This window comes from Lemur catta, chromosome 10 (assembly GCF_020740605.2).
Source record: "Lemur catta isolate mLemCat1 chromosome 10, mLemCat1.pri, whole genome shotgun sequence".
Lineage (NCBI taxonomy): Eukaryota > Metazoa > Chordata > Mammalia > Primates > Lemuridae > Lemur > Lemur catta.
Window position 1 is genome coordinate 17784357 of NC_059137.1, and position 960587 is coordinate 18744943.

The 960587-nt window shown below is 43.6% G+C and overlaps 2 protein-coding genes across 4 annotated transcripts; one reads left to right on the plus strand and one right to left on the minus strand.

Annotated features, from left to right (window-relative positions):
- Window positions 1-125204: 125204 nt before the first annotated feature.
- Window positions 125205-934099, plus strand: ASTN2 (astrotactin 2). Its single transcript, XM_045563087.1, has 23 exons — window positions 125205-125643; window positions 242405-242592; window positions 313914-314298; window positions 372622-372774; window positions 413455-413562; window positions 454829-454975; window positions 485497-485664; window positions 510694-510778; window positions 511290-511364; window positions 512126-512263; window positions 603341-603491; window positions 637543-637709; window positions 651067-651255; window positions 710663-710787; window positions 714614-714718; window positions 717737-717916; window positions 772496-772761; window positions 797071-797204; window positions 799156-799304; window positions 882453-882594; window positions 918216-918316; window positions 920004-920187; window positions 933263-934099. The coding sequence occupies exons 1-23, from the start codon at window positions 125205-125207 to the stop codon at window positions 933498-933500; spliced, it is 4017 nt and encodes a 1338-aa protein (XP_045419043.1). The 3' UTR covers window positions 933501-934099.
- On the minus strand, window positions 741467-753009 carry TRIM32 (tripartite motif containing 32). Of its 3 annotated transcripts, XM_045563085.1 has the most exons (4): window positions 752984-753009; window positions 744944-745019; window positions 744793-744853; window positions 741467-744569 (listed from the first exon to the last, which is right to left on the minus strand). In XM_045563085.1, exon 4 carries the CDS (start codon window positions 744486-744488, stop codon window positions 742527-742529), a length of 1962 nt encoding a protein of 653 aa, XP_045419041.1. In that variant the 5' UTR covers window positions 744489-744569; window positions 744793-744853; window positions 744944-745019; window positions 752984-753009; the 3' UTR covers window positions 741467-742526. The 3 variants fall into 3 exon arrangements, with proteins under 3 accessions (XP_045419041.1, XP_045419042.1, XP_045419040.1); XM_045563086.1 differs by lacking the exon at window positions 752984-753009 and having other exon boundaries at window positions 741467-744566; window positions 744944-746979; XM_045563084.1 differs by lacking the exon at window positions 752984-753009 and having other exon boundaries at window positions 744944-746979.
- Window positions 934100-960587: the final 26488 nt, after the last annotated feature.

Sequence of the window (960587 nt, forward strand, 5' to 3'; positions counted from 1 at the left end):
GATTCCTCATGTCTACTTAATTTTTCCATCTTGTATCCTGAAAACAATATCCCCACACTGTGCTACTTTGCATACACAATGCTATTCTCTTTTACTGCCATTCTCTGAGCCATGCACTCTTGCATCCCTGGACTTGGGTTCTCATTGTTCTCTCTGCCTAGAACAACCTCCTTTTCCCATATTAATCTTTCTGAATGTCCTCCTTTCTAAATCCTGTCCAGACATCACCTACCCCTAAAGGCCTTCCTGAGTTTTCTTAGGCAGAATTAATCTCTGGTCCATACTTCTCTATTTCAGTTAATATTTCATCTACCCAGTTGCTTAAGCCCAAAATCTGGAATCGTCCTTACATCTTCCTCTCCTTTACCCCTCATCTCCGATCCCTTTCCTACATTGTCTACCCAACCCAACATATGTATTGAATCTGTCATTCCTACTTTAAGCCACTCTCATGTGACTTCTGGACGACAGTTTATCTTTCCTGCTCATCCCAGTCTTGTGTTCCTCCAACTCATTCTCCACCTTAGTAGAGGCGGAGATTTTAAAAACACAGATCAGATCAGATCGCAACTCTGCTTAAACTTTCTGTGGCCTCCTTTTATATTTGGAATGAAATTCAAATAACTTAATGAGGCCTGAAAAGTAACACATCATCTGGCCCTGAGGAACTCACCCCAGCCACTTTCCAACTCACTATACTCTTGCACTAAATGTAAGCCAACATCAGAAACTTTGTGATTCTTTTCCCCACATCTGAAATGCTCTCTTCCTTACTCTTTACTTGCTTGTTCTAATGTTTCATTCATACCAAATAAAAAAGTCAATTCATTTGAGATGCTTTCCATAACTCCTGAAATCAAATCAGGGTCTCTCTCACTTCATGGCACTTGGTTTTCTTCATTCATAGAATTTCTACAACTTGTCATTGTATATTTACCTCTGAGTAACTCTAGAATGTTTGCCTTTCCTACTAGTCTGTAAGCTGTAAATTTATGAACCATGTTCTTCTACATCAAGTACTTCTTAGTGTGTAGTGTAAAACAGGCCCTTATTAAATGGAAGAAACAAATGAATAATTGAATGAATGAATGACTGAATTATATAGTATACCGAACCTATATCACATCAGAGAACTCAATTTATTGCACTTAGCTTATTGAATATTAGATATTATTTTTAAATGTGTATGCCAGTTTCCCTTTCTAAATTGTAAGGGCTCATCACTTCTCAGCCTTCTAGCTAAGATCAAGTGGCTAAATTGTAAAGGCTCATAGGCAGGCAGCATCAGTTACTCACCATGGTACCACCTACGGGTCCTAGAAGCTGGGCCCTCAATAAATATAGGTTGATAGAAATGAGATGCCTTACTTATTTGGCTGTAATGTAATCTTCTTAAGGACCTGAGCAAAATATATTCAGTTTTTAATCTCCAGTGCCTGGTACATAGCAAGTGCTAAATACATGTATGCATGTATCTTTCTCAGGATCTCAACAAGTCAGGGTTCCATGGTGTATAGATATCACTTTTTTTTAATCCATTCTTCCCTTAATGCAGTGGTCTCCAACCTTTTTGGCACCAGGGGCCTATTTCATGGAAGACAATTTTTCCACAAACTGGGAGTGGAGGGATAGTTTTGGGATGATTCAAGTGCATTACATTTATTGTGCATTTTATTTCTATTATTATTACATTGTAATGTATACTGAAATAATTATACAACTCACCATAATGCAGAATCTAATGCCGCTGCTGATTTGACAGGGGGCGGAGCTCAGGTGGTGAAGCAAGGGATGGGGAGCGGCTGTAAATACAGCTGAAGCTTCACTAGCTCAGCTACTGCTCACTCCCTGCTGTGCAGCCTGGTTCTTAATAGGCCACGGACCAGACTGGTACCGGTCTGAGGCCCAGGGGTTGGGAACCTCAACTTTAATGGACACTTAGGTTTATTCTGTATCTTGGCTATTGTGCATTATGCTGCAATAAGCATGGGAGTGCAGATACCTCTTCAAGGCACTGATTTCATTTCCTTTGGATAAATACCTACTAGTAGGATTGCTGGATCATATGGTAGTTCTATTTTTAATTCTTTTGAGGAACTTCCATACTGTTTTCCATAAAGGCTGGCCTAATTTACATTCTCACCAACGGTGCGCAAGGGTTCCCTTTTCTCCACATCCTCACCAACACTTGCTGTCTTTTGTCATTTGATAATAGACATTATATTGAGGTTGATACCTCACTGTGGTTTGGACTTGCATTTCCCTGATGATATATACTTCAAAACATCATGTTGTACATAATAAATACATGTAATTTATATGCCAATTTAAAAAATAAATAAATACATTTTTTTAAAAAGCATTTAATCAACAAGTTCAGGAATGCAGAAATAAAAGTAGAACTGAGGCCTTTTCCCTATTGACACTCCTTTTTCAGCATTATTGGATCATTTTCTTTCTTTCAGGTTATTTCAGGTCATTAAATGTGTGTTAGACTCTTCTATAGGAGCACTGTGCTAGTCCTAGAGGTCAGAAAGCTGAGTAGGACCTATACAACCCTGATTTGTCCAACCTGGCCCCAGATTCAAGGAACTCAGAGTCTGAAAAAATAAAGAGGTACGTTAGAGTATAGGAATGTCTAAGGACGATACAAGCATAGTAGAATCTGATTGATTATTGCCCTACACAGCTGGCCCTTACAGGGTTCGTGCGTCCAGGCTGTAGCTGTTTTGAGTGTTGACTGCTGTGTTTTAGTTCACAGCTGCCCCCGACTCCCTTCTTCAGAGACACCCACCCACCTCCACTAGGGGGCAGCTTTACAGCCAAACGAATACTGAGGTACAAAAGGCGGCCATCTTACCTCACGGGAGACAACCTGTGGCATGGCTTTCACTCCAGAGTTCTATCCCTGGGGACCATGCTGAGACCAGGCTGTCCCTCAGATTACGTCTGTGCTGGGCTCTTTCCCCCTTCTTAACCTGTTCACTCTCTCCCTTACTGAAGAATTCTCCCTCTATGAATTACGTGGGCCCAAACACCTGTCCCAGGCTCTGCTTTGAGAGAATACCTCCCTAAGCCATCATGTGACAGGCGCTGTCACAGGGCAAGTGCATGGTGGTGTGACACAGAAGAGAGGTATCAGATGCCACCTAGAGATCGAGGGCATGAGCAGTCTCCTTGGGAAAGAGATGTTCTAAGTAGAATCTTCTTTCTAGGTATGGAATATTTCAAATTTGTGGAAAAGTATGAGGGTAATAATACAATGTAATAAAACACTCATATACTCCCTAACTACATTTAACTAATGTCAACATTTTTTTATAGACTTACACAGAATTAAAGATCACCAATACGGTAGAAAATGTCTTTGCAGGTCTTTTCAATTCTGTACTTTTTTTTTCAAACCTCCAGAGCCAACTCCTATCCTAGTACTTTGTAATCATATTCTGTATGTGTACATATCTATGAACATAACATATTCCATGTGTTAGAAGAGGTAAGTTAATGCCACACATAAACTCTGTCAACTTTCCCTTTTACTCTGAATATTATGTTTTTGCCATCTGCCCATGTTAATACATGCACACCTATGCATTCATTTCCATTGCTAGGTAGCATTCTGTTACTTTGCCTTATCTTGGCTTTTTTTTCCCCTCTTTTCCTGCCTTCTACTAGATCAATAAAGTTATCTTTATTTCCTCTTTTTATTGGAAGTTGTACATTCCATTTGAATTAATTTAGAGAATACTCTTCAATTTTAACATGCATGCTATATTTGATAAAGTTTAAAATTTATCTACATTTCTCTTTTCTATGTGAATAACTATGACATCCTTTCTGCTATCTTCCATGTAATCAGCAAGTATTTTATTTCCACCTCTTTTTAATCCTTCCATTAGTGTATGTACATACAGATATACACACATATGTATGCATATATTTGAAATTTATTTAGTATTAACTGTATTTAGTTTAATACTATTTGCTCAGTATTTCCTCTTATACTGCACACTTTCCATGTATGTTCTGTTTCCTTTTTACTTCAGTTCATCCTTTCACAGTCTTCTGGAGAGGCCCGTGAATAGGTAATTAAATCTGTTTTCTGTTTGAAAACATTTTCATTTTAATCTTATTTCCAAATGATAGATTAAACTGCATATTGCATGCTAGCTTGACAGCTGTTAGGCTAAGTCATCCCTTTGTTGGTGGTCTCTATTTCCCTTTTTGTAGCTTTTAAGAATTTGTCTCTGATATTCTATCATATTGATGCAAGATATCTTGGGTATGGACTTGTTCGTGTTTGTCTCGCCCAGGATTCTACATGTTGTTTTGATCAATTTTTAAGATCAGGAAAAAAAAAACTTAGCCTATTTCTCTATGAACATTACTCTCCCCCTGGATTTACATTCTCTCTAATAGGTACATGCTGTATATATTTATTCTAGCCATTAGGTTTAATTTTATCTTTCATCTCCTTGTATCAGTGAGCTGCATCCTGGGTGATTTTATCAAATCTATATTCCAGCTCCCTAATTCTCTTTTTTTCTAGTTAACTGTATTATCCATCCATGGTTTATAATGTCTACAACTACATTAATTTCTAAAATTTTTACTTAATTATTTTTTAAAAATCTTTCTAACCTTCCTACGCTGTTGTTCCTGTCTTATATATTCTACCTTCATTTTTCTCTTTCTACCATTTTAAGTGTACTTAACTTTAAATTTTAGAATTATCTAATTCATACAGCATCAATTCTTCCGTCTACTTCAAATGCTGATTCTCCTTCATTGTGTTTTGTTTTCTTGCTTGATGCATAATTTCTATTAGTATATTGTTTCAGTAAAGGTTTATTGTTGTATTCTATGTTCTATATTCTAGAAGCAGCTCTATAGATTTCACAAACTTGGGGCCTATTCTCTTTAATGCTCATGTCACATCTTAGAGACTTAACATCCCAAAGGTTATGGGAACTTGAATTCCACAGGAGTATTTGCGTTGGGCCAAGGATTTTGGTTTCTCACAGGGTTCCACTTATGGTCCTAGGAATGTAGAGATGGTGGTGGAGTTCCCACTGCATAGATGGGGTGTTCCTTGAGGCTCCCTCTTTGTTCAGGGTTCCAGTTCCCCCAGGTGAGCATGACTCAGATCCATGGATAACCCCTTCCCACCTCTGTGAGTGGTTTTGGATCAGTCTCTATTCCCAGCTCCAGCTCAAGGTCCTTCAATGCTGGCATTGCAGATTTCCCTTTCTATGCTTTAAGATTGGCTGTGTATTGTTTACTTTTATTTCATTGTCTCTAGCATTATAATGTATGTGGAGTGGGAGGTAAGGCAAGTGCTCTCATATACACTCAGGCAAAGGCAACTATTTTCTGGACCTGAGCTGAGCCTGAAAACAGGAATGAATTAGTCAGATAACAAGAGAAGGAAAGGGTATAACAAGTACGGAAAATAGCATAAGAAGAGAAGTGGGAAAAAGTATTGTGGGCTCCTTCTTAGTGATTTAGCTTAGCCAGTGCTTGGTGTTCCTGGCTGCCTCTCCAGGCTGCTCCCCATGGCCACCCCCGAGTGGGTTTCCAGAGGGAGAGGCCACACAAAAGGCAGGCATGAGAAACAGACTGACCTGGGTCAGAGCCAGAGGCACCGTGCCAGCCATGAAAGTGGGAATGTGGAGGTGGGGGCCAGGTAAATTAGCAGGAAGTGAAATAGAGTCAGAACATGGGGAGAATAAGTGAGTCGGTTACCATCAACTCTCAAAACGTGCTGGGCTTGGGGCAGGCCAGACTGGACATTACTGACCAGAGCAGCATCCGTGGCTGAGCGAGCCACACACCCTGCACGTGCATGTGCAACTTGCATGTTCCTGTGTCATGTTCCAGAGGGCATTCAAGGTAGGGAAAAAAATCTTTCTAGCAGAACATGATGCTTCTCTGTAGTCCTCGAGGCTGGCCTTTCATGGTGGATGTGGGTGGTATAAAAACTTGGCTCCAGAATGTGAGAGGAACATGGTGCCAATGCAGGAGCAGTTTGAATCTGGAGTACCTAGAAGAGCTGGAGAAGGAAGGGGGGGACGTGTGTTAGCAGTGCACTGTCCTCACTGCTCAGGGACACGGTTCCTGGGAGAAGGGAGCTCGGGCCTTGCACAGCAAGGAAGAGGTGGGAGGAGGCAGAGCTCGCTTTGTGGGGAGAGGTTAAGGCAGGTTTCAAAGTGGCTCTTTGGAGCCCCAGGGCTCTGCAAAAGGGCCTCAGGGGTCACTCTTTGGAGCAAGAGCAAGGGAAAGGAAGGCCAAGCGAAATACCTTCCAGAGTCTATTTCCAACAGAGTTGCTTCGCTTTTAACTGGAAAAACAAACAAACAGGAAAGTTTGTTATAGGCTTTTTTACTTTTGTTTTTTTGGTTTTTTTTGAGACAGGGTCTCGCTCTGTCACCTGGACTAGAGTGCTGTGGCGTCATCATAGCTCACTGCAACCTCAAAGTCCTGGGCTCAAGCAATCCTTCTGCCTCAGCCTCCCAAATAGTAGCTGATTACCCATTTTTTAATTAGGATCAAATTTGCATAACAAAATTCACCTTTTAACCCATTTTAATGTGCACAATTCAGTGGCTTTTAGTATAGTCACAGTGTTGAAGGATTATCACCATTATCTAATTCAAGAACATTTTCATCACCCCAAGTCAAACCTTATAGCTATTAAATAGTCACACTCCCCATTCCTGTCTTCCCCTAGCCCCTGACAACCACTAATCTTTCTGTCTCTACGGATTTGCCTATTCTGGACATTTTATGTAAATGAAATCATTTAATATATGATCTTTTATGACTGGCTTCTTTCACTTATTATAATGTTTTTCAAGGTTCATTCATGTTGTGTGTATCAATACACACAGTTCATTTTCATGGCGGAATATTATTTTATTGTAGGAATAGACCTCATTTTGTTATCTATTCATCAGTTGATGGACATTTGGGTTGTTTCTACTCTTCTGCTGTTACAAATAATGCTGCTATGTAAGTTTGCATACAAGATTTTATTTGAACAAATGTTTTTAGTTCTCTTGGGTTTGTAGGATTTTAACCGAAAATGGTTCCACAATCCTTCTCTTCACTCACCTACCCCCCAAAGATGCTTCCTACCACCGACACCAGGAAATGGCATAATTACTCTTTTTACAATGGGAGTATAAATAGTTCACAGGGTTTGTGGTGATATACCACCACATCACCACACAAAAGCCAAAGGAGAAATATGGCACCACTTTTTGAAGCAAACTGATTAAAGATTGGAAGGAGAAGAGGCAAATAACGTTTTCATATTAAATCCAGACAATGTCCAATATTTCGTCGATTCTCAGACATTCGTGTTTTAACACCTTTGAACTTAAGATGCATTTTACAATCAGTGCTATGCTATAGTTTAATTTGTAGCATTTTTTTCTTTCTTCGTAATAAATAAAATAAAGATGTGTCTCACAATAAACATATCTTGGATTTTACGGCTTATGGTATTATGAAGTATAATCTATAATTCAGATCAAATTTTAAGATAAAAATGGAAGACTTTGGAGCTACAGTTTCTGCAGGGTTTCCTGGCCACTCCCTGTCCCCTGGGGAGTGGTACAGGCTGCTCTCGGCACGTCATGGTGCCCCAAAGCCCTGTGCAGATGGCTGTGCCATGTCCACTCCAAGATGCTTCATGACTCTCCTTCTGCACTTTGATTTGTGTTTCTGCCATCACCACAGGCTCCGATGACACTCACCTTCCTTTGCAACACTGTACTCCAGTGTCACACGATTCCCCCTTCCTTGTCTTCCACAGCGTAGGTGAGACAGACTGACATTTTCAAGAAGAATTTTATTTTTGAAAGCCAAGGGAAAAGTAAAAGAAAAAAAAAGAAGGAAATATAAACAGTACAGAAATTGTCAAGTTTTCAATGATTGTGATTCTGATATTACCATCCTACAAAAGTGAAAAAGAATTTTAGTGAGACTTCGATGTCAGCAGAAGTTAAGACAGGACCATTGGGAAGCCTCAGCTCATGTTCCGCCCCAGCCCAGCATCAGCTGTGCCCACCATTCACCTTCTCCTCACCCACTCAGGGAGAGTCTTGGCTTCATGAGATTTTGGATTCTTCCATTGCTGACTTCCTACAGCTTGGCTCTTTCGAAAAAGTTCTGGCCCAAGCAAAATGCCATGTCTTCTGTCCATAAAATGGCTGGAATCACTTGAGTAGGTATGAGAGCAAAATCTCTTGCCAAAATCATAGAGGACACACACACACACACACACACACACACACACACACACACACAGCTCAATGGTTTAGCTCAAGAAAATTAGCTCTTCATTTTCAAAGTATTATATTCACTGAGAAAGGGTTGGATTGGAGGTGAATAGTGTAAGTTAGCAGAGCCCTTGCTGAAGGATAATAATCTTCACCACAACCATTCATGTTACTTTTTAAATTTTTTTCCAGAACAGTCTCTTAAAAAATAATTTCAAAACTAATGAACACATTTTCACAGATCTAAAAAAGACAAAAACAACAACAACAACAAAAATCTTAACATTAAATCTAAACCAGAGCACTCAATGTTTCATTACCTGGGGGAATGCTTCTGAAATGGGGTGAGGGGGGTCCACAGCCACTGAAACTCCCCATGAAATGCTTGTGTGTCTTTGGACTTAAACTAACAATAAGACTATGAGGGCTTCTCTTTGAGAACTGATTCTTTTTGATAACTGAGAATTGTCTTTTCTCAATGCATTTTGCCTTGTGGGAGAAGCACATTTAGCAGGAGGAAGGAGCATTGAATCACTGCATTCATTCCAGATAGCAACTCACAGAAGGCTAAAGACAGGTTGAGGCATGTTTCAAAAAATTCTATTAAAATTGTGAGCAGAATCGAAACCATGTCTATGGGAAAGGTTGAAGTAAATGGGATTATATAACCTAGAGAAAAGAATACTCATGATGTGGGTGGTAGGGTAGAAAGGAAACCACCTGCAAATACATAAGACATATTATATGAAAGCAAAATTAGGCTCATTCTGTGACATGACGGAGACAGCTATTGGTTCAATAGGAAGTAGATTGTCTACAACTTTCTAATAGTTAAATTGGCCCATGATATTATGGTATGCTTTGGGAAGATCTTCAAGAAAGGAGGTGTCCCAGTGAGGAGGCTGCTTGCTGTCAGCCATTAGAGCTTTCTAATTGAATGTTAACAGGCAGTTAAGTGATGGTACTTCATGACCTTTAGCATCCCTTTAAACCTGATGTTCTAAGGACCCCCAATCTATGACAGGGAAACTGAGATTCCCAGCAGTGTCACGAGTAAGGAAAACACAGGCTCTGACAACATTCATGGCCCTCTGATTCAAGGTGAAAAGCAACCCAACACAGCAAGATCTTCAAGAGCAACACAAAGCTCAGCCTGCGTCTCTCTGGCAATCTCTTAGTCATATAAATTAGGGATCCCAGGTCACCCCTTTTCAGCAGGTTTATACCTCCCTCCTGACTCCCGGGCCTCTCTGCAGACTGCAGCCAGTCCATTGAAAACTCTGCGCCGTTCCCCACACACCACCTGGGAGGAAATTGCCGGCCAAGGCACCAGTAGCGTTCAGATCAGCTGAGTTCTTTCATGGCGCTGCAGTTCAGGCAAAAGTGTTCTTTTTCAAGACGGATGACCCTCTTGCCGGTAATTTCTTGGATGGAGTGTTCATTCAAACACCCTGGGCTCATTACCAGCTCAGAGCACAGAAACTGTGCAGGTAATTTCTACCCACCGTCCAATCTGTTGCTTGCCCACCCTCACGCCAGCTCCTGTTCCGTCCTTCCCAAGATAGATGTGACATTATACACACCACTTTACAATCCCTAACACAGCAGGTGCAGTTAGAGACTTCCAACACCATATTAATAAAAGTCCTAATGAAGAACAAAAATAACCTACCTGTCACAGAAGTTATGTCACCCCCTAGGAAAATTGAAGTGGCAATTCATCCCACCTGTGGTCTATTTTTCCTTTGTCTCCACTTCATTCTTTCTGCCTGCCCCCAAGCCTCTCTCCCTTACGTGTGTTAGTTCCCGTAGAGTGGTGTCAACAGACCTGCACTTGATTGCTTAATCACCCATCATTTGCTGTGCGGTTGGTGGGATGTGCACTGAACTGGGCAACAGAAGAGCTGGGTAGGAGTTCCAGCACCCCCTTCACTTCTCTGTCCAGCAGGAACCTGCCATTCTAAGAATCTACCCCAGGCCAAGCTTAGACAATGCAGTTGCAAAGATGGCAGGTGTTAGCTTTACCCAGAGCGACTCTACTCCTGTAGTAATAGCTCCTGCAGATTCAGAAATGAAGGGCAAACTCCCTGCCCTCAAAAAAGCTCGTAGCCTAGTGTAGGAGTCAGCAAACTTTTTCTCAAAAGGGACAGATCATAAAGAGTTTAGGCTTTACAGGCCAGAGAGTTTCCAACGCAACTGTTCGACTCAGCTGTTGTAGCTCAAGAGCATTCATAAACAATATGCAAACAAATGACTGTGGCTGTGTTCCAATAAAACTTTATGTGTGAAAACAGGTGGTGGGCCAGATTTGACCCTCAAGGTGTCATTTGCAAGCCCCTGATCTAGTGGGAGAGACAAACAAAAGATCCAACTGTTGCAATGTTCAGCAGTGAGTGACAGGATGAGAAGGAAGCAGCAGAAGGTGGTTAGGGAAGGCTTCCTGGAGGAGGTGAGGTTTGAGCCATGACTTGAGGGATAAAGAGCTGCTTAATCATGTGCCTGCCTCATCTTCCTCCTCTACCGTCGTCTTCCCCAGTAGACTGATTATCTGTGATAAGACTCTGTTCAACTCTGAGGTTCCTGTAAGCTGTAACTGCATCTTAGCCATTTCTGCAGCAACAAGGTCAAGTTTAGTGCTTGTACATAAACAGGTCTTGATGCATGTTTATTGGATTAAAGGTGTACAACCTTTTACCTCTCTTTTGACCACTGCTGACTCTCACTGTTCTTCTGGGACAGGATCTTTCTGTTTAAGTCTGTGCTGCCGCCAGGTGGAGATTTTGTTGCAATACCAGAGAGTGCTTAGAGCTTGATTTACTAGCAGTGTGATCTTAGACAAGTCACTTAACCTTTCCATTCCTCAGTTTCCCTTTCTGTTAAAAGAGAATAATGAATGTATTTACATCATAGGATTGCTGTGAGAATTAAAGGAATATGAATACAGTATTTAGAATTGTTCCTGGCACAGAGCAACTGTTCATTAGATGCTGGTTTGTTTTTGTTTTTTTTTTAACATTACAAAGCTACACCTAGTCTCTTCATAATAATCTTGCACCTCTGTGGTAGAAGGGGGGAGCAGGAGCCCCTGGTAGCTGCCGACACTCATTTGGAAATTCTAACCGACTTCCTAGCTCCAGCCTTATTTGTTTGTTGTTTTAATCTCCCTGCCCTCGGCTGCTGCACAAGGAGAAAAGTTGATTGGCAGCTTAACTGTTTAAAATCAATATAAAAAGCACTTGGAGATTAAAGCAATTTAAGCAAGCTACTGGCTGGGGTTGGGAGCTAAAACTGCTCTTGAAGGAAGCAAGCTAAGGAGATGAAGAAAGTGGGTCAGAAATGAAACAGCGCGAAACTGTGTGAGTGGAGGTGAGATTACAACAATAGAGCAGCACGACTTTTTCATCAGAGAGAGATCATTTCTTTTTATAAAAAAATAAAATAAAATAAAGTAGAACCCAAAGCCCTAATCTCAAAAATTGCTCCAGCCTAGTACTGATTGTTTCGATGACGACTTAAACACACTTGTCTCTGCCCTCTCCCGCCTGCCACTGTGCCCTCCACCCACATATGCACCCACCCGCCTTCTCTCCAATCCCAGCAGGAACTTCCTTACCAGGTACAAAGGGAGAGATTACATCCCAGCGCTGTTGCTGATGCCACAGAAAACGAAATCTCACTGGAACTGAGCCACAGAGACTGGGCGAGGAGGTGTGAGAGTGTCCTGGTGGACAGCCACCTCTACACCCGTGGCTGTCCCAATCAGACCTTTGATTCAATCAACCCTGTCCAGTCTAGCATAGCAGGGGACTCTATTGAGGGGAGCTGAGTCTATGTTAAATCTGCAGTGAATTCAGAGAGTTGCGAAGTAAGTGAGGGAGCCCTGGAATCTCTTTCCTACCCGTGTCTGACATACATTGAAACTTCCATTTCTCATTCATTTCCCTTTATTTTTCTTATTCTACTTAGCCTGTGCTATAAGAGTTAAACTTTATCAATTTGACAGTGATTAAGGCATGCTCCTAACTACAACGATTCCAAGCCAGCCCTTAATATTCCCTATCCTGTTTCCACCCCAAACTGGCCCCCTGCTAGGCTAACCTCATCCCCTAACAAGGAATTTTATGTGTTTAGTTTACAAGAGTATTTCATTATTTTGACTCCTGTGTAGATTACCTAAATTCCTTACCCAATATTGGTGATTTTCTCATGCTCAGAGAGCCAGGAAGAAGCAAGCACCTGTGGTCTTGGTTCTTCCAATGATCCTGGAGGGCTTGAGATCCACATCAAAGACCACTCATAAAGGAAAGCTTCTAACCACAGGTGGAGCGTTTTTTGCGTGATGTGGTCAGTACAGTGGGCTTTATTCCTGTGTATTCTAGGGAAGTCACATACACACACCCCTTGAAAAAAACAAAAAAAAAGAGTTCTTTACAGAAGAATACCAACTAACATACGTCATAGGAGCAAAGAAGAAATAATAGAAATAGAAAAATTACCATTGTGAAATTATCAAAGAAATAAGCAATTCAATAAAGGGTCAACAACAGAGCTTAAATCCTTGGGTAAACTGTCTTGAAAAGCAGGATATTCATGGGATTTCAAACTGTCATCCCGCAGGGCACTTCTTAATTATAGAAGAAAAGAGATCCTTTATAATGGAGACACCTGGTGCCATCACCTTTACCAAGTGATCAAATTTAGCAAAACCAGTAGTGGGATAAAGTGATACTATGTACTTCCTGATGTGATTCAATGTCAATGACATATTATCTTGCCAGAAATGTTTAACTTGACTCTTTCCATGAGGAAATAGAAAAATCCAAAATCTGGGGACATTCTATAAGGCAACGAGCCCAGACTCTCAAAAATTGCCAATGACATGAAAGGCAGATGGACAGGTGACATACATGCAGGTATACATACATGCATGAATAAAGTAGGGGGCTATTGTATGTTAAAGGAGAATAAAGAAACATATAAACCAAATGTGATAATAGATCTTTAATTGTATCCTGGATTTTTTTGCAAGAGCTGTGAAGGACATTTGTAGACTACTTGGGAAAATCTGAATGTGAACTGCCAGTTAAGGAGCGACCACATATATGTTAAACTTTGGGGGGTGTAATATTGATAGAATAGTTACACTATTCTACAACTGTGAATCTAGACAAAGGACAAGGTTTTTGTCCTCTAGAGATATAGTCTAAAGTATTTAGGGTTAAAATGTCATAATCTCTGCAAGTTACTTTCAAATAGTTCAGGGGGAAAAAAAGACAGTGTGTGCACATACATATGCAGATAAAGCAAATGTGGCAAAACGCTACAATTGTGAATGTAGACGAAGGCTATAAATGCATTCACTATAGTATTCTTTCAGATCCTCTGAGGGTTAGAAAATTTTCAATACAATTTGGAGAGATGGAAGAAACCTCCACGTCTTTTAAAAAGCAACTATTTCTTAGAGAGTATTCTGAGCTATGGGACAAAATTTCTTAGTTTCCCTGTCCTTTCCTCTGCCCTAACCATCACCAAAGGTTTTGGCTTCATCACTCGGTTTTTCCCCCCTCTCCACACATTCATTCTCATGTAATACTGAGGAGGATTTGTTTGAGGTGAAGTGATGCTGAACCAGAAACAGAGAGAAGAGGAGGAAGTGTGTGGGCTAAGGCTGGAGGAGAGTGTGCAGAGGGACTGCCAGTGTGGGAATTGTGGCTTGTGGCAGGAAGTGGCTGACGGATGTCACATGGAGAGGACAAACATCTGCCCCAGTAAGCCCTTTGTCACAACAGACCATCCCCTGCCTTCTTCCCGTGATGGGACCCTCACTCTCCTTCACCACCACTGTCACCTCTACTGCTCTTATAACCCACCCCCGCTGCACTGGGTGACAAGATGCTGTTCACCTGGTGCCAAGAACCTGGGCAATGGGTGCAACCATCTTCCAATGCAACATCTTCAGCTGCCCTCTCAGATCACATAGGACTGCTCAGAGCCCTCTTTCTGATTCCGTCTTCCAGAAACTCTGGCTTTTGCCTCCCAGCCACAGTGAACAGATCTGTCCTTCTCCCTGCGCTGCCTGCCTACTGGGCAGAGGGTCCAACGACCTGTGGAACTGCCTCCCCCACCACTGACAAGCGTAGTGATTGCTCCGGGGATTTTTGCTCTGCTCATTTGCCTTTTGAAAATCCCCTCTAGATGTTCGGTTGTACAGAACAAGCAAGGTCTCTCAACTCTGCTGCTTCTGTTGTTGTTGCTATTGTCTTGCCCTTTAATTAAATCTGACAGCCAGGCAGGCGTGTTTGAGCTGGAGGCAAACCAAGGCCAAGTGGAATCAGGGCAGGGTGTTCTACCTCTTGAGAGCACGAGTCTCAGCACAAAGCCCGAAGCAGAGCAAAGAGAAAATCAATAGTTCTCAGCCAAACTCATTTTCAAATGTGAATGGTGCTTGTCATTAGTGAGGGTGGTGCATAGTGAAAAGTTTTGCTCTTGAGTTGTTTTTTGTTGTGTTCATGGCTATTGTTTCATGGCCTTTGCCTACCAGTCCAACCCACAAGTTTAACATCAGCTTTAGAGCTAGATAATGATTCACCCAGAATAATGACAGTTACCACATTTAGGGTATCTCCTATTGCCTTGTTTGCTGGGTAATTTTTGAGATCCTACGAAGTACATGCAGTACAGTCAGCTTATACTCAAGGGGAAAAGGAATATTTATCAAATAACATCACAGATACATAGTTACCTGCACTGATAAGTGTACACTACTAAGGATGATCCAACAGGAGGACTGACCTAGGCAGGGTAAGGACAAAGAAGGTATTGGTGAGTAGGTGGTACTGAGATGAGACAGCAAAATGATTAGGAGTTAGGCCAAGTGGAGGTGTATGCATGTGTTGTGTGTTTGCTCAGGTGTGTGCAGAGTGTGTGGAGGAGTGTGGTTGAGAAGTGAAAAAAGAGTGTTCAAGGCCAAGGGAAGAGCGTGGGCACAGACTCTGAAGAGGAAGCAAAGAAGGTGGTTGCTGCCTCTCATCTGGCAAAGGAGTTAAAAGTTAGAAGTGGTGATTCCCTCTGGTGAACAAGAGAGTTATGGAAGCCAGCAGATTGCAGTAGCATACACTAAGCAGTGGTAGCACTCTAGTGTTTGAGAAGATCTAGGAAGGTCCAACTTCCCCAGAAATATCTCCATTACCCAGTGTCAGCAAGACCTTAAATTCCACCACTAGCTGATGTAATCTTTGCCCTTTATTTTAAAGGAAGAAAGGAAAATCCACAAGAGGTACAGTAAGGATGAGGTGATTAATTTACATGAAATCAATAAGAAGAAGATGTGACAAGAAGAGATGGAAGAATCCCATGAATACTGGGGGCCACTGACGTTCTAGGGATCAGCAAAGACACACTTGACTCTTCTTACAGGGCAGTGAGAGAACGAGGTAGAACTCCAAGAGACACACATAAAGAGAAATAGTTTAACAATACCTTTCTATTTTCTACTCAAGAAAACACAGTCAATAACAAAAAATATATATCCACTCTGGCCTCTCAGCCTGTCTCTGGGGTGGGTTCTTTAATTTTGTTAATTTCATCAACATGTCTGACAGCAGTAACATCCACTTATAACTTCTTCTTTCTTCTGTGGGGCTCTGTGAGTTAGGCTTCCTCTTCTTTCTAGTAGAAATACCACAAAGTAGGTCAGGTTTTTCCTACTAACTAATAGGAAAATGACAAAGAAATAAGCATGAAATAAATCATGTCATGATGTGAGAGAAAAAGATGGCAGAATATCTCAATATTTATCCTCTCCCTTTGTTACAACTTACATAAGTCATCCCTTGAGACTTGAATGGCTCACACCTGTGGTCTGTGTTCCCCCAGGTGAAAGTATGTCAAGTCCATTCTTGTCCCCAGATAATGGAATGATTGAAACCATAAAAGTGACTTGCAGGGAAGGGTTTTCCAAGAGTATCTGGCACATTTTATCACTTAATTTTTCTTACTAATTAAAGAAAAGTTGAGTGCAGTACTCTTCAACTCTTCAAGGCATGGAAATTCTTGTATTTGGCCAGAATCCATGGTAAATTAAAGAAGGAAGCCTGGGTTTTCTGGCAGCCACTGAAATAACAACAGTCAACCCAGAAATGTCCAGGTTTCCAGACCTGGGGAATTTCTACCCCAGAAGCTTAGAGATTCTCACTCCCAAGTTTTCAACTCATTGTTTCCATATATATCATTATAAATGTATATGTGTATGCACGCACACACACACACACACATACCTATAATGTATATGTACGTAATATATGTAATATATAATGTGTTGGGTTTATGTATTTTCCACTTTATGCAAGATGACCTACAAATAAGGCAAGTTCTAATTCACCTCAGAATGTTATGTTCAAGAATGACACTCCTAGACACTCTTAGCTCTTAAAACGTTTGACCCAAACATTGCAGATTCTTTCTGGGGTGTGCTATTTATCCTCAGGCAATATACTGGTGCTAACAATTAGGGCTTCCACACAATTCACAATTGCAAAGATGTGGAAACAACCCAAGTGCCCATCAATACATGAGTGGATTAATAAAATGTGGTATATGTATACCATGGAGTACTGCTCGGCTATAAGAAACAATGGTGATATAGCACCTCTTGTATTATCCTGGATAGAGCTGGAACCCATTACACTAAGTGAAGTAGCCCAAGAATGGAAAAATAAGCACCACATGCACACACCATCAAACTGGTTTCACTGATCAACACCTAAGTGCACATACAGGAATAACATTCATTGGGTGTCGGGCAGATGGGAGGGGGGAGGAGAGGATAGGTGTATACATACATAATGAGTGTGGTGCGCACTGTCTGGGGATTGGACACACTTGAAGCTCTGGATCGGGGTGGCGGGGCAGCAAGGGCAATATACGTAACCTAAACATTTGTACCCACATAATATGCTGAAATAAAAAAGGAAAAAAAAAAACAATTAGGGCTTCCATAAACTCGAAGGCGGTTGCTTTCCAAGAGCACTGACAGAAGCATATATTACTTTATTTGCATGAATACAGACGGTTTCTCAATCCATATTAGAATCACCTAATGTTTTCTCACCATTACAGCAATGTCATCTATGACACCCACTGTTCTGTAGAGCAAAACCAGACAGTTTTATAGAAGCCTCAATGCACAGGTCTCTAGGACTTTGAGCTGAGCTGGAAAACAGAACCTTGTGGTCCAGCAGTGTACACACAGGACGTGTGGACACTTGAGGTGGTTACAAATTTAACACAACTGCTTGAAAGAACAAAAGTAAAATGACACTTCTGGGGGTCATGTCCACACAATGTCACTTCCTAGACAGATTTTACTTTTTACGCCCAACAGAAATGTTGTAAATAAAATCATACCCAAGACATGAAGGCACAGTTTTCATCTCACTTTCTCTTATTAACTCCCCAACTATACCAATTTTTCTTCCTGTATGGACCTACAAACTGTATAACATGACTCATTTTGAAACACTGCTTTCTATTTTTCTAAGCCTATAAAATAGTTTTATTATCCCTATGGTTATTTTGCCCGATTCACAGTTTCACTACTTTGAGCATTGATGTCTTATTGGAGAGACTAGCCCATAATGGAGCAGCTAAATGTTGCCTGGACCATGCGTTGTGAGCCATGGCTACAAATTCCCATGATCAACCCTCTCCTGACAACCATGACCTCCAGAGCAGAGTTGTTTTCTTTCCCTCAGGAATTCTGCATGTCTGCATGGTGTCTTATGCCAGTTTAACACTGTTCTCTGTTGCAAAGAATTTTAAATGGTTCAATGGCTTCGGAGCAATTTGGGTGTGTTTTATCTACCCCACAGCCACTTGGGTCTATGGCGAAACTTAAATGTTCTGTCCTTCTACCTCATATCCTTCATAGTTCTGCTCCCAAAATGGCTCAAAAGGTCGTGCCCTTCTCTACGTGAGATTCCAATTTTTTTAGCTAGGTTCATTACCCCAGACAGAGGTCTAGCAAGTGATTTCTGGAAGGCTTCCACTCCACTACTCCAGGTACAGTGAGCACTTGCTGAATATTCTTTCATGTGAATAGAGATATTGACTTTAAATGTAGGTATCACTAGTCATACTCTGGGATACTTTTTAAAACTTGTGTTCACACATCAATCAGTTAAAGATTGTCATGTGGTCTCCACACAGTAATTATCATTTGTGCATTGACAATCAACCCGCTGATTACCTTCTCCATGTAATAAAATAGACACTAAGAGTTTGCAGTTGAGATTTCCAGCGTTTACCTCGATCAAGTTCCACTTTCTTTCCAGGTACAAGCTAATATTGTACTTCCTTTCTGCCTTGTAGTTAGTTAGATAGGACGAGTGTCTAGTTCTGATGATGAGCTGTGAGAGGAAGTGGTGTGGGTTCTGAAATGAAATACTTAACTGCCTATATGAGGCCCTTGTGCACTCCCTTTACCTGTGGCATTGACCGTGGGGGCTGTGCTTCCCGATGACACAGCTATAAGGTGGTGGAGCCTCCATAGCCTGTATCACTGAGTCACCACATGGAGGAGGGTTGCTTTGGAGGGTCGTCTGGACCTCTGCATGAGTAAAAAATAAACCTGAGATTTGCTAAACCATTAAGATTGTGAGTTTGTTTATTACTGAAGCAGAATCCATCTTTTTCTAACCAATACAGATTTCTTCCATAATCAGGCCTAATGCCATATGGCCCAACTTCCATTTACAGTTAGTGTAAAAGTAAGATCAAGTGTCCTTAAGATTTAGTGTTTACAACTGGTCTCTGTATACTTACTACCCAGTTCATCACAAAGAGCTACAAGAGGTTCTACCGAAGATGCTATGAATTGAACTGTTTCCTACAGTCCAAGTTCCATGCATGCAAGGGGCTGAGGCAATTCATAGGATGTGAACTTCACTTTGAACGATACTTGTCAATGAAAGTAACAGGTTTATAGGGACTATAGTAGTCAAGAATTACTGTAAATAGGTTGCATAAAATCTTGGTAGTTTACAGCAAACTCATTTATGATACTGAATCTCTCACTCACTAGTTTATTCATTGCCTGCAAAGTTGGGGGGGTGGTTGGGGGAGTTCTCTGCCTCGTGTGGTGTGTCCAGTGCATGTAACAGGTGTTTCATTCTGGGTCCAGAGACTATCCAGGGCATGTTCTTCCGATGGGAGGGAAGAGAAGTACAGAGGCCAAGACATAGCAGACAAGCACCCTTAAGCCTCTTTTCATGGCATGTCTGCTGACATATCACGGGCCAAAGTAGACCACATGGCCATCTGCTCTACTTGGAGGCACATCAAAGCCACATGACAAAGGACATCAGTGTATAATTCTATTAAATAGAAGGGGTAACAAATAGAAAAAAGAACACACATCATTCTACCAAAGGAACCATACTAAAACTGGAAACACTAAGTAAAGATCCTTTTATTTCAAATGATTATGAAATCTTAAATTATCTTTCCCCATGACTCCATTCAGCTACATATTCAGTATTTCCTGATCCTGAAGCATTTCTCTTATTGTTTATTTATATATTAACCTATTTATTAATATTTACTTTCCATTTATTTATTGCTTTTGGTGTCTTGGCCACCTGGTAGCTAAGACTTATCATGCCTCTTAATTTGCCAAAGGGCATTTTCCCTTCACTTTATACTTAATAATTTTGGAGAAATTGCCAAATTACAGATAACTCCTGATTTAATCAATGTGTTATAATATTTCTGCCCTGGATTACATTATATATATTTCTATAATATATATTCAATGCTATATGTTTAATTTCCCAATTTACAGTTGTTGCTATTGTTTAAACCAGCATACCAATCGAGTAAATAAGTCATCTCTACCTCTACTTCTTTCCATTGTGATTTCACAAAGAAAAACTCAGGATTCCTTACTTGTTTTTCATCAGAAATATTCCTGGGGGCCTGCCACAGTGAATGGCCGTACTAATGCTTATATCCCATCTTTCTTAACCATCCCTTAGATATAGATCACAAAGGCACAAGCTTGGACATTCCATGAAGTGACTAATTAGAAGATAAACAGACAGTGATAGGACCATAAACTACCCTAAGGTTCAGCTGTTGAATGGTTGGGCTGAGTCCTGAGGTGTCCTTTTCATGGTTCTACCAACATTCGCTGTTTAGGAGTAAGAGTTGAGGCTGAAAAACTATTTGACATTCAAAATACGAGCCTATTCTTGGACCATATGTGATGCAAAATGAGTTTTCTGATCATAATTCAAAGAACATTTACTGAACACCTATGTGTTAGGCACTATTCTAATTCTGGGGATATAGCAACAAACAAAACAGACAAAATCCCAGCCCTTAAGGAGCTAACATTTTAATGGGATCCTAATGAATATGGAAATACAATGTTTTGTAATTTCGAAAATAAGACTCTTATTGACAATCTTCAATGGCTGTTTTTACTGGTAAAACAAACTCATAACCAGACTAAGAAATAAAATAAGGCCTTGCTCCACTTTTAAAAAATATCAGCAGTAAAGATGACTTCACCAGGTTGAAATAGCTTGAGACATCAGAAGACTGCTACTGAAGATATAGAAATAGTAACAGTAAGTGTATTTTATTTTCCAAGTTCTCCTGATTATAAGAATGCACATCCCTGGACTATTCCTCTAGAGATTTTGATTCAATATGCCTCGACTAGGCCCTGGGATCAGAGTGATTAACAACAGATGGCTCAGTGATTTTTATGACCAGCCATGTTTGGCAAACATTGAATAGGAGAAACTAAAGCAAAAGTCCGGGCTCTGAACCTTGCTTTCTTAAAGCCTCACAGCCACCTTGCATGGTAGAGAACTTTATATTGCTTTTACAGACAACAAGAGTAATACTTCCAAGACCATACAGTTCATAAGTGACAAATCTAAAATTTGAACCCAAAGACCAAAGTTTGTCTCCAAAGCTCATGCTCTTTCTATCACACCACACTCTGTCTTTATTTTCTCGATAGTTCATTCATTCATTCATTTAATCTTTTCTTTCAAGAGACATGTATTGAGTACTAGTTCTAGAGATATATGATATGGGGAAAGGGGAATTAAATTTTGAGTAAAATCCAAGGAACTTAAAGTCTAAAAAATAACACATTTGATTCAAGCCCATAAAATATGTCATCGGAACTCAGAGGAGAGAAAGGTCAGTGACAGCTGTGGAGAGCCTTCCTGAAGGAGGTGGCATCTTAGAGTGTGGATTGATGGAGCCTGAGGGCCAAGCATTCTAGGTAGCAGGAACAGCATGAAGAAAAGAATAAGGATCAGAAAACACAAATTGCAGAGAATTGCAGGGCTAAAAAGGTTTCCATAGCCACGCACTAACTTCAGAACACTTGAAATAGTATTTAAGATTGGCAGAATTCACATATACATATCTAGATTTCAGATATTTTTGAAAAATTGGAAAATAGAAAAACACAGGGTCAGTTTTCCACTTGAGAACAATCTGCTAAAGCTAATACTTGTCCCCTTCACTAACTCTCTTGAGCTGATGTACACATTCATATTACCTGCTCAGCTACTGTGTGCATTTGAGCTCACTGCCCTTTGAGTGGAAAATGTAGAGCAAATGGCAACAAATGAAACTAGAAAAACAGGTTGGGGCATTTGCAGCTTCCTTTCCCCAGGAAACCAGTTGATGGAAAAGCCAGCGGAGGGTTCTGAGCCTGTCTGCTGTTAGCTGCTTAAATAAGCTTTTAGCACCTCCCTGTTTGGGTAGATGGAGCCAGGCTGCAGTGACAGCCCTGGACAAGTTTGCTCCTGCCTAAGAATTTACTGTCTGCTAAACCTGCTGAGCAGATAGTTCTCTAGATAGAAAGTAGGCATACAGGAGGATGTGGGGCTGGGGGGCTGTGGACTTGGCCCAACAGCCTTTTCTTAAAAGATGAAAACTAGCTGATGATTAGTGAAGTCCTCCTTCTCCATTATTACCTTGGGGCCTGTTCTGTGACTTAAATGTTAGCTTTATTTAGCCAGCCGGGGAGACAGTAATGGCTCTGTGAAGGGAGGAAACCCATGAATTTCTAAGATCGGTTTGGCATTTTCTTAACCTAGAGATAAATACTGGAATACATAGCAAGGGGGGAGAGAGAGAGAAAGAAAGAGGGAGACAGAACAGGAGCAAGTGAGAGAGAAAGAGATAGAAAGGAAGAGAGAGAGATAACTGCAAAAAGAAAATATCAACAAATATGTATTGAGCACCGACTACGTGCCAGGCACCTTTCCTGGTGGTCATACTGGTTGCCATATGGTGGAGAACATGCTAGACATGACTTACCATTTGGTTATTTATATATATATATATATATACATATATATATACACATACGCACACACGCATATGTTTGTCTATTTATTTATTTATTTATTTATTATTTGCAGAAGACAAATACTATGGAAGTTTTTTACCTGAATACCAAAATACACAAATATGAAGTCTCTGGGTCAGTTAAGGCAAGAGCAAGTGGAAATTATAGAGCAGGAACCAGCCAGTTGTATTTTTCTTAAACACATTTGAACACTGGCTTTCATTCTAAGAAATGGATAAAGACATATTGACTCAGATCTGGGCAGTTCATGTAATGGTAAGAACATGAGTTTTGGAGTCAGCAAGTCCACAGTTTAAATTCTGCTCTGCCATTTACAAGCTTTGCAGTAGCTAGCAGATTTCTTGGAGCCTCAGTTTCCTTTTCTATAAAATGGGAATCACAACTTCTTTACTATGTCTCAGAATGTGGGTAAAGATTAACTGAGGTTACATTTTCAGACAAACTTATAAAGTAGGCACTTTATAAATAAGAAGTCATCTTCCCTCTTCAGCTTGCTTAATGACACGTTCCAAGTCATTAGCAGTTCTATTCAATCTGGAGGATAAGAGACAAAAAAAAAAAAAAAAAAAAAATTCAGGTCTCTAAACCTCTAAAGGAAGCTAATGAGAAATGGGGATGTCTCTTCCTTCCTTATTTGGCTGTCTGCAAATCACGTCTCCTGATGCACGCTGAATCCTCTCCTGTTCCATGACTTCAGACACTGAACTTTGAGTCTTCGTCACATCAGCAGTGCCGAGTAATTCCATACAGAAGTCTGACATTTCCAGTTGAAAAAAATAAATCGATTAAAATTCAACAGGCATGTAGCGTTCGGCATTTAAAGGTCGAGGAATCTAGGGAACTATCAACTGTAAGATAATTCAACATTTAACGCAGGTGGGGGCAACAAGGATGTGTTTCTTTCCTTTGACACCCCAGCATTTGACTGCTGGAAGCATAATTGTGGCAAATTTAATTACAGCCTAAAGACGGGCCATCCATCTTTGCAGGGCCTTAGCGGTTGGGCTTCCCAAGAGTAAGGAAAGATCGATTTGACTTTCCATGGATTATGTCTTCACCTTTGTTAGGCAAGAAAGAATTTTTTTTTTCTTGCCTGAGCTCTGGGAAGCTGCCATTCTGTTCCTTTTGAGATTCCCAGGATGAGGAATCTCAAAAGCTGGTCATTTGCTTAAGGAGGAAGAGAGAAAAGAGACCCTGTAGACCATGAGCTCTGGGGCTTGACTTATGCTCCGTGCTTGACTATTATGTTGGTGTGGTAGATGTCCGCTTGTTCATGGTTACAGAGCAAAGGTCTAGCACAGGACTGGCACATAGTATAATAAGTAATCCCGCAATAAATATTTGTTAATTGAATGAATTAAAAGATCACATTCCAAATTTAGGCTTTTTGAGATACTCTCAGGTCTTGGACAGGTTATCCACTCTGGGCCTCAATTTCCACCTTAGTAAAATAGGGACAATGATGCTTACTTCACAATTGTTATGTTGTTTGCCAACTGCCTGTTAACTTTATGTTTCCTCGAGCAGACAATGAGCTGCTTCAGTGCAGGGATTGGTCTTTTAAGTCAGTGCATCTCTCCACGCCCTGCAGTGCCCAGCATGGTACCTGAAAAAGGGTAGGGGTTCAACAGATATAACAAGAATTATAATCTCTGCCATGTGGCAGCAAGGTACTAAAATGGAATTCAAGAAATCAGGGTACATCTCTATCCTGTAACTAATGTATGATATGAGTTGTAGGTCTAAATTTGCTCATCTTTCAAATGAGGGATTAATGTTAAAAAAAAAAAAAAACCAACTTCTTGGTCTCATTGACTTCTGATATGCTTTGAACTTTATTCTATTATCAGGATTTTATTCATTGAGGGGTATTTATTGCGTCTTAATAGTGACTTGAAATTATAGCAAATAAAAGAGTTGTCTTGTGAAAAGATGAGATGACAAAGAGGTGACATGACTGCTGCCTAAAAATATATTAAGAGTTTTTAGGATGGGGCCATGGATCACATTTTTTCATTTTTTACTAAGAGGTATAGGCTTTGGTTATTGCAAGCAAGCATGTAATTAGACATAAGGAGACATTTCTTGATTGCTTCAGGGATAAAAATGATGCCTTCTTTCAGGCTCCTCTACAGGTAAGAGCTAGAGTCCCCAATGAGTCAATCAATGAATCAGCAAATATTTGTTAAGCCTACTTGCTGCTCATTTTCCTCGTCATGACATTTTACTCGAAGTATGGATCATGAACCACCTGCATCAGAATCACCTGGAACTCGTGCTAAAAATGTAAATTCTTAGATTCACCCCTACTGAATCTGACTCTCAGGGGCTAATGTCTAGAATCTGTGTTTTAATAAGCTCCCCAAGTGACATTTCTGTGCATCCTACAGTGAGGCAAACACCATTCTTGAGTTCAATAGTCTTAAGCAATATTTTCTCTTAGTCTGATGGCTATAAAACCAATAAGAATGGCAGATGCCATTTGTTGAGCACCAAACATCTGACCTACATCATTTATAAAAGTCACACCCACCCTGTGAAGCAAGTATCATCCTCACCTAAGAGATGTATAAATAGATGCTGAGTGGCAAAATGATACACCCAGAAAGTGGCCGGTTCAGGGCTTGAACCCAAGTCTTCTGACTCACACAGCTGCCTTCCTGATGTGCTGGCTTCTGGAAATGGCATTCGGGGGGGGGGGGGGTCATGTTCTACAGCCATGACCTTACTTCCTCTGAAAGGATAGAAGAGGGGAAGAAGGTCACGAATCTGCAAGCTTGTCCACATTCAGCTTGCTCTGTTAGCTTCCACTTCCAGACAGGAGACTGAGCAAGAGGCGGATCTCTAGCTCCCTAAAGTATGATTTCTCAGAATGCAGATATTTTTCCCCTTGCATTCAATGAGGATGTGGGATTTGGTGTGTGATCTTACTGTGACCTCGACAGGTTACTCAAAATAGAATAAGCTGATGACCTTCATCACAGATCTAAGTATCCAGGAAGGACTCCAGGGAGCCACTTTCAAATGGCCCCCATTTGCATTACTCTTTGTAACTGCAAAATAAAGTCTCCCTTTGGACTCTCAGCTTTTGGAGGTCAGCTGAGGCCGTGGAGTACCTGCCCCTCTTCACTTTGGACAAAAAAGGCTAATAGATTATTAGCTAGCAGAACTGACAATTTCACAGTGAACCTATCAAATAACTATTAATATCCATTTTCAATGATTACTGACAGGTATGTCAGAAATGGAAGACAACAGGTGAACTAGCCCAGTAGTGTGCAAATACAGGTAGTTTTAGGGGGCACTTCCTTTCGTGTTTCCTCAGCATCTTGTAGATAATTGGGATACAGGCTCAGATCTTTAATGTGTTTCCAACCTTATTTTTTCAAGGGTGAAAATGTCAGCTGGAATAGTTTAGTGAAAACATTACAGAGTCAGGGGGATGGTTGGAATGACTTCACTTCGTACCATGGTTCATTCATTCTACTTGCATTTATTGTCAGGCTGTTAGGAAAGTGCAGAAACAAATACTTAGCAGTCTCGTTTTTGAAGAGCTCATGGTCTTGTGAAGAAGGGAAAAGAACCTACAGCTAATATTGAATTAATATTAGAAAAGATGATAGGGCAGGATTATCCCAAGGAAAACAGATTAAAGTTAAGGTCATAAGAATTGGGCAAAGGGAATATCCAAGAAATTGCCTGGGTACCCTTGAGTAAGTCACTTAAACCCTCTGGACCCTGGTTTCCTTATCTCAAATGTAAGGGAATCTGCTTAGGTGATCTCAACAGTCCTTTCTTGTTCTAATAGTCTATGATTCTACTTCTATTTTTATAAATGTATAAGCTACTGTACTTAGATGTATGACTTGTCCAAAAATACGAAACCTATTAAAATACATTTCCCCACTCCTCAGAAATTCTAGAATCTGCCTTAGAATCTAAGGAGGCCTTGGTAAGTACCTGGACTTAACTGTATCAATTTAGAGATGAAGGCACTAAAGTCCAGAAAGTGAAAAGAACATGTTCAAGGTCACATACGAGCTAATGGTTGGCATTCTCAGAAGGCAGGCTTCTGAATTCTTAGTCAAGAAAGAAGCTGATCTAGTGCATTTCCCACCTAAACTTTCTGCCTTTACGTTCAGTACTGGGTGCTTTTTAGAACTCTTTTTCAGATATAAAATCACTTTAGTCGTTTTGGAACACAAAATGCGTTATGCATGCCCGGGATTGCTTTTAGAACCAACATATTCAATGATATGAAAAGATGCAGGAGAAATAGGAAGGATTTTTTTTTTTTCAAAATGCCAAAAATATGAACAGAAAACAAGTATCTTGTCACCAGGTTGCTATACTTCTTTGCTTCACATCGGCAATTTGACCTCTAATTAAGGACTTCCAGAGATGAGGCTTCAGACGCTGTGGAGGTAGTCATGGAATTGGTAGCAGTTGAGAAATAGTGATATTGATGTCAAGAAGTTAGTAAAGGTCATTAGTTTGATTATATAATTTTTGATATTTTTGTAGTAATGAAAACCTCAGGCTTAGACAATAAAAGATACTTACTGCATCAAATATATAAAATGTTGATAGTAGGTAGTACAAGCTTCAGGTAAGGATTGATCCAGTAAAGCAACAATGTCACCAAGAAAAACACCACATGTTTTTCGGTCTCCTCTTTCTAAGTCAGCATGGGCTTCATCCTAAGTTTGATTTTTTTTATAGTCATGAAGTGGTTTACAGCAACAACCTGTGCTACGTTCCTCCTTACATGTGTCCAGTGAGAGACAAGCCATCTTTTTCTTCTGACTTCCAGCGTTCTGAACCTGACACTCACTGGACCAACCTCGATCACTTACCCATCCCTGAACCAATAACTATGATAAGAGTGGTGACATTATATTTGTTGGATTACTGAAATCCTTACAAGCTCCTGGAGCTGGGGAAGAATTTGATTTCTTCTTAAACTCTATGGGTACTACACAGTGGGTAGGAGGAAGAATGGCTATTGGAGAGAACACTACGATGTATACTACAGTGCTGAGGGTAGAGGTGATGGTGATAGTGGTGTAGGTGATGAAGAAGATAAAGTGCTGAAGATGAATAAAGATAATGAAGGCGGTAATGCTGGTGGAGGTTGCAAAGCCCCTGAGATAATACAGGTGATAATAATAATGATGGTGACAATGGTAGAGAGCTATTAATGGTAAAAAATGAAGCTGATGAAAGTAATGAGGTTAATTATGAGTAAAAAAGCAATAGGCCAACTTTCAATTATCAGAAGCTAAGTGAATTTGCCCCCCATGCACCCTTCTTGAATATATTGCCCCAGCCACAACTCTGGCTTCTTCCTTTATATAATACTATTTTATCTCCTCGTCCTAGCCCCAGAAGATTTGCTCACAGACACCTGATTCAGGAAAACCAAGCCATGATTCGGGCTATCCTAAACAAATCGGACATTTCTATCAAGAATTTTAACTATGAACACAAGTTATAGTCAGACGATGATGGGTTCTTGAGACGGTAAATCCAATGTCCCTTGTTGTTATAGATTATATTATTTGTTCCCAGTTATTTGTTTCCTACTCACTTTTGCCATGCTTCTCTGCCCCATTGCCTTGAGGCTTTGACATATGATATAACATAATGCTCTCACATGAACAGGAGCTTTCAGTTTGTATAGCTTGGCTGGGTGCTCTTGCAGTAGGTCATCTCTATGAGAGGAGCATGTTCCAGAGACTGATTTCTCCTTCAGCCTGGGTTCCAGAATGAGAAAACATGAAATCCAGCTAAATCTAACAGAGCTATAGTAACCCATAAACTTCAAGAAATGTGAGTGGGAGAGAATTAAATATGTATGGGTAAGATGTTGAGGTTAGTAGTTACACAGCATGAACTAGATAAAAGCTCACTGATACATTTATAGTCAGGCCTAGAACTAGAAACACAATGTGCAAAGCCACATGCAAACTGCAGTTATGAGGGAAGGGGGAACCTGTGAGAAATCAGAGGAGGTTAGTCTGTAGAAGAATTATTATTAAAAATGTCTTATTGTTTCTTTCCTGAGAAGAGCTGGAGGAGTAGTGTTGGGTCTCAGGCCATCATGATGGAAGATAAATGCAATGCCAGATGTAATAGCCCCAGTGTACAATCGGAGCTCAGATCTTTTATGTTGTAGTAACTTCACCCCTGAATCATCAGGGCAGAAGCAGCTCCACATTGGACCAAGTTGTTTACATTTTAAATGAGAGGCTGGTTGGTTACTGATTGGTTTATTTCCTCCTAAGTCCAGGTAAAGGGCATCTCACCACAATCAGCTCAAATCTCATCTCTTACTGATGATGATATATTTAATAAATCAATAATTTAAATAGTCTTCAGCCCGGGCCCTGTTTCCTAACACAAAGTTATCTTTTGACTCGGTTACAATTTTTGTTAAAACACATTCAGTGAACCGTGGCATATTCTCCATTTCCCCCAAGAGAGGATTTCTGAAGCTAAAAATTTCTCTAAACAATTTGAAACCTGCCTTACCTTTTTAAAATGTGACATAAATATTAGATAATCACAAGCAGAAATTTAAGACATTATTTCTACAGAAATTCAATTCCTTTACTGTATAAAAGAAGTAAGAATACCTTTGTCTTAGGGATCATGTGTTATATAAGAGAAAGCATGCAGGGTGCCTGACGAATACTAAGTACTCTAAGAATGACAATTGTTATTAATGTTGAGGAGAAAGACGAAAGACGGGTGTGATGGCTTCAAGAAAAGAAAGTGGAAAGAATTTGTGAATTAAATAATAAATACAGAGACCCAAACAGGGCTATTTAGGAGAAGGGAGAGAACAAGTTATACACACAGCAAACTTGTCCAAAGCTAATGCAAAAGGAAGCCCAGAGTGCATTCCATCTGTTTTCTGTCTGCACCTGCTATTTGTTTACTTTTCAGCTTTATCAGTTGAGGCCAAGTTGTGATTTTTTAAAAACCTCAAGACATAAGGAAAGAAGAGAGAGGTGATAGAGTAAGCAGGGAATGGAAAAGAATAAGAGAATTATAGTTCACAGTTACTGAGTTCTTCCCATGTTGCAGGTACTTTTTAAGTGCTTTCCATGAATTAATACATTTACGATTCACAAGAGCTATATGGGTAGGTTACTCTTGTCCCTATTTTATAGGTAAGGACTGAAATGTGCAGATACTGAGTTATTTGCCCAAGATCTGACAGCTGGGAAGAGGGAGATCCAGCATTTAACCTAGTCAATCTCATTCCAAAGGATGATGTTTTAAATACCTAAAATATATAGCATTACAAGGTGAGCTAGTTTGAAATGGAGAAGTGTTCTAGGAGAGGGAAGAACAAGAAAAGGAATATCATCCTTTGCCTGTTGTGGGCAGATTTTTATGTGTGGAATAGAAAAAGTTCTGATTTGAAAGCAATACAGATTGGGAACCATTCCTGACTCACTTACAGGTGCCATTTGGTTTATGACTTTTGGAGGTTCAATAAACCTCTCTGAACCTGTTTCCTCATTTGTGAAATCCTGTATCTTTCTAATTTCTGTGTGAATCAAATAATAATAGGACATTTATGTGACTTGTAAAAATGAAATCATACAATGTAGGTAAAGTAATTAGTGCATGGTAATTGCTTAATAAATGATAGCTATTATTATGATAATTATATGTAATTATTAAATTAGTTGGGGGGAAAGAATCAAGAAAATCTCCATGAAAGAAGCAGTATTTCAGCAGCTTCTTGTAGATGGGGAAGATATTCCTAAGTGGCTATAGATGGATTGCAAGTTCAAAGAGAAGGAAAAAGCATTAGCAAGGGTTGGAGTTAGGATGACCCAAAACAGATCTTCCAAATCTGCTATTTAAAGAATCAGGGAAGCGTATGACACATATTAGAAATGCAATGCTCTAAAAATCGTTGAAAGAAAACCCTTAGAAGCTTCACAAGACAGATCCTCAGTCATCTAGGAACTTCTACTAAATGGAAAGACAGTCCCAGACAGATCTCAATACTGGAAGTTTTACCATGGAAGTACACAAATAGACCCAAAATCTATTTCCGCAGCACTGCCAAGTAGAGGCCATGGGAGACCTTCTGTTCCCAGAAACATTTTGACTCCTCCATTTACTTTCTGCTAAAGCTTTTGGAGAAGCCACTGACCAAAGCCATTATGATATCAGACTCAAATTGTAGGATTTTATTATTTAAATCAGATCCAGATGTGCAGATCCAGATGTGACTGAGGCTCCTCAGGTACATTTCAATGTGTATCACTCTTCTTTATCCAAAAACCTGTGGCTTTTAAAGGTAATATCTTCTCCCATTGACCCAGCTGCTGGTGGTGAGATAAAGACCAGATAACCACAAAAGACAATCCCACTTAAAAGGGTGAGAATTGGGAGTCCCATTGCTATCACAGTTCTGGATAAATACTGTCAATTACCCCTTAATTTAGGGACAGATAATGTTCTTCCATTAGGGCCCAGGTCCACTCCCTGGGTGTGGCACCACAGCTCATACTTAGTTCTTGACTATGCCCTCTGACTTCTTGGCTTCACTCTCTAAGATGTTTTTACCATTTCATAAGAAATAACTTTGTTTATAACTACATAAGTGTTTTAGCCTGTTTCTTGCCTATATGAAGTTGAAGGCTTAGAGAGCCTTTTGAAACATGAAAAATCTCGGCTCCTTTTCATTCAAGCTGGTAGACGATTGTTGACACAACTCTCTGAAAAGCTATATGGGCTTTCTATATATCAGATTATAGTCCAATTCATTTGACAGAAGCACAGCTACAATTCTTTTAGCATGCCTCTCTTCACTTTAGCCACGTCTTGTATGTTATGCTGTTGTGGAAAAAATGCCCTTAAGATGCTAAGAAGCTCTTTGACTAAGTAGGTCTATCTTCAAATCTTCCTGATGTCTTAAAGCTGTACTTCTTATACCATCAGACCATTTTTTACTTCATGAATTATTTACAATTTTTGCTAAGGCCAGATTTTGGCCAAAAATGAATTTTCTTATTCATGATTTTCACATACCATTTTGGTGCAAAATGAGAATGGTTCAGCAAATTTTTATGCATCCTTAAGCATTTCCGTCTATACATCATAGTCAGTTTTTCTGTACATTTTGGCTTTTCTAAAAATAAAATCTCAATCCAGTATCACCCCAAAATAATACCCAATTAGAATTAAAATATCCATGTTTTATTCCCTCATTTAACCCCATAATTACATTCATGAAATAGGATTATAATTTCCATTTCACAGTTAAGAAAAACAGGGCTCAGAGAGATTAATTTACGTTCCAAAATTACCCCACTATTAGCATAACTGGCGTTTAAACTTCAATTTGTCTGTCTTCAAAGCTGGAGAATTGACCATTTTACTCCATTGTGTTTCATCATAATAATCTGCCCCTCTGGCATTACACTTTACGGTTTACCAAGTATGAGCTCATTCGATCTCATTTAATCCAAGCCTGAGAGACTAGAAAAAGAGAATTCTACATCATAGCCAAACAGAAGCCTACACTAAAATGTAAAGCCCCCTCTTCTCATACCATCACCAACAAAAAAAAATAAATAACCTCAAAACAACTTCCCTTCTGCTCTATGGCTTTTAACGGAATGCTTTTGCCTAACCCTTTTCAACCAACTAACCTGGAGCTCCTGATAAACAGCAAGGACAAGTATGCAGCAACTGTTAATGTCTTTTCTGATTTTTCCTGCCTTTCACTGAGTTTGGTGCAATAGAAGAGGCGTGTCTGTGGCTGCAGAAAGATGTCAGCCTGGGCCTTACTGGAACAAACTGTTCGTGCTAGCCTTGTGCACACAGCTGAAAAATATCTCACCTGTAGAGTGTGGTGGTCCTGCTGATGCCCCAGAGCTCAGCTGGAACCAGACTCAAAAGCCAACCAAAGCGACCTTCTACTACCAGTTCTTAACTTTAACTCACCACTATAAAAAACTGAATGGGGACTTCTGTGCATTCACTGATCATTCAACATTTTGAGCTACCACCTAGTGGCACTGCATGCCAGCCAACAGTTCAGAGTGGGCAGCTTCGCCGTGATTTCTATGCAGCAGGGTGTGTGTGTGCAAGTGATTCCCTTTTTACCTTCCATATCTTATAATTGTGAATGGCAAGTGGAAAAATGCAAGTGCTGCTACTTGTAGCAAAAGCAGAGATAAAATAAGCTTAACACAATCAAGGAAAAGACGGAAATCACTCCAGCATAATGTTTCGGTATGTGTGTGGCCTCTGAATGTACACTGCTCTCAATCTGAGTTCCATCACCTGCTAGCTGGCTGTCTCAGGCAAACTACTTTTCCCTCTTCCATTAAATGGGGATATAATAATTCATTCCTCATATGTTGTATGAAGATTAAATTACATAATCATGAACAGTGTTAGTTAGAGACTTTATAAGTCAGGGGTTCTCAAAGTGGGGTCCCCTCACCAGTAGCATCAGCATCACCGGGGAACTCCTCTGAAATGCAAATTCTCTAGCCCCACTCCAGACCTGCTGAATCAAAAACTCTAAGGGCAGGCCCAGCAACCTGTGTGTGACCACGCCTCAAGTGATTGGTGATTTTGATGCACCCTAAAGTTTGAGAACTGTGGCTGTAAGTTATGGTGGAGAAGAACAGGCTCAGCATTAGATGATTTAGGCTTCAATCTCTATTTTGTCTCTTACTAATTGTATAATTTGGGGTGGATTATATAACCTGTTAGTGCCTTGGTTTTTTTTTTATTTGCAAAATTAGAATGATATGTTGATCTGGATCTGAAATGAGAATTTAAAAAAAATATCTGCCCTCAATAAATGATAGCTGGTTGTTTTGTGGTTCTGATTATTGTTTGACTATTTCTGGCTTTAGTTGCACCTAATCCAATTGGCTTCATAATTAATTGTGAAGGGAAATCAAAATCAAAGAATAAATATGAAGTACAGATGTTCCTTAACTTACAATGGGGCTATGTCACCATAAACCCATTGTAAGTTGAAAATATTGTAAGTCGAAAATGCATGTGATACACCTGACCTACCAAACATCATAGCTTAGCCTAGCCTGCCTTAAATGTGCTCAGAACACTTACATTAGTCCACAGCTGGGTAAACTCATCCAGCAACGCAGTAACTGTAGAGTACTGGTTGTTTACCCTGGTGATCCGTGGCTGGGAGCTGGGGCTTGCTGTCTCTGCACAGCATTGTAAGAGAGTACCATGCCACACATCGCTAGCCCAGGAAAAGATCAAAATTCAAAACTCATAGTATGGCTTTCCACTGAATGCGTATCAGTTTCACACCATCGTAAAGTCGAAAAATCATAAGTCCAGGCCATCTGCGTTGAAAATATATTATGGAAGATTGTTTTCTAAAAGTAGAAGCAAACATGAATTTTATTCATTTTTTTAGTGTCTAGCAAAGGACCCTGCCCTACAACATGGTATTCTGTAGTGTGATGTCTGTATTTTGACCAGCACACATTTTTTAAGGCATATGTTATTCCAAAATGTATTGTCCTAGCAAAACATTACTGGCCCAGAGCTGATTTCTCTCACCAGGGACTGCCTGTTTGGCCAAGAAAGCAGGAGAGGACAGACAGAGAAAGAGGGAGAATGTCCAGGGGCTGCCACTCACAGCCCTGAAGGCCAGTCCCCCTGCAGTGCAGGGCTGGCATTTGCTTTGGCCAGAGGCCCACTCCAGGAAGTCCTACGGGACAGGGAGCTCAATGCCCCCCTCTCGGGTACAGCCTGAACAGGTGTGACCAGCAGGCTCTCTGGTGGCCTCTGTTCCTGGGGCCTGCAGGCAGGCATCGCAAAGGAGCCAAACACAAAAGAAACTGGGGAGATAAACAACTCTGGGCCAAGCCACAGGGAGCCCTGGAGACTCTTGGCTGAGTGGACCAGGACACAGAGCAGAGCAAAGCAGCCCCTGCAGAGGAAGAGGGAAAGAAAGGCACTATGGAGGTATCCCAGGCGCCTACTCCTTTTTCTGCCACTGACATGTCAGACTCTAGACAAATCTCTGGTCCCCATAAGTTCCTTCACCTGAAATACAAAGGGAGAGCTACGGTGAAAACTCAGGATTTTGATAATTTCTATGTAAGTAAAAAAATCTCCCCAGGATGGGAGTGTTTTTAAAGAAATGCCCTTGACTATGATGTTAACTCTTCTGCCAGCTCCAACAACCACCCGCATCCCCAGTATCAGTGTGTATCTCCCTATGTACCATCGCCGTTGGCATGGCAACACTGGCATGGCCACATGCCTGACCCCAGGCCTTGTCTCTCCATGGCTGGGTTCTTGGATGGCAGTGTTACCTACCCCCCCCCCCACACACCTGCATGCTTAGCCTGGCAACAGCCATTGGCATGATGCCCAGATATACCTTTACCCACAGGACTTAAGGGCAGGTTGAATTTCCTAATATTTCCTAACTTGCTAACCTTCCAGAAGAAAAGTACCCTCATATTTTCCCCTAATCCCCTTCTTCTGCATTTTCTCTTCTTTCCCTTCACTCACATCTCCTCTAAGTCTGGGTTTCGGAGAGAATGAACACGTACCTCATGCCATCATCAGGAAGAGTCAATAAGAAAACACACAGGAGCTACGTAGCACAGGGCCTGTCCCCTAGCAAGCGCTCGACAAATGAGCACTAGTTTTGTCATCACCATTACCTCATCACAACCATGAGCTCATAGCAGTTACCTCTAGATTTATCTACTTATTTGAAGTTTGTATCCCTACAAGATGGCAAGTTCCCTGAGGACAGGTATTCTCAAACTCACTAGTGGTTCTTACACCAGTGGCTGGTACACAGAAGAGACTCCAAAAATATTTGTGAAAGGGATGTTGGAAAGTAGAAGCTGGACAAAGACTTTGTAAGTGTGGTGTGAGTGTGTGCACATATGTAAGAGTGTGCGTGTTTGTGTGTACCTATATGAGTAAGTATGTATATGTATGTTTTGTATGTATGTTGTAGTCCTGAAGGGCCGAGTTCTCTGCTGCACGTGTTGCTCTGCCACCCTGTCGGAGCCTGATCAACTGGAATGGCTCCCTGGGGACTTTTTAGCACCACTCTGTTTTAGTTCCTTTCCAAGCCACCCGGCCTGTCCACCCCCATCTCTAGAAAGCCACTGGATCAGAGCTAGGGCATTTATAACGTGTGCTTTCTAACTAGTGTGTAAGATAGAGGCTAAAAAGTGAGGATAATAAATAACCAGCTTATCCATAGTTAATGTTTTCCAAAAATAAATAAATAAATAAATAACAGTGAAAGTCATTTATATGAAATTTAAAATCCTAAAACACAACACTTTGAAAAATAAGCACCTAGGGCTTCTCATTTTGCCTCAGCAGTAGCATCGATCTATTAACAAGCGTGTACCAAGAATGTGCACCGAGCACAGTGAAAGAGAAAAAACACACGTCCTTGTCGGTAGGGGAAGGAGTGGAAATCAAAAAAAAAAAAAAACCAGAATTACAATAGGAAATGGCAAATGTGACAATGAAGGCAGCACGGAGGACTACAAGAGGCACCTCTTCCACCTGGATGAAGTCGAGGACGTCTTTCCAGAGGCAACACCTGAGCTAAGTTTCTCAGGAGTTAGAGTTAACCCGGCAAGGAGAGGCAGGTATACACGCAGGGATGATGAGAACACGATGCTTGCTGCAAAACCCAAGTAGTTCAATAACAGCGCTGACGACGACAGTTAACAGTCATAGCAGTGGTAGTAGAAGGTACTAGCTAGCACCTCCCTCGCACCTACCGTGTGCCAGCCCTTGTCCTACATGGTTTTACTCATACTAACACATAGAAGAACTGGCACTCAGGGAGCCAGGGGTGGAAGGGGATTGGGAGAGGCGAGGCTTCAGAAATAGAAGAGGCCAGAGATCAGCGGCTTTGTGGGAAGGCATGGGTGGGTAGAGTTTGACCGTGGAATGACTGAGCGCTACAGAGGCTGTGATGTGAACTTGACCAAGTCCATGTTTTCGAATGATCATTCTCACCGCCCGGTAGTGGACAGCCAGGGGTGCAGCTCAGGCCGGGGGCTGGGAGGGCAGTGAACAGGCTGCTGGAGCCACCCAGGTGACAGACTGGAGCAGCTGAATCAGGAGGCAGAGTTGGAAAAAGAGAGGAATAAAACGATTTAAAATTTTACATCTATATGTATATACAGAGAGAGGGAGAGAGAGAGAGATTGATTTGTTGAGGGCCACAGAGCTGGGAGGTTATTTGAATCTGCAGTCTCCCCTCCACCCCAGTGTCTCTCGGATGTCAGATTTGCTGCAACGTCACTGAGCCCAGCCCTGGGCTTCATCCGTTACCAGCTGGGTTAGCTCTTGTGTCACTTCATCCCTCTAAGCTTCACATGTTAATGGTGGTAATAAGACCTGCCCTGCCAAGTGGGTCACCTCCCTTTTGTGCTTTCTAAGTATTAGACTGTGACACAAATGCAAGGGCTTCTCTAAGAAGACACTGATGAGCAGGGTGCAGATGAGAAAGAGGCTGATGACCACACCTTTCTAGAAGCCATTTCCCATTGATTTCATAAACTAAGCTTTACTCGTTCACTTAATTCTTCTCAGTGTCTTGTCCTGACTTCCCTGTCCTCTTCCAGAAAGAACTGAATTCTCTCTCTTCTCTTGTCCCGTTAAAACTTGTGCTCGTGACCGAGCCCCTACAACAGTTTGCAGTCCTTAAATAAAAATTAATCCTTAGTAGGTGACTGTTGATGTCTAGTTCAGGACCTGGACTCCCCCAGTGGTCAGGGACTATGGGGACAATTGTACATGTATATACCCTTATGTTCAGACTTAAAGACCAGAGCGTTTCTATTGCTGCATTATTTAATTATTCAAAATAGAAGTTGCCGGCTACAGGGAATGACTGTTCACAATATGTAATTTGCCTTCCAAACAAGCTCATTTGGGCTTTGACATTTGACAGAGAAAGGTCTGAGAAAATGAGCTGTGTAGAAAGGGTGTCTCTGCATCTGACACTGCCTGAACTTTGGTGGGTTGATTTTTACAATCACCAGATCATCAAAGGTTACATTCATTTAAATGCTTCTCTTACTAGCAAAGAAAGAAAACAAAATGCCACAAGCTGCCTTAACTCACTGTCCTCAACCACAGGCACTAGCTGGGCATTCTCAAGAAATACTTAATGTCTGCAAAAGGCGCTTCGAAACTGACAAAGTTAATCTACCATACCTCTATGCACACTTTCCATATCCTTTCTTCTCTTGGAAAATCCAGAGATCTCCCACTCTATCAAAATCTGCTCGACATGAAGTTTTCTTCCCTTCCGTCAATAATTACCCTGCCCTCCATTCTTTCCCTCTCTAAATATCTATTGGATTGTTAGGTGCCAGGCACAGAGCTGGGCGCTGGGTATATGTAGCTCAATGTCTGTTTGTTGTCCCGGCTTCTGTCCCCATCTCTCTTTCTCCTGTGATGCTGCAATAATCTTTCAACTAGTCAAAAGATTCCCGTTCCCCACTCCACTCCAGCCTTGCCTCCATAGGCACATTGGGGCACCATGATAAAGCACTTCGGTGAGTGTTCCCTCCAGTGACTACACAATCGCCACTAGACAACTTAGTCTCAGTCACAGGGCCTTTGTTTTATTAATTAACTTTACAAGTAATTATTTAGGACCTGCTATATGCCAGGCATGCTGTACAAGGTTTTGGAAGGTATAATAGTCATCAAAGCATGCAACAGCCTTTGCTCACACAATAGATCAATAAATAAGTATAATAAATGAAGAGCACAAAAGTAAATACACATCTTCAACTATCTAGTTAGGAAACAAACACTGCTGTAAGAGGGAATAAGGTAGGACACCCAACTTGGATTGGTAGGGAGAGGCCAGGGGAGGCCTCTAGAGTCTGAGGGTGTGAGCATTTAGGTAGCAAAAGCTTGGAACATGAGCAGGACATGGAAAACCTCATGGTGAACTCAAGATGGGCAGTGTGGCTGGAGCCAACTGCTCAAGGGAGGAAAGAATAAAAAGTGAAGAATGGGGCCAGGTGCAGTGGCTCACACCTGTAATCCTAGCACTCTGGGAGGCTGAGGCAGGAGGATTTCTTGAGGCCAGGAGTTTGAGACCACCCTGAGCAGGGGTGAGACCCCTTCTCTCTAAAAAAAAAAAAAAAAAAAAAAAAAAAAAAGAACAAATTAGTCAGGCATGGTGCCACATGCCTGTAGTCCAAGCTACTTGGGAGGCTGAGGCAGGAAGATCAATTGAGCCCAGGACTTTGAGGTTGCAGCGAGCTATGATGATGCCACTGCACTCTAGCCTGGGCAACAGAGCCAGACCCTATCTCAAAAAAAAAAAAAAAAAAAAAAAAGAAGTGAAGATGGACAGGTAGGCAGGGGCCTGACCATATAATACTTTACGAGGTGATGTAAAGCCCTTATTGAACATTTGAATTACATAGGGAGTTCTTGAAAACTACTGATGGCCAGTCCTCACTAAGTGAAATCAATTCACTTAGAATCTCATGGGGAGGGACCCCAGCATGCACAGGTTTTTAAAGCTCCCCAGGTGTAGCCAGCATTCAAATGTGTAGCCAGCATTGCGAACACCTACCGTAGGGTCTTTACAAATCAGCCCAAACTTCCTCTTTCATTTTATCTCTGACTTGCCGATCAGTTCCCTGACACTATTCCGTAACATTCTCTCTTCCCTTTACACATCAGCCGGTTTCATATCTCTTCATTTTTACCAATTTGGTTTCCTCGCCTTAAAATTCAATCTCCTTTCCTCTATATTGGCTAGAAATGTTTTTTTGCCATTAAGTAAGTAAAATCCTAACTAGGAATACCTTAAATAAACAGAGGATTATTTTTCTCCTATTGTGAGTATGCAGGTAGGTGACATTGGCGTTGGTTCAGAAGCTCAGTGCCTGCAAGTCAGTCTCAGTGCAGGAGGAAGGGAAGAAGCATGGGCCTGAGGTCCCTTTTATTGGGAGAACAAGAATTTCCCTAGAAGTCCCACTCTGGCAGAAGCTCCCTGGGTCTCCCTGGCCATGTCAGTATTACAGACCACCCTTAGCTGCAAGGGAGGCTGGGAAAGGCAAGGGTGGGTTTAAAATGATTGGCATAGATCAACCACGCTCTGTCCCCTCGGGCTTGGTTCTGGGGGTCTGACAAAAGAAATAAGAGGAGGTAGCTATTACATAGAAAACAAACACTAAATACCACATACACCCTGAATCTGCTCAGTGCACTCCTATCACCTCCCAAAAAATAAAAAGCTATGGCTCAAAGAGGAAATGTTACAGACCCAAGGTAACTGGCACTGAGGTTATGAGACATAAAATAAAGCAGAAGTGGCTTTTGCCACACGTGTCCATAAGTTTTAAGAAGGAGTTTTTATTGTCCACAGTGGGTGGGTGACGGATGGGACCCCAGTGACAAGGTGAAGGGCTCAGGCTTGCATCTCTGTGACAGACCAAACTGAGTTGGGATCCTTGAATGCGGCCTTTTGACTGAATCCAAATTTTACGAGTTTGGATTTTTACAAGTTTGGATTCGGTCGAGGGGCCGCACTTGGGGATCTGGAGGGGCACAGGTGGCCTTGAGGCTGCAGGTTCCCCACTCCTGTGTAATCTGACTAGATTCCTGAGTTTTGGGTGTTTTCCAAAATTAGAGGGTTTCGGAAAAGTAAGAGGACAGCAAGGGGGAAAAATCAAGTTCTCTCAGATGACCCCTCAGAGGAGTGGTCCCCAATTTTTTGGCACCAGGGACCAGTTTCATGCAAGACAATTTTTCCACCAACTGGGGTGGGGTGGGGTGGGGTGTTGTGGGTGGGGGCGGGTGGTGCGAAGCTCAGGGGGTGATGGGCGGCCCATTTCCTAACAGGCCACGGACTGGTACCCAGCCTCTGCCTGAGGCTTGGGGACTGCAGCCCTAGAGGATATGGCATCTAGAAAGTGTTCACCTGGTAGAGAGAAAGAGAAAAGGACTCTAGGGTGAAAAGAACATGACTCCCGTCTCACTGTTAGCATCTCCATGGATCTGAGAAGGGGATGAGAGTCCAGAACGAGATGACCCAAAGCTCTGCCAGTGTCGGAGGTTAAAATTGCCCTGGATGGTTCTGGCCAATTCTGTGATAGGTACACATACACATCCCCAGAAGGGATCACCTCCTTCAAATGATTCTATTTAGATCACACAGTTGCACTTGAACCATATCCCCAGATGTTGTTGAACTTTAAAATTAAAAAAAAAAAAAAAACCTAGGTTAATCAGTTTTCTTTCTGCTACGAGTGGTGGAATAGACACTGAGCTCTCTCCTCAGGGCCATGGCTCTGCCTTGCTGCTAAAACTATGGGTGAAGTTTATCAAAGCCCATTGGCTTCCAGCTCCTGCCCCTGCACTCATGTGTGGATGGAAGCCCATGCCATCTTTGGATAATTCTGACTATAATAATAGCTACCATTACATGTATGATTTCCTTAAGTCCTTATATATAAAGAGGCAAGTTTCATTATTATCCCCAGTTTTCAGATGAAGTGGAAGCAGAGAGAGAAGAAGGCAGGTCTAACTGGAGCGGTCAGGATTAGAACCAGCCAGTCGGGCTGCAGACCCCGTGCTCTGAGCTGTTACAGAATGCTGCTGGCGTCTATAGATCCACGGTAGTAGATCTCCTCCCAATGAGAAATTTCGCCCTCACATTTACTTGCAGTCTGTTTTTCAGTCCCCACTCCAAACCCAAGAATATTATAAAAACCTTTCCACCCACCGTGCAATCAGAAGCCGCCAAAGAGAGCCACAGACAACCTACGAACAGTCTTAGGAACTAGATGTCTCCTCTCATTCCTATCCCTTCTTCCAAGTTTCGCTCTATTCCTTTGTTTATGCAGTTTCCCTCCTGTTGGCATTGTCTCTGGCGCTATGCCTGCCTCTTAAATTGCACTGAATTTGGCTTCCGGGGTTTTAACCCCTTATGCTTTTAAAGGGTAAGGATTGTCTCACTTTCCCACTCTGCCCTCAAACTGGATCTCCTGGATGCTTTGGCTCATTGTATGGAGTCAGTTCAAGCCCCTAAGACCCCATTTTTGAAGTCAACTAAGTCTGCTGCAGACCCTCGAAAAGAAGCACTATCCGCCTTCCAGTTTTGCTGCTGTTGGTGGTGGTGTTCAGTTTTCAAGCTGGTGTTTATTGAACTCTTGCTTTCTACTCAGCACTGTGCTAAGCACTTGACCTGCTTTGTCTCACTTAATCCACCGCATCCTCCAAACCCTATGAGATAGCTATTATTATTATCTGCATTTCACAGGAAGAGGAATTTAGCCCTAGAGAGGTTTAGTCATTTGCATGAGGTCACACAGCTGTAAGTGAGCAGACAGAACCCAAGCCCACATCTGGCTGACACCAAATTCCTCTCCTCTAGGGCTTCACAGAACAAGCTTAAATCCTCTTTTAGCCTTTCAAATATTAGCCAATAATTCTCACATCTCCCAAGTCTCCCCCAGTTTCAAGAACCACAGGTCCAGCCACCGCTCCTCTTTTGCCACGATTTCACCTTCATCTGCTCAGTCAACGTGGCCCCAGCTAGTCTGATTTTAGAGGTTGGTCTAGACCTGGTCTCACTACTCTGGGTGTGTTCTGATTACCACAGCATATACAGTTGGCCTAACACCCTTTTCATCCTTTATGGTCTATTTCTGGCAATGAGGCCATACATTATTTTTGTTAGCCTTTAAAACCCCAATCAACAGAAATGATTCCAGAGGGAAATTGCTTCTGTACTTGTCTACTGGTAACTGTGAAAATGCACAAAGTGAATGGAAGTCAAGGAGACACCAGGACAGCAATGCCTCGTGAGTTAGACTGTTAGAGGACTCATTTTGTGATGGGAGTGGGCCTTTTTTTGACTATGTATACACTGGCTCGTATATAAGACATCCAGATGCCAACAGCCCGGCTCTTTCCTGAAAATTCCCAAGGTAAGAAGGCCATCTTGAGGCCATCTGATACCCTTACCTTTGTGTTAAGCTCAGCAGTTAGTGTTTCTGATGCTCAGCCCCCTTGGTCCTTGTGATCTGTGACATAATAGAATCAAATTAAAGGCCCATTTACCAGCTTTATTGCCGATTATTTATAATACTCTGGTTCCAAAGTGCTTCTTTATAGAGTGCTTAAGCTGCCATCGCTGGATAGAGCATGCCATAAATGCATTCACATGCACAGAGCATTATGTCCCGTAGCCGCAGCAAAAAGGGAAAAGATTATTCTCAATTATTTCATATAGTCTATTTTATTGTTTTATTGTAATAACCTGCCATACCTTACACCACTTTAAAATCAATAGTTTGCATTAAAAATAATGAAACACGGCTATTAATCTTGCTTAGCATTTCTGCTATTACTTTCTGATAGTGAATCCGTAATATAGAGAAGATAATAATTACTCATTTCCAATCAATAGGAACATTCCCAAATGCTCCTAGGTGTCCCAGTGCTATTGCATCAATGTGGGGTGATGACAAGGGGGTGTAGATTTAAAGACTCCTAGTTGGCTCGAAGTTCTTCGTGCCCTCCCTGCACCTGTCTGCACATTCCCTAACTCTCAGAGCATCCTATGTGATTCCTTGACACAAAAAAATGGAATGGTTAAGTGCTTGAGCTTTGAATAGCCTGGGCTTAATTTCCATTTTCATCACTCAGCAGTATCATTTGAATGACTTTGGGCATTTTATTTAACCACTTGCTGCCTCAGTCTTCTTGTCTATGAAAAGGGGATAACAATATCAACCTTGCAGGATTAATGTGAATATTATATGCCAAACTTCATGGGATATGCTTAACACAGTGCCTGAAATATAATAAGTACACTGGAAATGACAGCAACTATTACCATGCTGTTTGCACCTGGGGCTGACGGATGGCTTGATAGATGATTGTTGTTTCCCAAAGAGCTAGTGGCAAAAACAGGCAAAATGGCTCATAACATTTTTACTCTTTTGTTCCCTCATTTCAAGCTGGTATAAGAAGATCCAGCTGTGCTTTCTGGTGGTACTGAGCATCTGGACTTGAAACTTGAACAGGGAAAATTGAGCTATCAATTTGGTTGTAATACAAAGGGCCTTTTGACTCACAGCCCTTTGCTCTTTAGCAAAATCTCTGCGGAGACAGTACAGGAGTGAATACATGATTTTGTCAGTAAACACCCTTTGATCAACATTCAAGTAAAATATGAGAAGAGTGGAGATGGCAAATGCCTAAGCTATAATTGATGGCATGGCTTTCCGATCCCATTTAATTCAATCCAACAACTGTTTATTGAACAGCTAACATGTACGAGGAGAAAGGCTGGGTGGTGAAGGGTAAAGAAATTCAAAGATTAGTAACGCATAACATTTGCTGTTTAAATATCTTAAAATATAGGCAAAGACACACATGTCACCTATGTAACTGGAGCCCAAAGTGCAAAAAGAAAGATTGATTCTCTCTAGTAGGAAAAGGTTATTTCAACTGAAGCATGAAAGAATGAGTAGACCTTGATGAGGGAAAATGGAGGAAAAGGAATATTCTAGGGAGGGGGAACAACAAAGGAAAATGTCAAAAGGTGGGTGAGCATATGTCTCAATATAACTACTATTATAACATCCTTCTAGATTTCCCACTGCCTAAAACATATCTCAGGGGCTCCACAACCCCTCAGCTTGAGTTTCTAGTCCACTCACTGTTCTTTACTAGCCACTCTAGGCTCCTAAAACTACAGCAAAAAGTATTTGTGCTTTAAAAACATATATATGCCACCTTCTGTTTCATGCCTCTCTGAGCTTGCATTTGCTGTCCCTCAGACTCAAAGTTGACTTATCCACCTGAAATTCTATTAGTATCTTCCTGGAAGACTCAGTTCAAATATTACCTCCTCTATGAAGCCTTCCCTGATCCTCCCAGATAATTTCACACTGTGTCACCACTCTTTGTCTGCAGGTCTGATGTTATGTTTCTTAAATAAATAAATGTACATGTAAATGAATGAATAAATAGATGAATGGAATCTCATGTAATATATTCAGTAAATGGTAAGTCTGAAAGAATTGGGACATAGCCTACTTGAGAACCCAGTGAGCTGGGCTTATCCGACAGACTAAAGAATTTGATTTTATTTTGCATAGGAGAACTACTGGAGAACTTTGAACACAGATGCAGATAACCAGAATTGTTCTGTAAGAAGATGAATCTAACAGTGGAGTATAGAAAATTGTGGCATGGGGGAAACTAGAGGCAGAATGATCTCTTTACACAATGAGATACTGAAATGAGGTAGTTATAGCTGAAATCAAGAGAAGAAGAAAATGGAGAACATTTTAGAAGAACAGATGTTGTCAATGGATTGATTAAAAGAGAAAGGAGGAGTAAAGAGGCAGAGATGAATCTCCTCTTATAGTCCCTCCTACCACTACAAACACTATTGGGAAGGGATGTTGCTACACTGCTCTCCTCTTTACTGCACTTTGTTTTAGAAGAGTTATTGATTTGTTCAGGTTAGATTCCGAGGACTGAGATTGGGTAAATGTACCCCTGGGTAGGGTCACTTGAGTATGAAAAGTTTATGGACAAAATTGCAATGGTCTCTTCTATTCTTTCCTTTCATTGCAGCCAGATCAGTAAGTTAGCTGATAAAACTTGCAACTTCTTCTCTCTCTTGTCAAGAACTCTAGGTCCTTGGTGCTCAAAGTGGGTCTGTGAAACAGCAGTAGCAGCAGTGCCAGGGAAACCGTGAAAATGCAGAATCTCAGGTCCCACCCCAAAGCTAGAAAGTCAGTATCTGCATTTTGACAAGATCCCAGGTGATTCCTGTGCACATTATAGTTTGAAAAATACCACTCCAGAAAATTATTACTTCAGTGTCAGAGAACTAGCTAGAAAGCACGACTTGCAACTGAGTCTGCAAACTGGAATCACCTGGAGAACTATGAAAAAATCCCGGTTTCCTAGTCTGCGTCTCCACATGCCAGACCAATTAAATCAAAATTTTCGGGGGTGGACCCCAGACAGCAGCGTTCTTGAAGCTCCCCAAGCTCCAATATACAGCCAAGGTTGAAAAAAAAAAACACTAATCTAAAGGTCAGGTTTAGATTGGAACATAATGGAAGAAACAGTCTTCGTTTTTCCTCGCCTATCTTCCATTTAGCCCTTGGTTCTAAGCTAAGTGCTCCAGTTCGGTTTAGCAAAGAAACCACATTTGGGTTTCTGGCATAGGCCCTGCTGAAAACAAAGTGGAAGTCTGATTTCTCATGTTCTGTCTTTGTTTATGTGTTTATTTCCCTCGGGATTCTTGCAGGGAGGAGGAATAGACGGTATAAGGCAGCATTCAGGTATTTTCATGTGTCTCCTAGCCAATCACTATTTAATAATGCTCCAGTGCTTAATCATCGTTAAGATGAAATGTGGACCTCCATGCTAGTGAGAATAGAAAAACCACTGACTGCACCAGAGGGCAGAGAACAGCTCGATTTAAGAAGACAGTTTCACACAGAGCACCCTGCTTCTGTGCCACCTCTTTGTGGACACCTTGCCTGGCACACACGGAGCCTTCTCCACTGATTACGCCACACTGTCACTTTCACCTGTTGAAATCAATGGTTGAGTTCCCCCCTCACTTCTCAATATTGTAGATGAAACTATCTGACCAGAGATTTGATTTAATCCATATTTCATACAATGAAGCAGTAATGAAAAAAAAAAAGCCAGAACATTAATTCTCTGTGACGATAGCATCAAGAAAGAGGAAAAAAATTCATTCTATGGAGTTGGTTTTATTGTAATGATACAGGGCAAGCATTTATCTGAGTCAGGGGCTGCAGCTGCTGGTTATAAACCATTGTAATAACGAAGACCAGATTGAATTATCTGCAGCTGTGATTAAAGATCAAAGAAGATTTTTTTTAATAAACCCAGTCTTGTTTTTCTCTGTCAGAAATGGTTAAGGTTAAGCAAGCTGGCTAAATGGAGATGGGAAACTGAAGTCTTCAACAAAGTAGTCAGGAAGCAGAGAAATGCAGACATGGTCAAATGTATTTGTGCGTGGATGGACATGTGGATAGTTTCATGGATAAGTAAATACCAGAGTCTGGGGTAGACAGAACCTTTTGAAGGGTAATCAGGACATGATCTGGCCCCTTGCTGCTGAAAACAGTGTTTTCAAGAATCATAACTATAATGTCAGGTATCATTTTCTGAATACCTACTGTGTGTCAACTACTGAATTAGATGCTCTAAAACATTTACCTCACTTATTTGATTATCTGATTTACATAATAACCTTGCAGGGCAGATATTATCTCATTTTTTAAAGAAGAGATCTAAGAAGATTTAGTAATTTGCTTAGGAAATCTGCAGAGTGAGAATGTATCTAATTTTTTGCATTTTAATAGACTTTTGATTTTAGAATAGTTTTAGATTTACACAAAAATTGTAAAGATAGTACAGAAAATTTTCATATACCCCACAGTTTCCCATATTATTAACATCTCATAGGAATATGGTATGTTTGTCAAATCTTGTGAACCAATCTTGATACATTATTATTATTAACTAAAGTCCATAATTTATGCGTATTTCCTTCTTTTTTACCTAATGCCCCATTTCTGTTCCAGGATCCCATACAAAATACCACATTGCATTTTCCTGTAAGGTCTGCTTAGGCTCCTTTTGGGCATGATGGTGTCTTAGACTGTCCACATTTTTGAGGAGTACTGGTCAAATATTTTGTAAAATGTCCTTCAATTGGGATTCTTCTGATATTTTTCTTATGATTAGACTGGGAAGAAGACCATAGAGGTAAAGCATTGTTTTCAACACAGCATGTCAAGAGTGCATGTTATTAACATGACTTAGTATGATGATGTTGACCTTGGTCACCTGGCTGAGAGGACTACACAGTTTTAACATCCTTCCCGCCATGCCCCTCTGCCACTCCAGGGTACTTCTTTGCCAGTGATCTCTGGAGTACATTTGGAGAAAGACTAGATCTTGTGTCCACTCAAGGATTTAGGCATGTCTGAAGATGTCTGAGAAATTAATGGGTAAAGTAAGGACTCGATGCAACTGTGAGTAATAGAAAATCCTACACATACTGGAGTTAGAATTTAAATCTGTCTTACTCTTAAAACCTGTGGCTCTTTTCACAGTACTTCATTCCATCCAATTAACATAATGACTTTTAACATTTGGGTGGAGGAAGAGTGGATGATCTTACACATCCCCTTGTGAATATTAGACACTTTCTTCCCTCCCCACAAAATGCGTTTCCTTACATGTACACATTTTATAAAATTTCAAGGAGTTTCCTGATCCCCTAAATCCACATGGAGGTCCATATTAAAAAGCATTGCCCCAACGATTTCAAGAAGTACTGAGTAGAATTGAGAAGGAAAGAAGACAAACAAGAAAAAGCAGTAGATCGTTTACAAGAAATGTCTTGGACTTGCTCTGTTTGGAGCAACTATATTTTTAGAATTATGTTCACTTAAAATTGTTTTCAAAATTAAGGTGTAATATACATGCATTTGCATAATTGCAAGTTAATACTTAAACACCTCTATCAGCCAAACTATATAGGGGGGGTGGAGACAAAAACATGCACACTGCCAGTTAGACCTCTGTGATGTCATAGTCACTGCCCATTAAAATCCACACCATGCTGTGCCTGTGAAGGGGCCTGAGCCACGCTGACATCGACATCAGGTCATTTTCTACCGATAGGATCGTACTGTCACCACACACTTCCCACTATAATAGAGCATGTTTTGTTACAGTGGAGTGATTTTGTTTTCAATGGATGCTCACTGAAAATAATACATTTTAAAATGTGCTGGTGTCTAGGGTGCTATATTTCTCTTGGCTGATTTGAAACAATGCAGTGTTTCATACACATAAAATCAACCTATATCATGCTCTCCTGTCCTCAGCACCATGACATTGGCTTTCCCTGATTTCACATGCATTTCTTAATATGCATGTGGTCCTTTATAACTTCTCTTCAATCATTCTGTTCTATTCTTTTTTTTTTCCCCATTAAGAATGTCTTTCAGCCAGACACGCACCAATAGTTCCAGTTACTCGGGAGGCTGAGGCAAGAGGATCACTTGATCCCTGGAGCTCAAGGTTGCAGTGAGCCATGATTGTGCCACTGCGCTCCAGCTTGGGTGCCAGAGCAAGATTCCATCTCTAACAATATAAAAAGAAAAAAAAATTACTTTTATTTTTCTCTTAATCTAATATTATCTGAATTAGTTCAATCAATTTATATTTGAGGAAAAATTTGACTTGACGTGGTCCCCACAGCCCCAAGGACAGCATGTGGGGGCGCCAATTACCATTGGAGTTTTAAGCCATGATAGATAAAAACATAGGAAAGAGAGGAAGGTTGGCTGGGAATTCTGGAATTGCACTTTGTACTATTTGAGGATGTTTTGATTAGTGACATTTGTCTGACTTGATCTTTATATCATCAAAAGGCATTCATGTGATTCTGAGAAGATGACAGCGTAGGAAGTACCAGAAATCTCTCTCCCCACCCAATGCACTGGCAGAATCTGTCCTATGTAAGTATTTTAGGACTCTGCGTGTACTGAAGGCTTTCAACTTCCAGGAGAAGGATTGGATGGCAAATTGCTGTTAATTTCGGTCCATTTCAGCTCTTAGCACAGTAGCTTCTACCCATCTCCCACCCCAACCCAGTGGCAGATAGCTGTGCGCATGTTCCTGGGGCAGCAAGCACACGGCTTGGGAAAGCCATGGTAGTAAAAAAGCACCTTTCATCCAAATATCAGGGCTCTGTGGTCTGATCTCTGGTTGCTGTTTCAGATCACAGAGGTGCAAAGAGGCCAGCAGCCATTGTTCCTGCACCTGCCTCATTGTTGCAAGCCCCTCCCCGCTGGCTGAAGTGACTGCCAGAGGATTTAAAGAGCTAGTGTCCTTATTTTTACACCCTCTCCTTCATTTTTCACTTTTTCCCCTTTTGGGAGCCAGACATCAAAGATTAGAACACTCAAACGAAACTGCATATACGTGGCAAATTAGAAGGTGACCATTGCTTGTCCAGGAAAAGCTGTAGGGCTCAGAGAAGACTCGAGAAGACCTTAAGTTTGTACCTCAGGCTGATTTTTGGCACAGAGACAGCACACCTCAAAAAAACAAAAACAATAACAAAAACAGCAACAAAAACAGCAAATGCTGGGAAGGAGTAGAATCTGAAATCCAGAATAAAATACATTATTTTATTTAAATGTCTAGTTTTTTTAACAAGAAATCACAGGGCATATGAAGAAATGGAAAAGTGTGGCACACTCAAAGGAAAAAAAGTCAGCAGAAACTGTCCCTGAAAAAGTCTTTATACCAGATCTACTAGACAAAGATTTTAAAACAAAGGTCTTGATGATGCTCAAAGAACTAAAGAAAGATGTGAAGAAAGTCAAGAAAACAATCTATGAACAAACTGGAAATACCAATCGATAGAGAGAAAACCTAAAAAGAAACCAAACAGAAATTCTAGAACTGAAAAGTACAATAACAAAAATGGAAAAAGGAATTCAATGACAGATTTGAGAGCAGAAGAAAAAAATCCATGAATGTAAAGATAGAACAATGGAAATTATCAAGTCTGGGGAACAGAAAGAAAAGAGACTGAAGAAAAATGAACAATGCCTAGGGGACACCATCCAGTGGACCAGCATGTGCACTGCAGGTGTTCCAGAAGGAGGAAAGAGAGAGAAAAGGGAAGAGAGAATATTTAAAGATGTAATATTGAAACCTGAAAACCTTTCAAACTGGATAAAAAATATGAATATAAACACTGAAGAAGCTCAATGGACTCAGAGGTGCACACTGAGAGATATTATAATCAAACTGTCAAAACTGTCAAAAGACAAAGATGGAATATTGAAGGCAGCAAGAGCAAAGTGACTCACCACATACAAGGGATCCTCATTAAGACTGTCAAAAGATTTCTCATCAGAAACTAGAGGCCAGAAGACAGTGCATCAAAATATTCAAAGTGTTCAAAGGAAAAAGGAAGGGGAACTGAGGAAATAAGTCCTTTATTCTAACAGCCTAAGAAAAACTGAAATCTATCAAAAACACCTGAGTGATTCTGGAAAAATCCTCCCTCAATCAGGACTTGAAATGAGACTACAGAACCAGCCCAGAGCTTAATAACAGCCTGTGTGAGATCTTGAAGAAGAGAACCTACTCAACCATGCCCTGTGGTTACCATGGTGATTAAATTTAATATCCTAAAGTCACGACACTTTAACTTGTTAACTTTGATAACTTAACTTCAATATCATAGAAAAACTCTCCTACTGTACAGCTCCATCCCCACCCGTTTCGGTTGTTCATGTCACAAAATTATGTCCTTATACATTGTGTGTCCTCAAATATCAACTAATAATTCTCTTAAATGCATTAGTTTCTTAAGTTATATACAAAATAAATTGTTAAATTATAAACCAAAGTTGCCATAATACTAGCTTGTAGACTAATACCAGTTTTGTTAAAGGTATTAGTCTTAAATCATGTAGAAAAACAAAAAGTGGAGTTACAAACCATTGTTACAAAAATACTAGCTTTTATAATTGCCCATTTATTTAGTTTTATTGAGATCTTTATTTCTTTACACAGCTTCTAGTTCCTGTCTAGTGTCCTTTTATTTCAACCTGTGAGACTCCCTCGAGCATTTTTTCTGGGACATGGTTATTGGTCACAAACTCCCTCAGCTTCTGTTTATGGGGGAATGTTTTAATTTCTCCCTCTCTTTTGAAGGACAGCTTTGCTGGATATAGCTTTCATGTTCTGATTCCTGACCGACAGAAACTATGAAATAATAAATGTGCATTGCTTTAAGCCATTAAGTTTTGGGGTGATTTGTTATGCAGCAATAGATAACTAACACAATAGCTTTCAGAAGAGTTAGTATTGTTGCTTCTGCTACATTTGCTGCTGCTGCAATAATAACAGAGAAAAAGCGAAAGCATATCCCCAGGGTTTCGGGACATAAGTGCAGAGTTAACCATCCATCATCTCAATTTTTTTATTATGTCTTCTGTTTGGCTTAAATTCATTCAAAATTTCAACACTGGCTTTCTACTCCTTAATATGTCCATGTTTCTTTTTAAAAGTTTAAAAATATCTACCAATTAAATTAATTTCCCCCACCTCAAATCTTCAAGTCAATTGGTCATTTCAGGACCCTGTGTCTTACTTATTTCTAGGCATCTTTCACCCCTAACATGCAATTCAAACAGGTGTAACTTGGGAACAGTGTCAATACACACTTGAAAATGGGCTTTGTTGGTACGATCAGAAACTGAGCCTATTGTCTTCATCTATAAAATGGGGATAATTCCCCTATCCTCATAGAGTCGTTCTGAAGATATAGTGAGAAAAATTTATCAGGTGCCTCGGAAGTAAACGTCAATAATAAAATTTCATTTCCAATCTCTCCTATGCATGAATCACAGTATCTTGGAACATATGGATCTTAATCTGCCATAGAAAATTACATAGAGAAAAAACAAAACTATATCAAAACTGAAAAAGGAAAATGAATGGCCCTAAATAATCTCTCCTTTTAGGTTATACTGTAGATTCATTTCTACAGGATTCCACATATATATCTGTGTCTTCTTCTTCCTCTATGGAAAAATGTAACAGATTCTTTCTTCCTCTGAGGGCTTGGGGTGGCTACACATCGACATGTTTGAACAAAAATTGACCCACATCTGCTGGGATTCCATGGCCTCAGATTGAATGGCAGTAAAGGAAGTTAGGGTAAGTCCTGGGGACATTGGTCCAGCAATGGCAACTGACCATCAATACAAAGTGCCCGCTGGCCTCAGGAAACTCAGGCATGGTCTGGCAGGTCTCGGGGTTCCAACCCAGCAGGCAGGATAAATCTAGTCACTTGGGGGTTCCCACATCCAGGTCAGCCTTTTGTTGAGGTGGGGCCACAATGAGAGGTCTTGCTGTCTGGAAAAAGAGAATGGTAAGAGCTAGGCAGTGATGGCAGCTTCTCTACACAGATGAATCACCTGGGGATAGTTTTTAAATGCAGATGCTGATTCAGTAGGTCTGGGGTGGGCCTGATACCCTTGCACTTCTCAAATCCTTCCAGGCTTCCAGGTGACATTGAGCAGCTGGTCCATGGATTACATTTTGAGCAGTAGAGGTGCAGTAGAAAGAGCCTATGGCTTAAAGATAGGTACACACAGGATGGAAATGTAGCTCAATCATTTACTGTGTGACCCCAGGCAAGTCACTTAATTACTCTGAGCCTGTTTTGCCTCCTGGAAAATGATTTTATTTATCTCCTAGGATTGTTGTGAGGATTAAAGGGAAAAGTATGACTGTAAATGGTTAGCAAAGTGTTCCAGCATGGTAAGTCACCGGGAGAGAAAAATTTCTCCCACATCTCCTCATGCTTCTATCTCTGCCAGCCCCTTTAGCAACCAACTTGATTGGTCTTTCTGCTAAGACATTGAATTAGACGTGTCCACCAGCAGGCAGGATTACTTCCTGCTTCTATGGGATAAGCAAATCTGGGTATATTTTGTCTCCTTGGAGAAAGATGAGCCAAGTCCATATGTCTATCTCATTTTACTTGTGCCTACAGTGGAGTAACTCATTCTGTAACCTGTTTTGCAGACCCACCCACCTCTACTTCAGCGAAAAGGATTAAGTAGACCAGCTTAGATGTCTAAGCCTCATACATCAAGTAGGATTTTGCCAGAGCCCATCACTGGAGGTTATTGGGTGTTGGTTCAACTATTAATAAAGAAGAGCTTTGTTTCGCACATCGATATTTTTCCTTATGTGCATACAAAGTCACCTCACCTGAGAATCGTCAAGACACGTGAGCAGCAGGCTACACTTTGGGCATTTATTCAATTCTTGACTTAATATATCTCAATTTTTTCAAAACTTCACCATGATTTCTTAATAGTGTCTGCTATCATTCCACCACCACTTCCACTATCATCATCATCATCATCATGATCATTGTCATCCCCAGCACGACCTAAACCCAGTTTTGTTCAATTTTAATTGAATTTACTGAGTGTCTGCAGTGTGCCAGATGCTGTGATTCTGTCCCCTGCATTGTGCATATGAATGGGACCAGGTCCCCTTGAATGGTCTGAGCAGGTTGGACCTACTTGTTCTAGGCACTGGGAACACAAAGCTGAACAAGCTCCAGTCCCTGCCATCAGTTGGTCCTAGAAGTCGTGAAGAGAGATCAGGAACAACAGCTTAACTCACAGACCGGAGAAAACTCGGGTCTCAAGTGATGATTTTCACGGGTGAATCCAGCTTCGGAAACAAGAAGGGAAAGCAAAGTTGAATACACCTACATCCCAATAGGGTTTCCCCTAGCGTAGAGCGCGGGTGGGGGCAGAAGGAGGGTGCCAGCCAAGGAAGGATGCAGGCAGCACTGGGATATCTGCTCACACTACCAACAGAATTCTTATCTGGTTTGGACGTTATCTGAAATTAAAATCATACCTGACATATGAGGCCCTGGAGGAAATGCCTTCCCACCTGAGATTATCTCTGTCTAGTTCCTGCGCAATAAGAAGGCTGATGGAGAAAGCTTGATCGCTCCCCTTTTCTCTCTGGCAGGAAAATGGTCTTCCCCTAAGCCATAGTTTTTGGGGAAAATTTTTCTGGGGGTAGCTCTCCTGGTGAGAAAATGAAACACTGGCTTTTGTTTGGGAGAGATCATGTCTGTGTCTGGACCCAGAGTAAATGTCATCTTGTCCTGGGCCCTAAGCCTTATGTGAAACCAGCACAGTGCCTGACACATGGAGCTCTTTATGGCACCGTGCTAGTTATTCACATACACATTTTCATACTCAATCTTGCATACAGACAGAATGACTAATCCAATTTTATAGCTGAGGGTACTGAGTCTCAGAGGGTGCAGGGACTATTAAACACACACAAACTTTGGATTCTAACTCAAATCCTTTAACTCTGGCTCGATATCCTTTTTTCTAGAGAAGGGGATGATGGACTTTTCCTCAAACAACCAAATTGTAAATAGTTGAGGCTTTGCAGGCCATAAGGTCATTTTGCAGCAACTACCCAACTCTGTCATGACAGTGTGGAAATAGACAAAGATAATTCATAAATGAATAAAGGTAGCTGTATTCCAGTAATGCCGAGTTGTGTTTATCGATAACACAGGCAGCCAGTCCATGGGCCACAGTTTGCTGACTGCTATTCTACGATGCCCTTTGGACTCCCACCCTGATGGCTGGTGATAAGGCAGGCAAACAGGCAAATAAACATTAGTGACCTCTGAATTCTCATTCTGTCCAACAAATACTTCATGACCCAGGCCTGGTCCCAGGTCCTAAATTCCACCGTTATATTTCTCATGTTAGACATGGCCCATAGCAATCTTCAATTCTGCCATATCCTTTTATTTGGGCATGGATGGCATGATAGAACATGGACCACATGCTCCTTGCCTAGCTTCATGGTATGACCCATTATTTAATTTTAGCATTCCTTCCATTACATAAATAGAGAATTTGAGGTTTGTTAAATATTGGATCCAATCTTTATTCACAATTGCAGAAAAATACAGACATGCTTTGTTCTGCTGGGAAGTTTTTCTATCGACCCTCCATAAAAGCAAAGAGCAAAATATTAAGTCATAACTCAGGGAAAGTATTTCTGCCGTGGGCTTGAGATAATGTGACTCAGGTATTTCCTTTCCAGTGGAGACTGAGATGAATGGATACTTAGCATGTCGATTAGACTTTCTCTATCAAACATCAGATATTGTAAACGAGCCTACGAGAAGTGCCCGCTCTCATTCCATTCACAATCAAATCCTCTAACAAGGACTTAGAGTGCAGATAATCTCTATTGTGGATTAAAGTAAAACCCATAGACTTTGGCCACTATGTGATACAGATAGCTAAAACGCCATTCTTCTGGGAACACTTAAGAACTGATTATTTATTGTCTTCCCAGGAAAATGGCCAAAGCACTTTTGTAAAAATGCAATCAGAATATCATCCCCCCATGGGGTGCCTTGGCTCGGGGTTGTCAGAGACCATTCTCAACAGAGACTAGTGGACACTGGAATCAAGAAAGAGTGCAGGATGTGTGAGAGTTGAATGGGAAGCCCAACCAAGATGCAGAGGGAGATGACTTGAGAAGCTGCCTAGAATTAATTTTGTAGTTTATGCCCAATTTCAATGGTATGGTGCAAAGATGGGCCAGCCTCATCGAAAGAAAGAACATTTTTCTGTTTGTTATAGATACAATCATATTCAAGACACTTAATTAGTGAAACCAACTTGTTTCTTTTCAAGAAATTTTGGTGAAAGTACAGCCCACCAGCAGTATATAAGAGTACCTTAGCAAACTCTGTGAAAGACAATCCCAAGAATTAGTAAGCCAGCCATCCAGCCATTCATTCACAGATTCATGCATGCATGTTTTTATTCATTTATGCACACAAGCGTTCATCTATTTCTAGATTAATTTGCATAGTAGCCTCCCAAGATATATCTGAATGCATAAGTACAGGAATTCATGTATTCACCCATGCACAGAGTCATTTATTCACGCATCCATGAAGCTTTGGTTCACTCCTTCATTCATGGATTCTTAAAAGTATTCATTAACATGTTCAGCAAATTGCCATTTAAAACTTACCTTACAGAAAGCACTGGCTTAAGCCATGTGTGGAATGAAGATGAGTCCGCATCCTCATGGAATGCACACTTAGAAGGAGAAGAAAAAGCCTTAGCATAAAAGTATTAAATATTAGGTCGATGCAAAACATGAGTTGCAAGTAAAGTGTTGTAGAAGTTCACAAGCAAGGAAGATGTACTTCCACTTGGAGTGAAGATGTGGAAGGTGGGAAGCATATTGCTCAGAAGAAGGCGGTCTTTAAGCTAAAGCATGACAAGTGCCCGGGATCTGGACAGAATCATCCAGGAGAACCACATGAGTATCGCAATAAGTTGAGAAAACACAAGGAGTATGGCAGAGAAGGTGCTGAGGGGAAGCTAGTGGCTCTGCATGGCTGGAGTACAGGAATTGGAGAGGCACCAGATGCTAACAGAAGCTTGAAAGGCAAGCAAGAGTCGGATTGTGAAGGACCTTGAATGCCAAGCTAAGGAGCTAAGACTTGATCCTGCACTAGGAGTGAGCTGCTAAAGGGTTTTGGAGAGAATTGATACTGTTGGAAAGGGGCTCACGGAGGTTTACTTATGTAGGGAGGAGGGGAGAACAGCTGGGAGCTTTTGCAGAGGGAGATATTGAGGGCCAGACCTGGAGCTATGAAGGGAGAAAAGGCGATGTGTGAGAGAGAGAAAGACAGAGATTTGGAAGATGGTTTGATAAGACTTGAAAACTGGTCACTGAAGGAAAGAAGGGAGGAATAGTTTTCTCTGGGGTTTCTAATCAGGTGTCCAGGAGAAAGTGGTACCTTTTGAACATAACCATGGAGCAGAGGAAGAAGAAGGGCTGGAAAGGAAGAGATGGAGCCTGGATTTGCTGTGATTCTCATGATGCTGGCAGACGTCCTTGAAAGCAGAGGAAAATAACTTGGGGTTCTGCCTGAGCCAGCACACCAGCGAGCCTCTTCCTCCTTCCTTCCCCAGCAGCTGCACCATCAGCCTCAATTCCTCTCACCACCGACTCCAGAGGGAAAAGAATGGGGCGGGGTGGAGCCAGCAGGGGGCAGGGGGAGGCATTACCCACAAAGTGACTTCCCAAGCTCTCCTGTTTCTGGCACCTCTTCTTCTGATGCTTCTCAACCTTGGCCCGAGCTAATGAACCTCAGAGAGCAAAGCTGTCTTTTGTTTGTTTGTCATTTTGATGTTTTCTGGTTGATTAAGATCTATGCTAGCGGGAGGGCATAAAACCACCAGCAATTCTTAGTTTGAGGATCACAGGGCATTTTCATCCCCTCCTGACAAAACGCTGAACTTCATATAAAAATGCTGTCCCAACCACTTTAGATGAGAGCAATTGTTAAAAGGCCTTTTTGCTTTCTCTTTTCTCCCCTCTGAATTGTTATTTTTTTTCCCCTCCTCTCATCATTTTCTGCTTTGTTTCACACCCCCTGTAAATCAGGTGTCTTTTAAAAGAGGAGCTTGAACAGACAAAAGCTACAAATGAATCTCTCACACTGGATCTTCACCGAGGGAAGAAAAAAAAAAACCTGCTACTGGGTGACACTTTGAAGTTTGCTTTTCCTCATCAAACCCTGGGTCTCCTTCTCCCATGGACCATTGTGGCACCGACCCCCACCCCAGGCCCCCACGCCAAGCCTGTATCCTTGAAATTCCTAACTCTTGCTGGAAAAAAGCATGCAGCCTTCACAGCTTCAGCCTTCTGGGGGAATGTAATTATCTAAACTGGCATGAATCCAGAACTCAGCTCCCCCATGAAAAGGATTTCTTATGAAAGATTAAGTGGTAACACATATGTCAATAGCGCTCCCAGCTCTAGAGTAATTCTGAGCAAACAAGAAAATGGCAACAGTTCCTGCTTCCAATCTGGAAACTCTGTCTGGGTGTCTTTCCACCCCAGGTGGCTCAGAGCTCTTGAATTTGTTCAGGTGTTGTGTCATGGGAGCCAACAGACAGGTGAAGGGGACAACGGGTTTATCCACGGCGAGCATTCAGGGAATGGGAGCCAGGGAAGCAGCTGGTTTGGAGGCAGCCCTATGAGGCTGGCTGTTTTAGGGACGCTGTGCAGACCCCCAGGCCTGCCTAGCCCAGGGCTCCCGCCTGTTTCTTGTAGCCCTCCGCCTTGGCAGGCATGGCAACACTGCCCTCTGCTGGGACAGCGCGGTCATCGCACCCCGCCCGAGTTCCCATGGCCAAGGACAATGGCCAGGAATGCGATGGCGAGAAGACTTGACAACTCGGCAACCTCTAGGGTCAGCTCTTACGTGGCTGGAGTGTCAAGAGTCCTCATCTCTGACGTCCGCCTTAACCCAGGGCTTTGGAACCAGACAGACAGCTCTGCTGTGTATTTGCTGTGTGACCCTGGGCAAAGATTCAGAACAGAAAGTCTCCCACATTCGAGGACTGTGGTGAATGTGAAATGAATGTTATCTTTTCAGCAAGGGTGAGCACACATCCTGATTTCCCCAGGATGCTCTCAGTCTGTGCCCGCGGTCCTGATGGAATTACGAAATAGCACCCCTTTCACTCTCAAAAGGGTCCCGGTGTAGAAGATAAATTGCCTATTCAAAGCACAGGATGTAGAAGGTACTCAGCGCATCCTAGTTTCTCTCTCCTTCATTAGAATGCTGGTCTTCTACTGTGAACGCACATGTCCATGTTTAAAGGGACAGGTGATGCAGCTTCCTTTCGCTTTCTTTCCGTGGGGCAAACTGTGCACTAGCTTCCCTGCAGCCAGCAAACCACCATGGCAGTGTTAGGAAAAATCAGCGGTGAAGGAGCTAGGAGGCTTAGAAACACAAATCAGGCCAATGAATCCCAGCAAGATCCTAAGCATGCCCCTCACCCTCTGTCCCGCTGCCACCCATGTACGAGGCGTGATGACCTCTGCTTTACCTTCTTTGCAGGACTGCAGCAAGGCCCAACGCAGCAATGGGTATGAAAATGCAGTACTAGACAGAAGCAAGGTATCATTATTCCATTTTCGATGGAGACCGGCTATCCACAGATGGAAAATATCTCTGAAAAAGAAGATGCAAAATTTCAGCGTGTATAGACACATAGCTGTATAATATACATTTATTGCTTCCAAGCCTGAGAAACGTGGGGGAATTATTGAAATGTCTACCACTGTGATAGCTCAAATCAGTGACAATGGCCAAATTTTGTTGCATTAACGTCCCTGAGGGGAAGCTGGCACCAATACTATGATAGCAGCTGATCTACATGTCTATTTACATAAATTTGCATTGGTGTGATGTTGAAAAATAAATGCTGATATTAAGGAAAGTGATTTTCTCCCAGTCTAAGTCATCTCAACAGAGCACAGTAGCAAACGACACAGACTCTGCAACCCAGCCTGTTACCTTGCATTTTTGTGACTTTGGATCACTTATAAAATAACCTCATCTTATTATGTTTCCTTACGTAGAAATGGGAATAACATACCTACCACAGATCGGTGCAAGGATCAAATGAGTTAATGTGTATGAAGGATTTAGAGCATCACTTGACCCTCTAAGAGCTCAGGTATTTGCTGTTATTATCCCAAACTCTGTCCCTTGTCTCCCACAATCAACTTTTGTAACACAGCCTCTGCTTCCTTCCTTCTGTAAGTCATGAAAGTTGGAAATTTAAAGCTGGGAGGAATCTCGGAACATCTAATCAGTCCCTTTCAAACTTTTATTTCATTCCTTTTAAAATAACCATGGAATGCTTTTTGAAAATGGAAACCCAGCATGGGGAGCCATATAGCATTGTGGTTAAGAAAATGTGCTTTGCAGACAGACAGGTCTAATTTCCAGTTCTGGCAAAGCTGCTTGTTAGGCTTGTGACTTAGGGCAAGTGATTTACCTTGGCTTTAAGCCTCCATTTCACAAAGTGTAAAATGGCAACAGCAATTGTAAATATTTCACAAGGTTGTTATAAAGTTGAATGACTTCACACCTATTGAATGTTTAGTGCAATGGCTGGCACATAAGAAGGAACCAATAATTATGTTAATTCTTGAGATTTTAGTAAGTGAAATAGGTACAAGCAGAGCCACTCTAGTTGAAGCTGCAGAGAAAACGAGAACCCCATGGGGGGCTCCCAGGGAACCCCCATGACTCTATAGAACACAACTTAAAAGCTGGTCTAGGCCAACATCTGGAAATCAAAGTCCAAAAAGCTCCCAGCCCCTAATCACATCCAACACTAGTTACCACCTTTCTCTGCCCCTAGCCAGGGTTCTTATTCTGCCACTGTCATTTACTGGCTATGTGATTGCTCTTCGATTGTCCTTTTCCCCTAAAGCCATAGTTCTGAAATGGTCTCTTTGGTTTAAACACTTTTTTCCAGGCTTGATTAAGCTGAGCAAGATGGCATGGCATCCCCTGTGGTTGGCTCCCAGTGGGGCTTAAGTGTCCTGAACTTGCACTTCCAACATTGCCTGTTCCCTTCCTATGCCTTCCACAGCTCACAGCTGGAGAGAAAATGAGTCATTTGGTTAAAAATAAAAATACTACCATCTTCCCTCTAATGGCTTTGTTCATGATCACGGCAGGCTGGCACTGATATGCATTCCAAACAGCCAGGCACAGTCAGTGGGCAGCCGGAAAGCTGGCCTACCTGAAACCACAGCTTTGTCATCACCTTTGCTTTGCTGTAACTCGGGGATCCGGCCGTGCCCGCCTTGGCTGGGCTACATCAGCATGGGGTGGAAGGGACATCCAAGCTCCAGAAGAGAAGGACAGCGACAGACCCAGGAGTCAGCCCCCAGGGAGCTAGCCCAATCTCTTCGTTTTACTGAGACCCAGAAATGGAGAGTAACTTATCTAAGGTCACTTAGCTGCGAGCGGGAGAAGCAAGATGTGGTCAGGGCTTCTATTTATATTAACTATTATACTACTGCCCTTATTTCTATTTGCCATTCCCAGTACTTTGTTAAATGCTTTAAGTGGATTGCCTCATTCAGTCATTAAAACGATTCTGTGAGGCAGATATTATTTTCCCCATTTTACAGAGGAGAAAATGGAAGTTTAGCAAGGTCAAGTTGCTGGCCTAAGCTCCACCAGCTAGTACATAGTGAAGAAATGTATGAAATTAGTTCATCTGAGTCCAGAACCTGGACTCTCAAGGACTAAATCCTGAAAGTTTGGGGAGTGGTGTGTTTATTTGCCTGTGTATGTTCTAAGAGAGCAGGAATCATGTCTGAATCCCCAGCTCTTAGGGGAATTCCTAAATAGGAACAGGCACCCCATAAATATCTGCTGAGTTCCTAATGTGATGACCATAACTACTGTTTGCTCCATTAGGATCTGTTTTCGGGTTTTTTTTTTTTTCTAATTGAAGGTGTTAATGACTGCTATTTAACTTTGTTCAGGACAAATTCCTCTGGCCAATTTGGTATAGCATCTCTCTTCTTTCCCCATAAGATGCCATATATGTGCACCTGGCTCACACTCAGGCTAGAGAGAAGTGATACATGTTAGGGCTGAACAGGAAGGTAATGAAGCCATGACCTGAGTCTTGATTTCCCTGTGTGACCTGGGAGAATACACTCATCTTTGCAGGACCTCAATTTCCTCAGCTGTAAAGAAACCAGATGATTTGCAAGGACCCCCTCCAGTAAGAGCTGGATCTAAGCATGATGTAAAGCATAGATTCTCATGCTCAGAATGATGGACATTTTGAGCCAGATAATTCTTTGTTCTGGGGACCTGTCCTGTGCATTGCAGGTTGAGAGATAGATAGATGGATGGATAGAGAGATAGATAGACAGATTATCATATTGGTTCTGTTTTTCTGAAGAACGCTGACTGATACAGCATATTAAGCATCATCATCATCACTGTTGTTCACACACCATTCAGTCAGTGAAACATATATGCCAGAAACTGTGCTAGACTCTAGAATCAGAAATCATTTATCAGATGAGACTAGAGGCCTTGGTTCTACTTGCTTATGCTCTGTGACCATGAGCTCCTTTTTTGGAAATGGGCATAATATGCCTCCTCCCTCTGCCTCAGATATTCCATGGAGTCTCTCCAAGAGGTAAGACATGTAGGAGCCCTTCTTAAGCTCCAAAGTTATTCCTCCCTAGGAAATGCCAGTAGTTCTTCCCCAGTATGACAAATGGAAACATCATCTTATATTGCCAAATGTCCTATGGGGGAGGGCAGAGGGAAGAACTGCTGGTGTGAAGTGATCCAGGTTCCGCCTTGTCTTTCACATCAGCTAGCTCAATGTCCTTACAGGCCCCTTGGCCTCTCTGAGCCTGACCCTGCAAAAGAAGGAAGTTGTTCTCTTTGGCCAGGATGGTTGAGTCATGAATGTGTTCCATTTGGGGTCCTTTCCTACCAATGCTGAGGGTGGAGGTAACAACCATTTGAGAGAATTGGTGCTATATAGATCACATTTGCAACCCAAGAGAAATCATGTCAGCCCCATTTCAAACCTTCCATTAGTCCTAGATGCCCACATGCAAGTTCTTTACCATCATATTCATGACGTTCATCATCTGAACCTTGCCTAACTCCTGTTCTCCCTCTTGTATCTCTTGATGGATAGGCACGTTGGGAGATAGATAGATGATGGATAGATAGACAGATAATCATATTGGTTCTGTTTTTCTGAAGAACGCTGACTGATACAACATATTAATCGTCATCATCATCACTGTTGTTCACACACCATTCAGTCAGTGAAACATATATGCCAGAAACTGTGCTAGACTCTAGAATCAGAAATCATTTATCAGATGAGACTAGAGATCTTGGTTCTACTTGCTTATGCTCTGTGACCATGAGCTCCTTTTTTGGAAATGGGCATAATATGCCTCCTCCCTCTGCCTCAGATATTCCATGGAGTCTCTCCAAGAGGTAAGACATGTAGGAGCCCTTCTTAAGCTCCAAAGTTATTCCTCCCTTGGAAAAGATGGGTTTTGGTGGCAGAATCAGGGAGAATATCACCAGTTCTGTAGATTTTAAGCATCCCAGGGCCAGGCTTTTTGTCTATTTCATCCACTGCTATACACATTGTGTCCCAAGCATGGCCTTGCTAAATGAATAAATGGAAGGTCCCACTTTTCCAGTGCCCAGCTTGGAATGCCAGGGTAACTGCTACCCACGCCCACATTGAATACATAGATAAATATCACGTTATGAAAGGAAAGCAAACATATCCAAACTTGGAGAATAATTTTTCTATGAATTCCTTGAGAGCAATTGTTTTCAGATTTCCATTGAGGAGCAGAACACTTTCAGTCAAACAAAATGTTATGCAAAAATGTCCTACAGAAAACAGGAGCTGTTTTGGTTGAAATGCGTCTATGATGGTGAAGGGGGTGTAGGTCTCAATGACTCTGACCCTACACATTCTGTGTCTCCTTTTATTTCCTTTTATTTAATCTTTTGAGGTTTCCTTTAAAACCTTAAGTCTTCAAAACATACAGTTTGAAAAGAATTGTCCACAGATATTGTGAACAGAAGTTTTGTGTAGCTGAAAGAGCCCTGTGCAAGGACTCTGAAGGCTTCAGCTCAGGCTTCTTGCTGCCTCTGACTCACTGGGAGACCTCTGCCCTGGCACCCGAGGCCTCAGTTTTCCCATCTTTAAAATAGGAGAGATGGAATGAGTGATATTGAAGGGTCCAATCAGGAGTAACAATCTAGAACAAATGAAAGAGGCGCTCACGGAATCAATTTATTTCCTCCTCCTTTTGCAATACTCCTTTTTATCTTACTGTGTTGTACTGTCTCTTCTTTCCTGAAAAAAAAAAAATCAAGGGCCCAAGGGGGACCCTCTGGCATGTGTCCAGATGATGGAGCACCAGCTGCAGCAACTGAGCAATGTGATGGGTTTCCGTGGCTACTCGAACTCCTGAAGGACACAATCACGTGTCTGCGTGATCTGATCAGAAATGACGAGGGAGACAACGAGATCTAATGTTACGATACCAGCTGAGACCCCGTATTTGGCTCCAGCAGGTTGGAGGCACAGTGCAGGGCCATGTTCCAGGCAATTAAAAGAAATATCAGCGTCTATCTGCCAACTAATTACACAATATCATTCAAACATCATCCGGCCAGAACCTGCTCCCCGGCCCTCACGGAGCCTGGCCTGAGAGCAGTTTTCTTTTCCCTCTTCTCATTACCCTGCTAATATCGGAGGAACATCTTATAACTTCACTTGGCATCAGCTTGGCTATGATGGGACTTGCTTTGGCAAGATGCTCTTTTCTACCACGTAAATATACGCATCTTCTCTTTGCTGTTGTGACTCAAAATTTTCAACTTCTTGCTTTTTTCTGCATCCTGGTGTCAGAGGGTCAGAAAAGCTAACTTCCAAATCTTGCTTCTGCCGTTTCTTCTTAGGATGATCTTAGACACCTTCTCTGAGCCTTGGATTTTATCCTTGTTATTCCTTCTTGATCAAGTTTCCAATTTTGTGAGATAATCAAATTATCCTATGCATTTTAAAGTGCATGATAAATTATAGAAATATCACTTAAATGTTAGTGTTGTGGTCCAAATGGCTATTTACATTTTACAAAACCCTTTCACCACCACAGTCATTTCTCAAATTGGGTGCCAGGAAAGTCTAGTTCCATGAAATGATAATAAGACTGCTCTAGAGAAAAAAATGTAAAAAGATTCACAGAACGAATAAAATTGAAGTTTCAGCTATGTAAATTTCTTTATGCAGACCTTCTCAGTGCCTTTAAGCTAGTATTGTTATCTACCCACAGAAGCTTTTGTGTTTAATCCCAGGAAATCACTTATTTTCATTTCCTGGAATTAAGTGAGCAGGAAATAGAATTTGAGAATTACTGAATTATACTACTATACTACCTTCTTTTAGGGAGGTATAAGATAACAACTGCTGTAAAACTGGAAAAATTAAGGCCAAAAAATCTAAGAAGGTAAGTAAAGCAGAGGGAAATTAGCCCGCTTCATTTTTTTTTTTTCTAGATTTTGGAGTTGTTTTTCTTTGTATATTTCTTTTCTTTTCTTTTTAAAGACTTACTGAATCAGAAAGTCTGAATGGATCTCAACAATTTGTGTTGAGCCCTCCAAATTGATTCTGATGCATATTAAAGTTTCAGAATCACTGATTCAGTTACTTATTAACTGTGCCCTCTTTCAATTCCATATGTCCCAGTTCAGACAATAAATTGGATAGTCACACTAAATATAGCTATGCTGGCTAAAATATTTTGTTAAGTAATTCCATTCCTTTTGGTAAATAGCAGATGCACACACCCACACACACGCTCACATATACACATACCTGGACTCCTCAGCCTCCTCCCCTGGGACCCACTGGACCTGTGGACAAGCCAGCTACTGAAGAATTAATGGCTGGCAGCCCAGAGTATGCAGATCCCCCTGGGAGGGTCTTCTCTGAAGGATCAGGGCCCTTATTGTGACAAGTCCCTAGTATAGAGAAAGAATCAAATAAACTATAGTTACAGCTATTCTCTACTTTTATTGACACCTTCTCTATGCCAGAAACTGTGGTTAAGTCTGGGGCACTAAAAAGTGAACAAGATGGCATGACCCTCATTGAGCTTGTGATCTACTTAGAGACACCAAACGCGGTGAATATCCAGAGTGACCAGGGCTTTGGCTGGACAAGTGGGGGTGGTGTAGCAGCATGGGGGGAGGGGGAAGTGGAGGAAGGGGGGTAAATAGGCAGTCTGTGGGCAAAAGCAATGTCACGTGGAAACATCCAGGACGTGAGAAGGAAGATGGCACATTTGGGGGGATGCAAGTGGCTCAGATCAGCTGGAGCTTATGACAGTGGTCGGGCGAAAATGGGGAAGAGTAATGATAATAAGAGATGAATCTGAAGATGTTGGCAGGGGCCTGACCAGGAGCTTTGCAAGCCATGTTGGGAGTTTGAAAATTATTTCAAAGGCAGCGTGGAGCCATGGAAGGGTTCTCAGCAGGGGAGCAGCGTGTTTAGATCAGTATTTGATGAAGTTTGTTCTGGCTGTTGTGCAGCTGTACATGACTGAAGGAGAGAGGACTAGAGCTATGAATTAACCCCAATGATAACTGGCACTTCCACAGAAGAGGAAAGTGGAGTGGGCATGGAACGGTGCGTCTGTAACCCCATGTATTGAGTTTTGCTTCAAAGCTGCAAAATAAAACATTTATTGTTTTCTCTCTCACCATACATCATTGGATTGTGTTTTAGAAGACAAAATGGTAGCCCTATTGTCTGGGCGCTTGGATCCTTAAATGGAATCTTGTTTTCATTGTTCTTGCTATCTTTACCGATCAGACCTTAAGCCTCGGTTTAGAACTCCAAGAAATGGAATATGTATTAGCTTATCTCCTGTTATCTAAATATCTGTATACCACAGTATTGCTAATAAAGTTATTTTGCTTCTAATATGATCTGCAACATAAATTTGTGAGTTAGGCCTATTTAATTTTTGGAACTTGAGGCTCAGAGAGGGCTGGCCACATTCGTACAGATGGCAAGATGCCTGTTCTTTTGTCTCCAAATTCCATGCACTTGCCACGTCGCCACGCTGCCTCCCACTCCTGCATTGGTGTGTCAGGGGAACACTGGATGAGCCAAGCTTTGAGAGGGAGGCTGTGTGAAGGTTTGAAGTGGGTTGCAGTGCTCTGCCCTCACCTCTGTGTTCTACCTAGGCTTAGGACAAGAGATGCTAGAAAGGAAAAGGAAGAGGGAAACAGGGTAGGGGAAGGAGAGATGCTTCTGATATTGCAGGCAGTGCAAAGACAGTGCTAGGAGACAGATTCCACCAGACCCGCAGCTTCTAAGCAGGTTTAGAGACACCCCAAACTGCATCAAACTCAGCTACTAACACAAACATTTTTCTCAATATAGGTATCGGGAAAAAGAGCCACTAACATATTAGCAAGAGCACTTGGCTGAGTCCCAATTCTGCCACTTACTAGCTGGGCAACCTTGCCCTCTCTGAGCCTCAGTTTCCCCACCTGTGTATAAGGACATTAATAACACCTACCTCCTAGGGTTACAGCAAGGATTATTGAGACGATTCAATGAAATAATGCAAGGAATGCTCTTCCTCTAAAAACCTGCATAGCTCCCTCCCTCACTTCAGGCCTTCGCTCAGATGCCTTCTCAGAGTGAGCTCTTTCTTAGCTATCTCATTTAAAATTGCAACACTCGACCAACCTGAGCAAGAATGAGACCCAGTCTCTACTAAAAATAGAAAGAAATTACATGGACAGCTAAAAATATATATAGAAAAATTAGCCAGGCATGGTGGCACATGCCTGTAGTCCCAGCTACTCGGGAGGCTGAGGCAGGAGGATTGCTTGAGCCCAGGAGTTTGAGGTTGCTGTGAGCTAGGCTGATGCCACAGCACTCTAGCCCAGGCAACAGAGTGTCTCAAAAGAAATAAAATAAATAAAATTGCAACACTCCTCTCTCTTGTCCTTCCTCCCCCTCTGGCTATATTTGTCCCTACAGAACATACCTCCATCTAACATAGTAAATATTCCAACTGTTTATTCCTGTGTCTCCACTTTTCATAGGAAAGCAAGGATAGCTTGTCTGTTTTGTTCATCACCGTGTCTCCAGTCCCTACAACAGTGCCTGGAACAAAATAGCAGACGACAGGTATGAGTTGACTGACAAATGAATGGATAAACAAATGGAAATAGATCATTTGTTTCCTTTGCATTTTCAGAACTATTTGTTATGTTATCAAAGTCTTAGCCCAATTTGTTTTTTTTTTACTATGTGATACACAGATACTGTGTCACTAAAAAGAAATAAAAAATAAGCACTACAAGAATACAACATAAAATGCACAAATGATTACAGCCAAAAAAAAAAGGCCTCCGTAAACCTCCTCATTCCACTTCTTCCCCACAGGTAGCCACTGTCTCTCTTAGCTGTGTGACCTCCCATATCTACCCTATGCAGTCACAGGTGTATAAATGTATAGATATGGTAATAAATATTGCAGCAAGCACTTTTCATATTTACTACATGCGAGGCACAGCTCTAAAAATTTATGTGCATTAACTCATTTGACCTCCACACCAATGCCGTAAGGTAAGTGATATTTCTAGCCCAGTGTACATAGAAGGAAACTGAGGCAGAGTTGCTAGTTCTTTAATATACAAATGGGATCATACTAGATCTATTAGCCCACTATGTGCTTTTCTATTTCAAACATGTCGTAGTTAAGTATACCTTGGTATTTAAGCTTGGAATCCATTTGTTCCTTCCATAACCAGTTTCTGTTAGTATAGGGCTTTAGTTTCACCCAGCCAGTTACTGGGTTGTAATCTTGTCCTACCAGGGGGGTGAAAGGAGGGCCCCTAAAACGTCTTCCATGATTTTGCTCTGCCAGCATCTCCCCGACTCCTTAGTGGCCCTGGGCCTGGTGCAGGAGGTCTCCCCTGTCACCCAGCCCTGAGGCCAATTCCACTCACCAGTTCCCACGACACCCCCTGGAGTTTCTCGTCAGCCCCAGCTCTTGGTTCCTTACCTCCTTCCTCGCACCCAGGAATGAATCACTTCCCACTAAATGGGAGGGTTGGAAGGTGGGGAGAGCACGACTTCAAACATTCTTTAAGATCAGCAGATGCCCAAAGAAGTCTAGTAGGGGGAGCAATTGCTGCTATTTTTGCTGATTTGATCATGTTTTCCAACCAATCGTTCAACCTCTTTGAACCTCCAGTTTTTCACATGTTAAATGATAGCAGCTCCCATCTTACTACCTCATGGGTCTGAGATCTATTATTTTGGGAGAAACTGCATAATCATAGTGAGTTACAACAATCCCTCACACTAACAGAGTTATTAACAACTTACCCACAGTACTTACTGAAGAGGGTTATTTCCTAGACTTACAAAATTGCAGAGGTGAATCTGACGGATAAATATATTCAGTGGTTCCCAAACTCTCTGCTCCACACTCCCGGGCAAGAAGAGCCCAGAAGGTATAATGGCAGTCCATGAACTCTTTTCCATATTTCAAAAATGCTAATGGGAATCATATATCTCCCCGATAAAATCAGACTTTAATTGCTTTTGGTGGGAATTATATCAACTAAAATTGGTACTTATTGGAAAACTAATTATCCCTTAATAAATGAAGCTTGGTAGACATAACCTCTTGAAACACTGGGGGGGTCTATGGACAGAAAAGGCATAGATCTGGACCACAGGGATCCCCACATTTTATAGATGAGGAAGGTGGAGCCCAAAGAAGCAAGCTGAACCCTGAAATTCTCACCTCCTCCTCTTCACCTCTCCTTCCTTAGATTAGACCTCACCTGTCCTCTACTGCGCTTATACACTAGTGTCCTGGCTGATCTTAGTCTGCCCACCCTGTCCAGTCTACCCTTCAAACTGCACCCAGGGTGGCCTTTTTAGTATGCACTCCTCCTGCACCCTGATTGACTGACATTCTCTGGGGACTTCTCATTGCTGTTAGACAAAGGTGCACTCCTGTCCTTAGGATACACGGCTCTTTATGACCCAGCCAGGCCAACTTTTGAGATTCACCCTGTGCTCCGGCCATACCCAATGGTGTTTGGTCCCTGAATGCACCAAGCCTTCTCACTGCACCTTGGTATCTTTCAACACACTGTTCCCTCTCAGAATGCCTTTCTTTCACCTATTTACCTGCTAACATTGACTCATGTTTCAGCTTCATCACACCTCCTCCAAGAAGTCTTCTCTGCCTGCAGTCCTTCACTCCAGGATGGACTACCGGCTACAGGCTCTTGAGCACCCCATGCTTTCCTGTGGAATGCACTTCTCTTACTCCGTTTCCATCTCCTCAGTAGACAGGGCATTGTTAAATGAACATGACTTCCCCTGCCAGAGGCAGGAGTCAAATGCTAGGTCTTCTGGCTCCCAGCTGAAAGCCTCTTTGCACTACAGAACATTGCAAGTGCTCTGAAAACCCCAACCCTTGCCTTTCTCTCCATAGGGTTTACATTTCGACGATAATTTATGTAACATTGAACTGACTAAGGAATAATTTTAGGACTTCCAGAGAGGAAAGGAGGCATACCTTCAGGAACCTGAGCAGACAGATTCTGTCCTCCAAGCTAGGAGTACGCAGGAGAGGTTTAAGGGCAGACGCCCAGATTATTTAACAGAAGCACCTTCGAGGCGGAGGCACTTGAAGCAGCTTAACCACAAACATGGTTCAGGTGTAAACTAGGCCAAAGAGACCCCCATCACTTGTGTTAGAGAGAATCGGATAATGAGTTGGGCCTGGTCCCCATTATGTCAAGCTCACTCAAAGCACATTTGCTTCAGGCTTCTCTGCTTTCTGAGATCCGTCAGTTACAAGGCCGGGTAGAGAGGCCAGCATCTGAGCTCACCTGCTCACAGGTGCAGGGCACTACTCCCATAGTCCTGGCGTGTGAAGAAAGCTGTGCCGTCCCACCTGCAGAACCCCCAGGCCCTGGCCTCCAGGTACTGCTTTAAGATACAAGAAAATAACAGGTAAAGGAATCCCCCAGGCTTACAATCAGGAGACCCAGGGGCTTGAAATACTTGTGGACTCTACACTTCATTCACCAAGTACTTTTGTCCGCATTACTGAGATCTCTAACGACACTGGACTATTGGCAAACCAGGGACACTTATAATGCTATCTCTATTTTCAAATGAGGAAAACAAGGGCTAAAAATGGGAAGTAACTTTCCTGAGATCTGACTAAAGTATAGAAACATCTGTGTACCAATAGGACAATCAACCTAAAAATGTTGAGTTTTATCTCTGCCTTGCTGTGCAACACTGGACAAGTCACTTAACCTCTCTGATCTTCAGTTTCCTCATCTATAAAAGGTAGATAAAAAGAATATAATTCTTCTAGAGTTGTGGGATGCAATGAGATAATTTACCTGATACAGTGATGGACGCATACTGACACTCAATGCATAGGACTTAAGGACCTCAGTCTTCTAACTCTACATCCCTTCTCCTTCCCTGATCATCCTACCTCAAACATGCTCAGGCAAATCATTTAGCCTTGTGGGCTACAATTTTCCCATCTATAAAGTAGGCCCTAGTGACCTTATATAACTTCTCTGAATTTCAGTTCCCTCAACTCTAAATTGGGAGGAATAATTACGTGTCTTCCTTATAGGGTTATTCTGAGAAGTGAAGATAGTGCTCGGTGCTTGACACACAGCCAACACTAAATATAAATTATCTATTAGCTGTTGTTGCTAATATTGTTATTAGTCCTTCTCATTATGGGACGGGCTATATATCCTGTCACTCAACAAAGTAATCAGAACTCAGTTCCATTTGGATCAAAAGAAAAATAACAAAATTCCTGTACTTTCACTAACAAAGTCCCCTCACCCTTTTTCTTCTTTGAATTGACCTTAAAGAATCATAGACTCTCAGACCTAGAAAGGTTTTCAGAGGCCGTCCCTATGCTTCTGTCCAATGTTTGAATTCTCTCTATGACACTTATACCAAGTGGCCTTTAGCCTTGTACTTGAATACCTCTGGTGATGAGGACCTCACTACCTTATAAGCTAGCTCACTCTTCACATAGTTTTGCATGCTAAACTCTCTTCTTTTAAGCCAAAATGCAAGTCACAGCAGCTTCCTCCTTGGGTTCCACTTCTACCTTTCGTCTCTGACTGTATCCACAGAAGTCATGTCGAATGTGCAGAAGCCAAGCTTCAACAACATTTTTCTCCAGATTGTAACAAACTTGAATCATATTTCTTGGTCATTTTTTTTCCTTCTCTTCTTCTGAAAAAAGTCTAAAGCACATTTCACCATTCAAAGGGTTTTGTTGTTCCTCCCATCTGCTGGTTCCCACTGGGATGAAAAGCAATAGAAAGTCAGAAAGAAGCATAGGTTTTGCCTTCTGGCTTTGTCACTTAGACAAATAGCACCGTAAAAAACAGTGAATGCTATCGGTTAAAGCAAACTCCTTCCTCTACCCCGTACATTTCACCGAGTTCTGAGGCAGGGCATTTGGACAAGGAAACCTTTTTCTGGAGATGGATAAGTTGGTGAGTTGAAGATTTTGCATTAAAAACAGATTCTGGTTATAATATCCCCCTGACAGTTGCATTTGGTCCCCCTCGTTTTACGAGTCGTGTAAATAAATCTCAACGGGCATATCAGTTGGGATGGGATATCTGGAACATCTTGAAGCATCTGCCAACCAGAGCATAAAAGGAAGAGCAGCTCAGAGCCAGGCCTTGCAGTTGTTGGAGGCTCTGCTGGCATTCTGGCGTCTTTCTTCTGCCCCACACCCCAGCATCAGCTTTCCCTTCTCTTTGTAATGCCCTTTGTATTTCTAATCAGCCTTCTGATCTGCCGCTGGCTTCAGGAAGTCACATGAATAGACAACGGGAAAGCAACTTGTAATATTTCACACTTTCCAGTGAAAAATATGCTGGTTGGGGATGTTAATATTTAATCACAGATAAAGTGTCTGAAAAGTTGAAGGAGAATTTTCCATTAAGATATGGAGATACTCGGAAAGTATTCTCACCTTGTTAGAAAACCTTATCAGGTAAGTAAACAGCATATGGTGTTAGGAAAAGATGCAGGGACAGCACCTGTGGGACTAAATCCCTTCCCCTGCTGGGGGTTAAATGTGGATTGCCAGTTCAGAGTAAATGCAAAACAAAGAAAGGGCTTCTTGATCCAGTGCACTCCGACCAATGTGGACAAGGTTAGGAAGGGAAAGGTGGACACTGTGCCTTCGATGTGGCTGAGAGGGGTGGCGACTAATGTTCAAGATGACTTTGAACTTTTCCACTGTGAGAATGGTAGCCCCATGGACAAAATAATAACTGTAAGCTTTAACTCACATTTGTGTTGCAATATATAATTTATAATGTGTCTTCTCACCTACTGTATCATTAGAGATACCATTATGGGTGACTGATAGGATTCCCCTTTTGTTGAGGGAGGAACAGAGGTTCAGAGGCATGAAGTTATTTGCCCAAAGTCATAGAGGAAATACATGGTTAGGTTTTGAACGCAGATCTTTCTGACTCCAAACTCAGTACTTTTAACACTAAAGCACATTTTCTTTCAGCAGGAAAAGGAGAAGCAGGTCTATTTTGAGGGTAAGATAATAGTGAGGATGGTGATGATGATGACGATGACAATGATAATAGTGATGGTACTGACAAGTTACATTCCCTTCAGGTTTGGATTCCTACTAGGTGCCAAACCCTACATTAGATATTTTCCGTGAAATCTCTCATTTAATCTTTAGAACAACCATAAAATGCATTTTTTATTATTACTGTTTCATTTTACAGGTGAACAAAGGGAGGCTCGGAGAAGTTAAATGACTTTCCCAAGGCCACATAAGAAATTATTTGAACCTAGTTCTAGATAGATTTAAAATGTCTGCATTTATACTAAACCACACCAAAAAAGGGAAAACAGTGGGAGGTGGGTGTGATGGCTAATTTTATGTGTCAGCTTGACTGGGCTAAGGGTATCCAGATAGCTGTTAAAACAGAATTTCCAGGTGTGTCTGTGAGGGTGTTTCGGGAAGAGACTAGCGTTTAAATCAGGGAGAGACTACCACTCTTCACCCATGTGGGCAATGAGGGGACATCATCTAATCCACTGAGGGCCTAAATACAACAAAAAGGAGAAGGGAGGGCAAATTTGCTCTCTGCTTCAGCTCTGACAACCATCTCCTCCTGCCCTGGGACATCAGCACTCCTGGTTCTTGGGACTTTGGGTTTGGACTGGAACTATGCACTGGCTCTCCTGGCCTTCCAGCTTGCAGATAGCAGAGTGTGGGACTTCTCAGTCTCTATAATTACATGAGCCAATCTCTAGTCATAAATCTGTCTATCTATATATGTATATCTACCTGTCTATCCTTTTGGTTTTGTTTCTCTAAGGAACCCTGACTAGTGCAGGCAGGTGGGAAGAGGAAGGTGGATTTGGGGTTGGGGCATGCGGAGTTCAGAGACAATCGGGAAAATTGATTTACTCAGCTCATCTTTCCAGAACTTCTTTCAGTTAGGGAAGCTCACAAGGCAGCTGGAAACTAACGTGGACCTGGAATTGAGGAAAGATGCTGGAGGCAGACCAGCAGAGCCAATGATTTCCTAAGCATGCATTGAGCACCTAGTGTATGCAGTTCTAATGTACACAAGGGCAAGTTGTATGGGGATCTTGAAAGAAACTTGGAAATCTTGTCATTAGGACGTCGTTGGCTAGCCTTGAATACCCTGTCTGTAAAGCATGAGATGGTGGATTTCACAGAGTGCTGGTGTCGTAGTGGGAAGTGAGGGAGGGTAGACAGCAGCAAACTATGGAGAAGCTTCTGGTCAAAAGGAGAGTAGTAGGAAATGGCTTAAAGGATTCTCAAAGTCAAGGAATTTTCCCCTCACTTCTTTGAAGATAAGAAGCGGACATACTCAGGGACTAGAGAAGGACTGAGAGAAGAGGGAGAGATGAAAGATACAGGAGAGAAGAATAATCAGTCAAGGAGATCGAAGGCAACGTTGGAGGACTGCCACTCAGAAAGGAGGGTGACCTTTCTCTGAGATTCCGGGCACATGAACGGTTCGGGTCCGTGAATGAGTCCTATCAGATTTCTGGAGTGAGACAATCTCAGGGTATGAGCAGGGGGGGCCTGGGTTCAAATCCTGATTCTGTCACTTCACTTTCTGACTCTCTGATCTAGAACAAACCGATTAACCTCTCTAAGCCTCAGGTTCTGCCTTTGTGAAAAGAATGCAAAATAGAGATGTCATTGCCCGATTTGGATTGTCCCAAACTGGAGAGTCCCAGACTTGCTTGATTCGAGCACCTTTAGTATGGCAGTAATTTTTTTTTACAGTGCCCCTAGCCAAAAATAAATAAATAAACAAAATACATAGCAGCTCTCTTTATCGAGCAGTTGTGTACAAGCAATTTAATAAGTATATATGTCCTATCATTTAACACATATAATTTGAAAGAAAGATACGCTGTCGTTTCATTCTTAAATCAATGCAGTCACTTACTCATGGCTGTGTGCACCTGTGGATACAGCACAACTTCTCAGAACTTGGAATCAGATTGGACACTGCAACCCCCATTTCCTGTTCCACACTGAACTTTGCACAGTATTTAATTTTTTTGTACGGCAATCCCCTGCAACCCAGCAGTACATACATACAACATCATTGAAAGGACTGGAGCATGATCCGATGTTGAGATGGTGCTACCTCTGAACTGTGAATGCCCCGGTAGCAGTGGGGTGTCTGTCCAGTGTGAAATGTCACGGAGTTTTCCATAAAGTGTTAGATATCTCTCAGTGTCCCTCTAAGTTTTGTGGCCCCTGGGCACCATTGGCACATTTTGTGAAACATCATCCTACAGATTTAACCAGTATGTATCATGTATAAAATACAGTGAAGCCTTACAAATTGGTTGAAAATATGAAACATTCCAGTAGGAGGGAAAAGGGTTGGGAGAGGGGAAAGGATATGAACAGAATAATATCAGAAAAGAAAATCTTAATGGCCAATACAATCTTAAAATAGGAGTTGTTAGGAAAGTAGGAAAGTGCAAATCAAAACGACAATGAAATAAAATTTCCACCCATCCAATGCATGAAAACTGAAGATTGATTTCACCTAGTTGCTGATGAGGGTGTAGGAAAAGAAAAACTCTCTCATATTGCCAATGAGAATATAAATTGCTGCAGCATTTTTTGAAATTAAGCAGAAAGTATCTAATAAAATTTAAAAATTGCATCCATTTAGCACAGAAATCCCACTTGAAAGAATCCAGCATACAGAAATAAAAACACCAGTATACATGAATATATGGTCAAGGATCTTGATTAGATAATTGTTTATCATAGCGTAAAACAGAAAGTCTGGAAACAACCTGAGTGCCTGTCAATAATAGAATAATTCTGATGCATGTCTTCTATGGAGAGCTGTTTAGTTAATAAAAGAATGAGTTAGATCTATATGTATTGACCAAAAGGGATGTCTGTGATATATGATTAGTGAAAAAGGCAAAATGCAGAGTAAATGGGTATAGGAGGATATTGGTTTTTGTAAAGAAATAGAAGAAAACTTACGTTTGTGAAAGCATTTGGAAAAACCAGGTAGGACAAAAGCTAACACACTTAATTGCTGATATTTATTACAATGTGTGTGTACAGGGAAAGGGAAAATTACCGGTTTTATCTATGTTCATATATGAGCTGTTTTGCAGGTGGCAACCAGCATTTATCACCCTTAGTAGTTCGAACAGAAAAATCCAATGGGTTTGTTTGTTTCCTTGTTTGTTTGTTTTTGTTTTTCCCTCCTAAATGCAAACAGCATACCTACAACACGGTGCCTAGAACTAGCAGGGATTTTGTTTTAATGCCTTAGTGTTCTTTCTCTGGTTTTCTTCCTGTGTGTCTCTCATTCCTTTGTTGCATTTCTCTCTATGTATGTATTTCCCTCTCCCTTTTTCTCTCTCTCCCTTCCTCCTCCACTCCCTCCCTCTCGAGTTCATGCCAGATGATGGGGACACACACAAGGAATAAATAAAACAGGGCACCTGCCCTTGAGGAGTTTACAATCTGCTGGGCTGAAGACCCGCACATTTTCAGACAGAGAGGAAGGAAGTTGAGGGAGATGGTGCCAGATGGACTAAATTTCAATAAGGAATAGGGTAAGTGGTCTCCGTCGGAAGGGAGGTAGCTGAGGGTTTATGGGGAATGAAAGTGGCTTAGATTGCAATATGGAGTTGACAGGAGATGAATGGAAGGATTGTCGTTCAGCGATCCTCCCTGGGTGGTTTTGAAATTCATCTTTCTGAAGGTGGGAGTATGGGCTCAAGCACCGCTGAAAGCCTCTTCCGGATCTGATGTATGGGCAGGTGGATCCCTTCCCTTACTTGATAGTAAATCTTTTCTCTGTTAGCTGTGCTCACAAGTCACCTGTCCCTACCCATCCCCCAAGTTCTGCCTCACCAATAGAGAGAAATACCAGACTGGAGCCACCCGCAGCCTGACCCCCTCCCCTCACCCCTCACCCCGGCCTCTCTTTTCAGCACCGGCAGCCCAGCGTTCCTGGGCCAGTTCTGCCTGTCTTCCTGGACAATAGTCCTGGCAGAGACAGAAGAAGGGTCAGATGGCAGGGCCGCTGGGCTGCGCTCCCACAAGCTGTGTCCTAGTTTTCCAGGGTAAGCTGTCAGGAGTTGCCTCGTTGCAGTCTCCGCTTCCCTCTCCCCAAATCCCTTCTCTGAGTTTGAAGAAATGGCTTTGCCAGCCTCAGGAGAAGCCTCCTGCCCAGGGAGAGCCAGGCCTGAGAAGCTGCCATCAGACGCCATTGTCTGTGTCCTGGGACAACTGCCAAGGCCCAGGCATCTTGGCCGGGGATGTAGAAGGGCCCTGTTCTGATCCCATCTGTTCAGAATTGGGGAGAGAAGCCAGATCTCCTCCCCCTTCCCTCTCCCTCCAAACCCCAAGCTCTGTGGATGAGTGGCTTTTCAGAGATGAAAAACCAGAGCCCTGTCAAGCAAGTCTTCTTGCTTGACAAAGATAGAATCTAAATATAGAAAGGTACAGCCAAACTCTGCCACAGAGCAAGCAACCCCAATCTGGCACACAGCTTTGGGGGTTTCCTCCCCTGTCACGGCCCCTAGCCCAGTGCCCAGGACACAGTAGAGGGTCAGCAAAGGTTTTGTTGAACCGACCTGCTGAATCCTGCCTAACGGCCCTCCCTCAGGAGCAAAAGTCTGCTGTGTAGACATCTCCATAGGACCCACCAAAGCTCCCCTCAACCCCTGACTTTTCATTCCCAGACAGCCTTGGCGCCTCTCCTATTAGGAACATCTTTCCAAAAACACCACCACTTTCAAAGGAGCTTCCCTGAGATGGGGTTTAATGCATATATTTTGCATTTCTCAGCCTCAGATACTGTACATCCACTCCCTTATTCAGTCTTCACTATTACAGGGGTATAATTACTCCCATTTTATAGGTATGAACACTGAGGCTAAGAGGTTAACTGATTCATCCAAGGCCACCTTGTGGGAAAAGTCCGGCCACTTCGTCTGCTCCAGAGAACCCAAGGTGATGATGGAGAATTCATGCTGCTAGACCCCACTGGTGGGAGGGCATCGCCTGATCATTCACCTCAGGGTGCCCAGGACCCTCCTTTGGTTTAATTAAGAATCATGGACCATATTTCTTGGAGCCACTCCAAGGGAGCATCAGACTGTGTTTCCTGTTCTCGAGGAATTACCATGGCACTTTGTATGTGAGTTTCCTAGGGCTTCCAGAACAAATTAACACACGCTTGTAATTTATTCTCTCATAGGTGTGGAGGCTAGAAGTCCAAAATTAAGTTGTTGGCAGGGACATGCTCCCTCCAAAGCCTCCAGCAAAGAATCCTTCCTGGCCTCTTCCTACCTCCGGTAGGTACCAGCAATTCTTGCCGTTCCCTGGCTCAGAGCTGCGTCATTCCAATTTATGCCTCTGAGTTCACGTGGCTGTCTTCCTGTTGTGTCTGTTTGTGTCTCTGTCTCTGAATCTGCCCCCTCTCCTTTCACTTATAAAGACCCCAGTCGTTAGATTTAGCGTCCACCCAGTATGACCTCATCTTAACTTGATTACATCTGCAAAAATCCTACTACCAAATAAGACCACATTCTAAAGTTCTGGGTGTACATGCATTTGGGGGAAACACTGTTCAACCCAGTGCACGTGGTATAACTTGGTGCCTAGGAGGGTCCAGTCAGGAGTCTGGCTGTCTGGGACTTGAATCCCAATTCTGCCACTTATTCACTGTGTGACCTAGAACATTTCTTAACTTCTCTGAGGCTGTTTTCCCATCTCTAAGACACGGGTAATAAATAGTACCTACTTCACAGGCCGGTTGGAAGGAGTCACTAAGCTAATCCACACATAGTGCTCAGCCCAATGCCTGGCACACAGTAAGTGCTCAAACAATAGTTTCTCTCCCTTCGTGCTGGTAGTTAAGGTTACAGGCTCTAAAGTCGGTCTACTGGGGTGAAATCCTGTCTCTATCACTTTCAGTAGTAGGAAGATGGGCAAATTACTTACTCTCCATGAGCTTTAATTTCTTCATTGTAAAATGGAGATGATAATTGTATCTATGTCATGGGTTACGGTGCATGAAGTAATGCAAATAGGGTATATAAGAGTGTCTTTCATGTAGCAAGTTCCCAATAAATGGTGGCTACTGTGATAGTGATGTCCCCCGGGTGATTTCACATGGTATTATGCAATCAGCAGTCCACGCACTAGGAACAGGTTCAGCAGAGGGGCCTGGAATTCTGGCAAAGACCAGAGCTTGGTGGGCCATCCAGGAAATTGGCTTTTCCCCAAAAGGGAGGGAACCACAAGGCCTAAGGTACTGAAGCCAGGCTTGTCTATTTTGGGCAGAGGTCCAAGAGGCAGCAGCCCTCTCCTCTGCAATTGGCCCACAACCCAGTGAATTCATGGGAAACGTAGGCACACTGCCGCTTCTGGGCTGGGCACCCCCCACACTCACTCCCACCAGTCTCCAGCTGCCAGATGAAGGTGACCTCAGAGATCGAGGGTGGAGGATGGCTGGGGAGCCAGGGGTGGGGAGGCAGCATGAGCTCATTAGTAACAGACTAGTCTGGTGGAACAGACCTCTCCTGGGGACCATAACTCTGTCCCTGGAAGAAAGGGTGGCGAGTGGGAGGTGTCTGGGGCTGCTGCAGTCCACATCTGGAGCTGGGCGGTGGGAGCAAAGCTGAGCCTCTGCCTTCTCTGAATCTCCAGCATTTCCATGGGAAGAGAAGAGCTGCAGTATGAAAAAGGAAGCGGTGGGGGAAGTTTGAAAGAAAGCTGAAAAGCAGGGGACAGAGCTTCCTTTAAGTAGGCGGCCGTCCTCACATGGTGCCTGAACTTAATCCATCGAGAATAGACTCTCAATCTCGAAAATAAGGCAGAGGGAAGACCATGAGCTGTGGAGCCAGGTTCCCTTGGATCTTGTAGGGTCCCCACACTTCTGGGTGACCTTGTATAACTCAGTCTCTTTCAGCTTGAGGCTCCACATCTGTAAAATGGAAATACCTATTTTTCAGAGTTATCATAAAGGCTAAATGATTTGACTTACATCAACCAAATTCCTACTGGCTCATCCAAGTCAGCTCCGCTGTGCCCTCTGCTAGCACATCTTCCCCAAGGAGGCTTGGATAGGTGGCCCTGCTTGATGCCCTGCCAAACCCTTATGCATTCCCTCTGCCATAACGCTAATCCTTTGTTAACGGAATTATAATTGCATGTTCACTTGTCTGTCTCCCACACCAGGCTGTGAGCTCCCTGAGGACAAAGAATGTCTTGTTTATTTTGGAATTCCTAGTGTCCATCATAATTCCTGGCACAGCTGAGTGAATGAATGAAACAATCAATCCAGTTGGGTAAACATAAGTCTAGTTAGGTAAGTTTTAAAGCAGCTGTTATAATCAAAGCACACTGAAGGCACAATGGAAGGTTATATTAATGAATAACTTTTTATCTTTCCTGGGATAAATTTAACAGGAGTGTAGTAACGAATGGTTGGGATGGGTAAAAGAAAAAAAAAAAACACAAAACAAATGGGGCAATGCTACTACGTGCCAGGCACTAGGCTCTGCATTTCACATTAGTCATTAAATCATTAGCAACCGGCTGTCATTATCCTCACTGTGCACGGGAGGACACCAGGGTTCAGAGAGATGAATTAACTTGCTCAAGAACACAAAGCCAGTACGTGACAGAGTCACTGATGGAAACCCTGATATGCCTGGCTGCCCACCTATGTCTTTTTCTCCAGGCCGCTTCTGATGTAAAATTGAGGCTGTCTAAAAGTGGATGACTCCAAAAGGAAAATGAAAGAAAAAAAAAACAAGAGTGAAATTTTTTCTAGGGTTTATTAGATTTATACCCCACATAGGATCTTGCCTTTTCTTTCTTACCCTTGTATTGGCTAAGAAAATAGCATATAGAGTATTTTGGACACCTGGGCATCAGGGGACCCCATATGAATTAAAACCTTGTTTGTCAGGGTCAGTTACTCTTCCTAGCCCTGATTATAATGGAAGTGACTTTGTGGCTGTCGGAGTCTCAGAAGGGCCTGGAGCTATGAGGACGCAGAAAGGAGAAGGGAGAGAAAAATATCTTGTTGCTTTCCTCAGAAGGAAGATATTTTCTAGATATTGTAAATTGACCAAAGTGCAAGGGGAAAAATGTCTAGCTGTGAGCTATGGAAAAATTCAAACTTCAGTCCCTTGTTTACTGAGCCTTTGTTAGGTGCCAAGCCTTTGCATGTATTATCTTTTTAATTCTCACAAGACTACCCCCATTTTCCAGGTGAATACAAGGAGACTTGGAGCCACGAATCGTGCTGCCAGCGTGTGGCGTAACTGAGGTTCACACCCAAGTGTGTCCAGCCACCGAGGGCGTCTGCCCCTGTAAGGACAGGTCATGGGGTGGAATCTTTGCCAGTAGGATAAGGCTGCAGTCTAGAGACTAAGGGAGACTCAAGGTCCAATCTAGCATAAAATACAAATTTTGGTTTTTTTTTATACTGAATCATCCAAGTATTAATTTTGAACTCCCTCCTTCCTGGCCCTCCCTCTCAGACTTCCTCTGGCCTAAACACAGCGCTGGTTTTAGAGCCATGGAAATCTGCTTCTTCATGGTGCCATCCAACCCCTGCAACATGACAAATAACACAACACCCCAAGGACATAATTAGAAACATAGGTAAAGATTCAAGAGCAGGGGTGTTCACCAGCAAACTATTTATAATATCAAAAGTCAATTAATAAAAGGGAGCTCCCTAAACACCCAAGAGTAGACAGTTGAACCAATAAGCTATGGCACAGTTGTTATTAAACATATGTGGAATTCTATGCAGAAATGCAAAATTATTTGTGTAATAATATTTAGGAACACAAACATGATCACACGTTTACAATATATGTGTTGGTTTTTCAAAGCTGGTGATAAAACCATAGGACCATTGGTATTGTAGGTGGCTTTTATTTCTTCTTTTTGATTATTAGCATTGTGTCAATGTTCTATAATGCATATCTATAGTTTTTGTAAACCGGAAAAATAATTATTTATAGCATGTGTAATAAACACTCCAGCCACAAGTCTCCTTCAATTGTAATAACAAAAAGACCAGTTTACACATACATACAAGGTAGAAAAGAAGTGCTAAGTCCACAAGGAAATCTTACTAAATAATTGGCGTCTTTTCAGGGAAGGGGGAGGTTTGCTTTCTGTCTCCTCAAGAATGGACATGTTTGAATGAGAGAAGGATGGATTTGGGTTGAATAAAAGGAAGGACCATTTGAATGCAGTAGTCACCCAAACACTACAGACTACTCTGGATGCTGCTAACACCATGGACAGCCAAACCAAGAAGAGTCATATGGCAGTACCAGCTACCAAGCACATACTATGTGCCATGTCCCTTATGTAATTCAACTGTAATTATTACATAAAACTCATTTAACATCTGAGGAAACAGGTTAAATTGGCGGCTTAGCAGCACACATTCAGGAAGTAGCAGGGTTGATCTTGGAACTCAGGTCTGTTAAGCTCCATAGCCCAGTATCCATACACGATGCTGATTTCCTTGGCTTCCTCTCCTGCCTAAAAATATTCCTCTCACTAAGCTTGCTGCAGTGCCCAGTATATTTTTTAATAAATGTTTTAAATGTTAGAATACTTTCAGATTTACAGAAATATTGTGAAGATAGGACAGAGAGTTCCCATATAACTCATACCCAAGTTCCTCTATTATTAACATCTTACATTAATATTTCACAATTAATGAAATAATATTAATACATGAGTATTCATTTACATCCACATATTATTCAGATTTGATTAGTTTTTACCCAACGTGCTTTTTCTGTTTCAGATTCCCACACTGCATTTATTTGGCAGGTCTCCTTAGTCTCTTCCTTCTGAGACACTTTCTCAGACTTTCCTTGGTTTTGATTACCCTAACAGTTTTGAGTAGTACTACTTGGGTATTTGATGGATTTGACTGATGTTTTTTTTCTCACAATTAGACTGGAGTTGTGGGTTTGGGGGAGAAGGATTACAGAGGTAAACTGTCATTTTCTTCATCTCTTATCAAAGGGACACACTGTCAACATGGCATCACTGATAATGTCAAGCTTGATCACAGGGCTGAGACAGTGTTTTTCAGGTTTCTCCACTATAAAAAGTTATTCTTTCTTTTTTTCCCCCTTTTCCTACTGGAATCTTTGGAAGGGAGTCATTAGGCACAGCCAACAATTAAGGTGCAGAGGGAGTTAGGCTCTACTTTCTTGAGGACAAAGAATGTACGTAAATTATTTGGAATTCTTCTGCATGGGATATTTGTCTCTGTGCCCCTATTTATCGATCTACTTCATCGTTGATTTAAATCAATGTGGATTCATGGATATTTATTTTATACTTTGGATTATAATCCAATAGCACATAAACTTTCTTGCATTGCTCACATGGTTCTGGCACTGGCCTCAGAGAGCTCCAGCAGTTGGTTCCTGTGTCCCTTTGACGTATCCTAGTGACTGTGTGTGTGGTTTCTTACAGCAGTTTCCTAATTCCTGGCACTGTGAGATCTTCTAAGTTTACCTTGTGTATTTCCTATTCCAGTCTTAGAATCAGACATTTCTCCAAGTAGCCCTGGTTTCTTTTACCGGAGAATGGTGTTAGAAACCAAGATATAGGCACTAGGAATGCTTGTTAATACTGGTTACTGAGGTCTCATTGCTTATAAAGCCCCCTAGCTGACAATGTCTGTATCCCAACCCATGCATGTGCACATACCTATAAATAGTTCTATATGTAACCTTCTGTATCTACATTAAGCAATCTATGAGTTCATATTGATGTCTTCAACTCTAATCCATTACTACATGGGTTATTTGAACTTCCTCTCCTTGTTCACCTGTAACCTGTCACCCTCATTCTGCAGATCAGAACATGGAGGTGCAATGACTTAACTAAACTCACATACTGGCCACACATGAATCCAGAGGTGTCTCTGAGGTTTCTAACTCCTAGGCCCCCATTATAGAGGGGTATTGTCCTCTGAAGCACCTTCCTCTGAATTTCAGAAAAAAGCCAATTTTTGGTTTGAACCAACACTTCCTTGATGAGCCACTGTCTCGGCTACCATGTGTTGCAGCCACTGTGGACTTTAAAATGCATTTTTACAGACAGACTCATTTACTCCATTATCCCAAGTGGGCCTCAGGGAATTTTAAGGGAGAGATAAAGAAGCACAAAAATAGACAACAAACCCAAATCCAGTTACATTGTTATAAAGAAAAGAACTAATTTTCCCCTCTTCCTACCCAGTAAGGATTTGAAGGCATGAAGAACCATCATTAACCTCATGTCGTATCCTTATTAATTATCAATAATAATAATCAGAGCTGTTGGGTCAAAGTCTCATGGATTAAATTTTGAACTCAGTGTTGATGATGTTATTATTGTTCATAGTAACATGATAATGATGGCATGATTAGATGCTGCTGTTACATTTTTACCTCCCATTCCAAAGCTCCATTAATTAATTCTTGCAAAACACCTAGTATCTCTGACCTTATTTTGCAGATGGTAAATTAAGGCACACAGAGGATTAATGCCTTTTTCAGTACCACTGAGAGAGGTTGTTTCTGGACCCCAGGTCTGAGCCCTGTACCCCGGGGGAGGGGGCATAGAGGAGTAAAAACAGCATGTATCTTAAAATCAAACTGACCAGGATGTGAAAACAGGTTCTGCTCCTTGATTTTGACCAAGATTTTGAGCCTCTGAGCCTCAGTTTCCTCTTGTGTAAATGATTTTGCAGTGTTATTGTAAAGAAGTCCCTGGAACATAGTAGGAGGCGGTCAGTCAATAGCATTCTATTTCCATGTCAACTCTTTTCTAAAAATTTATTGAGATAAAATAAAACAACCACAACAAAAAACACAACTCTCCAAAAGGAGTAATACTTGAAGTTGCTAACCTCTTAATTTACACTTGCATTAATTCAGCACTCATTTACTGAATACATTTTATACCCAAGACACAATTCTCAATGCAACCAAGAAGCATTTCTGTAAATGTGGTATTTACACCTGCATTCGAATAAACTAGAATAATTGCTTATGACAAAGATTCCTAAAGGCCATCAGAGATCTACTGAATCAGAATCTCTGTAGGTAGACAGCAGGAATCTACATTTTAATTAGCACCCCAAGTGATCCATCTGCACCATGAAAATTTTCAGTCTACTATTATAACAATCATAAGCTGCAGTTCTTGCTTTCCAGGATCCTAAAGATTAAGAAGAGAGGTAAATCATGTGCACAAATTAATATAGCAAAATGTATGAGGTGATTAATACCCTAAGGGATGTTTAAACAAATTATTAGAAAATTTAGGGCAGGAGAGATCACTTATTCCCAGAAGTAATCAGTGAATTCTCCCAGCAAAAGATTATACAAGTTTCTCAGAAATTATGGTCAAGATTTCAAACTTTCTCCTGTAGCTTTGGCCAAAACTACTCTTTTCAGAACCAGAGGTGATTGTTTTTACCCTATTTGTTTCTTTTGGCATCACGGTAGCAAGAAATTCTTCATTCATCCATCAGGCAAATTTTTGGATTTCTATTTTTAATGTCCAGAATCTTGGAATTCAAAATCCTTTTCTTTTTTGAAGTATTATCAAAGTTATGGGTTCCAAAATCTGACTCTAAAGGTGAAAGACTAAGAACTCATTTTTTATTCCCTATACTCTCCTAGAGCAATGCTTCCCTGAGACTGTGAAGGTGAAATTCACCTGTTCCTGGTCCGGGGCAATGCAAGGTAAGGACATGTTAATAATTCAAAGTATCATCCCATTATTTTTATTATTAAAGAACAATGTCCCTTTTGCATCATTTGTAACTCTGCCATGTTTCAGTAGCTCCAACACTGACAACTCACATCCCATGGAGAACTCCACGACCACAGGAGAACACTTTCATCTCTTAACCGTAATAGGTATCGATCTAAATACTCCAAATATATTAACTCATTTCTAATTAATTGATGATCAGAAGAGGGAGAACTGCCTCCAATTTAGAGATGTGTGTACTCAAAAGTTCTCATCCAGATAGTTTTCCTCTTCTAATGAATTTTAGCATCTTGTAACATAAAGCATCCATGAGAAGCTCCAGGCTGCTCCTACCACCTTGCAGCAAATGGTATCCATTTGGCCTTTGCTCCTATCTTGCCATAATAGATTAAAAATAGAGGAAAAAAAATTAAAATTAAAAATAGGTGAAAAATACCTAAATCCTACTTATAACCTAAGAGATGAAATAAAATGTTTTAAGAAAAAGGGGGGATGATTTGTTAACAAGTGGTCCTGTTTAAAAAAAAAAGATGTGGAGGAATAAAAAAGTAGCTAAGGCTGATGTTTCCCCAAATCTTTGCCAGCCAAGCATGGATCTCAGTGTTACTCCTCTACCTTTAAATGTGCATTTCCTTCCCCCTGTGTGAACAGCAGGGGGATGTACATAATTTGAACAGCTGGAGATGTGGGAAAATATTCCAAAAGGAAGGATCAACCTGAATGGACAAAGGCATCATCACCTCCAACAGCATCAGTGCAATCATCTACCCTTTACAGTTTACTATGTTTTAGATGATACAATCTTATTTAGAGCAGAAAACCTACAAGATCAGCAGTACTCTAATCATTTTGTAAATGGGGATCCAAACGTTCAAGGAGGTTGAGTTATTTCATTAGGGAAATGCAAATCAAAACTACAATGAGACATCACTCCGTACCTACCAGGATGGCTATGATGGAAAAAAAAAAAGGAAGAAAGAAAGAAAAATAACAAGTGTTGGCAAGAATGTGGAGAAATTATAACCCTGATGCTTTGCTGGTGGGAATGTAAAATGGTGCAGCTGCTGTGGTGAACAGTTTGGCAGTTCCTCAAATTGCTAAGAATAGTATTATCCTATGTTCCAGCAGTTCCACTCCTAAGTATATACCCCAAATAATTGAAAACAGATTGAAAAGATACTTGTAACCAAAGTTCATTGTAGCACTATTCACAGTATCCAAAAGGTAAAAACAACCCACGTCCATCAACTGATGAATGGATACACGAAATGTGGTACATACATAGTTAATACAATGGATATTATTCAGTCTTAAAAAGGAATGAAATTCTGACACATGCCACAACATGAAAGAACCTTAAAAACATTATGCTAAGTGAAATAAGCCAGACACAAAAGAACAAATATTGTACAATTCCACTTATATAGAATAAGGAAAATTGATAGACACAGAAAGTAGATTAGAGTTCACCAGGGACTGAGGGGAGGAAGAATGGAGGGTTCTTGCTTAATAGTTACAGAACTTCTGTTTGGGGTGATAAAAACCTTTTAGAAATAGAATGTTGTGCGACATTGTGAATATAATTGATGCTATTGGTACTAAATAGTTGTGTACTAAAAATGGTTAAAATGGCAAATTTTATGTTATATATGGGGCTAAAATTTGAAAAATTAAAATAAAAAAAAGGTAGAGTTACTTGCCAAAGTCCACTGAGTGAGTAGCTGAGGTGAAAGGTGAAGCCGTGCCTGTCTAAAGGAGCTCTCTTGCATATCAGATCATTCTTCCTTGCCACACTCTCTAGTAAGGGAAAATACAGATTGCAATGGAGGCACACACTCATATTAATTCTTTTATTTTGTGTAGAAAATGTCCCTTTAATCTAACTCTTACTTTCTTGTCTCCAACATTGAGCACCTTGGAACAAATCATTCTCCATGACCTCATATCCTGTAGTTTAAAAGCCATAAAGATACTCCTCCATCACCCCAACGGTTGAAAATACCAAGATTTAGAGATTTTTTTATTCATGTCACAGCCTTATATGAACAAAGATATTGTACCATATTATTAACTTTCTATTTGCAATATTTATCATTTTTTAAAAATGATATATCAGTCTCGATTCTGTGGGAGGAGATTTCCATGCTATATGGTCTGTGCCAGGGTTAAGTACTGAATGTCATTCGAACCTTTGCAGTTCTTTGAACTTGAGGGTGATAAAATACAAAATCAACAGGCTTTTGTATATGGTCCCCACTTAATTCAGAATTTAGTATAAAAATAACAGCAGCTGGAAAACTCAGTTTCTAGCCTAGTTTCCCCCACTTGGAAATATGACTGGCACATAATCAATGCTGAATAAATAATGGTTATTATTAAACTATTGGAAATGCCTCAGTCACTGTATCAATAAACTAAAACAATTTGATATGATAATCTCTAAGGTCCCTTTCTACACGTATTTTCTAGACTTCCAATTTTTTTATGAGTAAAATTAGGAGAAAATCAATCTGCAGGTCAATATCTTTCAATCCCCCTCTATTCCCTCACTGGGGAACCTTTCTTCCTTAACTTCTAAAGGTTACTATTGTTGTTAACCATAACTTATCATTTTCCCACACTTGGGCCAGCTTTGCTTTTCTGGTAAAATTGACAGGTGAAATTGGCACTCTCATGGCCTGGCGAGTGGAGTGTGAAATAATTAAATATGACATGCCTCTTGCCTTCAGATTGAGTCCAACTCCTAAACAGTGGCATTGATTTTCCTCCAACTCACGACAAGACACAGGTCTGACAAGTTACCACCCAAAAGGAGGCTTTTCAGAGAATTTCAAGCAGGCAAAAGTTGGGCTTATAATAAAAACTGTCTGTTAGAATGTAGCTTGCAGAAGTCAACTCTATAACTCATTTGCATTGAACCGAAGTCGTCATTTGTACTAATTAAGAGAAGGCCAGTCTAAACTACAGAAGCCCATGCTTTAGATAGAATTCAATGCCATTCCCTCTGGGGACATGCTGATGGAAACAGAAAAATATTCGTTGGTAGCTAGCATAACGCAAGCTAGTTAGAATGCAATGCTTGAAAATCACTCTCAAGGAATCACTGTCTTAATGGTTCTGTGTACTCTCAATTACAGCTGCTTTAACTTGCTTGCCAAACTTTGCAGATAATACAAAGAGGAACTTTATATACTCTGACTTAGTGGGCCCCTAAAATAACAGCACTAAGTGAAATCACTTAAATGCAGCTTCTCATGCTTCTATTAATATTTGGGGAACTTCAATAACCATAACATTCTTGTCCCTCTATGACCCCAGGGGAGGAGAAGGAATTTACCTGATTGGTGGGTTCTGCAGAAAGCAATGGGCATGCACAGCTCAATCTGCACTCTGGATTATTTGTTTGTTTCCGGTCTGCCTGCCTGTAGGGAGGGTTCATTCTCTGCTTTTGTCGTGTGCTAAGCTTTGTTGGACAGATTGTCTCTTTGAGGGTGGAGGCCTGTGATTGTCCATTGTCCCAGTGACTGGGAAAGTCTACAGGGATGAAGTATGGCAGATGCAAAGCCACAAAATCCAAGCAATTTAACAGTAACAAAGGTGATAGCCTGTTCCTCTCTTTTTGCTCCTGTTTCTGTCAACTGGTTCTAAAAACAGGGGAAGGGAGGATGTTTTTCATTGGAACAAGCATTATGTTCTGCAGTGGTATCCAGGAACCTAAAATTAGCTCATTGTGTCTCTATGTGGACTGGGATAGATCAAATACCTGTATTTTGTACATATTAGTGTAAAAGTCACAAGGTTGAAGGTTAAGAGATCCAGGTCCAAGTCAAAGCTCTATCTCTAAATAACTTAGGTGGCAGTATGGATTCTGGGGCCAAACTCACATGGGTTTGCATCCTAGACTTGCCAAGGCATAGTTTTACTAACTTTGGGCACATTACATGACTTCCCTGCACTTCGTTTTCCTCCTCTGTAAGTGGAAGAGAGTAATGCCTACCATATGCAGCTGCAGTAAGGATTAGCTGTGATGCTAACTGGCATATTGCCAGAATACAGTACGTGCTCAATGTACTATGCCATCAGAATGGTTAGCATGTTTTTTTCTTTTTGCCTTGAGAAAATTGTTTTCCCTCTGATATCCTCTGTTTCTTCATTTGTAAAAGGAGAAGGAATAAGACTCAGATGTTTATAAAATCCTTCCAAGTCTGACTGTTTATGATTCTATTTTGCAAGCTCTGAGAGTAAAAACTTGGTGGAAGTGAATTTGTGTGTATATGTAATTATGGGGTTCATTGGGGTTTATAGGGTTTATGTCTGTGTTCCACAAATTGTTGTTTCCTGTCTAAATCTCCAAAATGCTACCATTACTGGAAAACACCAACAGAGGGCATCAGGATTTAATTCTGGGTGAGTTGCTCCTGGAGGCTGAGGTTTTGGTTGTCTGACAGGTCTCTAAGTAAAGCTATTTCCCAACAGGAGCACTAAAGATTTCACCCTCTTTCTGACACTTCAGTAACCTCAGTCCCTTCCTTCTTGTCTAGTGCTAGAGTGCATGCTTTGGTTTCTGTTTCTAGAATTTCTCCCCCAGGCATAACTGCCTTTGCCTGGGACAGGAGATGACGGCATTTTATAGAAGCAGAACAGTGATTAATGACATCTGAGCTCTCTCTGCTGAGTGCCGAACTGAGGCATGTGGATTTCAAAAGTTGCTCTCTTGTCTGATGCAGGCACGCAAAATGGGGCAGCTGAAGCAGAGAGGTCGGCAAACAGAGAGACCAGTCTCTGCCCTCAGGGCACTCACAACTCCCTGCAGGAAACATGGTGAACAGATGGACTGCTTTATGCCTCAGTTTACCCTCTTGCAATTGCACTTCACTTGGGGATACTTCAACATCACATTAAGAAAAAGAATTACATTTGTAATCAAGTGCCCTAGTATCATCTCTGTCGTTTACTGTCTTAGTCCCTTTGCATTGCTATAAAGCAAGTATCTGAGGCTGGGTAATTTATAGAGAAAAGAGGGTTATTTGGTTCATGGTTCTGCAGGCTGTACAAGAAGCATGGCACCAACATCTGCTTCAAGTGAGGGCCTAGGGAAGCTTCCACTCGTGGCAGAAGGCGAAGGGGTGCAGGCATCACATGGTGAAAGAGGAAGGAAGAGAGAGAGGAGGGAGGTGCCTGTAAACAATCAATTCTTGAGAAGAAGATAGAGCAAGGACAGAACCAAGCCATTCAGGAGGGACCACCCCCATGACCCAAACTCCTCCCTTTAGGCCCCACCTCCAACTTTGGGGATCAAATTTCAAGATGAAATTTGGAAGGGACAAATGACCAAACCATGTATCACTTACTAGGTCTGTTTTTACACAAGAGAACATTCCTAGAGCCTCATTTTCTTAATCTGCAAAATGGGAAAAATCCAATCACAGCTTCCTTCCTTCCTGTCTTTGGGATGGTGTTGAGAAGCAATGGGGAAGATTATAGAAAAGTGCAAAATGTCAACATACAGGATAGCCCATTTGTCCTTGCAGTGGTTCTGGTGGTGGCAGCAGTGCTGTTAGAAGTGTGTGTTGGGCTCAGCAACTATTCAGAGCACAAGCTGCAAGCCACTTAAAATCTCTAAACCGGAAATTGCAGTAGTAGCAGCGACCCTGTGTTTTGAAAGAAACATGCCAGATATTGCACATAAAGCATTGAGTGCAGGTCCAGGAACCGAGCAATGCTTGATAAATGGTAGTTATTATTGTAATCATAGTGATCATTTCTTCCTAATAAGAGGAGGCATTCTTGAAGGATGTTCTAACATCTCACATCTGGTGACTGACAGCAACTCCCAAGGGTCTTTCCTTTTCCTGAACTACTTGAACACTTAAGGTCTGTGCCAGTAGCCTCTAGTTGTCAACCCCAAAGTCACCTTGTATGCCAGGTGCATTTGAATGGGACCTTGGTGATTCTGTCCCCATTTGGCATTCTGAGCCTTGCACACTGAACGCTGGTAACCCCTCCCTCCCAACACACAGAATATTTGTATTCTCATCTAGCATTGAAGTGTTGTAAGGGTTCTCGTCCAATTCAATTCCCTCATCTGGCAGATGGGAAAACTGAAGACCAGAAAGGGGAAGAGACTGATCCAAGGTCACCAGTCCACTGTCATGGCAGGTCCTAGATGAAACGCCAAATTAGTCTATTTTATGTTTTTCTTTCTACTGAAGTACGCTGACTCTCAGAAGGAATTGAATAGCATTAGCAAACTCCTAATGGGGTTTGAAGTTTGGAAAGCATTCTCAGGCCCATTTAGAACGTTCTCCAGTCTCCAAGCTGACCTTCCCAGGCACCATCTCAGCCCCAGGCAATTCTGCCAACATTTCTAGTAGAGTGTTTTGAGAGATAATTAATTTCTGTATCCCTGAAGTAAGAAATACAGAGAAAAGAAAAGAAGCAAGGAAAGAAGGAGGGGTGGAAGGAGGGAAGGAAAGATGGAAGGGAGGGAAGGAGGAAGAAAGACAGGAAGGAGGAGACAGAGAAAAAACTGGAGGAAAGGAGGAAGGATTTATTAAATTGCTCTGTGGCAGGCACTGCATTTGGCACATAACATACATATGTTACTTTATTTAATATTTATCACAAACCTAAGTAGGAATTGACATCTCTGATTTACAAAGAAATTGCTGCTTAGAGAGGCTGAGGAACTTGTGCTGGGATTCTCATCCAAGCCTGTCTAACTACGAAATCTTTAGGGCTTTGAAAATTATGCCACCTCAAATGAAGGAACAAATATTTTCATAGACATGGATTTGTCAGCCTCTGACTTTGCACTTTGGATTTAGGGACATTTCCCTTGTTTCCATTTGAGACACTTGTACATTTATTCATTCAGCAGTCATTTACTCATCCTATCATCTCTTTGTTCATCCACTCAATAACTAAGTGTTGTTACATACCTATCACCAAAAAAGATACGTAAGACCCAGTGGCTTTTCTTCCCTCCCAATCTCAGTGTAGTGGATCTATCTATTCTGTGCCTGCACATATATGTACATACATGCATGCATGCACATAAAAACAGAAAATACCTGCATCCAAACTCAGATATGCAAATACATCCAGGGCCATACATCCACACTAGCCAGCTCTCTGTACCTGGTCTCTTTCCAGAGAGTATGAGCTGGAGATGCTCTGGGATCAGGCCCTGGGCCAACATCCCTGAGAATCACGCATGTCCTTGCCTTTGGGTCCGTGGACTGTGGGATGGGCCTATTCTTTCAGATGCTCCACTCCAAAAGGACTTTGATGGCAGGTCAGGAAATGGGGTCTGTTTAGGTCTTTGCAGGCTGACCTGGCAAGAGAGGAAAACTCAGAGAAAGGAAGGAAGTCCGTATCACAGTGAGGGCGTTCATGGAAGACATGTAAGGGATGCTCAGCTTCTAGTCTGGGGAGTGATTTCTTCTAGCAGGGCCCAAAGGAAAGAATGGTGAACAGCAACAGCAATGATAATAATGATCAAAAGCATTTATCCCACTAGATTGTAATGACTTATTTTATTTTTCTGCTCTCCACTCTTAGTTAGTAAGAGCAAGCGTTTACTTTGTCAGGAACTGTGTAACTTAACATTTACATCTTACAAGAGTGCATTGAAATAAGCTCTGTTTTTATGATCATTTTTTTTTTTCAATCTGAGAAAACTGGAGCTTGGGAAGTTTCCATTACTTCCCCTAAGCCACATGGCAGAGTCCAAGGTTTTAACCATTTCCTTCTGCTGCTGGCTTCTGCCCTCTCCCCTCCTCTCCTCCTCTCCCCTCTGTTTTCCCATCTGTAAAATGTCATCATCACTCTATTGGGTTAGATCAGAGATTCCTGGCTAATCAGCACCCTCCATATGCTATTGAAAACTGCCGATATCCAGGCCTCTGGGGGCTTACATGGGTCTCACGATGTGTGTTTTTGGCCAGTTGCAGGGGCTCACACCTGTAATCCCAGCAGTTTAGGTGGCTGAGGTAGAATGATCACTTGAGCTCAAGAGTTAGAGGATGCAGTGAGCTACGATAGCACCACTGCCTTCCAGCTTGGGCGACACAGCAAGACTCTGTCTCTTAAAAAAAAAAAGTGTTTTTCACAATGTCCCAGAAAATTGTGAGGACCAGCTCGGTTTGGAAACTCCATTAAAGGGGATCTCAGAGAACACAGCCAGATCCAAAATTTCCATATTCTAGTATCTTTTTACCTGTCAACTAGAAAGAAAGAAAAAGGGGTCTGGGCCCCATGTGGAACAGCTGAAACTGAGCCTGAAGCCATTCTCAGCTCTCCCCCCATGGGCCTGCCCATAAATCTCAGCTTTTTAGGAATGGAGCCAATGCAGATCAGAGGCATTTTCCCCTCGAAGCATCTAATGTCTGGATATGTCTGCTAAGCGGAGCAGCAAGACTGTACAGGCTTTGCTGGCTTTGGATGGTAGCAGCTCATCCGGAGCCACAAGATGTATTAATTACCAGCCATGCAAACTCTCTGCAAGAAATTATTTTCCCTGCATGCTGGTATTTGGCCCACCTAGAGAGCCAGTTACTGGTACTCCCTTCCTCCTCCCAAGCCCACCCCAATCTTCTTGGGCCAGGCTCATCTTCCCAGATTGTTCTCCAAAGCCAAATGATCTCTCGAAGATGAACAGAGAGATCTGGATTCCAGTTCCAGCCTTGCCAGTTGCTATCTGTGTCACCCAGACAAGTTACTTTTCTTTTCTCACTCCTATATCTTCATTTGGTTTCTTGAGCTTCAGAGCGGGTAAGAAACCTAGAGCTTGTTTATTCATCTGAGATATGGCTTTAAGTCACTATAACCCAGTGTTTAAGGGCAGAGGCTCTGGAATCAGGCAGACTTGAGTTCATACCTCCCCTCTGCCATTTACTGACTGTGCAGCCTTAGGCTTATCACTTCACCTCTCTGAGCCTTACTTCTGCCATCTGAAAAGTAAAGCTAATAATGGTACCTATGATATAGAATGTTGGGAGAATTGAATGGTGTAAATACAGTGTTTGGCATATGCAAATGGTAGCTATTATTGTTATCAGTGGTTATTTTTTTTTTTTTTTTTTTTTTTTTTTTTTTTTTTTTTGAGACAGAGTCTCACTTTGTTACCCGGGCTAGAGTGAGTGCCATGGCATCAGCCTAGCTCACAGCAACCTCAAACTCCTGGGCTTAAGCGATCCTACTGCCTCAGCCTCCCGAGTAGCTGGGACTACAGGCATGAGCCACCATGCCCGGCTAATTTTTTTGTATATATATTTTTAGTTGGCCAGATAATTTCTTTCTATTTTTAGTAGAGATGAGGTCTCACTCTTGCTCAGGCTGGTCTCGAACTCCTGACCTCGAGCGATCCACTCGCCTCGGCCTCCCAGAGCTAGGATTACAGGCGTGAGCCACCGCGCCCGGCCTATCAGTGGTTATTAGTGTTATAAGACAGGCATGTAAACAGATAACTACACTCTAATGCTGTAAATGCTAAGGTAGAAACAGCAGCGGTCTCTGAGCTCCCAGTGAATGTTACAAACCAAGCCTTGGGTCAGAAAACTTTCCCTGGTGGGGATCCTAGGCCCAAGCTGTTGTGACGGATGAGTAGGAGCTTTCCAGGTGGAAGCCAAGGAGACTTTCTCAGGCATGGATTTTCCGTGCCAGTGACTTTGAACCCATCACTGCCTCCAAGTTCACTAGCTTTCTTTCCACTCCTGGCATGCACCCAGACCTTCCACCTTAAGGCCTCTGTACACCTGCTTTCTTTCCACCCAACGCCCACTCATCACCAGGTGAGCACTTGTTAACTCCTCCTCCCACCTGGCACTGCTCTCCTGAGACCCGTGTCTATCCTCAGCTCCTGTCCAGGGACTTGCATCTCCTCCTGAACAGACCAACGTTCCTGATATTCACCTTACCTGGTAATGAGCTTGTCACTTTCTTTATGGACAAGCCTCTCTGTTTTATATCCAGCCTGACTGTCCACTCCTATTCTGATTCTAAACCTGCTCTCCTAGATGCCCTGGTGCCCACAAACATGTGCTCTGGGACTAACTCATTCTGAGTGAAAGGGTAGCTGAAAAGGGTCCTCTTACATCAGACAATAGTAAAAGGCACTTGGAAAAAAAATCTTCATTTGTGTATTTATTTAATCAATAAATATTTATTTCTCCAGGTGTTCCAATAGGAACTGGGGTATAATTACAAAGAATGTATACGTGGTTCTGGGCCTCAGGGAATTGATGGCACCAATAGAAAGACAATCAGAGAGAAGAACTCACAACGTGGACTGAGAGGCGAAGTTCAGGAGGCCGCTGGGGCACAGAGGGGAAGACACTGCCTCAGTCAGAGTTCTTAGCTGAAAATGACCCTTTAAGGTAATTTAAGCAGAAGATGAATTGATGAAAGGAATGGATTAAAAGTGGTTCACAGAGGCCAGGCACAGTGGTTCACACCTGTAAGTCTAATACATTGGGAGGTCGAGGCAGGAGAATTGCTTGAGGCTAGGAATTCTGGACCAGCTTGGTCAACATAGCAAGACCCCATCTCTAAAAATAATAATAATAATAATAATAATAATAATTAGCCAAGAGTGGTGGCACATGCTTCTAATCCCAGGTACTCAGGAGGCTGAGGCAGGAGGATCGCTGGAGCCTAGGAGTTCAAGCCTGCAGTGAGTTATGATTGGACCTCTTCACTCCAGCCTGGGTAACAGAGTGAGACTCTGCCTCTTAAAAAAAAGAAGAAGAAAAAGTGGTTCACAGAAAACTAGTCTTGTGCACCACACAAGCTCCAAACCTTAGTGTGGGAAGATGCCAGCAAACCCCACACTACTACCCCCTGAGCAAAGACAACGTCTCATAGCCCCTGCCCTGAGTGCTGGACACCAGAACTTCTATCTCCCCTGACTTGAAAGGTAGATGCTTTTGCTACTAGCCTGGCCAGGAAAGAGATTCTGTACACACCCCTCCCTCATGCTGCTGACTGTCTAATAAGATCTAACTCAGGTATGCCTGATTGATCAAGCTGAGACTGCACCAATCAAATTGAGACTGAGACAGGACATTGTCCAACCAGCGAAAGAAAGAGAGAGAGGGGAAGAGAGAGAGAGAGAGAGAGTGTGTGTGTGTGTGTTCAAAAGCTGCTGCACAGCTGAAAAACCATGGCAAGTGTCCACTATGGACCCCCAGTGGAAAGATTGGGGGGATAGAGAATGGAAAGAAACACGAAAGGCTTCTCAGAGGTGTTGATGTCTCATCTGAGATCCAAAACAAGAAAAGAAATTAGCCAGGTAAAGACAGGTCTGGGGGATGTTCAAGGCGGATGGAAAGGCAGGTGCACAGACTTGCAGACGAGAGTGAGAGAATTGCCTCTGGGAACGGCAACAGTTCAGTATGGCTGGAACATAGATTTGAAAGGGGGGGGGTGATGAGAGTTGTGGCTGGAATGGTGAGCAGGGCCAAGTCCCCAAGCCTTAAATCCCCTGGGCTGAGAAACAGGAACACAAACACAGCAGTCAGTCTTCTCCAGAGACGCCAAAGAAAGAAGATAGTTAAACATTTCCAGACTGTTCCTGTTAAGTGTCTCTGATGTTTCATTTCTTCTTTTATTGAAGAGACATCATTGCAGCTCACTTAAAAGCTCCCTGTAAGTAGAAATCCCTCACCATTATGGAGAATTTCTCCCATAAGATCATGCAGGCATGGGCTGTTTATGGAAGCATGAAACATTCCTTGCGGAGGACGTCATTTCGTATTCATGATCGAAACGTCTTCAGGCTTCTTTTGGAAATGAGCACAGGAGCTGGGTGCCGTCACCTCTCTGGTCTGCGGGGCCCACCTCCCACCTCTCCACCTGTGCAAGGCACAGCTCATACTCCACTTCCTTCGTACAGACTTCCTCAGCTGCACCCATCCTCACCTGCCTCTTCCTAACCTGACTTCCTCTGGCCTCGAATACCTCATGCACCTCATTTCCTCAGGTGCATATATGCTGTCTATTATTACACCCTCTTGCAATGAAAAGCTCTCACCATTTTTCCCATGTAAAGATTCCTTTTAGTAAGATCTCTCCAGAGCAGAAGGCTGGAACATAATCTGTGTACTTAACATTACTCTTTTATGGAAACTAAAAGCTCCTAGCCAGGGCTCCTCTGCACGTAGAGGATTTAGTCTCAATATCAAATTAATATGTAAGCCAATTCAGGGCCTCTCCAGGGAGGGTTCTCTCCCAGAGACAGGGTTACAGCAGTAAGCAGCACAAGGAGGTGCCTGTATCTCCTAGAACCTTCTGCTCCAGCTATCCATCATGGAAAGTCACAGGATTCAGAGGGAAAAGAACCTTGTTCCAAGGCTGTGCGAATCTCTTCTGTTTTTGAGCTTGTTATTAGTATAAACAGTGAACACCTGTCTAGGGAGACAGTTTTTATAGTTATGTCCCTATTTGGTGCCAGGGAGAGAGCATTACCTCTTTAAATCACAATGGGACCATGTACAAGTCACTTTCTCTGAGTCATTCCTTAGCTTTAAAATGAAGGGATGGCAAGGGAGGAAAGTTATTTCCTTCATGAAACACTGCCTCTTATGAACTCAAGTCTAGAACCCTTCATTCTTCTGGATAAATATCTAACCATCTGGAAAGGTGGTCATCTAATGACCCTCGAAGGTGCTTATGAATCAGGACTCTTTGGGGTGCAACTTAGATTGCCATGAATCAAGTGATCTGGAATGTCTTAGGGAGAAACAGAGCAGTTCAGAGTTGGCTTTAAGTCCCCTGAGAAGAGACACTGACAAGCCACCAGGATCCAAAGCTACTTTCATGTCTTTTTTTCCTCTCTCTCTGTCCTCCCCACTTCTCTCTACCTCTGGCCCTTCTTCCCCAGTCCCAGGCATCCACTGCCTCCTGCTTGTTCCTGGATCATGGTGGCTGACATAACCCCCAACTCTCTAATGATTTTCAGAAGCAGTGCCCAGCAGTAACTGACTCTGTCTTTCAGTTACCCAAATCCATCCTCCCGAGAGAGAAGTCTGATGGGCCCAGTCCATTCCGTCTGGGCCTGGCTGCCTGCTCCAGTCTGCTATGGCCAGGCTGAAGGGCTCACTGGGCACATTTATTTGGAGTTATACAAAGGTAGCTTCTCTAGATGGGATATAAGCAGAGCAGAATTTTAAAGCTATGTTAGTCATCTCTTGCTGCATAACAAATTGCCCTAGAGCTTAGTGTCTTAAAACAACAATAAACACTTTTTATCTCACAGTTTTTGTGGGTCAGGGATTTGGTAGCAGCTTAGCTGAGTGGTTATAGCTCAAAAGCTCTCATGCAATGTCAGTCAAGATGTCAGCCGGGACTACGGTCATTTGAAGGCTTGACTGAGGTGGAGGGTACATATCCAAGGTAGCTCACGCACATGCCTAAAAGTTGATGCTCGCTGTTGCCAAGTGACTTCAGCTCCTCTCCAGATGGGCCACTTCCTGGGCTGCCTGAGTGTCTTCGTGACATGGCAGCTGGCCTTTTCCTGATCAAGCAATCCAAGACAGACTAGAGTGGAAGCCACAATGTCTTTTATGACCCAGCCTCAGAAGTCACATGCTGTCATTTCTGTAATGTCCTACTGGTTTACACAGGTTATCCCTATTCATGGTGGGAGGGGACTGTACAATGGCATGAATACCAGGAGATGAATGTCCCTGGGGCAGCCCTGGGGACTGGCTACCGGAAGAGTTAGTACTCGTTCAGGTTTCTAAAGACAAAGACACAACATTTTCATTGAGTGGCTCATGCCAGTGTTTTTCCTCTGAATGATCAAGAAGAAGTTCTCTTTTAGATTCAACCTGAATCCCTCTTGTTTTAAAGACAGAGCTAAAACCAACTTTCTGTGTCTTAGAGTGCAAGATGCTGTACAGCTGGTTAACTACATATTCATGATTTGTAGGACACCATTCACCCAAGAGATCTGTTCTAATTTCCCTGGAAATGTGTTGTAGGAGCCCCTGTAGAGAGCAGTGCCTAGCTCAGTGTGAACCTCTGAGGAGGGGCAGCCTACATGCCTTGATTGATGACAACGATTGATAGGTTGCCAAGTGGAGGAGACAGTCTTTAAAGAAGATGGAGGAGCAAAAGAACTCACAGCTTCTATGTGGGCAATTTTTCTGAACATCTTCAACATTGGCCACTTTTTCAGAATCCAGAGTTGGCAGGGGAAACAAGGAGCTAAGTAGAAAATAATAAAAGAAAATTATATGTGTTCAGTGCCAAAAAATAATGATTCTAGGAAAAAGGTTAAATTCTGAAGCCTGGGCTGACACAACGATGTGTGCTTTAGACCCCTTAGGAACATAGAAAAATATTTTGTGGTAAGACCAGAAATCTGGAAATCTGGATCCTAGTCCTCAGATCAGGTGCTCTGTCTTTGGATTCTCTAATGTAGAGTAGACTGGGAATAAAATCTTAATTTTGAATTAGCTGTACAAAGAGTCGTTGACTAAAAGCGCAGCCACTTGCTAGCAGTGCAAACTTGGGTAAGAAAGGTCGCCTCTCTGAGCCTCTGTTGCCCCATCTGTTAAGAAAAGAATAGTAGTATTCGCATTGTTTATTTCTCAATGCTATTGCAAGCATCAAGTTCTGGAAAGCACTTGTAGATCTTTAAAAAGCCCAGGGAAGCTCTTTATCAGCTCAGTAAGGTTTGGAGACTCTTGCAATACTTGTACTTTGACATACAGCGGTCTGGGGCAAAGGGGCCATGCCAAACACCAGACACACAAATCGACAGGGCTCTCCACCTCAACAGCCTCAGTGGTAACAATCATCATCATCATCATCATCATCATCACTATTTTTTGTTTCCAGTTCTATGGAAATATTAGGAGCAAATATTGGGCCAGTCTCTCTTTAGATCCTAGAGTATAAGAAATAAATCTCAGGATGTGTGGGTATGTGCTTCTGCCCTGTTGACCGGGGACTTGGAGCACACAGCCCTGCAGACAGACAGAAAGAAGAAAGCAGGCACCAATGATAGCAGAAAGAACTAAGCATGAAAGACAGGGTGAGAGTCTTGATGCCGCTCCAGTTCTTAGCTTCAGTTGTTTCTGAGGTCCAGGTGCACTCCTAGCCTTGGGTTCCTCAAGAACCACCCCTCAAACTTATAATAAATTTCCCCTTTTCTATAAGTATTGGCCGGATTTCACTTGTTCAAAATCAAAATAGCTTTAAACATCCCCAGTGGTCTAGCGCTTAGGAAAAAGAAAAAAGCTTTAAATACTATCATTCCTAGAAGAAGAATTAACTTTTCAATTTATGATTCCAATAGAATTGATATTGGCTTTCTCACAGGAAGAGACTATTTATTGTATCATTGCAAGACACAGGAGCACAATGATTAATAAGAGTGCGGACTCAGGATCCAGAACATCTGGGCTCAAGTCCTTGTGCAAATCCCGTAACCTCTGTGTGATTCACTTTCTTTATCTAGCAAATGCTGATAATAATAACGATAATACCTACCTTAGAGGATTATTGTGAGGATTAAATGAATTATTACATGATCAAGGTCACTTATCATGGTTTCATTCTATGAAAAAAAAAAAATCACCCAGCTTCCAGCCTTAGCTCCATTCTGCACTTTCTAAAACCTAATCTCTTATTATACACATCCAAAAGGGGTGCGGTGGGGAATACCTTTTGAGTGCTGAAAAGAGTCATTGTTCCCCGTGATAATAGGATGACTTCAAAGTAATCAAGATTTTTATGTTGAAATTGGCTACCACTGCCACATGGAAGGCAGCTGAGACCCCAAGCTTTAGATGGGAAGCTCCAAGTGAAAATTTGCATCCAAGCTCAAAAATCTTGGAAATAGGGGCTGATAATTGAGATTCTGGCTAAAGCAGAGTGAACAAAGATGCTCTAATTAAATTCTGCATAGGAGCTAATTAACCCATTTATGTGTTTTCTTCCTTTGTGCAACAGTGGAAGCACATTATCAGCATTCATATACTTGCAACTTATCAGTATGTTGTGCGTGAATTTTTTCTTCCCCCTTGAGTGATGTGGAAGGAGGGAGGTGTCCTCCGCGGGATCTCCCGGCCATAATTCATCTGTCTGAGGCTTCTGCTTAGTTCCAACGTTAGCTCTGGGATGCTCGTGCACGCTTTGCACTTCAGGCGGAGCATAGAAGTCATCCCGGATGGCGACTACCACCAGTCAGATCTGTGTCCTGACACAAGGTCCTACAGTCCGTCCCCGCGCTGGTAAACGGAGTCACCTTGAGGAAACGGCCTTGGTGCTGATGTGCAGCGTGGGCAGCTCTCCTGACTCCTCAACATTCAGAGAGGCTCTCTTTGTTTGAGTGCTAAATGATTGACAGTCAGGGTAAGTATTTCAGGAGGAAAAGTCCTCCCGCCCACTCCAGCCATGTGGCAAAGGTATTTGCTTCCTCAGGAAGGAAGTGATTGATCTGTGGGAGAATGCTGTTTCACCAAAGTTTGCGTAGGAACTGCCCCTGTCTTTGCAAGCATGTGTGTGTGTGAGTGTGAGCGCAGAGCAGCAAAAGTGGAAGATAAAGACAACGTGAACATCATTAAAAAAAGCACCACTTTTTACAAATGCTGGCAAACATACGATGCTGAAAGACTTCAGACCACACAAATGAATTTGCGCCTAATTCAACAGAACGACACTTCTTTCTGCTTCAGAATTAGTGATCCTGCATCGTCGTTGGTTTTATTGTGTAAACCATCACAGAAAGAAAACAGTCTTAGAAATAAACGGGTGGGAGACAAGATGAAAAAGGAAAAAAAAAAAAAAAACAAAAAGGACTGGAGGGAGGGGAACAAAGAGAATGCAAGCATGTTTGTATTTGAGCCAAGTTTGAGTTAGAAAGGGTTTATAAAGATTGTATACAGTAGTAGAACTAATTAGAGCTAGATACGTGTACACATATTGCCCTTAGCCAGATTACTTCAACATTAGCCTTATGACTTTTTGGCCTATTGTTCAAATTCAGGGAAGAAACAATTTCCCTGGAGGATTTTGTTCCTTAGTGATTTACTTCAGTTGATTTCAAAGTAAATAATTGCTTTTAAGTTTGACTGAATATAAGTTCATGCCAATTATTCATTTATTTATAAAATTTAACTTAACATGTCACTAAATACAAGAATCTCAAGTTTATAGTTGAAGAAATTAATTCATAGGTCAATCAGAAAGGTACAACTACTGAAGTAAAGATGATTTGTATGTCAAGTGGTCATAGTTCAACACTCCGCTAAACATTCCACATTAGATTGAGTTAATGACAGTTGCTTTTCTGAATATATTCAAACATATTTTCTCACAGTCTAGATGATTAAGAGTGCCCACTCCAGAACGTCTGGGCAGAAAGGGATAGGTTAATTGGCAACTAAGAGGCCTAGGTTCCATCTCTGGTAGCATAACAATGGCTGTGTGACCTTGGATAAGTTGCTTAACCTCTCTGTGCCCCTGCTTTCTCATTTGTTTTGTGCACATAGCAATGTCTCCCTCATCTGCCTCATATTATTACCATGCAGAAGAAATGGAGTCTTGGTTGTGGAAGTTCTTTGAAGGAAGTTAAGCGTCTGAACAAAATGCAAGTTTTTATGGATCCACACACACATACACTATTCATGATCATGAATACACAATGTACACCGTGTTGCATATGCTGTAGGTGTTCTGTGTTTTGAATGCATGCGCCTGGAGATCCCAGCCCATAACAGCACGTAATAGGTGTCCTCTGTGAGATGTAACCTAGGTGACACTATGCACATTAAGCTGCACCTGTGCTCTAACAGAGACAGTGGTGAGGAGAGAGAAATTTGGCAGATCAACATGTGCCAAGGTAGAGAGAACAGAGCCATATGATAGCAACACCAAAGCCTATCTGTCCATCAAAGCCCAGCTGAAATACCACTTTCTTCACATAGCTTTCCAGGGCTCCTCTCTCTTCCTGAAGGAATGAATTTCTTCTAAATCCCTGTACTTGTTTCACTTTATTAATGTATCCCTTAATTTTAAGTGCCCGTGCCAACCCCAACAGCATTCATCTGGCACCAAATAAATAGCATTGCAGGTCTCTTGGAATCTGTGGCCTTAGTTCTGAAATTCTAACTCTGATCCTGAGTATTCCTCAGATTAGATTCCACCCTGTTTGCATTCTCCTACCTTCCAACTCCAAGTCAATACATGGTTAGCAGGCACCCGCTGTTTGCTAGGATTGTGCTAAGCAGTGGGGTACAGCAGTGGACAACGATTCAAGTTCTTTGCTGATTAATGCAGATTAGAATCTAATGAAGCAATAGGCCATTACACAATTCCAATCTTCAGACTCAGGGATTTATGGAGAAATTTCCAGAAAATGTGATGTCCAATATGAGATATAGGAGATCTACAGGCTGAGAAAGTGTTAAGCAGGTGAAAATAGGGTTGGGGAAACAGAATGTTCCAAATAGCACATAGGAGGCTAGGGAGAACCTGCTACATTTAGGAAATGGAAAGATATCTAGTCTGCGCAAAGGTAAGCGGTAAGCAAAAGCCAACTTCTTCACTTCTGTCCCCACTGCCAGCTTCACCTTCACACTTGACGTTATGCTCTGCGTGGCTGCGACTTCCGCTCTAACTTCCTCCCCCACAGCCTGTTCATCACCTCCCCAGTTTGGTCCAACACCCAGATTTCTTCTTTCTTTTGATCCCAAAAGGGACTGATTTCCTCTTGCCTTGCAAATGGAAACCAATCTGTCTCAAGGCTTCTTTTACATGTAATTTGCATCACAATGACCTGATTTCAGGGCCCATTTTATTTTTCCTATCAGATTGCCAAGGTACAGATGATCTTTGTATTTCCTCCCAAGTACCTAGGATAGTGACTAGCAGTGTATTTTTATATTTCTGGAACAAGTTTCTATCTTGCCACTTTCTGGTTTAAACTCCTTCAGTGACTGCATTTGCTTAGGACAAAACCCCATTCCTAAGCACAACCCCCAGACCCTTTCATGCTCCAGCCCCTGCTGGCCTGCCAGCCTCCCTCTGCCCTTTGCCTTTCTCACACTCTATTTAGTTCCAGGGACCATTCAGCTCCCCACACACTCCCTGCTTCCTCCTGCCTTGAGCTCCAAGCATGCTGTCCCCTCTGCTTGCCCACCCAGCCCTGCCCAGCCCCATCCAGCCCTTCACCCTGGCTCATCTTTGAGGTCTCAGCTTACGTAACACTCCTGCAGGGAGGCTTTCCCTGACACTCTCTTACTTGCTTCTGCTGCAGTATGGCACTTACTATGCTTTATTGAAATGGCTTGTTGAGATGTTTGTCCTCCCTAATGAGAGTATCTCAGCCTTGGTGTGATTGATGCTTTGGACCAGATAGTTCTTTGTTGCGGGGGCTGTCCTGTGCGTAGTAGGATGTTTAGCAGCATCCCTGACCTCTATGTGCAAAGATGCCAGTAGCACTTTCCCCAGTTATGACGGCCAAGAATGTCTGCAGACACTGCCACATGGCTCCTGAGGGGCAAAACCACCTCCATTTGAGGACCCCTGTGCCAGACTCTTCAGAAGGTAGGGACTGTGTATCACTACCCTATCCCCAACGTGGCATGGAGTAGAAGGCTGCTTACTAGTCATGTGCCGCATGAATGAATAGAAGTTCCTCCTACAAACTTCCGAACAAATGAACGTTCGGAAGAGAGCTAGGTGAGAAGCATTGGTAGTTCAGAGCCCTGAGTTTCTCTTTCATGGATGGGTGGAACCTGCATGAACGTAGTGATCTCTCACTTCGGAACCTGTCCCCTCCCTGCGTGTTACACTGTCCTGGTGGGTAACAGACCAACTACTTGTCTACTCCTCCAGGCCCCACACATACCTCTCTGGGCTGTACTGTCCACCCATCTCCCATCTACAGAACAGAAAAAAGGTTCCAGCTCCCTGAGCTTCCTGCTTCAAAGGCATTTAAGCTTTTAATATGAATCCTGATTAATTAACAAGGGCGCAGGACTTACATGCATTTCAAGTTGCTTTTATCTCGGGGAGAAAAGAAGCCTTTTGGCAGATACTTTCTGTTCCCTGTCTAGTTCAGCATTTCAAAGGGCAGGCTTTGATGGGCTGAGCAGGTTACCATTTTTTGGTGTGTGAAGGGCAACGACTAGTAATTAAGGGACAGACCCCTTTATGTCAATGCAAGGGAAAAAAATCAAATTCAATCTCAGCTTCATCTCAAACAGACTTTTGGAGGCTGGAGGGCCCTGGGTAGAAGCAAAAAGAGAAGGGGGTGTGCAGTGTGGCAATGACTGTATTTCTTTGACTTCTAGTGAAAAAGCTAACGTTTGTTCATTTGTTGAGCACCTACTATATGTTATATCAACTTCCCCCCAAACCCTATGAAAGAGTCAATATAATTTAATTTTACAGAAACTAAGTTTGGGAGATGTTAATTTGTCCAAAATACAACAAATGGGCCAGCGACATTCGGAATATGGTGGCTCTGACTATATTCTTTCATCTAAAACTCTTGTCTTAGTCCATTTTCTGGTGCTCTAACAGAATATCATAAACTGGATAATTTATAAAGAAAGAAAATTATTTGGCTCATGGTTCTGAAGGCTGGGAAGTCCCAGGGCTCTGCCATCTGGCGAGGGCGTTGCTATCGCATCCTCCCCTGGGGGAAAGCGGAAAGGCACGTGAGCGTGTGAGACAGAGTGAGGATGAGGGCAGAACTTATTCTTTTATCAGGAGCCCACTTCTGCAATACCTAACCCACTCCCACGATAACAGCATTAATCCATTCCTGAGGACAGAACTCTCATAACCTTATCACCTCTTAAAGGCACCACCTCTTAATAGCATTACATGGCAATTACATTTCAACATGAGTTTTGGAGGGGACATTCAAACCATAGCAACTACATTCCCTCAGCTCCTATGTCTTCCCTTGCTCATCCATGCCTCCTGGAATGGAACGTAAGAAGGGCTTCTTTGATCTTTGTATCCAAATCATTCATTTATTCCATCAGTCAGTTTATTAACACCCATTCAGGGCTCCTATTGCAGCACCCTGTACTTACCTTATTGTATTCCTTATCACAAATTTTTTGTTTCATTCATCTTCCCAACTAAAGTATAAACTTTTAGCAAACAGGGACATTGGCTTTCTTGTTGAACTCTGTACTTTTAATGTTTCACATGGGGACTGACACAGCGTAGGTTTTAAGTAATAGTTGTTGAACTGAATGTTTACTGTGGACCTACCATGGTGAGATTACTAGTTGCTTCGTACCACAGTAGGTCATACTTATCCCTTCCTCTTTAATAAAATAATTCTAGTTTTTACCAGGAAGGCCATCCCCCTAACTAAATGACTTAAAAAAAAAATACCTCCAGCTCCTTTGCTACTAAGAATAGCTGGGTAACTAAGTCTGGTCCATCAGATATAATCAGAAAAGTTGTGTTGCTCTTCCATGAAGTCTACTCTTACTCTGTCCTGAGACTTAGACTGCGCATGTGATGGCTGGAACACAAACAGTCATTTTGGATCATGAAGACCAGAGCCACATTCTGGGGCTTAAGAGGCAGAAATGTGGATGCAGTCTGGATCCTTGAACACTATGGGATTCCTAGAACAGTTCTGTACTATGTAGCTCTAGATTTGTTTCATGTGAGAGATAAATAAGTTTCTATCTGATTTAACTCACTGCTTTTGGTTCTTTGTTACTTACAATCAAACCTAATCCCAGCTGATACAACTGCTAAGTGCAGAGCACTGTTGTAGGGATTGTGAGGCATGTAGACACACGTGTCACATGCCTGGATGGCACCCACAGCCTGCAAGAGAGCTTTGATGCTGCCTTCTTGGATGGTGATTTGACACACTGCACTCTATTCATATTAATTTTCTTTTCAGTCTCCAAATAGCAATCACACAAGGGAAGAATCACACAATCTACAAGGGAAGAAAATATAAAGTGCTTAGTGGGATCTGAGTCAGGAGATACCATTTACTGTGGGAGGAAACAGGAACATTTTCAGGGAGGAGATGCCCTTAAATTTGGCCTTGAATCTTGATGAGACGTGGGATCTATGGAGAATGGGATATGTCTGGGATGAGGCTGAACAGTCCAGGGACAGAAAATATGGCACATGTTTGAGAGCAGGCCGGAGACACATATGAAATGCACAAAGAAAGCACATCGTGTAGTATTTATAAGCATTGCTCTGGATTGAGACTGCTTGGGTTTGAACTCCAGCTCTTCCCTTCACTAGCTATGTGACCTTGGCTGAGTCAGTTAACTTCTGTGACCCTTATCTTTCCCATCAATAAAATGAGGGTAGAGGGTTCCCCCTTCTTGGCTTGCTGTCAGAATTAAGTAAGTTTATATGCGTGGAGGGCTCATAACAGTGGCTGTCCCAAATAAGCACTCCCCTAATGTTAGATAGGACTATACCCCCCCAAAACTGGAATCGTTAGTTGAAACCACAGCAATCAGAGCCATGAATGCCAGATTAAGAACTTTAGAGCATTGTTATAAAGGCACCAAAAATCTGCCAACAGTTTGTGAGCAAAGTTGTGGGTGACATCATCAGACCTATGTTTTAGGAAGTCTGAATATGTCAACATTTTCCATATTATTATGTTTTCTCTCTCACCCGTGCCCCATCAGCCTGCTGACCTAGGCACCTTCTCCTCCCAGGGCACACCAGCCCTCAGCAATTCCCCTAGGCCCTTCCACTGTCTTCAAAGCTCTCTGCCTGATCGCTGACTTGGGCAAAGCTGCTGCCTTTCAGAGACCTGGGAAAGGGGGCCCTCTGGCACAAAGCCCCTAGCCCTAGCTGTCTCCATGGGATTAGCTAAAGCGTGTGATTCCTCTCTCACTCACCCATATCTCCCCCCAGTTACTCCCACCCCTTCGGGAGTGGTGTGATCAATGCCAACATTCTGACTCTCAGCCCTGAAATAAAGGCCAGTGATAGCATGATAGCTGGATGATAGGAGCCTTTTATTCCCTCCTTGGTGACAATGGAACCATGCCACCTTCACAGGAGCCTGCAGAGACAGTTGACTATACTGCATGTCATGGACTGAATTGTGCCTTCCAAAAATTTATATGTTGAAGCCCTAACCCTCAATGTGACTGTATTTGGAGATAGAGCCTTTAGAATGTTATTCAGGTTAAATGAGGTCATGAGAGTGGGGCTCTAATCCGATAGGAATGGTGAAAAGGAAGATATTCTCTCTCTCTCTCTCTCTCTCTCTCTCTCTCTCTCACACACACACACACACACACACACACACACACACACACACACACCTCCGAGCACTTGCACCAAGGAAAGGTCATGTGAGGACACAGAGAAATGGCCACCTGCAGCCCTCACCAGACACTAACCAGGATGGCACCCTGATCTTGGACTTGCAGCCCCCAGAGCTGTGAGAAAATGCAATTCTGTTATTTAAACCACCCAGCCTGTGGCATTTCGTTATGGCAGGCCGAGCAGACTAATACACCACTATTGACAGTGTGCTGTAATGACTGCTGCTGCACACATGTAACTTCTGCCCTTGGGAGCCAGCTGAAGACCACTTCTAACAGCAAATTGTGCCCCTCTATTGACAACTTAGCAATCGTCTCCTAATCTTCCATGCCAGTTGATAAAAGATGCATTGGATTCCCTTGTCCAGATTCTTGGCTGCCAAGCTCTAAGTCAAAGTAATATTCCACCTGTGGCCATTTAGCAGCTGCAAAAAGAGTTGTTTCAGCTCCCCCTCCCACACAACACTTCTTTTTAACTTTCATTTTATTGATGTTTTAAGCATCTCCCCCTTAAGTTGTCTGCGCATGGACACTCAGTGAGCCACAAATCATAGCTACAAAAAATACTGGGATACAGACAGCCTCAAGCCAGGGGCCTGCCTCGGTCCAGGTAAAAATAGAACAGAAGGGAAAACACATACACACAGCAACACCCCACACGCACATTGCTATTTCACCCAATTCTTATTCCTTAGAAAGACAACATGAAAATGAATATTTATGGTGAGAAATGTGAGACTTTGGCCTTGGAAGCGTAATTATTGTTGTTACTTGGAATTTCATTAGCGCTTTATATTTGTAAAGCCCATTGGTGAGTAATGTTGTTCCTTTCCTCCCCTGCCCTTCCCTTCTGTGTCTCTACCCCTCCCCAAACTCCCCATCCTCTCCCAAGAGCTGAATCAGACACTGTCGTTTTTTACAGAAGTGAAAAATCAGGAGTGAAAAGGACATCGAGGGAGAAATAACCAATGGTAGCAATGGACATAATCCTCCCAGGAAAACGTGCTCTGCGGCCCAGGCCGTCTGCGTGTGGGTGGCGGAGCTGCAGGCCCCTAGCGAGGAGGTCCATTCTGTCTGTGGCTCTGCTTTCCCCACCTCAGCAAGGAGCCAACGTGGGAGTGCTGATAAATGGTATCCCTCCGCTCGCTTCCCCTGTCTTTGTGACTAATCACCTTAACATAATTTTGCAGCTTTCACTGGGATGAACTGGGACTTTTCTGATTGGTTAAAGAGGTATAAAAGGGAATTATCCTTTTTTTCAAAAGCTGCTATATGCCAGGCCCTGGACATAAGTGTGCAGGATCGTCTTCTGTACCAGTTACCTGTTACTGCATCACAAATCACCCCAAAACGCAAAGGCTTAATGCAACAGTTATTTATGATCATAGCCTCCGTGTCAGTGGGTTGGCTGGTGGTTGACTGATGTGGGCTGGGCTCCTCCGTGGGTCTGCAAGTCAGCTGGGCTTCAGCTGCAGGCTCATTGGTGGAGAAATCTCTGCTCCACGTGTCTCTCACCCTCGTCCTGGGACTGGTAGGCTGACCCAGGCATGTGCATCTCCTGGTGACTACAGAAGCATAAGACAGCAATCAGAAACACACAGGCTTGAAACTCATCCACGATCACGTCTATGTCATTCTACTGGTCAAAATAAGTCATGTAACAAAGCGTGGCTTCGAAGTGTGGGGAAATAGACTCTGCCTCTTTAGTAAGAAGAACTGCAAAGTCACCTGGCAAAGGTGGCAGACACAGGGAGAGGTGTGAAGAATTGGGGCCATAACCTAATCTACTGCATTCCATTTTCAATTCACTTGGGGAGCACCTTGGCTAGGATACCATGTGGTGAAGTCAGAACTGAGTCTTCTGGACCGTAAAGACCTTTGCTTCCCTTTTCCCCATATCCTACAACTTGACCCCAATAGCCACACTTAAACGTGCACCTCTACATTTCAATCGACAGTTTGTTTTCGTGATAATATTCCAGAAAACTGCCCTCCTTTAGTGACTTTTCTTGTTATGGCACCTAATAATGATGATTTTGATTTCAAAAAAATGATGACAAAGATGATGGTGACGATGATACTAGCTTTCATTATTGTATGTTGGATCTTAACTATGAGAGAGAATATGAAGGAGTGGTCACAATCAGGAGCTCCGGAGTAAGACCTCATGGGATTAAACCTGGCCCCATCTCTAGCCGTGTGGCTCTGGACAGGGAATTTCATCTTTCTGAGCTTTATCTTCTTCACATGTAAAATGAAAATACCCATAGTTCCTAGTTCTTAGCTCTTCCGTGTTGAAAGAGCTAATTGAGATGGGACTTTCACAGCATTTAGCGTACTGTTTGGCATATTGTAGGTACTCAATAAATGGTACTATTATTATTTTTGTTGTTGCTGCCATATGCCCAAGAGTGTACTAAAGGCTGTGCATGCCTTATCACATTTAAGCTGCATAGTGATCGGAAAATAGATCCCTGCCAATGTTTGTCTGCCTGACCTAAACGTTTATTTTCTTATGGTTGCTGCCCTCATTAGGGTGTGTTTATATATTGAAGCAGTACTTATCAAAGGGGTTAATATGTCCCAACTTATTCTTTCAGGCTGAAAGGTGCTAGTTTAGGAAATAGCCATGCATTTTGTTTCGAGTGTCATCCTTTGAGCTCTGCAAATAGTTTCTAATAGTCCATCTGTCCAAGCCACCTGCTCTTTCAAAACATAAACACAAACAAACAAACAAATAAACAAAATCCTAAGTGATATTAAAGCACATGTTGGGTGAGTTTTGCTCCCTGGTGGCAGGCATCCAGGACAAGGGAAGCTGGACTTAATTCTTGGCTCTGTTGATGCCTTCCATGATTTAGGAATTTCAGCACTACGCTCCAGATTCCTAGAGCTCCTTCCATTGGAAAAAGGAAGACATCAGCCACCAGCTACCTTAGGCCACACCTTTGGAGTGAGTATGTAGGGTAGGCAAGAAAGTGTGACAGAAATCTTTAATAATCAGGGAAAGCTCCCAGAAAGGGGATGCATGGTGATTTTTTATCGAGGTCCAGGCAGAGATCTTGCTGGACATTGAGGCCACAGTGTCGGATCTGCTCGTCATGGATCCAGGCTTTGGATTCACAGATGATGACAACATTTAGACTCAGCATGCCGACAGCCTCTCCATAACAGTGGAAAGAGACAGAGGTGTCATTGAGCCATCAGAAAATGCCCAACCAATACCTATCCCCATAGATTTTTATTTTACCCCTTGGACCAGCTTCCACTAACTCATTTTCTTCAAATAGATGCAAATGCCTCCCATCTGTCTGGGATTTGCTCTTAACCTGAGATAATGGGAATCAGCTGCGAGAGAGGAATCTTTCTGCTCTTTTCTAGCCATTATCACTTCTCTGATTATTTTGGTGCCCTCGCATACGACTCAAGGATAATCAGAGTTGCACGTTGACTGCATTATGAATCCACAGTTCTGAAGCTTTCCCAGGCCACCAAGTAGCATCTAGAAGCCAAGCCCAGTGTGTTTACCACTGAATACCTTTCCTTGAGTGCTGTACCTGACACAAAATAAAGATTCAATAAATTCTTGTTGAACTAATGAGTACATTAGTCTCCCTGGACCTTGGATCTCAGCTCTCTCTCCAGAGTTCTTTATTCATTCATTTATTCATCTGTTTGTTTGTTCAATAAATATGCATTAGGATTGTATCTTGGAACTTTGCATAAGTAAAAAATGATGAATCAGATGGTCTCTAGTTTCAAGAAACTCAGAGGATAGGATAGGCGTTAAGACTGTGTCTCAGTCAGTTGTTGTCACAATAATGCTGTGTAATGAAAGCCCCCTGGAACTCGGTGGCTTCAAATGGCAATATTTATTCTCATTCAAACATCGGAAGGTGGGCTGGGGAATCTGTTGACTTAGGCTGGATTGGCTAGTCTTGTCTCCAAACGGCAAATTAGGTCCAAGTCTGCTCTCATGCCTGTCACCCTACTTGGACCAGCAGGTGCGGCAGAGCATATTACTCTCATGGCAATGGTGTTATCTCACCAGCCAGCACAGGTCACATGGCCAAGCTCAACATCAATGGGCTCTGAGGAAGTGAGAAGAGGAAGGGAGTGAATATTTGCTGGACAAAAACCTAAAGCATCACAAGGTTGACTACAGTAACACATGTGATAAAAATTATTAAATGTACAAATAAGTTACATGAGAAATAACATGTAAAGGAAAAAAAAATCCTATTACATATAAAATCTATAATGAAAATAAAAATAGTCCTGGGCTGGGCATGGTGGTGGCTCATGTCTATAATCCTAGCACTTTGGGAAGCCAAGGTGGGAGAATCAATTGAGGCTAAAGGTTTGAAACCAGCCTCAGCAACATAGTGAGACCTCATCTCTACCAAAAAAATAGAAAAAATTACCCAGGCATGGTGATGCGTGCCTGTTGTCCCACCTACTGGGGAGGCTGAGGCAGAAGGATCACTTCAGCCCAGGAGTTTGTGGTTGCTGTGAGCTATGATGATGACACTCTGCACTCTAGCCCAGGCAACAGAGTGAGACCCTGTTTCAAAATAAATTTTAAAAATGGTCCTGAAAGACGGCTGCTGTACGCACATGCGGAGCGCTGGTCAGGGGAGAATAATCCAGGCAGAGGCAGTATGGAATTTGGAGTGTGTACGGGAATAGTTAGGGTATTTATTTTGATGAAGGCATACGTTATAGGAAGAAAAACAGCGAGAGAGTAGATCAGAAAGGTTGTGTGGAACTTGAATATCACGCTAATGGGTTATACAAAACCTAAAGCAACAAAAATTAATTAGAGAATAACAGGTGAGCATGAAAGCTGACAAAAAAAAAAGTGCATCGTGCATTGGTGGCAGTGTAGGTGTTAGACAATATATTAGTTCCTAAGAATCTCCATAGATGTCAGGGAGAATGAACTACCAGTAGACCAAGGTGATAAATACTAGACATTACATTTTTTTCAAGTATTATTTTTTCCCAGTGAATCTTAGTGGACATCTCAAACTTCAGGCTTAATGCCATGACTGCAGTATATCTCTTCCCAGCGCAGCTTCCTCCTGCTTTCCCATCCTGTCTCCTTGAGCAGAAACCACCCCCTGCCTTCCAAGGAGGGTGTTTCCCCAGCTGCTGGCCAGCTGCTCAGAAAGAAGCGATGCTGTTGAGAGTGCAGAAGGCTCAGTGCAGGGCAGAAGGGAATACTCTCTCCCCGCCCCTTCAGTGTTCCTCGTCCCTGACCTACCTTCAGTTTAAAATGCTATGAACTTTCACAAGAATGTAAGAACGTATAGTTTGACGTGGGTTATTGTTTTTAAGTTACAAAATAAATTCAGTAATTCATAAATGCATGCAATTTGTTTATTTATTCAACAAATACTTATTGAGCACATTTTATGTGTCAGGGACTAACCTAAGAGCTGGATACACAATATGGAACGAAACAGGTAAAATCCCTTTCCTCTTAAAGCTTGCATTTGGGTGACAGAAGTCTATCCATCCATCAATCAGTGATTTGGCTGTGATGGAGAAAATGTCGATATGGAAAATATGATGAATAGGTGAGTTCTTTGGAGTAGGGAGTCATGGAAGTCCTCTCTCAGGCGATGGCATCTGCAATAATCCAACGAGAAGAAACAAGTGAGTAACCTCTCTATGCCAGCCTTGCAAGCAAGGACACGTGATTCAATTCTCCCTTGCCTTATTTCTTAATTGATATGAAAGGGGATGATCATATACCTCCTTCATAGAGTTCATATGAAGATTAAATTTTATCATTTACAAAGTGCTTAGAATAGTGCCTGGCACATCAAGCAACTCCAGTCTAAAGGTGGAGACAGACGAGCAGATACTTTAAATGTAGCTCCAGGTAAGTGCAAGGTGTTAAGAACAAAGAAAGGAGGAGTGCCTAACCCAGCCTAGGGCATCAGAGAAGTCTTTCTAGGAGGAATGATGTTAAATCAAAGCAGAGAAGCAGGAAATTAACATTTATCGAGTACATAATTCTTGGTGCTAGGCAATTTCTCTTATTATTTGTAGGATTTACTTTTTGCACCAACTTTGTGAGCTAGCTATGACTGTACCCACTTTACAGATGAAGACCTAGGTCACTGATTAAACACATTATTCATGACATTGTGGCAGAGTTAATATTCTAAGCCAAGCCACCTTATACCAAACCTGCAGCAACTTATATTTCACTACTGTTGCTTTTGACCAAGATAGTTGAGGATCTTGATAATAGGAAGCATTTATTGATTATATATTTATTATTAATATAGGCTAGACACTGTGCTTCATGCATTTAATCTATTACCTCACTTAATCCTTATCCAACCCTATGAAGTAGGTACTCTTATTGCTCTCAGATCAAGAAACCAAAGTTAAGAGAGATTAAGTAATTTTTCCAAGGTCACACAGCAAATATAAGAGTCAGAATTTGAACTTAGACAATCAATCTGATGCCAGAACCCATGAGATTATCCTCCATCTATGCTTTATTTTCACTCTAAGGTGAAATAAATAGGAGTTGTGAGACTTGATTGAGGACCCAATTCTACCACTTGGGCAAATTACATCTTTGAGTGTTATTCTTGCTACTTATTAATTGAGGCTAAAATTTCCCGTCCTGCTGGCTCACAAGGTTGTGTGGAAATCAAATGTCATGATGATGAACATAGAAGTATTCCATGTAAATGGAATTTGTTAGTAATTATTGTTTTTTGTTTGTTTGTTTAATACCTAGGCAGACAATAGTGGAGACAGCTGACAGGGACAGTCATTCCTTGAAAGGGAGAAAAAGATACATGCCTTCAGATACGTGGAAAATTTTCATAAACTTGCTCCATGTGGCTTCCTCAGACTATGGAATTTGGATCAGTAAGTGGTGCATTCAACAAAGAAAATACAATCAGTATATGCTATCGGTCAGAACTAACCAAAAGTAGGGCCAGTCTTCAGTGGAGATAGTAAGTTCCCCACTATTAGGGTGAGCAAGCTGCAGGACCCCCTGTACTTGCGTGTAGTGAGGGGTGCGGGGAAGGTTGGAACGGGCCAGTCTGCATCCTGGAGAGGTTTACACCTGCACGGCTGGGCCAGGCCCCATGTCAGAGTCCCTTTTTCTCTCTTGCATTCTCTATCTAAAGCCGCAGTAGCATTTTAAAATTGTACTTCTGACTATGCCATCCCCTGACTTAAAAGTGCCTGTGGCTTTCCACTTAAATTAGAATTAAATCCAAACTCCTTACCATAGGCCTGGATAATTGAAGCCATACTAACTTTCTGAGATTCATTTCATTCTTTTCTAGTCTTCCCTCTCAACTCTCTAACCACACTAACTTCAAGTGCTTGGTTCCTAGAACTTGCCACATTCTCTCTAAGGGCCTTTTGTGCTTGTGGCTTCCTCTGTCTGAAAGTCCCACAGGACCCTGCCTTGCCATAACAACTCTTATTTGTCCTTCCTTGTTTCCAATTAATTGTGGCTTTTTCAGAGATGCATTACCTGGTCTGCAGATATAAATTAATATCTCTCTTATTATTTTGTTTCATAGGACAATCCTCTTTTTCAGCATAGCACATTTTAAACCTTTCAACCAGATACTTATTTTTAATGATTTGTGTTTGTCTATCTCTTGATTCGTCTATAAGATCATAAGTGCAGGGATCACTTTGAGTCATCATTGTTATACCCATGCCTAGAAGAGAGTATTCCTCAGTATTTCACGAAAAAAAGGAGAAGAGAAAGTGGAAGGGAGGGAAAGAGGGAGCAAGAGAAGGAGAAAGGAAGGCTCTTTGGAATTTAGTTGTATTTTTTTTTTTCCTTTGTAGACTAGAGCCTCACTTAAAAAAAAAAAAAAAAAGGTGTCCCAGATCGAGGAAGAGCAACTTCCCCACAACTTCCCATGGATTTCACTGAAAGCCTCTTAGAATGAGACGGAGTGAGGATGAATCTTCAGGAGTCACAGGGAACCTGCAGAGCCCAGCTTTGCTGAGTGTGCAGGTTCTCATGTAACAGTCATCAAATACAGCTCAGTAAGTGGGTCAGGCATGGGGGGTGGCCTCTACCTCCCCGAGAAACATCTGGGCATGGTCCTGGGAGTTAGGTTTTCATAAAGCTCCTAAAGATAGTGGGAGAAAAAAAATGAAAGGAGCCTTTGGAGTTGGAGGTCAGAACACTGAGACCCCTGGTATTAAAAAGTGCAGAGGGCTTGAAATCAGGCAGTATTGGGGTTTCAGCCCAAATTTGCAACTACATAGCACTTGCCCTTGAGTGTAGTAAAGAGATAGTCCGATTTCCATTTTATAGATGAAGTAGTAATACTTGAAGAGATAGACGACTTGCCTAAGGCATCAGAGCTAGGGAATGGGAAAGCTGGGATTGGAACCCTGGTTTGCTTGGCTCTGAGGATTGCTAAATAATATTAGGAAAAAAATTAAAAACAACATGTATACAACAGCATACATGAACAAGGTTGAAAGATGCAGACTGTTAGAAGATATCTACTTTCTCCCTACTATGTTCAAGGTCACACATTTATTACATGGCAGAGCTGAAATTCAAAACCAGTGTTGTTTTATGCAAGAAACTGTGCTTTTAACATGCATTTATTTATTTAGCAGTAATCATTGATGACCTAATACATACCAGGCAGCAGGGAAGAGGAATAATAGGATTTCTGCCCTCATGGAAACTGTAATTTAGGAAGGAAGACAAATATTAAATAACATCCCTGCAAAGTGGGTGCCATCATCCCTGTTATAAAGTATGCATCTCTTAGCTCTTACACTATACTGTCTCTACCCAAAAACGTTGGAAGGACTTTATTCAATGTAAATTGCCAACATATTACAGGCTGTGCATTTTCTACCTGTTCCCAGTGCTTCACGTGTAAAGGCAGGGATTAAAACTTCCAAATTCCCAGACTCGCGAGAATTCACTAAGAACAAAAAAAGTAGGTTGTATTTAACACATAGTAGGCATTTAGTAAATGTTGTGGAAATAGTGACTCTATGCTGACATTGCCTTTACTGATTCAAAACATAATAATGGAAATAATGTGGTACAGAAAGGAAAATGACCTAGTACTCTATAACAGAAAATAAAGCTCACACTTTTCATCAGCAATAGACATTTGAATGCACCAGGTTAGCAGTTTAGCTTGAATAAATACAGAGCAGGTACTGCAGGCCTTTTTTTTTTTCTCCCTAACTAAAGCAGGATCCCAGAGAGAATAGATTCCAGAAAGGAATTAGAGTCAATGGGGCCTAGAGAGATGACCCTGAAAATACACCAGAATTGGGATTTGTAAGGAGAAGTCCGAAGAAACATCACCCATTAATATGTGTTAATGATGAAAGATGACGAGTGTAACAAAGGAAGAAGGAAACACGAATAGGTTAAGTGATTAAGTCAGCAAAGAGGTGCAGAGATGTGGGTTCAAGCAAATGAATGATGGGGATGAATTAAAGATGAGTGGATGTGAGAAAGAAAATGCAAAAGGATAAATGAGGAAAGAGAGACTTTCAAGGAGTATTGTGAGGATTTTGACTGTAAGAAGGATAGGAAATGACTGCAGTAAATCACAGAACAAGAATGGGTTGATTTAAAGGACCGGGGACAGGGAAAGTGGGAGGTAGTGAAAGGTATGAGCCAGAGGAAAAAAGATAATAAATTTGAGAATTGTTAAGGAAAAGAGCGAGAGAAGTACTGGGTTGAAGCAGAAATCAGTCAAACAGATGCAAGCAGAAATGAAGAACGACAACGGTGATTAAAATACTCTTTCATTTTTCACGAAAGAGAAGTTAGAGACAATGGTAAAAGTTTCCTTTCAATGAGACGTAGTGGAAATGTTCTGAAAATGGAAATGAGAAATGGAGAGAAGAGAGTGAAGAGACAGAGGGCGCAGGAGGACCAAGGAAATAGACATGTGGAGGTAGAAATAAGCTACTATTCCTGATGACCTACTGTGTGCCAGATAGCACCAGGTACTTCTGTTTATACCTGCTGGCTCATTTAAACTTCCCACTGCCACCACTTACAGGTAAGAAAATAAAGGCTGAAAGAGGTTGTAAGTCTCGCTAAAAATCAGCCAATTAGTTAAGTGGTAGAGAAAAGAATTTAAACTTACATCACCAGAAGAGGTTTCTGAGTCAACGAAATAGGCAGCAGGGATGGATACATTTGCAGTGATCTACTTAGGATCCAGCAGTAATAAAAGGAAAAACTTCAAGACTGACCTTAATGCTGCCACTGAGCCTAAACCAGCGGATGGATGGAGCTGGGCTGGGCAGAGGTCTGGATGCTGAGGGGTCGGTGGGTAGAGCTAAGGGCAAGACAGGGTCTGAGGGGAGGTGGCTGAAGGGAAAGAAAGGAAATGGGATGTGCTGAGTGATGAGTGGAGCCAACGTGCTGCAGAGAGCGAAGCTGGATTAAAAGGACGGCGTGAGTTGCAGCGAAGGTGATGATTGAAACCAGAGAAAACAAATGGTGGGGATTCGTGGGTATGAAAAGGATTGATGGAAGATTGAGCTTAGATACAGCAGAGATGGAGCAGAAGATAGCACTCTCTCTTCCTGAATTGGAGTTTATTAGTGTCCTAGAGATTATCTGAAGGCTTAAAGGAGAAAGACTGTTTAAAAAATTACTTGAATCATGGAAAGCTGGGAAGGGAGCACGGAAGGAAAGAAAGAAAGAAGGAAGGAAAGAAGGGAGGGAGGAAGGGAAGGAGGGATGGACAAATAGACGGAGGGAGGATGGGGGAGGTTGTAACTGTATAATGTTTTCTATTCTCCGCAGAAATATGGCTAGTGCCTAGTCCGGTGCCTGTCACAGAGTAAACATTCAGTGAATACGTGATCATTAGCAAATACTTACTTGGTGTCTCTACCCTATGTAGGTTACTGCGTGTGCTAGCTCTTGTGCACACAGTGGTAACCAAGACACGCTTGGTCTTTGATATCTGGGAGTTCCCCGTCTAGTGGGGAAAATACATCAAGGAAATACACTAATAAATGGACAACTTTTAAAACATGGAATGGATGTGATTTGGAAAAACTGTAAGGAGATATGAAAGGACATAAAACGGAAGACAGAGAGGGGCTAACTTAAATTGGGTGAGTGGTCATCTTAGGGACAGTGCTTTATCAGGGAGACTTACAGATTAGGGAAAGGCAGCTAGTGAAGACCAGAGGGTGATCCCTCCAGGCAGAAGGGGGAGCCTGTGGGAAGATACTGGGGTGACAAGAGCTCTAAATATTCCAGGAACAGGAAAGAGACCAATATGGGCTGGAACCGAGGAGAGGTAGTGTTGGGGATCATGTGACCTGAGGCTGGAGGGGAAAACAGCAGGTGAGATACCATAAGATGACTGGATTTACTTACAACATTAACGAGAACCTCATATGTGCTAGACAGCTTCATATACATGGTCTCATTTAATTCCCATAATGTTTCTGAGAAGTGGGTATTACTTTCCTCATTTAGCAAATGAGAAAACAAAAGGTTTATTAGGAGCTATCATATGACTTGACCCAGTAGATAAATAGCAAAGATGATGTGTGAACCAAAGCCTACCAGCCTCCCAGGCCCCTACTTTTCTAACTACACTGAACTGCCTAAGTCAGGTGGTATGAATAGGAAGGCTTTTGCAAAATGGAATACATTAAGGAGAATGGGGAAAAATAGAAGAAAATTCACACAACTACCAAGGAAGGCAAATATGAAAGATGAAAGATGAAATAAGAAGGAGCGTTTGCTAGGAGGACTAGGAAGGAGTTAGAATGAAAAGGAATTTCAGATCAGTGGAGTCGGAGACGGGGGTACAGGGAACTCTAGAAGAGAGGAAATTAAATCAACAATGAAATGTAACTAGTTAAATCAATAATGAAATGTAACTGAATGAAGAGAGCAAAGGAGAAGGGAAGAGAGAGGCTCAGAGGCTGCAAGGACAGGAGATTACAGTGCGAGTGGGGAAGCCACAGCATGTTGGGTAAAAGGTAGAGAAGGGTAGGTGTGAGGAGGGTGCATGCCATGGCCGATAGAGCAAGGATTTGGGAACCAGGTGTTCTTGCATCCCAACACTCGAAAACTGCACGATCAAAGTCAACTTTCGTAGCTTTCCTGAGCCTCTGGGCTTCACATCTATCAAATGGGAATAAAAAGCCTTACTCCAGATGTCGCTGGGATTATACATCAAGGCGGTAGCTATATTAATAATTTATGGAGCACCTACTATGTGTTAAGTGCTTTGCATAATTATTTCTCAAGCTTCACAACCACCATAAGACAGGAGTTGTCACCATTCATTGATATACTACATAAAGTTCTGAAGTCGCAGCGCAATGTGCTGAGAAATACAAGTTCGTTCCCTGTGGTCATTGGGTTTTGACACTGCCTACTAAATAAAATTGGTACTCCTTGCCTGCCTTTTCTTTCTTATCTTCAATCACTGCCTCTCCCCCGACTGAACTTCTTCCATTTCCCTTCATAAGTTTTCTCCTCCCTGCCCTCTGTGTATTTCCACATTCTGTGTTCTCAGGCAGATGTCTTAGTTGTAAGCAACAGAAACCAATTCTGAATAATTTAAGCAGAAACAGCATTCAGAATTCAGTTAAGTTATATTAGATTACATAGAATCCCCAGAATGGCATGGGATCTGGGCTTACAGTCCATGAAGTCAAGAGCACCACTCCAAATCACCGCTCAGAGCTGGTCTTGCAGAGATATTGTTGCAACTGCAGTCGAGCATAAATGGGGCACTTCACACTGTTGACACCAATGGCACTGGGCTCCAAGCAGTGCTGTTAGAATTATTTCCACTAACAATGAAATCTAGATGTAACTGCCCCAGCTGTTGCCCTTTTGGTCCCCAATGGATTCTGCCAGATTCCAGCTTCCTTCCCAGCACGTAGGGTGGGTGAATCTGACTAATGAAGTCTGGGTCCTGTGCCCAAGCTCTAACTGCAGAGGAGGCTGAGAAAGTTCTAGAAATTTTAGCTTTTTCTCAGGAGGTGGGCTGTGCCTCAAAAGATGAAGCACCCTCTGATGTAGGAAAAGGACTCATTCGGATGCGAAGAGGTTGCAAAGAATGCCGAATTCCAACTTTAACCTGGATGCCCACCCCTGTGCTACTAATTCTTCATGGCTCAACTCCAGTGTTACTGCCTCTGGGAAGCTTCCTTTTGATTTCTCCAAGCACCTCACATAGGAAACACATGTCTGTCTGCCAGCCTGCCTGCCTGGTACCTGAGATATTTCTGTGCCCATCTCATCCCTGCACACACTCTCCTACCAGTCATTATAAGCCCCCCATGGGAAGGAGCTGTGTTTATCCGTCTCTGCATCCCAATATAGTGCCTGGTAGGCACCCTGGATATTTGGAGGCGAATGAATGAATGAAAGTGTTGGTCTCATTTGACAGGCCTTTGTACCAGAGGTCCATGAAGGACTTGCACAGACTCTGCCTTACATAAGGGAGCCCTTTTTTCCTGGTGTGCACTTCTATAAATGGACTATGTCAGCATATTTGAAGAAAGGGGCATAGAGAATCAGAAAGCCCCATTGCGGAGGATAGTGGTGGATTGTAAGGGTACAAAGAAGAGACTGAGGGAGGCAGGGCGACATATTTCGGAGGAGTAAATGAACTGGAGCAGGCATCAGAGAGGCAGGAGATGGTTTAGAAATCAGAAGACTTGAAAGGCCAGATTCTGTTGGGTTCACAGATTAGTAAACGGAGACAGGAGGAGCATACTTCACAAACCTCACCACGGAGGCAGATCCAACTGTGTTCAAGCAGATTTGCCTTTTACAGCATCTTTGATGGGTGGGCTTTTCCAAGGTCACTGAGGACAGTGTGATTTCAGGGCAACAGCCAAGGCCTTGAAGCCGAGAGTTCTGATCTCAGCTATTCAGCTCATTAGCTGTGTGACCTTGGAAAGTCCCTTCACGTTCCTGACCTCCCGATCTCAGTTTCCTCATATGGAAAATGGGAATCGTAACACCCATGTCATTGGATTATGGTAACATATAAAAGCTAACACAGGCACATGTCTGGCACTTGAAGAATACTTTATACACAGTATTATTAAGTCCAAGGTCACAAAACAGTTTTTGTTTTTCCCTTATTTTCAGTCCCTTACCTTTATCCAAAGTCCATAAAAAATAAATAAAATGCGATAGGAGAGGGGGAAAAGCAATTTATGTGAAGGGTTAAAGACAGAAAGGGGGAAAGAGAGCTAAGAAGAGAGAAGTTAATGCACAGAAACTGTATAAAAGGTGCAGATGGGCAAGGTAGACGGAGGGATCGGAAATGGCTCAGAAATTATAGGGAGGAAGCATTTATAAGATTAAAGTCAAGATGAGGAAGAAGGAAGTGAGCGGAGAGATGAAAGAGTTACCGAGAGAGGCAAAAGGAAGAAAAGCAGGGGAGTGAGAACAGGGTGCATAAGCAGGACCCTAGCGGAGATGACAGCTCCTGGAGGGTATGGGGTGTGTGGGTCAGAGACAGAATCAGCCCAAGGCCAAGAGTGTCCGAGAACCTAGGTTTACAGTTCAGCGTGAATCTAGAAGAACTGCGGCAGAAGAATTGGGGAGCAGACCCATCCTCCGGGAATTGGGCAGAGGATCTAGAAGCCCAAGGAGCCTGAAGCAGACAGAGTAGTAGGTCTGTACCTCGCACCCTTTTCAGGAATTTCACACAGAGAGCAGAAGCAGCCAAGTAGAGCCGCTCCAAGCTGGGAGCAGGGATCCAAAATAAAAGCGCGTGAGTGGGCTGGCTCGCAGGGCGGCAGCTAGGGGGCCAGAGCAGCCGGCTGGAGTGGTGGGGGGCGGGGGGCGGTGTCAGAGGGTGGAGATCGACACCCCTCGGTCCTGTAGCGATGAGGGCAACCACTGAGGCCTGGGTGGAGGGGAGAGCCGGGGATCCTGGCGGTGGGAGAATGAATGCGTGAGTTGCGGGGAAGTGGGAGGGAAGGGGGCTCTGAGGCCGCAGGAAGTTATTTCAGGAACTAGAAATGGGTAGGGGACTGAAGGCAGGACTTGTTCTTGGGCCTGAAGGGAGACAAAGTTAAGTCGTGGCCATCCAGGGGTGCTCCCTACCTCCAGGAAGGCGGGCCTTGAGCGAGGCTGAGTTAAGGCGCACCCCCCGCCCCCCACCCCGCCAGGAGCAGCCTCTGGTTTGGGCCGAGTGGGACGCAGCTAGGAGTAGCGGGGGGATCGGGGGGATCGGGGGGACGGGAGGGGGGCCCCAAGTGTTAGAAATTTGAGGAGGGGTGTTGTGGCTTAAGCACCTCGTGAGGGCGGCATTGGGGATCCTGGGAAAGGGGAGGGAGCGACTGGGACTTGCAAGAGGCCGGGCGGGGCCTCCGAAACGCTCGGGGTCTGTCGGGGAGCCGGAGACGGGGGGCGGGCGGCTGGGCCCGGGGAGGCGGCGCGGGGGGGCGGTCCGGGGCCGGCCGGGAGGCGGAGCCCGGAGCCGGGGGCTGCCGGAGAGCGGCTCTCTCGGCTCCTTAGCTCGGGCGTCCTGGTTCGCTTCAGCGTCCGCCGTCTCCGCCGCTGCCTCTTCTTCCTCCTTCGCCACCGCCGCCGCCGCCGCCGCCCGCAGCACCGCAGCCCCTCCCGCCATGGCCGCCGCCGGCGCCCGGCGCAGCCCCGGCCCCGGCTCGGGGCTCCGGGGGCGGCCGAGACTCCGCTTCCACCCGGGGCCGCCGCCGCCGCCGCCGCCGCTGCTGCTGTTCCTGCTCCTGCTGCTGCCGCCGCCGCTGCTGGCCGGCGCCACCGCCGCCGCCTCACGGGAGCCCGACAGCCCATGCAGGCTCAAGACCGTCACGGTGTCCACGCTGCCCGCCCTGCGGGAGAGCGACATAGGATGGAGCGGCGCCCGCGCCGGGGCGGGGGCTGGGACCGGGGCCGGGGCGGCCGCCGCCGCGTCCCCCGGCTCTCCCGGCTCTGCCGGCACCGCCGCCGAGTCGCGCCTCCTGCTCTTTGTGCGTAACGAGCTGCCGGGGCGCATCGCGGTGCAGGACGACCTGGACAACACGGAGCTGCCCTTCTTCACCCTGGGTAAGCCTGGGCGCCGGCACCCGCGGAATCCCGGGGAACCCGAGCCCCCTAAGTGAGGCCGGACGGGTGGGGGCGCCCTGGGGATCCCCTCCCCGGGCTGCCCCGAGTGGGGCTGGCGGAGGGCAGTTGAGGGGCCCGGAGGTCGCACAGGTGGTTGGAAAGGAGTGTGGGGCCGGAGGTCCTGCAGAGCGTGCACGGGAGCCCGGGGGCGTGCCAGCCCTCCCGCAGTGGGGACCTGTCCCTCTGCCTCAGCCCAGACGTTGAGCTCTGTCTGCTCAATCCATCCCGGACGCCGGAGACCCCCAGTCGCTGAGTGTGCTCTGTCTAGAGGCCGGGGCAGCCCCCCGATCAAAGCTCCTAAGCCCGTTCCCGGTCCAGCCGCCCACTGCTCCTCCGGGCACAGTCACTGGCTGCCCGCGGTTGCCGCCCCCTCGCTCTCGCCTCAGAGTTGTTGGCCCTCCCTTCCAGATAGGTTTTCTTGAAAATTGGAGCGGAGTGGCTCCATGTAGACTCACCCAGCCCGCAAAAGCTCGGCTTCCACACGGGCTGGGTGACCTTGGCTAAGTCACTTTCCTTCTCTGGGCCTCAGTTTTGGCCATCTTTGGGTGGAGAGGCTTGAGCGATTTCTGAGGACTGGGATTCAGAGCCCAAGGTCTCCACGTTTGGGTTTTCCCTCTACCTCCGTTATCACCTTCCTATTTCTATCCCCCTCCCAGCAAAGAGCAGGTTTGTCCTCGCAGCTCACTCACTGGGCTAATAACAGTAAGGAGAGGAGAGGAAACAGGTGAGGGTGGGGGGCTCAAACCGAAAAGTTAATCAGAAAGTTCGCCAGCAGCTTGCTGCCTGCTGGTTCCCGGCTCGAATCCCGGAGGAGTCGGCCCTTCGGTGGAGCTGTGCGAAGCTCGGCTGATTTCCCACCCGGGTAATTGATAGCTTAATTATCTCGGAGAACGTTTACAAAAATGTTGTTCCCCCTTAGCTCTCCCGCGCTCGCTGATCGCTCGCTCCCCTCCCCTCTCGGGGTCGCGGGGCCTTATTGGTTGTCGGAGTCTGGCCAACAACAGCGCCTGGAAGGCGTCGGGGCTCGCCCAGAGACTCCCCAGCTCTTCTTCCCCGGGGGTCCGAGCCTTGGCGGGATCCGGCTCTGGCGTCAGCATCGCAGGGTGACTGGCCTTCGTTTTCAGCGCCATTAGGATCCCAGCCTGAACCTCCAAGGTTAACTGCTTGCTCACCCTAGAAGCCCCACATAGTACTCAATGGACCAGGCTCCACTCTCCTCGGAGCCCTGATATTTAAAAATGTATTTTGGTGACTCCCCCACTCCCTCTTTCCTACTGGCTGCCTCTGGGGATTTGAGCGAGTGCCAGTCCCTCTCTCCTGGTCCGAGCTTGAGCCTCGGGGGTGCCTGGGCTCCCCCCGGGCTGGCTGTAACCCGAGCATGGGGAGCTTTCTGGTAGGCGAGGCGGGAGAGCGCCTTGCAGGTTCCCCGGGGACTTTTCCGTGGCGTCGCGTCTGGCGTGCAACGCACATAAAACACACATACACACACGTATACACACACACCCCAGTAGCCCTTCCCACGTGCACTTGGGGGGCTGCCCGTGTCCAAGGAAGGGGATGAGGGGGAGGTTGGGTTACTCAGGACGCTATCTAACCCTGGGCTCACCGCTGGCTCCTCCCGCCTCCCCGCAGGGAAGGGTCCTTCGGAGAAACAGAAGGTGTCCCTTCACTACCACGTCCAATCCTACCCTTCTCCCTTTACCCTTGAGGTCTCTCTACTCCAGGGTACCCTGAGAGATGAGGGTTGGAAATCCCCTTAAACAGGCTTTTCAAATGAAGCGGGTTCTTGGATATGGCCTGAGTTGGCAGTGAGGACCCCGGAGCATTCCAATTCCCCAAGAATGTGGAGGACCCAGTCCAACTAGCTATAAAGGTGCCCCAGAATTCTTGGAGCTGGCAATCTTTGCCATTTTTAACTTCGGCTTTCAAAGGGGATGGGTGCCTGGGAGCCTGGGACAAGGTGAGTGAGGAACTGCCAGTCTTCAATCCCCCAGGACTCATGTATCAGCTTGAGAATCTCCTGGCATTTTATACTTGAAGCTTTCTGCCTTCTGTGATGCACAGCCACTGAGCCTGGTGGCTGGGTACTGCCTGCCCCGTGGAGTGGCCCACTGCTGTCCTCCTTGGCAGCATCGAGCCTTTGGATGCATGCAGGAAATTGGGTTCCTGCCTCCTCTTTCTCTCCCCAGCGCCCTGGACTGGCAGCACAAGGCACTCCCAATGGGGATTTGGCTAGCGAGGTAGTCACCAGATGGCCGGGTATAGCAGGAGCTGTGTAGGGAGACGTGGGCTTTTTATTTGTGTTGGTCTTCGACTGTTTGTGTGTAAACACAGAGTGCACAATGAGCTCTGGGAGGGCCAGGCTGGCTGGAAATGAGGGTTGATGGTGGCTGTGGGGGGAGGGGATGATACTATGAGTCCTTTATGGCCATCTCTTTCCCAGGGTCCCAAGGCAGCCTCGTCCCATCTCCAAACCTTTTAAACATCCTGCCTTGCGTGTGTCTCTGGCGAGTGGGGCGAGTCTTTCATTATTAGCTTGTTAGTTCAGGGGATTTGGAGGTGACCAGTGCCACAGCTGGGCAGGCAAAGTTTGGAAATGCCAAACTCTGCCGATAGTGGGGAGTGTAGAGCCACCACTAGGGGGTGATGGTGTCTGACAAAGCCCTCGGCTCATGCTTTGGGTTCTGGGCCCGGAGTTGGTGGTGGTAAAGCATCCCTGGCATTAAAAGGGGGCAAACAAACAAATAAAAGGTAGATTTCTCATTTTACTCTAAGTCCAGTTGGGAGACCTCAAGGTCATTTTGCACAAACTGCCTACCATCCTCATGCACCAAAGTCACCTTCATAGCTGGCCCTGCCTCCCTTCATTCTGCCTCTCTTGTGAATGCCCAGACTGAAAGGAAGATTTTTTTCAGGTCTCTTCCTCTTTGCATTTCTCTTCTCCCCATCAAGTTTCAGCTGCTTTATGTAGAATGGAAGTTTCCCTCAGATGTGAAAGATTCCCCAAGTTTCTGTGCCGGGGCCACTTCTTTAGAATCTGATTGTAAGTCAATAACATTGACAAAGTGAATCTCCCTGAAAATGATTAAGGAATAGCAAATAGTTTTTGAATCCTTAATGTGGTGCTAAGAGCTTTATTCTTGCCTTGTATCATGAATCCACATAAAATATACGGAGAAGGCACTACTGTTATTCCCATAGGACAGGTGAGGGAGCATTCTTAGAGAGGTCAAGCACCTAGTCCAAAGTCACACTGTAAATAAATGGCAGACCTGGATCTGGAATCCCAGACTGCAAGACACCTACATCCTTGGTAATTGCTAAACTGGCATTTTGAACTAAATTTGCAATTTATGCAGGCATGGTGCTGAGTAGAGAGATATAACAGTCATCAACAAGACAAGAACCTTTCTCCAAAGGAACTTGGGCTACATTGGTGAGCTGACATGTATGAGTTGGAAAATCAGGCATGAGTTAAATGACCTCCAATGACCCTGCCAGCTCAAAGTTCCATGACTGATGAGATGTCAAAGGGCATTCTATTTATTGAGGCCAATGAGTGATGGAGATGATACATTCTGTGGCATCCAAGAAGGAAGATGTCTCTATGGATTTGGAAAAGCCTGGGGAGACTTCCTGGACCAGAAAGAACCTGAGCTAGGCTTTGGAAGTTTTAGTAGACAAATGGAGGAGAAGTTGAATGCTAAAATGTAGCCTGGGAACTTAATGTTGGTTAGGATCTGGAAATCTCAGTTCTGGCTCACTGTGACCTTGAACGAGTCATTTATCCCCCAGAGCTTCAGTTCTTTGTGCTGTAATATGAGTGGATAGATGAGCCTTAAAATAATCCTTTGGTGTAAAGATTCTATGAACTTGAAGTGCCCTGACCTACTCTGTGACTCTGACGAGCTCCTCTTGCTTTGTACTGTCTGTTTTCCTACACCAGTAACATGGGGCTGTTGAGAAGGACCGATAGAAATGACAGAATTTAAACAGGAGCAAATGCCAGCGTAGGGCTTCTGAGGTGAACCCAGTCCTCATCTACCCCCAGCCAGCCCTGGAGTCTGCTCGTGGATTTAGCTTACATGCCCACAGGTCGGGAAATGTCATCCTTTTTTCTGTGCTTAGTAGTGGTCAGTCCAGACCGTTTACCATCTATCTGCCTTGATTCCACAAAAGGGGAAAAAGTGATCAAATTGAGTAAGCGCTCATTGTCAACATTTTTTAGTAATTTGCTTTGCCATGTCACCTGACAGGAGAAGAGTGTGCTCTGTATGTGGGGGAGGGAGTGTGAAGAAGGACAACCCATTCAGTAGTGTGTCTTCAAGTGCACTTGCATGAATAGAGCCGGCAGTGTCCTGAAGGTTTCTCCCAACAGGATGCTCTTTGCAAGAAGCTGATGGCCTGGGAGATGAAGTCCTGAAATGCCAACTTTGTCAGGTCCGCAAAGGTTTCTTAAAATGTGGATAAAAATGGATACCCAAAGAAAAAAGCCCCCGAGAAGAGTGAGGGGCCAGGCACCTGGCCAGGAGACTTGCTGGGAGCATGGAGTTTAGCCTAAGAAGAGCAGTCCACCTAGGGGTGGAGAAGCTTCCTTCCAATGTCAGCACAGAGTTCGGAATGTTTTTTCTTACCCCCCAAGTGTGTGCAGGGGTCTGATTCTAAGGAATGTTCAAAAAGTGCAAGTACTAAGAGAACAGAGCTGAGCCCCACGGGAGTGTCCCATGGAGCTGCCCAACCGCCCCATATACTGACCCCTAATGGCCGAAGGAGTCACGTTGTAAGAAGTGTTGAAGCAGACGCTAGACAGCCATTAGGCAGGCCTTTGGAGAAAGGACCCAAGCCCTGCAGATGTATGGACTATATGCCCTTTTTGGTTTCTGGTTTGATTCTGAAGTTTGATGTCCTTTATTTGGGCAGAGGAATAGTGGTTACAAATAGTCATGTCTCCTATAGGGGTTTCTGACTATACTAACATTCTAGTGTTCTTTTCTGTGTGTGTATGAGAAAGATTCTGGGATGGAGAAGAGAGAGAATTTGATGTCGTGAAACGAAACTAGGTTTAAACGATATATTGTTATGTCCTTATTTGGACACCAGGTCACCTATTACTGAATGAGGTACTTAGGTCACGCACCAACTTCAAGGTCCCACCCTGGTCCAGGTTTCTCGGACATTGTAAATAAGGTGGGGGGTGTTTAGTGGTCTCTAATCTGAGTTTTCTTCCCTTTTCTCCATACCCCAGCCCACCTCTTGCCAGCTCAAAGCTGATGCAACCTGTTTAATACTCAAGGCAAGGAGAAATATGTTGTCTTCCCTTAAAAAGTACTATGTTACTGAGAGGGTGATGGGGCAGGAGAGAGGAGGATTCATTTCAGCTGTAGGAGAGGCTCAGGTTTCGTCAAGGCCAACCAGATTTGCCGTTTCTGGGGAGTCAGTGAGACCAGCCGAGACAGCCAGGCTCTGCAAGCTTTGGTGTGACCCAGGGCTTGATTATTTTCCTGAACTGGACCCTCAGGCTGCAAGAGCAGTCTATGATTTTAATTTACAGCAGGTGCAGCAGGAGGTTTAACTAGGTCTCTGGCAGGCAAAGCCTCCTGCTTCTCACCTTGCTTCATTGCTCACTAGGCCTTGTCTGTCTTAGGACAATGGGAACCAGTGTGCTGGGGCGAGGAGAGGATGGAGACTGACAGTGACCTCTTGGGTGAAGTCCTCAAAACTATTAGCACAACCATCCACTTTGATGGGATCCCAGAATCATACTCTCAGGGAGCTTGAATTTACGCTCTCCATTTATATAGTAACATTGAGAGGCCCGGAGGAGGAAGGAAACCCACCCAAGCGCATGCAGTTTGAACTTAAACCCAGTGGTCTTGAATCCTAGTCCATGCCTCTTTCCATCACATTACAAAACCTCTCACAGGAGGCATTGGGTTTAAACATATCTCACTGTCTGCAAGTGGGTCCAATATCATAAAAAGGAAAGAGATACCACTCTTTCCTTCTCCCCCTGCCAAGAAATTTACAAATCTAAGGAGAAAAATCTTCTTAGGGAATTTGAATGTGTTTTCTTGTCCAAGTATCCAATCGGTTGGCTGCAATCTCTCCTAAGCACCTGAGCTGATGGTTTTGTTCTGGGGGAGAAGGAAGCCTCACTGCCTTTCCCTCTAGCTGCCTTTGGGGGTGGGAGGGAGAAATTTGCTCTTTCCCAGGAAAGGAAAAAAAGAGTCAGGTTTAACCTTGGGTGGAGCAGCATTAGGAGGGCGCTTCTTTTCCAGAGTGGATACTTTCCCAAGTTCTCATACTGACCAGCTAGTGGCAACAGAAGATTAACTATAGCGAAAGAGAGCTGCTTGTTCCTTCCTTGCAGCAAAGCGTACAGCCTTTCTGCCCCAGAAAGAGGCAGGCAGCAAGACGTGCTCTGTTCTCCCGCACTTGCTCTCTCCTTTCACTGGCTTTTCTCTATGAGTCTGTTTCTTTTGGACAATAGCCCTCAGAAAGACCTCCTGTTTGAATGGAAAAGGAGTGGGTGGTGATTGCACAGTGCAAGATTCAAGACTGAAATATTTGTAGCTTCCTTACTAGCATACTGAAACACAAAAGCAGCCCAGTCTGTGAGTGAAAATGTGACAAGGATGTCATATGTTGTAAGCCGTCAGGGTTTTTACCGTGAGGGGGACCACTTCTCCACTCCATTGCTGCAGCCCTTGGTGGTCTCAGGCCTCAGCACATCTCTCTACTGCAATTTCAACAGTCAACCCACTGGTCTGTCTACCTCTAGTCTTACCCTCTCTAATCCATCCTCTGTACTTGCAGACAAAGTGATTTTATTAAAAGCCCGAATCTGATAATGGCCATCCTCTTATAAAGCACTTCCTTGGCTCCCCATTGTTCTGAGGATGATGAATTTCAGAACCCTCCTGTTGCAGTACGAGGTCCATGATCACACTCTGCCAGAGTGTCCTATACTGAGAACCTTGCCTTCTTATCCTTATGCCTCTGCCTTACCATCCCCTGGGAAAATTCCTTCTCACCTCTCAAGACTGAATTCAAGTGTCAGCTTATCTCTGAAGCCTTTTCTGACCTCTTCACATTGGAGTTGAATACTCAGGACCCTCGTGCCCACTATGCAGCAGTATAAAGACTGCTCTAGTAATAGCTAGTTCTTTAAGAATGACTGAGCACCAGTGTGTGACAGGCAGTGTTCTGCATGCTTAGGATACATCAGAGAACAAAAGACAAGGGCCCCTGCCTTTGGAGAGCTTATATCGGTGTGTGTGTATGTGTTAGAGACAATAACAATAAACATAAAATGTAAATTATATGGTATGTGAGAAGATGATAAATTCTATGGAAAAAAAGGGAAAAAAATGAAACAGAAAAGAGAATCAGAAGTTCTGAGATAAGAAGATCAGTTTTAATATTAAATAGGATAGAGTGAGAGGAGATTATGGAGAATGAGAGATTGGAACAGAGACTTAAAGGAGATTGAAGGGGTTAGCCAAACAGATATCTAGGAAAAGAACATTCCAGACAGGGAACAGCTCTAGCAGAGACCTAACTCAGGAGCACACCTGGGCAGCGTGAAGGTCAGTGTGGCCAGAGTAGAGTGAACGAGGAGGCAGGCAGGACAGGAAGGGGGAGAGGAAGAGGGGAGCCACTGTCACTAGGGCCGTGCAGACTACTGCCAGGATTTGGGTTTGCCTCTGAGTGAAATGGAGAGCTCTGCAGGATTTTAAGCAAAAGAGCACCGAGATCTGACTTATGTTTCAAAAGAATTACTCAGACTGCTCTGTAGAGGAGCAGCCATAAATGCAGGAATGCCTGCGGAGTCTGTTTTGGAGAGAGGTGCTGGCGTTTTGGAGCAGAGTGAGAGCAGAACTTACACTGTGTGTCCCCTCATGTGTCTCACGCCGCTTGCATGTGCACCCCGTGAGCAGCGAATGCACCTTCTTCCTCTGGGGGGGCTGCGGTGACTCACCCCATGCTTGACACATCATAGGTGTTCAGGAGATCTTGGGGAACTATAACCCCAGATTTGCCAAGTCTCGTCCCGAATCCATAGCGGACAAAACTGAAGAGGGGCTGAAATTCCACTCATCCATTAAGGTTGAGCACAAACGTCACCTCTCACACAGAGCCTTCCCTCCTCTGAGCTCCCATAGCCATTTCCTCTGCCTTCTCCTGTCTCTTAATTATTGTGGGGTGTTTGTAGGATGGGTAGTGAGACAGTTTGCTTAGAGGAAAGTGTTGAGTTGGGGTAAGACCTTATCTTGAGAAGCCTGGAAGCCAGAAAAAGGATTAGAACCTTTGCTTCATGGTAAACAAAGAGGCATTGAACCTTCTGGGGTGACGATACACCATGGTTCTGGGATTGCCTAGTGTCAGAAATGGAAAGAATTTAGGACATCTAAACAAAATGCTTTTATATAAAGATGGGGAAATTGAGGTCACCAAGCCAGATCCCAGATCTAATGACTCCAGTCTGTCTTCCTCCCATCTTAGGGAAGGGAAATTGGGCAACCGGGAGTGGGAGGAGCTGGAGTTCCAGAGGTGTAAGGTCACTGACCTTGTCATCCTGGCATGGGGTAGGCTATGAAAACAGCCACCATTTACTGAGCACTTTACTATCACCCAGGTGCCATGCTGGTCCATCTGTTAACTCATTTCAGCTTTTCCACTGTTGAGCGACAGATGTGGTTCACCTTATGTTATAGGTGAGCTCTGAGGCTCAGAGGGGTTAAGGACAATATCCAAGATCACACAGCCGTTACGCGGCGAAGCTCCATCCAAACCCATTTGCAGCCTCGGATCTCTCTGCCTTGCGTGCTGCACAGAACAAGGCGTGCTCTTGAATGTTCGTCTCCTTACAACCTATTTTATTTCTTATCTTTTCCTCTTCTCATTGCCAAGAAGTTGCAGACATTTCTTATGTGGGGACTTCAGGTGTGACAGGCTCACAGGCCCGAGGGACCGAGCACCTCTTTTCTGTGCTGCCAGGAGCTGACGCAGCATCTCCCCAGCCCCTTCCCTCGCTTCTTGTCGCTATGCCAGGAAAGAGCACCAGGCCTCCTCTCGCACTCTCTAGAGACCCTGGTTATCCCTGGACCTACTAGATAAGCAAATTCCTGTTTCTGTGCCTTTTTGGTCTTTTCCTCCCTCTCCTGTCTTTCCTTCTTCTCTTCCCTGTTCTCTTCTTCCCTCCCAACTCTTAGGGATGTCCCACCTTATGCTGTGCCTAGTGTTATACTGGGAGACCTGTGATCTGGTCCTTTGAGGAATTTAAATAAGCTCTCTGTTCTTTTTCTAGAGGTGGTCAGGGCATCTGTGGTCTGAGATGTGGCTACAGTTTGACCAGGTGAACTTTCTTGTCACCTCTCTGCTCAGCCCCAAGTTGAGTGTTGCCCAGCTAGTGCTACTTGGCAGCGTTGTCCTGTGTTTGTGTTCCTACCTGGAAGATGGGGTCTATATTGTGTGTAAAATAAGGATGCTGTAAAAATCCAAATAAATAAGTATACTTCTAGAATATTACAGCTAGGTAAAATATTGCCTTTGAGATCCAACCCAACCCCCTCATCTACCTAGCAAGAGAAATGCACCGTCCAAGGTCCTCCAGCTAATCCAAAGCACAGTCCAGTCTCTAGCCCAGGTCCTTTGATGCAGGCAGCATGCTGGCGTGAGACCTGTCCCAGGTCTGAGGACCAAAGCCTCAGATTGAATCCTGGATGTACTAATTGCTAACTTTAGACTTCTGTATGCCACCTCTCTGAGCCTCTGCTTGCCCATCAATAAAGGCAAGAAAACATAATAGTCACGTCTCTGGGTTGCTGTGATAATTATTTTTGGAGTGCCCTCCATCAACCAAATTTTAGTCAGTGCTGGGCACTGTGCTCAATTTTTTTTTTCTGTACACTAAGCCGTGTGATCCTGATGGATATAGTGTGTGCAAAGCACCTAGCATGGCGTCTGGCACACAGTTTGGGCTCTGTGCCTCTTTGCCACCTGGAATCCTTTTTTTGGAAGGAGGTGGAGAGATGAATAAATAATGAAGGTGAATTCCCTTTCCCCTCCCCCTTTTCCCACTCCAGACTGTTCTGCTTTTTCCTTTCCTCCATCTCTCCCTCCCTCCTCCCTAGCAAGGCAAAGAAGGATGAAATTGACCATTGATCTCTCTCTGCTCATTCTCCTGGAGCTGGGGGAAGCAGGAGATTCCGGGGTTGTCTGAGGACAGTTTGGACAGAAAAGCTCTTAGAGACTGAGTCTAAGGCAGGTGGGTGTTGGGGGAGCAGGCAGGGCAGAATCCTCTCCCTTCTGGTGGCAGCTGGCTGACAAAGCCTTGCTCTCATGCACCCAGGGAAGTCACGAGTGTCTTTGCAAGCAGCCGAAAAGGGAAGGAACATTTCCATTAGCAGAATCAGCAGTAAAGAGATTTCCAGTCACAGTCATAGTTGCATTTGGGGGAATCATTTCAGTGGTGGCTGTGGGCGGAGGAGGGAAGGGGGTGGGGTGGCGAGGAAAGGCACAGGGAGACGTTTGGTCTACTTGCTCGGAGCTGAGAGACAGCCCCAGTGAGAGCCAGGTGCCAGACTCAGCAGAGCAGGGCTGATCTTTTGACAAACGTTCGGGACCTCCCATTTCCCTTCACATGGACAGAGCTCCATTCGAAGGATGCCCCACGGGAGGCTGCACGCTGACTCTGTGCTGCCTTTGCTCTGATTACCTCCATTACTCTTTTCAAGACTTTCAGAGATGCAGTAACTTCCCCGGTTCCCGGGATTTGTAGGTGGGAAAGTTTCCAGATTATTTACCCCAGCCTTTCCTAAAGTTAGCTACTCATCAGAATCATTTTAGAGCCCAGGTTCTCAAAGCCAGAGCTGCAGGAACACCTGGGGAGAGGCCCTGGAACCTGTACTTTAACAAGTGTACTGACTCCTTGGCACGGCCTGGGAGGATCTCTGCGAAGTGGTCTCTGTGTAGCTCTTCGGCCCTCACCTCTTGGTGTTCCTTGTCTATCTTGAGGCTCTAGCCTCCCCGATGCCCTGCACATTTCTGGGGCAGCATGCACATTTCTGAGCCCCATCCACATTCCCGGAATGGGAATGCTCTTCTGTCTGGATAGAATGCATTTCCCCTGCCTGATGCACCTGTACAACTCCTAGACTTAGCTCGGTTACTATCTTCTCTCAGGCTTAGATATATTCCTTTTGTTTTTCTGTATGCGTATATCCCCTCGATAGGGTTCCCATATTTACCAAATAAAAATACAGGATGCCCAGTTAAACTTGGATTTCCGATAAATAATGAAAACTTGTTTAGTATAAGTATGTCCCATGCAATATTTGGGACATATTTATACTAAAAAATGCCTTGCTGATTATCAGAAATTCAAATTGACCTGAGCATCCTGTGTTTTATTTGGAAGGCAGCTAAGCTCACTGCTGTACCACCACCACCACCTAATTTGCAAACCCATAGCCACCCTGTGTGTCTCCCTCTTCTGTCCTGGTTCTCACTACTGATGTGTGATTTGCCCCTAGACATACTCTACCCACATCTTCCCATCTCAGGAAATGAAACTGTTATTCACTCGGTCCCTCAAGCTAAGGAGCCCCCTCTTCCTTGTCCTTGCCTCTCATCCTTCCAGTTAGCCAGTCCTATTGGTTTTACTTCTAAAATGATGTTCAGTATTCACCTCTCATAATTTCCATTGCCATTGCTTTCGTACAAGCCACACTCCTGTCTCACATCAGCCTTCTAGCTGGTCTCCTGCTGCCTCTCCATCTTCTGCCTTTTCTTTATGCCATATGGTATACAGCCTATGGGCCAAATCCAGACCATGGACTGGTTTTGTACAGCCCATAAGCCTATTTACTTTTCTTTTTAAATAATTGAAAAGAATCAGAAGAATAATAACTTCTTGACATGTGACAATTATATGAAATGCACATGTCAGTGCCCATAAATAAAGATTTGCTGGAACACAGCCACACTCACTTGTTTATGTGTTGTCTGTGGCTGCTGACGCTCTATAATTGCAGAGTTAAATATTAGCAATAGAGAGTATCTGGCCTGCAGAGCTTAAAATATTTATTAATTGGCCCTTTACAGAAAAAGTTTGCCAACCCCTTCTCTATATAGTAGCCAGAGTGATCTTTAAAAAAAATCAAATTTGGCTGGGCGCAGTGGCTCACGCCTGTAATCCTAGCACTCTGGGAGGCCGAGGCGGGTGGATCGCTCGAGATCAGGAGTTCGAGACCAGCCTGAGCGAGACTCCGTCTCTACTAAAAATAGAAATAAAAATTATCTGGACAACTAAAAATATATATAGAAAAAATTAGCCAGGCATGGTGATGCATGCCTGTAGTCCCAGCTACTTGGGAGGCTGAGGCAGGAGGATCGCTTAAGCCCAGGAGTTTGAGGTTGCTGTGAGCTAGGCTGACGCTACAGCAGTCTAGCCAGGGCAAAAAGAGCAAGACTCTGTTTCCAAAAAAAAAAAAAAAAAAATCAAATTTGATTTTGCCACTCCTCTGTTTAAAACCTTCAATTATTTCTCATTGCTCTTAGGATAAAATCTTCATTCTTTTTCAAGGTCTATAAAATCCTGAATAATTTGCCTCCCTCTCTGAGTTTGTCTTCTACTATTTTTTCCCTTGCTCATGAAACTCAAATATTATCTCCTCCAAGAAGTCTTCCCTGACCAAGTAGCGCCCATGTACATCCTCCCCACCATAATTTTCCATCCCATTTATTTTCAAAAGCCTTTGTCTGACAGGTCCTTGAAGGTAGGGAGTGTGTCTTACTCATCGTTTTGCTCCCTTAGCTATATAGTTCAGGACACACAACACAGTAAGTACTGATTTCCTAGCAAGATGGACAGGAATGGGGGTGATAATTTGTGAATACTACTTTAGAGGGAACCTGCCTCATAGTGTTTGTTGTTCTGTTGCTTATTAGGAGATTAGGAGGAATCCAGGAGCTAAAGTTTATAAAGGGTGTATAGCAGTGCATGGCCCTCAATAAATTCCATCTACGTGTTTGTTAAATAAACAAAAGTAAATAGACCTGTACCTTAATCCCTAGTGCCAGCCCCTGCCCCATCTCCTGTGCAGTTGGAGAGACCTTAGGACAATTCGAAGGAAGTGCTGTGGGTCAAGACCTCGTGGAACCCAGGGGCAGGAAAGCATGGCGGAGAGGACTAGAGCCAGGAGTTCCAGCTTTTGGTCCCAGTTCTGCTGGGTGTCCACAGTCAAGTCTCTTCCCTTCCTGGGCTTTCCCCCATCTCTAATGTGATGAGATTAAACTAAGTGATCCTTGAGATTCTTCTCAGCTCCCTAGCTCAGCAGGAGCCCAGGAGGCAGAGAAGGGTTCCCTTGGGAGCTTCTGAGGCTGGCGCTACAGCTGGATGGGGCTGGACTTCCTCCTTTCCCTCCCTCTGCATCCTTCCTGCCACCTCTGAAGAGCAAACCCTCAGCTCTGAACGCAGGTGTAACTGGAGGTTTCAAGCCCAGTCCCACACTAGGGAATCTTCTTCAATTACTTTCTCTCCAGCCTCCCCCAGGGAGACAGACTGAAGAAGCTGACTGCCCAAAGTAACCAATTACCTGTCTGCCCCTGGGGACCCTCCTGTACCTCCAGCCTTATTTTCTCTCTCCTGGTCTCCTTAAACCATCTCTCCAAACCACAGAGCCCTCTTGGGAGTTGCCCTCATTCTCCTGCCTCTTTGCATCTGGCCTGGGAACATATGGTCTCTCCTCTCCCAAAAGGACAGCAGGTGGGAAGCCTGGTGGCTCAGAAAGGGTAGTTACAAACTAAGGAAAAACCAAACAGGTTTTGCAAGTCTGGTTAAGTACGCACAGCACAACCGTGCTGAGCTTGGAGTCAGTGCCTTGGATTCCAGTCCTGTTTTTGCCATTGACTTGCTGAGTGACCTCACATAACTGGCAGTCCCTCTTTGGGCCTCAGTCAAGATTAAGTGAATATTGTCAGATTCAGCTCTCTTTCAGGAAAGTGGGTAAGACTGACCTACATAGGATATTCCGTGAGAGAGGAAGAATGTTCCAGTCTGGTTTGCTCTTGGGATCCCAGGTGCCTAGGACTGTGCTCGTTATAGTAGTCACTCAGTAAATGTTTGTTGAATGAATGAGTGATGAATGGAAACTATGTGTGGTGACATTATCACTTTCTACTTCTGTATTCATGATAGACATTGTTAATCAATCAGTTAATGACAGCCTCAGATTCCTTCTCAATGCAGTGCCTCATCAGTCACTACCAATCAATTGGGGTTAGCATGAGAGATGGATTTTATTCACATTCCATAGACTAAACCAGTTCCCCTGAAAACCCATAGCCTCTTTGGCTGGAGCTAAGCCCCTTCAGTCATTATTCAGTGGTTCTTCCATCCTAGACCTTGTGCTGGGTCCCTGATGGCACAGAAATGCAAGGAGCTCACAGTCTATTGGGATAACAGCATTTGCACTTTTTGATTTATAAAACTACTTTCTATGAGTATTTTTAGTAACCCCATATTACAGATGAAGGAATGGCCATTCAGAGAGATCAAGTCTGCTGCACAAGGTCACCTAGTAAATGGGATTAGCTGCACTTATTTGTAAAAGGAAACTTTGTATCCCTGTCATGAATGGAACACCAGAATAATGCTGTAAGTGGAAGAGGACCTGTAAAAGTAAGTGTATAACTATTGAAGGAATAAAAAAATTATTCACATGCCATCTAAATTCATCTCTCATACAAGACTTTGGGAAACATTGATCAGCCCAAGCATGGAGATGAAGATAGTCTTCTAAAATTCAAATTTTGCTCACTTAAATGTCAGATTTCTTCTAATATACTATACATATATTTAAAATATCTTTCCTGCCTCATAACTACCATCTTTTAAGATCTAGCTTGAACGTCTCTTCACTGCTCCTAAGGTGACTTTCCTGTCTCTCTCAAGAAAAGTTCTTTCCCAAGCATTTTGTATATTTAATGCAGTCAGTATTTTCACGGAAATGTTGTGATTAATTGTCAGTCTTTCTTGCTAGTCTGTATGCTTTCTAAGTTAAACATCATTTCTCTTTAATATCTGTAACTCTGGCAGGGAGTGCATGTTTATTGAATTTTCTACCTTAATTTTTAATATTAACAAAAAGAATACAAGCTTGTTGTAACACAATCATGCAATTGAGGAATATTATAAAGAACAAAGTGAAAGTCTCTCTTCCTCCCAAATTTACTCCCCAAAGGTGGTCATGATGAACAGTTTGCCAGGATGCCTGTGGAATGTGGAACAGATACGTGCCTGAACAGTCATCTTTGGGGTAGCAACAAAGGGGAGGTGACTTGTCCAAGGTCCCTCTGCAAGTCTGGGGCAGCTCAAGGATATTGATGAAATTGTCCTTTCATTAGGGCATTGTTTTTTTGTTTTTTTTTTTGTTTTTTTAAACTGGGCTCCATGATAGATTGGGGCAGGGGTATGAGTTGTTCTGGACTTCAGCTAAAGAGATGCTCTTATCTGTCTCAACATTGGAGCTCCAATTTCATTTGAATGAAAGATTCTATAGGTTTAAAAATATTTTAGAAGCATGGCACTATGCCTAAACCACAGCATCGGCCTCCATTCTCCATGTCCAATATATTGGAAAGAAGACAGTGAATGTCCCTGCCATGTTTTATGGAGGTAGCATGATTGGAGGAAGGTCACTGGCCATCTTATAATTATTATTAAGGCAGCTTTACAAAGCCACCCTGAGCATGGTCAGGCACCAGAATCTACCTCCAGATGTCCTCCAGGCCTCAAGAAGTTTTTTTCTTTACTATCCTCTGCTTGATTTATATATACACACACACATACACGGGCACATACGTATTTATATACATACATATATAACATACATTCATACACACACATATATGCATACATATGCATATGTGAGAGAGGGGGAGAATGTGGAATATGATGATTCTTCTGCCTGAAGAACTAGAAGGCACTGAACTCAGCAAGGGTGGGCTAGAAAGGGAACAGTTATCACAACCATTCGGGGGTGGGTATCTCTTTCTTTTTGGCACCACATTTGACATGATTGCTAATGCAGTTCTTTTCTTCTTCTTCTTTAAACTTCTCCCTTGAGTGGGGAGACAGCTATTCCGGGGAGAGCTACCTGGGTTAGGCTGAGCTGCTTACCCTAGAAACCCTTGTTTCTGAAGCCATTTAGATGGGTAGTTGGTCAGTTCTTAGAAAAAGTCTATTAAAGCAGAGAATCATAAAAAAATAATAGCTGCACTTTATACATTTCACTTTAACTTAAAATACATAAATGTGGCTACATTTGCCAATTGTTGGATGTAGGCCCAAAGCCTCTTCTTTGAGTCTGGGTCAGCTGGTTGGAGTTGCACGCCATCTGTCTTGCATAAACCATGCTCACAATGCACCAGATATGATCCCCAATGTTGCTTTCATTAAACGGGACTAAGGACTTAAAGATACTTGCCAAGTAATTTTTCTAGAATTTTATGATTCCTGTCTAAATTTTTATAGTTGTTACACCTGACCTAACTCAATAGCATTATTTAAGTGACTCTCTTTGTTTTTTTTTTTTTTTTTTACAGTAAAATCAACTTAGTCCTCATAGAAACCACTTTCTTTGGATGCTCATAAATTTTTAATTTGCCCAAGATTTCATTAAGTTGTATAATGATAGGAAACACAATGAGCATAAATAGGTTTGGAAAACAAACTGGCTTCCTGTAAAAATGCAGTTCAACTGGTGGCAGAGTCCATAGCGTACCTGAGAGTCACCACCTCACCAGCGTACGCATTCACGGTGGGTGAGCCCCGGGGTGTTCTCCAGAGATGACATAAAGCACAGGCTAATCTGGCAGTCAGTTGAAAGCTTCTGAAATATACACATTTTAGGTTGACAGAGGCATTAAGTCATAGCCATTTTAGTGGTTGAGGCTTTAGATACAATTTTGTCCCAAACTGATTTAAAGAGGAGAAAACAGAATCCCAGAGATGAGTCAGGAACTCAAGTCATCAGACTCCTGGAGTTCATAACCCTCCCTAGGACGCCATGGCAGTTGCTGCTCGTGTCTTTGTGCTTTGAGGTGGCCTTTTTGGGGAGGTGCCCCAGCACTGTCCCTGTTTTATAGATGAGAAAACTGTGGTTCACATAGCAAGTGGCCTTGCATGTTAGAGCAGCCGTTAAATTCCCAGATCACACTGACTTCCTGAACACCAGGAATATGCCACATAGTTCTTTGTTCAGGGGTAGTTTTTCAATGTTTTTAGAAAGTAATTCAGCATTGCCAATTTTTCTTTCAGTCCGTGAGCACACCTGAGCAGGGATTCCCCTTCAAGTCCTCTTCACTCTCACCACGTACACGTACTGTTTTTTAGAGGCTCCTTGGAACTCTGCCTATCCACTTGCCAATTCTTCAGATTACCCAAATTTAGAACTCTCAGGGCCCTCAGACCTCGTCCAGACCAGCCCTCTAGTTGCACAGAGGGAGACCCTGGCCCAGAGAAGGCTGCTGTGTCGCCTGCAGTGGAGGGACTGAGGCTGCTGGAGCACAGCAGCCTGGTGTCGTCTCGCCTCCACTGGCTTTCCTGGCATGCCCACCTGCCGGGAGGCTGGCGCAGGTGACGCGAGGGCAGTGCGTGTGAGCGGGCTGCCAAGAGTCTCCGTGCTTTATGAGGTGCAGAGTATAATTCAAAACCCATTGTGGGGACGTCTCGCCCCATAAAATCTCCTCCAGCAGGAATGGCTGGGAATTTGTTTTGACGTCCCCAGCACATGTTTTTTAAATACCTCTTCTCTCCATCTCACTTTCCCCTTTTCTTCTGCTTCCTTTGCCTCTATCCAGTTATCAGGGACCCTGCCCTGGTGGCTTTATGAGAGCACACAGTGCAGCTGGCATGGGGGGAAGGGGTCCTGCTGGGTAGGTTAAGGGGCTGACAGATGGTTGTGGAAAAGCTCTCCTTTGCAAAGACATTGGCTCAGGAAATGACTTCAGGGAGCTGCCTTCCACAATGATAGTTAGACTTTTAGATGCTGTTCGTAGTGTGGGCAGAATAAGGCTCCCATGCAGCCCTCTGCCTTGCAGCCCAGTAGCAGCTACTCCTTCCTCATCTCCCCACCCTCTTCATGTGATATCGTCTCTCTGTTAGTCCCTTGCAGTATGGCTCCAGTTTCTTCCTTCCAGTAGGTAGTTCATATGCTGCCTGAAGAATCATTCCCAAAGGCTGTTCCTCCCTCACCTGGAACCCTCAGTGACTCCCCACTGCTCCCAGGATTAACAGCAAATTCCCTAGCATGGCAGTCCTCTGCAAAAGGAGCAAACCCACTTCTATTATCGTTCTCTCTCTCAATCCCGCCACCTACACTTCAGCCAGACTCGGCTTTCTACTGCTCCCAGGAAATAAGCTGTACTTCCCCGTTTCCATGACTCCACTCAAGCCAGGGATGCCCTGGCTCTTTGGCATTTCTGCTGGGGGAACACTGTCTGTCCTTTATAAGCTGTGTTCTTCAGGAAAACTTCCGTTCCTTATTCCCTCTTCCTCTTGCCTTCCTTCCCCAATTCAGCGTTGAATAACTTTATTCAGGAAACTTTATTTATGTCTCCCTTATGCCCCCTCCTTTATGTTGAAATGTTGATGTCTCTCTCATCCTCCACCTGCGTAGTCCAGTATGGTGGCCACTAGTGACATGTAGCTATTGAGCACTCGAAGTGTGTTTAGGGTGACTGTGAAACCAAATTTTAAATTTTACTTAATATTCATATGTGTCAATAGTAGCCACATGTGGCTAGTGGCTACTCTATTGGACAGCATGGATACGGAACATGTCCACTATTGCGGAAAGTGCCGTTGGACAGCACTGCCTGGGAAATCCTCGAGGGGGTGGAGGAGTCTTGCCTTTTCTGTCTCCTGTTGCCTGGTACAGGATCTGTTATTGAACAGGTGCCAATACATGTTGGAAGAACTGACTCTGGTAACAAGACTGTGTAACCAGTAACCCCAAAGAGACCCAGTTTGAAGAAGGAAGTTCAAAGCAATTTATTTTTAAATCGCATCAAGGTTTGCTAATAAAACTATTGCATCCCAAGCTTTCATTTGCAAAGTCTGGTACCTCTTAGAGTCCAGGGTGTCTTAGATGAATCCATTAATCACACTTACCAGTAAGAATTCCAGACTCTGATGGGTCATTTCTTGGCCAGGGCTTTCCTTCCTGTCTCCTCCTCCTTCCCCACACCCCACAGCCTGCCCATTCCAGAAACTGGGCCTTAGGGAGAGGGACCTCAGGAGCCCTCGGTCCCTGCGAGACAGGTGCAGATGGAGCTGTCTGACATGAATGCACAGGTTTGAGCTTCCATTGTTGTTTTATGGAAGATTTATGAATGTTTTTTTCGAGAGAGAACTCCTGAAAAGTCTCCCCTGTGAGTGATGGCATGAGGCTGGAATGCAAGAGGCTCTCCTTTCTCTTTTCTCCTCCCACCTCCTTGCCTCATTCTTTTCTTTTCTTCCTCAGTTTTCCTCCGCTCCTACTTTCTCTTTGATCTCTTCTCTTTCCTCTCTTCTTTAGTGTTCTTCTCTCCCTTTCTCTTTGCTCATGCTGTCTCTTTTCCTCTCTCTCTCTACCTTTGTGTATGTGTGTCTGTCTTTCTCCCTGCCTCTCCATGTCATTCTCTCAGTCTCTGTCTGTCTGTCTCCCAGAGTCTTGAGTTCTCTTTAGAATCCGAGCACAAGTCACTGCTGTCTGCCTACGCTGGCCAGAGGAACCAGCCCAAGCCTCTTGCTGACTGGGGCAGCCCCATCCACAGCTCAGAGCTGGCTCTCTCCGCTCTGACCCATGTGTCCCCGGGGTGATATTTGCAGCAGGGAAGTGCAGTGAGACTCATGGCTGAGGTGGGCAAGGCCTTGCAGAGTACAGCTCTGGCTTCCTTCCCGTGTCGGGACCTCCATACTCCTGACAGGTAGCCCCCTGGCTCCTTCCTGTTGTCAGACGTGATTCCAAATATCCTGAGTGACCTTAGAGGCCTCAGTGACCACCTGGTCCCTCTTACACAAATTTGGCCATGACCTTGAATTACAGTGTGAGGCGGGTTTTGAGAGCAGCTGATAGAGGGGACCTGGGTGTCTTACTCCTGTTTTGCTAAATATTCAACACTCTTTTTCTGTGACTCTGCTGGGCTCTTCTTTCTCAACTTCCTCTGCTGCTCTTGCACTATTGATCACCAGCTCTTGTTTTTAAAGCTTTTTACCTCTGGGCAGTAGAAACATCTGCTGGAGCATTTCGGAAGAAAAGTTACAAGACTGATAAACTCTCTTAAGAGAGCATCCTTTCTAAAATTTCAACTCTTGGTTGTACCTGACGGTGAAAGGCATTTGAGCCAAGCTAATGTATCTCCAAAATATCATGTAGCCTTCTGAGGTGGGCAGAGATCGAGTTTGACCTTAAGGGCATGCGCCCAATTAGGTTTCAAGGGTTTAGTAGTGATATTGAGTCAAGAGCAGCTCTTATTTTCAAAACCAAAACAAACTAAACAAAAACTACAAAACAAAGAAGAAAGAGAAGGAGAAGAGCATGACAGAAAAGAAAACAGGCTCGTAACCTTGTGTGCCTATCTATAGGGCAGATTTAATTTGCTTCCGGAGCAGGATTAGAAGTATCTCTTGTAATCCTTGGATTTCTCCCTTTGTTTCCCCTCATTTCAACATTTAACCTATAGCCAAAGCTTATTGATTTTGCTCCCAACATACCTTTGGAATCCATCTATTTCTTTCCATCTCTACTCTGGTCTAGGTTACTATCAACTTTGACCTGTAATTCAATAGTCTCCTAATTGGTCTCTCAGATTCTCTCTTGCTCTCAATTCCCATGCAGCCCTTCGTAGTCTGTTCCGACTTGCTGTCAGCATGGCTTTATAAACATGTGTATCAAATCCTGCCTCTTCGCTGTTTAAATTCATGACGACTTCCCTTTGTGCTTCTAACAAAATGCATGGTCCATAATCAAGGCCTATGAGACATTCAACCTTAGCTTTCTGTGTTCGTGAAGGATTGCTGCCACTATCCACCCCACCTTGGGATACCAAACTTCAAGGGTTTTCAAGTCCCTTATGTAAAATGGCATAATACAGTTGTCCCCGCAGTATCCACAGGTTCCACGTGGAAAATTTGTGTAGTTGACCCTCCTTTTTTGCACCTTTCCATCTGTAGTTGGTTGAACCTGAGGATACAAAACCTGTGGATATGGAGGGGCCGACTGTATGTGGGAAGGTTTAAAAAAATGCCAGGACTTGAGATCTACCTTAGATTGATGAACTCAGTACGACTGGGAGTGAGACAGTTCAGCAGTGTCTTCCAAATCTAGGCACACTCCTACTGTATGATCCAGCAATCGTACTCTTTGCTATTTACCCAAATGAGTTAAAAACTTATGTCCATGCAAAAACCTGCACATGGATGTCAATAGCAGCTTTATTCATAATTGTCAAAACTTAGAAGCAACCAAAGTATCTGTCAGTAGGTGAATGGATAAACAAATTGTGGTGCATCCAGACAATGGCACATTTTTCAGCAATACAAATAAATGAACTAACAAGAGTCAAAAAGACATGGAGGAACCTTAAAAGCATATGGCTAAGTGAAAGAAACCAATCTGAAAAGGCCACAAACCGTATGATTTCAACTATATGACATTCTAGAAGAGGCAAAACTATGGAGACAAGAAAAAGATCAGTGCCGGGGGTTGGGATGGAGGGAAGGGAGGGTGAGCAGGCAGACATAGAGGATTCCTTCTTTTTTAATATTTTTTTTTCTATTTTTTTTCCTCACCACTATGCTAATGAGGACAGAGGATTCTTAGGACAGTGAAGCTAATCTATATGATGTAGTAATGACCAACACGTGTTATTATATTTGCCAAACGCATAGAATGTACACTACAAAAGTGAACCCTAATGTAAAATGTGGACTTTAGTTAATAATGATGTATGAATATTGGCTCATCAATTGTAACAAATGTCCCACAGTAATGCAAGGTGTTAATAATAGAGGAAATGGTGGGGGTGGGGGTGGTGATTGCCGGGAATTCTCTATACTTTCTGCTCCTTTTCCTGTAAACCCAAAACTGCTCTAAACAAATCTAATAATTAAAAAAATATTTTTCAGGACCTAGGCCCTCCCTAGGCCAATTAAATCAGAATAACTGAGGCTCAGGCCTAACTGTTGTTCTGTTTTGTTTTTATTTCTAACCTACCCAGGTAGTTTAGGGGATTCGGAATTATAACTGGGGTTGAGAGCCGCTGCTGTCGAGGTCTTGCCTCCCTCCAGCTCCACGCAGGTTGCCTTTCTCTGGCTTTCCAGGGGCCCTGGGGAGGCCCTCCCTGGCCATTCAATCTTAATGAGAGTCCACGTTCACCTGCCTGCTCCACAGTTTTTCTTACAATACCCTGTTCTTTTTTTTTTTTTTTGTCACTCAGTTATCCACATCGTATCTGGGTATCTGTTTATCAGGTTTATTGTCTGTGGCCCCTTTAGACTAAACTCTTTGAGGTCAGGGACCTTGTCTATTTTGTTCAACGCTGTATACCCAGTGCTTCTCAGAGTGTTTGGTTCACAACTAGCACTCAGTACATATGCACTGAATGAATGAATGAATAAATGAATGGATAGATCCTGAAGTTCAATGTGCTCTTCCCTCCTGCCCCATGTAGGAAGGCAGAGTAGACCGCCGGGAAGAGTGGCGAATGGCTGGGGCTAGGTAAGACAAAGTGTGCCCTTATCCCCCTTCCTTTCCCTCAAAAGGCTGTGGAGCACAGAAATAATTTCCTTAATGACCCATGAGCATTGCCCTCTATTCCCTTTGCCCTCCAGCTGGTGGTCTGAATCCTAGTTTAAGCAAGAGAATGTATGAGGGGAATTTATCTCTGTCATTTTCATTTTCTTTCTCTGCAGTAAAGTTAGTGATCGCTTGGTCAAACTGCAGTATAATGCAATTAGGCTTGTATGTTCCCATCTCCTTCAAGTGCCTTGGGAGCGACTTCTGCTACTGTTGGAAACAGCCCCGTAGTCGATGAGCTTAAAGAAAAACCAAAAGCCCTCTTCCCCCTATTGCCGGCCCCTTTGCTGCTCTTTTCCATATAGGAAGATTAACTTGCCTTTGGACTGTGAGCAAAGCGGAGAGTGATGCAGAAACAGGATGTTCACAGGTGTCTTCAGAAGCAGGAAAAATTTCAAAGGATTCTTTTAATCCTTGCTTGGGTGGGAGAGAGAAGCACACACATACCATTGGAGCAGCACGTTAGGATGCAGTTATGAATTTATCTTGTTTTTATTTGGCTTGAGTTCCAGCTTCTGACATAATAACTGTACTTGGTTTTTTTTTTTTTTTGTACATTCAATAAATTATTTTATAGTCAATGAGGAGTGACTGATGCTAGATTTATGAGCAAGTACTCCAAGGGCAGGAGAGCCTGTGATTTCTGTTGGAGGGTATAGAGAGGATATATTTCTAGTTCCATGAAACTGAGGAAAACAGGCTGGGAAGACAAGGCTGAATACTTGGGATTAAGGACCCAGCTAACATGCATCTATAGTCACCAGCTCAGGCAGCCACAGGCTGTGGTTGAAGAGCTCTGATTTCTAATCTTGGCTACACTTCCAACTCTCTGAGTACCCTGACCAAGCCCTCCATGCATTCTAGGTTATATCAGCTGGGTTGCAAGCAACAGAAGCCAACTCTGTTTATTTAAGCAAAGGAACTTTATGGGAAAGATTTGGGATGGACCCTTGAAGGTTGGAACTGATGAAGAATCAGGTTCAGAAGGGGCAGTTCTGGGGGTCTTGGGAGCAGAAACCAGTATCCGGTCTCATCAGAGCCATCCCCCCAGGATAAAGGGGCTCCACGGGTCTGTCCGTCCTTTCCTCCCCTCCTCCCACCAGCATTCAGAGTTCCTGGGAGAGTCTGATGGGCCAGTGTGGCCTGATACATACCTCTCCTCTCCCCTAGGGGAGAAGAGGATATCTGGATTGGCATTCCCTCTAGGCTGCACATGCTTGGAGGGGAGGTAGATTTTGAGAGGTGAGTCTTGGGGTTAGTACTAAATGGTTGCTGGGTAGCAAAAGCAAGACACGCGCTGTTCAGGGCTCTCGGCCTTCTCATCTCTAAAATGATAATGCTTTGCAAAATCCTCTTGGTGTCTTCAAAGTCTTCCTTCAAATGCAATCTTGGCCAGCCCACTGTGAACACCAGAGGAAAGTAGGACTTCCCTGGCTGAGGCAGGGGCAAGGGGCCCGAAGCCCTTCCCTGCAAGCCTTCTCTTCCTTCCCCACTGAAGTGGTTCTTGAGCTCTGTGAAGTACAGTTCACTACCACCCGGCTCTGTGGTCTCCAGGGCCCTTTTCTGCTCTGGCCTTCGCAGCAGAACAGAGCATCGAAGTCAAGGGCTCTATGAGGACCTGGTATAGGGGAGAGGGTGGTCACAGAATTGAGGACAGGACCTCACAACCTTTGTGTGCCTGGCGAAGGTGAGGACCCTCTTGTGGCCTCCTGCACCTGCCCCAGGCCACGCCCGGTAGTCAGGACGCAGCATCTGCCTCCGGAGAGAAAGAGGCTGTGCCTTGGGGACGTGATGCTAGGGTGTGTGGACCTGCTGGCTCAAGCTCTCTCTATATCTCCAGCCTCATGCCCTGCCATTCTCCCTGCGGTCCTCTCCTTTTCCATCTCTGCTGGTCTTTCCTCTAGCGAAACAAGCCCACTTCTGCCTCGGAGCCTCTGCACAGGCGGTTTATTTTGCCTGGAATGTTCTCGCCTCTACCCGTTTTTGCCTGACTTACTCCTCCTCATTTTTCAGGCGCCAAGGTAATGTCACTCCCTCAGAGGAGCCTTCTCTGACTCCTCAGGTTAGAGCTGGTCTTCCTGTGCTATGTAAAGTCCCTGTTATGGGTAACATTAATCACAGGTGTTACTATATATTTGTTTCTATCGGAAGTTTATGTTTTCTATTTTCATTCACTGGAAACTCGGTGAAGACAGAAATCACATCTTTATGATGTACTGAAAAAGATGTTTGATGAAAGAAGAAATAAATAGAGCACATAGTATAATACTTAAAGTATTGGGTCAGTTCAGTGAGCTTTTATTATGCACCTTTTGTATACCAGGCCCTCTGCTAGGGGCTGGGGACAGATCTCTAAATAGTCCAGAGATACAAGCCCCTGTGTTGCTCATATTTCTAGGCCGGATAATTTTTCTGTTCTCCCATTTAATCCACACTCTAAGCCAGGAGGTCAATAGGGCACAGACTATGAGACCCAGAGAGGTCAAGGGACCTACTCAAGGTCACACAGTGAGTGAGTGGCAGGGTTAGGGTTGAAGCCCAGCTTCCCAATGCCTGGCTTGTGCTCTTCTGCATCTCCCATTCTTGCAGAGAGTAATGGAATCAGTAGAAATGGACTTTCTTGCACAATACAAAGTGCTACCCTTCCTTTTCCTAGTGAGAAAGTAGTTTTGAGTAGGCCAGGATGAGGTGTGTGAGTGCAGGAGCAGGAAAATAGGGGTTGCTGAGCAGGGGAGGATGCTGAGGACATGTGGGTTTTCATAGGAAGGTCCAGTGGTCCCCAAGGGGCTGAGGAATTGAGCTGGCATTCCAGAGTGGCATGCACTCTGCTGTCAGCAAAGGAGGCATTCATCTGGGATCTTGCAGTTCTGTGACTTCACAGAGCCCACCCCCCTCTTCCTGTCCCTTCCCCTTCCCAGCTCCATCCCATTCCCCTCCTCTTTCTCAGCTCTGCCCCCCAGCAGTGCAGTCTACAGGCAGCTCATGCTCCATCCTGGTCCCAGTGATGCTGGCCCCACAGTGGTGGATCCCGATGCAGTGCAAAGGCTGATCAGCTTAGTTTAGCCCCTGGTGGCTAAGAAGAGCACCGTGAGCTCCATGCTGCTGGCTCACGGAGACTCTCCAGACCATGGCAGCAGAATGGGTGCACATCCATTTCCTCCCGACTTGCCTGTCTTCCACCCCATTTAACCTCCTGGAGGCTGCCGGCAGCTCCGTGTTAACTGAGAATAGCTGCTCATTTCCAGCTCTCCCCAAGCTCGTAACAGAGGGTGGTCCTGAGAAAGATGCAGTCTTCTTTGACTGCAGGCAGAGTTTCTATGATTGTGGGACTGGCTTTATGATTTTCTCCTTGTCTGAGTATGAAATGTCTGCTTTCATTTTTTTTTCTCCTTCCCTCCTGATCTTTGTCAAAGAGTGACAGCTTCTCTAATTAGGCAGTTGAGAGAAGGTAACCTTAGCAACTTAGAGCTGGCAGTGGAGAAAGAGACAGGGTTCCAGGGGCCCCGCCGCCTGAGCACTGGGCGTTCTGGGCAAGGGACCATTATCAACCTCCACCGTCACCCTGTTGGGGCTGGCTCCAAAGCTCCCTGGGCATTCCCTGCTGCCACAGGGAATTCAGCCACAGCCTCGTCCTCTTTTGATCAGGGATCAGAACTCCTCGGTGCAGAGAAATTTCTATGCCTCTTTCTCTGTCCTTTTTCCTGTTTCGCTCTTCTTTCTCCTTTCTCTCCCTCTTCACCACTTCTTCCATTCTCTCTCTCTCTCTCCCTGCCTTTCTCCCTTTCTCCCTTCTCTTTTCCTGCTTCCCTTTGTCTTTCCCAGGGCAGGTAGAGGGCTAGAGATTTGTGCTTGCGTGGTTGAGCTGAACAGCCCTCTACCAACCACACAGTGCTTCTTGGTCTCGGTGGAGCAGTTGTCAGTATTCCCTGCCTTGTCCCCACACCCCACACCCCCCCAACTCTCCTCTGTGCTCATCCCCTGCCTGACTGACCCCTGACTCCTTCCTATTTTCAAAGCTCTTTTCTGCAAACCTTTCCCCTTTAGTCTCCCCCTTGCCTCCACACCCTCCTGTTCACACAGATATCTCTCTGCCTAAAACTCCTTATTCAATGCTTATTTGTCTGGACCACATACTCTAGATACACTTGTTATTTAAAAAATTATTTTATTTTATACACTACATGGTTTCCTGAATCTGAGTTACACTTCCCAGTAGGTGAAGGAACCACATATTCTCTTATGTTCTTTTCACAGTTAGCATATTAATAGGCATGATGTGTGCTTGTAATTCATGTGCTTACTCAGAAATAAAAGGAATGCTGTGGTCTTTTGCCTGAACTGAAGCCTCCAGAAAGTGTCAAAAGTTATGAGAATATACACATGATATGTACTCAGTCTACTGGGACTGAACTATGAGCAGGAAAGGGGGTATTGAGGTATTGCTTGTCCATCTTCCCATTTCTCTTTCCCCCAGTATTTCCAAATTCCCTTTCACCCATTTATCTATCTACTCATCCTACCACTGTTTAATCTATCTTCCATCCCTCCATCCTGCCTGCCACCCTCCATCCATTATCCATCCATCCATCCATCCATCCATCCATCCATTCTCTCTGCTAGAAATTGAAGTAGGGATGGGAAGAATGATGCATCCTCAGCTAGAACCCTAAGTGCCTTCTGACAAAACCAGTGAGATAAATGCTCTGGGTCTTCTGATCAGGCAAGAGCGTGAACTCTGAATCTGGAAGCACCTTTAGAAATAAATGGTCACCTTCAACCCTCTTGGTGTATGATGTAGAGACCATGGCCCAGAGGAAATGACTTGCTCGTAGTTACTCATCAAGTTAGTGGGAGAACCAAAGTTGGATTAAAAGAGCATTAGAGCTGAAATAGATTACTTAGTTTGACTCCTCCTCCCTTTTCACTTATGGGAGAACAAGGTGCGGAGGTGGGAAGGGACAAGTATCACATCTCTAGTCATTTATCTGGCAGCAAAACTAACATTTTAGCAGAGACCTCCTGACTTGGTTAGGCTCAAGCATGTGTTACGCTGAAAAAGGACCAGTGATTCTCCCAGGTGAAGGTTATCTTGGGTTTCACTTTTGTCTTTGAATCACCAGCTCATTCCAGTATTTCCTCTAACCAGCCACCCTTCCTGTCCCCAGGCACCTTGGGTTCTGGGTAAAACCTGACTGTGCATCCTTCCTTCCCTTTCTCCCGCATCCCAGTGTAATCCCACATGGCCACGCTATCTGCCCACCTTCCTAGGACTGCCACTGACACTCAGCCCAGCAGCCCAAGCCCACTGCCCCAGTTTGGGCGACTCCACCAATATTCTCAGGCAGTGCTGCAGCTGGCTGCTGGAGCCAGATCCCAGGCGCCGAGGAGACGAGGTTCTTGGCTGCCGACAGAAGATAAGTGGAGATGTAAACGGTGATTTTCTGGCCCTCAAGCCCCTGTTTGTGGAATTCATCTTTTAATGGAAGTGCAGTAAATAAAAGCCGTTTTCACAATATGCCAAGCAACAGGTCAGGAACATCTGAGCCGCTGGAATTGATGGAAGGGAGCTGAGCGTAACAAATCTCCCCAAATTGCACCCGGCTCCCAGGCTGCATCTCCAAATTATTGTGTAAGGCAATTATTTCTGAGCTGGAGCTTTTGGGCAATAAGGCATGCAGTGGGGGTATACTTACACTGCTTCTTGTCAAATAGAATTTTTTCCCCATTGTCTGATAGTGTCTGAGCCCTGATTGAATTTTATCCTTACTCCCCTTCCACATTTTCCTCCTCACTTTGGAGGCTGAATTTATTTTTCAAGCCTCATGAAACAACACCTCCTCCAGGCAGCCATCCCCTCCTCACCACCAGTGTTAAAAAGTAACACTTTTAAATTGAGGTTAAATTTACGTGCAATGAAATGCACAACTCTTAAGTGCACGTTTCAATGACTTTAGGCAAATGTATACATCCATGTAACTAAGACTATTGCCATCACCCCAGAAAATTCACTGGTAATTCCTTCCTGTCAGTCTTCATTCACTCAAAGGCAACTATTAATTAGTTTTGTCCCTTTTTGACCTCTTGATAAATGCACACCTACAGCAATAGGGGTCAGCAAACTATGGCCTTTAGGCCAGATATTGCCCATTGCCTCTTTTTGTAGGACCTGTGAGCAAAGCATGGTGTTTACATTTTGAAGTGGTTGGAAAGAAAATCAAAAGAAAAATGATATTTTGTGACATAAAAATTACATGAAATTCTAATTTCGGTGTTTATAAATAGTTTTATTGGAACACAGCCATGCTCATTTGTTTACGTATTGTCTGTGGCTGCTTTCACTCTATAACTGGCAGAGCTGAGTAGTTGTGACAGGGATAGTCTGGCCCTTAGAGCCTAACATATTCACCGTCTAGCCCTTTGCAAGAAAAGTTTTTCTGTCCTTGATATAGTATTCACTCTTTTGTCTCTGACATCTTTGCTCAGGATAATGTTTTGGGGATTCTTGCATGTGTGTAGATGGTTCACAGATAGACATTTTTAATCCCCTGGGCTAGGTCTTGTGTCTCCCTCCTTTGAACTCATAGAGCAGGCATGGCACATAGGGTGCACTTTCCTCACCACTGCCTCCCTCTGTGCCTGTGGCATGCAGTCCTAATCAGTCGTGGTCTATTTCCCTGGGCCTGGGGTTGGGCTCAGAATTAGTCCTAACCCAGTGCTCCAAGCAGTCACTCCTAATAGACCTGAGTTGAGTGTGTGCTGAAAGTCACTTGCCATCCCTACATCCTAGTGTAGAGCAAAGACGCAAAGAACTTTGGCATCAGACAAACCTGGATTTAAATCCCTGTTTTGCCACCTACCACCCCTGGGCATTTGGGGAAGTTACTTAGTCCCCCTGAGCCTCAGTTTCCCTCCCTCAATAGTTGGGATAATAAAACAGTGTCTCATTGGCTTGTTGTGGGCATAAAAAAGAAATATGGTTATAAGATACCTTGTTCAGTCCCTGGCACATAGTAGGTACTAAATAAATATCTCTGCAGGTCAGACTTGTTCTGTTTTCCCAAACCTGCTGTCCCTCCTGGTTGGTGAACTCAGAGCCCTCCTTGGCAGCCCCTCCTAACCGTCAGAGGCATCCTCTATTCCCTCCACGTACACATAACTCACTGCATCTCCCACACTTGACCTGCCATCTTCTGTGGCTTGGACTTGTGCAGCTGGTCACCTCCACACCCTTCTTGACTCCCTGTGACTCACGCTGTCCAGTACAGACAAAGAATATAATTGCATTATTCCCCAGCATAAAACCCCCCACCACATCCCATTACTCTGAAGATAAAACCAAGCATAAAGGGTACCATGATCTGCCCCTGCCTACATACCTAGCCTAGCGTGCTGTCATTGTCCCTTGGTCCCAGCACTCCAGCCACATTGACCTGGACCTCAGGTCTCCCTGGGAACCACTCCACCCCTCCCCTGGTCACTTAACACATTCTCTTCCCTCTGATCAGAACACTATTCTCGTTTTTACCCTCTTCACCTCATTCATTGTTTTTTTAAAATTTATTTTTTCATTGAGGTGTAATTCACGTACCATAAAACACACCCTTTTACAGAAGGTGCACAATTTGATGGTTTTAGCATGATGATAAACTTGTGCACCTATCGCTACTTTCTGCTTCCACAATATTTCATCACCCCGAAAGAAACCCCATAACTGTTAGCAGTCACTTGCTTTTTCCTCTTCCCACAACCACTAATCTACTTTCTGTCTCTTTAAATTGGCTTATTCTGGACATTTCATATCAATGGATCATACAGTATGTGGCCTTTTGTGACCTTCTTTCACCTAGAAAAGTTTTCAAAGTTCATCCATGTTGTAGCATCTGTCAGTACTTTATTTCTTTCTATTGCCAATTAATCTTTCGTTATATGGATATACCACATTTTATTTGTCCATATATCAGTTGATGGACATTCGGATTGCTTCCATCTACTTTGTGGTTGTTATGAATAACGCCTCTATGAACGTTTGTTAACAAGTTTTGCATGGATGTATGTTTCTGTTTTCCTTGGCTATATACCTAGAAGTGGAATTGCTGGGTTGTATGTTAATTCTGTGTTTAACTTTTTGAAGAACTGCCAAATGGTTTTTCTTTTTTCTGTTTTGTTTTTTTTTTTTTTTTTTGTAAGAGACAGGGTCTCACTCTGTTGCCCAGTCTAGAGTACAGTGGCCTGATCATAGCTCACTACAACCTCGAACTCCTGAGCTCAAGTGATCCTCCTGCCTCAGCCTCCTGAGTAGCTGGGATCACAGGTGCATGGTTTCGAGCCTGGATTTTTTCTTTTTTTTTCTTTTTTTTCTTTTTTTTAAATTTTTTGTAGAGACAGGGTCTCACTGCGTTGCCTGGGCTGGTCTTGAACTCCTGCCCTCAGGAAATCCTCTCTCCTCGGCATCCCAATTTGCTGGGGTTACTGGTGTGAGCCACTATGCAAGGCCCCCAATGGTTTTTCAAAGTGCCTGTACCATTTTACCATCCCACCTGCAATGTATGATCTTTCCAGTTGCTCCACATCCTTATCAACCCTTGTTATTGTCTTTTTGATTAGAGCCATCCTAGTGGGAGGAAGTGGTATCACGTTTGCCTAGTTCATTCTTCTTTAGATCAGATCAAATATCACTCTCTCAAGGAGCATGTCCCCAGTGTTCCTATGACTGACAAGAGCAGGTCGCACTGTTCTTTCACAGCATCCTGTGATCTTTTTCTCCAGAGCACTTGTCATGCTTTTTTGACTGATATACTTATTTTTATGACGCAACATTACTATGGGACCCCAGCACTCAGCTCTCAGCTCAAGGAGGATAGAGCCCTTCTATTAGATTTTGAGGTTCCAGCTTGGTGCCTTGCCCATAGTAAGTACCACTGAATACAGACATGAATGGACCCATTCATGTTTCCCAGGGCCCGCCTTGTCCGGCCACATTCTCTGACATCCTCTTGTTTCTTGCCTGCTAAAACCTTCCACATTAGCTTCTGTTCTTTTCCTCTGGCCTCTAGCCTTGCTCCTTCCTATCCATCTTCCACAGAATCGTCAGATTCATCTTTGTAAAACATTTTTTAAAGAAACCGTGCTACTCCCTCCCCTTCACTCAGAAGACATCCGTGGCTATCTATTACATTCCAAATGAGATACAACATTTTTAGCCATTTCAGTGGAAGCTCCCAAGGTGATAAGTACTGTAGTCTAGCTCTGATAAAATATACAGAGGAGAGAACAATTATGGAGCTTTCTTTTTATTTTATCTTATTTTTTTTTTTTTTTTTTGTGAGACAGAGTCTCACTTTGTTACCCGGGCTAGAGTGAGTGCCGTGGCGTCAGCCTAGCTCACAGCAACCTCACACTCCTGGGCTTAAGCGATCCTCCTGCCTCAGCCTCCCGAGTAGCTGGGACTACAGGCATGAGCCACCATGCCCGGCTAATTTTTTTGTATATATATTTTTAGTTGGCCAGATAATTTCTTTCTATTTTTAGTAGAGACGAGGTCTCACTCTTGCTCAGGCTGGTCTCGAACTCCTGACCTCGAGCGATCCACCCACCTCGGCCTCCCAGAGCTAGGATTACAGGCGTGAGCCACCGTGCCCGGCCTTTATCTTATTTTTGAATGTTCCCCCTTTTTAAAGTTGTTTGGCACACGTCTTACTGTTCCTAACGAGCTGCAAGCTCCTGGCGGGCAGGAAAATCTCTTATTCATCTCTAGACACCCTAGGAGGCCTCACAAGTGCCTGGTTTGAAGCAACTGTCAGTAAATGTTTGTTTACCGGAATTACATTTTATTATTCCTCCCAAGAGAAACATTTGCATGCTAACCAAGGCCTTCAAAGGCTTAACTGGAAGGATTAATGGTGGGATTCCCATCATCTTAAGGCAGGCTGGTTGAAGAGCTATTTTTGGAGCCAGCCAATCACCATCTCCTCACCTTGTCAGGGCTGCCTCCTCACCATGAACTTGGGGCTGGCTCTCCCTGGGTGAGTGGGAGGCAGTCGAGTGAATCTCCTCGCCAGCTGTGATGATGAACATCGGGTCCCTCTTTCTCCTCCAAAGGGCACTGAGCCTCACATCCCTCTTTCTCTGCTGACCCCTGGCTCTAGACTCCAGTGACAGGGGAGCACATCGAACTCTTTAATCCTGACGTCAGCAATTTGACTCAAAGACATATTTGCTTTTCCTCCTGAGAAGTAGGAAGGGCACAAAGACATTCAGAGGATTTGGGAGGTTAAAATGTGGAGAATGTTTTCAGAGTTTCTTAAATGCTACCAGGTGAGTTGAGAACAGAGTGGAAATCTGAACCCCTAGTTTTGAGACAGACTCAGTCTGGTTGTCTCTCAAGTTTTTTCCAAGAGTGGCATCCGTCTTACAAAAGGGGGCAGGGGATGAGTGTTTCTTAAAAAGGAGGAAAGGGAATTAATATTTGGAGTCCATGACATCTCGCCGAGAAAGGTGGTGTCTTCACATTGGAAATAAGAAATCAAAGATTCCATGGGGGAAAGTAACGTGGCTGAGGCCACAGGCCAGCCAAGGGCAGAGAAAGCATCCTGACCCAGACCACTATGGCACATCACCCCCAGGTGCTGTGTAACAAGGTATAGAGCTCCCCTGCTAGCCTGTGGAAATTTGCCTCAATACTATGGATACCCAAAGATCCTGACTTTGAAGATGGTGGAGACAGCTCTCGACTAGGTGTCAGGAGCCCTAAGTCAACACTCTGAACCTATGCTTGACCTGGGACAGGTCTTTCCTTCTGTCTTTGCATGCTCTCCCATATGGGAAATGAGGACCTGAACCCACCTGCCAAGCCTATTCTTGCTCTGATTGCCTGTGGAAATGAGCTTCATTGTTTAATGTATACTTTTCAAAATTGTATATATAGCCACTCTTTTTATAAATACAAACACAACAAAATCACATGGGGCCAAAAGTGGCAGTCCCCTGCAGCATCCGCCACCTCACTTCCCTACTCAGAGATTACTCCCATCGACTGTCTGGTGTGTGTCCTTCCCAGTTTTGTTTCATTTATTTATAGCCACATGTATGGATAAACCCAAATATGTGTCTGTCTTTTTCCTCCATATTCCGGATCATTGCTGTATTATCCTGAAACTTGTAAGTGTGTGTTTTTTATTGAAAAATGATTGCAAATCTTTCAGTAGAAGACCATTTGGATCCACCTCATTATTTTTAATGACCTTATTCTGTAGTATTGATTACTATAATTTATACCATATTGATTCACTCCTATTGATGAACATTTATGTTGTTTCTAATCTTTCATGATTAAAAGCATTTTTTGTATACACATAGCTTTTTGACTAATTTATTTCTGTAGGTTAGATACCCAGGAATAGTATTACTAGGTCAAAAAATATGGGCATTTTCAATTTGTGTAGATATTTTTGAATTGCCCTTCAAAAACACTATGTCAATTTACTCTCAGAGACAGCATCAAGGTGGAATTTTAGATGTGGCAACAAAGGTGTGGTCTTTTGTGGGTTCGGGATGCTGTCCCTCACCCTTCAAACCACCCTCTGCAAGCCGTTAGCGATACTGTTTACAGGTGACGTGGGTCCTGCCCCAAGGGCCTTCTCTGCCTGGTTTCCTGCAATTCGGTGCTCCCATGGCTTCTAAAACAGGGTTTTAGAAAAGGCTTTCCAGAACGGAGGTGCGGGGTGGCTTGATTCACCTCCTGCCCTGTTCAGAGTCCTGGGTTTCCTGAAAAGGTCCCAGTGGGTCACCTAGGGCTGGCAAACGACTGACTAATAGGGGCTGTGGCATCTGTCCTTGCTGGGATATCAGCCAAGTCTCCAGGAGGTCAAAAGACGCCTCCCACTTCCTCCCCCTTCCTAGCAGAGGCCCACCTGAACTCCCTGAATAATGCACTTTCCTTGTCCTCCCTTGGTCTGACTGACCGCTGCGTTTTCCCTTCATCCACCTGCTTTCTTTCCTTTGTCTGCCTCCTGTCTGGAAGCCTTCAGCTGAGCCTTGAGCACAGGCAAGAGGAGGGAGTGGTTGGTGTCTTTCTTTCTTTTTTTTTTAAAGATTAGTTGCACAGCTAGTGGTCTGTCTTCAAAAGGAGTCCAGGGTCTTTGTTTCTTAATCTTGAATCTGAATCAAGACAGAGAAGAGAAAATAAAAATGATCACCATTTATTGAGCTCCTACGATGTACCGGATGCAATGCTGGGCGCCACACAGACGTTATCTCACTTACTCTTCCCACAAAGACATGACATCCCCGATTTTCAAGTGCAGAAACTGACCCCAGAGACACGACATAACCTGGTTATGACTAGAGACAGAGGGTCTGGGACTCAGTCCAGATTTGTTTGTTTGCCCCCTGCTATGTCTGGTTGCTGAGAAGGAGAAATTTTACCTTTAAGCCCACTCATCCACATTCAGTTAACCCCCAAATATGCATTTCTTGGTATTTCAAAAGATGCAAAGCAGAAGATCATCTGCAGCCATTTCCCATCAACTCAGAGAATCACCGAGTCAGGCCTGATACTGTCCCTGAAGATTGTTGGTTTTGATTTGGCTGTTTGTCCATTTCAATGTGCCAGATGATTTCTTTGTCTGTGACAGTTTCCTGGAGGGTGTGTGCTATGGTAAGGGGGTAAAGGGACTTTGACTATGTACTAATTTGGGTTTCGATTCCCCCCTTGCCACTTATACACATGCCCCAAGATACTCACTTTACCTCTAGGAACCTCAGTGTCTTCTTTAGGAAAACGGACTTAGTAGTTGTGGTTTTTACTGTAGTTAAGTATGCTTCTGCCATCCTGTAGTAGGCTGAACAATTGCCCCCCAGAGACGTCCACGTCCTAATCTACTAATCTGTGAATATTCTGTGGCATATGGCAAAAGAGACTTTGCAGATGTGATTAAGTTAAGAATTTTGATATGAAAAGATTATCCTGGCTTATCCAGCTGGGCCCAATGTAATTACAAGGATCCTTATAAGAGTCAGGCAGTGGCATTAGACTCGAAGAAGGAGGCGTGAAGATAGAGACACAGAGATGCTTGAAGATGCTTTAAAGTGGGAGGGAGGTGCCAGGAACCAAGGAATTAAACTCCAGAGGCTGGAAAAGGCAAGGGAAATGGATTCTCCCCTAGAGCCTACAGAAAGGAATGCAGCCCTGCTGACACCTTGATTTTGGCCTAGTAAAACCCATTTTGTTCCGCTGACCTCCAGAAATATAAGGTAATACGCTTACATTGTTTTATGCCACTGAATGTGTGGTAATTTGTTACAGCAGCAGTAGGAAGCTAATACACATCCTCACTACATGGTGGGCTTCTTAAAGTCTGTAGGGTGGACAGACTTGAGCTTGAATCTTTTACTTCTCTACTTACAAGCTGGGTGTGACCTTTTGCCTCCTTGAGCCTCCATTTCTGCATGTGCAATACGGAATTAATGATGACTCTTTAATAGGATTTATGAAGGTTGCATGAGGTCTTGTGTTAAACAAAATGCCTGGCACAAAACAGAAGCTCACTCATGAAAGTTATCATTTTCCTTGACCTATGGCTGTGAACTGGTGGTACAGACATCAGTTGTGGAAGGTTTTGGTGATCTTGTGTAGCTGAGTGGAGAAAACATGGGTTTTTATGGTAGAGAGACATGGTTTTGAATGCCAGCCGTGGTTATTTGCTAACTTTGTGAATCTTAGACAATATACCTAAACCTTTACGAAGGAAGGTGATCTTCCGAACATAAATTCAAGCAAGGCCAAATGAATATACTGTGCAAACTCTGGGCTAGATATCCTCCTCCAGCATGAGCGTGAGAGGGCAAGCCCAGGACTCCTGCCTTGTCCATCTCTCTGTCCTTAGGACCTGACATGGTGCATGGCACATAATTGTGCATGGGGTTGTTTGTTGCATCAATTCACCTGGGGTGGGAGAGAACTTGGTCTAGTGTTATCAGAGTGAACCCCAGATCTTGAACTGTGCTTTAGGTAAGGACATGGGATTAAGGAGATCCAGAGGAGGAAGGATTGGTTCTAAAGATGGGGCTTGCTGGCAGAGTAAACTGGAAAGGGCAGGGTAGGGACCACAGAGGCCTGGCAGGACCTGACCTTATGGGTCTTCAGTTCCGGGTTGATGGCGTTTGGTTTGTCTGGATGGTCGGGCTTCTGTCCAGTCTGACTCCTTCCTCCTTTTTGCAATGTCTACAGGTCCTCTTTACCTTTAATTCATAATGAGAAATCATCCCTCAACTGTACCTTACTTCTGTTAACCCTGGGCCTTAAAAATGGGACTTCATTCAACAAGATTCTACTTTGCCCCATAACTTCTTCCAGTCCTGCTGCATTGCAAGTTTCCCAGGAGGATTAATAAAATGACATTGTGAGGGGTTTTGAGCTCTACCAGACTTGGTGCCTTCTTTTGTGTTTGAATTATTTCCATCATTATTCTTTGTTTACTGCCTTTGAGTTCATTTTCAAGCCTTGCAGCTATGCAGCCTCTCCCAGTCCATTTGAATTAATTTTGCCAGAAACGTTTTTGAGTTATTGTGGTCCAGATTAAGTCATCTTGTGATCTTTTCATCCACCGTCTTTGTAATTCTATTGAAAAGCTATCATGTTTGCAGGCTGTGATCTGCACTTTTTTTTTGGTTTTGTTTTTTATAACCCCGGCCTTATGCAGCCTCATAATTCTTTTGTTTTCATGGGTTGTGTCCAATTTGTTAATCCTTGTTGTGGAAGAGCAGTAAAAATGGTAAGACATGGGCTGTGCCAGCGTGAGGCAGAGACTGGGTTTGAATGCCAGCTTGGGCAATGATTAGTGGCTGTCTTGGACGATTTGCCTTCTATCCTGAGAGCAGCTTCCTAGTCTGGAAAATGGGGCAAATCCAGGCCTGGCTTACAAGTGGAGGATTGAATGGGGTGCTATATCTGAACATGCCTGTTACATACCAGTCGGAAGTATTTCCCCCTCTTTTAGTTTTGTTTTTTTGTTTGAGACAGAGTCTTACTCTGTCACCCAGGCTAGAGTGCTGTGGCACCATCCTAGCTCACTGCAACCTCAAACTCCTGGGCTCAAGCAATCCTCCTGCCTCAGCCTCTGGAGCTGGGATTACAGGTGCACGCCACCATGCCTGGCTAATTTTTCTATTTTTAGTAGAGACAGAGGGTCTCAGTCTTGCTCAGGGTGGTCTTGAACTCCTGAGCTCAGGCGATCCTCCCACCTCGACCTCCCAGAGTGCTAGGATTACAGGCGTGAGCCATCGCGCCCACCCCTTTTAGTTCTTAAAGCTCCTATTTGATGTATTTTTCCTTTCTATCTAAAAGATCAATATGACATTTGATGTTTTAAAAAATTTAAGTGTGTGTTCTGCTGCTGTTCCTCTGTGACTTTTCAGAAGTAATTGTTAAGTGCTTCAGTAACTATATTAGCTCTTCCCTGGAACACTTCAGGATACATGCTGTCCAACCTGCTGATTTGTGTTTTTCCCCAAATTGCTACGTATTCCCTTAACTGCTTTCTGTCATAGATGCTTCTGTGAGATCTTAATTACTTCCTAATTGTCCACATTTCTTCTCTTTCTTTTTTTTTCCCCTTTTTCTGGCAAAAGACAGATTATCAAAGATGAGTTCAGGATCTTTGCCACCTTCAAGTCATCATTAATTTCCTTTCTCCCTCATTATGAAGGCAGGAATGTGTTCTGGTTTGCTGTCTGATTTCCCACCTGGATTCCTTCTACAGTCTCTTGATAATCTCAGCGTCTCTGTAATCACATTTCTCCTTCAAAAGAAGGCTTTCTGCCCAGATGCTCCTGGCATTGTCAGAGCGCCTTTCACTGGGTTGCATCCCTTAGTTTGACCTGAAAGTTCTTCAGTGCAATGGATAATCGCTTACTGTATCTATTAAATGCAAAGCACCTTGTGAGGTACCAGGGATGCTGAAAGAAAGATAACCCTTTCCTAGGTTTGAGCAGCGCACATAGATAAACATGTGCTCAAACAACAAATAATATAATGTTAAAAATCATATTAGCAGCTAAGGGAGCATAAGCAAGACTTACGGAGTTTGAGCAGGTGGGCACTGCAAAAAGCTATAGAAATGATGTTTTAGTCAGTTTCTTTATAAGCCATCCAATGGAATAACTAACTCTTAACTTTTCAGTATGTGCATAAAATTAGATACATTTTAAATGCATGGCTCATACGTCACACTTGATGATTATGAATATGTTCTTTCAGTAACAATAATGATAATGATCCCAATGACAGCAATGACAATATATATGTATATACCACCTTGCCCCACACTCATTTTCAGGTGGCAGATCAGGGAGTACTGTCATTCCCCCCAGTGTAGAAATGAGGAAACTGAGTCTCGGAGAATTTCTGTTTTAGAATCATGAGGATCAATTGGAAATATTCTGGTTCCAAATCCAAGTTTTTGCTTTATCCCTCTTTGTTCCAATGTACTTGCAAACAAGAACCTGCTTGGTGAATTTGCAAAGGATTCCTCCACATAGCCAACACCTGCCAGGGGTTAGCAGGGAAGAAGCGGTGAGCTGCAAAACCTGAGGATTTGGAGCATGCATTAGCCAGGACATATTTTAAAAAAATTATTTATGTATTAACAATAGAAAAAATTCATTCAGTACCATTTATTCTGCACTCACTATGGGCTGGGCATTGTGCTGTATGTTTTATGTTTATCATCTCATTTGATTCTGCAGCCTTTTGAAGTAGGTTCTATTATTCTAGTTTAGAGATAAACAAACTGAGTCTCAGTGAGATGAAGTGAGTTGCCTAATAAGTGGCATCACTAAGATTGGAACCCTACAAATTCAAGGTCCTAGCTTGTGACTGTGGAAACCACCACCCCCTCAAGTGGCTATAGGGATGGGATCGAGGTTTGTAGATCTAGCCGTCACACTGGAAGCTTTGGTAAGACTTGCTAACTAGTACTAGTGTTGGACTGATCAGCAACTCAGGCTCTCCCCTTCCCTCCTGGCCCTCTGGGGGAAGAGTCAACGAGCCGTTAAACGACCAAGGGGCATCTGAAAGAGAGTGAAAGAGCCAGACACACGGCTAATCCACCAAGGACATAATCAGCCCTGGAGTCATTGCATTGACTGGATGTTAATGTGCCCACACTGGCCCTGGGGACTGCAGTCTGGCCTCTTGCAGCTTCTGGATTTAGGATGCTCAACAAGACACTGCAGATAGCAGTAGCTACTTTGCCAAGTAGCATTAGGGATTCCCTGATAAACTTACCTAGCCAAGACCAGCCTGCCACCTTTCACAAGTGAGCGAAGGGAAGCGCTTTCTAGATGAATGGCCTTAAGGGAATGCGAGGCTTTGAGAAAGATGTGCAAAGGCAGAGAAAGACCCCTGTCTGGGCACAGGAGACCTGTCGCTGGCTCTCTGAGTGAGCCTGGGTGAAAGGTGGGGTGGGGCTTCTTCTCTCTCAGCCTCAGTTTGCTCCTCTATAGAGTAAGAAAATTATGCTGGGTAACTCTGCAGGGGCCTCCGAAATTTTGCATCTTAAATCCACCGGTGGTCCATCAGTGCTTTGGCATCTAGCAATAATAACAACATTTTATGAAATGCTTTCCATCTTCCAGACACCGTCTAAGTGCTTCCGGTATTATCTCATTAATCCTCACAACAACCCTAGAAGATGAGGTACACTTGCTCTCCTGACTTTACAGATCAAGAAATTGAGGCACAAGGAGGTTCTGAGACTTGCTCAAGGTCACGCTGCTATGACGGCTGAAGCTGGGATTCAAATTCACGATATCCGGCTCCTGAGTTCACATTTTTAACTTCCTTGGAAACATTCCTTGGAAACATTGCTCCCCAACTGGCTGTCGGCAGGTGAGAGGACACTTGTACAGGAATAGCGCTAAGGGAATTTAAGGCACTGCTATTTTTGTTCAAGTTTTGCTTGGATGAGGGAGGCAAGGCAGGGAGTGATGTTATCATATTAAAATATATATAGGCCCTTTTAGTTTGTATGTGGGGATAATGGAATGGAAAATTCCATTGTTGTGTGTGGGACATCCCCCTGGGGTTAGTCTGGGCTCTGCTCAGGATCGTTGGAAGCATTTGATAATGTAAAATTTAGGAGTTTTGCCTACAGGAGTTAAAGGGACCTGGGTTCAAATCCTGGACACTTATTAGCTGTCTGATGTTAATCAAATGACTTGATGACTCCAATCCAGTTTCTCATGGATAAAATAGGAACTGTAATAGTACCTACTTTAAAAGGTTTTTGTGAGTATTAAATGACTGAATGTAAGTACAGTGCTTTCTAAACTGTAACCTGAATGTAAATAAACTTTTAGGGTCAGCTATTTCTTCTCCTGAGTCTTCTCGCTCCCAGTCCCCCGCTCAGGGACCCCTCCACAGCTCAGGGGCCCCCACCTTTGGTGTTCACCCAGGCATTGCTGGGCCAGGGAGAAAGAGTGTGATTGATTTGCTTTGCATTGACTGCGCACGATGAAATGTTGTTTTATTTTTTTTTCCCTTTGCTTCTTTAGTCTCGGGAATTATATTTTTCTTAGAGTGTTGTTAATGGAAAGCAGTGAACCAAATTCCCTCAAATTGAATTTGGCTGCCTGAGTTGTCAGTTCTCCATCTACCACCCTCTTCACCCTCAGCTACCCGCAAGTAGGAGCCTCCATATGTATACTCACAATCGTCCGAAACCTGGGCTTCCACACTGGGCTGGTAGAAGGGTGGGGTGTCGAGGCAGGTACACAAGATACTTGGACTTAGCTCCTGCTCATCACTTGTCAACCTATGTGCCATGACATTGTGGATGCGCTTTTTTTTGTTGCAATAAGAGGCGTGATCAGATGTGGATGGCCAATAAGACCAGAAGCCAAGAGGATAAGGATGGGGCCTTGGTTCTAGTGTTTAACAGCTGCGTGCCCTTGGGGAAATCATTTCTCTTGTTAGAGCCTCTGCAGCCCTGTTTGTTAACAGGGAAAATGCCAAGTAATCTTCTTGCCTTGGAAGAGATATATGAATTCACTTGCTTATTTGTTGGTTTATTTATTCTTTTAACAAATATTTATTTAGTGCCTATAGTGTTCCAGGTACTATGCTCAGTGGTGAGATTACAGCTCCAAACAGGATGTACTTCCTGCTTTCAAAGAGCGTTTAGTCTAAAGGGGTAACGGACAATAGATGGTAAACAAATAATTTTAAGGTCACATGAAATGTCATAGTTAGAGCAAAAATGGCCTGGATCTTGGGGCCAGGCAGGCAGGAGCTATGTGATCTTAGGTAGGTTTTTTTGACCTCTAAGAGCCTGAGCTTTCTGCTACATATTAATAGAATGGTTGTTATAACCTTCTTGTAGGGTTATTGTAAAGATTAAAAATGCTGTGTTTACTGTTTGCCGAAACAGTGCCTGGCCTCTAAAAAGCACACGATAAATAGTAGCTATTATTATTAATAATGATAATATTAATAATGGATGAGAAAGTGCTTTCTAAGCTACAAAACCCTACACAAATACAATGAATCATTATAATCCTGTTACACAGAGACTTATTTCCCAAGAGGTTCCAAGAGCAATCAGGATCACTGGTGCCTGGAAAAATAAAATAATATTATTAACAACAAGTAGAAGAACTTTACTATTTGAATGGTACTCTTCCAGTATTAACAAATAGCCGTGGCAGGGAAAAACACTTAGAGAATTTATTAATCCAGGCTGGCTTGTACTTTTCTTGGCAAGTATTATCTTGTGTTTGTTGTAAGATTTTCTATCTTCATTAACAACACTTTAGTTTCCTTTGAGTAAATGATAATTTATATAAATTTGCCCCATTTTCCTCGACCTAAGTTCAAGTAGAACTGTTCTTTGCTGACACCTGCAATCAAGGTTCAGGGCATTTCTTAAACCTGCAGATGATTATTCTTCCTACTGTGTTAAATGCGCGGTAATCCTTTGTCAGTGGGGACTTGGCCAACTGTGGCTTTGTGATAATGGGATTTTATATTTATAAACCAACATGTTAAAAATGTGTGTTATTTTTATATACGAGTTTTTCAGATTAGTTCTCCTAAACAGCACATGACAATTGTTATTCTGGTCCCCTGGAAACCAAAGTGGTTCTATGGAATAGTCTAGAAAAAAAGAGAGCTGTTTACCTTACCCTTCAATATAGAATTAGGATACTATCTCCCACCCCTTGTGCCCTTAGTCAGTGATAATTGAAAAACTTATCTGTTACACACATTGGGAAAATTACGAAGGGAGAGGGAATGTACAATCCTATGCTTACCCTCCCTGACCACGGCAGATTAGTTTCTTCCCCAAACTTTAGAACATGGTACAGGTTCTGTAATGGAAAACATGTGTGGTCATTTCCTTCCTAGTTCTCAATACCCCAGCACTATTTCCTGAACCTTCTTTTTTGGTTTTGTTCCAACAGATGCCTTCTTTTGTTTGTGCTGAATATAAGATTCAGCTGAGAAAATGTGTATGTGCATGCAGGGCCCCCTGTTTGATAAGACTTTTAGATCTGTCAAAGATATTCTTGTTAGCTATTGTACTTTCTCAAGGTTGATGGTGAATGGCTACACAAACATTCCACTAGCTTTGTGAATCCAATATCCTTAAGGGATGCGTAAGCCATGCCCACTTCCAGATCATCAGCTGAGACAAAGTCATTTTCTATTCGCCCTCTCTTTTCTTGTGGCCAGGCTGGGACCCGGGATTGGTGTTCTATTCACAAGCAAGAAACTGAGGAACTACAAATGGAATTTGTTTGTTAAAAGAGCACATACTGTGTACTGTGGAGGAGAATCTTGTACAGAACTCATATGGAAATAAGACAAGGCACTGCAGAGGTAACTCTTGCCGCTGGAGGGGGGCTGACCTAATGTCCCTCCTTCCTCAAGGTTTCTGGGATTCAAATTGAAGCTAAAAATGACGCTGGGTGAGATTTAGCCAAATTCTGTATGTCGGAGAAGCGAGAGCCTCAGTGATTTTATAGATGGATTAAATATTTCTCTGAACTCAAACAAGCCACATAACAATTCTAATAGTTTATAAAGCATCAACCATAGCCCAGGCGCTGTGTTAGACTCTGGGGAGACAGCTGTGAACACAGGGAGAGAACCACCGCCATTAGGAGCTTACCATCTTCAGGGAAAGCAGAAGGAAGTCATTCTGTGTTCACTGCTTATCTTGAGTAAGGCCTGCTGCAAAAGCTTCACACCCATTTATCTTTACCATGGCCCTAAGTGGATCGAATTTGGGATGTAGAGGTGTTAGTGATTAGCCAGTGGTCAGAGAGCTAGTAATTGGCAGAATTAGCTTAAGAGCCCAGGTCTGGCTGTTTCTAATAGCTCACACCCTCCTTTCATCACTATACTCTCTTTTCTGTTGTTTAATCGCAATAGACCTTGTCCTCTGTGACATGAGTGGCCTTGCTGCTACAGGGAATCTCTGAGAGAAGGCTGCACAGGAGTGTGTTTTGTTTTTGTTGTAGTTTGCTCGTGTTTACTATTGTCGCAACGAAACAGCACAAAATGGAGAAGTAGTGAGTCCACATAAGACAGCCTCTCTGTTCTGCTCTGAGAACATCCTCGCTAATTAGGGAACTCACTGAAGAAGAAGATGGAGGGGGTGCTTTTTGTGGTTGAGAGCAGGTGTTTCCAGAGAGCTGCAGCTGCTGGAGAGCAGGGTGGCAAAGAGGATGGCTGTGGGGGTACAGGGGGCGATGGCTCAGGAGTCTAATTGTGAAGACGCGGGGCAGAATTGGGTCCACATGTTACAATAAGGGCTTGCTCCTTTGTTATGGGAGGAGTTAGGGGGAGGGGGAGAATTCTTATGAAAAGATCATGATCAGGGAATGAGAAGACATAAATTTTTATCTCAGCTGTACTTTGACGAGCTGTGTGACCTTGGAGAAAGTCCCATTAACCTCCTGGGACCTCACTTCCCTCCTGTGTAAAATTAGGATGCCAATCTCTGGTCTGCTTCCCACACAGGGTTGATGAGAGCATCAGAAGAGAGAGAACAGAGGTAAAAAGAATCTGTAAATTGGAAAGGGCTCCATGCATTTTGTTTTTCATTATTACTATTTAGCCTTAGCATTGACATCGTTGGTGTTATCATTGCGTGTATTAATTGGGACATCTACTGAGCTGGCTAGCTTGACTCCTGGAAGTCATCAGTTTTGGAAAACTTCATCTGTGCATTTATTAAATAAACATGCAGTGAATGCCTCCAGTATGTAAAGCACTGTGCTCGGTTTTGCAAGATGAGTAAGACAAGGCCTCTGCCCTCAAGGAGTTTACAAGGGGAAATGAGCAGAGACCTTGGATAACGGGGTTATGTAATGTGTCAGGAGCACAGAGCAAACAGAATGCTATGTTCACTTGTCACATTCTGCCATGGTGAATCTGCTACTTGGAAAGAGCTGGGAAAGTGCTCTCAGAGCATCATCTACACACAGCAGGAAGAGGAGTGGCTGCCTGAGATACCTCCAGACGCATAGCCCACTGCTTCCCACTGTTGAATACAAGCTGCCTCCACCCTCTGCTGAACTCAGGTACCCCCTCACCTCATCAGAATATGGCAGGCTCTTCTGGGAGGATCTGTTGGCCAAGCTGTCAGTAGTGTTTTGTTGAATATTTTTGATCCCTCTCCTTTATGGGTGCATGCTCAAGTTGCAGTTCCCAGCCTGTTTCTAGTTGGTGGCTCATGTGACCCAGTGTGAGTGGAAGTGGCAAATGCCACCCATAAGCCAGAGCATTTAGCTGTCAGGGGAGACTCTCCGGAGCCCTTTATTTCCCCCTCTTGCATGGAGTCTGGCAACGTTTCAGATGGTGGCTGCCCCTCCCCCTGCACCACTGAGACTCTGCCAACCTGGGATGGACATGTGGCATGAGTGAAACAAAATCCATGATGGTTTAAGCTCCTGGGATTTGGGAGTTGTTATTGAAGCCTACTCTGACTCATGCTAACTGACACAGGCACAATGCTGAGACAGAAGTGGGGAGACTACAGTGATGCCTGTTTTCTTATCTACTGTGCCTGTTTATAGAGTCCTTCAAGATGCAGAGTGAAGCTCAGGGTTCCTGGCACACTTTGCAACCTAAGTTCGAACCCAGCTACTTCTGTAAGCATAGGATGCTTCTCTCGGGGTTTTCACCTGGCATCTTTCCCTTTTGAAGCTGGCAGACCTTTGTTTCCTGAGCCTCACCTGCCTCCTGTTCTGCAGCCACATTTTAAACCCAATTCCTCAATTGTTTATCTTCCTCTGTAGACTTGCACGAGGTACCTCATCAGCAGTGTTTGGGAAAACTAAGTAAATCATGCCTGCCTTTTATTTCGTACTTGATTAAACTTGTCAGAGAATTCAGGAAAATTCCAAAGGCTCGTATTTTTCTTTGCTCACAGAAGGAAAGACTCACTTGGCCCATTTCTTGTTTAAACTTATGTCTGGGGTGACAAACAGGGATTAGCAAACCATAGTCTGATGCCTGAAGAACAAGTCCTGGGAGATGAGTTCAAGGAGTGGGACTTTGTCGGGTTGATGATCAGAGGGAGCCAGTAATCTGCTTGGGCAAGTCACTGTCTCCCTGGTCTTTGATTTTCTAAGTTATCAGAGAGGGAAGCTGGACCACATTAATTTACTCTTCTGAAAATATGTATTGGATGTGCTACTACCCTGTAGTAGGTACTATGAAGACTTAAAGAGGGACTATATATACTTCATGTCTTCAGTCATGTGGCTTAAAGGCTAGTGGAGGTGGGTAGGTAAGATGAGATGTCAGTTACTGTGAATATGAGTCAGAAAGTGTTAATTCTTAGGATCCAGTACCAAGTGTCATGGTACTCAGGGATCTAATCCATGTTTAAGCAGGTGGATACAAAACAAAACAGCCCATCTTTTATAGATGATGAAACTGAGATTCCATAAAGAAGCAATACGCACTACACGATCCTAGCGGGTTGGGGGAGAAGGTGTATGCATTGACTGTGGGTGGGGCATGGCTGTGTTCAGTAAGGACCATGGCCGATGATGCGAAATACTAACACCAAGATTCAAACTACCATCCCACGTCTCCACCTTACGTCCTGAGTACCGTTAACAGGCCCTTCCTATGCAGCTCTGTCTTCCTTCGACTGCACCCCATCTCCGTATCTTCAAATCCTACCATACTCTCAGGCCTGTTATGTTTGCAGCCTTCTCTTAGGTCCTCAACCATAACCGAAAATGGCCTCTATCTGCTGACCTTTCACAGCACGCTCTGCTTGCATCTCATGCGTGTTCTCCCCTGTATTGCAATCGTTGCTGCCTGTGTTTCCGCAAAAACAGAAGAGACGGATTGGAGTGGAGCCAGTCCTAGATTCTTGTCTCCTACCATGAACAAGCTGTGTTACCTTGAACAATTTCCACATTTCTTCTGCTCTTCGGTTCACTTATAGAATGGGACTAATGATGTCAATTTGAAGGACTGTTAAGAGAACGAAATAAGATAATGTGCGTAAAGTGTTTGTTTTATTTCCCTTACTATAAAGCTATCCTCCGTGACACGTTCCCCTCAGACACAGAGCAACTGTGCAAGTAGGTGATTAACAGATGCGTGATGAATGAACGTGCGCCTGGACCTTTGGTGTTCCAACAGTCAGGGCCCTGGCAGGAAACAGATGTCTCCCTTCCGAACATACTCAGAAGAGGTAACAGTGGAGAGTTTCATGCTGGGCATGGGCAGGGTTAAGGGAACCAATGAGGGGTGATGAGGCATTACGGTCCAGCATCAGGGTGTTTCGGTCACCCTGCAAAAGCTGGAGGGATCCCAACCCCAAATTTGCGTTAGGCATTGAGACTGATAATGCTACACACACACCAACAGGATATGCAGAGCTTTGTTACTCATATTCTTGAAGTCTCTGGAGAGCAGACTGGGCCTCCCAAGCACGTCCAGAATGGCTGGAGAGCCGGCAGCAGAGACTGGGCTGGGCTTTCATCATGGTCCAAGGATGGGGCTAGGGTGAGAGTTTCTTCACATAGGCAGGGACTTGCATGGTTTGAATCTGCAGCCAAGGCCAAAAGGAGGGAGCAGAGATGAGCAAGAGATAATGCCTGGTGTGTTCTTATCAGCCTGCCCAGATATGCGGCACTGTGGTGGGGTGGGGGGAGGGGTGAGACGTAAAAGCTGCTGGTAATCAGACATCAAGAAATGGAACCAGACTTCTCATTACAAGCTCCTGCCATCCTGAAGGAGCCAGGAGAGGGAAGAGTGATGCTGGGAAGAGGGGCTCCTTTACAGGGACTGGTGATAGGGGACCCCGGCCCACTGTCGGGACCACAGTCAACAACGATGGAGGGGGAATAAGAAATACTCTGGCCTCTGTCTCTCTCTATTGCCCACTGATCTCGCACCAGGGCCTCTCCCTAGCAGAACCCATCCGAAAGCAGAAGGCAAGAGAACCTGGGTGACGCATGGGGTTTGCTCTTTCCTGGGGCAAACAGTACTAGAGAAAATGGTTTTAGATGGGGCAGAACAACTGGAGGATAACAAGCACGGGATAGCAAACAAAAACCAGCAAGATGGTGAATCTTAGCTCGCCATTACGCACTGTGCACATGTCATGAGCCAGGTATCACATCGAGTACTTGATAGGCAATGTTGTTAAGTCCTCAAAACAACCTAAGTAGGTACTGTTTTTTATGGATGAGGAACCTGAGTTTCAGAGAGGTTAGGAGGGTCTTAGAGATGGATGTAGTTAAAATTTCACCCAACAGTTAGACTCCAGGGCCCATATACCTTGCATTAGACTATATACTGATCCTTTTCTATTTAGAGTCAGGGGACTGCCCCATGTGAGGCATTTGACACCAGTGAGTTGAGAGCCATTGATCAGCTTTCTACAGAGCTTCCATCCTAGTTTCACTTTGGCTACTCTTTATTAAATACTCTCTATGCCCCATACCTGTGCTAAGTATTTCCACATACACTATTTTGTCTTATCCTGACAGCAGCTCCTTGGGAAGGTGATGGTGTCTTCACTTGGCAGCTGAAGAAACCACATGAATCTCTAAGACAATGAAATGTCTGGCTCAGGTGACATAGAATTTAATGGGGGCAGAGCTGGACTACAGCTCAGCTCCACAGGACTCCACAACTGGGAGCCACCTGCTGTACCTGGCTGCCTCTCACTTAGGTTTCCTTTTGAGCATGAGGAGCAAAGACTTTAAATTAAGTCCCCTGGTGAGGGTCTTTGAGGTTCATCCAGGGAGAAGCCGCTTCTTTTGTCTTCACACAAATGCTCAGCTTTGTGTGTCTGTCTTCTTTCCTTTTATCTATTTTCCTTCCCCCTCCAGCCTGAGTGGGTACACCATTTTCCTTGGGTAGAGTGTTAGAGCCAAGTCCCCAATGGAGGTCACAGGAGTGGCAGTGCCCATTTATCTCCATCCCCCTGGGATTGAGAATTTATTTGTGGTGTCAGGTCTGGGCAAGATTTAGAATAATTCAGGGATTTAAGTCCTGAGGATATGAGAAATAAATAATGTCACCCATTCCACATAAAGGGGAATAATATGGAAGGGAAAAAAAAGTGTGTTTTTATTAGAAGCAGAGAAGGAATCCTGAAAGATGCTAAGTCATTCTAAAGCACAGAATTTTCAGAGTAGAAAGGTATGGGCACAATTATTTAATAATATAACCTCCTCCTTGTACAGATGGGGAGACTGAGGGCAGAGAAGAGAAGGGACTTCTTCATAGTCTCACAGAGGGTTATCAATAAAGCCAGGTGGCCTTGAAATCAAGTTGGCTGCTCAGTTGTGGTGACCCTTGGACCATGCCCTGCTCACCATGGAGTCATGGAAGTGGAGCGGGACCTCATTCGATTCAGGTTGTCTATGCAGCTCACACAACACTAGATTGGAATACCTGTTTGCTCCCCACCCTCTCCAGTGGACTGGCAGCCCCACAAGGGCAGGCATTATCTCATGCTCATCTCTGTATCCCCGGCACACTTGCTCTTTCCTTTGCCAGGGACAGTTTCCACTCTTTTTTTGTTTGGCTACCCTCTGTTCATCCCTAAATCCTCTTATTATATAACATTTCAAATAAGAGACCCTCTCTGATTCCCAGCTGGGCTAGACACCCGCTGTGGTGTACTCCCATATTTACTGAACTCTTTCTGGATTTCCACGTTGCACTTCATTCTCATCACCTGTTTAATTGTCTGTCTTCCCAATTAGACTATAAGCTCAATGAGAGTCGGGATGGTGACTTTCTTGTTCACTCATTTTCCCAGGAAGTGTGCCTGGCACAGAGCCAAACAAACTCAGTAAATGTCTGACAGATACACGAAACAGTGAAACCAAGATGGTCCAAACCTCTGATTATATAACCCAAAGATCTCTGAGTGCAGGACAGCTATGCACATGCCCTGGTGGGGGGGTGTGTCAAAGAGTCAGTAAGAACTTTATCGATGTTCTACTACTTTATGTTTAGCAACCAGTCAAAGCCTATGAGTTTACATCTACTTTCTCTTATTCCTTGGTTTATTCCTTCTGAGAAAAGCTGATGTCCACCTTTGTCTGACTTCTTAACTCCTGCCTCTCTAGTTTTTCTTAATCGAGTTATTCTTGTTTGATATAGTCATCACACCTCTCCTTTCCTACTTTCAGGGAAATTGAGACTCAGGAAAGGAAGGCTACTGATACAGGCTCATACCAGGACCGAGTGTGCAAGTCACAATCGGATCTGCAATTCTTGGCTCACTCTGGCCCCTGCTTCTGATAATTAAGGATCTAAGTTCCTGTATTCTGTCTTCAAGGAGTAGTGTGATCATTCATGACATTGTAGTGACATCCCTTTCATGCTGGCTGCTGATCAGAAGACTTCCCATACTCCAGACAGGCAGCCACAGATTTTAAGAACCGTATGGTTCCACAAAGTTACGGCATAGGGGCTAATTCTTTGTATCTTGTTTTGAGGGCACCTCCCCTATGGCTGGAACCTAAGTGGGTATGTAGAGGTGCTTAACAGTATCTTTTCATCCATAGCCAAATGACTAAAGCATTATCTCAGCATATGACGGATAAATCTTGAGGACAGTGTTTGCCTTTCTTGAGTGAAAAAAGGGGAAAATATCAGATTTATTTGTTACTTTCCTTGATACATTGGTTGTCCTATTGGAATGATAACAATAATTCCTTGCATTTGCGTTGCGTATCACACCTATAATCATTTTTTCTTACTTTAATCCTCAGAATAGTCCATTAAAGTTTAAACAATTTCTTCCCATTTTACAGATGGGGAATCTGAGGCTCATAGGTTTGAAGGGACTTGCTCAAGAGCACAGCATTAGGAAGGGGCAGAACGGGAGTGAGAACTGGAATAGAGTTATCCAGAACAAGTTTGATCCTCTTTGCATTAGCCAATATTTTTTGCTGAATGTATACACTGTTTTGCACAGAAAAAAGGGCTCTGAGAGACATGAGGGTCCAACCAACCAGGGTTGACTCATAGAGTAATTATATTTGGGTCCAACTCAAGCTATTCAAACCATGCTTAACTTCCCCCCATTCGCAGATAATGGAGATCAACTTCCCAAAAAGGGGGTAATGAGAGGTGAGTTCAGGTGGGCAGGCTTTTGCAGAAAGGAGGGATTTATGAAAAGAAGTTTTGCAGGATAGACAGAACTTCAACAGCAGGGATGAGGAGAGGCATGGCAGGGTGAGAGAAGCAGAGGAAAGAGATTTGTTTGAGGAGTTTGGAGAGAGGCTATTGAACAGTTGGATGCAACTGGAGGAGATTGCATTTCTCCAGCAACCCGTGAGCTTCCTTCATTTCTTTGCTCTTGGGACTACTAGAGAGCAGATGTTGAGAAAGTCACTTTCAGGCACTGCCTGTCGTAAATTACATGATAATTTCCACACTCCATCTAGGTGCCACAGGAGGCTGGTGGTCTGCAAGCTGGTGATTAGAAGTGCTGCCCAGGGATGTAAAGACAATTGCCCCCAGTTTAATGTTGGCCCCTTTCTCATTCAAATGGTTGAAAAGGAAATGGGATTTCTCATTCTACCATCATGCCCCAAAGCAGAGTTTGCAACCCTAGGGCTGAGGTATTCCTGATGTGACAACTCTTGTAGGGGATGTAGTCTTGCCCTCATCTTATGCTGTCCCCAGGGATTGAACCTGGCACCGCCCCTGATTTGCTTGGTAGCCTTGGGTGGGTGTGTGTGTGTAAATGTGCTTGTGTGTGTGCTGTGTGTGTGTGCATGTGTGTGCATATTACCTGACCTCCCTGACCTTTACTTTCTCTCTTTCTGCAAATTCTGGGTAATGAAACTGCCTGTACAGAAACTAATAGGCATATCCTCACTTTTTGGGAAATAAGAAGGCTTCTTAAACACCAAATGTGATAGATCTTTATTATAAGTGACTTATTATAAGGGAGTCTGTGATAGGACCATCCATAATATTCCATGCGTTCAGTATTAAAAGAACCTTCAACTTTTACATTTGCTGATAACTCTAATTTTTCAGATAGTGGAAACTAAGACCTAAAAGGAAAAATGACTTGCCCGGGTCACAAACATTTATGATTGAATTGTTCCTACAGTCTTTGTCTTCTTATCACCATTCAAGTGCTCTACTCCTCCCTCCCAAGTCAGGCACCCAAACTTCCAAAAAAACCTTATTACAAGGAAATCCTCACAACAATTCCAGGAGAAACAACTTTTGTAAATTTTCACTCTTAAAAAGCAAAATTAAACACTGTAACCAAAATAGGCAGGATTTGGGTTAGACATGAGACCTTCTTAACTAGAGACTAGATATTAATCCCCTTTGGTCCCAAGGATCCATAATAAATGTAATTTTTGAGATGGAGAAAATGATAACACTAAAGGTAACTTTAGTCTTCTTTGCTTGGTGTAGTTACAAGAGAAATGCTCACCTGCACCCAGGAACTTATTTTCAACTCTCTCGGTAACGCTCAGAACCTGCTGTGCTCTTGACAACTCCATACAAGACTTCATCAAAACATAGCTGAAAACATTCTTCCCCAACTTCACGGATCCTCATTAGCCCTGTTTTAGCTCCACACTCACTCAAGGGCCAAGGGGACAATCTCAAAGGTATCACCCGGGGTTGACTGCATGACTTTTGCAAGCCTAGGCACATTTGCCTTTGTGGACCCTTCCTCCATAAAAATGTTATAAAGTATTATTGTTTTTTATTTTAAGATATTTTGCAGTTTTGTAGGTATGAGGATGCCTATATTGGTATTTGTATTAAGACATTTTTTGACCTAAAAATACATTTTTATTTCTGTCTGGTTTTAAAAAAAATTAAAACCTTTCCATTGGCCACCTAAAAGTACTGTGGCCCTGGACACTGTGCCTGGGGCTGGGGGGGGGTAAGTCAGCCCTGCCATCACATCCAGTTCTTATCTTTCCCGAGATGGTATGGAGAGAGTGTCTTCTCCTATTGTTTTTACCTTCCCTCATTTGTTCTCTAAATGCCCCTTTCCTAACCACTTTTGACATACTCTGATTTTCTTTTCATATTTTAAGCAACCATATTATACATGGAAGCCCAATAAAATTGGAAATCAGATTGAACCGAAGTGGTACCACTGTTTTATTGCAGAGCATACTGAAGGTATGGTAAAGAAGGAGAAGGTGAAGAAGCTACCTTCCTGCATTGCTTTTGCTTCTCAGCTTCTTAGGGTGAAATCTAAAGAATTTGGGTCTGGTTTTAAGAGCTGGCCCTGCCGCTTGCAGCAAATGATTTCACCTCTCAGACTCCTCAGTTTCATCGTAGCAAGGATGATGAAAGGGTAATCATCTCAAGCACACAGGTTATATGTGATGGCCAAGTGGAGGACCCACCAGCACATAGTAGGTGTCCAAGAAGAGTCCAGATCCATGTGTATCTGCCTGGGAAAATCGGAGCCCTCTTAGTATTTTGAGATTTTGATTTTATGATGGAGACTCTTGCTTTAGATCACAGTTACAAGCTGCTTAGAAGGAAAGAGGATCAGACAGACTTGGAATTACAATGTTGGCTCTTCCACTTATGCCCTGTAGCTTTGATCAAGACATTTTCCTCTCTACCAACCTTGATGTGTGCATCTACAAAATGGGGTATAACAATGAATTCAGTAGGGTTTGAGGAGGATCTCATGGTATTGTAAGTTATAGTGCTTTGTAATCATTTGCACACCCTGCAACTGTCAGGGGTATTCCCGTTTTCCTCTGCCCCTGTGCGCAGTGTAGGCTACTCCCCTTCTCTGGGTTCTTTGGGGCAACTATTTCTCATTAGCAGTGCTGGGAATGGACAAGTAGCCATCTACCACTTTAGCTGCAGCCTGAAGCTGAGTGGCTCCCACGGCCCCCACGCACGCCCCCAGCTGCGGGCCAGCCTCTGCCTCCGGCTTTCCGGTTCCTGCTGCTCAGAGGTAGCCAGAGGATGTTTGATTGCCGACAGCCTCTGGCATCACAGCACAATCCAATCAACTCTCTTTCAAAGGAAGAATCCTCCTTAGATTGTAATCAGAGTCCATTCTGTCTCTTCCCATCTGGCTCTGGTTCTCAGGAGTCTGGGGGGCTTGTTTTACCTCTTAGTCCTGGCTGCCTCTCAGCCTCTGCCCCCATGTCTCCCTCTGCCCGGTGCATGCTTGGCCACTAGCTCAGTACATTCCACGTGGCAGGCCACGTCCTCTCTCTCAACCCCATTGCCTGCTTCTAGAAGGGGGTTGGTGTTACCATTACTGAAAGAGTAAGGTTAGATAGCATGCTTGAAAATATTTGCAAATTCAAAGAACTATTGTTATCAAACTCATAAGTATTATTTTTGTCTTCACGTGCAGCAGCCTCTTCAGTCTGAAACTCTGAATATACAGTTGAATAGTTTTGACCGTGAATGAACAGAGTGGTTCATTTGTGAAGGGACTTCTGAACTTTTCATTCATTAATTCATTCATTCAGCAAATACTGTATTTGCTGATCACTCATTGTGTGTCAGGGACTGTCCTAGATCCTGGAGATAAAAGAAATACAATCATTTCACAAATAATTATTAAACACGCACCGTAGCCCTGGAGTATTGAGAAATTAACTCATTTATTCAACAAATATACACTGGGTCAGGAACTATGAATAAAACTATGAAAAAACAAACAAACCCCCAAAAAACCAGGACAAGGAGCTTAAAGCCTAAAGGGGAAGATAAAAATTAACCAAATACTTTCATAAATAATTATTTGGACATATTTTTAGTCAATACCTTGAGGGGAAAAGTGTGGAGCATTTTGAGAACTTATAACCAGTACATTTATTTTAGGCTGGAAATTCAGGGAAGGTTTTTCTAAGAGGTGAGGTTTGGGCTGGAGGGTGAGTTTGAATTCTCTGGGGAGTGGGTTCCAGCAGGGGCAGGAGATTTTGGGAAGGCTGTGGCAGTGAGGAGCTCTGTGTGTGTTCCCCGGTGGGAAGGCCAGTCTGGCTGGAGGGAGGGAGAGAGAGAGAGAGGTGATGGGGCCTTAAGAGATTGCCTGGAGCCAGATCATGCAAGGTCTGGTGGTGAGAAATAAGACCTACCCTGAAGCAACCCAGACATTGTTAAAATAGATCTGTAACAAAACAATGATAAGAGCTGTGATATTTATTCAGTGCATGGGTGCACACAAGAGGGAGTCGTTAACTCAGTTTTCATGGCTCAAAAAAAGCATTCAAAGAGGGGATTTGGGTTTTGAAAGCTCCAGAGGCAGCTCTAATAGGAAGATGAGGAGCACTCGGTTCAGAGGGACTAGCATATGCAAAGCCTCTTCAGTGACAGCAGCCTGGTGTGTTCAGGGAGCTGGCATATGGTGTGTCTGGGGAGGGGCAATGAGGTAAGAGACAGGAGGAGAGGCAGGGGCCACATGATCAGGAGCCTCCTGTGCCATGGGATGGTGACTTTGAAGGGTGTTTTTTTAAATAAACAATTTTGGTTTTTTGACCATATTTAGGTCCATAGCAAAGTTGAGCAGAAAGCACAGAGATTTCCATATACTCTCCTGCCCCCTGCCCCACTGCCCACCACACAGCCTACCCCACTAGCAACATCTCCCCATCAGAATGGTACTTTTGTTACACTTAATGGAATTGCATCGACACATCATTGTCACCCAAAGTCCACAGTTCACATTACGGTGCTCTGTTGGTGCTGTACATCTGTGGGTTTAGTCAAATGTGTAATGGCATATAGCCACCGATATTATTCATACAGAATAGTTTCACTATGCTAGACATCCTCTGTGCTCTGCGTGTTCATCCCTCCCTCCCTGCTAACCCATGGCAATCACCGATCTTTTCATGGTCTTTGTAGTTTTGCCTTTTCCAGAATGTCATATAGTTGGATTCGTAGAGTATGTGGCTTTTTTAGATTACCTTCTTTCATTTAGTGATATGCATTTAAGGCTCCTATTTAGGGGGGTGTTAAGAAAGTAGATGACGTGACTAGGTCTGCTACTATCAAGGCTACTCTGTGTAATGGATTGGAGGTAGAGGTGAACTGAAATCAAGGAGACATGTTAGAGGTTGTGCTGGTATCTTTGGAGCTTTGGACCCACATTTTTAATACTGAAGTCTTAATAGGAAAGACTTTAAACAGTTGCTGGGGTGTCGTCACCTTGCTATAAGATCTTAAGCATCTATGCCTCAACTCTTCAGTTTGACTGGTGCTATTCAACATGGGCTGTTATTTAAATTTAAAATAATGAAAACTAAATAAAATTAAAATTTCAGTTGCTCACGCACAGTAGCCACATTTCAAGTGCTGAAGGGTGCTGTGTGCCTAGTGGGTAGTATTTAATATATTGGATAGTGCAGATGGCAAACATTTCCATAATTACAGAAACTTCTAGTGGACAACAGTGAACTAAATCTTTGAGGAGTTTGCTAGAAAGATTACAGACTTTGGAGCCTGACCTAGGTCTCAAAGTGTTGTCAAAACATACATTAGTGATATGGTATTTTTTATCATGGTAAAATATATAAAACATAAAATTTGCCATTTTAACTGCATCAATTCCATTCATAATGTTATGCAGCCATCACCACCATGTTTCCAAAACTTTTTCATCACCCCAAACAGAAACTTTCTGCAACCACTAAGCAATAACTCCCAATCTTTCATGTACCCCTCAACCCTGACAACTTTCATTCTGCTTTCTAATCCTATGAATTTACCTATTCAAGATATTTCATATTAGTGGAATTAATCTCTCCTTTTGTATCTAGCTTCTTTCACTGGCACAATGTCCTCAAGCTTCATGCGTGTTGAAGCATATATCAAAACTTCATTCCTTTTTATGGGTAAATGATATTCCATTGTATATATATATATACTGCCTTCTATGTATCCATTCATCTATTGATGGACACTTGAGTTGTTTCCACCTTTTGGCTAAGTGATAAGATTTTGAACAATCTACTTAGTATCTCTGAGCTTCCTTTTAATAAAATGGATATCTTAACCCTTAAATTCTAGAATTATTGTAAGAACTAGAAGAAACACCAAAGATGAATCACTTGGGATGACATTTCCAGTTCCATAGTTGGTAATCCTCCCCTGTTTCATCCACCTCTATCTGCCATCCCTTGGTGCCTGGATCCCTGCACATTGGAAGCTCAACAACTGTTTGCCAATTGTTGATTCTCTCTGGGCCCATTAGCTCAGCTCTGATTCTTGGGCTGTAAAATGCGAGGAGAATATTTTGTTTGACTTCTGCATGTTTAACGTGTAGGAGGTTCCAGGTTGTGGAGATAATATCTCTCAAGTGTCATGAGTCCTGTGATGCAGATGGTGGCCCATGTTCCTCATTAAACTAATAACTGCTCTCCGGGGAAGTGCATCGGAAATCAGTACTTGACATTTAAAAGTAGATGAAGTCATAAGAAGATTATGACTTGGCCTTGGATAGCGTTTCTTGGGCCAGATTAGAAATTCACATGGCAGAGTAATTGTTTTCTGGGATCTGACCTGTGTTCTCTCCAGCCTAGGGCTGGAGGCATAGACTCTGAGTTTCAAGGGACTGTTTCTTTCTGATGGAGACATCGAGAAGCGAGGTTTTCCTGTCCAAAAGGGAGTCAAACTTTAGGCGACCGTCACATTCAATTCAATTAAAAAATATATTAAGTAATGTTTCACTTAGGATACTTTTATCTGTCTTGTAGGGGTTTAAACAATGAGGACATTTAATTATCTCATGTGACAAGAAGTTTGTAGATAGGGGATTTTGTAGCTCAAGATGTCAGTGTGTAGGATTGGAATCTCTGTGGTTGTCTTGGCCTTCTCTTTGGGGTTCCAAAATGGCTATAGCATCCCCAAGATTCATGAACTTATTCAGCATCTAAAGCAGGCATGAAGGGAGGGTAGGCAGAAAACAGAGTTTTCCCTGGGAGCTGTTTCCTTTATTAGAAAAAAAGTCTTTTCCAGGAGTGCCTCCAAAGATTCCACCTTATGACTCATTAGCACATGGCCACCTCTATATGCAAGGGAGGCTGGGAGAGTCAGCTTTTTCATTCTTTATAGAGAGAAATTTTAAAACTGTAGAAGCTTGAGGGGAGAAACAGTTTGTATTGTCTGTGTAGGCACAGAAGGCTTCATGGGGGCAGTGGAAATATGCATGAACTATTGAATGATGATGTAGGATTTTGGCTCAAGTAAAGGCCAAAATCCTACAGCTCCGGCTGAGAGAACAGCTTATGCACAGGCACAGAAATTAGGAATTTAGTTTAGTTTTGTTTTGTTTTTATGGGATCTGGATTAAGGTGGGTCTTTCAATGTACCAGGGGTTGATTGGGATTGGGCAAAATTTGTTATATAGCAATTCAGGTTTGAGGGCATAGTGAGAGTTGTTAAACCAGTCATGAAACGTAAAAAATTATTTGATGAGCCCAGTTGAAGGATCTGTTGCTCTGAAAAGAGAGTATTTACTCCAATGGGGACTAATGAGTAGGCTCATATTTGGATAAATAAATCTGTGGGAATTCTGAGACACTGAAGCTATTTGCAGCTACATCTTTCTGATCAAGAGTTTCCCAGAATGGTAAAGTGATGCTAACGTAGACAGTGAGCTGTGTGGTTGCATATGGTTTCAGTGTTCAGAATTCAAGGAGAAACAATATCCTTCCATGCTCTCCTGTTGCCAGCCAAGGCCCCCATTGGAGCATCTTCTGCTCCGTTCTTTTAGGGTTGGTATTTCTGACTTTTGGTTGCACACAGAGCAATGATATCACTAAATGGAATTCCAGGCCAGATTGCAGGGACAGATTGTCCCATAACAGACAAATGCAGAATGGATTTGGGGACAGGGAAGGCTCTCTGGGAATCCTCACCTGGTCTCTGGTAGTTCTGAGCAGGAAGACAGCTTGGGGGTCCTCCTAAGGAGACAGAAATTGGCTAATTGACCTAAGTATTTATTTATTTATTTTTTGTTTTTTAATTATTGTTCCTATTTATTAAAAGTTTAGGGGACTTGGTGAAAGCTATACAGATAATGAAAGAAAGGCACTGATATTTATCCAAGGCATAAATATGCAAAGTGCTTTCCTACCAACAAATTTGTGAAAAAAATCTTATTAGTTCCATTTTCATTGTATTTGTAGAAGCTGAGGCTCAAAGAGCTTTGAGGAAGCTGCCTTAGCTTACAGAGTATGTAAGTTATAGCACCTTCATTTGATCTCAGGTCTTCCTTTCTTTTTTTTAATGTTGATTTATTTATCTTATTTTTTATTTTTTAAATTTTTAATTATATGTGTACATAATAGGCATATATCTTTATAGGGCACCTGTGATGTTTTGATACATACAATGTGAGTTAATCAAATCAGGGTAATTGGGGCATCATCAGCTCAGGCATTTATCATTTCTCTGTGTTAGGAACATTCCAATTCCACATGTTTAGTTATTTAAAGTATACCCTAACTTATTGTTGATTATAGTCACTTAGTTGTGCTATCAAATATTGTTCATTCTATCTATCTGTCTATATTTTTGTATCCTCATCAGTTTTGCTTTGTTTTGCTTCATTTTTTAAAAAAGATGTGGTGTTGGGATACCTATGGTAAAATGCAACAAGAAGCAAAGTGAGATATAAAGATAGTTTATAGAAAGTTGCAATAGACCTTGAGTGTCAAGCTTAGGTGTTTGGACTTTACTCTGAAGACATGGGGGAGATGTTAAGGGTTCTGAGCTGGGATCATCATTATCTGTTCCCCTCATACCTAGTTCTTCTGTATATTTTAGATTCACCATCATGGATTTATTTTAATTTTTTGTCACTCCATTTCTCAGTTGTACCCAGTTGCACATATCTTTTCTCAGATGCTCTATCCCTTGTTTCTGTTAAAGGAGTAGCAGTGTAGATGTCAGGTGGCAAGGAAAACAAGTAGGCTTCCACCTTCAGGCTCTCAAGTCAAAATGTGAAAGGCAACTGCACTTTGTCCCATCTGCTACTCAACATGGAAGTCGTGCTAGAGCAGGGTCCCATAGGATGGATGGCTTAATTGTGATTTAACTTACTCTTTTCCCTACTTTGTTACTTCGGTACCGAACATGACATGCTGCTTGTCTTTGCCAACTCACTTAACTTCTACGCATTTTGTTCGTATCTGACAAGCTTTCTCTGCTGTGCATCCTTGGCTGACTCACTAACATTCTTAGCCTAACCTAGAAGATTCTTTATCCTATTGTCTACATTCCCCAGCCCCATTCCCCACTGCCCAGCATGCTCTGCTGCAATATCAAATGCACAAAATGCTCTGAACACATTCTCTATCATTCTGGACATATGTTTCCCTTTGACGACAGTGTCTTTTGTTTAATTTCATTTTTCTCTCCTTCAAACTGTCTTGCAGGAGTAATTAATCTCTCAAAACCCTCCTAAAGCACCACATCTTTTTTTTAAGGCTTTCTATTTTGGAATAGTTTTAGCCTTATAGAAAATTGGCATAGATAATATAGGGACTTACCATACACCCTTTACCCAGCATCCCCTAATGTCTCCTTCGTACATCACCATGGTACATGCATTGAAACTAAGAAATCAATATTTATATGTTTCTATGAACTAAACTATAGACTTTATTCAGGCTTCAGTCATTTTCCATCAGTGTCTTTTTTCTGTCCCAGGATCCACTCCTTGTTGGTTTTAGTCTTTATGTCTCCTTGGTTTCCTCCTGATACATGACAGTTTCTCAGTTTTTCTTTTTTTTAAAAAAAAAATCATTTTAACAGTTGTGAAAAGCCCTGGCCAAGTATTTTGTAGTATGTCCCCTAATTTGGGCTTGTCTATAGTTTTCTCATTATTAGACTAAGATTATGTGTTTTTTTTTAAATATTCCACAGAGGTGAAAAGCCTTTATCATCATGGGACATCAAGCTGACTTACTGCTAATGTTAACCTGGATCACTTGGCTGAGGTGGTGTCTGTTAGGTTTGTCCACTGCAAGATAATTATTTTCCCCTTAATTTACTCTATTCTAGAAGTGAGTCACTAAGTCCTGCCTACACTGAAGGAGAAGGGAATTAAGCTCCACTTCTTGGAGGAAGGAATAACCATCTTCTTTGTAGAGCCTTCCTGGCCCCTTAAGGACCAGTGAGCCATTCTCTTTCAGTATTTCTTCTGAACCTGGGGTGTTCCTCTCTCCCCGGCATGAGTCAGTTCACTTGTCTGTCTTCCCTTCATTAAATGGAAGATTCCTGAAGGCATGGGGCCGTGTCTTACTTGTCTGTCTTCACAGAGTTTAGTCCATCATGGGTTCTTGAAAATAAGTTGGACCCAAACTTAACTTTTCCTAAACAGGGAGGCAAGCCGTGCATATTGTCGGGCCCTTACTTCCCCCTGTTTCATAAGCGAACAAACTGGACTCTGTGACCTCTGAGCCCAGGCAGAGAGGACCATGTTCTTTACCTGACTGTGACCTTGGAGATCTCTCGGTGGGGAGACCGATGTGGGAGGACTGAGTCTTTGCCAGCCCCCCAGCCTCCCGTCTCCTCCATGTTGGCACAACTTAGCATTTGGATTCAAGGACAGAAGATAAAATCCTTCATGACCCAGGTCCCCCATGATCAATGGGCTTCCCAGCATGCTTCACTGCCCTCACCGAGCGCTCTCTATGGCACTAGTTGCCACTCGATAAATCCATAAAAAGACAACTCAATTGTTTTGACTTTCGTCTACCTTTTCCAGCGATTCTTCTTTTCCAAGCTAATGGGGCAGTGGGAGGGGAGGTGCGCAATTAGAAGCTACACACACTTTCTTTTTGGACAGAGACAAATGCCTCTATGTGCTGACAGGATCATAAAACATGAATTAGGAGATCAGTTATTAATGAAATACTCCAACCTAATGTTATAGCAATGAAGCCCTTGGCTTTATACAAAGTGTATGGCACTTGGGAAATAAAATAAAAGCTTAGATGTCTTTCTTTGCCTCTCTTTCTCCCACAGTAAAGTGGAGCTGAAACAATCTAGACCAGAATTTTCCAAGCTCTGAGTATGGACAAATGGCTACCCACACCCAAACAAACACTTATACGCGCATATTAGAGATTCACAGTACAAATCAGCATACCAAGTAAATAGGCTCTGAGTAGCTTTACAGTAAATAGATCCATTTCTCTTTGCTTATCTCAACATTTCCTAAATTTGCTTAACCGTAGAACACCCTATTGCCTATTAATGTCTTATGGATACAGAGTGTCATGGAACACATTTTGAGAGACACGCTTGTGACTGACACTGCTTGTATCACGTCCACGCAGACTAAAAATGGCAAATTGAAATGACTGTCTGTAGAGTTAAAAGGGAAAAACAGGCAGTCTCCAATATTTTGTTTTTGTCTTCAGTTGTCTTGCTTCTTCCATCAGAGTGGTACATTTTAGACTGAACTACCTGGAAAATTGCCCTGAGCTCCTGCTTCATTTTGCTTTTGGCCAAATTGTTTAATCTTCACCACCTGGGAGCGGGGTTGACCTGCACTCCCAGGCCGAGGCTGAGCAGGCCTCCCCAATTACCTACCTACTTACTTATAAATAGATTATACTCCTCTCTGATTTTAAGCTTGGTGCAGTGTTGGTTGCAAACATTAAAAATAATGAGAATGTAAGTTAAGTGTAATCTTCTGATCTGGTGTAATAGACTCTGATGAGAGTATTTTTCATTTCCTCTAGATTTCAGCTAAGCAGCATGCGCAGGGCTTTGGAATCTAAATTAATATGCCATTTTATTTTTCAGAAACCTGGACATGTAACACTGAGGTCCCTAGGCCTTCACTGCCCTTTAGCACATGTACCCTTGTCATCTAGTGCTGGGGACTCGGCACAATATGAGGTGTGAGGTCAGGTGCATCTTCTTTTTTCCTTTTTGTTCCCTTTTAGCAATTCACACCTTCTCTGCCCTTGAGAATCTGCTTCTGTCTTTGTGTGGTTATAGCCACCATCTTCTCACTTTTAGTTTATTACCTGTTTCTGATTTCAAGAAAAAAATATTTGCTTTATATTCATATATAAAAAACAGAGAGTTGAGTGCAGTTGGAAAAGAGAACTGTGCTAGATAAGGCAGAGCTTACCAGCTATTTACTAGCTGTGATTCAGGGCAAATCCTTAACCTCTCTGAACCATGGTTTTCTCATTTATGAAATTGGGTGCATGACGGGACCTACATGCAGGGTTGTGGTGGGAATCTAAGGAGACTGAGCTGAGTGTCTGGCATACAATATGCTCCATGAATAGCTGACTCTTGAATAATGGGGACGACTTCCCAGGTGGTAGCAAGAGCAAGTGAGATAGTGAACTAGAAAGTTCTTCCTTCATTGTTGAAAATCATCTGTGTGTGAGCTATCAGCATAACATATTTACGAAGCAATTTCTAAAGCGTCTCACTCTAAAACCCCACCTCTCCACAAAGCCTGCTGTTGGTTACAGAGAGTGCATCTCATCCATCAGCCCCTTAATGATTTTGGATAAACGTGCCATGTACCTTTTTCCTGGACCTCACCTCAATTACATTTTCCAGTTTCCATTGCAAAGCACCCTCCTTGGATGTCCACCGGTGCCAGATATACCAGGTCATCCTACCTCAGATGACAAGCACTGCTGAGGCAGCACAATACCCTTTAGGTTGTAGACAGACTAGTAAGTCCTGACCAATTTAATGATAATTAATCGAAGGGAATGTGCATGTATTGAGCACAGATTGTCACGCATTAAGTTCAGTTTTTCGTGTCTATTCCCTTTAATCCTCAGAACAACCCTGAATATGTAGGTGTTAACGCCCTCATTTTACAGACAATGAAAATTAAGTTCAGAGACATTGAGTAATATGTCAAGGTTAGCGGCGATAGGATTTGAACCCAAGTCCATATGATTTTAGTACCCATGTACCCTGTCCATGACCTTGAGAGAGAGAGTAGAGGTGGCCCAGGGCAGATTCATTCACACCCCTGATAGGAGAAGGACATGGAGGGGAAAATCTCAGGCATCTGTATCACTACTTCACACACTATTTGTTTATTTTTGCCTAACAATGTATCAGGAAACCTAAATTCTGTCCGTGATTTGGTATCAGTTTTTATGTCTGCAAACTGGAAGAAGTGGGCAACTCTTACTGGACTAAGATAATAAGGTTACAGAAGATGAGCACAGATGAGATGGTTGGTTGGCTGGACAAATGCCATCTAAAAAGTTGGTCAAGTTCAAGGTTCAATAGGATAGACAGATCTGAGTTCTACTTGGGAAACTATAAATGCTATATCGGTTATATTCTTCCTAGTTTTCTGTGTATAACCTTGATTTGAGATCTGCAAATCCTTTTAAAAGGTAACTGAAACTTTGGTGGAATAGCGAGGTGCACTGGATTAAGAGTCAGTACAGAGGAGCCCAGTCTTGTCTCTTTGTAATCTATAGGAGCCATGTAGCAAATTTCAGAACACCCCTGAGCTTTCACAGGGGTTAGGCAGGAAAACATCCAGAAAATGCTTGGTGCAATTGACCCTTTTCCTCCTTCCCTTTCTTCTGCCCTTTAGTTTGCAAAACTGCAAAATGAGGATTAAAATCTAGGCCAGAATGTGAGTCACGAGAAAACCTTAATAGTGCATGGAGAGAACTAACTGACAAGAATAAAGAGGTGTCAGAGGAGAGAGGGAGAAAACTGCAGAATTGAGGCTAGGGATGGGGTGGAAGAGAGAAAGAAGTTAAAGGGTGCCTCAGCTGTTCTTTATCACTGCACTATTCACTTCCTCCACAGCGCTTAACACCATTGGTAACCTTGCATTTGTTTTTGTTTCGTTTTGATTTTTAAATAAGAGCCAGACTACCTGGATTTGAAAACCGAGCTCTGCCACCTACCAGCTGTGTGACCTTGGGCAAGTTCATAGGCTCTTTGAGTCACGGTTTCCTTATCTATCATCGAGGGATTATAGTGGAGATTTTGTGACAATTAAATGATTTACTACATCTCTGGCACTTAGAATTGCTCAAGGTGCATGGAGAGCTCTCAAAAAGCAGCTGTGGTTATGATTCATACTTGTTTATGTCTGATGCTCCTCTATGTTGTAAATCCATCAAGGCAGGGCTTTTATCTGTTTATTCTCTCCTGAACACCCAGGGCCTCTTTTATGTCTGACACATACTAGGTACTCAATGCATATTGGTTGAATGAATAACAGAATGAATATAAAATTACAAAACAAAGAGTGAACACCAACAGCAAGCCTTGCAGGCTGGAGGAGTCACTAGAACACAAGCTTGGCCCCAGGCTGTCACATCCTGGTCTCCTTTGTGCTGCCAAAAACACAGCTCCAAGGAAAAGCAGTGATTTGGCCTCTTTTATTCCAGTGGCCCCTCTAGCCTTTAATCCCTGCTCCCTTAGGGTCTTGGGTCCCTTCATTTAGCTACAACCTGACCATGCTCCAGGGAGAAAAATATCCCCCACTCTTGTACAGGTGACATGTGTCAGTGTTGATATCTATGTTTCAGAGAAAATAAATAAATAAAGCTAATTTATGTTTGGATGAAAAATATTAGTGCATCAGGGCCCTTAGGAAAAATGAATGATGGGAGGGCAGCATCCACATTAGTATTGCACACGGTACCTCCGCCCAGGCGGAGTTCCTCCTCCGTATTCCTTCAGCCTCACCGTTTTCATTACTCTTAGGTCTAGAGTCGAAGCCCATGTTCATTCTTTCCTCTTCCGTTAGCTTTAGGCTCAGGGATGAAGAAATGAAAACAGAATAAATCATTGAGGAGTAGGGGGACAGACTGCATAGGAAACACAGCTTCCTGCACAGGGAGCTGCTGTGTTGTTCCTGATTCTATGTCAGTCTGTGGGTGGGGTGTGTGTGTGTGCATGAGTTGGGTGTGTGCACACACACAAATGAACACGGCCATCCTTGGGCACCCCTGTCTTCCAGAATCTAGATAGCTTCCCAAACTGTGTGTGGTACCAAGAGTTACTACAGCCCTTTCCTTGAGGGGCTTCCAGGGTCCTGGGGACGGGGCAGAACCTCTGGAGATCTGGACTCAGTGTGGATGAGTCCGTCTTCACATTGCCCCTGCTTTCATCAGCCTCTATGCTGGGTGTACTAGCTCCGGCTCCCAAACCTGCCTGCAGGATTTATTTCCATACGTAGATGGCTTTGAAGTCTTATTTGCTGTGCCGTGGTGTAGGGTTTAATTTTCTCCTGTTAATGCTGCTTTTGGGGATAGGTTTTTCCTCCATGTGCTTGTGTGGATGGTTGCATAGTTTTGCTGGCATCTTTTTTCAGGCTTGCTGTGCTGGATATATCTTCCTCCTCCCGCCTCTCTCAGTGTCTCTCTAGTAGAACTAATGATGGGGCCACCTTGGGAGATGCTTTTCCTGCTTCAGGAATTTTTGGAGTAACATCTAAGACAGAAACACTCCGGGTGACGTTTTCTGAGTAGTTTCAGTTCCTTCATCCCACCTCCTTTCCTCTTCTCTTCATTTTCTCCATCCTCCTGCTCTCCCTGCCTTCCCTGATGTCTTCTTCATTTTATATTTTTCTTTCTTACTTAATTATTCATGGAATCAGAGATTGTGCCAAGTATAGGAGGGGTACAAAAATGCAGAAAGCCCAGCCTTTCAGAAATGCATGTTCTAGTAGGAAATACAAAGTTGGTTGAGAACTAATTAATGTGGGGTAGAATGCGGCTTGAAGGAAGGCAGTGAGTAGGGGAGTAGACAGTGTAGGTTGCATTGAGAATGGGGATCCCGGAACCACACATGTGGGTGGAGTTAGAATGGTCTTTCCACTCCTTGCTCGTTGAGCCATCTCGGGCAAGTTACTCCTCTCCAAGTCTCTGTGTTCTCATCTGTAAATGGGATTGGAAATAATAGTACCTACTTTGTAGGGTGTTTGTGAGGATGTAATGATGATATTCATGTAAAGTGTTAGCATAATTTCTGAGTATTCAGGAGTGCTACACAAACATTATCTATTGTTATTGCTTGTCAACGACATCATGCCAGTTGAGCTAATGTTTTCTGTGAGTCTGTTGCAGGGAAAAGCATGTTTAGGCACTGCAGAGAGCTGAGAAATCTTGGACGAGTTATTTTTAAGCTGATTCTTAAGGGTGAGTAGGCTATGTAGAAGTGAATTCGGGGTGAGCGCAGAGTGTATTTCAAATGAAAATAACTACCAGCATTCTGATAAAAGGGAGGCAGAGAAAAAAAAAGAGAGGCAGAGGGAGATTAGACATTAGACAGAAGAGGTGAAGGCAGTATGAGCACAGAGGCAGAGATTGGAGGGATGTAGCCACAAGCCAAGGAATGACATCAAAGATGGAAGAGGTAAGGAATGGACTCTCCCCTCCAGCCTCCAGAGAGATTGTGGCCCTGCAAACACTTTGATTTTGGCCAGTTAAACTGATGTGGGGCTTCTGACTCTCCCTACCTTAGTTTTTCTGCAGCCGGTGTAAGGAACAATGGGGAGGCACTATTCCCCTTCCCCAGCCTTGGAAGCCAGCCAGGAAGGAGCTGTCCAACAAAGCAAGCTCCTGAAATTCCCGGGCTGCGTCTGGTCTGTGGTCTCCAAGAATGTCACTTGTCAGTAACTCAATGCCATTGACACAGTGTTTTCTCTCAGTGTATGCCACAGTGCCCTGGGGTTCCCCAAAGGAGATGACACTAAAAGTGGCTAGGGGAATGGATTTATGTGGAGCTCCTGGCCCCATGGCTCTTTTGTAACCACTCTCATTTGTTATGCATTTTCTACTTCTATATAAAGCTGTATTTGAAAAAATAATTCTATTCTAAAAAGTTCAAAAGTGGCAAAGTCACATATTAAGTTCATCCCCCCTCACTTTGTAGATGAGGAAACAGGGACCCAGCCAGGGGAGACAAATGGCCAAATGTTCCTAGTAAATTAGTGGCAGTACTAGGAGTTAAACCTGAGATCCCTGGGCTCCTCTTCCTGGCACTGAAAACTGGACACTCGAAATCCACCAAGTCACATGTAGAGGAGGGTGATACAGAGGTAGGACTACTCTGGGAAACTTTAAATTACTGTTAATTAGAATTTCACAAGTTCTATACAATTTCTAACAGGACTTTCACCAACCTTGCCACATAAATCAAATTATTCCAACACACATTTATCATTTTTGTTTCATTTTTCAGCTGATGTAACTGTGTTTCAGTGAGGCTAGGTGACTTACCAACAGTCAAGCAGCTAGAGGTGGCAGAGTGGGGTATTCAAACTCCTGGCCATCTGGCACGTTAGCCTGTTGTTCTATCTTTGAACCTGATTGTCCTAGTCACAGAACCGGGATGCCTTTGTTCAGGGACCTATGTTCGGTTAACAGCAGTTAATGAATAGCTGTGTGCTGCTTTGTAATACATGACATGAAATGGAGATGCTAAATATCATCTCTTCAGCCATGGGGAGAGGTGATATTTGACCGGGTCTTCGCTGAGCCATCCATAAGAAAATAACCGTGGCTATAGCTGAAAACCTGAGTCCACACTTCAACTTGAGTGAGACAGCTCATAGATTCTTGTTTCCCTAAATGAAGGATGCACTCAAGCAATTGAAAACAACTTCTAGGACAATCTTCCTCTATTACCTCTAATGGAATTGAGTGTATGTGGCACACAGTGTGTGCTGATATTTTGCAGAAACAAGGCGGGATTTTCCCATTACTCGGAGGACGCATGAGACATGAAATGAACTCCGGAGAGACCTCTCGCTTTGTCACAATAGAGCTAGTGAGTCACATTAGAAGATTTGGGGAACAAAATGCATTTTTCCTCTTGTTTTGTATCCTCCTATGCACTTTACACTTTCCTTTTCATGCATTCCTCTCTCTGCTAATAAATTTGGTGGCAAAAAGCCCATATAAAAAGGCCCATATAAAAGGATCCACATTGCTTTTTAAGGAAATGTCACTACTGTTTGGAATACAAAGAACCTGCTTGGGATTTGGCATTGTCTTCTGCTTGACTGTTTGCCACTTTATGTTTTTTTTTTTTTTCATTGCTTCTTCTTTTTGTTTTGTTAACCTCCTGCTCACGAAGAACGGAGAAGTTTCTGCCTCTAGCTTAGAGGCTGTGTCTGCCTCTGTCTCTCACCATCTGTCTGTGTATCTCTGTCTCTTGTGTGTAAAAATGTTTTGGCAGATCCGTTCTATCTCAGTGAATAAAGTACCCATGACAGAGAGAAACGCAGCGACCAGGAAAAAACAGTATTTGATTCATGAACATCTACTTTCTCTGGGGTCCATTTCTACCTGGACTATTTCCTTCTTTCTTTCCATCCTTACTTTTATGAAGTTGTTTTCTCCTCAGAGCATGACATGAGATTTCCTTGTGCAAGGACTTTAAGAGACATAAAATGTGAGAACTGCAATAGTGCTGAGAGATTATCTGATCATCCATAACTCTCCACTCTGACCTTGTAACCAAGGAGAACCTTGGGTCCCTAGAGAAGCCACACCGGGTTGGAGCTGCTTAACAGTCGGGCCTTGTTCTGTGGTCTCCTCCAGGTTGTCATAGGCATGAGACTAGGCAAGAGCCCCACGGAGTCATCTCTTGGCGGCCTGGCCTGGCCATGTAGCTGATTGTCACACTGGGGCCTGGAGGGATGAAGGACCCTGTCCAGGGTCACACGGCAAATAGCCAGAGCTGGGCCTGGGGTCCTGTCCTCCTCACTCTTATTTTCCACCTCATCACTTAGACGTAAGGGGATGGAATGTCTTGTAAAAACAGCAACATTGTGCCTTTGAAGGTACTTGATGGTTTGCATTGAGAGCTTTCCTGTTCATGACCTCACTGGAGCATGGAGGCAGTGATTCTGTGAGGCAGACAGAGGCTGCTGTTAGCACCTGCTTTGTATAAAGGCAGAAGGTGCGGAGAGCTGCCCAAGGCCATACCAAGGAAGGGGCAGAGCCAGGCTCTTCTGCTGTAGTGGCTCCAACCACAAGCTTCTTCTGCTGCCATCTTGCCTTTGTTTCCCCCACAGGGCTTAGCTTGGTAGAGAGTGGTGACCACTGGGCCATCGACTTACTCTTTAAGCCAGGTGTGGTGGCTCACACCTGTAATCCTAGTACTTTGGGAGGCTGAGGTGGAAAGACTGCTTGAGATCAGGAGTTGGAGACCAGCCTGAGCAAGAGCGGGACACCATCTATACGAAAAATAGAAGAATTAGCTGGGTGTGGTCGTGCACGCCTGTAGTCCCAGCTACTTGGGGGGCTGAAGCAGGATGATTGCTTGAGCCTAGGAGTTTGAGGTTGCTGTGAGCTAGGATGGCACCACTGCACTCTAGCCCAGGTGACAGAGTAAGACCCTATCTCCAAAAAAAAAAAAAAAAAAAAAACAACCCAGAAAAAAATCCAACTCTTACACTTTTTTGGGGGTGAAGGAGTTTAGCAGGGGGCACAGGCCATTTTTCTTCTATAACCACTGTTCCTGCCAGGCTACATCTCTCCCCCCTAGACAGTCACACCTCCCCTCCTCTCCTTGACACTTTCTCTTGACCTGGAGGGGTGTAAGGGGAGGAGGTGTGATGTCTCCAGAGAGCAATCATTTGTATTCCTTGTCCAGGCAACAAAGGCCACATTCCGGGCCATGTCTTTACCTCAGTAGCCCTTAGATCCCATCTAAGTAAAATGCTACCGCATCGTTTGGGCCTCTTTTATTTCTTTGGTAAAAGAGAATATTTCCTGACTTAACAGATTGGTGCATTAAAATCCATAAATATTTGATCAGCATGTGGTCCTCAGAGAGGCTCTTGCCAGCATAGCTGAGTGGTGTGTGTTTCTCTCTTCCCCTTTCTCCTTCTTCCTTCACCTTCTTCCTTTCCTCACCCCAAACATTTGGGTAATCTATTTACTAATGAACTCAATATTAATGTATCCATTTTTCTCAGTTAGTGTCAGGTTTCATTAGGAAACATGGGAGGCCTGACATTAATCGTATGAAAAATGAGTCTCAGGGAAGCTGTTGGGTTCTTGCTTCTTAACAGAAAAAGTTTCTCCAGGAAAAGGCATGGTTGCTCCTCCTCTGTGTTCTTTGGCAGTGGAGAGTGGGGGAGGGAGTTCCTTTCTCGGCATTTGTTAGGGCAGGGTCTGATGACATTGGAGGTGTGGTGGCAATGGACTGTGTGTGTGAGATCTCAGCGGGCCTTTTAAATTGGGACAGAGTGACCTTGCTTTTTCCCGTCCCTCAATGCACAGATCCCATGTACACTTCAAATCTCAGCTCAGATGTGGCACAGCAAGGTGGGAAGAGCACTTGTTGTGGAGTCAGACTCCCCATTTAAGTTCCTACCCTAACCCTGCCACTGAAAGCTGTGTGACCTGAAACAAAATCAGTTCCCTTCTCTGAACTTTGATTTCCTCATTGGCAACATGGGAAATACTATTACCAATTGTTAAGGGAAAACTGGGGGTTATGATGGTGTTGTAGCGAGGAACCCATAAATGCCTAAAACCTGCCATGCTCGGTACCTGTTCTTGTCCTCAGGGAAGGCTGGAATGAAGCCAGTAGCCCAAGCAGCAGCCCAAGTACAGTCTACAATGCCCCATCTTCACCCTAAGTCAGTCTAGACCATGGAGTCTAACTCTCCCCTGGAGACCTAAGTGAACTCACGTGGTGAATGAGAGCGTGATCAAAGCCGGGTCATTGAGTTTATCCACCCAGCTGTCAGGTCAAGGGAGGCAGAAAAGACAATCCTCATGGGCAGGTGTGCTGTTTAAACTTCAGTGACCCGGCCTGAAAGTGAAGATGGCCCACTCATTTTCTTAAGCTTTGACCAAACCACTTAAGAGCTAAGTTTGGTAGATTAATGGTAGTGATGCAGAGTGTGGGGTGGGCAGAGAGATTACACTTTTCCCTATATTTATCTTGTGTAGTTGATCACTTTCTTCTGTCTCACTTTGTTCTATGTCTTAGAGAATGTTGGAAGTATCACTTATTTTTTCTGATCAGTTGCTAAGCTCCTTAGGGAAGGGACCTTGCCGTGAGTGTGCCCAGCACAGGACAGGCCCTCTGAACAGGTTCTTTAGAAAGATTTGCACATGGGAGGATAGATGAGTGCTTGGATAAACTGATAAATGGATCGGAGCTGTAAGACTGGAAGGAGGTTTTGGGTGTAGATCTAGGAAGGAATAGAGGCTAAGAGGGCACGTTTTATTTGGGGGGCTAAAAATCGGGGAGACATATGCACTGAGGTCATATTGAGTATGGGACTGGATGAAGACATTAGGTGTCCTGAGAGTAATTTGAATAGAAAATAATAATTTAAAAATAGTCCGATATTGCAGAGAGAACTTGTAGCCTCAGTTTCCCACTTGCAAAATGGAAAACTTTCCTAACCCTTCTATTCTCTCCAGGTAGTCTATGAGGGTGAGAGGATAGTGAGGAAGAATTAAACAGCATGAAATTACAGATAGATAAGTGATAGGTACAGATATATAGGTAACCATCATTTCCCTCTGTCTTATTTTTTCATATGAATAAGAACAAAATTAGATTCAGATAGGCATGGAATATAGATTTTTGGTAGCACTTCATACACGGCAAAGCACGATCACATCTGTCGATGCATTTGGCTGCATGAGGAAAGATGAGCCGATCCATTGCACGCATTTGATTTTCTTCCCCAAGGTCATGAGCATGCCCATGCCCCAGCCCCAGGGCCTTGGGTATTAGGGTAGTTGTGTGTGCTACGTCTTTTCCCTTTGACTGTGAGTTCACTCATTGTGCCCTACACAGTGTTTTCCTTGTCTACTTGGTGGTTATTTGAAGAGAATTTCTCCACATTTTCCTCCCAGGGTGCATCATCATCTGGTATCTGCGTCATTAAAAGGGAATCTCAACAGTGGAAATTGTACATAATGGATTTATACAAGTGCACGGAATGCACGTGAGAACTGTTCTACCTCCAGAAACTCACATTCTTTCTCTAATCCTCCATTGGCTCATCTCTAAAATGGGTTTACCGTTTTTACTTCTTGGGTTTGTCGTAAGAATTAAAAGAACAATGCTTTGCAAACCACCCAGTCTGGTGGCAGACATAGTCACCTACATGGTCTTTTGCAACATTGGGTAAGTAATAAAGAAATGATAATGACCTCTCTTTTCATTGCTCCTCACTCTCACTCCTCAAAGATTGTTAGGATGGGCCTTCATGTGTGGGAATTTTGATCTCTGGACCCCAAAAGTCACAGGTAATTGCCCTGTGAAGAATCAAATAATTGTAATTCCTTGGATAAGCTACTTAATTAATAGCTTATGGCTGCCTTCGCCCCGTTGGCCTCCGTGGACCCATCTGTAAAGTGGGAAGTCCCCATTTCGTGGTCATTGGTTGTATCGATGGATACAGAGATGCCATAGGGGTATGTGTGACTCCTTGGATTCCTCACATTAACTGTGATTTGCATATATGTATTTTTAAAACCCATCTTCATTAACTCAATGTGAGCACTATTTATTCTTACTTATGCATTTATTTATTTATATTGCTCCTCTTTCCAAAAATAATATTAGATAGCTTATTTATTCATACAAACCATGACAGCAAACAGATACCAGCTAAGGGGAAAAATGGAAGGGCTATACTTTTGAGCATGCATCGGATGGTGTTTTGCATTTCTTTTTAAATTCACCCTTTATGGCAGAACTTTTCACGATGGCTAAAGCTTCCAGCTCTGGGAGAGTGATATGACGTACACGCTTTGAGGACTTAGACTCAGGGGAACCTGGAGCTTTGGAGTACAGAGCAAAAAAGTGAGGCCATCTGGGAAGTGCGAGGAGTAATGAGGATGGCCCTTTAGACCAGGAGCTGTTTGGCTGGAGGGTAGCGGGTCACCCGTGTAGGTGAGGTCAGGACCACTGTAGAAGACCCAGGCTGGTCGGAACCTTGCTGGCAGTGGGTTGTGGAAAGTTGCTGTGGTGCTTGCAAAGCCCTCAACACAGATCAGGCACAAAGTACCTCTGAGATATTGTTATTAGTTACCAGGACCTCAAGCCTGAGATGGGCTTCCTCCTGCAGCCGGGCGAGATGGAGACTGAAGCGACCTTCCTCTTCATCTCTGTAGGGAAGTGGGATGGCAGGTGCCGATTCCTCAGGGTTCCAGCCCCAGAAGCCCTGATTTCCCCTTTTCACCTCTTGAAGAACTTTCTTTAATTCTTCTGAGATCTCCCCAGCTGAGTGTCAAGGAAACAAAGAGCAAATTAATCCCGGCATGAGGCGGGTGGAGGTTAATTTGTATAAAGGATGAGTGACATCTTACAAAGGATTATTCCCCATACGGTCTCTTGGGAGCTGTGCACCAGCGTGCACACACACACACTCACACTCCGTGCGCGCACTGCCTCCTCACTCTTACCCTACCCAGTGCCTCCTCTCCGAGCCCTTGTTTTATAGGCAGACTTAGAAATGAGCAGAATGGGGAAATTTCTGTGTGCACGGTGGTCTTTTTTCTTTTCCTTTCCAGACCTCCTGCCTCCTTAAGCTGCCTACACTCGCTGCCAATTTCTTCAACGAAGCTGTCGTGTGTTGTTAATATTGTCAGGATTTATGAGCATTGCTAAATGTGTGCTTGGAATAATTTCATTTCCTTTTCTTTTCTGTTTTTCTCCAAAGAGCAGCATGAAGGGAAAGTAGTAAGATTCCAACTCTGGGTACGAATAGGCATGGGTTCCACTCTTAATTCTGCCGCTGAAGAGTGATCTTGGGCAACTGTCTTTTTCCTTCTTGCTCTGAGTTCTCCATCTACGTTATTAGATGGAGTAATTTTTAAAGGACCTTATGGCTCTAGGATTTTTTGACTTGATTGATTTAAGAGATTTCCCATTCGGTGAAGAACAAGACTGTGGGAAAGTCCATTCTCCTTTTTTTTTTCAGCCGTGATTTTTCCACTAGTATTAATAAAATATAGCAAACATGGAGTTAAAGGACCCTTGCAGATCTAATTTAATATGGAGATTAATGAAATTGCCTTTCTACAATTTGGGTGCAATGACAGCTCTTGGCAATCAATGTCATTAGGGGCTCAGATAATTTGAAGCGCAGGCTTTCTATGCTCTAGATAAATCTGCACCTCATTGAGGGATATATCATTAGATTGACCTTCCTGACATGGAGATGTTTGTATTGTGTTAAAGCCTAGTACTTGACAAACACAGGAGCTTAAGGTGGAGAAGGTAATTCAGAAAGGTATAGCAATTTGGGGATCATCATTTCTTCATTTTTCTGTCAACGTGTATTTATTGAGTGCCGACTGCGTTCCAGGTGTCATTCTGAATTCTAGTAAACCAGAAAGGTCCAGTAAGATCCTTAGAGAGAAACTGACAACAAACACATAAATAAACATCTAAGTGATGAGATTTAAGATAACAACAAAGGCTATGAGGAAAATATAAATAAAACAGAGTAATGCAATGGAGTGAGTGCCCGGGGGTGCAGGGTGAATGTTGCCGTTTTAGATAGAGTCATCAGGAAAATGGCCAGGAAGTGGGAATTGAGCTGAAAATCGGAAAATGAGGAGAGTGAACCACAGGGAGATTTGAGGAAAAGCATTCCGAGGAGAGGGAGCAATGACTATAAAGCCACCAAGGCTGGCACAAGCTCGGTGTATGGAAGAAATTTAGCAAGGACAGTGTGGCCTGAGCGAGGTGGGCAAAGGGAGACAGAGGGGTGGAGACAGAGTGAGGGGAGATGAAGGTGGAGAGTGCGCCTGGCTTTGTTTATCATCTGTATCCTCTCCACTGCCAAAGCAAGCCCTGGCAAACCACTTCCCATGCCTTCCTTACACTGACCCTGCGGTGCGGCTGACTCAGTGGGTGGAAGCCTACACCTGCAAGCAGATGTGCCTGACTCCACCCCACCCCACCCCACACCACCACCATGGACAGTTCCAGCAAAAGCACTGAGGGGACCACAGTGGACAGTCATTTCCCATTCCTTCATCCCTTTAGAGAGGAGACAGACGGATAGTGAGGGATCTTTGGATAGTAAGGGATCTTTGGATAGTAAGGGATCTTTTTGAAGCAGGAGTCAGCACACTGTGGCCCCCAGGGCAAATCTTGCTCCCCACCTCTTTTGTTGGAACACAGCCACGCCCCTTTTTATGTGTTTCTGGCTGCTTTCCCCCTACAACAGCCAAGTTAATTGCTACAGAGACCGTATGGTCCGCAAAGCCAAAACCATTTACCATCTGGCCCTTTACAGAAAAAGTTTGTTGACCTCTGGTGTGGAGCATGCATTGGTGAGCAGAACCAAGTTCTCTAGCCCAGTCTTCTCGCACCAGGCCATTAATAGGGACTGAGACGAGCACAGGATATGGAAGGGGCAGAACGCTGGCCCCCTGCCCAGCACCGACATTAACTCACCGTGTGACTCAAAGAGACCTGTTCCTCTCCCATTTCAATTATCTTATGTTTCAAATGGGCAAGTTCACAAGATTAGTGGCTTCCAAACTCTCATAGCAGTATTTTCCATCGAAGTCTTATGTGGAAGCCCAGTATCAAAAATAGAATTTTTAAAACTGCTCTAATTGAACCACTCCAATCCCCCTGAAGTAATCTTGAGCATCTTCATGGCCATGTTTAGGTTATGGCATTTTGGAGACAGTTTGAAAATCACTAGATCATTTCAGACTGTATTGCGACTCTTATATTCTCTGTTTATAATGAATCTGGGTGGGTCCCTCATATTTGGAGATGTTGAGAAAGTCAGGTTTTTTTTTTTTTCCTCTGTAAATTAAACTTTCTTTGGCAAGAGAACACATTATTTTTCCTCTCTGGCCCTCAGTTTCCTCATTCATAAAATGCGGACGGCCTTCCACACCTTGCAGAAGCATCCTCAACGTTCCCTGAGGTGGTGTCTGCCAAGGGCCAGATGATGAGATGGGGTAGACAGGAGTTGGGAGCGTTCAGGCGTCAGCTTTTTTTTAAATCACTTTACTGAGATATAATTCACATGCTACACAATTCACCTATTTAGAGTGTACCATTTAAAGGATTTTAGTGTATTCACAGATATGGGTAAACACCACCAATTTTTGAACATTTCATCACCTCAAAAAGAAACTCCATACTCTTTAGCTGCCACCCCCTTCTCTCCCTACCCACCCCCACCCCTAAGCCACCACTAGTCTACTTTCTGGACATATGATATAAAAGGAATCATATATTATGCAGTATTTTGTGACTGGCTTCTTTCAGTTAACATAGTGTGTTTTTTTCTTTTCTTTTTTTTTTTTTTTTGAGACAGAGTCTCACTCTGTTGCCCGGGCTAGAGTGCCGTGGCATCAGCCTAGCTTACAGCAACCTCAAACTCCTGAGCTCAAGCAATCCTCCTGCCTCAACCTCCCGAGTAGCTGGGACTACAGGCATGTGCCACCATGCCCGGCTAATGTTTTCTATATATTTTTAGCTGTCCAGATCATTTCTTTCAATTTTTAGTAGAGACAGGATCTCGCTCTTGTTCAGGCTGGTCTCAAACTCCTGACCTCAAGCGATCCTCCTGCCTCGGCCTCCCGGAGTGCTAGGAATACAGGCGTGAGCCACCGTGCCCAGCCAACATAGTGTTTTCAAGGTTCATCCACGTTGTAGCATCTATCAGTTTACTTCATCGCTTTTTAAGGCCAACTGATATCCTATTGTATGGCTATAGCATCAGATAACGGTACATTCCAGTAGTTTCCACCTTGACTATTGTGTATAGTGCTGTTATAAACATTTGTTTATACATGTCTATGTGAGCAGGTATCGACGATTGCTTCAAACAAGTGGCTTAAGCTCTGTAAGCTGCCTTCATTTTCTCATCTGTTAAACAGGCTAATCCTGCAAACTTTGTACACTTGTTGTCAAGGTCCTAAGATAAAGGGTAGCAACACATGTAGCATAGAGCCTGATAGGTAGATATCTGATAAATGGTTGTGTATTATTATTGTGAGACAAAGCAGGTTTTCAGAAAAACAATGAGTTCGTTCCTTTCCTCTTTCTTTGCCTTTTACGGCAAAGCTCCTTAGTGGCAGAGAGCTGACCCCTCTCCCAATGGGCCTTACAGGTTTTAGTTTTGGGGGTTCTGTCTCTTTCAGACAGAGCCCAGGAGCCTGCCTGGGGAAGTCTGAAAGAAAATTAGCATCTCAGAACATGTGTGCACACTAAATGGGGCAAGCATGGAAGGCTGCTGAGAAGAGAGGAAGTAAGAAGGCTGTAGAAAAAGGAAGGTATCTCTCTGCCTTCCAATCGTGAGAGGGAGAAGAGACCCTCCCTCCCTAAGTGTTTCTGCAGTGGACCCAGAAATTTAACTTACAGACTTAGTTTTCGTTTTTGTTGTTTAAATCTTTGATAGGATTTTGGTTTAATCTTCAGAAGCTTCCAGTGAAACCCAAAGGTTCCGATGGGGAAGGCATATCGGGGCTGTATAGTAATTAACAAAGTTCCAAGAGCGCCCGCCACAGGTCGTGTGCTTGGTACACACTGTTCATTTATTCCTCAGTTCTTTGTCTGGCGTTCACTGTGCCAGTTCCTTTTTGCTAGCATTGGTGGACAGATGTGTCAGTGAACAAGACAGGCACAGCCCTTCCTCCAGGATGACACAGCTTATCTCATTGAACCGTCAGAACCTCGGTGATGGATGAGAAAACTGAGCCTTAGTGAGGCTGACCTGTCTAGTGAGTGGTGGAAACCTATCGGAATTCCTGTCTGTCTCCAAAGCCTTTCCTCTTTCTACTAAACCACACTGTTTGAAAGCAAACATAAGACATAGGAAATGGGACCCCTGCAATCAAGGCACTTACAGTCTCTGCTATCTACTTCTCTCCCCTTATGTTAGTAGTGATCCAGCTATGAGTGACAGAAACCCCCAAATCCCAGTGGCTTACACAAGATAGACGTTTGCTTCTCTTTCAGGTGTTGCATGTTATAGGACACCATGTTGGGGACCCAGAGCCCTTTTACCTCGTGGCTTTGCTGGGCACAGCTTGCATTCCCAGTTTCACCCGTTGGGATAAACCAACAGGGCTATCCCAGCTCTATCCATTGCGTCCAAATTCTATCCATGTAAAGGAGAAAAGTTCGGGAGAAGAGCATGACCCCTTCATTTCAGGAATTTTCTGCAAGTTAAAGTAACTTCCATTTCTATCCCTTTAGCTGGGACTCAGTTTCATAGTCACAACTAGCCCTAAAGGAAGGTGCCCGGAAACCTGGGGGGTTCTATCACTGTTGGAAGAGAAGAGTGTGTTTTCATTTGGGGAGGAAGGATGAGCTGTTGCTGCTACATTCTGTCTCCCTGCTTGTGTTCGTGGAGGCTGGCACAGAGGAGGGGTAGGAGGTGAGGAGGGGGCAGAGGAAAGGTATTTGGAGCTGGAGGCAGCATTGGTCAAGCTGTAGTGTTGAAGTCAGGATGGGGGAACGTGAACTATTGGCTACTTCCATGCTTGGAGCCCCAAGCTTCATGCCTTTCTCTCTTCCCTTCTATTCTCTGCATGCAGATCACTAACCAATGCTCAGGGAGTTCCCCAGGAACCAGCCCACAGGGGCTTTGGAGAGGGGCTCAGGGCGAGAAACCCTGCTTTGTTTTTCTCAACATTTGGCTAAGCGGTCTTTTTCCATGCCTCAGCAGGGCTCACTTCCTGTCATGTCATTGGGTTTCTTGAAGCTTAGGCTGATGTGTGTGAAAATAAGCAGGAGTTCCTTGCCACCTGCTGGCCTCAGAGCGAGCTGGTAGGAGGGTGTAGCGGGAGAAGCCTGGCTGACTCTGACTTGGGTCATTTCCCCTTCAGGGACACTGGCCACATCAGCTTATTCCCTTGGTAACAGGTACAGAGAAGGGAGTCCTCAGGTGGGTTAAGAACAAGGGCTGTGGAGTCCCCAAAACCTGGGCTTGAGTTAGGCTCTGCCAGCTACTGGTGACCTTGGCTAAACTACTAACCCTCTCTGAGTCCCAGTTTCTTCATTTGGAAATAAGAATGATAACAGTTCACACTTCCTGGAGCAGTTTGAGGATTAAAAGAGACAGTGCATAAGAAGTGCCAAGCACAAGCCCCTAGGATGGTGAGTGCTTAAAAATGGTAGTCATGCCCATTATTACTTTAATGTCAAGCCCAATTCCTGGAACATAGTAAACAATAAATGGTAGCTATTATCATTACAATCTCCATGCTTTTCTGGGTCCTGCATTTATGACCCCAGCAGCAACTAAGTGAGGCACTTTATATGGAGTCTTGAGAGCTAGAACCTCCTGCCAGCTGATCTTGGAGAAGGAAGTGCGGACGGCAGCTCCCCCTCTCACCTTCCCTCCATGCCCCTCCTTTGTCATTTAGTTGATTGAAAACAGCAGAGTTTCCTCCACCTCTGTCCCTCCCTCCAAAACCCAATCCTAATTCATCCTCACCCACCAGTGAAAGGGACCCTGAATGCATGGTAAAAAATTGAACTTGGCCCCATCTTTCAAGGGGGGGAACATGCCCTCCCCTCCACCTCTTGTCCTTCCTGCTGGCTGCACCACCAGTTACTTGGACTTTCTCCCGTCAGTGCTTGGGGGATGGGGAGCACTCCCTTCTGCTCACGTATCACTGGCCAAGACCTGTCGCTGCATAAGAAGTGGACAAGAGACAATGAGTAGTATGCACCATATGCTCATGTTTTGTTTTTTTTTTTAATCCTGTTTTTCAGTTATTTGAAAGGCTAGGAAATGCATGTGATAAAAATTCTAAATAGAAAAAAAAAGAGCTTAGAAGTGCAATGAGTTGGACAAATTAACTGTTTAGCCTGAAGAAGGTGGAGCAGCTGCCTCTTACCCAGAGCTGTGACAACAACTTAACAGATATGTTCTTTTTTTTTTTTCTCTTTTTTTTAAGCCTGCAGTTCTTTAAGGACAGTAGTCAGCTGAAATACCTCCTCTTCCTAGTGATCTTCCCTGAACTCTTGGGGAAGGTCACTTTTCCCTGACCCTTCACGTGGAGGTCAGCCTTCCATGACCTTCTGACTGGAGGTCACCTTTCTCTAGGTCACACTTCCCTTTTCTGAATCACTGTAGGAGGTTAGGTCTCTCTTACAGAGTCCAGCCTCCTTGGGATGGCATCCAAGCCTTCGATTCACCATCCTTTCCCTTTCAGCCTCAACAGGGCAGCCAGTCTTCTTTCCTCTCTGTGAGATGGCCCTTCTTGCCGTCACTCACTTCTCACAGTGACCTGTTGCTTCCTCTGTCCTCTCGGTGCCTCTCTGGCCGGGTCAACCCCAGGGCAGCTGATGAATGGCTGGAGAAAGGCCCCACGTTCCAGTCCTGGATCAGCCTCAGCCTGGTTCTGTGCCCATTTCCCTGGGATGAAAAACGAGGCCACACAGCAGTCCCTGCCAGGCACAGGGGTGGTGAGGGATTAATTTACAATTGTCAGGGAAGTGCTTTCCCACAGCATATAGAATACCCAGAGGACACCAAGGAACTCAGTAATTATAAAAATGAAAGTGGTGGGAAACAGCAGTGGCCGTTCAGCCTGAGGTCTTCCACGGGACAGGTCATGGCAGGGAGGTGATGCTGGAGGTTGGCAGGTATTCAGCTTGGCAGCTCTGAATAGGCCCAAAGCATCTCAGATCTGGCTTGCTTTTCTTTCTTTTCTTGGCATTCTGTGATTCCAGCTTCAGAGGTTCTGCACATTCTACACCATCTTCCTCCATCCTAACCTATTTCATACGACCCTGTTTAGATCATGCATATGCTCCCGACCTATCCCATGTGATAGTGCTTCCAATTTCATATATGACCTTGAGGAACTAGCCCAAGTTGCCCAAGTTTGCAGATGCAGAAACCTACTCTTAGGCTGGAAAACGGAGTTGTTCAGAGTTACAGAACAGTGACAGAGACTCAAGACTGAAACTCAGAATCCTGATCTAAGAATCAGAGGTCTTTCACCCCACATGCCTCTTCTCTCCTATCCATACCTTTGAGCTCTACTTGAATTTCCCAGGCTCAGTCCTTCACCCCTTCCTTGGGCCTGTTCATTTAGATGGAACAAACAGTTACTGAGCACTTACTTATGCCAAACTCTGTTCGTGGCTCTGAAATGATGGAGCCCAAAACCCTGTCGTCAAAGGTGCTCGGAACATACTAAGTGTGCAATAAAAGTGTTGAAAGATTGCTTTCTCTATCACTGGATCCCCAGCTCCTAGCTTAATGCCTGGAACATGATACTTGTTCCACAAATATTTGTTGGAGGAGGATAAGTGAGCTCTTAGCAACCTCCCAGGGGACTTCTGCATCAGCTTTTTCATCCTTCAGTTCACTGCGTGTGAACTCCCAGGTGAATATTCCCCAGACACAACATCAATAGTGTCACCATCTCCGTTTCTTGCTCACAAACTTTCAGCAGCTGCCCATTTCCTACCTAACACATACACACTTCTTTGCTTGGCACATTGGCCTTAGAGATGTTGGCTTAACTTCGCTCTTCAGCCCTTCTTCTCATGACTACCTTCTTAAACATACACGTCACCTAATATAACCCCTATGTTCCAGCTGTTCTGTACTCCCATGCATTTCCACCCCAGGAACATTGCTTGTGTGGTCCCACTGCCTGGAATCTAGCCCCTCCAGGTCCTGCTGTATGTCCTCTTGAAGACTTATAAGGAACTAATTAGGATGGTCCCAAATGCCCTAATCCTCTATGTCTTTGAGAGTTTAAGGTATATCCATTGCCCCATCCACTGGTAAAATATTTACCCTACAAACTCCATCTCAAGTGTCCTCTTGTCTTTGAGTACTTTGCTGTCACCATCACTTTCACATAGCTTCACCCTTTTTCTTGGCATACCCCAGTTTCTTGAAGAAACTCTCTTGGAACTTGGAGCACTTCATCACCATATTGATTTATGGGTCTGTCCCTCCCCACTCCAGTGTACTACCTGCTTAGCTGGCTGGGGCTATGCACATATCCGCAGCCTCAGTCCCCTAATACAGAAGTGAGTGCTCCGTCCCTTCTGTATTGGGCCTTTTGTCTACTCTTCCCCCTTCTCCCACAGCCACCACTAGAAGTCATTTGTTCACTTTTCACTGCAGAATTTTCTTTGGACAATTTGATATCTCTGCTTGTACTCGTTGGTTATTTATGGGCGCAGTTTATTCCTGTGATCTGTGATCAGCCTCCAGTTTTTAGTATCGAGAAAAATGAGAGGGTGAGGCACGAAAGCCGTTTGGAGTCTTGGCTGCGCTGTAAACTTGCCCGGTGACCTTGGGCAAGTCCCTCTTTATCTCCCAATATCCATTTGTTTCCACGTCTATAAAGAAGGCATTGAACTAAAATTAGAGATTGCCAACTGGCTGCCCACAGGCCACATCTGGCATGCAGATATCATTTTCTTGGGCTCATAAAGTATTTTGCTTTACAAAAAAAGCAGATAGGTTTCCAAAATGAGAAAAAAGAATGAGAAATTTCACACAACAGCTGGATTTCCAGCTTCTCTGGAAAAATTAGAAGAGCTGCCAAACTGGGCTCCCTTCCTGCACAGCAATGCTCCGATGAGGCTCAGTTGTGTTGGCTCTTCTGAAACGGATGAGAATGGCCCCTCCTCTCCCTCTGGGTGACTCCCCAAGGCCGGGTGTCACTTGCCATTTGTCATCAGGCACGTGCTGCTCTTCTTCCATGCATTCTGCTTCACACATTTACACGACCTGCCGGGAGTCTGACAGCTTCGAGCTTGGGACTCCTGAATGAGGTGGTCACGGAGGGACCCTCCAGGTCTGAAATGCACATCTCTGTCCCCTTCCTCAACCTCTACCCACCTCACTCTTTTTCCAGCTTCTCCATCCCTAACAATCCCCACATGCAACCGGTCATTTGTCCCGGAGGGGGCGGGGGAAAGTGGCATTATCTTGACAATGGAACATTTTTTCCCTTCCTGTAATCCCTGCGTGTCTATCCTAATTACTTCCTTATCAGTCTCCATGAGGACATACAGCAGGTAATTAGTGGGGGAATTGATGAGACATTCTTCCTTGTTAAGGAGCCTGGTGGAAAGGGAAGAGAGGAAGAGGAGAGTCCAAATCTGAGAAGGAAAGCTGGATCCCGGCCCCAGTGCCCAGCTCCTCTGTCAAGTGATTGGTCTGGGTCTGCCTGGCTCAGTCAGCAGGGGAGGGTGCCGGGACAGCCAGTGGTGACGGAGGAGACAGGAGGAGGGCAGCGCTGTCTGCCTGCGTCTGCTTATTGGGCCGACGAGTGAGAAGGGATCCTCTGCACTCTGACCCAGACGTCCCCACGTGGATAATCAGAACAGTCTTGTGCCCTCTAGAAGGGGAGGCCGGATTCCGTGCTGGACTGGCAGGAGTCTGGCCTGTCATCAGCCTCTCCCTCAGGGCTCAGGGCCAAAAGTCTATGCTTCAGATGGCGTCTCTTGTCTGCCTGTTTTATTAAAAAATAAGTTACATGGATGATACCACAGTCTCTCACCCACCGCTGCTCCTGTCTAGAAGAGGTCAGCGCTCATGAAATGCAGCATGCAGCATCCTAGGCCCACACTGTTCCTCAGGACCGTTGTCCCCTCCCTGCCTCTGGGTGTACTCAGCCAAAGGGCCCAGGACAAGTCCTGCCTCCTCATTAAGTTTCCTTCCACACCACTCCTTCCCCACCCCAGCTGCCTTCAGATCTGTCTCTTCCTTCCAGAGGTAGACAGAGAGCTATCCTGGGCATCTTGTCTCTTCTCAAGCTGCTTAAATCTCTGCAGTGGCTCCACTTGGATATTAGGAGAAATTCCACATCCTAAGTGCGGCCTGCAAGGTCCAGCCTGGTTCTGCCCCTGGCCAACACGCTCCAGCCCGGTTGCTTGCTGTGGCTTGGCTCTGCCCCCCACAATATGTGCTCCAGCCTCTCTGAACTCTGTTCTAGCTTTTTGCAGTATCCATAATTGTATCTGTTGTTTCCTGAATGTTCACATCTGTTCCCTTTGGCTGGGACACTTTTGTCCTTCCTCTTGCCCTGGAAAACTCTACTTGTCCTGTAGCTCCCAACAGAGATGCATGGCTTCCTGTGAGCTTGCACCACCAAGGCTGGGTTGGGCTTCCTCCATAAGCCCCCATGGCTCCCCTGTGCTTGCCCCACCAAGCATTTTTCACATGCTGTTGTGCACTGTAAGGGCCAACTGGCACATCTTTCTCCCTGGTGAGAAGGGCAGGTAACTGTATCTGTCTTGTTTATCCCTGTGTTTCCAGAGTTTAGCACGATATCCAGTCGACAGTTTGGCATTCGGTAAATAGTTGTTGACTGACTAAATGAATTGAGTTAAATAGATGTAGATTCAACCCAGTTGTACTCGGAGTCTTTATTTCTTCATCTGCAAAGTGTGTGTGTGTGTGTGTGTCATAATAGCTGCCTAGCTACAACAAGGACTAAGAGCAAAAATGTACGTGAAGAAAGAAAAGCAATTATTACAGAATGTTTGCAGCGTGCTTCCATATGAGGGAAATAATATAGAGGATCAATCCTGAACATATTTTACCCTGAAAGCATTGTTGAGTTCTGATATTGAAGGTTTCTTTGTGGTTACTAAGTCCTCTCCCGTGCCTCCCACTCCCAGCCTCTTGGAGGAAATCTGACGTGAGCGATTCAAGGTGAAGGTGGGAAGGGGGACCGTGATCTGCAGGGCGGGGCTGGAGCGGAGCCCTCCAGGGAGACGTGAGGTCATTAGGCAGGCAAAGCCCTGGCAGTCTGGGAAGTTAAGATCCATGTTCCCTGAACAGGCTGTATCTGAGAAGGGCCAGAGCCCGGAGGTCGATTCCAGACATCCAGTAGGCATGCGGATGCGAACAGTAGCGGCCGTGGTCATGTTGGAGAGAGGGGAGATCTGGATTGATTGGCTGGAAGGCCAATTTACTTTTGAGAATGAGGTTCCAGGAAGTCAGAGGTGGGGCAGACTGGCTGCCCCAGATCAGTTTAATGCCGCCAATTTTCTGATTTTGTAGAAGAAATTGTTCTTTTTAAGAGGGGTGTGTGTGTGTGTGTGTGTGTGTGTGTATGTGCATAAAAATGGCTCACTGTATGTCTGCACCAGACCCATTATGGGAATGGATACACTTCAGCCCCCAGGACTGTCAGTCTAACATTAGGGCTAAAACTAAATTAAAAAAAAAAAAAATCTGCAGAAAGAAGGAATTGGAATACCTTAGTATTTTTTTTTTTTTTTTTACAATTATTAAATTCTGGACTTGACTCTAGGAGAGCAGAAGGAGAAAAAAAAAAAAATCTTTGTTTTTGTACCAGCCCCGAAGGTTCCCATTACTGGGTAGGTTGAAGGAATGTAATAACGCCGCCAGGGACAGCAGCGCGTGTTGAAAAATGCCCACAGTCCTCTGCTTTGGTCCGTGCTGCTGTGGGGAAAAAGCCGCCCGTCACCCTGGCTCTCCCGCTGCTTGGCTGGAGCCCCACTTGTGCCTACGCTGGGGGCACACACATCAACACCACTCACGCCCACCCTCCTGCTGCTTCACTGCCCAGAGTCCACTGGGTCCTACGCCTTGGGGAGGAGGAGGCAGCGGGGTACACCCCAGGACCCATGGTCCAAAGGCAAGGGCTCTGCAGTCAGCTGCTGTAGGAAGCAAGATAGGCATGCATACAAGTGGGAAGACAGAAGGTCAGATTGGCAGAGTAGGCGTGATGCAGACTTAAGTTCATATGCCCAGATGTGCCATTTGCTGCCGGTGTAACACTGGATGAGTTATCTCTCCCCTCTGGGAGCCAGTTACTCTCTAAAAACATGGGGTAATAATACCTGTGATGCAATACCAGTGTGAGCACTTGCTGAGATAGGCTACACAGTGAGGCTGACACATAGTGGGCTCATTAAATATTAGTGTTCTGTTCATGCCCTTACTTTTTCCATGCTAGGGCATAGTGTTAAGAGCTAGAATGTCAACATCAATGAGGCAGAGTCTATGCCCTCAAAGAGTGCGGGGTTAATTCCAGGTGCAGAGAGATACTCACAGTGTGATGGAGGGAGTACAGCTTGCCGTCAAAGAGAGGAGTCTCTCTCCCATCCCATTGTAGGAGGTCCTGGAAGGCTTCACAGAGAAGTGACCCCTGAGCTGAGGAGCAATAAAGGCTTGCCAGGTGGGAAGGAGGCAGGGAGAGAGAAGATTCCAGACAGAAGGAACAGAATGTGCAGGCTGGAGGGGTGAAAGATACTGTGTTTTTTTCTAGAACCTGGAGGTTCACACTGTATTATGGGCATAGCAAATTTTTATTTCCCTTCTAGAGTAACAGGAGATGGCAGTTTTCCACTAGAGGACATTTGACCATATTTGGCGACATTTTTGGTTGCCACAACCAGTGAAGGGGGGGATGCTACTGACACCTAATGAGTAGAGGCCTGGGGTGCTGCTCAGCATCCCACCATGCCCAGGACGGCACCCGCAGCAAAGAATTATCCAGCTCAAAATGCTAATGGTTCCTGTTGAGAAACTCTGTTCTGGAGCCTCAGAGCCTAGCCTGGCAGAGCAGGTGTTTATCTATTTTGTTTAAGATCAATCACAGACTCTCCCCAATGTCTGTCCCAAATACCCCCTAATCCTGCCTCAGGGCTGACCACTCCTCTCTGACAGTTGAAGGTGCATGACCATGAATGAAAGGCAGATGGTGTCTATGACTTGATTCAGTCCTTCTGAATTAGTCACCAGCAGCCATTTATCCCTCAGCCTGAATTGATTCATCACATTATCCATTTGTTTAGCGAAGAACTGCCGGAGTGGAATGCACAGCTTTGCATGGGCGTCTGCAAAGTTTTGGAACTGGGCTGTTTAGAGAGCTGGAAAGGCCAGCGAGAGGCCCGGTGATCTGGGACTGATCCCTGAAGCCAGAGAGGTTTATGATTTTCTCAGAGGCAAAAATACTCTGTTGAGTATCTTCTCTCTACCTGGTGCTGATCTAGGTGTGCCACTGTATAATTTCCTGTAGACTTCACTGATTCTTCCATTCAGTCCGCAAATATTCACTGAGCACTCACTGTATGCCAGATACTGTTCAAAGTGTGGGACCTTGTGGTTTGGCTACTATCACCCCATTTCATAGGTGAGGATACTGAGACTCAGAGAGGGGATGGCGTTACCAAAGGCCAGAGAACCTGGACTAACATCCACATTCCCAGACACGTCCCCCTCCCATGGATTGAGGCGGCTGTGCCCTCCCACCACCTGGGCTAGAACTTTGGTTTTGGTCTGTATTGGACAACGTTAAGTGAAAGAAACTGATGGAGCACACTGCGTGTCCTTGGTGGATAGGGTGGTGGAGAAGACGTGTGTTTTTACGCATCTACAATGAGCACAGGCAAGCAGCGAGCGGGAACATCAGCCTGCCCTCAGCCCAGGCTGCCCCTGCAGGCTTCACGTTTTAATTCCACGGCTTCCTTTGATCCCCGCTGCCCTGTGTGTCCTAGATGAGGGTGCGAAGGGAATGGGATGCTGTTCTTCTGACTGGCTATGCTGCATGATGAGGTGTGGCTGGCAGTTATGGGGAGCTTAGGGTGAGAGAGGGGCCACCTGACCACCTGGTTACACTGCAGGTAAGGAAATCAAAGAGCTATGAGGGGGCAATTAGCACCTGTGACAGAGCTGTCCAGAGTTTGGGACCACTCCTCAGAGTACTTTGAAAGGAGGCAGAAGGTAGTGGTTCCAGCTACTAGGGAGGGGCAGAGTGACATTATGGAGTCAATGAGGACTTTCAAGTTAGACCAACTTGGGATATTAAGCCCAGAGCTACTGCTTCCAAGCTCTGTGACCTTGGGCAAATTACGTAACCTCTCTGAGCCTGTTTCCTCATAGGTTGAGACAGTATTATAATCCTTACCCGTTAGTACTATTTAAGAAGCAAGTATGATCCTATATGGGAAGGGCCTGACCCATAATAAGCTCTTTTCATCTTTTCCTTTGAGAGCCCTGCCAGACAGTCTAGTTTGAGGGTTTTCACACTTGAGGATTGCATAAAGTCACCTCCGGCAGAAGCTGATTAAAATGCAGATTGCTGGGCTTCCTGCCGGATTCCTGTATGAATCCAGTCTCTGAGGGCCCCGGGAACCTGTGTTTCACAGAGCATCCTCCTGTTCCTTACTGCTGCTAGGCCTCGGTTTCCTCTGCAGTTAAACAGGGAAAATAACCCTTAACTTCTCTAAAGGCAGTGCATCTCCTCCCTGCTGACAAAGCAAGTCCACATGGTTGTGAGATTTGCTCTCCAGCTACCCTGTGAAGTAGGTGTCACCACTGTCTGCCCTTTGTGGGGGAGGCCAGAGGACCAGGAAGCTTATTTAAAACAACTCCCGCTTGAGTAGGCTTTCAGTGGATCAGTTCCAGCGTTACTGACCTTAACCCATTGTGTAGCAGAGAAACCGCGGGGCTGGGAGTTGGGCAGCCCGTGTCTCCCACCGCATGTCTCCTGGGTCTGGGGCATAACCAGCTCCACATCCGGGTCTCTTGGCCTCAGTTTCCTGATGTGTGAAGTGGGGGCCGCTGACAGGGAGTGAGCTCAGACACCTCACTGAGTCTCGATGATGCCCTGTGAAATAGACAGGATGACTGGGTTATTCCCATTTTACAGGTGAGTAAAATAAAGTACCATAAGGTGATAGAATCCAGGTTTTATTATTTTTTTTTTCTGCTGTGCTAAGTGCCTCACTGTGCTGCTTTGAGGAAGAATGAGACTAAAATATAGGTGAAAACTCGCTGAGTGTTAGACCATCACGTGGAAGATGTGACTACAGATCTGCATAGAACATCCCATTATGGGGCCTCACTACATATTTAAGAAAAAAGCTCGTCCAGAGAGGAGCACAGCTCTTAATGATTACTTTGATCTTATCAGAATAAATGATTCTTTCGGAGAAAATTGTTCACCCCTTGGAAGAGAAGGAATTTTTTCCCAGGGGACTTCAGGAGAAGCAATTTTCTAAGTGCTGCCCTGTATAAAACAAATGCCTCCCAGTGTGACTAGTCGACCCCCCTCCCCTTTCGGAGGAGCAGCTGAATGAGCACCAGGCTTGGGCTTTCTGGAGTGCTTTATTTTTATAAAGTGCTTTATAACAATAAGGCCTCAGAAGCTCTGCGGCCCCAGGCCTTTTGCAGGGTGGAGAAGCAGCAGCTGATGACTCAGACAGGGGACTCAGGCTGTCACCCAGCACAGGCACCTGCTCTGGGTCTCAGTTTTCCAGCACAAAATGAGGACATTGTATGTGATCATTCCAAAGTGCCTCCAGCATCCACGTTAGCTGGACTCTGACTGGGAGAGCCCAGAGCGGGGCAAGCAGGGAAGGTGTGACTCATTCTTCAGAGTGTGCAGCACAACTTGAATAGCCTCAACATTGGACTTCTGGCCTCCCTTTTACCAGAGTTTTCTCAGCACCTGGGGACTTTCACAGGAGTCACCCTCCTCCAGCCAGGAAGAAGAGTCTAAGACAGACCAAGCCTTGTTGGGGACCGTGGAGAATTTGGAGCAAACTAAACTGTAAGATCGTTGCCGTCATGTTGGATTCAGACGTACAATAATAACAGTAGCTAACACTTATAAAATGTAGATTTTTCTGCCAAAGTTATAAGTGCTTTGCACATAGCATATCTAATCCCCACAAGGCTCAGTGATATAGGCATTATTAATCTCCAATTTATAAAGGGGAAACTGAGGCATGGGGAACATGAACACCTTTCCAAAGGCACCCAGATTAGTGAGTGGCAGAGGTGGGATTTGAACCCCCTCAGGCTGGCCCACAGAGAGCACAACTTTACCTCTGTGCTATGCTGCCTTGCTGATGAGTGTGGCGCAACTCGGCAGTGCAGTCCCATTCTGCCCGCATCCCCCTGTGGTTTGCACAGGAGCCCCAAAGAAAGAAGGATGGGCTGGCTGAAAGGGGAAAGTGCTGATATTCTTCCACCGCTTGGATGCAGGATCCTTGCAGAGCTCCCAGCACCTCTGACCAGGTGTATGCGCCCCTTACACATCTCAGTCCTGCCGGCTGTCTGCCCTGGATCCGTGCCCCTCTCTGCAGTGGGCAGGTAAAGGCTGTCACTCAGGGGCCTGCCTGTGCGGTGGGTGGTGAGGGCTGCTCCGGCATGAAGGATTGTGCTCCCTGAGGAGTCCTCCTATCTGTTCTCCCGAGGCCGGGGTTCTTATAAGCCAGTCTCTTCTGTGGTGTCAGTGGCCGTCGGTGGATGGAAGTGCTGCTCCTCCCAGCAGAATCCGCAGGCTCACAGGAGCACTTTTAGTGCCTTACGAAAATGGCCTGGGCTTGACAGTCCTGATAGTGTGGGAACTAGGAAATGAGCTGGGCATCTGGGGATAGGAGCTAAAATCTTAGTTCTGCTATTAACTCACCATGTGATTCTGGGCAGGAGACCTACCTGCCTTGGAACCTCAGTTTCCCACCTATAAAATGGGATCAGGAACTTACATTCATTAATTTATTTGTTCTACAAATGTGTACCAAGTAAGTGCCTGCTATTTCCCAGGCATTGTTTTAGGCTCTGCTGCCTCGGCACGGCTAATGGCTGGGTAGAGCCAGCCCTCAGTTCCCTTTCAGTCCTGGCATTCAGGGGGTCCACTGAGCCTTGTGGTGGGCAGGCGGGGAATGTATAAGGCAGCAGGGATGCAGGAAGCTTCCTGAAGCTCTGAATTTCCTTCTGGAAGTACAAGGCTATTTCAACAACAAAAAAGCCTCCAAATCTCTCTCATTTCAGCATCGGGAGGAAGATGGGATTATCTCTGTGTGTGTGTGTGTGTGTGTGTGTGTGTGTGTGTGTGTGTGTGTGAAAGAGAGAGAGAGAGACAGAGAGGAATGAGCAGGAGAGGGGTTATAACAGAAAGAGGAGGGAAAATAGAGGGAGATGGAGAAGAGGAAGGACCAGGGGAAATAAGGAAGAAGTCACAAAGGGGAGAGGCAAGGAGATGAGAGAAGATGGGAGCATTAAACAGAGCCAGAGGGCTCTCCTGATACACCTGGGGCCCAGATGCACCCCGTGTGTTCCCTCCTCATCTCCATTCAGCCTTACTCCGTCTGTCTTAGACTCAGCATCTTTCTCAGGGCCACCTCTGACCTCCCTTGGCTTCCAGGGGCAAAAGGATCCTGAAGCCCAAGTCTACATCAGCGCGGTGTCCATAAGCTGTCTGGATGTCAGTGGTTTATTCTTCTCCCTGTGATGCTCACTGGGAAACCCGAAGGCGGGAGGCCCAGCAGTGTTCTGATTTTAGGGAGTCAGTGTTCCAGCCTCTCAGTGGTGGCAGGAACACAATTCTGAGGGGTGATGTCCTCAGCCAGAGAGCGTCACAGTACGTAGAGCTCACCCCATATTCAGCTTGGGCAGGGATTCTGGATCCTTCTTACAGTAGCATGGCCCAGGCCCCACCGTCCACGAACCACACATGACCCCTTCCATCCCCTCCCCACCCCAGATAGGCTCTTGTGAGGGAGAGAGTAAAGAAACTACCATTTACAGAGGATCTAACACAATTCTTATCGTTCCCTCCCTCCTTCCCTCCTCCCCTCCTCCCTTTCTTCCTCGCTCCTTCCAACGTCTTCTCTCTTCACTTCTCAACACCACCCTGCAAAGTTAGGTTTCATTATCCTCAGGTTACGGGTGAGACACTCAGGCACAGAGACAGGAGCTGCCTTACCCCAGGGTACTCAGGTAATCCGTGCTGGAGCCAGCATGCCTCACACTGCTGCCTGATTCCGAAAGCCCATAATCAGAGAAGCCATTACAAGGAGTGGTTAATTACATGGGGTGGGGAGCCAGAGAGTGGAGTGTTTGAATATAAGCTCTGCAATTTGTGATCAGTTGTCAAATCTTTGAGCACTTCAGGTTTTTCATCTGAAAGATAGGATTGATGTGAGTATCTGCCTCCTACTGTTGTTGTGCAGGTGACATGAGATAGTTCATTTAGATCACTCAGAAGAGTGCTTGGCACGTAGCAAGCACTCAACAGATGCAGCCTGGTACGACTACCGTCCGCCCACAATGTTGTGTAGTCGGGGCAGCCTATACCTGCGTGGCTGGAGATTTACTCTCTGAAGTTCTTCTATATCCAGATACTTAATATTGGATTTCTTTTTCACTTCCCATCTCGGAGTGCTCCCACTTTAAATTAAAAGTGCCTCGAGGCAAAGATGAATCTGAGAGAGAGTCGGGGAGAGCTGACCCACTCCATGATGGGCTGAATTTAAGGAACTGAAACTTAACATAATGGAAGTTCTGCTTATGGGGCCAAAAAACACTTGCACAAGGTTTTGATGAGAGAGAATGGAAATGAACATTTATGGAGAACTGTTGTACGCCAGAGTGTGCATAAATCACAGCAGCACTGGCTATGAGGGTGCTCTGATTCCTGTTTTATAGATGAGGAACCTGAGCCTCAGAGAGTTAGAGTGATTTCTCCAAGTTCCTGTGTTTGGTGAGGAGTCCAGATGGGATCGTAATCTAGGCTGGCTCCAGAGCCAGGTACTGTCCCTTTACCCGTCATGGACCTGGATTGGCAGTGTGGGGAGGGAGCTAGGCAAGCGATGCACCCTCACTGTTCCAACAGCTCAGCTCAGTGTGTAGACAGCGCCCCTGGTGGTTGTTCATAAAGAAAACTGGAAAACAGGCACCACGAGACAGTGTCATCGCTGAGGATTATGTAAGGGCTTCCTAAACACCACTGTGCTTATTCTTTGAAATAGGGAAAAGGGAAGAAAATGACCTTGCCTAATATTCTTAAATTCATAAAACATTTGGAAGTACTTTAGGTTATTTAGGAAGGTGTAATCACTTAATGATTCTAGCAAGGCTAGAGGTCCTAACTTCTGGGGATTTTGATGGAAAACATCAAGGAATATGTATTTGGTATTGCTATCATGGATGTGGTTTGAAGGAATTAGTTATAAATGTTATGTATATTACTATATTATATATTCTATTATACAAATGTTATATATTATATTAACATGTATTACATTTATAACATAAATACAATGTGATATAAATATTTTATAAATATATAATTATAATAGTATAATATGCATCATATATAAAATACATTCTATAATATGTATTATTAGATAATAACATACATAATACATATATCTTATTTGTGTGTGTGTGTGTGTGTGTGTGTGTGTGTGTGTGTGTATGGTTATACATATAACCCTACTCTGGTTAGATCTGAGTAGGGGATACACTGAGAAAACCCAGGCAGCTGAAAAGGAAACCACAGGGTCACAGATCCTTGGCTTATATTTTGTAAAGCGGGGAGCTATATTTAGATCTGTGCAAAAGAGACCCAGAACACCGTACTGGGTTCCAGGAGAAGCTCCTCCAGGTTTGGCCACTGCCACCCACTGTCTGAACCCTGTGTCTTCACTGCTAACGCAGCCCCTGGTCCTCCCGGGATGCTGTTTGATCGGAATGAATTAGACTTCCATCTGTGTGTCATTTCATGCAAACCTTCAGCATGGGGGAGGGGAGGTGTGTCTACCTGTGAGTGAAGCAGACAACGTTGTTAGCAGTGTTTTATGAAAACAATCAAATCCAAAGCCCCGGTAACTGCGGATGTCTCTATCCTTTTCAGCGAGAGGTGTCCTTGGGGATTCAAGCCTTAAGGAGTCGTCTAGCAGTGCATTAGAAATCTGTTAAAAGCCTGTGCCTGTTAGTTAGGGAGTGATGCATAGTGCTTTTGTTCTGTTTCTAAAAAGGAGGGGACTTTTCAGGAAGAGAGGGTGAGAAGAGGCGCTTCAGAAGCAGGGATATAGTGTTAAAGCACAAAGGCGGAAAAGAGAGATTAAGAGGTTTAGAAGGCTGAAGGAAGGCGAGTCTTCTTGAGTCTGGTTTTCAAAGGTCTCTATACTTTTTCCAACCTTCCTTGAGACAATGAAATTCTGCTCCTTCATTGCACATATACAGGACTGCGTCCTGAGCCATCTGTTCACATGACGACTACGTGTCCCACCATGTGAGTCCTTCCTGAATGTCTGACTCCCGTTGGGATTGGGCAGACTGGGGACTCCTGGCCTGGAGGAGTTTGGTGACTTTGCAAAGTCACTCAGAGGGCAGTGGTCCCATTTATGAATCAGTGGCACTCAACGACTTATAAGTCCTTAACACATGCCCAGAAAGCTTTTCCCCACCTTACCTGGAAAACACCCATGTATTCTTCATGACTGCACGCAGTCTTCGTCTGTCCGGGAACTTCCCATCGTTGCCTGTTGGGGCGATGTTAACCATCCCTCGCTGTCATGTGCGTGCTTGTGGGGCTGCACTTCTGCTGCCTCATAGTGCGTTTGATTAGCTGAATGTCCCTCCCACCACCCTAAGGCCTCATGGAGGCAGAGGGATGCCCTGTCTGGTTCCTCCCTGCTCTTTGGCCTTCCTAGCTCATAATCTTCTTTGGAGCTGGAGTTTAGTAAATATGAGAAAATCCAAACAGAAGAGCCTGGTCAGAACCAAAGCCCAGGTTTCCACCTTCCTGAGAATCTGTCATAAGCACACGTGTGCCCTCCCGAAGGAAGGCTCTTTCCATCAAAACCCTGCACTGGGGACTCCAGTGCAGACCGTGAGGGTGAAGGAGGCTGAGACTGCCACCCAGCGTCATGTGTGGACACCCTGGGAGCTATGATGAGTGAGGATTCTGTGCATGGTTCCTGAATTCCGGCTTTATTTCCTTTGTCATGATTTAGGCAGAGAGAGGGGAAGCCTCATACAAAACGACACCTGTTAATAAACAAATGGGCAACTACAAGACTCCGGGGATTGCAAGTCTCATATGAGAGTGAGACATCACAGAGACAGGCTGGGGTGGCCATGTGGCCTTGATGCATTTTCCTCGGGTTTGTTACAGTTTTTCCTGGCTTCCTGAAAGGATTCAACGTATTTCAAAAATGGAAAGCCTTACAAGGCCTTGGACTTCTGATCTTTTTGTTTTAGAGGTAGAAGGACTGAGGCCCAAGGAGGGAAATGGGCTTGTCGAAAGTCACAGAGCATATGTGAATGACAGGGCTGATGTGGAGCCCTGGACCCCGAGTCCTTGTCCCGGGAGCACTTTTGAACCAAGACTTGACCAGAGGGTCACAAACCTCAGGCATTTCAGGACCATCCTCATCATTTTGGCCATATCTGCATTCTCTTTATTGCTTCCTGTTTTAATTTTTTCTAAAGTAATGTATGTATTGTAAATGGAAACTTTAATATCATAATGGTAAATGGAAAACCAGTATCACTTACTAAAGTTAAAAGGCCAGTATAAAAATAAGTACAATGAAAGCAAAGCGATGCCGTGACATTCTAGCCAGCTGGTACTAACCCTGCCTCCCCCCACCACTCCCGAGCCCTCCTCCCTCCAGGATTTGGGGCTGAGGCCTGCTCTCTCCTGATTAAACACCTTAGAGCACCTAACTGGTACTTGCTCCTGGTGGTTAACAAAAGGACTGGGGAAGATACAACTTTTTCATTTTGTGATTCTCTGTTTATGAATTTGATGAGCGTGGCCTGCACGTAGTCATCTTCTATACCAGCATTAGTGCATTTCCCCACACTTTGGAAACACTTTCCCTAATGTATTAGCAACAAGAGAGATGTCTTAGGGTGCAAAAGGGCTTTTCTTTCTGCCTCAGTAATAGCCAATACGTACTAAGTGCTTACCCTGCCTGGGCTGAGTGTCTTTCATAGGGGGTACCTCACTTGGTAAGTACAGAAGCTGCTGTGTTTAAAGATGGGGAGGGGTGGTGACTTGCCCAAGGCCTTCTAGGGACTTACTCCTGGAGCTGGGGTTCACTCCAGTAGTGGCCCCAGAGCCCCTTCCTAACTGTGCTCTTCCGGTCATAGTGGGGGGTGGGCTGTGAGGCCCCTTGGAGTGGTTGTTCCCGCAGGGCAGGCCAAGAAGAGCTTGAGCAGGGATATAGGATGGGTGTTGTGAAAAGAGCATTTGTTCACTTAATGAATATTCATGAGCATTTACTATGGGCCAGGTGCTGTGGTAGACTAAAGGCGGACACAGCAGTGAACAAAGCAGGCAAAATCCTTGCACCTGTGGGGCGTACTTTCTAGTGCGTGTCTGGGTGTGGGGGCAGTGGAAGCATGAATAGATAGTAAACAATGAGGTTCATTAGAGGAGTGGGTGGCAGGTACCTGATTTCTTTCTCTGAACTTGCTCTTACACACTGGGTGACTTTGGGCATATTTCTATCCCTCAATGACGGCATCTGAGAAACAAAGGGGTGGGCAGATGAGACATCCGATGCCGAGGGCTCTGAGATTCTAGATGGTTTGTGCTCCCTGCTTGCTGTGAAGGCTGGGAAGGGAGCGGACAGCAATTCCGTGAGCTTTCGCTTTGGGCTGGGTCCCGGGAGCTGGAGTGACGTGTGTCCACCTCTGGTGGGTAATGGGGCCCTGAAAATCATTCCTGCCTGGTCACGAGCAGGGTCTGCCGGAGATGATTTCATTAGGAGGATAAATTTAGAAATCAATTACAAACGTGCTGTCGTCTTCCTCATGTCTTCTCGTAAAGCGGCTTCTTTTTTTTTTTGTAAGCCTACCATTTATTGAGGGCTTGCAGCTATGCCTGATGCTGTATTAAGCACTTTACATGCATTATCTCAATTAAGCCCGTAGCAGCCCTGTCTTAAATTGGGTTCTCCAGAAGCAGACCCTGGGATGAGGAGATGAGTGCAAGTAATTTATCTGAGGGATGGTCCCAGGAAGCCCCAGTAGGGGAGGAGAGGCAGGCAGGGAAGAGAGCCAATGAATGGCATGTAATTGAGCAGGGAAGCTACTGTGGGCAGCTGGGCTCATTCTCACTGGAGCACTCTAGAAGACAGCGTAGAACATACCCAGGATGGTCCCATTTATTCTCCCCCTTCCATCTGTCGTCGGCTAAGGGCTGTTCCTGTTTGGGTGGCAGGAGATGGGTGGGGGACTTAAAACTCCCTGGCATTTCCGGCCTGCCTTCCGTGAGGGCTGGGAAAGGCCTCAGACGGAGACTACAGGTGGCTGCAGGAGGAAGCTCTACTGGCCTGCGCTGGGGAGATGAGTGCCAAGGAAGATGGGCAAGGCAAAGACATGTGGGGTACACATTCTCTCAAGTTATACCATTATTAACCTCATTTCAAAGTTAAGGAAACTGAGGGACAGAAAGGGAAAGTGTCAAAGATGAGAACAACTGCATCATTTGCAGGGTCCCATACAAAATTAAAATGTGGGGCCCTTTGTTAACAGTTTCAAGATGGTGACAGCAGAACCTTAAACTCAGCTTGGGCCTCTTCTAAACTCCGGGTCCTGTGCCACCTCGAAAGATCTCAGAGCTATTAAGTGGTACCTCCGGGACATTGGTCTGCCTGTCTTCCAACCCTCTCCACTCAGCGGCTTCCAGGGCTGTTCAGAGTTCACTCTTTCTATGGGAAGGGATGCTGGATGTGGTTTGGGAGGGCTGCCACATATTTTCTTAGGCAAATCCCTTCCCCTCTCTTGGCCTCACATGGCTCATCTATAAAATAGGGTTGCTAATCCTATAGCCCCGGGGATGGCAGTGTTGCTTTCTTTCCAGCACTTGGAGGAGAACTTGGAGGCATCTCCATTCTTATATCTGCCCTCCTGCCTTCCAGGTCAGCAACACCAGGGTGAGGATTTGTCATTTTTAAAAATATATGGCCTGCCACAAAGCCCATTCTGGAAAGAGCATTGATCTTAAGGTCAGAAGGCTGGATCCTAGTCCTAGTCCAGACATTGGCCAAGCCACTTCACCTCTTCCCACCTCATTTATTCTGTCTCTGATAGTCTCTTAGGGTTCATCCAGCTCTGCTCTCTTACCCTAAGTAGCCGATCTTGCAGCTACCACAGATAGTAGATGCAGCCAGTGGTAGGAGGGACAGTGAGAAGATGCCTTAGGGCGAGGAGTTGAGGGTGTTTGAGTGCTGCCTCCATTGCTGAAGTGCTATGTCATCTTCATTCAGTGTCTTCACTTTTCTGAGCCAAATATGTATACATGCATACATGTACACATACACATACATGTGTACAGACATACATATAAGAACTCATACATGAATTTATAACGGGATATCATAACCGTCTTGAGGGGCAGTGATGAGGATTATTAGGGAAAATGTGTGTAAAAGGCTTGATGGATAATTAATGCTCATTGTGAGCAGACTTATGACCGGGGACAAGGCATATTGGAGGTCATTTTCCATCTTTCTTTCCTCACTTACTGGTAAGGTGTGAAAGCATTTTTAAAACATTCGGTCAAGCTTTAACATTCTCTATAAAACAGGCATCGGCCCCAGTAGTCTAGGAGTTCCCCAGATGGAAAATCCTGCCATGTCCCCTCAGCACTGCTGGCATCTTCTACAAAGTCCAGCACAGAGAAGGGCTCAGTGCATGTTTTTAGAAAAAAGAAGAATGACCTATACCGCCTCTTAAAGCTGTTCCCTTACTTCTCCCTCACCTCATCCTCTCCCTTTCCCAAGTCCTGTCCTTTCTCCTTTCCTTCTTTTGTTCCCCAAACTTTCTCTCCTTTCTCATCTCCTTATTCAGTTCTCCATTCCCTGATCAGCCTGGGAAAATGCATCTGCAGTGCCCTGGTCCTCTGCTAGGGCACTAAACTCCTGAAAGTGCACTTGAAATGAGGAGGATTCCAGAGGCCAGACAGGACCACATGCCAGCCAGTCACCTTCCAGATTCCCCGAAGTTTTGAAAGTGCTTTGAGGCAAGCAGACCTGTTCCTTGCCAACTGTAGGCATCTTAGACTAGGGCCTTTGGCTCTGGGAATCTCAGTTTCTTTCTCAGTAAAATGGGCTTGCTTAGACTTCCCTTGAGAGTGGTCTCAGCATGAAATGAATCACAATGTGTGAGGGGGCTGAGCGTAATGTCTGGCTATAAGAGCGTGTGGAGTATTTATGCATTATTTCTGCTTTGCTTTTTGTTTTTGTTTTTTTTTTTTTCCCCCAAGCATCCAGGACACTGGCTTTGGCTTCCTGGCCAGGCTTCCAGCACGGTGTGTGAAAGGCAGAGCCCCAGGGGAAGGTCACTGGACCGCCTGGGGCTCGACATCAGAGGACCTTTTTCTGCCACATGTCAGTCTGTCTCTTTCAAGGACACCAGGCTGAGGGGATGAAATAGCCAGTCGGTGGAAATTTTCTCCCCGTAACAAAATCAGAAAGGATTAAGTGGATGGACAGCTCGGGAACGAGACTGTTCTGCTCTTCTTTGCTCCACAACAGCCTGTCAGTCACAGTGGAAAAGAGGAAATAGACTTTCGGGAGACTGCAGGAGGGGATTCGGTCTTTCTCCTTGAGTGCAAAATGAGGCCTCCAGGAGGACAGATCCAGAGATATTCCAGCGGCTCAGAAGGACATTTCCTGATGTCAGTTACATGCCTGTGTGTGTGAGGACACAAATGAGGGCTGGGGTATGTCCTTGGGTTAAATGTCCCTGTTTTGGGAGGCATGTGCATGCCGGAGCACATGTATCTGTGTGCCCATGAAGGTGGCCATGTGCATACCTGTGTACAGAACCCATGCACACATATGCTACTGTGAACATTCACGATGGAGCGTGCATGGCAGAGTACATGTGGGGAGAACCACGTGAACACACGGTGAGTGTGCAGTGGGAGGGCCCTGCATATGCCTGTGAGTGCTGTGTTGTCACAGTGTTCAAATCTGAATGTGCGTATCTACATGAGGAAGCCTGTTTATGTGTGTCAGGGGATGCATGCATGTGCGCCCATATACGCAAATACTCATGATGCCGGTATAAGAAGGAGAACAGTTTTGCATGTTTAAGTTTACATGCAAAACCTCATATTCTGTAGCATTGGTGTCTGTATTCATTCATGAACACGTCAATCTGTACATTTATGCATGTGTATGAGGAAACAGTCTCATGCAAATGTGAGCACACTTGTTGTATATACAAGGAGATGTGAATGCTTTCGTGCCAGTGCAAGGATGCATGGATTTATGAGGAAGTACATGTGTGTATGTGCACAGTTGTGCTTGGGGAGAACAGACATATAAATGTGTGTGCTCAACTGATGAAACATCTTTGCAGGTATTTTTAGGTTATGCAAATGTGACTTTCTGTGTACCTGTGACTCACCTGGCCTGATTGAACTCATATGCTCTCTAGAGATGATTTCTCTAACTTGTTCCTCACTCCCAATGCCAGTAAACAGCCTGGTTCCCTCTGCGATAGGCATCCGTCCTAGCTCCTGGAAACATAGTTCCTTCTAGTGTATTCCACATCACACTGCGGACAGGAACTGCGGTGGTGGTGATGGTAGAAATTATATCACCAAAAAATGGTTATTAAAAAGAAATATTCAGAAAAGAGAAAAAGTGCATAATGGAGGTGCAAGGGTGAGTGGATGGGGCCCAGTTCCTACTGGAATTCTCAGAAACGTGGTAGAGCTGACACAGGTGTCAGAGATTCATCATATAAACTGTGGAGTGGAAGGCAGAGATCTCACTGCTCTCTGACAGCACAACCTGGTTTCCATCAAGACAGAGAATAGGATCAAAACATCTTTCCCACTAATGACATCGCCTAGTAAATCCTCTGAATGGCCTATGAAGGTACCATTACTGCTCCCATTTGACAGGTGAGAAAAGTGAGGCTCTGAGAGGGAAGCACCTTTCCCAGGTGACACAGAAAGTCAGTGGCAGAACAAGATGGCTACTCAGAATCCGGCAGGTAGAGTCCCGAGAGTTTGTCCTTGAGGTCAAGAGGCTGGATTCTCATCAGTCCTCTCCATGGCTTGCCAGGCAATCTGGGATAGGCCCCTGTCCTCTCTGAGTTTTAGTTTTCTGGACTCTAATTGGGAAGTGGAGACTCAGGAAAAGAATGCCTAAAAACTTCCAGCATGGGGGCTGGTGCAGCAAACGATCTCCAGAGATGTTTGCCGAGTTGGCAATAGTCTAAGTTTAGAGTTTCTGCCATTCTGGAAGTGGAGAGAACAAGGTGGGGTGGGGGGTGGGGAGGTGTGACAATTCAGGTGTCCTGATTTCCAGTCCAACACCCTGAGGATGTTCCACATTGTAACCACAGTGCCCTGAAGAGGACATTGGACAGATGTGGTTCCTACTCTCCAGGAATTTACCATCAAAGGCAGGCTCTGGTGCTTCAGAGCATGCAATCCCGAACATCTGTATTAACTGGAGTAAAAGCAGTTTATTCGTTTGCTCCTGCGAACCTTACTGAGCACAGACTGGTGCTAGTCCTTGTACTGACACGTTATCTCAACAGTATGTCCTGTGGATTTATTATTATCCATAAGTCATAAGCATGTTGGGAGGATGCAATGAGATTATATGTGTACTCCACTGGGATTGTAGCCTTGCATACAGTAAGCACTTAATCAGTGTTAATCGTTCCATTATTTTTAGATTAAGTGGCTACAATATTCCAGGCACTGTTCTAGGTACTGGGATACAAAGATGATTAAGACAACCCTGTGCATGCTTTCTTTGGCCCTCACACTGCGGTGATTATTGTGGCGATATTCTCCCCAGATTATACGATGAAAGGCTGTTGTCTCTAACCCCCAGGCCATGGACCAGTACTGGTCCGTGGCCTGTTACCAACCAGGCAGCAGAGCTCCACCTCCCCCTGTCCCCTGCCCATGGGAAAATTGTCTTCCATGAAACTTAGGAACTGGACTGCACAGCAGGAGGTGAACGGTAGGCCAGCCAGCGAAGCTTCATCTGTATGTGCAGCTGCTCCCCATCCCTGGCATCACCCCCTAAGTTCTGCCTCCCCTCTTCACCCCACCAGTCCATGGAAAAATTGTCTTCCATGACCAGTCCCTGGGGCCAAAAAGATTGGACACCGCTAATGAAAGGGAGATGTTGAAAAGTTAAGGGATTTCTGCAAGGTTACTCGACTAACAGAGTGGCAGAGGTGGGAACCCAGTGGCTGGTTTCAGAGACCAAGCCCTGGTCCTGTGCTGTACTGGGGAGCTGGTGTATTTAAAAACGGGAGGGGATTTCAGCCTTTCCCATTGGGCCGCTTGGTTTCAGTTTTGTAGACATCTTCCAGCAGGTGGATTAACATTAATCATAACCATGACTGTTGCACAAAGAGCATTTTATTCAAAGTTCTTTCTCATAAATTTCTCTCTTTACTGCTTCCAGTGATCTAGTGAAGGAGTTAGGAAAGGGATCAGTTTTCCCATTTGCCTGATGAGAAGACTGAGGCCCAGAGATACAAATGCCTCACCTAAGGTCACACAGCGAAGACAACAGTGGAATTGGACTGTTCCCACTGCTAGCCTCGCAGTATGAGAACAACATTCTGTCACTCCACCTCGGGAGAGGAGTCTGACATTTAAACCAAATTAAAAGGTGTCCCGGCAATGGTCCCAGGACTCCTTGTGTCCGACCTTGTCGGAGAAGGGCGTGATTCGCCATCATTCAGGCACACACTCAGGAGGGACATTGAATAACCTAAGTCTTTTTTTTCGTTCTCTGATACAGTGAGAAAATCAAGAGGGTCGTTCCCCCCTCCCCACTCTTAGCCTGGGATCCTCCAGTCATCCCCTTGCTGCCGCAGGGCATCGTCTGTGGCCGGTCTAAATTGGACTGAATGGTGTGGAATTGCGAGTCAAAGGGTCCTGTAATCATTCCGCCGACGGCCTGGGGCTCTGTGCTCCAGCGCCGGGTGTTATAAATAAGGGTAATGGAGGAGAGGCTGAATTACAATCAAGGCCACTATGAACACACCAAACAGGCTCGGAGCTTATTTAAGGAATATAGAGGCAGGTTCTGCTTCCCAAGCAGTGCCGTCGGAGCCAATCAATACCCACTCGCTCCCTCCAATCAGGGCCACAGAGGCTTTGATTAGGAAGAGGAGGGGCAGAGTGAAATACGGTGGGATCCCGCCTAGGGGAAAATTTCAATTTCCGTTTGTTCTGTGCTACACCTGCCCATTAAGCGTGGCCTCTGAGCGAGGTGTTAGGGAGGCAGCAGACGGCAAGAGAGATGAGGCCTTTAGTTTTAAGAAGCTCGGAGACTTGGGGAGCAGAGGGGAGGTGAGGCGTGAAATAACTAAAGCAACGATTTCATATAGTGTGATAAGTGCAGTGGTGAAAGGAAGCTCACAGCAGGAACATCCAGCCCGGCCTTGGGGAAGGGAGGCTGCACAAAAGGGGAGGCTTCTGAGTAAGCTACTGCTGCATAACAAACACCCCAGAACTAGTGGCTTCAGACAATTTTTTAGCTCCTATTTATATGGGCTGGTAATTTAGGCTGAGCTAAGTTGGGCTGTTGTTCTTTCAATTTTTTTTTTTTTTTAAGAGACAGAGTCTGTCTTGTTGTGTCATCTACGCTGGAGTGCAGTGGCACGATCATGGCTCACTGTAACCTTGAGCTCCTGGGCTCAAGTGATCCTCCCACCTCAGCCTCCAGAGTAGCTAGGATTACAGGTGTGTGCCACCACGCCTGGCTAATTTTGTTTTTTTTTTCTTTTAGAGACAGCATCTCACTATGTTGCCCAGGCTGGTCTGGAACTCCTGGGCTCAAGTGATCCTCCCACCTTGGCCTCCCAAATTGCTGGGATTACAGGTATAAACCACTGTGCCCGGCCTTGGGCAGTGGTTCTAATGGTCTTGGCTGCTCTCTGTGGGCCCCCTTCTGTGTCTGTGGTCAGCAGGCAGGTTTGGTGGCGGCAGGATGACCAAGGGTACCCTCTCTCACGCATCCTGTGGTTAGCAGCAGGCTCTGTCTTGGGCAGGACAGGCAGAGGGGCCATCCTTCTCGCACCATCCATCGGACTGGCCTGGGCTGCCGCACATGGCAGTCGCAGGGCTCCCACGAGCAGCAGGAGCGGGCAAGCCCCCCGTTCACCAACACTGTTCAAGCCTCTGCGTGTGTCACTTTTGACATTGTCCATCGACTACAGAAAGTCATGCAGCCAGCTGTGATTCCCGGGGAGGAGAAATAGACTCACCTCTTGATCAGAAGATCTGCAGTGTCACATTACACTGGTTTAGATGTAAGGAGAAAGAGTTGTTGACTGTTTATATTGTCTACTTAATAGGTGATTCTGAAGATTAAGAGGTAGCCAGGCAAAAAAGGGAGAACAGAGGACGTTGTGAACAAGGGGGCTATGAGCATAAAGGCAGGGGAGCGTGGAGGAAATGATACCACCGGAGAGGGAGCCAAGGCACAGGTGTGCTCAGTCGAATGGTTTGGCCATATCAAATGATGTTTGCTCCAAGTCGCCGCTGTTTTGATGGATACAGGGGGATGTGGGGTGGGGGTGGAGTTGAGGGTGGTGGACAGGTGAAACCCTATGTACTTAGTCCCACTTTGGGGTCTCAGTCTGAGTACCGGTCCCAGCCACTGTACCTCAGTATTCCAATCTGTGAAATTGGAATCAGATGTCTCACCACCCTGTCCTCTTGGCTTGGGTTTCTCGTCAGCCCATATTTGTCAAGGCCCTGGTGCTGCAGAAAATGCTGAGCTCCCAAAAGGAGACAGGAGATAACAGTGATTCCTGGTCCAGCAACTCTTATGACCTAGCAAGGGCGATGAGAATTAGGGATGGGTGAGGTCTGTGGACCAAGGAAGGGAGTAGAAACCTTCCAGTGGAGGTTAGAGCTCAGAGAAGGGAGAGGGCATTTCAGCTGGGCCCTTCAGCTGGGTTTTGAAGGGTGGGTAATGTCTGTGTATGCCGTAGACAAGTTTAGGACATTTCGGGCAGATGACACAGTATGGACAAAGACTAGGAGACAGGGGTGCTGCTTGGGGCCCGTGGACTGTGGTATGGTCCCCAGAGCCAATGGGTTTAGGCCAGTGTCTCACACCCGGGATGGATTCATCTTGTGAAGGTATTCTTCCAAGTCCTGCCTCTCCCAACGTTATACAAATAGCTGGTGGAGTTGGCATCAGGTGAGTTCACTCTCTTAGTCGCTGTTCGGTCGCTGGTTTTTGCAGGTTTCATTTTTCCTCCCTCGCCCGCTGCACTGCATGGTGCCATGCTCTCCTGACTCATCACATTTTTTACCTGCCAGGTCTGAGCTCATGCATGTGGCTTTCAGATGCTGATCCCTCTGAGCTAGGGTGAGGTGGTGGGGGATTGACAAGGCAGACATAAGGAGCTCTCTTGGCAGCATCTTCACGAGAGGGTGAGGGAACCCTGGCATGGGGGAATTTTACCATCCCTCATCCCTCATGCTGCTAAATCACTGTTAGGTGTCGGAGGGGTTCTGCTGCTTTCCTGTGTGAATCCTTGTCTTTAATAGTGAGATAGGAAGAACACTGGATTATGAGGCTGTGTGACTTAAAGCAAGTTGCTAACCCTCTCTGATCCTCATTTTCCAGATCAGTAAAATGGGTGGGCTAGATCACTGATCTCCATTCCTTTACCCTCTCTTTCTGTTGTGATTTTTCAGGATTCCAGGTCATTGCTACAGGGATGACTTTAAGAGTGGGAGGGGAATTAGGGGACCAGGCAGAAGGGTCTCAGGTACTGTTTCCAAGGGAAGTAGGGAGTTTTATCTCTTGACCTCTGTCTCCTTTTTCTTCATATTTGATTCTGTCTCACCACACCCCACTACTCTCAAAACAACCCAATTCTTCCTGCCTTGCCCATGGTGGGATAGAAAAAGGTGACTAGAAGACAGACAACTGGGAACATTCATATGCTAAACGCTGTTCTAGGCTCCTTCCAATGCCTTACCTACCCTGGTTCTCCTGGCAATCATAAGAGATTGGTTTTATGGTTCCTATTCTTCCATACGAGGCAAGCGAGGCTCAGGGAGGTCAACTTAACTTGTTAAAGATCAACCCAGTAAAATATAGGAAGGAGTAAAGTGATCTTAAAAACTCATTGGCCATAAGACAGAATGCTTAATAAGCCTCTCTCCCAGGAGATATTTGCATCTTAAAAACAGAGGGAGCAACACTTAACCCAAGCAAATGATTTTATAAGGATGAAATGTATAGGCAGAGCTTCCAAATGCTCCAGGAGGATGCCTGTCCTGGTACTCAGCATATCACACCCCTGGTGTGGACTTGATCCTTCCATCTCTTTACTCAAATGTGCCGATGCCCCTTTCTCAGCCCGGGTAGGACAGTGGCAAAAGCACTGCATTTGGAATCAGGAAGCCAGGACTTGAACCTATGCCCTGCCACTTATTAGATGGAAAATTTTGGGAAGGTCTAGTCTCTTTGAAGGCCTCAGATGTGTTGGCTGAAAAAATGAGTGTTCTTCTATCTATTTGCCCATGTGGGTTTCCTGTGAGGGCTAAATGAGACAGTGAATCAAAGCCCCTAGCCTGAAAGCCCCTCTGTCAATACATAGGTGTTGACCAAGGTTAGCTCCTGTCCCCATTCTTTGGGTGCCCTCTCTCTGTGTCCGCTTACATGGATGGGACAGAGAAAAAGGGGAACGGGATAAAAATTAATTGACTATTGGGATGCATTTAAAAAAAAAAGAAAGGAAGGAAGGAAGAATCAGCAAGCACACAGAGAAACCAAGGGGGTATAGTGAAGCTAAATGACAAAGAAAGGCCAAGCGAAAAAACGCAGCAGGGAGGGAGGGAAGTGGTTCGGGAGAGAATAACTGGGAGTAATGAGAATCAATTCCAGAACCCTCCATCTATTTCCAAATCTAATCTTAAATGATATGCTTTTCTCCCTTGCCAATATGTCTTAATTCTTTTCTTCCCCTCCCTTATTTAACTGGGTATAACTGTATTATTTATCTCCACCGAGCAGCTTGGGAAAACGGTTTTGTGTAGATGATGCAGTTCCCAAAGGAGGTGGAAATGGGCAGACTGGAGGCGGAGGCAGAGATGAGCGCTGACAGCTGGGTGTACGGGGACGGTGTTGGAGGCACCTCTGGGATGCTCTCCTCCAACTGTGCTGCGGGGTCTGGGCTGTGTCACGCCCCCCGGCCTCTCCACCTTCTATCCCCACAGGTGACCTCACAAACCTAGCACACCGTTGGCATTGTCCTACGGGTGTTTAACCGGGCCTGACAGCAGGATCTCTTAGCATTATGAAATGTCCAGATTATAGATTCTCCTGGCTTGCCTTGTCCAAACCCCTGATAAATGAGGAGCATTAACTGACCTCCCACATGTGCTCCTGTCACATGCCCTGCGTCCTGTTTTGTGGCTACTACCCCATGCATGTTGCCCTTGTTGATTTCCCTTTTTCTGCTTTTCTAGATTGCAGCTTTCTTGAGGACAGGAGATTCAGGAAATGTGCATTTGAGTGATGCATTTATTCAACAAATAAATTTATTCAGCAAACAAATATTTATTGCACGCCTACTGCAAGCTAAGTACCTGGGCAGACACAGTCTTCTGCTGTGAATGAATGATTGCATGAATGAGGAAACTGAAGCAAGGAGGCACGCTTGCTCCTGCTTAGTGGGAACCAAGGAATATCCAGCCTAGATTGGAAAGTCTTTGAGGACACAATAAATCGATCTTTTCTTGCAGTCTATCCTCAGGACCTAGCACTATGCCTGGCACATTTTAGACAATCAATAAATAATTTATGGGAGGTATATTGTTGGATGAAGTATAGTGTTGGATGATTACATTTGCTTTCAGGACTAACCGCAAGACTTTGCAAATTTCCAAACATTTTGCTATGTATGCCCTTATGTTCTCTCAGTTCTGCATTAGATGTGATGTACCTTCAATGTGATCATAACCCCAATTTTACAAAGAAAGAAAGAAAATTATAGAGGCTCTGTGATTTGTTCTCTGGTAAGCTGGTCAGGTGGTATAGAAGAATTACACAAATACATGATTCTTACTTGAAATGCAGCATTCTTTTCACTCACCCAGGCTGTTTGATTAGGTTAGAATGACTAGGATACATCCATTCATCCATCCACCCATCAGCCTGTCCATTTTGTCATTTATTTTATGGCATGTGGAAAGCTTCATTAACCTCTGAACTGGGAGTTCGTCTGATTGCATGAAGGAGCCCCAAGTGGGAGCTGGCACTTACTATTAGCTGCTAGCCCCCTTTAGCCTCCTTTTAATTTTCCCCTCTAGAGATTCGATAAACAAGTCTTTCTCTGTAGTGATGATCCTCTGTATTTTCTACCACCTTCCTCCCACTGCATCCCTTTGTGTCCCGAATGCAACCCTCCTGCCTTCTTGTCCTTGTGCCATTCCTCCATCTGAATGCTCTCTGCCACATGGACATTTGCAGAAATCTTGCCCATCATTTAAGACTGCTCCACAAAGACTTTCTAGATCCAGCCAGAAGTAATCTCCTCTCGTCTAGCTTCCTACTTAGATTTATAGCTATTTATAGCAGGCCTTTTCTCAGCCCCTTGGACCAAGCTCCTGAGGACAGAGTCCCTGAATGCCAGATCTCAGAAAAGATGGGTTGACTAAAGGAATCTTTAAAATGAGTGTGTATTTGCATCTGCGCCAAAGGTAATATACGGTCAATGCAGAAAATGTAGAAAACACTAAATCAGAATCTGATTAAAATCACCTGTGATCCCACCATTTAGACAGTACCATTCTTGATGGTCCAGTGTATTTCTTTCCAGCTGTATATACACATCCTTATGTCTAAACAGAATCATATGATTATCTATTTTCTATATAAACTTCTCTCTCACTTCATGAAAGTGTAAGCTCCTTAAAAGTTAACATTTTCTTTCTCTTCATTTGTATTCTCCAGGAGGTGTAAACTTGAGCTAGATGTTAGGTAAATTTCTGGAGAGTTGCTCTATGGGAATCAAGCCATCGTTGATACCCTGAGTTGCCATCTCTTCTCTCTGCCCTCTGGGAGTGCTCATCTGAATTCAGATGTAGAGACAGCTCAGTTCAACTTACAAAACGTTTATGGAACCCCTACTCTGTGTTCGGCCACTGTGCCAGGCCCTAGGCTACACAAATGGCATGTCCCTGCACTAGAATCCAGTAAGGGAAGTCAGCTGTGTAAAGAGATGATATATAAATATGTACACACACACACGCACACATCTACAAAGATGGTGGTAAAATAGGATGCTATCACTGTGCATTTGAAGTAATATTCAACAAATGTAACTGTGGAGTGCTTACCAAGTATTAAGACCATGCAAAGAGTTAATTTGTTTCTTTTATCTCATTTGATTTTAAAAGCAACCCTATAAGGCAGGTGCCACTATTATCCTCATTGGGTAGATGGGGAACTGAGGCAGAAAGGAGTTAAAAGTTTGTCCAAAGACACACAGGATGAACACAGGGCAGCTAGGATTTAAATTCAAGCGGTTGGTCTCCAGACCCTGTGATCTTATGCCGCATGCACTATTCTTCCCCATGGGAGTGTCGAGGAGCACTGAGCTCAAACGAGTGTGTCACAGAAGACTTCCAGAGCAGGGCTGGGGTCGAGTGGGGAGGGCTATCAGAGACTCAGAAAAAGCATCTTCAAAGACACTGAATTAGGAAGTAGCATAGTATATGTGGTAAAATACATCAATGTCTGATCAAATTTAATATACACATGCATGGAAAGGAATGAAAAGAGTAAGTAAGACCAGGGAGAAAATCCTGTGCCAGGTCATGAAGGGCCTTGCGTACTGGGCTCGTGAAATTAGATTTTATGCCAAGGGATAGTAGGAACAGTGGAGGGTTTGAGCAAAGGAATGACGAAATAAGGTTGACAAGTTAGAAATTCTATCCTGGTAGCTGTTTGATAGATGTTTAGAAGGAAGGAGACCTAGAAGCAGGAATACCAGTTAAGGGGCCTAGTGAATAGTGTCCATTTGCTACTTGAGATTCGCTCTGCGCCTTCTTCCACTCTGCTGTGCACCCTGGAAGGCTGACCTGTATTACCTGCTTCACTTAAGCACCATTAGGTGTTTGGTTGAGGTTGAGCCATGCAAGACACCTGCAAGAAATTGGCAGGTGGAAGGAGAGTGAGGTTGGGGCATTTATTCCCATGTCAGCCCCCATCCTGGGCCATGGATTGGCAGTGGCTGGGTTACCCTACCTAAGGCTCCAGCTCCTTCCGATCTCACAGCTATGTGATAGTGCTTTCCTGTAGCTATGGCTCTTTCAAGGTTTGATCAACCCCACCCCCCCCTTGCTTCTTCAGGCCTAGTTCCTTGCTGTCACCAACCTTGGAGTGCTTCATTGCCCCTTATTGGTTTGCCTGAACCCTGCTCCAGCTCTTACAGCCATTAAACACTTCTCAGTGTCCTTACGGAATGTGTCTTCTCTTTTCTGATGACACCTTGACTGCAACAGAACCATTTTCAATATTCAATAGTCTATGAGAGAGATGATAAAGGTTTGCATTAATTAACCATCGTGGAGATGAAAAAGAGCTTGAGTATCTGAGATTATTTCCCAGGCCCACTCAGCAGGACCTGCTGCACGATGACCACCTGTGAATGCTGGAACAGCTAGTGGCCAGGTTGATTAAAGTCAACATCACTACCTTTCCCAACTCTTTCTGCCTAGGCAGTGAGTTCATCTCATATAATGTCTCCTTTCCCCCCAGCCAGGCAAAGACCATTTACAAGCTCACTGGAAGCTCTCTCTGGGCTTCTGGGAATGATCTGCTGGCGGGTCAGCTGGTGCTGTAGAATCAGAAGGTGGGTTAGTTAGCCACTTGGGAGATGTTACCAAGATGGCTGGTGATCAGAGAGCTGCCTATTTTCATAATGACCTTCAGGAATTAAATGAAAATACAATGAGCGTCATAGATTAGGAAGAACAAGCCGATTAAAGGCACAACATGCCTTTGAGATTTTATATTTCTTTTCCAGGAGACGGAAAGGCATCAGTGGTGCCGAGGCAGGCTGGCGGTCTACCCAGAATCGCTGATGAAGGCTGATCCTCTTGCTTGGCCTTCACTGGGTGGTTGAGGGGATTTGAGCCTGTTGAATATTTCACGAGTTGCAGCCCATGGGGGGAGAGCAGAGAAAGGTGAAAAAGCAATTCTTATGTTTCTTTATGATTCCAATATAAAACCGAGTTAACCGGGATGGGAGTAGGCAGGCAGTGGAGTCAGTCTGCTGCCGGAAGGCATGGAGCACCAATTCTCCCACTTTAATATCTGCTGTTTCATTTTATATTCATCATGTCAGCATAATCTGCCTTTATGGGAATCGTCTTGGTTCCCGACCAAATGCGTTTAGTCCCCCTTTTGCTTTAAGTTTGATTGTAATATGACTTGAAGACTTCAATGAAATGTTTATATGGAAGGAGTAGGGGAAGAGAAAGAGGTAGATGCAGTTGGAAAATCAATCAGTAGGGAATTTCAAGAGCTGGTTTTGGTCATGCTACTATTTCTTTAACCTGTTTTTAATGGACGCAGGACCGGCTCTCTAATCAACTGTACTCCGCTGGTTCCCTACTACATGCTGAAAAAATGTACACTCTGTCACCAAGCATTCAGAGCCCTTAACTCTGCATCTGAACTACATTTCCAATCTGACAGTCTGCTGCACTCCTCCCTGCACGTGCAGCTTTGCCAATCTTTTGCCGTTGAGATACCCAGCCAATCTCTGTGCCTCCTCCTCTCCTCTGAAAGACATTGCTATGTCCATCCTCTGCAATGCTCATATCACCACATTTTAGAAACAGTTCGTCATCTATAAGCTAGGAGGGTCTTTTCCCACCCTTTGAGTTCCTAATAGATCTTATTTTTTTTTTTTAATTCTCCGACGAAATTTAACACTTTTCAAATTCTATTTTTTACTATCTTCACCATCTTATTACAGATGTGTATAAGTACATGTGTGTACATGTATGTGTGTCCACACACATATTTTAACAATTCACTAATTATTGAGCACTTATTATGTGCCAAGCACTCTTCAAAGTGCTTTAGAGATAACAGGAGATAAGACATGCAAGGTTCCTGCTCTCCTGAAGAAACAGGCAATAAACACATATTCAAGAAAATATATAAACAAATGTCTAATAGTGAGAAGTGCTATAGAAAGTTTTGTAAAGAGGATTTAATAGAGTTTGGATGTGTGTGGAAAGGAATATTTCAGCTAAAGTGGTCAGGCACAGATTTCTGAGCAGGTATATTTTGGATTGAGAGACAGACACTGAGAAGAAGCCAGTTTGCAAGCTCTCTGGGGAAAGTTCTAGGCAGATTGGACAGAAAGGACTTCGGCCCTGAGACAAGAGGGAAGCTGGGTTGTTTACGGAACAGTTGTAAGTCCTGCAGGGCTGGGGCGAGTCATGAAGGGGTGATGTTAGGAAATAGGCCAGATAATGCAGTTTTCTGGGCAACAGTAAATGGAGAGTGTGCTCATGTGTGGGGGCTCCAGTGATGTGGGGTGAGGGAGCAGTGGGCTGGGTAGAAATTCTGCTGCTAAAGGACTGTGAGCTCTCTGAAGGCAAGGCGATGTCTCATTTAACTCCGTATTCTGAGCTACTCAACTGCCTGGAATTGAGTAGGTGCTTGGTAAGAATGTTGAGTGAAAAAACAAATGCATGAACACATCAATGAATGAGTGAATGAATGATCGAGGCCTTCTGCGTCCGCTCAAGAAAGCAGTTTTCTCTTTGAGGTCTTGTGTCCCCCTCGCTCCTCCAACAACAGTTTCTGTTCTTTGTAATAGAGTAAGTCCAGAGCTATTCTCTGTGATTCAATATTTACTGTGTTTCACACACTGTTATTATCATTTAACGTTTACTGTCTGCTGACGGTGCACTCGTTGCTGTAGCAAACAAAGAGCCCAATCTAGTTTGGGTCCACAGGCTAATATAGTCAAGGAAAAGGAGATGTTGTAAGTGCAACTGGCGTAGTAGAACTCTGAGTGGACTGGAGACCCACTGGGTCCAGCTGGGTACGGATTCACCAGGGAACTTAAACAAGTCCCTAACCTTCTGTGATCCTTTGCTTCCCAATCTGAACACGGGAAGGGGAAGCCTCTTTAATGGTGGGGTTTCAGGCACAGGCTGATGGGAACGCTCGGAGTAAGGAGCTCAGATTTCTGCCAGCATCCCTCTGCTTCCTCCGTCTCTGTCTGTGCCAGCCTGTGTCAATCAGACGTGGCCTACCTTGGAGCTTTCTTCTGGTGCCATTCTAGGGACTCAGCACATTAAGTGCCTCCCCAGCCACCAGCACACAGAGCTGCTGAATTAGAACCCACTATTTCTAGTGGCAACTCTCAGCCCTTGGTTCCCCGGGGCCTCTGTTTTTGGGCCTTGATTCACCGAGAGAAAAATGAGCGAGGTGCTGAGCCAGGCTGTTTATCATAATGTCTTCACCTCGCCTTGGCCTAGCTGGCTGGCAGCCAGAGAAGCTACTGCCAAGGCCTCGGCTGCTGGGGCTGGGAGGTGGGGCGCGGGGGGGAGCAGATCGCCCCAGCCTGGGAGAGAAGAAGATGCTGGGAAGACACCTGCTTTACAGACTGGTCACCTAGCCAGCGCCCTCCCGCTGGGCACCACGGTGGGCTCTCACGACCCTTTGGGGCCCAAGTTCTAAGAGCTGATGAACCTCTGTGATTCTCTCCAGCCCTGTTTAACTCTGAGCATCAAGGGAAGCCCAAGCATGTGTCCACTTGGACTAATAACTTACTACGTTCTGGCCACTTTGTCTTTTACTTGGAGGTAGGAGGCCACGAGAGGACATAGAGCGGAGAGCTTAGCTATCTGAGATGGCTTCTGCTGTGGCAGGGTTCCTCTGGCTCCTGGTTGGGAATGGACAGAGGGGCAGGGGTGGGAAGAGAGAAGCCCCTTGCAGTAAGGCAGGCGAGATAGCTTGGAGCGTTGGCCCAAGTGGCTGAAGTAGAGGTGCAGAGAAGGGCTGAATTTTAGACAGCTTTTGAAGGATTTCCTCATGAACTGGCTGTGGAGTGGGAGAGAAGGCAAGCAGTTAAGGATGGCTGAAGGATTTTATTTTTTCTCCCAAAGCATCGAAGGGTGAATTAGATCTTGTCCTTACTGCTACTAATGATGATGATAATAAATCAGTAGCTAACTTAAAAATTCATAGCCAACTGTTTTTAGCACATACTCAGAGCCAGGTACTCCTCTCCTAAGGACTTTTTATTATGAACCTCAGAAAGTAAGAGTCTATTGGGAACGGACAATATCAAAAAATCCAAGAGAATTTAGTGAGCAGATATTATCTCGTCATCTCTTCAAGGTGACTCTTTTTCATTTATTTCACCAGATAGGACAGGGGCTACAATGGGACATGGGGAGAGATGAGTGGGTAAGGAGAAGTTCTAACTCAGCTTGCCCATCCGTCCTCCTCAAGGGTGTGTGTGAGTGCACTCAGTCTTTGGGGACTTTAGGAATTCAGTCTCAAGGTTACCTCTGTGTCTCAGGATGGGGATCTAAAGTTCTAAGCCTCAGACCGTGCTAAGGCTACTTGGCTCCTGTTGTAACTCTAATTTGAGTGCAGATCTCCCTAATTCTCTAAGAACCCACTATCATTCCCTTTTATTCATAAGATGCACGGATAGGCCTTGTCCTAGGACATCTCCATGGGCTTTTCCCTTTAGGAGAAGGTACTATGGAAAGATCGTATAATCCCAGTGCGGTGACACTTTTGGCAACTTATGCCATCACCCTTCTTACCTAATAAGAGACTATGTGGATATGATAGTCTTGATGATAAATACTATTTCAATGGTAATTATTTTAAAAATGTATTTATAGAGGGAAGAACAGCACAGAGACAAGAATTAGAAACTTCAGGTCAGGAGACCTGACTTTACAATTTACTAGAAAGTCCTAACTCCCCACGGGTTATTTGAAAACATTGGGATGGGGCAGCGGCTTTTCAAATATTTTTAAATCATGGAAACCTTTGTGCCAACATTCACTTTCTTGGGAGCACGTTATGTACACTGCAAAAATGGAGCTGCTCTCGTTGAAGCAGGAGAAACAGGTTCAGAACAATCCCTTGTCAAGCTCCAATCCTGTGATGGTTGATGCTGAGGTACCTTTGCTGAGATGCTGCTCTCTTGGGCTCTTCCAGTTTTGAGGTTTTGCCACGATGAGTACTTCCAGCTCTGCTTCTAGAGAATGCACACTGTAAACTCCGACTCCTCTCATGGATTTCTTCCTTCCCTCTTCTTCTAGCTCCATAGCCTCAGAAGGATGGAAGCATTTTCACCCTTAGTTTCATTCTCCTGTTGGTGTAGAATGAATTGCCTTATCATGCGTAGTGTTTGAAAAAGGGCCTCCGGCAGACCTGAGTTCAAATCCTGCCTCTGCTGTGTTACTTGGGGTGAATCTTGGTCACTTGACCCATCTATGTGGAAGGGATGATCCCTGGCTGGTAGACTCGATGTGAGCACAAAGTAGATGCCTTCTGAGCTCCTGATTATGTGTGGCTCCTTTCCTCTCGGGAGCACCGAGGCCAGGCATGCAGCTCACCCAGCGCCTTGGGTCTTGTCTTGCAGAGATGTCGGGCACAGCGGCGGACATCTCGCTGGTGCACTGGAGACAGCAGTGGCTGGAGAATGGCACCTTGTACTTCCACGTCTCCATGAGCAGCTCTGGGCAGCTGGCCCGGGCCACCGCCCCCACGCTCCAGGAGCCCTCGGAGATTGTCGAGGAGCAGATGCACATCCTCCACATTTCTGTGATGGTGAGTGAGTGGGGATGGGATGGGGGCTGGGAGGGCAGTGAGGTGGAGAGACGGAGGGAGGTGGGGATCGTCTGCACATGGAGGGAAAGAGCCAAGTGCAAGAGGTTAGAATGATAAACAGAAAATCAGATGGACTCTGTGGTGTCTCTTGGACTGATGCATACCCGTCCATCATCTGTCAGCTGTGACAAACTAATTGTGCTTTGGAGAAGAAAATAAAGGGTCTCCAACTCCTTGGCCTTTTGGCTGACATCTCTGGCAATAGCTGTTTAACATCTGTCACGTGCTTGGCCTGCTTCGCTGAGGGCTGAGGTTCAGTGCTCCAAAGTACAACTGGCCATTCCAAGAATGACTGAACAAGCAAAATTGGAATAGAACTGGAGTGGGCTGCCCTTTCCCAAGTGCTCGTGATGTGTCAGGTACTTTATCCCTCACAACAACCAAGGATAGCCCCTGGAGCCCGGCTGGGCGTAGCCAGCACAGTGGTTGATAGAAGCCCCTCCACCATCTTCACCTTATGGTCGTGTGTGCCGTGGCAAAGGGGCAAAAGAACTTACCCCAAGTCTGCACAGCTGGTGAGAGATGGAACTGCTCTTGGGTATTCAAACCCACGTGTGCCTGGCTACCAAGCCTGAACTGTGTCCTGTGCATCCTGTTTTCTCTCAATTTGGGAATTTCTTGAGTATCTACCATGTGTCAAGCACTGTGCTAGGCACATTTATGGGAATCATCTCATTGTGTTCTTGCTAAGAATGCACAAAGTCCGGCACGTCACCTCCACAGCAGAGATGAAGTTGTGGGCACAGCGAGGTGATGTAGACATCCAGCTCTGTTGGCCCCATGACACAGAACTCTCTGAGACTGCTGCCTCCACCAAGAGGGTTACCAGGTCTGATATCATTTGAGTGGTAGTCTAAAAGGTATAGTAGGCTCATATTGATGATTTCTTTAAAAAGCTATAATTAAAGGCTTTTGCATAGTAGATGTAAAAAAAAAAAACTCAGAATATAAATCCAGTATACAGAAAGTACAAGGTCTAATGGGCTCATGGCAAGATCTGATAATAGCAACACTTGACATGTACCTGGTACTTTGCACTCCTCAAAGCCACTCTTATATTATTTCCTCCTTTTCTTCTTTAGTGCAGCTCTGCCAGATGCATGAGGTTAGGAAGTGGTACCCCCAACCTATGCATGAAGAGGGTATGGCTCAGAGAGGTGAAGAGATGTGTATGAGGCCACTCGACAAAGGAGAGCTACCTCCCACCCCTCATTTCTTCTTTCTGTTTACCACTCGGCAATATTTGTTGAGACTCTACGGTGGAGTAGACCTTGGTTTTAGTCTCTTTTCCTTGATCCTCTTCAACTGACGCGGTGCATTAGACATTCTGATTAGGGCTGAGTAAGATCTCAGAAGTTTTCTCTTTTTGGAAACACACACACACACACACACACACACACACACACACACACACACACACACACACACCCCGGCCAGACAGCAGCGTTAATTTTGGACCTTACACATGCTGATCACATGGAGGAACAAATCAAGGCCTTTGTGTTATTCATGGAATGAGTGTGATAGACTTTTTCCATATATATACTTAGCAAATGATGCAGGCACATGCCAAGCAAGTGGGTGCCTGCTTGCTAACTTTGGGGTGCAAATTTGTGAGCATCATCTTAGGGCTCTTGCTGGGTTCCTCACGGGGCACGGGGAAGGGCCGAGGGGGTGTGACTGCTCTCCTTCCTTTCGTGTTAGAGAACAAAACTCAGTTTTGACTAATATTTATTAAGCATTTTCTGTGTTGCAGCACAACATTTACTTGCATATATTCTTCCTGTAACCCAGTAACCTAGATAATATGATCTCAATTATAAATGAGCCTCAAATTTGCCTTTTCTGCCTCTGGGCCCAGTGTTAATCTCACTAAATCAGACTTTCTCCCCAGGACTGTAGGTATTCCTCACCTTTTCCTTTTGCTCAGTGCGTTCAGCTTGGAAAGAGTAACTCACTAAGACCCAGATGTCACCGAACTGCCCTGTAATTCAGGATTTGGCGGCAGAGTAGGCAATGTGGAAGTTGCACACAGCAGACCCTCCCTGTGCACAGGTCAAAGTGGACCAAGGGTGCCACCTTTTGTTCCACCAGTCTTTCCCCTACTCAGGGCTCTGTCATCTGGATCTTTCCTGTCCCCATCCTGTCCTTAAAGGACAGAGTCACATCCAGGAGATGCTGAGCTCCAAGGTGTCTGTTGCTGGAATCCTGAGCCTCTCAGAGGTGGGGCACACCTCCAAGAACACTGCCCACTCTCGGAGGTAAGGAGACAAAGTTACAGGCACTCGGAACCCGAGGCCCTGGGTGAGAAGTCCCCCACTGACACATAACTCTCTGGGGGATTTGGGGCAAAGTATTTAACCCCTGTGCCTCATTTTTGTCATCCCTAAAATGATGGTTATGCAAATACTTATCCTGAAGATACATCAAGACCTTGGATCAAAGGAGCTTGGCACCTAAGAGCATTTGCTTTTATTATTGGGGGCAATTCTGTTGAAAAGTTTGAGATGTGCTGATTTATCATCCCCTTCCATTTCATAGGTGGATAAATTGAGTTGTAAGACAGGCTAGAACTTGCCTGGGAGTCAGTCAGTCAGCAGGGGTTGGCCTGGAGGCTCATACCCCAGCCCTGTTGCTCTGGCCACAGTCAGTTCAGCAAGAACAATGTTTGCTTTTCCCTACCACAAGCAACTATTCAAAATGACATTCAAGATGACTGGGATCTATCTCCCCATTTCACAGTTGAGAAATCTGAGATTCAGTGTGTTTAATTGACTTGCCTATGGCTACATAGCTAACAGAAAGGCAGTTCAGGGTCAAGGCTTTTCCTTAGATTCTAAACTTGTGCCACATGGCTACTCATGAAACCATGGCTCTGATGCTGCTTGAATGTCCTATTGTTTTCATCTTAGGGGAAGATCTGAGATGGTTTGTGACAAAACCCAAATCACTCAGTCAAATCTCAAAGAAGTCTGGAGGCCGTGATCTTTATCCCTTTTTCTCTGCATAAATATTCTGCCCACCCATGCAGGCAAACCAGCTCCCACTCAGCCACCGGAACCTACTACAGGCCATGCCTACTGGGGTGGAACTAGCGTGCTCCGTAGGCTTGTTAAGTCCTGATTCAAGCATCTACCTTGTCCCAGAAGGTTGCAGCACCTGAATGTTAATATCCCAAAGGGTGATGCAGGGGGAGGTACTCAGTGAATCTGGTCAAGAAAAAGAGGATAGACTTCATCTCATCTAGTCTTCTGCCCTATCTTCAGCTACCTCAAAGAGCTGCGTACCCTCCTCAGCTGTGCACCCTTCTCTGCAGAGAAGAAAGCAGGGCTTTGGAGTGCAGCAGACCTGGCTCTGAACTCATCTCTTACTTCCTGCTTCCTGATGCTTTTACCTTATGTGAGGCTTTTCATGCCTCTGAGCCTCAGTTTCCTTATCTGTGAAATAAACTCTGTGAGATTGATAATACCAACCTCACAGTGTTTTTGAAAAGAATGGAAAAAATATGTGAATGGCACCTAATAACCAAGCTAGCACATAGTGAGTACACAGTAACAGTGGCTATTAATATTATCATTGCAATGACATTTCAAGGACTCCATTGTAGGAGAAAGAAGACATTAGGTTTAGTCTTATTTTTGCTGCTATTTTGCTGTTTGAGCGACAGAAATAGTTATGATACCTGGCATTTGTTTTGAGTATTTACAATATGCAAGGCAGTGCTCCAAATGTTTTATGTGCATTGTCGCATTTAAACCTCCCAACAAATCTTAAGGTGGATACTATCCCTTAGATGAGGAACCTGAAATGTTAATAAATTAAATAACTATCGATGTGACCTTGATCACAAAGAGATAAAATGGTAAAACCAATATTTCATTCTATATAGGCTGACTCCAGAAACTCTGCCTTTAATCTATGTACTAGACTGCCATTTCTCTTTTCTATGTAGTAGTTGCTGACTTAAATTACAAGATTTCGTGAGTGAATTCTTATAAGGACTCCCCCTTATGTGGAATCCATGGATATTTTATGGGGGTTTATGGGCTTGGAAGTCAACTCCAAGGTTGAATAACGTCTCTATCACTAGCTTTATATCCTTGGCCATATCACCTTTATCATTTGTAAAATGGGGATAATATTCCCCAATTCTTAGAGAATTCTAAGAATCAAATTATATCACCCTCACAAGTGCCCTGCATGGTGAAGACAATGACTGCAATCATTGAGAACTTGCTGTATGCCAGGCACAAAGTGCAGCACCTGCATTATTCTGTTTAATTGTTCTGATTCCTCTATAAGATAGTAAGGTTACTGTCCCTCATTTGCAGATGAGAATCCTGGGAGTTAGTAAGGTTTTTGCATCTTGGTCATCTACATCACCAATAAGTGCCCAAGCTGGGATTCCAACTCGTCTATCCAAATTGAGAGTCTATGTTCTTGAGCACAACTCTGCATGGCACAGTGCCTGACATTCACTAAGTAAGTGCTCAAAAAGCAGTAGCTATTATTCAAATGTCAGCTGTCGTGAGGGTCATTGTGCCTTTTATTTAGAGTATTCACTCAAGGTGCTCGAAACACTTGATAGAACTTGGAAACTTGTCAGTTAGGGAGAGAGAAGTCGCTCATGCCAGCAGTTTATGGGTAGGAGAAAAGAAGCCCAGAGGAGGCTGAGTGATTAGGCTGCAACGTCAGACAGTCAGAGGAAGACAGTGGCTTGAATCCTGTAGGTGCACATTGCATTGTTCACCAGCATGAGCTGTTGGGGACCCCTCTCTCTCTCTGCTAGCCTAGTTTGTGACCTATATATGCAAATTGGAAGAGCAGAGAAAGAGATTCTTTCCTTTTCCTTATTTAGGAAGTGAGAAGAGTTTACCTGCTTCTGGCAGCCAGGAGGTTAAATGCAAAAAAATGTCCTAGCAAGTGTGATCAGACATTGTTGTTTCTTCTTTGCATTTAGGTATTTTTTCCCATTGCTTGTTGTTGCCGTTGTCATTGTCACATTGACCTTTCAAGATATATTTTACTTTTATATTGATCAAAGTTGCTTTCAACCAAAATAGTCACCACTTGTGGTTCAGAGGGTTGGTCATATAACGTTCCTCTCCTCCCCTCCCCCTTTTTAACAGTGAGAAATATAATTTCATTTTAATATGGTATGTCTCGTCTTGAAGATTTCCACCAAGAGTTACTGGATAGAAACTTTGAGATCAATATTTTTCATCCTGGCTCTTTTGTTTTCCCCTTTGGTCTTTTTGGTGACAAAATGTTTTGATAAAGGGGATGAAAAGAAATGTTTGGTTTGATGTAGAAGAAGAAAAGAACTTTGAGGGCACTTTTCTTTCAAAAGGAGCATCCCGAAGAAAATTCTGCCTATTTGTGCTTGTGGGCCCCCATGAGGGAAGACTCCAAGGGACCAAAAATTCCTGTGCACGGCAGGACAAGCCTTTTAAAGTATTTGAACTGTCCATCAGTAGAGTAGACTGAGTTAGGGAGTAGTGAGCTTCTTGTTCCTGAGGGTATGCAAGCAAAATGTGAAAGCTGTATTCACTGGGATTTTGAGAGGAGTAATAGTTAAGTTAGAGGATTATTTTAGTTCCTTCAAATTTAGATGATCTATGACTCTATGATATAATAATATATAGAAAAATGCCTTCAGGATTATAAAATGCCACATAAATTGAAGAGATTATTCTTACCATTCTCAATTGGTAGCTTTGTTTAAAGGACCCTTGTGATATTGCAATAACACTTTTTAAAGTTTTCGGTGAAAGATGACTTTAGATCATTTCCCCAACCATTGCAGTTTTTCATTCACGGCGTCTTTTTCGTTTATTCATTGATTTAATCACTCAATCATGTAATGGTTTACCTGCCTATTAAATCTAACAGTGAAAATCCTATCTGCTGGGGGAAAAAAAAGAAAGAGAGAAAAGAAAAAGCTTTAAAAAAAATCAACCAGAAGCTCAGAACAAGCCAACTGTGGGATCTGGCTGCTAAAAGTGGTCTTATATTTTATGTTGTATTAATAAAAGAGTAGTTTTCTGTGCAAGTAATTATAGTGGTGCTAGATGAGAACTGAAATATTTATTTCAGTATTTATTTCTGGAGCCACATGTTAAAAGAAACAATAACTGATTAGAAAAGTTACAATCAAAATAATCGAGACAGTGACAAATCTTAAAATAACAATGCTAACCAGTGCTGTTACAGTGCTTATGCACATTTAACTCATTGAGTTCTTACAGTAACCCCAATTCAGTAGACACTATTATTACTCCTATTCTGCTGAGAGAATGTAGGCCCAGGGACTATAATAACTTGAAAGAACTGTGGACTCTGTGTATCCCGAGCTTCACAGTCTTGCTCCGTAACTGGCTTAGTGGCGGTGGGGCTTGAGCATGTGTTTTCTCTTCACTTCCATTTTCTCATCTCTATTGGGTTGATGACGGAGGTGCCTACCTAAGGGGGTTGTGAGAATTACCCAAGGATTATATATACAAAGCAGATAAGCTAGAGCCTGACACATAGTCCTGGCTTTATAAATGTCATGACTCTGCTATTAATATTTATAAGTGTACCAGCTTCCTCGGGCTGCCATAACAAAGTACCACAGCCCGAGTCTCATGGCTGTGGAGCTAGATGTTTGAGATCAAGGTATTGACAGGGCCATGCTCCCTCTGAAGGCATGAGGGACAGATCTGCTCCTGGGCTCTGTCCTAGCTTCTGGTAATACCTTGGCTCGTGGCAGCAGGACTCCATCCTTCTCATGGCATCCTGCCCATGTGGGTGTCTGTCTCTGTGCCTAAATTTTCCCCGTTCTATAAAGACAGTCATATTGCATTGGGGCCCTTCTTAATGACCTCGTTATAACTTGCTTACCTCTGTAAACACACTATGTCCAAATAAGGTCACATTCTGCATTACTGGGGATTAGGAGTCAGCATGTCTTTTTTTTGGAGGATACCATTCAACTGATAACAATAAGTGCTATCACTGTGTTATTTGTAAGTGATTATTACCGAAGGTCACTCATGACAACTAGGGTAGGTGAAGCCAAACTATTACAGATTGTGGGTCCCGAAAGCCTTAGAAGGCAGAATGGTAGGGAAAACAGATCCTGACTAAGAAGAATTATTTTAAATGTGAAGGTGGTAAAAATCTAGTGGTGGAAAAACCATGTGACACACATACCCACACACAGCTTGGCTAGATCTCTGGTGTCCCAGCCCTGCCACTTACGTGCTCCACGGCCATGTGCAAGTCACATTTCCTTCTCAGCCTCAGTGTCTCCATCTGTAAATTAAGATCACCAAGCTTATATCAGTTGCCCAGGCATGATGAGGTTTGGTAATACAAATATTCCAAGTACTTTTTTACATAAGTGGGCTATACCCCATGCACTTTTTTTTCAGGAAGTGGGATTTTTTATATTATAAATATATATTTCTCAAATATTTTACAAATTTAAATTATATGAACCTTGTAGCTTGGCCCTGACTTGATTAAACAAGGATTCACTAAAAGCCTTCAGAGTCTCCAGCTAGGGTTATTGGCAAAGAAGGAGAATAAACCATAGCTTCTCTTCCGCGGCATTTAAGGATGCACTATTGGGAAGTAGAATGAGCATGGCAATTGGTGTCAGGGGGCTGGGGTTCAAGTTTAGACCATCACACACCAGCTGTAGAGATTGAGGCAACTCATTTCACCTCACTGAGCTTCTCGTTTGGTTATTTGTGAAATGAAATACAATTAAAATCATAACATCAAAATGAGATAATGCCCCTGAAAGCATTTGGTGGGATTTTCCTAAAAGCAATAGAACTATAAAATATGGTTGGGATGTTGGAGCTGAAAGCACTTTAGACCTTGCAGAATCCAATTCTTCTAGATGAGACAGCTCATTTGTTTATTCTATAAACCACCCTGCATCTCCGTGACTGGCTAAGCCGTGCTTTATTTCTCATGTGTGTTACATGTCAGCAGCTGTAGTCACTGTGGCTTAGGTCTGCTTGTCTTCTCCTTCTGGAGCTTTGGCTGAAGGGGAGCCCCAGTCTGAGACGTGTGGTTTTCATGACACAGGGAATGAGCAAGAGAGCTGGCAGGAATGGAGGACGCCTCTTGAAGCTGATGCTCAGATGCGGGTTCTCTCACGTTCTATCTGCCAAAACACATCACATGGCCAAGCCCAGAGCCAGTGGCAGGGGTATGCAATCCTTTAGGGGACACACATGCAAACAGTTACAAACAGAAACAGAACATACCCCGTCCTCATTTTTACAGGTGGGGAAAATGATGTCAGAGAATGGATGTTCTCCGTCCCTGTCCCATTATTCTGGGCCAGTGATCAAGCCCAGAGAGAAAAGGTTGACAAGGGCAGGAGATGGCAGGAGGCAGCTCTGGAAGGGGGCCAGAAGGTGGTTCTTTTGAATCTTCTGGCCAAAGCAGAATGCAGAGCAAGAAATTCTGTATGATATAGACAGAGGGAGGCAGAGAGGAACACAGACAGGAAAAAATAGACATCAACCCATATTTGAGAAATGATTCTATACTAGCTGTACAGAATTTACCAGAGAGACAGAGAGAAATAAAGGGAAACTGAGAGAAAGGGAAGCCAGGGATGGGGAGAGAGACACAGAAAAATAAAGAAAAATTGGCAAGGACAGCAGAAAAGAATTTAGCAATAGAAGCAGAGACAGGGGAAGAGGAAAACAGAGCAGGGTGAGAAGGGCACATAGAACTCACCCCAAGAAAGAGCAGGGGAAGGTGGAACGAGTGAAGGGTGGGGCATAGGGTGAGCAGGAGGCTGAGGAGGACGTCAGGCACAGACAGGCAGCAGCCAGCAGAGACAGGTGGGAGGGCCCAGGTGGGGACACCCAGCACCACAGATGAGAGGAGGCCACAGAGGGGAAGGTGACTAGGCTGCAGCAGTAGGTCCGGGAGAGGGGAGATAGAGTATAGAGTAGCGAGGTGGGAAGGGGACAGAGAGGTTGGCAGGAGAGTCAGGGAATGTCCCCTTGATGGCATCTCCCAACTTCCTATGCTCCAGGCTCTTGTTCCATATTCTACTTCCCTTGAAGAACCTGGGAGCTTTTGTGTAGTATTCTAGCAACGATGCAAAGTGAATGGGGCGTGTGAACATTTGCAGTGAGGCGTTCACACTGCTTACTCCCTTTCTCATTGGCTCCAAATCAACCTACAGTAAAAATGGAAGGCGAGCTTAGTTTTGGACATGTTGGAGCTTCCACCTACCCCTTCAGTTAATTCTCCTTTCTCCCTTCTTCCCTATCTTCAGAAGGCAGCTTAGCTTTGTAGAAATAATAATGGGTTTGGAGATAGACAGATGTGGATTCAAATCGTGACTCTTTCCCTTATTGCTGTTTGCCCTGAGGCACATCAATGAATCTCTCTGATTCTCACTTCTGAATTATAAATGAGTCTAGGGATACCTATCCCCTTCTGGGGTGTGGGCAGAAATAAATGTTTATAAAAGACTCATGAAGTGTTTTCAAATGCTGCTCAATGAAAATCCCTGTCTTTTCCTTTGGCCTTCAAAGAAAATTCTTCCCAGTTTGTTGTTGTGCTTGGCCTTCAGAAACATCCTTTCAGCTAAATTGGGCAGGAGTTATTAAGAATATTGTCTTTAAAATACTGATACAAATAATTGACTAAATAAATAAATGGGGTAGAAGAGATTGCTCTTTCTTACAGTAGAATTCCAATTAATAAATGTAGGAGGGAAGAGGGAAACAGAAAATCACCATTAGGCAACCACCACTGTAATAATTGCCACTGCCAAGATCCACTGGTGTATACGAAAATTAATGGGTGAAACTTTGAGAGGAAACAGGATATTTGCAGAGTCTCAAAGTATTACCCCTTGGATATTTATTAATTACAAAAGAAAATAGTGACTTTACATTGGAGAAATCTGGCAGATCCCACTTGTATTGGCTTTCCAGAGCTGCTGTGACAAATTGCCACTAACTAAGGGCTTAAAACAACAAAAATTATTCTCTCACAGTGTTTTTTTTTTTTTTTTAGTTTATATAGATGTATGGGGTACAGGTGCAATTTTGTTACATGCATAGGTTGTGTACTGGTCAACTCAGGGCATTTAGGGTCTCCATCACCCAAATAATGTACATTGTACCCGTTAAGTAATTTCTCATAATCTATCTGCCTCCCAGCCCCTCACTCTTCCAAGTCTCCATTGTCTGTCACTCCACTGTCTCACAGTTCTGGAGAGCAGAAGTCTGAAATCAAGGTGGTGGCAGAGCTGTGCTTCCCCCCGCACCTCTGGGACTGTGAAGGGGGATCCTTCCTCTTCCAGCTTAGGGCAGCTCTTAGCATTGCTTGGCCTGTGGCTACATGACTCCAGTTTCTGCCTCCATCTCCCTATTGTCTTCTCCTCTGTGTCTTCTCTTTCATGTGACTGTCACAAGGACACATGTCACTGGATTTAGGGCTCTCCTTGACATTCAGGTTATACTCCTCCACCCATAATCCTTAACTTAATTGCATCTGCAGTGACCCTTTTTCTCCAATAAGGTAAGATTCAACGTTTCAGGGATTAGAACGTGGACTTATCTTTCTGGGATCCACTATTCAATGGACCACTCTACCTAACCAAGTGACCAAAGTGAACATCACCAGTAATGGGTGTATTGACACTTCATCCCCTGATGAGAGGAACTGAGAAGGCATGTTGCTGTTTCCATGGTATTCTTGCCAAAAATATGTAACTGTTCTAATCAGGAGAAATCAACAGACCAGTGAAAGACATTCTACAAAATGTTTGGCCAGCACTCTTCAATAGTGTCAAGATCATAAGAGACAGGAACAACCGTGGAATTGTCACAAACTGGAAGGGACTAGGGAGATGTGACAGCTAAATGCAGTATGGGATCCTGGATTAGATCCTGGACCAAAACAAGAACATTTGTGAAAAAACTGAAATTTGTGCAAAGTCTGTGGCTTAGTTATTATTGATAGTATTAAAGCATGGTTAATTTCCTGGTGTTGGCTATTTTATTATGGCCATGTAAAACGTGAACATCGGGGAAGCTGAAAGAAGACTATACAGAGCTCTCTATGCTAACTGCAACTTCCTGTGAGTCTGTAATGATTTCAAAATAAAAAGTTTAAAAACAAAAAAGAGTATTGACTGTGGAACAGAACTGCCTGGGTTAGAATCATGGCCTCACCAGGTGACTTGCAGTGTGACATTGATTAAGTTACTTGACTTCTCTGTGCCTCAGTTTTCTCCACTGTGAAACGGTGACAATACTAGTTTCTACGATTAAAATGAGGTAACGTGTGTATATTTTATACAAATGTTGTATCAATGGTGCCATTGGTATTGCGGTGCTGATTGTTCCTCTTTCACAAATGATAATTCCAAAGCCTAGAAGGTTAAGACAACTCTCTTGTAAGATTACATAGCGTCTGAGCCCAGATGTTTCTGATTCCAAGTGATCTCTCTGCTCTATGCTATCTTCTAACAGGGAGCAAGGACAGGTAAGGGCCCTTTAGGAGCTCATCATCCCCATCGCCATCCAATTACCAGACTCTGTGATGTCGAGGCAGTCCTGACCCTAGACTATGGATGAAGGCAGCCAGTTCTTCCTGGCCACGAATACTTACAAGTGTTGAAAGCAGAAATATCTGACTTAAGTCTCAAAAGAAGCCCTCTTAAAAGTCATCTATAGGCCGGGCATGGTGGCTCACGCCTGTGATCCTAGCACTCTGGGAGGCCGAGGCGGGTGGATCGTTTGAGCTCAGGAGTTTGAGACCAGCCTGAGCAAGAGCGAGACCCCATCTCTACTAAAAATAGAAAGAAATGATCTGGACAGCTAAAAATCTATATAGAAAAAATTAGCCGGGCATGGTGGTGCATGCCTGTAGTGCCAGCTACTCAGGAGGCTGAGGCAGGAGGATTGCTTGAGTCCAGGAGTTTGAGGTTGCTGTGAGCTAGCCCAATGCCACAGCACTCTAGCCCGGGCAACAGAGCGAGACTCTGTCTCAAAAAAAAAAAAAAAAATCATCTATATAAACACACACACACACACACACACTCACACACACACACACGCAAAGTCATCTACATAGACAATGCTTCTATGTCTCAAAGAGTGACTCACAGTGTCATAAGGCAGGTGGATGACAGAGCTGGCCCTCCCACGTAAATCTCAGGGCAGTGTGTGTGTCTGTGTGTGGTCCCCACCGTACCACGCTGCCTAACTCTCCCCTGGCTGTAAGCTACACTCAGCAGAAGGCCTCTCTCTCCGTGCCGAGAGAGCCATCCGCAGTATAGGGTCAGCACAACTGTATTTCACTTCATTGTGGCAATCATCCCGTCTACACATCACTGACACAGTCAACAATTACCCAATTCAAACTTCTGCCGCTGATGTTCCCCAGCTCAAGGGCGTCTTTAATAGCAAAATAATACTTGTTTTTTCTTCCTTCCCTCTCTGTTTTATCCTAATCTCTCCCTGATGAGACATAACATTAATTACAGCAGTTAACGGAAATTCTGTCTCCATTACTGCCTGCCACCGGCTCCATCTTGGCTTCCGCCTCTAAAATTTCTGTCCCGAATGAAGGGGGGCGGGGCTGTGCAGATGTGTGATTGTGTTTATTTACCTTCTCTCTCAGCCCACCTCCTTTGTGCTGAATTTTAAGTCAAGTGGAATCAATATTTCCACTGGGGGTGTGCGTGAGTGTGAGTGTGTGTGTGTGTTGTTCGTGTGCGCCTGCTTCGCAATCTAGCTGTCATTTGGAGCTAATTGTGTTGTTTCCTCTTGTGTGGAAGGAAATCTTATCTGTTTTGGATTAAAATTCAATGAAGGTCATAGCGGCTGGAAAACTTACCAGACTGCTGCAATTAATGTTCATTTGGCTTTGATAAATTGGAACATTCCCCTCAATAGGACTGGAGTGGGTTTCAGAAGCAATAATTCTTCCATTAACTCAAAGATTCTGCCTTTGATGGAGGACCTTGTCCTGCTTTTGTTTGTCATCTGTCACTTGGAGGAGCTGGGCATATGTCAGAGATGATTTATTATGATTGCAGCGCCTGCTTGTATCAAAGCATTTAAAACCACTAATTATTTTTGCACCCTGTAAATTGCTTGATTAAACAAAATGTGAGGTCGGAATTGAGGTAGAAAAATTTTTTGTGCCCATGGGTTGCTACAATTGTGGGATTATTACAAGTTCTTTCTAAGGGCTAGGTGAAAATAAATCTATCAAAGAAATTATACTGAGCACTTATTATATGATGGGAAATATGCTGGGAAGTTAATGTGCATTATTTTACTCAATTCTTAAGATAATTCTTTAGGGTGATTTGCCTGTATCAGCTGGGAGGAGACTGAAGTTCATAGATGATAGTGCATTTCATCCAACATAAGCAATGTAATATTGAATACTGAATCAAATGTCTTGATTCTAAAGTCATTGCATGATCACTATGTGTTAGGATTTTTAAAAATTGCCTTACATTATTAAGTTCTACTGTTTGCTGTTGGTATTTCACTGGGTGTGGAGTGAGGACATCTTCTTCCCACTAAGAATTACCTGGAGTGGGATTACTGGATCATATGGTCGTTCCATTTTTAATTTTTTGAGGCACCTCCCTACTGTTTTCCATAGTAATTGTGCCTGTGTACATTTCATCTAACAGTGTACCAGGGTTCCCTTTTCATAAAATTATATATATGTTAAATATACACAGCTTTTTACATGTTATTGCATCTCATTAAAGTGGTTTAAAGAAAAGAATAAATTTACTACCACCACCACCAACAAAAAGAATTAACTTAGGTATTTGGTTAAAAGGCAATTTCCTGGGCCCTGGCCCACATATGCCTGACCTGAGCACAAGTTTGGGATTTAGTGGAATCTGCAGAAATGGAGAATCAATAACCTACAGCTCATTGAGACCAGCCATGGGAAAGTCACAGCCTTGACCTGCTAATTTTTTAAATTATTATTTAATTCTCATAAAACCCTGCCCAGCAAGCACTGATATCTCCATCTTCCAGTTTGGCACATTGCAGTGCATCAAGTGAAGTGGCCTTGCCCAAGGCCAGGGAGAGACCCAGCTGGGATCTGGACCCAGCGTCTGCCCTGCTGGCTGCAAGCTCTTGCTCTCACACGGCAGCCCTGTCTCATCCCTCCTGCCTTGTCTCTCCCTGCCCTCAGCCCTCCCTTCCTTCTCTAAAATTCTGCAGGGGCACAGGCATGAGTGGCTCTGGGCTTTCCCCACGGGCACCCCCTTCAGTTCCTGTTTTATTGCAGTCCTTATGTGTCCTGATGTTCTCCTAATGAAGTGTCCAGAGGCCTGCCCTGTCTCGGCTTTCCTTAATAGGGAGTGAAATATGTTGGTGGCAATGCCAGAGGCTTTGTTTCGATGGTGCATAGAGTCACAGAGGCTGTCTGGGTGGGGGGGATGTGGACACTTCCCCTCTCTGCTGGCTGCAGGGCAGGTCTGGGCCATCACCATGAGTGCAGCAGCCTGGTGAGGGGGCAGGAGAATCTGCTGGACCTGGACCTGTCAGCCTTTTGCTAACTGTGTGATCCTGAGCTGCTGCTTGCCCTCTCTGAGCCTTGGTTTTTTCCAGTGTAAAATAGTGCTAACAATAGTACCTCCTCAGACAAAATCATTGAGTAGAATGGAAGCATCCATGTTAAGCGCAAATTTGGTGTCTGATAAACAGAAATTTCTCAATAAATTCAAATCCTTGATGCCCAGACACTTCTGATCAACTGACACTAATAGAACATGTTCCCATGGCTGGACACGATGGCTCACACCTGTAATCCTTGCACTCTGGGAGGCCGAAGTGGGAGGATCACTTGAGCTCAGAAGTTTGAAACCAGCCTGAGCAAGAGTGAGACCCCATCTCTATTAAAAATAGAAAAATTAGCTGGATGTCATGGTGGGCCTGTAGTCCCAGCTACTCAGGAGCCTGAGGTAGGAAGATCACTTGAGCCCAAGAGTTTGAGGTTGCAATGAACTACAATGATGCCATGGCACTGTAGCCTGGGCAACAGCATGAAATCTGTCTCTCAAAAAATAAATAAATAAATAAAAAATAAAAATAAATAGAACATGTTCCCATTTAAAGTCTCATTAAAACCTCCTGACAATATATTAAGTAGGTGTTCTTTTCAATCAGAATGGAAGATGTTATGGACTGAATTGTGCTCCCCCAAATTTATATACTGAAGCCTAATGCCCAGTGTGACAATATTTGGAAATGGGACCTTTGAGGAGGTAATTAAATGAGGTTATAAAGTTCAGTCCCTAATCCAATAGTACTGGTGTCTTTATAAGAAGAGACACCAGTGATGCACACACAGAGGAAAGGCCACGGGAAGATGTAGCAAGACGGTGTTCATCTGCAAGCCAGGAAGAGAGGCCTCACCATAAACCAATCTCGCCAGGGCCTTGTTCTTAGATTTACAGCCTCCAGAAGTGTGAGAAAGTAAATTTTTTATGGTTGAGGCCACCAGGTCTGTGGCATTCTGTTATGGCCATCCAAGCAGATTAATGCAGATGTTGGTGCCGTGAAGTGGGGTGCTCTGTAAAACATTCCTAAAAATGTGAAAGAGGCTTTGGAATTGAGTAATGGGTAAGAGGCCTGAAGAGTTTTGAAGTTCATGCTGGAAAAGCTTTGAAAGTCTAGATTGCTTTGAAAAGACCGTTGTTAGAAAAATGAATGTTGAAGGTGCTTCTGGTGAGGTTTCTAATAAAAATGATGAACATGATATTGGAAAATAGAATAAAAGCAGATTTTGGTATACAGTGGCAAAGAACTTCGGCTGTTAATGATTATTCATGGAAGAGATGTGTAAGAATATGCCAATTTTATGGATGGGGAGACTGAGATTGCCCAAGGTCACATACCCACCCAAGACTTGAATTCTGAATGTTGAGCCCGTGTTCTCCCCAATAGCCTATTGATTAAGACCAGTGAGACTGGAAGAACAGCTAACTCAGAGGAGAGGCCCACACCTTGGTAAGTCTGTTTCTCAGTCTGCCACTTGTCTGACCTGGAAAGAGTCGTCTCACCTGTCAGAGCCTTGCAGTGGTGGAGCGAGGCCGCAGTGAGGTAACTTGAGTGAAGTGGGTGGTACCTCGCCTGTGGGAAGTGCTATGTAAACGGCAGCTCTGGTGCTGTGAAACCTCTTCCTACCTCCAACATCCTGCTTCCTTGACTTTAAATTTAGGACAGTAGCTCATATCTTAAAAGACTGTGTTGACTGAAATGAGATAACCCAGGCATAATGCCCAGGAGACTGCCTGCGATAGAGTAGATGCTCAGTTCACGGTGACTGTGATGATTATTATCAGTGGCCTCCCAAGCACCCTACAGATTAGAGATTCCTCAATGTGGGAATCTCTCAGGTCAACCAAAGACCAAGCTGATGCTTTTCTGGCCTGCTCTGAGGCCCCTGAGTGGAGGAAGGTCGGCAGCCATGGAGGTGACAGTGGGGGCCTCCCCGGGGACCATCGCCTGCTCTTCAGAAGGTGAGGCCACGTCTGGCCCGACCAAGTGGTGCAAAGTGAAAAATGAGGATGCGGAGCAGCAACAACATCTGTGTCATCATTTCTGCACCAGGAGGTCAACCGGCTTCATAAACTGTGCTGCTGCCAGAGCGGTCTTTGTTTAGGAATTAATTAGGAGTAGCAGAGAACTGCTGCCCGTGCAGATTTCAGTCTCTGGAAGTTATAAAAAGCAGATGGATTTTAAGCAAGTGCGTTTTTCACCCTTTAACACCGTGTGAAAGGGTACATATTAGCGCAGGAGGCAGGGGAGGAACGGCTGATGGAGAGGGGCACCTGAGCCCTCTTGTGCCACATCTGTGTGCTCATGTGTGTGGCCCCGTAACTGTGGCTGCTGCTGTTTGTACATCGGTAAAATTTTGTTGTTAGTATTAATAGTTCCGTAGTCTGATGAGTCTTTTTGTGTGCCGGGCGCAACACTAAATGCTTTTACACGCATTGAATCTCCCCAACAGTCCGGTGAGGAGGCTACTGTCAACTGCCTCATTTCTACTGTCACCGAGCCTGTTGACACGTGAGCACACAGGCTCAGAGGGGCAGATTCTTTTGCTAGGAGCGACGGAGCTCAGACTCAAACCCAGGGTGTGGGAGTCCCAGGTCTATACCTGTAACTGCTATGCTTTCCCTCACCTTCCCGGTAAAATGCTCTGAGTCTCCATTTGAAAGTATCTGCTCAAGGCTGAGTGAGGAACTTTGGAGAGAGAATCCCGTAAAACATAGGGATTCCTCATGTGTGGGCCAGTGAGGACCGTTTATGCTTCCATGAATCAACTCTTCGTTGACAGATGTTAATCACCCTCAAAGACTGCATTTCACCCGAGCTGTAATAATAATAATAATGCTGGGTAATATTTGTGTAGCCCTTTGGCAGACTCTAGACAGTGCTTGCACCTTTACTATTGTGTTTTATCCTCCAAACCATCCTGAATATGTAGACATTGATATTGTAGTTTTTATTATTACTACCAGCTCTGTTTTATAGATGAGGAGATTGAAGTTTAGAAAACTTCATCATGTCCAAGATCACACAGCCACTCAATGGTAAAGCCAGACATACTTGTCCCAGATACCTGGGCATCTCCTGGGGAGAATTGAAAGGTGAGGGATGGCCTGTGATGGGAAAGAGGAAGGAGTCCATCACGGAAAAGCCCCCCAAATCATGGCACGTTAGAGGCACAGAGGACATTTATGGCTACTGCTTCAAGGTCTCTGGGACTCTCATTGTCACAGAACAATGAATACTGCATGATTCTACTTATATGAGATAAGCCAAATAGCCAAATTCATAGAATTGAAGAGTCGAGTGGTGGTTGCCAGAGGTTGGGGAGAGGGGGAAGTGAACAGTCTCTCACAGACAGGCATAAAGTGTCCATCCAGCAAGGTGAATACGTTCTAGGGGCCAGCCCTGCCACATTGCGCCTGTAGTCAGCATGAAGTGTCATACCCTCAAAAGCATGTGAGGAGGGCAGACCTCATAAGCTCATGTTAACTGTTCTTACCACAGTAAAATTTAAATAAAATAGATGAGGAAAACCAATACCCATAGACAGGAACTCATTCCTTCAAATTCACACAGGGTTAATGTGACATAAAAGATAAAAGATGAACAAATTTGGGTTTAAATCCCAAATTTCCTGTCACCTCTACTTGCGGCTTTGGGAAAGTTAATTAATTTTCTGAGCCTTGGTTTTCTCTTCTGTAAAACAGGAAAAACATTATCAAATAGGCACGAGGATGCAATGAGATGATGCATATGAAATTGGTGGCATAATGCATGTCCCAGAAAGTGAAAAGCCATTGGGACAGCAGAAAAAGAGGAGAAAACAGACATGGGCCTGGGGACAGATAGGCCTGGGGTCAACTCCAAGCTCCACAGTCATTAGCTATGTGACCTCATCTCCTCTAAACCTCAGTTTCCCTCTATGCAAATTAAAAGGATGGTTATACTTACACCATTTTGTTTGCTGTGAGCATTAAAAATAATCCATGATGATGATCAGCACAGGGATTTGCCCACAGTGAACCTCAGCTCTCGTGGGTCCCGGTGTGTTCTCCTTCCATCCCATCATTTTCTCTCTCAGCTAGATGTTCTCAAGCAAACAAATAAAGCCCATGTTTCCTTCCCTGAAGCACCACTGTTGACATTTTCCCTTTGGGCCTTGGAGCTGAGAAGCAGTTCTGGATTCTAGCCATTTCTATAAAAACATTCCCAACTTGGTAGGGTGATGCGTCTCCTCGAAGCACAGAGCTAGAGGAGAAGGTGGCATTAAGTGTAATTAAATATGCACTCCTGCGTTTGGGGAATGCATTGGGGGGGATTTGTCTTTAAAGTGTCATTCTTGTAGCAAAGACACCTGTTATGCTAATGATGCTGCCTTAGTCTCTCAACTGGGGGCCTGGATGTTTTCTTAGCTTAGCTACAGTGAATACATTACACCCCATGCTGTACTCCATGGTATACTGTCTTTTGCTTTTTCTCAAATGTAAGCACCTCGGATTCTTTATTTGGCCTCCATAATAAAACACATGGCTGGGAGAAGTGCTTAAGTTAGTCCCCGCATTGGAGAGAATACCTGGTGGGAAAAGAGGAGAAGAGAAACAAACATTTACTGGGTCATTGTCATGCACTAGGTGTCCTGCTGAATGCTTGTCTGTGCTCTGCTATTTAAATTCACCACAGCTGTGCAGGGTAGGTATTTGTACTGTTATGTTACAGGTAAAGAAACTGAAACTCAGAGAGGTCACAATTTAGTTATTTATTCCTCTAATAATTCTTGAACAACCTACCCCCTGGGTGTTAAGTACTATGTCAGACCCCTGGAATTGTGATCTGGTCTATCAACAGCATGAACCAGAGTGGCTGACTTGAGTCTAAGGCCCCAGAGACATGAACCAACTTGTCTAAGGTCATATCATAGGACGTGGCAGAGCTGGAATTCAAACCCAGATCTGTTAGAGTCTTGTTTTGACCCTTTTGCAACAAGGGTACCTGAAGCTTGTTCATTCACTTCTTCAGCTTTCGTAGGGCATCTCATATGTACAAAGTAATATGTTAAGCACTTCATTTTCGTTCTAAGATGAAGGTTTCCGTACCTTTGGGTAGGGGTGCTGAGTCAAATATTCACACAGTACAAGGTAGCACTGTGTCAAAGGCACAGAACAAAGATGGTGGGAACAGAGGAGGAGCAAGTCACTTCCAGCTGGAGAGATCAAGGCAAGCTTCCCGGAGGAAGGAAACATTGATGCAGACTTTAAATGTGGCATAGATTTAGACACCAGTCAATAATTTACGGCTTCTGCCTCTTAGCAAGATCTTTTTCCAGCAGACGACACTGGTACGGCCCTGGGGTCAGGGATTAGTCCCACACCCATTCACTTTCCAAGAGGTTTTTAGACTTCTGGTATCGTGTCCAACAACGATTCACCTGATACTGACCACTCTGTCCAACAACAATGGCTGGAGACTGATCCACACAGGTAAACAGACATGGCTTCTACCTACAGGAAGTTCGTGGATGAGAGAGGGAAGGGAAAGAACAACAGTGTGTTTATGTCCTTCTCAGTCAATTCAGGGAAGACTTGGCAGGGATGGTTGTGAAAGTAAGTTTAGAAAGGAACGGTATAAATAATCTATTCCAGTACTTTTCAACATTTTGCAGTAGAAACTTTTTATCAAATGAAGCACAATGATGGACATTGTTTATGTCCACATAGACACCTAATATAAAACACATCAAAGTGGATCTGTTCTGGCTGGAAATTTGGAGGAGCTGCGGGGAACAGGACTTGAGTTTCCCAGTTCAACTGACACAACATCAAAGCTGTGCCTTAGGGAACGTGGCTTAAAAATTCCTGACCACCCTCCACCACTCCTCCCTTCATCATGAAACTGACAGAGGAACTGTGCCCTGAAAGGTGAAGGAACTTACTCAAGGTATCACCAAAGCCAAAACGTGAGCTGAAGCCAGGAACCAACTTCCTGGCATCCTATCCCAAGGCTTATGAGGACACCATTGAGAGGAGAGATTGTTTTATTTATTTGTGTGCTTTTTAACTTTTTGTTTTTAAAATAATTTTAGATTTGCAGAAGATTTGCAGAGAATCCCCATATAGCTTTTACTTAGCTTCCCCTGTTGCTAACATCTTTCATAACCCTGGTACATTTATTAAAACTAAGAAATTAGCATTGTTGCAACACCATTAACTAAAGACTTTGTTCTTATTTCCCTTGTTTCCCCACTGATGTGCTTTTACTGTCCTAGGATCCAATCCAGGATACCATATTGCAGTTGGCTCTTATGTCACCTTAGTTTTTCCTCTTCAGTCCTTGTTTATTATCACTTTTACGACTTTGAGGAGTACTGGTCAGATATTTTGTAGGATGTCCCCCATTTTAGATTTGTCTGAAGTTTCCTCATGATTAGACTGGGGTTATAGATTTGGAGGAAGAATGCCACAAAAGAAAAGTACACATCTCGTTACATTGTATCAGGAGATACATGGTATTAGCTTGCCTTATTACTGACCATGGTAACATTGACCACTTGTTTAAGGTGGTGTCTGCCAAGTTTCTCTGCTCTCAAGTTACTATGTCTCTCTTTCCATACTCTGTTATTTAGAAACAAGTCCCTACATCCAGCATACATTCCTGGAGAGGAGGATTAAGATCCACCTCCTGGAGGGAGGAATGTCAATGAATTTGTGGACATTTATCAAAACCACCCCAGTAATTAATAAATATTTGGAGGTGATACTTTGAGACTACAGATTTCCTGTTTCTCTATAAAGTTTTTCCCCAGTAATTTTTTAGCATTCTTCAGTTGATCTTGTCTGTAGTGATTTATTATCCTAGTGAAGAAAAGGGATTTTTAAAGCAAAACAAAAACAAAAGTAACAAGAAAATAAAAAAGAAGATAAGAAAGGAAGAAAGAACAAAGTGCACATTTATTAAAGCTGATCTCTTTTCTAGGTGCTAGACCTGGGTCAGGATAGGCATCTAGGAGGAAAGGGCTGCACTGTACTTGCCAACCTTGCTGGTTGTCCTGACATAGGGATGTTCTGATTGGCATCACCATGGATGGCACTGTCAGTAGTCATCACATTTTGTTGCTAAGGGTGGCTCCTTTAACTCTGTTAGGAAAAGATCAGCATGCAGCAATACTAACTTGTCCACTTCTTTTTCCAGATTTCATTTTAAAATATACCTAGTTGTGGAAGCTGGTAAAAATATATCTCGTAATGTGATAGTTTCTATACCTCTGTGTTTGTGTGTGTGTATTACATGTTGTATGTGTGCTTCCTTTTCACTTTGTAGGCATGCTTATTACTGGATCCCATGACCTTTAGGGATGGAAGGAGTTACAGATCATCCCTGTGGCTGTGCTTTTATTAATAACATTAAGCAGTCATTCAGAGCAGCTCCATAAGATGAGGTTCCATAAGATCTCAGTGATAAAACCTGGCTGGCTTGAAGCTCAAGAATGAGGAAGTGCAGGATGTGTATAAACTGCCCATGCCTAGCACAACATGGGGTATCTGGAGTGGGTCACTGGAAGTTAAACCTACCAGATCAGCTCATTTCCCCATTTGAGCAAATCTCATGAAAGAAATGACCTTTGATGGTCCTTGAAGGATTGAGGTTTACAGGAAGTATTCCAGAAAGGAATTAGCATACAAGAATTAGTGTGCAAGAGCCTTAGGATATTAGGAAATTCCATCCCTTACCTATTATAATATTAGGAAATTTCCTACCCATTCTGCTAAGAATTGTTTCTGATTGTGAGAAACTGTTGTGTAGGGATGTGGCTCCTTGCATCAATAGAGTGATCAAGCACTTGAATATTCTCTCTGTATCTGCAACATTTTAGAATACCAACAGAGCTAGTATCAGTAACTGTTCCTTCCTTGGTCTGTGGGTTGGCTGATTGCTAGTTGGTAGATTTAGGCCCATTCAGAGGCTCCATCTCATTACCATTTGGATTTAGTAACAGACACTGTTGGTGTCCGGCTCATATCCCCTTAACACTAACCCTTTCCATGAATGCTGGCCTGGTGTTCAGTTGCCAGCCACATGTGACTCTTTGGCTAGAGGCTCACTCTGGAAGCTTGGTCCCCTCTGCCCATGCTCGGGGCAGGCTAGAATGCCAGGAATCACTGGACCTTCAAGGGCAGCCCTTACTGCTGATCTTTAGGAGTTGATTAATGCATGTCTCACCTCCTGTGTCATTCCGGTGGGATAACTCTGAGGCATGCCTGTTGTTTCTCAGAAAGCCCCAGCACAATGCACCTCCTGTTGCTCACAATGGAATCTGGCTTGAGAAACCATCTTTTGTTGCTTCCCTTCCCTTCCCTGCCTCATTTCCCCACTCCCCTACTAGTGATTCCTGGAATCGCTTCCCAAAGAAACTGCGTACATTCAAATCTCTGTTTTCTGAAATGCTTCTGGAGAAAGACAAACTCAAATGGACTTTTTCTGTGACCTCTTTGAATAGGGAGTTTGAGCCCAAAAGGGGAAGAAATTGACCTTGACTTCTCAGTGTGGCTCTGAAACAGGTTTTTCGGTTGAAACAGAGAAAAATACTTTCACTGTGTGAGCCTGAATTCCTTACTTGTAAGGGGAAAAGATTTGGTTTAGGTGTTGCCAACATCCTTCCTGAAGTTTTGGTTCTGAAATAGCAACTTACAAACACTTTTGTTCTTTCACTGTGGGTACGATTTCCAGAAATTTATCTAATTTTCTTTAAGGAAATTTTTATGCTGCCTACCAAGTCCCATTCCCAAAACAAGCTCAATGCTTAAGCTCAATGCTTCCAGGATTAAGGAAGTTTAGAGATCCTGTTGTCTAGAACTACCTGTATTCAACTTTGGATGTAAGCCCAGAATATGGGGAAGGCCAATGGTATTGTCATCTCCCCCTTCTTCTCTTTCTTCATCCCTCTCCCACCTTAATTTCTCCACTTGTACATGTGGAAGTGAGGTTGAAAGCTCTGACCTATTTTTGTTTCTGATTGAATATAGGTGTCATATTTTGAGAGCTTAGTATATGCCTTGAACTACACCAAGCACTTTCCTCACATTATCTTATTTGTTTTACAACAGTGGCTTGAAGAGGGTACTATAATTATTTTATCACAAGGAACCTAAGATTTGGTAAGATTATGCAGTTGCCCAAGGTCATGCAGCTGTGAGTGGTGAGGCCAGGATTTGAATCCAGGCTTGCCTGAATTGATCATGTACTTTACTAACTACCTGCTTCTCTTCACAATGAAATTCATATACATAACTCTGCATCCTCTATGTACTTCAAAACATAATTCATAAGAACTGGGTAAACATACAGACAGGAGCAGAGAAATGACTCAGCAGCACCTAGGAAAATGCATAGATTTTATTGGACAATAAGCTAAAGTAAGTAACAGTGTTATATGGATACTAAAGAAACTTTTTATTTTTCAATTTAAATTTAATCAATGAACATGTCCCACTGAGAACAGGGATGTTCTGACCTGGTTAGGCATTTCTTGGAGTATTGTGCTCAAGTTGTGGGGTTATCTTTAAGAAAAATGTTATCAACATCAAGTGTGTCCAGGAAAGGGAAAAGGTTCAAAAAGATATTACCACAATTTTGAAAATAACTGGGAGGATTTAGCCTGGTGAAAAGAAGACTTAGGGATCTTGATGAGGATTACTACTTCAAATCCTGAATATCTCTCAAGGGGATGTGGGAGTTAAAATTGTCCTGTGTGGCCTCAGGACATAAGAATCAATAGATAGAAGCCACATGATAGCTGATTTCAGTTCTATTTTAAAAAGGAACAATAGCAAATGCATCCACAACTGGAATAAGATATTTCAAGAGATGGTGTTTGCTCCACTATGCCTGTGTTAGGTTTCTAAAAAAAAATTTTTTTTTTTTTGAGATGAGGACTTGCTATTAGTATGTTACCCAAGCTGGCCTCAAACTCCTAAACTCAAGTGATCCTCCCTCCTGAGCCTCCCCAGTACCTGGAACTACAGGCATGCACCACAGGATTTTTTTCTTTTTTTAAAATTTGCAAGCGGTATAGGGCTAAAGGAAAAATAAGGTCTTTAATTCCTCAAGGAACTGAGGTATCTAAGGCAACCTTTAGTTTCAGGAGTGGTTAGATAAAAATGTTCACAAAGTTATCCTTCACTCTGGTTTTCTCTGGGCAGGTTTCATTCTTAGGGAAACTCTCGCCTGGTCGTAAGATTATTTTATATTTAGCATCACTGGGGGTGTGGAGGGGAAGAGTGTTTCTTATTTTTAGCCATAGTGCATGGGCAAACTATCATTTGCTCATGTGTCCTTCTCTGCATTAGTTTTCTATTGCTGCTATAACAAATTGCCACAAATTTAGAGGCTTAAAACAATACAAATGTGTTACCTTATAGTTCCATAGTTCAACAATTTAAAGTGGGTCTCACTGGGTTAAAATCAAAGTGTCAGCAAGACTGTGTTCCCCCTGGAGGCTCCATGAGAGACTGTTTCTCTGCCCTTCCCCGCTGCTAGAGGGCCACCCACGTTCCGGGCATGGTCCTCTTCCGCCATCTACAAAGCCAGTAAGAGTGGGTTGAGTTCTCCTCATGTCACATCACTTTGACCTTCTCTTTGCCTTGCTCTTCATTGAGTTAGGACCTTCTGATTATATTGGGCCCACCTGGATAATCCAGTATCATCGCCTCATGATAAGATCAGCTGATTAGCAAACTTAATTCTATCTGCAACCTTAATTATCCCTTGCCGTGTAACCTGACATAGTCACAGGTTCCTGGGGTAAAGACTTGAACATCTCTGGAAGCCATTATACTAGCTACCACAAACCCTAAGCAAGTCACTGTGATGCTCCAGTTGGTCAACCCTGGGTCAGGCAGCTACGTCTGGACCTGGACTCAGGACAGACAGATCCAGACCATGTGGACTGAGAGTGTTGAAGGGGTATCATTGAGACTCTCAAAGGAAAACCAGGTCTTTGTTCCAAAAGAGGGAAAGGATGCCATGAAGGAAGAAAGGGAGGGAGAGAAGGAGGGAATGAAAGAAGGGAAAGGAAGGGAGGGGAGGGGAGAAAAAAGAAAGAGAGAGAGAGAGAGAGAGAGAGAGAGTAAGAAAGAAAGAAAGAAAGAAAGAAAGAAAGAAAGAAAGAAAGAAAAAGAAAGAAAGAAAGAAAGAAAGAAAGAAAGAAAGAAAGAAAGAAAGAAAGAGAAAAAAGGAAAGAAAGAAGGAAGGAAGGAAGGAAGGAAGAAGAAAGAAAAGGAATCAACCACAGTGTGGGGTGGGAATATTCAATTTTAGGCAGGAGATGACCAGAAAGATTTTTCTCATATTCTGATGTTTGAATACTATATCTTATAGCTCTGCCTAACCTCAGGGAAAACAAATTGCTGATCTTTTCTAATAATATAAATTCTATCCTCTATTCGTGGATGAAGCCATGGGAATTCTTAGGCTCAGATTTACTATTTTGTTTATGTGGGTCTCTGATTCTTAGATGATCGAGGCTATTGGGTAATGCTAATGGGGGGGAGGGGAGAGAGAGAGGGCATATTGAAATAATATGGAAAGAGTGCTATCTTCCTTACCTGAGAAGTATATTTTAAAAGACACCTCCTGAAAGATTGTGTCACAGTCTTTGGCAAAATAATTGCAAAGAGACAAAGTTCCATAGGGAAAACAACAACAACAAAAAATCCTTCTTCCCAAACTTTGCTTTGAGAAAAGCAAAAAAAAAAAAAAAAATATAGGGCTGCCCATAACTGAGCATTTCCCCCTCCTTGCCTGCTGGTAGCTGAAATTGGATGGGACCGTGAGATTCTAACCAATTTCCCTCCACCACAGGTGCCTCGAGTGATACATTTCCAGTCAAATGCACAGTTTAGGGCTACAGATGGTGGAAGAGATAAAAAAAAAAACCGAGGTAAGAATGAGGAGAGAGTCATGGGAGACATTTTAGGAGAAGTGATGTGGTATTAATTTTTTTTCAGACTTTGGAGTTCACTTGTTTTTTTTTTTTTTTTTTTTTCTCCCCAGGCTTTAGTGTTCAAACAAGAGGCTTGACTGGACATTTATTGGGGAAACATTTGCTGATATAGATAACTCCTGAACAATTCAGGCTTAGCCATGAAAGTGGAATCATATCCTGCATAAACATCTCAGGTGCTTTGAGGCTCTGTAAAATCTTAAACCCAGGTCCCATTGAACAGATCTGCTGCCCAAGCAATGCCTAAGCACTGGGTATGGTGCTGTCCCTGGTGCTGAACCAGCACGTGGCCGTCCTACTGCTTGGCCTGGTCTCTGCTGAAGAACACAGACTTGGTCCCTGTTTGCAGCCAAAGGTCCACCTCTAATTATGCATCCAAAACTTGGTGAAAAAGCCCAGGGATCCTTTTTTGTCCTCTCCAATGTGACTTTCTTATCACTACAGTGTAATCTTCGTGAGAGCAGGGACTTTATGCTCACTGCTCTGTCTGCAGTGCCTAGAATAACATTTCATTCATACTATACTCTCAATGAATTTGTGTCATAGATTTGTACTAATCATAATGTCTTCACTTTACTACTTATTCACTGGAATGATACATATTTACACGCATACACACGTAGATATATGGGCACATACACACATACTCACAAACAAAAGAGTTATGGAGTGTTTCTGTAGCACACTTTGCAATGTAGGGAGTACTTTCAAATTCAATCTTCCCAGTCAATTGAAGCTATGTTACCTGTCAGCGTATCTGCGCCTACTTCCATGGCTGGAAGACACAAGGTGGGTGTCCAGTGCTTTTTTGTTAAACTGAACCAGGCTAATTTCACAGCAGAGAAAATTATAGTTCAGAGAGAAATGGATGGTCCAAGGTCACACAGTTAATAGTGGAGAACTGTGACATGTCTCCCACCTCCCCTACACAGTGCCACCATCTGGACTTTTCAACTTCCCTACCTTGGTGTCTAAATTCAGGCACTACTTGGCTTTTTGACTCTTCTCAACAACATTGCTGTTCCTGACACCTGGTAGGTTGTGGATGCTCGCTATGCATTCCTAGATGGTTTCTGACAAGTTTTGGGGAATTTAGGTATGTGCTAATGCATATGAAGTTTGTTATCAGGAGGTGGGGTTTGAAACTGAAACCGCATTGCTTCACACCTTACCTCAACAATCTTGGCACTTATTTACCAGGCAGTAGAGAGGAAATTTGAGATGTGCTTTTCATCATGGGCCTTTAGAAGAAGAATAGCAGGGATTCCCAATTCCCTTAATTAATAATAACCCTTTCACCCTCTGTTCTCATGGTAGATTGCTTAAAGGAACTCAAAGCCCAGCACATATAACGGTTGGCAAGGGTATAATCATTGTGGTCTCACTGTTCTACATTTGCATGCTCTGTTGAAGGGGTAGATGGCTTCAAAGCTGAGTCAGGGTTTTCACGGGCAAAGTTAGACTATGGCTAATCTCCTCCCTCCCCCATCCCGTGGTAAGTCCAAAATCATACATTGGGGAAAAAGGAAGATGAGAGGGGCCAGGAAGAGCAGGAAGAGAAGAAATAAGTGAAGGAAGGACAAATGGGAAGGGCAGGATGTAGAAGAAGACATGAGATTTTTTAAAAAAGGAGAAAGCTCTTTTTTTTTTGAGCACACACTCTGTACCTCATTCTGTGAAAGTCCCTTTCACATTCATCATTTCAATAATTTGCATCTGACATACATACTGAAAGCAGGGATGGATGAATGCATGCTTCTAATCTTCCCATCCCTGTATGATTCAGCACACACATTTTGCATATGAGGAACCTGAGCTACAGAGAGGTGAAGCACAAGGTAGCTCAGGAGTGGGTTTTGGAGGGCAAGAGATGACATGGATAATTTCACGCAAAGAAGGCTCTGAAAAGCACTGAGAGGTGGAAGGGCTGAAGAGGAACGTGTTCTTTATGACTAGCCACAATGGTACCTAGTCATATTATTTTTCTTAGTTATAGAAGAAGCTAGTTATATTATTTTTTCTTATTTTATGTCTGAGAAAACAGAGGTCAGAAACTTGAAATGTCTTGTCCAGTGTTAGGCATTCAATCTTTCATTGATTTATTCTGCCTTTGAGTGCTTACTCTGGGCAAGAAGTGAAACAAACAATTCCTGTCCTTCGAGCGTCTACTGGTTTGGAGTGTGCCTTTTTCTGGGGTGACACTGGCCTCTAGATTAACAAATGGTAAATACAGGTGAGGTGGAGCACAGAGGAGGGCAAGGAAGGACATTCCGGGCAGAGGGCACAGCACATGCAAACACAAGGAGGCTTCAAAATGCAAGGGCACGGCGTGTTTCTGGGAGTGGAAGTGGCTTGTTTGTTGTGGCTGAGGCGCAGGATGCCTGAGGAAGCACTGCGGGTGGTAAGGCTAAAGAAGTTTCATAGTATAAACTTGGATTTTATCCTGCAGGCTAAGAGAAACAATTGGCTTTTATAAGCAAGCAAAGCATGGGCTTAGAAACATGAACAAAAGTGATAGAGCAGGGATCCATGCTCGTTTTGCAGGACTCTATGTGAATTCTTACCACCCTACTTTATCCACCTCCCTTGCTGCAAACTGGCACACAGACAATGATCAGGGAGGTGCTTCTAAATGAGCAGGAAAAGGAAACAGATGAGTAACCTAGTTTGAGCCTGAGTTGTGCATTGAGAGGCTGAGCTGAGTGGTAACAATTTGCAACATTAAATTGAAATGGGGTCTGATTGGCTGGAAAGCACTTGGCCTACATTAATGCCCGTGGAGACTCTCCGGGTCTGATTAAGCTGCAGATTTTGCTGGGCCCTCTCCCAGTGATCCATCATTATTCATGTCAGCACCAGGTCTGTCAGCCTCCCTCTACCACCGAAATTAATGAATTGAACTTCATGACCCACACGTTTGATGGGATGAGACTCTCTAAGTCAGCACAAGGCCATGGGGATGGGCTGTAATTGTTCCTTCCTTCTTCCCTCCAAAGGAGAGACCAAGCCACTCCCCACTCTTCTGTTTACCTTCCTTGGCTGCTAAGCTGGCATCTTGAGCAGTGACATGGGGACCCAGGAATAGGGCCACAGGGAATACCTAGCACCTGAAACTGATACAGTCCTAGGAGATGTGGTCCAACTGTATCCCCCACTGTATAGCTAAGAAAAATGAGGCAAGACCTGAGTCTCAGAACAATGACAAAAAAAGAGCAGAGCAGGGACTACAAGAAATCTCTTCTTTTCTCTGATTTCCTGTATTTTTATACCTTGATTCCTCTGCTAGACTGCTCTTTTACTCCTAATTTCTTCTATTTTCTGAAAGTGGAGAAAGGTGTGTGTATAGCATTTCCCCAGTTTGCCAGTGGAACCAAAATTCAGCATCTCTATTTTTCTTCTGTGTCCTCTCACTCTGACATCAAAGCCAAAATTTCCTGTGGTGGCTGCTGCCATGGGGAGAAAAGTGAGAAAAAGACATTAAATAGCATTTCTGACCTAGAAAGAAACTTAGAGGTCACCTTCAATTCCTTCTACAGCGTCCCTGTCAAGTGATCTTTAAGCTTTAGCTCGCATGGCTCTAGTGCCAGGGAGCTCGCCACTTCCCAAGGCAACCTTTCTAACTTTGAACAGTTTTGCCTATTTAGAAAGACCTCTTAAGATTAACCTAGAATTTGTGTTCATATAGTTGCCACCCTTTGTTCATAGTTCTGCCATCTCTGGCAGTGGAACATGAATCTATTTTTTTCTTCCATGTTGGAGTTCTTCCATGTTGGGTCCTTTAAGCTAGTGTTCATGCTGCCCTGAAGTTAACCCCCCAATATCCAATTTTTAACCCATTAAAAAGATATTAAAACAATGTAATGAATCAGGACCAGCATTTTCTGTAACAAAATGGAATAGAACAGAATAGACAGTATCAGAGTAGATTATAGAAAGTAAGAACAAGCTTTGTTTCTGAAACCTTTGAGGTGTGTGTGTGTGTGTGTGTGTGTGTGTGTGTGTGTGTGTGAGAGAATGTGTGCACTGGCTCCCATTGAAACTTTTTTTTTAAAACCATGAGGGGTGCTATAAAAGTATTTCAAAGGATACTGTTCAAAGTCTTCTTTCTTTTTAAGTCTAAACATTTTTTTGGACTAAATTCCATTCCAGGTTTGTAACTGACTGTCTCTGTCTTCAACAATTACTTAACCTCTCTGACCTTCAGTTTCCCCATTTCTTTAATGCATAGAAAGTTATGCACCCTCTGTCCTTCACCACATTCTTGCGAGGATCAAATATGCTGTTGAATGAGAAACTAATTTAGAAGGTAAGAGGGTCTGAGTTATAGGAGTAGTGGCGCAGTGGTAGTCATCATGGGAGAAAGAGAAGTAATAATGTCTCTTCTTCCTTTTTTATTTCTTCTTTGTTGTTGTATTTATTTTTAATTCAATTTTATTGTTTTAAATTTCAGAATATTATGGGGCACTAATGTTTTGGTTACATGGATTGCTTTTATACTGCTTGAGTCAAAGTTGTAAGTGTTTCCATCACCCAGATAGTGTACATTGTACCTGTTAGGTATGATTTCACCCGTCCCCTCCTCCCCCCGCCACCTGCATGATTTCTGTTGAGTTTTACTTCCATCTGTGCACATGAGTGCTGTTAGGTTAGTTCCAATTTAATAGTGAGTACATGTGGTGTTTGTTTTTCCATTCTTTATATGTTCCACTTAGGAGAATGGTCTTCATTTCCGTCCAGATGGTTGTAAAAGGTATTAATTCATTTTGTATTCATTTTATGGCTGAGTCATACTCCATGGTATACATATACCACATTTTATTAATCCACTCATGAATTTATGGGCACTTGGGTTGATTCCATATCTTTGTGATTGTAAATTGTGCTGTAGAAAACATTCTAGTGCAGGTTATCTTTTTGATAAAATGACTTTTTTTCTTTTGGGTGAACACCCAACAGTGGGATTGCTGGGTCAAATGGTAAGTCTGCTTTTAGTTCTTTGAGGAATCTTTATACTATTTTCCATAGAGGTTGCACTAGTTTATAGTCCCACCAAAAGTGTACAAGTGTTTCTATCTCTCCACATCCACACCAGCATTTATTGTTTTGGGACTTTTTGATAAAAGCCATTTTCACTGGGATTAGCTGATATCTCATTGTGATTTTGATTTGCCTTTCTCTGATGATTAGTGACACTGAGCATTTTTTTCATATGTTTATAGGCCATTAGTCTATCTTCTTTTGAAAAGTTTCTGTTTACATCTTTTGCCCACTTTTTAATGGGGTTGTTTTATTTTTTCTTGCTAATTTGCTTGAGTTCTTTGTATATTCTGGTTATTAGCCCTTTATCATATACATAGCATGCAAATATTTTCTCCCATTGTGTAGACTGTCTATTTGCTCTATTGATTGTTTCCTTGGCTATACAGAAGATTCTTAATTGACTCAAGTCCCATTTATTTATTTTTGTTGTTGCTGTGATTGCCCTTTGTGTCATCTTGACCAATGCTTTGCCTAGGCTGATATGTAGAAGAGTGTTTTCAACATTTTCTTCCATAATTCTTATGGTTTCATATCTTAGAATTAAGTCTGTGATCCATCTTGAATTAATTTTTGTGACTCTAGAGAGATATGCATCCTGTTTCAATCTTCTGCATGTGGCTATCCAATTTTCCCAGCACCATTTTTTGAATAGGGATTATTTTCCCCAGTGTATATTGTTGTCTACTGTGTCAAAGATCAGATGACAATATGTGGATGATTTTATATCTGCATTCTGTGTTCTGCTCCATTGGCTATGTCTCTATTTTTGTGCTAGTATCATACTATTTTGGTTACTGTAGCCTTGTAGTACAGCTTAAAGTCTGCTAAAGTGATGCCTCCAGATTTTCTCCTTTTGTTTAAGGTTGATTTGGCTATTTGGGCTCTTTTCTGGTTCCAAACGAAGCAGAGAATTATTTTTTCTAGATCTGCAAAAAATGGCATTAGTATTTTGATGGGGATTGCATTGAATCTGTAAATCACTTTGAGTAGTATGGACATTTTAACAATGTTGATTTTGCCAATCCATGAACATGGTATGTTTTTCAGTTTGTTCATATCATTTGCAATTTCCTTCCTCAGTGAGTCATAGTTCTCTTTGTAGAGATCTTTTACCTCCTTGTTTTAATATATTCGTAGGTATTTTATTTTCTTTGTAACTATTGTGAAAGGTATTGAGCCTTTGATTTGATTCTTAGTTAGGGTGATGGGTTTTCCTTTGTAAGTTATCTGACGTTTTCACCTCATAACACATAGGAGTTTCTCCTTCGTGTTAACTTTGGCCAGTCTAATGACTATGTGTCATGGTGTTTGCCTCTTTGCAATGAATCTCCCAGGTGTGCTTTGGGCTTCTTATACTTGAATATCTAGATTTCCAGCAAGACCAGGAAGTTTTCCTTTATTATTCCCTCAAATAGTTTTTCCAACCCGTGTGTGATTTCTTCTTCACCCTCAGGGATGCCTTTAATTCTTATGTTTGGCCTCTTCACGTAATCCCATATTTCTTGTAGGCTTTATTCCTTCCTCTTAATTCTCTGTTCTTTATCTTTAACTGATTTGTTCAAAAGTATTGTCTTCAAGCTGTGAGATTCCTTCTTCTGCCTGGTCTAGTCTATTCTTAAGACTTTCCACTGTGTTTTTCATTTGCTTGAATGAATTTTTCATTTCCAGAAGTTCTATTTGATTTTTTAAAATAATTCAATTTTTTGGTAAATTTTTCATTCATATCCTGAATTTTTTTTGTGGTTTCTTTGTGTTGGTTTTCCATTTTCTCTTGTATTTCATTCAGCTTACTTATAATCTATATTTGGAATTCTTTATCTCTCATTTCAATATTCTGATTCTGGTTGTTATTCATTGCTAGAGAGCTGGTGTTCCCTTTTGGGGTGACCTTTCACCCTGGTTCTTCATACTTCCAGAGTTCTTTCACTGATTCCTTCTTATCTGGAGCAGCTGTTGCTTCTTATTTTTTGATTTTCTTTTTCCTCCTTTATTTATTCTTCTTCCCTTTCTCCTCCATTTTTGTGCTACTTTAGCAAGGTCTAGATTTGCCATTATTAAATCTTAAGTCAAGGGACATGATGAAATCATGAAATGAACAAGGGGTTTGTAAATGAACCAGACCTAAGTTCAAGTCCAGCCGGTTCCACTCATTACTTATATGACCTTAAAAAGTGTTTTAACCTCTTTAAGCCTCAGTTGCTTTATCTTTAAGATGGAAATCTAAGTACCTAAACCAATTTCATGACTAAATGAATTATCCAGCATATGTGGCACCCAGTGGAACTCAATAAATCCTAGGTCTCTTTATCCTTTCCCCAAGCTTGGAGGGGTATTTCTGAGGATTGTGCCTGCTGCAGATGCCTCCGTATTGCAGGAATTGATATATGTGCCACCCTACTTTCCTAGCAGCCTCTGTACCAGGAAAGGGGAATAGGTTTCCCGGAAGGCAGGGGACAAGGAAGTGTGAGGTGTAAGGTAAGTCCTGGGAGAAGTTGCACCGTAAGCTGGGCCCTGCTACTCTCAGTCTTTATTTCCCCATCATCAAATAGGGGAACCGGTCAGCCCTTCTCTGCCTACCTCACAGGCCTGGTGTGTGCATCAAACGAAATAGAGAACAAGGCAGTGTTTTGTCAGTGATCCAAATGGGAGGATTTTATTTTTGTGGGCATCATTTTAATTCAGACCAAATATGCTTTCCCTTAGATAGGTGGTTATCTCTAGATGTGTGTTTTCAATGGAGTAAGTTTTTCCTGCCATGAGCTGTGCCCTTTCCACGTGGAGGCTGAAGCTCCATCCCTGGCAGAGGTCTGTAAAGCCTGCCCTTCTGTGTGGGACTTGCCCTGGAGGCCCCGCACCTGCTGCTACTCTAGAGGGGCTGAGCCTCCTTCCTCCTCCCCTCCCCGCACGCTGCATCACCTCCGGGAGCCAGGGCAGGCCTGCCTCCCTCTCTCCTCTCTCTCTCTCTCTCTCTCTCTCTCTCTCTCTCTCTCTCTCGTGAGTCCTGTGTTCCAGCAAAATACAGCTCCTCCACATTGTCCCCACGGGCCTCACAGCCCCAGTCTCCTTCCTGTACTTTGCTCACACTATCCTGTTTTCTGAGGGGCAGGGGCAGCACTGTCCCTCACCTAGTTAGAATCATCTCAGAAACCACCTCCTCTTGGAGCCTTTCACACATTGTCCCTGCTAGAAGAATCTGGGATTTCATCAACCTGGGTTTAAATTTCTTCTCTGACATGTATCAGTGACTACTTCTGAGCCTGTTTCTTTATCTTTAAAATGGGTGTAACACAAATAGTCTCTCAAGGGAACAGTGGGGGTTTAATGTGGTGCCGTCCATAAGGTGCTTTAGTACATGGTAGGCATTGAACATAACCTCAGTGAGAATACAAACTGTCTTGTTTGCTGCCACATCGTAGCCCTAGCGCTAAGCCTGACACACAGTAGGCATCCGATAAGTATACACAAATAAACTGAATGAATTAAAAATTTAAATGATCTCCCCTTCCATCCTTTCTCTGAAGCACTCTCTCTGGAAGCCTAGAGGGGGCTCTTTATAATTAATATCAGCCCTCAATAGTCCTCACCAATTTCTAAGTATTTAGAATGGGGGAAGCCAGCAGTCAGTTCCGGGCCCCCCACCCCTCTTCAGCCAGTAGAACTTCAATTATTTATGTGTAACATACTAGCATTAACTAGGATTTAATTTCAAGAGAGTTTCTCAGCTGTAACTAACTGGAAAACAGCTTCTTTATATCAGTACTTTTTGAAAGATAGGTAGAAACCATTTAATAACTCATGAAATATTTAGAGCCTCACAGCAAGCGTTTTTAAGAGAAATGGAAGGGGGCATAAAATACTAGAATGGAATGGAATATAAAGTAATAGAACAGAATGCAATGGAAAGAAACAGAATGGACCAGACCAGAATGAAATATATAATTGAAAAGAATAAAAAATGACATAGAATAGAACAGAATGAAATAGAATGTACCAAAATAGAGTAGAATAGGCCCAAACACACATCCATTGTAGTAAGGACAAGCAATTTTTTTGTTTATAAAACTTTTAGGTCAATTAAATACGTATATACAAATACGTACAACTGTATGTATCTATTATTGTGGGCTCCAATGGGATGTAAGTTAAATGCAACTGCTTGGTTTTATGGTGGTCAGCCACGCCTTTGTTTTGCAACTTAAGTTGACACTAAGCTTTTAGCTTTGAGTCTGGCCCTTCACAGATGCTCAGGATCTGTTGGTCACGTCACGTGGCCAAGGAGACTCTGGGTTTTGTTGCAGTAGTCCTTACAAAGACATGGTAGCTGAAATGTGTAGTGAATTTAAGGAAACGTATCAATAATAACAACAACTGCTACTTAAGAATATTAATCACTACTTAAACATCTAGGACAGGGCCTGGCACATAGCAAATGCTCAATAAGTGATAACCTTCATCATTATGACCCCCACCTGCCACTTAATGAATACTTCCTGTGTGCTTCAATGCATCTTGTCATTTATTCCTCAGATCATCTTTCTAAGGTAGCTATCAATGCTCCCATTTGATAGATGGGAAAATATGAGGCTCAAAAAGGCAGAGTCGTTTGCTCAAGGAAGTACATATCAGTAGAGGCAGATGTGGCCCTGGAACCCTCACCCTCACCCCCTCTGTCAGATTCAAAAGCTCCGAGCTCTCTAAGCATCTCAGGAGGCTGCTTGGGGCAGGTGACATAGGCAGGCCATGAGCATACAGTACTTAGAAAGCTTGCTTAAGCTGGCCATCAGTGTGGATACGATCCTCTGGCTGTGTGGCTGTATGGGGGTGGGAGGTAGGAGGCACAGGAAATACTCAGGCAACAGTATTTCCATGGCCAGTTGTCCTGAGAGTGACCTCAGCTTCATTCTAGGACAGGAGGTCATCGCAGCCCAACCTGCCCCCACACTGTGCCCCGGCTCCCCCTTTGTGGCTACTGTGACACAGACATCCAGTATCGCCTGGTCAGAGGAACAGCTACAGCCAGCACCTGTTGTTGGAATTCCCGGGCTTCCATTTCCTCGTTCTCAAATGGAGCAAGTAATCCCTGCTCGTTTTAGAGGCGTGATGGGAAGAAGAATGGGGAAGACAGGCAAAGCAGGAGGCAGAGGTTTGGCAGAGTGGGCCCTCGCTAAATGGAAGTCCCTTGGTGACAATGTCCAGGTTGAATAGAGTCACTGGCTTCCTGACATACCTGCTCTTCCTCTGGCCCGGGGGAGCTTTTCAGCAGGATGGCGGCCACAGCAAGGTCTCTGGGCATGTCCCTAGCCTGCAGCTCTGATTGCCGCAGGGCATTCCGGAGGGCGTAGCTATTCCTGGCTTCGTGACCTGGCACCTCCTCCACTCCTCTCCTGCTGTCCCCTTGCTGGAGAGAAACTAGGGATGACAGAATAGATCCGGGAGATCCCCATGGCCCTCAGAACCAACAGACCCAGGTGCAGAGAGAAAGAAAAGCCTCATCAAGGGCCTCTGCTGTGGCCAGGCCCCGGCTTTCCCTCCGGGGCTGAGGGAGCCTCCTCAACCGTGGTGGTACCGGTGACCACCCAATGTGACAGGCAGGGAACCGGACACAATCTGCATCATCTCTTTACATCTTTGTAATTCTTATCAAAACTCCATAATGCATCAGCGCTCCCATTTCACAGAGGAGGATGGTGTGACTCTGAGGTGAAGACCTTGCCCAATCAATAATAGCAACAACAACAGATAACATCATGTAGCATGTACTGAGAGCCAGGCACTGTTCTAAGTGCACATTGTTGTGAAGCCAGGATGGATTTACTCCAGAGCTGTCTGACTTCAGACGTCTGTTTCTGCAAAGGTAAGAGGCTGCAAAAACCCCTGATGCAGGTTTAAATCCGTGCTCCCATGGCTGCCTCGTCTCTGCAAATTCCTAAACCTTGCTGAGCCTCAGCTTCTTTATTTGACAAATGAGGGTGATGATAACTGCCTCGTAGAGTTGCTGATTAAATAGTACAAGACATATCTAGTCCCTGGCAAATATAAAACACTCTAACAACATAACGGTGATTTGATTTTTTTTTAATGGCCTTGTGCAAAGAACATAGTCAGGAAACACCGGGCCATTTGCACCATGTGGACAGAGACTGGATCTGTCCTGTTTCTCGCTCTGTCCTTGGTGGTAGTTCTGTGTCTGGCTCTTTGAGGATTTCAGGAAGTATGAGTTGAATGACTCTCTGGTGGATTAATGGATTAAATAAATGAATGAGCAAGTGAATGAATGCAATCAAATTAGGTATTTGTGGCATCTTCTTAATTTCTGTCCAGACTTTGTTGGAATGAAAACCACCACCCTGTAGTTCTGCCTCTAGAGTTCTGGCCACAGATGGGCAGGTGTGTACACAGAATGGGGAGGCTGAAATTGCTGTCCAAAGGCAGCCTACTGTCCCTTAGGGATAAGGCTCCAGCCTCGGAGAGAAATCTGTCTCTCTATCAAGTGAGCCTGGGCTTGACTTCCATATGATTAAGACATTCATCCCCATCATCATTAGGCAGTGCGGAAATCTCCTTTTCCCTTTTCTGAAGACACTTTTCCTGCAACCCATGGAGAATATAATTTTATCAGAGGCTGTTCTGAAGAAATTTAATTTGAGAGACTATTCTAGCCACTTTCATGTGTAACATTCAGAAATGAGAACAGACCTGCCTTCGCGGAGATGTGTCCTTTCTTCTGTGACCTCTTCTTTTAGTGGGCTCCTGACTCAGGCTGGTGGCCTGTCTGGTGCTCCGGACCCTTGGAGGGCCTTTCGTCTCCATCCCTCTTACTACTTCCTGGTCTAGACCGTCATCTTCCCTGCAAGGATTAGTGCTGCTGCCTCTTCACTCTTCTCCTGGCCTCCAGATTGGCGTCTCTCTGATTCATTCTCCACACTGCTACCAGCATGAGCTTTCTAAAGCCAAATCCTGTCGTGTTTGTTAAATGAAGAAATTAATAAATGAATGGTTTTGATAGAAGGCAAGATCAAATAATGATTAGAATAAGTCATCTTCAAAAAAACCATCCATTAATAAATTGATAGAAAAATGGAAATAGTTGTCAAGGATTAACTGATGCAAATGTCCTGTCCAAGGAAAAGTGATGAAAATTTTACCAAATAAAATCATTGCTTACTTGTATGAAGTATTAATACTTTACAGGTATCAGTTAGTCTGTCTCCATGATCTCATTTGATCTTTGCAACAAACTTGTGAGGTAGGAGGGCAGAGACCTCGATGGCTAAAGAAACTGTATCATACAAGGTCATCTAAGTGGAAAAGAATGGGACCAGCACCCAAACCTGGTCTTCTGACTCCTAGCCCAGTGCTAGCTCTGCCATTTCCTATGTCTGCATCACTAAAGACTGTTGATCCATGTGAGTGTGCATGTGTGTGCATGTGTGTAGTTGGAGGTAGGGGAAGTTCATAGGAAACGCTTTGGTCCCACCTGGATTCACAAGTCCCTGTTGGAGCAGCAGCCCATGGAAAAGTCCCAGGTGCAGAGAATATGTCTGCCACATCTGGTGAAACTTATGCATTTGCTTCCAAAAAGCAGGGCTGGCACTGAGTGTGGGCGGTTAGTGAGTATCTCCAGAAAGGGAGATAGAAGATGAGGAGGTGGTGACATACTTTGGGGAGACTGTCACCTTGAGGGCCCTTTGGGCTGAGGTCCCAACAGACTGGGACACAAAAGGCTCAGAGACCTGGATTCTGGCTCCAACTCTGTTGTCTTCCAGCAGAGCAGCTTGAGGAAGTGCCCTCTTAACTCCGGGTTTCACTCTCTCCATCTTTAAAATGGAAAAAACAAAAGTCAGGGTCAGTGGTTAAGTCGTGGCCCTTGGAACCTTGGGGATTTGTGGGGGTGTCTCAGGGCCCAGGGAGAGGGTGGGGGAGGGCGAAGAGAGGAACAGCACGCACAGCGCTGCACCCTCACGGTTAGGGAAACTGTCCCTTTATACGTTTTCTACATTGGCCTTTGAGTGTAAAATTTCATTTGAGCAAAGGGTTCTGCTATGAAATAAAGTTTGAAAACCTCTGGGCAAAATGATCTTAAATGGCTTTCCAGTTTGGACAATCTGTGGAAGGAGGATTAGAGTGAAAATAGAGCCTTCACTTTCAAGTACTCAATCGAGGAAAGCAAGGAGGACAGGTTGCAGGGAGGCAGATGTGAGATTAAACAGAAAGGACAGAAAAAAGCTGCCAACATTCTCTGTGACTTTGAGATTTAAGACTGGGGAGAGCAGGCTTCCCACAGATCCTTTTTTTCCCTCTATTTCCTTCTGGGTGTTACTGCCCTTTTTTACTTTCTTCTTCTCCTCTCCAAGTAGCTACTTGAAGAACTTTATAGGACTTCAGCAGTTGTAGGTTATCAAGCCACAGCTATGTTTTTTCCTTCTGTTACAAATGGGACTTACAGAAGTTGGTCGTGAGGACAAATGTTTTAAATACTCATTGAAAAGTTCATTGGAAAATAACACTTGCCTTATGCCAGAGGTGGATGCAGCCACAAATATCTACTGTAAATATCCATTATACATATGGGGGAAACTGAGGCCTGGAGAATGAAGAGCCTTGGCCCAGATCTCACCATCAGCAGTGAGGCAGCCTAAGTGAAGTCTGGTGCACACGACACCAAGCGCTTCAAAGAGGACTCGAGAGTTTCTGACCTTGAATGTAAAAGCAGATTGTTGGCACCATCCCTTCCATGTCTTTTACCTTCTCTGCACGGGTTGTTTGGGGTCTGGACTACATGATCTTTCTGCTTTTTGATCAAATACCTGACAGCATAAACTATGCAGAAACTACACAGACTCTGCTTCTGCCTCTAGAAAGGTACAATCAACAGAGACCTGTCTTGCTGATGTCCAACAGCATTGCACGAGGGCTAAGGTGCCAGCCCAGTCCCTGAGCACACATCTGCTTATATCATCGCCCTGCCTGGGATGCCCCATGCCCTTAAGGATTAACCCAACACAACTGACTCATTTCTCAGGCTCTCTGAGATCTCAGACAGGCAACTTCACCATCTCCCACCTCTCTCAACCTCACGTTTTATTTCTGCACTAGACATTGTGAACTTCTTGTAGCATCTAAGGTGTTCTAGGAGGTTTTAACTGCAAAGTCTTCGTTCATACTATTCCCTCTATCTGAGGCACTCACTCCTCTTTTTATTTGATTGCGTTTATGCCAGAGTAGCTACTATTCATTGTTTATGATTCAATTTAAGTTTCAGCTTCTGCAAAGTTTCACCTTTGTGGGCTTTGTCGTCCTCACCGTGTGAATTGCGTAACCATCCTAAGTGTGTACGCACCATCCTAAGCTCACTTCCACCGTAACGCTGAACTTTGTGTAGTCGAGGTGCCCATCCTCCTGCCTATAGCCCCACAGGACAGGGATGTTTTGAGATCACAGACTATAACTTGTTCTTCTGCCAGAGCCTGGCACATTGGCAGACACATGACAGTGTTAGGGAAATAGACCTTCACACAGTAGTGTCTGTGAATACACTTGAGCACCTTCGGGCCTCGTGTTCCCTGTCGGTTGGATGCTGAGACTAGCAAGGCCACTGGGCAGGCGTCTCTGAGAGGTACACATGAGACGCCCTATGTTAAAGGGCTTCGTGCACCATGCTGCTCAGGACTAAAGGGGTTGTCTGTACTAATGGCCACACCCAGGGGTCGTGTCTTAGAAACACCTGCTGCACCCCAGGGCCATGTGACAGGCACCTGACACACCGCCTTCTCCCTCTCTTCCATTTCCCAAATGAAGCTTTTTGTTTGCTCCCAGAAGGGTCGCATAGCCAGACCCCAGGGCCGATCCCTTAGCAGTGTGGGCTGCTGGCATATAACCACGTTGCTGCCTCCACTGTGAGGAAGGAACTGCCTGCCCTGGGTGAGAGCACTTATTTATTCTTTATTCTCAACATATCAGAAACCCAGATTTATTCCAGACTGTGTGTATCTTGGGACAAATTATCCCATTCCCAAGACCCTAATCCTGTGAGGTGGGTGTTGCTGCCCCCTTACTACAAAGGAAGGAACTGCAGGTTGGCGAGGCCACTCACTCACCCCGTGGGGACGCACCAGAGCCGGGTCAGAACCCAGGTCTGTGCTGTGTCCCTGCTCCCCGGGCTTCCCCAGTGACGGGAGTCGCTTTAGGCGGGTTTCCATCCCATGGTCGGGAGGGCAGCCTGAGTGACGAACGGTGTAGGCAGCAGATGGCCTCGAAAGGCCTTAAGATAAGGAGGTGAGCCATTCATCCTCGCTTTTCCCAACTTTATCTTTACAAGTTTCTTATTAACATTCTCTCCTCATATCTCCAATTCACAGTCCTTCCTGATTCCGTCATATTTTTCTCTCCCATTCTGTTATGATTTTTCTTTTTCCATTCTTCTCTCCAAAATTGTGGGTAGACTGCACCAGCCTCTGGTCACGGTCTTCCTGATCAGGGCTTTTGCCTTCTTGGCTGTTTCCAGAATGTTCTTTCGACTGGTAAATCTGACCCGGTTGCTTTCCTGTCTGCGATCCCTCACAAGACAGAATCCTTCTCCTGTTCCGGATGTTCCTTCAGGTTCATGTTGGAACCATCGCTGCAGGGCCAGTGTCCACTTCGCTCCATTATCTAGGCGCTCACAGCTCTGCAGAGACCCCTGCCCTCTGGTGACGAGGTGCCCCCTGCCTGTCCCTGCACGCCCTCCTCACCACACTGGAAGGACTTTGCAGGAAGGACACACTTGATCTGCCCCTCATGCCCTGGTGTCTAGCACAGCACCTTGCACAGCCTGGATGCTCAGTAAACATATAGTGAATTAGATGAAAAAACGTGCTGACACCCCATATTCTCCTTTACCTCCCTCCTCTTCCCCAGGATTTAGGGATCAAAAATCCGAATTCCAACATCCACTGCCTATGTGGGCGAGCTGCCGGCAGGAAGTTACCGAACTGACAATTTCATAGCATCTTACAAATTACAAGCCATTCTACACACATTATCTCTGTTTGATTCTCACAACAACCTATGAGCTCAGCGGTGGAGATTTCCATTCCACTGTGCGGAGCAGGACACTGAGACTCAGAGGGGCTGCGTGGCTTGTCCTCGGCCACACAGCTAGTGTGCCATGGTGCCTGGGTTTGCACCCTGTGTGATTTCTGTTGCTCTAAGCCTTGGTTTCTTCCCTAACAAAAACACTATGTCTTAATTACAACAAAATGAGGGAAGGAAAAGCTAGAGTAATTATTGGTGACACATTGAGCAAGTGTGAATCTCTTGGAAAAATTGAAATGCTTCTTTCTGTACCTTCAAGGACTTTTTCATTACTCCTAATTCCTCACATTTGTGTATCAATTTAGAGGTTTGCAAAACAGCTTTTTTTTTTTCAGCCCCAGATTCCATTTGCCTCTTACTCAGTTTGGTGGAATGGGCAGGATGAGGCTTTAGCAAGCATATTTTTATTTTGTCTTCCCCGTGCCCTGCACTGTGCCAGGTATCAGGGGCATAATTGTCAACAATCAGACGTGACCTTTGTCATCATGGAGCTTAGGAGGTGGGCTAGGAAATACTCACGCAGTGTTTATTAGGATATGGGAAGCACAGAGCCCTAGGCGAGGGGTGGCTGGAGAAAGTTTTCCGGAAGGCAACAGAGACCTAAAGAGTGGGAAGAAGTTAACTAGGCAGAGAGGGATGGGAAAGAATACTCAGCTGGGAGACTGTGTGCAAAATACCAGGAGGCAGATGTGAGACTTTGTCTCAAGATGATTGTGAGTAACACAAATGAGTCAACTGAAAGCTGTAGAGAGGAAGAGACATGCTCGAGTCACCTGGTACATTCAGTGTATACCTGAACCATAACTGAGACCTCGTGCCCCCCAGCCCTGTGCCCAGTCTCCTTGGCTGCACTGGGGGGTCTTTGCCTTTCAGGAAGCAGAAGGGCTGTTACACGAAGAGCCTGGGGTGACTGGGTCCAAACACAGAAGCTGAGGACCAGAGGAGCAGGCTCCATCTGCGGAGACCCTGGCAGCCCTGATCCCTGTCCCTCTGCTGCTCTGCAAACTGGGCCTCCCGCCACTCAAAGATTAGTCACAGATGCTGCAAATGCATCCACAATATTGTGTCAAAAAAGACGTGCGGCAGCATTCGGATAGCAGGCTTATTAGCCTGTTATTATCCATTCACCCAAATATTCCAACTAATCAGCCTTCAGATGGGCAGGATTAATTGGTTACAATCCTAGCACTGGGCACTTCTAATTGAAATGGATGCTTTCGCCTTTCAGAACAGACAGCTTATCCATTGCCATTACACAGAGAGCACGCCCTGGCCTGTGGATTTTGCTGTCAGGGCCATTCCCGTGGAGGCCACGGAAGGATGAATGGAGCTATTTTCTCACTTTTGCTCCGGGCTGTAGCCACCTCCTACTTGTATCATGATCTGTTTTCTGCATATTCATCTTCCCTGCAGGACTGTGAGCTACTTGAGGGTAGATCTGTATTCATTAGCATTAGATCTGGCTGCATATAACTAAAAATGCCAAAATAATAGCACCTTAAACAAGGTGAAATTTATTTTTCTTTCACATAAAGCAAGTCTGATGATAGCAGAGCCAGGTCTGGTATAGCAGCTCCACAGTGTCTTCAAGGACTTAGGCCATGTTTCCTTCCTTCTGTCCCTCCTTCTTTCCTTCCTTTTCTTTCTCTCCCACCATCCGAAGGTGAGGCATCCATCCACAAGGTCTAAGATAGCTGCAGGAAAATCAGTTACCGTGTTCAAGCACCGAACAACAGGAAGGGGGGAACGAGAAAGGGAAAATGAGCTGTGTCTCCCAGATGAGGCTGCTCCCATTACGGAGTTTTTGGAAAGTTCTTCCCAACACACATACATACATCTCATTGGCCAGAACTTAGTCGCCTGTCTCAGATGCAGTTGTGAGCTGGATATATACTGATCCAAATAAAGTCAGGGTCAGTTCCTAAGGAAAGGAGCATGCGTATTGGGTAGCCACCTTGAAGTATGTGACAGTGTGTCTGGGTCTGAATCAGCTTCATTATCCTTCACAAAGGCCTTCTTTGTACATCGTGGGAGAGGGGTAAGCATTTGGGGTAAGAATAAGGCTCAGATGAGCCTTGGTATGAATGCCGGCTCTGCTATTTACCAGTTGTATAGCTTGGGCAAGCTTTGTTTAATTTTTTGAGCCGAGTGTCTTTATTATGGTAATAGTCACACTGACTTTATAGGACGGTTATAAGGATTAAATGAATAAACTCAAAGTGTTTAGCAGGGCTTCTGGCACATAGTGAGGCATCAATAAAGGATAACTTCCAGGATTATTAATGGTTGTCGTTACCACTGAAGAAATTGTAGACATGGGTATTATATCCTACTTTAAACAATTCTGGGCTTGGCGTGAGAAGACCTATGTTTGAGAACTGCTTAATTGCTGTGTGGCCTCTGGCAAGTTGCTTAACCTATCTGATATTCAATTTCTCTTCTGTAAAATAAGTATAATTCAATCTGTGCTCAGTTCTGAGAATCAAAGAATTGCTTTCTAACATACAACAAAGTGCTGTACAATTATTAGGCAGTGTTTTGTAGTGAGAAAACCACAGCCAGGGAGTCAGACAACCAAGTTTCACACCCCAGCTCTGCCGCTTTGTAGATATGCGACTTTGGTCGTATCACATGACCCTGCTGAGCCTTGGTTTCTTTATTAGGAAAGAGGAATGGCAATACTTTCTTTGCAGATTTCGTGTAGGAATTGAAGGGAATTATCTATGCAAATGCAAAGTGCCTGAGAAATAGAAGACTCTAAATAAATTACAGCGATGATTATGGTGGTGATGAAGATGATTATGCTGATGATGACAGCGATGAATTACTTAATATTTATTGAATGAATGAATAAATGAAAGAATGAATGAATCAACAAGCAAACGAGAAGCCTGGAGTTAGTGTCCTTCCTCTGTGGAGCCACTCAGAGGAAACACACAGAGAGCTAACTTGCCCATGGGATTCTGAGACCAGCTTTTGCTCTGGGCAGCCCCAGTGATGCCTGGCTGGTTCCACACACCAACACAGACCACATAATATGTACTGAGGGCCTCCCTAAGGAAAGTCTTTGTATCATGTCCATGGGAGAGCAGTTTTTTCAACCATGCATCACCTGTAATCATCCTTAGGCCCACTTAACGTGCTCTTGAGAATTGACTCCCAGCAGTGGCTGAGCCCTTACCCTGTCTCCAAGGCCACCTGCATGTATGTGGCTGGGCAGGGTCCAGGGTAACATAGAGCATTTATTACCCGGAGGGTGAGATGGTTGCATTACTTATGTTTTTTCCTTCTGATAAGAGGTGATAAAACCTTTATCCCTCCAGCCAGCATATCCCTGTTCTATCTCCATGTTATCCCTGCTTTTCCAGACTCCTCCTGACTTTCTTCCATTAAATACATCAAGTACTAAGGACTTGGAGCTCATTTGGTATAGGGAGAAACTCAATTATATCCACCAGCAGAGTGTAAAAGGAACGGAGGTTTGAGATATATTTATAGGTTATAGCCTCTCGGTGGAAACTTGCCAATTTTCAGTCCAGCAATCTATAGGAATGCTCGGGAGGGTGTCGGCTCAGTCCAGGGGAACCATTCCAAATGGGAAACATGCTCCGGGAGGATTTATAGTAATGTGAATGTCAAAGGTAGCTCCAAGTTAAATGAAACTAATTGGACCCTGTAGAACAGAGGTTGTAAACTGGGAACCCAAGTCCATATCTAGGCCATGGAGGAGTCTCATTTTATCTATAGGGTTATCTAAATGGGTTGCCAAAAATTTCAAAGTCATATCTCACAGGAAAATGTAGATTGTGTGTGTATGTGTGTGAAAATTGCATGTTTGGCCCAGTTGGTCCACACTCTTGGATGGTGACCGCTGGCTAAATTTTGCTGCAGTCCCTACTGCTCCCTGTCATATCGTTTCCTATAACCTACCTGCTCACGTCCCCATTTATAGCTTCTGTGGGTATTTGTGTTTGGGCCTCTGCTCTGCAAGGTTCTCACCGCTTGCAGTGATATAAATGTCAAAATGACCTCTAACTTGAATGAAAGCAGATGGGTCCTTTAGAAGGTACTCCTGGTTTGTAGGAGCGCAGTAGTCAAAGTTTCTTCTAGTTAAAAACATAGGCAAACTAATCCATTAGAAAGAGCTCCTGAGTCATGCAGCCTCCGAGGAGCCACTGTGTCAACTCTGAAAAGCATCAAAAGGACAAATTCACCTCAGTGGAGTTTTGTTTATTTGTCTCAATTCATTTCTGAGCTGTTGGTCCCACTGGCATTGAATGGCCTTAGGCCTGGAAAGAGCAGCTGGCATAGAAAGAATTGTCCTTCTTTCCCTCTCATCTTGAGTGGCTCCTTTTTGGTAGACAAAGGGGAAGTCCAGACTGGCTCCGATGGAAAGGAGAATTGTGAGCAGAACTCCGGCAGGCAGTGAGCGTGTGTGAGCCTTATGCGAAAGCCTCATGATGTGCAGAAAATGAAGGCTGAGAGAATAAGGTGTGGGGTGCTGAACAGTCTCTGCCTGGGAGGTAGAAAGCCTGGGTTGGATCCGAAGTCAAGTTTCTAATGTGCTGCGTGAGTTTGGACAGACCTCTTTCTTTCTTTGGGCTTCAGACCCCCATCTGCAAAATGGGGATTGGATTTACAATAAGCTCAAGAAACCCATTCAAAGATCCTTATCAAGGAGGAAAAACTGGCTCACGTAGTTGAAGACAGATGACAACTAAAGGGCAGGTCTGTAAGAGGGATTATCTGAGGATAATTCCAATGTCTGTTCTGAATTTATAGCAACTGCACTTAATAATCCTCACTGCCTGGGTTCTTGGCCCTCTGCTGTCTGGCTCCACGGCCCATCCCCAATCTCATGTCTTTCTCCTCTCCCTTCCCTCACTCTGCTCCAGCCATGCCAACCTTGTGTTCTGGGAACATGCCAGGCGTAACCCATTACAGGCATTGCTTCAGCCTTTAATGCCCTTTTCTTTATCCTAAAAGAATCCTACTCCATTCCTCGTCCTTGCCTCCTTCCCAGTTTCCTTCCCCCATCACACACGTAGTCACACCCAGAGTTGACTGTCTTTGGGAACCAAATCCTGGCTGTATCACTTACTAAGAGCATCACACAGTTTGTGAAGAGGACAAGACAAGGAAGCTGATGCCCCAATGCTTCTCACCAAGTCACTGGCCCACCCACTTCCCTGGCAGCCCATCTTAGTCACCAGTGTGACCATAGGCAGATTGCCTGACCTTTCTGAGTCTCAACTTCTGCATCCATAAAAGAAGAATGAAAACAGATTTACTGTGGTCTGACTTAATGAATGTTCAACTTTTATGATGAGTTTATTGGGGTATTAAATGCATTTTCAATTCATAATTTTTTCAGCTTACAATGGGTTTATCATGACCCCATCATAAGTCAAGGAACACCTGTAATGCTCATTTCATAGTGTTGAGAAAATTAAACCAGGTAAGCACACTAACCATGTGATGCCATTCCTGGAACCCAGTAATCTCTTTAAGTATAGAGAAAAGGCTACATTCGTTTTTGCACTCACAGCCCATGCCTGAGCCTGGCATACAGAATGGGGCACCAGTCTAAAGTCACACATCTTTATGTTCTTTGATTTGGGCAGGAAGCTTAACTTCTTTGAGCCTTGGTTTTGCCTTCTAAGAATAGAAGTGGTTCTCCTTGGCTTTCAGAGAGTTGCTGTCTGCATTGTTGGGCAAATGAATGGGGGTGGGACCACATCAGAATGTCTCTTGAAACAGGAGAGCACACTGTGCAAATGTTAGCCCTTTATTATCATTCCTAACACCAACAGCTTCTTTTCTCCAATGGCAGCTCAGAGCCACTTCCCTGCCCGTATAACAGTGGCCCAGATGTCGCCAACATCTGCCTGCTTCTCTGAGCTTTTACAGAGAGATGGGGGAACAAGGGAGCGAGGAAGGATCATATCATAGAATCGTGTGGACAGGTTTCACCACCTGCTCCTGGTGCCCCTTTCCCACTGCAGTCCCCCACAGCCTATACTATCTGGGCCCTGTGGTTACTCCCACCCTGGGGAGGTCAGGGCTTCAGTTCTAGGCTGGAGGGAGTGAGCTAGCGAGAAGTTAGCAGTAGATGAGCGTTGGAAGAATCTCCACGCTGTTGGTTGGTTGGAAGCTTGATCAAAAAGTGTCATGAGCAAAGGAGAGGGAGCTCAGGGACATGGGGTCCCAGCAGCTGGCACTGACATGTGGTTTTCATTCTGTACTTGACTGTGAACGGCACAAAAGGAAGGGTGTTGTCTGCTCCATTCGCTGCTTCTGTCTCTAGTGCCTGAAGCGGTGCCTGGCTCAGTTGTTGAATTAGGGATGGATGGATGGACAGAATGCTTTAAAGTTCAGTGGAGCACGGTGAGCCCCAGTTCCTGACTCTGACTCCTATACACGGAGCAGCCTCTCTCTGCTTCTGTTTCCTCACCTGTAACATGAATACAATGAGAATATGTACCTCCTGGGGGTGTTGTGAAAGTAAGGTAATAGATGTCAAGTCCTGGTCACAGTGCCTGGCACCTAGCAAGTGCCACATAAATGTTAGCTATTATTAAGCGAAGCAACCATATAGAAAGTATACCCAGAAATGCAAACAAAATAGGGACAGTTGATATCTTTTGTGTGTGTGTCTGACATTAACACAGGCTAGATTTCTGGTCACAGACGCAGGACGATGCCAGAACTGTGGGGAGTGAGACTACCATTTGTTACCTTCTATCCAGCCCCTGCCCTACCCACTTCGAGTACATTATTTTATTAATACTTAATCCTTAAGACACATTTGTGAAGTAAGTTCTATTATTATCTATATTTTATAGGTAAGGGCATTGGGCCTCAGAGAGATTAGAGGATCTGCTCCAGGCTGTTGGGGCAAGGTGGTCAGGGCCCTGCTCTCTGCCTCCCCGTGGGCCCAGGCACCGTCTGGACTGGGGGGAGTCAGAGAGGAGATGCTGGCTCTGGGTGCCTCCTCTCTCCGGCTTTTAGGTGGCTGCTGCTCTCAGGGTGCCCGTCAACCTGGAGACACACAGATACATTTCCCAAGGAGCCTGGGGCAGGGGCTGTGAGTGGCCCTGGTGGCAGGATAGTGGCTCAGGTGATACCACATAGTGAAATCCCCCATCTCATGCAGCTCCAATTGCAACCTGGCTCCCTAGAAGGAGGGGAGAGGGTGTGTTAACCATGACACCCCTGCTCCTTGTCAAGGGTGGGAAGAAGGGCTGAGCCCCCCCCCCACCCCCCTGCGGAGGCCCAGGCTTCCAGGGTTGTGGGCAGCAGCCTCACTGCCCCTCAGGTATTCCCTTAGGTCCCTTGGCCCAGCCATGTGTGTCTATGGCCATGAGGAAGGGGCTGGATCCCCGCTGAAGTCACTCACTGGGGGATAGTGGAATGTCAGGGACATAGGCGACAGAGACAGAATTCACACCCAGGTTACCTTGACCGCGGGAGGCTGACAAGTGACAATTGTCAAAGCCTCAGTTTTCCCATCTATGAAACAGATGATTGTACCGATGGTCTCCAAGGGTCCTCCCGGTGCTGAACGTCTTACGAGAGTGTGTGAATTGATAAATCCAAGGCCAGCACCTCTGGCTCCAGCCCAAACTGTGGCTGAATTGCTTCCACAAAGCTCTTCTAGGTTGGCTCTCTCACCTTTGAGCGCCTTCAGCGATGAGAAACCCATTGCTTCTTGGTGGGGGGCATCCTGGAAAGGGTTTTGGGTGACTCATACACAGACTTTCACTGACTGGCTGGGCCGCTTAAGAGAGTGAACTCTCTTCTCTGACTCTCAGTTTAATCATCAGAGAAACAGGATTATTGTGATTAAATGTGCTGATAAGTATGTGTGAGGTTCCTGGCAACCAGTAGCAACTCAAAAACACTGTCTATTATTCTTCAAGTTGCCAAGCTGCCACACTCCCAAGTAGAAATAAACGAGAAGGAAAAAATAAAGACTCTGTATATTAAATTTTCTCCATTCTTTCCCAGCTGTAAGGTGTTGCACAATACTAAAGGATCAATCAGGCAAGGAGTTCTTTGTAGAACCTTAAATATACCACTTTGTCAATGTGAAGGCTGAGGTCCAGAGAGTTTATCTGCCTTATCCAAGGTCACACAGCAAAATAACAGCAGACTCAGGTTCCTGAATCCCGAGGTTATCATGTCTCCCCTTGGGAACCAAGAGGTCCTGCTACTCTTGGCTGCCAGCATCACCCCGACAGTCAAAGGCAGCCCTAAGTCCCTAAAGCCAGTGCAAGCCGTGTTCCCTAAGCATCTCCAAAAGCCAGGCGCCAGAGAGGCTCATGAAGCTCAGAGCCTCCTCCCTCTGATTTTGAAATCACTGATATGTGCGTCATCTCTAAACAGCTTGCTGTTTTGTGTCTGATGGTGGAAATAAGCCACGAAATGGCTACCAAGGATCCAGTTCTAGTCCTCACTCTGCCACTAACCATCTTTGACCTAGAAAAGGTTCTTGTCCTCTGTCGGCCTTGACGTTCCCTTTTGCAAAATGAAAGAGCGTATTTTTCTAGTTCTGCTCCGTGGAGCTCTAGATATTTCAGACCCCACGACCTCCATTTGAACTGGAGCAGCTCCTTTTTTATGGTTTTGTTCAGAAAAGGATTCTCAATTAAATTTTTTTTCAAAGGAAAGTATACAAAAGGAGTAATAATCCCAACCATGTCAGTTAACCTTAAGATGTCTGAGTTCCCGTGCATTCTGACATTTGGAAGGAAGGATTTCGGTTTAGAAAGATGCGTGCGTTTGCCTCCGCTGGGTTTCCCTCGAGCTGCTGTTGAGCATCTGTTCAGCACAGTAGGAGACACATGGCCGGTTCAGGAGGGATTAGCTGGCACTAGAGAGGTGTGGAGGAGAGGTGGGAGGGGAGGCCATGGTGAGGTGGTGTGAATGCCAAGCATGTCTGTATTGTCTCTGCTGAGTTATTAGTCTTACCCTCCAACCCAAACACAATCTGTCCCTGCCTGAGGCTCCCTGCTCAGGCTGGTGGCAGGCAGTTGGGTACCACTGCTGCCTCCTCTGGTCTGTGGAAGAAAGAGGCTGTCCCTGGCCTCTTGCCCTCTGCCTGCTTACATATTCTCCACCTTCTCCTCTAACTCCTTCTTTCTGCTGCCCGGCTCTTGGCTACCACACACTCGTGTTACAGAGAGATAGGGTCCGCTGACGTTTTTAGCAGGGAGTCATTGGTCCAAATAGAATCTTATGATGGGGATCTCCAGTTCATAAGACAGGTACAAGAAGCATTTTATAACAGTGGAATCCTATCAGCTGTGCATTTAATTTGCATGAATTAACCTATATATATTTTTTATGAGAAGCAACAGATACAGAAACGGACAGAAATTTAGGGAGTTAGATCATTATCCCCATCGTCACACTCAAGGAGCTTCGATAATCCAGAGTGAAAATGAGGCGGAGGGCATGAAACTGCCGTCTTCCTTGGCCAGTTTCAGTGCCTACTATTAATTCCCTTGTTTAAATATATCCTTTTTTAAAAAAAATTCAAGCCAATTATTTCAGGTACTGAGTCAAATAAAGAGAAATGGGGCCATTTCCGCTGGGTCGTGAAAGATGAGCAGAGATTTGTTTAGCAGGTGTCAGTCTCTCTCTATACTATAGTGTTAGCTTGGAGAGTATGTTTGCATTGTGTGTGGATGCACACACACCTACATTCACATATATACAGTCTTTAATAATTTTCAGAGCCTTTTCATGTATACATCATCTCTCAACTGCCCTGGGAGTCAAGTAAGGTAAATTATTGTTGTCACTTGACTGATGAGGAAAGGCAGTCTATGGGGCCAGGGCAGGGTGTGGTGGAGTAGTTGAGTGACTTGCCCAAAATCTCATTAATGGGATTAAATTCCCACTTCTTGGCTTCCACTGAGCCTGATACTGGTTTCAGTCCAGCAATTTTCTGCGATTTCCTGCTTCTGAGGGAGGAACAAGTGCTCCGGGGGACTTGGAAACAGGGCCTCCTCCCAGGGAACAGCCCCTCCCTGGTTTCTGCAGGAGTTCTGTCTCCAGCCTGCTCTCTGCTGCTCTGAAGCAGAAGCAGCCCTGGATCCAGGGAGGCTCCGAGACCGACATTGGAGGAACACAAGCCCCCAGCTCACCACCCCCACCAAAGCTCGCTTGTTAGCAGCAAAGGGAGGAGCTCTAGAAGCCAGGCAGACAGCGGGAGGAGGGGATGATGCCAGGACTCATGCCTGAGCCGAAGAAAGGTGAAGCAGCTGGAAAGGGTCCCCTGCGAACCAAGCAGGATGAATGAGGAACACAAAGGGGAAAAAAAAAATTTCATCTAGGTGCATTGTAATGAAATTTCAGAACTGTATGGATAAAAGAGAAAAAAAAATGTAAAAGCTTTTAGAGAGAGAGAGGAAAAGAAAAAAAGTGTTTTCACAAAAGAGTAGAGAGACAGTGGGGTTTCTGGGGAATATAATAATAATAGAACAATTTATGGAGAACCTTCTATGGGCCAAGGTAATGGACATGGGGTTTGTGGAAGCCCCATAGTTTCTTTACAGGAATTGAGAACAACTTGAAAGATTAGGGAAAGGGGTGAAACAGATGGAGGTTAACATTTTGCCTTTATTACTGAGAAAGGTTAGCTCGGAGGACTTGTCAAAAATGGGTACTTTCCTGCCCAGGCTAAGTGCTGAGCGCCTGGCACCTCCTCTTGTGGGAATCTGTCCCCAGGCAATGAAAGGGTGGCAGAGCAGAGTGGAGGGCTGCTCCTCGAGGGTGCTGGCCCCACGACAAAGGAGGCAAATAAGGGGGCAGAACCTGTGCAAGCCCAAGTCCTCACTCCAAGTTCACTCCACCTCCGCAGGCAGGAGCAGAGGGGGTGGGCAAGAGAGAGTGTTTGGGGAAATTCATTCTGATCAGAAACTGAGGTGTGAGGAAGAAGCATTTCTTAACACTATTCAGAGTGCTTAAGTGCACATCGTCATTTATATATTTATTATTGTTTTAAATTTCAAAATATTAAGGGAGTACAAGTGTTTTTGTTACATGGAAACATATATAAATTGAATAATGCTGAAGTCCAGGCTTTTAGTGTGTCCCTCACCAGCGTAGGGTATGTTGTACCCGATGGGGACGTTTTTAGCTCTCACCCCCTTTCCACCCTCCCCACATCTTCATTTAATCCTCAAAGTAATACAATAAGTTAGGAACATCATAAGGCCTGTTAAATAGATGAGTAAAATGAGGCTCCTAGGAGGTCTTGTGATAGACACTTAACCTTTTGCTGTCACTTTTGTAGCAGCGCTTATGGGGTGGCTTTTGTAACTTTGTTATATAGCTGCACAGAAGTGGCAGGGTGAAGATTTTACTCCAGTTCTGTCTCCAAAGAACTCCTAACCCCTTTCTGTGCTGTTTCCCAGAGTGCAGGGCCCTTAGAAGCGAGGATGATAAAAGGAGGGTTATGTTTGAGCCCCTCTGACATTTAGCCTCAGTGAGCAGCCTCAGGGTCTGGACGGAGAATAAGGAAGAAGTCTGTGACCAAAATAAAAGAGATTCTTAGGTTTGTAACCACTGAGGAGTGAGATTAGACCACCACTGGGGGCCTCGAACAGCGAGCTCGTTTCCACTCCCCTCTGCTCCCTCTCCTCCTCCTCACCTTCCACTCACCCCGCCTTCCACTCACCCCACCTTCCACTCTCCCTGGCTCTGTACCCCCCTTTCCAAACCCTCCCTAAATTGTTGGCTACTCGGACTTCTCCAGTGACAAGCAGCTCCTTCACCTTCCATCCCCCTAAAATTCCACAAACAATCCATTCTGTTTTAGGTTTTAAATAAATTCAAACCAATATATTGATTACTTTGGTTTATTTGTACAACCATATGAGGTAGATTTGTTTATTATCCTCATTTTGTAGATACAGAATAGGGTAACTTTTAAAAGGCCACGCAACGAACCAGTAGAGGAGTACTAGGATTTGAACTCAGATTTGGTGGATTGAGAGTCTGAGCTTTAACCAAGAAGCTAAATTGGCACACATAAATGAAGGAGGGGGGAAGCCAATGAGGGAAGGCAGTGGGTTAGGGACATTGCAGATGGCCATGCTCTCAGTAGTAGTCGTGGCTCTCTATTACTAAGAATTTCTATTGTTTGAGTCACTCAGCAGAGTGACTCATGTAATCCTAAAGTAGATGCTACTGCTAACATCACTGCACAACAGGGAGAATGAGATACAAAGAATCAATTGACCTACCTGTGATTGGAAATTGGAGAGTGCCATAGATGAGATTTGAATGCCCTTCTGCTCTACTTCAACCTGAGCTTTAGCCACTAGGCCAGCACTACCAAATCTACCTGATGATAAGGTCTCCTGGGGATGTGATTCTGCAGGGTTAGGTAAAGCCCAGAAATAGTAATTTTAATGAGCATGCCCAGGTGATTCTTATGGTCAGGCAAGTTTGGGGATAATAGGCTCTATCTAGGAGGGTCAAGAAGAATATAAACAAGCTGTGTCTTAAAAGTTGAGTTGAGTTTGCTGTACCAGAAAGGGTTTTGTGTATTTTTGTATTGTTTTGTTTTCAATCCAAAGCCATCTTTGTGGAATTTCTCCTCGTCAGTCCTGATGCACCTTCCTGTGGTGCATACAATGTCTGCTCCCTCTGCCTCAGCATAGCCACGCAGGGATAGGGAAAGAGGCCTCCTTTCCATCCTCTTCCAGACCTTTTCCTTATTGGCTGGATCTCCTTGGTTGCCTGCTGTGGATTCCCTTAGAGACACTCAGATCTAGACAATGGACCTAGATATCCTTCCTCAGCACAGTGGGTTGAATAGTGTACCCCCATAATTCATATCTACTCAGACCCTCAGAATATAACCATCTTTGCAAATAGGATATTTATAGATATAATTAATTAAGGATCTTATGATGAAATCATTCTGGACTTAGGGTGGGCCCTAAATCCAATGACAGGTGTCGTTATAAAGAGAGCAGAGGACACAGAGAGACACAGGGAGAAGAAGGTGATGTGAAGATGGAGACAGAGATTGGGATGATACCACCACAAGCCCAGGAACTCCAGAAGCCACCGGCAGCTAGCAGCAGTCAAGGAGGACTCTCCCCTGGAGGCTTTGGAGGGAGTGTGGCCCTGCTGGGAACTTCATTTCAGGCATCTGGCCTCCTGAGCTATAACTATAAATATCTATCATTTTAAGCCACCCAGTTTGTGGTTATTTTTATGGAAGCCATAAGAAATTAATACACTCAGCTTCTTTGGAGGCTTAGGATCACTGTGAGATTCAGAAATCAGGACTTTATCAGAGGAAGTCCCTATTCCACCTCGATCTATTCCTCCCGGACAGTCAAAATGCACGGGGCTCTGAAGGGGCCTGGATCCCAGGCTGGCTGTTCCTGAGTGAGCCCAGGCCCCCTCACTAATATGGACAGGAGGTGGCTCTATGACATGGACATTTAATCTACCAGCTGTGGGATTACTTTCATCTGCATCTAATTCATCTGCAGTTTAAACGCTTGCTGGGCTCTCCCACATCTCATCTTTCCAGTCTCAGGCTCAGTTAATACCACTCCCCCCCAACCCCCAGTGATAAGTCTTCTTGGGTGGCAGTTTGAGGGAGCTATCATTGACCCCTTTAGGCTACAACATGTTGGAGCTTTGGTGCACTGTGTCCACCTTGGGCTTGAGCTAAGGAACTGTCCAGCCCTGGAAGCCCAGCTGGGGCTGGTTATGAAGGTGGGCCTTGGAAGGCTAAAGATGCAGAACCTTGTGGGGGAAGTGGGGAGCAGGACCTGGAGATATACTTTGGGGCAGCCCAGTGTGTGACAGCAAGGTCTTAGGGAACAGATTTTGAGGTGTTCAGCACTCATGGTAGGGATGGAGGGAGGAGAGCGGTTACTGATGTTTCAATTGGGATGTTCCCTGAACCAGGAGAGAAAGTGTGACTTACCAGCTTCCCCTGCAGCCTGTGTCCTGGGCTGTCTGACCTTTGGCAAGGGTGGGTGGCATCTCAGTGGTGAGAGGGGTTATTAGGGGTAAGTTGGTAGGTGGCTGGGTAATTGTCCTTGCTAACTAGGATACTCAAGAAATATTGAGTTCCATATTTTTAAATACTCAGGAGACATGAAGCAGGAAGGTGAAGAGGAAAGGGTAAAGCGTACCAGGTCTTCCCTGGTGGGCGCATCAAGGGCTCTGCTCAGCTTCTGCTTCCTTCTCCTGTTGTTGCATGAACCAGCCTCCCACTGATTCCCTTCTCTTTTCTCTTCTCATTGCTTGGCATCTTGTGCTTGACTCTCTGCCCCTAGTAACTAACTGTCCTGGGGTTTTCCTGATCGGGCCCAGTAGGGAAGATCCTGAGGCCATCACAATATGCCTTCTAGACAACTGGCAGCTCCATCACCAATGCTGGAAAATGGCAGTGAAACAGAGACCCCTATTGTGTGACCTGTAATAGGTTTTGAAGACGTTTGATGGATAGATGATGGAAGGATCAGAAATATTAGAAACCCTGCAGATTTGCAGCTTTTCTTTTTGTGGCTTCAGTTACTCTTTGCTCCAGTTACCAGTGGTGTTTGGATTCTTCTCTCTCTCTCTAGTGATACTTATTTTACTAAGCTTCAGTAGGTATACATCACTCTGCAACATGCGTAGTTCATTCATAAATATGATTCTCGATGGGGTCCTTTCATAAAGAGGTAAAGGTGCCTTTTATCATTTTAAAGCTTAGAAGGGTAAAGTGACTGGCCCAGGTCTGTATAGCTAATCAGTGACAGTCAGGATTTGAACTGAAATCCAGTGCTTTTTTAGCTACATAATGGATATCCCTTTTCACTGAAAGTCCAATTATTTCCATCCAGATATATAAATAGTAATAGCAAATAGACATAGCTATGAGTCTGCTTTCTGTGGATGTCAGATAGTTGGATCTGACATCCATCCCTTCACCCCTTTGCTTTCTGGCTCAGTGTCTCCTCAGTATTTACAAATGATTAAACAAACTGAGATTTAGACCAACTTTTACTCTTTGGCCCAACAGTAGCAAAAAGTAAACAGCTGGTTATCACATTTGTGTCCTAATTACCTGTATAACCAATACCCTTTCCTTGGGCATCAAGAGGGGACTAACGATAAGGTTTTCTTTATTTACTAAATATCTTCCAGGCTTTCAGTCCTGGGCTATTGGTGAGGGCAGGACTCAGAAATAATTCATACCCAGTTCTTGCACTTAAGGGTCTACCAAACCACTTGGGGAGACATTCTCCATCCATCCTTCCATCCAAGAAAATAATTATTAAGCATCAACAAAGCACTATGTGGTGTTCTTGGTACTGAAGATAGAGTAATAAACAAAACAAAGGTCTCACCTTACAGAAGTTCCATTCTATTAGGGCTATAAACAAAGTTAACACATTAACGTGTAATACAATGGCAGGGAGAGGCAAATGAAGTAAAGTTAAAGCAAGGAAAGGAGAAAGAGATCCTGTGATAGAGACAAAGGTGAAATGCACCATTCTAGGGGAGGTAGAAGGGGAGGGCCCCCCTGCTGGGACTGTGTCTTAGTGGCAGACCAGTAGCCCCTGCCCCGCCCCTACATGAGACTCCCCTTCCCCACCCATGATTTCTAAAGAAGCCAGTGTCAGGCTGACTTGCACCACCAGTTGCCTTTGGAAGCTCCCTGCCTACATGAAACTTAATCTGCATGTGTTAAGTATTAACCAGATTTCCTCTTTCTGACCTCAGAAGGCTCTGTTGTTGACACAGTGTTTTAAGGTTAGGGATCTCACATGGGCCCTGTGAGTCTAAAACACATTCCCAGAGAATGATAATAGTGCAAAAGATGCAGGCTTCACATACTGCCAACTCTCTGGACATACTAAAAGTTTTGAGATTGTTGCAGCAATGTGCAGCAGACAGACTTTGGACCCTGGAGCCAAATGTGTGCCCTGCCACTAACTGACTTTGCAACCTTGTGTAAAATCACCTCTTGGAGGCTCACTTTCCTTATCTGTTAAGTGAAGTTAAGAATGTGGCCACCTTGTTTAAAAACTACCTATGTGAGGACCTGCAAACTTCTTTAATTTATAAGGGGGCAAGGCAAGGACTGAGACTTAAGTTTTCTGATTTCTTTCTCAGTTTGTCTTTTTTCTGCCAGAATTTTTTAAACCATCATATATTGAGCATTGGTTATCTTTTAGTTACTATGTTGGATCCCTTATGTGTGTTTACTCATTTAATTCTCACAATAGTCTCATTCAGTAAAGACTGCGTTATATACATGGATTTTGTATCCTGAGACTTTGCTGAATTTATTTATTAATTCCAGAAGTCTCTTGGTGGAATCTTTGGAATTTTCTACATACAAGATCATGTTGTCAATGAAGAGTGATAGTTTGACCTCCTCTTTCCCGATTTGGATACCCTCTATTTCTTCCTCTTGCCTGATTGCTCTGGCCAGGATTTCCTGCACTATGTTGAATAGAAGTGGTGACAGTGGGCACCCTTGTCTTGTTCCAGTTCTTAGGTGTAATGTTTTCAACTTTTCCCTATTCAGCATGATGTCGGCTGTGGATTTGTCATATATGACTTTTAGAAATTTGAGTTGGATTCCTTATATGCCTAGTTTGTTGAGGGTTTTTATCAGGAAAGGGTGCTAGATTTTGTCAAATGCTTGTTCTGCATCTATTGAGATGATTATGTGCTCTTTGTTTTTGCTTTTCTCTATGTGGTGAATCACATTTATTGATTTATGTGTGTTGAACCATCCTTGTATCCCTGGGATGAAGCCCACTTGGTCATGGTGGGTTATTTTTTTGATGTGCTGCTGAACTTGGTTTGCTAGTACTTTATTGAGGATTTTTGCATCTATATTGATAAGGGATATTGGTCTGTAGTTTTCTTTTTTTTGTTGTGTCTTTTCCTGGCTTTGGTATCAAGGTGATACTGTCTTCATAGAATGAGTTGGAGAGAAATCCCTCCTCTATGTTATGGAATAATGTCTGTGGTATGGGTACCAGCTCTTCTTTGTAGTTATGGTAGAACTGGGCTGTGAATCCATCTGGTCTAGGGCTTTTTTTCTTGGAAGATTTTTTATTACTGCTTGGATATCATTATTTGTTATTGGTCTATTCTGGAATTCTATTTCTTCCTGATTGAGTCTTGGGAGGTGGTGCATTTCTGGGAATTTGTCCATTTCCTCTACATTTTCTAGTTTATGTCTATAGAGATTTTCATAGTACTCATGATGACATTTTGTATTTTCTGTGGTCTCACTTGTAATATCTCCTTTTTCATTTCTGATTGAGCTTATTTGAGTCCTTTCTCTTCTATTCCTAGTTAGTGTAGCAAACAGTCTGTCAATTTTGTTTATCTTTTCAAATAACCAACTTTTTTGTTTCATGGATCTTCTGTATTATTTTTTTTGTTTTCCACTTAATTTAGTTCTGCTGTGACCTTTGTTGTTTCTTTTCTTCTGCAGGCTTTGGGTTTGGTTTGCTCTTCTTTTTCTAGTTCCTTGAGATACGATGTTAGGTTGTTAATTTGTGATCTTTCTGTCTTTGTGATGTAGGCATTTAAGGCTATGAATTAGTTTTCCCCTGAGGAATGCTTTTGCTGAGTCCCATAGATTTTGATAGCTTGTGTCCCTTTGTCATTCAGTTCAAAGAATCTTTTGATTTCCATCTTAATTTCATTATTGACCCAATAATTGTTAAGCATTAGGTTGTTTAATCTCCTTGAGTTTGTGTAGGTTCAAATGTTGTGTAGGTTTCTCTTTGATTGATTTCTAGATTTATTCCACTGTGGTCTGAGAAGATGCATGGTATGTTTTCAATTTTTTGACTTTGTTGAGGCCTGTTTTGTGGCATAAGGCATGACCAGTGTTGGAGAATGTCCCATGTGCTGCTGAGAAGAATGTGTATTGAGTATTTTTTGGGTAGAATCTTCTATAAAAGTCTGTTAGGTCCATTTGACTTAGAGTGTGTAAAGACTGCTGCCCACAACTTTCAGATGCAAAAACTGAGGCTAAGAAAAATTCAGTGACCTACCCAAGGCTCAATGGCCAGTAAATGACAACACAGGTATGTAAACCCAGGGCCATCAACTCCAGAGCCTGCACCATTAACCGCTGTGCTCTCTAGTTGGTTAGCCAGTCTTCCCAACCCATTTTGGGTGTGAGTATACTCGATTGGATAGGCTTCTCCCCCACATCTTTGAACTTGACTGTAATTGGAATTACAAAGATGTCTTTTCTATTCCTACTTCTTTGATGCTTTACACTGGTAAGTTGTGAGAAATTCTTTGGTTTTACTATATTTCCCTCTTGCATAGAGCTTATTGAACTGTGTATTATGATAATTATCTGCTTATTTACCTATTTCCCCAAACCGACTTTGAGTTCTTTGAAGGCCTATCTTTGTATTCCTAAATCCAAGCAGAAGGTTTAACACAGGGTCAGGATGTAATACTAATAGTAGTGACAGTTAAGCCCATGACTACCATGCATATTGAATTTTTTCTGTAGGTCAAGGGCTGTGTGACATATTTTATATATGCTGTCTTATCTAATCCTCACAACAGCCGTTTTTGATGAATGGTATTAGAGCTGTGAAAACTGAGCATCACAGAGAGAATTTTCCAAGGTTCCATCACTGGTGGGTAGCCGAGTAAAAGGTGGAATTTGGATCTGTCTGCTTTCAGAAATGTTCTTAACCTGGTGAATAAATAAATCAGTGAATGAGGGCAAAGCTCTTCTCTGGTCACATGGGTTCATCTGTTGATCTTCATGATTCAAAGTATAGGAAAAATTTCAATCCCCTTAAAGATGTTTTTCTCCACCTTCTCTATTCATCCATCCTTCAGTGTAGTATTTGAGACAGAATTTGAGAGGCCACCTGAAAACATGGACTGGGATACTGATTTTGTGTTAAATGGCTCATGTGAATTACCTTCAGCTCTCTCCTATATACAGATAGAGGATTGCCAGCCAAATGTCGGTATATTTCAGCCACCTACCCTTGGAGAGGCATTTATAATGGATTCAATCGTTCAATCTTTCAACAAGCAATTGAGGATCTGCTACTGTGTGCCATGTACCATTTGAATTCACCCAGAAATAAATAAAACCCTGCCCTTCCCTTTATTGCCTCTCAGTGTAGAAATACAATAAATATATAATGAGGCCTCCTCGGTGGCAGACCCTAAGTTAGGTCCTGGGAAGACCCAGATGATTAAGAACACCCTTAAGGGACCACCAGGGTGATGGTGGGGTTGTCAGACTGCAATGCAACTTGCTGCATGCTCTGGCAGATGAAGCAGGAGTCACTATGAGGCCCCGCAGGTGGGTATTTAACCCAGCTGGCAAAAGCAGGTGTCAGACAAACTCATGACCCTAGAGCCGAGGCTTAAAGGACTAGACAGAGAACCAAGGGACGGGCATTTCAGGCAGAGGAAGCATGAGTAAAAGCACAGAAGCGTGAAATAGTGTGAGGAATACAGGATGGTTAACTGGTTTAATATATGCATCTGCACCTGTAATACCAGGCAGGATGTCTTAAGAATATATGTATTTCATCCATTCAAAAACCCTCTCAAGTCTGCCTTTGCCATTCCAATTTCCTAGAATATTAGAGCTGGAATGACTGTTAGAAACCATCCAATCCTACCTACTCACCCCAAAGACAGGAAGAGACATGGTCAAGGTCACATGATTTGGAACTTATGGGGGGATGCAGCTTGGAAACTGTGCAGAGAATACCTTATACTATAGTGGAAGGGAAATGGTGGCTTCACCACTCCTTTATATCTCATTTTTTAGGAAACAATGATAACAATGCAAATATTTCTTGAGATCTGCTACTTATAAGCCATTATGCTAAATGTATTATATGTTGCAATCTCATATAATCCTCCCCAAACTCTCTCACTTAGGCGTTAGTAACCTAGTTTACAGATGAGAAAACTGAAGATACTTAAGTGACTTACTCAAAGACACAAAACTGAAAGGTAGTGTTCAAACCTCTGTCTGTCTGAGTCATGAGCAAACACTGGTGTCCAAGTGTTCATTAGCTTTCTGCTTTTTAAATTTCTGTAGAATTCAGAATGATCTCCCAGGATTTGGCCCCTGTTCTGATCTTATCTAAAGATGATTAAGGAAGGTTGACCTGGGGGCGGTGGTGGGTAGGGGGTTAACACATTCCAAAGGACCACTGTGTTTTTACTTTATTCCCTTGGCATTATCTTGGGAAGTAAAATAGTGTCTCTAATAGATACATGATAAGTAGACAACTTGTTTAAAAGAAAAATACATTTCATTTTCTATAATGAGACTTCTTTAAATAGGTCACCCTATATCTGTCTAGAGGCAAAGAGATATAGATAAATATAGCTAACTATAGACATATGAAGATGGTGTGAGTATACTTTTACAGATGTGAATAAATACATATATATGTGCATGCGTATACATGCAAATCCTGATGTGTAGTCCATTTATCTTCTCCTAATTGTTCACACATGTAAGCATATCTCTTCATTTGATTATATTCTGGGATCTTGCTTAACCTTCTGGGAGATTACCCAAGAAAAAAACAACTCATAGATAGGTTCCTCTTTAATCCAGTGACAGAATCCAGACCTCTGTGTCATTGTTGGCATGTCCCCTTCCCTGCCAATCAAACACAAGTCTTCCTGTCCGATTTTGTATGTCTTAAATCTACCCCATTAACTGACTGACCACCTTAACTGCTGGGTCTCATATCTCTCTCTTAGATGAGGGATTCTCAGTATCCACACTATTGACATTTGGGGCCAGTTAATTCTTTGTTGTATATGGCTGTCCTGTGCATGTAGGATGTTCACAGATTCCCTGGTCTCTACCCACTAGGTGCCAGTAGCACTCTCCCCCAACTTGTGACAATCAAAAATGCACCCATTATCAAATGTCTCCTGGAGCCCGGTTGAGGACCTATCCTAGACTATTGTTAGAAGCTACCTCAATGGTCCCCCTGTGTCCAGTCTCCTTCATAGCCAATGTGACCTTTCTAAGGTATGCAGCTAATTTTGCCACCCTATTGCTAAGAGAAAAAAAAAAAAAAAAAAAAAAACCAAAAAACCCATATCTCTGCATCCTCAATGCCTAAAGAATGACCATACCTTTTGCAATACAATCTGGCTCGTGTCATCATCTTGTTCCCCAGTTGCTCCCCAAGGCCCAGTGGACATTTCCTGTTCCTGAGAGAGTGGGCATACAGGTTATTGGTAGCTATACCCCTCTGGGAGGCCTTATCCCATACACTTGCTATCTAGATGTGTGGCCTTAAGCAAGTTTGTTTTCTGAGCCTCCATTTTTCATCTCTATAATGCATATATAATAATCTAACTCATAGGAAAGCTAAGTAAAAAGCATCAGCAACTCTAATGCAAGGTAGACAGTGCTACAGCTGCGTAAGTGGGGGTTAAGATGAAGCACTGTGAGAGTGCCGAGGCTAAAGAGATTCCTTTGGCTGAGCCTGGAGAGTAGAAGAGCCCAGTAGAGTTCACAAAGGAAATTGCACTGAAGTTAGCAGTGAGGTCTGGGTGATATGTGGACATACAGACATGGGGGTGGGGAATAAGAATGAGGACAACATTCCAGGCAGAGGAAGTGACATGGGCAAAATCTTTGGACCTTGGTCAGGAGAGTGATTTCCAGTGTGGCTGGATACTTAACACCATCCCTGCTCCATAATAGCAGCAGCTCGGTAGGGTTGGTTGCAAGGATGAGCAAAGCACACATTTTGAGAAGAGCATCTTCCCTACCTAAGACATTAAGTTATGCACAAAAGCGGAGGCCTGATTGACAAGAACTGGAACTGTCAACTGCAGGACACACAGCACAGTTGGTGGGGAGGGGATCTGTTTCCATCTGTGCCTTAGGTATGGTAGGGAAGGTGGGTTGAGCATAGTTGGAGATGGGGAATAAAGCCTGGGAGATTGTCAGCATGATTGCACTGGAAGGCGAATAAAAACTGGGATATAGGACGGCCATAGAGTGGAGAGAAATGGAAGGTTGTAGAAGGTATTTTATAGATCAAATTGTCAGGATTGACATGTTTTCTTAGCAGTTTTGGAGGGTATTGGCTGCATATTCTGCATCCAAATTCATTTTAAGATGTTTTGGGGTCTTGGGCAAGTCATTTCCAGTCTTTCAGTCTTAGTTTTTTTTATCCGTAACACTAAAGATTTGAACTGTTTTCTAATAATTCTTCCAGCTGAAGCATAGATGGAGGCCTGAAAGGAGACTTCTCAGAGAACTTGGAGCCCCATCCCCTGCCCTCTAGTTCTGTCAATAGGCAAGTGGCTAAGAGAACACCCAGTGTGTCACCAGACCCCAGCCATTGTGGCATCATGGCTGCTAGGGACCAGAAACAAGTGTCGAGAAGAGAAGGACATTATGTGGGAGAATATGCATGTTCACAGCTCTGAGGATTAAAGGCCCGTGTTCTTATCACTGCTGAACAGAGTATTATAAATCCAGCCTTAGAATACCAAATCCCCTTGCGGCTTGGCCATAGTGAGGGAATATTAAAAAGGCCGGAGACAGAAGTAATCAGTTTCCGAATGACACATTGTCAAATAAAGCATTTTTCACATTATCCTTTTCTTTTCTTTCTCTGGCTCCTTCTTTTCGTGCCTCGATATTTTAACATGAAAAATAGATTAAAATAAGACCAGGATGAACAGCGTTCAAAGTTTGACTTTTCAGAAGTCTCTCTCAGTGGGGTAGTTTGGGGGTGCTTTTATTTTTTATCTCTCTATGTATTTTTCTGTGTTTTTGATATCATGGATGGAAGCAAACCAGCGGCAGGTGCCAGCCTCGAAATCAAGCCAGAGAGGCAGAGGGGCCCTACCAGGTTGGCTTGGGTGCCCTGCGGATGCTGGGGTCAGAGCTAATGCTACAACCTATATTTGCATTTTTCTGGCAAGTGTGGTCAAGATTTTAAGCTTCTGGGTGTTTATTAAACACCTTCCCTTGGCCAAGCTCTGCATCTAAGGCTGAATGAATAGTAGGGGCGAGTGGCAACTCAGGACCTACAGTGGGAAAATTGCCAGGCAGATGACGGGCTCCCAGCAGCACAGCTAGAGAACTGCTAACCGCGTGGAACCACTAGAGAAGAGAGGACAGCCTCACCCCAACTGGAAGAGGCCAAGATGCTCCCTGGGGAAGCGATCTCCAAGCCGAGACAGCCAGGTGAATTGAGGTGGGCAGGTGAAGGGGAGTGCATTAATTTGCTGAAACTGCCACAACAAATTACCACTAAGTGGGTGGCTTTAAACACGATACATTTATTCTCCCACAGTTCAAGAGGCCAAAAGCCCAAATTAAGATGGCAGCAAGGTTTTCTCCTTCTGGAGGCCCTGAGAGAGAATCTGTCCCGGGCCTCTCTGCTGGCTTCTGGTGGCTGCCGGCGAGCACTGGCCTAGCCTGGTTTGTGGCTGTGTCACTCCTGTGGGTCTCTGTCTCCATCTCCACGTGACCTTCTGCGTGTGTGTCTCTGTATCCGCTCCTCTTCTTAGAAGGACATCAGTCATTGGATTTACGGCCCACCCTACTCCACTGTGACCTCATCTTAACGAATTACCTCTGTAGAGACCCTGTTTCCAAAAAGGCCACCGCTGAGATTCCGGGTGGAGTGAGTGAGGGGTGCTCCAGGTTGTGGGGGCAGTGAAGGCAGAAGAGGGAGCGTCACACTGTGGGGGACGCAAACCACTCAGGGTGCCTCAGGACAGGTAGGACAGAAGAGGCTCGCGGAGCTGAGGAATGCAAAGGAGGCAGGGACCCAGTCACGAAGGGCCTTGGGTGTCACATTAGGAGTCTGGACTTTATTCTAAGGGCCCTGGGGAGCCAGAAAAGGGTTTTAATCAAGGGGTGGAGTGGAATGAAACGGTTTGGTTTGGGATAGAACAGTAGGGATGCTGTAGGAATGAAGCTGGCATTTGTTGACTTTCGCGGTGCCAGATCCTTTATGCAGACCTTTTGTGTCTCATTTAATCCTTAGCATAATTCTTCACTTTGTGAACAATCAGCCTCATTTTAAAGGGAGCCTGTTGCAGCCCGAGGAGGTAAAACATTGTAACCAGCTTGTCACAGCCGGCAGCACGCAGGGAAGCGGGATGCACACGCTGGCCTATATGTCCCCAGACTCTCCGTGTCCCCATCACAGCGCTCTGCCCTGACACCGCCCACCCTTACCCTTGTCTAGCCCCGCTGGGGAATCTGAGACTCACTTTCATTACTAGAACAAAGAGGAGTGGGCTGATCCTTCCTAGAGAGACTTCGAGTGGGGAAGGTTCCAGAAGTGATGAGAACACACTTTCCTTCTCTCGTTTCTTCCCCACTTTCTGCCTGACTGCTTAGTGAGATTCTCCGACTCGTCAGGCGATGGTAAAACAAATCACCCCCAGACCTGTCCAGATTACAACCTCACAGAAACATACCTGTAACTGGTAGACTGGCATTTTTATTTCTGCAACTCGCAGCCGGTTCTTCAACCTCGTTTGTCTAGGGCCACCCTAGAGTGAGCACAGCCCAGATCGGATTTGGCACGGGGTCAGCAGGGCCTCAGCTTGCCACCCCTGGAGCCTTGGCTTTCTAAAAATTCACAGCCTTCCCCTTAGGTCGTTTCCTCCCTCCTGGGCTCCCCTCTTGTCTTGGAGCGTTTTTTTCGACCGCTTGTGTTTGCTGCAGGCGTGTACTCAGAGGCTGGACGCTCTGGCCCTGCTCGGCCACGGATCGATTGCCCCTGCCCTTCTGTTTGCTTGCGTCTGGGTGGGAAGTGGTGAAGAGGTGGGAGTGTAGCTCCATGGGCATGGGCTGGTACGGCAGCCTGCACCGCTGCAGGTGGACCCAGACTGCAGTTTCTCCTTGATTCTGACTCACTCATCTGCTTGCTTTGGGTGCAATGTCCCACTAGGACAGAGGAGACCAAAGGGTTCTCTGAGCTCCTTTGCTTGTGCACAGCACTGTTCAGTTTGTACGGAGTATCGCAGCTGTTTTCAGATTACATTTGCGCAATAACTCTGCGGGTACCATGAATGGGGATTGTCTTGTCATACAGCTTTGCCATGTGCCAGGCGCTGAGTGACCTATCCCACATCTCACCTCCCTCTATAAGGAACTTTTGGACCCAATTTTCTAGATGATCAAGTTGTGATTGTGTGAAATTATTAAGTCCCTTGTCCACGAGGGTCCAGGATATATATGTGGCAGCATGAGATTTTACCCATGTTACTGACCCCCACTCCTTGCTGCTTCTGTGTGACATACTGTTGCAAGGATTGGCCACATCCAATTTATAGATGCATAATAAACTAAGGGTCTGTAGGGACAGCCCAAGGTCACACGTTGAGTAAACTTGAATTTAGAGCCATTTTCCTGCATGCTCTGAGACTGTCCCCAATTCCGTGCATTCCACCACTTGTTCAGGGACTGGGAAGGGAGGGCTGGCTAGAATGATACTTATGACATCACCCACGCCGTTACTAAGTCATGGATGAGGCCCCCTGAGCCTTCAGAACCCCAGCCTGGGGAGGTATGTTCAGTAGTCAGTGGCACGGTGAGCCCCTGAATACTGGAATTCTGCTTTGGCCAAGTTCTTACGATGAAGCGCCGATGTGTAACAGAAGCCACATGGTCACTGATTTCAGGACAGGCTGGGGAATGAGGACAAAGAGAGGGCCAGAGCCACTGGCCTGGGCTCATATCAGACGACAAGGCCGTGGGCTAAAGGATCAGTGGATTACTAAGCTAAAGGGACGCTTAGTGCCTGCTAAAGCCAGGGGTCCCTCTGCCACCTTCTGGAAGTTTCCTGTAGTGGGGAATCTGCACCTGAAATTGCATAGGTCATTTGATGAGGCAGAAGAGAGGCCTGGCAGGGGCTGATTAGGCTTTCCTGCTCCTGTCCCTGCTCTACCCCAGGCACAGTTTTAAAGTCATGCTGAAGTTAGTTTGAAGTCAGCTGCACTACCTGGGGTATATGGCCTCCTATCTCTGTGCCTCAGTTTCTAACTCCATGTAGGACAAGGACAGTTGTATGTGTCAAGCATATGTCAAGTATCTGGTCCAGAATGAGAAAGGTTTGGAGACCCAAACCAATGCAGAATAGGCATTCAGGGACAGAAGGTCAAGTCATTCATTCATTCATTCACTCTTTTATTCATTCAGTGTTATATGTATGCTTGCTGAATGCTGCTGACCATGACAATGGCTAACACTCTGTGGACAGTTACCTGTGCCCCACACTGTACTAAGTACCCTGCAAGCATCTTATGTAGCCCTCACAATGACTCAATGAGGTAGCGCTATGAATATTGTCCTTGTTTTACCCATGAGAAAATCAAGGCTCTGAAAGATAAAGTGACTTAGTCAAGGTCATGCAGTCCCTAAGTAGTAGATCTTGGATAGAAACCAGGTGAGTCTAACACCAGCCCTTATCCTCTAAGCCAGGCACTGCTGGAAGGCTCGTGAGGCAAAGGATGGGGCTTTTCTGCCTTCCAGGAGCTCCCAGAGTGGATTTATGAGCTGATCCAGGACTTCAGGGGGTCCGAGGGAGGGATTGTTGGGATGCAGGGGGAGAAGGAAGGGCAGTAGTAGCCGCAGGTGGGTGGGTTGGTCAGGCCTCGTCTTTTCTAGGTCAGCGTTGGGGCTGGGATCTGACCGCAGCGTCCAACACCCATCACTGGGGTGGGCATAGGGGGTGAGGGGGGAAGGGCTGTAGAACCAGGCAAGGCCTGAGCTTCACAGCAAACGAAACACCCAAAGGTGGGAACAGAGAGGGCTGGGTCAGACAAGGAGGCTCCCCCAAAGGCATCAGTGGGCCAGGATGGAAAGCTTCTCTGAAGAGCAGCCTCAAGATGTGCCTGTGGAATCCAGAATTTGAAATCCTTTTCTCTTCTCAGCTTGCCCCCTTCATGTGCCCTCATCATCTGTCCCCGTCTCCCTCTCCCTCCGCTCTCCCTTTGGTCAGTGAGAATCCCTCGGATGCCGTGTCCACATTGCTGTCCAGTGACCACTGGCCGAGCAGTGGAGAGCTGGGGTCCAGCCGCAGCGCCACCACATCCTGGCCTTTCGAACCCAGCTGGACCTGGGGCTGTCCAGGCTGTGTGACTTCAAGCAAGTTACTTAACCTCTCTGAACCACCTTGTCCTCATTTTTAGAGCACAAACTATGGTCTCTACCACATAGGCTTGTCTTGGAGATTAAATTGTACAGCGTTAAGTAAAAGTGGTACGGAGAGGGGCCACTGCGGTATTTACCGAGGGTTAGTGTTTCTCCCAGCCCTTTTCTGTCCTCACCCTCCTTTTCTATTCTCTCTTCCTTCCTCATTTCTCATCATAGGTTTTAAAGTGAAAAAATGAAAACAAACAAAATAAACACACAAAAAAATGAGGCTCAGATCTTGCTCTGCTACCCACTGCCTGAGCTTCTGAGTCTCGTGATTTTTGTGGCCCCTACCTGACAAGGGCCATCCTTCCCAACTTTGGGGATTACGTAGCAGGGACTCAACAAAGTCTCCCAAACGGGAAGCACAATAACCCACGAGGGCTTTCCATCAGAGAAGTTTCTGGCACAGAGCAAATGAGGGGAGGCCAGGAGAATACAAGTCTTCCGCTTCAAGCCCTTGGCAGGTGTTGTGGGGGACACAGACAGGTTTCACAAATGCCCGAGTCCTTAAGGATCTCACAGACCAGGGTGTTTCATGAATCTTGTATCATGTGAAGGTATTAGTTTAATTCACATTCACGTATGCTATGAAGACTCGAACGTTTAGGAGTTGGATGTATTAAGGAAAAATAGATTTCGGTTTACCTTAAGCTTCTGATTGAAGGAGCACGAGAACGGTGCATTTTCATTCATTCGTTCATTCATTTAACAAACATTTTTTAAGCACCTGCTTTGTCCCAGATCTCTCATTGAGGATCAGGGATTGAAAAACTAGTGTTCTTGGAAATGAAGAAAATATAGACCGTGCAGAAATTATGTTTGATTTAGTAATGTGATCTTATAGTTGTAGCAGGATATAAGAAACGCTGTCTTGAGCCCTCAGTGAACTCGTTCTAGAGATGAGGAAGCAGGGCTGAGACAGTGTCAGCGACCGTCGGGGGTCGCTCAGCGGGTAGGAGGGAGGGTCTGGATTCTGACTCGCCTGTGTGAAGCCGCAGCCCTGACTCTTCCCAGTGCCGAGCAGCCTGGGTTGCTCTGACATGACCATTGTCCGTCTCACTCGCTCCTCATGGCAACCTTGTGAAGAAGGAAGAGCAGGGATTTGTGCTCATCCATCATACCTATGAAAGGCAAGGCTCAGAGAAGTCAAGCAGTTTGCCCAAGGTTGCAGAACGTGTTGGTGAAAACGCCAGGTTTGGAAACAGTGTCTCTCTAGCGTCAAAGCTGTGGCTGATAGTTCCTAAGGCTCTATGGGTCAAACCCGGGGATCTGGGCTGAGGGTGATGGACAGAGAAATCTCTGCCACTCAAGTGCAAAGAACAGTGGCCCATTTATTTGTCCGTCTTGCTTCCTGCTCCAGGGTGGCCTCATCGCGCTACTACTGCTGCTGCTGGTGTTCACCGTGGCGCTCTACGCCCAGCGGCGCTGGCAGAAGCGTCGCCGCATCCCCCAGAAGAGTGCGAGCACAGAAGCCACCCACGAGATCCACTACATCCCGTCCGTGCTGCTGGGTCCCCAGGCCCGGGAGAGTTTCCGTTCCTCCCGGCTGCAAGCCCACAACTCCGTCATCGGAGTGCCCATCCGGGAGACCCCCATCCTGGATGACTATGACTGTGAGGAGGACGAGGAGCCCCCCCGGCGGGCCAACCACGTCTCCCGCGAGGACGAGTTCAGCAGCCAGGTGACCCACACCCTGGACAGCCTGGGGCGGCCAGGGGAAGAGAAGGTGAACTTCGAGAAGAAAGGTGAGTCCTTCTTGTCACATCCCCTCTTCCAGGGGACCCTTTGGGAAGATGGGAAGAGGCACAGGGGCTGGGAAGTGGGGGACACAGGCAGTGTCTTCTGAGATAAGCCATTTTGGATTTATGGCCAACCTCTCCGCTCGGTTATCAGAGTTTGTCTTCTCTGGTCCTTCAGTAGTGATGGGAGAATAAAAGAGTGTCAGTGTTCCTGAAATTGGTGTTTTGAGAGGACTCAGAGGGTGTGCAGTCCAACCCCTCTCCAGTGTCTCTTGGTTACCTCCCTTGACAATCTTCTGACTACTCAGGAAAGAGCCTATCCATTTCCAGACATTACTATTAGATGTTTTTTTCTTTTACTAGGTTGAAATCTGTGTCCCTAGTTCTTCATGTGCACAAAGAAAATGATCTGATCTTCTTTCTCCAAGGCAGCTCTTGGGAAATTTGACAACAGAAACGAGAGACACCCTGTGACTTCTGGAAATCAACCTAAATAAACAACTCCAGCTTCTTCACCTAGTCTCATGTGAAGTATTTTTCAGACATTCACCATCCTGGTCACTGCCCTCTAAATGGAGATCCTAATTTTTCTCATCCGGGAGCATAACCCCTGAGCTGACACTCTTCCTCATCAAGGTGGGGACACTCGAGTGCTGAGCAAAACGGGGCTTTCACCTCCCTCTTCCAAGCTGTTAGGCATCTGTTGACACAGCTTGAGATCACATTTGTTTTTTGCAGTTATTGCTGGCTCAGCTTAGATTTTTTGATGACTAATACCTCTCATTCTTTTTCACATATGTTGTTACAAAGACCCATTTCCTTTGTCCTGTTTGGGAACAATTGATTACTTGCACATAAGCAAGCACAGGGTGTGTTTATAATTGTCTTTATTAAGCCTCTATGGCTCCAGCTTGTGTGTAGGTGGAATGTGCCTGTTTTCCTTTAGGTAAATGCTGCAGAAGTAGAGCTGGGCTTTTTCTCTTCACTGTCTTTGTGAAGCAGATGATAATGATGGGTTAAAGGTTTGGCCTGGAGATCCCAGTTCAGACACTGACAGCTCCTTTCGTGAGCCTAGAGGAACCCTCATTGCCTGGTCCTGCCCTGGAGCTCCAGTTCTGCATTCTTCTCTCCTGCTCCTGAGGCTCTGCCCTCGGGCTCATCTTTCCATGATGCTTAGTGGGCAAACAGGAACCCTGGGGGCTTCATAAAAACGGGGGACTTTTGTGAAGCCTGGAAAGTCAGGGAGGGCTTAGAATGGCACAGTAGATGAGAGCACAGGTTTGTTTTGGTGTCATCTGAACTTGGATCAAAATCTTGCCTCGTTTACTTACAGTGTGAACTTGGAAAAATGGGAATTTAACCCTCTTAGCTTCAGTTTCCTCATTGAAGGTTTACTGGGAGGATTAGATATAGAAATAAAGTATGTGTAAAATGCCTAACCCAGGGCCTGGTACATGGTGAGTGTTGAACCCCAGAGAGCTGTATTTGTAAACCTCAGACCTTCAGTCTTAGCTGGGCTTCTGAGACTCTCCTAAGTCCAGCTACAGTGTCCCTCTTCAGCCGTCCTCCAAGTCCCAGCCACCGCAGGCTGGTGATGGCTCTGGAATGTCTGGTAACCTTCGCTTGTCCACCATGTCCACGGTCTCTGCTGTTTTTGAACGGCTGGTTTATTGGCAGTATCTCCAGTTGTTTGCCTTCTTGAGTGTTATTTATCTTTTTCATGTGATTTCCCATCTTACAGAAAGGACAGTCTGCATTTATTTCATTTCTTCACATCCCACATCCTGCAATGCCTAGCACAGTGCCTCTGACATAGAGACTGTCCGGGGATAATTGCACAAGAAAGACAGCCTTGAGAGAGTGAGGAAGTTAATTTGGGACTAACATCAGAACATCAGGCCAGAGCACTGTACTTCTTTTGTCTAAATAGAAAATCACTTAGATAAGGGATAAACCATCTGCCTGTATGTTTAGATTTGGGCTTTTGCAGCATAACTCATTTAGCCTTCCTTTTCTTATACAGAAAATGGGCTTCTTCACAGCCAGCCTGCCTACGTCGTAGCTTTGCTGTGGGTATCCAATGACACATGCTCTGCAAACACTGGAGGAGTTTTCCTAGCCCCTGAGTGTTTTCCATATCAGCATCATCCTCAGCCTGGCTAAGACAAGCGGCCCCTCCCTATTCCAGTTCCTAAAGCTGGTTGTGATTACTTTGAGCTCACCACTTACTCACTGTACAGTAATAATCAGGTTCCCTGTCTGTTTCCTAGATTAGACTTGGAGACCAGTGAGCGCAATAACGGTGCCCATTATCTTTGTTTCACCAGTGTCCAACACAGCAACTGATGCTTAACAGTAGGCATTCTGAAAATATCCGTTGGCTGAGTGATTGAAACAACTGAACAGTCAGTCAGTTGGTCAATCAAGGTAAATTGAAGCATTGATTCAAATCCAGAGTGCTCAGTTCCAGGCTTCAGTTTATCTCACTGTTCTCAAGTCCGGGGACCCTAGAAACTAAAAGGCAGAGGCCATTTATTAGTGGGGAAGACCAGAACTCAGAAGAGAGCAACCACTGGCTGAGGATGAAAACTCAGGAAAGACCATGATGCCAGAAAAGTGACCACCAAGAAGAGAAGCAGTGAACCAGCTAACACAAGCAAATTCTCTTCTCTGGTCCCAACCCCTCCAACCCATACACACATTCCCTCCACCAAGCTTCAGATGGAGAATAGCAAACATCTCCAAAGTGGGGAGACAGGTGGGCAAGGCAGGTCACTGCCAATAACCTTGTTTGACCTTCCTTCCTCCCTTCCTTCCTTCCTCCCTCCCTCCCTCCCTCCCTCCCTCCGTTCCCAAGCTGGAAGGCAATACACCATAGTGATGAAGAGTACTAGGTCTTTGACCTTGGACAAGTCACGTACCCCTCTCCCATCAAAGAGGCGTGACCCCAGTATTCCCCCTCGTAGTGTGGTTGGGAAGCTTAAATGAGATAACGTGTGAAGTGTCTGGTACACAGAAAAATTTCTGTACACATTGGCATTACTGTTATTCACACTGTCGTCTTTGTAGTGGTTACACTGTGCCAGACACCACGATGGACCCTGAAACAGAGGTGAGGAAAGTAGAAGCTCTTTCCTTAAAGAAAATTTTAGGAATCCTCCTGGGGGATAAGTCTTGGTGGGGAGGGGTAGGAAAGTGGACTGAAAGCTTGAATAGATCCTGAATCTGTGTGTGCTACATAGCAAAGTTGTGGCAGAGCTGAGGCAGGAATCCAGATCCCTGACACCAAGCCCCAGCCTCCTGGACAGAAGAAACCCCTGTTCTCGACAGCTGCCGTGGATGCCCAGAATGGGCCACACGGCCTCGTGGTGATGGCCTGTGTCATTGTGGGTTGGTGCCACCCAGGTCCTGTGCTTCCTAAAGTGAGCAGAGTTTTGTCATTTCAGGTGCTGCACATTTCGGCTGCTTGAAAACCCTCTGTGAATTCATCTCAGAGATGGGGGTAGGTACCAGCACAGGGGGCAGAGCTGTGCTGGGTCGAGAGGGTGCAACAGGCTAACTCCCAAGAAGCAGGGGAAGGCACTCCTCGCTGCCTCTCCCCAGTGGATGCTCCAGAGCCGCACACTCTCAGACCTACCACCATGGTGGGTTAATGATAACTTTTCCCTTGTGTTTTCTTTCAAGCTGAACTCTTTTCAATCAATAACCAAGCCAGGCTCTTACTCTCTGAAATCTCAACACTAGCATTAAGAAGGACAACACAGAAGTTGTCCAAAGAGAATGAGTGGTGGATACATGAGAAAGGGGACAGCCAGGTGGGGCGAGGGGAGAGGAGCAGATTTGGACTTTAATCCTTCTCTTGGGTTCCCTGGCAGCGTGACCTCAGGCAAATCTCTTAGCCACTCTGTGTCTCTGTGTCTTCATCTCACCTGATTTCATTGGACCAAAACGATTTTTCTTTTAATGTTCCTTGGAGTGGGCTTTAAATCAGAGCACAATTTGCAGTAAAACAAAGCATTTTGTTTAAGGTTGTATCCCAGTCACCCTTAGGTCCAGTAAGGGCAGGAGAGGAAGAAACGTAGGCAAGAAGGAAGTAAAGGGCATACTGTTTTGACTCCGGGCAGGATACGGGTCATCCTGTGCAGGCAAAGGTGGGTGCCAGGGGCTTTGCCTGCAGCATCACGGCCCCTGGGCACTTGGCCCTCCTTGCTTGGACAGAAGAAGGATGATTCCACTGGCGGATTACAGATCTAACAGCAGCAGCTCAGACCAAATGTGTGCTTTGTTGCCTCAGGGGACTCTTGGGAAAGAACCATGAGGTTCTTTCTCTCTTTTATGGGGTGACCTGGGCATAATTATGAGTCTTGTCAAGAGTGGGCAAGTGTTCAGAGGCTGGGCAGTCCATATAACAGTGATCACATAGAATTACACTGCCAAGGGCTAATCCCACTTGCGCATTTCATACTTAGGATTTGCCTTTCAATCCAAATTGCCTCATCATACTTGAGCTCTATCAACCCGCTTTGCAGCTTGGCCTTGAAAATAATAGAGTCTGGAGACTGTGGGGAGAAAGTTCTATTACAAAAGGGCAACTGCTTGCGGTCCCAAGTCTCAAGGGTACTGAGCAGCTGATACACACTGGTGCGGCCATACCCTTTGCTAAGTATTGAGATTCTTTCTCTGCCAGCGGGTAAGTAGCTTGCTGCCCGGAGGCCCCCACTGCCTTCCTCTGTCTGGCCAGCAGACAATGCCTACCCAAGGGGGCTCCTGAACTTCCCACTGTCCAGCAACACGGTGGCTTTAGGATTCTACTCCAGCACTATGGCTGGCCTCTTTTCTGGCTAGTCAGTGCCTGTGACTTAAAAGTTCTCAGGTATTTTGAATATCACCCCTGATATCACCTTAGCAAGTTGCTGAGAATTTGTTTCAGTGCGCAGCAGAGGCTCAATACATTTTAATTCCAATTCTTCTTATCCTTAAATTTATGTTTCCCTTCCCTGAATATTATGCGTGGAAGCATAAGGAAATTAAAATAACAAATTTATCACTTTATCGAGGGATGGAGTAGGAGATGGATGAGTGGCTACTGAGGTTTCTTAATTTTGTTTTATTATTATGAAAGAACTGATGCTCTTTGAAACAGAAGAAAGGGCAGAAGGAAGAAAGGAGAGGGAGGGAAAGAGAGTGGGAAAGGAAGGAGGGAGAGAGAAAGAAAGGAAGAAGAGAGAAAGAAGTCTGATTTGGATAAAGCAACAACTAGAAGTCCTACCCTTGTGTCTTCATCCTGTCCTCTCCCACTGGCAGGACCCAAAGGCTGATCCTTGGTAATAGATTGATTTATATTCTTCTAGCATTCTCTGCATGTAACATACATGTGTGTTAAATATATATATATGTATATATACACACACATATATTTGCATACAGATCTTTACTAATGTGGTCATCTCACCCATATATATCATTGTGCAGCAATTTGTTAGTTCCCTAAACAATGTATGAAAAGTATCTTTCCAAATCAGCCATGCATACCTATCATTTTCCTTTGGCAGGCTGAATATTATCACATAATGTGAAGATACAAAGCATAACAAAACTTACTTTACCCCCTGTTGTTGGACATTATCTTAATTTTCTGCACTCAAGATGAGTCCACAAACATCTTTGTACATACAGCTAACTCGATAGACAGATAGATACTCTTACAAAGTGTGAGACTATTTCTGTAGGACAAATATGTACCTAAAAGCAGAATCACCGTATCCAAGGGTACGCACATGTGTCATTTTGGGAAGCACTGCCGTATTTATTCATTTGTTGTATACTCTCAAGGGGCTACATGTGCTTTTCCACACAGATCTACACAAACAGCTCACTCCCCCATCACATCGACTGTTCTTATATCATGGACCCTTCTGGTCTTCATCCATGTAGTTGTCATCATTTCACATGCACGATGTTCTCTTTTGATTGTTTTTTTCTACTTAACATGGGTCCAAACTCCTTTCTTTGCAAAAGTCAGTCCTCGTAGTTATCCTGGGTAATGATAGCTCTGGGGAAGTGATGCAGAGTAAAGGCTTTCGTCTGCTCTCCGAATCTAGGGTGGAGGAAGGAAAGAGAAACGGCAGTGTGGGGTGAATGCCAGCAGTGGCCCACAGAGATAGAGGGGGAGGGTCGTGGCCTCTCTGCCATAGGACCAGTCCACTGAACCTTGCTGCTGCTCAGAATTGCAGCCCAAGAAGTCTGAGTGAGGAGGATGCCTGTTGGAAGGGTGGGGAAGAAGGGGCCTTTATTGAGTGCCTGTAAGAACCCAGCAGTCCCTGTACATTACTCATGAAGCCATTTGTAATTAACCCTGACTGGAAGATGGATGGAAGGATTGGCTAAGAAACTGTTGCTGCTGCTGCTGACAACAGCTGATTTCTACCACTCTTCTGGGAACTTTCTATGAATTATGTCATTTACACCTTACCATAATGCTATGAGGTGTGTACTAGTATCACCCCCGCTCTGCAGAGGAGGAGACTGGAGCAAAGAGGGCCCAAGCAACGTGTTCAAGGTCACGCGCAGCTGGAAAGTGGCTGAGCCAGGTTAAAACTCCAGCACAGAGCTGTCATGGCAAGGGACAGAGCGGGGCTTAGAATGTACCACACCACACTGAGGTTCATGGTCCTTGGGAAGGTAGTGAGCTCTGGAAATTTCAGGGATAGCTAAAATGCAGCAACCATGGGCTTGCTTCACCCACAAATCTGGGAATAAAAAATAGGTAGTTAATATCTGTTCTCTGAGGCAGGAAGTCACGACACAGTAATACTAAGCTTCTAAATTGACAGAAGGGACTTTGCAATAGGGAGATCCCATTGTTTTGGAGCATTTTGAGTGGTACCCAGTGGTGCAGGGAACTCTTGTTTTGTGTCAATAGATCACTCCAGGGTGTCAGAAACTGAGAAGCTGTTTATTAACTCACCCTTCTGACACCCCCTGTGAATGTCATATAAATGTCATCTTTGTGTAGCGTCTTATGAATTTGCAGAGATCTTGCATAGTCAACACTTCATTCAGTGCCTCTTCTTGGAATGCAGACTTCTGCACATGGAAGCTCTAGCCTGTTTCCAGACCTCTCACCTTCAGCCTGGCCTCCTAGCCTGTGCCTGTCCATCCCTCTCTAAGCCACATCAATCTTCCTGACATCCCCCCACACACCTCATCCTCACACACCTGCTTCGTGGCCTTCTTGCTTCCATGCCCATGCTCCTCATCCCTTCCCGAGCAGCAGCTGCTCTGTTGTGATCACTCTGGTCATGACAGTCCCAAACCTAAAGCCTTCCCCAAGTTCTTACTGCACGTGGCACTTGCCCTATACGTGCCAGACAGTGGCCTCCTCTCTGCTCTTCAGACTTGCTAAGCTCTTCCACCACAGGCCCTTTGCATGTGTCGTGATTATCTTCACCTGGAAAAATCTCCCTCTTTCCTTCCCCAATCCATCATGGCTTGGCTGACTCCTTCTCCTCATTAGGTCTCAGCTCAAATGTCATGTCATCAAACAAAGCTCTTTTCTCCATGTGAGTTCTCTCTTGTCTTCTGTCAACTCTCCTATTTGTTTCTGTAACTACCTTTTGTTATTTGGATATATGTATTAAATATTTTAATTATCTTACTAGACTGAAACTTCCATGAGATCAATACCGGGTATGTTTGGTATGTTCTCTGCCTAATACCGTGGCAGGCACATGATAGGTGTTCACAGATATGTGTGAGATCAGTAGATGGAGAAATGAATGAATGGGTGGATAGATATTTTAGTGTCTTTCCACAGGCTGGTAACCTCTGCGTGGACTCCTTATCCTTCGTCTGGACAAATCTTGTTTAGTATTTTCAAATCAATGATTTGTTGAATCTTCCTATCTCATAAAGAAGGCATTATCCTCATCAAAGATAGGAGATCATCATGCAGTTATACAGCTGCAAATAATGGAGCTAGAATTTGAACCCAGCTTTGTCTAATTCCCAAACCCAGGCATGTTCTGAAGATAAAACAATGTGCGTTAATCCTGTCCATTTAGTTGAGCAGGAGAGGTAAGACATGGGCTTAGATACTAGCAAGCTCAGTCTCTTAGAGCTACGCTCATCCAAAATGTTGAACAGCTACAATCAGAAACGTGTTTTACGCCGTGGCCCCTCACATCTATAAGTATGTGAATTGTGAATGTGTCTGTGCCTGTCTCTAAAATAAGTTTTGCGAAAGAATACATATCATTATTACATGTGGCATGCTCTGATAGTTTCTATTCTTTTTATGTCATATTTGTAATGCTGGTGTGAGCCGCTGAATTGATTTCACAGTTTACGAGTGGGTCATAGCTTAAGTTTAAAAACCGCTTTCCCAGAGATGCTAATAAAGTGCCAAGAGGCCCACGATAGGGACAGATCCCTGACCACTGAGTCTTGGGTGCCTTCCACTAGGTGTTCTTTGCCCAGAGACCTGAAAAGTGAAGATAATTCAGGGGCCTTCGGGTGAGGGGTTGAAGAACGGCTGGGAATGATCCCTGAGCCAGGCAAGACCCACTTGAGGGCTTTAGATCTTACCCCCACCCCTCACCCCTCTGGCCAGCACGCTGGTGTCTGTCACCCAGCCCTATAGGCCATTGGTCACATCATTTCCACATTTGCTCTTGGAACTTCTCAACCAGCCCTTGCAAAGGATCCTTTGTGCTTGTCTATCTTATTTTCACAAAACACTCCAGCCTTCCTGGAAAAAAGCCCTCATCCTCTGCTCCCTGCGTGGGCAGCCCCACCCTTCTCTAAGCCAGGCCTCCTGTTCTCAGCTGTGCTTGAGGCCCCAGTGGAGATTTTCAGAGGACCTGGGACGCACCCTTACTGCGAAAAGCTCCCATTTTGACAGTGCCCTGAGGGTGCTGCCAGGGGCCACATGGGGACAAGTGGAAGGCAGAATGGGCAGAACTGGTTAAACCAGAGCAGGACTGTTTTGAACTGGTTCACACACTGGGATTCTACAGAAGATTATTTTTGAAAGATAGGTCCTCCAGGATAGAAAGAAGAAACGTTTGGCAATGACTTTCTTAACACCAAACTGCCCGGACTTAAATATACCAAACTGCCTTTCCCCTCTCCTTGTTCCAAGCGCTTTTTGAGTTCTGCGTTGTAAAATGTCACGCAGGCTGATTGGTCTGCCCTCTGTCTCCTCTGCACCTTCCTCCACTGTCTCCACGGATGCGCCAGCCGTAGAGGGAGACAGGCTGATATTTGGCCCCTGCATCTTCTGTTTGCATAGACGGCTCTCTCACCACTAATGCATTTATTTATTCATTCACACATTCATTTCTTTAACAAATGTTTACGAGCAACGAGCACCTACTGTGTGCCAGAGACTGTGTTTACTGTAGACGTATAAAGCAAAACAGACAGTCGTCTTCCCCTGGAAGCTCACAGTTTAGAAGGGTATAAAACGATAATAGCTGCTTTATTTTATATAGCTCTTTAACATTTATAGAATGGCTTCATAAACATTATATGATAAACTCTGTGTTACTGTAGCCTTTTGAAAGACATGGCAGCTTGCTCCGGCTCAGAGACATTAAGTCACTCATCCATGAAACACAGATAGTTTGATGCAGAAGTTGTACTTACATCCACATTCCTTGAGTTCAAGTTCACTGCCTCTTCATTTTGCCACACTGTATTTATCCCTACAGCATCCTGAGTATCATTTGGCAAACCACTTGTCATATCTACATTGCCCTCCCCTTCTTAATCTTAGTTAGATCATAAACTCCTCTTCTTTGGTGGTATTCAAACAAGAGTAGGTAGCCGTTTGTCAAGAATGGTGTGGCGGGGTTAGAGGTGAGACACGATTTAAGTAATCCCTTTTAACTCTCAGGTTGTAAAATTTGAGCTTTGAGCTTAAACTATTTCCATTCCATTTTCTTCTTAGGACTTCTTAGAAAACAAAGGGGGCAAGATCTGTGTTTAAAAGTATGTTCCTTAGAACTAGCCAGTCTGCAGAATTGAGGGTTTTTTTTTTCCCCCTGTTTTCCTTTTTTCCTCCCCAACTGATAGACAAAGCAAATGCTACTTGTAGAATGGCAGAGCATTTATTTTTGCTCCAATTATTTGTTCTACATTGTGGAGTTAATAAAGCTATCCGAGTCCAGACCCTTGACTCTTGCAGCTTTTTTATTTTGGTTTCTTTCTTTCTTTCCTTTTTTTTTTTTTGAGACAGGGTCTCACTCTGTCACCCAGGCTGGAGTGCAGTGGCGCAATCATAGCTCACTGCAGCCTCGAACTCCTGGGCTCAGGCAGTCCTACTGCCTCAGCTCCTGAGCAGCTAGGACTACAGGTGTGTACCATACCACACCCAGCTAATTTTTTAATTTTTTGTAGAGATGGGGGCTCACTGTATTGCCCAGGCTGGTATCAAACTCCTGGCCTCAAGTGATCCTCTGGCTCTGGCTTCTGCCTCCCAGTGCTGGGATCACAGGTGTGAGCCTGCTTTGATTCCCTAGCTCACCCTCCTCCCGGACATTGGGCCTGGTGTCTAAATGCCTAGGCTCGGGCAAAGCAGGAGGGAGCGGTGCCTCCAACAGACTGGAGCTTGGCATCCCCAGATAGCAGTCCTCTGAGCTGTCTCCACGCTCTCTAAAATAAGATATAGACAGAGATTTGTCATGGAATCACAAACAGGAATGTCACCAGAGCTGTCACCAGAGCCCCTTAAAATGTCACTTCCCAGCATTAATTGCCATGATAGCAAAACAAACGGGTGTTCTCTGAGCATTTGCTCTTCCCCTCCACCCTCCTGATCCTCTTCCCATCTTCCCATGTCCCCTTTCTCCCTGCTGTCTCTGAGCCCCCTGCTTTTTCATCTCTGGGGACCCTTGCACAGTCTGATTAGACTGTGTCCAGCAAGGTAGTCCCACTGCACAGTGACAGATGAGGGTGAAGGAGGTTTGGTAAATGTCAGGGGCTGAAGAGACTGTTCCCTGATTGATCAGAGCTGGAGCAATTTCCCAGCAGTCAGGGGACTTTGTCCTCCTGTCCTGGTCTCTCTTGAAATGTCTGGAAATCACCCAGTGGGGGACGACTGTCACAAAGAGAGTCCACAGCAGCTCGACCTCAATGTCTCCTACAAAGAACCAGCTGCCTCTGGGTGTGAGATCTTCATCCACCGTAGGGGTGCCGTGAATCATCATCATTACTCACAATTCTGGTCAGTCATTATTTTTCCTAATATTTTCCTAATTATAAAAGTTATGTACACTCATTGGTTAAAACTCAAAAATAAAGAAAAGCATAAATTAGCAATTTTGCATATGCCTCATCCAATAGCCACAGTCACTTTTCACCAATTTTTTCTGCCTTTTTTTCTTTTTTCTTTTATATATTGAAAGTGAAAACCTATTTGTTGTTTTACCTCTTGCATTTTTGTTTCATATAGTATCATAAGTATTTCAACATGCTCATAATTCTATCTTATTACTGCCTTATAATTTATTTGTTGATGGACATTTTAGTTGCTACTTTCCTTTTTCTCTTGCTATTTTGTATTCAACAGCAGCAACCATTTTTAGGCTTAAATTTGTTTTTCACCATTCTGTATTATTTCCTCAGGGTATATTCCCAAGTGTGGAATTACTGGGTCAAATGGTCTGAATGTTTTAAGGTTCTTGATACATGTTTAGCTCAACATTCTTTTGTCAGGATTTCTCCATACACACTTTTGAAATAAGAAAACACATATTCATCTGTTTGTTCGTTCATTAATTCAACAAATACCTACTGTGTGTCAAGAATTATTAAGGGTACTGAAGATAAAGCAGTGAATACAATTACAAGTCTATTTCTGTAGCACTTACTTTCTAGTGCAGAGAGATTTTAGATAAATGAACAAGAAAAAATATATACGTATTATATCTGCAGCCACCAAACCCTCGGGTGCAGACTGGTACTGGTCCGTGGATTTTTAGGAACTGGGTTGCACAGCAGGAGGTGAGTGGTGGGCGAGCAAACGAAGCTTCATTTGAATTTACAGCTGCTCCTCATCACTCACATCATTGAGCTCCGCGTCCTGTCAGATCAGCGGCAGCATTAGATTCTCATAGGAGTGCGAACCCTACTGTAAACTGTGCATGCGCGGGATCTAGGCTGCGCACTCCTTATGAGAATCTGATGCCTGATGACCTGAGGTGGAGCTGAGGCGGTGATGCTAGCTCTGGGGAGCAGCTGCAAATACGGATTATCATTAGCAGAGAGGTTTGACTGCACAATAAATGTAATGCACTTGAATCATCCCCAAACCATCCGTAGAAAAATTGTCTTCCATGAAACTGGTCCCTGGTGCCAAAAAGTCTAGGGACCTAATAATTGCCCTGGGGGAGAAATAAAACACAGAAGGGCATTAGAGCCCTCAGGAAAGGTCCCACTGATCAGGTGACATTTGAGGACTGATCTAGAGTAGATGAAGAAGAAAGCCATTTGAATATTTCAGCGAAGAGATTTTCAGGCAGAGGACGGAAAGTGCAAAGGCCCTGTGGTGGCAGCATGCTGGGAGCATTCAAGGAATAGGAAGGAGCAGCATTGAGGGAGAGAACACTAGAATAAATTGAGTCACAGGAGCATTGGAAAGAGGGCTGTGTAGGGCCTGGTAGATTGAGACATTGCCATTTACTGTGAGAAGGACAGCCACTGGAAAATGGGGAATTGATTTTTCACAAAGGTTGTAAGCAATTAGGGGCAAAATGAGAAGGACAAATTTAGATATGGAGTTGACATTCAGAATGGAGGATGCTGGGAAGACCAGAGGATAGAGGTTGTACTCTAGAATCTCATGGGTAGAGTTCAGCCCACAGATAATGTTTGTTTTCTTTTGTTTAGTTTTTGTTTGCATACTGGGTATATTTTACATTTTTGAATTAAGTTGTCAACATGCATAAATGAGGAAATTTTGCATCAAAATCTACATTTCTGCCCCACTTGATTATTGAAGAATCTGGCAACCTTAGGACCATTCTCGTGCCCTCCAGTACTTAGCAGGAGCTGAGTGGTGGCACCTCTTTGGAGGGGCTGCTGTCCCCCTGTCATTGTCAACACCACCTGACCAACTTTCTTAACCTAAGTCCTCCCTGACCCCTGAGGGCTTTTGAATTCAAATCTTCTCCCAGAAGAAATTAGAAATTGAGACAGCCTGTACCAGCACCCCACTGTTTGTTTTCATTCACTCACCCCACCCCACCCGCCTCCACCACGTAACATCCAGATGGTGTTAACCCACACAGGGGGACTTCTGAAAACTCCCCATGCTATGGAAGGGTGATAGTCTTAACCTCTCTGTACTAGGGACTTGGGTCAGAATCTAACCTTATCTCCTTAAATGCTCACTAATGTTGACCTTTTGAGATCTTGGACTAGTCACTTCATTTCTCTGAGCTAGTGGTTTTCAACCAGAGGGTGATTTTCACACACACACGCGCGCGCACACACACACACACACACACACACACACACACACACACACACACACACACACACCGTTTACTGGGGACATTTGGCCGTGTCTGAAGACATTTGTTTGTCATGACTGGGGCGGGGTTGAGAAATGCTATTGGCATCTCGGGGTTAGAGGCCTGAGATGCTGCTAAATGCTGTACAGCGCCTAGGACAGCCCTCCCCACAGCAAGGAATCGCCCAGCTAGACATATCTGTCAGATCAAGGCTGAGAAGGGCTACTCTAAGCCTAGTAGTCACATTGGTGAAATGGAGACGCCAGTTTCACACAAGTGTGGGAGTAACAAACAGTTATGGAGGTGAATGCTTTCTTTTAATTTCAGGATATTACAGGGGTACAAATGTTTTGGTTACATAGATTGCTTTTGTACTGCTTGAGTCAAAGTTCTAAGTGTGCCCATCACCCAGATAGTGTACATTGCACCCCTTAGGTATGATTTCACCTGTCCCCTCCTCCCCGCTCCCACCTGCTTGATTACCATTGAGTTTTACTTCCATCTGTGCACACCATTAAATAGGCGAATGCTTTTTGTAAACTGTAGCATACTATACCAACATACAATGGCAATGTTATTGTTTCATTGTGTCTTAGTCTGTTTTCTGTTGCTGTAACTGAACATCTGAGACTAGGTAATTTGTAAAGAATTTATTTCTTACAGTTCTGGAGGCTGGGAAGTCCCAGTCCAAGGGCTGCATCTGGTGCGGGCCTCTTGCTGCTGGGGACTCTCTACAGAGTCCTGAGGTGGCACAGGGCATCACGTGATCACACGGCAAGGGGGACCTCATGAAACAGAGCTAATCTGTCTTTTACAACAGCCCCACTCTCATGTTAACTGACTCACTCCCATAATAACCCATTTATCCATTGATCCATGGAAGAATCTTCATGACCCAATCACCTCCCACAGGGTTCACCTCTCAGTACTGTTAGATTGGGGATCAAGTTTCAACATGTTTTGAAGGAGACAGAGATTTGCACTGTATCACATTTTTTTTTATCATCATCATCTATAAGGATTTGCTTTGAGGGAGCTACCTCAGGGCCTTTGCATCACTGTTCTGTCTTCCTGAACCATTCTTTGCTCAGGTCTCTGCATGGCTTATTCCTCCAGTCCCTCAAGCTCTTTTTTTCATATTCTGCCTTATCACTGAGGTCATCCCTGACCACCCTGTATAAAATAAATACTATACATGATCACACACAAATATACCACACAGTCTATTCTCCTCTACCCTACTTTGTTTTTCTTTGTAGTGTCACTTTTTAACCCCTTATACATATTGTCTGTCTCTCTTTGGGGATTGTGTCTGTTTTATTCAATGCCATATGGTTATTGTTTAGAACATTAGAACATTATACAGCATAAAATAAATCATTTTTGAGTGAATGAATAAATTGAATGACTAAATGAATCAATGAATAACTGGCCTGGAGTGTCTTAATTCAGCCTTTTTAGGTTTCAAAGAATTGGTCATTTAGTTCAGCTGATGGGGGTTTAGTTTTAGTTGCAATAGGAGTAATATTAGTTATTCTGTATGGACCAAGTTCTGTGACCAGCACTTCATAAATATTTGCACAATATATCCTCAAAAAAAAAATAGATGTGGTCAGTACCTCTAATTGCTCCCCCTGGCTCTTCAGCAATAACTCTGCTTCCTTTACTATTGAAGAACACAAGGACAAGGTATGATCAGAAAGTCTCAGGCTCCATGGAGAAAGAGCCATTGCTAGGATGTGACAAAAATTGGCACATTGTTTCTTCCTCAAGTAGCTCCGCTGAATTCATGAATCTGTGTCTCTTTTTGAGTATTCTTTGGCTTCCATCTGGGAAGTGACCTGTCTTTACCTCTTAACCTGTGCGTGCCCGTGGCTCCCGCAGCCTCATGGCTTCTGCACTTGGCTCATCTCCGTTCCTCGTGAGACATGCTCTACCTCTGACTCTCTTTTCATGTCTCCCATTCAAGCGCCCCGTGGGAGAATTTGTCACATCCAATACTAAATGCCCTAATGAGAGATCCTCACACCAGGGCACGTCACCATCCATGAGCTCAGCCGGGGCTGCCCGCCTCCACTCAGACGTGGAGCTCTGGTCCCATCAGACTCCAGGATGGTGGAGTCATGGGGTACACAGCAAGGCATCCTCTGGGTTAGGAAGCACCTGTAGCTCTTTTCTCACTGAAACAGGCTTCTGTGGGCATGGCAGGCCCTCAAAGCATCATATCCTGCCTGGAATAGTGGGGAGTCCATCTGTTCAGAGGAGGGCTGGTGTGTCTTGCTTCAAAAGAACTTGGTTTGTGAAAAGCTGAGCTTAGCAAAGAAATAAATCAGAGAGTGACAGATTATTTTCCTAAATGGTTCTTTATTTTACAAAAGCACGCACCACAGGATTTCTTTCAATATCTAGCACCACAAGTGCATGTAAAAGAGAAGAGGATTTAACCAACTTTTAGCTTATCACAATGTGTAAGGACACATTAGTCTGTAAACCAAAGCAAAACCAGAGTGGCAGGGCTTTCTGGGAGGTGGCCAGTAGTAGCAAGATGGGTGTGGAATGGGGCTTACGTGGTTATCCATTCTGTCCCCACATAGCACCTTCATCTTGGACAAGTTAACTAACCTATTTGAGTCTCAGATTCCTCATCTGTGAAACTGGCTTAATGACAGTGCTAGACTCTCCTGGGGTTATTTTCAGGATGAAATGTAGTAATATATGAATAGTATGGTCAGATACACTCACCGTTAATATTAATGGTCTTGGGAAAATCATATCATAAAGAGGTTTCTTGTCCTCAGTCTTCCCATCTGTGTAATGAGTGGCTTGGACCCTTACAGGTCTAAACCCGCATTCTTCAGTTTCTGCCCCTTTCAGTGGAATTGTGGGGCCATAGGCAAACATGTGCCATGGGATCAGTGGAAGCTGAGGCAGAACACAGGGTCGTATTCCTTACGGGCATGGCTAACAGTGTGTGTATGGGGCAGAGGGTATTAGGAAAACCAGGGAAGAAGAAAGGAAGACTTTCTTTCATACAAACCCTTATCTACTCATACTTCCCTGAACAGAAATGGTGCAGAAGGAAGGAAGGAGATCAGTAACTAGCATTTCGAGCCCATGTCAATGGCCTCCTGGCTCCAGGACTGTGAGAGAGATCACTTCCTCATGATTTCCCTGGTGATTGAAGCCTTTCGAGACCAGATGCATCCACTTCATTATAATTACGTTAAGTGCCGCCTGATTGGCGCTGTTCATCACCCCAGGAAGCAGCCTCGCCCCGTGGACGGACAGGCCGCCTGCTTTGGCTCAGTGCAGCTCCAGCTGTGTCCTTGGCAATGACTCTTGTTGCACCCACGGCTCTCCTTCCGGTAAGGGAAGGCAGTGTGATGCAGAGGGGGGCACTCAAGTGGGAATGAGAGAGCTTGGGTTCAGCAAGCATGTGGCCTGAGTTGGCCTTCTCATCCCTGGGCCTCAGCCTGTTTGTACTGAGCAGATGGATGGTGAAGCCGCCACAGCCTCTTCTGGCTCTTGTAAGGTATGTCAGGAAGAAGGCGAGATCCATGTTCTATGGGGAGAGGCGTCACGTTGGTTTGGTCCTCAGTCTGGGCGTCTCCCTGCAGGACGCTGGAGGGGAAAGCAATTTTTGCGCTGTGTCCTCGCATCATAAGAAAATGTGTTTTGTCCCTACCTGTGAAAGATCCAGAGGGCAGGTGTTAGGGAATATTCTGATATCAGCGGCTACATTCTGTAACTCCAAATGTCTAAGCATGGCTTTGGGGAAGGCAGAGGTGGGTTTTTGGAAGTGAGAGGGGGCCTGGCAAATCAGGAAAGACTTCCTGAGAGAGAGAAGCTTCACCCAGAGTATTTCAGGCTGCAAAAGACCCGAGAGGGATGGTGCAGGGTGGAACTAAGCTCTCTCCGTGGCGTGGTGGCTGTGAGTACTGGGCTGCCCAGGTCAACTCCTGAAATTTACTGGTATTCACTGGCTGGGTCTAACCTTGGGCGTGTTAGTAAATGTTCCTTTCTCTCGCTGTCCTCATTTCCAAAATGGGGAAAATAAGAGTAGCATCGCCGAGTTGTTGTAAAACTAAGTGATTAGCACGTGCCGCAGTGCTAATTACAGAAAAAAGGGTCAGTTCATGCTAGTTATTACAGGGTGTTGCGAACGAGTCCTCTGCAGATGCATCAGGCGCTTTATATGCTACTTCATTTAGTCTCACAACTGCTCAGCAATGCATTCATTCACCGAGTACTCATTAGGACAGTTCATTCATTCACCAATACTCATTAGGACAGAGCAGTGAAAATGGTGGTGGCATGACCCCGCCCTCAGAGATGTTATCCTCGAATGGGGAAGTCAGACTTGAGACATCAGACTTGATTCAACTTATCACACAATTACTAATTTAATTAACACAGAGCTGCCAGGAAGGAAACACACTGCTACTCTGGGAGAGGAAAGTGGGTACTTGACCTCAAATTGCCTGTTCAAGAAGGCCTTTCTGAGGAAGGAAGATTGAAGCTCTAGTCAAAAAGATACATAGTATTCAACCAAATTGGGAGCTGACAAACAAAGGAAATGGCTTTTTTAAAAGATTTATCTTATTTTTAATTGGCAAATAATCATTGTCTCTATTTATGGAGTACAATGTAATATTTTGATCCCACGAAGTGACTATTTTGAAGAAAAAGCTTGGCCTGTTTGATGACTCAGAAGGCCAATGTGGCTGGAACACAGTGAGGGAGACAGGGCTAGAGTGTTCTCTTCTACACAGATGGGGAAACTGAGGCACCGCAAGCTGAAGTGGCTTTCTAGGGGTTACACAACTGCAACGGAGGGGCTGCGATCTGCCTAAGATGAAAGTTTTTCTTGCAGCCCCATTAGGGAGAATACCACGGAAGGTGATTCTGGTTTGCTTTTACAGGGAACAGAGAACAGCTGTGTCTGAGCTGAGGGCTGGTGTAGACCACAGCTGTGACGTACAGGGTGGTGGGCCAGGCGTTGAGTGCCCAGCTGAGTTTGGACCTTATCTGTTCTAATTCCCCTAAGGATATAGCGTAGAACTGGATTAATTTCAAAATAACCCTGTCTGTGCTCCAGGGTTTAATATCTCCCGTGCCTCCGGGGCCGTCCTTGGCATGAGAATGCCCTGCTCAGATCAGCGGTATATAAAGTGTTTTCAGTTTCTCATTATGCTGAGAGAGAGAGAGAGAGAGAGAGAGAGAGAGAGAGAGAGAGTGTGTGTGTGTGTGTGTGTGTGTGTGTGTGTGTGTGTGTGTGTGGTTTTCTTCCCCGAAGCGTGCTGAATTCACCGAGGGAAATGCACGGGACTTGGTTGAAATCTTATTTATTTTTTTGGAAAGCGTGCAGTACAAAGTCATTTCTCTCCCTGCATAAATATGCATGAGGCTGGCCTGCTCCCTCCTTCTCAGGAAGCGTGGGCAGGGGGAGAGAGCCCCGTGTGACAGGTGTCACGGCCCTTCGCATGGCTGCTGGCTCCCCATTCATCGGGGGGAACAGCAGCCACGTGAACTGTGAAATTGGCAGCCCCCTGACAGCTTTGGGGCCCGGTGGAGCAGGGACTCCATTTCACAGCTGGAAGGTGGCAGCGTGGAGCAGGGAAGGAGGACACTGGGCTTAGTGGGCCAGAGCAGTCATGCTCCCCTCTCAACCTTCAGAGATCCCAAGCCAGTCTTGCTGAGTGGCCCCCTCTTGATTAAGGGGAGAGAGAGGGAGGGAGGAACTGGTAAGAGAAGGAACACACTGACTGATAATGGCCATTATAACAAACACCGACTACCCGCTGTCTATTGAGTTCCAGGCACTATTCTGTGCACTTTTTATGAATTTCTTTATTTAATCCTCATTCTTATTCTATGTGGCATCATCATTAGCCATATTTTACAGACTGGGAAAAACACTAAGGTGTGGTAGAGCTGGGACTGGGACCTGTGTCTGACCCCAGAGTCTGTGTCTTGTAGTCACTGCTCTATCCTGCTGTCCGGCGTGCTGGGGTCATGGGGGGATTAATACCTTAGACAAGTTCATAGTGGGGAGTTGGGTATAGTCACAGCAGTGTGACATGTGTTGGAGAGTTTGGCCAGAGTACTATCTTACCTCTGACGTTCACCAGCTCTTTGACCTGGGACAAGTTATTTGACTTCCCTAGGCCTCAATTTCCGCATCTCTGAAACAGTTACATGAACATACTCAGCTTATAAATTGCTGTAAAGATTACATGAGATTATTCCATGTAAGGTATTTAGAGCAGTGCTCTGTACATAGTAAGCAGTGGGTAAAAGGATGGCTGTGAGGGTGCGGGACTATGGATACGAACAGGTATTTTAGGAGCACGCAGGAAATGGCATTTAAATGTGCTGAGGATGCCAAGCAAGACTCTCCTCGGAAGGTGACACATGAGCTGAATCCTGAAGATAAGAAGTTCATCAGTGAACCCAGGGGCAGGGAGAGGGGATGGGCAAAGGCCCTGAGGCAGCAGAGAGAGAGTGGCCCACTCTAGGACATTTAGCAAGTTCAGCGTGGCGTGGCCATAACAAGAGGCAGGCACGGGAAAGCGCCCTGGAGGGGAAGACAGGGGCCGGGTCCCAGGGGCCTTGGACTTTATCTGGGAGGCCTCGAGGACCCACTGAAAACTTTTTAGCTAGGGAGTGCCATGAGCAGATGTTTTTCTTCCCAGAAAGATCATTAACATGGCAGCATAAGTTCAGAGAGATTAAGGGCAGGGAGCTCAAGATTAACGGAAGACCACCGCCGTGGTTCAAATGAGCGATGAGGGGAGAGCAGGCTCTAGTAACGGGCCTCCCTGCATTGTCTTCAAAGCTCTGCTCCGGATCTGCCGTTTGCATTAGGCACCCTGCTCTGGACCTCAGTTTCCCCATCTGTTAAATAAGACCCCGTGAGCCCTGAAGCACCATCCCCCTTCCTACATCCTATAGGGAGGGTGAAGAGGAAGGAAGTGCCCAAGGAAAGGGGAGGAGATAAGTTAAGTCTCTAAACGCTGATTTTCAACAGATCTAGAATGAATGAGAGCTGCGGTGGGGCGGGAAGGGAAACCTGGACTGGGGACCGGAGGCAGAAAGGCCCTGCCACTGCTGTTGGCCCAGCAGTCCTGGGATGCAGCAAACAGAGTGGGGAAGCCCTGATGTCTTCATGTTACATTTATTTACCGAAGGAAGCAGGGAGATAGAGGGCAAGGGAGGTGCAGGAAGGTGGGGAAGAGAGACCTTCTTGATCCTCCCCTATTATTGTAGATAATGGGGTCTCCTAACAGGAAGGAGTCTCATCCTAAGTCTTGGAGACTCTGGTCCATTGCGTGATAGAAATGACAATAAGCTGGGTCACTTATCTCCAGAGGACTATATATATATAATGTGGAGATGGATATATATACACAAACACATATATCTCCACATATGCATACATGTGTGAAGATATACATATATAGGCATATCATTATATATATTTATACACACATACATATGCTTTATGCATATATAGTCTTGCCCCTCCCAAAGTAGAAAGAAAGCTCTGAGAGTTGGAATTTTAGGTCTGTTCACACATACTCTGTACCCAGCACTTGAAATATTTCCTGGCACATAGTAAGCCCTCAATACATATTGGCTGAACACATAAATAAAAGAAATGAGCTAATGGTGTGTAATGTACACTGTAAAGGATTGTGTGCCTCTACCTTATCCCTGTCACTACTCTGAGGGACTATCCACCTCATCTACTGTGTTTGCAGAAGAATAAAGGGGGAAAGGAGAAGGGAAGGGGCCCTGGAGAGGGCTGGGGGCAGCTCAGCTGGAATCCTGAGTTGGAGCCTCCCACAGGGCCAGCGCTGGCAGTGGGTGGTCGGCCCAGGAGCACCCTGGCTGCAGCCGCCTTCTAATAACTTATCAGGGCTGGTGCGCAGTGTGCAGCCCAGCTGGGCCCAGCCCCCTCTCCTGCGGAACCTGTTTTGCCAGCTCTTGGTGCCTTGATGCCCCTGCCTGCTCCTTTTCTGTGCCCTTGTTAATTAGGTCTGGGTGGGGAGGGCTCTAGGCACCGTAGGACTTTGCCCCCTCTTATCTCATCTCTTCCAGGGCATTAAGTGTTGTGCTTCTCTGTTGTCCCCCAGGCAGTTAGCCAGGGGCCTTGGGGAACTTGCTGCTGCTTTTTGTCTATGTTGGTCCCTCCTGTTGGACACATATCATCTCTTGTCCTCACGTGCTTGAGGGTGAAGCCAATCTACCCCATGAGGTGCCCCAAGGTTGGGCACATAGACATGTCTAAAACGGTGTCCAGGAATCGTAATCATAAAAACCAACTAGCTTCCCCACATCCCTCCTTTCCTTCTGTTCACTGACACTCACTGACTGCGTATTCTCTGCTGGGTGCTTTCCAGATGTCTGCTGGGGACAGAGCAACGCTCAAAACAGGCAAGTCCTTGTCCTCGTGAAACATTCTACTGAGGAGCATTGGCCATTGATCCCATGAACATGTTCATAGAAATTGCAGTGCAGGGTGGGATAAATGTTAAGACAGGAGTGCTGGGAATCAAGAGTGAGAGGTGACAAGGCACTGCTATTTCAGGGAGGATGTCGGAGTGTAACTGTCAAGGCTTTGAGACAGGTTCCAACAATAAGGGACACAGGATGGAGTGAAATGAGAAAAGGGGAGAATTATAGACAGTGAGATTAGAGACCTAAGATGGAACCAGATCACACGAAGCCTAGTGGTGATCGTGAATAGCTGGGGTTTTGTTCTTGGTGTGATTTGAAGCCATTGTAGAGAGCAGAGCAAAGGAAGGACAAGTTCAGATTTATTTCTGAAAGGGCCCTTCCTACTGCTAAGAAGCGTGGAAACCAGGAGAACAGGTAGGAGATTGCTGCCTATGACAATAACAATAATTATGACTTAATCAAAACTAGTAGTTATTGTGCACTCTCTCTATGTTAATTACATTCCCAATCCTCCCAAATTAAGGATATCCCGTGGTGAAAATGCAGATCTGTGAATCAACAACTGGGAATATACAATTTGTTCACTCCTCTAGACTAGGGTTTTTTTTTTTTTTTTTAATATGGAGCTCACGTTTGAGTCTTCACCTGAAAATATTTGCAAAACATGGGGTATCTTCAATTTCTTGGGGGAAAGAAACCACAGCCTTGTAACACAATCTAAGGTCGCAAACCTTATTTCGTTTGGGCCACCTTACTTGGAGATCATGAAATGACTTTTGCGCAGCTGGCTTTGCCATGACCACATTCATACAGGGTCGTGGAGAGCGAGACTGCCTACATGCTATTCCAGGCTTCTCCACTTCATAGCTATAGGATCGAGGCAAGTTATTTAACTTCTTTGTCCCTCAGCTTCCTGATACATGAAATGGTGATAATAATAAAATAAGGCTAGTTGTAAGTATTAAATAAATCGTAAAGCATAAACTGCTCAGTACGGTGCCTTGGCTGATGTAAGTACTGTTTTTATCATTAGACCTTATTGCAATTCACCTTAATTTCATAGACAGTCTAGTTGAGGACATTATTTAATACCTCACACAGGGCACACAATAGGAACATTGTCCTCTGGAACCAGAAGCAAGTTCGCTATGTTCTCTGGTCAGATGGTTATTTTAATTTTGGGGACATCTGAATACTATCTGAATACTATAATCAGTTTTCCTTCTTTGTGCTGTCTGCTGAGATGCTCAGAGTCTAATTTAAAGCAGAAGCTCTAGGAAATGTACCAGATTTTACAAGTACTAATTTTGAGTGCTGATGTTTGCATTGGCTTTATCTTTATGTCCTTGTATGTATTGTTCTTTCTCTTCAATTATATCTTTTTTATAATCCTCCTAAATTTTATTTTATTTTAAATTATGAATTGCTTTAGCCATACAATAAGGAACATATAAAATATAATATACGCCCATATTCTTACCACCCAACTTAGAACAAATATAAATATTTTCTGGTAAGCATTAGATTTTTTTTTTACGTATAAAATTTTAAATTACACAGCTGACCATCTTCACTGATTCCATTCCTTACTATACTAAAGTTGTTGTTTCTGACCTGTTCAAATGTTTATACTTTTTACTTCATATGTAGTGTTCATAATCATATCTAGGCTTGTCTTGTGCTTTTAAATTTTGTATCTCGTCACACTCCAACCAGCAATGTATAAAAGCTCTCACTTCCCAAATTCTTGATAATACTTATCATCAGACAATTCATATTTTGCCAGTCTGTAGGATATGAAATTATAACTTCAATGCTGATTTAATTTGCATGTCAGATATTACTAATGAGGTTAAACATCTTTTCTTATATTAAATTTTCTTCTGTCAGTTTCCTGATTATGTCTTTTGGATATTTTTCTGAAGGGTTGTTTTCCCTTTTTTTTTTTTATTTAAAAAAAAACTGATTAGTAAAAGCTCTCTATACATATTGATGGTAATCAAATTTAAAAAATAAGCAGGACTTTGTCATTTAAAAATGTCTTCTTCCAATCTATGACATCAGTTTTAATTTCGATGCAAGAATCATTTCCTAATTTTGACTCTTTTCATTTTCATGCTATAAAATTATTTTTTCATTTCTAGTTTATGTGGGTTCCTGAAGAGAAGTCTTTCCCTATCCTAAGGTCTTAATGAGGCTCCTGTGCTTTATTCTCAATTTGTAAGATTTTGCTTGTCACGTTTCAGTCTTTAACCAGGGAACTTGCTTGCATGTGGTGTGATGTACAGATCTAATTGTCGCTTTGTTTTCACTGGAGAGTCTACTGCCTAGAGTTTTTCCTTACTCCGTGGATTTGTGACACCATTGTCGCATGGCAAGTCCCCATGTGTGTGGAGTGTGGAGAAGAGCTCTCACTTCCTTTTCGCTGGCCTATTTATTGATCCTCTTCTAGTACCACACTGCATTCAGTTATTATGGTTTTATAATGTCTTGGCATCAGATATGGCAGAGCCCCCTCATTGTTCTTCTTATGTAAGTGTCTTCGCTATTCTTTTCTCTTTATTCTCCCATGTGAATTTTAAGACAAACGTCTCTTATTTCATGAAAAGCCTCGCTGTGATTGGGATTGGGATTACATTGCATTTACAGATTCATTTGCAAAACTCACAAAACTCAAGACTTGTCATCCATGAAATAATATATTTCTTTATTTAGGCCTTCTTTTATGCCTGTGAATAGAGGTTTAAAATTTTATCTATGCACATGTCACAGACCTTTTCTTGTATCTAATTCCTAGGAGAATCACCACTTCTGTTACTATTGCAAATTTTAGCTTTTCACTTTTATTATATTTCTTAATTGTTTTTTTTTTTTGGTGTGTATAGAAATACTAGTTTTTCATTGATTTTTGAATCCAGAAAATGTCAATTCATTATTTCTTTTTTTTGCCACTAGATTTTCGTTAATTTTCATGTGAAAAATCACATAATTTTCCATTAATAGTCATTTTGCAAATCCCTATATTTTATATGTGAACTCTCTTGTTCTAATGCACTTATAGGCAGGGTCTCCCATTTAGTGTTAAATAAAAATGCTGAGAGAACATGTCATTTTCTTGTCCTGACTTTAAAGAGAACAATCCTAACACTCTGTCATTATTTATGAGGCTTCTGCAGGTTTTTGGTAGGCAACCAAATGATAAAGGTTAGTTAGCTGTTGACAGTAAAGGAATGTCCCTTCTATTTCTAGTGTACTAAGATTTTTTCATGTCATGATTGGGAATACATGTTATTAAATACTTTTTCTGCATCAAGTGAGATGATGACATTTTCTCTTGATTGTGTAGTGTATTACCGTAATATCTATTTTATTAGTATATCAGCCTTACATTTTCTCACATCTTTATCAGGTTTCGGTGTCAACATTATCCTGGCTTCATAAACATGAGGTTTGCACAACCTTCCCTCTTGTGCTATCATGTCATTATGTATAACTGTTTGTGTGCATAATTATTGTATACAATGGGGGATATCTTGTAAAGTTTGCAAGAATTTATGCTTGAATCTATCTGGACCTGATATTTTTGTTTGTTAGATGGTAATTACTGATTCCTGATTCAATTATTTATATGGCTATTTCAGTTGTCTATTTCTTCTTAAGTCAGTTTTAGTTTTGGTTATTTTTTCTGAGAATCACTGATTTTTATCTAAGTTGCCCAGACATAATGTTTTGTGTTTTCAATATTATTTGTTAAATATTTAGCAGATACTATTATATATACATGAGTGTGTGTGTGTGTGATAAGTATGTGGTGTGTGTGTGTGTGTGTGTGTGTGTGTGTGTGTGTGTGTCCCAAATCTCTACCATGTCTATAATCCTGTCCTCATTTTAATTCAAGATATGGGTTTCCTTAGGCCATCTCTCTCAATCTGGTTGGTGTTATATATATTTTATTAGGTTTTTTTTAAAATTAGCTCATGGTTGTTGATAGTCTATATTATTATTTCTTTCCTATATCACTAATTTCTATCATATTTCTTTCTACATTCTTTTTTAACTTCTTGAATTAAATGCCTAGATCAATTTTTAATCTTTCTTCTTTACCAATATTTGCATTCAGTGTTATAACTTTCTTGTGAGTATTGCTTTGTCTTTAGATGTCATGTTTTGCTGTGTAGTATGAATACTGTTATTTAATTCTAAATATTTTTAAGATTTCTTTGTGTCTCTCTTCTTTGAACAATTAATTATGTTAAGCATTTTTATTTACATTTTTAAGTGTACTTTTTAAAGACTTTTTGTTATTGCCACTCATGTTATTGTGTTTTGTCAGAGAATATGATCTGAATACTATTAAATTCATTCTTATTTGTTAGGCTTGCTTTGTACCTTGGAGCATAGCTACTTTTTATAAATGATTCATGTGTGCTTGATAAAATTATGGATTTCCTAATTGTTGGACTGAGATTTCATGTGTAACCATTAGGTACTACCTGTGAATTTTATTGACCAAATTCCTATATCTAATTATTTGCCTGCTTGATTTTTTTGTGGTTTACTACTGCTATTTCTGAGACAGGTGTGCTAAAATCTTACATTCAAATTCTAGACTGGGCAATTTCACTTATTTCTCGCAGGTTTTGTTTTTTTGTTTGGGGAATACATTGCTATTTTGGATTGCTGTGTTTTTTGTAAAGAACTGGTCTTTTACCATTAAATAATAAGAATCTTTTTTTGTTGATAATGTTTGTTTTTCTTTTAGTTAGTATTTTTCCAGTTATCTTCTTTCATCCCTTCTTTTACCAATGAAAGAGCTAAGCCTAGAAGAACAAGTAAGCTGGGTGGCTCAGAGAAGAAGCAGGACTCAAATCTAGGATTATCCCACAGAACATAGGTACCTGTAGATACCTCGTTGAGTCTGATTTCACACAATTTGGCCCATGGTCACGTCACCTCAGGTAAGGGGCTCTGAAGTGGTGGCCAGGGTTGAGGGGACTAAAGATTCCTACTATAAGCTCCACAGAAGCTGGAACTTTTCCCTTTGTCTAGGGTTCCACTTCAAGCACCTAAAACAGTGCCTGGCACCTGACAGGTGCTCGAAAAATACATATTTAAGGAACGGATTATTGAGTGAGATCATCTCAGCAGGTCACGTTGCATCGCTTTTTCACTTTCATGAGAAGAGGCTTGGATAGACGTGTTGCCCACTCTGCCGTCCACAACCATGTGACCATTCACAGGTCAGCTCTCCCTCTCTGAGCCACAGCTGAGCCAGTGCAGAAATGGAGACAATGGGAATTTTCCTCTCTATGTTACCTCGAATTTGTGAGGAACTTATGAGGTAATAATGCAAATTGATAGTCCTATCTAACTTTTGAAGGATAACACTTATACAGCAAAGTATATAAATTGCATATAAAATGTACAAATCTTAAGTGTATCCTGGATTACTTTTTATAATGCATTTATTCATTTAACCACCATCTAGGCCAAGAAGTAGACCTGTGCCTCTGAATAAAGTGGCCACTAGCCCCATGGGGCTATTTATATTTAAATTAATTAAACCCCCAAAATCCAGTTCCTTGGTCATAAAAGCCACATTTCAAGGACCCAATAGCCACATGTGGCAACTGTATTGTACAGTACCTACTGTGTCACACAGCACAGAATATGATCAATGTCATTGTCATACAAAGTTCTGTTGGGCAGCCTTATGATAGGATATTTCCAACACCCCCTTAAGTTTCCTTTCTGGTACTTTCCTAGACAATATCCACCCCTGGAAAGTAAACAGTACTTTGACTTCTCTTCTCAGAAGTTGGTTTTCCCTATTCTTTATGTATATGGGATGCTACAAATGTGCTCTTTTGTGTCTGGCCTCTTTTCACCCAGCATATCATCTGTGGGATTCAACTGTGTTGCATGTACCGATAATTTATTCCTTTTTTAAAAAATTGCTGTGCAGTGTTCCATTTTGTGAATTTCCCGAAATTTATATATCCGTTCTCTCAAACACTAACTTTTATAATATTTTACTCTCAGCCTGGTACTAGGTTAGACATTTAAGCAAATGAATTCATTTTACCCTAACAGCAGTTCTTTGAGATAAGTACTCTTATTTTCCCCATGTTATAGATGGAGAAATTCATGCACAGAGAGGTTACACAACCTTTCCCAAGTCGCACAGCTGGGCCAGGAACCCAGGCGGGCAGGCTTTCACTGGAGCCTCTACTCTTTGGACATGACACTAACCCTCTCACTTTTACTCTGTCAGACGTTGCATATCTTTGAACATTTCAATGAACTGGGCTAAAGAAACTTTATATTCCATGTTTCCTCTTTGCCTTTTTTTTTGCTTTGTTTTTTGGTCTTATTTAGTTTAAATTCCTCCTACAAGACCCTAATATTGTCAGAGATTATTCCAAAGTCTGTGCTCTTGGATGTTGCTGAGAGCTATCATCTTTGCACAGTTCAGGACCACACAGTGGCATGACTGGCGGTGAGGGTGCAGTCACCAATCCCTTTGAGCATAGCCAAGAACCACACTCTTTTCCCTGGTGGAGTCGGGGGCAGAACACACAGTGAGGGGCTTCTGTCTCTTTGTAAATATATTTGTGGAATCTAATCTGGACACTGGATACATGTCACCTGGCAAGGTACGGATGCTTCTGTTAGTGTGTGGAAAAAGCAGAGTTGTTTTGCAAAATCAAATCACTCTGCTCCCTCCCTCCTTCCTGAAGCCCAAGGCGAGAGATGGGCTGAGGCTAAGCATGCTCCTGCCTCAGGGCATTTCACCTGCTTTCTCTCTGTTGGAACTCTCTCCCTGTGGATACTCACCTGGCTGCTCAGCACCTCTGCAGGTCTCTGCACAGCTGTAGCTTTTTCTCTGAGGCCTCCCAGGCTTCCCGTTTTGAATAGCACCCACCTCCCCCAGCAGTTCCTATTCCTCCTCCCTGTGTTTTTTCTTCACTGAATCCCAAGTGCCTACACCAGTGTTGTCACATAGCAGGTGCTCAACCAGTATTAATGAATGAATAAACAAATTAATAGACATATTCTGAAACATGCTGAGACTGAGGTCATGGAGGGAAGATACACCTCATGGGGAAGAGAGGATGTTAGTGACATATGAACATATTGTCGTCAGAGTAGCTGGGAGATGGGTGCAATCTGGAGTCAAATTAAAACTTTCAAGCAAAGGAAAGGAAGTATGAGATTTATTTAGCACCTACTATGTGCTTATGACTATTAAGTGCTTACTATTTAATGCGTGCTTACAGTAGGTGCAACAGTTAACATGAATGTTCATATTTAATCCTCACACTTAGTTTTGCCAGGGAAGTAGTATCACACCTGTATGACGGATGAGATGACTGACATCCTCCGGATCCCAGAGCTAGGATGTGCTGGAGCAGGGATTCAAGACCTACAATGGCCTGATCCCAAAGCTGCTCTCCTTCCCTAGCCCAGGATGCCTCCTAAGAGGAATTACTCTGCGCCACCATTCCCGAAGCACTTTGTTCAGAAGCACTTTCCCTTATGGTTTGGTCTTTCCATATCTCCTCTGACCTCTTGCTGGGGGCTTCCTCCCTGCACTGGGAGATGAATTGGAAATTGTCTCTAATTCATCATCACATCCCCCCCACCCCCTGCAATGTCTGGCGCAGCCCCCAAGCTGCACATAGTAGGCACCCGCAGAATGTTTGTTAACATGAGTTTTGCCAGAGATTGACTCTGTTTGAAAGCATGTGTTGGCAATTCTCAGCCCTTCTCTCTGGCGGCTTCCTTCTGCTGCATCATCCTTTGTTTGGGGGAACAGCATGGGCTTTTTTCTTTTTTCTGGTCTGTGTTTTAATAATTAATACCCTCTGTTTGGAAGTGAAGTTCATCCAAGAACAATCATAAGCAAATGAAAGCTAAGCTGTGCAATTGTGGCTAGAGAGGGAAAAGCAGGGAGTCACTATAAATAACCTCCAAGCCCACGTGCCTTTTTCTTTCTTTCTTTTCTCTTTTTTTTTTCTGACTCTCACACACAACTATAAATGTTTGATAAAGCATTTCACTTATTTATAAATCCTGTCACAGCAAACAGACATTTGGACTGAGTTCCCCTCCCACAGTAAGTGGCTACATTTGGAAGACAGAAAGACCCCCTGGGTAGAAAATGAATGATTTTTTTTTCTTTTTCTTCTTCCTTTTTATTTTCCCTCAGGCAAGAGGGATTTAGCTATGCTCTAATTCCCCCATTAGCAGCCTCTATTTATAATCACAGCAGTTTATTGAACACCTATTCTGTGCCAAGCTGTCTATGTAGTGATTTCCCATGGTATTAATTTAATTCTCTCAACTTTTAAAGTAGGCATTATTATCCCCATCTTACAGCTGAGGAAATTGAGGCTCAGTGAGGTTGTGTATAGTCCAAGATCACACCAGCAACTAAATGAGGCAAAACTGAAATGTATGCTTGTCATCCTTTAGATAATATTTTTCGAACTGCAAGTTAGGTTCAATTTATCAGCCATAGCCAGCATTTAAAATTATGAAAAACACAAACTGCAATAAAATAAAATAGAGAACAATAGAGTAGGAGAGAAGAGGAAGTATTATAGTATATCACGTTAGTTTTGCTTCATAAAACTCATGAAACTTTTGTTCAGTTGGCTGGCAATATAAAATGCATATTTTTTTACTTTGAGTTGTAGTCTGACAAGTGATAAAAATACTGCTGTGGTGACTGAAGGCTTTCTACTAAACCTGGAACTTCTAATCTGAGGTCTCTGGGTGGATTTCAGGGCATGTATCTTGAAGCAAGTGAGGACCACACGCAATTGCCCTGCACTAAGCAGTTTTCTAAAGAAATGGCTATGGATTTCATTAAGGTCTCAAGGGTGTAGAACTCTCACCTCCAAGTCTAAGTCATCAGGTTGCCCTCAAGGGATTGTGACCACAGCACATCACACTATCCATTTCCTTGATTGATAAAGTAAATTCTATTTCCATTAATTTGACAGGCACAGCATTTTCAGGTTGTGAAGTAGTCACCCACCCATCATTTGCTCCTCCTACCATCTTAACTCCTCCCACTATCCTCTTAGCTCCTCCCAGCAACCCTACAATGGAGGAAGAAGGATTGTAACCTCCATTTTAGAGGTGAAGAAACTGAGTCTCAAAGAAGCTGGCTTGGTTAGTGGTCACTGTTATCCGTCTCTACTCTGCCACGGTGCTCAATGTCTTGTGTTTCTTTCTTCTCAAAGCCACCCAGATAATCTTTCTAAAATGTAGATCAGTTCTTCTCACACTAATGCCCACACAGCATTGCTCTTAGGTTAAAAGTTAAGCCAGATGCCAGCTCAAATATTCTTTCCTCAGGAGGAAGTTTTACAGAGCCTCCTATGCAGTGCATGTTATCCAGGAAATTACTTGAGTTGATGTCTCTCTCGCTTTCTAGGACATAACTTCCATAGGAATAGAGTCAGTGTCTTTCTTATTTAGAGCCTTGTATTAATACATAACAAGTGCTTAATATTTACTGAATGGATGATTTTTTCCCCCTGATTCACAGTTTGTTTTGTCCACCACACTGAGGTTCAAGAGACAGAGTGATATTTCCAGCCAAATTTTCAAACTCCCAGAAAGTCATTTCCTGGTTTATGAGTTCCTGCCCCAACAGTATTATTTTCAGTATTTACTATATTTTCATTTTGCTCCCTTTTTTTAGTGTGGCTTTATGTTTAGGAAAGGTAGCTAAAATGAAGGAGGAAAAAGGCCATGCTTTTAAGGAATTTATTCAGATCACTCCAAAATCTAAAATCTCCTGGCCATTAAAATGTAATTGCTAAATAATGTTTTAATGATTTGACTGTAGATGAGTCAGAATTATATGGATTTCATTTCTCCTTAAAGTCACAAGAATTAAGCAATTAAGGAAAGATGTTTGGAGAAAAAATGTTTTAGTGTGATAAATACTGGATAAATAGGTAGATAGATAATAGATGACAGGGAGGTGTAGACAAATAGATATAGTGTCTTTCACTTGTGAAGTACCTTGGTGTTTTTCTCAGTTAGTCAATATCATCCCTCAAAATTCCTAGTTATCTTTTGGTTTAGCTTGATTTTGCCTTTTTAGGTCATCTTTCAAAATTAAAAAAAAAAAAAGATAAATATCACTGCTGTGTGGACAGCAAATAGAAGTTTTAAAATCACCCTTTCATATATCCTTTGATCTTCATACCAAGTCATTGTGGAAGGAAGAAAGGATGTTGTCAACATCATGTACCTTTGAGGAAACTGAGGCTGAGAGAGGGAAGAAGTCAAACATCTCATTATGTGCCTGGTACTGTGGTAGGTTCTTAGCTTTGGGCTGTCTTCGTTGATTCTAGGGGAGTTTGCAGTCCATGGGAAGAAGATGTGGATCGGTAAGCAACTGTTATGAGAGGAGAATTAGGTGGTGTTGTGGCCATTTAACTGGGGCCCACCTAGCCCAGAAGGTCAGGGAGGACTTCTCCAAGTAGCTGAGAGCTAAGTGGAGAGTTGAAGGACATGTAGCACTTAACCAGGGAAGCTGAGGGGTGGGGAGTACCTGAGGTGGAGTAGAGGAGATGCAGGGAAAGAGCTGTGGGAAGCTGGGTTTGCCTGGGTGTGGTTCACAAAGGAGTGGATGGCAGCAAGTGAAAAGGAGGCTGTTATGAATCACATTACCAACGTCCTTCCTTGCAAGCCACATACAAGCACTGGACTGTTCTAAGAGCAGTGGAAAGCCATTGAAAGTCTTCAGGCAGATGGATCAAAAGTTTCTATTTGCATTTTTGGCAGATCAAATTGTCTACAGTGAGGAGGATGGGCTAGAAAGGGTGAGACCAGAAAGGAGAGAGGCAGGGGAACCAAAGCGGAGGCTTGCGGGGCAGGAGAAACAGCCCTGTGGTCCTGGGCTCATTTTTGTAACTTGCCCGTGCAGTCTACTTATCTGCGTCTTTGTTCGGGGTCTCTCTCTTCCCATCCCATGTTACTAAATGAGCACACTCCAAAGTGGTAGAATGTTATGCATATGCTTGACATTATCAACATTGTTACTGTTAATTTTATTGATAAGATTCAGTGCCTGTGTATTGAGAAAACAGTTAACTAAGTTAAAACTGTTTGTTCTAAGAGCTAATAAGCAGGATTATTTATTCCCTGTTTCATCCCAGAGATACTTTTTACTCCATAATCATGTTCCAGAGGTTTAAAAACCTCAGATAATCCATGTGTTCTTTCAAGTGCAGATGTTCTTATGATAATATATTTTTATTTTATTTTATTTTATTTTATTTTATTTTATTTTATTTTATTTTATTTTACTGGACACTTACATCGTGTTAGGCATTATGCTACGTGCTTTTCATCTGGTTTCTCGTTTCATCGTACAGCCAATTTTATGGGAAGGTGGTGTTATTCCATTTGATAGACATGGAGAGCAGAATTTAAGATGTGTGAAGTAACTTGCTCAGCAACTCACCGCTGAAGGTATAGAGAAAGAGGATGATGTTTTGTCGCTGGAATTTCAAGTATCTGTAGTGTGCAGCGTGCTGGGTGAAGGGCTTGTGGGGAATGCTGAGTGAACACAGGTGGTCCTCGCTCTCAGGAGCCCAGAGTTTATTAACATGAGTTGACTGTCGAACTTTCATGCTGCTGGGTACCCTATTCCATGACGGGAGCAGGAAAAGAGGAGTGGCAGCTGAGAGGTGTGGAAATCGCTTCAAGCTGGGATGGGCAGACAGGGCTACACAGGAGCACTGTGAAAGGAGCCCAGCCCTTGTGCTCAGAATCTCAGCCTTGCCCCTTGTTGACCAGGTGACCTCCAGGAAGTTATTCCACCTCCTTGAGCCTCCATTTACTCATCTGTAAGGAAGATGTAGTAAGGGTCTACCTTGCAGAGATTGGAGGAAAATAATATTGAATGTAATGAACTAAAATCATGCAAGGTATATTCTAAGTGTACAACAAATTACTCACACATTCTGCATCGGCGTAAACGCATCTGGTGGGAGAGAGAGAATGGGCAGGAAGAGGGACAGTGAGCGAAGGCCATGACCTCTCCACTGTCATATTGCCACCATGTGAGCAGTGGGAGTTAAGAAGCTTAGTGGTTGTCAGGTGGAGCTCTGAAGTCAGACTGTGTGTTCAAACACTTCATCTACCCTACATTAGCCATGTCACCTTGAGGGAGTTTGTTGGCCTTCTGGGGTTGCAGTTTCTTCATCTGTAAAATGGCCATAATGAGAAGTTATTGACCTCATCAGGTTATCACGAGGAGTGAAAGACACTCCGTCTATGCGCTTAGCACAGTGCCGACATAGGGAAGGCACTTGGTCAGCTCGGCCATCAGTTGTCCTCCGGCGCACCTGCTGAGAATCAGATGCCCCGTGAGGGAGGGGAGGCTCCCAGCAGAGCTCACAGCACCAAGAGTGAGGCAGGCACCAGGACCATTTTACAAAAGCCTGACATCAGTGGAGAAGTCAGGAAGCTCTGTACTTGTGCCCCGAGGAACCTCCAGTGCTTAGACTCAGGCCCATGCCTCATAAAGATATTTCATTAACAACCTCAAATCTAGCCATGAGTGACACACCTCAGAGCCTGCTGGCTGCCTGCAGGGCATGGGGGCCTGGGGTCTAGGGAGACCAGGAGGCTGAAGATCTGTTTTGATTTAATGGTTATTGATCTTTCCCCAAACTTCACGGAACATTAGGCTGGGATTCTGCTGTGTGTTCATTAATGCCAGAGTGGAAGCTTCCTCCAGGCTTCTTTCTGTTCGCTTTTCATTTACACCCAATGGCAGTCTCACCAGGTGATGCCCCGGAGTGTGAATCCATAAAATCAACGAGTTACACAGGGCCAAAGTGTTCTTCAGCCAGCTGAGTGCTGCAGGAAGAGCACTGGACTTAGAGGAGATGTCTGCTTGCCTTTTCATATTGAGCCTGCCTCAAATGCTGTTCCTGCTCTCTGAGTCTCAGTTTCCCCGTATATAAACCATAATTTTGAAGGTTTCATGTAACTGTAAAAGGTGATACTTCTAAAACTGATTTTAAAACCTAATGGGAGTGATTTTTTAATTGGGAATATGTTGTAAGACAGATCTTTATGTATTAAACCAATAGTTTACCAATCAAAAAATGACTTAACCCAAGGTGATCAGTGCTTTGAAGCACAGAGTGAAAGTAGTGCTTAATCCATCCATTCATTCATTTATCAGAGATATAGTGAATACTACTGTATACCAGGCACTATGCTGGTCACTAGAGAAACAATAGCAAATTATACAAACTTGGTCTTTGCCCATGTGGAATTCATTTTCAATTGGTTGTGATCACACATCATTACAAATGCAAAAAGTGTTGTAAGAGCAGAAGTCTGTGATAAAATGGGAACATATAGTAAAAGTACCTGATCCAATGGAAAAAAAGACTTATTAATGGTCAATCTAAGTGCAAGCTAAAGGGAAAAATGCATTATTTAGAATCATAAATTGCATATATTGATCGTCTCATGGTACGCAGAATGGCTCATCCTAAGTTGGGAGATGTAAAATCAAGTCAAATTCTGCCACTTTCCTGCTAAGTAATTTTTATCTGGATATGTTGTAATGATAGTATTAAATTAAAAAATAGTAATAAAAGCCCTAACTAGAGTGCAAACAAGCTGTAGAAATGTAATAAAACAGTAAGTGTTATAAAAATAGTACTAGAAAGTTGTAACCCAGCATGCTGTCCAAGAATGGCCCGTGGGATACAGTTACAAAACATCTTTACTTTTTTTTCCTGTCACCTTTTATATTTGTTGTGTTGCATTATGGCATGAGTTTCTCTTCTACATGTGTATAAAAACTTGGCAGTCCTCTGACTTTTCTAATCAGTGTTAGGTAATATTAATACAAAGTCCAACATTTACTGAATGTAGCAAAATGCGGACTCAATTCAGAGATGTCCAGTGCCATATAAGTGAATCCTTCAGTCTCCTCCATTCATAGGTGAGCCTTCCTTCCCTAACTGGAATTGTGGCTGTTGTGGAAGCTGAGGAAGGCAGGTGAAACTCACTTGCTTTCTCTTTTTTGTTTACCTCCTCCCCTACTTTTTAGCTATTGTTCCTCACCCCTGTGGGCCTGGGGTCTGGATGAGGAGGGAAGGTCCTTCTTGATTGGCATTGTCATAACCTGGCTTCAACTTCAGCAGTCCTAGTAGACCTTACAGCTGGTGCTTTGTCTGGGGGCATTTTCATGGTTTTCTCAGAGGCCAGCCCCCATTCCTACCCATGCCCCTTCTGAGGTCTCTTTAATGGGGTTGGATGCATTCGTGTCTCCGTGTATTCATTCACTCATTCTGTGAATCCAGCAATTTCTCCAGCTTTTCTCTAGAGAGGTCAGTTCACCTCTCCAGGCAGCCTTTTCCATAGAATTCAAGACAGTTTTGATAACTAACACATATATAGCCCTTGCAATGTGCTAAATGCTTTACCTATATTTACTCATTTAATCATCACAATGTCCTATGTCAGTACAATTATTACACTTGTTTACAGACACAGAAACTGAGCCTAAGAAAGCTTAAGGAACTTGCCCAAGATCTCACCGCTAGAACGTGGAAGAGCCAGGGTTGAACCCGTGTGGTCTGGCTTAGAGCCCCTACCTAACAGTTATTCTGTATTTCAGCTGCACGCTGGTTTCCTCAGGCTCGTCATCCCACCTGAGCCTTTGGGGGGTGCTCTGGGGGTGTAGGCTGGTCCCGACTCAGGCACTTCTGCTTTGCTCTCACCGGAGCAGCTGGCCAGCCCATCTCATTTTTCACATTTCCCTTGTGGGACCTGGACACAAGATCACTGAACAGGAGCCACAGTGAGGCTCTTTGAGTAGTCCTGCGAGAGCCCTTCTCACTGCACCTGCCAAGACAGTAAGCTCCCCTACCGCCCTTCCAGGAAGGAGGAGTTAGGGCTCACAGTCATGCTGTTTTCCAAGAAACCCCTTACATACCCTTCCTTCAAAAGTCCCTTGTCATTCCCCTGATGGGATAGAGGAATTTAATAGTTTAGTAACGAGCTCGTACCTGTCTGCTTCTCACATGATCTATTGGGTGATCTACCTCCAACTCATTTTGATGTCTGATATGTGTCACTTGGGGGGGGTCTCAGCTGAAATTTCCATTTCTCATCCCCTTATAAAGTTAAAATTATGCACTGTCTCTAAGTCTCTTTCTTCATCTATAAAATGGTGACAATAACTGTCCTATATGCCATACATAGTTATTTTAAGGATCAACTAATAAATAAATCTGGAATTACTTAGATAAACCGAAAGATTCTTTTAAAAACTGTGACAATTATTTGGACAGTTGTGACTGTTAACTGTGCCCTCTTCTCCCTCTGTAGGTTTTGTTGTTTTGTTTCCCCATTCTGGGATTTTGCTCTTCTGTCTCCCCACATATGAGTCTTAAATGGTCTTTAAGAGTCTCTTCAGAATCCTCTTTCTCCATGGAGCTGCTCCGTTTGTCCTCAGAAGTGCTTTCTCTCACTTTTAACCCCCAGCCCTTTGCTGTACTTGTTTTGAGGTAATTCTACTTGCTTTGAGGTAATTCTACTTGCTTTTACAAGAGTTATTTTTATATGCCTTTCCCAAGAAAACCAACAGGTTCAGACAATGGTGACCACCGCCACCACCATCCTGGTAGCGACATATTTTGTGCTGGACACTTTAAAAGATTCTCTCAGAGACCTGAGGTATTTTGGCAGTCTATATACTTAAACCAATTATTTATATGTAGATAAGATCACTGAGAATTTCAGAGATTAAAAAAACAGCCAAAGCTGCACAGCTGGGAAGATGTCATCAGTCCATTTGATTCCAAGCCCAGGGATCTTTTTAGTATATATGTATATATTATAAATTTTATTATCTGTAGTACCAACATCAAACCACCACCTCCACCCATCATCATCATCATCATCATCCCACTGTACCTCTGAAAAACCTTGTCCCCTCTTCAGAGTCACAACAGTGCCTAATTTGGCTCAGGTTGAGTTTTTTTATGTCACATGTACAGGATATTTGTACGCTGGGGTTCATACACCTTACATTTCATTTATTTAAAAAATCCTTATTGAGTGCCTACTACATCCTGGTCAATGCTTTAGGTACTGGCAATACAACAGTTAATGAAATAGAGAGTTTGTAGTGCTTTAGCTTACATTTGCAAAGTTGAGAGTGGAAAATAATAAAATAAGTATGTAATATTAAATATAATGTCCATGGTGATATGTTTAATGAAGAAACATTAAAGCAGGGCAAGGTGATAGAACTTGAGCATACCCAGAAGCATCCTACTTCTTAAAACTCTGTAGATATCACAGTCACCCTCCAACAGCCTCCTTAGGGAGATTGGGCCTTTAGTATTGCCATTTATGTAGATGAGAAAAGTGATGAGGATCTGCCTTGCTCCAGGTCACATATCTCAGTGCCAACTCTATGTCTGCCTTCCTTTGACCTGACCCCTACACTCTAGGAACTTAGACTCCAAGTGGTTTTCATGGTATAGTGGAAACTCGAAAAAAATTATAGGTATGTGGAGAACCCAGAAATAAAGCCAAATACCTACAGCCAACTGATCTTCAACAGAGCAGACAAAAACATACACGGGGGAAGAGACTTCCTATTCCATAAACAGTGCTGGGAAAATTGGAAAGCCACAGGCAGAAGACTAAAACCGGATCTCCCTGTATCTTACCACATATAAAAATTAAGTCAAGATGAATCAAAGACTTAAACGTAATACCTGAAACAATGAAAATTCTAGAAGAAAACCTAGGAAAAACTCTCCTGGACATTGGTCTAGGGAAATAAGTCATGACTAAAACGCTAAAATCAAATCAAATACAACAAAAACAAAAATAATTAAATAGGACCTAATTAAACTAAAAAGCTTCTGCACAGCAAAATAAATAATCAACAGAGTAAATAGAAAACCTACAGAATGGGAAAGAAATATTCTAAAACTATACATCTGACAAAGGACTAATACGCAGAATCTGTAAGGAGCTCAAACAAATCAGCAAGAAAAAACAAATAATCCTATTAAAAAGTGGACAAAGAGATGAACAGAAATTTTTGAAAAGGAGATATACAAATGGCCAACAAACATGAAAAAATGCCTATCACTAATCATTAGGAAAATGCAAATTAAAATTACATGAAATACCACCTTACCCCAGTCATAATGGCTATTATTAGAAAGTCAAAAAGCAATAGATATTGGTACAGATGCAGTGGAAAGGAAACACTTATACACTGTTGGTGGGAATATAAATTAGTACAGCTTCTCTGGAAAACAGTACGGAGATTACCCAAGTAACTAAAAGTAGATCTACCATTTGATCCTGCAATCCTGCTGCTCGGTGTCTCCATAAAGGAAATCATTATATCAAAAAGACACCTGCAATCATGTGTTTATTGCAGCACAATTCACAAGTGCAAAGATATGGCTTAAGTGCCCATCAACGAAGGTGTGAATGAAGAAAATGTGGTATATATACACCATGGAACACTACTCAGCCATAAAGAAGGTTGAAATAGTGTCTTTCATAGCAAATTGGATAGAACTGGAGACCATTATCCTAAGTGAAGTAATGCAGGAATGGAAAAACAAATACCACATGTTCTCACTTATAAATGGGAGCTAAGCTACAGGTACATAGGCCATACAGAATGGTACAGTGGACATTGGAGACTCAGAAGGGGGAGAGTGGGATAGGGTGAGGGAAGAAAATCTACCTACTGGGGGCAATTTACATTATTCGGGTGGTAAGTACACAGAAAACCCAGACATCACTACTATACACTTGATCCATGCAGCCAAAAACTGCTTGTACCCTTCAATCTATCAAAACATAAATAATAAATTAAAAAAATAAAAACAATTCTTGTTCAAAAGAAAACCAAATTCTAAAAAAACAATGAAAATAAAAAATAAAAACTGATGTTCAAAAAAGCAGGTCAGTGATAGTTCTTTCTGTTTCATTAAGGGCAATATATGCTTTGTACCTTTCTTCTTGTTTCTTTTCTTCCTTCAGCAAAGTTAGTGTAGATGAACTAGATTCGAATTATTCATCATACCTTGGAGTTACATTTAAATTTACTACTGAATTTCTGTGTTTGAATTTCAGGGCAAATGATATAGCTGTTTTGTAGAAAAGAGATAGGATGAGACCTAAGAAGAGAAAGAAGCTCTAAGCACCCTGAATCTTTTCCAAAGCTTTGACCATTTCTCTAGACTTACACTAAGGCTTAATTAATTAATAAGCCATGAAAAATTAATGGGTTAATTTTATGCCAATTATTTTTAAGAACCTTGAAAGAAATGTTTTTGTGATGGCTACAAAGCCATCATATTTCCACAGAGAAGGACTAAATATGACATTGTCAATATTGTTCCAGACTTATTTTTGCCTGTGTTCCATAATTTAAGATTTCCAGGCAGCAATGTTTGTTTGTCCCTATTTTCAACCTTTTTCTTTCTTACCATGTCTGTCAATCATTGCATTTCTGATAAAATATATTAAATACGGGAGTGATCTGACAATCTGTACACAAATGAGCTGTGTCAATGTGGGGAAGAAAGAATTGAGGGAACTTAAGAGACAAAACTTATCCCATCATGTTAATCTCAGGTCAGAAACCTCAAGGACTACTGCAGCGTATGCAATAAACTTTAAAATTTCTAGACTAAAAAAAAAAAAATCATAGGTGTGATAGCTTGAATTAACTGTTCAGCACGTGTTCACTTCCCATTGGCCACTGTGGGCCAGGCATATTTTCCTGCCCTGTTGATGTGGGGCTTGGTCACATGGCTTACTGTGACCACTGAGATGTTAGCACTGAGACACAAGGAAAGCCTTGAAATGCACTTGCACAGTGGAATTTTCCTCCCCATCTCTGTGGGAACATGCCCCATAGCCCGTTGTTTTAAAGAGGATGAGAGACAAGTGAAGTAGACCTGCAGCTTGAAGCCAAGCTGGGACTGGCCTGAGTAACCTGAGCCCCACTTGACCCAGAGATGCATGAATGAATACAATCTTGAATGAAAAAAACAAACAAAAAAAAGGTTTGGAGTGACTCTTAATGGCAATAACTAGCTTATAATAGAATCGAGCACTAAATTTCAGCTTGCACATTCTGGCTCATCACTTTGGCCAACTTCCTTAACCTCTTAGACTCTCAGTTTCTTCATCTGTAAAATGGGAATAAAAAAAAACTTTATGGAGTTGCCTTGATGAGGAAATCAGATCATCTATGTGAAGCACCTGTTTTACAGTGGATTCTCAGTAATTTTTTTCTCAATACCCAAAAACCTTGAGCACTCTTCCTGGATGCTTCCTAGAAATATCCAAGCAAGCTCAGCTCCCCAGATGTGGGCTCTGGCCAGGCTTACTGACTTTTCAGGCCAGTTCCCTGCTGCCTTCCTCTGCCTCCCCCAGTAGACTCCAATACTTGTTCTTTTTTGCTTGAGAAATTACAATAAGCATGTGGTACTAGTTGGATAGTCCATGCTGGCATTTGAGCTTCCAATATGTGTTTATAATTATTCTGCATTATCTTAATTACAATGATGCAAGGAAAGGAGTGGGGGAGTGGAATTTAAAAAGCAAACTGTTCAGAAAAATGTTTCATGAAAAATAACCCACAGTTAGCAGACGACAGGCCTGCGATTGTGGTCGTAATTGGAAATGGCACTATTAATACAATACTTATTCATTCTATATAATAAAAAAAATGGAAGCGCTTTTTGCAATTACCCAATTCCAAATGAAATTAACATTCAGTGGCATTTCCCATAAATGGTTCGTTTGCACACATTGATGGAAACAATTAGCTTGGAAGTGAATGAATGCGATGACTGGAGAGGGGCTGAGGTAGGGAGGGTCAGGCACATCCAAGAGGACAAGAGCGCAAAAGGGGATTTAGACTTTGCTGAAGGTGAGCAAACAGTGAAGATCAGAGTGGGCAAAATGTCTGGTGTCCAAGAACAGTGAGACTGTGAGGGTTTGACTTACCTTGCATGTCAGAGCCACCGAAAAATTCATGAAAAGCTCATTGAACAGGTGAGTGTAAATATTTGCATAAGTTGTGTTTACCTCAGTTTCAAGTTCAGTCTTCCACAAGCCCCCCTGCTCATGTAACCAGTGCCCTCTTTGGCTGTCTGCCTGAGCCCTCCAGTCCTGCCCAAATCCCAGAGTCTGGGGCATGCCCAGTGCTCTTCTGCCACGCACTCACCGAGATTGATGGTGAGATGCAGAAATTTCTTCATACCATGATTTTTTTTTTTTTATCCTTTCTGCAGTGAATGTTTTGATTTAGCTCTGTAGGCAAGTTGATCATGGTAAGGAAAACATCACTGATAAGTTATCCTTCTGTAACTGCAAAGGGGAATATTTAAGCAACTTCTGGATATATTGGGGTGTAGTTAAACATTAAATCATATAGTTATATGTCATTTCTAGGAGGAAAACCAGAATGCATTCTTGACTTCTGTTTACTCCAATGCATATATAAGTCCTATCATTTCTGTCCATGCTAACTCCTAAATGTATGTTTTCCAAATGTACATCCTCTTGTTTTATTTCCTTTGACATAGCTAAAGTCACGATCTGTGTCTTTTTTGGTCTGGACTTACACAGCCTCTTCAAATAAATGAATAAGCACTAGAATTGGAACTGGGTTGGCACCTTGACTCCACTAATAATTAATATTGAGATCTCGAGCACAATTTGAACCCTAGCTTTAATTTCTTCTATAAAAATTATTGAAGTATTTACCTCATACTGGTGTGTCAAATTGGAAAATTCAGGTAAAATGCTTAGTGCAGTTATTGGCACATGCTGAGTGGCTCAATACGTTTCAGCTCTTTTTCTCATTATCATCATTAGCCATTTTCCCCCTAAGATCCCTCTTCCACAGTGACATTCACATTGATCTTTGTTAAGTGCATCTCTGACAGTGTCACTGTTCTGACCAAAATCTTCCTGTATATCCCTGTAATACAGACTGCAGTACAAATGTTCACCTTGGCGTTCAAGTCCCTTCATGATGTGGCCACACTCTCCTTCTCCCCTCACCTACTGCAGTAGGAAAATGAAACTCCAGCCATACCAAATGGCTCATCAGTTTCTGAATTGAAGATGAACTTTTCTTTCTGCATCTTTACACACAGCCACCTAGGAAAACTCTCTCATCCTCTTTGATATACCACAGTCAACATCCCAGGGTTGCTTCAGTCCCTATGTTTTGCAGGTGAAGGCTAAAAGTCACCCAGACTGGTAGATGACACTTTACTTTCTGGAAATGGAAGTCCACATCTTCCTCTTGTCATTTTCCTTTCAGTGCTTGAGTCCTGAGTTAATTGAAGAATTCGTTTTGATGTCCAGCCCAACTCAGTTCAGCTTTAATTTAGCTTCGTCTTGGTATAATTCCTTGCATCATCGGGCTCTTTTGAGAACTGACTCTGACATGCCACCGGGATGATTGGCTTCCAGCAGGTTTCCTACTGGCTTGGATCCATATATCTTTTTTCATCCCAATCTCTAATTGCTAGAAATGGGCACGTCTCCTTTCCCCTTTCCTCCTCTGTGTTCAAATACAGCTCAGGGGGTAGATGTTCTGGCCATGAAAAGAGGCAGGTGGGAGGCTGTGGGCTTACCTACTGCCAACGTCTTCCGTTCTTGGGCATCATTAACTTCTTACAAATCAGTGGAGACTTTGCCAATTTGCCACATGGCTGATGACTTGCTATTATATCTCAACTTTCTTCTGCCTGGAACCAGATAATGGATCGATTGTTTCTGAGCCCAGAGTCACGGACAAGAGGGTTTGTGTCTGTGTGTGTGCTAGAGGGGCGAAGAAAGGGAATTGGGAATGGCATCTTCTCAGCCTCATACATCTGAAAATCAAGGAGGTTTCTTCAGGTTTCTGCTAAGGAAAAGACATTTCAGATTAAGATTGTTTTCTTCCTCTACAATTACTGAACTACAGTTACTGAAAGACATTTAGGATAAATATAAGAACCTCAAGTTTTAAATGCACAGGATGATTAAGTTGAAGCGTTGTCCATGATCTGACCCGCCTTTTAGTCCACCGTTACAGAAGGCTTGGTTTCTTCTATCTTATTTTTGAAATGTGACATCTTTGTCTGATTACATCCAGTTTCAAAGGACTTAACACCTCTGCATGCTCTTCTTTCCGTAGTCAGAAAGATCTCTTAAATAGCAGGTTTATAAAATAATAGTTACAGTTATGATTGTTATTATTACTATTGTTTTTAAGATCTTGGGTCTTCGTCCCAGACAGATCTGATTTTGATTCCTAACCCTCTTATCACCTAAGTTACCTTAGTCTGTTGGTTCACAGTCTGAGTGAGCATTTGGCAATATCTGGAGACAATTTTGGTTGTCACAAGTTGGGGAGGGGACGACTAGCATCTAGTGAGTCTAGCATCCAGGGATGCTGCTAAACATCCTACAATGCATAGAACAGTCTCCACAACAAAGAATTATCCAGCCCCAAATGTCAGTAGTGCTAAAGTTGAGAAACCCTGCCTTAGTCAAGAACCTTAATCTCTCCCCGGATCAGTCTTCCCATCTATAACAGAGAGTTAGAAATAGTGTTTGCTTTGTAACATCGTAGAGAATGTCATGAAATTATATCTGCAAAGCCCTTTAGCAGATGCCTGGCCCAGTATCAACACTCAAAAAATACTAGCTCTTATAATTATAACATATATCATGCATGTATTGTGGTTCCTGGGATGGAGCTATAGCAATACAGACATTAAGCAATAATATTAGAAGTAGTGCTAGTACTGCATGCAGCATTTCACATAATTGAAGGCAGCTAACTTCTATTCATTCCCTCACCAAGTCTTGTTGTTCCTCATGACTTCAGTGCAAGCTTGCATATCAGACTAGCTTCTCGTGTGTGGACCTGCTCTACTTTGCAAATAGTATGCTTAATGTGATACTCAGAGCTCAACACAGTCCTCCAGCTATGGTCTGAGCAAGGAAGAGCGGAGGTGTGCCCTTCTTGATTCTAGACTTCATGCTTCCGTTGACATAGCCTAAGAATACCTGTTACTTTCTCAGCGTTCACCTTACAGTTAACTCATAGTGAGCTCTCTGCTGCCCAAAGTATTGAATCAAAAGTAAGGAGAGGAGGGAAAAATACCCAGCTGAATCTGTGTTTATAAAATCTGCCTTATTGCTGGGACTCCAAAAAATCTGCTTGGAAACCTACCTCTAATCCAGCATGCAGGCTCCAACTGCTGGAGCTTTAAATCAGGAGGTGACAGATGAGAAATAAAGGGTGAGGAAGAGAAAGCTCAGAGGAGAGAGCACACGATGTCTATAACCCTGGAAAGCCCCTTTACCAGAACGGTGGCTGCAGCGTGAGCTTCCTTCGGGGACTGTCAGAATCTCCAGTGTTGCAAGGAGACAAGCTCGATTTGGAGGCTCTATCACAGTCTCTCTGCCTCTCTCCCTATCTTTCTTTTATTACATTTCTCTACCTCATTGTGCACATCTAGCAAAATGAGTGCATTCCTCAAGACCCATCCACCCGTGCGTGCAGGCTCCCTGTACAAATGGCTCCCTAGGATGGATCTTTATTATTTCACCAAAAAACATCAGAGGGGGAATTTGTTCTGCTCCACTGAAGACATGATTTCCAGTCCTCTCTGCTGCCTTAGCTCAGTTTTTTTCTTTTTGGCTACTCTCTGGGAAAGGGATAGAGAAGAAAGGAGGTATCCGTAATACTTAGCCGAGCCACTTTTAACCAGAACTAAATAAGGAAAGGAAGAAAATAATTCAGGATTATATTTAGCCATGAGACAAAAATAATTTCTGAGATGCCTATGAGACCTGATATCCACAAAGCTGCCCCAGTAGATGCCTGGGACAGCCCCGACACTCCACAGTCAATCCCTTCTCTGCCCGCTCCACACCTTACTTTTGCTCCTCTTCCTGTTTGCTTTATGTCAGTAGTGGTTGAAATCATGGAAGTGAGACAAGCTTGGGCTCCAGGACTAGTTCTGTCCCCATTGTGGGGATACTAACGTCACCCACTTCCCAGACTCGTGATGAGTGGCATATGAGATAACAGTGCCTGGCATAGAGTAGACACTCAAACATGAGTGGATGGCATCACCATTTTTCTTGTTCAAATCCTGATTCTGTATACCCTCATCCCCATTTAGTAAACAAAGAACAACTGAGGCTCACAGCAGTGAGGTCGTTGTATTCGAGGGTGAGCAGATGCTCACAGGCAGGTCCAGTTGGACTTTGGTGTACATGATAATAACATGATTTTGCACAGTGATTTTATCATGGTGTTTTTCTGAACCCTTTGTACCCATACTATCTGATTAAGGATGTGAGAAGCAGAATTTAGAACTAGTCTTCATAAGCAATGTGTTGTGAAGTGACAATATTGCACACTTTTATAGTGACTCAGCTTGCCAAATGCTTTAACATACGTCTCGCAGGAATTTTAATTTCCTGAGGCTCAGAAAGGCTTGGTGAGGTGTCCAATGTCAACCAGCAGCTGACGTGGAAATTGATTCCTGTTGTTCTGCCTGCAAATCTGCTGAGTTTCCGATTCAGGATTCTCTGCTTACACCCCCAGTGTTACTCTCTAGCTTTCTGTTTGGGTTTTTGTGTGGTGGTGGCGGTGTGTAATCATGAATAATAAAGCAAGGCTGCTCTTACTGTCATGTAAAAATGGGAAACTGAAATTATAAGTCATTAAATGGAAAATCCCAAGCCTGATAGTAATGCCAACTCAGCTTCAATCCATTATTGTCTATATATTTAGCCAGTCTATTTTTAAGAGTTTAATATTGAGAAATAGGACATATTTATAATGTGGCTGGATTAATTTTACTCCAGAATCCCTGCCATTTGCTATAGCTGACTTACATGTGTTTAAATTTATAACCACCCTATTGTACTGAGAAGATTTGCTTTAGTTTAAAGGAGGATGGGTGGAAAATATGACAGTTGAGATAGTGAGAATTGCACAAATTCCATGTTCTGCTCTGTCCTCATCCCCTTCCCAGGCACATCACAGGTCAGTATTATAGCCATGTCACAATGCATACTTTTCTACCCTTCATTGAACACGCAGCTGTAAACACCTTGAAACATTTGTTCATTCATTCAGCAAGCATTGCCCAACTCTGAAACTGTGAATGGATATGTTAATAGTCTTTATGCCACTGATGAGGGACACTTCAGTTTCAGGTAATTGTCATTTCTGGGATTATCCTCACAATTATCGCTAACGTGGTCTAAAGGGAAGTTGGCTAAGAGGGGGACCATTTCTTTCATCCTTTCCAATGGGAAAATAGTTCATTAAACCATGTTTATTGGTCCTGCTGCAAAACAAACCATAAAATCGTATTTGAGGATATTTGTGCAGCTCTGCTATCTGTCGGCTGTGTATGACCCTTGGAAAATTAATTAACCTCTGTGTGCCTACTCATTTGTAAGATGGAGATAATGATATATATCTTGAAAGGTTATCCATCAGTCAGTCATTGCCATGACAGTGCTACATAACAAACAACTACAAAATTGCCCTGGCATCCAGTACTAAATATTATATTGATTAGTTGTGTGTCTTAGAATCGAAGTGTTATGCTCATTTCACGTGGGTTGCTCATCATGTACAGGTTGGCTGGGGTCAGTGACCTAGAATGTAGGAGTTCTGCTCCAGGCTGCAGAACTGTGAGTCCACCATGAGTCACTCATCCTTCTTGGACCAGCAGACTAGCTGTGACAGGCTCTCCTCTTGGTGGAGTCAGTTGTAAACATGTGAGTAGAAATACGTGATGACTGTTGAAGCCCAGGTTCATGACGAGCACACGCTGCGCTTCATACACATACCATTCACCAAAGCAAGTCACACAGCCAAGCCCAAGTCAAGGGGCAATGAAGTGCACTCCTTTCTACACTAGGCAGTAACAAGGTTATGAATTCAGGGAAGGGTGAAGAAATGAGGCTGATACTTCCATGTACCATGGTCATTATGAGGATGACGTTAAATGATGGCTAAATTTACCTTAAATAATACCTGTCACATAGTAAACACTCCATAAACAGTAAATGTTATTATTGCTGTTGAGTTTTGGCAAATTGGAATGGTATGTTTAGATGAACCGTGGTAACAGATCAACTTAAGAAGTTCAAGCTCTGGGGGAAGAAGTGAAACCTGTGCGCAGGAGGTTAAATTTCTAGAAAGGAAGGAAGTAGAAGAAAAATAGTGGGATTCTCTCCTCTTTGCCAACCAGCTGCCAGAAAAGCAACTTCCTCTGGCACACAGTGGTGGTACTAGACCTTAGTCAGCAACAGATTTATACTTTCCCAAGTGTTTGGCACAATATGCTTAACATTCAGGACCTGGTGATATCTCTGAAGTCAAAGCACAAACTTGAGCATAACAAAGCAAGATGTGAGACCAGACAGAGGACCATGAGCAGAAGCTGTACTTCCAGGGTTCATGTTGCAGCCACATCCAGGTTCCAGGTTATGGCATGATCCAAGGTGTAACCATGATGGAGATTGGCTAGAGCAGAGTGGAGATAGAAATCCTGAATATTACAGGGACCAAGAATGATAGGAAAATTTGAACATGAGAAGACAACAGGGGACCAGAGTCCCTCTATCTTTAGTTAAAGGCAGTGAGTTACCCAAAAGGGAAGTGGAGAACCCAGTATCTGTTGAGCTTTGTCTCTGGGCAAGACCCTCTGCAGGCTCATCTCAGCTAAGCTGGGTAACAATAATGATAATAAAGGCTATGCTTTGTCGATCGCTTAATCTGGTTTGGGTAGTGTGTTAAGCACTTTGCATGTATTATTACATTGAATTGTAACAACATCAAAATAAAATTGCACAATTCTTGAGGGAGATTTGTGCCCAAGGCTTTGCAGAGAAGGAACTGAGGCTTAGAGAAGTCACCCAAAGCCACATAATAAGTACGAGATAGAAGGAAGGTTTAAACCCAAGTCTGTTGGACTCACTGCACCCATGGGATCTGGGGCAACAGTAACAGAGGCAGGAAAGGGCAGTGGGCTGGAGAGCAGGGCTATTACAGGAGGTGGTATTTTGGAAGTAGGGTCTGGGAAAGGAAACAGGACTGGGTAGAAGGCACCGGGTCCTCCTTCCTAGCTTGAAGATGGATTCTCTTGGTTATACAATTGTCTCTGACTTTCAGCTCCAGAAGAACCAGAATGTGCCATATTTTCTCTATAATTTGTGCCCCTTTTCCTTTCTCCTGATATTTTTTCCATCATTCCCTTTACCTGGTTCCACATCCTTGAAGGCCCAGACCAGATGGTGGCTCCTCTGGGAGTTTTTTGTCACCGTTCCACTCACAAAAGGAATTGGGAGACATGTTTTACGCTTTGCTCTCTGTCTGGGCATTTGGCACACCCTGTTCTCGTTGGCTTTACCTGCCCCTTCCACTCAACAGTGTCCTGTTTCTAAAAGGGACAGTGTTCCCTTCATCACTGTGTCTCAGTGTCCTCCCTGGATGCAGCACCCGGTGAGGGTGTTGGGTGAAGAATTCCAATTGTTCCCTTGTTGGTTTTCCAGTGCAAAGGGGTGCTGAGCCACATGATGTGGCCTTCCTGTGACGTTACAGAAGGGATGAATCTCAGAGAGGGATCTGGCTAGTGACTCTGACTCCCATTGGATTCTGCTGTCCGGACTGAGGTGGGGGTGGGGAACCTGCAACCAACCGTAGGGCCACATGTGGCCTTCTAGGTCCTTTAGTGCGGCCTTTTGACTGAATCCAAATTTTACAGAACAAATCCTTTTATTAAAAGGGGTGCAGCAGAGAAAGATAAAGCTTTCTTACCTTCTTTGTTGCTTACAAAAGAACAATCTTGAAATCAGAAGGCCACAGGTTCCCCATCTCTTGGCAATAATAATATTAACTCCGATTTTTAAAGCACTCGCTCTGTATCAGGCACTGTGATACAATTTTAACATCTCATTTAATCCAAAAACAGCTTGTTGGAGTTGGAATTGCAAGCCGCATTTTAGTACTTAGGGAAGCCGAGTCTGAGTGGTTAAGTGATTTGCTCAAGTCCTACAGCTGGTAAGAAACATGGCTAACATTTTAAACTGTGGCTGATTTAAAAGCTGTCCATGCCCAGGCCTTGCCATCAAAGTGCTAATGAAGTGATCAGGAAGTCTTTGACCCAGCCTGTCTAGTTACTTGACCCTTTTTCCCTTGGACAGGGCTTTGGAATATCCTTTACCTCTCTGGTTTCTATAAAATGGCAGTTCAGTTCATAACGATAACATTAGTCGAGGGAGGTAAAATACTTTGCAAACGGAAGGATGCAGCTATTGCAGTTACCACATTTGTCTTCACAAAAACACATTCATTTGCATTTAGAACTGCAGGATGATGGAGCTGGAAGGCATCTTAGAGGCTGCCTGTGCCCTGGCTGGGGACTGTGAAGCCAGCTCCAGAGAACCTGGGATGTGTTGTGCTTTTAACAGAAGAGAGGAAAATATCATTAAATTTAATTCCATCCTTCAAACTCAATGCAGTTCTCCTACCAGGAATCATGACCGCCCTGCAAATCTGCAGTATTAACTGACAGGCCCAAGATCTTGTGTATAAGCAAAGGCAATTCCCAAGTTTTCCAATTTATATTTGTTCCTTTTTGTTCATTTGTCTTGTCTGCAGGCACTTGCTTGAAGATAAGCTATACTAGGCACCAAAGGTTTAAGAAAATATACAGGAGAAAAAACTAAAAAGTGAAGAAATTCTATCCATCAGTTTTCTTACCCCTGAGATTTGGGAAGAGGGAGCCATTTTTTAAAATGTGTGCATGGGTTTTAAATTTGTTCTAGTTGTGGAGCATTTTCTCATCTGGCTAAGGAACACCAGCTGTTTTCCTTCTTACTTATTTTTCTTTTCATGAAGAGGTGACTACTATGTGAGATGGGATATTATATTCAGTGACTGGACTCTCACAACTTCAGCATTTGGTGGTTCTTTGCATTTATGTAATATGTTGAGTCTTCCCAGTGAAGGTGTACCTTAGGACTAGGATGTCTTCTCTTAATACCTTTCCTCCAGTCCTGACATTTGAGTATGCCCAGTCTAAAGCCTGGGGACACAAATTGAGGTCTGTATTAGTAAGGGCACTCCAGAGAAACAGAACCAATAGGACACACACACACACACACACACACTTTGTATAGGTTATATGCATTCTACATCTATCTATCTATCTATCTATCTATCTATCTATCTATCTATCTATCTATCTAGATTTATTTGGAAGAATTGGCTCATGTGATTGTGGCAGCTGGCAAGTCCAAAATCTGCAGAGTAGGCCAACAGGCTAGAGACCCAGGGGAGGGTTGATGTTGCAGCTCAAATGTAAAGGTAGTCTCTTCCCTCTTCCTCAGAGAGGTCAGTCTTTCTTCTATTAAGGCCTTCACCTGGTTGGATGAGGCCTAGGCACCATGTGGTCTGCTTTACTCAAAGTCTACTGATTTAAAGATTAATGTCATCTAAAAAAATTAGAGATCCATCTAGAATGATGTTTGACCAAATATCTAGGTACCATAGTCTAGCCAAATTGACACATAAAATTAACTGTTACAAGATCTAAGGTTAAAATTACCTTAGAATTTGGGGAGGCAGGGAGGAGTGGTGGAAATAGGAGACTTGAGTGCTAGACCTTGGTCTGCTGCTGACTGTCGTCATGACTTTGTCTCTCAGTGACTCCATTTTCACCTCTGGATAAAAGGGGAAAGCATACTCTTCACGAGAATTTCCAAAGTGGCTATTTCATAATGCTGATGACTTTCAAAATGAAGGAAGGAAGGAATGAGTTACGTGAAACATCACAAAGCTGATGGGTTAGTGAGGGGAAGGTAGGTGATGACTGCTCTCTCTTGAGTTCCTACTATGTTCTAGAAGCTCTGTTAGACATTTTATGTACACAATTACATTTAATCCTCTCAACGATCCTGCACACATTTATAGAGAGGGAAATGGAGGGTTAGCAAACATGAAAGGAGTAACTCAAAACCACACAATGCAGAGTTAACGTTGGAACTCGAGTAGGCTTTCTCACTTGCACTAGGCAATATGGTCAATTAATGTCCATCTGTTTCTTGGTTCTCTGAGCAAAGTTCTGTAATGAGACAGAACTGACAAAATGAGATATAAGCCAAACCTGGGACCTCCGGGCTGGACGGTCTTAAGCGAGGTTCCTCTGGCATAGCGGGCCAGTCTCCAATCAAGTCGAGCCACTGGCTTCAGCCCGGGCCAGACTGCCTGGGGCTCCTTGCCCAGATGCTCTGAGGAGTCACTTTCCAGGCCCAGAGAACTCACACATCCAGACTCCAAAACTGAGATACGCATCTTTACCCCCAAGCAGACCAGAGACAGTACTTGTAGAGTGGTGCAGCGGATACGGCCAGAGCATCAGAGTCACCATAACCCGAGTTCAGATCCCAGCTCTGCCGTTTCTAAGCTGTGTGACCCTGGAAAATCATTTCATTTCTCTGAGTCTTGGTAGCGTCATCTCTAAACAGGAGTTAGTGATACTTAGGAGGAATAAATGAGAAACCATAAGGCAATGCCAGGCTCCTTACCTAGCGGAGAGTTGGTACTCAAGCATTGTGAATTTTCTTCTGCCCCAGGCTGACTGTGTCTGAAACAGTTAAAGAGGGCGATGAAAGCAATGCTGGAACCTGAACGCAAACCTGCACGCATTTCATCAGTAGGGCACCCTGGGTGGCTGTGCGGGGAGAGAACAGTGGGGAGCAGCGTGAAGACACAGTGCTGGGGATCAGTGTAGACAAAGCGTGCAGCACCAGTTCTGCAGTGTAGAAGCCGAGGCCTGATATGTGGAAACCAACACGCCCCTTATGCCTTTGCAAAATGACTTAAGGGCTGCCCTCTTTTCTGCTTTCTCCTTTCACCTTCTGTATCTTCTCTCCTGTCCTCTCCACACTGCTTCCCTCCTCTGTTCTGTCTCTCCTGTCCTTCCCCCTCCTCTTTGCCCTCCTCTCTTGGCCCCTGTACTTTATTAGCGAGCAGAGTTCTTTCTTACACTCTTGTTTCCTTCTCCTCTTCCCTCCTCTTTTCCTTTCCTCTCGTCTGTCTCTGCCTTGGCTTGAAGGCCAGGGCTCCTCTCTTCAGGCCCCAGTGGTTCATTCCCATTAAGCCTGACGATGGCTCCTATGTCAATTAGAAAGAGGCGGTGTCCCCTTCCGCTCCCCCCTTTCCTGGGCCTGCCGCGATGCTCAGAACTAGCACCATCTGTTGCATTCATCCAGGCGATGGGTGAGCATTTTGCCGCTCTGGGGAGGCAGAGCTCAGCGGGTACCAGGAGGTAACGTGGCTTGTTTGGACAGCTTGATATATTGATATTGATAGAGTTGCCGCATGGGGTTGGGAGGGCTCTGGGATGGGAGGCGTGGTACGCAGGGTGAAATCCGCCATGGAGAGGATTGCACAAGCACTCGCCTCTCTAAGCCTGTCAGGGCTCTTGGCACTGTCACCGCGGCAAGAGCAGCCAAGCAGATGGATGGGATTTGCTACGGTGGGGATCAGAAACCCTTGCAGCTCAGGGGAGCAAACCCTGCATCTCTGTGTGCCTTCCTCTGCCCACAGCCAGCCAATTCTGCATCAGCTGAGAAGAAGGGAAACAGAAATAGCAGAATAGAAAGAGGCTGACCTTTAGGAATTGCTGAATGTCAGAGCCATGAAAAAAAAAAAAAGAGAGAGAGAGAGAGATGGGGATGCTGTATCAGTCAAGAGCCCAGCTGGGCAAAGAAGGCATCCTGAAATGGGAATTTGAAAGAGAATTCAATGAAGTGACTATTTATACAGGCATAGGCAGAGTGAAGAGAATCAACATGGGGATGTCAAGGTACTGGGGACAAGAGATGCCAGGAAGCCACTACTGGCTTCTAGAACTGTAGGGGCCGGGAGAGAACATGGTTTTACTTGGCCCTGCGAGAATTGTGACTGTGGAAAGAGGGCCCCTGGCAGAAGCTGAAATTGCTGAGGGTCCCAGTCTCTATAAAAAACATGGTACAGAAACAGGAAAGGAGCAAGGGAAGAAATAACTCCAAATTCCTTCCCTATCCTGCTGGAGCATCCCACTGGCCACACCGCCTGGCAGCCAGATAACAAGGAACCAGGTGCTGTAGCCCAAAGGGATCTGCCTCCAGGACATGGGCCTGGGCAGAATGAGCCTAGGGGTTGCAGAGGGACCTGGGAGGACGAGTGGAGAGTGACCAGCGCTAATCAGGAATGGCTGTGTGCTCTTTTGCCTGCACCGTGCCAGCATCAGAGCTCACGTTCTTCACCACCGCACATACTCCTGCCCTGCCTTTTCCAAGGACTGTATGGATTCCTTTCTACCCAACATCTCCACTTCAGTGTCTCAAAGACACCACAGGGTTTTCATATCTAAAACTAAACTCATGTTCACTCCTCTCAAACATGGTCTCTTATGGAGTTCCTCCTCTCATGGAGGAGCTGCTGTTCCCTACCTGTGCAAGACCAGGAGTCATCCTCAATGCCTCTCTCCCTTATCAGTCAGTCTCCACCTTCTGTGGGCATTTTACCTACAAAATGTCTCTCAAATTTGCTCACTTCTCTGACTCTAGTACTCTGCTACTTGTCCCTGCTCTCTCTACTCCTTTATATGCTTCTCTGTCTCTACCTTGGCTCCCCTGCTCCAGGCTAGCAGCGTCTCATACCAGGACTTACGCACTACTGTGTTGTCTTCCTGGTAGGTCTTCTCACTTTCATTCCCGTCCTTCTCCAGTGAATTCTTCTGTTTTCTGCCAGAGTGATCAGCAATCTTCCCTAAATGCACATCAGATCATGTCACTCTCCAATCTAAAACCTTCAGTATGTTCCACCCTTAACAAGGCCCAGAGGGTGAGGGTTAGATTTAGGGTTAGGGTTAGGGCTCTCTAGTTCTTTCCCAGCATCATCTCACATCGCTTGCTTTCAGTGATTCAGCCCCGGTGGACGATTGCACCCCCTTTCATGTTCCTTCTCCCCAAGAGGTCTCTGCTTAGACTGTTCCCTCTGCCCCTTTTGCCATTCTCACCTCAGCCCCCCAACACTCACCACTTCCTCCCCACTTGAGTAACCATACTCTTCACACCTTGGTCACACTGCTCACTTCCCTGATTTTCCTGGACTAGGTCACAGTCTTTTAATGTAGCCTCTCATATCATCCTTCACCTCTACTTTATTGTACATATCACGTGAACATTTTGCATTTAGATGTCAATTATGATTTAGTATTGGTCTTCGTGTCTATATGGCAAGCATCATGAGAGGCTTTATTGGTTTTCTCACTGCGGTATCTTGTCATGGACTGAATGTGTCCCCCCAAATGTCATGTTTTGAAGCCCTAACTACCGGCGTGGCTGTGTTTTAGTCTGCTTGGGCTACCATAACAAAATAGAGGTTCATCTTCCTTGATCCGAAATCCAAAATGCTCTAATGAACATAGCCCTTGAGTGTCATGTTGATTCTCAGAAAGTTGCAGATTTTGGAGCATTTCGGATCTTGGATTTTTGGATTAAGGATGCTAAACCTGTACTGCAGACTAAGGTGTCTTAAACAATAGAAATTAATTTCCTCACAATTCTGGAAGAAGAAAGTTCAAGGTCAAGGTGCAAGCAGGGTGGAGTTCTGGTGAGGGCCCTCTCCCTGGCTTGCAGACACTACTTTCATGCTGCGTGCTCGCATGGCCTCTCAGTGTGTGTGCACGGAGAGAGAGAGTGGTCTCTCTTTCTTACTCTTTCTATTGAATTAGGATCCCACCCTTATGACCTCATTTAACCTTAATTACCTAGTGAAAGCCCCATCTGTAAATACAGTCATTTGGGAGTTAGAGCTTCAATGCATGAATTGGTGGAGGGCGGGGGGCACAATTTAGTCCAGAGCAGACTGTCTCTAGAGATAGGGTTTTTAGGGGGTAACCAAGATTAAATGAGGTCATAAGAAGGGGCTCTAATCTGATTGAACTGTGGCCTTATAAGAAGAGGAAGGGAGAGATCTCTCTCTCTTTCTTTCTCCCCACACACACACCTGGCAAGGTAAAAACACAGGGAGGAGGAGGCCGTTTATAAGCCAGGAGGAGGGCCTTCACCAAAACCTGACCATTCTGGAACCCTGATCTTGGACTTCTAACTGCCAGAACTGTGGGATAATAACTGTCTGTTGCTTAAGCCACCCAGCCTGTGGCATTTTGTTATGGCAGCCCAAACTGAGTACGCTCAGCATAGGTACGTGGTGGTTTTTCTGTAAACTCTGCTGAATGAATGGATGAATAAATGGAGTGATGAATGAATGAATGAAGATTGACAGACCTGTGTGGGTCCTTCCCTTTAAAGATTCCAGACTATGAATTGTTCTGGACTGTCAACCACAGTATAGCCCACCTCTTACAATTTTGGGCAAATCACACTTCACTCTGGGTTTAAGGAATCAAAATTGGGCATGACATTGCTTCTCAGAATCATACTGCAGCCTCTTTCTGGAGGGTCACAAGCTTGGAGGTGGGGTCCATGTTTTGGGTCTTCTTGGTTCACCTTCAAGGAGACCTAACTGAGATGTCTGGGGAGAGAGACAGTAAGAGAGGCAGGTGAGGAAGCTGTAGCCACCACATAGATCATTTGTGTTGTCAAGTGTTTCTTTCTTAGCAATCATAGATGCCCCTGTGTCCCTGAAGACGGGACTTCTCACAGAACACAATATCAAACGAGCTCTCTAGGTATGACTTGCCCTGTAGACAAACATTTGTAGCTTTCTTGGGCAAACAGGTGCTTCTTAGAGATGGGTGTTGGGATGTTTGGGAGCCTTCTTTGTCCATCTGATGAAACCCCTTCAAAGAAACAGAAATCTTTGGTGCATCCCATCTCTGGTCGTCAGACAGCAGGTAGCTCAAACCGAAGAAAAAATTTCCTAGCTTCCAGAGACATAGATGGAGGGAGGGTTGAGTTTGAAGATTTCAAAGTCAGGGCTTTCTTTGGGAATTTCTCAGAACAAAAGCACTGAGGCCATTCAGTGATTTTCCCTTTCTTCTTTCTAGTTTCCATTTCTTTCCTTTCATGTTGCCTCTTTCCTTCCGGCTCAAGCCTTTCTATTTTTTCCCTATCTTTTCTCTCTCCCCTTCTGACCTCGCTCTCTCCATTTACTGGAACTTTCTACCAGTCTCAATTTTGAAACTTTGTGGAAATGTGGCTACTAACAGATCAGTGGAGGGTATAGTTGCAAGTGGAACATTAGAATAGGGGTTAGAAGGCTTCCTTCTGCCACTTCCTAGCTCAGACCAAGTCGTGTATCTTGTTTTGGGGCCTCAACTTACCCTCAGTAAAATGGGATATGGTGCTAAGTGATCTAGATATCCACAGTTCTGTAGTTTTATCTCGTAAGACATCGTGTGACCTTCACTGCCACCATCCTTGCTCAGGCCACCCATGCCACTGTCTGGCTACTGCAAAACCTCAGTGCTGGCCTCCTTTCCTGCCTCAATTTGCATTCTGCATGCTCTAACTAATAATTATTCTCAAAATGATTTTATTTGAACTTGTCAGTTTCCTGTTTGAAACCTTTCAGTGATAACCTTTTGTCATTAGGATCAAATTTGCACTCCTAAATGTGGTTTACAGGGTATCCTTATCTCTGCAGACTGATCTCCTGCAGCCTCTCTTCATAAGGTCCCTTGCAGCCACCTTGAGCTACTTCCCATTGCTTGAGCACTGTTATCCTTCTGGCTTCAGATCATCACTGGTGCAGGACACTGTTTCTCCAAGCCCAGCCTGATTTTGCCTTCTTTTCTACTTTCTACTCCACCTTAAGTTCTCAGCCTAGCTAGTGCCTCCTCCTGGAAGCCTGCCTTGACTCCCAGGATGGGTACAATGACCCTTTTGGGTACTCCTCAGGAATTCTGCACTCACCTATCACAGAAATATTGCACAGTGTTGGAATTGTCTAGATATGTGTCCTGCTAAAGTATGAATTACTTGAATAATGGCTTGTATCTGACTTTTCACCACCATAACTCAAGGGCTTAGAATAGTGGCTGGAACATAGTAGGTGTTGAATAAATAAATGAGTAAGCCAGCAATACATCTGTGCTTAGCTAGTGGTTTGTGATTCTATATCTTAAATGGGTCATGGAGGGAGTTTTAGGGACTCGGGGTGGCCAGGCCCAGTCCTCCAGGGACTGAGCAGGGGCCAAGCCCTAACCTCAGCCCTGTTGCCACCCTGTAGCAGCAGCTGGGGCGACGCAGGAGACAGTGGAGTCCCTGATGCAGAAGTTCAAGGAGAGTTTCCGCGCTAACACGCCCATCGAAATCGGTCAGCTGCAGCCAGCCCCACGCAGTGCGTCGGCAGGGAAGCGGAAGCGGAGGAGCAAGTCTCGAGGTAGGCCCTCCTGGACCTCTTGCCAGGAAGTCAGCCGGCTGTCCACAGGTTCCAGAGTTGCTGGGGAGAGCTCTGCCTTCTTCCTTTGTCCCCCTGTGCTCATAGAACTCTTGCCACTCTCTCTCTCTCTCTCTGATAAATCCCCTTGGAGATGGCAAACCTGGAGATGTGCTCCCTGCACCCAGAGCTAACCTCTCTGAGCCCCAGCTGCCTCATCTGAGAGTGGGAATGGATTCTCCAAATTTTAGAGCGATTGGGAAGATTAGCGACAATATATGGGAAGTGTCTAGCACTAGGACCTGCACACAGTAGATGTTCTTTAAATGATAGCTGGTGTCACCCTAGGGAGTACAAAAGAGTCAGAACATCCTAATAGAAGGTGTCCGTGAGCTGGGGGCCAGGAACAGGGGTTTGGGCCCACTTTTTAGTAGGCTGAATAATATAGCAGTCCACAGCAGGAGTATTGTAAACTAGTTAGAACTGCTTTCAGATTTAGGTTCTGCTGCTAACTAACTATGTCACCCAGGGCAAATTGGTCTACTTCTCCAAGTCACTCCTGTCTCACAGGGTTGTTACGATATCTTAGCACGATGCCCAGCCCAGCATTCAATAAAAAGCAGATCTTTCTTTCCTGATTCTTTTCCTCTTCTCTCCTTCCCTTTCTCTCTTCCCATATCAACATCATCATCATCTTCATCCTCATCTTCATCACCACCCTCATCTTCATCATCTTCCTCTTCTTCTTCATCTTCATCATTATCATCATCTTCTACACCTTCTTCATCATCCTCATCTTTATCACTATGTTCATCGTCTCATAATCTTCATCATCTTCACCATCATCATCATCATCATCTTCTTCATCATCATCTTCTTCATCATCTTCATCATAATCCTCTTCTTCATTATCTTCATCTTCATCATCATCATCATCATCGTCTTCCCCTGACCATCTGTGTGGCTTCATATATAACAGGAACCCACTTGTCATTGCCTGATTTCCAAACCTCATCTCCTTCTTTTTTTCAGTCCACTCAGTATTCTCCAGCTGGCCACTCCTCTTCTTGCCTCTCACTTCTCCATTGCCTGTAACTTGGCTCTAATCATGTCATTCCCCTTCTCCCCGGCTTCAGTAGCTACCACCTTCAGACATGTCCACACTATGAACATGATACTCAGAGCTCTGACCTCCACTGTCTCTTGTAAATACATGTGCTCTGTCCTCCCATGTTCCTTCCTGTGCCATTCTCTCTGCATGAAACCCCCATCTGGCCCTAAGATAATCATTGTCACCTGTTGACACTAAACTTATTCCAGGCATCAGGCTAAATTATATATATACATATATGTATGTATGTGTGTGTATATATATATATATGTCATTTGATATATCTCATTTGGTCCTTACAGCCACCCTCTCAAACAGATACAATGGTAATTTTCATTTTGCAGATGATCTCACTAAGGCACAGATTGCTATGGTAACTGGCCCAAGGGACACTCCAGTAAATGGTGGAGCCAGGGAGAACCCAGCAGTCTGAGTCTCAAACCTTTTAACTTCACCACTGTGTTCTACACGGGTGAAATCCTACCTGTCTTTCCAAGCTCAATATGCATGACACATTTCCATGAAGACATCACTGATTGTCACAGTCACAATTCGCTCTGAATTCTCCCACCTTTTCTTTATACATGTGTTAAGTTCTGGTTTCATTTTTGTGTAATATAATTTGTTTTTGTCTAGTTCTTTCCTTAGCTGGACAGAGAGTTCTTTGAAGGCGGGGATTGTCTTATTGTTTGAATCATCTTTACATTTCTGGACCTAAATCAGTGCCTGACACATAGTAGATGCTTACTATTTGGTGAGGGGATGTCTAGGTCTGAATTCTGTAAAATCCTGAATCCTGTAAAAAGGCAAGATCTGCTTGTTAAGCTAAGGTCATAAATTGAGGCAGAAGAAATGATAGAGTTCCTTTATGAAACTTTAGTGGTAAACCCCAGGTTTGAACCATTGTGTCTTGATAAATAGTTGGGGCCTGGAAGTCAGAAAGGGCGGAGTGCTAATCCCAACCTACTCGGGTTCAACTTGCATAGCTTTGGAAGAGTCATTTGGCTCTCTCTGAGCCTCAGTTTCCTGTTTTGTAAAATGGGGGTGCCAGGCCCCCAGAAGATTGCTGTGAGGATCTGATGAAATGATGAATGTAGATCACCTTGGAAAGGTCAGATAGCATGTATCAGGGAGTGAATAAGTGCTGTCTTATGTTTATTCTGGTTTAGGCATTCAGAGTTCCTCAAAATTTCACTCAGCTTTATCTATGCATCTTTATTCCTTCACCATTCACCAAGAATCCCCCTCCTATATCCTCTATACAACCACACCACATAAACACACTAGACTCCAAGTCTAAAACCTCCCCGCTCTTTATTATTTATCCTATTTCATTTCCTTAGCATCATAGCCTAAGCACTCTTTATGTCACTGAAGTTTTTCAAAAATATCCTTTTTATGTACCGTAATTGTCTTAACCAGGCCCCTACTCTTAGGTATTTGGGCTGTTTTTAATATTTCGTCATCACAGATAATACCACATAGAAGCCTTTTGTTTTTGCTTTTGGTTTTTGCATAAGACTTGGCCTTTGCTTACAAATCTGTCTGTCTCCCTCTCTTAGAGCAGAATTTCAAAGTTAGATTGTTAATGGAAATCGGTTTCAAGTTATGCTAATTTACAGATCAGATGGGGTCGTGGAGAGCTATGCATGAAGGCATTCATGTTTCTTCAATGTATGTCGAATCTCTCCTCCCTTTCATTGTCACCATTATGACCCCTGTCATTTCTTACCTTCTCCTTACAACTGTACCCTCCTTGCGATACAGTCTCCCCAAAGCAGCCAAAGTAATCTTTGTAGAAAGGTAAACCAGATAAGGTCACTCTCCTGCCTAAAATCCTTTGATGGTTTCCTGTTATTCTTAGGGTATGATCCAAATTCGACGCCGTGGCTTGTAGATGTTGAATGATCTGGGTCTGACTCCTGCCCTCTTTCCTAATGTCATTTTCTCTGCATTTTCTTGTGCTACAGCCAAACTGTCTTCCTTCGTGTTTTGAGAGCACACCCAACATTTCCCTCTTTAGCATCTGAGAACTTGCTTTTCCTTGTCCTTGCCATGCCTCTGTCTGGCCCCCGCTGCTGTCCAAGCTGGCCCCTTCTCACCTACACCTCTCAGCTCAAATGTCAGCTCCTCAGAACTGTCTTCCGTGACTACCCAATCTACAGTTTGGTTCCTTTCAGCCCCTGACCTGCCACTATCTTTTACATCACTCTTTCTGTACTTCTTCCATAATAGTAATTTAGTCTAAATGTTTTATTTCTTTGCTTGCTTACTATCCTTCTCTCTGAAGTATGAGCTTCATATTTATAAACCTAATATAAGAAAGTGCTTAATAAATATTTGTTGAATAAGTGAGTATATTAACATCAAAGATTACTGGAAAGTGGCTCAGTTTTATAACTTTTAAATGGATGGTGTACGAGGAATCTGTGATGAACCAAAGCCTCCTGGTACCGACCTCCAGAGAATCCTGCTTCCCCCATAGACAAACTCACTGACATGTAATGCAATAAATGTGCTCAAGTGGATGCTGTTAAAGCAATTTCCAAAACAGCTTAGTAGCACTATGCTTGTAATTTTGCTGCTACCATTGGATAAGATTTTTTGCAGGAGAGGAGTAATGATAATATATATCAGCCCTACACTTCCAAACTTGTTCACCACAGCCTGTTGAGATCTTCTTAGACAAGAGAACTCCATGGTCAAAATAAGTTTTGGAAATTCTGCATTCTCCCTCTTCCTCTTGAAGATTCCTGAATGGAACATAGTCTATTAAAGGCTCTGAGAAGTCCTGCAGTACAGAAACCTGGGCTGCTTTGTTTAACTTGATGTCTTGAAGTTATCTTGACCACAGACTCTATTTTCCTCCTGGAACATGTATTAATGTCTTGTGGAACAGAAGTATCTATAGTGACATAATCTGGGAAATGATCTGTTAGCAGCATTGACTATCAGAATCACATATATGATGGTCTGAATCTCCTGTCCTTCACTGTTGCTGTCTTCCTCCTGCCAGTAAGGTGGTTATGGGATGTCGGGCCCAGAGTGGGAGCCCTGGCTTCTTTCGGCTTCATTAGGCTCTACACCCAGTCCATGTGCCCAGTGGTCTCCAGTAGATGGAATGGGTAGTTGAGAACCAGCCATGGAATTAAGCACATGATTAAAAGCATCCCCAATGTGTTTTTGTAGCTGTGGCTTCCTCCTGGGAGGCCTGGTGGATGCTGAAGCGCATCATTCTTAGCCAGACACGAGACGGCTAGTGGAGGACTTAATTGCTGCCTTCCTGTTCATGACAGTGTTTTATGAGATAGCTGCTAAGGCGCCACTCCCCAACATCACACGGGCAATATAACGGAGGTGTTGGCATTCAAATAAAGCAGGGGAGGAATCTTTTGGCTATGAGGAAGAGCTTCCTGAGGCTCATGCAGTTTCAGATAGTGGTTTTTAAAAGCAGTCCTTTGTATTGGAAATTTAATTCCACCAGTTGCTAACTGAATGATCTTAAACAAATGAACAAGAGCTGTGCATAGCCTCAGTTTCCTTTTCTGTAAAATAGTGCTAATCATACCAACATCCCACGTGGGTTGTGAAATGATACCTGCAAGATGCTTGGCCCAGTGCCTGGCACATGGTCAACCCTCAATAAAGAGCAGCGAGTATTGGGACTGCCATCAAGGGCCTTGGGCCTCCAGAGTCTCGCAAATCCATCCCCTACTTCCTGGGCCATTGTCTCTGACTTGGTTGAGATTTCATTACTCCTCACCCAGATTCCTGCCGCAGCTTCTTCATATAGCCTTGTCGCCCACGAATCCATCTTCTACCCTGGCAGCTGGGGTGATCTTTTGAAAACACAGTAAATCTGGCCATGTCAGTGCCCTGCTAGAGCATTTTCCTGATATTCTAATCCTTGCACTCTGGGGGCTTCTCAGGCTTTCAAAGTGAAGTCTTCAAAGTGAACACATCCCCCAGTGGGTCTGCAGCTGTGCTCTAAAAACATCAGTCATAAGGCCCGCATTCCAAGTTCCATCTTAAAAAAAAAAAAAAAAAATCCATGTCATTCCATTTCATAAAATATGCATGCTTATTTTAGTTTAAGTTATGTTGTATTTTTGGTCAGTTAATTAATTTAACATTTGTTCAAGTCTTCTGTTCATGATGACGTGGCAGGAAGAACCGTGATTGAGCACATTACAAGAGGATGATGATGGTACCATCTTCAAAGGATCCATAGGATGCACTAAGAGAGTACCTGTGAAATACTCAGCACAGAGCAGGCACTAGGTGCACACTGAATACATGTGCTCTATTATCGTACTATTCTTATCACTTATTTTTGTCAGGGTTATTATGCCATAGGCATACACATACCCAGTTTTAGAAGCAAGAGCCTGTAGAGTGAAGGGCATACTGTTTAACAGGATTAAAAGGTTACCATCACCTGCTACACAAGGCTCCTCCCTCACCTGGACTCCACCCCTCCTCTGGCTACCCCTGAGTCCCAAGCCACTGTATTCTGCAGCCTCAAGCACACAGACCATTTCTCTCTCCCCCATCACGCCTTGCTTTGTAAGCCCTGCCTGAAGGGCCCTCCCCTCCTTCGCCTCTCCCCAGGCGGAAAATTGCTACTCATCTTCAAAATCCAGCCTCAGAGTCTTTTCCATGAAGCGCTTCCTCAGCCACTACCCCAGCTTTTGAGACATTCTTTTCTGCGGGCACCCAGTGCTATTCGTGTTCCAGCCCCGATCACAGTGCATCGTAAATACACGTGGACACATCTCTTACCTTCTTCAATACTCACAATCCTGTGGTGGAAAGAACAGTATTTTATGTCTGTCTGTAGCTCAAATGGCTAACAAAGAATGGTGCAGGACAGTAACTGACTGAGTGGGAGAATATATGGATGCATAGATGGATAGATGGACAAAAGGAGGTAGCTGGGAGCCTGACAGAATGCAAGGGGTTGAGGAGATGCAGCGCAACCCACTATCTAATGAGCATTTGTTGTGTTCTAGGCACTGTGCTCATCACACGTATTATCTCATTAAAAAGTTCTCGATAACATTATTAGGTAAGTACTATAATTATTCTTGTTCAACAAGGGAGGAAACTCAGGCTTACACAGTTTAAGGGACTTGTCCAAGTTTACTGAACTAGTAGCTTGTGGAGCTGTGGACTCAGAGCCCAGATCATCTGAATTCAGAGCCCACATTTAAATTCCCAGATGACTGGAGTTCTACTCTTGGCTACCCTGAGTAAGCTTTTTGAGCTATGAAACTAGACCAACCTAGTCTAGATATTAGAAGGAAGTAGATGTAGCTTCTCTTGCACTGGCAAGGCACCGTGTCATCAGTGCTGCTGTGAGGGTGCTCAGGAGCTAGAATGTTCTAGAAGGTGAGGCATCTCCCCCTCTGAGATGACAAAGAGTCAGGACTGCCCCTTTTGTCTTCTGTCTGGCCTGTCCCCAGGAGCCTGCAGTGTCATATAACTGGACAGTGCCCTGTGCATTTTAAAGGCATCTTTGCAACTTTTTGGTATGCCATGCATATATAGGATGTGCCACCCAGATCTCTGTCCAACAGCACCTCATCCTGTTGAAGGATTAGACATTTGCACCACAATGAGTACATGAAGGTAGTCTGGGGTGCCTTGGGGCGTTTACTAAACTGGGAGAATAATTAGGCTTCCCAGAGAGGGTAATCCTTAAATAATGCGTTGGTATTAACCAGGGAGAGAGGTTGGGAAGACACTGCTGGTAGAAGAAATAAAATATGCAAAGGCACAAGGGGGTGAAGCGGTGCAGGGCGTCATGGGAATATCTGGAAGAAAATGTGAACCAGGCAGATGCTGGGAAGCACCAAATCCTCCATCAGAAGCAGAGCCTGGATTTCGCTCCCAAGTTTCCCTGTTGCACCCTCACACTGGGGAGGAGAGGCCAACCCTGGCTCTTGTATCCTTCCTGATCGACAAGCTGCAATGTGTCCTTTTACTGTGGAACACTGTCCTGGGCTGCAGGCTATGTTTGTATATATAGTTTTCTTTTTACTAGTAACTGACTGTGACTTAGTCACTTAGTTAGAAGAAATAGTCAGAAACACTAATGACTTTAAATTAGTTGCCTTAATGGCTTGTTGCTCTGCTTAAATACTGAACAAGCAGCCGCAGGACCGATCTGTATTTCTTTGGTCCGAGTCTTTGTTCCCCCAACCCTTTATCCCTCGGGCAGCCTTCCTTTCCTACCAAGGACTTTGGAATGGGGTTCACTGCCCCTTTGGCAAAGGATGTTTTGACACTGCATTATCAAAATGAAGTTCAAACACTACATCGTCAAAATGAAGTTCAACTTAAACCATGAGACGTTGCAAAGGTTAGGAGGACCGGATAGACCTCAGCTACCTGGAGACAAGCCCTGAATTTGTGATGAAATAATGCCTCTTTTCTCCACCTTTGAGCCCTTTCTCTGGCTTGATTTTCTTCCTTCTTCCCATTGTCAGTACTAAAATCTACCTTTCCTTTATAACAGAACCCTAAATCCGTTTTCTCTGTGAAGCTTTTTCAAATTTTTTCTGAACGGAAGTCACCCACACTCCCTCTAAGCTTTGATAACCTCTTCGCTATCTTCCTGGAGATATTTGTCATTCATTCCCTTTTATTCGAGTAATTTAAGGCCACTTCTCATCTTCTGCTTAATTAATCTCCCCAAGTGCAGCAACTATTTCCACTCCATGCCCGTGTTCCCATTGGCTGGCCTACTTCCTGACAAATAGCAGATGCTCAATTAATGTTTGATGAAGTAATGGATGATTAATCAAAGTAGCTGCGTCATCTTGGACAAAAACTTTCATTCTCAAGGCCTCGATGTTCCCATCTAAGAGGCTGTGTGGCTTTGTGGCAATGTGCTCATGCTCTGGAGTGAGGCAGATGTGGATTCATATCCCAGCTCTGCCATTGACTTGCTAAACTTTGGAAATGACTTATGCACTAAATCTCCATTACTTAATCTGTAAATCGTCCCGTCAGCCACCTCATAGGAAGGCTGGGAGGATTAGAGTTAATGTATGTAAAGTGCTCAGCAGGCTGTACTAAATATGGTAAGTACCTAATAAATCTTTATTGTTGTTAATTTGGAAAGCAAAGGCGATGGGCTCTTTCCACAGGTCTCCTCCAACTCAAATAGCCTTTGATGATACATATGATTGGGAAGCATTATTGTGCAGGGAAAAGTCTAGAATTTGGAGTCAGAAACCCCTGATTTGAACCCCAACACTGCCTTAAGTGCAATGGGTCCTCAGGGAAACTGCTTAATATCCTCAGGATTCCATCCCCAGCACCTGGGGATGTGATTATACCTGCCATTCTTTTTGTCCTTGGCTGCTGTGAGAATGTGCTGGAATGCTTATGGAGATGCACCTTCAAGCATTCTATAGATTAGCTTCATCTTAAAATCAGAGCCCTGGTACCTTCGAAGACAAGGAACAGTATGCATCTTTATTTGGGGAGCCTTAACCCTAGGTCTCTGGCTTTGCCTCTCTTGACCACAAGCCCCTCCTAAGAGGTGCAGCCTGGGACAGCACCACCACCTACCCAGTGACCTCCAGGTTGTGTTGCACTGAGGCAGGGAGAGCTGATCTGTAGTCAGAGCACACAGCTGCCTCCATAACTCTCCCCTGATGTGTCTTTCAGAGAAGTTTGTATTCCTGAAAGTGTGTGTCTCCTCTAGGCGGTTTTCCTTGTCCACTGAAATATGTCAGGGGGCTCTCAGTCAATTCTGTCTGGCCTGGAGGATAGAGAGGCACCTGCAAGTGGCCTTAGCAGAAGGCTGTGCACCAGGTCCTGGTGAGGCCTGGGGACACAACTCTAGAATATTTCTTTCATTAGAATGGTGCAACGCTATATTAGTGTTGTTGCATAACAAAACACCCTGAAACTTACTGAACTAAAACAGCAACCATTTATTTAGCATTAATTCAAACTGAACATTTGGGCTTCACTCAGCTGGGTAGTTCTGGTTTGGGTGGGGCAGGCTCAGCTGACCTTGGTCGTGCACCTGTGGTCAGCCGGCTATCCCAGGCTGGTTCACTTGCTGGAGGGTTCCACAAACAGCAAGAATGGGAGCTGCAAGGCCTTTTGAGGATTGAGCTTGAAGGCACGTGTCATCTCTTCTGCTTCATTCTGGTGGTCAAAGCAAGTCTCTTAATCCATCAGAGATGGAAATGAATTTCGAGGTTGTCTGATCCGACCCGCTTGTAGATGTGGGAAATGATGTGAGTGGAGACTCATCAGTATCACACAGAAAAACCAGCAGACCCAGCAGTGGAATTCAAGTCCTCTAATTTGCACAATCATCCTCTTTTTATGCCATTTAAGCATGTAAAATCATGTAGGCCATGTTACCTACACTAGGACTGACTGTTGGGGAATTTTAACAAAATACCTTGTTGGAAGTTCACAACTCCTGCTCTTGTCTAATTCAACTGAATTCAAATGGGTAAATCACTTAGGAGATTGCAAAGAGAAGCTTTGCATTTTCCCACGTTGGAGACAGACATGGTTAAACATACTGAGGATATTGGGTAGACTGCCTGAGCCACTAGCAGTTTTCAAGCTGTGCTCCAAATAGGCGCTCAGGGAAAGGGGGTGGGGGTGTTGTGGCTGAATAGATAGGGCTCTTTTATCAAGCTCCTGTTCTATATTTATATATTGGGCTTTGATATTTTGGGGGAAACTTTCAAATCTAAAATACATGCTGTCCAGAAGATATCCAGCCATTGTTAATATAACAAGAATATATTACATGGCTAGATACTTTCCGGACAGCCCTCACATGTGTGTGTGTATGTGTGCATGTATTTATGTATGTATGTGTATATATATATATTTTTTTAAATAGTGATATAACAAAAGTTCCCATTCCTATATGGTAAGAAAGCAGGCAAGGTGTGTAGTGAACTTTCAGCAGCATGGTGCACAAAGCTGATATGGGCCTTGTTCCTGTTCCGTACACACACACATACACATACACACACAATAAATGTTGGACAAAATATCACTTTTTCCATAATGCAAGTTCATCTTAAAAATAAAGAAAGGAAACTCCTCAGGTGTAAGGAATGCAGGTGAAAGCTGTAAGAAATGCAAAGCCAGGCTATGAGCTCAGCAGCTGATGTTATGGTGACCACAGGTGGGGGTAAGGTGGGATGGGGTACAAGTAGAGAGAAAGAATGAACACAGAAATACTAGAATATAAGGAGATAGGGATAAGCCCAAAAGCATCAGAAATCACAGTAAATGTAAGTCACATATTAAAATTCAGAGATAGATTACATTTTAAAAATCTAGTTATATACTGTTTACCAGAGACCCTTCTAAAATATAAAGACACAAAGTTTGAGAGTGAAGGGAAAGGAAAAATATATATTAGGCAAATACTAATCAAATGAAAGCTTACAGGGAAATGTGAATATATGACAAAATAAACTTTACAACAACAAGGAGAAAAAAAATCCTTAGGGATAAAGAGGTTCATTAATTAATCATAAAAAGAACCATTTACCAGGAGGGAAATGAAATTTGTACTCACAGTAATAACACAGCTTTAAAATATATAAAGAAAAAAATTGAGAGAAGTACAGTGACATACTGATTAATACACAGTTAAGTGGGTGACATTTTGCAGAATCTTTCTATTAGATTAAGTAGACAAAATAATAACAATATGGAAAAATTTAACTATACTATTAAAAATATAATCAAATGGACATACTCAAAATTGTGCTTCCAAGAATCAGAGGTTAAAGATTTTTCTTAAGAAGCGAGAAATCCTTTTTATGGGTCTTGACATCTTATGACCTCAGTTTTCTGGCATTGGTCCAATTTCTTGACTTTCTTTTTTAATTTTCAGTGATGACCCTTTGCAACATTTATGACTAAATGTAGTTTAATTTTGTCTCTCTGAAACACATGTATTCCAAATCAGGTTTGGGAATAGGGAGAAGCAATCTATGTGCATTAATTGTTAAATAATTTTATCTTATTATTTTTTGAGGAGGAATACAGTGGGTACAGGAGAGGTTGTGGTTTAAGATAAGACTTCCAGAAAAATGGTCACTGTCAAAGCAAAGTAGTGGTATTTGGTTTCAGTTTATATTTCTCATCATTCTGCTTTAAGCCATGGAAAGAGTATATTTAGCCAGGGTATCTTCTGTAAAGATAAAGACCCTTGTCCAGATTGCCTATATATGATCTAGTTGTGAAGATCTGTGGGAACAGCTATGAGACTGACTTCCTCCTCTTCCTAGGTCTCTGTCAGCCTTGTTACCTTGCCAAGGGAGTTTGCTGAGAAAGATCGGTGCGATGACATTAGTAGCAACCTCCATCAATTCTAAGATGGGAAAGGGTCCCAAAGAAGTCATTTTGGTTTCAGGCAGGACTACACAGAAATAAGTAGGTAATTACACTGATAATTACAGCAGCCCCGAATGGCTAGGATCTCTGATAGACTCTTTGGCATCATTCTTAGATCAGCGTCTGTGGTTCCAGCAAAGCTACAAAAGTCCGAGTCCGAGCAGTCAGCCCTTCCATAGGATAAGACTCTTGGGAACTGCTCTCTAAGGCTACTGCAGCTAATTCCCATTTCCCGGATTCTAGCCCCTCCTACTCCTTCTGTGTAAGCTCAAGTCCCTGCACCCCGCTTTCAACTGAGTGCCTACCAAGTGTGAGACTCCGTGCTCAGTCCTGAGACTGCAGTGGAAACACAGACATACAAGGTCCCCAGCTCTATGGGGCTCAAGGTATGGAGGAAGAAACAGGCAGTCAGTCACTCACTCAAGCATTCAGGTACCTGATTACAAATTAAATTATTAAAGGTACATTGGAATAAATGACTTCGGAGGTGACCGTCGTGGTGGTCTGCTAATGCTACAGTGAAACTATTTAGGCTTCCTAATCCTTTGCCTGGAGTGGAAACCATCACTCCCTGTGATTCCTCCAGCAACGGTGAAATTATAGAAGGAATGAATCCTGACGCTGGTGTTGTGGTTTGTTTTCATTCTGTTTTCTACTTTGGGATGTATATCTGATGGGAAACAACAATTATTGGCTACTTATTTTGTGCTGGTCACTATTCTAGGTGCTCTCACATGTATTATTGTAAAAACCCTTCTCTAATGCTTATTTTGTAAAAGAAATTGATACTCAGAGACATGAAGTAAGTTGCCGAGACTTGCACAGTCAGTCACTGGTGGAGCTTGGATGTAAGTTGAGATCTATCTGCTTGCAATGCCATGGTCCTCTCTCCTACATTGTAGCTGTGCCTGTTAGCGGTGCCTGCATCCAAGACTTGCATTCCCATCACCTCCGTGGGGGCTCTGCACGCACACAGGCCTCAGAGCTTAGACTGAAATTCGGCAGAAGTGAAGGCAGCAACAAAAAAGGGCCCTTTACTGAATACCCTAATTACCCTGGTGGGATTTTTATTCATTTTCTTGCCTAATTATTATTAAGAATATGCCATCTGTGTAAATTAGGTTTTATGATTTTGTTGTAAACTTTTGTGCAATTTAACTTAAAAAAATAACCTTTAATGTCATTCCATGATGGAAAATGTTAGCTTGATGTACAAGGTCTAATTGTCCCCACCACGTGTTAGAAATCCAAATGTAGCTAAACATTAAGGTTAAATGATGGTATCACAACTTCCTCAGTTTGCATTTTACATCCAATTGAAAACACAAACCCCTCGCCTCATTAATCCTTTGCAATCCAATTTTTCCCCCCCTAAATGAAATGATCCTTTTGGGACACATTTATATCCTTTTAACAGCCGCCTGACAGTTCTGCTGATGGAGTTTGTATCCAACTTTGTTACTGGATAGTGACAACTCGCCCTGACGGATATGTGTACATAATTATTCTCTCGCAGTTAGATTTAATTAATGCTTACCCTCATCATGATCCTGCAGCTAGCAGGCTCTCTCCACAGGAGCAGTTAATGGCAAAAGGATTTCCTTTTTACCAAGAGAGACTCCAAAACGCTTTGTAAAACTCTTTTTTTTTTTCAGATAAAAAAAAAAGAAAAAATCGTCTGAGCATATTTCATTTGTTTTCTCTCCATCTTAATGCCACACGTGAACAGATTTGAGGGTATACATAGTGATGGGCTTGTTAAACCTAATTTCTGCCTAAGTATCTCTAATATGAACAGCTCCGACAGACCCACAAAGAAGATGTATATTTTTTAATATCTTGGCTTAGACTTGAGGTGCCCTGGCTTCATTTTGTTTATGTCTCTGTACAAAATATGTATGTGTGTATTTTTCCAACCAGCTGTCTCCCCAAATGCCACCCAGAGTTCGGTAATAAATAGCTAGGCGAGACAGGAGATATTAAGAAAAAATGACAGGGGAGACAAAGGGAGTTTGACGATAAGCTTTGCAAAGAGATTATTAGGAAGTTCGTAATAAGGAGAGGGAGTGTGTATTTAGAGAACCCCATTAGATGGGGATACTTTACAAGTAATCTGTCCCAGTCCATGCTTGTGAAATATTCATGTGCCATTTAATTTTTATTACCATAATGGAAATGGCTTGTGTTTGTCGAGAGCTTAACAGTTGACAACAATTTTTGCATCCATTATCTCAAGTGATCTTTGTGACGAGCCTGTGAGGCACTCAGAGAAGCATTGGCATGTGAGTAGACCGAGGCACAGAGAGGTTGAATCACTTGCCCACAGTCACACAACTGGAAAGTCAAAGAACCTGGTACTTGGCACTGAAGCCACAACTTCCAAAACAACATCTGATGCTGTCTTCACTACCTTATGCCACCTTCCGTTAGGTTTGGAGATGCATAGAGGGAAGACGTGAGTGAGTGACTCCCATGGCAGTCCCTCCTGGCCTTCTTTGTCTTGCCAAAGCATCAGCAGACTGTCAGCTAAGAGATCCATCCGAGTTGAGAGTCATCCGATGCTACTTATTTTAATGATTGCATGCAATATTAATGATCATTATTGCTGTGAGTTGTTATGGAAGATTTTCTCCAGCAAGACCTCAAAAACCTCCAATAAAACGTGGCCACCTCAGGACAGAAGGAAACACATCCTTTCTCCTGTCACTTCAGACACTGTTTAAACGCCTTGACTTTGAACCTCCAAGAAGCCTAAAATAAAATATATAGAAATTCAGGACTGTGGAGCGGGAGGTGGGTATGTAGAAATCATCCCAAAATACAAATGAGAAACTGAGGCCCAGAGAGGGAAAGCAGCTTCTCTGCCATGAGTTAGTGGCAGATGTGGGCCCCAACCCTGGTTTACTGATGCCCAGTTGAGATCTCTGGCCACTACACCGCAGCTGTTAACCTGGAGCTGGAAGAGGCCTGAGAAATCTCCATTTTTACAAGTGAGAAACTGAGATTTGGAGAAGCGAAGTGGCTAATCCAAGGTCTTGCATTAACCCAGAGGCAGAAATGGATTTGGAATCCTGTTTCCTTAATTCCTGTAAATTTAACTCAGCAGATAGCGTCTGGGTGTACGTTATCTGCCCCGCATCGTGCTGAGCACTGTGGTTACATCAGCCTGCAAAAGCAGACAGGCGTGTTACAGAAACCGGAGGAAAAAATATGGCTTCTCACTCTCATTTGGTGCTGTGGGTAAGATGGATGTGAAACTTGGGTTCCGTGGCACGCACCTGGCATCCCCGCTACTCAGGAGGCTGAGGCAGGAGGATCACTTGAGCCTAGGAGTTCCTGGTTGCAGTGAGCTATGATGATGCCACCGCCCTCCAGCCTGGAGGACAGAGTGAGATCCTGTCTCTTTAAAAAAAAAGAAGAAGAAAAGAAAAAAGAAAGGAAAAATGTGAAAATAATTCCCAGGAAAGTCCAAGTCCAAATTTAAACAAGCTGACCTTGGAGAAGACGGCTGGAGGTGGGTAGAGAAGAGTGAGGGAGGGGGAGTTACAGCCCCAAATACAGTCTCTTTTCTTTGCTTGCCTTCTAATGTAATTACCTCTCTGAGTCCCACAAGGTGAATATTTGAATTGAAAAGTATGAGCTAGAGCCAGGAAAGGTACAGTCTCTTACATTCGGCCAGCACTCTACAGTTTGGAAAGCACTAGCATCTGTTGTCCTTGTATAGTTATTTACTCAGGGCTCACCATGCACTATGCCATTTTTTCAGTGTTATCTAAGTATTAACAATATGCCTATGATGTAGATGTCATCATTATTATTATTATCCCCATTTTACAGGTGAGAAAATGGAGGCTCACAGGGTGAGGTCCACTTACCAAATGTCAAATAGCTGGTCAATGGCAAAGTCTGGATTTGAACCCAGATCAGCTGAACTCCAAACCGCAGGCTCTTCACACCCTCATGAAAGCCGGCTGCCAGAGCACAGGGTGCTGGAGCCTGGAGTTGGGCCCATAAGGTCTGCCTTTGAGTCCTCAGTGCTCTGGGACAGTGATTCTCAAAGGGTGGCTCCTGAACACACAGCATCCGCGTCCCCTGGGAACTGGATAGAACTGTGAATTCTCAGACCCTGCCACTCTCGGGTGGCACCAGGCGATCTGTGCTGTCACAGCTTTCCAGGTGATTCTGATGTGTGATTAAGTGAGAGAGCCACTGTACCAGCAAAATATTTCTATCCTTGGTTTCCTTTTTATGGAACCTCAGGGTCAGAGGGACCTTGCAGGTTACCAGTTGTAGCCCCTTTTGGAGCTTTGTACTATTCATCTGGTCTCTGTGTTTTGGTGCTGTTCTTTCTGTTTTACATGGATGATCAAAGTCAGCTGGAAAGAAGTTGAGGGACTGAATGCTTTGTAAGCAGGATCCAGGGAACAGGGACATGTTTCTTGTGGATCACTGAATTGTGACATGTGTCTGAACCGCTGAAAATGAAAGGGGGAAATTACAATAGTCTCTGTTCACCTCCTCCCCAAGAAACACACCACTAGTGATGGCTACGGCCAGGCTGCCTTGTTAAAGTCTTTTAAGCTGGTATTGAGCAAGCAAGTGAGAGGATCTTGTGGTCTTTCTCTGTCAAGCCCCTGACCAGTAAAGGAAGTCATGCATCCATATATACCTGACCTTGGATCTCTTTTTTTCCCTCCATAAAGTGGATGACCAGGTGCACCCTTCAAAATTCTGCCTAGTATGCAGCAGTGGTCCCATTTCTGGCTTGTTTCCTTGCATCCTTATACAGAGCCACATTCTCTGTAAAATCAGCTTGGCCTTTCTCCTCCCCACTCCCAGGTGGCTGTAAGTGTAACTTCAGTGAAAGGCAGCAGTATAACAGTGGTGGATGCCATTGGGGCTGGACCATCTGCTAGTGCAGTTTACTTGTGCCCTCTGACTTTTCTTGGTTCTAATATTGGATATGCCACTTCCATTTTATGTGAGACTCATTCTCTACCACATAACTCCATGGCTCCAGTAGAACCAGCTCATGATCTCTCCTGGATCATGGCTGCATATCCTCTTGATAGGATCTGGTAGCATACTAGGAACTTTCAGGGGAAAGTCCTTCCTGCTCAATACATAGCTCTCTGCTGCAGATAGCATGACCCTACACCCAAAGCGTGGGGGTCTACATGGTTGTGTCTCCTATTGGCACTTGCAATAAACTTCACACAGTATTTATCACCACCAATAACTCTTATACTACAGAGTCCCCTGGTTCATGTAATGCAAATGGCAGGGTTGTTTGGGTCACAGCTGACTTCTGCAGAGGGTTTTTCTGCTCTGTGATCCACTCAGAGTTGGTGGTCTTCCATGCCACTTGGAGAATGGGTCACGGCCGTATTCCCAAGTGTGTGATTTGCTGCCTTCAGAAGCCAAAGAAGCCCACCAAGCATTCTGCTTCCTTCCTGGAGGTGTGAGGTATAAGATGCAGTAGATTCTTCCTTATTTTTCAAGGAATGCTATGGCATGCCACGGACTACTAAACCCTAAAATTTTCAGTTATATGAACCCCTGATTCCTCATAAGATTTATCTCACACTTCCTGGAGCACATATCTTACCAAACCCTTGGACTTACTTTCCCTTTCTTGCTTCTCTGGCCCAGTGCACATGATGCACCAACAGAGTTGACCAATGTGACATTCTGCAAAATGTCCAGATAGATGGTCCGTGCTTCTTCAGACTATATGATGACAGAGGGTAGGACAGTTAATAATAGGCCTGGGGCAAGACAGTAGATGTGTTGTGGTGCCCAGCCCATGTGAATATAAACTGCTCTGATCCTCTTTCCAGATAGAGATGGAAAAAAATTCATTTCCCAGGCCAATGGATAGATACCGTATACCCAAGCCCGTGTTAATTTCCTGTAGCATCAACACTACATCCGTCAATTTGGTCTGTAATCTGAGTTTGTGCTATCTCACTGCCACCCTCCTGGACCCATCTGAATTGAAGGGACCAGACTGGTGAATGAAAGGTGACTGTGACGGAGACCACCACCCGGGGATCCTCAAAGTCTGTAAGTGCGTCACCACTTCCTTCCATTCCCCTCAGGCTGAGACGTTGGCTCTGGTTTCCTCTCTTGGCTGGCAAGGGGAATGCCTCCACTTGCCTTTCCCATGATGACAGTTTTGTCACAGAGTCCAGGGGAACGATGGGAGGAGGATTCTGCCAACGAAGTGAGGAGTCCATGTCAGGTTTATACATTTGGAGACAAGGGAAGTGTGAGGTACACCCAGGTTGTGACTCCATTCTGTTACCTGGCAAGCCAAATGTCCCCCACTCTAAGTATGCCTTGGGTCTCTGGGTATCACTGTCAACTTGTGTTCAACTGTCTTTGAGATGTCTGGCTGTGTCCCTTACCCTAGTGTGTATGGGAAATGGGTATGAATGGCCATGAGTACCTCTTGAGGAAGGCTGGGAGGAACCATTGCTGCATCCACGTGCTGCGGTGTTGCAGCCTCCCTCCGCCTGGGGCCCAGGCTGCCCTGCAGTCAGTGGGTTCGAGTCTGAGAACAGGTTCAGCTCCAGAAACTGGCACATGGTGATGCTTAACAAGTACTTGCCCTCGTAACACGATGACTCATTTCGCGGGAAGTTTTCCGAATGTGGTGTGAGACGATGGCATTTTCAGTCATTCGCAAAGTGATATGATAACGTTTTCCTATGAGCCACCACCTGCGCCTAGTTAGTTTTATATCCTCCCCCGCCATGCCCAATAGAAGCCAAAATATTTTATAATTTTTCAACATCTCACAATTATATAATCTCTAAATATATATATATGTATGTAATTTCTTAATATAAAATAATAGCTCTGCAGTGTGAGGAAATTACCTTTTCACATTCTAGTGCTATTTTATCTATTCACTTCCATCTGGCAAAATCTACCCGTGAAAGCTTCTAAAGTCAGACCCCAACATCTTCCTGTGAGATTTAGGATAATGTGCATGTCATGATGGGGTCCCCTAATTTCTGTCAGTCTCTGGAAAGTACCTTACATCAGATAAGGTATTTGGTGAGGTAGGGATTAGGGACTCTGTTTGTCATATTACAAAAAATTTTCAAAAGATAATCAAAAAGATTCAGAGAGGTTAAGTAATTTGTTCAAAATCAGATAGTTAGGAAGACATGGGGCTCAAATCCAGTTCCCAGTCATGCGTTCTTTCTAGCACTTATAAGGGCAGTTTTTGTTATTAACTGTGGAGTGAAAAACTCTGGAACCAGCAGATGAGAGAGCAAGGTGTGGGAGGTACTGGAGGTGGTCAGGGACCTCAGAGGCCACAGAGGTCCTCTCAGAACACTCTAGAAAGCTTATCTGGCCCTTCACAGGGGCCTCCCTGTCCCGGCTGCAGGGAGCCTCCACTCCTCGAGCCGGAAGCCACTTCCTGGCACTCAGGAGCAATTGGGAAATAACACACCATGTCTAGTCAAATAAAATCCATTTCTTTCTTGCCCCAGAGGGTTCCTCACTTAACCAAAGAGGTGAGTTTCTGAAAAGTGTTATGTGTGTGCAAGATATTTTCAAACCTGCAGGTAAATCTTCTCCTCTTTTGGGTGGCCACGCAGAACAGATAATTTATAATTTTCCCTTCCGCTGTTCAGCTTTGAACTTCTCTACGTGTTTTCACATGCAGTGTCTATTCCTTCATTCAACACATGTTTACTGAATGCCCACTCGATGCCAGGCACTTGAGTAAGGGTGGGGTATGGCGATGGGAAGACAGAGACGCTGATCCCCTGCAGGGACTATCTAATGTAAGGGAGAGGCAATGCACCGAGATATAGCACCATCTCAGAGAGTAATAAATGTTACAAAGAATAATAAAGCAGCGTAAAAGGATAAAAAGTGATAGGTTAGAGGAAAAGAGTATCTCAGATAGGGTAGTCAGGGAAGGCTTCTCTGAGGAGGTGACAGTGTACAGAGACCTGTGGAGAAAGAGCCTTCCAGACAGGGAAAGAGCAGTATTACAGCTCTGAGGCCAAACAAGGGTAATGTATTCAATGGCCGGCAAGAAGGCCAAGGTGAGTGAGAAGGGCAGAAAGAGATAAGGTTGAAGAAATAGCCCGAAGCTACACGATTAGGATGCAGTTGTGGATTTTGGAGCATTGTCTAAGACTGTTGAGCAGCCATTGGAGACTCCTGAACAGGGGATGGACTTGGTTTGATTTGCATTTATTATACGGCCTCCCCGCCAACTATTGTGTGTGGAAAAGGCATTGGGAATGTAAATGTAGAAGTGTGGAGAGTGGCAGAAAGCCTGTGCCATAGTCGGGCAGAGAGAAGGTGATAGCTTAATCTAAGATTGCAGCTGTGGAGGTGATGAGAAATTATCAAATCTGAGCAGGTGTTTTATTAATAAGCAGAGACAGTGGGACCTGGGGCTGGGTTGGCTGTCCTCTGGAAGAGAAAGAAAGGGACCAGTGACGACTACCATGTTCTGGCTCGGGTAGGTGCATAACTGGAGATCACATTTTCTAGGATGGGGAAGACTGGCTGAGTGACAGGTTTAGGAGGGACGACCAAACACTCTGACTTGGCCATGCAGTGGTCTTTACAAATCATACGGGGAATATGGAATTATTTTATTTTATAAGAAGAGAAAATGGGGAAGTTAAATGACTTACCCGATGCCACAAGACAGTGTTGATAGAACCAGGGTGATGACCCAGGATTCCTGAGTCTCAGTTAATGAGTCTTATAACTGGCCAGTGAATCCCTTGGAACAATGAAATTACCTGACACTTTTGCCTTTGTGGGGTTTGGGGAGAGGTCAGAAATTATATTTACATATATATATGATTTTAAAAGGGGGTTTTATCTGCATTCTGCCTTGTTATCAAGAAAGGCAGGGACTTTGGGTGGATGTGAATTTCACCCTGGGCTTGATTGCCATGTCTGGGGAAAGATGGAGTATGACGGCTGCTTTGAAAAGATGCTGTTTTCTCCTGGGTTGGAAATGCACAAGGGCTGAGGGGGAAGTGGTAGCTCAGGGAAGAGAAAAGGGAGGCTCTTGGCACATGGTGGAGTATTTCTGTTTGAGATTAACCGGCTAATAACTCAGCAAACAGTTTTAAAGAGAACATCTCTTCAAAACATCTGTAGCACCATGGGAGGTGGGGTAAGAACTGCTCTTGAGTTATCCCTTCTGGTCAACACTTGGTAGCACCTACTGTGTGACAGTCCCATAGCAAGAGCAGGGAGAAGCACTCTTGCCCGCATTTTGAGACAGTAGTTGGGGGGAAATCTTCCCACCCCCCCAAAAAGTTCCTTACGCTTCCTAAAACAGCCTCCTGACACAACTCCTGGCGTTAGAGCTGCTTTGTTTTTCTCTTTCTTCCTTTTATTATTATTTTTTTAACTTTGCTTTTTGATCTTCTCCCGGAGCTGTTTAAAACCCTAAACTTGCCTGAGAAAGAAAAGAAAAAGCGTAAATAGCAAATTGAATTTAGTTCCTTCCACTCGGATCTGAGCTAATTAAATTTGGCATTTGTATAGAACCCTTCATGTGTCTGCCGTAGGAATTAATGGACTGTTCCAAGCTAAGGGGAAACTGAGGTTCCTCATCCCAAATAGGGGCCTCTTCTCGCTTCTTCACCTGCCTGAGGCCTTGATTGCTCGGAAAATGTCACTGTCATTGCCACCACTCACCATTCTTAAGCGTTAAGTTACCAAAAGGTGTGGGGAGAGCATTGGGTGTAGAGACCCAAGAGCTCATTGTGAATCAGTTATTTTACTGGCATCTCCTTAATGTGTGGCCTTACCCATCAGCAATGTGACACTCTGCTTATATTAGAGAGTTTTCCAATGGGCCTAATTAAAGGATGAATGAGAAAGTTTTTTTTTTTTTTTTTTTTTTTTGCCAGTACCAGGACTCTCCCTAACTTTGCTAACACACACACACACACACACATACACACACACCTGCTGGCTGCAGGACAACTTTTAGGCCATGGAAGGCAGGCAGATTCCCTTGTAGCCTGACTTGGAAAGAAGGGTTTTGCAAACAAGACTTTGGAGCAAAACTCCCACTGTTACCTCCCAGAATCAGCATTCTCCTATACTTGCATTATGCAGAATAAGAAATTTCTGATGAAATCTCATACCTTAGCCTTGTCTAGTGCTTTGATCATCCAGTTGGCAAAGGGGGATTATTCAATTTAGCAGTTATCTGAGTCTGTTGTTCTTGATTGTGTGTTTGTTTGTTTATTCGTATGTGGCCAGAAAGATGCATAGAAGAAAGACCCTATAGTGCCTCCATCACGCCTCAAAAATACCTCTTTTCACTGATTTACCTAGGTCATTAGAAACCACTGCCCTCTGCATAAAAGTCCACATCCTTTTTCCAGCTTCACCTTACTGCAGAGCTAGCCATCTGTTTCTCCTGTGTGCTATCTTTCTTCCACTCTCATGCCCTGCAGACTCCAAACACACATCTAATCTCACTCCCTGGCCCTTCCCTCTGCTGCCCCCAGGAGGTAGGAGCAAGCCCTGGCCCTGTGTTCCCACAGCTTTTGAATTTACCTAGTGGCAGCCTTCCCATACTACAGTCTATCACCTGGTTTCTTGACCATTTCCTGCATCCGAATGTGAGTTTCTTAATGGGAGTGATTGTATCTTATAATGGTTATACCCCTAGCCTACTGCATAGGCTTCGCATGTAGTAGGTATTCAACAAACATGTTGAATAAACCAATCAGTATCTGAACAGAATAAAACTACAAGTATTCGTCAGTGGTCCAAGGTTTATAACATCCTTTGGAATGGATTGTCTCATTTAAGCCTTGCAACAGCACTGGAGAATAGATATTATTCCCGTTTTAGAGATGTGAGGCTTAGAGTTTAAAGAGCTGAAGTGATTCACCCAAATCACTGTTAATGGTGATGATTGCTGTATAACAAATGACCCCAAATCTTTGTGGTTAAAAACAATGTTTTTCTTGGCTGGGGATTCCTTATTTGGCTTCTCTCAGGTAGTTGCAGCCAAACACCAGGTGGGGCTGCAGTCATCTGAAGGGTTAATTGGGTTGCACATCCAAAAGGACCCCCTCAATGGCTGGCAATTGATGTTAGTTGTTGGCTAGGAGCTCCACTGGGACTCTTGACTGCTGTGCCTACAGGTCACTCTCCAACACACTATTCTCTGTGTAGTCAGGATTCTTGTATAGTGACTGGCTTTTCTGCCAGGAGAACTAGGTGAAGTTGCATGGCCTTTTGTGACCTAGCCATGGAAGATACATGCCTCAATTCTGCCATTCTTTTTCGGTCAAAAAAGTAACAAGTCCACCCATATTCAAGGATCAGAGGCCCCATATCTCAATGGGAGGTATGCTAAGAATTTGGGGACTATGTTTAAAAACCACAGTAACGACAGTAAATTAAAAAAAAAAAAAAGCCCAAACTTAGGTTTTCAGACTCCAAATCAATAATTTTTTGCTGCTCCATGCTTGATACATAAGATGAATTTTGAATACACAAAACAATTCAAAACTAATGCAGTGTATCAGTGAGGGCCTCAGTTCTCCAGATAGCTGTAGGAAGAATTATTCTGCTATACCACAATTTCTGATAATTATTGAATTGTCTCTGTTTCAATATCCTGCCTGAAATATAGAGGAGAAGCGAGCATCCTGCTCCCCTGGAATTACTTCTCTGCCCTTAAGTCTGACCAATAAGAAGAGTGTTATTTGGTAACAAGTTATCTTAGACTACAATATATATCTCAGTCATGCATTTAACCAGAGACACAATGCAGGCCTTAATTAATAAATCCCATATGTTATTTTTTTAAAAACGATTCATGTTCATTAAAGAGAATTTGTAAAATTCTCCAAAGTGCAAACAGAAATAGAAAGTTTCCTGTAACCTCATCATGCAAATACTACCAACATTTAAATTTCATCCTAATTTTTTTCAAGCTTTACTTATATTTTCTATATTCAATATAAATCAGCTTTATTAACTTATAATTTATATAGAATCTATTTGGAGTATGCAACTCAAGGAGTTTTGGAAGATATATACACCAGTGAACATTTCCTTCACCCCCGAAGATTCCTTGTGACCTTTTACAGTACATCTTTTTCTTCACCACCACTTCAAGCTACCACAGGTCTGCTTTTGGTCACTGTGGCCTGGATTTGCCTTTTCCAGAATTTCATGTAAATGGACTTACCCAGTATGTACTCTTTTGTGTCTGGCATCTTTCATTCAGCATAATGATTTTGAGACTCCTCTATATTGTTGCACATTTCAGTAGTTCCTTTTTAATGCTGAATAGTATTTCATTTATGGAAATACTCTATTTTATCTGTTCACCTGTTGATAGACATTTGGGTTGGTTCCAGTTTATTACTACTATGAGTAAAACTGCTGTGAACATTCATGCACAAGTCTTTGTGTGGACATATGTCTTTATTTCTCTTGAGTAAATTAGAAATGAGATGTCTGGGTCATACAGTTGTAGTTTTAACTTCTTGAGAAACAGGTTTTTTTTTTTTCTCTCCAAAGTAGACATATGATATATTTCCATCTGCAGTAAATGAGAGCTTCACTTGCTTCAAAACCTTAGAAAAACTGATAAGACCTATCTTTTTAAAAATGTAGCCATTCTAATCGTTGTGCAGTGGTATCTCATTGGGATTTAATTTGTATTTCCCTGATGGCTGAAGAGGTTGAGGATCTTTTCATGTACTTTTTGGCATTCAGATTTTTTGAAATATTTCTTCAGATCTTTTGCCAGTTTTTTAATTGAGTTGTTTGTCTCCTTATTACACAGTTATAAGGAGTCTTTATATATTCTGGATATAAGTCTTTTGTCAGATATGTCTATCACGAATATTTTCTCCCATTCTGTAGCTTGCCTTTCCTTTTCTTAGTGGTATCTTTCGAAGAGCAAAATTTGTCATTTTTATAAAGTCTAGTTTCTATGTTTTCTATTTTATGATTTATGCATTTGGTTCCCTGTCTATGATCTTAGTCTACCCCAAGCTCAAAAAGATTTTTCTCTCTTGTTTTCTCCTAAACAGTTTATAGATTTATCTTTTACGTTTAGTTCTGTGATCTATTTTGAGTTAATATGTAGATGTGGTATGAACTAAGAGCTTTTGTTCATTCTTTTTAGTATGTGGCTCTCCAGTTGTTCTGACACCATTGTTGAAAAGACTGTCCTTAGACAACTTCATCAAAAATCAATTGTGTATATTTCTAGATTCTCTATTCTGTTTCATTGATTTATATGCCTATCTTTTCACCAAAACAGCACTTTCCTGGTTATTATAGCTTCAGAGTAGGTCTTGAAAACAGGTAGTGCAAGTTCTCCAACTTTGTTATATTATAAAATTACTTGGCTCTTGTAGGTTATTTGCACTTTCATATAAATTTTAGAATTACCTTGTCAATTTCTAACAAAAACATCTCTGCTAGGATTATAACTTGTATTACATTTAATCAACAAATAAATTTGGGGGAAGATAGCATCTTAGCAATACCGAGTCTTGCAGTTAGATTTTCTTTAATTTTTCTTGTCAGTGTTCTATTGTTTTTATTGAAGAGATCTTACATGCCTTCTGTTAAGCATACTATTAAATATTTTCAAGGTTTTTCTACACTATTGTAAGTAGAATTATTTTTGAAATTTTATTTTCCAGTTGTCTGCTGCCAGTTTGTAAAAATACATGGCTCACGCCTGTAATCCTAGCACTCTGGGAGGCCGAGGCGGGTGGATCGCTCAAGGTCAGGAGTTCGAGACCAGCCTGAGCAAGAGTGAGACCCCGTCTCTACTAAAAATAGAAAGAAATTATCTGGCCAACTAAAAATATATATAGAGAGGAAAAATTAGCTGGGCATGGTGGCGCATGCCTGTAGTCCCAGCTGCTCTGGAGGCTGAGGCAGAAGGATCGCTTAAGCCCAGGAGTTTGAGGTTGCTGTAAGCTAGGCTGACGCCACAGCACTCACTCTAGCCTGGGCAACAGAGCGAGACTGTGTCTTAAAAACAAAAACAAAAACAAAAACAACCAACTTTTTAATATTTATCCTTTATATTTTAACCATGCTAAAGTCACTTATTCTAATAGCTGTTTTATAGAATCCTTATGATTATTTTTGTAAATAATCATGTTATCTTCAAACAAATATAGTTTTATTCCTTCCTTTCCTAGATTTATGCATTTTCTTTCTTTTTCTTGCCATATTGAAATGGCTAAAGCAAGAATGTCTCTGTATGTTTGATTTTCAGCAATTTGACAAAGATGCACATAGGCTTTCTTTTTCCCATGTTTATCCTGTTTCATATTCCTCGAGGTTTGTGAATTTGCTAGTTTATATCATACACTAAATTTAGTAAATTTCAGTCATTACTTCTTTATTTTGTTTCTCCCTACCTCTCTTTTCTCCTTTTGAGACTCCATTTACCTGTTTTGGGGTCCTTTAAATACTGTTTAATTTTTCTTCTCTTTTTCAGATTAGGGGATTTGGAAAATTTCTGTTAGTCTATCTGCAAGGTCGTTGATTATTTTCTCCATTTTTTAAGCCCATCCAGTGATCTTTTTTTTAAAATTTCATTTTGTTTTTCAGTTCTAAAATCTCCATTTGTGTGTGTGTATGCATATATACAAAATGTAGTTTTTCCTGCCAATCATTCTTGTATTTTTCTTCATTATAATCATCATTTCCTTTATCCAATTGATCACAGCTGGAACTGTGCTAAAGTTCTTGTTTGCTAATCCAACATCTGGATCATCTTAGTGTTGGCCTTTGCTGGTTGTCTGTTCCCTGGGAAATAGATGAAATTTTCCTGGTTCACCATATGTTGACTAATTTTGGATTGACTTTTGGAAATTGTGAATTAATTGTACGAAGGCTCTTGTATTTTGTAATTTTTCTCCAAATAATGACGACATTTTGTTTTTGAAGGTGGTTAACTTGGTTAGAATCCAGCTGTCTTGCCTGTGATGAGCAGCAGCTGAAATCTCAGGTGTTTTATTATCTTTCAGCTGAGCTTATCAGCCTGCCTTACATGTGTGTGGTCCAGGGCTTAGCCAGAGATGTGGGTAGAGATCACACACGGATTGTGGCTCCTCCTTCTCTGGGTCTCTCCTTTTCCTGACTCCTATCCTACCTTCTGGTGGCTCGGCTCAATCTAGGATCCATCCGCTGGGTCCTCAGTCCAGAAAGACAGCAGACTGACTTACTCTTGGTGTCTCAGTTGCCCTGAGCCATGCTCTAAGTGCAGCCTACTCTAAATGGGAAAACCTTGAAAATGGGAAATTCATCCTGTGCTGGCTGTTTCCTCCAAGTTTCAACTTCTTTCCAAAATATACCTGCTTTTATTTACTTTCCAGAGCCCTCAGTTAGTATTTTTTGTATTTTGTTCAGAATTTATTAGTATTATCTGAACAAGGATAGTTCTGTTAATATCCTACTCCTCTATACCATATGCAGAACCTCCTCTATCTTTGATAGTCATCATCTTATTAATGTATAATTTATGTCTTTATACCCTTTCTTAAAATCAGTATTGGGGCATGAATATTTTCTACAAATCTCATTGTCAGCAACACCTGTCTAATATTTCAACATCATTAACCATTCCCCTTAAGTTGGAAATTAAGAGTATTTTCCATTTTCAATATTTATAAATAACATTGCAATGAATATAATGGTGCATAAAGCCTGTCCTATTTTTAGGATGGTTTCCTTAAGGTGAATTCCCAGACGTGGGTCAAAAGGGATGGACATTTTTTAAGGCTCTTTTTTATATTGCCAAATTGCTTCCCAAAAGAACTATATAAATTTGCACTGCTTGCAGAAATTTAGAAAAATGATCATTTCATAAAATAATATCTAGCCAGCACTGGATATTATTAAACCAAGAAATAACATTTCTATCTCAAAAGATGAAAAATTATAACCAAAAATATATGGATACACGTGCACATAATATTTTCATAGCAGAGGGTAGATATTTCTGGTTCTTCAGCTAGAGACTCTAACATGAAATAGGTGTATTGCAGAGAGGAAGACTCTGAAAAATTTAATTCTGAACAAATAATCACAGATAGTTACAAAGAGAGGGGAAATTGGGAAGCATAGAGGGAGAAGATACATTTGTACAGGAAACTAAAAGATGACAAAATAAAGCTAAAAATACAAGACAGTTTAGCCTAAACTTATGAGACTACTCAAAAAAAAAAAAAAAAGACTAAGACTTCAAATTTGTCAATGTGTGCTGAGAAAATTTGAAAGAAAATAAGCAAAAATAAAACAAGCCTTTAAAATTGCTTTTGAAACAATAAGAACAAGAAAATGATTGTCCCATTGCATGAAACAACTGAAACCTTATTACCACCAGATGAAAGTATAGAACTAAGTTCATTCTGAATCTGTCAGATCTGTCACTTATATCAAGAAAAAAATCTGAAAACTAAGGAAGGAAGATAAAGACGTTTCATAAGAAATAGAGTTCTAATACACAGAGGAGGGAGTAAGTATTTACTTTGAAGTGGCTGCCTCAATTTTACTCTCCAGACCCAAACAAATGACTTTTCCAGGTGCATGAAATATTTTGGGGAAGATAATGTTTTCAGAACCAGAGAGTTGGTTATAATCTTGGAGGAATCAAGGCAGGCAGAGGAACTTCCAAAATTGTACAGAAGGAAAAATCTTACCAGGTTTACGAATAGGTGGTGAAGCACTTTTGCAGTTTGATCTCGATTCTCAAGAACAGTGAGGTGGATTGGTCAAATGTACAGGGTGAGTGTGTGAAGGGAGGTTGGGAGCGCTGGAAGCCACTGTGGGTTAACTAAGAATAAATCATACCAGGTGAACTGCATTTCTTCTTCGATTAGTTCGTTGCACAGGAAGCTCAGGAAGACCCTACCACAGATGCAGGATATCTGAGTGTCAGCAGGATATTTGACAAAGCTTCTCGTAAGTGTATCAGATTTTGTATGTGTTTATCTGAATATTCTATCGTCCCAATTAAGCGTAAGTTCTCTTGACAGGGAGTATTTCTGTTTCACTCCCCAGAGCATATCCACTTCTCTGCACATTATAGACTCTGAACAGATATTTATTGAATGAACAATTTTTCTGTTGTTTCCAAAGGGGAGAATTGTAGGCTACTTGATAGTATAGTCAGATGGTTCATTTTTATTCAATTACATCTTCCCAAAGAGTCTTCATTAAGGATGTGATGTCAACCTGAAGGGCGTTCTGCAGCCATGAGTTGCCAAGTTCTATTCTCCATATAGTTCTCTCCAACATTGGTGTCACTGCCTTAGACGTATGGAATACTGGGAATAGCAAAGACCATAGTTAGATTTCGCAACCTGCCTTCTCCTTACTGGCTATATGACCTTGCTCAAGACAAATAATCCCTGCAAACATCAATTTCCTGATAATTAAAACAGGGATATTAGGATCAACTTAATTACACTCTCCTATGTACTAAATGATTTTATCATATGTAAACTTCTAGTCCTGCTGCCTGACACGTCATAGGCATTCGGTCACTATTTGTTCCCATTCTCACCTCCTGCTCCTTTCCATGTTTACACAATTCATAGAGGGCAGGTAGTCGGGGACTAGTGAAACTGTGAGATCAGAGGATTGAGACAAAAAAAAAAAAGTGTATCTTGAGAGACTAGAAGAAAGGGTTGAAATATACAGATACAATTTGGTAGTACAAAGTGTTCTTTGCTTTGGTTTAGAAAAATCAATTCTACAAATACATGATGGAAAAAGACTAGATTTATTTGCAGTGCATGTCAACAAAGCATTGAGGGCATACTGAATACGAGTCAGCTGCCAATAAAGCTGAGGCAGTCCTGGGCTGCATTCTTGTAAGTCTTATATTCAGAGAAAGGGAGGCGTAGTCTGTTATTGCTCTGTGCGGGTCAGATCACACCTGGATTATCATGCCCAGTTCTGGACATCAAAACTCAAAAAGGACATGAGAAAATTGAAGTATGTTGAAAAGAATATGACAGAATGAATTTGAAATATGGGATGCATATCAAAATCACTAAGATTTGAAAACAATGATGCAATACCCAGTGTTGCAGAAGATATAGTGAAATAGTCACTCTTATATACAGCTGATTGGGGTGAAACTGGTATGTCCTTCCTGGAGGACGTCTTGACAATACAGATCACAAATCTTACCTGTGTCAGTACTCTTTGATCCGGCAATTCCTCTTTCTACTCTCAAGAAAATTTGACACAAGGATGCATCGGGATGTGTAAAAAGATTTATCTGTAAGAATGCATGATAAAATATTATAGTGCAAAACTGGAAAAAATACAAAATTTAAACAAGAGGGAATAGGTTAAATAAATGATGCATTGATACAGTAGAATATTTTTTAGACATTAAATGATATTGAAAGAGAAGACCTAATGGCATGAGATAATGTTTATGACACATTCCATTTTGCTTTATTTTAACACCACAAGCAATTTGTATTCATTTTCCAAAAAGGAAAATAAAGGTAAACAAAAAGAAGACAGTATCAGTATTCAGGGAAAATCACTAGTAAAATTTTGGTATACATATATACATATAAATGAAAATATTTATATACATATATTAATAGGTCTAGATGTGTATACATGTACAAACACATATATAAATTATATAATGGAAAAAGTGCCAGGCATACAATTGGATCCCAATATATGTTTCTAGAATGAATGATATATAGATAGATATTTTTTATAAAACGTACAGAATATACTTAAGTTACACGACAGTGAAACCCAGTTATAAAAACATGCATATAAATGCATGCTTGAAAACTCAAAGTAAAAGGAGTCAGTTGGGAGTAGCAGTATTTGACTTGATTATTGTTTTCTTCTTTGTGCTTTTTTTTATTTTTAAAAATTTTCTATGATAAATATGTATTTACTTTATAGTCCAAAAATTTGTGATCTTTTAAGCATATGATATAAGGAATTGCTGAAGGAATGAAATAGGAATATTTAGCTTGGATGGAAAGATTGCGAGTGGGCACATGAGCAATCTTCAGACAGCTATCATATGAGCAATCTGAGTCCATCATTCTAAAAGGCCAGAGGGTGGAATTTCCATCCAGAAGGTGGAAATTGCAAGGAACTTGATACTTGACCAACCTCAGAGACTCAAATCTGCCCCTTCACTCTATTGTACCTTCTGGCTCTGGCCTTGTATTCTGGTCTTTGCTCTGCCATGGATGAGCTATGTGACCTTAAGCAAGCCATTGGCAGGGTCTCTGACTCTCAGTTTCCTTATCTTTCAAGTGAGGGTTGCAATACTTATCTCATCCAGTTATTACGGGGGTCAAATGAGTTGCTATCTTTGGGAAGGAAGTGAAGTGTTAACTGTTGGGTAGCATTTGCTAGATGTCAATGTCTTTTTCAGTCACACAGTATATAACAGCACAGAGCAAGAACCCGGGTCTCTGGAGACCAGTTCATCTTGGCATTGCCCAGGGCCGCCATATGATGACAGCTTGGTAGGAGTGTGGACATTTTTGTAAGACTGGACAAGAGAAGGGTTCTGGTTACATACTGCTGCACAATATGCCATCCTAAACTTAGTGCCTTAAAGCAACAATATTATTATACTTATGGATTCTAGGAGTCAGTAATTCATACATGGTAAAGGGGAGAGGGATTATCTCGGCCCCACAATGACTGGGTCTCAGCTTGGAAAACTCAAACATCTGTGGGTGACCCAGATGGCTGGGGGTTGAAATCAACTAGAAGCTATTTCTCCAACATTTTTGCCACCTGGGATGGGTTGGGATGTCTTAAATTTGGGTTCAGCTGGAACTGTTGACTGACCACGTATATGTGGCCTCTCTATGTGGCTAAGAATCTCACAGCATGGTGGCAGATTTCCCCAGAGGAAATATCTAGTGAGCCAACATTTAAAGAGAGCCAGGCAAAAGCTGAATTGCTTTTTAAGTACTTTCTCTGGAGGGTGTGCAGTCACTTCCTCTGCATTCTGAGAATTTTCGGAGACATCCTTAAGGCCACCCTAGATTGAAGGGCAGGGAAATGAGACCCCACTTTTGATGGCAAAGGTCACATTTGCAAAAGAGAAATGAGAAAGGTCACATGGCAAAAAGAGAGTGGCAAAGGTCATATTGCAAAACAGAAAATGGTGTGGGAGATTTTGTTATGGCCTTTGGAAAACATAGCATCCTACAGAGAACAATGGGATATTTCAGAAGACAAAGCTTTATTTTCAAGAATAATGAGGTAAGCTTGATCGGAAAGCTTTTTCCCCATAAGTAGTTCATTGGGCTAAACTGTGGGGATGAATTGAGATACCTCCCTTCTTGGGTGATGGAACGATCTTCCTCTGGGATGGCCATATGGTCAAGTGAGGAATGGGCTTAACTGCAGCAATAAAGATAGTTTATTTTAACAAATAAACATAGGAGGCTGAAGTGGGGGGATCACTTGAGGCCAGAAGTTCAAGACCAGCCTAAGTGATATAGCAAGACTCTATCCCTACAAAAAAATTTAAAAAATTAGCCAGGCATGATGGTGTACATGGTGAGAGGCTGAAGCAGGAGGATCCCTGGAGTCCAGGAGTTGGATGATGCAGTGAGTTATGATCACACCACTGGACTCCAGCCTGGGCAACACAGTGAGACCCAGTCTCGAAAATAAATAAATAAATAAACATAACTTTTATTAAGTGCCTTTTTTTTATTGGCAAGTATTAGATGTTCATTGAAGGAAAATTTTTAAATGTAGAGGAGCAACAATAATAAATTAAAAGAAAACAACAAATCTCATCACCCAGAGAATATCCACTCTAGCACCTTAATGTATTTCTTTCAATATCTTGTATATGTTTTGTATTTACATATTTTATGTGTGCATTTTAAAAACAGAATAGGATCATTTTGTACATACAGTTTTGCAATATGCTTTTTAAAGCTTAATTCATAACCTTAGATCATGACTATTTCAGAATGCCTTTTTACTTTTTTCTTCTTTATTTTTAAATTAAAATATATTTATTTTTTTATTATACACACAGTGGAATTTATACCAAGTATCATCAAGTGGGTTAAGTTTACACAAGTGGAATCCCTCTTTGTAGTCTTTTCTGCACACTTTTTCCTTCAACAGTATATCATGGAGAGGTTTACATGTCAATAATATTGATTTATGTCACTGTTTTTAATGGTCTCATGAAAGTCTATTTTAGAGATGTAGCATCATTTTTTAATCAGTCTTCTATAAATGGACTTCTTGGTTGTTTCCCTTTTCCCTGAAATTATAAACAATCATGTTTAATTATGTTTTTACCATAAATATTTTTCACCGTAATGATCAATTTTTAAAAATTCAACATGATTGCCAAGAATATTACACAATTTTCTTCCCTGGAGGATCAGACAAACCAGGGTTTTAATCCGGGTCCTGCCATTTACTTGGCTGTATGACTGCAGGTAAGGAGCTATATACCTCAGAGGTGTAGCAGTGTCCACATTTTAAGGAACAGTGTAGTCACTTCTATGTAAAGTGCCTGCCATTGTGCCTGGCCTATAGCAGGTCCCTGATGACAGGTAGTGACTGTGGTCAAAACATCTCCAAGAGGTGAATGTGTAAGAACATCTGTGGTTTAGCTCAAGAGCTCGGAGCAATTGTGAGTTGTGTGGTTGAGGGGGTGTGGGAAGTTTTAGCCATTTCTGTCCTCTTTCCATGACTGGCACTATTTGTATTCCCTGGACAGCTAGGGGTCAGATGGGTTTTTTGCATTCCCGAGCCACATATTTCTCTATCTGGTGCAGTTCTGGGCAATCTAAAAATGCAATATCGCTGTCACCAGCTTGAGGAAGACATGGAGCCTGAATAATTTAACATGTCACCACCATCCATCATGATAGCGAGAGCGGGAGATGGAGTGTGGAGGGCTGGGCCTGCCCGTGGCTGGCAGAGCACATCTGTGGATGGGGCAGCCCGAGCAGGGAAGGTGGGTTTGCAAAGAAGAGCACCGGGTTAACTCTCACAGGCCCAGGAAAGACCATGTATCCCCTTACTCCAGCCCTCCCTATAACAGGACTTGCAAGCTGTGCGGATGTCCTGAGTAGCCCCAGAGCAAACCTGGGGTCAAATCCCTAGTTTGCCACCAAACATCTATGTCATCTTGGGGAATCCTCTAAATACCTCTGAATATCTCTAGTGTATTTAATAGCAAAATTAGGACATGAATCATCATGTAGAGGGCTTTGCTAAGTCCTATAATGGCATGCCAATAATCCCTTAAATATTTCTCCAGCAGAAAGTAAACTCTAAGAAGTCAGGAATTTTTATTTGTTTTACTCACTGCTTTGTCTTCAGTGCCTAGAACAGTGTTTGGTACAGAGTGGGCACTTAGTAAAATGATTGTGGAATGAATGAATAAACCGTAAGTGAGTGCTGTGATTATTTGAGTTGGCCACTGAGTCTAGGACAGACTGAATGGTCACCCTCTGCATCCCCGAACACCTGGCTAGGGCTTAGGTGCTCTGAGCTCTTGGCCCCTTTCCAGGTGACTCTGTAATGCCTTCACAATGTGCCCCAACTCTGCCTTTCCCTCTCTTTCTCACAGCTCTCACATCCCCCATACTACAGTTCTGTCATCAGTCTTGTAATGTTACAAAGAGAACAGAGAGTTTCTTTTTTGACATTTTTCGAGGCATAACTCACATAACATAAAATTAACTATTAATCATTTTTAAAGTATGTAATTCAGTGGCATTCAGTGCATTCACAAGGTTGTGCAGCCATCACCTCTGCCTAGTTCCAGGACATTTCTATCATGCAAAAGGAAACGCCATACTCATTATCAGTCACTCCTCATTTCCCCTGTCTTCTGCCTGGCCCACGAGTAGTCTACTTTTGCCTCTATTTACCTCTTCTAGATGTTTCATATGAATGGAATCGTGCAATATGTGCCCTTTTATGTCTGGCTTCTCTCACATAACAGAATGTTTGTGAGGTTCATCCACATTGTAGCATGTATCAGCATTCCTTTTTGTGGCCAAGTAATGTTCTATGTGTATCTAACACATTTCATTTGTCCATTGATCAGTTGATGGACATATGGGCTGTTTCCACATTTTGGCTTTGTGAATAGTGCTGCTATGAACATTCATGCACACACATTTGTTGGAATATGCTATCTTCAATTTTGGGGGGTTGTATGCCTAGGAGTAGAATTCCTGGGTCATATAATTCTGTGTTTAACTTCTTAAGAAATCACCAAACTGTTTTTCACAGGGGTTGCATCATTTTATGCTCCTACCAGCAATGTATGAGAGCTCCAATTTCTCCACATCCTCACCAACATCTGTTATTTTCCATTGTTTTGCCTATGTCCAACCTAGTGGGTGAGACATGGTATCTATGGCTTTGATTTGCATTTATCTAATGACTCATGGCACTGGGTATATTTTTAAGAGAACAGAGGGGTTTTGTATCGGACAAAAGCTAGGTTTAAATTTGAGCTCTTTAATTTGTAATTTGTGTGATTTTGGATAAGCAACGTTGAGATTGTGAATGTTGATTTGTCTGTCTGTAAAATGGGACTAACTCTTGCATCTGAGGCCCCTAGTGAGGTGTGGTTGGGATGTTGCATGTGCAGTGCCCAGAGCAGTGCTCGCCATGCTGTGGTAGGTACTTGGCCCATCTTCTCGGTGGCTCCAGCTCAGACCATCCAGGACCAGAAGAACCAAAAGCCCAAGGAGCAAGGACAGAGTGGAGGCTGGTTCCAGCAGATAGATCGCCTCTTCTTTCCTCTTGGCAGTCTCTGGCCATTCTTACTTTCTCTCAGCCCCTAAATAGAAATACTCGAGCCACCCTGTGTAATTAATGGCTACATTTATTGCACTAAATCACCAATTTTATATTAAAATGCTAACAGAGGGAGCTCTTTTCCAGCCATCTGAATCACCTCCAAGTCAGTCTGCAATTGGTCTGTGGCCCCTTCAGATTATATGGACGCTCAGGGGCTATATGCCTTGGGTGGCTGCCACCTCCTCGGGATGTCACAGCAAGTGGAGATGGAGGGGTGGTGACTAGCAGTACATCTTTTCCTTTTATTAAACTCAGATAAGCATTGAGTAAATGAGGAATGTTCCCCCCCCTTTATTTCTTTGGTTTTTGTGCTAAATGTTTACATAGAACATATCATTTTCCTCATAATGACCATGTGAGCTGAGAGTTATTTCCCCCGTTTTAATGAGTTCAGAGAGGTCAAGTGGCTAGCCCAAAGCCACACAGCTAATAAGTGAGACATAGGATTAGAACTCACATTCGATTTTAATACCCTAATTTCTTTCTACTGAAGTTTATTTCTTCCCTTGGCTTATGGATTAAACCAATATAGAAACTAACTAGACTCTACGTGCCTTGAAGGCAGGGACCGTGGCTATTGCTGCTTAATGGAATCCCAGCTACACCATTTTTTCATCCTAGTCACATTTAGAAAAAAGATTTAACATTGTAGTAGAGCCTGTGGCTTATTCATCTTTCTCTTGTACTCAGATCCTGACCCTTAATTATGCTCAGTAATATTTGTGGTCTGCAAATGCCTCTGGAACTGTGCTCTCCAATATGGTGGGTACATGAAATGTGGCTTATCTGTATTGAGATGTGCTGTAAGCGTGAAATACACACTGGGTTTTGAAGACTGATTATGAAAATATATATAAAATATTATACCAATTTTATTTTAATTACATGTTAACATGATAATATTTTTAATATATTAGGCAGAGTACAATATATTCTGAAAATTGATTTGAACTGTTTTTTTTTTTTTAATTTTTGTTATTTTAGAGACAGGATCTCACTCTGCCTCCCAGGCTGGAGTGTGGTGGTGTAATCATAGCTCACTGCACCCTGAAACCCCTGGGCTCAAGCCATCCTCCCACCTCAGCTTCCTGAGTAGCTAGGACTACAGGCATGTTGCACCACACCTGACTAATTTTTAAATTTTTTGTAGACAGGGTCTCACTATGTTGCCCAGGTTGGTCTTGAAGTCCTGGCCTCAAGTAGGCCTCCTAAAGTGCTGGGATTATAGGCATGACCCACCATGCCCAGCTATTTTTACCTTTTTAACGTGGCTACTAGAAGACTTAAAATTGCATTGTGTGGTTTGCATTATATTTCTACTGGACAGACTGGTCTAGGGGTATCCTCTTTGAGCCTCAGTTTCTACTCTGAAAATGGTACCTTAATACTTACAGGAGGGAGGTGAGGGTCAGAAGAGCAGTGGAGATGGAGGCTTAACCTGAAGGGGCAGCCTTCTTGGTGGTTATAAGGACTTAGTCCCTGTGTGCTTGGCCATGTGGAAGGATGGAGGGATCACTAGGATCTTGCTAAACCTGATTAGAATTCCAAGAAAAGTACCATTGCAGAAGCTCAGAGGAGGAGCAGTAAGAAGTGAAAAATGTGTTCAGGCATCAGGATCTACTAACAGACCTACTAATCCTTAGCAGTCGACTCATCAAGCATTGGCCACCCCTCCACCTCTGTGCACACATGTGCATGCACACGCGTACACTCACACTTGCCCAGGTTGCATTAGCTATGAGGCAGGTGTTACAGGTAGACAGATCCCATTTCAATCCCAGCTCCCCCACTTGCTACTTTATATCACCTCTCTGAGACACAGTTATTCATCCATAAAACAAGGCTCATGATGCCATCCTTACAGGGATGGCTGTGGACGTTAAATGAAGTATTTTCTCATATTTTATTACACTCCAGCACAGAGACTAAGGGAATAGACTTACCAGCCACTGTCTGGATTTGAATTATGATTCTGCTACTTACAAGCTGTGTGACCCTGGGCAAATCACTTAATTTCCCCGTGCCTTCATTTCCTCATCCATTACAATGGGAATAAAGGTAGTAACTTACCTCCTAGGATCCTTGTAAGGATGAAATGAGTCAACACATGTGAAGGGTTTAGAAAAGTACCTGGCAGAGAGACAGAGCTGTGCAAGTGTTAGCTTTTCTTGCTATGTTAGAATTGCCTGGTGGCTTTCTTGTCACCCCCACTAGCCTTCCACAGTAGGGGAGAATGCTGAGTCCCAGCTTCCATGCTTGTTCACCATGGTAGGGGCATAGCAAGTCAAGTGTTTGGGACAGGAGAGAAGATAACATGGAGAGAGGAGGGAAGTGGAGAGGGAGGCTGGAGTTGAAATGCTTCCCAGTTTGGGTGAGGCAGTGAAGGGGCTGTGGGAAGGTCTGGGGTGGACTCCTGAAGGGGTAGAGCCCTCCTTTTTGCTCTGCTGCTCCAAGCACAGCAGAAAGTATGACAGATGCTTCTTGAACATAAGGGAACTACTTTATCAGATGCCTTCATTTCCCCCTTGGCCAAGAATTATGTGTAGATGAACAAAAGCTCTCCCTCCCTCCCCTCTCCATTCATCCTTCCTCCCTCCCTCCCTCCCTCCCTCCCTCTCTCCCTTCCTTCCTTCCTCTTTCTTTCTTTTTTTTTGGTAACAGTAAAATATTTTAATGTCTTAATGGCAATTTAAAAAGCCCTGCTGGCCTCTGCTCCTCAGCCACTTCCAGAATTTCCATGGGGGCCCTGCCAACCCCATTTCAAAGCAAAGCCTTTACATGGAGAATTGCATCTGATAGAATCTGGATTCTTCTGTCTCCAGGCTGTGCTTTCAGTTGCTGGGGCTTGGGGAAGTGTGCACTAAGGCCCAGGGACAGACCATGCCTGGTGACACATTTGGGGACGATGTTGTTGTCCCTCGTACTTTTCCGGTCATTACAACATGCTCTCTCAGGGAGAGCAGAGATTAATCTTTCCATTTTGCAGAGCATTAAACTAAGAGACAGGATCACAAGTACTTAGAAACTTGAGCTTGGGCATCAGTCACACCTGGATTCGAAGTCCAGCTTCACTCATTTTTAGCAAATCATCTTTCTTTTCTGAACCTCATTGCCTCATCCGCAAAGTGGGCATGATCATTCCTCCCTCCAAGGGCACTGTGAGTTTGGAATGAGATGATGTATGCAAAGCTCAGAACACAGAACTTGGCACCTTGACACTTGAAGGACAATCTGCTTTCCCTAGGTTCACTCTTGAGTTGTTTCAAGGAAATTGGTATACTAGAGAGCCCAAATTTGGAGCTGGACAGGCTAGCCTTGAATCTTAACTCTCCTAAGCATCAGGTGTTTGGCTTTTAGGCAAGTATCTTTGCCCAGGCATGTCTTTGTGTCTTTGCTCTATTATCTAGTTTGTTAATTACACCTGTCTTATGAGTGTATCATGATGAGGATTGTCTGCAATGATGGATACAGATCTTCTAGGTACATAGTAGATCGCTGAGCAGTGTTGCTCAAATGAGTGAATGTGCAATAACCATATTGCAGGAAGAGTGTCTGCAAGTGGAATTTCTGTGTACTGAATGCCACTTAAAATACCCTACCTGAGGAAATTACACAGTAAATCCTTTCGTGAATTGAATAACATTTTCTTCTAATGTGTGTTTTTCTTTTCCTCAGTTGGAAGTTTTGAATAGGTAATAGGTTTGCGTGGGGCTTGATTGAAAAGATACAAAGGGTTTATAGGGAAAAGTAGCCTCCCTCTGTCTTCATCCTGCAGCCACTTAATTCTCCGTCCAGGACAACCAATTTTGTAAGATTCTTGAGTCTGCTCCTAGAGATGGACTATTAATGTAGACAGATGTCTGAGGGCCCATCCACTAAACAGCTTTCAAAACCTAAGTCCCTCTTCTCCCCCACCCACCCACTCACCCCCAGCATTCTCAGAATCTCCCAGTTACTTCCTCTCTAGGGTAAAGAGTTTACCAATCATTTAATCCCTCTCTTTCACTCTCCTGCCCTTTTTCTTTTAACAATTAAAGAATGAAAAAAGAAAAAAAAAGAAAAATTACCTATATTTCTCTCTTCAGAATTAACAACGATTAATATTCTGACATAATGCCTCTTAGACTTTTTTGTTTATCCCTTTTGCAAGAGACTGTTCACAGCATACCTACGCATTGCCCTGTTCCCTCCATGGTCCTCTGAGTGCCTCTGAAGCCTCCTCGCACCTTCTCCTCCTTAGCCTCACTGTGCACACCCTCGCCCAAGCCCCCCTCTCCTTCCACCTGGTACTCACTGAGTCTCCGGGCTCCCTTCCCTGCTTGGCACCCATTCTGAGACCTGAGTCCCACTGGAGTGTCCTTCCTGGTACACGCAGCTGATCAACTCACTCTCTTGCTCCAGAACCAACCAGAGTAAATCCTCTGATCCTCAGTTTGTCACTCAGGGCCTTCCGCTGCTGCGTGGCTGCAGCACACCCTTCCCGGGCAGCGCTCGACTGGATGTTGCTCCGACTGGCACTCCCATCCCTGCAGATGCCCAAGCTGTCACCTCTCGCAGAACTCCTTTTTCTGCCACGGAAGCCCCATCCATCCTTCCAGCCCTGACTTAAATCTTTGCTCCTCTATAAAACCTTCCCGGGTCCTCCGGGTTGAAATGAATTGCTCTCCCCATATTCCTGGCATCTCACTGAGTGGTAAACAGAAGCCATGAATTAGGTTTAAGGCTCCTCAGGATTCCGTTTGTCTCCCTCACTAGCTCATGCCTGGCAAGGACTGAGTCGTGCGTGTCTTTGCATCTCCTCTGCTCTGCTCTGGGCCCGGCACACAGTAAGCCCTTGACTGAAATGTGTGCAAAATTAAGTGGCCTAGAGTGTTTTTATAGAGGTAAGCTCATCACCCAAAGCAACAATAGCTGTCAATTATTTAGCACCCACCCACGGACCAGGTATTTTACATAGCATATCTCCTTTAATCTTCAAAGCAACCTCACAAGGTTAATCGTTATTGTCCCTCCTTTGGAAAGAAGGAGCCAAAGTGCTCAGAAAGGTGCCGCGTCTCCTCAAGGTCACACAGCCCAGAAGCTGCTGGGCTGTGGTTGGACCCCAGATCCGCCTCACTGCAGAGCCTGAACTCCCTCCATTAATCACGCGGCCTCCTGGGGCACTGGGATTTACAGAGAGAGTCTGGGGATGGGGTTGCTGATCTCTGGGACGGTTGAGGGATTTGCCAAGCTTCGGGGGGGGGGGGCTGCGAGGCTGACTGACGGATTGTGCTTCCTCACAGGGGGGATCAGCTTTGGGAGAGCCAAGGGGACGTCGGGCTCGGAGGCGGACGACGAAACGCAGCTGACGTTCTACACGGAGCAGTACCGAAGTCGCCGCCGCAGCAAAGGTAATGGAGACCTTGGAAGGGTCCAGAACCAGAGTTCGTGGAAGGAAAGCCTGAGAATCAGATTTTGTGCTCAGTGACAAATCCTAAATCTTCTTTGACCTGGTCCTGATCCAGTTAAACACTGAGCTTGCATTGGTTGACCTGGCCAGACTAGTGACCTTCATAATTTCCTTTCCTTGCTTCATCCTTTATTTACTTTCTGCCCTATCTCATTCCTCAAAAAATTGGGGGATTTTTTTTTTTTTAGGTCATGCAGTTTTTTAAAAAAATTCAAAACAGGAAATGAAATAGCTAATCAGACTGAAAGGAAAATGGGAATAAGGAAAATTATTCAAACTCAGAGGAGACTGACACAGGGTAATCCATGCAATCTTGTGTTATGCAGCTCTTAGAAGGAACTGGAAAGTTACATCAGAGATTCCCAGCAGCCAAAGTATAAAGGGAAACATGGTCAGAAATAAAATGTACAGGGTCTATGGGGTGGAACTGAGCATTTGTTTAGGAAATTCTATTTACCTGACATTGAAAGCAGACAGAGAGTCCTCCAGTTGGTCCCTGTAAACAAGGCACCATGTGACTTTCTAGAGAGTATCTTTAACAGATAAAAATCAGTGTTGGTGCACAATTGTTTCACACAGTGGCACTTAATGTAAGGTGATATCAACATACTGAAGCAGGATCCCATAGAGGGCTAAGCCTTATAGCCAAGATGCATAATTCTTTGATGATTCAATGTATTCTAAAAGGAAAATGTAGCATATTTCAGGCAATCATTCTGTGAATGTAATTCCTCATCCCCGAGTGTTTCATACTTGGAAGAGACCCTGGCGTGTAAATGTGTATTCCCTGCCAGCGATTAAGGGCCGATCCATGCATGGGCTTCGACCAGCCACTGAAGAAGATCCTGTGGCAGATATCAGGTCACGTGGCAACTGTGTGGCCCTTCCACCTCTCCAGAGAAGGGAGCGAGGAAGTGCCTGGGGCAGGGAGTAGGGGAGAAATCCTTTCACAAACCATTCTGCATGCATCCCACCCATGCATGATGGGTGCTGCAAGAACATAGATCACATAGCTTCTCTGGGCTCCTCGTGCTCTTAAACAAGTTAGTTACCTTCCCTATGCCTCGGTTTTCTCATCTGCAAGATGGATCTTGTAACTGCCTCATGGGGTTGGGGATGAATTTTGGTTGAGTTACATAGGAACTTTATTATGATGCCTGGTGTGTACTGAAAGTGAAATAAGGTCGACATTATTAATGCCAGTTTAGTTCTCATTGTAGTCCCTGTGCCCCAGTCTCTGGCACATGCACTGACAAGGCCTGAGTGAGGAGGAATGTTTCCACCGACACGTCACCTGGGAAGGGCCCGCAGCCTGTGCAGCCATCAGATGAATGGGGTCTGCCTCTCCCTCCTTCTCAGTCTCAGCTTTCTCCACTTGATCTTAGCCACAAGCCGAGAAGTCGTCCTCAGCTTTGTGCAATCTTGGGCATTGTAGATTTAGAAGTTGGGGATTGACTATTCTTTTTTTTTTTTTTTTTTGAGACAGAGTCTCACTCTGTTGCCCAGGCTAGAGTGCCGTGGCGTCAGCCTAGCTCACAGCAACCTCAAACTCCTGGGCTCAAGCGATCCTCCTGCCTCAGCCTCCCAAGAAGCTGGGACTACAGGCATGCATGCATCACCATGCCCAGCTAATTTTTTCTATATATATTTTTAGTTATCCATATAATTTCTTTCTATTTTTAGTAGAGACGGGGTCTCGCTCTTGCTCAGGCTGGTCTCGAACTCCTGAGCTCAAACGATCCGCTGCCTCGGCCTCCCAGAGTGCTAGGATTACAGGTGTGAGCCACCGTGCCCGGCTGGGATTGACGATTCTTGACCTGTCTTCTCCCTCCCCCAATCCAGAGGCCAGAATTAGGGCTGGGGAAGTCAGTCGGTCCCCTAGCAGGACTGGGCTATTTACAGCTAACTGGAAAAATATCCATCAGTGAGCCCAGCTCCCATAAATTGGAGTTGAACTCTAAAAAGAAAAGCAAAAGCAAGCCACAGAACTTGCCATAAACTATTGGCCCAGTGCCTCTATACAATCTAGAAGGCCAGGCTGTGTTTTCAGGGTGGTGAGGGCACCAGCCCCTTCCCTGCCTGACCCTCTTGCCAGTCAAACGCCAACGCCACTTACCTCATCTCTCTCCTCCATGTATTTTCCACTAATGGCCCGTCCCTTTCCCTCCACCTCTGGTTCCCATCACATCTTTCTTTTCCTCCTCAGTATCTTGGGTTCATTTGCTTACTTGTTTGTTTGTTTTAATTTCTATTTCTTTTTTCTTCTTCTCTCCTCCGCCTTTTCTTCCTCCCTCCCTCCTTTATCACCACCTCCTTCTCTTCATTCCTGACTTCCTGCCTTTTCTTTTGTTCTGTTTTCTCTTCTTCTCCTTGTCTCTCTTCTTATTTTCTCATCCTCTTCCCCTCTTTCCCTCATTCTCTGCTTTACTCCTCAGCTCTTTCCTGATAAATCTGTCCTTCCTTCCTTCCTTCCTTCCTTCCTTCCTTCCTTCCTTCCTTCCTTCCTTCCTTCCTTCCTTCCTTCCTTCCTTCCAAACATACTACAAATGTTCGTTCAGCACCAACTACATGCCTTCCTCTCTTCTAGACACTGTTGACATAAACCAAGCAACAATTTTCAAACTCCTACCCTTGTGAAGCTTGGAGTTTTGGAGCATGGATTCTGGTGCTGGGTTGCTTGGCTTCAAATCCCAGCCCCCCCACTTACTATCGGTGCCATATTACACATGTTACTTAATGTCTCTTTGCATCACTCCCCTAAGCTGCAAAATGAGGATATTAAGATTAAAGCTCTGGGGAATTGTTCTAAGGATTGAAATTAGTTGGTATCTGTAAAGTATTCAGGAGGAGGTTAGAAAGGGAGAGAAGAAGAATTCGTGGCAGAGCTAAGCTGCTGAGCAAGGACCACTGGACCTAGTGTGTGTGTTGGGTTGGGAGGGGGTTTCAGACCTGACTAAGGTGCAACTTGCTGTGTGTCTTTAGTCAAGTCCCACCTCTTATTCTGGCCTCAGTTTTCTTATCTGAAATGTGGGAGAGTGGAAGGGTGGGAGCTTGTCACATTTGATCTCTGAGGTCCCTTCTCCCTTGGGCATCCATGGGACAGTCTGTGTATTTGTGAGAATCCCTGTTCTTGGAGTGTCCCTTTGCATCCTAATTGCCTCTCCCGTGCCAGTGCCTGCCCCCTTCCCTGTTTCTCTTTTTGGGGGCAGGGTCTGACCGTGACACTAGGATGCTCTGCCATCCCCTTTGGCTGTGCCAATGGCTTTCTTCTTCCCTGCATCCCTCAGGCCTGCCTGGACCCCCATCATGCCAGCCCTCCGCTTTCCTCTGTCACATGGTTCCAGCTCCTCTTTAGCAAATGCAGTGCATTGGCAGTTCCCTGTGGTCTGCCCAGGGGCACGCGACACAGAAGAGATGACAAAGTGCAAAGGGTAGGGAAAGAAGAAGATAAAAATACCAGGAAAGACGGGTCCCTGTGCTAATCGAGAGCAGACACCTCATAGCATCTGGGACTCCATATCAATTCACTATATCCTCTTCAGTTCCATCCAAAAAAAAAGAATCTGAACTGTATTTTCCAACTCTAGGGGCAGGTGGGCTTGGACCAAAGCATTCACCTGACCATCTTTAAGTACTCAGATGGAAGTTGAGTCTCTGGGGTCATCTGAGGGTGACAGGGACAATGGTTTCCAGTTCCAGCTGTGTGTAACCTTGGCCAAGTCACTGCTAGTCTCTGAGTCTGACTTGTGCAGCCTCTAAGTGGAGGATTAAGAGTGATGCTTAAGAGCAACTCAGTCAGCACTAGTTACGTTTCTCCCGGGGCCCCTGCACTGGGGCACACAGTATTGGGGAAAAATGTTAGAATAATTTAGAAGACAAAGTATAACCAGTTATTGAGCTGAGCATTTCAGATTACCCCAGCTTGGCCGGGAGTGGTGGCTCACACCTGTAATCCTAGCCCTCTGGGAGGCCGAGGCGGGAGGATCGCTTGATGTCAGGAGTTCAAGACCAGCCTGAGCAAGAGCGAGACCCCATCTCTACTGAAAATAAAAAGAAATTAGCCAGACAACTAAAAATAGAAAAAATTAGCCAGGCATGGTGGCACACGCCTGTAGTCCCAGCTATTTGGGAGGCTGAGGCAGGAGGATCGCTTGAGCCCAGGAGTTTGAGGTTGCTGTGAGCTAGGCTGACACCACGGCACTCACTCTAGCCCGGGCAACAGAGCAAGACTCTGTCTCAAAAAAAAAAAAAAAAAAAAGATTACCCGAGCTGTAGGAGAAGAAAGACATGGAGGGATAGCTAAATATGAGAGGGCTTCCTGGAGGACTCAAAGCTGGAAAGTGACTGGGGTCTCAGACTTGGCTCTGCCTCTTCTCATCCATGTGACATGAGCCAGCAGTCTCAGTATTCCCATCTTTAAAATGGAGTCACAACACCTTCTTCACAGGGCCATTGTGGAGATTAAATGAGATAATGAGTATCTCCTTTATAACCTCAACTCTTATAAACAAGTGCTCCCTTCTCCCTTGCTCCTTCCTAGTCCCCTTTGCCTGCATCCTTTGCTTAAAAACTGCTGAAAGTCCTTTCTCAATGGTCTCAGTTGATCTGTTTCAACCCATTATTAACCTTGCATTTTAAAACTGTAAATGGGGCTCATATTGCTTCTCCACTTGGAAGCTTTCCTTGCTTTCCTTGTGCATTCAGGATGGAATGTGAACTCCTTACCACACCTGCAGGCTCCTGAGTAGTCTTGGCCTGCCTGTCGCTCCAGGGCTCTGTCTACTCCTGCCACCCAGGCCTGTCCCCAGCACTCCCACATCTGTCCTGACAGAACCTTTCCAGAATTTCTCTCCTGGAATGCTCTCCCCTGGCCTGACTCACATACCCCTGCTCACTCGATGTCTCTGCTTAAATGGCATGTTTTCTGCAAAGCTGTCCTGCTTCTGAGTTGATTTCCCAGCCTAATTCTATAGCAAATTCTGTGATTTTCCCCCTTCTTAAACTTAATCATCACTATCATTTGACAGTTACTGATCTGTTCTCTGGGTACTGTTTGTGTCCTCCGCTGACCTGGAAACATCACGAGGATAGACACATGGTCATTTGTGTTTAGCTTTCTATCCTAGCACCAAGCGCAGGGGTGGGTCCATAGTAGGCACTGGGCTAATATTTTTGAATGAATGAATGATGAGTGAACAGATGAAAGAGACACCTGGTGCAGTGTCGGGATTATTGTAAGTGCTCAGGGTGGATGCTGCTCTTGTCTGCCCTCTCCTGTTTTCTCTCACTTCCTCCCTGCTTGCTGGCAAACGGGCTACTCACCTCTTCCCTTCTCCTTCCTGTTCCTGGTGACCAGAGCTGAGGCCTCAGCCCTCCCCATTTTTCCACTTCAAGGCCACGGAAGGACATGCCCAGCAGTGGCAGGAGGCCAGAGCACTGATGTTGAAAACCCCACTCTGCCTGGGTTCTTTGATTGTGGTTGCCATGTGTTCCATCTGGGAGGGGTGTCCCAAGGCCTGGAGGTTCCTTGGCAGAATAGGACATACCTGGGGCTGATGGGGGAGGGCATGGAGAGTTCTGCAGGGAGAACCAGGGCATGAATGCCACTGGTTTTGCTTGTTTCTTTGTTTCAGTGGCTTGTTTTAATTTGGCAGTTCTTAAACTGGGTTTTTCTATAATGATAAGAACCATTGAAGTATAATCAAAATTTTCTGCTAAAGATATATAGATGTGTGCCTTTTTTACACACATACCCCCACACACCCACCTGTGCACACATTTTAATCCTGTTTTAAAGGAAAAGGGTAGGTAAGGGAAAGTTGAAGCCTTATCTGCAGAGGAGGCCTCTGGGGACTGAGAGTAGGAGAATGTTCTGAAATACAAGCTGAGACTCCAGGAAATGGAAATGGGATGGGGTGAAAGTTGAGCATCTGCAGAAGGGTAGCTGCCAAGGAGTGAGTGCAGAGAGTATGTGTTAAACTGGAGAAAGGGGAGGAGGAGAGATGCCAGAACTGGGCAGACCCCAAATCTAGGGCTGCAGGAATGACGGGAGTCATGTCTTGACATTGATTAAGGTGCCTACCTCATCCTTTATCCATCACTTCTGGTCAGACCACAAGTTTTTTTCAGGCCTAAAGATAATCCATCCAATCTGCCCTTCTAGGCACATAGAAGCCAAGGCCAGAGAAGGGAAGCATCTTCCCCAAGGTTAAATATGTCATCTCCTCAATGACAAAGCAAATGCGACAAAATGGGTGGAGCTGGGCAAAAGATCTGCGGGTGTTCTTTGTACTCTTCTTATCCTGGCAACTTTTCCATAAGTTTGAAATTATTTCCAGATGAATATGCTCAGAGAGCAGTAGTGCTTCCAGGTTGAGCATAGGCTTTGGAACCGGCAGACCTGGGTTGAAATCTTTGCTCTGCCATGTCCTAGCTTCTCAGCCTAGGGCAAGGCACTTTCCTGCTCTGGCCTCAGTTTCCCTTGGGTAATCTTTCTCTTCTCCCTTAGGCTTGCTGCGTGGATTAAATGAGATAATCCGTGCAAAGGCAGCGCTTATCCGCGTGTGCCTGCCATGTGATCCGTTAAATGTTACCCAGTTAAGCACAGCAAAGCAGTGCCTGAGTCAGGCACAGCTCCGTGGCTCCTTTCCAATGCGCTGGCCCACAAAGCAGGCTTGCGTCTAGAAAAAAATAAATAAATAAACATTTTTGGTGAGAACATGCATTTGGCAGGCCTGGCCTCTTGGGGACATTGTGATACAGCTTTTCGCTTCACCATCCTCTGCGTCTTGCCTAAATAGAGCCTTTCTCATAGGCCCATCTACTGGCTGCCCTCTGCCAGGCTGCAGGGCACACACCCAGGACCTGCTTACTTAGTGGACATTAGTGGATGTGAGTAGATATGAGTGGACGTGAGTGGACTTTGTGGACGTGATTAGACATTAGTGGACGTGAGTGGATGTGAGTGGATGTGAGTGACTGGACATTATTGGACATGAGTATACATTAGTGTACATGAGTGGACGTGAGTGGACATGAGTGGACATTACTGGATATTACTGGACATGAGTGGACATTAGTGGATGTGAGTGGATATTAGTGGATGTGAGTGGACATTAGTGGATGTGAGTGGATATGAGTGGACATGAGTGGACTTTGTGGACGTGATTAGACATTAGTGGATGTGAGTGGACGTGAGTGGGCATGAGTGGACATTAGTGGACGTGCATGAACATTAGTGGATATGAGTGGACATTAGTGGATGTGAGTGGACATTAGTGGACATGAGTGGATGTTAGTGGACATGAGTGGACATTAGTGGACTGCATGGACATTAGTGGACATGAGTGAACGTGAGTGTACATTAGTGGACATGCGTGGACATTAGTGGACGTGCATGGACGTTAGTGGATGTGAATGGACATTAGTGGATGTGAGTGGACATTAGTGGACGTGAGTGGACATGAGTGGACATTAGTGGACATGAGTGGACATTAGTGGACTGCGTGGACATTAGTGGACATGAGTGAACATGAGTGGACATTAGTGGACATGAGTGGATGTGAGGGACAGGATGAAGACACCCGTATTTGTATCTGCTGCAGGTAGCCTGATCAGATCCCTGAGAACTCTCCGGTGTCAGCTGTATAACTTCTGGGGTGGAGGAGAAGGTAGCCCTGGAGGAGTTCAGGCACTGGGAAGTCAGTTCAGAATGGAGGACAAAAGGCGACATCCATAGGACCAACCCTCCCAGGGCTCCACCACTAGTGGGGTCTGGTGTTTGGTCAGGCAGGAAAACATATGACAGGGAGAACTCCCAGGGCTGTGCTGCAGACAGCCCATCCCAGTTTGCGAGAGCTGATTGCGCTCCTCTCTTCCAAGAGATCTCTGCCGTGAGCGGCAGAGAGAAGCTGGTAGTTAGGGCCTGAATAGGAGGTGGGATACTCTGGTGTTTCCCACTTGAAGGAATGATGAGTTCTAGAACCTGGGTCAGGTCAGGGCCAACATCAGGGCTGGAGTCTTCAGCTGTGTGGTAGGAAGAGGTGTCAGGGCTGGGTGGTTCTCTGGCCTGAACGAACCTCAGAACCACTTTTAAAATACCAGCTCCACGTACTGACCTCAGACCTATTTCATGGGAATGTCCGTCTGGCCAAGCAGTCTGGGTATTGGTATAAAATCCTTCCCAGATTCTAGTTTTCAGCCAGGGTTGGGGACCACCACTCTACAGCTTCCTGGACATGCTAGCCAACCGCACATCTCTGTTCCCGTTCTGGCTCTGGGCTCCTGTCGAATATATTCCCCCTTTCCCACCCAGGGACTTGAATAACAATTGAAAGAGGAATAACAACTTTTAGCAGTCACTTATTGAGTGCCACTATTGTGCCAGGCCCATTGCATTCACTAATCTTCCCATGCAGTCAGTTGATGTCCTCGTCTCCATATGGAGAAGAATAAAACTGAAACCTGGCAGAGTAACTTCCTCAAGGTCATGGAACCAACATGTTGTGTGACTGAGTCTTGAACTGGGTCCAGTTGGCTCTGAAGACTGTTTGTTGTCATCATACCCCAGGACTGTCCCCTGGGAGAACCTTGTATATTTTTCTTCCTTTCGTCTTATCATAGCTCTTTCCCTGATGGTTAGCTGTTTGCAATTTGTCATAGGTGGCAGAAGGTTCTGGTAGCCCACACAGGCTTTCTGGAAAGATTCTAGTCCCTCTCACTGAGAGAGAAGCTGGGAGTTGGGATTCCGTTTACTGAAAGCACAGTAAGATGCAGAAGCCTAGCTTTGATCTACGCCTGCATTTGGCCTTATTTAACTAGACATTAGAGAAGAGAAAATTACGTGTTCAGAAATTGTTATAGACTTAAAAAAAGCTTTTTTCTGATGTCTCTCTTTTCTCTCCCTCCTCAAACCTCAGAGAAAATAGACATTGGCTCTTTATTTCTGTTAAAGGTCCCTTCCGGACTACCTCTACCCAAACCCACAGAAACACCAAGCAGTCTTGGCAAACGAGCGTTCCTTGAATGCAGCAAGAAAGCCGGCCAACCCCAAAAACTCCCTCCCCGGGCCCAAGATGCTCCCTGAAATAGTGCTGAAATTGTTCTCAGTCCTCCTCCTCCTCTGCGGCGCCAGCCCGCTCAGCACCTGACAGCCCCGCATCGAAGGGAGGGCGACGGCTGTCAGAAATCAAATAGGAGACCAAAGGCGATAAAGCAAACATGTCGTTTTTAGTTGCTTACACTAGCGGGAAGGAATAATCAGTCTCCCTCGCTTTCTTGTTTTCATCCAGGCTCAGCAGCATTTCCCCCCTTTTCCTTAGAATGAGTGACAGCTTCCCACCCCAGGCAAGAGCTCTCTGTCATCCCGTTTCTTCCCAGTCCTGTGGGTTGGCCAGGATTCTCTCACTCCTGCAAAACTCTTTTCCAGACACGAAGGTCAAACTACAAAGTCATAAGCACCCGCTGTGGGTCCAGAGCTGTGTGAGGCGAGTTGCTTGCATGCGTGACATTATTTAGTCCTGACTCTTGGTTTGGGTGATAATGGAGGTGACAATCCCATCTTAAGCGGTTTTTGTGATGATTAAGCAGTAGCATTTGTTATTAGCGTATAAGGCATGTGAAGGAAGATAGCTAGAAAAAGGCTGGGGAGGATAGATTCAGCCAGATTGAGAAAGGCTTTGAATGCCAAGTTCATTCATTTATTCCTTCATTTAATCAATTCATGTTCCCTTGATATCTAATTCTGTTGAACCTCTGTGCTAAAGACCATGTATATAGTGGGAAACAGACCAGTAATGTGGCTGTCCTTATGAAGTTTATAGTCATTGCAAGGGGACAGTAGAAGGGAGAGAACATTTCACAAATAAACACATGCATGAATATATCATTCCAAACTGTGGGAAATGCCTCTGATGAAAAGAAAGGAAGAACCACTATAATCAGGGGACGCATGAAATGCACCTTTGAGCAACCAGTATTAAAGCTTGTACCTGAAAGATGAGCATGGGTGGCCAAGTGCTAGCCAAAGGCTTGTCCATGTGAGCAGGAAAGAGCTTGGGCTTGAACCTCCATGAAATGGGGAGTCCAGAGAGGGGTTGGAAGAAGAGGAATCCATCATCTTGTTTCTGTCTTAGGAAGATCACATTTTCCACAGTGGAGAAGAACTGGAGGGAGGAGAGATTGAAGGCAGGGAGTCCAGTTAGGAGGCTACTGAGGGAGAATGGGGAGGGATGGATGTCAGGAACGTGTTAAAAATACAGTCGGCAGCACCCGGCGACTGATCAGCTCTAAGAAGGCGAGTGGCTGAGGATCACCAATGCTGAGCATCGGTTTCTGGGACAGGAGCTGGAGAGAATCGCACAGCTCTGGAAGGGAGGAGGAGGAGGTGTTCAGGAGAGAAAGGGACAAGCTGGATTTCCGAGCTGCTGCCTTCGAGGTGCCTGCGAGCCATCCAGATGGAGACATTTGCCAAGCGGAGCTGAGCTCAGGAGAGTTCTGGCTGGGAGGAGAGAGTGGGAGTTGCCTCTGTGGTCGTGTTTGAGTTTAATGTTCTGAGTAACCAACTGCCACAAACTCAGCAGCTCCAAACAACATGTGTTAGTTATTTCACATTCCTGCAGGTCAGAAGTCCCGTCGTGGTGTAACTGGGTTTTCTGTTCCTGGTCTCACAGGCTGAAGTCGAGGCGTCAGTGGGGGCTGCCATTTCAGCTGAGACGCGGGATTCCCTTCTAGGCTCATGTGGGTGTTGGCAGAATTCATTTCCGTGTAGCTGTACCAGTGATGTGCATGTTTCCCTGCCGGCTGCCAGCAGGGACCACGTGGTCTCAGCTCCTGTAGGACACTCTGGAGCCCTTGCCACGTGGGCTCCTCCACAGGTTGTTCACAACATGCTTCCTCGAGGCCAGCAAGGGGGACCACGCTTTGACTGTCTTCCATCAAGGCCCCAGTCTCTTAGAAGGGCTCACTTGATTCAGCCACGCCTACCCCGGGATAAACTTCTTTTTTGACAAAGTCAACACATCTGGGACCTTTATTATATCTGAAAAACCCTTTCACCTTTGTCCCATCATATAGCCTAACCATGGAGTGAAGTTCTATGCTAGTCACAATCTCGCCCACATTCAAGAGGGGAGGAATACACAGAAGGTGCCCGGAGGGGTGGGAATCTTGGAGGCCATTTCAGAATTCTGCCTCCTGCATGGTGGTAAATAAAGGCATGAGAGTAGGGAACTATTCCAGGAGAGGGTGCGGAGTAGAAATTGAAGGGACAGAGGGTATGTTCCTTACCTTGGATTCTGGGTTGAAAACATCCTTCCCTCCACATCTTGAGTGCAATTAAACCAAGTAGTGTTCCATGTGAAAAAACCGGATGCCACAGCCTAGGGACATTTGTCATGAGAACAGTTTAGAGGCTGCAGGACAAGTGGATTCAGGAGAGACTTGTAACTAACAATGCAACACACTCAAGGTGCATAATGATGTGCAGTACCCAGAGTCACTCCGTCAAATCCTTTCTGTGTGTTTCTGGCAAAGGACTTTTCCTTCATGGCTCCCATTGGACAAATTTGCTAACTATCTGCCTCTTCTAATTGGAATAGGCTGTAGGGAAAGTGGAGTCAACTCTGGCTCCGGGACCAAAATGCTGGGGAACCTTTGGCAAGTTCCACTGGGCTCTTCAGCCATTAAATTTGGGTGTAGTGTTTGGATAAATTATATCTGAGACTGCTTAGTGCTCTGAAATTCTGCACTTTTTTTCATTGAACTCACATCATGAGTTCTCTGTGGTGTCGGGGGTTAATAAGACATGGATCTAGTGGTAAGAAATTCCTCCCCAGTTTCTCTCTATGGGAGACATCAAGACTCCTGAGCTTGTTTCTCTACTCTCAGGGCATCCACAGAACTGAGATATTTCCATTCTCTTGGTGATGGTATGCTCAGTGTTTGTACCTTTTTCTCACCAGTATAAAACAATGTAATAATACTACTAAAGGAAAATAGAAAAATAGAAACAAACAAAAACTTCTAGATCAAAAGAGCTCATTTCATTTCTTCCCCATCCTCATATACACACCTACCCTCTCTCCCACCATTCTAACTATAATCAACACACACATTTGTATTCTTGTTTTTTTCATTCAATGTTGTAGTGCCATATTGTTTCTATGATACTACACATTTTTCATGAAGCTCTAAACCTAAAGATAGTCACGGTAGCATAATCTCAAATATTAAAAAATTAGAACAAGCTCAAATGTCCAACACTATGGGACTGGCTGAATAAATTAGGATGCATTAACTTGAGAGAATATTACGCAGCCAGATAAGTGTGAAGAATTTTTTTTTTAAAAAGGGCAGAATTTTCCAACCACAATGGTTACTTTTGAGGACAAACAGAACAATTTATTTAAAAAGACATATATGGGTGAATCCTAATATGTTATGTATGTATGCATTTATTTACCATTCTGTTTATTATGTATACCCTACCTGTTCCCAAAAGAGATTTGAGGTGGGTGGATTAAAGACTCCCCGATGTACAGTGCTTAATTTGTGGACTTTGGAGCCAGACACAGCTAGTTAAGAGTCCTGAGTCCTGGCAGTATCAGCTTGGGGAGGTCACTGTAACTCACCACCCCTGGATTTCCACGGCTGTGTCATGTCCATCTTGTTGTTCCTTCTTGTAAGAGTAGTTTTGAGGTTGAAATAAAATAATACAAGTATGACACTCAGCGTGGTTCCTGGGAGCTGGTAAGTGAAGAACAATAGTAGCATGAGATCCAACCACTTCACTTTATACACGAGGAGACAGTGTCTTAGTAGCTAAGTCAGATGATCGCAACGGTCTATTCTATCTTTAGATTGATTTGAAATCTTGAAAGATGTTACTCATCCCTCTTTCATTATTTGTTCAAACTGTTGTATATCTATCCTTGGGATCCCTGGAGTCATGAACATGTTTACTTAATGGGGGAACATTAAAGAAGGAAGAAAAAGTAGAATCAAAAGTAAATATCCAGGTGGAAAGGATTCTGGACCAGGCGAATGACCTCCTTTTACCCCGTCCTTGCAGCGTGATGTTGTGAGTAAAGGGTACTTTCCCCATGTAGCCTGGTTCCCAACCCTATGTGCATAGTAAACACACTTAGGTTTCAGTAACAATCACCTATCTTTGGACCTCAATCCAGAGTTTGATTTAATATGTTTGAGTGGAGTCTGGGCATCTCTGGTTTTTATTATTATTATTATTTTTTTTTTGAGACAGAGTCTGGCTCTGTTGCCTGGGCTAGAGTGCCATGGTGTCAGCCTAGCTCACAGCAACCTCAAACTCCTGGGCTCAAGCAATCCTCCTGCCTCAGCCTCCCAGAGTGCTTAGGATTACAGGCATGAGCCACCACACCCGGCCTCTTTTTTCTTTTTAAAGCTCTCTAAGTGCAGCCCTGGTTGAGAATCATTGTCTTAAGCAACTAAGGCAAGGGTAGGTGAGAGTAGTGGTCTCTTGCCCTTGAGGCCATTTTTAAGCTATAGAGGGCACAAGAAATAAAGGAGAATATCAGATCAGTCAAATTCTGCAGCCTCAGTTTCTCTCTGGTCAAATAGACTATAATTCTCCTTCTTGACTCAAATTCTGTGCTTCTAATTGCAAGGTACATTTTTTGTTTGGGTATTTCTTTTTAAAAGTAAGATAATGTAGTGTGAGCCACATGTCAGTGACTGAGGGGGTCTGGAGTAAGGTCAGTGAGAGGCAGAGGGCCTGTCAATCAATCATCGCTCTCCAGATGCCTAATGAAATAATGACAGAGAATAGGAAATGAGAAGACATAATGGATGCTCAGTAAATGACAGCTACTTTTAAAATTTCTTTTCCTCCCTCTGGACCTCTCAGTGTCCCTACATATAAAATGTAAAGTTATGCTACATGACTTATCAGGGCTTTTCCAGCACTGATTTTCTCTAGGGTATTTTGAGCTGGACACCAGACGACTTGCATTTGGGGAGAAACAATATTATTTCCATATGCAAATCTGAGGGGAGCTCACTTAGGAAGGAGGGTACAGATTTAGTCTTTACAGGAGTTCAGAAGGCAGGACTGGAGCTAACTTAGGATAAAATCTTGAAGGATATGTCTTGCTCATGTTAACAATTCTGAGAGTCAGAGCTACTGGTTGCTTCAGTAGTGAGTGAGCTCCCCATTAGTGGAGGAATGCAAGCAAAATGTGGACAGTAATCTGGGGAGGATGTTCTGAAAGACATACGAACATTAGCTGAGGGGCCAGAGGTTGTCCTTTAAGGTTCTTACCAGGACAACAGTGGCCTAGTTCTTAGGGGTATTGTTTACTTACTTTATAGCTTCTCATTTAACTGTCACAACAATCCAGTGAGGTAGAAGGTCCCCGCCTTACAGATGAGAAGCCCAAGATGCAGAGAGTTTAAGTTCCTTGCTCGAGATTTCACCCAGACAGAAGGAGGACAACGAGGACTGGAGCCCCAGTGAGGCTGACTCGAGAGCTCCCTGGCTGTGCTCCGCAGCCAGCCTCACGTGTCCGATTCTCCACCTGATGGCAGAGCCCACACCTGGCTCATATTGACTGGGGCCCTCCCTCCCCTCCTCCCCAGCCCCCGGCTCTCTCCCCCACCTGCTTCCCCACATGTATTTACGCTGGGCTGCCTGGTAACAAACGGCTCGTTACCATGCGGAGGGCGACAGCCGAGCGATTAGTGAAATTTGTTACCCATGCGTCCCTGAACAAAATTAAATTAAAAGTGCTGCTTCGCTGTCAAGATAAGGGCCAAGCTGCTGAGATAATTTTTCACTCTCAAACACTCAATTACCCAGTGAGGCTAGATCAGATACAATCAAAGGGGGCGAAAAAAGAAGAAAAAGAAAGGAAAAAAAAATAGAGGCAGGACCTCCAGGAACAGATGTAAGAGTTATCGCTCTCGGGCCAGGGATGTTAAAGAGGCTGTTGCCATGGTGATGGGACTGGACCACAGGAGGCAGGTAGGTGGGTGTGGTCTGTGACTACATCCTGTCGTAAAGGAGATGCTGTCTGTCCGTCCCCACGGCCCCTGCCGTAAGTCGGATGGTGTCATTTTTCACCTGAATTATTGCATCTGCCTCCTGACTGTTCTACTTCATCCCACTCTTAAGCCCCTTCATCCCAACTTCCACTAAAGCCAGGTGGCCTAGAGGGGACCCACATAAATCTGAAAACACTACTCTTTTGCTGAAACCTTTCGATGGCTTCTCATTGTCGTTATGATAAAGTCCAAAGCTCTTAGCCAGTGTCATCTGTATTCCAATGAGATGAAACCCTCCCTCCCTTCCTCCCTTCCATCTTTCCTTCCTTTATTCAACAGGGATGATTTTGAGGGCCTACATGTGCCAGGCATTCTGCTCCGTCTCACCCCATTCACACAGTCTCTTCTGTCTGGAATAATCTTCTCATGCCTCCGTCCCCTCAACAGTGCCATACTGTTCTTCAGAACTCAGCTCAGATACCTCCCACTCCAGCATGCTCACCATGATTGCACCAAGCCGGCCTGGCGCCCTGCCTTTGTGCCCGCGTGGCATTCGCAGCCCCCCTCTGTCACGGCCCTTCTCCACACTCTCTGTTCTTGCCCGTTTCTTCCTCTGCCCGGACCAGATGGTGAGACCTACAGGGGCAGAGACTGTGCCTCACTTACTCTGCACCCCAGGGGCCATGGAGCAGGCTGTCGGTATGAGTCTTGCGAGCTGACATGACCTTGGCCTCAGATGGTGGGACGCCCATCAGACGTCTCTTTGAGAGACTAGAGGAGCCTCTCTTCTTAACATAGCTAATTTTCCTGTTATCTCACTTAACCCTTGAGATATGAGATCTCACCCTGACTTTATAGATGGGGAAACTGAGGCACAAAGAGGGAAAGCACCTTCCTGAGTCACAGGCTTAGTGAGCTTCATGGAATAGAGATTTAAGCTTGTGTCTAACTCCAAAGCCTATAAGCTTTTCTATTGTAATTTGTGCCGCGACTCAGTGGTAAAAGGGGGAGAGAAAAATGAGATTCCCTGACTTCTGGTCACATAATCCTGCTAGAAGAGGGTGAATCCCCAGGGTTTCCTGTCTAAAAGGTGGTCCATATTTCCAGCCTCCCTGTAGTAGCTGGACCAGAAAACAAGGGAGTTCATAAAAAAGCCGGAAAGACAGTCTGCCCCTCTCTCCCTCTGGCCACCCACCACCCGCCCACCACTGCCAGGCTCCAGCCGATGGGTCCTTGGTTCTGGATTTATGAGCCTTCTTGGTGTTTCTCTTTCTTTCCATTCAAGAGGGCTTGACTCTTCCCTCTCTCAGCTAATTAAATACCCCAGCCTGGGCCGCCAGCCTCAGATCACAGGCTGCTGGACAGAGGCGCTGACGCTGTGCTGATAAATCACTCCCTGGTGCCTGGGGAGGCTGAGGCGGCTGTCGGAGGGCTGGGCTCATCCTGTGCTCCTTTGGGAGATTCGGGGACTGCTACAAATGGACCGTGTCCACCCCTACTTACCCCAGAGGGGGGCTCCATTAGGAATAGCAGGGCAAGAATCGCCTGAGGCTGTGGGGTAGGAGTGGCCCTGGAGTCAGCTTTCAAAAACATTTGTTAGATTGTGTCATTCCTTCAGATACCTTCAATGGCTCCCTCTTGGCCCTCACGATAAATTCTTAACTTCTCAGCCCGATGTGGGGTGAGGTGTAGCATAGCATTTAAAAAGCATTGCCTTTGGAAATCTATAGACCTGGGTATAGATCGAGGCTTTGCTGTTTACTTACCTTGGATGTGTTATTTAACCCCTCTGTGTTTCATGGTCTTCACTTATGAAATGGAAATGCAAACTACGTATTGGTAAGATAGATACGCATACGCATACACATAAATACACGCACACATATACATACACACACACATGTGTGTGTGTGTGTGTGTGTATATGAATAGATTGATTGATTGAATGGGGCATTTTATACTCAGTCCTTAGCATAGTCCTTGGCACCCTGCATCATCATAGCAGCTGCTGCTGTGGTCCCTAGAGCAGCAGCACTCCCCCCCCACCACCATTGCTGCTTTTACTGTTCTAATTGCTAATACTGCCTATTGCTAAATGTTGGCCAAATCCACCTCTCTAGCCTTAACTTCCATTCCATCTTCTGCTCACACTTCCTTCCACAAATGCACCTTGCACATCTTCACCTGCTAGTGTATGCTGGGCTGCTCCGTCTACCTAGCATGCCATGTTGACCCAGCTCTGTCTACTAAAGGCAAAATGTCCTTCCAGGTCTGGTTGGAATAAATTTCATCACCTTTCTGAAGCTTCCACTGATTCCTTAGACCAGATGTCACAGTGGTGGCATGTTACCTGTATGCCTTTTGTCATTAAGTCTCTGCCACTTTCTTAAAATCATGTTTGGTCCTGAGTGCCTCTGTTACTCCCCCTCTAGAGAACAGGAGACTGGGGCAGTGACTTGCTCAGACCTGTATTGCTAGTGCCTGGAATCATGCTAGATGTAGAAGATATGCAATAAATGTTGCCAATTAGGATAAGAATCCCGGTAACATCATTCCTTGTATTGTTAAGGTCTTTTTCCCCCAATAGATCAGAACGGTTTATTGCTCATTCATCCTTCTACTCCCGGCAGGTGAGGGCCAGCGATAATAATGGCCATCGCCTGGGCTTGTATGAATTGAGTGAACTGTTTGCCCTTCAGTGCTGAGTGACTTCCCCAGGCCGCAGAGCTAACCAGTTCCATAGACTAGAGTCCAATTCCTCCGACTTTCATTTTACTCTTTAATCCACTAGGGCAGGCTTTGTTCCATTCTCAGCCTCACCTGGTGAAGTCTGGAAGGATCTCTCCAGTTTGGTATTACTCTTGCCTTCTCTGCTTCGCGGAGATGTTCAGAACAGAGAGAAATTCCACTGTCTGCTCCCCCAGACCCATCGCTGGAGTTACCCAAGAGCACCCCCCAGTGGTTGTAGACATAATTTTTCACTCCTGTGCGAGGAGAAGTGGTTCGTCCATTTGTTCCTTCATCAGCCAGGCATTCATCAGTCGTGTACGGAGTGTGTTGTATATTCTTTACCCTGTGGTAGGTGCGGGAGATATAAAGGTAGGGGGACATTAAAACAGAGTTTACAGCCCATTGTGATAGATAATAGAGGGCTTGTGGGGTGTCATAGGAACATAGAAGAAGGTCGCCCAACCCTGCCTGGTGCAGGGTGGACAGTAGGAAGAGGGGAGGGGAGGATTTCCTGAAAGAGATGGGATCTCAGAGAATAGGCAGAATAAACTAGACAATTTCCAAGAGTGGGGTGGAAAAGGACAGTTGAGGGGAAGGCAGCCCTGGAGGCAGAAAGCTGAGGTAAGGGAGTGGTGGGGACGGCCAGTGAGGCCAGGCCACAGCAGGCCCGGGGACCGGGTGAGGAGCCAGGACTCCGTGCATACCAGCAGCAGGGATGCCTTCAAGCGTCAGCATCAGAGAGTGACTAAACAGTTACCTAACCATGCATTTTTATTCCTGCAGTCTCTCCCTTGTGTCTTATTTAGATTTTTGCTGCTCTGTGTTGTCCTTGACTTTCCTATTTTCTCGCATCTTCTCTGCCTCCATCTGTGTTTTCTCCATCCCTCCTTGTCTCCTCCACAGATGTCTTCTTGGTCTCCCCCCATCTCTCCATTCCTTCTTCTGCTAGTTTTCCCTCTTTCTAGTCTTAACTCTGTTTTGCGTTACCTGCAAAACTCCCTTTGTCCATAGCTTACTTTTTTTAAATTTTGAAACCTTACCACATGTATACCACAAAACACTGAGTTACAAGTCCAAGTTCTTGTAACTCAAGAATGGTTCTTGGTTCAGCCATTACCTTGCTACAACTTGTTAGTGAAACCACTTAAATTTTCTGTACCTTAGTTTCATCCACTGATTTAAAAAAAAGTGTTGAACCGTGTCTGTGTCACCATGTTCCATAACTCCAGGAGCCACCGCTTGGCTCCTTGGATGCCAGTCCATAGATCCATGAGAGCAGGGCCCCTGGGACTGGGCTACAAAGGGCCTTGGACTAGATGAGCTCCAAGTGTCTGTTCAGATTGATGGTCCCATTGTGTTTCTCGGAGTCTCAATTGTCCCTTCATCTCTTCCTCTCCCTATGTCCCCTCTGTCAATTTCTCCTCAGCTCTAACTAGCACCAGAGTGCAAGATGTTTGCATCCAAAGGGAAGCACTTCCACATGGAGAGAGTGATGTGTAATTGAAAGATGATGGTTTGGGCAGAAGGCATTTGTTTTCATACTCAGCATTACGATCCACAGTGTCTCAAACCAGCTGAGACTCGAGGAGTCTGTATTAGATACAAATTTAGAGGCCTCCCAAGGAGCCAGAAGACTGAATGAGATAAACTCAAGGATTTGTGCTATTCTGAAAAGCCTTCATTCTTGGAAACAATAGAATAACTTTTTTAAATCACTCAGCAAATAGATTGGGGGAAATCTTATTGGGGCGGTAGGGAGCCCTGGGATTCTGTATAATGTGGTGTTTAAGAGCAGGGGCTTGAAGAGTGCTGATTTCAAGTCCTGCAATGACACTTAATGTCTGTGCAGCCCTCGATTCCCTTCTCTGAGGCTCAAAGTCTTCATCTGTAAAATGGGAGTGACGGTGCTCCTGAAAGGAGTCATTGTCCAGATCACACGTATTCCCTGATTTAATCTTCTACCTATGTTTTAAACATGAGGAATCTGAAGTTCAGAGGGGTTAAGTCACTTCCTAGAAAGTGATAGAATCAGGGCATATGTCTAGGTTGATGCTTTTATTTTTGACATCATACTGCCTTGTATCTGAGCCTGGAAGTCTCCAAGTTTATTTTTATTTTACTTTATTTTATTTTTTGAGACAGAGTCTTGCTCCGTTATCCCAGCCGGAGTGCAGTGGCGTCATCATAGCTCACTGTATCCTCAAATTCCTGGGCTCAAGCAATCCTCCTGCCTCAGCCTGCTGAGTAGCTGGGACTACAGGTACACACCACCACACCTGGATAATTTTTCTATTTTTTGTCTCGTTCTTGCTCAGGCTGGTCTCGAACTCCTGAGCTCAAGCAATCCTCCTGCCTTGGCCTCCCAGACAGGTTTACGTTTTAATAGGCTTCAAGTTGGAGGAGAAGAACAGGTTAATAGATGGGCATGGAGATGCAGTGGGTGTGGGGTTCTATAACCGGAAAAAAGTGAGAGAACAAATCATTCATTCATTTATGCTCACGTTTATTCAATAGGCATTTCCTAGACACCTGTATGGGCAAGGGTATGATTGGTTCTGGGGCTCAGAACTGAATTGGGGTAAATTCTATTCAGGGGTTCAGCAGGAAGGCCCACACAGAGGCTGGTGGCAATACTAACACTGAGTCTCAAAAGAAAAGTGAGTACTTACCATACAGAAGGAGTAAGGAAGGATGCTCCAGGAGGAGGGGGATATTAGTTTTCTGTGGCTGCTGTAACAAATTACCACAAACTTGGTAGCTTAAAACAATGGAAATGTACTCTCTCATAGTTTTGGTGGCCAGACTTCCAAAATCAAGGTATCAACAGAGTGGATTCTTTCTGGAATCTGTTCCATGGCTCTCTCCTGGCTTCTGGTGACTATGGGCAAGCCTTGGTATCCCTTATCTTGTGGATGCATCACTCCGGTCCCTGCTCTGTCTTCACACAGCCTTCCCCCCCGGGTGTGTCTCCAATCTTCTTCTGGCTTTGATAAGGAAACTCTCATTGGACTTAGGAACTATCCCAAATTCAGGATGATCTCATCTAGAGATCCTGAACTTAAATACATCTGCAAAGACCCTTTTTCCAAATTAGTTCACATTCTGAGGTTCCAAGGGGACATGTCTTTTGAGGGACACCATTCAGCCCACTGCAAGTAGACAGCAGAGGACAGGTGCCGAGGTCGTGGGAAGCGTCCAGGTGAGGCCCTTTGCCAATGACCGGGGATTCCTGGGAGCATCTCAGGATCTTGGATTTTTAAAGACAGGTGATGCTGGTTAACCTCTTCTCCCCATTTAAAACAACCAGGGTCATCTGCAAAGACTTCTCACATCTTTCTGTTATTGATATTCCAAAACCCTGGGGCTCAGGCAAAGACTGTGTTACCCATTACATCCCAAAATAGCAGCCTGGATGGGAGCAGGACTGCGGCAGCTTAGAGGAAACACCGGCTGTCCCAGTGGCCCTGGCTGGACTGTGATAACAGCTCTCTAACACCGCTGTTAATCTTTAATTGGTATTTGATTTGATTTAACATGATCTTCTGCTTGTAAAACACCTTGAGATGTTTCTGCATTGTGCGCGCATCTTGGAAACGCCGGTTTATTGTATTAACAAGTCTTCGGCCTGAACATAAAGGGAGATAATTAGAAACAGCAAAGTCCCTTGACACGCTCAGGGCAGCCAAAAAGCTCTCGGGAAAACAATCCTTTCAGCTGCTTTCATGTATCCAAAAGAGAAAGCTGCTGGAGCAGCCCCAGTGGGTAGGAGAGCTTGTTAGGGTCACTTGGCTCACTATTTATAGCTCTCCGCTAGCTCTGCCTTTATCCGGTGCTCACAGTCCCGTGGCTCACAACACCCACAGTACGTTTTTGCTGCAACCCCTGGGAGCCCAGCCTAGCAGTCCACTGGGTTGTCAGTAATTTATTTGTAAGATCTTTTGGCATGCAAGATGTGCTTTCTTATAAAAATAGACAAATACACAGGGCAGTGCTCCTAGGCTTGCCCACAGAAGTTGACTTGCTGTCTAGTGAACGAAAAACATTACAATATTATTCCAGCTGCCCCAGGTGCCCAGATGAGCCCCAAATGTTCTGTAACCTGAGAAAACGTACCTTAAGGGTGATAAGATTATAAACTGTGGTTATTTCTAAGGATTGCTCTAGTTAACACTTTACCATGTGGTATATTTGAATTAGAACCAGAGCTCACATAGTAAGTGCATGATGAAAATCTGCATAAATTAATGTGGTTGAGTTCCAAGGCGAGTCCATAGAAATTGTTTCTTAATCGGGAATGCACCTGAAGTGAGAGATGACAACAAGGTTGGTGACTTCTGTGGCTAGCACTCAGCATTCTATTAATCTCTGCTCTAGTCGAGGGGCAGCAGAAGTAAAAGTGGTCGCCGAATCTCTTTGGAGCCAAGGCTAGCCCTACAAAAAGGTTTCCAGATCCATAGTCTTTCTGCAGATTGATAGGGTTATGAATAAGGATTAAGTTTCCAGTCTTATCTACAAGCCTAATTAACCTACTCTATATGAAAAATAGTATTGCTTTCACTACACATAAATATTCTTTACAAAGTTAATTTTAAAGAAATATGTCTTCTGTATTTCTACATAGTGTGCCAGAAAAACGTGCATTCACACAAACCCCCTCTCACACTGTTACCATTACTCTGAAAGCATCAGCGTCTATGGGCCCCCAGGGCATGGCTGGGGGCTTGGGTGCAGATTTTATTGTACATGTAGCTTATCACTATGTGGTTTTTAAATGGTCTTTCTCTGATTCTCCGTCTGCAGGAACAATAGTTAACAATTCTGGGGTGGGGATGGAAAACTTGTTTAAAAATCAGGTTTCTGAGCCCCACCCCAAGAGATTCTTGTTCAGCAGGTCTTATGGAGAGCCCAGAGCACTGTATTTTTAACAAGTTCCATAGGGAATTCTGAGCTAGAGAGAGAGACAGGAAGTTGGACCTGCTCAATAAGGTGCTATTGAAAGAGAGCTCCTTTGCAGGCCCTAAGTATTGTGAGTGGTTTCAGGCTCGCTGTCTAGAGGTAGTGGTGGCCTTATTCTTGTCCAAGGTGAGAAGACCCTTTGACGGTGACTGCATCAGGCGGGTTGGCAGAGGGTGGCTGACACTTTGGTGAATCTGTGGTTATGGTGTTGGTGGGAGGACAGGCTGCTTAGCAGCCTCACTTTAGGGCTAATCCTGCCAGAGTTGGTTCCCAATACAGTCATCCTATCGCTATACGGAATTCCATGTGCTGTACGAGAGGGGACCCATCCTTCAAACTCAAACCTTGCTTAAATCCAAGCTCCACCACCTACTGGCTAGATGGCCTCGGGCAGGTTATTTCATTTCCTTGAGCCCTTGTCTTGAGCTGTAGGAGTATGGACAGTGTTGTAATGAGGTTTGAACAAAATAATGTGGGTGAACAAACTATTACACTATGTGGCACATGGAAGATTTCTAAATATCACCCTCCTTCCTCTCTTCCTTTCTCCTTTTCTTCCAGCGCCCCCCCCCTTCCTTCCTGCTGCTCTCCTCATACAGAGACGAGAAAGTCTTCAGAGAACTATGAATCGGGGGCCTTCTCTCCCTCTTAACTCTCCCACTGAAAGTTCAAGGATGACAGTATTTATTTCCTTGTTCACGGAATGTAAACAAGCCACAGACTGGACAGACATTAATAATTTATACAACAAATCACATAATGTGCATTTGTAATACACTATTTACAGCCTCCCACCAACTTCAGAATTTACCCACTTGACTCCCTCCCATGTGTCAGGGGCTCAGGCTGGACACTTAAGATGCTGCATCTAAATTATCTGTGTGCAAAGACAGCACCTAGAAATAGACAGCGAGCCTCTCCCCCATGAGCCTGTGTAAATGTTTGAAATTAAAAGAAAACTAAACTACAGATCAGCAGTGCAGATTTTTGGAGGCTTATCTTTCTATAAAGAAAAAAATAAAATAATAGGAATAAAAGAGCAACAATAATAGGTATCATTTATTGAGTGCTTACTAAGTGCCAGGCACTGTGCAAAGCACTTAACAGACATGGTGATATGGATGCATTATCTCCGGTTTACATGCAAGGAATTGAGGGTCAGGATAGGAAAGTAAACTTCCCGACCTGTGTCATCAGGTGAGTGCAGGTCACAGGATACAAACCCAGGTCTGTCTGACTTTAAGGTGTACAATCTGGCCCTAAAATTCTTGGAGTTCTTAAAAAAGGATCAGTGTGTAGTTTATATATAATGACAGTAACCTAGGTTTCTATTTTTCTACCTTCCCTCAACTTGGAAGAGAAGCCATCCTACTGCTGATCCCAGCCCCAAGATCCTAGCCCAGTGGTATGCTGGGAAACTGACTCTAAAAAACAAAATAAAAAAAATCTGATTTGTGGCATTTGCCAATTTCCCTAGTGTAAGTTCTACCATGTCTAATTTCAAGCCACTGTGTTTAACAACTGCCATGCGACATCCCTAAATATTTAACAGTTGGCTCTTGTGAGCCAATTGAGGTCAATTCAAGCAAACCATTGTTCCAATCCCATGACTGAACCAGGGATGCCTCTTTCAGGAATTGCTGTCTTATCTTTTCCTGCATGCCTAGCACAGTTGGACCCATATAGGAAATATAGAAATGTAGTAAATATTTGTTGATTAAAACATAAATAAATAAACAATTGGATGATAAATGAATAATCAAAACTAGAGTGGAGGGTGGGAAACATTGTCTTCAGCCCTTGATGAATAAGGACACACAATTCTCTTACTAGGAGATTCTATATATTTGTCTGCACTTCAGCATGGCAGGGAGATGGCCTGTTGAAGAAACTTTGCCTGGGAGTAGAATTTGCCTACAGATGTCAAAACAGCCCTTATCCCCTCCCCTTCCCACCTCCTGGGAGGTCTGATCCATCACAAACCCAGCAGCACCCTGAGTCTGCTTTGATGACTTCTCTCCATCCCCAGTGTCACCTCCACCATCAAGCCAGACCTCACCATCACTCTGGCAGTGACATTCTTCTCCCCAGCAGAGTGAGAGTATTACTGCATGTAGCTTTACCACGCCCCCTTCACTGGTTTCTCTGTTTAATTCTGAAGGTCACACTCCTTAACTTGGCCTTCAAGGCTTTGCATACCCTTGCCCACCTCTCCAGCCCCATTTCATGTCACTCACTACCTCTCTGTCTGCGTTTCACCCTGGAACATCCTTCCTCCCTGCCATCATGACTGGGCTGGAGTGGCCCTTTCTAAAAGAGGTCCTGGTATCCTCACCCATTCCACCTTGTTCTTCTCCATCCTTGCATTAATCAGAATATAGATGATATATTCGTGTCTAAACTCCCACCCCACCAGACTAGAAACTTCATGAGGATGGAGGCAACATCTGTTTCTGTTTCACCTCCCTGTGCCTAGCAGTGTCTGGCTCAATTTCTGCTACCTCTGGAGGTTTCCTCTGATGGCTCAGAAAGATGCATCTCTGCTGTCACCTGGGAGGCAGTGTGGCAGAGAATTTCAGAGGGTCTGTCCTATGGTTGGATATCTTGGGTTAAAATTTTGTTAGTTGTGTGATCTTAGACACAAAATTTCATTTATATGGACTTAATTTTCTCCTCTGTGAAATGGGTATAGTGACCATAACTCCATTCTTGGGTTGTCATAAAGAGGAAATGAGAATATTTTGTACAAAGCACTCAGTCCAGGGCTCAGTACAGAGTAAGTACTTAAACATGGTAGCTATTATTATTTTGATGGTGAGATAAAGTGATACGTCAGCTGAAACTCTTGCCCACCTCGTTCTCTGCACCAAGGAAGTAATGACTGGCTTTTATTCCCTCCCTGGTTCCCTTGGAAAGATCCCATAAAGCCTGCTCCCTCTCTCTGAAATAAGTGATTGGTTGGGGGCTCCATCTATTCATCCATTTATTCATTTCATTTTCTTTTCACTAACCAAATATTAATTTAGCTAATACTCAGTACTAGGTTCTGTGTTTGAAAAAAATAAGAAGAGTCTATGCCCTTGAGGAATATGGAGTCCCACGGAGGAAGGGCAAGTTCTGTATTCCTCTCTGCCTGGGTATAGGACTTTGCTAAATAAACTTTACAAATGGTCAGTTGGGAAGTTAGTCTATAAAACAATGCACTTGGATATATCCTGTCCTTTGCACTTTGAAATATGAAGGGAGAGAGAGAGGGAGAAAGTGTCTCTCTTCCACACCAAACTTGGAGAAGGTGTGATTATCCTCATTTTATCTTTGGTGGAACCTGATACTACAGAACAGAAATGACCAGGTTAAGGTCATGTAACCAGAAACTATTAAATCTGGGAATTTGAACCCTGCTGACTTTTGCAATCGCATATTCTGTTCTTTGAGCTGCTGACTGCTGGAAAACCATGAAGACAGCAGCATTGCTAACAATGCTGGTCCTGGTTGGTGATGGAAATGGAAGAAGAAATTCACAGTTATGATTCCCAGGGCTGCTGTTACTTCTCCTCTAAGCATACCTACATCCTGATCTCAATTCTTATACGCTTACACACATATCCACATCTTCACATATATACATAGATTTCTATAAAATTTAGTAGGGCTTCTATTTTAGCTCTTCAGGCTGTTCGGGTATGGGCATTTTACAAGTAAATTCGTGCTAATGCTGTTACCATTATTGCTGTCCCATAAATTTAACAGCACATGCAGGAAGCGCCAGGTGTGTAGCACCTGAATTATAGTTACTTAGGGAACCACCACTACCTTGTCTCTGCCGTCTCTACCTTAATGATGCCTCAGCACAGCTCCTACTGCACAAAGAATCTGTAGCCCTCCATCCCAGCACAAGGAGCTGAGAGCCCCTGCAGTAGGGTAGGGATCATTTTTGTAAATGCACAAGGATATGTGATGTGGATGCATCATTGCTGGCTGGCCCTTAGTCTAGGAAGAGCCTTTGAGAATTCCCTGAGTCTATGGCCTCTGCTAATAACAGTAATAATAAGTATAGCAGCTAACAAAGGCTGAGCGATCAGCATACACTGAGCAATGTACTGAAGGCTTCACATGCATAAAGAGGCATAAAGAAGTTAAATAAACTTTTCCAATAATGTTAACTAATAATTTTATCAAGGCTTTCTTATCAGCCACTATGCTAAAAACTTCTTTCTTTAAATTAAGTAATCATGTGAATGGGGTTAATTTAATTATTTCTCTTTTATGTATGGAGACCACAGAGGCTTTGATACTAGCTGAGGATACTGGTACCAGCATCCTCAACTAGTAAGGGACAGTGCTGGTGCTTAGTCCCAGCCCTGTGGGACTCTAAGTGACGTGTTCTTAGCTCTTCCTCTTCATTGACTTCTTAAGTTCACAGTGTTAAGAAATTATTGAGCTGAGTTTCAAAATTCATTTGCCTGATTGCAGAGCTCACAAGTCTTCCATTTAACCAACTTCCCTTCACTTCGTTATGTGTGAACATAAAGTCTTCCAGAGAGAGATGCCAATGCCTTTGTAGAGAGAAAAGGCATCCGCTGGCCTGCTTCCTCTTCTGTGAAGCCAGCTCTGATTTTATCAAGCAAACTCCTTCCTTTCCATTCTTAGAAGGTTGTGAAGCCTTTAGGAAAACAACCAAGCAGTTGTCCTGACACAGTGCAATCGTATCTCCTCCTGACCTTCTCTCCTAGCTGCCTGTCTCCTTCAGGGCAGGGCTGTGCCTGGCTCCTTTGCACGTCCCGTGACTTGCCCAAGGGCTGGCACACACCATGTGCTCAGGGAATGGTTTTTAAATGAATGGATGTTTCTTCTAAACTTGAAGGTGTCTGAGTCTCCTTCCAGGGATGGGGAATTTCCAGCGTCTCTCAGTCATCCATTTAAGTCCTGGTGTTAGTTATCCATTGCTGGGGTAACAAATCACCCCAACATTAATAGCTTAAAACAACAAACATATATTGTCTCTCAGTTTCTGTAGATCAGGAACCCAGGCACTCTATCATTGGCCTTCCAGCCCAATGGAAGGTAGCTGCAGTGAAGCTGTCAACCAGAGCTGCAGTCACCTCAAGGTTCAACTGAGGAGGGGTCTGTTTCCCAGCACACTCACCTGGTTGTTGGCAGGATTCAGTTCCTCGGGAGCTGTGAGCCAGAGACAGTCCTCAGCTCCTTGGCATGTGGGCTCCACAGAGCTGCTCTCATCCTGGCATCAGCTTTACCAGAGCAAAAAAAGTGAGCAGAGCCAAAAAGAGCACAAGAAAAATGGAAGTCGGTCTTCTGTAACCCAACATTGGAAGTGACATCCACAATTTTTGCTATGCTGTATTTAATAGAAGCAAGTCACTAGGGGGTGGGATTATACAAGGATGTGGACACCAGGAGGCAAAGACCACTGGGAGCCATTCAGAAGCCACGTGCCTTGGTCCTCCTGCCCCTTTCCTTTTCTCCAAACCTAATCTTTCTTTCATTTCAGGTGACAAATGCTGGCTCATGCCCATAAACTGGAAGAGTGACTTATCACCAAGCTTCATGTTCTCTACTTCTATCCAGGATGTTCTTCAGCCTCTTCTGGTGTAAACATCCTCTGATATTCTCATAGGCTGCCTTTGCAGAATAAGATTCTTCTCTTGGCCCCCGACTCCAGAGGTAGATTTTGTAGATCTCATCCTTTGTCACAAGATCTTCAGAGCCTGATATACCTGGTGGTTCACCCTTTGGGATTACGAAGTCCCTGCTGTATCTCCAGCACCTGACACAATGTCTGGCACTTATAGGTGCTTTCCCACATTTCTGCTGACAAAGTGAATGAAGGAGGATGTGTTTCAGGTTTGTACAATGCTGGGAGGGCAGGCCTGAAGGGCTGGAGGCATTGTCTAGGATAAAGTCCACTCTCTTTGTGATGGACAGCTAGTTGCTTTGTGAGCTGATCCTTGCCTTGCTCTCTGGCTTCTTCTGCCCATACTGTACTGCACGTGCCTGGTCCGCCACTGCTCCAGGTTATGTGTCATGCTCTTCTGTCTGCTTCTTCTGAACCACGCATCCCCTGGTTTTCCACCTGGCTAAGTCTCATGTATGTTACATGCCTCAGCTCTCAGTCATCATTCTGTGACCCCCCACCAAACACCTGTATTAGGGGCTTGCTAATCTACACTGGCCATTGCACCTCTGTGTCGAGTGTGGCCTGCCACCTCACATGATATTGAAACCTTCGATGGCTCTGATCTCGGTGTCCCCAGCTCACAGCACAGAGCTCAGTGCAGAGCCAGCTGTTAATGAATATGTGTTGGGTGAATGGAGGGGCGGGGAGAGAAGCCCAGCAAGGGGAAGGGATTTGCTCAAGGTTGCACAATTAGTAATGGCAGAGTCTTTATTTAAGTCTGGGCTCCAGACTCCCGGAATAGATAGAGCTCTTAGCACAGCCCTCCGGCACTTTCCTGACACTAAAAGACAAGATAGAAAGTGGGTCTAGAATGGCCCTTGGGCTAAGACCACTATTGTTCTTCTGGAGGTGGCATATTTAAACCAGCAGGCTTGAAAGGTTTAAGCCCAGAATGGCAGCCTGAAATGGGTAGAGGTTTCTAGTGCAGAAATGTGTTTGGGAAGAAAGGCTTCACAGAAAATTTTTTCCTCTTTTGTTTTTTAATTCTTTTATCCCTTTTTATAGTCCCTCCTCAGAGGTCTAAAAAGCAAAGCTGTTTATCTCCAGATGGCTGTTTAGACACAATGCAGACGTGCTTTTGCTGAGATGTTAGTGGTCTGAGGAGGAGGCAATGGATTGGAAAAAGAGGCAAAAAATGCCCCTTAATTTAAGGAGCTGGGGATGGATGTGTTGATTCTAATAAAGTCTCTGGGTGCTTTGCTGCTGAACCCCTGCACTGAGCAAAGGACAGAGTCATCTGGCCCCTGCGGGTCCCAGTGCTTTCCTTTGCCAGAGTAAAGGTTTAGGTGCTGAGCAACAGTCTTGGGACCAACTTCCTCTGGCCCAGGCTCCTTGTAGTTTGTTAGACTTGCACAGGACACTGATGCTAAACAAGCCCTGGGAAGAGCTGAGAAGAACAAGGATGCTGCTGGGGTCAGGCACACCAGGCAGAATCCCAGTGATTCTGACTGTTTGTACAACTTGAAAGAAGTGTCTGAGCTCCCAGAGCTTCATCTTCCTCACCCCTAAAATGGAGACAACAATATTTACCTTGGAGGATTGTTTTAAGGAGCAAATGGAAGAACACACTTCCAGTGCCTCGGCCCTGTGGCTTAACTCACAGTGGTTGCTCACACAGGATGTCTGTTTCCTTTGTCTCGTTCCATGTGTGCATGTCTTCTATGGCATCCCTATCAAGAGGCCTCTCTGATTGAGCCTTCCTGCTTCAGGGCTAAATACCCTAAGTCTTCCATCTGGGTGTCCTCTCCTGATACGACATTGAGTCCAATCCTGGTGACTCTCTTCAGAACATGGGCCACTTGTCGAGAGCATCCTGTTGAGTGCATCACGCAGATCTGAGTTGCGTTACCGGCTCTGAAACTTACTAGGTGTGTGACCTTCAGCAAACCACTTCTCTTCCCTGAGCTCATTTTCTGACCCATAAAATGAGACTCCAAAGATTGTCACGAGAAACAAATTAAATAACGGGTGCAAAGGGCCCGGCAGAGGCTTAGCATGTAGTAGGTGCTCTGCATGTGTTTGGACCTTTTCTTACTGTTAAACTCGCTATCCTCTGGTCTGCATAGTCTTTCCCCCACTTCTGACCCATCTTGAATTTATGCAAGTGGTCTCTTGAATGCAAAAGTCAGTGTTTACATTTGTTGGTCTTAAATTTAATGATGATGATGAAAGCTACTATTCGTTGAGCTCCTGGTATGTAGTGTCTATTACACTATTTAATCTTTATAATGACCCTGTGGAGTACATGTTATTCCCATTTTACAGAGGAAGAAAATGGGACTCGATGAAAGTCAACTAGAAAATGACAGAGCTGGGATTTGAACCCATGTTTCTCTAACTCTAAAGTCCACGTTCTTTCCATTATCATAATCTACTGTGCAGCAGCCTGTTAAGGTCATTTTGTGGGAATATTTGGGTATGGTTCATCTTGATCATGTGTTGGCATTGACCAAAATGTCCTAAGTGGGGCCATCTGATATTCATTTATCTGTGAGATACTGTGGCCAATGCCACAGGCAATGAGAGAGTTGTTAAATGTAGTATTTTTGTTCCAGGAGATATTGGTTAAGGAAGGAAAAGACAGAAACTAACTCAAGTGGTGATCATTGTCATGGGAGCTGGGCAGTTGGGATCTAGGTCTTGCTCTAGGCAATCTGACTTTAGCCAAGGCTGTTCTGTCCTCCTAACCTTGAGCTTGACGGATTACACTAACTGATCTAAACGGGCTCCTCCACCTCTGCTTTCTGTGGCTTCATGATTATTTCCTTCATGTGGGAGTCAAATGACGGAATCTGTGTTTGGAAAAAAAAAAGGATAGGGAATCTATTTTCCATCTTCAGAGCCCCAGGGCTACCTTGGAGAGGAGGGGTGGGGACGAGTTGTGGAACTCCTGAGGGCAGGAATATGTTCATCGGGTTATGGTTGTAGGAGCAGATTTTCCTTACACGTTGACATAGTTCTCACGCTGAAGGTCAGCGGTGAAGGGAGTCTACATCGTAACACTGTTTAGAGTTTCATATGCAGATCTGGATTTGAATTCTGGCTTTGCCTCTCAATAGCCTTCTAGCCTTGGGCTTGACTCCGTTTTTTTCATTTGTAAAATGAGGCGCTAAAAAAATTTTATGGTTGATCAAATAAAGTAATAAGTTAGCACAATGTGTCCTACATAGTAAGTGCCCCCCAAAAGAAAAGGTTATTATTGTCATCATCATCATTAATGAAATGCGTTTTCTTGTGTTAACCAACTCCAAGTTTATGTGGTGCTCAAACACAGGCTGAATGACCATCAGGAGAGCATTATGGAGGATGAACTGGTCCTATAACATGTTGGGGTCAAAGCCCTGTCATTCTGAGATCCCATGGGAACAAATTAGAGCAGATGACAAATGAGATGGGTGTTCAGAGGAATACTGTGTTCTTGTGAGCTGCAGTGGTGAAGGCTGAGTCCTGGGAGAAGGGAATTCTCTTTGATCCTGAAAAGCTGGTTTGCCTTGCACGTGTTGAGAAAGTAGGAAGGACAACATATTAGGGCAGGGAATTGCATGTGGTCTGTCACATGGAAGGGACAAGCAAATCTAACTGCAGTAGAGGATTTCTGGACCATTGGGCTAATAACCCCATTTCCTATTATTTCTGAGTGTCAGAAGAAGGAGGTGTGGAGGAACAGAGATTTGAGAAAGCCTCCCGTCTTTAGAAGCTGTGTAGCCACCCCTAGGCACCACAGGTCTACAGGGGCAGGGCAAGCTGAGGAAGCTTGGGAGGAACATTGAGTTTGGAGATCAACAGGTCTTGGTTCATATTCCATCTCTGCCCTTTACTAGTTCTGAGACTTTGGGCAGGTTAATTAAATCCTCTGAGCTTCCATTTCCTCCAGTGTCAGATAAGGGTAGCATTGCTTAGAGCTTTTCATGAACATATGAAATGAAAGAGATGTTGCAGGTAAGGACACCACGACAGACCCAGTAAATACCGAACGTACAACAGATGTTACTTCCCTGCTCCTGCTTTCACAGACCTTGGGCTAAAGTCCATTGACGTCTTCTAGGAGAGTGGAACTGTGACTTTTTCAGCAAGTTCTAAGAACAACGGAGCCAGAAACATGCCTTTCATGGACATGGGAGATGACTGCTCTTGGTCTTACTTGGTAGCCATGGAAACTCGTGGCTGCTCTTTTGCTGTATCCCTCAGCACCCACCACTCGGTCCTTAGTCTTCTTTGCCACTCTCCACTCCATCGGTGGTGTGGGCTGAATGCGGTGCTGTGTCTACACAGCCAACAGACCAAGGGCTAACACAGGGGTCCCGCACCAGTGTCTTAAAAAGTAATTTTGCAAGTCAGTACCAGCTGATTGATGGTCATTTGTAAATCTGAAACCCAGCCGCCCCTTTCCTTTCTCCTTTTTTTCCCCATTTATTTCTGAGCCTTTCTAGAACTTTAGCTCTTTTGAATTATCTTCTCTACTGCTTCTCATTCTGCACACTGCAATTTCATCTATTGAGTACAGCATCTTTTTCCTTCTGCTAATGCATTCCATCAGCCTGCTAAATATCGGCTGAATAGTTTCTAACCTCCTGAACTGGCCTCTCGTACTTGCCTCTTCTCCTCCTTTGCACGTATTTTCCTATGACTTTAAAACTGTATTTTCTTCTAACACTTGGCAACCAGGAAAGTACAGGCATTGGAGTCAGACAAGACGGACTGTGAAACTTTCCTCCGCCACTTCCTAATAACTGGCTAAGTCTTTTTTTTTCCCATTTTTAGATGGAGGTAGTAGCCCCTGCTTTGCAAGGCTGTTGAAAAGTTTAAATAGGATAATGGACATACAATCTTTAACACAGTGCCTGGCGTAAGGATAACAGTTAATTATTGAGAGATGCTAATATTACTAATGACCACCTTTGTATAAATTATTAAACTAGATCAGTGTTTCCTGACTTTGTTCCATAGAACGATGGTTCTGCAATGTATGAATACTTTGAGGAAGCATCGGGTTAAATTCTGCCAAACAGGATTAAATGCAAGCCTTTTCAGAGATTTTAATATCAGATATATATTCAGGCACGTTAAGAGGGGAATACAGAATGCAGCCAATCTCAGAACTTTGTGAACATAGAAACATTTTCTTTTCAAGATACATCTTGTTTTGTGGGAAACACTGCACTGTCTCTTTGGGGCATTTAGATACATTTGTGAGAGCAATGGATCAGGAATCAGAGGGTGCAGATTCTAATACTACCTCTGTACCCAGCCAGTGAGAGCAAGACCAAACTCTAGCAGCACAGTGTCATGGAAAGGGCACTTGGCTGTGAGTCAGGAGATACAGCTTACAAACGCTGTATTCCTCTGGTACTTGAACATGTGTTCACCATTAAGTCTCTGATTCCTCATTTGTCTATTGGGGATAACAGCAATGCCTACTGCCTAGGATTTTGGTGAAGAGTTAATGAGATATTTGAACATAACTTGTAAACTAATTGAAACTAAAAGACTATGGCACTATTTCTGTCATCTTCATCACCAAAACGATTGTCACCATCTCCCTTGTCACTATCTTAAAGTTATGTTTGCATTTGTTGGCTCAGCTACCTGTAAGTGCCACAGGGAACTCCAAATAGCCAGCTGTCCTAGCTCTACTTAGTGTCTGCTGCCAGTGGCTTTAGCTTCAACAGGGTGCTGCAATCCAAGCCTGCACTACAGAAATGCTCCTTATCCAGGGATCAGAGCTAGCCAAAGGTGGTCCCCAGTGGCCTCACAGATAATGATTTAGCCCCAAGTAGCACAGTGAGCTTGCTGAGGCTATGTAGTGTTTTTTGGGCTGAAGCAAGAAGAGAAACAACCCTCTAGCTTGTCCCTCTCACCTTCTGTCATTCTTTTAAAGTTCTCCTGGTGATGTGGAGATGTTCTTTTGAAGACCCATAGTAAGTACCAGGTGGGATGATGAGGCCATGACAAGTCCATCCGTGGCCACCACAGGTCCACAGGGCAGGCTGAGGTTGGTAAGCAGCTTATCAGTTAGAGTTGTTGCTTCTACTCTGCTCAGACTACACTGAGCAGGTTGATAGGGATGTTGTAGAGGATAATGGTGAAGAGCTTGGACTCTGAAGTCAGATGTTGTTTCATTTCAGCTCTGTTACCTTTGGATTAAATTGTCTTTTGGCCTCCAAAGTGGCAGCTTCCATTTCCTCATATTATAAAATGTGGGTGATAATAGAAATCATCCCATGAAGTTTCTGTGATGGTTAAATGAGACACTGCATGACCATTTTTTAGCTGTATTGTCTGACACATAAGTTAGGAGTTATGTTAGTGGTAATGATGATGATGATGATGATAACATTCTTTACTAGGAAAGACATCTTAAGAAAAGCAAATCTATACAAAGTATGATAAAGAGACTCAAAAAGTGACTTAAGACAAGTAATGTAAAGCTAGCAGTATTTGGTTTGGAGGAAAGAAAGCTCAGGGCAACCTAATTGCCACCTTTAACTAACTAAATAGGTGCCACGAAAAGCAGGTATTGGCTGTATCCTGTTTAATTTTGACACCTCTTAGAGTGATATTCTAGGGCTGTTTAGACATTTAGCTGTCTGAGAACATAATTGATGCTTGGTAGGGGTTGACTTTTCTGTCTTTATAAGTATGCAGATAAGAGCTAGAAGAACACTTGTCCAGATCTTATAAAGGGCAAACCTATGGAAGATGAGAGATTGGGGAAATCACATATCATTTAATGACTACCATGGATTTAAGAGTGCTAAAATCAGAGAGCACAAGAGACTAGTTCATGATAGAGCTACAAAAGGGGACGGGGGAGACGTGACCCAGGTGGGAAAAATGAGGGAAGATATGTCCTGTATGAAGATACCACACTGAAGTAGTGCTTGGGGAATCCAGGCATAACAGACAGGCTAAGGATATGGGGTCACACACCCTCGAGTTTCTGAGAAAGCCCCATTTTCAAATATTCTTTCTTTCTCCCGCTGGCATGACACTTGCTCTTATCAGACAATGTGTCCCAATTTTAGTTTCCAGAAATACAGCAGAGAAGCACTGAGGCCCGGGACTCAGGTGCTGGAGGACTCTCATGAGGCATTCAGTAAGGTTAATGAAACGCTCCTCAGTCTGCAGTGGTCACCCACGTATGCAGGCAGATTGGCAGCCTCCACAAGGGCTTCTTGTGTGATTTCTGATCAGGGAGGGCCCAGTCCTTGCCAGGGAAAGTGAGTGGGGAAAAAAAAAATTTTTTTTTTTCCTAAACATTTGTCTAGGAAAAAAAAATGGCAATATTCTAATACTGACATCTTTTGGTAGAAAGGGAAACAACATTTAAACATTCATTCATTCATTCATTCATTCAATAGAAGCTTATTGAGCATCTACTATATTCATCACTGGAAATAATAGGATGGCATAAAATATGAGGTCTGGCATGTAGTAGTTGCACATAAAACAACTACTTATTGAATGAGTTAATTCCCAGGTAAGGACATTGAGTCTTAGAGCAATAAGGTGACTTGTCTACAGGGGCCAGCAGCTAACTATGAAAGCGAGAATTCCAGCATAGACAAAAGTATCACATGTCCTACTGATGCCCATGTAGATGCCAAGTGTCGGGTAGTGAGGTTTTAAGGAATGAGACAGAAGGAAAGATACCAAGAGCTAACAGATCCCTTAGTATTTGTCCAGCACAGTGATTAGTGCTGTAATTATGATGTCTTATTTAATCCACACAGCTTCTCTACCAGTTGCCATTTTATAGATTGGAAAACTAAAGTTCTGAAAGCTTACTTAATTTGCCAAAAGTTAGACAGCTATTAAAATGGAAGAGGTTGTATTTAAATCCCCATGTCTAAAACCAAAGCCCAGCCTCTTCCCCCTGTCCTCAGTGACATTTCCACTTGCTGTGCTCTTCTGTCCTAATGTCTTGGGTTCCTAGAATCCCTGTTCCTCACCCCAACCCCATATGCCACTTAAAGAAATAAATCTCATCTCAGTCTTGGACCTAGTCCCTTGTGCTTCCAAAATACCAGGAGGAAAGAATCAATGATAATGTAGTAGCTTTAAGTTTTCCATACACAATGGTCTGATGGGGTTAGATCTATTTTCTTCATTGTAAAACGTGATTGATTTGATTCCAGATTTAACTTAAATTTGATTTTCTTCTCTCAACCTGGCATTTCCAAACCAAGAATCAATCAAACCCCAAATTATAGGCAGTGTGTGGATCAACAATGCTGAGTTATTTCCAGTCGACTTTTTCAAGTGATGCATTTTCTGCCATTCTCTGCTGCTGTGAAAGGAGTTGAGGGGTAAGTGAAAGGGGAAATGAAAGGGAAATTAGATTATTAACTTTCTCCAGTCCCAGCAATCAATAGGCCCTGGAGGAATTCCATTCCTGCAGCACAGCTCATTCCCCTGCAAGTGATGGGGAAGCGTGAGCCGGGGAGAACTGTGACGTCAGCTTTCTGAGGGTACACATGTTGTGGGACCTGCAGCTATCATTTATTTAGCTTTTTTTGCCTGCTAATTACATATGGTATCTTACTTTGTCGTCAGATTGGCTCTGAAAGAAGACCACTGTTCCCTTTATTCCGGATTGAGGTGTTTTTTTTTCTTATGAGGTTTTGGACCAGTTGCCAAGTGGCTCATAGAGATGTTGTGGTTAAGACAGGATTTAAGCATATCTGTGTCTGACTTCAAAGGCCACCCTTTCTGCAACTACATGATGGTGTCCTGGGAGCCTTATTCTGTGACAAAGTGGGAAATAGCATGATGCAAGGGAAAGGATGGGACAGGGCTGATTCTAGTGCAACCTCTGTCACAAGCAAACTGGAGTACACTTAGGCAAGTCGTGTAATCGCTCTGGACTTCTGTTCTCTGCAAAACGAGGATAGTGGAAACAGTCTGCTGTGATGATTGAATGAGGTAATTCTCCCCCACTAACGTGTGAGCTTCAAGGACTTTGGCTGTTTATTTTCACTGTTATTTCTCCATGCCTAGAACAGTGCCCGGAAAGAGCTGATGTTGAATAAAAACTGGTTGGACGGATGGAAGACCGGATGGATGGATAGATGGATAAGTGCCAGCACCATGTGGTTCTCTTTTCTGTCTCTGTTTCTTACAATGGCGGTGCAGTGCAGAGCCTGCATGGGGAGGGGATATTATGGGATAGATAGTTTCCACCTTGTGGCTATCTACAACCCCTACTCAGAGCTAAGTGCTTATGCTCAGTCCCTGGGCCAGGAACTCTTAGGAAGTCACCTTTGTTTAAGTCCCACTGTGAAGTTTCTGCCAGGTCCAGTTGCCATGGCAACTTCCCCAACCCCAGTGGCTGCTCCATGGGCATCTGGCCTTAGTGCAAACTTGACCTGCCTGCTTTCTTCCTCCTGGACTTCAGAGAGGACTGTGGGGGTTCAGGCATTCTCTGAGTAAATAGTTGCCCCAGGGTGCTGCTCATTCTGACTCTCCTTCCCACTTTCTTCTTCTTCTTATGTCCTTCCCTTTTCTACTTATTCTTTTTGTCTTCTGTTTCTGTAAAAAATAATGCAGCTCCTGATATGTTCTGATAAGGTGTTAGACAAAGAGGTAAATAAGTCCTAGTTTCTGCCATTAATGATGAGACAAATTCCTGTATCTAGTTTGGAACTTACCAATTACCAAGGGCCCGCTGTGTGCCAGAAACTGTGCTAGGCATTTGACATTTACTGTCTCATTAGTTCTCACAACACGCTTGAAGGATAAGTCATTTTATTATTATTTTCTAGGTGAAAAAGCTGAGAGCCAAAAAGCTGATATGAATTTACTCCCCATGTTGAGTCTTAACGACCCTGGGTTACTGTGCAGGTTTAAATGACACAGGAGATGCAATTAGTCTAGCAAGGGCCCAGGGAGCGAGTGTGAGTAATTCCATTCCTAACTCTCAGCCTTCTTCCCCCAGACCAGAAATCAGCCCTGTGGAGCCAGGCTGGTATTTCTGGTCATTGGTTAATTAGTGAAAGGAATGTCTTGGTCACATCTGTCTCTGTTGCTGTGTGGGCCGGGAATGAGAAATACTTTTGCAGGGATCCACAGGATGCTATTGTCCATGACTCATTGTCCAGAGAATCCCCTCCCCAGTGCCAGGAGCTTCTAACTACCTTTCACACCCCGTCCTCTGGACCTGTTTCACTTTCCCAAGTTGTGTTCATGCTGGACTTATCCTACGTGTTCTTCCCCCCAGAATAGACTCCATAGGAAACTCAGTGCTTGTACTAACTGCTATGAGGGGGTAGGGGGGCACTAAATAACTAGGTCTGGGGTAATATGTTAACTTTATAAGGTGAAATATATGTAAGGTGCCAACTCCTAGTACATCTTTATAGTAGATAACAGTAATGTGAGCTTTTTTATGCTATTTAGATACTCAAATATTGATGTTATAAATATTTTATTTATTTATATTTATAAATAAATAAAATATTTATTATAATATGTATGAGACAGCTTCTTGTGGCACTGAGATAAGAGATAAAACAGGTTCCTTTTTTCTGTAGTCATTTTAGGTTTTAGGGATTTCCCATATCCTGATACCAGAACCATGTTTTTGTTTCATTTACTCTTTTATTTAACATTTATTCTACAACTATAACAACCAGAAAGGCGTGAACAGTTCTTACTAGAAGCCATGCATTGTCCTAGGATGAAGAATAAAAACAAGGATCCTGTGCTTAAATTTAGCAACTTCTGGGTCCCATGTGGTGATCTTGGCATTGGAGACAAAAGATGGTGAAGGTGGGTTCTTCTCCCTCAAGCAGCTCACTCTTTATTAAGGAAAATATATACCCATGCAACAGTCCCAAAGCGTGCTGTCGTAAAAGCTCTTATTCTGGAACCCATCAGTATGGCCATGCTGGTTTGCATGGCTTTTGATTGGTTAGCACCTGTGTCACGCTGTTTGCTAACATTGTTACTGTCATTTCTAGAAGTGGTCATGCATTTATTTACTGAGATTGTACCACATGCCAGACACTGTGCTCAAAATGGAGATACAATGGTGAACGAAAGACACTGCTTACCTTCACAGAGTTGACTGTCTATTTACTAGACTTTAGTGATTGGAATAAGGTATTTTGGGAAACGTAACAAATGTAGGTAGTTTACCTGCCAAGAGCGTGAGGAATTTGTATTTATTGTGAATCTCAAAAAGTAATGGGCAGAGGAGGAAACAAAGGGATTTCCATCCAAAAGAAACAATACCTACAATAATGGTAACATGATGAAGGTGTTGATTGGCAGGACACTGCAGTAATCCAGCCCTGCTGCCCCTGGGCCAAGTAGGAGAGATCATAGGAGGTCTGAGTGTAGAGACTGGTCATGAAAGGCTTTGGGTGCCAGTCTAGTAATCGTGGACCCCATTCTGCAACAGATGCAATAAAACAGCTTGAGGGGTTTCAGCAGGGAGTGAAGTGGACAGATACGTACACACCTCCCTTATCCCACAGGCAAACAGACAGTAGAAGAGATGAAGGGAAGGAGGTGAAAATGCTAAGGACGTGGAAGACATAGGACTGCATGACTGTTCAGCTGCTATAAAGGAGGAAGACAGAAGATGGGAAGATGATATCTCAGTTTCTGGCCGGTCTAAATGGTGGTGCTTTCAATAAGCTGAGGAGCCCAGGAGGAGGAGGAGGGGGCTTTAGGGAGAAGATAATGTGCCCTGTCTTGAACATGTTACATTTGACATGCTCATGGGATAGACACAGAACAGTATCCAGAGGGTTTGGGGATCAGGGTTTGCTCAAGAGAAGAACCTAGCAGGTAAAAGATGTTGGGAGGCGTTGCTCTGAAACTGGTAAGTAAAACCTTGAAGGGAGATGTGAAGGGCAAACCCTGAACAACGAGAAACAAGGGAGGGCTCAGGACAGACTCCACAGATTTTCTTTGCTCACCCAGTGTCTTCTAGCTATGCAGATCCAATCTGCTTTTTCTATTGCGTCCATAAAATTATCTTTAATTTTCCCAGGCAAGCCCCTGCCCCCCCATTCTCTGCCCTCTCTTCTAGGTCTTAACATAATTTGTCTTGGAATCTAATTAGCTGCGGATAAGCTTGCCTTTCCTCTCTAGCCTATAAACTCCTGAAGAGCAGAGGCTATTCTTATTCTATTCTATATGTGTCTCACATAGTAGCTGCTCAGTAAATGCTTGCGAAATTGATTAGAATGATGAGCTTCTAATGGTGAAATCCTTCTAGATGACAGGCATTATATATGCATCGTGCTGTGTGATCATCCCAACAACCCTGTGAGATGTTTATTGTTATCCTCATCACACACATAAGGAAACTGAGATTTGGAGATTGGAGCAGGTCACACAGTCAATGGGGGCTAAATCTCGGATTTGAACCCAGAACCATCTAACTCCAAAGTCCATACTCATTCCTCTAGGCTCTACTGCATTCAGCAGCATGGTGGCTTCTCACTTGCTTCTAAAGAGACTGGAAAGCTTAATATCATCTCATTATTATCAAAAACTGCCAACTAAATTGGCAAGGGAGGAGTGAGAATTGCAACAATTTTCAGGAAGCTTGTTTCTTTTATCTTGACCAAAAAGAATGATAATCCCGTTTTGCAGAGAGTTAAACCAAAGCCCCCCAAAGGGGCCACTGAGGTGTCATAGCAAGCACAAAGCTTGAAAAATATGTTTTCTTTTTTTTAAAATTTTCTTTTGCTTAGATTCCCATTTGGAAAATAACAGGATTCCCAAACTCCACGCCATCCCCATTTCCTCACCTCATGGAATTATATGTCTCTGTGTGTGTTTGTGTTATTAGGTTTGCTGAAAAGCCCGATGAACAAGACAGCCCTGACGCTGATTGCTGTGAACTCCTGCATCCTGGCCATGGTGTGTGGCAGCCAGATGTCCTGTCCACTCACTGTGAAGGTGACTCTGCATGTGCCTGAGCACTTCATTGCAGACGGTAAGAGCCGAGCGTCAGAGGTGCCCCACACCCACACGGCACCTTGCACCCCTGGCTGGTGAAATGTCTCCATGTATGGCCCAACCTCAGAATTATATTATATATATTACAAGAAAAAAAGGAGCATCCAAAGACCTTGGAAGAGGACTTTATCATTTGGAGTCCTGGATTATTTGAATTAAAGACTATTTTTATCCTATGTGCAAGTAGTTACGTAAAGGAAGAATTTGAATGTGAGTGCAGGGAGATTGAGCTGCTTCAGAGAACCTACTGGTTCTCATCATCCTTGTGGACCCCATTCCAAACCAGAAATTCCCCTCAAAGAGTATTTTTAATTAACAGCATAGGACAAGGAAGATCATATGAGCTGTGTTGGAATTTCCTGAATGTCCTAGATCATGGTAATATCTCATTGCCTGTAAATGTCCTTTATTCTACCATATCCTTTTTACCCAATTAAATTGGATTAATGAGACACTGTAGTCACCATAGTCATTAGCAAAGCGTGGTCCAAGATACTTATTAAAGCGCTTGATGTCTATTGCAAAAGTGCCCTCCAGGAAAGTGGCTCCAGTGTACACACTCCAGAAGAATATGTATGGACCTGTTTCCCCGGACCCTTCCTCTCACGTGGCATCACCACCTTTAAATGTACTGAAGTTCAGCCTAAAAATAACAAAGAAGGCATATCTTGAGTATGCATCTTAATAAATTTTATATCTTAATTTTTTATACATCTTAATGTATAAATCTTGATGAATTTGAAGATAAGTATATACTCATAAAACTATCACCATAAACAACAGCATAAACATAATCATCACCTTTAAAAGTTTTCTCTTTCCCTCTTTTTTGTTTATTGTAATGAGGCCATTTAACATAGGATTGCATAGGAGTGCACCCAGATCAAGCCATAACACATTTCCAGCACCTCAGAAGGTTTCCTCACGCCCCATTCCAGCTAATACTCCCCAGAGGAAATTGACTTTCTGGCTTCTAGCGCACTATTAGTACCATTAATTTTTAAGAATATTTTCCCACTGGATATATACTGAATGTTTTCGACATCCTTACTCTCTATTTTGTCAGCCTTATCTCAACGTAACTCAATTTTGTCTCCAATTTTCAAGTCCCAGTGTTCAGAACTTAGCACTATCCCTCAGTATGTTCTGATTGAAGCAAAGTGGTACTCCTACCCTCTTTCTCTGAAACACCCAGGCTTCTACTAATGCATGCATAGAATGGAGGCATTAATAATCAACTGAATGTATATGAAATTTACTTGTTTTTCACTTAGAGTGCAATTAAGTTTAGTATTTCCTATTTCATATAATTGAGTTGTTTTTTGGACTCATGTACAAGACTTTTGGTTCATCCCTATCAGATCCCTATTCCTTACCCTCCCACATAAGACAGGTAGAGGTGTGTGAGAGACTTCAGGGATGGCATAGGGAGGCAGAAGAAAGTAGGCAAGTTGGTTCATAGAGCTTGGAGCTGTAAGAGTTGCCAGAATCTGGGTGTGGCTGGAAAATGTGGATGGGAGAGTAGGAATGATGATCACTGAGCTGGGAAAACCAGTAGGGTAAATTTTGACCACTGTGGAAGGCATGTCCCCTGCCTTTTATTCCTCACCCGTCACTGTAGAATGTTAGGCCTTAAAGACATTCAAATTTTAAATATTTATTTTTATATGTCAGAAATAGAGGTCCTGAAAGAATAACTTGCTCAAGGTCATGGTAAAATAGTTTCCTGGCTAAGAGCACAGGCTTTGGAATAATACAAACATGAATTCAAATACATGTTCCACTGGCTGCCACTTCTGTAGCCAAAGGTGAAACTTTCTCTGAGCCTTGGTCTCTGCATCTATAAAATGGGAGTAACAGTAGTACCTATCTCATGGGGGTATTGTGAAGACTACAACTCCTACTTCTTTTCCATGTTTGTCAAATTCTCAGATAGCATGTGGCTAGGAAATAACAACATCAAGGGATCACCCAAGAAAGCTGTGAACAGTCTTGATGGTTTGGAAGGAAAGTCTACAATGTGGGGAATTAAATGATGCCCTTTCTGAATGGTCCCTATTCTGATCTATCACAGACTTAAAATTTTATAACAGCCTGTGGACTTATGTGTTTCTGCCTCTAGACTGGAATCTCTGTGCAAATAGGAGTTGTGTCTTTGGTAGAAATACCGTCTCCCCAGTGACAAGCACAGTGCCTGGTCTGTAATGGATGTTCAGTAAATATGTGTTGAGTGAAGGAAAGTTGCCTGAATCAAAGCAGAATTGATCATAGTTTGGTGGGATTCTTCTACTAGATCTCTAAGCACAAAGGGGAAGCTGAGTCAAAGAAAAATAGGACAGATAATGCATGGAGATCACAAATGTTTTAAAATATACCTGGGATTTCTTTCAGTCAGGTAAAACACACAGACGTGGCAATGACTGTTGTGAAACAAGTATTTTCCACGCATAGATCTCAGATACAAGATGCACAGTGCACCATGCAGGGCCACATGGGAAAGCACTGGGATCTATCTGGAGGCTGGAGTGAGTGGAAAGCATGGGGAACAGCCTGTATTGGAAGGAACAGGTGAGGTGGGTAAGCAGGGTAGACAGGTTTGGGATTGGCTAGTTTGAATAATTTTAGCAGGGTCTGGGGTTTAGGGACTGCCTCTAGTTGCCTGGTATCGGGTCTTGGGGTGATTAGGGAAGAGGAATATTGCCTCCTGGAGTGTAAAAGCAGATAGAGGAGATGGTTGGAATTATGGGCTTTGGATACCAAAGCATCAGGAATAGAGAAAATAAGAATATATAGTTAATACAAAAGAAAGTTGGAAATAATTAGGGAGTGTACAAGTCCTGGAGATGCAATGGAGCAGGCACAGCAGCTAGCATTGAGAGGACCTACCCCGCAGTATCTCAGGCTCTAGGCATAATGGAATCCCCTCCCTGACATGCTGTAATGTCTTGGTTAGGAACATGCCCTTTCAAATGAAGTAAGCTGTGGTTTGGATCTCAGTTCCATTGCTTAGTTACACTGTGTAACAAAGGAGAGTCAAGTAAGCTCCCTGGGTCTCATTTTTCTCATCTGTAAATTGGGGATCCTCTTGAGCTGATTGGCGTAGTGTGTATAATGTGCCTAGTAGCGTATCTAAAACATTGTGATTGCTCAATAAATGGTAACAGTTATTAGTCTTATTCTTAAAATAACTTGTAGAGAAAGAGACTTTTGAAGCTAGAAAATGGCAGAGCAAGAATTATAGAAAACTAACTAAATTAGCTATTCTTAGCGAGGTTAATGGAAGAGGGAGTACGTCATATGCCCCCTCCAGATGGAAGTGACTGTCCCACTTGAAGACATTGACACTTGAAAAGCCTCAGTCTCTGGGGATTGGCAGGAATCCTCAGAGTAGCTGGCACTGGCACTTGAAGTCAGGTACTTCCAGATAAGCCCACCTTCCCCAGCATGATCCCAATGCCTCCCACGGCAGAAACTCCATAGGCATCACTCATCTCATTCCCCCAACAGCTCTCCATAGTGGTCTTGATTATCCACATTTGACAGATAAAGAAACTGGGACTTGAAGAGGAGTCCAATCCAATCTCCTGTGAGGATAGAGAAAAATCTAGCAAAAGAAAATTGTACTAGTGGGGTTTCTAGCTCTGATTCCTGGATGTATGAGCATATTACATAGGGGGACAAGAGGGAAAGTTATGGCGGTGTCTATTTTTTGAAAGGTTGTCATCACTTAGCATTGATAGTTATAAATGTGTTGCAATCTAACATAAATATAGTAACACAGATATAAAGTGTACCATTCAGTGATATTTTACATATATGTATACACTGAGTCACAATATTGGCCCATAAGACCACTGGCTAAGTTTAAAAAAACAAACAAAAAAAATCCTAATGACACCTGTCCAGATGTGAGCAGCCTGTGTCACTTGGGAGGAGCTCCATTTAAGACTAGGTCTCCCAAGGACCGTGGCCAGGGCAGTTCTCATACTTTCTCACCCTCCCCGGGAGCTCCCAGCTGCCAAGGTGCTGGCCCTTACTTAGTAGAGAGCTCTCAGCCAGCCTTATACATTGAGCTGTCCGTGGTGCTGGAGCGTTGGATGTGACTGAATAATGGGTCCTGTCTTCAGGGAGAAAATGAATTCTGCCCTTGTGTTATTGCATAGTTATACTCGACGCTTACTGCCCATTATAGGGAAGGGGTCAGTGTGGCATAGCACTTGTCCAGAGCCCAGCTGGCAAAGGCAATACATACTGACATAGTCCCCACCCAGACCCTTGGCACATCTCACCCCTTCTTTGGTCTGGGCTTCTTCAAGGCCATCAGTGGCTTTTTGCCCTGCTAAGCGCACATTGAAGAGAGAGAACATGTTTGTGTCCAAACTTACTGAAGTTAGCATTGCTTCTCCCGCTGTGGCCCATAAATCATCTGCATTGAGGTCATCTGAGCTGTTAATTCCCAGAACTAGCGAGTCAGGTTCTCTGAGGGCGGACCCCACTTATTGATATTCTTTATGAGAACTCTAGGTGGTCACTGAAAAGAACTTTGAGTGTTGTGTCAATATCTCTGTAAGTGTTACTTTCCTTTCATCTGACTTAGACATATGTGATCACTCCTTAAGACCCACTGGGATCCTCATAAGACTCTTTGATAAGGCTCTTAGGTTTCTAACATCTTTGACGTTATCGATGCCCTGCTAACAGAGCTGCCATAGTATAACTTCGGCAATTGTCCATAGCATTGACTACAATGTCAATGGCCGACCTTTAAGGTTTATAACATACTATCCCTCATCACACGGGTTTGGGCTTCATTGCCATGCAGGTAGCATTACTGTTAAATGGTTGCTGGTTAATATTAAAAGCCTATCTTAGGTGAGGTGCTAGTTCATGCGTCCCCTGAGGCTCTCAATGTAAGTCAGGATATATTCACCCACATAGTAAGCTAGTAGGAGAGACAACTTTTAAAGGAATTAGCTGTCTAGATGAAGTGAATGAGATGGTTTCATGCCACCTAGAGTTCTCTGTTCTAGGAATTGTTGTACATTGGACATAGTTAAAAAAACAGAATTTGGCAACCAATATATGCCCTTATAGGTACCTAATTACCTCTCAAAGAAAGGGTGGAAGAGAATCATTCTATAAGAAGAGTTAAAGGAACGTATATAGGAAGGAAACCTAATATTATCAACCAGGTTTGCTATATATCTGGCAGTGTACAAAGCACTTTCCATAGAGTTCTTCATTCAATTCTCATAGCAAAACTGTGAGACGGGATTTAGCATGCTCGCTTTATTTAACATATACATGAAAAGTAGGGCTCAGAGATGTTAAGTGATTTGGCCAGGTTGACACACAGTGAAGTGATACGAAAACCTATCTACCTGAATCCTCAATCCAAGGTCCTTTTGCACTCTAAGCTTCTAGAGAAGAGACCATGATAATTATTATTTTTCTTGAAAAGAGAGCTAGCTAGTTCTGGAAGGCCTTGGGAGGCAAAAACCTAGAGCTACATGAGTGAGGAGTGTAGTCAGGGATGGGCGAAGATGGAACCTTAGTCTGGAAATGTCTACTACTGTTAACTATGTGACTCTGTACTAGTTACTTAAATTTTCTAAGCTTCAGTTACATTATCTAGAAATTGAGGATAATAGCAGTACTTATCTCATACAGTTATTGTGAAAAATAAATGCAATAATGCTCATAAAGCTTTTAACTCAGTACCTAAGACCTAGTAATGGCTCAATAAATTATGTAAATGTTTGTAGTTGTGATAATATTTTCTTAATATTGGAAGGGAGTCATTGCAAGGTAATGAGTTCCCCATCATAGAGAATCTCCTGAAAATAGATGACCACAAGTCTATGAAGACATAGAATAGGAAGGAAGGGATGGGTTCATATGTGATGTTTGGATTTGGAACCATTTATCAGAAAATAAATTTTAAAACCACTTAATTTTTTAGGAATATGCTTGTTTATTCTTTACTTACCTCATCCCCAAGTGTCACTCATGCTTTGCCTGGGCTCAGAAATGGAGTGAGACTCAGAAATCAGTAAAAGCCAGGAATGTCTCTTGAATACTTTACTTAGCTAAATACTCACACAAACACATACATACACATGCACTACTATATTTTTATATTGATATGATTGTTGCATCAAAATATCAAAATAAAAGCCAAAATATGCTTTTATTAAGGTCAGTTTAAACTGTTAATATCATATTTTGGGCTGAACTAAGTTGGTATCCAAGTCTTTTCTGCTCCCTGTGACTGAGGTATTTGGAGTCTAAGGATTCCTTCCATGCCTAGGAAATCATTAAGTGTAAATGGGCACACATTAGCACGGCCTGGTTCACTAATATGCCACACATGTAGCTGTTCTTGAGCACAAAATTGTGCACAGTGAATCTTGCCTACTTGCTTCCAGCCCTACTTCATGTCTTTTAACCACAAAGAGGAAGCCAGTGTGTGGCTTTGTGCCTTCAGTGAGGGACGAGGTCCATAATTGGCTTTAGAACTAGTTTGCAGCGATTTGAATACATGGGAGGAGTGTTTTCAATTCTTAGAAGGGAAAATTACACCACACTGAAAGTGGCTACTCAGCCGCAAACTGCCAAGCGATTTATTTTAAAAGAGTAGTTTCTTGGATGTTCTGCCCTCTGGAATCATCCCAGGCTTTGTTTTAAAATGTTCAGTGTTGATTGCAGATCTTGGAACACCATAGAACACCTTCATGGGTGGAACTTCTGTATAATATGACCTCTGCCTTTTTCTTTCATAACTCCTTTGCACATCCTTGATGCTGTTCAGACAAATAGACAATCTTTCCTTGTATCTGCCTCTCTATATACCTTTCCTTATGTGTTACTCTATGCCACGTATTTCCATATATTGCAATCTCACCTGTCCTTAGGGCATAACTAAATTTTCTCCTTCCTCCAAAATAACCTACCTCAATGAATCCCCTAGAGATAAATAATCTCTCCTTTCTTGAATATTGTATAGAACTGTATTTGTACCTTTCTAATGACTTCAGAGTTTACCTCCCATCACTTTACTATTATGTGTCGTTGGAACAACTGCCACAGTCCAAAAAACTGGCCTCCTTCATTAAATCTAGCCTCTTGCCTATGTTTTTTGGACAAGTCAAATGGAGTGATCTTTTACGATGAAAAAATCTCACTATATTGCATCTTCTTCTTCCCATACAATCGTTCAGTGTCTTCCTCTGTGCTTGTTATAAAAACTAAACTGCTTAACATGGCCTTTAAGTCTCTGTAGGGTTTTGCCAGCCTTTACAGTCATCTCATGCCACTCGCTCTGCATTGGTTCCTTATTTTTCTCTGCTGCCTCCTGCCTCAGGGCCTTTGCACATATTTGTCTCTCTGCCTGAAAACCTCCCCCTGTCCAGTGTCTCCCATTTACTCTGCAGTCATTGACCTCCCTTTTTTCCTCTCCCAGCATGTTAGGTCCCTTACTAATCATTCTCTTTAAACCCTGCTCTTTTTCTTTATTGCACTTATTTCAATTTGTAATTATATACTTAACTAGTTAATGTCAGTCTCTCCCACTAGGTTTTAAGCTCCATAAGGTTAGAGAGCCTATTTGTTTATTTTGCATATTGTAAGTACCCAGGACAGTGTCTAAAACACAGCCTGCCCCCCTACCCTGCCCAAAGCATTTGCTGAATTTAAAAAAGTGATTCTAATGATTAGACTTCAATTTCCTCAAGGTCAGGGGCCACAGCTCATTCATATCCTAACCTATTGTGATGCCTAATGGAGGTTCTGACTCAGTAGACATATGATGACTTGTGTCTGTAAAAAGAATGAAGCAAGGGAGGACCGGCAGGTGGACCCAGACAGCCTAAGAAGATGCGTCCTGGAGAATGACGGTGCAAGAAGTCTGAGGCTGCCTCCGCTGCTATGATTGACTTCATTCTCCAAGGACGGTGCTCCCATCCCCAAAGATAAGCTCCAATCACACTCAGAGTCCTCCCCCCAACACCAAAATGAAACAAGCTTTATCCTAGAGCCCAGGAAGGGAAGAAATATAAATTGAGCTGAGATTCAGAACACCCATGGGGGAGGTGGCAATGAAATACCAATAAACCATATTAATATGCTGAAATCAGGAAGAATAGTTTGAACTTCAACCCAGACTTAATAACTATATTCGAGAGATGCAGGGAGAAGGCAAGGCTGGGTTTCAGTCAGAATTAAAATGAGATCTGTAATGAAATTGGTAATATAATTATAAACTGTGAAAACTTTTTTTTCCTTCTCCTTCTTCTTGTACTTAATGGGCAACTTGCTCGGCACTGGCTGGGAGCTGTGGATACCCCCTAGAGTAGAATCTGGCTTCTCTCTTTCTCTCTCTCTCTTCCCTCTCTCTCTTCAAATCTCTTCATTAGGAAAGTCTAAATCCACAAAACTGTGGAAGGAAAAAAATGCTTCAAGCCATTTTCTTCTTTAAATAGTAACTGATCCCCAGGTTAAAAGTGACAAGTGGCTTGGGGGAGAACAAACCCGGAAAAAAACATTCTAAACAGCTGAACATATTCAAGCTTTTAAAGATAACACAACAGCTGGTGGGATTGGGGTTTTTTTAATGACACTCTGTGCTAAGATTTTTGTTTGGCTTCCAACCAGAATGAATTGTTACTAATTTCCCTTCTTAACAAAAGAGATAACTGAGTTTGACGTCCAAAATTGGAGACTAATTTCTGTGTTTTGATAGCAGATGGAGGCCAAAAATATGTTCCCGGGAACTGAGGGCAGGGGTTTGTTGCAAGGGGTAGAGAAACTCCATTTTCTCTCATTGATAATTCCATTCTGTTGTTGTGAATGGAAGGCCACTTTGACTTTTAGACTGGGGAAAGAGAATTCTGACTGGGAGCTTCCATGAGATGGATCTCGAGTCTGTTAAGTTAGATGATCCTTCACTATTGGCTTGGGGTTTACAATATGGGATAGAATTGGGGCAGTGGGGCAGTCCATGGGAAGGAGAGGGTAGCTTGGTGGAGAGGTTAAGTGCATTGATCTGTGACCCAGGCGGTGTGGATTCTAGACCCAGTTCTTCTGCTTTCTGGTTTTGCAACCTTAAATATATTAATTCACCTCCCTGAGCTCCAGTTTCCTCATCTACAAACAACGCTAATACTCCCTACTTCCAAAGCGTGTTAGTGAGCTGATGAATTTAAAAGCACTTTGCCCACTGTGACAGTATATATGGTTACAAGGACATTGTGCCTTTCTCTCACTGCTTCTTCATAGCTTTATTATGTATACAGGCAACCTAAGGGTTGGAAGGGTCTTAGTGCATAAAGCTACAGTAAAAGGTGCAGTAAAAGGTAAAAGGCACAGTATTAGGGAAGTTGGTCTCTCTTCACCAGAAGGAAGAGGATAAATTGTTTAAAATTTATTAATAAGGCCAGGCATTCTAGAACTCTGGGAGGCTGAGGCAGGAGGATCGCTTGAGATCAGGAGTTCTAGACCAACCTGAGCAAGAGCAAGAACCAATTTCTACTGAAATGTAAAAAAAATTATCCAGGCATGGTGGTGAACACCTGTAGTCCCAGCTACTCGGAGGTTGAGGCAGGAGGATGGCTTGAGCCCAGGAGTTTGAGGTTGCTGTGAGCTATGATGGCACCACTGCACTCTAGCCTAGGTGACAGAATAAGACTCTGTCTCAAAAAATAAAAATAAAAATACAGTTTATTAATAACACCACTTTTTAAAATTTTTGTATAGTGTCTCTTTCTTCCCTTCCTTCCTCTCTCCTTTTCTCCCTTCTTTCCTCCATCCCTTCCTTTGGTCAACAAACACTTGCATACCATGTTCTCTGCGGCATGCACAGATAACTAGGATGCAGATATGGATAAAATGCAACCTCTGGTCTTCTCCAGTCTTGTGGTGGTGGGGTATACTAAGCCAATAAAATGTGAAATGTAATGTGGCAGGATTCACGATGGGATTCGATTGGATGCTTTGAAGACACAGGTGAGGGACCTCCAAGTACCCAAAGCTGGAGATGAGGAGGGCATGTCTTGAGGAGGTGCTACTTGAGCTAGGGCTTTGAGCCATTAGTGCTTACGCGGAGGTAGGTAATGGATGATGGCAGGTTCCCAGAAAGGGGCATGGACACTTTTCACTGCATTCCTGTTGTTCAAGTCTCCAAATGATCTCAATAACAGCAGTAATGCCTGGGAACATTTGCAGAACGGTTGCTAAGTGCCAGGTCCTATGCTACATGCTTTGTAAGGTGTTACCTCATGAATTTCTATCACCTCATGAAGTAGGTCCAGTTATTATCCTCATTTTAAATGTAAGAGGCATGTAAAAATTTAAATGTCATGTAAGCCTAGGGTAGGGAAGTTATGTGACTATCTCAATGTCAGACAGGCAAGAAGGGGTTGAGCAGAATTATTTCAAATTGGAATCCACATGATGTAGTAGAAAGAAGATTTGATGACTGAGATCAGGTTCCAGCTCTGCCACGAATTCACCATGACTTTGGGCAAGTCTCTACCCCTCCAGGCCTTGGCTTCTTTATTGTAAAACATGGGAAGGGAACAAGATGGTACTTAAAATTCCTCCCTTCCCTAACATTCTAAAAGGAGAAGGAGAAATACGGGGGTTCAGAGTCCCCCTTTACTTATCCCATGATGTATGTGACCTCCCAGCCATCACATTAGTGTTCCCTGACTGGTGTGGGCCAATCTGCAGCCAGGCAGCCCCCTGAGCAAGGAGGTCGGGAGCAGAGGCAGCTGAGCAAACTTTCCACAGCCCACAAGTTGCCATTTGAAGAAAGCTTAGAAGGATCACAGCCAAGCTTCTGCAGGGACCACGGGCTCCCAAGGCTGCCTGGATGAGAAATAGAGTAGCGGAAAGCCGGGGCCACGGTGGGAACGATACCTCCCCTGCCCCTCTCTAGCTCTCAGCCCCAGTTGCTGAGGGACCTTGCACATCTCAGATGCCAGCAAAGCTATGGGAGGGGGAGAATGCATTGTATTCAGAGGACACATGATGAGATGGGAGAAAAAATTAAAACCCATGCATTTCCGCTGCCCCCCATCCCCCCGTCAGCCCTGGCACCCAGCAAAGCCTTGCTATTTGGCTTCTTACCTCATCCAGCCCGTCTGGATTATCTAAGCCAAATATATCTGCAGCTGCTCAGCCTTGGGTTTTCTGCAAGCTGTTGGCAGCTTTCGGAACCTCTGTTAATGGTCTGGGCGTGTCACCCTCAGTTGGAGTGACCCCAGGGCCTGGATCCCCCTGAGCCTTCTGCATATTCCATTGCCTGCTTTGACCCTGGCTCCCATGGAAGCTTTATCAGTGAGTCCAAACCTTCAGACTTGTAGCTGACATTTGCTGAGTGCCTGCTCAGAGCCAGGACTCATATTCTGGGGCGAACTCAAGACACAGTCTGTGGTAAAGATCGGAGAGAAGGGGGAAAGAACATGAGACTTAGAATCCTGAAACCTCAGGTTCAAATCTACAGTCCTCTACTCACTAACTGGATCTTTGACAGTCACATCACTTTTCAGAGCCACCAGTTTCACCATCTACAAAAGTGAAGCTCTAAGCCCCCACTTCACAGGCTGGTGGTGAGTCTGGAATAGAGATTGGCATGAAAACAGCCCCAAATAGATGGTTGCTATGAATAAATGCCAGTCACGCCCTCAAAGGGATCACGCATGTTAGTTAAAGTGATAACATATCTATAAAGCAAGAGAATACCGTAGGAGTTAGACCATAATCTGAGCCGAGAGGGCAAATAGACAAGAGTCAACAAGGTTGCCAGGGAAGCCTGGAGTCTTTTCCACTGGGCACTTCTGGGTAAAGCTTCAGAGAGAAGGGGATTTTTCTTGGGTCTTTTCCCAGTTGAGGCAAGTGGATGGGCAGGGATTGGGAGTGCGAGTGTGCACTTCTGCTGGGGATGGGAGGACAAACTGAAGACCGGAAGGGCAAAGCTCCAGGCACAGGGAGCAGCGAGAACAAAGGTGTGGCAGGAGCAGGTTGCAAGGCTGGGGCTCCATGGCGGCGTGAATGGGGATGATGGGAGGGTTGGCCAGGAAGATCAGGGGCCCTCTGTTTTGGGCTTTTACCCTGGAGGTGTTTGGTGGTCATGGAACCACTGAGGAATTTTAAGTAAAGGAGTGTGGGGGTCATAGTTGCTTTTGCAAAAGTCAGTGCAATTTGGTAATTCAGAGTTCTGTCTGTAGAGTCAGAAACATCTGAATTCACTCACTAGCTCTATGAATGAATAGCTATTTGTTGTTACCAGCGTTACTTATTTCTTAATCTGTTGGGTTGTGAGAATTAAATGAGATTCTATCTGTATTTAGTAATGTTTGGCAAACAGGAAGTACTTGGTATGGTTAGTTTTTATTGGTATCATCATCATTATCCTCCTATTCTAAGTTGGGTCTTCTGTTAAATGGTCCTAAACTTTTCTTTCTTGCACTCAGCACATTTGCAATTACTTCTTCAGTGTCTAATTTGGTTAAGAGTTTGGACTGTAGAATCACGCTCCCTGGGTTTAATACCTGGCTCTGATATTTTGTAGCTGTGTAGCGTTCAGCTAGTTACTTAATCTAAGCTTCTGTTTTCTCATCTGTGAAATGGGGATAATTGCAGTAAACTACTTTAGCGGGCAATCTTGCTTGGCACATGCCCAGTATTCATGAAACAATAGCCCCTGCCAATGCTACTGTAAGTCCCTTAAGGACAGAGAGTGTAACTCTCTTGTTCCTGTGAAATCCCCAGTACACAATCGGGGTTCAATAAAGATTTGTGGACTGACCACATATACAAGGTGAATTTGACATTGCCAAAGCTGGAGGCAAGGAACCGTATTAGGAGGCTGCTAAATGTAGTTCCTATGATAATGTCTGAACAAGGTCATCAGAGGTGAGAATGAAGATAAGGAAGTTCCTGTAGAGACAGAACAAGGAAATTTAGCAAGCAATTGCAAGTAGAGGCCAAAGAGGAAGAAGAATTAAAGATAATGTGGTGTCTGGGAGTTCAAGATGTTAAACAGTTAAAGATGACATGGCATCTGCCTCCTGGGATCCCTGAGAGGTTGGCAACCCCAGAGAATCAACAGAAAAAGCCCAGCTGAGGAGGAAGCCTGACTTAATATTCTCCTTTTTGCAAAGGAAAAAAAAAATAAATGCAAGCAACTTTGAAGAACACACAGTATTAGGACCTTTACAAATCCTGCCTGGATAAAAAATTATTAGTAAGAGATGTCACTGTGCTCTGTGAGCAAAATTAATTTGTCAGATCTCTGAAGGCTGCTCTCCTTAAGGTTTGAATCGTTCAAGTAATATCGCAGGTGACATCTCAGCGCAGCATTTGGGCCAGGGTGGAGGATGGACAGAGTGATCAGTCTGCGGCACCCACGCAGGTGTTGATATGACTTGTGAGCGTGAAGGTTCCAGGGCAGCCATTTCCCACAAAGACTTCACCGCGGCATGAACATGCTGGGTGCGGAACTTGCTGTGGAAGCGGAGGCCTGAAGGGAGGTCCGGGAGCCGGTGATGGGAGATGGTGTCACATTGGAAATATGGAATCAATTAAAATTGGCATCTTCTATCATCCCAAAAGGGAGAGCGTGGGTACAGGAGTGAGGCACACTGTAGGAGTATTGTCAAGTAGCTGGCTTCACAATTTGCTAAATGAATGGTAGAACAAAACACTGTTTTCAGCCTTATTTTTGCCCATTTACTACCTCGGGCATCTTGCACTCCAGGCAAATGAGATGGCTGTTTCCTGAATGCCAGAGTTCTCTTTTGTCCCCTTAAAATATTCCTTTCCTTTTGCCTGACTCTCCTTGCCCCTCCACTCCACCTAGGGGCTGCCTCCCAGTGTTGAGCACTGAGCTCAGGTGTGACCATTTGCAGGAAGTGTTCTCTGACTTTGCAGAGGAGGTGGGCATCCCTGCTCTGGTTCCCAAAGCTTCCTATTCTATTTTCATCACAACACTGATAATGTTCTATCATAATGGTGTGTCTAGTTATCTCTCGACTGAACTGTACACTACTTTTAGGCAGGGGCTCTTTCTTCCACCTTTATAGCCTCTGCATTTTCTGAAAGTATCCAACATAGACTGGGAGCTCAGTATATTTAGAGTCATTTCCCATTCGAGATATTTTTTAAAATCTCAAAAGAAACAAATCTGAGACACTCAATATCATTACCGTTATTACGGTCCCTGTTATTGTAATTGTGAGTAGCAATTTTATTTTGAAACCCCAAATTAGGTTGAGTGATTTGGTGTTGAGGTAGACCCTTCATGAACCCATCCCGAGCCCGGCAAGCATAGCCGCCTTGCTTCCAAAGCCACATCAGGAACAGGATGCAAAACAGGAGAAGGCAATTCTCACTGAGGTAGATCTCAAGAGATCCTTTGAGAAAGTAGAGGTTGAGTTGAGCATGAAAGGAGAAGCTGGGCTTGGGCAGATTCATCATCCACCTCAAAGAACTCATTTGAGAATGGGGCAAGACTGGTTTGTGCAGAAGGGAATTGGCCTCAGCCTCTCCCCTCTCCCGTTAACCTGCTGCCTCAGTCCCCAGCAGCACCTAGCCCTGGTTTCTCCCCAGCCTCACCTTCCCACCCAGTGAGATTGCTGTGGGGTGGGTGTTTGTCCCTCCAAACCTTATGTTGAAGTTTGAGTCCCAGTGTTGGAGGTGGGGCCTAATGGGAGGTGTTTGGATCCTTGGGGGTGATCCCTCATGAATAGATCATTGCCCTCCCTGGAGAGGGGGGTAGTGAGTTCTCACTGCACTAGTTCCCCAGAGAGCTGGTTGTTAAGAGCCTGGCTCCTCCCCATCTCTCTCACTGTCTCTCTCTCCACGTGATCTCTGCATGCACGTGCACTCACATACACACACCCCTTCCTCTTCCACCATACGTGGAAGCAGCCTAAAGCCCTCACCAAAAGCAGATGCTGGCACCATGCTTCTTATACAGCCTGCAGAACTGTGAGCCAAATAAACCTATTTTTCTTTATAAATTCCCCAGCCTCAGGTATTCCTTTATAGCAGTACAAATGGACTAAGACAGAGATCGCTCTAGGCAGCAAATGCATACTTACTGCATATTGAGTGCTCCAAACATGATGTGAGGATGACAGGTTGGCATTTGGAAGCCCCCAGTCCTATTTCAGTCTCTATCCTCTCTCCTCCTAGGAACAATCTCGCCGCAGAATCCAAATGAACATAATATTAGGTCATTATAAAAATAACAGCTGAAAGTCATCAGGTGCCAGGCTACTTCTTTTACCTGCAATATCTTATTTAATCTTTACAGAACTTATTCACTCACTGAACAAATATATTTCTTCCATGCCGCTTGTGTGTCACAGAGCACCAGAAATGCTGTGCTGGAAAAGACAGACATGCCCCCTGCCTGCACGACGCTTTCATTCTCGGCGGGAGACAGACACCAAAGTAAATTAGCAAAATTACAAAGTAAGCAGTGGCACCGTGTGAGCAAGGCTGTGAGGATAATTAAAATGGTATAAAATAATTAAAACAAAGAGGAGAGTTTGGCTGGAATGCTCAGATATGGTGGTCAGGAAGACCTCTCTGAGGAGGTGGCATTGACAAGGAGACATGAAGGGCACGAGAGAGGAGACTGTGTTCTGCACTGAGGGAACGACAAACTCAAAGCCACGTGAGTGACTTGGAAGGTCAGCGCGGTTGGGGCAGACTGGGCGAGGCGGGTTGCAGAGGTGAGCGGAGGAAGCTATTGCACGGGACAGGCATTCTTGTTCCTTTAAGTGGCAAGGAAACAGGACGGTAGAGCAGGGTAGAGCTCTGATTGGTGTTCTTTGTTCAGGGACATTTGCTGTCTGCTCCAACTTTGTGTGTTTAAGTTGAGCTGGTTCATTCCAGTCCTGGCTGGTTATTGCGCACGAAAAGTTTCAACATGCCAGCTGTGGTCATTCTGCCACTCCTGTTGTGTACAGCCATCAGCTCATTTCCTGCATCTTCTTGCTTCCTGGCGCAGTTATTGCTGCTGCTTCTGTGACTGACTCCATGCTGCCCTGAGCACTAGGGACAGACTGACCTCCTGGAGCTGCCCCTGAGCCCTGTGTGTCTCAGGCACGGCCTCACTGCCCACTGCCCGCTCTGACTGCACCCACCGTGGCGCTCCAGCAGCCAGTGCACTGAACCATGCTGGAACCAGTCCCCGACGGCCCAATGACATTGTCTCCAGTAGACGCATTATTTGAAGAGAATCAATTTTACAAGCAACGTGAATATTTGAAATTTCAAAGGATAAAATACATTGATAAGGTGGAATTTCAGGGAGTGGGTGTCAACTATTTTTTAAAGGAATGTGTCCCCTCCTCCCACTTGTTTAAGTCTGGCTTTCAATATCAGTGTCCTGTGCTGCCACGGAACATGCTACGTGGAGAATCTCAGGGCACTTTCCCCGTAATGGAAATGAGGAAGTCAAAAAGAAATACGCCGGCAAATAATGGTCGTTTTTGCCCTGGGATACTGTTCGTGATTATTTCTCAGAAGCGATCTTTAATTGTTTCATCTACAGGGTATGCATCTTCTTTGCTCTGACTGTCTCCTCATAGAGGCTTGTGAATTGGATCCAGCTATTAGTAGCACTTACTGATTTCCTCTGAGTCTTGCTGGCTGAAGCGCCAGGCTTGGAACAACTTTTAATTTTGTTTTTAATTAAATTTCAGTTGTTTCAAATCACTCACTTTTAATGTCATTTCTTTGCAGTCCTCAGAGGCAACAGGAGCTGCGTGTTCTTGTTCATGCACATACACAATCTGATGTGTACATATCCGTGGCATGGCTGAAGACTGACTCCCGGCCGAGGTGCAGAGCAGGAGCAGGCAATTAGGAAAGCAGAAATTAGTCAGTCGCAGAATGGGCTTTTGTTTGCATTGCTGTAACCAAAGCTGACATGTTGTTTAAGCAGGAGTCCTGGTTATTGTGTTTGTTTTTTCCAAACTGTATTTGAACAAGGCAACATTCCCTTTTATTCCACCATAGGGTTATCAAATACATGGAGGTAGAAAATAGTATAAGAACAGCTAACATTTATTAAGCATTTATTCTGTGTCAGGTACTGTTTTAAGCACTTTACGTATATTACCTCATTTACATTAAAAGTGAGTAATTTGAAACAAGGGAAATTTAATTTACATCTATTACCGCCCACATTCCTAGGAGATTGTTATCCGCATTTTTATAGCTGAGGAACCAAGGCCCATTTAACTGGATCATTATTACTTACTTAGCGGCAGGGCCAGAACATGAATACTGGCCGCCTGACTGCATTTCTACTCTTAAACATTACGCTGGACTTTCTCTATTAAAACAAAACAAAACAAAAACAGAAAATCTTCATTATGTAAATGAATTTAACAACAGAAAAAGGTAGCAAATCGAGGAGTTCTTTGCAAAAGTAAAACTTCATTTGTTTTGTTTGGTCTTTTATGTGTCCTTTGCTAACACCCATTCTTTTGTGTAAATTGTGAGAGTGCACCGTGGGGTTTGGTCTGTATTCACAAAATCCTGGTTTAGCTATTTAACTGTGCCCTTTCAGATATTTAGCACCCCAGAAAGGATGATGAAGCTTGAAAGCAATAGCGTAAATATGCATTAAATGTCCTATGTATCCCCTAGTTTAGCTACCATCATTTGCTGGATTGTTTGTTCCAACTGAAAACAGAACCCGATGTATTTTCATTCTCAGAAACTTCATATATCTTGTTCCTTTTGTAAAGAACATAATTTCGCTAACACTACCACCCTCCTTTCTCCACTACAAAATACACACACACACACACACACACCCCTCTGTTGAGTGCTCACAGCAGCTTGTTCCTTTCTCCACAGCACTCATTCCTATTTGCGGTTGTGTAAGTGTTGGTTGGTGCATTTACTTAATTGATGTGCATCTTCTACCCAGCATTGTATACATTCTTTTTGGGCAAGCGCTATGTCTTTTTTATTCCCCAAGTAATACCCAGTTTTTGCAACCAGGCCTGGCACATAAGTGGTACTCCACAAACATTTGTTGACAGCATGAATAAGTAAATACACTCAGAAGTCCAACCCAATGCTCAGCCTGCTGAGAAGTAAAGTGAGAGCAGATGAAGTACAGGGCCTGCAGTGTGGACTCTGGGTTCTAGTTCCAGGTTTGTAATTAAATAACTGTGTGTCACTTGGGCAAGACACTTAGACTGCCTTTAGCATCTTCATCTGTGACATAGGAATGAAGTCACTCCCTAGAACATATACGCACATGCACAGAGTACGATATCATTAAATGTCAAGCACTCTAGTAAATACTTTACATTCTTTAACCTTTAACTTACTTCCTCTCAACAATAACGCTACAGGTAGTTACTGTTCTTTTTCTCATTTTTTTTCTAATGGAGATCCTAAGTCCCAAAGAGGGCACTAAGTTTGCCATATCTCATTCATCTTTAAGTTGGCATCTCCTGGCGCAGTGTTTGGCACCATTTGTCACTCCATCCTTTCATTCAAAATGTTTTACCAGTGGCCTGCTAAGTGCCAAACCCTGTGCCAAGAGGTGCCAGTTTAAAGTTGAATGAGATATGGATTCTCATTCAGAAAGCTCATTCTCTTTCTAGGTAGGTAAGACATCAGCATGCCCCGCACCTTGTCACATGGTAGGTGCTCAGTGAGTGTACGCTGAACTCAAGTGCATCGCTGGTAACACTGATGTAAGGAGAGAGGTGCATGCACCAGCCTGTTGGGACAGAGGGAAGACAGGCCCCTTCCAGGTGAGGGGACCAGGGAAGGAAGAGTTTTCCTTCATCTGAGCCTGGGAAAACAGCTGTGGTAAGGAGAAAACCCCAGGATATGGGGACAAAAGCAAGGGTAGGAGGAAGAAAATGGCACCATTTATTCGGTTGCTGCCTTTCTTGACCCAATGTCTTGCCCTGTTCCAAGAAAGGGAGATCATATTCCTGGCAACTACTTAGGGACAAAGAAAGAAATCACAAGCATTTTCAGGTTACCTACTAAGTGCTTGAATGAATACTATAATGTTGTATATATTCTACCCTTTATGACTTCCCAAACCTTCTGAAGTTGGTGATATTACCATTGTTATTGTCATAGCAGCAATAGTAATAGCATTATCATCAATATTCTTATTACAAAAGTAATATAGGAGTAGATGAAATAAATATTAAATATGCCCTCTTTCAAATTTCCAGTGCTAGTTTGTTGGGTTGATGACTCTTTTGTGGTATATCCTAGAATTTTTCTACACAAACATACCTGTATACAAACACACATGCCCTGAATTGCTATATTTATATTTGTTGGTTTCAAATCTAAATTCCTGCCTATTCTTGGGTAACTTGCCTTCCTCAGGAACCATGGACATCTCAGTGTGCCGTTATACCTAGGAGTCTCTAGTAGATATCATTGTCCCATTTTACAGAAGAGGAGCCCGGAGGCTCGCAAAGTCAGGTCATGAGCACAGAGTCCTTCAGGTGGTAAATGGCAGGGCTTGGGTTCCAACCAGACCTGTCTGGCTCTGGAGCCTGGCCCCCTCAGGCTACACTCTACCAACTCCCTGTGGGAGCAGAATGAAGGAATTCATTGTTCATGTGTCATATACCAGAAATATGGACCTTGGCCACCCTGTGCCCTCTTTGAACCCCAGAGCCTTCATTTGGCCCTCAAATAAAAACCTTATCCTTTCTCTCTTTACCTTTCCCAGAATTCGTAGTAGGGCTTGGCAGGTGGAAGGCTGATTGCTGAGAGCACTACAGTGTGGCTAAGTTGCAGATCTTCTTTGTTATGTTGCCCCAGGTATCAATATTATATATTGAGGCAGCTGTTCTCATCTGTGCCAGACAGTGGAATCTGTTCCATCAACATGACTGTTGAAACCTCTGATTTTTGGAAGCTTTGCCCCATGTAGTCCTTTGTAGCATCATAAAACAATTAGATTTAGGCTTAGTATTAATTTGAATTATTGTCCAGTTTCCAGAAAATATCTCTTGGAAATGTCATAAGGATATATTACATGTCTTTGGCGATATTAAGTATCGAATTACAATATTATGTCACTACCCTCCTTCCATCGATGGTCTTTTTTTTTTTCCTCTCTCTCTTTTTCTTCCAACATGGTGTGATTTATGTTTCAGCCACCACCATGAGAAGCTCAGTATTTAGAGAAATACCCAGAGATGAATGTTGACAGAAGCCAAAAAAAAAACCCCACAACAGACAAAAATCCTATTACTGTCGATAGGTTTTCCCTGAAGTGAGCAGGATGGAGACAGCCTGGTGTTGCAGAGACAGGCAGACTGAATTCTCCTTTGAATCATCACCTTTTAGCCGTGCAATTTAGGACACATCCCTTTAATCTCCTTTAGCCTTAATTTCCTTATCTGAAAAATGGGAATAAAACACCTACTACCCTCCAGAGATATTTCTAAGGTCAATTAGATTAACAACAGCAGCCGTAGGAAAAATTCTCATTTGGTAAGTGCATGCATTCAATGAATGAGGCACTCACACAGTCCCATTTAATGTCAATGCAAATGCTGGAAGGTAAGTGCTGTTCACCCTCTTTGGGATGAGGAAGCTAAGAAAAGAAATATTGAGTGTTTCCCAGGGTCACTGGGAAATGGTGAGTGATACGGGTCCCTTTTGAATCTAGGTGTGCCAGCCCGAAGGTCTGTGCTTTTCCCACTGAAGCCATTTCTAGACAAAAGGGGAGAGTAGAAGCCAAGAGACCTAGAGAAAAAGGAGGACTCACACACACACACACACACACACACACACACACACACGTACACTGTCGTGAGAGACACAAAGTAGGCAGGTGCCTGGGCCTAATTTGGTTGGTTGGCATCAAACTCACAGTGTAGTAATGAAACAGATCTGGGGTTGGAATTGCTAATATGGTTATTCTTAGCGCTCACAGTTGTGAGCTGTCTTTGCCAAACAGCCCTGATGTTTGTGCAGATTCCTTGGGAGAGGCAGAAAGAAACACATCTCATAGAAAAGGGCAGGCCCAGAGAAGTGGGAACCGGGTGGGGAACGTGGTTGAGCTGCTGAACCCTGAATGCCACAAGGTTCATTCATTCATTTGCTGAGTCACTCAGCCCTTCATGTCTTAGCCGCAAATTTTGTGTTTTCACTACAAATGTATGAACCTGATACGTACCACCACACTTCTAAGGCCCCTACCATGTTTTCTCACTCTCACAACACATTTTCAAGTAGCATCGCTCATTCTTGCCCTCCCTCCCTGACTCACCCTGAGATGGTGTGACAGTCAGAGGAGCTGCTGGACTAAGCCACAAGTCAGCCAAGAAGAAATGAGGATAACCTGGGTAGGATTCCTTTTTGATCTAAGATCAATGTTTTTTAAATCAACATTGTAGACGATTGCTCCCAAAACTCAAAGATCATTTAGCTTTGACATCCTAATACTGAAAAATCTCTTTCTGTTAGAGCAAGGTGATACTTTTTTAAAAAATGAAACTAATGCCTGGCTGTGTCATAGGCAGGGCCACCATGTTGCACAATTTTAGGAGGTACCATCTACACTGGAGACAATTATTCATAGCACTGTCTGTGCTTATGCAGTCTGTACACATATGTATGCATATATACAGAGACACGCAATTATCCAATTGTACATACACATGTAAAACACACAATGACTTGTATATATGGATAAGTATACAATTACAAATAGAATACATTGTTTACCATAGAATAGCATAACATAAAGGCCCTAGCCAGGCACTGTACTATCCATAGGCAATTCAAATGAATTTTATTTAATGGCCATACAAGCTCCATGAAATAAGTATTAGTCCCATTGTACAGATAAGGAACTGGAGGAGGCTTACCAAGACTAGTGATTTGTTCCATAATCACACGGTGACTCAGTGGCTGGACCAAAGTTTAATCTGCCCCTCTCCGACTCCTTTCAGAGCTCCCATCTAAGCTCATGTATCACTTGGGCAGTTGCCAGAGAGGGAGATTTCTCAGTATTAGGAAGTCAGAGCTAAAGGAGCTATGGGTTTGGGGAGTAACCATCCACCATGTTCATTCCAGAGACATTGATCTTAGATCAAAAAGAAATCCAACACTGACATTGCGTCTGATGCCTAAATTCCCAATGAAGTAATGAAGAAAGTTTAAAAAATAAAATGAATAAAGTCTTAAATTAAAAGTAAATAGCTGCTTTCAATCTTTAACCAATATTCTTCTTTAAAAAACTAAATGAGTCAAAGAAAAATGAGAAGCATTTCATGGCTTTGTTCTTTTCCCTTTGCTTAGCTTGGTACCAAATTGTTGTATCCCTGGGGGAGAAAATACTTTTTTGAAATGTCAAAACTTCAAACCCCTTTTGTCCAGACTCTAATACCCTAGCCCAACTTTGAAGCAAGACCATGGGTACATAAAGGCATGTAGAATTCCATGGCAATCTGTTTTTAGCTGGACTTTGATCATAATTTGAGGTAGAGAAGACAGAAACTGGTAGGAACACATTGGAGCAAATGTGGGCATGTGCTTCAGAGAGACCTCCATTTGGGGAGACAGAAAGCTGCATTTGGATACAGCTTTATTTGGAAACAGCTATTTTTTTTTAACACAGAACATCCCGAATCCCAGTGGCCTGTTCATCTCCACGCTCCTTTTTCAGGGATATCTAGTTAGTGATGGGCTCTTCAATGGCATGAGACATGACATGGCCATGTCAAGGTCATTAGCGTTTCCTGTGGCCCATGAGGGAGCTCTAGCCTCGTGACAACTCAGCCTCCACAGGATCTGTCTTCACTGTCAGTGGGAAATCCTGGAACAAACCCTGAGCTAGAAGTCACAGCACTCGGGTTCTGGTTTGGTCCTGCCACTTTCCAGCTCTGTGGCCTGGGAAAGTCAGTTGATTTCTCTCCCCTGTCACCTCCCTCATATCACTAAGAGGTTGGGAGTCACAAAGTGTAGGTTCTAGTTATGGATACTTCACTAATCCCAATGGGATCTTGGGTACCTCTCTTCGCTTTCTTGAACTTCAGTTTCTTTATCTGTCTACAAAAAGGGTCTGATTAGAACATGCATTCTCAATGAGGACATAACATCCCATGGGGTGACAATGGATGCATGGGAGTGTGGAGGTGAAAAAAATCTTACTCTTTTTATGCACAGTATATAAACAGGACATACAGCACATAAGCAGATATGCAATATATCTGTGGTATTAAAATTTCATGGGTCAGGGATGGCCAGGGGGAAAAATTTCTAAAGAAGTTTCTTTAAGGAATGATAAAGGCAAAAAAAAAAAAAAAGAAAAACTGGTTGAGAAACTCTGGACTAGAGGGCCTCAAAGTTGTCTGCTATTCTTTAAAGTTAGATGTATAACTATCCTAGCGTCATATAATTCTGATCCATTGTATGATTATTCCAGGAAGTGCCCAATTTTAACCAAGTTGCTGTCCTCTTCAGAGCTTGAAAAAAATAGTATTTTCATGTAAAATTAACAAAAAGAAAGAGGCCAACTCTCCTTAAAATAGCCACTGGAACTTCTCAGTGTTTTCTTAGCTTCCTTCTCCCCGGTCATTTGCATCTCATTCACCCACTTTATGTGTATGATGATCCCTGTGTCCACCCAGGTCACACGCCGCACTGGGTGTCTGTGCAGTGGAGGGAGACAGCTCAGGTCAGACTCCATGGACCTCCGAGGGGCCCGTGGATAGAACTGTATTGCACTTACTCGTGCCTTTGTAACACTATGCATTTGGTTTCAGACACTTGAACACTTTATTCTGAGAAGTGATCCATAGGAATTGCTGGCACAGAATCAAGGTTGATAAATGGAGCAGATGGCAGGCTTAAGATATATTTGTTGTCAAATAAGACACAGGTAGTGTATTAATTTGCTAGGGCTGCCACGGCAAAGTATCACAGGCTGAGTGGCTCCAACAACAGAAATGTATTTCCTCACAGTTCAGGAGGTTAGCGTCCGAGATCAGGGCGTCAACAGGGTTGGTTTCTTCTGGGGCCTCTCTCTGTGGCTTGTGAATGGTTGTCCTCTCCCTGTGTCCTCACATGGTCTTTCCTCCCTGTGCATCAGTGTCCTAATCTCTCTTCTTATCAGGACATCAGTCATGCTGGATTAGGGCCACGCTAGTGACATCATTAACCTTAATTAACTCTTTAAAGACCCTATCTTCAAATACAGTCATGTTCTAAGACGTTGGATCTTAGGACTGAAACATATGAATTTTGGGGGGATGTAATGTAACCCATAATGGGTGGAGGCTATAGAGAGGAACAGGAGAAGGTTGAAGTTGATCGAAGGCAAAGGAAAGAGAGAAGAGAGAGCTGGATGGGGAAGATCAGAAGGTGAGGCCACAGGGAAGAGTGGCTGAGGACCCTCTCAGAGACCCTTGTAACAGAACCGTCACCACAATAATGACCCTCGAGAGTGTTTGCACTCAAGTACTGATTGCCTCTAGCTATCCAGGTTGTCTCTGCCATCCTCACAAACCCTCAAACTTGATTGTAAGCCCATTTTTGCAGTTTGGTCACCTACTCCCTACATGGCTTTCAGTCGATGGCAGGGGGTGCAATGGATTCAAGCCTGAGATGGGGCTGGCTGTGTGCACTAGGCAAAGGGGTAGGAGGGACACATTCTTCATGGGTCAGTTGGGCTGATAGTAGACGTGGTCCTCCTTTCTGCTTCCTTTCAGAGGTTGCTTTTCCACCTGTTTTCAGTAAGGACATTTCTCCCAGGTCTGAGACCCTGACAGGTAGGATTTGTGGTACACATGATGTAACGGAAGGAAAGGAACCTTTAATCATTTTACTTCCAAAGAGGTGGGAAAGAGCAAACTGAATACGTTTGGCCAACGTAGCTCCTGTGCTTCATTTCATCTTCCAGCCCTGCAGCCTGTCATTCCTGTGCTCACCATTCACCACTGTGACCAGAGCCTTCTTTTGAAATCTCCTCTCCACGGTTCTCAGAGGTCTGGCTCCCGATCAGAGGTGTAATGAAAGGGATTTGCAGCTGCCGTCTGGCTCTCCAGGCAATTTTGTCTGGTGATACCTCCTTCTGTGGTATTTTTAGTTCTCATCCGTAGCTTTCTGTTTCTTTGGGGGCCTCTGTGCCTCTGGCTCTGGAGTGAATACTACAGAGTGGCCTGAGCTCCCCAGCTCACCCCTGATCTATGCCACACAATTACAGAAGCAGGCTTATAATCAACGTAATTGGAGATCAGAGTTAATGAGGACCTCCGTGCCCGTGCAGTCCCCTGAGCAACGTCGGGCTTCAGATGCTAGATAAGGAAATGATTGGGCTGAACTGAAAATCCATTTGGCTAATTAGATGATGTATATTCCCACAAGCCAGTGGGAGAAAAAAAAAAATATATATATATATATATATATTTAAAAATAAGGAAACATGACATTTTGAAGTTGAGATTTTGGCAGAGATTTATTTCAGAGTCATTGCTCTCTGGGGAGATCTATATGCATATAGACAGGAATCTCAGAGCACTCAGAAAAGCAGAGGGGCAATTTTAATCTAAAGCAAAAAAATAAAAATTAAATTAAATTAAACGAGGGTCCAAAAGAAAATGAGAAAAGATATGAGATACATGGAATAGTCCATTTTTATCCCTTTCGTGTGTAGTTTTTATTCCCAAAGAAATGCTAGCATTTATGTAGAAAGCACTGCTTGACATTCTTTGACCTTGGTGTTCTCTGTCTCTCATTCTCTCTCCACACACCCATAGCTCAACATTTTGTGAACCTCCACTACACCGTAAGCACTACAGTGATTGTAGAGTTAAATGAAGCCTGGTCTTTGCCTTCAGGAGATGCACAGTCTAGTTGGAAGAATAAGTAAGGGACAGGGGCAGGAGAGCAGACACTCATGCTTTGCTTAGCTTTGCCATATCTGACCTTCCTTGCTGGACTATAAATTCTCCGTAGACAGACACCATGTTTTATTCAAGCAGAGTCTGGGACAGGGCTTGGCAAATAGTAGAATCTGAATGAATGAATGACTCTCCACCATGGCATTTAGAGGTGCTAGTTGAGTGGAATGCCACAGAAATATTAAAGAGATTAGTGGAAGTGCCAGCCAGGTCGGGAGTAGAGCCTTCAGGGGTAAATAGCACATGGGGTGCCATGTTTCCTTCACCTCCACCTTTGCCTAGTGTGTCCTCCTTCACTTCCTTTCAGGTCGAGCTTAAAGGTCACCTCTTCAATGGTTCCTCTCAGAGCCCCCTTTTTTCTCCCCCTTAAAGGTACCCAAAGACAATGCTTGTCTTTTTCAAGCAGTTCTTACCACATTCTAGGTTGTATTAAAGATATCTGTGCAGACATTTGATCTTCCTTATTTAATCCATAATTTTCTCAACAGATTCAACTCATTTCTCAGTCTCTTTGTCTATTTGTTACACAGGAAGGAGTTTAATAAATGTTCGTTAAATTAACACATTGAATTTGGCACGAAGTTACTTCTTTTCACTATCTGATGTGGCACCTCCCTGACACATCTTCTCACCCCTTCTCTCCGAGTGCCTCTACCTGCCACCCACATCACAAGCCTGGAGAGTGAACAAGAGCTCAGGAGCCACGACAGTGAAGTTCCAGTTTGGTTTGGAACTCTGAAAGGCTAGTCTTATATTCTGGCTCTCATAGGATGAAAAAAAAAATGAACCAGGGGATCAATATGGAGGCATTTCTGCTTCACAATCCCATGATGTAGTGAGTTGAACTTCCCTCTCTAGTCAAGCATGGAACTCTGATTTCATTAATGCTCCTGACATTCACTAAGCTCCTAGTATGTGCCAGGAATTTTACTGAGAGCTAGATTGATAAGGACTAAGGAGTCATGACCTCTTGCCTATAGGAAATCACAGTCTACCAGGGGAAGCAAAGGCCCTCCAGCACTGCACAGTGTACACTTCTGTCGTCCTTCTGTAAGGTGCGGAAATACTTATCGTGCAAGGCTGCTATAAGGATTAAGTGAGCAGAGTGTGTAACACATTCATCCTGGGGATGAACAGAGAGGACAGTCAAAGGATAGTAGCTCCTTTCTGCCATTAAACCAACCGTACAATTCTGTATAGTAGCTGTTTAAAGAAGTTAAGGGTAATCTGCTGTCTTAGTTTGTTCAGACTACTATAACAGTTGGCTTCTAAACAACAGAAATTTATTTCTCACAGTTCTGGAGGCTGGGGATTACAAGATCAAGGTGCTAACATATCAGGTGTCTGGTCAGGGCCTATTTCCTCATGTATCGATGGCTAACTTCTTGCTGTGTCCTCACACGGAGGAAGGGGTGCGGGAGCTCTCTCAGGTGTCTCTCATAAGGGCCCGAGTCCCATTCATAAAGGCTCCACCATGACAGAATCACCTCCCAAAGGCTCTCCCTCCAGACACCATCACGGTGGGGATTAGGTTTCAACATGTGAATTGGGGGGGGGGCACATTCAGTCTGTTGTACCTGCTTTCAAGTCAGCCCCTTCCGGGGAGACTCATATGTCTCATATTAGAGAGAGTTCTGTCAACTGGTATTGCATTTAGAGCTTTCAGATTCGTAAGAAACCCAAATAATAATCAACATAGCTCCTGTTAGTTGAGACGTCACAATGTGCCTGGGACCTCGCATGCTGTAATGAACACTGTGAGGTTGCACCCAGATCCCCAGGTAGCACCCAGGCACTCCTTCTCCCAACTGCCAGGAGTGTTGATGGTTGGCCACTGTCAGCGGGGTCCTTCTTGGGGAAATGACCTCCATTGAAAAGGCTACTTCATCCAAGGTTATGTCCCCTCCCCAGGGATAGCCCATAGCCTGTGACTAGTTAATGTGGGGGTACAAAGGCCTGACACCTTGTCTTGATTTGTAACAACGCAAGTACCTTTCCAGCTCCAGAAGGATCAGCTGAGAGCTTTGCTGTAGCTGCGTGGCTGTTTGACTTTTCGCTCTGCCCGATTTTACATTGCTCATCCTCTTCCAAGAATTTGCCTCCCAGAACCTCCTGAATGCCAGTGTCTGCCTTTGATTCCGTTTTCTGGTGATCCTGACCTAAGACAAATGCATTGTCTCATTTAATCTTTGTATCAACCCTAGGAAGGGGTGAATTGGTATCCACACGTTTCATATGAGCTAACTGAGGGTCTAGTTTCTTGCCCAAGTGTGCAGAACCAGTAAGCGACAGGGCGAGCATCTGAGCTCGTATCTTGCTGGTTCTATTCTCTTTATCACTGCACTGTGCAACTTTACTGAAGCAGTAGGATTAACCAAACTCAGCCCTGGTACACAACTCAATATCCGTCTTTCAGTCTTTAGTGAGAATAAATACAAGAATTATCCATTTAAACAGAATGACTGTGCTTTTTAAAAGAAAAATCTGTAGTTGATACTGATGTTCAGTGCCTTGCTCAAGGACCCATGTGACATGTTTCTACCCGGGCTTATTTCCAGAGGGGGAATATGGCTTTGCAGATAGATTTGCATATCTTCTCTTGCCAGAAATTTGAAATATGGAATTGAACAGACTCCTTCCTTTTTTTGCTTTAGCTGCCAAGGACTTTAGGGCCAACATAAATGTGGTCATTTACTGATCTCAGAGCCTGATACTATCTATTTCTTCTGCTTCACGTAGACACCTCTCATTGGCCCCAAAAGTCATGCTGTCCACTGTCTTTAGTTAGGTACTGATTTGATAGGATGATAGAAATCATATTATTTGTGTTAGTTAGAGGAGATAATCATTGCTGGTCTTGCCCTTACCCTTTTCAGGGAGGTTTCTCCACCCACAGCCTTAGATGCTCAGGCAGCCAGGTATGGCCTGATGTGATCCCACCTCCCTGGCCACTGCCCATTGGACCACAGCTGAGCACCAGAGCCAAGGGGAGTCCACCCCTAGGTCAGCCAGCAAAGTCTGATGTGGCCTGACAGAGAAGCTTCCGTCAAACCCATATGATGCTTATTAACTGAGTCCTTCCTTGGGGAATTTGAATTGCATACATGGAAAGATTTTATTTTGGTTGATGATGAGGTAGAGAGAGGCAGACACAGGAGAGAATCTGAGTCATGTTAATTACGAAACACAATTTCAAGTCACCTGCTGCTGATCTGCCATGAATCTAGATCCACTCTTCAAGTCTAGTTTTGTAGAGCCTGGTCCTGTTTGGATGCATTACTTTTTCCCCTGTGAAATTCTACCTTTACTTTGCATTATTGCTACATATATGCACTCACCATTTACAACCCATATGCAGCTATTCTCAATGGGCTTCTGTTTCTTGCCTCCCAAAAAGTGTGTGTATATGTGTATATGTACGTGTGCATGTGCTTACAATATATATATATGTAAATGTTATACATTCATATAATTAATTTATACATATATATGTTATTCTCATTAATCCATGATGCCCCCTCATTAATCAATATACATATAAATACACATACATATATGAGAAGAGCATTTCAAAGCAAAGATTGCTCTACACAAGTGTTCAAGAAGAAATTTTAGCCATCATTGAAAAATTGGTAGTTTATGAAAAAAATCTGAATTTTCAGCCTCTCTTGAAGAATATCTGAAGATTTGGTACCACTGGCCTTTAGTTCCATGTGGCAAGAGTTGGCTGAGCTGGGTCACCACTGCCCCATTTGGTGGAGGCTGCAGTGTCCATTGTATCCCAAACCCCACCTCTCCCTATTGTTTGTCAATATCAACGCATTTTTTTTTATGGTGTGGGTGCTGCTTTCTTAGTTGTGCTGGGAATTACTTTGAAAATCTCTCTTTGTCTCTGTCTCTGTCTCTCTCTGTTGATCTCTATCTCCATCTCTGTCTCTCTGAGAGTACAAAAGGAAGCAGCACCTGCGGGGTCAGGAGCCTGGATGCTACTTTCCTGACACCTAGCCAGTCTCCCCCACTGACATCACCCACCTGGCCCTGGAGGCATCAGCGACCCCTGTTCCAAAGGGGACACATGGGTGACACAGACATTAGCTTTTTTCTTTTATTTTGGAATTTAATATTTAATCATTCTGTATGAGATCAAGTCAGGTACTGGCTAAGCATTTTCTCTGCATTAATTTATTCCATTCCATGAGGCAGGTTCTGTTAATATTCCTATTTACAGATGAGGTAGCCAAGGCCCAGGGCCATGCAGTGACTTGCCCAAAGTCCATGGCTAGGAAGGACAGATCTAGGACTTGAACTCACATCGCTTTCCATCTTAGGAGCCTACTCTTAATCAGTGGGCCGAATCCTCTCTCGTGTCTGATTTGTCTGTCTCTGTTGGCTTCTGACACCATGACTTGCACAACGTGAATGCTCTGTAAATGCCTGTAGACAAGTGCGATCAGGTGTCCTGCGGGATGTGGCTACTATGCACCTCTCTGTGTTCCTGCAGCATCAGCAGTGAGACCCTAAAACTGGGGAGAAAGTAGCTGTCTTTCTCTCTGTTTCCCCACAGGGAGCAGCTTCGTGGTGAGTGAGGGGAGCTACCTGGACATCTCCGACTGGTTAAACCCCGCCAAGCTGTCCCTGTATTACCAGATCAACTCCACCTCCCCATGGGTGCGGGACCTCTGTGGGCAGAGGACAACAGACGCCTGCGAGCAGCTCTGTGACCCAGAGACTGGTGAGCCATGGGGGTCTTGCTGGGGGTAGAGGGAGGGAGAGGGTGGGGTGAAGGGGGGTTTGTGCTCCCTCTGCCTAAAGAATTGTGATCCTAAGCCAGCGACAAGGGGCACGATGTAAAGATCCATCAATCTGATTGATGATGCACTAGGTGCTGCCGCTGCTTGTCAAGGGAGGGAATTCTCAGAGAACCACAAAATCTCAGAGTTGGAAAGGACCACAGAGAACATCTAGTCCAATTCCAGCAAAGCAAAGGGTCTGAATGTCCTCAGACATCCCGAGTTCAGATCCGATCTGCCTCTTACTAACTAGATGCTCTTTAGCAAGACACTGCCTATCTTTGAATACCAGAGAAAGAAAAAAACACCTAACCTGCCACCCTGTTGTTAGGATTAAATGATAAAATGCATGGAAAACTCCTAGTATATTCCTTTATTCATTCATTCAACAGATATTTCTCAAGTAGCCAAGCACATGTTTAGGTATTGACAACACAGCAGTGAACAAAATAGGCAAAATCTCCACCCTCATGAAGCTTAGGTTCTATGGGGGAGACACTGTCTAATACTGTAGCCACTAGCCACATGTGGCTATTTATTTTATTTTATTTTTATTTATTTATTTATTTATTTTTTGAGACAGAGTCTTGCTTTGTTGCCCAGGCTAGAGTGAGTGCTGTGGCGTCAGCCTAGCTCACAGCAACCTCAAACTCCTGGGCTTAAGCGATCCTATTGCCTCAGCCTCCCGAGTAGCTGGGACTACAGGCATGCACCACCATGCCCGGCTAATTTTTTCTCTATATATTTTAGTTGACCAGATAATTTCTTTCCATTTTTAGTAGAGACAGGGTCTCGCTTTTGCTCAGGCTGGTCTCGAGCTCCTGACCTCGAGCGATCCACCCGCCTTGGCCTCCCAGAGTGCTAGGATTACAGGCGTGAGCCACCGTGCCTGGCCTATTTATTTTAAATTAATTAAAATTAAATGCAATTAAACAGTCATTTCCCGAGCCACACTAGCCAGATACCAAGTACTCCATAGCCACATGTGACGAGTGGCTACTTTCTTGGACAACAGGAATATAGAACATTTCCATCATTCTGGAAAGTTCTGTTGGACAGTGCTGCAGTATGCAAATGAACAGGCGCATATATGGACTCTGTCCAGTAATGGTACGTGCTGGTGTTGGGGGGCAGTACAAAGCACATGGAGTGCTCAGCTTGGAGTCTAGGTGGAATTATCAGTATATACATAGAGTGGCCAGGGAAAGCCTCTCTGAGAAGGTGACATTTGAGCAGGCACCTTAAGATGGGAATAGACGGAGCCATGCCAATGTCTGAGGAAGAGGGTTCTAGGCAGGGGAGCTATAAGAGCCAGTGCTTTGCAGCAAGAGTGCACACACGTGTCTTTTGCTCAGCACAGGCAGGAAGATCCGGATGGCTGGAGGAGAGTGAGTGTAGGGAGAGGGAGGAGGTGAAATCTGAGAAGCAGAAGGTTTGGGAGTGGGATGGTACTTCAGGGCTGGTATGGACTTTGGATTTTACTCTGGGTGGCTTTTACTCTGAGTGAGATGGAAAGTCATTAGAAGATTCTGACCGAACGAGCAACATGATCTGACCTAGGTTTTAACAGGACCACTCTGGCTCCTGGGTGGCCAATCAATTTAGGGGGTGTTCAAGGGGCCTATTATTCTCATCTAGGAAGGAGTGAGTAGTGGCTCAGACCATGGGGTTACGGGGAGAAGATGGTGAGAAATTATCAGATTCTGGATGTATTTAGAGTGTACTCTTGTCCGAACTTGTTCTTGGACGTGGGATGTGAGAAAGAGAGTGGAGTCAAAGATGGTTCCAAATTGCTCAGTTCAACAGTGGGACAGAGCACTGTTTTGGATATAAGTTCAAGGTGACTGCTAAACATCAAGCAGAGATGAGCGTGCACATTTGGGTCCTGTCTTGAAAGCCCTCGGCTAAACTGGGGCTCCGATACCAAAGTGGCCAGCCACCCCGCTCCAGTGGGCATGAAGGGGGAATGAAGGGGCTGGGTGTGGGGGTTTACAGTGTGCCTGTCACAGGATACTTCTTTTATCTGGTGGATGGCCTGATGCCTAGTTTTCTGACCTGTGACCAGGGGTCCCTCATACAGGAAACGTGTTTATACTGGCAGATACCCTTGTGGCTCTTGTCTAACCTGTGTCCTGTTTATGTCTGCCTGAGCGTCACTCTGGCACTGGGAGCCTACCCTTGTGTCCTCCCCGGCATCCTGGGTCTGGGATAGCCCCTGGTCCTTCACAAATTCAATATACCACCACAATAGGAAACAAGTCCAAAGATCTGTTACTTATGGAACCTGAGTTGGGAGGACAGTTCTCCATCCTCAGGTCACAGGAGGCAGGAATGGGGGAGAGAGAGAGAGAGAGAGAGAGAGAGACAGAGAGAGAGAGAGAGAGAGAGAGAGAGAGAGAGAGAGAGAGAGAGAGACAGCTAGCACTATATACATTGGGGAATAGGGTGTGGATCATTTTAAGATCATGGGCAAATGTCTGAATGGTCTCTTTAAAGGAAACTGCAGGAAAGCAGGGAGCCCAGTCTGCCAGGTAGGAAAAATGCCTCTAAGTTCCTAGCCCTGGCCACTGGCTGGGGCCATCTGGGTGTGGTATTCTACTTCTAGTGCCCAGGCAGCTACCTTTGCTGTCATTTCCATTACAAGCAGATATCTGGATCAGCCACATTGAGGAACTGGAAGGAAGTATAGAACTAGAAACTGTGTCAAGGGTGACCAAGCCCTGCTCCTGGTAGAAAAAGGTTAAACCTCTATTGACGGTGGGTGCCAAGGCAACACAAACTTATAAGAATTCACTGTAGGTTCATAACTCAAATTCAAAAAGAGGTCATAGCTACAGATAGAAATTTACTAGTTAACAGCATCTAGATGGCATTTAAACCCATGAAACACTATCTTATTTATACTAAATGCTAACTTGACACTATCTTACTTATAGTTGGTGCTCAATAAATGATAGTTCCGATTTTTCACAAGTAGGGAAACAGGAGGTAGAGAGAGAAAGGGACTTGCTGAGGTTACAAAGCAAGTTAGAAGTGGAGCTAGGATTAGAACCTCATGTCTCCTTACCTCTGGTCCTCTGCTCTTCCCTGCAATTTGTATTTGTCTATTTTCTCTGGAACTTCATCCCTCTCTCCATTTGCAAGAGTCTGACCAGCCTGCATGGAAAACTCATTGCATGGATATCATGACGACAGCCTCGGTGCAGAGGGCAGGGGTCCTGGTGCTCTGTGCACTGGCCCGGGTCGAGGGTCTGCTTCCTCTAGCCAATTATTTCTCTACTTCTGAATGGGGCATCTGTTCAGAAGTAAGGAGAGGGCTTCTCCAGGCGAACTCTTATGTCTCCGCAGTCTAGGGCCAGGATTTGCCTTTACAACCACCATTCCCTCTTATTCTTTAGCCAAGAGCCTGCTCAGAACGCATTTTTGCAGCCTTTAAATAGGCCAATTGGGGAAGCTATTTGGAAATGCAATGTAGCTCTTGTGCATCATCTGATCAGGCAGCTGAAGCTTCTTTCCCTTAATCAAGACTTGTAGGCTTTAAGTCACTCCCCCCACCCAAAACATACACACACACAGACACACACAATTATCCTCACCCAACAACCAGGAAAGGCCTTGCGAAATTATATATCTCTGGGTCAGATCTCTTAGGTTATCCTTTTTCTTTTCTTTTCCTTTTTTTCTTGAAAAGGAAGCAAGGTCATTGGTGGACGGGAACAGAAGGGGGCCGCTTCTTTGCCTCCCTCTATGAAGCCCAAGCTAGGCAAGCAGTGAGTGCCTGCAGGTCTGACCTCTGGTTTCCCAGCTGATCTGCTTTCAGGGGCAAGTTTGTGGTTTCTGGTGATCTTTTCCATTAGCCACAGGCTTGAGGGCATAATACTAGACAGTGGGTCATCCAAGGAGCAGGTGTGTGTTAGCCAGTTTGGAAAATAAGCAGCTCCTCCACCAATATCCTCTAGAATTAAATACACAAAACCCTTACAGGTGGAAGGTCACTAGAATCCTTTGGCTTCACCTCCCCAACTTCATCACTGATGCTACTGCTGCCCAGAGAAGGCAGGTGACAGGACCAAGGTCACACAGCTGGCAGCTTGCAGAGCCAGGATTGAGACCCAGGTTCCCATGCTCTCAACCAGCACTTACCACGTTGCAGTAGGTCTGGAGTGGAGCCTAAGACTCTGCATTTCTCACAGACTGGTAGCTATGGCTGATGCTTCTCATTCAAGGAATACCCTTGTTGCAACAAGACTCTAAACACTCCCAAATACTTCTCTCATGTTCTGCATGCAAAGTGAATGGCTCAGCTGCCAAATTTGCTAATTGAGTTATTTTGACAAAACCATGTTCAATTCTATCCACCTCATCTCTTGCCTCTGTTGGTTTTGTGCTCTGGGTTCTAGGTACCCCGACCACCTGCAGGTCCCTGCAGGCACCGTGCCCTCTCATGCCTCCATCCCTTTCACGAGCTGTCTCCTCCCCTTCAAGTGTTTTTCTCCTGCTGCTGGGAGACCAGGGGCTTCTTTTTATCTCCTTCACTTTCAACCCAAACACCCTTCCTTACTTCTATGGGTATTCCTGACCGCTACCACCCCTGCCACAGATTGCCACCCCTCTTGTCCCTCTGCAGAGTCATTGTCCTTTCCTTGTCTGGATAGATCACCAGACTGTAAACTTTGTTGGGAGCTGAGGACGGAGGCTCCAAATGCGTGTCTCATTCATCTCTCTGTCTTTCAAACTCAGCGTAGTGCCTGACATATAATCAGCAGACAGAGAATAATAAAAGCAGGAAGGAAGGAGGCAATTTCCCTCCCTGTGAGCCTTGAAACAATTGTATACCACAATTCTAGTGTCTTTCTCCTAATCCGCTCACACAAGAACTCAGATTCAATATTTTCCATCTCTAGAGAAACCAGGTCACAAAACAGTGTCCAGAAGCCAGGCATCTGAACTCTAAGATGCTCCGGCCTCATCCTCCCGTTCTGCCACATCCCCGCCAGCATCCCTCTGGGGTCAGCCACTCTGCCACACTGTCCATTGTCCCCCAACACCCTATGTAGAGTCTCTCCTTCTGATTCAAGTTCCTCTCCTCCCTCCACCTAAGATGTCTTCCACCCTTTTATCATCTACCCTTTAATATCTGTTCTTTAATCATCTACCTTCCATAGTCCTACTCATTTATTTGCCTGTTTCCTCTCAGTAGAATGGATGACTTTTTATAGAACCATCAGAGTTCTCTGTTGACTATACACCAAATTTAAGCTTCAGTTATTGCTTGAAGATTTGTGTCCCCTGCTAGAATGTAAGCTTCTTAATGCCAGGGACTGTCTCCACTTTACCCCTGTATCCTTCCCACCCTAAGGCCCAGCAAAGCATCTTGCCCCTTACAAGTCACTTCTGGCATAAACAGTGAGATTATCTACAGGTGAGAAGTGGAAATGAGATGTAAAATCCCTGAGTAAAGTATCACGGGGCTTAACTCAGGCCCACTTTGTAAAATTTAGTTCAATTCATTAGATTCAATTCAAGCAAGATTTTCTTAATTCCACAACTCGTAAGTCTGTGTGATAAGTGCTGTGGGAAATCACAGACAAATTGCACAATGTTCTTGCCTTCATGGATTTTACATTCTCACAGGTATAAAAAAGAATCTGCTCATATTCAGCTATTATAAAAAACACGATGTGGGATAAATCAAGAACAATGCATTAACGAAGGGCCTCATGCCTGCAGCACAGAGAGAAATGTATTGTAGGTGGGGATTTCAGGAGGTGCGTCATGGAGAACATGACCTTTTAGCTTAGCCTTGTAGAATTAGTAGGGAATTTGAGTAGGAATTTGACTTTTTTTTTTTAAAGGAATAAGGTTTAGAATTATCCTAGAAATGAGAGGCAGCATAGTTGGGCTGGCGTCTGGAGAATGTGCTGGACACGAAGTGGAGGCAGAGAACTGAGAGAGTGGCAGGGGATGAGGGTGAATAGGGAAGATGAGGAAAGATGACTAAAAGGTAAGGCTGCAAAGAGTCTAAGAACCGACAAAGGATTTAGTAAAGCTATTTTGGCCACTGAAATAGGAAACCTGCTCTCTACATCTGTCCAACTGCTTTGGGGAACATCTAACTCCCTGAAGGAATAGCTGGACCTTTCCCCACTCTCTGCCTTCCAGCAGGAGCTAGAATTTGGGGGAAGTCATGGAAAAACTAATCCCCAAAGCCCTGTACGTGTTCATGTCATTATATGTCAAAGTGGCTTAGATTTTCTTAACAAAGTCTCTCCTGTGGGTCAGATCTGTAGAGCTGGACAGAGCCATGGAGTCAAAGAATCGGTTATCATGCCTTAAAGCTTTTCTGGATGTGTTGATAAAAGGATTATTCCTCCCAAGTGACAGGGAAGGAGGAAGAGAGTGGGGCAGATGCTACAGCTGAAGAATATGCAATTGCCTTCGTGAAGGATGAACATGGCCAGGTTGTCCTGGCTGTGTGCCATGGCCCAGCTCCCGTGTGTTTTCCAGGGATTTCAACCATTAGCACCACCCACAGAGATGACTATGGGATTGGATCTGTGTTGTGCTGGGGCCGGCTTGTGTGGAGTCATGAGGGTCAATTGTTTGCATCTCTTCCCAACTCTTTGTTCAGTGATGTCATGTTGATAGCTTGGGAATTTGCTCTGGTGAGGCTATTTACACCAACAAAATTGGTAAATACTACAAAATCAGGGTTTATTTTCTTCAGAAAGCCAATCATTAAAACTTTACCTGGACAACACTAGATGGGATAAGAACAAAGTAATCAAAGGCCAAGGCAAAGAAGGGCTTAGTGGAGGCCTGAAAATGTCACCAGAGAGTGGCATTATGCCCCTTTGCAGAACAGACTTCCAGTACTCTCCATCTCTCTACAGACAGAAAGCAAACACTCAAGGACTATGTACTATAGTTCTACAAATTGCAACACCAAACAGTTCAGATAATGAGGCTTTGATCCCCAAAGATATCATCAGCGTGGGTAATGTCTTATTGTGAAATAGCTTTATTAAAGTTCTGTACATGTGTGGCATCATGCTAGGTTCTATATAGAAAGACTTTGACAATATGGCTCAAACCACATGAAGCAAGTGACAGCAGAAGACTAATTCAATTAGTCACTAATTCAGTCTTTCATATGTTTATTCATTCATCCAAGCATTTGGTGAACCTGAGTAGAATGGGAATATTCTTTGGAGTCAGACAGAGCGAGGTTCAAATCCTCTCTTCTCTGTTTACTGGGTGTAGGGCTTTGGTTAAGCCATTTAACATAGCCAAGCCTCATTTTTTATAACTGTGAAAGTGAGGAGTATAATTCCTATTTTTCAGGGTTGTAGGGAGGATGAGATGAAAAATAAAATTTAAAATGCCCTTGTGTGTTGCCTAATATATGGTGGACACTCATTACATAGTGTTTACTCTTATTTTTATAATCAGTTATTCAGCCATGTGTATCTTCACTTATTAGTCCAATAAATATTTCATGAGACACTTAGTCTAGCAATGTGCAACTGCGTAAGATTATGTGAAAAGAGAGTAAGATATAGTCTTTGCCCTCTGGGAGCTGGCCAGCTGGTAGAGAAACTTAGAGTAAGCTGGGCATTCCTATGTGCTCGACTTTCATTCATCCTTGTGTGACTTTTAAACTTATGCAATGAAAAATAAAATCACAAACTCTCAGTGCCAACTTTGCCACAGATTTGCCATTTGACCGTGGGTATGTCACACATTATGAACTTCGGATTCCTTTTACTTCAGCAAAGCAATGAATGGGAGCATACTTTTAGTGCAGGAAAAGTCCCCAGACATAATCTAGTCTGATCTAATGAGGAGACCAAGGGACACCAAGGCTAAGCCAGCTGCCCAATGTCACACAGTAAATTAGTGGCAAGATACAAATTACAACCCTAAATAATTCCTAAGATATTTTCCAGCTCAAAATTCATGTTTCTATGACCTTTTAAGCACTAATAACTTAGAGCATAAGTATGATTGAAACAATTTATAAATGGCATTTATGGCAAATTGAATTTTCCTTTCACAATTGACATGAACTTCAATCATATTAGCCATCACGTTCAGTTTATTTTCATGTCTTTAGCAGCCACTTTTCATTTGTAATAGGATATGAAATGAGAATACAATATGTGTATTTGGTCACATAGCTCTCTTATATTGTACTAAATATTTGTAATGTTTATAGATTGTTTGTATTATTTGTGGAGGCCTGTGTTATTAAAGTTTCAAAAGACACAAAGATTTTATGAAGCTGTAAAGTCCAAGAATTTACAGACATGGAGAACATCTCTGCATTGAAGGAGATGATAACTTCAAGGGTTTCTGAGTAATGTGACAGATATGTTGACGTGAATTAGTGTGTAGGTAAAATGTACAGTTAAATATGCTGATATCCATCTATAGAGAACCAGTTTTCTGGCATACTGAAGAAGAGAGACTTGTATATGGAAACATAAGTTTTAGAAAGATTTGATCTTCGCTCATCTTATTTACTAAAGTATCTCAAAATGAAACAGTTACTGTATCACTACATCTTTTCTTGAATGAATGAATGAATGAATGAGAATCAAGTTTCTGTTGCTGAAGAGTCAATGAGGTGTAGCGTTCTGGTGTCAGCACCATGGACAGCTCACACAGTCTGACAACATTTTGGCTAAAGTGTTTGCTAAATAAAGACTTTTATCTGGGGCAGTTAATTCTCTTCTAAAAGTCATCTTCTGCCCTAAGTTGGGCACCACTAGTCTTTCCTGAACTCAAAGAAAGCTCTATCCTTTACCTGTTTAGAATCAGTCCTTGTCTAACTATGTTGCTGTTCCAGCAGAACTCAGCTGGGGAAATCCTCTATGAAGTCAGCCGCTCTGCTCCTCAGAATCCATTTTGCTTTCCACCTCACCACTCCTTTGTTGTGAACTTCACTAGAACCTGGGCTAAACGAAACTCATCCCAATTAATTACCAGTCAATGAATCTATACCTTTTTATTCAGACATGAAAGATAATGAAATCAAGCTTTTTGAAACCCTTTCCAACAAAAGCCATTGAAACAACAACAAACCAAAGTTTTTGTGCTCATATTCCATGCAATGAATCAGTTAGTCATAAAATCCCATTTCTCTCATCAAATTAATCCATTTGAGGCAGGTTTATTACCAATATATAGCAGATGGGTTATTATACAATGGCCACACATAGCTTATAGTTAAAAGAGGTTTGGTGGAATTTTGGGTGAGTATCAAAAAGTACATGAATACTGAAGTAATAATATAATAACAACATCTACAATTATACACTTACTGTGTACCAAGAACCATGATGAGACTTTATATAACTATTCTTGGTCTTCATGATAACATTTGAAGGAGTTATTGTTGTTTCCACTTTCTATACAAGAAGAAGCAATGTCTTAAGGTACTTGATTGACATTCTCAAATTCATATATTTCCTACAGTTGATTGAAATTCCCAGGGTCATATATTTACTAAGTCTTACAGCCAGGGTTTGGACACAGACTGAATGACAAGCTACTGTTTTGAGGAGTTAGTGTGTGAGAAAGTTTCCTCAGTATTAAGAAAAAAGAGGCATTCTTCCATTCACCCTTTGAAAGGTATTTGTAGAGAATTCTCAGAGGCAGGGATGAATCCTTTGGACAAAGAATTTACAGAATAAATTGACTTAAAAAATAAAAAGACCCAATTGAATTGGGGATAAGGGGAAAATGCAGAACTGAGAGGTAGAAGGAAATGTGATAGCATTTATAAGTTGTAGGGAAAGTATTTTTTTTTTGTCTCTGTTTGGTAGTCTTTCTATATTTGGTTTAAATGTGCTGTAAAATGTTATGTTGTAGAAGAGGGTTAAGGTCTCTTAAAAAGGACAATCTGTGTCCAAGATGAGGTCATAAAATTTCAGAGAGCCGACAAAGCAAGCAACAGGTCTGACTGTTCAAAAATTAAGAAGGACAAGAAGGTTAGAATAAACTACAAAAGAGGCTATGAAAACTTTTCCTTATTGGGAACTTGCCAGTCCCACTGAAAGTCAAGGCAACCTTTGCTTCTGAACTTGAACAAAAGAGGTTATGAGAGATCTGAAATGTCATACTGCAGAGTTGCCTATAGGAAAAAGGTAACCTGAGGTATCTCTGACGATTATTTCTGGGGTGTAGGTACCAAAAGAGAAGGAACTGCTCAGCTTTTGAGACCAGATTTTATCATCATAAATATAACCTACTAACATTTAAATTAGAGTCTGTATTTCATTTTATCCAACAAGTGTGTTAAAAATTATATTGGTCTTTTTAAAATGGTATATGTCCTACTATTTTAAAAAAATAAATCCAGTAATCTTCTAAATATGTATGTAAAAGCTTATAATAAATGGCTTATGAATAACCAAAAGTGTGGAAGAAAGATAATGGTAAAAGCAGAGGTTGGAGTTAGGGTGTTATTAGGATACAAAAGCCATGTTGTAAAGTGTTCCATCATTGTTGATGGCGAGTTGCTTCCAGTAGCCAACATGACAGGGTCTGTGCGGGCACCAGTCCCTCTGCAGGGACAGTCTGCCCTCCACTCACTTCCTATAAGCCCTGTTCTCTAACTGGCTCACTCCTCCTTATGCTTCATGTTTCAGCTTCAATGTCACACCCTTGTGGAAGTGACCTTATACACTAGGTTACCCTCCCAATGTGTTGCTCCATCAGTGCTCTTTATTTTTCCTTTACGGTAAATAATAACAACAGTGCACATTGATCCAGTGCTGTATATCAGACACTTGTCTAAACCCTTCACAGACATTATCTCATTACTCTCTCAATAACCGTGTGAGGTAGACAAAATCATATGTTCACTAAACTAAGATATAGTCACATATATGTACCAATATTTTATGTACCATTAAGGAGAAAAAATGCTGCCAGTAATAGCCATAAGATACTACTAATTATCAGATGAGTTCTCATTTCAGGGATATCACCATGTGGAAAATTCTGTGCCTTAGAATTAATGTCATGACGTATTATTTTCACCATTTTACAGATGAGCAAACTAAATCACAAACAGTTAAAGATTTTCCCAAAGTCATCTACGAAGTGGTGGAATCTAGATTTGAGTCTTAAAGGTCTGACTTTAGAATTTACCCTGTAACTACCAGCCTATGCTAGTATATCAGTACATGATTAAAGGCTATAATGATACATTTATTTGTGTGGTTCTGTGTTCAGTTACTAGCTATCTAAGAAACTGTGTGCTGTATAAAGGTAAGACTTGTGTCTGTATTATTCACGGCTTTGTCCTCAAGCCCAGCCCATTGTTTAGCAGATTGTTGGTGCAAGGACAACATGAAAGATAAAATATTGGATTTGGAGACAAATTCCATGCACTTCACTGCTAGTTTTGCAATTTATTCATGGTATGACTTTTGACAAGTCCCTTTTTCTCTATGGGCCTCAGCTTCTCTATTTATGATATAAAGGGTATTTACATTGGATTTTTTCTGTTCTCCAGCTCTGAATTCTGTGTCCTGAAAATCCTTTATGAAAGCCAGTGCTCTGGCTTTGGAGGATGTAGAATGAGGATGACCAGTGATTCTTGATCTCTTGAAGGATAGACAACATGTGCACACAGGAAACTGGGACCAACACAAATTTCTACACTTAACAATCTGTAGATCATTTGACCCAACCCTTCCTTCTATACCTGATGAGCTTGAGGTTTGGGAAGGGTTTACTTAGTAGCTCAGTGAGTTGGTAGCAGAGAGAGGTCACCTGACTACGGTACTGGTGTTTTGCTTCCCTTCTCTTGAAAACATTAAGCAGTCAAAATATTTTACCCCTGAGATACACCTGCCCCCTCCAGCTGCAACTTGAGTCATTACCTTTTGCATGGGCTCTTAGCACACGTGAAGGTGGTGCTGGTTTCTGCAGTGCTGTCCCAGGCTTGTCTTGCAGGGATACATTCAGGTACATTCAGTCATGCAACTAACTGTTTCAGGGCAGAGCATCTGGGGCATGGCAGGTTCCCCACAGCTTCATTAATGTCTTTGTTTCACCAATATTGACTGAGCCCCAAGATTGGGTCAGCCACCAGGGAGAGAAGGAAAAGAGACACTGCCACTCTCTCCAGGTGCCCATGATCAAGCTGTGTTAATACTGGGCTCTGTTTCATTTTTTAGAGAGGCAGTCAGGGCAACATAGCAAGACCTAAGCATTGAAGTCAGACAGACCTGGGCAAAATCTTGGCTCTGCCTCTGACCATTGGTATGGCTTTGAGCAAATCACTTAATTTCCCCAAGCCTCAATTTTCTGCTCTTTTTAATAAGAGGAGAAACTATTCACCTTTGCTAGCTAATTGTGATGATTATAATCAGTGCAAAGTACCTGGTATATTGTATGGCAAGAGTACGTGTTCAGTAAGTGGGAATTATCGAATCAGGGGCAAAAAGAACCCCCCAGTGTTGGCAATGTTTAACCCACAGAAGACCTAATCGTGACGGAATGGAAGGCGTGATGACAGATTTCCGTGCGGAAGGGGCCTCTGGAAGCCTTTTAAAACACAGCACTTAGCAGTCGCACTGGCCGCTGGGTTTCTGGTTTTTTGAAGGGAGCCTGTCCATTGCACCACACTGTCCTCTCTCCCTCCTGAGGGCAGCTTTTGTTGCAATGTGGATGACTAAAGGCCTCTAATAGAAGTGTGTGCATGTACATGTGTGTGTGTGCATGCGCGTGTCCCAGCCTTTTGATTATAGCATTGAATGGTCTCTTAATTAAAACTTCATTAGACGGGTTTGGGTCTCTACTAGTCAATGGGGTGGATGCTGTGGAGGCGGTGGGGGTGGGGTGGGGAGGAATATGGATTTATGTTGATAACACCTGGATTTGGCCTCCGGACGGGGCATCCAGAATTCAGAATGCTCCTCCCCAGTCAGGTGAGGCCAGGCGGCCTGGCCCTGCAGGGTGTGAACAGCCTGTCGTACTCTCGAGTGGCCAAAGATGGACAACAGTGAAGCCTGGTGCAGGCCACTTGGACACACGTTGCTTAATTTTAATGATTCACAATGATGCTCCATCATATACCAGGAAATGTACCGTAAAAATGTTTTGTAAAAGAACGTGAGCCTTGGTAATGGGAACCTGTGTCCTTAATTAAATCACTGCCGGAAAGCGGGGGCTGTGTGTGCGAGGGGGCAGAGCGAAGGGAGTAGATGGCAGGCCAGAGAAGAGAAGGGAAAGAAGGAAAATGAGAAAAATCAAGAAAAAGAAGACAGTAGGGGGGAATGCATTTAACCGGAAGTGACCGGACTCTGCCGCAGGCACCTGTACGAGCCGTGTCTTGTTTAACCTGCGCATTGACCCTCGCGGTGTCCAGACTGTACTTTTTGTCTTTTATTTGTGGATGAGGAAATTGAGGTGAATCTGGGATTTAACTTGGGCCTCTCTGACTCTAAACCCAAATTCTTTTTACTGCTGCTTGCTAGAAAAGAGAGCCAGAGAAAGACATACCGATAGTAAGGGACATAGACACACACACAGAGGAAGACAGAGCCGGAGAAGCAGGGACCAGAGAGAGAAACTGAGGCAGTGCAAAAACACAAACCCTGAGACATAAAAAGAGAGACAGACAAGGAGGGAAATAGAACCACAAAGCAAAGGAGGGATGAGGAGGAGAGGCGAGAGTGAAAACATGGCTATGAACATCACCAGGAATGAGATGAGCAAAGTGAAATTAATTTGGTTCTGCCGAATGTCCACGTTATGTAAAGTGGTGTAACAGTCCAGATGGAAGGACGTGGAAATGACAGTTCTCTCAATTCGGGGAAGCTGCAACTGAGGTCGAGGTCACTCTGAGGAAGGGACCCCTCTGAAGCAGAGTTCAGGCATTGCACGCTATCCAGAGGTTCTGCGCCTTTCCCCCAGATTCCTGCCTAGATGAAGGCAAAGCTCCCACTCTTTGCTGACCCCCTCTGGGTCTCTGGACCCCTTTGTTTTATGGCATTGATGACATGGGCAGGATCAACAGGTATGACCCATTGCACTCAGACTGCACTCTGGAAAATCACTCGTCTTTGCACCGTAATTGTATAGAAGGAATTTGATTTTAAACTCCCAAAGATAGCTAATGCTTGGGGGGAAAAATATCAATGAGTCTCTTTTGTGGAGTGAAGAACCCTTTTGCAAAATGAATAATTACGCTTGGCTTAATTTATTTTGTATATTTCACTTTGCTGTTTCAGGTTTTGTTCAGGCGGGGAATTGCATTATTAATCATCCTGTGTTCCAAATAGTTTAAGTATATATTTTATCCTCACAGCATTCTCGTGATGAGGAGAGGGCAGAGCTTATGTTCCCCATCTTTTAGGTTAGAAGGATGAAGCTCAGAGAGATGAAGTGGCTTAGGGAAGGCCACCTAGCAACTTTTGGAAAGCAGGGCCCCAGGGTCCCATAAGGTTGACAAGCACATTGCCTCATCTCATCTATATCCCTTTAACCTCCTGTAGAGGTATGGTACATGGCCAAGTAGGGTCACGGAGGTGGGTCATTGTGATGAGACACAGGGTTATGCCGAACTCATTCATCTTACATGGTTTGGTGGTGGGGACCTCTGACTCCAGAATCAAGCAGACCTGGGTTCAAATTCTGACCCTGTGGGTGTCTGGCTATATGAACTGGGGTCAAGTCATTTGACACCTGGGGCTTCAGTTTCCTCACCTGTGAAATCAGGACAACAGTAGCACCGCTTACCAGGGTGTTTGGGTGGATTAAGGGCCAAAAGGTGGATCAAACATGTCATAATTAACAAGATCCATGAGCATCACTTATTCTTTCCCTTTGGCTGAGTTACAGCCAAGGGACCCCAGATAAGGGCCACGGCCGGGGAAGGACATTAAGGCCACCAGAGAACCAGAAATGAACCAGCCCCCTAATAATAATCACAACAATAGCTGGTAGTTAGTATTTATGGAGCCCATACTGGGAACCCGCATTCTTCATGTTCAGTGAGAAGGGGTGGCATAATTAACGTAGGTATGAGGAAGCTAAGTCTAGGCTGGAGACAGGAAGTGTTACGCAGTCACAGCCGAGGAGCATCAGGTTGACAAAGGCAGAGCTGTGATCCCATCCTGACTCCAGTGCCCGTCTGCTCTTCCCTCAACTGCCTCGCTGCCCCCCACCACTTCCATTCAGTGTTTGGGAATGACTGCCGTAGTTACCCCTGTGTCTGTGGTTTTGCTTTCTCTGGTTCCAGTTACCCGGAGTTAACCACGGTCTGAAAATATTAAATGGAAAAGTCCAGAAATAAACAATTGATAAGTTATTAATTACACGTCATTCTGAGCAGTGGGATGAAATCTCGAGTTGTTTTGCTCCATCCTGCCCAGATGTGAGTCACCTCTTGTCCAGCGTATCCAGGCTGTCTGCACCACCCGCCCATGAGTCACTTAGTAACTGTCTCAGTAATCAGATTGGCCATCAAGGTACCACAGGGCTTGTGCTCAAGTCCCCCTTATTTTACTTACTGATGGCCCCAAAGTGCAAGAGTAATGATGCTTGCATATTGTTATAATTGTTCTATTTTATTATTAGTTATTGTTGTTAATCTCTTGCTATGCCTAATTTATAAATTAAACTTTATCACAGGTATGTATGTATAGAAAAAAAACGTTGTATATATAGGGTTTAATACTATCTGTAGTCTCAAGCATCCACTGGGGATGTTGGATTGTATCCCCTGTAGATAATGGGGTGGCTGCTGCATTCTTGTAGGGGGGATGTGGGATTTTTCAGGGCTGCTTCCCCACACCTGCAGAACTGGGGCAAGCAAGTGTCTTAGCCCCTCTAGACCTCTGTTTGCTCTTATTCTGTAAGGTGGGGTTTGTAATAGAACCTACCTCATGGAGTTGCTGTAAGGATCACTTGAGTTAGTTAAAGAAAGAACTTCCAACACTGCCCGGCAGTTAGTTCTCCCTCTGTGTTCCCTCTCGTTATTTTTATTACCCTTCCTCCTCACCATGAGACCCCCAACGCTCCATGCTCCTTCCTCTGCCACCTGTGCTCTCTGCACACAGGCCCCTCCCAGCGCTCGTCGCAGCTGGTGGGAGTGATGCATTTTCCTCTCGGGCTTCCTACCCCACTGCCTGAAGGCAAAATGTAAGATGGATTTGTTCCTGTGCCCCCATCTCCCCTGTGGCAGGTACAGAGGAACTGTGCAGAGAATGGCAATGGGTCTAAAGCCGTGAGGTGCAGACCAGAGGTGAACCAGGTTGGGGGAGGACGGGAGGGGAGCCGCGGCCTTGAGGGGCAGGGCCACCGAGTCAGGGAGGAAACGTGACAGGCCCAGCCTGGACAACAGCACAGCAAGGATGGCGGTGCAGGCGGCAGTAACGATAATAACACCACTGCTCACCCAGTGCTGCCTACGCGTCTGGAGATGTGGTAACTGTTTCCAATGTGCTGTCTGCAATCCTTGTGGCAAGTTTTAAAATTTCAGATGAAGCCCCGAGTTGCAGTGACTGATCCAGGGAGTGAACAGTAGATGGAGGGTGCAGCCTCAGGTGGCCTCAGTGGCCAGGCCAAGGCCTTTCCTCTCACCAGGCTGTGTCCCTGGCTCCCCACCCCTTCCAGGCACGTCTGAGAAGCTTGGAGGATGGGGGGGGGAGGCTCTGGGGCGCGCAGCAGGGGGTCGGGGTGGGGAGGGGGCAGCCTCTGGCCGGCAGGCCCAGCTCTGCGCATCCACGTTAAGTGTCCTGTGCTCGTCAGCTGGAGCAGGTTCTTCCTTCCTAATTGTTGGAGATGTCTGCTCCACATCCGTTCCAGGCTGTTAGTGAGATTTCATCACCCCACAGCATCCTCTGTCAGCCATGATTTTGAGGGAGGCTCTTCCCCACGTGCTTTTCTCCCAGACACTAATGATAGATAATTGTGTGTGTGGTGCACTCGGAGGTGGAGGAGGCCAGAAAGGAGGGGAATGGAGTCAGGGGAGACGGGTGCCCCTGGCTGAGCCTCTGGAGCGGAGGCACCGTGTGGCCCTGCTGACAGCCTCCCAGCAGCCCCGGCCACCTCACACAGGCTGAGCCAACACCAATTAGTCCCCATATAGCCTTGATTAAGGACTCTAATCTCCATCAGACCCAGTCACCAGCCTGTGCCACCAGAACCTTTCAGTCTCTATTATTTTTTTCTTTGTGCTATCAGAGGTGTGCTGATGCATGGCAGTGAGGGGCCGGCGGCTAAAATGCAGGTGTCCAAGTTGTCTCAAGTGCCTGGGGAAGAACAGGCCTGAAAGGTCTCACGCCAGCAGTGTGAGGAAGGAAGGGACATCAGAGACACCCATGCGGGTTGCTCAGATGTCAAGACCAGCCTCCCCACTGCACAGGTAGAGAAATCAGCCCCGAGGAGGGAAGTCCCCTGCCCCAGGTCACACAGCACATTTGGCCGAGTAGACTTCTAAAGAAGCTCCAAATTATATACTCTTATTATTCCACTCCAGTCCTGTTTCCCTGCCTTCCAAGCCTCTGTTCTCCAAACTCCCAAACTTATCCGGCTCCCTCGATCAACAGAGAGATGCTGACTTTAAGAAACAAGACCACAGCATGTTAGAGGAAGAATTAAGGACTGGAACTGAATGAGATTTGGAAGGGTGTTTTGGGATCTCTGAGTACTGCCTACTCATAGTACAGATGGGAAGACCGAGGTCCAGAAAGGTAGAATGATTTGCAGAGGAGTAAAGGATGTAAAATATATCCCCTGATGGTACTACTTATACTCAAAACTGCACCAATTATCTTGTTGCTTTACTACATGATCATTTTGCCCTTAATTTTCCCTTGTCCCCTCTCCTCCTGCTCGGGTCCCTCCTCTGTTAACCTTGTCTCTCCCCAGTGCTTGGTCTCTGCTTTGCTCACGGAGCGGAATCGGGGCAGACCTTCTGCAAGAAGCTTCACAGGGTCTGCAGGTGGGTCTCAGATGCCCCTGCTCTTATCAGTAGACCCAGGGGGAGTTAGAGCAAGACAGGTACAGGGAAGGGGAGTTATTGATAAGGTTGGAAAGATTGGCTGAGGCCTGTCATCAGGGGCTTTGAGTGTTAGACCAAGATCTATGCGCTTTGCACTGAAAACAACTGGAAGACTCTGAGAGTTTCGGGGACAGACCATGGGTGCAGGTGTTCTTTGAGAAGATAACTGGCCAACAGTCAGATCCTATAGGGGACACTGAACATAGGGAAAGTAGTGACAAGACTCTTGCAGTACCACACACAGTGTTGAGGGCAGTGGCAGTGAGGAGAGATGGAAAGACATGGATCTAGGTGACACCAAAGAAGTGGAATCAGTGAGATTCAGATATCATTTGGATGCTGAGGGTAAAAACTAGGGCCCAGTTAGAGATTTTTCTAAAATTTCCAATTTGGAAAGAAAGCGGTACCTTGATTCATAGAGATGGGGACATACAGGTTTGACGTACATCAGAAGCTTTTGCCACTATAATGCTGCATAACAACCATTTTGTTGTCAACAACTATAAGCATATATTTTTTTCTTTTTTGCACATATCTGGGTGGACTGATCTAGCCAGGGTTCAGCTGCCCTTGACTGTAAGCTCAGGCAGAATCCAGATCTGTCCCACGTGTCTCCCATCCTCTATGGACCAGCCACTGCCTGGAGATGCTTTTCTTTTGGTGAGAGGCAGTAGTGCAAGCATGCAAGAGAGAAAGTCCAGCCACACAAACACATTGCAAACTTTGACCCATGTCACCTCTGCCCCCATCCCACTGGCCCAAGCAAGTCGTATGCCATGCCTGAAGATAAGGGGTAGGGAAGAAAGTTTACTTTTCCCACAATCAGCCATGGCAAAGATGTACCTGCATAATGCTACCACAGGGAAATGACCCTCAGTGTCTACAGCACATGGAAATTGTCTAATTAAAGGTGGCTTTCCTTGTTATTCCTTGTGGTCATGTTTATTGCTGTGACATTTGTGGTGGTATAAAAGAGCATTAGCTTTGGAGACCTGACTCTATGACCTTGGGCAAGTGAGTTGTCAAGTTTGAGCTTCGGTTTCCTTGTTTTACAATGAGAGCGTTAGTACCTTCCTCCTGGCACCAGCAATGGGTGTGACAGGCAATGACATAAGTCAGGTGTTTTCTTCCACTCCTAGCACAAAGTGTAATGCTATGTCCAGCGCATGCCTCTCCCACCACATGCCTGGCCCTGAGCTGGGCTCCAGGGACACGGAGGTAAGAAGCCCAGGGTGGCCCCCTTGGAGTCAGAACAGGGAAGGATGCCGCACCTAGTGCTCTGGGGGCCCAGAGAGATGTCTTGCCAAGCCATGGTGACAAGGAGAGTAAATAGAAAGTTAATAGTAGGCAGTGCCCCAGCCTGTGACGATAAGTGATGATGGAGTCAAAAGCAAGTGAAAATGGAATCATAAGAGTATGACAGGGTGAGCGGAGGGAGCCACACAGCCAGGACTGCTTGGGAAGGAGGCTTTGCACTCTCACGGGCATGAGCGCCTCTGAACTGGGGAGACGGAGGAGGCTGCAGCCTCTGGCCTGAGCCTTGCTGGTGCCCATATCTCCTTCTGCAGTAGGAGCCACAGACAAAGGCAGCAGGTGTTAGTAGTTCCGGACACATGGGGACCAGCCTTGAGGATTATCTAATTTAAACTGCCCAAGATGTGCAGATAAAGAAACTGCAGTCCCTTTGGCTTTGCAAAGGGCATACCTTGGATTAGAGACCACCCTTCATCCTAAGCAAGCACCTTTTCTTTGCACTAAAACAAGATACTGAATTGGCCTCACCCACCTGGGAACAATAACAGTACAAACTCAAACAGCTATTAATTATATTTTCAGCAAGAAGAAATGTGTCAGAGACTGTGCTTGAGAACATTTCAGATACATCACTTGATCCTTCTAGCAGATACCTGCTATCAGCCTCGTTACAGAAAAGGGAATATAGACTCAAACAAAGAGGAAGCACCTTGATCAGGTTCTTATAAATGTGAAATGGGAGATCCAGGTTTGAATGCAGCACAAGGTGATTTCGAGGCCCACACTGTGAACCATTTCACCAGCCCTCCGGCCCTAAGTCATGAGCAGGAACGCATTGTCTACGTTGGAGTGGTTTAGAAGAGGACCACGCGCGACAGCCTCAGGCTGTTCATGACCGGGAAGTTCTGTTGTTTTTACTCAAAAGTTTATCGGATGAGAATGTGTGTAGCAAAGAATGAGAACTCAACACATGGAGGTTAGGAGATAAATATTTTTAAACCAACACAGTTTATCTATAGGTGATGACACAGAATTCTGGTAACCAGCCCCATAGAAATTCACCTAATTGAACTCTCTTCAAGAACCACTTCAATGAAGAGAGTAAACTCCTTTTTCAGGCCCACATTATTAACCATATGTAAATGTATGTTTTTAATGTGCTTAAGGATATTTCAAATGCATCTTACCTTTTTTATAATATCTGTTTGTAAATGTAATATTCTCCTTTTAGGAAACTCAGAAACATCAGAGGAGTACAAAATAAATTGCTACAAAGGCTGCAGGCTGCATTGCAGTCTTGATACCACCATTGCAGCAGAAGGAACACTAAAGTGGTGGCCACGGGCCTGGGTTTTAATCCTGACTGACCCAGAGGCTAGGCCAGGAATTTGGTCAAATCTCTTCACTCTCTGAGCTTGAGTTTCCCCTTCTGAAATATGAAGCTGGGACGATTTGAACTAAATGATCTTTACTGGCCTTTTCTGCTCTGATGTGAAATAGAATTCTATTTTAGATAGTGTGCATCTGCACTTGTGTTTACACTCTTTATTTCCTTGGCAAATTCTCATCTCGGATGTAAGAAAGTTTCTTCCAGTCCTCAGCAGAGTCATCATAATTCTAAATGAACTCAGCCTGAATACATGGCAATCACAATATATTTATGAACCCATTAATGCGTGTATCTATCCATTCATTCATTCATTCATTCATTCAACAAATGAGTTGCCTACCATTCATCAGGCACAATTACTGGAATACAGGATGACTAAGAAATGATACCTGCATTCAAGACATTCCCATTTAGTGGACATTCCCATTGGCATAGGTATTACTATCATGAAATATATCTTTTCATGTATTTAACGTTTATTTACTGAATGCCTATTCTGTACCAGGCAGCACAGCAGGTGCTGGGATGCAGTGGTGAGTATCCCACTTCCTTTACGGAGCTTGCACTGGAGTGCTGGGGGTAGGGGGCCTAGGCATTCACAGTCATGCTGGCACGTATCCCTGGAGAGCTGTTCTTCAACAGCATGGCCATCCTGGTGTGCAGAGGCAGAACTAAAGAAAAGACTCACCCAGAGAAGGGGTTAATAACCCTCTCTCTGGCTGTCAGAGGCTTTGTGTCTTGCAAGAAGGAAATGCTTGGTTGCAAACAGTGGAGGGTTAGCTGAGCCAGCAAAATAGGAAGCAAGAGTCAATAAAGCCGATAGCCATGGCATTGATGGAGATCTTGCCAGAGACACCCAGCCCACGCCAAGAGTGATCACAGTTGAAGCTAAAACTAACAGTGTCGAGAGAGCAGAGGTTAGGGATTTGGAAAGACAACGCAAACAGCTGACTCTTTGTGCTCAGAATTGATGAGCATCTACTCCAACCTTCTGTTTTGCAGATGGGGAAACTCAGGCCCAGCGAGGAGGTAATTGCTGTGTCTCTAGAGTTAATATGTGAGCGTGTACCAGAACCCAGTGCCTGTCTTGGGATTAAAGGAAAAGGGGAGGAAACTAATCTGTTGACCATCAACTCATTGTCTACCTAAGCCACGTGCTTCACTCTTCACTATTTCAATTTGTTCTCACCTCAGCTCTGTCAGATGGACATTACTATCATTCCCATTCTATAGGATGAGAAAACTGAAGCCAAAAAGGTAAAGTAACTTCCCCAAGGCCACACAACCAGGGAGAGAGAACATGAGGGTGGGACAGGGGTCTGTCTGCCCCCCTCTGCCTACCTGCTGTTCTCCAGGCAGCCTCGTGGGGCCCCCCAGGGTGGATGCCTCTCAACTGCAAAATACACATTCGTTGTATAATGAGTGTCAGTAATTAATGATCCATTCTGAGTCAGGGAAAACTTGCCTTGTAAGCACACAAGGAGGAAAGGAAAAAAAATACATAGCAGCACCCTTTTTCTGAATAGATTTCTCATTCTCACCAATATCCCTTCCACCAAAAAAAATAGAACGGGAAATAAATGAACTGTGCCTTTTTCCACACAGTCCCTGATAGGAGAGACAGGAACCTCCACATCTGCCCTTTCCGTAAAGAAGAAAGATCTTCCCCGCCCACCCCAGCCCGACTTCCTGTTCCTTTGCCAGAGGTAACCATTTTACCTCTGCTGTTATGAATCATGAGGCCTGTGGCTTGTGGCAGATCATAAATCAGTCCCGGGAGTCTCGAGGACAAATCCCAGGACTTTTAATCTTTAATATTAGACGTGTTTAAAGTGGTGAATATTTCATGAAGGGACTGTTGCATTTTAACACATCATTAGTGACTCCCACCACTCCTCCTGTTGGTAAATTATCCCCTTCCAAATTTAAGGTCTCTGAGCCCTTTCCCTCCTTTCCCTTCTCTCTGGCAACAGTCAGTCCATTAGGACTTAGGTGACATGTACTTACAGTGCTGCCACTCAGGGGAAGACCCCAGGTGTGAAGTTGTGGGGGAGGGGTGCACTGAGCATTCGTGCCTGGGAGCAGCACCCTCCTCATCTCCCAGGTACACGGAGAAGAGGAAAGGTCTCTGGTCTGTTTCTCCTTCTATCTTTCAACAATCTCATTCTGAATATTTTGATTGCTATCTCAGACCCATTCTTCACTCCATATTCTGCCTTACTACCATTTTAGTTCAGCCAACATTCCTGAAGCCCAGGCTACTTGCTTACTACTTAGTAGGTGTCAGAGTACAGAAATTAAGCAGCAGTGCAATATATAAAACAAGTTAGAATGTTTCTTAAACACTCAAGAATGCTTCGCATAAAGTCAGACATGTAACATTTGTATTTCATCAGGAAAACAATGAGGTTATTTGGTGAATACAGGCATTCTGAAATGGGGAGCTATGAGTGATCGCTGAAGAACCTGTGTTACCTTAGTACCCTGTTCACTACTACATTTAGTTTTGGTTTCACAAGGTTGAGAAATTCCCGAATCCCAAGATATGTCGTTGCAACTAGCATTGGTCCCTCTGCTCACCCTCAGTATCCTTCCCAGTGAAACAAAGATGGCAGGAGAGGAGTTGTTTTTTGTTTTTGTTTTTTTTTCCTGAAGCCTGAGTAAAATAAGTTTACCTGACAAAACTGATGCTCTCTAGTATTCTCAGTTCTGGCATCTGGCATATGGCATCTGAGTGTTTATTCTTCACTTTTTTTTTACTTTTAAAAAGATTTTTTAAAAAAACTTTAAAGGAAAATTAAAATCTAAAATTTTCACAGTCCCTAAGTCTCCCCCATTGAACAATACATCTGTATGGACATGCTTTGAAAACTCCTGTGTCAGATCAATCAAATCACCGCAGGATATGAGGGTTGCAGGTCCTATTTGTGTATGAGAGAGAGAGGGAGTTTGTGTGCGTATGAAGGTGATCACCAGAAGATGAGAAAACAGGCAAGCTGGCAGCAATAGTCTGGAAATTTACCAGAGCCATAAAGGTAGTTAATTATTCATTCAACTCATTGTTGAGCACCAACTCTGTTCTAGGCAGTAGGCTAAGCCAGGGCAGTTTCTACCAGCATTTCTCAGAATGTATTCCACAGAATGCTAATTCTGACTCATTCCACCAGCAAGTCTCCAAAGGTAAAATAAGTTTGGGGACAATTGCATATTCTCCCTCAGGGAGAATCATACTATATTGGCTCTAGGGAAGTGTATAGGATTTCCCAAACTTTTTTTTTTTTTTAATAAAATCTATTTTTGGCAAAGCATCTGTGAACATGTCTAAAAAAACACCTTCAGAAAAAAATAATATCTCATGCAATAAAAAACATTCTTCTACCTTAAGAAGTGTACAGTTGAGCAGACATGATAACAGCAAGGGGTAGGATAGAGAGCTTCTGAAAACCTTTCTAGGATTCCGAAGATACACTAGGAAAGGAGACATGCGCTGGCTGAGTGAAATGAACTCAGCCAATGTGAGCAGATACAATGAGAGATGGCGGCGTGGATTGCTAGCAAGCACTTGTGCAACTGGGCATAAAACATGGCCCCCCCAAAATGGTGGGTGGATGGATGCACACATGAATGAATGGCTGGAAAGGCAAGAAATAAAGGGGAAATAGAAAGAGCAGAGAGAGGAAAAGAGGACAAGAGAGGAGATCACAGGGAGGTAAGGAGAGGAGAGGAAAACCGATTTAAAAATCAAAACACAACAACAACAAAACAAAGTACAACCAAGAGACAATAGAAAAAGTGATTTCTCCGAAAGGAGAAATCAAATGTTCCTTGGAGGAGGCGGCATTTGATTTGGGGTTTATGGATGGCCATGACCTATTCATTCAGATGGAGAGATTTCAATTTTCTGATTACACTTGTACAGCAATAGTGCTTTATCATAATTTAAATATTTGGAAATGAGACCGCCTCTTTGTAGCCACCTGATCACTTCCTGTTTCTCTGTTGTAAGTCGTGAGCTCCTTCGGCGACTAGGTTGCAACTCTGACCTCTGCATCTCCAGTGCCGAGCTGAGAGCCTGGCAGGATGTGGCCAGGACTTGTTGAATGAACAAATGAGTGAATGAATGAACAAATGAATAAACTCTATTAACCACAGTGATCCATGGACCAGAACACCGTCTTTCTATTGTCTTTTTCTAAAACTAGGCAGCTTACTTTATGTGCCAGGAAAATGAGGAAGCCAGAGAAAAGCTGATTTGGGGAGTCCCTGTTTCACAAGATTATTTTCTCTTTTTGCTTACAGGAGAATGCAGCTGTCACGAAGGCTACGCCCCTGACCCTGTTCACAGACACCTGTGTGTGCGTAGTGACTGGGGACAGAGTGAAGGGTGAGTAGCAAAGGACATCTGGGCTGGGACAGTGGAGGACCCACACCTACCTCTGTTCTGTTACCAGAGGCCCCAAGCATCTCCACAGAGAAGACTTTCTCTGCAGCAGTTGTGTTCCTGCAAAACCCAGTGGGAAGTGAATTCTACTTGCCCACTGAATCACATTTTAGTATTAAAAGTACATGATTGATGACTCTTCTAGGGAAAAAAAAAAAGGCTGACATTTAAGTCACTCGCCCAAACAGAAAGTAATCAATGAACACTTCCTCAAGTGGACAGACAAGGAACAAGAATCAGGCTTTTGTACATAGACTTGTGAATGGACGTGGACACTTTATAAAAGTGCTGATTCCTGTAAATTGGAGACAGACTTTTATAATGTAAATGGTTGTGCCCAGTAATTACTTCTGCAGAATTTGGTTGTGTGTGAAACTGCTCTTGAGCAGTGTGCACGTATGAATCCCACCTGCTTCTGACTAATAGCAACTCTCCCCTTTTCTTCTTCCCATAGACCTTGGCCTTACACGACACTTGAGAGGGGCTATGATCTGGTGACAGGCGAGCAAGCCCCTGAAAAGATTCTCAGGTGAGTTGACAATTTTGTTGGGGCATAATTTGGGAAAATAGAGTGAGGTCTGATAGGAAGATGTGGTTGTGTATCCTCAGACTATCAAGCTCGTGCAGCTCTGGGCTGCACTGAGTACGAGAACTGTCATCAGGACTAATATATATTAATACCATCGTGGCTCAGGTTGCTATGGGAGTCTAATTCCCATCTGTCTGGCATCCAGACTTACAGACTCAGATGCTTGAACTGGAGGAGACATTACTAATTAAAAATATTCTGTAGCCATAGAACCTCTTCCTACCACCTCCATGAAATCTTGTGTAAAACTTCAACACTTAGGCGGATAAAGGCATGTAGCAAATTAAGTGGCAGAACTGGGAATCGGATTTTGGTTCAAATGGACTCAGAGTCCATGCCCTTAACCTTTGTGTCAGATCACCCCTGCTGACTTGGCGGTCACGTGTGGAACTCCTGCTGCATGTCAGGACTGACTGCTGGGAAAGCAGAGCTGAAATAGTCCCCATCCTCACAGCGTCCACTGTTTACTCTGGAAAAGAAAACTAGCAATGCAAAGCAATGTGTGGGCTAAATGATTAACAGATTTTAGAAGTGATCATCCAAATCTGGACAAAGTTAGCCAACATTATGCCTTGGAGAATGCAGAGGACTTGGGTGGAGCAATAAGAAAATGTCCTAAAAGGGGTGGGAACAGGGGCCCCTTTTTTCTATGTGCTGTCTGCTCGCCAGGGACTTCCCCAATGGAAACTCTTACATTGCAGGTCTACTTTCAGCTTGGGCCAAGGCCTCTGGCTTCCTGTCAGCAAAAGCTTCGTGGTTCCGCCTGTGGAGCTGTCCATCAACCCCCTGGCCAGCTGCAAGACCGACGTGCTCGTCACGGAAGACCCTGCAGATGTCAGGTAGGGAAGTCATCTCCAGTAACCTGTACCAAGGACTTCTTGGAGTACTGGAAGTCTGTCTGTTTCAGTATCACAGGGACTCTTGTGAAGGCAGCTGCCCGGTTGATGTAGAGAACACTGTCAAATGCGCCATGCTCCTGAACTCCCAAAAGTATCCTCCATCTCTGTGCCTCGGTGCCTGACATTTCCACATCATTGCTCTCCTTTGGGGTTTATATTAAGTATAAAAGAGACTAACACATTCTCTGGCTCATCATGAGATCATTAATGACTTTATCTTACAAAAGATGATTACTTAACAGTGTATAGGAGAGTCACAAAGGCAAAAGTTTAGAGAATGGGATGCTACCTCTTGTGACTCTGGTACTGGGGATGGACTTTGGGCTAATCCATGAATTTTAAATGTCCAGGTTAAATCTTTTTGTACTTTACTCGTGAAAGGATGGAGACTACATTTCTCACATGTCTTGCACTTTGTAGCTAACTTCATTATAGACTTACTCTACTGCCTACAAATTAGTTTCTTCCATATCCTTCCGTCCCATTATGTGGTGCACTTCTCAAGGTCAAGGAAAATAACTTATTTAGCTTTTTAATCCCCAGTTCCTAGTACATATTGGACATCTACTAAATGTTTATTGATTTAATTAAGTGTGTTGTCTTAGATCTGATCCTAGCACTGTTCTGGAGCTTTCTCTTGGAGGGTTTATTTCTCCCAATGTGATTAAGGGAAGCATTTCAGAAATTCGATGTTACCAAAAGTAGACTCCAGTTTTACGTCTAAAACTGGCTTGTACACAGCTTATTGGCTTGTGAACTAGAATTAAAACATGGGCCCCTTAACTACCAGTGACTGTTATTCGACCTCTCCATAGCTACCTTTGGGTCATCCTGAATGAAGATGTTATCAGTATGTCTATGACATCTTCATAGACAGCTCCTAGAACCCAGCTCTTCTATTTTGCGATGTGTTTCCTCTCACCTTGTCAACTTTCACTTGGACGGATGAAACTAACATGCTTTATTAGAATATTAATATTTCCCAGAAAGAGGTTGTTTTAAAAAGAATGGACCAATAAAGGGGTGGCACTTAGGAAATGAAGAAATAATTACTAGGAACTAAGATGGTTTCACACATACACACAAATTGATTTGTGGAGAATCACCCTTATTTCCATTTTTTATAGAATTGAAGTAGATGATATTTTATTGAAGCAGGTGCTAAGATCTCTCTGCATTACATAACGAGGGAGCAAGGATCATCTGGTTGAAGAATATTCTCAAAGTCCTTGCTGAAAGCAACTAAATTGCCTTGTCTGAAATCAACTAAAAGAAAAAAAGGTTTTGACTAGCTATCCTCAGCGTTCCATACTATTTACTTTGTCTTCCTGATTTCAGTGAAGATACAGAAACAAAGCTGTCGAACTGTCTGATGGTAACACACACTCTGGAGTTGGGTAGAACTGGGTTAGAATCCCGCCTCTATTAAGTGTGAACTGTATGATCTTGGCCAACTTCATTTCTCTAAGTTTCCACTTCTTTGTCTACAAAATGAAGATAGTAATAGTGCTTTCTTCATAGAGTATGATATTAATAATATTTCCTATCCATCAGTCATTTCCTATGGGCCAAACACTTTACTCATATTATCTCATTACATCCTTGCATCAGCCCCATGAAGTGATACTAGTATTATTTTCATTGCATAGATTGAAACATGAATAAATAAACAAACAAACCTAAGGCAGAAAAGTGATGCCTTCATTAGTAAGTGATGAAACCATGTTTCGACCCCTGATCTGCAATGGTGGATGGAAGATTGCAATCATCACATTTGAAAGAATCTGCATTATGTAGATTGAATTTTCCAAGCTGTGCTAATAAACCTTGTTTGACATGACATTGCCCAGGCAAGCATATCATGGGTGTTTAAAGAATTAATAAGTTCCAGCCAGAGGATATGTTAGAAATGTAATAAATAATAGATCATAATTATAGATAGCCAATAATACTGCCATGGATTCACAACAGAGAGATTAGAGGAAAGACTATATGGAAAAGCGGAATCAAAGGGGAACAGAAGGTAAGCATCACGGTAGGATTGCAGAGGAAAACTGGAACGTGCATTGCAAGTTGATTCTTTGCTTTTTGGTCTGATACATTCTGGGGAAAGTACAGGACCTCACACTACAGAAGGAAGAACAACTTAGTAGTCAAGCATGCAGGCTGTGACTCACTAGGGTGGCTAGTTTTAAAACAACTAATGATAACAAATGTTGGTGAGGATATGGAGCAACTGGAACTTTTATATCCTTATAGTGAGAATATAAATAGGTATAAACACTATGTAAACCTGTTGAGCAGTATTTAGTAAAGTTGGACGTACACGTATCCTATAACCCATCAAGTTCACCCCGAAGAATATGCCTAACAGAAACATGTATACACGCACCACAGATAATACGTACAAAAGTACTAATAGTAGCACTGGAAAGAAAAGAGCCAAAGAGCTGGGAAAAAAGCCACAAATGTCCATCAACAAAAAAAGCAGATAATGAATTATGGAATAATCATTCAATGGAATGCTATTAATGATGAATATGAATTGAACACAAGCCCACACATCACCATGGGTGAATCTTGCAAATGTAATGTTGAATTATGGAGATCAGACACAAAAGAATGTTATGTGTTTGTATAAAGATCAAAAACCTAGTTTCACTAATTAGTAAAAAATTAATTTATGATGTTAGAAGAAAGGATAGGGATTACTTTGGGCGATGGAGGGGCAATGACCAGAGGGAAGTGTGAAGGGCTCATGTGATGCTGATGATGTTTGATTTCCTGAGCTGGGTGGTGGTTACATCGGTGTTTTCCCTCTGTGAAAACATTAAGCTGCACACTTTTTTCCATGTATGCTACACACGAAGTTCATTGTTTAAGGGCATCGGCTATGGAGCCCAAGTGAGCTACCTTGCTTAGTGCAAGAAGTTTTCTGTAGTTGTGTTGAGGATAACAGGGATAGAAAATTATTTATATCACACAGGCAGGGGAGTGGTGAAAGTAATTGACATACTACAGGTAAAGCACCGGGTTTGGCACATGTGAACCCTCTAGAAGCATTAGTTATTATGCTTGTTGTTACTGTAGCATAGTGATTTTTTTTTTATTTTCTTTATCTTTTAATTGTTTTCTCTTTCTTTTGCTGAAAGGCTACATCCAATCTATGATGCTGCTTAAAATCAATAGTGTTTTTGTACTGGGGGCTCATATTAACCCCACTGTCATGGGGTTTGGGGAAGACTTCCATGAGTACATAAAGTCTAGTGCAGTATGCTCAGTATGTGTCTTTATGTGCATGGACATAGTTACAGAATGAATGAAGAGTCACATGTGAGGTAGACAGAGAGTGCCCTGGGGGGTTGGAAAAGAAGGAAGGAATTTCTGAGCAAAAGAATCAGGCATGTATTTTCAGGAGAGAGAAGAGTGGCGATTACCCATGAATTGGGGATACGAATTGGTTGTGTGGAATCTAAGATGTCAAGTTGGAGAGGTAGGAGGGCAAAAGAAGAGGAATCTTCCCTGGTCTACTCCATTCTCCAGCCTGTCCCAGCAGGAAGCTGCTGGGAATGAGAGTTTTAGCATTCAAGACGCTAATGATGCCAGCGACAAAGGCGGAAGAGCGAGCTCTAGCTAAATTGCACACAGATTCATTTCAAATCCGAACAGACTTAGCCGGGCCCCTCCTGTGTGCCAGATACTGTGCCAGGTCCCGCAGGGACACAGAGATGCATATGGCCCACCTCTGTGTTCAGGACTCTCATAGCATGGCAAAGAACATGGAACAAGAGACTGACTTGAGAAATGAAATAAAAGATCCTTGTGGAGAGAGAAGCATGGCAAACAACACTTATTACTACACACTGGGCCTGCTTCACAATTTCACCTGGAGCTGATTCTCCTAATAAGAGAAATGTGAGAACAGCTATTGTAGCTAGAATAATAATCACCCACAAAGCCCAGCTTTTGGGGCCCCCTCAGTGATTTGTCTGTGATCTCAAATCAATGAGAATGAAATGGTGAGATACTGTTAATTCCTGAACAGTGTTGAAAGAATAATAGGATATCAGAATGCACGCTAGCATTGCTCATTTGGTGACAGTTTTCACATTGAATTAACACTTAATAGAATTAAGAATGTCTCCTTGTTCTTTTGGCTTTTCAATTCCAAGCAGCGAGCATTTACTGAACACCTACTATATATCAGGCAAAGTCTTGGAGACATAGAGCTAAGAAAACAGGGATTTCGGTGGATTAAATGAGACAGAATTGCAGACAAAAAGATGTCATATGGTAAGACTATAGAGGGAAAATTCAAGGCAGAGAAAGGGCACAAAGGCGGAGGTAGCCAGACCTACTCAGATGTTAAAAGGAAGGCCTCACAGAGGAAAGAGTCTCTGTGCCAAATTTTGGAGTACAAGCAGGAAGTCACTTGGTCACTGGCTTTCTAAGTGTGGTCCACGGACCAATAGCATCAGCATCACCCGGAAACATATTAGAAATGCAAATTCTCAGACTGCATCTATGGTCGACGGATTACAACCCCCAAAGATATCAGATCCTAACCCCTGGAACCTGTCTTAAGATGGGTTGATTATCCTGAATTATCTGGATGGGCCCAAAATACTGTAACAAGTTCCGTTACGAGAGAGAAGCAGAGGAAGATCTGACACACAGAGCGGGGAGGCCATGTGAAGACCGAGTTAGAGACTGAAGTGATGCAACTGCAAGCCAAGGAATGCCAGCAGCCACCAGAAGCTGGAAGGGGCAGAGAACAGATTCTCCCCAGAGTCTGCAGAGAACATATGGCCTCGCTGACACCCTGATTTTAGCCCAGTGATTTTGATTGCAGACTTCTGGTTGCTTTAAGCCATCCTATTTGTGGTAGTTTGTTACAGCAGCCACAAGAAACTAATCCACCCACTGGATCAGCTATTTTGGAGGTGAGCCCAGCAAGCTGGTTTTACAAGTCCCTAGGTGATTCTAATGCTCACTAAAGTTTGAGTACAAATGCACTAGGTAGCAAAACAAGGAACGGATCACCTGGCTTAAATAGAAAACAGCAAATACAAGGGCTTAGAACTCTAGGGTGGCAATGGCTTTTGGCATAGCAGGGTTTGTATGCTCCCAAATGTTGCTGGAACTCAGTATTCCTGTTTCTTTTCCTCCCTCACGTCTGTTTTTCCTTTGGCGCACTGTTTTTCTGTTTTTCTTTTCAGGCACACTCTCACTGACCACTCCAGGCTTACAAAGCTCAGTTTAGCTCTGCCAGGGTAGAGATGGCCTCTTTCCCAGTGGTTTGTGCAGAAATCCTGGCACTGAGTAACAGCAGTCACAGCTTATCTTTACGAGTCACTGTTCCTTGTTCCAAATGCTTTACTGAAATGAGTTCACTTAATTGTCACCCACTATTAGCTCCATTTAAGGCATGAGGAAATGGAGGCACAGAGAGGTTATATAACTTGCCTGAGGTCACATAGCCAGGAAGTGGCAGAACCATGATCTGAATCCTGAGAGTCTGACTCTTGAGTCCAAATTCCTTATCCCTAAGTTAGATGCCTCTGTTTGGCCTGTTTGGGGACATTTGCCAATCTCCCAAATCAATGCCTGAAGGGACAAAGTGCTCTAATTAACCAGACCTGGGTCACCAACCCACCCTTGAAACCACCATGGGTGAAGGGGACCATGACCACATGGATGGAGACCGCAGGCAGGATGGTTCCCCAGGAAAAAAATCAGGATGGGCAGCAAATGGATGTTGGATAAGGAAAACCGACAGATGTTCTCCCCATGGCAAGGCACAGGGCCTTCAAGTGGCACGCCCGGTGGGGGGACTTCCAGATCAGTTTGGCTGCAGTGCAGTGCCAAGGGGCACGTGGCAGAGGATGCAGTGTGAGAAGGATAACAGGCAGACCATGCATCATATGTTCTCGCTGCCTCCCTCTTTCCTCAGCGGTGGACCCCCTGACAAGTGGCATCAGCAAAGCCTCTGGGGGCACTTGAGGATAGTGCATCCCCAGCAGATGCTCCTGAGTGAGTGCTCCAGGTACTGGCATCTGGCTTGGGCTTAGGCAGTACCCAGTCAGATGCAGTGAGTCCTGGAAATGTGGGCCTTACATCTTAAGGTAAAACCCTCAGCAAACACACAGCAGGTACTTCCAAGTGTGATGGACGTTGTGCTAGGGGCTAGGAATAGAAAGACCAGAAAGAGAGGAAGGAGTTGGGAAGAGTGTAGGATCTGGAATCCTACAGGCCTGAACATGAATCCTGACTCCACAGTTTGCTGCCTGAACTACGTGAGCCATCAGTTCACCTCTCTGAGCCTTGGTGTCAAAACCGGGAAGATGGCGATTAGTGTGTCTTCCTCACATGGTGGTTGTTAGGATCCTGTATCGTATGTGGAGTTACTAGTTCAGCACCTTACTGTAATTGGTGTTCGATGAACGTGAAGGTTTAGAAGTGGAAGGAATTGCGGTACAGTTGAGGAGGTGACCACATGATGCAGTTGGTCGGGTGATACAGCTCATGGTACAGAAGCAGCGTAAAGAAGGGGTGTCTGTCTCCTTCCTCTGCATCACATTAGGCAGCAATGGCAGAAGCAAGGGAGGGTCAGAGCAGCAGGACATGCGGGTTGGGCGGCAGTGGGGGTTGGCCGGTGGATGCGTCGTCACGGCGGGGGTGGGGGGGGCCTGGCTTGGAAGGGTCCGGGCAGCAGAGTCTGGAGAGAAGGTCTTTGATACAAGCCCAATTGTTCCTTCAAGATGACTCTCTCTTACTGGACATGAGCAAAACTCAGACTTCTTGCCTTTGCGTTGCCTACAGTCTCAGCAGGTTGTGTTAATGAGTGTGTATGTGTGTGTGTGTCCCCATCATGCTTCCCCCAACTTTTCCCTTCTCACCAATTGCTCACACAAACATTCCTTTCCCAGAGGGCAAGAGAACCGCAATAGGCAACCCACCTCCCTGCTTGCGACACACAAGAGAGGAATACTGGGCAGAATGAACAGTGTGGGCCCTGAGGCCAAACTGCCTGGGTGCAAATCCCAGCTCCTTCACTTAATAGCTGACCTTGCAAAGTTACTTAAACTTTCTGAACGTTAGTTCCCTATCTGTAAATGCGAATGATTGTTAACATTAATATCTTTGGACATTTTTTGAGAATCGAATGAGATAACACATTTAAACTTTTAGCCCTGTAGTCGTCAATAATAACGACTGGCGTTTATTGATCACTTGCCTTGTGTCAGGCCCTGTCTAAGTGCTTTACACGTATAACTTCTGACTCCTCACAACAATTCAATGATGCACTTATTGTTATTTACAGATGAGGAAGCGGAGGCGCAAACACGTTAAGTCATTTGTGCAACATAACATGGGTGGTACATGGTGGGATCAGGATATGAACGCAGGCTGTTACGAGAGGGCTCAGGAAATGCAGGCTGTTGTCGAGGCAGGGGCTTCTCTGTAAGATGGAGGGACAGGCTCATTGGACTTTCTTAGTCTTTGTGGAGCTTTTGGTCTTTTGAGTGGGTGTGTTCTTTGTGCAAGTGGAAAATGAACTATTAAATGGGGAAAGGGAGAGAAACTGTGAGTAACTCACAGCTGGGTTCATAAATTTGGGCATTAGGATTTGCCCTGCACCACCCCATCCCTCTCCTTTTTTAGCATTGCTATGAAGGCAACCACACCCCCTCCCAGATGGACCTACTCTATGCCCTCGACTCTTCCCAGCCTTGCTGCCTGTCATTCAGCCAGTGAGCCTGGAGACATATATATTTCCCCCCATTTTAGTTTAGCGATCATAATAAAAGTGAAGTCTATTAGGATGAGTTTCCGCCCAGGCTCGGTAAATCTCTTCAAACACTGCTCAGCACCGGATCTCTGTTAGTCTTTGCCACTGGGGAGACTGTAGCACACACCGACTGTCAGCTCGGGTGGAGGGCTCAAGACATAGCCTCTGCTAAATGAAACGCAAATGGAGACTTTGGAATATAAATATTGAAGTGACCTGGGTTGGATAAAGGGGAACCAGTTAGCTAAGCTCCTATCTTACATGCAGGAGATGCTAAATTATTAAAACTTTAATAAATGTAATAATAAATATTTGATGTTGAATTATAGAAAGCTTTGCAGATACAGTGAAACTGAGAAACGACTTGTTATATCTGCATTAGAAGTTAAACACTTTTCAAATGGGACTTCTGATGTTGAGACAGGGCTGCAGATCTTTAGATTAAAAAGAGAGAGAGGGGAAGGTATGATTGTTGGCAAGTGTGCTGGGCTTGGGGGGTCAGGATACCTGGGTTTGAAGCCTGACCGCACGCTGAAGACATCAATAAGTAGCATTTTGGGTGGAGGCCTTGCACTCAGCTTCCTGTAAGTGATCCTTACAGCCATCTTCTGATATTGAAGCTATTTTTATCTCCCATTTCGCGATTGAGGAAGCTGACATTCTAAGGCCTTAGGCAGTGCAGAAGGTAAGGGGATGGATGAATTGGAGTTTGAACATAGACTTCTGACCTCAAGATTCTATCCATCCATCCATCCATCATGCTACCATGCCTCCCTCACTGGCTGTATGGAAGTCCTGTCTATTCTGTGTTAATCAGGATGATTTTGCTTTCAGAGGACAGAGACCCAGTTCAAATTAGCTTAATGACAACTCTGTTGGAATGATGCCAGGGGAAGGGCAAGAGATCAGCTCAGCCACAGGGATGAGTGAGGTTGAGGGAATTATATGATCTTAGGATTCTGTCGTTCTTCTCTACCTCATTCTATGATGGCTTCCTTCTTTCCTGTTGCACCCCCATTCCCAACCCGCATGGTAGGGGTTGTGATAATCATGAGTCCCCAAGCTCTTTGTCCCTCTTACCACCCAGGATAAACACTTCTCTTCCTTGAGTTGCATTTTGAAAAGTCCTAGAGAAGCCTGGCATGTGTTAGGAGCCCACCTCTGGCTTGGTCACCTATCATTAAGGGGCAGGGTCACAGATTAAAGATACAGCCATAGAAGGAATTAAGGGGGACCATGACCTGAGTATCTACTCCAACCTATGTCTTCAAAATCCTCCCTGGGCTTGTCTATCCATCCAACAGGTTGGACTAAATCAGAGATGGAAGATATCAACCATTCCATGTGACAACTCAGATAAATGGGTAGGGGCTGCCTAGGATATTGTGTCGGGAAGGTTTCTGAGACTACAAATAGACTCAGCTGGGAAAAGCGTCATGATCAACTCATATGCCTACCCCCTCAGTATTGGATGGGGCGTTGTAGCAGAAGGGTCAGGTGTTTGTCATCTTTGAACTTGGTGGTATTTAGGAGTCCTTCTGCTTTTCCATCTCATGACTTGATGGTGTTCAAAATGAAGTATGAATTTATAATGAAAATGTGCATAGAAGTATAATGAAAATGTGTATAAAACGAAGAGATGGCTTTGGTTCCTGAGACATGAGAGAAAGGACAGTCATGTGGTTGGAGATGTTGAAGGTGAATTAGAAACGGAACTGCCTGTTCCACAAGCTGTCATCCATCTATGTTATCTCAGGGGGTATATTGGATAATCTCATCTTGGTGCCAATACGTTTCCTGAAATGTATTTCTGGCTCATAGCAGAGTTGAGGCCTCCATGTAGGTGCTTCCTAGATACTGTCTGGCACTATCATTGTCACTTATATTTAAAATGGAGCACTCTAATTTAAGCTGTAAACAAACTACCCACATCACAGGGGCCTTGAGTTGTATCCTGTAGTTCCAAAGGCATGTTTATACAACTATAAACTCACAGACTGGAAGGGACCTTCTGAATCATTATTTCCACCTTCTTTCCATTGTATGGACTGTCCTGAGTGAGTGAATCCACCTTCTACCTACAGATATCCCATAGCCTCCTGCTGTGTTGCCTGCCATGGTCTCACAGTGTCCCCTAGAAAGCCTCCCTCTGTCTCACCTAAACAGGCCATGCTTTTGAGCACACAAACAGCAGCTCAGGGACGGAGATCGCCAACATAAGCCTATCATTTTGCCTTCTAAGACCTGCTCGTTACAGCTGGGTAGGACCACACGCTTCCCTTAGTGCATCTTACTCTGCCAATAAGTACCAGCACCCCTGCACCCAACACACGCACACACACACATGCACACACACGTACACACACACACACCAGTGCAGTCTGATCAGAAAGATGGAAATATTTCAGTGAGTAAGATCTGTACGTTAGGCTTAACTCCTTTTTCTCTCACTAACCAAGGAAACTAATATCACAGAGGATCCCAGGAGGGAACAGGTGGCATGCTTAAGCTTGGAGAGATTTAAAAGGAAGCTATTCACAAAATGTGGGGAAAGTTCTATAAAAACAACAAGAGATACGCAGTACCCTGTGGCTAGGGTCAGTGGATCAAGGTGAGGATAAAGTTACCAGAACAGGGACAGAGAATTCCATGGAGCTGTGGCCTATAGTCAAGGGGCACAAACAGCTCATGTGACTCTGCAGGAAAGGAGACAGGGGAGGAAACGTCCCAACTTCACCCAACCAGCTCCTACTAGACCTTCTGCTGGCTCTTGCGTTGGTTGAACCCGGGGAGGAGCCAGGTGAGAGAGCCCACTGGGCTGCCCATCACAGCCTCCTGAGGTACAAGGAGTAGGATGAGCTGAGCGTGCATCTGAAGGAGCAAATGGAAGAGACCCAGCACAAACCCTAAGTCTTTCCATCCTACCTTCAAAATACCCTCGAAATGTTCGTGCCTCTCCATCTTCACTGACACTCTTGGGCTCAGACCCTCCTAAATGGTCTACTGCTTTCTGTCCCCACCGCACCCCATACCCATGCCAATCCTAGACACTGCTATACAACTTGGGCCATGCCTACCCCCTGCTTACAACTACTTAGAGCCATCACCCAACTGCCTCAGAATAAAAAGCCAAATGCTTGCAGCTGGCACACATTAGCACTTCACAATCTGGCCACTATCCCCTCTGTGATCTCATCTCCCACCATGTCCCCATTTGCTATTTCTCCAAAATGCCATACACTTTCCTATCTCCTTGCCCTTGCCAGCGCCCTCCCTCTGCCTGAAATGGCCTGCCACGCACACAGTCCCCTGCAGACCTGGCACACTACTCCCCACCCATTGCAGCCTTGCAGGAGCGTCACTTTCTCTGAGCATCTTTTTTTGAATGTGCCTTCCTTCTGTCTGCCAGTATCATAGCCGCCCCGTTACTTTGTTCATGCTGCTGGAATAGTTTTTCCAGAAGTCTGGGTCAGGGCATTGCATTGCAGTTAATTTTAGATGAGTACCCCCACTTTGCCCTCACCTGGTAATCTGTGTGTTCCTGGAGATCATGGATTGACTATTAACTGTCTTTGCATTCCCAGTTCTAAGCACAACAAATGGCTCAGAGAGAGGACATAGAACATTTTGATGACATCAGTTTGATGTGGTATGTTAACATGGTCACGAAGATATTTTGATATTACTAATAAATTGCTCAACAAATACCTTAACACTATCTCCAGTATCACACAATTTCCTTATATATAAATAACCCTACCATCAAAACAGCCCTATCAAAATTTCCTGCCTCACAACATCTATTGTATTGTATTATAATAATCCATATTACCTCCAAGTGGTTCCACATAACACCAATACTTTGGAGTTAGTAAATGGAACAGAATTTTTAAAAAGGAGGGTTCCCTAATTTAAAAGGTTTGAGAAATCCTAAATGAAGTTGCTACATTGATTTCCTTGCTGGCAGTTTTCCCAGGGACGTTAATATGTTAATGAACGTCATGAATCTTTAGGAAGTGAAGTCCGCACGCCATAGTCTCTCCAAACACTATTCGACTGGGAACGGGTTCAGGATCAGCATTCCTGATACAAGCTTCAGAGGCTACACAAACTAAAGCAAACATCAGAGAAGGAGGGATTTGCTTCCCAGGGGGCCTCTTTCAAAGCACACACACATTTTGGGGGAGTGGGAGGGGGGAGCCGGCCTCTGTCCTGTTGGCTAATTCATCAGGCCAGCCAGCTGCTGAGCTCCAGGCTGTACCTTCTTGACTATAGAAGGCACAGCCCTCATGGGGGATGCACAGTGTGGGTAGAATGGCCATGCTGCGATATTGCACAGGGAGAGCAAGTCCTGGGTGAGTAGAACTACAAAATCACCTAGAATTGCTGGAGGAGGAAAAGGAAGGGAGAGAGAAAGTAGTGAAGGAGAAGAAAAACTTCCCAGCAATCCAGCCTATTGAAACTCTTTAGCCCGAAATAGCCCAGGGAGCAGCGCAGGCACGGGGTGCTGTGACTCACACCCCAGCTCTGCCGCTCACTCCCTGGGTGAACAGTGGACACATTACTGTACCTCCCTCTGCTTCCTTTCCCACATTTGCAAGATAGAAATAACTATAATTACCTTGGACAATTGCTGTTGAGTATCAAGGGAGTTGATGCCTTATGTGTTTGGCATGAATATATTGGCTGTTATTGCTGTCATTATGTTACAATTATTTAGCCCGGACTTTGATCCAGTGTGGGAGTCCCTCATTAGGTTCTTTTTAAACTCTTACTTTTTGAGAAGGGATTGTGACTCATGCTTTTTGTATACTCTACCCTCCCTTCCTAAAGCTTTGTATTCAGTAAGTGTTCATTAAGTACATGATGATTGAGTCATTACTGTGTCACTCAAAGATGCTTCAGAAAAAGAATCTAAGATTCACAGCACTGTTATTCACAATAGCTAACTCAAGTGTCCATCAGCAGATGAATGGATAAGCAAGTATGATATAATCATATAATGGAATATTATTCAGCCTTAAAAAGAAAGGACATTCGCACATATGGATGAACCTTGAGGACATTATGCTAAGTGAAATAAGCCAGTCACAAAAGGACACTGCACAATTCCTCTTATATGAGGTACTTAGAGTAGTCAAAATCATAGAAACAGAAAGTAGAATGGTGCTTTCCAAGAGCTGGTGGTAGGGGAAATGGAGAGTGGTTGTTTAATCGGTATAGAGTTTCATTTTGCAAGATGAAAAGAGTTCTGGAGATGGATGGTGGTGATGGTTGCACAACAATATAAATGTGCTCAATACCACTGAATTGTACATTTAAAAATGATTAAGGCCAGGTGTGGTGGGTCATGCCTATAATCCTGGCACCCTGGGAGGCCAAGGCAGGTGGATTGCTTGAGCTCAGGAGTTTGAGACCAGCCTGAGCAATAGAAAGACCCCATCTCTACTAAAAACAGAAAAATTAGCTGGGTGTGGTAGCTCGTGCCTGTAGCCCTAGTCACTCAGGAGGCTAAGGCAGGAGGATTGCTTGAGCCCAGGAATTTGAGGTTGCAGTGAGCTATGATGACACCACTGCACTCTACCTGGGTCAACAGAGCAATATTCTGTCTTAAAAATAAATAAATAAATACACAAAAATAAAAAATGATTAAAATAGTAGATTTTAAATTGTGTGTATTTCTATAATAAAAATAGAATAAAAGGAAAGAGAATGGTTGTGGGGGAAGTGTGCATGGCCATCCCCGCCAGGCCTAGCAAACCATATCCCATGCCTCAGAGGCCTCCTAGGTCCAGGGTTCTTGGAGCAGAGAGTGTGGCTCTACAGTGCACCTCTCTCCACCTCCTCCCCTTCAAGCACCTTTCAGCCCTACCACCCTAGTATCCCCTGAGGTACAGCCAGACTGAGCTAATTCCATTGGAATGGAGCAGCCTGAGAAGACATGTGACAGGGACCCGGATCCCACACTGGCCTCCACAGCTGGTGTGGGACGAGTCAGCTGTGAGGGTGTCCAGTCCGGCAGGGTGAACACGGCATCTGGGAGGCATGATGGCAAATAGCCAGGGATGTCCACGGTTCCACATGCCACAGAAGGCCTGGGTTTTGGGGATGGGGGCGGGGAATTTTGGTTGCTCATAAAAGCAGAGAATACTGTAGGTCAAAAGGAAAAGCCTCGGCTGGATGCAGTGGCTCACACCTGAAATCCCAGCACTTTGGGGAGGCTGAGGAAGGAGGATTGCTTGAGGCCAGGAGTTCAAGACCAGCCTGGACAACAGTGAGACCCTGTCTCTATGAAAATTAAAAGAATAAAAAATAAAAACAGCTGGGCATGGTGGCGCATGCCTGTATCACCAAGCTACTTGGATGGCTGAAGCAGGAGGATTGTTTGAGCTCAGGAGTTTGAGGTTGCAGTGAGCTATGATCATACCACTGCACTCTAGCCTAAGCAACACAGTGAGACCCTGTCTCAAAAGAAAAAAAAAGGAAAAGTTTCACTTCCTTCATCTGTAAACTGGATTTTAAGGGGGGCAATTCTGTCCACTAGGGGACATTTGGCAATGTCTGGAAACATTTTTTTTTTTTTTTTTTTGCTGCCACAAATGGGAGAGTATTATTGGCACCCAGTAGGTAGAAGCCAGGGATGTTGCTGAACATCCTATAATGCACACGACAGCCCCTCCCACCTCTGAAAAAAATAAAGTATCCAGCCCTAAATGGCAATGTGCTGAAGTTGAGAATCCTGCCTTAGATGAAGGTATATTAGCCCCATTGGACAGATGGGAAAATTGAGGCTTGCAAGATATGATTCCAAACCCATGCTCTTTGCGTTGCACCCTTCTAGAGATCCAGGTGTAACAGGGCTGGGATATAGTGTAGGTTATTAAGCCAGAGATTAAAGCATGGAAAACCTACATGCATAAACTAAGCCTAGGGAGATGGGACAAAGAATTGGTCTCGGGAATAAGGCAGTAGTAGCCTGGCCTCGAGAATGAGCATCAACCTCAGGTTTTTGAAGCCCTCTGGCTGGGGTCAGAAGGGAGCTCTGCAGAGTCTGGCTGTGCTGGTCCAGCGGCCCCAGCTGTGGGGTGCGGAGGAGCATCACGGGCAGGGAGTCGGGCAAGGTCTGACGACACCTCCCCTCCTCCAAAGTGAGCCAGAGACACCCTGCCTTCCCTTGCTGTGACAGATTTTGAACATTAAAAAAAAGTTTACAATCCCAGCCAGGCAGGCATAAATCACAGCGCCTCCGTGCAGCAGCAGCAGACATGACTTATGGCCCCGTCGCCATGGCAACGGGAGCGCAGCCGGTGCACGCACAAAAGCGCTGCTCCCGCCTGACAGGCCTTGGCGGGGCCCTGACGGAGAGGCAAGTGTTCCTGAGAAAGGATGTATTCTCCCGACCCGCTGCTCGTTTGTCTTCATTCTGCACCAGAGCAAGCCCCTTGCTCTTGCTCTCCGCTGCCCATCCCAAGCCAACAGGTGGTTGTCCTCACTCTCTCCTGCAAGGGAAGGTGTTTTCTTCATCTTTTAACCTGTCCTCCCAAAGGTTTACAGAAAAGGCCCCAATGAGAGCTTGCCAAGACCCCGATGAGTCTGCCTGGCCGTCCTTTCTGAGCTGAGAGTTACGTTGACCGTGTGCACGTGGGGAGCATCAGTACCTGCGGACCTTCTCTAGATATTTCCTCCCTAATGTTCCCAAATCCGCCTCTCAGAAGTTCTTTCTGCCTCCCTAAACCCTTGCCCTCCACGCTGGCCTCCATGTGCAGCTGGAGTGGGTTCCTGTAAATTGCAAACCTGCTTTAGACCCTTCCATCACTCCCCTTGCCTGTTGCTGTGAAGATAAAACCCACACTTCTCAGTGTGATGCTCACAGCCCTTGGGGACCTAGCCCTGCTTCTCCTTCTGGTCACATCCCCATGCTCCCTCCTGGAAGTTCCAGCCTTCTTGAGTGCTCTGAGATCCTCAGGCTTCTTGTTCCTTCTGCCTGCCACACAGGCATCACCTGCCTCTTCATCCGGCTGCCTTCTACTCATCCATCAGGGCTTAGCATACACCACCTCCTCCAGGAGGCCCTGTCTGATCGCAGGAGTGCAGGGTAGAAGCCCTTTCTCCTTTTGTCCACAGCTTCTGACGTCGCTCCTGTGGTTGCCCTCACCCTCTCTGCTGCATTCGCTGATCCCATCTTCTCTGCCAGCATGGGTCATTAATGTCACCATTTCCTCTCTCCACTGCACTTCATGTCTTCACTCCCGCCACCCTCAAATTGAGGCCCCGCGTGGTAGTCATGGGATATATTTTTTCCAGCACAAAAACCCAATTATGTCATTTTCCTGATTCAACCCATTTTATTCTCTCCTTGTTTTTGTAGTAAGTATACACTCTGCATGCCCCTGCCTGCACCTCCTGCCTACATCCTACATTGTCCTCTGTGCCAGCCACCTGGACTGGGTTTATTTCTAGGTATTGTGCATGTTTGCTTGTCTCTAGGCCTATTGTGATCCCAGAACATTTGCTTCCCTCATCACCAATTTCCAATAAATAGGGCTAATCCTACTCATCCTTTAGTCCTCAGTTTTAATTTCTTTGTTTCCTGGAGAGTAGGTCTTACCTCTTATTTATTTATTTATTTATTTTTGTTTCCAATGGGATAAAGATAGGTCTTAGCTCTTTGGAGTCGCTCTCAAACCTGGCTACATTTGTGTCCCCTGATGAGCTTTTAAAAATCACAGATGCATGCTAAAACCAGTGGAAATTGTGAAGAGTAGCAGAATATTCACATAGCTTCAAAGTATCTCCCCGCAAGTAACCTATTAATTACAAAGAGAAAACTAATAACCTTACAGTGCAGAAATCTGGCTGATGCCACCTTAACTAAGTGACCAAAGTTAACATAAATCGACATCACATGCCTCCTGATATGACTCACTGAGAAGACCACAGCATCGTGTCTGGGGTGTTTCTGAAAAAACACATAACCTGCATCTAATCATGAGCACATGACAGACCCAGATTAAGAGACATCCTACAAAATAACTGACCTCTGTCTTTAAGAGCATCAAGGTCGCAAAAGCAAAGCAGACTGTGGAGCTATCCAAATTAAAGAATCCCAAGAGACCATAATGACTGAGTGCAGCATGGGGGCTGGGACTTTTTTTTGCTATAAAGAACAGTAGTGGAACATTTGAAGACATTTGTAGGTAATAATACTGTATCAGTGATAATCTCCTGATGCCAATAATTACATTGTGGTTATAAAAGAAAATATCCTAGTTTTTATTTTTTTATTTTGGCATATTACAGGGGTACAAATGTTTAAGTTATGTATATTGCCTTTGCCCCACCCGCGGCAGAGCTTCAAGCATGTCCATCCCCAAACGGTGCGTACCTCACCCCTTAGGTATGAATATACACATTCCCTCCTCCCCCCTCCCACCTGCCCAACACCCTATGAATATTACTATTATATGTGCACATAAGCATTGATCAGTTAATGCCAATTAGATGGTGAGTACAGTACAAGTGAGTACAAGGCTTGTTTTTCCATTCTTGTGATACTTCACTTAGTAGAATGGGCTCCAGCTCCATCCAGTATAATACAAGAGGTGCTAGATCACCATTGTTTTTTGTGGCTGAGTAGAACTCCATGGTGTGTGTGTGCGTTCGTGTGTGTGTGTGTGTGTGTGTGTGTGTGTATCACATTTTATTAATCCACTCCTGTATTGATTGGCACTTGGGTTGTTTCCACATCTTTGCAATTGTGAATTATGCTGCTATAAACATTCTAGTGCAGATGTCTTTTTTATAGAATGTCTTTCTTTCCTTTGGGTAGATGCCCAGTTATGGGATTGCTGGATCAAATGTAGTTCTACTTTTAGCTCTTTGAGGTATCCCCGTATTACTTTCCACAGAGGTTGTACTAGTTTGCAGTCCCACCAGCAGTATATGAGTGTTCCTATCTCTCCTCATCCACGCCAACCTTTATTGTTTTGGGACTTGTTGATAAAAACCATTCTCACTGGAGTTAAATAATGCAGACTTAGGAGTAAAGAAGCATAGTATCTTTAAGTTACTACTGAACAGTTTAGGAAAAAGGTCTGTGAATATGCCATGTAAACACACATTCACATACACACATATATACATGCATACAGAGAGAGAAAGAATGAGAGAAAGTAGGAAGGAGAAAATAGAAGAAAAATTGAGATGTGTGGAGTCCTCCAACTTTGTTCTTTTTAAAGATTGTTTTGACTATTCTTGGTTCCTTGTATTTCCATATGAATTTTAGGATGGGCTTGTCAATTTCTACAAAAAATCCCAGCTGGGATTCTGATGAGTACTACTTTGAATCTATAGATCAGTTTGGAGATTATTGCCATCTTAACAGTTGATATTAAAGTTGATATTAAATCCTTTAACTCATGAACATAGGATATTTTTCCATCTATTAAGATCTTCTTTGATTTCTTTGAGCATTGCTTTATCATTTTCGGTATACAAGTCTTGTACTTATTTTGTTAACTTGATTTCTAAGTATTCTTTTTGATGCTATCACAAATGAAATTGTTTTCCTAATTTTGTTTGCTCATTGGTCATTGCTACCATATAGAAATACAACTGATTTTTGCACACTGACCTCATATCCTGCAAGCTTGCTGAAGTCATTTATTAATTTTAATTGTGTGTGTGTGTGTTCATGTGTGTATATGCCTTAGGATTTTCTATATGCAGAATTACGCCATCTGAATTGAGATATTTTTATTTCTTTTCCAATATGGATTTCATTTATTTCTTTTTCTTGCCTAATTTCCCTGACTAAAATCTCCAGTACAATGCTGAACAGAAATGGCAAGAGTTTATATTTAATCTTACAACTGTTCCATAAGTGTAGTAAAGAAATATACATATATATATATATACACCAAAGGGCCTGCCTCAAGATTCTGATTTTCAATTGGTCTGGGATGGTACTTAAGGCAGTGGCATTTTTTAAAAGCGCTCATGTCGTTCTAGTGCACTGCCAATGTTGAGAAATTCTGGACCAACGTCCCTGGACAGAGGCTTTTGTCCTCCCCCATCATAGCATGTGGCACAGTTGACAGTAATTTCTCGTTTAGTTTTCCAGTTAAACTGAAAATCCTGCATGAGCAGGAATGGTTTCTTTCTCTTGCTCATCATTATACCCACAGAAATAGTGCCTGGTTCAGGGTAGACCAAAAAAAAAAAAAAAAAATGGCATGAGGTATGTAACACTGGCCCCATTTTATAGAAGAAAAACTGAGACACAGGAAGGTGAAGTAACTTGCTGAGACCACACAGATCATAGAGTAGAAAGAGGTTCAAATTCTTGCCTACGTGGATGCAAAGCTGGTGCTTGTTCCACCGCTAGCAGGGCTTCGGCAACAAAGAGCATCTTGTAGGCCAGCACCCTGCCCCGAAAATCTAAACTGGGGTTTGCTACAATACCTGACAAGCGTTCGCTAGTTACAGCACCCAAAAGGGCGAGATGGGATCTACTAGCTCCTGACTGGGTCCTTTGAAACAGCTGCACCGATAGCTGTGCAGTATTTTTAATCACAACATATTTAAGCTCATCCACCATTTCTGTCCTCAAACTCATAAGCCTCCAGTTGTTTCCAAGTGACAGTTCACCCCAGGCCATCTGAGAGTATTTAGAGACCTTGTCCTTGTCATACTGAGGACAGGGGCTGCCGTTTCATGAGTACTTGCTATGAATCAAGGGCTGGGCCAAATGCTTTGTGGACATCAGCTTATTTCATTGACTCTTCTGTCTTCATTGACACTTTTATACTCTTACGTTGTTGCTGCTACTGTTGAAAAGGAAGAACCTGTGGTTCTTTCATGGATGCTAAGCTATTTACCCAAGGCCACAATGCTAATCAGAGAAAGTGCCAGTATTTCAACACAGCTCTGCCTGACACTAGACCTCAAGTTCTTAACCCTGCCGCCATCTGTTGCCTTTTCATTTTGCTGAAAGTGGGAGGCACTAGGTCTTGCCTGCACTTCAGCACACATAACAACCACCTGGAGGGCTTGACAAACCACATATTGCTGGGCTCACCCCCAGATTTTCTGATTTAGTAGGTCTGGGGTGTAGCCTCCAAATTGCATGTCTAAGTTCTTAGGTGAAGTTCATGGTGCTGTACCATGGACCACAGTTTGAGAACCGCTGCATTAGATTATTCAGGGTGGTAAGCATGGATAAGACAATGAATGGGGCTTGTTGTAGCTAATTGATCTGGAAGCTCTAGCTCAGATACTGACAAACTATAGCCCGTGAGTCAGTATGGCCCATCATCTGATTTTTATAAATAAAGTTTTGTTGGAACATAATCACATCCATTTGTTTAGATATTATCAATAGTTGATTTCTTGCTATAAAGGCCAAGTTGAGTAGTTGCAACACAGATGATATGGCCCAGTAAGCCTAAAATATTTATCATCTGGCTCTTTGCAGAAAAAGTTTGCCAACCCCTGATCTAGATTCTAGAACATTGTTACTCAAAGGGTGGTCCTTGAACCAGTAGCATTGGCATCTCTGCTTATTTGGAATGTAGAATCCCAGGCCTCAATCTAGACAAACTAAATTAGAATGTGCATGTTAACAAGATCCCCAGGTGATTCATCTACACCTTAAGTAGTAAGAAGCATTGCACCTGAATCACTTAAGTAGCTGAGAACTTGGACTTGGAAGTCAAAGAACCCCCTGCTCTGCCATTCACTAACACTGTGGCCTGGGGTTAGTTATGTTCCTGTTCTAGGCTCAGTTATTGGACATATGTAATGGGGATAATGATGCTGATATCATGGGATTATCTCAAGGATTGGAATAAAATGAAACATGCAAATGCTGGCTCATAATAAGAGTCAAAAAAAAGGTAGCTGCTATTATTGGAATCCTTGTTATTTTAAAAATATGAAAATCATGCCCTGAGAAGAAATGTGACACATCCAAGCTCACACAGTAGGCAAGTCAAGGGTGTAAGTTAGTGCAGGGTTCTCTGGCTCTGAGCCCACTTCATGACTCATTCTGCTGCACTGGGAGGGATGGACAGATGAATGATGGATCCAGTTTGAGCTGCAGCTCAGTCTGCCTTTAACGAGCTAGATGATTCTGGACAAGCATCTTATCTCCTCGGAGTTTCAGTTTCTCTATCCAAGAATGTGAACAACTAACCTCATTAGGTTGTTACGAGGCTTAAAGGATCAAGGATCAGTCACACCGTGTTGTGTACATAGTGCCAGGGCCTGGCTCTCAAGAGATGTTCAATACAGGGCTCCAACATTTTTTGTTTAAAAAAAAAAAGAAAGAAAGAAATATCCTATAGGCAGCCAGCTACCCCCAGAAGACACTGAAAGCCTGTCAATTCTTGCTGGACAGCTGCCTGGTCTCTGTGACTTGTGTTCTAACCAGCGGCTTAAAAATTAACCTGGAAACGGAGAATGCAGAAATGAGCGTCTCATCCTGGGCTCCTCTGTGTCTCTCTGCCTTCCTCAGAGCAGACATTCAGGCTCTAGCAACACCTGGTACCTGCAGAACTGTCAGGAAATTGGCTGTGTTCGAGTGTTTTAATGGCCTGCTCCCCAGCCAAAACAATTTGCAGTAGAAAGGGCAAGGGTTTAGGAGTCAAGCAGATTCGGATTCAATGCTGACTCTAACACAACCTCTCTGTGTGGCTCTGGTCTCCCCACTTAACCTTGGTCGGCCTCAGTTTCCTCCTTGGTAAACTGTGATGATTACACCGTCTTTTCAGTTGTGAAAAGCCAATGAACCAATTCACTGCTGCCAAACAATCACAGCTAATCAGTGCTGCTGTTTGCCTTCGTGGATGGGGGAGTTAAAATCACAATCTGCCCTTCCTGTAGCAGATATTTGAAGACGATCTATTGGGCCTAAAATGTAAACCTGAAAGACAATCTCCTCCATCCCTTCCTTTCAGAATAGAGAAGCTGAGGCACAGAGATGACATAGGCCTGGCCCAAGGTCACACTGTGGGACAGTGGAACAGGATACCCGGATCCCTGTCAAGAGGTTTTTCTCATGTTATTAGGCTGCATCTCGAAGGCCCAGGTCAGCACAAATGCCCCTTGTTTTCAGAGTCACTGGTGGCTGAGCAGTAATCAGGCCCCTCATCAGAGGTTGTAATCAAAGGCAGCCTTGAGCCTCGGGAGGCGGCTCCAAAGGCTGTTGCTCAGCCGGCTGAGGCAGAGGCTTGAGGCCAATATCAGTGGCCCTGGGCTCCTGACAGCAGGTGTGGATGATGAATGGGCAGCTTAACTTGATGGAGCAAATTGATCATTGCATCACCGACCACAACTTATTCATTTCTGCAAAGAGAGCAATTCATTACCCTGCATGTCACGCTGCCCATGTCATTGCCAGAGATAAAAGCCCGAGGCCTTGCAGCCTGTGTCTCTCATCGCATCTCACCTCTTCTTAATGGGAGAGAAAGGATGCTGAAATAGAGTGCCAGGTGCTCAAGGCTGCTCCAGGGTCCTTCCGCTTGCCAGATCCTGGAGGCTATTTCTTCTTCATTAGGAAATGAACAGGAACAAACTCCAAGGGCCTGTAAGCCAATCAGCAATAGCAAATGAGAAGCATCTTTGAGGCCAGTCTTCTACTCTCTGGAGCATGATGTTGAGAAGGATTCTGAGGCTGAATGGAAGCTCAATTAGAACAAAAGCCAGAATTGATTAGTGATGTCTACAGCGGATCGAGAATAAGCAGCCAGACATACACCAGGCTTTGCCATCCATCTAGTAGAGTTGACAGTTGCACTATTTTATACAGCTCTCAAGTCTTGTCAGCTGCTCACTGGCACTAAGAATAAACTAAAAGTCATTTAAAATACAGTAATGCAGTTATAGGCAATTAATGAAATGCTTACATCTTGCGATTTTAGTCAATAAAATAGTTCTTAACTACAGTGGCACAACCTGCAGGTTTGTTCAGATGGATTTTGGGGTAAGTTGCAAGAGATGTAATGAAAAAAAGGCAAATTACTCAAGTTACTCTGGTTTATAATATTTGAAACTACGGGTTTAGATAAGTCGCAAGAAATATACTAATTATAGTCTTATTACTCAAGCTTGGAAATATTTTGTCTTTTGGAGGAATTTTTAAAAAAATACAATGGGTATGATGTGATATGTATAATAATAGCCACCACTTGTATTGTGGAATGTTTTCTTGAGTGGAAGAGAGAAAAGTGAGGTCACAGATAACTTGCTGGCGTGCGTACTTACAGCCTGCTACCGACCTTACCCGTGGTGCCTCCCGTAACTTCTGCCACCGAATGAACCACTGGGCCCCATCTGCTCTGCTCTCTCCCATTGATACCTGGGCTACGGCCTCCTTCCTGTCCAAGGCTGATCTCTCTGCCTGGCCCCAATCTCATGCACTTTAGTTCACTGCAAGACCCCGCTCTATGGATTACACTGTTTTATTGATTGTATCTTCCCTCTCCTTTATCTTTGCAATAGAAACCAGACTCTGTTCGCAGTCTGTGACAAAACCCACCTTAAACGGCTTAACTGTAAATGGGAAGCTATTGGTTCAAGTGACTGGAGACGCTCTGGTAGAGACAGGCTCGCATGTGCCAGTACCTAGAGCAACAGAGCTCTCTCTTTATCCCTCCCTCTCTTGTCTTAGTTCCTATCTCTAGCTTGACCACATTGTTTCCGTGTCCTTTATAAGGTTTGGGCATGGGCACCAGGAGCTCTGGAGACACATTCTTACATCTTCAACATAAAGGGAACAGAAAGCATATATCTACCTCGGTGTGTTGCACAAAAGCCCAGGGAAATATTTGTATTGGCCCAGCCGGGGACACTGACTGATTCAAGGGATCAGATACTATGATTGGCCAAGTCTGGCATATGCTGTGGCCAGCAGGGAAAGTTCCCTCTGTCCCCCATAGCCATATGGAATGAGAAAGAGGAAATTCTAGCAAAGGAAGGAAAAGAGAAAGGGAAAAAACAATCCAGTGATGCTACCAGAATAAGGTGGAAGGAATGTTTGCCAAATGAAACCAACATCTTCCTATGATAGTCTTTAACTTTTCCTTTAGTATTGGCCATTTTCTTTCAGTATTTAAACATGTCCAACCATATCCCTTATTAAGAATAATAATAATTTAAAATAATAATGCTCTTAATGATTTCTTCTAGCTATCCATTAATCTTTCTCCCTCTCTTAGCAATCAAATTTATTGAATGCATGCTTTATTTTTGGCATTTCCATTCTTTCATTTCCTATTCACTTCTCAGCTCACTGGAAAAATCACTTCCTTTGTCACAATGGTTCTTACCCAGGGTTGATTTTGCTTCTCCACCCCCGGCCCCGGGACATGTAGCAATATGTGGAAACAGTGTTGGTTGCCACAGCTGGTATCTAGTGTGTAGAGGCCAGGGGTGCTGCTAGTTATCCTACGCTGTACAGGACAGACACCACAACAAAGAATCATGTGGCCCAAAATACAATGTCATTAGTGGCAAGATTGAGAAACCTTGTCCCCTTCTCCTGGAGATATCTCTTTCATTCCTGACTGCCTTCCATTTTCTTTTATAGGCCTCCCTAAGAGACTATCCAAACTCACAACTGATGCTAAAATAACAACCACCACCAAAATAAAAAAAAAGCCTTGCTGTTTATTGAGCATTTACCATATGCCAGGCGGTAGTCTAAGTGTGTTCTGTGCACCTGCCTTCCCTAATCCTCACAAAGACATTACGGGATAGGTACCATTATTGTACCTGGAGGCACACAGCCTTCTCATAGGGCAAACCAAGTTTCAAACTCAAATCTGTCTTATTCCAAAGGTTTTGTCTTTAACCACTAAGCTATGCAGGCTCTATAACCCCTGGAAGTATTTACTAAGAAGCTATGAGTGTAGGCTCTGTCTTTCCTTCTCCTAGACTGGCCCACATGAACATTAATTAACACATTCTACAATGGGACATGACTTGACTCTGTACCCCTAAAATTCACGATCATAGTCACAAGCCACTCTAATCCACAAAGACCCCCTCGGGCAGAGCCAGTGCGGTACATTCATATCACTTCCAAAGGCCCCACCACCCACATCGGTTGTCACACAGTCTCCGCTCATGCTTTCCTCTTCCTGCCCGAAAGAGAAGGAGCATTTGGCTGGCAGAGAAGGACGGTAGCATTTCATGGAGCAGAGGTCGGGGGTGCGGGGGGTGGGGAGAGAGAATTTTTCTAATGTATTTTCAAATAGGGATGATAAATATTTTGTAGAGAATTCAAGTAGACTTTTAAAAAAACTTATCCGTTTATATCACTTAGAAGCAACAAATCATTGCAGCACTGGGACTGATATTTCATAAATAGGTGCTGCAAACCACAGAGCCGTTTGGGTGGTCTCCAGGCACAGGAACATTTGCAAGCCTCAGAGAAGTCCAGTGTTTGCCAGACTTGGTTGACCTTGAATCTCTTTTTTCACAGAGTATTTATTGACAGTTTTTCACGATATATTTTGAGAAGTGCTAATCTAATTATGGTAGTTAGAATATAAAAAGAAACCAAAATCATTCCTCTCTCCCTCTCTCTCTCTCTCTCTCTCTCTCTCTCTCTTTCTCTCTCTCTCTCTCTCGCACACGCGCGCACACACACACACACACACACACACACACACACAAAAATATAAGTCAAACTCTGTTTACTGAAAGGGCCCTGAGAGCAGAGTCTCTCCTTCTCACAGCCTTCTTTCACCCAAGAGCAATGAACATACATAGAGTCCAAATCTTGGCTTCTAAATACCACTTCTACTAAAAAGAATCAGGGCTCCTTGAAGACATGGTTGATTCCAGAGTTAGGACAAGGAAAATAAAGGATGAACCTGGAAAATCTTGTGCCAGAAAGCAAGTCAGAAATACGGAGACATGTCAAAGAACATAAGAGTTAGCCTGAGGCAGCTTACACTGGTCAAATTGGGTACAGGTGGAGCATGAAAATAAGTAATTATATATTACAATTCAGTTAACAAATAAACTACCATCCAATACTAATATATATTAATAAATGAATATATTGAATGTTTTATGAGGAAACAGATATTTACATAATTTCAAAGTACCGCCCCACAAAAGGCTTAATAATTACAGAGGGGGAAAGGGTTACTTTACAGCAGAGAAGACTGGCAGACAGACAGCACATTAATTGAAGGAGCAAAATGAACATCACCCTAATGCTGCAAATAAAAGTCATGGTTCACCTGATAGGATGCCCTAATAAAAAAAAAAAAAATACACATGACTTCTGTGATGTTCCTTCCAAAGATGTATGCCCTGAATCTAATCATGAAGAAACACCAGAAAGACCCACATTAGAAAAGGAGAGATATTCAAAAGCTTCAAGTTTATGAAAGGCATGGAAAAACCAGGGGCACATTTACATGGAAAAAGAGTAAAAGCATTACATACAAAGGCAGTGCATGGTTCTGACCTGGACACTATCCTCTAACGGACATTTGGCAAAATTTGAATGGGATCTGAGGATTTCACGGTAGTAATGTGTCAGTGTTAGTTTTCTGATATCGTCATCATGTATGAGAGTGTTTCTGTTTGTAGAAAATACCACTAAAGCATTCGAAGTAATGGGGCAAGTGGGTGACAACTTCATCTCCAGTGGTTCATGGGAAAAAGTTCTCTGGTCTGACTAGGAATATGACAATATTGCCTGAATCCAAATGTTAATCTTTGAGAATGAATGAGGCTATTTCTCTGCTAGCCAAATTTGGACCAAATACGTCTCTATCTGGATATCCTCATGGGTAACAAAAAAGAGGCAGATATCTCCCCCTCTTCCCTGCTTTTAGGAGAGAGTATAGAGATCTGGGGTATACTGGAGCCAAGAAGAGAGAGAGAAAGTCATGAAGATGGAAAATTAAAGTCGTTTACACATGAATTTACTCAGTGAGATTGGCAAGGTTGTCCCTTTGGGGGGCAAGAAGTATCTTCCCGGAAGAAATAACAACCTCATCAACCTAATTCAGGTGTCTATATGAGACTTCCATATTCATTATCCCCAAAACAGCCCATGGAGACAGAATGAACAGAGAATGTGAATCCCATTTCATCCAGCAATAAACTAAGTTCCTTAGAAGTTGAGTGACTTTCTAGCACCACACATCTGGCAGGTGATGGTTCAGGGAATAAAACGTGGAACTGTCAGATTCCGGAGCCCCTGTAGAGTCCACTTACTGCCTTCTGAGATGCACATGAGGTAGAGTCTCCCTCGCAGAAATGTCTGTTTAGTCTGTCTCTACTAGCATCATTCCTCTCCTCTCCCTGTATCCTGCATTGGCTGAAAACATGTTGGACAACTCTGTCCTGTTTTTCACCCATCTAGAAATTTAAAGTCCATCTTGCTTTTTGGCAAAAATGCATACTTAAGGCTGATCACTTAGGCTAGTTGAAACCTATGGTCTTAGTTCCAGTTATGGAAGTTGGGGGTACGGTGAGGAAAAGCCTTTGTAGATAAAGGTGGCACATTGATCTTCCGGTCTGCACAGGTCCTGGATCACTCCCCACTTTCCTCTACCCCACCCTGCATCCCTGCATCCTTCCCATTTTAACACCTTGAAGTCAGAAGATCATTCTCTTTTTTTTTTCTTTTTTCTTTTTTTGAGACAGAGTCTGGCTCTGTTGCCTGGGCTAGGGTGCAGTGGTGTGATCATAGCTCACTGCAACTTCAAACTCCTGGGCTCAAGTGATCCTCCTGCCTCAGCCTCCCAAGTAGCTGGGACTACAGGCATGTGCCACCATGCCCAGCTAATGTTTCTATTTTTCGTAGACATGGGGTCTTGCTACTTCCCAGGCTGGTCTCAAACTCCTGGGCTCAAGGATCCTCCTGCCTAAGCCTCCCAGAGTACTAGGATTACAGGCATGAGCCACAGTGCCTGGCCTGTACTCCTTTTCTTAAAGACTCAAATCCCTGACCTTAGGGAACAACATCCCTGGAGTGGACAGGTTTGACACCCCCAACACACACACACACACACACACACACACACACACACACACACATCTCCTTACTCTCTTTCCCTGTTTCTGTTTTACTGTCTTCATCCTTTATCTCTATGTCAACAGTCAAAGATCATTATTAGATTTCAGGAAAGTTGTGCAGCTGAGAAATTTATTAATTTTGCCCTTTGGCTACAGAAAACCAATAATGGTTATCAGAGAATTTTAAAAGAGAGTGAAAGAAGAAAAGGGCAGTTTAAGTTGGGGGTGGGGCGATGAAAAGACACTCTTGTATGGGGATGCATTTAATGTCTACAGAATCTTGCACAGGACACCTCCGCATTTCTCACACTAGGTCCCACGTGAATTAGCAAGCAGCCTCAGGGATGGTAAAAACTCCTGATCGAAGGGAGAGGTCTCTGGGGGCTGGGATGTTGTAAGAGGCTTTCCGTGGAAAACCACAGGATGGGGTGAACTGAAGGAAGACAAGACTCATAAACACACAAAACGACTTTCAGGACTCTATGTGTGTTGTTCAGAACTGTGGCTCCAGCACTAACAATAATATTAAACAAATAATAAACCAGGAGGGACCTGATAAATTTGTGTTTAATAGAAGGAAAGTGGGAGGGAGTAAGAAAGGAAGGAAGGGAGGAGAAGGAAAGAGAAAGGAACGAGAGGAGGGAGGGCTTGAGTGGCAAAAGGCAATGGAGGCATGGATGAAAGATTGCTTCTACACGTCGGTTTGTGTCTTGACTTCAGAGTCCCGCACTGGACAGGGAAGGGACCTCAGAGCAGCAAGACCACATTGCATGTGTGTGTTTGTCTGTGTGTGTGTGCACACATGCATGGTGTACTCTTTTCCTTAAATTTCTATAGACTTTTAGAGCTTGAAGGGATATTTTTAGCTTAACCAGTTAGATAATTTTTAGTTAAGAATCAGAAAGGTGATGCAGTTTACACAAGGACCAAGACATTTTAGTAGCAAAGCCAGGATTGGAATCCAAGTATTAATATTTAGTCTACTGGACCAGCGTTCTTTCTTCCTCTCTGTTCATGTCTTAGGGCAGAACATCTTGTTCTGTTTGGGCTGTACAGATCCCATAGTTCCAATTCAGCTGCCTAACATCGAAGTCATTTGATCTGCATAGAGGCTGTTCTAATGAAAAAGCAACCAGCCTCCAAATAAAGTCTATAACTTGTTAATAGTTTTGGTTTAATGTTAATTGCTTAGTTTTGATAAATGTGCTACGGTATGATGGTTAATTTTGTGCGTAAACTTGACTGGGCCGTGGGGGTGCTCAGAGATCTGGTCAAACATTGTTTGGGGTATTTGTGTGAAGGTGTTTTGGGATGAGGTCAACATTTAAATCTGTAGCCGGAGTAAAGCAGTTTGCCCTCCACAATGTGGGCGGATCTCATCCAATCAGTTGAAGGGCCGAGCAGAACAAAAGTGACGCTCCCCTGTGAGTACCAGAAAATTCTCCTGTCTCACTGCCTTCAGACCAGGGCATCTGTTCTTCTGGATAGTGATGTAACATGTTACCACCAGTGGAATCTGGGTGAAGCCTATACAGAAATTCTCTGCACCATCTTTGCAACTTTTCTGTAAATCTAAAATTATCTCAGAATAAAAAAAAAAAAATCAGGCCAGAATCACAAGTATCCCAGATTAGGATAAATCCCCAGAAAAAGGACTTCAGAGTTCCAAGAAGGGCTGACGGTGTTAAATACAGTGCTAAGCAATGTGCCATCTGGATGATCTCAGACAGTAGCCTCAGTTTTCTTCTGCAGTCCTGCACTGCTCAGTGACATGGATGTGTCCTACGAAATGCATTGTTAGGCTATTTTGTCGCTGTGCAAGCATCATAGAGTGTTTTTACACAAACCTAGAAGGAAAGCCTGCTACACACTTAGGCTTAGCTTATTATTCCTAGGCTACAAACCTGGACAGCATGTTACTATCCTGAATACTGCAGGCAACTGTAGCACAATGGTAAGTATTTGTGTATCAAAACATAGGAAAGGTACAGTAAAAATAGGTAGGCAAGGCAAAAAATGGTACACCTATATAGGGCACTTATTACTTATTATAAATGCAGCTTGCAGGACTAGAAGGTGCTCTGGGTGGGTGAGTCAGCGCATGAGTGGTGAGTGAATATGAAGGCCTAGACCATTACTGTACACTACTGTGGACTCTATAAACACTGTACACTTAGGCTACACTAAAGTTATTTAAATTTTTTTCTTCAATAATAAATCAACACTAGTGTACTGTAACTTTTACTTTAAAAACCTTCTAATATTTTTAAACTTTTAAAACACAAACACATTGTGCAGCTAAACAAAGTATTAATAGTTTCTTTATATCTTTATTCTATATGCTTTTTTTCTATTTTTAATTTTGTTTACTTTTAAACTTTTTTTTGGTAAAAACTAAGACACAAGCACACACATGTGCCTAGGCCTACACAGAGTCAGGATCATCAATATCACTGTCTTCCACCGCCACATTGTGTCCCTGCTTCGAAGGTCTTCAGGGGCAATAACATGCGTGGAGCTGTATCTCCTGTCATAACAGTGCCTTCTTCTGGAACACCAAGGACCTGCCTGAGGCTGTTTTACATTTAACTTTTTTTTAATATGTAGAAGGAGTACACTCTAAAATAATGATAAAGAGCATAGTATAGTAAATACATAAACTGGTAACATAGTCATTTGTCATTATCAAATATTGTGTGCTATGAATAATTGTATGTGTTGTACTTTTATACCACTGGCAGTGCAGTAGGTTTGTTTATGGCAGCATCACCACCAGCATGTGAGTAATGTGTGTGCTATATCGTTACAAAGGCTATGATGTCACCAGGCAATAGGGATTTTTCAGTTCTGCTATAATCTTAAGGGGCCACCGTGGTATATGTGGTTCGTCATTGACGGAAACGTTATGAAGCTCATAACTGTACTGCTGGCATTTTTCTGTCTGAATTATTGTGCAAACTGATGGCTGCTTTTCTCATTCCTTCCCTTCACCCTGACACCTTGGAGCTGTGAGCTTTATAGGACCAGGGCAGTATTTTAGTCATCCTTTTCTCTCTAGCACTCAGAACAGGGCTTGTTGGTTTTCACTAACGATTTATTTTCTTTTTTTGTAATTTGCTCAATTTGGGGAGAAAAAACCACAAAGAATGACATGAATGATTTCATTTCTGTCTGTAACTGTGTCTATCTAAAATATAGTTAGCTAAATTTTGTTGCAAATCAAATGTGTGATGAGTCCTTCGCCAGATATCAGGGATGGGGGTTACAGAGGAGAAAAACATGCAGTCTCTGTCTCCCGGGGTCACAGTTCTGTGGAGGGCCAGAAGAGTTGGAATAATGATAACAATAAATTATTTAAATAATAAAATAAAATTTAAATAAAAGCAAATATTTCATTAAAATAAATATAAAAAATATTTGTATAATAATAAAACAATATTTTATTATTAAAATAATAAAAACAATTATTTTTATCATTTACTATATGCTAGCTACCATATACCTTTAATATAGCTGCTGCTGCTGCTACTATTACTACTGCTGCTGCTAAAAGCTAGCTACTATGTCATCCTTAAAGAAGGCTCCAGTGTTGGTACTGTCATTGTCTACATTATGCCAGGTAAGAAAATTGAGACTGTGTGGTTAAATCAGTAGCCCAAGGATGTGGTACTATTAATAGCAAGTGGCCAAATGGGGATCTGAACCCATGACTGGCCTACCAGCAAGGCCTGAGCTGTTTACTCCTGTGCTATACAATCTTTCTGAGTTAGCACTACTGTTTTACACATCTGTCTTGTTTTATAGTAGAGTGGGTGCCTAAGAGGAAGTGTTCCGTTCATATTCATCTTTGTTCTTTTAAATTGTAACACAGTGCTTGGCACATAAAGAAAGTAAATGGTTGTTGAATTAAATTAAGGAAATTAAGCCTAGAGAAACAAAGAGGGTAGAGAGAAACCCTTCCTGAAAATACTCCTTCTTTTTTTTAATAGCAAGAAATATCTCAGAAAGATGGTCATTTCTGCTCTGGAATCATCCCCCTGTGTACTTAAAGCAATGAATTGTTATCAGTGTGAAGAAAACAATATCGTGATAATATATTGAAGCCCAGATAATGTGCTGTGGTTTGGGCCAATGTGCTGTCCTCAAATGGGGCAAACAGCCGGCCACAGTCCCCAGGGCCCTTTCAGCTGGGCAGTGGCGAAAGGCCTGAAATCAAACTTAGTATAAGCACTGCTTGGGAATGGGGGGACTGTTGAAGACCTGTGGGGCCTGTGAAACTGCCAGCACCCCGCTTGAGGGCAATGCCTTCGATCCACCCTGGGGAGGAAACGTCCGTGTTTCTTGTGGGCAAAAGGATGTACGAGCGTTGGATTGGAGGTGCGTGATTTTGGAGGGTGTGTTTGTAAATTGACAAGGAAAAAGCCCCACCGTCGGGAAACCAGAATTCTGTTCCTGTTGGCATGAATGTAGGGCCCAGCCCCAGAAGGTCTTAGTTTTCCTGTCTGTAAAATGAGGACTGTAATTGCATCCTGTCTACATGCTAAGCAGTGCTTTGTGAGACAGACAAAAGGTAATATGCATAAAAATGATTGCAAATGTACAAGGTGCTACTGAAGCATATTACAGCACAGTGGAGTGTGAATTAAGGTAGTGCAGTAAAAAGACCACAGTGTTAAGGAGTGTCACTTCCTATTTCTATCACTCCACTGCATGACTGAACAAAGGAAATTTACCATATTAAACCTCCCTGCACTTCAGTTTCCTCATCTGTAAAAATGGAATCAATGCCTATCTCATGGGTTGCTGAGAAAATTAAAAATCATATATGAAAAGGGCTTGTTACATAGTATGTCCTCAAACAGCTCATAGATATTTTGTGAGCTTACTTTTGGTGCATTTGCCTCCCTGTTAGATGGTGAACTTTGTGAGGGCAGAAAAGATGTCGTATTTATCTTCGTATCAGAGTCCAGCACATTGCTTGGCAATGCAGTAAAAACTAACAAATATTGATAAAATTAAGTATAGTACCAGGATCCACTAGGAATCAGAAAAGAACACTTATTATTTCTTTTAAAAATTTTTCAGCTCCATTTGCACTTTTATTAATCCTAAACCTTAAATGCATTTCTTTCAACCCACCCCCAAAAGTAGTTCTTGATCCTGGGACATGCTCATTTATTTATTCATTCAAGCAATAAATATTTACGGAGGGCCACCCACTATGTGTCAGACTCTGGGCTAGGTGAGGAGCTACAATCAGTCCCTGGCCTTGGTGGAGAGAGGGTAGACAGTGCCAACAAATGAGGGTTTAGGGAGTGGGCAGATGTGAACCACCCAGGCTGGCTTCCCAGGGGAAAGTGGAGTCCCAGCAGGGGTCTGAAAGAGGAGTAGGAGCCAGAGGAAGACAAAGGGGAAGCAATACCTAGCGTGCTCAGGGACATGCAAGTTGTCCTGGATGCCTGGGGTAAAGGTTGGTGGCAGGCAGTTGAGGGCCGAGTGATTGGTCCAGCAGCCAACCACAAAGAGCCTGGTAGATGATGTTCGTGCATCCTGTCTTTCTCCTGAGGACAATCAGAAACTATGAAAGGATTTTAAGGAGGAGAGAGAATTATTGGATTTACATTCTAGAACCATCATTCTGGTGCAGTGTGGAAGATGGATGGAAGGGGAAATCAAGGTTGCTGTCTTAAATTGGCTGAGCCCAAGATGCTCCCATGAGATATCAGACCTATGTTTATAAAGCTAAACCAAGTTAGAAATCCAACACATACAATTCAAACAATGATGGGTCATTCAGACCTTCTCTTATATGCAAGGCCCCTGGAGCCTTACATTTCCCATGGATGTGTTCTTGTATCCAACAATTTGTACAGCCCCTAAGGAAGTGAACGGGGTGCTCTGCCACCCACGTTTGCGGATCATTCTTCTTTTCCAAAGACATAAACAAGGTGCCAGGCCTTGGGCAGAGCTGTGCTAAATGAGAACAAGGTGGACATGTGTGGGGGTTCATTTGTTATCTGAAGCCACCAGATTCACCCTTCAGATTAGACAAGGGGAAAAGATTGATACTGAAGTATTCAAGGGCTGTCAGAAAACCCAACCTTTACAGCCTGAAAATTCCTGGGGGAGAGAAATGGCTTTGGGAAAATGTCAGTTATGTGCTAGGTGTTTTTGCACTCTCAACAGTGTAATAAAATGCCTAAGAGCATGAGTTCTGGGGACCAGAGGACCTAAATCAAGTGCAAGCACTAGCACTTGCTAATGGAGTGACCTTGGGCTAGTCATATAACCCACCCCATAGGGTTGTTGTGAGACTGAAATGAGGCCATGCATGTAAGTGCTCAGCACCCAGTGAGCACACAATAAATGTTGTGACAGTACCTGTGACCTTAGTGGTGGTTGTGACTGTGGTGGTGGTAGTCATTGGATTGGCATGGGTGGCGGTGGTGGTGGCAGTGGTGACACTAGTGGCCCCACAGCTTAGTGATTAAGAGCACCAACACCAAAGCCAGAATATATCAGGGTCAAATCCCAGGTATGCCATTCACTAACCATGGGACCTTGGGCAAGTTACTCAGCATCTCTTTCTCGATGTTTCATCTGTATGGTGGGGATAGTAACAGTACTCACCTCAAAGGTTCCTATAAGGATGAAATGTAATGGTTAAAATGGTAAAGTGTGAGGACAGTACTTGAAACATGTTAATTATAAATCAAATTAAATAAATGCGTATGCTAGTTAATGCTCAAAACAACAAGGCAGAACATAAATACCCTCAAATAGAGGCAGTATCACTTCCTTATTTTGCAGATGAGGAAACTGACCAAGAGAGGTGACATAAGTTGCCCCATCACAGAACAGGTAAAGGATAAAATGGAATTTGAATCCTGTTTTGTCATATGGGAAGACTGGTGCTTTAGATTGTATGGTTGGAAGCCTTATTTTTTTTCTGGATCATACCAAAGTCCAGTTGTGACCTGCAGAGGAACATGCTTCTAGAATAATGTAAATCTCTTAAAAAAAACTTGCATTTACTGAGTGTCTTCTATTTGCTAGGCTGATAATTACCTTGTTTAATTCTTACAACCATTCTATGAGGCAGGCAGTAGTATTTCCATGTTAAAGATGAAGCTAATGAGGCTCAAAGAGGGTAAGTTACTTGCCCAGATCACACAGCTATTGTAAACACAGGTATAGGACTCAAATTTTGGTATATAGAAGATTCTAAAACTCATGCTCTTGAACACTGGACTCTCTCCGCCTTAAATCACTCATATATTGAACAGTGAGATGCTCTTCTTGGAATTTAGTCCAGTGTTTGTTGCATTTAATATATGAGACCTTGAAGTGTATGTTCAACCAGCATAGACATGAAGATTACTAAGGGAATTTCCATTAATTGGCACCTTTCATAATTACTCTTAATCACAACCCAGCAGGGCGAATGTTATTCCCTGAACTTCTTTACAGATGAGAAAAATAAAGGTTCAGAGAATTTAAGAAACCTTCCCAAGTTTGCACAGCTAAAAATGGGAAAAGAGCTAGGATGTACACATATAACACCCTGACTCTAGAAAACTAAACCTATTTCTCCAACAGCTACCATTTATGGACATGGGTACATACATATGTCAACAGAAAATAATGGACCAACCATGATTTTTTCCATACCTAAGCCTATGGAGCTAAATGAATCCAAAGCAATTTTTTTTCCCCAAGGCCATTACTTAGGCGTGTACTAGCCGGACTAACTTCATTACGCTGCGAGGCTTACTTGGGAGTATTGTCTTCCTCATAAGGCTGTCTTAATGGCACACTCGGCTCTGTTAACTGCAGAGTGTTTCATGTGCACTAGCTGCAGCTGGCATTGCTCCTGATGGGCTCCAGGGCTCTTTAGGGGGCTTGGAAGAAAACTTGCAGAACATGGGCGCCTCTGCGGCTATTGAGAAAAGAAATGGGCTCTTTATTGGTCCAAGGCATCAAGGTATCTCTTCGGAGCAATAACTTCTCATTTTTGGAATGAAGCTGATGATATTTAGCAGATAAGCAACTGCACACTGTGAGGCCATTAAAATATTGAAGTACATCTGGACTGGTTCTTAAATAGCTGCTACCTGAGCCCCTGAGGACCCCTGACCACCCCAATCCCTCTGCTAGTTACTCCCCAGACCTCCCCTTGATCCAGGAAACAACAAGGACTAATGCTTGACACAACAGAGGGCTCAGGACCCTGGCGTATTCAGATTGGCTGATTGGTGGTATCTTCCACGGACCCGCTGTTAAATTTTTTGACTGTTACCTCTGCCCAAAGATATTATTTATCCAGAAGACAGAGCAGTCTGGAACAGTTAGACAGACCATTCATGCCATCCTCTCAGTATTGTTTTTTGCCTTGTCTAACCTCCCATACAAAATCGTATAGATTCTAGCATAATTGGCACGTTCTACCTATTGTGTTTAAATGACGGTATTTTGGTAAATGCTGAATTTCCTCGGCCTTTTGTTTTTCTTAATAAAATTCAAGGGCAATCCTTGCCAATAAGTGATAGCTTCGAAAGGGTTGCCATCTCCGGTTTGTTAGGTTCTGTTTTCCTCTCCGTCTCCTTCCCGCCTTGGGAAATGAATGCTCTGGTTTAATTGCTTAAGTGCTCTTGTTTCCAATCCAGACTTGTCTTGGCTCGCCTGTCCATAAACATGAGACAGAATCTCCAGACCTCTCTGCGGGAAGGGACTGCCTCGTGCTCACCTCCGCTCCGGCTTCCTTCTGTCTGCTTGAAGTGGGCCAGAGGGAAGGCGAGAACGCATAGACAAAACGACCGCAGGGTCTCGGCGAGAGCCAATCTTACCCATGTGAGCAGCACTGAGCTGGGAGGTGTGGAGAGCAGGTATGAGAAGAATCGAGGAGCGGAGCTCAATTTCTTTTAAAGAAGCTGGAGTTAGTTCCTCTCTCTCTCTGAATGTCCATAAAAATGCTCCCCAACACTTTATTAGCCAATTAACTCTTAGGATTCAGTTAGTCAACAATAACAGAGACCCGAAATAGAACCTGTTTCTACACGGGTTGGAGGTATATTTGTCTTTTGGGTAAAGGTGCAGAGGTAGCAGTCTAGCGCTGCAGTTCTAGCTCTTTACTGTGTCCATGAAGAGCCTGAGGTCCAGGCTCCCGCAGCTTGATGTCCCTGCGTCCCTAAAGTCTAGCTCTCGCGCTGTGCTCTGAGGCGCACGAGTGTGCTGCAGCTCTTCCATCCACATTCCAAGCAGGACGGCGGAGGCAGGGGAAGAGCAGCAGAATGTGAAACCAGCTGTCTCTCAAGGAGAAAACCTGGAGCTGCTATAGTTTACTTCCGCATATATCCTATTGGCCACGGGGTAATCTCACAGCCACACCCAGCTTCAGGGAAGGTTGGGGTATGTGGTATTTATCATGGGCAGCCAGAAACCCAACCAAAATGTCTATTACCCTAGAAGAAGGAAAGAGCAGCCGCTGGGGTCTGCCATCAGTCTGTTTGTCCGTGAATTCAACCACATCAGGTCCCTGACTGTGTGTCCGTCTCCACTGCTAGACGGAACTCTAAGAAGGTGGTGACTGTACCTACTTCGTCATTGTACAGCCACCATCTGGGTTTCAGATAAGAGGTGCTCAACAGTAATCTTTAGAAAGCACCTACATCCAGTAGTGTCATTCTGCAGCATAAAACCCACGGCAGCTTCCCCTTGGCCAGGCTTTCTACCATGGCCTCTAACATCCTCTCTCCCCACACTCATACCTTACTATGCTACAATTCTCACCTCTCATCCTCACAATACAGCCAAAGTAGAGTTTTCCCTGTTCCTGCAACTTGCCAAGCTCATCTTCTTCCCTGGCCTTTCATGCTTGCTGTTACCTCTGCCTGGAGGCTCTTGCTCTGCCTCCCGCCGTGCTCAGTTGCCTGGTTTCTCATCATTGAGATCTCGGCTGAAACCTACCTCTTACTATAATATTTCCCTAACCTTGGCCAACCCCACGTATGCCTGTTCCAGCGTCACTCATGTGCCTCGTCATCCCCCGAGAGATATGGTCTTCTTATCCCTTATCATTATCCGGCGTTTATGTATCTGTTTATTCACTTATTTAGTTACTTACTTGTTGGCTCTTTGCCTCCCAAATTAGAAAATAGGTTCTTGGTGGTTAGAGATCCTGCCTACTTTGTCACCCCGGGTATCTTAGTGCCTAAAACAGTGTCCAGTACCTTGCAGTCTGTCAGTTAGCACTTGTGGCATCAATGTTCAGTCAGCAAAGTGGCAAGATTAGATCTTCAGAAGTTAAATTCCTTTTTTCATTGTTGTTAATTATATTCCCCCACAAAGTTGCAAAGTAAAAAAACTCAAGAATCAGCCTTAAACCCTATATGCATTCACAGACTTGCTGTCTGCTGCCCCTCCCTGTTTAGGAATCTGCCTTGAAGTCCTCTCCCTGCCGTGGGAGGGACGTCTCCATCTGGGGCAGCACCTCCCCACCTGCTGCCAGGATGCTGTAGCCTTGCCAGGCCAACCTCCCCATCCCCACCCACCACCCATGTCTACGTCATAATCAGATAAATAGGACCAGAGGGATAGGCAGATGGCAAGAAAATTAAAGATCAGTTGGAATGACGGGGCTTAGAGATACAGGCTCCAGGAGAAGGAAACCAGCATGCGCCGACCAGAACCTTGGCAGGTGTGTAGCATCAGATGGACGCCCTGTTTCAGAGACGGTGAAACAAAAGCTCAGTAGGGGAGGGAGGCCCCCACCTGGCATGATGGAGGAACTGAGTAGTGGGAGATGAGGTCACAAAGTCACCTTGGGGAGGGTGGGAGGGTGTAGATCCGGTAATAACTAGATTGGGTGCAGTAATCCGGAAGATTGATGGGAAGGACTGGGACCAGGGGAGGAGAAATAGGGATGAGAAGGGAATGAGCTTCTGAAGCGTTGAAGGAGGATGCACGAGCCTCAGAAGCTGTCTAACGGGTGGATCGTTGTGGAGTAAAATCTGTAAAGGTCAAGGATAATGCCCAAAAAACTGTCTGCCTCGGGAGTTTGCACAGGGAACTTAAGTCTTTATCATGCATACAAAGTGCTCAGTAAATATTTATTGAGTCAAATCCAATTTCTCTCCCTTCCCTGCCCTTCCACTGAGCTTTTGCTTTGTCCCAGTCTAAATATAGAGTTCTCTGATGCCCAGTCTTAGATGACATCCCCTCTTTGTCACCCCAGTCTTGCTGAATGAAATCTGACATCTCCCTCAATCCACACCACCATGCCCGGTGCTGAAGTCAGGGCTAGATCTCAAGACATCAGCTGGCATTGGAGCCTGGGGCTGGGTCATCTGGAGCCCAGATCAGCAGTCTTAACCAGTGTACTTTTTCCTGACTGCTCAGTAGACACCTCCTTGTGCCCATCATCCACCAAGAAACTGCAAACACACAGCCTTGCCAGGCTATGGAACATCAGTTCAGTGGGCCATCCCGGTGGCACCCACCTGGTACTGTCTGGCTGTCGTCACCTCTGTTCCACTGCCCACCCCTTTCCATGCTCATCACGGGTTCCCATTAGCTTCAGCAAAGGGAAGTCACCAACCTGCCACGCACAGCCTGGGAACTGGCCACCCTGGACCTCCAGCAAATGCCTTTCCCAGTACATCCCATCGGCCTCCATTAATATCCGGGGACTGACGGCCGAGATTGACTGCCTCATTAGCAAGCGTCGTGTGGAACTCTGACAATAATTAACAACTCAACAGTCTCATTTGCTGGCCTATCAGAGAAGTATTCAATCAAAAATGTAATTTGCCCGATGCCTCCATTTAGCATGGGAAGACTATTCCTTCAAAGTTTTAAATAGTCTAATTAAGAGGGAAGAAATAGAAGGGGAAAAATTATTAACAGTATAGGTTTAATGTGAAATTGCTGGAGCGAATTAATAATGCAATAACCATTCTTAGCAGCTGTCTATCAGTTTGTGGGCCAGAGTAATTCAATTAGTCAGCAAAGGGCTGTTCTGATTAGACGGTGGGGAACAAGTGCCACTGCGTCTCCCAAAGGCACCGTGGACTTTATTTCCCTGGGTTTGGGAGAGCTATGTGCAAAACACTCCAAGCCTCTGCACAGAGGCAATGTCTGGGAGCAAGGGTGCCTAGTGGTTGGAGCAAGTGAACTTTCTTAAGATCTCCCGAAAATAGTCTCTGTGCCTCTCCTTGGGATTTACTTCCTGCAGCACTGACTTCACAGTGTCAATACCTTGATTCAAATCAATCTGCCAAAGTAAAGCGTTGTAGCTGGGCTGGACTTAGGATTCCGGCCATGTCAACTTCCAGCAGCCCAAGGCTGCAGCCACCCAGGCCAGTGGCTTTTTCTTTTCTTCCTGTGTCTGCCCACAGTTCTCTCAAGAACACTTTTACAGTGTCTGTGCACTAAATCCTATCAACCCCTCTGGGTCCAGCACATCTGCACAAAGCCTTCCTTGTTTCCCCCAAGCAAGTCTTACAGCTCCGAGGTCCTTTCCGATGCTGAGGTTCGACCACGTCCTCTTTGCCTGAAAATGGGGATAAGTAGATAGTGGGGCTAAGTGTACGAAGAGGCTAAGGTGAGGGATGGGAGAAATGCAGGCAATGGCTCTATCACAAAGAATACAGCGTGTGGACCCAGACTGGCCCACATGCTAATTTTGGTTTTGTCACTTAATGGCTGTGTACCCTGAGGTAATTTTTTCCACCTCTCTGTGCCTCAATTTCTTCATTTGTAAAACAGAGATAAGGATTCCTATTTTGTTGACTTCTTGCGAGGATGATGGAAAATGTATGAAAGGCCGACAGTGCATAATAGACGATTTAAAATAGCCACTGTTGCTATGAATGCATTTAATACAGTGTCAGGCTTACAGCGTCTGCGAGGTAAACGTCAGTTTCTTTATCCCTCCAGACACATTTCTTTGTACTTCCATAAGTCTTTGTCTCTCTATGGGGTTTTCTAATGGCCAACTCCCTTTAATATATATTTTTTTCTTTTGTTTTCTTTCTTTTTCTGCCCTCACCTCTCTGTTCTTATGTAAACTGATGGAATGATTTATATCATACATACTTTGCCCCCAAACAGTGCCCAGCAATCTCCCTAGCACATAGTAGGTTTGAGTACGTGCTGCAGAGGCTAGAAGTACATAGAAGGTTAGAGGAAGAGCTGTTGCCATGAAGATTTGTGAGTAAAGCTGATTTCAGGGGTGTATGACTTTCCCATTAGTATTTGAATCTATATGTACAATTTGTTTGAATAGCTGAAAATTTTAATTGGCGTTTCTATTTAAAGGTATATTATTGTGTAATGGTTAAACTGCTGGACTTTACCTGGTCTGTATTTCAGCTATTTCTCTTAGGTGTGTAAAGTCCCCTTTCTGTGCCTCAGCTGCTCATCTGTAAAATAGATAGTAATAGAGCTACCTTTTGGGCTGTTGTGAGGATCCAGTATGGTTTTACACATAAAGCATCTGCCACATAGCAGGTGCTCAGTGAATGGAGCTGTTTTAGCATTATTTGGAAGACAGAGGCAGTTGGGAGACCAGGATAGCGACCAGGGGGGAGCTGAGTTGGGCTGCACAGTGTCATGAGGAATGCTGAGCTCTGGCAAGTTGAAAGCAAGGAGGGGATACGGTGGGTTGTTGCACACACATGAAAGGGTGTGCGGAGAGAACTACAGTCAAGCTAAATTGGTGTGGCTTCCCCGGGAAGGAAAGCACCACAGGGGGCTGTCGGCGCTGACAGCCCGTTGTATGTAGCAACAGGGCAGTACAATGGGGTTTTCAATCACTCACTCACTTATTCCAGGAACACTCCCTGAGCGTCTGCCACAGGCGTGATCTTGGGGTAGGCTCTACATGGGAAACAGAGATGTGTCAAGAGATACATCAGCAAAGATCTCCCGCCCCACCCTGCCCTGAGTTGCTTATGTTTGGAGAGGGTGCTAGCACTTGGGCACACGAGAGCTTCACAGTGTCCGGGCACTGTTCCTTGGGAGCCCACTGGTGTCAAAGGGAAGACTATTGGTACAGACTTCTGTTAGAACCGTAATCTATTCACTGTGACCAAGACAGCTCTAATAGATGGGGCAGATCAATTCAAAGCAGTGAACTCCACGAATACTCATGAGTGTGTTGTTACATAAGTGAGTTGAGTTACCGGAGCTGATTAAAGAAGGAACCTAAACACAAGTGAAAGCCAGGAAAGCAAAACCCACCAGTTTCCTGTTAGTAATGATAAATATAGAAGTAAGAATCCCCACGATTGAGAGATTATAACAAGTCTACGTCTATCACAGGATGACTATGTGACTGGCTCACCTGCTAAGGGGTCCACATGCGTCATCTCCTTTAACAGAGAAACCAATGTTTTGGGAGATAAGAAGCCTGCACCCTAGGGAGAGGTTCTGATGAAAGAGGGGGTAGAAACGATCCCAACAAAAGCAGAGGTACCGATAGAAGGAGACAGAGGTGCCCTGCCACCTGTGCTCCTCAGCTAAGCGCTCAAGGTTTTCTGCAATCCTCAATGAAAGTGTATTTCTTTGGATAGATTGTCCCAGCTGACCTCTTTGCTATTTTCTAGCTAATTCGTTTTCCTAAAACTTGAAAACCACGATTCATTGTTCTCGGACTGTCTGTTCAACTGATCTTGCTTTTCTCCCTGTTTTTATAAATCCTATTTCGCTTTTATTTCCAAATAATGGCCTGATGGCTCTCTTTCTCATATATAGTAAACTACATGCAACTAATTAAATGCCTCTGGGTTATTCTTTGATAAAGTAATTAAGAGCTTGGGCTTTGGAGTCAGCTATATGTGAGTTCAAATCCCAATTCTGTCACTCTTAACTTATTCAAGTATCAATTTTCGCATCTGTTAAATGGGAACTAACAAAAAAGGGTTCCCAGCTCATGATTCTGTGAGAGATTTAAATAAAGCAATGTATATAAAGCCCTTAGGGTAGTGCCTGGAGCTCAGTAATTAAATGCCATAGTTAAATTATTTCAGCATAGCTAGGCACGTTATAATGAGAGCTGGTCAAACATCTCTTAACGCCAGTAAAAGACAATAACAATGCCAGAATCACCTACACTTGTTTTAGGTTTGAAATGGAGCTTGGTAACATGAAGGCAGGGACAAAAAGAAGGATGAGAGAGCAGAGGTTCCTGTGAGAGCAGATGAACCTGCCGAGGCTCTAGAAGGTGCTGCACCAAAGACAAATCTTCACCGAAAAGAAAGCTCTGAGTTGGAGGGTGGAGTGGAGTGGTGACAATGACGGCATCTGCATGAATTGTTGGGATCAATATGTGTTTTGAGGCAATAGTTGAAAGTGGTTTTGACCCTGTGTCACCTCTGCCCAGTAAGGTCCCTCCAATCTCCATGTCCTGTGATTCTATTAAGTCACCATTGTTTAAAAGTTTCAACAGATTTAGGGGTACAAGTGATTTTTGGTTACACAGATGAATTATACAGTGGTGAAGTCTGGGCTTTTAGTGTGCCCATCACCCAAATAGTATACATTGTACCCAGTGGTCTGTTGTTTTAAGTCACCATTTTTTAGAGAAGCATTTTCAAAGCAAAAAAAGCAGAAATCTCCTTTGCTCACCAAATTTACAGCCTACCCTAAAAGTACCCAGTGCTTAGCCATTTGATATGCTTGCTTCCAAAACTGTTGACATGCATTTACATAGGTAAATTTTAACCCGAATGGGATCACACTGAATATTTTTTTTTGTGAAACTTGCTTTTTCAACGAATACAAAGTTTTAAAAATGTCTCCATGTCCGTTCATACAGATCTGCAATATTCTTTTCTCAGCTGTTTAATATTCCATAGTACAGACGTATCATGATCTGTTTAACTACCAGCCAACAATGGGCCTTTAAATTATCATATATTTTTAGTATTATAAACCTGCAGTCCCCAACCCCCAGTACTGGTCCATAGCCTGTTAGGAACCGGGCCACACAGCAGAAGGTGAGTGGAGGGCAAGTGAGCGAAGCTTCATCTGTATTTACAGCCGTTCCCCATTCCTTGCATCACCGCCTAAGCTCCGCCCCCTGTCAGATCAGCAGCATTACATTCTGCATTACGGTGAGTTGTATAATTATTTCATTATATATTACAATGTAATAATAATAGAAATAAAGTGCACAATAATTGTAATGTGCTTGAATTTTCTTCAAGAGACTGGTCCCTGGTGCCAAAAAAGTTGAGGACCCCTGTCAATGAGACAATAAACAGACTCATACATGCATTTTTGTGTCCATGTTTGAGTATTTTTAAATCCATTCAAGTGGAATTTATATGTTAAAATTAAAATTATTTTCAATTTTGATAGGCATTCACAAATTGCCTCCTGAATCTATGATCCCAAGGATTAAATTAATCATTATTGAACAAATATTGACTAAAACCCATATGAGTCAGGCATTGTAGCAATACATTATAATTTGTTATGGGTACCCATGTCATAAACAGTAATAATTCAAGATATAAAGTACTCAGGTACAGCTCAGGGTAGATAACAAGCATCCTTCTTGTGGAAAGTGGCTTTTGACTTGGTCATAGATAGGAGAGCTGTGGATTGTGTCACTCCCAGAGGTGTCCCACCTTCCAAACAAGTGGTCAGGGAAGACTTCCAGAAGGAAGAGGTGCTGGAGCAGAGGACCCCCTGTGAAAGAGCAGGGAGACTTGAATAGGGAAGTGGAGAGGGACAGGTACTGCCCTTGGGCACGTGGTCTGAAATAAGGGGTCTTTGGGGTCAGATAGACCTGAATCCCGGGTTTGCTTCTAACTGGTGACATGACCCTGGACAAGTAACTTAACCTCTAGGAACCCCAGTGTATTCATCTGTTAAATGTGGTAGTAATCATAGCGACCTCAGAGAGCTAGCGCTCATCAATTCAGCAAATACTTAGTGAACGCATGCAAGGGGCCTGGCATCCTTCTAGAGAATGGGGTTGTAACAGTGAACAAACCAGACAAAACCCCCCTGCCTTCTTGGAGCTGACATTCTAGCTGAGGGTAAAATGAGGCAGTGTATGATCAAAAGCTAGCATAGTGCCTTAACCATCACAAAGCATTTCCATTTACACTATTAAGGCAAGGAGTCATCGTGAGCATGCAGGCAGCTTGCAATAGACAGGTGGGATCTTGACCCAGGATTTTTTTTAAGGGATCTTGAAAGTTGGTTATTCCATTCTTCACTTTCTTTTTATCTTTCCAGCAGCCTCTTGCTTGCTCTCCCCTTTAAATTATTCCCTGTTAATGCTGCCTCTTACAGGAGCTGGAGAACAACTCTTTGGCTTTTAAGCCATTAAAATTATTTAGAGCTCCCATATAGAGCAAAGCCAGCTGGCCTGGCTCATCTGAGCCTGGCAGATCTACTGGGGGGAGAGGGGGGTACTTCTGAGACGGAGACCCGTGTTCCAGAAAAAGGTCCACCTTCATCCGCAGAACCTGCTGCTGTCTGGGGAGAAAACTTTTAGAGCTCAAAGCATCTTTAGAGAACCTCAGATCTAACTCCACTCCCATTGCACAGTGTTGGGAGACATACCAGGGAGGCAGTATTTGAAACAAGACTTGTGCATTTTAAAAACTGGACTGCAAAGAACAAGGAGAGGTGCATTTGCCAGCCACAGACTGGGGACCACCACACTCCCATTCCTGACACACAAAAATGGCGTTGTTTTAAACAATTGACACAACCAAGAATTGTTTCGCGGTCAGCAGGGAAGGAAAGACCTTGTAGATTTAGAAAGCAAGGATGAACCCTCCTGACCTTGATTCATAGGTCAGCAGACCTCAGAGGATTAAGGGACATTAGGAAGCAGTTGCAGTATTTGTCCAGTAGAATATTTACGATTGTTGAAACATCCACAGTATGGTTTTCCGGGGAATTGAGGGATTATCTTTTAGGTGTGTAACAGGAAGTTCTAATGATCGTGGAGGCTGTGTTCCTCTTCTGCATTTGGAGAGACAAAAGCCCAGAGATGGGAAAGAATTGCCAAGGTCACACAGCCAGTTAGGAGCAAACTTAGTTACAGAGTCAGGACTTCCAGACCAGAGACTCTGTGCTTCCAACCTCCATCCCCACCCCGTCAAACCTGTCCTGTTCTTTGATCCAGCCTGTACTGAACAAGTAATCTGGGAATTGGTAATAACTGCTATGGGTTTAGCATTTATTCTCAGGCCAGGTGCCCCACCAACACTTGATGAGCCCGATCTCAAAACACCTTGTGTGGGAAGCACAGCTACCAGCCACCTTTCAGAGATGAGAAAACCAAGACTCGGGGACATTAACAAACTTGCCCCAAATAACAACTAATAAATAGCAACAGTTTTTAATGTGTGGTATAATATTTATTTATTTTCCCATGTCCTAAAGAAATCCTTAGTCATTAAAAAAAATGGAAAACAGAGACATTTTAAAATCAATACAGTTTTAAGGTCCCGGGCAAACATAAATATTGTTCAATACATTCTGGAATTGTTTTTTTTTTAATTTTTTTAACTATACGGTTATTTTTATAAAGCTGTAATCGTATGTCCTCACAACTTTGCACCTGGCTTCCTATTAAACCTGAGCGTGTTCTGTGTTATCACAGTTTTCGTGCATCATTTATCACGGCTGCGTAATAGTCCACACAATGGTTGTGCCAGAGGGACGCTAGGAAGGGAGGCAGCAGCAGAAGAGGGAAAAAACAGATGGAAAGAAGAAGGTGGTGGAGGATTGATGTTCAGAGGGAGAATGCAAATGAGAAAAGAACGAAGGAGTCAGAGGAGCCCATGGGATTTGGCCGTTGTCTGATCCACAGAGTGTTTTATGCATGTTTTCCAGGACAGCATCAGCATGCCAGGGGAGCTGGGGCACACAGGGAAATGGAGACCTGCTGTGTATCTAGCTTAGGTCGTTATGACTGCCCCCTGACCCCACCCTCCAGCCTCAAGCCTGGTGATGAGTGGCAGGAAGTTCCCTTGCCTTTGAGGCTGCCCCTGTACCCTCCACTGCCAGTCACCACCTCCAGGGAGCCCTCCCTGCCTGCTGGGCTAATGAGTAGCCCCTCCCTCTACTCTGGTGGCTCTGGATGCCTTGCCCACCCACACAGGGATGGGACACTCTCTTAGGACAAGTACCATATTTCCATATTTCCGCATTCATGCCAGAGTCCCGGGGCCTAAAACAATACCAGGAACCTAGCAGGTGCTCAGAATAATTTTGTAAAATTATATAATTAACCAATTATCAATGAATTAATTAAGGCAGGCTACTGCACCCTTTCCTTCCAGCTTTTTCTCACCTGCAGTGCTTATCAGTCATTGATGTGCAGGAATAGTCTGGGGACCGTGCCAAAATGCAGATTCTTATGCAGAGGGGTTGGGACAGAACCTGGGAGTCTCCAGTTACAACAAGCTATGGAGAGAAAGCTGTGCCTCCTTAAGGCACATGCTAGGAAATTCCACTGTCTCCAAACCCAGGAGATTAAGCAGCCTGTGCTTTAATGTATTCATTTATTCATTCATTCAGTAAACACTGATGGAGTATCTACTGTGTTCCAAGCCCTCTGTGTGGAACTGGGGACTGAATCGTGATCCAAGTAGATGTGGTCCCCGCCCTCTTAGAGCTTATGGTCTAGCGGGAGAGGCTGACATTAATCAGCGGTTCCCCAGGTACTCAGTGCTTGCAAACTGAGCTTTGTGCCAGGCAAGGAAGTTGTGCGATACTGTGAGAGTTCATTGGGATTGGGCAGTTTCTCTGAGAAAGTTACAGTTGATCTAAAGGATGAGCAGGGATAAAGGGGAACATGGGTGAGGAAAAGCATTTCAGGCAGGGGGAACAACATATGCAAAGACTCTGTGTATGGTCAAGAGGACTGGGGCCTTTGCAATCCACAGAAGCCCAGAAGAATCCCTTGTCACCTAAGCACAATGATGGCAGGAAAAGAAATCTCCATAGAGAATTTAGCATCTTTGTCGCCCCAATGGCTGGAACCATGACATTTCCTAAACTATTGAAGAGTCTCAGATCCATGAGAGAGGTGGGGATGGAGGTGAGAAAGGGAGAACCCAGTCCACCTTTCCCTGCTGTAGAAGGAAAGGTAGTGTAGACTAACGTGTCCAGGCACTAATGGCAGACGACTCAGCACTTTCCACTGCTGAGGGGGTCGTCCATGACGAGGGACACAACAGCATGAGACCTCGACGTGTGAATATAAGGTTACCTTCGAAAGGAACACCTGTTTCTCTACTCGCAGCCCTCCTAACAGCAAATATGTGGGTGGGTTTTCACCACACCAATCAATTCTCAAACTCTCCAGATGCAAACTGTGTGTCTTATAATTTAATTCCATTCTGACACCAACTTCATGTAGTTTTCATCAAACTGCACAGGTTTCAGGGCTCAGTCCCAGAAGACAGCCTTCACTTTTGACACCGCCACAAATATTGGGTCCCCATGTGTGTGTCTAAAGTGCCTCCAAGTTCAGGGGTTCCCACAACCTCACCCCAACACGCCGGTCACAGCCCGCACTCAGGTGCAATAGTTTCCTAGAATAGCCCACAAAAGGTAGGGAAGCATTTCCTTTGATCTACTTGTTTATCATAAAGCATCAATATATCATAAAGAATACAGGTGAAAAGCCAGATGAAGAGGCACACAGGGTGAGGTTCCAGAAAAGTCTCAAATTCAGGAGCTTCTGTCCCCATAAAGCTGGGGTGCACTGGCCTCCCAGCAGGGGGATGCATGCACCAGCCCAGACACTCTCCAAACCCTGCTGCTGAGGGAGGTTTATGGAAGCTACATCGTGTAGGCATGAATGATAATTAACTCTCCAGCTTCTAACCATGCTTGGTCTGTCTGCTGACCAGTTCCATCCCAAAGCTACCCCGGGGCCCGTCAAGAATCAACTCATTAAAAACAAAAGAAGCTCTTATCACTTGGGAAATTTCAAGGGTTTTAGGAGCTATGCTCAGGAACTAGAAGCAGAGACCAAATATGTATCTCTTATTATGCCTTCTCTTCTCAGGAGTAAATGGTGAACAGTCAGCTTCTAGACCTTGTGCTGATGTGTTGATGTGCCGGTCTACTGGCCAAAAACCTCCTCACCAAGAAGTCTGGTCACAGCCATGAGAACTTCTGGGCCTTTTAGCAAGTCTGTGGTCACTGCTACAGACATGTTAAAGTATCGGCCCAGATATGGGCCTCATGTGGACGGCATTGATGTGTCTGAGGCAGGAATGCTCCCCAGGTCACGGGAGGACAGTCTGTGAATTTGGCAAAATGGGGCATCCCTGAAAAAAGAATTTCAAAGAGCATCCCACACTTTGGGGAAGGGTTTTGGAGTTGCCCCTTAGTCCTGGGCTCCATCTATGTGAATTTGAGGGCTGAAATATCCCAATGCAGCCACTGTGGAGGTTCGATACCAGGCAAACCTGAGGCGGAAGCCCACCTGTAGCGCTTGCTGGTTTTGAGTCTGGACTGGTGATTTCTCCTTGCAGAGCCTTAGTTTACTCATCTATAAAATGAGGATCCCAAGATCCACCCTGAAGAGCAGTGAGAAGGATTAAACTAGCCAGTGAACATTCAACACCTCCACAGTGCTCTGCCCTAGGAGGTGCCATTATCGCCATGGTGATGGGACTAGAGGGCAGCTTCCAGTGATGTCAGGCCTGATTCTGGGTCCTGCCACTCGGTGCTGGGTGACACAGCACATCCTCTTCCCGGTCCGAGCCTCAGATGTGAACAGGGATGACCACATCGGCACGATGGGCTTCTCACCATGATGACTGAGATTGAGATTGTTGATAAACACTTCACAGTGCCTGGCACAAAGTAGGCCCTCTGTGGAGGGTAGCTCTATTACTTTACAAATGGTGGTATTATTATCATCATTCAAACATCAGGGGCTGGGACAAGTTTAGTGTAGAGTTGACCTGCGTGAGCAGAAGAGAGAAAAACAAAAGTCTCAGGAATTGGATATATGATGCTAAAGTTCAGAGCTTTTGTCCTTCAAGCCAGCAAAGTGTTACTCGGATCACCTATTCTATTCCCTTTTTACAGATGAAGAACTGAGGCCCAGGAAAGAGGAATGTCTTTCCTGTGTTCACATAATGCGTTGGTAAGAGCCTGAACGGCAGCTGGCCGCAGTCCCGTGCTCTTTCTACCATGCCATAGCCACTCCCGTTCAACTTCTTGCTCAGTGTTCAAGAACCTCATCACCAACCATATCCTCTTTCCCCAGCAAGAACTCTTCTCCAGCTTGGCTGCTCTACTTACTATTAATTTAAAACATTCCATATTTCCAGCTTCCACACCTTTGCCTGTGCTGTTTTCACTACCCAGATTGCCCACTGTGCCCTTCACCTAAGGAAACATTGCCACCAATCTGTTCCTTTCCTCGTCTTTGGGGCCCTGGAGCTGGAGATACCCCACAGAGGTAGCCATGAGAGAATGTGAATTTTCCGATCCTGCCAAGCTACGCGCCTCCCCCCTTCATCTGCACGAGGACTGGATAGGAAGAAACTCGGTCCACGTGGCTCCACTCACCTTCTTGTGCATGCCTGAGAGTTATGAGCAGTATAGATTACTTTAATGACAGTATTACTTCCAACTGCGTCTCTCCCATCTGTTCTTCCCCAATTACGAATGCAGAAACCCAGCATGTGTCTCCATTCTGGCAGTAGAGAATGAAATATAAGTGCTATAAAAGGGAGTATATTCTTTGAACAATACAGTTGGCACCTGTGAAGCTTGCCTTGTGTTTCAGATTCTCCTGCATCTTCCAGTGGGAGCTGGAGCCTCCTTTTAGAAAATGCCACAGCGTGCTCAAATCATCCTTCCCCTTCCCTCAAGCCCAGGGGTACCAGGAAATGACAAAGCCAGCGGGATTCCGTGGGATCCAAGAGAGAGTCAGCGGGGTTTTGTGGGGCTCTTGCAGAAATGGTTCAAACCAAGATGGCAAGAAAACAGAGTAAATGGGAGAGTCTATGTGCCACATCAAATGCACAAAGAGGGATTTGAGGCTAAGAGAGATTAGCAAAAGCAGACTCCATGGATATAAGCAGAATTTAAAGATCCGGTAGTATGTCAGGCAAAGTCAATGGAGAGTGTTCTCATTCCCGTTTTGCAAATGAGAAACCAAAGGCTCAGAAATGTTAAGTTACCTGGATAAGATCACGCAGCAAGGAATTGCAGACCTGAGTTCGAACCCAGCTCTAATATTGAAGTTGATGTTCTTAACCGCCACGCAGTCCCGAATAAAGCAAACCCACCTCCCGAGCCCCAGCCACAGATGAATTGACATTCCTGCCTGCATATCCCTGCCGAGCCAAACCCAAGCTTGCCTCTCTCACCTCTGCCTCAGCAAAAGACAGGATTAGATGCAGAAAAGAAAATAAAGAAAGGGCAGCCAAGTCCTAGATTTCAGAAAACAAATCATTCTCTGGGTGAAATACACTTCAGGGGGAAGAAATCCCTAAATGTTTTATTAAAGGAATTCAGCAACTACAAATATTAACAGCAAGCCTATGAATTATTTAAAATTCAACTACCTAAACCAGCCTATAAATTAAACATAAAAAGTTCTTGTCAGAAAGAAAGAGGCTGGGTGAGCTCCTGGTTCTTAGCACAGAAAAGAAAGAAGGTGGGCCTTGTGTTCAGTGAGTACCTACTGTGTGCTGGGTGCTATGCTTTCCTCAGTTTCCAATTGAAATCTCACTGCAAGCCTAGGAAAGAGATAAATTATTGGTTGCATTTTACAGATGCAGGAAACCAAAGGTTTGAAACAGAAAGTGATTTCTCTACACTCACAGTTAAGTAATAGAGGAGCTGAGCTCAGCCAGTGTTTGCCTGGATTCAAAGCCATCTCTTTCCGTACTGGGCTGCCTCTCGGCTGGAGGCCACATGTAGGCATAAAAGCAGAAAGCAGAGACCTTCAACGGTCACACTGAGGGCGGGATAATGACCTACAGATCCCAGTGCCCTGCACATCACAAAGAAGCCAAGCTTCCTGGAGTTAGAATGCCAGGGAGTTAGTCACACCGTTGTCATTTTTGTAGATGCTGCTGCTGCCACTAGTGTTGTTGTTATCGTTGTTTATATGCGAGTTTTTACTTTGAACTAATTTTAGATTTCTAGAAAAATTACAGAGATAGTACAGAGAGTTTCTACATACACCTCACCTATTTCCTTCTACTCTTAACATCTTACCTAGCTTGATATGTTGGTTAAGAAACCAGCATCGGTACCTTCCTATTAACTAAACTCTGGACTTTATGTGAATTTCACCAGTCTTTCCACTAATATCCTCTTTCTGTTCCAGAATTTAATCCAAGGTACTAGACTTGCATTTAGTTTTCTTGTATCCTTAGTCTTTTCTGGTCTGAGACAGTTTCTCTGCCTTCATTTGTTTGCCATGACCTTGACAGTTAGGAGAAAAACTGGTCAAGCATTTCGTAGAATGTTCCTCAATTTGAGTCATACGATTTTTATCAGCTGTGTGTTAATGGATACGTGACCAAAACTCTCTTAAACTCTCTTATCTTGTTGTGAATACCTAAATGAGGTGAAACCTGGAAAGCCCCACCCAGGGCAAACACTCTTAGCCACTGCAATTGTGATTCTGTGGGATTGACCTTACCCTCTTGTGAGTGAAGTTGCTATGGAGTAATTTTGCCTGGTATACTGGAGAGCATTGGGTTACTTTGCTATAAATTCACAGAGTCTCAGGACAAGAAGGATTAGTAGGATCATTTGGTCTGACTTTCCGTTACTGCCTGAAGACCTGCTACAAGGCAGATCCTCTGGCGGTGCGGTGGGAGGGCCCTGCTTTATAAGGCACCTGTGCCATCCTTGAGCTGCTGGGACTGATATTTCTCTACCCACTTCTAGTCCATTGCCAGGCTCACAGGAATCCCAATCCATTCACTCTCCTACTTTGCAGAATGATGATTTCATTCCTTCCCTCCCTGCAAAACTCCAACCAGCCGCCTACCATCACCCTCTCAACAGATATTGTTGCTTTTTATTGCACTGAGAAAATATAAGTCATGAGAAGATTCAAGTCTATTAACCACTGGCATCTACACCCTTCTACTCTGCTTTTTCTTCCTTTATGACGGGTGCTCCCCCTGGGTCATTCTGAGTCGGGCTCCTCAAATCAGGCAAAGGCAGATTTACTGGAAGCAAAGGAAGCCTGAGCTTCAGGACCTTCCACTTCCCTGGTCCTTGCCAGTGCTGGAGGTTCCTGGGGAGTGTAGAATGTTCAAGATGGGGGTGGTAATCCGGAACATTTGTATGGAAGCCTAAAAAGTAAATGACCTAAAGCAATGGTTCTCAAGGTGGTGGTATGAAACGTCTCAAGACATTTTTGGTTGTTACAATTTGAGAGGGAGGTGCTACTGGCACCTAGTGGGTAGATGACACAGATGCTGTTAAATCCTACAATGCACAGGACAGTCTCCCACAAAGGACTATCTGACCCAAAATGTCAATTTTGCAGAGCTTGAGACTTCCTGGCTTAAAGAGATTTCAGAAGAAAGATACATGCATCTTTAAAGTGCTGTTGATTTGTTAGGATTTCTTTTCTCATACTAAATAAATACCATACCTTATTTTGAACTTATAACTTTGTATTCTTTTTCTTAAAGAGACTTCTCCAAATTGCATCAGCTTAGGCCCCATAAAAGTTGGACTACACTTGCATTCAGGCACTGGTCCCTCCTTCCCACATGGTGGGCTTTCCTCCTGCAATTTACTGAATCATGCTTGTTTTGACCAGCTCAGGCTGTTGTCACAAAATACCAAAGACTGGGTGGCTTAAAGAACAGACATTTATTTCTCACAGTTCTGGAGGCTGGAAGTCCAAGACCACGGTGCCAGCAGAGTCCGGTTCTGGTGAGGCCTCCCTTTCCGGCTTGCAGATGGCCGCCTTCTTGCTGCATCCTCACATGACGGAGAAAGATGGAGCTCTCTTCTTACGAGGACACTAATCCTATTGACCAACCTCATTTAACCTCAATTACTTCCTTGGAGGCCCCATCTCCAAATACGGGCACACTGGAGGTTAGGGCTTTAACATATGAATTTGGGGGGAGGGGTGCACAAACATTTAGTCCATAATAGTGCCCACCCACACAAGCATGTTGTAAAATCTCTCCTCTTACAAAACAAAGCAAAGTGCCATCCTGGAGCCCTCTGGCTCCACTCCAATTCACTGCCTTCCTTTACAGCATGCACCCTCCAAAGAGTTACCTATATGCACCACCTACAATCCCTTACCTTCCTTCTGCCTTGAACCCACTTCCACCAGGCTCTCATCCTTCCCCTGTCTCCCAGTAATACACTAAAATCTCATTGTCGGTGTTCCCAACGTCTTCCCTCATGCCAAATCCAATGCCTAATTCTCAATCCCCTCTTGCTGGACCCCTTATCTTATATAAAATAGCTGGTCACTCATTCCTGCTGGAAACATTTTCTCTATTTGGCTTCTAAGATGACATTCCCTCCTGGTTCTCTGCCTACCTGGCAGGCAGCTCTTGCTCGGTCTTCCTGGCGGATCCTCCCTGTTTCCTGGCCTCTCAGTGTGGGAGGTCCCCCCGGGACGCCACCCTCAGACCTGTCACTCTTGCAGTGATTTCATTCAACATCATGGTTTTAAATGCCAGTAGCTCCAGCCCCAGCCTCATAAACGCCTCTATGTGGATGGCTAAGGGGCAGATCTCAAATGCAGTGTCTGACACGGGAACTCATTATTCCCCCAACCTGCTTCTCCCACGCTCTGCCCCCTGCTGGAAATTGTCCCAACACGCATCTCGATACTCAAGCCAAAAGACTTGGCGTTATCCCTGACTAGCTCTGCCTCTCACATCCACATCCAAGCCTGTCTGCTCCAACCTGCCAAGGCACCCATGTGGCAAGCATTTCCCAACACCCTCCATCCATCCCCTTGCCCACGCCACCATCACCCCTGACCTGGAAGTTGGCTGCGGCCTCCCAACTGGTCTCTACTCCTCCTCTTACCCAACTCCACCACAATCCATTCTCCACCTCCACACAAGAGCTGGACTTACCATGTTAAATTAGAAATCAGATCATGTCACCTCCTGCCCAAATGCCTCCCTCCCACAGCTGTTTGGCACACTCCGAATGAATCCAGTGTCCGCTCCACCGCCTCTAAGGCCCTTTCTGATCCAACCTGTGCCACCTCCACCCCTTCCTACCAACCCTCACTCACTGCCTTCCCGCCCCTGGCCTGCTTGCTGTCCTTCTAGCACTCCATGTTTAGTTTTCTTCCCAGGGGCTTTCCCCTTCTCTTCCCTCCTCGGGAAATGCACTTCTCCCAGAAGTGTAAGTGGCTAGCTCCATTGCTCCACCCAGGTCTCCTGAATCTACTTCACACATGAATATGTGATAATATATAACATGCATATTATCACGCATACATTATTATGATAAACATTATATATTTATGATGTATTCCACTCTTTATAGGCAGCCTCCCAAACAATAAATAGTGGCCGCTCTGCACAAATGACGGGAATGTGCCAAACACATGCCCTGCCCTTCCCACCTCCTCTGGATAACTCATGCCTGTCGGTTCTGGCTTCCCTCTGGGGCTGCACGGAACAAGGCTCTCCTTTTGCTCCGTGAGAGCCTTTGGGAAAAAGGAAACAATTGCAATAAAAAGAGAAGACTTCCGTATCCAGGTTAAAGATGGTGATAATGACAATCATGTTTTTTTATGATGAGGAGGAGGATGGAGGTGATAGCCTCCATTTATTGAGTCAACTACATGGCAAGCCTGTGCTAAGAATTTATAAATCATTGTACTGTTTAATACTCAGAGTAGCCCTATGCAGTGGGTCTTTCCCTCCCATTTTACAGATGAGGAAAAAGGCTGACTCAGAGAAGAATACAACTTGGGTGTACGGGGCAAACAGGTGGCAGGGCTGGTACCCCTGCCCTGATCTGTTTAACCCTAAAGCCTATCTCTGCCTTATCCAAGGTCATTTCATCATTTTCCCCCTTTCTGAAAACGTTGACTCAAATTAATGAAGCTGCGAGATCTGTGGAAGCCTCAGGACCAAGGTCCACCCAGACTCATAGCCTGTGTCTTTCAGTTAGCCTGCACACCTCATCCTGCAAACCTGCACTTTGGTTTTGAAGCTCCACAGCCAGAGGTCTGTGCCTCTCAAAATGTCGGGGAGGGGCTGAGGCCAGCAGTACTCAGCTAATACCTCCGTTGCGGGCATTCTCGAAGGCTGGTCTAGTCCTCTTATTGGGTGTGGTTGCCTCCAAATGATGCCTCCTGCAGCCTCCAGTAATGAGCAGGGCAGGACCTGTGAGGCCATCGGTATCTTATCCAGGGGGAATTCAAAGCCCAGGGAGGGGGCACTTGCCCCAGCTTTTTCAGTTCATGGCAGAGGACCCAGGTCCTGCCTGCAGCACAGGATTGCCCTGCCTTCCCTCGTGCCTCTGTTTCACCCTCCCTCCTCTCTCCTCCTCCATCCTCTCCCCTCCTCCCTCCCATTCTTCACCACCTCCACCACATTTTGTTTTCTAGTTCAAATGGTAATGATCTTGCTCTTACATAGCACCTTTCTGCCAAATAGATCCCTGTGCACAATACAGGTGTTGGTAACAGATATTACCCACCATCCGTCTTTCTTAATCACACTCTGCCCCTGAAATGCAGCCACTTCTGGAGTGAAGTATGGCCCCCATTTAGCCATGCTGAACGCCAGTGGGAGAGCCCACGAAGGCAGGCCTGCCTTTCCAGATGAAGGAGCAGCGTGTACTGAGACAGAGGTGGGAAGATTTTCCTGGATTTGGGATTTGAACAAGCTGTCACTTCTTGGAGCCTCCCTCAGAGATATATTTGAGGGGCTGTCCCTCATTCTCTGGTACCCCTTGGGACTAGGACTGAAAACTGAAATGTTTTGGTCCCCCAAGGAGAGCCTGGGCCATGGATAACCCTGACCTCCAGGCTTCCAGCTGCAGCCAGAGAAAAGAATTTACCAGCTCTGTGACTGTAGGCCAAGGGAAAAGGGAAACTGGTCCCCTCCATTACTGAATCCACCACCTACTCTTGTTAAGCAATCAGGAAATACAAACTGTGGGTTCTAACTCATGTTTTACCACTTTACAGCTGAATGATCTAGAGCAAGTCCCTTAACCTCTCTGGGTTCTAATATTCTGATCTGCATAAAGGGAATCATAGTCCTAGCTAAAAGGGTTGTTCTGAGACTTAGATGAGGTAATGTCTGCAGTGCTCTTAGTAAAGACTGCATAATAGTTGCTCAATAAATGTTAGCAATTGTTATTGTAAGTCATTAGTAGAATTAATGCAGAAATGCTAAATAAATGAAATAGAAGAATACTAAAGATATTTTTAAAAGGTGTAGATGTTTATTATGTTCACAATATTATATTTTTATTATTATTGATATAATAATAACATAAGGCTCTCACTTCAAAGTATTTTTAGCTTCCTCCTAATCCTTTTTTTTTTTTTTTTCCTTTCTGGCTTCTGTCTTTCAGACATTTTTCCTTGCTTTTCTAAAAAGGATTTCAAGCATCCTATTAACTGGCTGAAAGACCTTGCACAAGTCCTTCCACATTCTGATCCTGGGCTGGCATATCTCTCCTTCAATCCATTTCAACTCACTTCCTGAGTCCTGAGTAACCACCACATGCCAGACTTTAGGGTACAAAAAGGAAGAAGGTCCAGGCTGTGTCTCCCAGAAGCTGGCAGTCGATGGGGGTGGGAGGCATATAAGCAAATCTTTCTTTTCTGCATGAAGAGGTGGGACTACAGTAACAGTGTTAAAAACGGGGCTGCCCAGCCGCCTCACATCCCACTGGGTGGGGGAGGAGAGGGAAGAGTCTGGAGGGCTGGAGGTTTCATGCTCCACCCCCATCCTGCTTCAGCCCAAAAGAACATCTTTGCTTTCTTTTGTTTCCTATATTGAGATTCCACGTAACGTAATGTTTGAGTGAAAAGGTTCTACTTTTTTATTTTTGTTTTTCCCTAACATTGAACATTCCTCTGGTCCCTTTCTGGGTGGGCATCCCAAGATTTGTGGCCCAAGTGTGTCTGCTTTGTACATTGTCCACTCTTTTTGGTCCTTTTCATGTGTGTCACTTAGTAGCTCACGTGGGCTGGGTGTCCTGTCTCCCCACTAGCCTGTGAGCTCCTTAGGGGCAGGGGCCTTGTGGCCTTTCCTGGTTGTCTCAGGCCCCAGCCATGGATGGAGCCTGGTGCCCAGGAGGCATCTCCCTGCTCTTTGGCAGAAATCTGTGGCTTGGGTGGTGAGTAGAGAACACTTCTTTGCCATGGCTGTGAAGGGCAGTAGTGAAAAGGTGAAAATTGGGGGAAGAAAGCTTTGGAGAGACAGAGAAAGCATTACCTACATGTTTGTGCAGGAGGATGTGACGTTCCTGGGCTCTCAAAGCAAAAAACAAAACTAAGGAACCACTTAGTTCTGTGCTTCCTAAATTTATCTGGGTGCCCCAAGCGTCATGAATGTTGGGGGTCTATCCCAGGGCACCCACCCTTCCAGGAAAATCCAGAAAAGCTAAATTTGAGCTTCCCCTTCCAGGTTGTTATGAAGATATATTTGTCAATGTGGGAACATAAGACACATTTATTTAGTGTCTTGTTACTTCAACATATAGCTTTTTAATATTTAGTCTTATTGTACTGGGTGTCTATTTGTTCTCTTGCCCCGGGCACCATGAATGTTAGAGGCGGGCCCATCTGCTTAGGAAGACAAAGGCAAGAGCCTGAGTGGGAGGCACAGAAGGAACAGCGACCTGGCCTCTCCTGCCTGCCTTCAAACACTTGCTTCTGCACTAACGAAGCAGTGGCATCTTTAAGAGGATAATGACCGTGTGTTGGGGTGTAGTGATTGGCCGCCCTGCATTCAGGGCACGTTGCTTTCCTGGCGGATTCATCCAGCCCTTCGTCTCCTTTTATATCCTGTGCATGTCTTGGTAAAGTGCTAAGTGTTTTGTGCCATTACAAATGCTCCTTTTGTATCCCACCAACTCCTGCTGGTGGCTCCTTGCAGCTTACAATAGGTTGTACATGTATTTCCGCTAGGACATTTCAAAAGGAACACATGCTCTTCTGTACAGGAAAATCTGCCTCCCCACCCACCCCAGCCCCTCCAGAAATGAAGCCCAAGATTAGCTCCCTGGGCGGTCTTTTCTGTTTCCTGAAATAGCCAAGAGTCTGAGGAAGGAGGTGAAGGCAAGAGGCCCCCAAGCAGGGGATGGAGGTGGTTTCAGAAGGCCTGTCTTGCTCTTTATTCTCTGCAAAAATCAGGACCAAAGAGGGCTTGGAGGAGAGTTAGGGAGTGAGGAGGGTGTGGAAAGGCATTTGCCTTGAGCCTGATGTCACCAAGAGCTGCAAACACAGGGCTTTGACAGTAGTACCGAATGAAGTTCTGGAGTGTACGGTCACAGAAACACACCAGGGGAGTGAAAGACGTTCATCACACGACTTCATCTCGAGTTTATTTTCATCATCTTGTTGGTTGTATGTTAATTTCTTAAGAAATGGAGGTGGCCCAGGCCTTTCTGCTGTAGAGAACAGACACAGATTCCACTCAACAAGTGGATTAATAATAACTGACACTTCCACAGCCCTTAAGCTATGCTAAACGCCATTCTTAGTGTTTTACACGTATTAACACATTGGATCCTTGCGATTCCAACCTTCTGAGACAGTTGATATCATCATTACCATGTTACAGAGGGGGAAACTAAGGCCCAGAGGGCTTAAGTAAATTGTCTGTGGTCCCACAGCTAGTAAGTGACATAGCTGAGACTGGAGAGCAGGCAGGCAGGCTGGCTCCCAGGATGAGGTCTTAACCACAATACAGTATGGCCCCTTGATTATGAACAGCCTCACGGGACTCTGCGTATGGTCCTGCAGTCCCGCCTGCCACCTCATGGTTATACCCCAGACTGTCTGCATCCTAAGAAGAAACTATCAAGCAGCCTATGAGACTGCCTGCCCCTAGGACATCAGAGCCTCATACAGCCTTCCCCCCTGATGCTCCTGCATCCTAGAGAGACACATTTCCCAGAGTTACTCTGCTTTTGCTATGTGTCGGGCACTGTGGTAGGCACTAGAGCTGCATCAGAAGCAAGGGAGTCCATACTCCTGTCCTCACTCACGTGCAGCCGAATGAGAGGGACACTCTGGTGTGACGCTGGCCAGGATGGTAAAAGGACGGGTACCCTGGAGTGCACAGCAGAAACCCTTCATTGCGGGAAACTGGGGGAGACTCCCAGGTGCAAATACGAATCTGAGACTAGAACCATCATCAGGCATTAGCAATGCCAAAAGCGGAGGGGGAAGGGGTGCACAGAGTTCTTGGCGGAGACCTGGAGGCAAGCAAGAGCTGGTCCCTTCCTAACCGCCCGCTGTGCCAGTCCCCCGTGGAGCATGCACTCAGGAGCGCTGGCGTGACCGTAGAGGTAAAGGGGCCTTTCCAGAATCCTTTTCTTTGGGCCTCAGGCCTCTGCATAGAAGGAGATGAATGCCAGACTACAGAACTACAGTCTCACGGGCTGAGCTCTGTGCCTGTATCATCTCATGTAATCCTCCCAAAGAACTTGAGGTCCACAGAGGGCATATTCAGAAAGAGGAGGAGGTGGGCTTAGCTCCTGGGCCAGGATGTGCCTGAGCCTGGGCCTCTAACACCTGTGCCCTAAATTCAAACCTGCCTACAGGGTGTGATTTAAATGCTGCCCACGGAGCCCTGACCGCAGAGTTCTGACTTAGGCCTGGTGTCTGGCTGTGCTCACTGCGGAGACAGCTCCATTCTCCTGGCTGTCTCTGTTTGGATGGCTTTGAGCCATCGTTGTGCCCACACACAACTGGGGCTCCTTGAAGACAGGACTTGGGGCTGACACACAGTGTGAGGCAGTTTGAGGGCGAGGAGTGTGCTTGAACTTGGAGCAGATGCACCTGGGTTCCAGCCCTAGTCCCTTGACTGCTGGCTATGAGGCTTTGGGTACGTCACCTCACCTCTGTGAACCCAGGCTCCTCATCCATAAAAGGAAACACTAAGTGTGGCAGGCTGAATAACAACTCCCCCCCAACACACACACACACACACACACACACACACACACACACACACACAATGCTATCCATGTCCTAATCTCTGTAACCCTTGGATATGTCACCTGACATGGTACGAGGGACTTTGCAGGTTGGGTTAAATTAACAATTTTGAGAAAGGGGGATGATCCTGGATTATCCAGGTGGGCACAGTGTCATCACTCCTTACCAGAGGGGGCAGGAATGTCAGAGTCAGAGGGAGAAGATATAGAATGGAAACAGAGTGCAGAGAGGAATGAAGATGTTAAACTGCCAACTTTGAAATTGGAAGAAGAGGCCACAAGCCAAGGAATGCAGGTGACCTCTAAAAGGTAGAGAAGGCGAGGAAGCTGATTCTCCCTTGGAACCTCTGGGAGAATCGCAGTCCTGTCGACAGGATTTATTTTAGCCTAGCAAAACTGATTTCAAACTGCTGACCTGCCGAACAGTAAGGTAATAAATTCATGTTGTTTTAAGCTTCTAAGTTTGTGGTAATCTGTTACAGCAGCAACAGCAGACTAATACACTGATCCTGGCCTGTGCTGATGACTAAATGAAATAGAAAGGGCCTATGTAGTGCGTGGCCTGCCTGGTCCATAGTAAGCACGTAATATTAATAAATAATAAATAGGAGTGGTTATTATTATTTTAAAATTAGTTTTAATTGTTTAAAAACCACGTTGGAATTAGTAGTCTGCAGATTCTGTATGACAGTGACTAATGTTTGAACTGAATTACTTGAGAAGACGTTTGGGTTGTCTGTAATAAACTCTGGAGGGTTTACACTGGGTAAGCCCTGGAACATCTTCTCATCCAAGACCCCCACACACACACTCCCATGTAACAGGTGAGGAATCTCAGAAGGTGTTTTTTCACATGACAGGTCAGAGGCAAAGTCAAAGGTAGGCCCTGAGTACCAGGCTGGAAACTAGCTTATTCTTGCCATTCAGTAATGTTTTTGGTTTGAGATTTTTCCAGGAGAAACACAGGTGGACATCACTGAGTCTGTGCATTGACTCACATGTCTAGCTCAATTTATTAATTCATTCAACAAATGTCTATTGAGTCTATTCCATCTTGGGCTGCATACAAATACCCCAAAACTTCATGGCTTAAAGCAACAATGGTTATTTATTTTGTTCACAAATCTGCAATTTGGACAAAGTTCGGCAAGAGTGGTTGAGCAGGGATGGTTCATCTCTGCTCCATGTTCATCAGCAAGGGCAGTTCACCTGAGACTGAAGGGTCAACGTTCAAGATGGCACACTCCCAGGGGCTGGCAAGTTGGTACTGGCTACTAACTGCGAGCTCAGCCAAGGCTGTGGGCTAAGGCTAAATAATTTTCCAAACGGATCTCACCATGGGCTGCTTGGGCTTCCTCACAGTACGGTGGCTGAATTCCAAGAGAGCAAAGTGGTTATGCATGGCCTTTTTATTGTATTTTGGCCTTGGAAGTCATAGAGCATCATGTCCACTGCACTCTATGGGTTGAAGTCATCATACATAACGAGCTAGGCTCAAAGAGAAGGGACAGAGACCCTAATGCTCAAGGTCACATTGCAAGAAGTGCACATAAGAAGGGAGATTTGGTCTGGTCATCTTTGAAAAACACGATCTGTCACAAATATTTACTGTGTATTAGGTGACATGCTAGGTGTTAAGGAAACATCAGTATATAAAGCAATGATCTCTGCCTAAAAAGTTTGCATTCTAGGGGGAGAAGACAGACAATAATATGACGAAGAGGTAAATTATATAGAAGCTTAGAGGTAATAAATGCTATAAAACTAGAGTAGGATAAGGAGGTCAGAAATGCTCAGAGTGAGGTGAGATCCGCAATTTTAAATAGGATAATCAGGGGAGACTTCCCCAAGAATATGTTAATAGCATTTGAGCAAAAAATTGAAGAAGTGGGAATGGGCCATGTGGATATCTGGAAAAGATCATTCCGAAGAGAGCAACAGCAGGTCAAAGGCCCTGGGGCAGAGAAGGCCTGGTGTTCCTAGAGAGGGAGACTGGGAGAGGAATGGGAGATGCTGTCAAAGAAGTTATAAATTGCCAGAACCTGTAGGACTCCTCAAAAACATGGATGAGCTTTAACTTTGAAGGGAATGGGAAGCCATTGGAAGGCTCTGAACAGGAGAGAAACAGTATCTACCCTAAGTTTCTAAATGAGTACTCTGGCTGCTTTGTTGAGAATAGACTTGTATTAATCAGGGTTCTCCAGGAAAACAGAACCAATAGGAAATGCAGGCACGTATTGATCAATTACAAGGATGTGTTCTGAGAAGCACATTGTTTGGTGATTATGTTTTTGTGCAAAACTCATAGCATGTACTTACATAAACCTACATGATGGTAGCCAACTACACACCTTGACTATATGGTATCACCTATTGCTCCTAGGCTACAAACTTGCACGGCATGTTACTATGCTGAATGCTGTAGGCAATTATAACACATCGCAAGTATTTGAGTATTTAAGCATAGAAACAGTACCATAAAAACATGATATAGGCCGGGCACGGTAACTCATGCCTGTAATCCTAGCACTTTGGGAGGCCGAGGCAGAAGGATCGCTTGAGGCCAAGAGTTTGAGACCAGCCTAGGCAACTTGGTGAGACCCATCGCTACAAAAACAACAATAACAACAACAACAATAACAACAACAATAATTACCCCAGCATAGTGGCACACGCCTGTAGTCTCAGCTACTTGGGAGGTTGAGGCAGGAAGATAGCTTGGGCCCAGGAATTTGAGGCTGCAGTGAGTTTTTGATTATGCCACTGTACTGCAGCCTGGGCACAGAGCAACAGTTTGTCTCAAAAAAAAAGGTATAAAAGATAAAAATGTGGTACACCTGTATGGAGAACTTACCGTGAGTGGAGCTTGCAGGACTGGAAGTTGCTCTGGGTGAGTCAGTGAGGGACTGCTGAGTGAATGTGAAGTCCTAGGATGTCACTGTATACTACTGTACACTTTATAAACACTATACACATAGGCTAGACTAAATTTATTAAAAAAATTTCTTTCTTCAATAATAAATTAAGCTTAGCTTATAGTAACTTTTTACTTCATAAATGTTTTGATTTTTTTTAACTTTTTTGCTGTCTTGTAATAACAGCTTAAAATACAAACACATTATATAGCTGTACAAACACACTTTTTCTTTATATCCTTATTCTGTAAGCTTTTTTCTAGGATTAGTTTTTATTTTTATTTATTTATTTTTTACTGTTTGAACTTTTCTGTTAAAAACTAAGGTACAAATGCACACATTAGCCTAGAGCTAGACAGGGTCAGGATCGTCAGTATCACGGTTTTTCACTTCCACATCTTGTCCCACTGGAAGGTCTTCAAGGGCAGTAACACACACGGAGCTGTCATCTCCTAGGATAACAGTGTCTTCTTCTGGATACCTCCTGAAGGACCTGCCTGAGGCTGTTTTACAGTTAACTTTTTATATATAAGTAGAATGAATACACTCTAATATAATGATAAAAAACTGCAGTGTAGTAAATACCAGTAACATAGTGGTTTGTTGTCATTATGTTGGGAGATACAGAGATGAATTCAAGCTGGGCCTTGTTCTCAATGTGTTTGATATACATCATTGTGGTCATACAGCGGGAGTTAAAGTAGAAATTGCCATAAGAATAATGTAGCTTTGAGACACACACACACACACACACACACACACACACACACACACACGCTCTCTGTCTCTTTCTCTCTCTCTCTGTCTGTCTCTCTCTCTGTCTCTCTGTCTCTCTCCCTCTCTCTCTCTCTCTCTCACACACACACACACACACACACACTCACACACACACACACACACAGGATCAGTAGCCAGGAAAAGGTTTTAGAGTCAGAATTTAGGTAAAATTGCAGCCATAGGCTCATTCTGTATTTGACTTTGGACAAACTTTTTTACATTTCTATCTTCCTTTTCAGAAGTCCAGTTTAAAAAAAGGGAGGGATGAAAAAAAGAAATTATTTGATGTGGTAAAACATTTTACTCCTTGGCTAGCCAGGAGCAAGCCTATGGCAAAAACAAATAAATAAATAAAAGCTACAGAAAAGAACCAGGCTCCTAGGTTGCCTCACAAAGTAAATGCTCCCACTCATTTCCTGTGCAGCCTGAGAACCAAAAGGAGGTGGAGGGGGAAGAAAAAGAAGAAAGAGGAGGAAGCCAGGCACAGTGGCTCATGCCTGTAATCCTAGCACTCTGGGAGACTGAGGTGGGAGGATGGCTTGAGGTCAGACATTCAAGATGAGCCTGAGCAAGAGCGAGACCCTCTACTGAAAATAGAAAAAAATTAGCCGGCGTGGTGACGCATGCCTACCGTCCCAGCCACTCAGGAGGCTGAGGCAGGAGGATTGCTTGAGCCCAGGAGTTTGAGGTTGCTGTGAGCTAGTCTGATGCCATGGCACTCTAGCCTGGGTAACAGAGTGAGACTCTGTCTTAAACAACAACAACAAAAAAGCAGAGCCCCTCGAAAATGGCAAACCCTCTCCTATTCTGTCCTTCCACATTCTCTGAGCCTTGGTTTCTTCTTCTGTAAAAGTGGGGATGTGGAGGCTTAGTTTTCAGGGTTGCTATGCGGATGAGATGAGCCCCCAGTGTGGTGCCTGGTAACTAATGTTGCTGTGTACAAATGGTAGCTATCATCATGATCATTATTATTTGGGAGGGGTTTATTTAAGTATAGAAAACACAGCTAGAATCTGTGTGTCTCATCTCGAAGAGAGCAGAGAACAAACAGTAGGTGAATGCAAACTTATGCCCCAGAAAGAAGACGCTATATTCAGGTCGCTCTCTGGACACTCAGCTTTGCGAAGTCAGTCTCATGTCCGTTTTGCACCTGGGAAAGCAGAGGCTCTTGGCAGAGAAGTTATTTTCTAAGATCACTAGGTCTTTTGGACTCTATTTTCTAAACTCTTCCCACATTATAGATGCCAGATCATGTACCAGACTTTTCGAGTTTACTTAAAAATGCATCAATACTGCTTTTTAAGTTAGAACAATATCACCGACCATCCCAGCCACGTTTGTCTTTGCTAGTCCTGTTTTCGTCTCTGCTGTCCCTGCCCAAAAGTAGCCACTCATATAAATGTAGTTTTCATCTTTCCGGGTCTTTCCAAAATAACTATAAGTGAGTTTGTGTTGTCATTTCAGTCCTTTAAAAATACTTTTCCATATATTTAACCTACCCGTGGGAAAGCTTTAATGTGTGCATGTTTTCCTAAATGGTGTCATACTATATATAACATTCTGCATCTTGCTTTTTTTTTTCCCCATCAGCAATATTTTTTTGAACTCTACTCATCGTGGCACATATAGATTTAGTTCATTTCTTTTAACTGCAGGAGAACAGGCCAGCATAAGCATATACCAATTTTATTCAGCTGCGCCCTAACTGAAGGGTATTCAGGTTGTTTTCAATGTTTTGCTACTACAAACAGTGCTTGGGTGAGCACCTTGTACATACACATCTCCACGTGGATGCGGAAGTCCTTGAAAAGCTCACAGTTAAAAGCTAACAAGTGGAATGCTCGTAATAGATCATTTTTATCTGTGTGAGAAGCAGTTTCCTGAAGGGCCTCTAATCCTCAGTTCTGAGTTTGACCATCTGGTTTTTGGAGTTACTGACTGTCTTGGAGGGACTGTAAAGATTTAAGCCTCACTTTTTAGGGTTAGATACTGATGCCCAGAGAGGCGCAGTGGCTTGCCCATGGCACAGAGCACAGAGCTCGATCTTGCAGTCGGTCCTTCAGCTAGTATTACTGCTCGCCTTGTGTCCTTCCCGTCTACAATGGGGTCTTGACAGAGGTCACCTGCAGCTTCTGTGGGCTGCGCCTGAATCTCTATGCCTGGGGGGTTTGGGGGGGCTTGGGGGGACAGACAGTGGAGCGGGTAATGCCCTTAGGCACAACCCTCAGCACATGATGGACCCACTGGATGTTGGTGGAAAAATGCCCCAGACTTCTTGTCCCTTTGTGGAAAGGTTCTGGGATGTATCCAACCCAGTCTCTAAGAGACCATTACAAGATTGAATCCCTGCTGCTCACCTGGAGGCCGATCATTAACACTTGCTCCTCTGCTTTTCTCCCTTCCCTGTCCCATTTCTCATCCTTCACTTGCTTCCGGTGTGTTAGGGTGGACCCACGGCAGCTACCAATACCCCAATCCCTACTCCAGGTCAGCTCACAGAACTCAATCTAACATTCCCCCTATATCCCAGGCTCTGGGATAGGCGAATAGAGTACACATATAAATAATATGTCATTTTCTGTCCTTGTTAAAGGACATGTTAATGACTCAGGTCTTCTGATTCCCAGTGCAGTGGTTTTTTTTGTTTTGTGTGTGTGTGGCTTTTTTTTTTTTTTTTGGCCATATCATATCTGTGCATTTTATTACAATTCAATGGCACTCATCTTTCTTAATTTCATCGGTCTTCTCAGTAATCAGTCGAACTAAACGAAGTTTTTATTATGATAACTTAATTCCACTCCCTTTTTGTAGTAAAGACCTGACTAAAATATTAATCCTTAAATACCCTTAAATATACATTTTAACTGGAAACCAAGCTGCCACCCTGATGCTCTATTGGCATGTCCATTTTTCTAATATTTATGTTTCTCCTCCCTCTGCTCTTAGCAAATGTTGATGTTTGGTTCACCCTGATCAGTATTTAGCTCTTCTGGTCAATTTATCTTATTTATTGATCTAAGCAGAAAATCAATACAGTCTTCATTTGCTGTCCTGTTTAATACAGGAGAGTTTGATTCTGTGGAAACGATGCCCAAGTTGCTAAGACCTTGGTAGGACAGCAGCAGACTCCACGCAGAAAGCCTTCCAGGATCCAGTTCTGAGTCAGTTCCCCTCCCCCTGAGCTCCCACCCCCACTGGAGCTCCACTTCTGCCCTCCTAAGAATGGGGATTGAATGACCCCAGGTCACCTAGCCAAGTCTTGATTCCCCCACACTTACTAAGTACAAGTTGAGTATCCCCTCTCTGAAATGCGTGGGACCACAAGTGTTTCAGATTTAGGATTTTTTTCAGATTTTGGAATATTTGCGTATGTATAATGAGATATCTTGAGAATGGGACATAAGTCTAAACACAAGATATATTAATCTTTATGTTTCATATACAACTTCTACACATTGCCTCAAGGAAATTTTATACAATATTTTTAATAATTTTGTGCATGAAACAAAGTTTGTGTACATTGAACCACCAGAAAGCAATAAGTGTGAAATTTTCCACTAGTGGCATCAACTTGGCACTCAAAAAGATTCAGATTTTGGAGCATTTGGAGCATTTCGGATTTCAGACTTTCAGATTAGAGATGGTCAGCCTTTACCATGAGTGTATTAAATTTGCTTTCTGAATGCATTGGATCTCAGAGAAATCTGCCCAAACATTCCCACTCAAACGGCCACTTATATAAATGTACAGGGAGGTAAAATGCCTCTGCAATAATAAATAACAAGACCAAGAATATTTCTGAAAAACCAATTGCTTTTATATTTTAGCATCTGCTTTGGAGCCTCAAATCCCTACTCCTTGCAGAAGTTTTGGTATCAGACAGATCTTGGATTCTAATCCCATCTCCTCCCCTAATTAACTGAGACCTTGGGCAAATTATCAACACTCTCTGAACCTCTGTTTACTGGCCTATAAAATGAGAATAATGATAATATTGTATCAGTCTTCAGGATTGTTGCCAGAATTACAGATAGCGTAGGTGAAATTCATAGCAGAGTGCTGGCTCCAATTGTTATGTGATTAGTACCATCTGACTTTTTAAATTTCTTTTTTAATTGTAAATGGCAGTCATTGTCTTTTCAGAAAGAGCTATTTACAGTTCCTTTACTATAGGGTATTAGTTACTATTCACCCTATTCCTACCTACCACTTCCTTTGAAGAAGAAGAATAAAGCCCAACCAAACCCTGTGTTCAGGAACAGAAAGGAGACCCACGTGTTTTCTGTCTAGAAACTGGCAGGTAAATGTCTGGGTTATTTATTTTGTATCAGGTTCTCCCACTAACCTGCGTCTGTGCAGGGCTTAGCACAAAGAAAACTCTCAGTCAGTCCTAGCAGGGAGGTAGGGAAGGCTGGTTGTGGCTTTTCTGCAGATGCTCACTCAAAGGAAATGGAAAGCAACCCCTCAGGCCATGCAAGGCAAGGCAGTGCGTGTGCTAAAGAAAGAAATGCAGGCGCTCAGTGGGGAACTCTAACCAAGCCTGGGGCTGGGAGTCAGACGTGGGTGTCCAGAAAAGCTTCAGGGGTGATCTCTCTCTGTGTCCTGAAGTCAACAGGAGTGAACCTGAGGGTGGGCTTGAGGGAAGAGTAGGGAATTATGGACCTAAGTGTGGTGGTTTAAAACGTATAGATTTGGCCTTTTGGGTAAACAGAAGTAATTACTAAGGTGAGGAGGGAAGAGAGAAGAGGCAGAGGGAGAGATGTTGGGGCAGGGAATGATACTAAGGACAACAAATAATAACAGCCTGTCTTACTGGGTACTCACCCCATGACAGGCACCTGTTAAGGACCCTGGCCCTTCATCTTACAGAATTCAAACAACAACTAGTAAAGACAGGTTCTATTAGCATCCCAATTTATGATAGGAGGTCTGAGGCTGGAAGAGACGGTGACTTGCTCAAGGTCACCTCGTCCAGCAGTTCCCCAACCTTTTTGGCACCAGGGCCCAGTTTCATGGAAGGGATGGTGGGGGCAAGGGCAGGGGGCGGGGCGGAGCTCTGCACTCAGGGGTTGGGGACTGCAGACTTAGTAAGAGAGTGGACCCAGAACAGAATTGCACCTAGATCTCTCATGCTTTGTGAGCAGAAACTTATGCACCTGCAGCCCTGCCATCAGGGTGTTATACTTGAGAAAAAGTTACAACAACCTAATGTTCTGTAATAGGGGATTGGATAACTTAATTGGGCAACTTTGAAATAGAATATAAAATAGAGCCATGAAAGTCATGTGTTTAAAAGGGGAAAAAGTGTCCCAAATGTCCTTGGAATAATGTTAAGGAGAAAAAAAAGAAGAATACAAAGGTGTTATGTATAGTATGATTCTAAAGTGTGTGTGTGTAAATGAGTATGTGAATGTGTGTATATGTGACACGTACATTTAATACACATTACAGATATTTCAATGAGTAAAGCAGATAAAAACTTGTGCCCTCTCACAATTTATATTCTGCACGGGAAGAGGCAGAAAATAAATAAGAACTGTAATAAATTACTTTAGGTGTTAGGAGATTGGGAGTGCTAGAAGATGGGGAAGGGGTGGAGGTGCAATGGCTATGGGGTAGGGTTGCCAGATAAAATACTGAGTGCCCAGCTGAATTTGAATTTCAGGCAAACAATGGATAATTGCAATATTGGGGATGTGTTTATTCCACATAAATGTATTCATTGTTATCTAACATCCAAATTTAATTGGATGTCCTGTATTTTTACTTGGTAAATCTGGCAGCCCTGACACTAGGTGGACATCCCATGACATTGAGCAGGTGACACTGCAGCCTTGAGGCTAACTGGGGCAAAAGCATCCACGCTTGGATCAAAGACGGCAAAATAACAATAGTAGTGTTCTCTGGGCAGAGGGATTGACAGGTTTTTCTTTTTTCAGTGTTGTCTAAATACCTTACAGCAGCAATGCATTACTTTTATAATAAAAAGAAATAGATTAAAAGTCAGTGAGCTGGATACTGTGTAGTGAGGTCTGACTGGGACCGACACAGCTTCATCTGCCTTCGCTCTTTTGCTCTTAATCATTCTCAGAGCTTCTGGCAAACCAGGCTCCCAACCGCCCCGCCCACTTTAACCTGCCCTCTCTCCTTTCCTCATCAACAGCTCTTCAGCCCTCAAACCACCATACCTTAAATGTTGGCATATAAGGCAAGGGTCTACACCGCAAAACCCTCCCTCAGATAGGATGCTATCACCTTGGGCATGGCTTTCTCACTCATGAAGTCTACTTTCCCAGCCAATTTATTTCAAGCAGCAACTGCTTGGGGAGGACACATTAGAATGGATCAAGAATTATATGTCAAGAGTTGGAAAAAGTAGTTTTATTGAAACCAAAGAGTAAGCAAGAGCAATATTTCTAAATTTACGGTTATACTAATATGAGATTTTATAATAAATGGTGCGGTCATTACTAAAGTAATAAATGAAATACTGTAATTAGATATGTCACTGGTTCATTTGTATTTCTAAGCAAAATTTATATATTCAAGCAGATCAAATAACTCTTAAAATTTTCTCAGGAATATGAGCGGTGGGTTGCCTTATATTCAGGGCTATGTGGGGAGGGCTTGCTATGCGCTCTAAGCACTACAGCCTTTCCATCTTAGCTGTTACGATAAATAATAGCTTATATGCCTCGAATACTTACAATGAAACTAGTTCTAAATGCTTTCTTTGTATTAATTCATTTTATCCTGACAGCAACCCCAAGAGGATGGTGTTATTGTTACTCCTGTGGGCAGTCTGGCTCCAGAGTTTGTGATTAAAATGTATCTATATCTATCTATCTATCTATCTATCTATCTATGTATCTAAATTTGTATCATGGAAAATGTCAAGCATATACAAAAGTGGAAAGAATAGTACAGTGGGGTCCCATGTGCCTGTTACCCAGTTAAAATCACCTACCTCGTGGCCCAGAGACCAAATGTTAATTAGGTGACACTGTCTGACTCATCAAAGCCCATTGTCATAGAGCCTGCCTGCATGCCCATCCCAGACCCTACACTTGCAGGCTGTGGGACTTTGTGCATGGCCCTGTGGGTGCCGTGCTAGGTCACATAGTTGCTACTTCACATTGTTGTGGTTAAGACAGCACCTAGTAAGTGCCTAGCTCACTGTTTGACACATAGTAAACATTTGGTAAACATTATTATCCAATTACTGTTCATCTTCCCCACTCTCATGGAAGCTGCAAAAGGGCTGCCGCATACCAACAAACCCAGTGGCAGGCATTCAGTAAATGTCAGTTGAGTAAACAAAAGCGAAATGTCTTGCGCCTCAGCCCGAAAGCTCCAACACATATGGCTGGCTGATTATCTTTCAACAGAGAAATTTTCCTGCCCAAGTTAATAGTTAGCACTACTCAAAACCTTTTCAAAACACAAACAGTCTTTAAGAGAAGCTGTATACTAATGCAAATGTCAAGGTACCTCTGGCTACTGTTAGCAAAATAAACTGAACAATGAATACATTAGATACATCAACGCCAGGCATTTGGGTTGTAAGAACTTTGCTTTGATGACTCTCTGCAGAATCATTTCTAGATGAACTGGAATTGCCTTGTTTATGTGAAGCCTAGCAAAGAGCTGAATTCTTCCTGTGCCAACCTCGGGGCCACGGGCACCAAAGGGAATGTGAGGCCAGGCATAGGAATAAAATCACTAGTAAGATCAATGGTACAGTTTCTTTCTGTGGGCAGCTGTGTCAGCCGGAGCTGGGTTCATATCCCACCTCTACCACTCACCAGCCTGGAATGGGCCATTTGTCTTCTTGGAGTTGCTGTTACCCTATGTATGAAAGGGAGATGCAAACAGCAATCATGAGGCTCATTATGAGATTGAATGAGATAACATTACAAATTTCTTTCCCCTCCAGAGAGTTTTAGACGTGTTAACTTCTGTTATCTCATGTCTTCCTCCACAGCAGTGCCATTAATATGTCCCCATCTTTCAAACAAGAAAACTGAGGCTCATGGAGATTAAGTGACTTACTCAGAATCACACAGCTTTGACAGGGGACTTATTATAATTTCAAATTCAGAGTGTCCAAAGACCATTTTATAGCTAAGTGCTCACATGTCATTTATTTAAATGTGTGCATGGTGGGAGGGCAATGAATGAAATTCTCTTGGTGTTCTCTGCATGGAGTTGAGATGTCTACAATGCTGAGGAGAGTGGGTTCTCTTGATTATATCCTACAGTAACCAGAAGATTTCCTTTAACTACGATGCTGAGCTGTTGCTAGCAATTTGAAATGTTTATGTGAGTCTCAGGCAGCCGATCATCTGGGTGGCAGGTGCAGTTAGAAACATGGAATAAGAAAAGAGTTTATTTATAAATGGCCAGATGAATCCCCAAAATGAACTTGTCAGTCAACCCAAGAAATGTAACTGTGAAGGAACAGGAAATTAATGATTGTCCCCGTTGGCATAGACAGGCACTCCAATACTGGGGTATGATTTGCTGGCTGTCAGCACATTTCTCGTTCCCTCTGCCTTGTTGCCAGTTATTTCTGTCAATAGGAACTCAGTTCAATACCTCAGAAACGTTGATCAATAAACTCAGCGCTTGCCGATTGAAAGGAACTTTAGCATTATCTGGAAAAAGAGGAGGAGAGAATTGGATTCCTTCCCCTCCATCCTTCCCTGTCTTCCTCCCTTCCTTTCCTTCCTCCTGAAACATTCATTACGCCAGCCACCTATCAAACCCTGTGCTGGTCTCTGAAGATACACAAATAAATGAGAAGGATGAACCTCCTACGCAAACAACATACTCCTGTGTGGTGGGATTTGCCTCAGTAGGGATGGATCCAGGAGCCAGGGAGGTGGCCAGGCTGGTGACAGTTCTGCCTGAGTGGCGTGGCAGAGGGAGGAGGTGATGATTGAGCTGAGCCCTGGAATGTATTCAGAGAGATGGTGATGAGAAATGGCAGGCCTCCGCTCCCTCTTGCATTATTTCCTCTTCTCTTCTTCTCTTTTGCTGCCTCCTCCTCCTCAAGATGACCCTCTGGTGGATTTTAACACTGTCACCTTTGGGGCAAGAGAGATAAAAATATGAATAATTTAAAACACAATATATAATTGCGTATCACATGAGAATAATTTACTGAGCATCTACACTGTGCCGATAAAACCATTGGAAGTTCCCTGAGGGCAGCAGAGCAGGGAGTTGAATCTCCTTCTCCTGGGTACCAGTTCTCATGACCTTCCTCTGTCCTCCATGGCCTCCCAGACAGCACGGGTTCCCAGGCTTAGATTTGTAGGAGACCCAGACTTCCAGATGTACCCTGCCTGTCTGGCTGTGTGACTGAATTCACCTCGCATCTCTACTGACAGTTACCCCTAGGTGTGATCTACTTGCTTTTTATCTTTGCCCATTTGCCCCATGCTCTGCTAGGTGGAAACAGAGCCAACACAGAGGCCCCTCTTCTTTCGTCGCCTTCTGCTGGCCTCTCTCAGATGGCTCAAGACCGGCATCCCTCCTGGTCTGACCATCTGAAGCTAGCATCCTCCCTCAACACACTGCTCCAAAAAGCCTAGAATCTCTGGCTCTTCTGCTGGCAAAACTCAGGACATGCTGAATCAAATCCAGATGCTCTGAATTGAAGTGTTTCACCAGGGCTTGTAGATACAGTCCTATTTATGTCGCTGCCCTGTGTAGTCACCTCCAGTGGCTGGCCTAAAACAACACCTAGCAAACCCAGCTAGACCTACCTCGATGGAACTACCTCGAAGAACTTCCAAAGGGGTAGAAGAGCCTACATAGTTTATGAACAATTGATTTCTACATCCTCAGCCTTCATGCAGCTTATGAAGGTTGAGGATGTACTTTCAGATTGTTAAGAGTAAACATCTGATGTCAGTTCACCTGCTCACCCGTAAGTCAGAGGAAAACAAGACACCTTAACTGATAAATCTACAAGGCTGTGTCCAATGTGTTCGTGTGTATGGGGAGGCAGTTGTGAATTTCCACAAAGCCAAATGGCGGTGCTGTTACCCGAAGAAGGGAACGTGGATATTATATATAAGAGCTGTTCACTGTGTAGTCTCACTCCTGTCTCCACAAATCCAACCTAGCTAAATGCCACCTCTTCCTTGAAGTCTTTTTCTATTGTATGTGCATGTGTGTTTATTCCAGTGTAAGTTTTCCTTGCCCTTTAAAAAAAATTAATATGTTCATAATCATTTTTTCGCTGTTGGCTATTTAGAAAATTTCCTTTTTACCCCATTATAAACAGTGCTGTGATGAATACCTTTGTGCATCCATCACCACCTGCATTGTTCATTTTTCCTCTAGAATTTATTATTGTGATCACTCGGTCAAAGTGTATGAACACTTCAAGAGTCTTTCACATTTCGCCGGATTGCTTTTCATAAATTTTGGCAAGTGATACTCCCACAAGTGGAACAGGAAAATAGCATTTTACTACACTCCCTTCAGCACTGAGAATTATCATCTGACAAAAATATTTGCCAACTTGATTGATGAAAACTAATACATTCTTGTCAAAGAAATGCAAATTAAGACATAGGCAAGCTTTTGGAGAATAGTTTACACTCAAGATTTTCATTTCCTCAGCCCTACTTTCTTTGCAGTCCGGTCTTCTGTTTGCTTTTTGCCTCAGCACTGGTAACACTGGCTCAGATATAGTGAGTGGTTGCAGTCTGTGATCCTCTGTCCCTCCCTCCTCCTCCTTTTCTGTCTTTACTTTTTTCTTTCTCTTCCTCCTCCCCCAGTGCCATCACTGATTTAAAATATATGTATATATTTTTTGAATAAGTACATTTATGCACATAGTTTAAAATTTCAGTTACAAAAGATTTCGGAATCTACACACCAACTTCCACCCATTTCCCTACACTCAAGTTGGAAGTAACCTGTGTTCTTTCTGAACCCCTGCAGACCTTTTTAATCATCTTTTTGCCATGTCTTTTTTGCTCTGCAAGATTCCTGACTTTGTGGAGGACAGAGGCCTTGGCTTATATATATCTGACAGCTCACAGCACAGAGCCAGGCATAGTAGGTGCTTCATAGATATCTTTGTAATGATGGATGGAATGATTGGTGGATAGAATGATGGGTGGATGGATGATGGATGGATGGATGAATGGATGGACAATTATTTCATTGTTCCAAAACAAATTAGGAATTGTCATTTAAGGCGTTGAATACCTAACAATCTTATAATTATTGATGATCAGTGGGTAATTACCTTGTGATTTTTACCACGTAAAAACGTCATTCATTAAATTGTGTTACAGATAATCCTGATGCTTTAAAGTAGCAATAGTTCTTGTTCAGCAACTGAATTAACTAGTGTTTAATTATCATAACTCACTATCCACTATTAATTTTTTTTGCAAGTAGCTGATCGACTGGACACAGGCTTTTGCTGCCTGTGATTTCCATTATATAGAGTAATTTTTTATAGACAGGTAGAGGTGCCTTGTGTTCTGCGTTAAGCTGGAGCCTCATGGGAAATTGCATGTTCTTCTAACCTGTCAACACCATGGAAAGGGAGCAGCCACCGCAGGTGCAGACTGAGAAGTGCAGGAAAAGGGAATTTATGCTGGTTGGACTTGCACTCTGTGCGGGACAATGTGGGTGGTGCTTTAAGTGGCTTATCTGTTTTGTTTTCATATCACTCCTGAGAGGCAGGTGCTATAATCTCCATTTGACAAATAAGGAAGCTGGGGTTAGAGGGACTGGTGACCCTCCAGAGGTCACACAGTGAGGTAAGAAGAAGCAGATCTGGGATTCCAACTCAGATTCTGCAAGTGGCTTTCTGGGAGGAGAATGTGGACTATAGAACCAGATACAGTTGGCTTCTATTATGGGCCCACTTTTAGGGAACTATGGGCTTTTAAGTGACTTTGCTACTTTGAGGCTCAGTTTTCTCATCTGCAAAATGGGGCAATGAGATCCGCCATATGGGATTGAACTCAAAAATGTCTATAAAACACATAACAGAGCCTAGTGACCTCCCTTTTTTCCTGCCCACCTCATGCCTTCATAATGGGCTCATCGCGTATTTCTGAAACACTCCTTCCTCCCTCTCTTCCACATTCTGTGCCTGTGTTTGTACCATCCTCTGATGCCCGCTGTGCCTTTTTTCTCCCTTCCTCTTGATGATTATGGTCCTCATCTTTCTTCAAGACCCACTGCGTCACCACCTCCTCCAGGAAACCTTCCCCAAACAGCCCAGGAAGAAGGCATTGCTTCCTCTCAAGGATATTATGACGGGTCTTTATGCATCTGTAATGTAAGTGTTCACTTGACTTCATATTACAAATTTCACTTGCTGTTTCTGCCCCAGCCTGTGCCCTTCCTGAGGAGCAGGGACCCTGCTTCATCAGCTTGGAGTGCTGAGTATCTAACAGAGGGCCTAGCACCCAGTAGGTGCTCAAGAACTCAGAGATGCATCCCCACCACGGTACCTATGGCAGATCTGTGTGTGGGTGGCTGCAACAAACTTTCTGTACCCTAGAGGGAAGAGAAGGGGAGACAGAGTTGGGCTAGTATGTGCATATTTGCTCAAGGTGCATCATCTTATTTATTTCGCCCAGTTCCCCAGCCACCCTTGGAGGAGACATTGCAATGACATCTTTACAGAGGAGGAAACTGAAGCTCAGAGAACAGAGGTCACTCATGCGAGGACAAACCCTTGAGGGCTATTAAATTTTTTTTCCAAAGCCAACGTCTGCTCTCCTTTTACCACACTGCATGTGCCACTTCAAGAAGGAATTATTTTGGTGTGATCGTAGCTTGAGTTTTACCTTCGTATATCTTCCTATCTGGACCCAAGCTTCTGATTATATACACAAAGTGACAGATATTCAGGGAAAAGCTTTTTCTGTCAATGTTTCAGTCTAGACAGGAGCTGTTAACCTAGGGTCCTTGCAAGAATTTCAATAAATTACATGGGAAAATAATACATCTTTACTTTCACCAGCCACTCATTGAAATTTAGTGTTTCCTACTATTACAAAACCAGGCAACAAACACAGGTGTGTTAATAGCACCTGTGACTGTCTCCAGTAGAAATTACATATAGTTTTATATCATATTTCATTTATTATAAATGTCTTCAAATATGGTTTATGTTCATTGCTACTTTGAATTTATAATTATCAGTGCATCTGCTATTCGTTCTTTTTATTTAATGCACTAATAAAGAAATGCATGTATTATTTTATTACAACTGGATCTCTAAGAATACTTTGATAAATGGTTCCTTTTATAAGCTTTTGCATTTGAGTTCATGCATATAAAAACTTGATTCTAAGACGTGGCCATAGGCTTTGCCGGACTGACAAAGGGGTCCTGTTCTTTGGGTTTTCAGGAGTAATTTTCAGGATTGATGAAAAGCTGGCTATTGTTAGTAACAGTAGCCACAACAATAAAAGCAAGTGTATCAGTCTTTGTGATGGGTTCAGTACTCTGCAGGGTGTTTCACATGTACTGTTTCATTCATTCATTCATTTATTTATTCATCCAATAAAAGTCTGAGTGCCTGTACAATTTTCCAGGCACTGTTGAAGGCACAAGACTGAAGTGAGCATGACAAAGCCCCTGCCTTCATGGAGGTTTTGTTATCTCCTATAATCCTTATGGTAAGCTAAGAATTAGGTATTATTATCCATGATTTATTTGTGAGAAGACTGGGGCTTACAGAGGTTTAATGAGTTGTTAAAGTTCTCTCAACTGGCGAGTGGCAGGGGCTTCCTCGTAGTACATGGTTACTGTGTGCTGTCTTCTGACCCCTACCCTGCCTTTCTTCTCCTCTGCTTATCCTTTAGTTCTGATTTTCCTACTGATTGGATAAGTTCTGTGATTTTGTCAGGTGCAAAACAGTGGCAATAAATATATTTATTCTCTGTCTCTCTGCATCTCTCTCTCTTTCCATTCTTGCATTCCCACCTTATTTCTGAAAATGAAATTGACAATTGGGTGCAGTTGGCAGCCTTCTTGGGAAGCCACACATTGTTACTAGAAGTTGAAGCTGGAAGGCTCTACAGAGATCATCGCCCTATCATTGTACAAAGGTAGAATTTGAGGCCCAGAGAAGGTGAAGGGAGGCAGAGCTGCTCTCCTGGCTCATGGCAGCCCCTTCTGCCATCCCAGACTACTGGGGCCCCCCATGCTCCTGAGCAAGAGGACACACACTCCTGAGAACCCAGGCCCTCCCACCTCTGCAGCCCACCTTAATGAGCTCTGTGATGAGAGCTGGGAGGAGCTCTCAGTAACCCCACGTGGGTGTCTCATGAATAAATAATCCTCAGGCCTTAGCTTTTGTCACTGAACCTTTCTGTAGTTTCCTTTTTAAAATAATGATGAGATTTGCAAATGGTAGGAGAAAGGGGGGTGGGTGAGGAGGAGAATTTCTATGACTGAGTACTGTCACAAGTACAGGGAGGAGTAGGTGGATTTTTGCCAGAGGAATGACAGGCTCAGAGATCAGAGGGACTCCGCGGTCACTATGTGTGGTGGGGGAGACAGGAGGTGGGCAGGGGGGCACACACTGTCCTGATACTACTGGGGAAAGCCCGGGTGTGACAAAACATTGCCAGGCCACAAGCTGGTTTGGCTCCAGGGCCTGACACTCTCCAGGGAAATCTGCCTCACCCTCATTCCCACCACCAACTCCCTAGTTTAGATTGGCCCCTCTGCCATATGCTCTCACAGTGCCCAGTATTTTTAAAACATCTATCACATTTGTAATTATAGCCATGGATGTAGGCATAGGCATGGATATAGACATGCAGGCACAGATACACATATAACACAGACACCGGCATAGGAATAGGGACACATTTTCACATTCACATTAAGGCAGGGACTTGCTGAGTGACTCCATTTCAATAAGTAACTGTAAACCCCAGGAGGACAAAGCCCATGTCTGTTTTCCTCTTTTTTTTTTTTTTTCTTTAGAGACAGAATCTTATTCTGTCACCCAGCCTAGTGTACAGTGGCATCATCATAGCTCACAGCAGCCTCAAACTCCTGGGCTCAAGCAATCCTCCCTCCTCAGCCTCCCAAGTAGGTGGGACTACAGACACAAGCCACCACTTCTGACAATTTTTTTTATTATTAATATTATTATTTTGTTGTAGAGATGGGGGGGATCTCACTGTGTTGCCCAGGCTGGTCTCAAACTCCCAGCCTCAAGCAGTCCTCCTCCCTCAGTCTCCCAAAGTGCTGGAATTACAGGTGTGAGCCACTGCACCGGGCCTGTTCTTTTCTGTATACAGGCATACCTCAGAGACATTGTGGGTTTGATTCCAGACCACTGCAATAAAAGGAATATCACAATAAAGCAAGTCACAAAAGTTGTTTGGCTTCCCAGTGCATATAAAAGGCATGTTTACACTATACTGAAGTCTATTAAGTGTGCAATTGCATTATGTCTAAAAAATAAAGTACAGACTTTAATTAAGAAATACTTTATTGCTAAAAAATGCTAATTATCTTCTGAGCCTTCGGGGTTTCACAATCTTTTTGCTGGTGAAGGGTCTTGCCTCGATGTTGATGGCTGCTGACTGATCAGGACGGTGGTTGCTGAAGATTATGGTGGCTGTTGCAATTTCTTTTCCCTTTTTTTTTTTCTTTTTTTTTTTTTTGAGACAAGATCTCACTCTATTACTCAGGCTAGAGTGCAGTGGCATCAATCATAGCTCACTGCAACCTCAAACTCCTGGGCTCAAGTGATCCTCCTGTCTCAGCCTCCCGAGTAGCTGAGACTAAAGGCATTCATCACCATGCCTGGCTAATTTTTCTATTTTTTTGTAGAGATGGGTTCTCACTCTTGCTCAGGCTGGTTTCCAGATGAACTCCTGAGCTCAAGTGATCCTCCCACCTTGGCCTCCCAGAGTGCTAGGATTACAAGCATGAGCCACCAAGCCCAACCGGCAATTTCTTAAAATAAGACAATGAAATTTGCCATGTCAATTGGCTCTTCCTTTCATGAAAGATTTCTGTGGAGCGTGCACTATTGTTTAAAAGCATTTTACCCACACTACAACTTTTTTCAAAATTGGAATCAATCTTCTCAAACCTTGCTGCTGCTGCATCAGCTAAGTAATATTCTAAATCCTTTGTTGTCATTTCAACAATGTTCAGAGCATCTTCACCGGGAGTAGCCTGCATCTCAAGAAATCACTTTCTCTGCTCGTCCATAGAAAGCAACTCCATTCAAGTTAGATCACGACATTGCAGCAGTTCAGTCACATCTTTAGGCTGCACTTCTAATTCTAGTTCTCTCGCTGTTTCCACCACATCTGCAATTACTTTCTCCACTTCAACCCCTCAAAGTCAGCCATGAGGGTTAGAATCAACTTCTTCGAAACTCCTATTAATGTTGATATTTTGACCTCCTCCCATGAATCACAGATGTTCTTAATGGTATCAAGAATGGTGAATCCTTTCCAGAAGGTTTTCAATTTCCTTTTTCTTTGACCCATTAGAGAAATAACTATATATGGCAGCTATAGCCTTATGAAATGTATTTCTGCAATAATAAAACTTGGAAGTCAAAACTATGCCTTGATCTATGGGCTGCAGAATGGATGTTGTGTTAGCAGGTGCGAAAACAATGTTAATCCCCTTGTACATCTCCATCAGAGCTCTTGGGTGACCAGGTGCATTGTCAATGAGCAGTCATGGTTTTAAAGGAATCTTTTTCCTGAGTAGTAGTTTTCAACAGCGGACTTACAATATTCAGTAAACCATGCCATCAACGAATATGCTGTCACCTAGGATTTGTTGTTCCATTTGTAGAATATAGGAAGAGTAGTTTTAGCATAATTCCTAAGAGCTCTAGAGTTTTCAAAATGGTAAATGAGGATTGGCTTCAACTTAAAGTCATCAGCCACATTAGTCCCTAACAAGAAAGTCAACCTCTCCTTTAAAACTTCAAAGTCAGGTATTGATTTTTCTTCTCTAGTTATGAAAGTCCTAGATGTCATGAACTTCCAAAAGAAGACGATTTTGCCTACATGGAAAATCTGTTGTTTAGTGTAGCCACATTCATCAATGATCTTGGCTTGATCTTCTGGATAACTTGCTGCAGCTTCTCCATCAGCACTTGCTGCCTCACCTTGTACTTCTATGTTACAGAGACGGCTTCTTTCCTTAAACCTCATGAACCAACCTGTGCTAGCTTCAAACTTTCCTTCTGCAGCTTCCTCACCTCCGTCAGCCTTCATAGTGTTGGAGACAGTTAGAGCCCTGCTCTGGGTTAGGGAATGTTGTGGATGGTTTGATCTTTGATCCAGACCCCAGTCACTTTCTCCATATCACCAATAAGCTGTTTTACTTTCTTATCATTCATGTGTTCACTGGAGTTGCACTTTTATTAATAATTTCCTTTAAGAACTTTTCCTTTTCATTCAAAACTTGGCTGTTTAGCACAAGAGGGCCAGCTTTGACTTGTCTCATTTTTCAATGTCTTCCTTACTCAGTTTAATCATCTCTAGCTTTTGATTTAAAGGCAGAGATGTGTGACTCTTCCTTTCACTTGAACACTCAGAAGCTATTGTCGGGTTATTAATTGACCTAATTTAAATATCGTTGTTTCTTAGGGAATAGGGAGGTCTGAGGAGAGGGAGAGAGATGGGGGAACAGCTGGCTGGTGGAGCAGTCAGAACACAAACAACATTTATAAATTAAGTTCACTGTCTTATATAGGTGTGGTTTCTGGTGCCCCCGAAACAATTGCAATAGGAACATCAAAGATCCCTGATCACAGATCACCATAACTGATGTAATAATAATGAAAAAGTCTGAAATATTGTGAGAATTACCAAAATGTCACACATAGACACAAAGAAAGCACATGCTGTTGGAAAAATGGTACTGACAGACCTGTTCAATGCAGGGCTGCTGCAAACCTTCAATTTGTAAAAAAGAAGCCATATCTGTGAAGTGCAATAAAACGAGCTATGCCTGCACTTAATCTCCCTTGGTGAGTCTGGATAAATATTTGCTAAATGAACAAATGCATTCCCAAAACACAACGGCCCTTTACTGAGTGTACCATTTGGGCCTGGGTGATGAGGTGCTTTCATATCTGTGAACTTTTTGAATCCTGCTCCATCACCCTGAGAGTTGAATATTATTGTCTGCATTTCACATATGGACAAAGGACATCAGTCACTTTCTCTTTGTTCCCGAGGCCACACAGCTGGTGAGCCTTGTTCCCCTCTTGCCTTCCCTCGGCACCTGTCCTTACTCAATGCACAGCTGCAGCTCCCCCAGCGCCCTGGGGATGGGAGTGGGGACTCCCAGCATTCAGGAAGCTTCAAAGCCACGCAGAGGCACAAGATGCTCACGAGGAAGCCATGAGACCACTCTGCACAGCAATATATATCTCAGCTCAAATTAGTGCAAACCGTAATTGCTAGAGGAAGGAGCATACAAAGTGTCAGTTGGAACATTGGTCCCAGAATCTCTGGGGGGAAAAAGGATCTTAAAGAGGAAGGCAGGACACTAAAGATGCTGAAATTGGACACACACAGGGTGGAGGTCAGCTCTGTCACTAGGCCTCACTGCTAGTCATCTCACCTCTGTAGGGGCCAAATCCTGTGTGCAAGTATATACATTTCTATTCAAATTTAAAAAACCAAAACAACAACAACAACAAAACCCAGAGATAATAGCACGATCCCATAGGGCTATGGCAAGAATTAAATGAGATAATCTATGTTAAAGCCAAAGTTCTCATGTCATAAATTCTCAGCAGATATTAGCCCCGGTTATTGTTGCTGTCGCCATGATGTTGTGCATCCCCTCCCCTGGAAGCTCGACTCCCTCCACAACCACCCCAGGAAGTGACCATCCCTCCTTCAGTTTGCGTCCTGCAGAGGCCAGCAGGGTACACCGGGGGGTAGCCTTCCCATCACTGAATAGTTCTGCCTTTGGAAAAGCCCAGTGTACTTCCGTGTGGGCTGTGCCAGCTCACCTCGTCCCTCCCCTAGAAGCCTCTTTTCCACTAACCCTTATAGAGCAGTCACCATGTGGCAGGCGCTGTGCTGATGCTTCACCTACGTTATCTTTAACTGGTCTCAAAACAGCCTAATCCTCAACATGGAGCCTCAGTTTCTTCTCCTGTAAAGTGGGAATGATCCTGTCATTTACATCATTGTATTTGGGGAGGATTAACCCACATGTAGGGTTTAAAACAGTTCTTGACATGTTATGAATGCACCATGATCATTAACTATTATTCTTGATGTTATTGCCATAGTGATTTTTATCAACTATTCGTCTATGTTATTAGTCTAAATAAAAGCAGAGTCTGCTTCCAGAACCCTTGGGTGGCAGCACATACATACCTCCCACGGTCAGGTCCAGAATCGCCAACACCAGGCACATAGAACCCTCTCTAGCCTGGCCCCTGGCAGCCCTTGCTGTGCCCTCCTTTGCCACCCACCTCTTCCTGGACACTCCAGCTTCCTTGCACCTCTTGAAGCAGCCCCAATCAGGGTATACCCTCTCCTGCCTCCAGGCTTAACATACTCTGTTCCTTCTGCCTGGAATACCCTTATCCCACACCATCCCCCTACCTTTAGCTAATTCCTGTCCATCCTTTATGTCTCAAGTTCAATATTGCCTCCTCCAAAAAGCCTTCTCTGAGCCCCACTTCCAAGGCCTGTGTGGGAGCCTCTGCTTCATGGTCCTGTGGCCCCACTGATGTTGCTAGGTTACTGCTTTTCTGCCTCCCTAGCACTTGCTGTCACCCCCATTCCTGTGTATCCCAAGAACCAGCCCAGTGCCCAGAGCAAATTAGGTAGCAATGAAAGCTTTTAAATCAGTAAAATAGACCACCCAGATCCCCCTTCCCTTCTTCCACAGTGAGCTGCCTACATTCTAAAGGCATGGTTCTTGCAACGTTGAGGGCCACTCAGATGGTCCTAATGATTACCAGTTGTTGGCACTTACTGTGTACCAGGCATTTAACGTACATGATCTAATTTATTTCTCATGCTAACTTTTCTAACTAGGTTTTAATAACCCCATTTTTCAGGAGGGAAAGTGGAGCCTCAGGGTGTAAGGGAATTGCCCAAGTTCTTACAGTGAATGAAGCTGGGATTCCACCTAAAAGGAATCTGGCTCCAGACAAACCTGCCCTCTCATTTACTCTCCTGCACCAGGGCACATGCTGTTGGGTGCTGAGAAGGCTCCCTAAACCCCAAGGCAGCGTGGGCAGAAGAAACTTGATTCCTGGCAAGAGGCTGTCCTGGGTTCCTCCTTCCTAAACCCCAAGGCAGCGTGGGCAGAAGAAACTTGATTCCTGGCAAGAGGCTGTCCTGGGTTCCTCCTTCCTGGGTAGCTCAGGAAACAAAGTTGCTGGTTGTTACCAGAGAATGATAATTTTGCATCCGTAGGGGGCTTGTCACTGTCTCCTCTTTGCGTCATCCGTTCACACCTCTCTATGAGTGACACAGCCCCCTCCTGGCGTTTATTAACTGCAGGCCATCTCAGCATCTGTTCCCAGACACCCTGCTTAATGCTCCCCCGTGTGGGGCTGACGCTGACTGGGCCAAATGGAACCCAGATGACACATTTGCACTTGACCAGTCAGGTAATGAGGGGATGGCAGCCTCACCCAGCCTGCTGAGGTCTGGCTGACTCAGTTTTGAAACCAGTATTATCAGAAAAATGGAATGAGGATGTCAGAGCTAGAGAGATGCCTGGAAACATTCTGGACAATGTCTGCGTTTCATAGGTACAGAAACAAAGCCTCAGCAAGGCCAAAGAAAGACATAATAATAATCAGCTCAGTGCCCGGCACGCAGTAGGTCTCAAATGTGTGTTGAATGAGTAAGCAGGGAATAAATTCATAATTTTTCTTTGGCTTTTAGAGTTTGGAAAGCACATTTCTATGTATCATGTTATTGTATCCTCTTAGTATCTACAGAGTGAGACAGATATTGTTCCCATTTTACAGATAATAAGACTGAGTTTTAGAAGAACTTCATGTAGGAGAAAGAGAGTGGGTTCTGGAGTTGAACCTACCTGGGTTCAAATCCTAACTCCAAAACCGCCTTCAGAGTTTTCATATCTAAAACGGGAAGCAGCAGTCCATACTTCTGTGTCTTTTTGTAAATACAGTTTTACTGAAACATAACTGTTCATTCTTTTGCATATTGTCTGTGGCTGCTAGTGTGTTTCAGAAGCAGAATTGAGTAGCTGGGGCAGAGGCTGTATGGCCTGCAAAGCCTAAGATCTTTACTATCCATCCCTATTCAGAAAAGTTTGCTGACCTCTGCTCTGTAGGGTGTTTCAGAGGATGTGTGTGAAAAATCCTCTGAACAGTTCCTGGGGTGGAATGAGTAACGTAATTAACATTGGTCTTTTCTCCTCTCAAATAAAGGCACAGATCACATTACAAGTGGCATTATCATGATCCTCTTCTTAAGATTTTTCAGGTCTTGTAAATACCACAATGTAGTATAAAAAGCCTAGAGTTGGAAGGGACAGTGTGGTTATAGGAGCACTGGAGTGAGAGTCAAGGACCGAGGTATTCTAGTCTCAGTTCTGCGCTGCCATAGGAGCTGGAGCCCGTCCCCTGAACCATGTGTAATGGTGTGAGTAGCATCCCCCAAAATTCATGTCCACCTGGAACTTCAGAATGTGACCTTATTTAGAAATAGGGTCTTTGTAGATATAGATAAGATTAGGATGGATTAAGGTGGGCCCTAAATCCAGTGGATGGTGTCCTTTGAAGAAGAGAAGAGGACACAACGGAAGGCTACGCGATGATGGAGGCAGACAGGAGTGTTGCAGCCACAAGCCAAGGAAAGCTAAGGGTTGCCGAGAGCCACCAAAGCCACTCTCCCGTAGAGCTGACAGAGGGACCATGCTCTGCCAAACCTTGACTTTAGACTTCTAGCCCTCAGAACTGTAGAGACTACATTTCTGTTGTTTTAAGTTAAGTCTGTGACATTTGTTACGGCAGCCCTAGTTAACCCCACGTTTCCCCTTTTATTCCACTATGGATGGATGCTCTTGTGGACCACATGCACGGGCCAGGAATCAGGCACTGGGAGGTACACAGAGAACAAACAGGCTCTGCCCCTCCTGTTCTTCCTCCTCTAAGACAGAGAGGGATTGGACCCAGATTCCTAGTGGCTTTACTGTTGTGAGAGCTCTGACTTGCCCAAGACACAGAGCAAGGTGTTGAAGCGTCACCGTGGCACAGGGAAAGGTCAGGACTTGGAGTCAGGCAGGTATGTGTGTGCATCTTGGTCTCACTGCTTCTTGCCTCTGTGAACCAAGGCAAGTGACATAATTCCCCCAGCTTCTCCAGCTGCACAATGGGATCAAAAATGTGTAGCTCGTAGGGCTAGTGTGCAAATCAAAGGAAATAGCACAGGAACCTAGCACACAGTTCTTGGCACATAGCAGGTGCTCAGGAAATCATAAATGATGAAGATGATGCTGGTGGTGATGGTGATTTCTGGCAAAGCTGGGACCCTCACCCAGGTCTCCTGATGCCCTGGTGTAGCCCATCTCTGCCCCGTTCCTGTTACATTGATGCCTTTGCTCCCTGCTTTTCCGGAAGCTCTAAGATCCAACAGACTCCAAACCCTGCACTCTGCAGCTGGGATGAGGGATTGAGTCTCTGAGTTAAGAAAATGCCAGCGTCTGCCTTAAGCTCCTTTTCTCTCCTGTGCTCAGATTCTTCATTTCCCAGCCTGACACAATCACTCCTCTTGACTTTGTAGGAGCCCTTGTGTCAGGTCTTTGTGTTTTAAGTAATGTTCTCCCCCTGTAACTGATGTTTAAGCAGAATCAATCCTTTTAGAAGCGACGGCCCCCTTATTTATATAGCCTGAACTGTGAATGGCTTCCACAGGAAGGTGACATTTCTTTTGCTTGTTTTTCTCTTCTCTTTCTTTGTTTCTCTGTTGTTTTCTGTTCGCCACATCTCTGTGTATGCATTTTCTTTTCCACTCGATGTCTTTCTCTCCGCTCTTCTTCTCTTTCTGCGTCTCTTTCCCTCCTCCTCTTCCTCTCGTCTGTACGAGCGCACACCTGTTCTATTTACCTTGATGTTGTCCCTTCTTTTGACCTCTGTGTTTCTAACTCCTGTTTCTCTCCTCTCTTTCGTTCCCTACTGTCTTCATTTTTAGCTCTCCTCTCACACACTTTCTCTGCCTCCACTGGCGTCTCTTTTCATCTCTGTGTAGCACTCCTCTGTGTGTGCCTGTCTATATCTCTGTGTCTGTCTGTCTATCTATGCATCCATCCGTCTATCTCTATGTATCTATTCATCTGTCTCTGGGTGAGTGTGTGTGTTTCTGCCTCTCTGTTTCTCTTCCTTCTTTCCAGCAGTTTCTCTATCCGTTTAGCTCTTTGCTCGCTCTCTCCCTCTGTCTTTTTCTCCTCCTCTCACTTTCCATTTCTTCTTCTCCCTCTCAGGGTATTAATATTTTAATAGCCTTAAATGTCTTCCCAGGATCCTCAACTCTCCATGATTCAAAAGTGGCGAGTCTCCCCGGAGCTTCATCTCAGGAGCTGTTAATCCGCCCCCCCGTATACCTGTCACCCCACTCTAGACAACCTTAGGAAGCCAGAGACAATCCTGGCAGCTGCTTGTTTTCCTTCTTTGTCTCTATCCTGCAGCCCTGAGCATGGAGGATTTGGAGTTAGAACCTGGAGTTGGGGACCAGGAAGGGAGTAACCTGCTGGGGCAGCTCTTGGTGAAACCACTGGCTGGGGGAGACAGCAAATATGCCTTCTGGTGTTTTCTTTGTTCTGTCTGAAAACATTTACCTCACATAGGTTCTTTCCAGGGCCTCTGCTGAAGGTAAAGAGGGATGAATAAATCTTGAGCCTTTACCTTTAGAAGCTTACAATTGCTCTGGGAGCTGATAATTAAGATCCATAACATTAGTGGATTAAATAATATGCTCAAAGGGAAAAGGACTTCATTCCAGTGGGGGGAAGTAGAGAAGGTCTCACAAAAGAGGTAACAATAAGCTCTGTGGAGGTGAGGATCTTGTCCGATGCCACTGCTGTGTCCCCAGTCTTACGATAGTGCCTAGTACATAATAAGCGCCCAATAACTTGTGTAGTATGTGAATGAACGAATGGATGGATATGAATAATCTTCAAGGACTCTTAAGATTTCATCAGGTAGAGAATTTGAAGATGAGCATCCAGACAGAAGGAAGAATATGGTTAGGGATTCAGAGAGGTGAAAGTGCATACTGCACCCAGACCCCCCAGCTGTGACTATAAGTGACTGGGCATTGCCTTCAGCCCCAGGGAACTGCCTCACCCAAGAGCGCCCCTTGCGGATAGCAGCCCTTGCCAATGGCTGGCTGATGTGGGGATGCCAAGGCCTGGATCCTTGCCTGTGCTCAGGACATCCACAGAGGGCCGTCCCAGCTCCTGAGCTCCCCGCAGGATCAACTAAGTCTTCAGATCCGCGTTGTAGGTCAGCCTCTCCGTTTGCCAAATCCTGCATTGCTCACTTTCTACAGGTGTATCTCCCAGGAAGGCTCCTCATTAAACCTCCTGTCGGTAACTTTCCATTTCAGAGTCTGTTTTCGGGGATTGTGTGTTCAGGAAATGAGAAGAGGCCAGTGGCTGGTGGATAGAGATATGAGGACAGGGTAAATGTAGCTGGACAGGCAGCCAGGGACCAGATTATGAAGGGTCTTACATGCCAAGGAAACTAATTTATATTTCTTCTTTAAGTACTGGGAAGCTATTGATCAGAAGAGTATCTAATTAGAGCTGGGATTTACCAAGTTCCTGGCAGTCAGTATGAAAGATGGGACAGAAGGGGATAAGACTGGAGGCAGGAAATGAGTTAGGAGACCCAAACCTGGAGCTCTAAGCCCAGAGAGGGGACGAATGGGGTATGATATGAAGAATGGTCCAGAGACTTGGCCTCTTCCTGCTACATGTGCATCTCGCTTGTTTTACAGCTCTGGACCCCATGGGGCACATATCAGGGAAGAGTACAGTGCCTCTTCTCACTGCCCGTGGTACCCTTTAATATCTCCTGCAACTGCAGGAATCATACATACCCCAGTACGGGGATAGTCCTCATGTGAGGCCCTGTCTCCAAAAAAACAACATCCAGAAACTTTCATCTGTATCCCGCACCTTATAGAATTCTACCTTATGGAATTTTGGCTGATCCATGGATTATGGTATCTAGTCATCTTATCTTTTAAGGACCTCATTTGGGAAAAATCATGCATTTCCCTGGAATCCCATGACTTTTCCAACAGCTGTTGCTAGCAGTCTTGATAATGTGACTTGTATGCAGTAGTCTGAAAAATAATGTTCTAGGATGCTAGAATCAGATTCCTATATTTGTGTCTGGGCTCTGCTGTTTATAGGCTGTGGGATTTGGGGTAAGTCCCACACTCTTTCATAGTTTCCATTTTGCATCCATAAAGTTGGAACAATAGGAATGTGCTCACTTATAGAGTTGCTACCGGGAGCTCTAGAATCTGTAGAAAGAGGTATGATGCAAGTTCAGACTTACGTACTGGGAAGAGCTTCCTCTTTGGACTCAGATGGAACTAGGTACAAACTTCGGTCACGTTATAAGATGAATGGCTTTCAGTATGATACTTCTCCTTTCTAAACCACAGTTTACTTGTTGGTAAATGGACGTTGCATAACTACCTTCCAAAATAATGAGGATTAATGAAATAAAGAATACACAGTTGTAAGTCCATTTCTCTTTATCACAACTAAACTTAAACACCAGTTGTTCCTGTTTCTTTTCTTTTCTTTTCTTTTCTTTTTTTTTTTTTTTTTGAGACAGAGTCTCGCTCTGTTGCCCGGGGTTGAGTGAGTGCTGTGGCATCAGCCTAGCTCACAGCAACCTCAAACTCCTGGGCTTAAGCGATCCTCCTGCCTCAGCCTCCCGAGTAGCTGAGACTACAGGCAAGTGCCACCATGCCCAGCTAATTTTTTCTACATATATATATTTTTTTAGTTGGCCAGATAATTTCTTTCTATTTTTAGTAGAGACAGGGTCTCGCTTTTGCTCAGGCTGATCTCGAACTCCTGACCTCGAGTGATCCACCCGCCTCAGCGTCCCAGAGTGCTAGGATTACAGGCGTGAGCCACCGCGCCCGGCCCTGTTTCTTTTTTTTTAAATTGTATATTATATTCCTGATCACAAATAAAGTAAGTGAGGGTTTCAAATGTAATGAATTCACATTAATGTTTTTTTTTTTTAATCTAATGATGCTGATGTCTCTGGGTTTAACCATGCCCTTTCTCTCTAAGGGAAGAAGCAATGCTGTCCACGTACTTTGAAACCATCAACGACCTGCTCTCCTCCTTTGGGCCAGTCCGTGACTGTTCTCGGAACAATGGGGGCTGCACGCGCAACTTCAAGTGTGTGTCTGACCGCCAGGTGGACTCCTCAGGATGTGTGGTAAGTGACCACTGACCCAGAAGCATGTCACTGGCCCAAGTGCCAAGGCCACCTGCTGGAGGCAGCTCCCTATAGGGGAAGCTGGTCAAAGAGCATCACACTGCCCATAGCCCCTGCCTTGATGGCCTTCAGCACACCAGGCTACCTCGGTTTCCTCATCTGTGAAGTGGGATAATTAAACCTATCTTTTGGAATTGGTGGAAGATATTATAACTTAAGTGCTTACCATACAATAGGTCCTTGAGCACTCCTGGCCTCTAGAAGCTTTCAGTCCATTTGGGAGGAAGATGGGGTATGCCGTATCTCTGTGAATACATTGTGGGGGGGATGTCAGTGACATTTAAACAGTACAGACAGTAAGTGCTTTGGTGTGGTCCAGAAGAGGGAGTTTTAGCTGAGACCTAAGCCTTGCAGAAGGCTTCCTTGGGAAATTGATATTGGAACTGGCATCTGAAGATGGGACAACTTACATGACGAAAAGAGTGAAGATGGCCAGGGGAGGGGGGGGTTGGGCGGGGCAGGGAGAAACAGCCTTGTTTGCATGGAGTTAAGGATACAGAAGACATGTGAGACCCCTGTTGCCTACAGAAGGGGTCCCAAAATTGATGGTTTGCTTTGTAGAAATGATCTAAGGTGCCTGTTCAAAATGCATCTTCCAGGGTTCCACCCCCTGAAATTTTGATTCTATAGATGGGATTAAGTCCCAGGAACCTGCATTTTTAACAAGTGAATGAATGTGTGTGTGTGTGTGTGTGTGTGTTAGTGCGTGTGCGTGCGTGTGTTGGGTGTCTTAGAAGTACACTTGGGGAGGAAACATTGCCCATAGGCTACACTCAGCCTAGCATTCGATGCCCTTCCTCTTTTGAGCCCTTTCCAATCTCTCCAACCACATTACTTCATCCTGCACTAGAGCCAATGGAGCTAATTAGACACAGCTCCCAGAACATCCTTGCCTTTAATGCCTCATGGCCTTTGCTCATATCCTTGTTTCTGCCTGGAGTGAATTGCTCTCCAAGCCCCTGTGGCGAACAAGTGAACATCTTTCCAGATTCATCTCCTTTATGAAGCCTTTCCCCTCCTCCCCAAGGGGCCCTCTTCTCCCAGAGAAGTGGTGGTGCTCTCCTCGGCATCACTGCAGCTTTCTGCACCCATGTGTGTGACACTTTATAGCACAGATTGGCTTTTGAGTTTATCTGTCCCAATGAACAGAGGGAGAACCCAGGGAACCTGTGGATTCAGCTCAACACCTCAACGGGACTCATCTCGGTAAATAAAGAAGAAAGAGAGAAGAGCAAGAGGGAAGGATGGGGCCGGGGGTGGGAGTCCCTGCTCTGGATGAGGTTATCTGAACAATACTCAAAGGAAATAGAACACTTGGTCGACCCTTAATGCACCTACACAACAGCTGGAGCATAAGCAAAGGTCAGGAGACCAATACAAAGAAGTTGCTAGAATATGAGATGATACAACAAAACTATATTTGAGAATCAAAGATTAAAACATCTTTGGAGGTGGATGGGCAATTGGCTATTTTATTGATTAGAATTCTTAGGATCACCAGTAACAGAAACTAAACTCAAACTAGTTTAGGCAAAAAGAGGAAATATATCAGTTCAAATGTACGTCTAGGGAAAATGGGGTTGTGGGGCTCAAACAATGTCAGGGGGATCCCCTCTCTGAGCTCTGCTTTCCCTAGCACCGTGCCATTCTCAGGCCAGCTGCACCCTCTCTGCTCAGCGAGTCCTGCAGAACAAGAACATCTCTTTCCTCATCCCTCCGACTGCAGTGGCAGCATTCCGTCTCATCGGGCCAGCTTGGTTCTCATACCCATTCTTGCACTGATTTCTGGTCAGGGGGATGAACTGGGCTTATCCCAGAACCAGCCATACCTGGAGCCTGGGCCAGGAGGCAGCTGTACCTGAAATGCATGGCCCTGAGATGGGGGAGGGCGTAAGGAAAGTGGGGTGATGCCCACAGGGAAGGAGTTGTGGATGCTAGGTCAGTACACGGCAGCAGCTGTCTGCCTCAGAGTACTGTAACCCAGCCCTTCATTTTGTGCATTGGAAAGGTGACACCCAGGGAGGGAGAGGAGGACCTGTCTGAGTCTTAGAGCCAGTCAGTGGACAAAGGATGTCCCAAATCCATGTTGTTTCCAAAACGTGAGGCTGACTTTTCTGAAAGGATTAGATTGTCTGCCTCTTTCCTGTTTTCCATCAGTTCTCTTTCCCAAACTGAGTTCCCTTTTTCCCTTAGGACAAATATCCCATAAGAATGAAACCTCAGAATGAAGAGGTGTGTGTTTGTGTATGCATGTGTGTATTTGTGTGCATGTGTGTGTGTATCTAGGCAGGAGTCGTCTCTCTTTACCTCACATTAATATAAACTAGAAAAATGAAAAGAGAGAAAGAACATTCATTCCCTGGAGGTTAAGAGAAAATTCAACAGTCTGATGAGGTTGTCAAAGACCTTGCTCTCTAGATTAAGGATGTGTAACATTAGAACGGCAACTCCAGGTTCAATGGATGTAAGAAAAGTCCTTCTCTGTGCATGCAGAATAAGACAGGGCAATACCCACTCTTGCACTGAGATTTAAAGTCTCTTTCATTTCTCCATTGGCTCTCCATCATGCCTGCAAAGAGACACTTTTTCTCCTAGCTCCCCTCCTAAGAAATTCCATCTGGTAGAAAAATAATAATGCCTTATATTTTTAGAACTTTAGAGAACTGTAGAGTTCTCAGATCGTGCGTATGTCTAATAAGTCATCCTCACAACAAACCTGGACAATAGATTACCTCGTGGATATAGACATGAGGCTCAGGAAGTGGAGTGACTTTCCAAGGTCTTGCCACCAGGTGGCAGGATGGAGGACCAAGAGACCGTGCCTTCAGTATCGTTAGTGCCAGGGCCAGTTCGGGTTGCTTTCTCAAAGTGGCAGCGGAGACAAGAGAGATTGCCGGTGAGAGCCGTGGAAAGAAGGCTGGTCTGAGTGGATTGGGCTGGAGCCTTGACTTGGTCATGGGAATGGCTATAGCTTTGGGATCTATGTTGGCGTCATTAGCCTCAAAAGCGGCAGCGGAGACAAGAGAGATTGCCGGTGAGAGCCGTGGAAAGAAGGCTGGTCTGAGTGGATTGGGCTGGAGCCTTGACTTGGTCATGGGAATGGCTATAGCTTTGGGACCTATGTTGGCTTCATTAGCCTCAGTTTCTTAATCTTTCAAAAGGAAGCAACAGTTCCTGAGCTCATAGATTGTCTGAAAAATCAAAGAATACAACTGGCAATGACTTGGGATTTACAAAGTTGTCGTTTACGTGTGCGATGATGAGACCACATTACTGATACTTACATGCAAGTGGATATGATATTTGGAGCCACACAAATTTAGGAGCACAGCATATCTAATTTTCCATAATGTTTTTATAACTGAATTTCATTTCATTTCCGTTCCATTGTTAGTGGAAACAATTCTAGTCAATTTTGGCTTCCTACCTCCCACCTATTAACTGCACATTTAAGCTCACGGGGCCGAGGTGCCCCTAAAGCCGAGGGGCTAAGGGCGCATTTGGAGCTGGACCATCACCTCTCAGTCTGGTACCTGCTGTCTCATCTGGTCCTTGTCCATCACTCTCCTTCCCTTCTGGAATATGTGAGCACCTCTCTGTTCCCACCTGGTTTACAGGTGTGTGGTCCATCCTGGCACCTGCTGCCTTGAAGTCTTCATTCCACCACAAGGTCAATTAAGGCTGGCTGGTTCTAGTCATCAGGTAGCTTTTCCACCCTCCGAGGGCACAAGAAATGTCCAGCAGCCCCTCTGCACCACCCTGAGGATCGGAGGGAAGCTGTGTGAAGCCCTCTTGATCTAGACATGCCATGAAAGCATCTATAGTCAGCTGTTTTCATGCCAGGGAAGAACACTCACCGTGCTTGCTGCCACCCGCACTATCTAACAAGTGAAGCCCAGATCCCCTTTGCCTGCACAGCCCTTGAACACACCTGTTTTTCTATAGCCCCTCAGCCCCCACCCATGTGATTAGCCTGGTGGAGTTAGAGAACGGGGTCCCTTTTAAGGAGATCCATTAGCCTTTATGAGGATATCTTGTCTGACTTCCAACATTCCTCTCTTCCCCAGCTCAAATGATCTTTCCTTCTTTGTGGGTGGGAGGGAAGCTAATTCTCTAATAGAACACAGATTCTTCCTTTGTTTTTATTATTATTATTATTGGTACCATTATTGATATTATTTTACCTTCTATCTAGACCTCAACTTCGGAAATGCAAAATAAAAAAATCTGGCTTTGTTTGCTAGGTTTTCTGGTTCTGCTCTGGGGACGTTCCCCTGGGATGATGTGTTTGTCAGCTATGTAGTTGCCCAGTTGGCGGATGGTCATAAGGTGTGTGGTGGGCAGAATAATGGTGCTCCGAGGATGTCCACATCCTAATTCCCAGAACCTGTGGACACGTCATGTCACCTTACATGACAAAAGCAGGAATTAAGATTGCACGTGGAATTGAGATTACTAAGCACTTGACTGTAAAAGAGGGAGGTGACCCTGGATTATCAAGGTGTCCCCACTGTAATTACCAGGGTCCTTACATGCAGAGGACGAAAGCAGAGGACGCATGGCAGAGGGATGCAACATTGTTATCTGTGATGTTGGAGGACGAGGGTTACATGCTAAGAAATGTCTCTAGAAGGTGGACAAAGCAAAGACATGAATTTACCTTTAGAACTTCTAGAAAGGAACACAGCCCTGCCAACACCTTGCTTTTAGCCCTGACACCCGTGTTGGCCTCTAAACTGTAGAACTGTCATATAATAAATGTCTATTATTTTAATTCACCAGTTGTGTAGTAATTTGTGAAAACATCAATGAAATACTAACACAGGGTAAAAGATAACATGAGGAGGGCAGGTGATATGACAGATAATACATAATGAATTATCGTATTATTTATATTTTCAGTTATTTCCAGAGAGACCTTATGCACAGGGATGGAGAAAGTACCAGTGAATGAAACATCAGAACAGGGAGGGGTCCTGCGTTCCCCTTCAGTGTTTTAAAGAGTGAAAAATTATTCTGTATTAGAAATGTTATAAATCTGACAAACATAATGATGTCAGTGAGGCACAGTTTGAAATGTAAGCTATGGGGCCGTTGATTCTGTGTGGCAGTAGAAACACTGCAAAATTTTAATCAAGATAGAGGACAAAAACAAAGAAATCTTCGAGCACTTAATCATGGCATCGTGCGGAGGGCACTCCACCACCATCTCTAAGCAACTGCTCCCCCCTGAAGCATTTCAGGCACACTATTATTCTGTGTTATCCTGGTTTTCCCAGCACGGGAAGGAAGCAGGTGATCAAGATCCATTCTCCTCAGCCTCTTTAGAAATGTCAGTTCATAGATCACCTTCATTGTTCCAACTATCTATTACTGCATAAAAAACTACCCCCAAAACTCGGTGGCTTAAGACCATGCTCTTGTTTTCCTTGCAATTTCATGAGTCGGGAATGCGAGAAGGGTGCAGCTGGTCTATCTCTGATCTATGACAGATGGGGTACTTGGAGCTGGAGGATTCTTTTTCAAGAAGGCTCCTTCACATACCTGTCTGGGGCTAGGGCAGGCACAGCTGGCGCTTGATACCAGCTACATTGGACCTCAGCAGGGGCTGTCAAGGAGACAGAATGTTTGCTCATGGCCTCCCCGTTTGCTTGGGTGTCACATGCCTTGGAGGCTGGGCTTATAAAAGGATCATCTCGAGATCCAGTGTTCCAAGAGCCTAGGCAGAAGCTGCAAGGCACCTTAGCACCTAGCCTCAGGAGTCCCAGAACATCATTTCCACCCCATTCTATTTGACAAGCAAGAGAACAACTAGATTTCATCTGTCGATGAGAAGAGTAGCAAAGAATGTGTGGCCATCTTCCATCTACCCATTTACCTATCGCATGGACTCATAGACAAGGGCTGCCAGAGCAGGAAGGGACTCTCGGCCATGACACAAACAGAAACACAAAGGCCCAGAAAGATGCAGAACTTGCTCAAATTCATGTAGCGAGGTAGTAACAGAATCCAGATTTAATTCCAACGCTCTTTCTTCCCAGTTGCACCTTCCTACAGTACTGGCCTTATAGCACCAGCTTTGCTCTCAGTCCAAACATTTATTTAGCAACACTCCTACATCCAGCACTGTGAATGGAGCAGGAGATACAAAAGCAAGAGTTCCATCTTGTTTTATAAGCTAGTTCAGAAGACAAGATAGAGTTCAGCAGAATTGCAGCGTAACCTTGAACAAGCCACTTTGTTTCTCTGTGTTAGAAGGTCTAAGATGGTTGGTGTGAGTACCGAGGAGAAAAGGGTGCTGGTAGGAGAGAACCAGCAGGCATTGAGCACCTACTATGTGCTAGCTGGCTTATGTTCATGGCAGTTAGTGCTCATAACTGTCCTCCTAGATGGGTATTCTATCCATTTTACGAAAGAGTAATATAAGAGCAGCCATCCATACAGTGATTGTGCCAGGCATGGTTCTAAGTGCTTTGCTTATTTTAACCAATTTAATTCTCACAGTAATCCTATGACCTAGGTATTGTCATGACCTGCACTTTACACATGAGAAAAATGAAGCTTCCTGGTAGGAAACCAGGGTATGTGGAGAGGCACAGTGGGAAGGGGCCTGGGCGGGAGGGGCAGTGCCAGGTAGTTGAGATCTTCGTAGAAAGAACCAAGGGAGGTGGTGGGATGTGCACACTCTCTGCATCCTGGGGAGTGGTGGCATCTTTAAAGAGGCATCTCTAGTGTTGGTTCTCAGCCCTGCCTCCTCTGCTCCATCCTTTTCTTTTTCCATTTTGACCTAAAAAGCCATCTGGACTCCCAGATATTAGGAAGGACCATAGGATCCCCAGTTGCCCAGAGGTGCTAAGAGACAACAACAAGACACTGCCTTTTTAAAAGTCAAGATGAATAGAGGTAGGAACTTTCATTTATTATAGGTCAGACACATCGTGGCACTGCTCAGAGGGAGGCAAAAACTGGAACCTGGTTCCGTAAAGAAAGAGACTGCTTTTCTCCTTTTCTTCCTCCTTTCCCCTCTTAATGACTCAGCTGGGCTGTAATTAAAGGAAGCAAAACTCAAGGGGGTGGGGAAACAAACCAGAAGAATCACCGGAGTGATGGAGTGACATGGAGCTGGCCCAGGCATTGCTGACAGGGGAGAGCCCGGCCTGTCGGCCTGGGTATCCCGCCCTCCTGTGCAGCTGGATGGAGCCTCCATGGGGTCTGGCCCCCGGGGGTGCTTCTTCCTTCCAGAAATAAACTCTACAAGCTTAGTTAATGAGTGCCATGGGGTGTGATAGATTCAAAATACAACTAGGACAGGTCTTGCCAGAATTCAAAATGAGAGGACTGATGTTTGCCATATTTTTCTTTTTAAAAATTGTTAGCAAGATGCAAAGTCAGGAGCCAGGTGTCTTTATGAGAACTACTTCAGACTCTTTGGTCGGGAGACAGTATTTAAGGGGTGGAACATCTGCTCTATGGTGTCTATCATAGCACCCTCTGGCCAAGCAGGGCCACAGATAGAGGATTCTCGATACGTACTTTCACCAGTAATAGTAGGACTGACATTATTAATGCTATTAATAAAGAAATGAATAAAGCCTATAAATAATATCAGTCCAAGTATTACTGATAAAGATATAGAAGTTGAGTGCTGATTATGTGCCTGGCCCTGGGTAAGTGCTTAAATGCATCATCACGTGGAATTCTCACAGCGACCTTACAAGACAAGTGCTCTATCAGTCCTATTTGATCCACGAGGAAACAGACTCAGAGAGCATGAGAAACTTGCCCGGGTCCAGCCAGCGAGGTAAAGGCAGAGCAGAAATTCAAACCCAAGTCTATCGAACTCCAAAGCTCACTCTCTCAACTCATCAGAGGACAACTTCCAGAGTTGGAGACAGCTTCCCAGGGAGAAAGTGAATGTCCCCAGTGTCAGGGAGCAGAAAAAGGAGGGGCACTTCCTTCTCCCCAAGCTCCTTCAGTGTCCAGGATTCTGTCCTTCTCCTCTGCATCCAAGAGGTCCGGAGGAAGCTAAAAGAGGAAGCATATTGGGAAAGAACGCAGGGATAGTCAGTGAAGAAGGAAATCAGAACTGTGTCCATTGACCCAACCCTTGCACTCAGGACTCCATCTTCGGGAGATGAGAGGGAGGGAGCTGCTCCTCGGCCAGGAGCTGTGCATTTGTGAATTTCAAGCAGAGCCCCCCTCCCTTCCAGGCCAGTGGGGCTGCAGGGCGGGGGGGTGGGCATGGAAAAGGCAGAAGATTTCTAAGATTATAACGTGTGACATTCTCATAAAGCCTATGCATCCTTTTATGACATTAAATATTTTATTCTTCCCGTGACATTTGAAGCCTTCTCTGTTTTTTTTCCTCCTCATTTTGTTTCTTTGGGACCCAGACTCTCTGGGTCTGATGGTATTTCTAGTAAGCTGGTTTTATCGTGTGGAAAGTCATTATCTGCTAAAGGCAGAGAGCGGCCCCCGCCCTCCCAAAGTAACAGATTTTAACCTTTAGGTCCTGAAAGAATGGTGTGGGAAAGGAGCCCCGCATTGGAGGCCGGCGATGGGAGCTGCCATCTTGCTTCTGCCACCTGTTGACAACAAGCACTAAATAAGCCACTTCAGGAAGGCGGTGGCCATCTGTAATAGGCTGGAACTAGAGGGGGGACTTGGACCAGCCTGGGGAGGGGCCCATGCATTGTTAAGGTTCCTTTCAGTTCCCAGAATCTGTGGTCTCATGATACATGTTCTCAGAGCACAGAGGTTCTAACAGGGGAAGCACCTGAGAGCAGGAAGGATGGCATTGTTTGGGGGGTGGGAGGGCTTGACTCATTGGTTGGTGGGAAAACAAATATATTGGGGGTGAAAAACCTCCATCCCTTTGCCTCCCTTTTGTGAGCATCTCTGGACTAACTGTTGACATTTTAATTGTGGGTTTCATGCACCTGCCTCAAACACCTTTTCCCCTTTGGAAGGCATCCCTATGGCAGAGCGTGTGTCCTCCCACTGTCCCCTCTACCCTCGGGAAGTCAGTGGTGCTTCAGAACACAGTTCTGGCATCAGAGAAACCTGGGCCAAAATCTTGCTCTGTCACTCACTAGCCATGCAACCTTAGGACAGGTTACTTAAGCCTCTGTGTCTTGGGCTCCTGTTGAGTGAGAAAGGGATAATAATACTTACCTGACAAAGCTGCCATTAGGACGGTAATGCACCCAGAGTGGGGCAGCACGTGGCCCCGCGTAGGCACAAACCACGGTCCCTATTGTTATTACCTGACATCTCATGCAGGGATGATGGCAGTGGGGGTGGCCATGAGGAGAGCTGAGATGGTCTGAGCGTTTGCTGTGTTCCAGAGGGTCTAAGGTGGGTCTCGTCATTATCCCTTTCCTTACACATGGGAAAACTGAGGCAGAGAGAACTTAAGTCACTGGCTCAGGACCACACAGCTACTAAGTCCTAGAGCAGGGACCTTAGGCCAAGAAACCTGGTACCAAAACTCTCATCCTTAACCCGGGGTAATTCTTCATGAATATCATTTGTAATGATTGCCTAATATTCCATGGAGGGGAATGATCATTGTTTACCTGTCTTCTTGTTGAGCGTTGATTCTGATTCTTCTTGTTGATTGCTTCCTGCTTTGCTGTTATAAACAATGTTGCTCTGCGCATCTTTGAGCAGAAGGCTGTTTCTCTGCCTTGAGTTACTTCTTTAGAATAGATTTCCAGAGGTCTCTAGGGACTGTTTTCAAAGTGCATTAGTATTGCATGATTTGGGTGAAGGTGTGGAAAGGATTTTAAAAAAAAGAGCGTTAACACTCCTTTAGTTCCACACTATTTCTGTGTTAGGTGCTGCTTTTCTTGCAGGATGCAGTCCAAGGGCAGGCTAGGGTGTTCGGCCTGAAAGTCTCTGACCAGGGGAGTGATGAAATAAAAGCAGTGCTTTTGGGAGTGGAGCCCAGTGAAGTGTGCAATATGCGTGTGGGGGAGCATGGGATGCAGGGGGCGGTGCAGAGAAGAGCACATGAGGCAGTGGCCGCTGTCTCCTTGAGGTTTCCCGAGGTCAGAAGCTGGGACTGCAGAGTTCTCGGTGGCTGTGCCCAGCGCCTGTGACGGACTCGGGAGGCATCGGAATGCTGATAATGGGACACCTTTTCCTTAGCTCTGAAATGGAAAACTGGAATAATTATGTCCATCTTAATGACAATAATAGAATTTTTTGCATTGATAGGGTGTTTTCTCCATCTGGTTTTCAGTCATCTTTTCTCTTAGCTTTTTTTGTTTATTTGTTTTGTGAAAGTAGCTTATGCTCATTGTAAAATAAAACAAATTCCAACGCTACTGAAATGTGTACAGAAAAAAAAAAAATCAAGGTCCTTTTTCTCTACCACTTACCCACTTTAGAGATAACCGTACCATGGTTTGGTCTATGTATATATCCTCCTATACATTTTTCTCCTATGCAAACGCAAATATAAATAAGAATTTATATATGTAAGTTTAAAAATAGAAGCATAAAAAGCATACAGTTGTGTTTCCTTGGGACAATATTCTATGTCAAAACTACATGTTTTGCTTTTCCAAGAGCATTTCCATTTTTTTTTTTTTCTTTTTAAGACAACTCACCTACTAGCTTGATCTTAACCATGTATATATTTTTTTTTTCCTTGGGTCAAAAATAAAGATAATCATATTAAGGCCAAAGAGCACAAGAGCCACACTTGGATAGAACCTAAGTGTCCTAAATTCCCGTGTAGGACTCTCTGCCACCCAGGGTAGCATCCTTCTTGCATCTTTATCATCATTCCTTTATCATATGTCTTGGGGATAAGTGGATGAGAAATGACATCATCATCATTAACTGTGTAAATAATAAAAGCTATATTTTTCCTGCATTTTCCAGCTTCTCCCTGACCCCTGCCTTAAAAAGTCTTTGCCCACTAGCCCAGATATTTTCTAATCCCTTCACCTCGAGGTAGCAAACAGAAGATTTCACCAAACACTCGCTAGCCTTTCCCCTCACTGAGAAAATACTACCTGCGCAGAGTGACATATGTTCCTAGAGGGAGATTATCTAGTTAATCAGAATTTGAGTCCATTGGAAAGAGCAGACTTGGCCATCATACAGAGTTGAGTTCAAATCCCATCCCTGTCACTGGGAAGCTGTGTGACTTTGGGCGAATTGCTGAATGCATCTGACCCTCTTTTATCTTGTCTATAAACTAAGAATGATTCCTGCACCTTATGGTGTTGTTGGCTAAGCCCCATGTGACTGGCCAGGCATGAGCTGAACCCAGTTCCCCGGCCTCCCTTCCCAAGGTCAGCTTGTATCGGGTAGAGAGGAGCTTGGTGAGTTAGGGAGCAGGTATCTTTTTCTGGCTTTCCTTGGTTTTCAGAAGTTTTCTTCACCATCACTGAAAGGAAAGGATGGTTTTAGAAGTCCATTGTCATGGGCATGATATAGACCTTGGAGACAGAATGGCCCTGTTCCTCAGCATGGTTCTGCTTATTGTGCATCCTCAGCCATGCTCCCTACCCTTCCTACAACTTCAGAGTCGAACTTGATTCTTTCTGGAGTGCCAGTCCCTGTACTTGTGTTCATGGAGGGAAGACAAGGAAGACAGGCCTATATGACAGCCAGTGGGATTTGGGGTCCCCCACCCTGCCCTGGAGAGCTGTTCTTCCATGCACACAGTAAACCCTGGGGAGAACATGAGGGTCTCCATAGAGGGAATTTCAGGCAGAAGTGGTGGAACCCATTTTCACGTTTTTGTTGTTGCCTTGTTTAAGTAACGAAACTATTCAACTAAAACATTATTTTTTTTTAATTATAAAATTATTATATTCACATACAAGAATGTTTAGCACATAAAGAACCCATAGTCATGCCACCCTCAATAACTACCATTAACATTTTGATATATCCTTTTAGTAGTTTTACTACATGATATATATTTAGCAATTTTATTGTGGAATATATACATATATGTAGAGAGAGACAAACATATGTATAAAATTATTTATAGTTCTCTCTGTTCTAATTAGACGATACCCATCTAACCATCACCCAAAGCAAGTATTAGAATTACAAAGCAAAATAAAAATCTCAGGAGCCCCCTGACTTCTTATTCAAAAGTGAAGGTCAAGCCCGGAGGCTGAGTCATGCAACACCCCCTTCTAAATGAATAGCTGTTACTAACATTATGGCGGGATCCCCACAGAGAGGACTGCTCTAATTTTCATTAGAAAATTCTTTGCTGGCTTCCCATAAACAGGGACATGCACATTGTAACTTTAGGTCTGCAGGCTAAGTTTAGCTCCTAAAACTAAAGTCTGTTTGATGCCACACTGATAATGTTGATTGCAAGTTTATCTTCCCAGGTGCAGAACAGAGACAAGATGAGATCAATCATTCCTCTACCCGCCCAGAGGCATCTGCATAATTGATTCTTCCTCTACTCCCTTTTTCTCTTCAAACATTCACCTTATCTAATGTAAAATGTAAATTTACTGAGCACTAATCAGAGCCCTACAAGAAGGTAACCATTTGCCTCACTGCCCACCTCCTTCCTCCTTTTTTCTTTCCATATTCCCTCTCCTTTTAAATACTGAGTTCCCAAGTCTTTCTTGTGGGTGTCACAGGTCACAGATGCTTCTGTGGTTTGTGCTTTTCCCGGGTGCATCCTCAAAGTTGGCTTAGTCAGCCTTCATTGAGATCTTTGCCTTAGTCACTTATTTTGGACTGTCAGAATATCGGCTGCATTCCAGAAGCCCCCCACCCAACACACCCACCATGCATCCATTTCCCATTTAACTCCTCCTTCCCCTCTAGGAGTAGCCGGGACCCTGACTTTTAGGCTAATTCTGTCCCTTATCCTTTCCTTACAGTTTTCCCACCTATGTATGCATAGAGCAACTCTTTTATTTTTGACTGTTGGTAATAGATTCCCCAGCGCATATCACATCTTGCCAAGCTAGGTAAAACTAATCTTGCTTTTGGTTGAAGGAAAAATTGGTTATCAGCCAGCCTGTGGTTTTATTCAAATTTTAGCTGCATTCAGAACTCGACACCTAAGTACCCACTATGTGTCAGACCCTACTCTGAGCCCTAAAGTTACAGACTTTAATTGTGCCCTGCAAATTCAAAGTCTATTTACAGAGCCAGAAAATGACGCTTTGGATCCTACTACCTAGAGTCACACATAGATCCTTTCTTTTTGCACATTGACAGGATGAACTTTCTCCTTTCATAATAATTTCATCTGGTTTAAACTCTGGTTTGGGCTGCTGCTTCCCTCCTTTGAATATTTGGCACCCACACGAGTATTTTTTTTTCCCCCTCCAGCTGGTCCAAAACCTAGCAGGCTTTTTCTAAGGCTCATTTTAAAATGTTGCATGTTGAGTTCATCCTGGGTGAGAGGAGAACCTCTTAGGCAGGGGGTGGGGTAGAGAGGTAGAGAGAGAAAGAGAACAAATGTCTCCAACGACTTTTTTAAGTATAACTTTGGGTCTCTGAATCTTCATAGCAGCAAAATGGTATTGCTGTCCCCATTCTGTGAGCATGGAAGCCAACTTGAGAAGTGACATGTTCACTGTCACTCAGAGAGGAATTGGTAGCATCGTCATCAGGACTCCAGTAACCCCTAGAGGAGATTGACGGAGACTTCGAGACACTGGTTCTGATGTCAACCTTCCCAGCACTTGCTGCTGCACTAGTTGATGACACTGGGCAGTGATGTATCAGTGTTCTTATGTGTACAACAGCATCTCCGCATGGGGCTGCTGGGACAGTTAAGTGGGGTGGCATGCTCTTAGCCCAGGGTCTAGCCAATACTTAGTACAAAGTAAATATTAATAGCATCTAGAGGACAGAGTGAGACAGGCTATCAGAGAGGCCTTGGAAAGAAAAACTTGAATGAAGGGTCCTGCCCTGGGGCTGGGTGGTTAGTGCTTTGCCGTGGGTGTCAGAGTCGATGCCGGATTCTCAGCACCTGTGATTTTCCTTCCACCCACCTGCATTCCCAGAACACTGGACTTGGGGAACCTCATCCCTGCCAGTACCCTGAGGGTCCAACATATATGACATCTGTCTCCATTCAGAGACAGATTTTTTCCTTCTTCTTTTAAATTGCTCTCTGCAACAAAAAATAAAATATGCAAACCATCCAGAATTACACTCAACATAAGCTGAATAAATATATACCCACAGAAGCATATGCTCAATGGCTGCTGCTCTATGCTTTTCAAAGCCAACCAGCTTATAAAATCATTTCTCACTCAGAGTCTGGGTGATCAATGAGAAGGTGCGTAGTGAGGACACTGCCTCAAGCTGCAAATTGAGTTTTTAGTTGCAAAGGAGGGGGAAGGGAAACCAGCCAGTTAAGCCCAGCAGGCAGGAAAAGTCCCTGTCTCCAGCCTGCCCTAATGAAGGCCTGGCCCTGACCCCCGAATGAGGAGCTCGCTACTGGGCACAGTAGTGAACGAAAGGGAGTTCTTTGGGGCTACGCTGCATGGGTTCAAATCCTGTCTCTACCACTTACTCTGTAATGTTGGGAAAAGATGCTTTAAACCCCTTTGTGTCTTAGTCTCCCAGGATTTTTAAAAAATGGGTAAAATAATAGTACTTACCTGTGATGTTGTGAAATATATATTTGGTCTTCATCTCCACTTCCTGGTGTACTACTTCTAAAATCTGTGTTATCTCCAAAGTGATAAGTATCTTTCTGTATGCTAATGAGTTTTCTGGTGGCTGATGGTCCCTAGATAGCTTCAGCATGGGGGCAGGTCACAGGAAAGACCAAGGCAGGATTAGAGGGTTGGAACTTTTCAGCCCCACCCCCTCATCTTGGGGAAGGGAGTGGGGCTGAAGGTTAGATTGCTGTCCAATGGCTAGCGATGCAATCAGTCATGTCTGTGGGTGGGGCGTGGTGGCTCACGCCGGTAATCCTAGTACTTTGGGAGGCTGAGGAGGGAGGATGGCTTGAGCCTGGGGGTTTGAGATCAGCCTGAGCAACACAGTGAGACCCTGTCTCAACAAATATTTAAAAAATTAGCTGGATGTGGTAGTGTGCACCTTTAGTCTTAGCTACTCAGGAGGCTGAGGCAGGAGGATCACTTGAGCCCAAGTGTTTGAGGCTGCAGTGAGCTATGACACCACTACATTCTAGTCTGGGCAACAGAGTGAGATGCTGTCTCAAAAAAGAAAAAAAAAATTGTGGCCTGTGTAATGAAGCTTCCATAAAAACCCAAAAGGACCAGGTTCAGGAGTTTCCAGATAGCTGAACATGGAGAGTGGGGCTCACGGAGAGGGCACGGTAGCTCCACACCCCTTCCCACACACCTTGCCCTGTGTGGATCTTTTCGGTCTGGTGTCCGTTGGTATATTTTTTATGATAAACTAGTGAACATGTTTCCCTGAGTTCTGTGAGCTTCTCTGGCAAGTTAATGGAACCCGGGGAGGGGAGCTGTGAGAAGCACATGTATGACAAGCTGGGGTGGCGACTGGCATCTGAAATGGGGGAGTCTACCTGTGAGCCTCTACCTGTGGGATCTGACACTATCTCCAGGTGGACAGTGTCAGAACTGAACTGAATTAGGGGACACCCAGCTGGTGCCTGATGAAGAATCACCAGAGAATTGGTTGCTGGTAGACATCCCCACCCACTTCTGGTGACCAGAGTCACAGAAGTGTTGTGCGTTGGCTGTGTTGTGAGACAGTACGGTAGGAGAAACTGGGTTTGTTTTTTCCTGTATCACGCTACCTCACATGGTTGTTGTGTGAGGGAATGTAGCAGAGGGGTTAAGAAAGGAGACTCTGGTGCCACATTTCCTGGCCCCACCACGTGCTGGCTGTGTGACGTTGGGCAAGTTAATGAACTTCTCTGTGCTTTACATTCCTCATTTGTAGAATAGGCATGATAATGGTGTTTGCCACCTACGGTTGCTGTGAGTGTGTTAAGGCACAACCAGTGCTTGAATGGGACTTGGCTCCATCGTAAGTGCTCAGACAATGTCACTGTAAGCCATGTCCCCAAATGCCTCGAACACACAGGCCTGCGGCAAAATCCCCCTGACTCTGTGCCACTCACACAGAGAATGGGACATGAGGCTTATAAAAACTGAAAGACATCCAAGCATCTAACGTGTGGACCTGAATCAAGTCATCTCCCCTCTCTAAGCCTCAGTTTCCCATCTGTGAGTGGTAAAAATAGTAGTACCCCCTTTTCTGAGTAGTGAGGAAGCTTGAATAAAATAGCGTAGCTTAGCAGTGTGTCTGGCATATGGGGAGTGGGCAAACGATGTCCACTTCCCCCCCAGCACGCTTAAACAACAAAGTGCCTGACCAGGGGGAAGGTGTTAGAGCCCCGCACGCTGGCAACAGAGAGGTCTCCTTCGCTGAGTCTCGCCGGCAGCCCAGCAGGCACAACTTTGGATGGGGGCAGACCTGAGTCGTGCCTCAGCCCCGCCCCACACCTACTCACTGCGTGACCTTGGGAAGTCCCCTTACACCTCTGCACCTCAGGGTCCTCTTCTTCCCAATGGGACCTGAATCTCTATTTTGCAGTCACATGAGGCTAGAACAGCATAACAGATGGAGAAATGCCTTAGAAACCCGAATGCACTGTGACAGGCAGCATTGTGTGGCTTCATATCCCAGCCATGCCACTTATTGGCCCTATGGCTTTGGGACAAGTTACTAAAGCTGTCTGTGCCTCAGTTTCCTTCTCTGTAATATGAATAGAGCAGTAGTGCCTGTACCACCAGGCTGTCCAAACTATGAGTTAATATTCAAAACACATTTAAAACAGTGCCTGGCACACGGTAAGCACTATTAAGTGTTAGCTATTATTATTATTAATGAGCTACACAAAGGCTATTTATTATCACCACCAGACAGCTATTGAACAGACATTCTTCAGGACTCTTGGCAGATTTTCTTAGGAAAGTGTTCCCTCTCCTCCCCTTCCTCAGCCCTTGGTGCTTATTTCTACCATATAAAACCCCCCAAGGTTGATAAGAATGTGCCCGCTTGTTTTTCTCCCCGTTAGACTAAATACTCCTTGAGGGCTGGGGCTAAGGTTTCGTAAGGCCTGAGGACAGCAGGTCCCACATTTGCTGAACTGAACACATGCTCCGTGCAGAGCTTGGGGGGCTGCAGAGAGGCGGGGGAGGGGGAGCTGGGTCACTCCCACCAAAAGGTTGACCAGCCATTTGAAGAGCTGTAGGGGTGAGCTGCAAGCATGCGCTCAGCTGCTCCCCCTAGAGGGGCCCTTCTCCAGGGTTTCCCAACTCAGGTGCTACCTACTGCCAGAACCCACCACTTGACCTCCCTTGGAATTCCTGCCTCTTTGGGAGAATCATAGGATGCCCAAGCTGGAAGAGCCCTTGGAGATGAGCTGCCGCTTCTCTCACTGGACAGTTAGGAAGACTGAGGGCCAGAGAAGAGAAGGAATGTGCCCGAAGCAGGGATGCCAACCTGTGTCTTCTAATGGCCTGGGACTCCTCTCATGGGAAAGGCAGGCAACATAGATTCTGTAACTAGCCATGATCAACATGTGTGTGAGCAGACCCAGCCACGCAGGGACACGCTGCCGTTCCAGCACGCTGAGCGCAAGCTGTCTTGAACCATGACTTATCTCTTATCTCCGTCTCAGGGTTTAGCTGGTCCCTTCAGTTGCTCCAGGTTCTCTTTGAGGTCAGAAACCATCCATCATGCCTTCTACTTCTTTTTTAAAAGTAATTTTTAAAAATTGTTTTAATTGTGGTAAGATACATACAAAATTTATCATCTTAACCATTTTTAAGTGTATAGTAGTAGTATGTAAATTTACATTGTTGTGCTACCAATCACCCTTGGTTGTGCAACCAAAGACCCTTTCATCTTGCAAAACTGAAACTGTATCCTTAAACTACAAATCCTCCTTCCCCCAACCCCTAGTAACCACCGTTCTACTTTGCATCTCTATGAATCTGACTACTCTAGGTACCTCCTATAAATAGAATCATACAGTATTTTTCTTTTTGTCACTGGCTTATTTCACTTAGCCTAGTGTCCTTAGGGTTCATGTATATTGCAGTATGTGTCAGAATTCCCTTTCTAAGTCTGAATAATATTCAATCATATACAGATATATGTGTATATATGACATTTTATTTATCCATTCATTTATCAGTGGACACTTGGGTTGCTTCTACCTTTTGGCTATTGTGAGTAATGCTACTATGAATAAGGGTTTATAAATAACTTTTCAAGACCTTGCTTTCAATTCTTTTGGATATATACCCAGAAGTGGAATTGCTAGATCATATGGTAATTCTTTTTTTTAAAATTTTTTGAGGAACCTCCATACTGTTTTCCATAGTAGTTGCACCATTTTACAATCCTACCAACAGTGCACAAGGGCCCCAGTTTCTCCAGATTCTTGCCAACCCTTGCTATTTTATTTTCTTTTTCTTTTTTCTTTCCTTTTTTTTTTTGTTTTTGTTTTTGATAACAGCTATCCTAATGGGTATGAGGTAATATTACATTGTGGTTTTAATCTGCATTGTTCTGATGATTAGTGATGTTGGTTATCTTTTCATGCGCTTATTGGCCATTTGTGTATCTTTTCTGGAGAAATGTTTATTCAAGTTATTTGCCCCTTTTAAAATCAGGTTGTTTTATTGTTGTTGCTCAGCACAATTCTGGATCATAAGACGTTGTGAACCATGACTTAACCTCCCTCTTGGGATTTACCCGATCCTACCTTTGGTTCAGATTCTTCTTGAGGTCAGGAACGATCATGTTTTCTACTTTGCGTCTCCATAGGAAAGGGGTGGTGTGTTACAGGAGAGACAGTGTGGGTTTAGAGTCAAACCCTCCACATTTGCAGCCTGGCTCTGCTCCAGAACTGAGCAACAAGAGAAAGACATGTCCAGCCTTGAAGCCTCAGTTTCCTCTTTGACAAAAATTGAGCAAATGATAGCAAGCTCAGAGAATCGTGGGCCTTCAGCAAAGTAGTATGAAGAAAGTACCTGATGCAGCGCCTGGCCCATGGTGTGTCCTGAAAGCATTTGAGTTTCCTTTCTCGTGCCTTCAGTAAGCGTGTGTTGAATGCTGCACAGATGGCTGGCATGTGGGGATAATGGCCTGTTGGTATTTCACTGGAACCCCAGCCAAGACTAAGCAATACAGCCAGACATTTTATTGCATTCCAAAAATATTTACCAAGTATTGAATATTAAGAGTGATAATAATCATAATAACAACTTTTATAACAATTGGGACCTTGGTATGTGCCAGGCATTATGCTAGGGACATTAAATGTCTAACTTTTCTTTTTTTCCCATAGAATTCTGAGAAGGTATAATTAGGCTCATTTTATTCTGAGAAAGTCGAGGTTCAAATGCTAATGAAGTGATTGGCTAACATTCCCTGGCTGGTATGCGGCAAAGCCAGGTGGGATTCAAGCCCAGGCCTGCCTGACCCCAGAGGCCACACTTGCCCTGCATGCTGGGTTGTCTGCCTCCCACGTGCTGGGCTGAGAAAAGGAAGCTGTGTGTATCACAGTCCCTCTCCTCGAATAGCCACGGACTCCTGGGGAGACAGACTGTGACCCAGAAACCATCCCACCTGGCAGGATGGAGCTTGTGCTAGAAGAAGAATCATTAACATGGGAGACAAAGCAAAATGATTCTTTCTGACTCAGGGCATCAAAAAAAAAAGGAGGAACTTCCACACGAGGATTTCTCATCCATGATGGCGCTGAGCATTGCCTGCAACCCCCAGGAGGCAGTGATTTAAGTCTACTTTAAAATGGGGAAGCCAGGATCAGAATGGTGCGGTGACTTACCCAAAGCCACGCAGCTAGGAAGTAGCAGCATCCGGATTAGACTTTCTTTCTTTCTGTCTGCTCAGCATTCTTCTGCTTTTTGAGGTCAGGAAGCGATCCACAGAGGGGGACTGTTGGAGCTATAACTTATAGGATACATAGGACTCTTTAGGAAAAGGAGGGCAGGCCTGGCGGAAGGCAGAGCATGGACAAAGGTACTAGGGGTTGGACCCTGCAGAGAATAGACACTGTCTGGTGGGGCCTCAGTGGTTTCCAGTCCCAGGAGGAGGCAGAGGTGAGGCAGGATGGTGGTTTGCGCTCTGTGCCGGCAGCTCTCCTAGGGAATGGGGCAGAGTCTGCCTCCTCCACTCTGAGGTCCGAGACCCCCGATGGCGCCTGCAGCTGCTGCCCTACATTACCCAGGACTATTGATCCCGTAATCCTTTTCGCATGCCCAGCCCTCCCCTCCTTGTCAGCACCGAAGTCCAGCACAAATTGAGCGGTAGCTGAATTGGCATGAGTTGATTAAAACTCCCAGTAATTATGGGCTCTTGATTGGCCTGGCTGTCCAAATCAACGTCGGCATTAATAGGTGGGCTAGCTGGCCTCACTGACAGATGGAGGCTGGCGGGGAGGGGCGGGGCACCGGGGACTGGCAAGGCCCTCCCACTCGCTCATATTCTGGGATGCACAGCAGAGGCCCCTGGGATGGGAGTGTACCAGGCCTGCTCCGTCCCCGGTCCAAGGGATGGTTCATATTGAAGAATTCCGCCGCCTTTACTAGGCTTGTGTGATCTTCAACAGCCTTGCCCGGAAAATGAGGATACTGGATCTTAGAGGTGCCTCTGAGTTTTGTGCAGATTCGAAGAGATAGCATATGGGAAAATACCCAGCACATGGTAGGTGTTCAGTAAATATCCATTTCATTTCCTTCCTTGTTTCTTTGCCTCCCTCTTCTTCTTCCCAAGATGCTGCATCTGATCTGAACATCTGAGTCTATGCTACAAGCAACCTCCGTGTCCCTGCAGCACCCAAGTCCTCTCATTACCCATCATGGGTCCCTTCCCACAAGGTCCTCAGAATCCCTGGGTAGCCCTGGCCAGTCTGAACCACCCGTGACATTGTAGACAGGCCACCTCCACATGGATCCAGGGAAAGAGCACCACATTTGCAATCAGGGGACCTTCAGTGGTGGGCTCAGTCTGCCTTTCACTTGCTGTGTGACATCAGGCAAGTCACCTGGCCTCTCTGAGCTGCAGTTTCCTCATCTGCAAAGTGGGCAGGAGAATACTGGTCTTCCCTGAACATTGCTGGAGACAACAAAAGCTGCCCGTGGCAGTATTCTGCCTACCCCTACATTTCTCCCTGAATGAGTGCCCTGTTTGGAGAAAGTAACAATGTAACCACAGCAGCAGTTAATATGTTGTGAGCAGCTGCCATGTGTCAGGCGTGTGTCAGGTACATGATCTCCCTTGGTCCTCTCAAAAGCCTAGTGAGGAAGGAGTTAACTTCCTCCACAGTGTGAGTATGTAAACTGAGGCTCTGAGAAGCAAGGGCACACGTTGAGGAAGTGGCTTGCCAGATGTCAGTCACAGTTGTGTGTATCATGTGTGACCAACAGGATGCTTTGCCTTGCATATGTGTTTAGTCTCATTGTTGCCACGTTGCTTCGTTTAGTTCTCACTGTGATCTTACGAGGCAGACTATTGTTGGCAGGGACACTGTTACTGAGATGCAGTACTATTATCAGGCTTGCTCTGTGATGAGACTTCGAGAAATCAAATGCTTGCCAGGCCTTTTGAGGAGGACAAGATTTTGCTCATAGTTCAGCAGGTTTGGATGTATCCTTGTGATTTCTTCAAACATGTTCAGTCAATTCCAAGGAAATTCCCCATTTTCCTTTTAAATATTTTAAAGCTAATTCTCCCCTTTTCACAATTCATAGTTGCTTTGACAAAAACTGAGCAGTTAGCACTGGAAGTCTTCGCCAACTCCCTGCTGTCCCATGCCTTCATTGGAGGACACAGGCTCAGAGAGTCCAGTGTAATGGAATGAAGCCACCCGGCCAGTTAGAGACCAAGGCAGGGTAGAACCGGGACTCTGGAGAACCATTCCTGTGCCTGTATCGAGGGCCTGCTAGGGTCTGGCTTGTTTTGGCTATTATCTCATTTGCCAGCCACACCCGCTTTGAAGATGGCTTTATCCTAATCACTCTTTCCCAGATGAAGAAACTGAGCCTCAGAGAAGCCGAGTGACCAGCTCAAGGTAGGAGGCTGGGTCCAAGACTAGAGCTCTTTCCATTACCCCCCACCTGCCTCTCAGGCTCAGGACTGTAGCAATGAACAAAGGCACCACACTGATGTCTCCCAGGACCCAGGAGGGGCAGGTTCCACCTCTAGCCACCAGGACGTCCCCCAGCCTTCCTTACCATATGATATGCTCGGGCCCCAGGAAAAGTTACTCTGTTGTGTAAGTCGGTTGTTTTTCCTTCTCCTTCCAAGAACAGCTGGCCCACTTCTAGACCTGGAGGTGGGGTGGCAAAACAGCTCATTACAAATTTTGTGCTCGGAGCAATTTGCATTTCATAATTAATGAACATTAAAATGCATAATTACAAATAGAAACAAATGGCTTGGCGGTGATGAAAAGTCAGGCTGGGAAGAAGCAAGAGCAGGCTTGAGGGTGGAGGGGGAAGCTGGGGGAGCTGTGCAGGGCCAGCCTTACAGCTGGGAACCCCCTCAGCCCCCAGCAGGCATGCTTCCCTCTCGGACCCCTGGATCTTAAAGACCTCATGGCTCAGGGACCCAGGCCCAGTATCTCCCTGTGGGTCCTCGCCTGAATTGGAGCCAGATCCCCAGCTCTCTCACCTGCTCTCTATAAAACCCCAGGCAGAGGAGCAGCCCTCCAAGGTACGGAGTCATTATCAGACAGACCTGCCCCCTTTCTCAAGCCCACTCCCAGTCCCGCAGATCCTGCTTCCCGAGGCTCCTTTTGTGAGCTCTAAGAAAGTGCTTAGAGATAATTGAATTCACTAACTTCCAATAATCTCTTCAAAGCAACAAATCAAATCACTTGATTCCTCTGCTGACAACCCTCCAATACCTTCCAGTTGCACTTAGAATAAACTCTAGGTGCTTTCCCATGGCTGAAGTCAGGGGTCATCAACTTTTTTGTGTAAAGGATTATATTGTAAATATTTTAGGCTTTGCAGGTCACATGTGGTCTTTTTTTGGTTTCATGCTCTTTTTTTATAAAAGACGTAACAAATGTAAAAACCATTCTTAGCTCTAGGTCTGTGCAGAAACAGGCTTTCGGGGAGTAGATATCTTTTCTCTGTTTTTCCCACTAAATACAACTAAAAAGCCTGGATGTTATATATAAAACTAGCATAGGACTGAAAGGGAGAGTCCCCAGTCAGGGACTTTAGGACTCAAGAAAAGGCATGGTGGTCAGGTCCCTGGGTTTTGTCTTTGTCTCATATGTTTCAGGCTTGGAGCTGAAGGAGCCAGCAGATCAGAAATGCCAATATGCAAACGCAACAATACAAACCCAACCAAAATAAAAAGAAACAAACAACAAAACCACAAAAGCCTGCTCTGTCTAGCCAAAGTACCATGAAAAGGGCAACCTAGCTAGAAAGAAATTTTAGACAATAATTGCTCTAGTCCAGCCAAACAGTGTAGGAAAACAAACAAACTAACTAAAAGTATGGACCCACCCCCACCCATGCCAGCAAAAGCCAAGTGGGGAGCCAGGACTTTTATCTCAGAGAAATACTGGCCCATCCAGTGTCAGCGGAGACCCCATGAGGAGCCTGGACTTCTATTCCTAACCCACAGTAATGAGGCACCTTGCCTCTCCCTGCTGGGATGTTCTCAGAGAAGGAGCAATAGAAAGTCAGAACATTCACCACTGACCAGCAGGAATGAGGCCACCCCCCCCCAGTGGAAGCCAACTGGGGACAGTGACTAGGCACACCTACAACTCTCATCCAGGAAAATATCTGTGGACTCATAGTAGGGAGCCAGATCCCCACCCCCACTAGCAGCAATGAGGGGCCTTCCCTCTTGGGTGTCATTGGAGGCCAAGTTGGAAACCTGGGCTTCTATCTTCCCTTATCAGTAAAAAGGCAGAGCCCTACCACCTCCCCTGCTGGAATGTCAAAAGAAGCTAGATAAAGTAGAGTGTTTAAATGAGATCTAGAGTTAAAACATAGTAACATAATATAATGCCAACAATGTCCATGTTTCTATTGAGAATCACTTGTCATGCCAAGAACCAAGAAAGTCTCAAACTGAATGAAAAAGACAACCAATAGACGCCAACACCAAGACATAAAAGATATTAGAACTTTCTGACAAAAATGTTAAAACAGCCATTGTGAAAATGCTTTAACAAGCAATCACCAAGCATTCTTGAAACAAATGAAAAAAATAGAAAGGTTCAATAAACGGAAGATATAAAGGTGAAGCGAATAGAAATATTAGAATGGAAAAATACTACAATAAGTGAAATAAAAATTCAGTGGCATGGATGGCAGGGCGCGGTGGCTCACGCCTGTAATCCTAGCACTCTGGGAGGCCGAGGTGGGTGGATCAGTTGAGGTCAGGAGTTCGAGACCAGCCTGAGCAAGAGTGAGACCCCATCTCTACCAAAAATAGAAAGAAATGATTTGGACAGCTAAAAATCTATATAGAAAAAATTAGCCGGGCATGGTGGCGCATGCGTGTAGTCCCAGCTACTCGGGAGGCTGAGGCCGGAGGATCGCTTAAGCCCAGGAGTTTGAGGTTGCTGTGAGCTAGGCTGACGCCACGGCACTCACTCTAGCCCAGGCGACAAAGTGAGACTCTGTCTCAAAAAAAAAAAAAAAAAAATTCAGTGGCGTGGAAAAAACAAAAGAAATAATGAAGTTAATGATAGGACAATAGGAATTATCCACTCTGAACATCAGAGAGAAATTAGAATTAAAAAATGAACACAGTCCCAGTGGCCTGTGGGGCTGTGTAAAAAGATCCCACATTTGTGTCATTGGTATCCCATAGGAAGAAAAGACTGAACAAATCATGCAAACAAATAGTAGCTGGAAATGTCTCAAATTTGGCAAAAGGTATAATATACAGATTCAAGAAGTTGAGCAAACCTCAAACAGGATAAACACAAAGAAATCCACACCAAAACATCATAGTCAAATTTCTGAAAATGGCTTTTGGTTTTCAGGAAAATAAATCTTGAAAGCAAGAAAAGAGAAATTACATCTTATCTACAGAAGAAGTACAATTTTAATGACAGTGGGATTCTCATTAGAAATCACAGAAGCCAGAAGGAAGTGGCACATTTTTAAAATACTGAATAAAAATAAAACCGTTTAACCCAGAATTCTATATCCAGTGAAAATTTGCTTTAGGGGTGAAGGAGAAATCAAGACATTCTCAGATGAAGGAAAACTAAGAGAATTTGTCACCAACAGACTTTCTTGAAAAGAATGGCTAAAGGAAGTTCTCTAAACAGAAAGGAAATGATAATGGAATCTTGGAACACTGGAAAGCAAGGAAGGACACTGCAAAAATGTGGATATGTGCAAGGGACCTTTCTTCTCTTCTTAAATTTTCTACCTTATGTTTGATGGTTAAAACAACAACAACAAAAAAAAATGACAGCACTGTCTGGTGTGGTTTGAAATGTATTTAAGGGCATAGTTATGAAAATTATAAATGTGAGAAGGTAAAATGACGTAAAGCATAAAGGCAGGTAAGGTTACTATATATCACCTGAACTGGTAAGATGATGATACCAATGGCAAGTTATGTATACCTAGAGCACTCATTAAAAACTATACAAAAAGATGCACTCAAAAACAATATAGATAAATCAAAAAAGAATTCTAAAATAAATATTCAAGTAACCCACAGGAAAGCAGGAAAAAGAATGCAGAGAAATGAAAAGCAGAGATCAGAAAACAGTACATAAAATGGCAGAGTAAGAATTAACATAGCAGTAATCACATTAAATGTAAATAATCTACACGAATTACAAGCATGGCCCAATTATGTGCTATCTTCAAGAAATTTATGTCATATATAATGATACAGGCAGGTTGAAAGTAAATGGAAAAAGAAATGTTATGTAACTCAAACAAAAGCAAGGGTAACTATATTAATATCAGATAAAATAGGCTTTAAAAAAATTACCAGAGAGGCACATTATATAATGATAAAAGAAGAAACAGCAATACTAAATGTTTATGCATCAAACAACAGAGCTGCAAAGTGTGTGAAGCAAAAACCAATAGGACTGAAATAAAATATAGACAAATCCACAAGGATAGTTGGATACTTCAATACCCCTCCCGCAACAATTGATAGAACAATTAGACAGAAAATCAGAAACCTTGTAGAAGAACTCAGTAACACCATCAACTGAAAAAGATTCAGTTAATATTTATAGAGCACTATGCCCAATAACAATAGAATATATAATATTTTCAAGAGCCTAGAGAACACTTACCAAAGTAGACAATATCCTGGGCCATGAAGAAAAGTCTCAATAAATTTAAGGAATTCAAATCTTCAGAAGCCTAGGCTGCTATAATAACATATCATAAACTAGGTAGCTTGAATAGCACTTGTTGCTCATAGTTCTGGAGGCCAGAGTCTGAGGTCAACATGCTTGTTGATTCTGCTCTTTGGTGAGTTCTTTCTTCCTGGCTTCCCTTCTCACTGTGTCCTTTACATCCAAGAGAGAGGAGCCCTGGTCTCCCTCCCTCTTCTTATAAGGGCACTAATACCATTTATGAGGGCTCCACCTCATGACCTAATTACCTCCCAAAGGACCCAGCTGCAGATACTGTCACATTGCCAGGTAGGATTTCAAATATGAGTTTGGGGGAAAAAAACAAACCTTCAGTTCATAACAGAGATAATAGAAAAATCTCTGAGTACTTGGATACTAGACAACACATTTCTAAATAATCCCTGGGTTAAAGAGGAAGTCTCAAGGGAAATAAAAAATACATAGAACTGAATGAAATAAAAATACAGTATATCAAAGTGTGTGAGACACAGCTAAAGCAGTGATTCATGTCTTTCTTGTAACATATCTGTGTTGTAATATCCAACGAGAAAGAAATGTTTAGCCCTAAATACATACATTGGAAAAAAAGAAATTTCAAATCAATAATCTAAGCTCCCTTCTTAAGAACAGAGAAAAAGGAGAGCAAAATAAGCCCAAAGCAAGCAGAAAGAAGGAGGTCAATGCAATTGAAAACAGAAAAACAATAGAGAAAAATCAATAAAACAAACAAACAATTCTTTGAAAATGTCAGTAATACTGAGCAAACTCTATCTAGCAAGACTGATAAAGAAAAAAGGAGAGAAGACATTAAGTTACCAATATCTTGAACAAAACAAGCTATATCACTATAGACCCTGCAGATTTTAAAAGAATAATAAGGGAATGCTATAAATAACCTGACACACATCAATTGACAACTTAGATGAAATGGACCAATTTCTTAAAAAACACAAACTACCACAGCTCACTAATCTGAAGCAGATAATTTGGATATCCCTGTAACTATTGAGGAAATTGAATTTGTCAACTTTAAACTCCCCTCATCCCAATCTCTAGGCCTGGATAGTTTCACTGGAAAAGTATACCAAATGTTTAAAGAATGAACACCAATTCTGAAAAGAAATCTTCCAGAAAATTGAAGAAGAGGAAATATTTCCCAGTTCATTTTAAGATTGTAGCATTATCCCAATATCAAAATTAAGCAAAAGCAGTACAAAAATAGAAAACTACCAAGTTAAGACTAATAGCTTTTATGAATATACCATAGTTGCAAAAATCTTTATCAAAATATCAGCAAATGGAGTTCAACAATACACAAAATACATAAAAGAGAACTATACACTATAACCCCACCATGATAACGTGGGGTTTATTCAAGAAATGCAAGACTGGTTCAGTGTTTGAGAATCTATCAATATATTAATAAGTAGAAGAAGAAGAAAAATCACATGGTCTATACATAGTCTATCAATGGATACTAGAAAAAACATTTAACAAAATTCAACACCCAAAATGATAAAAACTCTCAGAAAAATAGGGATAGAGGAAAACTTAACTTGATGAAGAACATTAATAAGAAGAACATCAACAAGAGCATAAATAACATTTATGGTAAAAGACTGACTGCCTTCTCTGAAAGGTCAGGACAAGGTGAGGAGTCTACTTTTAACACTGTTATTTAGCGTAGTGTTGTAAGTCCTAGACAGTGCAATAAGAGAAAAAATAAAAGGAAGAAGGCTTTCAGATCAGAGTAGAAGAAATAAAACTTCCCCATTTGCATATCACATGGTTATTTACATAGAAAACCTCAAGGAATCTACAAAACAAAACAAACAAAACTCCTAGAAGAGCCCAGCACGGTGGGTCCTATAATCGTAACATTCTGGGAGGCTGAGGCAGGAGGATCACTTGAGCCAGGAATTTGAGGTTGCTGTGAGCTAGGCTGACAACACTGCACTCTAGCTCAGGGTGATGGAGCAAGACTCTGTCTCAGAAAAACAAGCAGAAAACTCCTAGAAGTAATGAGTGAGTTCAGCAATGTCCCAGGATACACGACAAATATACAACATCAATTGTATTCCTATATGCTAGCAATGAACATGTGGATACTTGAAATGAAAAATGCAATACCATTTGCAGTCCCTAAAAAACAATGAAATACTCAGATGAGAATCTGATAAAACATGTATGGGACATGTATGCTGAAAACTATAAAATGTTGATGAAAGAAATCAAAGAAGATCTAAGTAAACGGAAAGACATACTGTATTCATGAATTGGAAGGCACAACATAATAAAGATGCCCATTCTCTCCAAATTGATATAAACATTTAATAAAATTCCTATCAAAACCTCAGCATGATTTTTATGGATATATGCAAGAGTTTTCTAAAATTTAAATGAAAAGTGAAGGAGCTGTTATAGCCAAAACTTCCTTTGAAAAAGAAGAATAAAGTGGAAGACATCTGTCTACCCTATTTCTAGGCTAAATTTATGCTTCCTTCAACCCATCCTTATTAACTTTTTATCACATAGTTTTTTTCCTTCTTCAGAGCACTTTTCTAATCTATGAGATAATCATTGTGTTTGTTTCCTTGTTAACATTTGTCTCTTCTCTGGAATGTAAGCTCAATGAATGAGAGCAGAGTTTTGTCTGTTCTGTTTGCTACTATGTTTCCAGCACCTGGAACATTTGCTTAGCACTGAGTAGGTGTTCAATGTATATGTGTTACATGATCTGGTGAAGAACTAAATCAGCTAATGGTTTCAGTTAGATTTTCTTTTGGGAAGTTGGGTTCATTTATTTATTATTTATTTATCTGCATTCATTTGTCCTTCATTTACTAAGTGCCAATTATATGCCTGGTTTGGAGCCAGGCACTTTAGGTGTGTTTTCTCACAGAATCTCCAGAAGTGCCTCCAAGAGAGGCATTATTATTCCCATTTTACAGATGAGGAAGCTGAGGCTCTCTGAGCTAAAGCATCCTGTCTACACACTCAGTGTCACAAAGCCTGCATTGGAATTCAGGTCTGACTTCATATTCTTGTCTCTAAGCTGTCTCCCCCACTTAGAGAAAGGAAGCTGAGGCCCAAATAGATTCAAGGACTTGTCCAAGGTCCTGAGGCAAGTGCGTGGTGGTGCCTAGGTGGGGATTCTGGTCTTTCTCTTTCTGGTACAGCAGGTGTGTCCCTTCTTCCCTTCTAGGAAATCTTCCCTGACTGGGACCTCCCTGCTCTGATATTCCCCAGTCACTCACATTTGCAGAGTTTTCATTTCCCCAGTCAAATTATAACATACTTCTTTGTTTGTTCTGTAACCAGTTCTCTGTCTGACAGATGTGTGTATTTCTTATCTCTCAAGTTTGACTCTAAGCTCCTTAAAAATACCCATAACAGCAGCAACTGTGTGCTGTTCACCGTGCTAAGTACTTCCTACATTTATCTTACTGTATTAGTTATCTATTGCTGTGTAACAATTATCCCCCAATCAAGCATCTTAAAACAAAAAGCATTTATTATCCCACGCAATTTTCAAGGGTCAGAAATTCAAGAGTGGCTTAGATGTGTGGTCCTGGTCCCTGTAAGGTTGCAGTCAAGATGGCAGCTGGGGCGGCCGTTATCTGAACAGGCTTGACTGGGGCTGCAGGATTCCTTTGCAAGCTCACTCAGGTGCTGTTGGCACGCTCCAGCCTCACCAGCTATTGGCCAGAGGCTTTAGTTCCTTGCCACGTGGGACTCTCCATAGCAGCGGTCCCCAACCTTTTTGGCATCAGGGACTGCTTTCATGGAAGACAATTTTTCCACGGACCAGGGAGGGGGGCTGAGGTTTTGGGATGATTCAAGTGCATTACATTTATTGTGCGCTTTATTTCTATTATTATTACATTGTAATATATAATGAAATATTTATACAACTCACCATAGGTTGGGGACCCCTGCTCCACAGGATTGTTGAAAATATGGTAGCTTGCTTTCACTAGAGCAAGTGGAGAGAGAGAGAGAGAGAGAGAGAGAGAGAGAGAGAGAGAGAGAGAGAGGATGGAAGCCTCATTCTTTAGTAACCTAATCTTGGAAGCCACATACCACCTCTGCCGCTATATGCTATTGGTCACAAAGACCAATCCTGGTGCAGTGTGGAGGGGCTACAGAAGAGTGTTAACACCAGGGATCACTGGGGACCATCTCTGAGGCTGGCTGCCACACTATTTACCCCTCACAGTAATTGTATGAAGACAGGAGAGTTTAAATCACTGCCTGAAGGTTACACAGATTATAAGAGGCAGTTTGGATTCAGACCCAAAGTTTATACACAGACATGCTGAACACCCTGTCTGAACACTCTGCTGGTTCATTCAATACACAGCAAGCACCTACTATGTGGCAGACAGCAGAAGACAAGCCGGCCATGGTCCATACTAAATAAAGTCTGCATTTTGCTGGAGGAGACAGATGTTAAGCAATGAAAGAGTTGAAATAATATACAAGTGATCTCAAATGATATTAACAGCAAGGCTAGATCTCGTCTGCCCCCACCTGTGCTCGAGGACACGGGGCGTGAAGTCCATGGTGGCTGAAGGAACGATCATATGGGGGAAACTGGTAAAACCACTTCACGTGCTCAGAATGCCCTTCCCACGTTCACAGATCAAATCTAGGTGTAATTCTGCCTCTGCCTTTAATTTGCTGTGTGACATTTATTAAGCCCCTTGACATTTCTGAGCCTCAGTTTCCCATCTGTAAATCATCCTAGGGAAAGAGATTAAAGGATGTATAAGTTTGTCTTCAGCTGTAAAATGCTTTAATCGAAAGAAAAGAGGAAAGGGAATGTGGTGGCCAAGAGCACCAAGCTGGGGCTCAGGAGGCCTGGCTCTGTGTCCTCCATCATGTGCTGAGGGATTTGGGGTGATGTCCTTCCACTCTCTGGGCCTCAGCTCTAAAACAAGGAGGTTAGATCAACTCTAAGCCTTTTCTTGTTCCAACTTCCTAGGACTGGATGTCCAACAGCCAGTAAGTGACAGTGGGTGAAGTGACTTGCCCAGGAGGTGATTAAAAGCTACATTATCTGAAAGCCTGAGAATCTCCACTCCTGCCGCCACCAAGCTATGTGACTCCCTTCTCAGTTTCTTCACCTGGAAAATGGGAATAATGATTGTACCTCCCTGTACTAAGTTCCTCTGGGTGCTATAACAAATGACCACAGACTGGGTGGCTTAAGACAACGGAAATTTATTCTCTCACAGTCCTGGAGGCCAGAAGTCCAACAGCAAGGTGGTGGCAGAGTCATGCTCCCTCTAGGTTCTCTAGAGGAGAATCTGTGCCTCTTCCAGCTTCTGGTAGCTGTGGCATTCAGTGGTTTGCGGCCACAGGGCTCCAAGGATCACTCCGCCTCCACATTACCTTCTCCACATTACCTTCTCCTCAGTGTGTAACTTCTTTCTGCCTCTCTCCTCTGAGGACATTTGTGATGGCATTCAGGCCAATCTGGAAAATTCAGGAGAGTCTTTTCAAGAGCTTTGACTTAATCATACCTGCTGAAATGGTACCAGAAAAGAAACATTCACAGAATCCAGGTTCCAGCGGTTGGGACAGGGACATATACTGGGGAGCCAATATCAGCCTACCACGCCAGCTCATGTGTTTGCTAGAGGAATTAAATACGTCAGAACAGATGAAGTGCTTAGACAATACCTGGAGTGTAGTGAACACTCTTTTAAAGAACAAAAGCGGTAGAGAATCAGTGGGGGTTGGGAAGAACTGAGACTAATGTCCTGTCCCCGGTGCCTGCTGGTGCCTGGGGTTAAGGTCAGTCATTCTTCTCAGCCTCGTCCCTGAGTCTCTGCAGACAGACAGAGCCCGTCCCCAGCACCAGCGAATGGCTCCAAATGACCCTGTGACCAGATGCCCTCCTGTCTGACAGTGAATGCTCAGAGACAAGCAGGGGCCTCCTCCGAGCTTGTATTAATATATACAGCTCTTCACTCACATGGAAAATTGATTTTTCTTTTTAAGCACAAAATGTAGCAGTTTTATAACCTTTCTGCAGCTCGACAAAGGCCATTTATAACCTACTTTCTCGGTCACCCTTCCTGGCGCCAGTCTCAAATGTCTCGAAGAACTCTCTCGTGCATTTATAATTACAAATTCTTCTTAGGCAAAATTTAATTTCCGAGAGGGCTGGCCTTTTGTTGTTGTTGTTACGATGGTTTTTTGTAAATTAATTTTTGTGTGTTTGTTTTGTTATTGATGTTGGTCAGGACAACGGCTTGGGGAGGGAAGCAGGGAGCTGGCTGATGGGGGCGGGGGGCACCCCGGGAAGGCATTTTAATCAGTGATGTCCAGTGATGGATGGGGAGGGCTGGGCTCTGGGTGTTAATCTTTGAAGACAGGAAATGCCAGCAGGAGCACTGAAATTAAAACCTAGTACCTCATTTTCTTCTCTGAAGGCAGGAGTGTTGGAAACTGCCTCCCTGTCAGCTGGGCTGGAAAAGATGAGCTCAGCCCCATCAAATGATGGAAAACTAAATTAAATAAATAGCCAGCTATCCTGACAGTGTATGGTCTTCCATTTACGGAGTGCTTAGCAGGTGCCAGACGCACTGACAAGAGCCTCCCCCAACTGAGGTCGTTGAAGGGTGGACTCCATGGAATTCGCGGAGGGACCAAAGGGTCACATGGACGAGCATGCACATGGCCAGGCAGCGCATTTAGAATCATCTGTAGAGGGATGACCTTGATTATCAGCTTAAGGAAGATGCAAATTTTTTGCATCTATGTATTTTAACTGGGGAATGATGCTATTTAGAATATCACTCCAGGGGCCACTTGGAGGATGGTTTTGAGGAGGCCAGACCAGAGGCCAGCAGACCGGTTAGGAGCCCTTTGCACACTCCCATTGTGAGTGCGCAGGAATCTCATTTAGGGCTCCAAGGACAAGGGTGGAGAAGGAGACACCAATTCAAGACAGAAAGGATGATAATTCACATTTTATGAGTATCAAATTGTGTGCCAAAGTCTGAAGTGAAGTGTGCACCTGCAGGAGCCAGTGTCAGCTTCCCAGCAGATCATCTGTAGGTGTAGCTGTGAAGCCCACTGAATAGATGAGGGCTTTGAGGCTCAGAGAGGGCAAGCAACTTGCCTGGGTCGCACAATGAGAAGGGAAAGAGCCGCAATTTAAGCTCGTATTGGTAGGGGTTCTTTTAAATATATCTGGTTGCCTCCCTACATGGCCTTTATAGCAGCAGACCTTACTGGGCAATAACCATAAAAATAATAATGAACATGACCCCATATGTTGATATTAAATAGCAGCTTACATTTGCTGTGTGGTTGCCACATGAGCCAGTGTTCTAAGCACCTTGCCGACATTACCAGCCTTCATTCTCACGATGCTATAAGCAGATAGTCCTGAAAGTCCCATTTTATAGGTGGGTATACTGAGGTTCAGAGAGGTAAAGGGTCTTGTCCAAGGCCACAGGGCTATTAAATGAGCAAAGGAGACTTTCAACCCATCTCTGTTGGTAGCTGACATATGTCCCTTTCAGAAGGTGGGGGGAGAGGGCGTGATGATGGGGCCCGCCACCTCCTCAGCCATAACCACCCTGTTGCCCTCTCTCCGAGCAGTGCCCCGAGGAGCTGAGGCCCATGAAGGATGGCTCCGGCTGCTACGACCACTCCAAAGGCATCGACTGCTCTGATGGCTTTAACGGCGGCTGTGAGCAGCTGTGCCTGCAGCAGACGCTGCCTTTGCCCTACGACGCCACCTCCAGCACCATCTTCATGTTCTGCGGGTGAGTCTCGGTCCCCAAGGTCCAGGTGTGCCCTGACGGTAGCGAGAGGTGCATGGGAAAATGGCCAGGCACAGCCTGGCCGTGCTAGGCCTGTCCTTCAGCGAAATGGCCTTTCTTCCTCTCCTGTTTCAGCCCAAGGGGCAAACGTCGAGAGTAGAACCTTCTGTTGGGTATTAGAAAGAAGAATGCGTGAAGAAAGGGAAATAATTGATTGATAAATATGGTAAATGGAACCTATGCCCAGGCTGCATCCTTGGGTCAGGATCTTCCTCCTGGGGGTCTCTTGCCCCTTCTGCATCCACTCCTGTTGTCCTGGTCAGTGCATTTTGGAGACAAAAGCAGGCATCTTGTAGGTGGGTGCAAAGAAACCTTCATGTGTCGTGCATAAGAGTGTAGGCTAAGCCCAGGCTTCTAAACCAATTTCTGTAGGAATTCAGCAGTGTGAGTTCAGTGTTTAGCCTCTGTGTGCCCTACTGCCCGATCTTAAAGACAATTAATTGGGGGAGAGGAGGGGTAAAGGGAACAATGAAGGTAAAGCTTGTAGCACGGCGTCTGGCCCATGAAGAACTCAAACTGAGTTTTAAAATTAAGATGAGACTGAAAGGGAAGGCATGATGGGACCAACATGCTCAGTGTCATTTTCTCTCTCCAGGCCGCAGGCGGGTCTCCTGTGAAAAGAGATTGTTGGGCAATCATGGCTCACGTTGCTTCCAACTTACCTTGTTTTCCATGTTGAGGATTGTGATGCGAGTTCCTCTGCCATGGACAGCACCTAGCATAGCGTTTGGTCCTCAGTAATCACTCAGAATAGCAGCCTTGTTTCTTCTCCTCTTCATTCCCTTTCTGATGATGTCTTCATATTAGAAAATTTGTTCATCCTTTGACTTTCTGTGACTCCGAAAAATAACCCTGTGCTCGTGGGAGAAGGATGCTCAATGCTTTCCTTAGGAAAGCAGAATAAGCCATTTAACAACCTTTTCAGTCCCACATTTCACAGAAAAAGGAGGTGGGAATGTGCATGGGTTTAATGCCAGTTTACCAGAAAATTAATTTAACTTGCCTGGTTCTAGGACATGAAGTCTAGTTTTCCATCTAGGGCTTCTTTCAGGGTCTCCTTTCCTGCCCTCGTTGCACTTGGGGCTGCAGGTGCCTTCCAGCAGGTGTTGGAGCAGCTCACTGGAGGCCCTAGATATGCATCAGTAAAATAAATAAGAAATAAATTAGGATATGCAGACCTGAATTTATAGCGGTCTCTGCTCAGCTTAAGTGACTGCAGGGCAGTGTTGAGTAAATTATGCATGGCTTCAGATCTGCAGTCTTGCATACAGAATCAGCCGTGTCCTCATCATTGTTATTTTTCTCTCTGTGTACTTAGGGGGCAGGGGGGGCGGTGTTCTCCTGGGCAAATAACAACAGTAACAGCAGCAGGCACAGCAATAATGGATTTTGACATCAGAAACTATTACCACCTTCCATTCCTAGCACCCTACGGGGACTCTCGTGGATTCTAATCCCGGCTCTACCACTCTCTCTTAGTCGTATGGCAAGCCTCTTAGGACCTTCGACCTTCAATTTCCTCATCTGTAAAATTTTAATAATACCTACCTTAATATAATGCTGGTTTTGAAGAGCGCAAAGTATTTTACACGAGCTACCCCATTAAGGTGAAGTAACATGCCCAAGGTCCTACGACTGACTAGTGATGTAGCTCCCTGCCTCCTTGCTGCATAACCTCGAGCAAGTTACCCAATGATGCTATGTGGACTAAAGGCATCACATTACTTACATTACAGTTTACATTAACATTTGTAAAGTGCTTTGGAGCAGTGTCCTGCACAGTTAGCACTGTAGGTGATCATTAAATAAAGTAACTGAAATGAGTGATCCTAATGCCATCGCTAGTGACCCGATGCCCTCGGCTTCTTGGTTTTTGGGTCTGAAAAACAGGATGAACTGACCTTCTCCACGGCGAAAGGTCTGCGAGAGTCTTAAATAAGATTGAATGGGTGAGAGTGTTGGGAGCTGTTAAAGCCCATCCGCATGTTGGATAAACAGGACAGAAAAGAAAATAAAGCCCAGGTCTCCTAAAACCAACTGTAGTCTCAACATGCTTTGGAAATTGTCTATTAAGGATGCAAATGAGAAGTTACCCACACTTGTCAGAAGCACTGTAAACAATGAAAGCTCTTAGCAGGTACTTGTGAGCAAGTTGGTCCAGAGAGAAGTGGGATGCTATTGAATTAAGCAGGGAAAACAAAACAAGCCCTCCTCAAGGGGACATTCCCAACTTGCTGGAAGCTCTATGACCTTTCTCAAGTGTCCTGGGTAGGAGCAGGTTTAATGAATCTGTTTGCAGCCAGGTTAATAATAGCAGCTAACATTTATTAAGCGCTTCCTGCGTGCCATGACTGTTCTAAGTGCTTTGTGTACACAAGCTCATTCAATTTTCATAACAACTCTACAAAGGACATATTATTATGATTCCCATTTTATTGTTAAGCAAACAAAGCACAGAGTGGCACAGTGACTTACCCAAGGTCACAGGGTTGGTAAGTGGGGGCGTCCTGACTCAAACCCAGGCCTCGTGGCTCCAGTCCCAGTCGAGACAGAACTGAGGTCACTGCTGGCCTCTGGCCACATCTAGCCATGGGGTCTTGGGCAAGTCACTCAATTTCTCTGAGCCTCTGTTCTTTCGCGTAAAATTAGAAGTGACTGTAGCACCATTGTGAGAATTAAATAGAATTATACACGCACAGGGGCTGGCATACTTAACTAAGCACTCAGGAAACCATAGTTGTAATTAGTCAGATAGGTATAAAGGCATCTCATTTAATTATTCACTTACTGAATGTCTTGCTTAGTGCTGTATCTCCAGCACCCAGAATAGTGCCTGGCACACAGTAAGTGCTCAGTTAATAGTTGTTACATGAAGTTCCTCCATTAACACGGCTAAAGAAGTCCAGCCCTCCCAGAAGCGTTTCCAGCTAGGTTCCTCTTCCTGGGTTAGGCCTCTTGGCTTCACCGTTTCCTCTGTCTTCCTTCTCCTCCTCCCCTGTACCCCCACTGACCCCTATTTGTCCTTGGCCCTTTCTCTTGGACATCTGTTTCATCTTCAAGTCCCAGGGCAGGCATCACGTTCTTCAGCAAGTCTTCTCTGAGCGCCCCCCAGAGGTCAGGAGTGAGACATGCAGTTCCCCAGGTGCTGGGGAATAACACTCATACTTCCCCGTGGATACTGTTTCAATATTGGCTCAATATGGGGTGTCGTTAAGGCATGTATTGAAAGAACTCTCTTTTCTTGTCTTATTTTTGTTTGTATTTTCTTCATTTCCACCTACAAGGCCCTCTTGCAAGGGAGTGAAATGTTTACATTTTGTCTCGAATTCTAATTTATCCCTGTGAAATCTTGACGTCTTTTGAAGACTGGACCTCTGGCTAGATGCCCTGACTGTCAGCCCCTCATTAGGCCAAGTTCCCCTAAAACTGAGTAAAGCACCTTTTCTCTGGGACCACACAGCCCCCTGTGTCTCTCTCTGTGACAGCCTTATGGCTTGGTTGACTTACCTACCTGATTTCCTGTCCGGTCCTGTCATACTGTGAACTTCTTGTGAGCTGGGACTGGGTCTTAGTCACCTGTGTGTGTGCTGCCACTTCCCACTGCTTGGCCCAGGGACTTCTTCAGAACCATAATGGTTGGATTAAGGAATTCATCCACCTAAGATTTGTTGTACCTATTCTGTGCTTGGTCTTTTATGAGGTGCACATAAGCACTGAGTGCAAGTTGTACACAGAGACAAAAGGGACACTGAGAACAGGTGTCTGGAACTTGCTTGGTCCTGATTGATGTTGACAGAGCACAAGTATCAGAATGGTATTCAGAAGCAGGTGAATGCGAGACAGGTTTACAAAGGGTGTTGGATACTAAGCTAAAGCGTTTATAATGAACCTTTAGAATCAGTCTTGTGGGTGAGGGAGCATCACCTCCCCGGAAGACCTCGGCAAGTTACCTAGCAACCAAGTTTGTCTGTTTCACTTGTGTGTGTGTGTGTTTACATGTCTACCATGCAGCTTCCAAGAGAACTTAATTTTATTCACGTAAATACAATGTACTTTAAAAAGCTGTTCCTATAAAGACAGGACTGATAGGAGCCATTTGTAAGGAGGAGAACGGAAAGAGAGAAAATGGTTTCAGAAGTGTGAAACGGGAGTCAGTCAGTGTGAGATATATTTAGCTTTGTGCTTCTTGGCAACCAAAGTAAACAGAGGAAACAAAACAAAACAAAGGATAGTGGATTATATAGTTGTCCTTGTGTGAGGAAAGAAATGTTGTGGGTTTTTGTTTTGTTTTGTTTTCAAGGGATATACACCTGACATTACTTGCTAAAGTGATATTTGCTATATGTGCCTATGTAAGAGAAAGTGAGCAGTTTCATCAACATTTTTCAAGTTTCAGTATTTTCCAGATCATTTAGAGGAGGAAACTGAGGCCCAGAGGGGTCTCACAGGCAGTTGGCACGTAAAATTGGGCTGAGATGGGAGCTTCAGATGTTCCAAGTTTCTCTCTTCCAATTTGAATGAAAATGTACTAAAAAACACGGGCTCAAAGGACACTTCCAGCCTCAAATAGTCCCAACTAGCCTAGCTGTTTAATATCCTTTTTAGGTGAACGAGGAGATAAATGCGTGTGTTTATTATCCATAGTTAAATGGAATCCACTTATTTTTATCATCACAGCTGAGGTCTACTCTAGTGAACAGAGACAGCAGTCTTGATTCTGAGGCTCAGTAACCAGTGGCCGAGGTGTTGGGGAATTCATTCGGTATTGGTTTTGTTGTGGTTTCCTCCTTTTAAGCCAGGGCCTGAGCTCTCAGCACTCTAACTTCCGGTCAAAGAATGTGGATTTTACCTCTGAGCATTAGCATAGAATATTTGCACACCAGGTTCTTGCCAAACATTCTAATCTTATGCTCTCTGCCCTTTAAACATTTGCAAAAGCTCCAGTGTAAGAAATATTTACTGACAATTGATGGAAACATATAACATCCATCTCTTTATTCAAATAGGTGTTTTCCAGTGTGGATCCCATGTGACATTAGTTCCATGATCAAAAAGGAAAGTTCATTGTTCAGTGTTTCCACAGGGGAAAAATCTGTACTCTGTAACTGCCTCTTGGTGTTCCCAGTGTACCTGGGGATAGTAAAGGCTCTGACAAGTCCTGCAGTGTAGAAACATATTTCATTGATTCTAAAGTGTGCATATTTTTCACATTTTAACATCTCTGAAATTGGAATGTATATTACTATAAATGGTTTGACAGAGTTTAAGTGGCAGTCTTGTGGAGATTTTTGTTTTGTTTTGTTTCATTTTTTTCTTAGTGTTAAGTGAAATGCTAGCGTTTCTTAAAATTGTTGGGGATTATAGAATAGATAAAATACACTATATAATTAGCCTGGAGTTCCATATGGAATCCTGTTTCCTTTCCTTTTCTAGAAGCTCTAAATTTTTCCCTTGAGTAAAACCTGTAGACTAAGACCACTCAGAGAACGCCTTTAGTGATCTCTGTTTTGGTTAACATTGGGACAGTCCTGAGGGTCTTTGTGAGAAAGATGCCATGACGTCTGTTAGTGGAGTTAATGCAGTTGAGGTCCTTAGCTGCTGCTTCTGGCCCCGATGACCGGGGGCGGGGGGCGGGAGGGGGTGGGTTTTCTCACAGGTGTCAGTATCAGGAAAGCTGAAAAGGAGCCTGCTCTTCCCTTGCCTTGGTAATAGGGTGTTTAGGTCTATCCCCAGCATTGGTCCATGTCTACCTGGCGTGCAGTTCCTTGAGTTATTCTTATCCTTAACGTTTCTCTATTCCGAATTGTTTCGTTTTAGGATTTGATTCCCTCTCTTAGTTTTAAAAATAGTTTCTAGTACATGCATTTCAATAAATAACTATAGAAAGGAATGAATGAATAAACAAGTGAGTAAATGCATGAATAAGTAAATGCATTCTCTGCTTTGAGAGTTTGTACATGATGCCATTTTTCTGTAGGTCTCAGTTGCCTCCTTTGAAAAACAAGCAGATGGGAGAAAGTCATTTGTGCTAAAGTGGAAAGAGCACTGGGCTTGGAGTAAGAAGATTCAAGTCCACGCCTTGGCTTTTTGAAAGTGCTCATGTGACCTTGGTCAATAAACTTAAATGTCCCGAGCCTCAGGGTCCTCAGTGGCAATGTTGGAATAAAAGTGCCCATCTCAGGATGTTGCTGTGAGGATTAAATAAAATAAAACCTGCTCTTGGCTAAACACATAGAAGTTTTTTATGGTGCAATCTCTAAAGTTCCATCTAGTTCTAGTATTCTCTATAATGCAATGGGTGTGTTAAGGGTAACAAATCCGTTGCTTTCAGCTAAAATGCCCAGTTTGTATCTTCGTACTTATTTTATTTTATGTATTTCCTTTTGGCATATGTATAAATATAGCTTCATGTAGATCTTGGCTGGTTTCCTGTGAGCCTACGCTCTTTAAAATTTCTGTAAGAAAACCTTCCCGGTGACAGAATGTTCTAAAGGAGCTGTGTAATTATGTGGCATAGTACAAAAATAAAATTAAAAAAAGAAACCAACAACTGAACAGACCTTAGGATAAACCTTCCTATGCCCCAAGGTGGCTGGAGAGAAAGAACTGCTCGTGTTTCAAAACTCAGAGGATCATGTGCCTTCATGAGTCCCTACTTTTTTTCCCCATGTCTCTCCTGCTAAGCCACAATCCTTTCCCCACCCCCAAGCAAAAGAAAATCACTCTAAGTCCACACTTGTGCTATTGTTAAAATCATACACACTCTCACGTTCACACACTCATAGACGTACACCTTGGTGCACGGACTCCTAGGTTTAATTCCTGGCACTGTTGTTGACTAGGTATATCCACAGGTAAGTCAGTCAACTTCTTTAAACCTCAGTTTTCTCCTCTGAAAATGGGAGCAATACTCCCCATGGGGGCTGTGTATTCCCTATTGTTTCTGTAATGAATCACCACAAACTTAGTGATTTAAAACAACACGAATTTATTATCTTGTGATTCTTAAGGCCAGAACTCCTAGTATCTTGGCATTGGTGGAGCTGCATTTCTTCTGGAGACTTTAGGGGACGATCTGTCGCCTTGCCTTTTCCAGTTGTTAAAGACTGCCTGTATTGCTGCTCTTGGGACCCTTACTGCCCCATCTCTTTCTCCTCTGCTTTTAAGTTGCATCTCCTTCTCTGACTCTGATACTCGTATCTTCCTCTTATAAGGAACCATGAGATGGCATTGGGCCCACCCACATAATGCAGGATAATCTTCCCACCTCAAAATCCTTTACCGAAGTGCATCTGCAAAGTCCCTTTTGCCATGTAAGGTAACCACAGGTTTGGGGGTTAGGATATGGACATTGGGGATGAGGGAGCATTACTCTACCTATTACAGGTTATAATAAGGAACAAATCAGCTCATATATACCAAAAAATTTCCACTAAACTGTGGGATTTTGACTGCAAGACGGAGCTTTGCATGTAAGTGTGTGTATATACATACATATGCATGTGTGTACTGCAAATATTTAACTTATTATATGTTATATATTATCACATGTATAAATATACATAGTATAGGTATATTATTCCCAATGAACAGTATGCAAAAAGTTCCCAATTATGTACTTTGAAGCAAAAAAAAAAAAAAAAAAGCAATCCAAGAATGACAACTCTGTCAGCTTTAAGAAATCAGGATCTAGAGAGAATCCAGCAACTAGGATCTAGGAACCACTTGAAGTAAATTCACACTCCCTTGGAAATGTACGTGGACTAATAGACCAAATAAAAACAATCATAATATCATTAATAATAATAAACACAATAGCTGATGCATTACTTGGCTACTGTATGAAAGGTATTGTTTTATCCTTTACATAAGTTATGTCCAACTCTCACATCAGCTGTATAATAAGGATTGTTAGTATCCTCATGTAAAATGACACCAGCCTAGGGAGGTTAACAGACTTGATCGTGATCGTATAGCTAGCAGTTAGCACAGCCTCTATTTGAGCTCAAGTTTAATTAGCTCCAAAACATGAACTTGACATCTCACATCTCTCTTAAGTAAGGGGGCATGAAATCTTTATAAATTTACCAAAGCAGAAATTATACAAACTATATTGTCAGACTAGAATACAATAATATTAGAAATTAACAACAAAAGAGGAACAAACAAATCCACCTGTTTGGGAATTATATTAAAAATATCTTCGAAGTAACAATTGGGTAGGGAAAAAAAAAATCAAACTCAAATTTCCACCTCTTTAGAAGGGAGCAGGAGGGCTGCACGTCAAGCTTGTGGGATTTGGGCAAAGCTGTAGTCAGAAGCTGCATGGCATTTATTAAGAACCGGGAAAGATTAAAAATAAACAAATGAGGCATTTGACTCAAGAAACCATAAAAAGAATTATAAAACAAAGTCAAAGAAAATAGCAGGAAGGAATTAATACAAAATATAAGCTGAAATAAATGAAATAGCAAAGAAAAAAAGGAACCTCATCAATAAAACACAAAAAGCCTATTCAAAGGAGAGAAAGAAGAGAGAACCCAAATAAACACATTAGGAGTGAGCTAGGGACACAAATGTAGAAGCACAAAAGATAAAACAAATTTAATGAGAATATTGTGTAGAACTTTATACCAATACATTTGAAAGTCTTGGTAGAATGCATCATGTTCTTAGAAAATGTGAATTACCAAATTTGAGTCATGATGATATAGAAAATGTAAATAAGCAGATAATACGGTAATAAATGATAAGAGAGTTGACTATCTATAACTGAAAAGAAGACATCAAGCCCAGGAGATTTTATAGGCAGGTCTTATCCAGTCATCAAGGAATGCATAACCTCTATCTTATATTAACAGATCCAGAGAAAGAAATGAAAGGGACAGTTTTGTTTTTTAGACACCTGTTCAGGGTGAACAAAAAGGACAATTTTAAAATTGTACTCCATAATCCTAATACCCAAAGTGGGAAAAATATGTACTCATTCGTCTAAAAGAAGCTGGTAGACATGTTAGAATTGATGAGTTATTTTTTTTTAGAGACAATCTTGCTCTGTCGCCCAGGCTGGAGTGCAGTGGGGAGACCACAGCTCACGGTAAATAACTTCAAACCCTGGCCTCAGGCACATGCGGAGCGTACAGGTGTGAGCCACCATGCCCAGCCCAGAATTGATGAGTTCCTTATGTTGGCAGAATGCAAAATCAACTGTAAAAAAATCAGTGATAGCTTTTCTAAAGTCAGCAATAACTAACTATAAAATATAAGAGAAAACATAAATGAAAAACCAATCTTATTCTTGAAGTGTGAAAAAATGTAATAGTAGAAGTTACCACTCTATTAGGGCACACTATACTCCAAACATACTCGTTCAATCCTCACAGTGGCTCTATAAGGTGAAATCTTCTCTATAGATAAGCAAAAGAAGGACAGAGAAGTTAAACAGCTTGTCCAAGGTCACACAACTAAGTGGTAGAATCGAGATTCGGCCTCTGTTGGTCTGGATTCAAAACACACACTTGTAACCTCTACAGTGTAGTGCTTCACAACAATGCTCCTGAATAAGCTCCATAAGCCATGTGTAAGACTTTTATGACAAAAAGTCAAAAACTTCAGTGAATGTTTTAAAAGAACACTTGATAAAATGGAGATACAAATTATATCTCTCAATTAGAAGATTCCAAACTATAAAGATGCTGTATCAGTCAGGATAAGATAAGTTTTGTTGCGGTAACAAATGAAGCCCCTCCCCACCAAGCCAGAAGCTTGCACACAAAAGTTAATTTCTTATTCATGCAAGGTCCATTGTGATTAAGGCAGGCCTCCTCCATCCCGTAGTGTACATCTGAAACACACGGTATACAACCTTGCCAGACGTAAGGAAGAGAGAATCACAGGATGTTTTGAAAAAGCTAAGTCTGGCAGTGACTTATATCTTATCAGTGCAGATAAGATGCATTATTCAGAATCCAGTTACATGATCCCTTTAGCCCAACTGCAAGAGAGGCTTAGGCATGTGGTCTACAGTCTGTGTCCAGGAGGAGGACACAGTGTGGCAAATGCAAGATGTGTTCTTTGCCACAGTTGTCAGCTGTTCCCAGCACACAGTTGACTCTCAGTACATATTTATTAAATGAAAATAAAATGTTTACATTTTCTCCAAATTAGTCTACAAATTCAAAACAATGCCGCCCAAAATTCTACTAGGGTTTTACATGGAATTTGACAAGCCAATTCTAAAATTCCTCTGAAAGGAAAAATGTGGATGAACAGTCAGGAAATTTTAAAACAGAAAATCAGTGTTCATGAGGGGAGGGAGACATAATTTACTACTATATCTAAAATACTCTATAAAGCTGTAGTAATTAAAATCGTGTGGAATTATTGCAGGAGTGTACAGATAATGAAATAGGGAGAACCTCAACCATGTACGCATGGGACATAGAGGGATTTAGTATATGATAAAATGTCACTTCAAATTAGTTGTTGAAAGGATGGACACTTCAGGTAATTGGCTACCCATTTTAAAAATAGTTAAGTTAAAACAACCATTCTTACCCTCTATAAAAATAAATTCCATACATATTGAATTGCCAAAGACGAAAAATCTACAAAAATGCTAGAATAATATACACAAATGTATTTGATCATATTGGCTTTCTAAACACTGCACAAAATTCAGATGCAATCAAGGACCAGAACAGGGAGGTTATAAGACATCAAAAGCAAGATTAAAATACAAGCACAGACTGGAAGAAAATTTCAATATGTATGGAAGCTGCAGGATAACTACCCAGAAAATATGCAGACCTCATACAAATGAATAAAAAGAAAGAGACAAATTACCCCCCTAGAAGAATGGTCAAAGCACATGAATGGACAATCTGTAGGAGAAACACAAATGACCAGAACATGAAAGGATGCTGAACTTTACCAGTAATCAGGGAAATGCAAATCCAAACAAAAATGAGTTATTTTTCTTATCCCAGATTGACAATAATGAACATGAAAGATGTGGAAAAATGAGGTTTCTCATTCATCAGTGAGAGAGTTGTAAACAGATAGAGCCTCTACAGACGACTGTTTAATAGATCTGTCAAAATTTTAAAATTCATAAAATGTTGACCCAGCAATCCATCTTCTAGGAATATGTTTTATAGAAACACACACATATGCATAATGATATATGTGCAAAGATATTCATTATGGCACTGTTTGTAATAACGAACAGCCATAAACAGCCAAAGTGCCCATCAATAAAAATTAGTTAAATGCCTTATGGTACGTTTACACTGTACAATGCCGAATAACCATTAAAAAAGATAGATCTAGATGTATACTGATTTAAACAGATCCCCAAGAAATAGCATTAGGTACAAATGTATGTCTCACAACAATGTATAGTATAATTCTGTTTCTGAGTTTATTGTGATACAGATATAGATATAGATATATGATGTGTACTTAAATGCATTGAAAAACCCTAGAAGAATACATAACAGTTAACAGTGATGACCCCTGGGATAAGAAGTGTGGTGTGGAAAATGAAGAATTTCAATATTTTACTCTATTGACTGATAATGTTTACTCATCTACAACAATAATGTATTTATTCACAGATGCAAAGGGACATGGGTGTATGGAGAGATAGAGAGAGAGAGAGGGAGAAGAGAGAATTCTGCCCAGTGTACCCAGTAAACCATTTATCTGTATTTGCTGGGAGCCTCCTGGGATAAATGGATGGAACTAGATTTTATCAGGCACTTAGAGTATGCTATGCATTTGCCTATACACTCGCTTCATCTGTGCTCTAACTGGGTTTAGAGGAAGTTATTTACATTTAACAGATGCAAAAAGAAGGGGATAGACTTTACCAAGCCATCAACCAGGACAGTGCCTCCTTCCAGGAGACTTGCCACTGCACTTTGGGCGGGAACACATGAATATATGAAAGACAATCAGTCCATCAGTGCAGTAACCTCCACCAGAGGTTAGGGGGAAGCAAGGAAAGAGTGACAGCTTACTTCATGCATGAGGCACTCCTGGCTTTTCCCTAGAGTGAGCTTGGGTCAAGTTTTCAGCTCTGCTTGTCTTCTTCCTGCCTCCAGTTGAGCTGTATGTCTCTAGCATCAGCTACTCGTTCCTGAAACCTGGGTACATTTTCCTTCCAAACCAGCTGACAGAGTCTCTGCCTTCTCCCATGAGTCCCTTTGCAGTCAGATTCAAGGGATCTCCCTTCCACCCTTTGAAGGAAGGGCAAATAAGAGACTGTCTGCTTTGTACTGCCTCAAACTGGCACAACCCAACTAGAGTCATAGCATGCAAATCGAAACCACTGGATTTGGAGGAGACAAAAGTAGAAAAATGTTCTTTTGTTGATAAACACACTTGAATTTGAATGCCAACTTTGCTACCTACAGTGTGACATGCTTTATTTCTTGGCTTCTTATTTTGCTTGTGTGTAAAGCACATTCTTTTGTCTGTCTTGCTTATTTATGTGCACCCTAATGTGCACCCTACCCCCAGTGCCTGGCATAGGACTGTGAAAAGGTAGATACTCAAAAGAATTCCAGTTTTTGGAATGATTTTTCAGGGGCTGAGATCACTACTCTCCTACCCCTCATTCCCCACCCCCACCCCCACCCCGCCATGCCTCTCAAAGAGATCCTTTCCCACTGCAGACATTCCCATATTGCAAATATTATTTCTGCACCCCATTCAGATGTCTTTTTGGTCCGTAGAGGAGCCCATCCCTGCCTCAGTGGCATCTCAAGGGCCCTTCTGGCCGTCAGGAACGGATGATTAGAGAGAAACAGAGGCTGCTAACATTGCTAATTGAACAGAAGCTTATGTGCTGTCCATGGTCCTGGAAGGTTCACCTCTGAGCTCCAAGGGTGATAAAAACCTTGTTTTCGCTAGTCTTCAGCCTGGGTTGACAGATACACTGGGAATAGATTCTGGTTTGAGAAACTGGTTGATAATTCCCCGTGATTTGGTCTGTCATGCTTTTTCAAGTCTGTGTGTTCATGGGAAACAGTTTTCAAATTTGCTTTGTGTGTGGATGTGCACGCTGGTGTCCCCTTGATTCCTCCAAAATGTCACAAAAGACTTTCCTTGAATTTACCAATTTGCAGGATTAATGTGCTTCTCTCTAGACACCTGTGCCCTACATAGATTCCAGCCAGAATAGCTGTGTCTATTCCTGACCTGTTTTTCAGGCAAAGGAGACCTTGGTTTTAGGTCACCCCTAACGGGGGCATCCGGGATGCGGAGCTAATCTCAGTTCTGTTTTACATTGCAGTTGTGTGGAGGAGTACAAGCTGGCTCCTGATGGGAAATCCTGCCTAATGCTCTCAGATGTCTGTGAGGGCCCTAAGTGCCTCAAACCTGACTCCAAATTCAACGACACCCTCTTTGGAGAGATGCTACATGGTTACAACAACCGGACCCAGCATGTGAACCAAGGCCAAGTCTTCCAGATGACCTTTAGGTATGGGGCAGACACTTGCACTTTATTGGTCTGAGTCACTGACCCACAATCTAGGCAGAGGGAGGAAGCCTTGGGGACAGTGGAATAGAGACCTGTTATACTGGCCAGCATCCCCTTCAGCTCACAGACACCCACCCTAGGAATGTTAGAAGTCAGCAAAATTAATTCCATAGGTTCCTTTTGCACGGACCTAGCACATATCTGCCCTACCTTTCCATTTTCCTAACTCTATCCACATGTTTTAAATTCAATCTTAAATCACCCTGTAAGTACAGTTAATGGCATTTTGAAAAAAAATTAATTCATCTTTCAGCCTATTGAAAAATAAGTATCCTGTATGCTATTCAGGGAGTTTAAAAACGAAGACATTTAATATAGTAGAATATAAAAATTGCATCACCCAGAAATACCCAGACTTAACATTTTCCTCAGCTATTTTTAAAATACCTCTCTTTCTCTCTCTTCCTTTATCCCTATTTATCTATCTACACACACAATTCATACACCGCCTCCCCTCCAAATCTCAGTAAAGCTGTTGAGAAATTGCTTATTTTTTGCTTAACAATATGCCAAAGATCTCTTTCCCCATTAATGGATATAGGAGTACCATGAGAAATTAAAAGATAAGACTGAACACTCATCAAATGAGAGGGAACAGAATGGTGAGTAGGTTGGCGAGATTCTATGCAGATTAGACATTCAGGCTCATGGTGAAAGGTCCTTGGACAGTTGAAGAAACTGGAGCTATTGTTCTCAGAAAAGAGAGACTTTGGGTGGAACGTATTCATGCTTCAAAAGCTGAAGAACCATCAAATAGTAGAGTGAGAAGACTTGCTCCATGTATACAAAAGGATTCTCAAAAAAAAAAAAAAAGGAAAGCTATATTTTTAGATAGTTTTACATGGAAAAGGTATAGGATATTATCACAAAGCAAGATTCTCCTTATCATTTGAAGTCATAGTAATAAAAGTCAGAACTAATAAGAAACATTATAGTCATCATCATCTCCATCTCATCATCTTATTAATAGTAGTGATAATTATAGTAGGAGTGATAATACAATGGTTGCCATTTATTAAGAATTACTCTTTTTCAACCTCTTTACTACTAGTAGTAATAATAATATAACAATAATAATGGCCAGGGGTATTCTAAGATTCTTTCCATTTATTAACTTACGTAATCCTCACCACTGCCCTGTGAGACAGGGGCTGTTATTATCCTCTTTATACAGAAGAGAAACAGAAATCTAAAGTAACTTTCCAAAGACCCCCTTCTAGGAAGTGAGAGAGCCAGGATATTGCCATTTTACTTTCATTATTAGAACCCTTCAAGGGATCGTGACCTTCATTTTACAATTGAAAAGTCAACACCAGAGAGGTCAAGTAACTTTCTCAAGCTCATCATTTAGTGAGAGGTAGAGTCAGGAACCACATGCAAGTCTGGAGGACTCTAAAGCTTTGCTTTTGTCTTTCAATTCAGCAGACTCCCTTACCTCCCATTTTAGAAATGAGACAGAGGTGTGGATTCTCTAAAACCATTCATCCTTGTGGTCATCACACGCTAGTTGAGCACCTTCTATATCCTAGGTACCATGCCGTTTATTGGGGATAAAATGGAAAATGAGATAAAAATAGCCCTAGACCCTCTGACATGTAGGTATAATTGGGGGCCGGATCTTATGTGTTTAGTTAATGAAGCTGAATATTGGGGTTCCAGGAAAGCAATTAACAGTAGGATTGAATTTAGCTGGAACAGAGTGGTAGTGGGGTGCAGCTGTTAGATTAGATAGCAACAGAAAGGCTTTAGAGTCTGCTTTCCAAATGCAGTGTTATTTAGCTAATACCTGGAAGATGAGTAGGAGTTAGCACTGAAAAGGTTTCAAGCAGAGACAAATAGAAGGAAAAGAATGTGGTTGGTTTCAAGACTTGAAGGGGTCTGGTGTGGTCGAATTGCATGGGCAGTAAGGGGAGAAGGGTGGGAGATGCAGCCGAGGCAGTGAGCGATGAGCAGTCGCAAGTGAAGGGTAAGGTTGAGAGAGGATCCAAGTGTGATAAAAGTGGCGGGGCTGCCACATGGTGATTTATTGGCAAAATGAAGGCCTCTGAGTCCCAGAAAAGGGAATTTGAAGCCAGGTATATCTGGAGATCTGATTTCCACAAATCAGATGTTCTAGCAGAGGCTGAATGCTACTTTGTTGGAAAAGCTCTGGGGGAAATTTAAGGACAGTCTGGATAAACTGCTGCTCAATGCTGAGATTCTGCAATACTAGTTTTCTGTAATTTTAATTGTCTATGAAACTGTCTTGAGCGTGATGATGAATAGAATAATACTGCTTGGAATCCAAAAGAAAAAAAAAATCTTTGAGGAAGGAATTTAAAAGCTTACAAGATGACACACACAGTTGGGGAAAAAATAGGGAAATTTTAATTTGCAAAGCAGTGTTCCAAAGAATGCCAGTGGTTTCCATAGAGTTCCCACGTGAAGCCTTTTGAAAAGAATCAGAAGGAAAAGATAAAGCGCTTCTCAGAGGACAAGTCTTGTGAACCGGAGTTTGAAGCGATAGCAGAGAATGATGCCTCCTGGGAGGGATAAAAGCTATGAGGACATTTTCCTGTTCAGGAAGGAACCTGCAAAAGCCCAGACATACTTCTAGACACACCTGGCTTCAAATCCCAGCCCCGCCCATGATCAGCATAATCTCACTGCCTCACCTTTAAAACAGGGTGTTTTCTCAGAGGCTAGCAGCCGTGATAGGCACTCTGCATGGTTTATGTAGTCTGATTTCTCATAGCAACTCGCAGAGGGGCAAGCTTGTGATAAGTGATCCAGGGTGCCGGTTCCCATTCTCCTGTGGGAAGATTAGCTTGGTCCATGAGGAGGATCCGCATGGGTAAAGAGATGCTGGATTCTTGAAGGGACTTCATGACATCCTGGATGCTCCTGTTACATGGATAGGACTTGGTCCCAAAGCAGGTCATTTCAGGGCTAGCCCATGTGCTCAGGCCTCTTGATCGTGTGGGATGCTGGTCTTCCTACTGCCGGCAGACTGGTCAGTAAGACAGAGCATGACACCTTGAAGGCCGGCCTGGGAGGATCCAGTCTCAGACAGACTTTTAGCCCCATCTGAAGTCATCCTTCTGCCTCAAACACTCTGTTCCTTGTTTCCAACCTCTCAACTTTAGGTTGTCTCCGAATAGCCAGGGCCTGTGCATGCTCTGATTTGCTCGTGGAGGGGAGTATAGTGAACATACCAGGCTTTTCTCTTTTGATCCCAGCCTGAAGATTTAGGGAACTCCCCAGACTACTACTCTATTAGGACAATCCATTCCATTTAAACTCTCTCATCCTTGGCTTCAGCTAAACTTTTTGTGCAATTATTTTTATCCCCAGACCATGCCACCTCTTGGCGCCATGCTAAGTCAGTGGACTCCCTGTGGTGGGAAGCCAAGCCACTTCTAATGAGTCTAAATTTATCTTTTTCAAGTCTCCCTTCCTGAGTTCTAGACAGGGAGGAGGCTGGAGCAGGCTGGAGCTCCTTTGTCCTCCAAGTTCCAGAAAGCTTGCACATTTTTCAGCATCAAAGGCAATTGTCATTTTTCGCTTCCTCCTACTTCCTTCCCTCCCTCCTCCAAGTAACCTCTGGTCTAGCTAGGGAGTAGCCAGCAGGCACTGCCACCAGCCGCCTGGCCATATGCCTCATTCCCTGACAACCATCTGGCCTGGGATATCAACACCTCTACCCTCTGGAGTCTCCTGTGTGAGAGCTGTCGCTCTGCTTTGTCCTCCTCCTGCCTCTGCCCAGGTCACCCCCAACCCCTAGCAACTGCTGACATGCATTTTCAGTTCCTCTCTTGAATCTCTGAAAGAGCAACCTGGATTTCTACTTTACAAAAAGCTTTGAAACTTAAAGTCTGCAACCTAGACAGGCTCTTAGAGATTAACTAGTTCAGAACTCACCCCTTGTAGTACAGATGGAGAAACTGAGGGTCAGGAAAGGATACAACTCGATCAATGTTCACAGCAATTTGGAGCTCCTCTCAGACTGAAAGTTTGAGCTTCTGACTCCCAAACCAGTGCTCCCATGGTTTTTGGTTCTGCAGTAAGGGATGTATGCGTCTTCCACATATCCCATATTAGCATATGGTGAGGAGAACCACATGGTCCATCCCTGCTCTCAACACAGAAGGAGGACCCAAGCACCATGGGGTGGGGGGATGCCAAATTCCTAACTATGGAGGGATCTTGGACAAAGGCCACTACATGGGAGGCCACCTCTTTAGGTTGCTTCAGGTAGGCCGCAGCCTTGTCACTGGGGGCTGAGCATGTGAAGGTGTTTAGGACCCTTGACCCTTCCAAGGGTTATGCGCCATGTGCAAAGGTTAAGCATGGTTCACACTAAGAGACTCACATGGAAAGGTGGAGACAGGGCAAGAGTGACAAGGAGAAGCACAGAGACAAAACAGGGCCATGGAGAGGGAGACAAAAGTGCCTCCAGGAAAGAAGAGTCTCAGAAGAGTCTGAGTCACAGAAGGAGGGAACAGCAAGAACACAAAGAATAAGAGAGACGTAGAGCAGTGAACAGGACTAAAGAGATAAGGAGATAGATGGCAAAAGGTGGAGGAGCAGGGAAGAAAAATGGGAGAATTGAAGGAATAGAGAAAGAATGACATGGAGTTCATACGAAAGTAAAATATAGTTTATTCCCAGGGAGGAATGAGGTTTGTTTTAAAAGAATAGGTGCTGCTGGGAATGATCCTCAGACATGGATGGACTTAAGAGCCTTTGGCACAATGTCAAGTTCTAGGGAGATGTGCAGAGCTAATGATTTCACATCCAAATTGCCCCCAGACCCTTTGCTGCTTCTAATCCCTTTTGGTGCCCAGTTTTGGCCTTAATGACCTGTGCAGGGTCACCATCAGAATCCCCTTCCCATAGCTCTCAGTCAGTGTGGGAACGGGCAGATTGTCGGAGTGAGATAAACTCTCCAGAGGTTGGTGGTGTTCAGTATTCATCTGTTTGTTTTGCTCCCCACCATCCTCATCCATCCTGCATTATCCTATAAGGAAGAAAGGTCAACTTTGGTTATAGATTGCAGGGATTTAGGCAAACATCAGTCAAGAACTATTATTGAGCCTGGAATCTCAGAAACGGCAGTAAGGAGAAGTTGCTTGGGAAGAGGGGCTGAGCAAGCTATGATGGCAGATGTTGCAAAAAGCCTCATCAAAAATAAGACAGTTCTGCCAGCAGCAGACATTTGCTTATTGGTCTTCCAGAATGACCTACAAAAGAGCTTGAGGAGCTCGTGAGAGATTTACTAGAAAGGCACTTTCCAATCTGGTCTGCTTATTAGATGTGCATATTGTGTAGCGTAAGAGGATAGTTTTGGGTAAGATGTGGGATTTTGGGATTCAGCACCCACAACCCACGCCTGGTGAGACAGAAGGGCTCTCTTCAGGTTTTGAGAAGAGCTGGTTTTTGTTAGCGGCACCCACTTGTTCCCCAGCTGAGAATACTGAGTCAGTTCTTATGAAGCAGCCTCCAGAGCTATTCTGGCTGGGGTGGGGTTTCTAGTGCCTTTCTGGGTGAGTGTCAGTTGTGCATGCTGCTTCCGGATTCTCCCCTTTCCTCCCTACCCCGCTCTTTCCCTTTTTCCCTCTTTAACTTTGTGTGAATCTTTTATGTGTCTGGTGCTATGCTATATGCTTTATATGTTTACTCATTTGACCTTTCTATATGTATTGCAAAGGGGCCGTTAACAACTTGGCTTTACAAAAAAAGGAAAGGAATGTGTCCATCAGAATGCATTTGTGCCTTGGGAACAAACAACTTCAAAACCTCAGTGGCTTGACACAAAAGTGTTTGTGTGTTGATCATACCACAGCACTCTCACAGATCAGCAGGGGCCCCAGCCATTCTGGTATTTGGGAATCTGCGCTGACAGAATCATCTTTTTGTGCTGCCCTGAACACTGTTACAGTGGAAAACATACTTGGCTGTCATCATTTCCTCCGAACAGTGACATTCTGCTTACATTTCACGGGTCAGATCAAGGCCTCTGGCCTCCTCCAAGGGTGGGGCAGAGACATGCTGAGAAGCAGAACTTGTGTGTGGAGCATGAGTACCACCTACTGCACTGCAGCACAGAGAGGTTGGGCTAACCAGCCTAACAGGCAAACAGCTGAAGAAGTTGTAGCACTGGGGTCTAACACCAAAGCCCATTTAGCAGTCAGCGTTCTCCCACTGCATATTGCCACCTCTGAGAACTGTAATAGGACCTTCTAGTGTCTTATCAATTTCCTTCATTCCATTACTGAAGATCCATAGATTTTATAGCTGGAAGAGCCTTGGAGAACAGTTTGTACAAACTCTCCCATTTTGTAGATGGACTACCTGAGGCTCTGTGTTTAAGTAAATTGCCTAAAATTATATAATAATAAATGAATAAGCCAGGCCTCTCCCCTACCCCCGCCCAGTCTGTCGGTCCGCACCCTGAAGGCTTGGAGACATAGGACCAACCCTGACGCTGTACGGGAGCCCCAGTGCAGTGATCCCATAGAGAATTAATGGCAGAACCAGGCCAGGAAGCTGTGTTTCTGTACTCTCAGGCCTCGGTGCTTTGTAGCAGACCATGATCTCATTGTAACGAGAGAAAGCAACAGAGGCTGGTAGTGGAGAGATCATTAATTAAAAAGAGGCATCGTCTTCTGATTTCCAAGGCCATTCCCAATCTCTCTGTGGAGTCATATTCCATAACATTCCAGCCATTTGCTACCTTCTCTGGGGATCGTTGGCGAGAGCTTGGAAGTGGACTGAGAGGAACAGCTGGAGGTTGGATCGGAGGAGCCAAGGGGTGATTGTCCCTGGCGTTCTGACTCCTCGGCTGGCTGCAGAAAAATCTCTTCTCTCTTTTGACTCCGTTTTTCCAAGGTTTCTTGACATCTTCTATAGGAATCAAGGCCAATGTTGGGTGTACCATAGGGCCTGGAATCAGAAAGCTGATTTCTTCTTTTTTGAAACCACTTTATTGAGGCAAGATTTACATATTAAAAAGCTCTATGTTTATGTATATGAATCTATTAGTTTGGGGTAAGTATGTGCCAGTGAGACCCTGACCACTGTCAAGACCACAGATACATCCATTACCTCCCGAAGTTTCCCCCACCCCCTTTACATCTTACTTTTTGTGGTAAGAACACTTAACGTGATATCTACCCTCTTAGCAAATGTTAAGTGTACAGTGCAGTACTGTCAGCTGTAAGCACTAGGCCGTATAGTAGATCTCCAGAACTTATTTATGTAGAAAACTAAAACTCTGTACCCTTCAACCATCACCTTCCCAATCCCCCCCCCAAGCCCCTGGCAACCCCCATTCTACTCTATACTTTTATGCGTTTCTGATACTCTTCTGCCATTTCCTGCTGTCTCACCCTTGGCCATTCTTTAATGTCACCTCTGGGGTGACATTAAAAATATTTAACGATCAGCATAGAAGTGGCACTTGACTGATGGGAGAGGAGGTGTATTCCAATGGAATGGAGCTTAACCAGGAAGCCTTGCTGGGCTGCTGATCGGTCATGCTCACCTCCTCCTTTTCCCAACGTCCTTCCCCCATTATCACCACATCACGTCCTCTGATCCATTTCCCAATACCTTAAGCATAACTGATATTGTGAAACTATTTTTTTATTGTTTTCAAAGCCCATCTTTGCAGGGCATAGGCAGATATTTCTCCCATGGCACATGTGGACAGAGCAGGTTGAGTCTCATACTTTTTACAAGAGGAAACTGAGGCCCAGAGAGGTGAAGGGTGGCATCCAGGGTCACACTGCCCATCAGTGATGGAGCCAGAACTCAAGGTCTGCCCTCTTAAGCACCTCACAGACCCTAGATAATGTGTGTGAACATGCACATGCATATGGTCTCCAACCGTATGATCCTCTAAGAGAAGGAAGGCAAATAATAGCTCATCGTCATTATTATACCTGAAAACACTGTGTAAAACTAGGGCTTTTCTTATAGCCAGAACTCAATACACATGAATTATACCAGTGCTTCTCAAACCCTAATGTACATGTCAGTCACCAAGGGATCCTGCTAAGATACAGGTTCTGCTTCAGTAGGTCACAGGTAATAAGACCTGAGACCCTGCATTTCAAATGAGCTGCTGGGTCTGAGGACCAGCTTTGAATAGCAAGGTGTTACACTGAACAGGATGGGAACCACGGCTGCCTAGGTTATGCATGAGGGTGGAGAAGGATTGTCATTCCTCCATTTGCCTGTTTGAAAGCAGGAAACCAAGTCTCAAGGCCAGTGGCGTTAGATCTCTGTGAAATCCCAAAGGAGTCTCCCTCCTGTGATCCTCTCCAGAGTGACCAAGTGCAGAGAGTGTTTCAGTTCTGCAACAGCCAGAGCAGATGGTCCTGTCCTGCAATCCAGCAGGCCCCTGGTGCATAAGGTAGCTCAGGTTAATCTGCGTCTGTCCACGCTGCTCACAGATGGGCACAGGGATGCTCAGAGAGAGATCCGTGCCCACAGGGAGGCGCTTATGCAAGGCAGGCTTCTGACGCCAGAGTCCTGCAGCGAAGGTTCAGTGCCCACATCAGAGCCTCCTCTATGTGCCCACGCTGCAATTTCAGCCATCATCAGATGCAGCAGAAAGCTACAAACCAGCAGAGAGCTGGGGTGTGTCTGGTTCAGGCCAAAGGTTGAAGACAAACTCTTGGAAAATGATCGAGAAGTCCATTTGGGAGGGGACACTAGCGTGGGTGAAGCTTTATTATTCTTAAGCACTGAAACAAAAATCTCATACCATCAGCACTCATTAGTTTAACTGGGGACAGAAAGTAAGTAGTAAAATTAAGATCTAGTCAAAGACGCCTTTTATTTATTTTTTTATGGGGAGCAGGGAATTGCAATCCAGTTTTAAACAAGGCCTGTCCGATCTTTCCCCCATTTGTGGTATGAGAAGAAAGGAAAATAGCTGCTTTAATTTTTTTTTTTTAAGTTTCATTCTCAGTGTCCACATCCCTAAATATACCAAACATGGTCATTTTATGATGAAAACACGTTGTTAATAGCATATTTTGAATGTTCTCCAACTAACCTAAAAATGTGTCTTTAGTCTGCAAAAGGTGCTAAAACGACAAAAGCAACAAGGTCAATTTCACTTCACTTCACAGCATCCCTCTGCCCCCTTTTTTGGTTTTGCTTTTAATTTTCTGGCTTCAAAATCCCTGACTATGTTCTTTTTCTAGGAGAGGGAAGTCTATTTGAATCATGGAGACATCTGAAGCAGAGATAATTTTTAAAGAAGCGTAATTTCATTACACTCAAATGCAGGCAGTAACTCAGGCTGGTCTAAGGGCTTAGAAGGAAGAGTCCATAGGGAACCTACAGAACAGATAAGGATAGATTGTAATTAGCACAATAATTGTAATTAGCAGAGCAATTGTAATTAGCACAGCGATTGTTTGTTCATAATGGGCGCTTCCAATGTGACTCCAGGCAGTTTGTTCTCTTAAGTATCTTCTGCCATTTCCCCCACGATCTTGTTTACTCTGCTAATGTGCTTAGCAATCTCTTTTATAAATAAACACTCCAAAGGTATGAGCCAGCCCAGCCCCTGGCCAAGCATTATACATCCTTAATTAATGGAGTCCACAGTGCTGAAATTTTATTATATTTATGTTATGCTAAGGCAGCATAGGTGTCTTACTCTGGGAAGAAATCACACCTCAGAAGTCATTTGTTATTATTGTTTTATTAATATATTATGACTGCCACACAAAAAATATAGAAACTTTTCCTTGGGGCCACAGTGTTTTATTACAAAAATAGAATAAAAATTTTATGTGTAAATTAAAGGTAAACCTTAAAGAGAAAAATGAAATTTATCAACTTCTATTCATTTAATCCATGTTTTTAGAATTAAATTGTCAATATTAATTGTAACGATAAGAACATCAACAAGTAAGATTTTATATATGCTTCACACGGCCCTGGGGTCAAAACTAGAGTGAGTTAAATGCAACTCTCATTGCAGTTAATGTGTTAATGATGATGTCAAAGGAGTGCATTTGAGGTCAGAGGTTCGAGTCCTGGCCTGGCTACATGTTCTCATTTGTTAGTTAGCAAGTTTTTGTTGAATACCTGTTATGTACCACATAAAGCTCTGGAGATGAAAAGATGAGGAAGGCAGTCAGGGTCCTTAAGCATATGCAGGTGGACCACCAAATGCATTTGTGCACTGCACTGTGGGTCATGATGGCAGGAGGGAGAGGGGGCTTAGGGAACATAGTGGAGGCATCTGGCCCCGCCTTGGTGTGGGGAGCACCTGGGAAGACTTCCTGGAAGAGGTGCTGGCTGAGACCTGTAAGATAGAGCAACAGTTAGCTATGTGAGGGAGTGTTCCAGGCAGGTGTGAGCACAGAGGGTCTGCAAACATAAACATCAAGGTGGGTGGTAAGGAGGGCGAGGCATAGGACGGTGGAGGTAAGTAAGCCAGGGTGCAGGAAGGGCGATCAACCTGGAAGGGTTATTTAAGCACCAAAGTAAGGGGACCGTTATTACCTATAAGGCCTTGCACTGTCTAATAACCTTTCTGAGCCTCAGTTTGCTCTCTGTGAAATCAGGGAACATGATAGTGCCTACCTCACAGGAGAATTATGGGGAGGAGGAGGGAGGATGAGAAAAGTCAGGTTAAAAATCCTTGTAAAGACGTGGGAATATTAACGACGTTTGCCAAACCCGAACCCAAGATTCTGTGAAATACCACTTTTACTCCGAAATCTTGTGTTGCAGTGTGCGTCCTGTCACACTTGAAATCATGAGATGCAAATTCACCAGCATTACTTTCTTTGTATTCCTTCCAGAGAAATGAAAAATTAAGTCTATTCTAAGCTCACATTAGTAAGCCTACGCATGTGTATCAATGAAATTATTTTTTAGGAAAAATATTTTCATTTCAGGGAGAGGCCCTGAATAGAAATGTGTTTAGTAACAATTCTAATGAAAGATACGATGACAGTTTATTGGACGTGTATTAATACAGAAAGCTCCAAGGGCAGTGGCTGGGGTTTTATGTAACGTTACCACTGAATAATTACTATTAATGATAATCTAGTGGAACACCTCAAAGGTGGCTTTTAAGAATCCAAAATGAGCTTTTATTTTTATGTTGCGTAAGAGCCTCAGAGGAGCCCATTAAGTGGGCAGTTAATTAACAGGCACAAGCCCAGAGTCAAAGCCACAGGCATTTGGGTAGCCCAGGGATGGTTAATTCAGTGTATACCTGATGACTTTGAAAACACCTTAACCCCTGAGTCAAGTTCTCCATTCTCCTGTGAGTTCCCTGTGACCTTGAAGCGCCTTCAGTTTCTTTTGGATGCTTTCTAGAGTAGGGGGAGAGATAGACATTAAAAGGATTGCTCTTACTCATCATGCTATAGTACAGAGAACTAAAGTGACTCCAAAGGATACCCCTGTAAGTTTCTATTAATTCCTTAACTATTTCTTAGGAGTTAGTGAGGATCCAGCCACTGGGAATAAGCGAGTCTGGAGGCCGTGCAGGCATTCTGTATTTGCAAAGGATGTGGAAACATAGCATGAGAATTAAATTAAATTGCAATTAAATTCTCCTTCAGCCTTGTGATCCAACCAATAAGAATACATCGAGAGCTTGTTAGGTACCAGTTTCTGGAGATTCAAGCTGAACGAGACTGAGTCTAACGTTGGTATAAAGGGGAAAAGAATATGCTTCTTTCTTTTTGATATTATCTAAATCTGTGCTTCTTACCTTTTTTTTTAAATTATTACTCCCCTCCCAATGGAAAAAAAATAATTAAGGTTGAATTCGCCCTAATGAGAGAAACTAATACTAAGGGGTACAGTTTTGTGGAGTCTGTTAAAGCATTGGACGGCCACAAGCCATTGTCATATCTAAGATGTTTTTGCCCACTAAGGAACAATTTCTGCCACCACTGAGAATGCATAATGTTAGTGGATTTGTAAGTGTCCTTTTATAAATGAGGACAAAGTCTCTCTGGGACTCAAAGAGATCTGATGACTTGCCTCTTGTCATACAGCTGCTGTCAGAGCCTTGCTTACCTGGGTCTTTCTGATACTTGGATGGACTTTCCCACACTCCACTTGAGTAGGATTTTTAAAAATGTATTTTATTTTATTTTGAATCAAAAATACTAATTTCATATATTTATGGGATACAATGTGATATTTTGCTTTATGTACACATCATGGAATGATTAAACCAAGCTGATTAATGTATTCATCAACTCCCATACTTACCATTTCTTGTGGTGACAACATATAACAACTCCTTTTTTAGCAATTTGGAAATATATAAAAAATATATATTAGTATGAAAACAATGGTCACCATACTGAGCAATAGGTCACTACAACTTATTCCTCTTGTCTAACTAAAACTTGGTACCCTTGACCAACATCTCCCTTTTCCTCACTTCCTCCCACTGCTCACCCTCCAGCCCCTGCCTCTGATAACCACCATTCTACTCTCCGAGTCTGACTTTATAGATTCCATATATGAGTGAGATCATGCAGTATTTGTCTTTCTGTGCCTGCCTTATTTCACTTAGCTTACTGTGCTCCAGATTCAGATAGGATATTTTTATTTTAGACAGTTTTAAATTTATAGGTAAATTACAAAGATAGCACACATAGTTCCTATGTACCCTGCAGCCAGTTTCTCCTAGTGTCCTCTTATGTTAGTATGATACATTTGTTATAATTAATGAACCAATATTGACACATTATTAAATATTAGTAGCTAAAGTCCATACTTGACTCAGATTTCCTTAATTTTTACGTAATGTCCTTTTTCTGATCCAGGATCCCATCTAGCATACAACTGTCAAAGCAGAAATTGCGCTGGGCAATGTTAACAGGCAAGGAAGACTTTATTCAAGGCTATTGCAATAGGAGAGGGAGGTCCGAAATCAATTCATTGAAACAAAGGGCAGGAGGGTTTTTAATCGCTGGGGTCAGTGAGAGGAAAAGTCCTGGTGGACATTAGATGAGACAGAACAACGGATGTGTACAGCACGTTGAGTTACTCCTGAATTTGCAAGTGTATTTCTCTGTGATGAGGCCATCTGTGTTTGCTCCTTGGTGCCCCTGGAAGTTGGGATCCCAGCCCCCCATAGAGACCAGGAGGTAGGGGTGCTATCCTCCCTGAAGTGTCCCTTTCAAAGAGAGGGCTCCCCTGTCATTGAAAAAGGCAGTCCTGGGTTGTAAGACTGACAAGAAGCTTTTAAAAAGATTTATATCTTAAAGGGGCAGAGAAAGAATTTATAATTATAACTTTCTAAAGTAAATGCTTTAAGAAAAGGGAGGTCAGGGACCTAGCGTCGGGAAGAAGTGTCTGGAGTTCAGTCACGCTGAGGGGAACGTTAAGACCATCTTGGTCACCACCTTACATTGAGTTGTCCATCTCTTTAGGCTCCTCTGGGCTGTGGCAGTTTGGTAGGTGTATTTTTAAATTGATTTTTTAACAGGCATTAAATTCACAAAATTCAAAATAAAAATAGTATTAAGAATACCCAGTGAGGAGCGTCACTCCTTTCTCTGTTTCTAACTATTCCTTTCCCCTGCCCTGCACTTTTATTAGTTTCTTGGGTATCTTTCCAGTACTTCTTTATGTAAATACAAGAAAATAAGACGAAATATCCCCTCCTTTTTTTTTACAAAAGGTGAAATATGCTGTTTTTACTCCCCCCAACTTAGTGATATCTGTTAAAGATCTTTCCACAGACTACGAGCTTTTTAACAGTAGCACAGAGATTGTTCAAGCACAGGGCACAGGATCCCACTGGTGAGCACCAAGCCACCATGGGAAAATAGGAGCTGCAGGGATTCGGACAGACCAGGGCTTTGGAGGCAGGAGACTCCACCTCTTGGGCTGTTTGGCCTTTCAGGGGTAATTTCACCTTTCTCAGCTTCTGCATCCACATATAAACAATAAAGGTCATTGCATATCATTGTGAGATAACTGAGCTAAGAAATATTAGGAAGCTCATCCCAATAAAAGTAACCCTAGTGGTAGTAGTAACAACGATACACACACTTACCCTACACCAGGCACCATTGTATCTTCATTCAATTCAAAATATTTCCTGATCATCTGTTATATGCCACTCATGCTTCTGGGAAACCAGGAGTACAATAGTGAACAAAACATAAAAAAAACCTGTCATTAAGAGTTTTATTCTAGGGAGGGGAACAATTAAGAAATAAGCATATACTCTGTCAGGTGTAAATACTATGGAGGAAAGCAGATTAAGTATTAGAGGGTCCTAGGCAGAGTATTCTATTTTATACAGGCTGGACATGGAAAATTTCTTTGATAACATGACATTGGTGCAAAGATCAACAAGCGAGACAGTGAACTGTGCACATGTCCAGGGAACAGCTTCCCGGTAGAGGGCACAGCGAGTGCAAAGCCCTTGGCATGTTCCATGAACAGAAAGGAACCCAGGTGGATGGAACATAAGGGAAGAGGGGCAAGCAGTAGGGAAAAGTTTATAAATAAAGAGGTGATGGGTGTTGAGTGGGGGAGTGTGGGCAACTTGTGTAGGGCCCTGTGAGCCAATAAGTACAATACTTTGGATTTTATGTTGAGCGAGAAGCCAAAGAAGCCAATGCATTGTTCGAGCCAAAGGGGGCTGTGATCTGACTTGTGTCTCAAAAGAACCATTCCCACTGGAGTGTGAAGAATTGGCTTTAGTGGGCAGAATGGAAGCAGGACACCACAGTCCTGAAGAAAGACAATGGTAATTTGGAGCATGTTCATAGAGCCAACATGTTAAGTAACGGGCAGATTCTGGGTGTATTCTGGTGGGGGGGTAACCAAACTTACTAATGAGGGAGAGAATGCAAAGGGAAGGTTGGATCCCCAATTTTGGCCTGAACAATTGGACAGATGGATGGGCCATTGTCAGAGACAGGAAAGACCATGGGAGGAGCAGGCACAAGGGAGGGGAATAGAAATAGAAATTTGTTTTTTGACTGTGTTAAAAAATGAACTTGATTGGGAAAAATTTATAAAAGTAGACAATAGTGTAATGAAACCCCCGGCTTCAGTACCCACCATCTGGTTATGTCTAATATATATTCTCATGGTGATGTCAGGTAGCCAGCAGGATCTACCAGTTCAGAAGAGAAACATGACTTGAAATGTACATTGCAGATTATTTAGCATATAGATGATATTTAAAACATGAGAGGAAACAAACTCACTAGGGAGTAGATAAAGAAGAGGAAAGCCTGCACCCTGAGTCCCATGATTCAGGGTAAGAGAGGCAAAGAACCACCAGCACAGGGGACAGGATGAGCGCCAGTGACATGAGAGGAGAAACCTAGGGAGTAGCTTAGCCTGTTCAAGTACATTCAGTTCTTACAACCTCTAGTGTGATCTCAAGGTGCTATCAACCCTCCTCCCTCCCGCATTTTTAACAGAGGATGACATTGAAGTGCTAAGAAGTTCAGTCATCTTCTCATTGTCATTCAGCTTGTAAATGGTGGAGCCAGGACTGGAATCCAGGCAGGCTGGCCCCAAATTTATACTCAAATATCCATTCCTCCCACCCCTTGATGGTCACACATTCTGCTCCATTGTGTCACTCTGCTAGGCTGAGGGACTCAAGGGTGGTGACAGTAGGGAATGGGAGAATGCCATAAAAACATGCCCATGTTAAAGTTAATCCACAACACAGGACATTGTGTGTATGATGGACCACCAAAGGACCTCAGTCAGTAACTCAAACCTACCTAATAATATTAACAATGATAATAATTGCTGTTTGTTGAATGTATATCTATGGGCCAGGCACTGTGCAAAGTCCTTCAAATGCTGTATCTTCTTCGATCTTCACAACATGCTTATGGAGAAGAGCCAATGTTATATCCATTCTGCATCTAAAGACATTCAGGTTTGAAGAGCTTAAAAACTAGTGATGAGGGACTCTCTCTGTTCCACTAGTGGCTTTATGATTGAAGTGTTCAGGAGGAAAGAAGGGAAGGAAGCACAACATAGGCTTGGAGGCAAGCAGATGTAGGTTTACTTCCTAGCTCTGCTCAGTGTGGTCTCGAGCATTTAACCACCCAAGCCTCCTTTTCTTTATCTTTGAAAATAATGATAAAAAGACCTATATCTGGTCCTCATACTATTTTTTTCTCTGAAATACCTGTAAAACCCTAAATTAAATTAATATTTCTATGATTCTTTATTTAATGTCTACTTCCTTTGCTGAACTGAGACCCAAGACCGTCTTTTACTCTTCATCATTATAAATTTCCAAGACCTAGAAAAGTATCTGCAGAACTAAGTTCTCACCAAGTGGTAGCTGTAAGTTAGAGGTTGGTTGTTTTATGGTCGTTAAATCCATAGATCGAGTATGTGAGATTTTGTGAATTAAAGAAGCTTCTAAGATCACAGATGAGGAACCTCCCTCAGTCCACAGCTGTTTACACCCTGTACTACTTGATATTTCAGTTGAGGCAGCAGCTTAGTTTAATGATGAGACTGTGGCTTTGGACTCAGGCAGACCTGGAATGAAATTCAACCTCTGCTGCTATTAGCTGTGTAACCATGGTCAAGTCACCTGACCTCTCTAAGCTTCTTTGTCCTCTTTTGTAGAAAGTGAACATAGTAACTACCTCATTGGACAGTTGTCTCAATAATACACAGTGTCTAAAGCAACTGATGCATAGTAGATGCTCGGTTTCTCCTTTTCACTCTCAAGGCAGGAGCCATGTTTATTTGCATGCCCAGTGACAAAAACAAACAGGACTCAATGCACAGAAGGTGGTTAACAAGTTAGAAGGCAGGCAGGAAGGAAGGATGAGGGGGAGGGAGGGCAGGAGAACGAAGGAAGGAAGAAGAGGAAGGAAGGAAGGGAGGAAGGGAGGGAAGTCAGAGAAGATTTTACGCATTTGCCTATAGGATTTGTTAAAAGAAAAGGAACTATTTCCTTCCTTCCTTCATTCATTCATTTAACACATATCCTGAACTGACTAAATTTTAACCACTATTTAAGGTGATGGAGACACAGAGGGCCTGGCAGTTGTAATGTATGCTCATATGTGTAGGGTGATCATATATTCCAATCTGACTGGGACAGTTCTAGTTTATGCCTGTTGTCCCAAATCCTTTCCAGTTCAGCACCCACCCCAGACGAAAGTAGCCTGGATCAGATGCTAAATTATATAGTCACTTTACCTACTGAACTCATAGACTAACAAGAGAAAGAGGCTTATTCAGTGAAATTCTGTAAAGTGACCCATGCAGTGTTAGGCGAGGAAGTCAGAGTGGTATGGGGGCAAGCCCACATGGGGTTTAGGACTCTAGGTAAATGTTCCTCTGGAACTGATGTCTAAGCTAAGATGTGAAAGGCAAGTAAGAAGGGATACAGACTGTAGTGAGCTAATAATCTTGTACAGAGAGCATACTGCCCCAGATGATAATTTGTTAAGCCATCAGGGGTCTTCATTCCAAGTATAAAGACTACAGGGAACTCAAATCAGTGTTTATAAAGTGGCAAGCATGTGGTCTTCATTCATTCCTGGTCTTCATTCATTCATTCATCTGGTGTGTCCCTAAATGGGAGAAGCACCTCTCTGATTAACTTAAGCATCCCACATGGGTGGCAGTCCCCAGGGAGGCAGAAGGATAATAGAGGTTTATGAAACATGCACTCTCTGGTTGGCCCAGAGAGACTTGTCACAGGGATGCCAAAAAAGACAGAAAGAAGAATACCTATCTCCCCAAAATTAGCTTCTCTTGAAAAGACAGAGGGGAAGCTTTTGTTCCGACAAAGTTATGTTAATATTGTCAAGTTGGTGCACTGGGTCGCTGAACTGGTACTTGGGGACTGTCATAATATTGATGGGGAGTTTGGCAAGTTAATTTTAAATCTGTCACTTCATGCTTCTACAACTCTTGCTCCTTAATAAAACTCTACAGTGACTATGGGCTCAACTGACAGCTGGGGAGTGATCTTGGAGTCTGAAACTGCTGTGGAATGATTCTTTCTCCTCTTCCTTTGCTATCCTGCCCCCTCCTTCTCTCCCTTCCCCAAATCATAGGTTGCCAAACTGAAGTGAGAAATCCCTTCTCTTACAAAAGAGATCCCACTACTGTGGGCAGCATGGGGCCATGGAAAGAGTACAGGCTTTGGCGTCAGACTTGCTGGGGTTTGAATGCCGATGCCACTACTAACTAGCTGTGTAACCTTGTGTAAGCTAGTGGAGGTCTCTGATCCTCTGGTTCCCCTGGCTGTTGTGGTGTAAAATAATACATGTCAAAGCACCTGCTACACCTTTGAGGTTCCTTTCTTCTTTTCAACTACATCTGGGACATGGACTGTAGGTATCTGGCCCTGGACTCAAATGACAAGTGAACTGGAAGCCATCCTTCCCTAAACCTCGTAATAGATCCAATGCTCAGACTGCATCAAGAAACCCATGGAGGATTCTGAAGAAATGTAATTATTAAAAATGTCCAACACTTTTGAGAGCTCTAATGGGTTTCTAATGAGCTTTCTTGCACAACAAACTAATAACAGTTCTAATTAAACTCACCCTACTGAAGCTAAAATCTTCATTTTCTCCACACTCATAAGACATTTTTCTCGGCTGGGGCCTGTGGACCAATGAGAATTACCAGGAAATTGTGCAAACATCCAAAGGATGTGGACATGTGACATCTCTCCCCTGCATCTGAATTTGCTAAAACAATGCTACATGCCTACTCACATGTCTAACTTTGATCCCGCCCCATGTTTATGCTTGAATTCAAGTTTTCCCTGTGTTTAAATCTACACTTTCCTTCTCAATGTTGACTTAGTTTATTTTTATGGTTATCACGGTCACCCTCTCCACATTACCAGCCTTCCACACTGGCTGGTTGGTAAGAAGCTCCACTCAGCTGACCTACTTCTCCCTCCTTTCTGCCAAATGCCACTCTGGGCAATGGGTGAATCCATTTTAGAGTATTTGACATTCATTCATTGATTCAGGCATTAATTTATCAACTACACTATGGCAGGCCCTATGCTAAGTCCTAGTATTTATAGAAGTAAATATAACAGCTCATGGTTGTCTGAAGACAACTAAGGGAATAGAACAGAAGAAACTTACCATGATAGGTCTGCCCATGCTCATCGGATTCCCTTAGTCAGGGACTCAATCCTAAACCCCTCTTCAGTGACGACCTTCTCTCTCCTCCCCTGAAAAGACAAACTGCTTGACAGAAACTTATTGTCTCCAGTTCCTCACTTTCCAATTGCTTCTCACACCCTTCAAATTTTATTTCTCCCACATCAATCCCCAGAAATGCTAGGGTAAGCTAAGCTCACCGATGATATTACCAGCAGAGTGGTTAAGAGCTTGGGGAGCAGACTGGGAATGTCTGGGCTCAGATCTCAACTAAGTCTATTCACTGATAGTGAATAGTTTTGTCTTCTACTAAAGAGAGGGGGCATTTAAATCAGATAATGCATGTAAAGTTCTAGGCACATAGTAGGCATGCACTTATAATTACTTACTTTTCCTTCCAACCTCCTGCCTTCCTCTGTTCCACACTAGAGACACAGCATTTGCAATTATATGTTTGCTTCTTTCTCCTCTTGACGGGTTTGTGAATTTCTCAAGAACACCGGACACATCTTCTAGAATCCGTGGCCAAGACAGATACTGACAGAGTGAACGCCCGGTGAGCGTGGTGGTTGTTCAATGAATTAATGAATGAATAAGTGAACGAATATGTGGTGAAAGAATTGATATGTGAATGAAAAATGGAATGAACCAGTCAGCAGATGAATATATACATGCATGAATACGTGATTAATATATAGATAAAAGCATGAATGAACAACCCTATGAATAGATTAGTGAAGTGATAAATGAATAAATGGTGATGTAGATGAGGGAAAGGCTGAGGGCAGGAGCTATTAAGGGAATGAAAAAAATGACTGAATGAAAAGGTGAATGGAAGAACAAATTAATTATTGACCCAGCTGGACATGGGAGGATGGTGGACCTGATGCTGGCCACAGAGAGCCATAAAAGACCCGGGGCTTTGGGGAAATTTACGTTACTCTGCAAAAAATGAACAAAAAAGGCTGGGAAATGAGCAATATTGGTGATGACTTTCCTGGAGTTTGAGGAACATTAAGAAATAAATCATCGTCCACATATTGGAGGAGTAAGCATAAAAAAAGAAAAGAAATCAACGTTTGTGCTAGGCACTGTGGGGGAGCATGAAGGTGAAGGTTGGGAAATGCTCCAGGAAACAGGAGAAGTAGGTGGGAAGTGTGAGTTTGTGCTGCTGTAACAAAATGCCCGAGACTGAGTAGTTTATAAAGAACAGACATTTATTTCGCATGGTTCTGGTGGCTGGGAAGTCCAAGATCAAGGCACTGGCAGGTTCAGTGTCTGGTGAGCCCTGGTCCCTCCTCCTTCTGGGAAGGTGCCTTGCTGCAGTGTCCTCTGAAGAAGAGGAGCGCTGTGTACTCACACGGCAGAAGGGATGGAAGGGGGAAAGGATTGAACTCCTTCCCTTAAGCTTGTTTATAACGGCTTTAATCCAGTCCTGAGTGTGGAGCCCTCATAACCTAAACCTCACAAAAGGCCCTACCTCCCAGCACTGTTGCTTTAGGGACAACGTTTCCAGTGCATGGATTTTGGGAGACACATTCAGACCATTGCAGGAGAGCACACAGAGATTATGGGGAGAGTGACAGGAATGGACTCAAGTAGGGGAATTATGTGGGGTGGAGTTCTACAGCTTACAAGATCCTTAAACATAAAGTGTAAAGGATAATTGGTTTTTTCGTGTGTAATAATAAAAATCACAACAGTAATTAGCTATTTCATTCTGACTATGCCTAACAGTATACAATAGTCCCTCTTTATTTCTCTCTTGACCTTCCAAAAGCCTAAAGAGCAGGGTCGGCAGGATCCTTGACTCCTATTTGCATTCACTGAATAGCTTAGATTTAGGTCCCTTCTGTTCTCCTAAAGGACTTCGGACAGGCAGTGATAAAATGCATACATATAGTGAGGTATTTAATGCAGAGGGTATACTTTATTTTAAAGTTTGATAATGGAGTGATTCTAGAACTCTGAGTTAATAAAGTCATTATAAATGGGTGCTGAGTGCAGGGAAAATTTTGACAAGGAGTGGTATGCTGGGTTCTCCTTGCGTGTGGAAGGAGGTATAGCCAGTCATTAGTGGAAAGAGAGACTAATTAGCACTGCATCCTGAGAACAACTTTATCCGTGCCACACAAGAAATGTTGACAATACCATGCAGCCTATCTTCAGCAATCATTTTGAGAAGCCCCAAATATTTTTCCTATGGACCTTTTTTTTTTTTTTTTTCCAAAATATATTTTATTTATTTATTTTTTTGTTTTTTTTGTTTTTTTTTTTTTTATTTCAGCTCATCATGGGGGTACATAAGTTCAGGTCATATACATTGTCCCTGTCCCGCCCATCCCCCCGAGTCAGAGTCCCAAGCGCGTCCGCTCCCACTCTCCAGACAGTAAATAAAAATAAAAAAAGACAACCCTCAAATAATGAACACATTGATACCTAAAGAAATTAAAGAAATTCTCCCAATCATAAAGCTAATAAAAGGAAGACAAGGCCAAATATTGTACTCAGATCTCCCAGATTGTCCTTCCTACAGCTCATTTTTCTTTTTGTTCTGAGATCCGTTTCCTCTGCTTTTGGATTCAAGCATCAAGTCTTGAGATGCGGTGCTGTCTTTCTAGATTTCTTGTCTCCCAGCATCATAGCATAGGTGTTTGCTCCTCAAGGTGTCATCACGTCCCACAGCATGGATATCACCTGGGAGCTTATTGGAAATGCAGCATCCCTCATCCCCCAGACAATCCGCTAAATTAGAATGTGAATTTTAACAAGCTCTCTGGGTGAGTCATACAAAAATTAACATCCGAGCGGAAGTGGAATACAGCAGTTGTTTTCCTAAGTGTGGTCCCTGAACTAGCAACATCAGCATCACCTGGGGATTTGGTGGAAATGCAAATTCTTAGGCCCCACTCCAGACCTGAGTCACAAACTCTAAGGGTGGGACCCAGCAACCTGTGATTTGATAATCCTCCCCCACCTTGCCTCCCAATCTCCCTCCTCACCTGCTCTGTGATTTCAGTGCACACCAAAGTTTGAGATCCACTGGACACAGAAGAAAGCACGCCAGTCACGAGAATCAGACACACCTGGCCACTCCCTCTCTGACCCTCAGTTCCATATAAGCAAAATTATGATGATGAGGAGGATGAGATGATGACATCTGCTGCATAGAGAGGTTGTGATAATCAAATTATCTATAAAACGTCCCTTTTCCTTGATGCCCCAGGATCTTCCGCTGCTTTATAGATGCCTGTATTTCTTACCTGTAGTCTCAGTGCCCTTCTGACGTCCCCTTCCAAATGGGGATGAGAAAGTCTCTGGCCTTGATCCTTGGAGCAGTACTGTGTATCAGCACCTGATGGCTCTATTCTCCAACCAAATTTGGTACCAACACTAATCCACAGGACGAAGCTTGAATCAGAGGCAATTAGGATTAATGTGGCAAGTTGGGCATCACACAAAACGCTATTCAATATTTCACTGGAGCTGAGATCCATCACCTTTACTGCATCTCCTCCATCCACTAATTTTGTAATTTTGTCAGGAAAAGCTATCATGTTGTCCAGGATGATTTGTTCTGCATGAACCCCCAATGTTCCCTGTAGCTCACTATTCCATTATCTCCCGGATGCTTACAGATGTTCTCTGGGCACATTTGTCCAATTATTTTACTAAATATTGACACCAGGCTTACTGGATGGTGGTTTTCAGGATTACTTCTCATTAACCTCCTAGGAAGACCAGTTTGGCCTTGGTCAGTTTCGCTGCCACCACCGGCCACATCCTGCTTCCTCCTGCACAGACCCATTAACTCCTATCAGGTACTGTTCCCTCTTGCAACAGTGTTCCTCTGCCTCCACTCCCTAGACCTCGACAACCAAGGCCATTTTCCAGACAGAATCACAGAAAACAAGAGGTGGAAACAGCCTTGGAGAGGAGATGTGTTGCAGAGGAAGAGCACAGGCCTCGAGTCCCTATGCTTGCATAGCAAGCCTGGCTTCTGCACTCAAGTGTTTTGTGACCTAAGGCAGGTGACTGCATCTCTCTGAGCCTTGCATTTTTTTCCCTTTCATCTGTAAAATGGGGCTAAGTAAACCTCAAGGGGGATTAATTAAAGGATTCAATAAGACAAATGCTTTGTACTCCACGCTGTGCCTGGTGGGAATTCTGTGTTGTATTGATAGTAGTCTCCTTGCCCTGCCTCATGCCTAATGCCCTCAATTTACAAAGGAGGGGATGTATCTAGAAAGGAGACAACATCAAAGGTCACATAGAATGTGAACCCTACAGAATACAGATCTCTGATTGCTTTGTTCCTTGTGACTCACTACATCTACCTTCGGCTTCTCCCTGGTAATTACATAGAGTTGGATGCAGCCCCATGCAAGGATCATGTTTGTCCATTCAGAGCATGGACTTGACCTCAGTACCCACTCACCCTTCCATGGGGCACCCTTATGCCGAGCACAACCTGTATAATCATATGCAAAGACCCCGCATCTTCCCCTATGCCAGAAAGATGAGATTCGAATGCCTCTTCCAGCCCTGGGATTCTCTGATCTGTCCCCCTTCTTAAGTGTATCAGAAACAAATACACCTGAAGGCTTGGCTTTTTTTCTTCCTTTCTTTTTTCTTTGCTCTTGTGGGTAAAGACATTGTGTGCAGGACAGATGAGCAGGTCTATAGGGGTATCTCATACAACTGCTGTAGCAAAACAAACATAAGGAATGGGTCCACATTAAATTAATTTCATTGATTTTTTTTTTCTCCTCTCCTTTGAAATCTCAGAGTCTGGAGGTTATAATTGGGCTGTTCATTACCCTCTGCTGAGGGACTTGGTGGAACTGCCATCTCAGGGGCCTGCAGCTCCTTGTTTACATATCACCCTTCAGGACTGGATAACAGATAGTTCTCCTTTCCGGCCTGAGTCCCATTCCATTCCCTTTTATTATGTGTCCCTGAAATTCTATTACCTGCTCACAGACTCAGTGACTGAGCCACAGTGGCTGCAGTAATGATGGCTTTCAGAGCTCAGCTAATGACGCAGGCACCGAGGTGTCTCCAGACCCAACAGCCGGCTGAATCTCAATTTAGCAGGATTTGAGACCAAGGCGTCATGCATTATGCATGAGCGCATTCCGGCGTGTGTAGATGGGTGCGTGTGCGTTTGTTGGAGGGAGGGTAGGGGGTGCACATTTATACTCAAGACCCTGCATATTGCTGGTCGTGGTGAGGAAAATGAGATGTCTGATCGTGCAGAGCATTTGCTCAGAGATTAGCAGGAGGGGAGGGAAAGATGTGTTGGTAAATAGGAACGAGATGCTAGCCCTCGCTGAATTATTCCTGCTCCTTGGAAGACAGTATAGCAGACTGGCTAGGAGCTGGGCTCTGGAGCAAGATGGCCAGGGATCAAATCCTACCAAAGCTATTTACTAGCTGGGTCACCTTGTGCTGAGGAATTAAGACACAGCTTCCTTATCTGCATAATGGGATCCTAATCTGATAAGGATATTAAATGGAATAATGCAAGAAAAGCTCTTAGAATTGTGCCTAGTACCACAGAAGGTGCTCAATAAATGTTGGCTGCTATTAATAATCATTATCTCTTGCCAGAAGGAAGCTTTTATCTCCAACTCACTCCCAAATAGCCTCCTTGCATAGACCTGGGATACCTGCTCCTTTACCCTGATCAACACAACTTGGCCACTGTGTAGAATAGAGAATGCAAGATGTGGATTCTTGTCCCTGTTCTGCCTCAAGGTCATTGGGTAACCTTGGGCAAGCCCTTATTCACCCTGATCCCAGCCTCTGCCTCCACAAATGAGGAAATGAAGGGTCAGAGTACCTCAGACTGTGTTTCTTGGAAGGGCAGGGGTCTTTAGTGGAGCCTCAGAGTCCCACCTAGCGAGGCACAGATGAGGACTGGAGAATGTGCTACAATGTCTGCTTCATGTATGGCAATTCCAAATATGGATTCTGCTACAAATAAAGAAATTTACAAACCACCGTTCCAACAGAGCACTAATGTACTTATAGTTTTCATGTCCTGTGAAGCTACAGTTTCCTGGTGGAAGGAACCAGACAGAGGAGACAGTGAGGTCTCTCTAAACTATGAAAGGTAGATATCCTGGGGAGGTAGGGCTAATCTGGGAACAGTGCATGCCTTAGAAGTGTGTGGATGTCCTTGCTTTGCCTCTCTGGGCTAAAGATCTGGTCTGTAGGAGGGGGAAAAAGGCTTTACAATCAGATAGAACTGATTCAGTTCCAGGTTCTACCCTTCACTTGCTTGGTAATATTCAGGAAGATTCTTAACCTCTCTGAGCCTGAGCTTTCTCACCTGTAAAAATGGGGATAATGTCTCCTTCTGCAAGGGACGATGGGGACATTAAGTGAGATAATACATGTACTTTCACATCGCTTGGTATGTGGTATATACTCAGTGCATATTTTCTCTTCCCCTCTTCTTCACCTGAATTCTGAGTTCTGTGTTTATTTAAACCTTTCAAGCCTGTCTTTGAGCAAGGACTCCTTTATGCAGGAGACATGGTCCACCTACCTTCCCTGTTATTAAGCTATTATCTTCTCTGGGATGCTTTCTTTCCATGACCTTCCCACTTAGCTACAGCATTTCCTCCCTAGAATCCACAGACCTCTGGGGCAAGACCTTGACAGGAATACAGGCTCTATGGACAGAGACTTACAGAAAGGGAAAAGCATTATGGCAGCAAGTTGAGAAGTCCAATACAGATTCCCTTGGGCAGTGCAGGTATATGTTAGCACAGAACTGGGACCCAGGACTTTGCAGTGGGAATCAAGTATGTTCTAAAGGCAAAAGGCCCCAGATATGGGATAAAAATTTAGAGACAGAGTTTTGTCTCCTAAAAGGAAAGCATCAAGGATGAAAGAACATGGCTCCCCGGGCAGGCGATCAAGGCAGATATTGTGTCTGGGAAAATAGGATGGAGATTCAGTGTCCAAGACTAGTTCCTAGGAAGAAGGTACAACCAGAAGCCAGCTTAATTTCTCCCCCTTCCATTCCTTTCATTCTTTTTTCTTCCCTTCTTCTTTTATCCTGCTGCTTCTAGGAAAGCCTCAGTCTAGCAGGAAAGACACATCTGCAAAGAAATAATGACCGTACCATTCAGTGTGTGCTTAACAGACATGAGTACCAAGTACTGAACTGAAGCTAAGTCCCCTGAGCTTTGACCCAGGGGTTCATAAATTTCCTTTGAATAAGATCAAGTCCTGGCAACCGCAGCCAAGACGAGACTGCTAGACCAAAACACGAGGCTCTGGTGTGGGAAGAGGAGAGCTGAGGAGATGGTAGCTGAGGAGGAGGACAGTCCTGGGAATGGGGTGATCATTTAACCCACAGTGAACTTCTGGTCGACAGTCTTCAAAGGAGTAGTTTACGTGGTAGTGCTCAGATTTCTGGGTCATTGACTCAACTAGATGGCTAGTGTTTTTCGGATCTTAACTCGGCCTCTTTGCTCTTAGCTCTTGACCACCTGAAATCTAGTCTTTGGGTTTGCAGTCCTCTAATCGTGTTCTTTTATCACCTTCCCCAGGATTCTGATGTTTCAGAGAGAGGGAATTGTTAATATATGGTATAGATGTAATGGCATGGCTGCCAAGCAATCAGAATGGACCCTGGAGCTATCAACCTGACTGTCAGTCATTAATAACCAGAAAGCTTACATGCATGAGTGGCAGAGGATCGGGGGAGTGTTAGCTTTGAGGCAGAGCTCCACCATTCCATGTGACTCAGATTTTCCCTTGCCTGCCTACGCTCTTGCCTTCCTGCCCTCTAGGACTCCGCCACTTCTAAATGGATGACATAGTATCCCAGGTGGGTGTGGCCACCAGCACAGGGCCTCACACTTGACCTGGAAATCCCCCTACCATCCAGTCAGTCCTTGGAGAGGCCTCGTGCCCTTCTGATGACGAAAATCTATCTTACCTCTCATCTTCACTCTGAATGTAATGGAAATTAAATAGGTAATTTCAGATAATGTGATCCCAAGGACAGTACACACTGAGATGACTTAACTTCATCCATTCATTTATCCATGAGCCCTACTATGTGCCAGACACTGAGTGGGGTGCTGGAAGTAGAACTGTGAATGCGATGCTGTCCCCACCCTCTTGGTACTGACGGGCTGTTGGGGAAAATGCAAGCATAAGTTACATCAAGGACTGTTCGACATGTGTTACAAAGATAACTGCCGTTGATTATGTGCCATGTGCTTTTTGTTTGTTTGTTTTGACAGTCTCACTCTGTTGCCCGGGCTAGAGTGCCGTGGCGTCAGCCTAGCTCACAGCAACCTCAAACTCCTGGGCTCAAGCGGTCCGTCTGCCTCAGCCTCCCAAGAAGCTGGGACTACAGGCATGTGCCACCATGCCCAGCTGATTTTTTCTATATATTTTTAGTTGTCCGGCTAATTTCTTTCTATTTTTTTTTTCTGGTAGAGACAGGATCTTGCTCTTGCTCTGGCTGGTCTCAAACTCCTGACCTTGAGAAATCCTCCCTCCTCAGCCTCCCACAGTGCTAGGATTACAGGTGTGATCCACCGCCCCAGCCAAGAGTTTTTTATTGAGGAGTCTTGGCTTTCCCGTGGGGAGCTTATTACCACCTTGGAAAAAGTACATATGAGCATGCATGTGTTCAAGAACAGGAAACTAACAAACTGGAGGGGAAGACAGGAGGGTGAGAGGCCTGGACACAAGGCCCCGTACAGAAGTGTTCAGAGCCTCGAATTGTATATCCCAGAGCAGCAAATGTTCAGAGGGAAGATGAGAGCTGATATCAAGTCTCAAAGGTTGTGACAAGTCTTAGAGCCAGGGATTTGGAGTCACACAGGCTTGCAAAACTTTGGGTCAATTACATCACCTCTCTGGGACCTGGGTTCCTCAGGATGAAAGTGGGGATACTTAGCAGTTTTTCCGCATTATCCTGAGAGTTAAAGATACTATTTATAAGGCACCTGGCATGTAACCAACACTCAACAATGGTAGCTGCTATTGCTATAGTCGTTGTCCTTTGGAAGATGTAGGGGAGGGAAGAAGAGTCTTGCATAGACACCCAGCCCTGAATCAACAAATCGACTCTTTTTTTCCTCCAGTCGGGAAACAGCCATGTGCAGTTGGCATAATCCACACCCCAAGGCAGGTTGGCACCAATCCCCACCCACGGCCTCCAGTATCGCTGGGTCCTCAGCACTAGTGTGCAGTTTTCTTTCTTGTCCCCTTCTCTCCCCATCCCTGCGGTGACTTTTTTAAACCTTCAGAGCCCCTATTTAACCCCCAACACAACCACAGCCTTCCTTTCTCTTCTACTGTTTTAAAGAAAAAAATATGAGACCATCAGGCAGAAAGGGCATAACTTCCAAACCTCTACCACGTGCGATCACAGGCACACCCATGCTCTTATCTCCTCCTGCCTCAGGGGAACAGGCGTTTCTTCCACTGCCTAATTCTTATCCCATCACCTTCAAATTTTTTAAGGAATGTGATATCATTAATAAGCCCTCTTTTGTCTTAAATATTTCCCTCTCTCAATGATCTTCTCCTGAGGCCATGAATATGGTCTCCAGGCTTATCCACTCCTCAAACTACCAGTTGCCATCACTTACCACCTTCTGCCTTCCCTGCACAGCCAGCCTGCTAGAGAGAGAAGTCTATGCAAATGGTCTGCACTTCATCACTCCCCACCTACCCTCCCACCCACCACAGTCTGGCTTCTACACCCACCACCCACAAGCACAGCTTCTCCCAAGGCCAAAAGTGCACCTGTTGTCGTTATATCCAATACACGTTTCACTTCATACCAACACTTCTCTTCATTTAGCATCACTGTTTGCTCATTTGACAACCTCTTCCCTGGCTTCAGTGTGTAGCACACTCCTGGCTTTCTTCCTGCCTCTACAGGCACTTCCCAGCCATCTTAGGGCTTTAGGCTCAGTGCTTTTGTCTCCTCTCTCCATACGCTTCTCTCCCTGGGCTGTAGACTCCCGGAGCATCCCGTGTGTGCCGTCTTCCAAATCTGTATCCCTAGCCTGGGTCTTTCTTCAGACAGGTGCGCCCAGCCAGCCAGCGTGACGCTGCTTGGTGGGCTGTCCTGCCTCACAGTGGAGCTCTGGACTTACTCATCTAACAGTCACCAAAATATAGATGATTTTTAAAATAATCATTTTAGTTGAGATTGTTGTCTTAAGACATTTGGCCTGCTGTAACAAAATACCATCAACTGGATAGCTTATAAACAACAGAAATTTATTTATTTTAGTTCTGGAGACTAGGAAGCCCAAAATCAAGGAAGGTTTAGTATCTATTGAAGGCTCACTTTCTGGCTTATAGATGGTACCTTCTTGTCCTGATGGAAAAAATGCAAGGAGCCTCTCTCAGGCCTCTTTTGTAAGGGCACTAATCCCCTTCAGGAGGGCTCCACCCTCATGACCTGATCATCTACCAAAAGCCCCATGTCCTAATACTCTCACCGTGGGGGTTAGGATTTCAACGTATGAATTTTGAGCGGATGCAAACATTCATCCCATAGCAGTTCTCCCGGGGGAGGACAAGTAAGGAGAAGAGACAAGGCATATTATTCAGAGGTGGGGACAAGAAAAGGAGCCAGTCAAGATGATGGAAGAGTGGCTGGTGAGGCAGAGGAAACACCAGAGTGTTGGGTGTCACATAGCTGGGGAACATGATTCACAAGGAGAGTTTGGTCATCTGTATCATGTGCTACTCAGAGGTCCCCTAAGAGGAAGAGGGAGACCAGGGGGTTCAGCAAATTGGAAGTCATCAACAACTATGGCAAGGGGGGATGTGAAATAAATATGACAAAAGGCTGATGGGAATGGGTCAAGAGAGGATGAAAGGGGAGAAATTGAAGTCAGTAAGATAACTCTTTTTCAGGGAAAAATTTTACAAGAAAGCAGAGATAGAGCATTGGATGTGGGGAACTGACAATATATTGTAATTGTCCTTCTGTTGGTGTGACCCCTACTACACTGCTGAGTACTTGAAGACAGTGCTTCTTTTTCTGCTTTGTTTTGTTTCGTTTTCATCTTCGATACATGGGGCCTGGCACAAAGTAGGTGTTTAGCAACTTTTGTCTTGAAAAAGAGAATTAGAACCATCAACAATTGCACAGGTTGTCTATGGAGGTGAGGAGTTGTCTTTTATTATAGATATGCAATTAGGAAATGGAAGACTTTCCTCCTTCTCTCTATCCCTCTTTTCCTTCCTTCCTGAGTTACTTAAACTGTGGTGACTCGTTTGCTGTGCTCCCCATCCCTGTCACTCACGAGGGCTCTCAACATACCTGCCAGCGCTGCCTGCAGGGACCCCTGCTCACAGAGGGGGATTCTGAGCACAGTTCACAAGGAGTTTCTGTCCCTGTCCTGTGATGGGAGGGTGGGCAGAAGATGCTAGAAGCAAGGCATGCACTGCCAACACACCTTTGAAGAACCCTCGTCGTCTCGTCTGTCTCTGGAGCCGCTGAGCTCACAGGCATACGCTGTATTAGTGTCTCCTTGTTATTGTGCTATTAGGAGCTGTCAGCTCCCTCTGTTCTTAATGTTCTTCTCCACTTTAAAATGTTTTGTCAGGCCTGTGTACGCCTAGAGAACAGGGGTTCTGAGTTCAGCGGAATGTGTCTTGCAGCGCGCACTCCAAGCCTGTCTCCGGGTGGCATGCTTAATTACACTCGAACAATCACCCTCCTTTCTCCCAAGCCACCCCGCCCACAGGGAGACCAGCTCTGGGAGCCGGCAGAGAGTGGCCAGAGTCTGTGCAGAGGGGACATGGGGAGTTTATAGGTTAGTGGGCAAGGAGGGGCCAGGTTCTTACTGGGTCAAACCTAAAGACCTGGTCCTCTTCATCTGGCCATGCACGATACTGTGTGCATGTATGTGTTTGCATGCGCATGTGTGTGTTTGTATGTGTATGTCTGGGTATATGTAAACCTATGTGAGTGTGAATGTGTGTTTATGCATATGTGATGTGACTGTGTGTATGCGTATGCAAGTGTGAATGTGATGTGTGTGTTTGTGCATGTGTGTATTGGTGTGCATGTAAGTGTATACCTGGGGGCAGATAGGAAAGATGAAGTTTGGCCCAGTTGCGTTGTCACAGCTCTGGGCCACTTGTCTGGGATGTCTGCCCTGTCTCTGCGCCTTTGTAATAACTACTACCAGTGACCATAGATTGAGGCATCGAGGCTTGCCATGTCTTAGGCTCTGCTTTAAGCACCTTAGATAAGTTTTAATTTAATATTTAATGGTTTTATTAACAGATAATACTAGCCTCCTTTTCCCTAAGGATTGGAAGAGAGTACTATTTGCCCAAGCCCACACAGCCTTTATTCCCTACCCCCGTAAAGTTAGCATATGTTTCTATAGAAAATCCAAGCAATATTTTTTTAAACAAAGAAGTTAAAAAACTCCTGAAGTTTTGTCTGCTGTCTACCATCATACTTCAGTGAGCTTGCTTCCAAATGTCCTTCTGTGCTGTAGTCACATATTATATGGAGAAAAATTTATGGAGGGATGGTACAGTATATGCTTAGTTTTTTTTCTTTTTTATGTAACAATATCCCATAGAGATGGTTTACTTCTAATTTATGAAGATCAGCTGTATGTTTTTTAAATGCATGCACAGTTTTCCACTATGTAGACTTATAATTCATTTAATCAATCCCGTATTGATAGACACTGAGATTATTTCCAGCTTTTCGCTACCATGAACTATGTTGTGATAAGCATGCTTGTAAACACAGCTGTGCACACTTGACTGCTTGTCTCCTTAGGGTAAATCCCAGAAGCAAAACCTCCTGGGCAAGAGATATGTACATTTAAATGTTGATACCCAAAGCCGCATAGCCTTAAGAAAGGTCAAACTAGTTTACACTTGAAGTCCCTAATGTTGCGGCTTAAGGAAGAAACTGAGCTGGCCAGAGGGGAGGCAGCTGGTATTGTCTGGGGTCCTGATTTAACTGCAAACACTGCTGTGGGGAGGGGGCTTCGGAAAGCCTCTGGGCCTTGGCTGCCAGGCCTCAGGGGCCAGGAGCGCTCTGTACATTCAGCTGCAGGGTGCCCAGGAGACTAATGCAGAGAAAGGGGGAGGATGCGGCTTTCTCTGCCAGGAGAGGTTCGTTAGACTGCTCTGCCACCCCAGATGATGCACGCAGGTAGAACTTGGCCTCTGCTCAGAAGGAACCCTCTTGGGCTGAATTACCCTGATTCAGCCTCATGCTGTCTCAGTCCTCAAATTTGTCATTAGCAGGCATGCTGTAGAGGCATCAGCCTTTCACACAGCGTCTATCAAAGATAAGGAAGATTGAAAGGAATTAAATGAGGGGAAAAAGGGAAGACAAAAGCTGAAGTGGTGGGGCTAAGTATTCAGGCTCATGCAGATACAAAGGTACGGTGAAGGCCTTTCAGAAGAACTGAGAATTAGATTGATGTCTGCCTTAGACCATCATTATTTTTTTAACATTTATACTGCCCTCAAATTCCAATTAAAATAACAGGGACAGTTAAAGTGCTCAGATGTCAGCACTCACATATAGGAAGGAGCAACAAATGTCAGTTTACTATACTCTAAGATCCTTGAAGGCAGGGATTAAGTGGGTCACAATTCTCAGAAGATTCAGGAAAATATTCATTTACTTCTTCAACTATTTCTAAAGGGGTAAATGAATGAATGACTTCAGCTAGTGATGCATTTATCCACAGAAAGAGGTTAAAATGGAGAAAGAACTAGATAGCTGTGGTTCAGACGTTAGCTCCATCACTGAGCAGCTGTCCTTGCAAGTTGGGTTTGCTAAGGGAGCAGAATGTGAGTTCAAGAGGCAGAATGCTTATGACGAGGTGGCTTTGGGATTGACACCGTGGAAGGACAGGGCAGAAACAGGACCTTGGAGACGAAGTTGAGCTGCCCTGCAGGCTCAGTGACGGCCTCGGCTAACGCCATGGGGACCTCTGGACTAAAGTGGCCCTTCAGCATTGGCCTGAGTTGGGCTTTATAATTCCCAAAGACCAGTCATGGGTGTGGGTCACACCAGGCAGGGGCAGGAGCTTAGGTGAGGTGGCTCTCTGCAGCCAAGGCAGTCCCTGTAGGGGCTGTTGGATAAAGATTGCATGCTAACAACACACCCAGCAGCTGGGACAAGTCCTCCCTTGAAAGAGGATGTGGGTGGAGTATCAGACGGCCTACCATACCGGCTATATGACCTTGGCCCAGTGATGTGATTCCTCTGATCAGCTTTCTTATTCATGAAATGAAAAGAATATGCTTTATATGGCAGAAGTGCTAGAAAGATTCAGAGAGTCTGTAAGTGACGTATCCAGCACAATATTTCACCCCCAAGGAATCCTCAGTAAAAGTTACATTCTTGTTTCCCTTCCTCTGGGCTTCCTCCACAGCCCACTTGCCCTGCCGGTGCTATAATTATCTGGTTGTTTCTCTCCCTTACCCCCACCCTACACCCCCACCCTCAAGGGCCTAGCTTGGTGTTTTGCATGTTCTAGAGAAGGGGACCAGAGTAGAGCTGACTGAGTATCTGCTATGAGCCAGACTCTACAAGGCACTTTCTCCCCTTACCATCTTGTTCAGTCCCCTCTATAACCCTGGCAGCTGGGCTTTAGCATCCCCGCTTTATCTATAAAGAACCAAAACTCAGAGAAGTGAAGGATCTGGCCCTAGGTCACACCACTAATCCCTGTTGGAGTTGGGACCAAAACCCAGGTCTACCTGACTCGACACCCTCAGACATACACAGGCTGTGTCTCCTCTCAGCACTCCACCCTAGGTGGGGAATCTCTTGCCTCTTTGCAGGAAATCTGAGTGATGGGGTTTGCCTGGAGAGTAAATTCTGAGTATTTGAAGATGGTCTTCAGGGCCCGGAGCGACTGTGTGAACAGAAGGTGTGCTAATGTCTCCAAGTCACTGCACTCGGGCAGGTTTACACTCACTTCCAAAGAGGAAAAGGGGAAAAGGGAGTATAACTTTTAAATTCAAGGCTGATACTTACAATTGCTGGGGGAACTAGGATAGAGCAGAATGACTACCCCTAGCCATATGGGTCTCAAAGTGCAGCAATTACTTATTAAGCACCTACTGCATGCCAAGCTCCATGCTAAACATTGCAGAGACGGTGGTGATCAAGATGGTCTCAATCTCCATGCTCATAGTTTAAAGCCTCGGGAAGAAGACAGCCACTGAACCCATGACTATTGGGTGTCCTCAGAAAAGGAGGGAAATTGGCCTTTTGTGGGGCATCGGGGTGAGGTTAAAAAAAGAAAAGAGGTTTTGAAATAAAGCAGTCATGGAATTGAGGCAGTTTTCACTTTGCATCACTTTAAGCAAGCAATCCAATTTCTCTGAGCCTCAGTTTTATCATCTGTAAAATGGGGAGAAAAAAAATCCCAGTTTCATAGGGTTGCGATAATCAAATAAGTTAGTATATCTAAAGTAAGGGTCAACAGACTTTTTCTAAAAAGGCCCAGATGATAAACATTTTGAGGTCTGTAGCCATATGATGTTTGTTGCAAATAATCAACTCTTCTGTTACAGTGGCAAAGCAGACATAGACAATAGGTAAACAAATCCATCTCTCCACCCAAATACTCAGTGTGCTGTGGGTGTGTTCTAATAAAACTGTATTTATGGACACTGAATTGGAATGTCACATAATTTTTACATGTCATGCAATATATTGTTCTCCTTTTGACTTTTTTTCTAGCCATTTAAAAACATAAAGGTCATTCTTAGCTCACAGTCTATACAGAAACAGGCAGAGGTCTGGATTTGGCCTGCAGGCAGTAGTTTGCCAACCGCTAATCTAAAATATGGAGCTCATGAAGGGTGCCCCATGGATTTGAGTTCACATCAGCTTTCCTCTTCAAGCTGCTAAACATGTAGTGTTTTTCAAAGTACTTGAAAGTCAGCCATCCAGATTAGCCCTCCAGGGACCCTGCAAGATAGGCAAAGAGAACAATATTATCCCCATTTCAGAGATGCAGAGACTGAAGCACAGACATTCAGGGGACTTTCTAAGCTCACAGACAGCAAATGGCAAAACCAATGCCTTGAGGCTCCAATTTTGCATTTTTTTGGATATTCAGCTATGGGAATGAAAGGCAGAGTGAAGTAATGAATGACTAGACCCAAGATTACTGCTATAATTAAACAACTGATAACTAATATTTCTACGGTGCCATAGACCTTGTAGGTCAATTTGACCACATTATCTCATTTGTTCTTCATCAAAACTCCACGGAGGAGGCATAATTAGTAGCCCCTGACTCTTGGGAAGCTATGCAAAGTCACAGAGCTGGTTCAATGGCAAAGCTGCATGTCCATGTCTGAGGGTCTCTCCCAGGGCCCGGAAAGTGTTCCTGCCAAGCCTTTCTGAATTTTGCATAAGGGCCAGGCTGCCTCAAGCTGGGATCCTTAACAGCCTGCCTACTCATCTTCATTCTGAATCCATTCCAACCCATGGTCCATGCAACAGCCAGAGTGATCTAAAATGTGGTTCTGATCAGGCCACCCCCCTGCCCAAGGCTCCTCAGTGGCTCCCCATTGTGCCCAGGATAAAGTCCAGCCCCCTCCCCCACCCTTTAGCTTGGTGGATGATGTGCCACACAGCTGGTCTCAAGCCCTTCTCCCAAGCGTCTCCTATCCCTGCTCCCGCCCTCGCCTTGCTGATTATCATCCATTTCTACAGAGCTGCTTGGAGTTCCCTGAGGTCCCTGGATTCCTCATGCCTCCCTGACTGCACATGTGTTTCCCTCTACCTAGAATGCTCTTCCAGTGTCTCTGCCTAAAATTCTCTCATTTATTGTTGATTAACATCAGGGTCTGCCACCTCCTCCAGGAGTCTTCTTTGAACATCTCTTCCCCCGAAAGGTTAGGTGGTCCTTCCTCCTCTGTGCTCTTCTCTGTCGGATCCCTCCTTCAATAGGGGGCAGGTTCATATCCCTGTCTCCTAAACCAGTCAGTAGGTACTTTATAAATAAATAGGCATTTACTAATTAAATGAATTAATGGATGAATGAGATTGTTGAAGACAAGACAACAAGGGGTGTCTTCTTTGCTTGTGTAGCCCTAGAGCCTAGGTTCATGCCTGGGACACAGCAGGATTCTGTAAACGTTTGGTGAATTGATAAGTGGATGGCTAGAGGGATGGATACAGGTGCAGGTGAATCAATTGATGGGTGGTGAACCAAATCTACCCAGGACAACGTGCTAACTATGAATGAGCAGCAGGCATGGGTGGGGGGGGCGGGTATCTATTCCCCATTGTGCCATCCACAGGAGGTGCCAGCCAGAGCTTCCAGCTCCCAGCCACCCCGCCAGCATCTGAGCACATCTCCTCTTCCCTAAAACTGCTGAGAAGCTGCATTTCCCCACCTCCGCGTCCTCCCCTCCTCCCCCAACCCCTGAGAGTAGGTTTGGTGTTCCTACAGATGTTTGTATTCTCTGCAGCTGATGAAAATATTCATTATCTTGTTAGCTGCGGCGGGAAGGAAGTGCAGATTTGCATTTTCCCAGTTAATCAGGGTGGCACAAGTGGTGCCTGTCACCCAGGCCTGTTCCCCGCCACCCCCATTCCCTTCTGCAAGTTGTAGAGTCAGAGTGGCATTCCCCCCCCTGCAGACTCTACCTGTCTCCCCTCCCCCTTTCCCAGGCACAATCTAGAGGGGAAAAAAAAGGACTGCGGAGGCCCAGCCTGTCTGTGCACACTGCCAGATTTGCTTCCCCCAAATGATTTTTTCAGTGTGTCTCCTCCTGGCTCAAAATCCTCCTATTGCCCCCAGCTCTCAATTTAGGTCTGAACTGCTCAGCCTGGCTTTCACCTCCTAAGGTTGGGGTCTTGCATAGGTGTTAAGCCTTATGTTTCACAAAGTGCTTTTATAATCATTGGCTCATTGGATTCTAGCCAGTGCCCTCTAAGATGGGTGTTATCATTACTTTGGTTTTGAGCAAGTCACTCACCCAATATTATGTGGCCACCAAGTGTTGGTGCCAGAAAACCTTGCCCCTCCTTCTCTGTTCAGAGACTTGTCTTAGTGGAGGCTCTTGTCCTTGGTGTGGCAAAAGCTGGGGCTTTGAGGGTAGGCTGTGCATCCCAACCCAGGCAAGGTGGGGGCCTTTGGCAGTGACCTGGGCTTTTATACCTGAGCAGGGCAAACAATTTGTGCACAAATAATGGTAATGATAATAATGTCTTCTATTTTGGTGAAATCCTAAATCTGTCTTGATGGCCCTTCCCATATATTCAGGGAAGCCTCAGATGTGGCATCTATATCTTTTCTGACTGGTGAAGAAACCTGGGCCCTGCAAGAGAAAGAAAATACCAAACATTAAACAGACATTTAAATACCCTACCCAAGGTTGTTCAGCCATCCTCTCAGTCACTTTATAAACACATATCAAGCACTGTTCCGGGTCAGGTACCATTCTGGATGTTGGTAAAATAGCAGTTACCAAGACAGATAAGGACCCTGCCCTCGTAGAGTTAAACTTCTGGGGTGAGAGAGGGATATGGAGGCGATTGAGAGAAAATCCACATATATTTCTAGTGGCAGCAAGTGCTATGAAGAAAAGTAAAGCACAGCAAGGAATTGGAAAGTTTTGCTTTATACAAGGCGGTCATGGCAGGCTTCGTGGAGGAGGTGACAGTTAAGCAGAGGCCCAAGTGAAGTGAAAGGGTGAGCATTACATGAGTGGAGAGAAACAGCGTAGCAAACAGAGGGAGGGAGTGGTGGCTCTCCTGATGTCTCACGAGTCGCGTCAGTGGCCTAGTGCAGGAGAGCATGGCAGTTAAAGAAGGTCCTGGAAGCAGCAAAACACAAGTTCCGATATCAGCATTGCTCCTGGGAGCTGTGTGATCCCAGCAAATCCTCCAGCCTCATTAAGCCTCAGAGCCCTCATCTGTAAATTGTAAACAATCTGGTAGGCATGTCATGAGGCTACAGGGTGTAATACAGGGGTCCCCACCCCACGGTGAGTTGAGTAACTATTTCATTATATATTACAATGTAATAACAATAGAAATAAAGTGCACAATAGATGTAATGAGCTTGAATCATCCTGAAATAATACCCCCTCCCCGGTCCATGGAAAAATTGTCTTCCATAAAAATGGTCCCTGCTGGCAAAAAGGTTGGGGACCATTGGTGATGCATATATAGATCTTACTGCTGTGCCTGACACAGAGTCCTCCTCAGTAAATTAGCTACTCTTATTGTGTAGGGATGAAGGTCTAAGAAATCATTTTCTCACCATACTTCTCCAACTACTTCAGTCATCCATATATCCAGCGCACACTGAGCCCACGCCACATGCTAGGGTCTATGACAGAGACTGAGAACACAATGGTTCATTTATTCAGCATGTATTTGTCCTAGTGTCCACTGAGCCAGGCACTGTACTAGGCACAAGGACACAGACACGAGGAAGACAGACACTTGTCGTGGTCCCATATGGCTGCCCCAGTGTTCTGGGGCGTCATGGCTCCTGCCCTCAAGCCATTCACTGATCCCAGAGAAAGCCTCAAGGCCACCCCTGGCAAAACAGTGCCTGTGCGCACACTGGAGAAAGGAGACACACCCGTCCATGAGCACAGAGCTTGGCTTGCAGAGCAGAGTTGAATTTCAGCCTCCGTTTGCCCTCACAGCCTTGGCACGATCTGCGAAACCATACGTGGGAGCCCCTGAGAGCCCCCTAATGGACAGGACTCTTCTGTTGGCATTGTCCAAAGATCCCTGGACATTACTTCTTAGCCAGGGTGTTCCCCAAGCGGGGGACGGGGGCGCTGTGTCTCCTCCATCACACCAGTGAAACTGAGGCACAGTGGGACGCATGGACTAGATTCTGATCTCTTGGTCTCCTTCCAGTAATGACATTCAGTTGCTGTTTGAGTCTGCTGTTCCTCTACTCATTCATTCATTTACTCATTCATTCATCAAATTCTTATCAAACACCTATCATTATGTCAGGGACTATAATAGGTGCTGCATGTTCTTTATTTCATTTAATCTTTAACAAAATGGTAGAATATAACGTTTATGTTGTCCATTCTATAGATGAGGAAATCAAGGCTCAGAAGGGTATATTCATTCATTGGACCAATCTGCTGCCTTTTTTGGACACCTTCTGTGTTATAGGCCTTGTCCCATATGCTGGGGAGATAGATACTCTGTGGCAGTGCAGGGCTGTGGGAGATCAAAGAATGAACATTACATTCTACCATGCAGGGAAGTACCTTTCTTTGAGAATGCTTGTTAACATGTACAGATGGGGGCCCTTGTGACATTGTCCCCACACGCACAGTGATACCAACACCAGAAAGACCTCATCCTCAGCTGGTCAAATGGCCCTTTCTGTCCTTCATTTCTCAAGCTCTTCCCCACCCATGTGAGCCACAGGCATGTGCTGAGACCCCCATGCCCACCATGCTCCCAGTTGGCCAGGAACTTCCCATGGCTCTGATAATTAAGTTCACGCGTGCCAAAAAGAGAAATAGCTTCACAGATGCAGTTGCAAATTTTAGCTAATTAACCATATGGTCTGGATTGCTGACAGAGTGGGAAGGCACTCCGGGTAAGTGCTGGTTTCCTGGTTTCCTAGGGGGAGGGAGGACGATTAGGTGTGTCGCCGCATTCTCCAACACAAGGGCACAGCGACTCCGGGCTTCCCACCACCTGCTTGGAGTCCTCCCATCTGTCTTCTCACTAGCAGCAGCCCTGGGGAAGGGAGTCCCCAAAAGAGGGAAGAAGAGGGTGCTGGCCTTGTGGACAGGAAACACCTTCACCCCATTTCAGCAGGACTTGTAGGTGGGGGCAGTCTATTTGGGGGTGGAGGATTTGGAGAGGTGTGCCTAGCAGGTACAACGCAGTGTGGCATAATGAATGGACAGCACATTGGAAACCTGGACATCAGTTGCAGGGTTCTCACTTATTAGCTGTGTGGCCTTGGGAACATCAGTTAGCATCTCAGAAGTGAAGCCACTCAGTCTCCCTGAACTGCAAATTAGCAGGACTGAATTCAATGATGACCATGGTTTTTCGATTCTAAGCATCTCACAGAGAGCTGGAGAAATGAGAGCGGGAAGTAGCTGGTACAAATTCATTGGATCGGTGCCAGAACTAAGCTCTAAACCATGGTTTCCAAGTTCTCTCAGTGGCTTTGGGAAATGGAAATCAGTTAGAATTACGGGAGAACCCAAAACAATTAATGGTAGCAATCATTACTGTTACTTATTGAGAACGTTAATAACCTACTCTATTCTAGAAGGTGTGTTTTTCACTTTACTTATATCATTTATAATCCTCACAACCACCTCAGAAGGTTGATAATTTGATCCTCATTTACTGATTAGGAAATTGAGGCTTTGATGGATTAAGTAATATGCCCAAGATCGCATGGACTAATCCATTTTGGAGCAGGGACTCGAACTTGGTCTTGTATGTGCTTTACAGAGTTGCTAGGCATGTAGGTTATATCAGCATGCTGCTTTCATTTGGACAGGGCGATGGTTAAGTGGCTGGCAGACTCCTGCTTGGACGCTGGGTGGCTGTGACAGAGGACAGCCTGGGGACCAAACTAAGCCCCAAACCATATTTATCTGAACAAGTGCATGCATTAAGATGTGTGTGGCTACTGTAACCAATTACAAAGACTTGGTGGTTTAAACAATATACACATTCTCTCCCAGCTCCAGAAGCCACAACCAAACTGCATCTCGTAAGGCTAAGATAAAGGTGTTAGGAGGGCTTTCTTCTCGAGGCCTCCCAAGAGAATCCATTGCTTGTCTTCCAGCTGCCGGCATTCCTTGGCTTGTGGTTGCGTCCCTCCAGTCTCTCCTTCCATCTTCGCATCACCTCTGTCCCTTCCGTACTCAAGTATCCCTCCGTTTCCCTCTTATAGGAACATACATAAGGGCACTTAAGGCTCACCAAATGATCCAGATAATCTCACTATAAGATCTTTCAATTAATGTGGATTGGGAGGTTAGACTAGGGGATTGTTCCTCTGCAAAGTCCCTTTTGCCATATAGGATGTATTAATTTGCTACGGCTGCCAAAACACAATGCCACAGACTGGGAGGCTTAAACATAAGGCATTAATTTTCTCGCAATTCTGGAGGCTTGAAGTCCAAGATCAAGACATCAGCAGGGTTGGTTTCTTATGAGGCCCCTCCCCTTGGCTGGCAGATGGCCACCTTCTCACTGTGTGATCGCATGGTTTTTCCTCTAGGCATGCGCATTCCTGGTGTCTGTGTGTCCAAATTTATTTCTCTTATGAGGACACTAGTCAGAGTGGATTAGAGTCCATGTTAATGGTCTCATTTTAACTTAATTATCTATATAGGTAAAGGACCTATCTCTAAATACAGTCACATTCTGAAATTTTGGGGAGTGACTGTGAAGATTTCAACATATGAGGTTTTTTTTTTGGGGGGGGGGCACAATCCAGCCTACAACATAAGGTACTATTCATGGGTTCCAAGGTTTTTTTTTTTTTTTTTTTTTTTTTTATTTATTTTAGAGACAGGATCTCACTCTGTTGCCCAGGCTGGGGTACAGTGTCACAGTCATACCTTATTGTAACGTCGAACTCCTAGGCTCAAGCTATCCTGTTGCCTCAGCCTCCTGAGTAGCTGAGACTATAGGAGCAAGCCACCACACCTGCTAACTTTTAAAAATTTTTTGTACAGATGGGGTCTTGGTATGTTGTCCAGGCTGGTCTTGAACTCCTGGCCTCAAGCAATCTTCCTGCCTCAGCCTCTCAAAGTGCTGGGATTACAAGGTGTGAGCCACTGCGCCCAGCCAGGACCTCAATATCTTTGAAGGTCATTATTTATCCTACCATGGTACTTTTCAATTTAAATGGAGCCAAAGAAGCCAGGGCCATAGCTGGAGCACCCGGATCTGGCACTGAGTCTGAAAATCAGAGGCCGAGGCTGGGGGCAAGTGATGAACAGGAAGGTGAATACCAGGAAATTCAGCAGCAGGATGGTTTGGGGTCAAGAAAAGTGACTCAGAATGAAGGCTGTGAGTGATGAGTACATGCCCAGGTTCCACTGTGACAAGCTGTTTCTGATCCAAAAGTGTGGGCTAAAGGGGAAAAAAAGCAAAGGGAGAAGGATACGCTGATTTCCAAGGTCAAGATTAACGTGCTGAAGGTCATACTCGCTGGAGAGTTTGGACTTGGGAATTTGTTCCTCCCGGTACTGTGGTTGTACTGATTCCAGCATCTATTAGGAAATTGAACTAAACTACTTCTAAACACACTGCCAGCTTAGAAGTCTGTACTCTACAACAGGGATCAGCTAACTTTTTCTGCAAAGGGCCAGGGAGTAAACATTTTCATCTCTGCGGGCCATGTAGGCTCCAGCACGGTGACTCAGCTCTGCCAGGGTCACACGAAAGCAGCCATGAAGGATACAAAAATAAACAGGTATGGCTGCGCTCCAATAAAACGTTATTTACAAAAATAGGTGGGGGTCAGATTGACTAAAGAGCTGTAGTTTATGAATTCCCACTCTGTGACAACAAAATTTAGCACAACTACCCAGACTAGGCATATTTACTATTATTTTAATTAGTTTTATTTTTTAAAGCAGTTTTAGGTTGATAGAAAAGTTGAGCAGAAAGTAGAGTTCACATATACCTCCTCTTTTCCCTCCCACTGTTTTTCTCCTGTTACTAACAACCTTGTATTAGTGTAGTTTATTTGTTACAATTGATGAGCCAATGTTGATACAATATTAGTCACTAAAGTCCCCAGCTTACACTTTGTGTTATATAGTTCTGTGGGTTTTGACAAGTATATAACATCATGCATCCACCATTACAGCATCACAGAATACTTTCACTGCCCTAAAAATCCCCTGTGTTCCACTTGCTCCTTTCTCCATCCCTCTCCCTGAACTCGTGGAAACCACTGATCTTTTCACTGTCTCTACAGCTTTACCTTTTCCAAAATGGCATGTAGTTGGAATCATACAGTAGGAAGCCTTTTCAGACTGGCTCCTTTCACTTAGCAAGACACATTTAAGATCCTCCGTGTCTTTTTGTGGCAGGTAGCTAATGTTTTTAATTGCCGAATAATCTACCATCATATGGATGTACTACAATTTGTTTATCCAATAACCTATTGAAGGATGTCTTGGTTGCTTCCAAATTTGGGCAAATATGAATAAGGTCACGATAAACCTATAGAACTTTGTGTGGACATGTTTTCAACTCATCTGGGTAAATATCAAGGAATGCAATTGCTGAGTTGTATTGTAAGACTGTTTAGCTTTGTAAGAAGCTGCCAAACCATCCTCCAAAGTGGCTATACCATTTTTCATTCCCACCATCAATGAGCTCTTTCTGTTTTCTCCACATCTTTACTAGTATTTGGTGGTATTAGTGTTTTGGATTTTAGTTCTTCTAATAGTCACATAGTGATGTTTCCTTATCATTTAATTTGCAGTTCCAGAATGACGTGATGATGTGCATATATTCGTGTGCTCATTTTCCATCTGTATGTCTTCTTTGGTGAGGTGTCTGTTCAGCTCTTTTGTTCATTTTTTTTTTTAATCAGATTGTCTGTTTTCTTCTTGTTGAGTTTTAAGTATACTCTTTGTATGTTTCGGATAGAAGTCCTTTACCAGATATATGTTTTGGAAATATTTCCAGTCTATGGCATGTCTTTTTATTATTTTAATAGTGTCTTTCACAGAACAGAAGTTGTTAATTTTAATAAAATCCAGCTTGCCATCTTTTTTTCTTTCAAGGATCATGCTTTTGTTGTTGTATCTAAAAATGCATCAACAAACCCAAGGTTCCCAAGTTTTTCTCCTATGTTATCTCCTAGAAGTTTTCTAGTTTTGTTGTGTACATTTAGGCTTATGATAATTTTGAGTTAATTTTTCAGAAAACTGTAGAATCTATATCTAGATACTTTCCTCCCTCCCTCCCTCCTTCCTTCCTTCCTTCCTTCCTTTCTTCCTTCCTCCCCTTCTTTTTGCACATGGCTGTCTCTTTGTTTCAGCACCATTTGTTGAACAGACTATCGTTTCTCTATTGAATTGTCTTTGCTTCTTTGCCAAAGATCAGTTGGCTAGATTTGTGTGAGCCTAATTTTGGGCTCTGTATTTTGTTCTATTGATCTCTTTGTCTATTTTTTCACCAATATCACACTGTCTTGATTACTCTAGCTTTAGAGTAAAGTCTTAAAGTCAGACAGTGTCAGTCCTTTGACTTTGTTTTTCTTCTTCAATATTGTGTTGGCCCTTCTGGGTCTTTTGCTTTTCCATATAAACTTTAAAATCAGTTTCAATCCTACAAAATACCTTACTAGAAGTTTGATTGGAATTTCATTGAACCTATAGATCAAGTTGGAAAGAACTGACATTTTGACAATATTGAACATGAACATGGAATCCGTTCATTTATTTAGATCTTTGATTTCTTTCATCAGAGTTTTGTAGTTTTCCTCATATAGATCTTATATGTATTTTGTTAGATTTATACCAAAGTATTTCATTTTTTGCTGCTAATGTAAATGGTGTTTTGTTTTTAAATTTCAGATTCTCAGTTGTTCATTGGTGGTATATGAGAAACCAATTGACTTTTGTGTTTAAATCTGTATCCTGCAACCTTCCCATAATCACTTATTAGTTCCAGCAGTTTTTTTGTTGTTGATTTGTTGGGATTTTCTACTGCTTGTTATTTTTTAAAACTTAAGCCATATTCTTAGTAATAGTAATAACAGTAATAAAAACAATACTTAACATTTATGGAGCATGTAGTATGATGTGCCAGGTCCCATGTTGCATGCATCAGCATGTTAATTCTACAACTCAGTAGCACCAGCACTGCTGTTTTGTCCCAATTACAAATGAGGAAACTGAAGCTCAGGAAGGTATGGCAATTTGTCCAAAGTTGCAAAAGGCAGAGGTAGAGCATTAACTTGGTCTTTCTTCCTGGGAAATAAATAACCATAGTAACAGTGTGATTTGACCACACAATCAAATATATGCCCAGGCTGTTTATATTCATTGTCCCTCATAATTGAGTCTATAAAAGTAGATACTACTGTGATCCCCATTTTACAAAAGAGGTAACTGAGGCTCCTAAAATGAAATAGCTTGCTCAAGGTCATACACTCAGTAAGATCCTGTCTCAGTGAGTGTGGGTAGGGTCATTACAGGCAAGCCTGAGACTTCTCACAATCCTGTGATTGCCTATGACCACATGACCAGTAGCTAACAAGATGGGAAGCTAGATCCAGGGTCTTAGGAACTGGATTCAATTACATTTTAATGTCGAATTTTGAAAAGACCAAAAACTGTGTTCATCAATTGGATTTTTTTTTTTTAGGCCCTTTTTAAGTCTTGACAACCCTTGGTTTTAAGGAGCACTTAAAAACAAATTCCAACCATCCCGTAACAGTATACACACCTCACCTTGGTTGTGGAGCAAACTGGCTAATGTCCACACTAGCTGAGTTCTAGATCTGGCTGCAACTGATGTCAGGACTGTTGGAATTGAACAAGAAAAGATATGAGAGATGGCCAGGGCTTCTCATTAGTGCAGTGTTGCAGAAAGCACGTGCAAATATTATTGCCTGTCTATTGCCTTTGGGTGTTTTCTTTCTCCATTGCTAATGACTAATAAAAAAAGAGAGAGAAAGAGGAGGGAGAGAGAGAGTGAACAAGAAAGCAATTGCTATTAGATTTTCTTCTACCGCAGCAGGTTTCTCATTTTGCAAAGCTCATTAGAGGTGGCTATATGGAAAGATTTCCAAGGTGCCCCAGGGAGGATGGGAAAGACAAAAGGGAAACAGAAACTTTCAGAGATGTGACCCCAGCCACAAATTCACACCATAACCAGCTTTATTTAGGCCATGTTTTTTGATTCCAAAGTCCCCTTCATGGCTGGGGTTTTTAAATGTTAAGATTAAAAAAAAAAAAAAAAGAAGTTATCTCTTTCTAACTACTACCAGGAATGAAGTTATAAATGAATTGATGCTGTGTGGTCAGTTAAAATGTGGCTTTGATTTTTCCTATCTTTTACTTTAAGTTAGGAGTTTTGACATATCTTTTTCCTTTAATTTGGAGTCCAATCTATTGGAGGTTCAGTTTTAAAAACATTTTGAGCGTCTTCTATGTCCCCAATACATTGTTAGGAGCTGGAAGAGGAGAGAGAAGACAATTAGTCCCTGCTCCCAAAGTTAGGGAAATAGATACACTCACAGCAATTTCAGCACATGCCGCCATAGGAAGGGGGATATTCACCTTATGGTGCTAGAGGCATTGCCTTTAGCATTAGCAACTCTACCAGAGGTTGTGGGCAAGGTATGTGATTAGGAAAGAATCAGTTTTACCAGCAAAAAAAAAAAAAAAAAAGATTTCCATGATATAAAGAAAAGAACCCCAAATTAGTAGCCACATGTCCTATGTTCTCATTATAGCTCTTGAATAAATTGTGTATGTATCACAGCAGGGATAGAAGAAAAGGGTTTGAGGTCCATTTGCATCCTTCTTATTTCTAATCACGACAAGCATTTTGAGTGTGTTAAATTAAAATGTGCTGGAGTGGAGCACTGACAGCAGCCATAGCTTCCATTTATTGAGAGCCTGCTCTTCTCAGACCTTCTGCTAAGCAATTCATTTTATGGGCTCTTGTCATCTTTACAGCGAGTACGAGAGGCAAGGCTGACCGTTATTCCCATTTTTCTGATGAGGATACAAAAGCCCAGGAAAGGTTCAAGGTTGTGTCCAACCAGAGCCACACAGGGGGTGAGAGGTGGAACCAGGATGCAGGTCCCGGTGTCTCTGATGGCAAAGACAACTTCAAAAACATGTGGGAAGACACAAAGTGAGAACAGGGCAGCTCCTCATCGTGGGATCTTCCTCTCAGCCGTCTGTGTCGGAGCCACGTGGGGACACCTGTGTTAGTCACACAAATGACCTCAGGGCTGCAAGGCTCCCTAGAGCTGGGAACTGACTTGCTCAAGGCCGTGCAGCAAGTTATTGGCACAGCTTCGCGGAACCTGGGCATTCTGGCTCCCTGTCCAGGGGCAGGACTGCAGGTGCATGAGCAGTGATGATGACATGCCCTGGGATTCAGCCCTTGGACTCATTTGGCGAGTGCTTTTGTACACCTCTTGTGTGTTTGCTCTTATGCTAGATGCTTGAGACCCTGAAACCCCTGCCCTTGAGGAGTGTACAGTGCAATGGCGTTGTGGGATAGAGGGCTCCCGAGATCAGAAAATGCCCTGAACCCCAGAATAGGAAGATCCTAATTGGACTTAAAACATTTTTAAAGTTACAGGGCTATTGGCTTCTGCCCTTGACTGTGATCAAATAAACAGCTAGACCTCTCAGGGACTGAGGAAGGTAACCTGGAGCCCACGGTCCCAGGGGTTGGGCTGAAGCAAGAGAGCTAGGCTAGGTGCGCCTCCGTCAGAGAGCTCGGCCGCCACCTTGAACCAGGGCCTCCCGCACTTGGGCCCTGCAGCCCTGTTAGGGAGGCAGGCTTTAGGTTTGCAGTTCTGTTTGGCTTCATCCAGGTTGTGGATTCTGGACCAAGGTGAATTTTCCACCCTGAACCTCATTTATAGCTCATTTATAGCATCTGAAAAATAGAGATAATGATGGTACTTTGTCAGAAAAATGCAGAGGTTGGACCTAGTGATGCTGAGCTTCCTCCACCCCCACGTCTAAAGTTTTATGTCAAGGTAGCAGGGCCTTTGAGTCCTTCCCTGGAGAACTGGAGGGGAAAGTTTGGGACGATGATCCAGAGGACTCAGTGACAGCACCTCGGCTCGTTCCTGGTGTTATGACAGCACAAGGAATCCCAGTGCTGACACACACAGGCAAGGAGATGGAGGGCGAAGTAGCTGAGGAGAAGATAATGTTTCTCTAGCCTGCAATTTCTTTCAATTTCAGGGCTCGCAATTACCAGGGCAGGAGTTAGTAACGGTCATGCCTGGAATGCTTAAGTGAGTTTGATGCCACTGGTAGAAGCAGTTTTACATTTAGAGAAGGAAGATGTTGTGCTCCTCAGGCTTCACTGGGTGTGTGGTTGTGCGTGTGTGTGCGTGTTCATGCACACGTGTGTATGAATGAGGGTGGGCGAGAGAGAAGAAAGAAGCCAGGTGTGATCATGGCCACACAGACAGGTGGCAGAGAGGAGCTAGACAGCCCTGATTCAATCATACCTGACTCTGGGAAAGTGATCTCACCTCCATCGGGGAGATGATAATACCGACCCCACGAGATTGTTGAGGTTGGCAACAAAACAAAGCCTGCAGAGCACCTAACACATTTGATACACATTCAATAAAGGGCATCCTTCTGGGACATATAGCCAACGCTGGCGTTTACAATGCGTCAACCTTTACTTCTCAGCATTTCATTTAGGGGCAAAAGTAAACATTGACTGCATATTTTTGCATAGCGTTTAAGAACACAGGGTTATACTGTTCAAAGCCCAGCTTATATAAACTCTGTGCGTTTAACCTCTTTATCTCTGTGTTTTCCCTCATTTAAGAAACACACACACACACACACACACACACAAAGAGTACTTACTTCACAGGTTTTTTGTGAATGTGAAATGAGGTAATGTGGGCAAAGTCCTTAGAATTATGTCTAGCACGTTGTAAACAATCAATGGGTATTAGCCTTAAAAAACGATGCTTGCTATTCTGTGTACTAGGTGTCTAGGGAAGAGAGGGAAGGATGGGAAGGGAAACAAATGAGTAAGGCAATGACCCAGGCCCCCTGGGAGGGAGATTGCAGTACCACAGCTGAACTTTGTTGTCTCCCCTAGGGTTTCATTCAGCTAAGAGGAGCTCATTCATTCATTGAATAAGCACTTCCTGAGTCCCTGGTGCATGCGTCGGCCACTGTGTTAGGTCTGGATGCACAGCAGTGAATAAAAAAGACATGGTCCTTGCCCTTGGTCCAGTGAGGGAGACAAAGAGTGATCAGGAAAAACATTCCAGCGTGAAAAAGCTAGCGTAGGGACAGAATGGGTGCTGTGGAAACACAGAGAAGGGGCATCGAACCCCCAGATGAGAGACAGCAGCATAGCCCTCCTGGTAAAAAAAAAAAAAAAAAACTTAGACTGTGGCGGGCAGAATAATGGGCCCCCTCAAGATGTCCATGTCTTAGTCACTGGGACCCGTGAATGAGTCACCTTTCATAGCAGAGGGCACATAAGGATGCAGGTGGAATAAGGTTGCTAATCAGCTGATCTTGAGCTGAAGAGGAGCCTGGATGATCCAGGTGGCCCCGATGTCATCACAAGGGTCCTTAAAGTGGAAGAGGGAGGCAGAGAACCAGACAAGGTAATAGTGTGTGGTCTGAGATTTGATTTGCCTTGCCTGGCTTTGAAGGTGGAGGAAGAAAGCCACGAGACAGGGGACACGGGCAGGCTCAAGAAGTGCAAAAACACAAGGAAATTGATCCCCCTTAAAGCCTCCAGAAACAGTGTAAGCTTGCTGACACCTGGATGTTATCCCAGAATCCCATGTCAGACTTCTGACCTACAGAACTATAAGACAATAAGTTTATGTTGTTTTGAGCCACCAAGTTTCTGGCGATTTGTTATGGCAGTGATAAAATACCAGGACATGGCGCTAATGAGACATGTGGGTTAGAGTCATCATTTTAGAAAATCATTCTGGCCACAGGATAGTAAGTGAATTTGAAGGGACAAGGCTGGTGCAGCAGTCCTGTGTAGGGGACGGTGGCCTGAACCAGAAGAGACGGTTATTGTGGGCTGTGTCTGTACCGGACTCTGGAGTCAGACTGTGGGGAGGGGGAGCCCCTGGGGGGGGCTAGTCCTGTCGATTCCTGCAACACCGGATGTTGAATCTGAGACGGGAGACAGACATCCAGAGAACATCCTAGCAGAGATGTGATCCTGAGGTCGGAGCCAGAGTCTAGCGCTGTGGAAACAGAAGGACGTTGCTTCCAAAGAGGCTTCCTGGGGGACATGACACCGTGAGGTCTGTCTCAGAAGCTGGTAGGATGGCTCAGAGACGGTTGCAGAGAAGCATCAAACACAGCCCCTGCTTTGAAGGGGTTGACCATTCAGAGAGGATGCCGAGCAGGTAGAGCGGTCGTTCTTACTAACACTTGAGAACACACAACCAGAAACAGGTCTGGGTTAGAAATGAAGAACATGGATTGTTAGCCAGTCCTGGTTCTGCAAACCAACAAAAAACCCGGGAGCCCTTAAATAAGTCACTCCTCTGCCCTGCCTCTGTTTCGTCTCCTCTCACATGGGAACAGGAATGCTTATCATTTCTGGGAGCGTTGGCTGGGATTAGAATGGCCCATATGTGTGGACCATGTGAAGCAACTCCGCAACCAGGATCCTAGAAACAGCCTGCAAGGAAGGGGTCACGAGCTGCCATCTGCCGTGGAACACGGAGTTACCTGGAGAAATGGTGGCCCTGAGAGCCTCTCTCTGGGAGGGGGCTGAGCTGGCATGAAATGCTGGGGATTTGGCTTGGGTCTCCCAGATAGCTGAGCAGTTCAGCTGCGATGGACTGACAGCTGGCAGAGGCAGAAAGGAGGCTGAGGACTTCCGTGTGGGCCAAAGCACCATGGTCTGTTCTCTGGCCATGGCTAACAAACACAAGCATACGCAGACGGCTCTAGTGCTTAGGAACGAGCAGATCTTGGGGAGACAGGTGCCTGGAGTCTGTGCAGGGGCGTGGTTTTGACCACTCGGGCTCACAGCTGCTCCACATATCCTAGGCTCCTCCTACCACGTGCAGGTGATGATAGAGACCAGCAGGTGCTGCTTCCCAAGCCTCTCAGAGCTGTGCCTCCTCTCTGTATTGTGCTATACAACCACTTCATTGTTTCTTACCTGGATTACCATAGGGCCTCATAACTGGTTTCCCACCTTCCAGACTCACTCTTTGGAAACTTAGTTTCTTCCGATTTCCTGAATGTGCCATGCCAGTGTTTTATCCTCTCTCTCCCTCTCTCTCTCTCTCCCTCTCACACACACACCTTTGGACTTCAGCGCCTGCTATTCTTTCTGCCAGGGTCCCTCCCTCCCCTCCACTCCCCTCCGCTTCTCTTCCTTTCCCTACCACTGCATAATCCCTCCCAATCAGTCAAGACTCACTTCCTCCAGGGAGCCTTCCTAACTTCTCCAGTCTGCATAAAGTGCTCCTTCTCTATACTCCCTTGGTCCCCGAACTTCCCCCATGAACCTTAAACATTATCACTCTAACCTATAACCATCTGTGTACACCATTAAGGGTTCAAACACTTTTTCACTACAACTCAGTATGCAAAATGCCATAGCCTTAATTTTCTACCACCGACGTAATCATTTCCTCATGTTTTCATTCACTGATAGCAAAGAAGTATTTCCACTTGCTGATTAAGGCTATAAAACTTTCTCCAGGGTAAATACATAGTCTGTTCAAAGTTGAGCTCCCCAGCCTGGTCTCTCCCTTCCCTACCGCCTCCCCTACCGCTTGGCTTGGCCTGGGCGTGCCGGCAGATGCTGGTGGGGAAGGTCTCTGATGCAAATGGGTCTTATGGATCCTTGCTGGGGTTTGCTGTGTGATTTCTTGTTTGAGCTTGGCTCCGGGCCCTCGCACTGGCAACCATCATGACATGGATAGTCAGGGGCAGTCTTCTGAGAGAGGGATGATGGGTTGGAACCCACTGCCAAAGTCCACAGTCATTATGGCTCTATTCTCTGAAGCCCCCTTTGTTCTAATTGTTCTAATCTCAGCCTCCTCCACCATCTCTGCCTCTATGGGATCAGGGGGGCATTATGCCAGGAAGTCTTGACAGCTTTATCCCCATTGCCCTGAGGGTACAGAACTTGGGGGTCTGAATTCAAGCCTCTTCCTCACCTTTTGCCACCTTTCCATGGGAGCTCACGTTGGCTTGTTGAATGAAGGGGCTTGTAAACTCCCCAGACTAGGGGAGCAAACTCGATGGCCCCTGTTCAACTGCCCAGAGATTTTCCCCAAATCCTTTATTGATGTTTTAAGCATTTGTTGACAACACCCTCACAGTTGGGGTGAGTGACGGGTGGTTTGACTTCCAGAAGGAGCATTGTTGAGACACTCACAGCTAATCTGTCAGCCTCTTGGCCTTCATCTTCAACAATTCTGTGCAGCACCAGTGGCAGAAAGAAGTTTCCTGCTTCCCTTTCCTGTCTGGTGGGAACTCTTCTGAAGTCATCACCTGTACAATCTGCATATTAAAATAAAACATAATGATCTGCGTCGCCCAGGCCTGGCTTTTGATCTAGAAGGGAACCTTCACTTTCATCACAGGCTGGCTTTTAAAACTGTTGTCCAACTCAAGACACTACAAAGTCAGCTTTGAGATACAAAACTCAAATATGATTTCCATAGAATGAAAAATGCTTCGTTTTAACATTTCAAAAACATCATTTCCCTTGCATACATGTGCACACATACATAGGAAGCATTTGCACACTTATGTGCCTCCTACCAGGCTGTGAGTAACTGGAGGACAGAGAATGCCTTTTTTATTACTGTATTCCTAATGCCTGTCACACAATAGTAAAGATTTATTGAATGAATTAATGAATGAATGAAAGGCCACACGATACCATAACTGTCTTGAGTGCTTGACCAGAGAACTTAAAATAAGACCCATAATTAAGAAGTAGATCATATAAGAACAGAATTTCTAAGTGCTCCCCGGGAAGGGTAAAGCATCAGAGTGGGCTTAGACAATGCAATGTTAGCATCAGTTTCATCACCACCAGCCCTCATAGACTCCAGCAGCTACAGAACAGCTATAAACAAAATCTAGCCCAATGCCTTCCAGCCTGAGTCTCAAACAAACATTTTGTACCAGCCCCCACCCCTATCCCTTTCAGTTCCAGAGAACAGGAGTGGCTTCCCCAAATCACACAGCCAAGCAGTGACAGAGCCAAGATGAAAACAGGTCTCCCAATTCCTGGTTCAAGAAGGGCACCAGATCTCAGCCAATTCACTCCTTTCACTTGGCAGAAAGGCTTAGTTGAGTTGGAGGTGAGGGATCGGGCACAGCATAAACCAGGGGAGATGTGCTCATCAGTGCTGGGAGTTTAATGCAACCCTTTATGGAGGTTCTGGGCAGCCTAGGAAGAGCCGGAGAGCCAGGCAGGGAGAGTGGGCCCCTCCCTGCAGACTCAATAGCTCCCAGACCAAGATTCCTACTTTTCCCCAAATAAAAACAGGTTGCAGACAGTGCTGGCTGGCTCTGGGGTGATTTTGCCTCAATTTAAATGCTAATTTCCCCAGAACTGAGGGGTGAAGGCTCTGGCTGTTTGCTATGTATTAATGTATCCAAAATGTTCACACATATTCTTAAAAGGGGTGGAAGAGGGAGCGAAGACCTAGGGAAGGGTGGGGAGAGCAGCAGAGTCCAGGACCCTTGCTTGTCTTTGCTGTGAGCACGGGTGATCAGGAGGAAGCTAGGCACAGTGTATCTTCACGGCAAAGGTTTGTAGGATTTGCGTCACTGAGAGGTCATACACAGGTGGTGGGGGAGGGTGATGAGGCTTGCCTCTCAGCTCTGCACATAGTTCAGCAGATGCTCAGGAGCATGTACTGTGAGCCATGCACTGTGTTGGGCTCTCTGAGACCCTTAAAGAGATTCAGAATCTAGTCTGGGATTCAAGAAAAGCAATTAGCATTAAAGATAATTTTACATAAATTTTCCTCCCAACCCTTTGAGGCTGAACTCATTGCCCTCACTTTACAGATGGAGTCACTGAGGCTCATAACATCTAAGTGACTCCGCCAAGGTCACACAGCCAGAATATGGATCCATCTCTATATGACTTCTAACCCCATACCCTTTCTACCACCAGATCCCAAGGCCGCTTCTGGAATCTTGCCATGAACAAGATGCATGAGGTTAAAGTGATAGGAAAGATTTATTCTAGCTGGGGAAAACTGGAATGGTGTCATGGAAGAGGAGTTTTTGAATGGAGCCTTTTGCTCTCTGCCGGGGTTGCTCACCTTGGCCCACTCCCACCTGAATGCACATGTGCGCACCAGCAAGGGGAGGCCCAGCCAGCCCCTGCCTAGGGAGATCACCTTTTCCCATCTGGTCCCCTCTAGCTCAGTGGTCCCTGGCCCCTCTGTTCAAGCTCCAGGGGGCCAGGGTATCTGTGCACTTAGGAAGTTAGGGCAAGAGAGTAGAGTTAAGAAGCTTCTTTTGGAAAAACTGGATGTTTAGACTGAAATACCAAATGTCTCTTAGATCCTGAAGCATTCTGGGACCCTATGAAAGGGCTTCGTCAAAAGATATGGGTCGTGCACACGTTCCTGTTGTTTCTGGTTTCCTTCCTTCATTGCTTCAACAAATGGTCATGGTGCACCTACTTGTTACTCAGTTTTACTCAGTTAGTTACCCAGGTCCTGGGGGGCAGCAGTACCTTGGAGGCACAGTTTTGGCCCACATGGAACTTAAGCAGTGTGGTGGGAAAGGCAGGCGTCCAGCACGGTCTCCCATGAGCACACGTATGGGTACAAACTGTGGAGCCTTTCATGGAAGAAAGATACTGTAAGAGTGTTTACCGGGAGAACTGATCGTGGGAATATTTCTCGCAGGCAGTGAAACAGTGTATGGTGTGAATGATGAGTACTTGCTGTCCAGGGGCGGAGGAGGGGAAGAACTTCCCTCCCAGGGATGGGACAAGTCCTAGTGGGCTTGCAGGACGGGAGCATGCCCTGTAAGAGGAACCTAAGGACAGTCGGTGCAGCAGAACAGTGGTGCAGGGGGCAGGGGCTCAAAAAATAAAGCAGCAGGAGCTAGATTGTTGGGGGTCTTGTAGACCCTAATACAGCATTTGGGTCCCCTCCTGGTCTTCACAAATGGAGCCACTTCCTCTGATTTTCCGCTGCTGTGTCCCTAGTGGCCAAAACGGTCCCTGAAACAGGACAGACCCTCAGTAAGTGTTTATGGAATGAATGAGACCTCTCCTTCCCAGAGTCCCCAGGGCCCAGGATCTACTATTAATGTTTTAAAAATTCAATGAGTCATTTCCCTGTAGTGTCAACTAAAATTGAACAGTTCTTATAGATATCTTTTGAGAGATGTTTGTCTAAACAGTGACCCTGTTGCTAAATGAAACAGGACATCCACTTAAACACTCATACACATAGACACGCAGATACAGTGAAATCCGTGCACACAAAAGCACGTGCCCGTGTGACATAGAACAAAACGACAGAACTTCCTGATCTCATCTCGACATGACGGAGGGCACAGGCTTTGTATCGATTCGTGCAACGTGTGCTTGCTGAGTGCCAGGCGCGAGCTGGAGTGGTTGGAATGCCAGCTTGGACGCTGCCACCTCCTGACTGCGGGTCTGGGTCGGACAAGTGCCTTGATGTCTCTGAGCATCTGTGTCTTCATCTGTAAAATGGGAATAAGGATCACAGTTGTCTCACAGAGTTCATGTGAGGTTAAAATCTCTCTCTCACACACACACACTCTTGACACACTGCCCTAAGCAACATAGATGATGATCAGTAAATACAATCAATAAATTTTAGTAAATCTTACTCTTTCCATTACTGGGGACAGTTACCTAGTAGTTTTCACTACACACACACACACACACACACACACACACACACACGCGAGCTCTAGAGTCTGGATTCGGTTTCTGACCCCCTGATTTAAGCCAGCGCCCTGCCTTTCCCAGGCGGGTGGGTTGGGGAGCAGCTGTCTGGGCTTCCCGAGGGGCTCCGCGCGCAGGGACAGTCCCCACGGCGGGTGTTCCCATCCGCGTTTCGCCTCCGACAGAGCCGGGGGATGCGAAGGCCCTGGGCGCCCTCTGCTGGCAGAGGCCGTGCAAGTCTCGTGGCCATTGCCCAGGCAGCCGCGAGGGACCCGGTACCTACGGGACGGACACAACGCTGCGGTCGCCTTCGCAGCCTTGTCATCTGGCGCTTCCTCCCTGCCTGCCTCCTCTCTCCCAGCCTCCCCCACTGGCCAGCTAACTCCCACCTCCGTCTCCTCCCTCCTTCTCCTGCGTGACTCTGTTTCCTGGAAGCGTAGAGGGAAAGCCTTCCTCCAAGAGGGACTGTCACCCGCCAGCCGCCCCACCTCCCCCGCCTCCCAAAGTCCCTCCAGGGTCAGATCTCCCTACAAAGCTAAGATTGACTTGACAACAAGGCAGAGGGATTGGAGGAAAGGGACGTGGGGGCAGGGAAGGTGGCACTACTTTCCCTCCTCTGCGATTATAAACACATTTCCAGAGATTTGAAATGGAGACCCCCGGGTGGTAAAGTGAAAAAAGATGGATTTGCCTTCAGATCCCATTTCTCAAATGCACTCAGTGTGTAAGTCCACGGAAATCACATTACCTCTTCAAAGCTCATTTCCCCATCAGTTAGTGAAGAATATGATCGCCGCCCATCCCATGGCATTGGTACGAGGCTTGGAGAGGTCATACTGGGGACAGAGCCCCTAGTGGGCAGTCACGTTTTAATGGCGGCAGGTTCTTCTCTGGGCCGCAGGATGTCCAGGCTCTATGCACCCAGTGGCACTGTGGTCCTTGCAGCTTTGACAGCCTGTGTGTATCACAGGCAGGTCTCCAGCACACTGCGCCTGAGCAGTGATGAGGCGTGTGGCCTCTGGGAATGTCCCACTTCCCAGCCGTGAGGCCTTGAGTAGTTACATGACCGCTTTGTACTTCAGCTTTTCAGTCTCCAACTGGGGATCATAACGGCACATGCTCTGTAGGGTTGGGTGAGGACTAAATATAAAGTACTTGTAACTGTACCTGGTGCACAGTAGGTGTTCAATAAATGGCTACTATTAGTATTGCTGCTCCACTAAGGCAGTCTGTGAGTAGCTTTTATGATCCCCATTTTACAGATGAGAAAATTGAGGTTTGGGTGGTTTGCTCCAGGTTACACAGCTAGGACGCAGTGTGGGCAGAACCGGAGGCCAGTCTTCAGAGCCATCGCCACCTCCCCACCCTTGGCCTCTCCTACCCAGAAAGACGACCCCTGGAGTCTCATGGGGAAGGGACTCTTGTGCAGAAGCATCCAGCCCACCCAGAATTCCTGATAGCAGGCCCCACGGACTATTCTGCATGGGCGATTGGTGACTCTCCTAGTAGGCGGGAAAGATCTAGAGGACAAGGGGACAGTCAAGTCTATCTTTGTGTCCATAGCTTGCAGCACAAGTCTTGATGGTGAGAATGTGCTCAGCACATGCTGGTTGGCTAACCAGGCATGGAATGCCCCTCCATCCTGCTACATCTCTGAGGGAAGATCTGTATCCCCAGAGGCCACCTCACAAGGAGGCACGAGAAAAGTTAGTTCCCTAAACGCTGGCTAGTGTTACACGTTATGTGTAACATCGACTAGAAAGCTATCTTTTTCTCTTCACGTTGTTTTTCCACACTCCCAGGTTTGCAGACAGACCCAAGACAAGCCACTTAGGTAGAACCCATGATCACATGCACACGTAGACAGACAAGTGTGACTCCACAGGCAGACATGGCACGCCCACACACAATAGCATGCCTAAATGGCAAGTGTGGACCTCGAAACTCACCGTCATGCCAATGCATGCCCGGGCAGATATTCCCAGGCCCAGGCAGCCTGGGTTCAAATCCCAGTTTTACCACCTATTAACACTGGATCTCGTTGATACTCATCTGTAATTTAAAGATAAATACTATCTATCATGCAGGGTCACTGTGAAGATTAAGTGATAAAATATATGTCAAGTGCTTAGCTAGATCCCAGCAAATTATAAGGATTCAATAAATAATAGAGAGGACGATGACAGTGATGACGATGATGATGGTGATGCTGGTGATGTTGAAGATGGTGGTAACGTCAGATCCTCTGGACTCAGAGGTGCTCACTAAAAGAATGAATCGATGATGAGCTTCAGAGATGCCTGGGATGGGATGCAGGGACATAGAGTACAGACAGGAAGGTGACCCGGGCCGCTTGACACTTTTATAGCTGCTTTTGAACCGCCTGAGATGCAGGCTTCAAAGGCATCACTTTGGCATCACATATTTGTGTTTTTGTCTTTCTCATTTTCATTTCAAGGTTGCCCATTCCAGGTGGCAAAATGAAGTAATAAACACTCTCCTTCCTATTCTTCTCCTCCCCGTCCTCCTCCCTCTCCTGCTCTTCTCCAGATTGTAATTAGCGTTTCTAACTCTGAGGTTCTCTGAATATGAAGGGACCTCAGAAGTCATATTTAATACAGAAATGCCCTTGATACCATCCATACTAGCTGGCTGTCAAGTTTCCTGCTTGCACACCCCCAGTAACAGGAAGCTCACCACCTCTCTTGGCAGGCTGTCTGTTTTTAGGCAGGTCTATTGCCTAAAAGAATGAAGCCTACTTCCCTGTGCTGCACTGTCACCACCATCCTCTTAAAACTACCTTTGTTCAGGGATTTGTCTTCTGTTCCCTGGGATTGCCCTACAGGGAAGGAAGGGATAGAGGTACCTAAAAATGTTAGGGCAGGGGAATGAGCACTTCCCTGGGAGTCAGGAGATGGGGGTTTGCATCTAACCCATTCATTGTCATTGAGCAAGTCACTCTCCTTCTCCCAGCCTCAGTTTCCCCATGGGTAAAAGGAGGAGTTCGAACACCCCTCCCCCCAACAAAAAACAATCTCATAGGGCCCTTCCACTGTAACAAACATCTGTTTTTCCAAGTCTTCCTTTCTTCAGCTTAATCTTGCCCCTTTGTTCTTCAAACACTCCACGCTATTCTCTGTTCCCCCACATCCTGGTTCAACATCATCATTGTTTTGCAAGGGGACGTTTAGCAGCCCCAATATACAGTTGATAGAACAATGGGTCTTAAACCATTGGCAGCTTTATCCCATTAAGTGTTTACAACAGCCCTGAGATCTAAGTCTCACTTTACAGACAAGGAAACTGAGCTTCTGAGAGGAACAGTAGCTTGCTCGAGATCTCACAGCCAGCAAACAATGGGGCCAGAATTTGAACCACAGCCAGGTTGATTCAGGAGCTTATAGCCACATTCTCAGAGCTGGGATTCCGGGAGCCAGAGGCATCACAGCAAAGCCACTCACCCAGGAGTGTCTACTCTGACCACAGCGTCCTGCCTCCTTGCCCTGCAGCCCCTGCAGCCTCCACTTACTGGATCTGGCAGTCTCTCTGCTCCTCTCCACAGGGAGAACAACTTCATCAAGGACTTCCCCCAGCTGGCCGACGGGCTGTTGGTGATCCCGCTGCCGGTGGAGGAGCAGTGCCGGGGGGTCCTCTCCGAGCCCCTCCCGGACCTCCAGTTGCTCACTGGTAAGACCCACGTGCTGGAATCCTCCCCAGGCTCCTTGACCACACACCTAGTGTGCAGGTGCACGTCAGCCCTCGGCAGATCCACGACGGGCCGGCCAGGCCTCGCAGAGGTGCCTCTCTGGGAACAGGCACAGTCTTTCTCCGTGAGGGTTTAGCCTCCGTGTCTGAGTCTCAAAACATTTTTTACTCTAATTGACAATTTTCTGATATTTTTTCACTTTCAGTATTTTGTTTTGTTGGTTCATTTTTAAGTCGTTCTAAAGTAAAATCAGTGGACACTCCAGCCAAGAGGCTCTCCTGCTTGAAAGCACTTGAGTTACACAGCTTGTTTTTGGTACATGGGCGCTGAGCCTTTCATCGGGTGTGCATTATTCGTCCTATTCTGTACATAAGGAATCTAGGCTCAGAGAGGTAAAGGGACCAGCCCAAGGCCACACAGCATATCTGCCAGGACTAGAACCTGGGTGCCGTAGCAACAAATCTTTTGCCCTTTTCACTCCATTCAGCAGCTCCTCTCTGCCCCCTCCCGCCCTCCCTCCCAACAACCCCTGCTGACCTCTGACTTTCCTATGGGGGCATTGTCTTTTGCAGGCTCTCCTGAACCTCCATATTTTCTGTCCCACCCCAGGATGTCCTTCTGCTCCTCCTTTTCTTCTCCCAGTTCCTCTGCCTCCCACCCTTTCATTCAGAAATGTCCTAAGATGTAAGGATCTTGACTCTGCCTTCGCAATATATGAGTTGCATGTCTTATCCACTGCCCAGGGAGAATGGCCACCCTGAGGGTGGATGATCCAGCTCCCTCGCTGACTCTCTGAGAGGGGAATGGTCCCCCAGGGAAGACCTTGTAGTGTGACACACTTAGGTTTAAATGCCACCACCTCCATCACAGGCGAGCTCTGGGAGACCTCAGGCAAGTCATCTAACCTCCACGAGCCTTTCCCATAAAATGGCATAGACGGAGGAGAGAACCCACAGGGCCCTGGGGGACCAGGAACTTCTTATGTGTTAACCCATGTAACCCTGCAAGGGCATGATTGTCCCCCTGTAAACTGGTTAGAAAGGTCACGCGCTCCTCAAAGGCCACGTGGCTAGTCCACAGTCACATCGGCATAAAGCCTGGTCGGTCTTGACTCCAAAGCCAATGCTGCACCTGCTGGCTTATATCACTCCCTTGGCCTGTCCTGCTTCAAACAGGGACCCAACTATCCAGGGAGACCCTAGATGGAAAAAGCACCTTGTAAAATGTGTCCACAAACTTCTACGCCTTCCTTAATTTATATTTTTCATAAGATCATAGGATTTCAGAGCTGACATGCACTGTAAAGGGATCTAGTCCAATCCTCCTTCCTGATGAGGAATCGGGTCTACAATATCTGCCCCAAGTGATTATCCCTCTTTGGATACCCCCAGTGATGGGGAGCTCACTACATTCCCATGGTCCATGGTGGGGGGTGCTGTGCTATAATGGAAAGACCCCTGAACCTGTCACTGATCAGTGTATGTCCTTGGGCAGTTCCCTCTCTGAGCCTCAGTTTCTCCTTCTAAAATACGCAGTATAACAAATATTTTTCAAAATTCTAGGGAGAAATAGCGATCATTTATATAAAATGCTTGGTATATTATGGGTCTCCATTAGTGGTACAAACTATTGTGATCATTTGTCTTGATTCAGGGATCCACAAAGATTTCTCCTAATAAAGGAACTGCTACATTTCAAGTTTTCTTTTTTAAATTTTATCACCCAGAATAATTCCTCTCTCATCCCAGAGCTTCATTCCATCCCTCCCCCCTAGCTGGGGCTCTAGGCTAGAGCAGGAGTCAGGGATAGAGGAACCCAGGGATGGGTTTAGGATCAGGAGTGAAGTGAAAGTGAGTGAGTCGGTCGATAGGTATTTACGGAGCGACTACTGTGTGTCGGGCTCTGTTCTAGGCTCCACAGGAGAAGTGGGAATAATACAGACTGTGGCCTCGGCCTCAAGAACCTGACATTCCACTGGAGAGACTTATATTCTAGGCTTGAATCCAGGAAAGAGCAGGGATGGGGGGAAGTGAGGGATGGAGTGATGGCCATTTATGGGGTGGCCCAGGGATGGGGGCAGTGGCAGAGAAGATGGTTTTATAAATTACTTGATAGTCAGAAGTATTTTTTTTCCATTTGGACATCATGCCACCAAGTGAATGAGCTGCCTCAACAGCCTGCATCAAAATGTTCTGCCTCCCTTGTTGGAGACGGGCCTGGGTTGCCGACAGCCCCACCAAGCTGCTTTGCACAAGGAGGAGCAGTAACCGGAGGGGCAGAGGCTGCCAGGCTCTCGTGTCTGGGTCTTCTTATGCAGCTGTTTCCTTTGCCTTCAGTCAGAAACACAGCCCTCTCCTTCCTCCCTCCACCTGCTCCCCGTTTCTCCCCAGCCTCTGCAAAGGAAGGTCAGGAGAAGCAGAGCAGCCTCTGCAAAGGAAGGTCAGGAGAAGCAGAGCAGATAAACAGAGAAGACATGTTTATAACAAAACAACCTTGCTCCAGTGGGCATATCTTTGGGGATCATGAATATTTTACTTTAAAATGAAAGCCTCTAAAAAATTATATCATTCCTGAAAAGGCTAAAGAGGAAAAAAAAAAAATAGTTGACAGTAATGGACAACTTTAATACTGCAGTAATGTCCAGGAAGAAATCATTTGTTCCAATGAGATTCTCATTTTAATCTTGGTATCAAATATCTCTGTAAGTGCCTACTCACCAGGGGACAAGAGAAAAGGATAGAAAATGTGCCTGCCATTTGCAGAGGCACAAGAAAGCATGGATATATAACAACAGTAATAATAACTGCTGTTGTGACTAGCATTTCCTTTTTATGTACTTTTTTCCCCTTGATTATAAAGAAGACAGTTGGAAAAGCTTAGGGTAGAAAATTTAGAAAACAGAGGTGAATATAAATCAGAAAATAAGGATTTTTCGTACACACATCACCCAAAGTTAATCCCTTGCTAACGTTTTATTGTGTTTTTCCTTAGTTTATTTTTTGTTTATACCTATGTTTCCAGAAATTCATTCTACAAAAGATGGTGGATCCTCTGTGCAAAAGAGGTTCTGTAATCAAAGAAGTTTGCACACTACCTTCGTGGAGCTTTAAAATGCATATCAGTCTATTCAAGGTGCTGAGAAATTATACAGGTTAATTTTATTTAGCCAGTATTTACGTGATGCTTATGAATATCCATGTTGCCATGTTAAACAATAGTCTACACAGGGGTCTGGAAACAAAGGGGCAGATAATGGATGTTAGGCTTTGCAGGTGGCCCCTGCTGCAACTGCTCAATTTGCCTAGGGTCGTGTGAAAGCAGCTAGAGATAGTACGCAACAAAGGGCCAGTAGTTTGCTGACCCTTGGTCTACACGGTCAGCATTTCTAGGTTACCATAGGGCTTCCACTTCTATTACCTGATTTGAGTCTCACAATATGCCTATGAAATGAGTTCATCAGAGGTAGCTGCAGTGTCGGATGGGGAAACAGAGGCACTGAGATACGTAGTGCCCAGTGGCAAGTTGCCAACGGGGTTAGGTGGGACGTAAATCTGGCCTGTGGTCACTCTTGCTGTAGGGTAAAGGAGCCTTGCAAGCTGTTGAGCAGAGAAAAAAATTAGGGGTGGGGCTGAGATCAGAGGCCAGGAAGAGGCCTGGAGGTGGGGTTTAGATAAAACGGTCAACCCCAGTGAAAGCCTGCACTTGGGAGAGGTGGCCGTTACCCAGAGCCGAGAACTGCAGGGTGGGTATTGTGGTGCGAAGTGTCTAAATTCTGGGCTCATGTGACCGTCTTATTTCCGCTCCCAGGAGACGTCAGGTATGACGAGGCCATGGGTTACCCCATGGTGCAGCAGTGGCGGGTCCGGAGCAACCTGTACCGTGTGAAGCTCAGCACTATCACGCTCTCAGCAGGTGAGGACCACTGCCCGGGCAGCCAGGGGCCTTGGAGTGACTGAGCATGTGTCACCAAGGACCTAGGATGTGCCGGGGCCTGTGTCAGCCCTGGGGATGCTGAGGAAATGAGGCTGCACCCTCCCTGCCACGGAAGAGCTCCCAGGGAGAGTGGCTGGACAAGCTGACGGACAGGAGGGGGAACACAATCGTGGGGTAGCCGTGGCACAGCAGGGGGAGCTCTCCATTCTGGGGGAGTCCGAGAGGTTCCTGGAGGGAGGGATACCTGAGCAGCGTGTGGAAAGATGAATAGGAGAGTGGGGATAAACCACAATCTAAGTCACGTTTATGTTCTTGAAGTATCTCAGTGTTTTGTGAACTGTGAATTCTTCTCAGGCACCGATTCCTCTGTGCTCTCCTAGCTAATTCCTTTTTCTGCCTATCTCCAATACAACAATAATGAATAACCCTTGCCCCATTCTCATACATGCATCACCCACACTTTACCCACATGAACCCTAAGCTCCAGTGGATGGGGACAATTTGTAGTGCTCAAAAAGGGACGTGTTCTTTCATGCCCCTGTGACTTTGCACATGCTATTCCCTCTGCTTGGATCTCCTTGCCTTGGGAATATATACTATTCTACTCTACGATGCCACCTCTTTCTCCATTGGCCTCAAAACAGCTCAAAGAATTCCCCGTGCTTAAATACCTATATCAAAGCACTAAGTGCTTCATTCATACCTGAATCTTGTCTGTCTCCCACACTGGCCTGAGGACTGTGGTCTTATTTATTCAGTATACTCAGAAACTAACAGAGAATCAACACATTGTTGGTGCTCATGTATGATGGAGGAATTAAAAAAATATATAAAGAAAACCTAAAGGAAAAAAAAGGAATGAATGAATGAACCTGGAAAGATGAGACCTGTCATTTTCTACCCTGGCTCTTACTCACAATGCTGTCACTGGTTTATTGTCTGAGTGTCCCCTAATTATCTATGAGTTCTTTTCTTTTTCAATATCACAATTGTTCATCAGCAAAATGGAGTTCTTTTAGCCTGGGAATTGGAGGACTTTACCCTCTGGGGAGTACAAATAGTAATTATTGCTGACATCTGCCAAATGCTTTATAATGTTTCATTTCTTATGACTTGGAATAGTCCTATGAGGAAGGCATTGTTTAGCCCACTTTTCTTCAGATAAGGAAACTGAAAGTCAGAGAGGTTAAGTAACTTGCCCAAGGCCACACAGCTAGTAAGAGGCAGGCCAGGGAGCAGAGCAGGGATTTGACTGCAGTTTTGTCTGCCTGCGTAAAAGCCACAGGGTATCTCCATATTGTTGTTTGTTACTTAACAGAAACCATCTCATTATTAACACTGCTGTATTAATTACCCAGCTGCACGAGTTAACAGGTTGATGGAGAGGGGTTGTTCTAATCAAACGCCTATGCTTTGAGCCCTATTTCTGTCCCCCCCCACCCACACAGGCTACGCTTGTAAGACGGTGATGTTCCTATTAGAACTACAAAGGTGTATCTGCTTTAATTAATCAATAATGACGCTCCTGGAAACCCCTTTATAAATCAAAGGTTGGCAAATTGGAGCTCACTTTTAATGCTGGAGAGGAGCTTGCTTTTTCACGTTTTACTTTGATGTGGCATGGAATTGGTTGTGCTTGTAAGTGTCGCGGTTGATGTGTTTGTTGTGTCCCAGGAACTGTGCTGTTTACCTGGCTGGGGTGGAGGTGTGGGCAGATTCAGAGACAAGTAAGATAAAGCTTCTGACTTCAAAGTGGTGTGTGTTGAAAGAGCAGAGAGTAGGTACTCCTGGCCACAATGGTGTGAAAGGCTTCTTGGAGGAGAGGTGACCTCCAGGGGCCTTGAGGCACGGGTGTGACTTAGGACAAAATGAGGCCATGTCAGATGGACGTGAGTGTGTGTGTGTGTGTGTGTGTGTGTGTGTGTGTGTGTGTGTGTGTTGAGGGCAGTGAGGATGTAAGAGATGAAGGGATGATGGAAATCCCAGGTCACATTCAGGATAAAGAAGAAAACTGATTTGGCTAGAGCTAAAGCCTGGTGTGGGTGGCTCATGGGAGATGACCTTGGAGTCATGAATGCCCAGTTAAGGTCACTGGGCTTTATCCAGTAGCGGCAAGGAGCTGAGGAAGGTCTCAGCACCCCTGGAAGAAGAGCTTGGTCATGTGCCTGTTTGAGGCAGGAAAGGGGAGAGACAGCTGTTACTGGGTGCTGTGCAGGCCCAGCGCTAGGTGCTGAGGACTTAGCATAAGACTGAGGGAAACAGAGCACAAGAAGGCTCTGTGGCAAGCTGGGGAGAGAGAACACACCACTGTTCCAAGCCAGCAATGGCAGAGATCAAAAGGGAAGCAGCGCTACAGGAAATGAAACCAGGGGTCAGATCCGTGGGCGCAGAATAAATGCTGAGCCCGGGTGAAGGCAGCCCCAGGAATCCAGCCATGGACAGTGGGAGCCCTCGTTTACTTGCTGCAGTAGAAAGGGCGTGCACTGTGGGGTGAAGACCAAAGTGGGTTTGAATCCAGCTCCTCTAGCTGGAGAGCCAAAGCAGGTCACTCGCAGTCTCCCGGCTTTGACTTTCTCATCACACAGTGGGAGTTGTTGCTGTCAAGGTTATACTGCTGTGGCTGGCGTTAAGTTAGAGAAAGAGGGTGAGACATCTAGCAGCTCTCCCAGCACATATTAGTTGGTCACTCAGTAGACATCAGTTTTGACTTTCTGATGGTGACTCTCAAGTCCCCTCGGTCTAGGTCGGTGAGTTTAGGCCGCCTTCTCCTACAGATTCCCTCTCGGTCGTAGTGTCTTGTGCGTCTGCCAGAGAGAGAGGAAGCATTCTTTGCTGCGTACGTGAGGGAAGGATGTGCATGTTGGGACTAGTGCAGCCACCAGGCCGCCACTGTGGTGAAGGGGGAGGCGCCAGGCTGGAAACAGCCCCCTGCCCCTGCACAATGTGCCGCCACCGCTTCCCAGGTCTGACCACCTCCACGTCTCATCCCCTGTCCAGGCTTCACCAACGTCCTCAAGATCCTGACCAAGGAGAGCAGTCGGGAGGAGCTGCTGTCCTTCATCCAGCACTACGGCTCCCACTACATAGCAGAGGCCCTCTATGGCTCCGAGCTCACCTGCATCATCCACTTCCCCAGCAAGAAGGTGCAGCAGCAGCTGTGGCTCCAGTATCAGAAAGGTAAGTGCTCCCGGAGTGCTTCCTGGAGGCGGCAGCCAGGCAGGGTGTAGCGGGAAGGCGGCTGGGGAGACAGCTGAGCTGCCTGGGGTCTCAATCCTGGCTCTGCCGGGTGTAAGCTGTGTGGCCCTAGGCAAGTGCCTGCCTCGCTCTGGGCTCCGGTTTCACCGTGGGCAGAGTGAGGGATTAAATGATGATCTCTGAGGATTCTTTCAGTTCAGACATTTCCCGAGGCCCCACGTTGTGTTCCGGACTCCAGAACTCTTGCCTTCCCACACCGGCTTTGTTTCCTGCATCCTCGCCCGAAACAACTGCCGAGAATGGGGCCGGTGTGTAGTGTCTCCCTGACACCTTCTTCTCTCCGTGCTTCTTGGGAGAAACTAAGAACTCCTGCTCCTTTGGAAAAAAAGTCACCTTATGTCCAAGGGGACAGTTTCTAGTCTGTTCGATGGAGAGTGAGGCTTGTATCTTCAGGAAGGGTCACCAGATATTTCTGCCCTCTCATTCTCAGCTATTATCAGAATTGAAATTCCCCAAACCAGAATCGAGAGACCAGTCTCTGCCACCCACCTTGGGAAGGTCATTCTCTTCCTACCTCAGTCTTTCCTTCCATGAAATGGGCACAGAAGTAGCCATTCTTGTCTGCGTCCCACATTGAAGGGAAGTGGTTTATGTAACAGCGTTTTGAGAAAGTTAGAGATGCCGCACACATGCATATATGTATTTTAATAGGTCAGTGTGTTCGTACTCCCATGTCACGTATGAGAAAATGAGTCTCAGACGTGCCAAATCAAGTTCATAGACACACAGCTAATAAGTAGCAGGGCCAGGACTGGAACCCAAGGCTCCAATTGCAGGATTGGAACCAGGGCTGCAAAAGCCCACCTCTTTCCCTCTTTTAACTATACTGAAGTGCCCGTTGTTATAATGAATACTACTATTATCAATTAATTGTGAAAGAAAGACTCTCTGTTGATAGAAAGGGTCGGGAGTAGTGTTAAAAACTTGCTTGCATCTTCTTTTTATGACTAAACTACCCTGCCTCCAAGATTGAAATCAACCATAATTTATAAAACCACAGAATGTGGGAGCCAGAAAGGATCTTAAAGATCTCATCCAGCTTTGCAGTTGGGAAACTAGGGCTAGGAGGGGAGGAGGAAGCTCACACACGGCTCCCCTTGGCAGGGCCAGGGCCACTCTGGGGTGTTCCACACACCCATCCTGTGCTCCTTATGTGGCCACACGTTCCTAACCGGATGGAGTCCTGGTCCACATGCCTTTGCCATCTCCGGAACCCTCCCCTTCTGTCCTGGGGGCTTTGCATCCCCAGTCATGCTCTCACCCCCTTCCTGTTTCCCGTGTGCAGCTGTGTGGGGCACGAGGTGGTTTATGGGTAATTGAGTTGTCTGGGAATAGCTCCGTTTTATGGCTGTGACAATGACAGTCTTTAAGGAAGTGCATTAAATCAATAGAAGTCTCATTGTGCTACCTTATAAATAATGTGACACATCATTAAGCAGGGCAATAAGCTTCAGGACTTTGGAGTAATACAATTAGGTTATGTTTATAAAAACCTTTACTCACTGTGGCCACTGAACTAATTTGCTTCATGCCACATTTGGGGCCTGGGACACCACTCTGTTGCTATATCCCACCCATCTCCCTCCTTGGCTGCCTTCGGGCCTTGGACTTGACTTTCTCATTCCAGAAAATCCTATCCCTTGTATGGCGAATGCATGGAATCTTTTACAACGAAGATGGGAGAGGGGGCTGAAAGAATGCTAAAACAGCAGCCAGGGGCCCTCCCTTCAAGAGCTGGCTTTGCCACAAACTTGTCGGGTGAACTCGGTGCTTTCTTCTCTGGGCTTCTAGTTTGCAAAGGCACTTTTCTTCCTTCCATCATCCACACTTGCTCTCAAGAAGAGCACAGGGGATATATTGCAGCCCACTCAACCAGTCTGCGTATGTTTCTTCCTCCCCGTCTCCACCTGCTGTGACCACCTAGATAGCAGATCAAACACCCTGGTTTTATTTGTTAAGTTTGGGAGTGATGCTAGGGAGTGGGGAGATGAGAAGCTGGGATTTGCCGCGGTGGAGTTGAAAGAACCCTTGGGACTCAGAGTTAGCTGGCATCCTTTCTCTCCCCAGCCATAAGTTATGTGTCACTGACATCTGCTAAACACTGGGAGCCAGGCCAAGATGAATCTGGGCTTGGAGGCTGAGAACTCTGGGGGCAGAGCTTGAGAGAAGAGGAGAGAAAGCGCAGTGCTGAAGTGGGATAGATGGGCTTTCACGTCCTGACTCCTCTTTCCACACACCTGCCAGGTGGCCTCGGGTAAAGTGACTTCTAAGTGTCTGTTTCCTCGTGTGTTAAATGAGAGATAGTAATTCCCTTGCATGGCTTTTGGGAGAATAAAATGATAATTCAGGTAAAATGCCTGGCACGTGGTAGGTACATAAAAAACGGTAGCTTGAAATAAAACAAAAATTGTGGGCATCAGCTGAGGATTCTAGTCCTGGCCACATCCCTTGCTAATGTGTGACCTCGACCCTCATTTCTCCTCGTGAACTATATGTATCACTAGAAAAGGACAATCCCTGCAAATTTCCTTTCAACTCAGACAGGGGTGGGTGGAGGAGTTCCAGGATTCTTTAAAGTCTATGAAATCTTAGAAATCTAAGCCTCCGACAGTCGTTTCTCCTTGTCCAGAAGGGTCAAGCTTGGTAGAGTAGATTGGGGAAAATAGACCAAGTAGGGCATGAATGACAACCATGAACATTTGTCCAGCCCTCTGCAGTTTGCAGATGGCCTTCCCTTAATGCTCCCATCTACCCTACGAAGCAAAGAAGGCAAGGGAACCCACTCCTCCCTTTGCAGAAGGGAAACCCGAAGCTAAGAGGAGCAAAGGGGCCCAGTTCATTAGAGATGGTGTTTGAATCCCTACCTGAGCCCAGGACTTCCTTCCCCCTAGTTTTGTTGTCACCGGACACCAGAAACAAACATCCCAGCCTTTCCAGGTTTAGTAATGATGGGACCTTGGCCACTATTACGATCTGCGGAAGCCACTGGAAATTACTGGGAGCCGAGGAAGATGGGCTCAATGTGCCTGATTAAAATGTTTCCCAGGAGAGGTTTGTTTTACTCTCATTCCCCTAAGTGCTTCTGAGTGTGCATGTCATAGGAAAAAAAAATAGTCACATTTATCATTCATTAATTCTTTGTTTTACCAAACATTTCCCAAATGCTTCTTCTCTACCCACCTTGTGCCAGAGACATTTGCTCTGTTCATTTCCAGCCTGCCTTAGTTTCCCAACATTTCATCATTTTTGTTATAGACTTTAAAAAAAACATCCATTGGGGGACAGCTGAGAAGAGGGAGGGAGCTGGCACATGGCAGGACACCCAGTCACTATCATATTATGGCCTGTAGCTTTCATGGGACAGTTCTGATCAGCTGGGGAGTGGCTTGTCTAGACCACTGCACGTGGGTCACTGGGACCATTGGGAAAGAGAGCTATGATCAGCTAGCAATGTCCGTTCTAGACACAGAAATGAGGTGTGGTGGTCCAGATCCTGTGTTTTTTCTTTCCTTTAATAGGGCAAAAATAAAAGCTAGAATAACAGATCTAGCTTTTGGTGTTGATTCCAGAGGGGGCACCAGGCATGCCGAGAACCACTGGCAAGATCCAGGCAGGGAGGAGGTGGAGTTTTCTATCACCAGGTGGGGATTTGGGGCTTTCACCAGTCTGTAGGGCACTGGAGCACTGAACAAGTCAGTAAGGTAGCGCCTCATCGAATCCAGGAGGTGCTGGGCCTTAGGAGGCAACTAGAGTAACCCAAGTCACTCCTGGAAGCCCCCAGTCCCAGGCATGATTAGAACACAAGCTGTTCAGCCTGTCGGGTTCCTTTAACCATCACCTCTGCCCTCGTGCCGTTCCACAGGCACCATGTAAAGTCCTGAGTCTCTTGCCTTGGTGTAATACTTGCACAACAGGTTGCTGTGCTGTTGCCACTCTGCATTTTGAAAACCGACCTTTTTCCCACTGGGGCTCCATTTCACCCTTTGGCTTGATATTCACACACACTCCCTAACTATGATCTTGACACTTGAGCCTTAAACCATGCTTAGGGCTCTCTGTATAAAGTCACCCTTCCTATGGCTACCTTGGATAGAGACTTCTTCATTTGCAGATAAAGCACAGGTTTGGCAATCAGATGGACCCCAGTCCCAATCCCAGCTCTGCCTCTTATCAGCTGTGTGATCTTGGGCAAATTGATTCCCTCTCTGAGATCAGTTTTTCTATATGCAAAATGCAAAGCCACTGTACAGTGAATAAGAAAATGTATCTCCAACCCATGGAGAAGCAGGAACATAAGAGTAGGAATATAACAAAATAAAAAATAAATAAATAAATAAATAAATAAAATGAAAAATAAAAAAAGAAAAAGAAAATATATCAAAGGCATGGCCCCATCTAGCCATTAGGTGAATTGGGCACCTAATTATTGTCTTGATCCAGCCATTCCCTCCACACATGGCTGCCACATCCATCCGGGTTACCGTGTTTCCAGGTGTGTGTATATGTGTGTGTGTGTGTGGATGCACACGTGCAAGCACAAGTGTGTATGAGCAGGGGGATACAGCTGCTAATTTACTCCCATCCCTTGTCACTTGACCCAGGATCAAAGACAGGGCTAGACTGGCCTGGGGTGGGGAGGGCCTGACTGAGTTTAGCTGCAGGCTTGGAGCCAGTGAAAGGAGGAGCTGCAAAGCTAGACTGCGGAGGTGTCAAAAGGGGTCTGTGAGTTGTGTCATCCTCTGTCATTCTCCACTTAGGATAGTGATGGATGCAGAAATTACCAGTCTAATAGGTTTCCTGAATTTTCATTTACCTTCTTTTTCATAGAGAAAGTGATTATGGAAGGTGAAGGGTGTGTATATGTGAAGGCATTTTTCATTTCACATGTGTGTGAGAGAGAAAGAACTAGAGAGAGAGAGAGAAAGAGATACAGACTGAGGGAGGGAGGGAGAAAAACAGAGAGACAAAGTCATACCAAAGTCCACAAACAGAAATGGAGAGACAAAGAGAGACTAGAAGCAAAAGCATGTGTGCAATGAACATGGCTTTTCCAGGTTTACTGCCTAGGTGACCCCTGTGGAAGGACATTCTCTGTGTAAAGCTTGCACTGCTCTTGAGTTTAGATTGGGAGAGTCCATGGTTTAGAGATGTCCCCACAATAAACACATGTCACCACTTTTAAAAGGTGTTTTATCTCTATTATAATTTTCTCAGGCTGTCCAAGGGAATGCATTGCTGCATTTCCATTTGAATTACAACGCACCTGTGATTGTCAGCTGAAGCATTCCTAGACTCTTTTCTAAAGGAGTTTTTGGCTGTTTGAAGGCAGCCCAGAGGTTGGGAGTGGGGGAGGAGAAGGCGGGGATTCCTCAACTCTCACCTCTTGTGAGGACAGGTGTGACCGAGGGGCTGATGTGAGCTGGAGAACTCTCCAGAGCTTTCAGTTTCCTGAGGGAACTTGCTTCAAAGACAGCCAGGAGACAGGAATGGAGTTGTTATCAGGATCTGAGACCTGCAGGCTGTTGGTTTACTTTCTCAGGGATTTAACAACCTGGAGGCAGTGTTCAGTTCCCATCTTCCTTGACCTTTCGGTAGCAGTAGCGTTTGGCAGAGTTGCTGGCCTCCTGCTCCAGGCGCTTCCTGTGTTTGTTTGCATGATACCAGGTCTTCCTGGTTCCCACCTCCCTTCCTGCCATTGCTCCTCCTGCTCCTTCACAGGCTTATCCCCCTCTGTCAAATCAGAAAGCGTGGCTGTTTGCAGGAGCCTGTTGTGTTGGCCCCTCTTCCTGCCATCCCTACACCCGTGACTCCCACTTGGTACCTTCAGCTCCAAGCTTTCCTCTGATATGTGCTGACGTGCCAGCTGCGCTCTCTGCCCAAACTCCACCCCACACAACCTAGCATTCTGGTGAAATGCACCATTATCTCTTTAGAGGCAGAGCTGGAAACCTAGGAAGCCTCTCAATACCTCCCTCACCCCTTGCTCTCCCCATTTCCAAACCAACCCAAGTTCTATCAATTTTAATTCCCAAGTAGCTCCTGAATTTGCCCACTTCTTTCCATCCCACTGCTGCCACCGGCCTCGCTGGCCTGGACTCCGGCATTGGCCTTCTCCCCAGGCCTCTTGTATCTTCCCCTGCCCCCGTCAGTCCTGACCGCACGGCGATCCTGAGGATGTGCATTAGTCGGGGTTTGCCAGAGAAACAGAACCAACAGGATGAATATATGCATAGAAAGCAAGAGAGACACGGTAGATATAGATATAGATTTATTACAGCAAATTGCTGGAGGCTGGGAAGTTCCAAGATCTGCACTTGGCAAGCGGGAAACCCCAGAGAGCTGATGGTGTCATTTCAGTCTGAGTCAGAAGGCCAGAGGACCAGGAGAGACAATGGTGTAAGTTCTAGTCTGAGGCCGGCAGGCTCAAGACCCAAGAAGAGTAGATGTTTCAGTTGGAGGCTGAAGGCAAGAAAAGGCCGATGTCCTAGCACAAGGCAGTCAGGCAGGAGGGTCAGCCCTTGATTCTCTTTGGGCCTTGAACTGATTGGATGAAGCCCACCCACATTAGAAAGGGAAAACTGCTTTACTTACTCTACCAATTCAAATGTTAATCTCACCCCAAATCACCCTCACAGACACACCCAGAATGATGTTTGACCAAATATCTGGGCACTCCATGGCCTAGTCCAGTTATTTAATAACCCACAAAATTAACCATCACGGGTTGTTTCTAACATGGAGATCCCATCATGCTATTCCTTGGATTAAACTCCTGGATGCCTTGTCCTTGCCCTGAGGATAATTTCTAAGCTGCGTCCCATGGCCTCAAAGCCCTATCAGATCTAATCCGTCCTCAGCCAACCTCTTCAGCCCCATGTGTCTCTGCGCTTTCTGCCTGTCAGCCATACTGACCTTCCTTCTGGTCCTAGCACAAGTCGTAGTCCCTTTTGCAACTTGGCCTTTTGCTGCCTTTTTTTTTCCCCCTTTTTACTTCAGATCACTCAATGCCAAGGTCACTTTCTCAGGAAACCCTTCAAGAAGCCTCAGGCTGGGCCAGGATCCTGGGTGACATTTTTTTCATTGAGTGATGTTCCTTTGCTGTACAAAACCTAGCTTGTAATTTCACGTTCATTAGTTTATGTCTGTGTCTGTCACGGCAGGGCAAGCCCTGTGAAGGCAGGGACCCTGTCTGCTTGGCTAACCACTGCGGCATAATGCCTAGCCGGTGCCTGGCATACAGATAGCATTCAATAACATTTATTGAAATGAATGAATGAATGAGTGAGCCTGAGAGGGTCATAAATGCCTTAGTATTATAGGCAAAGTGTTGTTTGTCTGCATCTATGTTTTATTAGGGATGAACGTTTCCATAGCTTTTTTGCAATCTCAAAGGATTCTCTGGCTGCAAAAAGGATGAAGACTACTGATATATAGAAGCATTTTGTAGAAGATCTAAGAGCACTGGCTTTGGCTTTGGACTAGGACAGACCTGTCTTCTCCAATTCTTAGCTGTGTGACCCCAGGGCAATCCCCTCTGAGCCTCATTCTCGGCTATAATATGGGTTAAAAATCCCAGCTTGGCCTTCTATTAGTCTGTGCTGGGGGCCCAGCATGGTAGTGGGAGTAGGCTTAATTTCCCTTTCCTCTCCCCTCATACCTTGACTTCCGTGCAGTTATTTGCAGGATCGGCCTAGCTCTAGGGCAGTGTGTTTTCTTGTAGAGAGCAGGGAGACCGGAGGAGGTTAAATACGAGCTGGACGCTCGCTTGCTTGCAGCACTCCAGAAGAGAGAGCCAACGTATTTCTCCTCAGAACCATGCAAAAAGACGATACAGGATGTGGTTCATTAAACACAAATAGGCCCATGAGACTGCCGTTTCCACAAGATGAAATTACCAAAAAAAGCGTTTGTTCCCCGGTTTAGATTGAGTCCATCTGGAACGGAACACCCCGGTCTTTTTCCTATTGGTGCGGACCAAGAATAATAATCCTCTGCGCGTGCTCAGTGCGGTGCATCTCACAAAGCACTTTTGCACGTACATTATTTCATCCAATTTACTCCTCACAACAAGTCTGAGAGGTAGGCGTTGTTATTTGCTGCATTTCACGCTTGAGGAAACTGAGGCTCAGAACGGTGAAGCGACTTGTCAGAATTCACACCAGGGAGCTTGGCAGAGCAGGGATTTGAACCCAGGCTGCTTTAATCAGGAAGTCAGTATTCACCCAAGCGTACCCTGGCAGCCTCGGAGAGCTCTTTAGATGTTGACATCAAACCCAAGGGAACCATTTGCTCTTCTGTTCTGTTTCTCTTATCCACAGCTGAGCGAACTGAGAAAAGCTAAGATTCAGAGTTTAGAGCCTCAGCTTGGGCAGGTGTGGAAATATTCTCTTTATTCACCAAATACCTGCACAATTTGCTCCCAGATCTTAGCATGGGGGCAGTATTGTAACGTGACGCCAGACCTTAAAAAGTCAGAGCTGGAAGAGGCCTTTAGAAAGCATGTAGCCGGGCCTGAGTTTTTCTTTATGTGCCAGTAATAATCGAATGGTAGCAACCGCCTGGAATACTGAGATTCTGGGCCGGGAACAGGCTCAGTGGGGAGGAATGCAGTGATTGCTTAGCGATGTCTGTCATGGGTATGAAAGTAAGACATAGCAACTCGTGGATAAGGTGTTTTCCATTCCATTCCACATTAACCATTCCCATTCTACAGATGGGGAAGTTGAGGTCAGCTTATGGGATCAGTTAGAACCTGCAGTTGTGAAGGGAGAAATTTAATAACCAGCTAGAAGCATTTTTTTTTTTTTTTTTTTTTTAGTATTCTAGCTTCTGAAAACTTACAGCAAATTCAAAGATTACTGGTTGCCAAAGCCCCCCACATACTCATAGATGGCAGAGTAATTGGTTGGTGGACATCCCATTATCTTACTTTGGGTTATGTGTGCGCCCATACACACACACACACACACACACATACACACACACACATGTACGCAACAAAATACATCATTGCCTGAGGTGCTGGAGACTGTCCCCACTGTCCTTCCTTCTAGGGGAAGCAACAAGAGATTGTCACTGTCGTAGTTACCCTGATTCTATTCAAACTGGGGCCAAACCACACTCATCCCCCTATTGCAGAGTCCCAGGAGGGGAGGCGTGGCCTGAGAGAGCAGGACTGTTATTTAGGACCCTTTTCTCTCAGCAGTCTTTCCCTGACAATGTGGAATCTCCCTGGAGATGAATGTGGAACTTTTGTTGTCTCTCTGCCTTCGGCCCCTTAGTGAGAACAAAACGGTCTGGAGGGAAGAAAGACACACAGATGGAAGCTTTTGCCTTCCCCAGGTCATCGTCAGCAGGTCTAACCTCCCACGCTGAGAGCAGCCTCACTCCCAGGCGGCCTTCTGAGATGCCACACCCCCCAAGGGCACCTTCCTTCCCCTCCTGATTCTCATTTCTTTCCTTTGACCTTTCTCACCCCTCCATCATTCCACAGTAGTTCTTTGAGACCCTCATATATGTCAGACTCTTTGTGAGGTGCTAAGGATGCCAGGGTAAGTGAGACACGGTCCCTGCTCTCAAGGAGCTCACAGTCAAGAAGACTAATAGGTGGACAGATTATTACAACCCTTTTGATAAGTGCTGTGGCAAAGGGAGGCATAAGGCACGCATGTGTATGGGGGGTGAGCAGTGCGGAGAGCCAAGCCGAGAGAGATGGGCCCTGAACTGCACCCAGGGTGGGCTGGGACGTTTCCCTGGAGGAGAAGATGTCTAAGCGGAACCCTGGAGGGCGCGTGGCATTTGCCAACTGGAAAGGTGGAGAGGGAGGACATTCCAGGCCAGGGGACACAAATGCAAAGCTGGATGTGTGGAAAGACCTGGCACCATTGGGGAATGCCGAGTTCTCTTGGACCAGTTAGGAGCAAGAGTGCCTGGATGCCCTCAGGTGCTCCTGAGGAATGCTGGTGGCTTCTTCGTTAGACCTTTGAACATCGTTGTGCCTCAGACTCCCAAGTAGTCAGGGAAACTTCCCTTGCTCTGTCTACAGCTGAGAAATGTCACAAATAGGAAAGCTGAATCTCCAAAAATGCCTCAAATTAAGTAAAAAAACAATGGGCCAGTGTGGGAGGTACCAAGGGAATAGTTGGGGGAAGAAAAAAAAAAACATTTGGACCTCACATGGTTTTATGAAGATGATATGAAATCATGTGATGAATTGGTCTATAGTAGGAACTCAACACAAGTCAGTTATTGGTGCTTTTTCCTCACCAAAGGGGTAAGTTTCAACAAATAACAACATGCATATCAAGCTGTGTGTGAGTCATCTGTTCCATTTGTCAGATGTGTGACTTCGGTCAAGTCCTTTTGGTTCTCAGAGCCTTAATTCCTTTATCTTTGAAATGGGTATAATAATGCTTGTCTTTCAGTGCAGTTATGAGAATTAAATGAAACAATGTAAAGTGATTGTCACTGCACCTGGAATATAATCAACACTCAGGAAATGCTAGCTATTAATATGGTTATTATGAGACATAATTAAGCCATTGATGGTTATTATTACTATTAGTTTCCTCAAGCAAAAGGCATAACAATGTAGCTCTTTCCAGTCCTGACTATAGCAGCCTAAGATATATGCCCTTTTCCTGCCAGACTTCCTCAGTCATGGCTGTTTCTCCCTGGCTAATCTGCCAGCTTTTGAATTTGAGCTCTGCGAGAACCTGGAGGTGGGAGTGGAAGGCAGAGTTGTCAGACAGCACCGCCTGCGTCCCAGCAGTGGGGCACAGGGGAGCATGTTTGCGCAGCTGAATACCAAGCTTACCTTGTTCACGAAGCATGTGTAGGTGTGTATGCGTGTGTTGGGGGAGAGGGGGCCGGAGGAAAGGGAAACAATGAATTGCCTGTGTTGAGTTCCTACTGTGTGCCAACTAATCACATGATCTTCTTCCTGACAGCCCTGCGAGGTCCAGATTATTATCTCCATCTTCCAAATGAGAAAATTCATCTCCTCAGGGTCACATGGTTGGTAATAGGCAGAAACAGGATTCCATCCCAGGACACTGACTCCAAAGTCCCCATGCTCTACTGCATCCACATAACAACAGATGTCATGTACTGAGAATTCACTATAAGCCGGGAGGAATGCTGGGCACTTCACATACACGATTTCATTTAATCCTCACAACCAACAACTCTCTAAAGTTGGTATCTTTATGCCTAAGAAACTGAGATTCAGGAGTGAGGGGTAAAACATATAATCCAAAGGCACAGAGTTGGCAAATGGTATTCTATCTTGCCTTCTCTTTCTTCTATCTTTTCTTCCTCCAATCCTCTATTGACATTTTGCTGTTATCTAGCTACATCGGGCACTCCAAAAAGAGTGTTCTCTTTGAGAGATCTTTCTCTTCTCCCTGCAACGATTAGAAGTACTTAGTCAGGAAGAGCGGAAGAAGAGGCAGACAGATCAGCATGATGTAAGCCTGTATGATGCTGGCCAGACCCTTGTTTCCTAGCAACCCCTGGGCTCTGGGTCAGACTGTAGGCTCTGAAACAGTCCTTAGAGACTAACTTGATCCTTGCTACACTGGGTCAGAGCTGGCCTTGTTGTCTTCCTTCTGATATACCAGCCCTAGACCCCAGGCTTTTCTCCTTATGGTCCTTTGTCCTTAGGTCCTCCTGACTGCCCCTTCCCATTCCACAGATCCCGGGGAATGAGGGGCTCCTTTTGGAGATGTTGAGTCAGGAAGTCCTTGGAGTCAGGGGACTAGAATCATTGAAATTTACAACCAGAAAGATCTTAATTTAATAAACCTATTAATATAGATGGGGAAAATGGAGTCCCAGTGAGAAGAAACAAGTCATTCAAAGGGAATCACAAAGTACTAACAGGATTAGGACTCACACAGGATTAGTACTCTCTCTTTTCCCTGCCCCATCCAAGAAAGTGTGATGAGAGGCAAGCTAAGAGACATGTGTCCAAAAGTATTTCTTTTTTTGTTTGTAAAAGTTTGTTGAAATATAGTTCGTATACCACACAATGGAAGGTATCTTTTTGAGCCTTCTCTTCCAGTGGTAACTTTGTACCAAGAAAAAGTTTGGGTTGTGTCCAGAAGGGAACACAACTCTCAATTATTTTATAGTTGAGAAGATTCTCTAAGGAAAAGCAAAAAACCATCTCTCTCACTTTTCTACCATACTTCATTTTCTGTTAGACTTAGTGATTCAGGGAGACAGCCGGTGGGAGGAGCAGGAGGTAGCATAACCAGCTGGTGCTAATTGTGACACAAAGTATTCACATATATCAACATATGAACCAGGCTGACACCCTGCACTGGTTTCATTCAGCAACAATCATAGTGCCTACTGTGTTTCAAGTACTGTGCTAGGTGCTGCGGATACAGCAGTAAATTAAATGGCACTCTGCTTTCACGGAGCTCATTCTAGTCTTGGAAAAAGATAGGTAACAAGAAAAAGCACAATGACGTGTAAGTGCTAGAGGAGGAAACAAAGCATGGTGCACACACCGGACTCAAACAGTGAGGTGGGTCAGAAAAGGCATTCTGGAAGATCTGAGGGAGGTAAGATTTAGGCCAACATAGGGGAGTAGGGGGAGGGAGAGTGTTTCAAATAGCAAGAAAAGCTTGTACAAAAAGTCTCTGAGATAAGAAAAAAATGTGGATTCCGGAGAGTTAAAGGGAGGGATGGAAGCGGTGGTGAGATAAACCTAGAAAGATCGATGGGCAGGAACAAAGTCCCACTGGGATGTGTAGACCATGTTAAGACATTTGAACTTTTAGTAGCAGCAATTAAAGGCCACTTAAAGGTTTTATACATTATTGTTAGCATTGGCACTTTGGAATTTGACTCTGGCTAGTGTGGGATAGGGCTGGACTTGGGATGGGAGGAAGCATTTGTGAGATGTTAGATCAGAGTCAGGAAGATCAGTTGGGAAGTTGTAATAGTGTTTCAAGGAGAAAAATAATAGCAGCTTAAAATGTAGCAGCCATGAGGATTAAGAAAAGAATAAATGCATATGAAACATACTAAGTTGCTAGTATGATGAGAACCTTGTGATTGAATGGTAGAAGGTGGGAGGTGAGAAGGGAGGAAAATGATTAGAGACGATGCCAGGCTTTTTGGCTGAAGTGCCTGTGTGAATGCTGCTATTCCTTAGGTGAAACAAAAAAAAGTAACAGCTCAAGTTATGGTAGAGCTGAATTCAGTTTTTAATATGCCACGTCTAAGGTTCCTAAGGGATATACAATTGATGATATAAAATGGGCAATTGCATATATAGCAGTCTGGTGATAAAAAGGAAGGTAAGACATGAAAAATAAAGGTTTGGCACCTAGTTGCATAGGTGATTGAAGTCATAGGAGAAAACAATATCTTCTGGAATAAAAATAAAGTCACCCTTTTGCAATTTGTTTCCTGAGGAAAGTCACATGCAGTATTGTTTCTGACATTTTATTTTGAGAGGTTTTATTTCATTCAGAGAGGCTGTACATGCTGTTTGTTTGGGGGCAGCTTTTATTTGTGTGTAAAATGTTATCGGGCATTGAAGAATAGTCCTAGTATGTATTAAGTAGGCTGGAGTTAATACGTCCATTTCATTGAGGAATGGACAGGAGTATGTGGGTATCATCCGCAGAGCAGAAGGGAAGAATGCATGCTTTCAGGGTTTTTGTTTATCATTTGCACCTTTCATTCAGCTAACAGTTCTATGCCAGGGGATATGTGTCCATTCGTATGTGACCTTTGTTCCAGTGTATCAATTAGTGCAAGTTTTATTCTCCTACATCCAGCCCCTGCGTCTTGGATCAGGTGAGGTAATATGCATGCCCAATCCCTCTCCATCCTTTGAGCCGTGACATTTTTCATTTAACTTTATTTCTAGCACTTTTACATCATCATTAAATGTGTCAAACAAGTTTCAGATCCTGGAGCCCGAGACATTTAGAGATTTATCATTTTTAAGTTTAAATATTAAATGTCATTTCACAAAGCTTGTGGTTTTATTCATGTGGCTGCTCAGAAATTAAACTTATGAAATTCTCACTAATAATAATATGAAGTTGTTTTCAGTATTTAACTCTAAACATTTGTTGTCACTCTGAAGTAGCAGGATGGACCCCCACCCAATATTTGGTTCAGATATTGAGAGTGATAATGTCACACACATCCCAAGAGGATATAAAAAGATGTATTACTCATACAGTGAAGGTTTCTAGGGAGAGCAAAGAGGGCTCCCAAACAGGCACAAAAATGGCTTGAGAGAGCAGGGACAGAAAGCTGGATTGGGTGGGGGAGCATAGGATTAGGTTGTGTCAGTTCCCAAGTACTATTTGGGGCTTGCATGGCTTGACCTTCCTTCCCTCTGGCACCAAAGGTAGGAGTACCCAGGCTTTCTTACTAGCTTGTGCATTTGTGAGGCTGAAGGAGAAGAGGGAGTATGTAGCGGGGCTTGAAAGCTGTCAGCAGACAAATATCAAGAATGGAGTCAGAATTTTTATTATAATTCACCCATGATGACTGATGACTGAAATGTACCATGTTTCATTTAATTGAACTTGAACTTGTTTAAGTAAGCCATTGTAGCTTTCTATGCAGCCTGCAGCTTGAGGCTGGTGAGAGAGGTGAAAGTTCCATTAAATGCCTTGTACAGGAGTCCAACATTGTGTATTTTGGGAAGTGAAATGAGTGCTTTGGTCACAATCACTAATGTTTGGGACACTGAAGGGGATAAGGAATGTCTCAGTGAGGCCTTTTATTATGGATTTAGTATGTGTAGAGCTGACTTGATTTGTGTTTTGAATATCTACGAGGCAAGAGATTCTGAGTTCTTTACCTCAAAGAGGCAACCTTGGCTGGGGAACTGTTTCAGGTGCCATTGGCTGGAGCAGATGAGCAGATCACTGGCAATGGTCCAGGAGTCTGTAGAACTGTACAAATGGGCTAATTTTTGGCCAGGGCATTCAGTGCTAAAAGGACCGCATGAAGTTTGGCCAGTTGTGCTGACTCTTGGGGTCCTGTCCCATTACCAGGGACGTCCCAGTTAAGGGCTAAAAATCAGGAGCTTTCTGGCAAGCTCTATCACAAATGATGGAGGTGATACCATCTATAAAGTATATAAACTGCCTTTGCTGTTAACTCGGTTGATTCCAAAGGCTCCCCAGATGTCTAAGGGGTCTGAAAAAGGGGGTGACTTTAACTACACCGTAGCATCTGCCAAGGAACTGAGGATGGGGTGGGCACCTTCTCCTACAGATGGGTTATGCCGGGTTTGTCTCTATAGAAAGAAGGTCTCAGTGGCTATGCTGAACTTTCAGGGTGCTGCTTCCATGACCCAAGGTATGATAGACAGCTGGGTGTGGAATCACAGGCTCAGAGCCCAGTATGTGGTATGCAGCCAGCAACTGTGTTCTGACGGTGTGGGGCTGCAGGGGCAATTTCTTGTACCAGATGTCTGTGGGCAACTTGTGGCCATCAGGTGTGGTCCAGAGACTTCGGGAGGCACGAGAAGAGGTTTGCTAAAGCCTTTAAGTGCAGGACTTTCTGGAAGGCATTAATCTGAGTGTGTGCTGTACTCTAATTCTAGAGTTTTTTGTTGCACAGGATCCTAATCAAGGTGGGCCGATTTGTAACAGCATAAATGGGCTTAAGCAAAATTTGTAAATGATGAATATATTGTCTCCAGAACCCCCAAAGGACTAAAGCACATTGGACTTGTTTTAACGTTGTAGATGCTGTTTCTTGCAGGTGTCGGGGGTGGAATGTGCCTCAGCTCGATAGCTTTCAGGAATTTATCCAAGGCGGAAGGACCTGGTACAGAGTGTGGGGTAATGGTCCTTCCTTTTTTTGTGAGCTCTTGTAAGTTTGTGGGTCCTCAATAAGTATGGTGAATGAATCCACATGGAGGGTGATGTGATCAGTGCGATGTCATTTCTGTGCTCTGGAAAAAGTTGGATGTGGTTAAGATCTTGTCTGAATGACAGTGTGAAGTCACGGCTATTGAGGTACCCCATGGGTAGCTGAGTTAAAGGGTATTGTGTTCCTTTGAAGGTGAAGGAAAACTGTGGCTGAGGGTGTTAAAATAGGCACTGAACATACTAGCCAACTCCATGACTGAACAGTATTTACCAGCTGATTGGGTAAAGTTAGTGATTTTAATAATATTTGATATTGGATCCTTAATGGGTAGAACTTCAGCATTAAAATGGCAGTAATCTACTGTGAAGTGCCATTCATTCTTTCTAGGTTTCTGAACAGGCTAAATTGGGCCATTACATGGTGAAGCAGTGGGGATAATCACTCTTCTTTAAATAGGTCTGGTGTATGGGTTTCAAACCTCAAAGGTCCTGTTTTAATTTAAACTGGGCCATATTAACTATTTTAACTAATGGGAAAGGGGAAGGCCCATGCCATCCATTTTAGCAAGCTGATTTGTAACTGCCAAAGACTTAATTCAGTTTTAATCACCCATTGGGTTACAGCATCTATGTCCACTATGGGGTATTTTAGGGTAATGGGTACTATGGCTATGGGGAATTTAGGCAAGAGCTCTGATGGTTAAGATGAGGCATACCTATTTGTCTTTCTTACATGTCTTAAAATGTCCTCAGTAACTCTGCTAAGATTATTGGGGTACCTTGCTTAAATTTAGGGGAATTCCAATATAACTGAGTTTGAACCCCAGTATTGATTAAGGCCATGAAGGTTTGATAACTGGTACATTTCAGTAGATGTTAAGAGTTAATTCAGAACCCAGGTTGCAGAGGTACAGAAGCCAATTAGCAACTTTTTACCTGGTTTTGCTATTGTTGTATAAATTATTTTAGTAAATTTTGGATTTCTAATTGGGTCAAACTGTGGACCTTTGTTCCAGTTTTTTGTTTCCTCCGCCTGTATCCAAGTGGTTGTGTGTGTGTGTGTGTGTGTGTGTGGTTATTGTATATGGTTTGATGGTGGTTTGCAAGCAGGGAGAGGGGGAAGTCCTCTCTTGCTCATGTTTATAAATTTCTTCCTTCAGAGAGTCGTAGATTCATATCATCAGGATTAGGGTCTCTCCCATGTCAATAGTTGCTTTATAGGGTTTAAGGATCCTGTGCTTAAGTCACGTTTGAATTAACCCTTTGGCTATGCCATGAGTGTGCCATGGATGCTTTTCCCTGTAATCCTGAGGGTCACCATTTTTTTTTTTTTTTTTGACCACAATAGCATAGGAAGTAGCAGCAACAAAGGCATTTTGTAAAGTCCTAGTGAACTATCTGCTTTGGGGAGTGCAGACCATAGCATTCCACATGGTCTGTCCTACACGCGAGTGACTGGCCTGCATATTGCACTGGGTGTCAGTATTTCCTTTGAGCACCCCACAGAATGGGGTTAACACCTAGTTGAGACAAACAACCAAAAGTCACAGGGTAAGAATCATTCCCAAGCCTAGTGACAGTCATAGCTTATGCTGGAATTCAGACACAATTCAATCTGAGGCAGAGAACTGGACCGAGACACATGACCCAGGGTCACTTTGCTCCTACCCTTAAAATGCCAATTATCAAAACTTCCAGACCTGGCGCGGTGGCTCACGCCTGTAATCCTAGCACTCTGGGAGGCCAGGGCGGGAGGATTGCTCGAGGTCAGGAGTTCGAGACCAGCCTGAGCAAGAGTGACACCCCTGTCTCTACTGAAAATAGAAAGGAATTAGCTGGACAACTAAAAATATATAGAAAAAAATTAGCCGGGCATGGTGGCACATGCCTGTAGTCCCAGCTACTAGGGAGGCTGAGGCAGGAGGATCACTTGAGCCAAAGAGTTTGAGGTTGCTGTGAGCCAAGCTGACGCCACGGCACTGTAGCCTGGGCAAGAGTGAGACTCTGTCTCAAAAAAAAAAAAAAAAACTTCCAACTTAGCTGAGTAAGTCTGTAGTGGAGGCTTGGTGGGGCTCAGCACAAGGCACAAGATTGCCAGCCGACAGTGACTCAAAAAACACACTAGCCAGTTCGCAAACCAAAGCGGAAGAGGAGAGCCCTGCAGTGGTGGTGGTGATCTCTTAGGCCCTCTGCTTGTTGCATCAAGTGTTTTATTCATCCCACAGAAGAGAGAGGTAGAATCCCCTCACCCAAAACTTAGTTCAGATGTTGAGACTGGTGATACTACACTTTCATACCAAGTAGGTATGAAAAATGTTTATTATTCAGATAAGGAGGCTTTCTGGGGAGAGCAGTGTGGGTTCTTAAGGAGGTCCAGAAATGCCTTGAACAGGGAAAGGAGACCAGCTTGGCTTTTATAATGGCTTGGAGGTAGGGCTGGAGAGAGGGTTTCCATGCATGGGCTAGAGCTTAGTAGTCTGAACTTCCCTCTGGCACCAAAGGGGGAAACACTTGAGTTTTCCTACTGGCGTGTCCAGATATGGGGCAGAAGAAAACTGGGTTTTGAAAACTGTCAGCAGTCAAATATCAAAAAAATGAGTTAGACTCTATTACAATGTTACATCAAGATTACAAGACTCATTTGGTTTAAGCTTTTGAGCCAGGGAACAATTTAATATTATTTCAGGATTTTTAAAAGACAGAAAATTTAGTTCTGAGACAACACCAATCAGTGATTTCAATAAAAAGATATATTAGAATCTTGAGAAGGGGTTTGCATTTTCAAACTACACCTTTGCCCTCTACCTTGCCCCAGCCTAGGACTCCAAGGAGATTCTGATCCACACCCTCCCACCTCCATTAACAGCGAGGCCTCACTGAGCCATGGTTACTGTTACAAGTAAGGGATATGGCCTAGGCAGGAAAAAGAGAACCACTTGAATTATTACTCATAGGAAGGGCCGTGGACAAATGGACCACTTTAGACCTTTGAATTTCTTTAATGCCCCTTCACTTTGGAGTGGTTTTAACTTCCTGCTGGCACCAACTTCTCACTCTTCACTCTAATGTTGTACTTTTGTTCATGATGTTGCCTCTACTTTCCAGGCCCTTCAGCAACCAGATCCTCCCCACTAGTGACACTCGTCACTCCATTTCTATCTTGTACCATTTATCTTATTCTTCAGTAGTTTGTGTTATTTGTTTACATACCTTATCTCTGCAGCCAGACTACAGCTACCTGGCTGCAAGATTCTTAATTGATTCATCTTTACGTTCATTACTCACTTAAGTATTGCTAGTAAGAATAAACAGTAGATGGCTTATATATGTTTAATGAGTGAGTGAATAAATGGAATCTGATATCTTAATATTCTGTGATAATATGCGATGTCATTATAGTTACAAGCGAGTAAACTGACTAAATCACCAAAAGAAAATCCTGGTTTCTTATCTGTGTAGGAAATGCATGCGTTTAACTTATACACACTCACAGACTCTTCTTGTTTTCAGTCAAGATTTTAGTGAGTTATTAATTTTCCTTCGGGATAGGGGAATAGACTTTTTCCTCACCAATGTCACATCATCCTTGTATCACAAAAATGAAGGTAACTTTCAGATATATTGAGTTTACTATAATTTCAAAAATGCCCTGTTCTGCTAAGGGTTTTTCATCCATCAGCTCTTCACAATAGTGCAGTGAAATGTGAAACAGAATCATTATATTACTAATGAGGAAACTGGGTCTGAGAGGCTAAATGACTTAATGGTCATAGAGCTAATAAGTTGGGGAGGCAGGACTGAACTCAGGCCTCCCTGCTTATAAAACCCAAGCTTTAACCACCTAACAATGAGATTTTGGGCTTACTTTTATTTTTATAATTATTTGAGTTAACGAATGCTGACCTGGAGGAAAAATCCTTTTAAGCTAGCTATGAACAGGAATAGCTAAATATGCATGTTTCTGAGTTGTTTTTGTTAATTTTTTTCTCTCTCTCTACATATATACATACATATATATTTAGATATACTGTATATTAGCATGTGTATACATATAAAATCGATTTTAAATCTTGACTCCATTTACCTCTCAAAGAGTCAAGATGGCATCTTAATTACTTTAATCAAATAATTAGACTTTAGGTTTCCTTTGCAGCTTCCTAGCGGGATTCAGTGCTGTGAATGAGTTTTGCCTCTGTTCCTCCAGCAATCCGACTCTTCCTCCATTAGGCTTTTTAATTAAGAGGCCAAGAAGTGCTGAACATGTGTTGCATCACCAATATGGGTCTGAAATCTCCCCCAGCTTTTACTTGAAGAATCTATATCAGCTCACCATGAAGGGAAGGAAGCCTCTGCCCCCTACAATGGAAGTCACATTTTCTGAATTAGGTACTTTTATATATACTATTCCATTAATATCATTTCATGCTCACAACATCCCTTTAAAATATAAACTGTCATTTTCTTTTACCAGATGAGGCAACTATAGCTCAGCAGGGTGACAATAGCTAATAAGTGACTCAAAGTCACAACAGTTGGGGTAGAGAAGCAGTTGGACCAAGGCAGGACTGATTCCCAAGTATGTTTTTTTTTTCCCTACTGTTCCAATGCAAACACAATAAAATTATAACAAAGGTTATGCAAACACATTGGGGGAAAACTCAACCACAATTCCAGTTGGTTAGCAAGTTAATTTAAATCAGAGCTAGAAGGATTTGGGTGACCTGGTACAACATCTTTATTTTATAGATAGGGAAACTACTGTTCAGAGGTATGGTGATCACCCGAGGCCACACAGCTAGTTGAAATGCAGAGCTGTGATTCAGACACAGGCCTGACTCCAAGTCCAGCGATATTCCCATCAGAATACGCTGCCAGTCCCGGAGCTGCCTCCCTAACTTCAGACTTATACAGGGTCCCATGAATATTAATGGTATTGACAAGATAAAGCCATAGGTCTGGAGTCTAAGTGTATTTTGCTAAACAGCCTTCTGCTTCACCACTGCCCTGCTTGTAAAATTCATGCAGGCATCTGTTGTTTCATATCTGTAATTTGTTTTGAGATGCCTTGGGGGGGGGGTTGCACATCCTGAGTGCAAATCAGCATCCTAGTCAGGTGCAGAGTGGAGACCTGAGCCTCATATTAGGTTCTGTCTTCCATTTCCCTCCTAGGGAGCAGGGTAACACTTCACTTTTAAGAGGCCATTAATTAGTACTAGATTAAAAGTGCAACCACTTAAGCATTGCTTGCCTTACCCAGAGGAACACTGTAAAAGTCAAGCCAAATTTTTCCTACTGATTAGAATAATGGAGTGCCTACCCCTCTGCACACTAGCTCAGACTGGAGTGTACACTGGGATTATTTTCACAGTAACTCAGACATTGCCTATACCTGGCCTTTGAGGAAGTTCAGGTTGCTAGAACACTAGATTTCAAATATTTCAGACAGCAAAGGCTGTGGAATAATTTAAGAGGAAGTAGACACATCACTATCATTTATTGTAAGTTTTTCTTTTCTAAACACCTGGCAGAGTGCCTGGCCCACGGTAGGTGCTCAATAAACATCATATGAATCACTGCTCTAAAACCTTAAATTCTATATAATTACTCAGACTGATATAGGAAGGAGGAGCTTAGCCTCAATTGTTTACCACTAGTTTTTTATACACCTTATAAAACAGCTTGTCTGAATATCCCTTTTTATCTAACATAAGGGGGCTGAAGAAAGACTCAGGTTACTGCAGTCCCATTAAGTCAGGTCAATAACTGAGACAACTATACTCTATACTAGGCACCATGTTCTATGCTAGTAGTTAGAGATTAGTTAGCTCCCGGTAAAGCTCAGATGTATGGACAAATAATTTCAACCCAGTGATTTATATAACAATAGAAACATGAAATAGGTAGAGAGAGAGAGAGTAGAAAGAACAGGTAAACAGATATATTGGAGACTTGTGGCTAGGGGGAAGAAATGCCTCAGAAAGCTTTTGGTTGCCAAATAGAAACCTGTAAAGCAAGAAGGTAGGCAAAAAGGAAGATATTGTTTGGGGTGGTTGGCTCACTTCACACCACCCAGGCATGCTTTTGAGAAACTCAATAGAAGATGTTAGTAACAGCTGTCATTTATTGAGTGTTCCAGGAATGAAACCAAATATTTTCACATCTGTTAGCGCACACCCTTCCTGGAGGCAGGGATCATTTTTGTCATTGTCATGAAGAAGAGTTAAGGGACATGACCAAGAGCCCCTAGCTAATAAGATGGACTCGGAAGATTAGCAATGCTGTAGTTACTGGTTTTCCAAAAGTATCCTGTAGATTCACAAGTTTCCAGTGGTAGCACAGGAGGTGAGGTGAGGGGAGAAAATAGCCTACACAAACCTGCTTCAACCACAGCAGCTGCTCTTTGATCTATTTTACACAATAGACTTGAATGATAAGACTTTATTTGGATAAGGGTACTTTAAAAAACAAAACAAAACAAAAACTGCTGTAATGGAACAAATTAGTTTCTTGGGGCCATAGTCTGCAATTTAGTCAACATAGCAGATAATTAAAAATTGACATATTAAGCACAACTTAAAATATTCACATTAAAGGGAAAAAAGAAACAAAAACATTCACATCACACTTCCGTTCTGAGCAAGCAGATACCCGCTTTACTTGGGGGCCGAGGCATGAGTGACAGTTTAGAGATGGGGATGGATCGTATTGCTGAATGCCAATCACTTCCTTCCAAAAGCATGGGCAGCTAGAGGACTCCTGGCCTCGCTTACCTCAAGCCAGCCCACAATATAATATTCATTTTTCTGCTACAAACCACGTGCCAAAGGAATGGGCTGCTGTTATTGCCTCAGCAAGTCCCCCACTGACAGCAAAGACAGATCTCCCGCTGCCAGGTGCCACTACAGATAAAGTGGCTCTAATAACTAGTGGAGTCATTTGTGATGCACTTTTAATTGGATCAATTTCCTCTCAATTACATAATCTTTGAAAATCGGATGCAATTTCATAATCAGAACATGGTGCTTTCTCCAGGTGAAAAGCACAAGACAAACAAGTTCAACATCACTTTAATTACCTCTTTACCTATCCTTTGGCAGCTATCACCACAGAAGCCCCCAAAAAACAACACTGGTACTATGAAAACAATTTTGAGTAGCTCGGCTTAGCACATTGTGTTTCCATGAAAGCAAGGGAATAGCTCTTTGGCTTGCCATCACCCCTGCACCCAAAGAGCAAGATATGTTGCTTAGTAAACACCAAAGTAAAAACCTCGTCACAGAGTCTCTCACCCACTTCTGATCTTCTTGAAAGCACAGACTATCTTCCTTTTTTGAATTGTAATTAGAAAGATAAAACAAACAGCAGAGGCTCAGTTTAGAACAGGGTGTTGGTGACTCTAAACCTTGGGGGATGATTCTATACACATGTATGTGAGAGTAGGATCTGGACTGTCTTTACATAATGGTGCTTTTGGCTGAACTTTCACCTGGACGGATAAGTGTGCTCTCAAAGAATGCAGTGTCAGATCAGGACGTAAAATGTGGTGCACATCATCCTTCTCCTCATCTCCCAAATCTCCTGTTTAATTAAAAGACATGAACACCAGTGATGAAGAAACAGTTATCAATTATTTAATGCTTGATAGAGGAATGGAAGTCCCAAAACCAAACAATATGCACTCACTTGAGGAAAATACAGAGTAACGACCCGACAGTTTTGTCGTCTGTTTTAGTAATGAAAATGAGACGTGTCCACCTCCCCACTTTGTTGGCCCTGGCCTATGTTGTACAATTCCTCAGACAACTCTTAGTACAGGCCAGTGAAGAGAGGTAGTGTGAAAAATGATGAGCCCTAGAGGCTATCCAGTTTGCTGGCTATATTAGCATTTATGTTTGCTTATTCCCATCTTCCTATGCCTTGGCATAATGCCAATCCACATATGCCTCTTTAAAATGCAAGCAATTTCCAGGTTGAAGTCTTCAACATCAACCAACTAGGGTCAATACATTCTCTGTAATATCTGCAATGGGAGACCAATCCGAGATGGCACAGATCCTCCAGCCGAGAGGTACTGCATCCTAAAAGGACTGTATATTCCCTTTGGTGGCACTAGATGAATGAGCTTTCACACTGGTACAGTTGACCAGACCTGAGACATCATGCTACAGGAACATGAGTCGGAAATGTCACTGAAAGGTAGAGCAGATCCTGCTGGAGCATGCACACTGAATGCAACCAGAGTTGAAGAGAAAGTATCACAAATGAAGCACATAATAATAGGAAGGAAACAATGGACCAAGGACATCAAAGCCAAAAGGGAGAAATCACCAAGGATTTAATAAAGGGACAAATTTCAAATACAAGGCAAAAGGCTACACTGGCTCTCTCTACTGAAGCCTGGGAAGTGCCTAATGTCTAGTCAAACTTCAGCTAACACTATCATATGTCCTACTTGGGCAGTACATCTGTTAAAGCTCTAAATTTAGATGGGAGGTAGGGTGGGAGAAATAACATATAAAAATCACTAAAAGACTGAGTTTCTAAAATTCTAGGACTACCCAGCTGGAATTAGGACATAGGCCAAATCTATTCTATAGTACCACCAACAACCAAGGACTAAGGGAAGGGAAGCTGGCTGGGGAGCAGAAGGAACCGGCATTTCTCATCCCCTAAGGGGTGGAGTATCTTCTCAGATGGTAGGTGTAGATCTTGATGCAATGATCCCAACAGTCCAAGACCAGCAGCTGACCCTTAGGAGTAAGGGCAATGCCCACTGGACAGGTGAGCCCCTCTCGAATAAGGACACTGTAGCCCCCACCCTTAGGAAAATGGAGAATTTCCTTGCGACTGCTATCAGCCACAATGAGATCACCACGAGCATCCACACACATGCCAGCAATGCAACGGAAATCCTCGTTCTCCGAGAAGAAGTGGCTAATCTGGCGACCCAGCTGCCCATCGGGGCCCACAGAGCCAATGGAAAAGCCACCCTCTAGGTGGTGCTCATTCTGCCGATTCTCCAGATTGAGGCCCAAGCCTTGGGTGAAGTAGACAGTGCCCTCAGCATCACAGGTGACAAACTTGGGCCGCACAGCACTGCAGAGGCAGCTGTATTTGACCACCCCTGCTCCTCGGTCAACAGTGAAACACCAAAGCTTTCCACCTTCCACATCAGTTACTACAAACTGGCCAGATGGCAGGGCTGTGATGCCCCATGGTTTGCTCAGCTGGCTCCTATGACAGGCCACGCAGTGGCCATCCAAGGTATATACCTTGAGGGAGTTATCGTAGCTGTCAGTCACACCAATCAGCCCATGGCAGTTCATGGCCACTGAGAGAGGAGTGAGATTGGGCAAATCAGCCCCAAGGAAGCTTAGCACAAAGCTGTCAATGCCGCTGGGGCTGCGGCGGATCTCCTTCAAAAAGCCTTTGCGGGTGAAGACTTGTATACGGTAGTTGCCACGGTCAGCAACCAGCACCTCGCCTTGGCTGGTCACGTAGAGACTGACCGGAAGATTGAACATGCCTGGAGTGCTGCCTTTGGCCCCCATCTTCTTGAGAAAGAGGCACTGCTGGATATTAGGGGCTGCCTCGGGACCCCGCTGTTTAGCGGGTGAGGCCCTAGGGCTGGCAACCACTTCCTCGGGGCTCATGTCCATCTCTCTAAATGTTACAGAGGTCGACGCAGCAGAGGCTGCAGCCTCCATGGCCCAGGAATCTTCCATGTTAACTGTTCGGGGCTTCTTAACAGCCTGCCCAATTTGGAGGGGGCCAACGTGACCTACCTTAAGGAGCTCCACATCTTGCAGGGTGAGCTCCCGGGGCAAGCTAGCAGTGAGCTCTGGCTCCTCCTCATCAGCTGTCTCCTCCAGTAGTGCCACGTCTGCCTGCTTGATCTTGGCCAGGAAGTAGTCACAGCGAGACACAGCCTGCACCTCTGCAATGTTCAGCAGGTAACTCTGCTCCTCTATCACTTGACTGTTGCACTTCTCAGCTTCAGCCAAGGAGCCTGTGAAGAACTTCCGAGAGCGGGCCAGCTCGTCCTGGATCCTGCGCTCCTCCTGCCCATACTCCTGGAGAACTGCTTTATACCTTGCCTGAAGGTCCTTAGAGACACCTTCCAAGGCTACCTTCCGCCGCTGCAGCTCCCCTATCAGCTCCCGCAGACGGGTCAACTTCTCTCCGAAGTCCCGACGCCGCTCCTCAGCTGCTTCTTTGACAGGGAGTGTACAGTGGCCAGGGGGCTGGTGCTCCGCCTCCCGGCAAGGCTCACACAACACCAAGCCACAGCTCCGGCAGAACTGCCGGGGCAGACGTCGCCCACAGGACCGGCACATGAGCAGCCCCACAGCCTCACTGAGCCCAGCCGTGTCAATGATCTTCAGAACTGTCAGGTTGTCTGTCAGCTGGGTCAGGCTGGTTATGCGAGTGATCTTGCTACAAAAGGGACAGCGGACGCCATTGATGCTGCTGGCCAATAGCTTCTCCAGGCACTGGCGGCAGATGGTATGGCCACAGTGCAGGAGCTTGGGCCGCAGCTGCTCTTCTGTGAAGGACTCCATGCAGATGGGACATTCCAGCACTTCCCGGAGGGCATCTAGGTTCAGGTGAGAAGCTGTGGCTGCAGCCATTGCTCTTCCTTTGAAGGGTCCTATTAGCACAACCCAGAACTGAACAGCTCAGTATTCATGCCCCAGAGGGTCAAACTCCTGCTAAAGAGAAAAAAAAAAATTATTCATTTTCCACAGCCTATATAAATTAATTCACTTAAAAAACATTTAGAGAATAGCTATGATCATTCATTCAGTCATTCATTTATTTAACAACTATTTTATTGAGGTTACCATGTGCCAGCTGATGGTGACACACAGGGAAATGAAACAGACAAAGCACTGCATAGAGGATAATTCAGGTTCTAGAGTTTGAGACACTTACTTAGTTGCGTGACCTTAAGGAAGTAACTCAAACTTCCTAAAGCTGCTTCCTCATCACTCATCTGTAAAACAGAAATAATAATGGTGTCTATCTTACATGGTTATTGTAAGGGTTAAATAACAGGATAAATAAGATGTACTTAGAATAGTACCTGGCAAGTAGTATACTTGTAATAAATGCTGATGATTACTTTCATCTTTTGTGAAGTTTCCAACTCATAATTTATACTAGGAGAAAAGCACAGAAAAATTACCTCCAGTAAAAGGAAAAAGTATAACATGGAGATCCACATGATGTTCTGCATTGTGCGGGATTCTACCTAGACAAATTGGGGAAGGCTTCCCAGATGCAGTGTTACTCCTAAGATATGTCTTGAAAGAAATGAGGCAATGAGGGATAAAGATATTTTAAGCAAAGAAAATTGGGTGAGCAAAAGCATGGAGACTTTTTTATGATGCCATAGAGTTTACTGTGTCATGTTTGGGGGGCTAGCAATCATTTAGAGAAACAGGGAATTACAATGATTAGCTTTAGGTGATCTGCAAAACATTAGATCGGAAAATAAGTATTTTCCATTCAACTATCCTCCTACCTACTCACCCATCTAAGTCTAGGTATCATGTACTCTACCACATAGCAGGAGGTTTTCAGGATACAGATCCTGCCCTTCAGATTCTCAAACTTTGGGAAAGGAGACAAGACGTGTAGAAAATAATAATCAAGGCAGAAAGTAGTATCATAAATGAAACATAAACTAAGTTTGATGGAGGTCAAGATGGAGTCATTCCAATTTAAAAGAAAACCATTTTCAGAGGGCCCTTTGATACTGGCCTGGAAAAATGCATAGATATGTGGAGACGGAGGAAAGGAGTACCAGGCAAAGGCACAGCCGTAGCAAACGTTAGAAAGCAAGGGAAAGGACACAAAGTTTTGTGTATTGGAAAGAAAACGGAGGACACGTAGCCTCTCTGTGTTTTATTTTCCTCATCTGTAAAGTGGAAATAATACTGTATTTGCAAGCTTATTGTAAGAATTACATGAGATAATACATATATTTTATAGAACTCTAACAATCAGCTCTGCATCAAAAAAGTCTTAAATGAATTTTAGTTCTCTTTTTTCTTATCCTTATATTAAAAATGTGGGAGAATATAGGGAGAACACAATAACAGGTTTGGAAAAGTAAATTGGAGAATGATTAGAAAAGATCTTCAGAGCCAAAATGAAACTTTTGTGCTTCATTTTCAAGGGCATGGTGCAGCAATGAATGTTTTGGAGCAGGGAACTGATAGATCGAAGCTGGAATGGACTGGGGAAACAAGTCAGAGAAACTAGTTTGGAAGCTACAGCAAAACAGCCTGAGAGAGGTAATGGGGAGTCTGAACTAGGGAGCAGGTGATAGAAATGGAAAGATGATGCATCGGAGCAACAGTCCAGAGGTATAATTAGTAAAATTTGAAAGCTGAGTGGATTATGGTGGGATAGTGGCGAAGAGCTAAGAGAGCCAAAGGCTCAAGCCTAGATGACTTAAAAAATAGTAGTGCCTTATCAAGACAGTTTATTTCTGGCTCAGAGTACCCTCTGCTTCACCCAGTACATATTATGAATACTCCTACCCTTCTTGATACACATATGCTCATGAAACAGACCCAGGGAGATCTCAGTGCTCTGCCGTTTTATGTCATTGTCAGTTTATACCTAAAATTAGAATGAATAGGTCTAGCAAGGTGAGGCACTTGGATAAATTCAGCCTTTCTTAAATGCAAACTCTAGAGCTGCATTTGTGCAGTCTCGTGATCTGCAGATGGTCAACCATCAGGGAGGGGGAGGAAGCGGAGGGCAAGTTAGCTTGGTTTTAAGGACAATGCAGCTAGCTCAGGAAAGCTTTGCCCAGGACATCAGGTCTTCCTCCAGGCATACAGAATAAGGGGAGTCAATGTACAGATGTATTACAACAAATTTCCACCATATTTAGCTTTGAAATGCAATCTGACAAATATTCAGCAGCCAGACATGCACGATCTATATGAACTCAATCCTACCTCCCTGAAATCCCACCTCCTTTTTACTGCAAGGGAAACAGTGTGCATCTAGTGCCTACTATGTGCTAGACACCATGACAGATGCTTCATATGCTTAATCTCATTTAATCCTCATGATGACACTATGAAGTAGGTAATATTTTTATTATCCTATTTTATAGACGAGGAAACTAAAGCTCAGAAAAACTGGCTCAAGGTCACGCAGCTCAAACATGGTCGCACCATGCAGTACAGATATTTTTTCTCTGTTTAACCCAACATTACTTCAAGCTATTTTTTTACTGTCAGATAACAATTAATAACAAGTGTTCTCTAGACCATGCTCTGGGAAATGTTGCCTTACAGCATATAAATTTTCTCCATAAGGAAGAAGGAACAATAACATAGTTATGAGATTCTGCTGCTACAGAGTGGGTTAGATGGATTTATTAGCTGAGTGGCCACTCCCACACACCAGCCTTGCAACCCATTATGACTCAAATCCATGCCTCAACAAAATAACAAATTACTGCATATCATGAGCCTATAAGGTCTCATGTGGATATATTAATACGATACTGTGAATGCTGAATTCTTGAACGTCACAGGTCTAGGGGCAAATAGTATAGAAACACTAATAGAAACCTCAACCATCCATGCAGCCTTTCTGAATTCTAACCAATAGCTTCAGTTCTCTCTTCTGTCATCTGCGACAACAGACTGAGGGCAACATTTGGTGTCTGGGTCCAGAGCATGTTACCTTACAATGTACAAGGACATCTGTGTTCTTCCCAGAGCTGGCACTGCAGATCAGCTAATTAAACAAGTCTGCCAACTTGTAAAAATACCAGCAAATTCTTTCCCCAGTTTTCTGGAATATCATACCACCTTCTTCAATTAGAAAGCTTCCTGCCTCTGTGTCTAAGCCATCAGCTTGAAAAAATGAATTTACTATGCCAACATCCATACCCCAAATTATTTCAGCTGACTGCAGCTTCACCAGGCTCTCTGAGGATAATCAGGAAGTTCCTGCCCTGAAGTTGCCATGTTTTTTCAGGAAAACATGAGTCCTCATCACTAAAGCATCAAACACAGGGATAGCCTCAGACTTGGAGAAAGCCAGAGCCACTTCCCCCATTTCCATGACTTGAAAACACTGCTTTCTGAAGGATCCTAGCCTGAAATGGAGCTAAGAGATAGGCCGATACAGCCTCCAGAAGGACACATTGGGTCATTATTGTTAATACTGAGAGTGACTGAGATGGAAGGTCAAATTGACCTCAGTTTCCCTGAAATATTACACAGGTAAAAGAAATCATATTATGATCCCAAGTCTTTAAGTAACCTCCCTTTTTCTGCCAGCTATAAAATCTGAGACCAACAAGAATGAATCCCCAAATGCTATTTATGATTTTGGCTCTGTGATCCTTTGAACGTGTTTCCTGTTGTACACTTTGTACCATTTATTCTTGCCCTCCCACCTCATCTCACTTCAGCTTACCCACTTCCCTCGCCCCTTTGATCTAATGATTAATATTGCACATCCCATGATGAGACTGGCACATCTCCTCAGCCCCAGATGTGAATCTACCCCTTACGCTGTGTCTGCTCTGGCTGCCTTAACACTCAGAAAAATTATATACTTAATTTCTAGCCTGTTCTGGCCTCTTCTGGCACCACTGGGTTTTCCCCAGTCCCTGAAATAAGTAACCAAGGCAGTAGAAAAAAACAAAAAATGAACAAAACAAAATAAAAAAGGCAATTCATGAAATAAATCTTTACTGAGCATCTGCTATGAGTCGGCCCTGTGAAAGGCACTGGAGATACAATTTTGAGCAAAAACATGCATGAACAGAGCTTTCACCTAAAAACTGGAAAACATGTAAAATACTACATTTCCTTTCACAAGACTTAAAGGTCCATCCTACTAGTGACATACTCCCCTGGTTTGACTGTTTTTCTTTTTTTCTTTTTTTGCAAAGTTTATCACATTTCCTTTCATGTCAGCTTTCTAAACTGTAATTATTCCTCATACATTTTAACAGAATGCAAATCAAGTACATAACTATCTCCATGCCACCAAAGACCACTCACTAGCAGAACTGATTTTTAAGAAGTCAGTGATGTCACTACCTGACGTTCACCCAGTCCTGTGTGTGGGAGAGGATTCTGATAAGGTTTAGATTACTCAGGGCATTTAAGGCACCTGCAGGCAGCTAAGATAAACTCAGGAAGCAGGGGCTTATAGGGAAACACAGGAATGCTCCCAAAGTTGTACCAGTCTGGGACACATGAAACCACCCAGAAGGAAGTATGTTTGTGGAAAAGGAAACATTAGCTAAACTATGTCAAGGGCAGGTTAAATCAATAATAGGATATGCTGGAAAAAATGCTTGCCTGTTGTCTGTCTTCCTTTAAAACTGCAGGACCTAGAAAGTGTCCCCTGCATCTTCCACAAACATTTGGGTAGTACCTATGCTGCCAATATGATGACTCAAAGAACACACACCAACGGAAAAATCAACAGCCTTTTCTCAGGGGACCTCCAACTCATCTCAACCCACTCAACTCTCTTTCAGTCCCTTTCTCTGCATATAACATATGTTCATTTAATTATGAGATTTTGATTAAAGGATCAGGAAAGAGATCCTGAGAAAGGAACAAAAGGGGAGAATTTTGGGGAGACGTGCATAACCCACTTAGGATCACCAAAATCTGGCAAAGTAACACTCAATTCCCTTCCAGCATTGCCTTCCTCTCCTAATTGCTACCTCTCATAAAGCAACCACTATTTACTGTCAGGCACCTTTAGGCAGTATGTCTTATTTTCATAATAACCATGTGAAGTATGTGTTATTCCTCCTTAAAAATCAGGAAACCAATGTGCAGAGAAAGTAACCTGACCAAAGTCTCAAAGCAAACCACACTGACTTAAAAGATGTGTTATAGTTCCCTAGATCAAGGCAGAATCTGGCTGAGAGATTGGTAAAGGCATCTAGGAGTAATTTTTTAAATTTGATTGTTCTGTCAGAAAGACATAATGGAGGGAGTGTCACAAAGGCAGCACATCAGTATACATGGACAATGATCTACTGCAAGGGCCTTGCAAACTTTTGGCTTGCAACCATTCTCCAGACATAGGCATAGAGGCTCTTAAGTGTTGGAAAAGCCCTTCCAATAAAACTAGCATAATAGATCATAGGAGTCAGACAAAACTGGGTTTGCATCCCTGCTTTGCCACTTGCTATGTAGCCTTGGATAAGTCATTTAATCTATTGGTTTTCTTATCTGTAAAATAGGGAATAACACCTAGATTGTTGGCAGGCTTGATTGAGATAATGCACATAATAAGCACTCAATAAATGGTAGCTTATTGCATTTTTAATAGATTGAGGCTGACAGGACAAGTGCTTGTCCAAGGTCACATAATAAATTTGCAGCAGAGTAAGGAGTTTGGACTTCAAGCCTCTGATTCCCAGGCTGACTCAATTTCCATCACATTTTCCTTGGGGATGTGCATAGATATTTCAGCTAAGTCTGTTTGCCCTTAGATACAATCTAGCTTTGTTTCTGCACTGGCTTCAGCAATGTTGTAGCTAGTCTTAGAGCTGATAGAGCCAATTCTACTATTCTGTCCCAGGGAAAAGAAACCCAAAAGAGATCATGCAGAACAGTAGTTAATCTCCTTCAGAGCATGACTGCTTTCTGCCTCAGTCCCCGCTGTGAAGTGTTTTTTCAAACTAATGGCCTCCATACTTCACCCCATGGGCCCCTGCACCTCAACCTGCCTGCTAACTTCAAGCTCCTCCCCTTATCTACCCACTGGTCCTGGTATAAGAGCAAACCAAGCACAAAGTCCAGGGCTCCTCCTGACCTAATCAGAGATTTACCCCACTCCCTGCCTTTAGAGTTCAATCTGATAGTGATACTCATTGGACAATCCTCCTCTTCATTAGAGGGGAATGGGCTGAGAAAATAAGACTGAACAGACCCCAGCAAGGAACAAACAAGCAAAGAGGGAATATACAGTTACAGGGATCTGAGTATGAGCTTAACTCTGCCATTCCTAGCTATGGAACCTTACTTAGATGAGTTACTTCCTAAGCCTTAGTTTCCTCATGTGTAAAACCAGATATAGTAGACCCTACTTAGAAGGGCTGTTATGAAATTTGAACACAAAAGTACATATAAAACTAAAAACTACTAAATTTTGAGCACTTACTATGTGCCAGACACTAGGCATCCTGATTTACTTCACTAAATCCTCACAGTAATCCTATGACATAGGTTCTATTATTATAACCTCATTTTACAGATGAAGAGCCAAGGCACTTGGTTAAGTAACTCATTCCAGACCACAAAGTCAGGAAGAGATAGAGCCAGGATTCGAACCCAGGATATCTGACTTTAGGGCAAGGTATCTCAACTTTGGCACTGCTGACATTTTAGGCCAGATAATTCGGGGGGCTATCCCATGCATTGAAAGATGCTTAACAGCATCCCTGGTGTCTACCCACTAGGGGCCAGTAGTACTCCCCACCCCAAATGCGACAACCAAAAATGTCTCTAGACATTGCCAAAGGTCCCCTATTTAAGAACTACTGCTTTAGAGGCTGGCACAGGACTAAATGCACAATACACAAGAGCTCCCTTTTTTTTGTCTCTCTCCCAGCCCAAACACCTCATTCACAGAGCCACTGCCTCTTCAAGCTGTAGTGGACCTATAGGATTAATTTTGACTTGAGATAATGTTCCTCTCATTCCTCTGGAGGTCTCATACTACCTGCTGTCACAGCTGGCGGGATACAAGAAAAAGGGGCTTAGGCAGAGGAATAGTTTCTGCTTCATCCTCTCTATGCTCATTCTCCTCTTCCCCAAAGCACTTTCAGCAGGAGGTGGGCAGGGTGTGGGCAGAGTGGAGTTAGTGGCAGTACCATGCCTGCCTCACGATAAGAGATCTTTGGTTATTAAGTGAGGAAGATTCTGCTCCTCACAGGGATTGTCACACTCCTTCAGGATCTTGGAAGACTTATCAATTTGTTCCTGGACCCTTGAACTCTGCTAAACTATATATATTTATTTATTTATATTTTCAGACATTACTTTGAGGTCCTTGGGTCCCCAGAACTCCCTCTGCTTCCCATGCAGAGACTTCACGAAAATTCCTTTAGCAGCCCAAGGCATCAACTCACAAATCTACTCAAAATACAGTTAGCTCAGTTAGGACATCTCCACCTCACCATTCAGTCCTCTCCAAACCCTTTTCCCAACCCTCTTACAATACAGAATTCCAATCTCTTGCGCTCTCTATTGCAATCCTCACCAATTCTTTGTTCATGTGCCCCAAACCTCTCTGACATAGATCCTTTAATCCCTGTTTCCAAATTTCTGCAGCATTGAGCCCTGCGTTCCAGTTAAACACCCCAGTCCCACATGTCAGATTTCTGCTCTGTCTCAATCTGAGCCCCCATCTCCTTCATTCCATTAGCCACTGTGTCACCCTCAAACCCTACTCCTCCTCTTTTACCCACCCCATGTGATGTGTTGCTTTCAAACCTTAGCCAGGTCCCTTCTTTCTGCTAACCAGATCCTGCTTCCCACCGATTCCCCGACGAACTCACCCCTACCCCTCAACTGTACCCTGCTCCCACTCGGGGAAAATCCTTTCTCATTAGCTATCAGGATCGCCCTAGATCTTGCTCCATCTGATTTCAGATCTTGTTCCCTGCCAGATGCCTAGCGCCCCCAGATCCTCCCAAATCTCACCGGGGCCTCCCAATCCCTTCATATTCCTGAAATTTTGCACCCAGATCCCTCCAGGGCCTTCAGGTTCCCTCCCATCTCCCAGATGCTGCACCCCGTCCCTCCTCGGGGCCCCCACATTACCTCCTACCTCCCGCGGTGGAGACGCTGCAACCGCAAAGCTCCTCGGAGCCCCTCGCTCCCCTCCCCCCGCGGGATCCGCTCGGCCCCACCGAGTCCCTCCCGAGCCCGCCCCTCACGGCCCCACCCCCACCCCGGTCCGGCCCCTCAGATCCGGCCCCCAGACCCCGCCATTCGGGCATGGGCCGGACGCTGCACGCCAGCACGGCCTCCCGCGCCACTGCTCCGCCACCGCCCGCGACTCTGGCCGCGGTCCGTCGTCCCCAACCGTCCCACCCGCCCCCTACCTGACCGCCCGCGGCTCGGACGCGTCCGACGCTGCCAGCCCACCCGCCCGCCGCTCTCTGCGCACGCGCCGCTGCGAGGCCCTGAGCCGGGCGCCAATTCGCGGAGCCATCTGTCCGTCAGGACGCCCCGCCCCCAGGCATGCTGGGGCTTGTAGTCTAGCGGGCCTGAGCGCTCCGGGCCCGGCGGCCCGGGGAGGGGGAGCTTCCAGCGAAGAACTCGGAACCTGAGCAACACGTAATCCGGCTTTGTGTCACCTTCGTATAGACGAAGAAACGGAGGCCCCCGGGCGAAAGGGGCCTGCCTAAGTTCACTCAGTGAGTCAGCAGCTAAACCAGCACTATGGTCTGACTCCAGTGTCTACCCCTTCGCCGAAACGTGACCTCAGGGAGGGGTGCTCATCAAAGCCTTGGCACCTTGCAGAAAGGCCTCTCTGAACCTCAGCTTTCCCATCTGAGGAATGGGCCAAGGGAAGAATAAAACTTCCATTCTGGAACAAGCACAGAACCTGGACACCCTTCGAAGGGCAGTGCCTCGGGCCTGAACAAATCGCTCTAGTGAAGGAATTTTTTGCCTACTCGGCTATGAGGCCAACAGCGAAGGTAGAGAAGGGAATACGCTCTGCAGCCCCTGTCCCCGCAGGCTGAAGCTACCCAGGAACCCAAATGCAAGTCTAGCTTTGGGGAGTTGGGGATGGGATGGGTGAGAAGAGCCTTACCCCGTGGGATGGAGGGGTTCTGTTCTATTGGCTGGCCATGACCTCAGTCTCTGTGGTAGTTTGGGGTCAGTTACCTGCTTCTGAAGGTGACCATATGGTATAGCTTAGAAGCACAAAGCGCAAAGGAGTTTGAAGTAAGGTGGGCTTGCATTTAACATTCCACTTAGCTATATGACCCTGCACAATAATAAAACAACAACCAAAACCAATAACAAAACTAACATCTTTGAGCACGTGGTGTCTGTCTACAGCTAAGTACTTCAGGTGCAAAACTTACTTAATCCTCACAAGGACCCTGTGACATAAGGCAGCTGATGCCTAGGTGGTTAAATAGCAAGGTCACCTGTTCCTAAGTGTCAGGCGCCCAGATCGAACCCAATTCTGAGAGCATACCCTCTCAACCTAGTTTAATCTCTCTTCCCACTTCTTTATTTCTAAGTGAAGATTAGATTTGCTATGAAGATTAACCAAAATTGTGAATGGCTTGCACTTAAATAATGGTAACCGTTGTTAAATTGTAATTAGCAGGTGGGTGATAAAAGAGAGTTGGTGTCAAATGGTTTCTGACTTAAAACTCCCTTCTCAGACCAGGTAGGCAGACTTGGCACCCTGTTTGCTGAGAACCACAATTGTCAGCCCAAAGTCTGATTCAATCCGGGACTGTTCATGGTTTTATATGTATACATATGTATGCCATATATATATGCATATGTTTCAGTACACATATAGATGTTTCTCCCATAACAGAGGAGAGTTAAGGGTACTCCTGAAAGTCTGGGGTTGTAACTCAAGTATGCCTTTGGAAAAAAGAAAATCTCTCTTTTCTCCTTAAGTAATATCAATGTTTGTTTGACTGTCGTTTTTTAATATTTAATTTACTTACCAGTTAAATTAATTACCTTACCACAAAATCTCAGAGTAAATTAAGCACTCTGGGGAAATGCATTCATTTTTATCCCATAGCTTTGCATACAAGGGCACAATATTAGCATTCCTCTTACATAGAGACATTTTGTTTTATTGAATTAAATTTAATTAATTAATTAAAGACACGGTCTTGCTCTGCTACCCAGGCTGGCGTGCAGTAGAGCTATCATAGCTCACTACAGCTGTAAACTCCTAGGCTCAGGAGAATCTCTTGCCTTAGCCTCCAGAGTATCTAGGACTACAGGTGTGTGCCACCACGCCGGGCTAATTTTTTATTTTTTGTAGAGATGGGGTCTCACTATGTTGCTCAGGCTGGTCTCAAATTCCTGGCCTCAAATGATACTCCCAACTCGGCCCCCTGAAGTGCTGAGATTATAGGTGTGAGCCACTGTACACGACCACAGAGACTTTTAAAAAATACTCTTTAGGGACCACTTTAAATACTCTTTATCCAGTGTTTTAATATAAGTTTTTCACTGAACATTTAAACTACCTGTGTAAGTTTTCTAGGGCAGCAGTAATGAAGTATCACTAGCTAGGTGGCTTAAAACAAGAGAACTTTATTCTCTCACAATTCTGGAGCCTAGAAGACTGAAATCAAGGTGTCAGCAAGGCCACACTCTCTCCAAAGCCTCTAGGGAAAGATCCTTCCTTGCCTCTTCCAGTTTCTGGTGGCCCTGGGCATTCCTTGGCTTGTGGTAGCATAACTCCAATCTCTGCCTTTCCATGGCATTCTCGTCTGTGCTTTATTATAAGGACATTAGTCATATTGGATTAAGGTCCTGTCCTAATCCAGTATGACATCATCTTACCTGATTGCAACTACAATCACCCTATTTTCAAATAAGTTCATATTCTGACACACTAGAGGTTAGGCTTTCAACATATTTTTTTAGTTGGGGGAGGGGGTCACAAGTCAAGTGATAATACCACCCTTTGAGCTAAATATTGTTTTCTTCATTTATGAAGATCCCTAGTTCTCTTTTATTCTCTTTTTTATAAAATAGGGATAACAATAGCTAACTCACAGGACTGTTAGGAGCAGAATGAGATATTGGATATAAAACACTTAGCACTTTGCCTAACATAGTAATGTTCATTATACGCCACGTGCTATTAATAAGTTTGCTTATTGAGTACACCACTGTCTAGAAAGAGTGAGGGCTTTAGAATCAGACAGAACCAGCTTCACCCTGCTGAAAGTTTATTTTGAATAGAGGAGAAGATGATTTGAAGAAATGCTTGATAACTTGTTGCAACTGACAAGTTTTGTGACCTTGGACAACTTATTTAGACCTCTCTATATTTCATTTTCCTTCTCTCCTCTGTCTACCACATAGAAATGTGAAAGTTAAATGATGTAATAGATCTAAAATGTTTAGAGCACTACCTGGTAAAGAATAAGTGCTCGATGATTGTTATTGTTGTTGTTATTATTATTATTGTTATTCCTGCTCAACAAAATAGTCTCCTATGCATTTGAATTCTGAGGGGGAAAAGGAACGTCTTGCTAACAGAATATATGGAAGAGAATGTAAGGAATGAAAACTCTAATACATTTTAACAAATATATCTGAGGTTAAACACTTATAATTACTAGAATTTTCATGAAATACTATAAAATTATATCTATCTATCTGTATTACTTATCTCTCACTGTATAAAAAATTACCTCCAAAACTTTGCTGCTTAAAACAATACACATTTATTATCTCACAGTTTCTTTGAGTCCTAAATCCAAGTACAGATCAGCTGGTTCCTGTGTGTTATAGTGTCTTACAAGCCTGTAGTCAAGTTATTGGCCAAGGCTGGGGGCTCATCCAAAGGCTGGAATGGGGAAGTAGCCATTTCTAAGATGACTTATGTAGTTGTTGGCTAGATTCAGTTCCTTAAAGATTGTTGGACTGAGGGCCTCAGTTCTTTACTGGCTTTTGGCTGGAGACTGTCCTCAGTTTCTTACCACATGAGCCTTTTCATGACTCATTTTGTTTCATCAGAGCCAGCAAGAAAGAGTCTACTAACAAGACTAAAGTCGTACCTTTTGTAACCCTAGTCACAGAAGTGGTATCCCTTCAACATTGCCATATTCTGATGGTGAGGAGCAGTTTACTCAAGTGGAGGAGGTTATACCAGGCAGTGAATATCAGAAGGTGGGAGTGTTGAAGGCCATTTTAGAGGCTATCTCCCTTCCTCTTGCTCTTTCTCCAACACTTTTCCTTTCCTCTCTCCTTCCTTCCCACTCTCTCTCCATCCCTTTTTCTTTCTTTCCCCCCTCCTTCTCTGTATTATCTATCAATCTATCTAATAGTTTTACCTTTTGCTGAAACTTTGACTCTAATCTCCATGTGATGGACTCAGTCCCTTTGTATTTCTCAGCCTAACCTATACCTGATACATGGTCAATAGATGTTTAAATTTAATTTAAATTTAAAACATAAAAGAGCATTCAAAAAGTCAGTTTTATCTACCACCTTAATATAATCATATTGGTAATATTTATCTAAATATAAAGTCATCCTTACTCTGTTCATACATTCTATGATAATTATGGGCATCCAACAAGTATTTTTCTAATAAACATATAGTTAGATATTTTATTTACTTAACATGGAAGAATGTTTGAAATCATTTTTCTCTGGACTTCACATTTGTAAAACTAGCTACCTGAGAGTCTGTCAAGTTAACAGACCCATCTTTGAACATTGAACCATCACAAATAAGACTGCATAAATGTCCTTGTGCAGAGAGATTTTTTTTTCCTTTCTGGCTTATTCCCTTGAACTGATATGGAAACAACTGGTTCAGAATTTTGAAGCTTTAATATTGTATACATTTATGTTCATTGACCAGATCTAATTTGTAATAGTTTGAAGTAGTGTGGATGGTCAAAGTTTCAGCAGTAATCAAGCCCTGACTGAGTGTGTGCTTAATGCATATTATTGCCCGGAGGACATTCCCTGTGTAGTGCCAACAACCTCAACTCAACACTAAATGAGGGCCTCTTGGAAAACTTCCCATAGGCTTAATTTCTACCAAGCCCCACATCTCAACCCCAGTCCCAGACACCCTGCTCCTCTTGGCTCCAGGATTTCAGCCAACTTTTCTCTTTATGGTGGCTACCATTAATCACTCCATAAATGGCATCTATAGGACTGGCTACAGACAGAGACAGAGTCCTTCGCCCAACCCCCTCCCCCATGCCACATATACTTTTCATGTCACTGCTTATCGATTATTCTATTTTATTTTTCTAAAAATAGGAAAATTTTAAAATTAAAACATAATGCATAAGAAAAACTGATAAGCTGGATTTCATTAAGATTAAAAACTTCTGCTCTGTGAAAGACAATGTCAAGATAATGAGAAGACAAGCCAAAGACGGGGGGAAAACATTTGCAAAAGACACATTCAATAATGGACTGTTAGGCAAAATATACAAAGAACTCTTAAAACTCAACAATAAGAAAATGAACAGCCCAACTAAAAAATGAGCCAAAGACCTTAATATACATCTTACCAAAGAGGATATACAGATGGCAAATAAGCAAATGAGAAGATGTTCTACATCATATGTCATCAGAGAAATGCAAATTAAAACAAGATACCACTATACACCTATTAGAGTGGCGAAAATCAAGAATACTGATAACACCAAATACTGACAAGGAAGTAGAGTCACAGGAACTCTCATTAATTGCTGGTGGAAATGCAAAATGGCACAGCCACTTCAGAGGACAGTTTGTCAGTTTCTTACAAAACTAAACATACTCTTATCATCCAATCTAGCAATTGTGCTTCTGGGTATTTACCCAAAGGAATTTAAAACATATATCTATACAAAAACCTATACATGGACATTTATAGTAACTTTATTTGTAATTGCCCAAACTTCAGAACAGCCAAGATGTCCTTCGTAGATGAATGGATAAATAATTTGTGGTACATCCAGACAATGTACTACATTTAGCACTAAAAAGAAATGAACCATCAAGCCATGAAAATATGTGGAAGAACCTTAAATCCACATTAGTAAGTGTAAGAAGCAAATCTTAAAAGGCTACATACCGTATGGCTCCAACTGTATGACATTCCAGAAAAGCCAAAACTATGGAGACCTTAAAAGATCAATGGTAGCCACGGGTTGGGATAAGGGAGAGGGATGAATAGGTGGAAGACAGAGTATTTTAGGGCAGTGAAAATACCCTGTATGGTACTTTAATGGTGGCTACATGTCATTTAATTATATATTTGTACAAACCCATAGAAAACACAACACCAGGAGTGACCCTATAATGTAAACTATGGACTTTGAGTGGTTGTGATGTGTCATTGTAGGTTCATCAATTGTAACAAATGGACCACTCTGCTGGGGATGTTGATAATGGGGGAAGCTATGAAACTATGTAAGTGTGAGGGCAGGGAGCATATGGAAAAATCTCTGTACCTTCCTTTCAATTTTGCTCTACCTTCCTTTCAATTTTAAAGACTGAAAAGACTCTAAAAATAATACACGTGAACACATATTTACAAGAAAGAATCAAAACAGTACATAATGTAGAATAGGAAAAATCTCTCTTCATTCTTCTCCCTGGTAATAATTGCCTTTAGCAATTTTGTATAATCCTTCTGGCAGCTGTCTTTCCTCAATGTTTTATTAAGGAAGATTTTAAGTACACACACAGAAAATGGTATAGTAAATCACTATGTGTCCATCACCTAGCAATAATTGTTGTCAATATTTTGCTAATTTTGCTTCAGCTATTGCTCGTCCCCAATTTGTTTTTTTGTTGCTGGAGTGTTTTAAAACAAATCCCAAATACAGTATCTTATCATTTCTCCTGTAAATACCTCAGTATATATCTGCAATGGATAGTTATATTTTAATACAATCTCAATATCATTATCACATCTAGCAGTTCATATTCAAATTTCCTTTATTGTTTCAAAAATATCTTTTGTAGTCTATATTTAAATAAGGATCAAAATGTCTATATGTTATGCTAGGTCTCTTTTAATCTGTAATAGTTACACCTTTTCATTTTCTAATATCATTATTTGTTGAAGACATTGGCTCTTTTGTCCTTTAGAACTTTCCACATTGCAGATTTAGCAAATTGCTTTATCATGGTTTTGTTTTACTTGTTCCTCTCTTTTGGGGATTTGCCACTTTTTTTTGTCTCATGGACTCGTTTTGTAGAATGATGAAGACTACAGACTCCCTTCTCAGAATAATGTTTTTAAATGCATAAAACAAAATCCATGAGGACAAAGAAAGAAATTATATCAAGACATAGTTATGAAAATTTAAATAAATGTATGATGTAGTAATGCATGTATTCCTTTATTTATGACAAGAGTCTAATAACTATAATTATAAGTAGTATCAAGCATAAATATTTTGAAATATTTCTAATAACTGTAATGTGTTAGAAATATATGTGAATTCTATGATGTCAAACTCATAATGTTAATATTGCTATATTTTGTTGTTTGCATTCATAATTTAAGGAAATACTAAATTGCAGTGGTAAGATACTAAAAAATAAAATTATATATATTTTTTCCTATACAAATTTTCAGACCCCTGAATTCTATCTATAGTCCAAGGAGTACCACCTGCAGTACACAGGCAGGGCTGTATCCTTCCCATGACATCATATCACGGGCACTTAATGTCTGGGTGTACTTTTAGTCATGTTGAATTTGAGCAGCAGATTCAGCTATCTGATCTATTCATTAGAAATTTTACATCAGCCTTTCTCCTAATGGTTTTAGAATTCATTGGTTGTCTGGATCTATTATTTTATTAGAGATTGCAAATTGGTAATTTTTAAATTCTGTCATCCTTCATGCTTTTATTACCTATGATATTTCCATAAAGAAAAATACAGTTACTCTGAAATACAGTTGATATAATAAGAGCATGACTGAAAGTGTCATTCTTTTATTAATTTTTAGAGTAATGTTCTGGTCTTCTAGCAATATCCAATGGTGACCAATAAGCTTTGTTTCTTTGTTTTTTGTTTGTTTTTGGTTTTGGTTTTGGTTTTGGTTTTGGCTTTGGTTTTGGTTTTGGTTTTAGTTTGAGGAACATTATAAATTAATGGAAATTTATTGTTTGATAAATTTCAACCAATTGCAATCATTATTCTTTTCAAAAGTGTTTACTGTTAGGCCAATGTGAGCTTTTGTAAGTTGGTTTCAATGTCCTTTAGAAATGACTCCATTAGTCTTGAACTTGCTTTTTGGTACAACAAAACATCCCAGGCTCAGCTTATACCATACTTGTTCTAGATTTGGATTCAGGAATTTTTCCAAGAATCCTTTGTTCCTTTTAATGGAAAATAATATTTAAAAATCACAGTCTTGGCATTAGGGGTATTTGTTGCTAGTACATTGTCATTACTTCTAGGCCTTTTCAGTGGGCAGAGGTACAAAATGTTTATTTTTTAAAACAGAAAAACAAATCATAAGGTTTTATGATTTCCAGTTGAAATTTCAGTTAACATAATTTTTCTTAACTCTATTTTATGCCAGACTTGGTTGTCTCTCATGCTGAAAAATCTTAGTTTCTAATGATAGTAGTGTAATGGCTTATTTGCTATAGCCGACAATATAAGCATAATTGTTTCAAAATAACAACACTAATAATACAACTAGTAATAAGACCATTAAATTTAGATTTATTTGTAGATCATTTTGTGTTTGGAATATTTCTCACTAAGCATATAAAATAAAAATGCTGCATTTTAAATCTACTCGAATTTATTATTTTCTCTACATGGTTATATCAAAACTTTGATATACAGTTAGATATATTTTTCAGTTTGTATATAATTTATAGAGATTGTTTTTGTCTTTCTTTTTTGATTTTTAAAAAATTATGTAAAACTTGTGTGTGATAGATAGCAAAGCTAAAACTTGTATAAAACAAGGTATACTGAGAAACTCTTTTACCCTTGTCTCTGGACACTGTTTTCTTGTTCCCCCTGTAGGTAACCATTTTATTAGTTTTGGTTACTTTCTTCAGTGTATATTAGTAAAAAATAACATATACATTTATAAAAGTATATACCATATATATATGTGTGTGTTTATACTCCCGTCCCTCTTTCTTATACAAAAGCAAGCGCTATAGATACTACTGGGCACTTTGCTTTTTCCATTTAATAAAATTACTCCATATCTTACATAATAAAGATTGTACTAATTTCTTTTTAAAGTACATAATACCCCACTGTTTGGATGTACCTTAGTTTTACAATCAATTTCCTATTGATTGTCTATAGATTTTTATCTTAAGAGTTTTATTGCTGATCAGTATGATGTAATGGGCAGAGGTAGCAGTCATTGCAAATTCAGTTTCCAGAATTTATAGCTGCCTAGACTTGAATCTCTAGGCATGTGGCAGCTTAACATAGTATAATAGAAAAGTGCTTAGATGTAAAGCAGGTCAAAGTGGCAATCCAGGTCTTTTTGGGCCCCTGATTTCATCTCTATGGTCATTTCCTCATTTTTAAAAAGCAGTAATGATGTTTGAGGCCAGATGTTAGAGACCAGCCTGGGCAACATAGTGAGACCCCATCTCTAAAAAAACAAGGTGATAATAAAACCTACCTCTCATTGTTGTTAGGATTTATAGAGACCAAGTGAGATAAGGTATGCAAAACAAGTAGCAGAACAACTGGCCTGGAATATGTGCCTATAAAAGTATAGCTATTGTTTATATTAACAATATTACTGATTGTCTCAAATATAAGTCAGGGAATCCCTGATGAGTTTCAGCCCTTTATATTTTATTTTGTTATATTTATTTTTTGTTGAGTGGGCTAATTCATTTTTCTCCCTTCCCCTAGTGGCACAGCTACAGTGCAGAGGGGAGCTAATGGAGAAGTAACTCAACCTTGAACATGTTCTCCACAAGTAACGCCTGCCAACATGTTCAAAGGTGATCTTTTAACCTGAATGTTGTTAAAATTTCAATAAAATGGAGTTAGAAGGGTGAAAGCAAGACTGTTAGCCTCTTAGGAAAGCAGTCAGAGAGTGGCAATTTGTTTCCAAATGGCTTCTCTAACCAAAGCCCCAAGCTGACCCTACCGCAGGTTCATCCCCTCCTGGACTTTGAACCAGGCAGCCTCTCCCTGTCCCTAGGGTGTCCTGTTCTGCCTTGCCAGCCTGCTTTCCTGCCTCAAGGTCATGTCCCAGCAGGGCAATCTGGGAGTCTTCATCTAAGGCAGGTCATTAGCATCTCAGAGGCCTCCAATTCCATAAACATTGTCCAAGAATAGTCCCTTCTGGGCATTTCCTCTTTGAACTCTAGCGTAAGAAGTGAGTGGAAGGAGGAGAAAGAATTAGGGGGAAATAATCTTGGAATCCTTCCGTGAAGGGATAAGTTAGGAATGACGTTTTTAAGAAAGTGGGAGGAATTGGATCCCAGGGAGGAGAAAGCAGGTCTCCTTTGAATGATGCTTCTAAACTCCATTGGACAGAAAAGGGGCTTTGGATTCAGACCCTGAATGCCAAATGACCTTTGGCCATGGCCTGTCACTTCTCCGAACCTCTGTTTCCTCAGCTGTAAAATATGATTGTAAAAATTATGATATTCCTACTCCAAGGCATTATTGTGAGGATTCAGTGAGATCCACAATGTCTTGTGCTTGGCAAAGAACAAAGTTTGGGAAATGCGATTTTCTTTTCTACCCTCTCTCCTTTTCAAGCACTTTTTCTACCACCTCTTAAAAATAAAAGTATGTTGTGATAATACTAGTACTAGTAATAATAGTAAGAACTGGCATTTCTTGGGTGGCTATTAAGTGTCCAGCATGGGCATACATTATCTCAAATTTTAACAACTTTGTATTGTCAGTAATATTAGCCTCATTTACACAGAGAAAATTAGAGGCTCCTATTGAGGAAATAGGTTGTCCATGGTCACATACAGGACTGTGGCTGGCCTTAAGTCATCTTTTATATGAATTAGGAAAAGGTGCTCCTCCACTTGGATTCAGTGTCATGAGCACAGGCCTGGCGAGTGGAGCCAAGATTGGATTTAGTCCCCACTCTTTAGTCCCCCTTTTGCCTTGTCACCCTCTTGGAGGGCCCAACTTACATTACTGTACACAGAGGCCCTGGTCACATGCTTAGTTTTGACCAACTGAAATTCAAACCCAGATCTATATGAAATTCAGACCACATCCTTTCCACTGCCACCTGGGAATTTCTCTCCCTGTCTCCTTTAAGACCTTGCTCCATCAGTTCTCTTTTCTCTCTGCCCTGTATCCAGCCTCTCCTCCACCATCTCTCTGGTTTTTCATTCCCAGACCATATACTCAGTCAAATCTCTAGACTTGAGTACTATTAGGATTGGAACAAATTGTTATTCGTATTTTCACCCTCTAGAGCCTAGCTCCAAACCTGGCACTGAATAGGCCTTCTCGGTAAATGCTCTCGTTCAGAATCCGTTTAGTCATTGCATTAGGCTTCCTGTATTATAGCTAAGCCTGTACCGTTTTCCTTGCTGCCCCCAGTGCAAGTTGCTCTGCACATAGTAGATCATTCTTTGGCATGGAAGGATCAGAGCTGTTAATAATAGATGTTTCCCAAGAGCAATCATGTTAAGCAGTCACTAGAGGGCAGCAGAAGACCACACATGGCCCTTTTTTCAGGTTCCGGTTAACGGCTACAACCTACTTTGTCTCAAGAGGCAGAAGTAAATGACACCCTTCGGTGCTGACTGGGCCCTGACTCTGGCCAAGGTATCAGCCACTACTGGGCCACTGGGCAGTGTCCAGGGTTCCCTTTCTCACAGAGTATGTGACCTTCCTCAGAAATTTAACTACTTTCACCTGAAGACAGATATCCTCCTGTAGGTCAAACTTTATCACCCTAAGCCTCAGTTTCCTTATCTGTAAAAGGGGGCAACAATCCCTACTTTGTAGGATGATAGAGGATGGAATGAGATCACAGGTATAAATCAGCTAGCCCATCATCTCTCATTTGATTCTGAGAAAAGTTGGAAGAGGAATTGGTTTCCTCATTTTCCAAATGAGGAAACTAAGGTTGGAGAGGTGAAGTGACTGGCCTAGGATTTGAGATCAGGTAGTCTGACTCAATACCTTTGAACTTAAGCATTCAATTCTACGCTGGTCTACTGTGTTCCAATAGGTAGACAGCAGGTAGCTGAAAGATAAATTCCTTACAGTAAAGCACAGGCATGTTTCAAGGGAAGAGTTACAAATTCAGACATTCACAAGAATTGAATAATGCTGGGATGAAGGCCAAGCGCTAGGACATGACCTCTCATAATGCTCTTGACACCCTAGAATTGGAAATTCTTTATTGGGTTCAGTTTCTCATTAATCCTCCAAATAATCTGATGATTAGGTACTAATATTATTAGCATTTTACAAATGAAGAAATGGAACTTTAGGAGAGGGTAAGTGACTTATCCAAGGTCACATAGCTGGAAAATGGAAGACGTGGAGTTCAAACTCAAGCAAGCCACTGTGCTCTATCTGCTTCTCTATGATTGTGCTTATGATTTGTACATTTGGGGGAAAGCTTCCAAATTAGGTTAGATCAGGACATCAGTAGTCCTAGGGTTTGGCAGTTTTGTAAACCTGTTTTCTTTTTGGAATCTCCACTGTTGCTTCTCTTTCCATTCACCAAATATGCACACACACACACACTCATATACACAACCACAACACACACATATGCATACATCTCATTAGAAGCCACTCAGTAATGTCCCGTTCCTGGGATCAGAATTTTATCCACCCAGGTAGTGCTTACTCTTAGTATGACCCCCAAGTAGGGGGCAGGCTTGAGTACTGCAGATAAGACATCCAAACAGCTTAAACTACATAACTCTGGGTTTGGGTCTGATGTTTAGGATGAGGAATGCAGTTCCGGGATGAGAAGTTGGTCTGTTTAACAGAGCTTTCCCACAATGGGATTGGAGGCCTAAAAAGACAATGAGTTCCACATGATTAGGAGTGTCCAAGAGAGAGTAGTTGGAGAATGATTTGATGGTGAATGAAACATTAGATGGGATTTCTGACCAGGTGACCTTTAAAATACTTTCTATCCATGAGAACCTATTAGTTCATGGAAATGGGTGGGAGGAGGTTGGTGGTGTTGCCTGGAGGTGGAAGGTACCAGGAAGACACAGGGGTTTGGAATATAGATGACTCATCATGCAGGAGTGACAATCAGTGTCAGAAATTTTTCAGAGAGGAAATATGGACAGTGGAAGAAGCAGGTGAACTGAATAGAAATAGCTAAACTAGTTACTAGCTGTGTGATTTTGGGCAAGTTACTTCATCTCTCTGAGCTACTAAGTATACATTGGTAAACTACGGGAAAAACCAGTTGCCTTTGGGGCTTTAGTGATAAATTGAGTTAGGGGGTTAGAAGTCTGATAAATATTACCCAAGTAGAAGATTAAAGGAAAAAGGAGTCAGATTCATGCATTCATTTATTCAGGTATTTACCTGAACACTGTCTACACGATATCAGACAGTGAACTCTGTGTTGGGAATGCAAATGTTTATTAAAACTGGCCATGGTCCTTGCTCTCGTGGAACTCACAGTTTAGTTGGGGAGACAAATATTCATTTAACTATCATATTAACTAATATTACAAATGTAATATGCACCATAATGGTGATGTAAATGGTTCAGTTGATAGTACAAGTTGAGAGGAATCAAAATATAATCTATGAGTATATGTATGTTCAAGAGTATATACATATGAGTTGATTCCCATACTTTTTTTTAATATATTCACCAGGGTAATTTTCCTTTACTTCTAGATGACAATTCTAGCAGGCCACATCTAATTTATTATCACCATTGGAATAGACAGTGCTATAGGCATTTTACATTGCTAACACACTTTCAAATAAAAAATTAGGCTATCCAGTTAAAGATTGTAATCAAATTTTTAAATTTGACAAGTCAGATCTCCTTGCCCTTCCCAGTTGGAGCATTAAGAAGGGGGTGAGGGGTATGTTTGGCCTTTATTCTGTTTCTCAACCTGGCATTTCTTCTTCTCCTCCTTCCACAATCCACACAGAAAGAGAGAGGTGCAGGAAGGTTTAGGAAGGTCACATGTGCCCTGGTATCTTTCTGCCTGGCTCTGTACTCTCTGGTCCTGGCATATTTATAAAGCTGGCCCTTTCTCTTGGGGGCTTTTCGGTGATCCCCATTGCTAGAGACGTCTCCCAAGACCTGGAGCAATGCCATTTATCTTTGGGTGGCCACTGTGGTCCCCTTCTACCTACTATTTCTCTGGCTGCCCACCTCATGGAGACTCACTGTGGGGACCCAACATCGTTTGTTAGAATTCCTCTTGGGCAGGACTCAAAACAGTTCCAGGCCAGCTCTTTCTCCAGTGTGACCCACATCTGGTCCAGGGGAAACAAGCATTTTTTTCCAGGCAACCTTTCAGGGTTTGGGCTAATTCTCACACAGCCCCTTCTGTTCTGTCACCATAGGCCACTAGACCTTTTTCAGGTGAAGACAGGACTTAGTCCACTCTCTTCCCAGTTGCCAAGAATACATAAGAAGTTCTTCACGTGGCACTCTGGAGCGTCCTTCTCAAAAAAATCTTGGGGTTAGAAGATAGCATATTCTGCATGTCCCTCCTGGCATGTTAGGGACTCCAAACATGGTACTAGTTCTCTCTAAAAAAATCTTCCCTAAATTTTTCCCTTTCACTCTCTGACCTCTTTTTGTTTCCTTGTTCTGGCTAAGGGTTCTAGAGTCATAAAACTGGTTGGGATTCATGTCCTCTGTAAATTCTGCATCTAGGGGCACGACTTTGGTATTTCACTTCTATTATGTCTTGGTGTCTCAACAGAAATTACAAATGTTGACATCCTGTTACAACAGCACCAACATAATTACAACAACCACAGCAACAACAACAATAACAAATTATATTTATTGAGTGCTTAACCTGTGCCAAGCACCTTGTTTAATCCTCCCGGTACTCTTTTAGGTTTGGTACCATTATTTATAAAGGGCACACTGATGATGGTGGACTTTGACTGTTGGGCTGAGAAGTTCAGTTACACAACACAGAAGTACAGGCCTTGCTGATGGCATTTTCGACTGGCTGTTTTCCCTTTGTTAAGGATATTTGTGTGGGTTCCTGAGTCAGGCCTCAGAGCAATTGCTCTCCTCCAACAGGAGACAGTAACTCCGCCTAAGAAATGATCCCATTTCAGTAATTCCTGGGAGGCCATTGCTGTAATAAAGGCCATTCTTTATGATATAAAAGTCTCACCCTTTTTCCCCCCTCCTTAATGTTTCTAATTTGAGCCCCTCTGGTCCCTGTGGAGTCTTTAAATGCTTCAAGTGCAAGCCTATTGCCAAAGCAAGCCTGTCTGACTAGGGAGGCAGCGCCCTGCACCGTTGCTGAATATTGAACAAACATCCGCACAGCTTTGGGTCTCTCAGAAGCCCTGAGTCTGATGCTTTGTTTTGTTTTCTGGATGAGGGCAAGTGGTGCCATCACCTCCTGCCGAAAAGCCCTGGCTGCCCTCCCAACAAGGAGTTGTCACTTCAACTGAGGCTTTTTTTTTTTTTTTTTTGGTGGCAACAAAATAATACCCAGCAGGAATTTGGGAAGAGAAAAAAGAGAGTTCAGTTGGCAGGTTCTCAAATGAATGGGTTGTAGTGTCATTGGAACTGAATTGGGCTTGAAACCAGACATGATCCTATTTTGGAACCATTGTTCAGAGGGATGGGAAATGTGAACAGAGGATAAATCTCTTCAAAAATGCTCTTTATCCTTGGCCTGTTAAAGACACTCTGTTTTAACCTAACTTTCCCATTCCCTTAATGGCAAGGGCCGACATGAAAACCTAGAGGAGATCAGAAATTGATCAGCTATTCAACTATTTCTCTGTTAACCTTTTGATCAAGGGCACTAATTTTACTTTGGGCAGAGGTTGTGTCTTAACTGTAAGACTTGATTCATTGTCATCACAACTAATACAAATCACAACTTTGTAATTCACAAATCCTAGCTCTCAGATTCATCTTTGTTAAGATAGCACAGTGATTAGGTTATGTAAGTGTACTATACATTCAAGTAACATTTATTGAAAATATTTTTGAAAGCCTACTGTGTTCCAGATACTGTGTAAGGTGGGTATGGGAATCAGCAGAACTGATACTGTCTTTGCCTTCATGGAGTTTGCAATCTTGAGACATTAATAGATGATACAGAGAACAGGATGCTATGAGCATCTGTAATATGAAACTTTAATATACACTGGTGGCATGGGCAGTTAAGGGAAGGCTTTTCGGAGGAATTGGCACTTGAATTAAGATCTGAAGGATGAGTGTAAGTTATCCAGGAAAAGGCAGGGGGTGAGGGATGGATGGGGGAAAGCATTCTATGCATAGAAAAGAGCACAGGATTGAGAGAGACATAGGGTGTATGTAAGGAACTTAAAGGCTCTTATAGCTAAAAATAGGAGAATTAGAAGGAACAGGATAAGAGATCAGACTGGAGAGGCAGCAGGTTGTCTATATTCCACATTGTCTATGTGCCATCTCAAGGATTTTGGTCTTTATGCTAAGAGCAGTAAAGTGCAATGGAAGATTTTTAAGCAGGAGAGGAGTATAGGTTTTGCCTTTTGAACAGATGACTTTAGCCACAGGGTGGGGTTGGATCAGAAGCAATTAGCTTTTGCAATTGTGATGTCTACAGAGGAATAATTAATGAAATAGCTAATGGTGTTCCCTGCTGTAACTCTCATCCAGATCATAACTTAGGCATGACACGATCTTCAAGAAGAGGATCATTGTTAGTACATGTGCATGGGACATAGAGGTATGTCCCTTTCCCAATTTTAGTTACAGGTTCCTCACCTGTTAAGCGATAGGGTTGGACCAGATGGTAGTCCTCCTTTTGCAAAATCATCCCTTAAGTTCAGCTGTAAATTCTATACTGCTGCTATGGTCAGCCTGGACTGTGGGCTTTTAACCCCACTGATTGAGATGATAGATTTAAAAAGCTAAAGAAGTTATTGAACAGAATCAGATCAGCAAAGAACTATAGATGATTTTGTTGTTAAATGGATAGTTATATCTTTAACCCAATGGCTATGAATATTTGTTTGATCTAGGGAATTTTTACTGTTAGCACCAGGTTACATTTCTTCCCGATTAAATTATGTGCATATGGCAATGTGCTATGAGGGGCATGCCATCTGTGTTGTGAAAGATGGGATAACATGAGATAATAGTAGTTTAAGTGATTAATTGGCTATCAGAAGAGTAGGATCGTACTGAAATGAGCACTGACTCCCTGTGTGACCTTGGAAAGTCATTTTCCTCTTTGGGACACACTTTTCCCTTGTTTAAAATGTGAAGGTTTGTACTACATCAGCAATTTCAAAATTGTGTTCATTTAATAGCTTTTGAAATATGTTTTATGGAGAAAAGGTGTCCCACTCTATTTTTTCTCCTTGGACATTCACAATGCAAGTACACTGATGGTCTCTTTGATTAGTTGCAGTTTTTACCTTAACTAACCTATAATACTGCCATGCTTCTATGTGACTATATGTGGGTCCTTTCTCTGAAACTCAGTTCCCCCATTGATAAACTAGGGATTTAGCAAGGGTTGCCAAATTTTTCTGTAAAGATAGTACCTATTTTAGCCTTTGTGATCATAAAGTCTTTGTTGTAACTACTTAATTCTGTCTTTGTAGCCATACGCAATACAGCAATGAATGGAGATGACTGTGTTCCAATAAAACTTTATTTAAAAGCAGGAAGGGGACTGGATTTGGCCAATGGGCCATAGTTTGTTGACCTAGGCCAGAGTGTGGGCGAACTAATCCCTAATGTCTTTACAGCTCTGAGTCCCTCCTGATATTCTCCCAAAATGGTTATTCTCTTCCAAGTTTGAAGTCACCTTTCTCCAAAACTCTCCCTCTGGCCTGCAGTTCCAAAAGTCGTCATCATCTTCTTTTGACGTGTCTGTATATAAGACTGTGTCCATCTCTCCAGCTGCTGGGATGCTGTCTTCACAGTCTTGTTTTGTTTGTCTTAGTAACTACCCTTCTTTAATCCCTCTGAAGGATAGGTTAGTTGGAATTCGCCTTGTCTTCCTCCTCCAGAGCCTTTGATCTGATGCTCATAAGCATTTGCTGACAGCCAGACAGAAAAGGTGGAGCCCAGATCCCAGGCCCAAGGGCCCGGAGAGTAATGAATGAAGGCTGCGTTTATTTGTGTTTCTAATTGGCAAGTCCATTTCCAGATCAGCTGCATGTCACTGCAAGCTGAGAGCAAGAGCAGGAGAAAACTCTCCCTTTTCTCTCAGATCTCAGAGCCCAGGGCCTCTGTTTCCACTGAGGCAGAAGCTTGCCTTGACTTCACCAGGCTTGGTAGATGCTGCATCCTGGATCAAGCTCTGTCTTTTAGAACAGGATCACCCTATTTTGCCACTCAGATTGTGCACTGCACGCCTGTCAGTCCATTAACATAGTCTATGATGTAAATGGAACCCTCTGGGTTGGGCGAATTGCTTTGCTTCTTCAAGCTTTTTGATATAGACATAAAATCTTTTTTTAAAACGAAATCTTATACAGAAGGCTAATCTGTAAGAGAAATATAAGTGGAATTGCTCTATTTGAAGCTGAGATGAGGGTTTAGAGCCCTGTCTGCTCAGTTTTCCTCTTTCCCTATGAAATTGGTTGTTGAAGTACTTCTTATGGTCCCTGGAATTCTTCGTAAGAATGTTGCAGTTTCTTGACTAGGTCACGAATATTGTTCTAGCCATTCAGAGTTCTATAATCTCCCTCTTTGAGTCTCAAGTACATCCCTAGCGCCACGTTAGGCACTGAAGATGGGTGGGAATGGGAGACATGGCCCCTAGTCTCCTAGAGTTGATAATATTGTTAGAGAGGTCAGCAAAATGTGGGAAAGGAAAATGAACTCAAGAACTCATAAGTAGAAATACTGATACAGAGAAGAGGGTCTGGGGCAATGGAAAATGACTTCCTGAAGAGGGCAACATTGGAATGGAGCATTGACAGATAGAAAAGATGTGGAGAGGCAGAGGGAACAAACAGGACAGGGTGGATAAAGGCACAGGGGTGGAAATGCTAGTTGCATAGGTCAAGAGAGATGGCACAGAATGGAGCAGGCATGAATCCTATCTCACTGTGCTCATGAAGAAAAAGGCACGAAAAGGAGTTTGAACAAGGGAACAGGTGAGCACAGAAAGAAAGGGGAAATAATGTCTTTTCCAGACAATTTCACTCCTTCTATCTCATTTAGTACTCATAACTGATTCCATTGGTATTATTAACCCCATTTCTCAGAATTAATCACTAGAGTCTCCTGGATATTGAGAGACTTTCCCAAGGTTGCAGAGGTATCATCAAGCACGACTGAGATTTAAAATGAAGTTGGCTTGATCCGAAGTTTGTGTTTCTCTCATTATATTGAGCTTCATGGGAAATACAGGTATAATTTGTATAGGTTGACAGTAGACAGAAAGGAATTTTTGGTTAAGAGAAATGTATCTTTGAGTATTTACATCTTATAAGAGTCTTATAGAATCATCTAGCCCAACCTAACAACTTTAAACATGGAAAAAGTGAAGTCCAGAGAAAACAAGAGAATATATAATGCAAGTGATAGAACAAGACACCATTCTGGTCCTTGAACCCTCAAGCCAGTGGTCTTTCCAAGGCATTATGAGTAAATCACTTTATCATCTTTTTTCCTTTCCAGTGGATACCAGCTCCTCAGCATATGCTCTTTGTGAGTTTAAGAGTCCGACCTTTTGAGCAATACTGAATTTACCTTTCCCTCTTTCTGTTTGATGCCTCTCCAGAGACCACAGAGCTGGGCAGCAAGAAGGAGCTCAAGTCCATGCCCTTCATCACCTACCTCTCAGGTCTGCTGACAGCCCAGATGCTGTCAGATGACCAGCTCATCTCAGGTGTGGAGATCCGCTGTGAGGAGAAGGGCCGCTGTCCGTCCACCTGCCACCTGTGCCGCCGGCCAGGCAAGGAGCAGCTGAGCCCCACACCAGTGCTGCTGGAAATCAACCGTGTGGTGCCACTTTATACCCTCATCCAAGACAATGGCACGAAGGAGGTGAGCTCCCCTGGCCCAGCTGCTAAGTCAAACTTGACCAACGCTCCACCTCCTGCCCTCATGGACCCTTTGTCCATGGGGATTGTCAGCAGTCCCAGCAATGTCATGGTGAATACTAGCATTTATTGATTCCTTACAAAGCTTGGTAACACTAGCTGCTATAACCAATAAATGCTCAAATCTCGGTGGATAAATACGGTAAAGGTTATTTTGTGTTTGTGCAGAGTCCCAAATAGATGTTTTTGATTGATGAGTGGCTTTACTCTGAAAAGTGGTTCAGAGACTCAGCCTGTTCCATCCTGCGCTGCATCGACCTGATGCTTCCACGGTTGCTGTGGAAGGAGAAAGAACGGGGAGGGTTGGACAGGAAAGGTTCAGAAGGCTAAGCCTGAAAGCGGCCAATGTCAATTCAGCTCCCATTCCAGTGATTAGAACTCAGCCTTTATCCACACTGTCTGCAGTGAAGACAGGGAAACGTGTTCTAGCTGTGTGCCCAGGAGAAGAAGGCATGGATTTGGTGAAAACCCAGCAGTGTCTGCCTCAGTACTATGCTTAGATTATCTTGTTTAATCTGCCATTCCAGACCTGTGATTTACTTATAAATATTGGTTTGATGCATATGAAATTGCTGAAATGTGGCCGTTTTATTCCATATGGTTTATCCTAATATCATGCCTGCTTTACAACTGAGAAAACCTCAACGATATTAAGTGATTTGCTCAAAGTTGGTTGGTTCTAGGGCTTAACATGCTTAACCATGAAATTTTATTTCCTCTTTTTCTCTTGGGTGTATATCACTCTGAATTACAGAATTTTAGGGCTTGAGAGGATCATGTGAATTATTTGATTCACTGGTGTACAAACTTATCTTCATGGAGCACTTTTTCCAAATGCAGTCATTCAGGAACTTCAATCCATAAAATCAGGAATACTGATGCTACTACTTATTCAGTGAGGAAGAGGAGGGTAGATAAAGCATCTCCTATTTCGTTCCCGCTCTTTCGTCTGCAAAAGCTCCCAGACAGCACTGGGCCTCCAAAGGAGACAATTTGGTAGACCACTGACAGAGTCCACTAGAACTCTATGGATTATGTGCTCTTCCCATAGCATCCTCCTGGGCTAAGTGTTGGAGGGTGTTGAGTGGTCACTTGGGCTGCACAGAGGATAGAGAAGAGAAGGGAGTAAGGGTGTGGAGAGAGTCAGGTAGATGACCAAAGGAAGAAGAGAATACCATCTGAACAAATACCAAAAGTATTTCTCCGTGACTAAGACCAAGAGGTGTAAGGAGAGCTGGGTGATGCCAGAGGGATTGGAAGGGGCCTGATCATTTAGGATACCTAAATGATAAGCCAGGTCATGGGCTTTGGACCCTATCCTGAGGGCACTGAGATGATAAAGATACATGATTAGCAGGAGTCTGTTGGCATTAGATTTGTGTGGTAGAAGGAGGCCTCTCTAAACAACCCAAGTGACCAGCAATGGGAAAGCAGTTAAGTAAGGTGGAGGACATGCATAGGATAGAATACACTACAGCAGCCAAAGTGAATGGACTCATTCACACCTATGAATATGAAGTGAATGAACATAATAGTAAATGAAGAAGATAAGTCCCAAAGATAGATTTTATATAGCACGATACCCTTTCCCCACTTTTAAGTTAAAACATGCACACATACAGACACACACACATACACACATCCCCCTCAAACATGCTACCTTTTAGGAATAAATACAGATCCAATAAAACTTTTTAAAAAGGGAAGCAAGGAAATGATGAACATTTCAGGATTCAGGAAGATGGTCATCTTGAGTCAAGGGAGGCAGCGTAATGGCATGAGGGAACATATATTACATGGAGGTAGTAAAGTTCCTAACTAGTGTTTTGGTGGGAGATTTGTGGGAGTTTATTAAAGTGTTAAAACTAACTAACTGAATAAATGAATAAATAAAGCCTAGCCATGCGTGGCTCAACAATGATCTTCATCTTAAACCAAGCACTGTAAGCAATCTAATTCTGTGCATCAGAGCGCCCCAAGGTAACTAACAAGGAAATGCATATACGTGTGTCCCCAGCCCTCTGACTGCAAGGTCAGAAAAGGTTGTGGGAATGTGGAAGTAGGATCAGGGAGATCTGTGAGGAGGCTGTTGCAGCTTCCAATGAATAACAAGAGTGTTCTGGCTAGAGCTGTATCAGTGAGGATGTAGCTGTGTGTGGCTGGCTTTCCAGGACTTAGTAAATGAGGCTGTGAATACCCCCATTTACTGCTGTGTGAATTTGCCCCCGTGGCTCCCTTTCTGGGTCACACTGTCCTCATCTGCAATATGGCACATGCACTACAAGCCAAGCCACAGGACTTTTGCAACATGTTCTTGGCACGTGTGTGGTGATAGATAGGGTGGTGGTCCCCTTCCTCTTTGCTCAGGGGCCAGATTTCCCTATGTCTGGATCTTTGCCAGCTTCCCTCAGCACAATCAAAATATTCAATTTATTGGAAATCCAGTGAGGTCTTATGAGGCCAGTGAGCGGTAGGTGATCAGAAAATCCCAAGAGTGTGAAAGTGGTCACTAGATGTCACTGTTCTCCTTACAGGAGACCTGGAAACCCGGAGCACTAGTCATTCATTTATTCATTCATTCATTATTTTGAGTCCCCACTCTATGCCAAATACTGTGTTACGCCCCGAGGAGGAAACAGTGTGACAAATGGACAGGGTCTTTGTCTTTATGGAGTCTATACACTTGTGGAGAAAACAGATATTCATGAAACAATCACACAAACAAGTAGACTGCAAAGTCCCAAGGACAAGTCCAGGCTAATGGGTTGAAAGTGTGTAGCAAGGGGGACTATGGGGTCAGGGAAGGTTTCCCTGAGGAAGTGACATTTAAACTGAGTCCTTGGGGGCCGGGCGCATGATGTGAATGTGGGGGGCTGGGTTTGGGAAAGGAGGAGGAGAAGGAAAGCATTCCGGGTAGAAGGCCCAGCTTCTGCACAGACTGGAGGAATGAGCGAATGTGACCCATTTGAGGAACTGAATGAGAATCGGTGTGGCTGGGCCAATGCTGAGGGAGAGCTCCACGGACAATGCCGTGGGGGGTCAGGCAGTGCTCTGGAAGCTGTGGTGCAGAGTTTGCCCCAGAGCAATGGGGAACCTTGGGGAGGTTAGGACAGACAGACGGGCATGGGCGCTGTGTTCTCAGTTCCACTCTCCTCTCCTAGTGATCCCTGCAAAGAAATGTTCGAGCTGGCTAGAGGTGGCTTCCTCCAAGTCTCCAGTTTCTTCTCCCTCTTCCTAAACCCAAATGACAGGCCTGTGTAAAGTTTCATGGCAGCCTAGGGTCTGGAGTGCATTACACATTTCCAAGGGAGCCAGGTTGCAGGAGGAAGGGGTGGGACAGGCCCACTGCAGGTCTGGAAATGACCCCAGAGGAGGGGAATAGGGCCACCACACGGAGCTGGTACGAGAAACGTTTTGTCCATCGTTTATTTTTCTACCTCTGCCTCAAATCCCCTTCACTCCTTCTCTTACGACTTTTCCATCTCTCTGCCATCTCTGCAGGCTGAGGCCACGTGGATAAAACAAACAAAAAAGATGCCTTGACCTGTAGTTGAGGGCCCTGGGCTGTGACACTGAGTCATAGCAAGGCCTTGGGAAAGTCTTTTTCCCTTTCTGGGGCTTTCTTTTCCTGCCTAAAAAGCCAGATTAGTTGAGCAAGGTTCTGTCTGAGTTTCCTACAGGAAACTTGGTCTACGTGGAAGCAGATAGCACAGGCTCTGTGCTCCCCTCGGCTTGGGTTGGGGTCTTGCTTCAATCCCCTATTCACCATGTCATGCTGAATGGTGTCTCCAAACCTCAGTTTCCACCTCTGTGAAATGTGGTCTCATGATCCCTACTTCATGGGAATCAAATGAGATAATGCATGCATAGCCCCCGGCACAAAGCATGTAATGGACAAATGTTAGCTATGATAGTAATAAAAATATTGTTTATTTAAAAATTTCCTTTCTTTTTTTCCATGCTTCCTTTGTTACCTCTTCTTCTAAGTAGTACTTCATAACATTGCTGATGCCCAAAGTGCTAAGACATGACATTTTGGAGTAGGACTCCTATTTTGCATGGGAGAGGCCAACCCAAAAGGGCAGATAACAAGTGGAGGAATCTTAGGGGCATTTCCTCACTTGATAAACATTGCTGGAACTCACACCCTGTGGATAAGGGATGCATAACATAACTGGAGTTAAACATGAGTAAAAGGATTTCCTTCTCCTGTAGACCCTCTAATGTGGAATAGAAGCTCTTCTGTGTGGGAACCACTGACTTCTTGAGTTCTTGGAGGTACTGAGTGAACTCCTGAGCCCCATTTTCTGGCACATTCAGGGAGTAACAGAGAGGGAGTATGACTTGCCAGAGGTTTGTGGGGTAGTCATGGCCTCTCATTCTAGACCAGAGCCAAGGTATACTCTGGATGGCTTTGGGGACCATAGGACACTAGCTCCTTGGGTGGTTGGGGTCCCCTTGGGTCCATTCCAGTGAATGCATGGGAAAACATGATGCTTCTACCTCAGCAGGGAAGCAGCCCTTAATTATACTTTGTGCTGTGGTTTTGAACAAGCGAAGCAGGAAAAAAGTCTTTATGATGGAGAATTTGATTAATGCATAAATCTCCTCCCTCCACCTGTTAAATGGCCCTAACACAGCCCAAAGCCACAGAGCTTGGCTCAGCACAACTGGTGCTTAAATGTACCAGATTTTCTGTGGTTGTTATAGTAATTTAGCCTGTGGGTGAAGAAGAGTCTCCAAGTTGGGGAGACAGAGGAGTGTCACGGTGAAGAGCCAGACAGAGCTGGATGTGAGTCCCATCTCTGCCATGTGCTGTCTGTGTGACCTCACTTTTGCTCAGTTGTAAAGCAGGCAGTCCAGTGTCTGTCCCTATTCATTTCAGGGGCTGGGGGTTTTCTTTGGGAGAACTAGAGAATTGGGACACCAGGAATCTGAACTAGGCTCTGTCCTTTATTATGTGGCATTGGACATGCTTCTACTGTCTAGGTCTCTGTTTCTTTATCTGTATGATGAGAATTATAGACCAACTTCATCCAAGGTCTCCTTTGGTGCTGTAATAGGGTCAGATATAACTTCTACCCAGAATATAAAGCAAACATTTTGAGATTGGAAGAGGTATCCTATGACCTGCAATTTATTTCCCGTCCAGAGACAATTTCAGTTTCACTCCTTAAATTTAGCATTGAGAGGAGAAAGATAGACATGTCTTGTACTCCCATCCAAATGGCACAGTGTTCATGAGCAGAGGATATTAAAATCATATCCTGCTTATTTTAAAAATTGTAAAACTGAGGCTTATAGGTGAGCAGTGACTTTCTCCAGGTCACACAGCCAGGGCTAGGTTTGAAGTAGGAATGACTTTTACCCTCAAAAATATCTTTTACTTCTCTGAGACTCAGTTTCCTCATCTCTGAAATGGATGGTGGTAAGTTTCCCCATGGAGGTCTCATGTGGAAAAATTGAGACTGTTTGTTAGTATTTTGAAGGCTGTAAAATACTCTATAGATCTGGATGGTTCTTTACAGGCCTCAGATTTCCAGACTTCCAACCCTGTGAGCATTTTCGTCTCATGCTGCCCTAGGAAGAGTCATGTGTAATTTTGGTCTTGTTGTGGTTGTCTGACCTTCCAGCAGATCCTTTCTCTCTGCCAGAAAGGCTTATTTGCCTCATTTCTACTTTTTGGCTCAAACTGAGAAGCGAATTCCAAATGACTACGTTTTGAAAAGAAATTAACAGCCAAGTCTCTCCCCTCTCCCCAGTTATTACCACCACCACCATCACCACCACCACCATGACTGTACTGACACCACCACTGTGACTACCAGCATCAGCGTCACTGTGCTCTGTCACTGTCACCACTTACATTGGTTGCTTAGTGTCTGCCAGATACTGTGTTAGGACATGTGGAGTAGATGGGTGTAAGACAGAGACTGTCCCTTCTAGGAGCTCACAATCTAGTATACGGGGACATATAGGCAACCATAATTACTTACACACGCTACATTAATGCATGATTTATTTTCAGATACTACAATAGATACGACAACAATGTTAGAAGAGAGAGAAAGAGAGGGGGAAAAAAAAAAACAGAGGGAGAATCTGGAAAACATTCCTGGGGAAGGGAAGGTAGATACAGGCAGGTAGTGGAACTGCTTGAAGCAAGTTTATTGTTGACGAAGATAATAATATCTACCAGATGTGTAACTGTGTACCAAACACTGTGCTAAGGGCTTTACATGCTTTATCACATTGAATCATCCAACAACTTAGGAGGGAAGTGCTGCTATTATCCCTATTTAACAGATGAGGAGAAGCTTGAACCCAGGTCTGTAAGATTTCAAAGCTAGTTTAGACCACAGTTGGACAACTATGGCCTATGGGACACATCCAGCCTGCTGCCTGTTTTTATAAATAAAGTCTGTGAAACACAGCCCACCCATTTAGTTACGTATCATCTATGGCTGCTTTCCTGCTACCATGCAGAGTTTTGTAATAGCCACAGAAAACAGTATGGTGCAACAAAGGCCAAAATATTTACTCTCTAGTCCTTTATAGACAAAGTTTGCCAAACCCTGGTCTAGACTAAGGGATATTGGAAAAGAAGAGGAAAAGAAGGTCTGTCAAATCCTATGTACCAAGCATATTGAATAGAAGACTAAAATCTAACAATTATTGAGTGCCAACCATGTGCCTGGCCTTTCAAAAAAATGCTTTGTGTGTATTAGCATATGGTCCCTTATGCTGTGCCCCTACAACACATTGAAGTATGTACTATTATGCTCATTTCACAAATTTAAAAACCAAATACCAAAACCTGAGGCTTTAGAAAGGTAAATAATTTATCTAATATCACACGGCTAGTGGGCTGTGGGGTAAGAATTCAAACCCAGGGTGTCTGAGTCCAAAGTTTTTATGTTTAATCACACCCTTGCAACAGGTCTGAAAGATTTGGTAGAGATAAAACTGGAAAAGTGATATGCAGAAGGCTGATTTGTGGGCAACTCTGAATGCCATGTTGTTTGGTGCAGGTACTGTGTAAATCACAGGAAGCCCTTCAAGATTTTGGGTCAAGGGAGAGATATAACTAGATGTGAGTTTAGGGTAGCAACTACAGTAAGAGTGGAAGGTGAATTGCAGGGATCAGGGTTGATTTTATGGCAAAGGTTTGGGGTTCGCAGATCCTTGACTTTAAAAGATCTTTGAATCCCCATCCCCAAAAAGATTATGCAGAATTATACATTGTTTGTATTTTTTCCCCTTGGAAAACAATAGATCCATGGCATCCACAAATTTTCTAAATGTTCTTGACCCAAATGTTGTAGAACACTAAAATAAGAAGACTATTTAGCTGGAAGGTCTATTACAGAAGTCCATGTATGAGATGGCTGAAGAGAGTGGGAATTCTATTCAAATAATTTAACAAGTGTAAACTGAGGGCTTCCTATGGGTCAGGCACTGTTCCAGGCATTTGGAATACATGAAGAAGGGGCAAAGCAGACATATATCAAGAGTACCTAGTGAGTGTGGTGATCTGGATCTCAGAGTATCTCAAAGTGGATCAGAATCACTTAGGGTGAGGATGGGGGAAGTGTTTGCTTAAAATGCAGCTTTCTGGCCTCCCCCTTCTGATTCTGATTCTGTGGGGAGTGGAGCTGAGAGTCTTTGTTCTCCCAGCCTCCCCAGGTCATTCTGATGCACGCTGAGCTTGAGAACCACTACCCAAAACCCTGGTTCATGCGTCTTTCTCGTTTTGAAATTCCTTCAGGGAATTCCTTGTTCAGGGATTAAGAAAGTCAAGTACTTCTTATAACCTAGCTTAAATCTTCTCTGCTATTGTGGGCCACTTCCTCTCCATCTCAGTGCATTCTGAGAAGGAGGTAAACTGGCCAGCAATCAGACTTGTCAGGCAATCCTTGGCAACAGGGAAGATCAAAGAGAAGAGAGGGAAATAATCCGCATATTACTCAACACACTCATGGTCAATTACAAAAGAGGAACTTAATACTTGGCTTGCCAACTTGCAAAACTGGAAAACATAGCTCTTTCATGGGACCAGAAGATGAACAGATTCAATAAGATATACAAGTCATACATACAGTCTTAGCAAATGCAAACATTTTTGCATGTCAGAGAGTAGAGTGTTTTTTTATTTCCCATGGGACATTGAATTCACTTATTAAATATAATAAAAAATAGAATGGCAGAAAGGCTTTCCCTTGTACTTTTAATAATAACAAGCATTTACTGAGCACTTCTCTGGTGCCAGGAGCTTAGCTAAAGCACTTTAGGTACTTGGCACACTGAACCCTCTCATCAACTCCACATGGTGGGTACTGTTATTATGTTTTTCCCCAGTGTGAATACTGAGGCATGAAGAAGTTAAATCACTTTTCCCAAGGTCCAACAAATAGGAACTGGTAGAGCCAGGGTTGACCTGAGTACCTGAGCTTTTTCTCACTTTGCTGTACTCTCTGCTAGCTACTCCCCTTCAACTTTTTAAATAAAGGATAATAAACAGAAGTCTAATGTGTACTAAAGACACTATCACTGCATTCAATTACCTTTTCCAGCTATTGTCTCTTCATTTCTTAATGGCCAGAATTCTTAAAAAAGTAGACTACATCTGATTCACCCCCATTCATTCTAGGGTTGGCGCCCACCATCCAATGGAAATATGGTAGCTTCTCATTTGTAACCCCGACAGACCACTCTACTACATTTGTTACAAATGGTTTTGCCTTCCTTCTGACAGTGTTTTCTATCTCAGTTCTTGAAATCTTGAAACCAAGGAGACATCCTTAATACCTCTCTTTCCTTTCTACCTGTACCATTCCTCCCAAAATACAACCCATTAACAAATCCTGTAGATTCGTCCTCTTAAGAATTTCTCAAATATATTCACTCCTACCCAGCCTGATCCAAGACTTGCCTATGCTACTGGAGTAGCCTCCTAATTGGCTAGTAACAACCTTGCCCCTTTTAATCCACTCTCTTTGCAGCCAGAGTGATATTTTCAAAACTAAAACTTGCTCACATCACTTTCCTGATTAAAACCATTTACTGGCTTCCAGTTGCTCTTAGGATAAAGACTAAGGTCCTTACCATGGCCTGCAAGGGGCTGCTTGGCAAGGGGCTGGGTCTTTCCAATTTCTTAAAACTCATCTTGTACTTCTACTTCCCTTGTTTTCTGTGCTCCAGCCACAGTGATGTTCTTCTAGCTTTTGCAGACACTATGCTTAGTCCCGTCAGAGACTTTGTGCATGCTGTTCCATGTACTTGGAAGATATTTCACCCCTTTCCTTCCTTCTTTCCACTGAGTGAACTGTTACTCATCAGACTGCTAAGATTCTAGGTTCGATAAGATCCTCTTGTTTGTTTATTTGTTCAACTTATTTTCTTGGGCCTCTTCCTCTTTCTTCCATAGCAGTTATCATAGTTCCTAATTGTATTTTTTGAAATTATTTGATTAATATCTGTTTCTCTTCCTCCTCTACATTTCATTATTTTATTTTATGATCACAACAGTGCTTATGAGAAAGAAAGAGCAGCTAACTCAGGATTGGAAGGGATTATATAGGCATCTAGACAAACTGTAGTCTGTTCCTGAGTCCTTTTTACAACATCTTGCAAGAGGTTGCGGAGCCTACATTTGAACATTTCCAGTTTTCAAACAGCTAACTCAGTGACCCCCTAAGTACCAGATTTCCCTCCCTGAGAGAACATCCAGTGAGGATATATTGACTCAAAATATTTTCCTATACAATATGGGGTAAACATCATTAAACTAGGAACTAGACCAACTTTTAGTTGCTGTTACACCAACAGCTGCTAGTACAGTGCCTGATGCATAGTAGAAATTCAATAAATACGTTTAAATGAGAATGAATGAATGAATGAGTGAATGAAAAAGGTCAACTTGCATTGTTATGTTTACGTGGTGCTTTCACAAACACAGGCTCCTATAGGCTCCTATATAATCCCCTCAAAAGGGCTGTGAAGGTAGTACTGTTTATCTTCATTTTACAGATAAGGAAACTGAAGCTCAGAGAGTGGAAGGCAACCATCACCTGGAGCCCCACAGGGCTAGCAAATGTCAGAACCAAGGCTAGAATCCCTTTTCCAGCTGTCCCACGTCTACTCATTCATCATACCATCGTCATTTATCTGAGGGTGTCATCAAAGACTGCCCCAGCCAGGGCAGTGCTGGGCTTCCAGGAACAGAGCGAGCTGCAGGCCCCATCGCTGTTGGGGCTTACCCCTCTTCGCAGGGGGCTCTTCTTGGGTCATTAGGCAGCTTCAGTCAGCAGTGATGCTAAGTGCCCAGAGAGAATTCACAAACAATCCAACTCTCTCTCTCTCTTTCTATTTCTCTCTTATCTCAGAAGAAAAATAGTCATTCCAGATGTGCCTCGCATTTCACCGGGCATATGTAGTTGAAAGCAGCATGAGTTTGTGCCATTCAACAGATGGTCAGTTTGTGCAGGGCCTTCTCTGTGCTGTGCAAGTCACATCCTGCCTCACCTCTCTGAGCAGAAGGTTCTAGGCCATAAATTCATATTATGATTATTAGTCTCTGAAAGAACTCCGGCTTATCTAAGAACGTCTAAATGTATGACATACAATTTATAAAGGAGGAAGTCAGAAAACACAGAGATTGTTTTAGTTGCCTCAGAGTTAAGGATAAAAACCAAGTCTCTTGCTTCCATACTTTTAGATTGGTCCCAGGTCACAGTAGCTTCTATCTTTAGTGTCACGCACATAGTAGGTATTCAAAACATAGCTTTGGAGTGGCTAAAGAAGACTGCAGCTCAGAAGGAGAAATCTCCTAGCAGTATCACACAGCCAGTAGGTTATGGAGCTAACATTTAGAGCTGTGCTTCTCTGGTTCCGCAGCCTGTGGTCTCAGCATGGGAAGTACAGAGGCTCCATCATCACTGGTTCCTTCCACTACACGTTGGCCTGGCCAAGCCTATTCTATCATGAAATAGCCCTTCTTGGATTCCAGAGTCCCTCCTGTCACTGCCCCCTTCTTTATCTTTCTTTGACAGATACTCACCTCTTAGTCACTTCTCAGCCCTGTAGAAGCTGGGTTCTGCTCTACCAACTGATCAAAGTTCTTGTCTCAAAACTCAACAAAGTCCATCCATGGGCTCAATCCAAAACCCTCTACTTAACCCACTCTTTAGAGAGCATACAGCCACTATTACAAGAGATTGGGCTTGGCTCCTTAAACTTTAGCTTGCTCCAACCTGAATCTTTTTCAGAAATTATTGCTTCCCTTCAAAAAGTCACAGGGAACATGAGGAAGTAGATGCGTGGTGGGCTGCTTGGGGGTGGGGTAGTACATGTTGGTGAGGCTTTTTCCATCTCTCTAAAGTGCCTCCCTGGTTGTTGTTTCTCAGATGTTCAGATACCCATTTTGAATGGAGATGGACAAAAGATAGGTGTAGATATTTCCTATATATTGTTCGTAATTGGTCTCCTATTCACCTGTATATAGGTATATAAATATAAATATAGATAAGTTTGTTTACTTATTTTTATATACTCAGGAGGGTATTAATTACCTTGAAGGTAAACAGAATTATGAGTGAGATTTTGAAGTTTTAGGGGTTCTAGTGAATTATCATAGAGAGGACTTAGGTTTTAGAGGCAACCAGATCTAGGTTTGAATTCCGGATTTTGTGCTTACCTGTTGGATGTTATTGTATGTGTGACTTAGCCTACTTGAGCTCCATTTTCCTGACTGAGAATAATAATATTACCTTCTTTACAGGGTGGTTCTGGATATTATATAAGATGACAGATGTGAAGAAAAGGCGGTACACAAATCAGGCCTGAGTTTAAGTTCTCATTTTGCCGCATACTTTGGAGATATAATTTAATTACTCATGATCTCAGTGGGCATGATAATAGTATTTAACTCATAGAGTTATTGTTAGATTAAATAAGATTATGCATGTAAAGCACTTAGCAATGCCTAACATGATTAAATACCTGATCAATATTGTTGCTTCTTTCCTCTTCCTTTTTCTTCTTCATCTTCTCCATCCTTTTCTTTCTTTTCCTCCTCCTGTCTTCTGCTCTTGCTTCTGACTAAAGCATGCAGTATACAGTAGGTATATAATACATAGTAATTGCCTTACCCTCAGAGATCCACTGATTTGAAAATCAAAAGGGCAATCAGTTCACAGAGATAAGAAAATTCGTAATTCCCCAAAGGTAAAGATAATATCTCTGATAGTTGGTTCTAGTGACATATTATTTTTCCAATAGATAATATTTGAAAGAATAAAAATAATTCTGAGTGTAGATGTGCCTAGAATCTCTTTTGTCTGTAAATAAGCATGTCTAACGACTTCGTTATTGAACATAATTATATAAATGTGGCTTTATAAAAGATCCTTACAACATTCCTTATTGAGGTAGATATTAATAATGTATCCCCATTTTATAATACATGTACAGAAAGTGAAGCATGGCGAGTTGAAAGCACTTCTATCATCTTGCTTAGTGATAGCACTGGATTTGAACCCAGGAGTCTGGTTTCAGTGACCATATTTTAAACCGCTATGTTCTGCTATCCCTCTAGCATGCATAACATGTTAAGTGATCTTGACTTCTCAGAATCCCATTTGCCATGATAGCAATAGCCAGGCTACAATGAACCTGATAAGAATCTACCCTTTCACAACTTACTCAGCCAAATTTCCAAGCTTCCCTTTCAAAGACTCAGTATGGGTCTAGCTAGACTAAGCATGTTGCCTCCTGTCCGCTGACCTTTCTTTTCCTGCCCCCACTCATAGTCCCATGGAAGCCCCACCAGCAGGAGAGGCTTCCTCCCTCAGATGCCTCCTAAGGGAAAATGGGCGTACTGGAAAAATGAAATCACCAGTGGCCACCAAAGGGAAATTGTGTAGTTCTTTTACTCAGGAACTTGCCATTAACTTAAGCTAGCATTTAGGGATGTAAGCTCTACAATCTTGGACAAATCCTTCACTTGAAACCTTCCCACTCGCCTCTCATTTCCAGATGTTCTCACCGCAGGGGAGGAGTTACTATCTATCAAAAGACGGCAGGCTTAGAAGACAGGTCTTGTCTGTTAGGTGGGGCTGGGATCCTTGGCTAAAGGCTTCCCTTAGGACAAGTGTATGGGTTCCATCCAGGTTTCCCCTTCCAAGACTGAGCAGGCCAGCAGCAACGCCTTGTAGGAGGCAGACTGAGAGGAGGAGCCGTCCTCTGAAGAACTTGGATTTATATAAGACTGAGAAGCCCTTGGCAGTTTAAGGTCACAGGGCAAGATGCCTCAGAAAGATGACTCATGAGTAGATGGATGAGGCTACTGATATGGCTATGTCTTCTCCCTGGAGTTATAACCGATGTTTCCTGTTGCTCATAATTGGTCTGCTGTTCATCACTTTCACAATTGCTATCAGCTCAGTGACAGGGCAAATAGTTTGGAGGTAGTTTAGAACAACACAAGCACAATCTATTGCCCTGTTGACTGAGCAGGTCTGCTAGGATCACATAGATTAGACATCCAAACAGCTCCCAGTCTTCTTCCTCAGACTTTACCATTGATCATGCAATACTTGTTCATGCAACAAACATTTATGGAGTACTTTGTGCTTTTTTTGTTTTGTTTTGTTTGTTTTGTTTTTACAATAGGGAATGTGGGGGAAAAAAAGAGAGTTCCATATACACATGTGTATGAGAAATGCTGCATTTTATGCATTACCTTCTCAGAACTTCGCAGTGACAATTATCATATTAATGGCTGTAAAAGTCCTGTGTAGAGCAATTTAGTTTTTCCCTTTTTCTGAAATTTTGTTTTTAATTGACACATAATAATTATACATGATATGGTATTTCAATACATGTTTACATTATGTAAAAATCAAATCAAGATATCTAACATATATATTATCTCACACATTTATCATTTCTTTGTGATGAGAACATTCAAATTCCTCTCTTCTAGCTATTTTGAAATATACAATAAAATATTGTTAACAATAATCACTCTACTGTGAAGAACACCAGAATTTATTTCTTCTACAATATCTAACTGTAACTTTATACCCATTGACCAATCTCTCCTTATCCCTTCTCCCTCCTCCCTCCTCCCTTCCCCAGTCTCTGGTAAACGCACATCAACTTCTTTAGATTCCACATATGAGTGACATCATGTGGTATTTATCTGTCTGTGTCTGGCTTATTTCAGTTAATATTATGCCCTCCATATCCATCCATGTTGCTGCAGATGATAGGATTTCATTCTTTTTATGGCTGAATAGTATTCCATTGTGTATATATAAGTCATGAGTTACTTAATGGTGGGGATACATTCTGAGAAATGTGTTGTTAGGCGATTTTGTTACTGTGCAAACATCATAAAGTATACTTACATAAACCTAGGTGTTATAGCCTACTACATGCTTAGGCTATATGTTTTAGCCTATTGCTCCTAGGCTACAAATCTGTACAGCATGTTACTATACTGAATACTGTAGGCAACTGAATACAATGATAAGTATATGTATATCAAAATATATCTAAACATAGAAAAGATGCTGTAAAAATACAGTATTATAACCTTATGGGTCCACCATCATATATGCGCTCTGTCATTGACTGACTGAGATGTCATTATGCAATGAATGCATGACTGTACCACTAATTTTTATCTGTTTATATGTTGATGGACACTTAAGTTGATTCCATATCTTGACTATTGTGAATAGTGCTCCAATAAACAGGGGAATGCAGGTATCTCTTTGACATGCTGATTTTATTTCCTTTGTATATATACTCAGTAGTGAGATTGTTGGATCATAAGGTAATTTCATTTTTAATTTTTTGAAGAATTCCCATACTTTTTCCATAATGGCTGTACTAATTTACATTCCCACCAACAGTGCGTAAGAGTTCCCCTTTCTGCACATCCATGCCAACGTTTGTTATTTTTTGTCTTTTTGATAATAGCCATTCTAATTGGGGTGAGGTGCTATCTCATTGTGGTTTTGGTTTGTATTCGTCTGATGATTAGTGAGATTAAGCATTTTTTAATATACCTGTTGACCATTTTTATGTTTTCTTTTGAGAAATATCTATTCAGGTCTTTTGCTGATTAATTAATTGGATTGTTAGGGAGGATTTGTTTTTTTTTTTTTTTGCTATTGAGTTATTTGAGTTCCTCATATATTCTGGATGTTAACCCTTTGTCAGATGCATAGTTTGTGGATATTTTCTCCCATTCTGTAGATTGTCATTCACTGTTGACTGTTTCCTTTGCTGTGCAAAAGATTTTTAGTTTAATATAATCCCATTTGTCCATTTCTGCTTTTGTTGCCTGTGCTTTTGGTGTCTTATCCAAAAAATTCACTGAGACAAAGCCCTCAATGTAAAATGAAGGTACATTCCTGAACTTTTTAAAATTGCAGCTTTCTCAAGAATTGTGTGGAGACAATGCAACCTAACATACAGGCTATTTAAATTAGCTCATAGTGGTTAATCATTTAGGCTTTGAGAAATCATTTAGGAATTTGAGAAACATGGGTTTGAATTGTGTTCTGCCAAATACTAGTTATGTGACTTAGGAAAGGAACAGAAACTTCCTAGGGCCTCAGTCTCATCCTCTATATGATGGGAACAATAGGAGTAACCAATTTGTGGTGTTGTTATGCAATTATATGACTCCCTATATGTCAAACACTAAGCACCATGTCTGGCATATAGAACCATTCAAAAAATGCTCACTGTTATTTTTAATGCATAAAAACCTAGTACTTCATCCTCTACTTGAAATGGATGGAAGTTGAAACATGGGACTAACTGACAAGAAAAATTGCTCCCTGCCTGAATATCACATAACCCTATCATCTTGTCTCTGTACATCTTGGGAAACAGACAGTTGACAGAGGCCCATGCAGGAGCATCTCAGTGGGTTGTATATTTATTTCTCTAATATTTTTTCATTAGTAGAGGTAAGCATGGCAAGAGGAGGGATTTGGTGGGCTCTAAACGTCTTCTTCATGTCACCCAGATTAAGGAGCCATTCTGTTTGGCTCTCATCATTCAGGGGAGAATGGCTTGAAAAGTGAAGCTTAACCTGACAGGGGAAATTAGGTGTCATATCTGTGATTTATAGAGCCAAAGATTGAGCTACATAATTCCTTATGTAGGAAATGGGTCCTTGCCAGTTGGTATTTCTTCACTGTATGGGGGGGTCTGAGGCTTAAAATAAGAGGTAGGTTGAAGGAAGTCAAGGGGCAAAGCTTGTCACTTGGAGTTAAGAGACCAAAGTAGACTCTCTGCCCTACTGTGTCTGTCTGGCTGACCTTAGGCATATACTCTGACCTTTCACTTGCTCATCTGTAAGAATTACTGAGGACAGTAAGAGCTGGTGCTCTGCAAGTTGTTGGGAGAATAATGAGAGCTAACAGGCAGATGCCCTAGTACCAGGCATAGAATAAGGAGGTGCTTAGTAAGTGTCTATTCTCTTCATCTTACCCTACTCTAAAGCTATCAATGATATGCTTATCATCGGTGTGACCTCCTCTGCAGAGAGGATGTTAGCTGGCAGGAAGTCAAATAGACTGTTTCTAGAGCAGTTTTAGGTTCCCAGCAAAATTGAGCAGAGAGTAGAGAAAGTACCCATATACCCTCTACCCACATACTCACATAGCTTCCCTGACTGTCAACATCCCCACCAGAGTGGTGCATTTGTTTCAATCAATAAATCTGCATTGATACATCATTATCACCCCATGTCCATTATTTATATTAAGGTTCCTCTTGGTGTTGTATATTCTGTGGGTTTTCACAAATGAACAATGACATATATCCACCATTATAGTATTATGCAAAGTACTCTCACTACCCTAAAAATTTTCTGTGCTCTACCTCTTCATCTTTCCCTTCCCCTTTAATCCCTGGCAACCACTGATCCTTTTACTGTCTTGATAATTTTGCCTGCTGGCAGTTAATTCTAGGCAGTAGATCTAGGGTGAGAAGTTTTAAAGGGGATGGGAAATTTGTGGCCAGCTTTGAGAAAAAGCAAGATTTGAGCCCAAATAAAAAAAAATGATCAGAAATAGCAATGCCATGATCTGAATATCCAATTTGAAGAAATTAACAGGTGACAGTTAGGCCCAGAGAGAGGAAAAGACTTACTGAGATCACACAGCAGATTAGTCAGAAAATGTTGGAGTTCCCAGGGATTCTCTTGTCTTTGGCTCTTCACTTTGTTCATGCTCTGTACTCTTTTTCTGTGGGATTTTATTCACTCTTATGGCTTCTATTACATTGAAGCATATGAAATTGCTGAAATTTGACTTATGAAAATGGCAATTTTGTATAGTATTTTCATTGTCCATTCCTATCTGTACAGTGAAAAAATTCCACTTATGCTAAAGGTGGGTGGAATCAGGGGTGTAAATAGCATTTTTACAAAATGGATTGTCTCCATCAGAGTGTTTATTTGGAGGCTTTGTATTTCAAAGCACAGGTTTCCTAAGTGGAGCCAAATTTCCTGGGTTCAAATCCTGGCTCTGCCAGTTACTAGCAGTGTGACTTTGGAAACAAAAGTAAATTGGACATAATAGCTGTCCCTACCTCACAGGTTGTTGGGAAAATTTAATGAGTTAATATATCTAAAGTCCTTAGGGTATTATAAGGAGTAATGCATAAAAAGAACTTAGAATAATGTCTGGCTTGTAGTAAGCACTCAATAAATGTCGTGTTCTTACTGATATCCTCTAGTTCAATGAGCACATTGCTTATGATTATAGTGGCTAGGAGCATGGGCTTCGGGATCAGATGCCCCGAATTCAAGTCCTGGTTGTATAGCTTTTTAGCTGGGTGACCCTGCACCGACTATTTTACCCCACAGACCTCAGTTTCTTCATCTGTAAAATGGGGATAGTGACAGCAGAATCTACCACGTAAGGCTATTGACATGATTGGATGATATATTGTATATTAAGGTGCTTACCACACTCTTAGTAAATGCTGTTGTATGTTTCCCATTAAAATGACAAAGGTTGGCGGCTTAAACCTAGCACCAAATGTAGGCAACCTGGCATAATGACTGTTTTTCCTCTTTGGGCCTCCTAGTCTATGCAAGTTGTGAGGGTGAGCATCACTTCTCAAGACCCTTCTAGATGTAGAATGCCAGTGATCTGTGCCAGTGAATCTGCTTGAATGCATTTCAGAGCCCTCTAGCTCCCGGGATATGTATGTAGCTTAAGGTTTCTACCTCCATTTTTTCAGCCACTCCCTAGTTGCTATCTTCTCCAAGCAATTTTTGAGATGACTCACCACACCAGCCCTCCTCCTTTGGGAATAAGAAGACTTAAGTTAACTAACATTACCCACTTTTCTCCCTAATGTGTTCTCACACATGCTGCTTATTTGTACATTCATTGATTTGTGACAGAATGACCAATTAATCTCCTCACTATCAGGGCACATGGGCATGTCTTATTCCATTTTCGAAATGTGGGCGCTGCAGCCCTTGTTCTCTACCAGGGAAATGGGTGATTGAAATCTCCTGTACCCACTAAAAGGAGAATTGCTGATGACTGAATGGCAGATGACCCAGCTAGATCCTGTCTCAGAGTTCCAAACTGGGCTGGAAACCTCTATTTCTGCTTTTGTGCAGATATTGCTATGATACTCTCTTCAATCCTTCTTGTGTTCCTCTATCCTATTCCCTCCTAACCAATTAAACATATCATCAGTATGGGCTCAACAATTAGTATTCCTACAAAGCTGGGACATCAGCCTCTGTCCCTTTCTCTCATCTCTCTGGAGGGTCCTAGATGCTTCTTCTTCTTTTTTTTTTTTTTTAAATATGTTTATTAATGTCTTAGGCAAAAGAAGAATAAGTTAAAATACTTATACACTGAATTTTAGGCAATCGGGGAACGCTAAGGAAGTCTCTTTACTGTGAGACCCAAATGGCAAGAAGGAGCAAGACTCTGAAAGAGGTGAGGGAAGAACATTCCAGAGGAGAAAGCTACAAGTAGATGCTTCTTATTTTATACCTTCAAGCACTTCCTGGGCAAAAATGCTATCAATCCATTCTCCTCCAAGCAGTAACGCTAATCGTCTCCAAAAGGGCCTCTACCTCCACAGCCTACCCCCAAACCCCTTTCATTGGCTTCAAGGTAATTTAGTCATTTTTGACAACCAATTGCATTTCTGTCGTGTCTTTTGCTGGAAGAGCACAATAATAGAAAGTATACGAGTTTAATCCCTGGCAGAGCATCCTGTTCCATATCTATGGAATATAAAACATATTTTTGGGACCCTACTATGTGTTCACTCTTTTTCTTAGATCTGGAGACAAACGAATCAGATATATGATCTTGAGGAGTTCACAGTCTGATAGGCAAGAAGAACACACAAATAAGCAAATTGCAAGGAAATATGAAATGCACAGAAATGAAACAGAGGAGGGGGAGACAAAATCTCTCAAGATATGGCAGGGTCCCGGTGGGCAGGGAACGTTTCCTGGAGTTCGGCAAGGAGGAGTAAGTGGGGAAAGGGCATTTCAGACCCAAGGCACAGCATGAGAAAAGGCTTGTGGGTAGGAAATAGTGCACCAGCATAAGAAGGAAGGGTGTGCTGGGTCACAGAGTGGGAGCAGTGGGTAGGATGGGAGAAGAGCCGCAAGCGGAAGAACAAGGGACTTTGAATGTCAGGTTAATTAGTGGAGGCTTTAGAAGGTTTCAGAAGGTGGTGGAACTTTTGAGGGGGTCTAAGTGAGAGACTGGAATAAGCTGTGATGTTAGCTTTTCCCCTTTTAATTTGGTACGGGTTAGTTAGCCACATGACCAAGTTTACTAGTACTGTGGAGACAAAATCCATCAGGCTTTGATTGAGGACTTCAGAGTGTCTTTTTGGAGTCATACAGACCAGAAACATCTTAGTATCAAACACAACTGACTTGGTGTCAGCACGTGAGACTAATTTTTTAGTGCAAAAAATGCAGTCGTCAGAAATTTAGAGTATGGAATTTAATTCACGGGCTTAGTGACTTCTATGTAGATGTTTCTAAATATCTTAGTGTGTTTACTTAGGGTGTTTACTTAGAATTTAAGATTCCTAAGACAGTGTCATAATTTTCAGAGCTGGAAGGGCCCCTTCCTTTTGTATTCCCACAGCCTCCTGTGTGTATTACCCCATAGCATTTGAACCATAGTAATTGTAATTGTTTGTGTTTGTCTTTACCATTAAACCACGAGTCCTTTGAAGTTAGTGGCTGGGTTTTGTTCATCCCTTTCTTAGTTTTTTAGACAGCTCACGGTATGGAGTAGGAAGTTCAGTGAGTGTTTATTGAACTTAATTAAACCTTCAAAAATATGCCTTTTGCGCCCTCGTTCTGCAGATGGGGAAATCAAGGTTTAGAAAGAGGAATCACTCCTGCAAGTTCAAATAGGAAAGTAACAATAGAGTCAGAAATAAATCCTTGTTTATTTTGATTGCTTAACGTTTCTGTGGTTGTTTTCTCCTCCTGCCCAGCTTGGTTTGCTAGCTAATTAGCCAGAAGTTGGAAGCATTTACAAGTTGTGGAAATGCAAACCTTCTTTGTTATGAAAACCAATGGCCATGCAAATGTAGCCCTTGTGTTAAGAACAGGATTTGTTTCTTAGGTCCCTCCACTAATTCCAAAGCCAGGAGTCAACAATGCCTCCAGTGTAAGGTTTCATTTTCTCTGAAAACACACACATACACACACACACAGACACACACAAACAACACATGCACGCACACATAAGCACATGACCCAAGCAGAGCAGCTGAACAGGATATTTTGGATGAAATCTTGGCATTTATTGTTCCTTTGTGACCTAGTAAGGTCAAGGGTGCCAGGACTCAAATGGACTTCAGTTCCAGTCCCTGCGTTCTCCTCCATGCTTGTCCGAATGGGGGGAGGACACCCATCTCAAAGGGTGATTTTGAGCATTCATTATGAAGTTGCTCTATCACCTTAGTCCAGCCAGCCAGCCTCTCTGGGCCACTGTATCTGTATCTGTAAAACAGATTAGATTAGATGATTTACGGAGTTCTGTGAAGCTGGAACACTCTCTGATTCTCCTCCCCTGGGATCTAATTGGACTCCGGACGGAGTGTTGCAAGGACCCAAGACGTAAGGAAAGAGTGATCCTGCGCTAACACAGTGCTGGCTTCTGCCGCCTTGCCAGGGCTCCCTGTTTGATCTCGCCCTTTTATCACAGTGTGTTTGTGCTCCGTCCAGGGCTTGCCTGGCCCTTGAACCAGTCCCCATTCTGTTTCTCAGGATTCTGGGAAGGAGCCAGTGGATGCGGAGACTTACAGGCAGGATTTCTTCCCGAGAACAGCCTGGATGGTGAAACTCACAAAGTCCTGAGAGATTTCCTGTTTTGTTTTCCACAAGCTCAAGTTCCAATTGATTACAAAAACCACACACACACACACACACACACACACACACACACACACACACTCACACACTCACACACTCTCACACACACACTCACACATATACAAAAACAGAAACACATTCACACACACAACAGGATGTTCTCTCTCTTTCTATTGCTTAAGTCCAACGCAATCTTCCCATCTGTGTCACTTTCGCCCATGGCCCTGGATTTCCCCATTATGGTAATTAAGCCCTTAGTGCTGGCTGGAGATGTTACAGAAGCTTAAGCCATGAGCAGTTGTGCACGTTAATTTCACTAAGGGGGAACCTGCAAAGGGAGGGAGAAAAGGACTGACAGCATGACCTCATGCCATCCCATCTGGTTTCTGTCCTTGTGAGTGTGCTTCCCTCTGGTGCTGGTTAGAGAAGGGACATTTGTTCTCAGCATAGGTTCTGGCACCTAGTAGGAACAGTGCTCTTACTGTGTGCCAGACACTTTATATGCAAATATTTCATGGAATATACTTACACTAAAAAAATATATTATCTGAAATTTAAATCTAACTGGGCACCTGTATTTTTATTTGCTTTCTCTGGCAACCCTACTTGGTGTTAGTCTCATTGCTCTGCGTGAGTTGAACACTGGGGAGTCACAGAGATTCAGGATTCTCCTTCCACCATTTGTTTGCTGTGTGTTCTTGGGAAAATGGCTTCACTGCTCTGATTCCTACTTTTCTCATCTGTAAAATGAGGATCATAATATCTGTATCTCAGGACTTTTGTGAGGATTACATTTATTAAATGCACTTAAGGCACCTTGAACTATACAATTGAGTGCTTCATGAATATTAGCTTTTACTATATTTTTTTTTTATTTCTTTGGGTCACTGCACTTAACTTGGGAGAAATTAGATCATTTGCTCATTCCTAGGAGAGGATGTGGATAAGAACTTATGACAGGAATAATTGGTGTCTTTTTGTCAAAGCTTCTGGGAGAAAAATGACGGAGACTTACACAATAACATTCTTGATAGACACCTTCTTCTTCTAGATCTGTGTCTTGGGTCACTAGGGACAGAGACCCCATACCCACTTTATACAAACATGCTATACTTGAGTATTTTGAACAATGCAGGATAGAAAAAGTGACATCTGAATAATTAGGTGTTATTGGCAGTGTGCAACATTCATTTAAAAAGCACAGAGAAAGGGAAAACATAGAAAAGAAAAAGAAATACAGAAAGCACACAGAGCTGGCAAAGCACACACCTGGCAAAGGAGTGAGAGATCAACATTCTCTGGCAGCCGTAAGTTTAAAAGAGAGCTGTCAGAACATTCAGAATCCTTGATGCCTTGAAATGTCAGTGTCAGCATCAAGCACACACTGAAGGTATCTTCCACACCTGCGCCTGAGGGAGGGGAAGGAAGTAGAAGGTAAAACTTGAGTCCTGTCCAGAACTGAATGGAAGAAGTGCCTTCCAAATTCTCTTTACTGTCAAATATTAATGATCACCTTTTCAGTGTCTGTTCATTTATTCACCAAATATTACCTGAATAACTGTGCTAGCTCTCATAAGAATACCCATGTGAATAAGGCCTAGCCCTTGGCCTTGCTGGGATCAGTATCTGTTGGGTAAGACAGGCAAGGTGAGGTGACAGTAGGTATTGTCTAGTGTGTTATGGTGTCCAGGAGAAGAGCATGATTTCAGGCTTGAGAAAGTCAGGGTGGGGTTCCCAGAGAAAGAAATGTTTCATTTGAGACCAAAACAGTGAATTGGAGTGCAAGGAGGGGGAATGTTAGAGGTGGAGGACAGAATGTGTTTCCGGAAAAAAAAAAAAAAAAAAAAAAAGGACAACAAAACACATTGCAATTAAATAAAATATTGGCATTTAGAGCAAGGGTCAACAAACTATGGCCGCAGACCCAATCTGGCCTGCTACCTGTCTTTGTAAATAAAGTTTTACAGGAACACAGCCATATCCATTCATTTAAAGTATTGTCTATGCCACTTTGTAGCATTTTTCTATGCTACAAAGGCAGCGTTAGGTGATTATGGCAGAGCCCACCTGGTTGCAGAGCTGAAACTATTTACTGTCTGGCCCTTTACAGAAACAGTTTGCTCTCTCCTAATTTAGAGCACACTTTACATAAACAAGAATTCACCACTGGTGGAAATGCGAGTGGTTGCATGAGAATGGATGACACTATGCAAAGAAGGTCAGAAGAGTGGTGAGACAGGAGCCTGGGAGGGAGGTCAGGCGCTAGATCAAGGAAATTAGACTTTACCCTGAAAATTGTGGGAAACCTCTGGAGGTTGTTAAGCAGAGCAGTGAGATGGTCAGTCTCCTATAGACACAGTGTAGCAGGGTGTTGGAGAGGGCAGCCTCTGGAGTCAGACTGCCTTGGATTGGATCCCAGCTCTAGAACTTCCTAGCTGTGAACCTCAGGCAAACCATTTACTTTCTGTATGCCTTAGTTTCCCAATTTGTAAAGTGGGAAATGATAATCATAATCATAGTCATAATATCTATTATGTGGGATTGTTGTGAAGATTAAATATAATACATTAATATGGGTAGAGTGCCAGGCCCAAGGGAAGTTCTCAATGGATGCTGTTACTGTTGTTCTTCAATGGTAATCCTGGCTGCTGGGTAGGAAATGGCTCAGGATGGGAGAACCTGGTAGTGGTGTGCTAGGGATTTAGAAAAGAGATGCTGTCCTGTGCTTAGGAGGGCTGCTCTAAAGCCTGGGTTGGCTAATGTCATGGCCATCAGCACCTCTACTCTCAGCCTCCCTACCGTTGTCATCATTGTCTTTTCTGTCCTCCTTTATTCCAGGCCTTCAAGAGTGCCCTGATGAGTTCCTACTGGTGCTCGGGGAAAGGGGATGTGATCGATGACTGGTGCAGGTGTGACCTCAGCGCCTTCGATGCCAGTGGGCTCCCCAACTGCAGCCCTCTTCCCCAGCCGGTGTACGTATGTATGGCCCCTTTTCCTTTGGCCACCCCTTTTCATGAACTCACACCCCTGTCTTGCCAGCACAGGACATGATGTGCTTCTGTTCCCAAGGTGCCTGACCAGATCCCTGAAGTCCCTAGGGCCTACTTCCTTTTTTAGGCAAGAAGGGAGCTTTGGCAGAACAGAAACATGGCACAGGGGTGGATGCTGATACTGCAGTGTGTGCTGTTTTAAATGATGCCACTCAGTCCATCATCCCTTCTTTCACTAATCCATTCAGCAAAGGTTTGCTGGACAACAGTCTACTGCTTTGTCAGATACTACATTGGACACCGGGGCCACTGAGAGATAAAGAAAATGTAGAACCTCTTCTGAGGAACTTCATTTTATCCATTTATTTGACAAATCATTTGAACACCTGCTATGAGTCAGGCACTGGGAAATAAGTCAATGAACAAGACAGGCACGGTTCCCATGCACTTAGGGAACTGAAAGTTTAGTGGGGGAGATAGACACCAAAGCAAAAACAGGAAAATAAGATGCAGTTTAGAATTGTAATTAAGAAAGTATGAAAGAAAACCAAAGAGGTGCAAATAGGGAGAATAATGGGGAGTTATTTTAGTTGGGAAGTGGGAGAATAGTCAGGGAAACCTCTCTGAAGAGACATGGGTTATGGTAGGAGTCAGCCAGGCAAAAAGCGACAAGAATCACATTCCAGGCAGGAGGAACAGCGTATGCGAAGCCCCCGACACAGGAAATTCACCATTTCAGGAAGTAAAGGAAAGCCATCTTAGTTGGAGGAGTGTGATTAAACGGGAGATGGGATGTGAGGAGCATGGGAGGAGTGAGCAAGAGCCAATATTGGAAACAATCCCATGATACACCTCTGTAGGGAGAGAAGAATCCCACTGCAAGATGGTCCTTGAAGGGACAGTGTGTGGCGTGGAAAGAAAGAAGGAATCTGTGATGGGGATGAGCAACATCACCATCACAATCCTGTCCTCAGCTAACTTGCCATGTGACTGTGTGCAAACCATTTCCCTTTTCTGGGTCTTTCCCCAGTTTGTGAAATGAGGGAATTAAACTTCATAATCCCTAAGGACCATTCTAGTTCTAGCCTTCAATCATTCTGTTTTTTTCTTGCTTTACATAAGGATTTATTCCAGGAATTTTGCTCCTTTCAAGAGAGTATTGGCTGGGCGCGGTGGCTCACGCCTGTAATCCTAGCCCTCTGGGAGGCCGAGGCGGGTGGATCGCTCGAGGTCAGAAATTCGAGATCAGCCTGAGCGAGACCCCGTCTCTACTAAAAATAGAAATAAATTATCTGGACAACTAAAAGTATATATAGAAAAAATTAGCCGGGCATGGTGGCGCATGCCTGTAGTCCCAGCTACTCGGGAGGCTGAGGCAGTAGGATCGCTTAAGCCCAGGAGTTTGAGGTTGCTGTGAGCTAAGCTGACACCACGGCACTCACTCTAGCCCGGGCAACAAAGTGACACTCTGTCTCAAAAAAAAAAAAAAAAAAAAAAAAAGAGAGTATTGACTTAAGGATATTAAACAATTTACTGATACTTTAGGGGTAATGAAGAGAATGGCAAAAAAATTGAAGTTCCTGTATTTGAAGGGATTGCCAATTTAATAAACATGAAGCATCATTGAAAACTTGGTTTAAATAAATGTAAAACTAATCAACTTCCACTGAGCACATATTGTGTGCATGGGTTCATTTACTGAATTGTACATTGATCTTGAAAGGTGACTCTTTGTATCCCTATTTTATGGATGAAGGAACTGAGGCCGTGAGAGGCCAAAGAACTTACTTAAGGCTCTGCAGGTTGGTGGTGGGTAAAATCACGATTTGAACCCAGGCTAAAACCCGTGCTTCATCTTGACACATACAGACCCTTTTGGGCCCCAGCTAGTGCTGGCTGGCAAACAAGCGATTTTCCCTTTTACCCTCTGTAGACTGCGGCTGTCCCCAACAGTGGAACCCTCCAGTACCGTGGTCTCCTTGGAGTGGGTAGATGTTCAGCCAGCTATTGGGACCAAGGTCTCCGACTATATTCTGCAGCATAAAAAAGTGGATGAATACACAGACACTGACCTGTACACAGGTAGGTACCTGACTTCCCATTTTTTTGAGATAGTATAACACAGGAGGGAAACTGGGATTTTCTAATGTCTTTGGAGACTTGGTGTCATCTGGCTTGGGAAGACATTGGGAGGATTCATTATTTAGTGATTTTTTTGGTGCTCATCCTCATGTACTTTTTTGTTTGATTTTGAGCAAGGAAAGATAGCAAGTTATAGTTTCTGATTCTCTGAATTAGACCTTCCAAATCATACATCATAAGGTTACTTGATTCTGAAGAAGATTTGACCTTTCTCTATTTGGGAAGGCCTGCAGGTCTCATGTTTAAAGGCCTTGGTTCATAAATATATTATCTCTGGGACTGAGATGAGGAAGTTCAAACTATTGCCTTTCTAGTGAGATGCACTCAGATAGTCTTCATTAACCGAGGCAGGGGAAGAGAGAATTGGAAATGATTCGAGCATACTGGAACATTTGAGAAAGGTGGCTTATAAGAGGGCTACCTTTGGTTGTAATTCAGAATGTTATCTCTGAATTCTTCTAAATCTCTTACACTGCCAAGAAGCTAAGCATTCACCTGTGATCTGGCCTGGGGGCTTACATTCTCTGCTCTCTGTTGAGACTTCCATTCAGTAATTTTTTTTTTCAGCCAGAAAATATCAATTGCACATCTACTTTCTGTGCAAGGCACTGAGCTAAGTACTTTGTTCAGCATCTCTTTGAATCTGCACAACTTTAGGAGGGTTGTTGTTCATTGTGCCCATTTCACAGATAAGGAAATTAAGACTAATCCAAGATTATCCATTTAGTGATAACCTTCAAATTCACAGTTTTAGTCCTGAACCAAGACTACATTATTGAAAAAATTAAAGAAGTATAATAATAATCATTTGGTTATTTGACCAATTACATTCTAACTCAAGGAGGAAAGATGACTTTCGTGTCTTAATCATAGCTGAATTCCCAATACCTACCATTCGTTCATGTATTTGTTGAATGAATGAATAATGAATGAATGAATGGAAGGACCCGTATTGTTTCCTTTTCTTTTTTTGTCTCCTTTTCACCCTGTCTTTCTCCTCCATTTCTCACTTCCCTCTCTGGGCTGTTTTTGCTTTGTTTCCTCTGAAATTGGGAAGAGAAGCAGTAAAATGAGCCTATGAATGTGAAATAGGTCAGCCAGAGAAAGGCCCAGATCCTGGATGAAATGAGAAGCCCAGTTGGCTAATACTTGGTGTGCTGGGATTCAGGTGGCTTGTTTGGTGCTGTTGGCTGAAGGGGATAGGGCAGGCTGGAGTGGGCATCACTTTCTCAGAGGGGCTAGTCATGGCACAGTAACTGGGCAGCTAGCTTTGCCTTGTCTCTTGAACTTTGTTAATTCTTTCAATCTTTTGACTTTGTGTGTGATGCATATATACGTAGGACTCTGAATGTGTGTGTGTGTGTGTGTGCGTGCGCAAGTTTAAGTATATGTGTGTTTATGTTCATCTGGTCACACTTTATTTTTATGTGGGTGAGATTTGCTACTATCTGTGAATGGGTGAGTGTGTATCCTTTTGGATGTCTTTGTCCTTGTGGAGTGCTATTTTAAATAGCAGAGTCTGTAGACCACACAGATCACCGAGGAAAACAAAAGTCCTCCAATGGTGGGTTTACACTTTAACAATAATGCTTCACATCTCCATAGCATGCCGTTCTTCTCAGAACTAAAAAAAAACACTGTAAGGTAAGAAAGATTATCAACCTTGTTTTACAGACAAAGTGAGTAATCCCCCAGAAGTTTGTGACTTTCCTGAAATCCCACAAGCATACATGGCAGAGCCAGGTTTTATAACCAGGTCTGTCTGATTCCCAGCACAGGGCCTGTCCTTACATACCATGCAGCATCTGCATCAAAACTCAAGTGTTGCTTTTTCCACAAAGCTTTCTTGATCTTGTCAGCACAAAGTCGTCTCCCTCTCTTCTAAACATAGGGCACTCATTTTTTCTGTCATTACTTTGGGATACTCCATTCACTGCCTTGAAGTATCTCTTGTAATATAGTGTGCAGTTTTAGGGTTAGAAACATCTTAAGAGATCACCTAGCCCTATTTATTTATTTTTGTTGTTCCTGCATTTGCCTTTGGGGTCTTAGTCATCAATTCTTTGCCTAGGCCGATGTCTAGAACAGTTTTCCCTACATTTTTGTCTAGATTTGTTATGGCTTCATGCCTTACATTTAAGTCTTTTATCCATCTTGGATTAATTTTTGTATATGGTAAGGGATAGGAATCCTGTTTCATTCTTCTGCATGTGGCTTCCAGTTTTCCCAGCACCATTTATTGACTAGGGCTTCCTTTTCCCAGTGTGTGTTGCTGTCTGCTTTGTCAAAGATCAGTTGGTTATAGGTAGATGGATTTTATATCTGGGTTCTCTATTCTGCTCCATTGGTCTATGTTTTTATATCAGTACCATTCTGTTTTGGTTACTATAGCCTTGTAACATAATTCGCAGTCTGGTAATGTGATGCCTCCAGATTTGTTCTTTTTGCTTAAGAACAATCCCACTACTGGGTATCTACCCAAAGGAAAAAAAGTCATTTTATCAAAAAGACACCTGCATTCAAATGTTTATTATAGCACAGTTCATAATCGCAAAGATGTGGAATCACCCTAAGTGTCCATCAGTTCATGTGTGTATTAAGAAAATATAGCGTGTGTGTGTTTTCTATGTGCATGATAGTGTCATCTGCAAACAGAGACAATTATACATCTGTCTTTCCAATTTGGATGACTTTTCTTTGTTTATTTTTCTTGTCTAATTGCTCTGGCTAGGACTTCCAATGGTAAGAGCAGACATCTTTGCCTTTTATTCTAATCTTAGGCCAAAAGCATTTAGTCTTTCACCATTAAGTATGATGCTCCTGTATTTTTTTTTTTTGTAGGTATCCTCTGTTAGGTTGCAGATGGTATCTTCTATTCAGAGTTTGGTGAGAGGTCTTTGTTTTGTTTTAATTAGGAGTGGTTGTTGAATTTTCTGTGTTTATTGAAATGATTGTATAGTTTATCATTCTTAAGTTTGTTAATAGGGTAAATTACACTGATGAATTTTCAAATTATAAAACAACCTGTATTCTTGGGATAAATCCCACATGGTCATGATGCACTGTCTTTTTTTATATATTCTTGGATTTTATGTGTTTAAATTTTGTTCAGGATTTTTGCATCTATGTTAGTGAGGGATTTTGATTGTAGTTTTCTGGTAATGCTTTTGTTTATTTTGCTGTCAGGATCATTCTGGTCTCACAAGATGAATTGTGAAATATTTCCTCATTTTCAGTTTTCTGAAATTTATTTACTTTCTCAAAGAATCAGTTTGGTTAAAATTAGTAATATTTCTTTATTAATTGTTTGGTAGAATTCACTAGTGAAGTCATCTGGGCCTGGTCATATCCTTGCAAGAAGGTTTTTAGCTACTAATTTAATTCTCTAATAGGTATAGGGCTCTTCTGGTTATCCATTTCTTGAGTGATCTTTGGCAGGTTGTGTCTTTTGAAGAATTTGTTCATCTCATGTGAGTTATCAAATTTATTGACAAAAGTTGATGATGATATTACTCTTTAAATATCTGTTGAATTTATAGGGGTATCACTGTCATTCTGGATATCAGCAATTTGTGTAATCTTTCTTTTTTTCTTTATCAGTCTGGCTAAGTGGCTATGAGATTTATCTTTTCAAAGAATCAGCTTTTAGTTTTCTCTATTGTTTCCTATTCATTTATTTCTACTCTGATATTTATTATCTCCCTTGTTTGGCTTATTTTGGGTTTGGTTTGTTCCTCTTTTTTTTTTTTTCTTGTATTTTTACTATGGTAGCTAAGGTTACTGATTTGAGACCTTTCTTGTAATATAGGCATTGCCTTTAACTACTAGTTTAGTGGTATCATAAAGATTTTGTTAAATTGTGTCTTCATTTTCATTCAGTTTAAAATACTGTCTATTTTCCAATTTATTTTCCTTTGATCCATGGGTTATTTAGAAGTATGTTACTTAGTTTCTAAATATTTGAGTATTTTTCAGATATTTATCCTTGATTTTTAATTTGATTTCACTGTACTCAGAGAATATACTTTTTATGATTTTAAACATTTTAGATTTATTGAGACTGGTTATGTGTCTAGAATATGGTCTATCCTTGTATTCAGTGTCCACTTTAAAATTAAGATTGTGTATTCTCTTATTTATGGATGGAGTGTTCTATAAATGCTAATTAGATCAAATTGGTGATTGTGTTGTTCAATTCTTCTAAAGCCTTTCTGATTTTCTGTCTTCTTCTTGTACCAATAATTGAGAGAGTGGTATTGAAACCACTGAGTGTAATTGTGGACTTATCTATTTCTTCTGTGGTTTTATCAGTTTCCACTTTATGTATTTTGAAGCTCTGTTATTAAGTCCATAAACATTTAGGATTTTCATATCCTCTTGATTAATTGATCCTTTTGTCATTGTGAAGTAGTCTTCTGTATCCCTGTAATAGTCTTTGCTCTGAAATCTACTTTGTTTGATATTAATATAACTGCTCCAGGTTTCTTCTGTTTAGTGTTAAAGTCTATCATTTATTGTTATTTTACTTTTATACCATCTGTGCCTTCATATTTAAAGTGTGTTTCTTATAGATAGCATATAGTTGGGTCTTTTTAAAAACAATGCAATCTGACATTCTTAACTTTAAATTAGGATGTTTAGACCATTTACAATTAGTATGATATTGGTATGGTTAGGTTTAAGTTTATCATCTTGTCATTTCTTTTCTATTGCCCCATCTTTCCTTTCTGCTCTTTTTCTATTTTCTTTAGGATTTTTTTTATGATTCTGTTATTTCTCCTTTGTTGACTTATTAGCTATAATGCTCTGTTGTCATTTTAGTGATTGCTTTAGAATTCACAGTATGAATATTTAACATATTACAGTTACCTTCAAGTGATATTGTACTACTTCATTTATAGCAGAGGACCCTTATAAAAGCATATTTTTATTTCTCTCTTCTAAACCTTTATACTGTTTTTGTCATACATTTTATTTATACATGTTAAAAAATCTATAATTGAGTTTTTAATTATTTTTCCTTAGTTATCTTCTAAACATATTTAAGAAAGAAGATAAATGATTTTACATATTTACCCATAAAAATACTATTTTTGGTGCTCTTTATTTCTTTGTGTACAGTCCATATTTTCATCTGCTGTCATTTTCCTTCTGTCTAAAGGATTTGTTTTTACTTTCTTATATTTCATGTCAGTTAGTGATGCATTCTTTCTGATTTTTCTTTTGCAAAATATTATTGCTGAGTACAGAACTCTAGATTGACAGATTTTTCTTCTAGTAATTTAAAGATGTTGCGCTTTTATCTTCTTGTTTGCATTGTTTCAAATGACAAATCTGCTATAATTCCTACCTTTGTTCGCCTGTATATACATGCTCTTTTTATCTAGAAGCTTCGAAGATTTTCTCTTTATTACTCCTTTTAAGTAATTTTATTATTTCTTGTGTTTGGGGTTTGTTAGGATTCTGAGATCTGTGGGTTTATACCTTCATCACATTTGGAAAATTTTGGACCTTTATTTTGGCAAATATTTTTTTCTGTCTCCCCATTTTTCTTTTCCTTTGGTCACTCCAACTAAATGTGTATTCAGCCACTTGAAGTTGCTGTTCACCTCAGTGATGCCCTTTTCATTTTTTAAAATTTTTTCTTCTCTTGGTATGTCATTTTTGGATAGTTTCTAGTGCTATATCATCATTATTTTCTGCAAAGTCTAGTTTATTATTAATCCTATTCTGTGAATTTTTCATATTGGATATTATAATTTTCATCTTTAGAAGTTCAATATTAGTCTTGTTAATATAATTTATGTCTTAATTTTTTTGACATATGGAATATAGTTATGATAACTTTAAATGTTCTTGTTTGCTAATCCTAGCATCTTTATCAGTTCTTGGTCAGTTTAAAGTCATTGATTTTTATCTTCATTATGGGTTGCATTTTCCTGCTTCTTTGTGTGCCAGGTAATTTTTGATTGGATGCCAGGCATTGTGATTTTTGCCTTATTGGGTAATGGATATTTTTGTATTCCTAAAAATATTTTTGAACTCTGTTCTGGGACACAGTTAAATTATTTAGAAATGGTCTGATTCTTTTAGATCTTGATTTTAAGATTTATTAGGTGGAACTAGGGCAGTGTTTAGTCTAGGGCTAATTATTCCATACTTCTAAGGAAAGACAATTCCATGTGCTCTTCACAATAGCCCATGAATTACGAGGTTTTACAGTATGGCTGGTAGGAAAAGGCACTATTACTGGCCCTTATATGAGCACCAGGTGCTGTTCTCTCTTGGATTGGTAGGTTTCTTGCTTACATGCTTCAATAAGTACTCTGCTGAATATTGAAAGGGGATCCTTCACAGATCTCTTCAGTTTTTTCTCTGCAGCTCACTTCTCTCCATTACTTTGTCCTACAAGTTCTAGTCACTTTGGTTTCACCGGACTCAGAGCTCTTTTCAGTTTAGGGAATCTGTCAGCCATTCTTTCTCTCTCCATAGAGGCTTGAAAACTCTCTAAAGGCAAGAGGAAATTTTAGGGCTCACATCATTTGTTTTCAATCTTTTAGGATCTCTGTCCTTTGTTTCCTGATTTCCAGTTGTTGAAAAACTTATGTATTTTTCTGTGTGTGTGCATGTGTGTGTGTATTTTAATTTCTTAATGTTGTAGACAGTAAGGCAAGTAAATTCAGTCCTTGCTATTCCATCTAGTCTAGAATAGAAATCTAAGGTTCTTCTTCTTTATTCTCCAGCAAAAGTGTTCTAATCCAACAGTTCTTTTTATTTTATTGGGGTAAAACTTGCTTCTTTCTGGTCATCTGGTCTAGGGTCACTTCACAAGGATCTGACCCCTTCTTCCCATAGCCATTCAGAACATTGAAGTCAGCCTCCATCTTTACAGGTTCTTTTAACCCTTCTTTGTGGGACTTGACTTTCATTCTCACATTATTCAATTTTTGAATTCTTGGGTGGGCAGTTGTCTTTAAAGATACAGGATAATGGGAATGGGTCTTTATCTTTATAATTTAGGGTCTTCCCACAGTGCCTGTCATGCACAGAGGTTCAGTGTTCACTGTTGAACACTGTTGAATGTTGAATTGTATATGGGTAGGTGTATATGCATGTCTTAACTTTCAACTCCAACATGAACTGCCCGAGCACTGTTAGTATTATGGGGTCTTATGTCCTACAACCTAGCTGAGTACATAGTAAGCCTTCTAACATGTATCATGATCAATGGATGCTGTAGATAATTGGGGGTGTATATGTGAAACATTCCTCTCATCTGTTTGCCTCTGTGTCACATTTGTCATGTTTCAACCCTCCGAAAAATGAACCTGGCTCCAATTTGAATCTTTCAGCTCACTCAGTGGAGTTAGTTATATGTTGGAGGACATAAACATAATGAAGGAATATGAACTTCAGAAAACCTAGCTTCTTGTTTTAGTTTCTGCTACTTTTCACGGAGATATGTAGGGCCAGTAAACATCTTTTCTAGATCTCAGTTCCCTTATCTGGGGAATGGGAAAAATAACACCTATTTCACAAGTTATTTTGAGGATCAATTATACCGTAGTTCTTGGGGCATAGTAGGTACTAATAAATTTTAGTTGTTTCTTTCCTATTTCCACAAATTAAAATGAAACGGAGAAATGTTAGGAAGAAAACAACAAAATATGGTTGAAGACTTGTTTTGGATAGAGAGTTAGGATTACTCACACATTTGGTCAGGTGAGGCCAGAATAGGGGCTTTCTCCTTTGATCTCTCTGGATTTTTGCTGGCAGCCAAGTCCAGTGCTGGAATTATTTATTTATTCACGAGCTCATGTGTGCGTGTGCACAGAAATAGGTGCATACACACGCCTCTCTCTCTCCCCTGTGAGCGCATGCAAACACAAACACACACACACTCACACGCTTTATGGCTGCCATCTGTTCCTCACCCTTTTGAACTAACTTTTGAAATGCTCACTCTCCCTACTTGTCTCCTACCCCTGCCCCCACCGCTGGGTTTGGCACCCTCTTTGTTTCCTTCAGAGAGGCCATTGCTCTGCCTGTTCTGGGACTGTGTTGGGAAAGCCAAGCATAAGTAGCCTCCCAGTCCAGTTGTTTTGAGCAGAAACGGGGCTTGTTTTGGGGGGTGACTGAATTCCCCACATGCTAATCTGTCATCAATATTAAAAACAGACGTCTGGTTCTCCCGCGTGGCCTCATCAGAGCAATTGGCATGGGTTTCAGCCTCGTGGGCAGGGTAGATGCAGTGGGGTGGGAAAAAGAAGGGGGGCTAAGGCACAAGCAGATTTAATAAATCCAAATCCCCTGTTTGACCTATGGAGAAAAAGGCTCAGAGGAGAGAGTGTGCAGAGGTTACACACATGGCAAGTTAATGGTAGAGCCAGAACTAAATTGGGGCAATGGTTTCTTTTCCTGCCCTCCCCACCATGTTCAAGGATTTTTACCCAGTCCACGTTACCTCTGATATGGTTTGCTCTGCTTGAGCACAAACGTAGAGATGGATGGAAATATAGGGGCTAGAGGGCATTTGTATGGCTGGGCTGAATAGAGTAGCCACCAAATAGCAACTAGAGGTCTCTGACCTTGTTGGTAATGTAGTCATCAGACTTATCACTTTGTTGTCTGCTTTCAGATATGCCAGCTTCCGAGAATCCTTATGGAAGAACCTTAAGCATTGAGCCCACCACCCTCATTGTAATGATCAGAACAGTGAGGACAAAAAGGGGAAGGGTCTTATTTAGCATCATAATCTCCTGTTTCTCAGTCTGGTGACATTCCTGCCACACTCCCATGCATTTTCTTTGGTTGTCTTCTGCTATTCTGCTGGGTTTTTAAAATAACATCTTAAAAATCATAGCTGTCTCTCTTTCTTCATGGGATTTTCAGCTTCAGCTTGTTTGGTTCAGGGCTGGAAGGCCAGCTGGCTCTGTTGGCTCCCGCAGAGGCAGCAGCCCTTTCTACCACCCCCCCACACCTCCTCATAAAAGGCAGCAACACCTGGAGTTGGTCAGTGCCCCTTTCTGTCCTGGCATCTGGGAGCCTCATGGGCCTTTCCCTAGCTGGTCAGTACCAGGCTTGCCTCTTGCCAACTCTCAACTCTTGACTGTTTGTTCCTTTCTACAGCTTTTCCTGACTCTTTCCCTCTCTCTTTCCTTCTTTTTCTCTCTTTATGTGTGTCTCCTTCTCTTGATAGCTATCTCTCTGTCTATTCTCTCCACTCCATGTCACTTTCTGCCCATGTCTCAGCTTACCTTTTTTCTTCTTTGTCTCTCCAAGCTGGCTCAGATATGAGCTGCTCATCCAGACTCAGATCTGGGTCAAGAAGAATGTCCAGAATGGTTAAAGGACATCTCTACCCACTCCCAACGTTATCCTATATCCTCTCCTGTCCCTGTTATCATTAAGTCCAATCTACAATTGAAAAGACCCCTCCCTCCATCTCAACACACACACACACACACACACACACACACACACACACACACACACACACACACACCATCTTAGACCTTAGACTGAAGGTCTAGACTTCTCAAGTGAGGAGGAGCAGGTATGGGGGTCAGTTTGTATGGGGAATAAATCAAGGTGAAGAACAATAAGACCCCTTTCCTCCAGAGCTGAGAGGATAGTGGCAGGAGTGGCTGTGATGAAACAGTTACATCCGAGGAAATCTTCTGGAAATTACTCATAGCTCCTCAAGCAACAGGGGCCATGGCTGAACCATGCTCTTTGTCTAAGAAGCTAGAGGAACCTCAGCTGCCCGCTGTCTGCTTGCCCCACACCAGCTTGAGAAAAGTGATGTCACTGGGGACTAGGTTCCACTCCCTCAGCTAGAATTGAGGAAGGGGGCGAGGGAAATATGTTTTACAGGGTGAGGTACAAACTGACATGACTGCAAACATCTGGAACTGATATTAGGGCCTCAGAAAATATTTCTGTCACTCCAGCTGCTCTCTGGGTGAAAGGTTTCTAAAATCAAGGGCTTCCAAAGGGAAAAGGTACTTGGAGAGTCTTAATTCTGTCCATTCCCCCATGCCACCCAGCCTGCCTTCTACATCACAGAGTTCTTTATAGTTCACAAAGCACACTCATTCATCCTGTTAACCTGTATGAGCTCTTACTATGGTCCAGTTACTTTGGTACATGCTGGGCATGGAATGGTAACAAGACAGGCATAATTTTTGTCCTGATGGAGTCTATAGTTTACTAGGAGAGAGATACAACGTGGCAAGAAATTTCTGTATTAGCACGATGGGTGCTGAGATAACTCAGATGCTATAAGAGCACAGAACAGGGGTTTCTAACTCAGTCCAATGATGATAGTACAGGCCACCCAGAGGAAATGAGGCAATTGTTTGATTTTCTGGTTTCAGTAATAAATCATACTGATCAACCTCCCATACTCAAGACTACCAGCCTCCCGCCTGCAGATCACCCCCTGGCTGGTCTCACTTCCTCCCTGCTGCCATCTGTGGCTATTTCTGTCCTCAGTAGCAGCTGCCCATTACAGATGCTTGAGAAGAAAAACGAAATTCCCCTCGGCATTCACCAGAATCTCCTTCCAGGCCAGGCAAGAATTATGCAAAATTGGTACCTACCATTCATCCAGAGATTTTGTAAAGACTAAATCCATCCTGCCTTATGTTTGATATTCAGTTATTCCCCCAAAGGTAAAGTCAAACAGAATCCAACCTTCATCTTCTTGCCTCAGCTGAAACTGGTTCTTTATGTATTTAAGCTCCTGGTTTGGAGAGTTCTCTTGTCTGTGCTTTTACCATCACAGTAGGTGAGTTCAGGGTTCTCATGGCTGCCCTGTCCAACAGTGTAGTCTCTCACTTCCTTGGCCTGCTCATCTCTAGTGAACTTTTCCCCATTCTGCCTCAGCCAGCCACTCTTGGGCCACACTGTGGACTTTGTCCTCACGTGATATTATTCGATCAAAAATCACTAGTCCCGGCCCTCCTAGCAGCCTTCCGTGCAAGATGGCAGCACATGAGTCTCTCCCCTTGCCTGTCTGAGGGTCTGCTAAGTGACAGTGTCCACTGTAGTGCCACAAAACAGCTGGAGGCTGGGCCCCAGGGGGGTATGGTGGCCACAGTGGTGGCCAAGCAGGAGGGACCACCGTTCATCAAAGTGGCAGCTGTGCAAGGCAGTACCGTGTCCTGGATTACCGCCAGACCTCGATAATCCAGACCTCCTGTTCTGGACATTCCCCTATGGCATGGTGCATGCCTACTGACATGGGACAAGGGTGACTTTAAAAAAAAGAAAAAAAAAAAAAACAGATTGAGTGGACTGTTGCCAGGAATTAACACATTGTGGACTTACTTAAGTTTTTTAATTGTTGAATTCACTGTTTGTTCTGTAACATCATAAATAATTTACATCTGAAGACAGAGAGCCTGTATCTTCAGATTAAATGAAGCGTGAGGCACTTTGTAGAGTTCTTTCCTACCTTAACACAGTCTGCCATTGCTGTAAAATTGCCAAGATTTGCCTCCTGGAGAGCAGGGACTGGGCTATAGCCTTCTGTTACTTCCTTACATTTGCACATCGGCCATCTAGAAAGGGACCACGAAGGCTTACATAAGGAAAGAACTTGTTAATATCCTAAGAACTAATAACGGTTAGTATTTATTATTAGTTCTCTTTATGTCAGGCATTATGCCTTGTACTTTTCACATCCATTATCTCATTTAATTCTAGCATGACTTTACAGAGTAAATGTTATTGTTGACTCCCTGTTGATGAGGAACCTGATGCTCAGAGAGGTTAAATACATCTGCCAGAGGAGAAACAGCTAGGAAGTGGCAGAGCTAGAATTCAGTTGCAAGTCTCTTAATTTGTTCTTGCCGTATTGGCTGAGTGTACCTTTTCACAGCCCAGCATTCCCTCCCACTGACCACCACTTCCATGAAAATCTGAATTCCTAGATTCTGCTAAAAAATATTTTAATAGTAGGTTCTGTCAATCTTGGGCTCACATTCCCACATGGCAGCTGTAGGCAGGAGAGCTGAGCAGCAGCTGCTTACTTGAGAGAATGCATGCAAACTCTAATTTGCCATAGTCCCCCTCTTCTAGATTGTCTGACATACAACCTACTATATTAATTTATGTTACCTGTGTCACTCTGTAGCTATTTCAATGTGTCATCGCTAACCAGGGACAAAGAATTCCTCTCTAGAGAGTTTCACCATGTTTTAGAATATTTTTGCCTGCTCTTTTCCTATAACATGGGCAAAGTGGTTTGATCGACTGTTCAATAATAATTGAAATGTCTCCTTAAAGCTGTTTTCATGTTTTGAATATGCACTATGTGCCCTATAAGACTTCTAGCTTTGTAAAGGTGTCTCTCTAGTTCATCATCGTATGAATTGTTCCTCTTCTCCTAGCACAGAATCTGATTTATAGTAGAAGTGCAATGGGTAGCCATTAAATGACTGCCCTGAATGGATAAAACAGAGATGCTATGTTAAACTCATTTAATCCTCATAATAATTCTATGATAAAGTGACTATTATTATTCTCATTTTCACAAAAGCAGAAACTGAGGCTCAGAAGTAGCCCACTCAGTGACATGCTTCTAGAATCCTAAAATATCACGTTTATAAGATACTTACAGATCAGTTAAGCCAACCCCCTTATTTTGCAGACGGAGAAACTGAATCCCAGAGTTCAAGGTAATTTCCCTCAGTCTCCTGGTGAGTAAGTTATAGCCAGCACATAGGTAGGCTCTCCTGGATCCCAGCCCATGTTGATACCCCATACCATTCACCTCTAGGAGTATCTGGGCTTGGATTTTTTCACCAACCCTATTCTTAGTCTTCAAAAACTTTCTGCAATTGACTTCCCATTCCCTGAGTCATCCTGTCTTTCCTCCCAAGGGAGAAATTCTGGGTACATCCCTGGAGCCATCTGAGATGCGATCAAGGAGTTGTGTTTACCTGACCCCAAGTTCCCAGGGAGAACTCAATTACCCTGTCCTGATCCAACCTCACCTGCTCCAGTGGGAAAAGGTGAGGGTGGAGTCCCCTTGAAAGAGGGAATTTGGTTATTAACCAACAATGAAGACAGGCTTATAAAAGAACAATTATAAGCCCTGTTGTAATTGTCCTTTAATCTATAATTGCCAGGTTTCTTTCCAACTCACCTTTAGAGACTGTTGACCCATTAAAAGCCTCAGGCAGGGCATGGTGGCTCATGCCCATAATCCTAGCACTTTGGGAGGCTGAGGTGGGAGGATCACTTGAGGCCAGGAGTTCAAGACCAGCCTGAGCAATATTGCAAGACCCTGTCTCTACAAAAATTAGAAATATTAGTTGGGCATAGCAGTGTGCACCTGTAGTCCCAGCTACTCAGGAGGTTGAGGCAGGAGAATCACTTGAGCTCAGGAGTTTGAGGTTGCAGTGAACTATAATGATGCCACTGCACTCTAGTCTGGGCAACAGAGCAAGAGCCTGTGTCAAAAAAAATAATAATAATAATAATGAATAAAATAAATGGATAAAACTTCTCTGTGGATTAGGTTAATAATTTAAAAAAATTTAAAGATAAATCAAAGCCTCAGGCACTGCTGACATTAGTAATATAGGAGAGCTGTCCAACACATCAGAGTCCTCTGGGAGTATTCATTCACTCCAAGATTCCAAAGCATCTTTCAGAATGACAGAAAATCTGAGATCACAGATGGTCACCTACCCAATGTCCCCCACCCACCTCTCACCTCTCACTCACATAATACAGATGAGGAATACAGCTCAGAGAAGAAAAGTGACTTGACCAAAGTCCTTCAAGCTTCATGAATATAATTCTGTAGATCCTAGAAGATAGATCAAGAGTCCTGGAATAATTTGTGCCCTAAACGTTGACCATTCAAGTGCCAAAGACTTAGATCACAATGCCCATGGCTTTGGGTTCACTTGCTGGTTATTTCAGACCCCTGGACAACAGTCATCCTTTGGGGGGGTCTGAGTTCTGGGGAGAATTGCCTCCAGGAAAGGATACGATTTTCAAAAAGGACAATGATGGAAGCCATGCATTCTAATAGGCAAGAAAATAAATTCCTTTATATAACCATTCTTGAGAGATATTTCCCTTATATTGAGGAAAGAGAACAATATTACCGAAACTCTTTCCCTTCCTGAATTTTCTGAATTGACTTTTAGGAAGCTAATGATGAACTTAATATGTGAAGGCAGTAACAGCACTAGCATATTTTTGCATAGTAGATGTGAAGTAAACACATCAAGCTGGTTGCTTCACGTTTACTAACCTCTGCTTAGAATTCACTACCCTTACCTCCAATTGTTTGGGTTGTTAGCTCCTTTATAGCATTTGGGTCGAAATCCCACTTTCATCTTTACAGGAAGGCCTCCCTGACCACTCAAATGTAAGGTTGCTTCTCTGTCACTTCCTATCACATCCCCCAGTATTACTACCTACATGCCACATAGTGTTTTTTGAGATTATCTCATTTATGTATTTACCCATTTATTTTTTATTTCTTTGCTCTTTTTAAAAAATAGCCTTATAGAGGTATTATTGATATAGAAAAATTGCATCCATTTAATGTATACGTATGGATGAGTTTGAACATGTGCGCATGTGCTTGTGATACTGTCGTCACAAGCAAGATCCCAAACACCCATCACATCCCAAAATGTCCTTGTGTTCTATTGTGGGTGTGTTTTGGTTAAGAACACTTAACGTGACATCTATCTTCTTAACATATTTTAAAGTGCACAATAACACAGGTGCTATATTTTATAGCAGACCTTTAGAACTTATTCATCTTGCATAATAGAAACTTTATGTCCCCATCTAAAAACAATTTCCCATTTCCTTCTTCATCCCCTGGAAAACACCATCCTACTCCCTGCTTCTTTGACTTTGACTATTTTAGTTACTTCATATAAGTGGAATTATGCAGTATCTGTCCTGTGACTGAATTATTTCACTTAGCATAAAGTCCTTTAGGTTCATCTGTGTTGTTGCAAATGGCTTCTTTTTTGAGGCTGAGGATATTTCATAGTATTTGTATGCATTTTATTTATCCCTTCATCTGTTGGTGCACATTTGGCTTCCTTTCCTATCTTGGCTATTGTGCATAATGCTGATATCTCTCTCTGAGATCCCGATTTTAATTCTTTTGGGTGTATACCCAGAAGTGAGATTGCTGGATCATATAGTAGTTCTCTTCTTAATTTTTAAGAAACCTCCATACTGTTTTCCACAGTACACCATTCTACATTTCCATCTACAGCAATGAGGGTTCCCCAGCTCTTGAGTGTAAGCATAATACAAATAAGGACTTTGCCTGTCTCATGGCGTGCTATATCATACCAAAAATATAAATTATGCTATTATCATAAGTCACAAAACCAGGCAGTCATACAAGTTAGGAAGAAGAAATACATATAATATAAAGATAACCCAAGCTAGAATGAAGTAAGAAGAATAGCATTTGTTAAGTACCTACTTCATACCAAGAATTTTGTAAGCCTTGTGGGAAGTGCAAAGTTATTAAAGGAGAGGGAAAGAAAGCATTTATTGAGCACTTATATATCAGGTTCTTCTATATAATCATCAGAATTGTTCTGAAACGTAGTTATTATTGTTTTCATTTCACAGATGGGAAAACTGAGGTTTAGAGGGGCATAGTCACTTGCTTAAGAGGATATAGTTATTAAGTGACAGATTTAGGATTTGAACCCAATTCTCTCTCACTCAGAAATCCATGTGCTTAATCCCTACTCTTGATGACTTCCAAGGAATCTCTGAAGAGGAAGGGATTTATTTTATGTAATTTTTAATGAAAGGATAGGAGAATATAATGAAAAAGAAATAAAATTTTAGAGATGTGCTTTTGACTGGGTACAAGAGGCTGGGGGTGGGGGGGACGGCAGTTCTTGGAGTTGCTTTCAAGCCAGAAATCATGGGAAAACTTAAGCTCCGAGCCACTTGTGTTACATCTTGGGCAGGGGCTGCAATTCACCATGTTTCATGCATTGGGTGCAGATGTTCTGTCATCAATACATGATGAATCATGCCTTAGGAAGGTCAGATCTGGCTTTTCTACAGCAGCTAAGTTTCTCAAGGGAGTTCTGGGCCTGTAGCATAGGGAGAAAAAGGACTATGAAAATGAGATCCAGTGAGTATGGTCAACTGGCTGAACCTAAAGTGACAGAGCCAAATAGAATGTCAGTGAGTTTGAACTCTCCTAATATTTCTCATCTAGAATTAGCTACGTGGATAGTCTTGATGATTATGCAGTTTATAAGTGGGGCTTTTCTCCACATGATAAGTTGATACTAGTAGTTCATATTTTTAAATTGATTTCTGGCTGACAAACAATTATTGACTGTTGGTCCTAGGAACTGAAGAAATGCCAGAGACACATCTAACTGTAACTCAGGATAGAAAACAGGTACTCATCTTCTGTTGTTTTGTTTGTTTTCATTTTGATAACCCTATAAACAGACCCTGAACAAGGATTGGAAGCAAGTATTAATGGTTTAGTTGGTAGGTACACACAGGAAGCAGTTATGAGGGATCGTGAACAGTGACACCAGGAGGAGAAAAAGCTAGTACAGGGGTGTAGTCACAAGGTTAGTATTGAGATATCAGGGCTATTGCTACCTGAAAGATGCAAAGCTGGAGTGTATCTGCCTCAGGCTCCCCACCCCTATTGTTTAAAGACTACTGTTTCTTATACTTCTGGGTTATACTTGCCCATGTGAGCTGAGAGAGCTCCCAAGACATCAGAGAAGGGCTTGGGGCAGAAAGTGGAAAGACATACCTAGCATAAGGTTGAGGAAGAAGATATTGGAGCAGTACAAAGTGAGTCTGAACTCACATTAGAACTCTTCGCTGCAGCTGAGGCTGAAATCAGAGGCTAAGGATGTGTGTCAGCCCCAAGAATTCTCTTGCATACTCATTCTGAAAATGTGTATATCAAGCAACCACGCATGCCAAGCTTATTGCTGTGCTCTTAGGAAATCAATGGAGAACATGAAAAATCTTGTCCTTTCTCTCTTGGAGCACTCAAATTGAAGAGAGAGACACGAAAAATGGACAACTTCATGACAGTATGGTAAAAATGAAAGAAAGATTAGTTTGATTTAGGGAACTAGTAATCAGAGAGGCCCTTCATGAAGAAAGTTGCCTTTCATTTCCATCTAGAAGGATGGAAAGAGTTTTAATACTAGAAAAAAAGTAAGAGAAAATTCAGACAGAAGAAAGAGCATAAACCAAGAAAGCCATGGAGATGGGAAAGAAAGGTGTCTAGAGGAGCAGAGAATGAGAGTGGAGTTTGTGGTCAAGTGGGTGAAAGCCTTGAAGGCCAGATTAAGATATCTGGACTCTATTCTCTGGGCAGTGGTGAGTGATAGAAGTTGTTTATGGGCCTAAGTTGTGATTAGAATACACGTTCTCATTCTCAGTTAAGAATGGCTAGATGCAGGTGAAGTATCATGAGTTGCGGTGTACAGTGGGCCTTGCCAGACCTGGCTTGCACAGGGTCTTGGCAGCAGAATAGAGGATCTAATTTGGACAAGTGGAATCACGGTAAAGATACAAAGCAGGTTAGCCTACTCCAGACATTCTCTGCCTTTGACATCCACATGGAGAATGGCATTAGCATTCTGCTCCACCAACCAGGACAGTTTGATAATTTTTATTAATGTGTGGCCTAGTAAGTTGCCTCAGCCTTCATCCATCAAACCCTGCATCATGCCTTCAACAGCAGCCCACACCCAAGGCCTTGGAAACCCATATATCATCCCTTCAGGCAGGGAAACAGATTCCCTTTTATCTCCCTTGCAAAAGTACAGATGTTCAGAATATCAGTAAATGCACTCAGGCTTCTCTGAGGTTCAGGCACAGCTTCTCCCTGGATGACCTCCTCAGAATCCTCATTCCCATTGCATTCCACGCAGACAAGCTCTTCTTTTGTTCCTTCACTCAAAAACTGCCTCCACCCTACTCTTCTAATCCATGTGTCAGGGGCAACATATTTATGTGTCCACATCTGCCTTGTCCCAGCTGCTGAGGCCATTTGCAAGGCAGATAGTAATATTAATCAGCATCTGAAAAACTTTATACTGTGACATCCTGATTCATGGCTCATTTTTAGACTTCATCAAAATCTCACCTCTACCATCAGAGGAAGGCAGGCAACATTATGATCAATGATCCATCAGCTCGGTCTCAAGACACCGGGTTCCGACACCGAACCCTAGGTGATCTTGAGATTCCCATTTATCAGATTCAGTTTATCTACCTGTGAAATGAGGTGGTTAAATCCAGTCATCTTTGAAGCCTTTCTGTCTTTAAGATTTTATGACTTCAAGCCTCTAGGGATATTAAATACATATACAGTTGGCCCTCTGTAACCATGAGTTCCACATCCATGGGTTCAACCGACCTCAAATGGATAATATTTGGAAAAAATATTCACAAAGTTCCAAAAAGCAAAACTTGAATTTGCTGTATGCCTTACTACATTGAATCCACACAAATGAAGTAATATGTAGGCATTGTGTTAGATATTGTAAATAATCCAGAAATGATTTAAAGCATGGGGAGGTTATATGCAAATACTATGCCATTTTATATAAAGAACTTGAACCTTTACAGATTTTGATATCTATGAGAAGTCCTGGAACCAATTCCCCATGAATACTATGGGGCAGTTGTACTATTCTCTCTTCTTTCATTCATTCGTGGCAGAGTATGTTCATTTATGTTTTGAAAGTTCTATGGAAGTGTAACATTCATATCGAAAAGTGCACTAATCATAATTGTAATGCATTTTTACAAAGTGAACACAGCCATGTAACCAGTACCCAGATCAAGAAACAAGACATCACCAGCCTCCAAAGCCCACTCTATGTTCCCATTCAGTTGTAGCCCCTTCCTTAAGAGTAAAACACTATCCTGACTTCTAATGCCATGCATAGATTACTTTTGCCTGTTTTCAAACTTTATGCAAAAAGTAATCATATAATATGCACTCTGTTTTGTTGGAGCAGAGTTTTTTGTCTGGGAAGGTTTTTGTGAATGGCCTCTCTTAGTTATATAAAAGTAAGACCAGTAGGTAACCATTGATTACTCTGGGGGAAGGATTTAATGGGGGCATTTCGTAGCTTGAAAAATGCTGTCTCCTCAATGAATCCCTTAATGAGTATGTAGAGCCCAGAGGTCCCTGGGGAACAGCTATGAAAATTTAATTATAAATCCAGGAGCTGCTGGAAATAGATGGGTAGAAGATTCAGATCTTCTTCCTTTGTGAAGTATAGAAACTCTCAGATGGAGTAAGATTGTCTCAGCATATGGGGAACTCAGCACAAGAGAGGAAGAAATCTGATTGATGTATCAGGTTCAAAGCCACAGTATGCACAGCCACGTTGGCATAGTAGGTATGACCTGAGTATGGGGAATGAAACATAAACTAAAGGGTTGAAGAGTAGAGAGCCTAAGCTTGGTCCTCTTATAGCTGAGGGAGTGGGACTGTCCTCTCTGGTAGGACCACTATGGCTGGTGTGAGGCTCCTTTCTATTGCTTCTGCCTTCACCATCACTTGGCATAGAGCCATGCAGAATCCCTATCTTCAATAGTGACATCATGTGGCAGTGGCAGGAATTACAGGCAAAGAAGAAAAGAGCACCCACTTGGGAGACCTGAAGCAATTCTCCCTTCTCTCTCCATAAGGCATTAGGAAGTCTAGATTGAGAAAACTTCTGGAATTCTTTTACAATCCAAAGTGAGAGGGGTTAGCTCTGGACTTCTCAATATTGTGTACATGTGAGACCAAAAGAACAATTAATCCAAACATGAAAAGAAATGTTTGTACTGCAAGTTGATGAAGTTGTCTACGTAATCATTCATTCATTCAACAATTATTTGTTGACTTTCTGTTAACTATGTATTCAGTATGCTAGGCACTTGTGAAAGTATGCATCTTCAACTGTGATCTGTTCCTCCCTTCAGCACTCTTTCCTTCCTCTTACCTTTCTTTATGTAACTGGTATGTTGACATATAGTTAGAAGGCTCCTGTGACCACATCCCCCTGGAAATGTTTGTTGATGAAGCATTTAATGGGGAGAGTTACCTACCTGGGACATATTAAACACTGAATATGCGTTTGCTAATTATTGGAATCATTTCTGTAACTGTGGAATTATATGACCTTTCTCCGCATCCATCTCCCCAAATCAGTTCTCTGAACCTTAGTTTTTCCACTGATAGAAAAAGAGAATGTTGTTAGATAAGTTCCTAAGTTCCTTTATAGGTCTGTGTTCCCTAGATCCTAGAGGAATAATCTCCTTTCCTTTGTTTATCTTATTTATCTTGCCTATGTTTCTGTGGTATGGGCCAGCCATCCATTTAAAAGTGGATAATCCAGCCATTTTTCAAAGACATTAAGTATGAACTATATACTTAAGATCTATGCATTTTACTATATGTAAATGACATTCTTCAATTTAAAAAAAATCAGCATGAGTAGGTGTCCAAGAAGAAAAATACCATTTCTTGAGCCTTCTGGCATAATAATAATCAGTAGCCATGAAACAGGAAATATATCATCCTATTTTATTGATGAAGATACTGCTGTTGTGAGAGATTAAGTAACATATCCAAGGTCAAGTGATATTCAGTTTTAATCCATCATACCAACATAGTTACAAAGCCTATTGCAATTATAACTAGCTCCACCTTCTCCATGATGTCTTTCCTAATTCCTACCCCAGGACCTATTAAGATTTCAGGTTCTTAGATATCTTTGCTCCAGAAACATTGGCACAATCACCATCTTGTCTGCTGCTACCGCCCCCTCTGTCTCTGCTTGGTGAATAAACAGAGACTTTCAGTTCCCAAGGCTGTCAATCTGCCCTATTTTATAAGTCTTAAACTTGCTGCTAAAGTGTTTTACAAGATACAACCAAACAAAAGCAAGTCTTTGAATAGAAGGTCACAGTTTTAGAAGGACCTTTTGGGGTTTTAACACTATATTGGGCATTAAGTTCATCTTAAGCAGAGCCAAATTTTCCCTGTGGGTTAGAGGGATGGGTTTTCAATGACCAGTGTCATTTGGGATCCTGGAAAGCAGAGGGTGGATATTTTTGGCGTGTTTTATGCCCAGTGCCTCATTCTTCAGCTGGCGCAGGTTTCTGGGTGGGGTTTCAGTTTTGTAGTAAGACTCTGGACCCAGGATAACAGTCTGGCCAATTTCCCCTCAAGTCACTCTAAAAATGACAAGAAAAAAAACACTGGTAACCTTTTCACAGAGCAGAGATTGAAGTAGGGCCTTAATATTCTTGTGTACATGGAAATACAATCACTTTAAGACTAGAAACATAGGAAGGAAACACTGGAGCACTCCTCTAAAACGGCCTGGGAATAGAAATGAGCATCTCCTACCTTTCAGCAATGTCTTCTGCTGTATAAAATCTTTTTCACACATAGTTTTATCAGTCATTTACAACAGTCCAGTACTGTGGGGTATCCTTGGACTCAGTTTCCAGATATGTAAAGGGAGGCTCAGAAGGGACATACACTAGTAAGAGGTGAGTTGGGAAGTAACTACTGAGAACTCTTGCTCTTGTTGCCAACCAGCCGCTTGACAAGGATTTAGAATAATCACAGTCAATTCTTTCGGCAAGTCCTAAATGGCAATATCATCATCCCTGATAAATAAAAGAGAAAACTAAAACCTAAGGGTGATAATGTGGGTGGCCCAAAGTTGACCACGTGGCTCAGTCACCAGCAGAAGTTACCACGGGTCATCTAACCCTGAGTCCATACCAACATTGCTCTTGGTAACCCTCCACGTGGAGAAATGGCTTCCTCACAAGCTTGCCTGAGATCTGGCTGTCCTGTATTGGTGTTGCTTTTTAACATGGCTATTTGATTTTCAGAAAGCAGGTTTCTCCAGCTGTGAATTGGTGGCCTCTAGTAGATGAGCAGTTGCTGATGAATTTGCAGAATCTTTAATGGGAGAACATGACTCCTTTCTAAACTCAAAGTCACTATCAAGATTTTATTCATAAAGTTCTCATTCTTGAAATCAGTCAGCAATTAGCCAAAACGCAAAGACTTTTTCAGAGTACTCACTACCATTTATGTACTGCATACATCTGTATGACACTGTGTTAAGAACATCAGATAAACTTTCTCTAAGCCTTACAGCAATTCTGTGAGCTAGAAGTTGTTGTTCCCATTTTGAAGAAGAGAAAATTCATGCTCAGTCAGGAAAAATCATTTATCTAATGTCAAACTGGGATTTGGATCCAGGTCTATTGGAGTTTTTGCCCTTTCTGGTGTGTCAAACTGTCTTTCCATTACTGAACCGGTCACAATAGGTGTTGGAAGGGACTTTAGATATTATCCCAGTCAGTTTCTGATCAGCTTCCATTTTAAGGATATAGAGATTAAGGCCCAGAGGAGGAAAGGGACTTGTTTATTAAGAGGGATTTGTCCATACTCTGCTTTAGGCTAAAGATGTAAGTTTGTGTAGCTTTTGGGCTGGCATATTCGTCTTGGATTTTTCTGGGCCTGGGTATGAGGTTCATCATTGATACCAGGCCAATTGTGCAGTGAGGGATCAGAAGGCACCTGAAAGCTGGGCACAGTTGCTCATACCTGCAATCCTAGCACTTTGGGAGGATCTCTCGGTGCCAGGAGTTCAAGCCTGCCTGAGCAAGAGCGAGACCCTGTCTCTACAAAAAATAGAAAAATTAGCTGAGCATGGTGCTGCATGCCAGTAGTCCCAGCTACTTGAGAGGCTGAGGCAGGAGGATCTCTTGAGTCCAGGAGTTTGAGGTTGCAGTGAGCTATGATCCAACCACTACACTCTAGCCTGGGTGAGAGAGAGACACTGTCCGCTGACACCCCTAAAAAAGGAGAGAAAAGCTATTGTCACCCTGTGCCCTTTCTAAAGGCAAGGCCTTGCCTCCAGCATTTTTCTGGGGCCTGAAACACTGAAATCTGGAGGGCCATACCACTCAAATTTCCTGGAAAATTCCCTGTAACGAATGACCCACCCATTCTCTTCCAGCTCCTCTGCTTCTTCCTGAGTGAGACATGATCCTAGCGACTGGGTAATGTCACACTTTACTTTGTTTGGAGAGGATCAGATTTTCCTCCTTCTTAATTGGGTGATTGGGCCTTTGTGAGCTCACAGATCTAATCTTGAATTCGGGTGGATTAAATTTGGTTATTGAGACATAATAGGAAATAGTGTTTTGGAGAGTTTGGGTTAGAGGGAGTGATTAAATATCTTTTCTCAATCAGAGGCCTTGTTTGGGGGCAGGCAAGTGTTTCTCCCACGAAGACAGGCTCCTCCAGCTCCAGAACAGTCCACTCAACAATCTTCCCTTAGGTAAATTCAAGTACAGCCAGGGCTGGGGACGCTGTGTCTGCCTTCAGTTATGTGCCTTGTTTGCCCTGAGGTCCTGTCTCCTTGACCATTTCAGACTCAAGCTTTGTAAATGGGTGTGGTAGAGCAAGAGCTCAGGACATCTGATTCTCTTGGGTTCCGACTTCAATTAAGTTATCAACTTTCTCTGTGGCATGTGGAAAGCTGTCTCTCTCCTCAGGCTGTTTCACGATCTGTCAAAAAATAAAAAATAAAGAATAAAAAGGTAGAATCTATGTCTGTCACAGTCTTTTTTTTTTTTTTTTTTTGAATTAAGGTTCTATGTAGTTAAGGATGATTCAATCTAACCAACACATGTATTGAATGTCTGCAGTGTACCAAGCACTGGGCAAAGTGCTGGGAATTTATTGGTGAACAAGAATAGGTATAAACTCTGCCCTCCTGAAATTTAAAGTTGAATAGGGGACATAAACAATAAGCAATTAACTTAAAGCACAGGGACGCCTGTGGAGGGGAAGCATACTGTTCCATGGTAGTATATAACAAGGAGTCTTAACCTATTCTTGAAAACCTATTTTGAAATAAAATAAAAATTTATTTGTTGGACCAAAAAAAAAAAATTTTTCTCTTCAGAAGCACATATTTCTGTTTGAGTGATAGGACAAGTCACATTGTTAAAGGTTAACTAATCACCTAATGAGTCCAAGGAGAACTGCATCACTGTTTATTTACTGGGCTGGAAACATCTGCTGGAATGGGAGACCCTGCCTCTAGTGGGCCCGGACCACCGAACGTTTAAGGGAATGCCTAATTCTGTATCCGTGTGAGGATTTGATTAATATCTGTACGCTCCAAGAGAGCAGGGCCTAACTCTGTGCCATGATGCATTATGTTCCAAGACTCTAGTATGGTGTCTGGCGCATCATTAGCCTTAACAAATGTTGAATGAGTGAGGTTGACAGGAGACGAGACAGGGGCCAGATCACAGAGGGATTAGAAAACAGGCTAAGCTATTTGAACTTTATCCTGTAGGCAAAGGGGAGCCTTTGAAGCCTTTTGAGGAGGATCATAAACGTGACCAGAGTGGTGCTTTGCAGAGAAAGATAACTTTTCTAAACCTTCTGATCATAGTTCCTTGTTTCTTTAGCCAAACTGTAAGCTCCCTAATAGATCTTTTCTCATGCTTCCTTGTGTTTACACAGTTTCAGGCATAGAGAAAGTACTTAGGGAACATTGGTGGCATCAATGACTGAATGAATAAACAAACAAGGCACAATAACACAATAAAAATGGCTAGATGAATGGAGACGATAGTATTCAACACAGCTTAGAATTAGTCAGTCTGACATTTGAAATCATTTATCATACAGCATTTATTAGTTATGTGACATTGGATACAATACTCAAATTTTTTGCTTTTGGTCTTAGTTTAACTCTTAACTGTAGGCATTAGTGTGTGGCAAATAATGGATGCTCAGTAAATTTCAACCATCATTATTTGTATTCTTCCTCTCATGGGGAGGATGCATGATTTTCCAGGAAAGCTGCAAAGGTGAATCCCTGGACCCTTCCCTCACTCTCTGAATAGTTTATAATACAGTCCTGCAAACCTTAGAGCTTCCAGACTCAGTGTAAACCACCCAGTACAACCTCTTCATTGTATAGCAAGGGGATGGAGCCCTGGGGATAGAAAGGGTCTGATCCACTAGTCCTGCAGCATGTTAGAGGCAGAGCTGGGAGTTGAGCCCAGGTACATATGGACAGTGAAATTATCAATGAAACTGGCCTTACAACTAGACCCTGAAGTATTCCTCAAGGTCAAATGAAACTGTTCTTTTGGCTTGTGTAGAATGTGGCTTTGGCCATTTCATTCCTTTTGCCCAAAAGGTAGTTATTGGTTATTTTTCCCTTTTTTTTTCCCCCTTAAAGAGAGGATGGGTCAGAAGAGATGAGATTAGTAAAGATAAAGATAAGATTCACCTCTGAGGTGCTCTTGCTGTGTCTAGTATTGTTTTTTCATAAACTTAAACTCCCCCAAGGACTTCTGGGCTCAGACTGTGGATGGGTCCAGAGATTGCAGTAGACTAACTACAAGTGAGCCAGCTAAGAAGAAAAGAGTGAATGAAGGAAAATAATCACAACTGAGTCCTTACACAGGGTCAAAGGAAGAACATGCTCTGAGAGCATGTCACCCAACTTTCCCATTTCACACAGAGATGGGCCAAGATTGGCTTAGGTCACGCATTATGTCAGTGCAAAAATGAAATCAACTTTCTTCACTGAGAAGAAAGCCTTGGGAAGTGGAGCTGATTAAGGTGGAAGATCCTTAGTTCAGTTTTGGATATGTTGAATCTGAGGTGCTTTGAAACATCCAAGTAAAGATGTAGAAGACAGTTGGATATGAGCACCAGAACCAAGACAGGAGATCTGTCTGGGCAGTAGAGTTTGGAGAGATGTCAGATGAAAGGTGGAACAATGCATGTCAGTACATTATCTTGATAAAGACAACTAACCAAGAGGAGAAGTGGGCTTGAGACAGAGCCTTGAGCAACTCCAGCAACTAACTTCTGATTGATGAGCCTAAACCTACAAAAAAGACTAAGCAGGAGCAATCTGAGGAAAAACCAGAAGAGTGGAGGGACCAAGCAGCCAGGAAAAGAGAGCTTCAAAAAGCAAGAGAGGGGTCAACAGATCAGAGACATGAGTTTCCCAGATCACTCTGGTGGTAATGGCAGAGTCAAAATTTGAACCCAGGTCTGGGATTCCAGAGGCCATACCCCATCCAAAATACTATGTTGCCACCCAGCTATGAGATGAGCTTGATGGCAAAATGGTCGTGTTTGCAAGTAGAGCTTCCTTCTTTCTTCCCTGACACTGGCTTCCTAGACCCCAAATGCCCTCAGAAAAGACTGAAGCTTAATGGAAGGAAGGTCAACCAGAACTTGAAACTCACTCTGAGAACACTAAGACTTCTTTCTGCCAAACTTTCTCCCCACCCCAATCCCCAGGGAAGAGAGTCCAACAAAACTTCAATTCACTTGTAATTGCTCCACTCCCAGAATTAGAAGGACTTTTTTGTTGTTGTTGTTGGTCTCTTTCTAACACGCTCAACTGATGCTTTTACAAAACTGTTATTTTAGGGCTGTTTGGACTTGTTTTCTACATAGCTCTTGTTTTCTATTATTTCTCTCTTTTTCCAAGGTTCAGACTAATTAAAGGAAGTGTAAATCACACCTCGTTTGCACAAAATACCTTTCATGAGGTCTGGAAGCAATTTAGCTTCTGTTTGCCAAAGATCTTTAGGAAAGAAAAAAAAAATTCCCTTTGGTTTGAAAAAGATTAATTTCTTGGTGCCAAAAAAACCCATTAAGTGCACCTCCCATTTCTGGGATCTTTTATGGTTTTCATGTGAAAATGGCAGCCAGAAAAAGAGAGAGGGAAAGCTAGGCTGGTTCTGCAATTACGTTGGCCGTCCTGTGCCACCAACTCGGCTGCCCCGCAGCAAAGAGCAGCTTTACAACACAGCGTGATCTCGCAGGGCATTCAGAGTGACTGGAAGAATTGTCTCTGGCTGTCTTCTGCTCCCCTTTCCGCCTCAGAATCTCATTTATCCCCAGTGGCCGTTTTTTCCAGGGCCAGGGATCCTTGATCTGGAATGAAGCCTGTCAGTGAGGTTTAGACAAGAGTGCAGAATTGTCACCTTGGGCTGCCTCTTGGCCCTCTGTTAGAGACCGACTTTCTAGTTCAAGTCCTCTTGCTCCCTCTCCTCTGCCCCATACTGCTGCCTCTTCTGTCCTGTATATGTTCACCTTTGCTCTGAGAATTTACCCCCTGAATTTCCTCTGAGGTGCTAAAATCCTGAAACGTGAAACCACAAAGGGCCCCTAGTTATCTTCTAACTTCCTTACTTTACAGATGATGAGCCTGAGGGCCAGAGAGAACGGTTTGCCCATCATCCCGCACCTGTGGCATAGCAGAGTCAGGGTTAGACCCCAGGGCTAGACACAGTCCAATATCTTTTCCACTCCTTCATAAAGATGACTTTCTAACAGTGGAATTTCAGACAGCAAAATGGCAGGAGAAAAAGTTGTAGGCTTTGGAGGGGTAGTGTTTGTTCTGCTCCTCACGTAACACCCTGATTGTTGTTGCATCTGCTAGCTTCTCATAACATCAGTCATGGAAAAGGAAGAGATGAGCTAGGCTAGCCATCAAGGAGGATGTGGCAGATCGCAGTAGAAAGAGAAAACCTTTTGTGATAGACAGATCCCATGTTTGAATCTTATTTTCATTCATTTCCACTGGGCAATTTACCTTTCTAGTATCACTTGCCCCATTTGTAAAATATAGATAAAAGGACCACCCTTCTACAACTGTTCGGACAACCAAATGAGCTAGCAAGTATAGTTGTTAACCCATAGTAGTGGATCAATAATTGGAGGCTGTGTTTTTTCCAGGTGCCTTACTTCTTGAGAGTGAATCAAAACCTCTGAATGTGTCTATTTCTTGGCCTCCCCTTCCTCTAAGTGTGGAATTTACTTCCTAAGAAAAGAAGTAAATAATAATACAAAAATATTTGGAGCTTATTAAAGCGTGAAATTTCCAGGCTGCTTTTCTACTGATCTGAACCTTCTGTAATTCTTCTGAAGAGGAGAATGTTCTGTGAACAGAAATAACTTCATCCAAGAATGTATTACATGCTATGCTTCCTCAGTTGGTATTTTTTTTTTTCCATTTGAAAAATCCGGATTTTTTAAGTAAAATGTAGTAGGGATAGCTAGGATTTGGGGGAAAGCAGTGGTATTGTTTCAGGGATTGGCATTGTAGAATAGAAAAAAAAAAATTCATGTTTTGGAGCCAGACAGCCTGGGTTCAAATCTTGGCTCAACTACTTCTATTTACATGATCTTAGACACAGTTTTTTGGTTTTTGCTTTTCTGAACTTCTAATTTCATAATTTCAAAATGAGGATGATAAAAGTCATATCGTGATTATAGTGAGAATTAAAAATATTCTCAAACCATGCAGCAGGATGTGTAGCCTATGGTAGGTACTCACACTTTTAAAGAAGTGAGAGAGAAAGAAAAAATTTTAAAAGATAGATGTAAGTAGTTCCAGAAAGGGACCTCAGAATCAGAAGACCAGAGTTTGAGTCCCAGTTTTAACAATGACTGGGGTTTATCTTTCTGAGCCTCAATTTCCCAATCAATAAAATGGAATTCGACATAATATCTCTGAAACCCACGCATCATCTCTAGGTGCACTGCCTTGGCCTGAACCCATGTCTTCATCATTGCTCCTCTGAGTTATTGTAAATATTGCCCTTACTAGCCTCCCTGTCTCCATTCATCTTTCTCCTGTTACCTCTCTCATTCACTTTTTTCTTTGCAGTCAGAGGAAGAATCCTAAAACCTGTCATAATTCTCTTTTGCCTTCAGAATAAGGTCCCCATTTCTTAGTGTGGTTTATAAGGTAAATCTTACCCCTGGTTGTCTCCCCAGACTCATCTATTCTTACCTCCCCTGCCCTGCCCTGCCATGCCCATCTTTATCTGTGCTCACTGCAGATTATAATCCCTCTGGTGAATTGCCCTCTACCTCTACCTGAGAGTATCTAAGGAGATTCACCTACAAACCCCCTAATTATTGGATTTATAATTTAGGTCAAGTGACTCAAACTCTTCTAGTTCGAAATTGCTAGCTTCAAATTGTAAAATGGGGATATTCCTCCTCTCTCCACAGGATCAAGGGACAAATTAAATGAGATAACCAACATAACTTGTTTGGCACCTGGCATAGACTAAGTGCTTTTCACAGGGTTAATCCATCCTCTTTTTGTTCTCTTCGACTCGGATGCCGTGTTATCACAGACCTACTGCTCATCACATTGCATCGTATCAGCCACTCGTGTGTCTTCCTCTTTTACTGGACTGGGAGTTAGTTCCTTGAGAGTCCCTGTGGTTCTGCACTCGGGTTCTGATTTCAAATCCCAGCTCTATCACTTACTGTGCGTGACATCGGATGAATTCCTCTGAGCCTCAATCGCCTCATCTGTAAAATTGGAATGACCACAGCGTCTATCTCACAAGGTTTTTGTCAGGATTAAGTAAGAAAATGCACATAAAACACTTAGCAGAGCTCCTGACACATAGAAAGAACTCTATAAATGTTTGCTATTATTGTTAATATTATTTCCTGTATCCCAAGTGCCTGGCTCAGGGAAGATAAAATGATTGTTGAAAGGATGAAAGGGCTTTATGAGCAAGGAGAGGATGGGATGAGCCTTCTGATGGTTTTCAAAGGAGAGTTGGTAACAGATCCAAGGTGGGGCTTGCTTTGTATGATTATGGGATCAAGCCAGGACACTCCTGATCCCCTGAGCCCTATTCTCTCCCTCTTTTGTTTGAGACTTGGGAAGGGGGTAGGAAGGGGAGAATGTTTAAAATGTTCATTGTGGGGCAGGCACGGGCACAGGCACACGGAGTACCAACAACACATGAGCCAGCAGGGCCGTCCTTGCCAGTGTGCCGTAATCCTGTCCTGAAGCACTTCCTGCATTCCTGGCCCAGCCTGGCATCCTCTCATGCTCTCCCTGCGGCCACGCCAACCTGCAGGATCATCCCCTCTTCTACCCTGGCTTCTTGTGGGGCCACCTAAATCATCTAATCAGCTTGTCTTGTCTTGGTTTGATGGGAAGCTTTTTTTTTTTTTTTAATTTTGGCTACAATGCTATGGGCTTGGGTGGTAGTAGAACATCCTGAGTTTCAATTCCAGCTTCACTTACCAGATTTGTAATTAGGTCAAATGACTCAACATCCCGGAGCCCCAATTTCCGTGCCTAAAAAATAGGGATATTAATCCCCATTCACAAGGTTGTCATGAGGGTTCCGTAAAACACAGCAGGTACCATGCCTAGTCAGCACCTGACATATAATAAGTGCTTCTTAGAGGATTAGCTTCCCTTCCTCTTTTCTCTGTCTACACTTCCATCTGGACATAGCTCCACACTGGCCTCCTGGCCGTAGGCTGAGCTCCCTGCAACAGGGAGTGTTCAAAGTGGGGCCACATGGCACCCAAATGTATAATAGATAGAGGGGTGAGGCTCAATGACCTTTTGGGTTCATTGAAACTTATAATTCTGCCACTCTGTAGAATGCTTCCCATGTTGAGAAGGTCAGTGTGAGGACAAGGGGCCACTCATCAGCTTCCTCCTCCCCCACTCACCCCATTTCCTTCTAGCCCTGAGCTTTTCTCCTTCTAGCACATTGCCAGAGAGTTGCCCTTTAAATTAGTAACTCCCTGTCATGTATTCTTCTAATTTCCCCTATGGGCTCACTGTGGAACTAATCCATTTGCATTCTCCTGCCCAGCTTCAGCACATAGGCCAGTACAGGGGCAGAGGCACTCAGTCAATGTTTTGATGGGAAATGATTAAGGAATTAGTTTATGGGACCATTTGAAGGAGCCTTCCCCCCCGCCACCCCGCACCTCTGAGCTTTCTACTACAGAGTTTCCCATGTCTTTCCTACGTGAGCAATGCTAGAAAACCCAGTTACGGGTACCTTCTCAGCCTAGGAATCCGGGACCAGCCTTATATTAATTGAACAAATATTTATTCATTGCCTACTTTGTGTCAAACTAGGCACTTAGTAGGCTTATACTTTTTTCCTGACATTACTTTTTCCATTGCTTTTTTTCTGACAATCTATGAATCAAGACTCAAGGAAACCTGCATAATTTAAGGTGGTCTGGACTGTACCATCTCCCCAGCCTCATCTCTCATCCCTCCTCTGTAGGGACCCTTTACTTAGCCACAGAAAAGCAGCTGTAGTCCCTGAAAGACTGTGTCATATTACCTCTTTGCATCTTTTTGGACCTTGACCATCCTTCTGAGTTTCTCTCTTTCTCATTGTAGATTCTAGAACACTTGAGTTTTTTAAACAGTAAGTTTGTATTTTTAAAATCATTAAATAGTTAATTTCCTTTTGGAAAACAAAGAAAAACAAGCCAAGAAAAGTGATACCACTCCGCATAAATGCAGTGCCTGAATTGTGGAAATTTAGAAGTAAGTATGTGATGTCTTCATCAAGTAGGAGAAATTAAGAGTGGAACCTTGAAGGACAGGATAGGACTTGGATGAAAGGAAGAAAGGAGAAGGCTATACCAGTTGCAAGTACAAAGGTCTGAAGGTTGTAACTTGTGAATCATGCACGGGGACAAGAAACACAGAGACAAATGGAGTTTACTGGAGTGGATGCTGAAGGGAATAAGGCTTGAGTCTTAAATTGAGGTCTGCCGTACATTGACTTGAAGGCCAGGCTGCGGCGCTTGATTTTGATCCTGTGCAAAGTGGAGGTTACTGAAGTGGAATGTGCAAAGGAGTCACCTTGTGGGGCCTGTGCTAGAGATAAAAGAACAGAGATGTTGCTCTGATATATTACATCTCATGAAGCTAGGACTTCTCCACATTGATTTGCTGTGTGCAAAGGGGCCGGTGGTCCATACTCAGTCTGTAGAAACAGAGAAAGCATTTCAGCATCGGCCTTGACTTCTGAAAGGAGAAAAGACCAATCCCAGTTTCAGAGGGAACTAGGTTTGGTGACTTTCCCTGCCTTCCCAGCAGACTAAATCTAGGCACATGTTCACAAGCACCTTCCACTGGGATCAATGAGCTGTTTATTCAGCTTATCACAAATACAGACAGCTTTCTCTTTGCATAGCTGCAATAGGCCCACCCTCAGGGCTTAAAACACAATTGAAGTGGTGTTGGGGTGGAGTGGAGACAAAGCGAACAGTTAGCAGCAGGCCTAGTGCCTGGTGCTGGCCCCTGAGTGTACTTCTCACTGTCTTTGTAAGAGAGATTCTCCTAGCCCAGAAAGGCCTCATTCCCTTCTTACCTCCTTTTAATTTAAAGGTTGGCAAATTAGGGTCCATGGTGGCCTGTTTTGCAGATAAAGTTTTATTGGAACACAGCCATGTCCTTTTATTTATGTGTTATCTATGGCTGCTTCCGTGCTACAACGACAATGGCAAGCACTTGTAAGAGAGACTGTAGGGCTCACAAAGAAGAAAATATTTACTATCTGGCACTTTACAAAAGTTGCTGACCTTTGATCTAACTAAGCCTCCTCTATCCTTCAAAGCATACCTTGGATTCACTTCCTTTGAAAAGGTTTCACTGACCATCCCAGTTCTGAGTCCTCTCACCTTAGATGTACGATGACACTTATTTTCCACTGTTTTTTAGTACCCTATCCTTTCTTTTTTTTCTATGTATTTTTAAAAAAATTTCTCTATAAGTACAATATACAGTGGCCACGTTTTGAAGTTTCCATAAAGTCTTGCTCACAGTGGTTAGCAAAGTGGAATCGTATACGGTTTGGAGAGAGACATCTGGTGTCGAGTCTTGCTCTGTCACTGACCAATGCTGTGAGTTGGGACAAAGCACTTCACCTCTGTGAGTCTCTCTTCTCATCTGTCATTTAGGATAACATAGCACCTGCCTATGCAGGTTATTACAACAGCCAAAGAGATAGACCAAAACAGACACACAAAAACAAACACACGATTCCTACAGTAAGTGGTTATTTCATAGTAATTGAATTATGCTATTTGGGGTCTTGCTTTGCCCATGTGTAAATTTAGAACTTTTCTCCCATAAAATTCTGGAGGGGGGAAAATTCTATTATCCGTTTCTTGTGAAACACTGAGTACAGTCTCCCCTCATTTCTTGGAAATTAATAAGACCTATTATCATATTATAGGCTCCGAGATATCCCATGGGAAAGAAATCTGTTTAACTTTATTTAACCCTATATTTTTCAAATTTATTTGGCCACACCTTTAAATAACTATTAATATCTCCTGGGAGATAATGTTCCAAAAAACACATTTTGGACCAGTTGGGTCAAATGGTCCTTTGGTTCCCGTGTAGCTCTCATCCTCAGTTTATAGAAACAGTCACTGCTTATCAGAGCCTCCTCTTTAATCACCAGCAGAAGGAATACAATGCAAACCTATGTTTTTGCATAAAGTGGTGTCTTTTAGTTCTGTTTCTCCTATAAGGCAATAACTAGTAAACGTGCATATTTCCAAACCGCAGGTATATTAGCACCTCAGACTGTTGAGTGTTCTGCCTCCTGCTGTGTGTGTATGTGTGTGTGTGCAAGCATGTGCATACACATGCACCCACACGTGTGAACACAGCACCTTCCTCCTCCTGTCCATACTGTTAGAGTTACATACCTGGCGCATTGCAAGTCCTGGGTGCCTCCATGACTATTCCCTCTCTTCTCACAAGGGTGCCTTTGACCTCCTGAAGTCAAATTCACTAGAAACATTTCAGTCCTCATCTTGCACAGTTGATCCTTCCGTCTTTCTGGAACTGGAGTTGTTGGGTCTCAACCTTGGGTCTCTGTTGCAATGGGGAAGTTGAGACCTTGGGAAATTATTCCCAGGGGGAGAGCATGAAGTCACTGAGTAAGTGTGGATTTGAGATTCTGGCTCACTCAAATGTAAATTGGGGGCAGCTGGCCCTTTTACCAAGGAGGCTAGCACACATTTCGTTGGCCCATTTCCTTGTGGCTGTTTCCTGAGTAAGTGGTCAGGGAAGCCTTCCTCACCCTCTGTTCCAGGTGCATCTGTTGTCTACCCAGTGTCTCAGGGCACTGAATAGCACCCTCTTTCATTCTCAAAAGCATCACACTTCGAATGATAATATATGTGGGAGCCCTACCCATTCCCCTCCTAAAGTCTTTCATTAAGGAGGTGGAAGTCTCAGGGGTGATCAGGAAGGGAAGAGGAAGCCCCCCGCACCAGAAAGTGCCGTTCATGGCACAGGTAGCCAACAGAGGGCGCTGTCACACCGCACACCACTGGGGTTGAAGGCTCTGGGCAGGCCCAGGGAGAAGGCGGCCAGCTGACCTTTCTCCAGGCTGTTCCTGGGTTGCCAGAGCAGCGGAGGTGTCAGCTGAGAGCGGTCACAGTCTAGGGAGGAGAAGGGAGGGAGGGAGGCTGGGGCACCCGAAGGGGAGGAAGAGCTGGCAGGAGGAACACACAGACACACATTTCACAGGGACAGAGACACAGGGAAACACAGAATGTGCACACTGTACCTGCAGACAGCAAATGTGACAGAGCCCACACGGACACAGCATGCAAACAAGAGATTTTTAAAAAAATCGTACAAGGCGCAGAAGCACAACATGAATGTAATGCATCACATACAGATACACACGATACAAAGACAGCTAAACAAAGACAGCACGCAGACACAAACATATATAAACACATATGTAAGCACATCACCCCACAGGGACATTCTAGCTATGTACAATACACGAAAGGCAAGTAACAAAGACGCACGGTCACACGCATATGGGAAGCACACAGACACACACAATGGACACACCACGCATACAAAGACACACAGCATATGGACAATACAACACACAGCTCTTGCTTAACACACAGAAGACACCTCAGGAGGAATGTCACGGATAAACAACAGAGGCACACAGATGCACACGCATTGCCGTCTCCCCGCAGGCATGCCAGAAAGACGTGTGCCGTGTGCCATGTCGGTCCACCCTGCACGCGCAGGCTCACCGACACAGATATGGTGTCCACTCCCACAGCACACGGCACACACCACACAACACTCACACTCGCTGTATGGACGCAGGTCCACACGCATCAAAAGCACTTGGAATTCAGTAAATGTTTCCGTAAGAGGAAAGATCTCAAGAGAGGCCAGAAATGGGGAAAGAGAAGAGAAAGAGGGTTGTGAAAGATGGAAGAGGAGGCAGGGAGTAAGAGGAGAGTGAGGAGACACAGGGAAGGAGAGCTGGAGACTAGGTCTAGTACTCGGCTTGGTCTCTTCACCCCTCTCTGTGTCAGTCACAATAGCTGGTTTCAGGTGGCGTCCTCGGGGAGGCCATACAGATTTGGTGGCTACAACAGGGGCTGATGGTGCTCCCGGGTTTGGGCCTCAGTCTCAGCTGGGGCAGTGGCACAAAACCACCTCTCCCTGAGTGGGTAGCAGCTTCCATTTCATCTCTAGGGAGATCTGTTCCAATCTGCCCCATCTCATCTAATCCTGATCTATGAATTTCTTGCTCTCCATTTCTTTGCCCTGTTAGCAAGTGTGGCAAAGAAACAATTACTAAAAGTCTCAGGATATACCTTCATCCTCCTTTTTAAAGTATACTTTTTTTTTTAATAGAAAAGAAAAAAACTCGAGTGATCCTAAGAGGGCTTGTCCTGCCAGCAAAGACAGGACAGGTCAGGATGGTACAGGACTCAGCAAAGCTCGCTTATTATATAACTCACTTCTTGGAATCACAGGATTTTCAGTGGAACAGATTCAGATCAGCAAACTTTCTCGAGCAATCAACCTGGCCCAGTCTAATGCAGTGTTCTGGGGATATAGAAATAAGAGACTCAAAGCCCACCTTCCAAAACATACAGTCTAATGGGGGACAGAGAAACAAAATGCAAAACTTAGCCAGTAATGGATAAATGGTTAAGTAAATACATAAAATTTGGTTCTTTTCACATTGATAAGGAGAGAGGGACAAGATGACCATTAATTGAAAAGCTACTGCATGTATTGTTCTGGGCACTATATATCCATTATCTTAGTTAAAGCTCATAAAGCAAACTTTGAAAAATAGGGGTTATCAGCTCCATGCTACAGATGAAGACAGCAAGGTTAAAAATGTGAAGCCACCTGCTCGTGGCAGCACTGTTAGGGAGTCCAGATTCAAACCAAGCAGTCTGCTTCAAAGCCCCTGTCTTTTTCACTCCATGATAATAATTAAGCATTTCCTCTGGCCTTTTAAATCTTGGGCAAGAGCCAACAGAAAGGGGAGAGACACAGTCAAAGCAAAGAGACTCTGAGTAAGGTGGCATGCGGGAATACTTTAGGCTCTCCAACCAGTAACAGGAAACCTTGGGTTGTAACGTTTCTGGTCATTCCCCCAAGGTTTTGTGTGCCCTAGTCTCTGGGTCTGGCATCAGGTCTCCACTTAGTTGCTAGCATGCTGACTCCCAAAGTTCCTGATGAGGCCTTCTGTCCTTGTGTGGATCAGCCCCTGGCTCTGCCATAATACTGCCTGCTGTGTGAATCAGGGGTCAGGGATGAATCTCTGGCTTCTTGAGTTTCCTTAGGTGTCTACAGGTAGGGAAAAGAAGAAATGACAGCAAAACTGGTGAACCCAAGTCTCTGTTGAGGCTGAAGAGAACCGAATTGTTTTCTCTGGTTCACGTGGTCTGGAGCATGTTTCTTTTGTGCATCCCTAAGTGTCTGTTGTAGGTTGTCAGATAACAGCAGCATTGGAAGGAACATTTGAGATTGTCTAGTTACTTTATAGGTAGGAAAGCTAAGGTCTAATAACGAGCCTTAATTTATTACTGGTATGTTTCAGTTGATAATCTCAATAGCAAACATCTATTAAGTACTTAATATCGTGCCAGGAACTATGTTAAGCACTTTGCACATATCATCCCATCAAACGTTCACAGTGCTCCTGTCAGACAAGCACTATAGTTGTCATTTGCACAAACAAGAAACCAAGGCTCAGAGACATGCAGCAGCTTGCTGTGGTCTGCAGAGCTAACCAGTAACAGCATTGAGATGCAAACCAGGCCTATCTGACTCTTAGCTAGACACATAACAACTCGTAATGACTCTAGATTGTTGCTTCCCTGACCAACCAGGAGACATGGGAAAGGACAGTTATCCCAGATTTAAAAAGAAAAGAAGAGAACTCAGGTGCAGAGAAGAAGAGCATCTTGTTCAAAGTCCCAGGGCCAATTTTTAAGCTCCAGAGCTCCAAAGCTCTCATCTGCTTTCTGCCTCACTTCCTACTGCTCCCTGGACCAAGCTTGGCCTTAGCACTTTTATTTTGGGGTTGGTTTAAAAAAAAAAAAAGAAAGAAAGAAAGAAAAAAAAGAAAAACTTGGTGTCAGAGTCAAAAAAGGCCTCACCTTGCCTAGAAAGGATCTTTTTGGAATACTAGAAAGTGCCATTCCCCCTGTCCTGGGCGTCTTTCCTCTTTAACAGGAAAGAATTGTTAATTTAACAATTGCTAACTGTCTTCCATTTGGCTCCTTTGGGAAAGGGGACCTTCTACCCCTCAACCCCTTAAGTCTTGCCTAGCTCATTATGGTCCTGTCCCATCTAGATGGTATTAGCTTTCCTCAGTTCAGGTCTGAACTGAATAGTTGGCCCTGGGCCTCAGAGAGGTACCAAATTTAGGTTGGTGAAATAATCAGTGTGAAGTGTCTCTGTCCAAATCATATGTATTGATATCAGTGGGCTGGCTGGTGAAGCTGGGAGGCCAGCTTCTAGTGCTCAAATATTGTTGTTTATTCTTGTGGGATGGGTGTCTTATTCAGCAAGGGGATTTATGCTGGCATTATCCAGCTCTGTCTGCTGAGATTTGGCTACAGACTCAGATTCCCAGAATGGGAAGGTTAATGGCTGTCTTTGTTCTCAAATATATTTAATTTTCTTGGTTTTTAGTCTACTTATCATCTACAAAACTCCTTTCATGTGATGATTTCACCATGGGCTGCTCTGTTAATACAATATTGAACTGAAATGCCCAGCATCTTTGTCTCAACAGGGAGGGCACCTCAGGTTTTCCACCTGCAAAATTGATCTCAGAATTATTTTTTTTTTTAAATTGTACATTTCCTAATCTCTCTCGTGATCCAGGAAGGAGAAATGAAAAAGAGTGTATCACACATTAGGGGACTTCATCTGATTATAGCAACAATAAGATTATCTAAATTATTAATGGCATCTAGAATGGATACTTAGACCTTGGGCAAGAGACTAAGTGCCTGAATTATAGTTTCAGGTCTACCTTTTGTTAGTTGTTTAATTACATCTTTACAGTGAGGTGATAATAACAGTCACATATATGGTAAAGGCTCAATGAATGTTAGCTACAATTTTTGCTTCTGTTATTATTAATACTATTATCAAAGGGAGTCTCTCTGAGGTTTGGTTTCCACATATGTGACATATGGATGGATAATAATTCTTACCTTGGAATTTGGAGGAGGAGCGTGAAACGAGAAAGGGCATAGCATAGAGCCTGGCAGGTAGTAAAATTTCAATAACTAGCAGCTATGGTCCTTCCTTCCTGCCCTCTTTCTTGATTTCCTTTGTGAAATAGTTCCCAAACCAACACCATCATCTTTCATTCAGTCTTTATGTCTCTTATATAAGTCACCTCTTATTGGTCTTGCCCTCTGCCTTCTGTCCTTCAAACCATCTTTCATGTCACAGCCAAAAAGGTAATCCAAGGCCATTTTGGTGTCAAAGACCATCTGTGACTGCTCCCCACCTAGCAGAGCATACATTTTTAGGGACATGAGAGCCCCATCCACTCCCTGAACCCATGGAGAACCTGCATGTGCACAAGGTTTCCAGCCCAGTGACCAGACAGTTTTCCCCGGACAGGCTGTCTGCAGGGCTCCTCCTGAGAATAGAACTCAGGAATGAAGGAGATCTGGAGAGGGCTGTCACAATATGCCAGGCAGAGACAGAAACCCAGGCTTGTGGCCTCACAGAGGTGTGCTAGAGCCAGCTTGTCTGGGTCCTGAGGACAATTGTGCACATCCCTTCCCAACTCTGTGTTCAATGAAGGCACAGTGGTAGTGCGAAATCGGCCAGAGTGGAAATATTTACACTCTGGAAATCAGCCAATACTATAAATCAGTGCCTTCTTTTTCTCCCACTGAGAGCCAGTTGTTAAACATTCACCACCACTCAGCCGGGCCTCAGTTTCATCAATTGTTCACAAGTCACGTGATCACTCTGATCCTCTCTTTGGTTCCTTCATATATACATTGAGGATAGTGTGTTAGTTTGGGTTCTCTGAGAAGCAGAGATTTTGAGATGGGATAAAACATCCAAGGATTGCATTAGGGCAAAGGCCTATGTGAGAGAGGATGGGAGGTTGCTGAGAGCAGGTAGTACAGATGCATGCCAGGGTACCACACAGTCTAAGGGAGACCCCAAGAAGTCTGCCATCCAAGGAGGAGTACAGCATCTCCTAGAATGGGCCTGCCTCAGTATCCCAGCCATGCCCAGTCATTGGCTAGGAGCAGCCTATAGAAGTGTGGTCTCAGTGCAAATGCAGGGATAAAATTCAGAGCACTCAGATTGGGGCTCTTGGTTAAGTAAGCCCCTTGTGGTTGGATTTTTGCAAGGTGTGTTCTTACATCTGCTGCGGACATTAACACATGAAATTCCATTAATCTAGATAACATCATATACCTTTAAAAATATTTCCTAAGCACCTAACTAACCTGTGTCAAACACTGTGCTGAGTCGTGGGCATGGAGAAGTGTTCAAAAACACAGTCCTTGACTGTATGGGCCCTATACAAGGGAGATAGACAAGCAAACAGACACATTTAGGACAGTATGGAAAGTAAGGAGGAGGCTGGGGGCCTGTCTGTAAAGGCTGCACAGAAAAATAAGGGATTGAGCTGATCCTGGAATGAGCCCAATGTTGGGTGAAATGAGAATTCTAAGTAGAAAAATCTTCAAAAGCAAAGGCCCAGAGATATGAAAGAGCATGGAAGATTCAAGGACTTACCCATGACTCCACATAGATTCAGCATAAAACACAACAGTGGAATTACTGAGAAATGACCCTGGAGGAGGAATCAAGGCCAGAGAAAGCTAAGGAATTAGATGCATTTATTTATTTTGTAGGCAAGTAAAGAGTATTACAGACTTTTCCTCCAATGCATAATTTAGAATGATTACCAGCTTCAGTTTGGGCTAACATGAGAGGCAGGAGGTCAGGGCAGGAAGCCTGGTCCATGTGGGAGGGAGGAGGCAGGGGCAGTGGATGCAGAGAAGGAAAGTCAGTCAAGAGGTGTGTAAGCGGTAGAGTCCACACAGTAGATGGCTGTTGGAATGGGTGACGATGATAGAGAAGAATCTCAAGCTCATATCTCTAGCTTATAACTCTAGCTTATATGTACTTGTAATCAGAGGTCTCTCTCTAGATATTCAAGACCATAGTTTTCTAACTTAAGGTCGTAACTCATTAGTGAGTTATGAAATCAACTTACCGGATTGTGGCCAGCATTAAAAAAAAAAAAAAAAAAAAGACTGTACCATACCAAATTGTATTGCCTGTGGCAAGGGTAAGGATTATTTTATAAAGCTGTATTTCAGTCATAACTACATGCATGTATGAACTATATTGGGATGGAAAATGGACAAATCACAGTCGAAAAGTTTTCTGTACTATGAACTCTGTAGGGTAGGATTGTATCTTACACATGTTAAACTCAGGGAATTATAGATTTGGAGGAGGCCTTTGGTTCTAACTGGCTTAGAAGGTTTGTGCCCCAGCTCTGCCTTTTCAGTTGGAAAATGATGCTTGGAGAATTTCAGTGATTTCTCCAAGATCAGATAACTCTCATAAAATTCCTTACAGCACCTAGTTTGATTAAGAAAATAAGTGGATCTTTGTATGCATTTATGCATGTATACAGATTATAAATTATATGATAGAAATATATGAATAAATGAATGAATGACTAGATGAATAGGTGACTATATGAAAAAATGAGTGGATGAAGAAACAAAGGAAGGAAAGAAGGATGAGGAATAAGGGAGGAAAGGAGGAAGGGAGGGAAGAAGGAAACTCCTCAATCCCTTCATAAACACTATGAATCTGTAGACTACCAAGGGGTGAAAGATTTCTGAATGACCCCAGTCAGGGGACAACAGCCAGTTGGGATTAATTGTGTGACCAGCACAGAGATCAGCCAAACTTGACCAAGTGATGATAGCTTTGCAGTAGACTTTGTTACACACCCATTTATTGGGTGAGCTATTAACTGGCCCAGCACGGGGTAGCAAGGCGCCTGACTTGAGAGAATGAATGAGGTGTTTGGGGTGGGGAGGAATGGGCTCTTTTTCCCCAGCTCTGATCTGCTGAGTCATCCCCAGCCCTGAGGGCTGCCATGCCATTATTCATCAATCCCATGACTAGGAGGCAATTAGTTCCTAGTACTCTTTCTTGGCTATCCCAGAAAGATGCATGTTTAGTTTAGGGAAGAAGTACATTAACATGAAGAGCAAGACCCCAAAGAGCCACCTGAAATCACTAAAAGTTAACCAGGCCTAAATCTTTTCAACTGTTTGAATCAGATCTAGGTTCTATATGCTCTGTGCACTGGGTTAGTCACTTTACCTTTCTGAGCTTCAGTTTACTCATCTATAAAATAGACATAATGTCAATCTTATCCTGTTTCTATAATGCATGTGCTTTGCAAAAAAGTTTATGGTAAATACATTCTTGTTCTCTCCCTCTTTCTTTGTCCTTTAGATTTCCCAACTTTTTATCCACTCATTAGTTCATTTATTCAACAACTATCTCTTGAGGGCTTACTGTGTATCAGACACTGGGATGCCGGGGATACAGGACTGAACCAAAGAGACACAACTCCTTGTCCTCATGGAGCCAGTGTTCTGGAGTATGAGGTTGCAGTGTCATATAAATTCACATAGCTCTGAAGGATGACTCTAGAAGGAGAGGGAGATAGGGAGTTAGGGGAAATAAAGAAAAAAAAGCAAAATACATAGTTTATCAGATGGTGTTAATTGATACAGAAGAAAAAGAAGAGTGGGAAAATAAAGAAAACAGTGTTAGAAGAGGGGGTGCCTGATTTTAAATAAGGTGGTCAGGAAAGGGCAACGTTGGAGCAAAGACCAGAAGGAGATGAGAGTCCCAGACAGAGGGAAGAGCCAGTGCAAAGGCCCTGAGTTAGGAGCATGTCTGACGAAATGAGGATGGCAAGGACACCATTATTCATGTTGTTCTCTCTATTTAAAATCCCTTTCCCTGCCACTCTGTTGGGAGAATTCTTACTTAGCTTTCAGGCTCCATCTACTTTGCCTTGGCCATACCAGATAGCAAAATTACTCTGTGATTGTCTGCTTACATCTGTCTGCCTTCTGCAGAATACAAGTTCCATGAGGGCAAGACTCACACCTCTCTTGGTCATCTCTGTGTCTTTAACACCAAAATACTTTCTGGCTCAGAGTAGGCACTGAGTGAATATTTATTGAATGCACTATTAAAGGAACATATGGGCCTTTTGAACCTTGCCCTCTCTCTTCTGCTTAATCAGTGCCTGCTCATCCTTCATCCTTCATCATCATACCTAAGCTTTGCATCCTCTAAGAAACATGCTTTAACTTGTCAAGGTCATGCTCACCTCTCCTTAACCTGATCTCTAAAGTCCACAGGAGAACATTAGTCCAATGGAATGTTAATATGTGAGCCATAGAATATAAAAAGAGTCCTGGGATGAATTAGTTTGGAAAACTGTTGGTTAATCAGATGTAAGCAGATTTCTTTACTCAATGACTTTTCAGAGACTTTAGTATGTTAAAGAGCCTTATGAATCTCAAAGAGAGGGATTGTTAAGGAATGTTTCCTAAATGTATTTGACTGCAGTGCACCTTTTCCTAAAGAAGCAATTTTTAGGAGCATACTTTGGGAAATACTGAGTTGAAACTTGTTGGAATTCTCTCATCTTCTGGAATGTTCTTTGGTTTAACCTCAACCAACCTCTGTCACTCTAGCTTCATTGCCCAGGGCAGTCACCCTGGTTTGGGTTTCTACCTCCCTTTTGGCTACTGAGAAAAAGGTTGCTGAGGAAAAAAAAATGACCTCAGATTTTAAAATTTTCTGGCTGATAGGGAACCCCTGAGGGAATATAAAGAGTCACAATTGTAAGAATTGGGAGGAAGTCAAGGAAATGAAAAGGGGACACCTATGACCCAGGCCTATGAAAGAAGAGGGTATGGGTTTTTCCTTCTTACCTTCCATAACTAACTTCTCAAGCAGTCTCAACAATAAAAGTTTGGCAGGTCAGTTCATGCCGTAAAAATCAACTTAGTGGTGGTGTGTGTTGGACAGGGCTTGGTGACCACAGGGATGGGATCTTTATCTTTGCTCCCTGGGGCTTGCGGGAGATGCCAAAAGACCCCTCCAAATTTTGACAAGGAAACTCTTGTTTTTCTCAGTCTCATTTTATCTGTGTCTTTCTCAAAGTCATTCTCCGTGTCTGTTTTTTGGTGATCTTTGTCTCATGAGTTTGGAATGACTTTTTCTGGTTTAGAACCTGATAGTGCAGCTAAACTTCAGCAAGTGGAAGGCAGTCACTGATATAGCAGAGGGACATGGAAAATACAGCTGATTTTATCTCAATATATTTTTATTTTACCTCAATTTTATTTAAATTAATAAGCATTTCTTGAACTTTTACTCTGGCCCCTATAACAGGCATTCAGGAGACTAAGATGAGTAAGTCATGGTCATTGCTCATAAGAACTTTATAGCACAATAGGGGAGACAGACATAAAAGGTGACCAAATGCATCATGATGCATATAGGAGAGCCCAGGTGGGAGTGTTTGGAGGATTTGTGCTCGTGGGATGAGTTTGAAGCAGGGACCCTTTTTTTTTTTTTAGAGCATTGGTTTTCGATGTGTGTGAATTCTCCAGCCTTATTTTTCCCAAATCCTCTCTCAGTTTCATTTTTACAGACTACCCAGGACTCATCTAGACACCTCTATATTCAGCACTCCCAGCATGACATGTGCACATTATTCTTTGCTCTTATGGTACCTTTCCAGCTCCTTTGACAAACGTCAGTCATGATTCGCAGCTTCCTCTTTCTCTGAGAAGCTTTCTATCTTCCTTCTCTGCCTCCCTTCCAGACCCAAATGTTAATACCTAAATTCTGTGTGCCTAACATAATGCGTTTGCCTTTAACTATTCGACAAGTATCTATTGGCTGCCTCCCAGGTCCCAGGCACATTTTGCTAGAGATTGGAGACACGTATGTCAGCAGGGCATAGCACTGACCACACGGCACTTATAGTCTAGTAGCATATAAACACCTCAGCTGAATTATACAGCTAATGAATGCAAAGGAAGAACATTCCAGAAATAAAGAACTCTCATATGCTAAGGACTTGAGGCTGGAGGGAAGCTGGAATGATAGACTGAGGGACAAATGTGTTGAGGGTTACTGTGAAGGGAGGAGGGAGGCAAGGGGAAGAACAGGAGGAGAGGAGGAGGGAGGATAGGGAGGTCCAGATCCCGTGGGTCTAACATGAAGGCTTTTGGATTTTATTTGAAATATAATGGAAATCTGGGGAAGGGCTTGGTGCTCCACAAGAGGCAAACTTTGTTTTATTCATCACTGTCTTAGTGACCAGAAAAGTGCCTGGCATGAAGGTGCTCAATACATGTTTATGGAATGAGTGAAAGAGTTAGTGAATTAGGGATGTGATGCCTTTTTATTTTAGAAATATCACTGGACTGTTACAGGAAGAATGAACTACAAGGAGGCAAGAGAGTGGATGTATATAAGGCAAAGAAATGTCTAAGTCTTGTGTAGTTGCAGCCCATGTTGGACCTCACTGGGCTGTGGCAGTGTAGCACAGTAGTTACAAAGCCAGGCCATTCAAATCCCAGTCCTGCTACCTGTTAAGCAGCATGACCTTAAATGCATTGCTTTCAGCAATTGCTTCTTTATCAGCAAAATAGAGACAATAACAGTAACTAGCTGTTTGATTTTTGTGAGGATTAAATTAAGAAGAACAGGGAGGAAGAGGAGGAGAAAAAGAAAAAGTTCCTGGCACGTAGTAATATTTCAGGGAATGGGAAGGCAGAATAGTATGGAGGCCAAGATAACAGTTTCTTGAGTCAGACTTCCCAGGTTCAAATCCCGATTCTGTTAGTTACTATTAATAGCTGTGTAACCTTAGACAAGTTCCTTGGTTTCCCTGCAGCTCAGCTTCCTCATCTGTAAAATGGGGAAAATAGTACTACAGCTCCACAATCCCTTATCCAAAGTCCTTGGTACCAGATGTGTTCAGGATTGAGAATGTTTTTTCAGATTTTTAGAAAGGCAATGCAGTGCATATCCATATATTTTGTAACATTCTCACTGGATTCACAAACGCCCCCATAATCAAACTTCTTCCTTCTGCAGCTAGACATGTACTTACACAAACACACTAAGTGGAATTAAAGAAAAAAAGACCACAGATTACAATTAATTTAGATCAGAATTCGCTTCCAAATAAATTGTGAAAGAAACTGGATGTGTGCTCCAGTTTGTTCCTCGGCACCGGCAGCACAGGGCCGGGCAGAGAGATGCATCCACCACGTGTCTCTTGCATTTCCTCTCCCTAGATGACTTTCTCATCCATCTGGTCTGATGAGATTTCCAAGGTCTGAGCTCTCTGAATTGGTCTGTGGGATGGAATGAGGTTAGGGCAAGGGATTTACAGTGTAACAACAGGCCCCAGAGTGGAGTTTCCAAGGGTCCTTCTGAATTCAACTTTTAACACTTGAGAGAAGAGGTGGGGAGATCTCCTCCAGCCCAGTAGGGCTTAAGGCCTCACCAGGATGCAAGCTCCTTGGTCACTGGCTGGCAAGAAAGTAAGAGAGGGTCAGGCGAGAACTACTTCTACTCCCAGATGTAACCTCCACAAAGATAACAGTCTGCTTTGTTGACCGGTATGTTCTAAGCGACAACCAGAGTGACTGGCTCATAGAGATACTCAATAAATATTTCTTATTGAATGAGAATGAACATTTCATAAGTATCTACCATGTGCCAGGCAATTTCACACAATTTCTTTGGCAATCACATCAATCTTATATGGAAGTCGTTCTTCTCATCTCCTTTTTACATCTAGAGAAACTGAAGCTCAGACAAACTCAAGTCCTCAGGATCCACGTTTTGGCCTCAGCCCTAGCTCTTTCTTCTGTGTCTCACCACATCAAGTGCCCCGTGAAGGACAGGCTAACCTGGTGTCTGGTAGTACCTCCTGTCAGCCGGGGCAGACCAGGGTGGGGCAATTGGGCAAGACTGAGGCTGAGCTCAGTGGTCTGAGAGAGCACAGCCCAATCAGAACCCTTGGCTTGATCCAAGCAAGCATGGAAGGCTCTGAGGAAAGACATGACTTTTTCAGACTTAATACTCCTGGACTGCTTAGGTCCACTTCTCTGAGCTGAACTTCCTGGGCCAATGCCAAGTCATTGGTCTGTGACTGTGCAGACTGATCATGCTGAGAAATGGTCCGTGTCCTTCCCAAGCTTTCTTAGTTCACGGAAGAGGAGGGAACCTTATTGTGTAATTCTGCTCAACCACTCACTGACTGCATGACCTTAGGCAAGTCACTGTTTTTTTTTCTCTTCAGTGTAGTGCAAAAAGAGAGTGACCATATTTACGTGGCAAACTGTAGAGAGAAGCAGAGACACTGATGAATATAAAGTGTCTAGCATAGTCTCTGTTATGTCAGTAAGCCCTCTTAAGTGGTAGCTGCTACTACTGCTGCTGCTATTTGTATTATTGTTTTATATGGAGGTCTCCAGCCGGTCTTCAGCCACATCACCAGCTGAATTTGAGACTCAGGATGAGGTCAGGGCTGTGTGCTGACAGTAGTCTGAAAGTCTGGTGATGACAGGGACTCTGTCTCAGCTCCCATTGTACAGGACATGGCCCATGGTGGGCTCCCCATACTCATTTGCTGAAAGAAAAGACTAATCAAAAAGGTGGACATGGTCATTCTATTACTATGCTTATAGCTCCGTAATGAGACTTTTGCAAAAACAAAAATTCAACACCGTATCTTCAATCATAGACTCTTAGAACATGGATAGTGCTTGAAGCAAATGCAGGTTCAGAGCTACTGAGAAACCAAAGAACAAAACGAGAAGTGTGTGTGTGCTTGTTCGGTATAGAGTTTTATTTGTCTGTGTTATCATTGTGCCTTTCATTTTGGGGGTTTGTAATTGCTCAAAGACATATAAAATATTACATTTGTTTATATATACTTAGAGAACAAGTGTGGAAAATATACACTGGAATGTCAACAATGGTTATTTTGAAGTGGAGTGATTGTAGGTAATTTTTAATTTTTCCCCTTTGTTTATATATACTTTCCACTATTTCAGTGGAGGACCATGAATTACTTAGGTAATTTATGTAGAAATGTGAAGGGAGAACCTAAGACCCTCCAAATTACTGTACTTTCACTTGTACCAAACTATGGTTTCTTTAAGGACAATTTCCAAATGGCAATTCCTGTGTCTGAATTGAGAGCAAGAAGTACACACCTATGCCTAGACATTTAGGAAGAGCCATTAAATGGAAGGAAAATATTGTTTATAGGCTTCTATTACCTGCTACAATTACATACTTTCATTTATTGAAGAATACTGCAAAATTACACACTTTCATTTAATCCAAGAAATCTGCAAAGGTAAGCATTTCTCTCCCCATTTCACAGAAAAAGAGACTGAGATGTAAGAAATTAAGTTCCCCCAAGTAACATATCTAGGAGGTTGTAGTCATTTAGACTCAAAATACTGTACTTTTAACCACTGTATCACTGAATATAACAATAGTCATTAAACCCAGGGGTTGATATATTTACATATCTCCCCATCTCCATCTTTCTGTGTATATGTTTTCTACATATGCTATAAATATAATGTACACATGTATACATGTCTGTGTACATATACACTAATGACTTCAGCTTCTGGGTTTTTACAGAAAAGAATGGATAAAGTGGGTAGGAAATTACTTCAATGTGAGTAGGGTCATAGATGTATATTTGCTTATTACCCACAGTTATAGGGTTAAACTCAAGGAGAATTGTGTCACCATAGTCCTAGAAAGCCAGAGCTGGAAGGAATATTGATCATCTAGTTGAGTCATTGTCAACCTCTTTTCTTTCTCTCTCTCTCAGACACCTGAGCAGAACCTTTTGTTTAAGCACAATTTTAGAAAAACCCAAGGCACAAAACACAATAAAACCAGGTGGCTTAGGGATCTGGTTGAAGCCTCCTTCTCAGAGGTCTCTGGGCTCTTTGATAGAGACCTAGTGCTTAGAAACCCTGGATGTAGACACCCCCCAGCCCCCACACTTTTGTTACGAAGAGAGACACAAAGACACGTTTCCAAGTCTCTTAGAAACTTCTTACCAGAGGAGGAATAGGGCTTGAGCACTCAACTCAGAGCTCTCTTCATGCTTGATGCAATTATTTATTCAAATTTTTTTATCTTTCCTGCTGGAAGGTGAAGTACTTGGAGGGCAGGGACAGTGTCTGGACTATTTTCCATGGTATCCTTAGTACCTAGCACATGGTAGGTTGAATGGACAATTGGATGAGTGAATGTAGATCCTTTTGCCCAGTCTGGTTCTGCCATGCTATGATGTATGATGCATCCAAATGATGAGTCAATATACTCACACATGTGCATCCCGGAACTAGTAGCACATAACCCTAATTATGGCTAATTATCCTAAATAATAATCCATCCCTCCCCATACTCCTGCACCCTGAGGCCTCTCCTCATCCCATAGCCAGCAGCTTCTGTCATTCAGCTGTCAGATGCAGAGTTAGGATTTTTAAAAAAATTCAGCTGACCCCGTGTATTGCCCAGTGAATGTTAAATCCATGGAGAAATCCATCTTCCTTCCTTTTCTCCTCCCCCTCTGGAGCTGGGAACATCCTCTTTTTCCTCAATGACTTCAGAGCACCATCCAATAGCTGTCCCAGAGGTCAACTTCAGCCGAGGTCTTCTGTGAGCTTTAATGGCCTGGATGGTGAGGGGTGGGGGTGGGGAGGTGGAGAACGCTGAGTCGGGAGGGAAAGCCCATCCCCATCCCACTTAAACCCATTCTGTACAGTTTGGGCTTGTCCTGGTTTCACCCTTTTGCTCTGCTGTTTTTCATGCTGGGGGTGGGGGCCGTGCAGAAGAAGGGACCTGCATCCGGGCCCCTGACTCACTTTGGCTCAGAGATCTCAGCCGTGAACAAGTGGGCCGGCCTGTGCAGCTGGCCTTGCCTCTCCTCTTGGCCAGGGAGCAGAGAGGCTCAGACTAGGGGAGCTCGGAGAAATCACAGGGCCTCAGCCTCTTGCTGGGGTGGCCTCTGGGCAGCTGTGGGCTGTTTTCTCTGGCCTCTTAAATTAAAGGGCACTTTACCCTTTTCAGGGCCTCTGCAGACCTGCTATTCTCCCTTACAGGCACCGGTTGAAGAGAATAGCTGCTCCTGAATGTCCGGATATCACTTTATACAAATTAGTTTTTCCAGAAACTGTATCCTGAAAACCAGAGTTCATTTGATCCCTGTTAGAATGTTCTGGCTTGCAGTCTCAGGGTTTGGAGAGCACAGATAATCTACAGTTTCCCTCATCGAAGGACCCTGGAAAATAGTGGAGCACAGTCTCTCCTGCATCTCGTTGGAGCGTCGCCTTCACCATTTTGCCATGCCTGTGATATTATTAACTTTAACTTAGTGTGTTCTTCTTGAAATTGACTCATTTCTTTCTTTCTTTCCTTCTTTTTTTTATTTTTGGATAAAATCGATAATTTGAAAATGGAAATTTATATCACTACCGGTAAATGGAAAACCAGGATTACTTGCCATAAATAGAAGATAACTCTAAAAATCAATACAGTGAAAACAAAACAATTTTATAAAACCCTGAACAAATGCTGTTGTCTCTGGAAGTTTCTGAGCGAGAGTATTGTTTTCTCTTTTTTAAAGAAGGGAGGCTGGTGAGGGTCACAGAGGTGTCAAGACCATATCAGCACTAAACCAAGCCGTCCTTCTTGAGTGAATGTGAGGAACTGTAAGGAAATTAGAAAGTAATTTTTTTGGCATTAAATAATTTAATTTTGATGCATCCCACTGTTTGGTAGATACCATGTAATGTAATAGAATGATTTCCACAGGGGAAAGAGTCAGCTTCTGGTCACAGTAAATTTGAGACAATGATGGGACTAAACCCAGAACACCACACCCCAGAGTGTGTCCTCGCTGCCCCCTTAACACGTACCAAGTTGCCTCTGAAGGGAACAATTCACTTTTCAGGAGTGGGGTCTAATGGATAAGGATTTTTTAAAGATTATTTTAAGTCAATGCACTTTTTTTTTTTTTTTTTTTGAGACAGGGTCTCATTCTGTTGCCCTGGGTAGAATGCAGCGATGTCATCATAGCTCACTGCAATCTCAAACTCCTGAGCTCAACCCATTCTCCTGCCGTGGCTCCCCAGAGTGCTAGGATAACAGGTGTGAGCCACCATGCCGGGCCTGAATAAGGATTTTGTCAAGAAAAATATTCTTTGTTTTTCACTACAACGCTCTGTCTCTGTGAGATTAAGACAGACATTAAGTTTTCAGCATTCTCTCTACCACTTCGTATAAAGAAGTACATCAGAATTCAGTGAATTAAATGACTTATAGTAATAAAGTGATAAGGAAATCTGTGCTAAATTTAAAAACTAAAAAGTAAATCATTCACAAGCATACTGAACTTTGAGTAGTTCATTCATTCCTTCATTTGTTCACTCATTTAATATGCAATATTCACTGAGTGACTTATACCTTTAGATGCATCTGCTATATCTAGTAGAAGGCCCTTTGGAATCTGATATCTTGTTCTTCCATAGCAATTTCCTAAAACTTCAACTTTTGCCCAAGGTCAGAGAGCCAAAACATAGGCTTACCCCAAATGTGATTTTTTTTCCAGATTTTCTAAGAGAGGGAAGAGAGGTTGTAACCTTTGTTGAATACAGGCAACATGGCCAGGACTGTGCTGGGCAGGTGCTACTGTCCCTGCCTCATGCATGGAAAAGTGGAGGTTCAGCTAAAGTGCTTTGCCCATGTCACAACAGCCTAGAAAGGTAAAAGTTTTACTTGGACTCAAGTCTTTGTGATCTCAAAGTCAGGGCCCTTTCTACTGCAACTCAGTGCTGCATGCTTATACACATTTTGAGAGCAGAACATTTTTCTCACATATGTGTTTTCCACCCCATTGCAAAACCTAACACTATGCTGGACACATAGCTATTGTGCAGAAAATATCTGCCGAAGATAATGGTGATATAACAGATGGGAGGAAGTTGGTTGAAGTTCAGAAAAGAAAAGTGAAGGAAAACAAGCAATGACTGCTGGCCCAGTGCTTTTTGGACTTTATTCCCTCACCTGGGGCTCCTTGGATGTGAATGCTATAAACATCTAAAGTTGCATCTTTTTATTTATTTTTAATTTGGGAACTAAAATGAATTGAGGTCAGACTGGTTATCGATCATTCTTGTTTTAGAGTCAAAAGTAGACTGTCCTCTTCCCTGGCATGTCTACAGACTCTTCCTCAAACCAACAAATCATTTTTTAAAAACAAAATAAAAAAGAGAAGTGGGGGGTGGGGGGTACTTGCTCTTCAAGAGGAGGTTTTGCCTGAGCCTAGCTCAGACATAGTTTAAGATACTCAGCCAGGGGAAGAAAGCCTTCAACTCTCTCTGTCTCACCTGGTCCCATCCTCTGATGCTGCCTGAAACTTCTCTTTGGTGGGTCCTGTCACCTTCAGTCCTACTGGCTTCCCCACTGAAACATTTGCTATTCTCTTCATGACACTAATAATTTCATAGATTTCCAAAAGAATCTATAAAATCTCACCCAAATCCCTTGACTTCCCTACAGAGGTCAGGTATACTCACTGATTGTGTTCATGGCAGCTTGGATCAAAGTAGCTGATTCCAAACTGGTGATGACAGGTCTCAGGGCACCAGGAATCTTTACCTTTCCTTTGACTCCTGATTTAGGTTTGTCACCCCAGCACACACAGCAGAGTCACCTAGCTGGAGGAGCATCGGTGCGAGAGTTGGGAATCAAGGGTTCAAATTCCAGTCCTGTTGTGGCTTGATGTATGAGCTCTGGCAAGGCTCTCTCTCTCTCTGGTTCTCAAAATGATGAGTTTGGTATAGATCAGAAGTTTCCAAAGCAATGTTATTAGATACCGGGGACGCTTTGAGGCACCCCAGGAGTCAGCAAGGGAGGCAAATTTGAGTGGATGAGAGCTTGGGCCCACTTACTTTCTGCTACCTGTTGGATTTTTTTCCCAGGAAGTTTGATTAGGTCTAAATGGTTCTTTGTTTAAATAACAAAGAGTTTCAAGAGTTTGAAAAACAGTTATCACTTTCCCACCCCCTCCCATACCAATTCCCCCACAGAAAATAAATAAAATGAGCAAATCACGTTATTTTTCTAGTAATATGCCCATTCTAGATAATAGATCTGAGGCATTAGAAGGAAACTAAGAAAATACCTTGCTCACTCATCCACACCTTCACACATCTCATGAGGGAGGAATCTTAGGATCTTGGTGTTGGGAGAGTTCAGTGTGCCAACTTTGGCCTCTGTGAGCTACTGGGAGGAAGCAAAGTCTTCATGGATGCCTTTGTTTCTCAGAAAATTATTGCAATTAAGTGTAGTTCTCTGTGTTAATATATGTATATGTGGCAGGCTATTTCAAAGTCTGCTGGCCATATCATTATGGATAGAGCTCCAAAGTTGGTTAGACATCATCTCCGTTTTCTCTGCCTCTCCTATAATTCTTGACAGCTCTTCCTACTTCCTGAGAATCTGAGACAAAAAGGTCCTGCTCCCTCATTCTCCAGCTTGATTTCTTACAGTTTCATACTCTACTTTCTAGCCTAACTGAACTATAATCCTCTAAGGAGAGATGAGGACTAAACTAGAATGACAACAGTGATTACTGGGGGCTGGTGAGAAGTAGAATCCATGGGACATTGGTGGTGGTGGTGGTGACCGTGGTGGTAGTGGTGTGTGTAGGGTTGCTGGCAGAGAAGACTGAATAGGCAGAGTGGATTTAGACTCTGAGGGTTCAGCCAAGACTTCTGACTATTCAATGTTGAGGACTTTGCCCCACATTGACAGGAATAGAGAAGAAGCAATTCTGGAGGAAAGGAAATACAGTTAACTGATGGAACTAAGTCCTGAAGGAATCAGGAAGCGAGCCTTCAAGGATCTGGTACCCATAGGCAGGGGCTGGTTTTATAGAGGTTGAAGGATGCCGTTGCCCTCCAGACATCCCTCCCTTAGTCTAGGGCCTGATGAAGCAGAATGGGAGGAGATTATGCGTGATGGCAGAAAAAAGGGAAGGGGAGATGCATATTGATTTACTCAGTGTTCTCAGCAAAAGATAATTCTGAGAAAAGAAGAGAGAGATGATTTAGATCAGGGAATGGACCAAAATGTTTTGCAAGGTGTGGTCCATTTATATCAGAATCACCAGGGAGAGCATGCTAATAATGCAAATGACTGGATTGGCACCAAAACTACTGACTTGGAATTTCTGGGAATTTTTATTTTTTTTATACTCTCCCCAGGTGATTCTTATGTCTACTAATGCTTGAGACCCATCCTGATAGAGAATCTCCTTGTGAAACCAAATGACTGCTTTTGCAAAGGTTCCTCAGGCCCTTTGAATGTCTCCTCTCCTCTCCTGGCTCCACATCCTGACTTCCTGTGAGAGGCTGAGCTAACAGGGTTTCCCTAAGTATATGCAGCTTCTTTAGGCCCACAGGCGGGTCCCACTGGGCCAGAAGGCTGCCATCTATTCATCATGGGAGCCAAGACTGCTTCTTTTCCCAGCAGGCAGCAGAGCCTCACAGCAAGACCTTAGAGGTCAGGAGAATCTGAGTTCTAACCTGGCCTTGTCCCAAGCTACCCTGATGTATCAGGAGGAATCTTTCTCCGTTTGTCAGGGACAGGAATTCCTGCCTATCTTACAGGGCTATTTGGAGGAAGAAATGAGTTCCTGAGCGTGAAATTTGCTTCAGATCTGCCAGCCTCAGTTTTTTCATCAGTGGGAGAGCATAACAACATCCTTACACTGTACCAGTGCAGGGCTCGGTTTCTCTCCCTTCTCCTCTCCCAATCTCCTCACCGCCTACAGTATTTTCAGAAAGCAACTGAGCTTCAGCTGAGTAATGTAAGCCACATTTCCAAAGACCACTTCAGGTCAGGCCCAGCATAGGATCCTGCAGGGAATCACAAAGGTGACTCATGACAACAGGAAAATAACTAAAGCTGTTACTCTGTTCCAGGTATTCTGGCAATGCCCGCAACAACCCTAGGAGGTAAAATTGACATCCTTGTATTGCAGACAAGGATACTGTGCCTTGAAGCAGACAACAGGTGGTGGGACCTAGATTTAAACCCAAGTCCATCTAAGTCCACAGCTTATGCCCAGAGTTGTTATAGGGACATAAATCCATCACTTTGGAAATTCCAATTTTGTGGTCTGAAATAAAGGCCCAGAGTGCTAAGTATTGCAGAGGATGGATTGGATACTTGATGTGGAATTATAGAAGAAGGAAGGAAATGATTTTGACTCTGGTGCTCTGAGAAGGCCATTTGGAAGGAGTAGGATTAAACCAAGGACATTTCATGTGGGCTTTTTATGTGTGTGTTTGAGGGATTTGAAGAATGCCTGTGGGTGCAATTGGATAGGAGAGTGAGCGTAAGCAAAGCTGAGGAGGCAGGAAACTTCACTCACATTTGGGGACATAAATGGTCTTACAGGTAGTGTAAAAGCAGAGGGGAACCATGAGTACAGAGATATTACAGGACCAGATGTGGGAGACCCCAGTGCCATGCTAGGCATGCTGTCTGTGGGGCAGTGTACCCCAGTGGAAGTGCGAATCAAACAAAGGCCTGGAGGCAGGAAAGGGCAGACCCCTTTGGGAGTCACCCAGGTGTTCAATATGGCAGGAGTACAGGGTCTCCTGCCCCATTTGTTTCCTACCTCCAGCCAGAATCCTTTTGTAAAGGTTTGCAGGGCCCTCTGGGCTAGGATCACCTTGCAAAAGAACATCCATCCCGCTGTCTGGATTGAGCAAGAGGCTGGAAACAGGGTGAGGAAGCAGCAGCTGTGAGTCAGACCGCCCCCACGCAGGCTCCAGCCCCAGGCCTGGGGCCCCAGCTGGGATCGGAGCTCTTGCCTGGGTTGCATTTGCCGAATACGGACTGTACAGCCAAGCGTGGCTCAGAGCTGCTCTGACTCACTGGGAACCATGGGAGTCACTCGTGCCCCTGTCATGGCTTTTATTTCTCTTTGTCTTCTTCCTCTAGGTTTTGCCCCCTTCTCTTCCCTTACCTTCTATTCCTTTATTTTTTCACTTCCTTCTGGTTTTCCTTTTTTAATTTGCCTTTATTTATTTTCAGCTTCCTCCTCTTCCTCCTTTGAATCCTTTTTTTAACTGGGATTTTTGATATTTGCAATGTGATTCAGGAGACCCAGGTTCTAGACCAGGCCACCAGCCACTCACTTTGTGGCTTCACACTCACCTCTTTTCTCTGGGCCTCAATTTTCCCATCCATCCAGGAAGGCAATTTGATTTGATTTGATGGCGTTTAAAGACAAGACCCATCAGGACTTCTCCTTCTGGAATTCTCTGCTGCTTACTCCTTTGCCTCTTTCATAGGATCATCGTGACAGAGCTCACAAATGTCAGCATGCATTTCAGGGTCATGGGTCACCTGGCTGCCTGTAGAATCACTGTTGAGCCTCTGTCACCCAGACCCCCATACCCGGCCAATTTGCTGAATATTTACGGAGGTGGGGCTCAGGTATTTGTTTTTTAAAAGCTCCCCCAGGTGATTATCCCATGCAGCAGGGTGAAGAATTACTGATTTAGAAGAAGCTACCTTTTGGTAAAGGCAGAGAGACTGAGGCACTGAGGCCCAGAGCTGGGAGGGGACCTGTCCAGAGTCACAAAGTGAGTCAGTGCAGACAGAACCAGAACCAAGCCTCCCGCCATCTCTGTCCCCTTGGCCTTGACTTTGACTCACCTTAAGTAAATGCCACGAGCTCTGGTGGAGCCAGGCAAGAGAGCAACCTCCTGACTGTGCCAGACCCTGGCTTAGAGGCAAGGCCCAGACACAGCCCCATTAAGCCAGGCAGTGCCTTACGGGAATCGCTCCTGGCTCCGGCTTAGAAAACAAACAGAGTGCTTTGGTTTTCTTTGGCTGTATCCTGGAGTCGGGGAGCTAAGAAGAGAGCACCTGAGGACGCAGGTTTGCTGCTTTCCTCCGAGGCAAACTGGGTCTGCCAGAAGCAAGGAGCGGAGACAGGTGGGCAGGGCTTGTGGGGGTGAGTCGGAAGTGTGTGCCTCCACAGCTGCTGCCTGACAACCCGCTGCCCGACAGTGCGCCCCGTGCAGAGGCTGATGCCTGAAAGGGAGGGAATGGGGCTGGTGGCAGCTCAGGTAAACCCTGCATCTTGACCTGCCTCGGAACAGACCCTCTCAGGCGTATGTGAGTCCCAAGCCTTCCTCCCAGACACTGGTTATAGCAAAAAGAGACCTAGGTTGCAATCCTGGTTGTAGCTGCTGTCTACTGAGCATTCCCTCCATGCCAGGGTCTGGGATAAGTTCTTTATACTTTACATATAACTCTCATGTGGATTTCTCACAGCTTGCTGGGGTAGGAATGATTAGTTTGCCCACTTCACAGGTGCAGAAATGGTATCAGAGAGATGAAGCCTACCACCCCTAAAGGCACATAGGAGATCAGAACTCAAATTCAGGTCAGCCCGATTCCAAAGTTCAGCCTTTTAGCCATTATGCAACACTATTTTTGTATGAATCAGCAGACCTGGGTTTGAATCTCCATCCTTTTATAACGGGCCATGTGGCTTTAGACTAGTTAATTCACCTCTCTGGGCCCCGTTTTCTTTCTATGTAAATTGATGCTTGTTCTGCTTATTTCACATGACCGATGCAGGTATCAAATGGAAGTTGGACATGAAAGAGGTTAGTAAACAACAGAGGGATACACAAATGTAAGAGATTACTGCTGTTATCACCAAACACAGCTGTTTCCACACGTGGGGAACCACCATCCCATATACACCTGTCTGCACTTGTGACCTTGGCCATCCCTGGCAACCTCTTTGGTTCCCAAGGACTCAGGTGGAGGAGTGGAAGGGGAGGGAGAAAATAATAAGAACCTATTTATAAAACACTTCACATCTCCCAGATGAAAGCTTCTAGATAAATATCATGGCACCACATAAATAAAACATAAATGGAATAATATTATTTTTACCCTCTCCAGCTGGCATGCCTGCACTCTCATAGAAGCCGAGGGTAGCTGGGTGAAGTACAAAGAGCAAGCGCTTTGGAATCAATGATGAGAATTCAACCCCTGCTCCTTCCAAGTATTGGTTGCATGACCTGGGAGCTGGTTAGTTGGAAATTAAAAAAAAAAAAATCTATCATCTGGTTGCTATAACAATTAAAAAGGTTTCTGTACATATCTCTGGTATAGGACTCATCACCCTTGATGCTATTTACCTCTCTATATGCCTGTCTTCCCCATTCTACTATAAGGTTCCAAAAGGCAATAGCTGTGTTCCATTTTGATATGATGGTACATGCTCCATGAATGTCAAATTCTTTTCCTCTGTAGTTCTCTTGAAGTCACTCTCTCTTTACACTCCTTGGCCAGAATTCAGACCCATGCCTGTCTCTTAACTCAATATATTACTCAACTAGAACAGAAAATGTGGAACTCAAGAACCCTGACTTACTAAGATGTCCAGGCTCTGCTACTTCTTAGTTGTTTGACATGGGGCATGTCAGCTTACATCTTTGAGACTCAGTTTCTTCATCTCTGAAATGGGACAATGTCTCTCCTACCCTACCTAGATCCTTGCTAGGAGAGTCGAATGTGATACTGGCAGTGTAAAGGCTTTGCAAACTATAAAGCATTTGGAAGGTAGAAAGGAGTGTAATCCGTAGTGGGAAATCATTGTATACAATATACTGGTATATTTGATTTTATAGTGTCATTTCTGCTAGGCTCTGAGTACCCCACTTCTGGAGTCCTTTTACCCCATCATCTAAGACTCCATATCTTCAGGTTTTACCTTTGGATCAGAAAACTCAGGCCATCACCAGCACCCCAGCTGTTCCCAAGTCACTCTTATCATTATCTCCTTCCTGACTTCTCCTACAACTGCAGTCAGGGAACCCGAACATTGTCCAGCTGGAAGTCAGGGGACCGGAAATAGTGTCTGGGCCTTGAGTCTGACGTCCACTCTAGAACTCACCTTCTTTTCATGGAAAATGGAGAGTCCACATGAGAATGATCGTCAGCTCTCACAATGTTAGCACTTTTTACTTTGTAAGAATATAAAACAACATGGACTCAAAAGGTGCAAGTAACTTTCCCAAGGTCACTCAGCACAAGGTCTATCTTGATGCTGGAATTGTGTCTTATTTATCTCTTCATCCCCACTTCCCTGTATGCTATGCCTGGCCTGTACCCTATATTCAGAAAAGGTTTGTTTAATGCATTCTAACACTGACCACATGTGAATTTGCTTTATTTTTCTTTCCTGATAAAAATTGGTAATTTTAAAACTGGATTTTAAGAAAGATTGGGTTCATCTATAAAACTCCCTAAACCATGGTTTTTCAAATAAATTTTTCTCAGAGCTTAAGGACTCTGTGGTTAGACCTCAGGGGATGACAAACTGTACAATGGAATAGGGGAGTGGGGGCCACTCTCATCTGTGTCCACCCACATAGGATGTATGTGTAAGGTTTCTTGGAAAAGTGGATTCTACTGCTTTGAAAATATTTGAAAAATGACTGCTTCAGGGTAATAAGAAGGAATTGGGATATTCCCAAATAAGGCACTTAGTATGGAGTGGTGAGTGCACATGAAGACTCTAATCCATAGTTAATTCTCCAATTTTGGGAACAACACTTTCTATATAAATCTTTAAGGCACTTCCACAGCCATTTCGGGACCATGTGTAATTACACAAACCCACTGGCACCCAGCCGCAGCTAGGGGCTGAAACTCCAGACCTTCTCAAACTCTGTTTTCTTGAGGCTGGCCAATGGCCCCAGGCAGGCGGCCCCGCCCCGCCCCCCATGCCAGGTCTGGCATCCCTGGCTGCGAGTTGGCACATCTGGGTGCTTGGACTCACTTTGGGCCAGAAGCTGCTGATGCAGTCCAAGAACATCGCTGGGAAGCTGGAAGGAACTATCCCAGAGGCTGCAGAGGAGCAGGGCCTATCCGTGTTTTCTAAGCCATACAGGGGAGCAGGTAGCTGGGCCAGGAACAGGCTACTGGCACTTTCACCAAGGGTCTTCTGGCTCAGACTGCAAAATAAGCCGGGCAGAATGTTTCTGCAGCTGGGAAGATGGGGAAATCCCTATGAGGCCTTTTTATGCTTCATGATTTTTATGTCCTCAAGACAGCCGCAAAAATCTCTCTCAGCTTCATTTTCTTTGCCATGTTTCCCACAGATTTGGCTCCTGAAAAATTGCTGTGTGCTTGCTCGTGTGGTCTAGAGGCCCTGCCCCCAGCACCTAATCTAAAGTATGACCTTTAGTATCAAAAGTATAAGGTCTGTGTGCCCTTCCTTTGTTCCAGTGTAAACTTCTGCTACCTCCTAAGAACCAATTGAGCAAACAACCCATGAACAAATATGTGTAACTGTCAGAAATGTGATAGAGCTGTCAAAAGCACAAGATATCTAGGTAAATAGAAGAATCCAAGTCTTCCTCTCCTGTTTTTCTGGCATGTGTAAACATAGCAAATCACCTATAAAATTAGAAAATAAAAAGGGTTTGCTTTTTTTTTTTCAGGGAAAGATCCACCACTATCATATCTAAGATACCAGTGTCCTTTATCAATGGTGGTTTTTGATGCTAAACATCATTTTGGGGTGGGTGGGTGGAGTGCTAGAGGTGAGGGTGCTGTCACAAGGTGAGTCACTTGCTTAGACATGAAGGGTTTCTGGGTTGTTCCTGTCTCCTCCCCCAAATATCTGGGGACATTCCATTTTTCATTCAGATATCTCACTTCTCCCTAGACACTGTATATTCCCTAGTATAACTGCCTCAGTGCAAATTTCAGGGTTGATTCATCATAGAACGCTAGACTGTCAGCCATAAAGTGCCCTTGGAGAGTTCTTAGTGTGAGCCCCTTAGTTTGCAAAGGAGGATCTTTTGGCAGCCCCTTCCCAAGTGCTTCTGCAGGGAATTTGGACATTGCTAACTCAGTTTCTGTTCTCTGAGTTAGAACTAGACTGTGTCATGTTCTAACTGGGGAAAAGACCGTGAAAGGTTTAGTCATCTACCCCTGGTCACATTGGCTTTGTGGGGGGCAGTGACAAGTCCTGAACTGCATGTCCTCATTAGTGCTTGTCCACTGGGCCCTGTAGCTCCGTAGAAGATACCAACAGGAATCTCACAAGCATCATCCTGACGTCACAGATCGTTCTGGGGCCAGAGGGTTTGTCAGCAGGTCCCAGCAAGGAGCTGAGAAGTGTCTATCAACTCCAAATTCACCTGAGAGGAAAACAAAATTCCATCATAATGTTGACCATCTGTGGGTGAGGACGATTTTTCAAGAGAGGCCACTGGAGAGCGGAATAAGGAAAATAAGGACTATTGTCTTAAGGGATTATAATTTGAAAGAGATCACTGGTTCACCCAAACAACATAGGATATGGCATAGCAGTGAGTTATTTTACCTTGTGAAATTTCTGTTTTTAAATGAATTTTGAGCTTTTTTTTATGGTAATCTGTTACAAAATACGATGTGCCATGATCAAAAATAGAGTGTATCCAACTGCCTTTATGCTATAATCCCCAAACCTATGAGTGTGAAAAATTTCCCTCCTTTTTTAAAAATGTTTTCTATGCATCACAAAAACTTGCCAGATGGTATTCAGGGTGCTTATTTAATAGAGCTAATGTTCAATTTAAAAAGAGTTCAAAATATGTTATATTGCTGTCCAACAGATACTATATGACTTTTTTTTTGGACTGGATGATTCAAAAGATGAACATCAAAGTTATTCCAAAAGCAATAGTCTTAAAACAACATTTTGATGAATGAGTCTGATAATATTCTTCAATAACTCCATTTTTTTTTCTGTTTTCCCCAGAATATATAGCTTGGCTTTGTTCAGATTTTTCTCGGTTGCTTTTAAAGTTAATATTGAACTTACTTTTTTTCTGACACCCTTGCAATGATCTTTGACTGAAAGTAATAAACACATTAACTTGAGCTGATCTGATTTTAAAACAACTTATTCAGTTGAAGTGACAGGATTTATTAGGTCCCCTTAGAGATAACACATCTTAGAGGATATTATAAACCACTAAAATTTGTTACTTTTTTGATTAAAAATTATGTGCTTATATTTATTAGACTATAATATAGTTTGTTGTTGCAAATGTAAATTTATAAAACTTTCTTGAAGGTAGATTAGCAATATGTATCAAAAGAATTAACTTATTCTAAAAAAATGTTCATAAAAGATATACATGTAAGGGTATTCATGACAGTGTTTAATAGAAAGGAAATAAAAAACAATCATTTAAATATTACCACTGAAGAAAGCTTGTTACAAAATAACATATGGGGTCAGGGCAGGAGGGAAGTAGTGTGGCTATAAAAAGGCAACACGAGAGATAATTGTGGTGATGAAAATGTTCTGTATCTTGACTGTATCAATGTCAGTATCCTCCGTGTGATATTGAACTATAGGTTTGCAAGATGTTACCATAGGAGAAAACTGGGTAGAGTATATAAAATCTGTCTATATTGTTTCTTATAACTGCATGTGATTCTATAGTTATCTTAAAATAAAAATGTAATTAAAAAGATAGTATATGGAGTATTATAATTAAAGCACTTCTGGTTTTGGGGGTATAGGTGTCTTTAATAGATGGCTGCAGGGGAAATCTCATAAATCAAGAAGACACAGGAACTGGGAGGGTATTAGAAGCCTCATGTGCTATTCTCTCAGTCTTTTACCAGCCCATCACCTCATGCCTCCCTACTTGTCTGTCTGCTTCCACCTGTTCATGGTATACAGTCACTGTCCCCTGTCCCAGTCTGATATTTAACTAGCTACCTATCTTCCTAGTACCTTAGTACTGCCAGCTCTAGTTCCTGGGGGGAAAATGTGATTGTGCCACCTTGGGTTACATTTTTACTCTCAGTCCAATTCGCTATGATTAAAAGGATAGGGTTACTCAGGAAAACCCTGGGTAAAAGGGCCTAGTGTTGTGTGCACTGGGGCCAGTTCTCAGAAAGCAGGGTTCTAGTCTGGGTAGTACTCATAGAGGCTCATACAATTACAGATCTGCTCTTTTCTCTTTCTCTCTCTCTCAATGTGTGTATGTATTACCTATTTATTCAAGCAAAAATGGCTATAAGAGTATATACCAATATGTTATAATATCAGTTGTTTTCTTTGTGTTAGGTCTGGGAGATTTATATTTTGTTCTTTTTTTCCCCTGAATTTTATCTTATGAACATAGTTTATTTTTTTGTAATAAGAAAAATATTTAAAATTATATTAAATTAATTTTTATGACAGAAAAGGGCATCATACATGTACTATAGAATGGGAATGCAGAAACCCGAACAAATCACTCACAACTATACCAGCTTAAGAGTATTATAAATTCCTTCCTAGTCAATGTCCATTCCTTACATAGTGGAGAACACAATACATATTTAACTTTTTCTGTTTTGTTAATTAGTTGTGGAGTTCAAACCATAAGCCTTTTTTAAACGTTTTCATGTCTGTATACTGTTTCATAATGTGGATGTCTCCGATATTATTAATCATTTCTCAAGTGTTAGACAGTTAGCCATTTCCAATTTTTCACCTATTTTGAAGGCTGCTAAAATAATCATGGGTCTTTGCATGTTAGACAAAAATCATCTTTTATGAAGACTAAGCAACTAGAAGGAATTTTCAAATCTACTAAATAATTCGCTTCTCTGATGGAACTTACATGCAGCTGCTCTCTTCTATTGTGTTCCTTTCGTGTTTGAAAATCCTGTCTCTGCATGAGCTCCCTTTGGGGTTACTGGCTTTAGATGGCCGGGTTGGTGCCCTGCACACAGATCATCAAGAAGGCACCTACAGGCTGGACGGTCACGTGCCAGAGAGAACTCACCCGAGGGCCAAAGCTGCGCCCAAGCCGTGGGCTGCCATGGTGAACACGTTTTGACTATAGGCCCAGAGCTCCCCGTCGAAATGTGTTATTCCATTCATCCCCAGGTCTCTGGGGATCTGGGATTCAGAGAGGATTAAAAATGAAACTCTACAGATAATTAGGGGGAAAACTGCAAGAAATCATTTTACCTTTCTCTTTCAGCATATTCCTTTCAGTAGAAGATAAATTTAGATGGATGTGATATTTTCTTCCTCTTCTTATTTTTCTGGTGCAGGATTGATGAATGGTGACAATTTCCCACCAGACATGAATAAAAATTTAAATTAGAACTAGAGCATCTCAGAGCCAAGAAGATCCACAGAAATAAATCCACTATAGAGATATGAAATATTAGGAGTGGGGAAGGTAAAGCATATATCCTATATTTTATAGCTAGTCATTGACTGGAAAAGTCAGCTTCATGTAGCTGAGACTCACTTACTATATTTTATCACATCGAGATGCCATTCATTTTAAGAGCCACTTTATTTTAGGTGCCATTGAGAAAGCAAAGAAAATTCTGTCAACTGAACTATAACTCAATTCTTTCTTATCAATTACACTTTTAGGCTTTATACTTACTGAAAAATCTCACTTATTCTAATTATATTTTTATAATAGTGTAACCCCCCTCCCTTAGCTGCAGTTTCACTTTCCACAATTTTAGTTACCGATGATCAACTGGAGTCCAAAAATATTAAATGGAAAACTCCAGGAATAAACAATTCATAAATTTTAAATTGTGCACCATTCTGAGTAGCTTGAAGAAATCTTGTGCCATCCTACCCAGCAGGTGAATCAGTCCTTTGTCAGTGTAACAGTCCATGCTGTAGAAGCTACTTTCTGGTTTGTCACTTAGGAGCCATCTAGGTGTTCAGATAAAAAACAAATAGTACATATAGGGTTGGAACTATCTATGGTTTCAGATATCTGCTGGGGGTCTTGGAATGTATCCTCTGTGGAACATGGGGGACTACTGTACATCACTCTTGTGGTATAAAGCAAAATAAATGTTCAAATATTCATAAAACATCTCCATATTCAGTGTATGCCTTTCCAAAATCAGTTTTTGACTCAGTGTCATTGTTCTGTGTTTTTCCATATACTGTTTTCCTCTTGGTTGACCAGAAGATTGCATTTCTTTTTTTTTTGTTTCCCTCCCTGATAGTTTTTTTGTGACAGCTTTATTGTGGTATAATTTATACCATACAATTCACCTATTTGAAGTATATACAATTGAATGGTTTTTAGCAAATTTACAGTCATGTAATTATCACTACAGTCCATTTTAGGACATTTTGACACCCCCCAAATAAGCCCCATACCCATTAGCAGACACTCTTTATTTTTCCCCTATCTCCTCAACCCCACGCAATACTCATCTACCTTCTGTCTCTCTTGATTTGCCTATTCCGGGCATTTCTTATAAATGGTATCATATCATACCATTTCTTATAAATGGTCTTTTGTGACTTGCTTCTTTCACTTAGTTCTCACAGTTCATCTGTGTTGTAGCATGTATCAGTATGTAATTCATTTTTATTGCAACATTTCTTAAAGGAAGACTCCATTATTATTAATATATCTGGTATTTTCCTTCAAGTTTTCATATTGTCTTTATCTTACCAGCTCTTGTCAATGAAGCTTGTCAGACAACAATCTAGATTCATATTTCTTCCAAAAGTAGTTCTTAAGTGGTTTGTGGATTCAAATGTCAAGTTGGACCACCAAGAATGACAGGCAAGTTCACAAAGCCACAGGTGATGACATCGGCTGTCTGGCTGATGGAAACTGTCACATCATCACCTATAGGATGCATCTCAATTTTGGACATATTCAAAGGCAAAAAATATGCATTTTAGAATTCATAGAGCATGGAATATATCTTTAAGTACTTTTCCTTAGATCAGCATGAAGAGTTTTAACTTTGAGCACCAATAGGCAAAGATATTTGGGACATACAGCCCAGAAAATTGAAGGAATAGTAGAAGTCACAAGTCAAACACCACAACTAGAACAGGAGTCCCCTCTGGATCTGAGATTCTCTGCCCTTGAATATAAGAATCACTTGAAGAAAGTTTTTGAAATATGAAGTCACAGGTCACATCCCTGAAGATTAATTTTCAGTAGGGCTGGTGCAGAACCCCAAATCTTATTTTTTTCCCTCTCTTCCTTCCTTCCTTCTTTCTCTTCTCCTCCTTTTCTCTCTCATTCATTTTCTTTCTTTCTTTCCCTCCTTCCCTCTCTCCCTCCCTTTTTCATTCTTCCCTTCCTTCCTTCCTTATTCAGGAATGGGCACTGTAGCTCTAACTCATGGCTCATGGATCTTTGACCTTTTTCTGAGGCACATGGAGAATTATTAAGGACCTTTCAGTGGGAGACCAGTATGGTAAGAGCTTTGGTTAGGTTGGCACCTGCAGCATAAAGGAGTAAAAAGCACATTGGGAATTTTCAGTACTTCCTTCTGCCATTACTATGGAATGTAGATGGCTTGCTTTAATATTTCTCCTGCGGCTACTGCCTTGGGTTACCATAATCACTCAAATTCAAGGACCAGTGTTAGAGATGAGATGAATAGCTTTTGGATGCGAGTTTTAATCTGATGTTTGGTTTATTAACATGCTTCAGTGGCCATAAAGGGCAGAAGCTACCAGTGGTGCAAATGAACTCAGGTTGGATGAGAGCAGAGGGCATTAGGAAGTTCCACCCCCTGCCCTAATAAACCACCTGCTGTTTTACTCTGGTGCTTCCTCTGATGCCACACTTTCCATCAACCAATCTACACTCTGTCAGGAGGGCCCCAAGAAGCAGCATGATCTACACCACATATTGTCTGCATATGTTCCAGTCATTGCTGTCTTTTAGTCCTCTATTTGTTGCCATTTGTGAATTTTGGAAGTTGAAGCTCTTGGATCACAGATGCCTAGACAGCTTAGAGACAGAAGCAGCCACATTTCTACGGAGAGGAACGGGTCCCTTGGCCATGTAACCCTGAGAAGTGACTGTCAACTTTCTTGTGGAAGTTGTGTGAGGGGCTCACATCCTAGCAGATTGGAGAGTTACTAGCAATTCTTCAAAAATGTATTGGGAGCTTTATGGTTTTCAAAGCGATTCTGCCAATGTTATTTTCCTTTCTGCTCACAAAATCCCAAGGGAGTAGGAGTTTTTACGCCTGTTGGACAGAGAAGGAAACTGAGACTTAGAGAGTTTAAGGGTCATTCAATTCATAGGGCAGGAAAACTGGACTGGAACTCATGTCATCTTGCTCCAAATATAGAGCTCTTTCCATTACACCACGCAGCCTCTCGGGAGTCAGTGAAAGCCTGCAAGGGAAAGGTGTTTCTGGCACCTCAGCACAGAAGGGAACTCTGACCACATTTTCCCATGGAAACATTTTCACCCATGTTGGTTACGATCTATGGCTCAAATAGTAAAGTACTGTGTTTCAGCAGTTCACTTGCCTTCCAGTCAATCTAGTTACATTTCACATAGCACCTCCTAGGGAAGGCTATAACAAAAATTTTAAGAGACATTCTGCTTACCCTGGTGAGGGATGCAGACATATGCAGAAGCCACTCAAAAATAGGAGCCCCATAATCTTTCTCCCACCAAGAATGACTTTTCTTTTCCTTTCACCAGGGAGTCCAACCCATATTAGAAATATTCTGTCAGTGACATGGGGAGGCATCATCCATAATGTTAATAGTTACAGTTTTAGAACAAGACATATCTCAGTCCTAATCTATGCCACTGTGATTTTTTATAAAACATTTTGGCCTTTTCTCTCCATGCTAAAAGTCCAACCAGCACTGGCCATAAAATACATTCCATGCGTCTGTAGACCCTGTGAGAATTCTTTCCTTGTGAGACTCCGCTCTGATTCTTTGCCTCTGTTGTGGAGGGCTGGTTCTTGTTATCGGAGGCTTTTGAAACAGTAAAGTAATAATTTGTGAAGTAAGGCCCATGAACTGCTTGGTTTAGCAAATTATGAATTTAGAAATAATATTTGAAGCTCACGTCAAAGTCCTGGTTAAATAGGAAGTGCCCGTGTCTACGCAAGCCAAACCTGGCAGCCACCCCATCTGAGTCTCTTCTTTGCACCCTGACTCATACATGCCATCGTTACCAAAATCACAGGAGCTCCCTATTATTCAGGGCCTACTTTGGACAAGAGACAGGATCTTTCTGTATCATACTACCAGTCCTCATAATGCTGCAAGGAAGGCGTGATGACCTTCAATTATAAAGAAGAGGAGGTAGAGGCTCAGAGATGTTCAGTGATCTGTTCAAGATCACCAAGCTCTTTTTACTACACCATGCCATCCTCAGAGGCTGAGCCAGCTCTGCTGGTGATCAAATGCTTTGGGTTTACTCAGGGAAATAGGTAGGTGGCTGCTTCTTTTTTTATTGTCTTTCCTTTTGATCAAAATGTCCATTTCAAAGTGTTTAAATCATCTCAAGAGCAAGTGTGCGTTCTTATGTCTGCTTTTGATAGTCTTTCTGTATCTTCCTTCACTACAGTACTGCCTTTTATCACTTCTCGTAACTATTGTTAAAAACGATGGTCTCTGAATTATATGATGGGCTTAGTAATGAGAAAGTCACACTCCTTAGAACTGTATCTTAAATAATAGGTAATAGCCTTGAGATGAGGTCATAGAAGAGTCTCCTACAACATTTTGGTAGTTATTTTGACTTATCCTTGGTTTTTCTGCCTCATTTTGGGGGCCTTTGCTGTTTCTAGGTGAATGAAGGTACTTGGTGGGTTATTGGGGCATATGAGGCATTTCCGAAGCAAGAAGTTAGCCTTACTTTGGAAGGTGAGATAGCCCCAACATTCCTACATATTACTTTTCTTATCCAAAGTTAGTGCCTGTGCCAACTCTGAAAACAGTATGGTTTGGTAAAGAATTTAGTGGCAGAAAGACCTAGGTTTGATTCTTAGCACAGGAGTTTACTTGCTGGATGACAGGGACAAGTCACTCAGCCTCAGTTTCCAAATCTGTGCAACGAGACTCATCTTCCTCCTTATACTTCTCCTCTGCCTGCAATTCTTCCTCCTCCTCCTCTTCCTCCTCATCCTGTTTATAATCATAATGATCATCCTTATAGTGTTGTAATGATGATTAAATGAGACAATGGATGTAGAAGGAATTTATAAAGTCTAAGTGATTATAATGGCACACTGATAATGACAATAGTTCGCTCCTTTGTGATCTCTCAAACAAGTTAGCTGCTGCCTCCAGCAGGAAATGAAAGTAGGATACTGATTCTATGTTATCTCTCCATCATTGTACTTGTATCCTAAGCTTTCTGAGTCTAAGATGTTCCCTGACGTTGCTCTTCCATTTCTTCAACTGCAAAATGAACGTCCTACTGCCAGCCTCACAGTATTCCTATGAGGACTAAGGAGACTGTGTATGTAGAGCACCCAGCACAGTGTCTGGCCTATGGCAAGAAACTCAATGCTTGGTCCAGTCCCGTGGCACATGCTTTTCTCTACACCATCTTCCCCAAACCAATCTCCAGAACTACTCTAGGCCCAACAGTTCTTTAAATAGATGAAAGAACGGAGGTCCAGAGAGGGCTTGTGAGTCACATAGTAGAAAGTCAGTCAGAGAACAGCCCAAGTCCAAGGCCAGGTTCCTTCCCTGCCTGGGGAACTGGAGGGTCAAGGAGTTGCTCCCTCCCCTGCAGGGCTTGGCCATCCCCTGTAGGCGAGTGGAAACCTCAGGGCAATCATGTGTAAGTCATCATCTCCTTACAGAGTGGAAATTCCTCTGAAAGGGTAATTGGGCTTCTCCTGCCTGGCTCTCTGGAGCCTTGGAGATGGCTACAGCAATCCTCTTCCTGCCCCATTCCCACATTCTCCCAACCTACCAGTCTCTGCCTCCTTGTGGCTGCTAGTGGCTGGCCTGCCTATTCCCAGCCAAGGGCCAGGGCTCTAGTTTGTCCATGGAACTCGAGCAAGGCCCGTGTCTGGGTGGAGAACACATGGGAAAATCACACCTCCATCTCTTGTGGCCTCTCACCTAAGAGATAGAATCCCAAATAACACCCGTTTCCCAGGGGCTACTTGGAGGTGAAGGGGAGCAATAGTAGGCAATACAACTTAGTGGAATGGAAAGAACTTTGGATTTGAGTCTGGCAGCTCCGTTTGCTAGTCCTGCCTCTGTCACCTGCCAGCTGAAGGGCTTTGGAGAAGTTTCTTCACCTCCCTGAGCCTCAGTTTATTCATGTGTAAAATGAGTATCAGAATGCCAGCGTTGTTAAGCCTCTCAGAGTTTCAGTTTCTTCTCTCAGTTGTCCTTTAAGTAAAATGAGTTGTCTTTTTAGACCTCAGAAAGCCAGGTGGTCCTTCTCTCGTCTGACCTTCCTTTCTTTCCCTTTTGCTGTTCTCTCTTCCCTGACCTTGGCTGAGCGCCCCTCCCAGGGAAGTCAGGTGCAGTTTCACAGGTTTACAGTGCACGGCGCTACTGCAGCTAAGCTCACCATTCCAATTGTGGACATCACAGACGTGTGTTAATCATTGATCGAGTGTCTTGTTCTAACCATTTTCAGATACATGGAAGGAAAGTGTCTTAAAGAAGAGATGCTCTTTTTTTTTTTTTTCCTTTTTTTCTGATTTGCACAGAGGCACCATTTAGGCTAGCAGTGTTACTCTGAGTTTTAGTCTTCCAGGCTGTAAAACGAAGCCTTGAAACAGATGATGGCTCAGGCCTCCCATTGGCTTTGGGTCCTTGCACGGCCAGAAATGGGCACTGCACGACCTAAGCTCATGGAGTCGGTCTGTGTGACTGTGGAAAGAGGAACTGTGATATGGACTGTGACCTTTCAGAGACCCATGGGTCCCGGAGCCTCTACCTTAACCACAGGTGCCTGTAAACTGGGGCTGATAATCCTAACCTGCCTGCCTCGCAGGATTAATTGTGAGGATCAAATGAGGAGAGGAAGTGCTTTGTAAACCCTGATGAGCTGTACAAATTTAAGGGATTACTTACAGCACGAACATACACATTCATATATGTAAGTATTTGTGTGTGTGATTACGCATATTATATATACGTGTGTCATATATAAATTATACACACACACACACACATATATAGTGTATGTGAAGCTATAAACTCACAGGGTTAGGTATGAATTAGAAGCTTATAAAACATATTTACTTGTTCAGGGTAACCCAAGGCAGTTACTAAAAAGTAGGAAAAACTGACCAGGCAAATTTTCCAAGCCTAGAAACCCTTTTATAGTTTTCATTGTGGATTGAAGAGAGAACTTATTTCCTCTTCTCTATTTAAAGGAAAATTTTAATATAAGTGAAGAAGCAAGAGAGTCATTGTAATTGAATGAAAAAAAACCTGTATGTGGGTGGGATCGATGAGGGGTGTTGGGTGAAAATGACATCACCTGTGCACTCTCCCTCCTTTTCCTCCCACATTGTGTGCCCCTGGGAGAGGTGGCACCCGAGGTCAAGCTGCCCTGGTCTCGTGCTTAAGGGCATCTATCTCCAGTGGAGGCCCTGTGGTTCACCTTTCTTCTTTCCTTCCTTCCTTTTTGTTTCTCTTGGTCTTGGTCTCTTTCCATCTCTGTCTGTCTGTCTGTCTCTCTCTCATACACACACACACACACACGCACACACACACACACACACACACACACACACACTCATGGAAATCTACCTCTCTCTGCCACCTCCCAGGTCCCACCTCCTTCTCAGTGATTCACCTCAGCCTGGTGAAACGGTGTTGCTTGCACGATCAGAAACCCTGACTCATCTTTGCCCAGGCCTTCTCTCCGCCCTTCTGGATCCTGGCTGCCTCCAGGGATGAGAGGGGAAGGGGGCTGTGCACTTTCGTCCACGTGCGTGTGCAAGTGTAGAGGGGGAGTGGGTGTGGGGAGCAGAATGGGCTCAGGATCTCCTCATTCAGCCCTCCTGGTGCCTTAATGTGGTCCCCAGCGGGTGCCTCTGGAGGGTCCTGGTCAGATTCGGGCTCGAAGCTTGAGTTCTCCCACCTTAGGGGAGAAGAAGAAAGACAAGCAGCCTCCGTTATCGACCAAAGATATCCCAGCTATCTGCTAACCATGGACTTTGAGGTTTATATTTAGAAAAGGGAGGGGAGCTTTGGGCATTCAGCATTTTTTAATCTCTGGGCAGATAGTTTGTGCAGTTCTGGTTTGGGAGGAGTAAGTGGTGCTAAATACATGAGGGTAACTCACTTCCCCTGACTTGTTGAATTTTTCTTTTCTGCCCACCCCATATGAAATGTTTCATGAATTAGTATTTTTCATAACAGTAATAATAACAACAATAAAGCTGCCATTTATTGTTTGCCATGCGCAAGGCAGCATGCTAAGTGCTCTGCATACACTATCTAAATTCTCAGAAGATTTCATTGGTTCCGTTGAGATAGGTATTTTCACATCCATTTTACAGATGTGGAAAATGAGACTTAGAAAGATGAGTTCATTTACTTAGAGTCATTTAGCAAGGTCAGGACTCAAACTCAGGCCTGAGCACAATGTTGCCTGTTCTGCTCCTTTTCCCTTCCCAAAGGGGATTTAACATTGGTGCCTTAGTAAATTTAATCATCTAACTCAGTAAATATGTGTGGAGGACTCAGTAAGGGCGGGTTCCTCGTCAGCCACTGCAGGGGCTGGTTATAAGACTGCATTACTCAGCTCACAGCCCGATTGAAGAGAAAAGAGCACATGGTACAGCTACTAAAGTACTGGATTGGGAGTTAGAAACCTGTGATCTGGTCCAGTACCTATTCAGGTAGACACATTGCTTTCCTGAGATTCAGTTTCCCTTCTGTGAAATGGGAATTTTCATTTCCACCATGGTGTGTCCACCTCCCCAAGCATCTGTGAAGCTTAAGTATGACAAGATGATGGGGGCATGCGCCGTAAACTGCAAAGGGTTTTACGAAAGGAGAGGGCTGTGGGAAGAGAGAGGCAGTCCTCGTTGTACAGGAAGAGAAGAGTCCAAGGGCTAATGGGCAGCCAGTGTGGACGGGGGAGGTGGGCTCGGCTGGGCAGGGACTCCAGGGCTTGTCAGACATCAAGAAGCAACAACATTAATTGGGGAGCTTTCCTGGGGTGTGAGGCTCTGGCAGGTAGACAGAGAGTCCAGGCTAAGACTGAGGAAGCAAAGTGATAGGAAAATATAGAGGAAAATAAAGAGGAATCAGAATATTAGGGTGAACAATCAAATTGGGTAAAGGAGAGAGCTAGATGGACATTCTTTCTATTGTGGTCATTTGCTTTGGCAGGTGGAGGTGAACTGAGCTTTATAGTGTCTCACAGGGAGGCAGGGGCACAGGCCAGTCTCCTGGATCCCTGTTTAGTGCCCTTTCACGTGACATCCAGTGGCCTCACTGGATTGCTCTTTCCAACACAACTCAAAGGTCCATGCACAAGGAAATCTTAACATTTCCCCTACCCCTACCCCATGGGATTTCTTCCATCTGGGAAAGGAAGCCATGCTTGTTCATTGACTCACTCATTGTGCATAAGCCCAGGCTCCAGGGCTCAGGTGGTCATTAAGTCAGGCCAGGCCCCTTCCTTAAATTCTCCCTGTCCAAGGAGGAGGAAAACAACTAAATAGGTAATCACAGGACGATGAGTTAAGCACCACAATGGAAGGAGACACAGGGAACAGTGGGAACCCAGATGAGGGGCCCGAAACCTCACTGGACAGAGGCAAAGGGTGGCCCAAAAGAGCTTTTTGAAAGATACTGGGTATGAGCCAAAACTTAAAAGATGAGCATGAGTTGTCTCAACATGTTTACAAAACTTTAGCTGAGTCATTAGTTACCTCTCCGGCTTCACCCTTCCCTCATTCATTCAATGGGTCTTTAATGAGTAATTACTGTGCCCCCCACACTCCGCTAGACACTGGGGAAATCAAGAACTAGGTGGACGAGGCTCCTGAACTCATGGAGCTAACAGTTTAGTAATAAAATGAAAATAAAGACGTAAATAAACTGACAAACACAGCAACTACAGGGTGTCACTAGTGCTTGGAAGAAAACCAAGAGTTCAAGGATGAGGCACAGTCGAGAGCAGGCAGTAGGGGTCTGCACTGGGTGGGTGGTGCTGAGGGTTCTGACAAGGTGGAACTTCAGCTGAGACGATGGAAGAGAAGACGCCAGCTCTTCGGAGAACTGGCAGGAGAAGAGTTCTTTACCGTCACACTTTGTGTGCCCTGGTATGTCCTCAGGGCTGAACATTAACACACCTCAGTACCTCGCAAAGGAGGTCTCCTCTTCCTCCTTCTAACTCCAGAAGTGGCTGACATTTTTGTCACCTTACCTGGCACTGTGTGAATTTCCCTTAACCATAACCCCTTACATATGCGTCATGCTTTGCAGGTTATAAAGTACTTTTATAGACTTAATTCATTTCACTCCTCATGACTCCCTTGCAGAGGAGAGACTGACATCCTCCTCTTAGAGACAAGGAGACTCAGGCTCACAGAGACAGGGCAATTAGGGAGCGTGTGTTGTGGTGGAGAAACCGCAGGCTTTGGAACTGGATCAACCTGGGTTCAAATCGTAGCTTCACTATGTAGTAGCTGCGTGATTGGGCAACTTGCCTTAACTCTCTGAGCCTCTCTTTTCTTCTGTACAAAATGAAAATAATCACTTCAACCCTGCCAGATAATGTGCTGTCTCATCACATTTGTGGACGGAGGGGCTCACGGGGCCCGCCGTCAGCAACCTCATGGGTTTTGCCTTTTTGCATAGACAGGAAGATGTTGAATGACGTGAATGAAGCCCAGAGAAAGTTGGAAGTAGGAGAGGAACTGAGAATCTGATGAGAAGCACATTGTACAGTTGGTTCTTCCCACCTCATGATAGTATAACATTTGGGGATGTGATTTTAAAAAGGAAGAAAAGGAAAGAAAACCACCCATGGGTGAGTGCTTCAAGGGGGATGAACACACACTGTGGTCTTTAGAGAGTGGAGGCGGGGGAGGGGGCCCTGGATTTCCAATGACCTTCCTCCTCCCCAGCTGGGTCCCCAAATCAGCTCTCCACACACATGTTAGCAATACCCACTGCAGCCAAACACATTAGCATCACTTGTCCTCGAGACAGTGGGGATGACGAGGGCTTCTATGGCCCTAATTCATCCAACTATAGAAAACAGAAGGCTCTATTAGCCAACTACATATTAATGCTATGGTTAATATTATTAAATTCTGTTTTAATAATAAGTTGCAGGACTCCTTGGTAGATTGCACATAAAAACAGCCCTTGCAATTCTCCCTTTCTAAACTGTGAGCACCACAGGGAAGGGGCTTTGCTTGTGTGATTCAGAGCTGTGCCACAGTTGTAGTCCTTTCCCTGGCACCTAGAAGGTGTTTGGTAACTGCTTGTGAACTGTGTCAGCAGGGGGCTAACAAGGTTGCTCTGAACCTCGATGAGGAAGACATGTCAGTTGCTCTTTCCACAAACTCCTCAAAGGCAGAGAACATTGTTATAGCAGATACCTCTGGGGCCATGTCCTATCCTCTTGGTCCATGTCTCTCTCAGGCGCAGCTGTGGTGAGCAGATCTGTGCACACCCAGGCTCTCTGTGCTGCCAGTGACCTCAAACGCACACTTGCAATTTCTGCCCCACATCCTTGTGCAAGACTGATGGGGCTCCATAGGCCCATGTGCAAGGACAGCTAAAAAAAAAAAAAAAGTGTGGGGAAGTTAACACCCCTGGGTGGAAGACTCAACCATGAGGATCAGAAATTAGGGGCTAAGTGCTCCAGTTCCCTGACTTGCAGCCAAACAATTCCTGGAGGTATCCTATTCACTTCTTAAAAGGTCCCTGCAGAATTGAGCTCCCATTGTGCACGACATCAAACTTGATGACACGCTTTTATATTGACTTTTCCTCTTCCCTGTCTCTGTCTTCCCTTTCCCCTATGCTTGCTTCCTGGCATCTTCTCCCAAATAAACCATCTGCACCCAAGCTATTGTCTTAGGCTCTGCTTTCAAGACAACTCAGACTAAAACATGCTTCTTTCCATTTGTGTTCCCAGCCGTCAGCTCAGTTTGCAGTACACAGTAGATACCTTCACTCACTAGGCAAATATTTGTGGAGAACCTGCTGTGTACAGGCACCGTTGTAAGTGTGCAAAGCATACGGGGCTCGCAGGCTTACAGTGGGGGATATAGACAATACAGAAGTTCATCAACATGTGAGAGAGAGCGATCAATTTTGTGAAGAGAAGTAAAGTAAGGAAAGGGGATATGGGTAGAGGGTGACAGTGGATCCTCCTTTAGACTGGGTGGCTGGAGAAGGCCTTTCTGAGGAAGTGACATTTAAGCGGGGATCTGGGAAAGGAGAGGGAGTGAGACATGCAAAGATATGGGGAAGAGCTCTCCAGGTGTGAAAGCCCCAGGTGCAAAGGCCCTGTGGCAGGAGCATGTTTGGCATGTGAGGTGAGGAGGAAGGATGCCAGCGTGGCTGGAATGAGTGAGTGAGGAAGGGAGCCCAGGAAGTGGGGAGGACTGGGCCAGAGGAAGCAGGACACTGGAGATACTCAGTAAATTCTTGTGCGTGACAGAGCCTTTGTATCCCTCATCCTAGGCCGTGATTGATGATAGGAAAGGCTCCTGTTTTGGAGTCTAACAGCTCTGAATTTGAGTTTCAGCCTTGTTATTTAGATAGAATATGACCTTGGGCAACTTGCTTTAGATCTGCAGACCTTGTTTTTCACTTATAAAATGGCAATCATAAAACTTACCTCATAGGATTTATATCTGGTAGGACTGCTGATGGCAAGTAACAGAAAACAAAAGGAAGCTAGGCTTGGCAGAAAAGAAAAAAATTATTGGCTCACGTATCTGAAATATCCAAGGATAGATCCAGCTTCAGACACCACTGGGTCCAGGGCTTCAAATGATGTCATTAGGACTTGGTCTCTGTCCCAGGAGTTAGTCTGATCGATCAGGCCTGAGTCATTTGTGTCACTTGTTTTTTTTTGGCCTCTGACGTGGAATGTCTGACCATTGATCACATGCCAATCTCTGAAGGATGGAGGGGGCCTTAGCTCTACCTAAATCATGCTGACTGAGATTGGGGAAGAGCGGGTTCCCGAGTGGAATACTGGGGTGCTATTAGCAGAAAGAGCCATGGCTTCACAGCAAGTTAAAGCAACAGATGTCCACTAGAGGGCAGGCATGAGGATGAGGCAGAAGTCTCCTTAACACAATGCCTGGCACATAGGAACTCTAGATACTTGCTAGACCACCATTGCCTTTTTGGGAGCCCTTAGTTTTCTTTCAGTGCCACGTGCTTCCTATTTGCTGCAGATAGATCATTATAAGGATGCAGCCTCGATAGTACAAGAATTCTAATGTCAGGTGCTGGTGGTGAGGAAATGGGAGTGGACCCAGTGATTGAACTTCAACCACTCAAGTTCAATTTCACATAATTAGGTAAATAGCTGTATGGCCAGCCTTATGTTGGACACCTGTAACACAGAGGCGACCAAAACACAATTCCCGCCTTAAGCACCTTGCACTCCGGAGGCAAATGTGTGGTAGGAAAAGCATAGACTTTGGCTCCCAAATGTCCCGGTTCCAGCCTTTACTCTACCATTCCTGGGTGGATCTCTGTAGGCAAGTAATTTAACATTCCTTGAACCTGTTTCCACATTTGTAAAAGCACAATTAACTTAATCCATTAAGTTGTATTGAATTTTAATCAAGACAGGTTGTTTTGGATGTTTAAACAAGGTAACATAAGTAAAAATGTCTAGCATTGTTGATGGCATATTATAAGAGCTAAATAAACATTTCCATTCCTTCTTTCCTTGCTTCCTTTATTGCTTGGTTTCTGTCTTCCTTCCTTCCTTCTAAAATCACTTCCTTTTGCAAAAAAACAGGAAGGTTTTAAGGAGTTATATGTAAAAGCAACTGAGTGACAACTGAAAATTTTGCCCTCAGACAAAGTACTAAGACCCTGTGGGGGTGAGGAAGCAGGGTTTAGGGGAACACTGACGTTTGTAAACGGTCCATGTACCAGGTGAACTCTATCTGTTATCTTCTCTAATCCTCACCTGATTCTCTAAAATGTCTATGATCATCTCCTTCTCAGCTGAAGCAGCAGTCTCTAAGAGTTAAATCGTCTATCCCTAGGTAATATAGTTCATAAGTGCTGAGCCTGGCTTCAGAACTAGGTCTCTTCTGCCCCTCAAACCCACTGTCTTTCCACCGTCTCATACTACCATTACGATAAAGGTGAGACTCATTACATACATTAAAATAACATCATGTGCTGAAAGAAACAAACCAACTGCAACTGACAGGTGTGAGGCATTTATAAGATGCATTTTGTCACAAGGTCTCAAAATGTCTTTCTACACTTGCCCAAGTAAAGGAAGGGTGGGGAGATGCAGAAGGAGCCGTGTATCTCCCTGGGCACCACAGCAAAGCAGGACAGAGAGGCCAGGCCCAGAGCAACCCCCAGATCCCCTCGGTGTTTTCCTAAAAAGAGTATGGAGCCCTGAGCTGGGGACCTTTCCCCTCACCTGGGCTAAATAACTCATTGCACCCCCCTGCCTTCCATTCTGGAATTTCTTTGCTGCTTTTCTCCCAACCTGTTTTCAATTTGTTCTTGTGGCCGGCTTTGACTGTGACCTCAACTCAATCCGAAGCGAGGGGGTGAGGGGGGAAGAGAGAGAGAGAGGGAAAACTAGGAGGACTGCGGGACTGCTGAAAGGAGAGGGAGAGAGAATTGAGGTAGCGGGTGTGGCCTTTAGGAAAATTGCTCCGTGCTTTGTTGGGTTGGTTCTGAAGCTGCAGCAGAATCATGATTAACCTTTTCTGCGGAAGGTAATGAGAGCAAGGCTCAAGTCTGAGGGATAAAGAACTGTGTGGGGGTCTGGCCCCAGCCCACTCGGGTTACAGCCCCAGAAGAGCTGTAATGGGGAACAGGCACATTCCTGTACAGCGACTCCCAACTTCCTATCTGTTTTCAAGGAAAGAAAAACAGAAAAAGAATGTTAGAGACTTGGACAGGCTTGGGTGAGGCGGGGGCAGCAGCCCGGGTTCTAGGAAGGTTCTACCACGTGGCCACAACAGTGTACCAGGGAGGAGGGGACAGAGGCCTCTTGGGCGGAGTGGCCTAGTGGAAGGTACGTGGAGCTGAGATGCAAAAGAGCTGGGCTTGCTTCTGGACTCTGCCCCTGAGTAGCTGCAAATCCTTAAATTAGGGTACAACATGCCTGCGCCTCTGTATTTCTATCAGGGAATGTGGCACGGTCTGGGGGATTCAAACATTTTAAGCAATAAAACTTTAAAACTAAGGTTTTATGAACAGTTTTAAAAAAAAAAAAACTAAGAAAAACATGAACCATTCATATATAAAATGGATCAAACTGGAGTTGCTCTAGTTGGAGGTTAGTGTTGTGGGGGAGTCTGGCCCCAGCCTCTCCCTTATTAGTGTTCATTGTTACCCCTGGAGTTGTATACATTTTAATTTGCGAACCACTGTTGGAATATGTGACATTTTGGAAATCTACTGAACTCCTGTCTCTTCTGGACTTTGTATCTGTCTTCGAAATTCCAGGTTTAAGAAGACAGCAAAGTGAAACCAGGCACCTAGCACAGCACCTAGTGCATAGTGAATGCCCAGTAACTATAAATCTGTCACATGCACATTGAATAAAATGGTCAAAAGTTGAAGAGGAAGGGCTCCTGTGTTAGCTTTGAAATCTTTTAAATTCTCAGCAATTTTATCTCATAGGCTGGCTGATATAAATTATCTCATAGACTACAAGAGTCAAGACACCAGGTTTTTGTCCCACATCTACTTCCCACTCTATGTATGGGCATGGGCATGTCATTTTCCTTCTCTGATCTTCAGTTCTGTCACCTGTGAAAGAAGTTTGGATAAAAACAATAATCCTTTAGAGCCCTTATCTCTGTTATCATGATGACAAGAATAATAACAAAAACAATGATAGTTAATATATGTTTTGAGATCTTAATATGTGCCATTTTACTAATTGACTTGTATACAGGTATTTTATATGATATCCACAACACTATAAATTAGATACTAGTATTATTATGATGCCCATCTTACAAATGAGAAACCAGATGTAAAGAGTTAAGGAACTTGTACAAGGCAAGCAGTAAGTGGGGGTGTACCAGAATTTAAGTCCAGGCAGTGTAAACTTAGAGCCCAAGCTCTTAACCACCACACTGTGTTATTGCTCATTCAACTGTACCACTGCCAGATGCAGAGTATGGTGTATTGTGGAGTCACAATACATTTGTCGAATTGTACTGATTTGCATTCGTGAATAGAGAAGTCCCTAGGTCTTTCTTAGTACCCCCTCCCACTAAGTGGGGGAGAACACTGAGGGGTTACTTCATTCACCTGTCTCCATCTAAGTTGCATTTAAACCTTCTGAGACAGAGTGCCAAAAAAAGCAATCTTACAGTTTATAGGTTTGTTCTTGTACTTAACCACCCTTCCTGTTGTCAGATTACAAGCTGTAGAAGGTCAGGGACCATTTCTTTTATTGTCTCATTCCCCAAACCCATAGAACTAAGGGAGTGGAGTGAATTCAAGGGTGGATTGAAAAACATTGAGAAATCTCACTTTCTAACACTATCATTTTAAAATTTTCTCTAGGAGGCAGCATAGTACAAAAGAAAAGATATGGCTTTGGAGTTAGACAGATAGGGGTTCAAATCTCAGCTCTGTGCTTCCTAACTTTGCAATCTTGACCTCAGCTCTGCTATGGGTATGATAGTCTAACTTGTTGGGTCACTTTGAGGATTAAATGAATAAAAAGGAAAGTACGTACTAAATGTCAGTTTCCCTCCTTTTAACGTTTTTCATTTGAAGGCCATTGTATTTATATAGTCCCAACTAGAATTGGGCACTGAATATCCTCTTAATGACCTTGACATGACTAATTATACTCTAAGTTATCCAGTTCCTTCACTTGAATCAAACCTATAAGCCTTAGAATTCTTTAGAACTTAGAATCATGCTGATCTTACTGACCTGACATGTATGTGGGGTTTTTATCCGTGGTCCAAATTATTCTGACGTTCATGGAAAATCTGGAAAGCTGTGTCCATTTGAAAATGAATGTCAGCCATCTTCTGGCTTCAAGGCAGTTAATTAATCCAGACCACAAGCAGACTGAATTCCCCCACAAAGAGCCAGCCCTTTCAATGGCTATCTGGAAACGAATTGAAAAGCAGACAGACACAGATCCAAGCTCAACGAAAACAAATGAGCAGCCAGACTGAGAAACCAAGTGAAACAAGACCCTCACTCCATCCAGGGACTAGTCCCCTGCATTTCTCCCTCTCTCTTTTAATTTTTAACTTTTCACACCACACATTGCTCTGCTTTGATAGTTATGGGGGTGAAGACATTGTTGGTTTATGATTGTACTGGGAGCAGCTGACATAAGAGGCCTACAGAAGAGATGTGGGATGCCACACTTTGTGACGAATAAAATTTTCGTTCAGCTCTTCATTTTCCAGCAAAGCCTCTGGTTCTGGGCGTCTTTGTTTCTTTCTAGACTCTTGGCTTCACTTTCTAGACTCCAAACCTGTCAAAGAGCCATTGACCCCTCGCAACAAAGAGGAAAACTGAGACATTGAGAGGTTTAAGGACTCTCAACCAAGGCTGGAAATGGTACTCAGTCCCAGGTCTGTTTTGCCATAGCAGCTGAAACTGCACGTTGCTGTTGTTGACACCAGCCTGCTTTAGACACTTGCTATAGCATCTCCATGTCAATTCTATGAATGGTATATTGCCTTTTTCAAAAAAGAGAGAACAAAAAATGGTAGCCATCAGAACTGCTCTACTGGACTATGGGGACAAACACATTATAAACCTGTTGTTCAACTGAATCCAGGGCCATCCAGGCAATTCAGTCAGACAAGTGTTACAAGATTCACTTGTGAGGCTAAGAATGAAACATTTTTTAAAAACTGTGCTTCTTTAGGATTGAAACTTTTCTTTGAAAGAGCAACAGGAAGGGATCTGTCTATTCTGCCAACCAGTTCTGTGGTAGAGAAACACCAAGTGTTTTCAAACACTTGGCCAACATTTTCGTTCCCGTATGGTTTCGTTACATTGGCTTATCCTTAATCCCAGGTAGCAAGGATATAATTGGACTGGCATCCTCCTCTTGTTTATTATTGGGAATGTGCCTGAATAGAGAATCTGAGGGGCTCTACATCAGGCACGAAGAGAACAAGAAACAACAGTTGGGAAGCCTCATATAATTTCATACTGCCCTATAAAATACCTCACATGTCAGTTTTGCTCCTAAATCATCCAATTTTAGAATTGGAAGGGAAATAAGAGGCCATTTAGTCTGGCTCATTGACTTTATCTATTTTTAAGTAATTTTTATTGATTTTTTTCTTGTTACAAAAGCAATATATGTCTATTGAATTTAATTTAAAAATAGAGATAAGCAAAAGTAAAATAGGAAAAGTGCTCATTATCTCACTCTCCAGACAGAGCCACTATTAAGCATTTGCTTTACTTTCTTCCTTCTGTTTCTAAATACATGTATTTATAAAATTTCCACAAAATTAGATTATTCTGTAATAGCATAACCTGTTTTTTAACTTCACAGTATGTCGTGAACATCCTTTCATACACTTCATATTTTTCGATAAATTATTTTTAATGACTATAAAATATCCCATTGCATCATTGAACTACAATTAATATAGCCATTTCTATATTGTTGAACATTTAATTGTTTCTAAATTTTTGCTAGTATAAATAGTACTGCAATGTTTGTCCTTATAACTTTTTTCTTTTATGACGGGGATTTTTGTTGCCTTTATAACTTTATCTTTCCACACATCTCTGTTTTTATTTTATTCTTTTCTGGAATCCCAGTAGTGATTCTAGCACTGTCATAGAGGAGAAAACTAAAGCACAGAGATGGGAATGGAGGTGCCCAAAGCTGTAATAGTTTAGCAGCACTAAGACTAGATCCCAAGATTCCAGATATTTAGTTATTCTTTGTAGTCTTCCTTACTTTCTAGTCTTCTCAATTAGTTCTCTTTCTAGTGAACTTAAGCTGCTTCCTAAAATCCAACAGCTAGGTTGACTTTTAGAAATCATGGAATTGGAGGATCACAAATATGTGGCACTTATTCTACCACTGTTCCATCCTGACCATGACCTTCTTCACTAATCAATCCTAGAACTCTTTATCCCTTAGCTGCACTAGGTCTCTGTCCTTCTCAACATAACACTCCATGAATCCAGTACCAGTGTATAATAAAGGCTATTTGACACGAAAACTCTTTTTCATCCTTAGTGCAACTCCTTTATTATACAAAGAAGAAAAATGCAATTCCAAGAAAGAGAGACCGTGTTTAAGGAGTTAAGAGGAGTTAATGGTAGTGACAAGGCTAGAATAGTTACTCTGGACAGAAAGAAAACACAGTCCTCTTGTTGCATTTTCATGCATTTCTATTACATAATAATTTACTTCATTGGAACCTTGCTACAGTCTTACAAAGGTAGGTATTAGCATTCCCACTGTACAGGTGAAAAAATTCACACATAAATTTGAACAATGAGTCATCTGGGCTATATATTAATCTGTGTCATTTTTATATCTTATGCTTTTTTTTTTTTTGTCCAGTAATCCTCCTGATAATGGTATCCAGACATTTCCTAGGTTTGGTTGATAGCAAGAATGTCTGCTCACCAAGGCCTGATCTGGGAAGCTCATCTTTCTTTGTCTCCTTCCAGGAGAATTCCTGAGTTTTGCCGATGACTTACTCTCTGGCCTGGGCACATCTTGCGTAGCAGCTGGTCGAAGCCATGGAGAGGTCCCTGAAGTCAGTATCTACTCAGTCATCTTCAAGTGTCTGGAGCCCGACGGTCTCTACAAGTAAGACGTGTTGGGTGTGCGGGAGCGTGAAGCAGACAGAATGATTTTAAGCCAACAGGAAAGGCATGAGGTATTCTGTCCAGACCAGCCAAATGTTTTATTGGCCAGCCTGTATGTGCATCTTGAGATTCTAAGGTTTAGAAGTGTCCATTTGAGACACAGACCAATGAAAACAGAGAACCCACATATAAAACCATTTGCCTACAGCAAACTGATCTTTGACAAAGCAGACAACAACGTACACTGGGAAAAAGAAGCGCTATTCGATAAATGGTGTTGGGAAAATTGGATCACACAAGGTTAGTGCTGAAGGGTCTGGGAAGGCCAGAAATTCAAAAGCATTCCTTCTACTGATGGAGAATCTGCAGCACAGAGAGCAAAAGCATTTTACTCAAGATCATAGAGAAAGTTATCAAGGAGAGCTGGAATAGGAATCCCTACCTAATGTTCTTTTATCTCTTCTGTGCAGTCTCTTAAAAATATTACATTAACATATCTGAGATGTATACACATATATACTTGTATATATATATATACACATACATGCTGAGATATATTAATATATATTTAAATATATATCCTGATATATATAATATATAATTTTTTATTAATAGACTCGGCCAGCCTCTTAGAAATAGTGCCATTATCACTCCTTTGTAGAGTACATGGGAGTCACTGCATTCAAAATTCTGGAGATGCAAGAGGAAGTCAGTCTTGGAAAAGAAAAGGAGTTCATTTTTTGTTTTAGTTTTTTTTTTTTCACGTCAATGGGTGTTGCTGCATCTGGATACAGCCACCATAAGCTATAACACAGAGTTCTAGAGACCAGTTCTCCCCATGTAGCCTAATTATGAAACAATAGAATACCTTCCTTATCAACCTAGAAAGCTGAGGCTGTTAAGAAGTTGAGCTTTATTCACTAGTTATCTAATTTATTTATTCTTTTATTTATTCACTCAGTGATTCATTCACTCATCCATTTATGTGTCCTTATACCCAAACATTCATCTACCCTCCATTTATTCCTCCCTCTCACTCTTCCCTCTCCGCACATCCATCCTTCATCCATCCATTCATCCATCCATTCTTTCATCAGCCCTTAAACTCTTTCATTTCATTCACTTATTTATTCATCAATTATTTCATTCTTTCTCATATTTATTCACTCTTTCATAACTCATCTACTTATTCAGCAGACGTTGTCTGAGTAGTTCCTGTATCTTGGTACTGTGCTAGGGACTACAGTTATGAATGTGACGAAGATAGAGGTCCTATTCTCAGATAACTTATAACCTAATGGTGGTATCAAAGGCCACAGACTGTGGATTCAAATCTGGCTTTGACATTTTTAGTTATGTGACTTTAGATAAGTGGTTTACTTTTATAAGCCTCTATTTCAGCCTTTGTGAAACAGAAATAATAAAACCTAGCTTGCAGAGTTGTGTGAGAATTGAGCAAGAAACATCCTAGTGCAGTATCTCTAAGTATGTGCTCAATAAATATTAGTCCCTCCACAATCTGTGAACCTCCCTCACCTCTAAAACCCATCTTCCCCTTCCTCTACCTATCTGAAGACCATGACTTTTTAAAAGACTATCATACCCTTTGAATACTTGACATATTCATGCTCCTTGGAACACCCAATACATTGGTGCATGAACTCAGGAATATCACCGTAAGCTGAGAATTGGGCCTTCTGATGCTGGCTCTGTCATTCACTGTCTTTGAGATGTTGGGACCCAAGCTTTATCCTAGGTCACTTCGGGGCAGTGAATCTGCAAAGTAAAATAGGCTATCAGAGCTCTTCCAGTAAGACATCTTCACAGAGGTGGTAGGATATGTCTCAAGCCTTAAAGAATGACCATGGACCTGGCAGCAAGTGGTGGGATTGGGACGCAGACTTGGAGAACGTGAATAGCCTCTTAATTAGTGAGGGCTGACACCAGTACCCTGGGCTCTGGGGTCACTGCATCTATGAAATGCAAGTGTGCAACCAGAAAAAGAGATATAAGGTCACTTCTAACTCTGAAAATTATGGCTATATGAAGAAAGTGGCATTTTCAAAAGATTTCCTGATGGCTGGCTTCTGGTTTCTCTGTCCCTCGTTAAGGGTATAGACTAGAGGTAGATAATCCTGGGTTCAAATCCCCACTCTGCACTTTATCATCCATGTGACATTAAATGAGCCTCTCAGCCCTCTGTGAAAATGTGAATACTACAGTGTCTGGTTCATGGGGACCCCAGCAGGACTTGATGAGTTGATGTACAACAGCCTAAGAACTACTAGCTGTTAGTACTGTTGCTGTTGTTGCCCTTGTGATAATTATTAATTTCAACCATCTCCCCAACCATCCTCCAAATGATGGGATAGATAGCATCTCTCAGAGAGGAATAGAGCCCTGTCTGGTGGTTCCTACCCACTGAACAGAAGGTGTAACCCTGTCTCTGGGTGACATTGTAGGGACTTGCTATCAGCTGGGCTGGGATCCCACAACCCCATTATGCAGAGAGCAATGAAATGTTTTATGGAACCCCCAAAGCAATTAACACTGAAAGCCGACAAATCAACTGCTGTCCTTTAATAGAGATGAACACTTTCCCTCACCCCTTCTTTTCCTTACTGCCTGACACCACCCCTCCTTGCTACCTTTTGAAGTAGGGAACATTCTTTCTCCCTCTGTCCTGGAAATGTGCTTGTCATCTCTGACTCTGAACACTTTTTTATTTTATTTATTTATTTATAAATGGATTTTATTAATGGCCCTGAGACCCGGGCTGCTCTGACAAGGAACCAGGGTGTTGTTTGGAACGATCTCTTATCCCTCTGGCAGCTCTCCTCCCATGGAGTCTGACCAACTCAGTCTGGAGTTTTAAAATAGTTCCAGTGTCAGTTCTTGGGGTTTCTCATTTTCTGCTGCTCATTTATTGTCAAAATTTGTTTTCTTCCTTTTGAGCCAAAAAGCCTACATGTGGCAGTGGAAAGAGCACAGGCGTTGGGGGTAGGCTGGGCTGAGCGTGAATCCTGATTCTGCCCCGTGCTTACCACCTGCTCCAGGGCAAATCATTTTTCACTGCTCTATGAGACAGTTTCTGCCTCTGGAAAAGGAGGCTGGTAATTGTCCCTATCACATAGGATTCTAAGGAGGAGGGTTGAGTGTAGAAACTCCACAAACAAGGTTTACCAGAAGGCCTGGCACATGGGAGGCCTGCAGGAAGTGTTTGCCACTTTCTTCTTCCTGCTCCATTCTCCTGGAGTCACTCAGTCCCTGGCTATCAGTGTCTCTGTCTTCCAAGGACAACCCCGGAGGAGCTGGTCCTATGAGGCAGACTGGGGTCCCACTATCCATGAAAGGAATGACCATCCAGAATTCTTTGGTGAGAAATAGGATGAAGAGGATGGATACAGAGGAGAACAAGCTTGGAAAGAGCTGAGTTTTAGTTAAGCAGTTAGATACCAAACCTGCTATCCACGCTTCTAGAAGGATGCAGGGGGAGGACCTGTCTCTCTACCAAGCAGTCTGGGTTCACATCCTGCTACCATGACTTTTGCCTCTGGACCCTTGAGCTAAACATTTATATTCTCTCCTTGTTCTGCAATTTCAGCAACTTTAATCCAGCATGAGCAGAGCTGTGGGATTCATTCTCATTCTTTCTCTCCTTCTCTTCCTGGGCTCCTGCCCTTCTAACATTTTCACCTTTCTCACTTGTGTTTTGCTCTGCTGCACCTCTCTGCTTCTCTGCCTGTCTCTCTCTTTTCTTCCTTCCCTGTGTAGGTATTTTCTGTGTGGCTTCCTGTCTTTGTCTGTCATTCTCCTTGTCATTCCTTCTTTTCCCTTCTAATTGTTATTCTCTTAATTTCTGTTTCTGTTAATATATCTCATCTCTTTTTCCTATTTTGGTGTGTATGTGTCTCTCTCTTTCTCAGCCTGGCCCCCTCCATCTCCCACTTCTTCTCTCCACTCCACTTAGGAGGGCAAATTGCCCCTCCGTCCGTGTAACTTTACACAGAGCCGCGGGGTGAGAGCAACTGGACGAGTGAAAGTCAAGGCTGATTGTCTGTCCTAGGCTCACCCTGGTGTAACGAAACAGAAACATCAGCACCCGTGCCCTGTCTAAATTGAATTTTCTTGTTTGTTTCATTGGTTTTGCTGTTGAATGAAAACAAACAAGAGCAGCAGAGGAAGAGGGTCCCAAGAAGGTCTGACAGTGGGTCCAGCTCCTGCTCCCTTGGGTTGTTGGAGGCCCAGGGTGACCCTGAGCAGGAGTCTCCACTCAGGGCCGGTGGCTCAGGCTGGGCTGGGTCTCTGTGGTCCCTGCCCTTGCCTGGACAGAGGCCTGGACACCCTTGTCGGAGCTGTTCTCCAATTTCCTACTGCTCAAGGTAATTAGCCTCTGTCTTGTCTTGGCTGCCTTGCTTTTCTGGAATCATGGATGGCTGCCAAAGGGTCCTCAGCAGACATGCCAGCAGCAGCCAGGCCTGATTCCTGGGGTGGGGGGCGCATTCCCACACATTCAGAGGCTTGCCCCGGACCCACCCTCGCCTCCCTGGCTTCAGCTGTGTGAAAGGAATGCCAAGGGAGCCTGGGTACCCCAGCCAAGTGCCAACATCCACGTGGGAACAGAGGCTTAGGGGAAACGCTCTTTCTTAGCAGGGGTGAGTGGGGTTGGAAGAATAGGAGAAAAACCAAAGCCCTGGAGAAGGGAGGGAAGGAGGGCACTGAGAAAAAAGAGCCTAAGGTTGGGAGTCAGACGGCGATTTTCACATTGATTTCCAGTAACGCCCTTGGCCAGTTTTTCCTCCTCCTCTGGCCTTGATGTTCTCATCTGTGACATGGAAAGGTTACATTCAGTGGGTTCTGAGACTTGCACACTGAGGTAGGGATGGAGACTCCGAATTAAAGTTCTGATTCTCAGTGCCACCAGTACTTTCTGGCTAATAGACGGAGTCGTAATAATATTATATTGATTGTTCACTGTGTGCCAGGAGCCGTCCTAAGGCACATGCACATTTAATCCATAACCCTATGAGTATGGTAGTGGTATTTTTATCATCTCCCATTTCATAAGTGGGAAAACTGGGGCCAGAGGGTGTAATCATTTTGCCAAAAGTCACATGACAAGAAGGGGCAGGGCTGAGATTCATACCCAGGCCGACTCTAAGACCCACCTTCCCCTCCCATCTCCCCACGTGCTGTTCATGTACTTGTCCACTCACACGTGTGCAGCTGTCAGAAGCCCCTGGTGAGGCGTGAGTGGAAGGGGCTTTATAACCGCGAGCAGCACCATTTGCAATGGAATGAACACTAGGCTGGGGGCCAGAAGGCCCGGATCACAGCCTATAGAATGGGGAGGGGAGGTAATTCCCACCTCACTTCCTCATTCATACAATGGAGATAATTAGTCATACCTCCCCAGGTTGTTGCAAAGATTAAACTGCATAGTAGATGAAAAAAGGTTTTGATATTTTTGTAAGGTTGTGTGCACGTGTGAAGGGTCATTAGTACCACTCTTTGTTAAAGAGCAGCAACAGGAAGGGCAATAGATTTTTTGCATCTGTATCCCCCACTATCACCACACACACACACACACACACACACACACACTTTTAAATCAGGCCTTTGAAATCAGGTGGAGGTGGTTTTTCACCTTGTCTCTGGCACCTATCCACTGTGTGACCTTGGGCAAGTTCCTTAACCTCTCCGTGTTTCAGTTTTTTCATCTGTAAAATGGAATCATAATCGGACCTACTTTATAGGGTTGTGAGGATACAATGAACTGAAGCATGTAAAGAGCATCCAATAGAGCCTGGCTTTTGTAATTATTTACTTTACCTAAGCAGTCAGGCCTCATGTGGCCCCTGTGGACACCACTGTGTTCCCAGCGTTCTACTGGGAGAGCAAATTAAAACTTAACCTCCCCCCTCCCCGCTAGCTCCTTTCCTCACCACTTCCCAGGCACACTTGCTCGAATGTGCCAGTCTCTTCCTTCCTCAAGTCATTGCCTCTGCTGTTCCCTTTCCCTGGGATGTTTTTCCTTTGGCCCTTCCCATGATTAATTTCTTATTCTCCTTCAGGTCCATGATTCGAGGTCACCTCCTTAGAGAGGCCGTCCCTGACTATTATCTGCCAGAGATCCCGCCTGCCACACACACAGACACACAAAGCCACGGTGCTTACTAAGGCTGTGATGAGTTCCTATCTGTTTCCTTAGTACTGTCTGTCTTTTCTCATTAGGACATAAGAGCACAGTCTTCTATCTGCCTTGTTTGTCCTCTGTCCCTGGTACCTAAAACAGTACCTGACACTAGTTAAGAATCCAATAAATATTTGTTGAATGGTTTGAACAAATTTCCAAGTTGGTGCGGAAATCCTGTGGGCCCTGACTTCACCTGCACTCACACATGATCTCCTCACTTTCTCAGCAAACGTTCAGGAGGCACCCACTGTGTGCCAGGCTGTACGGGGCACAGCGCCGTGTCTCTACATCCATCTCTAAGTTTCCATGTCTCGATTTCTATCCTTCTCTCCTTCCCTCCCTTCCCTCCTTCCTCCCTTCCCTCCCTCCTTCCTTCCTTCCTTCCTTCCTTCCTTCCTTCCTTCCTTCCTTCCTTCCTTCCTTCCTTCCTTCCTCCCTTCCCTCCTTCCTTCCTTCCTTCCTTCCTTCCATCAGAGCCCTCTAGCTCTCTCCCACTCGCTTGCTCACTTTCTTTTTCTTTCTTTCCCTTTCCCTCCCTCCCTCCTTTTCTTTCTTTCTCTCTCCCTCCCTCTCTCCCTCCCTCTCTCTCTCTCTCTCTCTCTTTCTTTCTTGCTTGCTTGTTTCTTTCCCTCTTTCTTTCTTTCTCACAAATCTTATCTAATTTAATTCTCACAACAACCTTCGAAGGCAGTTGCTGTTTTCATCCAACAGATAAGGCAACTAAGGCCCAGAGAGGTTAGATCACTTGACCAGAGCCACAGAGCTAATACGTGGAGGCAGATTTGAACCCAGCCAATTTACCTGCAGTGCTCGAACTCAAAATCACTACACTAAATCTTGAGAAGAATTGGACATGTAGAAATGACAGGGGTCAGAAGACGGAAGGTGTGAGAAGCGACCTTTTTACAAAGACCCATGCTCAGATGAGTTGGAAATAATATGAAAAACCAATTTTCAGTTCTCACACCAAAAGCTATGGGGCTACCACTGAACTTCAGACTGTGTCCCGTCCCTCCAACCCCCACAGTGCCACACACACAGCTGAGCCCCGAGTCTGCATGAGGACCCCTGCTCGTCCTGAGGGAGAGAGTTCCATTGTCATTTTTGAGATGCCCTTGGTCCCCAGCTGTCATCTGCTGAGTTGTTTCCCAGCGTCTCCAGACTCCCATGTGTTTTGCAAAGAAGTCCAGGCTCCCAGCCCAAAGATGCTATTCCAAAAGCCCAGGGGGCTTGAAGCCTTGGATGGAGAATCCTGGGCTCCCCTCCACCGCAGGACACCATCTCTCCCTGGGCACAGCCTGGGAAGCACATAGCAGAAGCAGTCAGGGCCACTGCCATGGATACTATAATTATATATTAGATCAAATCCCAGTGTTTCCTTTTATTTACATTCCTACCCTACCCTCTTTATTTCCTCTCTTTGTGCCAAGAATCAGCACAAACTTTACTGGAAACAGCACGAAAGTCGTCAGGAGACCTCCAGGGCTGGCTTTCAAAAGTGCCTGCCCAGTTGATAGAAGGTGAGAAACTCGAGGGCCATCTTGCCTCTAGCCCTAAGTGGCTATGGGGCCCTGGGCAAATGGTTTCCCCTTTGGAGGCCTCAGTTTCTCCATTTTTAGAAGAGGGATTGAAAGAGGTCATCTCAAAGGACCTTTTCATGCAATCGAAGGCTGTGCATCTCAGGAGATGGACCCACACCCCTGGCACCTGGGGAGGCCAGGGTCTGGGTCCAGGTGAAATGACAACACTCAGCTTCAGGCTAGATACTTCTGCCTTCCCTTAGCTTCAGTGGCCCTATCTGTTCAGTGGCCCCCTGAGCCAAGACCCAGACAGGACCTGGCCCACTCCTGAGGGGACTGTCAGCTCTTATGAGGAAAGAGATGTGCACAGGGAAACCTTCCATGCTGACTGGGGGCCTGGGCTGTGGCCCAGGGTTGATCCAGGACACACCAGGGCAAGAAGCCAGGAGGGGCCTGACAAGGTTCCTGTCCTGCTCTTTTCTGGCTTTCTCTTTCCCATTGTCAAATTTTCTCATTCTCTTTTTCCCTTTCATTCCTCCGTTCCTCCCTCCATCCCTCATTCTCTCTTTCTCTCCCTCCCTCCCTCCGTTCATTCTTTTCTTCTTTCCTTCCTTCCTCTCTCCCTACATTCCCTCCCACTTTTCCAATATCTCTTCTTTACTTTCTTCTTTTGTCCATTTTTTAAATATTTCTGTCTGGCTCCCACCCCGCCACCTTTCCCTCTCTTTCTTCTCTCTGCTTTCTTGCTCTCTGTCTTGGTCATGGACTCTATCTTCCCCTGTGTCACTCTGACTTCCTGTCCATCTGTCTCTGTCTTTTTGTGTCTGTGTGTCCCTCTCTTCTACCTGCTCTCTCTCTCCGCATCTCTGTCTCTTCCTCCTTTCCTTAGCATTTCTTAGTGTCCGTCTTGCTCAGTCCCGGGATCTCTCTTCTTCCATCCTCCTGTGCATTTTTCCTCCATGCTCCTTTCCCAGCCCACACCCCACACTGGCCCAAGTACAAGGGTCTGTACCTATTATCTGACACTGGGGTGAACAGCCAATTGGGTGTGGCCCAGGGTCCCAGAGCTTAGCAGGAGCCGCGGGCCTATGATGTCCCCAAACTTGGGCGGAATGTGAATTTTCCTTGGCTGTGGTGACCAGTCCTAAGGGGTCAGGGGATGGGGGTGAGGGCAACAGCCTAGCAACTCAATTCCATCTACCGTCAGGTCACACTGACCTCTCCAAAGTGCGCAGTGGGGGCCCCAGAGAGGGAAAGAGCTGTCCTCAAGCCAAAAGCAAATACAGCCATGTATCCTAAGCCAAGAGAGACTCGTAGAGGAAAAATAACGCTGTTTTTCAGCGGACAGACAGTGAGGCTCCTAAAACCTGCTGGGGACTCGCAGGCAGTCTGTTTCTTTCCTCACACTGTGTGGAGATCTCTTCCAGGAATGGGACGCCAGCCAGGGTTCCAGAGGGACAGGGCACAGGCTACTTATGTAGCCTTGTGGGGTGGGGAGGGAGGGGGGAGCTGGGGCTGCTGGAGAGCTGGGCCTTGAATCCTGAGCAGGGGAGCTGGGCTGTATGCTGCAGGCAGTGGGGAGCCAGGAGGGGCTTTTGAGGAGGGACAGGATGTATCTTAACCCGTGTTTGTGGTGACAACTCTGACCATGGTTTGGAGAACAGGCTGGGTTACATGGAGAGTCAGGGTGGCCATCGGGTATAGGAGAAGGGGAAGGGCGGAATCCTCACACATTTCGAGACCCAAAGAGTATTGTGCTGGCAACTAATTTAAAGTTGGCTGAATAAACTAGTTTTGTAGGTAACAATTAACCTGCAGGTCATTAATTTGGGAACTCTAATCTAGGTCAATTCTCTCAGTGTACAGATGAGGAAGCTGAGTCCTCAAGATACCCATAGGCTTCATGATCAAGGCAGAAATAGGATTAATGCATAGGAATCCTGACTTCTGATCCATGGCTCTGACCAGTAGGCTGTGACCATCACTTTCTACCTCAGTGTCGCCTTGTTAGGGAGAAGGCCCAGAGACAGGTCAGCATAGGGAGAGGTTCCTGGGGTGGGGTCACAAGCCCCAGGGCCTTGGGCACAGAGCTGCATCTCTCTGAACCTTAGTTCCTTCCTCATTATGATGAGGGAGTCAGATGGAGAAGTCCCTTCCTGATCTGACTGTCTAGGACTCTAGGGATGAACTCAGGCTGGAGACCAGGCCACCTCACTTTTCCCTGCTCCATTATCTTGGCTGTGGCTCCATCACCTTACACTGAGGGCCTCCCACCCCCAGCTGTGAAGGAGGCTATGAACAGTCTTGAGGGCATCACTGGAGAGGTGTTAGCGGACTGCAGGGGATCACCAGTAGTGATGTGTAGAGAGTCAGAAGTGAGACAGAATCCAGACTTCTGGCAATTCTTTTCTTTTTTGTTCCGCTTTCCCCAGAGCAGACTCCCTCACCTACCAACAGCCCCATTCTCCTTTCATATTTGAATCACAGAATAGTAGAGCTTGAGACCACAAACATCATTGATCTATCTGAGCCCTCTCTCTTTACGGGAGAAACCAAAGCCCAGGAGGGATTGAGGCCTGCCCTAGGTCACTCTGAGAGCCAGTGTCAGAGCTGGGCTGGACCAGAGCTCTTCACCTCCACTATAATGCACCTGCTGCTCTCTTGTCCTAGATCCAAGCATCCATGTGCGCCCAGTCCTCTTGGGTGTCTGAGAGGCTGAGAGCATGGAGTTTTGATTCAGAATGTCCTAGGATCATTTCAAATCTCAGACTGTTTCTGGCTGTACAAGATACTTATTCTCCCCGAGTATAAATTTCCACATCTGTAAGGTGGGGATATTGCTACTTCCCATGTTAGATCTGTGTTGTGAAACCAAATACAGAGTGGTTAACACATGCAGAGCTCCCAGGCACACAGTGTCCAGCACAATATCAAGTACATACCAAGTACATATAAGAACTTTCTTTAGTAGGTCTTCATCTACTAAACAAAGAGGTGACATGAAGGGGACTCAGGCTTGGTGAATTGTCCTGCCCACTGTGCAGTTGCTCATGTCTCTTTGTTCTCCTCGAGCATCTCCCAGGAGCCCTTAGGACATGAGATATGGCTAATTTGGGGTCATTTTCCCCAAACATCTGACACAACAAGAGTGCCTTCTCTGCCTCTTGTTTTCCTCTACTGTTCCTTGAACCTGCCCTAATTAATATAGTTCTCATTATCACAGAGAACCAAGACTGTCAGCAATCTAAGAATTGAGTAGGTTTTAGAAACCATGTTTTAGGTACCTGTGAATCCCTAACATATGGCTTGTCACTTAGTAGATACTGAATTCAGCAGACACCAAAGATAGTAATAGGTATTGCAGGTTGAACGGACGGAGCCAGTCTTTCACATAAACCGCTGTAGCTATTAGCCAAGAACATAGCAATGATGTGGTTTCTGCCTGCCAATCATTATCATCATGGACCAAGTACTGAATCTACTACATGCCAGACATTATACTATGATCTTTAGTTAGGTCTACTAACTCTGAACTTTAACAATATTAACAATACCCTTTAAGATAGGTACTATACTTATTCCCATTTTATAGATAAAGAAACTAAGATAGGCTTAATGATTGGTCCAAGGTTACCTAATTAGTAAATGGCAGAACCATGGGTCTGACACAAGCTATCTAGCTCAAGTCCGCACTTGCATATTCTTATGCATTCTTGTCTTAGGCAGTGACCAACCTGGAATTTGAAGTCTTATGGCTAAGACTGAAAGAGCTTTGCCCAGTGTTGGAGAGGAACTTGAAAGCAGCTAATTATCCCAGGGGTAGAGGGTGATTGGCCCCATAATAAAGGCATGGGAGTTCTGAGGAGGCTGTGATCTCTCTGATGGCCAGTACGCCCTGGGGGAGGTGCCTTTGAGCTGGGTCTGAAAGAATGGATAGCATGGAACATTTAGAACTGGAGAAGTGATTGCATCAGAGGCAGAGGGAGTAGCTGAAGGCAAGGAGGCGGGAAATTGAAGGGACACATATGGGGGGGAGTAAACAGTTCAGGAGAGTGGAAATGTACAGTATATATGGTTGGAGAGGCAGGACTTGCAGGTCCTTGTCAGGTGGACTAAGGAGCTATGGGCGGGGGGTGGGAGTGAGTAGCAGTAATAAGGCCACATTTGGGTTTTAGAAAGATCTTTGTGGTGTATGAGTTAGGGTAGGAGAGGCTGAAGGTAGGGAGACTAGTAGGGGTGCCTTATAACAGTTCCAGTAGGAGATAATGGAACTGGAATTAGAACAATGGCAGAGGGATGGAGAGGAGGAGACAGATGGTGGGAATCACTGTGTTTGGGGTTGTTTCACCCCCAGTTTTCTTTGGGCATCTATCAAAGGGCAACCAATAATCCACCCCTAGTGAGAAAACAGAGGCTGAGATTTGAAATTTTAAAATCTGGATTCAAATCCTGACTCTACCTGTTTGTAGTGGTTCTATAACCTTTGAAAAATTGCCTAACCTTGGAGACCACGCCTTTGCCTGCATCCAAAAAGTACAAGTAATCAATTCTATTTTACGAAGTACTTGTAAAATCTAAATAAAATATTCCATATGTCAATTTCTGGCACTTAGTAGGCCCTTTATTCATGTGGATGTCCTCCCATCCTGTCCTTTCCATTTGTTTCACTTTTATTGTGCAGTAAGCATTCATAATTCTCTCTCTCTCCCTCCCCTTCACTGCCCAACTTCACTCCCTCCATCCCTCTTTCCCCAGGATGCCAGAAATGAAATAACATTCTTTGCATGTTTGTTCTAAAGCTCCTGGCAGCCTTCCCAAAGACCCCTGGCTGAGTCAGGACTGATTTGCATTAGCATGTGTGAGGCCAGCGTGAAGGGGAGGGAGAGGCCCTGTTTTCAGGGAGTTTCATCAGGCACCTCTGCCAGAAAAAGGAGAAGTTACTATTTCTTTCTGGGAAACATGCACAGATTAAAACAAGCAAGGAAGGTCGGAGAGCTGTCTTGCTTGTGGAGAGGTTGTGGGTGGGTGAGCTGTCTGTCTGACTCCCACGGCTGTATCCAACTCCTCTCACCCTTATCAAAGCCTGTCCCCAGAAATCTCTTCTCCGAAGTGTGTAGTAACTTAATGCCATTAACCAGATCTTTCTGAATCGCATCTGTGGCCTGTAACAGGGAGAGGAGAGGGGCCATGGGGGTAAGGAAGAAACTCAGAAGCTGTAGGATAAATAAACAGCAATTTTGCTGGCTTCTAGATGGATATTAAATCAACAAAAACATCTTTTTAAAAAAGCAGAGGAAACCCCAGAGATTTTTTTGTTTATTTTTACTTAATCTTGTGAATTTTTGAATAATATGTTGTCTTGGACTCATAACTTTCTTCCAGGAATCTCAATGCTCTTGTCAAAATGCAGATAACCAATGGCAAGCCAAGGAAAGTCCCTTCAAGGTGTCTCAGGAATACCACTGGCATCATGAAATGAGCCATTTTTAGAGGGAAGGGTTATACCATTTACACAGAGGCAAATTGAGTTCCTGGTGCTTTACTGGACAACCTCCCGTAATTTCTGCCTTCTTCAGATAAGACCTTTGCTTTCTCCTTCACAATAGTATCCGTGTAAATACTTTGGAGTGCACATAAAAGAATCACTGATACAAATGGCTATTATTGAAAGCCAGCTTTCAACATGCCAGGCACTGTTCTAAATGATTTCCCTAAGTTAATTCATGCACTCTTCTCAATGGGGACAATATTTTATTATCCCTATTTTATAGGTGAGAAAACCAAAACCCAGAGAAGTAAAGAAATTTGCCAAAAGCCATGCCACAAGTTAGTAGCAGAGCCAGGGTTTGAACTCAGACAACACAGCTCCAAAACCCAAGTTCCTAATCATTAACTGATCCATCCTCCCCAGAAGTGACATTAGCATTTACTGAGCCTACTGTATACCAGAATGTCTGCTCTTAGCCATTGCTGGGCCTTGGCACGTGTTGCATCTCTTTCCTTGGTTAGCACCTCTCATCCTTCAGTTCTAAGCCTAAATGTTGCTTCCTCAAAATGGCATCCCCAGAACCTGTAATGTAAATTAGGTACCTCTCCCTTTTCCTTTACTGCAGTTCTCAAACCTTGCGATATAGATATATTGTGTGTGTGTTAATGTCTCCTGTTAGACTTGACAGTTTATAGGGTAAAATTGGTATCTGTTTTGTTTATCTATGTATACTCAATTGCACACACAGGGAAGACACTCAATGAATATGTATTGTGTATGTAAATGAATGCATGTAATATTACATTTAATCATAGCTAGAATTATAAAGCAGGCATTTTTTTCTCCACACTTTAGAGATAAGGAAATAAAGGCCCACAGAGGTTTAATAAACTGGCCAAAGTCACTGAGGGGATAAGTAGCAGAACTAGTATTTGAAAGCAGGTCTTTTCTGACCTCAGAGCTCATGCTCTGACCTTCTGCACTGTAGTCCCCCCTGCTAAGCCCTAGAAGGGACCCAGAGAAGAATGAGACACACTGTTTGCCCTAAAGAGTTCTCTATTCTGCTGGGAAGAGCCAGATGTATACACAAACCACTATACTAGTATACCACAGTTAAAATTGGTGAACTGCTTCTATAACATACAGATCATGGGCTATGGAAAGAAAGGTTGAGAGGGCAAGGAATGACCTTCTCCTGCCTGCCTTTATTTATCCAATGCACATTTATTCTCTAAGGGTATGTTCAAATGTGACATCCTCCCTATTAACATTGGCATTTACTTATGCCATTAGTTTTTGAGCGTCTTCTTCTCTGTAAGTCTCTGCACTACATTCTTGGAACCCGGAGATGAACAGAACATTGCCTCTGCTTCCACAGAACTCATGATAAAATGTGGTCAATGATATGAAAGTTGCGAGGAAGGAATCCCTCTCAGCCCAGTGAAAGCTGTCCAGAAAGGGTGACATTTTAGTTGAGTTTTAAAGGATGGTCAACGTCAGTAAGATGAAGATAGGAAGTGAAGGGAAAATGGTTTTCCAGGAAGAGGAGATCATCTGTGCAAAGTTACTGAGGAGCAAGGCAACCTGGCAAGTTTACAAACCATACTCACGTCATCATGGTGCAATGGAACAAATTTGACTGATGAGGCTGAAGAGGCTGGTAGGGTTCAAATCCTGAAGGGACTTTGTTGCCAAACTAAGGAGCGTGGACTTTATCTTGAGAGTAAAGGGTGTCATTAAGGATCTTGAGCAGTTGCGTAGTAGACATTATCAAATTCGCTCCTTAGGAAGATTGCTCTGGCTGTCATGCTGGTAATAGGTTAGAGGTGGGACAGAACTGTAGGAAGCAAGTTGGGAAGCTGTTTCCAAGGCCTGGGTGAGTGGCGATGAGGTCTAGTGTTGGCAAGAATTAGAAGAAAGAGGAGAGATTAAAAATCTACAGTCTCAGATGAACAGGATGAGAGATGGTGGGGGACAAGCCAAAGAAAACTCCTCAGTGTCCAGGAGTTTATCCTGCCGGATGCTTGTCAGTAAGAACTCTGCTCAGTCCTCGAGTCTTAGGCTGGCCCAAGGTACAGCAGTACTGGTGACAACCAGAAAACGTTTTCCAGACACCTACTATGAACTGTAACTGTCCTCTGGAGGATCAAAAATAAGTAGACCTATTTGAGTTGGCAAAAGTCTCCATTTTTTCCTTTCTACTTTTAATGCGTACTTGACTCTCATCTCTTTCTGAAACAGGGGGAGAAGTCTTTGAGGTGTCACTACTATGAGGGACTAGTGGGGTTGAAAGAATGAGTTGTGGTTTCTCATGTCAGTGGGGATAACAGCAAGGAAGGGATCGATGATGACAGTGTCATTCATGGCTTCATGTCCTAGGTACCGATACTCAGAGAATGGAGCGATTAGTCCTTTTTGAACAGGTATGAGTCTTCCCCCAAGCCTGGAAATTTGCTCTGGGCCAGACAGAAAGAGACCTGACCAAAGTTTCATGACCAGACAGTGGTAGAGGTTTTGTTTGCTCACCGTTAGGCTGAACTGCAGAGCCAAGCAGAGGAGCAGTCCTCCTTCTGGGATAAGAGTCCACTGTAGCCCTGTTAATGATAACTGTCTACCCCACCATCTCTTGAGCACTTAGAAATGTACCAGATAGGATGCTAAGTGTATGATTAGACAACATTATTTTGTTTCATCTTCACAACAACTCTCTAAAGGATACTTACATGAATTTGGACTCTTAGATGCAAGTGACAGAAACTCAAATCAAAGCTACTTATGGAAAAATAGACTTTATCTGCCTATATAACTGAGAAGTCCAACAGGTGTGCTGACTTCAGCCCCAGATGAATGTAGGAGTCCAGATGATGTCATAAGGACTCTCTCTGTCCCTCTGCTCCACTGTGGTGTGTGTTGGCTGCATTCTGAGGTGAGTTTTCCTTATGGGAGGATGGAGATGGAACCTGGCAACTGCAGGTTTTGATCATCCTTCATGCCTATGATCACAGTGAGACACATCCCCTTTTTGGCATCCCAATCAGTCCCTAGGAGAGGAATCTTGTTGCCTTGTTTGGGTGATATCCACACTCCTATGGTAGGAGGCAGGGACATGAGATGAACAGTTCCGTCCAAACCACATTGAGAGTTGGAGAAGTAATTCTTTGGTGGATACAGGTACCATGCTTCCAGACAAAGGGTGGCTAGGCAAGAGAAACAAACAAAACATAAAACAAAATGTTACACTCAGAATCTCATTATCCCCATTATACAAATGAGAAGGTCACGGGACTGAAGCACAGAGCAGGATCCACACCTAGATCTTTTTGATGCCAACACTCTGGACCCTTAACTATTGCACTGTGCTACTGCCTCACCGTGCACTCAGTGTTCTGTGTGGGGAAGGTGTGGGAAGGTGGAAAACCCCACTTGGGTGCAACAACAAAATTTATGAAAAGGGAATAGGTGAGGAGGGTCACAGAGAGAATGGGCTGGTATGAATTGTGGAGCAGGCTGTTGCAGGGAACTTCCTAGAAGTCCCAGCCTCATATCTAGACTTCAGAAAGTGTTTGCTGAGCCAGTGACATCAAGGCTCATAGTTGGAGGATGGAATGATGTGAAGGTGGGTGAACTGGCCAAGAAGCTGGAGATCAGAAGTGCCTTGATGCCATCTGAGTCCTTGGACCAATGCAAACCTCACAGAGGTTTTTCTGCAAAAGGGGAAGAGTTTTGTCTTTAAAGTCAAGGTGAATGCATCACAAGGAGCTCTGGACCAGCAGTTGGTTAAGTGCCAGCTCTATCAGTCTCCCACTATGTGTCCTTGATTAAAAAGCCCCCTTCTCACCCTCCCTGCAAACGTCAGACTCTCTGAATGTAAAATGTACGCAATAAATGCTGCTTTGTCTTGCTTTCAAGGTTATTTGTGCAATACGCTTTGCAAAGTGTAAATTGATAGGTGTCAGGGATGTGTTCGTTTGTTTTAATCATGAATACTAAAGTAAAAGAGAGTATGGAGAAAGTACAATAAGCCACATGCCACCATGCAGGATTAATGCATGTCAATACCCTGTCACATTTGCTGCAGAGCTCTTTCTTTTCTCCTAAAAGAAATTAAAATTAAAGATACACTTGAAGACTACTCTGTCGTCCCTCGTCAGCCTCATTGTACTCCTCCCTTCTCTCCCAAGGCACAGCCACTGTCCTGAATCTGTATTAGTCTAGCCTGCACAGCAAAGTGGGTTCATGTCTGTTTGTTTGCTTGCTTTTTAATTTTCACCATCATCTTTAGTTCCATATGTTAACAAATTGAAACTGCGATTGCTTCCAGCTGACATTTGCAGCTTGTATTATTATTTATTATTAATACTAATTTAATTTCTGTAATAACCATGTATCCAAAACCAAGGCACAGAGAGTTCCACTGGATCTTATCTCTCTCTTGAGAACCTTTCCCCCCTTTTATGTCAATACCTGTAAGAAAATAAATATTTTAATAATGTATTCTTCTAATCTCATGCTTACGCAAAGCCTTACGTCTCTGAGAGCTTGTCCAGCCGTGGCGAGGTCTTATCAGGGCCGGATGCCCCAACCATGCCCGGCCAGCCTGTTGCCTCCATTCTGGTAACTCAAGGTTTCTAAGGCCAATGTGTCCAGTCGACCAGAGAGGCTTATCTTCATGGGGCAAAGGGAGCGGGTGGGACCGGGACTCTGAGATATTAGATGAAGGCTGTGCAGGGTTGCCTGAGTTCAAAGGAGCAATCAAATCTGCTGGCTGCAGCGAAGAGGGGCAGCATGGTGAGGAGCGCCCAGCCCCAGTGGTAGAGATAGACAAATCTGTGTTCTGGCACATCTCAGGCAAGTGTCCTTCCATGGTGACTGCACCACCACTCTGAGCCTGTTTCTGTAGTCTGCACACATGAGTGGAAGGGGCTCCTTCCACTTCCTTTGCAAGTTTCTTAGGAAAATAGGGATAGAGCAGGTAGCACCTGTTGTCTGACACACACTTATCAGACGTATGTATGCCTGATGGGAAGAAATGATACGTTGGTTCTTATGAGCAAGCAGAGACCAGAGCAGTGTGGCCCAGAGATTAAGCACCAAAGGAGTAAGAGATGGCAAACAAACAGACAGCAAAACAAAAACAAGATCGCCCAGTATAAAGGCTCTCTGGAGACCCCACTGACAGCACATGCTAAGCTGGATGGCGGCAGATTGACACCATCTCAACACTGCTCTTATTAGTCTTCCCTGTGCAGCTGCTCACCACGGTAAGGGTCTGTACAGCATCCCACCTTGGATTTGCTCTGAATTCATGGTGTGATCTGCCTCAGCCTGCTGAGTAGCTGGGACTACAGGCACATGCCACCACGCCCAGCTAATTTTTTCTATTTTTAGTAGAGACAGGGTCTTTCTCTTGCTCAGGCTGGTCTCGAACTCCTGACCTTAAGCGATCCTCCCACCTTGGCCACCCAGAACGCTAGGACTACAGGCATGAGCCACCGCCCCCAGCCCAGGAAGAATAAATTTGATGTTTTGGATGGTGGGGAGAGATCAAAGAGCTTTGAGCAGAGGTGTGACAGCATTAGATAACCATTTCAGAGAGAGATCCCTGGGGAAGTGTGGTGAGTAGATCAGGGTGGTAGGCAATGCAGAGAAGGAGCCTGGGAGACTTGTTGGCAGATGGTTACAATTGCCCAGGTGAGAAATGATTGCAGCTTGAACTAGGGTAATTGCATTGGACAAAAAAGTAGAGAAGTATGAGAAATAGTGAGCGTATGGACTCAACAGAGCTTGGAAACTGGTTGGATATGGGAGCGAGGTAGAGGACAGGGTCAAGGAGGATAACCAGGGTATAACTGAGTGACTCAGTGGATGCTGCTGCCATTTTCCATGTTGAGTAAGACAGGAGGAAGAATGGTTTAGAGGATGGTGAGGACTGTGGAGATAGGGGTTTGAGATGTCTGTGGATGTCCACATGGAGATACCCAGTGAATGGTGGGTTACGTTGGTTAGAAGTTTACTTGAGAGTACCATGTGCAAATTGTATGTATGTGCAGACACACAATACACACACACACACACACACATGCATGCATGTACACACATATGCTCACTTAACACTTCCCTCACAGAGCAATCCTAGGAAGATAAAAAGCCTATTAAGGTAAAAAGCTAGAACCTCCCTGTAACCCAAGGAGGAGAATATTATCCCATTTTCCCTATACTATACTACAGCCAGACCTACTGATGTCCCGAAGGGCTCAAAGAGTCAGGAAGTTAATAGTGAATTTAGAGCAAAGCAGTGAACTTTCATTTCAGCCATTCTTTATTCCAAAATATAATCCTGGACATTTTCTGACACCTACCCCTTCTGAGGCAAGGAATTGCCCTTTCTCTCTCCTTTTCAGGAAGAATATGGAATTATTATCAGGTGGCATAGGTTAAGACAGGAATTCCGCAAGAGCTGAGATGTGGCATGGCAGGAGGTTGAGAGCCCTGGCTCTGAAGCCAGGCTTCCTGGGTTTGAATCCCATATCTGCCATATGGTGGACAGGACATACCAGGCAAGTTGCTTCAGCTCTCTATGCTATCATTTCTTCCTCTGTAAAAAGAGGACAATAATAAAAGCTACTTCATGGAAGTGTGCTGAAGTTAGAGGGCCTCCTAGCACACTGTATGTGCTTGATCAGTCCAAAGGCAATGTATCTGAGGTGTAGTACTTAAAAATGTCCCATGGGGGCATCAAATTGTAGCAGAAAGAGAATGATCTTTAGAATTAGACAGGATTGGGTTTAAACTTTGACTTGCCAATTACTAGTTGAGTGAGCTTGGGCAAATTATGCCAAACCATGCCTTTAGTTTCTTCAATTATAAAATGGTGATCAAAAAAACATTATTTCGCAGGACAATGGGAAGATCAGAAGCAAACCATGTAAAGTTCTTAGCAAGATGCCTGATCTAAAATATGTGCAAAATTCATGGTTGCGTAACCAACAGTTTTTGCATTAGTTTCTCCCTGTTGTCTTCCATCTGTGAATGAGGCCTGTCTAAGTCAGGATAGGCTGAGCTATGCCAAGTTAACACAAGACTCTTAGGGCATAACATAATAAAGGGTTAATCCTCATTCATTGAACATATCCAGTACAGGTTAGCAGGGAGCTTCATTCTACCAGTCGCTCACGGAGGGCCCCACACTGATGTAAGCTTTGTCATCTTGTCAGTATACTTTCTGAAATACATTGGCCTATGGAGTCCTCATGGAAGGGGAAGAGAAAGATGGAGAAGGCACCCCAGATCTTAACTCACAGTCCATTGATAAAAAGATTCACATGGCCCCAGCTGAAGTGGGAAAAAATCATATTCTAGAAGCTGAGATGCCATGGATAATTTTTATGTAGGTGAGGCCACAATTTACGTGCACAGATTTTATACACACACACACACACATTTATGTGTAATACCTATATACTATATATATTCAACAAACATTTATTGAGAGCCTACCATGGGCTTCTGACATAGCTTTTGGCAGTGGGGAGATACCAGTGAATAAAACAAGCTAAATCCTTGTTCTTATGAATTTCATATTCAAGTGAGGGTGACAAAACCAACAAGTAAATTATATAATGTATTAGAAGATCATAAATATTATGAAGAAAAAAACAGAGCTGGGTGAATGATATTAGAAGTGTAGTATTTGGGGTGTAGTTGAAATTTACAGAGGGAACCTCATTGAAAAGGGGGCATTCATTGGCAGGCAGATTTGAAAAAGGAAAGTGACAGAACTAGGGAGAGAACATTCCAGGCAGAGAGAGGACCCAGTGCAGGTTGTTGGACGCCTGCCAAAGGGTCAAGGTGAAGCCCCACTAGATTGAAAATAGTTGTTTATTTCTGTTTAGCAAGGCAATAGTAAATGCTGGTGAGGATCATTAATAATAGTAATTCTAACTATGCATTGCGCTGTTAACCATTTGTCAAGAATTGGGCCGGGCGAGGTGGCTCACGCCTGTAATCCTAGCACTCTGGGAGGCCGAGGTGGGTGGATTGCTCAAAGTCAGGAGTTCGAGACCAGCCTCAGCAAGAGCAAGACCCCGCCTCTACTAAAAATAGAAAGAAATTATCTGGACAACTAAAATATAGAGAGAGAAAAAATTAGCCGGGCATGGTGGCGCATGTCTGTAGTCCCAGCTACTGGGGAGGCTGAGGCAGTAGGATCGCTTGAGCCCAGGAGTTTGAGGTTGCTGTGAGCTAGGCTGATGCCACGGCACTCACTCTAGCCTGGGCAACAGAGTGAGACTCTGTCTCAAAAAAAAAAAAAAAAAAAGAAGAATTGGGCCAAGTGTATTTTATCTGCTGTGTGATTCATGACAACTCTGGGGAGGGAGTGGAACTAGGTTTGTTTTATTGGCAAAGAAAGTAAGGCTGGAGGACGCAAAGTACTCACCCAGTGTCGCACGGCCTGCAGGCAACAGAGATGATCTTTAAACACTTCCAAGTCCAGGCCCTAAGCCTGGTGTAGCTCCCTTGCAGTCCTCAGATTCCTGCATTTACAAATAAAGCCTTAACTATCCAGTTGAGGTTTCACTGAGGGTCCCCTATTTTTCTCTTTAAGCAACTGCTTCTACTTACATGAGGAAATATGGGCAGTGATTAGGGCCCTCAGTGTTGCTCAAACTCAGAAATCGGAAAGCTAAAGAGATGAGAAACCAGCCCCAAACCCCTCGGGTATAAGAGAATCAGGCTAGCATCACCCAGGCAGACCTTTCTAACTGACTCCACTGGTTTTTGTTTTTTATAGAGCTTTTTTGTGTGTTTGTTTGTTTGAGATATAATTTACATACCATGAAATTCACCTTTTTAAAGAGTACACTTTAGTGGGTTTTATGTTTTAGATGTTAACAAATTTGTGCAACCATCACACAACTAATTCCAGAACATTTTCATCACCTGAAAAAGAAACTCTGTAACCCATTAACAGCCCCTTCCACCCAGCCCCTGGCAACCACTAATCTACTTTTTTGTCTCTAGGAATTCGGACATTTCATATACACGGAATCGTACAATATATGTGCTTTGTGTCTAGGTTCTTTCACTGAGCATGTCTGCAAGGTTCAGTGATATTGTAGCTTGAATGAAGACTTCATTCTTTTTATGGCTGAGTAATATTCACTTATTTAGATATACCATGTTTTGTTTATCTATGTATCAGTTGATGGATATTGGGTCATTTTCTACTTTTTGTCTGTTATGAATAATGCTGCTATGAAAATTTGCATGCAAGTTTTTTCTGTGGAATTTTTTCAATTCTCTGTATCTAGAAGTGTTAATAGAATTGCTGGATCGTATGGTAACTATTTATCTTTATCTCTGAGAGGAATTGCCAAACTGTTTTCCAATATGGCTGTGCCATTTTGCATTCCCACCAGCCATATATGAGGATTCCAATTTCTCTACATCCTTGTTATTTTGTATCTTTTTTTATTACAGCTATTTTAATAGTTTAGCCATCAACCATCATCATGGCTTTGATTTGCATTTCGCTAATGACTAATGATGTCAAACATGTTTTCAGGTGCTTATTGGCCATTTGTATATTTTCTCTGGAAAAATGTCTATACAAGTCCTTTGCCCACTTTTAAATTGTGCTTTTTTATTGTTGCTTTATAATACTTTTTTTATATATTCTGGATATTAGACTCATATATAAGATTTGCAGATATTTTCTTCTGTGAGTTGTCTTTTCACTTTTCTTGATGGTGTTCTTTGAGGTACAAAGGTTTTTAATTTTGATAAAGCCCAAGTTATCCAATTTTTTTGTTTGCTTGTACTTTTGGTATCATGTCTAAGAAAACTATTGCCTAATCTGAGGTCCTAAAGATTTTTTCTTATGTCTTCTAGGAGTTTCATAGTCTTAGCTTTTACATTTAGGTTTTGAGTCACTTTAAGTTAATTTTTTATATGATACGAGACTGAGGTCCAACTTTATTATTATTATTATTATTTTGATGTGGCTACCCAATTGCCCTATTTGTTAAAGAGACTATTCTTTCCCCCATTGAATTGTCTTAGCATCCTAGTTGGAAAACAATTGACCATAAATCTAGGGGTTTATTTGTGGACTTTTAATTTTGTTCCATTAATCTATATCTATCCTCCTACTAGTATCAGACAGCCTTGATTATTGTAGCTCTATAATAAATTTTGAAATCAAGATTATGAGTACTCTAGCTTTGATTTCTTTTGCAAGATTATTTTGGTTATTCTGGATACCTTGCATTTCCATACAAGCTTTAAGAGCAGCTTGTCAATTTCTGCAAAACAAGCCATCTGATATTTTGATAGAGATTGTATTGAATCTATAGACAAATTTGGGAGTATTTTCATTTTAACAATGTTAAGTCTTCCAATCCATGAACACAGTCTTTCCATTTACGTAGATCTTCTTTAATTTCTTTGAATGATATTTTGTAATTTTCAGTGTACAAGTCTTAAACCTCTTTTGTTAAATTTATTCTAAGTGTTTTATGTTTTGATGCTGTAAATAGAGCTTTTTAATATTACAAATTGAATGGTTTCTTAATTTCACTTTCTGATTAATCATTGCTAGTATAGAAGTGCAATTTCTATATACAATTGATTTTTGTATATTAATCTTGTAACCTGCAACCTTATTGAACTTATTTTTTCTATCTAATATTTTTGTGGATTCCTTTTTATTTTCTATGTGACAAATTATGTCTCTACAAAAAGAGATAGTTTTACATTTTTTTCTATCTAGATGCTTTTTATTACTTTTTCTTGCCTAATTGCTCTGTCTAGAACCTTCAGTACCATGCTAAATAGAAGTGGTCTCTCTTGTTATAGATCTTAGGGGGAAATTTTCGAGTCTTTTACCATTAAGTACAATAGCTGTGGGTTTTTCATAGATGTTGTTTATCACATTGGGGAAGTTCCCTTCTATTCATAGTCTGTTGGGTGTTTTTTAATCATGAAAGAGTGGTGAGTTTTGTAAAAGCTTTTTCTGTGTTTATGGAGGTGATCGTGTAATTTTTATACTTTATTTGATTGATATAATGTATTATATTGATTGATTTTTATATGTTGAACCAATCTTGCTTTCATGGGATAAATCCTACTTGGTCATGGAATATAGTCCTTTTTATAGTTGTTCTGTTAGGTTAGTATTTTGTCATGTCTGTATTTATAAGCAATATTAGACTGTAATTTTTTTCCTTGTGATATTTTAGTCTGGTTTTAGTATAAGGGTAATATCGCTCTTAAAGAATTAGTTGTCAGTGCTCCCTCTTCGTTTATCTTTTTGGAAGAGTTTATGGAGGGTTGGTGCTAGTTGGTGTTAACATTTGGTACGATTCACCAGAGGAGACATCTGGTGACCCCCTGTCAAATAGGAAAAGAAAACAAAGTCCATGGGGAAGAACTTCACCTAAGGTCACATTGTTAATCAGGGACAAAATCAGGGCTTTATAGTCGGGTAGCCCTGAGTTCAGGCCTCAGCTTAGCCAGTGCCTCACTGTGTAAGTTGTCTCTAATTCACATAGCTACTAATGAAAGTGGATATTTCTATCACCATGTAACTGATGAGGAAGCTGAAGCTTATAGACATGATATGACTTGCCTACACATCCAGTGGCTGAACTGGAGCCCTAACCAAACCTTATGAAAAACAACTCCCTCCAGGACCATGGCCTTTGCCCAGGGATTTGATTTTCGAGAAGCACTGTTTTCATGCTATCTCACTTGAGTGTCATGAGTAGTAAGCAAGGTAACATTTATTGTGCCAAGCACTGTTCTAGGTGTTTCTCATGTTTTTTCATTCCCATAATAACCTTGTGAGGCAAGTACTGTTGACTCCGTTTTACAGATAGGGAAATTAAGGTTCTCAGAGATGATAGAAGCAGGAAATAAACTCCAACTTTCAGACTCCAAGCACAGGGCTTTCCTTCCACCCACTCCCAGCCCTCAACCCGTGAAAAAGCAGAGCTCACATATGAGGTGGGAACGGAGCTCATCTTGAAGTAGATAAGAAACATTCTGCCTGTAGTGTTCCCTAACTTAGTGCCGAAGACTAAATCCAAGCCGGTGGCCTCTGCTTGGCCTTTCTGTCTCTAGGCTTGGCTTTAGGAAAATTTGGTCTCGAAAAGCACCAAGGAAGAAGAGAAGGGCTTTAAGGTCAGATGTGGGAAGAGGGGCAGCGTCAGTGTTGAAAGGGGGCAGTGGGTGATGATGTTCCTGTGGTAAGATCTCTTCCTTGTCAAAAGTTGGGAACATGGAGTTCATCCTCCTCATAAACTCTCACTTCCTCTGAACTGTGACTCAAGACCCACTTGGGACCAATGAATACCTAATAATTCTATCTATTTGGAAAGAATACTGGACTTTGAGTGAGCGGGGGCCTGGCTGAACTACTACTACTATCTCTGCAGCCCTGGGAAAGTCAATCCACATTTCCAGGGCTCGCTTGCCTCCTTGTAAAATGGATTTAATAATACACGCCCCATAGGAAGTTGTAAAGAGAACAGAAGACAACTGTGTAAAACCTCCCAGCACTGTATCTGAGACAGCGTATGTGCCCAGGAAATGTGTATGGAATCTCTAAGGCCCTTTCACATCCATGACCATCTGGTTCTCACCGCATCTCTGTGGGGCTGTTGACAGGTAACTGAGGCACAGAGGGGTCAAATAGTACCACCAAAGCCACATAGCTGGTCAGCAACAAGGTGAAACTATAAATCATACCCTCTGTCTCTCAGTTCAACACACTTTTCCCAGTTATGCCTTTCTGAAAAATCATTTCTATAACCGAAGTCATTTTAAAAATTATTGTTTATATCTGGATTTCAGAGATTCTGTCCAGTATACAATAAAAATATTTTTAGAAGCTTAAAATTTGCTTTAAAGATCCCAGGGATACAAGTTGGATTGAAATAATTGGGCATTCTGTGCTTAATTTATTCCTTGACTTGGTACTATAAAGTTAGTCTGTGTCTGCTTTACCCTAAAACAACCTATTAAAGGATGGATATCTTCCAATTAAGAACTATAGTCCGTCCAACTCTATGTTATCGTTTAGTCCACCCTCTTAAAAAAGAGGAGGAGGAGGAAAAGGGGAGGAATGAGAAGAGGAAAGGACAGGATAAGACCAAGAAAAGGAAGGACTCACATATAATTGCTGATAAAGCCAAGCTAAGTGCCAACCTGAGTTTTTTTTTTCCAAGAGGGGCCAGGCTATATTTGATGAGTGAATGAATGAACTTAGATCACTTACAGCATCTTTGTATATTGGCTTATTCACTCTTCAAAGGCTTTCACATGGGAAAGGCAAGAATTGTCACCATTTTTCCATAGAAGAAAATGAGTCCTGTGGGTGGTTGACAACCCATTTTCAGCAGACAGAAGATGCATCAAGGTAGGGTCTAGTTCATGGTAGCCCTTGAATTCATAGCCAAGGCTTAGTCCACTGTTTTGAAAGAAGGAAGAAAGGACACACCTGAAGCAAATGTAGGAGCAAGAATACATTTTTGTTGATGAGCTTGTAGCACTACATCCCATTACTTGTTCATATGACCATCTTCCTGCTCTTCTGCGAGCTCCGTGAGAGCAAGGAGCACATTCTTCCTTTTTGTGGGTGTTTCTCCCCAATAGTGGCAAGACATATACAGAGTGGAGCTGCTGTGATAATCATTCTCTGCTCAGTCAGGGATTGGAGATACACTCAACACCCTTTAATTGTAATTCAGTTGTATACTTATTTGATTTTAAATGTCAATATTAGGCTCACGCCTGTAATCCTAGCACTCTGGGAGGCCAAGGTGGGAGGATCACTTGAGCTCAGGAGTTTGAGAACAGCCTGAGCAAGAAAGAGACCCCGTCTCTACAAGAAATAGAAAAATTAGCCAGGTGTGGTGGCCCGTACTTGTAGTCCCAGCTACTCAGGAGGCTGAGGAAGGAGAATCACTTAAGCTCAGGATGTGAGGTTGCAGTCAGCTATGATAACACCAACACACTCTACCTAGGGTGACAGAGTGAGACTCAGTCTCAAAAAATAAAAAAAAAAAAAAGTCAATATTGTAATCATTCCTTTCTGATTTCTGGCGTTCACAGCACTGTGAATTTTAGGGTGTTGCTCCCATACCAGTGAATTTCAGGGGCCTCAGCGGGTGGAGGAGTGGATGCCTAGTGCTGATTGCAGATTGCAGTCTCCAATGCCACAACTTAGCACCAACATGGGTTTCCAGACTTGGCCTTCCCCTTGAGCTCTGCTGCCAGCTCCCCACTCCCCTGGTTCTTTACCTGTTAGCTCATGCAGCTGGGGGAGTTGAAGGGAGTGCAAGTGGGGGTCGCTGATGTTTGCAGTCCAACCACAGATGGCCTCACCTTTGTCCCAGCCAGGGGCTCCCAATCACACCTCAGACTGGATTGTTTTGAAAGTAGAAACTAGGACCGGAGTCCTTACTACCATGATGGTCTCTCTGTACCAGGCACTGGAATTAAACATTTGTGCTGGCAGAAAACATGAGTTGTCAGCCTGAGTTGGGAGATAGGAAAGTCAGACTGTGGTGCCTGAGGGTGGAGAGGCTGCATGTTGAAGGGAGCAGGGATCCGTAGCAGCCCCTGGCCACTCACTCTCAAATCTCATGTTGGTATTTAAATGGAGATATTTTGCCTGGTGGCCAGCACCCAGCTTGGGGGAAACTTTGAACATCTGAATTCTGGCAGCCACTTCAGACTACTTGGCCCGGTGCCCTTATGGCCCAGGGTAGGAAACTGAGGCCAGAGCACATGGGACTTGCCAAAGCCACACTGCTCATTCAGAGTCATTACCCAAACTGGATATTTAACTGGCCATTGTGGCATTAGACCTGGAGTCAGAAGAGCTATGTAAGTTTGGCCCAGTCCCCTGAACTCTCTGAGCCTATCTGAAAAATGGGAATGCTTTCTAACCCTGGGATTAAATGCAATAATGTAAACAAAAATATCACGTTAAATATCATCAAAGCTCTACGTCGGGGTCAGCAAGATTTTCCCTAGACATCCAGATAGTAAATATTTTAGGCTTTGTGGGCCCTATGGTCTCTGACACAGTTAATCAAATCCTCCATTATAGTGTGAAAGCTTCTATAGAAAATGCATTAAAAACAAACAAGAAAAGAGCATGTCTGTTAAAACTTTATTTACGAAAACAGGCAGCAGGCCAGATTTGACCTGTGGGCTGTAGTTTGCTGACCCCGCTGTCAGTGTTTGGAAGTTGTTACAGTTACTGTTGATGATGTAACAAATGACCCCAAAACTTAGCAGCTTAAAACAACCATTTTATTTTGCTCATGGATTTGCAGGTCAGAAATTCAGATGGAACACAGCAGGTTGGGTTGTCTTTGCTCCGTGAAGTGTGGAGCCTCCACTGCAAGAATTCATATGCTGGGGGTGACCCGACTGCTTGGGCAGAATTGATGGGAAGGCTACCTTCCTCACCCATCTGGAGCCCAGGCACCAGGACAGCCCAAGCTCCTGCACATGGCCTTTCCATGTGGCTTGACTTCTTCACACCATAGTGGCCTCTAGGCAGCTGCATTTCTTATATGCAAGCTCAGGGTTCCAAGTGAGAATGTTTCTGTGAGCCAGGTGGAAGCTGCATCACCTTTTCACTACATGGACTCAGCAGCCACTCAGCATCCTTTCCATCGTGCTTTACGAGTCAGAACAGTCATGAGCCTGCCCACATCCAAGGTGAAATGCCAAAGAATTGGGGGGAAGGTTTGTTTTAAACCCATTGTAGAAGAGATTAATCCTGTAAACACACACATTGAATAAGAGTTAATGCTTACTTAGAACTGACCATGTGCCAAGCACTATTTCAAGTACTTTATTCCTCCACTATCCCTTTGAGATAGGTAATACTATCATACAGATTGTAAAGACAAGAAACACTGAAGAACAGAGAGGTTAACTAACTTGTGTAAGGTCATAAAAATAGTAGGATGTAGAACCAGCATTTGAACTCAGGTAGTTGGGTTTAAGAGTCTATTGTAACCACAACATGCCCTGACTCATTGTGATCATAAAGTTGAGAATCTTCTTTCTACTGCTTGAGTAGAGCTGGATTAAGAACCTGAGCCTTTGGACTGCACGGTGTCGGGTGTCTAGCAGTCTTCCCACCAATAATCAATCACAAACCTTATTGCACACTTGCCCTGGGTCCAGACTGTCTGGGAATCATGGGTAGTACAAGGGAAAAGGTATAATACTCAATTTTGTTCACAAGAAATCTAAAATATGGGTAGGGAGATTGAATTCTGATTTAATTCTCACAACCCCACAAGATGGAATATTTGTCACCATTTTACCGATAAGGAAACTGAGGCTTAATGGTTAAGTAGCTCCTTGGTACTGCTCTGGCGGAGTCCAGATTCAAACCCAGAATACTCCGATTTGCAAGTCCATGCTCTTTGTCACAGACTCCAGTGGAGAAAGGTCTGGAAGGAACAATGCTAGTTCTATCAGAGAACTAAAATCCTCAGTTCCTAGATATCAGATCCAGCCTATCCCTGCAGAGACGGGAGGCTAAGACTTAGAGTAGGGCGGTTAGGTGTCCCTGGCCATCCAGCTTCTCAGACCCAGGGCTGGAGCTGGAACCTGGTGTTTTTCCCACCATCCCTGACTGCCACACCGTGCTGGGAATGGCAGGGAAGGCAGCGATGGTGGTGGGGGTGCAAGGGGTGGGCGTGAGCTGATGGGAAGTTGTTTGCCAAAGCTGTGTGGGGGAAGGAGCATTTTACAAGACCAGGGCCTCTGGCCTGGAAACATCTGTTTCCCTTCAAATCAGCAAGGAGACTTTCGCCTCCCCAGAAAGCCTAAATCATGCGGCGGCTGGGGAAGAGCAGGCGTTGGCCTGGAGACTTCAATCGCATTCTCCTGTCCTCTCAGGGACCGAGGCCTGACGTGGGCCTCTGGGGCTCTGTCCCTGCTCTTACCCCCTGTCAGATCCGTGAGAAGCTCTCACCGACAATTAACTTCTCGGTTTCATTCTCTCACCCCTGCTGTGAGGAGGGCTGGGGGTCTTGGATGAGACCAACAACAGCTTCCTTTCTACCCACCCTCCTCTGATCTCCACTAGGGTCACTTACTCCAGGAGGAGGTGAAGCCAGAGCCCTGGGCAGTGGCATAAATAATAATGATAACAATAATGATAATAATGCCAATATTTATTGCTTGTTGGCAGCTTAGCCCATGCCAGGCATCACGCCGAGCACTCTCCGTTCTGTATCCTGTTTGATTCTAAGAGGTACCCTACACGGTGGATTTTAATATTATGATTCCCATTTTACAGGTGACTCATTCGAGACAATGTCTCACACACCCAATAAATGGGGAGCCAGAATTTAAAACCAAATTGTCTGATTCCACAGCCATGCCTTTAGTAGCTCTCCTGCCATTCCATCCCCTTTAATAACCCTTCAATCTAATCACCTTTTGTTCCATTTATAGAAGGAGAGACTGATTTCCAGAAAAGGGAAATGAACCTCATGAAGGATTGAGTCATTTATTCAGTGTGTCAGTCTTTCTGGCCAGTATTTTCTGAGCGTTTTGCACCAGATGTCGATGTTTAGAGCTGGGCAGAACCATATTCTGATCCTGAAGGCATTCACCTACTCACGGGGGCAAGAGAGAAGTGAACGGGCACTGGCCTAGCCCTGTGACGTGTGCACCGCGGGGCACAGGCCCTGCGTGACACGGGCACCGTGCAGGGAAGAAGGAGGCCTAAGCAGCTCTTCAGAGGAGTCAGAACAGGCTTCCCAGAGGAGATGAGGTTTGAGCGATGCTTGAAGGGCCAGGTGTTGAGGGTCAAGTGGAGAAGGGTAAGGGTGACCTAGACAGAGGGTGCTGCAGGTGCAAAGGCAGAGAAGTGGGGTCCATGTCTGGGGCCATCAGCACTGGACATGCCTCTACCATGAAGCAGAGCAGGAGGGGAAGGTCAGCAAACCAGCCTGGACCTTTGGCCAGAGCTTTTGTTCTCAATAATAGAGTACTGTCAAACGAATGAACATCAGAGAGCCACACTGGGGGCTTCAGGGGAAGGATTTTGTACTGAGGATGATGAAGATAATGATGAAGGTGATGAGGATTGTGTCCCGAGGATAACAATGTCCTGAAAGGGATGAAGAAACACTGGGAAATGCTTTGCATTTGAGTAGTCATCCCAAGGCATCTCCCCGTACTATTTGTTTGTTTTTCGTCTCAACTTCCCGATACACTGAGAACATATTACTTTAGGTACCCAAGATCTCACACCACAGTCTGCAGAAAAGCTGGGACCCAAACTCAGGTTTTCAGCCAGCTTGGCCAGTGTTCTTTCCTTGCCCTGAAACCGGGTCTGCGGGGAGGGATAGTGATGGTTTGGGCCTGGAGCTCCAGGTCCCTAAACAGCCCATCTAACTTTATCCTTGAGCCCCTGTGTTATAACAAGAGCGTCTCCTAAGTAGCTTGGAGCTCGGTCAGCCCCAGTGCAAGGGGCAGGGCAGTGTCTAGAAAGAGCAGGGGAGGAGCAGTCAGGAGAGTGACATTTTCCCTTCTGGGCCTTGGGTTCTGCCCCTGGAACATGAGGATTTGGACTTAGGTGATGGCTCAGGAGTTTTCGTTTAGATATTAGTGAGCCTTCGTGTGCTTCAGAGAGAAGATGACAAAACCGAGACAGGAGCTGACATCCTGATCCTCTGAGAAACACAGAGATCTGTTCTGTGTGTGTGTGTGTGTGTGTGTGTGTGTGTGTGTGTGTGTGTCTTTGTCTCTCTGCTCTGTGGGTTTGCATGTTGTATATACATGTGTCTCTCAGTCCCTCTCCACCCCCTCTCCCTATCTCTCTCTCCCTCTCTCTTCCTTCTCCACATCAGGGACCACCACTTTCTTCTCTTCACAAATAGCCCCTCCAGGCCCTGCCTGGTCCCCTAACAGCTTTCAGATGTGTCTCTGGAACCATTCTACAATTACAGCTGAGACAGGCAGAAAGCGCATGGCCTTGTGACTTTTGACCCAGGCCTGTGAGGTTGACATCTTCCTCTTTCTCCACCCCCCATCAGGGTGCCCTGAGGCCCCCTCCAGCCGGAGGCTTCCATTGACATGTTTGGTTACCAGAATAGCACAAATACAAGCTACCTTTTGGGGAGCAAAGATTGAACCGGGCCTGTTATTATGATCATTGTATCACTGAGTCTTGATCACTAACTGGTAAGATATGGACAATTTCACCCTGTGTTACAGCTGAGGAGACTGAGGCCCAGAGAAGGTGGAGGAACTTCCCAAAGTATATCCAGCTGGCAAGTGTAGAAGGCAAAGATTCTACCCAGGTTTTATAAGTTGAAAACCTAAGACTACTTCTTCCTCAGCATGCTGTCATCCATGCTGCTTGGCTAAGCAGAGAGGTGGTCCCAGACCCTCCTGGTGGATGAAATGTATTGCAGAAGCACCACAGAAACATAAGTGGCCTGTGGGAAAGTGGGGTTGAAAATATTCCAACTCCTCACATTTGAGTGTCCATTCACTACAAGCCTTCCATATGTCCCTCAGTTGAAATGCATCTCCTCTTCTTACTCTAAGAAATCGTATTTTAAAATGTGTACTCTTGCCCAAATAAGTGTTTATATATGGTCTTTATAAAAATCTTCTCTTTACAAGCCACTTTCTTATGTATCATCACTCCATGTAATCCTTGTGACAGCCATGCAGTGCTGGTGAAATTATCCCCATTTTTTTGATGGAGAAACTGAGATTGAGAAATGAAATGTGGTACACTCAGGTTCATTCATTTACCCAAATGCTTACTGAGTGCTGACCATGTGCGTAGTACTGTGTTAAATGACAGCAATATAGCCGTTCCCAAGCTGAAGCGTTCACCCTCTGGGACCTCAGGGTAGGGTGTGGGTCCTGCCTCTGCCACTTTCTAGATGGGTTGGGATGTGGCTGGTAAGTGCTTACAGGATGTTACTCTTCTTACCTCCCCACTTTGCCACTTGCTTGCTCTCACATCCTGGAGTGTCTTTATGATCTTGTTCCCAGTTCTTCTGTGTGGCTTTCCAACGATAAGTTACCTCACAGAGCGCTTACATTTCACATCTATCCATACTGAACCTGTGAGGTGGGCGACAGTCTCCCTGCCACAGATGCCAGGTGCAGAGAGCTGAAGTGAGCTCAGAGAAGGGCAGTGACTTGCCCAAGGTCACAGAGCAAGGAAGTAGAACTGGAATATGAACCCAGGCCTGGCCATCTTCAAGACCAGGCTCCTTGCTCTGTCACCCCTGCTTCCCTTGTAGCAAGAAGTTTTGACTCGTGATACCTTTTATTAAAACAACCTTTGAGACATCAAGCCATGGGGTGTCAAAGCTGGGAGGGCCATGGGGATACCCAGTTCAGAGCCTCTGAGCCAGGCAGTGGTGGAGCTGGAACAGCAAAATGGCAGCTGAGAGCAAAGAGTGTGGGTTTTAGAGTAAGACGGACCATGGTTTTGACGCCTTCATTCTCTGAATCTGTGACTTTGGACACATTGCTTAATGTTTTTGTCTTCAGTTTCCTCTTCTGAAAGATGGAGAAAGTGAGGGTGACTATTTTAGCACATTTTCTTTAGATTAGAAGAACATATGAGATGGCACTACTTCAACATATAATAGTTGGGGTTCAGCAAGTGTGGCTAATGGAATCACATTTGTGCAGAGCTGATATCCACAGGCCTGTGGGCAGAAGACAGTGGTTGACAGTGGTTGAACACATGGGCTTTGCAGTCAGACAAACCAAGGCTTAACTTGCCAGTCCCAGCAATTACCATGTGGTTCTGGGCAGGCTGCTTCCTCTCTCTGAGCCTCATGTATGAAATAAAGAGAGTAAGAGTACCTATCTTTTAGGATTACTTGGGGAAATTAATTATGATAATGTGGGTAAAACCCCTTAGCTCAGTGCTTGACATATCTTAAGGTCTTAGCACACATTGATTAATTTGTACAACCAACTTATACTTATTAAATGCCTAATATGTACAATCAGGGCTCACCATTCTGAAACTTGGCAATCATAGCACGTTGGAGTTCTGGGGCAGGACAAAAGGAAATAGGGCCACTAGGACAACAGTCTTTTCTACTTAACACAGGGAACCCTCTATCCATTCTACATTATTGCATCTAACCTTAAAGGCGGTGAAAAAGGCTGGCATGACACAGACAGGACAGTCAGATGTTCAACTCTCCTATTCAGACTGTTTCTGGCCTCTAAGGTTCATATCCTCTGAGAAAATCCCTCCTGGGCTCTATTTAAACCGCAGAACTTGGAGATCTGGGGATATGGAGGTCATAGAGCCTCCCCAAGGTAGGACAGAAGACAAAGGCTGCTCTAGAAAGAATTCTGTGCTCCGGATTAGATCCAAATCTATCAGGTCAGAGTTTTACCAGTTCTTCCCTTCTAAAGCCACATAGGCTATGTCTGCTCCCACCAATATAGCAGAGGGCTTCAGATGACATTGCAGAAAGGTGGGGACATGCCTTATAGCTAGAGTAACTCTCAGACTCCCTGTCATGGCCTCCACGGTCCCCACTGATGTCACTTCACTCCAGCCACACTGGCTGTCTATTCCTCCAATCGTCTGGGCTCCTTCTCTCCTCAGGGCTTTCCCACTTGGCTCTCCCTACCTGGAATGCTCTTCCCCCATGTCTTCCTCCCATAAACCGGGTCTTGCTCATTATTCAGGTCTCAGCTCAAACCTTCCCTCTTGATGAAGCCCTTCGCTGGACTACTCTATATACACTCCGTACCCCACATCAGTCTTTTTCACAGTATTCTGTTATATTCCCTGTTACACTTAACTGTTTTCTGACTTTTTGTTTACTATTTGATTAGCTTTATACAAGCAGGGACCTTAACTCCCTTGTTTGCCTTTATAACCTTAACACCTAAAATAGTTCCTGGCACATAGTTAATACTCAATAAGTATTTGTTAAGTGAATGAATAAAAAATATATAAATGAATATATCCAGCCATGTAGGTGGCCATTGGGACTCACTTCTCAGGCCTTAGACTCAGAGTCCTTGAGTTCAATCCCCTGTTCTGTCCCTTAGTAACTAAGACCGTGGAAAGATACACAATCTGAGTTTCAGTGTCCTCGTTGGTGAGATGTGGGTGATAATAAACCCCTGCCTTTTAGGCTTGCTTAATTGTGTTTTAGGAAATTATGTGCAAAGTGCCCAGAAGGCAGTCCATGCTCAATAAATGCTTTATAATTGCCATTCTTTTTCCTCCAGATTATTTCTCCGGCAGCCTGAGCATCCTTGTGTTCTTTCGACCACTACTCCTGTGCTATGATCTTGTGTTCCTCTTTGCAATTTCCATGTCAGGTCACAGCCTGGTGCTCTGTTTTCTTGCTGTGCCACAGGTTCACTCTGTATGCTGTGGATACACGGGGGAGGCACTCAGAGCTCAGCACGGTGACCCTGAGGACGGCCTGTCCGCTGGTGGATGACAATAAGGCAGAAGGTAGGTGACCCCTTTTTTCACCTCCCAGGTACCTCCCATATTTCCACTAAGTTCTGTACCCAACAGTCGCTTACGGCCAAGCACGCACACGCACACATATTGGCACAGGGAGAAGAAAGTGAAGGAACTAAGAGAGCAGGAGGAACATGGAGCTAAATTAATCAAAGCCATGAAGGAAAAGACTGAGATTGATTAGCAATATTTTGCCAGTGGAAAGATTTTCTCCTCTTTTATAGAGTTCACTCATGTTTTGACTTATAGTCCAAGCATGGTAGAGTCAGAGCCCCATGACTGTATTTTGTCCCTTTGCCTAGGCTTCTTAGGAACCAATCACTTTCTTCCACTTAAGTCAATGCTAGAGCTGGCAAGTACGTATCACCTTGAAGACTGTGTCACCTTGCTGTGCCCATGGTAGGCATTATTAGCAGATCACAGCACACTGTCCAGTCTAGCCCAGTGGGGGCCTCAGAATATTCAGCATAGAGCTACAGTCAGCGACTGTCAGTCAGAGTTAGCATGCAAGATTAAACCTTCTCACTGCTTCTGGTTCATACAGTTATACACGTCAAGCAAAAACATCTGAAAAAATACAACTAATCCATTCGACCCACCATATACTTTGTTCTTGGGCAATGTGTAGATACGTTTTCTACGTTAAGACTAGCAAAATTTGATGGTAGCTCATCAGCCCTGGTGGGCTACTTCAGTTATTTCCCCCCAACAACTCTGGTATAAGGAATGCCGTAGAGACATGGTCTCCACCTTTTAGGATTTCACATTATGGGTGGGGAGACAGACATTTCCACAAATGGCTCAATCATAAGCTCTATAATAAATGTTTTATGTATAACCAGTTAAGATGAGACAGTGAATTATTACATCTCAAAGGCAAAAGGGATTTGAGATAGTTTCCTGGTAATTTTAAAAATTATAATTTCAAAATGATACATGCACATAGTTAAAAAATAATAAAAAAATAAAAATCAGAGTAGAAAATAGTGCAAAGTGAATGTTCCTCTCATCCTGACCCTAAGCCCTCAGATTATCCTGGAAGTAGTAATGACTTGGGGACACATATAGATTTTGATCAGAGTTTTCAAAGCTGAAAGAACGTGCCTTCTGTGCATGATGAATTTAGGTTACATTGATTAGTAGGAATGACTGAAGCAGTAGGAATGGCCATGAATGACAAGCAGAAGAGTCTGGATTGTCTTTGAAAGGTTTTTGAACAGGAACCTGACAGGCCTGGTCACAGAAATGTGTTGGAAATATTACAGAGGGGAGACAGAAGGAGAGTGTAGAGATGAGCCCAAGAGAGTTTATTTAACCCTCTGCACCTGTTTAAAATTTTGTGTTAAATCACAGGCATGATAATTATATTAATAATTAAGCTTGCAATTATGAGCGCTAGCTTTGTACCAGCCCCGTGTTGAGTGCTCAGCATCCACTTTTTAACTCAGTCCTGCAATGCGCCTCCAGAGTAGACCTCATTATCTGCAGCTGATAGAGAAGAGAACTGAACACAAGTAGTCAATGACATATTCGGGATGGAATCAAGGCTTGTCTGCCCCCAGACGCCATGCAAGTGAACTCCCTCACAACTGTGCCTTCCGTGTCACAAGCCATGCTTCTAGCCTTACGTTTTCCCGCTGCCCAGTGGTCTGTTTCTGAACTTCTTCCCTCTCAGAAATAGCTGACAAGATCTACAACCTGTACAATGGGTACACGAGTGGAAAGGAGCAGCAGACTGCCTACAACACACTGATGGAGGTCTCGGCCTCCATGCTTTTCCGGGTCCAGCATCACTACAACTCCCACTACGAGAAGTTTGGCGACTTTGTCTGGAGGAGTGAGGACGAGCTGGGGCCCAGGTACGGGCGCATGAGTGTGAGTGGAGAAGCAAGTTATTCTTGCTTCTAGTTGACTTTACTGGACCCTTTCCCCAGAGGCTGAGAACGGCCTTTTGTAGATAAGTCAGGGTAGTGATCACCTTAGTCGTTGCAAGGCTAAAGATGAGAAAGGTACAGAGAGTATGAAAGAATCTTGAGATTTGAGCTTCTTACACTCCTGGAATGTCAGACAGGGAAGGGACATCAGTGCTCTTTGGATCAGTTATTCTCCTTGCTCATCTCCCACCTCCAGTTTTACAGATGAGAAATTTAGGCTCCTTGAAGGGCTGTGCCCTAACCACAGAGGGGCACAGTGACAGGGCCATGCTCCATAATCCAGGGCCTTTCTCACTCTTCCTTAAGAAATCTGAGTTTTTCTAGAGTAAATAGCTATGACCTTGACTGAAGTCCATTAGTGACCATGACTAAAGAAATTTGTGAATTCAACATGTATTAAGGCATTATTTTTTGTCCCCAGCAGTGACTGCATCAGTCACTGTGCAAGGAGCCTGTGAATGGTTCAAACAGGACTAAGGTACCGTCAGTATCTTCTAGAGCTTCATAAAATAGTATATGAGATGACGGTTGCATTTCATGTCTTGCATCTAACAAAAACATTCATTTAGCACATACTTAATAGCCTCTTATACGGTGGTGGTTGACAATGCAAGGGGAAAAGGTAGAAATGGTCTCTGTCTACAAATAGCTCCTGGTTGCAGGGAGTTAAATAAAGAATTACATAGGATAATTAAGTGTCATGAGAGAAGAACAGAACTGTTTGGAACATGACACATAAGCATCTGGTCTGGGTAACCCAGTGAAGGCTACACTGGGGCTGAGACGCACGCCTAACGTTTGATTGGGGTAAGGTAAGTGGTGATGAGGAGAGATGTTTGGGGCAGAGGAACCAGCCTAGGAGATGCTCACAGGAGAGAATGTTATGAGAGCAGGGGTTTTCTTCTTAACTTTCAATGATTTGCCTGCCACCTTTATGATTTTCGCCATCTCACCATACAATACATACTTTATTTGTTTGATAGTTCTTTCTTAGATTTACTTCTTATTTAAAATGTATTTGAAAAGGAAATACTGTATCATCTTGTAAAGAGAAAACCAGCACCATTTACCCTTAATAGAAAATTAAACCTAACCCTTCAATACAATGGTACAGCAACAACAACAACAGAATAGAACAAAACAAAAAACAAAAAACAATGTCCTTTAATCCTAGCAGGGCCTGAGGCTGTCCCTTAAAAGGGAGATTAGCAGTAGAAATGTTAAAGACACAACCACAAACCAACATTTTCTTTTTAAAGTTATCCAAAGAAGGGGAAAGAATGAAAGAGGTAATATCACTCTATTTTGTAAATGTGATTCATTCTCATTTAATATTGGGTCTGTGATTATCCTGGGTACCACCTAAAATCCTTTCCCCTACCCCTGAGGAACTGGGTCTACACTTTGGTAAACACCGTGTTGGGAGGAATTGTAGGATTTCCCTGTAGTTGAAGCAAAGAGCATGACAGCAGGAGTGAGAAGAGATAAGAAGGGGGAGGTTGGCAGGGGCCAGATCCTCACTGCCCTTTAAATTGGGTTAAGGAGTTCGGATTATCTCTCTAGGGTAATGGCAAGCTTTTCAAATGTTTTTCATGTGGTGGGGTGGGGGGGGCAGTGACACTATCAGACCTTCAGGGGAGAAAGACCCCTTTGGCTGCAGTTGGAAGCCTGGAGTAGAGGGATCAAGGCAAGGAGGAGGCAGTGAGGCCCAGAGGCTCTTGTGATAATAGTTCTGGGGAGACAATGTAGTATTTCAGGCCAGGGTAGCATTGGTGCATGGGAAAGAATTGCATGACTCCCAGAAATACTTAGTGGGCAGCACTTCTTGCTTTAAAAAGCTTCCAAATGACTCTGAAAGGTATTCCTGCCATTTTTTGGGTGATAGGGAAGTGGAGGTCTCATGGGGTTAAATGAGATGCCCAGAGTCGCACAGGGTTTGTCATGGAGGCTGTCTTGAGCTCTCACCCTGAGCCCTCATACCACTTGCAATGGCCCTTCAAGGATTTGAGGCCCTTAAGGGATGAGATGAGAGCTTAGTCAAGGGATAAAACGGATCTCGCCGTGGGGCAGACCTTATCAGTTCTCTTGGGTCCTGGACTTTAACCTTCTCCCTTTCACATGAAAGGAAGTTCTTTAGATAAAAGCTAAAGGAGGGCAGACAGGCAGGCAGAAGCCCAGAGCCCTAGATGAAAGCTGCCCTTGAGTCATCTCGGCTGCCATCTTGCCTGTGGACAGAGAAGGCGTCCCACTTTATTGGGCTTTCCCACAGGACTCAGGGAGTTCGGGTGGAAGCTAAAACAGAGCTCCACTCCTGACTTTGTCTTTACAACCTGCTTGGATCCTTTATGACCCTCCAGGACATAAATCTTCTGGAATGGCTGCCTGGCCGCCCACAGAGGCAGGGCAGCCCACTTGGTAATGGACTGTGATAACCTGCTGACCTCCAGCCAGCCAGTCACCAGCCTCTGTCAGCCAACCCTGCCCATGTCACCCAGCTTCCTCCTTCTTCATCTTTTTAGTCTCCAGGGGGCGGGGATCTGAGATTGCTCCAACATCCCACACTGGCAGTAGGCCTTGGGGGGGCTGCATCCTCATTTTCCTTGGCATGGCCAGTGAACTCACCAGGCGGGCTTGGGCTCTGCCCATTTCTGGCCCCCAGCCTCCGCATCTAGGAAATGATCAGGATGAACTAGTACGGTGGTATTTTTTTAATAAGTGGAATATTTTCCCCTAAATAAATCTTACACAGAACCCCAGGCCGTAGCTAGAATGCTACCTCCTCAGAGAATTCTCTAAAATTTCCACCCACCCTTTCTATCACACCCTCGTGTTTTAATTCTCTTCCTTATACTTACTAGTTTTAGTGTTTTATATCACTCATGTGTTTACTTATGTTTTATCTCTCTTTCCCACTACAGTGTAAGTTATGCATAGTTAGCGATCCCTTATGTCCTATTCACTTTTGTAAGTAGGTGCTAAATAATTACTTGTTGAATAATTGGATAATGGGATGAGTAAATGTGTGGGCCAGATGACTACAGGGTTGTTCTGGCAGGAGCTCGAGTGGGTGGCCTGAAACCCCACCTTCTGGGTCTCCTCTTCTATACCCCTTCACCCCACCCAACACCAAGCATCTCTTAAGTCTCCTTGAACTCCCAAAGATCTACAGATCACAGTTGGAAACAACTGAATTCCACGAACTTTGAGGTCTTCTAACATTCTAAAACATAAAATGTCCTTACAAATATTAAAAAACTTGAAGAGATCTCACACTTCATTAATTGATTGATTAATTGATTCGTTTAATGTGCTAAGTTTGTGCCAGGCCCTGTGCTCCAGGCTGGAAATAAAAGCATGAAGAAGACAGATCATGCCTTTATAAGGCTCAGCATATAGTGAGGAAAAGACTGGTTGGCAGGCAGTTGCAGTGGACGTGTCACAAGATGCATGTGCATGGAAGGGTGTTTCAGAGCAGTGCTTTTCAAACTTTAATGTGCCTGAGAATCACCTGGGGACCTTGTTAAAACTCAAATTGACTCAGTAGTATGGGATGGATCTGAGATTCTGCATTTCTAACAAGCTCTCAAGTGATGTCCATGTTGCTGGTCCAAAAAGCATGCTTGGAGTGATCAGGTTCCAGGTACAGATAGCTGGAGCAGCTAATTCAGACCTGGAGCTCAAAGAAGAACCCCTGAGCAAGAAAGAGAAGGTTATGCTTAGAACCAAAGAATGAGAAAGGGTCCTTCAGGCGGAAGGCTGAGAGTGAGTGCTCTCATCAGAAGGAACAACCAGTGCAAAGATGAAGGAGGGGCGGGCAAGAGAATGTATTTCGGCCAGGAAGTATAAACTCTTACTGGAGAAGAGAGTTCGAGGTGAGAGGGAAAAGGTAAAACAAAACAAAACAAGACTGGATTGTTTAGCAGGGACAGATTACAGTGGCTCTTGTGAGTTCTGTTCAGGAGTTTGTCTTTTCTCCCAGAAGCCACGTGAAAGTTTTAAACAGAGGAGAGATTTGGGTACATTTGCTCTGCCTCTCAAGGGTTACCAAGCGTGTAGAACTTCAAAGTGGAAAAAAGAGAGAACAAGACATTTCTCCAAAGTCAGGAGTCCAGGGCTTATGTCCTTGCTTTGTCACTCACTTACTTGCTGTGTGACCTTGGACAAATTCCATCCCATTCTGGACCTCATTTATAACATAAAAGGGCTTCACTCCAAAGTCCGTCCCAGCTGAGAAGCCAAGGAACCAGAAAGCCCTGAAGGTCCTAGAGACCAGAAGACAGGCTCACCATGGGTGTCTTTTCACCTCCAGCCCAGTATGTCCTGTTGCTCAGGGACCCACGTTGGCTAGAATGAAAAGAGCTTTTCCCAAGAACACACTGAGGACTGGTGTCACGGGATAAGCTCCATCAGGATTCTCTTGGCCTGTACAGTCACCAAACCCCAAAATGTTTTCAATTCCTCTCTAGATGTGTGGTCATATACCCCTGTAAGATTTAGTGACAAAAGGGTGTCTCTTACCTCTGCCTAATAAATCTGTCAAGCCAGTGTCCCCCAGAGCCTGGTTCTCATGACAACTACAGGTTACTGCAAACAGCTGCTCAAAGAAGACCTGCTGACACCAGCTGTCCCAGCCATAAGGTTCCTATTAGAAACCTACTTAAAAAAACTGAGATCATTAGTGGCCAGGGACCAGAATTTTCTCTGGTCAGAACATCCTTGACCACTCTTGGGCTTCTCTACACTTTCAGTTATATTTGATCAAATTGATAGAGAGAAGAAAGAAAGCACTTGAAGGGATTTTATTTCAATGAAATTGATCTATCTAGACTAGGAATGGTATATTTATGATATCAGCCCCTTTTCCTTCTATGGCAGACATTACTAATAGATCACAGAAATCATCCCAGGCTGGGTTCAGCCTGAGATCTTTCTCAACATAGCAAGACATCTGAAAAGAGTTGACACATCCACTGCTATGTTCTTAGTGAAAATAAGCAAACCTGGAGTGTCATTCATTGTATATTCTTCCAAGACTTCATTACTTTCCTTCTTAAGATATATTGCATTAACTCTTTTAGAATTTTTAAGATACTGGGAATAAGAGCAGAGTTAGGCTTTTAGGGTCATATTCCTATAATCTCAGATCCACTTTTAATTTTTTTCTACATACTTTGACTTTTCTAAAATGAGGATGGATTATTCACAGTGGATGAGCACATTAAGTGTTGTATTCTTTCTTCTTTTCTTAAAAGGCTATTATTAAAGCAATGACATCTCATAATGAAGATATCTTAGAATGGAGAAATACTAACAAAGCCCATTATGACTTTAAACAAATGTCCCATGAATCTGTTTTCCCACTGAGAGTACATAGCAAGGTTAGTTATCATCTTGAAGTTCCTATCACCTCCAACTGAAATAGTTTTGGGTCAGTTGAGAGACTCAGTTGTTCTTACCATCAGTCAAGGATGTTTTAAAAAGTCTCATGATTTCTTATGAGGGAACAAGGAGAAGAGGAAATCAAATGCAGACATTTTCACTGGTAACCTTACATATCACATATCAAACCTGGTGTTGAAGATATATATCCAGTGGCAGTTCCTGAGCTTCTGACTTTCTGTTTGATAGGGGTGATCTGAGGCTAAATTTGATGTAGGTTATTCTGAAAGCATCCCTGGTGCACTACTGGGAAGTCATAAAACCATGGCCTCATTGCACAAATTCATCATACCAGCTTTAATATATATGTGTATATATTCATGTTTTCAAAATGGAAATGCCTTTAATGCATTTTGTTCCAAAACAATTCTTGCTCATTCTATAACATCCAAATGCTATAGAAGTATGTAAAATAGAAAATGAAAATTTTACACTTCTGAATCCCTATCCCAAGCCTATCCCAGAGATTAGATTAACATTGTACATACACCTTTGCATACATAGATATGGATGTGCATGAAAATAGGGAAACAGATACAGGCTTGAGGATATGTCTATGTCTACAAACTCATCTCCATCATCTCTGCTATGTTTAACAAATATGTAGAGTATACTATGTTCTATTATCTGCCTATTTCCACTTAACGTATGCTGTGTAAGTTTTTTCTCATGGGTGTATACGTAAATGTTGTCTTTTTAAAGGCCCCTTTGGCAATGTAAAATATATGAATGTATCACACATTAGTTCTCTCTCTCTTTCTTTCCTTCCTTTCTTCCCTTTTTTTTTTTTTTTTTCTCATTCTGTTGCCCAGGCCAGAGTGCATGGCATGATTACAGCTCATTGTAATTTCTAACTCCTAACTCCTGGGCTCAAGCAATCCTTCACCTCAGCCTCCCCAGTAGCTAAGACGACAGGAACACACCACCACTCCCATCTATTTTATTATTATTTATTTTTATTTTTTTTGTAGAGACAGGGTCTTTCTATGTTGACCAGGCTGGTGTCAAACTTGTGGCCTCAAGTGATCCTCCTGCCTCAGCCTCCCAAAGTTGCTGGGATTATAGATGTGAGCCACCGCACCTGGCCTAGTCTAGTTCTCTATTAAAGACCAACTAGATTTCTTCCAATTTCTTTTCTATTACAAACAAATCTACGTAAACATTTTGCCCATTTGCTTGATTATTTCCTTAGGTCCACAAGATGCTCTTGTGCCATTTAATTCCCTTCATTACTCATGCTAGAGATTGCTGTATTTTGAAAACTCAAGGCTGAAAATTTCCTCAATTCAAGTCAATTTGCATTTATGAATGCCTTCTTCTTGCACAGTCAGGAGCTGGACACCAGAGACACCCTACATTGTCCAAGTGGGAAATATTACTTGAGTACCTATTCAAGGCCCAGTCATTTACATATTATTTTATATGCTGAACGATAGATTTTGAAGATGAAGCAACAGAGAATCAGTTATGTAAGTTGTTGAAGCTTACACAGCTAGTAAGTGTCAGACCCAAATTCAAAATACTGTCTTCTATGTCAAACCACTGTCCTGTTCAGTATAACACATTGTATTCCGAGGTATGCACACAGCTAGCAGAGAACATGATATGGATCTCAATAGGAAGATAAAATGCTTCAGCAGCAAAAGGGAAAACGTAACTTACGATAGCTGGGAAGATCTGGAAGACTTCCTGAAGAGGAAATTTTAGCATGATTTTGAAGCACGAATAGAACCTCATCGAAAGGGGTCCTCTCATCTCAGGAATTCAATTCTTTGGCACTCATGTAACAGCAAGTTCTGTTGTGAACTGCTCGTCAGATGGTAGTTCTCTGTGAACCAAGTCTCCTATGCGTTTTGGATTAAAAATAACCAACCAACCAACCAACCAACCAACAACCAACACCTGCTCCAATTCCCACTATTAGATAGTCCTCTCTAAAACGTACTTGATTTGATCACCTTCAGTGATGGGAGCCCACTACCATATAGAAGAACCCATTCTACATTTACAGGACTCTAGTTTTATGTCTTTTATTATATTGAGCCAAATTTGGCTTCTGTTAATTTTAGGGTGGTTTTGTCAATAATGCTTGGGTGCCTTTGCAGCAGAGATTTAAGTCCCTGTTCTGTCACACTGTCACCCTTTTCAAATCACAAGACTGGCCTAAGACTCACTTTTACCACCTGTAGACTAGGAATAAAGTATGCACCCCAAAATTGTGGTGAGGATTAAATTTAAGATGATGTTACATAGGTACAGTGTCTGGCACATGGAGGATACTACATCAGTTATAGCCATTATCATCCCTGACCCTCAGTTTTTTGCCCACTTGTCTTCAGTTGCTAGAACAAGGTAATCATTTGCCTAAATCCCCTCTGCTGTGGACACACTCTATTCCTGCCTCCAGCTCAGAAGGCTTGCTTTCTTTTTTTTTTTTTTTTTTTTTGAGACAGAGTCTCACTCTCTTGCCCGGGCTAGAGTGCCGTGGCGTCAGCCTTGCTCACAGCAACCTCAGACTCCTGGGCTCAGGCAATCCTCCTGCCTCAGCCTCCCGAGTAGCTAGGACTACAGGCATGCGCCACCATGCCCAGCTAATTTTTCTATATATATTTTTAGCTGTCCGTATAATTTCTTCCTGTGTTTAGTAGAGACGGAGTTTCGCTCTTGCTCAGGCTGATCTGGAACTCCTGAGCTCAAATAATCCGCCAGCCTCGGCCTCCCAGAGTGCCAGAGTGCTAGGATTACAGGCGTGAGCCACCGCACCCGGCCAGAAGGCTTGCTTTTGAGATGCCCTTCAGCATCACGATCTGGCTGCAGTTACATATCTCCCTTTTACCAGGTGTGATTAGGGTTCCCCAGATATAGCCTGACTAGGGTAGCACAAATGGAATCATTACTTCCCTTAATCTCTACCCTCTCCACTTCTAAAGGTTGTGTTCCAATTTTTGCCTTTACTCTCATTAAGCTTAGAGACATTTAAGCTCAATTGAAGGAGGCAGGGAGGAGGGAGAGAGGCCAATGGGAACATTTGCTTACTGCCTCTCTTCTTTTTCTCCATGTCAGGGCCCTTTAGAAATTGAGTCTCTGTCTGATAACTGTGTCAACAGCTGATTGGGTAGTGGTACTAGGAATAGAATGATCGGTTGAAGGTTCTACAGTTCCGAGCCTAGTGGCATCTGGGCCCAGCCCCTGACTCCTTCACAAGCAGTCCCTGTCTTGATCTTGCCTGCTGATACAACAATAAATTAATGTGTGATGCCCTTTCTTCACCTCTTGCTTCCTATTCCAGCAGTCCTGAGTCCTATCTCCAATGAGGAAGATTTCATTTCTGGTATTTGAGAAAAGTGGTCACTCTGGCCTATGATTTCTCCGCAGGGAAAACTTGAAGCATGCCTGGCCTTTGATTTATGGATCTCCACTGCCTACGATTTATTACCCTTCACTTTCACCTTTGGTCTCTCTCATTCCCTCTCCTCTCCAGCCTTTGAGCACCTCCAGCCCTTCTCTCCTTGGCTTCTCCTGAATTCTCCTGTCTTTGTTTTGTAAATGCAAACATTGATTTAGCGCCTGGCCTGTTATGCACAAAGTCCTGTGCTGGATGCCTTTGACAGTTGTTACATTTCAGCATAACAACAGCCTGACAAAATAAATATCTCTATTCTCATTTTAATGAGAAAACAGGGTCAGAGAGGTAAAGTGACTTGCCCTAATGGGCTCTAAAGCTTGTGTGCTTTCTACTCTAATATGCTACTTTGAATCATGGCTAACATTTACTTAGAGCTAATCAAATTATCCATATTATCTCATCCTCCCAAGAACACTGTTATTGTTCCCAATTTACTGATGCCACAACTAAGAGTTAGCACCATGGAAGAACGTGCTCACCATTCACATAGCTGTGAGTTATAAAGCTATGATTTGACTCCGGAACTCCAGAGCCAAGCACTTCATCTTGACTCTATGCCAGTGGTCCCCAAATTTTTGGCACCAGGGACCAGTTTCATGGAAGACAATTTTTCCATGAACTGGGTTGGGGGGTGGGGGGAGGCACAGCTCAGGCGGTGATGGATACTGGGCTGCAGCCCAGGGGTTGGGAACCACAGCTCTGTGCAGTCAGGAGCCCTTGTTCTTGCTTTGCCATTGTTACTAACTAATCATTTTCTCACTCCTAACCTCAGTTTCCCCATCCATACAAAAGGAGGCTTTGTCCAGTTGAGTTCAAAGATTCTCTGTGAGAAAGTGGCTGGGCTTTGAAGGCATAGCATTTGGGCATGCTGGAAGAATTATCTTTTCCAAACTCATTTTGTATTTATTACTTATTTTTGTGACAGTCTGGATCAGACAATGACTCTCCATTGCCCAAAGAAAGAAGTCCAAATACTTCAGCATGGCTTAGCAGAGTCTGGGTGGTCTGATCTCTGCCAAGTGCCCTGGTCTCCCTCCCATTCCCTGCACTGGCCATTGCAAACAACTGGTGGTCTGTGCTCTCTCTGGTCTCACTTGGGATGGGCTATTTCCTCTGCCTTCTCATTGACCTGAAAAAACTGTCTCATCATTGAAGACCTAACTCGGGTACAAAGCCCTCTGAGAAGACGTCTCTGAGCCCCCAAACTGACGACTTGGTGCCCATCTTATATATTCCCATAGTACCCTACATTTTCTTCAACCCAGCACTCCGCCCCTGAGTTAGAGAGGCTGTTGATATTTCTGTCTCCTGTCACTGACTTATAAAAGACACTTAAGTCTTAAACCGGGTCATATCTATCCCCAGGGCGTGGGACACAAAGGATACCCTAATAATGTAATGAAGATGATGATGATGGTGGTGCTAATGATGATGATGATATTTTATAACATGTATCAGGTGCTTCCTATGTGCCAAACACTTTTCTAAGAGTTTCACATGTCTTAACTTACTTAATCCTCACTATAACCCTCTGAGGTGAACCATATTCCCTTTTCATAGATGAACAAACAGAGAAAATAAGCAGCTTTTTTTTTTTCCCACCGGTATGGAGACTGTCTCCACGTGGAACCCACTTTTCTCTACATTCCGGCATCTTCAAGATGCCCGGCATCCAGGAAGGCTACACGAGGGGCTCTCTCTCCTGCTGTCCTCTCCATGTGTTCTTCTTTATCTGACACCAGCACCCCTAAGTGCAATGATGGGAAACAGCTAACACCTGGATGTGCCCTTGACCTGGTGTCTGGCTGCCAGGTTTGCCTCCCTCCACTCATTTCTCCTCGAGGCAACCAGAAATATTTTTAAACAGTTCAGTTCCAAACCTGTTTACTTTGCTTCTTGAAATCTTTCACTATGTGAGAACTTACTCTTGAGACAATAATCATAGATGACATTTATTGAGGGCTTACAATAGATTTGTTATTCGTTTTCAATTATTTTTATCTTATTTATTTATTTATTTATTTATTTTAGAGACAGGGTCTTGCTCTGTCGCCCAGGCTGGATTGCGGTGCCTCGATTGTAGCTCACTGCAACTCAAACTCCCAAGCTCAAGTGTTCTTCCTGCCTCAGCCTCCCAGGTAGCTAGGACTGTGTTCACACAGCTCTATTGTTCTCTTGTCACTAGCATTGTAATCTCCATCTGTCTGTCTTTCCCACCGTATCAGAAGCTCCACCATATACTACATGCTCAATAAACGAGCAAGGAATCACTTTATCTCCTTCAGCTTCACAACAGCCCTGCTTTTCACATAAAGAAACAGGTTTAGAGATGTTCATGTCAATTTCCCAAGGACACAGAGTTATTAGGGAACAGAGCAAGAACCCAGATGAGGAAGGGGGAAAAATAACCCCCTCAGGCTCCTCTTGAGGGGGCACTTGCCCAAGAGGAGAGAGGCGTGTGGATAGAGCGTGATTATGGAGTGATGAATTCTTGGCACCTCAGGAAATATTCCGCCCAAGTGGTGAACTATACAAAGAGGACTTTTTGAAAGGCACCTCATAAATCGTGCCCACAAAACATACACACATAAGCCTGGTCCCTTTTCAGCTGCCATGCAGGTGCCTAACACAGTCTCCTGTTTGTGGGATCTGTTGTCGTAAAACTCCTTCAGGGGGGCATAGAGAGGACAGCAGGAGAGAGAGCCTCTCGTGTAGCCTCCCAGGGTGCCTGGGCATCTTGGAGATGCTGGAATGTGGAGAAAAGTGGGTTCCACATGGAGATGGACACCTTGACCCTGAAGCTGACTCATAGTGTGACCTGGGAAAAGGACATTCCATTCCCTCTCTAAGCCTTGGTTTCAACATTTTAAATCAGAGTCGGTCAGACTAGGTTACTGGTTCTCATCTGGGGTGACTTTGCTCCCCAACGAGCATTTGGCAATGTCTGGAGACAGTTTTATTGTCACGACTGAGGCAGAGGCTGTATTGGTGGTGGGTTGAGGCCCTGGAATGCTATTAAACATCCTACAGGATCACTCCCACAACAAAAAATCATCCAGCCCAAAATGTTGAAAACTTAGGTGATCTCAAAGATCCTCCCTAGCTTTGTCTGTGCAGCCTTCAGGTCTCTCACAGATCCTCTCTGGTGCTGGATCTGGGGCTCTGGATAAATTTCTAGTGATGACCACCAGAGTACAGAATAATCCTTGCTAAGACCAGTGTTCAGTGTGATCTCGATCCTGAGGCATCGTTACAATAATTCTTTGTAATAGTACCTATCATTTATTAGAAGCTTACTCTGTGCCGGGCATTGGGCATTTCTCATACTCAACTTATGAGGATGAGACCATCCTCACTCTCTTAGAGACAGGAAAAAAAATGAGATACAGAGAAGTTGAGTTGGAGACATATATATTTAGGCATTGAGGAAAGAGAATCACAGAGGGAAAGATTTCCAAATTTCCTAACTAGGAGAAAAGAGTTTACAAAGCAAGAAAACAGGCGGTTGGACAGGGTCTTTGGGGGTGTTCTGGCCTAGATTCCAGTGCTCAACTGCAATGGTCACCTTGGCGTTTGACCTGGTTAAGTTATGTCATTACTCGGAGCTGTGCTTGGGTACCTCACCCATTAAATGGGGGTGGAAAGAATAATACACTCAGGACTGATGTGAAAACTAAATACAATTTTTTATTTTTATTTTATTTTTTTCGTGGTGTTTCTAGAAATGAATAAATGCATTTTTTGAGATGTGTGTAAAGTGCATACCCAGTGTCTAGCTAGCACATGGTAAGTGTCAATAAGTTCTAGTTATTATCGTTGTTTTTTTATCGTTATTATAATCATTTCTATTTGGTCAGAGGTCCCAAGGCTGGTGACCTTCTAACTCCTAGGGTTCCCATATCCTAGAAGTGAAAATTCGAGGTCAAAGTCTATACCTCTCTTTCATTTTGTATACATTGCACAATTAACGTGGACAGGTTCTAAGGTAATTTTTGAATAGGTGTTTGAAATACCACACTCAGGTCAGGAATGGATAGGAAACTGTTGGGACGAGAAGTTCTCATTTGTTCATTGCCCCTTTACTCACCACCTGAAAGGCCTCACCCTGGCTCTGGGCACCGTCCTTAATCACTGCCATCTTGTCTTGCCTTTCAGGAAGGCCCACCTGATCCTGCGGCGGCTGGAGAGGGTGAGCAGCCACTGCTCCAGCCTCCTGCGAAGCGCCTACATCCAGAGCCGCGTGGACACGGTGCCCTATCTCTTCTGCCGCAGCGAGGAGGTCCGGCCTGCAGGCATGGTGTGGTACAGCATCCTCAAGGACACCAAAATCACATGTGAGGAGAAGATGGTGTCCATGGCCCGCAACACGTACGGGGAGTCCAAGGGCCGGTGAGGGGGGGTGCTGCCCTCCGTGAGCACAGAGACTCTCCGCGGGAGGGGAGCAGTATTCTCGTGGATCCTGGGGCCTGGGTGGGCTGGGGGACAGCTGAGGATGGGCCTGGCAGAGGAAGCTTGCCAGCGAGGCCAAAGCAAACTGTTTCTCCTGTGGATAGCGGACTAAGAACTTTGTAACCAATGGAATTATTCACTTTTCTCTATCTTTTATTTTTTCTAAGATATTATTTGAGCCTATGAAAAGTCCCTCCTTTTTAAACCTTTTCTTATGGATGGCAGTCAGTCCTGAGGCAGGAGCTTTCAGGTGGAGACCAAGCGGCCTTTCCTCTTCTTCCTCCCTCCTGCCACACTCAGCTTCCTTCCTTCCCTAGACCCTTGGAGAAGACCTGTGGAGAGACAGTTTTACCTCTTCAGCATCAGGAAGGAAGCCCTGGGGATTGTTGCAGTGAGGAAGCTTGGGTCTTTAAGGACTTCTCTTTTATTTTTCTCCCCAGACGTTACTGAGTTTGCAGGACCCCTGCCTCTTCCTGCTACCTATGGGTCTGCCCAGAGTCCCTGCAGGACTTTCCATGCATTAAAAATTCCTATTGTCTCTCTTCTGCTTGGGTGGTGTTTCTTAGCCATTGTGTTGGGGGACCTCTGTTTATTCACTCAAGGAATATTTATGGAGTATCTATTATGGCCAGGCACAGGGCATGCAAATAAAGACAGGGAAGCTTCTTTCCCTCAGGGAACTTACGGCGCAGTGGAAATTGTAGAGAAGCAGTCTAGTGATTTCAAGCCATGATGGAGGAAGAGTGGAGGTTAGAGGACAGAGGAACCGTGAACTCATTGATGGGTCATGACACACACTGGAGATGTACTGAAATGCTTCCTCGAAAAAGTGATGCTTAAGCCCAAAGGATGAGGAGGAATGAGCCAGACAGGTAGAAAGGATGGGATTTGCTCTAGGCAGAGGGGATGCCATGAACAAAAGCCCAGAGGGAAGAGAAAATTTAACACATGCAAGCACTTTCATTGAGAATAGAGATCAAGTTGGGAAGTGGGGAGGCTGGAGGCTTGGCAGGGCATTGGAAGCTTTGGACAAGAAGTTTGACAGTATCTGGAAGTAACCAGGAGCCTCTGCAGAACTTTAACAAATGACTAAACTAGTCAACTTGCTCTTTAAGAAAAATCACTCTAGGTCGGGGTGAAGGATGAATTGTAGAAAGCCCCAGAGAGATGGTGGCCATTGACATTTTCCAGACAAGAGGTGATGGCAGCTTGGATGCTGTGGTCATGAGGGAGACACTCCAGCATCGGAATCTCCTTTTATTCATCTTCTTTTAAAACAGCTTTATTGAGGTATAATCTCCTTTTAAATGGTAATTGTGCTGCTTCCAAGGTGTTCCCTGGAAGGGTAATGAGTACGAAGAGGCATTATAAATTCTTAACACCCTTGTATTAGCCCAGATAAGCTAGCTAGTTAGAAGGATGTGGGTCAGGTGTGTCAATAATGAAAAGACGACACCTGTTAAAGAGAATGGAGCAAGGCATGGTGGGTATTCAGAAGAAAAGACGCTGAATGACGGCAAAATGTAAGCAGTTAAAAGTATGCCTCCTTTCCGATCTGGTGAGTACTGATAAAATCAACAGTCCCCTTCCTGAAAACCTGCATGTTGAGGCTTTTTCCCCCAGGGCTTGGATTCATATGGGGAAAGTGGGTAATATAAGGGAAACAAGGCAGAAAGGGATTCTTTCCAACGTAGGAGCCCTAGGGAGCATCTCCACCTCCAACAACCTAAGCTCCAAGATGCTCTTCCAAGTTGTATTATCATTGGGTTTATGTTCCTGCAAGTATACAGGTGGAGTTTCTAAATGCCTCTCATGTATACCCTTTCCTAAGCCCGGGGTCCTAGGCCTTCACTAAGCTATGAGATTGCTGTGGCTTTCCACTGCCATGACCCAACCTGAGAAAAATTTGCTTAACAGTTGCAGAAAATCAAGCCACTCAGTGTGCTGGGGCAGTGGTCTGAGCCTGATTAAGTCTGAACCTGACTCCACTGCTGTTCACCAGCTATCGCCCTTCGGTGAGTAATTTGACATTTGAACCTCAGTTTCCTTATCAATAAAATGGGGTCAATGATGGGGTCAAGCCCCCCATCATTATGGGGATGTTGCGCAGCCTGCGTGAGAGAGGCGCTAACACGCATCAGCACAATTCGCAGTAGGGGTTTTTACTCGTAATAGAGACAATGTGCATAATGGTATGAATCTTGGACAGACAATCAGAAAAATTGTCTGGGAGAGGCCTAGAGAATTCTGATGCAGAGAAGGAATTAATGACTAACAGCTCTGTGAGACATGTAAATTGTAAATAGTATCAAAAACTTGAAGTGGTTGTGATGGTGGAAATTAATGCTGTAGCAAGAGCCGCAAAGAGGAATGTGTGGTTTTCTCTGAGGCTCTCACAGACAGCTGTGGCCCCTGAGAATGTCCACCGTCAGGCTGTCCCCAACTTATTCTCGCATCCACGCCCCTCTCTGATTTCAACTCCCTTTTCCTGGTGCTGTGGAGTCCATTACCGTCCCAGCCGTTAGAAGGCTCTCAAAAGCAGGAAGCCAGAAGGCTGGTGAGACAGGTGCGCATGTGTGCATGCACCTTGCCATGACAGGAAAGGAGGATAGAACAATATTTGTTAAGATGTTTCATTGGAAAAAGAAAAAGAAAAATTCTTGAAGTGCAAATGAAGCAGCTGGGTATGGTGCCCTGGCCTCTGGTTCGTGTGCTGCCGTGGAAAATGCCAGGGAGGCTCATGCCACAATATGCTGGCAAGGATAGGACTTCTCATGTAGTCTCCACCATCATAGAAAGAAGTTGTGAAAACACAGACATGTGTGTTAGGGGTCAGGATATCACCCCTGCATGACCCCTTCCTTCTGTATGGTCAAGAAGGGTCTTCTCTAGGCAGGCTCCGTGACAAACAGTGCACTACACAGGCAAATGCTGATAACTACTATTTAGGGGATCCTTGTGCCATCAGTGACTCCACATATTTATCTCATTTATCCATGTGCCAAACAGCCACAGACTATTGTGATTACCATTTTACAATTAAAGAAACTGAGCTTTAGGCAGACGGAATAACCTGCCCGAATCCTGTAGCTAGTAAGTGATCACGTTGAGATCCTGAGATCTAAACTTGGGCAAAGTAATTCTAACAGGAGAGCGCTGTGCTCACCACCTCCTAGGGCAGATGGGTGCAAGGCCTCCCTTCTCCATCTTCAGTCAAAAGTTAAGTCTAACTTCGAACCAATACCTGAGTACTGATTTCCAGGTTTGGGGTACTGAGATGAACAGGATATAGCTCCTGCCCTTAAGGAGCTCCCAGAATTTAGCTAACTAAATAGGAGTGTGATAAAATCAGACCCTTTGGAGTCAAGCCAATCTGGGTTTAAATATTGGCTATGTAATTTTCAGCAAGGAGGGGCTAAGCACAGAGACATTTGGAAGGCAAACTCAGCAGGTCTTGCTAACTAAGAGGTTCAGGTTACCTGGCATTAACTTAACCTCTGTAAGCCTCACTTTCTCCATCTGTGGAGGGGATAAATATACTACTTCAAAAGACTGTTGGGAAGATTAATTAAGATGATATATATAAAGCCATTGGATGCTTGAAACAAAAGCACTCACTGATTATTATAATGACTTATTTACAGAAGAAAGGGTGGGTGTGATGGACTCTGCCTTTGGAAGGCAAGTCATCTTCCTAAAGCCTTCACAGACAAAGGATGTGTAAGAGTTAAGTTGAGCAATACAGACAGGACATTATGGGTAGAGAGACCATCCCATAATATCAGTGAAAAAGTATGCCATGTTTGAGGGATGATGAGCAAGTGGTGTGGGTAGGGAGATGGAAGGTGTGTTTGGAGAGGTTGTCAGAGCCAGACCACTTTGGCCATTGTAAGGCACTGGATTGAAAGCAGAAGAGCTATGACATGGCCAGATAGGCAATTTGAAAAGATCCTTTGGCTGCAGAGCTTGAGTGGAGAGGAGAGAGCGAGTGGCAAGGAGACTGGACAGGAGACAGTAAGTATCGTTTAGAAGGGGGATGAGGAAGCCTGAGCTAGGGTCATTGCAGTGATGAGGTTGGATCTGAGAGGTGTTAAGGAAGTTGACTCAACAGGACTTGCTAACTAAGGCCGGATGACTTGGGTTTTCGCTTTCTGCACTGGAGACTGAGTGTTAGACTGGGCAGAACCAGCTGGGGCATGAAGAGGATGATGAATCACATGGGTTCAATGGACAGTGAATGGATGAGGCATGATTTGCATCATGCAGGTACAGTCAGTGGAACATTGGAGAGCCAATAATATAATTTAACTTTATGTGGAAACCAGTCCTGGACCTGAGTGTAATTATGCACAAATGTGATATGACTTCCAAATGCAGGTGTGTGAACCATAGTGAGGGGCTTATGTAAATCACACAGAATTTTGTGGAAGAGTAAAGTACTAGACTTATGGGAAGAGTGTCGAGTTCCCTCCTGCCCCTCCTCTTCCTCATCATCATCACTATCCTCATCACCATCACCATTTAATTGATTCATTGCTTATCATAAGTCAGATTCTTTACATAAATATTATTTCATATACTCCTCACAACAACTCTGTGATGGATATCATCTTCATTTTATATAATAGATAAAAGAAATGAGCCTCAGGGAATTAAAGAAACTTCCTGATGTCAGGCATCTAGTATGTGGTAGAACCAAATTTCAATCCAGATCTCATCTGATCCCAGGATTTTAATTACTATACTCTGCCGCCTCCTGAGGTAGGGAGCTCTGGGCTTTAGTCTTGCCCCTGTGGTAGAGTTGCTGCGTGACCTTGAGCAAGCCGTTCACCCTCTGTGGGCCTTGGGTTCGCCTTGTGCCCCCCCCCACACTGGGGAAGATCCACGTGTCATGGACGTGAGAGATTATATTAGACGACTTGTACACAAAGAACACTTTTCACTTCTGTTTCCCTTTTATCTTCAGTACCTCCCTTTGAGGTTGACAATGGCAGAATGGTTATCTCCACTTGAACCATCTAGAGAGGTCAAGGTCTCAGTGAGGTTGGAGCAGAGCACAAAGATTTGGGGTCCCTGGCCCTCAGCCTTTTCTGGAGCACCACATCCCCAGCCAACTCCCCTGCCCTAGAAACAGCCCAAGTCCCTGTCATGGTCGCACAAACCACTGGCTGTTGGCAGTCCAGTAGCCCTGGGCAGATGACAACCTCTCCATGCTTTGGTTTTCTCCTCTGCAAATTAGGGGAAATAGTAGTTCTCCTCATAATGTTTTTATTATGGAGTAAATGGGTCAGTATATGTTAGATACTGAGAACAGTACCCAGCTTGGGACAAGTACTACATAGATGTTAAGTGTTGTCATTCTTGTACTCAACATCCTACTTTCCAGCCACAAAAAAGTCTCAAAAATTCCCTCTCACTAGTCCCCTCTCAGCCTTTGCATGTGCTGTTCCCACTGCCAGGAATGGCCTTCCAGCTTGGGCAGAACCAGCTTAAATGTCATTCACTGGCTCCGTGAGACCTTCTGCCTCTCTTGGAAGGAGCTGGTAACTCTTTCCTGTAAGGTCTCATACCAGGAACTCCCTAAGTCTATTTTAGCACTTTCCTTATCCAATATCATCTTCCTGCATGGGACTATGGGCAACACAGTGGCGTGGTCTGGGTAGGATTCTCTCTGTACCCTGTAGCCTTGGGCTGGACCTAGCCCATAGCTAACAGCCATCAAAATTGAGCTTGATGCCTAGAATGAGGGGGCCCTGAGGGAGGATCCCCCTGCAGCACCATGAATGCCCAGGGTCCCTCAAGAACAGAGTCCCTTCCAATCTGCACCATCGATGCAGCGTACGAGGGGCCTGGAGAAGGCCACAGCCAAACAAAACCCGCAGGCTTTGTGTGGGGGTGTGCTTTTTAATTGGCCTCTGCCCATAAAACTGCCAGACCCTGAAAGGCGTTCACTGTCTGTCTCCCTTTGGAAACTTTGCTCCGTGTGTTTGTACATGTTATAGCCAAAGCCAAGCTGTTCTGTTTTCCTGTTTTACAAGAGTTGGCAGCAGGGGAGGACAAGGGGCCACAGGTGTGCTCTGCTGGACAAGCAGGCATGTGTGCCCGTGTGTGTGTGTGTGTGTGTGCACGTGCGTGCACATGTGTGCATGTATGTGTGTGTGTTTAAGAGAGACAAAGAGGCTGGGGAGGTAGTCAGTTTAGATAGTAGCAGGCACCCCAAATGGGCAATTAAGAATTCAGATTCTAGGCCCAGCTCTCATACTAACAGGCTATAGGAGTCTGTGCTAGTTTATCCCCAGTCTTGCTCTCAGTGTCTCTTCAACAGGTGGGTTGGACAAGAACTTCACTAAGGAATCCTTCAGCTTGAATACTCTTGGATTTTCAAGCTCTTGGGGCCTGCAACTGGAAAAGGAGAGGGTAAACAATTCTATATATTTTTAAAAGACAGTGATGTTTACAAAGCAAACTCCTGGTGGAGAAGGGTTACTTATTCTAGGAAAGCTACGCTGACCATGATCCCCAAATTCAAGACAGGGGTTCCTCCTTTCAATTCTCACAGCCCCCACATTTCTGCAATGTTCCTGCTTTACCCATTGGGTTCTAATTTTCCCTTTAGGTATCTGTTGTCCCCCAATATGGCAGCTACTGGATAAGGCCATGCTTTATGTCTCCAGGGCTCAGGATAGGTTGAACCATACAGTAGGTGCTCAGAAAATTTGTGCTGATGCTGCTCCATGTAGTTTCCAAACATTTTTATTTAAATCTTCTAGGATGGGTCTCATGATCTACACTTTGTCAATGAAGAAATGGAGGCTGAGATATGAATTTGTGTTCATACAGGATCTCCATGCCAGAAGAGGCCTTTGGGCTTCTTTCTTCTGACTCCCAGACCAGTTCCCTCCGAGTCTGCCAAGGGGCCCATTCATAGCCTTGCTGAGGGGCCATGGAGGGGCTAAAAAGACTGTATGTACAGGACCTAGAAAAGTCTACTCAAATGTAAGGCCTTAGCACTCTCCCCATTAGTCCAAAAGGCTGGTCTCTGGGGGATTCAGATTAGGATGATGAATTTTGATAACAACCAGAGTAATAATTGCCCTATGTTGAACACGCTCCATGGCCAGAGTCTGTGCTAAGCACCTTAGTTGCAGTATCTCATGTAGTCATCACACACACCCGATATTGTATCTGTAAACACCCCGTTTTACAGAACAAGTCTTGAGGCTCAGGGAAGTTCGGTGATTTGCCTGAACTCGCACAGTTAGTAAGGAGCTGGGATGCAGTTCTAACCTAAGATGTGGAAACTCTACGGCAGCATTCTCACTACCACTCCAGAGGTCAATGCTCCCATTTTAGAAAGGTGGAGACTGAGAGCCAGAAAGGAAAACAGTGCCTTTGCAAGGTCATGCAGATGACAGAACCAAGAGTGAAATATTTATTGATTTTATCTCCAGTACATTCCTGACCCCCTGGTAACCTCAGGCCCAACCCCTTCCCTGACCTCTGGGCAGGTAGAGAATGGCAGGGCGAAAGCCTTGCTGCCTCTTACAAATGGAAGCAAGTGCCAAGTTGGGTCAGCCACCCCCGGCGGTTTTGCAGCACAAACACCAGCCTGGTTGCTGCGGTTCAGTAGGTTTTATGATCAGGGATGACGTAGTTTCTTCACTCACTTGCAAGTTATTCAACTCCACAGTGAAGGAACAGCCTTCCTGGGGCAGAACAAGAGGCAAGCGCGTAGAGGGGCTGTCTCCAGTGATCACCAAGGCACGCCTTGCCTTATCAGAAAATAAAGGCATGACTGATGGCCTGTGTAGCTTTGGGCAAATTTCTTCTCCTCTTTGGATCTTTATCTCTTATGCAATGTAATTTGGAGAATTGGGTTCAAATATCCGAAAGACCTGGGAGCTGGGGGTGGGGGAATACAGATTCCCGGACCACACTTATTGAGATTTCAATAAGTCTTGAGAGAGGCCTGGGAATCTGTATTTTTGCAAGTTTCCCCGGGTAGCTTTGATGCATACCATGTTTGAGAACCGTAGATCTGGATGATTTCCAAGAGCTTGTCCAACCAGAGAAAACAGTCTGTCAGTTTACATGGGGAAACTGTCAGTTTACACCAAGGCCTAATCTCGTCTTCAGATATTACGATAGCAAGTGTGCAGCTGAAGTCATGGACTGCTTTTTGGGGTTCAAGAGAACAGAGTTGAGACAAAAAGATGTCTGCTAAGGGAGTCTACATGGAAAGGCTGCTTTTTTTGGTGGGGGTGGATATGGTGAGTTTTCCATCATTAGAGAGGTATAAATTGAGAGGCAACCAAAGTGACATGCAGGTACCTGTTACATGGAACAAAAATACCTAGAGAAGGAATTTTTAAGGGATAGAATAATTCTGAGGAATGAATATTGGTCTTTGGAGTCAGACAAATTGAGTTCAAATCCCAGCTTCCTCCAAAACATGGAAACTTTACAGACCAGGAATTCAATTTTCTTACCAGAAAAACAGGAATCCCCAAATTCATCTGTCTCACTGGGACAATTATAAGGAAGACACTATAAATAAATAACAAAGGAGCCTGGCATAGAAACTGACACACAGTAAGTGCTCAATAAAGGCATGTGGTTTGCTTTTTCTTTAGTTTTCTCTTGTCCAGTCCCTTGGCATCACGATTCGTTCCCACAAAACCTAACTTCAGGGAGAAAGAGTTTCTCACCCAACCTCATGTTCTGTTACATAAGACACTGGAGCTTGCACTAAAAACAAAATCAACAAACAAAAACAGAACAGAGGGTGATTACTGGGCAGCGGGGGTTTCTGTGGTTGGCTGAGGGCTGGCGCATGGGCTGCAGATGAGAATTTTCGGCCCCTGTTTCTTTTAAGTCTCCAAGTGAAACTTGCAGTTGGGGATGGGCCAGGCTCAGAACCTGCTCAGCACATCTGTAATTGGGTTAATGGTATTTGAACTTGCTTAATCTATTTATTCCAGTGTCAGTGGGATGTAACAGTCATGGAACATGCTGCCACCCTTTACACTGAGCAAAAACAACACAAGATTTCCAAGCAGCAGTGAAACAGGCAAAAATGGCAATGGATTCTGTAGTCTCCTGCATTATCCCGTTCATACCACAGTGCAGAATCAAGTTTAAGCACTGTCATACGCTGACCCTCTTCATAAGACCCTTTTGTCTTATGTCTTATACCCAAGCAATGCCAAGTTGCTTACAATTCCCTGCCCACCCCTTGTGTTTTGCAGACCTCCATACTTTTGTTCATCCTTCGCCCATAAGCATGCATACTCTTGCCATCTTTTTTCTTTCTGCCTGACTCTTACTTTAGTGGACAGTAGCAATTTCTCTTTTGGCTGTTCAGCAACAGTTACTCCTTCCCAGCAACACTCTGATTCTTTTTAAAAGGAAGGAGTAGAGAACAACCACCTTTACCTTATTGGGTATGGTCATCAAAATGTCATAGTCTCCCATTCCAGATGACCCAGGCCCATGACCTGTGTGCAGCCAATATGAGAGTCTCACTTCCAGAACTCTGACTTTTAGTCAGAGTGACGCAAGAAAGGAAACCTGGAATTTGTTGAGCTGTAGTGCCTGGATGAGATTTTTTATTTCTTCTTGCTACCAAGCCCTGAAACAACCTGGCTCTCTAACGCTTTCAAGTCTTGTTCTCCAGCTTTGCCTCACAGCTTGAAACCTGTGAGCTGAGCTTCCCCAAACGATTGTAATAAATTCCCTTTGGGCCAAATTCTGTTGCTGCCTCTTGCAAACTATGAACCATGATGCCTATGTCTAACCATGATCCAAGGCTGTTTTATTTTGGGGAAGCCTTCCTTGAACTCTCAGCGATAGGACTCATGTAGTCATTCGTGATATTCCTGCGATGACCTACTATATACTTGGTGCTGTGCTGGGCTCAGGCTATACAAAGTCTGGCTACCTGACCCCTCCTCTGAAATTCCTCAAGCACCGGGGATTACCTCTGTGTTAGTTCTAACAGAATGTTAGAAAGCTCTGGTTTTGTAACTTGTTTCCTCCAAAGTCTGTGCCATCTCTGATGACAGTGCAATGCTCCATTCATTCCACACTTCTCGAGCCTGGCACAGTGCCTGGCACAAACTTGATGCTAAGTAAGTATGTGTTAAACTGAACTGACTGACTTTTAGGGGCTCCCTGCAAAGCAGTCTCAACCTTAAATTCAAAACTACTTCAAGAGCTAACCCAGCCACTGTTGTGTTTGGGAAAGCAAAGAGGAAAAACATGGTTGGAACAAAAATTGCAATGGATGTGTGCTTTGATTCAATGAGGCATTCTTTTGCTGTTGGCCTAATTTTTTAAAATCCCCTTCTAGCAGTAGCCATGACCCAATAAGTGCTTTGGTGACTGGATGGAAAGATTTCATCGAGTGGCGCTAGTAAAAATCCCAGTAAAAGGGATTCCCATTCCCTCTCTCTTTCCACACCCGCTTCCCTTCCCATAAGGAGCCTTAATGGACCCTCAGTGCAACTCTGACATGATGGAAACTGCAAAGAGATGGAATTTCCACACTGGACAGAGAACAGAAGAATGTTATTCTTCTCACTGCAACGTTAGAACTGGCAAGCTGCCCCTGGGTGGGAGAAGGGGTGTGTAGGGAAAGGAACTGGAGCTGGGGTGGAGGTGGGGAGGGGGCAGCAAAGGCTGAGATGATGGCATGCCAGGCCTCCAGATGTTTGCTCCTTGCAGATGTGTTGGCGATGGTTTGGCCCACACATCTGGGAGGTATCATCACCACGCTCACATCTGGACAGCACTCTACAGGTTATGAAGCCCTCTCACTGATATCTCTAATCGCATTCCCACAGCAGAACAAATATTGTTGTCCACATTTTACCAACGAGGCTCCTAAGACTGTCACAAGCCCTTGTTTAGGTAGTGATAACAATAATAATGGCAGTGATGACAATGATAGCCAACACTAATAAAGCACTCGTTATGGGCCAGGCGCTGGTCTAAGAGCATTATGACGTTGGCTCATTTAATCTACACGGTATTTCTTCAAGATAGACATTTTTATTCCCACTTTACAGACAAGGATGAGTCACACAAGGGTCTAGTAAGTTGCTCAAGATCACACAGAGAGCCAGTGGCAAAGCCAGAATTCAAGCCTAGGCAGTTTTCCTCCGGGCTCTATGTTCTTAACCATTATTTCCTGCCTGTCTGTTGAAGCTGGGAGCAGAAGAAAGTCTGACTCTTAATTTCACCTCCCTGCTTATAGCATTATATAAAGGTAAAAGTGTGATTCTGATGGAAGACATGAGTTCATTCAAACAAACCCTAGGGGACTATAATATTCCTGGCACTGGGTTGGTCAGTGGACACAGAGTTAAGGGAGAATATCTTACCACCCCATTCCATGTGATTTTAGGTGTTACCAGCACATTGGCCATTCTATTCCCAGCTCCTCAAACCATGCATAACACATTTTGGGCACTTAATAAATATGTGTTGAATGAATGAATAGGTTGTACCTGTTCTTGAGTAGTTCCCAATCCAGAAAAGAAAGAATAAATGGATATGTGAGGTCTATCCAGAAAGTATCCAGTCATGTAATATGAAAAATAGTGACATTTATTGAAGAAGATACAAGATGCAAGAAACATTGTACATAGGACAATGACACCTCAGTCCCTTTCAAAGTAGGCACCTTGGGACCTCACACAGTTTTTCCAGTGTCTCTTACCAGAACCTGTACCCGTTCAACATTATCAGGTATTCTGCTTGTTGGAGGCCTTCCAGAACATGGATCGCTCTCAACAGGTTCTTGACCATCTTTGAAGTGTGTGCGCCACACTTTTATTTGTGCTATTCATCCCCGAAAGCCTTCTGAATCATCCCAATAGTTTCCGCAGAGAAATCTTCAAGCTTAACACAAAATTTGATGCAGATTCATTGCTCTCCTCACTCAGTCATTTTGAATGTGACAGCCACACAGCACACACGCTCATTCAACGGTGTCTAGCACCCCACTGACTAGTGCGGTGAAGCCGTCATTGTTCATGCACGAGCATTACAGTTTGCTCTCCTTGGCCGCCAGGTTACATCGATGTTGCGCAAACCATTCTCGTTATGTTAACAATGGCTGGATACTTTCTGGACAAACCTCGTATATCTCATTGAATTATATATTATATAATAATAATTATATAATAGATACAGAGTGTTGAGACCTACAGTGTAGTCCAGAGATGGGATGGATGAGCGTAAGAATGTAGGTGATTTTCTGGCACTTCCAGTAGTTCAACACACCTGAAATGGAGACAGATCATAGGTAGAGTATCTATCAGATCTGTCTGGACAGGTAAGCAGAGACATGTTCTGAAGAGTTGGGCATTAGGTTATAGGGCAGGGTAAGCAAAATTTGTTCTTTAAAGGACATATAGTAAATATTTTGGGCTTTGTGGGCCATACGGTCTCTGTTGTGGCTACTGACACCTGCTACACAAAAGCAGCCATGCATAGTATATAAATGAATGAGCATAACTGTGTTCTGATAAAACTTTATTTATAAAAATAGTCGAAGGGCCAGATCTGGCTTGTGGGCTACAGATTATAGGTTGGTGTTGAGTGCCATTGATGCAATCTGATCAGATTAGATTGTCTCCGTTCATTCACTTCTTAAGTATTTATTGAACACCTACTACATACCATGCATAGTAGCAATTACTTCACTCTTGTTGCTTACAGGCCTGAGGGTCAGAAATAGTCCATTGCACAGCCTTGACAAGTCCTGTGGTGGATGGAGACAGAGGGAGTCATGAGGTCACTGGGAAGGGCCCCTAACCTAAACTTGGCAGGCTGAACACACACCATCCTACTCCAAGGAAAGAATATATGAACTCTGGCCTAAAGGATGAGTAAGAGTAGATGATATGAAAGAATGTTCCAGATATAGAAAGCCTGGGTAGTGATAGAGGACTTGCAAGGTTAAAGAGCCTAAAAGAAATTTGGCATGCTTGGAGAATAGATTGTGAGAGGAAGAGTGGCAGGAATTGAGGCTGGGCACGAAGTATCAGTTAGATCGATGCTTTACAGGGTGGACCACACGTATAATGTAAAATTTCCTAGTAGCCACATTTTTAAAATTAAGAAACACGTGAAATTGCATTTAATAATATATTTTATTAACCTAAAATATTATCATTTCAACATATAATCATTATCAACAATTATTGAGATTTTATGGTTTTTTTTTGTACAAAATGTTTGAAATCTGTTGTGTATTTTCCACTTGCAACACATCTCAATCCAGACTAACCACACAAGTGCTCCATGGTCACATGTGGCCAGCAGCTACTGGTGTGGATAGTGCCAGGTTAGATGATGCTGGGCCGGGAGGCCACCACTGGCGTCTGGGCCTTTAGCATCATTGCAATGGAATTTTTAGGTATTATTCTGGTAGCAGGATAGCCTTAATCTTTAAGTTTGTAATTTCTTTCTGGCAAACTGCATTGAGGTAGGAAGATGAAATGAGAAAAGCAAAAATCAGAAGAAAGGAAGAAGGGAAAATGGCCAACTTTGGATGGGAAAGAGCAGAGTGTTGCTTTACTAGAAAACCTGTGAAAATTGAAAATAATGGAACCAAATTCCCAACTGACCTAGACAGGTGACCCTAGAAGTCTGGCTAATCATCAGCTCTGAATTAACTGGTAACCAGCAACCCTATCACTCAGAAACTGAGGGTGTCAAAGAAAAAAGGGCAGATCAATCCAGGAAGCCACCTCATTTTCCTGGCTGCCAGTTGGAGGTTCAGGCTGTAGAACCCGTCCTAGCCCGAGGAGAAGGAGTTGGGCAACCCCTGCCCTCTGAGCCTGTGAAGCCTGAGACCCCTTTCCCAGCTGAAACTTCCTGGACTTCCCGGGTGGTGGGAGTAGTCTTGTTTATACCTGCCCCTTCTCAGGTGCTCAAATGTTTTTCTGCCTGCTCCAATTTCACACTTGGCCTCAACACTTTAAACATTAGCCTTCTACTTGATCAACCAAACTCTCTTCCATATTTCACTCTGTTCTCCAAACATTGGTGATTGGGATGTACTAAATGTTGGAATTACTGATTTTTTTTAAAAAAAATCAGATTTTCTGTCTCTAGACACATAGTCATCTTGGGAAGCGTGTGCAACTGTAGGTCTTTGGAGGACACCTTCTTTCATGAAAAATGAGAAAGATTGGTAATTGATATGTGATTTTTTGTGTTAGCAGGCATTTCCAAAGTGCTGAAAACTTTGTTCTCTTAAATGGTTTAGTTATAGACTGTAGTTTATATCACTAATTGGATTAGCATGTGTTTTCTTTTTTTATTTTATTTTATTTTATTTATTTCAGCTCTTCATGGGGGTATAAAAGCTCAGGTTATATATATTCTCCGGGTCCCGCCCATCCCCCCCAGAGTCAGAGCCTCAGGCTTGTCCATTCTCCAGACAGTGCACCTGGCATTCACCATGTAGTCATACTTCCATCCCCTCCCCCCCCACCTCTCCGAGTCAGCACCTTCAAGCATGACCATTCCCCAGACGGTGCGCAACGCACTCATCATGTAGGCATACATCCCCCACCCCACCTCCATCTCAGTCTGATATCCAATTGGTATCCTTCTCCGATGTGCATTTTGGTGATGATCAGGGAAACCAGTTTTCTGGTGAGTACATGTGATGCCTGTCCTTTCATTCTTTGGATACTTCACTTAATATAATGGGTTCCAGCTCTCTCCAGGAGAACCAAAGAGATGTCGTATCATCGTTATTTCTTATAGCTGAGTAATACTCCATGGTATACATATACCACAATTTACTAATCCATTCGTGGATTGATGGGCACTTGGGTTGTTTCTACATCTTTGCGATTGTGAATTGTGCTGCTATAAACATTCGTGTACAGGTGTCTTTGTTATAGAATGACTTTTGTTCTTTTGGGTATATGCCCAATAATGGGATTGTTGGATCGAATGGTAGGTCTACTTGAATCTGTTTAAGGTATCTCCATAATGCTTTCCACAGGGGTTGCACTAATTTGCATTCCCACCAGCAGTGTATGAGTGTTCCTGTCTCTCCGCATCCACGCCAACATGTGTTGTTTTGGGATTTTTTGATAAAGGCCATTCTCACCGGAGTTAAGTGATATCTCATTGTGGTTTTGATTTGCATTTCCCTGATGATTAGGGATATTGAGCATTTTGTCATACGTTTTTTAGCCATTCTTATATCTTCTTTTGAAAAATTTCTATTCATGTCATTTGCCCACTTTTTGATAGGATTGCTTGATTTTTTCTTGCTGATTTTCCTGAGTTCTAAATAGATTCTTGTTATCAGTCTTTTATCTGATGTGTAATATGCGAAAATTTTTTCCCATTCTGTAGGCTGTCTGTTTATTTTTGTTACTGTTTCTTTGGCTGTGCAGAAGCTTTTTAATTTAATCAGGTCCCATTCATTTATTTTTGTTGTTGCTGTGATTGCTTTAGGGGTTTTCTTCATAAATTCTTTGCCTAGACCAATGTCTGTAAGAGTCTTTCCTACATTTTCTTCTAGAATTCTAATGGTTTCCCTTTTAAGGTTTAAATCTGCTATCCACCGTGATTTGATTTTTGTGAGAGGTGAAACCTGTGGGTCTTGTTTCAGTCTTCTACATGTGGCTATCCAGTTTTCCCAGCACCATTTATTGAATAGGGATTCTTGTCCCCAGAGTATGTTTTTGTCTATTTTGTCAAAGATTAGATGGCTATATGAGGATGGTTTTATATTTGGGTTTTCTGTTCTATTCCACTGGTCTGTGTCCCTGCCCTTGTGCCAATACCAGGCAGTTTTAAGAACCACAGCTTTGTAGTATAGTTTGAAGTCTGGCAAATCAATACCTCCCATTTTGTTTTTATTGCTTAAAATTGCTTTTGCTATACGGGGTCTTCTCTGATTCCATACAAAGTGTATAATTATTTTTTCTAAATCAGTGAAAAATAATGTTGGTAGTTTAATAGGAATTGCATTGAATTTATAGATTACTTTGGGTAGTATAGACATTTTAACAATGTTGAGTCTTCCAATCCATGAGCATGGTATGGATTTCCATCTATTTACGTGTTCTGCAATTTCCTTCCTTAGTGTTTCATAGTTCTCTCTATAGAGGTCCTTTACCTCTTTAGTTAAATATATTCCTAGATATTTTATTTTCTTTGTTGCTATTTTGAAGGGTATTGGGTCCTTAATTTGGTTCTCCGATTGAATGTTATTGGCATATATGAATGCCTCTGATTTGTGTGTATTGATTTTGTAACCTGAGACTTTACTGAATTCATTAATTAATTCCAGGAGTCTCTTGGTTGAGTCCTTGTGGTTTTCCAGATACAACATCATATCATCAGCGAAGAGTGAGAGTTTGATCTCTTCTGTCCCTATTTGGACACCCTTGATTCTGCTCTCTTGCCTGATAGCTCTTGCAAGGACTTCCAATACTATGTTGAAAAGTAATGGGGACAGTGGGCAGCCTTGTCTGGTTCCAGTTCTGAGTGGGAATGCTTTCAATTTTTCCCCATTTAGTATGATGTTGGCTGTGGGTTTGTCATATATGGCTTGTATCATTTTTAGGTAGGTCCCGTTTATGCCTATTTTGTTAAGCGTTCTTATCATAAAAGGGTGTTGAATTTTGTCAAATGCTTTTTCTGCATCTATTGAGAGGATCATATGGTCTTTATTTTTGCTTCTATTTATGTGGTGAATTACATTTATAGATTTTCGTATGTTGAACCACCCATGTGTTTTCTTTATGGATGGTACGTAAGTCAGGCTCTGTCCAAATGTATTTATGTCTTCCTCAAATAATCACAGAAGACCTACTGTGTATCAGGAGATACAAGTTGAATGAGAGGCAGCTTCTTTGCGTTTATGAGGAATGGAAGAAGCAAATGGGCAATTATCATAGTATGTTTAAAGCAGTTGTGGAGGAAGTAGGGGGTGGTGGGGGCTCCCGAGTTTCCAGGCTTGGTCACGCTTAGAGAAGGCTTCAAGGAATATCATTAGGCAGAATTTATGTTTGGGAGTTCATAGTCAGATTGCTTTGGTTCAAATTCAGATTTTTCCAGTTTACTAGTCATTAGGACATTGGGAATTTTATGTAATAAGTCTTGCTTCAATTCCCTCATTTGTAAAATGAGAATATTGATAATTGGGTTATTGTGTATATTAAATAGTGATTATGTGTGAAATATTTAATTTCATGTCAGGCATATATAGTAAGCCTACAATCAACATAAACTATAAAAATAACCATTAATGTGCTCATCTAAACTGCAAAATAATGAATGAATAGGAGTGAGAAGAATGGGTAAGGGAAGATGATTTAAAACTCAGAACTAAGGGAACATGGCATGCTAAGGCAACTACAATGAGTTCTGTTTGGCTAAAGCATGACGTGAGGTAAGGAGTAGATGTCTAGCAAGATAAAGACAAGTCTAGCAATTGCTGTAGAATCTGTTGTGAAGGGTTTAGATAAACTTAAACTTTGGGCAGCATATTCTTGAAGAAGTGAACCTGTTTACAAATTTCAGGCTCTGAAGACAACTTAAATTTACAGGTGAACAGCGTCTTAACCACGGGTGCCTTGTATGTGTTAACATGAGCTCCAGGAGACCTGCAGATGTTTGAGATGAAAGCATTTGGCAGGGAGCTTTGTGGAAAATATTTTTAAAATATCAACACAGAGAAGTATTTGTAACAACTTGAGGGAAGGCCATTTTGCTAGTGGAAGAGAAATATCAAGGTTTGGGTTTAAGTCTTGGATGGTGCTCTAAATGTCTGGAAACTAAGTTCTCTTTTTGGCTCCTTGGCAAGAGGTTTTGAAATTGAAATTGGTTGTTGAAAATTTCACCTCCCTGGTCTGTGCTGGAGTGAGTGTGTGTGTGTGAGAGTGTGTGTGTGTACACAAATGAGTGGATGGATAGACGTACTGTGTGTCTGTATTTCAGGAGTTGGAAAAATGGGATATCTGGTCACTTCCCTTCCTACACGTGTTCTGTGTTACCTGGACATGTTTTTAATCCTGGAAAGCAATATGTTCTGAATGGTGCAATTGAGGAGAAAGAGTTTCTCCTTTCCATGCAAAGCCCAGACAGTACCCCAGGAACAGCCACAGGGGAGCACCCTACCTCTTAGACAAACTCTTGTCAAAGGAGATCACTTCTATGCTTCTTCATGCATTTGGAGGAGAAGGAAGGAATGGGGAGACAATACAGAATCTTGAAGTCAAATGGACCTCAGCTTTTCTCAGCCAGCATACCCTACTTTCCCTCTTTTAAAATCCTACCTGATCTTCAAGGTTCTGCTCAAGTGCTACCTCTTCTAAGAATGCTCCTGGCTCATCTCCAGCCCCGTGTCCTGTGATTATCCAGGTGTGGACAGTGTTCTGACCACACCTAACAGCTTGCAGCTCTCTAAATTCATAGGCCATTGTCCAGGTTGCTTCCTCTGCCTGGAACACCCATCTTTTCCCTCTCAATCTGCTTGACTCCTCCTCGTGTTTAACTCTACTTAACCATCACATTCTTACCCCCAAGCCTGAGTCCCTCTCAGGCTTGGTCTTTGACATTGGAATTTAAATATGTCAATTTCTCCATCTATAAAATGGAGAAAATTAGGTCAGTTACTTTTATATCATGCTCTTTGAAACCTAAAAGCTCTGAGTTGGTTAGAGAAATAGAGGTGGGCACACAAAGAAGCTCTTTTGACTTGTTGGCATTTCATATAAATTTTGCCCTTAAAGAGTAGATTACATGGTCAAAATGTTTGAGAATTTTTGGTTGGATTACATCTGAGCCAGCCTCTTGGGAATCTGAAACCCAGGCAAGGAGAAGGTGGACGTCAATATGAGATACCTGGTGGCAGGGGTACATTACTATTATACAGAGGGTACTTGGGAAAGCAGATTAAAACTGGTCCAGCTCTGTCTGTGGTAGGATGAGGCTGTCCAGGGGATGAGCTCCGTTCCTTGAGCTGCTTCTCGTGGGGTTCCATCGCAGTACACGGTTAGCAACAGATCCAGACCAGCTCATTTCCACTTTCACCTTGGTCATCGTTATCCCCGCCACCCAGATCAGGAATCAGGAGGCTCAAAGGTGAAGTGGCTTGTCCCTGGTCACAGTGCTACCAAGCAGAACTGGAGACTGGGACTCGTGACTGCTCGTACTTCCACAATACCGACATACATTGCTTCTTCTCACTACCCTTTGTATTGTAAATCTTGGTTCTATTTTAAAGAATCATTGCTAATTTGGGGGAAAAATATAGGTGTCATTTTTTTTCAGCTGAACTTAACTGGGGTCTTACTCTCTTTCCCCTACTTGCTCTAGAAAAACGTCTTCTTTCTGTGGAGAAAATTTGCCAGTGACTCTTAACAAACCCTTATATTGACATATAATGTACATACAGGAAAGTATGTGAACTTATCATAAGTGCTTGATGAATTTTCATAAGCTAAACAGATTTGTGTAATGAGCACCTTAATCAAGGGCATTACCAAGGTAACACAGCACCTAAAGGGCTGTGATCCCAGATCCCACCTGCCTCCATCCTGTCCCCTGCCCCAAGGTCCTCCTCTCTCATCTTCAGGCCTTACCATGACAAAATCACTGAGCAGTCATCAAAAACGTTGCTTGAATATCCAAACCTACAAACTTGATCACATAGTCTTAGGTTTCTCTATTTTCCTTACAGCTGGGCTTAAAAAATAGCTAGATTTTCCTGTCCCAATGTTTTCCTATTTAGAAAGAAATCTCATGAGAACTCTACTTCCTGCTTACATTTTCTGTAAATCCAAAACTTCTCTAAAGTCTATTACTTAAAAAATAAAAGAGGCATCTAAAAATCAGTCAATAGCGGGCAGCAACGCATTTCTAAAATCTCAAAATGTTAGAGACTCTAAAGATCATTTCATCCAAGTTCACCATTTAATAGAATGGACAAAAGATCCTCTGCCTATCCACTACCACCACATTCATCCAAACAGTCATTGTTTCTTTCTTGGACTACACAATGTCCTCTCAACTCTTACGATGTATCCGCTCTAACTAGCCTCCATTTTCTCTTTCACACGGCCACCTGAGAGATCCTTCTCAACCACAAATCTGACCATGTCAATCTCCATATACTGTTCACTGGCTCTGCATTGCTATTAAGATAAAGCCTGCAATCCTTAGTATGGCTCATGATAACTTCTCCATCCTCTAGTTGGACCACCCTTCCCCTCTCTACTGTCTAAACACATCAGCTCTTTTAAAGTCAGTCCTTTGAAAGTACCATGCTTTTTCTTACTTAGAATGATGCACCTGCTGGTCCCATTTGCTTAAACACATCACCTGCTTTGTCTCATTGCCAACTCCCCTGTCTTAGCAAAAGTAAGTGACTTGCTCAAGGTCACAGGGCAGACGGTACTGGAATCTGGTTCCCCCCCAGTGGCTAACCCATTCCTCTGCACAGCACTGCTATTTTTCATGTCAAACCTCATCCCTTTAGAGTTTAAAATATTTACTCAAAGAAGCAAGGCTTCTTCTGGGTTGAAGGTTAGAGAGGCTGTGCTTTTGTCCTTGGTTCCTATTTCTGGCACCAAAGGCTAAGAACTGGATAGATTTACCGATGCCAGTATAGCATAATGGAATGCCCCCCTCCAGTTTTTTTTAAACTTAAATATCATTTTTCTTGATCAGACAAACTCTAAAGCTTGAATGATAAATATAAATAGATCAAAACACTGAACATTTCTTCCTGCTTTGAAGTGAGAAAGGAGTCATTTTCCTATTTGATAGATTAAGCAACTGAAGTCCAGTGAAGTATCCAGTACCGTGTGTGTGTGTGTGTGTGTGTGTGTGTGTGTGTGTGTGTGTGTGTGTGGTAGGGTTGGCGAAAGAGACGAGAAGACACTACAACTAAGATCTTTCATCCCCTAACAGAAAGCTCTTTGCCTCATGACTTTCTTTCTGCAGACAGAACCAAGGATTTTAAAAAGCTGTATTAAAATTCTCTCTCTTAATCTTTCTACTTGGGAAATATTTGCCTCTTTTCACAAGTCTATTCTCTAACTATTGTTTTAATCGTCACTCTGAATTAAATAGAACTTTAAAAACATTTTCTTTTATCATTTCATTACTTTGAAAGTAACTAGTTATCTGGAAGAATTTAACAGCGACTTATCTTTTCCCTTTTTCGGTGGTCTCCCTCACGTCTCTCCGTGGGTTATGTTTCTAAGGTGGCCAGAAAGCCTACGATGGGTAGTTCTTGACTTCTCTCTCTCTGCCCTTTTATATAGCTCACATTGATGTCCCCAAAGTGCCTTTATGTACAAATTCAAAATTTCAAACATTAGCAGATAAACACATATTTTGACCTGTCTTATGGTGGTACTGCTAGTCAACAACTCAGTATACAGTGCCAATAAATTTACCCCCTAAAAATGCCTAAAAAAGTACCTATATGCTTTAGCGCAGTCTTGCTGTCATTCTTTTTTTAGAAAATAAGTAGATATCAGAAAAATTAGTGTACTATTGACACTTGTCATAAGCAGCCCTGGTCTCATGATACTCATAATAAGAGCTAATATAATCTGTGTCCAGCACTGTTCTAAACACTTTGCATATTTATCTTATTTAATTCTAGCAAGAACCTTATGAAATGGGCACTTTTATTATTTCTATTTCACAGATGGGAAAGCTAAATCTTAAAGCCATTAAATAACTTTCTTTGGGAAGTATTACCATATAGCTACTGAATAATGCCAAGATGAACAATGAGATACACTACAGAAATTGAAAGCAGCAACTTTTCAGTTTCAGTTCATTTGGTGAACTGGATAACTGAGTATTCAATTATAAAAAAAAAATGAAAATGGAGAATATTGTGGAGGTACACGGTTGAAGGTAGGGTCCAAAAGGCAATATACAATGGAAAGTAATATATAGTTTAGCCCCCTAAAACTGAACTTTCTTATAACATGTAAGAAACTTTTTCAATTTTTGCATATGCAAAATGTAGATACTTTTAGGAATTAATTATTTGGAGGAGTGGATGTATATTGGATTTAAACTTGTTCTATCATTGATCTTCTAATTCGAGGCCCTGAGATTCTCCTCCATGTTAGTGTGTCTACGTAATAGTGCTTTCGAGTTCCACAATAGACAAAAACCACATGACAACACAGTGAAGCATACAAGCTATTATATATTTTCATAATATAGAACTTTAAGGTATAGTAATCAACAGTGGCAAAATATTTCTGTCTCTGACATTATTTTTTGTGAGATCCAACCTGTAATTGAGATCAGAGAAAACTGTATGGAGAAACAAATCCATGAGAACAGGATAAAAATATCATGAACAGCAAAATATGTCTGAGTATTTAAAACTGTATAGAAAAAATAAATTAGATGAACAATTGTGTAAATATAAATTAAAAAAGATGACATTCTTAATAAATAAAGTTTACTATTTACATTTTTATATATTGCTGAAAGACTTAACTTAGATCCATAAAAACACATAAACAGAAAAAAAAATAAACCAAAATAGGAGCAGCAAATTTATGCGCGTGAGGTACAGAAAAAGGACTAGAATTGTGTTTAGTTTTTTGGTGTTTAGATTGTTTTCTTTCTGTCTTTTTTTTTTTTCTTTTTTACAGTAGGCCAGTAGAATTCTCATGAGAACAGCTTTTAAGCACTTCAATGGAAAGTCATTTTTTGGTAGCTTCCAGAAGGTGCCAAACAGATTTCAACATCATAAGAAATACCCATAATAATTATAACAATAATAAAAAGGTATAATATGATACATAAATATGGAAGAGCAGTTTGTAATATGAATACATTTTCTCTAGACGAGATCACAGTTTTATTTTGTAAATATTACATTTAAGTATATATATACACACATATATGTACAACTATATATACATGTGCATATATATGTAAATTTATATTTATATATAATATCTTTATATAGATAGATATCTGCGGACAGGTTACTGATTATAGAGACCCAAGAAAGCAACTCAATAATTGTTCAAAATTTTCCTCACTGACTGCTGGTGTGTAGTTTAAGAAGCCCCAAGTGTTTGCACTCAGAATGCCATATCCTCTTTAAATGGAACACTTGATGTGGAATTTTTAAGTCTGAGAAGGGAGGTGCCTTCTGAGGAAGAGATTTTAGTGACTCCCTTCCTCTGTAAGTTGGAAATGGTCTGGAAGTCTTAAATAGACGACCATTAACTGACTTGACATCGTAGGAAATAATCAGCTTTTAACCAAATCACAGAACTGGGAAAGGCCAGAATATTGGGGGGGGGGCAGAAAATTCACCTAAAAAATGAAATATTCTCTAATCCAGGTCTCTCTCTTAAAGTGGACTGTAATCCACGTGCTCCAGCTTGATTCCTTGAAATATCAAACGAACACTCCCTGTCTTTCTTAAGAGGCCAATGAGTCTGTGCATTCTTGAAAAATAACCCATGGACTTTGCGCCAAACCTTGGCCCTCACAGCCCATTTAAAACCTCAGGGCCTCACAATCCCCTGCCCTCCCACTGTGAGGTAGGTATGTAGTATTATCCCCATTTTGCAGCTAGAGAAACGGAGGCAAATGTAGAGGCATTTTGATAACGTGTTCAAGATCACTGAGCAAACTGCTGCCTGGAGCCAAGAATTCTAGGTTCTTTGCACTAGGAACATAATTCCTCTTTTGGCTATTATACATTTCTTTTCAAAAGCAAACTGTTGGTAGGAATTTGGCAAAAGTTGAATAAATTACAAGAATAGGCTTTTATTCATTTGCTAGTTTTTATGTTTGTTGTTTACTTGGTTTGTTTTGTTTCTCAAAACTCATTGGGATTACCTGTCTGGTCATGTAGCAGCTTTTTAGGAAGTTGGACTGTTCAGTGTGGTTCTGAGTGCAGTCTTTATAAAGCCCAGTGCTATACTGGTACATATAAACAATTTATAATGTGAAAAGCACGACAACACAATATGTCCCCTTAATATTTGGTACAACCAATATCAAAGCCCTCCCCAAGCCCTACTACCACTGATTGCCACCAAACAAATAAACAAAATGTCCCCCAACAACAACAATAACATAACAAGGGAGAAAATGCCATATTTCCTGGATCTACCACAATGTACAGAAAATAACAGACAATGTTATAAAATCCCACTCTATGTCTTCTAGGGAAATCTTTATGCTGTGTCTACCTACTCAGTCTGTAGAATAAACAATTTCCTTTAGGAAACATAAAAATAGGTTTTTTATTCTTAGTTTTTAATCATGCATTTTTATATCCTTGTCTTCTATTAATCTCTATCTGTACAGCATTGTCACCATCAATTTTTTTATTTTCCCACTTGAAGTAGTTCCAGAAAAAAACACAAAACCTCAAAACTGTTAACTTTAGAGTTTCCTTCCTTCCTTCCTTCTCTCTTTCCTTCCTTTCTTTCTTTTCCTTTCTTTTCTTTCTTTCTTGCTAACACAGGTAAGACCTATAACAAATCGACAGTTACAACCAAGTTAAATCAAACCTGGAAGGGAGGTAGCTGAAATCTGTCTCAAATAATTATTTTCAACAACTAGCATTTAAGTATCGGCCAAGGTGGGAATAAGACCAAGAGAACTGTCTAGGCCGTGACTCAACACGCTGAAGCCATGAGTGGCAGCTGATACTCTACATCTTCAAAGCCCTGCTATTTATGACTGTTAATCTCTCCCTTCCTTAACACGCTAATTCACCCACCAAAACTGACTTCCTTAGGGCTGCATTCCCTTAAAAGGTTGTTGGCACAGTATCTGGGGGTAATGCAAGTCCTTTGGGCAGGCAGTTAGGGTTGTGGCTTGGAAAGACTTCCCAAGACAGGGTTTAGAAAACTGTCCACCTCATCTCTTCTTTTTTTGTGCTAACAGGCACAAAACAGCTAACAGGCTAATACTTCTTCAGACACAGAACCCTCAAGTGCTTTAGGGTCCTTGAGCTGCTGATACACAACAGTGCTTCGGACCTGCCCCCTTGTGAGTACGCCATTGTCCTAAACAGGAGATGATCAAAAGGATGAGACATTGAGTTATTCCCAGGAAACAAAATGGAACTGGGAATCAGTGTGTTGCACAAGTGGAGCTGACCCTCCTCCACTAAGGTTTTTGAAGAGCCTATGAATTATACCTTCCATGTGGGCAAGAGGCTGGCCGCCAGTCAGGTAGCCTCTTTTGCCTAATATCCTTGGCAAATATGGCTGGGCGAGTCTTTATTTAGAAGGGCTGAATTTTTGATATGTGAGTGTGAAGATAGAAGTCAGCCTCCAGGAATCTTTGCTCAGATGGAGAGTATAGGGATAGATGATGGTGACAGCGCAGGTAGAAAGAGGATGAGGAATGATTTAAGGGAAGCCGATAAAGTTCTTTTGTGGTCCCTGCAATCCCATCATTAGTAATGTCATCTTTGGGTCTTCAAAGTTTTTTGTATTACTTATGGATGTACTTAAGCAACTGGGAGGGCTGACGCTGTTACCTTTCTTAGCTTGTACCTTCTAAGGTAACACCACACAGGTTGACAACTCAGCTAGGGCAAGAGAAAGGCCTGAATAGTTGGCAAGAGTTCTACGATACTGGAAAGGGGTACAAAATAGGATGAAGTCTTCTAATATTATTCCTATTTTTTTGCTAAGGATTGGCCGTGGTAATTACAGAAAAATAATGCCCTGGATGTAAATATGATTTTGTAAGGAAGAAACATAAAGAATTTGAGCCTGGCGTTAACAATGGTGGCGGCCTCTCCATTCTGGAACTCAATCTCAGAGTTCGTATTAACAATATGGCACAAGCCATGTAAACTATCTCACCACTGCATCCTTATTTGTGGGCACCTGTGCGAAAAGCACCTTGATATGTTTCTTAATATAACAGACCACAGATGGCCAATAGATGTATTCTCAAGTGGTTTTGATCACCAGGTAATTATTGTTGGGAGCAGTATAGTAAGATGGTTTCTAAAGTTATTTTTGGTCCCAATAGAAAGGAGGGCCATGAGGGATTAACAATGCCTGCCTTGGATGCAGGAATTAGTAGCTGCACATGTTCCATCCCTGTGCTAGACTTTGTTTTGGTTGCTTGTCCTCAGTAGACTTGAGATGACTTCATTTGCAGTAATCTTTATGGGATATGACTAATCCAGAACTTCCCATCTCCTCTAGGTTTCAGAAAATATGTCACAATTAATTTTTCTCTTCACCTCATCCTGTATTATTAATCTCTTCTCATATTAATTGAAAGGGAGTGGACTAAAAACAGGCAAAGAGGCCCCAAAAGAGGTGGGGAGTCCATGTGCAATTGACTGATCTCCTATTAAGCTTTGGAGGCTGAACATGAGAGAGAGGGTAGGGTTTACCAGCCACAGGTGTGGAAGGAAGTTTTGGTAGGTGGAAAACCATACGGAAAACATGATGACAATGGTGACTTGTTGGATACTGAGGTCATGAACTCTTTGGCTTCCCTCTGATGACCCTCTAGAACACAGTCTTATTGATCTTATCTAAAATAACTCTCTGTTCCAGAATTGTATCTACTCAGAGCAATAGTAAGGTTCTTAGGACCAAAGTCTACTCTAGCCTGTAGGGCTAGGAAGACTAGCATAAGGATAATAACCCAAGAGTCCTGGCAGTTCCAATCATCTCTGGATGACTCCATCATCATAGAATTTAACACTGTTCCACTTGATTGCAAAATCTAACACTGGCTTAGACATTCTGGACTCTCAGTGAGGGTTCCAGCATCTGAGGTCCTCAACTCTCTTCCAGGATGAGAGGCCCACCCATGGGGAACTTAACTTCTCACCACTGGGCCCATGAGGACTTTTCTCTTGCAGAAGGATTAGGGAGTGAGGAGCTGTGGGAAAACATGGGTCACTTTTAAGGCAGACTGTTTGGTTGTGTGGGGTTTTTCCTAACCTAATTCTACCGTCTTGGGTTGTTCAATGTGTAGGATAGAGCAGCAG

Bases quoted from the DNA above. Each gene is read 5' to 3' on its own strand.
- TRIM32 (XM_045563085.1), bottom strand. From the start codon at position 744,488: ATGGCTGCAGCCACAGCTTCTCACCTGAACCTAGATGCCCTCCGGGAA.
- ASTN2 (XM_045563087.1), top strand. From the start codon at position 125,205: ATGGCCGCCGCCGGCGCCCGGCGCAGCCCCGGCCCCGGCTCGGGGCTC. The intron at 454,976-485,496 runs GTAAGAGCCGAG...GTTTCCCCACAG, and splicing joins TGAGCACTTCATTGCAGACG to GGAGCAGCTTCGTGGTGAGT. The intron at 797,205-799,155 runs GTACGTATGTAT...TACCCTCTGTAG, and splicing joins AGCCCTCTTCCCCAGCCGGT to ACTGCGGCTGTCCCCAACAG.